Source organism: Melospiza melodia, chromosome 3 (assembly GCF_035770615.1).
Source record: "Melospiza melodia melodia isolate bMelMel2 chromosome 3, bMelMel2.pri, whole genome shotgun sequence".
In the NCBI taxonomy this organism is placed as follows: Eukaryota; Metazoa; Chordata; class Aves; order Passeriformes; family Passerellidae; genus Melospiza; species Melospiza melodia.
In genome coordinates this window covers 53,607,492-54,730,513 of record NC_086196.1, presented here as the reverse complement: position 1 = coordinate 54,730,513, position 1,123,022 = coordinate 53,607,492, and the positions used below count along the sequence as shown (strand labels likewise).

At 37.1% G+C, this 1,123,022-nt stretch overlaps 4 protein-coding genes across 15 annotated transcripts; 2 read left to right on the top strand and 2 right to left on the bottom strand.

The window, feature by feature from the left end:
- The first annotated feature begins 40,402 nt into the window (after positions 1–40,402).
- Positions 40,403–107,264, top strand: MAP3K4 (mitogen-activated protein kinase kinase kinase 4). 9 transcript variants are annotated; one of them, XM_063151786.1, is made up of 27 exons: positions 44,344–44,440; positions 57,269–57,459; positions 59,734–61,115; positions 64,810–65,052; positions 68,947–69,093; positions 70,347–70,504; positions 70,821–70,937; positions 71,366–71,465; positions 71,550–71,633; positions 73,674–73,940; positions 75,717–75,866; positions 76,840–77,001; positions 79,415–79,548; positions 81,128–81,206; positions 83,238–83,304; positions 85,501–85,597; positions 86,486–86,602; positions 90,222–90,322; positions 91,405–91,485; positions 92,987–93,178; positions 93,815–93,885; positions 96,380–96,496; positions 97,900–98,059; positions 104,618–104,740; positions 105,279–105,385; positions 105,592–105,771; positions 106,723–107,264. In XM_063151786.1, the coding sequence occupies exons 1-27, from the start codon at positions 44,364–44,366 to the stop codon at positions 106,741–106,743; spliced, it is 4,725 nt and encodes a 1,574-aa protein (XP_063007856.1). In that variant the 5' UTR covers positions 44,344–44,363; the 3' UTR covers positions 106,744–107,264. The 9 variants fall into 9 exon arrangements, 8 of the variants coding, with proteins under 8 accessions (XP_063007853.1, XP_063007856.1, XP_063007855.1 ...); XM_063151785.1 differs by having other exon boundaries at positions 83,238–83,316; XM_063151783.1 differs by lacking the exons at positions 44,344–44,440; positions 106,723–107,264 and adding an exon at positions 40,403–40,551 and having other exon boundaries at positions 83,238–83,316; positions 105,592–106,705.
- Positions 107,265–108,371: 1,107 nt separating this feature from the next.
- On the bottom strand, positions 108,372–177,149 carry AGPAT4 (1-acylglycerol-3-phosphate O-acyltransferase 4). The gene is made up of 10 exons (XM_063151780.1): positions 177,092–177,149; positions 167,320–167,438; positions 162,926–163,156; positions 139,503–139,672; positions 131,371–131,532; positions 129,020–129,173; positions 122,674–122,776; positions 121,287–121,362; positions 115,932–116,130; positions 108,372–111,014 (listed from the first exon to the last, which is right to left on the bottom strand). Exons 3-10 carry the CDS (start codon positions 163,101–163,103, stop codon positions 110,923–110,925), a joined length of 1,134 nt encoding a protein of 377 aa, XP_063007850.1. The 5' UTR covers positions 163,104–163,156; positions 167,320–167,438; positions 177,092–177,149; the 3' UTR covers positions 108,372–110,922.
- Positions 177,150–201,163: 24,014 nt separating this feature from the next.
- On the bottom strand, positions 201,164–880,013 carry PRKN (parkin RBR E3 ubiquitin protein ligase). Its single transcript, XM_063151779.1, is given in 13 exon segments — positions 201,164–202,437; positions 205,452–205,569; positions 217,332–217,418; positions 311,371–311,520; positions 322,938–322,999; positions 469,134–469,270; positions 547,821–547,936; positions 577,016–577,099; positions 645,695–645,813; positions 666,049–666,289; positions 754,879–755,042; positions 879,858–879,917; positions 879,920–880,013. Coding segments are annotated over 13 exon segments (1,542 nt in total). The 3' UTR covers positions 201,164–202,327.
- Positions 880,014–880,082: 69 nt separating this feature from the next.
- Positions 880,083–1,090,945, top strand: PACRG (parkin coregulated). Of its 4 annotated transcripts, none has more exons than XM_063151774.1 (6): positions 880,083–880,186; positions 880,664–880,849; positions 926,918–927,052; positions 986,529–986,700; positions 997,617–997,766; positions 1,090,746–1,090,945. In XM_063151774.1, exons 1-6 carry the CDS (start codon positions 880,136–880,138, stop codon positions 1,090,898–1,090,900), a joined length of 849 nt encoding a protein of 282 aa, XP_063007844.1. In that variant the 5' UTR covers positions 880,083–880,135; the 3' UTR covers positions 1,090,901–1,090,945. The 4 variants fall into 4 exon arrangements, with proteins under 4 accessions (XP_063007844.1, XP_063007847.1, XP_063007848.1 ...); XM_063151776.1 differs by lacking the exon at positions 880,083–880,186 and adding an exon at positions 880,407–880,429; XM_063151777.1 differs by lacking the exon at positions 926,918–927,052.
- The last annotated feature ends 32,077 nt before the right edge of the window (positions 1,090,946–1,123,022 follow it).

Here is a 1,123,022-nt window from a genome sequence, read left to right as displayed (position 1 = left end):
GCTCTGCTGGAATCTCTTCACTTGGAATAGCTGGATAGCAGCATTACCAGATCATACAATGCTTTAGGAAAACATCTTGACTCAAATGACCTTGCTAAATAAGAGACTGATACTCACTTTACTTTATATGGCCCTAACATATTGGTAAATGGATGAGACTCACCCAAAGGACTGAATATTCTCATGGAGTGTACTCAGGGGAATGATGCCCTTGTCTGTAGTCATAAGCAGCTCATTGTCCAGGCAAAACTCCTTCCAAAACTGAACATTGCTATGACTTTTTGCCTTTGAGGAAGGTTTGAGGTGCAGGCCTAGAGCTCATTTCCTCCTGCAATTGTTTGTTCCTGTATTTTCTTCCCTTGCATGTGAATACCAACAACTGAATCTTTAATTTGAAATGCAGTGCATACACCCAAGTTTGAGCCCTTTTCTATACCAATTGAAGAAGAAATGAGTCCCAGAAGCCACCTAATCAGTCTCCCTTCCTTCAAACAGAATCAACTCTATAATATCCTTCCTGACTGCTGCTATTAACCCTAGGTAAAAAACCTCCCAGGACACCCTTCTCAGGAAAGCAGCTAACAAGTACCTTACTGTTAAGGCTTTCCTATGTCTAACCTAAAGGATTTTGCCTTGGTATAGTTCTTCCTATCTTACAGGATGTGGGAAATTAGCAAGGAATCAAATAGCAGAATTGCAAAAAAATAATGGTACAATCCAGAATAGTACAAGCCTCATAGTTTCTACTAGCTCCTCTGCATGGATGTGTTAGGTTTACATAATATAGCAAATATAATGGCTAGTTCTTTTGAAATGCATTCAGATAACTGGATGCAATACTAGTCAAGTATTGAGTCAAGTTTTGTGCACACAAGTCCTTCCTTGGGCCTTAAAGCTCATTTGAAGTATATTCAGAATACCTCAGGTAAACCACACATAAATAATACACATATCTAATATTCATGTAAATTATTAATATTCATTCCCTATTAATGGTAAATATCAGCACTGCTAAACCAAGCAGGGATATGATGGTAGTGCCTCAAAAAGCTGTTTGATAGCAAGTATCTGAGCTGACATTATTGTGCTGCCTGCTCAGAGAGTCTCATAGCCCCCTACAGAGCCACAGTCTTACGGCCACTCCTGTGACATTTGGCCTGAGGCTCTTCACTTGTGCTGCAGTTGTACCAGCCATGCTGCTCCTTGTCCCAGCAAAGCTTTCACACAAGCAGTGCAAGAAGGGCTGCCAGGGCTGCATCCCTGATGTTTACTGTGCTTTTCTTGTCTATCCTTCTCCCACAAGTGGTCCTTAAACATCTTCATAGGAGCTGCAGACAAAGCCAGAGGCCTGCTGGTGCTCTGACATGTTAGATGATAAATCCCCTCCTGGCAGATGGTAAACCTCGGGCTAAGGGCTCACTTCCAGAAATTTAGTTCCTAAAAAAGCCTGTCCCAGGATGACTGTACAGAAGCAGGTCTCCTGGCCCTGCTGTGAACCATTCTCAGACAGGGAACGTGGCAGCTCCTGCAGAGCACGAAGGTCTCTGTGCAGAGGAGGCTGTGCCGGGAGCTGCCTGAGCCAGAGGCACTTCCCCTGCTTTGCCTCCTGCACCCTCCCTGCTGCAGGGACCACTGGCTGGAGTGGTATAGGTGGGAGCAGGGAATCAAACAGCAAGGCACAAACTCTTTCCTGCTGCAAGGACCATGGAGAAACAGTTTTGCTCCCTAAGGAACTCCCTATGGGCCTCTAGATAGGAGCAGCAGCTGGGGTACACCAGGGCAGCCCCAGCGTTGGGCAATTGGCACATCCCTAGGGATAGGGATGGGCTGAGGCCATGCAGGTGGGCCTGGCTTTGAGGGACCCAGGGCTGATCAGGACTGTGGGGACCTGGAGAGCAGCCCTGCTGCAGCACTCTGTGTCCTGGACCACGGGGGAGCCCTGTGTGCCTGGACAGGGACAGCCGGGGCTTATGGTACCTGACAGCTGCAGGACAAGGAACTGAGGAAACAGGAGCTCATTTCTCTCCTTCTTGCACCCATGCCATCCTCTGCACTTCTCCCTAGACTGATCTGCCATTCAGCTCTGCGGGAAAGAGTCCAAGGTCAGAGGCATTTCTGTAGAGAAAAATCTGCAAATGCAGTTTCATTCAGCAGAGAAACTGAAAGATCAGAACACCTGACTGCCTCTTATCTTTGCTTGCACAAATGCATCATGAACAAGGATCTTTTCCCTGATTTTTTCTGTGCTTATGTCTACTGTGATTTTTCCTGAATGGTGCTGGGCAGGGAGCTGGAGTGGCACAGGGAAAACTGGTGCAGTCGCCTCTTACAGCCCTCGGGAAGAACTTACTCATTTTGTGGAGATATTTCACTGAGCAAAGAGATAAAAATCTACTATGACATCTATTAGTACATGTTTTATTTGATTTCAAGTAAATGTCAAAACTGACCATAAGAACAAAACAAGCTACAAGGCTGGACAACATTTTACGTGCACATTGTATAGGCTACATAGCTCTACCTTCACCTTGTTTCTTTTGAATTTCTCAGATATTATGTTGCAGTTTATTTTTCTATCCTAAATTAACCTTCCCTGTGAGGGAAATCTTGTTCCTTCTCATCTGAGAAGAACATTTCCCACCCAAACCTCTCCTTTCTCCCTGACAGACATGGTAGTGATCAGCTGCACATGCAGTCATAGGTCACTTGTCAGTGACTGAGTCACCAGCACACAGTAAATACCAAACAAGTGCAGTTTGATATACAACATACATTGAATTAAAATGAACTGCCAGCAGCCAAATGAGTTCAGAGGTAGGAGCTAATGTTGTCTGGCAAAATGAAGACAAGATACTGTTTGTCCAATTGTAACTAAGAGTGAAGGGATGTCTGACGTCTTTGGCTTCTGCTCTCCAGCAAATCTGAAACTCAGCTTGTGTTGTTGGCAACTGGATTTTCTAGGAAAAAAATATTAGTGTCTTTCTTGTAAAGGATAAGTTTTTAGGAAATCACAAGAGCTGAAACTATTTCACCGTTAAAACCACTCTAGAATACATGCTTTTGGATATAGTTCCTTTCAACAGCAGTCTTATTTTCCTTGGAAACAACTTTATTTGACATTAAATTCCTACAGCAGAAGCAACTGCCCTTTATATATGCCATGCTGGCCAATCCATGCTGTAATGAACTATTTTTATGCTCTTCCCTCTTCTGACGTAAGGTCATGCCACGTTCTTCCCTGATGAGTTACCAAACAGCTTCTTAGCACCACGATCCTCTGTTCTCTGTGCAGCTCTTGCCCAGGTTCTTCTCTTTGCTTCTCCTCTGCTTCTGGAGTTTCAGACTGTCAGATGATGCAGATTTGTTCCTTGAGACACTGTGCTTTTTTTTTTTTAACAGCAGAGACTGAAACAATCCGGTCTTTAGCTCTGTTGATTCTTGGCTAGAGACACCAGAGGAGGTATTTGTGTAAAAAAGGATCTAAATTGGCTGCCTGTTGTGAGAGTGAGGAGATACCTACCTATGTAAAGGTAGGACAAGTCCAGAAAATGTCCCTTTGGAGAGTTACAGAAAATGTTTTCCTTTCCTCTTCCCTGGCAATCAAACCTCCATGTGTGAGAGCACATCCAGGGACAGAGTGCTCAGTAAATGATAAAGAAAGCAGTGCAACCTCTCAACCATCTGCAAAACTTGCAGATTTTGGGACTTGCAAATGCCTTTTTAAAATTAAGCCTCACATTTGCAAATTCAGGGCATACTTAGGTACCCTGGGAAGGAGGCCTTGATGTTCAGAGACATTGTGCAAATGTGATTTCTATTCTGCAGCCAGGCTTCACATTAACAATGCAAAACAAGCCCACTTGATCTGGAGAACCAGAAATTAATTTAGCTGTCCATCTTGGGAATCCTTCCAGGAAGTGTATTAGCTTTTATCACCCTTTTCACAGGGAGATAAACTGTTGCTTATGTTGGAAAAATACCTTTTCTTTCAGCAACCTTACCTACTGCTAGAAGAAAGGAGAAAAGAGGATTGCTACTAAAGCAGCATCTATACTTTTGTTCACAGTTAAGGGTGTTTGGTATTGCTGTGATAATATGTCTGGCAGATAGAGTATGCAGTTGGATCAGAGCACTATTTAAAATTCAACAGCTCAGCTGTGTGGCTTGTTCAACAAATTGTTCCTCACACAGAGCAAAAACCAGGCTTTTTCATCCACTTTTATGGTGCACACTTTTAGTGGTCAGATTAGCAATTTATATATGTACATCTTAAGCAAAAAGGCATAGGTAAGCTATGACCAGATCATCTTCAGAAAGCTTAGATACCCAGCATCTGTAAAAACGTCCTTAAAAACAGGGCTTGAGGAGTAAAGAACATATATAGAAGTGCAGCACCTGCATTGCTGTGAACTCTTCCATAACTAAATCTATTTTGGGGTATTTTTGTCACGTTAACTGCATGATAACAATGAAGGTGGAAAAAGTCTATCTGTTCAGTTACCTTCTGAAGATGTGGGAATCATTTTGAGAATGAGAATCCTTTGATTCTCAGGGTTCCACCCCTTGCAAATCAAGGTAGAAAAGACTTTATTTGCTTGTTCATGCTGTAATGGTGGTCTAAGAACATGGGCAAGACAAGATTTATGGGTGGACTTAGTATTTTGCTCTTAGATTCACTATTACAGTTGAAAAAATGATTCAAGTTTTGTGCACACAAAGTCCTTCCTTGGGCCTTAAAGCTCATCTAATTTTTACAGCCATGCCAGCTGTTAAAATAGGTTGGGCCAATAAAACAAGTAGCAGGAGAATCAAGAGATGCACAGGGGTGAGACAGAGCAGGTTGGTTCACACACACTGCAAGAGCTTATTATTTACTTTGAAGGAAATCTTTTTCTACAGGCTTAATCAGAATAGTAAAATATAACCTAGATAACCAATTCTATTTTATAATAAATATGCAGAGATCAATATGTTTTATATGATCCTGGAATTACAGATGATCTAGAAATATTGAAAGGTTGTTTAACTTTTTTTCATTATTCTTCTAAGAAGAGCAGGACTTGTAACAGATTCTTATTTTCTCCCTTATGCAAGGGTTCTCGCATGCAGGACACAAAACTGCTGACTGGATTTAATACAAAATTTTTTAAACAAGAACATCTGGTTGAAAGACATTTCTGTTTAAGAGCAAACCAGCATTTTGAACAATTTTTTGACTCTTGTACAATAGTTGGCTGAAACAAATCAGTTAATTTTTAAGAAAAATCTTGATTATGTTAAAAGCCACCACCAACTTCTGAAAATTATTATTAAAAATATTTGTATGTTTCAGATTTAAAACCACGATAAACAAGAAAACTTAGTTCACAGGCAAGGGTGAGATTGAGAATTTAGCAAATGAGTTTAATAATTAATAATAAACCAGTTACTGATGGTATAGTATCTATACCTCTACTATGGAGAAAGGTTTTATGAGGAAGGTATAAAATCCTTAATATCTTACCTGACATGCCAGATATTTCTGACTATAGATCAAAAACTATAAAGTTATGCAACCTATGCCTTCTAAACCAGTATATAACAGAGAAGTATGCAGGCTATCATAACAAAGTGCACCATCCCTGAAGGCAAAACAGAGTGAAAAAAAAATTACAGAAACCCAAATCAGATTAGTAGTCTTAAACTAATCTAATTGTGTACTGAATTGTAAATACTGATAATAGAAACTGCCTGGGTAAGTAAATCATCCTTTATCAAATTCTTCTGGTTTTCAAAGTAGTTTTTATTTATTTGAGTTGTTTGGATTTTTATCCCTCCCTCTCTCAAGCTCCCCATTTTATAGGATTTTCATATGAGAAGTAAAATGAGTATCTATACACTGTTAGTCTTTGTTATTTAGAATAAGTATTTTAGTAAAAATGGGAGGTAAAATCAACCTGAAAACAAAGCAAGTTTTTGAAAGACCTAGTGAAAAGTTTTACCATTTTCTGTTACGTACATATAAGGTTGTTAAGCACAGCATGAGTGAAACCATAGACATAAGTGCATAGTGATTAAGATGAAAGAACAGTGATATTTTTAGGGGAGTAATATAGATAATTAATTTTGTAATGCCTTAATGCTTTGAGTTTGAAAGCTTTGTAAGTCAAGTAATGAAAGAACTTTTTAGTCTTGCATCTTTCTGAGCTAATGAAGTCAAGACACTTGCCAAATTCATGTTGAACTACTGTTACTCTTCTAATAGTAGGAGTACTGAAAGTACAGTATTATCCAATCAAATAAGATAATGAAAGTCTTCTGAGTGTACCCTCTAATGCATATTACATGTGTAAAGTGGAATCTGTAATGATAAAAACTGCAAGTTTGTGTACAGCTATAAAGTGAACTGTTGCACTAGTGTTCTCTCTGATGCATAACATCTGCTTAGCTCTTGCCAAGATGTTAACACCTTTAGGGTTTTATTTGCTTTGAAAACTTACTAGGTAATAATACATGTCTTATGCCTTTTTAGTCTACAAATGTGTATTTATTATAGTAAATAACTCCTATACATATTTTTAGGGAATAGCTATTCAATTGCTCTTTTTCATCTGTACAAAATATGCAATGTGGGAAATAACAAAGGGGTTTGCTCAAAAGCTTTTTCAGCTCTACTGAACTGAAGCAGAAGTAGCAAATGAGGACATTGGATAAAAGGCAGCAACTTCTTAACTGATAATATTGTACAGCTAACCTGGCTTTAGAACTGCAATGAATTAGTGCACTTCTATCCATGCATGTCATTGCAAGCAATAAAATTTGGCCACTGCAATTTAAAAAGAAGATGCTGAAGAATTAAAAAAGGAGTCAGGCTGGCTTTTGATATCTTTGGTGACTCTACAGAGAAATTAACAAAAAATGCATTTTAAAAATTAATGTTACAAACAGCAAAATTCACCACTCAGTGAAAAGTTAAAAAAAATATTTCTAAGTATTGTGTGTTCTCCAAGAAGCTCAAGAGGATGAAAGTCTTGTGCATTGGATATTTGAATCTAGTCCAGAGTAGTAGTTACTTAAACACAGGGTGAAAATTACTCCTGGGGCTATGAGTGCAGACGTTTTTTTTGGGCATACTGACATTTCTAGACAGCTTGTCAGTCTTCTTCCTAAAGATGATGCTTCATTATGTTCTCAGAAAGAAAAGCAATGCTCCTTGTGGTGCATTCCAGGAGTGGTATTGTTTGTACACAAGGACAACTGTCATTGGAATGAGGCACTGAAGAATGAATGTGCCAGTGCAAAACAAAATATTAAAATAACTATACTAAGATTTGATTTGCATGGCAAAGAATTAAATGCATTATAGCTTCTTTGTTTTCTTTTCCTCTATTGCATGTCTTAAATGATGAAGAAGTAAAACCTATTTATGTATCCTAACAGATAACGGGACAACCTTTCACAGCCTCACTGTGATATAAATTATTTCCATAAGCTGGGATATGAATTTTTAAAGCAAAGTACCTATTACTATTTTAGACTCCCTAGGGAATTCTCATGAGGCTCCAGCTGTCACTTGAGAAAGAACTGGATCTCCTTCACATCCTGTAACTTTTCTGCTGGCAAGAACCTGAAGATTTCTAAATGACCCTAATATTTATTTTTGGGTAGTTAAATCCTACCTCTGATGTGTACAGACTGTGACAAGGTGGGTACTGAGGATCTGATACCATTTTTTCTTTGCACTGTAATTGGTTGTCAACAGCAATGCTGAAGATTTACCTCAACCTGCCCAATGGAGAAGTCTTTGACACCCCGTGTGTTACTGGTGTCCTTGACACCCCATATGGACACCCCATACGTTACTGGTGTCCTTGACACCCCATATGGACACCCCATATGTTACTGCTGTTTTTGACACCCCATTATGGACACCCCATGTGTTACTGGTGTCCTTGACACCCCATATGGACACCCCATATGTTACTGCTGTTTTTGACACCCCATATGGACACCCCATATGTCACTGCTGTTTTTGACACCCTATATGGACACCCCATCTATTACTGGAACGCGTGTCCTCCAGTGCTGAGACTCAGGAACAGTTCTGAATTTGCCATACACAAAACTGAAGAATGACTCCCTTCCATTTGCACCAAATCAGACCCTGAAAAAGTCACGCCTACTGCCAATTGCCAAGTATAAGACCCTTCTAAAACAGAAGGCTTCTCTGCTGCCTTCTCTGATTTTATTTTGCCTGCATAGCATCTGGAGGGGAAAATAATCCTCATGCTTGGCAGTTGCTGTGATGGCTGTTAGGTAAGTTCTAGATGATGGAGACTACCAAAGCCACATACTAAAAGTTCTAGAGGATGGAGGCTACCAAAGCCACGTACTGCTGTCCAATAGGCATTCACAGCCAAAGCCTGCCAAAGGAGAACATCTCCCATAATTTAGCTTGATATCTTCACAGCCTATGGGAGTCCCTGGGAAAAAAATGGAAGTTTGGCCATTAATAATACAGATTGTGAAAAGGTTGAGAGCACAAAGGACTCAGAACAAATACAGACTTTATGAGAGCTCGCAATAGGTGTCAGATTCAGCTGCACAGAGTAGAGGGTGTTTTAAGTGGATGCTTCATCTGTTTTTATTTTAGAATGCACTGAAATACAGAGCATACTGAAAGCAGGGAACAAACCATCTCCTTGGCTAATTATTAGAATGTTAGTTTATTTTAATTTATAATGGATTATTTTGTCCCTTAGATTTTTATGTAACTTTTTTGTAGCAGTGGAAATCTTATATTTCGAATATACACACTGCTTTCCAGGAGAGGGCAGTCCATTCCCAGGATCAGTTGGCTCCCACCACATTCTTAATCCAAGAAGTGTCCAAAGACAGAAAGTTTCTTTTTGGCAGGGCACAACCAAGATCTCAAGATGTAGCTGCATTTTATACAAAGCTATCTTGGATAAGAAAAACTAAAGGTTCTCTACTGTCTCCCTGAAGAAGAAAGAATGCAAATATGCTACTGGAAGTACATCAGTAACTAGTAATGTGCAGAAAGGAGGCACAGAAGTGGAATGAATATATAACCACAGCTGTACAAGGGCTAATGAATGCCACATCAGAACTTTGGCCAGGGAAGAGCTCTCTCTATCACAGAGTTATTGTGAGTTTAACAAGGGCAAGTGCCAGATTCTGCATGTGTGACGGGGCAACCCAGGTTGTGTGTATAGACTGGGGAATGAGATGCTGGAGAGCAGTGCCACAGAAAGGGACCTGTGGATCCTGGTCAATGGCAAGTTAAACCTGGGTCAGCAGTGCCCTGGCAGCCAGGAGGGCCAGCCCTGTCCTGGGGGCATCAGGCACAGCATCACCAGCCAGGCAAAAGAGGGGATTGTGCTGCTCTGCTCTGCACTGGGGCAGCCTCACCTTGAGTGCTGGGGGCAGTTCTGGGTGGCACAATGTAAAAATGACACTAAGCTCTAAGGGAGTGTGCAGAGAAGGACCATGAGGATGGTGAAGGGCTTTGAAAGGAAGACTTATGAGGAGCAGCTGAGGTCACTTGGTTCATTAAGTCTGGAAAAGAGGAGACTGAGGGGAGGCCTCACTGTGCTCTTTAACATCCTCACAAGGGGAAGAGGAGAGGTGGGTACTGATCTCTTTTCTATGGTGACCAGTGACTTGAGGGAATGGCTTGAAACTGGAGAGGTTTAGGTTGGATATTAGGAAAAGATTTTTCACCCAGAGGGTGGTTGGACACTGGAACAGGCTCTCCAGGGATATGATCACAGCACTAAGCTTTACAGAGTTCAAGAAACATTTGGACAACACTTTCAGGGCCCACGTGTGACTCTTGGGGTGTCTTGCATTGGTCCAGGAATTCAACTCAGCATATTCTATAATTCTAAGATTCTATAAGGGCATAAAAGCTCTGGACACAGACAGGAGCTAAGACTGGACTTTCATTTAACATAATTTCATTCTTCAATGAATTTCATTACTTTTCATATTTTTACAGAATAATGTCAGGGTTTTTTTCTGAAAACACAATGTATTGAGTCAGCCTGTGTTTCTTCCCTTACAATCATGCCTGTGCTCCTTCTATTTGTCTCTGCCAGGTATGTGATTCACCTAAGAGAGCTTTGAAGTCTGCTCTGGAGTAAAAAGCAGGGCAGCCACATCAACAAGATAGAGCAGCTAAAGTAATTAGCCTTACCAGCATCTGGAGAGACACTCCCCAGCTAGTCTGAGATAGTGTGCTCAGGTGTGGCATCTCATGGGCACTGACATCCACAGCAGATACTAACTCCTGAGCTGGGGTGGCAGCACCGCTGAGGTGCTCAGCAGCGGTTGGTGAGTGCTCTTGTGGCCCTGCACTGTAACCTGCACTGCAGGGTGTAATAAACGGCTTTTATAAATGCAATAAAAGGAAGGAGAAGCTGATTTCTTCCACAAAACGTCAAAGAAGCTGATTTATCCCTTCAAACTCATTCTCTCACAAACCTCATTTGTTCGTGCTCCTACACACAGGCATGTGAAGCACCTCTTGGTCTGGACCTCTGCATCCAAGTGGTCTGCCCAGGATCACTGGTGGGGCACGAGGGATTCTGGCTCCTGAGTCCTCATCATATCTCTATGATTATTTTTGATTTTCAATGGCTAAAAATTTTTGGACAGATCTTTTACATCATTTAGGAGTCAGGGATGTAATGGGGCAATCCTTTTCTGCAGCCTGTCATCCTGATCTGTTACAGAAAAAGGAATGGCACAATGGGGTGCACAGTCATGTAGTTGGAATGCTATAAAAGGAAGGTCAAGGCACAGTACATACCTTCCAGCTCTTACATTTTAGTTGAAGGCTGAAGCATTTATCACCTGAGTAATAATCTAAGAATTGAACTGTAAAGACTAACAAAATATTTTGATTTTCTTGGAGAATCAAACAGAAACTTGAAATACAGTCATAAACAATAGTACAGCAAATCAGTGAATATATTGACAGGATCAAATTATTAGAAAAATAAATGTCTAAGATCAATGTACTTTCTACAGGTTTGTAATAAGGATAGAAAAAGATAGTCACTCTCAGTGGGCTAGGGTAAAAAGCTTCATAGTACAGACATGAAGAACAGAGGAATTCATTGACAGGGAAGCATATATGTTTCTATTAGGAAGGCACTATGACGTTAGGAATATGTATGAAACTTTGAATTTAATCTCAGTTCACTATTTTATCTGGAAATTGGACCTAGATATTTTCTAAATTATTTTTAGTGCATTTTCTATCACATCATCTACCCACATTACAGTAAAATCCACTTTCTACATGTTCTTTCAGTGTCTGAGACAGGTGGTGAAGGTAAGAGTGTTTGGTAAGCAGGAGGATGTATCCTCCAAAGGGCAACAATGACTATACCACAGTCTCTGTTCCCTCCTACTCTTCAGTGGTACCTGTACTGTCTAGATGGGCACTTTTGCATATAAATAAGTGTGCATAAGACAGACTAAATTTGAGAACTTTTCTCTTTTGCAGTACTCAAAGGGAATTTTTTGTTAGCTGAATTTTCCTTTTCCAGAGGATTTTACCTCTCTCTTCCCCTTCATTGAGAGTTTTAATCCTGTGAACTAGAGGAAGCACTATGGTTTCTGTTTGTTTCTGAATTTGCTTTCATTAATCTGTGGTTGTGCCTTATGACATCTTCCTAGCCCTAACCCACTCCTCAGTCCTAAACCATCTGCCACTCTTGCCAGACCTCAGGTATAACCTGCCACAGTGCCAGGATCATGCTTTCTCTTGTTGATTCAGATAATTTCACAAATGACCATTTCTCCTCAGCGGCAACATCTACAGCCCATCTCAGAGGGTGATCTGTGTCCATGCCCAGAACTGGGTGTACCACTAATTCCCTAGATAAATATAAATATTCTTTTCCTTGTACTTCACTCATCCCAGTGCTGGGATGTTTGTGCAATGATCCTAGCCCTCCCAGCCCAGCTGGTGATGATTTCAGTATCAGGGTGTCCTTTGTTGGAGAGGGGACAAAGACTACGTCTGTCCAAGCAAACGAAACGTGCCCAGAGCCCGGGCCTGCGCGCTGTCCCGTGATGGTGCAAGCTGTTCAAATGTTAGCACATTCCCTGGCACAGCTCTGGCCCAGGCTGCCCAGCATGGTCTCACAGAATGACAAGACATGGTTTGGGAGCTGGCAGGGTCTGGGGGCCTTTTCAGTGAGCGGGGCAATTGTTCACTTCTCTCTTGATAAAACCCAGCAGTGTTGGTAGAGCCTTAACCACTGGCTGTGCAAATGTTCTGACTGGAGAAGTGATGCCCCACAACGTGGCATTCCTGCTTATTGACATTCATGAGAACATAGATGCAACTGTAGAAACCGATTCTCCTTTTTTTTTTCTTTTAAATTCCCATTTAAATGGAACCACTTCTTTCATAAGTAGGATTTTGCCATAAAAGTAAAAAGGTTCTCTTTTTCTTTATCAGAAACTGAGAAAACAAAAGGTAAGTCCTGTATAATTTTTAGATTGAAGAACGCATGAGCACATATGGATGTGAATTTGAGTGAGGACTCCCAATCAACAATAGTTATAATGAATTCAGTGAGCATTTCCCCACATGTGAGCTTGCACTGTGATGACTGGATAGGACAGCAATCACTGGGTGGGACAGTGAGGGGAATGGTCTTTTTCTCCCCAAGAATTAAAAGAGCTCAATTAATTTTTGCATCCTGAACAGGGACAGAACAGGGACAGAATCTCCAACAGTTTCACAAACAAAATAATTTCATACACACAAAAAACTGTTGATCAGAAAAGAGTGATTTAGGATAGAACATAAGACATGAGTTGTTGGCAGGTTTGAGCAGAGATTTATGTAGGAAGAAGTCAGAACACACTGGGAGGATTTGGGGAAAAAAAGACTGATGAGAAAGCTGAAAAAGAGTCATTTAAATTAACAGTATTTGTCTTATCATTGCCATTACAGTTTACAGCTAATGGTAGCCTTGCTACAAATTGTGATTACTTTGCCATATAAAACACAGTCCGGGCCACTGATGAATGACAAGCTGCTCAATTTTCCCATCTATTGCTCTCGAAAGCACTTTAAAGGCTATTGCAGTTCTCACAAATATTTATAAAGAGATGCTTTTGGAAAGCAGACAGCTATTTTGCCATATGTCTGAATTGCTGTTCTTCAATATGTTCCTGAAGAGTAATGACAACTCTTAAAATTTCAAGGGCAGTTTAAAGGGATCCTCTTCATTTACATTTAGTCCACAATTTGTGAAAAAAATTACTGAAGGGTCATATTTAATAATTGGAAACATGATTTTTTTTTTAAATCCAGCACATTCTCCTCTACTTTTAAGTATTGTAAAGCAATTGTGTGGAAAGTAAGAGCAGCTGGCTAACATAACACAAACAAGGCAAACCAAACACAGGCATTTGGGAAACCTCTTGCTGTTCTGTTGTGACAATGTGGCATCTACCAAGCTCCAGGCTTGCCATTTCTTTCCTGGGAAAGAAACTGACCCATGGTAATTCAAATTTCTGCATTGACACATGTGTAATGAACAGCAGAAATCAGTCCCTTAATTTCATTTATTATTTAAATTTTAAAAATCCTCCCTGCCCCCTCAGTATTTAGGAAATAGATAAAAGTGAGTTAGAAACAGCATACAGATTAGTAAGCAGCCACAGGAATGATTGAGAACAGAGACCAGAAGGCATTTTTAAGGGTGTCTGGAACAACTTCATGCAACAGATGGTACTTGGTAGGAGCACTTGCATTTCAATTTCACTTTGGCGTGCTGCATTTGTTTGTATGCAAAGCCTTCACATACAGCTCAAAAATTTCTTGAAAGATAATTTTTCATTAGTAAGATTTAGGACATCAATGTCCAGGATTTAAAAAAAAATCCTTTCATTTTTTCCTCTCCTCATTTTCACTTTCCCCCCACCCACATGAAATAAGAAATTTGGAGTCCAGCAGTTTAATTTTACCACCTATTTTTAGCTGTGTTCTTTCTGATAAATTCTTACATTTTATTACAGCTAAAAGGAAAAGTAGAAGTCCCTAATTTGTCAATCAGCAGACTTGAAATCTTCAGTCAGATCCCCCAGTGATCAAAAGTCTCTATTTTCTACCCCTGGCTGAGAAAGATTTGCAGCATGCACACAAGATCAATAAACAATCCGTGGTGCTGAGGAGATTTTTAGTAGAGACTTTTACATGATCCACTCCACCTGGCTGAGAACTGTAGCATTAGGGAGGTTGAATGAGAGGCTGAAAAGAAAAATGTGAAAAGTCAGCTGGAAAAACAAAACTGGAGAGAGCAGGAAAAAGTGAGAATAAGAGACAAGGAAAAGGTATGTCAAGAAGCACTGCAGGCCACAGAGGAGTAGAAGTACTCTACCCTTAGCAGAAGCCAAACCTAAGTCCTTTCTTCTATGCATTGTAACTACACTTTGTCAAACTATATTTTATGATTCATATGAATAAATCCAGTCTCAACAATAAAAATGCTCTAAATTTACATGTAAAACAAATGACTGATTCAAAATAAAACAAACACAGAAGGATCTGAATGTTTTTTCATACTTAAATCTATCTTGCTCTCATGTTTACACTCTGGGATACCACAGTAATTCAGTGTGGTGTCAGGACCACTTGTGAAACACCATGGTCTATTTTCATTCCCATCAGGTTTCCTGAAGCAGCTTTTTTCAAACCCCACATGAATGAAAATTTAATCTTCAAAGTTGTAATTGAAAGGAAAATATCATTACATACTAAGTGAAGTGTTTTTATTTTTATTTTTACCAAATGTTTGTGTCTCAGTTCATGCAACCTGAAAGCCAATAAAATGGATACTCCCTTGTGGATCTGCTGTGTTTACCTGAATATTTTTCCATAAAATAAGCTGGCATAAAAAGTTGCCTGCCCTGGAAGAACCACCAGAATATATCCACAGTTTACAGGGAATTCAACAGTCTTCTCTGTAGTTTTAAAATTAGAAATTTATTTATTTATTTATATTATTATTTAGTTTTATATTATTTGCATGCAACTGTACTCTTCTATATTTTCGTGCAGCATCAGCTATTTGACTTTTGTTGCCATACCTATTGTTCTAACCTAGGTTAAACAAGGTTTAAACCTAGGTTAGAACAAGGTTAACCTAGGTTCTAACAAGGTTTAAAAGAGGTTTACATAAAGAACTGTTGGCTTTTTTTTGGAAGATATAGAGAGGAAACCGATTAAACAACAGAATTTTCCAGTAACACAGATCATACCTGTTTGAGACCACCTGAAGAGCAAACAGGCCTTCTTGCATGCTTCTCATGTAGTAACCTCAACATATTGGCAGAAAAAGGTGCGCCAATATAATGATATTATTTCAGTTTCATTTCTCACATACTATCTGTTGCCTAACCAAAAAATCCTGTCTCCATTTAAGGCTGTGTAAGTGAGCGGTATTTTTTCCAAATGTGTGTTTTGCCTGAACAAGAACCACAAAACTGGAAGCATATGATACCATTTTAATCAAAATGGGGTGAATTGCACAGTGTCTTCAAAGCATATTTGTCTTTCTTATTTTTGTGGTAAGAGATAAAAGTCTGAGTGAGAGATATGTAGAGGAAGTTATTCACTATAAATTGACCTCAGCAAAAAGTAACTGTCTTTGATAATCCATGGTATAGTATTACTTAAAGTAAGCTATTAATGGATATTTCAGAAATTATCACTCATAATATTTAGACAAATATGACAAGATCAAACATTGATGTGTGGATTGTGCTACCCACCCAGTTCTGGCACAGCACTCTCCTCAGAGTTCTGTCTTTTATTCCTCTGTAATATCCTGCCCCCTCCTTTCCTTTTTTTTCTTTTTGCACTCTAGAAGATAAAGTGAAACAAAATCCACCACTGATGAATCAGTATCACTTTATATATGCCTCACCTATCTGACATTCTGCACTTGTTGTAACATATTTAGCAAATTTCAAACCCTGATCCTACAGAAACATGCATGTTATTCCATCACCAGCAATAAGGTAAAATTGGAGATATTAACAGAGTACTTATGAAAGGAAACTCATTGAAGTTGTATTGTTTTCAACAGGAAGACCCTGTTGAAACCAAGAGAGGAAAACACATGAAGGTCAATAGGCTGTTTTGTTCAAGCTGTTCTGCTGCTGCTTCTGACACATGTGGCTTTATCTCCAGCTTCCCATGTAGCATTTGCATTAAAATGTTATTTCTTTCATTTGCATTAGTGGTGACAAACATAATGAAGCTCATTCTCCTGGGAGTGGAACAGGGTAATGTTGCTGGAACAGGGAGTGAGGAGCACAGGAACAGGCAGGGCAAAGACAGAGCCTTTAGCAGAACAGAGTATTCCTTCTGAAGATGAATATTAGCTTAGTGCATAGCAGAGGGCTCTTCCCAATCAATGCCTTGACACTTTGCACTACACCATTTTAGATCTCACTTCCAGTTACCTGGCATGCCTTGCTCACAGCAGAGCCATGAGGATAAGTATATAAATTATAAATTAATCAGATCTGATATGAAGGAGGGCTTGGAAGGATGTAGACAGTGAGGCAGAACACTTCTCTGACAGCCCCTTACAGGATTATAAAGCAATGAATTTGTGAGCCATCTGTGACTCTTTGAATCTCTAATCTCAAATTCTGTGTGTGCTGCAAAACAGTTCCAGTTCAGCTACTCACTCATTTTTTCTCATAAAGGAATGTACATTCTAGCTAGTTCAAGCTGAGCAGAAGAGTATTCGGGTGGGATGCATACTCAAGGGGAAGAGAGAATTAAGTGAATCTCTAAGCAGCAGCAAGAAAAGGAAAATGTGGCTTAAACACCTGTCTGACAGGGACTTTAAAATAAAAGTGTAAAGAACTGGTTTCAAAACATCACCAATACTTATCATCATGGTTTGAAGCTCATTCCATTCTAAGCACAGGAAAATTGATTAGGAGAACAACAAAAATAAATGGATCTATTTTCTTTGCAGACACTTCTCTTAGAAATGAAACTGGGCAATCAAAGATATTTAAGCAGCACAATACTGCAATAACTGGAAGTAATAAGGATAATCAGATTTAACAACATTTTTTAATAACCCAAAGTACACAGAGCACATTCTTGCTATACTTTATAATTTTTTCAATGCTTTTGTCACATGGTATTTCTGAATTATTACAGAATTGTACAAAATGTATTTACCTTCTTGTTGCTATATCTTAAAAATTCAGTTACAACAGCAAAATACGCTTTTTAATGTTTGAATGAAAACATACATTTTGATACTACATGAAAACTAATTGTGTACTGTGTTTACTGAACTATTTACCCCAAATATCCAAAACTTTTACAGATAACCTAAAAAGCAATATAAATACTTTTAAAAGTTTATCAGATTACTTAGCATTTTGTAAAGGTAATTACATTTCCCTAAAAACCAAATCCTGCAAGATTTTGATAACTGAAAATTATTTTAAAATCTTCTAAAGTCTATTTTGGTCCTATTTTTATGTGCAATAAGAAATCTTCATCAACATGTAGCCATAGAAAAGAGGGAATGTTTTGTGCCTTTACTCATAGTGCTTTTTAAAAGTTTGAATTTCAGAAAAGGAGGATTAAAATTAGGATTGCTAAATTGTGAAACATTTCTTAGGAACAGATGAGCAGATAGAGGAGCAGTTCCAGATTTCAATGGTGTTCAATAAATGCCATTTTAACTGAGATCAAATAGAACTTTGTTTTAGACTTTTAAAAGTCTCATTCTAAGAATGTCAGGGACACATTGGCATCTAGAATATATCATTTCCCCAAATGCAACTATAAAGGGATAACCAGGGAGTGATCCTGGATAACGGGGTATCCAAATAGGACAGTTCTTCAGCCATTTTCATACCAGTGTGGTTACACCCTAATTTCTCAAGCCTGATAGTACTCTAGTGGTACTTGGGTTCTAAATCTTAATCCCCTCCTTAAATCATAGAGAATTTTGCAGCAGCTTGTTAGGAGCATGGCACTCATTTTTACACCTGTGCCAGCACCTCCAAAAGTTATTCCTCAAAGAAAAAGTTATATCAGCAGATTCTGTTGACAGGTCTTTAATGTGGAACACAAGTACTAATATTTGTGCATTAAATCTATATATGACTATTTGCAGAAAATAAATGAATAATTTAATAAAGACTCTTGATTTTTGTAATCCTCAGCTCCCATAGATCTGATGCTCTGGCCGTGACTGGAGTTGGTCAGGAAATCTGAAAATGGCAATGTGACTTCACAAACTTGACAGTGAAAATACCTGGGTTTGACTTCACTAAGTCAAATGTAAGGGCAAACAAATATTTCCTGAGCATAGAAATGAAAGAGAAAGACAGCTTTCCTAATCCCTATTCCAGCCCAGCTGGCTGAGCTTGAAGCTGTGTGTGTGAGTGCATAAACTTTTATTGATTCCCACCAGAGCTATGCATCAGCAAACAAGTGTGATAAATGAAGTTAATAATTTCCTCTGTTCCAATCTCCATTTTTTAATCTCCAAACATGACCTGGAATGTAAGATGTTACAAAATGACATTTAAATGTTTGCACTAGATGTTGGCAAAGGTAAAAGGTGCTTTTGTCTTGCTAAATATGTTTAGTTATCTTAACTAAAATATAGATAATATTGCTGAAAATCATGGACAATGCCTGTGAGTAGAATCCTGGTCTCTGCATGTTCAAGCACAACTGTCTGTGCTATAAAAGGTTTACCAACATGATAAAGAACACAGGACTGAAAAGGACCTTCAATCTATTTCCCTGCAATTGGAGAGCTGTATCATGCCATCATACATTAAAAAATTATCAAAGTTCATTGCAAAAGGGTGTATGTTGAAATCTTATCTCATAGGTACTACTTCAAGCAGGAAGGCTTGTTTTAACTCTTACAGACCTGGTGAAAACCATAAAAGCAAGAGCTGAGGTAAACTGGGAAGCAGTCTCAAACTTCTCTAGTAGGATCTCCTAACAGAAGTGTGTGTGCTGAAAACTGAAAGTGCTTGCAATGCCTAGTATTGCACTGTCTCCATAGAGGCAGGCTCTCCCTGGGCCCCAGTTATTTATTTAAAATGACTTCCACTTGTGGAAGTTCCTAGCTCCATGAACAGAGGAAAGATGCTTCAGTCTAGGGAGGTAGGTGCCACCTGGAAGCCAAACTCATGGCAGATGGTGAAAACCAGTTCACCAGAGTGAGAAAAAGCAGCATACAAGGTTTAATTCTCCTTTGGCTTGTCAATTGCTATGCAACTGCAGTTTTCTAGAAAGAAGGACAGAAAGCACTGCAAAATGCACAATAGCCCTGTCATTTTGACCTCAGTGGTCAAACTTACTAGCCAGGCTCTCAAGCCTTTAGGGTCTCCATGGACTGGAATAATTAACATTGATGGCAAGCTTGACCATGTTCAGGCACACTCAAGGACAGGAGTAGCATTCCACATTATCTTGACAAGCTGGAGATGCAGTCAGGGGAAAAAGGGCAGTATAAAGGCCTTCATTTTATCCAGATAAAATAATTATGGAAAATTTAGTGGAAAATAGGTAGATGTATAGGAAATGTGTGAAAAGGAGACTGATGACTCTGATTGTTCACAACTTGAAGAAGGTTTAGTACCAAGATCATCCAGTTTTGACATTACATTTCCAAAGGCAGTATGAGAGAGGATGCTAAGAATGGTCAATAATCTTGATATATTATTTGTGAAAAAAGCCTGCAACATGGGTTTCTTGACATTGAGACAAAACTAGCAGTTCTGTGGCAGTGGGTAGGTGGATATTCAGATGTTCAAGCAGCTCTGTTTTCATGATGGATAGGCTTAAATTTAAATTTGGAAGACTCAAGGCGGACACAAAGCATCACCAGCAGGTCAAGGGAGGTGATTGTCCCATTCTGCTCTGCACTGGTGTGACCTCACCTTGAACATTGTGTGCAGCTTTGGGTGCCACTATGTAAGAAGGATATAAAGCTATTAGAGTGTTCAAAAGAGGGCAACAAAGATGGTGAAGAGCCTTGAGGAGCAGCCATATGAGGAATAGCTGAGGTCACTGGGTCTGTTCAGCCTGAGGGAGACTGAGGGCAGAGCTCACTGCAGTTACAGCTTCCTTGTGAGGGGAACAGGAGGGGCAGGCACTGATCTCTGCTCCATGGTGCCCAGTGACAGGACCCGAGGGAATGGCCTGAAGCTGTGTCAGGGAAGGTTTAGGTTGGATATTAGGAAAAGGTTCTTCACCCAGAGGATGCCTGGGCACTGCAACAGCTCCCCAGGGAAGTGGTCACAGCACAGCCTGACAGAGCTCAAGAAGCTCTTGGGCAGCTGGTGTGGCTCTTTGAGGTGGTGCTGTGCAGGGCCAGGAGAGTGACTGGATGACCCTTGTGGGTGACTTCCAAGCCTGCATGTTCTGTGATTCTGTGGTCTGTCATGGCACAAAAAGAAAGCTCTCAATTAAAACCGCTGAAAAGATGTCTTAAGGACAGGTTGCAAACCTCTCATAGGACTGATGTAGAAAAAGTTGCACTATTGTAGGAGAGAAGGATAAAACAGGTGGACTTGAGTTTTGGAATGGACAACCAAAATAAGATTTTAAAAAAAATTCTACTTACCAAGTATAAATGGTGAAACCTTGGAATTCTAGAGGGGAAACATTAGCCAAAATGAAGAGGAGGATGAAGGGACGGTCCAAAAGATAGGTTAATAGAAGGACTTTCTGAAACTCAGGATCTCTCCTGAGCCCCAGCATTCAGTCAGGTGAAATGGCAGCACCTGGGAAATAGACTGTAAAATTTTTGGCATCTTACCTGTACTAAAAAAAAAAAAATAATTTAGAGTTCAACCCACTTTAGATAAAGTTAAGATATTAGGTAAATACTGATTTCTAATTAGTCTGTAACTAATTAGTCACCATTTAGATTCCCTTTCCAACCAGCTGAGGAATAAGTGTTTGGAAACAGTTTGTCTGACCAAACATATATGTCTACTTTGGGATGAGCCACATCCTGGGAATTCTCATTTCTCTCATTGTCTACAAAAGGAACTTAGTGTGATGAACTTGTCAGGAGACATCTACACTGCAGATCTCTGCATTTGATCAGATAAATCCACCTACAGTGTACATAATTACATTGCTTCATTTCCATTTGTTCCCAAGCATATGCTGAGCAAGTTCTCATCCTACTTCAACATGCTCACCATATTGCCAATAGCGGGGTGGGAAGAGCTGAGAACCTTTGGGAATTTTAATTTACTTTTTTTTTTTCCTGCTGAGATACTAGGTGAAAGAACTGATTTCTCATCAAATTGGTTTGGGCTGACCATACATGCTTTCTTTGAACCAGGCAGTCAAGAAGAATCTCTTCTACCATAATGCAAGCTTTTATATATGACTACAGACTCTTATGTGTGCTATATTTCTATTTTTATTGATATTTCTTCTTAATAACTAGGTGGCCTAATGTTTCAGCCATTTCATTAAGTTTGGGGGAAGAATACTGACAGTCATGTGGCAAAAGATAGCTGAAAAAACAAAAAGGAGAAATACTTTCCCTTGCTTGGAAAAGGGAAGAGATAATTACAGGAGTGAGAGATTTTTACGCTATAGGCAGGAATCACCTAGCTGGCTTTGAAGATCCTCAGAGGCTGCTTCAGAAGTTTCAGCATTTTGCATTTTCTTGAAACAGGAGAGTTCATGCCTGTGATGTTTTTTGTGATGACCTGTGAGGTACTGTGGTGCAGGCTATTACTTATGATGATTACAATATCTAAGCAGCTTTGCCACTCAAAGCCTTTAGTCAGGATGTAAAATTGATAGAGCATTCCTTTATGCAGTTTTCCTTAGTAGTAGCCCTCATACACACTTTGACAAAGTTTCCTTATTTTCCATATTACAGACATGTTCATACTATCAAAACAGGTTTTTGATCATTGCTTTATTCTTTTTATTATTTAGCTTTTATTGTCCCATCATTAACAGGTAAAATATCCTTTCCTCTTCACAAACCAAAACAAAAAAGCTAAACAGGCAAATGAACTGACTACTGCTGTGTTTCAATCAATATGTACGTGAAAATGAGACCATCCAAGTGCTGCTGCAATCAAAGGGAGTTGTCACAGACTTCAATGTAGTCAAAATATCATCACTGGCAATGTAAAGATAACTGACCACATTTTAAAATGTAAATGTGGAAAGAAGAGAAACTGAATAATAGCTGGTCTATTTGTAGTGCTTTATCAATATTTTCAGGTCAAAGTAACATAACTTCTTTTTGTGTGCTTCTTCTAAAGCATTTTTATGAGCTTAACAAAAAGATTTTCTCCAGAACATACTGTCTTAAGGTATGGCATCTAAGTCTAAACTCATGCACCCTTGTAAAACTCAGGTTAGTTCACTGAAATATCTTTGATGTTATCATCCATCATTTATTTCCTTAAAATAACAGTGTACACTGCTACTGTTGAGAATATATATGCTGACCCAGAATATTATTAATATTTCTGTTTGTGGATGAATTCAGTTCGTGTTTCAAGATACCTCGAGTCAAACTTCACAAAAAAAAATCTGTTTTACTCTACACTCAGGGTACTGTACTGAGAAATTACATACATCTTTCTGAAGTTCTCACAATTCCTCATCCAGTAATAATATCTGAGGACAAAGAATAACATAAGAAAGTAATTTTTTTGCCATTGGACAGGCATCATGTGAAACTATAAGGAACAAGAGCCTCTCCTTTCAAAGAATCAGGAGAGCTCTCCGTTTAAGGCTGCACAAATATTATAGTAACACTGACATGCTAACTTCCACTGATACTCTTTCATTTCAATAGTGCCCCTTTTTTAACTATATCAATTTGTCATGCTCACTATTCTTGTTTATTACTGAAGACAGTGAGGACTGAAAATCACCACTCAAGAATGTGTAACACCAATGAAAATATCTCTCTTCTCCACAAATTGTTTTCATTTCCTGAGGGAAAAAGCAAAAACAGGAGTAAAATGCATACCTTCCATATACCTTCTAATTGTTCTACCTCCAATTTACAAAATATTTTACTGTGGTTGCAATTAATGAGCATTCTATAAGAAAAGTGGGAGGCAGCATTTTGTCCTTAGGCAGCAAAAAGCCATACAGTGTAAGTACAGACATGTGGTCTGAAATCATTCTTCAGTTTGGGCAGAAGATAATACTGAAACATTTTTTGCTCCTGAATCTGCCTTGGTCTTTGGATCAACCAAAGGGAAGTTGAAGTAGGCTTTGCTTTTAAAAGCACTGAAACTGAACTTTTGCTGATCCAACCCATCCTTTGATCTTACTACACATCTGCATAAATTTTCCTTAAGAAAGGGCTCTTCTGTGGATGCATGGAATAGTGCTGCTTATGAATTTTTATTTGGAAAAAAAGCATTAACAGGACAAGTTCAAAAATTACAAAGGTCCTGGTAACCACAACATCGCATGTAGGCAGGAGGTATTTGGTTTCTAACTGAGTTAATTTCCAACTCCTTTGGTATTTCCTAGCCCATTCCACTGAGCTAAATTTATATGGAAACTTGACTCTAGTACCTTCTCTTTTCCCTTCGCTTCTTTCTCCCTCGTTGAAATGATTAAAAGGACCAGAAAGGAAAAAGAGGAGTGACTCAAGATTGAAATGTCAGTGCTGATGGAGAGGAGAGCTTTGCAATGGAGAATTTAAACATGATACCCAGAGGGAGATTTTCACCTGTTTTCATTTGCAAAGTCACAGAAACATTGCACAGCACTGTAGCTGTTATTTCCAGAGCTGGATGGCTCCCATGATACAAGTGGTGTCTTGCTAATTTGAACTGGCCTGCAATGCTAAACGGAGTAACAACAAGGAAGGTATGAGTAAAGGTAAGAAAATCCAAGGTCTTTTTCTTATCTTGCAGCTTGTGAGACAGATAACTAAATCATTGGCACTTTCCTTCTTTTCCCAGGAAAGAAACTGGTTACTGAAGTAAGAACAGCTCACAAAGCTTTGCCTTGAATAAATCCTGCTCTTGAGGGTGCAAAGGTTTGACCCTGGCAAGTGTATTGGAGGATTCCTGCGTCATTAAAACCAGGTGAAAAATTAGGTGTAGACACAAAATAAAAAGCAGAAGACTAAACACTTAAAAAGGCAGTGACAGAAATATTGGCAATAAAAGGACAATAAGAGACAAAGCTGTGAAAATGCTATGAAATGTATTAAATAGCAAGACAAAAATCAAAGTTTCACATCCACTTGATCTAGAAGACCTCCGTATCCAGTAATTATAAAAGCCTCAACATTTTATTTAATATGCAAACATATTTTACAGAAAGAACAACACATATACCATGCATACACACTGACATGCATACTCACACACCATGTACAATCACTGCTCTCTCTGCCAGTATGACCTGTGGTCTCACTCCAGTTGCTGCACTTAAACCTCCATACACAGAATAAAATATCACCATTTTCAAAAAGCAGAAATGGAGTTTTATAAGGTGGTGGATAGAGGCACAAGGGTAAAAGTGAGAACACTTGTGGACTGAGATGAAGACAGCTTGACAAGTAAAGTTACACATGCAAGCAAAGCAAAACAAGGAATTTATTCACCACTCCCCATGGGCAGGTGTGCAGCCATCCTAGGAAAGCAGAGCTCTGTCACATGTAACAGTCACTTGGGAAGGCAAACAGCATCACTCTGAGTGTTGCCTCTTGCTCCTTCTTCCCCCAGCTTTAGATGCTGAGCGTGACTCCACATGATATAGGATATCCCAGGATATCCCTGTGGTCACTTGGGGCCAGCTCTCCCGACAGCGTCCCTTCCCAGCTCCTTGTGCAGACCCAGCCCACTCACTGCTGGGGTGGTGGGAGAGCAGAAAAGGCCTCAGCTCTGTGTGAGCTGTGCTCAGCAATAACCAAAACAACTCTGTGTTATCAGCACAGTTTCCAGCACAAATCCAAACCACAGCCCCTTACCAGCTACTGAGAAGAAAATCAACTCTATCCCAGTCAAAACCAGCACTGGATGAAATCAAGCATAGGGAACACGAAAGGAAACAGTAGTTTTTATTAGGCAAGTAAATGGAAAATTAGACCAACAGCTTCCATTTAAAATGTATTTTATTGGGGTAGGAAAAATCATTTCAATACCCAGCTCTTCATACATTCTCAGGCTGACATTACACGGAGCCAGCAGCAAGTCATGGTCTCCATGGAGTGCAAGTACCTGCACATCTTCCTTCCACCATGCACTCGTAGGCAAAGCTATTTCCTTCCCCATTCTGCATTTTTTCCTTCTGATATCTGATGTATCTCAGCTCTCCACTGATAAATATATTGCAATGACAGTGAAAAAGGAGTAGGATAGCAGTCATGGGGAGTGGTGGAACAGGCAGTAGGCACAGTGTTGTTCACAGCATTGCAGTGTTCACTTGTTTTCCAAAGTGAATGAGCTTGGTGACCTTTAAATCTGTTTCTGCTGCTTCTGCAGTTTGTTTTTTACCCTCTGCCACTCCACCCAAGCCACTGGACCCTGTTATACGTTCGACACATCACAATTCTGGAACAGGCCATTATATATGCAGTAAGTAGAAAAGTTTTTTTTTAACTTTTGTGGTTTACTTTCTTTAGGTTCCAGTCTTGCCTGGGGTTTTTTATTTCTTTAGTAGCTCTTTTTTTTTTTTTTTTTTTTGTACAAGATCTGAAAGAACTGTTTATTATTAATTGTGACTATCATCCTGATCAGTATTGCCATGAGTTCTCCTGGCAGTGCTTGGGACCCAGGGCTTGCTGCCATCCAGCCCAGCATGGCAGGAGAAAGGGCCTTGGAGCTAAAATGGAGTAGAAAGGATGAAAAAATATTGATCAAGTTTAGGGAACAAGAGAGTGGCAAGGCTGAAAGCCTTGGTCACTTACACCTTTTGCAGAGCTCTGTGCATCTTCCTTACATTGCAGCTGTCACAATGCCCCACCACCCACCTTTCCATCTCTGCTGGGAGCCTGCAGAGGAGCAGGGGGGCTGCTGTATTCTGCTGGTGCCCCTGGTCCAGACACCCCTGTGGGAGGCACCCCTAGTCCTGCACGCTGAACCCCAGCTCCTGATAACCCACTTTGCACAAAGCAGAGTTCATTGCACTCCCTGAGAGTAAGGCAGGGGTGACAACACATGCTTATCTGCTTCCTTGATTAGTGATTAGTGAGGTTTTGCTTGTTCACAGCTTTAGAAATGAAAGTATTGTCTGTCTGCTGAGAGTTCTGGTTACGTGAGTTACTGGTGAGCCTCGAGGCATGCTCCCACTGAGTATGTGGAGCAGTTGGTATTTTAAGTATCTAGCCTCTATGATTGTGTCCAGATCACTGTAGAACTGAGTTCAACTTAAAAATAAAAGCACCTCTGTGTTTTCAGTAGAAAGCGAGTTCTCCTTTTCTGGTCATAAAACTTTATTTTGTACTTGTTCATGCTTACCTGATCTGTGAAGCACGAAGGTCTAGTATATCATCAGAGGTGTTTTAAGCTAGGTTGGGAGCTATATCTTAGGGGAACTAAAAAATAATTTTGTTTCTCTCTCTCTTTTTTTTCTTTCCCCGGTGTTTGGGATGTGTATTTGTTATCCTATGGATGAGAACAAGCAATTAGACTGGATTATTTGAAGATGTCAATATTCTCTGGATTTGAGAAAAATTGACTGAGGTGCCTACATATTATTACTGTACAATATTACAGCTACTTACATCAAGCTTATCTCAGTATAGTGAGAACTTAAATAATTTCTGTATTTAGAGAGAATTTTGCTGGCAAATAAAACGAAGATAATGGTCTGCTGCAGCTTTTCTTATATATCCAATGTATGCAAATTCATAATTTTCAGGGGCATATGGGGGCAAACATAAAAAATCCATTCTATATACCAAAAAATAATAAAAATATATTTTGAATTTTTAAATCAACTTTGATTAATTAGTAAAATATTCCTTTTCCAAGTACATGGAAAATTCAGATAATCTGGAATTTAAAGTGCCAAACAGGATGGCTTAACCTTCACAATACAAAAGCATTGGTGCTTTAAGATACTATTGCCAGCGTTGGACCATTTGCTTTCAGCTGTCTGCTCTGGGTGGTCACCCTCCTAGAAGAGCACATCATCTGAGCCCTGCCTGCCAGCCTCTGGGCAAAGCTGCTTGGCTGATTTGAGAAGCCCCCATGTGCTGGAGCTCAGTCCAAGCTGCCTGCCTTGCACTCAGGCAAGCAACCTGCCAGTGACACTTGGGTAGATTGGCAGCAGTCACCTGCAGCAACCCCTGCAGTGCAAGGGACAGCTTGGAAATGGACAATTTTCAAGCCATTACAGCTGTTTCCAAATAAAACCCGATTTAGACTGCAGCCAGATAAAATGTTTCAGCTGTCCCTGAGACCAGATCACACCTCAGATTATCCACACAATTGACCCATCCCTCCATTCTGCCATTAATGGGCTGGTTTGTTCTCTTGCTCGTGCAATGTAATGGAGCAGGGCAGCTGGGCAGGAAAAGCACTGGGTGGTGAGGCAGCAGCAAACAGCTGGGATGATAACCTTTTCATCCAGCTCATCATAAGAGTTCAGCTCATTCTCCTTTATGGAGCACATTGATGTGACTAAGGCAGCAGAGGAGAGTGGGAGGTGGGACCTGCAGTGGTACTGATGTGCCTGGGGTACATCCATACAGTCAGTCCCTGGCTGTATGACTGCCAGGCTGGCAGGGATGAGGCCATCTTCAGCTGGCCAGAGATGTGACTGCTTCCCACATGTCTGCTTGCCTTCTCACAGGCTGGTGTGAGCTCCCACACTTCTCTGTGCTTGTCAGCAGTGGATCACTGAGTGCTCTGCCCACACAGAACCTGCAGGCTCAGGACACAGGGACTGCTTCACCAGGCAGAGTCGGTGCCAGTGCTGCTCTGCAGCAGAAGCAGGGTGCTGTGAGCCAAGGGGGAAGGCAGGTGAAGTCTCCCTATCCCCAAAGACAGCCCCACAGCTCCCATCAGTACCAAGGAATTCCCCACAGCAGTTGTTCCTCTCAGCTGGTCATCCATAATAACTCTGGTCAGAAGGGCAGATACTGTCAGGGACAAGCTCTGTCACCTCTGAGTCACCTCAGTGAGTCACCTCTGTCTGGCCTTGCCACTGGCTACGGAGCCCCCAGCTGCAGCCCAGCGTGGGAAGGCACAGTCTCCTTTTGTGAATCGTCTTTTCTTCCAGCCTCCTACTGCTGCTGCTGCTGCTGCCTTGGCTCCTGCCCCAGCATGGCTCACCCAGGCTTGTCTCTCTCTCTGGGGTGCCCCAACTGGCTCCCTCTGCCCATAAAATTCAGGCAGCAAATAATTCCTTGGAGAGTGGTAAGCAAACACACAGCAAGCCTGGTGTTTACTTGTCTTGTGGTAGGGTTGGAGGAAAATGACTTGGGCTCAGCATGTGATGCATTTAGATGGACACAGAAAAAGGTGCAACTTCTCCTGGCTTGAGTGCAGAGCTGCAGCTCCTGGAGCCTGACGGGCTGCTCTGCCCAGGGAGTTTGGTGAATGAGCTGAAGCAAGGAGCCCATCCATCCGTTTCACTGAGGAGCAAGAAAGGGCTTTACACTCAGCCTGAGCTGCTGGAGCCAGCCCTGCCTCAGGCTGCTCCTCTGCCAGGGATAAGCAGGAAAGAAAAAAGGGACAGAGAACTGAGGGGGTCTAACACAGACAGTAAAGACAAAAAATTTACAAACAAGTTTGAAAACACTTCACAAATATCAAGAATGGCAGAGAAGGCTTCTAAACTTTCAGCCAGTTTCTCTGGGTCATATGTTAATGCAGATGAAAAAGAAAAAGATGAGTCATACAACTTTGATGAAAGCCTTCTCTGCCATTCTAATAGCTATTTAGTTTTACATGGAGAGGAGTTTTTGGGACACAAGAAAGGCATTACAAGCAAATGAAATTATTTAACAGGAATAAAATTATTTTCTGCACATGCTGAAATGGAGTAAGAAGTTATACCTCTATATATGATGCAAATACCCTTTTGTTCTAATTGCCTGTCTATCCAGAAGAAGTTCTTCTAGTTTTATGGCCTTTTAAATCCCCTCCTTTTCAAGGAACAAGCTGGCATTCAGGGTCATAGGAAAGAATCCAAGTTCAGAGGCGTCTTTGTAAAGAAAAACCCATGAACGCAGTTTCTCTCAAAGGCGAAATTGAGTGTTCAGGGCTCTTGGCTAACTGTCATGCTTGTCCCTACAGATGCACAAATGTAACACCAGCAAGGACCTTTTACATATTTTTTCCATTCTTCACTGTGTTCTTTTCACTGTGTTCACTGTGACTTTTTCTGCTGGATACAGGGTTGGAAGATGGACTAACAAACAGACTGTGTGTTAGAATAATCACATTTTTTAGATCCTCTGGATGAACATATGAGTTTTGCATTTCACTCTAAAGCATTTAATTAGGCAACTGAGTAGCATAATAACTGTTCTCATTAATAAAATGATTTTTGCCTTTATTTAACATGACAGAACTACTGAATATGCAGGTATCAAAACAAAGTACAACCAAGTATTTTGCAGTTCTTTATATCTAGTTTGCAGTTTCTACATAGTTAAAACATATATATATGTGTGTGCATGTAATTATATCTATATCTATCTATCTATCTATCTATCTATCTATCTATCTATCTATCTATCTATCTATCTATCTATCTATCTATCTATCTCAGCATCAGGTGGAAGGAACTCAACTGAAAAAAATCTTATTTATGGTTTTTAGATTGTCTTGAAAGTGTGGGACATCACATGTGGTTACCCAGGCAGCTGGTGTGAATGTTGACTGAAGGGCAGGATTTCAATTCTACAGAGACAAAACCCAGAGAAGGACAGAAATCCCCTTTTATTTCTTGCAGGGTTCAGGTTTGTTTGCTTTTCAGTGTCTTGTTGATGGCACAGCTTGCTGACTCTGAGAGAAGGGAGAAAGCGGGAAGGAAGTGCAGATTGTCAGGTTACAGAAGATCTTTGGAGGAACTGATGCAGGACTGCTCTGGCAGGTCACATTGCAATGTCATTGCATAGTTCAATCTGCATAATTTTTCATTTTACACATAATTGCAGTTTCTAACACTAACAGGATAAATCAGTGTGTCTGTGATACACTGATACACTAATGGTGTAATTTGAAGTAATTCTAAGATCATTTCTCCCTCAAAAACCAGAATAACAGTAGTTGATTCCTGGAGAACACTAGAGAGATAAAAATCAGGGATGCTTCCATGTTCTTCCTGTGTATACCTAATGAAAAGTTAAGTTAAGGACTATTGAATAATGTGCCAGAATCTGCCATGCAGGAGCTATTAAAACATCACAACACAGCCAGCTACTTTTGGCAAATACAGTAATCCAAACCACCTTGGGCACAGTTTTAAATCTGTTCATCTTCAGATTCATTACCAGAGTTGCACAAGCCACTGTATTTTACAAACACATCCTATTAAAGTATAAGTAACATATTCATAGGGGTATGTACAGATAAGAAATGTACAGATAGCAATAAATAGCAAATAACATGACATATGAGTTTTGCACCACAGAAACAGGATGATACAAGTTTTAGAAAGGAAGAGCACACAGGAATTCTAGGCAGAATAAGTTACTTAAAACGAAAATGGGACATGGAGAAATTTCCATCATAGTGTCTCTGAGGCAACAGCATGGGCACAGGCTTGTTTACAGGCCCGAGTATTGCAATATTGCTCAGTTTTATCTTGGAGAAAGAGAGTTTCCCACAAGGACTCCCTGTTATGATTAAAGCATTGTAAATCCTTTGTTTCTGGAATTTTTTGTTTGTGGTTTAGAGGGTTTTTTTTTGCACTAATCAATACAGTGAGGGACCTACCTGTGGTGTGTCCTGCTCTCCTGGGCTGGCACTCAGGGAAGAGCTGGTGCCCTGTGGGGTGCAGCTGGGAGTGGCTGGCACTTGCACAGGCCATCCTCAGGTGAGAGAGGCTGGCTGCTGCTCTGAGGAAGTGTTGGACAGATTCTGATTCTGGACATTAAAGAACACATATTTGGGATTTGTGCTGGAGGAGCTGTAAGGAGTTTCTGTAGTGTAGAGGCTGACAAAGCAGAAAAGGAGGGGCACATTTTAAACATAATAGTCTTAATTTACTTCTAAAGTACATAAATGTGTCAGGAGGCACATATGGACAGTAAGAAAACTTACCTGTATCACTCCAGATGTCAGCTTTAAAACCTGTATTCTGGAATGAAGATTTCTTTCAGAGAGAAGCCTGACCAAATTGCTTTATTTGCTTATTATAGCTTTGGGCTACAATAGCCCAAAAGGAGCTAGGTGAGACTAGGAATTGGCCAAAATTGTCATTCATTTAACACTTACAGTATAGCAAGTGAAAAACTTCAGAACTTCAGTCAGATTATCCAGCATTGTTATTTAAAAAAAAAATAAATGGTGGTTTCTGTCCCAAAGGATGAACTGTCTAAAAGATAAGACATGTGTGACTGGATAAAATCAACAAATAAATCAGACCTGGTCAGAAAAGAGCAGAAAAGGCAGGTAATAGGTTAAGGCTTGTCTGGTCTGTTCTCAATCAGGAACACCTCCTACAGTTTCCCAAATACGTGGCTTCTGAGATCACAGGTTTTTTCCACTTCAAAAAAAAAAGAGAAGTTTTTGCCTGGTGATCCTGCCCTTTTGGGAGTGCAATCACTTTGAATACTGTTGCTTTACGCATCACACTTAAAGGACAAGTGATAGAAGATGAGGAGGAGTCTCTCAGAGTAGCTCCTGTCAGTCTCTGCTGCTGCTGAGAGGCAACAGAAGAGAACTTCAGACCCAAGTGGCAATGTTGCATATTGGTTTTTGTGGACATGCCCTGCTAACTGGCAAGGTCTGTGTTTCTTTTTTTAGCTGCTTAGATGGTTTTTACCAAGCATAAATATAGACCACACAAATAGTGAGAAGCTATTTTTGAATATTTTGGTCACTGCTAAATACAGAATTGCTAATCCAGGCATTCAGAAGTCATGATTCAGGTCCCCAAAATGAAAAGACTGGCCTAAGTATATGTAAATCCTTTTTTATTTTCACTCTGGTTTGCTTACTGAAACTTCAGAATATTTCTGGATCATGTCTTCAAGAACAATTCTACAAAACTGAACACAATGATTTAGTCTGAATTTGTATTTGTCTCTAATTCACACACTTCCTGGAGCTGTGAATTAAAAAAAATTATTCCCAATGCTCTGAGGCAAGATAATTTCTTTGCTCATGTGCCTAAGTGTTTGTTATAGAAGTAGCTGAAATCTCTTGGATCAAAAAAGGAAACAGTGAGCAGAGAGAGCAGCAGAGGACCGAGGCACCATTCACCTCCCACCTTCCTTTGTCTTCACAGATTAGATGTGAGGGGGCTCAGTGCCTGCCCCGTGCAGAGCAGCAGAGCCCTCTGAGCCAGGCACTTGCTCATAGAGCAGAAACACATCACACTGTGGCACAAATGTCAAACACTCTGAGCAATTCTTACAACAGGCATTTGCATGAACTTGTTTGATGAATGTTTTGTACAAGTAATTCTAATTTGTGACGCATTTGGGAGGGTTTTTTTTTTTTTTTGTTTTGCAATTTTAAAAGCAGTTCATAAGCAGAACATGGGGCTTTGTCCAGTGAAAGGAAAATAATGTGTTGCTTGTTCAGTTGTAACCTTAAGCCCAATATGTTTTAGTACATCCTCAGCTTCTACTCGCAGCAAATTTTAAACTTGGCCAATGTTGCTACTGCCCGAGACTTCCTGCAAGAATGGTTTATTGTCTTGTCATTTCTCATCATTCCCTTGAAACAACCCACTTTTAAGCAATCAGTGTCACAAGAGCTGGTGACTCTCTCATGTCTAAGAGCCCTTGCAAATATATTTTTGTGGTCAAAGTACCCTTCATTCACTATTGTATTTTTCCTGGAAACACCTCGAAACCAAATTTATACATGGGGAATATACTGGCCTTTTCAACACTGCAGATTAGCAAATTTCTCTTTTATAAAATACTTCCAGCATCCCTTTCTACTGCAAACTGTTCTTTGCTGAAAATTAACAAATTTGTCCTAGCACCTAATATCTATTATTAGTTCAGTAGTCTTTCATCAAATGCCTGTTCTAATTTCTGCTTGCTCTCGTGAGCTACATGTTTTGCTTTACAGGGGCATCCTCTTGCCTTAATAAATTGGCTAAATGCATTTCTGTAAAAATAATGCCAGGCTATTTTTGCCTGCAGCTCTCAATGATGGTTGTGTGCCTCTTTAACCCTCCCTCCTGCTTAAAAGCTTTGGAGTTTGCTTGATACCTTTGAGGAAACAAATAGTCTGGCAGGGAAGGGCAAGGGCAGGGCTTGCATCACCCTGACCCGTTCCTGCTTGTTGAGCCAGCTCGACAGCCCAAGTCAGAGGTTACACCTTCCCGAAACAGGTGGAACTTGAATGCTCCTCCTAGTGTCCTAGACAGCCAGGATGTAAGAACCAGAGTCCTGAACATTTTCTTCTGGCCTTTCTTCTTGTGGCTGAGTGCTGATGTCCAACCAGGGGCAGAGCCCTTCCCTGTCACACTGTGTGTGCCCTACCCAGCAGATCCCAGCCAGCTTGTGGTGTGGCTGTGACTCAGCCCAGAGCACCCTGAAGGTCAGGTTGGGACAGGCCACGCTCTGCCCCGACCCACGGAGCAGGGGATGGAGCCCTTGTGCAAAGGAGGGACAGGCAGAAGCTCTGCAGCACAATTCCCCTCGGGCTCCGGGCAGGTCAGCACTCCGCAGCCCAGGAGCAAGGCAGCCTGCAGCAAACATGAGCTGGCCCAGAACAAGCCTGGCCTTCTCCTGCAACTTCACCCTCCTGCAAAACCACGGGCATTTCTTGCCCAGTCACGGCTGAATTCGTAGTTCTTTGATTTTGCCAATGTTCTGCTTGAGCTTCAGCCCTACCAAATGCAGATTGAATGCAAACCTACCTATCTACCTTTGCAAAGGTGTTCATGGATACCAAACATTGCATTTCCCTCTGTGCCTCTGTGCCTTTCCATTTTACATAGAAAATGAAAACCAGACCAGCTTGGTTTAAAGACCTTGAATTAGAATGAAATTGTTAGCATTAATTATCTTATATGGATGGAGGCTGGGGGGGCCTGGAAAAATTTGTAATCTAGCACTTTAAGGAAATGTGAACCTTGAACATCAAGGGTTGCTAGTGGCACAAAAAAGTACATGCATGCTTTTGTTTATAGGTAAGGAATCTGGGAACTGCTCTGATAATATATTTGGCTGATGGGAAGTGTGCAGCTGGAGAAGCATTCAACAGCTCAACCATGCAGCCTGTTCCTCAGAGTCCCTTGCCCTAGGCAAAGAAAAAAACAATGCATCTTTCTGGCTCTGAAGCTGGGACTTTGTTTATTGACCAGAATAAACTTTTTTCCTTCTTGTAAGCACAATAAATGACACTTTCACAGTAAGCTAATGATGGGTGTCTATAATGTATGGAAGTATTATTATTGGTGTAGTCATACTGGTAAAAAATGCACACATTATTATAGTTTTATGTTGCAATGGAAAGAGATTCAGTTATGCTCATAAGCAATGCTGGAGTGGCATTCATAGCTCTGCCAGTTTGCCTCACTATAAATACACCAAGAAAACCTTTTTTCAGCTTGTCAGATTGCACAGAAATAAAGATCACTCTCAAGGAGAATGCTTTGGAACAAAGTGCTATGTAATTCAAGCATGTGGAAGCTGAAAAAAAATCCAGCAATATGCAGAAGTGAGAAGCGTGGTTCATAAAGGCATTGTAATAAATTACATAATCTAAACATCAATCAGTTATTTTAAGGCAGACTTCTTAGTTTGAAAAAAAAAAATCAGTTAAATTCAGCTCAAGCCACCATTGTTAAATGAATACTTAACCCAGGTTAAGATTAGGCTCAAGTTACACCAGAATGGCAGTGCCTACAACATCCTCTTGTTTCTGCTGTTCCATCCTTTTTATATCTGCTGCTCGTAACTATGATTACTAATAGAACCTACCACTAAATACCCCACTTAGATGTGCCCCATCATGGCTGTAATTGTATTTATTACATATTTCTTAATCATGCCCCCATATTCTACAACAGAAATGTTACATTTCTAAATTGAAATGAAATTAAATAAAATAAAAAATAAAATAAAATTTAAAAAAGGATGAAAGATTTTCATATTACAAGGATGCTGTTAGAAAACCTAGCAGACTTGCTTTGTAAACATCTTGTAGGTAAGATGGCTGATTCTTTACAGCTCTGAGTACACAAACCGTACATTTAAATAGCAACTTTCAGATTATTTTTATATGCCCACAGCCCCATTTTCATAATCAGCTTCTAGGACTCTGATGGCCAATATGAGCACAACCCTTTTATACCTTTTATGTACAAATACAAGACTCCATGAATGTCAAGGCAATCAGATTCACTTCTGGTTTGTGCTAAAAATTGCAAATTGTATAAAGTGAAGAAAATTGTCAGTTCACTTTAAGTTACCAAAATGCTGATGATCAAGTAGGAAAGACATTCAATGGTATATTTAATAGGCTGCTTGTTACTGCTTTCTCAGGCAGAAATATTTGAAATTCAAATAAAGATCATTTGGCAGCTGACAGGAAACAAGACTCTGTGATGATGTGACACCTACAGCTTTCGACTTTCTAGGACACTCATACTCACTGCATTACATCAGAGTAATTCTGATAGCTCTGCCCTTATCCTTTTTAGACAAGTGATGAGGCAGGCAAAACATCACTGTCTGAAGTCTATCTGAGCTTGTACTTCAGGGAGAGAGATCCATTCACAGTTAAATCCTCTTACTCAACACCCTCAACACCGTGGTTGGCACGCTGTTGTAGATACAACCAGGAGATCTGGAATAGCTGCAATAAGCACAGCATGAAATGTAACTCTGAAAAGTAATGGTGATATCAATAGATATTTTGTACCTGCCACACTAAAAGTGCTTACAGGTTATTTTCAAATACAGGTAGTGTGATAATTAAAATACATCAGAAATCTCAGCAGAGGTACAGTGTCATGAATAGGGAATAGCACAGAGCCATTCATCTTTTGGTTGGGCAAACCTCACTGAGAAAAAACAACTGCTGAAATCAGAGGAGTCTAAGATTTTCAGAATCTGGCTTTGTACAAATGATTATGGGTGTCACGTTCACTCTGCAGAGCAGTAAAGCTGACCACAACCAAATCATGGCAGGCTTGGTTTATTTGACCTGTAAAATGCAATGGTATATGATTTATACAGTTTGAATATCAGGATTCTGTATAACAATCCATGTTGTTCAAGTATAAAATAAACATTTTTAAAAAAGCAGTATCATTGGTCTTGCTTTTGTAAAATCTCCTTAGTAGGAAATGGCACAACTTTGGAAAGGAAGGTGCTCACAAAGCTGTGATTTTACCCACGTATTTGGTATTGCACACCTTCTTCTGACAGAAAGTTACAATTTAGCTGGCAGAAATGGCTACTTAACAGCATTATGAATGATGTATTTTCTAATAACTTAACTCTTACCAGCAATAGTTCTTTATTAAAAATTCAGTAATTTAAAATCACCGCAATTCGTAACAAAATTATAAATAGTACCAAAAGTTTTTGGTGCTGTATGCTTTTAGATAGTTGTGTTTCCTAGGGAACTTTCTGTTTAAGAGATTGCTTGTAATTCAAAAGTATTTATGAGACCAGTCACAGAATGGCTGAGGTGGACAGGCTCCCCTGGAGATCACCTCATCCCAACACTCTGCTTAAAGCAGGGTGAGCAGGAGCAGGTACTTCAGGGATACAACTACTCAGGTTTTGAATATCTCTAAAGATGGTGATTCCACAACCTCTCTGAGCAACCTATGCCATTGTTTGACCACTCTCACAAAAAGGAAAGTTTTTCTCGAGTTTAAACAGAATTTTTCATGGTTTATCCACTGCTTCTAATCCTTTCAAAGGACACCACTGAAAACAGCCTCGCTCCTCATGTATTTATACACATTAATAAGATCCTTCCTGAGCTTTTTCTTCCCCAGGCTGAACATTTCCAGCTTCTCTCCTCAGGTCTCAGATGTTCCATACCTTTCACTACCTTTATGGTCTTATGTTGGACTCATTCCTGCATGTCTCTATCTCTTTTGTGATAGGGAGCCCAGAATTAAGCGGTCATTTGGGGAGTAGTTTAGAAAAGTACAACTACTTTCAGTTAAAAAGTTTGAACGAAATGTTATTTGACATTTGAAATCCAGGTAAGAATAGCAATGCAATTCTTCTATTAACTGTAACTATACATTTAGAAATATAGCATGTATTAGAGCCATCTTCCACAGCTTATAGAATACATAACTCCTAGTTCTGTGAGTAGCCATCTATGCCTAATGAAGACCATGACTGCCTCAGACAGATGGGCTATAGCCCCAATGTCCATCTAAAGAGTTAGTTGGAAGACTAATACTTCTATGATCTCATCTCTAGGCAGGTTACAGCTATCCAACATGTGATAAAGTTTTGCAGCTGATCCATCCTGAATGCTTCTGACAAGTGAACAAGCATGCTCTAGCCAGGAGTCCTTCTCCAACAGTACTGAATGAATAATGTGTGCTTGCCCTGTTGAAAACGGTGCTGCATCTCCAGATCTGCATTTTTCTCCTAGCGCTGTGTGCCACAACATCCATGCACTGTTGGAAAGCTGGAGCCTTTTAAGCAAGTTTAGTCTGTTTTATGTTAGTGCATCAATGCTTATGCCAGGTAGTAGGGCTAATTGACTGGTAGCTCTGCTGAGATTAGGGGTGGAAGAAATTTCCCTCCTGGGCTTCACACTATCCATAGATAAACAGCAGAGGCAGGGCTCAAACATGCCAGAGCATTGAGCCTGCAAGAGAGGAGAAACCAAGCAGTTACAGACCCTCAGCTTCAACAAGGTCATCTTGTTCTCGAACAAAACATTATCTCATTCTATTTTCTTTGAACAGGAAGAAAAACGAACAAAATTTTGACCCCTTTGTATTTCTGATTATCACCACGACTGAAAAGCAACCATAGTGGATTTGAGAGGCTTTGGACTGAAATAAAGAATTAAAATAGCTACTCCTAAAATTTATCAATGCCCATTGTATCCTGACAGTCACAGAGAAATCCACCCAAAGGTGTTGAGAGAAGCCATCTTTTAAACAAACAGCTCAGCAGAAAATATCACATGGGTCTCAGCTCCCTAACACAAAGGTCATAATCTGGATTCCTCAGCTGGCTGTAGCTGGAAAGACTGCTGTGCCAGGACAGTGTATTAATGACATCACATCATTCCACAGTTATTTCAAGTGCTGTGTGCAATGTCTCCTAGCACGGAAATGCCTTAAAATAGGCATCAATTCCTGTGAGGAGGAAGAAATGCAAATCAATTATAGAAATAATGATAGGGGCCAATAAGACTCAATGAGAATAAAAAGTTCTGAATGCATCGAAATAATGTCAATGGCAGGCAATTACCTCTTTGTAGTGTTTTGTACTGTAGGAGCTGTGTACATATTTAGAAGGATGAAAATAATTATGTTAACAATGAGAGAACAGCTTTTTTGAAGTAATGAAATGGACAGAAATGAAAAAATAAAACCTGAGGCACTGCAGAATAGGCCACGACAGGGAGTTGTAGATTAAGATACGATTTTACTATGTTCCAGTTAGGAGGGCTTTGCAGCAAATAATTCCTATTGATGTTCACCAGAACTGAGCCATCAACAGGATTATATCACAAAACTCACCTTGTGAAGTTGTGGGGAAGACATTATTCCAGATGATTCAGAGCAAAAGGAGGAAATGAAACCTATAAACATTTGAATGTATGAGTAACTGTTCTGCCAGGGTTGTCCCACTGATTTCAGTATGCCTATTATATAAGTGAACTGATGTGTATGTAAGTGTTTGCAGGGATTAACATTTAATGAAGATTAAAATTTTCTCATGGCTGTTTATAACTCTGTCCAGCTGATACAAATGCCAGGACCTGCTGGGGTAAAGGAAAATGCCAGGTACACTGCTTTTCTGTGATTACTCTCACAGAAAGAGTAATCAGAGAGAGCTGTGAGAAGGAGGAGACAGCTTCTGTCTTCCTAGAGAGGGAAGTTTGATACAAATCTCACAGCTGTTTTCTGCTGGGATAATGCAGCTGCTGTAAGGCAGACATAGAATCTCAGCTGCACAACCAGATATTTTAAAAAGATATAGTCTGGAACTATTTTTGGTGCTTTCTGGGCTGATGAAAATAAGAAGTGTCACTTTATAAAATTTGGTATAAGCAACTAGTCAAACTTGCAAGATGCTTGAAAAGTTGCAAGAGCTGCATGCAACAATGCATTGAATTGCACTGTCAGGCACACACAGAAGACAGATGGATATGCTCTGGGCCTACAAATAGGGTTTCAAAGAATTGGCCCCAGCTCTTCACTGGAGCTTCTTTGAACACAAAATTAATGCAGTGAACAAAAACGCAGACAAGCATTTGGTCTTGTTTATAAATGCTCCATGGCTTCTCACTGAGTGCGTCTATTATACAGCCAGGGAAAGAATTAAAATATGATTTAGCAGGAGCCAAGCTAGCTTCAAGCAAGCTTACTCTGTTGTTGACAGTCAAGTTCAAGTAGCACTGAATTCAGTGCAGCTGATTTTCACAGGTCCAAAATCAGTTATTGTGAAGATATAAACTGCTGTGGCCAGACTGCTATACACGTGTCAACATTTTCAGTTTCAGATAATTTCTAAGTCCAGTGCTTTTGAAGAGCAGCCAGTGGATTTAGCTATGCCCAGCTTTACAGACACTGAGCCCAGAGACCAGCTTTGTACAGCAAAAGCATACAGCTTTAAGCACAACTGGATTTTATACTTCTCCCATATGGGTCATGCCATTTTAATAAGGCAGAGGCAGTGCTATATAGAGTTGCTTTTTAGGACAGGAAGTACATAAAAATAATGCCCAGTTGAAGTGATAAAACAATAATCACAGGAATGTCTCTGACCTCATGGTACTCTTACTAACAAATTCTCCTTTAATAGTGGTGAATTAATGGTATTGAGCCCTGTGCAATCTGACATGCAGCCTGTGAGATGACAGAGCTCAGACAGAAATATTCCACCTCCGTCAAGTTAGCTGGCTCCTATTACAGCCCGGTGTTAAACCATGCTGCTGAACAAGCTTTGGCAGCTCCCATGCCAGCTTCCCAAGTGAATGAATCACAGCAGTAACGGGTGATTGAACAGGGCTATATACAGTGGGACTCCTTAATTTCTGTCAGCTTCACACTTCAAATCAATTGCAGCAAAGCTCTGGTTAGATAACACTGAAAAGTGAGTTCTGTTTCGTCCAATGCCAGCCCCAACCTGATCTTCTGTGAGAACAATGAGACTGTAGATGGAGGAGCCTGCATATGCCCAGGTAGAAACACATCTTGGTGTTTTATTTGGACTCTGGAAATGCAAGTTGCAATGTCTACATAAGGAATGGTGTCAGGTTGTGTTCTAGATATTAAATACAGGAATTGTTCATGTTTTACTCTTCATTGCACTGCAGAAGAGCATTTCTAATCTATGACCAAGAAAAAATGAATATTCTGTCTTCAGCACATTTTACTAAAACTAGATTAACTATACCTAGCAGGCTGTTTCTAATGTCTGATTAAATTAGCTTTTACTTTTAAATGGCTTTCAGTAGAATTAAAATAAATAACTTATTTGAAGGAAAAACAAATTGTACAAAGCTAGTTTTGTCAATAATTTTTTTTTTTTGCATGCAGTTCACACAGTGAAGAAAAATCTGATACTAGATTTCATTACTGACTTAAGAAAACCCAAAATCAAGTTGTGCCTTATTCTGTGCAACATTCATAATGTGAAAAAAAAAGTTTGGAAGTTTTGCCCTGTGACAGGTACCAGGAGAAAAAATTTCAAATATATTTTTAAAACATATTTATTTACCTACACGGAAAAAATATTTGTTTGTCTTCATTAGGACTTTTTGTATATAGAAAACACCTGGAGAAATGGCAGATGGCAAAAGCACAGCTGCATGTACAATTGTGCCTGATACCTGTGATGACTTGAGGAGGAGGGAACAACAGAATATATGCCCCAGGAATCGATAGAAATTTCGAGGGTAGCTGCAGTAGAAATTTGAAAATGCTATGTCAAAGACCTATTTTTGTTATTGGGATGCTATTGCCATGTCAAATTTCTATTGCAAGTTCTAATTCAAGTCAAATTTCTATAGCAAGTTACTGCTACTGTAATAAAAGGCATGCTGCTAGAATAAAAAGCAATTCCTAAGCAATTGTCACATCTGTTAAATTATAAAGCCAGATGTTTTATGAAAAAAAAAAAAAAAAAGAAAAAAAATTAATTCTAAAACCTCTGAAAACAGAATTTAAACCGAAATAAGTTTGTCTATTTTGACAGTAACTTGTTTCCTGGTTTGTTTTTTTAACCTGGAATTTTGGAGTCATGATTTTGCCACATCACACAATAAAATCCATTCCTAATATTTTAACTCTATTTTCTTAAAGATAGATGCTACTTATTGTGATGTATATTTTAATTTTGTGCCACCTTCTGTTCCAGTAGTAGAACCAGAGTGAAAGTGAAATTTATCAGTTTCCATGCACCTATGAAATATTGACATGTTTAGACTCAGAAAATGGCAGTCAGGAAGTCTCTGAAATATGATATTCCTTAAAAGAAGCAAAAATAATTAAATTTTTTTGCATATCATTTTTTTAAGACCTCTGTATTGCCTTGAAATTTTTTCTTTGCCAAATATTATCTGTATATAGGCTCTGAGATTCGTATGTCACCTGTTGTTTCCTGTACTATCACTTCCAAATATTCCTGCATCTCTTAATTCCTTCCCAATTTCTTGGTACGGCCATTCATAAACTTCTTCTCTTACAATCTTCTCCTTGATGCCAGGAGCTATGTTACTCACTATGGTCAACTGCAGATAAAGAAGCATCTCTGTATCAAATTTACAGCCTTGCTTTGCCTGGCCAGTATCTGTAGTTCTAGGATATTTTCTCGGATATACCACAAGAATGGGATGCAATGCAATATGCTGGGTTACCCTAAAGGGGAAGGGGAAAATGGGAACAGGGAAGAGTTTTCTGGACCATTTTGTTTGAGAGATTGCAGTGAACCCCCGTTTACTCCAGTAAACTATCTTAACATTTACAGAAAGTAGTGGCAGTGGTCAGTCCCCATTTCTCCCTTTGTCAAGGGCCCTTGGGATGTCTCCACTTCCACACCATCCCATCTATGGCAAAATCAGATTTAATGAAAACTCTGTGCTTCTAACAGACCACTGCATTGATGATTTTGATAGAAGAAGCAAAGAAGCTGAAACATTTTGCCAGGATTGCTAAATACATCTCTGCCCTGCAAACAGCTGCAGAGATGGTGTGAGACAATGATCCCTAACTGAAAAGAATGTTCAAATTTAATCTGTAACATTGACTCTTTGCTATTTGTGATTATACAATAAACACATGCATACTGTGGAGTAAGCAGCTTTACCTTGGATAATGCATGCTTTTTATGGAGATGACAACTAATTTATTATGTTAGCACCTCAGAATTTTTGACCTTCAGCTATGGTTTCTAAGTTTTGTTCACCATGACAGATTAGTGGGAATGTATTTTGTGTATCTGCCATTGGAACTGCTTTATGGTTTTGTACTCAGGTACTCCAGTAAAAGTCTTTAACATGCTAAATATTGCATTTTTCCATTACATGAGGTATCGTAACTAATAATTCTTGACCTAAATGCTGAATGTCTTGATGTTTCAACATCATGATCATCAGGGTCATGGTTATTTGGGTATCTTTCTTGACCTATGGAAAAGAGTCTAAGTGGCTTCCTGCATAATGATATTTATCTGGTCCTGCATTTATAGCATGCATTCATTAAGATAAATAGTAGATAGTATTAAGATGATATTAAGATGATACAGTAGAAGTATATCCTGCATTTCAGTTTTAAAAAAATTCTTTTGTTTTAAAGGGACTGTTGAATTTGCTTCCTAAACTTTGATAGACAGGTGGACAACTTTATTTCATAAATAATGACTTTACAACTGAATTATGGTACCAGACTAGAAAGGTGCAAATTTCTTGTACAGCTAATGAAGGCACTAGTGCAAAAAAGCAGAATCTAGAACTGATTCTAGTCCAAGCTCAAATTTCACCCATCAGAAATAATGCATGTGCTTTGTGTACACATTACTGATGCCAGGGCTTGTTGCTGTGCTTCCAGTCCCGTAACACAGAAGGTGAGGCTCCCTTGAGAGTCGATTACAGCAATTAAACGACCCGTGGCACTTTTCTGCCTTTCACGGGAGTTAATATCGATATTGGTATTCCAGCCAACCTACAGATTAGGAAATCACATTTTCCTCCCTGTATTTCCAGCTGGATAACGTGGCTCCAGTCCTCTGTCCGAGGCTGATAACCAGCGCTGCTGGAGGGTTTAAAAAGTTCAGGTTCATAAATTCAAACAAGTTACTCTGTCAGCAGCAGAGCATAAAAGACAGAAGGTTATTCTTCCACCCACGCCCCCGAAGGGGACCTCAGGGGTCTCTCAGCCCTCCACCTCCTTGGGTCCGGCCGCGGTCGCTCCAGCCCCCGCAGGCGCTGCACTCGGGGCGAGCACCTGCTGAGGGAAACCATCTTCCCCTCAGCGCTAATACTGTTCTTCTCTCTCTGTGTGCCGGCGGTGTGGGAGCGAGCAGCGGCAGGGACCGCGGCGCCCGCAGGCAGCGCCTGACGGCTCCGCCGCCGGGGCACGGAGGGGGCGGCAGCTCCCGCCGCGCCCCCGTCACCGCCCCGCCTCGGGATAACCGCGGCCCCTCGCGGGGAAGTGCGGGGATGTAATCTCCACGGTGCCGGAGGGAAGCGCCGCTGTCACACAGCCCGTCCCGACCCCGCGGCCGAGAGGAGGAAACCCGCACCGAGAGCCGCCCCCAGCCCGACCGCGGCGGAGCGGGCGCCTCTGGCGCGGCCGGTCCCTCCTGGCGCGCCGTAGCGATGCTGCCGGCGCCGCTGCCCTCGGAGGCTGTTCCCAAGATGGCGGCCGCGCGGGCGGCTCTGCGCTGCCGCGTTCCTGCAGCCGGGTAGGGACCCGCTCCCCTCCTCCCGCTGCTCCCGCTCCTCGCTGCGCCCCCGCGCCGCGCACCGGGGGCCGCCGCCATGCCGGTGCATGCATGAGAGACGCCGCCGCGCTGGTTTGTGCCGCCGCCGCTGCCGCCATGGAGGAGCCGCCGCCGTCGCCGCCGGGGAGGTCAGTGGGCAGCGCTGGCTCACGGGGCGAGCTCCGTGCAGGGAGCGGTGCCGGGCGGGGGTGCGAGCGCCGGGCCGGGGGTGCACGCTGTGCCTCCGGCCCCTCCGCGCTGCAGAACCTGCGGCTGCAGCTGCTGCTGCTTCAGCGCTTCTGCAGAGCGCCCACGGAGCGAGACGGTGCTCGATAAGAAATCTCTAGTGGCTGCGGTGGGTAAGGCAGTGTTTTGTGGGCGCTTTGCATTTAAAAGCAAATCGTTTCCTTCGCCCCCAGCCTCGCAGCAGTGCAGGCGGGTGTGCCGGGGCACTGCCGCCCGGTGCCGGGGTCGGGCCGGAGGCTGCGGAGCGGCGGGGGAGCGGCAGCTGGAGCCCGCGGGGCGCTGACCGAGCGTGACCCGCGCTCCTTGGCTTGTGAACTGCAGCCATAAAAGCGCTGCCCTCTTGCGAGGCTGTCTCGTGTTTATGGCAGCCGGGATGAAAATCGGGTTCTCGCTGGCGTGCCGGTAAAACAGCGGGGTCATGGAGTATCGCTGCTGGCAACGCTGCAGTCGATAGTTGTAAGACGAGAGAGTTAAAAAAAAAAAAAGAAAGAAAGAAAGAGAAAGCGCTCACAAAGAAGTGTTGTGATGCCTCAAAGCTTTCTGCAACTGCTGTCACCTCCTGAATGTGCTGACCTGCGGATTGGCTTTTTGCAAGTCTCCATCTGTGCCCTGCTGAGTGATGGGGGTGCAAATTACTTTATGGTTTAGTGTTTCCAGCTGTCTGCAGAAGTGTTGCATAAGTCCAAGTTATTAATGCCGTGGCAATTATTTCTCATTTTTAAGTAACATCCTGTTGATGCACTTCACTTCTCACTAGGAGGCATTCAGGAAACGTTTTTAAAACGCTTGTGTGATCAATTAGTACTGTAAGGTAGTAGTCAGGTGCATTGTGTTCCAGGTGTGCTGTGCAAAATATCTGCTGTCGTGTTGCTGAGAGAGTTCTTGAGTATTGTGAGCTGCTGTTTTGTACTGATGGAATAAAAGGGAAGTTGTGGTGTGGCTCAAGGTGTAACAATGCCTTTTTTAATGTGCATTAACGATTTGTTTTTGTCTCATGAAAATGCCAAAATCAGAGTATGTATAAAGTTTGTAAGATTTAACAGAAATATTTTAAAATACAGATGCTGCAGGGTGACTGAATTAGTAAGCTTCTAAGTTCCTTTTCAAAGGACTCTTCAATGACTAATTCTGCAGGTTAAGCAGAAAATGATTTAAAATAAAGTTTGTACAAGAGCATGACCCTAGACCTGGGCTGTCTTCATGTAGAAGAGTAATCTGCAGAGCCTGAATGGAAAACACCCAGGCATTTCCTGTGCAGGGCCATTTCTGACCTCTGCTGGATTCTGCTTATTACAGGACAGTTTATATGAGTCGGATGTGGGTGTGGACAATGTGGTGACAACTTTACCCAGCAAATGAAAATTGAATTAGCTATTTCAGAGTGAGCTGGTGGGTGGGAAGGGGATGTCTCAAAACAATTAGGCAGCCTTAATTTGTGTGGGGTAGTGCATGTACTGCATCCACTGTGATTCACTTCTGTGTGTACTTTGTGTCCCGAGTTCACACCTGCCTCTCTGGCTTTATGCAGCACTTGCTTTTGCTTTAATGTAGTACAAGTATAGTGTCTGAAGCTTTTTCAAACATGATTGCTTCTGATTTACATTTTGGAATCATTGTTAGGTGTTTATTCTTGGGGTTGTGAGGTCAGAATCTTGTTGAAATCAGTTTATTTTGCACAGGCTTGGGCGTTTGAAATCCATTTGATGGCAGATCACTTTTAATCCTTTTTGTAGAGTGTGAATGTGTTCTTATGATAAAGAGTTCTGGCTAGTATCAAAGTGCATTGCTATAATGCATTCTCTTTAAGTTAACTTCAGTTCTGGTGGAGAAGCGTTCAGTCATTCTGAATTAGCAATACACCTACATTTGTTTCATAAACAAAACTTATTGATTTGTTGTTTTGAGACTGCTTGATGTGAGAAATCTGCTTGTATTTGTGTGAGGATTCTGTCTCTTGTTAGAGTATAAATGCAATGGTAAGTTTTGTAAACTGAAGGCAAACACAAAATTTATTTATTTATTTATTTTTAATTACACAATCCTTAGTCAAAAGCTTTTGATTGTGAATCCCTCTCCAAAACCACACCATTTTTCCTAGCTCTTCCTTTCTTTCTTGAAACACACTTTGGGGGGGAGAGAGGGGAGACAGCTCTGAAGTGAAAAATGCTCAGGGAAGCTACGAGCAGATGTTGATTTTGAGATAGAATTGCACTTTGACCCTGGATAGCATGCAGAGGTTATGGATAAGTGAAAAGATACTACTGAAAGGTTTAGTGAGGAATTCACATTTAAGTATCAATCCTTAAAACAAATGGAGAGTTTTCAAGCTAAAATGTTTCCACTTGAATAATTTAGAATGCTAATAAAAACAGATGCCTTTGGTGCTTCTTGATTATTACCCATTGGCTTTAAATTTCCCAAGCCAAGTTTTAGGCTTTCCCAAGAATTTTCTGGCACAAAATCCACAGTAGAGAAAAATGAGGCCTTAAGCATGTCCCACGTTGGGACTTTGCCCTTTGTTTGGGGGCACTGCAAAGGCATGAAGAGCCATAGGGCTACCCTGACTTGTGCCCTGATTGCTTGTACCCTCTTTTCTCCTGGCATACATCCAGTGCAAGGGGTGAAGGAAGTGGGACAGAATTGTGAATTATGTGGAGGCTTCCTCCTTGCTGGGGAACTTGTCAGTAGTCTGTCTGTCAGATTTGTTGTCTCCAGGATGACAATGAATTGGGGCTGTCAGTCTGCAGCATCTGTGGTTTGGGAGAAGCATGAGGTTATGTCATGAATTGTGCTCAACATATTTTCCTGCTTGCCAGACTATCTGTATGGCTGATAGTGTATGAGCAGTGAAAGAGTTTATTTTATTAACTTAAGATCATAGCTTCAGTGGGAAAAATGATTTAAGTATATAGAGCTTTGCCATAGCTTTTATTCCCCCCGTGCATTTAAATGAGGTGAGATGTAATCTCTGTTCTATATGTATTGCATTTTCTTGTTTACATGTGCAGGACTGGAATGAATGACTGATTGCTCCACCTACGCACAAACACACATGAAGTGCTGGTTGAGATGTCTTTGGCATTTGTAGCAGTAAGGATTAGTCGGTGTTGTGTGGCTGCTTGGGTTGTTTTTATGTCTGTTAATTAGTGCTGTCTGTGTCAAGGTTGGTTTTACTATTATGTAAGCTAGTGATATTGACCTTTGTGGAATGCAAACTGCTGTGATGAAAACAAATCTACTGAATTTCAAGGAAAGCATAAGGAATATGCAGTAATTCTCACTTCAGGGAGTTAATTGGGATTTTTAGAGGTTTATAAAGATTTGACTTCCATGACAACCACATTTCTTAAATTATATCCAAACCATTCTTTTAAACTGCATCCAAAATACATTTAGCAGACAATTTTTCATAGTAGCAACTGCTAGTCAATAATGTGTTGACCTCTGTCAGCACAGGAGTCTCAGCTTGTTTTATCAGTTGCGTGGTTGGATTTGCTGTCATCTACAACATTTATGTTTGCAAAACTGTTACTTTCCTTCAGTTTTATTCTTCTCTGATATTGATTGCACTGATGCTATATTTAGTCTGTAATTTATTAAGTAAATCATTTTTGAATTTTAAAAAATAACTTAGAAGCTTATTTATTTGAAGAGTTGACAGGGGTCTCGTGCTCACTCTTGGCTTACTGCAAGCGTAAAGCCAAATGAGAATCTTTGTCTTTAACATCTGAATTTGAGTGTTACTAATGCTCACTTGCGTCCAGTCCAAGAACCCTGTGTGTAAAGTCACATTAATTTGTCATGAAACCCAATCAGGTTTATTCTGGAGTCAGACAAGATAGGATGTAACTATTGTGCTGATGAATGTCTCCTGCAGTCTTGGGGTAGAAGGAGGAAATTAGTTCTGTTCTGTCTGTGTTCTGCTGATATTTAGTGCTACTGAGTATCATGTGTTGCTTTCTAATGTGGTGTAAATGTATGGTTTATTGTGCCCTTGGCTTACTTGTGCTGCTGATTTACTTGCTGTTGCTTTTCCTGAGAGCAGTATTTGGAAGAGTTTTTACCATTTTGGCTGCAGAACATCCATTCAGTAAGTGATAACAAGGCCACAGTTACTCATGCCTCGATGACTTCTTGGCCTCGCTGTCGAGCTCTCCGTGGGTGTGACCACTGAGTTTTCGGGATGCTCCAAACAGTGCAGAGGACTGAAGTCCCATTGCATTGCATGGATTTTCCAAACCTCACAGACAAGAAGTCCAGCATGCCATGCTCAGAGAGCAGCTTCCATTGAAAACCTCTTTAACTTCCAATGCTTCACCTTCAGGGTTCTTGTAGACTTTGCCTTTGTCTAAATGATGAACTGAAACTTTGGGATCATAAGCAGTTATTAGCTTTTTCTTATCTGGGAATGGAACTTTCTGCCAGAAGAGTAGAGTGTGTGTGGGAGAGTGGGGGGAGAATGGCTGTTACAGTTCTTTTTATCTTTTATCACAGGTCTGTGCAATTCCCAGTTTATCACTTTTATATATTATATATTTATAGTTGAACCTAGCAACCTAACACTCTTTTCTCAGTAGTATGTAACTGTTCTTGGTGTAGCTTAAGTTTTCCAGAAAAGCCATGCAGGTGTGTTAGTACAGATTTTTCATAAATAGTTCTTAATTAAGTGTACTTTACTGCATTGGTGTGTGGCTTGAGACCTTGGGATCTGATCTGTGCAGGTGCCAAGAGCTTAATTGCAGCACTTACCCTTTGGATTGATACTGTACTATGTAGAGCTCAAACATCATTAGTGAGGAAAGAATATTTCAGATATTGTTACTTTAAAAAAATCAGTTCAAATTCCCAAATATGAGCTAGCATAGAGTTGAGGTTGAAAAAGTAGCACTAAAGGAGAAGCATGGGGTCTGGAATCAATGAATATTTTAACATCAGTAGTTAAATGAAGAGAGCTGGGTACTAACTGGGCTGGGTAAAGCTCTCTTAGCTCTTGTTTCTGCAGTTCTAACCTTTGATCCATTTGCAGCCCCACTTGGCAGGCTTAAACGTGGATGTGGAAACCTAACAAACCCATCAACACTTTCACACTTTATTGCACATTATAGAGCAAGGGTAGAATTAAATAGACATTTTTACTTTTGAAATAAAATATGGCATAGTTTTAATCAAATAATCTATTGGGGGCAAGCTCAGAAATGAATGTGCTGTAAATGCTGTTACATCATGGTTCAAATTTGTATGAAAACTTATAATAAAAATCCAAGATGGAAAAATTAGTTAAGCTTTCTGTGTTTTCAAATTTGCTGGTAAAAAAGAACTGAAAGTTCTGAGTAGTTTTTTCTGAGATGAGAACATGAAGAACTGCCAAAACTTTTATGAGAGCTTTATTTTATTAATTTTTTATCCTTATTTCTAGTTGGTATAACTTGCAGAAGAAAAATTACTTCCTTAAATCATTTAAATGTGTCTCAGTAGTGCTTATCACTACTTGCTATAAAAGATATGATGAATCCTACTTTGCATTGTGCTTAATTTATTCTTGAATCAATGTTTGACAATCTCTTCTTTTGAGGTTTACTATGTTGTTCTAATCAGCCAAAAGGTGCTTCAATACCTAACCACTCTTTCAATAACTTTGGTTAGATTTTTCTGTGACATCGTCATTCTGTTGTAAATATAGTAAGCACATATAGAAGCTTCTGCCCAGGAATATAGGAGAATTTTGGGAGAAGTGCCAAAGTAGTAGTAATTCGCAGAACTGACTCTGGTGGCTTCCAGATCTTGAGAAGGTGAACATTCTGTTAAAACTTTTGTCTTAAACTAAAATTTGCTAGTAAGTACATTAGTGCTCTTAAGGAAATTTGTGATGCCCAGTCAAATGTGTGCTTGAGGTCTACTGTAGAAATGAAGTGTGTTCACACTTGCTGGGTCCTTCCATTCTAATTAAACAGCTTAATTGAGAGTTACCAAGGAGCAAAAGTTGTTGCTGGGAATCAATTACAGTTTAACTGTTTAGCTCAAAGCTGTGCATTAGTCTTTTCCCAAGTAATGACTTTTATTTTGTCCTTGGTGGTTTCTGGAGACGCTGTGGTGGTTTTCTCACAGTGAAGTCTCACTCCAAGCCACTGTTTGTGTTGCAGCTGAAATACCTGGTGTATGTTGCTTCCTTAGTTGATGTGGAATTTGTTATACTTGGTTCTTAACTGTTGGCAGGGCTATTGTAGTGTAAACCTGTAGTTGGCAGTGGGTGGCACAGGTTTCATAGCCGCCTTGAGTGCCCTCATTTGTGCAGCCCTGCTACAGGTTCGTTTTCAAAGAGAAACAAGGTGTAAATCGTGAACAAAGCAGGGCTTTTCAAGGGTTTGTTACATCCTGACAATTCACTAATGAAGTTGTAGTGATTCTGTCGTTATTCCTATGCTCACACTCCCTTGTTCATAGGATAATTTATAAGAAAGCTACAGCCAGTTCTTGATGGTTACACCAGTATCACTTTAAGCATTTTCCTGCCCAAGTATTTTGCTTTTATTGTTGCTGCAAGTAAAAATCTGCATTGGTTTTGCAGCTAACTCAGCTAAAAATGACTGTTCTTATCTCCTAACATCCGTCTCTTGCCCTCCCTCAACTAGGAATGCCTGCCACATGGAACTTGCTAGTGTGACATTAAGTACATTTAGCTGCCTAATCAAAATTAAAGTGGCTGAAGTTGGAAAAATCCTGCTAACAAAGGTGTTCCAGCTAAGCTGGATTGTTTTGTCAGCACCAGTGAAGAGCCAGGGTTGGTACTTTAGGTTATACCAGTGCATCTGGAGTGCTGGTGACTTCTGGCAAAGTGTCTGGAAAGCAGAAAGGACAGACAGTCATGTAAAATTGCTTCATGTGCAGCCAGAAGAGAGTGACTGAGGGCACCATTTCACTTAACACTCAGCAGGTTGCCTTCTTCACCCTGGTGTCTCTACAAGGGAATGCCCGGGTGAATGCCTCAGGTATGATGTAGTGGAGGAGCTTGGCTGTCGCGTGGCTGTGGGTTTTTGCTTGTGGGAATTCATCTGACAGGTAAATGGTGCACCAAAAAACCAATGGGTTTGTTCACTGTCAGGTTGGCGATTGTCACATGATTGTTGGCTTCTGTGCAGAAGGGATGGCAAAAGGGGGCAGGGATATGCAACCTGGGAAGCAAAAGGTGCACTGGAGCAGGTTCCCCTTTTTATTGTGTCATCTTACCATGCCTATAGTGTTGGTAATTTCTGAGGGTCTTCACTGTAAAAAGTTGTGTGAATAGCTTTACATTTCATACTTGATAAAATTTTTTTGAATATTGCTTCCTTTTTTACAAGTGTCTCTGCTGTTTTAATGCAAACTTAGATTCTATAGGATTTGCATATGTAGACATGCTAGATGAAAGATGCAAGTGCTTTTTTGCATTTTGTGTCAGGAGTAAATGGTAAAATTACTATCTGTTATAAATAAATTTTTTGCTCTCCTTTACTCCTGTGCAGGTATCAGCTTTTTCCCCCCAGTATGCTGGTTGTTCATTCCTAGGCTGCAGAGATAAATGATCACATATCCTGCCTTCCCTTGATTCCTCTGGGAGAAAAAAAATGTAGCTATGTACAGCTGAATTTGAATTAAAATATTTATTAAAACTGAAATTTTTATGCTGGTACTGTATCTTCTTTAAAACATAATTTGAAATATCCTTCCTGTAAGCGCTGTGCCAGACTTAAACAGGGTGCGTATAGCACAAAAATACAGCTTCATTTGTACATATTGTGTGCAAATTCCTGCTGTGCTGTAATAAAAAAATGTAATTAAAAAAAACCCAACAAGATCTTTTCCTTGCCTTGTACTGAAGATTTCCATTTGCTGCACTTAGGGCAGTTTATAGTAAATACAGTAGCATCAAACACTTCATTTTTGTATTCACACGTGTAGCAGATCTTTGAAAATACCTTATCCAAAGCTGGATTTTTAGTTGCTTCTGCTTTCAGTTCGGCAACCTGTCAGAACCATGTCCATTTATTTGAGTTTACAGCTTCCTTCAGAACATAATTTTTAAAAAGTGGTTAAAATACAGTGGTGCATGATCTTTCCTAACGTTGGAATGTAACACTATGTGTTTACACCAGGTAGCTGTCCCGTACTGTAGCAGAACTTCAGGATTTTCCATCTTGTTTTCCTGATTAGGTTGTTTAATCCTCAGTCTTTGATACCCAAGGTGCTACTGATTGGTTAGTGAAGTTCCTTCCTTGAGCTGTAGGTCCAGGACTAACATTACATTCTCTTCTGCAACAAAATGAAACCTAGTACTGCCCCAAAGGAACTGGGGCTTCTGATTCCAGTTTTGTTGTGTGTGGTGTTTAGCAGCACTGACTGAATCCTTCAGAGTTTTTCTGTTTTAACAGGTGCAAAGGTGGGTACCTAAAAATTGTGTAGGCTTTTTGTATTACCAGCAGCTGTTGGGTGATGACAGTTCTTGTCAGAATACTGTTTGAAATAGATTGGTTGCAACTGCCTTCAGGGAGAGCTACCTTAACTTTAACAAGATGTGTTTGGCAGTGTGTAGTGCCTGTGTTTTCTGCTGCTTTTCTGACTGGGAACGTGCTTTACTAAGAACAGACTAATGTAGCTTTGTCTTCCTGCATTAATTATCCAGCTGAATATGAGTTAAGGAGTATATATTTGAAAAACAGATACTTTGCTTTTAAAACAAAGCCACTGAATGTCAGGAGCTGGTACTTGGTAATTTGGGGCTGGACCCTGTAAAGATATTGCAGTTTTCTGTATGAAAACTGAGTTCTGTAACTGCAGAACTCAAACTTATTGCCACGTGCTTGTAGTCCAGGCCATTGACCTCTGCTGCTCTGATCCCCAGCAGGCTTTGAACCTGCCTGTGGGATGATGAGCAGTGGCTGAACCTGAGTTCATTATGTAAGTGCCTGATGTATTTGAACTCCTGCTTATGATGAGAGTAGCTGATAGAAGGGAAGAGTAAAAAGATGTTTTTTCCCCCATATAGCTGCCACAGTTTTTAGGATGATCTCATGTTAATGGCTGTTACAAACTTTGCAAATTTGCATGATACTTCAGGAAACTGCAAAATTTTGCGCTGGTTAAAAATCTTATTCCTCCTACTTCAGCCTAATTATTGTAACGTTCCCCTGTGATCCTCAGTGGTTTTTTAATTTGCTGATTTTTTTTTTAGTGATAAATGAATGTATTTTTTCAAAGATTGTGGCCTTTATCAACAGTGGTGGTTACGAGACTTTATTTTCCTACCCTGCTGCTTCAAATTTCATGCCTTAATTTCTATCCCTCCTTTCCTATATTTGTTTGCAGGCCTTTGAAAATCTACAAGAATTATCTTGATTTTCATGACTGATCTGGATTTGTACGTACATTGCCATCACTTACTTAGCAAAAAAAAGAAAAAAAACCCAACAAATCCTGTTGTCATCCAGAAGTGCAAATTAAAGAAATTATGCATTCTGTCATTTCAGCTTCTGCTTGAAATGCACCCTATTATAACATACAATAGTTACTTTTGGAAACATTCTCAGTTTGTTGGGGTTTTTCAGTGCATTTCAGAGCTGTCAAGGTGTTTTGCTTTGTTTGTTGTTATTACCATACTGCTCTTAGAACTTTTACAATATTTGTGATTTATGCATCCTGGCTACAGTCTTTCTCATATTCCAAGGGTTAATTTCCAAGAAGCATTTTTCTCATGAAAATTGAGACTGGAAACCTGTGAATAGAATATGAAAATTACACACTTCTAGTTTTCCTAGTAGGGATTTGGTTTAGGCTGCTATTGGCAAATAGTAACTGCATTTGTCACATTTCTGGCTTTCACTTTGTGTGTAAGCCTGATTGAGATTTGGATGGTTCTCACTGGCTGTGGGGGAGAAAACCTGCATATCTTGATAGCTAAGAAGAAATTAGCCTTGATTAATGTTTCTCAACCCTGGTTGCAACAGTATTTAGGAACCAACAATTCTGTCTAATAACCAACCCAATAATCTGATTCAGGTTTGCCAGCACTGCGTTTTAGAGATTGGCAGGTTTAATTAGTCTATGCTTTGTTCATGATGGTAAATAACACACAAACATTGCAAATGCTGTGTCAGTAATCTGTAAAACCATAACTGATTTCAGTACTAATGTTGCTGATGAAGATCCTGTATGTCTGGTGTTGTCTGGATTAGGAAAATTGATCCTAGCATGTCAAAGCTGAGGTAGCTGCTTTAGCTCAGACCCTGTATATTTGGTGCATTTTTTACCATAAGGTTTGCACTGATGAAACTGGTTCATTGTGTTGACACTGATTTGAGGTCTGAGTTGAGGTGTAGGCTTTGCACTCTAAACTGAGTATGCTGGATTTTTAAAACTTGCTTTACAACCTGTGCCTTTCTCTCTCTAAGCAGAGCAGCCAGCTTTGGTTAGATCATCTCACCAGCTGCTAACAAGACTGCATCTGTTACGAACGAGAGCATGGTTGCTGGTTTTGTGATATGATTTCAAGTGCTGCATGTTTTGTGATGTCTGCTGTGCTTCTTATCAAAGAACATCTTACTAAATCACCCAGCAAAAATGGTTGAATGTTAAGTAAGTCATACTGGATGCTGCTGTATAGGTGTTTATGTAGTTCAGGTGTGAGGTTGGAGGGTAATTGGGATACTTCTGGCACTCATGCTCTCTCATCAGACATAGCAAGAAACAAACCAGGTAGAATTATAGAATCATTTAGGTTGATAAACACTCTGAGATTGAGTCTGACTGTAAAGTAACGTGTTGAAGTCCACCAATAAACCATGTCCTGTAAGGGCCCCATCTACAGATCTTTCAAGTGCCTCCAGAGATAGAGACCAAAATAACCTAAAGTTCTTTAAAGATCACTTAGTTTGGCTTGGTGGAGAGGTTTTGATCATTAAGTTTTTCAAAGAGGTTGCTTACTTATAAACAGAAGGAAAACAGTGTTTTCACTGGTCTCCTCTAATGAGGTAACTTGTCCTAGTTTAAAACTGCCTTGGACACCTAACGTGAGTGCTTGCAGGATCTGTTCTGCCAGACTCTGCAAGAGCATCAGCACTCCACCCTGTGCCTTGCCAGGCCAGTGAGATCACTGAAAAAATAAATGGCTCCATAAGTGCTGGAACTAATGACTTCTGTTTTATGTGGTTTAGTCTCTTGTGGTTGATTTGTCTTTGGCAAGATCAGAGGGGGGGTCTCTGCCTGTTTTGCAGTAGGAGTTTTTGCAAACATTCTCAGAAGTAAAGCTCTTCTGGTGTCCCAAAAGATGTAAACTTGAATTCTACTTTCCCAGCTCAAGATCCATTTCTCCTACTCATCCCCTTGTTTTCACAAGATCTGTAGGAACAATTGTAAGACTTATTTTTTATATTTGGACAGTGGGGGTTGATTGAATCACATTGCTGAGACAGAGCAGCAGCATGATGTCCCAAGGCAAGGAAACCAGACTAAAAGTATTGGTGATTTTGTGTGGTTGTCACCATGTCCACATTGTAGGGCACTCCTAAGACTGCAGGTGGTGCTGTGATACCACCTGGGTCAGTTTAATTGGGTAACCAGTAAAGTTTATCTGCAGAAATTGGTAAACTTGCCTGCTGCCTTCTCAAAGCTGAAGCAGTAGAGTGAGAACAGTTCATGCACTAAGTGTTTCTGTGGCTTTGTAGAGAACATAACTGTTCTGCATGCTAAGATATTTATTTCTGTTTATAGCTAAAGACCAAGAAAAAGAAGAGTATTTGTGTTTTGTTTTTGTTTTGTTAGCCTTACTGCTGTTCTACTAGCTGTCAATATTCTGACATACTTCTTACTGCAGTAACTCAGACTCATTTCACTGGAGTTATGAGTAACATTCCTTGTCTGTCCCTAAAATAGTAGCAAGTAAAAGATAATTTGTGATTTGAATGAAATTGAAGTTATCAGATACTGATGCTATCTTGCACTGATTTAGATTGACTATTTCTTTGCCTCAGTGTCTTTTACTAGAGTCAAGAGTTACTGAGAGTTCTGTTGAGTTGTTATTTGCACACCTGCTTCAGAAATAAGTGAGGGAATAGAGGCAAACCACTTCTTTTTTTTCCTTTGAAAATGGTGTGTGTTCTTCTCCCTGATATGTGTTTAAGCAAGAGAATTCCATGCATGGCACCACTGGGGAATGATAGTACTTATTTATGATCTTAAGGGTATTCTTGATGTTAAAATCTATGAAAAATACTTTCAGATCTCCTATGCTAGATAAAAGTTTTGTGAAGGGTAGGAGAGTGATTTTAGAAGTTGCCTTTTGGTATGAGGGGTTTAGAGGGTGGAGGATGGAAGAGAAGATCTCTGCTGTTGTCCCTGCTACTGATTAGATTGAATGTCCTGCATTATCTTTGTATGTTTGAACCGTTGTTTATTTACTGCATCTCTTAGTTTAGGCTTGCCACAAGTCTTTTCAGGAAGAGATACATATATGTGTATGTTTACATTGTGTTCTTCTAGTGACACTGCCTATACCATCCTCTTTGTATGTTGCCTATTTTTTATTTGACTGGAAACTTATCCTTAGGGATATGAAAAAAACTGGGGTAAGTATACATGGATGTGACCATAAAATAGAGAAGGTTGACTGTGTTTGTGATTTTTAGATGAATTAGCTTTTTAAGCAGATCTTGCAAGTAAAATGTCTTTATCTTGATTGTAATGGTTTATCTTGTTCTCTGCAGGAAAGAGTGTAAATCAGGAGATGCTACTTCCAAGATCTCTGAATCCGACCCTGAGGAGTTATCAGATGAAGCAAGTGCTGACACTTTCTATGGCGCTTCTCCCCCCAGTACACCCCGCCAGATGAAGCGTATGTCAACAAAGCATCAGAAAAATAATGTCAGCAGACCTGCTGGCCGCTCCACTTCGAAAGGTGGGTGTGGTGCCTTGGATCTTCCCTAAAATGCCTCTTGTTACCTGGTGGAGGTGCACTTATACAGAAGGTATACAGAAGGTACACGAGGCAGCTGTCGTGAATTGCAACAAGGGAAGGCTCTTAGGGATTAGAAGAAAAATTTTGTTATGAGAGTGCTTAAACAATGAAATTTACTAGAGGGATTGTTGGCTTGTGAGATCTGTATCTTTGGAGATTTCTAAAATGGAACTGGGTAAAATTATGAGCAGGCTAAACTAGTTTTGAAATAAACCCAATTTTGAGGAGAAAGTTGGAAAAAATTACTTTCAGAAGTATTTTTTAATCACTTTTTTCTGCGATTCTGTGATTGTAGTAATGGTGTAGTTGCTTTTCTGCTCACTTTTCCTGTTCTGAAGCACTTCACAGGCTGTTTATTGCAAAATACAATTTTTAGTGATTATTCTTTACTCTTTAATGTCAGTGAATCACTTAAAGTGCAGTTACTTCTGCTTGCTTCTGATGCTTTAGTATAAGGAGATACTGGGGGAAAACCCATACTTGATATGCGTTTTTCCCCTAATGTTGCTAGGTAATGGTACCACATAATAAAACCTTTTAGCTTAAAATGATTTTTTTTGTTGTTTCTGAAATTGCATAGGTGCAAAAAAGCCATTTGAGATTGTATGTTCAATGTTTTCATACAGAATACAACTAGATTTTTGTGGGTTTGTTTTGTTGTTTGTTCAATATATTTTTAAACAAATAACAAACTATGTCAAACAATTATTTGCCAGAGTTATGGCAGCTTGACTATTGCTAGTTAATGTTTTGGAAGCAATTTTTTAAATTGCTTCATATGAAACAAGGAAATATTAGAGTGTATAGCAAGGGTAACATTTTTGAGGTAAAATGTAGGGAAGAAAAAGGTGAATTGTTTGGGGTGAATAAGGGAATATAGTAAATTCTTTGGTTGCGTTGGGCTGTGGAATGCAAGTTCGTAATAAAAGAAGGGCCAACACAAACATTTTCCAAATTTTCTATTTCCCTTTCACTTCATGCAACCTCCAAATAACATCACTGAAGAGAGCATTCACCAAAATACCTCTTCCTTATATGAAAATACAAAAAAATCCTGTTACTATTGCCTATTAAAGAGGCATTAGAATTATTAAGCCTCTTTAACTTCACTAAAAGGCACATTTAAAAGCCAGTAAAATTCTTCTGTTGCAACCTTAACTCTATTTTAACCCTGTATGTAGTGGCTATGTAAACTTTTCTTGCTTTTGATGATTTTTTTGTTGTTGTTTTTTCATTATGTGCCTTAAAAAAGAGTTAGTTTCTAAACACAGACATTGTGATACTAAAGAAATATAATGTATTATATTTCATTGTTAGCCTTTGCTTTTGAGTACACATGGAAGTTTGATACCTTTATGAGAAACAAGGAGTCATTGTTTATCCCTGCTTATAGATTTAGAGTTTTTGGAGCAAGGTCTTTCTATTTGTGAGGGGAATGATTCTTACTTCTGGCATGATAATATCCTTTTCTTTGTTATCATGAGTATCTTAAAATATGTTTGAGGTTTTTTTTCCCTGATTAATTGGATAGTGTTGTGTAAAGTATCTTTTTCTGGAAAGTTCATGGTTGGTTTTATTTTTTTAACTTTGCCTGTGTGTACCATCTCAGAACAGTTAGTTTCTATTATGAAGAGGAAAAAAAAGCCACCCCAAAACCCCAAAAGCCACCCCAAAACTACAATTGTGGAGTAGTTGTTGACCTTGAATGTGTATGCATATGCTTTTATTGAGCTTGAATGGCTATACTTCAGTAAGAGAAGTATGTCAGAGGTTGGTTGGATGTAACTAATCATTATAAAAATAAATTTGAAATAACTTTTTTAGATGTTTACAAATAAGATTTAAGGTATCTTTATTTAGATAACTGAAAGAATTTTGGGAATTAGGAGCTTGGCTTTCTTGTGCTTTTGGTACTTAGTTGTTTAATTTCTGTCACACCATGTTTGTTGGGATGCTCAAGATGAGAATTCCCTGAGATCCTTTCTGCAAAAAAAGGTAAAGCAAGAGAAAAAGAAAAAAAGAAAAAATCCTTTGGTTTAGGGTATAGTAGTGGTAACTTCTAATAGTAAGATTACATTTTACTTCTATCCCTGCCTGTTTTGTTTTATTGATATTAAACATTTTTATGCTCAACCTAAGAAAAGTGATTGGGAACTGAACTGAAATATGCTTGTTTTTGTTGCTGCAGTCACATTGTTTTTTCTTTGCTTACAGAAAAGATGAGTGTGCCATCTCAGTCTTTGCATAAAGACAATGGGAAAACCATTGAGAATGTGGAAGAGCACAGCTATAAGCAAGGGAAAAAGATCAGAGATGCCCTAAGGACAACAGAACGAGATCACAAGAAAAATGTGCAGTGCTCATTTATGTTAGACTCAGTTGGTGGCTCTCTGCCAAAAAAAACAATTCCAGATGTTGATCTCAATAAGCCTTACCTCAGCCTTGGCTGTAGCCATGCTAAGCTTCCAGTCTCTGTGCCCATGCCAATACCCAGAACTACACGCCAGACTTCTAGGACTGACTGCCCGGCAGACCGGTTAAAATTCTTTGAAACCCTCCGTCTTTTGTTAAAACTTACCTCAGTCTCAAAGAAAAAGGACAGGGAGCAGAGGGGACAGGAAAACACCTCCTCTGTCTGGTTGAACCGATCCAATGAGCTGATCTGGCTGGAGCTGCAAGCTTGGCATGCTGGCCGGAGCATTAATGACCAAGACCTCTATCTCTATGCAGCCCGTCAAGCTATCCCCGATATCATCAATGAAATCCTCACCTTCAAAGTGGACTATGGAAACTTCTCCTCTGTAAAAAATGGAGCCAGTCTCAATGGTACTTCAGGAGAAGGAGTTTGCAAATCAACACATGGAACTAGTGCTTTGGGTTACTCGAGTTACCATGAACACCTCCATCGGCAGCGGGTCTCGTTTGAGCAGGTAAAGCGAATAATGGAGCTGCTGGAGTACATAGAAGCACTTTATCCATCTCTGCAGGCTCTTCAAAAGGACTACGAGAAGTATGCTGCAAAGGACTTCCAAGACAGGGTGCAGGCACTCTGTCTATGGTTAAACATTACAAAAGACTTAAACCAGAAACTAAGGATTATGGGGACTGTATTGGGCATCAAAAATCTGTCTGACATTGGCTGGCCAGTGTTTGAAATTCCTTCTCCTCGACTGTCTAAGGACAATGATCCAGATGACGAAGACATTGATAGGGAAGTAGAAGTAAAGGAGTCCTCAGGAACATGCACAGAAGAGAGTGATGGTGAAGAACAAATCTCTGAGGAGAATGTTGAGGAACTCAGACAAGCCATCAAGAACAATTTTACTAATAAACCAAATTTTGACTTTCAGGACCATTTTTCAAGGAGGCTTGATAGGCTTGAATCTGAGGATGACTCTACTTCCTGGGTTATTCCAGAATGCAGCACTGAGGGAAGCTGCAGCCAACACTGTTTGACCTCTATTTACAGGCCGTTTGTTGATAAAGCACTGAAGCAAATGGGGTTGAGGAAACTGATTTTAAGACTGCACAAGCTAATGCATGGTTCATTGCAAAGGGCCCGTATGGCGTTAGTAAGGAGTGATCACCAGCTGGAGGTAGGTTACTGGTGTAAATGGATTACGGGAGCACCTCCTTGCTGTGTTGTTCCTAACTGAAAATGTAGGAATTGGGATCTTACCAACATTTGGGTTGCTTAGTTGATTTTTGAAAAACAATATATATTATGATTATGAGCTCAGTTTTCATTCCATGGAAATGAATCTGTCGTTTGACTGAATTTGTGTTATTGTTCATAATTGAAATGACATTTTTGTGATAACATTTTTGTTTATTATATTTTCTAATGTCTAAATCAACAAGTCAGAAAAATCACTGTGGAAAATCAGGCACAACAGTTGAATTTGAGAAAAATCAGCTATGGAGGTGGTAATTTTTCTTGTCTTCAAGACTGGATGTTTTTCTGCAAGACATTCTTTATAAAAATGTCACTGTAGTTTTTTTTTTTTAATGGTTTTTCTTGTCTGCACAAATGAAGTACTGTGATGGCACATTAGCTTGAGGAGAGATGGGATAAATGAATGGACTCAACCTTGAAATCTGTGAAAACAAGTCATGTTAGTGTTGCATTCTTTAGCTGGCTTTCAACTAAATTTTTTTTTTGGGTAATTTTATATTGTTAATTAAGAATGACTGAGTTAATAAAACCAATGTAGGAATTAAGCAGTAAGTGAAGTACAGTAGTTTCATATTGTAAGATGTGGTCACTAATTCTGTCAATGCAGAGTATTGTTTTTTAATATAAGCTGTTATCTAACTTATAGGTATTTTTATGCTAGGAAAATTGGTAGTAAGGATTACTTGATCTCCTTGGTAAAGTGGCACTGAGAATTCTGGGCAAAATTCTGAGAATTCTGGACAAAGGCATGTCTTAGCCAAGATGCCCATTCTGAAATGGATATCATATGTGGTCTTCAAAATGTTGCAGATCTCTTAATGTTGACTGTCACATTTGCAAAAGGACTAAGAATTGCTGATCTCCCTTAGAAGTTATTTTTTTAGGATGAATACATTTATAAATATAAAGCTATTTAATTTTGAAATATTTTTATTTGTACTGTTACTAGTGTCGATATTACTGTAGAAATTAAGCTATTAGTTGAAATTTTATTTATTCTTTAATTGGTTTCAGCTTGTGTTTTAGAAAATTTGCATTAGAAATGCGTGAACATTTCCTTAGAGTCAAGTGCCTAAGCAAAACTTGCACGTATCTTGTTAGAGTAACCAAAAGCACCCCCAAACCACATACACTTACAAAGTTCAGCTTAATATATATATAGGTTGAAATAAATTAAAAAAAATCAAAGTAAACAAGACATAATATGGGGGTATTGAAAATGGACTTTGAATATATTTTTGGAACTGCTAAATACCTGAAAAGTTTTGACTGTATAAGGGTTTTTAAAACAAGTCAGTGAAAGATTAAGTAGCTAGAGTTTTTGCTGCAGCTTCAGAGAATTAGACTTTCTGGTAATGTAGTGTTGGATGACTTGTATAAGAGGTAAGGTTAATCTTTTCTCCCTTCTCTAGCCTTATAACTACTTTGAATGTTCATTTTCAGTAATTATTTAATCTCTTCTAAGTAATTATTTTTAGTAAAGGTGTATGTTAAATATAAATTGTCAACTTCTTTCCTGCACCAACATTTGAAGGACTTTACCAGAAAAAAGCCACAAACAAGTCTGTCAGAATTGAGGTACTTACTGCAGCAAATGATGACTTTATACTAAAATGGAAGAGATGGGTTTCAGTTGCTTGGTCTTTGCATCTGACAGAACTTTGAATGTAGTGTCTTTTTTTTAGTGCAGTTGAGTTTGGTATTTGTATGCAGACAGAGTTATTAGTATTCTGTTAATCTTTATAGTTTCTGTTACTTGACTCTGTGTTTATGTGTATACTTCTAAGTCTCTGGACATACTTTTGTTTCTATTGTTGCTTAAACAGTGTCTAAAACACATCTAAAATGTGCTTTCTGGATTCTTCCACCGTATACATTTTAATGCTCATTTCATCCTAAATATGTGTAAATCTTTATACATATTCCTGGTCTTAATGTTTTCTAAAACATGTTTGATTCCTCTGTGGGCTCTGATACTTTAACAGGGCTCTAGGCATTATAGAGTCCATTCTGTATAGAAGTTGTACAATTTCATTCTTGATGAAGATGGATACTATTTTGAACTTAGCATATGAGATCAGATATTATTTTAATAGAATGTATTTAAGCTTGTGTACTCTGTTGTTTATTCAACTGGCTGCAATTTGGAGTATGGTTTTTTGTACACTCTCAATAAATGACTTAGAGTTTTTCTTGAGGTTTTTATAAGAAGTATTTGAAATATTTCAGATTGAGCCTGCAGAAGATTAAGATCAGTTAGATTGAAAAATAAAAATTTAGGTGTCTAGTACTAAGCCCTAATGTCGTTTACTGTTATCCTTGATGCTAGAAGGGAATATTGCAAATTTATTCAATTTGGCTATGTAATTCTTGCTCATAGACTAGTTCTTTAATATTTTTATAGGAACTGAATTTCCCTAAACTATATTTGCATCACCATGAGGATTCTATTTCTTAAGGGGGTTTTTTGTACTGTGGAAGTGTAGTATTTTCATGATCTGTTTGTTAATGAAAACTTCTTGTATAAAAATCTTTAGCTCTGATGCTATTGTGGTGCCATATGTTCCTTTTAAAGAGAGTAAAAAGAAGACATTAACATTCCATTAAGAAGATATGTTTGTAAATACGTGTTTTAATTTTCTGCTAGATTATGAGCTTAAAAGATTTTTTAAACTTTCTAGGCAGTAGTTTTATCATTTATCATTGTCTTAATTTAATTACTGGTAATGTTTTTCTCCCTTATGTAGTGATGTTATTTAAATTTGGCTGAAGAAAAACCTAGAAAATGCTAATTATGTCTACTGTATGAATGAAGGATATTCAGATGTCATAGTTAGCAGCTGAGAAATGGGAATAAGAAGAAAACAAACCTAATCTGAAACAAAGTTTATCCTTAAATGATGACTAGTGTGTTGCTGTCTTTAGGAGCTACGCATTCTGCAGTCCAACTTTTCTTTCTAAATTAAACCCCAGAGTACCTCCATGTACAGCCTTGCTTAGAATGTTATCACAAGGTACACAGATTTCTAGGATGTTTATTTCAGAGTCTCAATTATTTTCTCTAATTAGAAAAGTAATTTTATTTAAATGGAATCTTAATTTAAATGAAAAATAAGTATAATATTAAAAAAATCAAACAAAAATCCCCAAAAGAGCAAACCAGCTTGATGTTTATATTTCATCTTCCTTTTTTAAACAGTTTAAGTTTAAAAGCTACCTAAATTCAAAAGTTACTTTTTCAGTATTTTTGCTTAGTTTAGCTAGTGACATTTTTTGAATATTGCATTCATTTACAATGTGGAGTTTTTTATGTTAATATATGCATTATGTATTTGAAAAGGAATGAGGTTATGTACCTGATGTAGCTTAGCATACATTTGTTTCTCTAGATAATGTCATAACAGAAACATAAAGTGGTTTTGTTCATTCCAAAGGGTCCATAGTTGTTTTTCCTGAGCCTGATGATCCTTAAAAAAAGTTAACATAAAAATCTCCCAGTGATGTAAACTTGAAACTTGTGTGGTTGACTTGCCAGCTAATAGACTTTTTAAAAACATACTTCTGTGCATGCTATTTTTCAGTTTCCTTTTCATGATACCTATTTTTTGTTACAGTTTTCAGAATTTCCAGATCCCATGTTGTGTTCAGATTATGTGCAGTTACTAAATTTCCCACCTTGTTGCGAGCAAAAATGCAGTGCTGTATCATGGGAGGAGTTGAAATCCATGGACTTGCCATCTTTTGAACCGGCATTCTTGGTTCTCTGCCGGGTCCTGCTCAATGTTATCCATGAATGTCTCAAGCTGAGGTTGGAACAAAGACCTGCTGGGGAACCATCTCTTTTGAGTATTAAACAGGTTTGCTTCAATTTCTTTTTTAATATGTATTTCCTGTTTGAAATATTTTGTCATTTCATTATGATATGGTATCAGTTTAAAGAGGATTATTGTAAGAAATTACAAGGTGTAATTATGTAATAATTTTGTAAATAGTCTTGTATTTCATACGGAGATCTGCTTTTTGCATAATAAATAGCTAGTCATGTACAGCTCTGTGATTTAGGCTTCCATATTGAAACCAGCGATTCAAAATATTATTAGCCAACAGAAATAGATGGTATCGATTCCATTTGCATTATAAGCTATATAAACTTCTCTAGCACATCTTCCTCTGTTTGGGTTTCTTAGGCAATATAAGTAGTTTTATGGGTCTGTATTTCTCTTTTTTCTTTGATTTTTTCTTTTGTGAATGTGAAGACATCTGCTAACATGCAGCAGTCACATAGTGTAAGTCAATTGAGAAGAAAAATGAAATAAAAAAAAATATTCCCCAGCCTAGTGTATTATTTTCTGTGGGTGGTGACCCAAGACTGTCAGTCTTGTCACTGGTTGAGAGTATTGTATAAGGATTTATTTTCTGGAGGTGGTCAGGTACAATGAAGGCTGTTTAGATCAATGCCAGTTTTCAAACTATAGTCTAGGACCTACTAAATTCATCTGATATCCCTACATCCTGGCAAGCATAACCAAATTGGGGTTTTATCAGATGATCTCCAGGAGTAAACATCTAAATACTGATTATGATCTCGCATCCCAGTTGCTTGCTGAGCTAAAATCCATTGCTGTGTTACTTTGTTGTCCCAAATAAATTTGTCCTCTCTTCCTTCCTGCCCTATGCTCTCCCCATTTGAAGCCTACAATTTCAGCCTTAACAGTCACAGAGTAATCTGCTGCATAGCATACTCTGTTATTATGCACAGTGTATCCTTCAGAAATGGAGGTGATTTTGTTTTTTCCCCCTTAACATTTTGTGTGCTTCTTCTGGACTCCAAGTTAAGTAAAAATTACATTTTCCTCCTGGAAAACAGTATGTTTGTACCAGACTGTTTTGGTAGTGGATACTGCCTTACTAATGACATTTAAAAAATGAATTCAACTCAGCAAATGCTTCCTGTCCCACACAATATTTCCGAATAGGCAAGGGAGCTGTGGAGGATGTTTTGCAAATAGATCTGTGTTTCCTGAAGAATTATAATTCCTAAAATGTTCATGAAGCTGAAGAGTCCAGGAGTCTGTGTTATTCTGCAAGCGCACAGATTATTACAGAATTACAGAGAAGACTGGATTAGAGATTCTCTTGTCCAACTTTCTGTAAGCTGGTTCCTACAATTAATTGATCCCCAAATTAGGTTGTTTTATTATCATGTGGGAGCATTGCTAGTGGGTCAAGGGAGGTGATTCTGCCCCTCTACTCAAGCCCTAGTGAGGTGCATCAGGACTGCTGTGTCCAGTTCTGAGCTCCTCAGTACAAGAGAGACATGGAGCTCCTGGACTGGCTCCAGTGGAGGACAAGGATGATTAGGGACTTGGAACATCTCTCCTGTGAGGAAAGGCTGAGGGAGTTGGGCCTGTTCAGCCTGGAGAAGCGACAGCTGAGAGGGGGCCTCATCAGTGTCCTGCATCACAACTCTCTAGCCCTCAGAAGCTGACCATCTGAAATATGATCAACTTGCTTGTCTTCAGTCAGGCTGCTCTCTTGGCCACTGGGCAGGGGTGCAAAACTTGTACACAACTCAAGACAGCTGGGCCATCTTAACTGGAGACATAAGATTTTTCAATTCTTTCAAAATATTATTCAGGAAGGAGGGCTGGTGCTACAGCACAGCATTCTGGAAGTGGCACTGTTCCATTTCCTTCTGTTAGATGGTCTTACCATCTTGATTGTTCTTTGTATGCAAGTAGCACAGCAGAGTCTGTTTTTTGTAGTGATTGACCTAGTGAATCTTATTTGAGGCACTGAGACCTTTAAATGTCTCTTGCTTTTTTGGCACCACTGGAAATATGTAGCAGTACTGTGTGAATGTATCAGGTATGGTAGCCTTGTTACTCAACGTTTTCAAGGTGATATTAAATTTTTGTACTACTAGCAAGTCAATTGTATTAAAAAATTAATATGATTTTCAATAAAAAGTATATACACAAAAAGAAAACTAAGACAGATTATATGCCTTTTACAATGTGCCTTTTTTCCTGTTCTTTCTTGCTGCCTTCCTCCTTTTTGTCCATGTTTTACTTTCAGTACTAGCTTTTGTAATCCTGATAATCGGGTGTTATTGGAGAGAGCTGCTATGTTTTAATGGCAGTTTAGTACCTGAACAGTTCAAGATATTTTTTAAATTCAGCATTTCTGTTGAGAGGTGGATGTGTGTATGTGCATGTGGGTTATTTCTGTTTGGTTGTTAAATGTGGTGGTGCTTGTTTTGCCCCACCTGCTTTGAGAAAATAATTTGTTGTATAAACTACCTAAACAAAAAGCAACCCATCAGTAATAGTGATAATATTTTCAGTTTAAGCTGTATATTCTTTCATGTGCTCATTGTACACCAAAATTTTGTTTGGCCACTGCCTTGTGAATTTCAATTTCAAAAGTTGGCACTAAGATTTACTCTGCTGTTTTTTTGTAAATCCTATATTCTGTTACTCAATAGCATACCCCTGTAGAAGAGTATTATTTAAATAAACTCAATTTTTAATGAAGTTTTTCAAGTTTATTTTGGAATGAGTATGCATTGAAGGGAAAAAATAACCCCATAGGTTAACAGAAAGTACACTGCATGTGATTGAGTGAAGAAGGACATTAATTTTAAAGTATATGACATGTTAGGGATATAAAAGTGTCCATTTGGATTTCCACCTTATAAAAATTACTTTTTTTTACCCTTTTTTGCCAAACTTGGTAAATTTTAAACTGCATAATTCAGACTATTGTCCTTTTTCCTCTGCACATCAAGGAGTGCAATACAATGTGTTCTGGCCTGTAAAGGATTCCACCAGAGACTCTTGTAATACTAATAACATTCTTGTATGTTTTCTGCTTTTGTGCATTATTATTTCTCATAGATTGAGTCCACTCTGTTAATATATTACTTTGCCAGGAGAGCCATTATAGAAGATTTAAAAAAGCATATTAATTCCAGCAATTCCATTCCCTCTGACCCTCAGAAAAAAAATCAGGGTTTGTCAAACTTGAAGACTGATGATGATCTCAGAAAGCACACTGAGCACTTGAAGAGCTTCTGAAAGAAAGGCATTAACTTGTTAGTGTAGGTTTGAAATGATCCTTGCTCTTATGTACTCCTGTACCTGTGGTTGTGCATGTATCTTGAAATAGATAAAGACTAAGCTTTCATGAAGAGGTGACAGCTCTTCCAAAGGCCACGCCTTCTGCAGTTAAAAAGTGAATTTTGATCATGTTAGCTTTGCCCAAGGAAGCAACAAAAACCCACTAATCATTTTCAGTCTTATATGGATTTTGGAATTGAGGGCACCTGCCCAGGAGATTGACAGTGAATTCACTGCAGTAAAACATTTCTCTCAGCATATGTTAAGCACATTGCTTATTTTTCCTGACTTGCTTCCATTGAAAGTGGTGATTTCGTGACTGTGAGCCCTTTTGCCCCTTTCTAAGCTAATTATCCAGTAAGCTGCTTGCTGTGGCATTGTGCAGGGAGTAAGTCTGAAACATCTGCCTCCATCTCCATTTACAGTGATGTGCCAAATAATGGGATTGCAATAATCCTGGAGAACTAGTGACATCTTTGCTGCAGATGTGTGGAGCAACTGCATTTGTTTCAAAAAGCTGTAGAAATTATTTAGTGGCAGACTAACATGTTTAGACAAACTGGGCTGACAAGGGGTGAATTTAAGAGTAATGTCTTGACTGATGGCAGTTTTGGGGTTTTTCTCTTGCAGCTAGTGAGAGAGTGTAAAGAAGTTCTGAAGGGTGGACTCTTAATGAAGCAATATTACCAGTTCATGTTACGGGAAGTGTTGGATGATTTACAAAAGATTGATTGCAACATTGATTCTTTTGAAGAGGATTTGCATAAAATGTTAATGGTAAGCTTCAAAAAAGAGCGCTCAACTAGGTGTGTTGATCTGAATACTGCTAATAGAAGTCTGTTGTCCCTTGTAGGGATGGTTGCCTTTTTCTTTTTTTCCTTTCCCTGCTTTGATACAATTTTATTGTTTTAATGGACTTGTGAAGGTAACATACAGGCCAATGCTGTTTTAGCAATACTGGGTTTTGCTCTGTGAGACAATATACTCGTAAATTGCCTGTATTTACCAAAAATTGTTCATATGTAGAACTATAAATTCCGTAAGTTTGAACTAATTTGTTTGAACAAATTTGAACAAATTCGTTTGAACTCAAGTTTGAACAAATTAAAGCTTGAACTTTTTAATATTGAATAAAATATTTTTTTTGCTAACATTGTATCATTATCTTTTGGCATTGCATTAATGCATAATTGATTCCTTTGTTTTAATGTGTATTCATTGATGCAATTGGTTAAAGCAGTCTTTTTAAGAAAAACACTTGGCCTCTGAAAGATAAGGGTTGGAACTAGATGATCCCTAAGGTCCCTTTCAACCTGAAATGTTCCATGATTCTATGATCTTGGCATTTTTACAGTGTAGTCTGAAAATACCTGAAACCAATAGAAAGTATCTTAACCATTTTTGAGGAGGGATGCTATGAATTATTGAACTGAAACAAAAGGTAATTTTTTGCGTTCAGTATAATCCTGAAGGGCAGATGGTTAAAGAAATATTGAATTTACCTGGATTTTTTTATATTGGTTTAAAACAATAGTAATTAAATAAAGGTGAGAGATAAGACTTGATATAAAGGAACAGCAAGTGTAATGTAGAATCTCAGAAACCTTTTCACAGCACTTATCCATATTCAGGAGGGTATGTTCAGATAAAACCTTTTGATATAATCCAGTTAATAAAAGGTTTAGAGACTGTTTTTCAGCAGTTCAGGCTTTAAAAACACTGACTACTGTGTGTCCTCTGGCTACTATAAGTATTCACTAATACAATGGTAAATAGCAGCACAGCAAGCAAGGTGGTCAATATTTTCAGGAAGGTATTGTGGAGACATAGAACTTAATACTTGCTGAGTCATAAATTGCACCTTCTGTGTGAAAACATGGAGCTCATTTTCAGTTGGAGTAAATGAAAATTATTGTAGAAATACCTTCTAAAAATTGTATAGTACTGCATTTATCTATTGATTTGAGAAGTTCTAGTCCTTAACACCTTGTGTAACAATATCTGTTTAAATGATCTGTGTCCTTGTTCAGGTTTACTTTGATTATATGCGAAGCTGGATCCAAATGCTGCAGCAGTTACCTCAAGCATCTCATAGTTTAAAAAATCTGTTGGAGGAGGAATGGAATTTCACCAAAGAAATAACTCCTTATATAAGAGGAGGTGAAGCTCAAGCTGGAAAGCTGTTTTGGTAGGCTTTATTTAATTCCTCTACTTAGGGTGTTGTTTTATATCAGAGGAGTATTCAAGTCAGCAGTTGTTTGGGGTTCCCAGATGGGACTTCGTGAGATGTCATTAAGCAGCTGTTAGTCTTTGTGAATGTATGGATTATTGCAGTGGCCATAGGTGTAGGATGCAGTAGGTGCAGGTGGCTTCTGTGGGCCCCAAGGTGCTGCTTGTTTCTGTACATGGACTTGGAAACAGCTCTCTTGCATTAAGAAGGAAGAAGTATAAGATGCCATGCTACCTCAATAAACTCTGAAGTTCCACCATTTCTGTTGCTACAGTGATATTGCAGGAATGCTGCTGAAGTCTACAGGAAAATTTTTAGATTCTGGACTACAAGACAGTTGTGATGAATTTTGGGCCAGTGCTGATGACAGTACTGCATCAGATGAAATCAGGTATTAAACCTCTTGGCTTAACAATAACAAAATACTTATATATTTTGACAGATGCATAATGTATTTTATTCCTTAGAATGCAAACTTCCATTCTGTATCACTGTAGTTCTGTCTGCAGTAGTAATGAATCATCATTTTGGTTTTTTTGAAGCCTAGTAACCTTCTCTGTGGTTCAGGCTACGAGAGGTTTTTATGCAATGATATTGGAATTAGATTTTTATATTCTTACCATAAATGTGCCTACACAAGTTCAATTTATTTGTCAGCTGCTTGTAAATATTTACATTCTTCTTACTTAAATTATTACTTACTTATTTGCTTACTTAAATATTTACATAACATATATGTAAATAATTATTTTCTAATGGCTGTGTAAGTGTAATATGATTTATTAAAACATTGTCATTTAATTTCTACCAATGTTTCAGGAGGTCTGTTATAGAGACCAGCAGAGCACTGAAAGAGCTGTTCCATGAAGCTAGAGAAAGGGCCTCCAAAGCTCTTGGTTTTGCTAAAATGCTGAGGAAGGTAAGTTAACAGTCTCCTCTTATTAATATGCTTTAAAGAAATTTAGTCTGAAAGCATATTCCTTTGTTTTGTCATTATTTGTAGGACCTTGAAATAGCAGCAGAATTTGCATTGTCAGCCCCTGTGCGAGATCTTCTGAATGCTCTGAAAACAAAAGAGTATGTGAAGGTAAATTCACATAGGTAATAAAGTTTAGAGGCATGAAAGTGAACTGAGTATGCTGAGCAAAATGTCAAATATTGGCATGCTCTAGTGTTTTAAGGGGACATCTATATTTCAACATTTAAAGTGTGGTGTATTTAATATTGACTTGTGGTAGTCAAATTCTGTACTTTTGCTTGTATGAGTGAGAATGTTAGTCTATGTTTTGGGAAATCAGTGCCTTAATTCCTTTTTTTGCAAAGATTCTCTTTGTGACTGAGGAAAAGCCTTTCTGTTTAATAACACTTAGTAGTGAGTGCTGTGAAACAAATGCTTGCAACTCTATAAGGTGAATGGATACATGTTTGAGTAGATAATCTCAGACTATAGATCTGTGTTTTGCTTTCATAAAGCAACAGTATTATAGTGGAGATCTGCTTTAGCAAGTTTCCTAGAGAGTACTAAGGACATGAGAAATGCAGGGACTGGGCTCTGTTCCAGAGTAACTGTTGCTAGAAAACTGTTATACAGCAAATGTAAGTTAAGCTCTTGCTGATCTATGTTTACTGCAGTGTAAAGTCCCCCATTTGTGGGTTTGCGAAATTCCTTAAAAATTCAGCCTCAACAGTTCAAATGTATTTGGATTTGCTGTTCTTTTTTGTCCTTCCATGCATTTAATATATATTTTGCAGTTGGGAAATAATGCACTAACTTTTTCATGGCATAATTCTTGTTCAATTTAAGTAAATATTTGCTAAATAGAGAAATTTGTTTAAGAGGACACAAATTTGTTTAAGAGGACTCCTCTTCTTCATAGGAGAGAAGTTCATGAAGCATTGTAAATACAGGGATAAAACAACTGGCTCAGCAGGGCCCTGGTCTGTGAATTGTTTGAGTTGGAAAACAGCCAGGGAAATCAGTATATGTTTATTTAAAAAAATATTATCCCCCAAGTATGTAGTCTTGGCTGCTTCAAGACACCATATTAACTCTAGTAGACCTTTTAAAGATTGTATCTTTTTCTGATGTTCATTTGTCGAAGAAAAAATTGTGTCTTGAGTTTGACACATCTGTTACACATGGTTTAAATGACACATTTTGATAATGAACACTTTCTATCTATATTGGCCCTCTAATGTAGAGACCTTAAATTTTTAACTGCCTTTTCAGGTGGATGCTCATTAGTTTTGGGAATCTAATTTAGCTTTAAGTAACAACCATCTAATATTTTGTGTTGGCCTACAGATTATAGTCCCTTTAGTTATAAAATATGCCTACCTAATGGTAGAAGTGCTAGTGAAGTGTTTTGTCTTAGCTTGATAACATGGCACTCTGAAAAGAGAGAATTTAACTCCACCATGAGTCAGTTACCTCATGTCAAGTCAAGATACTGGCTATTTTACAGTCTGCTTCTGATGCCTAACTTGGTTGAAGTATTGCTACCAGTGTGACAGATGTAATTGGAAGTAGTTTTTAAGCAGTAGCAGTAAAACACTATTTTATTAAAAGAGAATTCTCTAACTGGACTTATTCTGGCTTTTATGAAAGTAGAAGAATAATTGATACTTTTTTAGACAGATTTTTGTTTACTCATTGTCTTTTGTAGTCACTGAGATATGTATGAATTCTGAAGGAATTTTTCTTTTAATACTCCACTCTTTGTTGACTAATTTACCTTTAAAAATGTGTATATATATTATATACTCTACATATGTATTTTATACATACTATATATGTATGCATATGTGTATATACATACATATATAGGATATATGTGAAGCTGGACTTCTTTTGGAACAAAATTCATTTAGGAGAATATGTAGAGGGATTAACTTGAAATGCACAGCAGTAAATGGCTGAAAATGGTGATGCAGTGGATTTCTAAAGAGATAATTTATAATGCATTTTGACTTTCAATGCAAAAATAGCTGAAGGTATCGTTTTAGTCCATATATTGTACAGCCCTTTAGGGTGGAGATTCTTCCTGTTGCTTAAATAAGTACCTATTTTATCTTTTTATTTGCCATAAAGACAATGAGCTTCACTCAGTGTATTTCTTATCTGCAGGTACAAATTCCCGGACTGGAGAGTTTACAAGTGTTTGTACCAGGCAGTATTGCAGGGGAAAAGGCTGTGATTCTGCAGCTCCTCAATGCAGCTGCTGGCAAGGATTGCTCCAAGGATTCAGATGAGCTTACCTATGAGGCCTACTTGCTGATGACCAAACACAGTGACAAAGACCATGACTTAGATGACAGCTGGAGCGCGTGGGAGGGTCAGCCAGTCAAAGTAGTGCCACAGGTAGAAACGGTTGATACGCTGCGCACCATGCAGGTGGGTGTGGTCTTATTCCCCCACTCTTTGTTTCCTCTACGCCCCTGTGAATGCTTATTCTGTCAGATTAAATGGATTGATTCAAGTGAAGCATGTGTCCTTTTATAGGTAATACAAAGTTAAATTCAGGAATGAATTTGATTCTTTATTGTATTAACTGCAAATATTAAATGGATTGTAGCATTTCCTGGCGGGATCGATCTCTACCAATGTGCCTTTTTCAGAGTTGTACTTGTATAATAGTATAAAAAAAATAGAGATACTTTTAATGTCTAGTTGGGTGTTCAGGAGTGGATAAGATTTGAAAGCAGAACATTAAGAAATCATCAGTCTCCAAGAACATGTGATGGTTGTGTGCTTTCCACACACTGAGGCATGAAACCAATTGCTCTTGATCTTGGATGAATTGTGACATTTAATGTTAAATTTCTCTGGAAGTTACTGGATGTTCAACTGTTCTGCAGGAAGAAATGTTTCCAGTCATACTTTCCTTCTTCCCAAGCCAGCAGGGTTTCTCTGCCAGCAGTTCTTCTGCACTCTGACAGCTGAGCCAGCTCCCTTCCCCTTGTGTTCTCATATCCTTAATGTAAAGCTATATGAATTTTCCTTTTGGTATGTTATGCAGTTCCTTGGATCCCTACCATAAATGGGCTGTACTGTCCAAGAAGAGAGTGACTTTCCATGTCACTGTGCCTGACCTTTGGCAGTCAGGGGGTTCTGGCAGTTACAGACAGTTGAAAAAATTGCTCCTCTACATACTGCTGCTTTTAATGTGCAAACATGTTGTTTCTTGTTTGCCTGTTGTTCCAGTTGAACAACAAAAAAGTAAAAATAGCAATAGATGAAAATTGGTTTGCAAATGTTTTTTTTTCATATGTAAATAAACATAAAACACTATGTGTGTGTGTTTATATGTCTGTAACACTGGGTTTTTTTAAATGCAGGATTGAAAGATTAGGAAATAAAAAGTCCTTCAGAAAGATTTGTCTTAAAAAAATGCATTTTGATTTCAAACTAGAGAAAATGTAAGGTGTTAGTTAAATACTCATCAAATGAAAGAATCTCATCAACACTTAAAGAATTCTGAGCATGAAAATATTCTTTGGGGAGGAAAAGAATTGAAAATCAGGATGGAGTAGGTCTTGTTTTGTGAGTAACTTGTTGTAGGTGCATTATCTGTAGTTTGAAATCAGCAGAACTCTAGTATGGCAGCACCATTCTGTGACTGTATGCTGTTATAGGCTTGTGTGATATCAGAGCTCTGATTTCCAAAACATATCATATATTGATAATTTTAAAATTTTGAGCAAATACTTTTCTTTCCCTGTTCAATAGTGGACTTTTGTCCTAAGTATGCCGTGTTTCTTGGATAAAACCTCTGTTTATGTGATGGTTGTTATTTCCATCTGCTTTAAGAAAATATTATTATTTTTACTTAACTTTTTTTTTTTGTTTTGTTTTGTTTTTGTTTTTTGTGTATAGCTAATCTGAAGATAATTTAATGCAGTGTTTCCCATATTTTCCTGAAGTGAACAGAACCACATTCCCCATGAAAACTTGCTATGGCATTTACCCTAATGGAGCTCTGCCCACTAGATGAGAGTTTTAGTTGCCAGCATCAAGCTTTACTGTGTGAATTTAGATTTTAATGAATAGTGACTAGAGGTCTTTCATATATTAGAATTTTAAAAATAACTGACTGGAAACTGATGATATTTGATATAGTTTTACAGAGAGAATTTCCTTTACAAGAAGTAGTGGTGTCTTGTATTCTAGGTTGATAACCTCCTCCTTGTAGTCATTCAGTCTGCCCACCTTGTGAGTCAGAGAAAAGCTTTCCAGCACTCTATTGAAGGGCTCGTATCTCTGCACCAGGAACAGACATCCAGCCAACCAATCATTGCCAAAGCTCTACAGCAGCTAAAGGTAAGCAGGTTTGGAAATTATTTATCAAAACTGATGGTGCTTTACTCGGTATAAGTAAAAAAGTGGAAGAAGATTTGATTGCAAATCTCATGGCATATTCTGCAATTGTAAGTTATGTGGGAGTCCTCTATGGACTTTACTTTCAGTATGATTTCCCCTCTGTTTTTGCAAATGACTTGTGTGTTTTTGAGCTATATTGGTGTAATGATTTCTGCATTGGGTAATGGGGAAACAAGTCCATAATGCAGATGAAATACCATAGCAACAGAGTGGCAGCAATATTGAATTGAAAGAAAGTGTATGATTTTCTAAAACCAAGTTCTATCAAAATCAATTATTTGCAACAGACAGCTTTTCTTCCTATATTTGAATATGCAAAAGTGGGTAGTCTCTGTTTGTTTTATTTTGAATTTGGTGTGGGTTTTTAAATCTTTCTTTGCTTGTTTTGTGGGTGTGGTGTGGTTTTGTGTTTGTTTGTTTTGCTTTTGTTTGATGAGTGTTTTCTTGGATGGGTTTGGTTTGTTTATTTGTTTGTTTGTTGGGCTCTAAGTGGCAATATCAAGTCCCTGCATTCAGTAGAGGCTGTGTCCAGATACCAAGGTGAAAATAGAACCAAAGGCTTGATCACGCTATAGATAGTAGAACTCATTTTCTGCTTTCTTGTCTGTCTGGTTTTGGTTGGATGTTTTTGTTTGTTTTGTGGTTTTTTTGTTGGTTCCCTGCTCATTCTTTTGCTGTCTTTGTTTTTAATCACATGCAAGCGAACTTTATTATAATACTTGAGTTAATTACAGGACTTGCTTCATGCAACTACTGGAAAATGTTTGTTTTTTCAAGACTGAATTAATTTTTGTGGCATTATAGTACCTTTTCATTTAAAATAATGTAATTGTTAGATTCATGTTTTCCTTATATTCTACAGTTGACAAGACTAATATTTTGCTGCCCCCCATCCCTTTTTGTTGTTACTCAGAATGATGCATTACAGCTATGCAATAAGATAAGCAGTGCCATTGATAGAGTTGATCACATGTTCACATCTGAGTTTGATGCTGAAGTTGATGAATCTGAATCTGCCACTTTGCAGCAATACTACCGGGAAGCCATGATTCAGGGTTATAATTTTGGGTTTGAGGTAAGGAAACAAAAACCAATTGAAGTTTCTGGTTTTGCATTGGTGCAAATAAGGTAACTAATATTTGTGGAAATAAAAGAATTTATGGAACTATTGAATTATTTAGGTTGGAAAAGACCTTTATTGTAATCAATTCCAACTGTTAACTCACCCCCACCAGGTCTACTACTGAACCATGTCTGCATCTATGCATCTTTTAAATAACTCCAGGGATGGAGACTCAACCACTTCTGTGGCCTCTTCTAATGCCTGACCACTCTACCAGTGAAGAAATTGTTCCTAATATCCAGTTGAAACCTCCCCTCAATTTAAGGCTGTTTTCTCTTGTCCTACCACTTCTTACTTGAGAGAAGAGACTGACACCCACCTCACTATAACCTCCTTTCAGGTAGTTGTAGAAACAGTAAGGTTGCACCTGAACGTCATTTTCTCCAGGCCAGACAATCCCAGCTCCCTGAGCTGCTCCTCACAAGACTTGAGCTCCAGCTTTGCTGCACTTCCCTGGACTTGCTCCAACACCTCAACGTCTTTCTTGTAGTGAGGGGCCCAACTCAGTATTTGAGGTGCCACCTCAGCAGTGCCCAGTACCATCACTGCCCCAGTCTTGCTGGCCACGCTATTGCTGATGCAGGCCAGGATGCCATTGTCCTTCTTGGCCCCCTGGGCACACACTGGAACATGTCCAGCCAGTTGTGGGCCAGCACCCTCAAGTCTTTTTTCCCCAGGCAACTTTGCAGTCGCTCTTCTCCCAGCTTGTAGTGCTGCATGGGATTGTTGTTACCCAAGTGCAGGACCTGGCATTTGGCCATGTTGAACCTCACCCCACTGGCTTTGATCCAGCAATCCAGCCTGTCCAGATCCCTCTGCAGGGCCTTCTGCCCTCCAGCAGATCAACACTCCCACTCAACTTGGTGTTGCCTGTGAATTGACTGAGGGTGCCCTTGATCCCCTGGTCCAGATCATTGATAAGGACATAAAACAGGACTGTCCCCAAAACTGAGTTCTGGGGAGCCCCATTAGTGGCTGGCTGCCAGCAGGGTGTAGCACCTCTCCTTAGGCCTGGACATCTTGCCAGTTTTTTGCACAGCAAAAGGTGAACCTCTGTGAGCAGCCAGGTTCTGCAGAAGAATGCTGTGGAAAACAATGTCAAAAGCTTTACTAAAATATAAGTAGATGACATCCACAACCTTTCCGAGATCCACTAAATGGCTCACCTTCTGATAGAATGAGATCAGGTCAGTCAAGTAGGACCTGCTTTTCACAAACCTGTGCTGGCTGGCATCCTAATCTCCTGGATGTCCTGTACTAGATGATCCATAACTTTCAGACTGACAGGTCTGTTGTTTTCTGGATCCTCCTTGCAGTCCTTCATGTGGATTGGCCTCACATTTGATAATTTCTAGTGAACTGTGACTTACCAGTTTTAGCAGGACATAATAAAAAGTCACCTCAGAAATTTTGCTTGAGAATAATTGAAAAGTAACAGATGAATCTGATAAGTCTGTTAAATTAGCAATGTCTGGAAATCTTAAAAATCTTTTAAGAATTTAATGCTTTCAGGTATAGTCTTGTAAGCTCTGCTGCTTGGCAGCATTTTAGATGATATCAGAATCATTAAGGTTGGAAAAGACCTCCAAGAGCAGGTCCAACCTTCAAGTGAGTGCCACCGTGCTCACTAAACCATATCACAAAGAGCCATATTTACTCATTTTTATAGTACTTCCAAGGATGATCACCTCACCACCCTGTGGTGTAACTTAGCTTCTCACTGTTTTTCAGCCTACAATAGCATAATACTGTAACATGAGACATTTCTTCAGAGTTTGTGGTGGTTCTTTGATGCAGTACAAGCTTTTGAGTGCTTGCATTAAAGTGCAGGCATTCAAAATGTTGTGTTCAGATGTTTTACCTGTTTTATTAATTGATTCCTCTGAGCTTTGTAAAAATTTTTAAGGATTGTGTCATATCCTTATGTACTTCTAGGATAGTCTTGTAAGAAATAGCTGATTTGTTTGATTTTTAAATGCTTATAGATAACTTCTTAATCTTCTAATGTTACTGCAATATAACTAAAAATAAACACTATTTTGCAGTTCAATCTCTGGTTACAGAACCAAGTGTTTCTGTAGGATGTTTCTTCAATGATGTGTACACTGTTAAACATCAGCATGTGCCTGATGCACACAGAAGAAGGCAATGTGGCTCAGAACTGCCTCTCACTGTATCATATTTTGTATCATACTTTTCTTGATTATTTTTTGTCTATAAGTAGGCAACTGCTTGCATAAAATAATTTTGTCTAAGAATAGGATGTGACTGTTATCATACTGTAGAATTTTGTTAGCTTGCAAATACTCCAGTGGATATTGTTCTTCTTATTAATATGTGAAAAGTAATCTTTAGTTTCTTACAGTACCATAAAGAAGTTGTTCGTCTGATGTCTGGAGAATTCAGGCAGAAAATTGGAGACAAATACATCAACTTTGCCAGAAAATGGATGAATTATGTGCTAACAAAGTGTGAGAGTGGCCGGGGCACTCGACCCAGGTAACAGCCAACTTGTTACTGCCATGGTAGTTGTTGGTAGAGCTGAAGGGTTGGATTCAAAAAATTGGAGTAAATGAAGTGACATGTGGCTGGTGGCCAGTCACTAGAGTGTTCCTCAGGGCTCAGTTTTAGGGCCAGTTTTTTTCAATGTTTTTATCAGTGACCTGGAGACAGGAGTTGTGTACATACTAAATAAGTTTGCCATGCTAAATTAGGAGAAGACATTAATTCCCTCAAGGGCACAGAGATTGTACAGAGAAAACTTGATAGATTACGAGGGCTGGGCAATAACCAACCTTACAAAATTGACAAGGGCAAGTGCCAGATTTTGCACCTGTGGTGCTGTAACTCTGAGTATCCATATAGATAGAGGCCAAGAGATTGGAGAGCAGCCATTCAGAAAGGGACCTTGGGGTTCTTGTTGATTGTAAGCTTTGAGTCAGTGATGTGCCCAGGTGGTGAAAGGGGCCAACTGTGTCCTGGGATGCCTTAGGCACAACAGATCTAATCAGCTGGAGCTGGAGTGATTCCACCACTGTGTTTAGCATTGGTGCAGCCTCACCTCGAGTACTCTGTGCACTCTTGGGCTCCATAATCTAAGCAGGACGTAAAAATACTGCAGCAGGAAGGTCAGTGAAGATGGTGAAAGGACTAAAGGACAAGATGTAATGAGGAGTAATTAAGGATGCTAGGTTTGCTCAGCTAAAGGAAGAGGAAAATGAGTTGCTATCTGCAACTTCTTTATGTCTTCTCTCTGGTGACTGTACAAGAGAATATAGCTTAAAAATGGCTTAAAACCTGCATTTGAGGAGTTTTGGATTGGTATGAGGAAAAAGTTCTTCACTGAGAGGTGGTCAAGTGCTGGGAAAAGCTCCCCAGAGAAATGGTTGTGACCCCATGCCTTCTGGTGTTCAAGAACCATTTGGACTGTGCTCTTAACTTCTGTGTAGCCCTTTGTGGAGTCAGAAGGTCAATTCTGATGATCTGTGTGTGCCTCTTCCAACTCAGGATATCCTGATTCTATTTGTGTTTTGTAGGTGCAGCTGCTAGTTCAAGTAGGTCAAAGAGGGAGGCAATGGGGGACAGCAGGTGGCTGAGGACACAACTCATTCCAGCCAAATTACTTACTCTACTTTGCCACTCTAGGCCATGAAACCACTGATGCCCAGTCATTACTAATCAGATAGTCATAAAATCCTAAGTGTCCTTTCAGCCTTGTATCAGAAAGGAGACTTCAGGCAGGGATTGCAGTGGTTTGGCTTGTTGCTCTGAAACAAATGATGGTTGAGTTGGTGATACTGTTTGGAAGACAGGATGTTATGGGTGTAGATACATAGCATGGCCTGCTCACCTTATTTGGCAATATCCTTGCTAAAATCAGCCTTTGTCCAAATATAACTGGATAAAAGGTAACATTTTTGTGTTTTATATATTAGTCTGTTTTTTTAATGAGGATTCTATCATATTTTGCAGAGGAAAAATAATTAACTGTTATTTACTGTTCTTGGACGTAATTGAAACTTTTAATGATGACTTTGGCCAAACACCATTTCATTTTCTGTCTTTTTCTTTTACATAGATGGGCAACTCAAGGTTTTGATTTTCTTCAAGCCATTGAGCCAGCATTTATTTCAGCTCTCCCAGAAGATGACTTCTTGGTATGGATAAGTTTTTCTGCTGGTGTTTATTTATAAATGCTTGTGAAGCTATCAGTATATGTTTTGCACGGATACTTTTTATAAAACAACATCTGAACACACATGCAGTTCTGAAACAATTGCTGTTGTATATCACTGTTGATGCTGCTATCTCTCCTGTTTGTTAGATTCTGAAAAGAGTAGATTTGTGACCATTGCCAGTAATGGTTTCAGTTTGCTGGCAAGTTGCAAGTACTGCTAGTACGGTCTTGGGAGGCCACCTTATCTTGGATCTTGAATACTTGACAGCAGCTTTCTACAGAGATTTATAGTTGTGATAATCAATTTCTAAATTTAAGCTTCTGAGGCTGACTAACACTCAAAGTTCATCTATGGATATGAATACAAAATCCTTGTCATTTAAAGATTTGTTAATTTTCAAGTAGTTCCAACATGAAAAAGACTTTAGAACATCTTTCTTTTGTTTTTATTATGAAAAAACCCCAGTAGACTAGAGCTGGCTTTTTTGTCTACTCTGCTTTCCTCCTTTTCCTGTTCTGAGAATTTATTTTTCATCTTGGTACGATACTACATAGAAGTGAAAGCACAGTTGCCACAAAATAGCAGAATGTGAGTGTTAGCACCTCTTGATTTTTACTTATTTCAAGATGTGTTATGAAATGCCAACCACATTAATCTTGCATAATCCAGAAAATACATGTTTTAAACTTTTTTCACATGTATTTTTATCAGGAGCTCTCTAGTAAATTATGTGTTAGTCCTGTTAGTTTGCCTTGCTGGGAAGGGTTGCCTGCCTTGATGACAGAGTTAAGCTGGTATTTGGAATACACTGATACTTGGCTTTAGGAAGTAGCCCCTTAAATTCTTCTGCTTTGACAGAATTTCTGAAACAGACTTTGAGCAAATGAGGGGGGGGAAAAAAGGGGGAAGCCCAAAACCTTAACTGCATTTTTGAACTTTTTTTTCTTTCTTAAACTGGATTTCAGTTTTGGAGATCATCACTTGAAGCCGCTTTGATTAATCTGTATAGCACTGGTCACAGTATTTTACCTAGAAATGGCAATGTCAAGCCTGATCTCTCAGATTCTACATCATGTCATGGAAGAATGATGGTCTATATTTAGAGCTCTACATTTCAAAATGAAATTCTAGCTCAGTCTGTGTTGGTAAAATATGCCAGTCTCAAACTCAGTGCTTCCTTAGTTTTATAATTATGTTTTTTCTTAGTCCTTGAAGTTCCTGATCTTCACTAAGTTTTTGAATTTCTGGAAAAAATTTTGTTTACACTGAGTGAACTGGCAAATAGAAGTGACCTTCACAACAGCTTTACCAAAGAACGTAATTTTACTACTTTGTGAGGATGCATTATATTCCTGCTGTTCTGGCCAGTAAATTGAACCACAGGAAGATTTGACAACTTGTCCAGCATTACATACCCATTGAATAGTACACCTAATAATTTGTCTCAGATTGTCTGAGGCCCAGTTCAGTGATTTTAACTTTTAAAATCCCTTTCATGGAAGTTTTGATAGCTTCATGGGTAGATAAGGAAAGTGCATTTCTTTTAATATGCAGGGCTTAATATTTTTTGTTTTAACAGAACTTCATCTTGAGATTCAGGCCATCATATTCTCACTCAGTTTTTTTAGGTTTCTTCTTGGGATGTGGAGGGGGAGAGCAGAAAAGATTGTTTTTTTTCAGGAAATGTGATTTTAATTATATTAACAATGAACGTTAAGTTCCAATACCTTTATATTTTGAAATATTCTTTATGGTATGGTACTAGTTATGTAATTTTGACAAGGACAAAAGACAAGAGAAAGCCAAGACTTCTAGCTTTAAAAAAATCAGTTAAGTCAAAATACTAATGTGGATCCAGAAGTTTAATAGAATAGGTAGAATATAGGGGTGCTTATCTGACAGATTGCATACACACTTGAACAATGTAATTTTGTTACTGTGAGCTTTGTCATATGACCATCAACCTTCTTGTAACAAAACATCACAACTTTTTATGTTTGTCTTTCCTAGAGTTTACAAGCTCTGATGAATGAGTGCATTGGCCACGTTATTGGAAAACCTCACAGTCCTGTTACAGGTTTGTACCTTGGTAAGGCAGAAGTTACTGGCATTTGTTCTGGAGCTTTGCTGCTGCTGTTACAGAATTTTGATTGTAAAGTGCTTTTAAAATGCGAGAAATGCCAATAAAAGTATTTTCAATCTATTTGTGATTGTTGATGTGAAACCATTATTCCTTGATAAAGTGTAAATATGTGATAGTTTAACCCAAGAAATTTCAAAGCTTTACAGATTCTTTCCTCTCATTTTATCCTTCCTGTGAAGTCCTGCAGATCTTATAGGAAGGGGCTGTGTTGTTTAAAGCTTGGGTAAAGAAGTGATTTTAACTTTAAGAAGGCAGTTACAGCTCCCTCTCCCAAGCTTTCATTGTGATGCTGCAGTTATTTACACTTTGGCACTGCAGATGTTTTTGCTTCTAATGGATTTTATATTGTCAAGTACACATGATATACATTATACATGGGAGTTGTGCAAAACAGTTCTCTGCTATAAAATATGGCATAATGTAAAATACATTTTTATAGATATGTGTTGATATCATTAGAGTGAAATCAACATATTTGATGATGCATCTTGAGAAAATAATGTTTTGCCTGCTGTGTGTGCCTTTTACCCATCTCTTTCTCAGCACTATTTCTGTCTTTCTCTTCTCAACTCTGTTGACTCGTTTACTTTTCAAAACACTTTGTCATCTTTTATATCTTTCTTCTGGTGCCCACGTCTTGGGTGGGTTTGATGATAAAAGACATGAGGGGAGGGTAATCTGCCCCCAGCAGAGGAGGTTTTCTAGTTTTTCAGAAAAGCTTGTTTTGATATCATTTTGATGAGAAAATCTTATAGCTGACAAACCTTTTGCAGTGAAAGTCAGTCAAAGAAGCATAGTCTACAATCAAATTTAGCTAAATTCTGTACAGTGATTTAAAGCCTGTACATTCACATTCAGTAGTGCTGTTGAGAGGGAGGCCTGTTTTAGGTAGATCACCAGCATGATGATCCCAAATTATTGAAACTCTTATAAATGTTACTGCAGATCACACAAACTAAATTGCTTGACAGCTTTTGTCTCAGAGACATGGGGAGGAGGTGACACAGATAAATGGTGCAGACTTCAACACCAGTCTGAAACTTTAATACATGTGAAATTTAACATAGACTGTATCCTGGCTGCAGATACTGCAGATACCCACTCCTATCTCCTGATTAGAAGAAAAAGAAGACTTCCTAGTTGTATTTGCTTACCACTTTGAAGGACTTAAACTCTCTGTGGTCTTTACTCCTTTTCCCAAAGCTGAGAATCCAGTTGTGTTCATGCTGCTGCCTCTAGACACATAGCTGTGTATCTCCTGGTGTTTTATCCTGTCTTTTTGCTTTGTGAAACAGCTGATGTCTACCTGGGTGGGGCAGGAGCTGCCTTCTGGGTCTCCTGCTGGTATATTTGCCAGTTACAGCAGGACAACCAACATCCAGCTCTGCCATCTTTTGCTTGCCCTAGTAGTGCAAACAAGGCAGAAATGTAGCTCCCTGAGAGGAACCTGGCCTGGCACAAAGTACTGACTCGTGGTTTGGTAGGCAACCAGCTGTCTTGAGATGTGACTGCCACAGTATTTTTCTTATTATTTAAGGAGGAGTTGGGGCAGATGGTGAAGACTGCTCTTGGAGGCACTGAATTAGTTAGGCATAAAAATAGTGACTACCCATTTGGGTTTTGTACTGTCCATTCGTACCACTTCCTTGAGGCACGCTGTCAAAGGGGCATTATTTTGGATAAAACTATCATATGTGGGTTTTTTCCACAGCCTAATTTGCTTTCTATTATTGTCTGAGGAAGCTTAATTCTTATGGAAAGGAACATAATATTGCTCTTTGCTTATTATTATTTGGTTAATATTTATTTTGCAATAAGATTAATTTGTGAAGTAGAAGCAATGAAGTTTTTATGAAGTATGTACACATTTTCTAATTGCTAGTTTTTGGCTATCTGTAGAATTTTCATTATTTTATGGATGAGTTAAGTAATACAAAAATATGAAAAGTGTTAATACCTATGATTGATTTATTCAAAGTTGGAATAATATGTATTTTTATCAAAGGATAAGAAAATATGTTCACACTTAACTCTGTAAATAGGAATTTGTTTTAATTTTGTGTCTTGAAATGGCCCTTAAGAGAGTTTTTCTGACATCTGAGTAAATGTGATCTGTTTTTATGTTTGCAGCTGTTCATCGAAACAGTCCCCGTCCTGTAAAAGTGCCTCGGTGCCATAGTGATCCACCAAACCCTCATCTCATCATCCCCACGCCTGAAGGCTTCAGGTATTGAGCATTACTACAGCATTTTAAACTGTTTTATCCTCTCTTGGCTATGCTGAATGTCAGTAAGTGGAATACCTTTTGTTTCCGTTTGGGGGCAAAGCAGATAGAAAAAATCAGCATGTATGTGATCCAGAATTTATTGATGTGCTTTTCAGGACAATACAAGTTTCCCTTTCTTGCTGCTTGGCCACCCCCCTTTCTGTTGGTGCATGGGTTCTCACTTTGAAGTCATTCTTATCCCCTTTATCTTTCCTGAAACCAGTGTTTCAACGTAAAAAGCTTTAATTCAGTGAAAACTGCTCATCAACAATACTTTTATTTCCTTCCACACTTTGAATGCCTGCTCAAGTTCCTGTGGCAGTGCTTTCTGGAATTTGCATTCATGGAACATAAAAATGTAGCATTCTGAGATATGGCGGCATTTCTGCATCATTGCCAACCCACTGTGAATATGCTTAAAACAGTGGATCTTTTCTCCTGCCTTTGAAAGAGTTGACATGAGAATTATTGCAAAAACAGTTTTAAAAAATGTCGAAATAAACATCACCATGCCTTATTTTACACAGAGGGCCCTATTTTCCAAGAATATGATGACAGTGAGAAACTCTACAAATGACTTTTTTTTCAGAAGCCACTTAGCTTTGGCAGAAACTAGTAGTATTCTAAAGATTAGAAGATTTTTATTTTGAGGATTGTTATTATTGTATACATTGGCAGCCACAATCTTCCGAGACCCAGAGCTATTCCACATAAAAATCTTTATGCAATTGAAAAACTTCTGAAATCAGGCATCATTATACGCACTTCAATATTTTGTTTCTAAAACAAACTTTCAGCTCCATACATTCATTTTTTAACCATTTCCTGAAGTTTTTCTTCTTGCCACAGCACGCGGAGCGTCCCTTGCGATGCGCGGAGCCATGGCAGTGTTGCTGTGAGTCGCCCCGCCCCCGTGGGCAGCGACTCAGCCCAGCCCAAAGCTCTCAGCAGTGCCAATGAGACCAGGTAGCTGCACTCCATGCTGTAGCACACTCATCCTCCCTGCATCACCCACATAACTGCTCCCACATGCATCCTAATAGATCCTTTGCACCTTCCCTCCATCGTCTCTTCCACTGGCTCCTTCATTCATGTTCCACTTGGGCAAAGTCACGTGTCGGAAATCGATGATGAGACCACTTGCAGATTCAAAAAGCCTGAACATGTGGTAGTTAAAGCATGCAGTTCTGAGGTAGATTACAGATTTGCTCAGTAAAATGCCCATGCAATGAATATATGCCAGTCAGCTCATTGGTATAACTTTAGTAAATAGTACTGATAACTAACACTTAGAATCATAGAAGTATTTTGAAACATTGTGTAGTGCAAAATTAAACACCATGAGGATTTTTAAAAATAATTTCCTGCTACCCCTTTGGTTTCATAGGATGGTGCAGAATAAACTTAATATGAAAGAAACTATTCTTGTATCAGGATATGTAACAGAAATTACTTGTGTATCATCATATTTTTTTGATTCTGTTGCTACATTTTTTGACAGACCTATGTTAGTTTCTTTCTTGTTTTTTGATGTTTCATTTGGCTGCTATAATTTCAGACTGTTGGTATTTCTTCTCATATTACAAGTCAGACCACTGACATATCTCCCAACTTTATTTACCTTTGTTTTCCTGTGCACCCTTGACTGTGAAAAGCCTCCTCTTAACACAGTGATGTTATCTTGGGGTTTAAAAATAGGTTTTTAGATTCTTATTTCTACTGCAGATTACTGAAAGTGCTTTGGGATAGAAATTCATATGAATGGATACACACATCTAACTACATCACAAAGCTGGTAGAGAAAAAAAGAGGTGATGAAGGAACAATAGATTGATAGTGACCAAAGCAAACTTGGATATAACTTGATTATGAATTGTTTTGTAATAAATAATTTCTGGTTGTGAGCCAGCAGACCATCATAGTTTGATTTGTTATCAGATGCATCGCACAGGCATGCATTAAGCTGTTAAGAGGGAAGTAAATAAAACTTTTTATATACAATATTTTCAGCAAGATTTTTATTTTTATTGCAAGATGTGTCTTGCACCTTTTACAGTAGCCTCCAGATGTATAGCTTATGAATCTAGGCCTTTTTTTTTGGTTGAAAATCTTGAAATTTTTGCCATTCAGACATAGACATTATTTATCCTTTATGCTTCTGTTTTAAGCCCCCTCATGAGAAAGGCAGAGTAGGCAGTAGTCTGCAGCCCTTTCAAGTAAGTAACATGCTAGAAAATATTCACTAAGAGGTTCTGGCAGCTTTATAAGCCGACAGTGGGATGGATAATTAGTGTTTTTCCAAGACTTGTATTTTTCCTAGAGTTCTCAGCGTTTTTTCTGAAACCATTTTTCTGATGTTTTTTAATAAAATATCCCATAATCTTGTTTTTTTAATGCACTGTTCTAGATTTTTAAGTAGCGTTTAATACCCTGTATGAGCTAGGAATCATTTGAAGAAAAAATTTATGAAAGCAGAGACAGACTTCTGAAGGCTGCTGGGTTTTTTTTTTGGGGGTTCTGTTTATTGAGGAAAGCAAAATACTGCAATGTAATATATTTCTACAGTTTTTTTGTTTTGTTTTAGTATAGTTAAAAGAAAGTTGCAAACTTTGATGCATTGTGGTCTTAATTATGAATTTCGTTTATTTGTGCTCCAAAAGAGAAATGGAATCTTTTGGATCAACGAAATGTTTTGTGGTTTGGCAAAGTGTGGAGTCCAGTGCTGAAATAGCACAAAGACAGAAGCTTTGGACACTTTCCAGAAACTCTTTAGACAGTTAAGACATGATTATAAGCATTAAATATCTGTGAAAAGTTGAATGTAGGAACTTGGTAAATCAATTGTACTAGGCAGTGCATAGTGCACAAATGCCACCATAGTTCTAGTGAAGTTTTTTTTTAAACAAAAACCAATATAATAGTATAACTAGAAATTAAAATCCAAAGCACTAATACCTGGTTGTTAACATTGAATTTTCTGGTATTTATACATTTATGGTAGGTTTATGTTTATAATCTTTTTAGATGGTCAGTTTTTGAGCTAACTGTGGTTATTATTCATCATTTTGTTATTTATCCAGGGCTGGAGCCAAAAATTATCTAGCATTCTTCTCTTTTACTATAATTTTTGCCTAATAATATGCATACAGACTTTCTGGATCAATAAAAGGTGTGGGTGCCTAAGATGGACCTGAAATGGGGTTTAGGCACCTGCATTCGAAGCTGTGGTGCTTAGGCCTGTTCAGCTGCTGCTTCATTTTAGAACTAATGTAGCTTTGCTTGTTTTTAAGCATTTTATGCATCAGGAGTCAGTGCTGTGTATATGCTGAGAACCACCTTAGCCTTCTTTCTCATTAAAACCTCAACTTCCTGAAGAATAATGAGGATTTTCACTAGTTTAGTTTCAGTTTCTGCTCAAACTTATAATATCTGGTTGGGCAGAAGAAGGAAGTGCAAAGCAAACAAACATTGTATGGAGAACATTTGCATGGGAATAGTTTGTCTGTGGTTTTGACTTCTGTTCTCAAGGTTGAAGCAGTGTTTTTCTGTTATTTTTGGTTTTTTTAAAACTATTTTTAGGTAATACTCAGATACAATTTGGAAACAACTGTAGGACTGGTAGTCCTCTCATAGGTATGTGTGGACCTTGTCATGCAAAGTATCTTTCATCTTTTTGTAGCTGTTAGCTTTCAGTGAAAGATTTAACAATGTTGTCCACTTTTCAGTAACATTTAGCTCATACCTCTAACATAGTATGTTTAGGGAGACATCAGTCACAATTCTTCCCCATCAAACTTTAAAAATTGAAGGGGAACCTTTTCCAAAAGGGTAGAGAGACTTCTGCAAAGAAGTTACGGCTCTAAAATGAGTGAACTAATTTTTGTCTGGGGCTGGAGGAAGGTGGCTGAAGACCTAAGAATTAAAGTCTTGTTTCTCTTAATATTGTTCTCCTTTCTGTTCAGCCTTCTTGTTCATCTGACTTTTACTCTGAGGCATCTGATTCCTTTGTGTGCTGTGTGGAAGAACTGGGGCCTCTAAGTGATCAGGCTTCTGTCATTTAACAGTGTCCTTCCTGTCAGCCAGCTTATGTTTCTTTCCATTGGTTCTGACGTAATGACTGTGGACTATGACTGTACTTGCAGTGCACGAGGCACATTTGAATCAGTTACTACATTTCATCTGATGATGTGGCTCACATTATCACCCAGCTGAATCACTTCTGATTGTATATCCAGCCCTGGCACAAGCTGCATCCTGCAGCAGCTGTTCTTAGTTGTAGGTTACAAGTCATGAAAATGGATTCTGTTGCTACAGGCAAGAAACAGTTTGAAGTTTATGCTTTGGAAGCTTAGGGCTTTTTCATAGAGCAGCATAACTAAAATAATCTAAAAAGTCTTCATTTGAGGGAAAAACCATAGAGAGGGTTTTCTGTTTACCTTTCGGCATCAGTTTTTCTTTCATGTTGCTTTCATGGTTCATATCCTAGGCTTCAGAGGTTCCATCTCTTAAAAACTGCAGTTAAATTAGCATTGCATTAAATAAACACTAATGACATGTTAATTAGTATGATGACTCTTTTTAACAGGGGTTCCAGTGTCCCTGAAAATGATCGACTTGCTTCAATAGCAGCTGAGTTGCAGTTCAGATCCCTTAGTCGTCACTCCAGTCCCACTGAAGAGCGAGAAGGTGATTGTCACAGTAACAAATTGTGACCTACACGTGCAGATGCTTTATGTCATTAACATATTTCTCTCTGTTCCCAGCTCTTACCCTTTCTAAAAATTTTTTTCACCTCATCACATTCAGAAATCTTAGATTTTTAACTTGTGGGCTTATATGGTCAGAGGAAATCCTTTTGTTCTCGATATATCCGTTATTCTCTTGCCATTCATATTGTTTCTGAATTGTATCTAAAGGGATTTCCTGATGCTTTACAGAGTTCCGATGTTCAAAATTAAATTAGTAATATGATTTCTGAATTATATACCCCATTTGATAGTAAATTTCAAAACACTGTTAATGAGGTTTGAACTGGATCCATCAGGACAGTGAAGTGTTTTCTGTCCAGTTCTTTTCTGCAGTATTACAAATACTTGCTGTTGTTTGAATCCTGGAAGAAGGGTCAGGATGTGTGACTTGATGTCCTGATCAGGGCTTCTCTGTCAGGTTTTCCCAGCCCCTGAATATGTGGTATTTATTGCAACAAGTACATTGAAAGATTGATTGTGCAAATTGAAAGGAAGTACAAAATCTGAAGCAAAATAGAGTTGATATTGTGGTCATCCACGCTGGATTTCATACAGAGAAATGCCTTAACAAATTATATTAAAAGATGTGGGAGATTTTTTTCATCTTTGTTAGTTTTTAAGCAAATGTTGAAAATACTGTCTGCCTCATGCTTATTCCTTTTTTTTTGGTATATATATGAAAAGGAAGGTGGCTTAGGTTGGAATGAATACAAATCTTATTGTAAGGAACCTTAGAAAATTGTTTTCCTACAGATATGTTGCATGTTTGATTCTGAGTGCCCTGGCTTCAAGTGCTTTTCTAAGTTGTGGAAGGAGATCTCTGTTTCTATACAAATGAAATTCTGTTTGAAATTTGTTTTCTGAAGAGAAGTCAGTTTTGATTTCAAGAGCATACATTGCTATACATGAAGGGTTATTAGTCCCATATGTAGGATTACATTTCAGCTTCTGCTGAAAATAATGGCATTATCTTTAATATGAGGTAAAGCTACTTTTGTGCTCACACTGTTATTTCTCTAGAGCCATTGTATCCAAAAGGAGATTCCAGTGGTTCATCCCGGCGGAGTTGGGAGCTCAGAACGTTGATCAACCAGACCAAAGGTAGGTGTTTAGGAATCCCTGTAATGCAATGTCTGTTAGACCAGTGCTCTACTGAAAGGTTGGATTTTATTGTGGATTGTGAAGAGGCTTTCACAGCTTTATACATAGGAAGGAGGAAAAAAAAAAACCCCTGATTGCAGGTATGGGATATTGCTAACAGAGTCACAAGGTAGGAGTAATTAAACTTTATAAAAGTTAATTCTTTTCAGTTTCTGAAAGGTAGTACCAGTGTTCTACAAAACTGTGTTCATTTATTACTATATAGAAATTGCAGAAGTTTGCAGTCCCTATTCAGTGCCCAGTTATGACAGTAGGAAACACTTTCTCACTTCCCAATATCTCTTCCCAGTGTGGGATTTTCCTATTTTGGATGTCTAATAGTGTGTGATCCCACACTCTCCCCTAAATTTAAGGCTATTGTGGGGGTCTCCTTTTCTGTGTCTTATTACTGATTTTCATGAAACTGAAAGTAAGTTGATCACTTCAGACACTCCTGTACTGTATGGGTCGATACACGAAGCTTGTTTGCATATGTTGTGGCAAACATAAATGTGAGGGTAGAACCCCAGGAAACATGAGAAAAACGTTTCTGTCACGTTGGAAACTGGTCTCCTTATGTGTCTTACACAGAACACAGGAAGAATTACTAGTTCTTACTCTAAAATCTAGAAGTCAGAACATAAATACTGAATGAATTTCAGTTTGTTTAAACTGAAAAAGAAGAATGAAGGAAAACTTGAAATTTTCTAGAAGACTACTGTAATGGGAACTGGTTTTACTGTCCACTGTGAATAAGACAAATATTTTGATTGAAAACTACAGCAAGGCATATTTGGTATAGCAGAACTAGTATTAACTGTGGGTAGGGGAGTAGAATATATCGTTTGGGAGTATCATCTCCATCCTCTGGAGACTGCCAGGAACAGGTTAGACTAGTGGTGTCAACAGTGACAGATGTACCATTTTTGTGCTTTACTAGGAGGGTATGAACTTAACACTGCCCTGAGATCTCTTTGGTCTCACTCACTAGTATGCCGTTTCATAATAAGACTTGAGAGCTGGAGTTTCTAATACATCTAAATCTTTGAAATAACAGATGTCATGGCTCTTTCAAGAAACCTCTCTTATGTCTGAAGAACAAAACCTTACCTGTCCTTCTTTCCTTAGTGCTTTTATGACCCTAGCATATTTCCCCTATCAGAGGTTAGTTACAGGTCAAATGCAAACAAGTGTGTTGCGTTTCATAAATGTGATTTCTTTGAATCAAGTAAGAGATGATTAGGAAAGTACAGTTGTTCTCATTTTACCTTAGTTTCATATGTGATTCATAAGTGATAGTTTCATATGTGATTGTTAAAATGTCTTATTCTTTTCCTACATCTTAATTAGACTCACTAAATAGTGTTCTTTTAACTCTGGGTATTTCATGTGATATCAAAAGATAACAAAATATAACGGTGAATATTTCTTAATCAAGGAAATTGTTCATCACTCTTTTTAGACACTGCCTCCAAGCAAGCCCCGATGGAAGCCGTTCAAAAGTCTGTTCAGTTATTTGAAGAAAGGAGATACAGAGAGATGAGAAGGAAGAACATCATTGGCCAAGTTTGTGACACACCGAAATCTTATGATAATGTTATGCACGTGGGTTTGAGAAAAGTGACTTTCAAGTGGCAGAGAGGAAACAAAATTGGTATGTTCTTTATACTTCCATTTATCTAGCTAAAATACCAAACTTCATATTTTTGAGGGAAATCAAAGACTGTGTTTAAAAATCTTAGGTCTCTGCATAGGTATTGTCCGCTTTATTGAAATCAAAATGTTAAAGTACAAAATACTGTTGTGGGTAGGATTTTCTTAATGTAGAAGGTCACTGACGTTTTATTGGTCAAATAACAGGAAACAAGAAGGACTTGGTTAGGACTATTACTTAGGTATGATCTTGTGTTACCTGCATGTGTTTAAACCTATAAAATGTTCAAGTTCTACATTTGGAATCACCAGAAATATAAATGGAAATTAGTTGGAACTCTGAGATTTAATTCACCAATTTTATTGTTTCCCTTGTATGATCATATTTTACTCTCTGGTTTGGGATTTTTGGAGAAAATACTTGTTCTTGAGAAGTTTTCTTTCAGGTTAGCTGATTAATGTTTTTACTTTCATTCAGCTTGAATTCAGGGCTATGAGTGTATTGTTGCAGTTAAAATCTACTTGGAGTAGTAAATTAAAAGAAAGATGAAAAGCAGTGATGTTTCCTCATTGCAGTTGGTGTACCTGTTGCTTGTTGAAGGCAATGTACTGAATTTTCCTTACCCTGACTTTGCAGGTGAAGGCCAGTATGGGAAGGTCTATACTTGCATCAGTGTTGACACTGGAGAGCTGATGGCTATGAAGGAAGTGAGTGCTGTGAATACAAGAATCACTGCTGCCCTTGTTTTTTTCCTAAACCAAATGTGGGTGATGTAGGAGGCATCGAGGGTTTCTGCACACTGCTATTAGCTGACGGGGAAAGGATGGGAAGACAAATTGTTTCTTCATGTAGCCACAGCTGCTGTTAGCACCTTTTCCTCAAGTTGCTTTTCAGTTTATAACTTTTAATTTAAACATATGTAAAATGGATAATTTTTTTTTTTACTGATCTCATAGGATACTTTGTGAATTTAAACGAATCCTTAATATATGTGAACTTCCATTGAGAGATTTTAAATAATTTTGAAAGATTAGTGAAGACTGTACACAAATTTATATTTTACTTTGCACTGTTTCCTCTCATCTTTTATTACTTTTTTCTTCATTCCTTAGAGCAATAGATAGGAAGTGTGACATCAGATGTTTTTCAGCTTCTCCCATAGTGTGAGCTAGGTTGAGTCACAAAACTGCTGACTAACTTGTGGGTACAGAAAATCTAGTTTTCAGAATAGAAGTAAGTAAAGCTGTGTAGGCATAGAGATCTGTTTCCCCTACAACACCTTGTGGTTGTTTTTCTTTTAAATTATTGTTTCATTTTAGTGCATTTCTACATCTTAAGACAACTGCAAACATTAAGGGTTCACAGCAGTTACTGTGGCAACCACTGGATGTTGCAGCAGTTACATTTCATGAGCCACTGCTTACATACACACACACACACACAATATGTATGTCACCTCCAAGGTGTGGAAAAGCATGACTGGGCTTGTGGTTAACTTCTTGTACCATACTCTTGTCACTGACTAATACCAACACTTGAGATTTTGTTGCTGTTTTTTTTTCTCCTGATGAAATAACATTTTTCCTCCCCATCAGCTGCACTCTGTTTCTGTAATTCAAAGTTGCTTTCTAGGTGCAGGTGCTCTTTACAGATCAACATGTGTGTGCTCTTTAGCAGAAGCTGAAGTAAGCTCATAAATAGATCTTTGAGAAATGTTTGTTTCACTAGGTATTGAAGTGAAGGGAGACGACCCATCTTTGTTGATCAGCATTGAGCTCCATTTTATTGATCCAAAATGCAGGTTTTTATAACTGTGTTAATTAGGCTCATACATATTGCAAAACTCGAGCTCATGATAGGCTACAGAGCAAACACTAACCCCTCCTTTTGTTTTCAGTACCTGTGATTTGTTATTGAAACCAAGATTTATTTTCTCACCCTGTTATGAAAGTTCTCAAGGCCTCCATGTTATTGAAGACAGGCTTGAGAACTTAGCTGTTTACAGAAACAGGCTGTGAGAATTTGCTCCTCACAGCTGCCTTTAAGGCCATTTCTGAGCAGAATTCTCCAACAACTAGGCTTGAATGAAAACTGTTTGCAACTTCCAAATAAAAGGCTTTTCTGGATTTCTTTAAGAATAATTTGGGGAAAGTTAGATTTTTTTTTTTTTTTTTAAACTGGTTAAGGACACTGCATTCCCCTGCCCTTGCACCAATGACACTGTGGTTGTATTACCTCATCTACAGTGTCATTAAAATGACTTCAGATTATAGTGGACAAGCTTTACTACAAATACATAGTATTGCAACTATGCACTAGGGAATATGTAAAATACTTGAATATCATCTGACACCTTTTTGTAATCTTCATGTATTTAATTATACCACTGCTTGAGTACAAACTGTACCCTGGAATTGTTACACAGAATGTAGCAATCATAACATCCTAGCAGCTGAGGACAATATTTCCTTCAGTGCAATTATGTGCATTTATTTCTTTAGCAGTTGTCCTGAAGCTTCTGTTTTTAACAATGTGGTAAAAGTAGCATCTTCCATAACTTGCAATTCATCTTGCTTATCTTTGCACAGTTAGAAGCTTTAGATCAGTTTTTCAGAGCACCTGATAATGTTTTTCCTCACTGAATAGTCCATCACAGCATAGGAGAAGTAATGAAAACTTGTTTCTTTCTTCAAAATCTTTGATGGTATTTTTTTCATGTCACACCTTTTCCTTGCAGCTGCCCTGTTCTCAGTGGATAAACCCCTCAAAGAGATCACTTAGACTCTCTGGTGATGAAGTACCTGGCAAAAAACCTTTGTTGAATGATAGCTCTCTGTGACATTGTTTTCAGATTCTCTTGTATTGTGTCTGTCTACCACACTTAAGCTAGAAGGCAAGCACAGAAGAGATACATATGTGCACACGAGTGTATTGGCACATTTAAGTAACATAATTTTGCTCTTATAAAGTTTCTAAGTCATCATAGTTGTAGGTAATTTTCCAGAAATAGCTCAGTGTGCTTTATATTTGTTTCAATTTGGGGATGGAGAGGGGTAATTTGGGGCTTTTTGTGTGAAATGGTATTTAACAACAACAACAACAAAAGCTTTTTGTTGTGTTTGAGTTTAGGATAGGTTGTTTGCTTTTTTGTTCCTTATTAATTTGTAATAGCATCAAAACAATGACAAATCTTTCTTGCAGATAAGATTTCAACCTAATGATCACAAAACCATCAAAGAAACAGCTGATGAGCTGAAGATTTTTGAAGGCATCAAACACCCTAATCTGGTTCGTTATTTTGGTGTGGAGCTCCACAGGGTAAGAATACATAAATTATTGGGGCTTTTTTTACAAGGCAGAGAGAAAATTTTAAGAAGCTTTGTATTATTGGAGGTTTTTACATGAGAACATTCTAGTTAATCTTGTCTGGTTATCTCTGTGAATAGCAGTGTGTCTTTATTCCTCTGGATATTGAGGTCTCTGAAGCATAGTTAGGAGAGACTTTTTGGAACTGGTACATAAACAGAGGAGGCTTAAAATAAGTGAATAGAGTGAGTAATGCTGGAACTATTCTATGCTGCTCCTCTGTTGAACTGGTCTAAAAGCAAGTTGTATCATATATGGTATGGTAGCTCCTGTATGTAGATAAAGACTGGACAGGCTAAAACCCGTCCCTGTTAGCAGCAAAGGTTCTATTGTACTTGTATTGTATCATGTTGATTCCTGGAAAAATCTTCTGCTGGCATTTAAATCTTGATTCCAGACAAGTGTTGGAATTTGGTTAGCATCTCTTCAAAAGGAAAAAGCAAGTTTTCATGCTTGAGCAGCAGAACTAATGAAGTGTATTTTTCTATGGAGTTGGATTCCAGAGTTGTGTGCTGGGATACCCAACTTCTTACTACTATCTGCTTTCCACATGCTCTTCCCACTTGTGAGTTTCAAGTCCTCATGTCTTGCTGGAAAGTGCTGCTTGGATTTGACTGGTTTGCTCAATATGGAAAAAGTTGTTTTGGTGACCCATTGTTGCTTTAGAAGGGGACATAGGCTGCTTTCTGCAGTTCTCTATTTGAGACACAAATTTGGGTGTCTGTGCCACTGGGTCATTGGTTTCTTGGACTAGATTCTAAATGTCTTTGGTATCTTTGCCATCTTTTTATATTAATTCAGTCTGTTTGAAATCAGATGGGCTTGGAGACAGAGTGGGAGCAGAAACCTAATTTTTTCCTTAAAGTGAGTTAGAGTTGGCATGCTTGTTCAAGCCACAGCAAAGAACAAAAAACTTGCCCATTTCAAGCAGTCAACACATGATGATGCAGGAACTGAGACAGAGAGAAGGGATTAAAATCAAGCCCAAAACATAAATTTTGTGCCCTTTTCCACCCCCTTCTCTAAATAAGAAAGAATCTCTATAAATTCCTGTGAAATACACCTGCAAGGTTTCCAAAGTGTCTGTCATTTGCCTGATGCCAAAGCACTGTATTTTTATACCACCAGATAGTCTCAGTTATGTACAAATGATGCAGCTAGGCATGTAGCAGAGAGTTTCCATAGCTGTGCAATAGAATATTAGATATTTCATGGTAAGTGATACTTTCATGAAGACATTACATGATACTTTATTTCATGAACAGTGAAGGATGTAGGGAAAACTGTATCTTAATTCAGTGCTTAAAGTATAAAGGAGTTATACCAAATGAAATCTGGTTTGTTTCCCAAAACAGGAAGAAATGTACATCTTCATGGAGTACTGTGATGAGGGCACTCTGGAGGAGGTATCCAAACTGGGCCTTCAGGAGCATGTCATTAGGCTGTACACAAAGCAGATCACTGTTGCTATCAATGTGCTGCATGAACATGGTATTGTTCATCGAGACATTAAAGGTAATGTTGACCAAAAAGGTAATGTTGTTGTTTCAGTGTGGTAGATGAGAGCAGGGGGAAGGATTGGGGCATGTATTTGCATATTTAATGTGCAGTTTCTATGCAGCCATTATTTGTATAAAGCCTTCTATTAAGTTTTCAGTTTACAAGCCATTGGATAGTTTCATGCTTTTTCTTTTACATGTAGATTGTAAAAAACATTCACAATTGTCATTTCAAACTCATAAATTTTGCCCATGATTTATATAGTTTTTTAGAGGTTGTTAAGATTATTGGGGATTTATCTAAACTCAGTTATTAGTCCTTGCAGTTTTAGCACTAATGTACTGAGTTATGTAATGCTGTGTTCCTTCTTGTCTGTGCAAATAAGTGGTGTTTTCTGGAGCTGACAGGCAGTGTACAGTGCTAGAGTTGTGCATCAGAACTTTTCCTTGTGATTCCATTTTACCAAAGAGTTTTGGAATTTCAGATGAATGGCTGATTAAACTTCGTAACAAAACTGTTGTTAAAAGCACTTAAGTGATTTTAGGATATCCCTTTATCTAGTGTTTTTTCCATACATTTATCTTCTCGTGCCTGGCTGTCAGCATTTGCGTACGTAATTCGCAGACAGAAACTGCAGTAACCAAAGGGGGGTTGGGCTTGGCATTTAAGATACCCAGTGTCAGTCCTCATTTCAGGTTCATTTTTCTTTTTCTGCGCCTTCCAACAACATCCTCCATGTCTGGTTATCTTGGTTTTGTTAGTCTGGCATATTTGGCTCATCGGTGGCAGGAGACTTAGGCGAAGGTAGGGGAAGCAATGCACACGACATGTGTGCCCTGTGAATGCTCATTTTGTGCCAAGGCAGTGCAACCCAACGATGCTGGGTTTCTATGTCCCTCTTGCTCACAGGGTTTTGAATCACCGCAGCAGTGTAGGAGCTTCCCAGTTGCTCTTGGTCCTTTGGCCTCGTGCTTCTCATTTGGGAAAAGAACTATCTACGATCCAGAGGCCTTCCACCCAGGTAGGCCACTCTTGAGTCAGTTTTGGCTTTTTTTTTCTAGAAAACACTTTCCCTCACTCCCATTTCCCAGCAATCTTACCTTTTCTGGTTCTCCTTCCTCACCAAAGGTTTCTCTCCAGTTGTGGATTTCCCTTTGTGCTTTTCACAGTTCTCTCCTTGCCCTTTTCTTGGTCATTCCTTGTCCAGGTTCTCCTTAGCTGGATTATGCTCTCCTGGAAGCTCGTTGTGATCAAAATCCAAAGCTGGCTGAAGGGATTTCTTTTGTGCTGCTCAGTGTCATTGCTGATATCTGGATATATTTCCAAATAGGTCTTCTGCTCTTCAGGGAAACACATGGAGTGAGAAAAGCTGATTAACAGAGCTGTAATGTTGTGTTACCTGAGAGCATTTCTGTTGCAACAGGTTCCTTATGTCAAATGTTAGAGTGTTTCTTGAGAATAACAGAGGGTCACTGCAGGCACTTCTGTGTATAGACCTTCCTGAAGCTCCATGGCAGAATATAAAGACAGACCACAGAGGGTATTTTTATAAAGGTTACTTGATGCATTGGAAGTCTTTTGCTCATTGACTTCCTTTATGCTGACATTGCATCCCCAAGTTTTCAGGATAACAGCAGTAAAGAACACTCTAATTTTAATTTTATCTCTTGGGTAGACTGGTACTCTTATTTTTCTGGTAGGGAAGAGTGACATTTAGACTGTTAAAACTACTTTCCTATGAAAATCTTGCTGTCAGATCACACTAGATCTCTCATGGCCAGTTTGTTTAACATCACCGTCAATCTGTTTCTTTTAGCAGCAGATAAACAATTCTTACAACGATTGTTTATCTGTATCCTGCAAGACAGCTGTACTTGGTGTCTGCAAGTACCTTGTGCTCAAAAATAGACTTTTGGTTAGTAGTGTCCCGTTGAGCCACCTTTGTCTTTCAGATGCTGTCATGGCATCCAGCTCTGTATGGGTAAAACACAAAGCAAGATAGAGCTGCCAAAACCATTTTTCAGCCTGTGGTGGTGAGGGCAGACCGAGGGCTGTGTTGGCTGTTTATTGCATTTGGCTGCACTGCTTTTGCTTAGTCTGCATCATTGTGAAAAGCAGGTGGTGCTGGTCTGTAGCAGGAGACTTTTTAATCTCTATTCTGGGTATTGAATTTTAATTCCTGTGGCTAAGCTCAGTTTCCTTGGTTAGAACTGTTTCACTTTGTAAGGAAACTGTTCTGGTCAGTGATGCAGGATGATGAAATGTTTAATGCTGGAGGGAACATGTGGACATCTCTGAGCCCTCTGTCCTAAACAGGGCCAGCCTTAGTATCAGATCCAATGTCAGATCAGATTGCTCAGGACATCGTTGAGGTGAGATATATGTGTATCTCCAGGGATGGAGATGCCCTGTTCCAATGACTGACCTATCCCCACTGTGAAAAGCTTTTCCCTGATAGCTCCCTGGAATCTGCAGAGGTTGCTGTTGTATCCATTGCTGCATGACCATTTCACAGCGTGCCTTTGAGGGGAAAAATCTGTTTCTACAGTCTTGCTGTCCTCCTGTTAAACAGCAGTAAATGCCCTGCACACACACTCCCCTGAGCATCCCTTCTTCAAGCAGAGCAAGCCCATCTCACAGCCTTTCGTGGTCCATTGGGTGCACCAGCCCTCTGAACATCTTGACGCCACTGTCCTGGGTTTGCTCCAGTGTGTCCTTGTCCCTCTTGTGCTGGAGAGCCTAAAAAGAAGACACAGCACTCAAGGTGTGACCTCAGAAGGGCTGAATTGAGAGGAATTAATGAGGCCATGCCTGGTGGAGTCCCTTCAGGAGAGAAGGGCATGTTCTTGAAGACTCCTTGGATGAATACAGAAAATAAAAGGATTGTATCTGAAACTTTACCAAATCAGAAACCTCGAATGAGATGCTCTATACAAAAACGTCTTCATCTAACTGCTGCTGTAGTATTGTCTTCTTGTAACCTTGTTGTTTGCTCAAAACCTTGTGAAACTCAAAGCTTCTGCAATCCTGTCTTCCTTATGAGCACAAAGGAAGGAATGTCATTCACCAAGAGCTGGAAAACTGCAACAGGACACTGTGAGCATGTGTCATGCTCTCTAAGAGGCTGAGAAGGAGAGTATGCGGAAGCTGATTTTCTCATCCAAGGGTAGTATTTGGCCTGCTTGTTTCTTGAATGAAGTTGGCTGCTGCACTGCTTAAGCACTGGCTGTGGAATGTCTGAGCTGCCTCTTTTTCTGGAATTACAGCACAGCCTTTAGTGGGGCTTTTTGTGCTGCTCCATGGACTCACAGGATTTCCACCAAAACCTTTGGACTATCGGACTAGTGCAGTTTTTGCTGTTCTTACTATGGGGCTGATTTGGCAGAGGTACAGGGCATGAAACTTGAGTTTAAATGCTTTAGGTTTCGGCTGCTGTAGCAGGAGTGTGGCTTTTGACACCGTCTCTTCACAGCGTGCCCAGGAGCAGCTGTGGTGGTGTACCAGCCCAGGAGGGCTGTGCACAACTGGGCAACTTCCTGCCAAGTGCATCCCGTGGTGGTGCTTCAGGCAGTGCATGTGTAAGGGGAGGGAAGGAACAGATGGGAGTGGTCTCTTTCTGCCATTTCACTCATGGTCTTTGGTTTTATTTTGCCTGTTAACCATGTGGATGGGAGTTCCGTTCCATTCCCAGTAGCGTTAACTGCGAAGGGTAAAAAAGCATCGGGCGTCTCCGAAGTACTGACCTCTTGTCTGCTCTTCTTACATGGGTCCTGCTGCATCTGTGCAGGTTTCATTTACTGCTTTTAAAGACTCCTCCTACAGCCTGGCCTTGGTTTCTGAACAAGCAGTTTACAGGCTCCAGTTTACAGTTTACAGGCTCCAGTGATACAACAGCAGTGGAAGCTGACAGAAAGTGTCTGCAACATGAGTCTTCAAGTGCTGTCTCTGGCTTCTTGCTGAAACTTTGGTTCAGTGCTTTATTCCATGTGACTGTTCCAAGGGCTTTCAGGAAAAGGGCTCACAGGAGCTTTCACGTCAATACTTAGGCTAAATTGTCATTAGTTTTTATTAAAAGGTATAAACTCTAGTTTGCAAGACCTTGGAAGAAGGTTTTGAACTGCATTAAACTAAACTATTCCAGTAGCCTAAATTCAGCACTGCCAGGCTCCATCCACAGTAGTAGTTGGAAACTTCTGTGAAATTCTCATGTTGCTTTCTTGAGGAATGGAGACACAGGTTTCCAGCACATCCTTGGAAAAGTGTTTGCTAGTGAGGACTGTTTTTCCTAAGCTTTTTTCTTTAGGCTAAGTGTACCTGCTTTCTATCTGACAAGCAACTGCTTGGAAACATTGGAAGAGCAGTTGACAGTTCAAAGGAAGAAGCTGTTGCTCTCCTAATACATTGCCCATACTTGCCCATACAAGCAGCTTTCTTGCATTGCTTTGTGTCTTTCTGGATCTTTCATTCAAGGAGCTGAGGGATGGTCTACCCAACTCCATTACACACACTGTGATTGCAGGGTGACATAGATCCCACTGATGGCAAACTGCAGAATCTATTGAAAGAATTCTGGAGGATGTGCAAGCATCTGACTCCCAGAAGTGGAAAACCATTGCACAGAATGCGGAGATGAGTTGTATTCCCTGAACATTAATTCTTTCAGGACTTGTAACTAAAGGTTGGAATTTACTTCTGTTAGTGATTTTGCTCATCCATCAATTGCTGTTCTATGTAACACCTCTGGGACTAAATAGTTACCAACTATTGTCAGAGTAGTCAGAGGGAGTCCTTTGAGAAACAGGCAGGGTTTTGGCATCATTGACCTGCACTGCCTTTTTTTGACTTGAGCTTTCTGAGGATTCTTTGTATTCTTTATTAATATCTTGGGGATGCCCAACCAAGTGAATGGGAAAAGGCTATTAGCTAAGACTAACACAAAGGAGGAGCAGCCAAGAATTTCTATACTGCTCAAGGTGGAACAAAAGTGAGAAACTTTGGAAGGTTCTATTGAGATGAGCCACTTTTGAATGAAACTTTTGCATGACATGAGAAGAGGCTGTGTGTAGTGAAATCCCCACTGTCTGCCTACTCCTAGTGTAGGTGAGCAGTTTGTTTTGTGCATACTATCCATCTTTCCTCAAGAAAGGCCACAGCTGAAGCTCTGTTTCTGCCAGGTGATACTTGTGCTTTCATTGCGATACTTGCAGAGTCCAGAATGTGGCCTGATACAAGGGGCTCCTTCTGCTCTACCTATTTTCTGTTGCTGTCAAAACGAGTATTTTGGCAGGATGTTGAATGAAAGAAAAGCACAGGTTGTCAAAACCACTTGGTTTATTTTGTATTGTTCTGTTGAGTAACTGACTTGAAGCCACTTGCAGATTCCCCTTGGAGATTTTTAACTATGCTAGGGAAGTTTGTTCTAGTGTAAGCTGCCAGTATAGCAAGTCATTTTAATGGTATCCTCCTCCAAAAATTACCCTGAAAGTGCAACAGGAGTAGGCACTTGGTAGTATAAGTAATAAAATGCTCTAAACTCTGTTTTGCAAGTCAGCTGTGACCATAAGGCCATTAAGGTTGGAAACACCCCCAAAATTGAGTCCAACCATGGACAAACCACTACTATGTCAGACAACTAAACCGTGGCACCGAGTGTCATGCCCAGTTGTATCTTGAACACTCCCAGGGATGGTGACTCCACCACCTCCCTGGGCAGCCTATTTCAATGCCTGACCACTCTTTCAGTGAAGAAATTCCTCCTGATGTCCAACCTGAACCTCCCCTGGTGCAGCTTGAGGCCATTTGCTCTCATCCTGTCCCTGGTAGCCTGGTAGAAGAGGCTGCCCCACCTGGCTGCACCCTCCTTTCAGGAGCTGTAGGAGTGATAAGGTCACTCCTGAGCCTGCTCTAATCCAGGCTAAACACCCCCAGCTCCCTCAGCCTCTTCTCACAGGACTTGTGCTCCAAACCCTTCACCTGCTCTGTTGCCCTTCTGTGGACACGCTCCAGCACCTCAGTGTCCTTCTTGTAGTGAGGGACACAGAGCTGGACACAGCACTTGAGGTGTGCCCTCACCAGTGCCCAGTAGAGTGGAACAATCCCCACTCCTGCTGGCCACACTGTTTTTATTGACAAGTGTGATATCATCTGTCTTGACTCAGAAGAACTGAAGAGATACTGGTGGGAAGGACACAGCAATGGCCTCTGCCAGGAAGCAGCTTCTTCTGAATTAGTGCTCACAAGGAGAAGCACTGGAATTCCTGAAGAAGTAATTTCTTGTAACGAGCTTGTATGGAAAGCTGTTTAATTTGCCTGCCATACTGCTTTTTTTTTTTTTTTTTTTTTTTTTTTTTTTTTTTTTTTTTATTTGAACACTTGTCAACTTCCAGTACACTTCATGTTAGCACAAACCCACCAAAACATCTTTTATGCTGTCATATTCCACACTTAATTCACAGGTAAAGATCTAAATGTGAATTCAGCTATTATCCATTGCAACTTCCAAGGCTATATTGAGAAGCCCTCAATTCAGCTCTGGTTTAAACAAGTGTGTCCGTGTTTCCTTATGTTTCTTAGGAGCCAACATCTTTCTTACCTCATCTGGACTGATTAAACTAGGAGACTTTGGCTGCTCAGTGAAGCTGAAGAACAATACCCAGACAATGCCTGGAGAAGTGAACAGTACCTTGGGGACTGCAGGTGAGGAAGCTTGTGCTAGGCAGGTACTTGTTTAGTTTCCATAAAGGAAGATACCTCTGCCAGAAGTCTGGAGTAAAACCTTGTGTTTCAGGGAAACTTGATTTTACCTTAGCTAGTTTTGTGCTTTACATCCAGAAGCCAAAAAAATAAGTGAATGATATAATGTGAGAGTTAAAATCATGTTTGTCTGTAACTACAGAGATGCTGGAACATGTGTTTTCTGGGGTTGTATTTTTCTCTGCAGCCTTACTGAAACTGTACTTTTCACTGAACAGCTGCTTAATAGATTTTCAGAAAATGGCAGTCACTGAAAGCATGTACTGTAACAGCATTTTCAGTATCACTTTTCAAACTGAAAGACAGTTATGCTGAAAACACAACAAAGAACAAGAAACCAGCAAATGGCAAAACTTAGCAAGAAAACCTGAGTAGTAATTCATTGGGTATTTAAAAAGCATTTGGTTTACCCAGTCAGCCACTTGATGTATATGTTCACTCTGCTGTATGAACTGATGGCATCATATGTGTTGTTCCAAAGCATACATGGCTCCAGAAGTTATCACCAGAGCGAAAGGAGAAGGGCACGGACGTGCAGCAGACATCTGGAGCCTGGGCTGTGTCGTCATAGAGATGGTCACGGGCAAGGTAGGGATGGTTCATGTGCTGGTGAAAAGCAATCTGTTCTCAGCAGTTTTTCTGCAAATTCTGGTCCTATTCTCAGCAGTTTGTCACACTCATGTCTGCAAGGACTGGGATGGATTTTCATTTTCTGGAGCACAGAAATACATGCTCTAGTGGGTAACAAGTTACTCACTATAGCTTGCACTTAGCAATGCTGTCACCTGTTGCAGAGGCCTTGGCATGAATATGAGCACAACTTCCAGATCATGTATAAAGTGGGGATGGGTCATAAACCTCCTATTCCTGACAAAGTGAGCCCAGAAGGGAAAGACTTCCTTTGCCACTGCCTGGAGAGTGACCCAAAGATGAGGTGGACGGCCAGCCAGCTTCTCGATCATCCTTTTGTCAAGGTTTGTCTGATGACTTTGGCTGCAAAAACTGCAGATGGGAATGGGGATCAGCTTTTAGTCAGCTTCTTTGTTCTCAGTCATGCCACAGAGGTTGGGATCATGGTGAGGGGCTGCTAGCCAATTGATGCTGTCCAGGAAAATGGGTTGGCAACTTTCCAGAAGCACATGTGTTGTTTCCAGCAAGCATGTGACTATAGGACATGGTGTGCACCATGCAATAAACTTTCACTGCTGTTTTGAAATGCATTATCTTTATGTTAAAAAAGACAAGTCAGGCTCCAACTTGGTGGTAGCTTATTGGATCTGAAGGGCTTTGCAGCAAAAACTTTAGCAAGTACAAATGCATGGGTTGTCAGAGATAAGGGCCCCTCCATAAAAAGTGAAACCACACACAAGAAGTCTCCCAATCTTCTGTGCAAAGACCTGATTTTCTTTTAAGTTCATACTTAAAAGTTAAGATCATACTGAATGTTTTATCTGGCAGCTGCTGTAACAGTCAGCAGTTCTTGCATGAACTATGGCGTGATGCTTTCCCTAACAACAGGCAAATATTCACAGCTACAAATTGAGCTGTATTAGTAACATCTTTTTTGAAGGAGTAGGAGCGCTGTAGTTTATTGAACTCTGTCTCATTTCCCAGCATAAAGTTGATCACTTTGGTATTCTGATTCAGTAGCAGAGTGTTTGGCATCATCACCCATCCCTCATCAGTGCAGCTGTAGCAGATCCCATCCATCAGAGGTGGACACTGCTTTGGGCACCTAAAGGATGCATGGTAACACTGGGAGTGTCAGTACTCCCATACAAACACTTGTAATGCATTACTGTGGAACAAGGCAGAGAAAAAAAAGTTCAAGGTGAAGGTGCTAAAGAAATGGATCCATGATCATCTTGCTGCAGGAGGGAGATGGCTGAGATGGCTGAAGTAATTGCCTTTTGCTTCCTTCGCAGGTTTGCACAGACGAAGAATGAAGTTACTCAATCTCTGGCCTTTTCTATTCTGACAAGATTTGAATCACTACTGTATGTAATATTTACATAAAGACTGTGCTGAGAAACAGTCTGAAAGTTGACCTTAACGAAGACTGCACAAGTGACAGTGTCACTTCCTCTGCTGCTCCTGTACATTTTACCTGGCACATGTTGCTCACGTGACGTGTCCGCAAGTTGGAAGAAGCTGCATGTTCAGTGAAAGTGCCATTACTACTGTATATGGACCAGACCCTTTTGTTCCTTCTCCTGTTTCTCATTTGACTGAGAACTTGTATTGTTAATATGTAGTATTTTTGAACTCTCTAGGTTCAGAAAAATGCTGTAGTGTTATCAGGCGTTATGGACCTTGTTTTTTAATCTGTTTGAGTGCACTGACTGTGAACTTTTACTGGGGTTTTTGTTTATTTGTTTTTGGCAAGCTTCGGATTTGTTATGCACAAGGCTGATTAATGAAATTTTAAAAAAAAAAGGTTTTTCTCAATAAATGGTTTATTTTAGGAGATGCTGGTGAAGGGTTTTTCTTCCAAAAGTAAATGTGGGTCTGTGCCACCTTTTAAACTTTTTACAACATTGGGATAAGACTGCTAAGCTGAGCTAACTGGAATAAGCTGCTCTTGTATTGCAATAGTGAGTGTTTGTCAAGTTTCAAGATGAGTACTGTGAGATGTTTCTTACACAAGAGGTAAGAGAAGTAAGGTTCCCCCTTTCATCACCTTCTGAGAAAAGAGGGTGATGGGCAATTCCTGACACTGTCTTTTATCTAAGGGACATCTTCCTTCTTGGATGTCTGCACTGTGAACAGGGGCTGCCCTGCATGACATTTTTGTCTTCTAGAAGAGAACTGTACAAGCTGATTCTTGTGTTCTGTTTGGCAAAACCAAGAACCTACTGTTACCTTTTAAAAACTGACTTCTGATCCTGGGCTTTCATTTCCCCACCACATCTCAGTTGTCATCAGCCTCAGAAAAGGAAGAGAGACTAGAAGTGGTTAGCAGTTGGAAGAAATAGCCTGCAATGCATGATCTAGTTGATTTTTTTTGACTTGCTATTACAAATAGGTGACTTAAAACTGTTACTTGTAAACATTAGTGCAAGTTTACATATTTCTGTTACAGCTTCAGACTCAAAACAGGTAATTTAAAAATCTTTAATATTTAGTTTTATATTCTAGTGTCTTGTCTCATCTTAAGCCACAAATTCTTGATTAGTCACATGTATGGTGAGTTGTCAAGGAGATCCCACAAACTCTGACATTCCTACTTAGGAAAGTATGAACCTTGCTGTGTGTGTCACCTGTGCAGGTATTTATGCCCTCAAAAAATATAATACTAAATTTAAACAAAGACATCCCCTTCTTTTCAGTGCTCTATTTTCAGCTGTGTGATAGGAGGTATGTTGTCATCCTCAGTAAAGGACTATGTGTCCCCCCAGCTTGCTGTGTGCTTCATCTGCAGTGTAGCAGAGGTATCTGAGTGAGTTGTGTCCTCACTTGCCTTGTTTCAGGTGCCCTTGAACACCAACAGTGGACAGCTTTTAGTGTGACACAAAGGTGACAAACTCTTACCAGTTTGTTCTTGCCAACCAAAAGAAAACTCCTTCACTGCATATTAGCTTTTTATACTTTTATTTTTGTATAAACAAACATTAAGACTAATTTTGTTAAGGCAGTTGTAGAACATACAGTTGCTTGTGGGGATGAGGGGCAAACACTGCTTCCTAATACCCTATGTCATTCTTTTAATACAGTAAACTGGAGAAGTTTAACTTTGGCAAGGACCATTTCTCTGTCTGTCAGTGAGTGCTGGAAGGGCCTCAGTGGTGTGCCAGGACTTGCACAAGTGCTTGGGAGGATGGATCCAGGAGTGGCATGTTTCAAGGGTTGGGCCCAGGGAGAGGGGTATGAAATCATCTCATCACTCTTTCAGAAGGATTTACTTGTTTGGTACTTTCCTCTGGGAGAAGGGCACTTGGAGGGAAGGACTAAGATTGATAAGGAATGCCAAATGTCTTCCTTACTGCATGTTAAATGTGTGGCTCAGGAGGGCTGAACAGCCTCTGTCACTCCAGGAATATGTATTTGCTGCTCAGAACTGCTCACCTACCACCCTGAGACAAGGCCACTGGAGGTCACTGGGCCTGCCAGGTAATGTTCACAGTAAAATGCTACCCTGGAGAGGCCTTTCCTTTCTCCCCTCCCACCCATTTTCCAGCTCTTGTGTACAAGTGGCTTCAGGTCTGGCTTGTTAATGCTACTACAGGATGCAATACTCAGTTTTTCACTGTTAAGAATGTTACAGCAAATAGAGAGCAGGGCATGTGCTTTATTAAACAGCATTGTAAATATTTCAGTATTTTCTACTCTTGGGCTCTAAAAACATCTGAGCCCATGTTTCTGTTCATGACACTGAACAATCTGTTCCTGAAAGGTTCAGAACATAAGGAATGCATGCGTACACAAGATGTATGAGGCAAAAAGCCTCCCAAAGCAGTCTCTCACACTGCCTATGCCTTTCTTCATGGTGTAAATGTTACTGCCTCCACTATCCCTCAACTTCAGTTCTTGCTCCATGCTAAAAGCACTACTTGACCTGCTTTTTATGCTCTGCATATTAAAAAGGTGAGTTTCTAGATTATCTGATGTATTGAATAGCAAATACATATTTCATGGAATAATTAGTACTGTTGTATTAGCCTGTTTCTGGCCTCAGTTTTATTATATGGAAAGAGCCATGTTTTTATACCAGCTGCTACAGTAAGACTACTTACTTTCTTCACTAAAGACTGTCTGGTTTAGCTCCATGTCAAGTGAATAGGGACTGTCTTTGAAAGTGTCAATCACAACCTCCACTGCTCAGTGTCGGGATCTGTAGACTTCAAAAAACTGGGATTTTTTTCCAATCATATTTGCTGTTAGTTAATGTCCCCTGCTTTCCTTTTTTTTTTTTTCCTGCTTTAAACAAGTTATTTCTAGTAACTTGCAGACCCTTAACTCTAGAAGTTTAAAAACAGGAGGCAGTCCTGAGATCAGTACCAGGAATGTCAAAGCAACCCCCCCTCTTTCCTCAGAGCTTGGTTCTAGTTTTATTTAATTCAGAAGAGTGTCAGTCAAATCAAGACAGACATTAAAAAAAATCAGCCATACCCACTGTCCTAGGTCTCTCTCCTAGTTCCCCCTCCTCCCCAGAAGAAAATAATTTACTATTACTTCAGGCTGGCTGTTATGAGGCACCAAGTAAACTAATTTATCAGAAAAGACAGACAAGCAGGTTAATTAGGATCACAACAGTATGGGTATGGGGCATATTTTGTAATGCACACTTTGCATTATTTCACTACACCATGCCCAGTTATTTTGTTTCCAAAATTGTTAGGATGGCCTGGAATTTTAAGTAGCATTTAAAGCCAAAAGGAATTTTACTACTTCAAGTCTTCCAAACTAAAAATGACATTTACTCTGAAGAATTAGAGTTTTCAGCTATCCCTGGGATGTATGGCCTGGGGAAAGAGAGGGCAGTGGTAACTCAGCTCTGCTCAGGCCACAGAGCCAACTTGTGATCCAGGTTCTGCTGCTGCCAGGCTCCGGTGTGTGGCTGTCCAGGCAGGGTCTGGCTGAAGCTCTGAAGGGCCCATGTAGTGCACACTGTGGGAACAGGCTCTGCATGTACAAAACTCTGCAGTTCTGCCAGCTCAGCAGAGCTGCTTCAGTCCAACACTGCTATAACCAAGCACAGCATCCCGCTGTGCTGTGCTTAAACACTGACAGATTATGGTTGTTAAACTGTGTGAGCTACACAACTATCAAGTTTAATCATCTTGTAACAATCTTCTGACATTAAAGCTTGCACCTCTGGTTAATTTCCAGGTAGAGTCTCTTCATACAAGCACACTGGAATTTTTTTTCCTTCAAAACTTAAGACACTTCATAGGAAAACAAATCCAACCACACATGTGCAAACCTGTTGTTGAGAGTATACGAAGGAGTGCATCCTTCCACCGTGTCATCCAGCCCAAACCCCAGAGAAAAACAACAGGAGCACAAATTCAGATATGCACGGCAATTACTCATCCTCGGATCTCACTTGAAGGACCGTGATATGCACTTAAGAGTTTTCAGCAGTTGCATTTGTTCCCTTTGGATTGAAGCAGTCTCTGAAGGTGCTACTTTTGTTTCTGCTTGTTGTCATTGTTGCCATAGGTGGAGCCCTTGTTAATCTCCGTAACCCCGATCATCCATCTGACACCGACAGAAGCTGCAAAACAAACCCAGTTAACGCTGCTTGAGGCACGGCCTGCACATCTGTACTGGTGTAGCAGCATGAGAGAGACCTGGGATGAAAGAGGCATTTGATGCTCCCATACCTCCACATCAACTTATTTGCCTATGGCACCTCATGAAGGAAGAGCCTCAGGCTGGACACATCCCCTCCCATCAGCAGGGCAGAGGCTACAAGGAACAGGATGGGTGTCAGAGGAACAGGCATCGCAGCCCTGCGTGCCAGCGGAAGGGAATTCTGCTGGCTTTCAGCAGCCCCTTGTCTGAAAGAGCACAAACAAGTGCAAGGAACTTCCGATCTTGATAAACAAAAAAAAAAAAAAAAAAGTAAGCTGTGGTATTTGTTAATGGTAGCTCATGAAAAAGTCCATTACAAGAAAACAGGTTAATTTAAAAGACTTTTATAGATGATTCAGTGGTAATAATTTACCATGTGCAAGGATTATTTTATTTATTTATCTGTGGCACTTAAAGTGATTAAGTTGAATGCAGCTTAATCTAAACTCCTTCCCTCACACTTTTGGTTTCTTTGTAAAGGGGCTCTTTACCCAGAATCTGTTATTCCTCAAGGGCCTGCTCAACTACTGTACATGTTCAGAACTGCCATGCTTCTTTCAGGCCTAAAGCTATCAGGGAAGTCACAAACATCTTCCCTCTGCTCCAAATGCTTTCCAAACTAAAGGAACCCAAACCAAACAAACCTAGAAAGCCACAGGCCTCCTCTAAAGCCTCCAAATCCCACTGTCTTTCTGACTGATGGTGACAGTAAGGTGAGGTGCTCTGGATGTCTCATTCCCATCAGCATTTACTTCTCTGAGATGACTCTGGACAAACTCTCACCAGCCAAAGGACTCTTTATGGTTAAGACATGCCTGAGATCACCAAGAGGATCCAGAGGTTTCATCCCACTACCAGGCATCCCTTGTGAACCACAGGGCTGATCCAAGGCTGTGTCCTGGCATTTGCTGCTCTCCAGCCCTGGAAGGGGAGGGGTCTGGCAGCTGGCACACAGTGCTGCCCTGTGCTTCACCAGCTGCTGTTGGCACAGGGCCACAGAGAGCCCCCACTGCAGACTCCTGCTGTGCAGTCTGACAGCAAATTGGCAGCTCTTCCAGGGCAATGGTAACTGGATGCCAGGGATGAGTGACACGTGATGTGACAGCGTGGCTGGACACTGGGAAGCTGGTCTGCCCGTGGGGCTGCCCTCAGGTCCTGTGGATGCCAGGAAAGCAGGGCCTCTCACAGGGGGAGCAGAGCTGTGCAGGGAACAGTCCAGAAAGGGAGCTGGCTCTGAGGGCACTCACTGCCACTGACACTCCACTGTCACGCTGTGGATAAACACACACACCACTGAGACAAGCAAAGGGCTTCACTCTCACAGACAGACAAGAAAGAAAGAAAACCATCTCTGACATTTAACTGGCCATGAGCTGGGGAACATGAGAAAGATCCAACGTGTAGCCTGCAGTCTGGGATCATAACATAATAGTAAGCATGAAATCATTAAGATTTTTAACCACAAGGGATAGAAACAGCATCTGGAGATGGACACAGAGCGTAAATAAGAGCAGCTGTTACAGCAGGCACACACCATGCTGGGGACTTCATCCAGTTCCAAGAATGCCTGGACACAAAAAACAACTAGTTCAGCAGTTCAGATGTCGTTTTTTGTCCTTTGCTCCCTGGCAGAAGCTGCCACTGCCTTCTATGCCCATTTCACCTGTAGCCCTCAGCACCCTGGGGAAGGTGGGGTGCAAGGAGAAGAGGACTGCTCATGTTTGCCAAGCCTTGGAAGCAAAGAGGGGAAAGGCTGGGCTGGTCTGTCCCTGCAGTGTCACCACAGCTCTCCTGAGCCTCAGTGCAGACCTGAGAGATGCCTTCACATTTAAGGATTTATTCACTTCTTGTTTTACATACAACTGTAATAAGGCTTTTTACTTCAAGAAAGGGGAGAAAGAAAGGGAGATCAAGCAGTAACTAATCAGCAGTGCCTAACTTCATAGCTGTGAGGGTTTTAGACCACCCTGAGAAGTGCATGAGAGAAGCTATTGGCTGAAGCATCCTTGAACTACTCCACAGCAAACTGAGGTAACTGAGCTCCTGCATCTTTGTGCCCACCACTACTCAGCATCCAAAAGATGCAGGAGGTTGCTGAGGACCTGCTCTGCCTGCTGGAGTGCTGGGGATGAAGGAGGGCTGAGCTGACACTGTCAAGAGAGCCAGGAGTGTAATCTTTCTTGGAACACATTTTAGCTCCAAGAAAATCACCACCTCCACATGTAGTATCTCATCCTTCAGCAAAACCTTAGCTCAAAGGATTTCCACCTTTTCTCTTACTACTCAGGATTTTTTTCTCATCTGTTGCCCTGCCTTTATACTACACAGCAAGTGCTATAAGCAGCATAGCAGGCAGGGGCATAAAAATATCCCACATACAGTTTGCACTTGAGTTATATAGGTTATGCATTGAAATTGAGATTTGTACAACTAAAGACTGTATGAATTGTCGACATTTCCACTGAGGGCCTATCCTACATACTATGAAGGAGAAGAAACAAGCAACACACTGACATTAAAAAAAGTAAACAACCCACCCCAAATCCCCCAATTTCTAGGCACCAGGCTGAAAGGCCAGACTATCTGGCAGCTCCACCAAAAGGCAGAATGGACACAGGCATGATCCTGCACATGGTTTGTACCCTGCTGTAAATCTTACTACAGCCCTGCTGGCCTGTCCCCTCCTCACCTTCCATTCAGCTCAGCCTGCAGCAGTGCCAGCCTCGCTGCCCAGGCCACACCGTGCTCCAGCCCCATGCTCCACACTCTGCTCCAGGACACTGGGATGTCCCCAGGGCTGATCCCACCCACAGAGCACAGCACACACACAGCAGCTCCCAGGAATCCCAGCTGGCTCATCCCTACTGGCACTCAGTTCAGAGGGAACGCTTCTCTCGCCGAGAGCTGCTCTGGAGCTGCTGGCCCTGTGCCACCAGCCCAGATGCCACCGTGCTTTTAGCATGAAACATGGAATAGCTGCTGCTCCCTTAGAAACCTCTCACCTTCTGCATGCACTCCCCTTTTAACTGCTGCTGACAGCTTTGCAATAAATTACTTCTAGAGCATGAAGGGTGGGTGTCCTCCTCAACATAAGTTATCAAAACACGAAAGGCCACCCAGCATTTGGTTCTTTGAAGCCAAATGAGACTGGGGAAGCAGAAGGAGGAGAAAAAAGAAGCTGCTGTCATGTACAGATACTGACATTTGACAGACATGCCTATGCTTCAGCACCAAAATATCAGCACCAATTTTTAAACAGTTCTTGTGAGCTAAGTACCTAAATCTCTAGCCATGTGTCCTGCAAAACTAAAGCTGGTTTCCAAAACACTTTTGTTCCTCAAACTACTTGAGCATTTATCCTCTGGAGCAGCGACTGCCTTGTATTGATTCAAGCAGTTTCACAAAGGGCTCCCAGGCCCGGAGCAGCAGTAAGGTATGAACACAGTGTGATGACTTTTGGGAGTATAAACAGCCAAACTGCTGCACAGCAAAGCACAAGGGGACAACATTCACAGCATAAAGAAATGCCATTTATTTAGGGCTGAAAGAGTTTGAGCTGAACCAAGCAGAGCTGTACACACATGGGTTATTCATTCTTAGACCTCAGAGCTAGGTCTGAGGGATTACAGTCCTTCCACTCGAGCTCAAGTGGAGCATTTTTCTTAGAGCTCTTTCCACCTGAACAGCCAGTTACTTAAAAGCCAGTCAGTGTTTTACTGGAGAGCACAATAAGCAGAAATTATCCAAAGGACGAATGACAACCTAGAAACAGTGCAGAGGGTACCCAGTGAAAGGGCCTCCCAGTTACTCTGCTCTATCACAAAAGGTTCATTTTGTGCTTATCTGCACCTGTATCAGGTACTGAAACCCACCCTTAAAAACAGCAATCTATTACAATGGGCTATTGGGGACTGCAGTAAAGCTCCTGATTCTGGAGCATCAGGTGAGCTGTCAAAGCGCCAGAGCAAAAAACCAAACCACAACCTGTGTGCCTCAGTTATAAACAGTGAGAGAAGGTCGGCTAGGAGCAATGGGAAGAGCTGATTTTGTCATCTGATACATCCCTCCAGTCTGCAGAAAAACCTTCCTTTTACATTGTTAAGCCACCAGGTACCAATTACCAGTCCCACTGTAAGGACAGCAAACACAATCCTCCCTGCTTTGCTACACACTGGCTGTGCCTGCAGGCTGCTGGAGCCTTCTGGTAGATCCAGTATTACAGATAACCTGAGAATAAATCCTTTGGATTATCACTGCAGTCAAGAGATGACTCAGAGCAGCCTGCCTATTAACCTTTCCTTGTGGCTAGAAGCAGAAGAAAGGTAAGTGGGGAACAAGAAAAGGGGAAAGAAATGAAAAGAAGGTCATTTTTGCTGTCTGTTCTTGGTAGCATCACAGCTTTTTTCCTTTATAGGTTCTTTCTTTCGCTTCTTGATAAAGAAATGATGTGACCTAGGTCACTAATAGCAAGATTGTATTAGGTTTAGGGGGCAGGGTGAGGGGTGTGGTGTCACTCAGCTAAATTATAAAGGGCTAAATCCAAAACCATCACAAATGCTACAATGTCAAACAGTAAAGCAGTGGGCCCTGAGGTTAAACTCCAGAAACCCTGAATAATGGTGTGAGGGTACACAAGGCATGAAGCACTTTGAAATGGCACCCAGCCAACTGGTCTGCTGAGGGGAGAAACTGAATTAAGAGAAAAATGCTGAAGGAAAGGTGACAAATTCAAAACATTTTGCAGTAGCTACACTTCAGTGCACCATTAGGCCATTGTTCCAAAACCCAGCACCAAACAGACTCTGCCAGTTTTTTTTTTTTCTATCAGAAAACTCACCTATTATAATGACAAATGCAAAACTAGCCAGTGTCAGTGATGATCCACTGTTGATCATGTTGATGAGCAGCTGGAACAAAGGGTATAGCAGCAGTAAGGCCCAGAAAAGCCAGTTCAAAAGTGTCCATGGCCGACGAGGTGGCACTGTCGGGACTGCTGGGTACGTTCCTGTGCGGTAATATTCCTCCTGGAATGCATCCTGGCAGAACAAAGGAGGGCAACAATTACATCCCCATCTGCCAACAAAACCAGCCATCCCTGCCTTTGATGTTCCTCCTTCTGGAGGGCTGTAACTACTGGGGAAGATCAAAGACCAGCTGATGGCTGGAAAGCCTGTACTTTGAAGTCAATGAACACAGAGTCAAAAAAAAAAAAGAAAGGAAAAAAAAAAAAAGAAAGGGAGAGCATACACTGCTGTGTGAATACTTTCCTTCTCCTACACACAGCAGCCTGAAAAACGCCGTACCTGGAGAGCACAGCAGCCAAGGAAAACAGGAGGGATGATGGGACATACACTCCTGCAGCAGTGCAGACATCACTGCTGAACCTCCTGCAGGAGCCACAGTGCCCAGGCACTGCAGGTAAGCCAGGGAAGTGTCTGGGCTCCATCCTCAGCGGCATCTCCTGTTCCCTCTTGTTTCCTCCAACTGCTGTCCTCAAACAGCACCCACAAACCTGTCAGAAAGGGTGACCAGGCATCATTTGGTCCCACACTGCGAAGAACACCACCCCTTCCTGCCTTTGTCCCAGGGATGAAGTCTTGTTTACCTTGTCCCCATGATGCCTGTGGTAGGAAGTTTGGGTGCTGAACCTCCCTAGAGGCAGTGTAGTGTGTCAACAGCACAAAATCTCTCACTGGCTATGAGCATATGACTTGACCTTTAAGTATAACACAAGGAGGATAATGGGGTGGGGATTGTTTTTTCTGTTTTCCACATGGGTGAATAGCATTGCCTTTACTGATCTCACCAATCCAAGATATCAAAAGTGGGTGGGGGAAAAAAATCCTCCCTCTTTGTTAAAAGCAAAGATTATTAATCTGTGTTATCACAAAAAAAACCTGGCGGAATAATGAAGTCAGTATTAGATTGACATAAAAAAATTAATTTATTCAGAATGAAGTATGATATTTCTTTAAAGAAAGGATTTTTGGTTTCTAAAACTTTTAGGAAAGCCAAGATGAATCAACCAAAAGACTATTTTTTTTACTATGCTATGATTTTATACTTACACTCCAGTTGACACAAACAATTACTTACTCGATAGCAACTTGAGCAATTACAAGCTGTTACCACTTTGTCTATTTCAAAATGAACATTCAGCTTTTATGGGATTATGCAGTAACTGAAGCACTGCCCTCTCTTTATCGAGATTACAAAAATTGTGTTTTACTGATGTGAGCTGGACTGTAGTGGGATCACTGTGGCCAATACTGAGCCATCTTCAACACAGCTCACAGTGTATGTGGTTTTCTTCACAGTGCAGTGAAGACTGCTTTAGAACACAGAGCTACTCATCTGCAGAAAACTGAACTTACTATATACAGTCAGGTTTCCAAATGCTGGTATTACCCTGGAATGTGAAGAATTCCTGACTATTGCTGGCATTGCCATTAGAGGGCCTGCTACTACAGAGAGCAGGAGAGGCTCCCTTGAAACAAGCACAGCAGGGCTTTCTTTGTTGGCTCTGCATGGCATGAGGGGCAGCAAAACCACTGACCACACCTCACTGGGAGGCTTGAGACAGATGGAAAACAAATACAAAAGGCAAAACAATGGCAAGGCCAACAGCTCCACCACACTTCCCACTGTTGTGGGGAACAGCTCTTCAGTTACTATTCCTTACCTTTAAATACATTTATTCACTTGCAAAAGGCATCTATGGGTTCATCTGTCCTGAAAGCTTTTGTGAGGGTGCCTATGATACCCAGCAACAAGACAGACTTTAAACAGATGATACACCTCACCATTTCCCCAAATCACCGTACCCACATTAGCTTCCTTTCATTCCTCTGCATTCCTTCTTTTTGGTTTGTAATGAATTCCATCCATGCAGGTATTACATTCCAACATGGAAACATGCTCCCTCTACTGCCCCCAGCACATTTAAGCTACTTCAGACAGTGAGGTAATGCAGTGAGGGCAAGTCAGGGAACATCCATCTCCTTGTGAGAGGCTGACTGGATTCCTCCTGTCCGTTCCCACAGGAGGTCTGACAGCACAGGTACGCTGCTGCCCCTTCGTGAGGAAGCCCACAAACAATGAGGATCCAAAGGAAGCCAACAAAGAATGAGGATCCAAAAATATATTCTTTGTTCCCAAACACTGGAGTTCTGTACACTTCTCCTCTTCAGTCAGGATTTGCTGATTCCTTAGGACATTCCTGTATATATTTTCAGGCCCTGTTTTCCAAGCAAGAAGAATTAGAAGCTTGCTTTCTTTTTAATGAAAATTAGGATTTTCAAACAGAACTTCTATTTCAGGCGCTGAGGCTATAATGAGGTAAAAAAAGAACACAAACATGAAAGGACTAGCAGAGTTGTGATTACTACATGCTACCTCTTCAGACCTGGCAAAAAGATCCTCAACCCAGTCCTTGTTAAAGTCAAAGGGAGCCTTTCTAGCAATGGCAGTTAAAAAAAAGTAAAAGAGATAAAGAGAGAAGGCAATGTGCAACCCAAATTGAACTTCTGTCATAATTTGGAACTTACTGATACAGTGCTGGCCATATGTGGAAGGAGAACAGTGTTTGCTTTAGAGCAGCAGCACAATGCCACTGTTTATCTGGCAGGACTCTGTTCAACTGTGTCTGTAGCAGTGACTAAGCCAAAAAATGAAGTGACAAGTAGCAAGAACATAAACACAACAGGCTCCACAGAGAAGTATCTCAGATTGAGGTACACGTAGGTGAGAGCAGACAAGGAGGAATAAGCTTTTCTCAAAGACTCTCATTCCTTTACTAATGTCAGTACAGGGAAATAAATATATTTTAAAAAAATTTCATGTCCCTCCATGTCCAGTAACTGCTGGTTTCATTACTCATTCCAATAGCTCTGCAATCCTTATCACTTTGAGTGCATAGGCCTTGACCTCAGTACCTGTGGCACTCTCCAGCCACTGAATCATGCCACTACAGCATAATTCAGCACATTGTATGTGAGTCTTGAGAAACTTCTGCAAAATTATTAAAATTATTGAGAATCAGCAACAGCACAGGGAACCATGTGTGTTAAAATCTCTGCTTTCCAGTAGCATGCACAGCTTGTCTGACTTTGAAACAGCAAGTGAAATGCTGCAAGCAAAACAGACAAAGCAGGGGATGAGTGTGTGTCTTGCAATGAATTACTGCCCTTTGAATAACAAATTTTTACATTATATCACAAATATTTTCTGACTCTGAAGATGACCTGAAACAGAATTAATTTTTGGAAACAGCACCTGGGAGGCACTGCTGTTTGTTATCTGACCTAAGAGCCCATTATCTTTTTAAGATGCAGGGCAGAATGGTGAAAAAAAAAATGTATTTTTACCCTGCAGGTAGGCTTTCATCATCTCAGAACTCTGGAAGAAGTTGTCCCTGCTCTATATTCTGGCAGTGTGATTTTATAAAGACAAGGGCTTCAGTAAACCAGGAATGACTGCAGTGAAGTAAGTTTCACTAAAGTAAAAGAGCTGGAGAAAGAGAAACATGCTGCCCTCAGAGAAAAATGAAAATCATCACAAAAAATCCCAAACCAAAACACAAACAAACAGCTCCCCTCAGCCTGCATCAATCAAAAACATTCACATAACCAAAAAAGGTTTTAGTGGAATGGAAAACTGAACACAGCACAATTCACTCTTGGATGCAAAACTTCACTCCTGCACTTAAATAGGAAACCAGAGACTTAACCAACCAGCAAATGAAGTTGTCATGAAGAATACTATGATATATTGTACAATATAACATTATGAAGCACAGATGTACCCTCTGTTAGCACTAGAAGCAACTGAGTGTTTGCCAAAGAGGGAATAACAGAAAAATCCCGGAGTGAATTATTGCAACTATACAATAAAAGATTGAGGAAAACAATCACCACATTCACACTTATGCTCTTGTCTTGCAAACGTCTGAATAGTTCTCAGGGACATGAAACAGGGCTACAAAGGCATGGCAGCAGAAAGTGGACTTTGCAATGCTGAGCAGAAGGACCATTTACACACACATGTGGGTAACAGCCTGCTTTTCTGCAAAGGTGCTGGGGGCTGTGCCTCAATCAGGTGTTAGGGGCACAAACTTTGAGAAAGGGCATCAGAGGCAAGAGGAGCAGACCTACAAGTGAGGTCTCAAGACATATTTACTTTCCACATTCCTGTAAGCAAGCTGCTTAGAGGAGCTATAAAGTACAGCAGAAACAGGGATGGTTTGAAACAGAACTGCCAGGGCACTGTCAATGTGGTGTCTGGGAAAAGCACGACAAATGGCACAGCAGAATTTTGCTGTCCCAGTGAGAGGAAACCAGAGCATAGCTATATTCTATAATTTCTAAATCCAAAGCACTGCTGCACTCCAGTCTGAACACATAACTTTGATCAAGGTATTCAATAAAGTGAGCTGCCAGGCCCTCATGCCGTGCATACCTACGACTCCTGCTGACTGAAATGGCAGTGCTGTGTGCATCCAAAAAGCACATTCCCCAACAACTATCTCCAACATTCATAAAACCAGCCCAGAAGAAACAGATTCTGAAAGATGAAAGATTCATATGGAAGCATTTGCAAAGGAAAAAAAAGAATAAAAACCCCAAACCACTGGGCATCTACAAATACAATCATTATTATTCTCTCCCCATCCTATGAAATCAGGAATCTTAAATGCATGCCTTCTTAACCCACAATTTATCAGCCTGTTCTTTTAATGCTGGATGCCTGCATTGGTAAAAAAGGCAGGGTAAAACAAGGGACAAAAATTTTAATACACTAAAGAATAGATCTTATTTAGCCCACAATCTGCTTCTTGATATTTAGAAGGTGTCTTCTAGGGAAAGAAGGTCTTTCTACCAATCAGAAGGCAGTAAGACAATTTCGAGTTTTGTATCCTTATGCAATTTTCTAAAGAAGAGGCTTAAAACTGCTCTAGAAAGTCTTGTTTAAGCTTTCTTCCTGTTGCTCTATGTACAAAACAAAAGCAATCATGACTGGAAGCACAGGATCAAGTTTGTAGTGCAACAGAGCACTTAGCACTTACCCTGAAAGCCAAAAAAGCCAGCTCACTCCCAGCCTCCAAACTAGGACACTACACATGCACACTGGAAAGGTCTATTAGCACTAAAAGTAACTAGTGGCTTGTAAGTGCTGTCTTGATAAAAAATCCAACCTTTTCTTGATACAGTTTGTGGAGCCAGGTAGAACATTCCTGCTCATCTTCTGGGACATCCTCTAGTGGAATCCGCCTGCCAACGGTAAACAAGAGAAATTGAAGAATATTAAATACTTTGACTTTCATGGACAGCACTCACAGTATACAGACAGATTATCTGACAGTAGATACCACATTTTCCACCTTTTTTAACTTGTGCAGCACTTCAAGAAGCAAACATGGGGGAGATTTTGAAGGAATCTGTGATAGTCCCCAACTACTTGCCAAAACAAATTTAGCCATGAGGTTTACCCTGCCTGTAACAGCTTTTCAGGATGTGTGAGCAGCTATCCTGAGCTGAGAAAAGCAATTTCCATGCTATGCCAGACTGCCTTGCAGCAGGCTGGAATGGTACAAAGGGAGACACAGCAAGAGGAACCCCTCTGCTCTGCTGGAGCTGACACCCACAGGCAGGGTTCTGTGAACACCATCCAGCCAGGCCATGTACACCAAACACAAGGACACCAGGCTGAGCTACCACATGGGAAGAGGAATCAAGAGAAACTTTCTTTTTACCCTTGGACAAAAATAGTTCTGAGAAAAATACTTTTTCAAACAGGTAGAAAAGGAGAAGTAGAAAGAAAAGGTCACCCCTTTCCACTTCATAGTGCTATCCAGGATAATGGAACTGGACCAGCTTGTTGGTCCATGATAGCTCTTTAAGGGGTTATGATGAACTTCTGATCACTTGCAGCATCACTTTTAGGTTCATGCTCCAACCCTACATCATCCCATGCCCTGAGTGCCTGTAGCACAGGTGCTGCTGGTAGAACCTCACGTGGGAATTGGCTCTTTCCCATTAAGATCATGGGAAGCCATTAGGGTATTTTTAATTTATAGAAACCTTAATGAAAGGAATCTAGGTAATGCTTTTTCTACTAAACAATCCCCTTCTTGGTAGGGAGGGCACAGCTGTCAAATATATCAACAATGACACCACCAGACAGCAAAGTGTGAGCCTGACCTCCACCAGAGGAACTGGAACTGTCTCTGGAACTCCTGTGCCAGAGAGGTGTAAAGCAACTCCACCTGAACACTTAGGTTGTGTTTGGTATTCTGGCCAAGTGAGTGAAAAGAGACCCCAGTGCTGCTGCTGAGCCAACCCACAAATGAGTAAAAAATAATAAACAAAAAGTTCTCTAGACATTTATGGACTCCTCACATAATCACAGAACTTTACCAGAAACACTACCCAACCCATATGAATTTTTATCTGAAGTTCTGTGAAGCCAGGTTGGTAGAGATCTGCTTTCTGTTATCCACTTGAAAACATTCCCTTATTTGACCAAGTGTGATTTCAAGTACACACTCCTGCTTAAAAGGAATTAAAATATGGATTACTTGCCTTACATATAAATCTGCATGATATTTCTTTCCATTTAGAACTCCCAGCAATGTTGGATTTTCATTATTTCTAAAATTAAGGGTAGAATCATAGACTGCAGAAACTACAAGAAGAAAAACAGGTTATGTGTTTACTGTAGTAATACAATGGAAATAAATAATTCTCTCTCAGACAAGGAGAATATTTAAGGAAGTCATCAGCAATAGCACCACAGTTTGAGCTGTCACCAAGGTAAAAACGACAATAGAATATTCAACATGCAGGTTTTCTGAAGCCAAATAACAAGTGACTCTTTCAGGAACTGCACCTCCAGAATGGAAAGGTTTGCTCTTATCCACCCTTGCCTCCTTCCTCATCAGGTGCAGTATCAGACAGCTTCTGACAGAATACACCTGGGACTTCCTAGGAGTCAAACGGTTGCAGAACTGTTACCTTTTTCAGCTCACTGGGAATCAACAACTGCCCCCTAAATCTGAGGAAACAACCCAGGCAGATACACATTTTATAAACAATGAGCAATATATACCCTCTGACTGAGAACAGGTAAACTGTGTGTGAGAGACCTCCTGCAGCAGCAGGGCTGAATGCAGCCATGAATGGCCCCAGTTCGTGTCCATTGGTTGTAACTCAGGCACTTGCTCTAGGGCAGAGGCAGAGAGAGAATGACACACCACACCTTGTGTGAGCTGGATGCTGCCATGAGAACTTGCAGATGTGAGAAATAGAACATGGAAGTTCTGCTGAACAAAACTGCAGCCAAACTTCCAAACTTCCAAGAAAACTGCACAGCTCAGGACTGGGTAGGAACAGTAAAACCATTTGCAAAGGCTGATGGCAGATAAACTAAAAGAGCAGTCACAAGCAGCTGCTACAGAAAAAGCATTCACTGTTTAGAACCACATGAATAACTGCAAAAGAGTTTATTTGAACACATCCTTAGATACATTATTTTCCTGATGTCACAAAATTACCAGGTAATGATTCATTTTTCTGACACTGAAATCAGTTGTGCATCATGGTATGAACTCTGAGTGCAATGACAGCAAAACAACTTCCCTATTTTTTGTCACAAATGTGACTAAGAAGCATTTTCATGTGCAGCCTGATGTATTTTAGGCTTTCTGCTCTAAAGTTTTGCAATAATTAATAAAAATGCATGTGGTGAACCTTTATTGTGAAACCTCTTGACGCACCTAAGAAGGACTCATTACACAGGACAGATTTGCTCTTGGTTTTGAAACCTCTCTAGCTATGAGAGATAAATATGGTTTGTTCTCATTCAGCTCCCAGAAACTCACCACATCATTTGTTACTGCAAAACTGAATTCATAGTGAAGCCTGGCTTCAGTGCTGAAAGTAAATCCTGAAAACAAAGGCCAAACCCTTGTCAGTGCAAAATGACTCTGTCCCTCACTAACAACTCCATTCTTTTCCTACTACAGTTGGGTTCTTAGCTCAAACTCAAAACTAAAAAACAAGACAAAATCTACTTCAGGCACACTACTCTCAATGTAAAACACAAGTATGAAATTACTTTTTAAAAAATCAATTATCAGCCTTCATTTTTAAGCTTCTTAGTGTAGAAGGATTTTACTAATCTACTCTAATTTACTAATCCAATGTAATTGAAGGAAAACAAGAGCTCAGTTTGGTTTATACAGTGTAAGCTTCTTAGTTTATTCTTTAATAGCATGAGATTATTCTAACAACAATAGGGATGCAATAAAGCAAAGTATGATATACACAACACTTTTTCTTCCATCTCTTACAAGGCATCTACATTTGAGTTTTTGTATGAATTGGGTTTTTGTTGAGACACATTGGAAGATGGTTCTCCTGTTCTGAAAAAACCTTCTGTGGAGATGGACAGTAACATCTGTATGTGCTGACAGTCTTACACAGAGCTTTCCTTTTCTCCAGGGAAAAAAAAGCTATTCCAGTTTCCAACTGGTCTGTAGTTTAGCATTCAGTCTAATATCTTGTAGTAACACATTGAAATCTTTTGGGGCAAAGCAGTGCCAAGCCCAAGACAATGATACCAATGTGCAGGAGTAAACAGACTTCTGTTATCCAGATGTAACTGAAGATAACTAAAGATTTTAGCTTTCTCATTCTGAGAGTGCAGGAAAAGAATAACAATGGAAGTGTCCAAGAAAAAGGCTGCATGAAATTAAAATCTGCCAGAAAGCATCCACAGTCACAGAAGCACTAGCATGCTGTGTGACATGCTGAAACAGGTTATCATTAAACATGGATTATGTAATTGCATAATCAGAACTGGACATCTCATGACTTTCTAACCCAAAAGCTGAAGAGACCAGAAAATTCACATTGTAAAACAAGAGAAAAAACCCCTCCAAAGTATCCTGAAAACACTACAACTGTCTCACTCTCAGATTAATACAAGCAAAATTTAAGAAGTTTTGCTTCAATTGTGTAATATTTTTTCAAAGGAGTTATATCTCAGAATCTCTTTTTCATTAAAAACAAAACACAAATATTTTAAAGCTCTTTCTGTCAAAAAAACCGATTAGGTTTTTGTTTTTGATTTTGTTTTCTAATCTCTGCTCAGCTTTTTTGCCATCTCATTAACTCTGGGTTTCGTCTATAGCATTCTGACAGAGAGCTAAGTACTTAAGAATTTAAGATTTAATTTCTTAACTTCAAACTAAAAAATAAATCTTTGGATTACATATCTAGAGAGGATTTTTCTTACTTTGACTGTCCTCTTGAATTTCACACATTATTTTGTGGCCATGGTGGATTATGCCAGGATGATTCACTGACAAACAGGCAATGAGTGTGGCTACATGCATTTCATACTAGCACAGAATGATCTGAAGACTGGAAAAGGGAGGGAAAGGTACAGTGGCATTCACTGTACTGCTGCTGTGACACCACCTTGACACACTCCTTAGATTTAACATTTCATTAATTGGGCCAGCTTGAAAAAATCCCATTCATCTTCTCTCAAATTTTGTTACTTGCTCTGGATGATGAATAGAAACCCGCTTGAAAAAAAAACCCAGGACTAATATACAACTCACGGGGGAACAAAAAGTCATTGCAATACGCCCAACCACTGTCATACCCCAAAACTCCATGAGAATATCACCCGGAATTCTCATGGAGTCCCTCTGGGACAGCAGTTCCCAGCATGCACAACTGGAGGAAAAGGTACACAACAAAACTTGGGCTTATCTACAAACCATCATAAAGTACATTTTTAAGTACAAGTCTTTACTAAATAAAAGCAGCTGAAAGGAACTGCCTGATATACAGCCAGACAATAAAAGTAGTAATTAAATATATCTTTGGCAGTATTTGAGACATCTACTTTTACTGTAAGTAATAGATTCATGTCTTAGAAACAGATATGTATTTTCATTTGCTTCCATGAACAGTACAGGTAGCAAACAGCAATTTATTAGGAAAGTGAACAGCTTCTAGAAATTAAGTTCCTGGGGACCGCATCTGTAAAACCATACTGATAGGAATGGACACTGACAAAAGTATCAGAACAAGTTCAGAAAATATTAAAAGCATTTCTTTAAGAATAAAATTATGTACGGAGATCTGAACTTCTGAAAGCAAGTTCTGAAGGAAAAAAAATCCCATTATCACTTATGAAAGAAATTAGTTAGGAGGGAAGGCTCTTTACTTGTTATTTTGCATGAAAGGTATTTTTATCCAAATACATCTGTTTATGCTGACAGATAGCACATCACTGGCATGGAGGCAGATTCCAATAAATAAACTCCTTCTAAAACTAAGTTTTTCACAAGAGGTGGGCTTGCCAGACTGATGTCATTAATGTCTATTTCCAACTACTGCAGAATTACTTCTGCACTCTTTTGTTCCTGAGTGAGTGCAGCAGGCACCATCAAGGCTTGATACAAAGTTTTGAAGAGGACCAACCTGTGATTTCTACTGCCACGGGTGAATTACACCTACAGCCAGAGACACCAGCATCTACCCATCCCACAGCACTACAGCCTCTGACAAGCTGAATCACACCCTTGTCAGAAAGCATGAAAAAAATGGGACAGGAGCTCTGTCACACCACACCCAGCTGTGAACTGGTCCCAAACCTGTGACTTGGCTCCACTGCTGTGTCAGGCTGCAGCTACATCCCTTAGCAAGGCACTCCAGCCAGGCCCACCACCACTGTGGGAGAGCAGAAAGTGCATCAGCCTAAATGGCACAGCCCTAACTGCGCTCAGGCAGCTCAGCACCAGTCTCTCACTTTTAGAGATGCACTTTTAGGGATATGACCTAATTTCTAGACAGCATTACACTTCCAGATCATGGACTGTCTAAAGAGACTGCCACCACATTCTCTATTCAAAAAATCTGTATGGACTTATTATCTGTAAATAATAATGCTACATGGAGTTCTAAAAAATAAGACATTGTTTTCAGATGCTTTTTACATGATCCCCTTGTCTCTATAGGACAGAAACACATACCAACCCAAGCAGTAACTTTTCTATCTCACTCTCACTGCACAAAATAACAAGGCAAATAAAGCAACAAACCTAGAAGAACTTGCAGCACCAGTCTGGGGTCATCCAAATCTAAGAGGTTTACTGGCTGGATTTTCAAGCTCAAGGTTTTGCTGAAACTGTGTATGAGAAGTCATGGCTCTGCTTCTCCTAAAACCCTCACAGGGAAGTACTGCCTTTGTCCTACACTGCTCCTTCTAGCAAGTTACAGCTTCTGGATTGAGGCAGTGACATATGCTCTACTCCCCTAAATAAAACAAGTAATCTAGCAACCTCAGTCTCCTTTTTCTAAAGGAATTTCAAATATTTAGGGTACTGGTAAGTGTTATGGTACTGTGTGGCATGAATGTCCAAAACTTTTTATGTCACTTGGATTTCCTAAAGTTGTTTCCTTTTGGAATGTTTTCCCACAATCACACCATATTTTGCTTACATTACACACAGCAGTGATAAGAACAAAACCACCACCAAAATAACTTGCTCCTGATCCCCAGCTCAGGGCATTAGAGGCCACAGAGCTTTGACTCGACCCTTCTTCTGTGCTTTAAAGTCTACCAGCCCCGGCTGTGCCCTCAGCAGAACAGGCACCCTTATTCCAAAGGCAAGGCTAAGCCTTTGGGGGTTGCTGGATGCTTCACATAACTTACCTCTTCTTCATGGGCTAGAAAGGATCCAAGCTATGCTATCCATCCTGGGGGTGGGACCTTGAGTGTGCCTGGGGAGCTACAACAGTGGTATGATCTACCTGGCTTGCCAGAGGGTATTTGGAAGAAATACAAGAGATAGCAAGCCAGCTGACTGGGAAGCTTTTCTTACAGCAGCTATCCCAGATATGCCAAGTGAAAACACATCTTCAAGGACAAAAGAAGTTTTGATATTAACTTCAGTCAAGCTGAACATTTTCTTCTAAACCAGGAAACACTTTTTTCTTTCTTACATATCAGGCATCTATCACACAAATCTACCAGATCCCAAAGACCCTGTAACACTACAGCTACTTAGCACTGTCTTTCCTGTGCCCAAGAAGTACACAGAAGACGACTGACAGTAGTATTAGGCAAAGAATTTGATAGATAGTATTAGTCAAAGAATATCACTTCAAAGGCAACATGTGCAAAATGATGTCACTTTAAAGCTGGCAAATGCAAGTAACCAGAAATAAATGGGGAGCTCAAAACAGTATTAATAAAGAAAAACTTACTCATGTTCTATAATGTAGAAACTGTTTATGAATTTCACCTACATGTATCTTCAGTCAAGGCCCACTCCCCTTCCTCAGCTCCATTAAGAAACTCTAAAGAGCAAATCTATACAGAAATTTAAAGTAGAATATTTTTGCATTTTAAAATTGCATTATTTGACATAGCCTTTTACCACAAGAAATTATTTTAAGACACACTGCCTCAGACTCTCTACTGATGCATTTGCTTCACTTAGAACAGAATTGCTTAGCAAATAATAAGAAATACTACTCTTTGGCAATAGGTACAATATATGCAACAAAATAAGTACCAATTGGTACAAAATATGCAACTGAGATTCCTCAACACAGAGTCACAGTTAACAAAACATAACAATAATAGATTAAAACCCAAAAAACCAAACAAAAAACTCCCACCAAAAAATCAATCAAAAAACCCACAACCAAAACCAACCCCACAAACTGATTCAGGATTCTTTTATTAAAACAGAGGCTAGTGAAAAAACGAAATGCTTTTGAGAGCATCCCAGGATTTTTCTGCTAGGACACACACTACAGGGAAAAGAAAAGCATGGCAAACTGTCAGCTGTTAGAGGAAATAACCATTTAGCATTGTCCCCTGTGACGTGACTTTCCTTACCTACATTTCTCAAACACTGCACGGTGACAGCAAATCCCTTTGTTCGTGGCAGGAGGTGGTACTTGAGCTTGGGCAGACCTTTGGCTTCAGCCACCTTCATGCTGATCTGGTGCTTCTGCTCTGTGAACCTTGTGCCCTCACAATGAATCAGGAACTAAAACCAAAACAGAACTACAGTCAGACAGAAGCTCATGTTTTCTTCTGACTGAGCAGAGTTCTCTCAAATTCCCACCAGCACAACCCAAATTAACACTGCTAGCTGGGACACATGTAGCCACACACATTTATGTAATTTATCTGACTGAGGTAACAAATCCCAACCAACCAAAAAAAAACAAACCCAAAACCGCAAATCCAAACACTCATCCAACCTGCCATCCAGTTTGAACCTCAGCCTTTTGGCTTTAAGATCTGCTCTGCTATTTGCCATCAGAATGACTTGGTTTCTCTGAGTCACTCCATCTCTAATAAGCTGTTAGAAAACACTCAAAACATCCTCCTGTTGCAAATCTCTCTCTGATGGTAAAGCATTCAAATATCAGGGCATCTAAAACTTGCTAAGTGTCTAAACCAAACACATTTCTAGGAAATGCTTCAGTGCCCAGCTTGTTTGCCCCTCATTCTAAACTGCTTACTTTCCCTGCGGCACAGGATCCAAGGGAATGGCCTGAAGTTGTGTCAGGGAAGGTTTAGGTCGGATATTAAGATAGAAAACTTCAGGCAGCAACTCTGATGTCAATGAGACAGCTGCCTTAGATGTAAGGCAGCACATGCAGGACAACTGAAAGGCTCATGCTCTTATGAACTATAGAGAAGAAGTGCTCAGACATGAATAATTACAATCTTGCCACTGGCAGGCAGGGGAGAGCACACAGATCTTTGGAGATTTACCACTTGCTCATCTGCTTTCTGCCAAGCATGAATGCAAACTAACACATCAGAGAGCACTGCCAAATGACACAAAGTAAGTCCTCATAACCCACAGCAAAAATGTAGCCAAAAAAGACAGAAATATTGAAGAAACTAGCCAAGCAGCCAGATTCAGTTCTAGCTCATCCAAGAGAGCTTTTACCAGTGTGTTGCATGCATAATGTTATTCAGATTGATGAGACACAGAGGAACTGATGGGAAATTCTCTCTTGTTCACTTAGCATGCTTTGCCTTCTCTACTTTCTAAGGTGCTATTCTTGTGCCTTTTGACATTATGTCATATACAAAAGCAAATTAAAACTCCACACTGCAATAACCCCAGGTGTACATTAACAGTAATCTCCATTACATAGGTATAGCTCCTTTTTAGCAATCCCTCTACAAGAGAATCTACAGGATGGTGGTGGCTTGTGCTCACTGATTAGAGTGGAGCTGCCTACATGTACAGAAGTCACAGAGCACAGGCAAATGTCTGGAGAGAAACTGAAACTGAAGTCCCAGAATCACCCCTTTGCCAGACAGCCTCCTGCCTGGAAGTCACGTAAACACTGAAGCACAGAGATTAGTTTTGATTGCTTAGCACTCATTTAAACCAATGACAATTAACAAAAGGAATTTGTTTCAGAGTATGAGAAATACAGCATATACAACTTCATGAGGAAACAGCATAGCTTCTGTAGGCCCAAGGGATGCTGCTTAAGATTCCATTTCTTTAACTGAATTCACTCTTGCCATCACTAGCTCAGAAGAACTACAATTTTTATGATTTCTGAGAAGAGGGAAAAATTCCAAGCCTTTTCATTCTTAGATAAAGCAATGCCAGGCATGGTGAATACTAAAAAATTATGGTAATCCAAAAAGTAAGACTTTCTTGTTATTGAAAAGTTACACCAATTCTTTCCCTTGAGCAGAGACAATGGCTACATTAGACCACTTCTCTGACCAGGTGGCTTCTACTTCTACTGGGACATGTCTGGCCAAACACCTTCACAGAAATGGCAGAATCACTGGGAAGGAGAAAACTCTAGTATATTAACTCTGCAATGTAAGGTGAAAGGAGAGCTAAGGTAACAAATATAGCTGATGTGCTTCAATACCACATTGTCACATGCATCTGTTATACAGCTATGAGCCCCTGCATCTACCCCTATCCAGTGCCTGTAATGAGAGAACCACAAAATTTACTGAGTGCGTCACAGTGCAGGTATTTTTGCAGTAGTATCTGTAGGGCTCCATACTACAGAGAAGGAAACAGCACAGAACATGGGAAACTCCAGAGAGAACTCAGTTGAGAGTATTCTCCTGATACTCCCAAGGAGGCTAATGAATCCAAAGTCTCAGGAACAATCTGGTAAGCATCACATATTGCCTGTGCCTCTCACTCCTGCTACCTCACACTCCATTTGTTAAACACCACTCACCCAAAAGTTTTCAGGGTAGTCCCGGAGATTGAGCAACTTCTGCACCACAGTTTTCCGGTCTTCCTCCCACTTGCGCTTGCAGAAAACTATCTCTAGGAAATACCACATCCAGCCAATGATAGGCATGTAGGAGAGCTCCTTCTTTGCAAGCACTTTGGAACTCTGCAGGACAGAATCAAAGCAACACAAACAGGGTTAAACCACTTAAGAGTGCAGTGCGGGTATGGGACTTAGTTAGACGCAAAGATATCCATTTATATTGACCAGACCCAGTTTTAACACCAGTGTAAAAGGAAAACAAAGAAAAATAAGGTTCTCTCATAGGACAGAACAGTCAAATCTAATCTCAGGTATCTGCACGGAAGACCTCTAGAATTAAATATATATGAGCGTGTGCTGCTCTCTCCTACCCAAACACTGAAACCCAAAAGCGAAGCCAAATTCCTTCAAACATGGAGAAATCCATGTAAATAACCTGAGCTGTATGAATCAAAATTCTTAATTCAATCAGATCCTGGCACTGGCAGCTCAAGTTCCTTTAGGAGACCTTGAAACTATACATCTCTACATGGAGGGAAAAAAAAAAGAGGAAAATAAAAAGCAGAGTCACAGAGCCACTGCAGCACAACATACTGATGCTATGCACACATGATTTACCAATAGAAGAAACCATAAACACTAGAAACAACAGCAGCAATAAGAATACTTAATTTGTGCTCAGTTTTGTTTATGAAAGGGCATACTTAGAGTAGCGAATTTCTCATCAAAGCATGCTTCTGGAGTAGGAAAAAACAAAAAAGCACTCTTTCTGTCTCATAGGTGTGACAGACACTGAAGTGACCGGTCCAGACACTTGACAGGAAGTCTGTGATTTATCAAGCATTCAACATGTTCTGTAAGTTAATCCTACTCCAGAATTTAACTCTGTGATCATTTCAGACTAACATCCCCTAGGGCAGGAGAACTGATTCCATGTGCTCCTTTCCTGTCTTCCAAGCCAGCCCACCCTGGTGAGCTGTCTTACATTTCACTTGGTTATTTAATCAATAAAATGGCACATGCATGTATGTGTTGTGTTCATAAAGAAATTGTTGCTTCAGCCCTTCCTAAAAAACCAGTGACATTTCCTTAGAAGAAAGATGGGAGTAATTACAGTCCAGTTTCTGACCATGATATTATTATAAGATAACCCATCCAAAAGCTCTGCAGACAGATTCCAGGGCATGGAATTTGACTAGAAATTACTTATTGGTAAAAGTTACCATCAACAGAAACTATTTCCTTTTACTTTTTTAGTCACTCTAGTTCATTTGGCTGCTACAAGAAGAGACCTGACCTAATTCTTTATCTCAGCTCATTTTTTTCATCTGCTCTCCTTCCTTGAGAAGGAAAATTCCTTAAATAATTAAGCTATCTAAAAGCTTAAGACTGGAAGGCAAGTGCACATCACACAGCTTCACCAGCAACTGTTACACAGAAGCAGAACAGAGGATGACAGAGAGTTCCATTTCTAAGAATAGGGGAACCATCTCTATCAAATGATTTAATGCTTTGCAATAATAGTGCTCCCTCTTGAGAATTTGAGAATTTCATAATTTCAGTGATGGGCTCAGATCACTGCTCCCCTGAGAAGCAGCTGCAGCAATTTCAGTTTCAAGCCATGTTGTACATTAGTGCCCATTACACGAGAGCAGCAACACTGAACTCAGCCTCCTCTTCCAGCTCCACAAACTGGGCACAGAGAAACAGGCTCTCCTTTTACCACTTTCCTGCACAAGAAGGCCAACAGCAGCCCTGTCCCCACCACCTCCACCCCACAAAAGAGAAGAAATTTCAACATATTCTTAAAGTTTATTTACAGTAAGTGTTGAGTGTCATAAGAACTACCACAAACTAACCTAAGTTTACTCTGTGTAGAGGCACAAAGCCTCCAGAACACAGTGTCAGGAGAGACAATGTAATAGCTGTCCTGCAGACTTTAAAGTGCAGAAGTTATAGTCCAAAAAGCTAGCTAAAATGACTATTTCACCATATCTATTTTTTAATACTTTACATATTTTAAAAAGAACATGAGTTTCACAAGAGGCAGGAAAGAAGTTGCACCTAGCCCAGTGATACCAAGAAATGTTACTGTGAGATAAAGTGAGATACAGAACACAGCTAGTGTGTTCTCTAGCACAGGTATAACCACAAAAGCACAACAGATGTCTGAACTCTTCCCTGGGGCACGTTCTGATTCTTTTACTGTGCTGATGCATTTTTAAAATTTAAAAGCCCTCTTTTAGACACGTGTGAGTATGACTCCTTAGATGCACATAAAAATAAACTCAATCACCTCACACTATTTTATGCACCCATCTGTTCTAGCAGTAGAAGGAAGGCTAACAACAGAACTAATTAGACAAAGGAAACTCCTCAGAGCACTATGCTGGCAAGGCTGTTCCTGAGAGGGAGGAATACATCAGCCTCCCCTTGGAAGCTGCCCTGTATCCTGGGGAATGAGATGCTGGAGATCAGTGCCACAGAAAGGGACCTGGGGGTCCTGGTTGATGACAAGTTAAACCTGGGTCAGCAGTGCCCTGGCAGCCAGGAGGGCCAGCCCTGTCCTGGGGGCATCAGGCACAGCATCACCAGCCGGGCAAGGGAGGGGATTGTGCTGCTCTGCTCTGCACTGGGGCAGCCTCACCTCCAGTGCTGGGGGCAGTTTCGGGGGACACAACATAAAAAAAACATTGAACTGTTAGAGAGTGTCCAGAGGAGAACCATGAGGATGGTGAAGGGCCTTGAGGAGCAACTGAGGTCACTGGGTCTGTTCAGCCTGGGGGAGACTGAGGGCAGACCTCACTGCAGTTACAGCTTCCTTGCGAGGGGAACAGGAGGGGCAGGCACTGATCTCTGCTCTGGGATGACAGTGACAGGACCCAAGGGAATGGCCTGAAGCTGTGTCAGGGAAGGTTTAGGTTGGAAAAGGATATTAAGAAAGGGTTTAGCACTGGAACAGCTCCCCAGGGAAGTGGTCACAGCACCATCTGACAGAGTTTGAGAAGCATTTGGACAATGCTCTCAGGCACCTGGTGTGATTCCTGGGGATGGTGCTGTGCAGGGCCAGGAGCTGGACTTGATGATCCTTGTGGGTCCCTTCCAACTCTGTGTGTTCTGTGATTCTGTGATCCCTCTTACAATAACTAGAGCTGTTTTGTTTCAGTCATCTACCCATGCACAGTTCCTGTGAAAGTACCTGGGGGAAAAAGTGCAACTATAATTGACTTCAGCCACTTTTCCTTTACTAAAGTGCTTTGGTAAACATGTGACAGTTGCTTTTAATATTCAAATTCAGCTTGTTCAACAGAAAAATAATCATTAAAAAGTGCTGACTTATTCCATGTAATCTGCCTTCTTGAAGGAAGTCAAACATTTTCAGTGCTCAGAATGGTGTAATTTCAACAGATGTTTAATGAAATTACCACTGGACAGGAACAACTTATCTACAATACTAACATTTTAATCCAGGTTTATTTATTTTGGCCAAGTTTGTTCAAATGAAATGTCCATGAAGCTCTCCTTCATGAATGACTGCACCAACATCACCTTAAAAAAAGTATTTTTACAAACTTGTTTTAGTGCATTTGCTCAACTGTGCTGTCAAAGAAAGAAAATCATGATTCTACATGTCCAGCCTCAGTTATTCAACACCTCTGGTTTAAAGAGCACAACAAACAGCATGAAATCAATGTGAAAGCTGGAAGTGTCCAACAAAACTTGTTCCTGAGTTTTAAAATAAGTTCATTGTAGTGCAAACTATTAGCAACAGCAATCTGCCTTGTAAGTTACTTGCTCTGCAGGCTCCCTTCAGCACTGACATACTTTCAGTGATTCCAACTGCTCTACTTTTGAAATATATCACTCCTTCATATTATACTCTCTGTGACATCATGATGGCTAGGTATGTCTCTTTAGTCACTCAAAGCCATCATTCCAGAAATTTAGTTATGCTCCTAATTCCTCATGCTTCGTATTGAATAAAATTTCTCCATGTTGGAAAGGTAACACAGACTTACCAAGTAAGCCTGATTTTGTCCCTTTACACTTCAAATCTAGTTTAAAAATGTGTGAATATATTAAAATGCACAAACAATCTATTGTGCCCACACACCTATTAGTCTCATACAATAATAGAAAAAAGTATCTTCTCACACCTACATTTAAGGCCACACTCAGCTTTTTGAACAGCAAGCTTCAACATAAGCAACTCTCAAATAAAATTAAGTTGCCTGACATATGGAACTGGTAGTTAAGATTAAAACCAGCAGGTTTTGCTTTAAAGCACAGGCAATTTTTGCCAATATTAATGTCTTCATCTCAGACAAATGGCTGTTAAAATTACTAACAAAGCTATTTTATTGCTGCTTTGTCAGACCAAGCAACAAAGCAGTGAATCCAGGCAGGGAGCATAATAAAGTACTTTTGGTAAGAATCCTGAATAACAGCTCTCTCCTCAGAAATAGCCCAAGTCCTGATTTTGAGTTCTGGTGTCCAGTTGGGTCTTTTTTCAAGAGAATGGTTAGCAACACACCTTGAGGAAAGTAAAGGCTACTAATGCATTTGAATGGGGACACAGTGCTTAGGCTGTCCCAATAAGGTAAATCCTAAGACTGGAATGTCACAGACAGGAAAAGGGAAGGACACAGCAGAGAACCTCATTCATACACATGCCAAGATCTGAGTCCTTAGTAGAACACTCAGATTCACAAACCTAAAAACAGGCAAGAGACTATGCAACTCCATCTCCCAGAAACATCAAAAAAACCCCAACCCCTAAATCACACTGATAAACCAAAGCCACACTGATAGAGCTTTATAAACTTGCAGGGATTTTGGCAATTTGGGTATAAGGAGAAAGCCAGTTCAGGAGAAGAGAGACAAGAGAAGGAGCAGAGAAATGCACAATGTTTCAACTAAGATCAGGAAAGGCAGTTTTCAAAAGGGAATGACTTTTTTTTTGGGGAACCAAAGGGGCAAGACAAGTTTAAGGATGTTCAAATAAACAAAAACAATGTCTGGATTTCAGCTGCAACAGAGCTAATTTTCTTCCCAGTAGCTGTGCTTTGTGTTGAGGAGCAGAATAATGTTGATAACACAAGGATGTTTTAGTTGTTGCTAAGCAGTGTTTACACTACATCAAGGACTCTGGCTTCTCACCACCCTGCCAGCAAACAGGTTGGTGGACACAAAGAGCTGGGAGGAGACACAGCAGGACAGCTGACTCAAATAGCCAAAGGGATATTCCATACCATTTGATGTTATGCTCAGTATATAAACCAGGGGGAAAGATGGCTGGGGACCACTGCTAAGGAACTGGACTGTGGTGAACAACTCCATTGTGGATCATTTGTTTTATACACTCTGATTATTTTATCACCATCATTGATTATCATTGTTTCTGTCCCTTCCTTTTCTGTCCTATTAAACTCTACCTCAAGCCCAAATTCCTTCCCCTCCCTTCCCCAGTTCTCTCCCCCATCCCATGGGGGGCAGGGAGTAAGCAAGTGGCTATGTGGTGTTTAGCTGCCTGGATGGTTACACCACAACAACCAAGCAAAAAATTACTACATTTAAGGGCTTCATTAAAGAAATATTCTAGCTGTAAAATACTGAGAGTTTGAACATGCATGTGACACTCTTAAGAGTGTTACTGCTGTCTGCCAGAGCTGCAGGGCAGAGCTGGATGTCACAACAAAGCCATTCTGCCTGCTGAAGCCAAGCACTGTCATTTCCAACTCCTTTGGCTCAAATCTCTCTTCACCTTCTCCCTCTTCCTCCTCCCCAGTCATTTCTCCCCTCTTCACTGGATTAGTTAAGGCAGAAAAAAGACTGAAAGAGTTTTAAAACATGGCCAAACAGGGCAGACAAGCATCATAACAGACACAGGAGACTGCAGTGCAAGATTTCCTTTTCAGCAGCAGCGGACATGAGATAAGCTGAGCAAGGTGTTGGCTGGTACCCAAAGTTTGCATAGAAACCTCACAGAGCATACAATTAAACATCATTAAATATAAACACCCAATGGCTCACAAAGTCCCTGAGCTAAAAAACACCAGAGGCTATGACACCTCAGAAAGGCCCCTGTGTACCTGCCTCTTTCCTGGAACTCTTTTCCTAAATGCCAGCCATAAAGGTTTTTATGTTCCTAACTGTGGGCCACACCATGCCCTGAAACTCTGCACAGGGGAAGCTCATGTACGGCAACACAAGTCACCCACCTACACTCCTCATCACTGCACAATCACCTACCCTTGCACTGGCCCAAGACAAGTACCAGTACAGCAATATAGGCAATCCAATCAGGAAAATCACTGTTTGGTATTTTCCATTCTTTATGGTTTTTTTTTAACATGGCTTAAGAAGAACTTGGGCTGGTTGCCCCAAAAGGGAAATGCACTGCTTTGTTAAGTAAAGACATCTATGCAAATGAGAGCACATGGAAACTATTTCTTCTGGGAACAGTTTCTGGGAAGTAAAACCACAGTACATTTCTCAAGACTGAAATAGTTTTGTGTTGGTTGTTTGGGTCTTTTGTTTACTTGCTTTTGTTTTGCTGTTAAAGAAAAAAAAAGCAAAATCACAACCAGCATATATCAGTTTCTAAAATAATCCTAAGATTAGCATAAATGCAAACTGAATAATATATGCAAGCAGCCAAAAAAAAAGGAAAAATATCTTTTCAGTTAGTGCAGCACAGTAATTTCAACAGTTGTTTCTACTTTGTGGTTTCCTTATGTGTAGGTAACAACATAAAATACTAAAACAGAAACCTTATTAACTTGGAAAACTATTAAAAATTGCAGCTAGTAAGATTCCATCCAACTACACAGCAACAATGTAAAACAAGGTGTTTTTCACCTTGTAGGCCCCATTTACTTTGTGCAGAAACAATCCCTCAATTTTCTGCATTGGTGTTTTCTGACCCTCTAAAACACAGCTTTATTTAGAGAACTGAGGGCATTTGGCTTACCAAATTAGACAGACTGTACTTCAGCACCACTGTTTTTTTGCACATAGGAACAGGTTTCCCTACATTTCCTACTGTTCCATGCCGTCCTGCAGCTCTGTACTCAAGTCCTAGATAACATGGCAGAAGTTACTCAGAAGCCAACAGCCATTTTGGTTACACAAAGAGCCTGTAATGCTTAGGTTCACTTTCCTCCCCTTTTAAGACCCCGTTTTTGTTAAACAGACTGCCATTATTCTAATTTGAAAGTGACAGGAGTGGTGCCTAAATGTCCAGAAAATGCAAGAAGTCCAAAGGGAAGGCCACAAAAATCAGAGGTTCACACAATCCAAGGTCAGGACTTTTGCCAGAGGCCAGTATCAAAGCTACAAGGATGCTGAAGAACACTGCCAAAATGAGCCACTGGTTTTCTTCCTTAATGAGGGAGGAACTCTTATCTAAATCCTTTATAGACAGATAATATCATCACCATCACAGAATGAAGTCAGGCTGATTTAGATGGGGGCTTGAATTATCCCCATGATCTGACAGGGGAAACAAAAAAGCAACCCAGAAAACAAAGGCACATGAACCCCTAGCTTAACGCAGCAGTGTATTCAACCATGTATAACTCATGCCTCCCCCATCTCTTACTGCTTTTAATTACTGCTTTCACTTAAGATGTAGCCAGCCTCTCTCATCTTAAGTGATGGTTGCTCTTTCATTCTGAGAGAGACAGGCTACATCATTCAAACTCTAGCTGTGGATTTGTAAGGCTACACTGGAAAAAGCAAACAAATTCTGTAATTAAACCGGGAAAGAATCACGGGCTAGCTCATCTTTGTGCAGTACAAGGAACTGCAATAGTTACTTAGTAAACACACAGAGAGAAATAACTGTAACGATCTCCACAAGTTAAGAAAATATTTCCTTCATCAGCTTTAACTGCAATGCTTTTAAAATAGCTGTGCTTTCCTGAGCCATCCTGTCTCCACACACTTGCACTGCACTGCTTTAGGTTCACCTCTAATTTTGGACTGCAGCCTAGTGAAATTTGAGCACACATCTGTTAATTCAAAAACACAATTATTTTGCTGTTTTTTCCACATCCAAGGAGATTTATCTTATATACTAAGAAACTCACCCCCAAGACCCCAAATCTCTCACAAAAGTTCCAACCACAGAGAAAGTCAATTTCAAAGTTGTGATTAAGGATTACGATGGCATTCTCCTTCCCGTACTTGTGGTAACTCTCTGGGTCAGTGTAAAGGGTGCAATCGGTGCCTGACCACCATTCCAGCAACATCACCATCTCTGAAACAAAGAATGAGAAATATGTGAATGCACACAGTATCTGCAAAACCACAAGTCAGTAATGTGTTGAAAACATCAGTCACCTCAATGGCATGTGGCAAAGAAAGTGCTGCAATGAAGAACATGTAAGAGGGCTGTTTAAAACACAGCTATCTTTACAAGCTGGAAAGTGGTTTCTCAGCAGTATCCTAGTGATTATCATATGCCTTTCATTTCCTATTTGCTTGTTCCATTATCAAGCACAGGCTTGTACTGTACACTTTGTGTTTGTTTTGCTTGGAACTTTAAGTCTGACCACAAGACTTGTGAATCAAACCTTTATGTAGCGAAATCACTCTGGTCTGGGGCACAGGAAATTGAGGTGAGTCAGTAAAGCCAAGAAACTCGGAGAGCTCTATCTCCACAGAGATGGAAAATGAAAACCTGAAAAAAATGGCTGTCCTAAAGCAACCCATGTCTTGAGCTGGGAGTACTGTGGGGCTAAATGAAAGCTGTCTGTCTGAGACTGAAAAGGAGTTAAGGGCACGTCTGCCTCCTGACAAAGCTGTCAGGAAAGTTCTGAACCAAAGCAAAGGTCTAATGCAAGGGGCTATTCCTTGTTAAGCGAAACATATCTCTCTCTGGTGCCACATGAATGTCTCTGCTGGAAGGATGACATATCCATGATGCTCTCCCGGCTTAAGACAAGCCTGAAGGCACCAAAAACGCTCATTTACCTCATGAAAGATCAAAATCAGGCCAGTCTTTGAAACACATTTGAATTCCTTTTCCACTTTGGTACCCTGCTGGTCCCATCTACTGATAGGAAACATAAACCAGCTAGGAACAGGTCTACATTTCCAGCCATCATGAGTAAAATTATCTGCCTGAAGCTCTTGGATGATATTGTGCTGTACATTGGAGAACAGGCATTAATGATCTGAATGAGTTCTATCTAACAGTGCTACAGGCAGGCTAACAGACAATCTCTATTTAGGTAACATTACCTCAATATACCTTAATAAAAGCGTGATTCTGAAACAGATAAATGGTTGACTTATCAGTCCACTTGCTTACTTCTTGGAGTTTTACCGCCACAACTGGGCTGATGAATACATATTCAACCACATTGTGAGGGCTCCTACCTTTCAAGCAGTTCCCACCTTCAAAGCAATTCCTCCAGTGACACTGCCAAAGAATTAAGGCAAAGGAAGGAGAAAATCCATAGGAACTTGAAATCTCCACTCCCTGCTTTGAAGGCAGACTCCTTGCAGGGCACTACAACTAGCTTCAGAAGAAGCTATTGGCAGAGAGAAATCATAACTTCAAATGCTTAATATGGATACCCTGTGTGCCTAGGAATTTTGACCTTTTTTACCTCTCTGAAATAAAAAAAAGCACTCATCCTCCCTGCTTCAAAGAACACCCCTACCTCCTTCAAGAGTGGATAGTTTCCTTGCCCTTCACTGCACAAATCTGAGATGCTCCAATGCCAGCACTTCCAGAATAAGTAACTGGGAAAAAAATCTCCAAGGCAGAGCTGAACTGTAAGCCATTAAATGAAAAACAGCATTTAAGGCAAGAAGGGAAGCACACAGAGTTTACTGAGACTTACACCTCAAAGTTTTGCAAGAATGAGCCATTAAAACAGTTAACACTGTTATTCTGTAGAAGGTGTTAGAAATTCCTTTAGCTAACTATTCTTGATAAGGACCACATCACCTGCTGTGGCTCCTTCTAACCTTATCCATTCTGTAATTATGGGATAAACATGGAAACATTTGCTTACAAGATTAACTATAACTTACCTATTTTAAAGTTTCATTAAAAGCATAATTCTGCATTGACTCAATAGGAACAGTAATCTGTAAATTCTCAAGTAAGTGCACAACCTTATATAAAGAGCTACAGAACTGTTTCCCTCCATGACATTCTTCATTTCCTTTAATCTCTTCATTTTCTTTAATCTGTGTATCAGGGCAACATCAAGAAAAAGAACTCAGAAAATTCTTATGGGAATATATAGTAAAAGCATAGCAAACTCTCCCACACAAATAAAAGCATAACAAATGGGCAAGCTGTTGACCATTATTTCAAAGAGCAAACAGGGTGAATGGCTGCATGATGAATGACTGCACTGCATACAACACTGGGGAAAGCATTCTAAAAAATGCAAAAATAAGGTTAAAGACCGACAGGTAACACAGTCCAGAGTCTGTGCCTTACAATAACTTACTACCTTTCCAGATTTTCAGACTACACCTATTAGGGGCACTTCCTAAGAACTTTTCATAGAATGAAGTCTACAGGAAACTAAGAAAAGCAAATCTATATCTTCCCTAAACTACTTATAAGCCCTCTGTGCATCACAGGGAGGGTTAAACCTCTGAATTCACTGCAAAGCTGCCTGAGAGTTTTACTAAATACTTCCAAGTATTCCTTATAGAGGCTATTCTAGTGTTTCACTCTGCTGTCTAACCTGACCGGGCATTTATTTCTGGTCTCTACTTCCTTCTTCTCTGCAGAAGCTGCAAGTAATTTTGAGGAAAACTTGAAGGCAGGAATTCTGCTTGCATTGATTAGGTACATGAAACTAGAACTCAGAGCTGAATATTGCTACATGTCCACAGGAAAAATGTTTAAAATAAATTATTTTTTAAAAAAAACATATATCTTTCCTGTGAGGGGCAACAGAATCTAGTTCTTGGGGGAAAAAGCCCCTGCAGCTGGAAAGTCAAGCAATGCCTCTCTCCCCTCCCCCAGATAAGTGAGGTCATACAGGAAGCCCAGCCAGACCAAGCATCAGCTTTCCAGCTTCAGATTATCTTCTATGAACGTGTTGCACCAATGAGGTATAATGGAGTTTTCTGGTTCACTCCAACACAGAGGGCCTGGTCTTCCACCTGTGGGGAAATGCAGGATGCCTGGTGTTCTGTGATTTTGTGGGTTTAAACAGAAGACCAAAATCCAGTCCCCTCTTCCCTTAGCACCACCACACGTCCCACTCCCTACCCCCACCATCTGCTGCAGCTGGTTGTGAAACCATTGATATCTCTGGATTTGTTTCTCCCTCCCTTAAAGCTGTCCTGCAGCAAAAGTACTGGCTGATGGTAGGGAAGGGTTATGGGGAATCATGCACACAAATTTAAAAAGAAAAACAACCAAAACTCTTCTCTTGTGTCTTCAGGTCTGGTTTTACAGATTTTTGCCCCAGCGTCCTTGGAAGACCCTTTAAGCAACTTCCTTGAATAACATTTTAACTAATTGCATGTCGGTGCTTTTAAGAACAGAAATCACCAACAGAGAGGAAGGAAGAAATGTGACTTTTAATTCCCCACTCGTCACAATGAGTTACTGGATGTGCTTGCAAGGAGAAAGATAAGCACAGCACAGCCCTTTCACACATTCAGGTTCCCAGTCACATACATTAGCTTGCAGGAAATTATTTCAACGTACCTTTCTTTAACAATCATATATTCCAACACAAATAATGCGCTGCATTTGCCACAAATGACTGGGGACAGTATAGCACATGCTGACCAAAGGAATTAGTACAACAAACAGTGAAATAAAACACGTTGCTTGGCAAGTTCCTATGGCACTGATGTTTGCTCTGTATGGGCACAAAATCAGGCAGTTGCTCTCTTCCGCATGTGGTTTCTTGTGGTCCAAAACACCACTGGCTTTTTCTCCTGTGTGCAGAAGCAACACCACAGAGGAACTGCTCAGCAAAGAACAAATGCTTACAGCTCATTCACTGCAAGCTACTGTGCAAAAGGAACACCAGTCTCATTCCAATGCTTTCTTTTAAACAGTTTCCTATACATGTGTACACACACCCCCAAAAATATTTTTTGATTTTGGCATCCTTGGCCTACTTGTAGGCTTTATTATTTTAAGCCTGCATATCTTTAAGAAATAGTGTCCTTTCCAAGCTATTTGACTAAACCATTCACTGTTAGGAATGGCACATCATGACCAGTGGGTTTATTACAAAGATCTTAACATTCACTTCCTCATAGGAATTAGTTATCAGCAGAAGGGAGATGACAGCCTTAAAGGAAGTGCTCAAGCTACCAACTTCAGCTAGCAGGTGATCCCAATAAGCTTGTGGGAAGAAGTCACTGACCCTCTTACAGTGACAAGTTATTTGAGAAGAAGAAACAACATGTATCTGTCCTGAGAACACATGCATGTTTTTCATACTGGTGGATTCATACGAGCGACTTCTGCTTCCTCTTAAAGAAAGCCTAATCTATAATACTCTAAAACCAATCAGAAGATAGCTGGGAAATGATGATTATGAAGCTATTGTTAATGCCACCTCCACGATGCCTGTGTATCTCCAACACACTATTCCACAGACAGTTCTGTCACTGTCTGTTCTGTATCCCTACTCTACCTAAATACCTATGTACCAACTCTCCTTCCTCTGACAGGCTAAATGGGGAAACAGATAAATTAACCTTCAATCAACTGTTCTCAACATGAGTTTAATCTGAATATTGCAATTTCTCTTTTAAACTTGAAGAAGGCTTTCTGCGTGCAAATCCTTTCCAATTTTTCAAGTATGTCACAACTGGTCAAATAAAAACAATACTTTTGACGACAAATCACTTACATGATCCATTTTCCTTAACCCTCTCCCAACTGTGCTCAACCAGACAACATCACCCCAAATAGTAAAGACCAAATATGCCAGAGCCTCCTGTTAACCATGAGGATAGGCAGTGCCTGTTGCAGTACCTCATGATGTCTGTCCAACAGCACTGCTCACAGGTAATTCCCACCAAACCCACAGCCTGTGGAGGAGCCCCACACCAGAGCAGGGGGATGCCTGAGAGGAGGCTGAGACTCCATGGGAGACCCATGGAGAGAGGGGCCCTCCTCCCATGCTAGAGCAGCCTGTCCTTGAAGAACTGTACCCCATGGAAGAGTGACCCCGGCTGCAGCGGTTTGGGGAGGACTGTTGCCCGTGGGATGGACTCACGTCACACCAGTTTGCAGGGAGCTGCTATTCCTGAGATGGACTCAGGCTGGAGAAGTTCATGGAGAACTGTCTCCTGTGGGAGGGACCCCACAGTACAGCAGGGGAATGACCCCTCTCCCTGACCAGGGGGAGAAACCACAGGTGAGAAACTGACCATAATCCCCATTCCCTGTCTCCTTCTGCCACTGGGGTAGGAGGTAGGTCTGGGAAGGAGGGAAGGGTGGGAGAAAGTGTTTTTAAGGGCTTCTTTTACTTCTCATCATCCTGCTCTGGCTTTGTTAGTAATAAATTCACTTCACATCTCTAAGTTGAGCTGTTTTGCCTGTGATAGTATTTAATGAGTGATCTCTCTCTTGCTTCTTACCTTAACTCAGGACCACTTTGTTTAATTTTCTCTCCTCTGTCCAGCTGCAGAGGGGAATGAGTGAGAGGCTTTGGTAGGTGCCTGACACCTGGACAGACTCAACCCATGACACATGCACACCAAGAGTATGTTCTTCTGAGGTGGACTGTGAGGATGGAGAAGGAAATCTGAAGAATTATACTTTTGAGTGTTTATGTCACAACTGCTATGTGAGGCCTGCACTACAAAACACATTTTCTGGGTAAGAAATAGCATGAAAATTTCCGCTCTGTCCTTAGCAGAAGGAAGCATCTTATCTCAGTGAACAGCAGCTGGTGTCAGGTTCCATGAATATTAGATGATGTTTTTTAATAAATTATTCAGTATTTGATGTACATAAACCAGGAAGCCTAGGACATTCATCTGTACAAGCGCAGACAGGGAGAAGAGATGAGTGCTGAGAGAAGAAACTTGTAGGTGAAAAAACTTCAAATAAGGTGTTAATAAGTGTTCTGCAGTGATCAGTAATGCAGCATTTGACAGCCCTTATCTGATTAGTTGGGGCTTGCACAGCAAGCACTTTCTAAAGAGATTAACAATTTTCTTATTCTGGCACCTAGACTAACGTAGGACAAAGCAAAACATCACCTGATCCATCACACATCCCTCTCCTGTCAAGCCCTCATTAAATACGACCCCACATCATGCCTTACCCCAGGGGTAACTTCTGTGTCCCACTGATGGAAATGCTGAAGCAATGAAGCTTAAATGAACAGTACATACAATGTTACTCCACTTCTCATTTGTACCGTTAGGGTGGCATGTTGCTGTCTAAATCCCAAACCAGAAGCTTAAATGAAGGCAGGGTGACCTACATTAAGCTTAAGTAAGTACCATCTTTAAATGGTAGAATCAAAAAATCAAATCTAGTAAGTACAAAGTGGTTACAAATCTGGTCTCATAAAATACCAAATAAAAAAGTACTCACCATCAGGTATTCAAGTTTCTACCATTTCTTTTCAAGCATTTTGTTGATGCCAGAAAGGCCAGGAAAAAAAAAAGGACGTCAAATCTACCACTTCTAGGCAATGTTAAGCCATTCACAGAGTACAATAAAAGAAATTCCTATTAATAAACTTTGTGGATGATACAGAGTCAGAATAGAATTCAAGACTCAGATGACCTTGAGAGGTAAGGTAACATAAATGGAATTAGTTTTCATGGGATGCATCGCTGCTTCTTGCCGATGCAATAATCTTGCGGAACTAATAAAAATAGAGCCTCATAATTTGGAAATGACAGAATTATCTGGGAACATTATTTTGCCACTGAACATTTTTGCTCCATTCATATTATGCAGTCCTAAGACTGAAAACAATGGCAAAGGATGTTTGTTCCTGGAGAGAAGGGAATTGGGCATTGCACGACTGAGAGAATCTCTGGGCATGCACACCAGTACCAAACATCCATGCTCAGGAAGGAAACACTGAAACAAAGCAGATGCAGACCAGGTCTATCAGGATCACCCAAAAGCAGAAAAGTTTGGCTCCATGGAGCTTTAAAACAAATGCTAGAAGAGGACTGGGTGGGCTCCCCACAAATATGGTTTATGGATAAGTAAAGTTAACAGTACAGAACAGGAACAATTTAAGCTAAATGCCACTAGCTGAAGAACATCCATGTCTAAAGTGACTGAAATTACAGGCATCCAATATTCTGAAGATTGTTCTGATTACTTTGTCAGATAAAAATGCATAGCAGCTTTGTAAATTGAGTAAGAATCATCTTAAAAACACTACATTTTACCACTGCTAGAAATTCAATGGCTCACTAACTCCTTTCTAGTCCTATTCTCTGTAACTAGGAAAGAAAGTGAGATTTTTCCAAACAGACTGCCTTAGAGACCTCTCTCCTCTCTTCCATCAGTGCTTGAGAAACACTGCAGTCTCAGAAACACACTGCTACCCGAGGCTGAAAAGAGTATTCAGTGGACCAAGGGGAAGACAGTATCTTGCAGCAATCAGCACAATCAGCAAAGGCTTCTGTTTAAGCAGGGCAGCACCACACAGAAACCTTTCCCAAGGGAGTTCTCTGCTGAAAATCACCTGCCAGGAGGCCTCGACCTCAAAATTTGAGTATCCAAATAAACAAACATGAACCAAGCTAATAGATGTCAGTCTTAGCTTGTATTTATTCAATCATGATTGACTTCTTTGACATGAATCCTTAATTATAGAGTGATCAGCATTGTCCACACTCAGGTGTCATGCTTTCATTCAGAACAAAAGCACACACACTCATGTGACTGGGTTTATCTTGCCCTATGCATTAGGGGAGTTATTTGACTCAAGTGAATCATGTTTAACTCACGTATTTAGTTAAAAAGACTTATTCTCACACAATCTTTCTCCTTCTTGCACATATTCTTGCAACAGCCTTTATGTCTATATGTACAAATTTATCCTCCTTAGTTTGAAATGAAAAATGAAAAATTTGGGCTTTAGAAGGAAAGCATTTCAGAACAAGAGAAAAAATCCCATTATTTTGATGCTCTAAATCCCTGCCATCATCACATTTAACCTGCATTTTCAGCTACTGACAAGAACTGACATGAGTTTATCTCTGAGAAAAATGACTGATGATAGAAAAAAACTATAAGCTGCCAAAGCAAGCAATCTTTAGCACAAATAGGAAAAATGAATTAGGAAACTCAACAAAAGGTAAATTAAATCCTAAGAAAATCTGCAGTATTTTTAAATAAAGCCACTAGTTATCAAGAATTACATTTCATAGAGGTGAAAACACAAAAAGAAGGAACTATGGTGTCTGCAGAACGGCAGAACAGGAAAACCAGGGCTAATGGCTTCCAAGGTTTCTATACTTTTCCAGTAACGTTTAAATCTGGATTTTGATTTTAGACAACTGGTGCACTCAGGAGAAATATCAACATATTTCCAGATATAATATGCTATTAATGATATTAATAGCAAATTATAATTATATTTGTTATATTAATAGCATTAATATTAAACCAATTAGTTTTTAGACTCAAGTCAAGGCATATAACTTCTACTTAGCCTTCTTCTGCACAAGATATTCTACCTGAATTTCAATAATGGAAGAAAAAAATTGCCAAAGCTCCTGTATTATATAATCAGAATTAATGATGAATAACCACAGAACCCCTATCACTGAGAACACTGTTCAGAACAAAACCATTATTCATTTTTCACTTGCATTCTATGAATTCCCTCTCTCTGCCTGTAATCTTACAGCATCTCACCACGTGAGGTCTAGAGAGACAAGAACTATGTCCCAGTGCTTATTTTAGCTTCTTAATCCCTATCAGTGACTTTCACAAAATGTTCTTTAAAGGGACAATAAGGTCAGAAACTACAAATCAAACAAATGGCTTTCATGAATTAAAAATAAAGTACTACAGATCAAATATACCTATCAAGTTTCAAGTGGTGATTTTTGTCCTAGGTGCAGCCTGTAACACTTCAAGATGATTGAAAATATCTAAATATATAAATATATGAAAATCCCCATTTTTTCTCACTGAAGAATATAACACACGTGAGAAAGTGCAAATTCTGTTAAGACAAACATATATCCAAAGTAACAACAATATTACACCACACTTAAGGGCACTAGAGCCTCTCAATTCACATTTAGTTTGATTGTGCTTGCATTTCTCTTACCTCAAAGCTTTTACAAAACTAATCCACTGCTGGAACATCACAACCTGCTCAGAGAGCCTGCAGATCATGTGCTCCAGCAGATGAGGATGCAAATGAGCCATTTGCTTCTTTAACCTCTCACTGCTCGAACTGAAAGGGTATCCACAAAAAAAAAGCATTACCATCTTCCTGCTATGTAGTCCCAGTGGCTCAGTATCATTGCAAAAATTCTGCACAAAGAGGTAATAAGCTTTTTTTTTTCATATCTAATGCAAGCAATAGTGTTGTACTCTTAGAACTATTTGTGTTGAATAATCATCCCAGAAAACAGAGGTTTAGCTTACATGGTCCATTAAAATCTTGCATCATCAATGAGCTCTGAGTTTACCCTCGTCTATTCATTTTGCAGAAGGAGAACCTCTGGAATTTAGAAAAGTCAGGCTCTGCTTCTCTGGTAACCCAGGCCATTCTCCTATTCAGTGCTTTGCAAATTATGAGGAGTAGCAGCCAGACACACCATTTCAGGCTGGTACAGGAGAAACAGTTTAAAAGGCACAATGTGACTCGTAGCAGTAGTAAAATAAAGACCTGTCATACAAACTAGTCATGCACATGTCAGGAGTAGAGCAGTATCATAAAATCATATGCATATGCACTACTGATATTTCTGTCAACTTTATCATGAGTATTTCTGTCACCACAGGAAAAAAAAAAGAAGGAAACTTTTCAAGATTTAACAAGGGCATACAATATTACATAAAGTACACTAGGTAGCAAAATATTATCCCATTACAGACTGATCAAAACTGTAGTGGAATCTCAGGAAAAAAAAAGGCAGCCAATTGCAAGTCCATTATTTCCTTGAATTTAGCTTTATTCCTTTCTGAATTACCTCTACTACCTTCATTGCCTCAGCTTTCTCAAAATGAAAGATATGCAGGATCCATGTGACTCACCCACTTGGATGTAGCATTTACCAGCTTGCAAAACAACAGGGGCTTCCCACCTTTCAGGCCATACACACTACTGATTTACCATGGATCAGAACACTCAGCTTTAACTCATGCAGGCTCACACCTCCTCTTTACTAAGGAAGACCTACAGAGTTTTAGAAACAACTCTTCTTGAAGGCCATCCAGACTTCTCACAGGATTTCAGACATGCAAAATTAAGAGAAGCACAGTAACAGCATCAGCTCTATCAGACCTATCGAGTGCAGACAGCACCTTTTAGGCTGCCAGGTGGCACTGTGCCAGAGGTCTTTGTGGTTCTGTGCAGGCCATTTGGGATCTCCTCTAAAGTCCTGCCTAAAAAGCTGGAAAGAAGAAAGCCAAAGCAAATAAACACTATTTAGTATTTGAGTTTACTGAGCTGTATTTGAAGGCTTAGACAAGAACCTCCTCTGGTATCAATACTGCTGATTAATGTCTTTGCAACATCTTGCACCACAGTAGAACTAAGAAAAAGGAACAGGAAGAGCCTTGAGCTCCTGTCTAATTAGGGGCTTGAAAATGGTGTAATTTCTACCAGTTCAAATCTTTCTCCAAGTGGAATTGCCAAGTAATGCAATTGTAGTGAAAGAAACATCAGCTTGTTCAGCTGAAGGACAGAAATCACTCATGTCCTAGGCTGCTGTGAGCAACACTCCTTTCAGCTTTTTTCTGGCTGCCAAGGGTGTGACTGAGAAACTTGTGAGCCAAGCTTCTAGCTTCAGCTACATGTCATACACAGGTTTTTCCAACAGCTTGCCTCTGTGGGACAAAGCTTGCATGGAGGCTTCCACAAGGAAAAACTCAACCCAGTCTGCCAAATCTAGATGTTCCAGCATATCAGATCACTCCCTGACATAGTAAAGCAGTGGGCAAGTGAGCAGATTTCAAGGTTCAACATGGAAGACTTTGATTTATAAACTTTATGCAAGAGATACATACTCTTGAAGAGAAAGAGTAGAGCTTCTTCTACTGAGGATCCAGCATCAAATGTGAAGAGCAAGCCTCTCTCTACTCTTAGTGAAGAAAAAAACCAGATGAACAGCAAAGAAAAAATAAATCTAAAAGTGGATTCAAAATGCTGTTTTAAAATACGCTTCATTTTTGCAAATCAGAGTTGGCCACTTATCGAAAAGCTGACCCAACAAGGAATGTGGACAGGAAGGAGCATTTCACCTGCCATTACCACTCCTGGGAGGGGGGACAGAGGGAGCCCCAGGCTGGCCAGAGCCCACTGCTCACCCCTCAGATGCAGAGAGCTAAGGCAGGGTATGCAGTGCACAGAACCAGCCTTCAGGTAAGCACACAAGGCAGTGTTCTTTTACAGAGCACAGGGCACACACAGGTTGCTGAAAGAGGAGCTCACAGGTAATTGCTCAAGGAATGCACTACACAGAGGCAGCCTGTGACTAGAAGGGTATGCTAAAGGAACACTTCATAAAGCGTGTCATTTTGAATATTAAAGTACAAACAAAGCTTTCACTTCAAAGTGGTAACAAATCTCCTCTGCCCAACACTTACTAATTTGTCAACATAACTTCAAGATAAAAATCACAGATAAGGAGAGAGACCAAATATATTGCACTGTTAAAAACCAAACCAAATCAATCCAAACCAATGACTGATGGTGCACAGATTTTTTTTCCCCTCCACTTTTCTTTATTTCCCTCAAACACACACTGACATTTACTTAATATGGCCAGATTCTCAACTGGCATAAAAATCTTTGTCTCTGGTCTAGTTACTGTTAATACCATGCTGAGTTACACAAAATAAGGATTAGACTCATCACACCTACTAGAAAGCTGAAGTTTATCTGTGCTTTGATCTTCCTAGCAATTTCATCTCAGTGCTTGCTTAGTGGTAGAATTAAAACCTGCATATATATGTGCATAAAGTGGCTAATGTACTAAGTGAAAAATATGCTGCTTTATTAAAACATTATGACTGTATTACACAATGATAGTTCTGGTGCTTGCTGTGTCTCAGCTCCATGACCAAGATCCATTTGATTTTCTTATAAAATTAACACAACAGAACACTATTGATAAAAAGGGGATTCACCCTTTTTGATGGGCGGTCATCAGTGGCTTCTCAGATGAAATGCACAAAACAAAATAAACTACAAACAGTTTAATATGGCCAAGCCAGCATTCCTGTAATGCAGCCAAACTGAAATTGCTTTGGGAATCAAGATCAGAATCAGATTTAATGCAAGATGTTAAATGCACAAGTCCTCATGGTATACAGAAAGCCAGAGTGGGCTTTCCTCATAGGTGCCATGATAGGAACCAAAAACTTGTGGTTAAAACATGTAAATTGAAGCATGTCCCCAGTATCTGACCCAGCATTTGATCTGGGCACAAGCCTTCACAGGACCCTTCCAGTTACTGCGTGTGTTTGGCGCACCACCTCACTTCTGAACTTCAATCCAATTCCCATTCCCATACTGCCTTCCCTCTCAAAACACATAAACATCATCCAAGTTTAATCAAATAGATTCTCCTTCTAACCTAACATACATGAAATGTAAAATCCAGTATTTCTTCAGGTGAGCAAGAAATTTTAAGTCAGCATATGCATTCTTGAAAAAACTTCCAAGTGATCCTTCTTTCTCTACTGCAGTTCTGAGCTAGGAGTGGAGAAACAAGTTTTGTTCATTAGCCACTGTTCATTTTAGCTATCACCATGCTTCAAGTTATAAAGCAACCATCCCTTCAGAAGAAAACAAAAAATAGCTGCATACTTCAAACATTTAATTTCACAGCTTTTGTCTGTCTTTTATCCTGACACAATCTGCCTACAAAACAGCTTCTTCTCTCCAAGTTACACAGCGTGTGGAACAAAGCCAGCCTCACAAGCACAATGGGTTTAACACACATACAGATCTGCAATAGTCAGTGTTTTGAAATGCTCTTTTCAAACCCTTTGGGAAAATTAATTATTTAACAGCCACGTGTCAGAGATATTTGTCTCACATCTGAAGGCTCCTCTTATCCTTCTTCCCCAAGGAATTTAGCAGTACTCCCACTTTTCAACAAACCAGCAGCTCCTGGCTTGGTAACAGGCCCAGTCAGCACAGATAACAATCAGCCAGGCATTTCCTCCTGCTGCTCTATCCAACCTGGACAGCCCATAAAGGTCAGCACAAAGCTCCTTGTTGAAGGGCTAAGGAAGCAGTGAAGGGAGCAGTAGGAATGCCCCTCCAAACATAATACCAGTCATCAGCAATGGTGCCCTCCCAGACAAACAAGCTAGTCTCAGAGGTTACTGCTACTAGCATTTATTTTTCATCTCAAGGAAAGACATCCTACAGAAGTACCCACCTGCAACAGGCACTGCTCATATATGGAAGCAGACAACCTTCCTCCTCCTTTTTTAAGTCTTCCTTGCTTAAAAATGCAATCATGATTACAGGAGTTTTATCCAGCATGAAAATGACACAAGTTGGAAATAAAGGAGAGACTCCAGCATCCTAGCTCTATATGCAGGTCAAAGACTGCATTATCATTGCCACACTATTTAGGATAAAGTACTCAACATTATTTTCCATTTTCTAATACTGTTCACAGGAACCACCTTTGAAAAATAGCCCTGAAGATTCCTATGGCACTCCAATTTCCTATGCAACACAGGAAAAACTCAGCATACCACTGCTCTTAAAAGAGGTCCACTTCCCATCCCCACCTTTCCAATACAGAAAAAGAACTTTTCATGGACTTATTTACCTGGCACATACACTGAGAAACAGCATAGGACAGCTCTTTCCCAAAAATATTAAGTACCTAAATACAACAGTGTAACCCATGCAGCTTGGGCTGCTTCTGGGACATTGTTTGCTGTTCTGCTCACCTGCACTTGCAAAATTATCTGTTTCTCAACCATCATTTGATTTCCACATGAAGAAATCTATAGCATCTCAAAGATTCATGGATATGCCATTCAAGTTTTTTGAATTCTCACCTGACAACTGCATGTACCAAAAAGAAGCTACAAGCTATCACTGTGCAACCAGAGAAATTTAAATCACCTTTCAAGAAACCCTGAATTTTAAGCATAAATTAATGAAGAGCCTGTGAAGACATAGGAGAGACAAGCTTCATGGTAACTTTTAATCCAAGCAGAAATTTTCTAAACTCTTTGTATTCAAAAAAAAATTATGAAAATATACTGTACTACTAAAAGGAAAATGCACTATGGTCTCAATTTTAAACTAGATAATTTAAGTACATAAACATAAAGAGGTATGTCAGCTATTTTGCCTGTATCTCCCTCCTTTCATGAGCACTAAAGAAAATATATGCTCAAATAATAAAGTTATAATTGATATATTGTGGTGGGTAAAAATATAACCCAATCCATACAATGCAAGGATTTTTCTGAATACTGCAAGCTTAACATCTCTTTCTCTATTTTTTGTCTTTGTACAAAGAATAGCAAAAGTCTGTCATATAGGCCTTAGAAATAAATTATATGAGTTTGGAGGAAGTAACAGATTCCTTAGTTTTCTATAGTTAGATTTCCAGTTTAGAGTCCTCAGCAAATTGCAGAGGATTAGCACATTGCACATCTTTAGAAGAGATACTCTACTGGCAAAGGGAAATACCAGGAAAATGTCAGAGAATGGTATGAGACTCCTAGGAAAAAGGAGAAAATCCACAAGGACAGGAGTAGCTCCTTTACAGCAGCAAGGCTGAATTAATGAGATCTCCTGACCAAAGCCTCCCAGCTGCAGTTTTCAAAAAAACAAGGGTAAGCTTCTTTAGAAGTGCTATCAAGAAACTGAGTTGGTACAATAGCTATTTACATTTCCTTACCTAACACAGGCAAATGCATTCATTCATTCATCAAAATCTTTCATTAGCAGTACATATTGATCTGGGGGTCATTTAAATGGGGTCATGTAAGTACAGCATAAGAGCAGTACAAAATTTAAGTACAACGAAAAATTTATGGAAAGAAAACTTTACTCTCAAAGAAAGCCCACACCTGGACATGCAATATACAGGAGATTCAATTTAGAAACACAGCTAAGTGAACTTAGAATCATGAGAGAAAAGAAATGTTAGTTATTGACACTAGAGCAATTTGCTTGAGTAAAGAAAAAGCACACTGAAGTAATGTACTAATAAAAGTGTGGTAACTGAAGAGCAAAACAATCTGTACACAAACAACTGCATTGTAATCTCTTTCTGCTTCCACATTTTGTTTCAAATTATATTTTGGCAAGGAACAAAGTGGGTCTGGAAAACAGATAACTCTCTTTCTGAAATCAAGCAGATGAAAACAATTTTTTGCACACATTTTTATTTGGCTTCTTACTCACAGTTAAAGGATTCCTCCTTCTGAATATGGTGTTGGATGAAACATGTTTAAGCATATACTACTCCAAGATGGGTGTATAGGAAATTCAGCAACAGTCTCAGAAGTGAGAAAACAACACAATCCTTAAGTAAGAAGCCTTAATCTGAAGGTTGCAAGCAAGTTGCAGGAAACAAACACCTAGCCACAGAGAGTACCAAGCATGTGCACTCAGAAGCTCCTTCATCTCAAGTGTCACACTGAAACACGTCAAGTATCTGCTGAAAGGACATACTGGTTCCTACTGGCTTGGAAATCCTCCTGCAAAAAAGTAGTCAGATACCAGATACTTTCACTGGCCCAGTTGCAGCAATTCTTGTTACAGGACGAGCCTGAAAACCTCTGCCATGAAAACTTGCTGGTATGTGACTATGATTTGGATGAGGAAGAATCACTTGGACATACACTTCCAGGGGTGCACGTTGCCCAAAAGGGAGTGGGAGGGGGTAGAGGATGTAGCAAACCAACAGCAAATGAGACAAGACAATGCACCTCACGTGGACATTCCAGCAGCAGATCCCTTCCCTGACTGAACACATGAGAATTCAGAGTTCCCACAGCAGTCCTTCCTGTGGAGGTACTGTGCTTTCCTGGAGAGGGCTGGATTACTGCTAGTTTCTACTTGCTTGTAACTGCTGATGACTGAGCTACTCTCTGCTTCTTTGCATGTTTCTACATCATCAAGGGACTATCCTTCAGTTTCAGTATCATTTCAGCAATAAAATAAGGCCTATAGCTTAAATGGGGTTTCTACAAATATGATCTTTTGATTGTGATATTCATCCTTAATGAATAAAAAACTGTAGCACTAGAATGTCTTCAGATTCTGTGCTACCATAGATCATTAGATATCATGTTCCTGAGTTATGCTGTATCAGATAGAAATACTTTTGTGTAAGCACTTCAAAATTTACCCCAGTTCAGGAATCTATGAAGCTTGCTAGCCAGATCTAATGTTTAACAAAATGTGCTATAATTTTTGTTATTTGTGATGCTAGACACCAAACAGAATGCAGTTCACCTACTGCTTCCCTGCCACCTCTCTTTCCAGGCTGCAGACTATCAGCATCACACTTCTTCAGGAATCTGATGCAAAAAAACCAAAAGGAAAATGAAGACAAGTGACCTCTACAAAGGCTCCAGCAATAACAAAATAGTATCAGTGACAGCGAAGATGCCTTTTTCATTAAAGATCAGACTGAATGCCTCTCTAGCTTTTTACTAGTCTTGTGAAAAGCTAGAGAGGCATTTCACATTCATTTTCACAGAAAGCAGTCCCTTTCTCCTGAACTGAGAGCTGAGCAAAACAGATCACATCCCTTGTAGGCTGAACTAGGAACTCTGGTAAAGGCCATGCACAGATGTCATTCAAACACACCTTCACCATGCTCACACAGCATGCCTGCAATCAGCACACAGTCTTGTGTGATCTATTCAAGCTCACTGACAAAACTTGAACGCCTACAAAAACTGAGTAGCAACACCTGCAAGGGGCACAAAATGAGAAGGACTGAAATGTTATTAGTTCATACAGCAAGTTAATGACAGTAGGGAAAATATGGAGGCATATGCTAGGCACTGTAGAGGACTTACTCATAGGAATTTTCCTCATAGCAATTAATGCAATTCCGCAAACACAATCTGGAAAAAAAGTCCAAGCTGTGATGGATGTGGCAAACACATACACACACACACATTACACATTTCATCTTACTCTACCAGCAAAAGAATGGAGAATCTGGTGCAGTGATTGCTCCTTCTGTCTTTCCAAATTAAAGCAGAGAAAGTCAAGGTTTGGTCTCAATGGAGAATTGTTCAGAAAACTAGAAGCACTGTCGTAAGTACAAAACAGGTATAGAAGAGTATTAGAAAATAGGCTGAAGGAAGACATTAATGAATTAGAGTAGATGACACTTCAGGGTAGATGATTTCCACTAAAGTTTATTTTTTCTAGAATTTATCTACATTAAAATTAACATGGGCATTTTCTTAGTACACTCTATTTCCACAGTTATTGCCACAGCTTGGCTTGAGAGAAAAGAGAAGGGTAAGGAGATGGTCTACTTTTCTAACAGTTCAAATCAACATCTTCCCTTTGCAAGACTATAAAATCTGGCCTCCAATTTTCCCCCACTAGTTGTTGTAAACTTTCCATAACCTTCACCAGTGGCTTCGTATGGACGTGGAGTGTGGAACTAAGATAACAAAGGCTTGTGTAGACAAATAGCTCTTGAGAAAAATACATTTTGCACAGATTACTCAAAACATTTCAGAGAGGCTAAGAAAGCAGTCCTAAGTGTCCTATGAAAACTCTTCACTATATCAACATTGACAAGCATAACTCAGGTTGCTTTATAAATAAAATACTATAGGACTGTGTCAAGGGCACTGTGCCATACTTTGACAATAGCAGGCTGCTTCCTCTGCAGCATAAGATGGTTGTAAACAGAAGTGAAGGAAGAAGAAAGCCCTACTTCTCTGGGTACCTCTTGCTTCCCAGCCCTTCCCAACTACTTAACTGCACCAGAGGCAAGAATTCTCCCCCCCTGCCTCAGCACTATCTCCATACAAACAAGTAAAATAGCTGAGGGCTCCTCTAAACTCCAAGAAACAATTAGCATGGCCCTAATACTACCAGAAAGCCTTGTTCAGATATTCAGTCCTCACACTGCAAAACCTATAGTTGTACACAGAAGGAATTAGCTTTACTGTGTTGTAACAGTCAGACAAGATGATGAAACTTGAAGTAGTTCTCAATTTCCTCTGGTTCTGTTTCTAGGAAGCTCAGTTATAAGAAGAACCAGTTTCCATCTTGTTTTTGCTGCAGTCAATGAACAGGCTTCAGGGTGCCCCTTTCAGTGCAAACAAGGGCCTTCTGACCAGCAGGATCTACAAACTGCAGCCCACATGGTGTAACTTTACCCAGAGGTGTAATAGCACCCCTTTCATGGCATAACAATAGGTATTAGTACTACTATAATTTATTTATGAAGGCAGATTAGAAGCTAATCTGGTTGCTTTTAAGGCCCTTGTGCACATGTCCACATGACCATGTCATTACTGCCAGGTGTTCTGTTTATGCAACCTTCACCTGGTGCACAGTCAGCAGGAGGCCACTTTGCCACTCACTCTGGAGGCACAGAAGCTCATTTCCCCCCAGTACAGCGGCAGCAAGAGGACAAGATAACAACACTGCTCTACTCACAGGCAAATACCTCCACTCAGCACCTCTAAAGAAGCCATGTACCCTGTACGTGTATGTCCCACTCTCACGGTCTAAGCATGTGTCCTGAACAGTCCACAGGATTCCAGCACACTCTTGTGCTTGGCCTGGGGCTGCACTTCAACAGCCAAGCAAGCACAAACTGATTTGGGAAGTACAAACCACCTTCCCACTGCCCAGCATGGTGTGTAGCCATGTGCATATATGGCATGAATCCCAAGACTACCTGTTCCCTCGATGTGTTTGGCCTACTGTACAAGCTACTGCAGAGAAGCTGTGTGCACCCCTTGTGGTGGTTTGCTATGACATAGAGGGAGGAGTAAGGTGTACTCCCAGCACTTCCAATTCAGGCACAAACAGCATCTATGAGAACTGTGATGTATTCCCCACTAAGTGCTTCCTACCTTGGTTCCTGTCTTTTAGAAGAAGAAACTGAGAACATAATGTTCCTAAATTAAAAAATAAAACCCAAGATTGATTGCTTGCCCAACCTTTGCTCTTATGCCAACTTCCAAGCACACTTATGTTTGAAATTTTTATTGTTATCACCCTATTGAGGTTTGCAGTGCTCAATTTCCTTAATAGGGTGCACTCTGTTGGTTTCAGTATGAGGGAGTTTATCCAGGTTGTCATTTTACCAAAGGGGGAGTGGATTAACAGGCAGTTGAACCTATCCATGAATATATACTTGAAGCCAGAAAATATTTTCTGCAATTTAGAAGCCCTAAAATATTGGTGTCCTGTTTTTATTTTGGGAGGGTTATTAGGTTCTTGTGTGTGTGGTTTCTTTTGCTTTTTGTTTCGAGATTTTTTGGTTTGTTTATTTAAACATGAAAGAGGGTGCATAACCCTTACCAATCTTTTGGCACATTTCAAGACCAACACAGACAAAAGTTTGTTCTTTTGAAGCTGGATGTCCACTCTTTGCAACAACACTCTTCAGTAAAGATCAAGACATGCAGAGGACATAGCACTAGAACTAACCATTATTCTGTATGTATTTGTCAAATGGGATAACAGGACCAAACAGGACGAGTTTACTCATAGTAAAGTATGAGAAGTATCTTGGAGATCTAAAAGCAACCCAAACTGCAATATGGGGAATGGATAACACACCCTTTGGAGAGTATCCCAATGCTATTACATATTGGAGCAGGTCAGTAGAGAAGCTAAGCTCACCCTGTTGACTCACAACTGGTTACAAGAATGGCAATAACTTCTCATCACCAGTTGCTGAAGGCAACTTGGTATATGCCATTACACCTGCCCTGCTTCATTAAAAGTGAGTTGCTGCTCTAGCTAAACCTCCAGTCAATTCAAATTGGAAACAAGGTATTTAGCTCTTTAACTTGCATTGATGAGAAGTTTGATGTCTGTGGCTTTAGCCTTCTGGGCTGTCAGCAGTTATGGGGAGAAGCTGTAGGGCAGGTGCCAAACTCACGGCAGAGAAGCAGCAGCCTGCACAGCTATCTGTGCTCAACTACCACACCACAGCTACTCCATGCAGCCAGCTCACGGCATGAGCCTGCTGAAGGGCCTGAGGCACAAGGCTTATGAGGACCAACTGAGGGAGCAAAGGATAATCAGGGGAGACTTTATCATTCCCTACAGCTACCTGAAAGGAGGTTGTAGTAAAGTGGGGGTCGGCCTCTTTTTCCAAGTAAAAAGTGATAGGACAAGTGGAAATGGATTCAAACTGCACCCAGAAAGGTTTAGATTGTATATTTGGGAAACATTCTTCATGGAAAGGCTTGTCAAGCACTGAAACAGGCTGCCCAGGATTTGAATCATCATCTTTGGAGATATTTATAAGATGTGTAGATGTGGCTCTTAGGGACATGGTTTAGAGGTGGCTTTGGCAGTGCTGAGCTGACAGCTGGACTCAATAAGGGTCTTTTCCAATCTTGATGATTCCATGGATACTTTAACTCAAGCTAGTCTGGTTTGATCCACGTGAACAGAGAAGCACCCCAACTCAAGCTGTACTACTCAACTGAGGATAAGTCATTAATCACAAGAGAACTTTAGCTTCCCATATGCATCATGACAGCAGACAGTGCACGAGGGGAAGTGAGAATATTACATTCTTTTATTAGAAAGGAGGTAGGAAAAAAAAAGGTGTAAGAAAATACCACTACTTGAAATACAAAAACCTCCAACTTGCCCAAAGAGAACAGCATCAAAGACAAAATAACTCTCCAATTTCATGGAGCCATTTATCTCTACCTTCGACATCAAATGGAAAACAACTGAACTTTGCGGATCTAAGGACAACTGCTGCTTTCATTTCATTTTTCAATTAAACCATGCCTGCTCTATTTCATTCTTTGGTTGACTTGGTGACTCAGGCCAGGCTGCATCAGGCTCTCAAGGCAACATGATTCTTGCCACCACCACAAAAGCACACACCTTTATATTCTCCAATGCTGAACCTCATTGTCTCCAACTGTAGGCTGTTTCCATAACTTTCATCAGGCCCATACAGATCTCACTTATTAGTCACCACATCAGTGGCCCCCAAAAACACATCCATTTTGATTAATTGGTCTTTAGTTCTTTGAAATAGTTTTTCAAATTAACCATCATTTTCCCCTTTCCAAATATCACTCAGATAAGGATGAATCATCAAATGCTAGCTTGCTCTGTTGTAAAGCTAAAATAAATAGCTTCAACCTAGACATACTTTGTTCTCAGCATGACTGGGCAAAAACCTGACAACACAATCTATTCCAGTGGCATCAACACTGAAGATGAGATCAACAACCCTGAGTACAAAGCCATCTGCCCCACCAAGGACAAGCATTCAAGATTACACCCTCTTCCACACTGTCCATTCCCCAGATCAGACTAGATTGAGATAAACTGAAGGGTTCAGCCTGAAGACTATAGAATAGCTGCTCTCTCTACACTAAATAGCCAAAAGCAAGAATGGGCCAGAAGACAATGCATGAAAAATAATAATATATACTTATATACAGCTGTACAGTATCTTCTACATGCCATGGCTTCAAACATACACTGTGCTGCCAGGCAAAAGGTAAGAACCTGGCCAGATTCAATACCAGTCTCTGCACATGCAAATGAATAGCACTTGCAAACTCAATACTTCAGGGACATACACATAGCAACAAAGAAATTTTTCAGAAAGAACATCTCTCCATTACAGAAGTAATAAAACAGCATCCCAAATTTATTTGGGACTATACACTCTGACGCACTTGAAATTTCAGTCAGAAGCATGTTTCAAAAATATGCTTTGAATCGTTACTCATCAGAGTCACTGGTGAAAGATAAATAATGCCTAGTGGCCCCCAAACTGAGGCATGTGACAAATTTCTACCTCACAGTTGATTTTGAATACTAACAACATTTAGTAGCAGAAAAAATTACTTGAAAGAAACCATTTTGCTGCATTTCTACAGCACAATTGTTAAATGCTGTACCGGAGGGTTGTTTTCCCCAGCACAAAAACATCCATAAGTCACTTAGCATTGACAGTGACATCACACTTGGATAATCTTTAGGGAGCAACAAAGGCATGCATTTTTCAACAGTGTTCTTCTAAGAAAGTACTTTTGAGGTTCAGATAGGCCCAGGGAAATCTCTCTGGAAGCTGGACACATTCAACAGCACATTCCTAAATACTAAATGTGCGTACATTAGCATTTCTATAACAGTTTCTGTGAAGAATTCTCTCTGCTGTACATTAATGCAGTTATGTGGAAGTCAGAAGGAGCAATACAATAAAATTGCTGAAACTGCAGTTGCAGCTCTTTAAAAGCAAATATATAAGCAAACTGATTTTAACAAGAAAACTGCAAATGCTCTGGTAATTCACTGTTGTCAGGTAAGATTCCACTACACTCCCTCTAACAGAGAACAAACAAAAGGGTACAGCTGTCACTCATTGCACAGGAATTACCTGTTTCATCAAGTGCCAGTAAACAGTCACATCTCAGCAGTCAAAGGTCTGCTCCTCCTACAACACCCTGAGCTCATGCTCCCACCTCTCCCAGAAAAATCAATATCATTTCAATCCCTGCTTCTTTCAAATGATTACAGGCTACCTGCTGTACTCTGCATTATAACTACATGCACATACTAAATACTTACAGATGCAGCTGAATATCTGAAATCCTATTCAAAGAAAAAACAGTTTATAACTGGCCTAAGAAAAAAACACATGAAATCAAACATTTTTCTTTTTTTTTTTCCTGTTATTTCCCAGTCCTGAAGAGGATTTGCACAGGAAACATTTAAACCAAGATCATAAACAAAATTATGGGTGATAAAAAGATTGAAAACATTATTGGAAGTGACTGGTTCACACTGTAAGCCTGCAGATAATAGCTGAACTTGCTGAGATGCATTACTAGGTCAATATTTCTCATTTGGTTTAAGGAAACATGATGGATAGCCAAATGAGAGGCAATCTTACTTCAACATACTGAGTCAAGGAAGTATCCCACTATAAAAGAGCAAAACATTTCAGCACTAGAAGACATTTCAACAAGGCATACATCTCTTCATACAAGTGCAGGTGCTGTAGGAAGCAGACATGACCTTTATACAGGCTTTGAAATTCAGAAATTTTCTACCAATTCCCTCAAGGCAAAATATGAAAATACTTAAACAAAAAAAAAAAAAAAAGAAAGAAAAAAAAAAAAAAAAAGAAAAAATCTTACGGCTTGAAATGCAGTAAGCCAGCCTGCAGTTGATCTTCCTGAACAGTTGCTTGTTGATTGGCCAAAGTATAAGTGTAAAGAGTTGAATGAAGTTAATGATGAGTCCTGACACTATAAATATGTAGCAGATCAGAAGGTGGCAAATGAATTGCGACTTCAGAAAGCCAACGATGTCCATGATTTGCTGAGAAAGCAAGAGGATACCTTCAGACACAAAATTCAGAAGACAACCTGCAAAACCAAACAGTATCAGCAGTTAGAGTGCATTTATCTCTATAGACAGACTTAAAACAAACTTCATGCTTACACTTAAAGTTGAGTCTATTGTAGGAAAAGCCTGATGCCAGTATTTGCAAAAGTTACAACATAAAGAGAATACTGTATTTGTGAACCAATTTACATTTGGCTTTGGAAATAAATTCTTAAATTTCAATCTTAACTCTGCAAAACCTGTGAACATATGACTCCACTCCATGGACTACAATACTCTTCTATAAGGTTTTCATTGATAAAATATGAGCAAATATTTTGGTTTGAACTACATGACAGTTTTGATATGAACTTGTATTTTTATTTGAATTGTCTGTACTTCATGAGACATACACTGTCACCTCTGTAATCTTCAAGAACAGCTCCAAAGCAAATGCAAGCTTTAGAGCTTGGTTAGATGTGCTTTTCTCTACAGGCCATGGTCCCCAAACAAGAGGCAGCAGCCCCTTAATTCTAGCTTTATTGTCTTCTTCCCCTCTCATACTCAAATTACAGTTGATTTTGGCAAGAGAACAGAAGCTTGGCTGTGCATAATACATGCAATTTGTTCAATAATTCCTTGACACTGATTCTGTCAGTTATAATCCATAAACCCAGAAATGAAACCTCAATAACAGTACTAACCCGTGACCCAGAAGTGTTTCCAGAAAGGAATCCATTCTCATGTTACATATGATATGTTTGTATAATTTTGGAAAGGTCCAGTCCAAACTTAGCAATTGAGCATTCAGAGGAAATGTCCTCTGCAAAGTATTCTGACCTATCAAATATTGCACTGACCTCCCCCCACCATCACCAGAATGAACACACATCTCTCAGTAAACACAACCCCCAGTAGTCTGAATACAGTTAGACAGGAGGTGCTTCTGCCATCCCGTTCCACTCCTCCACTGCTTCCCCCTCTGAGGCATGGAAGAGTTTTCCCAGGGAGGAAGCCCTGAGACAGTATTTCTGAATGTGCCAGTCACATGCAATAACAAAACAGCAAATGTCAGCAGCCTAGGGAATTAACTGATGAAAAAAATCTTTATGCCTATCCTTTTAGTTTATATGAGACCCCATTATGTGAGGCACTGAGCCTAGATCAGTGACCTGAAACATTTCTGTTACTGCCCTTTGCTGACTCTGCTCGCCACATCAAAGAGCACACACAAGAATTGTTGCAGAGCCTTCGGAAGTTATTTAGCCAGACTTTCAACCACAAGGAAGATGAGGAAAAATTTAAGAAAGACAATCTGTATTGTTGCATAATTTATATACAGAGTTTATGGCAGTCCCAAGCCTATTATTAGCAGACAAAATGTGCCCTTCTGTTCCCTTTGTCTTGCTGTACTATTCAGTACCACAGCTGACACCAGCTGTAGCTCAGAATGGTAGAACAGGCCTCTATTCATTGTAGTAACCACTGTCATGATGCTCGCAAAAAGCTTCTCCAGCTTTAAAAAACCCTCCTATTAAAGCTATGATTCTTAGGGTGGCAGACAATTTACTAGCTTGGGCTTTGACCAAAGGCTTTGTTTTTGAAAGCTAAGCAGAATGAGAAATGTTGTCTAGTAGAAACCACTGCTGTGTTTCTTCTCCAATCCGTCCAATGAACACTCAGAAGACAAAGCCTAACAATTAAAAAGAAAAAGGCAGCAACTTTCTTTAAAACAGTCAGAACAGAAGCAACCAGCTACCTGCAAGTGGATGGTTTCAAAGACTCTACAGTGTCCAAAACCCTGATGACTGGGTTTATCCTACTGTCCTTGGCTAAAAATGATCAGAAAGTTTTTTTGTGCTAGTCTGGCTGTTTAATTCCATCCCACAGAATCATACTAAGGTAATTCCCACAGATCAGTAAGCCATGGGATAAAGCACAAAAACAGCAGCCACAAATAAAGACCAGAGCACTGCTTACTTAGTGAAGACCTGAAAACTCACTATTTGATATAATCAACATAAATCTACCTTAGAAAGCAGATGACAGATAGACTTAGTAACAAAAATAGTCTTTTTGTCCACCAATTAATCCAGTAATTTTTTTGTTACCTTTTTGTTATAACAGATGCCAACTTTATTAAAATGTTACATTTATGTGAATCATTTACTTCCTGCTGTGTCTTTAAAACTTCACAGAAATAAAATAAACAAATATGAGATAACCTTGATAAACATAATTATTGCCTTACAATTTTATTAAGCCACAATGGCATGTCTGAAAGTAATTAATTCCTCACTTTCCTACTTTAGCCATCAAACTTCAATTTGGTGAAGCTTCAGAGAGCTGTTTTAAGGCAAACTAAATCTACTTAAGCAGTACCATCCAAAGGCATCTAACCTAACTTGCTTGCAAAAGGAACAAGAAATGAGAGACAGTGATTATTTTTTTTCCAAAAAGTGGGAACTACACAGAGAAATTTTCTCTTTTGACTACCTATAAAATATGCAACCTAAACATTGTATATGGAATGGTAGCTAAGTTTCTGTTTCTCAGACATAAACTCATAAGATTTTTTTTTTCTGTTTTCATTACCCAAACTCCAAGAATGCAATTTATTCTTGGTACAAGTAACAAAAAAATCAGTTCTGATCTTATGAATGAAGTCTAGAAACATGCATTTAAGAGTCCACAGGAATACCTTACACTTTGTCTAATAGTCCTCCTGGGTAACATCAACATAACACCAGTTTTTAAGTGATAAAAGAGTCAGGTCTTTAATTCTTAATCCATGATGCTGGTTTAATAAATTAGTGATTTCCTTATAGACAATGACTGAAAATTACAGCAATCTTTTAAAAACAAAAGGGCCAATCAATGCATTTTCTCAGAAGCTATTAAGATCAGAATGCTGCCAAGAAGTTCTCTTCTATCAAACACCCCTTTAAGTTAATTAGGAGAAAATGGCTAGCTAGAGCATCTAACCCAGACAGAGACATTCTTTATAACACTTTTCCTTTGGACACAGAACAGAAGACTCAAACCTCAAATGTCTGTTTAGGGACCAAGTCAGCAAGCATCTATTCATGTGACTAAGAGGTCACATGTTCAGGTTTAAAAGCAAATTACATGACTATTCATTCTAACTCTTTTCCCTCCAATTCCCAATCTTCAGCAAGATCCACTGTGTTTTCTACTTCAACTACTCTCAGCATATCCTTCTGCTTAGACTAACTGACCAGGAGGTCATAGAAGTGATATGCCTAGTGAAGAATCTATGCCAGCAGAGGCTGCTGCCAATGAACAGCTCTATTTCATACTTCCAAGGCAGTGTTTTGAGACTACAATTAGAGATTTCACAAAAAACTCACAACTGTTTGCACTTTTAGAGAAAGCACACAAATGAAGCAAAGAAGTGCCACCCCCTGTGTCCAAAGTTCATGCAGTATATAGATTTAATGGAGTGTGGAAAGCAACACGGCATGTATCTGACAGCATCTAGATTGAGCTGGTATCACCCACTTAGAAAGAAAGGCAAGTCAGCATTATATCTCTTTCTTCAGTACATATTTCAAGCTTTCATGAAAGTTTTCACTTTTATCTAGTCTTTGATTCAGTGTTCAAATGCTTTGTTGCAAGTTAAAAACAACCAACCGGATGACGACACTTATTCTTGCATTTTGTCATCTAAACCAGATTCTTGGATGGAAGAGTTACAAAGACTATTATGAAAATATGCTCAGGTCAGATTAAGCAGTTTCAGTTTAGTGCCTTTTAAGTCAGTATCAGTTGCCACCAAAACCCCTGTATTTGGCACTGGCGAGGCCACAATTGAGTACTGCATCCACTTCTGAGCCCTCACTACAAGGACACTGAGGTGCTGGAGCATATCCAGAGAAGGGCAACAGAGCTGGTGAAGGGTCAGGAGCCCAAGTCCTGTGAGGAGCGGCTGAGGGAGCTGGAGGTTTTTAGCCTGGAGAAAAGGAGACTCAGGAGTGACCTCATTGCTCTCTACAATTCCCTAAAGGAGGGTGCAGCCAGGTGGGGCCAGCCTCTTCTCCCAGGCAACCAGAGCCAGGACAGGAGGACACAGTCTTCAGCTGTGCGAGGGGAGGTTCAGGCTGGACACCAAGAGGAATTTCTTCAAGGAAGGGGTGATTAGACATTAGAATGGGCTGCCCAGAGAGGTGGTGGAGTCACTCACCTTGGAGGTGTTTAAAGGAAAGACTGGATCTGTCTCTCAGTGCCACGGTCTGGTTGACATGGTGGTGCTCTGTCCCACACTGGACTCGATCTCTGAGGTCTTTTCCAACCTCACTGATTCTGTGAAAAGAGCACAGATTGCAGCACTGCATATACATCAGAGTATATTTTAACAGTGCTGCTGTACATGAAATACATAAGCAAAGCAAGTCACAGGAAACCCCTGTGCTCTTCTCTTTTGGTCAAGCTAGCAAAAGTGAGGTTGCATCCAGGTGTGTATTCATCTGCAAGGAGACTGTGTCTGTACATGCCACACCAAAAAATCCAAATCTGGAGGAAGAATTATCTATTTGCCTCATGCTTAATTAGGGTTTGAATCACTTTCCACCTCCCCCTAGAGCATTTTTTCCACTGCCCTTCTTTGTTATCAGCTGATAATAAATAATTTTAAATTTCCCCAAGTAAAGTCTGTTTTGACCATGATGGTAACTGGTGAATGACCCCTGTCCTTACCTCAACACACAAACTTTTTGGTCCTATTTTCTTCCCTTGTCCTGCTGAGGAAGGGGAGCAAGGGAACAGTTTGATGCAAACCAAGTCAGCCAAGGCCAACCCACCACAATTTCTCCAAAAATTCCCAAACTGGGGAATAATTTGAGCATGTCTTAAGATGCTTCCCTAAAGTTAAGAGAATTTAGGAATGTTTTTAGATTTTTAGAAGGAGTCCAGCATTACTGAGTTACACATTGTTACAATGGAGAGATCAGTCAGTCTGGCTGCTTCAAAAGCTGAAGAATGCATACCATCTACCAGCAAGATTTAGAATTTCAAATTTATATACCTGCTATAAAACTGACTTACTGTTTATCTTCTAGTGAGCAGAGAGATGATTTGCATAACAGAGTGTCAACTGAAGAAATAGAAGTATTAATCTGGGAGTTTTCAAATGGTTATTGCAGCATTGTAGTGCAATGGTTTCCCCTTTTCCTTTTTAAATTTTCTTCCTGCTGTGATCTAATGTTGGGAAAACAGCTACACAAACTCTGCATGCCTACCAGGACACAAGTCCTCTGTGTACACATACCTTACTTGCAAAAGGCATAGCAGAGCTCCTGTTGGACTCAATGTTTATACAGCAAGGTGAGGAGGATGACAGCAGCTCCAGAGAGGCATGCATAGTGTGGGAAGAAGCAGGAAAGGTGGGGAGCAACTGCCCAAGTTCTGGTGAGAAGCAGTTCAGTCTTGCTCTTTTGTCCAGAAGCATGAAATATTCAGGGAGAAGGGAGATGAACTTAAACACATATCAATACTAAACTCCTTGGAGATGCAACATTTGGAGACTGCAGCGCTTGATGCTGAGAGGAGGTATTTATTTGGAAAGAATAAATCCCTTGAAGTTAAGCACTTCTGTTCCAAGCTTCTAAAGAGATCCTCAAAAAATACGTGAGGGTGAAGTATATCAGTTATCTCGGGTGCAGAACATGAAATTCACAAAAATAGCACTGGAAGGCAAGTTGCTTCTTTCCAAAATGCCAAGTGCTGCTGTTCAACTGTTTCCCACACAGATTTCAGTACTTTAATACACTCATATATATATATATATACACATATAAATATATATGAAGCACAATTATCTGCAATTTGCTTGGAAAAAATAAAGAGTTACATTAAGATACTCAAGATGTAGATGAGTTTATCAGAGTTCAGTTCGAGAGTTCAGTCCTGGGGACCAGTGAGTCCAGTCCCTCTGTTTCCTTTCTTGCTTCATAACTTTAACTGGGTCCATTAATCTAACAAGTCACTTGCACAGATTACAAGGGCAGCACCACACAAAAGTAAAACTTAGGGACTAAGCAAGACAGCAGGACTAAATAGTAAAAAAATGAGAAGAAAGTGTACTAAGAATCTAAGCAGGATGTGGGCTATGCTGTCGCACTAACAAATCAACCTGGATATTTCCTCAAAAATGACTGAGGTGAATAACCACAAAGGGTGTATGACATGCAACTACATCACATGCTCACAGACAATTTAATATTTGTTTTCATGGACAACATTAAGTGGTTAATCAAAGGTAACCAGACCCACATGTTACTGTCATCTGGCACTCTATAAAAAACAACTCCACTACAAACATGCTTGCACAAAGTCGCTACAATGACTTATGGCATTCTGCAAAAGTGCAGGTGGTTTGTTAAATTACCGATTCTGAATGTTTGCAACAAACAAAGCCTTAGCAAATATAAACACACCTATGTATGTCTGTAAGCAGAGATGCTTTTGCATTTCTGATACATGAAATTTTGAAATTTTGTACAGAACAGTCACGGACAAATTGGGGCAACTGTTCATTTGAAGTACAGAGATCAGAGTCAGTCTAGTTAGGGCACTGATCCTCAATGCACAGCCTAAGAAAAATCTCTCAAGGGTGAGATCCACACCATCAGTCCTTACACAGGAAATGAACACATTAAAAATTACAGAGGCAGCAGGGCCAGTACAGCAGGATGCTGCCACCTGCATTGTAATACTTACCCAGTATCGAGGGCACACTGATCACCTCTACACTGGGCATTGCAGGAACAGATACAACACAAGAGTAGCTACTGAGTTCTTCAGTGGTTGTTATAAAAACATTTCTTTTTAAAGAGCCCAAATAAATGGGGGTATGGAATAAGGCCGACAAAGGATTATTCAAAAGCTGGTACAAAAACAGGGCTGCTTTTTAAAATTGTGCTGGGAGTCCAAACATTCCCTTGATAAGAGATAAGCTTTAGGAAGAAGGCCACTCCTATGAAGGCTCATAGCTTATGCCACTGATTGCCCTCACCTTGTTTAAAGAACTATAAATTATATTCATAGGAACACAAAGAGCCAGCACAAGGTACAGGAACTGCTTATACAGTCTCAACAGACAAAATACTTCCCCTGCATCCAAACCACGTTTACGTGTGAGGCAACACAGAAACATGGACCACATTTACTTCAAAGCTTCAAATATTTAATCCTCCTGTTCTTACCCACAATGAGTTGCAAAGTTAGATTATAAAAGTATCGCCTCCCAACTCCAGTCCTGCAACAGACAAACACACCTCTAACACATAAGTCACCTTCTAACTCTAGTTCTGCAACAAACACATCTCTAACACACAAGCAGTTGTATCCAGGCAGAAGAGTTTCCTATCTTCTCAGCAGACTCAGTAACACGAGCAAGTCCATTTCTCTATGCAAGATCAAATCCTTCATGTATGTAGGATTAGAAAGCAGTTATGGATTTTGTCCATTTTTTGCCTGTACTTATCCATCTCAGTTGACAGAAAAAGCTACAGCAATTGAGAAGACACTAGTGAAATAAACCTGGAAAGATCCCTGTTGCTGCTCCCCTCTTACGTCCCATGGTAGAGAGCTTGTGAAAGTTACACAGTAAATCCACAGAACAGCCAACAGCAGAACCACAACCTGCCACTTCCCCAGACTCCAGCTTTCAACACAAAATGGTACTTTTCATACTCCTTTGCCTTCTTGCCCACCCTCACATCTGCCTTGCAACACCTTTTTAAAGGTCACACACAGGGAGCAGAGATGGAATGGACACATCCCACAAGGACCTTCAGCAGAAGCAGATGCTGCCATAGGTATAACTGCTCCTGTACAACCCAGGATGTATGTGCTGATCTAATGCACTCTGCTTTCCCTTCCTTTCTCCATTCCTCAAGAAATCCAAGTCAAGTATTCAGCAGCTTGGATGGTTCTGTACCATAAACTACAAGTTTACAACTTTAGCACCAAGTGGGCACTATTACGTGTGTGTGCACACAAATACAAGTCTTCCCTATTATTCTGACCCTTAGAAGGAATTAAAGGCATTGATAGATGCTACAAAGACATCAACGGGAAGATAAAAATCATCAGCATTGGGAAAAGGGTAACTTTCTTTCCTCACTTCCATATAAAGATTTCTTTATATTTTCTGATATTGTGATTTACATTTTAGTAATTTTGGGTAATGTCTTTAAGCCTTTTTCTAGGAGTCTAATTCCTAACTTGTGTGGCTTTGTTGTTTTGTTTATTTAAAAAAAAAAAAACAGAAAGTGCAACTACAGTATAACATAGAATTTGTGGCAGCAAAAATCTTAAAAATTGTGGCAGAGATTGGGCATAAGTCCCTGAGCTGAGAAATATACCATGGTGACAGCACTGCTGGTTTCAAGTGCGACTTCCACCACTGAGCTGTGGGCCATAACAAATTTCCTACTGTCCCCAAAACCCCAGTGTGACAACTTCAAACGTGGTGCCTCTCTCTGAGCAGCTGTATGGCCCCTGCTGGAGACAGCCATGCTCTCCTGCCTGCCAGGCCTGAGCCCTGCTGCCACAGATGCAACAGGTAATGGCACAGACCCATTCTTTCTTTGCGCTTCCAAGTCACACAGTATGAGCCAACAGCACTGACCTTCTCCAGGAGGGAATCCAAAAGCTTCCAGTACAAATCACAGGACATTGTTAACTGTGCAGGAAACAAGAAGTGCCATTATCTGATTACAGCTCCAAGTGAGCTGTTAGGTTTTTGTACCTTCTGTGACAGGAGACAATCTCCTTCAGCTAAGCCATTTGCATATTTTTAATTAATATGAAACAATATTAGTATGCTCTTTGAATACTAAGGAAACATTACACAGAAAAAGAGTCACAAGGCCTTTTTTTAACCTTTAAGTATTGATTTAATTTGTCTGTCTTCTATCATATGATGCTGAAGAGTATAAAGTAGCTGAATCTCTCCTTTATGAAAATCACATCCCAAAACTGGAAATGACAGTGCAAACAAAAGATGTAGCCACACCAAGACAGAGATACACAGGATATTAAGGATAGTCCTTATTCATTAAATGCTGTTTAATGATTCTTTTTGTAAAAAATAGTTTAACTGAAGAATGAAGCTTCCAGATTTATTATTCAAATAAAACCAACTCCTGCCCCGAAGATCTAACATCCAATACTTAAAACATCTTATAGCTGAGATGTGGGTGGCATGGTTCCAAAAAATAAGGTGCCAGCTTCAGTGAAAGGCTCAGATGTACCTACACAGGAAACAACCAGACATCCAGATGCCTGTTAAAAACCCAAATAAACATGGTGACAGCTTTACCCAGATATCAGCAGCCACATTCTACATCAGTTTTCGCTCATCTCTGCCTCAGGAGTATTCAGAACTATTTTGCCACAGCATGAACTAGGAATACTTTCAACCTCCTCATTCTGCCTGACCATCAGTCCCCTAACAGCCTGATTTAATTTGAGAGCTTCAGAGAATAAAAGCCTTTATCACGGGCACCAGTAATAAAGGGAGGTTTCAGTTTGGATCCGATTCAAAATCTGTTGAAGCCAGAAGAAATCTCTCAACAAGCTTAAATTGCCTTTGTTGTTTAGCAAACATTATGACTCCAAAACAGCTAAATGTGATGTAACTAATTAATGATCCTGGATTCTCAGCACCTACAGCCAGGGCTAGTCAAAACCACCTTAAGCATCCAGCAAGATCATTCAGAGACAATGTTTGATCTGACTGCAATTACTTTACTGGATGGCAAGTGTGCAGATGTTAGCAGCTTCTAAACATGCAGCTAGAAATCCAGGAACATTTTTATAAATTTTGCACTCAACTAAGCATTATATACATCAACACCTACCTGGATTTTCTACAACATCACTGAATAACTGCATGTACCCAGGTCCTTTTAAAAGCCTGGCTTTGAGCATTTCTCCTGCTTACTTTAAGTATTTTGAGATACTTTTACAAGGCTTGAATATAAAATGAAGCTTTTTTCTGTCTTTTTGGGTGAAATGCAGTATTTATGCACACACCCAGAGGCACAAGCATGTAAAAAACATGCAGTGAGACAGAATCACAGAATTAACTCCTGACGAATCACCTGTGACTCGAAGGGGGGAACCTCATAAATTATTCAAGAGCAATTGTAGTCTGCTTGCAGGCAGAATGCTTCCAGACCTTCTGGAAGTGCAAAGCAGTATCTGCAGTAATACTATTTTCCAAAATGCTCAAAAACATGGTAAGAAGCAGCAAACTACAATGTGTGAAGACACAGATAACGTGGAGACAGTGAGAGAAGCAGGACACAGTTTAACTTTCACAAAGTAGCTGTCACTTGAAATCATGTGCCATTTCCACATATTGACTCCCCACAAATATATTTCTTTCCCCGTCTTTAACAGTAGATGTCGAGTCTTATCCTTTTTCCAACAGATGAAAAAACCTGCATTATCTGCCAACTGAACCAGCATGGACAAACCTTTACATCCACCTGGATCCTGCTGAGAAGCCATGACTGAAATTTAAGTTTGTTGGTACAATTAAAAGGAAACCTAGCGCACATCAGAGGTTTTTCAGATATTAACAGTCCTGCATGCAACTGAAATCAGCGTGCTTGTCTTTGCCTGCAACTCCTCACCTTCTGGGAAGTAAACCCTCTCTCAGTGACCTCTATCTCTGACTCCTTTCCAGCCTAGGACTGGTTAATTACCTTTCCCTGTTCCTGTTATTTATGCTACAGTAGAAACCTCAAGCTGGGTCAGCCCTTTTGCAAGAAGCAGAAAATTATTTCAGTGTAAAGCTCTTTGTGGCAGAACATAACACGACAGACAGAAGGTCAGAAAGTCAAAACAGAAGTAAAAAGGCTTTAAGTTCAAGGTCAAGAACAGACCATTAGCAGGACCATAACCCAGCATCTCCTGGTGGGCCCACTACAGTTGCTACACTGCTCTGCTCAGTTCCTAACACATAGCTAATGTGCCTTTTCAGCAAATCCACTCCAGCTATCATACTTTTCTCACGTTATCAAAGAGGGGTCTTTGCAGCATCTTCATCCTTGCCACAACACACAGTTACTCTCATTCATTTTAATTTCATCCTTCTCTGACCTTCCCTTGGACCCTATCTCCTTTCTAGTTCGAGGCACTGGAGGAAGACAGGGGAAAGCCTGAAAACGAAGTGAGTCAGCATTTCTGAGCAGCACACGAGCATTAGTCAGAGCTGATCAGGGCACTCACCACAGTCAGATGTTAATTAGCCCAAGACCACCAAACAACAGACGGGTGAGCTAACTTTCCCAAACAGCTCAAAATGAATCACAGGGCAAGGCCACTCCACAGATAAAGCACTTCAGGGAAAAAACACACTCTCAGCTGCCACAGCCAGTGCTGAAAGGCATCGAAGCACACAGGGTACTGTTCTGTCACATTTCTACTCCCCTTACTGAATGCCCACTGCATTCAGTACAGCTGAATCAAACACACCAGATGAGACAGTTGCCTTGACTGGTATAATGCTCTCCCTAGCAAGCAAGGCCCACAGCTGCAAAAGCTTTTCCTGAGTAAAGTACATTTACAGTGCCTCACTATGCACTGTTGCCCTCCTGCTCCCTTATCAGGACACACTGACAGCAGTACTAGTGATGATATTAGTTAGGGAAATGGTGTTCCATATCATTGCAGGGGCAATTCGAATTCTTAAAATTTAAGACTAAATTACTAATACAGAGTCTAAGGGCCACAAGTGCTCATTTGCAACACAAGAATAGTACCTTGCTACTCTCAGCACAGCTGTGACAGTGTCTTCCTGCAAAAAGAGATTTTAAGGGGTATTGTTCCCAGTCTTCACCTTCCAGCAGTAAAATCAAGGGTACACAACAGAAAAAACAATCCACCCCTTTCAGCAGGGCAGAGTACAGCTGTAGGATTCTCATCCATCATCTGCAAAAGACCCTTTCTCCTACAGAGCTCCTGTCTGTTATGGTACAGTAAGTCCATTAGACTGGGAGTGATGTACAACCACGACTCCAGGAGAGCACACCTCACTCGAGAAAGATGAACACCGCTTCAGCACCTCTGCATTTGTGCTGGACAGAGCAAGACTTACTGTAAAAACAACCTCCCACCAAAATGACACCTACTGAGCTTCAAGAAACACAGTTAATTACTGTACTCTGGGCACAGCATTCTCTGTTCTGTGACTCTGAGCAACTGCTAACCTCTCTGTACAATTTCTCCACTCCTAAAATACGTCACTTCCAGCTTGTTGTGTGGCACTTACTGAAATCTGTTACAGCGCTTGCCAGCAACACAGCTAAACTTTACTTAAGAGCAACTTTTATCCATAAGCAGCTTACAATATGTTCTTTCTTCTCTGCAGGCTTCCCAATATATTCTTCCACATGAAACCTGGCCCTGTCATCCATAAAACACAGTTAAAGTTTCATTTTTCAATACAGCTTATTCAGGCATTGTTAATGCAAAACATTAACAGGGAAGAGGAAAGCTACACGTAATATTTACACAAATTTCTAAAGTGAGTAAATATGTGTTTCAATCCATTGTGTTTGGAAAACCACAGTATTGTACCAGATACAAGCAGCTAGAGAAAGAAAATGACAGCAAACATTTAGAGCACATCCACTATTCTACTGATCCATGCAGTCTTTACACCGAAGTAGTCCTGGTGTATATAAACAGACTTCTGTACGTCTACACCAATCTTATCCTCACATGAGAAGTTAGAGAAAACAATAGGCTGCAAATTTCAGCTTAAGTTGTTTCACAACAGTTTCTCTATTCCAGCAGTTTTTCATTCTTTTGCTACTCACTCTAGTGTGAAGCCATTATCAGTACAAGCTGAGACCACAATCGCCTGGTACAACAACTTCCTGGGCCAGAGGCATCATTGTTTTCAAATACATGCTTAGGTTTTTTTGTTTGAGAGTTTCTGGCATCCTTCTAACCTCATTGTAAAGCATTTCCAGTTTTCATGTAGCAGCAAGGCTGCTCTCTCCCACACAAGCACCTGCATAAGGTACATCATTCTTAGATGTCTGCACAGGGACTTAAACCACTACTTTTAGAGACGCGTAACAAAGATAAGGACCAGAAGTCTTGGTGTGACATTGTTGAAACAGACTCTTTCGTGGGTTGTCTTTTCAGTCATTCGAGTGAGTGCTCACTTGTTGAAATAAATGCTAAAAAGCATTACTTGTTATTTAAATAACGTTCACCACACGGTATAAGCCGACACACCTTAACTCAGTTCGCGGCCATTATTTAATTCCGCTTAAACATCTTTAGGAACAGACGGCGATAGGTGAAAGGCAGAGCTCCTCCAACACGTGAGCACGCCACCGGGGAGGCACACTGCCCGTCTCCCCGCCTCAGCTCACGGGCTCCCGCCTCGACCGACCCGGGCCCGCCCGCTCGCTGTGGAGCGGCGCCTTCGGAGCGATGGCACCGGCCCGTTCCCGGGGCAACCGCACCGCCCGCCCCGTGCCCGGCCACCACCAGCCGCGCCGGGCGGCCAGCCCCGAAGGGAAAGTGGAAGGGGCGGCACGCCCGCCCGGCGCGGCACAGGGGGCTCGGCGGGGCTGGGCCGCCGTAGCTCCGCCGTTTCCACGGAAACCCGGGCGCGGGCAGAGCTCGCCACACAAAGGGGGCCCGCAGGCGGCAGGAAAATTCTCGGCGGCCGCGGGAGAAACGGCGCCGGTCCGGGCGGCGGGGAAGACCCAGCCCGGCGGCAACTAAATCAGGGAACTTGTACGCGCAGCCCACCGCCCGCCTCTCCCGCCCGCCCCACCGGCGGCTGCTGGGGGCCGGCAGCGCCAGGGAGGGGCTGGCTCGAGGCTGGTTTGTCCGCCCGGGGCAGCGAAGCCGGGCGGAGAAGAGAGGGTGGCCCCGCACCTGCGGGGCGCGGAGGGCGCCAGGGGGAGAGTACGTACCTGGCGCCGGCGGGCCTGGGCACGCGTGCCGCGCTGGGGCGCCGGGAGCGGGCGGCGGCCGAGCCGCACCGGCTGCCACTACTTTGCACGCGGCGGGAGCGGGCGGGCGGCTCGGGCGGGGCCGCCAGGCTCCACCCGCCGGGCGGCTCCACTCCGGGAACGGGGCCCCCCTCGCCTTCCCTTCCCGCCGTCATCATGTCACTTCCTCCGGGGGCGGTGGGAAGGGGCGACCCCTCCCCGCACCGGCCTCGCCCAACCTTCGGGGCGCTGCCGGAGCGGAGCAGGAGAGCTCCCGGTGCCGCGGCGCGGCTGAGGAAGGGCCGCGGACTCCGAGGAGGGAGGGGGAGCCGGGCAAGCGGCGGCCGGGGGAAGGGGCGCGGCGTAGCGCCGGTCCCCTCAGCGTCGCCGGCGCTGCTCGGAGCTGAGTGCTCGTCATCCCTTCCCGGAGTAAACGCGGGGTGATGCGCACCTGTGACTGTCTGACCCTTCAAGTAGAAACCCGGCAACAAAAAGGAGCTCCACGGCCTGGATGCTGTGGAAAAAGATAAATGCCGTGGCAGCCATCCAAGCACCGAGTACTCTGACACACAATATTCAGTCCAGCAAACATTTGCTGCCAGACTCTGATTGTGAGGTGAAAGGCAGCTTCTATGACTAGAGAACAGCAGGAACTGACTCTATTATAAACACCCAAAGCATTAGAAGGTGATGGTGACTGGGATGACACATCGCTGGGACAGCACTGTCAGCTGCTGAGTGTCTGGTTATAGCGGGGCTGGAGGGCTCCCGAGGCTGGGGGCTGGCAGGTGATGAGCTGGACAAAGCAAAGCCCTGTTACAGTCCCGGTTCATACCAACCACATCGAATTCCTGTTTATCTTCAATGTAAGATGAAGGCAAATGAAACACTTGTCGTGGTTTAACTCCAGTCAGCAACTACTGGCTAGGCATCAGTCAGTATCTGCTGAGCACTCTACTGTGCACCACTTGTTTTTCCAGGGCTTTATTCCTCTCTCTCCTTTTCATTACATTTATCGTTATTGTTGTAATTATCATTAGTACTATTGCTCTTAGGGAGCAGCAATAGCAAGGCTGCTGCTCAAGGGAGGAAAAGCCTGGAGCTGAGGGTGGCCATGCCACAGGCAGTGTACTCCCTGGCCAGAGCACTTTGCCACAGTACCTGAGCAGGGCAGTGGCAGCACTGACAGTCCTGGACAAGATGCAGCAACGAAACAGTTCTAAAGATTGTACAAAGAGCAGCAGACAATAAGGCCACAGCTAGAAAAAGAACTACAATGGGGTTGGGAAACAAGGCAGGAGACCAAGCCAAACACACAAGTATCTACTAGAAAGCTCTGACAGAGACTAAAGCCCCAGACCTGGGTTTAAATAGAGCTCTCGCCCATGGGCCATGTGTGTGTGGCTCCCAGGTGAGGCTGGTGAGGTCTATCAAGATGTAACTTGATGTTACACTGATGTGCCATCAGTGCCCTGACAGGTTCCTGCTGATGGGGTGTGTTGAGTTTACTCTTCAGGAGGTCAAGATGTAGTCACCTTATTCCAATTTGGTCATGGAGGAGTTGAGTCTAGCTCACTAGATGCTGGGCTGCTATGTGGTGAGAGATTGGTAAAGGGAGTTTCTCCAGCTGTATTTTAAAAGTCTGACCCTGTGGCTGCATTTTGAAAAAGGGCTAATTTCAGGCAGAGGGAAAAAAAATTAAAATCCATGAAAGAGGCACTTAATTATGGAGAATGGCTGGGTTTGTAGCACAGCCATGTCCAAAGCATCCCTGACCACCCACCTGAAGTAGCTTTGTGTACTACACACACAGATTCTTGGGATATTACTCCAAGGTATCTTAGTCAGCATCTAGGTAATATTCTGAGAGCCAAGAGTCCAAAAATCATCACTCTGATGCTGAGTGTGATAGTTTCTCAACATGTTTTACTTAGTTTCCCTTGAAACCAAACTCTCTGCAGCTGGTTATTTGTATGTTCTGATTTTCTGTGAAGCCATAATAAAAATCTGTCTTCTTGCTTTCATTATTGTTAAGCTGCAGCTGAATGTAATAGGCTTTATGGACATTTTACATGTGAAAAAACTTTCCACTGGAGGGGCAAATTCTAGTTTTGATACATCTGTTTTCCAAAAGACTAACGAGAAATATATGAATAATAAACCCCTCCTATTTAAGTTGGGGATTGAAAGGTAAGTCTTATGAAGCTATTAGATACCATGGTAATGACTGAGACTAAAAAGCCCATAGAAAAACTTCTGTGGTAAGAGCAGGCCTTGTGATATTCTCACTGAGTATTTTACAGGTGGTAGAACAAGGAATACCAAAAGGAATCAGATTCTCTTTCTGTAAGCTCTGCCCTCCAGAGCACTGAATGGAGTATCTCTCAATTTTGGCATTCTTTGTACTGAGTGCTTGGCTTGCACCCTCAGTGCAGTTTTTTCCTTGTTGCTGGTGGGTATGACAATACTTTATTTGCATTGGGCAAGATTCAAGAGTTGAACCAGGAACTTCCACCAGGCAATGATGCGTCACAGCTATCCATCACTGTGTGAAATGGGTGATTTTCAGTGAGTTTTCCTGCAAAAAAATAAACATAACAGAAACATGATAACAACAATAATAACAAACCAGAACCACAAAAACAAACCCCAAACCACCCTTGTCCTCCCCACTCCCCCTGGGCAAAGTGTGCACTCCAATCAGTGAGGAAGCCAGCTTTCTGTCATGGCTGAAGGAAAATTACCCTTGCTGGTTCTCACAACTGCACCCCAACCCTGCTCACCACATGCACTTTTAAATGACTTGTGAATTTGACTTCAGAAATTTTATTGCAGGCAAAAGCTCCTGGAAGGTTCTGCAGGGCCACTTATGCCAGCGTAGAGGAAAGAGGCAGCACCCCTGCTTTGGATGCTGCCAAACTGATAGGGTGGACACTAACATAGGATATACTGGGATACACTGCCATGAGCAACTGGACTCAAGAGGTCCAGTTTGCTCTTGCTGCATGTCTTATGGTTAGAATCTCCAATATCTAATAAGGTGTGGGTTATAAAAGGCTCGTCTCCTTCATTTAAAAGCATTCATAATGGTCTTCTTCTGAGTATAATAAAGGTTTAACTGCAGGCTGTCCCTCATGCCAGCAATAACAGGAAGTCTTTCCTGTACTTGGCTTATCCGTCTTTATGAAAACTGTGGGAAAGTAATTGTGTCTGAGATCTCTGCTGCTTTTTGGGGATTGATTAAAATCAGCTAACAAGGTCAGCCAGGAATTATAGTAAGGATTGATGTGTATAGTATGACTGCATAATCCTTTCCCATTAGGAAACCACATGAAAATATCTATACATAGGTTAATCTAAGCTGACAGTTTATTTAAGTATGGAAACCAAAACTGCTGCAATGCATTGTAGTAATGATAGAAGTCATAATGCAGCTGCAGGTGGACCAGTTTAAATAGGCCAGTGGCAGAGTGATATTGAAAATCACGCCCACTCCCTGGGTAATTAATTTTTCTGGGCAAGCTTTTCTTGTGTGGACTAACCCCAACTGTGACACCTGCTGTCTTCTTCTCTACCTCAGCTGTACAGTGGATCCACTGGTTTCATACAGGAACTCCCACTTCCCTTGAAAGAAGCCGCACAGTACTCACAAATGGAAACATCCTGTTAAAACTAGACCCTGTGGCCACAGTTAATTTTAGAATAGACTCATTCTTTAATTGAATAAGCATTAGCAAAAGAGCTGTGTGAGGCGAGTTACAGGAATTTAAGCTCCAGATTGTCCAATTTGACCCTTTGCAAAGTCTAGTCCTACAGAAAGAATACTGACTGAGATGCCAAAATCCGTTTCTTTGAACATATTTATTCTTTCAGCATGCTTTATTTTCTGCAACAAGCCTACGATTACTAATCAGTTATGTAAATTCTTTATAATTTTTAAAGAATACAATTCCTTTAGTAAATACCAAGGATCCTACCATACAAAATATTTTCCAAATTACTCTTTTCAAAATTAAGCAAATGTTTTCATATCTACTGACACCCACAAAATAAATACTCCTTACGCACGTGTAAATATTATTTCTGTAGCTGTTTTAAGTATTCAACTTGAGTCTACCTATGAGGAGGAGAGGATCCTTTGTTTCTCTTTACATATGAATCTACCACAAATGCCACAGGTTTGTTTTTCTTGTTTTCCTAAAACTTGATTAAAGTGAAGATTTCTGCATGGGCCACTTTGGGCTGAAACTTTGTGACTCTGGTGACTGGCTTTATACATACCTACATGTACAGGTGACAGAGCAGATGTTCTAGACACACACAGACATATGTGCACACACATTCACACACATACAAACACCCACCCCATGACAGGAGGAAACCTTGCAGCTCTGATTAAGCGTGGTTCAGAGTGTGACAAAACAGTGAGGGCTTCAATGGCACCTTGGAAATGCAGAGATGCAGCATCTGTTACGGGCATGGTCATGAGTGTGCGTGGGTGGAATTCCTCTCAGATCTTAGAGGGAAGATCTCTTTGCAGCTGCAAAGGTAAGGGTTGTTTAGAGGGTACTCAGGAAACTGCAGAAAAGCTCAGATAAGGAGCTGCAGAAGAAGAATCTTGGTCTGAACACTTGGAAGCTAGAGTAGTACAGACGCTGTAAAAAGAAATGCTGTTTATGCATAACTGTTTACATCAAGGAAGCACGGCACATTGGCTGCTCTCCAGGTCTTCAAGGGCAATACCTAGTTTGCATATGTAGTTACAGAGACATTTACAGTCAGAAACAAATCACACTATTATTCTTGTTGCTTGCATATGTACATTTCCTCACCTAGAAGAGGAAATAACTACTTCAGTATGATGAGAACAAGGCTGCTTTATGCCACAGTAGTGTGTAGAGATGAGCTATGTGAGCCTGCCATTTCGAGCTTTGTACAAATTTACATAAAATGGCAATCCCTGCAATAAGTGGGCTCTTCTTGATCTAGCTTGTATTTAATTCTGTAGCAGTGTCCTCACCCTGTGAAAGCCTGTATCCTCACCCCACCCATAAAAGACAGCAGCTGTAAGCCACACTTAGAGCATTCATCTTCATTCTGCCAGGTAACAACTCTAGGTCCATTGTCAAATTTACACTGAAGGTAGTGTTTGATTATCTGTTCAATCACACAGAATTGGGAAGGTCATTTTAAAAAACCTTGAAGAAGAGCCAGGAAAAAGACCCATCCTCATACATTGCTCACTGAATAACACATTACCTGGTGCGTATCCTCTCACCAACCCCACACCATGCTGTCCATACTGGAAATAAAGACAGGACTCAACTTTTGTCTCACCAGATGTAGCTGTCTCCGCCCCATGTTCTTCTACATGCTGCTTTTGTAAAGACAGCTTTATCTGAAGGGATAAAAAGAGCTATTTCCAAAGAAGGGTCTACTTCCCAAGAAAATTATGGGATAAACCATGGTTTGAGTGCTAGGAATAATCACTAAGCAACAGTCTTTATATAGGGTCTTCATATGGAGAGTAGATAAATTTTTTTCAATTTCTTTGTAGTCTTCTGTATTTGAAGAACAGATTTGGGTAATTTTTTAATCTTTATACTTTAGTAGGGCCCACTAATGATTCATAAAGCTCCTACACTTTAGAGACCTTGTGTGAAGTATGGTTATTGGTCACTCAAGGGTTAAATTTATAGTACACCTTATAGACTAATCCTCTGTGTCAGCAAATTTGGCTCCTCAAAAATTGAGCTAAGTGACATTCTGTACTGTTGCTTTCTTTCTCATAATGAGCAACTGATTGATGAAATAGATTTTTAAATAAAAAAGGCATTGGCTCAAAGCTAATTGGGTAAAAGCTGGATATTTACAGTTTTTGTAAATGTCTTGTTTAGGAAGGAAAAAACATTAAGGAATGAAAAAATTCAAAACATCATTTTTGGTAGTAAATTGCAGAAAGAGATTGCATGATATTTGATAATACAAAATACAAACAGCATTAGCAGCTCAGGACTTAGAGAAAATGAGTAAAAGAGCCAGGTAAGATCTTGTGTTGGTTTTGTCTTGGGCTGTCAAATATTTGTGATGTGAAAAATACAAGTGAAAAAATACAGCACACTACAGACTGCTTTATTCCACTAAATGGTGCAAATCTGTTCTGTGAAAAGAGTACAGGACACTGTATTTCCTCTAATTTCTTCCTGTTGACCTTTCTTCCCCACTGAAGTGATGGTTTAGGGAACCTGTGTATTTCCAGCGTCCCAAAAGGTCTTAGCTCTTCATTTTCTATAATTTGGCCTGATCTTGCTCCCAGTGGCATTTCCTTGATTTCAGATGCAAACACAGCTTCAGAACTGGCTATTGAATAAGGATACTGTAGTAAGAAAATTCCTAATTTCCAGAAAAAAGGAAAATAGTTCCTGAATCTAAAACTCTTAGGTGAGTATGGAAACCTTAGAATAGAAATGTTTTTACATAAAATAGTTGAAAATCTCTGGCTTCTACTAATAATTTACCTGTGAATACTGATCACAGTGTTTTATACATGCTTGGTTCCAATTCTGTATCATGTGGTGCTATCCTGCCCCCTTTTCATGGGGTGAAATTTAAATGGATTTGGCAGGGATCTAAGAAAGGCATGTAGTCCAGGGATACATTTTGATAGAAGAAAACTAGGTGATATTGCCACACCACCTCAGAGGTTCTCTATAACCATTACCAGACACACAAGATCAGGCCATTTCTATAAGAGCTCACTTTTGCCTCCAGCTGCTCCCATGTGATGTCTGTGTTCTTGACCGCCTCAGTCCTAAGCGTGGGTGGCTTCCAGCACACATCACAGCAGCCTCCAGGAGTGTTTCAGTGTAAGGGCCCTAGTTCTCTGTGTATGCTAGAAATCAGCCCTTCCATCGTTTTGGTTTGAGTTGGAAGGGACCTTAAAGATCATTTATTTCCAACCCCCCTGCCATGGGCAGGGACACCTTCCACTAGAAAGGGTTGCTCAAAGCCCTGTCCAGTCTGGCCTTGAACACCTCCAGGGATGAGGCATCCACAGATTCTCTGGGTATCCTCTGCCAGTGCCTCACCACCCTCTGAATAAAGAACTTCTTCCTGATATCTAATCTAAATCTACCCTCTTCCCGCTTAAGGCCATTCCCTTTTGCCTTATCACTGCATGCCTTGTAAAAAGTTCCTCCTCAGCTGTTTTGTATGCCCCTTTCAGATACTGAAATGTGACAGTGGTCACAAGGGTCTTCAGGGTGAGAGAGAGGTGAGAATGTTGACCTCATGTTCAGAAGGCTTGATTTATTATTTTATGATATATATTACATTATGACTATACTAAAAAGAAATAGAAGAGAAAATTCTCAGAATGCTAGCTAAGCTAAGAATAGAAAAGAATGAATAACAAAGGTCTGTGTCCCGGCAGAGAGCAAGAGCAGCTCTGCTGTGAGTGGTCAGTAAATCCAAACATCCACAGGAGACCAATCACGGATCCACCTGTTACATTCCACAGCAGCAGATAACCATTGTTTACATTTGTTGCTGAGGCCACAGCTTCTCAGAAGGGAGAAAAATCCCAAGAAAGGATTTTTCACAAAAGATGTCTGTGACACTGAAAGACCACCATGAGGTGCCCCTGGAGCCTTCTCTTTTCCAGGGTGAACAACCACAACTTTCTTGGCCTGACTCCATAGGAGAGGTGCTATAGACTCCTGATCATTTTTTAGCCCTCCTCTGGACTGGCTCCAGCAAGTTCACATCATTTCTATGCTGGGGGTTCCAGAGCTGGATGTTGCACTCCATGTGAGGTCTCATGATAGTGGAGTAGAGGAGGAGACTCACTTCCTTTGACCGGCTGGCCATGCTGCTTTGGATGCAGCCCAGGGTCCATCTTTGTTCATGGCCCAAGCTTCCCCATGGTATCTTTTTCTCTTCTGTTCTTTGATTCTGTGAAAAGCAAGCTGAAGCTAGGGGATAGCCAGGGGTATGAATGACAACAGGCCGTGGAGGTAGTCAGCAGTCTGAATCCAGCAAAAGGTGGTGGCAAATCAGAGTCTGTTTATTCAGGCAACTCCTTTGTAGTCAATGTGAAACTGCATTGTGAATTTGAAATTGCAATCCACTTTTTTTGGGAAAAAACCACTGCAATAGATAGTAGATAGCAAGCTCTTACAAACCATTGGCAGGCTGTTCTGAAACCAGTCCTCAGGTTCCTTGAGCATCACATTGCTTTAAACTGCTGGGTCCCTTGTCACCAATTTAATACATTCATCAAAACTGAGGCAAAGGCCTTGCTCCAAATACCTCTCCTACAGGAAGCTGTGCTGAGTGACCTTATGGCCAAATGCCCAAATAGCTCAGCCAGCAATTGGGCAGTACTCCCACTTGGCCCTGGAGGAGTGAACCTCCATGAGGTGGCCATCTAAACCTGGTAGTAAGATAATAAGGTGGTACCTTAGAACAGTTGCCAAGTGTGGCCTTATCAGAGGGTTGCCTGCTTCATAAATCCTTCATGGAAAATTGTTGGACACAGTACACGAATAGAATGGACTGTTTTCTGAGAAAGATTTACTTTACAGCTCAGCATCAGAATTGTTTAACTAGGCATGTGTTTGTATTAGATGGTACAATGAAGTTTTACAGAAAATGCAGTAGGAAGTGCAGAAGTACCAAAGCTGGGTGCAGTACAGGTCAGATCATTTATGTGTGATGTATTAAAAACATCAGGGACAAAGGACCTGAGTTGCTGTCAGGGGGCACTTCTTGCTCTATGGAGAGTCCTCAGTGTCATCTTACTGTCATTTGTCACAGGAATTCAGGTGCCCCAACCTCAAGCCATCAATGTTAATAAAAAACCAGCTTGTTGTGCTCATCCTGGTGAGCCTGTGTTCTCATCAGCTCCTGAGCTCAGCCCCAGCTGTTTGGTGCAGGTTTAGCACAACCATTCTCAGAGTGATTTGACACTAATTTGCATGCTCACTTCTGTGCTAGCAGTATGTTACTAATCCTACAAACCACACTGATTTATAGTTTTTTCCCAATATGAATAACATAGTCAATGTAATTTCCTACTCATCAACTGCCAGATGACTTAGAATCACTGGTCCAGGAAAATGAGCACTGGGATCTGTCAGTCAGTCAGTCACTTGGCAATTCAACCATAAATCAGTCTGCATAAGCACTCTGTATCTACTGCTTTTTGAAAATCTTTTGAATCACAGGTACCTCAACTATTAACAATAAAACCAACAAAGCCTGCTGACTCCTAGGCTTGGTATCCATAATGGTAGCATGAATCAGAATTGGCTACACTAACTGCAGTAAATCGACAGCACTGAACAATCCCATTTCATTAATAAGAGCATCTCATCACCAGCTGCTCCTTGGAGACAAATGGCTGCATCTGGCATCCTAAACATTGCTTTCTCTTGCCACCCCAGGGACTAGTAGCATTTGAGACATCAGTGACCTCATAGTCTGAGTTTTTTGTACACTGGAGATGTCTCTTCTATCCTGATGTCTGATTTTCCTGTTCTTTTTCTTCACAAGGAGAATCACAAATAATAAAATAAAATAAAATAAAACAAAACAAAATAAAATAAAATAAAATGTGAGTTTTCCCAACACAGAATTCCAAAACCCATGGCTGAAAAATCTCCACCTCATACTAGCACTTTTCCAAGACCTACATCAGGCAGTGTGATAGCATCCTGACAACTATTTTAAAAGTGTGGTGCCCGAGGGAGAACTTACTACTTGGCAGGTATGAAACACTTTTTCCTCTCTCATTTCAAATACCTTATTTAGGCAAAGAATTTAACCCTGAAACCAAATCCCATGCACTGGCACTTGTCAAATGATTTCAATCCTAAGTGGACCTTCCCTCCTGCATTGATTTGTGCCTCAGGGTTTTTCCCCAAATCCACTTGAAATTATTAAAGCTTCTACAAAGGCAAGGGGTTTTGTCAGTTCTCAATTTAGTGCAGTGTAAGGATCTTACAGTTGGTGTTACCTTCACTCACCAAGACAAGTGGACTTTCAAACAGCAATTCCCTGCATGTGCAGGAGTTTCCATCATGTGATAAAACAAGTGATGTCTGCACAACCTCATGGTGAGAACTTCTGCATGGAGTAGGCTTTATCCAGCTGCCAAAAGAGATTCCTGGGCTCCTGTCCTGAAGCCCTGCTATCACAGATGAAGGGGTCCAGCTGCTTTCATAACATTTTGTGGATTTTGTCACTGAGTTTCAGCTCTTCTGTGAATGGAACAGGACCTTGTGAGAATATGATATCTCTGAGAGTAACTTGCCCTCTGACTGTGTCTGTTACTACAACAGAGCTCACAGAAGTGAGGTGGGAGGGAGGAAATACCACCTACCTGGCACATGACACCTTAAGAGTATGAACAGTCTTCTCCTAAACACTGCACAATATGAAGTACAGTAAGGCTTTGTAAGAACTGCTAAAATATTGCTAATAAGACTTCACAGCGAAATGGGGGCAAGAAGTGACAGATTTCGGCAGCAGAAGTTGTTTCATTCTGTGAATGAACTATTTTATTCTGAATATCTTTGGGAACCTAAAAGCGATTTCTGAATCAGGAAATGGAGGCAAAAAAATAGACAAGATGCATCTTCCCACAAGAAAGTAGTTCTTGAAAGCCTTCGCCAAATTTTTTTACTTAAAAGCAATTTAAGTTTGTTTCATTTTAGTTTCCTGTACCCTAAAATTATGCCTAGAAGCTGGTTATTAAGAGTGCATTTTTGGAAGCAGAATCATCAGTACTTTAAAGTACTTTAAAGTAATTTAAAGAAAATTACCTTATATTGGATGCAAATGGAAGCCAGCACAGACATGGCAGAGGGAATGGGTTACCACAGAGCAAATTCTTAGGAGGGAAAACACAGTAAGGTAAAACTTTCCTGAATTCAGATATTAGCCCCGATGATTACCTTGCAGTACTGTGTGTGGCACTCAAGCTGATAAAAATAGAGTTATTTAGAAGATCCCTAAGTGTTTGTGGAACAGTTGATTGCATCATCCTAATTAGACAAGAGCAGAATTCCTTAATGTTGTGCTCTTCTCACTCCCAGGGTGACTGCAAATGACTTTGGGGAAGGTTGTGGCTGCTCTCTTTGGGGTGATTTGGGGCAGGTGGGAATGGGATGGACCTGCAGCTTTGGAGGGAAAAAGCTATGGACTGGCCTGATATGTATTTAGTCAATGTAGAATGTAGGACTTTTGCCCTCTGATGGCTAAATATTCATCAGTCTGTGAACTATAAATAGGTATAGCTGTTTAAATTATGTCAGCCTGGTGTAGCACCATGAATTTCTGTGACACTTGGTGCTGGCTTACACTAGAGGAGACTGTGACCCTTGATTTGTGCTTTGCCAACACAGCTGAGGGGCTTTTGAGCAGATTGACTCTGGGAAATTTCCCAGGGGCACTTTCAGATGTTATTGGTCTCCTGTCTGTCTTTCCTACCCTCTTGGGTTATTGATCCTGTGGAGGACAAAGGAGCAACACGTGACTGTGTCTTAACTGTCCCAAGGAATAGGCCAAATTTTCAAGAAAATCGCCCCCGAAGGTGAAGTGCTCACTGCTCACTGTTCATTGGAAAAAGACAAGTAACAGAAGAAGGGCAGGGCACTCAGACAGGCACAAGGAGCGTCTTCAGCCACTTCAGCAACATTCTTCAGAGGGCATTTGCCAAGGTCCTTGCTGACATTGGATCTATGCAGAGAGGTACAGAAGGTACAGCGACTGGCTTCCCACAGTTAGCTCTCCCAAGGAAAAAGGAGAAGGCACAGATGTGCAACAGATCTTGAAATGATTCTGAGAAGTAAAATATGGCTACAGCATGAGATTTCAAGCTCTGTAGAACTAATAAGTGTTTTAATGCAGTGTTTCAATTTTGATTTATATGTGTGCTACACACACACACATAAACAGTTAAATGGATGCTGCAAAGTCAGCCACTCAAAGATGGAAACGCCAGAATTCAAGTGACCTTTGCAAATTTACAGCCTTCTCTGTGGGTTTTCACATGTTACATAGGTTTCTGTTCACATGGCTGCCCAATCCTTTTTCCACAGTCTCTGTCACAAATTCAGAGCAAAGAGCAAACAAGCCTAATTTAATTAGGAGTTGTTTAAAACTGCTTTATCATCCCTGCTCAATGTTTGTGGCAGCAACACTAGCTAATATTTATGGTATGCTGTTTAAACCCTCATGGGCATTTTTAATAATACTTTTATAGTGTTCAAGTCTATTTTCACAAATTGTGAATTTAATCCAGGGGCATGAGTTTGAGCCTGCCATTGTTACACCAAGTGGTGAGTAACTTCCTTCATGATTACTGGTGCTGCTCTTCAGAAAAAGGAAATAGAATTCAGGTCTGATTTATAGCTGGTGTTTTGTGCTGCTTCTAAATGCCCCCTCCTTGCACCAAAAGGGTATGTGGGAACGTGACCGTCATCATCTGGGATGAGTTAGATTCTCACCAGAGAATGAACTTAAAATCAAGTGCAAAAACGAAGAATCAGGATTGTGAGTGACAGAGGAGCGTGTCACTAAGTCCAGATATTTTTCTGCAAGTGCAGTTTTTCCATTACCTTTTTTACAGTGTCCAGTCACATAAGTGCTCATGTGCAGTTCCTTTATGTCGAAATGCTTGGCCCTCCTGGCTGGCAGAGACTGGAGTATGCAGAGGCAGCCTGAACAGCAGCAGGGGAAAGAGATGACAAAATTGTTTTATCATTCTACTTAACAGCTTCCTCTGTACTATACAGGCAACTTGATAACCCAGCCATTTGTGTGTACAGGGTCAAAACATTGTCCCTTAGCTATAATAGCTACCAGCATAATTAATGAAAATTACAGAGTCGGGATCTAAGAGATTGTAATGGCAAAAGGAAAAAGCATGCCTAATACTTTCCTTTATAGCAAAGCTCTTCCAAATGTGTATAATCCTAGACAATTTTCAGCTTCCAAGCTGAAATTTCCTACCGCTGCTCACTCTTCAAGCAATTCTTGGTGAAATTTACTACAGCAGGAGCTATTTTGTCACAGAATAATTCTGCCAGAGGTTTCTGCAAGTACACATTCATGCATTTTGCTCAAGGCCAGGCAAGTCATCAGATGAGGGTAGAATGCAGATTCCAGTGTTCTTGATTTTCTGTGTTGGTTGATGTGTCTATAACAACATTCATTGCTGATGCAAAGACATCAACATTTTTGATTCAAAGAATGAAACCTGACTGAAATGTTGCTCTTGTATTTGTGGTAGTTCAGAGGGTTTTTGGTACTACTGCTTAGGAAGTTTGCAATTCAAGATTTGCCATGTCTTAATAAAGGGAAAAAGTTGTTAATAAAAAGTTTACTTTTTCCTTTCTCACTAAAGTAGGACATGATCAAACTGCACAGAATCTATAGCTACATAAGAAGATTTTAATATTATTATATTTGCTGTCAGAGTATGGAAGTCTTAGAGTCTCCATAAACAGTAAACCCTATTTTGGAGAAATGGTTTCTGACAAGCCATTGCTGTCTGCAGAGCAGTGACTTCAGGTGCACTGAACCCACTAACCTGGTGGTACTGCCATTTGTTAAAATGTTGTATGTGTTTTTGAATCATTTCCTGACCAGTGAAGTGGTTTTGTTTTTTTGTTTTTTTTTCTGGGAAAAAAAAAATCGGTAAAAGAGCTTTGGAGTTTTTTTAAAATTCCTTTCTACATAAAGAAATGAGAACGCTACCCATGCTATGGAGTAGTATATATTCCAAGAATCATATACCTCCTGCTATACCTCCTTAATATTCTCCTCAATGCCTATAGAATGCAAATTATTTTGGCCCTCTTCAGTGGTATAAGACAGAATTCTGGGGAAATGCTCAAAAGTGCATAAATGACAGGAAAGGCAAAATACTATTTTAATTTAAGGTTTCTTAGGTATTGCAATAAAGACTGGCAAAAGTTCCTTCAAAATGTTTCTCATTTAAATTTATAAAAAAAGTTATTATCTAGCAATATAGTTTATATTCTGCCAATCACCATACTGCAATGATTTCAATAGAAATGAAGCAAAACACACTTTTAAAATCCACTATGAGATGTAAAACTAAATAGGACAATACAAGGATGTGATTACGTGGCAGTATTTCAAACACTGGCACTTACTGATAAAAAGCCATTATAATCCTCTCTGGAAACTTGTCCTATTCCCTCCTTGCTGATAAATGGGCCCAGCCTGGAATCTGGCAGACTGAAGAACAAGATCACTGAAAGCCACCTTTATGTCTTTCCTGCTCTCATCTTTCCCCTGGGTGTTACATTCTTTGAAGCTGCACAAAGTGATGAAGTTGGTTCTATAATCCCAGTTTCACTGGGCCACTGGCACTACAGAAAACAGTTTGACTGTAGTCAGCTGTGACTCAGATGTCCTCCCTGGTGAGCTGGGAGGTGCACTGCCTTTGTCCTGATGATCTTTAAATAGTAGCTAAAAGCAGGCAGGCTGCTGCTGGTGTCATCCCCCCAGCTGGAGATATTTAATGGAGATGCCAAAGTTAAGGACTGTGGTTGCTCCAAACTTCATCTGTAGTCAAGAGAGAGGCAGGCAGACACTTGGTGAAAATGAATCAGATAAGTTATATAATTTTCATCACTGATCTTTTTAATTAATGCCAGCCTTACTCTCCCCATGAGTCAGTTGAAACATCACTCAATAATGCCACAGAAAAGGCCCAGCTTTTGGGTTGAATCCAACAAACTTCTTCATGCTTCCTGTACAGCCCCAGAAGAGGGGGTGGAGTGGGTGTGTCTTAATCCATTTACCAGAACCACCTATCCAAATTTTTGCAACAATTTTCCCCTTAAATTAATGGGGAAGTTCTGATCTCAATTTGAAGTAGAAATTAGGACTGGACTGGGAATGCTTAATGCTTTGTGATGCCATCATTTAATGATAAAATGAGATTGTTTAGCCTCCTCAGCTTCATCTCTCTGATTCTATGCCAGACGCCCCAGTAGATCAGTGAAAATTTCATGTAGCTATCTGGGGTTTGGCCTGCCTTCCTTGCTGTCTCCATCTGTCTGTCTGTGCAACTGTCTGTCAGTCCTCCCACAGAGGCTTTTCAAAGTTAGCCAATTTTTGCTAAGTAATTTATAAAAGTAGCCTGCCAGTCAAGTAGAGAAAACCTGTTAATGCTTGCACTGAGAAAAGCAGCCCTTAATCCTTAGTTCAAGCCATGTTTGGCTCAGGGCATTAGGGACCCAAGGCAGGAGGGATGCGTGGTGCCGTGAGCCCAGGGGTAGCAGCATCCTGCACTGGCTGGTACAGCAAGCTCCTTGCACTGGCTCTGGCTGCTACAGATCTGATTCTGCTCCTAGCAGTTGGTGTGGTGCAGGGTTTTGGATTTGTGGCTAAAACTGTTGCTAACATGCAAGTATTTTATCTGGTGCTGAGCAGTGCTCTCACAGCATCAAGGTTCTGTTTTTCCCATTTGGGTACCTCATTGACCAGGCTGGGGCTGAGCAAGAGCCTGGAGGAGACACAGCTGGGGCAGCTGAGCTGAATTGACCAAGGCAATATTCCAAAGCCATATGACACCATGCCCATCATTAAAACCCAGAATGCTGTCTTTCTAAAGCAGCCATTGCACAGAGACTGCCTGGGCATCCATCTGCTTGTGGGAGGTGGTGAGTGATTGCTTTTGTACCACTAATATTAATTTTTTCATACCTTTGTTATTAAACTGTCCTTATCTTGAGGATAAGGTAACCCATGAGGTTTTCTTGCTTTTGCTCTGCCTGCTTTCTCCTCCATCCTGCTGGATGTGGGAATGATGGAGCATTTGCGTGAGTACTTTGTTGCTGGACTGCATCAACCCACTACATTTATCTACCAATAGCAGCAGAGATGAGCCTTCAGGATAAAAAGCTGAAACACATTTGGCAAACAATTAAATAGCTTGCCACACTGGAGGTATTCAAGCCCAGACACATTGAACATAGCAGACTTACAGTACTTTAAAGTAGTAAAGCACATGAAAAAAACATTTAGAATACAAACACACATCGGGTGATTATCAAAGGATAGTTCTGTACTTGCTCACTTTGCAGTAACTTGCCCATATCCTGAGATGCACAGCAGCAGCCATCTAGAGCTGTATAAATGCAGAAACTAAGGAAAAGAAAGTCATAAAGAAAGTGTAGACACCTCATAAACAGGAAGCACATCACTTGGAAACAAGGTGAAGAAGGCTTTGGGTGAGGCAGACTATTGTAGGATGATTATGAACTGCCAGCACAATGTCTCAGTGAACAACTCAGTGTTATGATCTGGCACATGTCAGGAGTGATTCCGCTAGAGACACGGAGGTATGAATGCCACAGAAGGTGGTGGTGCAACCACACCTGCACCTTATGCCAAAGTCCATCACTCATACTTGATTCTGGGATGTTTACAAAAATATTTATTCAAGATTTTAGGCTTGGCCTATTAAGCCTAATAAAATGAGTGAGGTGGAAATATGATTGCTGTCTACTCCACCCAATCAGGGAACAAAGGGAATAGGAAACGTTAACAGGAAAATTAAAACATTAAACTAACCAATGATATTAATATACATAGTTATAAGGTGACTATTAATACCTTGGCATGAAAAGGTTGCTCAGTACTGGCAGCTGGGATCACATTGCAGACTTGGTTTGCCATGAAAGCAAATGGGACTTAAAAATGCTTGCCATGGCACTCTGAAATTCATGGAAAGACTTGCATAATAGTAGGTACTTGCCCATGATTATAGGTGGACACAACAAACCAATAAGATCTTTATACTCCTGAGATCATAATAGCTTGAAAGGGAAAGAAATTAGATGTTAAATATCAGGAAAAACTCCTGGTAAAATCTCTCTGGCAGTGACTAGCAAAGGAAGCTGCTGGACCTGAGACAACAACTGCATTAATTGGAAATGTTTCGGGATCTCTCTTTTTCTTGTAAGCAATTAAATAATTCATTGAATACTTCTCAAAGACGGACTTTTCATTTGGGAGTTGGTGAACACAATGCTGTAGGAACATATATGAAGGGACCTCATAGGATCATCTTACCTGTGAAGGCTTAACTGCTTGTAAAAAAATTTATCTCTTCCATAATGTAGTAACGGCAGTAAAACCCCTTATTTCTTTGAGCCAAGCAGTGCTACATAATAATAAGTATTCATCATTTATCTGAGACTTGCTAAAGTTCTGCTAAGGCCTTTTATAATCTAATACAAATGTCTAAATAAACACAACTAGTGAAATACTCTGACATTTATACTGTTTGCTAGAAACATAACAGGAAAGTGATGCTGGGTGCAGTCATTACAAAGGGCTCTGGATCATGGACTTCTTTGTTATTTGAAAAAGCAAATGTATTGATGTAAAGTTTCTCAGGGCCAGATTTTTCCATCCTGCACAGCATTCAGAATTAGAGAAAAAGTTTCAACTGTTCTCTTAGACACTTGAAGAAGGTATTTTTTAAAAGTACATGTGATTGTGACCTTTGACTACCTGGCCTTTTTTGGGGGCCCAAGTGGGAGCTGGGCCCTTACAAATATCAATCACGGCAGCAATCTGTGCCCCAGCTCACCTGGATGATGACACAGTTGATGTGTAAGCAGTTGGACTGCCCCAGCCATCACTCACTGCAGAGGTCTTTTGGAAGGAGTCCCCCATGAGTCCTTACGAGTGTTCTAGACTGGTAAAAGCCTTAAAAATACTCCAATATAATGGCATAACTAAATATGTACATTTGCTGATCTTCTATACTGCAGCTGATTTTCTATAATGCACTTGTCTACCTAGTGTCAGGTAGGCCTGTGGCACAGCTGCACTGGAACAGCTAAAAAATTAGGTTTTCTGTTGTGTAGACTTCACTTTATATTTTTATTTATTCAGTTCTGCCCCAGAGCTCACACAATAAAGAGGGCTAAAAATGAAATCCGCTGATGGTTTTTAATTTGTGCACAGTAAATGTCACTGAGAAGAGATCATTACTTCAGGAGAAGATATTCTACCATGCAGGAGCTTATTGCTCACACTGGTTTGAAGCCCGTGTTTGCTTTCTGTAAAATCCAACAGAATGAGGCAACAGAAATAGCCTTTATCATTGTACTTTTGAAATAAAGTAAGGACCTGAATGACTGCCACTCAGTTAATTAGCACCTTAGTATTTACTAAGCAAATACTGAATAATATTTTGGTAAAAATGTTAAATTCAGTTACATCACCACTTCAACTTAGAAGCTTGAATCAAAACTGATTTCAGCTTCATTAAGTGACTGAGTTTAGCACAAATATCACACTCATTCTGGCCTTTGAGAAACAGATTTTAAAAAAAAGCAAACCTGGCATTTGTTGTTTCACTGAGTACTTGAAAAATGTCAGTGTAGCTTAGTGTGGTAGTTTGTTTTTTCTGATTTTTAACTCCATCAGCTGTGGAACACATGGAGTTCAGCTTTTCATTAAAAAAAAATTCAAACCCTTTGATCATATTGTGATCTCTTTACTTTGGAAAAGCACAGTGCAGAGCTTTCCAGGTTTAGCTTCCAAGCATAAACAAACTCAGTTGGCTGAACCTATTCAGGAGCATTTAGCATCCATTCCAAGAAAAACATTATATTGGCCCCAACAGAAATGTCTGAATACTATTTCATTGTACTGACTGCTCCTTTCCATATTAGCATTATCTTTTGAGCATTACTTAAGGCCATCATTCAACCAGCTTTTGGCCTGCTAACCAGCAGCTGGAGTTGGCAGGCTGTCAGGATTACTGCTTATGAGGCAGACAATACAATCAGGTACCAAGTAAGAATGCATGTATAGCTTCAGATGTACTTAACTAAAAGTCTTTAAAAGCAGTGTGACATCACTGCTTGATGGATTTTAGTTTGGACCAGAATGAGATGGAGAGAATATGAGGTGGGCATGAGTATGTCTTTTAGATTAAATATTTAACTAACAAACAGACAAAATGAAACTGGGACATCAAGTTCTCCCAGAGATCTCCTATGCACTGCTAAAATGCCAAAGTAAATAGTGTTTTCAAAGTCTAAATTAGTCTTCCCCCAGTGAAGCCAGCAGTAAAATTCCCGGTGGTTGCAAAGGATGTCAGGTTAGATCATCGTTCTTTAGGCCACTGAAAATCCCATCTTTTAAAAAATTATTTCTTTGTCTCCCTAATATCACACTGGTGTTCTCTGGACCTTGAATTTCAAACTTGCTTCCTGCATCCCTAAGCCTGTGTCAGCCCCATCCCAGCACACAGGTGGCCTCTACTTTGGTGCAGCCAGATTTTCCCAGTTGTGAAGAAAGGGATGATGTGCATTTGAGCTGTTGTTTTGCCTCCATGTAGTCTGGCTGTCCTCTCTGGACTGAATTCTCCAACTGTAAAATACAGATAATGGCACTTCCCTGCCTACATAGATTATGTGAATTCCTCAAGCTTTCTAGGGATAAAAGCCAGAAAGTAAAGTAACAGGTGATGTCTTGCTGCATATTTTATCTACTGGCATAGAACCATTACTCCATTATTCAGAAAAATGGGGACAGAGACAAGAAAAACAAATTAAAAGCAAAGAAAAAAGCACTATTAATAATAATGAAGAAAAATGAAATAGCATATGGCCTGATTTCTAAAAAAAAGATATTCCTGCAGATACACAAAGCACTACATTAAATATGATTCTCCATATGATTAAATGAGCTTCTCTCAAATTGCCTACCTTTCTGCTACCTTAAAGCCACTGACATTTTTTCTGGCAGTACATACTTACCCAGAGTATGAGAAGACACTATTGACAGCACGCACTCCAGTAGTTCCAAGACAATCAAGCCAACTTCTAGAGCATTAAACAGCCTGAAGATGAGACACACACAGCTGGAAATCAGTAGGTGACACATAAGGGGGACCACATGGGCAAACACATAAAACACAGATACAAATCAACATAATAGCAATCAGTAGACAAACATGTTTGAAAAGAAGGGAGAGGTGCTTTTCTAAATTTGCTAATTAGAGATAAAAATACTTCTTTAAAATCTGTAAATAAATCAGATAAAATGCAAAGCAGTATATTTGTCTCTTCTTGTTGAATCATTGTTAATTCTGTGCTGTCAGATACGGCTTGGTGAAGCTATTGAAGGACCATAAGGAATCACTGGACATGGAGTTTCCTTCTGGAAACTTTTATCCAGTGTTGTCTTTTTCAGGCTTTTCAGTTGCTTTAGGAGGAACTGAAGGAAGAATGAGAATTTTGTAGCCTGGAAACAAAACCTACCTGTTTAGAGCTATTGGAGCTCTCTATCTCTGTGTAGGGTTTCTCTCCATCAGCCATCACCATATGTCCTGTTTTCAGCTGGTATAATGGGATAATTTTTTTCCTACCAGCTGGTACAGCACTTGTGTTTGGATTTAGTATAAGAATAATGTTGACAACACACTGATGTTTCAGTTGTTGCTAAATAATGCTTAAGTCAGGGACTTCTCAGTTTCCCATGCTCTGCTAGTGAGGAGGTGCACAAGAAGCTGGGAGGGAGCACGGCCAGGACAGCTGACCTGGCCTGGCCAAAGGGATATCCCAGAGCACAGAAGGACATGCTCAGTATATAACCTAGGGGAGTCAGCTGAGAGGGGCTGATCCCTGCTCAGGGCAGGGCTGGGCATCAGTCAGTGGGTAGTGACCAATTATACTGCACTCGTTCATCTTGGGTTTTATTCCTTTTTCTCTTTTAGTCATCTCCATTTTCCTTACTATGATTCCATGATGATGATGATGATGATGATAAAGATGATGATGATATTTTACTTTATTTCACTTATTAAACTGTTCTTATTTCAACCCCCAGGTTTTACCTTTATCAGGTTCTCCTCCCCATGCCAGAGTGGGACTGGGGAGGCACAGTGCACGAGTGGCTGCGTGGCTCTCAGTTTGCTGGCTGGTTAAAGCAGGACACCAGACTCATCCAAAACTGTATCAGACCAAGTAGGTCAGCATGGGGCTAACCAATCTGCGAAGACGATTTTATGCTTTATCCTTCCCGTCTTGCTGCAAGTGTTGCTCCCTGAGCTTCCCACAGATGATGATTTACTTGTGTAAGGGTTTGAGCAGCACGTGAGGAACAGGAGGAACACAACAGTGGTTGTTACTCAAAGTGTGAGAAAGCCCTTTGGCAGAAAGGGCTGAATTTTCCCAGTCTTCCAGGCCAGCAGAATCTCTTGGAATCTGGCCTCTCATCTCCAAGTGCCTCATGTTTCCCTCCAGAAATACAAATTTCACTCCAGCTTACATGATCAACAACATCTGCAGGCAAAAATACCACACTGGTTTGCCATAGAGGTGATAGCTTGCTATTCATATGCACACAGCATTTCGCACTGCTTGCTGTTCTTTCAGAGCTTGACTGTCACTTCCCATCAATGGCATAATGTTTCTTCTGGAGTGCCATTTACTGAGTTTTTTCTTTAGTGTGCCCTTTAAAATGAAATAATTTGGCTTGTGTTTTGTGACAAGATAAGACAGACATAGAAATGATATTTTAGTCAGAGTCACAGCTCTTGAAGTATTATTTACTTTAAACTTTGAGATATGCTTTTTCCTGAGGAACCCAAACTGTTATGTATTTTTTTCCTAATATACTTGGTATTTGTATTTCATTTCTAGCTGGAATTAAATATTAGAGATTTTCATTGTAGATATAGAGCTGAATTATTATAATGAAAATTATTATTGAATATTTAAGCATACATCCTGTTCTTAATCCATTTAACATCCACTAAAGGATCCCAGATTGCAGTACCAAGAACAAGTCTGTAATTGTTTTAATCTGAAAGATGAAGGTTCAAGGTAAAGAGAATTCAATTAACAAAGCCAAACCTTGATGTGAAAAGGTACACCCTTCTCTTTTTTGCTTTATAGCTCCACAATAAATCACCTTCTTAGAACATACAGTTAAATGTCACTGTTTCCAGAGTGTATTGCTCAGAGACAACATAAACCCACAAGCTCTTTAAAACTTTTCATCATTCATTAAGCCCTCAGGCTGGTTACCTTCTTTCATGCTTGAGTCCTGTTTGTCTTCATTAACCCTCCACGGCTGCCCAGCATCACTTCCAGAGATGTGCATGCCAGCCCTGAGGAAGTGTTTGCCAAGGCTGGCTTCATGAATGCCAGCAAATAATGCCAGTCCTCTGAGTTTTTAAAAAAGGAAGATTCCCCTCCTCATGCAGCAGCTGAGCCAAGAGTGTGCAGGAGCACAGAGAACACGTCCTGTGCATCCTGTCAGGAGCCCTGCCTTGTCTCTGGCAGGGATGTTGCCATCACACCTCTAGCCATGAGCAATTGTACTAAAAACTTGGCAGGCTCCACCATGCACATGCACAATGAGCTTCAGAAGACACTGAAACAACCAGAGAGCTAAAGTTGGAGTGAGGTGAATTTCACTCTGATATTTCAGGGCTGAAATAAGAGGAGCAGTGTGAATAGACACTGAAAACTTGTTCTGTTCTGTTTGTGTCAAATTGCAAAATAAATTGGATTTTTTCAAAACATTTAAATACATTTTTCTAACGGCACTTTCCATGCAAAAAAAAAGTTTACCAGTGTAGGACATTTTAGGTTCAATTCACACATCTTTATAGGAATTCCAGCATTCTTACAGTGTCAGCAGAGCATTAATCCTGAATTTTCATGCCCTTTAAATTGTGAAAACTATGAGAATCTTAAAGAGAAATTGGATTAACACCCTTTGCCATCTCAAAGTTTGTGCATGTATGCATGGAGACATATAATATTAACACAGAGAAGATCAAGACATGGTCTGTGAAATTCCTCAGAATAAACATTTGTTTTTGGCAGAGTGCAAAATCTGGACTGTGTGATACAACCTTGAGTCAATGCTGGAACTCCTTTCTTTATTCTCCTTTCCTGCCCTTGCTTACGTCTCAGATGAATGCTCATAACCCTGTTCTCTCACCAGTTCTTCCAAGAAGGAGGTGTTTCTATTCCGGCCTTATGACTCATGCCTGCCATGCCCTTCCCAGGCCAGAAGGAAATATAGGAGCTGCTCTGTAGTCCATTGACTTCAATGGGCCCTGATCCATGGGCATAAATCACATTTCTATGTAACAATTTAAACATTAATATGTTAAGTCAGGCTTTAACTCAGTGAAACTGCCTTTCAGTGAATAACTTCTTCTTCCTATATGAGAAAGTCACAAAAAAAAAAAGAGATTCAGACTTCGATTCTGAATGTTTTTGAATATGATGATAAATCAGCGATGAACTCCCATTAATACATGATAAAAGTAAAATTAGGCATTGTTATTTTTCCCCTAGCCTGTTGGAAACTAGCCATAAATTATAAAACAGGCCCAGATATAGGAAAAATCAAATAATGAGATAAACAGAACTCACAGTAAAATACTCCTGTTAAGACAAAATACTTAAATGAGCTACATTGCAGCATTCAAGTGCATTCTTACATTTCATTGTAGCTGCTCCTGAGTAAGTTTTAGTTCAGCAGAGCCAAACAGGAAAATTACCTTTAGGAAATGTCCATTGTTCTCTCATTGCCACTTCTGTTCTTTCTCATTTTCTTACTTCTACCAGTTCACACTCTCATTTTTGGTACTTCACACCTTCATTCTTCTGTTTCCTCACACTTTTAATGTCACTTCCAGTTTAGACAGATGAATATTCCATTGGCTTTAGCAATTGGACATTTTTTCTAGTGAGCCTGGGATTTTTTTCATGCCTCAAGCTTCATGCTCTGCACTGATATGAGACCCACCCATATTTTCAGGACTCTACAGTCATGCCATACAAAATATTAGTTCAAACTTGATAAAAGAAGACCATGGTTATGGAACTTATTTTGTGCTAACATTATGTCTTGATCAAAGGGCTTACTTCTCAGCTGGGAGTTTGAATCAGTCAAGGCAATGCATGACCCACCCAGTATTTTTGAACTCACTTACTTTGTATTAAAAAAAAAAAAAAGAAATAAAGTTTAAAATTTTGACCTTTTTATTTATTGTGCGTTTTTTCCCAGAACTAAACTGTGCAAATCTTTACATGGTGTGTTAGATGTGGACATTACCCATTTCATTTCAGAGTAAAACATCAATGTAAAGATCACAAACAGTAAAATTGTTCAGACTTGGAAATGCTATTAAACTTTACATACTGTGTTAACATTGAAAAATGAAGCTGTCTCTCTGCCCCACACCATTGGAACAATAAATGTATTTTCAGAATCATACCCATATTCTATTTCAATTTAGAAGAATCATGGTAGAGAAAAGCCCTGAGAACTCTCCTCCTGCTTCACTTTGCCACGTCCAAAGCATTCCATAAGTACAAGAAAAATGAAGCCCTGTGAGTGTAGCTTGCACAACACATAATTGGATCCAGTCACCACTGCACTAACAGCCATGGACAGGGCTGAAACTGCATCCTTAGCTAATCCTCCCATGGTAACAAAGTCTATAATGAGTAGGCAGGCTGGCTTTGTGTTGTATATCACAAATACACAAGCACAAGTGTGGCATAAAGCTGGGTGTTTCCATGAAAATTTCATTTGAAAGCAAAACCCCTGCAGAAAGCCTGCTAGGAAGAAGCCCTGAGAAAACACTTAGGAGCCACAGCGTTCCCTCTGCCAAAAATGCTGTTAAGAAATACTGCCTTGAAATCAAAAATTATGCTGAATGAGTGAAGAAGTGGTGAAAGAAAAAAAAGCAGATGATGCAGGAAACATCTTCCACCCCCCTTGATGCTCAGACACATACACATGCAGGCTGCTCCCTTTTGCAAGAATTATGGATTCTTGACTATAAATGCCAAGTAAGGTTCCTCATGTGCCAAGTGTCCATGTTGATAGACTGCACAAGTTCAAAAAGTTGTAATTTTCCCCTCTTTGTACCACGATGAGCAAGTCTGTCCTATAAAACAATTGTTCTTTTAACTTAGTGGATTTAAAAGCCTTGGCATAACTTCAATGTGATTTTGGTATGATTGCATATGCAATAAAGCAAAAAGCCAACAAACTAGGCCAGCTTCTGAACTCTGTGTCCCTAAAACCACTGGGATTTTTGTTTAAGCAAGTGGTTCAGAATTTGAGCCTGATAAAAACAAGCTTTAGCAGTAGCACAGACTGGCCTCAGCCCTGCTACTCAAACCAATGATCTCCCATGCAGGTTCTGTTCCACTCCAGGCCACAGTTCCAGCACCACTCAAACCTGCACTGAGGGCGAGGACATTTCATGTGCATGCAGCCACCTGCAAAATAGCAACAGAATGGCTTTGGTACTTGGAAAACACTTAGAGATGTTAATCAACAATTAAGAGCATTAAAATCAACTTTCTTAGACACTAATTTACCAACTAAGTAAATTATTTAATAAAAGAAAAGTACAAACCCAAAGAATATCTCTCTAGGCTATCTAAAACCTGCTCCTCCTCTTTACTGGGCTTTAATGTGCATTTCTCACTCGAGGGACTGCCGGGGTAGGAGGAAATTGAAAAAGACTATGCTAGGGATAGGGGAAAGAGATTATAGTCTGTGGCCTTTCAAAGCAGTCCTGGAGGTACCTCCTCAAGGTTACTCTACACTAGTCCAGCTGTGAGCCAGAAGATAAACAAAATTAAATCCTTTTTTGAATTTGGATTCAAAGATTTGCAAAGTTGGTAAATCAGGAGATAGACTTCGGTGGCTGACTACTGATCACACAAAAATGACATTAGTAATTTAAGTTGATTTGACCTTTTTAGTATCTGAAGGAGCCTTTTGATCATATAAATGTTTTTTCACATGTTGGATTTCTTACTTCTCCATACCACGAGAGCAGCTTTAATTTCTCTGCTCATAACCTTGATCAAAAGTTTATTTTGTAATATATAAACATTAACATTGTCAAAGGTCATTACAGAACTACACTTCAAACTGAAATTATGTTGCTCACCACACAAAGAGATCTTTTGTGTAATTCAAACTGAGAGAAAAGCATGAAGAAATGCTGAAATGTCATCTTGGTTTGACTCCAAACAGTCATGGGAGGTACAGGGAGTGTGTGTTCCCTACTGTATGAGCTGCTGCCCTTACACCATGTTTTTAAAAATACCACTCCAGTTTGTTTCTCAGAAGGCAAAAACAAACAAGAATTGGTTTGTTAAAATAGGCCTGTCTGCTTCACCTGACAAAGAGAGAAAACCACTTGTGATAGCAAGGTCTATTTGTCAGTTTATATCTTTGTGTAAGAAAGGCAATGTGCCAGAAAGATTTTTATCTTATTTAAATGTAAACATACAAATGGCTAGCCTCCATGTTCCAGTTTTATTTAAAGTTTAGATCCAGTCCTCTTTTGCAGTTTGTATTAAGCCATCACTGGATAAAACTCATCTCAGTCCTAGTGCAGGACCCAAACCCATTGGGTGCCTTCTGTAAAACGTGTGCCCTCCCTGCTGAGCTGCATAAATCTTGTTATTCTCTGCTGCACGGCAGATGAGATCAGCAGTCAAGAGTGGAGAGTGCCTCAAGCAATGGGACCTTCAGCTCTGTGAGTACAGCAGCTCTCTGAGAGACATGGGTGTGTATCTAAACTCACTCAGACTGGGGCCTTCGCTGTGGGAAAGTGTTTCTCTCTTTCACTTCAGCTGTTACAGGAAAGTTACTGGCATTCAGAAATATTCTACAATGCCTGAAGTTTATGTGGGCTATTACAAAAAAGTTATTGGCATTGTAAAAGACACTGTCCACAGAATACGGGGAAGGAAAGCAGAATTACTCTCCTGTGTGGAGTCAGTGTACTCCTCCCAAATGAGGACTGCTGGCAGACATCAGGATACAGTTGTCAGTCTCTTGACAGCAGCTGTACTTTGGCAGCTCTGAAGTGTTTCTTTAAGTTTACAAATGGCAGCCTAGAAGCTGGCATGTGCCGTACCCATGACCAAAGAAGACGGCAAACACTGCACTTTTTAGGCTTCGTGATTTTGTTTGCAAATGACAGAATCACTGAGGTGGGAAGGTCCTTTAAGGGAACATCCAATCCAAAACTCTGCTCAAAGCAGGGCAACTAAAGTAGGGTGCTCAGAGTCTAAGAGAAAGTAAAGGTCTTACCATTCCTTCAAGCCTAACCAGAAGGGGGTTTTGTTTGGCAATGCACAAACTCCTGAATATAAATAGTCACCATTATAATTTGTCTATTTCTAATCAGATTAAAACTTCTGGTTTTCAGTCTGTTCTACAAATCTGTAAATAATTTTTTGACCTAGGCCTCTGTTATTTCTCTTCTGCTGCCCACCTTGCTCTCCACACTATGCCAAATCTTGTCTCACATTCCCACTCTTCAATTCAAGCTTTCTTTCCTTCTGCTTCTTGTGCTTGAAGGTGTCTCCCACTTTCCATCTGCCAACTCCCTTTTCTTTCATCAAACCCCAGATTTCAGGATTTTGTCCTATTTCTTCCCCAGCAATATTTTTGTAGTGTCACTGCTCAAAATGTTCTCCCCTTGCAGTTCATAGTTCCTTATTTGGCGTTTTCAGTGTCCCATGTGAATGCCACAAGACTGGGAAGCACCCTCTAAGTATTTGTATAATATTTAGGCAATCATGTTAATATATTTTTATTAATTAACATAAATACAATTAAGTCTTGGAACAATATTAACCTATAAATTACAGCCTATTTACCATTCCTGTTCTTATTTAAACATCCCAATGCCAGCAGATTACTTTTCTTCCTACATGGTAAGCACTGATTAATGCAAACTGTTTGTCAGGACTCATGTTGCTTCCTCTAACTTGCTTTTCTACTGTGGGCATGTGGCTGGGTTGGGATTAATCTCACCCAAATTCAGCCTTATACTGTGTAGACATCCACAGCAGGACCAATTGTTCACACCCCACTTTTAGGTGTGATTTTCTGGCCTACATATGTTCTGCTTCATCAGGAGATGAGTTTTACCCTACAAATGTCTATTTTTCCCAGTGACAATGGAAAGTCTGGATAACGAGCTGGATATCCAGTCATATGAATGCTACATCCAATGCCCCATTTCCCGCACCTAAAAAATAGCTGGACATTTTGTGAGGCTTAATTAGTGGTTTTCAGAACTGAGTGATTTAGTTAGCATTTTCAAGATAATTTCGTTAAGGTGACATAAGGAATTATTCAAGCTTTTTGTGCTGTCCCCCATTTGGAATAATATTATGCATATGTACACCTGCACATTCATACGTTTATACTGTAAAATGAATTTTAAGAGAGGTAAGTAGAAGATATCTAATAAACTTACCATTTTTTTCTACTGGAATATTGCAGTTGGGGCATGGCTTGGTTGTCTTCTTGATTGTTTCTCTAGATGCTTCTTCCCATCGAGCTTGCATGGCTGCATGTTCATCAACTACAAACCCCTGCAAAGAGAGAGAGAGAGAGAGAGAGCACTCACTGGGGCATCGAGCCGTGCTGCAAATGCACCAAGACAGGTAAAGCAAAAGGGAAGGCAAAGGAGGAGTCAAAGGAGGAGTCAGGTGAAACTGGCTGACAACATCACATGTTAGACACCACAGGTGTGATTCTGCGTCAGGGGTTAAAGCCCTTCTTGAAAGAAAAACAAAAACACCAAGGAAGTGCAACACTTGGTAATGCAGGATGGTGGGGTGCCTGGAAGGAAATTATTTTTCATAATAAAGTGTACTCTGTTGTATTGGAGGTCTGAGTTTCATTCCAATGTAACCCTACACAAATATAGCATGCACAAAGAATAAACAAAAATTTTGTAAAAAAAGCGAAAAAACCCAACCTGAGTAATGAAATGCTCAGAATGACACAGAAGGAAAAAGCATCATGAGGACTATAAAAGGGACTCCTGTGTTTGTCCTATTTATGACTGTGACAAAATTACATAATCTACACAAGTGGCCTATTTGGCTGCTTCCTACCAAAAATGATAGTACAAGGACAAAAGAGATGGCAGTGCCTTGGGTCATTTCCATCACACAAGGTTGGCAACCATGTGAACAGTACCTATAAACAATGCATGTAGGTTCCAACCTTGAAGCTCTGCTCTCTCCATTCATAATATGGTTTTATTCAAGCATATGGGAAAATGATGAACTTAAACAAAATGATTTAATTTATAACAATTCCTGTAACTTAGTGTATACCTTCTAAATACTTATAGGCTTTTATGTGGATAGACTTTTATATTTATTTTTATGGATAATTTTTAATATATTTATTTCTAGTAAGACAGAAAAAGGCCCAACTTTAAGCAATGCACCAAAACCATAATGCCACTTGAATTCTGGTCATTTAGTATTGATAAAACAGAGTAGAGAGTGAGTAGTGCCTCGATTTCATGCCTGGCTGAAATGACCTCAGTTAAAATGGAATAACAAAGACCAACATCTGCAGAAATTTATTTCCAGCTCATCTAGTGGCCATTGCAATATGCATTTAATGAAAAGCAAACCAAAACACAAAACAACAAAAAAAACCCCCACTTTTAATCAGGAAACATCAATAACATGTTTGCCATTATTTATTTTACAATCTACATCAGTCTCCTCAGTCTGTGAATGTCTTTTGTTGCTCCTTAAGATTCTCCAATTTGCTTTTTGATGTAGAGGTGACAGAAGTGAATGAAGTCTTCTTATCTGTATCCTAGAAGTGACTTTTACTCTTGTCTCTCTGCTTGTAGAGAGGGAACTCGGCCCTGCACCCTGCTGGATTATTCAGCAATTCGGCAGAAAGATGACCTCTATACAACAGCACATTAGAAACTTCTGGGAAATAGAAAAAGCTGCTCAGGCTAATAGCAAAGAACATAATCTAGTATTGATTTTTCAACACCTACATCCTTAAGAAAGGATGACTTTTGCAAACAATCTGAGCCAGCTCAGAGAGGCAGAGTGGGAGAGGGGAGAACACTTGACCTGGAGCTCAGTTTCCCCCATGACAGAAATAAGATGATATCTCATTTTAATGGGAGCTCATTGCTTAACATGCATACAGTTGAAAATCACTACAGCAGTGACAAAACATTGCTATTCTTTTCAGAGGCATCAAATGAGAAGACCAGAAGTATTATAAATTTTTGTAATCAGTCCAGATGAGCTTCACACTGGCTGTTTTCTCAAATAGTCCAATTTGCAAGTGTTTTTTAGTACTTGCAAAACACCTTTTTCTCCATCTTCATGTCTTTGTTGTGATCTAATAGCAAAGGACACTGAGGTAAAATTTCACATACCAAATTGCTAACTTTATTTGTATAAACATTTTTGGTCTTAGTTCTGCAAACAAAATTGGGAAACCCTAGGAATAACTAAAAGAAGCAACTTCTAGCCACACACATGCAGCTCACCAAGAACAAATTGCTGAAAACAGCAGTGAATTATTATTTTTAGTATTTTCCATTGCAAAAATTCTAGCATGAACTAGATGCAGCAGCATGATATTTCAGCCCATTAGAGCTGAAACACCCCTCCTATGCCCAGTCTTGCTGAATGCTATGCTAAAAACTTCCTGCTGCATGAACCAAATGCAGAGAAATGGCACAGGGATGGAGTCCCTGATGCAGTGAAGAAATCATACCATCCAGATCCATAAGCCTTCAGTGCTCATGTGCTTTATTTGGTGCCCCACACCCAGTAGTGGCAAGCACACATATATTTATTGGCATTTTTTCTCCCAACAATAAAGAAAAGGTGTATGGCAATTCTTCATTACCTGTGTCTATTTAAATCATGTTCTTGCATCCTAAACTAACAAACCTAACCTCGCTGAAAATGGCCTAGGTCTGTCAAGCAGAGGAGTCTCTAACTCTGCTTGTTCTGCCTGGTCTTGGATAAGAAGCTCAGAGATGCTCCAGGTGTGCATCACATGTCAGTTTGCTGAGGACAGGGGACTTGGATCACTTCTGATGCTCACTCAACACAATACGCTCTAGTTCCCCGGTTAGTTTGGAACATTTGTCCCAGCACTATGGAAAAGCTACTAGATTTCATCCATGCCACTTTATGAATAATTTTTTTTTATTCTCAACTGTGCTGCATATTATGACCAGGAATGAATACCCATAAATAACAGCAAGCTACAGAAAGAGCTGTTGTAAGCACTATTCAATATCCCCTCCTTCAGTATTTCCTTTGGGTGACAGGAGCCAAAGGTTGTCTTATTATCTCTGGGTGACACTGAAGGACATAGATTTACTTCTGTTCCTATGCTGAATCTTTTGGAAAAACTAACAGGGATAAAGAGACCACAGAGACTGCCAAGGACCACACAACAATACAAAACCACGTACATGGAATGGTTTCTTTGTAGTTAATCAATATCATGCAGTACTGGAAAGAGATCTACAGGGACAGAAAGTATCTTGAAATAGAAATAAAGTGTCCTTCTTAGAACAGCATCTTGTTCAGGTGACAGAGTACACATCGACCTGTCAGTAGAACCACACTGAAGCAAATGAAGAAGGTGTTTGCAGACAGCAACTAAGCAGAACCATCTAGATTAAAAACATTCATGGCAAAGCTTCTTGTTCAAAATACTGGAAGTCTTAGATATATAATGTTAAATTTTGACATCCACCGAATTATATACTGCCTTATGTTAGCACAGTTTAATGATCATGCTTATTTTGCCTGGTATAGACAACATCTCAAAATTGAAGACCCTTAATACAGAATAGAATATGCAACTGTTAACCTTCTTTGTGCTTTGCTTTAAGTGGATGTAATTTCTGTATTCCTGTTTGTTTGCCCTTGATCATCTCTCCCTGATCAACAAAAAAGCTGGTCATGCATAACTTTAAAAAAAATGTATCCCAGTGAAGCTTTCTTTAAATCCAAAATACATTTGCTTTTGGTCAAAAATGCTTGGTTTTAAGAGAATTTTACTTGCAAAAATAAGCTTTTTATTTAGGGTAATAGAAATATGTAAAATTATCTCACTTCGTGTGAAATACAGAATTTTAAAAGGGTTTAGATGTCTCAAAACAGGAAGTATTACTCATTTTCTAACAAGAATGTGAGAAAAGCTATGCATACTTGAAAGCATTTGAAAGGAAGACAAAGATTAATTCGTTGTGCATGAGCAATGTTCATCCCACCATAATATTTAGGTTAACACAGCCCACTAGAGCTAGAGCTCTAAGCAAAAGCAGCCTCAGCTGTTGAAGACTGATCTACAATGGATGGTGACAGTCCAACTTGAATTTATTGTGTCTTCTTGGCTTTAACAATGCTGTTTTATGAACATGATCACATGAATTACCATACTGTTATGCTTATTGGTGCCTTTTACTGCAGGGGGTAAAAATAGCAGGTATCCAGGGCACTAGATAGGCTAGAGGGTTTTGGAAGAAAATGGATTATTTAGAGTAAAAATCTCACAAATCAAGGTGTGAATAGCTATGGGACTATTGTTCTATTTTAGAGACAGATTTAGGCTAATTCAAAACACTAAAATGTGGCTACAGATAAGGAATAGAAAAGATATTCATTCAATGAGATTATGTTTCATACACAGGAAAAATAGAGGTGCCAGTACTACAATGATCCCGTTAAATCCACATGAAGCAGCTTTGTGTGAGCCAATTTGTCTAGTGTGCCTAGGGAATTCTGTCATAAAATGAAAGAGCTGCTTTGTGATGACAGCAACTAGTTAAAATCAAATTGATATACACAGGGTATTATATTGGATACAAGAAGAAAGAGTGCTCTGGTTTGGTGACACTGCACACCAATATTCTCACTCTGTGTGTTGCAGCCATTCATATAAGGAATTAAATTCAGGTAGATGGTGAATATTGAATTTGCACTGATCTAAAGCAGAAAATCTAATCTAATACAGGTCATTCTTACATAACTGTTTTCCATGAGCAGAATAAAGAACGTGCCTTCTCTTGTAAGTGGCAACACTGCTGAAAATGACTGTCAGCTTAACCTCATAAACAAAAGCAGTCTGTCACATCTTTTTTACTTTATTGCTGCCCAAAATAGGAAAGCTAAAATTCTCTCTATATAGTTATCATCTATTTCTCATTAGACAGAAAGTTAAGACCTATTCTCAGATTTCCTCTGGTGCATCTTTATTTATAACACAGAGATTAATTTTACAGGACATTTCCCGGTTATAGTTATTTTTCTTGCTCCTTTAATTAGGCACCTATGGGTTGAAATGTCCTGAGCTTGACATTGTGAGTATACCAAATACTAAAACCCTCAGTTTGTTTTTCAGTTGTTTAAGATATTTTAGAGATCAAGCTAGGTGTGCCATTCCTTGTACAGTCATGTTTTATTTAACTTTTAAAATTTATTTGATGGAAAAAAAAACCCAAAACAACCAATGGCCTAATAATAGATGTTTTGCATTTCAAACTGTGACTCAGGACTCATTGAAAGATACTATGTACAATGAACCTTTTCAGTAGCTTTTCCTTTCACTAAAATGCAGGGAAATAATTAATGGTTTTTGTGGTTAGCATTTACTATTTATCATTATCATTAGCTGGTTGGAGACCAGGTTTCACAACCCTACATGCTTGCTGGAAATCTCCAGCATGGGAGGTTAGTATGTGTTCCACGATGGAGAAGGAAGCCCGGCAGGCAATACCTGAGCATTTCATACCCCCTGCTGTCAACTCAGAGACCTGCACACAGGAGGCAATGGGATGGGAGGAAAAGATGAGCTGGGAGCTTTTCCAGAGCTACATTCCAACAGCCTTCAGCAGCATGCCAGGTGCTGTGACAGGCTTTCCTGGATGTGTCTGCACGAGCACATGACTGTGCCTTTATGTTTGCACCTGTGCAGCAAAAAACATGTCTGGGAAGTGATGCTATGGGTCTGCTTGGAGCCAATTGTTCACCTGAGACATCATGCCTGAGTCAGGTTTGAGCCCAGAAACTCTGGTTAGAGGGCAGCCAGAGCCCTGGAAGTGTGCCAGGTCTGCCCTGACTCAGCTGACTGCTCTGCTTTTGGTTAGGTCTGATGGGCTCCTGGGCAGACAGAGGTGCTGGATAAATTTTGTACTGCCAGTTACAGAACAGCAAAGCTATTGCCTAGATCCTATGTTAGCTACCTGAGGACTGTGAGGGCTGATATCCAAACAAGGAGCAGCTGAGGTTTGATTTGAAGGTGGTGGGTCTGGGAAGGGCTTTGGGATTTGGTGACAAAGGCCTCCAGCTTAGGGCCACAGCCAGGACAGGCAGTGTCCCACAGGATAAGAATGGAGTTGAAGTCAAGTTTTACAGCACTAGCTATAAATATACACTGGAAAAGATAGTAGATGAAGGTTTAAAACATGTATCTTTATGCCTCAGTAAAAATGGTATTGCTGTTTGTTGTAAGAGAACATAGCCTTTGTGCCAGCACCATGAGCCTCAGGACTCATCAAGCTTTATCTGAACTTGTCTTGGCATGCCTAGAGATTTGGTTTAGCCTGTGACAGCAGTTATTGAATGAGCTGGTGACTATTCCTCTGTTCTGCTTTTGCTTTTATACTATTTTTGTATGATGGCATGGTTGAACAGTTAATGTATTTTTGTAACTAACAGGCAGTAATGACCATTATAGGTACTATCAGTCAGAAAAAACTGTCTGACTCTACAATAAAATGCTGTGCAGAGGAGTAACAGCATGGGATGATAGAAGAAGCCTTGAAAGCAGAGGCACAGGATGATATGGGAGGCCCCATCATTATAAACCACACTCAAGTGGTCATTTACCCAAATACAGCCTTGAAGAATGAGTAAAAACAGTCTTGAGGACAACAGAGAGATCAAAGGCATAACCAACTTGGATAAAACACACCAACATTGGCTTGTGTGTCAGAGAAGGAGTGAGCTAACAAACAAGTAAAACTGACTCCAAGCAGATTATAGAATAAGAAGGAAAAAAAATCCTTCAATATCAGCATCATGCTCCTTCTGGTAAAGGATTCACTATACCAGCCCATTTCAGACTGCAGCTATGGAGCCTAGAACCCAGGGAAGGAGTGGAAGTTTAAAAATAGCACTGGGGAAATGAGTGTTACTAGAAAGTCTGGATATCCTTTATTTTAACTATGATTGGAACTGTAAGTCCTCGTGTTATTGTAAATGGGCTAAAATTACTTCACTGGCAAGCTAAGACTTTGATAAAACCGGCAATACATTTTTTAGTTTGCATATACAATGAACATGGTCTGAAATGAACATCTTTAGCAGGTATTGAGATTTTCAATGTAACAAAATGACAGAAATTTACACCACTTAGTCTCTAACCTGTGTGAGAAAAATGGGTAAGAATTTTTAGCTGCATCAGCAGCTAAAGATGAATACTTACAGAAGGATTTTACTGGATCTCATGGATTGCAGGGCCAGACTTGCTAGAACAGACTCCTTCTCTGACTAGCTGGAATTAAGGCTTGGACTAGGACGAGGTATGTTCTGACAGGATTTTTAAGGAGTTTCTTAGGACAAGATAATCTGCAGCTTCTTGGAGAAAGTTTGGCACAGAACCAACTCAAAAACATACTTTTTAATAACACATTTCATCCAGGTTGTGTTACCTTTTCCCCCCCCAAACACTTATGACTCAGTGCCCCATATTCTACTCACCTATTTACATAGGCACCACTTTTACATCAGTGTCATTGCTATTACAGTTTATCTTGCCATAAACCAGCTTCCTCATCAACATGCCCAGCACTGAAACCATCCTGGGAGCTACTCTGAAAAAGTTCAAATCTAGTATGTGGCCACATTTTATTGTCCAGTTGCTAGTGAGCAAGAAGGTGCATTGCTTATCCTTGTAACTGGAAAACCATCTAGAAAGGTTTGTGCTAGGAAAGCTGGGCTATTTTTAAGGTGGGACTTACAGAGGAAGCTGGTTTATGGCTAGATTCCCCACCAGCACAGACTGTCTATGTGTGAGGTTAAAAGAGGCCAGGAAGCTTGGTTTTGTGGTGTACATTGCAGGGAGTATGTGGTTATTTCTAAACCTAAATCTGGCTGGAGTCACCTTTACCGTGTCATTGATTCCATCATGCACACTGTGCCTTTAATTAATCAAATATGATTTCTTCTGTCATCCCAAAGTTCAAACAGCTCCAGGAGGCAGCAATGGTTTTAAAACAAAGCTTCCCAACAGATATTGCCACAGATAAATTTTATTTTCCCTGAAATAATGTAATTTACACACTAAAATGGGAAATAATCAGTCCTGCACCAGTAGGTAAATGTTTAAGATAAGCGTCCAATGGCCTATCTGGGCTAAAAGTAGGCATTTCAGCAGAAATAGAACATTTTATCCTTCCCAATGGGCCATGCTATATCTGTGCACAGATCTGAAAGGTCAGGATATGCCAGTAGTTAAAGCTGGGCTGCTCTCTGCACGCTTGCTGCTGAGTTTGCCTTTTACCCCAAGCAGCAAGTAATGCCATTTAGCTTCCCTAAAGCTTCCAACTCCTTCATTTGGAATAGGCTTTCAGAGATGCACATGTGGCACCTGCTTTATCCCTCCTATGTCCTGCAATCATGGCTGCTCTCTTCCTTCCTCCTGCCAACTCACCCCATTGCTCCTTCCATCCTTCTCTGCCCTCCGTCACAGACCCACCAGCTACACTCCCCTCTCTGCACCTCAGGCTTCCTCCTCCCTCCTTTTGACATCTGCCCAAGCACAGGCCCATTTCACCACCACCATTTATGTTTCCTGGACTTTCATATCTGTGCCACATCATTTCACCTTGCTCTTTCTTTTCCTCTTTCTGGAGCTTCCACTCCATCTGACAGGTTACAATCTCTCCAGTCAGCTTTTGGCTTTCATGGACACTCAAATTCCTCTGTATCAGGCTCTATCTCTTCTTTTGGGGGCTCTCTTTCTCCAAGTCTTCCCAAACTGGTGTCAGGCTCTAAGGGCACCATCAGACCTTGCTGTCCCAATCCCCTGCTAATCCCTGCATCCTGTTCATGGCCCAGGAACCCATGTCACTGCCTGGTGACACTGCAGCATGGCCTGTCTCCAGCTCCCCACATCCCTGCCCAGCTCAGTCATAGGCCACCTGTGGACCCACCTTCCACCATTTTGGCTCATCCCTGTCCTCAGGCCCTGCCCTGACACATGGAAAGTCCCCAGGAAGCAGACAGCCCTTGCAGTGCCCTGACACACCTTAGGAGAGCTGCATGGAGTGCCACCACAGCTCTTCCTGCTGCCATCCACTACTGGTCACCCAATTCCTCTGCCAGAACTCTCCTTGGTTTTTCTTTCACCTCTGTCACACTCCTCGTGCTCCACCATGTTCACCTCTGTCACGCTGACTTAGGCCTGAACCTGTCCACAGTGTTTCATTTTGTTGAACGTCAGAGACCTGCAGGCATTTACAGAAATGTGAAGGCAAGAGAAGGCCATTCCACTACCACAGCTACTAGAGGCTAAAGCAAACCCTGCATTTTTCTTATTGGAAGTAATTCCCTGAAACCGATTGTGTATCCTGCATCTCTTGTGAAGAGGAACAGTTTAGTGGCCGTGTGTTTGTTTGATCCTTAAATGAGATTGGTAGAAGTTGTGGCAATAAGATGTCTTGATAAAATAAATGCTATGGAAAGGATCCAGACAGGAGTCAAATTGCATGAACTGGAGACAACCCTGGAAGTGTATTATTCCTACTTTGAAACAGACCATGGACAAAAAATAAAACAAACCTTCTCACTGCCTCAGCAAGCACTACAATCACAGCAAGTTAGGTCTGACACACAGACCTATGCACCCGGCAGGTGATGCGAAGTGAACAGACAGCCTGAAAGCACATGTGGATAAATGTTTACACTGATTTCAGGGAGAGAGATGGAAACTGTCCCACGGGTCCTGCTCTCCATACATGCCCCGGAATGGTCAGTGCGCCCGGCTCGGGAGCCTGTGTGCAGGGCGGCTCTGTAGGGATGCTGGGCAGTGAAAGCAGCATCTCAGCAGCCCTGCCCTCGCCCTGCTTCTGCTGCCGCTGGGTTTGCTCGCCTGGCTGAGGAAAATGAGGGAAAACATTCCTTCAGTGGCACAGCACCGCCTCGCGGAGATGTTTCATTAGTGCCGCTCTCGGCTGCCTAGGGGAAGAGGAGACGGACCCAAATCAATTAACTTCAGCTTAGAATGGAGTCTCAATGAATCCTGCTTAGTCTGTGGTCTTGTCTGTGCACGGGACCTGATTTGTATAGGTGCAAGAGTTATTCTGGTACCATCATTTAGCTGTTCTGGAAACAGTTCCTTGCGAGTGCAGGACATTTTTCAGGAACAGCAAGAACATTCGCGTGACACTAGAACTGCAACAGCAGTTAACATTGCTAAGCTAACAGGTCTGATTGGGTGAAATTCATGTGCTGGGAGATTGAATCAGACGGGTGAAGTGCTCCCATTGTTATAAGGAAAAGCAACGGCAATATTCAAATATTTAAAATAAATTACTTCTTCCTATGGTATTCTGATTCTTCCTGGTATACATTTATTTCTGCCTTAGAAGATGAAAATTACATGAACTCTAGCTTTCACGGAGCCAACATTGTTGAATTCACTTTTTACATGCCATGACACTTTCAGTACTCGAGGCAAAACTCCAAGCATAAGTAACTATATACTTATATAGAATATATAGAGCTCTCTGTTCCTGTTGAGATGTATTCAAGTTACAGTTCAGTTTAATTCAGGTAAGACATTGAGCCTTGGTCTCCTGCTTTACTAGGCTGTTGAATGCTTTAAGCATCTCTCAATGTCTTTGTTGAAGTTGCTTTGTTTTTTTATATAAATGTGAATGGGAACCAGAAGACTGCTCTAAGGCTATTGCAAATAAAACGACACTGTTCTTCGTGGAGGGCAGCTAAGCTGCAAATCTCCTTATTATATATACATATGGCTTCAAAAATGGGTTGCACAAACCCATGGAGAAAAAAAACAAACCTGCTGATAGCTACTAAACATAAAATACCACATGTACATCACAAATCACTAGAGGCTGGGAAAGTAGATGGATTTTGGGTCTGATACAATACACATGTTTTAGGTCAACAGAGGTAGATACCCTGACTGACTAGGAGGATACATGCTTTTTCATTCTGTCTCAACTAATGCTAATTCTTTTTATAAATTAGAAGAGCTTTACTAAGAAAGGTTAAAGAGAAGAATCTCTACACAGGTCATGACCTAGTGCAAGGTTTGCAAAGTATGACTTATGAACCATCTCCAGGTAGCACATGGCAAAGACTCAGAAGAGAATTTCAGCTCTCTGTCAGTCTGTGTTCGGGGAGTCCCCAGAAGCCAGCCTCAGACAGAGCCTGCCTGCAGGCAGTCACAGGAGCTTGGCACGCCTCCCTGAGAGCTGGCTGGATGCAAGCCCTCATCAGCACCTGCCCACAAACCTTTATCTGCCACGTTGGACTGTGTGGAGGCTCAGGGTTTGAGTTTCTTCTTAGCATCAAATCTGCCAGATATCTGAATACCAGTTTTCTGCTTCCTAGGAGTGCAGCTTGGGCATCAAGTTGTGAGATATTTAGGGGATATGTTTTCTGGTCTTTCACTCTCTCTCCCTCTTTTTTTTTTCTTGTAAAGACTGTGATTTACACGTTTTATTTATTTCAAGAAAAACTTGAATCTCAAACAAAGACAAATGCCAGGAGAGAGAAACTATTTCCTCTCCAGGTCTATAGGTACAATAGCTACAATATTGTAGAGCAATCTAGAATAATTATCATCTAACAACTTGCAGCCTAGACAATCTATTTTTTTTATTTCTGTAAGCTAAAACATAAATTACCAATAGGCTGCATAGGCTGTAAAAAAGCCCTGTTATTCAGCCCAAACTCACATGATTTCCCGACTGGTGCATTGAAAATAAACTGAAAGGCAGAAAGACTATACAAAGCCTTTCAAAAGTGTTCACATTGAATAGAGACAACCCTAGAAGCCCACTGGGAAGGCCTTTTCTTTATCAACTGATGGCAGAGCCCTGTGTTTTCCTGACAGAACTCGGCTGCTCTATCAATCAAAGAGACTGAAATCCACCGCAAAGCCAATTCGGCAACTCCGACGGCTGGAGTAATTCAGCATGAACATAATTGCTTTTGCTTAGGATTATAATTAGGATCTATTTGACAAATGTCACTCTGGCTGGGCCAGGGACAACGATCAGGAGTTGTGAGATCCGTACCTTCTGGGCCATGGCTCCTGGTGGGCTGAGGAGAGAGTTGCATTCCCCTTCATGGAATTCTTCTTTACATTCTCGGCAGAACACGGACTGGGAAACAAACCAAAGCATGCCAGTCATAAAAACACATTAGGGACATGGCAGGTTACAATCACGAAGAGTCATACAATAGATGATCCCTTGCCCTTCTCTTCCTATTAAATTCCCATAATCCTCCTAATTGTGCATCTTATTATACACTCTGATCATTAACACAACAATTTTGCTGTTATTATTATACATTTTATCAGTAGAGTAACGCAAATGCCATTATTAAAATATGAGATTTTGCAACATGGTCCATTTAGGGACATAAAGTCATACTAGATAGTTTATGGGTGTGCTTTTCCTCCTGTAAAATCTATTTATAGAAGAAGGGTGATAACTGAAAAAAGTTGTTCTGCTCTATAGTGTTTGCTAATGGAAATAGTCTATTCATAGTTCTGAATCAAATGCCTTCTCTATAGAAAACTATTGCTGACTTTCCTAGAGGATGACCACTTCATAAAAGGCCATATGAAATACCATTTTCTAGGAACTTATATCCTTGCCATAGACCTTTATAGGATGGTTTAAAAAATCATAGAAAGAACACAATGATAGGATATTTAATGCAGGGTTTAGGGATCTACCTCTAGACCTTTATGGCATTTTTAGCAGTTGTTCTGGTTTTATTCTCCTTAAATAACATTTTTCTTTACATAAGACTTCATTGAAAGGAATGTCTTTTGCAGATAAGAGAAACAATTCTCCCTAGCTGTCTGACTGCCTCTGCCACCTAAAGTGGTTCATATGTATCAGGTTTGATGGCTTTTCTAAACTCTAAAATGAAGATATCTGACTTGACATGTGTCAAATCTTTGACCCATCAATGCTGCATTAAATTCTGTGTCCTTGCAGGTAAAGGGAAAAGTCAATAATGTAGAATGGGTGTCTCTTATGCTGTTTTAAAGCTTTGCTGTCTTGATGCAACTCCAGGCTCTGAAAGATCTCTCAGTGGTAAGCCACTCTGACTGGCATTATAAGCAAGACTTACAAAACAGCCTTGACTTTTAGATATAGAGCTGCATTCACATATAATGAATAAAGGATATCAGGAGGACATGACACTACAACATTTGTCTGCCAGTAATTCCAGCTTTTGTATTTTCATTTTGAACTATTTCAAGCTGTATTTTCACTTTTCCAAGAAGCACTGACAATCATATTTTATTGTCATGCAAAAGTAACTGCTCTTTATGAAAAGAAGTGTAGTGCAAGTCCAAAAGGATTGATCCTGTTATTTAGAAAGGCAGGGAAATTTGGAGCTGTGGAGTGGAGTGAGTGTTCTAACTTCTAGAGATATCAAACCTAATCACTTGTTTGCATTTGTGTCACTTCTTCCTCTATTTTGTCAATGACCTAAAACGTTTTGTTTTACTTCAACCAACACTGATTTGTTAATTCACTCATGGTTATTAGCAAGGAGCTTTGCAATGGAGGCACTTTTTTGTGGGGTGTGTTGTATGGGAGGCTGCATTGTTGTAATAGAGCATCATTTAAATACAACAACGATTTGCAGGGCATTAGTGGTCAAAAGTTTCAGGTGTGTTAGCTCTGCTCAAACATGTAGACAGTTTCCATCTGGAAACCTAAGGTCCTAAAGAGTTGTTATTCCTTAACATTTAAGGTTATGCCTGGGTTTAATTGAATTTCCTACTGTGTATCCTAGTCTCTTTTTCCTTTGTGACTTTATTTCCTTATGAGCACATCTGACTGACAACATTTGTCTGACAGTGTTTTGTAAACACTTGCTTTATCACTGCCTTATCACACAATGCCTCAGCTTGCTTTCCTTACTCCAATCTCTCTTTTCCCATGCAAGCACAATTTTAAACCTTTCATAAACATTGTAAAGGGAGAAATAATGAAGAAAGAGAAGAAAAATAACCAGGGCATATATTTTGCAGAGACATTCTGGCTGGCTAGTTTATATGGCATTGGTGTTTATTACAATAATAAAATTCATAAGCTCCTGCAGTACTATTTAAGACGTGAAATGCATTTTCTCATTATAGAGGCCATATTTTATCCTTGCCTTTGAAATAAATGATCCTCAGTACCAATGTTACCAATGTTTTCCCCACAGGCCAATTGGAAACATTCATGAGTGTATAACTGGGCCTTTCGCTAACAATTGTATATCCTGCAAGTAAGTCTGTGAGTGGGCCTGCCACATCCTTGTAATGAAACAAAGCCTGATTTTTTTTGTGAGACAGGATACTCTTTTCACATCCTATTAGATAATGGATGAGATGTAGAATCAGTTCTGTGGCAAAGAAACACCCTGGAGGCTGATCAGTTTGTCAGAATAAATAGGCATCTCCCAACAGAAATGCATTAAGCACTCCCTTTTTATGGCAAAGCATGCATCATAAAGAAAAGGCATGTCACTTACAACAAAGAGCAGTTGGTGATAGTTTTTTTCATTTTTTACTTTCAGACATGAAAAATATGATAAATTTTCAGTAACAAAATACAGTTGCAGTAAGCAACTGCAAAAATCCTGTCAGTTAACTTGTATTTTATGGCTTCATTAATATTAATACAGTTACTTTGCCCTTGGAAAGGATTTGATGTTCAGTCAGTATTTAATACTTTTGCATAAATTTAATATTAGTAAGTGTTTAAAATTACTATAAATACTGTAATTACTAATAATAGTTACACTTTCTTTTCCTTATTGTGCCAAAAAAAGACTGGCAGATTGCTGTGTTAATATAAACAGCAGATAAACTTTCTACGTTTCTACACATTTAGCACTTGCCGTTGTTACCCTTGAAAGATTCTTTGGTTGGAAAACAACCAACACAAAGAATAAATCCCAAAGGTTCAAACCTACCTCTGCATTAAAAAGAGGATTAGCAGGGAAATCCCCAAAGCACTTAAGGGATTTAGGCACTGGAAATTAATATAACCTGTGTGTGGGCTATTACAGGCTTTTGAATATCTGTAAAAATGTATGAGATAGACCCAAGCAGAAATCCTAAATCCAGTGACCTCAGAATAGGGGGTATTAAAAACCTCAACAGGGATTCAGATCCTGTTTTTAAAACCCTCCTATCATTATGATTATCCAAACAAAAGGTAAAATCAGACCAAACTCCAGTCATTCTATAGAATTCAAATGCCACAGATGACGTCCGCAGTGATGCTGAATAAAAACTAGGATGAAAATGAAGCTTCAGTCTCAGTTACTCCTGACTGGGCCATTTATAGTGTTTTAAGTTTGGAATTGGGAGCAGAATGCAGCTCTTTTTTTTCTTTTTTTGAATGAAAGGAAAATGAGTTTGTCACTTCCATGCTATGCTGCTTGGTTTTTTAGAAGTAGAGATTTTACCATTTCCCTTTTCACAACATTTCAAAGATTTGCTTTGCCTTGGATTAAGCACCACAGCTCTCATTCTCTCCCTTGCCTACTGCAAATGCCTTTTCTTTGGTCTCTGATAATATCTCCCTATAGTGCTTATAAGTAATACCATTAAAATCATCTTGCTTCCAACTTCAATAAAATACTCCCATTCTCTGCACAAAGCGTCAAGTTTGAGCTCCCTTCTTTTATTTTAAAGTTACTCCTCAACTCAGATATTCCTTTTCTTTTTCACCCTTACCTCCTTCCATCTGTCTACACAGAAGAATGCAGGAAGTTTGCAGTGAGGCAGTCATAGATGAGGTTTAATCTGCAGCGCTGCAGGTGCACTGCTAGAGACTTCTTGCAAAACTCAAGCACATACCCAGATTTCTTACCAACCTTCTGCAATCCACGTTGAAATCTGAACTGTCTTTCTTCTCTCCTACAGTTATCACTCTTGGCTTTGTACTGAAGACAGACCATGTTTTGGCTGAGGTGTGCCTTCCAAAGCCAACATTCACATCCAGATTAAAGACATCAGGTGAGGAAAGAGGCACTCACAACTCTAGTTTCATTGGGTCTTCAAAATCACTTTTAAATTTTTTATCTAATGTCTGCTTTGACTCTTCCTAGTTTCAGCTTCCAGCCACTGCTTCCTGGTTTGCATTTCTCTGCTAAAATAAAGAGTCTTTCAGTATCCCATACTTTCTTCCTAAGCACTGAAGGTGCTTAGGTACTGTAATTAAGATACCTGACCTCTCACTGGGTAAACCATTCATCCTCCCTCTTTCCTCCAGCCCCAAATCATATTCATTGCACTTTTCTGAGGATTGTCTTGTTTTTGTTGCTAGTTGTATTTGACTAATCTGTATCATTGCTGTGCTGCATCAGCAAAGTTTTTTTTATATACTTCTGAATCACTGTTGAGTATTGAATCATGACAGGTTTGATGACAGTCTGTGTCAAATGCTGCTAGCAACACCCTGCTTTGCACAGATTCTTCACAGAAAACATTGCTTTCTGTGATCTGCCAATTCTTAAATCCTCATGACCAAAGCACGATGAGGCATCCATACTGCATCACCTGGCAGTGATGAGACAATGCTCCTGCTCAGATCCCAACCACATCAGTTGGAACCCAGCCCACTGAAAGATTTTATTGATATAATATGGTGAAGGATTCCTTATCAGAATATTCTCTAGTTTGAAGTCATACAAAAAGACTTGAAGAAATTGATTTTGTGCAATTACTGTAATTTCATCATAGAATGAATCAGTTTCTCCTGTTATGACCTGTTGTCAGTGAGAATATATTGAGTTGTAAAATCTTAAAAAGATCACTTCTTCAACCTTTTCTCTTTTCATCATCCCTCATTCAGTGGTGGCTGTCTGGACCCTCCACTACTGATAAGAATTGTTAAAATTAAAAGCTACTGAATGCAGGCAGGATCTACATCTTCATCAGTACTGGAGCAAAACTAGTATGCAAGCAATGCAAAGATTCTTAAAAACCATAACTATATGAACAAAGAAAAGCAACACAGATGTCCTTTCATTTTTTTCTCCTTTTCATTTAAAATACAACAAAAGTGCTTACAACTTTTACCTTCTTTCTCAGGAAAACAAGTACATCAAGAAATCAACCTTCAACACATCTACTTCACTCTTTCTTCTAAAATCAAGCTTGAAACCAAACCAAAAGAGTGATACATTATAAGTCATGCTAGGTCTGAAATAAACCACAGCTGACAAGTATTAATTCTATTATTTATTGAGCTGCCAGAAACTGCACTTTAAGTGCTCTTGTAATGTGAGAAGGCTAAGTATAGTCTAAAGAGAATCCCAGAGAAGTCATGCATAATCTAAGACACATATGGAACTAAACAGACATTTTTAAGTCTTCTAACCAGTTTGGTTATGTATTACACATCAAAGCAAAATAAGCATTCTAAAATACTTGCACAGCTTTGATCACTGCAGCATCAGAACATCTTGGAACTGTAAGAAAACCTCCTTCATTGCATGCCAGTGAAGCCACAGAGGACTGCTATTACTGTTTTAGTGACTGACGCCTGATTTGTAGAAAACCTGGGCCACAGATCCCTAAAATCAGAGGATATTAATTCAGTTGATATGTGTACCTAAATGCCACTGAGGATCCACACTAAATGTACTTGTCCGAGATCACATAGAAGCACATAAAGAAGAAGATTTCCAGTTTTTAGACATTGGACTTCCCCAATAGCCATCTCAGATCATTCCTCTAAAGAACCACATTCTGATTTCATAAGGTCAAAACTTGGCCTAACACAGGTAATCAGGGACGTATTTACATGCTTTCCCCACCCCCCTCTTTTATAAATTAAAATATAATGGAGGAGTGTAACTATGTAGTCACCAATCACACAGAATACCCTGAGCTCCAACCATCAAATAATTATATGGTATAGAAAAAATGTATAGCTGTTTGCTCTTTATCAGAATAACAGGATTTTCTTTGACTAGTCTTTTTAACCTGAAGAGTGTTTTATTAAATAGTAGTACAAACAAAACACTGGATCGGTAAAAATTAATTATCTTCACTGGACAACATCAACATCTGGTTAAAAAACTTCCTTAAAAATGTAAAATATTATAGGGCACCAAGTTACAGTCCTAAATGAGCTTTTGCAGTCAAACTATAGGCTGCTGACTGGAGCAAATATTTATATTGAAAATATGAGCATGCCTTATGGGAAATCAAAGCAATCAGGAAGTGCCAAACAGAATGACCCAAGTTGTCTCTCTGTAGGGTCTCAATTTGGAAAAATATGGTTTCCAAATGCACTTTCCAAAGTACAAATGATGTTACAGTGACTGAGAAGTACATACAGATTTTTTTTTCTTCTAGAAAAGCCCACAAACCCCAGATTCCACAGGATATGTTTTTACCATGCTGCATGACTTTCAAGTAAGACCAGACTTGGATCTTGGTGACAGTTCAGACCTCCATAAACACACACTGAGTATTTTTCACTCTGAAACTATGAACTTTGTTATTTATTTCCACCCAAAGCCAACTAAAACCACCCCCTGCCCTCTGTGAAGGTCACAGTCCTTGTCATGCTGCTGCTGTGAACCAGACATCTCAGGTATTGGACTGACTTTGCCTTTGGCACTTTGTTATATCCAGAACCAAGTGTGAGACCATCATCCACACACCCTGTCTTTTGATATTTCTTGTCCTTACAGCAGGAAACTTTAAAAGCAGAGTATTTACCATCTGGAGAAGCTATGTTTACTCAGAATTTGTGGCTTTGCCAATTGCCAGTTACAGAAAAACCTGCAACTACAATGAAGATAAATGCCACAGTACAAAAAGCATTCATTTCTAATGACACCAGTTTTATCAGATATGAGGCAATTGCAAAGCATAGTAGTACTTGCAGAGCAATTTTGGTCTTTTTCCTTATAATAAAGTACACACATTTACTATGCATATTTCAGCTAAAATCAAACTTTTGTGAGAAGCATGACAATCTGTCAAAACATGGTTTCAAAAATACAGCTGCATTCTCTGAGCAGCTTTTGCAATCTAAGGGCAATTTGCCATCAATACTAGAAGAGGCAATTTTCTATAAACATAAAAAGCTTTAAGCATAGGACTGCATCAAGATTTCAATGTTTTCCTTTTGAATCTGGAAGTAAAAGTCTCCTTTCTGACTCCTGCAAAACAACCCGTGGGCTCATTTCCTAAGATCTAGCCAATGGCATTTACATCTGAAGTCTCTTCAGTGAGCACTAGTGAGTTTGTGCCTACAGCCCAACATTCTGTCCTGGAGCTTGCCTTACATCAGGCACCATTAACCTAAAAGGAGGGCTGGTTAAACAGACAGCATAAGCTCAGAAAATCTGTCCCAGACCTCCTCAAGCCTGATTTTCTGATTTATGCAGATTGGCAATCTTATTTCTGCTTCCCAGCCCCCTTCCTTTGTTGCCTTGTAGTCTAAGCACTGCAAAGGATAGAAGAGAAGAAAAAACCAGGGTCAGATCCAGGTACTTCTCTCAGAAGTGATTTCAGGCCTCTGTGGGAGAAGAGAGAATGCTCTTTCCAGATTTCTCTACCCATATCTACACACAAGGGTATTACACAATCTTGTTCTTAGCATGTTGGCTAGGATGTGAGACTTATTAGCCCATCTCAGAAAATAAGAAGGCAAAGTCTATAAAGCAGAGTTAGTAGCAAGAATATGTGGTATACTGAAAGTGTGAAAACCTGTTAGTTGTGCTATTATGTGCACATAAGAGAGTCACATCTTGTTATCACTGAACAAACTACCTGACAGCTGACCACCCAAGGAGATGTGAGTTCAAACACTGCACAATTTTCAAAGCAGACCATGGCTTTGGTTGTTGGAACAGACATAGATGGCCCTGGCAGAGGTGCACAGCTTTAACAGAACAATATTGTGCCCTGAAGCACTAGGAAGGGATGCCCAGTTAGGTGCCAACCAAACTACTGCTGGAAGAGGAAGCCAAACAAGCTCAAACCAAGCAAGCAGCTGCCTAGAGCAGCAGGCTGCTAAACCCTGCAAGGCATTCGTGTCCCTGTTACTTACCTGTGCCAGAGCTGTGGACAGCAAGCAGAGAGAGCAAGGCTTCTAGCTTGGCAGGCTACAGGGACTCTGACAAGACCTTGGATGTTAAACATTACTACTTTGAGGAGCTCCTCCTAGCCCCAGAAACAGCTGCTGCCATGGAGCCTGACCCCTCCTTCAGGACCAGCTGTCACAGCTACTCATCCTCCTCTGCTCTTAATTCCTTTGTACCCGCTTCTCCTCTCTGCCTTCTCATTTCTGTGCAGCAGCAGCCTAGACTCTTTCTTTTTTCAGGTGGAAAAACTGAGTTTTCCTTGCAGGTTGCACTGCTGAGAAGCTTTGGGGTTGCCCTGCTGGAAGTCTCACAGCCATTCCAGTAATCTGTAGCTAATGCAGCTGTAGCATATTTGAGACCTTCTCTCTACATGGGGCTGTGTTATGCTGGGTGGAGGTTTCAGCACTGCTTGGGATGCAGAACTGCAGACATCCCTTATTTCCTTCTGCAGTACAGACATGACAAAGGAATTTAATTAGGTATTAGGTTCTTTCTGGCCCCACTGGAGAGAAAAAACAATTGTGTATTGACTTAAATCTGTTCCCATTTAAGTAACTTTAGTAAGTAGTAGAGACACCTAATCACATCTATCTAGTGTATAATGTTTAGCAATTTCATGCCTGGATGACTAATAAAATGCAAAGTGGATGCAGGTTAATGTAAGATTTCTACAAATGATTTCCATAATGAATTACAAAGTATTTATATGAGGAAACATTGAAAAAACCCAGTATCATTGCCACCTTATAATTTAATGGAATGTCTTAGAAAGTAGATGCAAGGGATAAGGAGATTAGTAATTTATGAGTAAGAGGAACACCTTTAAAGAAAAGTAGTTGGAGATGTAAAATGTAGAACAGGGATTTTTAAAAGACTTTTTGTAATCTAGTGCCTATAATTCCCTATTTTATGTCATAAAAGAATGCACCATTCCACTTAAAACTGATAAAAAGGAAAAATAAAAGTAAAATAGGAACAAAACCTTAGCTATGTAATATATATAGGCACATATCAAAACACAAACTCTGTGTCTCTCCCACTTATGGTGGTAGAAATCCTCTGTCACTTAGTGGAACAATACAGTATTTACCCCAGATCAGATAAAGTCAGAGCATGAGTCACATTGTAAAGAAAATAAAGCTAGAGTGTATGTTGTCATCACTCAAATGGATACAAAGCAGTAGAGAAATTTTACATGGAAGATAGCATTATTTTTAGGAACTGGGATGTAAAGAGGGAAAATGACAGTTTTCTTGAGATGCCTTCAGAGAGGGTGAGACAATGCATTTGATAACAAGTATAACAGAGTGACTATTTTTTCCTGCAGAACATGCAACACTACAACTGTGATGTAAAAACTCGATTTTTTTTTTCAACAAAGTGGTTGAATGCTAGATTAAAATATCACTTCTCCCAGGTTTGAAAAAGATGTTGTGTTGCTGAATGCATATATCAGTTCATAAGCAATGTCATGAGGAATGAATTTTACTGCCTGTGGCTTTAGCTTCTGCTTTAGCAGCTTTACAGCAGCTTCTATTAATATGCCCTTAAAAAGTACAACAAACCTGTTTCCATATGATAATACTGCTGCTCTGCATGCATGCCCTGGGCATTTGAGCATCTAGCTGCACATTTATATGTGCAAACAGACCTGGAAATCTGATGGGTTCATTAATGTGGTTCTTGGAATGAACTACTGAACATGCAGGCTGGGAAGCTGATGAGAGCTAGGCAATTACCCAGTGCTTAATTCACACCAAATTGCAACAGAAATCAGGACACACCTTTCCTTGAATGTTTTTTAAAATATCCCTAACAGAATGAAGGCATCCCACATACAACCTTTTGTTCTGTGCCATTCAGATTGTGTTCTTGTAACAATGTGCAAGATGTACATTTTCTTCATCTCCTGGTTGCCGGAATTCATCTTCATTAAGAAAAGCCCACCCAGCAATATTGAAAACTTCCCGAAGATGGCAGCAGTGACACAGGAATCGGCACAAGCTGGCTTGGCTAAGCTTTTGCAGTTGAAAAAGATTCTTAAAAAATCATAGTCAACAGCTATGATCCAGTCCAGGGTTACTAACAGCTGATACACACAAAACCAGTCCTGACAAGACAGTCTCATAAAGAAGAAATGGTATTCAGATGCACTGAAACACAGAAAAGGAGCAAGAGGTGCTCCTTGTTTCAAGGGCATTGCATCTTCTCTTGAATCTGGTAACAGCTGAAGCCGTGTAAAAAACCAACCTTCTGAATATGACCATTGAGCAAATAAAATAGCATAAATAATGTATCTGGGATAACTGTGGTGCTGTTTTAAGTGTTTTATTGGGTTCATGCTATCTCCTATTTGTAGCACTTGCTTTTTAGAACTGTAAACACACATCTAGTTTATGTACTAGGGTGAGCATAAAATAAGGAACAGATTTGTGTGTCTCTGTGTTCTCAGGAAATGCCTAGCTTCTGCACAAGGATCCAGTGAGCATGCCTTCCCTCTTAGTGACCACAGTAGGAGCATGAGGATTTCTCTGAGAGAAATTCTCTTTGTTTGTTTGTTTGGCTTTTTTTGAAGGGGGCAGGGAAAGAATGACCTCAAGTCCTTATTCTACTTCTAATTTATGTTTGTCTTATGAAGAAATGAATCTTTTAAAATTAGGGCGTAATCTGCAATCATCAGACCCAATCCATGTGCTCGCCAAAGACCAGTGCCACTCAGTTCAATAGCTGCTTCTTTCAAATTCTGAGTGTGAATAGTACTTTATTGGAAATACTAAAAAAACCCACAAAAGCAAACCAACCAACCAACAAAAAAAAACAAACCAAAAAACCCAAACCAAACCAAAACCAACAACAACAAAAACCAAACAAACAACCAAAAAACCCAAAACAAACAAAAAAACCCTCACATGAAAGGATTCTAACTGGAGGTGTCTCTAAGTCTGAATATTGACACTGAAAAACACTGGGAAACTTTGGATAAATTTCAAACACAGACGAAGACTTGGTGTTTAGCCTCAGCCTAAAATTAGATGTAGACAGACCTTGGAACTCCACCAACTCCAAGCTCTGAAGGATGGATTTAGACCAAGGATCTACAATTTCAATTACTCTGAAAGGGGAATAAACTAAAATAAATATTGTTTAGAAGTGAGAAAGAAATTGCATATATTTTTTAAAACTGTCATATTTGGTTCTTCTGAATGGAGGATCATCTTTGTGAAATGTTCTATAAGCACTGCTGGAGAAAGCATTGGAATAATGATGAAAATATCATGCTTCATCTTTCCTGGAACTAAAGCAGATGCTTCCTGAAAAAAAAGACTTAATCAAAAAACAATGATAGCTGGATTGGTTTATGACAGGAATTCCCTGTCACAATGCAGAGCTTCCATTAAGGATACCTCAATTTCTGTACCTTCTTTTTAATGCAAAGCTTAGCTGTGTGGTTTCAAGTTCTTTTCTTTTGAAACAAGAATGTTTTTTCAAACTTACCGAATCTGGGCTAATTGTATTCACAATGTATATAGCAAGTCAATAATGTGACTTCTTGTCTGACCTTTCAAACTAATTCTTTTCTGGTTTGTTGATCCTAGACATTACTGAAAAGTAATTACACAGACTGCGAAAAAATGATCCCTGAAACGTGAGCTCTGAACATTGTTTGGTTTACAGGAAATACAGTTTGGCATTTGTCTCAGCACCGTTTTGAAGAACCACACAATAAACACTTCATTGCAAAAGAAACTCCATTCAGATTCTGAATGCATATACATGCATATAAAACCCACAAATATTGTCCTGTATCAGCCTATAGTGACAGGTAGCAAGATCCCTGACTACAAAAAATATGCTCCAAAAATATTTCATGTTTATCAAGATAATTTTACCACTCAGCAATTTTCTTACTTTTCTTTAGATTTCTGACATCTACAAATCACCCAAAACCACCACATTTCTCTAGCTGTCTGGGAGGCAGCACAGCAAGGCACAAGCAGTCTAGAAGCTTTCCTGGAGTGCATTGAGGATAACTCCTTGACACAAAGGACGGAGGAGCCAACAAGGGGCCATGGTCTGCTGCACTTCCATCAAGGAAGAACAAGGAGCGTATGTGAAGACTGGAGGCAGCCTAGGCTGCAGCAACCCTGAACTGATGGAGTTTGGAATGTTGAGAGGAGGGAACAAGGCAAAAAGCAGGACCATAAATATGGACTCAGGAGAACCTACTTTGGCCTGTTTAGGGCCAAAGAGTGCCATGGTAGCCAGCCCTGGGGAAAACAAGGGTGTGGACAGTGGCTGATGTTCCAGGATCACCTCCTCCTGCTCAACAGTTGTCCATCCTGACCATCAGGAAGTCAACTAAAAATAGTAAGAGACCCACTTGATGAATAAGAAGCTCCTGACAAAATTCAGACATAAAAATGAAGCATGCAAGAGGTTGGATCAAGCATCCAGAAGAACTATAAAGACACTCTTCAAATGTGGGCTTTGAAAAGCCAAAACCCACCTGGACTCAAATAAGGAACACAAAAGGCATCAAGGATTTCTGCAAGTACATCAGCAACAAAAGGAAGACCAAGGAAAGTGTGGGCCTGCTGGTGAATTGGGCATGGAATTTGGTGAGAAAGTACGTGGAAAAAGCCAGTGCAGGCCTAGGACCCACAAGTAGCATATTTCACTGCTACTAAACATATGATATGCAATTACACCCTGGATGGCACAACAAATAACACTAAACCAAAGTGCAGCTCTTCACCCTTTCCTCAGCACAGTCAGAAAAGCAGATGCAATCCTTAAATCCCAAGGAAACGTGTGTCTGCACGTGCGTGAGTACAGAAGGATGACTCCAACCTGAAACTTCTCAATAACACGGGAGTACACCAGAGCTCTGTATAAAACCAGTTTGTGATTGACTAAAAAAATATGCATGAAACAGTCTCGCTTCAAAAGATCCACTGCAAGAAGACAAATCTAACATAATGCATTCGAATACCAGCTGGAATGGAACAAATTGCCTGAAACGTAGGAAGCATGAACCAGGCCCTCCAAGTACCTCTAGGACATCCCTGTGCCTACCAATAGGTCTTGTTCTCAGAACTCTGAACTGGTATTTTTTTCACTTTCTGGAATTAATGACTGCAATGCAAATTATCTAGGCCTTTAGGATAAGCATGCATGGCTGAAGAATTCCTCATTCATGTAGTGCTTCTAAGAAACCAATGTGACAGGGCTTATTGTTTGTTTTTAATAAGAAAGGGACTTCAAGAATTCATCTTATGTGATAATCAGATTGTGGTCTGATGATCTGAGAAATTTCTTGCTATCATGGCCAGTTCTTGGGCTTATGCAAATGGTCATGACTCCATTTTCTCCAGTGGAGCTACATTAATTTACAGCTGCCTGTTTCTGACACCTAGGATATGAATTCATATGGCTGTATGGCACCAAGATTCACTAGTCACAGCACATACCTAAATATTCCTCATTTGAGATATTCTGCTGCAGTAATGCACGTCCTCCTGGGCTCTCCCCCTCTCACTATTCTTCTTGCTCATTCCATCTAAAGTCACTTTTCCCTTCCATTTCTCTAGCTACATTTACATCTTGGCTGTCTTGATTTCATTCCTGAAACAAAATTCAAGCTATTAATTATATTTTTAATTTTTTTTCCCTCGAGCCTTTAAAAACCTTTTGTCTTAAAGCTATTGAAATTGCTCTCTCTTTTTTTTTTTTCCCATCCCTCTCTCCCAGTACATTCATTTTCCTTTTGTTAATACCTGGAAGCATTACTCATCTCACATTGCTTCTGAAGATAGAAAGAACCTCATAACTGCTGTTAGAACTCCATAAAAGCAATAATACAACTATAACAATGCTAACAATACCACTATACCAACAACAAAGAACAATACTACTGTCAAACACAAGGTGGATCATCCTTTCCTCTCATCTCCTTCCCTGCTCTCAAAAGACTTGGAAGTAGCCTCACCTGGAAGCCTTCCAGCCACGAAGGCACATGGCTCTGGTGGATTCATGTGATAGGAAGAAAAAGGAATGTATTTGGAGAAACTCACCCTTTCTACCTCCCCAGGTACATCCTTCAGGCATTCTATGCAAATGAGCCAATGGTAATTAGGGTAGCATGAGCCAAATTCTGTATTCAGGACCCGCATAGAAAGCAGATAATTAATCAATGGGGAAAAAAAGGAAGAATATTTTAAAAATATATTATTCAGATATAACTGATTCTGAGGAAATTATTAACGTGTGTCTAATCCCCACCACTTAAGTGTACATGTGGTTCTATTCTGTTGCTAATCATGGTATTTTGGGTCTTTTTGGGGGGGTTATTTTTGCACAAATCAAAGGAAAAAGTAACATGCCCCTGGGTCTCTCATAAACAGAAATGTATCATTATCCTTGAAATAATTATAATCTGGGGGGGAAATGTTGTAATATTTTTACCTTTTCCCTTCAAAATTCAAATTACGTTGCTATTGGGAGTTTAATGCAAAGACAGGAGAAAATAGCCACAATTAGTGTATGACTCCACTGTATTTTTGTTCTTTGGCTTCAAAGATAACCCACCAGCTCACACAGAAAACAAAAAAAACTGACTTTGGCAAACTGTCTTAAAAGCACTCAACAATAATGACCCCAAACCACCACAGCTCTCAGTCATCTCACTGCTGTATTTGGGGGCTATTACTGTAGCTTGCTGATAAATAAGGATCAATAAGAAAACTTTGCTTGGAGTCTTCTGATGTCTTACCTTTGTGTAATACATTTACTTCAAATGTGTGCCACAATCTCTTTCTGATTTCAATCTCATTTTTGGATACGTAGGAGGCTGGAATTTTTCTATAAGCAGCAAATCAAAAAGAGGCAAAGCATGCCTGCTTGTACTGAAGTGGCAAAATCACATTTGTCAAATAGAGATGGACTTTAATTTGCTCTTGTAAGTTGTGATATCTGTTATTTTCCCACTGGAGAATCAAGTGTGCATCATTTTTCTCAGTTGCTTTATAAGAAAATTGTAGTTCATGAAAACCTGGGAGGTATTAACAGAAAAAGGATGCAATTTGACTTACACTTCAAGTTATCTCTATTTTCCATTAACAGAGAGTGCTATGCTTTTAAATTAAAAATGGTCCAAAGCTACAAAATTCAGGGTTTGTGTCAACATTTTGTTCAGTCTCATGTTTGAGGAACAAGTTGGAAATTAACTCCCCACTTAGGTTCTGCTCATTTTATACAGCCTCTGCTTGTGAACTCTAGCTCTTGAGGAGCCAGTGTCCACTTTCAGGAGTATGCTAAATGCTCATCATCTTGTTAAGATAAGATTCAAAAGTCAGAATTAACAACTATTTGCTCTAGCCTGTCCATCCTGGATGCTTGAACCATCTACCTGTCTGCTCAGCACATACACACCCCAGCAGAATTACATGACAGCACCTGTTCTTGATGAGACACATACAAGCTTCCAAGGGCAAACAACTTTACAAGATGCAAATCCATGTTTTTCTATATTTATAGTATGCATATACCACCAAAACTATTAATATGAGTATAGATTAAAAAATAGGAATTTTAAGTCAAGGAGTAATGCATACATTTGCTATTTTTCTTAAAGCCTTCCTCTAAAGAAAATGAATTTTGCTGATTTTTGACAGATGCCACTGCTGCTGTGGGATCCAATAAGACGTTTTGTCTTGCATAATGAGTGCTAAAGATATATGCACATGGCATTACACAAGGAATTAAGATGTATAATTGCATAATGGCTGCTAGGGATGCATACACATGGCATTACACAAGGAATTAAGATGCATAATTTTTAATGAGAGCGATGTCTAATGCCTGAGAGTAGCAGGCTAGACATTAGGTTCCCATTAAGAATAGGCCTAATTTAAAGCATTTTGAACAGTCTCACTTAAATTGATCTCAAGTATAAGCGGATGTTTAAGCAAATTTTTTCATTAGGACTTTACTCCTAATGCACAGCACATTTATTTTATTCAGATTTTCTAAGAGCTTGTATTAGAAATATATAAAGCCAAGCAACTAAAACACATGATTACCTATATGAAGCCTTCCCAATACATCATTTTTTACACCTGAAAACTGATGAGCCAACCGACAGCAAGTCTTCGCAAACCTTGTTTTATTCATGCCTTCTCTACTGAATTTCTCTCTTAAACAAGAAAATACTTGGACACATTGGCAGTGCTCTTGGTGTTCCTGTTGGGCCATCTCAGCCCACTTGCACCTCTGCACTCAAAATGTGCCCACACTCGCAGGGGGTTTCAAGGGAACCTAGTGCTGTGCTTATCCCTTTCTTGCCTTCGGTGTGAGTGCCTCCTCACTGTGCAAGCCGAGGCAGGATGGTTGCACATCTCAGCACTGAACTGTACACAGTGGGAGAGCCACAAACACAGGCAGCAGGACTTCTGTGGAGACCCTGTGAGGACAGCATCCCTGTCCATCAGCCACACAAACTGTAAGGCTTAACAGGACGTGTGCTGCTCTGAGATAACACCTGCCTTGTGGGTGCTGAGCAGTGTGAGGCAGAGGCAAATGCTTTTAGTGACCTGCCAGTGTTATCTTGCAGCAGCATACATACCTTAGGATATCCTATGAAATTATAAAATAGCCCCAAACTCACAGAAATTTTTTTTTTTTAAATTTAACAACCAAACAAAAGAAATGCCGTGTGTAATAATTAAATGGCCAGTAAAGAGCAAATAGGTCATGAAATGTTTCATTTCTGGACTGCTGAGGAGAACAATAGACAGGGACACAGGTGAATGAAATAAAATGTCACGTACATTCTACATGCTATTCAAGCATAGCAATTTCCCTGAAAGGTCCTTCATTAAAACAAGAATGAAATAGTGCAAGAGATAGTTTGGAAAGATTTTTTTCTTTTTTTCATGCACCTTAATATTTCTCAAGACACACTTCTATTTATAATTCTGATTGGCATTTGAAATGCTGTAGTTACTCCACTGGATCATACCACAGCCCCATATAGACACAAATTTTGCAGCCTGCAATTTAATAAATATATTTATATCTATCTACATATATCTGCAACTGGAATAGTTCAGTGTTTCCAATTAAACAAAATTCAGGTTTTCTAGAAAATATGGAATCTTTTTCTAAAGGATTCTTACAAAGCAATAATTGTCAATATACATTTATCAAACAACCGAAAGTAAAGTATCAATTTGCTTGGAAATCTTGCAACTATACATGATGTTTTAGCAAGAATCAGGTTATGTTCTGAATTTACAGTGTTTTGTCTTTTGCACTTAAGGAAAGAAAAAAGCCGGTTCAGCTATATGGGATTAAATACTAAGAGATACTAAACCAGAAAATCCCAGTTCCCTCTTGCAGAAATCTTTCAATAATGACATTAGCAAATTTTCTGAATTTTACTCTTGGGAAACAGGAAAAGCTTTCTAATTTTGTTAGACATTCACTTACAGATAAGCTAGAAGAGAAACTTGTCCAGAGCATCACAAAGAACAACCACTACTTGTCCTCTCTGTCCTGTCAGTACATATTGGTCTTGTCTGTCCAAATATTGATTGCAAATCAACTTTTAAAAATATCTCAGCAGAAGACTTGTCTTAGTGTCCTCTTGAAGCAGTGGCTTCCACCCTTGTGAATTGCTTCACATTCAAGAATGAGTTTCTCTTGTGTCTTTTTGTTCCCTGTGAGTAATTGTCATATAAAACCTGTATGCAGGACTAAAATACAGCTTTGATACAAAAGTGGATGAATGAACAAATACCTCAAAATTCCAGCAGCATAACATCAAGACTGTACATTGTAAGAATTTCCTAAGATGTCATTTTAGCTGTAAAGATACAGTATAAATCCACATCTGATATTTTCTCCAGTAATTTCACATGCTATTACTTATCTCATAAATATGACATAAATAAATATGACATATGCTGAGATGTAGTATCCTGTTCAAGAGCAAGATTTTTGGAGAAAATTAATATCTTTTGCTGGACCAGTTGGTACAGGTAGAATATTGAGCAGGGCTCTTGGATATATACTGGCATATTCAGTTTGATCCAAACACAAAAACTTTCCCATTTTAAGAGTTCCCTGGAATAAAAGAAATTAGGGAAGCTTCTCTATGAGCATTAGTAATAAAGAAGAAAATTTTGCAGACATTTGTATAATGAGTTTGAGAGATGATATCGATTTTCTAATGTTTTCTCAGGCTTGAGGTTATAATGCATCTCAGGACACTTCAAAATTCTCTTTTCCTCTTCTATCCCACTACCTATTAATGAAATTTGTGGAAATATATCTGATAACATACAGTTAAAATTGGCCCCATAGTTTGCCAAGTTCCTGAGGAGGTGTGAAAGATCAGCTAAGACACAGAAACAGTGCTGTTCCATGAGCCTAATTTCCATACAAAAACAGGATAAAAAAAGTGAGCTCATCTCAGACTGACAGGCCAAGTCTGCCGATAAAAAGGGAATAGGAATCTGGAACAGATACACAGGGATGAAAACAGGGTAAGCCCTCACAGAGCAGAGAACAGAGTGACATGTCCCATTGTTAAATCTGCTCCTCTTTGTGCTCTACGTATCATTTTCCTTCGCGCTTCTGTAAGTCTCTATGCCTTTTTCTGCTGTGTATTCTGAAAGGAAGAGAGATACCTTTTAAAGGCCCTCAATAGGTTTTTGGTAACCTATTTTATGTGATCATTACCCTTCATTATGTTTCCATCATCTGATTTTCACATTACTGAGCTTCATTTTTGGCTCTCTCTGACTGTGAAAAAAGAAATGTACCTATTCCCAGGTTAGCTTTTTGTATGCTAAACCCAAACACTTTCAACAGATTACTCTAAAGGTGTTCTTTTCTTTTTTTTTCCCTGAAAGAAAACTTCATATTTTCCAACATTTCAGTGTTTAACTGTTTGAAACTTGTCATCATTTTGGTTGTTCTGCTTTGTTCCTTTGTTTGAAGAGCAATTACACCCGGAGGAGCAGGACACAATAGGAGTTACAGCATTTTTGATGCAATGTAAGTGGTGTCTTATGTAACAGGACCATCCCCTCCTAGGCTTTGCTTCACTTTGTTTACCCCAGTAATACAATCCAGCATCTGATTTGCTTTCAGCACTGCAGCTGTGTTTTAGTCCAAAGGCTTTAGGGACTTTTCTATAAACAACTCCCAAATCTCTCTCATATCAAATAATCCCCATTCTGTTCTGGGAAGGATTTTTTTTTCTGTAACTGCTGATTAACAAGGTAGCTGAGTAGAAGTTGTTTCCTTTCAACCTTCCTACCAATTCACTCATGATAAGACCCAAACACAGCTCTTGCAACACTACAGCTATTTTCAAGAGAGAAAATTTTGATGTCATAAACAAATGTGAGCTCATGGGCCTATCAAGAAAAAGCCAGAAGAAAGCTAAATATAGGCTCATTCTCATGCCATTATCAGCTAGTGGTAATTCATGAATCATCTATGTCTATTTAATACTATGAGAGCTCATAACTTATGTTGATCTTCCCCCAGAGATGACAAAACAATAACATTTTAAAGGTATTTGTTTTGTGGTTTCTTGATTAATGAGGCTTTGAGCTGATTTACTACTACACTCACTGCAGCAGAGGGCATTGGCAAGTATACATGATGCAATGGCAAACAGATTGACACATCAAACATAACCCATTTACCACACACATGAAGTGCACAGTAAACAAATATCTTAGGACACAACTATAGAATGATTTCCACATTACGTGCACAACAGAGGGTACAAACATCACGCTGTCTGTAGTTGGCTCTGCAGTCACAGCAGGGTCATGCTTTCCTTCAGAAAGCTCAGAATGGAGAAGAGGAAAGCTACATTTTCCCTTGTCATGGTTGCTGCCCTCTGGATCCTGTGCTGCACTCCCAGAGGAGCAGGAACTTGCTTGCTCCCCCAGTGCACAGGGATGCAGGGCAAACTCTGGGAGCAGGGAGTGGGACAGGGAGTGAGACCTGGCAGCTAGGACATGAATATAGGGTGGGAATCTCCCAGGAGGCACTGGGGACTTCTATGGAGAAGGGAGCAGACCCACAGCCAAGTCCTCACAGACAGCTGATGAGTTCCTAAAGATCTGGAGGGATCTCTGCAAGGTTGTTGCAGCCTAAAAGGCCACTGAACCCTGATGGGCTGAAAAGCAAAATGGAAGTAATGGCACACTTGTAAGGACATGCTGAAAGATTTATTTTATCCCAGATATATTTATTTAATGTCTTGGCTACTGACTTTTGTATGTTTAAAATTATTGCATCATTCTAGTTCAGTATATGAGACATAAATATGCATATATAGTTCTGAGTGTACGTGTGTGTATACATAAATATAAAAAGAGTATATTTAGTATTTGGTTTGGTATGTTTTAAATAAAATCTCTCCAAGAGTGGAAAATTCTTTCCTGATTTTTTTTTAAGCATGCTTTTCTTTTTAAGAAAAAGTGGGCCAGTTCAGCTTTATAGCTTCTGGATAGTTGGAGGTCCTGCTGTAATACACAATAAGGATTCATTACTGTCCAGTTAGGGTAAATACCTGTAGGGTTCAAAAGATAAGTCAATTAGGACTCTTTCCTGTAATTACTATTTTATAATGATTAATCTTCACTGTGTTTGTCTTTCAGTCTCTTTATGTGAATCATCTTTAAGTAAATAAATGAATTATATTGAAATGAAGTCTAATCATGGGGGAGAGGTTTTCATATCATCTGAACAACATGAAGCCATTTATTAAACTGACTTAACCTCTAGGATTATACAATGGCTTTTGTTTTATATTTGGAAAGGGGTTTGTGGAGGGAATCCTGTGGCTTAAAGTAAAACAGACACAGCTGAGATCCCCCTGCAAAAACCTGAGGGTGAGATGCCCTGCAGCAGGTCTCAGCCAGGATCCAAAGCCTGCCTAGTTCTGGCTCCCATGTAAACTTCCCCATTCAGTGATACATGTCTCCAGAGATCCAAAGAGTTACTGATGAGAGAGAAGAATGAGGGGAAGTCCAGGCAAAAGAAAGGCTTCAGCCTCCTGACTGTGCAGACATCCTCAGCCCAACATTTATCAGTCTTTCAGAAGTGTAGCTGGGTTCCCAGTAAAGGACTGTAAAAAGGTAATACCTTCAAATGCTTTTCTAGTCTGCTTTTTCTGTACAAAGGAACAGTGTTGGTGTGTACTTCAGGCTAGATCCAATAAAGGATGTGGGTGCACAGAAGTTAAATACTGCAGTATTTAATGTCCTAGAATGAAATACAGACCCTTGTGGAGCACAGGCACAGCAATCTGATATAGGTGTTTAAGAGCACCACAGAGAAGCCTACGCAGAAACAAATAGGTGTTGTTTTGCAGGCAGACACAACAGAGAGAAAAAACCCCCAGCAGACAGCCAGTGTTTGCAGTGCAAGTGTGGTGTGAGTGGAGCTCCCTGGCCATGCTTGCCGGGAGCTGCTGTTTGTCACACCCTGCCAGGAGCCTGCAGCAAGGTGAAAGTTTGCAAATGACAGTGCATTGTTTAGAGGCAGAGATGAAAGCTGATTGTAAAGACCAGCAGAAGAACCTTACAGGATTGGCTGATAAAGCAGTGAGTTAAATTCACTGTATGTTTTTGTGGCTGTGTACTCTGATTCAGTACCAGATTTAGGAGGTATCAAACAGAAATAGGAGGAGTGAAATGCAAAGCAGCTGCCTAGAAGGGAGCGGTTTCTCGCGCCATGCACAATATGTTCAAGGACCTTAGTGCCAAAGGATGCAACACAAGCTGAAAATCTGCACCTTTCCAAGAGAACCTGGTCAAATGCACAGCAGATAAATCCAAAGGAAATAATTACTGACATATCTGTAATTATTAACATCAACATGGGCTGGACTTGATGATCTTATAGGTCTCTTCCAGCCTTGAACTTCTGTGATTCTGTGATTCTGTGATCCCAGACACATCTGGGAAGTAGCCTTATTTCACTGGAGCCTGAGAAATGTGAAAGTATCGCACTTGCTTCTTCTTATCCCACTCTGTCCTAGGGAGGGACCTGTGTGCAGCACTCCTGGTGACACCAGGGCTGGCACAGCGTGGCCATTGTGCCTCAGCCCAGGTGCAGAGCCCAGGTGTGTGCCAGGGCTTGGCTGGGACAGGGGTGCTGCGGGGCCAGCTGGGACTCAGTGAGGATGAACTGCCCAGGGTGGCACAGGCACAGCAACACTGGCTGCCAGTCACTGCCACACAGATTTAGAGTTGGGAACTATTGTGGTACTGGTACCAGGGCAATGGGGCTGGCATTGGTGCCATCCTGCCAACAAGCCCTGGCAGCAGGAACTTGTTGGGCAGCAGAGCCAAAAAGGAGCTCCTGTGACAGCTATACCAGGTGACTGCAGGAGCTACAGTGAGCTGATCCACCCCAATGTGCTGAGGGTTGTGTCAATGCCAGAAGTAACTCAAAATCATAAAGCATGCCTCACTTCTCTACAGCTTCATTTGCACTAAACTGCATTTTCTGTATGCCCCTGCTGGAGGAGCAGCTCAGAAACTCATTCCTTATATGTGAGATGCTGACTCCATCAAAATAGATCTGGAACTACATTAAGCAATATATATGGAATGAGAATTTAAAATCAAATTTAAAATACAGGGCTTCAAAACCAATTCTTCTCCCCAGTCTGTTATAAATTATACAGCCTTCAGTGTAAGCTTAAAGAAACAGCAATTCTTGACAGCAGGTAACCTCTTTTTTTTCATTACTGGGGCCCTCCAGTTCCTTCAGATCAATAACATTCCTATGTATCTTTATAAATTGGAGTAGCAAAAGTTGAGCCCATCTTGCTTTTCTGCTGAAAAGTAGAAGCAAAAAACATTTTAATGGATATTTGAAAGAGGGAGATTAAATTCTCTCTTAGTTATACCATGAACAAAAGCCAAGAGAGAATGCTACATAACTTGTGACATTTTTTACCCTTGAACTTCTTCAGATCACAGTTATTTTTGTAATTTCTTTTTACATTGCTTTTTGCAATCCTGAGAGTTTTTTAATGTGAACTGACTAGGTTAAAAGGTCTACATTTCATAACCTATTAAAAAAAATACCCCTCTTTACTTTGTAAAACTGACATTGTTTTTACATTTTGCCATTTACTTTTAGAAACAGCTGGGGTAATTAGATGAGGCAATCTACATCTACTCTCCTATCCAGTAAGTTTCAAACCAAAATTTAATTCAAGATCTTTTATACCAACACTGAACTTTTCCTTTAGTTCTGTAAGGACTAATGTGGAAGTTAAAGCAAACAGATTGTTCACTGCTCAATGAGTATTTTAAAAGAACAAAAGCACAAGGGAAAATGTATATTGATTTTAAGATACTTCACAGATTGATTTTACATTTATGATCTGAGTAAATTTAATCTGATAATTTTATTTTAAAATTAAGTTATACTTTATATTAGTATTTTCTATGTAGCTACTTCTGAAATGGAGGAAACCAGGCTAGTTATGTATGTATGCCCTCATCTTTTTAAGGGTTTTGTAGAAGCACTGTCACAGTGGATAGAATTATAAAAAGCTTATTTCCCAAGCTAGCTAACACTTGTATACATTATTAACTATAAAAATAGGTAAATATACACCAGCTGAATTTTTTGACTACTAAGATAGCCGAGTAAAAATGCAAGTTGCTACTGAATAATTTACAACTTGATTACTTTTTAGATGATGACAAGAAAACAAATGCAATGCTTTGGTCTCCTTTTACTAGGAACATCAGAAAAAGCCAGCATATCTTTCCAAAGACAATAGAGGAGTTTTTTACAAGATGCTGAAACAGATAGCATACACAGATTTGCAACTAAATTTGGTTTACTAGCAGGGATTCTTTTATGTGTGGAATCCATTCTTACTTCTACATCCATTTTTGAAGCTCAGTGTTTCCTTCTGCAAGTAACATATCCATGGGATTATTGTTGTTAATGTTTATTATTATTACTATTATTAATTCTGTTGAAATGATAGTGCTCTGACATCAGCTGTTGAACCAGTACTTTCATCATAATCTCCAGGGTAGCTAAGAGTAGTCTGAAACGCTCATATCATTGCTGTCTGAGAAGTGGAAACTGAAGGAACATTGACTTCTGATTCTGGTTCTTGCTATCTCTGGCAAGTCACAACTCCTGAATCTTATCCCTTGCACTTTTGAACGACTCTAGGAAGTAATTCAGAAACTTCTGAAATGTGGAAACTGATATCCCTCATGTGGTGTGTTAGAGGATAGACCCCTTTAACTTCTACTTATGGCACTGGGTAGAAGTTCATTCTCCCTTTCCCAGGAATTCCTACCACTCTGCCTATAAGAATTCGTAAATTCCAGTGAAGGACCCATGCACTGAAGCACTCCCTAATGCCCGAGAGATGGAGTTGAGCACTGCAGATTTTGGGAAGCCCATGTGAGCATCTGCACCCTGCTGAGAGCAGAGAGCAGAACCTCCCTCTGCTTGGCACAGCTCGGTCATTCTGGGGCTGCCTGAGGTGGTGGTGACACCTGCTGGAGTTGACACGGACGGAGGGGGAGATCACTTGCCAGCTTTTATAAGGAACTTGTCACTAGTACCAAAATGGAGCCAACTGTAACCAAGGAAACTGCTGTGAAATAACCACAGAGCAACTGAACACAACTGCTGCACATCAGCACAGACATCAGCATCTGGAAATTGCCCTTAAGCTACCAAAAACCCAGGGTTTCTCATGAATGAGCTTCAAAAGGGGCCATCTAAGAGCTAGGAGCTTGGCCATGGCTGCTCACTGAGAGCAGGAGCTGCTCTCTGTGCAGCAGAAATCAGCAGCTTTGCTGTATTCCAAAAGTGGGGCTCCAATGCAAACATGACAGCAGCTCTAATTCAGGGCCTTGGACATATTTTCAACCTCACCTCTTATCTGTGAGGTATACAAGCAGTTTTTCAAAATTTGTATTACAAGGTATGCATTCCGTAAAACCTTAGAAAAAGTCCTTGACCAAGAAAGAACATGTTAAACAAAAGAGCTGTAAGAGAAAGAATGGGATATGCAAAGGCTGCATGCAAAGGAAATGTTGTACACCTTTAAGCAAATTTCCTCCTGTTAAGACAGCTGGGGGGTGGTTTGTTGTTTTGGTTGTTTTTTGTTTTGTTTTGTTTTTGGTTGTTTGTTTTGTTTTCCCAAATGCAGTTAGTTCTGAGTTTCAAAGCTCTACGACATTCCCTAGGAGCACACCATCCATGCCCCCTAATTTCAGACTCCCCCACCTGCTACTCATCTCAGTAGTCCTGTTAAATTTAACAGAATCTTAAAAAAATTCAGAAGTGATTTCTAGTACTAAGAAGGACTCAGTCCCTTTTGGGTAGAAATATCCCAATACTCAAGATCAGAAAACATGTAAATTCTTCAATGTCATCAAGCAATTCTGAACCCATGTACTTCTGCCACATGCAACCTCTATTCCACAGTTAATCTTAATTTGAATTCTGTATTTCCTAACCAGCAAAAGCCTTTTGTAAGCACACAAATTTCTGGCAACTTATGAATGTGATTATTTCTTCTATTCAATCATCAGGAGCATACCCTATGATTGCTATCACACAATGATGGAGTAGAAAACCAGAGTCCATATTTTCATTTGAAGGGCTGCTCCTTTTATATTTTCCACAGTCTATTTCCCTTTCTTCCCAAAGTGCAAAATACCAGTGTCCTGTGTACATATTTATTTGAAATATATAAAAACCAGAAATTTTGAGTTACAATGACTGTAACCAGAAAATCAGACATTGAAGATTTCTTTCCACCCAGTGAAGCACAGGCTTCTATAAGACTCTTAGTAACAGCAAGAGAAATTGAGCAAAGTTTGGATTTGGTTTTAAACTTCTGCCCACTGATTCTATTATACTTAGTAATACAATAAACTGTGGAATTTCACTTCAAAGACTCACCTTTATACTGAATATTGTTAGAAACACAAAGTACCTATGAACTTGGCACATTAACATTGTCAGGAATACAAGGCTCTGGGATATAGTGCATTATTTACTGTCCTTCCTGAACTTTTTGAACTGTGGTAGGAAAACAGATCAAAAAACAGGCAAAAGACATTGGGTTTTTAGGACTATTTTCTTAAACTACTTTTATACCGTAATACAAGAGAACAGGGACTTGTTTGAATAAGGATTTTATTTACATATATAGCATCCTCTTTTTTTTTTCAGATGAAGCTCAGGGCTCGTTATGTATGAAAGGCAAATTCTTGTCTCAATCAACAGAGGATGGTCTCTGTAGATCAGAATATCAACAGAGAACTGTGGTAAAATTCTTTACTTGTCAAAGGCTACATTATACATGTAAATGTATATGAATGGATTTCAGTTCTAAATTCAGACACTCTTTCCATTCACAGAAAATTAAACTTATTCTAAAAAGAAGAAATATTGAGTATTCACTTTCTTTCTAAAATTATCTGACAGCTTCACTGGTTAATGACACACAGCCTGTCATTCCTCCAAAAACCTGGGAAAACCACAGGTTCTGTGTCACTAATGCACCGTACTCATCGTTAATAAAACCATAGGGATGGACCAGGCTTTATCAGAAACAATATCAGCATACTGAAGGCTTTTATCCTGCTCGCTCATGATACACTGCCAGTGACCATGACTAAGAAGGTAAATGCATGTATTAATGATGCCTGTGCAGTTGAGTCAAGGCTGTATATGCTAATATGACATTTTCTTAACTTTTGACTTCCAAGCTCTTCATCCATAATATTTTTGTAACAGATTTTGAAAAGGAACGTATTTATCTTTGGAAAAGCTCATGTCCTTTCCAGGTCTTGGTTATGATTACTTATTCTTCTGAGGCTGTAGAGTGTCAAGAGAGCTTAGCTGCAAGTGTTGATAATCACAGATAAAATTATATGTAGAAATAATCTCTAAAATGAATTTTCTTCTGCGTACAAAAAAAAAAGGTTGTCTTGCTTAGTTTATCCAGTTTATTTGTGACTAGAAGCACCCCATGGATTCAACACTCTATTGCCTCTATTCAGTGCCAAGTACCAGCTACATTTGTCATGAGTGTTTTTCAACTATAGTTTGATCAAAGGCTTTTAAGAAGTTCAGTACAAATGTGGTTCCTCTCAAAATGCCCATGTCTTTCCACTGTTGTAGCCAGATACAAAACAAATGCTGCCCCTTGGTTCAAATGAAGCAAAGAAGAATGCACATAGAAACTTCCTGCTTTGCTTTGTAAAATTCATACATCTTTTACAATGGATACTTCAGACTGCTCACAATTTAGATGCAAAATGTGACATGCCAGCCACAAGCCATGCAACGAACATCCTCATCTTCCAATGCTCTAAATGTGGGTCAGCTTTCATAGGAAAATTCTATTCTATTGAATGTCAGATTATGCAAAATGCAGATTGAAGAATAAATAATAGCAGCTTATCTGAATGAAAAGGAAAAGATTCTCTTTCATGACACTCATTTCTATTTCTGCTTATCAGTTTATGTGTCTGTTCTGAGCAATGCATTTGTCCACATGCTGGACTGATTCTGAAGCCCTTCCTAAGCCTGGCAGGGATGTCCCAAGGTGACCCTGTCTAGACAGGGCTGTTGGGCAGCACAGAGCTGCTGTCTTCCCACAAGATTTGGTCAAACTGCCTCACAAGACATTTAATAAGGGTGAAAGCAGATGACAAGAGCTTTTCCTTTAGCCTCTGGCTTTTCTTGGCCTAGGGCAGCCCTTGAATTTACAAGGGCACCAGCTGCTAGAAAGGCTTAAAGAGAGGCAGAGCTGAATAAAGAATCTCCCCAGAAGGTGAATGCAGCCCTGGGCACGCTGGGGAACAGGCATGTTGCTGAGCATATGTCTAGGTCACAAATTTGAAATACCAGGATTTCAGTTTCCCTTGGGGAAGCTCTAGACCCAGAGGGAAAAATCTCCAGATGAACTACCAAGCCTTTCTCTCTCCCTTCCACCCCAACAAACAAACAAAACAATGTTTCCCCTGCCAAGGGCAAGAGGTAAAAAAAAGAAAAATGAAGCAGATGACGTTTGTCCCTAGCCACTTAACAGTACAGCCAGAAACAGTATAGTCCTGCCTCCACACTCAACTAAAGACAAAGTCCAGGTATCTTTGAATGGAAAAACTTAATTTAAGAATGGCCTAATTCAAAGTCCTTCACTTTTGTGGCACATTTGTACCTACACATACAGGAAAACCCAACTCCAAGTATGACAAAAATAAAGAATTTAGTTCTGAAAAGGTTGTGTTGGCTCACAGGATGTCTGCCGAGGGAGCGTGCAATCTGTGTGTCTCTTTTTATACTCTTGACACCAGAGGAGAATGGAATGAGGGAAATTACATCTGAAATAGCAAATGTAGGGGTTTTGAGTCACCACCCAGAAGCATCTTTTTATAGATGAAAACTGCAATCGTTTTGACAAGCAAAGTGTAGTTGGGTGTTCTTTGTATAATTTGACTTATCTGGGTTTTCTTTTTATAGATCCCTTTCCTGCCCACAATGGCAATTTCCTGTTTACTGCCTTTTCCAAGTACCACATTAATTTGTTTTCATTTGTAATTAAGACATTAAAAATTACAGCAGTGTTCAGTCATAAAAACTGAATACTGTTACATGCCTTACTAGTAGGATTGTTTTGTTCTTACAGACAATGGAGGAGAAGAGAGAGAGAAAGTCAAAATATGTCTTTGTTGCATCTCAGCAAGTATGTTCTCTAGAATGAAAATAACCATGAATTTCCCAATTCTGACTTTTCTATTAGAGGTCAATTCTATTTACAAGGGAATGGGAATTGTTATTTGTGACTCTTTATTGCTAACAAGTTTAATATGTTCTGCAAATATTACTGTGAGGTATGACATGCAATTTATTTTTGTGAACATTAACACAAATAAAACTTGATGGAATGATATGTTTGCAATGGGAAGTGAGCAAGCCCAACCATACTTAAGATTACACCATATTTATTTTTAAATTGAGTTACTACTCTAGAGAAAAAGCATTGTATACCATTACAGATCCAAAAAGAAACATCACCACTACCCAAAAAAAAAAAGTCTTCCAAATTCAACAATAATTAACTAATGCTAATGTGGAATATTTTCAATATTTAAATGCTCTTATATATCTCAGCATTCATTCAGAGAAGATGAGATAGAAGGGAGAGCAATGAGACTGTACCTGCACTGCTTTGCTAAGCTCAGTATATTGTGTTTAATACTACTGGTTATGTAAATGCAATATTTGTATCATTATTTGTAAAAACATTTGATTCACTAATTGTGAAAATTTAATAATAACTGGGTTTTTGAAAAGCTATAGTGTGCACAAGGTCTTCCAGTCTTAGTGCAATTCAGTTTTGTTTGGCTTCAGTTTTCATACACTGGTTCTTGTTAAACTCTTACATTATTAGTTTTAAAAACCTCTGATGGATTAGAAAATCCATTAGTATAGTCCCCAGGAAGAGGATCAGTCATCCCTCAGTATCTTCTGCTTACTTAAAATGAATTGAGCAGCCTCAATTTTTAAGGCATTTTTCCCCGTTCTAAAATAAATTCAATCTATCAGATCCTCCTCAAATTTTCAGCTGTTCCCTTAGATATTCCCACATCCAAGATTCACCTGTTTCTGCTGCATCATTCTGGGAGTGCATGGGTGGTTGAATGTCCCTTACAACCCAGAGATCCATGTCAAGGTCACCTCTTACTTAAATGTAATATATTTGGGAGGTAATTGTACAGCTGTGCCGGTGTATTAAAGTACATTTGGTTTGTGATCTCAGTGGCTGAGAGTGAGTGCATCTGTGTCTACAGTTCCTATCAGTCTTTGACATCCACCAGTTCCCTGATGGGTCATTTCCATTTATCTCCAGATCACTGATTAAAACGTGGCTTTGTACCAATGTCTATGAAAGTGCAATGAAATCACTCCCATCCAGGATAATTTCTCATTGGCAACAGATTTCTGACATCTGTTCAGTACATTAGAATGTCATAAGTCACAAAGTCAGACCCCTTGCAGTAAATCATAATGTAGCATTTCTATCCAATTACATTCATCAACCAAATCTGCCATGACGTCTGAGATTTAAATCAAGTTTGTTGACAAGAGTTTCTCTTTAGAAAGTCATGCTGTTTGAAATTGATTACTTTCTTGTCCTTTGAGTCTTTATTAATTTAATTTCATTGGCACTTTCTTATTTTTGTCAGGAATAGGTGTCAGCCTAACCAGCACTTGGGACATCCTTCTTGACATTTTTAATAGGGAAAAGACACTATATACTGCAACAACAGCTGGCCCTTCATCACTGCTGTTATTTCATTTTACCAGTCCAAGATTAACTAGAAAGAGCACCAACAGACTTTAGATCTCCTTATCTAGGACTTCTGAGCATCTGAGCATGTATTATAGGAACTATTTGTTTAGAAATATTAATGCCCAGCACAAATGTATGCAGTCCTTACAAGTTAGTAAAAGACTGCAAAGTATGTGTGCAATATAAAATGACATATGATACTTTTGTCCAAATACAGGGCTAAAATATTTATGGTGCACTACTGATAATTTTGCTGACTAGATCTAATGATGAGACTGTTAAGCTGAGCTGTCTCTAACATTGGCTGTACTCATCTCGGTTTTTCTTCTCTTTTAAATTTTTCATATCTCTAGAAACCATGCATATTTGTTTAGCTCAATCTCTAATTTCTTTTATTGATTTTCTATTCTTGAAAAATTCTAATTGATATTAACAATAACCTATTTTTTCTTCATCCTATTTGTCCCATACTGCTCTAGCTCTGTTTAATGTCTGCTTTAGATAAACTGTAAGCCAAAGCTGCCTTTACCCTACTATGGTCAATCAAGAATTATGTTTCTTGAATAATGGATCATTACTATCTATTAATCCATTTTTAATAGTTGATTCTACATTTCAGCAACAGTTTATGTAATATTTATATTTATATTTAAAAACATGTAACACCTGTATTCCAAATTTAGCAATCATATTTTGTGAAAATATTCCTTCTTTATTGTGCTCCAGTGAACACATGATACATTCTGTACCATTTAATATTTATGTAAGCAGCCATGCTTGCAAATCCTTCAGAATAAAGTGCTTTAGAAGGCAGGAACAAGCCTGATGGGTTTGGCCTATGCATTTCAATATTATAATCACTTTGTGACTGCCTGCTGACATTTTGAAAATATTCATAAACTAGTTTCCTTACTAAAATCTCTAACAATTCAATAAAATGTTTTTCTTCTGTATCTTCCTCATTCAGCCTTTTTGTTACTTCCACGAAGAATTTATGACCAACTATTGTCTGGACAACAGGCTGAGAAATTAAGTTAATACATTTTTCCCAGTTAAGGAAAATATGTGGAATTTATTAAGAATGCTGAGAAGTTAAAGTTGCTTATTATAGCTGGTGAGATACAGTTTAATCTATATCTATCTCTCTCTATATAATTTATAAAGGATTTATCTGTATCTTCACTGGACATTGTCAGGGTTTGAGACAGACCTGGATCTGGATTGTGAACTGAGACTACTGCAACATTGAGTTTGGGCTTCCTGAGATTAGACAGAGCACACACATAAGTTGGGACCTCCAGAAATGAATTTAAAGCTAATGCTTAGCATAGGGAAATATGGCTGCCATTACTCCTCTGTGCTAAACCCTATCCTCTAGGGAAGAGAAAAAGTGCAGCTGCATATTCCCTACTTGATACACTATTTCTTACATGGCAAGAAAATATGAATTCTGGTAAAAGGCTTCTATTAATTCCATGGTTGACAATAGGGCTGGATATTAAAGCATTTCCCTATTTCTGAAGATGGCTGATAGTCTTCAGTAGAATTTTTTCCTCATTGATCCTCTTTCCAGCTGTCTGTGACCACACAGAAATCAATGAGCCAGGACTGCAAATGCTCACCAAATCCTTGCAGGTCCTTGGTGACTAAGTGCCATTTTTCAAAACTCTTCTTGAACAGACTACAAAGAACTACACAATAATGTAATTGTAGCTTCTGAAGCTTTTTGAACTCAGTCTGGATGAAGGGATCAGAAAGGAGCAGTCAGCACTAGCAGAAGGGTGAAGTGGATGGCATTTCCCAACTCTCATTTCAGAGCCCCAGAAACTGTAAAAACAATCAGTGCTTAAAAAAAAAAAAAAAATCAGCCATTGAGAGTTAGATCTCACAAGTGCTTATGCATACCTAGCAGGACTCATCTACCAAGAAATGAGAGAAGTTTTCTTGATTTTATAAGGCATTTTGATGTGCAGGGTTTATAGCCATGCTCATCCATGACCAAAAGCCATCTACCTCAGAATCAATGCAGCTTCAGAACAATTTTGTTTACATTTTGCTGCTCGAGGTATCACGTACAGTGAGAGATACTTCATGACAGCATATTACAAACAACAAAGTGTCATAAATGTTGGTCTGCTATGGGACAGCACACTATGAAATTAACTGTTAAATATGAAAAGAAAACATGCTTGCCATGGTTCTACCTCAGTCCCATGCAGGAAGGAAGGTACTGAGAATGGCATTGTGTTGCTGAACTTCATTAACCTATCCCATTTCTTAATCCAGACTGAAGCAAGCAAGTGGCTGGTGCTTCCTACAATCCAAGTTAATTTGTACAGTGAGGAATTTGTGCAGCTCTCCAGCACTGCTGCTTCAGAGACAGAATGTGACCCAGCAACTCAGATTTCCTGCTCCCATTATTATGCAAGGCCCACTCACAAAGCACAGAGAATCGAGCAGGGCAGGTTATTTCTCTTTTAATCAATTAGAATGGCACCTAGGACAGACAATAATCTTCCTGCACACTGTGTTTAAAGGAAATGAAAGCTTTCTGAAGGATGAAAAACATATACACTTACCACCTGAATTTCAAGGATTATAATTATTCACAGTTACATGCAAGTGAGATAAAAAGGAATCTTCCTTTAGTTTTAACAAGATTTAAAGGTGAAAACAAACTGATCTGCTTGGAACTGTAAAACATGACTGAGATCAATGACAATTTGACTGACAGCAAACAGGTGAAAACAAAATAAGGAAGATCAAAAGAAGACTTTGTTTGTTGTTTCAGTTTTGAATCAATTCAAACTACATGAAAGGTCCCCAAAATAAGTTTCATAAGCTATCTACTTTCACACGTGGAATCTGAGTTTAAAAATTCTCAATTTTGAGCTCTGTTTGGATGAGATCTTATCTCAAATTACACCAAAACCACATGCTTTTGTCACTTTTTGAGAGAAAACAACAAAAGCCCTTAAAGGTTCTGATTGTGCACCCTGGGAAAAACAATCTTACACAGCTCCTGTCCCCACAGTAATGGAACTAGGCTTTTGTGAGCTATCTATTTGTTCTCTAGGAAGAAAACAAAATTTTAAAAGCATAGGATAGATTAATACTTGAACTTGCAGGTACTTGAACAATTGATTTTGCCTATGATGCTATTTAAATTTAGTATCTTATTAATTCTCTGAGAGATGATGTGACAGCTAGAAAGTCTGTGATGCATCAGAAGCAGTGGCACAGCATGAAGAGAGTCAACAGCACGATGTCCTTGGCAGTAGGAGAATCCTTAATCTACAGACAGCTTTCAAAGTTTGGTTCAGTTTGATGCCCTCAACCAAGAAAAGATGTCCCCAAAAATGCAATGTCATTTTGTTAAATTCACAGTTTTCAGATTTCACTGAAACTCTGCCATGCTAGAATTTTCTTACGACATTTAAAGACTCGTCAGATGTATTATCTTAGCCTTGTACTGTCCTATATATCAAGATGACAATCCTAAAGCTGATACTATAAGAAAGCTTCTGCTTACATATGTAAACACAAAGAATGTGCAAATTTTTACTTCAAAATGTCCCCGAAAGGTGATCAGTATTGCTGCAGAGATGTAGGGTGTTGGAAATAACTTTCGGAGGAGAGATAATACTACAAAATTGACATATATTTTTTAGATATTGCTGAAGTAATTGAAATGTCCTAAACATGAGATGAAGCCAAGGATGTATTTCAGTTATTCTCAAAACTGCTTTTTTCCCCAGTTTTCTCTTCAGTTTAGTTTTGTTTTCTTTCCTAATAAAAAGTACAGATATATTGGTTTTGCAGTTTTCTCAGTTTCCAGAGCCACTTCAAAATATTTCTTTTGCAAAATAACAGAGCACTAGTTTGATGCCCCTCTCTCTGTTTTGGCCTTCATTAGTTGTAAGGTAAAGTTATCCTTTTCCTCTTAGCCTAGTCCAGAATTGTGTGTGGGTAGGTAAGAATGAATTAAACACTGGCTTAATATTGTTTGTCCAAGCTGTAACAGGGTTTAATAAAGACCTCTTTAAAGTGATTTATTTGTATGCCTTACGGAGAGGACCTTTCTTTAGAGTTGCTCCTAATGACAACAAAGAGAAGGAGGAAAAGTTGAAATGGGCTCCATGAAGCTGCTTAACACACTAGAAATTAGAAGTCATCCAACATTTATAAGAACAATCTTATCCATTCAAATGTTTTCTTATTTTTGTGCTCTATTCTGTACATGCTCCCACATGGTCAAGCTATTTGATCGTTGTTTCTTAGCTGTAGTTAAAATGGGATGAGCAGTAAAGTATTCTAGCACAAACACTAACCTGAGCTATTTATTTACTTTTTCTTGCAAAATGAATCTACCTCTGCAAGCTGTTTGTTTATTTTTTTTCTAGCAAAATGGATCCACATCTGCCAATTCTTCCACAGAAATGTCAATTTGCAGGCTGACAGATTTGCTTATGACACCATTCTGCTATCCAGGAAAAGATAACAAAAGATGTCCTGCCCAAACATGTAAAAGTTTATCACCACTACGTGTCATTTTGCAGGTTTGTATACATTGGACTCCAGTGATTTCCATTTGGCAGACATACAGTAATCTTTGAATTTTATAAGGCTACAGAAATAGCTGCAATGTTTATATAAAATTTACCTACCTAAACTATTGATTAACTGAAGTCTCAAAAGTTCTTGAAGAATTGTTGAGATGTTTTCTCTGTACAGCACTTCTAAGTGAAGGTGACAAACAAACTAACTCTCAATTGAGTTTGGGATTTTTGATTTCCAGTTTCATAGAGGCTTGACAGGTCCCAACAAGTAGCAAAACTCATCCATCATTCTTAAGGGTTACTGCTGGAAGCTCCCAATTCCTCTGTTTCAAATTCAATGTCTTGACATGGGCTAAAACCATGAGTAATGCCTTGCAATCATTCCAGTCCTGCATGGTTGAATCAGGCAGCACTTCCTAAGTGTCCTGAACTTTGGTCCCAGCACGACAGAGAATGGACTTCTCCCTCTCTCTCCTTTTAAATCAAATATATTATAAGCAACTAAGACTTTCTCAAAGCAATCTATTGTTTTCTTCCCAAACAGTGCACTAAGTTCTCAGCATCTGACAAGTCAAGAATGCCAAAAACATAAAAGCCTGACACTTTCCCCAGCATATCTAAGAAAAGCAGACAGAAAATATAACTGGAGGGTTTGAGTGGAGTAGACATACCCTGTGTGACTCTGTCTGACTTTAATATTGAACAGATGGGGCTCTATATCACTCCTGTTTCTGTTGTTCAGCATTGATTCTGAAAGTATATGCTTCTTACTGTAGGCTTGAAGGTTTAATTTGCTGTAGTTTTTTGAGTGTGTTGAACTGTAACTCCATTAAATGGTTTACAGGTATTTTTCCATAGGTCTGAAGGGCTGTCTTCTAATTTCCAGTAGTTATTTTTCTAGCCACAAGCTCAACATGCACTATAATAATTAGTATTATTAGAAAAAAACAACAATAACAATAATAATAATAATTAAAAAAATCTCTGAAGATGCACTGGAACACTCACTTCTTTTTCTAAGATGAAAAAACACCATGAAATTACTGCTCATGCTATATTCAGTCATCAAAGCCTGCTACCACAAATAGAGTCCTTAAAAGGTAACAAACAGAAAAGGAGCCATGGGTCTGGCATTTCCACTACATAATTTAAAAGAGATCTCATATAAAATTTAAGGTTCTTGCTTCATCAAAACCTGGTTTAAGACAGCCAATCTTGCAGAGCTAAAGGAGGCATCAGGTTTTCCATACAAGTGTTTTCCATGTCCCCAAAGATTAGGGATGGAGTAGTGCTCTTCATGCCTGACACTGCATATTATGACATGCAAAAGGCTACTCCTGCTAATATTGACCTGCAATCTGATAACAAAAATGTAAAAAAGTGATCTATCTCTGATCCACATGGTCACATGTCTGTGGACATCTGGGGTCTCAGATTATTGCAACAGTTACATATTTTGCCTTGAAAAATGTCAGAATATTTACATTCAGAAATATTTGTTGTATCTGCATTGACATATATCTAATTATTGCATTGTGGAAATATGAAACCAATGTTTCACTCCAAACTGTGTGAAAGCAACAATAAAGTTGGACTATTACAAAAGGTTAAAAAAAAATTATCCAACGATTCTTCCAAGGCACAATGCTAAAAAAAAATATACTCCTTCATCGTTGTCACATTGCTCCAAACATTCTTTTAAACATGCAGATCACTTTTTAATGTTTGGTACCTTTTCCCAGAGATAATTATTTAGCTATTCATATTGGTTTTCTGATGGACTTAAAGCAACACCTTACTGTAAGAAAAATAAATACAAGAATGATTTTCTTTGGGTGTTTTATCAGGCCCTTTTTCATGCTAGTGAGACCCTTAAAAAAACCCAGACTAGTCCATTAGTGCTAAAATTATTTTCTTCCTTGATCTTCACCAATTGTATGCAGAAAAACTCAGAAGTCATTGTTAAGTCCCCAGCTGGGTAATGAACTGAGCTCCTCATTTCTTCCCACCAGAAGCAACCTTGCTGACTCTACTCTTTTTCTGAGGTACAGTGGGTAACAAAAGGATATTAGCATTTTTGTAGTCTTCTTTCTCAAAGGTATAATATGTGTTCTCATCCACCAAAGAACTTTTCTCCTAATAGGCTGATGGAAATGGCTCCAGTAGAACTCTTGTATGTTAAAAGACCAACTCATGAAGTCACTGTCTGTGTTTTCTTACTAAAAATTGAATGGGTATGTGAACATTGCAAGTGCTACTAGCAGGAGTTGCAGCTTGCCCTAAAGATACCACCTTGTTCTTTTAAAATCTGTGTGACTTATAGTCTCAAAACCAGATCTATAAATTCATAAATATGCTGAGCTGAGACCTGTAAAGAGGAGTAAGAATTTCCTAAGCTACAAAGCATCTTCTGCAGCTCCCTTTTTAGAGTTTCCTAAGTGGGAAAGTCTGCATTCCTATAGTCATGAGATGGGCTTGTGAGGTCAGTGACTGTCATCGTTGACAGATTAACTGAGAAATAATGAATTTCTACCACATCACAAGATGCTTCAAAAGGCCTTTCAAGCTTAAATTGACCCAATTAAATAGACTTACTTTATATATATACATATATATATATATATAAACATAACTTATTTAAAAGCATCATATTTTAGAAACATATCTATTTAATTTAGTTTATGTTCTTTATTGCAACCTCTTTGGGGCACTGCAATATCAACCTAAAACACCCTGAGTGTTTTCTGAGTTGTTTAAAGTACCTAAGTAGAAAACTGTTTTCTTTGTTTCTTTATCACAATAACATCTTAAAATAATTATGACATCTCTCTATATCTTAGCAAAAGAAGTACTTGGCAGGGGTAGCAGGGACTCATTTGTTATTTCCAGCTAATGCTTCCTCCTGATACAATTCTACCATTTTGATAGGAACAATAGTATTCTATCTGGAATAACTTATTTTCCCCACTGCATTATAGCTAAGAAATTAAACTTTCCCTCTGCTATATCTAAACAGATGGTATATAGCTTGTCTAGGTATTACACACAGAAATAAAACACTTAGTATTGTACAACAGCCTATTACAGAGATAAAATGGTGCAATCCTGATAAAGATATAGAAAAGGAAAAGAAACGTTACTTCATTGTGAGAGTTTTGTGGATAACAAGCAAAAAAGCAGCATTTATTTTATGTGCTATAATTACTGGACAGTGCAGACTGCAGTTTTACAGTTTTATATTTTTTAGGTCTGTGTCATTTCTAACATTTCTAACTGTCCTTTTTGCTCTTGTTTTTTTTTTTTTTTTTTTTTTTGTTTTTTTTTTGTTTTTTTTTTTTTTGTTTTGTTTTGTTTTGGTTTTGTTTTTTTTTTACTCTGCAAGCTCCTTTCTTGAGATTCTATTTTATAACCAAGTTTTCTTTGGAAACCTCTACTGTGCTCAGTGCAGGCAGCTTTTTTACAGAGAAAACTCTAAAATTGCTTACCCAGTGCAATCATACATCTAAGCCACACTTCAAACTATCCACACATATTTAAAAATACTATGACTTGGAAGGGCACCCCTTGAGAAAGTGTAAAAAAATGAGGAGCAGAGAGGGCTGGGTAGAGAATGAAGTTCTGGGAGATCAGTAAATGTGAAAACATGGAAAAAGACAGAGCTCAAGGTTAACTTTCCACTGTATGAATGGCATTGGTGGTGAATGACAGGGGTTTTTTATTCCTTGCTTTTAAAGGACAGTACAGTGGGAATGTCTAGGAAAATGTAATGTTTGATAAATTTTTCATACCTGTAATGCTTTAGACTCATTCAAAAATACAACTTAGAAATGCCTTTAAAAATTTGAATTCTGAAGTATTATTTCAAAGATTTAGTAAGCAGGCAGGAATATGTACACTTTCCTCTTTCGTTTCTCTTGACTAGCTTGTGAGACAGATTGAATGAGACAGATTTATATGTTCCAGTCTGAAAATAAATTTGCTACTACAGGAAAAAACCCAAATGTCTGGGATACCTTAGGAGTTTAGACTTCAGGTGAACACAAACTAGACAATCAGGTGAAAATAAATCACATACATAGAGCTATGAATATTTAACCTGGGGAGAATATGCCCCAGGATTGGAAGGAAAATATTTGAGAGTGTGGGGTTCAAATAGGAAATGTGCCCTATTTCACAGTGGCAACACTGGCCACTGCTGAGGATCTGCATAATCCTGAGCTCACAGCTGAAGGCTCCACAATCATGGGCAGTGATGACAACCTCTGGCATTCCTACCTGAATGAATAACAGCAACAACAGCTTTTTCTCCTAGATTGCTCATCTAACAGAAGAAAGTGGAGGTGACAGCTTAGGGACAAAACCTGTGAAATTCACTGTATTGGACACATAAGAAAAAACTGCTGATACATCAATATCTTCATCAGAATATCCTGCTAATATGGCAAAGCATGAAAACACATATATCTTTCCTAACATAAATCACTGGCTACTTCTTATTCCTTATTCTTATTCCTACTTGCTTCTCATTTCAAATGCGTGGTGCTAGTTGATTGTAATATATGTGTAGCTTTGCAATCTGAATCTCATCACACCACATTTCTTCACTTTTAGTCATCCAGCTTTCTCTACTCATACTGCAATTGAAATTTGAAACCCCGTTTTGTATCTATTAATACAATCAGGTGTGTTTTAAATAAACTTTTGTCATATATTTAGGCAATAAGAATACTGCTGATAGGAAGAATGACATTTTTTTCTTTCCAGGCCTGACTGTACCCTGGACTCATCTTGCTGATACTCGGGCAGCAAGGTTTATAATCAGACTGTACATTTTGCATTAATGACACCACAGCAATGAATGCTCTGTAAACATTCAGAAGTTATCTAAGACTTCTGGTATTAATTTCTTGATATCTCTTTTTTACAGATCCAGAACTGCTTTCCAGTGAGGTTTTAATATCAGGTAGTCCTTTCATAATTCATGGCATAAATAGATAGCATTTAAAATAGGTAAGATTAAGGCATTTGAAAACAATTTTGCTGATACCTCATACATGTATTTACAGAATGTAATGTGTAAAGGTAATAAGAAAATAACTCTCTTAACAAACTTCATGGCCCTTAAAAGCATTTTAAGCTCTGATTTGACACAGAAAATGAGGTATAGGTTACCCAAGGCTAAATATTTAAACGTGGGCTCCTGACAGTGAATACCTGTTTCCACATTTAAATTTCAGGGCTATGTGAATTCATATTTCCCAGAAGAAGATGTTTTTGAAATTAAATAACTCTTGGGGATACTAAATATCTTATTTTTGTTTCCATTTCTCTTAGAGAATTTTTTTTTTTTGCTATTCCACAGTTCCCAGTAGTACTGTTTTACCACACAGGTCGGGAAGAAGCCTTCCAATGGGAAAAATGCATCTGTAAGCCAAAGTGACAAACACCACCAAGAGGCTATTGAAAAATATCTACTTATTACAACAGTGAATAATACACTATCATTTTATTGTGCCACCATTTGTTTTTTGGTAACTATTTTAGACAGTCAAGTGAAAATATGTCCCTTAGATACTTGTCAGTTTTATTTGTTAACTGTAGTAGTAGCAGATGCCATAAACCTCAAATCGGTGCCTTTGTCTTGAAAACTAAACCCTATTTACTCTTAACAATTTTCCTCTTGTGGTGAAGAATTTCAAGATTTAAAAGTATTAAAGAAGCACAGAAGAAAAGAACTAATATGAACTCTTGATTCTTAACTAATTAATGATTCAGTTAACTACACTAATAATCTGAAACTATCAATGGCTTAGATAATGTAATTGTATCCATGCATTCTGATGGAATACAGAGGGTAGGCAGTTTTCTTATTTTTCTGGTGTCACTATCAAAATGGACAAAAAATGTATAGCTATATTCATTGTACCCCCAGGCAGCTCTAACTGTGGTATGAAAAAGAAATCACGTATGGTAATAAGTATCAAACAAATGGTACCATAAAAGCCTATCCATTTATTAAAATCCTTTCTGTGATCTGAAAGAAAGTAATGAAAACCCCAGCAAGTACTGTTTACAAGCCTACATGAGGCTTGAGACTATTTGTCTCATAAGCTCAGACTCATCTATCATTAGAGGTCAGCAGTGAAAGAGAAATCAGATTCCCAGAAGCCCCAGAGAAAAATGTTCTTGAAACAGCAAGGTCATGCAGCAGTGTGTACTTGAGAAACACAAAGGTCTACCACATCAAACAATGGCAATGTGTGTGCCATGAAACCTGAGAGATGGTGGTGGTTAGCCTCAGTGAGGAGTGCTGAACTTCCTCTGTCTAGATACACATTGACAGCTTTTCCTTTGGTCCCTCATGCTAAATCTAATTCCTTTCCTAGTTTGGCTGGTTCAGTTTTATCCTCACAGGAGGCAGCACAATTCCAGTGGCTAAACAATTTGCCCAGCAACACAAAAAAAAGCATGCATTATGAAACACACCCCCCCCCAAAAAAAAAAAAAAAGAAGTGACAACATCTGCTAATTATGAAGAGTCCAGCAAAAGGTCTTTGTACCTCTTAAAGACTCCCTAAATTTTCATGCTTGACCTCCTATTCAGAAGTGAGTTACATGAAACGTTTTAGTGTGAGAAAACAATGGTGTAATTCACAGAAATTCTGAACTATATTTCTTTATTATTAGTAATAGTTCAGCATGACTAAGGTTAATGGTGGGTTTATCTCTGTGTATTAATCAAAGGCCTGATTCAGGTTCCTTCACTGAGAACTGCTGAGCTGCTGTACAGGCAGGGCCATGGCCTTGGTTGCTGCTTTGGTTAGGGTTCTGTTCCTGAGGTGATTGCCTCTGCAATGTGAAATCACTTCACTCAGGGACTGAGGCTCCTGGTTTACTGTTCAGCTCTGTAAAAATGTGCAGAGAATTTGTGGAAGGTACTAACTCAGTTACTTTTTATTAAATATTTGACATGCAAAAAAAGCCTACAGATATTTGAGAAGAAGAAATTCTTTTAGCAGTGGTATTTGCTCTTGCATCCCCTTCCTTTAAAGCTGAATGATTCACTCGTGATGAAATTGCAAGGACTTCCTCTGCCTCAATGGGGTTCTAAAACACTTTCTCTCTATTTCCACTGAAGAAAATGATCAGAGGCATAGAACTGTCTGTGCTTTTATAGCCTTTCACTTTTCTGTGGCATAGACTCCTGATCCACTTTGACAGGTTAATACACATCACTTATAGGCAACGTCACCCCTGCTAAGCTAACTGTCTTGCACAGAAGCCAACCTATTGCCCTGAATCAATTCTTTTCAGGGACGGAAGAACTGAAATTGAAGACTCATTCTTGTCAATCCTGTGCCCATGCTTCCTGAGGCTCTTATCCCACACAATTAAAACAGAGGAAAAAAACTCCAAGAAAGTAAAAATGCTCTCAGGTTCACATGAAAGAAATAATTCTTAACATCAGTCAGAACTCAGAAACTGATTGTAAAGAGATTATAAAAGTCATCACCCTTGCTATGAGCCATGAATTTCTTTTGGGGTTTTCTCTTCTTGCTTTTTGAATATGTGAATTCCAAAATAATGGTCTCCTGAACATTTTTTTGGTGAGATTTCAGCCACGATCAGCCTCTTAATGATAATTTGCTATTTGCAAATATTTGCAAATACTCCTTTTCACTTTTCTTCTGTATTACTGTGTTACTGGTACTTGATTTACAGCTACTTATTACTATCACTTTTCTATGTCAAAATGCCTTATTTTGGTGATTCCTAACTAAGCGGGGTCAGGCAGTTGGAGTCTCTTAGATAACCATCAATAATGTAAAATAAAGTATGCGATAGACATAAGTGAAACTAGATCTAAATATATTGACGTATGCATTAAGTGCTTGGCATCAGCATTAGCATGGCAGTACACAAAGCATGACATAGTTATATTACCATAAGTAGCAAAGAAGATTAATGTGTTTTATCTCTTTATGCCATCATGCAGAAAATCACATCTTAATCCTGCTTTCTACATGGGGCAAGAATATACTGTCAATTACTAGTGCTTCTATTCTATTTCTTGCACATTTGCTGGATTGCTATCAGCAGTAATATTGCAATGCTTATTTAAGATTTTCTCCCATAGAAAAGCTGTTCTTTCAACCTTCTCTCATTACAATAAATGCACTGTGCTTTCTCCTCACTTTCATCACCATACAACTCCTTTCTCTTCCCTTGTTAATCCTAGGCATAATCACATGTTGTCCTCTTCTGAGCCTTCATTAAATCTTTACCCTAGTCTTCTTCCTGACTGCTGCCATACTCATTCACCTCCCTCTTTCCATTTTAATTCCCTTTGACGTGTTTGGGCTTTAGATTTTGCTCACCCTTCTCTAATCTGCTGTCATTTCTTAGTTTCCATAACTCTGTCCTCTCCATGCTCTCTAGAAAAGCAAAAGTTACTCCTTCAGCTTAAGTGACTTCTTGATCCCTTTTTACTGTTTTTGGTTGTAACAGTTCTAAGGATTCTGTTCCTTATTTCCTTCTCTTTGTATAATATATTTCGGGGTATTCAATCTGTAGATGCATATTTAACTTGACAATTAGCCTCCTTCTCCACTACACACTTCCCTTTTCCATCCACACTGAATTTTTTGTGTATCTTCAGTCTTCTCATAGATTTGTAGCCAGGTTTTAAAGATGAATATGTTTAAATTGGAACTCTTTGTTTTTCTCCCTACTGTATCTTTTGACTTTCATGGGAAAGAGAACTATATTTACATGTATGACTTGGTAGTCACTGTTTATTTTTACCTCTTTCATTTCTTCATGATGCTTTGAAGTGTTTTTCCTATTTATACAAGCATCTGGAAACATTTGATGAGAGCTGTGCTGGCTTGTGTTCTGGTTAATAAAATATCCCCTTTTCTTGCTTGCACTATGATTGCTATTGCAGAGATCATCTACCTAACCAGTAACTTCAGTTATGTCCCTCTCCCTCTTTTACCTTTTTATTTTCTTTACATATTTAAACAAAAGTTACCCAGCATATTTTCAAGACCTTTCACAGACTATTGTTTCTTTACATACCATCTGTCATTCACCAACAAAAAATATCATTCCCATCCTTATCAGCCCACTGTGATAATGTCAGCCTCAAAGATCTAACTTTATTGTTGCTTTCTACCTCAGTGCACTTCCAGCTCAGAAAAGCTCCCCATAAATAGCTGCAAAGAGTTTCTTCCTCCAGTTTCACATCCTCCACAGTGAAGCATCTGCTTGCTTTAATGTCTACCTACAAAAATACTTGAGAACAATTAGGACACTCATCTAATGAGATTCCTGTTAGCAGTCCTGTCATATAATTTCCCAAATACCTTCACTTCTCTTTCTCTATCTGTTGTCTTGTGTCTTGTTTTTTTATTGTTGCTACTTTTTTAAAAAAAAAATATGTTTCATAGTGAGATTTGTTCCTTGGCAATTCCAAATAAATTGCACAGCGAAAAAACTCCCCTGCATGCCTGAATAGGTATAAGATGGTAGCAACACCATATTTAAGGTCTAAGGGAGAACAGAATTAGATTAATGAAGTTAAGAGTTTCAAACTCAGTATTACACTTAGGTTTCCTTAATGATACTTAATGTTTAAAGCTCCTTTCAAAACAGTTTAAAACTGCAACCACTCCAAAAAAATGGATTTATTAAAAAATGCACAGAAATAAAATTTTATATTAAGATATAGACTACATTCAACAAATTCAGTTTTAAGAGAGACAGACAGGTTATGGGGTCAAAAAAACACCTAAAAGTTTTCTGTTCTTTTTCCCATCCATTCTTGCAAAATACTACAGAAGATACAAAGTAGTTATCAGCAACTTCCAAAAAAAGAATATTCCAATAGTAGCGTCATAGCAATTGCCTATCACTATCCTTAGTAACCCTATAGGAGACATTGTTTAAAATCTATTGCTGTATTCTTTGAAAAATCAAAAACTTTCAAAACCATCTTGACACACATTGGTTCTTTGCCCTGAATGACCAGGCTGAGATGCCCAAGATACTTTCAAGCAGACAACAGAACAAAAAGCACACAGATCTATAATTAGGTATAAATCCTTTGGCTGAATGAAAGGCTATTATTGAACCTGAAAATGGAGTTTGGAAATCCAGAGTGCTGTGTGTGCAATGCTACACATTATAACCAAGAACATTAGGGAGTCTATTATAGAGAGGCAGCCACACGCCCACACAATAAAAGCAGTGTGCTCGTGTTGTCTTCCCTTTGTAAAGCTTTTTGGAAAAAATGATAATAACAAAAACATATAGAGCAATTTTGAGTCAGGAATTCAAAGGCTGAAAAATCATTATCTGACACAGGGAGAACTATCATATGGAAAATTACTACCTTTAGTATTTCCTTGAATGCTTGAAATGCTTTATAGAAAAATGAGAAACATTTTTTTCTTATTACTAAGCTTTCAAAAAAAATTTTGTACGTGCAGTACCATCCTACTAGAAAGAGGTGCACTTAGCTCTACGGTGTGCCAAGCACTCAGATGCTCAGATACAAACCAGTATTAGCCTTTCACAAAAGTCCTGAGAGTCTGGCTTACTGTTGGCAACTTCTGATAAAGTCTTCAGAATTTAGAAATGGTCTTCCATTTTTATCATCTTTGTAAAAAAAGAAAGACTGAAATTTTAATTAGTAGAGTAAAAAGAAATGTAAAACAACCTTTCCACACTAACCTACCATTCAGCATGACATTATCTAGCTGTACTTCCTACAGTCTTTGTGATCCTGTCATGTTCCCAGGGTGATATAACTTAAGCACCACAAAACAGCAGCCTGCCTATTCACACCCACAGCATCTTCTTAAACATATGTCAGTTGCCCTAGCACTTCAGAAAGTCTATATCAGAAGAAATTATTCATTTTATTCTCCTCTATTTGACTTACATCACACTGACTAGACTTAGTGACAGGACACACATGGAACAGGTCTGTCACGGCCTCACAGTGTCACTGGGGACATTGCCCCTTTTAAATTTAAGTCACAGTTTTTCACTAGCAAAACAAAATTGCCTCTACAAAACATTGTGACAAGGCTGTGCTGTCATTTCAGTAGTGGGCCACATGATTTGAAGTTTTTTGAGGCATTCCCTACAAGTCACTTTTGAACCATGAAGATTGAACAAGCATTAGAAAAGGAACAGGGGAAAAAACAGACTTATTTCAATTCAAAAATTTGTTTTAGTGGCAGAGAAAGGTCTATGGGAGTTTTTACTTTCTTTGTTTCTGGCCCATAACCTTCAAAAAATTATTTCTAGTTCAGCTTTTCCCTTTAGATCTAAGGCAGCAATTACAGGACAGGTAGAATAAGAATCTCTCTCCACTAAGAGATCCAGATTACACTTTAACTAACAACTCATAGATTAAATTATAAAATTAAGATCTTAGACTACTTACTTAAGTATTCTCTTTCAGCTATAATAACAAGTTCACAAAAAAAAAAAAAAGGCATAAAAGAGTATGAGATCAACATCCATACTGGAGCTGGATGTTTAGATGCACAAACTATTACTGGCTTTAAGTTAATCAAATTCATGTATCATGTTTTCCTTGTAGTGGCAATGTGCCACTTCTGAGTGAGGGAAAGGAAGCTGATAGGAACAACAGATGTTTGGGACACTGCAGCAGGAGGTACCATCTTTACTACAACACACTCCCTCATCCCTTTACGACCCCTTGAGGGCTCAGAGGCACAAGGCTGCGAGATTTTACTGCAGAAACCAAGGCCCTTTCTGTGTTGTTTTTTTTTTTTTTTTTTTGTTTGCTTGTTTTGTTCAGGCTTTAATTTGTTTTTGCTTATTTGTTTGCTTGGTTTTTGCTTTAAATATTAAATACTTAGAGTGTTTTAATATGGGGAATGGCATGTTGCTCAGCAGGTCTGAAATCTCAGTGCTGTCCTGCATTTCTGGAGCCAGACCTTCAGCTGTTATAAACTGATATAGATGTTCTGTTTTCAATGAAGCAAAGCCAATTTACATCAACTGGGAATTGAAACTGCATCTGGTAAAGCATTCTTGGATCTTGGATACATAATAAAAATTAACATTAATTCAACAGATAGTTACTGTAGATAATTAATAACTGAAACACTTGCTAAATTTTCATCTGTCAAGTGGGGAAGAATCTATTTCAGTCCTATATCAAATAAGCAACCAGTTTCAAACAAAAAGTATTTATTCTTGAATAAATTCTTCATTCATTTTTGCTAAGACTTTTGAAAAATTGTTTGAGAATGCTCTACTAAACAAGATCTGGGAGGGTAAATTAAAGTACTAAGTGGTGGATAATTTTTAACATCCTTTTCCTTCTTTTTGCTCATGCATACCCCTCTGTGATTATACAGTTGACATTTTTCATGCAACATGCTGAGGCCAGAGTGAGTGAAGCTTTATGAAATTAAATAGAAAGACTGTGTGCTATCACTAGCTCATTCAGTGCACAGGAAACCCCAAGTTGCATAGCAAGCAATGGTAAAAGGCAGCACTAAATCTCACCAGGTTCACAGGCACCTTCAGAATGGAAAGACTGGTTTGAACTCATGAGCAAGATGCAAATATATACATTTTTTAATTCACAGAAAAGTAAAAGGAAGGACAGTATCTGTGACTTGGCAATGTGTAAGCTACTGTGAAGAGCGCATTCTTGCTGAATGGATCAAATCTTCAGCAAGACTGAACATCTCCCACAATGAATTCTATCTATCTATCTATCTATCTGAACCAAATGAAGCGAAACAGTTTTGCTTTATGGATGCTGCAGCTTCGCATTCACAGGATACAGTGTTCTTTTAGGACTAAGTGATTATTTATTAATTTTGCATTTCCAATGGTAGAGTAGAATTTCTTATCTGATTTTGCATGCACTGCATGGATAGTATGGCATAGGCTTTCCTATTAGGGAATGGTTAATGGCTTTCTGAATTAGTCTGAAAGCCTAAGGCAAGGAGTGGATGGGTAGCACATTTGACCAGTCATTAAATTGTCTTCTGCTGCAAAGAAAACCCTCTAAGCCAAAATGTTTCTTTGGTTTCACATTAGCAGACTTATGTGACCCCTATACCAGAGTTTTTATGCAATAGTAGATTTTGAATAGCTGTTAAAAATGGAGAAGGAGGTGGAAAATCCTCTTTTCATCTTGTTGCAAGCAGGTGACATGTCCTAAAATCTGGACTATATGCTAAGGACTGCTGTAAGGATGTTTCCAGTAAAAAAAAAAGGGTAGCCCTATTTTCTGTAGATAAAGGTAAACTTTATGTTTATAAAATAAATATTTAAAATGACCATTTAATTCAACAGGATAAGATCAAAATCTCAAGTCTTTTCTTATCACTTTTTACTTTTTTTCTGTTCATTCAGATCAGACTTCTTCAGTGGTGCAATCTAGCAGATTTGAAAAATTCAGCAGTTGGTATGGGAGACACAATGTCCACAATATTAATGTTTCAGGAGCTTTATTTCAGACCAACTTCAGTCTGTCTTGTGGACTGAGTGCTCATTAGCAGCAGGAATGCATGATATAAGCTCCTGGACCTCATCCTTCAGTTTAATTTCTTCAGGACAAAAGGCCAGTGGATGTACCCTGAGACCACACGATGACGTGAATCAAAGTGCAGTGAGTGGGAAAAGAGATTTACTTAAAATTGACTCTTCTGAGATGAGAATGCAAAGGCCAACACACATTATGATATTCTGAGATATTATTACTTTTAAACAATATTATTTCTACTCTGAAGTTTGTAACTCTTTAAAATAAGAACATTCCCCCTGCTGCTCCTTTCCACCATTATTCATCCTGAGTCTTTGTGCACAGTTTTAAATGACCAAATATTTACCTAAATGAAATAAATAAAGAAAACATATTTTGGTATTACCATGATGGTGTAAACAGTACCTTTTAAAATCTTTCTGATATGAAAAAATTAGATGAGGACACAGAAAATTATGAAAATTGTTTGTATGAAGCATCCCAAAATCTGAAAGGAAAACAGTCTAATTCTTATCTTTTGATTATGGATTAAATTTGTTTATTCAAATAGTTTGTCATCTACATGAGCCTGGGGACCTACATTATTATTACTAAGTGCTGCCCAGAACACTGGAGAGCAGGGAAGGATTAGCTGGCTCTACATAAAACACCTGCAAATACGAATTTGAACACTCGCATACATGATTTTCTTACTACACCATAACCAATGATAAAACAGGAAATTATGCATATATTCTAATGAGATCAAACTTCATTTAGTGTCATAACTCAGCAGCCTAAAGTGTACCTAACTTCAGTGTTTAGAGCTTCCAGTTAGTTCCAAGTCCATTGATTTAGGCTGGATTTAGATAGAGATCCCTGTAGATTTAATGATTAATCTTCACTTAATCCTTATCAGTTGTGTTCAAGTTATTGTCTACTTTGTTTCACAGTTATATGAGGCACGGGTATGTCCATTATTCTACCAGAATGAGAAAACTGCAAAGGAACCCATACTGCTGTGCAGATATTTTGTGAAATGGCTCGTCTGGGAACTGTGCAAGGAGGTGTCCAGTTATGGCCAATATCAGCCGCTTCATGAGAGAAAGAGACTTCCTATGACACATTTTTCTTTGGCTCTGACTTATCCTGGCAATTTCTCTTTTGGCTTTGGATCCCATCTTTTAATCTCAGATTTTTTTTCAAAGCAATCATAGATCAAACTTCCCTGATGCTAGCAGTCTTCTTCAAAGAAAAAGTGAAATCTTTCTGGCAGACACAGTTCTATCTTCTTGTATATCTGTGTATCTTCTCACCACTCCTATTTTTTACAGCTAGTTTAATTTATTTCCTCTCCCACTGCTTGTTAAAGCATCAGGGTGCTGCCTGGTCTATGCTGGAAGTTTCATCGAAGTCCATGCAGCTCTGCTAACTTTCACCTTCTCAGAATCTGGCACAAGTCCTTAAATTCAGGACAAAGAGCTGGAGCTCTGGGTTGCACAGCAAAGCCAACTCTCTTGTGTGTATTAAAAGCTTTTCTTTCTCAAGGATGTGTGAATGTCACGAACATAAATTTTACTACTGAAATGTTGATTTTGATTCTATACCAGAGATGTCTAAAATAGCTTTGGACTTTGCTTTGCTATTCAAACCCCTAAAACTACATCACATATTTCATATTCTCACTAATTGCTTTGACAGATAACAATGGGGATGTTTTCAGCAGAATTACTCATAATTTGTTCTAGAACAGAAACACAGGGATTATTTTGCTTTCTCAGCTATCTGAAAAAGGAAAAGTGTCAGAAACTGATTCTTTCTCTTGACTCGCCACAGCACCAGGTCTGCACTGCAGGGTCAAGGTGTCTACATCTACAGAAGGGCTATACTATGAAAAGAAATTTAAGCAAAAAATAGATTATCAATCACACAGCATTTCAGCTCTCAGTATATGATACAGGAACAGACAGCTGTTTGGAAACTCCTTTTTGGCTTGAAGATCTATTATCTACAGCACCACTTGATGCTCCTAGATGGATGATCTCTTGGCTGACTCTGACTCTGGGTGGAGCTGTGCCATCTGAACACATGTGCAATCTAAATTACTTGGACAGCATCACCAGAGGTTCAGTGCCAAGTGACTGTAGGTTTAGACAGGCAGCATACCTAATATTGGAAGTGCTGGCTCCTTCATAAAAAATCCTGTTCTCTCTGACAATGCTGAAAAATTGGCTTTACTTTCCATCCAATATGTGATTGCACCTGTTGGTGCTAACAGAGATCCTCCCCCTCCAGCCAAATCCTTGCAGCAATAAATGACCATTTAAATGGTTTTAAGCAAGGAGGTTCCTCCTCGACCTAGGAAATTAAAACCCCCTTTATTTAGATATTAGAAAACTAAGCAGTCGTGTTCAAAACTGAAAGGTCTCTAGGGACTCCCCAGTACAATCACAAATTCTCTTTTGGTATGCCTGACCTCATTGTGGCAAGTCCAATTAAATTAAACATCTTTTAAAAAACACTACAGAGTATGGTATCAGGATGCCATTTAAGTAGCCACACCTAACATGCTGCCTACCTGTGTTTATATCCATACTCACCCATAAAATCTGGACAGCTACTCAAATTATGTTTCATTAGATAAACTGCCCAGAAGAGATGAAAAATTGCCAACAATTCAGAAAATGTTTGACTGCACAGAGTGCTGATGGGAAGAAATACCGGCCAAATTGCTTATGAAGGCACAGTTCTGGGAATTTTCTGCTCTACAAAATAATTAGCTTATTAAATCTCTTACTGGAAGGCAATCAAATACCAAACCCTAGCTTCCAGTGAAGGCACAACAAAGCCAACTGCAGTGGTTACTATCACTTTGTAACCAAGGTTGTATGTGTTGTGGCTGTATTTAGGTGCAGATTTGCAGGAAGAAAATCTTACAATATACAAAAGAACTGCACTGCTAGGAAATCTTTACCTCTCCATCAAAGTTACAGATGTATCCAGCCTTGGATGATTTACAAACTCAGGCAACTAATGGAGTCTTTGAGTAGCTCTGCTTGGATGTGGAATAAAAGTCCCTAACTAATGATCAATCAGATGAATATCTGAGGGACTTATTCAAGAAGAGAGCAACCCTGTATTGATGAATACGGTACAAACCCAACCTCTCCAGACAACAGATTTTTTCTGTTTCCTAGGAAAGCCAATGAAGAATAAGAGAACAGAGAAGATCTATGATTTTAAACCCCTGTGACTATTAGTAAACGTGAAATTGCTGAAGACAAATCCCTTCTACTTTTCACTGGAGAGGGATGTGTTTAAAATCAGTGCAGAAAGAGACAAAACCATTCTTGCATATGAAAGCACTGTGGTCCCGTGAATGGTGCCACTGCCATGCCAGACAAACCGCAGCCACCGCGACCTCACCACGTGGGTGCTGGCTGCCGGCGGGATGCGCCATTCCATGGGAACGGCGCCATCCCATGAGAACAGTGCCATCCCAACAGAACGGTGCCATCCCACCAGAATAGCGCCATACCATGAGAACAGTGCCATCCCACCAGAATGGTGCCATTCCATGAGAACGGCGCCTTTCCACGAGAATTGCGCAATTCCATGAGAATGGTGCCATCTCAAGAGAACGGCGCCATCCCAAGCGAACGGTGCAATCCCACAAGAATAGTGCCATCCCACCAGAATGGTGCCATCCTACCAGAAGGGCGCCATCCCACCAGAATGGCGCCATTCCAAGAGAATGGAGCCATTCCATGAGAATGGAGCCATTCCGCGACAACAGCGCCATCCCATGAGAACAGCGGAATGAACTCCTGCCCCATGGTTGTGCATCACCACCTGGCACACGCAGGACAGACAAAAAGACAAAAACCAGATGTCAGCTGACATGTTATTAACTGAAAAACTGCTGGGTGAGCTGAGGTGAACTTCAATTCAATACAAACTGACATACATTACCCTAATTAAACAGTAGGACTCTCAAGGAAGCAAGGAGGTTCTTTAATTAACTTAGATGATGCTTTTCCTGAGGAAAAGCCAGAAGCACTCAATATTCCAATGTAGTTAATTTTCAGAAAGATGTATTCTTTCTATTTTCAAAACTATAAAGTATGACTTTTAACCAAGTACAGAAAAATAGCAATTCTGTTTTTTTTTGGGAGGATTTTAAGACACACTTGTTGAATTAAATGACATTGTTTACATTTAGCCACTCAAAGGCAGTTAAAGGACTGATTATCAGATGTCCCATTATCCACTAAAAATTCTTTAGAAGTTTATTTTCTGCCTATTGATGGAATTTAAATATTACTACAATTAAATATATTTTTTTTTCAGTGCATAATAATACAGTTTCAAGCAATTCTGTTCCACTTTGCTACGTTTTTATTCACTGTTCAACAACAGTGCCTTTTCATACCTTCCAGGAATTCCAGGCCCAATGTAGCTAATATTTTGTACCTATTTGTTTTCCTGGGGTATCTCCACAGGGAACTGGGTACATGGCATTGTTCCTGTAGGAATTTATATATACACCGGGAGAATTTACATATATATATATATATATATATATATATATATACACACACACACACCAGGAGAAACAAGGTCAGAAAACTGTCCCTCTGGAGGAATAGTAAGCAGGTAAATATGTAATGTAAGCAGCATGGTAGTTGCTCATTCCTTCTAAAATAAGCATCACAAAGGAGAATTTTTAGAAGTGATGAATAGAAAAACATTTTAATCTGTTTACACAAACAGACATCCGGACTCACATTTTATGTATGAAAAAACTGCCATCTTTGAAATAGCCACAGTAGAATTATTTCCCAAGATAAGGATACTTCAAACATCTTCAGCTTAACATCTAAATACCGTAAATTTCTATAATGTTCTACAGAAAGGAACCTTGATACACAATAAAGAATATGCTTTTCTTCTTCCTTAACTGTGTTTTGCCCATAACCAAACAATAATCATCAGAAAGACAAACCGACCACCTAGAAAGAGACAATGTGACATGGGATAGCAACTTCTGCAGCACCAAAGTAATTAAGGAACACAAGAATCATTTGGGTTCAGAAGGATACGTGCTTCTAAAACTCTTTGATGCTTTTAAAAATTCCCTGCTGTTTCGGTTTTATTGTCTCAGAGTTACCCAGGCAATTCCTCTCACTGTAATGGAATTGTTTGTGATTCACAGTGGAGTACATAAGAGGAATACGATACTCTTCATCTCTGCATGACAAAAGAACTTCATCTTTTTCCAAGGGAGAGTTTTTTAATTTAAATGCTTAGACTCGGAAATGGGAGTGTGGAACTCCTGAGGCTTTGAACAAGTTTCTTAATCTTGCAATTCCAGGCCTTCCATCTATATCAGCTGGAGTAATACTTTCCCTCACAGTAACAAATAGCCACTAATGAGAGTGCCTGCTGCTTCCTGCCATGGGACAGGTGTCCTATTGACAGGGCCAAGAAAAGAAAAGGGATTTCTTACCAAAGCATTTGCTCATAATGCCTACAACAAATGCTGTAATTCAAATATGTAATGTATTCAAAATGTGGGTTGAACAGAAATACTCTTTTGGGCTGTAAAACCACCACACTACCTGTCGTTCTATTTTAATACAATTTTCCAGTTCTTAATGTTTTTCGGGCACATGCATATTTTCATATTTTTCCATTAAGGATCATATTCTTACTAAAACATTCCTGGGCTTGCACCAGTGGGAAAGGTATTTAGTAGCTCCCAACCTAAAGCAGATTCTTGTGTTACTTCAAGTTTGAGATGCTGAAGTAAGGTGACGAGTCTCACAGATCATCTCCTACACCATGTTCAGCAAAAACTACCCTGGCACTATGCCCTGGTGGGCACATTGGGTTGGCTTTTGACCTGCTGGCACTGCAGCCTGTATCCCTCCCTAGCGTTGTCTCATTGACACATCCCTGAGAGGGATTTCTACTTAGACATTATGGCCATCATGTATAACCTGGGGATGCAAAGCATCAGCCATGTGAGAAGAGCCCCATTAGCTCAGTAGTTACTGTCAAGCAATGGGTATTTGGATCAGCTCTTTTCAGAGTCCTCTTCCAGAGTGGTGTGGTGAACACAACTCATTGCCTCTGACAAGGAAGATACTTTCCTGCATGTCTAGCAACCCCATGGGAGCAGAAGCTTTATGTACTCTCTGCTTTCTCTCCCTCCCAGAGCCAGAAGAAGCTGTAGGGTAAATACAGCAGCCTGCTAGCATAGAAGGAGTACAGCGTTGCACTACAATATTGAATTGAATTCTTTAGCAAAGCAAACTGATAACCATTGAAACTTTATATCTTGACTATTCAAAAACTTTATAACTTTACATTCAAAAACTTTTTCAGACCTTCCTATCGAGATTCAAGATGACAGAATGGAAGATATTTTGAAACACAGATGTTTAAAAAATCTTATACTCCTTAATTCAGACTTTTTAAACTGGGGAAAAAACGCTTCATGTTTGGATGCAAATGAAGCCATGAAGTAGGAGCAGAAATAACAGCAGGAAATCAGTCTACCCAGAGAAGCTGGATCCTTTCTTTGGGAACTCTTCTAGTTAATCTTATAATTCAATAACTTTCACCTACATCAGTGAACCATCATTCTGCTATTTATTAAATTCCTCTGTAGTCACAAAATCCTATCAAGGTTCTCCTTTCATTTTAAATCTGTCAGGCTTCATTCCTAGTCCCCACAGACCATTTTTATGATGATAATGCTGAGAAGTCTACATTAAGCGAGATAGAAAGAAAATGGAGAAATCCTTGAAATCAAGCAGAGTTCATATTTCCTAAACTACTGCAATAACCTACTGTACACTTCAGCTGAATATTGTTTGTAATATCTTCCCTTGAGTACTGCAGTAGTATTGGAAACTTGTACTTTAGCAAATTGAGCAGAAAATGTAGTATTTCTTTTGGCTCTACCTTCTGCTGATATAATGAAGTCTTGTTTGTCTTTTTAATTTAGCTTTTTAAAAAGAAGCACTACACAAGGAATATTTGCTGCATTGCCAGAACCAGTATATACCCACAGATTGTGGCACAGAAATTGCACTGAGCTGCTCCAGAACCATTTTAAAAAAGCAACTCCCCCTCTTCTAGAAAAAATGATGGTGGAGTAATGGTGGTCTCTCCCAGAGATCTAGGGCAAGGAACAAGAACGCTTACAAAAATTGTTTTGTTGGAGGGATGAAGACATGTCAAAACACACTTTATGCCCTGTTATAAAAAATATTTTCCAGTCTACTTAGATAATGGAGTGGAACAGATGCTAAAAAGTACCTTCCTACTGCCCAACCTAGGTCCTCCAAATTCCTAACCGTTGCATCTGACCAATCCTCTTGCTTGACTTTTGCCTTCCTTTCCAACAATCCAACCCCAGGACCAGGACTGTGCTCTGTTGTTCGTTCGGGAAAGGGAAGTTGGGCCATGGTCATACCTGTCACCATTTCTCCAGCTGATCATGATACCTCTAGCAGGACTTTAATGTCTAGCCTTGTGCATGTTCCTATAATTAACAATAACTTGAAAATAAAGGCAATATTGACAAAATAGATAAAATACAAATATGTGCAGAGACAGTTTTTTTTTTTGTTTCTTCAGTATTACAGCTTTCAATATTTTTTTGAAAGCAAAATTTTGAACTATACCTTGTTTAACAAAGAAACTGTAAAATTAAACCGAACTGATTCTTGACCAAACAAATTCTTCCAAGAAAATATGTAGAAATCCCTGAATGAACTCTTTCTGGTTCAACTAACAAAACTAGATTTTCCCAAGGGTTTGTGTGTACTTCAAAGACACTGTAGAAGAGACTAATGCCTGTTGTCATCCTTGCACCACAATGTGGTAAATAATGGTCAAAAACATTTTTTCTGTAGGCTGAGGTACAGGCAAGGGAGAAAATGTCATACTTCATTAATCCTCTGGGGAGCTGCAGTAGGTTCTTACGGCAATTTAGATACAAAAACAATGAGATGAACCTTGAAAAAATATGCATGACTGTTAAATAATGTAAACAAAATGGGATGTCTTGAATGCATAATGCTGAAAGAAGTTTGTTTACTTGATAGAGCCAAGAAATTTTTCAAGATAATTTCATCCTTGTGTAATTCTTCACTGTTTATGACTGCTAAAAATTACTGCTTTGACTAGAGCAGACAACTTTTCAGAGAAAAAAGCTAAATACTTTGCATTCATGGGTTGGAAGCTTTCAGTCTTTCAAGCTGTCCCATCATTGTAATAACCTGTTTTACAGTGTGCAAATTACCAGACTTGATGAATCCTTGTTGGATTCCCTTTGCATATGACAATTTGATGTAAATATTTCAAATAAGTTATATAAAAACCACTAAGTCATTCAAAGCCATTGCCCTATATGTTTGCAGTGTATTTATAGATCAATGACTCCACGAGCAAGAGTTCTTTGCACAGAAGAAAGCTCAGCTTTAGTATATGCCACAGTTTGACAATGAATAAACAGACATGCAAATGAATTCCTGACACTGAAATCTTGAAGCTTTTGTACCAATGAATCGACAGAAAAAGCTGAATCTACAAAAGAATATAAACACATCAAATGGAGGAAAAAAACCAAGGATGCATCAACATGAGCACTATAATTTGGAGCAAAAATGCACTTTCAAAGCAGAACTCCTAGCCACCTTCACCTACCACACATTGTTTCACATTTTGATTTTCTTGCTACACTGAACTGAATGATGTACTCCAAGAGGTCCTTGGAGCACCTAACTTAATGCCACAATATGCTGTTTGTGGACATTACATCTATAGGATGGATTAGACCTAACCTGAAGCAGAACTCCTATAATGTTAGTAGTATGGTATTTAATTTTGCAGATCCACTATTGCACCTCTGTTTGCTAACACAGACAGAATCTGTGCTGGCAGACTCTGAACTATTGAGTAGTCCAGTAGGAAATGATCCTCTGCAGGTTCTGAGGAGATTCAGAGCTCAAACTGGTATGTGTTGCAGTCTGCAGATTAAACTTCAGTTTTGTGTACCTACAGCTGCAAATAGAAACTACTTCAGGTTGAGAGTCATAATGCTGCCACCTGGAGAACTTTAAATGTGAGCTGGAAGTCTGGATTCACATTTTTGTCTTGGAGTCTCATCTGCTCTTTCACCTTCCAGTCCTGCATGAAATGAGAAAAAAAATCTCAACCCCACTCAACCTAATGAGAATTTTGCCATTGACATCAGTGGAGCAGGGATGTCATTATTAAAATGCATTTCAATGCAATCCCTATAGACCATTTTACAAACCCCCTACTAAACTGGAGTTGAACTAAGTGAAAACACAACACAGAGTCACCTAAGAACTCACCAAACCGCAATTTTAGGAAATTCCCCCTTAAGATTGTTAAGGTTCTGAGTGTCCTCTGCATCACGAACATTTGAACACCCAGTACACTGAAACACCTCCCCTTATAGACCTGAAATGAAGATATCACGTATATTAAAGTAGTAATATCAGGGGCAGTCATGTTACTTCTGCAAAGGAAAATTTGCAAACTTCTCATCAGCTACTGATGGCAAAATACATTCAAACTTCATGCTCTCTCCCACCAAAATACAACAAGGCTCTGCAAGAATTTCTTAGGCTGCAAACTCTCATTACTTGCATTTGTACACATTACTATTTTCCCAAGCAAGAAAGTTGAAATAATGTTTCAGAAGAACCTTCTCTTAAGCTAACAGATAACATGGTATAATATATAATGCCAGGCTGCTAAATTCAATATCATTGATGGATTAACCACCAAAAATTAATAACTATAAGTAAAAATGGAATAAGAAAACCACTTTCATTTAGAAGGGGCTATTAATAACCCAGCAAAAAAGCAAAGGCATTTTCTATATGCTGCATAAACATGGGAAAATGACACCTTACAGGCTACAAACAAATTTATAGGAAAAACAAACCTAAACCCACTTCTTTTGTCCTATATTTAGTCATAAAACATATTTTGAATTACAGAAATCTGTAATTCACAGAACTTCTAGTCACAGAATTCTATTCACAGAAACTGATGGCCTTGAGGTGTTGGATCTGGATGGTTCATGGTCCTATCATCATTAGATCATTAACACAGCCCTAGCCAAAACTCTAAAATCTGATTTTTGCTCAGTAGGTTCATGGAATTGACTGCTACCCTGAATTAGTTTCCAGAGGACAAGGGTTCATGTTACGAGTACCAAGCACACAGCAGGGAGACCAAGACAAAAGAAAAGAGATTTGTGACTCAGCTAATTTGCTCGTTCTAGAGACAGTCTTCAGGTGGAGGCACTAGCAGGCTGACATGGTACAGCCTACTATTTTGTGCATGACTCTTGCTTTCCAGAGCCCTCCACTGACACTGATTACAATGGCTGCAACTAGCTTATTAGGAAGAAACAAATTTAAAGAGACAATAATTCATTGCCTCTAAACCAGATTCATTTGTAATTTATATTGAAAAAGGAATACAAGTTCCAGGGATGTGACAGCATTTCTCTACTGCAAAACACAATTACAAAACCCACTACTACATAATTTTCATTTGATTGAAATTCTGCTTCTTACTGACCATTATTTATTACAGGATTGCTTCAAGAGAAGCAGAAAATTAACCAGCTGGCATCTGCTTCAAGAGAAGCAGAAAATTAACCAGATGCAAGTATCCACTTTTGTTTATCAACATCTAAACCATCATGAAAAGCAAAGCATACCCTTTACTAATTAAAACCTTGCCACTCTACAATGTATCCTGATGTGTTAGAAATCACCAATTCAGTTTACTTCATGACTTTTATTCTTCCCCTCTTTTTTTCCTTTCCCTGAAAGCAGAGAATCCATGAAAAGATCACTGTCAGCAGAACATTTCATAAGGAAGTCTGAGTTTTTCTTTACACTATGTAGAAGACTAATATAAATAGCATAAATATACAACAGTATATTTATATTAGGATCAAAGGACAGTTTCTTTAAAGGGTTTGTTTCAAATAGGTATGCCCTGAATTTGTCCCCATAACAACATTTAATTTTTAGTGACAGGGTCATGAAAAATACTAGGTACTCTTCTCAACTTCCACTATTTTTCCAAAGAGAAAACTGCCTTATAAAAAGAATGCTCATTTAACAACTTAACTAGTTTTTTCTTTTATGATAATTAGAATTAAGTCTTAGGTGTTTATTTTCTTTTTTCCATTTATAAATGGTTTATTATCTCTCAGTATATTGAGAAGCCACTTAAAAACCACTCTTATTGCTCTAACATGCTTTTCTTGTCTTTAAAGCATTATTATGCATAAGAATCATATATTTTTTTAACTTCAGTTTAACAGAAGAGCACTTTGATTTCTTATTCTTTAGCAACTAAAAGGAGCAGCCTTTTTTTAAGGGATCAAAGACCAAAGATCAGATTCTGCGTTTTTGTATAAAGAGATGCATTTGATGACATTCCATTTTCTACTGTTCACCTAACTTCCCATCCATATGCTCCCAGTGATAGCAGCATTAATCTTCACATTACACTGAAATTCAGCCTAAGCACATCTGAAGAATCTTTTTCTACAGCATTTCTGGGAAGCAAAGTTTTCAGCAAATTAATATATATGGATGCTTCTTTGTGTCTTTGTCCCTAGCTGGTTGGGGGTTGACAGAACTTATTTTTAGCCTGTACTTGTGCTTATCCCACATCTCTGTCCATTTTCTTGGAAAAAAGTATGGATAAGTACACCTTCACCCACAGACAGACACGAGGTGTAAGCAACTCACAGAATTACTGTAATTATGCTACCAAATAGAGATTCATTTTCTGAGCTACAAATACGTCAGAGAAACTTAGAGAGAAGAAAGTGGTTTGACAAAACCTTTTTTTTTTCAAGTGATAATGCCAGAAAATCAACATTCATTTAACACAGAGATACTTTAATGCAACTCTTTATACTAATAGAAGGAACATATAACTAATCTTTACTTTTTAAAAATGTGGGATGGAAAAGTCCATTAAAGCAAATTAAAATGTGAGGAGTAGCAAAAACATGTTCAGTTAAGGCTCCAAAATATAAGTCAAGTTTGGATGTTAATATATGTGGGAACAAGCTCCTTTTTATTATTCGTTAAGATTTAGGGTAACTGACTGAAAGTTTTAACGTTTTAATACATTCTAAAACATCCAAAATAATTTTTCTCCTGTCAGCTTATTGATGTATCTCCATGGCATTCCATGCTAGTTGTCAGCAGTGGTTTTTCATATAAACTTCCTTTTTTTTGGATGTTTTGTGTATTACTCTGTTTTCTGCTTGTATATTGGAGGAGTAAATCCTTTAATTCTCTGCCTGAGAACTGAACCACTCTCTGAGGATGCTCAGTCATACCAACAGCCTTCAGTGGAAAAAAGGAACAACTGTTGCTTCCTGCTGTCAGAGTTTTAGGGGGCATCATAGCTACTGGTAATAATACTTATATACTAGATAATAGTTGTGGTGGTCCTGGTTCTAAATCTCCTGGCGCATAAATGAAATTATTCAATTACTTCCTACTGATAAATGACATTTGAGGGAAAGGTTTGCATGATGGGGCTGCCTGGTCTTTCCAAGAGAAACTTCATCACAAGGCATGGCCTGTGGTAGGACATTCATGGTGGTATTTTGAGTCCAGGAGGAGTTAGCAACACACACAGACTCTTCAGTTCAGGGTGTTTGCTTCATGGATGAGTATCAGTGGTAGGGCAGTGGATGAGCAGTAACACGGCACCTTACAGGCAGGAAATACAAAAGCAGCTCCTTGCTTCAGTTAGCTTAATGCAGTACCAAGCATGGACTCCCACAGTGCCATTTTTGCAAACTGTTCAGTGTTTATCTGCAGTGTAAGGGGCTTTATTGTTAATTCACCTTTTAAAAGTGCTGGGCCTTAGGCATACTTTTTACACACGAGTCTGAAAATCGGTGCACACAAAAAAACAGGTCATTCAATTAATTAAATCTAAGTGCCTGTAGTGACAACAGGACAGGCCAACAGGCCTGAATAAAGCTGATTGCCAAAGAGTTTTGACTGCTTTGCAAATGCATTTCTTTAACAGATAGTAGAATGAATTGATGAGTAGAATTACTAGTGTTAGGGTAACCAGTGGAAAGTTTTCTACTTGGGTATTACTTTTGAATTTCCAAAGGGTTTGGAATAATTTCTGTGATTTTATTCAGGGCTGCTAAATGTGTTACTAACTAGGAATCTAATAATACTAAAGTTTACCTAGATGTTTTAGCACCAGGAGCCACCTGATTAGTTTTGAATTAAAACAAATATGTCTTTGAAAAGCTTGGGGACGTGATTTACCTGTAGTCTAACGATTCAAAACTCATCTTGTCAATAGCAGTACCTGATCACTCATTACCAAAATACCATGATCAAAGCAGAAAATATTCTTTAAGGTTTCCGGAAGTATAATAGTAGCTTCCTAATTAAAAGTAAATTAACTGCTGAAGACTGTAGTAAGTCACATCCAGAATAAAAAAACTTTTTTTCAACAGGAAAGATTTTTTTTCAATTATCTTCAGAAGCTCCTTAAAGAATTTATGCATGATGAGTAGACAATTATCACTAAATCTTGAGAAACATACTTGCATAATTTCCCCTGGACTCCTAACACTTCTTGTTGATTGAAGTTAATTGCTTGTATGACCCCCTGCAAGCCAGAAACCAATTTTACTTTTATAAAGGGCACTCTTTATAGACCTGTTCTTTTCCTGACCACATAAAATGGGAATCTGGTTAAGTTCATAAAACACAAAAAACAGAGCCCAGAAAGCTGTATGAAAGAGTTCCTCACATACAAATAATTAAAGTCCAAGTTCTCATCACTAAAATTTCTTTTCATTAAGTCTTTTAGAAGCAGAGAATATTTCCACTACAGAAAGTAGAACTGGGATATGATAACTTTCTGAAGGCACAGAATGTATGCCTGTTTATTCCCCTCTGCTCTATGGGAGCTGTACTACTGTGTGCTAGTGCTGACAACTGGAGTGCTTTCCCCCATCTCATAGAGGGTAAGAGCCAAATTGCAAGAACCAAATATTCAGAGAAATCCAAGCAAATTGACAGCGACTCAGTGATATAATTAACTTGATTTTGCAATTAGTGTGCCATGATGCAGTGTGTTCCAGCTGAAGTAGAAATGTAGTTCTAAAAGATGAAGTAAAAATCAGTTCAGTGTGTGTCTGACATGGAAATATGTGACTCTCCAAATTATAAGGGAGTAAGTTTTTCCATGACCTATAACACAGAATACCAGTGGCACTGCAGGTGGTGACTGTCTGTTTAACATGCCCCTGCTTCCTTGTTATGAGATTTACAAAGGGCTTCTTTAAAACAGCCTTACATTCTCTGTATACCTGTACCAGGCTGCCAACCTGAAAGAGGAATGCTTGATTAGTACACAGAGACAGGACATCTAACAATGGAAAAACAGCCTAAGGAAACTCTGCAAGACTCTGATTGACTCAGATTGCACTGAGGTTGAATACCTACTCCTAACCATTAGCAGCTGGAGTTTCATTATCTTCTTACCTTAGAAACCGCAGGGAACTCCCCTGGAATACAGTAGCATTAGCAATTTACTATTCTTTTATCATGGTTTAAAGTATTCTGACTTTGACAGCTATTCCTGTGGCTGATTTTTTTCCTGAATGATGTTACATTAAAGGCTAAAATTTATGACTCCTCATTTTTGCTTCTCCAGAGACATGAACCAGTATGGGGTATTTTTTTCCTGATCCTTGATTATTACATAATTTCGGAATATTCTTTTATCTTCAGAGACTCTTGTTATTCTGTAAGCTTTAATTTATTTATCTGATAAACTAATAGCTGTGCCTTTCCAACTTGCAAAGTTCTGTACATAGTGTTTCTGAAGCATGGATTATTAAGCAGCAGAAAATGCAGCAAAGTAGTTAAAATAGCAAACTCTCTAAAATTCCCAGTTAAGGATGCAATAGCATTGTTAGCTCAGCCAACTTGTCAAGTCTGTATATTTTACAATGTATACTGCAGATTCAATTATGATCTCTAAATTAGATGTTGAAAGAAAGACTGTTGTAGATAATACTTTCTATAGATAGCATCAGTTATTATCTTGGGAATGGATAGAATCTATCTTTATGGATAGATACATTCATCTACTTTCTTCCTCTTTTGAGTTCTTCCCTGCTACTGCCCTTCAACAATTCATTATGCAGCTTTTGTGAATCATTTATTGGTCTTTGAATCCAATTTCTTATGTTGGAATGAAGAAAACATTTGCAAACCACTCTCTAATTTTCTTAGTATCTTCAGGAGCTACAGGGTTGACCCAGCTCAAAATGAACCCTAATAATCTAGCAGGGACTATTACATAAGCAAGAATCAGCCAAAATGCAGAAGAACATCAAAGATCCTTCTCAGGGCATTTCCCAGTTGTTTTACACTGCCCAAATACTGCAAAGCAGCAAAAAGTTGAGGATCTGGTTCTTAGCTATTAGAAACCTGATCTCCTAAAATATTTCTGTATCTGGTATGACAGTTTAAACATTTATCCGAGTAAATTCCCTAGGAAACCTGTCCTGCACAGTGTAAGTCTTGAAAGAAAAGAAAAGGAAATAACTAAGCAGAAAGGCAAGTAACTTAGATAATTGGAATAACAGGTTGCTGTAATACTCTTACTACCTTCCTCTCTCTACCCCTCTTCTGGTCAACACTTCCTTTTTCATGCCACTTTCAAAGTTTTAGTTTTGAGGCAAGGATTCTAACTTTTCCATGGTATTAGTGATAGAGAGAGGCTGTAAAAAGGAGACAATTCCAATGCAAGAAGTATAGAATTTCACATTGGAACTATGATGATGTTTCTCCAATACCTGCACAGTGCCAGGGGCCCAGTGATGTTCAGTCATCCCCTAAACCACTCTGTCTAAACACAACTGAGATCCAATTGTGCAATGAAACTGAAACTCCAACAGTGAGACATGTATTTGTACCTATGTAAATGTTGGCCAGATTAGATCATGAACAATCTAACAAAAAATTATCACTCCATCCTTTGTGCTTTTTATCTGACTGGTTTAAGGGTTTTTTTGACTGATAAGTGCTTTATAACCTTTTTTAATGAAAGCAGCCAGTCTGATGCTACTTGTGATAGGAGATCTCTTGTTAGATTAAGTTGATTCATTGAACAACAAATTAGGCTCATAGTTTGCTTTATCATACTGTTTTATCTGAATTAGGAAGAGAATTATCACCATTCCATGTGAAAGAGCGTATGTTCAGCTCTTTCTGGTAAGTAAGGCTGGGTAGAAGTTGATGTGAACAAATGCAACAAAAACTGTAAATATGAGACCCTGCTGAAGGGTAACCTTGGGAAAAGTTGATGCAGGTACTATATAATTCAGGGACTGTATAATTCTGGTAGCTGTGCTCCCAGCTCATCCCTGTTTCTGGTTTTGATGTAGTTATTGTTTTAAAATGTGCCCAGGGTAGGCAGAAAATGGGAGGACCAAGAACACGAACAGTTAGCACTCTATGGCACAAACTGTGCCAACCAGACCACACTCTCCAAATAACAAGTAACAATTACCAGGTGCATTGTCCCGTTTCTCGGCTGTTCCAATGGCCTGGAAAGGCTCGGGATGGCCTTGGGGCAGCCCGCGCTCCAAAGGATGAAAGGAGTCTTCAGGTTTTTCGGTCTTCAGTGTTGTTTATTAATTCTTATCTACAATATTTTCCCCCAGCCCGACAGAGGTCCGCACAGCACGCCAGCCATGTGCACACTGCCTGCCCTCGGGGCGGTCACTTATCTTTATACCAAAAACTACGTATAAGATATTTACCTTTTCTCCCCAATACCTTTCACCCTTATTGACAAGTGCACATTCAGTAAGAACCAATCTCAAAGTGCCACCACCACCACAAAAGATGGATGACAAGAAGAAGAAGAAGAAGGACAGGACACGCCCTAATTCCTCCATCTTGTCCTCTCAGAACCCCCCTGTACCAAGATTCTAAAACTCGTGTTTCACACTATAATTAATCTATCTCTTCACCATTTATCCCCGTGTGATCCTCCCATCCTCATACAGCTGTTACGTCCTGTGCAGGATCAAAGTCTAACCACCAAACACTTCTGGCAACGTTCCAGGACCTCCGAGCCCTCCAAGGGTTGTCTCAGTGACTCTGCACATCAGGAATGTTGTGCTGAGTTCCCACAGTGCATTAGGCAGCAATTTGGAAGATTTAACAATTTTTAGCATTAGTTTAGTATAACTTTTCTCCTTGTGGTGTAAGACAGACTTCAGTAAAAAGCTCAAAACTATTTAGCTTTCCTGATAGGTTTTATTCCCTTGACTACTAGATTTAAAGATATTCTGATATATTAACTCACCAACTCAACAAATTGAGAGATCTTTATTTCAACACTATTAGCACCTCAGGATATTACTAAATGTATTCTCTAATAATAGTGATTCTTGTTCAAATGCACAGGGTTCAATTTGTTGCCCCGCATGAGATTTAGAAAAGAGCAACCTAATGACTTTGTTTTTGTTTCTGTCTCTAGATTGCTGAACAGTGATTATGCAGAGCAGTCACGTTAATTGTCTCTGCTCATGAAACGTAGAAATGGCAATATTCAATTATGTTCACCATTTGGAAGTACCAATGAAGAAAAATGTACCAAAACCTTCAAGTATGTATCGATTTTATAACAAAAGTAAATTCCTAATGAAATGAATAGGAATAACTACTGATTAAAAAATGAGCAGTGATTTTTTTTGTTTTATCTTTGAAGAGCTGACATTTTTCAGGTTAGGAAGGTTTCTAATCTTGGTCAGATATGTCAGTACAATAGCATCACAGATAATTTAAAATTAGAAAAATCTTAGCAATTTTAGTGAAGAGAGCGTTTTGACCACCTTCACATACTAAATCACATTCTGTAGCAGCTCTACTGGAGTCAATACAGTTCTTGGTATTGCATATTACTGAAAATATAAAAAAATTCACGGTAGTGAAGTCAAGGAACCCTATTCATGAGCAGGTTAATGATGTAGCAGCCACAGAACCAACACAAAACTTGCCACACATTTGACACTCCTAAGTAAAAGGATGACTCCAGATACCATCACTGTAAATAATGTCACCAAAGCTTAACTCTTGGGAATATGATTACACTCTTGAAAACAGTCTGCCCAACCTGTTTATATCACTTTATCCCCATATAAATTCTAAAATTATTAGATGTAAAAACATGGGGGTCTCAATCCCTTGAGGTCTGACCACCAGCAGCCCCCAAAGTATCCTATATGTCCTCAGTTTCCAGGAGCAAGCACTGGACTCTGTTCCAGCTGTTCAGGAACACCGATGGTCCACAAACAACTGTCCACAGCTTGAGCTAGGCTCCTCCTTATTAAATCACAGCAACTTCTAAAAATTCCTGCTTAGTAAATGAGTGACATGGAAGCCTGTTGCATGACTTTTTGGGATCCTGGAAACTAAATCATTGTGTACATAAGGCTTCCTCCACAGCCCTCAAGACACAATTGCTAGATTTCTTCATTCTTAATGTCTCAGTGACAATTTGTCTTTTCCAAGGGTGTGTGATTTTAAGTGTTTTTTTTACTCTATTATTATCCGCATAATATTCTTTGCTTAATTTTTGATAGCTTTTAGTGAATTCAGAAGGAAAAAAAGGCTGACGTTAATGTTTCTTTGACCCAATGAATTTAAAAATTGGTTAGATAAACGCATTATACCACACCATATGCTTCACAAAAGTGGGTGTTTTAACACTTGTGCCAAAGTTCTCAAAAAATATTTAGAATAATCCCGTCAGTTGACTAACATGAACACAACAGGTTTTATTTCCTGATAGATTTTATCCCATCCTGTGATGAATATCTTTTCCAAATAAAAGGCGGAGGCTGCAGCTCCCAGCATGTGGAGGGCCTTCAAATAATATCAGGATAATTCTTGTTTATAACTGTGCCAGACTGGCTTTGTTGATATGCTGCTAGTTATCTTAAGATCCTATTATCTCTTCTCATGCTTATCCTTTCAACAGAAGACCCTTGCTGAGAACATTACAGTTGATGGAGAGAATATGCTATCTTTTTGTTCAAGCCATCTGTCTGTTTCAACAAATTTAGCATGGCCTCTTTCAAGTTTTGTAGACACCTTTGGGATATTTACTGGATAGACAGAACTGCCTGAAAGACTTTTTATTTGTGTGTTTTTTGGTTTTTGTTTGGGTTTTTCTTTAGAGGGGTGGGGATGGAACCTTCTTGAACTATAGAATAAATAGTTTTGCCATTCAGTGTTACTTGATGACATCAGAGAAAGCAAAATCCTTTCCCACATGCCCAATAAGGAAAGTAAATTTAATAGGTGTGAGTTACATTCACTTACAGTTGATTCAACCCAGTCAACACTATTTGCTAATTTGGCATGGCTTAGGAAGATAGGTTGCGCAGATTCTCCTTTTCTGGCTACATTCACAAAAATCAAACAAGCATGGCAGCAGATGACAAGAAGACAGCAGTTTTCTCTTCTGTCCCAGGAGCCCTGAACCCTCATCTCTCAGAAGAAATTTCTGAACACCACTGTATGTTAGGATAACTTTCCTTGAAAGTACTTCAAAGATCATCAGATGAACAGCATTGGAAAAGTTTCCTATATAAAAGTTTCCTACCTTCTGGAGACAGGGGGAGCTCAAGTTCCTTTTCCTTCTTTGTTGATTTGACTTAGCAAAGTTAAGTAAAAAAATTTCTGTTGCTTTTTTTTATAACAGAAATACTCTTCAGAAGTGAAACAGAGTAGTTTGGGCCAAGAAAACCTTTTTACATGATATGATGTTGTTTTCCTTTGGTGAATTGAAGTCTTTCTCATTAGATGGCCAAACCAGAAGATCAGTCATTGATGTGTTTCCTTTACTGATCAAAGAATGAAAGTAAGAAATTCAGACTCAGAACACACTTTGGAAAGATGATCCATCCCTGTCCCCTGTGATTCTCTGAGCAAACTGAGCTTCTTGACTGAAAAGAGAAAGCAGGGAAGCAAAGGCCTACAAAGTTGGCCTTTGAGTTGACTCTATTGTTTTTCAAATTCAGTAGTATTTAAAGTAAAGCTGTCAATTTATAGTTTTGTTCTTTATGCAAATAGAACCAAATTTACCAGCCAGAACTGAGAGACTGAAAATTGTCCATTGCTTTTTAAGTCATGCTAAGAAATATTATCACAAAAAAGGAACATAATCTGCCTCAAATAGAAAATCTCAATAAAATCAAAAGCAATCTCAGTAACCTCAATCTTTTCAGTTTCAGTGCTCCAACTCTAATGACAAAATAATGAACATTTTGGATAACTATTCTTTTAAAACTGTCACAGAAGTGCTGTGAGAATTGCTGATAGAGAGAACAAAGAATAAGTTGTGTTAACAGGGAATGGTTTTGGGGGGAACACTAATTTCTAGGAGACCCTGAAACCTTTGATGTCTACAAGTATCATCAGTTGCCATATACCATGCTCTGAAAATAAATATATGCAATTATTTTCTGGATTGTGTTTCCTTAAAGTCCTCTGACTTTATTGCTTAGCTGCAATATCACTGAAGCGCAAATACCTTTGATCATAGGTCAAGATGAGAAACAACAGTACAAGCAGTGAGTTGCAAAGTTACTGTGTGGTTCAAGGAGCAGATGGCTTGCTTTCTGAAAAAAAAATTGCCAAAAAACCTCTGCCATTTCTGCAGGAGAAATGTTAGACTGAGAAAACAATATCTCAGTTTTGAGGAGACAGTTTCTATAGTGGCAGTAATTTTTATCATGAGATGGACTTTGTCTCACTGTGAGCTTTCAGCTGCAGTACAGGAGAGAATTTTTAAAATTCTCTCTCTTTTTCACACACACCACGAGTGCTACTATAAAAATTCTCTAATATTAAATCTTCTATTAATATGAGTTTGTTCACAGCCTCTACATTTAATAAATCTGTACCAAAGCTTTAAGTTACAGATTGTGAAGTAAATTTTAACAAAGAGGTACATTTTAGTGATTTGGACACATGCAGTGTCCAAAGTGTGGTCAGTGATGAGATTCACTGCTCAAAAGTCAACACTATTGGGAGGGCAGTCTGGTGTCATTTCAATAGGAATCTACAAGGAACAAGAATGAATGAAGAGAAAATGTCCATGCATTACTACATTTATTGTAGGAACTATTATTGTCTTTCCATGATAAAGACTTACATAAGGAAATGTCACATCTCAGACACTGAGATATCTTGCTCTGCACATCTGCTTATCTCTGGTCTACTGTTTAAACATAGCCCATACTCCTTGTTTCTATATAGGAGACTGGAAATAAAAGAACAATAAGAAAGATGTAAGAAAGCAAGAGGATTCATCTGAGAATACTGAGGATATTATTAATGCCATACAATATGTTCATAATGAGCCCATTTAAAAAGAGCAGCATTTCAACTCTGAAAAATCAAATGGCTAAATTTAAAAACCTTAACAAATTGGAAAAAAAAAAGTCACTTGCATAATATGTATGAATCAGCAGAATTATCACTGTCAGTAGGTCTATTGAAAATGAGATTTCCAGAAATATGGGAATTCTGTGAAAGGGTACCATTTGCATACAAGGTATGCAAGAGGATTTATCAAAAACCTGAAAAATTCCTAAATTTTCCACTTTTTTTTTTTTTTTTTTCTTTCAGACTCTAAACTTAGATTTGTTTAACAAATATCTCCATGCTACTTCTTCTCATGTACACTCTCACATCACTTTAGTTTGGAAATTCAGCTGTCCTCAGATTAAAAACTAAGAAACTAAACTAAGATTTCCTACTTTCATTATTCTCTATTTCATCGCTTCAAAAGCAAAACACCTTGAAGTTGACTTAAAGTTTTTTTCCGTGTATAATGAATAACAAGTCTATGCTCAGCTCTATACTGCCTTAAGCATTTCCAAAGACAAGAGCAAGAAGCTCCACTGGAGAAGCAAATTAGCAGAGAACTTTCTTATTCTTATCCAGCTTCTGAGCAGGGTTGATATAGCTGTGGACAAAGAGAAAAGGTGATTTTATGTTCTACCAAACCATGACCCAGTCACTTCTGGGCCAATCTCAGACATAGTAAACTTTCAGTGAGGCTATTTTATCTTAAATTGACTTTCCCTAGTGCTAATCTGATTAATCCAGTTTTACTGCTGTGAACGGATGGATTAGTATAAAGAGATCAGCAGGGGAGTTAAGAAGACAGCCTGGACCGTTTCAGCTTCTCTTCTATTCCATTAATTTGTAAAGGCAAACATTAAATCAAGTCAGGAGTGATTTCCATTAAAAGCTATGGAGTACTCAAAGTCAAAGTAATCATATGCATTTCTGAGTTCTTTGAATTGTGATGATTTTTATGTATATGTGGAATGTAAAGTTGATCTAAACACAATAGCAAGTAAATAAGAGCATGCATATTGGAAATATCTACAGACTTGCCCATCTGCATCCCACCCCCTCAAGTTGTTATCTCCAAGAACTTCTCTTTTAGGTTACTGTCACCTTGACACCTTTAAATCAATGTCATTCTGTTCCTTCTTAATAGAGTTTCAATGCCAATACATTAATGAAAAATGCATGAAACAATGTAATTAGCACAGGATAAAAGACACAGAAAGTGTATTTCAAATAATGGTATGCGTTTTTCAGGTTCATATGGATTCAGTGTATTTCCAATATGGAATAATTTGTCATACATTCCAATAAGATGTAAGATATAAATAATGGTCTGGATGGTATAAAGTCTATATCTAGAACTTGAATAATATTTATAATAAAATTCAAAAATGATGAAAAATATGCAACATGTTGTGGTGCAGGAACATCATTTAGGGAGTAAACGTAAGTCAGGGTGGAACTATAAACTGGGAACCCGCTGGACACATAGAGTTCTTGTTTTTTCTTCCTTGTGACTATAATATGCACATATATCCTTCACCTCAGTTCATGGAAAAAAACCTCCCTCATAATATTTACATTAAACTATTTCTGGTGTGTTTTCCTTTTCTTATTAGCTTATTAGTAAAATCATTTATGGCCTAGTAGGTGAAGGCCCAAAACTCCCTGATATTTTTGTCACATTTAAAAACATCAGTTATTATTTGTTTTCTTCTCTTTCTCTAAAGTTTGCTGTTTTATAAGTGCATCTACTGTAAAATCTTACATGTAAAAGGGAAATATAAACTTACATATATTCAGTTACGTATTCACATATGCCTATAATTCTTACTTCATTAGGCACAATTTTTAGGTTTAGGAGCCATAGTGTTCTGAGCATTATACAAATAATGACACAAAGAAGATGCCAAGCCAAGGAATACAGATGAAGATTGCAAATTGTAGGATGAATTATATACTCAACAGTATTACATCACAGCATCTATAGGCAGAGAGAAGAAAAAAAACATCTGTCAGTATTTGGAAAACAACTCCAAAAACAACCTGTAAAAAATAATTTTGAGATAGCTGTGAGTCAGCTAAACCTGAGATCAAGCCCTGTCAAAATATTAATCCTAGATCCAGACCATGGAGATGACAGGATTCCCTCAAGGGACAGCAGGTAAATGCTGGCAAAACCCCAGTCTTGTAATGTTCATATCAACATCCAAAATAAAGTGCTTAAAAATACAACAACCTATAGATTAAATGATATATTAGATAATTTTTGGCTTCTTCTATTTTTATAATAACCCTTACTATGGAAAATACATGGCAAATTAAGAAAAAAGACACTGCTGTAAAAAAATGTCTGTTAAAATGAACCAAAAATTCTCTAAATTATCTGAAAAAAAGTTAAAACAAAAAAAATCACATTTAAATCCATTTTTCTGTGCTTCAAAAATTAACTACCACAGCCTTTCACATACAAAAATTGTATTTTATGGATTAAATAATGATGAGTTAATGCTAGGGGACTTTAGGGAGATGATATGGTGCTTTTAAAAGAGTTTCTCAAACTGATTAAATTATAAAATTAACTTTTCATTCTTCCTTGCCAAAATAAAGGTCTTTCTTATTTTGCACAACATTATCCATTTTGCTGAGCTACAGGCTGAAGGTCTATGAGAGTTTCACATGATGATATCAGCTATAATCTTAGTAAAATCAAGCAAAACTTTCCCACTGATATCAGGAAAAAAGGTGTTCAGGTCAATATGAGCATTTACATTTTCAATGACCATGTCAACTCTGGTAGTTAAAACTTAATTATTTTTTGAGCTTCCAATTTCAAAACCTTCAGAAAGACACTGAGAATGAAAACAGGTAGTAGAGAAGTATTTAGAAGCCTCACTGGTGTATTTCATAATACATATTTTGTAAGTGGCCGTTTAAAGTAAAAAAAAATAGTTGTCATATCCTGGGCATATCCTAGTGGGTTATCCTGACAACCTGACAATCCATTTAATGTTTATAAACTATTTCTCAGCAGCTTCCTTCTGAAAAATGATCTAGCTTTTGCAGTCCTAAGAGACATCTGGAAGCACTGAGGCACAATTCAGTAAGTTAAGGTTAAGGCTGTTTTCTTTAGTGAATCTCATTACATTGAGAGTTCAAACTATTTTGTTGCATCTTAGAAAGAAAATGATTTTATCTCTCACTGACCATTTACATGCTCCTTATTCCAAAATTTGTTGACAGAACTTCTGATTTTTGTTATGACATAACAATAATGGCCTCTAAGGGAGGATATAGGCTGTCATACCCTATTGGTACTCTGCTTCTTTTAAGATCACCAGAAAATTATTTCTGCCATAACCATAGTCTAGCTTCATAAATGTAGTCAGCACCATAATAATTCTCTCAAACAAAAGCTAACATACATTAACATTAATAAGCCATTGAATGAGACTCCAGAAAAGTCACATTTCTCTTTCATTAGTTGACTTAAAATCTAATTTAAAATATAAATGAAAAAAAGGCAAACTGATAAAAGCTATTCAAGGGGTTAAATGCATTTTATGGTATGTGTGCAAAAAGCGAAGAGGGACAAAAATAAACCTCAGTTTGTGAGAGTCTCTCTCCCCAAGTGGAGGTTTAAAAACTGGTACTTAGCAAGAATTTTCTGAAATTGTGTCTCTGTAGGGCATTAAAAAAAATCCATTAATAACATGTCTTCTGTTGTCGAAGTGTCTATTATGAGGCTCAGGCTGTGTGAAAGCCTGTCTCTCCACAAGAGAGTTATGACAGGCTTGTAGGGAGGGAAAGGAGATGGCTGAAGACGGATATGTGCTGCCCTGTTGACAAGTTGTGGGGACAGGCAAGGAGATGGATCAGTAAAAATTTCCATTAAATCAAGAAAAACACATCTTGCCCCTAAGATCACCTCTGATAGTTTCTTAGACCAGCTGCTTTCCTGACACCCCGCTGAGGAACAAATTGCTTTCCTAGCAGGACATTTGGACACTCCTGCCTTAATAGATATGGATCCCAGCAAGCCAAGCCAAGCAAGAAGGCAATTTAATATGAGCAACACTGTCATCTCAATTTAGGACAACAGTTAGGATGCCCTACAGGGCATTGGAACAGCTTCTAGAAGTACACAGTGTAAGACATTCTTTCTGTCTTAAGGCTATAGAAAGCTGGTATTTCTAGTAAATAGCCAAGCCAAGGAGAATGGAAAATGTAAATGCATAGATGACAACAGCATTGCACTGTCTAGGAGCATCAGTTTCAATTCAAAGGCCTTTCATTTCTCTAGAGAACTGCAGCAAAATTTGCAGGGAAAGAAGAGAGAGAAAACCTTGAGGAGACAGGAATAACAATAGGCAGGCATTTCATTTTCAGGTGGAGGCAAATTTCAAAACAAAAATGTAGCCAGTTCAGACAGCTGTCTAGCATAACAGGATAACAGTGTTAATAAACAGGGAGAGCACAGAAACTTTTAGTATGTACTTTCTGATTGTGGATGCTTTTAAAATCTGTAAATCATGCTTTTATTTTGCAAAATCCAGTCTTCATTGCAATCTGCAGCAAATTTTTAGGAGAGAATAAAGCGGACTTGTCATACTTTGAAAACTGTGTGCTATAGTGGGGTAAGGTCTCTACAACTATATGGAAACAAGGATTGGGAATTCCCTGGGTTACCAGCACATGCTTTCCTGCAAGTCTTAATTAGTTTTGTGAAGCAATGATTGTTTCAATGTATTTGGGAAGAGAGGGATGAATAGTGGAATCATGTGAAGGGGAAAACAAGACTTTTTCTGAATCTGACTAGGATTCAGGAAGAATTTCTTTAGGAAGAAAACATCCTCAAAGTCTGAAGATGTTTCAGGATTAAGTGGCATTACAGTCAGACTGCCTTAAAAGGCAGTTTCAGAAGGAAGTAAAAAACTTAGGTGGTTGGAAGGGACTTAAGGGTGACTATAAGAGAAAGGGAGTGAACAAATGTGTGTCTTAAATGGAAAACCTAAGTGTTTCCTCTATGACAAAGGAAAGTTATGACCCCTTATCTAGATACCTTGATCAAGGATGCTTTAGAAAAAGTATTCCCTGATCAACTATCTCTCACAAGTACTCTGATATTCAAAACATTTCCATCAGCAGTGAGGTCCAATGTTCTGAAAGTGTTCCCCTGTGCACAGCACTGCATGCTCATTAGTGCAGGTGTGGAGTTACATCATGTGCCCAGACATCTAACCAGGATCAGGAGGACATGACAGGGAGATCTGCTCCCTGAGAGAGACTTGACCCACACTAGACAGACCACTTCAAATTTTCTCAGTGAGCATGGAGTTCAACAGCAGTGCTGAGGGTAAGTTTTGTCCTCTGCCTTCAGGGGACCTGCTCCAGGGTACCTCCTCTGACTGTTGCCTCTGTGCTCCCTATGCAGGTGGGACAAACAGAAACAGCATCATTATTTGGTTTGCAACTCGCCAGTTCCAGAAGCAACTCTAGGATGTCTTGATAACCTCTACTCTGACAAAACCAGCAGCTGCAGGGGAGGGTCAAACACTTTTGTCAGGAGTGGAATTGGACAGAGGACCCTTTTGACTACAATTCTCTATAGTTCTTACAATTTTCTTATTTAAAACAAGAAAATAGAAGGCTGCATGTTCTGGTGGCCTTGTACATTGCAAGTCCATTGCAGAGCCATGATATGATGCAAGAGACCTGTGCAGTCTCTTGAGAAGAAAGAGGATGTAGATAATTATTGACTGCAATGCTAAAAATGGGATTCCCTGGCTCTCCTGGTAGCTCAGCTGCAGGAAGCTGTTTCTGGTCTCTCATGTGTCACATGTGTTAGATGGTGTCATTCAGGGCTCTATAACTTTTAATTGATGTTGGGTAGAGTGAGAATAAAGGTTTGTGGAAGCAGTGACTGTCTGGAAGAAACCCCTCTCTCCCCAAGCCCCAAAGCATTATGAAGAATATGAGAGCAATAATAATTAAAAAAAACCTCCATCCAAATATTAGAAGCTACACAGTTAACCACCTGTGAAATTATGTCATAAAACCTAACAACTTCCTTCATGGTAGGGAAATGTCTAGACATTTGCTTTATATTCTCTGAGTTCTGCTCAGTTCTTCTTCAAATTGGCTTTTTGTATAACAAAACCAAGCAGTAGCTTGTTAAAACATTCTAGGATAAGCAGCAACAACCATTTTCCTGAATCTTGACTAATCTTCACATTTAAAATGACACTATATATGACAGACAACACCACACAGCTGATACTGCCAGGTTTTTTTCACCCTTGTTTCAAAGCACATGGAATGAAACAACTCTCTCAGTAAACAAATCAAAGTGGTACTCATTTACTCCAAATGTGTGATGGAGCAAGTCACGACATCAGTAAAAAATCTTGCACTTTCCTTTGCTGACAGGCCCACATTGAAAAATGAAATAATTCAGACAATTTTTAAGAAACACTTACAGAATTTTTCTAATAATGTCAATCAGGAATTTTAAATTTAATGAATAGTATTCCAGTGGAACGATCTTGTGCCATTATTATCTCTCTGTAGCTGTTTACAGAGCTTGCTGGTATGCATAAAACAAGAATGTTAACTTGTGAAGTTATTCCAGTCCTGCCCTTTAATCTCATTGACTGCACATTTAGCAGGTCACTGATTTCAATTTCTTGATCCACAATCAAATGCTAAGCAGTTCAGTACCAGTTCTAAAGACATGACAGCTGCAGCTAAACTGTGCTACATGCTGGTGAAATTGAACTGGATAACTTGCTTCATCTGACTCTGCCTGTCATGGTCAGAAAGGGTAGGCTTTGCTACTTTGAAAAACATATTAGCTAAAAATCAAAATGCAAGCTAGAAATTCGAATTGCTGGCTTTTTAATGTCCATTTTCACCTTTCTTCACCATATGATATTTTCAGGTTTAAAAGAGTACAAAGGGAGGAAGTTTTCCAAAACTTGTCCTGAGATATCCAATCTAAAGAAGGCCATATATGAACAATTAATCACTCTCTAGAAAAGATGCTGCTCAGCTGAGTGAAAAACTACCTGCCAGGAGGTGCTACCATTACGAAGAAATTGGAACTTCCATGAATATCAAACAAAGCAGACAGCCAGAAGAATGAAAGTAGCCAATGCTAAAAGTGATCTTAGGGGAAAAGATAACTCCCAGCAAAAGTTCCCATTAGCTTTTGCCATCTGCCTGATGATTCAGGTTTAAAATACCAATCACAACTACTACATAGAAATAATCATTATGTGACATAATGCCGCTAAATATTGATAATATTAGTTAATTAATAATATTTATTTTCAGAAGCTAAGTTTCTATTATAGGCATATTGCTTGCAAGCCACACAACCATCCTTTCAATACCAAATGAAAATATTTTCAGATTTTTGAGAAAAATACATGCTTTAATACGCTTTTCTAGGCACAGTCAAGTGTATGAGTCAATACAAAACCTAAGAATTTTGCTGAATTCCTAAATGCACTTCTAGCTCATAATGAGATTAATTGTTCTGGTATCAGTAATATAAAGGGGGTTTTATGCTCTTAATATTTCTGTGCAATTTCTATCATCTGTTTACAGGTATCATATACACATATGTTGAAAAACACATTCTTAAATTCTTGAAGAAACTTTGAAAAATTACATTTTCTATTCTGAATGCTGTCATTCAAATATTTCTTCAACTTCCATTTATGATAACTTCCCTTTGGCTATGGCATAAAATCCTATACTTTTAATATAAAAACAGGTTAAATAAATGGTGTGACTGAACTTGATTGTCAATTTTGTTTTACCTGGTTTAAGTGATTATTTTGAATAAGCTCCACATGAGAAGGAAACTCAGATATGAAAAGCCTAATATTTTTCCCTACTCATCTTTTCCACATATTCAAATAGAAAGGTTTAGCTACAGAAGTCTGAAAAGCAGCAATACATAAAAAAACCAAATAAAAAATGTCATTGCAACTGTTCATTGAATTCCAAAATAAAAGGAGAGTCTACGAAAAGGATTATGCTATTCATAAAATAAAAATATCACTGGTAAAATGCCATAGAGAACACAGTTATACTACAGGAGTTCCTTTAAATGGATAATACCTCTCAGGTGCTTGCAATTATTCCAATATGCAACTTCTGCTGAACTGTGTGTACGCAGGTATTGTTCTCCATATAAATTCACAGCTAAATCTTAACAAAGAGATAAAATGGGGAAACTGTGGAAAAAAAAGTCTTCTAGAAATGAATGCAGCAGGAACAGAGTTATTTAAAAACAGTAATAAGACTTGAGGCAAATGCTGCATTTCAGAGGATTGTACGAGGTGAGAAAATAAACCTTATACAAACAAAGATAAAAGAACACATACACACAAGAAATAGAAATGCTACATGAATAGCTAAATCCTGAAGACCCAATAAACTACAAATAAAATACAGAGGGATTTAAATGAATCTAACTATTCTCAAAAGATTTAAGATAAAGATGAAATTTTGCTAAAAAATTGACATTATTTTTTTGTTTTAAAACAGAATTAGCTGAAGATACCTGGAAAAGACAAACTGAAATACTTGCTTGATAACAGCTCTGGAGGCTTTACCTCAAATGCGTTTTTTATAGAATTTGGTAAGGAAGGAAGGAAGGGTGAAACCACAAGACAAATGATAGATTCAAGGCATGGAAAACCCACACGCACCTACACACAGACCAGAACACAGCTATGCGTCTTTAAATCTGAGAAAGACACCTACAAGTAACAAGTTGGTCCAAAGGACAGAGGAGAAAATAGCACTGAAGAACTATCATGCATAAAAAGGTTTCTGGAGTTCAGCGACGATGACTTGCCTCCATACTTTAATATGCAGTCAAGGGGAAATACAATAAAATAATTGCAAGATTTATGTGGCACAAAATGTGAATGACCTTTGTTATGAGAAAAAAAGACCAGGCAGATGGACAATTTCCTGCCATTTACACAATGCTATGTCTCAAATCCCACAATTTCCATGAATGTTTTCAACCCAATCAGTTCCTGAACGGGACCAGTTACAGTGCAGCCTTTCCTGTGTCATTTCCAGACTGTTCAAAGAAGTGGGATATGGATCAAACATTTCAGAGCTCTGAAACCGGACTGTATGAACTAGATAGATTTCTTTTTTAAAGGTTAAGTTCAATGTTTCTTTCCTCATAAAATGTCTACAGTGATTTTATACACGGCGGCTGGTTTATTCTGTGTTATCATAAAGCATCAGCAGTGCCATTTCATCAGCAGCTAGCTATTTGAAGGAAAAAGGATTATCTAATCAAATGCTGGCAGTGGGAACGCACAAGAGAGGTGAAAGAACTAATGTGACTCTGAGCTAGGACAGGCTTTCTGTAAAGCAGTATTTAGACAGACTCTGTGGGTATGAGCTCTCCTTAGGTTTATGTGTGTTAGTTGCTGACAGCATAGAGGCAATATTGGACTTATTAGATTTTATCTGTTTCAGCTGGCTTTTGTTTGGGACTCAGTACTTCTAGAGCAAAGAAGTCAAGCAGCCATGGAGAAATTGTTGATGGCACATCTCAGCAATTTAACTTCCAAACCAAGTGGAATGGGAAAACGCCAGAAAAAAAGGCCCTTTTTTGGATAAGAAGCATGTTAAAATGGACATCTTCCTTCCTCAACAGAACAATAACATCAGAAAAGAAATCAGGGCTGTTCTTGATCCCTTGCTGTGTTATTTTGGATTAGGAGAAACAATTACTGTGATTTATATATGTCAGTCCAGAATTTTTTCTTTCTATACTACCACACTGCTGATTTAAGATCAGCTTGTGCTCCCAGAACAACTTTTGCCCTGTTTCTGTCTCTCTATGCATTTTTTCCTCTTAACATACAGTTGTTTGTACTTGTCTACATAAGAAACTTTACATTTATTCTTACTGAACTGCTATTGAATTCCAAACTGTTTTCTGTCCCCCTGCTACATATACTATGCAAAATTAATAACCTTACTTTATAATCACTCTTCAAGGCATCTGAGAAAATATTAAAATCTATCAACCTCAGGACAGATTTGAAGCAATTCTCTGCTTTAATTGTGAAATGCTGATAAATCATCTATACACAGCTTTCCAAGTAATTATAAGCACACCTAATGAAATGATCATCTAGTCTTGTATTCCAAGTTCACCTTTCTGAATTTTAAATGAAAAAATGTGAGACGTTTCGATGAATTCAATACAGAAAACATCACCAACCTCTCTCCTACCCACAAGTCCCGTTACTCTGGCAAAGTAAATTAGATTGATATGACAAACTCTTGCTAGGTCCACGCTTCCTGAAACTTTATTCTCCTGTCCTCTTTCTTATTACTAATAGTTAAATTACTTGCTACATTTTATCCCCAGGAATTAAAGTTAAAGCCACTTGTCTGTAAATCTCAGATGATGGTGTTTTTTTCTCTTTTTAGACATAGATTTCATGCTTTTGCCTTCTGCAAAATCTTTCTTACCCTATTCTTACGGGTGATGATTAATATTCTGGATTTTCTTCAGCCATTCCTCCAAGAAAAAAATTCATCAAGTGAAGTGCATTCAAAAATGTGTCTATATGCTGTCCTTTTTCCACTATAGTTGGTATTTTAAATTCTGTTTTACTGGTTTTAGCTCATCTAAGAAGGCATGACCTTTTAAATTTAGATTTAAAGATAAACACTTTTGCCTTCTTGAAGCATTTTAATGATACAGATTCCTCTCAACGAGAAGCCAACCAAAACCTTCCTTATCTTTCATGTTACTGTTTCTCTTACTTCTTTATGGAAAACCTTCTGAACACTATTTGGTAGACTTTCTATTAAAAATATTTTATTTCATACTTGCACTTTCTGACTGTCCCTGTGTTTCTTCTGTTTTCTAGCTGTACAACATGATACAACCTGCTTACATTTTGCATTCATTTTTTCTTGCTTTTCAGGTCATAAAAACATTAATTGTTCAAGCAAGTTGGCCTCACCTTACCCTTCCTATTCTTCCTTTACATTAAGATAATTTACCATTGTGACTTTATGATTTCATTACTGACTTATCAGCTCCCTTTTCTGCTTAGAATTGATTTCTTATTAGTTAGACAAGAATGCTTATTCCTGCCTTTCAGGAGTCACTGTTTTCCTCTTGCCTAGCTTCCAGAAGTATGTTTTGTTTGACTGATTTTTTTGTTTGCTTTTGTCTGGGAGATAATTCTAGAAAAATCTATCTCTAAAAGATTCAACCTTTTTGTATTTCAGGAGTTGACCACTGGTCATTCATATGAAAGAATTTAAATACAGTTTTTTTCTGAAGCATAATGAAGGGGAGTATGTTTGAATTCCACTGATAACATTTTTGCAACCACAAAACTTTTGCAAATGTTATTAGAGCAATTTATTTCTGCCATGTGTCGCCTCTTCAGCAGGAATACTCTGCATGGGTTAAATGGTTTTTAATGCAGTTTTGAAAAGTTATATGTCACACTCTGAAAATAAAGACTGAACTGTTCATTCTGTGTGGACTGAAATCATGCAAGAGATCTTTTGCTAATAATTAATGTCACACCCCACTGGTACAAACACTATTTGCATGGCTTATAATAAAAACAATTCAAAAACACTAAACAGTGTTTCCCTGAACACTGAAAGCTTGTGATGCATTTTATGAAAACACCACTGGTGAGAACCACAGCAGCATATAAAAGCTATTATTGCATTGTACATTTATTGTACAGTTTATTTCCTCTTTGATTTATCTAACTCACCAATTACCAGTTGCTGTCACTCCTCTCATAGCAGGTGGGCTTCTAGCTCAGAGCAATGCTACTGTTTGGCAGCCACATTTTTTCCCATCTCCAAATCCAAAACATTTTCCCAAATAAATTTAGGTAAATACTGCAGGCTCAGAAAAAGCTTCCTGTGAGCATAAAAGGATTTTAAAATATGATACCTGTAGATACTGGCAAACACAAAATTTGGTATCCAATCAGTATACATTCACAAAAAAAAAAATCTGGAATGACCAGGAACTCATGTAAAATATCATGGTCATGTAGCTAGGCCACTCTTTATACAATTGACACTCAGACATCATCTTTGTGTAGTTTTCACCCACTAACAGCCCCCTCACTCTGTACACACCTGCAGTCACCCCCGCTCCTTTCACACCTGTGCACTGCAGCTTCCACACACACCTCATGATATCAGAGAATGCGGAGCCTTGGGGGAGACACTGAACATCACCTAGATGCAATCCCCCTGCCACTAGCTCAGGTTACTGTAACCATCCCAATTCCCTATTCATTCCTACAAAGGTGTGGCAGGTACTTTCCCATAATTCTGAATACACGCAGCCAAGGCACACATACTCTCATCTCAGCTTTTATTCCTTTATGCCAGAGCCATCCAGCCAAGGATGTAATAAATTCTGAGTTTTCCTTATAGAGTATGCATTTTCATACCCTGCTTGGGATCTCTGAAGAACCCATCCCTCTTACTATCTGGTGTTCTACATCTCAATCTGCTTCCTAGGGGTCAAACAACCAACTTAACGTGTGGTACCACCTCACATAAAGCCACAGCTCCCAGCAGAGAAGGCAAGTTAATGTTCCTGTTTCCTTCCAGGCTGTTCCCACAAAATGGAGGAGCAACTTCTCCCTCTTCAAGTCAAGTAAAAGGAGTGAATATATTGGTGCTACGTTGGTGAGAGTTTTGAGTAATCAGTGAGTTCCCACCTTGTCTTCTCACACCTCACCTAAAGGCTGCCCTCACTTTCCTATTTACTCCTCCTCCATCTCCAGAGGGAACTTGTACATTTCAGTTTTATTCTCCTGGTGGTTTTTAAGTTTTCAGCTTTCTGATTTAGGTCAAATCTCACTGAAAGTCTATGCCAACAACAGGTATATCCAACTATTCACCTATTTTGTTTTTTTTCAGAATTATGTTGCTCAATTAGATTTTAACAAAAGTATCTTTACATAAAAACTAAAGAATTTCAAAAAGCATGTTTAAGAGACCTACAAGAAGGTTCCTAAATAAAAAATTAATTAACTTTAATTTGAAGAGAAAAGTAAGTAGAAAACAAAGCTTTCTTTATATATGAGAATGTTGTAGAACCTGCCTCATAGCTGTTTTTTGTTTGCAGACTATATTGACTATATTAAATAGAAACACTGGCTTTAGACTAGTGGTCTGAAATTCAATATTTTTGAGTACAACAATTTCAGGTGTGCATAAGAGACTTATCAATGTCATTATTTGATTTCACATACGTGAGCATTTTCACTGGCATAAAAATGACAGACTTATATACAAAACTTATTACTGCTATTTGATATTTCTTAAGGGAAACAAGGCCCAGTTTTACCAGCTTATTTTACTGCTCATTTAATTTAGTCTCAATAAGTGAGCCACCAGTACCTTTAAGCCTTTCTCTTTATCCCTTCACTTATTCCTTATAAGTGTCAGTAGAATAGATTTGCTATCATGGTAGTGATTGTCAGCCAATATAATGCCAGAGCTTTTGGAAAAAAAAAAGTGGCATGAATTATTTTATTTTTGTGAAATATTAGGATAAAATGGAGTTAACTGAGTCTTGGTTATCCACCCATGATTTTCTGCCCTTAGTCAAGGCCTCCATTCAAAAACATATTTTATTATCCTTATTGGAATTTTTACTTCTCTCTCTCATGAGATTTTATGGGCACATACTGCATTCTGGTTTTCTATTATTTCTCACTGAATTACAGTTGGTCACTGTTCTTCAAATCTATGTCCTTGCTTTTCATTCCGAATGTTATTACTGTGTAAGGGATATCTTTTATTTAATTTGGTCATTATATTTTCATTTTATTTTATTTTCATACTTTGCCCTTGACTTTGCAACATTTTCTTTACTTCCTTTTTTATAGCTTAGTGACCTTAATACAATTGTTAAAGTTGAGAATCAACTTCTATTCTAAATTCACTTTCAGAAGCTTTTAACTTTTCCCAGATATTCTCTTTCAGGCTGAGTGTTTTTTTATGCTTTGTTAGAAGGGGATTTTTGTTTGAAACTTCACAAGCATTATCTATTTGTTTTGAGTTATCCAACTTAAAAAGACAGCAGTTTTGCAGCAATCAGGACAGTTTTCAGATGCTTTTTTTTTACTCTGATAATTGAAAATCAGCTTTGTTTCGGCACTTCAAAATCAGCTTTGATTGTGGAATAGTGGCTTTGCCATCTCTTTGAAATGGTTTTGAAATAATTAAGTTTTGCATGTGACATCATTATTAAATAGCTTAACTGAAATGCTAGTGGTGAGGGAATTGATCTCAGAATAACTCTGTTCTACTTAATTTTATTTAAAAAAGGTATTAATTTTTTGTATGAGAACTACATTTAGCTATACTTTAAATATTTTTAATACCAGTTTCATCCCACTCTTTATGGAGCGTAGCCCAGAGAGATGCATTATAGTATCCAGTCAATCTGGATCCTCTATAGTACATAGAAGTAATGCAACAATGTAACTGCAACAAAGTAATGCAATGAAAAATGAATATTTCTCTTGTACTGTTGAAATGACAAGGAGTAGCTTTGCTTCATTCCACCAACAAACTATTGTAACTGTAATGTGTTTGAAAAAGCTTTTCCTGAAAGATCCAGTGAGGAACCCTGTATAACTGTAAACCCAAGAGGAGCACTGGGAAGCTTTGCACAGTATCTTGTTTGTCATCGCAAAAGAAATATTCTTCAGGAAAATGTCAGTGCACAATACCATCCCTATGGTACGCTTGTACTCTTCATTTTCGGCTGTTCCTTTTTTTATCACAAAGACTTTCATAGTCCTGGTAAGCTGCCATTTTATGCCCTCCATATGAAAAATGGTGCTGTAGTCATACAAAAATGAAGCAACAGTGTGGCTGACCAACAGAGATTTTATACATTTGCAGAGTCAAAGAAAAGTTGAGAAAGACACTCTTTGGGCATTTCTTTGATCAGCTAACAAAAGAAATACAAAAACTTGCAAACATTTTTAATCGGGAGTAGTCCTTTTAGTAAAAATAAGTGTCATTATTTGTAAGGTCTAAACTGACACATTTTTCACATTTGTACTTACACCAAATAGACTTAACTCCCAAATCTCTATTACACTTTTTACTCTGACATCCAACAACATGAAGACTACAAGTGCCACAAAAGCAGTAGAAAGACATGGTTTTTCAGCATCTGCGTGAACTGCTTACGATATGAATTTTGTGATTTACTTCTGAGTTGGGCTACATGCTAGAATTATACCAGCCACATAATGAGGAAAATTCTTCTTTAGCATTCAGAACTCTGAATTTTTATCCTGGCTAAGCTAAAAATGCCAATCAATAGATTCATTTTAATCTAAGTCTTATTGTTCTGGTCCTAGCTTTTTACTCCATCATTTTGCATTGATTAAGCACCTCCTGCTTTTTTACAATAATGTAATAATACAATCCTAAGTGCCTCAGGAGGTCTTCATTGAAACTTCATATAAAAGGCAATAAATAGGCTTATTTGATTCATATTTATTTTCCTTTTCATTTATAAGTGATTTCCTGCATTCAGCCCATATTTCTCTTTCCTGTTCAAATACAGAAATCTTTTAGAAAATTGCTCAAATAAGCTTCTTGCACAATTAGAATCCTGCTCTTGGTGGCTGCCATTCTCAAGCAGCATATCCTGTCCTGATTGCATTATTGTTCCCTCTCCAGTGATTCAGTGATAGATCTGTTTATTCATACCAGATCTTCTATTAACACCTAGTTTTGATAATTTACAAATTCATTTGCACTTGTCTTGCTGATTATGAAACTGCAGTCAGGATATATAAGCAAGAAAGCTCAGGCATCTCTTGTGGTTTGGGACAGGCTACTATAACCAGAACTTTGTCATCTGCTAGCTGAAGAAAATACAGGTTGATTTAAAATGACTACAATTTTCTATCATGTGCAAAGTGTTTCTTTCCATCAAATGAGGGAGAATAATCTTATCCTGTATGTCAGTGAAGTATAAAGGCAGAATACAGAGCTCTGTTTTTTGTACATGCAGAATTAATCGGCAAATCCCATTAACAGTTTATTTTTCCTTCTTTCTGATTTTTGCACTCCACGTCTTTTCTGATGGGCCTCATGATAATACATTGTCCCCTGACTGTCACACGTAGTTCTAGGCACTTCACTGAAGAGGAGAGGAGTAGTAAGAAAAAAGTAGTTGCAAGTTCTCTCCAGTCATAAACTTCCATTATACTTAAGACTAGATAGAATTATGAGTTCATCTAATATAATCTCCTGAGCATCATAAGCCATTAAACATCACCCAGATCCTGCTACATGGAGCCCAATTACTTTAATTAGACAAGAGCACTTCAGTCGTCAAGAGACTAAACTGTGCTGTGCCACAGGCATAGTCCAAAATAGACAAAGATGTCATCAAAGCCTGTGGCTCTTCAAATAACAAAGAATTTCTAGGTGAGAAATGCCCCCGAAATTCTTGCAGCTGATATTTAGCTTGTCCACCAACTCTGGCACAGAATATCAAGTCTCTGACAATAAGCCCTGAGAGTAAATTTTGACTTTCCTTCAAATTCAGTGATCAATTTATCCTGACCTGAGCATGACAACATGATTCACTCAATGGGTTCCTAAAAGCAGGAATCTCTCCAGAGAAGGTACTTTTCTTTGGAGGTATTTTTTCACATCTATGAGCTAAAATCAGTTTAGAGCAAGCTATGGATATTAAATTACGCACATTTTTGAATTGGATCTACTGTAAAATGCTCTTCTCTTTCCACAGGTGAAGAAAATGGAAGCCCGGGCATCTTTGGCTCTGGAATCTAAGTACTGAACAAGTGACAAAGTTGAGTATCTCTAATTTGTATCCCAAATCCCACTTTGGTATCCCTAATATGAAAATCCCTAGCACCATTTCAGGGGATTGTTTGATCTAACAGTTTACAAGGACTAAGAGTTAGCTGATAAATCCTAAAATCAACTGCTGATGTGATTTTTAAACCCACCTGCTATTTTATCTCACCCCTCAATTTAAAATGGGTCTCAAATGATTGCAACTTTAGCTCATTCCTATTTCAGACAAATTGGTTGAATTGGGAGCATTTATCCTCTGCAAAACAATTGTTACAAATCCCAGTCTGAGCTGGTTTACATTCACAGACATCAGTTTTATCCTCTCTAGTCCCTGGGTCTGTGTGTCCAGTTTTGACTTATCTTTACAAGTAAGAATTTGATTTTATCCTAGTTTTCTCTAATACAATTTCCCTGACGCAAATACAGTGTTATTCTTTCTGTGATATTTCTATATTACAAAGAACATAATCTTCCAGCTTCTTTTGGGTAGCTACCTCTTTTCTCTGCTTCCTTGATCCTGTCATAGAACACATATGACAGATTGTAAATTATTTTAAATTTTACCAGGTAGGCCACAAAACAATAAGTCAAGCAAAAACAACTGAAGACACTGCACTTTCAATTTGCAATGTGCAAGTACAAAGCCATCTTCCAGATGTCTGCATGATGCAGAAGTCAGGTAAAAGCTATAACCTATATAAATCAAGGGATACAGAATTTTATCATATGATATGAGTCATCCCATAATATTCTGGACATCTAGCAGATGAAACTAATAAAATTTCAGTTTTAACTCACATAGAATGGAAGACACTCGCATATTTTCTAACTGTATTTTTCTAGCTAGTATTTCATGATTTGAGATGTAAAGGAAAAAGCAGTTATTCTTTTACTATTAAACCAAGTGCAAGCAACTGATTTGTTTTCTGTACAAAAAGCATTTATTTTCTTTTGCTAGTCCTGTGAATTAATGTGATCCATATTATTAAAAATGGAAACATTCTCTAGATTGCTTTATCCACTCAGTGCTAATAGCTGAGTTTCATATCAGATCAATGAATTGCCCTGTGCTGTAAGACATGGGCAATGGAAATAATGCACCTTGGCAGCAATACATAGCTGGTTAATTGCACAGTGCAATTCTGGGATAAACACTTCATTAAAACATTAACATTCTACATCTGAAAAAGTGCCATGCTTTTACAGTTATTTTTAACCAATGTAAAACAGTACCAAAAAAAAAAAAAAACAAACACAAATCCAAAAAGAATTCTGGTCAGCTTGTCATATTTTAGCAATTGAACAATGTGCTCAGCTACTGAAGCATAATGTGTCAACAAGATGGAATTCCACTTTCTAAAGGCTAGAGTGCCCACTCAATAGAAGAAAGCAATACATGATTACTGCTTAGAGCTTGTGGCACAGTGCTAGCAACTCAACATTTAGCAATAATGGAAAATGTCTGTCTCATTTTCATTCCCATTGAAAACACTCCCTATGCAATATTATGAAACACTCCTGCTGTGAGTTGGTTTCTTAATTGCAGCAATATCTTCAGCTATTGCCTTTTCCATGGTCAGACCTTTCTGGTGAATTCTCTTAAAAGCAAAAATTTAATGACATACGGAACAAGGACAGATACCTGAAATGTAATAACAAGGAGTAACCCTTCAGTTTTGTGACGGCTACTAGATAGCAGCAATCTCCTATTTCCATTTTACTGTTTTGCAAATGACATAGGGGTCTCAAGGTCTTTTGTTTTCTGCATTATTCCTCTGTTTTTTAAAACTGTGGAGCCTCTATTTTCTGCTTCAACTTCCATTTCCATCTTAAAACTAAGGGAAAAATCCAGATCATTGTACAAACAGCCCTTTTTCACCCATGACCTTTTATTCATCTGATTATAAAATTGAAAAGATTTTTTCAATGCAAGCACCTTCAAAGGTTGTCTTGAATTACCACTACTCATCTTGACTATCTTTATATCTCAAATTATTTTAAAAGTTGCCTATTTTCTCTTTATATACATTGAACATTCTCCTGGTCCTACCAACACAGAAACAAAGTACAAGTCCCGAACCACACATTTATACCTACATCTTTGTTTGAAAAGAAAGTCTTTGAGGTTAGTCAGACTTTTAAACATTTTGATCAGATATAAATGGAATAACATGATAAAACCAGACTCAAGAGGGAGAGGAATTTGAGAAAATCCATGTTGATCATGACAATGCATTGCATTAAAACTGAACTTTGCAATAAAAGATTTTTTAACTTCCAGATGTGGAAACTGTTTTTTACTTCAAAAACTCTTGTGCACTTTCACATATATGAAACAGTATTTGCAAGCTGGTTCAAATTCCAGAGGAAGTATAGGTGCATTCACATAGCACTTCAACTGGCATATAAAAGCCTAAATTAACTCTACTCCAGAAGTTTAGAAGGACATACACAACTAACAAAATCATTATTTGAATTATCAGAAGTGGATAAGAACTCACTCATTGCTTGGAATTTTTATAATTCAGATTTGTCTCCTCAAAACAAAAGACTTTCCCCAATTGTTTGGGCTTTGCCTACATGTGAATCACTGGGTTTTACAAAGACATTACTGAAGATGAAACGCGTCTGCTAGGACACGCATGAGTGCACGATGATGAATCACAAAAACCCCCCAACTTTGCAAACAACAGGAATATGTATTGCACTTCTCATGTAACTATTTTAGTGTCCTCTATTCTATTAAGCTTACTGAAAAGGCAGACAATTATTAATCCTACAAATATGGTGCAATTGCTTTTGACATGTGCTTCCTTAGCCACGGAAGAAGAATGCAAGAAGAAATCAATGAGAAAAAATTGCTGGGTAGAGTGAAATTGCCTTAGGGATTTTGTTTTATGTAATACAACAGCCTAGGAATTCTATTTATAAGGAAGACATGGTATTTATATTTATTGATTTTTTTCAGGGGCCTCTTATAGTCTGCAGCCTTAAAATTTCACCTGTCCTATATGGGAACACATCTCTTGATGTTCTTCAATGCACTATGTTTATGGAACAGTAAAAGAGATTAAATAACCCCAAATTTTGTGCTCCCTTTGCAAAACTATAAAATTTACTTTATCTTTGCACATTTAATACACTCCATTTGAGTACCCCCTTGCAGATTGGAGTTTCACATTAAGGGATCTCAAAGAAGAACAATAAAATATCAATTAACACAGTTTATTTCTAAGATCTTTAAAATTGTCACTCAGACCTTAGTATAGTTTAGAGTGGTGTCAGGACCTCAATGGACCTTCAAGAGTCCAGTCTCCCAGCCAGGGATTATCAAACAGCAGCCAATCTGTGGAAATACATTCTTCATGCTTATATATGCTATGCTAGGAATAAATAATCTCAAGGGAAAAAGACCAGCAGAGGCTCTGTCTCCACTATCCTGTATCTCCCTTCTCACTCCATTCCAAGGGATAGGTCAACTGATATTGCATGCTGCAAAACATTTACTATTGATGCTGCACAACAGCATTGTGGAGCAAAATCTGGGATCCAGTTACGCATCAGTCAGTTATCCCACTGAAAGATATTGACAAGGAATGCTTTACAAGGCAACTGAGCTGTATGTGTAGAAAGCAAGGCACACTTCTTAAGAAACAAGTCGTATTGTTCCTTCCAAAGATCCATTCTAACCTGTTTTTAACTCCAAGCTTCTTTAACTTGTAGTAAATAGTATGCCAGTATAATGTAAAACAAGACAAAAATGTTTTATTCATAAAGCTTTTGTATGTCTTGTTTACCACAGCTTTTCCTCTACCTAGGCCAGCTGGTACAATATCTACTATCCACTATGTTTTGTTGCTGTTTTCTAGTATTAAATACGTCAGGAATTTATAGCTGAGCAATAGAAGTTAGTAACATAAGTCTGATGCATAGTAATGGAGGTAGAATAGTGTATAATGTTAATATCTTAGTAAATCAATTAATAAGTTTATGGTGAATAATAAAAAATAGGAAAGATTAGACATCAGTAGAGTCAGTCAGTGGTACCACAATATGGCTTTAGGTGAGGACTATCCATAATCATTAAAAGGATATCTGCATGTTTCTATTCAGTCAAAAGAAACCTTTTGTCTTGTTTATTTTTTTTTCTCTGAAAGTCTGAATAGATAGCAGTGCCTGACTGCAGAGGGTACATATGGGGATGCTTATATTTAAACCTCTTTCCTCATCTTTTTGGTACAGTTCTGTGTAGGCATTTGCCAGACTGTTTCTAGGCCCTGCATGTTTCTGTTTCCAAATTTCCTGAGACAAAGCAAAATCCATCTTTTAACTTTACCAAAGGCCCTTTTGGCAAATTATATGCACTTTCCTGGAGATTCACATTTACCTTTGATATCTTTTTGCAGTTCCTCTGCAAAAGAGCTTCTAGTTTCTCATTCCATGTAATAAGTGAGAAACTGAGGAATCAAAAATGTCTGCATGCTAGCCTGGCTCAGTCACCTGCTTATATCTCATTATTCCTCCAGTTCTGGTCATAGTCCTTATATGTTTGGCACTGCCTCACATGGTTATTTCTCTGAATATTGGAATATTTATTTTGCTTCATTCCCTGGTGGCTAGCTTATTCTCTTTTTGGTTCCTTTACTTTTCTAAAATGGCTGCTGAAACCCCTTCTCACTCACTGTCTTGACTTTCTCTTGACCACCTGCCTTTCCTCTCTCCCCAGGGTAATTTCATCAGCAAATTAAAATCCTCAGCTACTTGACAGTTGTTAGCTACCCTAACATGCCAGTACAGATCTGAACTACCAATTTGTTCTGTTCAATAGGCAGCTATTTCTCTGCAAGGGCTTTTGTGTGAATAACAGACCAGTGATGCTGAATACAACTGCTGTTGTTATCAATATGAAATTTCACCAAAGACAGAGGTTCAAACACCCCAAAAGAGATTCTACATCACTGAAGTACAACCTAAAGACTGATGTCAATTCAAATTTTTGAATTGATGACAATTCAAAAAGAATCTCCAGATTCACACTGCTTTCTTTATTTCTTTGCTCACTATCTTCAGCAAGGAATGTATTTCTAATCTAAGCTGTATAGGTTAAATAGTGCAAGACATCTTTTGCAGTCCTTTTTTGGATGGGTAATAGGGACATTCTCGTCTTGGGGCCTTCTTTGAGCTTGTAAATCACATGCATACTCATGAGGCAATACTGAGCTCTAAAATGGATCTTCCTGGATTCCATAAAAAGTAATGGAAGACCTTCATACTGAAAAAGGTCAGGTTTTGACTGGGAGAAACCACATCACAGTTTAAGAATAGAAAACACTGAACATGACTGCACAAAATAGAGTAAAAATAAATAGTTCTTCTGTCTTGGTGTCCTTGCAGGTGGATCTTTACCTTCAGCCAACTTTATTACCAGCATTTGACTTCAGTGCTAGGACTCTTACCACAGGAAGTCTGTGACAGATGCTCCTTGAGGTTACCATTTTTTAGGGTGAAAAGAAAGATCCAAAGGCATATATTTTCATTCTGTTCCATTATGGATTCTGAAGAAGGACCTTAATGTTACCAAAATTTGGCTTCTAGACCAGCCTCCTGCTTCTCATTTCAGCCTAAGTGAATTGTACTCTGTAATGTTCAAGACATCACATAATTCAAAACAAAGTGTGAGCTTACACTCAAGGCTGCAGATCTGATCACTACCAAGCACAGCACAAAGTCCTTAGAAGGAAACAGAGCAGTTTGCTAAACCAGACAATATATCAATCCTTTACGCTACGTAAACTTTATTTACACAGCATTTGCAGATTCAGAATGATGATGAATGAAGCTGCAAAATACAGTGTGATTTTCACCACTTCCAGGCAGAGGCCTGAATAAAAATGATATGTGATTTTATCCTTTTTAATCAATCCCTAATAGTTAATCCAGAGGCATTCCTTTTTGTTTATGCAGTGATGTTTCTTATTACTTTCCCAGATTCTGCTTTATTTTATAGCCCCATGTCTGCTCAGGGAATTTGGGCAGCACTCTGTTTCACATGCAACACTGCATGGACAGATAGGAAGTCTTACCAAGGTCGACAGATGCTAACCTACTCAAAGAAGACAAGTTACTGCGACTTCCTAGTTCACCAAACTATTATTCTTCCACGGTATCAGTTTGGGCAGTATCAAAACTGCAATAAAAAGTGCATTTTCCACAAGAAAAACAGCAGAAAGAGTACCCTAGTATTTTACAAATATAGATATTTTATCTTCTCTCATAGTGTTTGTGGAATTCTGCTGTAATGCCAACCATGGAAAGACTCACATAGTGCAAACACCAGATAGTCACTTGGACTGAACATTTAATAGGTTCTTTTATATATAGATTTATCTCTATGTACATCTATTTCCCCCAAAGCTTGATTCTTGTCAAGTACTTGCTTTTTCTACTGCAAAAATGTCGATGGCCCATATGATGTGATTTCTTAGCAAAAGTATTTTCAAGTTTCATCTGATTTTGCTTTCCACAAATCCACCATTAATTGTTCATTCCCCTTGTTTAAAACAAACATAAGTAAACAAATATATTTCTATATTTCTTCTCATCCTGTATTTTAACGTGCACAAGAAATATTGTTACAATGTCACAAACAGGCTATTCTATCTCTCCTTTTTCTGTAAAAAAAATTAATATGATAATGAATGGTTTGCTTAAGATCCTGTTCATTTCTGCTGAGTTCTAGGAGAAGAAAGTCAGAGTGCATTTAGATTTTCATTTGCACAGTTCAATTTCTTACTGTAACTATTCAACAACTTCTTAAACCAAATAAAGCAAAGAATTATGGAATGGACACATTCTCCACGATGAAGTCATCATTCCTAAGCCATTGTGCTATATTTAAATTGTTTGGCGAGCTGCATTATCCCGCCCTGGTGGGAAGGGCAATTCAGAGCCAATGAAAGGTAAAAAAGCCAACCATATTTTCACGCTTTGTCTTAGCATTCGTTGTGCGGCATCAATTATTTCCCACACCACTAGGAGGAAAATACACGTTCTTACCCCACAGCCTATTCCATTGCCTGGCTCACACCGGATTCTCCTCAGGCCTGGCTCGGGAAGCAGCCCTGCCCCACAGCCGGGGGTGGGACACAGCACTCCCCCCATCTGCAGCACGCACTCCTCGGCCCCGTAGCGCTGGTACCGGTTGTACTGCAACACAACACAACACAACACACTGGTTGTAAATGCTGGCAGCACGCAAAGAAAACACCCACATCTTTGAGTTTGTCTCTATCCCACGTAATCCAGCCAATTGTCCTAATGTCTCACATGCTAAGTTCAGGTTATTTGTCAAAAGTCTAAAACTTTGCAGTGTTATTAAATGGGATGTCACTCCGCTCCAACTCGCATCATGTGCATCGTTTCCTGGCTCACAGCCATTTGCACCACCAGAAGACTGTGTGGGATATTCAAATCAAGAAAACAGGAGGCAGTTTCTGTAAGTAACATCAAATGCACTTACATTACTATAAAAAATTATTGTAAACATAATAAAAATAGTCCAATGGAGAAATTATAAATGCTGTATACAGATTGAAGAGAACACACACACAAAACAAAACCCTTTAGGGATCTATAGCTATGTTTTAGACCTTAGGGATCTATAGTGTAATGTTTTAGACCTTAAGGGTTGTAAAAATTTTCCTAGACAACTGCATTTTAAAAGCAAGCTGATCATTAAACTGATCAGGACAATAACTCTCTTATTTACATTCATTTCAATACTAGGTGTATTTTTTCCTGTGTCACCCATGAAATTTTCTTTAGTTTTTTCAATTTTCATTTAATTCCATCCTGATAGCCTAAAAGGCCATGGAAATGCCTTAATTTTAATGATGGGGGACACTGACACACAGCAATATTAAGTAACATGCTCAGTGTATACTCATTGACAAAAATGCCTGCTCTAAAATGACTGATGTCACTGCAATAACTTTCCCATGTCTAATTTAACCTGCTTTCACCCAGAGATAGCTGAGCTAGTACAAATCATGCTGTGCACATGTAAATCACATCCACTCTAGGGTTCTGTGTTGGTGCAGTTCCACACCGGTGGCTGTATAACCACTGTGAACGAGGCTTCAGATTCACCTATAAATCTGCTCTACTGTGGAGGGAAATAAATGAAAGCATTTGGTCCTAACAACCCCAAAGAAAACAGGCAAATCCAAAAGGCCAAAGAGGAAGGGAGTAGGTATGAATTTTCTCTGTGAGTAGACTTTATGGTGTGCTAAAAAAACAAAACAGAACTTTATGTTACAGCACTCACAACAATATTTAGTGCTTCATAAGATTTTATCCCATAATGGCTCATGAAAATCCTGTTCCCTTTTTTGGGAGGATAGCAAACAAAAAATTCTTTTTCCAAACCACACCCCTCTCCAAAGAAATCTTTTGAGGAAAATGGAAGCTTTAGGACCAACACCTCATACACACAGCATACAAAAAAGAATTTTAAATTACAAAGAAGGCTCTACATATTTTGGGTACATTTCAGAAGATTCCTCCGTGAATGCTGTCACAACATGTCTTGTTAAACTGCTTCTTAAAATAATACTAGAGTTCTTAAAAGACTACAACATGTAGACACAAATGTTTGCATCACAGAAAAAAATCAACCCAAACTTAAATTATCCAACTTTGTTAATTAATGAAAACTGCAAATAACCTCTGAAAAGAAAAGCAAAATCTAAAAGGACAATAAGACTTCAAAATATCTTTCAGTGTGTTGAACGACAGCCAGAAATTCTTAAGAAGACTTAAGAATCTTGTATTTGGAAAATAATAGTTTTTTGAGAAATATGCAAGACATGTCTGCAGTCTCCTTGAATGTGGGGGCTCAAGAAGTCAACGGATGTTTTCCTGTGTTATTATTACGCTTGAACCCAGACTAATGCCATAAATATTTAATGTTGGACGCTCTCAATTTTCAGAAAAGTTTGTGATCCTTCCACTATATATGTGTTGAGTGCTCCGAGTCATTTGGCCGGCCTTTATAGAAATAGCAGTAACCATAGCTCCAAAACTTTCTAGCAGCCTAATTTTCCTTCAGGGCACAGACTGGACCTGAAGGTGAGGATGGTGATTGTCTTACCCTATTAAGAGGGAACTTTGTGCTGCATGTGGGATTGTTAACAGCTTCTCATTAAGAAGGCAAACACCAGTGACTCTGTAGCTGAGGTTCTGTCAGCATTTACATTAAAAATTCTCAGATGGAAAAAAAAGAATATACTTTCCAGCCATTAACTTAGCCTAAAAGGGCATGAAGAAATTCCTCTCATTTCCCATTTTTTTTTTCTTTTAAAAAAGCTTTATCTTGTTAGGGAAAGATACAGAATGTAAATGTCCAGCTTACCTACTGGCAAGGTGGACAGCAACATTGTTTTCTGTCCAACAAATGAAACATTTTATACTGGTTCAGCACAGGACTCATTCCAAATCAGTATGGCACCCTCCCCAGTGATTTTCATTCCATAACAGCCAAAAAAATGATCCAGAAAAGATCCTGCGAAGTTCGTTTGCATATCTTGATATCTAGTTACCAGCCTGTTTTCTACCTTCAAAGTCCAGATACATTAATGTCATTTTCCAATTTCTTTTTCCTTGTGTCCTGCTCAATTAAAGCCCAGCAACCAACTGAAACACAAAGAAGCAAAACATATACATGTTTGTTGCCATAGCAAAATCTACACAACATACGTGCATTTATATTCTTTATTCAGTGATGTGAAACAAAATTATTCACTTTACATAAAGGGTGTGTTTATAAAAAACTTGTACAGGACCAGAACTATTATAATGAATTATTAATTAAATATTTGCATATAGTGACAGACCATACCTATTAAAGACATTTTTTCCTATACACCACATACCATACTAGACTCATGTAACCTACCAAAGCAATCCATTAATCAAGTCAGTTTTCAGGAGCCCTTAAATGTCTTTGGAGCCCATGATGTGTTTTGATTATATATCTGGACGAGATACTTAAGGATATTACAGCACACAACATCCACTGGTTTACTTCACCTCTTAACTGGAGACCTAATGCAGAATTTATTTAGTTTGAATTTCCACAGTCATGATGCCTATAGTTGCATGGGTTGTGAAGACTTCTTTTATAATTAACAGGAGAGATGGGATGAAATTCATCTTTACTCCTTAGATTTGTACATCTGCATAAGAAATGAGACCTCAAGTGCCCTGTTTTTTTAAAAATGAGAGATCAGACAACTTCCTAGATAATGGCACCTGAAATTAGGTGACTCTTACAATAGCTGATTTAGTTCCAATAATTCTGATCCTAACTCACCTGCCCAAAGCTATTTTTAAAACCAAGGATTAGGTATCTAAATAGCTTAGACTGTGAACCACCTTGCAGAAATTTAGCTCATCTAAAATTAAACATCTAGCCTAAACAAGGCTCCAAGTGAATGAGCATCTCATCTAAAATTAAACATCTAGCCTAAACAAGTGAATGAGCACCTCCTTGAGAAATAAGATCTCAAGGAGGGCATTTATCCTGACTTAGATATGATGTCTAAGATAGGTAAGATCAATCACCCTATGGAAGTGCTATGGTGGAAGCTGAGAAAACTAACTCAGGCTAGATATCTAACATGTAAAGAGCTGTCATTGAAAGATTAATCTAGCTTTCCTGTCCATTCAAAGTATTTCACAGAATCTATTACTCAATTTTTATCAGTGTACCTCCTATTTAGAGATGCACTCATCATGTGTAAAGTTGCTCTGCATGCTACAAGGAAGAAAGTATCTCCAATTATTTTTAGGAAAAACCTCTCACAAAGTATAATATATGGGAAATTTGATGGAACTGGGATTCGTGGCACCTGATTTCATTCCTGGCAGCAGCACAGCCATCCTGTGGCTTTCATGTAAGTCATTTAATCTAAGCTTCTCATCAGTTGCCCGTTTGTAAAGCGGAAGAATGATACTTGCTGATTTCAATGTACTGTTAAGAGGCAAAATCCATTAATAGTCATGAGGAAGTCAAATGCTATGGTAATGAGTGGCATAAAATTACACAGAAATCACCAGCCATCTACTGCTGCTAGAAAGCAGCTTCCAGACAAAGCATGTCAGGCATTTATGTGCTACTGCAATAAGGTCCTCAGAAATACAGGCTGGTAAATAGTTGCTGGATTCCTCCAGAACTGTATATTTCAATGCCTATTTGGAAAAACCCCCAAAGCTTCATAAATAGAATTTACTCTAGAAAATTGGTGCTAAGACAGCTAAAGGTATATGAATAATGTAGTTGGAAAGCATTCTGTTTGTCCTCTGAAGACGACATCCCTTTGTGAACCTTCCCCTCAAATCGTGAATTGTCCCAATCAGCTTTTCAAGGAATAAAATTTGGAGCGGAAAAAGCTCTACTTATAGCTCTACTTCTGGTATTCTGACCATAGAATGAAGTTCTTTTGTGTAACCTTTGTTAGTAAACACTTGTCAGGGCCCTTAGATTATAAATCACAGTATGACAGAGACATGGAGGCTGGATAACTGTAACCATTTATTCCTTGCTCTCTGCTTTCCAGGTTGGGATGGTTTCCCTTGAATCTTAGAATGATAATAGGTTTTCAAGCAGTGGAAATTCAATCATTTGATGTTGTAAATCAAGGGTAATATAAATGAAATCTTTGGGTTGACACAGGAATAACAGGTTAATTATAGATTGCAGTCTTTTCAGTTACATTGAGATTCAGATATCAAAACAAAACAGAAATGCACCTGAATGCACAAAACTCCTGCAAAATACACTTCATGAACACAGTGATTCCTGGCTGTGTCAATTAATTTACAAATTATGATTTAATATCATAGAATCATAGAATGGTTGGGTTAGAAGGAATCTTAAGGGTCATTTATTCCAATCCCCCTGCTACATCATGAATGCCCTGAGCTGTTTTAATTTTGCTTTTACACTTTGGATGTTGTTTTCTTTATTTTCCTTCTCCCCCCCTCATCTAAAAGCATCTCCTCAGTAGCAGCCTTGCAGACAACTTTGGACAAAAGTATAACAGTAGATGTAAAGCCCAAATCTCTGAAATGTAATTCAATTACTTGTTTCTTTAACTACATGTAAGAGTCTCAGAGGAAAGCAAATCTACTTTCTGGAGTCAGATTGTTTTTACTGCTCCTATAAATCAAATAACCATCTGTGTGTTTCAAAATTAGATTGTGGAGGCTATTAGTCCATAGTGTAGACTAAGCACTTTATTTATATATATTATGCATGTACAAAAACTCCAAGAATTAGTCCCATAATGTAATTAGGCAACTTACAGTATGAAACCAGTGGTACTCATTGGATTAGTAAAAATACTTACAAATGTGTCACCTAAAATACAGATTAAAAGTGATGGACTGACATGGCTCTCCATGGAGCACCCCTAATTTATTTTTCCTGAGTTTTTGGGCCTCTCTGCTGGCCCCTGATCGAATTGAAAGAGCAAGTTCAGAGGATCGGCTCCTTGTTACCACAGGAGCACCCAAGGAGACAAGAAATACAACCACCTCTAGAGTCGTGGAAAACTGGGTACAAACAGTTGTTTGAAGAAAATATTTAGGTAAGAAACCTCTAACTGGATCAGTGCACCACAATTTACATGCAAAATTAAACTGGAGTAGAGATGGGGGAAAAAAAGGAAGACTGCAGTTAGTGGAATGATATGAAAGCAAGCACAATATGATTCAATGAAGAAGGGGGAATGAGCACAGTGCAGGGGTTAGCACTGTATTTACAAACTGCTGGAAGTTTGTGATCTTCCAGCAGGTATTTGGGGGATCAGTGTGAATAGACTGGATGCCAGAGATAAACATTCAGTTTCTTCTGACCCTTGTGGAGCTCAAATGCAAACTCCTCTTCCTGCTAAAGGAACAGCCATCAAGGCTGTAACTGATGCAAGGAAATCTGTTCAGCTGCTGCTGTTGCAAACTGTGGAACTGCATTTCAGTAGAGCAATAGAGACTGGCTCCCAATTCTCAGGTCACAAGAGTGAGCACAGGCATATTCCCTGAAAGCAGATCAAAGCTATCCAAGGGATGGAAGAAGTCCTAACTTCCACATGTACCTGAGATCCTGAACACTGTGGTTCAAATCTTCTCTCTGAATTAAATAAAAGCTGTCTGGAAGAGAAATTTGAGTTCTGTATAAAATGACACCTTTTTTTTTTTTTTTTTGACAGAAAAAAATCCTTTAAATTTGTTTTGACTAAGTACCTTCTATTTTCCTCCTCTTCATTCTTTATGTCAGCTGTTGAACCAGAAATAAATGACTTTCACTTGCCTACTGTACAGTAAGTTCAAAAAGTGTAAGAATGTAGAGATACTCACCTTATGACAAGAACTTAAAGGCTTAAGTTATTATGATCCAGAAGAGACAAAACTGAGGAATTTTCATGAATCCTAATTACCTCTGAGTTAGGAAGAAGTTGCTTAGGAGACATTCCAGGCAGGTATAACATAGGAAGGAAAGAGAGGCATATCACTAGTCATATGAATTTGCAAGATTATAATGTTTGCTGTGAAGTTCCAGTTATTAAAAAAAAGGTGGTGTGAAGAGGATCAAGAGTTAAATGCAGTAGCTCAGTCTTAGAGAGCAAGTGATGAGACTGTGGTGGTGACAAATCCAAAAGGTGAGCCAAATGAGATGGAGAGAAAAGAGATATTAGATGGAAAAATGGCAGAAACTGAGAGATGTGTGTAGGTATCACTTACTTGGAATAGCAGCTGAAGCCATGGCACTGGGTGGGAAGCAGCAGAGGTGTAAGAACTACACTTGTAAAGATAAAGGTTTTGGAATGCTAACAAACCATCTTTGGCTTAGTAATTATGAATGGGAGAAATCATCCAGTAAAAATTTATTTTGTTCTTTAACTGATTAGAATTACTGAGATGTAGCTTATATTACTTGCAAGTGTAGTTATCAAAAAATCTTAACCCAGAAATACTTCAGAAGCACTTTGTTGATCATATTTGACACTTTCCTGTACTAAACTCAGCTGATTAATCAGAATTGTCATATGGCATTACTTTTGCCTGCATGGGTAAATATATATCAATTACTTTAAGACTGACTTTACTTTATTCAATGCATGAATATTCAGTATCATGCATTTGAAAAAAAAATTCCTCTGGCAAGTATTGCAATTAAAAAAAAAAATCAACCTTGTCACACCCACACATTGTACATAAAATCCTTCCAGACCTCAACTAATGTTAAAAGATCTCTAACCATGCTGTGTTCATTTCAAACTTGATTTCTGTATCTCCTAAAGTTACAGCTCACTGTGAAAACTAGCACAAGCCCACATCATCTTTGAGGAGCACGGGGACATGCATCTGCAGATTTTCAAAAGAGGGTATTCTAGGGTATTCCTTTGCATAAGTTTTCCCTAATTGACAAGGAAATGTGGGGAAAAAAACCCCAGCCCCCCAAAAACCAAACCAAAATCCTACAAAAAACCCCAACCAAACAAACAAACCCCTCCCCCCAAAATGATCCCCGTTCAGGCTTGCTCAGATTCCAGGGATATAAACACTCAAAACAGTTCTAAAAAAAATGTGAGCAGTGATATGAGTTTCAGTAGCAGCTGATAGGAGAGATCTGTTAAAATTGATCGTTCCCCTGTCAAAATATCAAGGAACTGGCCAATACATCCTGCAAAGTTGTCAGAGCAGATGATGTAACAGAGAAGCACAGCTATACATTACTGAGCAGCTTCCCTTCCTGCCCCTAGAAGTCATCTGCTTCGTCTGTGCTGTGACCTGTTGGGGGCACTCAGGTATAGCAGCAGAGTGCTTGCTTGCCTGTTATTTGTTTTCCCTTCCAGCCTTCAGATGTAGCTGCTATTTTATTCATGAATCACAATATTCCATTTAAACAATTAAACAAGGTTTTTTTTTCATCACTTTGGGGACAAGAGGGAAGTTTCTCATAGAGTCATTAGGGAGACTCCATAACAGTTCACTGCAAGTCATCTTGCTATGCTGGGATATTGTGGTGTTTATGCTTGGAGTGTTTTCTCTGCTGTTTCTGGCATTGGCTTGTGGAATTACCTGCCTTCCACTGTATTTGAAGAGAGCCCATATTTGGTGCATTTTTAGCATATATTTGTAAGCAGCTTGTATTATCACCACTTGTAGAAACATTTACTTGCAGAGACAGCCAGCCTGACAGGGCAAATGGCTACTGCAGGAGACTTTCTTACATAGCGCTCTTTTTCAACAGCTCCCCACTTACAAAATCTTTCAACCTGATCCTGGCTATATCTCAAATACTGAAGAAAGGGAGGAGTTAGTCAGGAGATTGGGCTGCATGCCTTAAGCTAGGGCAAATAGATGGATTATGAAAAGTGAGAGCAAATTGCAAGAGAAAGCTCAGCAGAGCTTTGGGCAATTAGAAGCTTCAGGCTTCACCTGGGACTCGTGTGCAGGAGACTTTTTTAGTCTTGTACAGACCTTAGTGGACCAGGAGAGTCTGTGACAAGGGGGTTCAAAAGAAACCAGACAAAGCTGATTCTGGAGACTCTTCCTGGATCAGACTCTCTGGCACCATCTCAAAGAGTCAAGTACCAAGTGGGACAACAATCTGTAGCTACATTTGTGTTGCATTTTCAGCCAATTACTCTGGAAGCTGGTTTTATGTGGTAGGTTAGGCATCCACAATGCATATCATGTACCAGGGAAGCTTGTACTCTTCTATTTCAGCATGCAGACTACGACTGCATCTTTCCATAAAGTCCAAAGCTGATTCCCTCTTTAAAAACTATCTTATTGCCAGTGGCTTAAAAGATAGACTTTCCACCTAGAATAGATTTCCCATAATGTATGTTCCTAATAGAAGACATGGAAATTTTACATGTCCAGCAGACTACCAAGAACAAGAGCCTTATTATTATACAATTCCTTTAAGAAAATATTAATCATCAACTCTTCACACTTCTATTTCTCAGCATTAGTTTTTCATTTATGCTTACATTTATATAAAGATATTTCAGATAGTCAGGCAGACACATGTTTTCAAGAGGTTTGATCCTGAAAGCCACTCAAAACCTTTCTTTCCTAATGACATCAACAAATGTTAAATTGGTATTTACATTTATAGGAGCATTTATATGGTCAGTTTATTTATATTTTTATTGATAGGAAGCAAATGCTCAGTGAAGAAAAGAGGGACACCAGGGTTTTTTCTGCTTGAACTCTGAGGAATTGGAGATATGCAACATAGGAAACATTGTGGTGTTGGTGGAGTGATGGAATGGAAAGAGGCTGGGAATATTTTGTCTTCCACTACTGAGAAGTACAATAGGATCTAAAGTCTGCAAGTGATTTGTAAACAAAGAATAGATGCTTTTCTAGGCAATATACTGCAGTTTAAACAAGAATTAATCCAAAAAAGTCATGTAATGTGTATTCTAAAGTAGATCAGAACAGATTATCACAATAGTCCATTCTGCTTTTATAATCTGGCCTTAAATACATAAGCACTTTAAAAATAAATCAAGACTGGATATGAAGCAGGAACATGTCCCTATTTTTCTTTGGCTATTGATTGGAATGGAAGAAAATATATAACTGTTTACAGTACTGAAATTGCAAAGAGTCTGAATAAAACAGTCTTACAACTTACTATTAATTTTTTCTATCTAGTAGGCATAACAGAAAAATAAACAGATAATTTTAAAAAGCAAATATCTAACTAAATAAATATAAGAAATAAATAGATAGTCACATGAATAAGAGCTTTGCCTGTAATTCCTTCCTGTCTTCACTTAGATATATTTAAATTTTTTTTCTCTTGGTTTTGCACCCATTTATTTCCTGACTATCGTGGTGTGTGCTAACTTCAAACAAAAGCTTCTGTGGTCTTCAGTAGACTCATGATAACAATGCTTTTGTATGACAGAATATATTTGCAACAATCCTTATAAATGTATTGTCATTGTCATCAAGCCTCATGACAATGATCACTATTTGCAAAGAAAGTCCATCAGTTAAATATTGCTCTGTCAGTGATCATTAGTCAGGCTAAGGTCCATAGCTCCGTTCTAGGGCTTTTCCTGTCCAGGGGAGCTGTCAGATCTGTCTGATTCAGTCCTCTCCCTCACACGTGCAGCCTTTTGGTTTAGCTGTTCCTTACTTTTCCTTCAAATTTCTCCTTTTGTCCAACTCTTCCTAGACTGCTTAGCTTCACCTCTTCACACAGCTTAAGTGCAGATCTTCCTTTATTTGCCAGTCTCTTCAGCAAGCTTCTGTATTTGGTCATTCCCTTCCAGCCCCTGGTCTTTGTCAGACCCTTATCATTCTGGAGCCTTTTCAGGCCCCTTGTCAGACCCTTATCATTCTGGTTTCTACTCCCAAACCCTTCAATGAAACAACCCCATCTCTTCATTCTACCCAAGCTTCATCTCACTCTGCCCTCCTTTTGTCAGGTAGCTCTAATCAGTCTCTTGAGCCCATCAATCTTGGTTGTAAATTCTTTTATTTCCTCTTCCTAAGTCCTCAATCTCACCAGATTCCTGCTTCCAGTATCTCTTGCTAAGGAAAAGCTGAGCTCCTGAGAAACATGACTTGTGACTCTCTATAACAGCTGAAGTGAGGGGCTGGTGGAGGAAAATTGGAAGTCCAGAAATTGTAACAGCAGCCACAATTGTAATAAGAAAAGGGAGAGTGACAGGGAAAGGAGAAGCAACAGTGTGTTCTTGTCAATACAATCTAATTTAAAAATGATGAAACAGGACTTTGAATTAACACCTCAGGAGTTGCTCCTACCTTTGTCACAGCGCTCATACATCCTGTGCAAGTCCCCTGGTGCCAGGTTCATTAAGAGATGTGGATAGTGTCATGTACAACACACTAATGCTGGGCTTTCAGCCCCTGGGTCCCTAGCACCGGCAGCTCTGTGTCATGCACTCAGGCTTTGTAACCACTACCTTAGAAGGGATTCTTCAGAGGAAGCCAACTTGAATTTCAGAAGAATTGAGTGTATGAAAATTCAACTTGTCTCTCAAAATTTAAGGCCATTTCTCAATACCTCTGTATGTTAATTTCATTGTTGACAAAATAATATCTGACCTTCTTGTGAGTGTTGCAAAGAATAGTTCATTTATGCTTTCCTAAGCTCCCTCTACAGAAATAGTTTTCTGAGCGCAAAGCACAGCTATAATTTTAGAAACACTCTTTCAAAAGAGAAAAAATGACACACAAAGGGATGGATAATATCACGAGTAGCTGTAAGCACCAGTCCTGTAGTCAGATTGTTTGTCTGTCTGCTGCTTTAGAGAGTCTGTTTACTGCTGTAGTCAAAAGCTGAAAAACTGTGGCAGGTAGCAGATGTACCAATTAATAACCTGTCAAGGCTGATGGATAGAATGAAAAAAATCCAACTCTCACATATAACTCCTGTGTGGTTTCCCCCCCACATTTCAGGTCTTTGGGGGTCATGAGATACACTCTGTCTCCCCAGAGAGAGATGAAACTGTCTCATTAGCGTCTATCTTTCATGACATTAAGATGCTGCCTTTGAGAAGCTAACTCACCTGTTCTTCTCCCAGAATCCTGAAGTGATGAAGTCCTTTAATCAAGGAATCTGGGCAGCCAGCTGTTGGAAAGAAACAAAAATAGGCATTTTAGAGCTTCCTGTCAGTGCAGTTTCAGCATAAGACACATAGAGGCAGAGATGATAGAATATACAGATTACCTTAGATAAAGAAGATTAGAAAGATTAGCCATGGCTCTGCAGGCACCAGAATACTGAAAACCATCTATCAAATAATCCCTCCACATTTCTGAGCATGCTACCAAGAACACTTAGAAAGGTTATATTCCAAATATTTTAGCCCTTTCCCCAAAGGACTACAAACAAAAGCAAGATGAAAAGGGCAGCACTGTCTGCCAGATACCATCAACCCTTTGTATAAGCCAAAAAGCCTGTTAAAAGAGGATCTCACATCAAAACATTGGAGCTGCCCAAAGCTGAATTCTGATTCACACAACAGGTTTGGACTTACCTCTAAGAATAATACATGCTTTCCCTGATTCCCTGAAGGATTTAATAGGCCTCACAGATCACTTAATTTTGGCTGTCACAATTATAACCCATTTCAAATAAATATTGCTGTTACCCCCTAGTGTTAACACACAAACCCAGAACACAGGCAGAGGAGTGATTACAAGAATTTTGCAATGAGGCTAATTTTCAATCACTACAAACTTTCACATCTGTACCAGCCAATAAGAAAGAATGTGTCTTGCTACCTGCCATGCACTTTAGTCACCTGCTCAGACTGTGTTTCCCCTCCTGGCAATAAAATCCAAGGCTTCTGTATACCACTTTTGTAAATGACTTTTGTACACTACCAGAATAATTCCTGACAAGGGATGAAAGAGCAGACTGTGAGAGCTATCTGAGCTTTACTCTTTTTACCATAAATTGGAGCATCTCTTTGTGAACAGAAAAAATTCCTTAAAAGGAATTAAGAACATAGCTCCTCTCAGAAAATGGGAGGAACCATGGTCTTTATCAACCTGCTTTTCTACTGATGCTACTACAAATAGTTACCTTTCACTCTTAATGACTGCCATTAAAAGAATACAAATGAATTTGGACATAACTGTCAGGAAGTCTCCACCAGCACCATGGTTTTACTCAAGGCAAATGAGACATGGCCTACACTCACACCTTCTGTTGGCATAGCTAAGGGATGAAGAAGGAAAAGACTACATTTGAAAGCAACATAACTAAAAAGACAAAAAATGAACAATAGACATGTTCTAACAATAACAAGAACAATAGACATTGTCATGTTAAAAAAATGAGCAATTACACTCATAAAAGTCTTGTATTCACATAATTTTTCCACTTAGGGAATTGATTTAAATGTTACTCAAGTCAACCTTTTACTGGTAAATATTTTATCTTCATACCAAGAAGGAGTAGGTGAAAAATGCACCATCTACACAACTTCATCAGCAAACTCTTACAAAAGTAAGACAAAGTTTGAAGTTGGCCCTGGTTTAAGCATATAGTAAGAATTGCCTATTAATGAATTGTCTCTTACTAAATATTAGCATTTATTCCCATTTAATGAAACCTATGATATTCTTACAAGCTTCTTTACACCCACCTCTTCCTCATGCACAAGGGTATTCACATTTCAACGTGTTTTAGCTCTAAGTGATTATTTCTTAATCAGATTTTATTCTCAACTTCTAGAACCACAACCTGTGTATCACTTTATACTTCTTTTCTCATTTTCTCCATGCTGTTTATTCTTTCCCTTTCTCAATGCACTTAATTGTTCTTGCTACTCCTACCACAGAATCACTGCTATGCAGCACTTTCTTGTATTCTCACTGGGATTTACATCTCCATCCAACTCTGTCTCAATAACTCTTGACCTGAGCCCTGAGTTGTAGTCCAGAACTGTTGTCTTCTCTGTGCTTCAAATCAAAACTTATTGTATATGGCTCCTCTCTCTTAGCCTCAAGTCCTTACATAATTAGCAATATATTTTCTTGCACATGATTTTCCCTGAAAATATCTGCATTGATTGCATATTGCCATAGGAATTTCTAAGTGTAGAGGATAATTATGACTTCATGTAATGCTGCCTGTTAATCTTTGACAGATGTTAGCTTTACAACACCGACTGAACTGCATTCTGCCTTTTGGAGTCCTTACAGCTTCTACTTCAATCAAGTATTTATCTTTCTTCCTTCCTATCCTTTTCAATTTATTATTCACTAAACTCCTTAAAATTGGAAGGTTTCCTTTTTCTTCCCTAGCAAGAACTTTTTCTCTCCATTCTCCTTGAAAGAAAGATGGGGACAAACTATTTAGCAGGGGGTCTAAGGTGAAAGGACAAGGGATAATGGTTTTAAACTGCAGTAGGATTGATTTAGATAAGATATAAGAAATAAGTGGTTTTGTGGTGAGTGTGGTGAAACTCTGGAATGGGTTGTCCCATTCAAGGTAAAGCTGGCCAGGGCTCTGAGAAACCTTAGTTGAAGGTGTTGCTGCTTATTGTAGGGGGCTGGACTAGATAACATTTAAATGTCCCTTCCATCTCAAATTATTCTATGATTCTATGAAAAACATGCATATTTAAATGTTATTAGCCATCCACTGCTGCATCCTCTTTCAAATGCAATATTTTGCATAGTCTGTTTTTCAGACTTGCCCAACCTAGTTTTAAATCTTTTCATAGTTCAGATTTTCACTGGATCTTGCTTAGCTGATTATACAACAGATCCTGACGTTACTAGCAAAGAGAGACAGCTTAAAACCTATGTCACTGTTGGCATGATTCTTTCCAGCAATGAGTTCAGAAATGTCAAATGCATACAATATTGAATTATACTGACACATCCTAACAGTCTGCTGTCTGTAAGAAGTCATCTCAGATTGTCACATTTCAGAAGCAATATTTCAGGGAAAAAAGAAGAAATCTTCCTTTTCTTTTTTTCTTTTTAAATATTTCTGGGCATATTTCTGATGTTTCTTATTTCTATTTTTAATTTCTTCTCTGTAAGTAGAACTTTGTAAAACATGTTCTAACACTGTAACCTATTTTTACCAAATATTGGTGAGTTTTGAAAAAGTCTTGGATTGTGTTAAATTCCTGCATTGTGGCCAAAGACAAAGTTCATGACAAATAGCCATCCCATAAATAAAACATAAAGAGACTTAAAAAACCCGTCCCTACTCAAAACAATTAAGAACTATTTTTTATCTCACCCACAAATTCCTCCATATATGCACAAACATATTAGTGTACATGAAAACACACATGGAACCTTGATTATTATTAGTAGTTAAGCACAGCACCTGATGGGTTCACTGGCAAACTGTACATACCAAACATTTACAGAAAAGTGCATTTTCTAAGTCTTTTATGTGAAACTAGCACATGTCAAATGGTGTAAATAAATTGTGCTTTACAGATTTCTGCTATTTTCTATAGAATGCGTTGAGGAACAGTTTTTATGCCCCCTGTCCTACAGAAGCCATCAATGGTCTCAACAATTACCAAAAATTTTCACTTCCCTCTTCCCAATTATTACTTGAAAAGTACAAGCCTTCATGAAATTTCCACAGACATAAAGAAACAACAGGAATATTAAAAAAAAAAAAAAATCAATAAAAATTACACCTAGGAGGTGAAAGGAAACAGTGCAAAAGCATGGACAACTGGCTTCAATCAGAAGCCAAAACTCAGGATTGAGGATTCCTGCAGACTGATAAAATGGCACCTAAATGGCTTATCCATTCCCTCTTTTAGCTCACATTCTAAGCTATGTGCTTCATATGTTCTCAGCTGCAGTGACTGTTACAGGGTTTTGCTATCTAGGAAGGTAGAGCAAGATATAAGAAATATAAAACTTATTTAATATTTAATACTTTTATACCACTTTTAACACTGTCATAGTTACATTGACCTTAGAGCAATCAGATACATAAAGCTAATTTGATGTTTTAGGAATGAGCCTACGTCCAAGCAAGAAAATAATGAAGGGTTGATGCCCAATTCAAAGGACCAGCAGCTTTATAAATTCACAAGTAATTTCTTTGTCGCTATTTAAAGTTTTATTACTTAAATTAAATTCAAGCATTTTATTTGCTTCAACACATTCCATCATACACCAGTTTACTTGTTTGAATAATATTGTTGTTACTTGATTCTCATATTGCTTTATAAATTAACTCCAAATGCTGTACTTGGGAATGAAAGGTGCATTTAAAGATACAGAAATGTGTAACTGTAAACTTGCAATTTACATTGTGGTATTCTTTTCATAAACATATTTTTAATCTGTTCATATAAGTACATGTATTTCCAGAAGAGGAATAAAAAAACAAGATTTAGGAAGGATGGATTGATGTCTCCTAACATCATAAATGACCTGATTTCAATTGGTCTGAACACACGCTTTCAACAACACTTGTAATTAAACTATGATTTTAACTACTACCAATTTAATTACCCAAGTCTTCACATATTTTTTCTCAGACAAAATTAGCTTCTGCTTTTTATTTTTTTTTTCTTTAAATTATCCCTCTGTATGACTTATGTTCTTCAGAGAGAAGGCAAAGAAAAAATTAAACCAAGCCTTTAACATTACATAAAATAGCAAAATGGAAGCAAAGTACGACAGCTGCTGCTACAAATAGAGCCACCTGAGAAGTAAAGTTGGTGTCGATGCCCTGCCTGTCCCAGCCCGGCCCCCATGTCAGCCCTGCCTCTCCCACCTGAGGCTGGGCTGCTGATGTCCCCGCAGCCCTGCCCTGCCCACCAGGGGCAATCCTGCAGCTCAGGGCTGCCCAGACCCTCCATCCCCGGGAGGTGCCCAGTGCCCACAGCAGGGCTGTCCCATCGCTCCTCTCTGCCAGCCCCTGGATGGAGGTGCCCTGGCTGAACCGCTCAGAGGGCCAAAGAAAATCACAAAATGTCCTCACTGACCACAGTTACAAGCAAATGTATCTCCACTGCAGGGTTGTGTGCTACATCTTCTGCCATAGGTTTGCAGCATTATTTCATGCTTTGCATTTTGAATTTCATCTTTCCCCAAATGGCATAGTTGTGTGAGATTCATTTCAATGCATTTAAGCACCAAAATGTTGGCTATATGAGTCTAGTATACTCCTTGCATGCTTCCTTTACAGTTGATAGAAGGAATACATGCTTCCACAGGGTAATTCCCACCACCCAAGACAGGCACAAAAAAAAAAAATCCCCTTATTTCCATTAAGTGAGGAGTTTAAGACAACTTGGCAGGACTTTACAAGTAACTTTTAGACTTTTTAAGTTACAATATTTGAATTTCACTCAACAGCTACAATTCCAATAATTTCTACACATGCTTAACACTGGAACATGTAAATTGTAAATTTCCCCCTCACATTTAGTTCCATGCAAGCTAAGCATTTACATAGTGAGCACAGTGCAACTTCCATTTCTCTCACTACATCAACACTTGTTAATTCTGAAAAGTACATCCCTTTGGTGGGCTCTGAACATAACCATGCACAAATATCTATCAGTGTCCTTCAAAGGATATCTTTTCACAGTGCTAATTGCTAAACCAAGTTTGCCTCTGGAAAACGTTTTAGATACTTGAGAATAACCATTTCATGCTTAGAAAATCAATGGATATGTTGGCTTCTTTTTTTTCCTGACTTTAATACAGGTATAAAAAATGTTCTGTATTCAAAAGCAATCATAAAAATCTGGCAGTGCAGCACTGTAATGGCAGGACTTGCAATACAGCAAGAGTTCTATAAATGCAGGGAAGTGGAAGCTGGCCTGGGGTGCATGCACAGGAAGGAAAGGTGTCTGGGCAATCCTGCAGCTCAGAGGTGCTCGCTACAGCAGTGTGCATCCAGAGCACAGCCAGCCCCAGCTACAGGGGGACAGTGACTGGGACTCCTGTGCGAGCACAAGTGACCCAGCCCTGCACAGGCATCACTGCTGGGTGAGCAGCAAGGGCAGGAGGAGCACAGCCCTGCACTGAGGATAACAGCAATGGGAGTGCAAACAGGGCAGTAGGAAAGCTGGGCTCAGACTAGACTTTCACACAGAACTCAACACGTTTGGAGTCCCATAAAGGGTGCCCATTAATTCATTATATCACTTTCCCAATCTCCCCCAAATTGCCCAACTAACCAGAATATTGCTGTGAACCCCACATCTTTCTGCTGCCTGCATCTCCTCCAGGGATAAGCAACCCAGTGCTGGTGACAGTGCAGCCTTCCTATGGGAACTGGCTGTGATTTCAAAGTATGGAGTGACCTCACTGTGCTTGTGTTAATTAAATGTTTGGATGTTACAGGTGACCTTTCCTTCCTTTTGATGTTATGTGAACGTGAACAAAAACAAAACAGAGTGTCTGGAATGCATAAATGTTTTACTGAAAAGAGAAAAAGATATGAAGAATATTAAGTAGGTAATTTATAGAATATAAGCATATAAGGCTATATTTGGAATACTGCTTTGTATTGTGAAAAGGTGTTGAACTTTTTCTTTTTCTTGATCTATTTTCTCACAGATTCTACAGAAGTGATATACTTACTATAGCCATTTTCACTATTTTTCTTAGAACACTCATGAGCAATACTTTGGTAAATAGTAAATTATCGAGATTTTTTCCTTGCTGCCCACACAATTTCCTAATGTAGACAAACTTAGAACTTCATTAATTTGTACATGTACACTTACATTTACATATCCCTTCCTTTGTATAAAAAAAAATAATTTTTAAAAAAAGAAAGGTCATAAAACAGTCCTGTGAATAACTTGTCATCTCAAGTCCCATGCCTTACATCTGCAAGTGTGAAAATGCAGAGGATTCACAGGGTCACATAGCTTCATCTGGAACACCAATTACTACTAACCACCATTAATCATAAAATCACATGTCAGACTCAAAACCTTCTCATGAAATCCGTCAGCCGTATGTCTGAAAATTGGGGGACAAACCTTTAGTACCCAAATTTCTTGTATTGGCCACCTTAAAGTTGGTGAAAAAAACTACCTATCCAGAAAAACCAAATAATGTAAGCTAAAAAATTACATGGGATTGTACTTATACTCATGCCATTTTAATAATCATCAGTGTGCAGATGTTATTTTGCTGCATAATAATCTAGAATGAGTAGATACACAAATACATGCCCAAAACAAGACACATTAGAGTGCCTCAACATTATAGATTGGTTTGGGGAAAAAAATTAAAAAGCTTATTTCAAAAGCAAGAAATATTGAATTCTGTCCTTTCCAAGTCGGCACAAAAGCTCAGCTCTGCACTTGGGCAATGCTGAACCAGAGAAGATGACAAGCAACGCTTGCATGTGGTTTCTGCACCCAGAGGTTTCTGACCCTAGTAAGTCATGGTGAAAATCTTCACATGGCGAAAATCTTTCCTCTAAGTCTTTAAAAATCTCTCTAAAACTACAAATGGTGGAGCAGCTCTTCAGCTCAAGCAAACTATCACAGCAGCAATTAAGTGAACGGTGCTTACAGGTATCTGTGCCAACGAACAAATTGACTGCATACAGAAAATGTAATATTTTGTTAAAAAGACTATGTGCCAGTAAAAGACATATTTAACTGCTACTTTTGCTAAGGTCAATATGCAAGAAGAAACCAATTCTCCTAGGAAAAATCAGAATTGAAATGTCATTTTCTCTTCATTAATAACGTCATCTAACAGCATCATGTTAATGTGCCTTTTTTTTTTTGATTGACTTCTCACAGCTGAAGCCAGTAAAAACACATATACATTATTCTGCTGTCATAAAAGCTGCTGAAGATATTCATCAAGAAAGTTTCATGAAAGCTGAACTGTCAGGACACAACACCTGTCCTGTTCTAACCAGTCACTAGAGATGTTAGATGCTAGTTACCCAGCTGAATAGGTTACATCTTTGTATGCTCTTAAATTCAAAACCCTCCAAAGACACAGAGCATATTTTTCACTCTCATGAAGTGCTTGTGAAAGAATTGTGCAAATGGACTGCATCAGAGTTGGGAAAGGATCACATGAAGGGATTGTAGCAAATTCTGCTGGTCTGGCTTTCTCCCATTGCACACAACTCTGGCTTTCACTGTGCTGTTACTCACTCTATTTTAATGATGCTTTAAAGCCAAATGACTAGAAGTAATGAACCATATTAGCCATTTTCTGCTAAGGTTTTTCTTTTAATCTTTGCTACAAAAAAATATCAGCAGGAATATTGACCTGCCATTTCAGTTTAGAACCTACTTCCTTGCTTCCTTCTTGCACATTTAAAACAACATTTAAACCACACTTGAACAAGTAATGTTTAGTTGCATCAGCATTCAAACTCTGAATTGCATTGAGTTCTGCAATGCCAGCAAGCCTCTGCTTGTTATTTTTGGGAGTTTTTTGGTATATTCTGCACTGCTATGTGACAAGCTGTGGAAAGAGTCTTTCAGAGGGGGGAAATTTTCTAAGAAATAACATTCAGTATTGCCCAAGAGACTGAGATTTCAGGGCAACCATGCAACAGAGCAAACATATTTGATGAATAGTCTGTACCATCTGCTTGCTCAATATTCCAGTTTAAATTATAGGTGTAAATTCACCCACACAATTCTCAGTAAAGTCAGTGAATACCAAACTCATGTAACACAACAAATTCCATGCTGTCCGTAATGAGAAATTTAGCTATGACCTTTACTGCTCACATACAGAAGATCCAGAAACAAAAAATAAAAAAGGAAACTCCCTTCTTCCCACTCAAGTGGGAAGATTTGATTATTGCCAAATTAAATTTTGCAGAAAACCCATTTTCCTAATGCTTCCTAATTAACAGAAGTAATTTCTACAGTTTCTTTACATCAAAGAGGACAAGTGTAGGGCTCCTACCATAACCAGGTGATTTTATTGTTTTTTAGTTGAGATACTATTTTAGCACTATTTTAAACTTTTTTTGGAAGACTCACACCTTCTACCATAAAAACCGTGGAAGTAAAAATCTCATTGCAGGGATCTGGCCTGAAAGGAGCTCTTCACTCTCAGTTTGCTATGTTTTTAGCTCTATCAGCTCAATTCATGAAAGGTTTTCTCATCTTTTATTCAAAAAGTAGTTGAAATCTCTAAAGAAAACTCTGTTCTCTCAAATTCCCACCTTCATGCTGGCACTGGCCTTTGATGATGATCAGTACCTTTGAGAAGGGAAGTGAGAGGTCAGGAGCTTTCAGCATGTGGTGGAGACTTTATGAGAGAGGAGATTGTCTTCTCAGGGAAAATCCAACTATCCCTGAATAAAAGTCAACACAAGGCAAAAACAACTGTAGAAGAATTTAATTTGCTAGTTACTGAAGGGCAAATCCTTAAAAGATTCCAATTTCTGATTAGAGAACTAAGCAAGTGTAATACAGAACTGCTAAAAGGTTTCTAAGCTGAAATTAAGCTTAAATTCACACAGATGTTTTCCAGCTGATGGCTCAATAACAGAAATATATTTGTCATGGTAAATAATATTGTAAAGAGCAAACCCTAAGAATCATATTTTGAAAGTAAATATTTATCCATTTTCCTTTAAAAAGTTGAATTCAGGAAAATGTTTTCCTATAATTTTGGGAGTATAGACAAAACCCCAGTTTCCTATTGCAATAAATTTCCATCTCATTTGTATTTACCACATGAGGTTATTACACTGACTATGTAATATAGAATAAGCCACTGCAACATCAAGAAATATGTCGCCAGGTGCCAGAGAACAAACACTGCTTTCCATCTTTTTAATTCCAAAACTACTGTTTAAGGCTATTAAAATACAATTCATAAAGGTTATTTTCTGTCCACAGTACAGGAAAATCAATATGCCAAGCTAAAAAAATCAGCAGAAAAACCAAGATGCACACATGCAGGTCTCACTCTCTTATCACACATGCATAAGCATGCACAAAATTACTGTTGGAGAAAGGAAAATGGCAAACAATATCCAGTGACCCAGAAGCAGCAATGCTTTTCTTTCAAATTTTGCATTTCTTTTTTTTTCCATGGGATATGACATCATTCTGTATAAACAGTACATAAAAAATGCTATTTCTTTAATCTATGAAGCATTTATAAATCTTCAACATGAGCCTTTCACTGAGAGCTTAGACAAATATTTAAATTGCTACATAAATGACTCAGACTACAAGGCAAGCCCAGGCTACTCTAAAAATAAATGTTCACGGACAATAAGCCCATCCAACCAAAAGAGAATTTTAAAAAGCCACAGAATAGATAATGTCTCTCAGAATAGTACAGACATATCTGGATGAATGGCTATCATTTTCTCTTTTTCATGGAGATTTTAAGACAGAAAATAATTTTCAGAACTCTGAAGAATGAAGCAATTGTTTAAAAGTGACCTGCACTCTGGTAAAGGAGTTCAAATCTTAATTGATACCTAATTGTAATATTTTTCTTTCTCCTTTGCAGCAGCGATACATGTGTGCATATCTTGCTGTTTTCTGTGAGGGAACATGGAAAAGTTCCACTTATGAAATGAGGACAGTTTTGCATTTCACCGTAATCAGATCAAATTAGGGCAGGTGGCAACTCTGCAGGCAACATAATTATGAAAAATGCCTGTGTTCAATACAAACTGTCCTTCCAGTCTTGAGGTCTAATAGGACATCAGAGTGCAATCTTTTTACATTTTACTGCCAGCTCAGAATACAGAAGGCCACTGAGGGGGGAACTACATACTGCTCTCATTTTTTGTCTGTGCAAATCCAGAGAAATAATACATATGTTCTTCAATATTTGCTCTAACATAAAAAGCAGAGTGTTCCTGGGAGTGCAAAAGCTGGTGTGGGGTCAAACCTAAAGTTAAATACAGAAGAAAAAGTAATTAAGTCACTAGGCAGGTCTAATTCTAATAACATTGTGTGAGACAGGCTAATCCCGCATTGCAAACAGTGATTCGTGTTTCTACTGTAAAAAACCTGACAGGCAAGCATAAATACAAGAGATCATCCTGTCTGTTCATCTAACAGAAAAGAGTTGAAACAACCTGAGAGATTCCCCAAAGAGAAAGCGTTTAAGATTTTTCTGATTTTATATTGATATACTGGCCCTTTACTTGAACGGATCACTCATGATGAATAGCTGGCAAAACACATTTGAAATAAGCTGAAAATGTAATGCAAAATTCTACTCTACATTAAAGGGATGATATAGCCAGGTTCATTTAGAATATTACTCCTCTGAAGAGACCCCAAGCACTGCAATAACAAATGTTATATCAAAGAGGCACTCGGCAACAAATGCAATATGAGTCTCTGTGAGGCAATTTTTCAGTATGTCAGAATTATAATATCACTCCAAGGAAACAAATTAAGTAGCAAAAACTTGGCTGTTGGGATCACTTTATTAGCAATACAGTGTTTTCTCCTAAAGAATGCTTTTCTTTGGATCTGTCACTGAAATGGTCTATCAGTTTTATTGGTGCACAACTTCATATTTGCCTATGAAATATAAGAATTACTCTTTCTGCCACATTAAAAAAAAAAAAGAGGAAACAAAAAAAAATTCCTGATAATTTTTACTTTACAACTGATGTCCAGCCCAGTGTGGGTTTTCTTAATCAGCAGGGATAAACACTTTAATCACAAGGGATCAAACTAGTACACTAGTACCAGTGAAGAAATACTGAATGATTTCTACCTGGTGGCAGAATATCTATTTTTAAAAGCCCATAGGTTTCTAAAAATATTGGCAAAATATTGAAAAAAAATTCTGCTCTGGTTAGTCATCATGTTGATGTAAGAATTGATTTATTTTTTTTCCCTTGTGCGTAAAGATCAGCCCTTGCCAGGTGGACAGGCCACAGGCCCTTTCAGTGAGTCAGAGGAGACTGTGCTTGTGCTGTAGTGATAAAATTCCAAGGCTGCCACAATTTACCTCAAGCTCAGTGGCTGCAGTGGACCAGGAGCACAGTGGGAGATGGATATGCTTTCCTCTGGGCAGGGCAGGAGAGAACCCCCACAGCTCAGCATTATGCCATCAGAGCCATCGCTGCGCTGAAGTGAATTAGTGCAAGCAATTTCATGAGATTACAGCAGCAATTTGGTACTGAACAGCTGCCACACCACACTACAGGATTCTCCCTCTGGTTTTTACTTACATGACCACGAATAACTTCTCAGTTAATCCAGACCAACAGAAACCATACTTGACCTGTACCACTTACACAGAGATATGCTATGCCTTATAATTAATTGGTCTTTACACTTTTTTTAAACTAAAAATAATTCCATTATCATAAGTCCAATATATCTTCATTAAACCAGCCACTCTATACAATGTTATTTCTTCTGTTACTTGAATTACTTCCCCTATGTAGACCATAAAACATGCCCATGATTTCCCTCATTTACACTTTATTTTCTGTATTCTTTTAACAGTGCAGTGTTTTGAAGCTGTGAGCCTGAAGACAGAACAGACATATAGGTGAAGGGCCAAATCTCCAACCTTACGTACTGCATATATGAAACCCCATAGGGTACACAGTCCAAGTGCAGAGGGCTGTGGGGGTGTGCATGTGTGTTTTTTTCCCCCCCTCCCTTTGGTAATAGGTATTGTTGCAGCAATCATTTCTAATCACCAAAAAAAAAAAAAAAAAAAGGAAAATTTATACTAGTGGGATTCTAAACTGACAGTGTTTGTCACCATGAATGCTGATGCAGACACTAGAAATCAAGACTGCAATGTCTCTGAACCTAATGCTAACATTTAATCAGGTTGATAAGCCAAGTAAGGACTGGTGTCCCCCAGGAACGCCCTCTGCCTCCCACATGTAGAACTCCTCTGTGCCCAGCAACAGAGAAACAGAGCTGAGACATGAGTGTCCTTTGTTTCTTCTTTTTTTTTTTTGCAAAATGGAAAGTCAAATTATTGAAACTAATGATAAGGTTAAGCTTATTTTTTCTTTTTCCTCATGCCATTGAAATGCTCCCTTGACTTTGTCTTGTTTCAGGAGATCACTGAGCTGCAGTTGTAAAAAATAACAACACTAGGTCTCATTGCTTGTACATTTACCTTTTGACACCACATTAACTATTTTTTTCTGTTAAGTACTTCTAAGCAGTCATTTATATGTTAAGTATTGAACTTTGTATCCCTTCTGCCTCTCAATATTACAGTGCTTGCTATGTATTTTCCACTTGTGCCTGTTATGTCATGGATCAGAAATTCATTCCTTGTACTTCTGTCTGGCTCCAGAATACCATCATGCATGACATTCCAGAGACACTTTCTTCCTGACTGAGAATTATTTGATATACAGCTATAAAAGCACACATAAAAGCTAAAAGCCCTTAGAAATACTTGGAGGGGAAACAAAACATCCCTTAAGCATCAAATCAGTTGGAAATTCTTCATACTGCTTTTCTACACCAATTCCTGCAGGATTTGCTTTCTATCATAGTTTAGGTCCGGTCTGCTTCAGGAAAAAGATTGACAATTATGATTTTTGATTGAAAATTATGATAAATGATTCTGTATGGCAGGATTTAGACTCACACTACAGAAAACTATATCTAATGAGATGATCTGATTCTTTCTTAAGGATCAATAATTTATTTATAGGCAGGGGCCTCAAAGGTTAATTTTTAGTGCTTTACTCACCAAGATATCCAGCACTCAAATGACTTGTAAGGGACATACAATCAGAACTGGCTAATCCACATCAGCTTGTTTAAAAAAATTGTCAGATTAACAAATCAATGATACTTACACACTACAAAATTGGTTTCCACTTAAAAGCTGACTGGATTTACACAGTTTACATGCAGCACAAATCCTGTTTTCATGTAATTTAGCAAGGATTCTGGGCAAAGTGATTCTCCCCTCTCTTGTCAATTTCCAAGACACAAACTGGCCAGCAGAAATCCTATTGCAGTTTGACGGATATGTATTCAGGGGAACGGGAGGAGGGGAAAAAAGAGAAATGTAGGATTTTTGGTGTTTGGCTATAGGTGGCTGTCACTGATCAATTTCCTATCTCTGCTTCCACAGATACCTGTGACTTTCCATTTTGAGTTTTGCCCTGTTTTACTGGTTTTACCAAGAAGTATGTCATGCCTAACTTGTGACACTTTGATGCTACATCCATTCAACAGCCCGTTGCAGGCATTGCATGAATGTAATAGCAATGAGTGCTACATTCATGGTTTTTTCACCCATTTCAGCATTTTAATTCTGCTCACACCTCTTGCACTCATTATAAGAGAGTCAAACACATGACTGCCATCAAACATTCTCTAGCCTTGAATGAGAAGTAAACTTTGCTGCCACAAATTCTTTGCCCATGATGTTTCTCTCTCTTTTTCCCTTTCTAGCTATGTATTTATAGTTCTCCTTTGAAGGTTGTGGAGCATTATCTAGTTTTATTTTAATTTTTTGTTACTTTTGTATTTTGATGGTAAGTGGGTTTTGGGATCACAACACACTTCAGATCATTAGTACTATATCCACCTTCACTGGGATGATAACAAATCAAGGTGGCAAATATCTGCAAGCTACAATGATATTTTTTGTGCAATGATCACTGAATGAGAGCAGTTGTGATATAAAACTGATTCAGATGACAGGTGCTTAATTAACTGAAACTCCAGAAACTCCAGTAATAGTTTCCTAACTTCTTTCTATACCTGGAAAATATCATGAGAAGACAAATGTAAATATTTGCAATAAAAAAATATACCACAGTGTCAGTTTGCATTTTTTTTCAGTCTTGTATCCACAGATCCTACTGAACTGAAGGTTAATGCTAACATTCAAAGACAGACTGTGCATAATCTAAGAGGACATGCGACATTTTTATGTTTCAGGCTAATGCTTTGTGTTTTTGTTCTTCAGGACAGTCTCATGTAGGAAAGTAAGCTAATGTCATTGACTATCTCAATACTAAAGAGATAAATAAATAAATAGAGACAAAGCAAAACACAACGGAAGTGGCTGAAATAAGTGGCATGTACACAGTACAGTAAACAATTTTGCTGTGCAGCCTACTAATTTGTCCCAATCTAGCACAACCAATTACTCCTGCCTCAGAGACTCCTTATCTCAGATTTTCCAAGCCAGCTACCCACTATTTCTTGATAAAAGACATAGCAGTATTTCAGAAAATTGCAGATTAGATAAAGAAGAAACCCAGTGTTAGAAGTAATTGCCTGCATTTTTCCCCTCAGCTATCCAATCCTCCATCCAAATAGTTGAAAAGCTACCTTCCAAGTTAGGTCTTGGTAATCCAACTGTATTGGCTACAAAATAATAGGCTTGACAATATTATAGAATTGTTGTGCTTAGCATTACTGTCTGCTAGCAGAAGATGGGAAAATAATCTTGGAAAGGTCAGCAAGAGCAAGAAAGGACTGTGTTGAATTGGACCCCCTCAATGCTGGCTGGACATAACACACACACTTATGACAGAGTTGCACTGCTAAGCTCCACAATGCACAAAAGATAGAAATCATTCAGCCCTGCTTCATCCTCCTTCCTCTTCCTTCTCATCCCCCTTCAGGGAAAGAAAAGGTATCTTTGGTTTGGGAGAAGCTGGAGCTGGCTGTAAGTACTACAGATAAACGAATGTACTGAACAACACAGAATCCATCTCTCAGTACCCTGTCTCTGGCACAGGTCAGTAAGAGATGCCATGAGAAATGCATGGCAAGAAAAAGGTTAAATATATCTGTATTTCATCCTTATCTGCACACTGCCATTTAGGGACATTCTGTGATAGAGGATGCAATCAGATTCCCTTCCTCCCTCTTGGGAATTCTCCATTAATCTATCTAGTCACTTTGAGAACCCTGGACACTTTTGGTCTCTATAATATCCTTAAGTGTTAAGCTCCATAATTTTAATTTGCAGCATGTGAGCTTCCTCCTTTTGCCTTATATGTGCTAACTTATAGTATGGCTATCTCCAGTTCTCACATAATAACGGGTAAATTCCTACTACTTTTTTCCGCTCCCCTTGTGATTTTAGAAAACTTCATCATGTCTTTATCCAGAAGACTTTTGTCAGAACAGAAAAAACAAGCATTTCATCACACACAAACTATTCCTTACCTCCAGCCATCCTTGCTGCTCTATGTTTAAATGATAGCTAGCACTCTTTTCAGGGACAATAACCAAAACTGCCCTTGGAATGTGCAGAGCAGGCTGCACTCTTGATTTTCCATGGAGAAATAACATTTTGTCATTCCTAAAGTTCTTAAGATCTGAATTGCCCTTTTGAAATCTGATCTGCCCTTTTGATTTTCACTTAGTGCTCAGATGATATTTTCAGTGAGCCACCCAAACAAGAGGCCAAAAAAATGAGGAAGGAGATGAGAGACCAGTGCCACTCTGTCTACTTTTGCCCCTGGACACTCCAAACGATGCCACCTCTGCTTCCTAAGATGGCTTACTGGAAAGCCTGTTGAAAACACCATTGCCAGCAGTGTTGTGCTGTAGGTCAGCTCTGCAAACTGAATTGCTTTGTTACTCCATCCTTGCACCGGGGCAGTGCAGCAGCATCCTTGCAGCCACCTCAGGATGTGGCCACATACTCCATCAGCCTAAATCACTTTCATGGCTTCACCTCAGCCTGCCCCAGCACTGGGACTTCCCTGGTGACCACAGGGCTGTGGCTACCCCTGCCTGGCACACCCCGTTGGCATGGCATGGCACAGCTGGCCTCCCCCGTGCCCCAGAATCACTGTGCTGCAACATGTGCTGCCAGCAAGCAGCCTCTAGTCAAGGCTGCAGAACGCCTTACCTGGTCTCTAAGGAGTAAAGAACTTGAGACTTAAGCTGTGGTGTGAGGTATAAGGGCAGGAAACAACATGAACATAAGTCTGATAATCCAAAACTCACATGTGAAAATGAACAACTAAATGCTTTTATCTGAAAGTTGAAACCGAGGGACAAAAGAGCAAACAAATAGAAAGAACAAAGAAAATTATCATCAGCCTCTTTCTTTTCATCATCTAAAGAACAAAGATTTCTCTAAGAGCACTATATTTACCCTGTATTAAGTAGCCTTATAATTTTCCTTATACAGATCAGGCAATAACAAGAAAATTGCAAGGATCATTTCATTTTCTGACAGATGAAATGGCACAGGATTGGAAATTCAACACTAGACAATAACTGCTCATTAGAATTTCTCCACTGTCCCTGAAACATGTTATTAAGCTATGTAAGAAAAGAGTTAGGGTAAGCAACCTTTAACCACACAACATTCACAAAGGAACTGTATTCTATATGCTGTATAGAATCTGTCAGCTTCTTATATTTCCATCAATGCAAAGAGAAATGGAGACAGAAAGCACTTTTGCATATGTGCCTTATAGATTTGAATTTCCAAACTATGAAGAATGATCTCTCTATACCCCAGCTGTAAAACCCTGGAGCTTCATAAAGAGACAAAGTTCCTTGCAAGCCAACCTGTGCCTGCACCATGCTGGAGCATTTGCTCTTTAGTAGAGCCTGTATTCAACTCATGCAGAAAATTCCTGAGGATGAGACAAAAAATTTATGTGGTGCCCTCAGTTTTCTTCTCTGTGCTAGGAGACACAAGGACTTCAAACCTAGGCAGCATTTGACCTATAATAATTGGAAAATGAAATCTCTATTTGTAGCTCAGTCTTTCATCTGCAGATCTCTCTGCCGGTTTGGTTTGTGGGTTTTTTCATCTGTTGTCTTCTGAGGACAAGCTCTTTTTCAATTACAAATCCTGGTTATGCTGCATCTAGGTGTGCAAAGGTGATACATTAATTTTTATTTATATTACAGCTGATCTGAAAGCCTCCCTTCTGTTTATGACCCCACTGTGCTAAACAGTGGGTGAACATGTTACATCAGACAGATGATACAATCATTTGTGCATCTACAAGAGGATGCCATGTGTGACAGAAAGTGATACAGAATGCACAGCAGATTCCCCAGGGGAGTGGCCCAAAGCAGAACAAGAAGGCTGCCCATTCTTTTGTGCTGTGGATCTAATGACCAATGCAAAACTGGGATTTTAACTTTGTCTCTCAGTATTCTTAGCTGTGAGTTTGGGCTCACTTGTTGATCTTACATAAAAAAATACTACACTGCCAAAGATAATTCTCCAACTACTCTTTAGAGAAAACCATAAAGCCCATGTCTTGAACTTATGGAATAGCTATACCAACAATCTTTAGCTGACTCAAAGCTGTGTCTGACAATGATAAGTCAGTGCTGCCACGTGATTACCTTGGGAACCTCAACTGAAGGCAATGACAATTGAAAGTTAAAACATCTGACTCTGAATCCTCACTTGTGACTTTGTGGAGAAAGAATAGTCACAGCTGCACAACAAAACATCAGTTCCGTATTTTCTGACTTTTCTCTTGAAGTCTTCTCAGTATTTAAATATGGCTCACTCAACATTAATGTATGGATTATATAAGATTAAAAAAAATACAAGATCTGCCTCCCAAAGTCTTTTATGGAATATATTAATGTACATGCTACTCAAGAGACTGAAGGGCTATCCTCAAGAACAGTTTTAATTAGCAATTTAAATAAACAGTTTAAAAGAGTTTAAATTACTAATTTCCATTTGCTAGGTACAGCCTGTTTCTTTTCCCTTTTCTTTAATTAAGCTGGCTTATTTTCCTGCTTGCTGGAAAAGGAGTTATTAGAGTCCACCCATTACTAGCCCTGAAGGTTGCACAAAAAACCAGAGGATGCCATTTAAGTACCAGCTCTCACATAATTATTCTGCTTTAGCAATACAACTAGTTTTAAAGCAAACTTTAGGACCTGGAGCTCTATTTTAGACATAATTTTGTTAATAAATTGCTTCATTGTTAGCATACAATCTGCCGTTTATTTGGTCTATAATATTCTCCAGTGATCATTAAGATAAATCTGAGTTCAGTGCTCAGAAATGAACTCTCTCAATTTTGAAGAAAATAGGGCTTTGCTGGACAGGAGGGCAGATCATAACCCCAGCAGCCAAAATAATAATTTGCAGCTAGTGAACAGAGAAGACCAAGTGGGGATAGTTTCAGCAGGAAATTTGATGGTAGCTGCACAGGATGAGGAGACAGGGATTGAAGCTTATAGAAAAACAGAGAACACTGAAGACACACACTTGCAGCATAGCTATTTTTCATGTCAGGTTTTCTTTAACCTGCAGACTCTCAGGCCAGACCTATTAGCGCACTGATCGTGACACCTTGAACCAGGTACTGGACTGCATTTGTGGGACTGTGGCCAATATTTTCCTGAGAAACAAGGCCAGAAAGCAGATGGGTTGCACTGAGGCAGCTGCAGCTACCAGCACCCCACTGACACAAGGAATGATGCAGAAAAAGGGGGCTGTGCTGAGACACAGCTGTAATCAGAGAGACCCCGTGTTCCTACGGTATGTGGGGAGGCATCCAAAGACAGGAGAGATAAGTGCACATCTCCCAGGTGTAAATGGCCCCTCTGCAGGGAATAAACATGGTCACTTTGCTGGTAGAGCGCTATACTCCTTAGTAGGAACAGATATGTGAAAAAAACTAGTAACAGATAAAAATTTAACCAAGAATTGGTGGCAAGCATGAAGGTGACAAAAGCAGCCCCTTGCCACATATGCTAGACACACAGCTCATGTGCTGCTTCTCAGAAGCATGAGACTACTGAAAAATTGCTAGAGCACATACAAATGGGCTCAGTCCTTGCCCATGTTTGCTTGCAAGGACAGGAGCTGTCCAATATGTGTAATCTTGGGAATATCAAAGGGGTTGGAGGGTCTGTAAGCACACATGAAGAGATGGCACTTCTGGGGCTATTCCCATCGATCCTTTTGGAGAAGTGTCAAAGATCAGATAAAGATTGATATGATCCAGAGGTAAGTACAGGTGTTTTTGACAGGAACATTAGTCCTCTCAACTATGGAGTGGTGTTCCATGAGCACAGCTTCCCCAACATTATCTCAGGATGGTTAAAGAAGTAGATGAAGCAAACTCACAACTTGCTGCAGTGTCCTTTGAGAACTCAGAGAGAACAGGTTTGCCTAAGTAAAACCAGTGAAAAACATCTTCAGGTCCTTGATTTTTGAGAAATAATAGCAAACTTAAATAGCTGGACTGACAGTATACTCGATGTTGTCAAGATCCTTGCCTCTAAGAAGAATTTTGGCTGACCTATCACTCAAGATCCTCTGTGGAATCCAACTGACAGTGATAGCTGCAGGGTCTGTGTTCACTGTTTTTCATTTTTCCATATTTCACATGCAATTTTTCTAACAGTGACATATATTAACATTTGTGCATCACACAATGTACAATTCCACTCAGGAGGACTGGGAATGAAGAGAGGTATTAAGAGGTACAGGCCTTGTCCCTTCCCCCCCTAACCTCTACAGCCAAACAGAAGCTGATTTATCTTATGGTGTGACTCACAGCAGCCTATGGAGTATTTTAATTTCTGCCAAGTGCAGTGTTTTAAATTCAGTTTGGCATAAAGAGACTGCTCAGCGTGCCTTTAACAGACACCCCTTTTCTGCTCGTCACTCCCTGGAGTCTCTGATGGCAGCTCCAGAGCTCTGTGCCATCAGCCAGCAAGGGAAATCTTGGCTGACTACATGATGTCACCTCAATTTCACACTCTGATGAGGGCCCTGGATGTGCTCCATGACAGCATGTCAACATTTAAAAAGATAAAGAGACTGCTGTGGTAGAAAAAGGTAAATGGAGATCACCAAATACAAATGTGAGCCGCATAGTATTTCTGAATCTCTTATCTATACAAAACATACAGGTTTACCTATCACTGAGGAAAGCGTTTCTCCAGTCTCTGCAGAAAAGGATGTGCAAATATTTCTTTGTATTTCTAAATTCCCTTTCATGTGTATCATATATGATTTTTTTAATGAAATCACATTTGTATCACCACAAGGTAATACACTAATAAATATTTAAAAGGAAATATTTTTGAAAGGGCATATCACTGACCTAAACTCAATCAGTAATGATAAACTCATAATGGATTTAAAATAAATGTGTGGAATGAAAACACAGCAAAAAGAAAATTGAATATTCATCCCCAAAAAAGAAATAAAAAAAACCCCTATCAATATACAGCAAAGTGAGTACCCCAAGACTTTAACTAAGTAAATCCTAGCCCTTACATTCAGAAGTATGATTCTAATCAATAATCCACAGCATTTATGTGTAAAGAAGTCCAGGGGGCTATGGCTGCCTCACAAGAGCTGTGGACAGAAATAAATCAGGACTTTGCCTTATGTGAACTGGGATTTGATGTGACCTTCATGCTGCAGACCTGTCAAGCTGCAGCAATGATGAATGCAATCAGACAGCTATTAGACACTGTTCTAATTTAGACATAGCAAAACCTATTGAGTAATGTCAAATGAAACAAAAAGCAAGACTGGAGTGTGAAAGGGCTTTAGCTCCCTTTAGGTAAAATTCAAAGGACTTTGTAACATCAAGGCCTTGCTGAGCTGGGCATGAAGGCCTTGGAAGTGATGAGGCAAACTATTGACTGAATATGGCATAATCCTGTCACAATCCTCAGAGAAAGCTTGAAATTTCTAGAGGGATGCTGTGTTTTTGCAAAGTTTTGAGCTAGGCAGTTAAAATAATTTTGAAAGGTTGCCTTTCTTTTGTTCCCTTGTCAATAACACCTAAAAGATTACTTCTTAAGTAATCTTCAGACTTAAGTAATTCGCACTTCTTAATGTGTGAAGCAAAGCAGAATTTATTTCGATAGTGTTTTATCATCTCAGTTAAGACCATTCCTATGAAGAATACTAGAATAATTTTATGTGCATCAATATCTAGATAAGCAAAAAAGAAAAGGGACTGAAACCTTCTCCCCAAATCTAAACTATTTTCAATATTTTAACACATGGCTGAATATGATCTCCAAGCCCCTTCAAACTCTTATGTGGAAAGTTCAGGATATAGACAAATGTGAAAGATCTGAAACATTTTAAGAGACAATGAAGCTGTTACTATAATTGTCTTTTCACCTACACACTGGCTCAGTGCAGTAGAAATTCAATTTCACTCCTTTAGAATTTTTAGGAAAATAGAGGATGTTTTAGGCTTGGAAACAAATTTCTGCTGATCAGATGTGATCAGTTTTTCAGCCTGTGCCAGATTGGAGAAAGTCTATAGGAGAGTTCAGGTCTAATAGAGGGATTAAATGGAAAAAAATTTAAGGACAAATTCTGGCTGGGACTTAGAAGTGACTTTATGGTTTTAAAAGCAAATGCGTGCTAGAATCACCATGAAACTTAAATTGTCCTTGTCCTAAGTCATAATGACATAGTTATTAGGATAGAATAAATAACATGATGCCAAATGCACAAAATAAGATCCAACAAACTATGAGATCTCAAGAGATCAGAAGTGGAGAAAACAGGAGTTGCAATCCTATGAGGATTACCTCCTGCTGTTTATGACAATTCTTTGGGGTGCAGAGCAGGTCTGCACACAGCTGATCCAGCTGCACACCTGAAAAGCAGTGGGACTCATTCAGCCCTTCAAAGACATCAGGTAACCTAAACCATTTCAGTTAGTCTCTGTAGAAAAGAGACAGCATTGTGAGCAATTTGGGATTAAAATTGCCAGAATGGTCTTTGCAATGTTTGCTAAACACTGTCAAACTAGTCAGAACCTCAGCTTAACTAAAGTAAAGTGCAAATCTGGACACAAACATTTCCTTGCTTTTGTCAGAAGTTATGCCTCAGCAAAGGGCTAATCTGCCTGAGGACAAACCTACCAAAGGGAGCTTCAGTGGGTCTAACAATCTGTTGGTGCTACATCAGTATTATCAGGACTACCAGTACAGACAGTTTTGCTAGGTCAATGAAAGTCAGACAAAACCCCTGGAAATTTAGGACAAATTCTAGGAGATCAAGAAACAGAAATTTGTTTCTGTGAAACAGGTTGAAGTCCTCCCATAGAAAGATAGGTGACACACTGGCTACTTTTCCACTCTTAAAAAAATACAATGGTAATTTCTATAAATTATCAGAAAGGGTCATAAATACACCAGGACCCAAACACTGTACTGAAATGGTATCTGAGAATAGTTTCAGAGAAATAACATATCAAGAACCATTTCCCAAAAGCTTTCTGCATGCAGATGCCTGGATTGGAGGTTTGAAACTCCCCAGCATAGCAATAGGCAGCCTTCATGTGCCTGGCTCCCTGCTTTTCACTTTTAATTCACTGCTCTAGATACCAAGGCCAAATCTGTAGAAAAAAGCTTCCTACTTCTGCTCAACACCACACGTGAAAAGTTCCTAGTTAGGAACCAAAAGTTCCTAAATATTATCTTTTGGATCTCTAGTTTTATAACCCAAGAACGGACCTCGACTCGAAACTGATCAATTACTCCCCTGGAGTTAGTACTAACTCACTATTTAAGTCAGTGAAAGCAAAGTTTAAGCTCTCATTGTCCTGAAACAGAAGCAGAATTAAGTATTTTTAAAAGACAATACAGATGTAGTGCTTATAGCAAAAGGTAAATTCTTTTCAAAGAAAATTTCAGTCCAAGCAAAGAATGGAAACATAATTTGCTATCTGCCAAGTCCTATTGGTGAAATTATGTACAACCTTACTTTCTGGGGTGAAAATTTCAGAAATCTAGGTTTTGATTTATGTTATGTCCTGAGGAATAAAACACTAAAGATTTACATTAATTGTGAGAGCTGGAGGAAAGAGAATCATTTGATATGCTAAATCTTGTGTATGAACTGCTCTATTAGCTTACCATTCAATTGTTTTAATGACTAAACTCAAAGGCTTCTATCAAAGAAATTACCAGTCTTAATAACAGTATGAATTACTAGTAGTTTGTTAATTATTCATTTCAGTAGCCATAAGTTCCCTTTCCTTTGAGACCTTATGAACTTCAACTACAGCAGATTTATGGCTCTACTTTGGAAATCATTACTTAAATTTAGTTGGGACTTATTATCTTCCCTTACAAATTGTTAACATTAAGTTGCCTATAGTGGAAGGTTTTAATAAAGAGAAAAAGTTTGTAAGTTTAGATTTAATAAGGGCTTCATTTCCCCTGGACAGCAGATATGTAGCAGTATCAACTCTTAGAGGCAGTTTAAATGACTGCTAATTTCCTAAAAGAGAAAAAAGTTAAACTTATACTTTTTATTTTTGAGCTTTCTATTCTGTTCCAGCATGTTTAAATGCATAAACCACACATAATTACCAGTGTAAAAGCAGGGTAAATTTGTATGCTTCACTGAATATTTCAGTACTTGTGGAGGACTGTGGCAGCTCCAACACACAGCTCCTTAACTCTGCCCTGGGGGCATGGAAGATTATCATTAGACACATTCAAGGGGCTCAGCTCTCATTCCCTTTCTAAAAAGAAGAAAATATTCAAAAAGGTAAAAGATAACACAAGGAGTTACAGTGAAGGGAATGCACACAGCACACATAGCTGGAAAGCAGTGATGTACTGCTAGCCAAGGGTACTGCAGAAATGTTTAATGCTCAGTAGTCACGTGAATGCTTGTGCTGATGTACTTGTAAGTAAAACAGCAGATCTGGCCACTTTCCAAACAGAATAAGCAACATCCTATTAGAAATACTCATTTTCCCAACCTTTTCCCAACAGGTGAACTCATATACCTTTTCTGAAAAGCAGGAAGTCAAGGGGAAGCATATGAACCTGTTTAAAATCGTATATTTAAAAATAATGCTAACTTCTGTTCTACATGTGTGCTTTCACAATGACACAACCTTTACATGACCTATACTGCCTATAAAAACATGCTCTCTTACTCAAGCCTGTTGCTTTGTTTTTTTTTTTTTTGTTTTTTTTTTTTTTTTTTTTTTTTGTTTTTTTTTTTGTTTGTTTTTTTTTGTTTGTTTGGTTTTTTTGGGTTTTTTTTTTTTCGTTTTTTTTTTTTTTTTTTTGTGGTGGGGAAGGGAATTGGGCAATAACATTATTTATGACACTGCCAAGCTTTAAATTTTCCAGGATTATTTGAAATTTTTAAATGAAATGGCCACTGCACTATGAAACTGAGTGGCTGCATAAAGGTTGCTTCTGGATGTCTTAGCTGTATTTCTCATGCTTTAGTTTAAACATAAATTTACTGCTGAATTTTTCCATTTGCAATGTTTGAGTTTGGAAGAAAAGAGATCATGTCCATAATTCAAGAGAGTGCACTTACTCTTGCAAAAACAGACCTTTTAAAATAAATATTTTAGATATAGAAGTTTAGATACACAATGAAAAAACAATTAAATTGTTAGTGTAAGCAATTTCATTCAAAGTTCCATTAAAAATTATTGTTATACAGTTGGATAAAAATATGTATCATGTAAACCATCAAAACTCTTCCAACTTGAAATAAAAAATACTTCTACAACACTGCTTATAAGGCCTACAAAGAATCAAGTTGGTAAAAGCAGTTTTCCAAAAATTCAAAAAACAAAGGCTTTTAATAGTTTTTAGACAATTCACAATCATGGAAAGGGGGAAATTTTAAAAAGAAGATAAAATTATATAGATCTCCAATGATTTACCTTAGCCTGCAGCAGAAAAGAAACAGATTTGACTCTGTCTGAGGAATAAGTTTCCTAAATTCATACTTTACCTGGTTCTATTATAACTATAGTGTTATGACAGCTTAGAAATGTCACTGGGTGCATAACTGTATAATTAGCATTGAATGTTAAATACATTGCCATTATTATAACACTAAAATTTTAAAACTAGAAATTTAGAAAACGGAGTATATTCAAAATAGAAATATTATCCTTAGAATCTCACAGAGTAAGCTATGCTTACCAATGAGCAAAAATCTGCATTACCTCACTTTTTTATTTCAATATTAATCACAATACCCACATGAGAAAAACCCCTTTACTTCAGTAAAACTATCCACATATTCAGCTGATGTTTCTATAGAACATTCATTTGTCATTCCAAAGCTCCCTAATCAAATGTTGGAATGCTACCAAAAAAGTTCCAAATGTCAGTGTATTTTCCAAATTCTGATGATTATTTCAAAATGGTACTTGACTGATCTTTAAACTATTTTTAGAGGGAAAGTTCTCATTACGTATCATGACCTTGAATTCTCTTTCAGCTACCCATAGAAAAACAATAATTCTCTGATTTAACCCCCACAGATCAGACCATGAAATAAATCTTTGCAGATGTTGCCTCTTTCTCCAGTAGTTCCTCTCCCTTTTCCCCTACTGTACCCTGTAGATGGGTTATGAAGTCATGATATTATATACATTAAATTTCCTTTTTGTACAATGCTAGATAATGCAGTAATCTAGCACAGAAACTTCACAAGAACATCAGATTAGCAGTTTAAAGCAGTTATGCTAATATTTCCCAAATATAATTACCTGTTCTGAAAGTGAATGCAGTGTACAGCTGCTTGCTTGCCATAGCACACTACACCTGCATTGTTTTCGTTCCCAACTATTCTATCAACCCAAAGTGGTGAGTATTCCAATGGCCATTTCAAATAATCCATGTTTTCTTTTATAATTTTAAACATTATTAGCACTTCAAAACCTGTATTCCTCAAATTGGCACTGGAAAATTTCAGTTTAATGGAGATAATAATTAATAATGACTTTATAATGCAATTAGGGTTTGAAGGACCTAATTAAAATTGGGTGCCATTAAGTTCATCATTATCTTGTCAAAATACACAATAAAATGAAATGAAATTCCTTTCCTTCTGGCCATTTTTCTAAAAGACAGGTTTTTAAAGAACATCCAAAATTTGAAGGACAATTGAGTTTCATCATATCCTTAATGGTCTAAAAAGATAAGAGAAAAATTTTCTCTCCCTTTGTCCCCTTAATGTTATCCTCACAACAAAGTTAATAGATTGTGAAAACATCCACTTTTTTAGAGGTGTGCAAGAAAAAATTTGTTCATTTCTGAAGGAGCTACTGACACAGTACTGGTTTCCCACCCAAACAAAGCAGAGAGGACTGTGCAAAGCAAAGGCAATTCCAGCAGCAGGTGTTAGTGGAGGAGCTTTCCTGTTTACTGTTCTCTGAAGGGTTGGGTGTGGAACAGACAACTGGGAAAAGTGAAAAACACCATCCCACACAACATCTTTTCCTTGCTGTGAGCAGACATCATGAATTACATAAGACAACTGTCCATATTAAAAAGAACATTGCAAATCTGTCATCACAACTCTGTTGGAGTCAACCCAGCTAATTCCTCTGATTTACATTTCCATGCAGCCCCAAAAATGCTGTGTTGCTCCACTTCTGGAGGTGGCTAGGAGCTGGGACCTGGGATCCAGAGGGAAATACTTCAGGCATACCTAAAACTGGCTCTGCTGTCAAAAAATGGTGCATGTAAGTGCAATGTGAGAGAGGGGCAGCAAGGTAAGTCTATGGAATACAGCTTTGGGAACAGGAAAATTCCTGGAATTACAGCCTTGAATAAAGGAATATTCTTAGAAAGGAATAATTTGTGATGAATGCTCCCCAAAAGACACTAGGCACCATGAAAACAAAATGTGTCAAAACACATCTGCTTCTTCTGTGTCTGAATAAACAGGGATTATTCCATAAATTGATGAACTCTCCCAAGACAGCACCTCAAGCTTTAAGCATTCCTCTATCCAGAAAATTCACAGAAGCAGGCAAGCCAAGTGCTCTCCAACTGACTTTTCAGTGAAGTGCTATCAAATATTTCCAATGATAATGCTGATTAAATCTCCTTGTACAAATGTCTCCCAGAGGAGAAATTCATTCAACAGTTGGTCCTGATGGGGACCAACACAACTGGTGTGTACAATGTAGTCTAGACTTCTCCAAGGACTGACTGCATGAAGCAATGGCAGTAGCCAGGCTAAAGGAATGGGTTTCTCCAGTCCATTATGCTCTCAGCCATGCCAATCCAACCACTTGTAAACCTGACCATGGAAACATTCATCACATATGCTTTCTTGCTTTGCTTAAGTAAAATAGTGATTTCTTTCATTCCTGAACTCAGAAAGAACTGTACCAATGCAACTAAGAGGTAGTAAAAAAGGTGCAGGGGTAAGAGGGGCTGATGTGAAGGGAGAGGGTGCATACGAATGACTTGGGATGTTTTTACTACTGAACACATCACTCCCATCTAAGCATTCCCTTAAACTTTGGTGTCACAGGAGAAGTAAAATAAAGCATTTAGGTGAAGAGCTGTTGTAAAAGTCACCATAGATAAAGGAAGCAGAGTAACAGAGGTCAGATTTAATTTAAGGAATGTGATAAACCACATCTAGAATGAAAATATGACTCTTCCCTGCTGGGAGATCAACTTCTTGTCCCAAACCCATTCTTTTCAATCATGCATTTCAAAAGGAACTTCCATGTGCATTTAAATTCTCATCTCAGAGTACTCTTCACTGCAGATTTAGTGTATTTGAAAATAAAAAAAAAAAAACAAAACACCAATGAAAGAATGTTTGAGGAAAGTGTGATCAGCAAGAAGCAGTGAAAAGACTTACTGTCTCAAGAAATAAGGGGAATCAGAAGCAGATGTGTGTAGCATGAAGACCATAAGACCAGAACAATAGCAACGCTAATTTAAATGGTAGTACTTAAAAACCATAAAAAGTGGAAGACTAGGAGTGTTCAGGCAACTTCTGTCTGCACATAATTTTTTGGCTCATCATTAGAAACCTCCAGTGATGTGGCAGGTCTCATATCAGGAGGGCACTTGGCAAAGAGAAGGTTCGTTGGAGTGATGAGGATAACTAAAAAATTGAATCATGAGACTTAAGAGATAAATTAGCATTCTGACTCTGCCCCACTCCTGCATAGGATGATAGATTTATTTGAGAGACTGAGTGTGTTATAAATTCTTTGGGGCTGCTGTAAGGATATCTATCTTCTTAGAAGGTATTTGTTTTACTTAAAACTCATTAGAATGAAGAAAGAAACTGACTATTTACCCCTAAATCTGACTACTGTGTAAAATATTGTGTCACACTTGATTGGGTCATTTTATTGCCATGTCAGCTTGTGAAGTAATATTTCAAAATATTCTGAGACATCACAGCAGCAAAGAGAGCCTTCCATTTTATACACTGCACTCATAAATACCTCAGCTTCACCTCCTTCCTCAAATATTGTAGTGTGTAAAGGCAAATGGTAGGGGAGAAACTCAAATTTAAGTGGTATCATTAAAGGAGTTAGATGATTTGTCAATACTCATGTTGAGCTTCTTGAGCATGAAATACTGTACTCGAGAGGCACTGCCCAGCACAAATTTCCCTCCCTCCACCAACTTGATTTTTTATTTATGCTTCCTTCCTTTCCACCAAAGGAAAAGCTGCATTAGAGGCTTACACTCAGTTTTATAACTTAACCCTACCTACAAACTATAGATCAATACAGAACTAATTGTGCATAAAATTTAAATTCCATTGCACTGCTACATAAAAATACAAAATGCTCAAGCAGTATAATGGCTGGTGCTGAGTTCAATCCAATAAGGGTTGCCCAAGGCAAGTCATACAATGCAATTACCTCTCACATACTCAAACTACTTTCTTTCACAACATTACTTTTATTATGCAAATGTATAAATCTAATTTTAATCCGCAAGACCATCTAGAATATTAAAACAGCACTCATGTCTCACCTTCACTAAGTGTAATTAAAGATATTTAAAAATTTAGTTTGGAGGAATGATTCTAGTGCAAGGAAGATCTAGATATTGCCCTCAACCTAGATTATAAAATAGATATCAGAGGAAAGGGTAAAAAAAGACTTTGATTCAATATGCTCACTTGTTCTCTCTTTTTTTTCTTCCCTTTTCCTCCTGGAGCAAGAGGTGGTTATTTTCCTGATGAAGGTAATGCAAAAATGGGACTGTGGACAAGGAGATGTCCCTGTTTCAATATGGGAGGCAGAAGCGCTGAATATTCATTGCTCTGCACCCTGTGCCTTCATTTGGATGTCTGTAGTGTTGCATTCTGCCTAGCAGCATGTACACTCACCCTGCACAGCTGTGACTGATGATGGAAAGTGCTGAAACAATGAGTGAGCCAGACTGGCTGTGTCAGCAAGAAGCCAGAGCTGAGTAAAAATCTCTGCAGGAAAGTGCTGGGATAAAAGACAAAAAGGAAAGTGCCACTCACAATCAAGTGGGATGTGGAACTGAAGAGACTTCTGCTTTGATCTGGCACCCCTCTGTATGATACCATGATTTTTTATGACCTGCCTGGGGAGAGGGTTTATTCCAGTGCCAAATGGATCTGCTCCTTCTGCAGTAACAAGGGATTTTAGAGCCTCCTCTATCAAGCATTGACTCTTGACAAGACATTGTGGATAAGAACTGCTATCTTAATAATCCCTACTGAATATTAACAGTTCTTAATGAACACATACAAAATGCACTCTGATCTTCTGGCTGTTCTTTTGGGTTCTCTGGTGCATAACTGTTATACATGTGCAAGGCAATAGCTGGTACAATTCAAGTTTCAGGAACACAGAAAAATGAAATAACAGAAATTTCATTCCTGCTGTTTGAGCTGCAATACTGAGGAATCAATTTTTCAATAATAATAGAAAAAAAATCTTCAGGAAAGGCTGCGATAATTCCAGGAAGAACCCCAAATACAAAGTGCTGTGGCCCTCTTCCAAGAAATCACCTTTTTTTTTTTTCCTGCAAAGAATTTTTTCTGAGTGTTTTCTGAATTTTAAAGAGGTGTCCAAATGCTTCTGAATTGACATAGCTAGCTTTTGTCTGGATTATGTTGGCAGATTTATAAAGTCTTCTCCCAATTTTTTTTATCCTCCAACCTTGTTTATTAAACTAATGCTAATACCTGAAATTAAAACTCTGTCAATCTACCAAGTGATAACTTGATACAAGTAAACAGGGCTCTCCTCTCAAATCTCACTACATGTAAAAGATAGTTTAAAGTTTAAAAACTTAACCATAAATAGTTACATGAAATATACCGTAATTTACTGGTTCAAATGTGGATATATTTCAGATTAAATGGGTCTTGAACAAAACAAGAACACGAAGACCAAATAAGAAGTTTTCCATTCCATATTTTCCCCATTGTTTTTACTGCAAATTAATAAAAATTTAATATATTTTCTGGTCTGTAATATTTTACTTCCATCAAATATACATATTTAGACTTCTATCTTTCTACACTACTTTACAGAAAATTTAATAAATTGTAATAAAATATCAGTCAAATTATATTGACAAGCAGAAAGGGACTAAATCATCTTGCAATATATTCTATTTAACACGTATCTCTTGATCCCTAAAACTAATGGAAGAACTAGCAAATGCAAGCTGGGACTCCATTCCATTAGTATGCTTTAGATAGTTAAGTTCCTTACTCCTTGTCCCAAACCTCACAACCTCATGCTGGAAAGAATCTTTCCCAAAATTCTCACAGAGCATGAAATTCATTAGAACTATGATTTTTATCCTTTCCTCTACTTCCCTGTAAACTTCTGTAGTCATCTCACTCCCTTCTTCTTCATATGGTTTGGAAAATCGTCTCCACAGCAAGCACTGCTGCGCTTTGCAACTCCCCAACATTTTTTGGCGTCACTTTATATCATATTTATTATTTTATAGGTTTTAGTTGTTAAGCTTCCTCACTCAAAGAGAGAGTAGAGTAACTGCAAAATACAGAAAACTCACAAAGTGCTGTATATCCTTGTAAACTGAGACAATGTAATTTACCTTGTGCTATGTTATGGCGTATCTGATCTCTGGCCTAATCCTATAAACATTTAATCGGGTTAGCTCTAGATACATCATCCCAGTGGCTTAACTATAAGATTTCTGGTAGAGAAATGACACTTCTAAGAAGCATTTTATGGAAATACATGTTAGATACAACTTTAGACACAAAAAGATACCATGAAGTGAAAAAAAGAGAGACTTGGGAATTTTAAGGTCACCTTGAAGCATTAGAGGCAGTATACTTAGTGAAATAACTTGAGTAAAAAAATGTGAAAATTTGTTTCTCTTGCCATCCAATAGAAAAAAATTACATTTTGAGAAGATGGTTTCAGTGGTTTCTAAATATTAATAGTGGCCTAATACTGGTGGGTTTACTGGTCAGTAGAACACAGAGCATGATGGCTGGCTTGGATCTAGAGCTATAAGCACCCCTTCTTCTCCAATACGAAATTATGCAGATCTACCCTGACATTCTCTTGGCACTATCATTAAATCTCTGAAGATCCTTTCCTTTCTAGGCAAGAGTTTATCATTCTGCTACACCTTTGGTCTGAAAATGGGTAGGAAAAAAACCAGGTAATAAAAACTACAGCTGTACGGGTCCTCTGTGAGGTTCCTGTTTCAGTGAGGGTCCTCAGCAAACCATAATAAACTCTGTGGGTCACCTAATGAAAAAGATCTCAGAAGGTTGGTTTTTTTCCAAGCAATGAAGAACATCTGGGTCCAAAGCCATCTGTTATAGAAAAGGTAAATAGTTTTTTTTAACTCTTAGCTGCAAAAAAAAAAAAAAAAAGCACTATTATGGGTATTTAAATTTGCAGAAATTAACTCAGTGATCCTGGAAAAAATGCAGCTTTGTATGTAACAGCTCCAAAACTGACACTGAAAATCCACATCTGTGTAGTGTCCCTAGTCTTAAATGCATGTTAAGAAACTGGATAGGGAGGAGAAAAGACCTACAAGAAAGATTGAGGCCTGAAGAAAATCTTACAGTGATGAATTGAAGAGCTTAATCTGTTACTCTTATTGAAAAAGAAGATTGAGAACTGACTTGATTTCAAAGGATAAGCATTGTCATCAGAAAAAATAAACCAAGACAAAAATCCTCTGGATAGTACATGATACAATAATCTAGTGCAGAAACACTTAATGAGAACTATTGCTGGAAGCTGAGGCCAGTCAAATCCAAATAAGGATGAAGAAACAAAGCACCATATCTTTTGTAAGAAGATGGCTAATAAACCTCCTAGAACTGACTAGAAAGAAAACTAGCAGCCCCTTTGGGACTTCCCAATACAAATCTAGTGTCTCTCTGAAAGTTTTAATTTTGCCAAATAGTTATAGTCATGCTTTGCCAGATTGTGGGATTTCAGGAGCGATACACATGCAAATGTGCAAAATACAATGGTCTATGACACTTAGAATGCCTCACTAAATTACTTAATTATGTGTCCTAAATTTAAAATCTTCAAAATCTAAAAATAAATAAAAAATATCTAAAAATATATATCTAAAAATAAAATCTATTAAATCAGAATACTGATTGTGACCAGCTATCTGGGCTAAAAGATGCCAGAAGTCCTTGAAAGATGCCTCTGAGGAGCATCATTCACCTGGCACTGACAAAAGTATTACATGACCTGTCATTACATGGGAGACATGGACTCAAAATTGCCAAGTTAACCAACAGTGAACACTTCCTTCCTTTGTCCATCTTCTATTCCTAAAATTTACTTGGATACTCATATTTTAAACAATTTGAACAGACATTGAACAGACCAGAGGAGCAGAAAGGGAGCCTAAATAAAAACCATGTTTATAATGATTAACCATAACATGGTTTTACCATGTTCTGATGGTTTCTGAAATCAAAACAAAGCAAATAAAATATAAAATAATTTGTTGAAATAGTTAACTAAAGAAATAAATGTATCAGGATAAACCTGACAGCCTGTCTTTATTCTTAGAGATGAAAACATACTTCACCACATGGAAGAACATAGTGCTATAAAATTAATATAAAATGTAACACAGATGTTCAATCTCCATCTTGTATGTTTTAATGATTTAAAAATCAGTCCTTTCCAAACTTCCTGGATCATAGATGAATCTATCTTCCAAATTAAAACTGTAGCATTAATGGGTTAATTGCAAGTAGGTAGTAAAGGCTCTGTGGACCACCTGAGGGCTGCTGTCCAGCTGGGTCACTCTTGCCTGTTCACAGAATAAGAAACACCATCCAAGAACAAAGTTACCTCAAGGCCTACAGCCTCTGAACGGCAGATACCACCTACACTAAAAATTGGAGTGTTTGAAACTATTGGTGCAATGAAATAATTTTAACTTTTCATGAGGAATAAAGTAGAACTGTCATCCTTCTCATTGTCAATATTTTAGCCTTCAGATTGGGTTTTACACACAGATTTTTCTCCTAACACTGATGAAATTATGCAGTTGATTATATAAAGAGGTTTTTGTTTACATTAGTATGAGACAGAGAAAAATAAGACTTGCCATACTCTCCTGATTGGAAATCTAGTTGGTTGGTATGACAGAAGTATGCATGGTTTGTAATTCAAACAAAGAAATTATTTTTTAATTGGCTAAAAGATGACAAAACACACTGCTATGTTATGTGCTAATCCTTTAGACTGAAAAGTCTTAGAACTGCTGTGGAATTGTGGTGATGATATTCTTACAAGGTATTTGTAGGGTAGGATGTTGCTATACCAAAGATTTTGATAAGATATAAGTAGAGTCAATGTATCCCCAGAGGATTTCGATAGAATATTGAATTAAATAGGTCACTGTGTAGTAAATGAAGCTAAACATGCAGAAAGAAAGAATATGTAAACATGCTCCTTTTAACTGATGAAATAAAGCAGACAATGAATTTTGAAACATCTCTACTGCATGTAACAGGACGTGATTAAAAATAACTTTAAAAAAAAAAGTAATTTTAATAGTTAAGAAATACTATCAGTAATAGTTAAAAATTACTATTTTTTAGCCCTTTCATACAGTTTTCTTGACCTGGCACCTTTTTGTGCCAGGTCAAGAAAACTGTATAAAAGGGGTAAAAAATTAGTAACAAGATCTGACTTTATAGAAATGCTTCTTTGGCTTTATAAATAGAGAACATTAATTCTTCATTTCCTGTTGAGTTTGTTAGTAGCTCTCTGCATTAATTTAGTGTGCCTAACACGAGTTGAGTCTCACAAAATTAGCAAGTTTGAACTACATTTTACCAATCTCAGGATAATCTGATGGTAAGCAGTCTATTCTACTAACATCCAAACTGGACAAAAATCATCTTTACACCAGTGATGGTCCTGACCCCTGACTCTGCCAGACAATCTAGATGAGATAATTTGGCATTACTGCTAATAGATCATCTGTAAAATATATCATACAAATAAAACACATGCACATACACAAGCATGTCTGAATATTTGCTTATAGAATGAATAATTGAAAAATAATGATATTTTGCATAAGTTCCAATTTAGAGTTTAAGTAACAAAATATGCTGCAAAACTATTTACACAAATTATTCTCATAGACACAGAGCAAAGGCACAACTTTAAACTATTGAGAAGTGATTTTTTTCCTTTAATGAATTCAATTCAAACTTAAAGTATACTTTTTTCCTCTTCCCCGTTTTCAGTTAAGTTTAGTATTTGCTCTCTTTAATGTGTTTCCATGAAGAAAGCAGGTCCAGTAAGGAGCCACTGCCTCCAAACATACTTGTCATGATTTGGAAGGCCTGAAAGTAGATGAAAGGTAAAGGAAGACAAAATGCAAGACATAAAATACCAAACAATTGTGTCTAATACATAAGTAGTTGGGTAAGTTTGCTCCAAGTATTCACAGTAGCCTTCATGCACAAGCAATATCATCCTTCACTATTCATGGACTGTGTTTACTTTTTACCCTCCTCAAATCTGCAGCAATTTCTGCCTTGTTTGCATGTCACAGACCTCTGGCTCTCTCCTGTTCCAGTCTGTACTGCAGTGACATGTAATAATGCATTTCTACAAGCATTTCTTCAAAATTTATGGGAAGCAATGTTATATACTGTAAACCTAAAACAATATAACCTCTTTCAGCGATTTAGATTATAAGCTCATTGTAGATGACTTTGAGATAATTCTTCTCAGTGCTATTGCCCAGCATAATCAGAGCTAGAGAAATAAACTCACTGGGAAAAAAAATTTGGCATGGAACATATTGATTTGGTTGATTTGGTTGGAGAAAATAGAATTTTAATCAAACATTTGCTGTGTTTACTCTAATTTCTGCAATACTCTTGTGTACAATCACATTTTTCACTGCTGCATGAGTTGGAAAGCCATTTTCTTTCTTCATCAATTACTGTAACACCTGCATATTCACTCAAAGCTGATGGAACAACCATTCATTATTTCCCTAATAGTTCAGTAAGTCTATTTATGTGGAAAGCCAAAGAGCTTCATGAATGAAAAATACATGAGACAGCTTGTTAAACATGAAGGAATTGCAAAATTTCCATAACCACATAGACAGCCCTAAAGTTTTCTGGGCACAGCCTAGACTATTTTAAAAACCTGCTACTAAACTTGACTTGCTGGAACAGTAACATATGCTCCAAATGGGGCTCATTCCTGTTTGGTTTATCCCAGTTCTGCTGCTTAGTATGGGTATTATGACAGGGAAGACAATTTCCACAGAGGGAAATTGTGTCAAATCTCAATCTGCTACAGTACATTAAATTTCATAGGTTTAATGCTGAGTCCTGTAGACACCAGCACAATTTTCTTTGGGTTGTTATTTAATAGGACATAAAAGTGTTACTATTTTGACTTGATGAACTTGCTTTTTCCTTTCAGGAACAGACAGTTATGAAAAGTTACAGTGGTACATTAGTTACAGTAATTTGGTTTTGGGACACAAGCAGAAACAAATAAAATTCATTAACAGAGCCAACAGCTATAGCCAAAGCTAATAAAAAGGGCTAAAGGCAATTTATGAAAAGGAGTCTTAAATGACTACAAAAGATAGAAGATTTAAAGTGATCTTAGGAGTAACTGAAACAATATTGTTTTGCCAATACATTGGCTAATGCTTTTAATTTGAAAACCCTTAGCAATATATATAAGTAGGGTAATGCAGAAATTCCATTTGCTTTCCTTGGTTCCCTACATTTATTTACTTAAAACATTTTAAGACATTTGTTAACAAGCATCAAACATGACAAATAAACCAGTCCAGAAAAATTGACATCCCTGCCATAATTGTGGGTCTGTATCCAGTTCTGAATTATCTTGTTAATAATAACCAGTGATGCATTATTTTAAAAAAGCATTTCTGTGTTGTTATGCATGATTTTCTGTACCATTTTTGTTTTTTTTAATAATCTTCCAGATACAGCTGAATCATGAATCTGGCCTCAATCATACATTTAAATTTTTCTGAAATGAGGTCCTTTGAGCGACACTGCTAGCTAACAGATCCCAAGGAACAATGCTGAGGACACTATGGTGAAAAAAGAAAAGGAGGGATTCTAGAAGAGGCAGAGAGGACTCATAATAGTAGCAGTAATCAGTATTACTTTAAAGCAGAATGAGATAACCTTATTGATAAATCAGTATGCTGCATGCCAGATTTTTTTCCTGAATCAGGAAAGCAAAATACTCTACTGTTTTCACTAGACCTCATGCGAATAAAGCATGACAGGTGACCTGGAAATGGACCCAGGGACATCTCTGGGTACCCATCATTAGTGATAAGACACACAGCTTTGTGTTCCTTGCATTATCTGGAAAAGATTCAAGACAGTGGGGTACAGAAAGCATTCTAATGACATGATGTGTGTAGCCAGTGGAACCAAGCCCATTAGGAAAACCAGGCACCACACAAATTTATGTGCCACTTACACAGCTTCTTGGCTGTGGGTGGGATACTTTACTTCCTAAGGGAAATAAAGAGTAACATTTTATTGCTCTAGGGACTGAAACCTGCAGCATAAAAATCAAAACCAGTTATAACTAGAAGCAGGCTCTAGCACAGGGACTCTTCTCCATTAAACAACAGATAAATTTAATTCTCTCCTCTTAATTGTCAGAATGTTAAAAATGCCTGTGCAGGCTTATCTAGACAAAGAGGATAAATCCCACTAAGCCACACCATGAAGGTGCAGCAAATCTATAAACACTCTTATTTCACTTTGGCCACTGAGCATGTACTCCTTTTGGAAATTGCAGTAATGTGCCTCATGCAGATGTAATTTTAGGGTATGGGACAAGTTTCCACAGGAAAAGCTGGCAAGGAACATACAGATTGGCAGCTGCAGGTAATTGCCTACTCCCTCTGCTCTTACATTAGGGTAAAGGTAGCTAAACTATACAACCATAGTCCATGAATATTCATGATATTTCATCATTACAAGCCCAGAATGTTTCCCATGCCATTCAGTAAAAGGAGCAGATTCATAATGTCCAACAGGGTTCAGGAAACTGGCAGCCTGTCATCCATCTACTGAGCAGATCACTGAAATCACACTTGAGGAGGACCCCAATAACAAGCTTTTCAACTTTTAATGACCCAAGAAAAAAACTGGAGAGAACCACAGAATGTCACAGTTCATACCAATTTTCACAGTACAAAACTGACTCCTTGAGTCAGTCCGTTGCTCTGAAAGGAGCAGAAATTTCTCCGAGAGCAGGAACTGAACATGACAGCAGCACTTAAGACAATAACAGTACTCCTTTACACATAATTACAATGAGTGAAGGCTGTCATCTTCAGACACTATCTTATCATTTACAACTCTGCTCTTTATCAAGAGATATTTGTCCTTTACCACAGCAAGACACAGGCAAAAAGCAAAGGGCAAAACACTGACTTTTAAAATAACATATTTAAATTTGACACTGCACTAAAAAAAGTCTTAGTTTGATGACCCAAGCAATTGCCTCACAAAAATCTGCCATGGGAAGTACCAAAATGTTAACAATTTTCATCTATTACTACATGATGATATTGTATTTTTGGTTCACAGATCCAACACTTAAAGAAGACCCCTATATCTATGCTCACACTCAGATTTTCAATAACTAGCTTCTAGACCAGCTAACACTTCTGGAGTACCTTTCTTCAGAAAAGGTCAGAAGGCCACAAAAAAACAACAACTAAAGCACAAAACCTCAGCTTCCAAATTCAGTGCCATTCTATTTTCATTTTCGTAACAATGGCAGATGCAAAGTGAAGTGAAAGCAGATTCCCTAGTCAGGGTGTCCTAAGATGCAGATGGCTGGAGAACCATCTTCCAGACACAGATGGGAAGCTGTAGAGGAGGCACTACTATAGGCTTGCTCTCACATCCTGATATGATTTTGTCATAGTCTTTCTCTTACTGTTCCTTGAGGGAAAAATGTGCCCAGTTGCATAGGAGAACATCATGAGAGACAAGAACTTTACTTTGACTCAGTATGTCAAAAAAAGAATAAAAGAGGAAAATAAAAAGAAAAGAGAGAGAGAGAGAAAGACCCCAGTAACTTGATAGTTCCCACTGTACAGTTTGAGAGAACACAGAACATTTCCCTCATGCCTTCTGTCACTAGAAAGAGAGTCAAATGAAGTGAACTAAGATATCATGCATAGTTTTGTAGAATTGAACCTGAAAGGTGCTGCAAAGAATTAGTAACTCTTCTCCAGTTAAGGGGATTTGCTAATTGTATAAAAGATGCTCTTCAATTTGGAATTACTCTGAAAATCCCTAACTCATACCATTATATTTTCTGTCTCTCAGGGTGTAAAGGGTCAAGTTAGCTTTAAGATTTGGCTTATCTGAGTCAGAGAGATCCTCAGCTCAAGGATAACACAGATTTTGCTTTGGTACTATTCAGGAGGCTAGCAATAAATAAATACAGGTAAGGTAAAAGATTTCACACTAAATAATAGGCACACGTGGCAGTACTGTAGGGTCAAAAGAGCTCAAAGAGAGGAGAACACTGAGATGAATTGAGCGATTCACAGCTGCTGGAGCTTTGTTTCAAACCATATTTATCTCCACTGGGTGTTTTGAGCTGGAAACATCAAGGTATGATTAAGAGACCGCTTCATGTCTTCTGGCACCTTCTATGCTGCGACACTGGGTGTCATTTTGAGTCAGAACAGTGGACATCTAATGTCCTAATCCTTGTCCACAGCTGATGTGTACACTTACCACCATTCTGCACGCTTTGTAAGTTTACAACAGGTGAGGGATAGCAACTGGCTGGCCATTTTCTGTCATAAAACAGCTTGAAAACCCAGAGAGAGAAGAGGTGAGAGTGGAGTCCTTCTCTGAGTTCCTGCCAGCATACAGCTGGTGCAACACTCCTTTCCTTTACTCCATTAAAGCCTTTTCCTCTTTATTCTGTTTGAAGATACTTGGCCAGAGGGGCTTTGAGTTACAATTACCCCTTTAGTGAGTAAACAAAAAGGTCTTGCAAGTAATAATGAATTAACCTAATTAGCTCCTCCATTGTTCAATTCAAGAGAGCTCTTGGAGGAAATGGGGAAAAACTGGGCTCTGGCAAAGGTGAAGGAGCCAGACAAAAATGAGAATGAGAATGTCAGAGGGAAGTGCACCTGGTAAAATCTGCAGCTTTTAAAAATAAAATTAGTGTGTCCATGAATTCAGATTAGTGTGTCTTCTGAATTCATATTCAGAAGACAAATAGACAAATATCTGCAATACATGCTTTCAGATCTGTTTGTTCAGAGCAATGACAAAGAAAAATATTCATTTAAAAGAAACCAAGTCCCAGCCTGTCAGCAGACTGTCAGAAAAAGAACAGAGAGAAAGGATCCCATCCCAACATTATTCTGCTGTTATTTAAAAAAAAGCTCTCACTCACTAGCCTTTCACAAGACCCAAATAGATCATAGATCATCAGGGAATCAGACAAATGGTTAACAAATCTGGAAGCAGACAGTATCATAAGGGCAGAAGTAAAAACAAGTAAAAGTAGCAGAGCTAAAAATCAAAAAAAAGACTAGAGAAGAGCTCAATAGATGTTTATGCTTGTCTGTCTCAATCTTTTCCCACTCCAGGGTTAAAAAAAACTCTTTTATTTTTTGTCTTCCCATGTATGTTGTACCTCTGTTACTGCAAAATTGCACCTCTTACTCATGTATTAATGAAACTGTTGTGCTGTTACACAAAAGGTGAAGTTAAATTCATTTGTTTATATATTGTTACAGAGAAGTAATTTACAAAATAGCAACAAGCCTAAGGAAAGGACATGATTTACACATAATATTTGATGCAGTTACCAATTTATAGACAATTTGGACTTCATATGCTTGACTTTTTTTTCTTAATCATATTAACACAACATTATTTAATATATTAGGTAGTTTTATATGTTTTTTGTAAAATTATGTACTGTATATGACATTATTTATCATTATGTCACTCTGCTGAACCTCTTATGAGAGCAAAAGCTCATTGTTGCTTAAATGGACTGAATTTCTTAAAAAGGAAGAGAATTGATGAGTAAACAGGCTGCAATACTCTAATACAAATAGGTGCTGAGGAGCACCAACAAGAAATCAAAGCAGTAAACAAGATATTAGTACTAGGAAAAAAGGAAGAGCCAAGGAACTTCTGGGATCTACAGTAGCATTTGGGTTATTGCAAATGGGAAAATTATCTATTTTTCTGCATTAGGAAGGGTTATCTTTATTTTCAATAAATAAGTGTTGCAATGTGTGGTGAATGTGACTGTTTCCTTTCTCTATGTGGTGGAAAAGAAAATGTGTCTCCTAACAAGGGGAAAGGAGAAAGTCATTTTAACAACTATCACTGGAGAAAGTAATTTTAACAACTATCACTTGACTTTGCCCTTAGAATTAATTTGGCCACATAACCTTCCCTCACCCCTCACAAGGGCCCACAAACGATAGCCATGTTGCCATCACACTGTTGATAAATCCCATCTGTGCACCAGCCCTGAAATACTACCTAGGATTCAGGACTGAAATTAGATACATTTTGTCCTTCAAGAGGTACACAGACTGTTTATTGTATCAGAACAAAAACTTTACACCAGTCTGCTCCAGCTAATCTCCTTCCATCATTGAGAAATCAGGAGATACAGAGTCAGAACTAGGATGACACAGAGAAGAAGGCACACACCATCTTTCCTGACTTTTCAGTTTAAGTTTGACTCATTTAACTCTAATTTATTTTCTTTCCTCTATTTGTTATAAGCTCTTCATTACTGTTCTACAGAGTTTTGAGTATATGTTAGACTTTTGGCAGAACTCAAGGTAGCAGTGGTGACTTCAACTTTGAGCAGTTTATCCCAGCCAAACCCAGACCTACTCTCAGGTGAGATTCTGGCAATTGTAAGCAACAGCCAATCTGGTAACCAACATATTTTCCTTCAGAAACAGAGAATGTTCTCATCAGACTGTTAGCACAAACCTTTGATTACTATTAAAAGAAAGCAGTCTGTGTGTACATAGAAGCATGGGAGCTGTATTAGCAATTCAGAGTAATAGATGCACCTTTACAATGCCATAACTTTCAAGCTGACAGTGAGAACACCATTGGAAAAAATACCCCACAAACACTACAGATTCAGTTTAACAATGTCTCTATCTTTACACAATCCTGTCATTAATATAGATGAGGCCTAAAGTCATGAAAGCAGAGGAAGAAGTAAAACTTGATTGTGCTGGGGAATATGAGTTGGAAAAGACAGTATAAAAGGAAATGCAATCAGCTCATTAACTTTCAGATGCACACTACGTGGCCAAACTCTGTAAGGTTTTGTCATGTAGAATATTTATGCTTCTAACTGTTGGATCAATTTGTTAGCTGGTTAGTCCAAAAGCTATTCTGGACTTCATTTTTTTTCTGGGGCCCACAGAAGTATATCCAACAAGGAAAGCCCTCTACAATTTTCTCCAAGGACATCCTGATTTTTTCCTCCTCTGTGGCCAAATGCTAGAATTTAAGCTGCCCAAACAGATTATTGTTTTAAAGGAGTAAGGCAATCCTCTTGCATGAGGCTAAAGCCAACAGTTTTAAAATTAGAGGCCTATAGACCAGCAACATTATCCATTAACAGGGCTGAGTTTCTAATCCTTTATGAAGGGGTCTAAGGGCTCAACAAAGCAGTAAAAATAAAATATTTTAAATGAAATTAATTTTAAAAACAAGTATTTTGATGCAAGATATATTGCATATTTTTTTCTCTTTTAGTAACTGTAATATCTTTGTGAACAGTCCCACAAAAACAGAATATGCTTTTAAAGGGCTCATGTGCTCCTGCCTATTATTAAATACTTGTATTTACAATAATGTGCTTATGGCATAATCTTGCCACAGCAGCCAACTATTTGTATCAATTGCATTTAGCAAAATAATAAGATGAACATTTAAAAGTCCAACTGATGTAAGCAACGTTATCATTTAAAACAGTAGGTACAAAACTACAGAAAGCATTTGTTTGTACTATCAGAAGAGTCACTAAATACACAGACTGTTTTCCTGTGTCTGCCATGAAATGCCAGTATGTTAAGAAGTGAACTGACTTTCTGTATTATAAATGACCACACAGACTAAGAGGAAAACTCCTTCCATCTCAACTCTTCACTATTCAATTGCTGCACTGTAACTTTTCAGCTTAACAGGAACAAAAACTTAAAACTGCATTATTTTAATGTTTCAAACAGAAAAATGAAGGAGGATTAAAAGAATAGAAAATAACTGGACAATATTCCTTTCACTCTTTTTTACTCCTTACATCATGAAAAGTAGCTTGTGCACATGCATTTTACCAAAATGTTCTTTCTAGCAGCTCTGTATTTGATCACCCTAAGCAGTGTGGTGTAAATTACTTTCCCTTTCATTACTTTTACCATCTTCCAACTCTTTCAAATCCTTATCTCTCTTGTATAGAACAATACTCTAATCCTGTATGGATACAAAATCTGAGTGGATTTAAACCCTACATCACAATCAGAAAGTATTGTGATGCTACTGCAGCTCAATTGATCTGCTCTTTTTGATACCATTCCCACATTTTGCATCCAGGATGTTTCAACAATTATCCACGTGGCAGCCCTTGAAATGTTTTCACTTAGAGCCTTTTAAAGAGAGGTCCTCAGCCATTATCAGAGTGACATTTGCAGCAAGTGATCTAGGTGCCTCAGACTTTCCTTTGAAAGTGCTGAGAGACTTGAATAGCTCACACAACAAATGAGACCCTCTAGATATTAGCTAAAAACAAACTATTATCATTTTAGCTAAATCCACAGTTCGTAGCCCTTTATTAGAGTACCTATAGAATGAAGCTTTAAAATTGTTTAGCCTATTATAACTAAAATTCAGCTTCTAAAAGACTATTGCAATTCTTGCACTATTCCCCTTAGTAGCATTTTCTATTTTAAACATCTGTTAAAAATCAGTAGCATTAACTTAATGGGATGATCTGGCTGGGCTCTTTCAAAATTAATCAAACAAATTAGCATTATGGACTTTTAACAGAGACTGAAAAGAGCTGATTAGAATGCCACACATTAAAGTAACAAGCACATCTGTACTGGGGCAAAGAATTCTCAGCAAGGAGGTTTCCATGGTGCAAAGCACATTTAGGATCTTATGGCTGATGTGTGTTCATGAAGTGATAAAGGAAGATCCTACGACGTCAACTGAAATATACTTCAAATAAATAATTGGCAAAATAAAAGCATTTCTGTCCTTCCTGCACCTTCCCCTGTCAATGAGGAAGTCAAATAATTGCATAATGATAAATGACTGAGATATTCTGTTCCCAGACATTCATAATGGCTCATATAACACTGAGATGTGCTGCTATAAGATTCACCCAGTGGAAAAAAACCAGCACAGCAATCTTAGTTCAATCCAACTGAAGATTATATCTACATTACACATATGTCCTCGATTGAAAATAAAAACCTATATATATATATATATCAGTTATACTCAAAGACTGCTTAGTTATGCAAATTCTCAAACCACAAAGCTTCAGATGTGGTGTGTAATATTGATTAGACAAACAGTGACAAGAAATTTTAAAATGTCATCAGATTCAATATGGATCAGCAATCAAAATTCCAGTCTGCCTGTAAATATCTCCCAAACGTGAAATGCAGAAACAAAATCTCTTCTGAAAGTTCCAGTTCTTCCAGGTTAGTAATATGTAGAAGTATCATGAGTGAAGGGCTCTCTCTACAGGGGCTAGGAGGGAGTAGAGTTAATGAATTTATTTTAAAATTGGTTTTGATGTAACTAAAATAAAAATTTAGAAATAAGAGCAGAAAAAAAGATGAATGAAAATTCAAAATTATGTATTCACTGCCCTCCTCTAGTTTTTGCTTCTATTTGCATTGCTATTTCTCTTTCTCTTCTGAGGATGGGATTATGGAAGAAAATTCAATATGGCTTGTGTTATGTTGGAGATAAGATATTTATGATCATATATTTCTGATCCTCAAGTTTATTCCCCTATCAGAATAGTAAGGTTTGAATTATTTCCTGTGTACTGGCAGGTATATGCTGTTTCTTCCCTCGTCCCCGCAAATGCTTTTGTAACTGTTGGTCTTACAGTGTTAGAGTCCTCTTTTGTCATCATCTAGTTTTCTTTCAGACTGCTCACTTAGCTGTGTCCTTTCCTTTTAATCCACCCAGATTCAAATCCAGCCTTCTGGATTTGACTGCACTGTTTGTGCTGCTTATGTGTCCTCTGACTTCCTTTTTTGCCCCAATTCGGATCTGCTCAGGTCAGAATGTGGAGGCCCTGTTTGCTGCTCTCCTCTGCAGGGGCCAGCATGGCAGGTCCCACTTTTCACTGGCTATTGCACAGGACAGAAATAAACATGACTAATGACAGTATTGGAATGAAGTGGAGTTTGTATTAAAAAATGTTAATGGCCACAATGCACCATACAACTGAATGCTAATGCCCTCACTGAGTGTGCTGGAAAGCCATGGCTAAGCACTGCATGAGCAGTGGAGCCCAGATAAAAAAGTTGAACGAGAGAAGAGGTTACTTTGCTGAAGGACTGTTGAAGGAATTTCATAAAAGTCAGAGCCATCACTGCTTTTGGCAGGTGCTTTATGAACAGGTTTTGCCCAAAGTGTCCCTAGTTACCTAGCAAGAAAGAATATAAAGCAGAAGAGCTGAACATAGCAGGTCAGAAGGACAAAGTTCAGAACAGAGCAGAACTGTGCAAGTATTTATGCATTTGAATGTCAGACACCAATCTTGATGCTGGCCTGTCAGGCTGTTAATAGAAATGCTACAACTCACAGTGGTACCTGAGAGCTGGAGCAAATTCTGAAAACCTAGGATGCACCTCAGTATTTTTGACTGTGCAGATTTTTATCAGAAAATTCCAGTAATGTTCAACATACACAAGTAATATTAAACAAACGAAGTTGCAAAGCATAGGGATATTAATCAGTTCACTGAACTCTTTAAACATTAGTGTTTATTTATGATCTTTCTCCATTATTTTAGATTAGATTTCACGCAGAATTAACAGCCTTTACTGAATATGCTGTGTCATCTCATACAAGCATCTTACCCAAAAGAAATAGTAACTGGTGGAGTATGAGACCTCTCATAAGAGTTAATAGAGCATAACCAAGAACAGGATTGGAAAAGGGATTCTAGAATAAATGAGACTTACTGAATTATAGTATGAAGGAGTTTTACAAACTTGCAACTTTGTGTCATGTTTTGCTGCTTGATCATTTCTATTTTGTAGTTATACTTCTGCAAGGTAAGTCCATGACATTCTTTCTGTCTTGCTAATATTACTTCCCCCAGTTGTCCACTTAAATTTACTACATATAAAAGCCGAAAGCACATTACCTCCAAGAGCTTTGGGAAGTTACATAATCTGAATCAATTTCATTACCATAAATAAATGTCAAATGGCTGAAATACATTTTCTCTGATTAAACTGTCAAGGGCAAGAACATGCAGGAAGACTGTGCCATTGTTTTATTCCTCTTACGGTAAAAAAGGGACAAAAGTGTGAAAAAAAAAAGAGTATCTTGTGAATGATCTTTGCATAACAAAAAAAGTGAAGAAATCCTTTCCAAAGACAAAGAAATGACCTAGTAATCCAGTTCATTAGTAATTAATGAATTCTGATAATGGAAAAAGAAATCTTAATGCTTGAATCATACTGCTCTACCTTCAAAAACCTTAAGTTTTTCTGCCCTCAGTTGATGAAGAAGACACACAGATGTTTACATTTTCTACTCATCTAAAATAAAACATAGAGAAGTCCAATTTGCTTGCTCAAATAATCCACCCTCTAAAAGTGGATAAATTATTTTTGAGAACTGTTTCCTAATGCTTTATACCTTGAAGACCTCTAAAACATCTAGTTTTCACCTTTGAGGGTAAGGAAATTTGAAATGACAGGTCCAGTTGTCAATGACTGCTGTTCTTGACTGAGGTCTCAAGTGAAAGACAATCCTTCCTCTGGCAGCAGATGTAGAGATTCAGAGGTATAGTAAAAACCAGCACCTTTTAAAAAAACTGCAGATTTCAAAACACTTTCAAGGTACTAACCGTTACATATAGTACAATAAATAAAGAATTGTAGAATAGTGTGATTAAGTTGTAATGTTGAATTTTAAATTTGTTATAGAATTTCCAAGACATGATTTCTAGTAGCAATAGAGCCCTTGTGACTCAGACATTTATATCCTGTACATGCACCTCTTCCCAAAACCATTATTCCTTCCTGTGGCTTTAGCTGCTACAAAATACATATACTATTGAGCACTGTTCATTAGTGTCAAAACACAAGCATACTTTAAATATGCTTCTCATGCATTATGTATAGGAAAGGGCAGGCTGAAAGAATGTCAAAAATAAATGGATTGAAAATAATAACTGTTAAGTGTTACCTAAAGAAGATGCAATTCCTCAAACTGGAAGTATCACTAATTTTTATGTTCTCTTAATCAAAATTGCCTAAGGAAAAGTACAGCTACATTAGCCAACAAATGCAGTTAATTTGGGTTATTTCCAATATACCACCTCTGAGCTAAAGCTTAATAAATTTGCTTTGAAAAAACCTTTTTGGAAAAAACTCAGCCTTGTTTGTTATGGAGTTAAAATCAGGAAAAGGTTGAAAATGTGCATTTTGGAAGACCAGTGATCAGGAATTGACTACTGCCCTTTTGTATTACATTTCATTAACAAGGTGAGAATCAGCAATCACCTCTCAGAAGAGGCAGCACAGGTTGATTTAATGCCCCACTAGGGGTGGATGTGGATTTTGAATAGCAGGGGTGGCAGCTCTCACTTGGGATCTTGATCCCAAGGCAGCCCTCTAAAGAGCCAGAAGAAATTATCAAGGAAGAGCGCTACAAAAAGCAGCATCCACAGTTGTGCTACCTGTGACCAGGCACCTTTCCTCTCCCAGCTACACAAATCCCTCTTTCAAGAGGTTAGAGCTAGCTGTGCACCATTCTCAAAGCATAAACTTTGCTTTGGGCTCAGTTAAAAGAATGTTCAATGTAAATAAATGTGGATTTTGTTTAGTTTGACTAATGTAGACACTGAACTACTTTGAGCTAGTGTCAATTGATATAGCTATATTGATTTTACAGATTTGTCTTCTAGGCAATTTCCTTTGAGTTTGCAATCTTTACTTTGCTTTCTGTTTTATTATTCATCTTGTGCTGGGTCCCTGCTGTTCACTTGTTTCTCTGTTAACAACTGTGTATAATATAAGGCACAATGAGTTTTTAACTGCAGCATGAAAAATTGGCCCCTTGGAAACTGAGGAATTGCCTCACCAATGCACTACCTGCCTCCAGCAGTGCTCCACATAAAACACAGCAAACAATACAGTAGTGCAAACTAAAATCCTCTCTATATTAGGCCTGTCCTGTAACACTGAATGGGAGAGGCAAGAGAAAGCTTCCCTTTGTACTTAAGATTGCTGCTATCTCTATCATCAATACAGCACAGTTGCCACACTTATAAAAATAAAGAAAAAGGAGTAGAAAAAATAGAAGAAGATTTCCTTGAACTGTTGAGGCATTTGAAAAGGAATATATGTGAATAAGAAAACTTAAAAAAAAAATAAAGAGGATAAAAGTGTCTCCTCTCATTCAGAGAGAACTTCAGCTTGTTCATTTGCTCAGCATCTCCTAGCTGACCTCACTGGGTGAGAATTTGGCTGTTAGTTAGAAAACTCACAGCCTGGTCAGGTGTGGCATCAAATCTGAACTTGTAAGTGCTACTGGATATTCAGTGAGTCAGGGGAGAGAAATGCAGATATCTCCACTGCAGTCCGCAGCTTATCCTGCCACACATCCACTATTTGAACACTGATTGTCCAGGGCCTCAGTCACCAGGAGGCCAACTCTGCAATGAAGGCAAAAAATCCCAGAAATCTACACGGAATCCCACAAGCACATTTTTTACTATCCCAGTAGTATATCCTGAAAAGAAAATAGTTTATGAATTTTTACGTATTTTGATTTATGTTTTCAAGATTACTACAGAACGAAGTATGGTACTAGAAAGATTGTTGTGCTCATTTTACAAATATGAAACAGTGTTGAATTTTCTACAGCTCTAAGGAATTTACTGAAGACATAACCAGAAACTAAGGTTTTTCCAAAATCCTAATCAGAGAAATAAAAAAATTAATCTATCCTTCACTTTAAGTAATCAACTAATATTGCAGGCACTATTGCCATTGGCCATTGTTAACACAATATTTTGCTAAAATACTTCCATCAAGGCAAAATTCAGCATAATCCTGCCATAAAAAAAAAGAATTGTATCAGTGTTTAAAACCTAAATCACATTAGAAAATTGAGTTGCAATTTTTAAGACAGAAAAAAATATAGCACAAATATGTGCTAACTCCAAGGGCTGAGATGAACTTTACATGCCATCAGTAAGTGCTGAGAACACATTTGTCTCATGAAGATTAGTTTAAATATCCTCAGGGCAAGTTATTACACATTCTGTATAGGTGGAATTTATGACAAGTAAAAAATAAGTGGCAGGAATAGATGCTGCATACATCAGACTGCACCAATTCTTTGTTATCGTGAAGAAATTATCATAGGAGTTTGCTAATACAAGTGAAAATGGTGCAACCTATTGAGTTTCTGAAAGCTAAGTTCATACTGCCATAGATATCTGAATAAGCCATACATCAGAGAATGGGGAAAGAAATAAAAGTAGGTTAAAAAACCACAATTGATTACAAAATGCAACAGATTCTGAAAATATTGATTAAAAAGTAAAAAAACAAACCCCTAGAAAATATGACTTAAGGATAGTTCTCTAGACAACGTTTCTGTTTATAAAATCAGTGCACTACTAATTCAGCTGTTTATGTTTTTGGCAACGGAAGGTTAACAAAGAAAGTAAGATAAGCCATTGTACTTTGAACAACTTGGATTCTATGAGCATTTTCTTTTCTGCTTCTCAAGAACATTCAACACAAAACAACCTAAAAAATTTGGTATAAAAATCTGAAAGTCTTTATGGGACATTCTAATTGCATATGATTATGAAGGAATATATTGGAATGGCCATAGAGACACATGCAGTTGATGCAGAAAGTCATTTTATACTCAGCAATGCTGAAAAAACCAGAAGTGATTATTAGTGCCAATTTGGCAATATCAGCTCCAAAGGAGACAGCAAGTGTTGGCCTGTCTAATGATATCACTTTTCAGTTGTTGAATAAAAAAATACAGATTCCAATATCTACATGGATTAATACTGAATGCGCACCACACTTCTAAGGATCTTAATTTCAAATATTTTAAAACCCCCTGAACTTTTAGCAATAGGCCAGCTTTCTTGTGATTAAACAACTATCACAATTATCCAGATTTTCTCATTCCTGAGTTCAAAAGGAGACGACAAATGTTCATTATAAGGTGACAATTGTACTTAATGATTAATAATTCATATTTTAGTAAAACCCTCCTATTGGAATATTATATTTGTGTATGTGGAAATTTAGGATTTCATAAGGCCTATTATCTGTGTCTAAGGCAATAATTTCTGGTGTAAGTACATAGCTGTATGTTTTTGTTTTAATGTATATTTTTATACAGAGAATAATATACCCTCTTATGCAAAATTATGATAGTCTGTTTAAATATCAAGAATACTTTAGTACCTCAAGGAAAATTTATTTTAGTAGAACACATCTATAAAAAAAATTTCATCTACTAAGAGAGGCATATAGTCATGAAGTTCTTATAAACTATACCAGGTTCTATTTTTGACAAAACCCTTCCAACCATGAAGAACTGACACTCAGTTCAGAGTGAAATTTAGGCTAAAACATCTGAATGCTGAGCAGCTTTCTATGTAGTTCAGGCACAGGGCATAGAGGTTGACTACCTGGTACCATTTCATGGAAGATCTTTCTATCTGGAGAACATTTTGCGTCATGCTGTTGCCCAGTGCGAAAATGCTATGCTGTCATGCAGAACCTGAGAATTAAGCCCAATTATGATGCAATGCCAGATGACAAAAATCATAATCCATGTTCAGTGTAATGTGGCACTTACATCATTGCTGCTGTAAGAGCTTTTTAATTGTGTGGCAAAACTCAGACTTAGCAGTGTTTTTCTACTAATTGAGATGGGAATGGCAAGGTTCAGTCCAGCAGCAAAGAGCAAGAACCTGTGGGCAGTCTGTGAATGTAAACACAATTATTGGACTAGAGGGAAAAGGCTGTATGCTGAATAGTGACTACAATTAGCCAAAGCATACGCCTGCAAGAGATCTCCCTGCTCACCCAACACTCCTAATGGGCTCCCCTGGCAATGCTCCTTGTTAGTACTCTCTAGGATACAGACAGACATGAGGAGAGGGGTCATGGAAGCATGTACTGTGTCACAGCAGAAGTGTAAGGGAAAGATATAACCTCAGAGGTTTCAAGAAAGTCTTCATGTCCAAGGATAAATGGAAGAAATAATAGCAATTTCTGTAGATAATTTTGTCAGAATTCAAGTTGCATTTTGTGTTACCTCTTTAGACAATAATTTATCTGCAAGTCTCTCTTAGAAAATCATTTATCTGCAAAATAGGTAAGTCAACTGACACAAGAAAATTGACAGCTCACAATCAATAATATTTGACCACAGATACCTTTGCCAAAGAAACTTACATGGAAGATGAGGAACCCTCTAGTAGATAGAAAAAGATAAGACATGTCTAACAAGCACATTAACAATACTGTCTCAGCAAACATATGGCAGCTATATGCCCATGCTTAGGGAGATTTTCTGACAATCAGTGTATTTGTGAAACAAGAGTCTTCCACCCTAAAAGGAACATGCCATTATTAGATTAACTGGATTTTGAATTATAGAAATCAGTACAAGATCAAGACCTCATTGAATAACACAACTGCCGACAGGTAAAATAAGTCTAATAAGAGACTTCAACAACTAACAGTAGAAAAATTAATAAAATGGGTAAAAGATTAATTTCAGGATGCAGAAGACAAACAACACCTCAATGAAACTTGAGGAAACCAACAAAAGATAAAAATTCTTTAGATCCAGTGAGCAATCAAGAATTTCTAGAAAATAATTTCTAGGGATTTTGTGAATGTAACAGAGGCCACAAATTGTCTTGAAAATGTTGCTTCATTTGCTTATAGTTGGGGTTATCTATAGTTTGGCTATATAGTATTACCATATGCACTAATTCAGGAAGGAAGGGAAGTGAAGGAAATGTGTACATCACCTCTTTGAACAACAAAATCAAGAATCCATCCTGGACACCCAAGAGTAAGTTGGATTTTGGAGCAGGATTTTGTTGTGTATTGATTCTTGAATCAAAGAGAGAGTAGTTTTATAGTAGATCCAGATTAAAAACCTTGTTAAAATGATTTAACCCATCTTTTAAACATTTTACTCATGATCTAGCATCAGCAAATAACTGAAATTCACTTTTGCAGTTTTCATCCTTGACTGGTGATGGACAAGGAGTTGAATCTGATGGTCTGTGCACCAAGTCCAGAGACAAAATGCGTAACAAAAGTATTGTTAAAGGAATCTAATAGTAGCATCATTTGAGGTAGGAAAATGATAGTAATATTCCCTTTTGCCTTACGGATTTTCTGTTCTGCAAAATGTAGTATAAAGTCTTGATTATAATATCCTCAGGCACATTGATCTTCCTCACAGCATAAAATCTTTGAGCTCTTGGTCCACTCAAATGGGTTCTTAGGTATCAAATAAAATTGTTATCAGCCTACATAAAGTAAGAAAACAAAATTTTATTTTTCTGCAGATGTGAGATACTAAAGTATCTTTAAGTAGCATGGGGAACAGTGAATACTAATTATAGTAATTACTGTGGTTTGTATCAAGCAAGTTATGGACTGATGGACCCAGCTTTTTTCATTAAGAGATGCCTGACAAAAAGATATGGCACTTACAAAACCATACTGAAAGTTTGGTATACATGAGCTTCACCAGTACAAAATATGCCCCATCCAAGTGAGGCAAGTCTTTAATGCTAGCAAGAGTTAAGAGATTCAACATGGAATGCAAACACAGGAAAAAAGCTCTTTCTACTGATGAGCTACTAAAGAGAGGCTACAATCAAGTCCAGCTTTGCCACTGTAAGTGTCAAGCAGTGACAATGAACCAACAGGTAGTTCACACTTCAGCTCGGCAAACTTGAGACATTTAGAATGAGCTTGGCAGATTTCATCATTTCATGAAAAAAAAAACTATTCTGCATCAGATAGGATGATGACAGCTTTCTTTGAACAGTCAGAGACAAAGTCTTTGTGAAGATACTATTTGCTAAGACCTAAAGGAAGACGAATTTATTAACAATCCAATTCTCCTTCCAATATTAAGACATAATCCAATGTAATAACTCAATAGCCTCTTGCTGGTCAAAAGGTGCAATCTCCGCCCCGCTTCTGGAGCAATAGAATAACTCATTGAGGTCATTGTCAGGATGTAAATTTTATAATAAAATGAGCTAAATTTTCAGTACTGGAGTATGCTCTCCAACCTCTGCTCTTTTCTGCAAATGGAAATATTTGCTGTGGCACCCTTTCCCCTGAAAAATGAACTCTCACGATTTTTTTTATTTTAAAGATGCAAGCAGGACTGACACTTCTCAGAGCATCCACTGGAGAAGGTAAGAAGGTTCAGACAGTGGCAACACCAGAAAAATCACTGAACTTTTCATCTGTTTCACATGACATATAACCTAATTTGGTTAAAAAAATGTCAGTCTGCTAACCAGAGGTTACTAGCTTGAGATACACAGGGATTTTATAAAAGAAGGGAACAATACTCTGTGCCACTCTGATATGACTTCAGGTGTGTCTCATTACTCCTGAATCCATCCCTAGTGAGCAGCAACAATTGAAACATTTAGTGAATTTTTACAGACTGTTGGTGCATTAATTGATACACCAGAATATTGTCATCTGACTCAAACGGAATATTGTTAGTTAAATTTCCTCTTTCTGTGTGATTTCAAGTAGTGGAAGTACTGAGAAAGTCTTTGGTCCCCTACTAAAAACTGGGATCAAACATCATACCTTCTGGAACCCCTTGCATTCATTACTAGGAATGCCTTCTAAGAACTACTGGTATTTATGGATTTTGGAAAACAGTTGTAATTACAGCTGTTAAAAAAAATAAAATCAGAGTACTTTTCTAAATTCCTGCAGTAGAAACCTCTCAAAAGACGTAAGGGCAAGGACTTTATGGAATAACAGTCAGCTCACTATATTGCAGCTTAAAATTGAAGCACAGCCACAGAAACCTGTCCATGCCTTATGTCCCCCCCAACCCCAAGGCACAAATATGTGAAGTCTGAGTTTCCTTGCTCTTCCCAGTGGATGCAGCTGCTGCCAGAGAAGAAGGGCTACAAGAAATTTAGCATCTTATCCTGGAATGCAGAACCCTTCTCATTCTCACCTAGACATTTTTCTCCTGCCCATCTTTTCCTGAGACTGTATTGTGTCAAATTATGCATGCTGGAACTCAAGCCCTCCAGTAACAGCTGAGAAAAAAAAAATAAACAGAATAATGGTGGAAGTTCAAGACCATGTGTTGTGCAGAAGCTTATTCAAGGGGAATAGTCAAAAGAGGAAGCTAATCTATTTAAAAGCTACAGGAATGACTAATAGTATCATATCCCACTACATGAAAAACTGCAGCTCCTACTGGTAATTAAAGTGGACTTTCCTGGAAAAAAAGAATCTGAGGGCTTTGAGGCTAGTGAGCAGATAGTCCAGAACTCCCTTTGTAGTGCTGCTACACTGAGAGGAGGTGCCATGGAGCACAGGAGCACAGTGTGACTTTTCATCCAGATAAAACTCAGAGGACAATCTGAATAAAATGGGGTCATGATACACGTTAAAAAGGCAGAATTAGAGCTTCACCTGTAGTACTACCAGACCATTTTAATGGTTGTACTGGTCTATGAGGAACAAAAATACATCCTCAAGGAAGAAAAAAGTGGATTTCAACAATTATGAAATTACTGAGGGCACTCTGCTTTAGGCAAGAACAGGATTATTTCCACTCAGCAGAACATTGGAGAAATAGAGAGGAAACAGTATTCCTCACTCTTTTAAAAACTACAGAGAGACACAGAAAGACAAGAGGCTTAGCACATGGCCCTAGTAACACTTACAGATGCAGTGTGGGTATGCACACAGATAAACACTCAGAGAAACTCTACTGTATTTTCTTTCTCTGCCTTAGAAAAACTTTTCTTGATGTGTTTCTAAAGCCAGAGAGTGAACTTAAATCTGTCTGAAGCAGTTTTAGATGCATCATCTGAAAAGCACAGCATTTGTTGATATTTTCCTCACAGTACACAAGTAACCTGCCCTTGCCACACACCCCCCAAAGTAAAAAGAGATGATGGGTTAAAAAAAAATAAATTATAAGAACTGTTAAATTTAACACCCAAGTCCCAGGATTGTACTGATTGGCAGACAGACCACAAAGCATAACATAAAATATCATGAGACACACAGAACAAAGGCTGAACATCATAGTATTCCTGGTGCAAAAAGAAAAATGCTTATTGAAAAAACCAAAAAGCAACAAAAGCAAACAAGCCTTCCTGTATATTCTGAATGAAGCATTCAAATGAAAAATATCTTAATCATAAGCTAACTAACCATGTAGTCCTTTCATATATGATGTAGAACATAAGGATTCATACAAAAGCTGCAACCTGATTCAAACTTTATCTTAACAAGTCAATAAATGAATAAGATCATGCCTTTGAAATTAAAAGCTATCCACACATTTCAAAGTGGCTTGGAGAGGTCATTAGTAATTATTTTGTTACGTTGTTGAAGTGTTTTTATAAAAAAAAGGAATTTACTTGTTAAAACTTGAAAATCCTTTATAACTGCTAAGGCCTATAAAATTAAGGTTTTTTAAAATTTATTTGGGTTTTTTTTTTTTAATATCCATGTCAATATTGCAGGGTACCTAAGGTGAGTTAACTAATAGCTGCTGCTGTTTTCTACGTGTTATTGCAAGCACTATTTTATCAATTAGTTTTGAACAGTTATATCTGTCATCTGTTAGCAGCGAACAAAAATCAATGAATACTTGGCAAAAAAAAAAAAAAGTGAATACAGATGACAATGAGAGCCAAAAAGACAATCCAGGAAATTAAATCTACCTCTTCCTTGAAAATTAATCACTTCATTTTATAATGGGTGTGGGAGTAGTATGAAAAAATAAGTGCCAGAAGTAAATAGATTTTTCCTTAAATCAGTATAAAAATTGAAGGTTTTAAAATGTTTGAAATGCTGATGCAGGCATCTCTTTTATAATTTCCAGGAATAGATATTAATCTACTAGATGAGTGACTTGCTTAATGCTTTTAATATCTCAACCACAGCAAAAAAACTGGTTTTGTTTACTTACTTGAGTGATAAGCATATTTTAAAGCAAAAACATATCTTGCAAATTTTATGTATTTTGAGTCCATTTTCAGTCTTGTGTTTTTAGCCTTTTGGTACTCTTTATTTTTAAAGCAGAGTTAGCATGAAAAAGCATAATTTAATTGAGCAATAAAGATTCTAATATTTTCATGCATCTAAGAAATTTAATATGCTCTATAGTTCACTGAAATAAAATAAATTCAATAAGGCTTTGCTATTCCCCAATCATTGTTTAGTTATGCTTTCATTAGCAGTGTGGTTCTCATGTTGGTTAAAGAAATGACAACACAGAAGCCTGAGTCCTCTACATATGCAGCAGCTAGGAATAGTTCAAGTGGAAGCAAGACAAAGTTATTTGACCAGAGCAGATCCACTTCACATCTCTCTTAGAGTGCCATCTCTTCTAAAGCAAAATGGCCAGTCAGATTTCATGTTCTCCCAATTCTTTCACCCTCGTGGACTTCCAAATGTGCCAAACTGTGTGTGATGGTTCTATAATGTTCTTACCAACAACCAACACCTCAGAAAGATTTAAATAAGAGCTTCCAAATCTGCACATCAGGTATTTTCTTCAGGGAAAACAGTAGAGATGAAGAGATAATAAAGGCCTACACAAATAAACACTAGTTTGATATTTAAATATCTATCTGGAAATGTGTAATTTAAATTTCAGACTTTGACTCAGATGTCTACATTAGTTTAGTTACAAGGCATAATCCTTTATATTTAATTTAAAATCCCTGCAATGGACTCTTTCAGCATAGTTTGTATTGCAACATTATGTCCTGAAGCAAAATTCAAAGCTACCATGCAATATATGGCTCTTGTGCAGATTGTCCATGACCACTGGATAACAATTATTTATGGTATCATTGCTATTGATATTATTACTACTAGCATCAGCATAACATCTAGATACAAATCAAGTGATTGATGCTAAACAAACACTGAATAAAAATATAGTCTATGTACTATGGGTCTTGCAATCTAATTCACAGAAGAAAATCCAACCAAACCCCAAAGCACAATGACAGAGCAACAACAAGGGAATAAACACTGCCAGAAAAACAAATTGACTAGCATGATAGCCAGTAATATTGAAGAGGAGTTGTATAAACTAGCTAAACAGTGCTACAAGCTGTATTGACTTCAAGGACCTGTGCCAATGCCATGTTCAATAACATTTCCTTTGGCATTGAAGCTACAGCTGCTTCCTCCTCCTTTCCATTTCTGACTGCTCAGAAAATTAAATTACCCACTTGCCATAACCTATTGCAACTTCTTAAGGATTCACCATGTCAAAAACCACTGAAATGAAAGCAAGAGAAAGCTAATCATATTGATTGTTTTTCTGCATGTAAAAAGGAATATAAATTAATGAGACATCTCTATCAGCCATATTGAGAAATCTGATACATTCATACGTTACAGATGAAAGTTGATAAAGGAAGTGCACTAAGACTAAATTAATACAAAGAACTGAGCTCTAAAATCTACTAAACCTAGCTCAGTGAAGAAATCTGACCAGAATGTTTGGCTCTTGCTAACAAGGAAATCAGCTCAGGGGCAAAAATTTGATGACTGCACAAAGAAAAAACTCATTAGCGCTATAAGGAAATGAACATCCACAAGAATAACCCACTCCCGCTTTCAAGTACCCCAAGTGAGCCCCCTGCTAGAGAGATTTTGTGGGTCTTGACTTTCCATGAAGTTTCTGACACATGACACTTTTGCTGGATGTAAGTCAAAAAACTATGAGAGTCTTATTCTGTCTGAAGTCCTCTGCAGGTATCCGTGACATAACTGAACTACGAAATGTAAAGGAAACCCCTCAACAAAAAACGTGATGTATGATGAGCTCCCCCATGCCAAAAACGGTGTTTTCATTTCACTCTGATTGTTGATTCCTCTTCAGAAAGCACATGCAACTTCTGCCTAGTCACTAATGCATAACATTGGAATTTTGACATCAAGGTGCACAGAAGATGACACTTTCCATGTAACAGTCATGTAACACAAATGAACCTATTATCCTACATAATCTCCTCCCATGTCATATTTTGATTCACCAAGTTACAAAAAAATCCAGAAGGCATTATTTAGATAAAATTTTAATTTTAAAAATCTTTTCAAGCTCTTTGTTTCTGTGCAATCAATTTACAAATACAGTGGGCAATATTTTGACTACCGAAATAAGAAAGTGACACTGAAGAAAAGACTGGGGAAAAAAAGGAGAAAGTATTACAAGGGAAAAAAACCATCATCCTGTTCTCCTAAAATATGCTTATGAAGAAAATGCTCACAACTCAAAACCAGAGAAATAACCAGTTAAAAATAGATTCTGTCTGCCAGCATCCATCATTCTTTCCCCTGTTTGTCAAGACTCTATGGCCTTGAGCAGCGCTTTAATTCATAATGGTAAATTAAGTTCATCCTTATTTAATCTCAGCTTAATAAATTACTGCTAAATGGTCCTTCTGGTAATTTATTAACATAAAATAATGGCTTTACAGGAGGTCACTCAAAGCCATTCTGAGCTGGAGAAGAACTAGTCCACACCATTATAAGGTTTTCAGTCTGTTAATATAGATCCACCTCTCTGTGAATTTTGGGGGTTTGGTTATCATTTCCATAAGATGATATTTTTCTAGGAATACAATTTTTGATGGTTTCATGAGAAAATGAAAATTCAGTGCTAGATATCTAGTTCTATTAACTTTCATGTTGATAATATTTTTCAACTGTTGTTCTCTAGAAATGTAGTATTAGATAAGAGTCCTAGAACTTCCCCTTTGGTCTCTTGGCATCCTTAAAATGGTGAAAACAAAAGCAGCATCCAAAAGGTCTGTTGAAGAGGTCTAGACCTTACTAAAATACCAACCTGCAGCTTAATATAAATCAGTCTTGAAAGTCTTGGAGAACTGTATTTTAATTCTCTGGAAAAAAGCTTTCTGCTAGTTCATTCAGCTGGTGTGAGATCAGAGCTATTCAGGTTAACCATGAGCAATACTATCTAAAAATTTTGTTGTTTTAGACTTTGATTTGGATGCAGTTGTGGAATATTTGGAGCAAGCAAGTGCAAAATTGTCTTGATGTGCCTGTTCCTTCTCAAAGTCATGGCAAATGAAAAATGAATAATGCTCATGAATTAAAGCCTCTATACAGACAGCAGAGATAGAATCAAAGTGCACATTTTTTCAAGAGCATTTGATTTTTTTTTTTTGAAAGAACCTTAATTCCCAATACCAGTACATTGGTTACAGTAATGTGTCTAACTATGGACAAGTAAGTCCCCTGTCTCTAGTGACATTAGTTAAGCTTACACTAAATTCACTTGCAAAAAGTTTAATAAGATGCAAACTAAGAGTTAAATGTAAAGACAGCTGTAATGTCCCAGATTTCAGCTAACCATATAAGATTATTTTTTGCTTCATCTTGAATATCTTGTTAAAGATGAAAAGTCTTAGCAGCTATTGGAACAAAAGAGTTTAAAGAGCTATATCCTCCAGCATCCCAAGATGAGATAAGAAGTTTAGACCATGAGAAATACCTTACGAGTAAAAGATGTCTCAGAACTCCTCCTGGCCAAACTTGAAGTTCTGTTTGGCCAGCTGTCTGATTTGAAATATTAGGATGCAGAAAAAGTATTTTCTCATCCCTTCACCTTGATTCAGTTTGTCCACCACAAAAACAATGGATGCAAGAGCTTAGACATATCAGATGGTAAAAATCACACCACTTAAAAATCTTCCTCCCTGCTTTGAAGGGAAATGAAATAAAAAAGACATCAGAATGAATGATAGGCATTAACTGGAAATTTGGCCAGTTACTGCCTATTACACCTTCATATCTCAATTGAAGGTACACGACATGTTTTCTGGTTTTGATTTTAAAATTTTTGCTTCAGCTAAAACTTGTATTAATCCAAACTATTTGGTTTATTGTGTTATAAAAAGGCATTCTTTTAAAACATTTGAAAAGGAAATTGGGAGACATTCTTGATAACAATTACAACTCAAAATTTGCTCTTTAGAGGAAATTGTAGGTGTGCAGGCAGAACGCTTTAGATAAAGGTCAGATTTTAAATTATAACAGTTATGCATTTTTAAAATCACAGATTCTCCTTGTCATTAGTATTAACATAGAGAATGAACTAAGGCAGGGGTTTTTGTGTTGTTCTGGACCTCTAACATTATTAAGTTTATAGAATTTATCAGTGGAGTAAATTTTGATTGACTAACCCTGTCAGTGTTAAATGCATAGCAATGATCACTTCCAAGGCTAGCAGTTCTGCCAGATAGGTCAAATCTGAGAATGAAACTCAAACTTCTTTAACATCTTCTGTCAAATGGTCAGAACTCAGAAAGAAGCAGCTTGTGGGCAGTCTGTGCCTTACAGCCCTCAATTACCTCTGACAGTCAATGTTAAAATATGCACCAGACAGACTGTACTGTGGTTATAATAAAAAGATTAAGTAGCTAAAAGGCAGACCGCAGAAAAAAAAAGAAAAAAAAGGAGAATGTTATGCTTTTTAAAGTGGTAAAGGAAACAAAATTCTGTGATAATGAACAGAGAGAAAAAAATCAGAGAGGTTTCTCCTAAGTTATATGAGATAGCATCCTAGCACCTATTAATCAGCTTTTCTAATAGAGAAAAAATATTTGACCTGGATATTCACAAAGTCAAATCTCTTTTTTGGGTGTCCTATATTTATGCACCTCCAACTACCTTAGTGTTTATAGGAGAGAATATTTTTCTCCTGTCAATTTAATATCTTCTCACCCCACCATCACCCCACCCTCCTCAATACAATAACAAAAAATTTGAAATGGAGTAGAATGAAGTAAATTGAAAATCAGTGGCATGTGGAACTTTCTTCTCAATACAAATGAAGTGTATCATGTCTGAACCATAACAAGCCAGGAACCAAAGCAGAGGGTAGAATCCAAGAGAGAACAATTTTCCATGGACCTCTCTTTGAATACATCACAGCAGGCCCTAAAGGAGACAACTTCTAACATTTAAAAATATGTCTGAAAACCATACCCAACAACTACAGCCTTATTTATTATTGCTTAAGTTCTGTGAGCTTTCTTCCTATTCCAGTCCACCCAGCTTCCTTTCAATGCCAGTTCATTCCAGGTCATTCACTCAGTGAATGTGCTTCCAAGAGCAATCCAGTACACAAATAAAAAACACTTCTACTTTACATCAAATATTATCAGATTCTTACTGATGTCCACACAAGGTTTTTCAGTTGCAGGTCTACACTAGATATAGGCAAATATTAAAATACTCTAAATATCTGTTATACTTTAACAAGGAACATTTTCTGGCAAGTCTTTCGGAGGACACATTAAGTTCAGCTCAATATCCTCGAATGACTTTTGTTAGCTGGGATAGTCCCTGTATCCACTTCACTCAATAAAATCTATTTACATTGAAAGGAAAGGAATAGCACAGGATTGAGCTTGTGCTTCTCTTTTGGTAGGAGTCATATCCTGGTGGAAGTTTTTTTCCTATTCTAGTGAAGCCTGCAGTCTAATGCTCATCCTTTGTGACTTAGATATGAAGACCAGCAACATCAGCTACTGCTGTGCACATCGCACAACCACTTTCTGAATGCAAAGAAGTGGTTACTATGGCTGATGGCAGCTGTGTTCTCGCAGTACTGAGCATTTGTAGATCACATAACCACAGAGTGAGTTAGTAGAACAACCTATTCTGTAGGGAACATTGACAGTCAGCGATCACACCCTTGCAAAACTGAAATTTGCATTTTCAGCCCAGCCACCTGCTGAAGGAAAAGAAAGAAAAATCATGTTATTGGATCGTAAATCATAAAATAGCTTAGTGTCATGGGTGTGGTGAGAAAATTCCCAGCCAAACCCTGTACACCTAGTAAGTATTGAATTAAAAAAATGAAAATGAAAGGAATTTTCTATATAGTTGAAGGAATTCCACTGAAATTGTTTTTGCTACAATAACAGCTTGAGAAAAGAACCTACTCAGAAACAGAGGAGATGTATTATGTTCCATGTGTTCAAATGAATGAGACCTTTACAAAAAAAAAAAAAAAAAAAAAAAAAAAAGCCAGGATATAACAAATATAGCAGCAGGATCAAATAGTGTATTTAGCAAAATGGGCAACAAAGCTCACAGAAAACTTCTGTGTTCTAGTTGCAGCCATAAGGAAACCTCAACAGCCCAAGGCCAGGCCAGCACTGCTCTTCACAAAAACAGGTAAGGACTAACAAACAAGCTCTCTTTTGGCATTATGGCTCTTATTGCTGCTGCTGACCCTGGTCATGAACAAATTTCTCGATTTCTCTACACATCAGTTTCCCTTACAGGTAAAATGTGAAGAAAAGCACTAGTTTTCTTTGCCATAAATTTTTGGATTTACAAAGCACTCTACAATAATGTGAAATACCATGCAGTTCACTTTCAAGGACTTCAAAGATTGAACTGATCTGAGTGAGAGAAAACAACATCCTTATCATGTCTTGTTCCAAAAGCTTATTTGTCATACAGTGAGATAACAAATTAGGTTTCAATTGCAAGCCTTCCAAAATGTATAATTTTGTCAAAAGCAATAATAATGAAATGATGAATGAAAGTATCAAATATTGCAACTCAGGATAATCAGGACACATCATGGACAAAACTGAAGCTGAGATTTTTGTAACTGTTGTCATTCTCAGGATGTCTTATATTAATATGGATCTATCTGGTAAGCAAACCAGTCAAATAAAATTTTTCAGTCATTGATTCTCTTCTAGTTTAGAAAATCAGGTCTATTGAATACAATCATCCATACAGAACAAGCAGAATGTCTTAGCATGAGAAAATCCATGCTATTAGCTATTGTAGTTGGCAGGCAGGCAGTTTTTGCAACTTAGCTTGCACATACATTGTAGCTGACATCAGCACAATATAGAAGGGATTTTCTACTACCACTCCCAATCATTTATATAGATCAAAACACTAGGATTAGTCCTTAGTTTGATTTTTCAGGTTCAAATCCTTTTCTAAATCTTGTTGTTTCTGTAAGATAATACTTGTCTCTCAACTGATCTGACTTATAGATCTCCATGTTCAATTGGCAGAATAAAATAATGAGAATATTTTCAAGAAATATTTTAAAAACTTGCTTCAACGCTCATAGTTACATGTCAATTACTGTTCATCTTCCTGAGAAAACAACATGTAATAAATATGCTAACATTTCTCTCAGGCAAAAAAATGATGGATATGGCTCTCCAGGATGAAATTTGCGGCGGGGCTAGAGCACATCCTTGGCCAGAGCAAGGAAAGGACACAAAACTGAGCTGCTTCAACTGTTGATACTGTGACATTGTCCAATTCATGGCCACAGAACCTAAATTTCTTTTTTACCTGAGTAGGTCTGGAATTCTTAAATGGGAATAATCAGGGTAGAGCCATTGATATATAAGCAGAGGTATCACGTAGATCAGTGCAGCTTAAGATGCTTGCCTCCTATTTAGGCTCCTAAATAACCACTGGATTCAACACACTGGTAGGATCCCCATTATTTCTCTGATTCATGCCTAAGAACTGCAAAATGCTGGCCAAAATTCCAGTCAATAACAACACTCTTCTCTCTTATTCTGAAATAGCAAACCAATTTGAGAAAGCTGTAATCACATCTGATTTTTAACTAAAAAAGAAATTTACTGCATCAAAATACAGTGAACTTTACTGTATTATGCACAGGCACATTAAAATAGCTCCTAAATCACTTCAATATCAAGGTTGTTAATGCTGTGACAATTGGTGCAATGAAGATTTTGAGATACAAAAATAAACTGTATATATGCACCAGTATTCCAGTATTAAAACTGCCAGACATTTTTGTTTTAGGAGTCTTAAATTATGCATGGAAAAATGAGATTTTTTGTGTAACATTTGACATCAGTTTGATTTGCTGTCATAGCTGTCAATTTATAAAATGTTGCTGTGTCTGTTGCTCAAATGATATGTGATCTGGTAAAATGGAACCTAGGCCATTTTGTGGAAGGCAGAGGAAGAGAAATGGAAGGGATAATTCCTAGGGACAGTGTCAAGCCTATACACTGACAATAAAACTACAGGAGTTTTCAAGGAAGGGTTAGGTTAGGGTTAGTTTAAAGCTATCATGTTCTCTCTGCTCTTCACCGTGTTCCTCCATGGTGTAACTTGTCCAGCTTTTAGTCACAAAAGAACTTGCTGTTTTTTACTCATTAGTTGTACAAAGTACAGCTCATAGTGCTTGTCTCTCCATTCATAGTTCTGACTGTCCTCATGGCAGGTGACACCGGCTGTTTATATGAAATTTTTCAAATTGAAACTCTCAAATATTAATTTTTGAGCCAGTCTCTTTCTGTCTCTGGATTGCAACTGAGAGTCTTGTCTCAATTGAAATATAAAAAAACCTCCAAATATATTTCTCTTGGACGGATATCTTTCTTCAGTGTTATTCTTTAAACTTAGGTCACTTTATGAAATACTTTTTACTGAAAAAATTTCTTTGACTTTTATTATATTTCTTCTCTTATTGGGGCCAAGTAAAATGTTGATGCTGACTGGTTGCAGTCACTGGTTTACCATTATGAGTATAGCAATAGTAAACAAATAAACAAAAAATTCAAACTTACCTCTCTCTCTCTCTATATATATATATTTTTTTTTTTTAAAAATCCTGATAAATCTGTAAAAATAAAATAGAATTACAGGACCTGCATGCTAATATGATATCTTTGACAATGGTTTGTTGGCTGAAGGGGTAAATAGTGAGACAGAGTCATCTTCACCTCCATGGAGACTCTCTAAATACACTCTGCTGGGAACAAACCAATCTCATTACAAGACATAAAACATAAGTCTCAGACCATGAAAAATGAGACCATGCCTAGTCAAACTGCTATCCTCAAAGTGCTCCATGCTTCTCTCTGGCAGTGTTGGGGAAAGCCATGGATTAAAAGACAGTGGGTGACAGTCAGATCCTTTTTTCAGATCTGAACAGAGGTGTCCATCCTGGTCAACATGAAAAATGTTACAATATGTAATACCCAATCAGTACACATAAAATTAGCAATAGAGAATTCCAGTTTACAGTATTTTCAATGTGTCATGCAGGACACAGTCCCTAACAGACAAAGCAACACCCTGGATTTTAATGCCAACATTACTTGGTTTCTGCTATTGGAAATTTTGATAGTCTGTGTTTTATCTGAGGTAATTTTACAGGAAAAAATACCTCATTACATTTACATAACAAACCAAGTGACACATGATGAGCGTAGCATAAATCTGCTATGAGTATATGCCCAACTTTGACAAAATCCACTGAACCCATCAGCCCAAAGCCAACACTACGGAGTTCCAATGACATTTTCTGCCACAAACATCAACAATGAGGCATGTTGGTAAACAGCACATTTCATTTTAGCATTAAAAACTTCTCTATGTCTGTTCAGAAATGTCTTGGAACAGAACCTTTATTGTGGGCTGATTAGAGGATATTATTGCCCCCCAGATAGAAATTGCCTCCCAGACAGATCTATCTTGTTAAGAATTATATTAGTTTTCTGTTTCAAATAATGACATAAATATAATTTGGTACATCATCTTAGTTTACCAGTTTGGAAATAACTTGTGTTTTCTGAATACCATGAATTCTCCCTCTCTTGGTTCGTTTATACACACATCCTACACTACTTTTTGCTGCCTTTTCCCCTCTGACACACACAGTACATTAAATCTGTGTATTTTTCCACTACCAAAAATCTGTTGCCTTCTGCTGTAAGAAGAATTACAGAGAATTAAAACAAGTGGAGGTCTTTTGCTGGTATTATGTATTTTTCTAGTTTCAGTGTAGCTAACTCATCCACCCAACATATTCAGTCATCCATCTACTGTAAAATTTGTTCTTTCGGTTGAGAATAGTACTTAAGTACAGCAAACTGGCATTTTTCATACCTCTATATTATTATGAAGGAAAGGTGTTAAATTATGTTCTTGTCTGTGATTTCTAAAAGACTGCTGAGAATATTTCTAAATTTAAAATTGGAGTTAAAAAACCCACACACAATTGATGATCTAAAAGAAACAAAGAGGAAGAAAATAATAAAGCTAGAAGAATGATCAAATAGCAAGCAAGTTTATCTACATTTTTCCCCCTAACACAGTTATATCTACATTTTTAAATGTCTGTATTTGTTGCCCATTAAAATTAAACAAACACACTGTTCAGAGCCCTGCTGCATGTCAAACTGCTACCCAAAAAGTACTCCATACTTCACCCCTCTCTGTCAGTGTTGGGGAAGGCCAAGGATTAGAAGACGGTGGGAGACAGCCAACCTCTTTTTTCAGATGAGAAGAGAGGTGTCCTGGCCAACATGGCAAGTGTTACAATCTTCAGCCTACTTCCAGTATGTGCAACCTCATATCTGGCATGTTGGATTTAATTTGCTTTCATGCTGCCTAATCCTCCATCTGCATTAGAAGTCAGCAGAGTTGCCTGAGTTTTTCTCTGGCCTGAATTTTTAAATTTCATTTGAAAATTTAAATAACCAATATTCAGAGTATTTGAATATCCACAGTGCCTCATAATTTTAGTCATGGAATAGATGTTCTGTATTTGTGAAGACCAATTCTACAATATCTAATATCACACTGTAGCCAAAAAGTATTATGGAATAAGTTAATGCAAAGAGAAATGTCATGCACAGAGAATGCAAAGGAATTCTTCCAGTCTACTTAGCCAGAATAAGATTGACTCAGATGGGTTATGTTAGGTTCTGCATAATTCAGTCCAGGACAGCAGACTGGGGAAGCAAAAAAATGTTTATTTGTTCATCAGTTTTTGGTTTTTTTGGTGTGGTTTTTGTTTTTTGGTTTTTTTCTTTTTTTTTTTTTAATTTTAGTTTAAAAACCAATATTGAAGAAAAGCAAGATAAGAGCTTACAAATATGGATAAAGGAACTTCTGGGAGGTGAAGAATACTGTTCTCCATGAGCATAGCCAGTAGAGGACAATGCAAATGAATCATAGCCAAAGAGATACAGTTCCTCTGTTCCAGGAATTCTGTAAAGGACAGGTGAACAGTGGAGAAAAGGTGAAGCTTGAATTTTCATTGGAATTTTTTTTGAGAACAAACCTTTGAGGCATGGCATGGCACAACTGACTTGACTTTGGGAAGGTAGGTGGACAGATACCTCTAGATGCTCTTCCAGACTATAGATTCCAACTCTGAATGTAGGGCTGTGAATTCTTTGGAGTTTTCATACTCATCATCCTTTTACAGTTTTACCCCTCGGAAGTCTGACAAAGCCTACCAGTCTGCTAGAGGTGCATCAACAATGCAGCTGCAACAATTGCCATGTGAATTCTCCAAGAGGGAAAGAAGGCAGCAAATGGAAAAGAATGAATTGCTCTTACTAAAATTCCTTTAGAAAGGCAATGCTAGAAGAGGATTACCAAACTGGAAACACACGAGGGCATGTTTGAGCAGTCACTAGGAGGCATTAGGCTTTCACAAACCCCCGTATGGGGAGAAAATTCTGCTGTTGTACCAAAGTTTTATTCTCACAGTATCAATATTTATTTTAAGAGGGAATGGGAAGTTATGTTCATTGCTAAAAACACTAATGTTCCTATTTATTTGTGTATTTAAGAGATATCAGTCATCAGTTTAGCTGGGCAGACACTTGGCACACATTCCTATATATTCCTAGTTCCTAGCTGAAGATAGTGCTACTATATATTTCCAACAAAAAATCAGGATATCACAAATACAGGGCCTCATAGATGTTCTTCTCCTGCCCATAGTCCTACTGGGTACATAAACTCTTAACAAACAGAAAATTTTGTTCCTAACATTTGCATAACTCACAGATTTCGCCACCCAACATAAACATTACCATTTGACACAAATAGTAGAGATGCAAATACTGTGGAAAATCTGTCTGTACCCTAATTAACAAGATGTGAACCAGGACATGGCAATTGCTTCTTTTCAATCATTAAATACTTCACCAAGAAATACTACAGCATAAAAATATATTCAGATATAGCATTACTCTTAGCCCAGAAGCATTTGCACTATAATAAAAGAAATCACTATAAATATTGTGAAACATCAACTTTGGCTATTTTGCAAACAGTAAATGTCATTAGAAGGGAGATGAACTAGTAGAAAAGGCTACCCGATATGGCTGGAAATCCCTTTAACTCTTCTATTTTTCCTCATCTCTTACACTTTCCATCCCTCCTTACTTTTCCCACAAAGCACTCCCCACTAATAAGTGGGAAGCCAATTAGTATCTTCGTTGCTGGGTACAATGACAATTGAATTTGCAAATTTCTAAAACTTTAAAAAGTAGTTTTAAATTACTAAAACATTCTTGGCAGAGTTTAACTATGTATCCTGATGTTTCCATTGCAGCTCAGGCCCACATAGAGACATTAGGGAGTCATACAATTCACACTTACAAAGGAACTAGAAGGAAAAAAGTAGTGTAGGTGGATTTTAAAAACTAGTTAGTTTTCAAATAAGAAAACATTTTCATTCTTTCTGCTAAGATGAGAACAATGGAATTAGAATTTAAAATTTAATATTTAAATAAAGACTTTCTATCCCTTATTATTTCCCCTGCCAATACTTTGGAAAATAATATCTGAATTGAAAAAGTTAATATGTGCGGGTTTTGGACAAATTTTATCTTCACCTGCAACATCACTTCTTCTTAAAGTTACTATACCAAGTTACCAGATCAGACATTTTGACTACTTTTCATTTCTATAATGATGATCACATCTCTGTATTCATTATGTTATGCAAAGCATTAAAAATGAGAGACAACAATTCTGCTTTTGTTCTGTACCTTTGTTTTTACAATCAGTCACTAATTATAAATGAAGTTACAGTTTGAACTTGTATGAGACCTCAGTTTGAATAAACTTACAAATAAATACATTTCTAGCTCTACATGCAAAACACTTTTCAAAAAGCTTTTATATTAAAATTCAAAAGGCTGTCAGAATGACAGTAGGCTGTGGTTGCACCATTTTCCATTTTTATTATAATTACCACCATAGGTACAGATTCAACCTACTGCATTATTCTCTCTTGTTGCAACCCATGGCACAAGCTATTAGATTTTTAATGCTTCATATATTCTATAAGTTAAGTGCAGTCCTGTATGGCTTTGACCTTTTCAATATTCTAGAATTTGACTGACTGGCTACTCTAATTTTTCCCCTGTTTACAGTCTCAGAAACCTGTGGGGAAGAAGCAAAATGTCCAGCCAATCAAAATACTGAACACTGAAAAGATCAAAGTAGTAAAACATACTACAGTCTCTCACAGAATATATTAGACATTAAAATTTTCATATCACACTATAAAAAGATAACATTTTCCCCTGAAACTCTAGATACTATTAAAGTGGATCACTAGTGCAGCAAAGGTGGTATCACTAAGCCAAATAACACAATTTATACTACTCATACATTCTTGGTTTAGGTTGCTACACATTTCCTTAAGTAATGAGCTCTTTCCTAGTATTGAATTTAAATCACATTTAACTGTAGTTTCATAACTTTGATACAAACTCATGACTTTCCAGAATGCCTTCTAGTTTTGGAAACTGCAGGGTTAGATTCTTCTAAACAACAATCAACATTTCTGACCTAGCACTGCATGGAAGTTTTTTATTTTCTTTGTGACACTGGCTAATTACAGTAAACATAAAGGTAATTTTATATTATTTTTGTTTACATGACTCATTTGCACTCTTCCAGTAGCAAGCAAATAGCAGTAAGAGCAAGTGACACAAAAAAAAAAAAAATCCATTGCTTTGCCAATACAACTAGAAACAAACAAAACCAAGGTATCTTAGCATGTCAAAGGTGTTAATAGTACACAATGAATGAAAGAGATTAAAAATCAAATGCAAACAACATTGAGATGATATAATCTGAATCCTTTATGGATTCATTTCCATGTAATCAGTGCAGCTTAATTGGGTTATGGAACTATAATGTATTACTCTGTTATCACAATGACTATTTCTTTATGCACTTGCTAATAAAACAGATGCAAACAAGATGAGCACTAATAAGATTTGATTTGTAATTCTTTCCTTGAAAACCAAGAACAGAAACTCTCATTATTGATATTCTTATCAAACAGGTTGTCCTATTTGATACCTTTTGAATGCAAATTGCTAACGCGTGTCCTTAACAAGTTTTGCACAGTTAATTAAAAAAGTTTAGCCCTATAATCGAGATTCATCAGAATATTGGCCTCCTCTTTAGCAGCAGGCCACTGCTGTTAACAAATATTACTTGTAAGTTGCTCATCCTGCTTGCAAGTCTGCATCTGGTGGTATGATCAGACAGCAGCGGCAGTCACCAAGGAAACAGAAAGAAGTTATTTCAATATCAACCTTCACACTGGAACAACAAATATGTCGTATAAGACACTAAGAAGTTATAATACTTGCAAGTAGGATAATATTTAGTGTTATAAAATTTATAACTGAATAATTCTAGTTGGCAAAAAAACCAGAAAAGGGTGTCATCTAATTTACTGCACTGTGCTAGTGAGCGACGTTTACAGGCAATGGTGCAGAGCAGCCAGCATGAATCTTCCTCACCTACTCGTCACTTGGTTATATCATCTCAAGCTGTGTGCTCTGCTGCTCTTTCTCCCTTCCTATTGCATCACAGTTGCCATGTATCCCATTCTGTTATTTTCTGTATCTCTCATGACTGCTTCTTTCATTGTTGCATTGAAATGGTTTAACAGAACTACAAGTGTTACATTCCTAAGAAAAACCCTGTCCTGAAAGTTGTCCTAATGTGAATTGGAACGAAATATCTATAACAAGATGTACACTAGGACTCCACTGAGTAAGAGTAGTAATTTGAGTGGGATCAAGGAGAAATGACCCAAGTGCTTCTATATCACTCTCTACAATGGCCTGAGAGCAGGTTGTAGTGAGGGAGGGGTTGGTCTCTTCTGCCAGGAAACAAGCAGTGACAAGAGGAAATGACCTCATGTTGTGCCAGTGGATGTCTAGATGGGATATTAGAAAAACCTCCTTCACCAAAAGGGTTGTCAGGCATCAGAACAGGCTGCCCAGGGAAGTGGTTCAGTCACCATGCCTGGAGGTGCTTAGAAGTACTGTAGATGTGGCATTTAGGGACATGGTTTAGTGGTGGCCTTGGAAATGTTGGTTTAAGAGTTGAACTCAATGATCTCAGAGGTCTTTTACAACCTAAAATACTCTACAATTCTATGATTATCAACACAGAGTCCAGGCAAGTAGATAGAAAATTTGGCAATTTGTGTAGGATGTGATAAGACATGATAGAGGTAAATGCCTGTCAGGAAAAGGAAAAAATTAAATAAACAAATATTTTATAAGCTGGCTGTGAATAAACTTAGATTGGGAGTTGAATAATAGTTTTTGACAATCAGAGGAATATGTTTCTGCTGAAAGATCCAAAAAGTAGCAAATGAAAAAAAAATCTCTACCTTGAAAAACAAAGGGAAATAGAATGTCAAGCCTTCTAATTGCAAATAATTTTTCTGCATCACTTTTTACAGATGTGGTGAATAGAAGAATTACTTACTTATGACATCACAAAAGGAGGATAATTACTCCTATTTTCCATGTATATTTGGAAAAATTTACAAAGGTATAGATATAGAGAGATTTGACATTGAGTTACACAATGCAAAATTAAGCTTGATATTGTGTGAGACAATCCCTTTCCAAAGCAATTGCAGTTGTTAAGAGAAATATGGACCGGAAAAGAGACTGTTTCCCATTTGAAAGCATTCATAATTGCTCAACAGACAATAAAGTATATATAATTTCTTCTGTCTCAGATGCTGATCAGAAGAAAGTCTACACCGACCACTGACAGTCCGCTTGGCAACATATGTCTAAAAACCCTGGGAACATCCTCCAAAATACCACCAGAACATTTATGCTACCATTTATAAAAATGCTAACAGGAAATTTAGAGTTACTAAATTATAAGCACGGTACTTTATGGAACAGCTGAAGAATGAAGATGCCAAATCTCAAGCATTACTCTCTGGCAGGTAGCCTAACAGAAATCAATCCAGTCGTAAAGGACAACCTCCTCTACACTAAGTGGAGATATAAAGAGAGATGGCAAGTAGAAATGGGGTTCAGTTCCAAGTCAAGTTGTTACTGCAATCAAAAAATATCTGTTTGTCACTATGCCATAAAATTCGTTGCTTGCTGACTTTTTGATAATGTACAAGACACTGGTAAGAGGGACCCTTTAATCACTCCTGTAACTGAAAGTATCCCTGGCAGCTGGGCAGATGGAAACGCAGTGAGTTCTCCAACTGAGTCTATCAACCACTACCCTGAGCTGTCCTCGCAACCACCAGCTTACAATTTGCTTGTCTCACTATTTAATTGAATGTGAAGGAGGCTGTCATCAAGCATGTTTTGATTTAATATGTTAATAACTTTACACATGGAAGATTAGTCTTTTGAGTTTTTCTCTGTGGCTGATGGTGAAAGATTGATTTCTCCAGAGTCCAGTTCAAAGCATAGGCCTAATTTTGGTGCTCAGGGGCATATGCTGGAGAGCTTGCAGTCCTTAGTTATACTGGAAAAAAAAGGCACCTGGCTTCACAAAGCCAGGACTTTCCTTCGCAGGTATCCACTATATTTTTGTGGAAGAATATTTTCACAATTGAAGAGTATGAAAAAAAAACCAACTAAAGACGGAGTAAGAAAGTTACTTCTAAAAATTATTATTACTCTACATATCTTATAAATAATAAAATCATTTAAATAATAAACACATTATATATTATTAAATTATTATTATACATTGAAACCCACAAATATTAATTTCTCAAAATGGTCTGATTTGTGGGACTACATGTAAAAAAGCTCCAAAAAACCCCCAAAATACACACCTTTTCTCTGAATTACTCCTATGTTTTAGAAATATTAGATCATTAAAAAAAAAATCTGGCTGCAGAAAAACTCTAACAGGAAGAGAGGTGGGGTGGGTGGAATTTATAAGTATCTTCTCTTGTATTGTCTGCTTTTAGAAAAGGTTTTTAATAAATTTTCTGATCCATATATTTTCCATTTTGGACCTGAAGCCTTGGTGAGATCTGAAAATATTCTGAAATATTTTTCCTGTAAGAAAGGCTATTTTCACGGTGCTTTGCTCCAACAAGATGGGGAATTAATGGCTTTCTCTCAAAAGCCTCTTGTAGAGAGATTTCCGATGCAATTTAGTAAACTCAAGAGCTCTGAATAAACACCTAGAGCTTTGTTTTCAAACTAGCTAAGCAGCTTTTAAAGTTTACTGAATGGATGCCACAGGGACCAGATAGCATTAAATAACCTTAGTGGATTAGCTGACCTGGGATTTACTGTGAAGTATGAGTAAGAAAAATGTTCACAAGGATAAGTTTAGGCAAAGGCAGTTTTCCAGTGCTCCTTGTCCAGTCAGTGAATGCAGACACAGGGTCCTTCCCACCTAAGTAGGAGCCTGGCTACACAATTCCACATCTTCCTGAATGCTCAAGATAACTGCTCTGCTGCTGGTCATCTGTTCTTGCTATCCCTTCAGCAATATGCGGGTGTAAGAAAAATCCAAGGCAAGAGTTAAGAAATAAAATAGCTTATTTCAGGGTATAATTATCCGAATGAATTACATGTGTATCACTAATAATAAATTCCAAACATTTATCTACAGTGTGCATTTTCCACATTATTCCAGTGAGGATTCAATGATATCTATGAGCTTTTTAGATGGTTCATAAAATGGCATATCAAAATGAAGCTGTATTTGAAAACAAGACCACAACTGAGCACAAACGAGCAAAGAATTTAAGGACACAATGAGTGGGTGGATGCACGCAAAGGAATAGCATATGTCAGCACTACCAATTAACAAGTATCAAGTGTGTAGCTGGCAGTTTAATTACTTGTTGAAATAACTCTAGTTTTGTTACTTTCTTTGCCTGATTTCCATGAATATTTCCTTTTCCGTGACACACCAATATTTTTCTCAAACCTTTTCCTCTTACCACCCATTCCCTGGGATGATGATTTCCCCCACTATGGGGAAGGGGAGGAAAGAAAAAAATGGAACTTCAAAAATCCTGGAAATATAGATTTTTAATATCATAATAGCATGAAAGGTATTAAAAATTCTGATATATTGAGACATTCACTGGTGTTCCTATACCGATTTGGCATAGATATTTTTGTATGATGGAAGCCTGTTACAGAGACACCTCAGAGCTAAATTGCTTCACTGGCTTCTACATTCTGCCTCTCCAGATTTTGTTTGCCATTTCTAGTGAGTTCCCATGTATTCCTGGTTATATTTGCTTCATAAAAGTCCTGTTTTAAACATGGTTCATTTGTCTCCTGATAATGAGCATACAGTCATATGATACCAAGCTGTTCAAAATCTCTCTGTAGGAAGTAAGCACACAGCGTGAATTTGATCTCAGACCTCCTCTGCTCTTTCCCTTTTGTCTCATGTAGCAGATGCAGAAAAAGAACACAGGTTCAAGAGAACAAATTAAATTTCAGCTGCTGGGCATTATCTCTGACAACATCACTAGTCAGAGCCCTGGAATATAAACCATGCTTTCTTGATAGTGATGATATTGCTAGTTGCTGAAAGAGACCAGAGAAGATATTGTCACACAAGAGGGAATGACTGTAGTGAAATCAGCCAAAATGGGGATAAGAAAAAGCATTATTCAACTGTTCCTGAAAAGCTATACAGACCAAATCTTCTCATTAATTAATTCATCCTTATTCATAAAATATTTGAGATTCTAGGAGTAAATCTGTGTATTATTATAGAGATTTACTTATATCTCAATATAACAATCAGCATTCATTATGTCCTCAAATTAAATCTGCATAAACACAGTTCCATTTTTAACTGTTACTCTCAAACAAACAAACAGAAAAGTCAAGCTGATTTTATAAATGATGAATGCGAATTGAAAGATTTATATAGTATCTTTGGTTTGGTTTTTATGCTGTTAAAGACAGACTTAAATTCAGACTGGATGAAGAACAAAATTCTGCGTAGGCGGGCCTATGCAAGAAAATGTCATAGTCATATTAACTGTATCGCCAAGGAAAAGTTATAGGTACAAGTAGGATGTCATTTCTGAATTTTATGGTAAAACATTTGGTAACTTCCAAGATGAAAAGAATTATTCATAGGATGAATTATTTTAACTGGTTTTACACTTTTCACCCAAGCTGTCTATGCTTGTAGGTATCACATTCCTTGCTAAATTTCCTCTCCCACATTTTGTCTCCTTTTCATTCTCTTCCCTTTTGTTTTATAGGGCACAGGCTATCTCTTTGAGGGATGAAGGAATGGGATCACAGGGACATACAAATACTCTAATGCTGATGTGCTGGGAAGATAACGCCAACCATTTCGCATGTGTTGACTCCACCTTCCAGGGAACCAACAGCACTGCTGTCCAAGGGAAGTGGAACACAGCCCTCTACTTTCTGTTTAATTCAAATTGCTAAAACTTGTGATATCTTAGAGAAGGCCAGGAAACAACAAATCTTTCCCTTTCCATTTTCAAGTAATAGAAAATGTCAATGTGTGTCACAACAGGGGTGGATCCCTACCAACTGACCATGAAACTGGAAGTGCTGGGTAAATTGCATGGCTGCAGCAGTCAGTCAGTAACTAGCTGTTCCAATACCTGCCAAAGAAAGAGATGCCCCTCTGATCAAAGGTAAGGTAATACTGTGACTAGTACTGTGAACATGCTTCAGAATGCACCCATGTTACAAAGGCAATCACAATTTCAAAATCTTGGATGTCATCAGACTCGAATGAAAAGCTGAGGTATTTTGTCCCTCTGAGTTAACTGCGTCTTGGAGAAACAAAAAGATGTCATAACCTAATATACATATTTAGGTTTACAACAAACTGGAATACTATGACTTGCAGAACTAGAAGGGACAAGTATTACAAGGCATATTTAAAAGACAATACTTCCTTTCCTGCTGGAAAAAAAACCCCAAAAAAACAACTACAAAACCTTTTTTTATCACCATATGTTACCTATAGATGGGAAATCTTAGCAGCTTTGGAAAACAAAGAAATATCAAAATAAGTAGTGGAAAAATCTTGATGCTCCTAGAAACTCAAAAATAAAACTGGAAGTAAATACAGAACATTAAATAGTAAAAATGTAGCATTCAACTTATTAAGTGCTTTTTTTCTCCACCCCCCCTCCCCATTTTTTTCCCTTATAAAGTGCAATGAATATTATGATTAATCTTCTATACTCCATGGAAATCAGTCCGTATATTTCTACTGATTTTAGTGGAGTTCAGAACAGTTCAATTCCTGTGCCATGCAGGTTTATGTGCAGTGAGTCAGGGTAAATGTACTGCAAAATCACTGCACAATTTACACAGCTAAAAAGGGGATGGAAAAAGTGATGACCTCACTGCTGAGACGACAGTAAAGAGCCATATCTGACTCGTTATCTGCTACAAAGACAAAAGGATTGGTACACATAGTGTGGTGCTGTGCTGTAAACAATGTATGTACAACACAGTAACTTTTCCATATGAAAAGCTGCGCACTAAACCTGCAGGAACAATTTCTCTTTCCTCTATTGATTAGGAAATGGTATAATTATCTATGTGTATCTACTGCTCTGTTTGAGGAAATGATCAAAGCCAAAATTAATTTGTGCTTGCTTATTTATCAAAGAATTCCATAAATAGTAATTAAATGTAGGACTACCACAAATAATGAAAAGCCATTAGAGAGAAGGAGCTGACTAGGAGCTGAAGGAGCTGAAATCTCAGTAAGAGATTTCTGATATTCAGTAAAAAACCCTAACTCATTCACTAGAAGGCCAGAGAAACATGTGCTACAACTATAATTCATGCTGAAATAAGATGCATGGGAGTAAAGTGGACTAAAAGCCAGGAACCCCTAAACAACTCACAGTAATCCTAGAGAATCAATGCACAATTCAGAAATTAGCATATGGAAATCAATTTAAAAATTAATATTCACTAATTCAAATATTGAAGCAGAGAAACATTTGAGTTCTTTGCCAGGATTTATTGGCTGTCTTTGGCTTCCTCAACTACAAATTAAATCAATGTATCATCTGAAAACATAAAGAGCTAAAACTAACCTAAATATCTGATTTCTAATACTTAGGCTTTGCAATTTTGTAGACAGACAGTAAATTTTCAGCTGGGTTAAAAGATAGGAATGTTAGGCTTCAAATACGAACAACACTCAGACTTTAGCAATTCACAATTAATGCTTTTCTTTGTAATTCAGATCACTAAACACTGGTGATTTATTTTTGAAATTTGTTGTATTTTCTTATTGAAAAATACCGCACTTACCTAATTATATAAATAGGCATACCACCATTTTTAACAACATCTCAACCTACTGTCACCACATGCTGATGCAGCCATTATGGCACATTCTGGCCATGTACATTACAACACTTATATTCCTACTCTGTCACATAGCACTTAATGAAAACATCATAACACTGTAATGATTTAACAAGTAAATTGACAAATAGAGATTCTGAATATGAACAGCTTGAGTCTGTCCCCACAGACATGGATTTATGTGTCACATATTTTTTTACTCACCTATGATTCCTATTTTTCATTCAAAGATTTGGAATATGTTTGGATTATTTTTCTTATTCCTTTGTGCGCTACCTAAAGAAATCTGTATACCTTGTTTCATTCCTTTTTATCAATTGTCTATCATGCATATATATTTGTGTGCTAGTTAGCAATGAAACAAAGAGTCAAGATAGTACCTATACACTCAGTGACACAACTTATAGGTGGAAAAAATAGGATGGAAATTTACATTGCAGTAGTGGATGACATCAACTATAGACATTCTTTCTAGTGGTTTTACCATTTGAAGCTTTTGACTGTTTAATTTAAGGTTCTGCAGGCTGCTTGGATGAACCTTAACATTCCAGAAATACCCTGCAAACAGGATCAAGCCTAAAGCTGAAATATCTGCAGCTCATTTTCAAGAATCAACTCAAGCAAAGACATCCTTAGGGTCAGTATTTGAAGTCAACCACAGGTCAAACAGGTATTAGAAATACACTTACAGGAAAATGGAAGACAAATCTCAGTTATTCAGCAAATTTCCTATGCTGAAAGCACAACAAAAAAGTTTCATGCTGCTTTACCCTGCATTGGGAAACAGCTCCTTCTCCTCGTAGAAAGTTTTTTGTAAACTAATTTTGCTCCAGTTTATGAACCAGTTTCATAGACATGCAAAACTTAATGCAATACACTCAAGCCAATGTGTGATTCTGCAGAGAAAGAAATAGCTGACCAAGCTGACTTCCAAGTTACAATGACCCAGGAATTATGTGACAGGGAAAAACAGCAACAAAAAAGCAGAGATCAATCAACTGCCTTTGGACATTCAATAGATTTGGAAGACTACTATAATATGAATCCAAAGCTACTACTTGTATGCAAATAATCTGATTTATTTTCTTTGCAATTTAAGGGATTCCCTTTAATATTTTGTAGTACAGCAATAATATTTCATCGTTTACAATAATTTACAGCCACAGTGTTCCAGAAACCACCATCATAGGAAACCTACAAGAAGATCAGACACTAAAATTTTCCTATGTTTTTCCCCCCTTGGCATTTAATTTCTCTAATCTACTGACTGAATTAAATGAAAATCTGGAAAAAATTATGTAAAGCTGTTTTTTTTGGCCACATAACCACTTTTCTTAGTGATCTAAACTGCAACTATATGGAATGAAACAGACTTCATAGCCCCTCAAAACACCAATCTTTTACACTAATAGCGAAAAACATATCCTAGTCCTGAGCAGAAGACCATACATGGCATACACAGAGTCTTCATGGTTCAGATGGTTCACAAGTGAGATAGAAGCAACCATACAACTTAAAGATCTTCACTAGACATCAAAGTGCTCTGGAAATTAGAATTGTGCACTGTTCCCTAAATTTACAGTAACACAGACTCTGAGAAAAGTGGATGGCTGGGTTGTTCTGTCCTCAAAATCATTCATCAAGGTAAACTTTTGTACAGAGGCAATTTTAAGCTTTTTATCTTGTATTTGTCACCATTCATTCAGAGGACAATTTTTCTTGGAATTGCTCCAGATGTAGTACCTAATGAATACTCTTATTTTCGTCGTAATGGGACTTGCAAAATCCAAAGAAAAATTGCCTTTATACTGGAGGAGAAGAAAAACCTACTACTTTCCAAGTGTAGGAAGAACAACTAGAATGAGTGGAAGAGACTCAAAGAAATAAGAATATTTCAGTGAGAATGCATTCAAGTACTGCCCCTTTAGATGTCTCAAAGGAGTCACAGGGCACGTGAGAGAAAAAAAGCAATGGAACAAAGGTGTTTCCACTGCCATTAGTAATGAGGAAACAAAAGCCTAGGCCTCACTGCCTGAAAGGTAGTCTTAAAGTCATACCAAGATGAACTCCTCTTTTCTCTACCAAGTATTTTTGGCTTGGAAACAGTAGCTTGCTCCGGTTCTAGTGCCTACTTTTCAAGAAAAGTGGCTTTCTTTGCTTGTGCCTGAACAGGGAAGGGGAGACAGCACATCTGGGGATGGGGTGGAAAGGGAGATGGTATTTTCACAAAAATTGTGATGGATACAGAAACAGCCTTTCATAAAGCAGGGCATTTTTGTTAGTTATACCATTTGCTGGAGCTGTAGAGTAATGTCAGGTTATTATCAGGACAGCATGCAGTGTAAAGAGTTCATAGGAGATAGCACAGCTTCAGTTCAGCCTGAGAGAAAAGCCAAAATAGTATAAATAGCCATGTATTTTCATATAGATCTGTGGACTCAGCTCCCTGCTTAGTTTTCACTGAATCACTGGCTGTAGAGTTATGACTAATGAACCCATAATACTGCAGAGGGGTGATTAAACTTCAGCATGACAAATGTTTATGTGTTTCTGTATGTTCTATAACATCTGCAAGTACTGGCTTCACTAATTAAAAGAAAACAGAACCTAATTTCTAGAAAATTAAAGTTGCAAAATCAAAATCATTACTCATAGCATGAATAAATTGAGAGAGGTATTTCAAAATAAAGGTAAGTTTTGCAGGGATTTCTGAGTCACCCTTTGATGGCATTCATGTACTTCAAAAGTAACATAATTGTGACACCAGCTACACAATTGCAAGACACAAGCTACTTTAAGAAGTGTCTATTCTGATTTAATATTGGTTGATGAATCCCAGTAAAATAAAATATTCTACTCTTTAAATATTTATCATATTGTTTAAATATTAAAGATTAAACTTTTAGTCTTGACTGCCAAATCAGTATTTTACAGGCTGGAAGTTTGTTTACCGTCTCTTCCAGCAGGAGCACTACCTGTCAGTGTCAGACGACAGCGTTTTCAGGCCTCTGGCTCAAAGTGACAGCTTTCTTCCTGTAACATGACAAGTGTAATTAAAACTGGTTTCACATACATTTGCATTTTGTTCCTGCTGAAAAGTGTTTTACAAATCTTCAGACTGACCAGCACAAATACTAACTTTTCCTATAACTTTGGCTCAGGATTTGCAGACTGGAGTGAACAATAAGGGTTGAAAGACCTTCAGAATAATAAAGTTACTATTTTGTCCAAGATCAAGGCAGAAAAAGCAATGAACTTATGCCAGAGTAAAATAAAGATGAGAAATTATTTTCCTATGACTGTGGTCAGTACTTTCCCCAAATATTGGGAAACTTTGAAGAAATACTTCAAAATAACATTTGTTAAACAATGGTAAGCATGAAGATGTGGGGGAAAAAAGGCAAAATAAGTAATTAAGCATGACTATTAGTCAAGGTAATGAACAAAGCAAACTCCATCTTACCCACAGACTGAAATAAATTGCATGCTTCTGAAGATACCAGAATTAATCTAAACTACACCTTTAGTGCTAAATAAGCAAATTATTATGAAATTCCATATCTGCATCAAAGCTCCACTGCCAAAAGCTGCAGATCCACACATTTGCAAAAGATGCAGATATTCTATCGTAAATCAGAGACACTAAGCTCAGTCTGTTGTAATGCATGATGTTTTAGGAGACTTGGCACTACAGAGTCACTTTTACCAGGCAGAAGTAGGCAGAAGTTATGTTGCTGAGGAATGATGATACCTTAGCTATCACTGAGAAAGGCACATTTGAAGCTGTCATGAGTGCAGGTAGAAAAAGGAAGGTATTTTCAGTTGATAGTTGAGTGGAATTAACATATGAAAGAGCTGAAGAAAAGTGGACCTCTATCTAAACTTCCCAAGTAATTCTAATCAAAATCTTTCACAAAGCTTTTCATTAGCAAATTACTTCAGCCAAACATCAACCCACAGATTATATTTCTAGAGAAAAATAGCAGATCCTCCACTCTTCTCTAAAACACAAATATGCAGGAGCTTATTTCCAGTATTTCTGCAAGAGAAACAGATACTATTCAATCAACAAAAATTATTAGTTATATTTTCATATTCAGTAATGCATTGCATTCTTGTGCTCAGGAGTTCTCAGTATTATAGGATTTTATGTGGTATTTTTAATTTAAACATTGACCAGTTTTGATTCTAAATATGCATATATACCATAAACATATAAATCATTATCTGAAATATTTTTTTTACATAAAATTGCTCATTTAATGATTCTAACCACAGATTTTATTATTATTATTTATTAATTTCTATTTTATTGAGTTATAAAAGTTATTTAGGCAGTTTTGATTTTAGGACATTGATACCTTGTTTTGCAAATCCCTAATGTACCTGTAATTAAGACAGCTCATGGCTGAAATTCTTTAACAGTATATGAATCTCTGAGAATCAGTACTTAGGACTACCACTACCCTTTTTTCTCACAGTACATGCAACTTGGGATTTATTAGAGGAAGATAGGGTGGACCATGCCAGGTGAGACAACTTGTCCAGAGGAGTTTGGAGTTAATGAAGGCTCCACACTTGATCTGTTAAGAAGTGCAAATAGTTATGTACTTCATGATTCTTTCCTGAACCACTGATGGTGGCTCTTGGAGAGCCTGGCATTCACTGCAGGTGGACTCTATGTCCACACCACTCTAATGGCCCTGCGTTCTATGACATAGTCATGGAGTTTTCAGGCTTTATAGATTATTTCTAAACCTAACAATTACTTCAGGGAAAAACAATAAATTTCACTGCAAGTGTGTCACATGATATGCTTCCAGACTGTTGCATTTTTAATCCAAGAGATAAAACAGGACATCTGCACATTCATTTCCCTTGCCTTCACAAATTTTATTAGTAAATCAAGAAGAAGCAACAGGTGAGAAGTCTCATATACTGAGCAAGATTATTTTATCCAAGCAGATGTAGCTTTTGTTACGTTCCTTGTTTTACAATAGGGAAATGAGAATGTGAGAGAAGACCTTCAAGAGAGAAGGTCAGACAAAACCAAAGGAAGGTTTTATAAAATCTTTGGTAAAAAATCTGGAAGGTACAGCTTAATTATTTTAGATAATAATTTGTAGCATTATTGAAAAACACTGAGGTTAATGTATCTAAGTAATCAATTTTGATTTACATTTTAAATTATGGTTACCTATAAATTACAGAACTTTCTAGACTTTACACAGCATTATCTTCCCTATGTTTCCTTCCCAGTTCCCTCACACCAGAGTTGCAGCGGACTACTTTCTATGAAACTTAGTTGGTCTTCAAGCCCATTGTCACCACAGAACCCCTTTTTTGCAGGAATGGGAGCCCTTTCCAACACTGCAGCCTGTCCAGCTGGGCTAAGGGGCCAGAGAAAGGTGAGACTGATCTCGGTCTCATGTGAGCTGTGCCAGCGACAGTAAATCACCCCTCACACTCAGGGCTTAGCAGCCCTGCCTCTAAGACAGTGATGGTGGCAAAAGACGGTGGCACGAGCATTATTAAGTTTAGGAGAGGCACAGGTGTAAGACAGCTGACAACAACTCATTTTTCAGCATAAAAGACTCTTTCAGTTAAATAAAAAAAGCTCTGATAATAATGAGACCCAAATTTTATATGCATACACTGTATTTTATAGTTAGGGCCACAAAATCATACTACAGCATTTTCAGAATTATTCTGGAAAGCAGACCTGCATTTTAAACAATAATATGAAGAGTGTCTAGACTCTGAAAAGTATTAAAATCAATTGTGGGACTATAAATCACTGTATCATACACTAACCAAAGATGGTAATTGCAAGTTAGCATTCCATCTACACCTAAGGCTAACAAGATAAAATTGCAAAAATTATTGTCTGACATCACTGTACATAATAAATAACATATGTCTTCCATTTCATAAGGGAATTCAAAGGGCATACATTTATTGTACATGTACCAACCTCTGAAGCAACTCTATGGAATTAGACAAAGAGTCACTTGGCCAAAGAGCACATGCAAAGAAAATAGGTCAGATTTTGAGGCTAGTGTGTAAGCAGATTCAAAAGTCAATGGCATCAGTCTATGCCTTTGTTTTCTGAATAGCGTTTATAGTCTTTTTAATGGTGCCAGTGAAATCACACTAACTTCATGCTACTGCAAAAACTTAATATTTCAGCAAAAAATACTGCATGGTTTTGTTATATTCTTTCAAAACAATGTCATGGCAGAAGCTAAAGCTAATTTGAAAATTAAAAAACCACTTTTTAATACCTGACACCAAACTTGAAGGCACTGCCTGTCATCCATGATTGAAGCAAACTCATAACATAAAACCCAAATTTCCATTCCATAGAGAACATCAGATTTTGACCCTCTGATCTTAAAAAAATAGAGACTGTGTCATAAATGCATGCCCATTTGAAAAAATGCTCATCTAAATAAATGCCCATCAGAAAAAAACCTATTCCCAAAGATCCCAGGGAAGTCCACATTTCTCCTTTCCATAGTGTTTTTGGTTGGTTTGTTTGTTGTTTTTTTTTTTTTTTTTTGTTGTTTTTTTTTTTTTAATTATTTTTGTTTGTGTTGGTTTTGGGGTTTTTTTGTGAGATGAAATTGGAATGGTACATCTCTCCAACTAATCCTGTACTAGGTCCTTGGCTTGAAGAGCAAGAGAAAACAATGTGCAGCAACACTGAAGACAAAAGGTAGTGGTAATTGTTTAGAAGGAAGAAAGTAAAGACCATTAAGAAGAGGTCTTTAGAACTCAGAGATCACACTGGCTGAGGAACCCCTTCAAGGACAAAGAAAAGGGATAAACATTATTGCTAAGAACTGACTCCATACTGATAGAGATTTGAAACAACTTGAACTTTGCACAGAGGGAAGCCTCTGGAACAAACAAATGCACCCTGCTGCAGCAAGAAACCTGAAGGCCACATTCCTGAGGCTCAAAAATGTCATTAAATCCATAAATGTTAGTGCTCCTATTTATTTGTAGTGCTCAGAGAGCCGTGCACCTTCTGAAATTAATAAGCAGTGTTTCAAACTACTCCAGCTTCCCTAGATTTAATCACCATTAAAATATCTATGATGGTTCCCCCACAAGGGACTTAATATTCCTTGATATTCTTATGTATAATTACTTCTTATAATCAGTGCATAGCTATTAAGTGATGTACTGCTAAACCTCCAGGTTTCAAATGGATAAATATTAGCCTAATGTGCTCAATCAATGCATAGAAATAACTTTAAGCACTTTTCCTGCAAGGGAAAATATTTACCATATATCATAGTTAGATTAGCTTGAGACACTAAGCAGCTGAGAGAGGAGGATTGAAAGGCTGGAAATCACTTTAAAAGTCCTTGCATTTCTGTGAAGGACATCCTCAACAGAGAGGGAGAAAAGAAGCAGCAAGACCTGTTACCTTGAGCTTCCTATAAAATAGAGTACTTAGGATCAGAACCATGTCAGAATATTTGCTTCATGAAACACAAAATTATCCTTTCTATAGGAAAAAAATCACTAGAGGATACAAAGGGCTTCTCATCTTATCACTTTACTGAATTTTTCTATCTAAATTACTACAGCAGCTCTCGATTAAAAGTGTACACTGTAGTTAAGGTCATGCCCAGCAAGATACACAATTAATATGTTAGAGTTAATTGTAAAATTCTTAAACAATATTATTATTATTATTACCTCTAATACTACTAATACTAATAATAATTGAAAGAGAACCTTCTGTACTTCTCAGTCAGAAGATGAGGGGCAGTTGGAATAATTTCTATATAACTTAGAGAAAGTGCAATACTGTATTCAAACTGAGCTGTGCGATTTTTTCTTTATCCCCATGTGAAAAAATGCAAATGTTTTTCAGGTTCTTGCCATCCTAAGAAAAATTCAAAGGTAGTGTTATAATCCAGATTGTTTTGAATGATAAGTTTTGATAAAGCTGCAGGTACATTTGGATACAAAGCTAGAAAATTACACACTTTCTTTTCTGTTGCATAAATTTAAAACTTTATCAAATATGTCACATGTAAATAATAGTCTTAACATTTTTGTTACTTTTCTGTTTAATTAGCAAATTAAGTCTTATTTCTACAAATGTAGCAAAAGCAAGATGATTGGCAATTGGGTATTTAAAGTACACTAAAGATATAATTTTCCAAATTACAGACTGTTCAACATCTCATTACTGTCCTTCCCTTTGTCATTTATTATTAAAATGGAATATTTTCTTATGTATGGGAACAAAAATAACAGAATTCACAAATCTTAGCTAAATACTCAGTAGCTGTGTTACAATTCTTTTGCCATTGCTGTTCTTACTCCAAACACTCAAAGCTACTTCTGCCACATATGATTTAGCTTTCTGAACCCTGCTCATTTTGTTCCTCTGGTTTTTAACTCATGATATAGCACATAAGTGACCATCTTCAGGTAAAACATTAAAATATGAACTAATTGAAAATAAAATACCCATTGTTTGCCCTCCTTTTGAATTCGTTCTTGGCTAAGTTGTGAGCAATTATACTTTACAAATTACCCATATTTCAGATTCTTGAAAAGAAATTATATTTTTGAAAGGAGTATATTGTCCTTTCATGAAAGGAGTATCCTTCATGAAAGAAAAGTATACTTTCTTGGGAGCTTGATTTAACTCAAATTCCACACTATTCTTCTAATAAAAATAGTTGGTACTGAATAACATCAATAAAACTGAGCAATTAATTTAAAGTAGAGTGCAAGAGGGTAAAACAAAAATTATCTCAATCATGGTTTTGAAAAAAGTTCTCAGCTTTTGAAAGGTAGCTACACAATGTGAAGACAGAATTATGCTTCATTTACCTCAGACTCTTGCTTTATACATTATTTCTTATTTCACATACAGTGGAATTGCTGTGACTTCTAGTAAATCAGGGTATTTACTCCTTTTCTTTAGCTCTTTTTCAGTGTTTTCTTAATGAATATGATGAGAAGCTAAAATCAGCATGTACAGAAACTGCATGTTCCTGTCATCTTAGCAAAGGTAAAGGACAAAAAAGCTGCAAGAAAAGCTCCTCACATTTCTATGGACCAGGCTCAGAAATCAATGGAAGGAGCAGGAGAAAATCAGAGTTTTGGTGCCTTAGTTGAAAGCAAGATCATCAAAGGCCAGTTTTCCAGGGCAGTTTTTGCCAAATTTGAATGTGACTAAGTACTCTTTTCATTTTTCAAAATAAAACAGAAGGGTCATTTTAAGCCAGAATTTCAAATACAGATAACAAAATTTCACATCACTGGATCATGAAAGCTGGAATCACTATTTCCTGAAGGCATTCTTCATCTTTCATTAGCCAAGAAAATTTCTCCAACCCTGATATCTGCCAGCTCACTGAAGAAACCAGCCAGTGACTGTAAATAGACTAATTTCTTTTATTGCAGCAGACAGTTCTTGTTCAGAGTTGGAACACATTGGCTCACTAATGTAGGAAATTACTGGGATTCACAGTCATTACTTTTCTTTTCTCTTAATGGATACAAATCTTTATCCTCCAGGTTTTCTGACTGTGTTTTCTAATGGAAGATTTACATGACAAATATCTAATTTTCCCAACCAGTGGAATTGTTTCAGGGTTTTGAAAAGTGTATGTACATGCACTGAGCTAAATTATGTACATGTGCCAAGAAAAAAAAAAGGCAATAAAAATTACTCTAGAACTTGCACAATTTCATCTAAAGAGCAGATCCAGCATACATATGCAAGAGCAGAACAGGACAGGAAAACAACTGATTATTTCACCAATCGCTTTCTTCCATTTTCTGCGCTAGGTATACGACAGTTATTTCGCCTCCTCCTGCCCCATCTGTTACACTTGTTAGTTACTTTTTCAAATAGAAAAGAATCAGGTTCACAGCTGTAACACTTGGAATAATGCATCTCTTGGAAGAAGTGGTTTTGCACAGAAGATGACATAGATTTTTTTTTGGAAAATATAGTTTAAATTCAATTGATATGAACAAGAGGCTAGAGTGTCAAAAATGCTTACTACTCATCAGCTCTCACTGTGCACAGTGGGAATTGCTGGGTGCCGAGTGCTTTTGAAAATAATTTTCTCTCTGCTAAATGCCTGACATGGAGCTGCAGCGCTATGAAGTCATTTTTAAAGCCTGACCCAATGTTATTTACTGTTTTATTATAAGGCACAATAGAAAGAATAAGATCCTTTGTTTAGTACTACCTACTCTACTGTTGTACAGTACTATCAAGAATTAGAGGAACAAGTAGCAAAGATAAAATGTGCATTCATGAATGTGGTTAACATAACCAATTAACATTATGCAAGTAAATGAGCTATTTGCTATTGAATTTCAAAAGAAATAATATTTGCATGCTCAATTTACCTCATACAAAAGGATCTAATCTGCTGATTCCAAAATATATTGTGAAAAGAAATATGCATGTGAAATCAGTGGCTAATTGTAATAGTTCCTTCTTCCCATAAAAGTGCAAAAATTCAGTTTATGCATTCAAATAATCTAATTTTGCCAGGTGTCTATTAAAGTGAATTTGCCATTGCAAGATGCAGTTAAGGACATTAAAAAAACTTGCAAACTGCAACTCCGTAATACAGAAGAGACTCCATATGAATTTTATAGTGTTCTACAACCAACTTATTCAGATTCTGCTACCTTGATTAGATTTTAGTTCCTAACTCATTATCGAAGCACAGTTCAAGGGTGAGTGAAATACCTTCCGTTCATTATTTGTAGTCAAAGGTTTTATTTGATAAAACCTTGCTACAGGTCTACAGCTGTGTTAGTCACTGATCAAACAAAGAGTTTTGCAGAGAATATCATCACTCAATAGTAAGATTATTTACTTATGTATCCTAGAAATAAAATCTTTGCAAGATCAGCCTAATGTTCTGGAGAATTGGTGGGTACTATTGAGTATAAACATCTCTTTCCCATCTCATTATTTCAGTAGTCTCACTGCAGATATTTTCGTGATTATTCTTCAACTAACACAGAATAAAAAAAGAATTCTGTAAGAGTATTAATCTAATTTTTCTTCCAATAATTTGTATAACTCTCATGACTGTGAATCTATAGGAAGAAACATGAGGATCAGAAATGTCTATTAAAAGACTCTCATGGAAGGGGTGAGAGGAAAATGGTTTGAGCAAGTTTATAACAGCAGCAATAATAACAAAAAAGGCATCCAACCAACATCCGTTTTTATAACGTGGGCTAACTATTGAATTTTCAGTGTTGCTAAAGAAAATGCTTGGTTTAGTTGCAGACACAGTATATTTAGTCATACTTAAAACCACAATAAAGACTACACAGCAGAGCCACTGTTTCATTCATTATTCAGAGTGCAAACATAACATATAGGGTGCCACACAAACTCCAAATTTGTGGTAGCTGTTTCAGGATCACAAACTCCTTAGTGGCTCTGTGAACCAATCATAGAACAGCCTTTGGGATGAGGCAACTGTATCACAAATTCTGCACCTGGCATGACACATGACCTGCGAGGGAACTGGCAGCTTTGTGATTTGCAAGCATGACCTCATTACGCAGTGATGAACTAATAATGATGTTAGCTGCCACCGCCAGCTCCTTGGACAGATAAAGAGCCAGAAGCATCATAAAATGCGCACATTAAAATCCTCGTTCCTGCTGAATGCAGAAGTGTAAACTGCGATTTGTTTTTCTGAGGCCTATGTCAAGGAAGGAGCACATGCAAAAGCCTTTGCAGTACCCTGTTGTTATCTTACTATAAAACCTCCATACCTCCTCTGTGAGTTCTCATGGACATTTCCTCGCAACGCTGACTCCTTCCTGTCCTTTGCCTAACCCTCACACTACCAGATGACCCTTCCTCCTCACAGCACACCCTCCCCTCAAGCAGCTAACCCACTCTTTTATAACACCCATCCTTTCTGGACACAGCTGTGGCCTATTAAGGGCAGGCCCGTTCCTAATCCTTGGTAATTAGTACAGCTGCAACTCCTCAGGGGTGAGATTGCCCTCAGCACTATCTCTATTCTCCTGCATTCCATCCTCCCACAGCAACCCATTACATCTCCATCTGCTAAGAACCCAAAAACTTAAGAAATTTTAGCCCTGTTTTAGAGCTTTCTGAAATCAATGTTCTTCTTCATCGCTTGACCAAAACAAAAATGATCCAAAGCCCACTGAGATCATCACTAGCCCTCTGGGCAATAGTGAACATCCAGGATTGAGCAATAATCTTCTTTCCAACCGGCCTAATTAGGACTAAGTTTCTACTCCTCTTCTAGTCCACTCAAGCAAATTCACTTCTGCAATGAAAACCAGAGATTCTAGAGGAAAACTCAGAAATCCTTATTTCCCTGTAAACATGGGAGAACTTAACCATGCTGAAGCACTGAGGAAATGTTTCCAAGGAAACCTCAATGGAAACAGAGCTTCATCTGATTTTCCTTCTAAAATCAGATATCAATTAAAATGAGGGGTGTCCTAAGGCTTACAAACTTCTTATACTGAACTTTGGTGAATTCATGACTTCAAAGAAACTGCAGCTACAACTGGAAACTGTCAGACTCTAGTTGGATTGAATGTGTGCACATGCTACAATTTTTAGAGCACAAGTAAACCTAACAACAGTACTTGGGAGTTAGGTAATTCTGAATGCATGTAAATTGATATTAAAGTTAAACCCAGATCTACCCTTTTGTGCGCATGCACTTGAACACATAGCTTAGTGATTCTGCTTTTAGTGGAGCTGAATTACTTTTGGAAGGTACCACATATGGATCCAACTTCAAATGAACTGCTAAGAAACAGTTCTGCAAAGCCTTATTACAGTTTTTTTAATACAGGGTTTTCTAATACATCATATATAACTTTATTAACCAAATTCTATAATGCTCCCTCTTCACTGGCCTGGAGTCTTGATGAGCAATAGCATCTGGGAAACCAGCCACTGAGTTTTCACTTGCTCTGATAATTTTAAGCAGCTAGCTGCAAGCTTCATTTTAATTTCTTTCCCATGTCTATCTTTCTTCATTACCAGCTAGATATTTCAGAATTAAATATGCATTGGAATAATAGAATTTCTAAGTCCGCCCTCCTGGTCAGACTTAAGCAGCTTTTTCTAGAGAAAGCACCTTTCATCTTCTCAGGAGAAATGTGAAATTCTCTTCTGAATAAGTTTATGAGGTGCCTTAATGTGCCAGACAACACAATTCCAACAGTAAGGTATGGTGCCCATACAAATTACACACACAGATAGCTTTGAAAATCCCATCATGACAAGGAAATAAGAAAACAAATTAGGATCTCCCAGAAACCAGAGAATACAGAATTAATAGACTACAGTATTTCATAATTAGTAGCAATTCCACTGATAATGTTTCACATGATATTTAGCCTATTCAAGCATGATCTGGATTTCCTGTGAGGAATGTAAAAGACTAAGAACTAATAAGAGTGGAGAGGGAGTGTTGTTCTACTCTGTACAAAACTCTCCCCATAGAGGCCAGGTCTGGTTTCTTTGATAAAGACTAACTCGAGTAGGGTTTGTGGTTTCAGTAAAAGAATTGCTTCTGTGAAAAGTAAGCCATAGAGATACTAAGGACCTTATAGGAGGCTATAAGTAACACTGGAAAGCAGAGATTTTATGCTGGACACCCTACAGACATTTAACTTGCTTTAACAGTTTCCTTGGAATTCACATAGAAGTTGTAGACAGGAAGCTGCCTATGTGCCAAGGACTTCTATTACAGAAAATTACCTTTTGTGATATGGGGCACTATTTGGGCTATATTTTTTGGTACACTTACACCCCTCCAAAACTCAGAAAGAGTCCAATCATATATGAATACACACACACACACATATATATAGGAATAAATGATTCAGTATGCATTGTTCTTTTCTTCCCTAATCATTCACACCAGTAAAAATCACTTTAAAACATATTTCACTTGTCCATTATCTACAGAAAACCTCAATTTGACATGACCTTCAAATTGCTTAGGCATTTAATTCAAATTGCTTATATGCTTTAATTAAATATCAGCTAGGGACAGCGATTAAGGGAATGTCTGTCATTTTAAAAGTGAAATATAGTTTTCCACTGTAGAGTCTACATGCTTGTAAACTTTGCCCTATCTCCCTTTTTTTTTTTACTGTTCAGACAATATTGTTATCAGCAATGATAACAATAATGACATAAACCGCAACAAAATCCTCTAAAACAGCTTGGTTACAAACATGGTTCCGTATTTAGCATCATGATTACAATTCCTTGCCTGAAATAGGAATCTAAGCAGCTAAATGTCCTAGAACCTGGCCAATAGGAATGCATAGGCGGTTTCTTTGAGACTCACAGAGATTAATAGAAGTAAATAAGAAGCATATTTAAAAATATATCATGAAATAATATTCTGTAAAGTGTAAGTGTATGCAGGCTGGAAAAAGCCTTGTCAACAATCTATTATATAAATGTTTTTGTCTTCTTTAGCAGCTAAGTGTCTTTCCTGGAACTCTTGGGAGCAAAGAAGAACAGTATGCCTTTTCCAATGTTCCTCACAAGAAAAAAAAAAAAGGAGAAATTAAGAATTTGGCTCAGAAGGAAAAAAAAAAAAAAAAAAAAAACCAAAAAAACCAAAACAAAACCACAGGCCTTATTTGAAATATATTAAGTTGAGAAAAAATACTGTTGTGTGCCAATAGTAATTGTGAAAAAGAGAAATGGTGAGGAAAAATACAAGCAAATAGGAAGTTCTGTGACAACACAAGCATGGCCCAAGTGTTGAGAAAATAGCAAAATTTACCATGGAAAATTTCTAAGCATCTTCTAAAACATTATTTAACATAATCAAAGTTGGGCACAACTAAAGCCCACTTTTAAATAAGTAATAACCAGAGAATTTAGAAATTAATCTCTGGATAGACTAAATTTCTATTTATTTGAAACCAGAGATGTTCAGAAAAAACCTGATCAACTTATGTCTGCCAGGTGAGAAATATAAAGTGCAAAATGATTAATAGGCAGTGGTTTTGCTTTTGTGCAAGGAGTACTTTGGGGGTATTAAAGACCAAGGAAGTGCTTTAGGAGTGCTGTTTTAGTGCATGATTATTACTAGTGCCAAAGGTAGCAATCACTGAGTGGGATCAATAAAGAGTCCTTGGCAGGTAAACATTGTTTCTGCAAATTGTGCAGTTTACTTTGTGAAAGGATAAAAGCACAGTTAAAGATTGCCAGTGTCTTCTAACACTATTCCGTGGAAAGCCAGTGGATTACATGAGCAGTACTACATAAAGCCAGCTTTTTGGCAATGACATGAAGAAATTAAAAAGGCCAGTAAAGGACAGGCACAGAACTCAACAAATGAGGAGTAAGTGTGACTATGTCTGACAGTGTTGCTAAAATAAGATAGAGTTATCATGCGATTTTCCTTTTACACAGATGATTTACTCCCATGAGCTAAATTACTACACCATTCAACAGTATGCAGGAATAAATGCTTGACCACTTTAGAAATACATCAATTACACTGAATTCTTGAAATGGTCCACGTGTTTTACCTCCTTATGTTTTTTTTTTTTTTTTTATTTATTTCAATAGTGAAGAAAAGGACAGGAGAACAAGATTTTCACTTGTTAATCTTGTCTGTGATTTTTCTGCCACTCAATGCATGAAATAGCATGTATTTCATCAACTTACATCTCAAATAAGTATACAATGTCCATTCAAATTATTCCTCTTCAATCAAAGGTGTTGGCCAAAAAAGCATAACTGCCTGATTTCTCTGAAGAATATGACTTCCTACAGAAATAATATGGCTCGTGATAATTTGGAAACAGAGTGCTGTAGGAAACTGTCCTGGGAATAAAGAGAGCTGTATTTTATCAGGCAAGTGATTTCACCTCTCCATGCCTAAATGGAAATTGAGACTAGAAAATACTATCTACTTCAAAAAGAGGAAAGACAGAAAAAAAAACATTTTAGAAAACTGTACACAAACTTTTAAAATGGGGCTATAAAAATGCTTTCTTTAGAAAGCCGATGAAGTAATCAGAAATGGTTATGTTTAACTGACTGACATATTGGAAAATAGAAAGAATGTCTGTGTACATGTGGCTTGCTATACCTTCCAAAAAAATAACTCTGCTCCAAGTCAAACACAATTTTGTCCCCTAAGAAAACATTCAGCTTTTTTGAAAAGATGCTTATGATGAAGCAAACCTTGATAAGGTGAAATAACATTTAACTTCCTGTACTCTTAAAAATGCTGTAATTTTTTGGTTTTTGTCTTCAGCACCACTGCCTATACAGCAAAATCCACTACTATCAAAATTCTGTCTCCCAAATATGTAGCTATACTCATTAAGTCATGTATTGAGACTTTCATAGTTATACTAAGAAGACTTGGTCACTTACTTCTTTGTACCCCATGAAACTATTTTCCTTTATATCTTGACATCCATTATCCCCTCTGGTGAAATTTATAAGACCCTTTACTGAACCCTCTACAGTGTTCAACTTCAAAGAACAACAGAAATTCTGCAGAGCTGCTGTAACTCTTAGCACATTGCCAAAAATGGGAGTAAAGGTCCTTTTTTTTCTTTATGTGATATCCACCTGACTATATAAGACCACTTTAGCTCTGTGTACCATAGAATTGCACCAAGATCAGTGTCAGACTGATTATTCAGTATGACCCATTGAATCTTTACCAGACTAAGCAGTTTTGAGGAATGGATTTCTTGTTTTGATAAATATAATGAATGTTTCTTTTCCAGATGTATATCCCTAATGCCTGCTTTTTTTTTTTTTTTTTCTTAATTTATCAACTTAGCAAGGTTGTTCTGCATCACTGGTATTTTCTCTCTTTATTTAATTACTCAACCTATAATTTTTCTTCAGTTGCTTGTTTCATAAAATTTAAATACAACAGAGAATATTTGCTCTTAAACACCACGTTTCTGTTATAACCAAGCAGTTTAATTCCTCATTTGACATTTGAGACTTTCACATAACCAAAAAATGATGCCATGTACTTTGTGTTCTTCTAGAACATTAAGATCTCTTGCCTTACTAAACTATGTTGCAAACTTGTTTTTTTCAAAATCATTAATTTTCTACCAAAATTGTTATTGCCGTGAAAATGATAAATACAACACTTAAAATAGATTTTCCACAAATAATTTTCAGTTGTTTTTAACAGTGAGCTAAAACATTGAGTTGTTTTCTCTAGATCTCCATTCCTTGAGTCTGAAAGCAAAATGACAGACCTTCTCAGTTACCTGAGTTTTCTGGTTTCTCCTTTCTGAAACATTAATTAGCTTCCTTCTCCCTTTAAAATTGTTACCCAAACATTCTTATGTGTGAACATTAAGAGTCTGCAAGGCTTCTCAGCTAGTTCCTTTTAAGTAAAGTTGTGACAATAGGGGCTCCACTTGTACCACCTGACACCATTCCAAAAGAAAAAGATCAAAATATAATAAAAATGTTTTTGTTGTTTTAATAAGTGGAAGGTGTTAGAAAACTTGAAGGCGAACTCTGCATTAGAAAATGAACCAGAACAAGAGCAGAAATGTATTTAAACACTTGTCTAGCAGAGTCTATTTCATCTTATTGGGAAACTCCAGAAAAACAGATTCAAAATGCTTGTCCAGGGAGTCTTGACAAAAGACCTGAATGTGCCATGAAGCCTGTTTATTTACAGCCTTGTCACTCCACTTCTGCCACGCGTGTCAGAAGATGGAGAAACACCACCCCCTCCCCCAGATGCTCCTTGGGTGTGGAAATTGTAATGGTTTAAGGAAGAAGGACAGCCTGTTTTTGAAGCCAGTATCCATCCCCTCAAAATGTGCTTCCAGCCCAAAATGGAGCTCTCCCCTGAGCGGGAGGCCCTCGGGAAGTGCTGCAGCAGCAGAAGCAGCAGGAGATTTTGGGGGCCATCCCAGCACAGGCTGGGGGTGGCTGCAGTTCCCAGGCTCTGCTCCCGTGGTGGCACCTGCCTGTCCCCAGCGCTCTGCGGGCTGGGCCAGCGGCAGCCCCCGATGCGCCTTTGAGAAACCACGGCTAATGCGTTTCATACTGCATGTTATGTGTGATCAGTCTTCATACAGTTTATAAAATTGCATATTGTACGGCTGAATCAGATTTAGCACTGATGGAGCACATTTGGGGTAAACCACAGCACTATATTCGCCCTGTCCAAACAAACCTTACAGTTCTGGCCCTCTTTTTAAGACCCCTCTATCTACATTTTCTAAGCTTCAATGCAATTACACTCCTCAGCCTAGGCCTCTCTTTTTCTTTTAATTATCATTACTTGAGGTTTCCTGTGTGGAAATTATATCTATGAACCAGTAGCATCTGCTTTTTTACTTTTTTCAGCAAATATATTATGACTGTGGTAGTTAACAGGTTTCCTTCCCTAAGCTTTGAGACCTGTTACTGGTACATATCTGTTTTGTTAACACATTCTGAAGTGTAAGTATTAATTATATCTTATCAAAGATTGCAAAAAGAGGATACATTTTGGCAGAGTGTCCATTTCTCAAAAGTATGTTTAACTAGAAAACAAAAAGGAAATACTTCTTAATAGATTAGCAATCAAGGATATATTATTAATATAGCTTAAGATGACTAAATAGCTCACAAACAATATTTTTGGTTCATTTTTTTCTACATATTCAAAAGTACTTAAGTAAAAAAAAGTTCTTAGATGAGAATGACAGACAAGTTAAATCAACAGAAAACATAAGCTTAGGCAGTAAAAAGCTAACAAACCCCTGATATAACAGAGAAGATTCCTAGATCAATGCAAGAGATATTGGCAACAATTATTTTCTAGAAGAAAAGCCTGAGACTAATTTCTTAAAGAATTAATATTTAATAACTTTGCATCTGCACTGGGTTAGACTGCTACTTCCAAATTAAATTGGCTTATAAGTTTTTATAAGAATCGCTGGTCTGACAGACACTTAAAGGTACATTTTCAGCACAGTGCCTAGGAATTAACATTAATGGGATTTATGCAGTGCAGTCCTTCAGCAACACTTTAAATATTAATCTGCTAAGTTACTAATTCAGTGTGGTTGCATAAGTGTAAATGGAAGGAGAATTTTGATCTATTAGTCTTATACTATGAGCTTAATATGTATAAGCTTGATTCTCCTCAATATAAAACAACATAGTTGCATTCAAGCAGTGATTTGAAAAAATTCAATTCCCATTTGAAGATTTATGTTGGAAAACAAATTTCTTTGTACAGCAAATTAAAATGGTCAAATTCACCAAAACAATATACATACCAGTCCAAAAAATTGGTCTTTTGGAGCATAGTAGTTCTTGAAGACTGTTGGGTAATTCAAGTAGTTCAAAAGGGCTCATTATCTGGACACACAGAGTTCAGGTCTTGGACTAAAATTTTTCCTATCTTTTGAACACTTTGAATATTTTTTATTTATCCCATCTCGCATTTTTAACAGAAAAAATAGCATTAACTTCATCAAATACAGGTTATAAAAATGAATGAATATTGTAATAATTTGGTACCGGCCTTTAATAATTGAATTACATAATATATTTTGTTTACTTTGATTTTGATATAGTATTGGTATCTTGATTTATTTAAAGTTTAACCCCATTTATCAACAAAGGAAAAAGTTTTAAAAAATAACCTCCAGTAAACCACAAGCATAGAGGAAAATCTAGTGCTGTGCCCCTTCTAAAACATAATTAATAAATCTCAGGATTGCTTTGCATGCATTTTTTTCTCTTCACTCTGTTTGCTTTGACTACTGGGAAGAAAACCCAGAAACTAGAAAAAAAATAATTAATTAAAATAAATAAATAAATAAAAAATAAATAACAACAAAAAAACCCAGACTAAAGTTAAACCACATCACATAAATGTACTTCCTAAGTCACCAAATACGGATATTTACATCTATAGGCAGCTACTTCTTAAAATCCTTATCTGAAATTTATAACGCTTTATCATAAAAGTGTTAAGGCTGTTTACATCCACAAAACTTGTTCTAGAAAAGCTACTTTCAAAAGTTTGAAGAGGCATATTTTGAATCCTAAACTGATCTTTGGACAGTTTATACCCACTTGGTTTTATGTCAACACAGTTCTTTAGATTTTCTCATGCTCTAAGATTTATCATGTCTGCAACATTTGTAGGCAGGAATTATATTCCCTCTTAGATCTTCATTTTTCTAGGTTAAAGGAAGAAAATTCTTTTGGCTTCACTCCCACTCTCCTTTCAACCTCACAATATGTTGGTTACATCAGATTTCCTGAGCCAGAAACCAGAACATGTGGTATGATGTGAGCACCTGCACAGACAATAATGAAATACAAGTTCACCCACAAATTTGCACAACTTCTTACATTTACTTTTAATTGCTTTAGCATTTGACACTCTAATTGTCTGTTACTGCTGTAGGATTCATACATATCACAAAGCTAGTACATGTAGGTGTGAAATTGTCAGCTGATACTCAGCTGATCAGTGAGAGCAGAGCTGTGATAACTGGTGGCCCATCCAGCCTTTGCAAAATGGTGCTGCACACTTCAAAAAGGTTAAACAAAGTGTCTTCACTGCTCTGGGCAAAGAGCACACACAGGGCACTGATCATAGCTCAGGTGATGCACTGCAATTCACAGAATGAAGTGTAAACCTGAAATTCTTCAAATTTTACCATGTTTTATCCCTTACTGTTAACTTCCACTGAATTATTAAGCCAGACAGTAAAAAAGTTTGATGGAATGGCAAGCCACCAGCAGCAGCTTTATTGCCAACTGCTGAGCCAAAGGCACTAAGAGTTCAGTAAGTCAGCTGAGTCATCAGGCACATAGTGGGGATTGGTTTTGAATAGTTTGCTGCTGTTACAATTTCTTGTAAATAATAGCACACTGCGACAAAGCCAGCACCTCTAGTCCTGTTCTAAAGTGGGACATGAGAGTAAGCATTCCCCTAGGAGTTAATGAAATTGTTCTTTCTGCAGTTTGAAACACAGGTATACACTTCCCTAAATTTGTAATTTCACTCAGGCATAGGAACACACAGGTAGCTAACCAGTGCTCTACAGAAGAATTGTGATTTTCAAATATTGTTTGTGACAGATACATCAAAATGATGTTTCTGAATGTCATGATTTGACCAATAATGATTTCACTGACATAAAAAATTCACTGCTCAAAATAATGTTCCTGTAACATTAGTTGCAAAGGCAAGAAAGACCTCTGACATGCCTTGGATATTCCTTTCTGAGGAGGGAAAGAAATCCTCTTGTTTTCAAAGTATCCTTTGAATTTCATATATGCAAACCCATGGCTTCTGTCTTGACCACTCTTAGCTATGGCATTAATTTCCAGTTCTGAAATCTTTATATTTGTACTGCAGAGTCATGAATTTGCTCTCTTTTCATTCTTTCCATGCTCTGTATTATGCTGATGTGCAAGACCTTGTTGTCTGGAACAAAGAGGTTCTTTACATCACACCACAGGCACATAAATAATTATCCATGTAGCAATTTCTCACTTGCACTTGCTTTAGGAGACTGACAAACAGAGAACAATGAATGTGGTGTTACACATATTAAATAATTTTGCTGTCCCTTAAACATTTCCTAAAATCGAATCTAATGAACTGTAAATTAGAAAATGAAGCATAATTAATTGTATAATTTAACTTGAACATTTACTTGTATAAGAAAAAAAAAATCAGCAGACAAAACCACTTGAACATGTATATTTTCACACTCTTGGTTACTTGACATATCAGAGAAATATTTACCAGTAACTTGTATAGTAGAATTGTTGTGTACTCAATACAAGAACATTTTATCTATTGCTACCAACAGAAAGCAAATATTTTCAACTTAACTGTCAGAGATAAAGTAATTTCCTTTGGAAAAGTGCTTGTTTGGGCTGCTACTGTTGAAATACTGTAATTTCCCAGCTGAGATACCTTTAATAAGTTTGGTTATGCTTTATCTCTCTTTGAGGCCATATATGTATTCATTATTCATTTTCTGTGTATGTAATTCATATGCAATACATGGAAACAACAAAGGGCAATCCATAATATATACATAAATGCAACACATGAAATAGGTTTTAAAGAAAGTCTTACACAGGCCTCACAGAATGCATACTATGACATGCTTGTGTTCTACCTGGTAGCAGCCTTGGAAACCCATAAGTTCTCTGTGGTAATTATTTCCAATGGGAAATGAATAATTCAGAGACCATAAAATGGTGATTCCAGACTTGGGAATTACAAAAATATTCTTCAGGGGATCTACTCAGCTGTTAGCTTCCTGTGTGTCTTTGGGCTAGATCAAGACTTGTTGCTTCAATCTCCCATCAGTAATGTATGAATTGCCCTTTTTTTATGAGTGCAATTTAAGAGCAGTAATGGAAGCTGTACAAGAACACAAAACAGTAAATACATCTGGAAAAAAATACTGTTCCTATTAACAATTAATGTGTAGAAGCAACCCTAAACCTGTGGCTTACTTATCTCTCTCTGTTAGGTCATGTTTATTAAGATTTTAGAGCTTCCTGGTACTTGCTATTCAAGTATTTGCCTAAGATAAAGGAATAGAGATCTCTTTTCCTGTGAAGTTCGAGGCAAAAAGGTAGGTATTCCTCCTACTACAACTTCAAATCTATGAAATATTGATAAAAGAAAGCAGGAATTTGTGATCAGCCACAAGGCAGGTATGAAATGCACCAAAACTGACATTTTTGGCAGAATTCTTTTTAATGGTTATGAGGAGAGACAGAATTAGGAAAAAAATACTTTAAAATTATGTCTTGTAAAATCATTACAGCAATGTAACTGGAGTCTGATTTTTTTACTTATCTGACCTGAACAACTGAGCTTATGTATAATATTAAAATAATAATTATACAATGTGCGAAGTCACCTAGATATTGACAGCCTCATGAGCATATAAATGAAGAAATTAAGAAGGACATTGTGCTTCCAACTGCTTTTCCAACATGCTCTTGTTTACTAACAAAGAGTGATACAAGGATCAAACAAATTAAAAAGATAGAAATGCTGTACTGATCTATATAACCCTTCCATTTTGAAATGACATATTTCTATCTTAAACTTATTCTTCTTAAGCAAACGTGATGGTGTCCACTGATTGATTTTAGAAAAAGCTATATCAACATGTAGTACATTTGTACTTATGTCATACCCTATAGATGGGACTGCTTTCATAAAAAGTAATGAATGCAGAACAAATCACTTGAATTTTTCTCCACATAAAAGAATCATTCTTCACAGGCAAACATTTTCATTTTATAAATTTTTTTCCTCTTTTTGCCCTTCTCCAACAAATGGAATTACAGGAAGCATGTTCAAAAATGCAATTCTGCATACATTATGGTAGAGAGATAACAGAATATGCTAAGAATCCCTGGAGGAAATTTACAAGGATCCAACCTTTATGGGACAAAAAAGAAACCAAATATCTTTACTGTATGCATGGATTTACCTCAGGTCTGAATGTCTACAGATGGCTGCGAAGTACATGGAAGTGCTCACACTTCTTGCAGTAAATCCCTGTCCTACTCGCCCTGTCCCAAACACAATGAACACAAGCCAACATGTGTAAGGACTGATAGCAGCATATTATATCACAGCGCAGTATAATCCATGGTGCTGCCAAGTCTCTCCTAATGAAATGAGGATTACAAATACAGAAGTACATAGAATATACTCACATAACATGTATACAAGCTGCACTAATACCTCATAAAGTGAAGCAGAACAACTATGAGCATGAAAGAATAGTGAAGAGAACCAAAAAAACCTCTTCTACATGGAATCAACAGCTGACACAAACAATGCCATAGCCAAGTGAGCAATAATGGAAAGCTACAGAGGATCACAATGTGTAATGTCTCCTCCTGTTCAAGAACAGGGCAGTTTTCACTTTTATCTAAAAAATAATAATTTTAATCATCCAAGCAATTTTACTGAAACTAAGTAGCATCAACTAGATGGCTCCATAGGACCCCCCTCAAAACACACGTTACAACAACACAAATTTGCCAATTCACATTTTAACTATTTATTCCAGAATACCTTGAAGAGAACAGTAATAGATACAAAACCAGAATGGCAGCTGCACAGTGCTAGCTGAGAATTTCAGCAGGAATGTAAGCATTGTTTCAATTGTGTGCTGGTTTTGGCTGGGGTAGAGCTAATGTTCCTCACAGTAGCTGGTAAGGGGCTGTGATTTGGATTTTGTTGGAATGAGTGCTGATAACACAGGGATGTTATTGTTGAGCTGTGCTTACACAACACCAAGGGCCTTTTCTGTTTGTCGCCCCACGAGTGAGGGGGCTGGGGGTGCACAAGTAGATGTGAGGGGACATGGCCAGGAGGGCTGGTCCCTACTGATCAAAGGGATATGCCAGACTGTGTGGGGTCATGCTCAGCATATGCAGCTGAGGGGAAGCTTGGTGGAGGGATCTACGTGTTAGAGACTGCCTGGGCATTTGGTCATTTTGTGGTGAACAATAATTTTCATTTGCATGACTCACTGCTCTTAGGTTTTATTTCTCTTTGTTATTTGCCTTTCATTAAAATCTATTATTATCATAACTATTTTTGTATTTTATTTAAATTATGAGACTGTTCTTATCTGAACCCATGAGTTTACTCCCTTTTATCCTGCTAATTCTCTCCCCAGCCCCACTGCTGGGAGACAGTGAATGAGCAGCTGTGTGGTACTTATTTGCCGTCTGGGGTTAAACACGACAAATAACTTTTAATTTCTGGATACAATACAATAGAACGTGTGCTCATATGATATCAATCTCACCCGAGGACTTCAGAGACATGCCAGCTGAATGCACCTGGCAACACTCCTTGAGCTTTTCTGTTATTCCAGATATTAAATTTACAGGATTTGGCTTCCCACAGAGCTGAGTCTCTGAATGCCAAGACTGAAGCATTTACTTCTTAAAAATAGCAACCTCTGTCTCCCAGAGCAATTTCTACTTTTTCACAAAGCCATCTAATAACTGAGTCTAGGCAGAAACTAGTATTGGTCCCATAAGCAGTTCTACATCTGCTCACTTTAATGTCAAAGTCCATCGATCACAAACACAAACAAAATTCAGACACTTTATGGGCTTTAATTTAAGCCTACATGATTTCTCATGAATGATGTCAGGCTTTGTGCTATACCTAGATTCTATACCTGATCTCAACAGCAGGAACCAGAACTGTTTTAACAATATATGTAATGAGATAATTTCATGAAATACTAGTCTTCCTTTTCTCAAAAGAACTGCCACAAAGCCTTACTTTGTTGTTTTGATACTACTGGTCCAGTTATTTGATGGATAGCAGAAGTACAGCCAAGGTATCAGTACTTAGCAGCACAGACATCAGGTGCCAGGACAACAGAGTGCCAAAGATACTGGCAAGCTCAGTTTTGAAATATTGGCCTGATTTGGGGAAAGTGATAGCAGCAAGCCAAAATGCATTGGTAATACATTCTTTCAAACAAATACTTCATCCAATACTGAAATTGCAAGCATTAAGCATCAGGAATTAGTCTGTTCTGCAAATGAGGGAATGCTGTTAATTTTGTGAACTTTCTGAAAAATAACTTAAAGGTCCTGGACACAGAAAGCAAACCACTGAGAAAGAAATTGCTCAACAGCAGGTTCAACTAAACTCAGAGTCACATATGAAGGCATCTTGATATGCTTGGCAATAAGTAGAACCTTTGTTCCATCAAACAAACAAATATAAAAATTACTGAAAAGCATTTGAAGATATGCTACAATGAAACTAAATTAAACCCCATACCAATGACTGAAATGACAGATACAGACAAAGGTAGAATTCTGTTCTTAAAAATGATGTCCTTAAGAATGATGTCCATAAAAAAAATTCAGAAGTGAATGGTGATTAAGTCTCAATGTAAGTTGGCTTCTTTTCTCCTGAATTTAAAGTTTTGAGATCCACTCTTGAAGGTGAATATATGGTTATGCTCTCTGAGCATTACCTTTCTTGGTGTCCCTGATGAAGGTGACAACATGCATGCCAAATAAGATGGTCAATTAACAATAAGCAGCATTTTTCAGAATATTTATATCAGAGAAGTACAGGAAAAAAATGAGTACCGAGTAAAAATTGCTGACATTCATGGTGGAATGCAATTTCATGCTTGTAACATGGTAATTATTAACTGTGGAGAACTTCTCCTCCAGAGCAAATCTGGAGTGTAAAACCCACCACAGCCCCACAGCCAAGAGGACAGTAAGTATTACTCTTACCTGACAGATTCTAGGGCACCAGACTACTAAAAACTGTTTCTGAAGTAGTATATTTTTCACACCATTTTCATGGCTTTTGAAGAGGCTTCTTTTCCTAAAGGACTTATATTCTTGTCCTGGTTTTGGAATGGTATTCCCCAAATTTAATACTCTCATGAGCAACAATATTAATAACAAAAGTATACAAGAGAGACAGTGATCCACATACAAAATATGGTCAACATGGACCTTGAGCCAATGAACAATGTCTGAAAATGCCCCACATTTTTAGGACCAGGAACCATGCCCTTCTTCTTAGAAGCCAGAGAGTCCCTTTCTCCTCACTCCTGGCAACATTGTGAGGTGGTACAGAGTAACCCCAGGGTCCTGGACAAATCTAGGAAACATTCCCATTGTAATATATTAACGTGGAAACAAAGAAAGGAAATGCAAAGGTAAAGCAAGGATCATGCTAAAATGAAGGAAAATAAACGGCTTATATCACAAGCAAATAGTAAAGATGTAAACAATATTAAGGCATCAGATTTAGTGTGGAAACATAAAAAGGCAGTGGATACACAGGGACAAGAGAGGAGGTAAGAATAAACAGGAAGATCTGTTTGGGATGATGCAGAAGTTCACATGAAGTAGAGTTCAACAGTGCAAATGTAGGAGGCTGGGACTCGAAGTCTGACAGTAAGATCTGATGTCTCAGAACAACAGTATGCTGACACCAGACTGATATTGTTTGACTGCACCTGCACACTTGCAGTAAAGTCTAAATGGCACTACCTTGTGCTACATGGCTTTAAAAAATACCTAGGACACTGTCTGGAAGCACATCACAGTTGCATTCTAATGTATTGGCTGGCTCAAATATCCTGCCCTGCGGCCTCAGAAGCATTCTATACTGTAAGAGCTGTCAAAAGGTAAGGTTTTACATAAGAAATATCTTGACTTTGCTTATGGAATGGCTTGCTTCCTCTAGTGCTGCATTCTTCATTATTACATGGCATCTAGGACAGGCATGCTCCTGAGGATGGATAAATCAGTGAGTAAATACACTGAGCCACAGCTGCAAGTTTTGTCACCAAAGCTCAGTCCAGTGAAATCACAGAACAGGGCCTGCTTGTGACAGTCAGTCCAGACCCCTTGGTTGCAAATGCAGGGCACTGTGGTCAGGATTCTTCCATGACCCAGTCTCTTTAAGAAAAACTGACAATTTGCACCTGGGTGCACAGAAGGTAGGATTCACAGAAATGCCAGGAGCCTTTCAGAAGAGAAGGCAGATGTTGTTCAGATTAAAAGGCCGATACAGAAAAGTCTGATGACATAAATATGGTTCTCATGAGGAGATAACTTTCAGAAATCTGAGCACAAGCTAAAAGATGAGAGGTGCTCTTTTACTCACTCTTTGAGAGGACTGGTTTTTATTACAGCTTCTCTGATAAGGTGAACTCTCAATCTTTAAGAAAATTGGGATCTGGAAAGACAGTATTCAGGTGCACCATGTTCACTTTGGTGTACTTTGCTCAGTACTTTTAAAATCATGACTTTTTTTTCAGGAGAACATAAATTTTTCCTAAATCAAATTAATTAGAAGTTTGTGCAATGGAGTCCTCCTTTCTGTAATTTTAGAAATAGTTATTCCCTCTCTTTCAAGAGTAAATAATACATATTTCTTTTCAGCCTTCTCATTCAAACTAGAAAATCCAAATTTTTGCAATAACTCCCACATAATGTTTATGGATCCCAAACACTTCCACAGGTGCTGAAAAGGCACAGGAAAAAGCTTGTGCTCCTTCCTTAGATAAGCATGTGCTATCTGGCAGTTGAGAAAAATTACCTAATCTTTTGTCATCAGAGAATCCTTCAGAAAAGATTAATGTTGCAATAGCAGGACATTTTCTTTTCTATTGTTTTGGCTGATACTAAATTTGCAGCACGAGGAAGGAGCTGTAGGCACATAAGGACATGTGGACAGGGAGAAATGTCCATCTGCTATTGACATAGCCAATTAACAAGCTGAACACACTTTGAGAACCTTTGTTTATTTATCCTTGATGTACTTGTGCTCCTACCATAAATTCATCAGAACATTCACAAAAGAATTTTAATGAAGAGAGAAACAATTTTATCCAAAATAAAAAATATCAAAAACTCAGAAAGCATTTCCCTTAAGGAAAGGAAAAAATTCTTAACATGGCTACAAGAAATGATCATATTCAGCTCTCTACAAAGTTCAAATGCTAATTTTGGAGCCATATGCCACCTGTGCAATTCCTCTCTGATATCTCAGAAGCAATCATACTACTAAAAATTGCTGTTGTGGCTACAGTCTAAATCCACTCCAAGCCCAAAGGGCTGGAATGGATATCAAGTTTAGTAGACCACATTTTAAGCACAGCAAACACAAAAATCTGTAGCTGCTGTTTGAGGGTCTCTGGAGCCTGTTCCTAGTGCCTTGTGTACCTGGGAGATTTCCTCCTTACACACGCCAGGGCTCGTGTTTATGATAGTGCTTCAAGTCAGTAGAGATTAATGGCATCAAAATTTTGGCAGAAAAAAGAAATGAAATTCTGTTCCAAATCAATTTACAGCAGCACTAAAAGTCATTTGAAACCTGATTCAAGAAGGGCTGGCAATGTCTATTCCAAAGAGGTTCATTCTGTTCTGCAGCAAGAATAAACAAAATGCTATAGGAGCTTGTGGAGGCTCTATCCAAACTGGCTGGCAACAACTATTTCTGGATCCAACAGAAATTTTCTCTATCTCAAGGTAAGATGCTCATAGAAATATTTGAATCACCTGCAAAACAAAGTCATGCCTTACTGTACAATGGAAAATTAGACTGGACAAGCAGCTAAAGCAGATTAATACTACACTGTTCAGAGAAGCCCACTTTAAGCTTTCGTTTCATTTTAAAGCTATATTCATTTGATTCCCAAAGGCACACACTGGAAGACAACTAAAATCTCTTGTGGTATTTTTCATTATTAGAGAAATTTAGGAACTACTTGAGAAAGCAGTGACCATGACAGTAACAATCACAGTCTGTGACACCTTTCCATAAGCTGGTTATCTCACATCTGGGAACATGGGTTAGGTATCCCCAGTGGAATCAATGTGCATCATCTATAAGGAAAAAAAAAAAAAAAAAAAGAGAGAAAAAAGAGAACAACACACACAACATAAAGCAAGAAAAGCAAGAAAACCTGGCATATTTATTTAAAAAAAATATTTTCAGTTCCGATTTGGGATTTATGCATGCAGAGCATTGGTTTGTACTCTGTTGTACTCTGAATTCAATCTATGCTGGACAGAACTTCGAGCTCCAAGTCAGCAAAGGATGCTCAGCATGAGAGGACTTCATAAAAGGACAGGTCCCTTTATATATATATTTCCAAATTTTGCTGTAAAACCAAGGGGGTTACCCCTTGCTCTCCAGGGAAAGGCCTACTGGACAAAGATGGAGTGGGAGATGAAATGTGCTGGCTTTCATCATAAATCTGTCAGAGTTTTAATAACTAAAGATCATATAGCATCATCGACCACAAAGCTAGGGAGAGGCCTGAATTTGATCTTTAGAATTTGCTCAAATCTCAGTTGAAGGGTATTGGCTTCATAATAAGACATCTGAAATTTCCAGGTTCCTCCTTTTTTTCCTCTTTAGCCTTGAACAGACACATAGATGCACATACACTTCCTGAACAGGAGCTTCCAAAAACTATTCATTATATAGAGGCACAGATATTGTGTAGCATATCTGAACAAAGATAAAAAACACTACAGACCAAGAAAAGCCCACAGTTTGATGCTCAGTTTACTGAGGTCTATATCAATGTGTTAGTAACACCATATTATAAAAATATAGAATGAGGGACCGCAAAAGCAGAATACTACAGTTGTGTGATTGTCTGTAACGTTTAATGCACAATTTTCAATATTATTTCACTTAATATGAACCCAGACTTAGTAGCAATAAAGAAAGAGAATAAAGGAGAGCACACTAGCACACGTACTTCTCACAGAGGGGCTGAAGCAAACAGTGAAGTGACCAAACCTAGAGAGAGATAATCCCATACATACCATACTATAATCTTACTAAATGGGACTTTCAAACACAGTCATAAATAAACCACATTTCTTTCCAGTTTGAAAAAATAGACTGGTATTCTTTCCTAAATGGAGCATTTCAATGCCTGTTCTTTGTTCAGCCCTTCATGGAACAGTGTGGTGTGTAAAATCTGTCTAAAAAAGCAGTCCCTCTCTCTCCTTTTGTCTTTCTGCTACCATGGATATGACATCATTTTTGCCAACCGTTGCTAAGTCATGAACAGAAGGAGCATTTCCTTTTCTCACATAGAGGGCAGGGTATGAGCCAGAGCTTCCAAGAGACACAATGTTCTCTTTATGCAGCCAGGGAAAACAGTGAGAGAGGGCTGCCGATGGTCTGGGAAATGGCGGGCAGCCATCGAGCACACAAAGCTCACAGCGCTGCCTGGCCAGACTCAGTTCCCACTAAATTGGTGGCCTATTTTCTCATTTCAAAGAAGGGAAAGGGAGGGAGAGAGGGGAGCAAAGAAAAAAGCCCTATATCTTTGCCACTCAAGCCTTGCTGAGGCAACCACTGGACCATTGCCCTTGCCAAAGAGAGCTGCATCCACTGCTGGAAAACAGGAGAGGGAGCGCTCATGGGGATCCAGGAGCTGCTTCTCCTAACCCCACTCCTAACCTGCTGCACCTGTGAAGTGTTTGTGTCATGGCTGGGGAAAATAGAAGATTCCAAAATGAAAATATAATTGATCCAAAAAGGATGCAGAACTCAATTATAGTCAAATAAGGAACCACTATAAGAAGTATATTTCCTGCAGACTTAAATGCCAGTCCTGAAGTCCTAAGTTTTCTCCTAGCAGGTAAAACTACTGTTACCATCCATGCAAATATCATGAAAGGACTTTCAGTATATGAGCTCTGGTTATTTCACACACTTGCATAGTTACAGTAATGTAAATTACAGTGCTACAGTTTACAAAGTTCAACACATTAGGCATTTTGGTAATTGAAAAAAGTTCTGCATATTTATTTTTCAGAAAATCAATCAATGAAGCCTGCTTTCTGCAACACTTAGGAAAATCTTACAACAGAAGGCGCAGCTAACTTTCTTCCAGGTCTGAAACTTTTCATAGGTCACATTGTGTGACTTAGAGTGAGGAAAGGCAAATCTTCACATTCTCTTTAACAGGAGAGATGATTTTTTTTCTTATTGAAGCTATTCATCACTTCCTAATTTAACTTACAAAAGACAGACTACAGTTACTTTTGCTTAGCTGTGTCCTAGACAAAAAACAGAATTTCCTGCATCTCAGATAATGGCACCAACCAGGGAAATCAATTGTCTTTTGCTTTTTGAAGAAGCTGAGTGCAAAGGAAAAGGGATGACATTTCTAAAAGAAAGTGGGAAGGATAGAGGAGAAGAAGAAAAAAGATGCTGCTTCCATAAGACAGAGGATGTATTTAGATTAAGTCTAAAGTAATACTTTTCCAGTCCACCCTAAGGTCTCCATAGGCTGCCATCTTCCCTTGGGATAAAAAGTTACTTGAGCTAAGTTACCTTAGGAATAGGTAAAGATATTAAATACATGCTCCCATTTCATCATAATTCCTAATTTGTACAAGAAAAGAAGAAAACATAAATACACAATGATTCAAACACTGCTTCCAACTGATTGCTCCTGTAAAAAAACACCAGAAGGGGACACTAAAGGAAAGATTTTATACTTACTTATGACATGTAAGGTTGTTCTTAACATGGTTAATGGTAGCAAGCTCATACATTAAGAAGCAAAGCCTCTCCAAATTGAAGCTCCCCTTCAATACTACCAATATCTTTGGCCTTCCTACCGAAACAATTTTAAATAAATGGATTTCATCAACACTGGCAGCTGTGACACAGGCATGTTTTGCTGACTCAGGAAAGAGTTGATATGTGGCGCCATACTGTGTAAGTTTGAATATACTCAGTGTGTTTGCATTTCTGAACAAAGATGCGTGTGCAAGTTCTGACAAGAAGTTTTACGTGTGAACTTTTCCAAACAACTGTCATCAATCCATTAAAAATTGAGTGAAGCAGTTTGACCGGATGAGATTAGCATGTAGGATTACCCTGTGGCATCAGAGACTAAACTTCTAGCTCCTGTTCACACTTAGATACAGCACCATGAATAAGCAGTGAGCTTCTGCCCTCAGTCATCAAGGCAGGGCTTGATCCTGCCCTCAGATATTACAGCAGGTGTCTTGTAAAATCAGCTACTCTACTACGACTGCATCTGATACTACAAGACACCGAGTGATGTGTGCTTGCTTTCTGAGTGCATAAAATAATCCTTCTCCAATAAGCCTTTCTGCAAAAACAACAAAAAAAGAGATGAGAGGTGAATATAGGCATACAGTGCCCCCCTCGGTGAAAGGAGGAAAAAAAATGGCAGGAGAATACACATATAAATTCCCAGAGTTCAAGTGAATCCCAGCATCAGAAGCAAGCAATATTAAGCCTTTTAGAACACTTTGGAATCAAGTGATGGCATTTGTTTTGTGTTCACTCGCGCCTGAATGCCCAGGAAGGAAATGAAGTGAATGTGCAATGTTGAGCTTGCAGGATATGTTGCTTGATAGGGTGCTGGCATCAGCAGGGTTCATTTTCTTCTCAGACCCCAGAGCTGTACAAGTGTATTATTGTGTGCCTTTGTGCAGCACCAGGGAAGCTGGAACAATTCCACAAACTATATGGATGAAAAGATGGAATGCATCATCCCACAAAAATGCACTCTTTTTTCCTCCTTCCCTCCCAAGAGATTGCTTAAAAAGGAGAAAACGTGATCTCCTTTGTAAATCTTTCTCAGTTCTCTATTTTGTGTTTGCACTGAGTTTCCTTTAAGCAAACAAAGTTGGAACTCAGATATTACAGTAATGTAAAGACACTGTTCTGGCTGTGAGAGTTCCCATCACTGTACATTCATTTTCTATTACACATGCAAACACAATGCCTTAGAGTTTTGCAGAAGAGTTTTAATTCACTCTAGCTTTCTGTTGTATTGGCATTCATTTGTTAAAAAACTTAAATTTTGTTTTGTTCCCCTCCACCTCAACAGACTAGGGCAAAATTTTCATGAATCAACACAAAAACCAGTGGATTAGCAGGGAAAATATCTAAACCAAATAATTAATCTTTGAGAGTAACTTCTCATCAAGATTCGCAACCCTGGAAGTCTATTTGCATTAATTATTTAGGACAGTTTACTAAGGAGAATATTAATAACATGTCTGCTTCTTTTTTAACAGATGAACAACTTTTTGTTAATTAGCTACAGAATAACTAGCATCATCAGGACAGAAACATACCACCAGGGGAAAGAATGCTACTACCGTAATGAAACATTAAAAGAGATAATGAACCTAGTCAATAAATAATCATGGGGGTTTTTGTCAACGAAAAATATGATTTTTCATATTTGATGAGGCTGAAGCTTATGGACTCTTTGAAAAATTGCCATAAAATATGAAAATATTTTCATAAAAAACATAGACCAAACTGGTTTATAAATGGATTTAAAAGAATGGAAACAGGATTTGGGCTGCTTCCTCTCTATTTCAACTGACATATATGGTGGCAGTGTAAAAAATGAGCAGAAAGGGTTTGATGTATTTGCAGCATGATTATATCGCATTCATGGAATAGAAAAAGTTAAAGCTAATGAATCTTTTCAAGTGAATTAAATGGGCTCTATTAAATACTCAATCATTTTCTAAAATGAGTACATTGCAATATCTGGAACAGCTCAAAAGTATTAGCGACTTTAAAAAGAAAAGGGAGAAAACTGACTAGCTCTGTGCAGAAGTCTATACTCACTGAGAGTACTAATAACTTCAATAGTTCTATCAACAAGCAAAAAATATTAATAATTTTACAATAAATGCAGAAAATTTATCTTTAGACTCTTCAGTGTGGCAAAAATGTATCCTTATATCCATGTTAGAAACTTCCAGTCTGTCATTTTAAAGAACCATTTACCCCTAGTGTTAGATGCTGGATAATTCAAAGAGGAAAAATCATAAAAAATAAATGAATTATGAAGGATTGTTTGAGGCCTTTAAATATAGCAGTAACTTTTTTAAATACGGCAGTAATTTCAAGAAGCTTTGTGTGTAGAAGTGTAGAAATGTCATCTAGACATTTAAAAAGTAATTTGAATATAAAAGCAGTGAATTGTATCTCCCTTACCAGACCTTTCTGGGACAGTGACCAATCTCCCGAAATTAAACAAGATGCAACAAGATTTGTTACATATATGGCCTAGGAGATATATTTTTTTTCCACACAGATTTACTTCTCTTTTATTAAGCCATGTTTAAGTGGCTCTGACTGGCTCCATTTCTTATGCCAAATAAACTAAGTTTCAGACATCCATTCATGTCCTTTCCAAACAGCAGGGGCTGCTGTGTAGTCAGCTACTTTGCCTAAAGGGTAAATAAAAGGAAATGGAAATCACCTAGACAATAAATAAATTAAATCTTGTAGTATGGCCCATGTATTAGAAAGGGCTGAGAGTAATGAGACATCTCATCAGTGTAAGAGTAAAAGGGAAAGTCATATTAATATCAAATCCTCTTGGAAATGATCCATTATAGATAGCCTGCTACAGAATTTTCAGAAGAAGATCCTCCACTATTACTTCTTGGACATTTTTCATTACTGCAAACTGCAAGGAATACCTGAATGACAGAATTTATGAGTTATGATGGCACAGATTTAGAACTGTGGATGATACCACATATGTCCATCTAATCCCCTAGTAAAGCCAGACTTATCACAAGATGACAAAACCCATGCTAGTCTGTATTTTCTGAACCTAAAACTGCATTTCCACTCAAAAAGCAAAGTTTTGCTTTCAAAGAAACCCTCAAAAATACATCAATCAGAGGAATTTACCCCATTAAAAAGTTAAAAAATTTTAGGTCTAGAGAATAAAGGGTGATTTCCAGGAAAAAGAATTGTGCAGCAAATAAAAAATTACTTGCTTTTCATACAGGTCAAACACAATGCGGACCCACAAATCTATATTACTTACTCATTTTTCCATTCAAACACCTTTCTATTTCCTAGCCTTAAACACAAGTGGAGAAGCAAGTGTTTGTTAAGTAAACATGACCATAACTCAACTAAGAGACAAAAGAGAGTTTTGAAATCCAATTTCCAAACCATTTCTGTTTAGTTATATATTTTTCCTGAACCCCTTTCCCAAGTGAGTGTTCAATTTCCCAATTATTGCCGCTTTTGTTTCCAAACATTTTTAATGATGAGGATCTTTTTCATTTTCTTTCCTCATAATTCACAGTTCTGGTGGACTGCTTATCCTTTCTTTAAACATTTACATCCATATAAAACCCTACACTCATTTTGTTTGATTATGAGTGCAAAAACAGTTATCCTAAACTCAGTTAAGTAAGGAGATACTTATACTTCAGATGTTGTATGGCTGCTGCTGGTGATGCTAAGAAGTCGTGTGGTACTTGGGCTATCTTGAATATATTTATAAGAATGATTGGATTCTAAAAAAGTAGACATTCACAGTACTTTTAAACCCTAACTTTAGATAGAACTATTTGGCATTAGTTTCCCTTTACAAAACCTCTGTTGACAAGTCTGTATAATGTGACATGTGGAAAACAAAATACAGCTCCAGGTTACAACTGGAGGAAAAAATTTAATCCAAGGAGAAATATTATTTCTGGTAGAAAATTATTATTTTTGGTTTAACTTAAAGATCAATTCAATAGACTTTCTCTCTACTGTTAAAGAACACGTCACAAAATAATGCAAACTGGAACATGTAAGCAAATCAGCCTTCTTTCTCTGGCTTATACTGGCATCATATACCATTGCAATTAGATTATTATTGCCTTTCTGAAATAGAAGAAGATACATTAGCCAAGTCATTGTTGATAAAAAAAGAAATATCACTGGAACTATCTGGTCTAACTAGAGGTAACTTGCACTTGTTTCCTTTAAGTTACAGTAGTAGTAACCTCATATAAACTTAATCACCATAAAACTAAATTAATTTCTTTCATCCCTGAACCACGAGTTACATTTCTGTAGAATTATTGATTGGATCACACTACTATTGTACAAACAGAACAAGTTGCTTTTTGAAATCCACAGAATGTGCAGTCTTGTTTTGCACAGAAATGAAAGGGAAGCTTTTCTGTAACTAATAGGCCCAAACACATAGGTGAGGGATGTAAGGCCAAAAGGGTGACCCCATAGACTGCAAAAGTATCAAGAGCTCATCTGGAGCACTCTACTTATCAGTGAACACATGACCCATGAAGTGGTGTCCAAAATAGTAGAAAGTAGCTATTTTTGGAATTTATTCAGATTAGCTACATACAAATTCATATAGACACAACATACATTGTTGGAAAAAAGTATGAAAATGTGTGTGTGTATAAATGAATACAGATGTGCAGTCCTAGAAAAAGAAAACAAACTTATTCTGGACTGCTGACACTGGCCACCTCCTGACGGCCTCTGGTTTATTTAGGGGTTATGTTTGTACAGAACTGGAAATTTCCATCCATGTTTCTCTAAGTTAAATATCCACCACTAACCTATAAGCTGACCCCTGGTCACAGCTGAGACCTCCAGGCTGTGAGGACATATTTTATCTTTAAGGAGTGACCTTAGTCCTCTGATTGCACTGAACCCAATGGGTGACCTAATAGCTGCAACAGATTCTAGTGCTCAGGTGGAAAATTCTGCAAATCAGTGAAAAAAAACCTCTGAACTAAAACAAAACCAGAAACAATGAAACCCCACAAGCCAACAAAATCCACTGAAATCCACCAGTAAAACACTATTTGTAACTACATCAAAAAACCAGTTTTATTCCATAGATCTCTTTTTCCCTTGGGATCTCACATGACTGTTTTATGCGCTAATTTTATTGAAAACATGGTCTGGCTTGTTTTCATAGATGAGGGTCTGGTTTTTAGCAAGTAAGTCGTGGTTTAAGCTTACTGCAGTGCACACTCTTCAATATCTAAACATGACTCAGAGTTTTAAATGAAATTCCATGCCTTGCTTCTCAAAGGTTGCGCTCACTCTTTACTGCAACCTGAATCCTCTTCTTGATTTAATATGTGATATAACATATGCATCCACAGGCACAATACTTCACCCTTGTGCTGAGATTCGTGAGTATCAGAAAGCAGAACTCTTATCAGAAATCTATTAAAGCCACCAAAATTCTAAACACTTCTAAAAATAGCATTCTATATAAGGTACATGAAATTTGCCTGAAGTTGTTATGGCAACTCTGTTTTTAACAAAAGGAAATAACAGAAGAATGCACCTAGGCAGAACTGATGAAACACCATACTGTTGAGGATCTTAGTAAAATATAGAACCATTTATGCAAAATTTTCTTGTAATAATTATACATTAGTGTTATCAGTATACTCTTTTGGGAAAAGATACAATGTCCCCAGAAAGTCCATCTTTATGATTACCTGTTAATGCGCTCTCTCTCCTTTTCCTAGTTTTTATGAGCTATAAATTGAACTTGCCAAAACTATTGCATGTGGTTGGTTGCCACATTTTAATTTCACAATATTAGGAGCAAAAATGAATCAACTCATCTCTAATGGTCAATGCTTTGCTTACATAAGGATTATGGGTGCAGATTATGATGCTGCCTTGGAAATATCTACTTAAGAGCATCAAATTGGTTTTAAAATGACATATTTCATTCCAGTATCAATGGTACAATACAAATGATAACATTATAAACTTGGTATTTCTATACAAAAAGGTTTCCATAACTTAATGAAGATCACAGTCACTGGATACCCATGTTCCTTATTCATTCAAGCAGAGAAAATGCATACGTTCATACTTCAGGCACTGGAGGGGAGGAATGGTTAATAGAAAGGGAAGGCTGTGTTGTATATTGCTGAAGATCTCCATTTTAGCACACATACAAAACCAGCAAAATCCTACCAACATTTTTCCCCTTTCCTTTGTTCTCTTACATCATCATCATGGTTTTCACAAAGTCCATTTAATCTTCAGGAGAACAAATGTCACCTGTGAGTCCCTTTGCGTCGCTTCATTAATTATGTTTTGTATAGCATTTTGCATAATACAGCCAAGAAGCAGGTTTTTTCTGGTAGCTACATACAATTGTGAGAGAAATGGTATGTTACAAGCAGCACTAATGTATAGCAATAACAGAATTAAAAAAAAAAAAAAAAAGAGCAAAGAAAATAAAAAAGAAGCCAAATGAGGCATTTTCCTCCTGAAATTTAAATGAATAAGCTCCAAAAGAAAGTAATGATGGAGCAAAGAAATACTGTGAGCCAACTCTGTTTTAATGTAGACCAAAAAAAAAAAAAAAAAGAGGAAGAATAAATCAGTCAGAACCTGCATTCCATTGATATTTCTAAGCTGTACTGAGGACTACTTTGCTCAAGATTGTGCCCAGCAGACAAAGACCCAAGTTAAGGGCAGAGCAAAGACAAACTGGTCAAAGGGAACTCCAGGAGGTACTGTGCCTCGCTGCTTCTGTTTTACAGACTCAGGGGCAGCCCTTTATTCAAGCTATTCAAAAAGCATTAACTCAGAGTCTCACCACTTCGTTTGAAAACTGTGACATCTTCTTAGAAGTGCAAATTCACAAAAAAAAATCTTCCTTTTGGTTTAAGCTGAACAGTGATTTCATTGAGTAACTGCCAATTTTTCTACTACACATTGTTAAAAGTAACAAAGAAGTATGAGGAGGAAAGGAGAAAAGAAAAGAGTTCATTGAGCTCAGCAAATTGTACAAAGCTGGGTCTAGAGAGTAGTTAATTTAGCCCTTGCAAAAACATTGGATTGCCTCCAAAGCGGAGACTCTACAGACTTTCTTCATAGCAGTGTCAATACATCCAGGGAGGTTTGCCTTCCCTGGGAAGAAATGGGCATTTGTCTCCCCATTTTGCAGCCTATGAAGAACTACTGTTCAGGCTTGTGACTGAGCTGGCATGGGTTATATGCATGGGCTGCCCAGGACCACCATAACTAGAACGGATCCATGAAAGGGATCAACAGTGTGTGCCTACTCACCAGCACCCTCCCACCCCACCCCCAGCTTCAAGAAATGACAGGTATGTAATCTCTGTTTGCTCTTAAACAGAACTATGAGAAAATTTCAAAGTTCGGTCCCAGAGAACTTAGAATTCACACGGAAGGCAAATCCCTTCTGTGGGCATAATGCATACTCTTACAATTGTTAGGCCAAGAAGCACTGCTTTATTATTAGTTGTGGAAATTTTAATTCTATGTCATAGGAGAACAAGCTGTACACATATAAAAAAAGCATGTATCTTCAGCTAAGAGTTTTGGAGGTTCAGAGAATATCTGTCTTACACACCTAGAATTGGATTTATCCTCCAGATTTGCTTGGAGAAAAACAAAGTAGTTAGCATTTAATGGGAATGGTTTATCTCCAAAGAATACAAATTAAAAAATTAAAAATTAACAAAGAAGCAAAGGGGAAAAAACCCATCTGATCCAGAACAACTTATTCAGCAATACAGCAACAATGACTGCGTCCTTGCTTTGGGCTGTACAAATACACAAAAGCTTGTCAAAATCCTATCCTGTGAAAGCATGTAAATTCTGCTTCCTCTGCTGCTGGCATCACTAAATCTGAGTTTTACCCACACTGTGTGGCAGACAGTAAATTTTCTTTTGTTCAGGAAGAAACAGAAGCCACAGCCCATTCACTAAGAACAGTGATTTGTATGGGCATTATTCAAGCATTCAGCACCATAGAGGGATTCTTTTGGTGATGTATTTTCTCTCTGACAGCATTTTGTACTACCTCTCTGAGAATGTAGAGAATTTTTACATGGTGATTGTGTATTTTCATGGCAAAACTGTGTGTGGTTCTCCATGTGCACACACCCACTCACTTATGTACCTGCTTTTCTCTGACATACCAATGTGAAAATACAGTACCTTCTCAAAGCTGTGCAAAAAATGAGAAATCACATAAATATAGATCTATTATTCTTACCATTTTATGCTTGTTATAATGCATTCTAGTTGGAAACTCTGCCATGTAAATGAAACTAAATTCTCAACTTGGTAATAGATGGAAGACAGTTAAGGAAAGACTGTATTTACTAGGGTTCATAGGTCACATTCAAAGAAACAGCTAGTTTTATTTTAATCAAATCTAATTTATAATCTTGGCTGCAAAACAACAGAATTAACTGGCAGAATAGGGGCAATTTATGATATTTTAGGAAAGCATCATGCTCTGATTTGAAAATGAACAGAGGTTCAGGGGACTCAATTTTACATTTAATTAAGGTGACTTCCAGATTGGACTTTTAAATTTAATAATCATCAAAACAAATGACTTTTTATTTTGTGCTAAAGTTCTTAATTTCAATAATCTACTCTGAAGCCTAAAGCGACTCACACTGATATAGCAAAAAATTGTTTAATCAAAGGTTACATATGATGATAAATTGGAATGGCATTTGTTCTTCTGCCCTTTTAATGCAAGAAAAATAAGCGACCTTCTAATCAACCTGTCCAATGACTTCTTCCAGACCTCTCCTTATTTCTCAGGATATTACAGTTAAACAAAAATTAAAATTACACAGAAAGCAGAAAACAGCCAATAACAAAACCCTTGGACTTTAAGACTAAAAGAGTATGGCAAACAGCCATAAAACGTAGTCATTATCTTACTGACAGTAAAGTAATAAATTGCAGTCATTACCCTACTGGGAGCTAAGTAATGAAACAGGTTGGTACCTATGATGAGACACACAGATTTGGAGAGCATTAGGTCTTTCTGTCCAACATAGAGATACACTTGACAATGTGGAAAGGGCAGCATGGAAAGGAAACCAATTTTGGGCACAATGGGAAGAAATGCCCCTCACATGCCCACTCTCTCTCATTGGTCTCTCTTGGGGGGGTGCTTCTGTGCTGGTGTCAGAATAACTGGGTGTGTCTGAGGCCACTCCAAAGGGGTGGAAGATCCCCTAGGAAGCATCAAAGTGAGGGTGCAGAAGGATTGCCCAAAGGCTGAGGGGGAAAGAAGCAGGGAGGTGTGACGTGTGCCTTTGGGATCAAAGCTGTTTTCTAAACCACAGGGTAGTTCATGAACGATGATGTAATTTTCTTGCACAGATGACACTGTCATAAATCTATAGAAATACCATTGGCCTGACACCAACTGAAAAGGGGTGAAGAATCAGAATAAATAGTAAGGACAGCAAATAGTATTTAGAGCCTACAATGCCAGTGTGAGCAGCATGTGCAGTGTACACACGGCCTCCATAGCTGCATAAGATCTGGTATCTTTAACTAACAGGAAAAACGAAGGGAAGGTGAGAGTGAAATGAAATAAAGACATCCAGAATCAAGGAAACATCCCAATAGCTCTCTCTACTATTCTCTGTCATCAAAGACGTGTCTGTAGAAGAGTATCAAAGTGTACTCACCACACTTTTTAGCTCACACAGTATTTTTCATCTACAACCAATTGGTAAAAATTCCAAGGAAAGAAAAGACAATTTACCCAAACAATGCAATCTTAAAGGAATGAGGCAAGTTAATGCATCTCTTTTAGTAGTAATATGAAAATCCGCTGTTGCAACACATTGACGTGCCAGGAATTTAATTTTTTCTAAAATGCCCTGCATCTTTAAGTGACCACAGCTACAACTCATTTGCCTTAAAAGTTTCCTGAGAATTGTCTGTTTATGAACCTCTATGAATTTCTTCATTGCTGCCAAATATTAATTGAAACAATTAACTGTGAAGAACGCGTGGGTGCAAAAATATTAGTACCACATAATTCTTTCTACTTAAGAGGTCCTTACTGGATTATTGCAGAAATGCTCTGGAGTTCTAATTACCTATGGAAGTCCCACAAGGTTACTGCAGAACATGGTAATTAGACAGTTGTAATATGAGGTGTTAGCAGGGGATTGAGGATTTGTGCTAAGAAGCACAGTGCTTTCATGGCTATTTACTTTGCAGAATACCAGAATTTAATGGAATTTGGTGGAAATCTCCAATGACAAATGTAGTTAAAAGATGGGAGAAATATCTTAACCGGGATTCAGCAGATGGTGAGGGTAGATTAGGTCTAGTACACCATGATCTTTATATGAATAAAATTCACTCAAGTGTTAAGATTTTTATGGAATTTTTAAAAACACAGATCAAATATTCAATGAAAAATACTTTCAGTTTTTACACAAAATGTTTCGTACAAACAAGAGGCCATTTGATCATTTCTCTGTCACTGGAAAAAAAAATAGGCCACTTTCTGTGGCTGATATCATACAATAAAAAGATGTGGTGGATGTGTGCAGAAGCCTTTGATTTCCTAGCTCAAAGGACATGGTCCCCAGTGACAGAGGGGTGTTAAAGCAAAAGCTCAGGACAAGGTTCAAGCTTGGCACTGCAGCAAGGCACTTGAACTATTCTGCTGTGACACCCCATTCAGTAGAAGCAATTCAGTATTACTAGTTTTTAACTACATCTGAATGTATGGATAAAACAAAGGTAGAAGGCTATTAAAAAAAATACAGAGGAGAATGTTATTAAATTATATTAAGATAAAGGGTAAATTTGGAATACATTAAATTTAATTAAGTAGCAGTATGGCAAATTAAGACTGATAAGCAGGAGAGAAAAATGTGTTCCCAAGTGTTTCTGTTCTATAGGGCTCAGGCACTGTAAACATGACTTTGTAGGTCTGCAGCCATTCACATACCCTGCTACTGAGGGAGAAGGGGAGTGAGAAAACTTGACACAAAACTTCAGCCTGTTTCCATTTTACAGCTCTGGGATGTGGATATACAACTGTACAGATGGAAATTACTGGAAAAAGTGGAAAGTAGTGAAGAATCCAACTCTAAATATCTTCTTAATATTTTACATGACAGTTATTTTAACTCATTTGCTCATGATAGCTTACATTCAATCAAAAAAACCAGTCTCCCACGATGCTATAGGAACAGTCTTCCACAAGACTGTCTGTATAAAGGTGAAATTCACCTTTCTTGGCTAAGCATACACCAAGGTTAGACCCCCTTCATTATAAGAATGACAATATTGCCATTTAATCTTCTTTATCCTCTCCTGTCAGTAAAATATGTATCTCAGCTTTGTAAGTCAGGCCGACTAATAGAAAGTTTATATAATTCTGAAGAACAGCTAATACTTAATTTTTTAATTTAAACCCTCCCACATTCCTATCTAGGTAGAAGTATTTAAAGACAATATATTCTATAGCTATTATTTCACTTAAACAAATAACCACAGAGATGCACAAACACCACAAGCTTCTTCTATCACACTCACAAATTCATACAAAAGCAAAAACATATAAGAACACTCTAGATAAAACTTTCCCTAGTATTTTTCAGCTACCTTTTTAAATCTCTGCAATATTTCTTGTTACTTGATTCTGAGTACATGGCCTCTTTCAATTTGTGACAACAAAATAACAATTGCTACTTGCATTTGTTCATGATGGTGACTCATATCTGTGGAAGTTAAACCCTGGCTCCTAAGACCCTGGCCCAATTAAAGCAAGTTTATTCTGCCATTTTTAACTCAATGTTAATCAAGAGCTTGCTACTGTCTGCAGGTTTTTCTAATGGGATTTCTAATGGGAGCTGCTGAGATCTGAAAATCCATGTGTGTTTATTTTTCCACGGACTGAGAAGACATTATTCTGCTCAACAGATTTTAACAAAAAAAAAAAACCAAAAAAAAAACCAAAAAAAAAACCAAACAAAAAACCAAACAAAAACAAACAAACAAAAAAAACAAACAACAAAAAGAGAAGAGGAGAGAGAGAAATTCACCCTCAACCCTCAATGATTGTTTCCATTCAAAAAAGCCAAGGTCTTTCCAAACATTAAGGAGTTAAAAGCAAATAGAGAATAAAAGGCTGGGTTGACATTTTTTACCAGAGGACTTTCCTGCAAAGCTGATCTTTTCATTTGATATAAAAGAATGGCCAAAGGACCAAAGAAATAAGCCAGAAGGAATGATGAAACTGCATGAAAGCAGGAACCAGGCTGAAAGCACATGTGTCCTCTAATACAACAGAAGGATGAGATGGGTAGAAGTTTAATGCTAACAATCAACCTTCCCTGGCCCAGTTAGCAATCTGGGTAGGGTTAAAGTACGGTTTTTCTCCTCTCCAGGGACTAAATATCTCACTTTATGAAGGTTAGAAAATACTAACATATTCACTGAAAGTCACTCCTTTCATCCACTCAATATATGCATGTAAAAGTTTCACAATCTTTTATAGTATCCACCTCTTAATGGGAGAGACAGCACAGTGTATCAGTGTATCTTTTTTTTTCAGAGCTTTCCAATGGATGCTGGGAAGTTTTGCTTAATGACTTATTGCAGTATGTGAAGTGTAAACTGATTTTCTCATTATTTAGATGCATCCAAAGCTATCACATTCTGGGCACTGACAAGATGTAACTGGCTAGCAGTCTTACTAAGTAACACATTTACACCTTGGGGAAATATCTTTTCATGGTATATACTGGAAGTGCTAATTGACTTTTATTTCCTAATAACCGTTGAAACTAATAAGTTTGGAAAAGCTGGTGATTTCAAAGAACTGTAAATTAGACATTAAGACATCTTTCAGAGTGTCAAGCCTATATGTGAAAATCTTAAAAAAGTAATTTTTAAGCTCTTGTCTGCTGAAATGAATTAATGAAGTCATCAATAAGTCAATCATAACTGTCCTAATGCAAGATGTGGAGAATCTAGTAACATCTTATGTGTAATTACTACTACTTTAAGTCATCAAGAAAGTAATGCAATTGCCTTTTCCTGCATCAGCAGAATGGCAGTATGGAAAAAATATCAGAGCTGCAGCTAAGACATTTCGGACATTTGACATTATGCCTCAGGAGATGGACCTTTTAAAAATGATCTGACAGTCTCTTCCTTCACCTTCCCATACCACACACTCACACACTTTTTTAACACATTGACTGATAATGCACTGAAGTACAAATTAAAATAATCACAAATCCTGAAAAAATAAGCAGATGGACAGAAGAAAGGTGCCTGGTAAGTATCAAAGATAAAGATGAATATAAGAATTCATGATGAATTAGACAGCAGAGAATCCACCAAGACAACTGACGGTAAAATTATTCTTTTTTTTTTGTGAGTGCTTGTGTGTTTGCCAGATACACAACCAATTGACCAGGTATCACACAAATCCCTGGGAAACCACTCTGTGATTTCCAGCAGTTGAGAGAAATCACTGCAATGCCAAGCCTGCCTAACGCAGTCAAAACAGATCCCTTCTCAAAAGTTCGCAGAAAAACAGACTATGCTGAGTTGGAAGGGACCCACAAGGATCAAGTCAAACTCCTCACCCTGCACAGAACCATCCCCAAGAGTCACACCATTTGTCCAAGAGTGTTGTAGTGTGTTGTTAAGTTTCTTGTATTGCTCCCCCATTTTATGTATTGTTCCCCCCTTTCCAATGTAAAATGGTTCTGCCCTCCCCAGTTTTCCCGCCATAGCCCTCCTGACAGTTATGTTGCTATGGTTACCCCTGCCCCTGGTTTTGTCAGTCAATTCAGTTATGTAATTTCTCCTCCCTCATTCCTCCCTATAAGTAAACTTTTTCTCCTCCCTGGGCCCAGTCAATCATCCCCCACTCCTTCTAGTTTTTGAGAACCTTCTTCTCTCTGGGGGTTGTGGTTGGCTGTGGTCCCGGGGCCCCTCCTTTACTTTGAATTTATTGGATACCTCTGTATGTCCATTATGTTAAGTTCCTCCCTGTACCCTTCCCTATTGGTTTGCTGTGGATCCCTCCCTTATCCACCCCCTCTCATCTTTAAAACCCTGCTTCTCCCGGCCCTCGGGGCCATTTGCTGGTTGGTGCTATCCCCTGGTTGGTGCTCCTGTGACATCAATAAACCGACCTTCACCCCCAGCAAGTGTGCGGCTCCTTCCTCTCGTCCTTTCAGCAGCGTGACCAGTCCGCAAGCCAGCCCAGCCCGAGGCCTACAGACGCCAAGGGGGGCTGGCAGTTTATGCAGCTGGGGTGTCAGCCACAGACCATCAGCTAGCCGGACTTCGCCCTAGTGGCCACATACGTACCGCTGCACAAGAGCATTGTGCAAACACTTGAACTATGTCAGGCTGGTGCTGGGACCACTTTCCTGGGGAGCTGCTCCAGGGCCCAACCACCCTCTGGGTGAAGAACCTTTTCCTAAACCTGCACCTCCCCTGACACAACTTCAGGCCGTTCCCTTGGGTGCTGTCACTGTCACCACAGAGCAGAGATCAGTGCCTGTCCCTCCCTGTCCTCTCATGAGGAAGTTGTAATTGCAGTGAGGTCTGCCCTCAGTCAAATGCTCAAATTGCCATCAACCAGGACCCCCAGGTCCCTTTCTGTGGCACTGCTCTCCAGCATCTCATTCCCCAGCCAGTCCATACATCCAGGGTTGTCCCATCCCAGGTACAGAATCCGACACTTTCCCTTGCTGAACTTCACACCGTTGGTGATTGCCCAGCTCTCTGGTTTGTTGAGGTTCTCTCTGCCCTCAAGGTACTCAACAGCTCCTCCCAGTTTTGCATCCTCCGTGAACTTGTTCTGTGTCCCTTCCAGTCCTGTGTCCAAGTCATTTATGAAGATGTTGAAGAGCACAGGGCCGAGAATGCAGCCCTGTGGAACCCCCCTAGTGACAGGTCCCCAGTCTGATGTCACCCCATTCACTGTAACCCTTTGTGCCTGGCCCGTGAGCCAGTTGCTCACCCATCCCATGATGTGTTTATCCAGGATAAACATATCATGGGATAGGTGAGCAACTGGCTGGACACAATGTGCTGGACATTTTGTCCAGGAAGATCCTGCGAGAGACAATATCAAAAGCTTTACTGAAATCCAAAAAGATTACATCAACTGGCTTCCCTTGATCAGCTAGGTGGGGTACCTTGTCAGAAAAGGAAATCAAGTTTGATAAGCAGGACTTCCCTGTTCTTGCCTCAGAGGTGATAATTATTTTTAAAGGCATTAGAAAGAGAATAAATAAATTTAGGAATGGGAATTAAAAGAATAGAGAAAAAACAAAGAGAAGGTGAGACTCCCTTATTGCACCCCATCCTACCAAAGAAAACCCAACCCAAATCCTGAAATGTAAAGATGACAGTATCTGTGCCAAGAAACAGTGTAGGGAACTTAAACGTCCCACAAGGCCACTGAAAATGGTGACATCAGGAAACATTATTGGGACCCATGCACTTACAGAAAGGACAGCTTGACCATATTAAATTGGGCTGCATTTCATTCACTCCATAGGTTCTGACTCATTCAAAGGACTTCAACACTGACAAAGCTGACTGCTGTTTCCTTATTCAGAGATTCTAATGAGAGTGAAGGTGGTAGACAATAAAAGCAGAGAAGAAGCATAACAAGACCAAAGAACAGAGTAAAATGTAAAGCTGGCCAAAGGAGTTAAAGAAAGTAGATGGAAAGCAAATTAGGCACTTCATACTGCCAAAGCAATAAAACAGTGAGAGTCTGGAAAAGAAGAGAGAAAAGAAAATTGGTGGAGTTCAATCAGGAATAGAAAGGAAATGACCCAGTAAGAATAAAATGAGGCACAGAGCACAGATAAAGAGTTACATGGGAGGGAATTAAAGAGTGGAAAGAGTGTCCCTGCACTGAGGACATCAGGAGGTCTCAGCTGACTTAAAGTTAACAGTAAAAACACAAAGGAGTGGGAGAGACAAAGTGAGGGGAACAATTAGATGTTAAAATGGAAGAATTGAAAGAACACCTGCCATTTAAATATTCCAGTAAACTTGAGAGGAAATACTGCAACAGAGCAAGCTGAATTGACAAGATCTGAATGTGCACAGGAAGGATGCCAAGCAGTGAGACCAAGGGACTCCAGGATGTGTGTAAATTGGCATGATGGCATGACTTGTATGATCTACTCAGTGCTGGGTATAGCAGCACACATGCCTTTGAGTTTTCCACTAAGTAACTCTGACTATAAAGTATATTAAAAAAGCCAAGTAAGGTAAAATTTGTCAAAGTGCACCAAAATCCTGTAGAGTGATCAGATGTGAGCAAGCAGTAAAGTAACAGAATTAAATAAGTTTTCAATTTATGCTCTTAAGTCTTTAGGTCTGATATTACATCTAATGTTTAAATGCAAGTTTGAAAGTATTTTCAGAAGAAAGCAGAAATACATTTAATTAATATTTCACTGATGGTCTATGCTGTTGATCTGAAACAAATGGGTATACATAACCAAAATATGCCAGAATCACTTTTGCCAGCATTTTTTGAAATCAGTATGTCTTTCCCAATGGACAACTCTTTCAGGACTTCATATCTCATCGATGCTTCTATCTATCACTAATGTTTTTTCTCCCAGCTAGACCCTTATTTAGAGGTGTCCTACTTCACAATTAAGTCAGACATCCAAATTTCTAACAGATTTTTTTGCCCCTGAACCTATGTTAAAGAGTCATAATACGTGTTGTAAGCCTTAGGTCCATTCTGGGCACTGTAGCACCATATACATCAGGATCTGTTACATATGTATGCTATTTTCCCCTAGAGCAGACATCCAAGGTAACGAAAGTCCTTTCCCAGCCACCAAGGATTTTATAAGCATTATCAGTAATGTAGTTGATTGCACTATTTGCAGAGAATATTCACCCATTTACAGAGAAGAAATAGACAGATGCCATGCTGACCGCTTCAGAGAGCAGGAAAGGACTATTAGACATGGGGGTTCTAATAGAGCTATCGTGTCCCATTTCACTCCTAATAACTGCGATGTCTTCGTGTCCTTCAGCAGGGTTTCCAAGATGCTAACCACTCAGAGCTTAATAGGCATATAGATTCTCACTAGCCAGCAAAATTAGATGACAGAATAATTTTCTACCAACTTTTTCTTGTGCGTATATTTATCTCAATGTAATTCCCACAATATCTAATGGCATTGCAGTTTTGCTTCTGTTTTTCACAGATGTTTAGTGACTCATCCAGTTATCTTAAAGTCTTGCAACCCTATGCATTGTTTGATTCATCTCCCTTTGCATATTTAATATTGTTCTCACCAAATCTCTGTATTTTAAAATGTTTTCTACAGTCTTATAAATTGCATCTCTTTTTCCTCCCCTTAGAATTTCCTTTTACTGCCTTTTTAATTTCTTGTGGAGATTCAAGCTTACATTAGTAAGAACCAATAAGCTTTCCTTTGAGCTAGAAAAAGAAATCCTTGCTTTATGTTAAATGCATAGCTTCTCAGTAAAGCAGGCACAATGTGAAGAAGCCATGAGCACTTCTGTCAAGTATAATTTATTCCCTAAATATAGTTTAAGGGCACGGAAGAAGTGTCATTAAGAAGAGACAAGATGAAAAGAAGAAAAGCGAATGGCCTAATAGTGCAGAAGAAAAGGTGAATTAATAGGGTGTGCAAAAATTGGCAGCTGTGGGGTAAAACTAAAGAGGTGGCTTGAGAAAACAGCCAAAGGCAAGAGGCAATCATAGCAAAACAACAGCTGTCTGAAAGCTCCTTTCATTTCTCCAGAGAGCATACATTGGCTTGAACATCTCTCCAGTCTTAACCATGAAGACCAAAAAGTGGAGAGAACGAAAGCATCAGCTACACAGAAACTTTTCCCAGACTGAATCACACTGAATCAAATGGTGGTGACCCTCTGAAGAGTATGGAAGAAGGTGACACTGCCAATTCCATGCCTTCTTCCTGCAGCCAACAGTCTCTTTTTGACTTCTGCAGCTGTTTCTACTGGTTGAAGTCCACTTCCATAATTTCTTTATATTTGCTTATTTATCTTAATATTTATTCTCACCTTCATTTCTCTTCCTATACCTACATGAGTTTTACATTACATTGTACCACAGTATGGTGAAACCCCAAGGTTTTGGGTTTGAGTATTTTTACATTTGTTTGTTAGTTGCTTTTTTGTTTTTTTTTTTTTTTTTTTTAAATAAAATGTGTAGTGAGTTAAAACAAAACAACAGGAAAAAAAAAGAACAGAATATTTCAGGAGGGGAAAGAATGTAAGAATAAGACATAAAAACCTTTTGAAAAATAGAGGCAGAAACTCTTACCACAACTGACCCCTTCAAAGTAGGCATGCTTAACATTATGATGTAAAATGTTTATAGTTTCTTAATAGACAGTGGTTCCGCTCTTCTAACATAACACAAAGAATCATATCCAAATTACTTCACTGGAAGTTGTGAAGAAACACTTTAAAGGAAAATATTACTTCATTAAATGAAATAGTAAAAACAATATGACAATTTCTGAGATTTTTGACTTCTAACCCAAAAGCTATACTTTTCTATCTATAATTATGTGCATGTGAATATGTACACATATGTATTCTGCTTGAATATACATGCATACTAGTCCCTCACATATACAAATATCTATGTTTATATAAAATGCCTAACATGAGTTTGTAATGGATAAAATAAACAGTGGCAAAACCATGAGGGAGATATGCAAGCCATCTTGAGTAATATAAAGTAATATAAAATGGCATCATTCATCCTGTACTCTATATATATTTTACAAATATATTCCTATAAAAATGTTAAAAAGAGTTTTACAAATTTTATTAGCATTATTTGTCATATCCATCTGCCTGCAGAAACAGGGTCCTTTAGTACTAAGATTCCAACTGTAGAGGGCCCTGAGGGAGAGGAGTAGTATAATATTTTTTTAAAACCTTTCAAATTATGCAAGGAAGATTTCCAACATATAAAAAGTGTCATATGCTTAAAGTCTGCTGTGAGCTAAAAGCGTGTGGCAATGGAAATCAAGAATTCTTCCCTTAGAGCATGGAGTTTCCATTTTCATTCCTTAGATTTGCAAGATATCTCTAATAGGCACCAGTGCTGAACTGTGCCCAGACCTGCCCTTCAACAAACCTAACTTTTAACAGTGCTTGTGCGCATTCTGAGAAGACAAAACGAGAAAAACTAAAAAAAAAAAAAAAATATTCTCTTTTAAATTGTACTAAAAAAATGGCACAACTTGATATTCTTTAGAGGTCTGGGGTGTAAATTCACTCCACTTCAGTCCCTCTGGGACAAGAGCAGGGGAGTTGATTAAAGTGGCTACAGATGAACACAACTTGTAAATGAGCACATGAATGCGCAATGTTTTACACAATGTGACACACAAATCCACTAAGTGACTTTTCCAGGAGCCAGGCTGGCAGAGCAGGCACATAAGGGAAACTGCATGCAGTGGTATTTGGGAGAAGCCCCACAGGAAGCATATAGCACAAGCTGAGTTTAATTTGCCCTCTCACATATAGGCCACCAATACCTCTTATACATAACACTAACAAAAGCCAGAGTTTTATTTTGTACACATGGAAACAGAAACAAGTGTTTTGGCAATACATTTTGCAACTCCGGCTCTGAAAAAATGAGTTAAGGCTGTTAGGGAAGGGCAGTTTCTGAGTGATGATTGTCTCAGCCTGGAAAATCTCATTCCTCCATGGGCAAGGAAAAAACCATTCTAAGCCTAAACTCAAAGTTACTTTTCTCTAGCTGCTTAGAAGAAATAGTGGACTTCTAAAATAAGGGGAAAGCCTCATGTGACAGAATTTAAGAATATACAACATGTGCTTAAGAGAATTGTCTTTCAATAATATGTGTTTAAACATGAATAACGATGGTAATAATTCACCCTTAAAAAGCAATCAGTTTGATTGTAATAATACTTTACTTTCAGCAGTGATAATTTTATTTCATATAGATATTCAATATCAGTAGGGTGGCTAGATTTGAACTACCATGTAAAGCCATTCACTAGCAGATTGAAAAATTCAGAAAAGTTCTCTGATTTATATTGAAAAAAAGGCCAGAAAAATATTTAGTCACGTTATGGTTTGGGCCTGGCAAAGCCAGAGCCCCCATGAGTACACCTTCTCCCCGGTGTCTGCTGTGAGATGTGACCAGGAATAAGCAAAGCAGGCTCCAAACTTAAACATAAAGAAAATTTTATTAACTAAGCTACACACAAACAATTACTAAACTACACACAAAAGAAGAAAGAAAGAAAAAAAAAACACGAGGAAAATGAAAACCTCACAAAAAACACTCTCCCCCTCCTCCCCCCTAAATTCCCAATACAATACATCCTCCAAAATCACCAATTCTGGGTCCAACACCACCCTTTAGATTGCTCAAACTTTCAGTTCCTCAAGAGGAGAGGGAGTCCTTCCATGTGTCGTGGTGGCCTTTTCCGTCCTTGTTCCGGTGCTCTCACCACCGAACAGGGATCAGGGCTGCTTCCAGGGTTGTCTTTTTTAAGGATGCTTTGTCCAGTTCCAGAAAAGCACAGTATCTCACCTTCACACCTTTGGGACATCTATCCCCCCCATATTTTATATACCCCCTGGGGCCGAGGGGTCCCCACACTGAATCTTCTTTGGCTCTGGGACATTTCTCCCCCTGGACTCAGTCTCTGTATCACACGGAAACATGGCTCTGTCCACGGCTACACAAAAGATTCCAGCATAAAATGCCACTCCATCTTCTCCATTCTTTCAACATCTCTCACTCTCTCTCTCTGGTCCAGACCTCCATCACTCGTTCATTTCCTTCGTCCTCCTCCACTCTTATCACTCGTCTAGGAAGGGTTAATGTTCTGTAAGGCTTTCATTGTCCAAAAAAGGGTTAAAAAACTCCTCCAGGCGGCTGGACTCCTGGCTGCACCCCCCCCATCTCCTCAGCTGGGCTGCCTGCTGCCCGCACATATTTACTGAATTTCAAGGTAATGACACAGGCTGCACTCTCTCTCTCTCTCTGTCTCCAAAGGAGGGGGAATGGCTGTCCGATGTCTCTTGTTGCTCTCCACCCTTTCATCCTCCACGGCCTCCTCACTCCCATCTCTGTCCAGCCCCAGGCCTACCACATGGCTGCCCCTCCCCCGCCCAGCAGCACCGGCTGGACGGGGGAAGGGAGATCCGACCTCAGTCCCTCGAAGTCCCAAGAGAGTCTCCCAGGGCCGAAGCTCTGCTTTTAACCCCTGGGTGTTCTCGGAGGTGTGTCCTAAAACCCACTGGCTGCACCAGGTGCCAATATCAAAATCCAAGCACCCATTGGTTTGACCACAACATCCCAGAATTCCCACTTCTTCCTGGTCAAACCACCACAAGTCAATATAGTCAAATTTACTGATAAAGCTAAATAATATATGTCCCTTAATGAAAAATATAAAAAAAGTTAATGCAAAGCTAAATAAAGATGTACTTGTGCATTTGAATGGCACTGTTCTCCCAATATAAAATTTTTATCCCAAGGAAGTTAAGATGGCATTAAGTGAAAGCAAAATACAGATATTTGCACATATATCAAACTTGATAAATAAGGATCAGAAATTATCGATGTATATCTAGAGTAATTTTAGTTACTTTCATAAGTACTTGAAGCAAGTTAAGTCAGGACTACTCTTTGCAGGTACAAATCCTTGCATTACATTTTGCTTAGATTTGCCAAATTTCTGGGTGTAAGTCTATGTCTACATGCTGCCAGTTCAGCAGTTTGTAAGTGGGAGGCTGAAGCAAGCCAAGATTTCAGTGTTATCTCTTCCAAATTTTTCTGGTGGATTAGCAACCATTTTCTGGCTGCAAACAATACCATACTGTATGTGTCATATTGTTAGTACTATGCCTTAATTTCAGATGGAAAAGTGCCTCTCAAAATAGAGCAGAGAGTGAATTAAAAACAACGTCATCATACCAGAACTGTGAGAAACTAGAAAAGACAGAGGACTATATTTTCAGGTTCCTTGGATATATCACAGCATATGGTCTAGAGAACATTTTATATTTAAAACCTCTCCAAAATACTGAATTGTCATTCATAAGAAGACTCTTCTGTACTTTTGAATTCTGAGAACTAGAATTTAATCTCATTTTGTCTTTATTGCTGGCATAAATCCACATTTTCCAGTCGTAGCTAAGGTAAGAAATTTATCTAAGAAGTATACTTTGTTTTCTGATCTCTATTGAAATTGCCAGGAAGCTTCCTACACACAACCCCCAACATTTTGAACTTGGGGGAATTGTGTTACTGGGAAGAATTGATTGTACAGAATTTCCATGTTTTAATTAAAACCAGTTTTCCCCATTCAGGATACTTTTTAATTTCAAGATTCAAATTACTACCGTTTTAACCCTGGGGAAGAAGGATTTTAAACCATGAGTATTTTAGTTTTTATTTTCAATCACCAAAATCTACCCCAAAGTCACATAAGTTTTACTGGAAGCCATTCATCATAACCCTGCCAGTTTAAAAATATGCAACTCAGGTAATTGTAGGATAATAAGTTATACTTTAGAACACTGTTCTAAAAGGACTATACAGATTTCTAGTACAAACAAGCTCTCTCAACTGCAACTTAATGTTACTTTAAAATATTTAACCTATGAGATAATATGAATTACACAGTACTTTTAATTACCATGCAAAGCAGTAATAATCTTTGAGAAAAATCTTGGTCACACACCAGTCCTGATTTCTGGAATACCAAAACTGAAATATAAACCTCTTTCTATTCCATGTAAATCACTCCAATTATCCTACTTTCTTCTCAGTCTGTGCAAACTGATTATCAACTGATTTGGCTGCTTTGTGAGAGCTACAGAAAGGGGTCCCAACACACCCATAGCAGCCACATGAGGATCATGCTAAAGTTAGGAAGCTCTCCCAGTGCAACAGGAGCAAAGGCTATCCTGAATTTCATTGCCATAGTCTGTCTGTTGAATGACATCACTTACACAACTCTTTTGGCACCTAGAGAACAAACCCAGCACAGAGGTATCCCATTCTAAAGGAATACTTTTCCCTCACCAACTTTTAGTTTATGTCCAGGCTCCAGTAAGTTTAAAACAAAAGCACAGGTTAAACCATCTTACATTTGCTCTAAGATTGGACCTTGCTATCTGCACTAAATCCCAATGTTGCACTGCTTCAGTCTGTAATCAAAGAGTGAAACATCAATCCACTGTGTTATACATTTTTTAGTTCTACAAATGCTGTAAATGCCTACTATTTTGTAAACAAAATTAGAATAATACATGAACTGGAGGTTGTTTTCTTGAAAGAGTTTTAAATGTCAAATCTTTTATAGAGTGCTGCTTAACTGAGACTTAGTATAAAAGCAGTGTAACGAAAGAGGGAAAACACTTTCATGAGCTCCATCCAGTACATAAAATTCACTATTATGCTTTCTGCACATTTGGATAGTCCTACAATGCATGAGGGGTTGAAATTACTTTTGAACACAATGTTTTGAAATAAAGTGTTTTTCAGGTGAGGATGTATTTCCATATATGCTATAAAAATACAAGGAAAATTGGTTGACTTAGAAATAATAAACCAGTTCACTGAATCAGTCCATCTTGATGACACAAATGCTATCCAGCAATGAGGTTGATATATGAAAATTTCTTTATCCAGAAAAGTATTCAGGTTCATGCATAAACATAAGCATTTCAATATGAACCAACCAGGTTAAGCATGGACTAATTATGCATGTTCCTGTGCAGCAGAGCAATATTCCTTTCATTGGTGATGGACCTAATATAATAAACAGAAACGACAGAATTTTATGAAAGGAGAGAAACAAAGGAGTGAGCTGCAGGTTACCTGCAATAAGAGAAATTAGTAAAAGATGTGTGAGTTGGAAGTTACCCTGGAATGAAATACAGTGGGTACAGAATGGGTTAAAAACTCTCTTTTAGAATTTCTTGCTCGTATTTATTGTGGAAGACATCAAACTAAGGAGAAGAGCTTTGGCCCTTTAGAGGAAGTGTTCAATTATAGGCAAAATGTGACTGTTCTGTCCTGGGATTTTGATGATTCTGTGATGGGAAAAGGATTTAATGTAACAACCCCATAAATCCTGATGAAGTCAGGAGCAGACACGGAGGCCATGAGCAAAGCAATACACTTTGTTTTTTAATTGAAAAATATTTGCCATTTTTCTTGATAAAGAAAATATTCTAAATGCTGACAGGATGTTGCATATTTAGCAGGACACAGTATTTCCTTTGTAAGAAAATGCAATGTCAAGAAATTGATTCTTCAAATAATTCCTCTTGGCTATATTTTTTACTATGAAAATTCTACTTATCAAGTAAAGTAAATATATGATTTGTAAATACTTCTGCCTTGATGTATTCTCTGCCAAAAATGACTTCTAAAATTTTAGAAAAATAAAAACTAATTTCTCAAGTGGACTTCCATAGCACCTAAAAATGCACAGTAAATGCAGAGTCACCCGATGTAAATTCAGGACATTGTTAATGATAGTCTATGGAAACTAGTCTATAAATTCTTGATTAAGGAAAAACCTAGAGTAAAAGACACAAATTGCATGTGGGAAGAATGTATTCTAGTAGAATAATAACTCCCTGTGGACTGGCATGCACACTGAACAAAATTACTTATTTTAATTCTGACATATATTAGACATTCAGTTCTCTTGCTAGTAACTAGTTATGGCCAAAGTATGCAATTCATTATTCATACCATCATAAGAGAAAACCATCACGTCCACTGCAAGGATGCTATGGAATTTCAGACTTGAAATGTGCCCTAGCTTTTAATAACTGCTGACTAGATTTAGCTTGATTCATTAGTGGCCTCAAAACTCCCTATATTCAGATAGTATGCCACATAGAAATATGGCTGCTTGCACTTTACTGATCATCTTTCTACTGAGAATACTAAGATGATGGCTGTTTTAAAGCATAAAAAAGTTTGAAGCCTTTGTAGAAATACCCGAACACTGCATATGAAATTTAAAATAACCCCACCCCACTGCATTAATAACATTTTTACATTGCCTTGGTTTGGTATTTTGAGATGGTGGGGTGTCGATTTTTTTAAAAATACATTTTCAAGCATATCAGACCTGCACAAAAAATCAAAAAATTCACACTCCATACCCCAGAGGCTAGAATTACTTCCTTCTCAAATAAATAATTAGGCAGATTTACAAAATGCACATTATTTTCCCAAGTGAATGGAAGGGCTCCAAGCGATTAAATACATAATTAGGTTGTTTTTCTAAAATGCTTATTATTTACCTGAGAGTCTCATTGCAGACTCCTGGTAAATACTGTCTCCCTGCTAGCAGTTATTACCCAAAACACCTCCTTAATTTCCAGCCTTCCTCCAGCAGTGATATCAACAGCGGATGTTACTCAAGGACATGGATCATGAAAAGCAAAATCTGGCTTTGCCAGGAAGCCCATTTAACTGACAAGCTGCGCTTCCTTCATACCTGGCATTGTACTCTTTCATTTTCCACACACAGTAGAAGACAAACAAAAGCACATTTTAGTAGTTTAGTTCATGTTTTAGCTGGCCAGAAATTCTGCTGAAGGCTGTGCCTATGTGTGCTTATGTGCTTCCAAGGCTACAGACAAAAAAAGAGGGAAAAAAAGCCCCAAGTTCTTACTAGCTGTTTTCTACCTGGTAAGGATAACGAAGGGAGCGTGGTTTTATTAACCAAGCCTTTGAGCGTCACCCTCCATTTGACACAAGGTCCTCTTTCCCAAGCAGCTGTCTTGGGCCAGGTTATCAGAGCCCACCAGCCTTCACATCCATCTACTCCCATTGCCTCTCTCCAGGGGACACATAAGCCACAGTGCCAGGCATTCAACACATGAATGTGAATATTCCTGCTAGCTAGGCGGGAAAAAAAAGGTCAGGGAATAAGACCTAGCTGGTTCTCCTATGCAGCTGAGGGACAATACCAAACTCTCTTTTTCTAGTGATCACAGACAAAAAACTGACCCTCAGAAGTGACCCCTTTTCATTACTCCACCTCCAGAGTCAGTTTTCCTTATGCTTTCATCTGCCCAGAGGCCTCACTGCTTTGTGGTCCTTACAGAAGAGATCAAGAGTGACTGGAATCTCAATCAGAACAAAAGAGGGCAGGAGATGGAAGGCATGACAAGGTGATGGAGAGAAAAGAAAGACAAAATGAGAATGAAGAGCAAGAGAAAAATGTGGAAAAGAATCCGAGGGCGTGCTAGCAATATTTAGGGATCAGCAAATAAGGCAACAGAGATGGCCAGACAACAATGGGAATGGCAGTGAAGGACAGAATAGTAAATATATTCTACTTCCCAGAAACCAAGAAATAAATAAATCATGAAAAGAAATAATGTAGAATCAAGAGAGGCATATTCTTAGGCAAAACTAAAGAAAGGGAACAAACAGAGGAAAAAATCAGAATAACTAAGCAGGAGAATTTTAATGGGCAGACCTTTGTAATTCCCAGTTGTGTCATTTGTCTGGTTTTAACACCTTCAGCTAAGCTATTTATGTTTTACACATAGCTATACACATATGTTTTATACAGATATATATGAATTCACAATCACAACCAAATATCTTAAATGGAGGTGAGGACTTCTTCAGATTTCCAGTTTGGTATTAATACAGTAAAACTCTGTCATGGATATTTTGGTTATTTCTATAAAAGCCTAACAGTAAAAGCATTCCCGAAGCGCTGGTATCTCCTGCAGAGTTAGCCACAAAGCTGAAGGTGGAGTAGCTGAGGTGTGCACCAAGTGGCAAGAGCTGCACACTTTGCCAGGCCATTGCTTTTATAACAGTACCTCATTTTTTATGAGGTTTAAAAAGAGACATCTAGGGCAAAGGGTAACAGAGAAGAGAAGAAAACAGGTACTGACTGACAGGCAGGTAGTGTGCTCGCAGTCACCCACCAGGACGCTGACAGATGGTCTCAGTTCCAAATATGACTGTCTCCTAACATTCTGATCTCTGTGATAAACAAGTAAATTATAGGATGCATCTTCAGTCTAGGCCTGCTCAACTCACTTAAGGCTTAGCATTCCACACATTATGTAATCTTATGAATGTGGTTGTATTACAGCTGATTATTTACTGTTGAAATTTATCCATGAGCATTTGCAGTGAACAAGGTACGCAAAGTTATTAACAGGAAAAGTGTGAATGTTCAAACTTAAATTGCTAGTGAAGGACATGACTAGCAAGGGTCCACCAAGTTCCACTTCCACAGGTGTTTCAGAAATGGGAAAGTCTTGTAAGAATTTCATTCACCCTTATTTAAACAATGTATAAGTATGTATTTCATTGTCATTCTCAAATGTTATCTCATGTCCTTTTATTCTTGCCTTGGCTATGAATCAGACTGAATGGTCTGTCCTTTCGTAGAACGTGTCCCTGATTCTGTCCAGCTGTGCTCAACTGAATCGCCATACTCTGCAAACTCCAGTGTTAGTTTTATTACAGATATGTATTTGTTTATGTTTTTAAAAATGCAGAAAATATAGGGATATTAAATTGTTCTGGCAAATCTTATTGTCCTATTAGTTTCACTGAAATAACGAGACTACATTAGTTTTAAAATGGGAAAATTAAACATAAAAATTTTTAACTAGCCCAAATTTATCAGGCATCAAAGCAAAAAAGCTAACTGCAAGCATGCTAATAATTCATTTGTAAGAGCATATTAAAACTTCCCATTGGATTAAGCAAAATACTTTCTATCCTAAAGAATCTAGAATTATTTCTAAATAAGACTACTCTGTTATCATATGGTGTCAAGTTTCTATAAGCAACGGATAACTATAGTTAATAATTTCCATGCTCATAAGAAGGGAAGGAAACAAGGTTACCAAATGACACTAGGTGACATGATGGCTTTTTTAATGTGAAAAAGGATTCCCCATGGGCCAGAATGAGAATATTGTTATTGCATGCAGACCTTTCATTCACCAACAATTCCATTCACGATTATATTGGACTGTATTTGACTCAGATATACAACCAAAACCTCTTTCCTCAATTACACACCTTTTTTCCTTTCCCCTATTTATTTGTTGTCTTGAAATATATTTCTGGGGAGATAGAATTTATTGAGAAGCAGTTTGAACAATGTTACTTTCTATAACCCTTACTTGAATCTACATTGTGCAATCATTTCACACATCTGCTATATGAAGAACAAATCTGATTTAAGAGTTTTAATAAGACCTTGCATCAATAAATTATATCAGATTGGTGATTAGTAGTATTATTTATATGCAATATTTTTGTATCTTATAATGCTGATGTCTGCTTCACAGGGATTAATTATTTTCATAATTTTGTCTAAGTAGTAATATAGAAAATGTCAAAAAGAAAATTAGATTTTCACTTCCCAGACACAGAAATTTAATTAAAGCCAACTCCTTGTTGAAGGGGAATGTCCTTAGCTGGTTCTGTGATATGGCAGCAGCTCTACATGCTGCCATGTGGGAGACCAAGGCTCAGAAAGTGACTCAGGGAATATTAATCACGAAGCTTTGGAGACTAAACACATGCTGCATGTGCCACAGTTGGTCCCAGCAGGTTATTTATGGAGTGTATAGGTTAGCAGACAGCAATGATTTCTTATAAAGGCTGCTGCTTGCACAGCCCACCTCAGGGATAGCATTATACTGAAAGAAACTCTCTGCTTGCATAAAAACTGATCCATTAGGAAATCTCTAATTATCCAAACATGAAAGGTCAGCTTCCCTCATGCTGCATGAGTGTAAGATAAAGACCTCAACAAATTCTGGCTGTAAAAACCAACATCTTCTTCAGTCTCTTGGACATTTTAGGACTACTGTCCCAAACTACTGTCATGGAAAGATAAATTCTCAGATTTATGAGAGAAACTGGAGGCATTATTTACACATTTTAACTACCCTCACCCTTTAGATCTTTCTTGTTTCATGCCTTGAATAGTCACCAACACTTCTCCTTTATTCCCAGCCTCTTTGGTCTCTCAGTTCCTTCCCTTCATGACTCTTCTTTCCACTGTTCCCTATATTATTATTCCTTCCTTCTATTCATCTCAATTGTTCCCATTTTTCACCCAGACTTCCTCATGAACATTAACTGCCTATGGACTAGAATGGGAGCACTGAGTAAGGCCATTCAGGACTTGGAACACCATCCATGGACAACTCAGTGTAGTCCTGCTTGAAAATGCATCTGCAGCCATGAATTAAAACAAAACTTCCTTTTCCAGAACCTTACCCTTCTTTCTTAAAAAATACATTTTCCTGGAGAAAATAGGCATTAAGGAGGTACAGTCAAAATCATTGTACTTGCCAGAACAGCACCTACGTCAGATGAATTAGAAAACATCCAAGAAGTTCAGTGTAAAGTTGATGACTAATAAAACTGTATGACTTGATTTTACTGTTCATGTATGTGATGATTTTTCTCAATCAGATGGCAACTTAAAAGTGACTTATCAACTAATCATTGTAAGGTAAACAAGTAGGGGCTGAAGTGCTTTCAGTCAGAACAAATATCTTTCATTTCCAAAGACAAAGTCACAGCTTTCACTGACTCCAGCTGAGACAAAAATTCACCTCTGTTTCAGCTGGACATAGAAATGGTGAAAGACAGATAGACCCCTCTGCACACACTCCTGCCGCTGCTCCAGTATGTTTCTTTTATGTTGACCCAGGCCAGCTCATTTCACAGGACAAGAAGTGTGCTTTGGAAGTTCATTTCTAGTTCCTTTTAAAGCCAATTAATTTCCATGCAAGATTTTTTCATTACCTCTTGTCCTTCATTATTGCTAACCAGATTAAGCCTATGTGCACTGTCATCTCTATGCAATTTACAAATGAAATGCATTGCAATAGAAGGACTAGTGAGAGATAAGGGAGAAAAACACCTATGGGTAAGAAATCTCATGCAGGATTTAATTATGGCCACTCGGATTTCTGTAAGTATCCCATTGTATGACTTCACTGTAGTTGTTCCAGAAAAGAATCCAATGCCTGCTTCAAATATACCATGGGATCAAGCTCTGCTTGTTTTGTAGATTTGAAGGCTGTTTAGATAAGAAGTTGGCAATCTGTAGCCACAGAAACAGCACAAAGACTTGAGGGAAAAAACCTCAGATGTCACTGCTTGAACTTCAGTCAACAGTGAAAATGGAAATGAAAGAGCTGCTGTGACTTCTAACTATGTCCTTTGGGCTAGTCTCGTGAGCTTGTGCTAGTAAAGGAACACAAAAAACCACTTGATACACTGTTAGTTCATATTTATTTTATGACCACAGTGAGAGGAGAATGCAGAAGACCATAAAAAACATTTTCAGGAAGCTACTTCAGGAAACTTCTGCAAATTCAATTAATCCTTGAGAATAAAAATTTGGTTTATCCATAGGTTTTTGGTTCCCTTCTCTGTCAAAGTCTGCTTCTGTATGCTCAGATATTTCATACCAACAAGAAATTACAAAAAGTGGACTGCTGCCAAGAATTTACCAGCTCCTAAATATTAAACTTGAAGAGTACTTTGCATTATTTCCTAAATCCGCAAATGTGTGTGTTTTAATCCCTTTTATTTTATTCCTCTAATAATCACTCCCATTTCCCAAATTTTGTGATTTCCTAAGGTATCTCAAATATGTTTAAACAGTGTTATTGGAGAACACAGACTTCAGAAACTGCTGACATACTGAGGCTTCACAACAGGAAACTCTTACTCCTTGTACCTGTTCTTGTAACTGGCTCCCTTTAGGCCCCACCAAACTCTGTATGCTTCTACATTACATTCCTGAGAAGGTTCTGTTCCAGAACACTGACCTTCATTTAAACCCCCTTGCATAGCTGCACTTTCTGAAATTGCTTGGAGCTTTTGTCCATAACAGAAATGACTCAAACGCACTATTTGGGGTGGTCAAATCACAGCTTTCCTCCTCCCTTCTACTTGCAAACTTTGCTTAAGCTGTTCATTCTCCCCTTTTCTACAAGGGTACTAGGATTTTGAAAGATGATTCAGAGATTCATGACTGCATTGACATAGTGTTATTATACAAATAGCATGTAATGTGGATAAAAAATTTAATCTAACCCTAGAAGCTTTCCTTCAGTGGAACATGGTTCTTGATGCACTTTATTATACTTTAAAGCTTTAGTCCTTTTTATTAGCAATTCCATACACAAATTGGGGTAATTCTCTGTATTTATTTATATATCTGTGGTAAAATCAGATTACTTCCAGATAAAATAGTGTTTTATAGTCATCAGGAGAACCGCATCTTTTATCTGGATTCTTCTAAAATACATCATGCATATGATTACTCATAAGAAATAAAGTGATGCAAAGATGCTTTTGCAAAGTGCCTACAGCAGCACAAAACCTTGCCTTTCCTAGGTATCACCAACTTTTCTACTACCAAAGAACTGTGGAAGTCTTATTTTACATTGGGGACCAAGATTCATAATGCTCTAATGCTATTTCAAAAGTGCAACTGTGTTCATAGGAAAAGAATGTGTTTAAAAGAGGTAATACATTGTATATTTGTATACAATTCCTTCTTTGAGGTAATGCTCGAAGATTCTTTGCCCTGCACAGTAACTAAATAACCATAAATGATCTTTCATGCATATGCAAATCAATCCCTCTAAGCACCTTATTAATTATTTCAAAGATACTTGGAGGTCACCACTCATGGAAATTTCTATGCATGAAGCCTCATTAATACAAGACGCCACACAGAGAGATGGGATAGATTTTTGTTGCTATTTAACAAGGGCAGAGAGTATAATCTGTAACATTTACTTTTTTTATTTTAATGACCAATGGAATTCAGCCAGCTCCTCTGCACTTCTGCAAGTGCTTGCTCTGAGCTGCTGCAGTGGGTTTGGGTGGCGGGGCTGCTGCCACACTCCTGTGAACAGCTAATCCTATCAGTGCACTGCTACTGTGCTCAGAGCTCTGCTCCTCCAGGCTGGCTCCTCTCAGCTGGAGCTCTGCTGCCTGGCACTCCATTAGCAGCTGAACACTAAGGGATTAATGTTCTTCTTCCAAAAATCACAGCAATGACACATTTTGTTTTGGAACAAAGTGAAGCTATGGCACTATTGAGGTGATATATCATAGCTCATCTGCTCAGATGATAGATTTCTTTTGAAACCTTCTTATCTCCTGCTTAATTAGGCCGCATAACAGAAATCAAAGCAAAGCAAGGATATAACAACACAAAATACCTGAATGCAATGAAAAAAATTGCATCCTCTGGCACATGTGTGCCAGGAAGCAAGAAATTAAACCTACTTGAGGAGCCCTGTTTATCTGAAATCCCTAGATCCTTTCCAGCTCAAGTTATCATACACTTGTGATGATAACACTGATCTCGTCTGTCACAGTGACCCTTTGCTGTAGCAGCTGCTGTTTATTTTTATTCTGTTGTATGTATGGTGCTTTCACCTCTAGGTTGATCCAATAAAAGATATAAAAAACTTGCTATGTTGGTACATTCCCTTGATAAAAATCGGGAACAGTGAGTCAAATGTTAATGGAAACTGCAGGCTATGTTCATTATGTTATCTCTATTTTTGAAAAACACTAGAATGAACAGAACTAATTGGAAGTGCCAACTATTTAACTATGCTTAATTACAAAATCAAACCCTCCTGTAGAATTTGAGGGCAGTGTGTGCACGTATGCCTTGAGGAAATGTGCCAGTTTTTAAGTAAATCTATTCTTACATGAAAATGATCAAATAACATTTAAAAATCCAAACCTCAAACATCAAGACATCACAAACACTATTTCAGCATTAGTCTGTGGTGTTTAAAATACATGTTTAAATGCAGACTTTTTTGAGCTGTCTGTGCAGCCTGGTCAGCTACCATAACATAAATCTCATCAGAGTGAATATGACTTTGTTTTGTATTCCTTTTAGAAGAGGGCTCAAACAAACCTCTATCTTTTCAATAAAGCTCAGACCTAATGTTTATTTTTTTACTTTGAGTCATTCTCTATTAGATATAACATGTATTAAACCCACACTGCCAGAATAAGAAAGGTCTTGGCATGTCCTATGGTGTTCATTTCTGTCAAGGAGAATTCATTTGAGGCTTGAGGTAATTACAAAAAGCTGTGTCAAATAGTGCCTTATCATACCCATCTGTAAACACAAACTGCAAATTGTAGTTGCAAAATGAAAATTGTGAACTGTAGACTGCAAAAATGACATCTTATGCTATTCAGTAGAAATACCATGATAAGTGGAAGAGAAAATCATGTGACACTGCTCTGAAAGTTTCTTAAGTGAATTCATTGATGAGAGCTGCTGCATCCATAGCTGTGAAGAAGGCTAAAACCCCTTGGGTCTGAACAGCAGGAAGAGGTTGGCAATGCAGGCATGCCTCCTTCTCACAGGTGCGATGAAACAGTCTCATGACTTTCTCAAAGAATAAAAAATAATCATTAGTTCCTAACTCAAGTATAACTTAATACTAGAGACAACCAAATGACCTATATATCAGAAAGTTAGGTTCAGATAGCTGCAGAAATGAACCGTGAAGTTACAAGAGCTCTGTTTAGATTCTTCATTCTGCAAAATACCCCAAAAGAGAATAGTTACAAGTGCATATTTTTAAATGCAAAACTGCTAACATAACAGAGACAACTGACAGAGGTAGCAATCAATGAGAGAGAAAAAGTATTGCAATTATATTACTATTGCTACTGCTGTTAGAACTGCTTTAAGGTTTAGTATTTTAAAAACAACTTTCCAGTTTGGGGAGTTCTGAAACTTTGAGATTAGCAATATTTTAGTCTTGCCATATATAACTATTATAACACTTAGAGTACAACACAGCTGAGGCTAGACTGGCAGCAATGGCTTCTTTCCCATTTCCTCAGCTGAACTCTATCTCACTTGAACAAGAGAAGTACACCATCCTTTGTGCATCCTCTACAGCATGCCTTTCTTAAGCCAAACCCATGCCTTCCTCTCCACTCCAAGGCTGAAATTGCAACCCTGAGCATCCCAGCATCACCTTTTTGTATTCTCCTCATCCCTACCCTGCTTCCACTGTTCAATTCCCATAATGTTCAACTTGAGCAAACAGAAAAGAGAAAAAGACTGCCTGGCAACTGCCAGTCGGGGGTAAAAACTTCTGAAAACATTTTAGTCTCCTCTCAGAGAAAAAGAACTTCTGAACTGAGCAACTGGAGTTGAAAATATATGGAAAAATCCTAATACAAGTTTAGTGCAGCATGACTAGCAATGGGTTTACAGAGAGAAGAGGCAGAAGGGTCATTAGTTTGACATATCAGCCTGAACTTTAGGAAGCTCTCTGGCACCAGCCACAGCAGCAAGGAGGCCCACAAGCAAGGAGAAAGATGAGCTGCCTGCTGCACCACTGGCATAACTGATTAACCTATGGAGCTAACAGAAGAAAATGGAAGAAATCAATAAAACAGGGGAAAAAAGGAAGGATTCTACTCAAGCAGCTTATTAATTTGTGTGGGAGTAGCAAATGGATTGACTTCTGGAGAAGCAAGGAAGGAGGCTAAGAGTACAGATTGACCACACAGCACTATGCTAATGTAAAGGTCAAGGAAAGAACACTAGGTATAAAGTTCCTGTTCAGTTTCTCATGACAAGTTTTCCTACAAAACATTAAAAATTATTTTGTGTAGGATGACATCAGTGTGGAAATGCAGTAGCTGTTTAGGGGGAAGTAAAATAAGACCTGGCAACACAGCACATAAATGGCAGTTCTAGTGAAATGTAAGGAACCATTGCTTGCTTGTTCTTGAAGCAATTAAAAATAAATAATTTATATATTTCTTATTAATGTACTTTCAATATTGTCAAGGCATGTGTCAGATTCAATAGATGCCACTCCACTAAGAACTTTTGTCAATTTTTCTCCCATCTAGTGCGGTTTTAAACTTATTTAACAGCCATTCAGGTAACCAGGCAAACCTATCTTCTATGCAGCTTCTAATATGGTGTAAAATTATTCTCATACCATGATACAGCACTTGAGACAAACATATATGCTCCCATTTTAATTTAACACCAAGAAAAAAGAATTCTCTGTATAGAATATACTTCTATACTTCTTCATAGCAAAATTTTTGACAATTTTGCAGTCCACATGCCAGTGTAATTGAATCAATTCTCAAAACAAATCTTCTATATTATATTTAACTCTTTGTTCAGTTAAGTCAAGCCTTGTTTCCTACTCAAGTAAAACACGTAACTACATTTCATTCAGAGGTGATAATTAGCAATAATAACTTCACCAAAAGGAAGAGTATTTAAAATTCCTGTTGCAGTCCATTTTCATTAGTGCTTGTAGACAGACCAAGAAAGTTAATAATTTACCTAATTTGAAATTGAAAATGTGGAGGTCAAGGTGTTTTGTTGTTTTTTTTTTTAAACTGAAGTGTAATGCTATCATCTGCTTGCACTTCATTATTATAAAACACTAATGTGAAGAAAGTAAACATTTGATTTTAAAAGAAATGCCCTTTAGAATCCAGTTAATTCTCCAGTTCACATGCTTAGCAAAATCCACTTCAATATTCAAATATTTTCTCCAACAAATTAAACAACTCCTATGAACACAGTATAATTCCACTGATTTACACAAAACTAATAGGTGTTAAAAAAAATATTATCCTGAAATCAAAATTACATTAAAAACAAATTATAAACACATCACCAGAAACATACCTACACAGGGGAGGGAATAGCCAATCTCTGGGTCATGGGTGAACTGGCGGTCATTCAGCATGGTCACACAGTACAGATGGAAGCAGTCCAGGCAAATGACATGGCGATGCACACATTGGAACACAAGCACAGGACTCCTGTCAAAGACAGAGCAGTGAGAGTGATGAACAAGGACTGGATTGAACTCCAAAGAAAGCTTCATTTCAAACTTCTAATTTAATATAGTAATTTTCAATTCACAGCAAACAGGATTATTACATGTGTAAAAACAGATTTTACCCTGGCATATTGCAGCACTTTTCAAAAGATGGTTTCTAAAAGGAATCAGATATAAGGAAATGGAAGTAAAGTTTTACTGAAAGCTGAAACTTTACTGAAAACTGAAACCTAAACCAAGAAAAGGCCTTTAGAACAGATATCCTTTGTATGAGGTGAAGAAAGATCATATATGGTAAAATATCAATGGTGAGAGGTAAGATAAAATAGGTATGTGACCATCTAGGAAAGCTAAAGATTTTGTGAAAACCACGGTGTGCCTTCAGCCTCTCAAGGCAGCCATTTGAACTCTGCAACCAATGCATTCTCTTAGTACTAATGAGTAAAGTAATTCAGCTTGTGGTGAGAGGTGTGTGATTCAATTTGGGAGTGAAACACCTAAACTTAAGTGCTGGGCATAAATATGGTAAGTGAGAAATTCCATGTGGTGAGAAATCCCTGCTACAGTCAATACACTAAGTGGAGGCTGGAGCTGATCAGCCTCAGGTACCTGCAGTAAGGTGAGCTGAGTCATCAGTTTGTCTCCATTGCCTGTATGGGCTCAGCCTCCATGGACCATTCCGGGAGTGCAGGCACCCATCACACATGCAGAGACTGAATAAAGCTACCCAAGCCTGACAGAATGCTGCTTGTGGAGGTGCAGAGAGGAAACGCTTGAAATAAGTGAGGACAAAGAGTTTTACTCCTGAGCTGGTCTGCACTCAGAGAATATCCAGGGACAGTCACAGCAAGGAAAGCCAGAGAGCCAGTGGTTTCCAAAAGCCCGTCCAGGACCAGCACACTGAAGGTGAATGAAAAATTGAGTAACACAGAAAATATTACACACACGTGAAATGTGCCTTCACTGCAGGAACATACTGATCAAACCTAATGGTGTTGCTCTAATATAGGGTAACTTCTGCTAACTCCTGATGGATATAACACACCTGTCTGTTCCAAAGTAAAGTGTGCTATACATTGTTTCTTATCTTTCAGAGCTATTACCAACCTCAAGTCTCAACATGGCAAATAATAAAGAGAGATGTGTTAAATTGAACACAACAGTGAGATTCCCATCCAAATCTTGAATTACTTTACTCCCTTAATTTGCTTGTGAGTGAACACAGGAAGAAGTTCACCCCAAATTTCAATGTTTTAGTTACTAGTAAGAAGTATAATTATTTTTAAAAATAAAAGTAGGAATTCTCACACATTTATGGTACTCCAGGAGACAGGTATTGAAATACAAAATGAAATACAGAAGGACTTGTGATAAAATCATGAGGGTTAGAAATACTGCTACATTTTCTCTAAAACCTGAGATGATGCTTTGAAAATCCCCTGAAACAGTAAAACACAAAGACTTCAGTGTAGGAATACAGCTTCAAAATGTAATCAGTAATTTCACATACTGTATACAAGCATTTAATCTTCCATGAAAATATGTTTAAGTATTGTACATACTATAGAATTCATGGCAATGTGTTAGTACCTCCAAAAATATAATCTCTGTGTTTTAAGGATTTTCTTGAATAAAGCAGCTTAAAACTGAATTAAATAAAACCTCCCCACATTACTAATCCTTATTAGTTGCCCACTTGCTGTTCTGAATGTACCAAATAATAATTTAAAAAAAACAGCTGTAAGGCAAAATGAGTTTAGCTCTGGACAGTCCCTAAGTCATTATGGAGAAGTAGAGAAGCAGTTGCCTTGTCCTACAGTGCAAAAGTCCCTGTGGTCACCAGTAACCTCCAGAAAAACTAGAAACACTTTAGAAAAAAACCTTACATTTCTTCATAAATTGCGTATTTAATAAAATTTGCCCATAGTTTTAATGGATATCTCACTTTAAGGGTTAATTGCTCTTTTTTATTACTTCAGTGTCTAAGTATCTTTTCTAGTTTCATGGGAAGCTCCCTGTTTCAAAATTCACACCTCTCTGACCTTCACTTCAAAGACAAAATACATGTGTGTGGTGAGATGCATAAGAGAAGGCTGTCAAAAGTGGAGTATCTTAAAGCCAGGCCAGAAATGAAAATAGTGATATTAATATAATATTTCTACCTAAACTTGTATGAAATCAATACTAACACTTCATTATGCAAATGAGCTATTATGCTCAGTTTCTGCCATAAATTATTTTGTGATAATTGATTTTGCTTCTTAATGTATCACAACTGTCTAAAATTAAAACTAAAGTCTCCAGAAGGGGCATAGCCACACATGTACATATTTAAACTTCATCTTTATTTATCTTAAATTTATCTTAAATAAATAAACCGCATCTTTATTTTATCTTAAAAATGCTATCTTTTAACACCATCAGATTCCAAGCAATGTGTATAAGAGAGATATAAATCTGGGTTCTGACTGTGTCAGAAAGAACAAGCTTAGCTCTCACACTGCCTGCTAATTTTTCAGCCCAGGCTATCTGTGTCATAAGGCTTTAAGAAATTCCATTTTTATGCAAGACAGATTGATCCAAATTCATTTGGCATTGGAGCAATTGCTGCAGTCCAACCTTTGCAGATTTTGTATCAAAAGAATGCTATTCTAGTTTAAAAGGGGCATAAAAGTCTTGTCCCTGAGATGAGTAAAGATGAAGATGTAGAGATTACAATCACAATGCCCAGGTGAAGTTAGTGAATACTCATTTAGGATACACCAAGAGTTATTGATAGAAGCCTTGCTTGTAGAAAATGCAATTTATTTTAGAAAGGAGTATTATGAAAATAAAAAAAAATTGCCACAGTGTAACAAGGTCCCTTCCTCAATCTAACACAACAGGCTAGTAATGTAAATCTGACATATATTTTAGAAAGTGTTTCATAGGTTCCATTTACATAATGTGTTTGGCTGAATTAGAGGCTTCATGAGAATAATATATAAGAAAAATGTTTCTCACAGCAAGGGATAAATTGGTCCTTTTTGTTCACCAATTAGGAATGTAACCACTTTTAAAAATTGAAAATCCAACATTACAATGCATCACTGGAAATTTCCGTAATAAGTAACTCACTCCTGTGCTTGGATTCCTTTTCATTAGAATTTTATCAGTGTGCATTGACTTAAATGAAAAAGAAAGGGGACCTTAAATCTTTCTGCTTCGTGTTAGTACTGTTGGATAACTGTGGCCCAACAACAGCAGGGGTGGAAGTGATTTCTGGTCCACAAACCCTTTCCTCCTTCCCTACAGAGCAGCAAGGTGCAGATAATTCTCAGACAGACTACCACAGGATACTGGCTAAAGAAAAATACAAATATTTGACCTTGTTTAGATAAGAAGCATCCTGAGAAATTGAATGTTCTAGTACATCCTAAAAATCTCATGATGGCTATTATTGTATAGAGATTGAGTCCAATGGCTGTGAGGGGCTGCTTAGCATAAGGAATTATTTGTAGAAATAACAGTGGATCAGTTGATATATCTTGCAATGCCTGCTGGAAAATATATAGGGCAATTTCTCTCTTGCTTGGTCATTACTCTTAATGTTTTGAAAAAAGCTGGACTGAATAAAGGTTAAACAGCACACCACATATATGAGACCATTATTTTTTAGAAAATGTCAGTAGCCACAGTCTGAAGCACTTTTGGGCAAGGAATACATCTAAGGCTGTAGAAATATGTGAAAATCATGTTGGACAAATCTGTGAAACTGCCTTGAGGTCATTTCTAGGTGACAGTTGAATTTCTCTCACCTCAATCTCAAAATCTTAACCAAATAACAACAAAAAACCTTAGCAAATATCTATAAGGCTGCCTTGATGGGATTACAGTCAGCAAAGCTAAAATAGCCATGTGGAGTTCCTTTCCCTGCAGTAAATATGAATGCACACAGCTATATCAGAGTCTTTAACCTCACCTATGAGTACTATATTTATCATTAAACACATTTTATGTATTTATAGCACATTTTTCCACTTTGTCAATCTTCCTGTACTTCAAAAAGCTTACTATATAAGTACTGTGAAATAATTTCATTTCTGAATGGATCTCCATGTCATTCCAAAGCAGATCTATTTTAGGTTTCAGCACCATTCAAGAAAAGGTGAATCGCTGAAAAAATGTGTAAGGGAAAAGAAAAATATAAACTTTGGTGACATGGACACTACAGGCACTCTCCTGCTTCATAAAAAAATCAAAAGAAAAACAGAAATAACATCGTTGAGCAGCAGTCAATCCATTTTGGCTCCATCCCTGTAGCAAAACAAAATTACAATGCCTAAATAAGCCAAATTATTCATCCATCATGTGGCTTCCTGATAGAACAGCATGTAGGAGAATATAGTCTTCTAATTCCTACAAAGCTGGTGACACTTCTGGCCTTCCTGTCTATCACACACACTCTTATGCAAAACTATTGAAAGACTTGCTGTTTATGACACTTTAAGTGCATGGTTTTCTTACCATGAAGATACTTCTGGGAACTTTCTGATTGAATATGTTATTAAAATATATTAGAATGATGCTAATATTTCTACAAAATATAAATGTAGAAAGTAAAGAAAAATTGCCACAGTCATTTAGAATATAGGTTTAGAATTTATATAGTTTGGAGGAAAGTAGAGCAGTAAATCCTGCTTTCTAATGAGAAATAGGCTATTATGGATTAGTAAAAACAGTGACCTATCAATTACAGGCAACTTGCGAGTAACAATCCAGGTCCCAAATATTTAGACAAGGGTAGGCATTTGAAATGAGTATAAAGAGCTTACCTGAGAAAAGAAAAATTACTAAGAAAAGTACTAAGAGAGTAATATCAGATATAACTTTGCAGTCAGGAATCCATCCTTCATGGACTTTTATGAACAAAAAAATTATACCCCTACATTTCCTTTCCTAAGGGATGAAAATATATCTTTACATAGGGTGTTCTAATTAAAAAACCCAGTACAGATAAATACAGTATTACCAGAAAACGAAAATATTAAATCCCTTAAAACAATAACAACAACACAACCCTGTTTTTTTGTCTTTGATCACTTGCCACACAATGCATCAAAGGTCATGAAATGAAGGTTATGAACACCATGAGACATCACTGTGCAAGCTTAAATTTTCTGGCTGTGCTTCTGTATAAAAATGTATTCTGACCCACAGCTGTTAAAGAAGCACTGGCAAGTGAAATCTGACCTATTTTCTCCTCTGTTACATGTTTTCCTGTAAAATGTGCTTTCATGTTTCTTATTTCTGCTGGAAAGCAGCGCCAAGAGGCTAGAACCCAGAAACAGCCTGACTGTGCTAAACCAGAATATAGGAGGAGAAAACAGGCATGCTTAAAATTAGTGCTCATGATGGCAAGTACTCCTTTCAGCACTGTTCCTGTTAACTGTGCTGTTAAGGGTTTTCTCAGGGTATGGAAATGACACACATTATTGCCTGTAAAATCTCTGCTCTCTCTGGCAGGCAGCAGCATCTGCTGCCTGAGGACATGGGCAAGGGGAGTCTTCGTTACATGCACTGGTACATTCAAATTAGTACCTGGTACTACATGTTTGCTCTGCCTGCTTGCTCAGACATGCCTTGTGTGAGCTCTGTGCTCAGGCACAATAACCACCCTTGCCACTAGTGGCTGAATCTTATGGTATCAAGGAGTAGAAGGTGATCAGGCTGGAGGAGAAACATCCTATAAGCTTTCAGATTCAGTTCACAGTGCTCCTCCATGCAGCAAATAACCAACAAATCAGATGTGCCTTGAAAGGAGACGGGCAGAACCTGCTCCTTTTCCTCCGCCTGAGCTTGTAAAACCTCACTAATGTTCCACTGGAGAGAAAAGGAAAATACCTTGGTAACAGAAGGAAAACACAACAAAAGTGAACAAAGACAGCAGCCCATAAACTACCCTAACCCAAACCCTGGTTTGCTTGCTGGTTACCCTTTGTGGCTTGCTGAGCTCCAGATTGCTGTGAACTGATTCCTCCATACTGACACTTTGTCAATGACTTCCCAAACCTGTGTCACTTTTACTCTCGGCTTTTGCCACCAAAGGGTGGCAAATGCTTCTTTCACCCCTCCCTAGATTTAAGCCAGGTCACAGCACACTTTCCTCTCCTGAGGCAGCACCCAGCCACTAGCAGCACAAGCAAAACTGCTCATCTCTGACAGTCCACAGCAGCCACACACTCCTGATAGCACAAGCAGCCTTCCTTTCACAGACTCATAACCTTCTGACTAGAGACACACAGTAAGAAATCAGTATCATTTGTTTTTCAGGGAAAAAAAACCCATCAAGGTAACAAATGAAGTTGGGAAAATGATGGGATAGCACAGCAAGAGGAAGAACCATTTTCACCTGCACCATTTTCAGCACCAAACAATCCTTCAGTAATTAAGGATGAACAAATGTAAATAGTCAAAATGCTTTCATACCCTAATGGAATTTTATGCTCCTGATTGGTCTCACTGGGCCTAATGAGGTCCTGTTGATTTCTTTCAAGAACTGAAACCTTATATAGTAATCTTATTTTAGTTTTACTCTTGACATTTATGCTAGTAAAATTAATATTGTCAGAAAATGTTCTTATGCCACTGGAATGCAACTGCCTATGCTGTTAAATTGTTAGAATGGGACCTGACATGGCTTTTAGGCTTGCCAAATAGCAAAATCCCTAACAGTTCTTGGGCAAAGTCCAGGGGTTACTGCGTGCTGTCTTCAACAGGCAACAGCAATGCGCATGTGGACACTCAGGTTTAAAAACTAAGAGTCCTGTAATACAGGATTTATGACAACAGAGCTTTAGTTTGGGACTCTTTTCTTATTACATCTTACCAAATATTTTTTTCCTTATTTTCTGTTCCCAGAACCAAGCCTTTTGAGATAGCCTGTAAAAATCAATGTTTCTGTAAACACATTATACACAAGAATGTTTCTAACACAAAAGAGAAGACACAATCGTGAGCTCTTTTTGCCTTCTTGGGGATGCTTAAATCCCTGGAAAAGGTACAGGAGGAAAAGAATATTGGATATTATCTTAAGGGATGCTATCATATTATACTTTTCATTCCCTGGGACTCCAGGAGGGAATAGAACTTTTGGATAAAGCACATCTCCACTGTGTAAATTTCAGTTATTCTCTTCCAGTTAGCTTTGAAAATACACCCTGGTGCATGAACTTTAGGACTGTATTTCTTAACATATGGAAGAAAAAAAAGACTGGAAAACAAAGGAAGGTAGAGAAGCACAGGGAAAGATGGAAGAAGGAACAGAAGGTAGAAGGGATACATTAAGTGCATTTGCTCTTAGAGAATTATCTTTCAGCACCTTAAAATGATGTTTCATGTTTTTTCTCATCTTTCTTTTCAAATTAGGATATTCAATTTATATGTTGATCCAAACAATAACTTGAGGGTGCTTGCCATTAAATGAGTCTTCAGTCTGAGCCAAAGACTTGATTATTATATTTCAAAAAAAATGGCCCTAAAGCTATTGTTATAACAAGACATTTCTTTATAGAAATCCCATCTTTTTAGCTCCTCACTGTCTATAAAATATACAGATAATATTTTATCCTTTCCTCCTCAAGGCAAATGTCTAGATGCATGTATCATAAATGCATAAATGTCTAGATGCAGTTATCTGAGAACACCTTCTACATCAGCACCTCCACTCAAAGGAAAGAACAAGCCTTGGGCTAGCAAGTCTCACAGAAGGCATTCTGACTTGGCAGATTTTAAGTGTTAAAAGCAGTCAATTATCTTTAGTACTAGTAGCGAAAGTGGCTTCATTATGTCATATTCATATTGTGAATTTCTGTTTCTGATTTTATTACTGCCCTGTGTCACAACTGTAGAATTTAAATGCCCAACATGCACTCAAATCTATGCCTAAATTTAATTTCCCTCCTCCTTTTTCTCTACATGCCAACTTCCAACACTTAAAAGAGTAAATGGAATCAACTTTCCAACTAGAAAAAAACTAACACACACCACCCCCATCACACCCTCCCCATCCAAACTAAGTTGTAAACTCAAATTATTATAAAGTTTGGGAAGTATAATGTCTGAATTTGTAACTGGGACAATAAAAATATGCAGAAAATTCTCAAGATGTATAGTTACTGAACTCAATTCAAAAGAAGATTCTGGAAGCTCAAATAATCTCAGGTGCCTGCTTTCTATTTAATCTCCACATCCATTTTCATTGGTTTATACTGCCTGATTGAAGGCTGCCTGGCTGGTCATCATTCAAGGAATGTATTAAGTATGAGGTCTCAGGTAATGTACTGCTCTTTGTACAGGAGTACAAATTCTGCACAAAGGATCTTTGCCTACCTGACCTAATAATCTGTGTAACTCTAAGGAAGACTGACATCAGTCTAAATAGAACTTGGCATTCCCATAGGAATACCAGATCTTGATACCCAAACAATAGTGAAAGTCAAAAACAAATAGACCCATTGGATTTATCCCTCTCCTACACTTACTGAATATTGCAGGAATGAAAGAAAGGGAATTCACAATACTGCTTTATAATATCATCTCTGAAAATCACGTTGAAGCTGTTTGTGATGCTAACACGAACTGACTTATGACAGAAGACACACTGTAGGAAAAAAAACTGTTGTGGCCATTCCCTCTGCTCTTAAGCAGAACAGGCTTTCAGGTAATGAAATTATATACTCTTCATATAAATGTCACAGAACTTATATGAAGACTCTTACTGGAAAAATGATAGTGCCTGAAGGGCACCTATCTCAGGGATCTCACTAAAACTTCACTGTTGTCCAGCTTTCCCTTGTTTTGCTAAAGCAGCTTACTTCCCACCTCACACATAGCTGGTTATGTGGGCTGACACAGAATGAGGGAAAAGGCATATGGATTTTTGATCTTACCCTCTCCTTGCCTTCCCTGACCATTTCCTTAAAGAAAAGGATGTAGCAAGCAAACTCTGCAACTTTCTCATAGGGGACATAATACCCACAACTATCAGCACTAATGAATAGTTTTGACTCCTCATGTCTGTCTACAGCTTTCCCAGAACATGTGGATCATTCCCACATTTCATACTGACTCTTCTGTTACACACCCTCTCTGCTGGAAGAAGCAACCTGGCCTTGGGAGACAATCTTGGGAGGTTATAGGAAGAAATTTTATATATATCCCAGTAATTTCTAAGGGGAAAAAAAAAAGAAAAAAAAAAAAAAAGAAGATAAATTAAAAAATAATAAAAGGCATTCACTAAGGTAAGTTATCTTCTGACCTCAACTTCCTTTTGACAACTCCCTGAACACACCATACTTAACTGCATAGGGGCCGGGGTCTGAATTATAGTCTAGCTATCAGGAAAATAAAGGAGGAATAGAAACAGAATGGAAAATGAGGAAACCCACAATTTGACATAATAATAAATAAACCTGATTTGACATGTGAAAAAATAACCTGGAGGTGCCCTGCAATCAATATGGATATCACTACTTAACTTCATAATCTACCTATATTTATTCATTGGATGATCAAACCATAAACAATATACAGAAATCTTTCAATACAAATTGTGGATTTCTTCCATTACCGTGGCAAAGACTGTGTATTTCCATATGGGTTCTCAGAGCTGGCTCAGCCCTAAGAATCTGTACACCACTAAAATGTGTCAAAGGAATACATTTGGACTCTCTGACAAAACACTTTCTGCTCCGTTTCTTGCTCAGTGAGCAGAGATACTTTATTATGCAAAACATACTGACAAAACAAACAAACAGAGCATTATTTAATACAAAATGCCGCCCAAAATAACAAATATTCCCCAAAACAAAAGTTTATGGAACTCTCGTATTTTCTCTGTTTCAAATTATAGGACAACACTTGAAAAAATGACAACCCTTCCTTGGTATTTACCAATGATCATTGGAAATTAGATCATTCAGCAATCCCTATCATCTACTTTTAACAGAAGCATTCAGACTATTGCAATTTCTCTAATCAGTTGAAACATTAGATATGAAAGCTGTACTACAAGGTATAGTTTTTGCCTTTAATATTTACTTGAAGTTTTTATATTCATAAGTCCCTAAATATATCAGTGCTGTTTAAAAGAGGACATTCACCTACTTTGTTTCAGAAAAAAACCTCAAACTGATCAGAATATAGACATGACTTGATTAGATTTTGGTTTTTACTTTAGATGCCATGCAAAAATAACCTCTGAGATTAAGACTGTATGTGGTAAAAAATGAGCAGAGTTTTTTTTATGTTAGCAATCAAGCAAAAGTACATTTGGTAAACTGTAGTCTGTAGATTGTGTCAGATAAAACAAGAAAAAACTGTACCACAAAAAATTGCAGACTTTCTGCATTGAAACCCTAAAAGATGCTTAGGAAAAAAGCTGTTCTTAAACTAGGGGAGACTTGCTTCTTTATTATGTTTCAAAATAATCAAAATGCCACATGGTATATGGGTCCATTCAGAGAATAAACTGCAATACTTGGGATATTAAATTCCATATCCAATAAATGGGATATTAAATTCCATATCCAAAGTTACAATTCATGTACATGACCCATTATTCAATTACACTATTATCAAGTTTACATGTAACAATACTGAGAAATGAAATGTCAAGAGATGCTCGATATTTAATTTAAAAATAACTTTAATTCATGTATTTTCTACCATATTTATCATACACTATCAAACTCTAGTCTCACAAAGACAGAACCTTTTCTGGTAATAATGAAGAGAACGTTGAAATTCACTGATGAGAATTGGAGGGCACATTGAAAATGCAGCTGTGCAAATTATGTTAACAAGTAAAGACAGGCAGAGAACAAACTTGTCCAAAATCATACATCCTCCTCTCAGCACCATTTCATGTCTTAGAAAGTAATTCATACACAGGATTCATGCTTTCTTCAAGAGAAAGGGGCCGAACCATCACATTAATTTCTAAACTGGTGTACACAACTTAGACTTTGATAGCACAAAAACAATGACTGAATCTGGTAGGAATTTGTTGCTGCTTCTCTGCAGTTAAAACAGAAATGCATTGCATTTCTGCAGAAGAACAATTACATCACTGCAATGAAAAACTACACAGAACACTGGCATTTAAGTTTCCAAAATGACTAACAGAAAAGTTCACTTGTCACTTCTTTCCTCTGATTCTGTTTGAATTATAACCAATTGCTAAATTGTTATTTACTTTATCTGACCACAATTTGGCCTTACACTTCTTTGAATAACTACAAGGATATAATTCAAAGTGAAAAATAACATCTTTTATTGACAAGGGCAGACCAGGTGTTTTAATCACATCTAAAAAATTTAATTGCACAGCAGCTGCATACAGAAAACAGGTTTGCACCTGTACATCTGCTTAATTTTAGCTGAAAACATTCTGCTTTAGCATTCATTGGACATCTTTGCATTTTTAAGTGGAGGGTGACAGAAAGTTCATTTCTGAAATAAAACTAACTGAGAAAAGTTTTACCGAAACTTCTTTGTCTGTCAAAACGGTATCTTTCTCCCTCCACCCCAAATACTATAATCAACCTGTTTTTCTTATCATTTATTCAGGAGTTTGGAGCACTGGTTAAGGCCACTGAATCTCACTGCTGTACTTTGCCTGACCCGATTTAGAGCTCGGAATGAGTTCAGAAAAAAAATGCATCAAGTTAAATCAGTAAGAGCAACAAGGCATCATTTTTTAGGATTTTCACAGTACTACTGTTTGCACCAGGCTTCCTAGCAGTTACATTTTGGCTACACAGTACTGCAGCAGACTCTGCCTCACTCCTCCTTTGTGGGAACTTCTCAAACTGGAAGTAATGTGCAGTCTGAGAAGGAAAAAGAAAAAAGAAGCGACCGAAACAAATATAACCCTTGAACTGACAACTACTAGAAACAGTCAGCAATCCAATTGTATGGATTCAAGAAGAAGTTCTTACAGAAACTGCCAAACCCTGTGAGCATGTTTGATCCCCCAAGAAGGTTCAGGCCAATTTTAATCAAAACTGACTCACATATTCCCCATTATATAAGGTACAAATTATGTTCTCCACTCTGTGGAACATTAGCTACCCTGACAGTGATCTGTTCAGCCATGTGTGATTCATTAGGTTTTCCTTCTGTTTCTGAACATGAGCTGTAGAAGAGAGCAGCCCTTGAACCCCAGCCTGCTTTGGCAAAGTGTGAGGACAATGACATTTCCTCGTCTCGTGGCACCAGGAACGCGCAGCCCCCAGCTCTGAATCACCAGCCCACACGTGCTCTGCTGCACACTGGAGTGGCACAGCCTTTATAAATAGTGCCTGCGCAGGGCTCCAGTGCACTTGGGCAAAGGACATTCTTATTTGAGGACTGGCCTTGCTACAGACAGCCTTGTTACAAGGGGTGAAGCTTATCGGATTAGAAGCGACACTGTTAGTATTCAGGACACATTTCCAAGTGCATATGACATGTCAGCTGCTTACATATCTTCCAATTCTCCTTCACATATTCCTTTTAAAGTTAAACATGAAGTGACAGAAGTGCAGAAATATCTGTGTCCTGCACTCTGTGAACATAACAGCTAAAAAAACCACCTTGACATGTCAGCTGACAATGGAAAAAAAATCCCTGATCTTTGTTGAGGCATTGTGATTCCTAACATCAACTACTTGTAAGAGAAGAGAATTGAAAATACAGAATCATGAACTTCACAATTAAATACATATAGTAAAAAGCACAAAGAAATTTATTTGCTTCCCTCCAGAGTTTCAACCTTTGCTTCTCTTTGTGTCTGTGCATCTACCTATTATACCATACAGAGACATTCCAGAGATCTAAACATATGACTAGCTACTTGTTTATTTCAGGTCTTTGTAGCTATTTTCTTTTTAAAGATATTTTCCTGCATTTCCCATTGACAGATACAACAGTTTCAGCAGCTAGTTCTTTAATCATTTGAATAAATGGAGCAGTCCCTACAGCAACTCACTTTCCTTCAACATTAATTCTCTAATACTTTGGATGTTTTCTCTCTTTTCTCCAGGTTCCTCCTTCAACATCTCTCTAATTCTATCTTCACCTACCATTTTCAAATCAAGGCCAGTTTATTGTACAAATTCCAACTTCTAGGAACACAGGGGCAACAGGTATAGCTTCATTTATGATAAAAACAGCACGTTGTACATTGCCAAAGGATTTCTTAGTGTTATTCATGTTAATTTTAACATTCAAGTAACTACTAAGAAAACTTTGACCTTTTAGTATTCATTTTAGAGTAGCCATATGATGAAATAAGACCTTTTCCTTTACCTAATAGTTGGATGGTAGGGTTGGTTATGTTGGCAGGGAGTAGGAATGGGGGTGGAATGGAACTGCATCTCTTTAAAAGCCACACATGCCCACATGACCTTCAACATCCTGCATATGCTGTAAATTCCATGGGAGACGTTTCTTATGTACCTTGAAAGGTGAAGAGCTTCAGCAACCTTGTCAAGATTCTTATCTTCACTCAGAGGATGGGCCTAAATTTAATCTTGCTTAGTTCTGCATTAATCAGAACTGACTACACACTGAGGACAGTGAAACTGTAGTCAGCTGTAAAACCAGTGGGAGATCAAAATTTTCTGGTAAACAAAGTACTCATAGCACTCTCTCATGGTGCTTCTCAGATAATGGGTCACAAATGGAACAATTGGCAAATTGCAGCAAAAATGTCACATGTTAATGGAATAATCTTAAAGACGTCAAAATCTTCAGTCAGGTCTTACAGGTAACAACAGCGCACATTTTAAAGATGAGATGAAAGGAAGCCTATTACAAAAATACTTGTCTTCAAAATGGGCAAAGAAGCCACTTGAAAAGTTTGAGGAACTCCTAGCCATTTTATCTGATTTATTTGGGTTTTTTTTTTATTATTCACTGAAGTTATTTGTATAAGCATCTTATATTCTAAAATGTCACTATTCTTATCTGCCATGGATATTGCAAAAAAGTCTAGCTGAGATAAAACTAATGCACATGTTTCTAGGAAGCAAGTACCTTCAAATGTTTTCTGCTGGTAACATTAATGCTCCCCAGTAGAGGTGATACTTAATCGCCCTAGAAACCGTGCTAGTGAAACATGTAGTTGCTAAGTGAAGTGTATAAATGTGTGACTTGCTGATCCAAGTGACAGAGGAGCCACAAGAAAAGGTGCTCTGTTAGTTTTCATGCTTTTAAAAATGAGGGGCTTGTTGGATATGTGAGGGCTGAAGGCAGCCTTGTCTGCAGGGCCTATGAGACAGTGGGATTCTGGATGCTGCAAGGAGGAGGCAGAACAAAATGCAACAACCCTGGGCTTTAGGAGAGCAGACTTTGGCTTCTTCAAGGACACCGAGTTGAATGTGAGTCAGCGACAAGCTCTTGCCCCAGAAACAGCTAATGGTACCATGGGCTGAGTTGGGAGGGGTGTTGATCCTACTGCTCTGCTCAGCACTGATAAAACACACCGGGTGTGCGGGGTCCCGTTCTGGGCTCCCCAGTACAAGAGGGACAGGGAGCCATAGGAGAGATTCCAGCACAGAGCCATTAAAAAGATTAATGGACAGGAGCACCTCCCACATAAGGAGAGGCTGAGAGAGCTGGGGCTGTTCAGCCTGGGGAAGAAAAGCCTCAGTGGGACCTCAACAAAATAAAGGCTTCTGAAGGGAAGGTGTAAAGAAGACAGTCTCTTTTCTGTGATGTTTGGTGACAGAACCAGAGACAAAAGGCATAAACTGAAATGCAGGATCTTCTACATAAGGAGAAACGTTTATACTGTGAATTTGACCAAAAGTTGACACAGATTTCCCACAGGTTGTGGGGTCTCCATCTTTGGAGGTATTCCAAAGCCATCTGGAAATGGTGTGAGCAATTTGCTCTGGGTGATCCTGCTTCAGCAGGGGCCTGGAACAGAGGACCTCCAAAAGTTCCATAACTGATTTTTGAGTCTGTCATTTTGTGAATGAAATATTACCATACAGTAGAAGAAACAAAGCTAAAAATTACTATGTTTCATAAAAGTAATGCAGAGTTGCACTGTTCATACATAAAAGGTGACTAACTTCAGTTGACTGTTGCTACCCCAAACTGAAGAGTGTACAACAAAAGGGGTTCTGGGCAATATAATTTTTAAACAGGAGAGAGTTATGAGAGCAGATGATTTTATTCTGGTCATTGTGGGATCACACACACTAACTTTAGCAAGCACAGTATCCTCTCACTCCCATAAGAAACAAAACTGCTTGCAGGGCTCCTCTGTACCCTTGTTTAATCGGTGACACTGCAATTGGAATTTGTCACTCTAGGAGCTGCATCTGATGTTACAGCCTGAAGCGGAGCTCAACCAAAATAAACAATCTGCTCTATTCTGCTTAGACTAATACGACAGTGATGTAAGCCCCAGCACAGTGGAAAATGCATAAATGGGCTGCCACACAGAACATGCCTGCATAAAAACAGCAACAGAGCTCACAAGTTTTATTACTAATGCACATCATGTGTAAGAAGCCTTGCTTGGACTTTGGCTTTGCTACCCACCACAGTATTTTTTGTGTGTTAATGTGGAAAATATGCTTATTATTTCAAAAGAAATGAGGAACTTTGTGCTGCACAGAGAAAACATCTTTTTCTTAAAAAAAAAAATAGTTGAGTCAAGAATTTGTTTCATCACAACTTGTGCACAATTATTAGGGTGGGAGAGCTGAATAGGATTATTTTATCATAAACATCCCACAGTAGCTGTGCAATATTTGTCCCAATATCTTGTGTTTGACTACAGTATTTTCCCTTCCCTCTCTGTATTTCTCTCTCTCTCTGGTATTTGATTTAGGGTCTCTGGAGCTTTGCCAGCGCTAGGCTGTTCGTTCCAGTTGCACATACTGGCTCATTTATGCAAATAGTCACGTCAAAACCCTAATCTGGTTATCCCTTCTACTCAGGATCACTCCATCAGAAGGAGGATAGGGAGGAAAATGCTGTACATAATTCTGTTAAATTCATCAGCCAGAATGGCTGACCTTAAATCTAGAGCCTTACATGCAGTCATTTTTCCTTTTCTCTGTCCCCAAGCTAAGAGAGCTCTGCAAGAGCAACTGACTGAGCAGGTCACATTTTTCAATAAAGTTACAAGAGGTTATCCTGTTCAAATAATTTTATTTCAGGAAAAAAAAGAGGATGCAGTGAAAAAGAAAGCAACAAGGTCACTTCAAGAACATCACAGAATATTTTGTAACTGCCTTGCTATTTATATATTTTTATCTTCAAAGATGAATTTTCACACAGAGCATTTTTACATGAAAAGGCAAGAAAAACCAGCAGCAACAACAAGGATAATTATGTAAATAAAGTAGATCACCAAAGTTAAGGGCTAAAGAGCAAAATCCTTCTCTCTCAATGTCAGGCACAATTGATATGGCCCCCGTGCACGCTTTCCCATGCTGTCCTGCCAGTGACCTCGGCCCTCATCTGTAATATCATTTTCTCAAAGGACACGAGGTTATCTGTTCTGGGAGAGACCTCAGCCCCTGTGCTCCATCTCACCACGGACCTCTACATGAGCCCAGCTGAAGCGCAGCCACTCCAATTTAAAATGAATGCTGTGCAGGACGCTTCAAAAGCAGCGGCACCCATTGACATCCTACAGAGACAGAGGCGCCCTTGTCCGAGCATCCTGCCCTGTTCCCCGTGTCCCTGCCCTGCTCCCCGTGTCCCTGCCCTGCTGCCTGCATGCCTGCCCTGCTCCCTGTGTCCCTGCCCTGCTCCCTGTGTCCCTGCCCGGGCGCTGCCCGTCCCCCCCGGTGCTGCCAGGCCGGGCCGAGCCGGGCCGGGCCCACCCACACGTCGGGCTGGGCCGTGGCACCGCAGCTCGGCAACATCAGCAACCTGCGAAACCCTCGTGGTTTTTCCGAGTCTTGCTCTAAGCAGCTCCTTCCACCACATCCCGCAGCTAAAGGCACCGTGCTGTGCGAGCACTGGTTTGTATTCCCGAGCAGCGTCCCGGCCGGGATGTGGGTATTTCCCAAAGCCTCCCTTCCCCCACCGGCAGGCTCTACAGCCGAGACAGATTCTCAGATCCGCCCCTAGATGGGGATACTGTCCGCAAATCGCCGCGCTGGGATCACAAATTCCATTCTCCCAGCACCAGAAAATAAAATTAAGTACTGACTATTTATTAATCTATGGCCTATGTATGAACCCCCTCATCCTTCTTACATACTCCTCTGGCCAGGGCGGGCACACGCCAGGGATCACATTGAAGACTTTAACTCTCTCTCGCCCCTTTTCTACACTGGAATAAGAGAATTTTTCCAATCACATAAGACTAGACAGAGAAAGGAAGAGCTAAGGGTTGCTCTGAGAAAACTCTGGATGCTTCCTGGATAAGCAACAGCCATCAAGTTATGTAGGGACAAATCTGTCATAAGAACTGACATATTTTAAGAAGATATAATACACCTTGGTGCTGAAAACACCAAGGGGATGCATGTGTTAATTTTTCGGTTTAACTCATATGGCACATAGTATCTATCACATTTATTGCCAAGCGAGTTAGCTTCTTCATATTAATTTTAATTTTCAGTTTGACACATTTCTCAGCTGCAACTAACTAGCACTGTATTGAAAAGTCAAAGCAATACGTTTGTTATCCAAATAAAATAATTCCATTTTTCCCCCCATGTTTTTTGCAAGATATCAAGAGTGATTTCACATAGCAGAATGAACAGCGAGGATATAAACAGATCAAATAATTTAGCTGGCATACTCACATGTCCCTTTCCACTTCATTGCTTCAGGAACCTGTTCTATGCTGGCCTGCCCCTCTTAAAGTCATTTCCACTTACACTTAGAGTGCAACTCACTGTCATATAAATTGGAGATATTTTATATGCACTGTGTGCTAGAATTAATGGACAAAGGCATAAAGCAAAGAATTTGTTCCTCTATGATTACTAGTCTCTGCCAAAGTGATTATTATGGTATTTTTTTCTACTCTTACTTGAGAGATTTTGCAGTTTGTTTCCTAGAATTTCTTCTAGAGAGTTCGTATGTTCAGCTTTATGTAAAATAAATTTATAGAAGAGATGAGAGTTTTTGGTACTTCTGTACAAAAAAATGAAGTGATTCCATGATAAAGAAAAAAAAAGGAAAGAAAAAAATGAAAAGAAATAAAGAGCATGCATAGTGAAACAAAGCAGACAATCAAATAGAAGTAGACAGAATAATTATAGATGTCTGAATAACACTCCAGATGGCATTTTGGGCATCACAGTTAATAAGCAGCCTGTTTCAGGGGACCAGCATGTTAGCACATTATTGCAACAACTGGAAACCAGCAGCTGAAGCATGTCTGCCTGATTATCCAGGGAGCAGGCTACGTGCAGAAGCTAAACCCAAAAAATACAGTGCCTGAATGCTTATTGGTATGACAGGTTCAGGAGCCCATTTTTCTTAACAGGAATGTGCTTAAAAGAAGTTACTAGAGACATAACTACCACTCACTTAACGAAGAAGAGGTCTCAGCCCAGTTAATCTGGTCTAAGTTTGAGCATTTAGAAAAGATATCTTTCTGGCATTAATTACCCAGCTCTATATATTTAAATTAAAATTTTTGTGCTTCTGCTCCGATGAAAATCAAGCTGGTCCCTACGCTCTTCTCTCTCTGTGCAAATTAACTTTAGTAAAAGCAACAATTACTGCTGAAAGGAAGTTTACAGTACAATTTCATTTTATTCCTTTTTCCACCATTGGAATCTGAAAACCACTTCTGCAGTTGCAACTGTTGGGGTTGAATGTTAAATTGCATGCCAAAATAAGCTTGATATCTTGTCAGTTATCTTCTCAAATGAAATACATCATCTTCAGTACAGCAAAGAGTCCCATTGCTGATATGCAACCCTCAGGAAATGTATTTCAGGGATGGAAAGTCTGATATTTCCATCAAGTAGAAAGACTCTTAGCAACACCCATACCACAGTAAGTACTGAATCTATTCTAAAATGGCAATTCTGTGAAAATATAATATATTATATTCTCCCAAATGTCAGAAATAATGTCCCTTTATATTTTCAATTTCAAATCAAGGTCACACCATAGAGCTCTTACTGATCCAAAATCAGAGAATGACTCCACGGTTTTAGCTCTGGAATCAGAAGCTTCAGCACTGAGTACCTTCATTCTTTTTCTTGGATTCCTGTGTTTAGGTTTCCCCACTGATGACTCCTCAGGTCTCTTGAACAGATCTACACATAAAAAACCTAACCAAAAAGGCCAAGGCAAACAAACTAACCAAACATTTAACATGAATCCTGGAGATATTTACAAAATAATAAAGGTATTTTTCGTTATTTCTCTAGTTCATGGTATGTTCTAAACTGTTTGCATTAAAAATACAGATCTTGACTACTACTGGGTTTGCAAAAAATTCCCCTTATAAGTACTGTAGAACACATTTGTCAATTAAAGCATTTGCAGAGCTCTCCTAACTCCCCAAGGACACTAGATACTTGTTCTGAAAACAGAAAATCATGTGTTATTTTATTTTTCTTTTTTTGGTGATTTTTTTAATTAATGGTGGTGGTGTTGCTGGTCTGGGGTTTTTTGCCTGGGATCATTATTACGTCACCATTTCAGAATGCACATACTTATGTACATCCTGGGTGCAAAATCTGGCATTGTCTTCGTTAAACTTTGTACAATTGGCAACTGACCAGCCCTGTCATTGTCCAGGTCTCTGTGCAGGGCCTCTCTCCTTCCAAGGGAGTCAACAACCCCTGCCAATTTAGTATCACTTGCAAGCTTAGTAAACTTTTGAGTAGCTTGTCTACATTTCTGCTAAAAGAAAGTAACTACGAAAAAAATGTAGAAAGACTGTCATGAAAAAAGCACAGATAGGGGCTTTCCTTGGTAATTTATACTGGATAAAATGTGCATCCTGTTTTGACAGGGTTCTGTTGATAGCAAGATCTTGTCATTTTTCTTCACACTCCATAATTTTTACTGGCAGAGAAAAACAAACAAAAAATTCAAATTAAGGAAAATGTAACCTGAAAAGCTAAGAAATTCAACAGCAAGTCAGAAAACAGAAAAAGGTATTTGTTCTCAAAATGTAAGTTTACATTACACACACTTTGAGCATAATTAATTAAGAAGTAAATTCAACAAGGAAAATGAGAGTACTGAGTATTATTTATGCCCAGCTTGATTAAGCAAACTTTGTGGTAGAGGTTTTAGCATTTCTTGGACTAACTCTGAAAAACTGTCTGCCAGATAAGCCACAAGGGAAAGAAAAGGCATAAAAAAAGCTTGAATATTCAAAGACTGCCAAGTTCTCTATTGTCAGTTCAAGAGTTCCCATCCACCCTGCACAGAGAAACTTCCTTGAGCAGCATCTAGACTACGGAAGTAAATTACAGAAATGTTAAAGAAACAGAAAAGAAGTGTAACAGAAGTTCAGTTTGTCAGCATCAGAGCAATGTCTCACACACTTGCTCTGGAGGAGAAGTGAATGAGAAATGGCCCACCTCTGCCAGACAGGATTTTAATGGAATTTGGATCCTAATATGTTTTGGCATTTCTCTGACCTTCTTTATATTATGAGCACCTTGTTCCTCTTCTCTCTTAATCTTGCGTATCTCCCTTTACATGCTGCTAAAACATTTGAAAAAACTTCTAGAGACTTCTGCCATTCCACTGTTAATCTCACTATCAGTAAATTAGTGAGTTAAATTAATATCCCTTAAAAAATGCAAGAGATACACAAAACTTTTCCCAAAGCTGAAGAACCAAAAAAAAATTATCTCAAAATTATGATTCAAATCTTGTCCCAATTATTCTTCCGCTTTTTCTATCTTTTGTTATTTGTCCTAAATGTCTTTTTTTGTCCCTCTCAAAGTCCACAACATAATTTCTTGAACAGTTAACAACAAGAGAAGAAAGCAGAGGAAAGGTTATCCTCATAAAGGGTATTTTCTATATCAGACTGTATCACCAAAATATCAGCACAATCCTAAAATGGTACATGAAGCCATATCACGGATTCTGCTTAGGCACAACAATATGCTGTCTGTAGGCCATCTTCAGTGGAAGTTTGAGATTTAATTCAGAAGAATTAATTAGAATGGATTCAGTAATCCTCAACATTAAGACCACTTAGGAATCACTAGCAAAGATGGCTTCTGAGTTCCAGAGTTTTTCAGGATTTTTTAGTGTGAATCCCTTGCAATAAAATAAAATGTTTACAACAGAAGAAAGAGACTCATGGAGCTTCTACGAATGATCAGCTCATGAAAATGCCACTGTTTTACTAGATGTTCTTAGATAAAGGTGACTATTATTCAATATTTGAATTATAGACGTACCCAAAGACTCAGGGAAGAATGATGCCTTATCATGCTAGGCACAGTATAAAATAAAGAATGAAAGACAATTCCTAACATAAGATAGATAATAATCTAAATATACAAAAGAGGTAAAAAGGCATTGGGAAATAAAAGTACTTCGCTGGAGTAATGGGCACCTTTTTTACTAGATGAACAACAGAGACAGCACATAGAGGGCCAGAATTAGGAGGAGTGTCTGATACCTGTGGTTCACAGCGTCACAGTGGGAGCAGGATGAGTGTCTTTCACAAACAATCTAAATCAAGACATTTATCTCAAACAGAGAAAAATAACCAGAGCCTACAATTACTATGATTGCCACAGTCACAGGCCCAGGGAATGGAATGTCCTTCTTACATTCTCAGGAAAATTCAAACTGTGAAAAACTGACTTATTTCTTGGAAAGACAGGCAAAAGAAAAATCAATTAGGCAGCCACCATTATCTTTGGAGAGATCTCTATCCTTACCCTACAGTGATGGTGGATCCTACAGAAAGATCCTACAGAAGCTTCCATTGAATGGTTGCTGGGACCAGCAATAGGAGAACAAAGTATCCACAAACTCGAGGGAAACTGAAACTTTGAATAAGAGTGTTTTGCTGAGGAAAGTAGCATTTACAAACAGACAAGAAGATTAATCATGTGTAAGAGTAAAAAACAAAAAGGAAATAAGATGGTAGCTTAGGTTACTAATGAAAACAGTTTATTAATGGTTAATCTTTCCCCTTGTGAGGCACAGTAAAACCTCACAATTTAGTATGATTAGAGGCCTTTTTTGTTTGTGTTCCACATTGAGAACCTTGATTTTGAATAGGGGAAGTTGCTCAGGATAAAAGAGCCTGTCAGAGCGCAGGTGAAAACCTTTCAAGTTCACAATTGCTCTACATGTCTCTTTGGGCTCCATGTCCCTCATTTTCAACATATTCAAATCATTGTGGCATCAGGATTTTTGTTAGCAGGATGCTGTAGAAAAGTGAGTCTGTAAAATGAAACTGCCAAATCCCAGCTTTATTCTCTAATGACTGCCCATCAAAAATGCTCAGATTACCTGTCAAAGAAAAGATGTTTTTAAATTTCTAGTTCTTCATGCCATGTGGGAACCCAAAGACCCCAGCACTGCTGCCTTTGATAATCACACCGCTAAGAAAAAATAAGCAATCAGAATGTAGCTGACAATCACAATAATTATGCATGCAAAGGCATAATAACTTGCACTTTTATAGCAATTTCCCTGATAGAAAAGAACCCCTACACTTCTCAATAAACTAAGTAAATTGAAATATGTTACATAGTTAATAGTTATATAAAATGGTCTTTTTGTCAAAGCATTACAAGAACTCAAAAATTTGTAACATATATTTTCATGAATGGTTTGATGTTCTTGCAAATTAGAGGCTTCAGATTTGGAAGAAGTATATTGAGGTTCTTCAGTCAGAGATATCCCGAACATACACACAAAGATCTTTTCTATAAGTCAACTAAGTAGAAGAGATATTGAGGAACAATTGCCTCACAATAAAAATCCTTATATAGTTACCAGGTTTGTAGTCACTGTATTATGTAGATATTCTGCTCCAGAATAATAAATTCTTGTTTAGAAATATAGCAAGACATACAGACTGCAACACTTATTATGAGAACAGTTTTTCCATTTAAATCCCTTCTTGCAAATAAGCCTGTAACATCATTTATCCATGTTTTACTGATAAAGAGCTGAATAAATATATTTTTCTGCCTCAAAAGGGGGGTAATTACAGCAAGAAAAATCCCATTTGTGAGTACTTTTTAAACTCCCTTAGTAATGAACCCAATATAAAGGATTTTGAGTAATAAAGTCAATAGTGAAGTAAAGGATATTAGATGCATAACTTATGCTGCTTACTTAGAACCAGTGGAAATATAAAGAATAAAACCCTCATCTTTTCACTCCCTAAAAATAAATTGCTGTGTTGAACTGCATAAGATAAATTATAGTTCATTATATCACTACACTATTTCAGAAACTAGAGACTGAAAACGTCTAGGAGGATAGAGAGTATAAAAATACTTGCCAATGGAATTTGCTGTAGTGCAGGGGTGATCCTTAAAACTTAAAATAACGTCATCATAACTTGTTTTGTGGAAACCATGGTTGTATCTACTCTTTATGACAAAAATTTCTTTTTATTTATATAAGCATCCTTTCTCAGAGGCCATTTTACTGAATATGACTTTCTGCTTGGAGATAGAATCTTTCAGGGCTGTGATATCCATAAAGGTAACAAACAGCCTGGTAGCACTGTCAGCTGCAGCAAAAATCTGACAGGAAGAGGGAAGGGAAAAGGAAGGATTGATTCTAACCAGTTCAGACTTTGAAATTTTCTAATGCAGATTATTTTTCAATATTATATTTCTACTAAAGCCATACAAAAAAATACACCAAATGCTTTCACCAACATTTGTCATCTTTCCTCTTTTATGCCTCAACTCTGCTTCACTGGTTCCTCTGAATTTGACTCTTTATACAAGGCATTAAATGACAGTATTACAGGTATTTCTGGCTGCAATTCAGGTAACCAAGAATACTCATTTTCAAAAGCAAATAAACCTGCATTTTAAAATTTTTCTGCTTCTTTTTAGAGGGGATAATTTTTGTTTGTTTTTGGAGTAAAAGCTTTCAAATTACTTCCTCTGGAATATTAATATTCTGGATGGTAATACAGATAATTTTCTAACACTTGTGCATTTCCAGATGAAATTATAGAAAATTCAAAGGAAAGATTAAAAGAAAAGGAATGATAACTAGATTACTGACATTCCTCAGGTAGTTACAAGATGCCTTTTTGTTTTTTTTTTTATTTCTCCAGATGAGAGAGAACAGAGCAAAGTTTAGTGCACTAAGGGGAATTTCTCTGACCTCCACTGCATATCTGCTATAGAACTAAAGCAGTCAGAATGCTTTGAGTCCTTAAGTGCATCTTAATTTAAAAAACACTGTAGGGTATTGATGCCTTAGAGGGGCTACCAAGAATAGAGGCTAGACAAAATTAAGAGAATAAAAGTGGGTATTTATTGAAGGACTTCAGTATGTGCACCTTGGGCAGCCAGAAACCTCTGAGGAGCTACACCAAAGAGGGACAATGGTCATGAGCTTTTTGCACAGTTTAAGTTTGGTCCATTTGTATATCAGGGGTTAATCCTCCATTCACATCTTCAGGTAATGAAATAATTTACTCCAAGTTTGCCCCCCCAGTTCACTGTTGTTTACATCTCTCAGGGCCTGAGACAATAAAGTGTCCTTGAGTTTCAGGCCGAGAGAGGAATTGTTTTGTCTGAATAAAATGGGAGAACAGGAGCTACCAGGCCATGGAGTTTCAGAGTTATTCACTAAAGTAGTACAGGATCTGAAAAATATATAAGCTAAATCCTAAGGCATCACAGTATAGAAAGTCCCTTAAGTACATGCAATAAACTGCCCTCCATCATGACAGACAGGCCTTAGACAAGTATCCTTCTATGCACACAATAAAAATTCAGAGAGCACTGTACTTGCATACATGATAAAGATATCCACTACAGTGCTAAAAGTACACTGGGGCCAAGCACTGCCCTAATGTTCAAGTTAAGTGCCTTATATGCTTTACTGGACAGAATTTGGAAGCAATACTGCATAAGCACTGAGGCTTTGTCTATGTAGAAGGCAATACAGAATTTACTCTCAGAATGACCTCAGCTAGCTTCAATCCTCCTAGATACATGCTGGAAAACGAATGACCTTAGATTAAGACCAGTTACCAAGCAAAAAATTAAATTGTACTTATTACTGTTGTTTTTTTTTCAATTTCTCAGCTTTCAAAAAGTAAAGGACTTTGAACACAGTTCAACAGTTCCACTGAAATTTTTAACCAAACAAGCCGGTACTTTTTTTTCCCCTTAATCAATATTTCCAATCCATAGGTGCAAAATATAATTAAATAAGAAATCAGTAATGCATACAGAATAGTACCTGTTGAGGAACAGTGCTATCCCTTAAGTACTCCTCTTCACTACATGTGTGTTCTGTATAATGATTTTGTCACAGTAGTTTACTAAAAAATGCTGTATATGTCATATCAAGAACATGGAGATAATACTTGAGTCTGTTTAAATGAAACAAGAACTGGCATAAGGTTAGCTTTACTGTTGTTACAGCATAAAGTTGTAAAGACAAGCCAGTGACTTTAAACTGTTCACAGTATTTATTATCTGAATGTTGCTGCAAAATACATTTTTATAGCCTCAGCACTTGGTAGGCATTAAATAGCTGTCAGAAGAGATTTCAAGAGTAACCTTGTTTAGTTTTAACACAGATTTTGCAGCACAGCCAGCCTCACCAAAACTGCCTAGCTCAGGTATAAGCAGCTACACACAGCCCTACATAAGTTTAGTGTGTCCTTCCCTGTCTTTACAGGGCTGCAGAGCTGTCTGCCCTCCATGTCTCCAGAGGCGACACATCACCCAGTCCTTTGTGCTTCAGCACTCTGAACTCCCCTCTCCATGCACCTGGAGAAGTGAAGGAGGTCACTGGGGAACTACCAGACCTTGAGTGGTTTAATTACCAACCTGGTTATAAATTGTCCAGGTCCTCACTCCAAGCGAATGAGAAATTATCCATCTGGCTGTTCAACACTCCAGGTCATGCCAGCTAAAAGCATTTGGAACATGGACACACTATACCTGGGAAAAAGCCAAGTCCAATTCTTCACTTAAGGAATAACCTGACACTTAAAAGAAAAAAAAAAAAAAAAGAAAAAAGAAAAGAACCCAGAGATATACTATATTTATACTTCAGTTCTTTCACAACATAAATACTAGATGTGCAAACCAGGGGAGGGAAAAAGGAATACAAAAGGGAGATAAATAGAGAGAGAGTGTGAACATGTGCACTTTCCCCCCCTCTATCAATACTGTTACATGTAACAGGCATGAAGGAAACTAAATGAGTCTGAATCATGAAAATTCCATGTCTAGAGTTAATTGGTTTGCAGTTCATGGGAACTCACTATGTCTGCTTTTCATTGGTTGTAAATCATCAGGCTGAAGAACTTGATCACAATGATCAATGACGCTTTAAGTGACAAAAGGAAAATCCAGAATAATAAATAGAATCAGAATTACAGGGAAAATAGGCAGACATTCTTACAATTTAGTCTCCATCAGGCTTTGAGTTTGTAAATGTATTGCTAAGGAATCCTGCAGCATCTGCAATCGATTCTCATAATTCCATTGATATATAGAGAACTTAAATGAAAACCATTTCCTCTAATACCAGTACAATATGTAAAATAGTTGATCAAGCTTCCTTGACAACTGTATATAGTTTAGGTTTAACTTTGGCACCCTAAATACACTGCCCAACAGAATGCTAGGAGAGGAGGACTACTTATGAGCAGTACTTTAGAAAGATTTGCTCTTAAGGAAAGAATAAGAAATTCGGAGAGAAGGAGATTGCAGCTACTAGTATGAGTGATTTAGACAATAAAATAGAAAGGTGCTGACAGATGTTTTCTCTAATGAGGAAGAATAAGAGAAAGGACTAGATCTTAATTACTGTGGAATAGTCCCTTAAATAGAGCAAAATATTCAGAATTTAGAAAACTATCAAATTTTCAATTTTTGTGTGTAACAGAATACAGGGAAAAAAAAAAAAAAAAAAGCAAAACTCAAGCTTTGTCTTGTGAGAAAAGCAGAGCTTGAGTTTTAGCCCTGAGTAGTAGAAATTTGGGGGAGGCAGCTTCAGCTCCCAAGACCTGGGACCCAAGCAGACAGTGCTCAATAGGACTGTTTATTTTTTAAAATTAATTGAAAAAAAAAAGCTAACTATGTGCAATGCTTCCTTTTTCAGAGTACTGAATTTCCCTACTACAGTTTCCTGAGTGAAATTTTTGAATATTTTTTTATTTTAACTCCAGTTTTGGGCAAGTCTCCTGATTGGGCAAGGCTTTGGGCAAGGCTGACTGATTCAGGCACAGCGTGCTGGAGTAGAAACTCAGTTGGTAAAATTAGCGAGGGGATACCAGGTGGACAATTTGGAAAGCAAAACTCTACATTACTTTCAATCCATGTTACATATGAGAAAAATAAAATTTCTAGGTGAGCTAGGGAGGACACCGTGGATTTCTGTCATGGGAGATAGAATGAAGAAGCAGGTATATAAATAATTATCAAAGAAATAATTAAAGATGTAAAAGTAGAAAACAAGGCAACAAAAGTGGTCAAGGGCAAAATCTTAAAGCATGCTAAAATAGAGGATTTACACAAGAGAATTTTCAAGAACAGCCACTAAAAAAAGAGGGGAGTGACAGCGGAGCTGAGTGAGGGCTCTCATGAGAGCTTAGAAGATAAAGGTGCTGAGGAAGAGAAAAAGGAAGTAGCCCAGAACAAGAAAGCCAGGCAAAAGTTTTTACTGAGTTAGGGTAGACTTAAAGCACTGACACTGAGCCAGAATAAAAGTAGTTATGGCTGGATTGCAGGCAGATTCTCTGGAGTGGAGAGTGGCATCTGTTGAAAACACACAGGGCAACATGGTCTAATCTGTTCTGTACAGGTATTTACACCATGCTCACCACCAAAATGCAAATGCCCTCCAGCAGTGCATTAAGCTACATGATTAACATCTGCTAGTAGTTGTGCTAATTTCCATCATTCTAAACCAGTGAGAGTTAAGCAAGCTCTTACAAACAGGCCTTTTCAAGGCAGGAAGGCACTTAATGGATAGTCAGGTTAATATATATCCCACTGAGATCTGTCAAGACTGTAAATCACCATCCTAGGACAGATTTCTATTTATCCAGAGACTGCAGTGTTCCTTGCAGGTAGCATCATGACGTAGTCCTTGAAAGGCTAAGAGTTACAGGAAATAATTTTCCAAGCAGGCTGCCTACAGTTTACAGAACTGTAGAATTTTACAGTGAACACATTTAAGGGAAGGATCCCAGTTAAATCCCTGAGGCCTGACCCTTTTTTCATTTACAACAAGTTGATCCCTATGTGACACGCAGTATTTTCAGTACTTTGCCTTTAACCATGCATAAGGAAGAAGAAAAACAGGTTTTCAAAATCATGGCTAATTTCTTCCAAATTGTTCAAATTCACAAACCAATGATAGTGATCCATGTATTTTGAGCTATATAAAAGAATATTTCCATGAGATCTAGGACCTGAATAATGCCAACTCAGATTTGTCTTATTAATGCCATGCAGATTGGACTATTCTAATGTGAAATAAGCCTACATTCTGGGCTGACACTAAAAGGAGTCAGTATATTTAGAATTGAGAATTCTAAACATGAAAACAGGAACAGTAATGTCATGAAGCCTATACTTGTTTTTCTCACTAAATTTCTCAAGGAAATATACCTAGATCACACTCTTATGATGTTTCTGTACAACTGCCACAGAAAGATTTATAAAGGTAGATGTGGAGATGGACTGTCTAACACCCACGATGCATATTCCAGTGTTGCAAAAACTGATTATATGCATTACATTGGGTTAGAGACTTATACTCCTCCTAAGCTGTCAAAATTGAAGATACATTCTGCTTTGAAAAGTTTTATTAATCAACGTCACAGTCTAAATAAAAATATTTTCAACAGGTAAGTACTTTGTAAGTCCTTCCACTGTATGGTTTTACAGATGGAAAGATGCCTAAGTTACAGCACTGACTTCTAAGCCTTCTGATATCTTCATTTTCTGATTCAATAACCATGACTGCATTTCTCCTTTTAAAGCACTGGATAACAAGGCCTCCCCCTAATATTTAGTTTCAACTTACTGAACACAAGTCAAACCCTGGATCACTGGATCCCAGACTGTGATAAATATGCCACTGCTAGTTTGTTTACCCACGACTTTGCAGTATCTTTTTGAATAGTACCTGAATCAACCAGAAATCCAGTGGTTACCAACTTAGAAATTTTTCTGCTACCATGTACTCCTAAAGTTATCTGAAATCCCTGTGTCATGTCCCAGGTAGCAATCCCTGTATCATCTCCAGCAAGTTAGCCTGGAAAAGGATTAAGAGAGGGACCATCCAGTCTAAAAGGCAGCTATATAATTTACTGAACAGTCACTTAATCACTGTGGCCATTCACTTTCTGTCTATTGAGTAACTGCTTCAAGTATTGCAAAGAATTGAAAGTAAGCCTGACAGTTTTCCTACAAGGTGCCTGCCTACTGCATAACAAATAATTGTTCCTGTCCATCACAATTCGGATGATGGTTTTATGATTCAAGGACCTTGACATAAAGGTTTTCTGAGCAGCATATTTTTCTGATGAGGTGGGTCCACAAAGCCATACTTCTAAAAGGCTTCTCTTTACTCCTTTCAAAAGAAGATAGAACAAGATCATTATTGTCCTCAAGATGAGTAGAATGTGTGGGTGGCTGCATGGAAACAGTATTATCCAGTGTGGGTAATTGCTTAGTCGTGCCTTTCAGTTAACTAAGCTTAGGCTTGTTTATTTGTCTTGATTAGCCACGCAAGTCAGCTTGAATGTTTCACTTCTGCAAGAAATTTCCCAAGCACCTCAGTCTTCATTTTGTTGTCTGAACAGAAAATTGATATTGATAGAGAACCCTTTTTGACAATACATAACTTCACTACAAAACCTTTTTCTGTGAGTTTAACATCTCAAAGAGAAGGAAAACCCCATAACATTACTGTACATAGTGCGTACACTGGTCTTTATAATAAATTTATTTTTGCAAACTAACCAGAGGCAAAACTCTTCCAGAAAGAAAAAAATATTGAATAAAGCTTATATACATAAAGAAAAATCAAGAGATTTAAGAGAATTCTCTTCCATGGAATGACTCTAAAATTTTTGGCACAGTATATCCTAATACACTAGGAAAAACCAAAAAGAAAATAAACAATTTGTTTTCCAAAATAAAAACTGTTTCCAGCATTTAAAACTAGCTCTATTTTCCCTCAGCTGTCACCTGTGTTAAGAAAAAAAAAGACTGAAGTTCTTTTTCTTTTCTCCTGACAGCTCCTATGCCACAACAGGCTTGCTCTCCTGCTGTGGGCTGACACCTCTTTGTCAAGCAGGTTGTTTCCTAATGCTGCAAAAACTGAAGGACTAGCTGAAATGGCAACACAGCCATGGTGATGACTGAGGATAAGATTTTCAAAATTTTCAAGTCATTTATGATCACCAACCCATTGATAGGTAATGAATTCTGGTATATGCTTTTAAGAAAAATCAAACAAATAAATGCTTTTAAGACAAACAAAAAAATCTACCTTCAAAAATTCACTATAACATTTTCCCTAGCGTATAGTGAATAGTGTTTAAAGGAGAACACAGGTAGAAGATGGGGTACTGTTTTGTGACTATGACATTAAACTCCTCTTTTCTATACCTTGCATCCTTTTGTCCTGTAAAGAAAAATGTTTTAGGTGACTCTTCTTGGAGTTAAAAATACATTGCAAATTTTTCTTAACTGTATTTGATATGATTTTTGTCACCCTTCCTCTGTAGTTCAATTTGAACATGTAAGCTTCTTGTCCAAATAGAGGACAGTATGGATAAAGGAGAACTGTCCCACTGAAACATCCATACGTCTCCTTATTAGTGTGGAATGCAACATGATGGGCTTGCCTCTAAAAACTCTTATAAAAGAAATTTCACTCTGTAGAGCGCATATGAAGATTTAGGAAGTATTTTAAAAATCCTGGAAGCCTGGATTATGGGTAATGATAGACATGTTTAGAACATCCTACATTTGATTTCCGAGCTCAAACCATACCAAATGCAAGAAGTAAAACTGTGGAGAGAGGACTTGCTTCCATGGCATGCAGAATGCTTCAGTCCTGCTCTTACAGCCATAGATTCAAGAAGCTGTAAAACTTTTCGTAAAAATGCCAAAAGACCGAGCACCACAGGCAGCTGGGAACTCTGCATCCTGCCCATATCTCCTCTGATGGTAGCTTGACAAGGTTAGGCTAAAAAGGACCATTAGCTATAGGTTGCCCTTACATGAAAGAAGAAAGTGAAAAGTCTAGTTAGGCTTGGACACACAGGTAATGCTACTGAGACAACAAATGCAAGTGGCAGAACATAATATCCACTGGGATTCAGGAAAACTTGTACAACTTCCCTTGCAGAAAACCTTGAAAGTGCTTGCTGCTTGTTTGTGCCTTCCTCTGGAATGTCAAATGCACTAGAGAGCACAGAAAAAGGTCAGAAAGAGTTTGGGGCAAAAGCACTGAAGATTTAATCCTGCTATGCTAAAAGATATGCCCTGTGCAGTTCAACATGGCAGTCTGTATTTCTTGCCCCTGGTTAGCAAACAGCACAACTTAGCCATATCTCAATTTATGACTGTGTGATAGCCAGCTTCAGTTGCTGTCAGTCATGCATCCCCTAAGGAAATTAATCATAATCACAATTTTGCACTGTGACTCTGCAAAGACTTTGTCATTAAAAAGCTTGATTATCCTTGTTAGTAAGGTTTTTAAACTTTTACATATAACAGCTTGTTCTCAAAGCCTGGTATTGGGAAACACTTGTTAAGGATAACTAAGCAACATTCTAACTCACACCCTTTTTCCTCTGCTAGAATAGCTTCTTTACTCTAATAAATGTGAGAAGCCATTGCAGCTGCCACAAAGATATTATATGTAATAAATTTTTATAAGAGGGGAAAACCCCGAGTCATCTTGCCATGAAAAAGGACCTTTTCTATTTAGATGTCAGTGCTATGCAACAAGTTTTGAGACCTCCTTCTCTACTGTTTGGCATTTTGGATGAAGTGATGTGGAAAGGGTAAACTGATTTATACCCTAAGGTGGCATTACTAGTATATAGCTCAGACCAAGCTACTGCCAGAAAACTAAGGTTAAAAGGGAAAAAGTCAGTGAGTTGATGCACTATCTCAAGTACAATGGAAGAGTCAGCTGGACATCCCAGCTCCTGACTCAGGCAGAGCATTGGGAAGATGCTGCAGACCCAGCGTGCAGACAAACCATAGCAAAGTGGCACAGGGAGAAGCAGCCTCCAAAATCAGAGCAGCACAAAAATATCCCTGGACCCTGCAGCCCACAAGTAAAGTACAAAAGCAATTGTTTTTTATTCCTTGTTTCTAACAAGTACAGCGGTTATTTTTTCAGACCTCAGAGTCAACAAAGAGTCACTAAAATCAGCCTCAGATTTTTCTGGCTGTATAATGCAAACTGGGCTGGAAGGGCTGGAACACAGGTACACTGGTCCAAACAAGAAAGATAGCAAGGCAGTCCAGTAAAGCCCCTTGCTGGAGAGAAATTAAATTTAAATATCCTTTCATTGACGGTGCATACGAGTTGCTATTCCTTAATCTATGGAGATAGACAGATGCAAAAATGCCAGAAGGATGAAACAGGGAGTTATTTACAAAATGTGAAAGAAGTATCTGTATGCCTGCTTTAAACCTGTGATCCAGTACAGAGCCTTTTTACACTTAAGTGAAATTGTCCCTGATCAGAATTTCTTGCAATTCCTTAGGGGGAAAAAAATACATGCAAAACCACTTCAACAAATGTTTCTGAATACAAAGGTCAGAGAAAAACCAAACTGCTTTCAAGATTACATTATCAGGAAAGATTCCCAGAGTGAGCGGAATATCAATAAAAATAAGAGTCCTGAGAACACCGGCTGAAAATTGTTTGCTTGCAATTATTCCATTTACTTTTGTGATGTGCCTTTCTCTTGACCCATTTATCCCAAAAGGATACTCAATTTTCATGGCAGAAATATCATACAAAGAATATGGAAGTCTCTTCTAATGAAAACTACAGAAGCACATGCTAAAAATACCAAAAATAATTTTTCAATGCTCAAACCACTGAATCTTTACTTCCCTGGTTATCTCTGCTATTCAGTGAACATCAGACAAAGATACACTATTTTGAACAAATAGTGCAATGAGTAACCTAACCAATGGAAGGGGGGAAATCTTCTAGGAATTCACTAATTTACTTATTCACTAATACATGGGTGTTTTATTTTGCAGCCTGTACAATTGTCTTTAGGAACAATTTCAAAATATTCAAATATATATTCATGCCTTTGTCTTGAAGACCTATTTGTACATATTTCATGTGAGCATGGGCAAGAATTTAGGTTACTATTCAAATAATCGTGTCCAAATGTGCACTCATTTAGAATGTCTATCTACATAAGCAGATTAGGTAACTCTGTGACTTTTTTCCATATTTTACTACCCAAATTTCTCAGCAAAATATGAAGTTTTAGATTTCTGGTAGAAACAGACCATAGACAATACTTCATAATTTAGGTATTTCAGCCTAAACCTAATAGAGCAAACCCCAGTATTCACAAATTATTTCATGCACAAGAGAAGAGCTTTTAACAAAAAAGTTACTGACACTGTGATGCTTTGCCAGGCAAGTTGTTATATCAGGAAAGTATAACCTAGAAAGTGTCTAATCCTAAAAGGTGCTGGTCTCAGCTTTTCTCTCACAGTCACATCCAGCATTTTAAGGAAATAAACTGCAAGCATTTTATTGATACTGCATATTAATATGAGTGTTTTATCACTTCTGCAGATTTTTAAACAAAAATAAGACATTACAGAGGAAGACAGATGCCTGGACTATTAAACAATACATTGACTATTTTTCACTGTTTTCAACTCTGAAAAGTAATCTTTATTTTTTTCAAAAATTAGTTGATGATATTAAATGTTCTGCTCTTGGTAATGCTCAAATAGTCCTTTTTCAAGGACTTTGAGGGCTGAATTCAAGGCTTTCCTTGCACAACACGAGTTTCTAATATTTTCTGAGCATGCTCATGTCAGTCCCTTTACCACCCCTACATTTTCAACCTTAAACTGTCTACAGGGAACAAACGGGGCTGGTTCTTCTGTACTTAGTACCACCAAAGAGAACTGTTATTGGTTTCTAATATTTTTACATGAAACACCAAAAGGTCTCTTCTTTTTCTCACTATTCACAAGTATCAATGAATAGCTGGGCACTGAAAAACAAAGTGAGGATGCAGAGCTATTTGTGACCTGCACACCACCGAAAAACAGCTACCTAGTCTCTTCTTCCATCTAACATGGAAAATGCTGCCAAATATTTACAGAGCATCTGGTCAAGACTGAAACATATTGCTGAAGACTAGCTGGTAAAACTAGATCTCAAGGAAATGGATGTGGTACCAGCAGAGTGACAGAAGCTGAAAGAGTTAATGTCAAGTTTACACATGGCCCTTTTTCTGAGACTTTGCCTACTTTTTACTCAAATTTGCAATTTGGGAGTACTCTGTCTAGACAACCCCACTGTTAGGGTCTTGTAGCAGAGCTTTTAGTGGCTGCATGACCAGAAGAATGAAATCACCCTATTGCTTCCATCTACTTGCATTGAATTCCCATTCCTTTCCAGTGAGGTATCCTAGCCACGGGTTTACATATTCCTTTGGTTATAACACCACACCTGCTTTAGGTGCCTTTAGGATGCAATGTCAGGTAAATCCTAAATGATAAATGACTTCCATTAATGAGCACTTTATGGAAAATATGACTTACTGTTTGCATTACAGTTGTGCGTAATAATTTTCACTAACACCAAAGTTCAGTTTTTCTAGGTAGCAAACAAAAACATTATTCCTCCAAAACCTATATAATGTTAAAGATGACTAAAAAAAAATAGATTAACTTAGGGACGTGACATTGTTTACATGATAACATGCAGACAGGCAATAGCAAGAAGCATTTTGCACCAGTCTTGTTCTCTTGTCTTGTAACCAATACTTCATCCAGTGGATTAAGCTGCATTGCTGAACAATTCTCCTGATGCAGTTTGCAAGGTATGATTAATTTTGCATAAGCCATTTACAAATACCACCCTAAATCTTATAAAGCAGGGACTGCAAGGTAATTAGTGCAATTTAGTTCTTCTTTGAAAGCATACAGAGTCTATATTTAAGAACAGATCCTGAATTTCATCAATGATTTGTGGAACATGATGATCATATCTAGAATTTGAAAACACTTAAAGACAGAAAATGAAAGTAGAATATAAATTATCTATCATCAGAGCTGCAATATAGGAGCAAAAAATATTTAGGAAGAAACTGATGATGCATGAGATTCACACTGATTTAGCCTTTAACAGGCTAGCAGGCTTTATTTTATGGTGTTATAGAATCACAGTGGCACTTTTTTATTGTTCAACTGTTTTGTATATTGTAAATGGCATTGGATAAGTCTATAAATAATAATGTGCTAGCTAATTGGGCAACAGACTGGGTTTTTTTTCTTCCTTAATGCATTCTATGCTTTAAAACCAGAGTGAGGCTGGTAACACCAGGAAAAATAAGCATGATTAGCCTTCCCTGTGTGTAATTGCACATTTGCATAGCTGGTTAAGTGGGTGTGTGTTATACTTTACTGCCACAAGTTCAGGAAATACAGATCAGTTGCATAAACCCAAAATGAACAGTAGAAAATTTTTCACATGATACCATAGCATTCTGCATTCCATACTAATAAAGAGACTTACAGATGTTTTAGTGGGACAGATTTCCTTTATCCTTACTGTCCTCTATTTGGACAAGCAGCTTACACACTCAAATTCATCTACAGAGGAATGATAAAAAATATCAAATACAGTTGAAAATACTGTATCAAATACAGTTAAGCAAAACTTGCATTATCTTTTAAAAGCATAATAGTATAAAAATACCTATGATAAATCTCTCAGAGTCTTCTAGGACAGAAGGTAAGTACTAATGACAGACTGTATTAGCTGGCATTCCTCTTTCCTATCCCCATGTCAAGAAGAAAGGCATTTTTGTAGAAGGCATAAGATTAGGTACAGCGGCAGTAAGACCAAGACCTACTTTTAAGAAAAATACTACCAGTTTGAACATATATGTACTGCTGCAGTGGTTGGAGACTAATTGCTCAGCATATTACTTAAACAAAATTTCCCTCATGCTCTAGCTCTGATTTTCTGAACGAGAAGACAGAAAACTCAGCTGATTCATATGTATAGCCCTATAGGTTTATATGGGCATAGATGCAGAAACTGTATGGTGACCATGACATTACTCTGGTGATCTTTACTCTTGCTTCAGGTGGTTTGGTTTTTCACAACATTTTATTCTAATTACCACTGATGGGTGAGTAATCTTTTGGTGAATGCCATTTACAGGCTGTCATTATAAAAACCTCATGTTTCCTTTATACATAAAAAGTTTTTCTTGCAGTCAGGCAAAGAAAGAAACTCACCATCCTCTACCAGCTTGTCAATAACGTGAATCTCCAAGGATACAACAGTAAACACAGAATACAGCCAGAACCAGAGGAAGCCAGCAAGCTATCTAAACAACTCAGAACAGTGTTTCCTTAGTCTCATTTAGGATGGACGCTCAACATTCATTCTTTCAACCATTACTCCTGTGGTTTATCTTCATTCCTTAAAAAAAAAATAATGGCCATTTTTTTTGTGTTTTGTATCTTATTTAGCCCTGAAGTCACATCCTGCTAGACCACGTTACCTGTCTAGTATGTCATGCACTTCAAAAATTGACTAAAGTACAAACTGACTACCAGATAATATTGCCCGTTCAATTAAAATTTAGGCTGGGTACCTTAGAAATTAGGTCTTTTCTTGACAGTGTCCTCAACAACAGTTGCACAAGTAACATGTTCACACAAAATTTCTATGATGATATGCACATATCATTTAATGCTTCTCAGAGTAATTATCACTATCAGGCCTTGAGTCTTCATCTATCCAAAGTTTAAAACATCCTGCAGGACTCACCAGAGAATACACCTTTCACCTCTAGCACTATTCTTGGACAGATAACAAAGGATCAGACTTGAAGGGATAGCCTCCAAATGAACCAGACAAAGGAAAAAGAGCAACTTGAAAGAAACAAATGAAAAAAAAGAGCAGAATAAGTTATTAGGCTGCACTAAGGCATAAATAAAAAATAAAAAAATAAAATTGAGCACCTCCTTAAATAAGTACCAATTATGTAGGACAAGAGAACAAGTTCAGACATATTTCAACATGACATGTATAGTGCATATGTAAGGGCAATTATTGTGCTCTATCCAATGCTGAAGAATACTCTGCCTAGTTTTGAGCACCCCAATTTAAGGAACATATGGCTAAATGAGCTTTTTCAAAAGAAAACAACAGAGCATTAAGTCTTTTGGTAAACATGAGTTATATAGAGAGACTGAAGGGATTAACTTTGTGCAAGTTAGCAAAGAGATAAAGGGGACAGAATGGAGGGTTTCCAATAGGCAAACAGGCAGAAGAACACAGTGACCATCTGCTCTTAATGTCCACAGACGGGAAAACTTAAAAACATCAGCTTGCCCACCAGAGCAGAAGACACTAGACATCCTTTCTTGTAGTAAAGAGCAGACATTCCACGGAACCGACTGCTTGGAAGAGACAGCACCTCCATCCTCAGAGGTTTTTAGGAACAAGCCAGACAAGTATCAGTCTGGATTAATTTCAGCATATTTGATCCTGCCATGGATGACAGGTTTGATTAAGTGGCCTCCTGAGGTCTATCTACTTCTACATTTCCATGACAGACTTCATTCTGACTTTTCTTAATCAAATGAAGTCTTAAGCTTTTGAGTTCTCATCTCCCTGCAGACTCACACAGGTTTTACTCTATTTTTCCCTTTCTAATGATAATATGCTAAAAGTCCCCTATGCTTGCCTCAAGTTAAACAACTTCTTTGGCATTCTCAAGTAATTTGAGCGTTGAACTAGTTCTCTCTATTCTGCTTCTCCCTGTAATAGTGGAAGTAAATGTACCAGTTGCTGGGAGATATGAAACGAACTAATCTATCTAGTATTTAGGACAAGCAGTTAATTCAGCAAAACTGAAATATTATAAACAAAAAAATAAATTCTACAGCAGCAGGGTGCAAAAATTTTTGTATATTACTTGACCTTGAAATTATGCTCCAGAAACCTGAAATTTTGACTCCCGAAAAGTCGCCTTTTAAAAAAAAGACACAAAATGATACAAAACTGCCTATGAAGAGATCCCCCTCATAGCTACTTAGTAATTTTTAATATTATTTCAATCACTTTATGAAATATGCCTCTTTTTCACATGAACTTGGAACATGTATAGTGATGCAATCTGGAGGCAAATAGTAGATAACTACTTATGTAGAAATTGAGCTAGAAGATGTTTTGATTGAGCTAGAAGATTCTGTCCTATCATCTATCTTTTGTTCTTTTGTCATCCAGAGGTCTTCATTATATGGACAGAATATTTTGTATACAATTAACTGTTTAGAACACTAACTGGAAGTGAAAACTAAAGAAGCACTGAAATTATTTTTTCACTAACAACTAAAGAAGCACTGAAATTATTTTTTCAAAAGTTATCTCAACAATTTTCTCCAATCTAAGAACATTAAATAAATTTTACTAACACATGGTACCTTGCAGCTGCATTTCAAAAAGGACTGAATATATGGTAGGAACCAGAGCTGGTCTGAAACAATAAACACACAAACCCTGTAACTCCTACTAAATTTGACCATGAAGCTTTTGCAAGGATAAACAGAACCAAACTAAATACATGAGGAATATTAATAGGAAGAAGTGACAATAACAGAAGTTTACCTAATTCTCTCAAATTTAAATTTTGTTTGGATTAAGTTTGAAATCAGCATATTTTGAGTCTGTGTTTGCTCAGGCTTTGGCAACTTTTGAAAAGTTTTTTTCCAACACAGAGAAATCTGTGTCTGTAACATTTGATACTAAAATATAAGTGGGGAAGAGAAAATATTTTTTAATGATATTAAACTATGATGTTTTGAGGGCATTATCAAAGAAGATGTGTATAAAATTAATTATGTAATCAAAAAATATTTAATTCTCTCTTTACTTGTAAAGTTTAATAAAAATATTGACATGATTAAATGACTGACTGAAAGCTCCACTTTCTAGCCATGCAAATACTTTCAACTTTGCTAAAAGGAGTTACTTATTTGAGCTAATAGAAAGATGCAATCTGTGTTATGAGTGAACAGAGAAGTGCATGACTGAAGTGCATCCTTGCATGCATGACTTCTCTATATGATTCCTTTAACAACTTTTTCTCCAGGGTAATTATAGTGGGCAGCAAAAATCAGGAGTCAGCACAATTCACATATTGCATATTTCAAGTGATCCTTGCTATAAAATTACTCTTTATTTCACTAACCTAAATACGATTTCTTTTCACTTTTTCTTCATATTAACTTGCAACCCAGGTGTATATTAGCACAAATGCAAAAAGAAATTGAAGGTATTCTTTGGGCTTTCTCAAAGAGTGGAAATGGACAAATTCTGTCTCAGCACAGAGACTGTTTATTAACACAGTCCAGCCCCAGCAGGGCACACCAGTTCTGTGTGACTGCTCCTGGAGCCATAAGTTAATGGATTTACCAATACTGTTGTGTTGCTAAGAAGACCACAAGGCAGACCATAAAAAGGATCTTTATCCACACAGAGTCAACAAATAAGTCTCACAATCTCTCTGTGTACAGCACCTAGTTGATTCATCTAGGCTTTCTAGACAGTGGACTTTAGAAGGCAATCAAAATCCATCTTTTATTGTATAAAACACATTATATTATCCACTAGTAATAAATCTGATATTTACAATTCGTTAAGGGTGGGTGGGGAGGTTCCTCAGCACCATTCTTACTTAGAAGCTCTCCTCTCATGACTGGAAGTGCCTCAGTTCTTCATTAGAACTTATTCATGGCCAGCCTACATGAATTTCCTTATTTCTGCCCATTAATAAGTGTTGATGGCATTTTTTGGGGATTTTTTGGTTTTGTTGTTGGTTTTTTTTTTTTTTTTTTTTTTTTTTTTTTGCATTGGTTTGGTTTATTTTTTTTTTTTTCTTTTTTTACCTCTGAGTTATCAAAGAAAATTTTTTCTCTTATTTCCTGGAATTAATTTCATTAAAATATACTATAAATATTATTCCAGTGAAATGCTGATCTTCTAGGAAATCTTGAAAATCAGTTCTAAATTAAATGAATTAGAAACAACTGATAGGGAATCAAGGAGAACGTCCACAGCAGACATGCAGTAGGTCTTTCATGAATGGTCCTAGACTAAGTGACAAAGTTCCTGCTGAACTTTGTATCTAACAGAGACTAAAGGAATTATTAGCAAATAAAATCTGCTGTTTTCGCTTGTATCAAGGGCTAAGGGAAACACTGAGGACATCTTTCCATACTCCTGAGGCTTCTTCAAGTGTTATTTTTTTGTTTTCCTTTCCCTAAGATGCAGAATCTGTCACAAGTGTAGCAAAAAAGGGTAGCACAAATGATACAGATATTCATGCATTAATATGACTGGTGGGAGGATTAATGTGGAGAACTAAGTTGGATATTAATAAGGCATTACTGCATACTATCAGGAAATGACACAAAATAGATGTGCATATCATATGTGAATGAGCAGGAAAAAATGGGGGAATTTTTTAAAATAGGACCCCTGCTCAAAGTTTGTTATGATGGTCATACCTCTGGCTTATACTACTGTAGAGGGAATTTCAATACTGTAGAAGTGGTGAAAAAGTAACAAAGGTAAACAATTCAAAGCTGGGGTTTGAAAGCAGTGCAAGTAATCGGGACTTCAGACCAGGTGTCCTGTTCCAGATTTACATCTGATTGAAAGATCACTGGGTGCATGGATATCACCAGGAAACATATAACCAGGTCCAAAGGAACAGAAAATGAGAATATTCAAAGTTCTTATCAAGTACTCTCAGCTGCTTGACTGAACATGGTTCAGTAGAAGTAATTTCTGAGTAATGCTGTGACGAATGGAAGGAGGAGTGCAGGAGTGATAGGACAGCTTCTTTGCTCTTATCAACACTTTCACTTATTTACTGACATGGTTACCTGAAAGTATTTGGCTAAAAAAAGAAAAAAAAACATGGAAAACTGGGAAAGGAAGACCAATCACTGGAATCAGGAAAGATGAAATAAAATTATTTAATTAAATGATTCCTCAAATTTTAATTATTTTGTTGACTCCTAAGAATTGATAGGGCACAAGAAAATGGGCAGCTATGGTAGTGAATGTGCTGCAGATATATCCACAGAGGTAGACACAGCTGTGCACAGCTGGCACAGATGTTTTAGTTTTATTTTTGTTAGCTCTCAGTCAGATTTTAGGAGGAGATTACTCACAGCTGTTGCACACAGAAAAATAAAGTACTGGCACTAATCCTCCTCTACAGTGGCACTCACAGCACCCATCCTAGAGGTAGGGTTACTTGCTGCTCTAGGCAAGGAGATAAATGCCCATTTCCCCTCCTCTTTCAGACAACAGTCATTAACTGTTGAAGCCCTAGGTGAATGTTTTCGCAGAGCTGTACTTGTCCCTAGGAGGTACTGCAATGACACTTTAGATGAGTAAGAGCAGTAACTGCAGTTGCATTCAGGAGGATGAAAATTATAGGTCAGAAAGAAATTTCTCCCTGTGGTCCAATATTACAGAATGTAGTGTTTCATGGGGTTTTGCAGCTTTCTTTCAAGCATCCTTCACTACTCATTTCTGGAAAACAACATTACATGAAATGCAGGTATTGGCATGTACAATGAAACTTACATTCTTATGATGCTTTTTTACCCCTATCATCTTGTAGCTTGAATTAATATCAGGTAATCAAACTTCTCAAAAACTTAACAAAAAGAAGGCGTACAGGATTCAGTTGAATTAGCATATATGATCTCAGACATGTTTTCCTCCCCTTGGAGTTCAGGACATGCCTGTCCATATTGTCTGCTGAATAAAAGATTATAATACATTATTACATTCCCACAGTTAAAACTACAATTTTATTTTTAAATCTAAAATGCAATCAAGCAAAAATGTTCTGCTCTAAAAATAACTTGGCATTACTTGCTAGCTAAGAAATTATCATAAAATATCTGCTATTTTACATGTTTGGACAGAGTTCTTCATAGGTACCATAACAGTCCTACTAGAATCAATGAATATGATTTAATTGTACAGGAACTGCTATGGTTTAACGTTAACTGATGTAGCACATCAGTACAGAACTCAAGTATATGATAACTGCTGAACAGGTGAATTCAGGTGTGTAAACCCATCCCAACTACTCATCTCCTTATGCCCCCTATACAGAACAAAAAAAAAAATCATACCTATGCTCCAACAGGTACCAATAGTCAAGAAATAGTCAAGCTGCAGTAGTCCAGATTCCATCTATTCCCAAGTTCTTCAAAAGTTTACAAATATGCATAGTAAGAAATCACTAATTTCTACATATGTGTACATATGTGCTCTGAAGTCAGCCATGCAATTCTCCACCTGCCTCTTCTACCATTCCACTACTTTTGCATTCTTTTCATTGATACCACTTTTGGGATGGAACCTCTCTCTTCCTAAAAGCCATTCCATAATCACAAACCAAAATCAAGAACTATCTTCTCCCAAATGAACTGCTTCAGTCATTAATAACTGTTATCAGTTCTTCCACTAACAGCACATAAGGGCCAATAATCTTTTGAGCATTTGCAGATCTGCCTTCTCTTTCCCTTGGTCTGGTTCTTAAGTACTTTATGACTGAATTTTTGGGTGAGCAATAAGAACAGCTGCATAACACTAATATCTGCTTCTGTGTTCTATAATGAATTTCAAAGTAGGAAAGTGCCCCAGTAGAACAGGTGCCACAGTGACACAACAAACAAATCCCCGTTCCTGATGTGTCTTTTCAGAGACTGTGAGTTGAATGCTCACTGCTGGCCACAAACCACCAGAACACATGGGCTCTGCTGTGTCCTTTATGCAGGATGGTGTTCATAAGAAAAAAGAGCTTCATAAAATCCAGTGTGAAACGTGAGAAAGTACCACCAGTACATATGATTCCTACAGAGATCATATAGGGAAAAACAAAAAAGCAACTCTAGAGGAAAAGCAAAGCAAAGCTGAAGGCTGACACAGGCACGTTTGGCCACATACCAGAACTACAGATTTTTCCTACAAACTTGTAAGAAAGTAAAGCTCAAAACTGTGTTATTAAAAAAAATGCCCAACCTGTTTCAAAGAAACTTGCTTTCCACAATGTCATTTCCAGAAGTTGCTAAGCTATGCTTGTGAGACTGCTGTGAAAAAGACTGAAAAGAAAAATGGGAACATTTATATGGATGTCATCTACCTTGACTTCAGAAAGGCTTTTGACACTTTCTCCTGTAGTAGCCTTGTAGGTAATCACAGGAAATGTGGGTTGGATGAATGGACAGTGAGGTGGATCAAGAACTGGCTGAATGGCAGAGCTCAGAGGGTTGTGATGAGTGGAGCAGAATTCATTTGGAGGCCTGCAGTCAGTGGGGTTCCCCAGGGACCCATACTAGGTCCAGTCTTATTGAACTTAAATTTGTCAGCAACCTGAAGGATGAAGGGATAGGAAGCACCCTAAGCAAGTTTGCTGTTGATACCAAACTGGAGGGAATGGCTGATCCACCTGAAGGCTGTGCTGCCATTCAGTGGGACCTTGGTAGGCTGGAGAGTTGGACAGAGAAAAACCTAATGGGGTTCAACAAGGACAAGTGCAGGGTCCTGCACCTGGGGAGGAACAACACCAAATGCCAGCACAGGCTGGGGACTGAGCTCCTAGGGAGCAGCTCTGCTGAGGAGGGCCTGGGGATATTGGTGGATGGCAAGCTGACCATGAGCCACCAGTGCTCTCATGGCCAGCTGGGTAAAGGGATCTTGGGGAGCATCAGGTATAGTGGGACCAGCAGGTTGAGGGAGCTGATAGTTGGAGAGAGCCCTTCTAGTTGGCCTTGGTGAGGCCACATCTGTAATATATTGTGTACAGTTCTGGGCTCCTCAGTACAAGCAAGAGAAGGAGCTACCAGAGAGGGTCCACTGGAAGTCCGCAAATATGATGGGGAGTCTGGAGCAGCTCTGTCCTTAGGAAAGACTGCAGGAGCTGAGCCTGTTAAGTTTAGAGAAGACAGAGATCCTAGACCTCATCAATACATACAAGGATCTCAAAGGTGGGTGCCGAGAGGATGGTGCCAGACTCTCCTGCATGGTGCCCCCTGCTCTAGGTGAGCCTGCCTTGGCAGTGGAGTTGGACTGGATGATCTCCAGAGGTCCCTTCCAACCCAGACTATCCTGTGACTCTGAAATGGACAAAACCTTACAGTTCTGTATTACCTGAATGCATTGTTTGTAAAGTAAGTTGCACAAAGCAACTACAGTGAAGGTTTATGCAAAGGACAGCACGAATCAAGAACTCTGTTCCTACAAGATAGTCATGATAGATTTTAAAAAATATATGTAGAAGTAATTAGTACGCTGAAAATGTTATTTTAGTCTTCCACGTAAATGTAGACCAACATCCAAAATTTTAAATAATATTAACTGCACTCATTTAAAGCCAAAGATCTTTCAATCAAAAATGTTAGAAGTAATAATTTGCTAAGTCATCAAAGCTTAGAGCCAACTCTTGCATAAATATATATTTAATTTCATTTGTTGCTTTTTTTTCCCAGTAGAATTCCAAAATACATTAGACTTCAGTATCATGGTTTGCTTCTTTCATTTGAGACATTACTGAAAGCCTTCCTAATGATGATCAGCTTTCTGTGGCAAGATAAATTTTATGGAGAACTGATGTGTCATTTTTCTTTTACAGAATAGCCTACAAAGCAGAAACTTTTAGGGAAAACTTAAATAATTGTATTTCCTTCAGCATGTTAGTAGAAAATAAATTCTACAGGAATTTATGTCTCTAAAGGAGACAAAGTGTGTAGCTACTGAACTCACAGATCCAAAGCAAAAGACAACCCACTAAGGTTCTGTCTTTATTTTATTATTTTCTCAATATTCCGACATTTCACTTGAAAGAAGTTGGACAACAGTTTCTTCTCACCCCAATGGCTAGACTTAATTACTTGATGGTCAGATGCTGTGTTCATCTACATAAGAAAGCATTTATGATGAAAATAAGGCCTTAAGATTGAATTCCTCAAATCTATCTCAAGGAAACTTTGCTTTTATATATTCTTTCCAGAAAGGAAATTGATCATTGTAAAATTCCCTTTCATTTGCCAAAACACGCTATCTCAGCACACAATTCAGTGTTACATTTTTATTCCCTATTATTTTTATTCTGTTATTTTACACCCTGCTTTATCATGAAGACTTGATCTTTTCCTTATTAAATCAGTGGAAGAATACCTATTGAACGGAATGGTAAACAGAGTGAGCAGCCCTACCACCAATATAAATATTAATTCTGATTCATCATTCACAGGGAAGCCCCTTACAACATGCTGTATGATCACAGAGAGAGAAATCATTGCCTTAGTGAAGGCAGCAAAGGCAAAAGTTTTCTGTAATGTGCCATTCAAAAAGCTGCATATTAAGGGAACACAGCAAATTCTAAGAACAGCATGCATATTCTCAGGTGATTCAACTCCATTTTGAACTTTCACCTAAGAGGAAATCCTGGTGGCACTATTTTACAAATTCTGAATGGACTATATCCTCTGTAATATAGAATCTTTAGAGAGTTCAGAAAGGAAAATGTTGCTGGATTTATTTTCCTGCATGCTCACACTGACCTACAGCCTCTATCTAGACTCATACATGAAAACCCACGGTATGATTATACACCACTCTACCACAGAGGGAACATTCCCATTGCATGTACGGAAGCTGTCCTGTAGACACCTATTGAGTCACACAGATTAGGATTCAAAAAGAAGTTACAAGGCAGTTGCAAGGTCTTTTACATTAAGAAGTACAGAGGCTTCTCCCAGAGAGCATGCTCACAATTTCAGTTTTAGATGTGGTAATATTTATTTCTATTCAATCCCAATCACATTTGCTGACTACGGAGACAAAAATCACTGTTGCTACAACAGAATCACCAGAAGTGCTATGAGTGCAACTATTTCTAGGTGTTAGTTATCCATCAACTGTTCTGGAGTACCTACCTCCCTAGAAAAATCACCTCATCCAATCAAGCAAGGGAAACAAAATGTAAGCAGGCCAAATAGAACAGAAAAATACCGTAGATCTGCAAGCATACTGAAGGGCTCAGGTCTGTTTGGGTTAGACAACTACATCAGTCCATATTCAAACTGAATATTTTTAATGGAATTTTAGAAACACATACACATTTCAGACACTGACAGGAGCCCTAAAGACACAATAGGAAATGCAACCCACCAGGTGTTTCACTTCCTGCACGGAGATAGTACTTCAGTGAAAAAGCTGGACTAAAAATACGTATTTGAAAGAATGCTTTTATTATATGTTTCATTTTTGTTGACATGTGAAATACACTTTAACATGTAACATGGTTGTTACTGTTACATGAGAATGAAATTAATTTCCATTTTTGAGAGAGTGTCACTCTAGAAATTTTAAAGGAAAATATTTTTCAGGTGAGAATTCACAATTCAAAATGTTTATTGGTCTAAAGATTTTGAATCAAATCTCTGACAGCACTGAAATGCTTTTCATTTTTGTGTTAAACAGTTTAGCACAAAGGGCATCAGGATTATAAGTCGTCCTTCCTTCATCTGTGCTGACATCTAGTTCATGTATTTTCTAACAATAAAATTGGTGCTGGTAGGTACTAAGACCAATTTATGAGATACAAGTCATTCAGGGATGACTAGGATTTTAAACACAGACCTTTTATGACAAGGCAGATTTTGGGTGAATGCAGTTAAAATAGTGAAATACGGCCTATTGTAGGCAGTAATCAAAATGGAAAAGCTTTATCTGAGATGTCTAATATTGAAGAAGTTGATCAGATGAAAGATTTAGTGATGTGAGACACTGAACAGGTAAAACCTGTATGGGGGTATGAAACCATTAAAAAGAATGAGTGATGCTCTTGGGTGAAGTATTTTGCAATCTTTGTTGAGAAAACTACTGACTTAATCTGTGCAGAATAATCACACTAAGAGGGTAGCTATGCATAGCTGCTCTAATTGAGGTGGAATAGCCTGCATACTTGTCCCAGATGACTTGCTACGAGTGAACTACATTTAGATTCAGAAAAATCTGAATATATTTTAAAGCATTTGAAAGTAAATACATACAAACTAGATAAAGCTCTCTAGAATTTCTTGCAATGCATTGTGATATTGTGTTCATATGCAAGTTTAAGGTGAAGTGTTATCTTAAAAATTGGGGTTTTTTTAGTTACAATTATTCTCAATTTCCATTTTTGGCAGTTTGAAATTCACTGTGAGTTCACTGAGGCAAGCATTAAGTGCCCAGTTTGCATTAGTAACTCCATGACTCTTAAAATGCATGTAAAAAAAGAAAGCATAAAGCACTATCATTATGTTGTGCAGCTAAACAGCTGTTCGGTTTTTTCTCCTACACTGACTTTTCTATTTCTAGATGAGCGCCAAATGCCATTGCAAGAGTTCATGCAATATCGAGGTTTATTTATTCTTTCCTGGAGACAGCATTTTTGCATTTCCTTTTTTTTCCCCCCAGTAATTTTCTGTATTTTTCTAAGATAAGAGCCACTAAAACTACTAACACACCTTTGCTTTTAGCTTTTTAAAAAACCAGGAGATTTCAATATTAAGGCTGGTACCAGGTCTTAACAAATTAACCCAACAGAACTTCACTAATGCCTTCTATTTAAGAAGTTAAATAACAAAAGTAGCCAAAAAAACCTACTTCAAATAGAACCCAAAGTCCAGATGTCAACTAGGCAAGAGTGAAGTCTAATACTTTCATCCAGATCAAACATGCCAAATATATTGGCATGATTTTCACTGTAAACACTGTTTTGCTACCACAACACACTCAATTGTTATCTTCCAGAAGAGCACTGACAATCACACTGATTCATCCATGATGGACCACAGCCCCTTTTCCTAGTGATATGAAATTGCATGAATGACAATGCTAAAACAATAGAGAACAGCAGGGATATTAGAAAAATAGACATCCTGCTGCCACAAGACTTTGCATCAGCATTCATTAATAAAATATTTTGGATCCTTCATTTTTAATGAAAAGAAAAATAGTCACTTAAAACTTTTTGAAAATCGAAATTATTTTTGAAAGGATTTTGAGGGAAAAAAACTGTGATCAACCTCCTTTAAGATTTCTTATTTTCCAGTTTTGGAGTGCTTGACTTTTCTACTCTCATAGTCTTTTGATGAAAACAAGAAGACAATCTATATAGTACCTCATAAATTATGAAGCATCTCAGGATATTTTTTTTTAAGATGGGGAACAATTACAATAATTTACATACTATCACAAATATTTGATCTATCTCCTTAATTTTTTGGCATGCTATACATATATACACATGTATTACATTATAATTGAGGTCTCAAATTCTAGAGGGCAATGACTTCATTGTAGAACAGCTGTAGTCCTGTGGCAGTTTTAGAACAGCTGTAGCCAAGCACTGAAAGACAGAGAAAGAGCCACCCAGTGAAGCTGCTGATCATTACTGAGCCATTCAGCAATCTGCAGCTGTTGAAGCAGTATTTGTGTTAAGTCTGCTTCCAACAGGGATGACAGGTGAGAAAGGTCTGGAAGATGACAATTATGGCCAAGGTCAGTCCTCATGTACCAACATGAAGGGATGCAACGCGTCTCAGAACTACCTCTGCTCGTGAAAGCAGTCACTGAGAATGGCCACCGTAGTTTTTACTTGGGAAATGAATGGAGCCAGAGTAGCCAGTGCTAATACTGGCATAATCCTGGGAATGCAACAGCCACCCAGAAGAAAAGGCAGACTTGGCAAGTGTTAAAATAATTTGCTTCTTAAATTGTCACCTGCCATACCAAAACACTTCTCCTCATTATTGTTTTAAATAGCTTCAACTCATTCATCCTGCCTTTTAAATACTATCTGCATTTGTTTTTAATCCTCCACATGAATCCAATCACTGTTTCTGAAAGTGTGCCCTTCTCTTTTCTGCCAGATCTCAGGAGTAAGATAACATGTGACAATGAGAAAAATGTTTGTCTGCAGCAACAGGTAAATACTCTTTATCTGAAGAGCAGCAAGCATTATGAAGAGGAATTGTGACAGATTCTTGCCTTTGTTAATTAAATATTAATTTTAATTGGCAACAAACTAGGTTAATCTTCTCCAAATTGAAGCCAATTTTTCCCATTACAGTAACTGGTAAAGGATGTTTCTGTCTTTATCTTGACCCATGAGCTTTGTTGCTCTGGTTCTTCCTTTTCAGCAGAGAGGGAGTAAGCAAGCAGCTGGGTGGGAGTGTGGCTTTTAGCCAAGTCTAACCCATCACAGAGAGATATCTACAGGGATGACTTTCCATTACTCTTAGTATGTCCTGGTTGTATGATAGGGGTCACAGCAAAACACCAAGTGATTTTCTCATGCCCAAGCAGAGTTGCAGTTGGAGTAATTACACAGGTATGTTTTACACTAGGCCACACAAAGGGAGTTATTCACTCTTTACAGACTCGGGAGAGCTAGCATCCCTAAGCTGATGATGTCTCATTATTTGTTCTCCCTCTTATTGTAACCATCTTAGTGTTTATCTGAAGCTCATACTATATAAAAGCTAAGTATTGGTATCTTTTTTGTTCCACAACTTAAACCTTTCTCCTCATTCTGGGCTGCCACAACTTTCTGCCTTAAGTCCACTCCTTAGCTCGTAAGTTTGGACAAGAAATCAAACAGCAGATCAGCTTGACCACATGTCAGGAAATCAAACAAAAAATATTTTTTGGAACAGAAATCTCATTATGCTCCCAGCCCAGACTCACTTGGACACTATGGTGCTTACAATTTAGTGTTAATAATTAATAAAGCTCCATATTTTTTTTAAACTTATGCTGGGTTTAAAAGGGATGATAAGGGATTGTCATGGCTACCCTACACTCAGACACAGAACTCATTGCTGAGAAAAGGCAGCAGCTGCCACTCCAATGCTGCATCAGTCCACACACAGATGAACAAGAGCAGTGCATCCACTTTGCTATGCTATCTTTCCTTTGTTGGCAACATCACAACTGTGTTTCTGAAAGCCCCAAAGGAATACTAAGAGCTGCTTCAGCTGCTGAAAAGAATAATATAAGTCACTTTCCCCCTTTTCTTTATTTATTGAAAGACAGTTCACTTGTGTTAAAAGAGCCAGGCGCAAAGGGACCAGGATGTATTGCCACTTGCTCTTTACTCCCACCTATCTCCCATCATTCAGTGTGAACAGACTGAGAAAACCAGCATAAAAACAATCTTAGAAGAGGCAAAGACGAGATCAGACATCATGATGCCAGGAAAGAGATCTTCCCACACAGACTGAAAGAAATGCTAAAGACCTCTGGTAAAGGAAAAGTCTGAGAAGTCTCAACTGGCTTTTCTTTTTTCTACCCTAACCTTATCTTACTCTAGCAGTGCATTGGTTCAGTGTGATTTCAGATCCAGGATATCACACTGCCAGTTCTGCCACACTGTCATGGTTGTGACACATATTTAGTCATAAGAACTACAATTACCAAAGGTATGTACACATTGCAACACAGACCAATATAAAACCAATTTTTTTGTAGTGCTTAAGTAATAATAATACACTAATATCCTTGAAGAGAAAAAAAAATCTATAATACACACCTTTATGTTTTCATTTAGCTTGCAATATCAGCCTTTCATATTAATGCCACTTTATTTACCCTAGTAAGTTGCTACTTCAGTAAATGGTTGAAATTTCATTGGTGACTGTTATAATTTCTCTGCATTTTTAAAGAGTTTACAGGGAGACACTAAGAATGTTATATGATAAGTCTGTAGGCTAAGTAGATAGTACCAGTAATCCATTTAGAGATCTGTTAAAGGATAGTTTAATATTTACTACTGTGATTTTATGTTTAATTTTAAAGTGTTTGCAAACTTTAACTTTCAAGATTTTTTTTAATCTCTGACAGATACGTTGGAAGTCAATGAATACATTAAAATTACATTAACATGCAATCTCATTTTTTCAAAGAGCAGAAGACAAACTATTCTTTTTTCTGCAGTATTAACTATTTTTTAAAGTATTTTCTAAAGTTTTATTTTTATAGATCTCCTGAGTCTTGCTTGATATGAGGAATAAATAATGAAACTTAATCTGCTCTTTGCATATTGCTGCTTGCACTAAAGATCCTTTTTGGGAAAATTACTTCAAAATTGTTGTGCCAGAAAGTAGATAAAGATGGCTGTTCCCAGCAAAGTTTGATCTAATTACATGAAGAGCTGAAAGCCAATTTACAACAAAACACAAAAATAAAAAGCAGAAAGAATTGTTTTAAAATACAGTTTTACAAACCACACTCACTGATATCTTGCACTGCTAGTACATTCCCCTGGAGAACAGAAGTGCTATGTGTCCACCTGGGAATACACAGCCTTTTTGCTGTGAAGAATTCACTTTGCTCATATAAATATCTGCTATTGTGGCATGGTGAAAAAATTAGCTAATTTGATTTCAAATTAACTTTTTTTAGTTCCATTCCATGAATATGGGAAAAAAAAAAGAAAGGAAAAATCCCATTTTGAGAATGATCTCTTGCTTCTCCTGGGTGTGTGGCTACATTGGCCAACATTTCAAAATTATTAAGACGACCTTTCCGTGCCATTTCAAATTGACAGTTGTTCTGGGGTTTTTTTAACTACTCTGTCTACTGATATGCTATTACAGAAATGTTACAGAACATATAACACACTTTTGTGTAGCCCTAACTTTAATCAGAAATGTCTTCTCACAGTCTGTAGGGCACCCACAACAGACTGTCATTGCTATTCTGGTGATGGGGACCTGCAGCTCAGATGAGACAGTGAAAGTTTTTGAAGGTCACAAAGGAAGTCTGTGTCAGAGAGAGAACATGAATGCAAGTGTACCCAGATCTAGACTGGATGCTTGGCATCATCTTTTCCTTAACTCTTGTTGACATTGTTTATAACCCTGTGGCAGTAGGCCACAGATGGGCTTTAGGTTACTCAGACATTTGTGATAAAGAGAGGGGTTAAAGTAACAGATCTGTACTTCCAAGCTAAGAGAACAACCCTTTCTCAGTAAATGTCAAAAAATCCTTGCTCCTGTTGTGTAGGTTTATTCTGATAGCATGCACATAAAAGAAATAATTTAGAAGAAAGAATAGGAGATAAATCTTTCCTACTTTGCAATTGATACAGGATTACAGTTCCTCCAAAATCTGTCTGGATTTATCCATCTCCTCTCTCTTGATTTTTGTGCTTTGTGTCTATCCTTAACCCATGCCCAAGAGAAAGAGCAAACAGCTGCTCACAGTGCCACTAACATTCAGCAGTTCATGTTCCCTTACTCTTTACCCAGGCTGAAGTAACCACATTTGGTATGCATTCCACTCTGCAGCATCCTGGAAAGCTGCAGCTTGAACCCGTTTTTCAATTTAGCAGTAATGCACTCTGAACAGCAATATGTTCCAGAGCCAGCTGGTCTTCCTTAGCCTTTTACCCTCCTTTAATCTTTTAGTGCTCCATGGACACCTCATCCACTCTGGGCCGCTGTTACCTTCGCTCACATATCATATTTGTTGCATTCTTTTACATAGCCTTAACCTTCCTGTTTTGAAAGGCAAAGTCACTGCTAATAGCATTAAAAACTAAAGCAATCTGTCAATTAGTTCAGATTTGAAATAAATATGCCAGTAAAAGAATGTGAATCATCCTTGGTATGTATTTAAAAAACAAAACAAAATCAAAGATAAACAAATCTAACCAGTTTACATTTTAGCTCCTTATTAAAGAATTTCATTCATAAGCACATGTATAAATATGCACGTGTAAATGCAAGTATTTATAACTCTACTTGCATATACTAGACATCTACACACCTGCACAAATGTGCAAATGCACATGCACTTGTTTGCAAAAACACACATACTCTGTTTGTATATGCAGTCACAGAAGAGAAAAACTAATTTTTTACAGAATAACTTGGCCATTAGCACAGCAAGAAATTAATAATAATAATATAGAGGAAAGCAAATACTATTTAGAAATTTAGACAAATTGGCCTCAAAGTATAGAAACAAAACCAACAAAGTTTGCAGTTAGTCAATATAACTCAGAAAAATGTTGTAAGTACATAAGTTGATATGCATTAAAAATCTCAAACTTCTCAGATCTTGGGGTTCAGGAAATATTCAGGCTTCATTCTTTAATGTGTCTTTGCTGTTCTTTTGGTCTGTCAAAGATGGAGAATTATACATATTTCTCTACACACATAAAAATTTTAGGAACAGTGGATATGATATTAGCACTGGTCATGTATCTGGTTTTACTTAGCAGCATACTTTCAATGCAGTTCTCCTAGCTCTTCAGCAATATATCTGAAGGAAAGGATTTACAAAGAAAGAAGAATTTGTACTGTTGTACTGAACTAACTATATTAATTCCACTGCAAGGGAGTATGGTTACACTGCAGCAAAGAAGGCACAAAATTTGATTTTGTGTAAGCATGTTTGTGATTTGCTGGAGAAAAACACAAGTTATAAATAAACACAAATGTTTTTACTTTTTTATAATTTCAATTTTTTAGCAATAAATATGAAAAAGGAATACTTAGCAAATATAATTTACATTTTTGAAATTCAGAGTATGGGTCTTTTTCTCATAAAAATTAAAATCATCAAACCTTATTTGCAGCTTTCTCATTCCTACTGTTTGAAGCAACTTATGAGGATCCAAGAGGCACAACGGGAACTGAAGGGATCTACTTAATCTACTTCAGTATTTACTTAATTGGCAAAAAGTGACCAGAACATCACTTGTTAATGAAGAATCAGGTGATGCTGTTTAAGTTCCAGCATTGTTAGTTTACACTCTAAGACAAAGTTCTCAATCCTTCAGATTTAGAGCACAAACATAATCATAAGTACATGTACAATAGAACAGTTTTAAGCCTGAAAATCTTACATATAAAACTGAATATTCTAATAAACAATCTGGAGTCTCAGAGACAAGATATATAGTACATTTTTGAATTAAATTCTAAGGGCAAAAACCATGCAATTTGTGTCCCAATAGCGTCTCTTTCTATTTCTTATTTTAGCCTAACATCTGGTATCACAGCAGCCTTCTGCCACCTGCAAGGTCAGGAAAATGCAGACATCTCAATGTTTACTGACTATACTATTATTGGAAAATTTCTATATGGGTAGGATGGCTTCTATTTCTTTACCAGTGTCTCCCATATACAAAATAATAACTGAGAAAAAGGCAATCCTAAAAAGGTACAAAACTGGAAGCACGCATTAAAATGATGCCCCTGGTTAATGAAAGAAACAATTAAGGCACACAAACCTCAACATGTAACTAATTCAGAAAGCCCTCATAAACCCAGCCATAAGGATTTCCTCGTTTGTCATTCTGCCATGGTATTCACTGGCCTATACCTGCAGAGGATGTTTTGTGCCAAGTGCAGCTGGGGCAGCTTGGCAGTATTTTGCACCCAACCTCTGCGTCAAGCAGAGATCCCATCAGCCTAAAGCCTCCCATGCAGCTTCCACTCCCCAGCTTGTGACAAAAAACAACATCACTCTGCTACCAGCTATCTCAAAAAAACCCCACAAACTCACACATTTCTGAGCAAAGAGGCTTCTGGGTTCATTAAGCTTAAAAAGCCAATTGTTTCCTTTGCCATCTGCTAACCTATCCTGAAAACTTGTCTCAGTCTCATCCACCATGGTTACTGGAATAGCATCTGTCCACCTGCAATCCTGACAGGTCGGAATATTTTTAGATACTAATTAGTAAAAAGTCATGTCCAAGAGAACTTCCCTGACCTTGTGCTGCCATTTAAAACTCTTCAGCTGTGGGCCACCAGAGAGGCCAACTCCACTGAAGCAGCAGACACAGGAACAAGCAGGATAATGGGGTAGGCAGCCGAGCCTAACGTGGCTCACTCACTGATGAGCATCCGATATGCTACGGCCACTTGAGACTTCTCAGAATGCTGTTTTCCTTCCTGGTAGGACAGCAAATTCCCTGACCTCCATTTCAACATGATACGTGGTTCTTTGAAAGAGTATAAACAACAGAAATAATTACTCTTCTCTTTTAAAAAGGTGTTTTTCTTCCCAATGCAATTCAATAACCATATATTTTTAAAGTATACTAAAATCCCCTTTCCAACACCGAAGTAATTTTTCAACTGGTATAGTCACATTTTTTGTTTTCTCATGCAAAACTGAATTTTAGTTCATATAGTCTCCACAGGCCAAAGCAATCCTTGCCTTATCACTGGAGCTTGGCAAAATTATAAGAATCTGGACCAAACATTACTGTCTAAGATACAGCAGCTGGAAGATATCCAAACACTGTAATTCATTCCACATATTTTTCTTGAATTGAAATCCTAAAAAGTTTGACTCTAAATATGTATTTATGCCTGTAACAATTATCAAAACCTTTTGAAAAGCAATTGTTGATAGAACTGAAATAAATGGCAGTGATGAATAAGTCTTGTGATCATCCTGACCAAAGCCTGACAAAGATAATTCAGCTACAGGTAATATATCTGAAGTAAACTTAGTTTCATTTAATGAGTTATTTTGGGTTACATTTTTTCTATTCTCTGTTCCTGCTGTTTGATATTTAGCTGTAGACAGAACTTCTATGCATCCAGATGGACTAAACACACTTAGATTTTTATTATTTTTTGTTTTTAAATTCATGTTAGTCCTTGCTTGGCCACAAGAGGCATATAAGAAAACAACAGCACAACTTCTATGTTAATAACACTTGTTATTTGTTGTTTTGAAATAACCAGATGCCTCAGTCAGGGAGTTACACTGCTGCTGTAGATAAAATCAAAGGCAGAGGCACAGATGATATTTCGCCTGAGGAGCTAAGTACTAAACTAAAGCAGGACGACAAAATTGAGCATTCTGAAGTTCGCCCAGAGCTTGGGTTGGATCTCTTTGCCATCTGCTGCGTGCAGGAGGTGCCCTGCAGCAGCCTGCCAGCACACCGCTGCGGGAGCCCCGCACTGCGCCGCGGCAGGAGGAGTTCCTGAGCCCAGCTGCCAGCAGAAGCAGCAGTGTGGAGAAGACTTTTGTCCCTACTCTGCAATTCCCTGTGTTAGCTGGAGAAATTCTCCAGACTAGTAGAAATGCCTGAAGATTGGCATTTTGTTAACTCAGCAAATAATCTCACTGATAAAGGCTGTGAAGACGTCTAAGTCCCTGGAGAGTAAACAAGATGCCCAAGGGCTCAGCAGTTATCAAACACAAGCTGCTTACTTCAGCAACCCCTTGCAAGCCCATAGCTTTGTATGTGTTGGTTCTGGCTCCTGTTACACAATTTTTTAGCCTATAAAATGGATGCACAGAATGCTCATCTGGCATGATAGTTTGGTTTGTGTCAGCTACCACAAAGTAGTTTTGAAAAAACCTAACACAGTGTTACACAACACAGGGTACTCCTACCTACTAACTCTTGCCATTGTTTACTTTGCAAAAGTAAAAGCAAGCACAAAAGCCTTCCACATCTACAATACAAACTTGGGACCTGTGACTTCAGGATGGTTGCCATTCATCTTTTAAATGACAACGAGGCAAACTGACTGGCCTCAGTTGTCCACGGAAAGCCCTGCCATGCAATGGTACGAATATTTTCATTGAAAAAAGCCAATAATTCAGTCAGAGACTGCATCTGGAAAAGTACCTACAGAGGGCATGACTGTGACTCTTCCTAAAGCAGAGATAAGCAGTTAGCCAGTTAAAGCCACTGGAGACTACTTGCAGTATTGTTGCTAACATATGCTTGTGGAATCAGGATCTAATTTCTCACAATTTCAATGTTCCAGTACCTCAGACTTCTGCTCTGTGGGAATGTGATTGTTTAGAGCAGGATTTCCCCTTGGAGTGTGTGTCCTTAATTTATTGCTGCAGGGTTGAGTAATGTACCGATCACAGAATCATTCATGTTTTATTAAAATTAATTTCAAGGGATTGTTGGTTTTTAGGAAGCATGTATAGGACTGTTCAGATGCTTTGGCAAAACAATACCAGCAACAAAGAGTAATGAAAATGTTTCCTTTTTTCATTCTTTCACTGTAAGATAAATTAATTCTAGCCTCAGAGTATACCAAGAAAAGGAAAAAAACAATAGAAAACTCCTGCTATTTTGTCCCAGTTCCTCTGATTTCTCATGTCTGTCTTGCATTGCTTCTTCTGGAAGGAGTCCCCCTCGGCTAACATGTATCTTTAAGCTCCATCTGCACATCTGGGTCAGCACAATAAAAAAAGTTGTTTGTGAGACCTGGCTCTCCCTAACAAATGTAGGTAGATTTTCTTTATTCTCATCTCTGATCTTCATAGGAATATTTCCTTTCAAGTGCCTGTTTACAGGTATTTTGTAGGCATGTGAAGACAGTAGAAAATAATTGCTTTGTCTGGTAGATAATTTATTGTCTGAGAGTATTTTACGGTGAAGAGACACCACCTTCTATAAAGAGGTCTCGTTTGCTCAGTGATAATTACAGGCTGAAACCAGAAATGGAAAGAAAGAAAAAAAGAAATTTTGATGGCTTCTTGGAATGTTTCAGCCAACTTTAAAGTGAGGCTGAACCAGAAATTTCCATTGTAAAAGGAAAAAGAGAGAAGAGGTGGGCAAGGAGAGCAGTCCTACTGCAAGAAGTAGAAGAGGGCAGAGGTTCTCTGTTGCACAGCCAGCACTGTGCAGATGTGCACAAGACAGAGCTCACACCTCACCATGGACAAGTGCACACCACCACTATGGTATGGGCACCACCATCTTTCTGGGCACTTCACACGCACCAGACGTGGCATCAAAATGGTCTGCGCAGAACAATCACTTGTCAATGCTGCATTTTCTGAAACCAACTTTTAGTGTGATCAACAGCTTTGCCTATAAGGAGAGCAAAACCATTAATTTTGTTACTGTGTCACAAATGAGAGAAAAAGGAATAAAATTAAAGTCCAAAATGACTAATCAAATTTGCTTGACAAGTACTAATTCACTTTGATCTATCCCTCACCATAATTTCATTGGCAGGTAAACCATACATATTTATAAAAGTGGCAGCAGGCTGCTGTTGTTCTGTTTGTAATTTACAGTAACAAAGAATTCATTTAGATTACCATACTTGGAGTCCCAAGGTGACTCTGCCGTGGTTACAGGCCCCCTGCTATGCAGGATACCTAAACACAATGAAGAACAAAGGAAAACAATGCTACACTGAGACCAGGGCTCCCGGGTAATCAATTCAGGTATTTACAGCTGAAACAATGGCCTGTGCAAATCAGCATCATTACTACAGTTTGCTGATAGAAACCCCAGGGAACTCAGGAAGTGTCTGCCTGCAAAGCAGCTGATTACTCTGAGCTACTTATGTTTTTTAAAGCATTATTGTTTCCCATCATAATAAACAGGAAATGATTGTTTAAGAAGAGGGCAGGAGAGGTGCAACCAAATGTACAAGGTACTCCCCTCTTCCAGAATTGTGTCTTGCCATATGGGTCAGCAAATGCACCTCACAAGAAAAGGACTCCAGCATCAACCTTGCCCTTGTGAAGCACCATTACCAGACTCACCTCTATGGGTTTTTTTGAAAATGCGTGTTTCTAATCTTACAGACTTAAGATAAAAAATGCAAGCATGGACTCAGGGAGAGCCAGTTTAATCAATCTACTGATGCTTATGGTTTTGGCACATTGATAGGGCTGCTTGTGTCCCCATTTTGCTCTTCCAATTGGAGGAGCAAAGCATAGAAAGAGCAACCTCATTGGCACTGTCTCCCTACCAGTGCTTTGCCTCCTGAATGCAAGGTGTCCCACCAAACCACATCTTTTACAGTGGAAGAGACCCTAATTTTGCATATCCATACCTTTCCTTAATATTTTACTAATATAAAGAAAATTACATTTAGGCACATTTTAGAATGTTTCTTCTCTGAACTAGCAATTCATCTTTTGGAAAGGATGAGGTAGGCTGACTTTCCTTGTCTGTCCATGAAAATCCCTGCCATAAAATGGAGAACTATTAATTTTCACATCAAGTATGAAATGGGCCTTGCACTGATTTGTGAGCTGTTCAGAAAAAAAAACTGAAGCAGAAATTAATTCTTCAGTGAGGGATGTTTTCAACACTTCCCAAAATAAAATGCTACACCAGTTGATTTAAAAAATGTTCCTACCTATAGAAAAGTTAGATGGTCTAGTTGATACATCATTGCCTGTGGCATCATCAAAGCAATGGTTGTTTAAATCTGCTTTTGTTCAGCGAATGAATACACACTATCCTTGTGCGGGCTGCTGCTGAAACATGCAACAGTGTCCAAAAATGTCTGAATTTAATCTCAGCTATGAGAACATTGTCTTTTACAGTGACACACATCCTATATCTCAGTCACCACCTCGTTTACATGAAAAATATCTGAGCTGCTTCTGGTGTATTTTTTCACAAACATATTTCTGCATTTATTGGCTGACTGATCAAAAGTATGAGACCAGAACAACAGGAAACACATGACTGTCACCATAAACTGAAATTTCTGTAATACAGTATTTGCAGTATGGATACATTCCAAGTAAAAGGACTCTAAGGAAGTCAAGGAGACAGTCTGGAAACATCATTGCAAATTGGGAATTCTTTTGTTTTCAAAAAAAGATGCCCAGGATCAGCTCATATGGACTTTGCATCTGAGGAACCTTCCTATATCTTGGATGGAACTGAAAAATAGTGCAAAGTGCCCGGGGAGTCACTTCACATCTGAGTAGTCAGAGTTCTTAGTGAGAAGCAGAAACATTTTTCCTTATGCTGAGACTCTTAGTGCTGCCTTTTTGAGATGCCCATATACACATGTCCAACAATCTGGACATTGCACAGAGTGATACAAAAATGATCTCACTTCAGATACTGCCAGGAGCTGCAAAGTTCTCTAGTCAGTGACATTCTCACCACACACAACACATCAGAGACTGATTATGGACTGATTATGAACTGAAGTGTGATTGCTAAGTTTGTGGAAGAACACATATCTGAAAAGTATTATGGAAAAGAACAATAATACATCTCTAACAATAATCTAAGATAAGAAAATGAGATTTTTTTTTTAAGCCTAACAATAGTTTAGCTAGAAATCAATTACTGGAGAAAGTAAGGCACTTAACTTCTAAAATACAGGGGGCAGTGGTAACATTTTGGAAGACTACTACTATTGTTTGAGCCCAAACTTAGAATGGAGTTCTGCTGTGGGATGTACAGTAAGAAAAAATGAAAATAGAAAAGAAGATATACATGGTAGTTTTGTCTCTATGTCCATTTCCTACTTCCTACCAAACTAAAAGAGCACATATTCCGCTCAATCACCCACAAAATTACAGTGGTTGTGAAGTCCCTTGTATTTTAATTTTGTAACACTAAGTTAAAAGCTGAAAAAGAACTACGCTATTTCATTTAGTCATACTTCAAATACAAAATTGTCATAGAACTGTGCATTTGGAATTCCTATCCAACACCTAAAAGTGCTAACTATTTAGAGAAACAGATTCTTGTAGAAATTTGGAAGCAGTGAAGAACAGAACTCAGTTCAGAGAGGACATATGGCAATTTTAAGTTAATTTTTCAAATGAACGGTCAGTCACTGCAATGAATTTGAAATGAAGACAGGGCAGAAGAAATCTGTCAAAGATGGAAAATAAAAAAAAAAAAAAAGACATAATGAAGTATCAGAAGTGAAAAGCCAAATCTGCACAATCTCCAAGAAGATATTTACTGGAGAAGAGTAAATTATTTTTGCAGCTCTAAAAAATGAAATATGAATAATTTTTTGTCAAAAGTTGTTACCTAGCAGTTGGTCAAGCTTAGCTCCAAATTCAAATTCTACATGAAGATTCACATGGAAATAATTTTCATGTGCTCAGGGTAAATAGACCTCCAGACAGTAAATAAATCTCAAATAGGATGAAATTCTCTGTTCAAAGCATTTTACTTTTAGTTTAAATCAGACAATGTAAGCTCACACAAAATGCAGAGAATCAAGAGAAGAAAATAAATAGAGAAAAAAAGTCTAATATGACAATAGATAAAAAGACATGAATCTAGCCTAGAGAAGCAGATTAAATGAGACATATAAAAAGAAAAAAAAAAAAAAAAACCCAAGCTGTAGTTTTAAAAGAAAGCATGCCTATTGTTTTGGGACCAAGAATCACTAACTGCAAAATATATCCTTCTACAGCCAACTGATAGCGAGAAACAACTAAATTACATATTGTTTACCAAGAAACAGTTACGTAAAATGGAGTATCAGAAACTTTAGGGTAAAAAAACAAAAAGAATTCTTCAAGGTAAAACTTAGAAAGATGTAGAATACCAGCTTCAGTAGGATATTCTACAGGTCCTGTTCTAACGGGTCTTTTAAACTAGACAAAACTTCAGGGGATTTCTTACAGAATAATCTTACACTGGAAAGGTAATCTTAATAAGCCTAACAGTTTTGTTGGTTGTTTGGGGTTTTTTTGTTTTTGTTTCTTTGGGTTTGTTTTTTCTTTCTCCTTTTTCTGAGCACATGTAGCTGAACCTGGTATACGTGACATTATGAAAAGCTGTTTTGGGATACAAAGAAGCACAAAGCAAGCAGAGCAATTCTGTAGTTAGCACCAAGCTGGATGTGATTCTGGTCACTAGAATGGTCTGTCCAGACAAAACGTAAAGAAGCACACAAATGAATGCAGGAGATCAATCTGCTTTCATGGGGTACCTTGCCAACCATTACCTTCACTGCTGCAGCATCCCACAGCCATGAGAATTGCAGCTTTATATTTGACTCAATTATTAGGCATTTAATTTAATAAGACTTTACATTCCAAGGTAAATGTATCTCTGTTTTGGTATTTGGTTGAAATCTGCTTTGTAAATTATTTATTTTACCCTCTTGAAGGGCAAAAGTATTTCAACAACCTTGATTGTCAAAATATACATGTAGGTCACAAAGCAAAGCTTCAGCCACAAAGCTCTGTTTTCAGAAGTTCCCATAAAATTATCTCTTTACCTAGAAGGCATCATTAAAAGAGATTTAGAAAAGCAGAATAAAATAAAATTAAAAAAAAAAAAGATCATTCTGAAGGCAGGAGTTCAGAAGTTGTTAATAACTCACCCAACAGAGAAAATTCATGTCATTGCCATTTAAGATTATGACAATAAAGCTATACTCATAAAATCAGCACATAAAATATTTCACTCCATAAAACTTTCTAATTGCCTAGGTTTTTTTTAAATCAAACAAACAAAACTGGAAGTTGCCAATCAAATACAATAGAACTCTAGGGTGGTTTGTGAAAAGGAAAACCTTACAAATGTAAGAAGAAATTAAGTCAGGACTTTCATGGTAGAATGAGTTGGAGAGGTAGGTACTTGGCAGAGACAGGGAGAACATACTCAAGCATAAGCACACATGAGCAACAAAGCATCAAGAATCTGATAGCAGAGGCTAAGGAAAAGAATGTCACTTGAATTAAAACTTATGGAAGTCCAAAATTTATTTTTCTTTAGATCACTCAGTGTTGAATCCATGATCTGTCAATTGTGTATAAAAACATAGTTGAATAGAACTTCCCACTATCTTTAAAATTCTTTGTCTTGGAATGAATAAGGATGATGGTGTTGACTGTTTTGTTTTTGGTTTTTTATCTCCTTTTCTGAAATTGTAAGCAATTTTGTCCAAGCAGCCAGTTTTTCAGACAAATATTTTCTGAGTCCTTCCTGGTAAAAACATAATACAGAAAAGATCCCTTTTTACAGAAAAAAACCAAAACAGATCAACCATTAAACCCTATAGAACTCTCCACACTGGGCCTCAAACCCAAAATCAAAATCCCACCCATGGCAGCAGTTAACATCCTCCCCAGAACGTGATACTTAATCCCTAGTCTCACATTGGTGAGAAATCCTTTAAATCTTTTGAAGCAAGGGATAAAAACTTACTTGCAATTTTCTCAATGCATACTTTGATTGGTTTAACAACTTTTGACCAGATATTAATTGTCAACATGAAAGAATTTGCCAAGAATGAGCAGTGATAAATCTTATTTTAAAACCTAAAATTTTTCTATACCATATTCTTGGCTGTGAAACAAGCCTTGCTGGCTGCTTGCCTCTTCCAACAATTTGCAAGCAGCAGCCACCTATGTTAGCTGACTCAGTGAAGTCATGCCAATTTTATACTAACCCCACTAGCTGAGCAAAACAGCAAAGTTGCATAAATGAAAAAAAAAGCACATAATGACTGAAACCATACAGACAAACTTCCCACATCTGCAAAATGTTGAAAAACAAGAGGCTGCGTGGGAAAAATCATAATTTATGAAGGTCCCACAGTTAGGAAAAAGTAGGTTTCCTCACTTTTCTGTGCTGTAAGTCAAAGCTTGAAGAAGGCAAGCAAACCTTCCAATATTTCTTTGAGCACATGAGGGAAGCAGCTGGCATAATCAGACCCAACCTGATAGCACATCTTTCTGCAATGAAAGGTTTGGAATGTTTAGAGCATCAGTCAAGCCACAGTATATGATAACCTTTAACATGCAAAAGATACTCATTCCACCTCACAGTATTCAACACATTATCACTTAATGACTGCTCAATTTTCACAAGCAATACCAAAGTATCTCAAGGAACCTCATACAGGTGTAGCGGTTTCACACATCTGTGCTCTGCAGCACTGGGCAAATTTTTTAAAAAATTTTTGTGGTCATGTCCCCAGTATTTTTTTCTCTGACAGGCAACTCAAAAAATGTTAGTACAGATCTGAGTTTGGAAAGTCTTCATTCATTTATTTTCCTTTCCTCTTGCAGCTACTGCAATGCCAGTTACACAAGCAGCCTTTCAGAAATCCAAGGCACAAAGTGGACTGTGTGTCAACACATACAGAATATTTCACCTACAGGCAACTGAGTGTAGATCAAGTTGCTACTTCTCTGGTTTCTGCTGTTAGTTAAATAATCATTTTTTTTTCCTACAAACCATTGACTTCATGCTTATTGTACTAACTGGCACTGTAACTCCATTCTAATTAAATTTAAGAAAAGTATAGTGTCATTAAAGTAGCAAAGAAAGTTTAAATATCAGACAAACATGATAGTGTATGGAGACTAAGAGTTATTTTTTAAAAAAGAAACAGCCACAAGAGAACTTCCAATAACCAAACAAGGAAAGAATGCTCCGATTTTTAGTTTCCAAATAAGTTTGGTATTTCCAAATCAGTTTTGTATAGGTCTTGAAACTCATCCACCTGAAGACAGTCAGTTACCCCTATTGAGATTTTGCAAATACCTCCTCTTATGGTATCTGTGCACCTTTGCTCTAAAAATTCAGATATTGTGATGTAAACTTGACAAGACAAGCTATTAGAGAAGAAAAACTTGTAAGGGATAACTGAAAAAAAAAAAAAAGCTAATGAAAATAAGCATTCTTCTGTTGGAATATTTAGCCACGACTCACATGTTCAAAAGTCAAGCATATGTTTAAATAACATCCTGTTCTAGAACTTGAGTACTCACATTGCAGAATCAATCTTTCATTGGCATATGATTATATGCACAGTAGGAAAAGCCATGCTAAAATAAATAAAACTGCAATGCAATGTTAAAAATGCTACTGAAGGTTAAAAAACAAAAACCAATTCAGAATATAAATGTTTTTACCTGTAGGATGTTTTTCACTCTGGCATATGGTAAACAATAAGACAGACATTAATAAATGCTAAGGGGAAATTTTTATTTAAAGATAACCATTTTAAAGGAATACTCTGCCCAAGTGTCAAAAACTATTACTTAACATTAGTACTTATAACCAAGGTCAGTGCAATGCTGCCCAATCTGCTTCATACTGCTTTAAAAAAAATTCTTCCAATAAAATTCAACTACATGACTGTGTACTACTTGCATAAAACAATTAGGAAACAATTTTATTTTAAAATAAAAATGTAAAGATGCTTGCTGGTATCATAAATGACCTCTTGAACATTCTTGGCAGATCTAATGTAAAGCCTTCATTCTCTTTTTCCTCCTTTCCTTTTTTTCCTTCAACTAAAAAAAAAAAATATTCTTTGCAGAATCTATTAAACACAGCAGGGAGAAGGAAAAAGAAAAGGGAAGAAAAGAATTCAAAGGATATTCTCCTGACATCCTTAGGAGCTTAATAGAATCTTATCAATCTTGTAGAAAAAGAAGAAATAACATATTCATACATTTGGAAAAGAACAAACAAATTCAAAGGAAAGGAACATGAACACAGAGTAATAGTATCCTATTTCCTGATCAGCAACTAAAATCCAAAGGAATGCTGAAGTCTGTAACATATTTTGAAAGGCCAAGAATATTGTTCAACATGTTAGAAAAATAATAATTTTCATCAGAAGCATTTCTAACATGCTTTAGTACTAGTGTTAATGATTTAACCCTTAGATAAACACCATCTGAACTGTAAATTTGGATAATGTATTTTTCTAGAAAACAGCAAACTCTGAGACAGTATGATCAAAACCATAAATACCTCTCTGAAAACAGGGGGTCATTACAAGGCACCAGGACACCCAGAAAAGTGGAAGATAAATCAAACAAAACACATTTTTCATATGCATGCAGATTAGCTCAGATAATCAGAAAAGACAGCAAAGGATTGAGACAGGAGCTCTTTCCAGTGAAATTCATTCTCATGACAGCAGATATTTCTAGAACTGTCTTATTCTCAAAAGAAGAAAAACAAACTCCCCTGAATATTCACTCTGCTTTCTGTGATGAAAAGCATTATAAATCCTACCTCATACTGAGAGACTCATTAAAGACATTCCATGACTACATCTTGGAGGATATCACTCAGAAAGTGCAGGATGATTACATTGGATGAGTCAGGGCTCTGACCAAGAAAAGCACACAGACCTGCATTTAGATCCTGTTGGTTTTGATGGGATTATTCAGATGCAGCAAGCACAGGTTTAACTACTTACTGATGTGAGGTAACAGTTTGGTTCTAAATGTTCTGCAGAACTGAAACCACCATAGAGACCCTAACAGCACAGTAGGACACCTCTCCAGAAATATTTTAATCCTTGCTATTATAAACAGCACATCATATTAAATGAAGAAATTAGAGAAAGAAAAACAAAGAAGAATACCAAAAATTCTCAGGAGATTCAATTTCTTTGTCCCAGATAGGGAAGGGCACTATAACCAGAGCAGAAGCTGCCAAGTGGCCAACAAATATCTGTATATTGTCCCGATTCTTTCTAGCTTCAGAAACTGGAATTCCTTAACTTTGAGAGATCAAAAACCCAACAAAACTGTCTCCACTTTTGCTACCAGATTTTTTAACAAGGAATGCAAAAAGCAGGAGTGCAGGAAATGCTATATTTTATACTTCTGTACCTTGGCACACTACAGATGTTTAAGATGAGCTACTATTCAGTCTTGCCTTCTGTTTTTTATTTTATCACTTGCAAAAATTCCTTTAATGACTTCTACTAGTTTAATGACTTAATAAACAATACCTTATATCCCCTGTTCATGTATTATAAATTTGATTTTAAAGACACAAACTTTGGCAGCAAGATTGAGAGGGATGTGTAGGATGCTTTAAATTGTATTTTATTTCTCAATTCTGACTTCCAGAAGGTCGTGTTTCATTAACCAAAACATAATTCAAATACAAACAGAGAATGAGAAAGTCAAAAGTACAATAATCTACAAGTCTCTAATTAATGAATAAATTATGTTTTGAAATCAGGTTTTCAAAGCTTGCCAATGTTACTAAATAACTACCAATGTACTACTTTTTGGAATGTAGAAAATGGCATATTTTCAAATAGTCCTTCTTACTGTTGAAGGAAATGAGGTCTTAAATGCAGGTCTTAAATGCTTTTAAAAGCATCACTCTGTTTTCAGGTTTAGACAATCATAACTCTACTTAACTTTTCATCCTCTTACTGTGCCAAAGTTTATGCCATGTAAAATCAACAAAGCAACCCAAAATGAGTGGCTGAGGAAGACACTTAGACATACAGACACCAGACATACATATAGATACCAGATAAATACATATAGATACCAGACATAAAGACAAAGACACACTTTGTCTTTAAAACATGAAAGAGTGGTTGTAATAAGATAATTCATAAAATCTGTAGCACAAAAATTAACTAAAGAGAAAATTACTATGGATTGCCTCAAGCCAGAATCACCTAATAGCTTTAAAAGAGAAAGGAATTACCATTAGAGTCTATGAGATACTCTAAGCACCCCTCAAGGGCCTGTACATGCTTCACTTGCTTTATGTGAAGCCTTGTGTCCCTTAGAGTACTATTTTGTTAATCAGTTTTCAAGGTCACAGCTGAATGCAAGAGGGACAGGCTGTGCATCTGTAGAAGACACTTATTTCTGGAAAAGTCACAGTTCCATTTATGTGAAAATGATCTGCAGTAATGCAGCACATAAGTCTTAACCTGCAAACACTTATATAACAAAAAAAATACTCAAACCCACAAAACTGTTTGCATAACCAAAGTCGAAAGGGTCAAGGTGAAAGAAATGTCTTTTTAATTAAAATGAATTTAGCAGAAACATGCATAATTATGTCCTCACAAAACAATAATGACTAGTTTGCCTAAAATTATGGATATATTTGAAGGACAAGAGAGAAAAAGAGCTGTTTCTCAAAATTTCAATGATGAGGGTCTTTAAAATGCTCTCTCTCTTTTGTTTTGGCATTTTACTTTAAAAACAAAATTAAATTACAAATGCATCGAACTGGATAAATGACTTTGTGAAACTGTTTTCTATTTTATATAACCAGACTGAACCATATTGCAGCATCACTCTCACCACCTGCTTTCTGATCAGGACATGCTCTGACACCTTTTGAGGCACATATAGCAAAAGTGAATAAATATAACTTCTTTTGTCAGGAAATCCAATAAACTCCAGCAAGGTTAGAGAATCCATAGGGAGCAAAGGCATAGTCTTGCTCACGAGTGCAGTTCAAGATTGACATCAGCATTGTCAGCCTGTTTCCAAAGAGGTTGGACAGATTTCACAGAGGTGACATCTGAGTGCAGTCATCTTTCCTGCGCTGTGCACATCAGTAGGCTGGCCCTGGTTTTCTTGGCAGCTGTTTGGCTGACACTGCCTTTAGTGGTTACACACAACATACCTTATGGGAAGTGGTATGAATGTGCTATTTGTTGCTTCAAACAAAAGAAAAAGAATGAGTAATTTGTAAAATGCAGATGGAATTTGCATGCCAAAGGAGCACTGTCTGGTTCCTACTTTCACCAGAAATATGGGCAGATTTGTCTCCTTTGTCAAGTGAAATAAGAATAGCGTAGGGGGAAAACATTCATCAATGTAATGCACTTCAAATAACTGAAGATTGCTTGTAGAGAAGAAGGACAAAGAAACAAGTACATATACATAAGAATGTATATATGTATACACGCACGTATGTATTATATATAAATATGTGTGAAATAATAATCAACATTCCATTTTACTTAGTAAACATGCAGGAGCACATACCCTTGAAGGAAAGCAAAACTGAAAATGAGTCAGAGGAGAGTTTTGTAAAAGCTTGCTGTGAAAGCTTGCTGAGAGGTAGAAAACCTCTGAAATCTCTGCACAGAACAGCCACACTTATGCTAGCTCCTTCAGGAGAGTAGTCTCCAGTGCAGTAGGTATCATTTTTCCCTTATCTTGCTATCCAGCAACACATTTTCTCTACTATTTCACTCACTTTTCGCTACCACTGAACTCCTTCAGGAGCAGGTCCAACCACAGCCACAGTTGATCTTTAGAGATCAGCTGTAAGACTTATTCCCTCAGCAAGAGAAAGTTATGTCAGTGTAATTGGCAAAATATAAAGAAATAATTCAAACAGTTTTGATAGATGAATGTACTTGTTTTCATCCTGCTTACTGCATTTCAATGTAAAATGATATGGAATTACTTTAACATAAACTAAAACAAACGTGTCAAGTGAAAGTACAAGTCTTAGCAAAGGAGATTGTAACAATATAAAAATGTGGTTTTCTTGGTGTCATTTTTCTAGTAGTAGTCCTACATTGACATGCCAGTGCAGCATCACTACCATTTACAAACTCGTACTGGGAAAATTATTAATAATTGCCCACGATTATTAATCATGTACATTTTCAACTATTTTCAAATGTCTGCACACAGCTCCCTTACTATGTCACAGATATTGACAGAACTTAACAGATTGTTATTGACTTTGATTATGATGTATTTCTTGTCATTTTCAAACCACACTGCAAATCAGCATCATTTTGCATCAAGTTCCTAACAGTTAGGTATTAACAATTTACTTGACTTTTGTCAATTTTCCACTAAGGGACTGAATTTACTTTCTATGCCCCTGCCTGAAACATGCTCTGGATTTTCTCTTTATAAGGAAACTTCAATTGTGCTGGTAACTTAGTTGATAAAGAAGTTAGTGCATCACAGCACAATTTACACTAAAATTTTTGCTATCATTTATCAGTATACAACAATTATTGCAATAATTTACTATTCCAAAAATTGCTATATTTTAAAGTAAACATATAATTAAAAATTTACTAAATTATGTTTTGTACAAAGACATTGATCAGGAAGAAGAAGGAATTTCCCTGAAGATCTAAAATATTTGGATCCTACCTGGTTTCTCTTACAGAACAAAATAAGGAACAGACTCTTTCTAAGACTACCTTCAGAAAGAGTTTTGTTTCCAGAAGCAAACTTCAACAACACTCAAAGAATTAACAAGAGGGAAGAGAGCTATCAATGATCATGAATTGATAAGTAAAAAGCAAAAACGTAATTCTAATTATTAAATTCCATTAGAGGTCCATCAAGACTGCAATGTACCAAGAGCTTTGTATGCTCAGTGCAGACTGTCAGTATAAAGTGTGTGAAATATTTTCCTTATACTGTTGTCAGTCAGTACACTGCTATGACAATTCATCCTACACCATGGTTTAGAGCGAAATATAGCAATAGGTGTCTGTATTTATTATATGTACACAAATGAACATATTTCTCCAACATATCCCTCAATTCCTCCCTTGTTTTCCCAAAATTTTGTACCCATAAGCCCTCAAATATGTTACACATTAAAAATACAGTTATAGAATTTGAGAGTAGTACCTTGCCCTAGACATCAATTGAAAACAGTGTATAAACACTTGCCATCAAATTCCATCAAAATATTTATATGAATGATGCATTTTTGAAATCTGATAACAACTCCTAGGGAGCTATTTGACTGAGGAACTGAATAGCTCTCCAAGACACTACCCAGGACAGCAGACAGTGTTCCATATAGGATCATTAAGTGACTCTATGAAGTATCAAGTAACATTTCATAAAGTTCTCTATATGTTATGACAGGCTCTTTGTCTTATGAATAGTCCTTCATGTATTTGATTTCAGAAATTATGTCCTGGCACATTTGCCCAATACTGCTATTTTCAATTTTTCCTAAGTTTCTGCAAATGAAATTATTCTGTTGGGTGCATATTTAGGTTTTTGCTGCTGGGCAGCTTCATTCTTTGCTGGATCTTTTCACTCTTGTTTCCTTATTTTGTTGTAAAAGCCAACCACATCCTTCACAAACCCATTCCATTGTTTCCCCTTACTGCAGTGGATGATGCCAAACCATCGGCCGCTCAGCAGAGAGCAACAGCTGAGTTCCTACCAAAACCACTCCCTCAATGCCTCAGTTGAGGCCTGAAAGGAACATCTCTGCAATCTGTTCACCTTGTTCCTTCAGACCTCAGGTCTCTGCTGAAAGGATGAGGCTTGCTAATTAGTATTACTTGTGATGATGCCTTTGCAAAACAGACATCTCTCCAAAGACGAGTGGATTGTGACCTCCAATAACAATTCTCCTAGGTCACTACACCACTATCAGATGGTGAAAATATTCAGCTATTACTAACCTTGCCTGAAGCAAAACTAACCAGAGATGAAAATGTTTTGTCTTTCATGTTAAGGAATTCATTTTAAAAAGAAGGAAAAGAAAGTCCCAGACATCTGAACCTGCAAACATCTATGGGAGAAAAGGCCCACTGTGGGCATGCAAAAGAATCTCTGAACAAGGTTTTAAAAACATTTGCTACTCGGCTTTTCTTGGACATTGCAAATAAATTCTAACTTTCACATTTAAATTTACAATACTTGAACAGAATAACATTCATTAGCTATCATTTTTCATTGATTATATGCAAGTATTCATGCTCAGGTTTCTTCAGAATATTTTGGAAGTGAAGCTCATGAAATCTTGGATGTGGTTACACTTGGATACCTGACACACTAAAGCCACTGACTCTTCCCAAATAATTTAAACTTTTAAGTCTTTCTGTCTCACAACACAAATGAAATACGTAAGTGAAGAAATCTACAAAAACACCTCGCTGTAGGAATCACCACAAATTAGAGAGAACATACAACATATAATATAGACCCTGCTGACAATATTCTGGAATCTGTAGGCTTCAGGTTAAATGTCAAACACAAAATGAAATTCATGACGTTTATTTTATCCCAGGTGTATCAGGAGATGCACATTATTGAAATATATTCAATTCAGAAATGAGCTTCATTTGTGACATAAATCACAGAATCACAGAAATTCTAGGCTGGAAGAGACCTTTAAGATCATCGAGCCCAACCCATGTTCTAACACCTCAACTAGATCATGGCACCAAGTGCCACATCCAGTCTCTTTTTAAACTCTTCAAGGGATGGTGACTCTACTACCTCCCTGGGTAGATGATTCCAGTATTTGACCACTCTTTCTGTAAAATACTTCCTCCTTAATTCTAGCCTGTATCTCCCTTGGCGCAGCTTGAGACTGTGTCCTCTTGCTCTGTCTGTTGTTGCCCGGAGAAAGAGACCGACCCCCAGCTCACCACAGCCACCCTTCAGGAAGCTGAAGAGAGTGACAAGGTCACCCCTGAGTCTCCTTTTCTCCAGGCTGAACAACCCCAGCTCCCTCAGTCGTTCCTCATATGGCTTGTGTTCCAAGCCCCTCACCAGCCTCGTTGCTCTCCTTTGGACACGCTCAAACATCTCAACGTCCCTCCTAAAGTGAGGGGCCCAGAACTGGACGCAATACTCCAGGTGAGGCCTCACCAGTGCTGAGTACAGGGGAAGAATGACCTCCCTGCTCCTGCTGGCCACACCATTCCTGATACTGGCCAGGATGCCATTGGCCTTCTTGGCCACCTGGGCACACTGCTGGCTCCTGTTCAGCCGACTGTCAAATATCCTCACTCATGGCTGTTTCAAGCACTAAGATAATACCACACACTATTATATTTATGTTCACAAACATGAGGGAAAACTAAAAAAAAATAAAAAAACAGCAAGCAGTCAAAATATTCCTTTCCATTTGTCCTTTCCGTCAACTGTACACTAAGATATGTGCCAAGCAAAGGAATGACATAGGAAAAAAACTCAGCCTCATAAAGAAGGAAAGGTAGGCAGGCTTTATTCTCCCAGATGAAGAGAAATTTGTGCTTTATGTCCAGCATAGGACAGGAGTGAGGTTGCATAAAATCCTCCTCACTTGTCCCCTGCTGGCAGAGTATATGTGCAATGTGAAAGTGCAAGAGTGCCAATGCACTCTTCTGTTCCCAGATGTGTTGAAGCTGAAGATGCAGCTGTAGTGCAGAACTTAACAGATTCAGAGGCAGAGCAGTAAGAACTGCACTGCTGTCCTGTCTTTGCCATAGGGGGCTGCTGTATTCTAGTGATTACATCTCAAGAGAAAGATTAAGGCAACTGAATTTCATGCACAAGGCATATCTTCCAATAGCTCATGGTACAAGTGCTTGAGTCTCAAATCCACACTGTGCATCTCAGAGGAAATGAAGGTCACTTACTGGCATAATCAGACTTGGTTCACATTTCAAAAAATCACCCAAATTCTCAACAAAAGGTTGTCTCTGCATGGTTTTGCTTGTATCAAAACTCAAATATTACAGCTGTAACAAGATTATTCTATAAGTTACCTCACTGGGGAAAAAGAAAAAAAAAAGCTCTAAATCAATTAGTAACAGTTCTTAGTTTTATATCTAATTTCCTGCTTTAAATAAGTGATTCTTAAGAAATCTCATTAATTTAAGGAACATTAGGGAATAAAGCAGTAGACACTGTCCCTGATGGTCATAGTGCTTAGACAAAGTAGATTTAATTCTTAGCACAATCTTTTTCCACTCCTCTTTGAACTACTCAAGGTATATAAAGACAATATAATTTAACAAAGATTTGGAGCAGAGACCACATTATCAAGAAGGGTTACAGGGAGGGAAAAAGTACTTCAAAAAAGAATAGCTAAATATAGATTTAATAACTTGCTTGGATTATAATGGCCTAAAAGGGTAAATTTAGAATCCTACGTCCCAGAAGCAAAGAGAAATAGTAGTTAGAAGTCTAGAATAAGGTACTATTTACTCTTCTGAAAACATCCTATGAGTAATGTCTTTTAATGGGCATAGCCTGCATTTTCATGTCAGAAAACAACAGAAGGTCCCTCATAAAAATCTCTCCAAATAACAGCAAAATTGACCTGAATCAAACTTGCACTACAGCTTCTTCACTAAGGAAATGTTAACAGTTCTCAAACAAATCTCAGAATATTCTTAGTTGAAAGAGACTTACAAGAATAATTAAGTCCAATTTTTATTTGAATGGCCTGTACAGGGATCAAACCCACAAACCTGGCATTAGCACCACACTCTAACCAATTGAGCTAATTAGTGGACCTCTGTCAAAAGCTGAATTTGGCAAATTGTCTCTTCAGCTGTAGCACTGGATTCAAATAATCAGATAAAGATTCTGGAATTATTTGTAATGTAAGGGTTTTGAATGCCATGGCTGACCTGATGCCTCATCCACTTCTTGTCATAGTCACTGCTATATTCCTCCTCTGACACTTTTTTTTCCCTGTAACCTGCATTAATACCATATATCTTTTACAAGAAGAAAAAGGCAAAATATTTCAGGTTTCTCTAAACAATATTTAAATAGCAATTCAACAAATATTTTACTTCAAAGCAGTGTATAACATTAATGCACAAAACAGTACAAAATATAGGTCAATAAGGAACATGGCACACCTTATCAACAATAACATCATAAAGATGAAAATCTAAAATAGGAAATTAGAAAAACCCTAATCCCCATAATAAACTTGGGTAGATGGTCTTTTTTTGACATACAAAACCCACAGGTAAAAGCCACAACAGTAAATCATTTACCTATGTATTTATTGATTTATTGAGAAGCAAACAATTTTATCCCTTTATCAATTTAGGAACACTATCACATTTAAAAAACAACAACAACAACAAAAACTCCAAAACAAAACAACCAACCAAACAAAAAACTCAAAAAAAAAAACCCCAAAAAAACTCCAAACTCCCCCCAAAACCAAAAAAAAAAAAAAAAAAAACAACACAAAAAAACCAAAAAAAATCCCCACCTAATCTGTCTCAATTCTGACTCTACAGTAGAGGAAATAAGTAAGCAGGAGTGATAGGAAAATGTCACTAATTGATGCTGAAAGGAAAACATTTCTAACTTGTCTTTTGAACATGCACTACTAACACCACCAGCAGAAGTTCTCACTCCCAATTCCAGTAATAGAAAGTCCAAAGAGCAGAAAAGCATATAAAAAGATTTCAATGTTTAAACAAAGCAAAACATTTCTTTGTTCAAGACGATGAAGCAAGGTTTTAATAGATGAGGAAAAAAAAAATCTGATAACACAACACCAAATATTGCTCCTTCTGGAGAATTCTTTCTACCTATTAAGTGACAGTGTGTCCTATATCTTTTACACTTATCTGTATCTGCTGAAAGCTAAAAATAATAGTGCCTTTAGGAATTGTACCCTACTGAGTTCGTGAAAGATGACGTGAGGCATTTCTGTTCTACACATTTTATTTTTACACTGCTTAAAACTGCTGTTATTCCTGAGCCTGATTTATGGGTACCCTGGGGTACTCCTAACCCCTTTTGATGTTATTTCTACTGGAAACAGTTGACAAAAGCAGATCTTCCCTTGAGGATTGCACAGTTTCAGTATTTGTTTCAACTTCCAGCCATTTGCTCAATCTATTAAAGCGTCTTCAAAGACATAGAATAGCAACCCATCACCTTGAATGCTATAGAAAAAAATGTACAAAGGCTACCAATGCACACTAACTCTGCTGCAGATAAGCAGAATACATGGGAAGGCATTACACTACATGGAATACTGCCTATGGATTTAGCATAGCCCTGCAAGGGCGTTTGGCTTCCAACTATTTCACTCCAGTGGTCAGACTTGCATGAAAATATTTATATAAAATATAAACCTAAGGCAAACTAAGTGCATCTAATGTAAACTTAAGGATAAAAACTGGCAATAGATTATCATTGCTTCCACTTTGTATTTTTTCTATATAGCAGAGTATACTACTGCTTTATATAAGATTTGTATAAGCTTTGCTAACCTTGCTAAAACCATACAAATGCCTCGCCAAAAATCTTGGAACTTAATTACTCTGCCTGTGGTAGACTAACTGTCAATGATAAATTGATAAAAAACACCTAGAGATAAGGTTTATGTTGAAAACAAAAATTCTTAAAAAAATTGCCAATAGTATCTCGTTGTCATCTTTTCCTGTTTGGGGTCTTGTTGCTGGTTTGGGGTTTTTTCCAGAAAAAAAGGAAGAAAAATCTACTTTGAAGAACAGACATAAATTTCATATTTTACTAAAGTGAAGCCAATACAGGGTACTAGCTAATGTACCAAATACAGTTAATCCTCTTTTTCACATGAATGCTACAGAAGGATGAAGGTAGGTTTCACAAAATACTCTAAACTGCAGAGTGCCCTAAATGCTACTTTTCAACTTCATAAGTATATTAGCAAGTAATTTCCTGTACAATCACGTAAATATTTAACTAAAGTAAAAAGATTATGACTATTTATGCAATTTCTTGGAATTACATACAAATATTACAAGAATGTTAGGTTGGAGAAACAAAAAAAAATTGTAAAGAAACCCAAAAAAAACACGAGTGCAGATTTTTTAAGTAGCCCAAGATTTTACAATGACCTTTTCATAACTGATAAATGCTTTCATTGTATGATCTTGCTCTTTCCAATGGTCAAAACTTACATTTGACCCTCCTTAAAACTGGTAAAAGACAAAATCAGAAACTAAAGCAATTTCTTGCACAGCTTTAATTGGAAAATTATGTCATCTACCCAAAGATACATGTGAAATTCTATTTTAGCAACTTGCAGGATTTTCCATACAAAAAATAAAATGGTAAAATAGTATCCTGGGTTTTGGTATCACCTACAAACATCTAGTATTACACAAAAGTGCATGGGTGGCTTTTACAGCTCTAAAAAAAAGAAATCAAAATTCTGAAAGATAATCAGAATTTCATTTATGGATACATTCTCAAAAATTTTGAGTTATCATAGAAATGTGTATCAATGTTTTGACATGATGAGAGAGAACAAATTTCTTACATTTTGCTTTTCTTAATGTTACCCAGAAAGGGGATTTTAGACAAGTTTTTTTCCTATATTTTCTTAGTTTCTTTTTTTTTTTTGTTTGTTTTAGTTTGGTTTTTTGTTTTTGGGTTGAAATTTTTTTTATGCTTGTTGTGGTTTTTTTTGTTTCAAGAGAACTTAAAAAAAAACACACTAAATTCTCAGAACAGAAAACTTTTCCTGAAGTCTAGAAATACTTAAGAGTTCTTGAGAGCCCTGTGGACCCAGGTCCCAGAGATAGGTACTGTTTATTCCAAAAAGCTCAGATATTGAGCAAGTTTTACCCCTTTGCTGCTCTTCAGTGAGCTCCTCTGTAACTTCCTGGGTCCCACACAGGAAATATGGTGACATGAATAACCTTTTTCCATTCCATCTTACTGCTAGGATAAAATGTGTACTTTCAACTGCAGATCTACAATGGTTGGGTTGCAGCTCCACAACCAGCCCAAGCTGGCTATGATGAAGCACCAGGTGACACAGCTCTGTGCAGGACATCTGTCAGGCCTTTCCATTTGGCTTGGGATTGGGCATCAGCCTTTGGCCCTCTTGTGTTTAGCAGTGCAGGCATGCTCTAGGGGCCTGCACTTCAGTAAGCCAAACCCTTCTCTTGCCCAGGCAATTTTTAGAAGGGACAGGAGAACCAGCCACTTTTGAGTACCTGAGTCAGCACCCTTGCTGCAAAATGCTGACGTACCAATTTCACAGAGACTGATATTTGGTCTTTGTGGTGTATTTACAGAACTGGTTAAACAAAGGATGCTTCCAAAACCAGCTCTTTCCAGAAGACACACACCATATGAATCAGTACAGAGTTCAAGTGTCCTTTCCCATTTCTCCCTTCTGACCAACAACTACCATTTCACAATTCTCTTTACACTTTCATATGAACTACCTCCTAATCAGTAGACAAATGTGTTTCAGGTAATTCTTCACTACAATGATAGCTGTCTTTTTCGGGCAATTGGTTTTTAATCCATGCATTCTCAAGTAATGGATATTCTTGAATGTATGTGCTCAAATACCACATGCAAAGATGGATTACAGTATTTCAAACCGCCATAAACACAAACATGAGAACAGATGCATTTCACTTTGATTTATAGAACAAACACCAAGAAGTTAATTTCTTCAGGAGCAGCCTGCCCCTCAAAAATCCAGCTCTTTCCCAGGTTCTTGAATACATATTAGCAGAAAATACCTACACTCAAAATTGTGTATCTTGAGCTCTCAAGGTTTTAGTTAGAACTAAAGCAGTCAGATTTCCATCTGCAACATGACGAAGGTGCAAAAATATGAACTGCAATTTTACCAGCTAAACAAATAACACACCTGAAAATATGACCCATTTTTCACCATGCTACCAGGGAAAAAAAATCCCAGCCTTTAAAAAGGAAAATGTGCAAAGAAAAAGAGGTTCTTTGGAAGTGATAAGTACTCTGAAGCACTGAGACTGTACATCTCTGACAATTTTTGTTGTACTTACCTAATATCTGTGCATGTTATACACGTGATACAGCGGCTGTTTGTTGTAACGAGGTTCAAAGCCACAGATGTTTCACTGTCAGCCGTTGGGTGTGCTCCACATTTAAAGTAAAACTCCTGAAATATTGAAGGAGAGATAAAGAGAAGATTACATACCTGCTGCTCAGGTCCTTCCTTTATCTTTGGCTTACTGACATTTGAGAGAACAGACAAATCACCACTGCCAACAGCAAAGGAGGACAGTCATTAGGAAAGGTTTACAAGGCATCCCTTGCAAAAATACCAGTCTAGGTGTGGTACCTGTTTAGCACCTTTCCTAGCAAAGAAGATATCAGTGTGACACATTCTGTGATCTTCTGGATTTATAAAAAAAAAAAAAATTGATCGAGACTTTCTCTAATCAAAGGCAAAACACCAACCAATTTCAATATGCATTAATATTGCCACTATCTTTTCTTACAGACATTACCATTTTCTGAACTCTACAACATATAGTTTTGGCTCTAAAATAGTGAAGTCTGGCCCTGCTGGGAAAGGATGAAGGAAAAAAAAAATATAACTACTTTCCACTTTTTTAGAGTGAAAAAAATCACATCCAGACCTCAGCATCAGGAGCAATCCAAAAGCCATGAAAAGGACATGGTAGGTGTTTGCTAGTGTCACTCCCAGCTCCCACCTAGACAATGGGGACACAAATTGCAGCACCCACTAATACATGAGTAAAAGAGAACATGTGGGCGAATGAGAATAAAAAAAAAAAATCAGTTTTTTAAAATACAAAATCCTCTTTGTGATGCTGGAAATCTTTAAGATACAATTTTGCCATCTTAATAAAGTTCTACCTCTCTTGTAGCCCGTATTACATTGCAACTGTACAGTGTTTGAATCAAGTTGCTTTAGCCTCTTAGACTGCCTTCATTAGCATAATATTTTTCACACAAATGTGTGTTTTGTTCTCTTTTCCACTGCACCCCAGGGAAGGCCATATGAAGCACACTATTCTTTGATAAGATTTTGCTACAAGAAATTCTTCTAAGCGTCCAAATCACTGTAAGCACCCGTAAAAAAAAAAAAAGCATTCTGAAGACACATGGTCTCTACAATAGGAGCTACAGATTAAAGTTTGTAATTTCTTTGTTGCTATGAGACCTTCTTTCCAGTAACAAATTGTGGAGGTTTGTAATGAAAACAAGGTATAAATAAATGTGAATTGGAACTTAAGGGTATAAAAATATTGGAAGAAAGGATAAGAAGGCATAAAAGAATGACAATTGTTGACAACATCAAGATACTAACATCACAGTTTATTCTCAAGAAACCTGGTCTTGGTGAAAAAATACTAAGAAAACAAGGAAAAACCCCCAAACAAACTGCAGCAAGGGAAGAAAAAAAAGTGGCAGAAAAAATCAGCAGCAATTGCTAATGACTTTTGAAGGTGGGACACGATGAAGAAACAAAAATTACAGCTACTGTCAACTTTTTTAGAGTGAAACAGTCACATCCAGGCCTCAGCATCAGGAACAATCCTAAAGCCATGAAAAATACATGCTAGGTGTTTGCTAGCGTCACTCCCAGCTCCTACCTAGACAATGGGGACAGAAATTGCAGCACCCACTAATACATGAGTAAAAGAGAACGTGGGGGTGAATGAGAATGAAAAAAAACCAGTTTTTAAAATACAAAATCTCCTTTCCCTCTCTACAACTTTTCACAATTTTCTGCAATACTGTACTAAAAGCAGTCCAGACAGACTCCTACTTTCTGAATGCCTACAGCCTTGCAGTATGGAGTTCTTTGTCTGCAAAATAGCTGTTATTTACTGATCTGTTTTTGGTTTGTTTTTTTTTTTTTTCTCAGTGGTGATGATAATTTAGCTATATTGTGTATTTCTACATAAGACAAATACAGTACTATGCATTACCATGCCACTCTAAGGTGGACTCTGGTAACTGGGATACGAGAAGTATTAATGTACCTTCCTCCCAGTTTAGTCTCTCCTGTTTGTCACAGAAGTGCTGACATATGCAACAGATTCACCAACATATTCATTCCCCACAGCAAGTGAAGGGCACAATGTCTGATGCATGTCTTAGCAGCAGTTTAAGAGAACCATGTGGCAAGAGCACAGTGTAAAGGCAAGCCTATTCTTTAAAGAAATTGCTCACAAGTCTTTTGAAATAAGTCACCAGTACACATTTCTACACAGCTAAACTATCTTTGCGTCCTGTTTCATAAGGAAGGAAGTAGTCCCAGGCAAGAAAATATGCTTAAAGTCATTCTTAGACAAGACTTCAGACTACCCAAGTTTTTGCTTTTGTTCAAGACATAGATATACACACAACTTTTAAAAATCAGCTTAACTTGAAGCATTTCAGCTTGAAATGAGTCAATGGAAGTACACATTCATCCCAAATAGATGATAACCTTAACCAATCTGTAACTTCAATTTATTTTCAACCTTTAAAAATGTATCCATTGATCTTTGCATTATTTGCTAATAGGTTTTGGAGCTTAAGTTTCTTTGCCCTTTAATTTGAATTTATTTTGTTTGAATTAAATGTTAAGAAGGATTTATTTCAGTGCAGAAGATATATATTTCTTTGCTTCAGTACATCTTCTGCATACAAGTATGAGAATATTGACAAACCACAATTCCAGAACAGGTAAACTATGGGCAAGGAAACATACAAAAAAAGTTTTTGATAAAACTTACCCAAGATAATCAAAACTTATTTAGATCACAAACAAAAAGAGCAATAAAGGTATTAAACTCTGAACCAATTGAAATAGATTTAGAGGTCTTTTTGTCCCTAATGAGGATCGGTTTGGAGATTCTAATTGCTTTTGATAATACCTCATGATGGTTCTTGTCATGAAAGTTACTTAATGAAGAAGATAACTAAAGTTATGCAGTTCTTATTCCAGGGAAAGACAAATGGAAAGGGAAAAATAGTCAAGAGTCTTGTGCTACAGTCCCAAAATACTTCTGCTATATCATTAGGAAAATTACTTCTCAATATTTCTATTTATCAGCCCAAACACTGCTTTAAGAAAACCCTTCTAATTAAATTTATGATGTGCTTCAGTGTTGCTGAATTGAGAACATTATGGAACGTGAAAACACTGTTTAATATAACAAAAGAAAATCTTGCCAGCTCCCAAAGCTATCCATTGAAAGACTCCCTGCTTGACTAAACTGCAATTAAAGAAACAGTAAATTTTAATGTTAAATACAAACAGAACAGAGGGCTCATTAAAAATATAGGGAAAAAATCCCACAAGATTATGTGTCAAGTATTTTTTCAGAAGTAGTCCTGAAGATTAAAGAATAAAAGAGTTATTCACAACATATGTTGAGACTAGCAGTATACCCTTAGAAAATCAAACACTATCAACCCACACAAAGCGCAGTTCTACACAACCAATGCAATAGTCTGTCTCTGGAGATCTGAGGCCTCAGTGCTGTGCTGGGAGTTCAAAAGTACAGGGAAAGTTTGGAACCAAATATGCAGTATGCCCTGAGTGCCTGACAGTTCTGCAGTAGTGTGGACTTAATTTCCAGATTTTTTTAATATTTCTTTCTCTCTGCAGTAATACACATTCCATCTGTTAAAAAGCTTTTAAAAGTCATGAAACCAATTAAGTTTCCAGCTGCATATGAAAGTTTATGTTTCCTGGTTTTGCACATTGCATGAATACACAATCACAAAAAAATCCACAAGTATTTATTTATTCAATCTACTAGATTTTCCAGAGACTTAACACACTTTTTTTTTATGCCAGGGCATATACCTATGAAGTTATCACTACAGATAAGCCATCAGCACAAGTTGCTTTTTAATTGCCTCCAGCAATGAAATTACCAAAAGCAAACTAGAAGACTGAGGAGTGTAGCCACTTTTCACTCTTCAGCTTTGCATTTCACCAGGCATGTAAATGTAGCTATTCTTTTATTTAGTCTTCCACCCAGTGTTTGGAAGCCTAAGGAGGGAAATTTGCCACATTTTATAATCCAAATCATTTCTGTTCCAATGTTAATCTCTGAACAGGCATAGAGACCTAGGAGCCAGCCAATTTAAGACTAACATTCTAAATTAGCCTCAAACTCTAAAATTCATACAAGCAGTAGTTATTTCTTAAGGTTGATATCAAAATGTCTCTAAACTTATGCTATATGAGACAGTATTTTTGTCATGTTGATTTTATAATAAAAAAATCCCCAAACCTTACAGAATAACACAGAAGGAATGAGCAAAAATTCATGCAGTCTACACCAGTATCTGACTACTTCTAATATTTTAATATTTTAAAATAGAAGAAATCACATTATTCCTCCTTTATGCACACGTGGTTTTAGGTACAAAAAAAAATTCTGACAATTGTAAGCATTGCTGTTCAGCAATGAGTAAGGATGTCAAGGAATTACTGCAAAAGCAGAGACAAAATTTAGTGCTTTTCTTAGTTCTAAAAGTGAGCAGTTTTATGGTCACCTTCTACTGCAGTGAATACCTTTAGATCATTTTCTTGCCTAAAGGCATAGGTCCCATGAAATTGTGAACATTCTATTTAACACTATAAATGTCTTCCTTTTGGCAGTGTTTCTGATAGATTGCTATTCAGAGAAGGGAGCAGGCATCACTCTTACATACTTTGTCATATTCTTCACTCCTGTTATCGCTTTTGTGTCACACAACATCATAAGAAGCGCATGAGGGAAGAAAAGGTTCAAAGATACATGGTCAATGTTAACTCCTTTTTATAAAACTCAAGAATAAAATGCTTACATTTTTCAAAACACCCCCAAATCTTCTTTGATATTCTGCTAAAAGTATTTCTCTGTAAACTCTGTCATATCAAACAAACCAGGGGTTTACATACCCCTAACTGCTGATGATAACTGAACTGTCTTCTCTATGGTCAAGTAACCAACATAAGTAAGATCAAAATCATACACAAACTATCAGGGGAAGGCAGTCTGAAAAAGGCCTAGAAGAGACTTTACCCTTTTGATATATATTCTCAAGTCCAGTTTACTCCACTGTCAGAAAAACCCACCAGTCTTGGCTAAGTACCACCGAGATAGGCTGCACCTTGGCTGGTGTACAACATACACACATAAAAACACACCTTCCTTCCCTTGCTTCTCATTCTGTGCTGGTTAAGTTGGATAAAATAAGGAAACTCAGGGAGGTTTCTTATTCCCAGTTCTTAACAAGCTACAAAAGAACATGAGAGCCTTATGGTACTGTTCCCCTCAATTGTCCACACAGGTTTATTTAGGATTGATAAGCAAAGCCATTTTTGGGTATGTTTTATTGAAGGCGTAGTTTTCATTTTTTTTAAATTATCAGTAAACTTTAATCTCATTTCAACTATATCATCATAATTATCCTGATGAAAGAGAAAAAATTTCAATGCTATTGTGGCATACCCCTATGATAAAGATTCATTTGTTTTTGAAACTGAAAAATTGAGTAGATATTCAGTAGATCTAGGGACAGATTGAAGGAGACTCACTTCAGAACAGCTGTGGAATCAAATATTTCTTCTGGGATGTTCTGGAAAAGACTGAGCTTAACTCTGCCCAGAGATATTTTCAGGTTCCCACATCTCAGAACAACTACAGGCAGTAGTTTTCCAAGCCATGGAAATACCTCTGTGACAATAAACAGATCTAAAACATCACTGTTCACATATGGAACAGGCACTGCTTTTAATGTTACATAAGTAAAAACCATCAGAACTACACTGGCTAACTACTATGAGGAAGGTTGTAGAGCCAAAGAGCAATTCTTCAAGACTTAGTCCTAAATGACTTTGTGATAGACTGGTGAATGCATTACATACACGAGCCTGCTCCACTTTCTCCTGTGAGCAAACGGTATTTTGACTGTCTCTGCTCACTGGAAGATATGTTGCACAAAATAATGGCAGTTCCCCCATGCACCTCACCAAATACTACCAAGAACCTCAAATCAGGTACTGAGCCTGGTAAGCATCACCTAGGACCATTTAATTGGTGACTGCTACTCAGCATGGCTTAGCTTTGCTAAGCAAACATTGAGACCTAAACAGCTGTTAAGATCAAAGGGAGAAAGTTATTACCCAAATATCAAATATTTGCAATAGAGTTTGGTTTATGGTAAAAAACTACATAAATAAAACCTTAAGTCTGTTTCAATGTTAAAAGAAATAAATGAATCACTACAAGCACCATAATAATGCAAGTGATTAGTTGCTAATGTTCTATTAAGATTTAGCAGAAAAGTATTCAAGGTTATTAAGTGACAGTGGATTTGAAGTTCCTTAGTATAGATTTTAGGAATAGTTCAATGCAATTATTAAAATAAGTTGATCCCTTTAATCATTTACATACAAAAATTAATACAAATCTCTAAAAAGCATAATCACTACACTCAGACAGCATTTCCTCACCACAAAAAAGTCCCCACAAACTTACTTTAAGTTTTCCTGTTAGAAAGAGAAGACCCTGTGAAAAACTCAGTAACTCATCTCAGACTTAAACATTCAAAATGGAATCAGAAAAATCAGCAAGAATGAAAAAAGAAGCATGCCACCAATAACAGCATACTTCAACTACATTTCTACAGAAATTTTCCCAACCCTTCCACTTTCAAATTTGCAGAATCCCTGTTGTTAAACATACCAGAGATGGCAATTCATAGACAAAAGTGTGGACTTCAAAAGAAATGCCTTTATGTGATGTAAGGAGAAAAACTGATATTCCAAGAGAGATCAAGTGGTATATAGTAAACCCCGCTAAAAAACTGCCAGTAACTAAATGACCTCAAAGATAAGTTGAAGGAACTTGTGATGCAAAGAAAAGCAGTAAAGTGATAATATATTAAATTTAAATGTCTGTAAGTACTATGTACTTAATTTGGCAAGAAACAAAAGCAGCATAAAAATATAGAAGAATTATGAGCATTTTTCCAATATCTGCTTTCTGACTGAATCCCTTTGTCCTTCTCAAAATGCCTCTGGCTAACAAGATCTGTTATTCATAATAAAAGCTCTTTAGGATGAGTATCTTTTGTCAACTCTTTGCTTGGGCTTGGTCTTGGTGAAAACATCAACTTTGACCTGTGTGAAGGATGGAGAATGGAAGGAGGGAACTTCTAAAATTATTATTATATCTTTGAGATGAGTAGCATTCAGGGACAGAAGTGCTACCCTCCCGCATTTTTAAAGACTTGCTTTTCTTTTCAATTATAACACTTGCAATCTAAATGTGTCCAAGTGACTAAAAGACACATATTTTAGAGAAGGAAGTGTCAGTATCTTTTACAATATCTCCTTTTAATTCTTGGATGACTTTAATTGAGCTCACATGAGAAAAAGATTAAAAATACACAGTTCCACTTCTTTGTTTCAGAACTTAACATTCACCATGCCTTTTATTCAGTTGAATATATCAAAACCAATATGTTGCATAATATTTTTTGAGCAGAAAGCCTTTGATATGGAAAGTATTTGAGTGTAGCAGGATTACGGAACAGGAGGTATGCATACTCCTCATGAATCTTTACAAGATCTATCATTTCAGTTTGGACCAAGCCACTTAAAACCAAGGTTTAGAAATATAAAAACGCATCTAAAACTCATCATAAATAATTTTCACGAGATGTTTTTAGGAATAGAAAATAGTAACAAACTACTGTCATCCTACCCAAATCCCATTTTTATCCGCATTCTTAAAAAAAATAAAAAAGAGCAAAAATCAAGCTGAAACCAAATCTGTTGATGTATTTATTACCCTTGCAAAGGAAAAATATTTCCATCTTTCATTTTCCACAATTCATTGGAACAGCAGGAGTATTGTTCAATTTTTTTTTCCATCGGACAGTTATAGAACCATTCAGTTTTATTCAGACATTTGATGTGATAGAACCAAGATTATTGATGATTGAAAAAAAGCTTGCCTTTCTATTTTCCATACTAAAACTCTGTCAAGTTATTGATTTGTTTTAAAATCTAAAGAGAGGAGAAAGATATATTTAAGATTAAAATAACTGGCATGATAGGTTATTAACTGTACAAGTTTTTAATGACATCTGGTCTCTCTGAATAGAACATGAAACTATAGTTTCTAGGTATTTTCTGTATAAGAAAAATAATAGGAAATGTAGCACCCATCATTTTATTTTCTTTTCTTGTCTACTAGAAACAACACAGTGGAAAAATAGAACACAAGTGCCTTGGGAATCCCTTAGCTGCTGCTGCCCACACAATACTACTTCAACCACGCAGGAAAATACTCTGTGGGAAAATGACTTTTCACGTTTTTATCAGCAACAATTTTTATTTGCTTTGCTCATCTAAAGGCAACCTCACAACAAACATGCTTTGTTTCTCTGCAAGTGGAGACTCGAGCTCAAACAATTCTGTCCCTAATTCTGCTGTCTTTCCTTCAAGTAGTAGTATTTCCATGATACAAATGCAGAACAACCCAGTTCTTCTATCACCCATTTTCTCAAGGTAGAGACAAAGAAGTGAAGGCTGTAGGGCATTGTGTGTCCTTATAGTTGATCTTTGTCTGGAATGTTACATTGTAGTCAAATCAAAGATCCTATAGACCGCCAATCCCCAAAAATACCTAACTAATAGGTCACAGGTACTGCAGCATCTGAGGCATGTAAAAATACAGTAAGATAGTTTAAATAAATAACTTTTCAATCAGAACAGCCATGCTTTCATATAAAATAATATGAAAGCTTTACACATTCCTTTCTCTGAAAGAATGCAAACTCTCCCCTTCTCCTCTCCTAACGTTTTTCATCCACACATTTATCCAATGCAATCTCTGATCAGCACTAACTTTTGGGATGAATCAAGGTGCAGGTGTCAGGATGATGAAATTACTTAGCCCAGACTCCAGAGCCCAATCCAAATAGGGTTGAATGCGTTCACCAGCATGTATGAAACAGATTCTTTTGGAAAAATTCCTCTGAATTACTTGAGCCACAGAAAAAGTCTCAGTTTCAGTATAGCTTCTTACAACATATGTTGTATATACAATTATATGTTATAACCATCATAGCCTGAACACTAGTGCTGATTCCTAGGACTTTCCCATCAGCCTCTTTTAAAGTAGAATCCAACTGTCTAAATTTGTTATCAAGTGTTTCCTGTAGAGAATAAACCCTTTACTTTGAGCTTAATTTCCTCTGGCAATCAGATTTGAATTTTTATGTGAACAAAACCCATGAAAAGGGCTCAAGGAGGAAGAAACTAAGAATACTACATGATAGCGAATCCTCAGGCTGTGCTTCTTATGGCACAAAAAGTTGCTTTCAATTACAGGTTTGAGTGATTTGTTTATCTTCCAACCATGTTAGCAAGCACTTAGGGTAAAGACAGTGATCAAAGCTTCAAAATAACTACAGAAAAAAAATCTAAAAAGTACAAGAAACAGGACTCCTATACTTGAGCTATACATATTGCACAGGTGACATTTGACTGTAAAGTCTCACAAAGAAGCTTCAGAAGCCCACAGAGTTAATAAATCATAATGCCTCAATAATCCACATAATTTCTTTAATTGACTATTACTTTTTCTTGGATATTCTATATGACAGGAGTAATTCCATAGTCTAGTCTGTTAATACTGATGGTTCTTCTGCAACATATACAGTAGATTCCCAAACAATTTGTTATATCACATCCATCTGATCATGTCACCATGGGAAAATTTAAATTTTATCCATGCCTTGATATCAAAGGAACTGGATAGGTTCAAAGCTTCAAAAAAAGGTATTTTGAACCCAATTGGCATTTAAAAAATGACTGTTATTTTTGGGTTTAGTTTCCAGCCTTTAACTAATATCACCTCTGTCCTAGAGCCTGACATCCATCCATTAAACATATAGATGATCTACAAGTCTCTAACACAGCTGAAAGACAGTGCCAAGACACCTTTCATTTAGCACTATGGCTGCCTCAGGGGGAGCATCAGTATTTAAGGGATGGCACTGGGCAGACAGAATTAGGCTGTAATGCTACAGGAGTGGCTCTTTACTTCATCTCTGCATCTTCAGCTTTGAAAGATTGGACAGTTTGTTCTGTCATCTTCCCAAAGCCTGCCATAGATCAGGACACGAATGAGAATGAACCAGCCCAGACTGCCCAGTTACAATGGAAACAGTAAGGGGAGGAGAGGGAGGAAATGGCAGAAATATTATTCTCTCCCTCTGTACATGGTATATTTGCCTTCTCAGAATATTAAAAAATGCTTGGCACCTCCTGCATATTCTTTGAACAGACACTGGGGAATTTTTAGTTCTATTTGCCACCCAGAATTTTGTGGCTTTTCTTCTGATGCATGTTTTTCATCATGACATTACATTATTAGCACAACTACAATTATGCTGTCCTTAAGTCTTAACTGAGTTCTACTGTATTTTTTGGGTTAATATTCTCCTAATAGTCTCCTTTCTACAGAAATGCTAAGGAGCAGGTCTTGTTTCCTACCAACAGAGGTAATGTCTAACCCACATAGAACAAGACACATTAAATAATATTTGAGAAAATTCTGCAAAGCTTTTCCAATAGTTATTTTTTCAGGTTTGTTCAATTGACAGAGTTGATGGGGTTACAATTAATTTCAGTAAATTTAGAATTTTTTCCTTTCCCCTGGTTTCCTAGTTTAAATATTCTCTTCTGTGTGGACTGAGAAGACAGATGGAATATTTGTGTGGTAGCACACAAACTGAGACTTAAAACAAAAAGTAACCAAAATACTCTGTACAATAGCCAAAATATATGATACACAGAAAAAGGAGCAATTATGCCAAATACAACCACATGAATACACTTATGCTAATAGTTGACTCATATTGCCATCTTCCAAAAGGGAAGAGGACTATGCATATGTTTAGCTAATTCTATTTATTTCAGCTGAGTAAAACCTGTATATAACCCTACACAAGGAACAACAATTTTTTCCACTTCTGTGGAAAGAGAAAAAGAGGTTTTATTGGCAAGTTAAGGATTTTAGTCAGTATTTAAAATAGCAAAATTTGAACTGTAATATCTAGCATAAACACCTCACAAACTTAAGAAATACAAATACATGTCCAGTGTTTAACATGACTCACACATTGCAAAATCCAAATGTACACACTGCTGCTCTGGAGATGAATAAATCCCTAACTAATAAAATGGCACTATAGTCTAAACTCTTGAAAAGCTTTCCCCAGAGGATCTTACAGGCTACTAGGACGTCTTGAAAGTTACAGAGAGCTGCTGGAAATGTAGTGGGTAGAAGGGACAAACAAACAAAAAGCTCACAAAAAGAATCCCACCAAAATTCACTCTTCTCTTTGGCTAACCTTATACTGCAAAATCTCAAGTGTCTCTGCAGCAAACTGACAGTTTTCTGGCATTTAGTTTTATGCTGTCATCACCCTTTTTTCAAATATATTTCCTATATGCAATATATACAGATAAGCTAGATGCAATATATATGCAAGATGAGCTAGAAAACATAAGTCACAGTGGGAAATTAATTAGCTCCTGTATAATCTTGTTGAAAAAAAAATAAATCTATATTTGCATACTGTTACCTATAATTTCTAGCATAAGAAATCTGAAAAAATGCAGTAAATAAAGTTAAACAATCATTTAACACAAAAGCCATATATCATGTACATACCCGTAGAGAGGAAGCCATTTCTCAGTAGATGACAGCATAGTGTCATATTTGAAAAGGTATTTTGCACTACTAAGGCCAGAAAATTGTGAACATTCTTCCTTTAAGATAATTTAATGCATAGATATATTATCTAGTGTCGATGGCTGTTTGCATAACTTTAGTATAATGCTGATGAAGTCCTGATAGACTGTTTTTACTAATGTGACTTAATTTGCTTTTTCTAACAAACCATTATCTATTTACATTGTCCTCACTGTATAAAACAAGCACAAAACCCCCCCTATTTTTTTTCCTAAATTAAAAAAATCCAGAAGATAATACAGCTATCTCTACCCTAGCAAACAGCTTGCTGTTAAAGACTATCCAAGAGCATTTTAGAGTGATTGAACAGAGTCATGCATACAGTCTCAGGGTTAGCAAGGTCCCTGACACGTTTTAGATGGTGCCAACCAGCACCTGGCCCAGGCAGAGCTAAGGAGCAGGCACACCCAGGCAGGTCTGGGGCCTCCATCCCTGTTTTAGGGACTGAGAAAACATACTGATTATAGATAAGCTATGGCCTTTAGGCTTGAGGAATTTTCCCAGCAATGTTTGACCTTGTAGACCTCCGAGGAGCACTAAATGGAGCATGGTTTTGCATATCTCTCTACTTCTGGAAACACATTATCTTCCTAACTGCTGCTAATTCCCAGTCCTATTTCCTCTAGTCTTCTGACCAGTCAGGCAACTGATGGCAGGAGCATTTTACCCTTCTCCATTGCAAAACAGTTTCTGCTCCACAATTCTTTTAAACAGATTTCTACCCACAGAAATAGCATGTAAATAAATACTTAGTCAAAAGAACTTAATAGAAATTCATGACCTCACTCCAAAAGAACAGCGATTTAGTTTGAAAATGTGACTAAAAACCAGTTTACACAATAGCAGAATCTTTAAAATAGAATAAACAGCTATTGAATTATTTCCCCAAATAATAAACATTAAGTTCTGCATTTGACATTTCAAAAACTATTTTTATTGTAAGCTCTGTCTTATAAACTACAATGGTCAAAGTTGAAAATTACCTCAAAAATCTATTTAAGAAAAACAAAATAAAAGAATTCCCACAACTTTTAAATGTGTTTATTACTAAACATTTTTACTTCAATTTTATGTAAGCAAAAGGGATAATTTGAGCTATACCAAAATCATTGTCTTATAATGGTATACTAGAAAAATAAAAAAGGACACCATTGTCTAGTAATGGTATACTAGAAAAATAAAAAAGGACACATTACCAGACATTAAACAAAAACAATTGTCTACATGCATTGTCTTAGTCACAGGATTTCAAACACACCATGTTGAGTCCCCAGGGCTGTGAATACATGGGTTTCAAGCTGACCTTGACTTACAGGTGTGTGGTGGCAGAGCCAGACACAGAAATACTGAACTGTTTCACTCTACTTCCAAGGTACAGCTTGAAGAGGTAGCTGAGCAACAGCACAAATTTGGTTTCACAATGTTGTGCTCATGCAAACATAACAAGTCTATTATAACATTTATGACACATCTTTTTTCAGACTCCAAAATTCTCCTTTAGATGGCATAAGCAATTAATCAGCCAGCACCCACCAAACACTGCCCTCTGCTTACCCCTGCCTTCACAGTTTCCTTACTGCTGTTCTTTCTGTACAGACATTATCTCATTTAATACCAGCAAGCTCACAACTTGGAAACAAACTTTCCATCATGCAGCCTACATATTCATGAATATGTAGTAGAGAGGTAGGAAGACCTTGGACAAGTACATCACATAAAATAATCCCTTTGGGGCAATTAGTAGTCAAAATGAGAATTACAATTGTCTGTAAAACACACACTTCATTCTAATGTTCAGGCCTGCAATTATAAAAAACTGTGTCCTTTAAATTTCAGAGGGAAGTTATATCTAGATATCAGGTGTGGTTTTGCCTTGTTTGCTTCACCTGTTTACAGTTTTAACTACTCATTTAAGCACTATCATGCTATGATCCAGTCTGAGGAAATAAACCTCACCACTTAAACAGGCTCTACCATAGAAAAGATGGTCCAGCCCATACAATGATTAGTAGTCTGCCAGTCACTTTTGTTCCAATCCATAATAGAATCTGCCTCAGCAACACCTTGGAAAACACACACATTTATACAGAAAGTAGAAAACCTGTATTTAGCTCTTTCCTGAGCACACAGAGCTCTTTACTCAGCTCCAAGCAGGGTGGGTGTGCACATGCATTCCTACAGCCAAAAATACCTAGCTCATGTGCTCAATATTTTATCCAGCCTGACACACCAAATGCTTAATTAGTGCAGAACTCAGAGACTGGAACACAGGACAGTGCAGCCCAGGCGCAATGCACTCAAGATTATCACCTGCAAAAGAAGCTAAGCCCTAAAGAAGATGCCCTGTGTGCTGCTCCCATTGGCGATTCTGTATTTCGGACAAAAAACTGCTCTCAGTCACAAGCCAGTAGTCATGGTGGTTAACAGTGATTTTGCAGTAACTTAACAGTTAAAGCACCTTTTTCTCCATGGACCATATGAAACAAACAGCAAACTTGTATCAAAAGACCACCCTCAGTAGAAATTAATTCCAAAGAAGCAGACACTCCCTCCAAACTAAATTTGTTCAGATATCTGCATGGACTGTTATCAAGAACAAGATGTGGGCCGTGGCTTAATCTTGTTGTGAGCTGGGAGACCAGCAACACTGAGTGCAATTTTCCCAATGGGTGTTTCCCTTGCTCTTGAACATAATTAGAGAGAAAAGAAATCCATGGACAATTGGATACCACAGATGTAACATACCAATGTTTTCATGAAACTGAAAGAGTTTAGCTGTGTAATTCTCATCCATCTATAAACCTGAACCAGGCTGTAACTGTGATTCCCCACAGGCACCCTAAAACATCATGGTCCAAAACTGGGCAGGCAGCAAGTCAATCCTAATGCTATGAAAAACAATCTAACCTTCTCTGGATGCATGAAAAATAAGCAAAAAACTAACACAGAACAATAAATGTTGTTGCTACACTATGCCATCTCCTAGGTAACCCACACTGTTCATTCTGATCTTTTCCCAGTCACAGGAGCTTTACCAAAACCAAGTTAAGAAACAGGCCTTCAAGGTAGCTCTGCTCATGGCAGGAAGTTGGAACCAGACCATCTTTAAGACCCCTTCCAACCCAAACCATTTTATAAGTCATTCAAAGTATATTCTAAGATACTAGCTAAAATATTCAAAATTAACTCAGTATCTGATGTATATTACATTTTTATAATCTCTAAATAAAAAAAAGAATAGAGGAAATAGTGTTACTTTAAATACAGCTGTAATATTATGTTAATGTATGTGGTTTATTTGATTTTAAGAGTTTTCAACCTTGCAAGTTTTATCACTTTAACTTGTGGATGATTTTCTGGGATGGTTGGTTAGGGTTTTATTTGTGGGGTGAGGGAAGAAGATAATATGGATGAAATGTTTTCCATCATAGCTCTTGTCTTGTTCACATACTTTGCAGTATATATATTACTATATGTTTTCCAGGAATACTTATAACTTTTACAGTTACTTAGAAAACAAAATACTTTAAATCGAAGTTTAAATAAACTGTACAAATTTATTAGGTCGGGTTTCTTTGAGCTAAAAAAAAAAAAGTTAAAAGATTCTCACAGAACACAAATGCTCCAGCAAAACCTGTAAATTACAAGAATTAAGTTATCACAACAAATCCTTATTGACAAGTAAGTGATCCTGCAAGCAATGCACTACTGCCTACCAGTATTTAAGAATAAGCTCCCAGAAATCAATTTGTTAGTGGGTGCCACCTCTAACACACATAAAAGTCATAGCGCCTTTAATAGCTATCTCCACAGCAAATTTCATTACTTTTCCCCATTTAAAAATTCAAATTAACGTGGGGCTAATATTTTTGTTTGTAAAGAATGAGATATACACAATTACAGCTCCTCCTAATAACATTGTAACAGTGATGTTTGGTGAAAAGTTACTTAGTAATTAGTCCGTTAGCCCTAGAAACATCCATTTCTTCTGAGCAGCAGATGACTATAGAAACCTCTGATGGAACTTGAAGAATTCTCTGCCATTTCTAATGTTGCAATGGTGGGATAGCAGGAGAATGAAGTAGGTTTATGCACCAAATGGAAGGGAAATACTTTTCACTAGAACATTCTTTCCTTCATTTCCTGGCAGCAGTTTAACCATCTGTAGCTTCTAAGAACAATTAATAAACACATTTAATCTGCCCACATACATTTAAGTGCCATAGTGGAAAAACTCATACATTTCATTTTGGAATGCCCCAAACATTTACCAAAGTCCCAAAGAGCTGCCACGATGTACAGTACAACCAAACAGGAGATGTAAGTACCATGAAATGCAGTATTTCACAACTATTTGAAAGCGAACTGTTATAATCCTTACTGTCAAAAATTGTGGATAACACGTTCTTAAAAAGTTTTTGGGTTTTTTTAACCACATGTTTCTAACCATTCATTGTAGTATAGCAAGGGAAATATGTTGTCATCATATTGCAAAAGTTCCATACCTTCTTGGTGATTTCTCATGGGCAGTTCCTCAGAGCACGCACTCCTTCTTCTTCAATGCACAACCAAAAAACTCCATCTCCTCCCTCAATCAGCTAACCCACTCTTTTGTAGTACTCTTATTCTTATTGGACAGAGCTGTGGCCTGTTAAGGGCAGGCCTGTTCCTAATCTTTGGTGATTGGTACAGCTGCAACTCCTCAGGTGTGAGACTACCTTCTGCACTATGTTTATTTTCTTATATTCTACCCCCCCCAGAAATATTTCACTTCTGAGCATCTTTCCAGAAAAGAGGCCAAAATACTGAGTATTTCTAATGATAATTTCAAGACCTTCATTGGAGGATTTTTATGTATTTATCCAGTCAATTATTTACACATTCAGATTGATGTCTCAAATGGGGCAGCTGCTTAAAACATAGAGTATTTTTAACCTCAGCAGAGTATTTGTATATTTAAAGCTGGGTATGTATTCTAAGTATCTTTCTGAGTTAGGCCATTAAGGCAGAAGATAGAATCCAGAAAACATTTGCTATTACAATGTAAGCCTTCTATACTCAAAATAACATAAATTTGCCTTATACTTGACTTCTCTGAGCTAGAAATACATATTGTAAACTGAATACAACCCCTTAGGCCTTGCCCCGGGTAGCTATACTATGAGAATTCAGGCATTTCTGACAGCAGCTATTTCATAATTACCCATCACATTAGCATGAACCATGAGAGACAGAGCCCATAATGTGTTGCAGCAGTTCCAATATGAATTACCTTGCAGCCCCTGGTGAGAGAAGCTCACAAGTAATGCCATTGACTGCATTATCTCACACCACCACATCCTATAAACAGTGCATGCCTATTCTAAACTCAGTTCTGATTTGTAAAAGATCAGCTAATTTCACAAGGTGCATGCACAGAAGCAGACAACACAAATTCAAATCTACAAACTGGTCCTAAATTAGTTACAGGCACAATTTCTTAGGAACAGCTAGACCAAAAATATAGTAGGCAATTGTTAATCAAAATCTAATGCCTTCACATTTTAGAATCCCAGACCAGAACATTAAGCATGAAAACTATGGGTGGGAAACAGATTTAATGCCAAGGTAAATTTTACGGCAGCTTTTAGATCTAACAGAATGTCTCGCATAGTGTGTCAGCCGGCAAATTGACACAGTTATTAAACAATCAGTAACAGTACCTGCCACCTGTGAATGAAGAAATTGTGTTCTTGCATTGTAAATGCTGCCTGACATTTGAGGAGATTCCTCTGTAACCATACTGTATCCTAACAAAATCACCCTCATCTGATTAGATTGCTGATATATGATTGCAGGAACATGTTGCATACTTGAATGGAAATCCAAGGCTTCAATCATCAGCAATGAATTTGCAAACAGCTGCAGACAGTAACATGCTGTTTAAATGTCATGTGCAGTGAGCAACAAAAGATTCAGTCAAAGTGTTACTGAAATCCACTGAATTACAAAAAAACTGTCCCTGAACACGTTAGACACATTGACAGAGTACATGCAAAAATATGTATCAAACAAGCTTCATTTGAAAGAAAATGGGGATCTGATTTGTGAAACAAGTGACAGAGCAAATATGATAGAGTTTGGATCTAACTCTACTGAGTCTTGTTGACTTCCTTTCTTTGGTTTTCATATAATTCTGTTTTGTCCATAGTTTTCAATTACTGCTTCCCAATTTGTTCAGGTCCCCAAATACCCCACATGTTTCCTAAAACGTGAATAGAAAAAATACATAAATGGTATAATGGCCTCCAAATAATACATGGAAACAACATGGTCAACATTTAACAAAAATAGAATAACTGTAACACTGCTCTCACCACTAGGCTCAAGACCATATAATGGCAACAAGACATGCCAGTGATAGTGTCTCACACCTCCTTCCCATGGCAGCAGAATACAACACACTGAATTGGGATTCCACTCGCCTATTGTGTTCATGCTAGGTATAGCTAAACTTGGGATGGATGGATGAATGTAAATTGAAAAGAAATCATATGGATTATAAGAAATATATTGGTCATATTTATCCTATCTCAATCTGATGATAACCATCTTCCATAAGAGAACTTCTGGTTACACAAATTTCGCCACATGAAATCATACAGCAGTACATTCAGCCTAAGATCTTGTCTTTAGTAGGAAGTTAACAGTAGATGTCTAGAATATGTGGTAAAAACGATAAAAAATTGAAAATAATACTTGCCAAAGTCCTGTTCCTAATCTCCACCAATTTGTTGTTCAGAGACTTCATAAACCAGAAGGAGTCTTTTCACATTTAATAGTTCTCAATGGATTTTTCTTCCATTAGTTTTTTTTTTTTTTGAACACATAGCAACTTCCACACTATATCATGCTAGTGTGAGCTGAAGTTTAATTATGTAATGGGCAAAGAGGAATCTCCCTGAGGTTGATTTGAACATTACAATAACAGGAAAAGAACACTGCATCAGGCTGAAATAGGATGCTACAATCATACCATATTAAGTTTTTACAACAGCTAACACAGCATCAGTACAGAATAGTAAGTTCCTTGCTGCAGTGCATCGTCATCATGTTTTTCAGGCATTTCTAGAAGTAAAATATCTTTAAAACATTAAAGGTGAATTTATGTTCCGTTTTGGTTTGCAAATACAAAATCTACCTTTCAGCACAGTCAAAGGGATTATTTCAAGAATGATCCAGGATTTGGTCAGATGAACACAAGCTGTGTTCTGCTCACTGTCTCACGGAGGATAAAGAAATGATAATTTATAAAAATTAACTTCTCTTTCAGTGAAACCAGGGGCATCAAACAAATTGAAGGAAAGCTGTTGGTTTGTTAGTACACAGTTATCAGTCTTTCCAATGGTTTCAGATTCCTACTACAGGACAAATTTTCCTACTACAGGACAAATTTTCACCTCACCTGGAACTGCCTCTCATCAAATGATGAAGCCTCTACACTATCTGAAGAATTTTTCAAGAGCTCTATCATTGATGAAAATGCCAAGTTCTGTTCAAAACAACTGCTTATTTTTAAAAGGCAGTTGTGAAGGGCAACGAGAACCTAACAGCTGAGCACAATCACATAAATTGCTCATATAAGACAGAATAAAACACTGAAAGCATGCTTAATGCTCATGTTTTCAAGCTAAGGTTTCCCGGAACGGAACTGCAGATACAAAAACAAAACAAGCAACAAGGATAGTGATGGTGGTGGTGTTTTTCTCTATTTGACAGTGTTAACAACCGAAGAATGACATCCAAAAGAGCAAAGGATTTGTTTGAAAAAAACCCATAATTTTCAACATTTTTTGTTCCATCTTTTACAAAATTATGGCATTTCCACACATGCAAATAAAAATGGTGGTATCAATACAGGAAAGATGAGCTAAATTTCCTGAGACCATTCAGCACAGAGCAAAAATAACTGAATTCCTTTGGGTTTGCCAGAATGTGTATGAAAATTTCAGCACAGAAAACATATTAGCAATTTTCAAGCCAATAATGGGTTTTAATACAGACACAAACTGTGGCACACAAAAAAACCAGTCAACATACTGTAGAAATATTGTGTTTACACTGATGAGGAGTGAATAAGTATTCATTTTTTTTTTTTAAAGAGGACAGATCTTAATTATAAAAGCTTTAACTTATATTTTAAGATAAATTATTTAGCTTTCTGTCCCTGTATAGAATTAATTCTATTTTTTAATTCAGTTTTTCACCTATCATTGATTTTTCTCAACTGAGAAGTAGAATAATAGAATTTCTTTATAAAGGAAAAATTGATCTACTCCAGAATGAGGTTACTGTGAGAACAACTGTAAAAAAAATCTAGTTATGTTTTCCTAAAGAAGAATCTGAGAAGAAATGTAGAGTTTACATAATTTGAAGCAAGAATGGAAAGAACCACAAAACATATAAAAAACAATGTTTTGTTTATAATGTTTAAGTACCTCAGTATTACCATGTTTAAATACCATGGTAAATCACCGGCTGTGTGTCTTTCTTCACAATCAAGCATTTGAAGTAAATATTTTTAATCTCTCTTTCCTATTAAGTATATCAATTTAAAGGCCTAACCAAAATCAGCAAAATACAAGCACAGCACTTTCACAGGTTATTCCAAACTCCCAAGGTATTGTTCTCAGCACTATTAATCTCTTTTTTACTCAGAAAATGCACTGATGGCTAAAAAACCCACCCACATTCAGACAGGGTTTAAACTACAGAGCTTTACAGGAACACAACCACATCATGTCACCATTTAGGGCAACTTTAGATGAGGTAATCTAGGCAATTATCAGCATGGAAACCTGACACCAGCCTTACATACAATACATAGCTAATACGCTGCTTGATTAATAAAAGATGAATCAGTAATTAATGCCAATAAATGTGGATTATGGTAACCTGACTCTGTCAAACTAACCTGACACTTATATGAGATTACAAACTTAGCAGAATGTCATAACAGTGATATGGGAATTTACCCAGATTTATATGTAGCATTTGATACAGCACTGACATTTTGATTAGAAACTAGAACACTATGGGACCAATGTTAGAGACATTTAACTGATATGTTTCAAAAATGTAATTTCCCACAGTGAAACATCCAATGTCTGGTTTTCAAGGTGACTTGCAGTGATTATCTCCTAGCCCTATGCTATTCAAAACATTTCTTAATGATCTGGATGAAGGCATAAAGTAATTATTCATAAATATTACATATGACCCAAAATCTGAGGGAATGGGAGCAATGAAACCTAAAAGTCACTGACAAAGCCACATAAACAGCTCATCTGAGATCAAAAACATGATTTGGCATTTTAGAACAGCCAGAAATCAAGTCACACCCTTAGAAATAAGGGACATTCTGTCCAGTGAGGCAGCAACTTGAAAAGACTGAGATTTTTGGTAGATGATCAGCCAAACTGGAAACCTCAGGATGACATAGTAGTTAAATTAGTCTCATTAAACAGATGAATATCAACACACGTAAGCAGAGCGTATCACTCTTGTGGTTTGCACCAGTGGCATCACTACTACTGTGCCATGGTTTTATTTCATTTGGTGAATGGATAGGTTTGTGAAGATAAACAGCTTTAAAGATGAATAAATAAAAAAAAATCTGAAATTATTTGCTTGCCCTCCTTGTATCACAAAATAGAAAAACTACAACAATGAGTCTGATCTGCTTGCTACTTGCATTTTTGCTTCAATCCTTTCACTTGCCATAGAACTGAGCATAAAATAATAAAACAGTTCTTAAATAGTAAAAGCAATGGGCAGAGAATCTGGTAAATATGAAAGTGTCTCAAATTTGTCTTGTATGGTATTTGAATAAATATCCTCTTAAGAGAGTATCTCTCATATATGGAAAACTATGAGGAGTCAAGGACTATTTTTGTCTTCACTGGTAATGCTCCAGTGAAGCACCCTACCCAAATCACAGTAGGCAAAGGTAAGGATTGGGAGAGTGTAGAACTACCCACTGAGGAATATCAGATTTGAGACCATCTAAGGAACCTGAAGTTGCACAAGTCCATGGGACCTGATGAGATGCATTCATGGTCCTCAGGTGAATGAAGATTCTAAGCCATTATTCATCTTATTTGAGAAGTCATGGGAGTCCGGTAAAGCTTTCACTGACTGGACAAGGGTAAATACAACCCCCATTTTAAAAAAGAAAAAAATGAACTGCAGGCTAGTCAGTCTCACCTCTGCCCCCAGCAGGGTTGGGGAGTGGATCTTCCTGGAAACTATACTAAGGCACATGGAAAATAAGGTGATGATGACAGTCAACACGCCTTCACCAAGGGAAAATTGTGCCTAACAAATTTGGTGGCCTTCTATGAAGAGACCACAGTGGTGGTGGGTGAGGGAGGAGTAACTGATGTCAGCTATGAGGACCTATACAGAACATTTGATGCTGTCACACACAACATCTGTGTCTCTTCACTAGAGGCATGGATTTGATGGATGGACCACGCAGTGGATAAGGAATTGGCTGAATGGTTGCACTCAAAGAATTGTGTTTGATGTCTCAATTCTAAAGTGGAGACCAGCGATGAGTGGCTTTCCTCACAGCTTGGCACTGGGACTGGCATTATTTAACATCTTTACTGGCAGCATGGACAATGGGATTGAGCACACCTTTAGCAAGCTTGCTGGTGACACCAAATTGTGTGACCCTGTTGACAGGCTGGAGGAAAGGGATGCCATCCAGAGGGGACACATGAGGCTTGAGAAAGGGGGCCCATGCACACCCCATTAAGTTCAACAAGGCCAGGTGCAAGATCCTACACTTTGAAATCCCAAATACAAGCACAGGCTGGGAGAAGAATGGATTGAGAACAGCCCTGGTAAGGACTTGGCAGATGAGAATATAACCTGGCAGTGTGTGCTCACAATCCAGAAAGCCACCTGTATCCTGGGCTGCATCCAAAGCAGCATGGCCAATAGGCCAAAAAAGAAGATTCTCCCCTGTGACAGTGGTCACAGGGGTCTTTGGATGAAGAAAGAGACAAGGATTTGACTCTATATTTCAGAAGGCTTGATTCATTATTTTATTATATATATATTACATTATAACTATAGTAAAAAGAATAGAAGGAAAGGTTTCATCTCAGAAGGCTAGCTAAGCTAAGAATAGAAAGGAATGAATAATAAAGGTTTGTGTCTCGGACAGAGAGTCCAAGCTAACTGGGCTGTGGTTGGCCATTAATTGTAAACATCCAAGATGGGCCAATCACAGATGCACTTGTTGCATTCCACAGCAGCAGATAACTATTGTTTACATTTTGTTGATGAAGCTTCTCAGCAGGAAAAATCCTAATGAAAGGATTTTCATGAAAAGATGTCTGCGACACTCCCCCTTTATTCTGCCTTCATGATACCCCAGTCGGAGCACTGCACAGGATCCCAGAACAGGAAGGTCATGGATTGTTGGAGCAGATCCAGTGCAATGATCAGTACCTGGAGCACCTCTCCCATGAAGACAAACTAAGAAACTGGGGGTTGTTCAACTTGGAGAAGACTCTGGGATGACATTAGAGCAGCCTTCAAGTTCCTGAAGGAGGCCTACAAGAAGGCTGAAAAGGGACTTTGCACAAGGGAATTTTGTGACAGAACATATAAACTGAGAGAGCATAGGTTTAGGTTAGAAATCAGGAACAAATTCTTCACTGTGAGGGTGGTGAGGAAATGGCACAGGTAGCCCCAAGAATCTGTGGACACTCCATCCCTGGAAGTGTTCAAGGCCAGCTTGGATGAGGCTTTGAGCAACCTGGTCCGGTGGAAGGTGTCCCTGCCCACAGTGAGGGGGTTGCAACCACATGAACAGTGCCTTCCAACCAATGCCATACTAGAATTCTATCAAGACTGGATAAAGAAGGTGTCCCAATGGCTGAGGGAACGGAGATTGTTCAGCCTGAAGAAAGGGCTCGGGGTAACTGCATTCTCTCTACAATTCCCTGTAAGGATGTTGAAGCCAGGTGGGGGTCAGCCTTTTCTCCCAGGCAGCTGGTGACAGGACAAGGGAACATGGCCTCAAGCTCTGCCAGAGGCAGCTCAAGTCGACATGGGGAAGAATTCCTTCACAGAAGGGGTTGTTAAGCATTGGAGCAGATTGTTGTGGCGCTTAGTGCTATGGCCTAGTTGACAAGGCAGTGATCGGTCAAAGGTTAGACTGAAGACTTCCAAATCTTTTTGAACTGAAATCATTCTGTGGTAAGAATCCTTGCATCAAGTTAATATTTCTGAAATAAGACTATCTGGTATTTTAATTAGCACTCCTACTCCATCACACTCATTGTGATTTTTTTTAATAGCATATATTATCTGGACCACTCTCTTCTGCATAAGGCAAACAAACATGGATGGCACTGAAATCAATCGAAAATGCAAAGTCAAGAGGCTTCTTGATATTAAGAAACATTACAGAATTTTAAAAATTATTCATAGTAATACTATGACATTGAAAATATTATAATGGCTCCGGGGATGGACAGACATAGTACCTTTAACAATAATCATTGTACACAAAGAAAATGAATAAATGTATCAGATCTTTCCTATAATATGAAAGTCCTTTACTGTATTCATATTTTGATAACATCATTAAATTTACTACTTTGCTTGTGATACTTTAACTGCTACAGGATTTATTTCTGTTCTCAACTAAAACAGAGGTCTGACCTAATCAAAGCAAAATGAGATGAAAAATGAAACATATTTTATCTGAACAGTGATGTTTGAAAAGAATAGCTTTAGACACTTGAAAGAAAAAAATCATTTGGTAAGCTGTGTATTTAAAGCATACAAGCTGAACACTATTCCCTTGATTTATTAGTCCAAACTATTTCAGATGAGCTCAGGTTCCCTGTGGAACAGACTATGAAAGGAACACATAATATTGCTGTTCTCAGTGCCAAACCTAATGACAATAAACAAGCAAGGAAGGAAAAATAGGAGAAATGTTTAAAATTTTAAATATAGTAAATATTAAATTGCAAGATTCAAAAATCAGAGAATAAGAATAAGAAACTCTTCATAATTATAATAATACAGTAAGAAAATATAATTATAATATATCATTATAATATATAATTCTAATAATATAATAAGAAAATCTGCATAATTAAACCAAACATGCTTCCTATGCAATCTTTTTGCTCTCAAACATACCCTACAACAGTGAGACTATTGTATAGTCGAATTGAACCATTTAAAATTACATATAATGGCCAATATTAAACATTAAAAAAAAAAAGCGACCAAACTTGCAATATAAATCTTTGCCTTGGGCTTACTATAGAGTTTGAGATGACTATAGAGTTTGATAAGAAGGGTGTGCTGATATTTAAGAAAATCCAGAAGTTCACAGAAATCCTGGTGCTTGTTTCAGAAATGGTTTGTTGAATCCTAGCATGTTTCAATAACTGGAGCAGAGATAAAAATGCTATTCAGTTATGATGACAGCTGATGCCGTCTTCAGAAACAAAGAATTCAAGGTAACAGTGGTGATATATATCAAATGGGAAGAGAAGTACATTTCTATTTGTATTACAGAGATTTTCATTTTTCTATTCCCAATAGCTTAACCCATATCTGACCTATAATCCTTTTTAACCCTTTCATTATTTCTGAGATTTTCAAGTCTACAGCAACTCTTTTTTGCACATCAAATGAGAATCCCAAGAACACATCAATACTTTTTCCACAGGTTTCTAAAGTTCAAAAAGGTTTGCCTTACATTGTGCCCTGGGGACATGGAAATGTCTTTCAGAAACTGATGCATATTCACTGGACTGAGGAACTAATGTGGAGCTGATTCCTATGAAACCACCACTTTAGTGGTTTATGGTGGCATTAATCTCTGTCTCACCATAAAAAGACACATTATTTCTGTGGTTCTTTATGACTTTTAAAAAGCACGAGCCTACATGAGGAAGCAAATATAATAGCATTTTTACATACAGGAGTAGAAAAAGTCCTTAATCGAATATTTACTTCAATGGATGATAAACAGAAAATATTCTGTCTGAGAGACAAAGAACTGTAAAAGTCTAACAAGAACACTCCTCCAGTAATATTTCATTTGAATAAGGAAAGGCTAAATAAATAGCTTAGTCTTACATGCATTCTGGTCACTTGTGAAGATGACAATGAATCCATAAAAATGATATCAAATACACTTGGGACCTGTTTTAGTGGTGGTCTTGGCAGTACTAGGTTAACAGTTGGACTTGATTATCTTAAAGGATTTTTCCAACCTAAATCATTCTGTTCTAGGCAGTAACAAAAACACTCATATAAGAAGAGCATTTCCAAGCACACCTGCACAGCTACATACCATGTTTCTGAATGAAAGTGTTTTGAGACAGACACCAAAAGTAAAAGGTTCTCTTTCATTTAATGAATGGTCCTAATTTGTGAAACTGAAAGAATGATTGCAATCCACATTTAAAACAGCTAAAGTTGACTCTTCCATTTTCGAATTACTATAGTTAAAGTTTGTTATAAAAGTGGCTTTTCTACAATTGCAGCAACATAAGTGTTCACAGGAACTCATCTTTTTGAAGCTGTAGAAGTTCAGACTGATTCTGATAGACTGTAATTAATGTGAAAAACCCCACAGTGACCTCTGCTTGAGAGCACATTGGAGCACATATTGAATCACAATGCACTTTACATTAAGATAATCATGATATCTTCTACAAATCATTAGAAATTTTATTTCACTGAAATGAAATTTGATTCTCATTATTTTCTCATATAGTCAATTACTTTATTTACATGTTTACATTACTTTATTTACATGCAACCAAAAGAATTAAAGTCTGTCATTCTGTCAAGAGACTAATTTCATACCAAAATACATTCAAACTAGTATTTTGGGGGAAAACGCACTACCTTGTGGTTTTTTATGTTGCAAATTGGTGCTTACAAAAATTGAAAATTGACAAAAAATCAATTTTTAACTGAAACATGTCTTGGGAGAGAAATAATGAAGTAAATTTTTTCCCCCTTAAACAGCAGTATTTGCAGTTTGTTGATAACTTACAACCAACAGCCTTAAAGCTTCTTCATTGCATATCATGGTAAAGAAGCACATACACTGTGGAGCTATTTAAGAGACATAACTCCACAAATGCAAAAATAAGTAGTTAATGATAAAACGTGACCCCATCTTCCAAAGATTGTAACAGGCAAGAAAAGCTTAGAGGTTTTAACTCATAATTTAGTTAAGGTTATTTTTATTCTGTTCCAAACAGTTAGTCTGTTTTATCAGAGCATAAAAGAACACCAAATCCTTGGAAACACTTTGAGATCTCTATTATTTCTCACTTGGAGCAAGACACAAACCAAAAATCTTAGTGATTTAAGCCTTTGAAATGGAAGATTTCCCAGAAAGTAAAGATGTGTTTTCACAGTGATTGAGGCCAAAGAAAAACAAACCATCCCAAAACACTAGAAAGATATCTTTCAGCAACCAGAGGATCTCAACAAGCCATCAATTCAAATATCTGATTCAGGGTTACCTACCTACTGGATAGTTAGGTAAAAGAAGAAGTTAAATTCATTCAAGTGCTTAGTTGTTCTTGACTAGATTGATATTGCTGGAAATTCTGGTCAAAAAATCCTAAAAATTAGGAGTGTTCTTGCACCTCGGTTTGCTTCAGTTCTAACACTGTTAGAGCGGTTTGTAGGTGATAAAGGGAAAATGTGTCAGTTTGGAAATAAAAGAACAGCACATTTCTCCAGTAACAGACTCATGCCTGTACTTCAGGTTGTCTCAAACTGCATTAGCAACATGTCTGTCTAATAAAGGGTGTCTTCTGAAATTTGTTCAGTGATGCCTTACTGAAAGATAACACTGATCCTTGGCTCTGCTAAGTATGCAACTTGCCAGAGGAATTGACAGCAACTGGAGTCATGGGGCTGAGTTGACTGGGTATTGGTTGTTTGCCACAGCATTTGATTTTAGCATTATGATCGGTGGGGTTTTTCTTCTCTCTCCACCAAGATGGCATTTTGTTTAATTTTCTGCTTTTACAAAATAAGAACTGATTCAATGAGGGAACGGGTTGTAGTTCAGGAGGGAGGGTTGCCAAAAGTGTCTTTATTTCACTACCTTTTTCACAAATACGCTGGATAACAAAAGCTCTAAGTTGGCAGCTGCAAGTCACTCAGGTATATTCTGCCAACAGGTGACAAAACTGGGAATTGTACTGCCAAGAGAAGAGCATTTGAATTTCTAACACCTGCCACTTTCAAGATCATGGTCTTTGTGCGTCCCTTCCAGCCCAGGACACTCTGTGATTCCTGGGTGGCTCAATCAAACACTGCTACAGCAAGGTGCACACCAAGAAGCAGAAGATCAAAGGCTGCCAGACCTCAGTTTCTCTGTTGGCTGCACATGGACTCAGCCATAAATCCCATGCTATTAAAACAACCATTTGGTATCTAAAGTTAGATAAAAATATTTTCTGGCACCATCTTTGGCCAAGCAGGAGACACCTATGGAACTGTATGGACACATCGCTTCACAACTGTCTTGTTAGGGAAGACAAAGAGAAGGTTACACCAGAGCAGGTGAGCACCTCTGGAAAAAGCTGTTTGTGTAGCTCCAATTTACAAATCATTGATGAATAGAATCTTTTCATATGTGGGAAGTTCAAGTTTACCTTTAAAACCTGTGTCCTGAAGGAACACTCAAACTAAGCTTTTTCCTGAGAAGGAATTACCTCTAAGACTTTAGTATTAGATGCTAGAAATATCTAATACATATGAAGGTACAAGTATACATACAAAATGTTTTGAAAAATCTCTATTAATAATTTGATAAACCTATGCTCCTTTTTACTTAGTCTTTTCACTGATGTCACTTTAAGAAACAAAGGAAGAAACAGCAACAAGGTATAAGAGAAAAACCGCAAAGTGGTCATCATGAAGAACCTACTCCTGCAGACAAAGCCCAATATGCAAGTTCTGATGTGCACTATGACATGGAAATTTGAAGCTTTCAAGGTAAAGACATACATAACAATTATAAAATAAGTGTTGACAGAAACATATAATTATTACATTCCACATTTAACCTTTGCATACTTGAAAATCTAAGAGTTATACTTCAGTGCAAAAGATGAAATTAAATTATTTCCTCCTTCATTCCAAATAGCACCCGAACAAAATTCCTCCCTTTTGCAAGACATCAGAAGTTTATTATCTAATGCTGAACATCTCACTTCAATAGAGATGTTCAGCATTAGATAATAAACTTATTATCTAATGCTGACAGACCATATCTGTCTCTTCACAGTCATTACTGAAATTCTAGCATGGTTTAAATTGTTACAAAGAATTATTCTTATGAGCACCACAGTACTTGGAGAAACATGACAAAATCTTACCGCTACATTTCCATTGCACCCTTGGAACTGGCAAACACCTCCTATTCTGTTGGGAATTAGCACATCATCCCAGCAAGATGGGCCCTACAACATAAAACCAAAGCATACAAAGATTATAATTTGCTTCATAAATAAACATATAAAAAACTTGGGTTTGTTGCTGCTTTTTCTACTCTTGTTTCTTTTATGTTTTAGCTGGACAGTTTTGTCATGATTATACTGAGAGATCATTCAGGTTACATAACAATATTCACCAGTAAAGCCCAGTGACAAACAGGACATGTGGTCCCTCCACCCTAAGGTCAGTGCTGTGGACAGGCATCATTAGTAGGTTACATTTTCTCAGCTAAAGACAGGAACTGAGTTAACCATAATTAAAAAGCTACAAAGACTCATTCTCTGGTTCAACACTGTTTACACATGGGCCTGCAGTTGACTAAGTGGAAAAGGAAAGAAAGATAACAGCTGGAAGCAGAATAGAGAATTAGAAAAACTGTAACTAGATTTCTTGTCTGTAGATAAAACCTTTACTTAACTGTAATACAACATAATGAAAATAGTAATAGAGAATTGTAATTAGATAAACATTAACTTCAATATTTATCAGTCGTTATTAAAGAAACTTAAAAATCCCCAACCCCTCACAACAAAACAATATAAAACCCAGAAAAAAACAGACAGAAAATCCTTATCAAACTTTACAGTGACTTTTTGAATATGTACAGTTCATTTATGATTATAGTACCAAGCAGAAAAAAAAAAAAGGATTGCAAATCATCAATATTTCACAACGGCAAAATAATGTCATTAACAGGATGATCTATCAAAGAAGAAAATTTATATATATATATAGATATACATACATACCATATATAGGAACATTTATAAAAACATTTTGCATCACAAAAGATTGACACTTGTACGCTTTCTCTTTTTATAATTATTTCACACCAATTAATATTTAATTTACAGACAGCAAAATTAATCTGAGCAATAGATTTGAAGTTTACAGGTATCCACATACATAGTAGAAACAAACAACTGAAGTATAAAAAATGAAAACACTTGATACTTGGATTACTCAGTGTTTGGGATAGAATCAGTGCCCAGAAAATAGCAGAAAATCTTCAATCAGAGGAGAAATTATGGCAGTCAAGACATTGGTCACATTAGTGAAATTAGTGCCTACTTCAAACACCATGAATTACAAAGTAATCCAGCATCACATCTACATCCAATTCCTTCTAGTTCTTTATCAGGCACTTCAGCATTGTGTGGGCACAGCTGAAATGATTTTAGAATTCTCTTAGTAGTGTGAACTTAATTATAAAATGTTGATCCAGCCTATCTAGAAAGTTGAGTAAAACAACTTGGCCTTCACTGAGCTCCACTCTCTACGTCATCTAGCTGAAGTGCTGGCACATGTAAATTGAATTGCAGGCATTCACAGGGGTGGCAAATCATAGTTTTGGGTCCTTGGGTGAACACAGGTGGAGTGGAGTTAGTATAAAGTAATAACACTTGATATTAGAGGTGGGGGGAGGGAAAGGAGAGAGGGGGCACGACATTGAATTAATGATTTAAAACATCTGAAAAATAAAGTTTGCCACCAATTAATTATTCCAGTGAATTTTCACCTCTCATGAAGTTTTAGCATTCCAGAAAATTTGCAGGAAGAACAGTAAGGCCACCTTGAGATGCTGCACAAAGAACTAACTTCTTTTAATTGCTTTCAACTCAGTAGTTAAAAATTTTATTTGATGCCCCCCATTTATTTATTTTTCCCCATGCCACAAAAGATTGAACAGATCTCTAGCATTCCTTCCACAGCAGTTTACTTTCCAGACAAGAAAGTAATCTACCTTCCCATCCCTCATATAGGTGCTGTTCCTTATCTTTTACTTTTTATCTTTTAGTAGCTCTTCCAACTCGATCATTTTGGAATATAAGGAACATCATACAATACAAATGACTTACATGACCAGTGAATAGGAAGATGATATTTACAAACTTGTTCAAGTCCTCCTAAATACTTATTAAAATGTAATTTACTTTGCTGATGGTTACTACCAAGGCAGTATTTTGGTGGAGCTATCTATCAGAGCTCCTGGACTATACTGCTACATATAATATATGTCAAAATCTGGGTTTTTTCCCCAGTGCACATCCCTTAATAATGACATATGTTAGATTTCAACTGCCATTTCAAAGCAGTTGTAATGTGCATCCCAAGGTCCACAGAGAGGCTTCCAGCAGGTCCTTTCTATGTTCTCCCATACTGAACCCATCTTCTTGCTTTCAAGGATGAACCAGCTATATGCCTCACTCTCCAAGTCTGGAGCAATCACCTAATGGACCTTCTGCTCCTGTTGCAGTTTAAATGGACTCAGCAACACTTTTTTCTGCTGTTTGCAGGTAAGATACTTCAGCAGTTTTGCCCACCAAATTGTATTTTTATATTTAAAGTGCTGGAATTAATTTAATTAATTTTTTTTTTTTTTGCTTTCTAGTAGTTTAGTTATCAAGTTTAGTTATCAGTGTTAAAGACCTGATCTTCATTAGTAGCATTATAAACCAGGTCTCCCTTCTCTTGGCAGTTCTTTGATCAACTTTTCTATAATAACCTGATAGCATCCAGAAGTTTATTCTTGGGATTGTGATTTGACATGATACATAATATACATTAAAGTAATATAAATACCCCCTTATGACAGTTTTTCCTACACTTTCAAAATTTTGCTTGCTATCATTATTTGGTCACACAGTTGTTATAGGGAGTCATATTTTTCCCTCCTTTTGAGGCTTGGAATTTTAATTCATGAGGATGACATCTAACTCACTGACTTGATAAAGACAACCAAGACTAACAAGTTAATGTTTAATTAACAGCTGTACTTCTTTCATAGTCATATTTACTAACATACTTTAATTAAAATACTTTTTTTTCCAAATTTGAGGAATTCAATAGTTGCCTTTTATTTTTTTTAGTTTTAGCTAATCCTTACATGATTTCCATTTGGGAAGAGGATACTAAAAAAAAAGAATGAGAAATAAGAAGCAAGTGTGCTGTATAAAACTTGGGATCTAAGACGGGATGGGGATAGGGGAGAACACTCATTTGAATTAAAAAAAGCCCAGAAACATACTTACTCAAACCCCAAGAAAAGTCTTTCTTACTTTTTTTTAAATTTGGTACTGGTAACACAGGAAAATGATTTTTTCCTGTTTCTTCATCCTTGTGTGATTAATAGAAGACTCTCAAAGTTAATGATGCTGCACCAGCATATACACAAAAAAGAGTCACACCAAGATACACACCAAGTTAATTTAAATGAGTGTGTAGAAGCAGTTCCACAGGTATGCTATCAGCTCTGGTACTAATAATTATCTTGATTTTACAAGAAGAAAATATTTCAAACTAAACTTCTTAGAGGAATTGATGCTTTACTTCACTGAAGTTATTTCAGGTGAAAACTTCCAAAATATTCATTAGTTTGCAGGTCTGGGTATATAGTCACAAAAAGGTAATAAGGTATATTCATTCTCAGGCTAGGAAAAAACTCCAAAACATCCACAGGAGCATTTATAAGGTTGAGGTTCTAGAAAAATGCATTTTTAAAAGAAACTAAAAAGGGATGAATTTATGCAATGTTGACTACCATTAGAATTAACCACTTCAAGTAGCACTATATCAAGTCCAAATATGCTTAGTATGAGAATATATTTTATTAATTAACAGTCACAATAATAATAGGAAGTTTGCAGTCACCTTTAAGTTCTTATTTCCAAGGGAAAGCCAATGTACTACATGGCTTGATATGAACTTGTAGTGCTCTCTCTCTCTGCAATCATTTCCCCATGACGTTTCTCAAGCACACAAGACTACTTTGCACGCAAAGCACTTTGACTATTTGAAATAAAAATGTCATCATTTACTAAAAACATGTTAGAGCATGTACACAGGGAACTAGGAGCACAATTCCATGTTATCAGCAACTATCAACTGTTCACTCACACTGTAGCTAAGAACTTCCTATTTTTCCCTTCATAAAAATCCCCACAATATTCATCACTTCTTTAACTCTTATGATGGACATAAAACCTGTAAAAAAGTCAGGTGCATTTAACTCTTTTGGTAACATTATCCAGACCCAGCTTTAAGTCAACAGTGGTTTCTTTTCTTTCTGTTTTAGCAAAACTTAGATCAAGTTCTTAAGGCACAAGACAGCATTGATTTAGCTGGAATTATAGACTGACAGAATATAATGGGTTTCAGCCAGTTTAGCATTGATGAGTGGAGAGAAAAAAAGTAATAAAACAATAAACCCCAATCAACCAGAGAGCCCCTATTCTACACCTCAATTTCCAAATTAGTAAGAAGAAAAAAATCTCCTTTTCCACATCTGTTCTTGGCATTCTTCATGGCCATATTTTATTATTAATGCTAACCTAACACAGTTTCAAAAGATTTAGTGTGCTTGAAAATTTTAGTTTTCCACCTTCAAAACAAAAATAGAATAAAAGACATTTGTCCTTGAAAAACACAGTGCATTCAAAATGTTAATGTTTCTGTAGCGACAGTACTACTAAATGTCATTGCTATAATTGCGTCAAAACACAATTAGGAATTCTGGCAAGATAAACACTTTGAAATGCAATTTTTGTACCCTTCTTTCTTGATTTTAAGAAAAGCTTGTCAACCTGCAGGCCAGCCAATCACTTGTGGTGTTATAACACTGCAGGCTCTAGTGTTTGTAATTATTAGTTTGCATTAATCAGGAACATACTGTGAGAGGAACAAAGCCGCCTGATTGCGAGATTAAAGCAACTGCCCCTCTTGTACCCAGCCAAATGGCTCCCAGAGAAAGCTCTGCATTAAAATAAACACATCAGAGAAGGCTTTTCCGGTCTATAAGTGGGAAAATGACAGAATAAAGAAAGAAATAGAAAGAACACCACTAAATAGAAAAAGTCATATCAAATGTACTTGAGTACTTCCCAAATAAGCAGGTATGGAAATTTCTCTGCCTTTAGCATATGGCAACTGTTCCTTTCCTTTTTGAGGGGGAAGACAGGAAAAAAAGTTGGTGAATGATATATTAAGCTTGAAGTGAAACTCCTTTGCAGCATATGAAGAACAGGGAGGACTGAGATGTTTTTTCAATGTATGAGGGAAATACTGGAAGTCTGTGTACATTCCAGTAGTATATTGCACTGATGCCCAGTACAGAGGGCAGTACAGTACACTCTACTCCTCTCTATCCTGTAGCCAAGATCCAGTTTTTTATTATAGAACCAAACCTAAATTTTCATCAGAAACATCTCAAAAAAATAAAAAAAAACTTAAAAAAAATCCCCCAAACCAGAAATACCATCTAGAGATCTCGGATGACAAATTATTCAAAACGTGGTTGCTGACGGAACTGTTGACTTGTGAAGTCAGGGAAAGGTCAGAAGCAGAGGTCAGCAATAGAAACCAGTGATTCATCAAACACTCTGAATCACTTAAAAGGCTGGAAACTATCCATGTATTCAGTACTTTGTATTTTCACCACTTTACATTCCCCTCTAGTGAACAATATGCAGCAGAATATCATTAAAACACATATTTGTACCTGCTACTATCTACATAAGAAACATAAATCATTAAAATGTTGAGCAAATGACTCAACCAAGAAAAAACTATTAATGCAGAAGCATTTCTAAAGCCATGTAAGAAATAATTTCAGGCCTTCAGAGACTTTAAAAAATCAGCATTCGAAACACAGGAGAAGTGTTAAATCTGATGCAAATCATGCAAATATTCAGGCTCCTCTGCGAAAATTATGGCTACTGACTTGTCTCTGTGAGAGTATCTGAAGAGCTAGACATTGTATAGGGAACCTCAGCATGATTTCAGGATCTTGAGGCAGTAAGACAGAAAAAACCTCCCAAAATACAGGGCTTACTAAATAAAATTTATTTCCTTTTTGCCCCTCTATCAGCAGTACACACACCAAGCTAACACAATTCACTGCTTCCAATGCCAGTACAGGTGGGCAACTCTGCCTTCCAGACACAGCAGGAACCAAGATATATCCTAATGGTAACCATGCATTTCTGCTATGAGAAAAGATTTAAAGAATTAGAGTTTTTTCCAGCCTGGAGAAGAGAAGACTTGTGGGTGATTTAAATACAGCCTTTCACCACCTTAAGGGAACTTACAGGAAAGAGGGATGGGGACTTTTTACAAGAGCATGTAGTGACAGGACAAGGGGGAGTGGCTTCAAGCTAAAAGACGGTAGGTTTAGATTCAGTATGAGAAAATAATTCCCTACTAGAAGGGTAGTGAGGCACTGGAACAGGTTGTCTATGGAGATTGTGGATGCCCCTTCTCTGGAAATGTTCAGGGCCAGGTTGGAAGGGGTACTGAGGGGCACTGGTTTAGTGCAAGGTGTCCTAGCCCATGGCAGAGGGTCAAGTGATCTTTAAGGTCCCTTCCAACCAAACTTACTCTATGATTTCTACTAAATGCTTAAATATTATACAGATATTATTTTTCCCTAAGTAAAACTATGAACCACAGCATCCAATCTAGCACAAAATGCATTTCTACAAATTCCCCAAGCCCAGCCTACCAGCATCCCTCGTGAGAAAGAGAAGATAAAAATAGTTTATAAATGAGGTTACTATTGAACTAGCCAGGAAACTCTTGATGGCCTTTTACAGATGTTCTGCTTAAAACACTTGAAAATTTGTCATGGTAGATAATCTATTGAATGGAAAAACTGTCAGATTGGCAACTTTGAGGACCAAAATCATCTGCTTAACACAAAGGCAGAGGTAATTAAAGTTTACCTACAATTTATGCAGATCTACAAAGACCATTACCAGCAGGGAGAGATAAATTTTTGCTCCAAAGTTATGTATTTTTTTAATATTTCTGACAAGACTGATACAAACTGACTAACACATGGGGACACGTTATTGCAGGTACAGCTAACCAATTTACTGTGGACTGACTTTGACAAGCAATCTCTCATACAGCAGGGAGCAAAGTATAGAAAAATACTATTAAATGAGTCTTGGGATTGGTTTTAAAGAGGTTTGTGATATAGGACTGGGAGGACTGGAGTTAACTGCTCAGCCTAAAAAGCATATTAAAGAATCCATCAGAAGGAATGTTATTATTATTATTGACTTTGGTTATTAGACCAAATCAATAAAGCACATGGATAGCTTTTTTTATATGAGAAACGCTACTGAAGAGAAGTCAATCACACGCTTTAAGTCATTGTGGGGACTGAACCTACTGGTTTGATTTATAGTAGGATCTTGGAGATGAAATTTTCCTTTAAGAGTGACCAGCTTAATTATTAAATTGACAGTTCAATGTCAATAGTTATAACTCTTCCAAAATTAAATAGCAGACAATTAGCTAAACTGCTCACAGGCATGTAATTATGAACATCTCCTTCATGGTAGTTATTTCAAATGAAACATGAGAGGATCACATCTGTAACTAAAAATGCAGGTAAGTATAGTAAAAATAATCATGTTGTTTTATTGATCATTGCTTTTTCTTTCTTAAAACAGGTTTCTTTCTTAACACAGGTTTCTTCTTTCTGTTAAAAATTAAAAAAAAAAAAAAAGAAGAAAAGAAAATACATGAATGAGGTGCTTTTAATAAGTTCTGGTCTTTTCTTTCATAGTATCTATAGTACAATGATTTACAAGAGTCATCCTGCTGGACCTCAAAGAAATAATGAAGGTTCATAAAATACACCCGAGATAAAGGGCTGCAGATTCATCTCTTCATTGACAATATTTTATAGCATGCATTGTGTTGCCAGCACAAACACTTTCTTATATAAGCAAAATAAAATTATTCAAAGTGTGCCTTTGATTAGTCCTTCCCAGCAAAAAGGGAAAAAAAAGAGAATAAAGATAGCACAAATACAACAGCAGCTGAAAAATTGAACAACACAGTCCTGCTGCTGCTCTAAACTTTAGTTGTGAATGAGAGAAATAGAGCCGTAAGAAAGAGTGGATGTAAAACCTCCTAAACCAAACAACCAAACTTCATTCAAATAATCTGTCAGACTAATGATTTATAATCTATAAACGCTTTCTATCTAGATGGCATTAAATACTTTTTCAAGGCTGAAAGAAGAAAAGAGAACCAGAGAAAACACCTGTATTCTCTAAACATGCCATGTACTTGCCGTGTCCATTGAAGTAACATTAAAAAAATAAACAAAATTCCACAATTACAATCCGAGTGTTAACACCAGCAGATCTCACTGAGGTCAGTGTAACCAGGAAGAGGCTAAAGCCCTCTGGCTTCAGTTGTTGTTTCTGCTGTGGTGACTTTTCTGGGATTCTTCCACAGGGGAGCAGGCAGAGCTAATGGACAGGGGAAATCAAAATTTCTAAGACTCATCCCTATTTTTTCTCCAGCTGGGATGTGCTTACAGTTATTTGAGACACAACTGTCAACACACAAAAAATTAGTACATTTTGAGGACTTTTGGCTGGAATCAGAAAGTGCAAAGGCTGGTTTGTTTGGCTACCTAAAACACTCCTGTTCTCATGCTTTCCCCTTCTAAGTCAGAGTTACAAGCTGTAAAAGCTGACAGAACTTGGATTAAATTTACTGTGTGCCTGAGCTTTTCCTGAAGTGGCAGCTTCCTGCAGTAGATGGATTTTGTCCTGCAGGACTCTGGGCAGAGAAGAGCAGCCCAGCACCAGTGGGTGCTCCATGCAGGGTGACAGGAGGATGCTGGGGCCTGATCAGAGCCCTTGGGGTGCTGACAGACTTGGCACAATTTTGAAAGAGAAGGGATTAGCATAAGGATAGATTATCAATTACCTACAAGTCAGAGAGCTGCAGAGGAGCTGCAGAGGAGTGTCAGCCTCTCAGAGGTGAAACACTTTCAGGATCAGGCAGGAAACCCTCATGTCTTGCAGCTCTCCAGAAATGGGTGGTAGCATTAACATTCAGTAAAAATATTTTAAATTCAGTATGAAACCATGCAGCTGATTCTGGACAACAACTATAATCACATGTCAAATAGGAAACCATTTAATCTAACAGCTTTGAGCTACTGAAACATTTAAGCAACTCCATACATTTTAGGCAGAAAAGATTATGCCAGTCCTGCAATTGGGATACTTCACAAGCTACATATGCATGGGAAACATATGGACTAAATGAAGTAGTACACAAAAGTAAAAAATCTAAGCTAAGCCAATATATAAGTCAAGATCTGCAGTTAACATATTGCTAATAATGCCAACTAGACACCGTGTAATTAAACTAACATGAGTTGAAGTTAAACAAAGGCAATAAACCAAAGACGTAAAATAAAAATCTAAGACTCATGAATATTCCACAGTAATAATTTAATGCAGATGTAATAATTGCATGTGGGATCATTACATTTTAAATATATTTTTTAACTAGGATGAAAAAGGTAAAATTCTTTTGGCAGAGAGACAAAGCTAGAGCATTTCCACTGTAGGCAATATTCAGAGAAGCCCTCAGCCCATCGATTCACATCTGCAAGGCACCATTAGACAACATGTCCAGAGACAACCATCCATTCAGCTACCTGGCCATGGCAAATCCACATGGAATGGATACTGCCTTTAGCTATATGTTCCTGCCATTCCCTTTCCTTGTCTGAGCTGTCATCTACTGCTTCCTTATTTCTGCTCTTTTTACTTTGTCCAAAGGATCTCTCTCCCATTCCTGTGGCAAGACACACATCCACTCCAAGGATACTACATATATCTTAAAAAAACCCAACTGATCAACCACAAAACCAAAAAAAGCCCAAAATGCCAAACAAACAAAACAGCTCCCCACCCTCACCCCAGAATCCATTCTACATTTTTACCAAGAATAAATTTCTAAAGTAATCACTAAAGCTAAAGGGCCTCTAGGAAGAAACTTGCTTCATAAGGTGTTCAAATATTTTTTTCACTTACTGCGGTTATATAAAACTGTAAAATCAAGATTACACACTACAGTATCTGAGGAAAATAGATTGCTATATCATCCATTTTTGATTTTACACATAATCAGAAACCCTGAAAGACAAAACCACATCCATTTCAGCTAGAATATTTCAATCTTCCAAAAGGAAAGGTTATAGGATATCAAATGCCCTTATTTTTCTAAAAAGGAGAACTAAACAAAAATATTGTCTTTGATTTTTTTTTCCAAATTCTACAATTACTGTAAACTTTACATACACATCAACGTATTCACAAACAAAAATATTTTTATTTTAGTTATTAAGAAATTGTCAATCCTGTATCAAGTGCATTGTTCAGATTCATTTGAGAAGCACTTAAGTTTATGTTGCATGCATGGTGGTTTTAGAGTTTGTTTTTTTTCCCCCTAAAACATGATCCTGCTACCACACATAAAAGAACAGATGATTCTTTAAGTATTTCACATGAGAACATAACTAGATGCAAAGAATTAAGATGGTACCAGGCAGTTCAAGATCCTGCCTTTGCCATCGAGGTACTGCACATAGTGGAAGGAGTTGATCCAAACCCCTCACTGAATCGTGGCATTGTTTAGGTTGCAAGGGCCCTTTTAAGCCCATCTACTCCAACCTCCCTGCAATAAACAGCGACAACATCAACTAGATCAGGTTGCTCAGAGCCCCATCCAATCTGAACTTGAATGTTTCCAGGGATGGGGCATCCACCACCTCTCTGGCAGCCTGTTCCAGTGTCTCACCCCCACATTGTGGGAAACATGTTTCTTATTTCCAATCTAAATGTGCCATCTCTTCCAGGTAACACCATTACCCTTTCCCAGTCACAACAGGTCCTACTAGAAAGTCTGTCCTCATCCTACTTCTGAGCCCTCTTTAGGACTGAAAGGCCACAACCCTGTCACCCTGGAGCTCTCTCATCTTCAGGCTGAAAAACCTCAACTCTCAGCCTGTCTTTCAAAGAGAGGTGCTCCAGCACTCACTTCATTTTTGTGGCATAACCTGTCTTATTAACACAGAGATACATTCCTATAATCCAGTATTAAATTTCCCAATTTTTTCTTCTCCTAAAGCAATGTTTTAAAAACACCTCAGTCATTTTTCCATTTTATCTCTCTCGCCGTGCATGAATCTTGAATTAGCTTGAATTATTCCTGACTTATTTTCTACATATTGGCACAACCAGAAAATAAATTAAGCCCATCTTTATGTTTTTCACAAAAATCAGTGAAAAGGTCAATGAACTCAGGCTAAAGGACATTTGAAATGAACTCTCCCATTTTCTAACAGAAGCTCTTGAGGGCTCTGCATAACAGTAAAGGGTGTCTCAACATCTGAATTTTGTAAGAACTTTGTCTAGTTTGTGCATACAAGGTGATCTCTGCAGATGCCTTGCCCAATAAGCCTTTGAAGGATATTAAGCTGGAGAAATGCCTCATTTCTTTATACCTGCTCTGAATAATTTATATAATTCTAGGAGCTGATTTTCTTAACTAAGAGGAATTTGAGGCATAAGCATTGACTTCTCCTGTGCTCCAGTGTTCTGAAGAGACACACACAAGGCTTAAAGGGCAACACAGTAGGACATCACTGGGATAACTCCACCCCACATCCACCCTGTTCTAGGCTCAGCTGGGCTTTTCTAGGTTTAGCTTTTGATTTCCTTCCACACAAAAGAGTCAGACACACTCTGCTACAAAATTATTACCTCTCTGGAACACAGAGAATATCAGAACAGATGCTACATCGGAATCCACTTCAGAAGCATTAGAAAGTATAGAAATAAGTTACTTTAAAAGGTGACTGCTATCAGGATATTTTGAAATGCATAATTCAGGACAGATCAGCTAGAATCTACATAAGACATCATTTAATTTCACAGTGAAGTTCAGATTTCCACTGAATTCTGAACAGCCTGAGTACAAGATTTTAGTTTTGTAGACAGGATATCTGTACTTAATTTACAAAGGTTATGACTTGCATTCAAATTACTGAATCCATTTCAGGCTAAGACCACCTGTTAAAACCAAGTATGCTAATCATTTCAGAAAAGAGTAGGCCCTCAGACATAAAATCAGGGTACTTCTACACTGGAATGACAGTCATTTCAGACTTATTTGCATTTCCACAGACTTTAATACATTTTATTCTGAAGACAGAGCTCCTTTCTATTGCAATCTCATTCAGTATCTCTTTTGTCACATGCAAAGAAAACAGATACATTATTTAAATGTTTGGCATTTTGTAATAACATTTTAACCATCACTGTGACTGCTTTCCTTGCTTATGGCTCAGTGTAAACCGTGACAACAGATAAAATTGATTAACTGGAATTAAAATTATGATTAATTCACAGTTCAGTGCCTATGGCAGTGGTCTAATCAGTACTTTTTATTTATTTGTCATCATCAGGCTTAGCTATAACAAATTCCGTTATGATAATGAAAAGGATCTAGAACTGGCACTTCAATCAGAACATAGATGTGGAGTACAATACATATTAGTAAACCAGGCAGAACTTCCTCAAATACACACACACTAGCACAACAGCTCTTTATAGCTCTGTTCCACTATTCCAGGTGTCACATGTTTCTCTGAGACTCAGTATCTATATGAGGCACAAGCTGTTCATCTTTATTTCAAGTTTTGGTCTGGTCTGAACAGATATTATATCTCCAGAGCTACTAATAGCCCAGAATAGCAACTCTGTAAACAAGAAAATTATAATCTAAGGCAGTGCCTTTTCTTCACAAAGATAAAGCATATGTAAACCCATCACCTTTGTAGAGTGCAGTCTGTACACAAGAACTCTTAGGGGATTATCTCCTTGTTGCAAAAATTGATACCAGATACTACAGAGTGAACAACTCTGATGAAAACCAAAAGGGTCAAATGCATCGAATCTGTTTTGGATAAGAGGGAAATAAAGCAATTCATCATCAACTTTTTTACCTTCATCACTTAAGTTAGGGGATTTTTTTACTTGTCTATACCTAGAATTTATAACAAAAGCTACCAAAAAGGATGCCACTCAAAGTTTGAGTCTTTTGGGAGGGAGGAATAAGGGGAGCAGCAAATTAAAAAAGGATCTAATGTCTCTTTTCATACCTTCCTGGATGAGGCATGCCAGTAAGAGTAATATAAAAAATCAGGAAAATAGTATATAATAAACATAAAAAATCTAATATACATTTATAAGAGTGATATTTTACATATCAGTGTTATGCTACCCTCCTTTTAATTCATACCAATATTCTTCCATCAATTCCATTTGAACAATTTCCAAATTATCAATGGAAGAGCACAAGTTTTCCCTCATAAAATTTCTACAATTTTCAGTGATAAAAATAAATAAAAATGTTTTGACATTAATTTGTATTTAGACAATACACTTAGATCTGAAAAAAACCTCAAAACAAACAAATCCAAAACAATTCACATCTTAAAATTTTAAGCAAAATAAAAACACACACTCATGCTCTCCAGTTTCTGAGCTATTTCCTGCTAAATTCTTCCAAGCTTCCTTAGGCAAAACCATTTTTTCTAAGTAAACTTTATTCTCTAGAGCATTGGTGCTCCCACCACATGGACTATAGCTGGACACATGCATGCTGTCTATTCACAGGCATTTAATTACACTGTGCAAATATCCATGCACTGCACTGAACAAATTCCCATCGGGTATAACTCCTTTGAGGTAAAGGGTTGCAAGAGCTGAGAAGAAAATTCTATTACAAACAGGAAAGAGAAGACTGCAAGTTTGTAGTAATCAAATAATTGTATTGGAGAAAGTGTTTGTAGTCCAATATCTAACAGGAATAGTTGGGATTTGAATAAAGAGGTTTCTATTCAGAGTTCTCACTTGCCTACTGGGTGCTGTAGGAACGAGACTTTCTCTCTTGGCCCACCATTTTCTAAATCCATAATATACAAATCTTCCTCATATTGCCTTGGAGTTATTGAGAAATCTTTACTTTTAAATTTAGCATAACTTATAATTTAGCATTAAACTAAAAAAGTTATTAATAAGAGCATTGATTTTAAAATGAAAGTTATTACAGCAATGCAACTTTGAAGTAGTCCTACTGGCTCTTGTTATAAAATTATATTTTCCAATGAAATTAGAAGAAGGATTTGTTCTCTAGTCAGATCTTAAAAAAAACAATTCCTCAATCAGTATTGTCTGGTACTTTAATTTTTAATTTTAGTTCTCTTCAGCAGACTTAGAGATTGTATTTCCTATTACACTAGGGGAAACTGCTTCCTTTTAAGCTCAGAAGAAACAACAATCTCCTCTTTTACAATCATGGTTTGCAATTAACTTCTCATCTTTAATGTAAGAACAGAATTTATCAACTCACGCATTGTCACTTTTGTCTAATTATGCTGCATGATCACAGAAAATACACTGCATTACAAAAAGTATGCACGTTGGTAAGAGTACATGCATCCACCATTTTAAAGCATATCCTTTGAACACCTTCTCAAGGTGGGAGGGGAAACAACAGCAGCAACAACAAAAAGAAAAAAATACAACAAAATCCCCTGGCCTTAATAACTCATTTATAGATGTTTTATGTTTTCCATTATAGCAATCTCTATTATCTCGTATTGATATGCATATGTCAGCTATATTCAGCCTTGTCTCATTTGTCATAAAAGCAATGACCTTTCCAACACTTTCCTAGCTTTCCTTTAAAAAAAATACCCACAAACATGCATGTGAGTGTCAATGAAGTGGAAAATTAGCCTTTTGAAACAGTAAACCATCCTCCCCACCATATTAAGGAAACTGTAGGCCTGAACAGCAACAACAACAAGGATGCTGAGCTACATCAGGCTGATTCCACTAAAAAAAAGTCCTTGACATTGCGAGCATTTGCCTTGCGTACAGGTCCCAGAGCCAAACCACCATCTGGAAGAGATTTGAACTACCATCCAGAGGCATTTCAGGATCTGAACCAAAAGGTTTACAGCACTACAATCCAGTTAATTCTATTGCTTCTAATTCCAGCTGGACTTAAAGTCTTATCTCTGCACTCCAGGCCTTCAGATACAGCCTATCACAGTAACACCAATTCCCAGAGAATTCAACTCCATGACCCAAGTGAGATTAAATCCCTGCAGATAGCCCAAGTAAATGGCTCATAACTCGCTTCTGTCGCTTTCACTAATGCCTTTGTACCGTGAAAGAAACCAGCAAAGGTGTAAATATCTACAAATTATTAACTGCACTTTTTCTCTTGACTCCTATCAGCGATTCCAGTCCTCTGGTTCCTGCTGAGAACATCACAGATATTTACTGGCTGAACTTTCTCTTTAAATCCTGCACTAATCAGCTACTGAATATTTGTACTCTATACCTGAGTGTTGCTATTTTTGTTTAAACACACACACAGACATGGAAATATAAATAAATAGAGAAACATCAAGAAGAAGAGATACATCTTTGATGTAAGTTGGATTTAAACTCCCTCAAGTCAGGTAATCCTGCAGCACATCTTGTGTTAAGTAGTTTTACCCAAAAAAAAGCAGATGTAAGCTGAAAGGGAGCATTTCAAGACGTGACATATTTAGTTTCTATTTATGAGGACACATTTATTTTAATGAACTGAAGACACAATTCCCAAATATTCCTTTAGGATAAATAAAATAAAAAGGTAATTATCTTCTTAAAATACTGTAGATTAATAAAGAGACATTCCTGTGCAAAGCAAAGGCTGAACAAAAAACTGCAGCACAAACCTGGGTGGTACTCCGAGATAGCTGCTGTTGAACAAAGGTACCAGTTTTGTTTATTTTTTATTTCATGTTGTCCTTTTATTTGTTTTTGCTTTTTTTACCAAGAGGATTTGGAGGTGCACAAGAAGAAGGAAATAAGGAAGGGATAATAAACAGAACTGCTTCCTGAAGCAACTTCCAGCATTAGAAAGAAATATGTTCTATTTGGACATTTCTAAAGACTGCAGTAGAAAAAAAAAAGTAAAAAAACAAACAGAAACATTCAAGTGACTGGATTTTACAATTCCAGACTTATGAAGTTCTATCTGTCCAGAACACTGCAGAAAAATTGGTAAGACAGAGGGAAAAAAAATCACCTACCAGAAGCATTGCTGTTTTCTTTCCAGGATAAGAATGGGACCCTAAAAGGCCTTTGGATGCAGTAAACGTCCACCACCAAACTTCATCATTGCACAAGACTAAGAAAGCTCTCTCTCAATTTTTCTTTCAGCAGTTTCCCTTCAAGACTGAGGCAGAACACAAGCCCAGGAGCACCCCAGAGCAGGTGAGCAGCATTATCACTAACAGGTGTATGGCAGATGCAGCTGAGTCCCAGATCAGAGGGTGGCAGCCAGTTGGGGGCACTGGGCAGGGCTCTTGGGGAAGGAACCCTTGCTGAGTGCTAAAGCTACAGGACAAAGGCTCGGCCCTGAGGGCTCAGACAGCACCTGGATCCACTTGCAGACCAGGCAGAAGAAGTCATCTTCAGGCTAATGCAGGGAACAAGAGGCAATCAAGAGCTGGGGTCAGAATCTCTGGACTCTGCAAATGCTCGTGGCTACACTTAGGTGACATCCTTGCTGGTGGAGAACAGGGAACAAGGGCAATAGACACATTGGTTACTCACATCTTTATTTTTAATCAGATACTGGGGATGCCAGCATTATTATGATGGGAAGATGCACACAAAAACTCTTTTCTGGTAGTAAGTCCAGACAACACTATATCCTCAGCCGTTCTCATGGTGCTCTCTCCCCTAAATTGGCAGAAGTAGTTACATGAAAGTTACTCAGAATTAAAAAAAAAAAAAATAACCACAAAGGAAGCACTTTCTGTTTAACAGTTAAAGCAGCCAAGGAAGACAAAACTGTTAATGGCTCATTTGAGTACCTTTAAGTAGGAAAGGACATTGTGCCTGTGCAAACCCAAGGGAGTTAGATCTGAAGGTTTACTCAGCAAAAGGGAAATTACTTGGTATCAGCAAGGCAGGTGATTTGGTTAAAACCAAATAAAACCAACTCATATTAGGTTTTAATGTGAAAATGAGGAGAAATCCTAGCCCGCACAGCTCAGTCAGTTTACCAATTGTAAGACTGTGACCATATGCTAAAAGACAGAAAGCCTTGATAATCTTCTTTGTGGCACATAATAAATTACCATAATAAAGGTACAAAACTAGCTCCCATTTTTAATAATCTCTATATTATAACTCACAGTACACAGATCCTAAGAAAACCCTGAACATCCATCAGCATTCTACATATTTTGTTTCACCTGAAGCAAGATTTGTAATTCTGAACAAGGTAAATGACATAAAGGATTCACCCAGCTGAGACTGTCTTTATTTGACTTCAATAATATTTATGCAAACTAGCATTTTTTATTGGTATTTATGCACAATATTGAAGCTACTAAGCATGTTAAGCATATTTCTACTTCCTGTTTATCCTTTTTAAGTGACACCAATGAATGAGGCAATATTTTTTCTACATTAACACTGATTGTCTATATTGAGACAAGAGGTTCAGGCTCAAAAATTTTAGACATTGCCCCACTTAGTTTTGGAGGGGTTATGCGACTATGATGGCAAAGACTCACTATGGAAATTGTGATGCACCAGTAAATCACAACTCCAGAGACATTCTGACTCCTATTCTATCTTTGAAAGCCTGGTCCATAGACACCTTCAGTGGCATTTATTTAACTAAATATAGACATTTATGTGTGAGCAAGATTGCCTATGTTCTCTTTATAATGGAGAAAAATACATAGTTTCAGAGTTGGATCACCTTATTCTCAAGTAAATGTCTAGCACAAGTCAGATGATTTGTGTCCTGAAATTGTCTATTCCTTTTAACCCAACATAGAGTGAACTCCAACATGAGTACCTGTGTGATAAATGTTTAAGTTTAGGTGAGGGAAATCTATTTCTTACTGATAGTCAGATGGAAGAGAACTAGTTTTGCTTTGCTGGTTTTGATATAATAATTATTGTAGAGTTCTTTTTTTCATTAAAACAACTGCTGATATTAATTATTTGCACCTCTTCAGGAGATACGAAGTCGGGAAAATCTGATTCATAATGAAAGGGGATTAAAGTAGTGATATGTCTTTAGCACATGTTCAAACAGCAAATAAAGAAATAATTGTTTGAATTGTAATAGAGGCTTATTAAATAAGGCATAATAATTGGAATGAAGAGTGACATTACCAACATAGAGGAAAATGTCTGATATGTCTGGACTTGCCCAAATCCCCTTGGCCACAATGCTAAGTACAGAGATTAGGTGAGCAATATGCATCTGAAGACAGAAGTAAGCAGAGGCAGGCAAGAAATCTCCAATCAGAATGTTTTCAAAAATAAAAAGTATGTTTGTGTGGGTCAGAATTAGATGCTTACATGTCAGCTAATGTTCAATTTGAAAAATAACCAGTAATTAGGATCTTTTTCTGCCTCAAGGATAAGTGAAATTGACAGCTAAAAGAGAAGTTTGCTTCCTAGTTTTTTGCTTCATGAAAATGCTGGAAATATTGATCTGAAATTAGACTGATCAAATCATTACAACTATATTATTGAGCATCTAGTTAAGGCTGAAAGAACATTTATTTTATAACATTTCAGTTAGATGTATTTTAAAGACAACCCTGAAATTTGGTTCCCTGTGGATAGTTTCCATTCTTACTTTGCTACCTGGCTAACATTTTCATATGATGATGCTTTTTTAAAAATTTAAGATGATAAAACTCTTGCCTTCTAATTAATGACAATAGCTTGAACAAAATTAAAAAGGGATATAATGTTAGGGCTTTCTTGCATGTGATTACATGCCAGAATACTATAAGTCAAATTGATGAATACATCAAGCACCAGGATAGCATGATCATCAATCAATCTCTAGATTACTAACACACTTAAATTCATTGATAATGTGCATTATAAATGCACATTAATGAGCACTGAAATAAGCAACGAACAGATCCTAGCACATCTTGGACAACAGTAATGGTCTTGAGCAAAGCTGAGTTTTCCTCTTTTACCTAGACTTACATGGCTCCTCACAGCTGAGGGTAGGGAGCCACGGAGAATGTTTGGTCTTAATAAGTATTATGTACAAAATGAGTATACATCCTGTTTTTCTTGATCCTTAATTACACCTCTGTAATGACATGAGGATCCCTCTTTATTGGAGCAGGTGTATGTATTTAATTCCTGGAAGAGGTCACACTGGCTCAGCCACCCGCTGTCACAGCAGCCCAGCTGCTCAGCCAAGTCAGAATGTATTGCTGTGGCAAGGCAGAGAAGGATTTAGGCTTTCAGAGGAGAAGAGGAAAGCTGAGTCCAGCCTCATTAGACTTTATCTCAAATAGGTAACAAAGAAATAAAGGGCCTTCATAAAAGGACACTTTAGGTATCCCAGGGAAAAACCTTCTCATGAGAAAAATTAAATTTGGAGATTTGTACTTTTTATCTTTTGCTTTTAGCAAAGCTGGCAGTGATTCTAACAATACCAAAGGCTTAAGATTATGCTCTACACAAAAGGAGGACACGAGTTTAATTTTACTCTTTTTTAGTCTGTAATAAAAAGTACCAGGATCTTTGACAACAAAGATAGGAGTGTCACTTTGCACTTTCAAAACAGCTTGCCATTTTTAACAGCAGAACATACCTTATCCTAAAGTACATTCTTCAAGAAATGAATCTGGACTATTGCTTAAGTATCATACTGAACAGCTCATCTACGATTGATATACTTTTTTATTATTTTTAATATTAAAATATTTTCTTTAGAGAAACATTCTGTGGTTTTTTTATCTCTGTAATTTTTGGCTCCAATCTTCAGTCCTTAATCACTAGTACAAGACATTATGATTTGACATGAACAAAATGAAAATCAGAGTTATGCACAAAGCTCAGAATAAATGTTAAAATGTACTGCCAGTCCACCAACTGGATATGAATTGTGTCTCTGCAGAGCTTTGTATTTCAAAGCCTTGTAAAAAAAGCAATTCTGAGACTTTGCTGAGAGCAGATCACATTTTTAGATACCTAACCTAAAAGAGGACTTAAAGGTCATCAAGCCTGATTACATTCTGTTCAATACAATAAAGTGCAGCCATGTGTAAATTCTTATTGAGCAAATTATGAGTGATTCATGACAGCCTTTTCATTAGAATGTAATGTCTCCTTTGCTGTAAAGTCAACATTATGATCTACAGTTACTTCTTAGAGATATTTCTATTAAAGTAAACAGGAGGAGAGATGTTTTTATTTGTACCATTTTTATCTGCATGCAGTAAATCTGATAGCAAAGTTACATTCAAAACAGCCTTTCCCTCTGCCATTTCAAAGCTCTCAATCACAAATTTTACAGGAAGGCTTGTTTTTTACAATACCTAAAAACTTTGCTATTATCCCTAGTATTTGTTTTGTCAAGGTAGGATTATCATAAACAAATAAAAATTCTTATAAGTTAAACACTACTTTCTGTCAATCTGCATCCATGTTTTTCCCTCTATGATCATCACAGCCCTCTATTTACTTCTTAAAGGTTACAGAAAAATATCCTCGCCTGCTCCTTAGAAGATAGCCACTTCAAAGGCTCTTTTGAAAATGAACAGCCTTTAACAATGTTTGATACTAAGCCAGAAAAGGGCATGGACTAAGTAACAGAGAGGGAATGCTTAAGTTAGCACTGTGGGAAATAAATGCCAAAAATTCAGTTTATCACACAAATGAAATTCTCTTTTCCCCAAATAACTCTCTGCTTCTCATATGCATATAGCCAAAAAACCCTTTAGAGATGATAGCCACAAAAATTCGTGTTTGAAACCCTGTTCTCAACATATCAACTACTTCTTGCTTCAGTACTCGGGCATTTTACTGTTCGGGGTCAGATGGGGACTGGAGCCTATGAAGAGCTGCTGGATCTGGGTTTTGGCATTGAAAGTGTCTGGGTGTTTGGTCTGCAGATCTGAATGAGCAAGCCATGCTTCTCTTCACAAAAGAGAGAGCAGATGCTGCACCCAGTCATCCTCTGTTGGTTGAGCAGCAGGCAAGAACACAGCACTATGTTTCTATATTTGAGTGTGACTTGGATTAGAAAATAGTGAAAGCTCAAAAAAATAAAAAGAAGAAAAATAAAAAGTTAATTATTTTTTTTTTCATTTTCAAATACTGCAATTAACAGAAGAGAGAAAATTATTCAAGATCACTACTGCCTAACTACCATGAAAACAAGCTTTTAAAGAAAATAAGGCAATATAAGGGAATGAAATGGGATATCTTTACGTTCCCATTGGGTTTTGGGATAGCTTTATTCTGTAACTTAAATAGTTATATTTACTTCAAGAGAAACATAAATTCAAATTATTTATTTTTTAAAAAAGCACAATTAAGTAATTTCCACAAAGAATCTCCTACAAGAGAGTTAACTAGAGGCTATAATTATAAATTTCACAATAAAGTATTTCAAGGGTTTCAAGAGATAATTTTGGCTTTGTTTGCATGCTGGAGGGAAGCATGACAGTAACAAACTGTGTCTGAAAACATTTATGTCACACATTACCATACTAGATGAGAATGTGAGATGACTAAAGTGAGAATCCCAAGTGGAATATTTCCAGATCTCTCCGGTTCTGCTATAGAGCAATGGACAGGATTGTAAGAACTGTGAAAACTTCCAATTTCTACCTCCAACTTTATAGCTAATGTCCTCTCTGATACTTGGGAAATTTTTAAATCTAAAACCAAATTTTATAAAGCTTATTTTCAGCTTTATACTACAAATCAACTAATTATAAGTAGTTATTCAATAACTGTGATCACCTGACTATAGAAAATATACTTTGGGTACTGAACACTAAGAGTTTACATAATAAGTAAGTATTTAAAAAAAGGATCTTATTTTGCAGATGGTAAATCAGTGGGTGAGTGGATAATCTGCAAAAGTCTATCCCATTTTGAATTTTTTGTTTACCTAACTAGAAACTTTGTTGTAATCTGCCCCCCTCTCTCATATTGAAATTCCTAAAGAGTCCAAGTAATATTACTTACCACCAAGAAATTGGAGGAACTTTATCAGCTCATGTTTCCTCTATCTTATAAGTTACTTGAGTGGAAGAAAAATAGTCCATCTGTGAAGAATTATTGCTATTAGAACTATCCTGTGAGTAATGTGAAATAAAGCCATTTCACAGTAATGTGTGCCCTGAAAATGGCCCTGATTCAGCAAGGTATTCAACTGAATGTTTGAAATTTACATATAGTGCCATTGGCCTGGGCAGCTGTATGGTGAAAATTGAATAATATTTAAAATGGGTATACATTAAGGAAAAGCCTGAAACTTCTGTATGGTTTTATTTCCCCAGTCTGATTCTAATCCAACTTCTGACTAACTCTAAGCTCAATAAAAAGTAATGCACAATCCAGAATCTTGGTTTCTGGAAATAAGCAAACAGTATTTTATAAACTTCTGCTTCATGAAATTGAAATGTCAATTATTAAATGAGCCTTTTTGTAATGTATTCCAAAATTAATCTTCTAAAAATCCACCTATCTAGTTTTCCTAATGAAAAACTAATCAGACAAATAAAAAAGCAAACAGATCTAAATTATGAAATTAATATAGCCTTGAGAATAAGGTTTGTGACCATAATACCATATCTCAGGTTTTTGCACTTCCAGCCTCCTTGTTACTTAATAAAAGTTTCTGTTTCAGTTTTCCAGGGGCATTTATAATATCTAAAATTGATCTCTAGCTCCATAGTTTTAAAAAAAATATACACAAAATCGTTGACAATAACTTGCTCTGTCAGCTACTAACATATTAATGTTAATGTATGTCATTCTTTATGTAACCAGCGTATCCTTAAAAGCCCTATCCCAGCAACTCAAGCCCGGGGTTAACTTTCAAACATGGAAACACTTCCCACTGAAATACTGAGCTTTGCTGCACCTGGGCTTGAGCCAATGATGCTTCATGAGTCTCATTCAGCTCCCTGAACTTACATACATACAGTGATACATTTCAAACTATCACTGAAGTAAGAAACAGGCACAGCAAACTTTGTTTTGGATCATAACACCCCCAGCATTGTGCTTTCAGGAATTTCTCTGAACCTAAGAGGTATGCTAGCTCCCTCAAGGTAATGAGAAGTCCACATAGGTTAAATATGAGATGAATTTCAGAGATATTTAACAAAGTTAAGAGAATTTGCAGAAAAACAATGGGTTATGATGCGTTACAAAGCAGTGACAACAGTGAACAGTATCTGATCTACAATGAGCTGGAGTATCTTGTCAGAAGATCAAACTCTGACCCAACAAATTTATTCAAATTTGCACAGTCTACTTTGTTGTTTATGGTTTTCTCCCTCATTAAACTCTTTTGCTATTGTTTATAACAATTTGTCTCAGAAAGCTTCCATTAATTTTTTAATATTTATGTTTTCTATGTATAACAACTGAGAGTCACAGTAGAGGATAGTAAAAAATGGATTCTATTTTTAGGTTTGTTTTATCTGTAATTGCTTCGCAATAACTTTCTGCTTGGCCATGAGAGTAATTAAAATAAAGTTGAAGTATTCTATAACATAGAAACTTCCACCTAAAAAGTATTTTAATGGAAAAATTTGTGTAGATTCTCAGATATTGTAGAAAGGAATGCCATCAATGAAACAAAGAGGTATTTAAATTCAGTAACTCTCTAAAACAAGCATCTTGACAATTAATATTGCTGATATCTTGGATAAGAAACATAATTTAATGGAGACAGCTTGAAATTCGTGGAAGAAATTTACCACCACAATCAGTGTTATTTGCTACCTACACAGATGAAACGTGTTTCCAAAAATGGTTCTATGTGCCCATACATTAGTATATTTCCCTTATAAATCACAAGGATTACTTCCTATTTACTTCCATCTTCCTGAAATCAAAGCATAGAGTGGCAGAGGGATCAAATGAATTACAATTTTATGCAACTGTGTGTCTCCATAAAAAGTTGTCAAGTTCAAAGCTGCCTATAAAATATCTACACACTATCACACCATGACCACAACATTTCTTTGGTGTGCTAAAAGCAAACTGAAGATGTGCAGTTAAAAAAAAATAAAAAAGAAAAAGCCACAACTGTATTGTTTCACAGGGGCTGGAAATTTGTTTAACTTCAAGCACATTTGTGGGTTTTATTGTAACAGAAAGCAACTGCATACATTTTTTATCTAGCTGTGGCTTTTCCCATTACTTCTGAATAGGAGGAAAACCTCAATCCCAACAATTCAAACCAAATTACATGTCTAGGTAGTAAAGTATCCTTCCAGGCCCTTACAAATTATTAGAAGAAAGTCTGAAATCATTGCAAAATAAAACCCAACACTTGGAAGGAAAAATATAATTCTATCCTCATAACCCCTTGAAAATGCCCACACAATTACAGACATGATGTTGTAGGAAGCAACCTTTAGAGATCATGTAAAACAACCCCCTGCTCCAAGTAGGATCAGCTGCAGCCTGTTGCCAGGCCTGTTTCCAGGTGGGTTTTGAATATCTCCAAGGGTGGAGACTCCACAACCTCTTTGGACAGCCTGTTTCAGAGTATGCCCATGCCTCTTCTGATATCACTGAACACCATTGGGAAGACAGTGTCTCAGCCTCCTTCATGTCCTCCCATGAGGTGTTTACACAATTACTTGTATGTTAAATACTAAAATTAAAGTCAGATTTATTATGGTGTTTTCAAATTCATCTCTGAGTTCTTAATGCTATTCATTTTTTACTATTATTTCACTCCCTCCTCATAGTAATTTTTACAGGGTTCTCCTTTTCCCACAGTTTGCTCTCTGCTTCTCTGCCTCACTGCCTACCCTTCTCCTCCACTTCCTTGCCCAACAGCCTTTGTTCAGTAGCCTGTTAGTTTCCCACACCAACCCTTATTTATTTTCATTACCTTCTGTCTTGGATGGCCCTGTACCAACTTCCCTTGCCTCTGTTTTCTTCTCAGTTTCCTACTCTCCCTTGCACTCCCAAATTTCATTTACTGCTTTCCTTTTTTCTCCCTAAAACAAGACCATTTACTTTTCACAGTTCCACTAGTTCCCATCAATCCCTTTTCAGGACAGAAGAGAGAAACTCCATGCCAGAAACCTTTCTGTGTAATGACCTCTGACATGATTAGGACTCACTTGCTGGATGAAGCAAAGTAAATCCATAAAATAACCACATGCTTGTCTCCTGCAGAAATACAAGGTTTCTCCTCCAAAGAGGATATGTGAGGGTTTACTGGCAGGCGAGCATGGGGTGCAGGGGCTGCTTGGTGGTGGTAGCAGAGAAGCATGAGTGTGGCAGCTGGCTCATTATGCTGCAAAGAACTTGGCTGGTTTTCAATTTCCTTTCTGCATTTTATCAGAAGATGTGTTGGAGTCTGTGGAATAGGGTGTAGATGATCCTTGGTGATATTTTTTTGCTGTTCCTTCAAGTGAAGAGAAGAAAGTGTTTGTTACAAGGGCTACCTCTTGCTGCTTGCCCTAGAACCTGCCTTCATCAATGAAGGTCTAGCCAAGGAATTCTGAAAGAAAAGGCTTAAGGACAGTCAGAAGACACAAATTAAATATCACATAACATTTTAGGAAGCTATTATAACAAATAGCTAAAGAATTATAGAGTAAATTACATACAGAGAGAATGACCCTATAAAAATTTCCTAACTTACATAATGATGTTCTATGACATCCAAAAAATTCCTTTGCACGTGGTACAACGAATATAATAAAACCATTTATTACATGGAAAAATTCTGGAAATGTATGTTACTTGGAAACATTTTACATCAACTTTTTCTCAACTCATATTCACTTTTAACATGTGAAATTTCATCAGGAATGTCTCAGCCCATTATACTTCTAAGGTAAATTGTGTTCCATGCAATTTGCTACAGGAAGCACCTTTCAGATAAAATATTAAAAGCCAGTAATGATCAGGAGCACTGAGGACCAGAAATTCTAATAGACCTAAAAAGAATTGTGCTTGCTCAGCACCTCTGAAATAGATGAGTTGATCCAGCTTTGCATTAGTGTGCATACCATGGCAACACTGCACAATTTACATGTACATAATTATTATCTAAAGCCTTTATAAAGTCACTCATGTGAGTGACTTTAGAAGTCAAAGTGATGTGGAGTCACAAGTGTTTGGAGCATCCTCCATGCCTAAATTTTATGATGAACACTTTAAAAAGCCCCCAAAAACAATGAGTGCAGTTGCACAAGTTTCTCTGTGCAACTGCTCCTCTGTCCCCAGTGTATCTGCAAAACATACAGGATAACAATTTCTGTTTCACAGCGTGACCACAATTCAAATAAAGTACTGAGCAATGATCAAGAAAACTTGAAACTATTTGAGTTATCTTGGAAACTATTTGAGATATCTGAAATTAAGATGCAAAGATCACTGCAACAAGTAAAAAAATACAAGAAAATAATGTGTATATCCAAAAATCATGTTTAATTTCTGCATTCCATTCTTGTCAAGAAAGAGAGAAAGATAAATTATGAACAGGAAAAGAAAGAAAATCCAGTATTTCATTTCAAATTTCAGTATATACATGCAAAAGATATTTGTGATGGTGTCTTTCGGTGGTAAAAATGGTTCTTTAACCTTGCAAATCTTAATGATTTTTCTAGGTGCTGGTAAGTTCATCTTAAAGAAATATTCTCTTTATGCTGGCATTTCCAAAATACAGTATTTTTAAATGTTTGTAAGAACAAATGAGTTCAGAGAGTGTGTTAGTTTAAAATCACAAAAGAGCTATAATAATTTAAATTTTTTTTAATTAAAAAAATTCAGTGTATAAGCACATATAGTTTTTTACTTATGAGCAAGATCTTACTCTGTAACTTTACATAACTTATTCCTGATACTGCTCTTCATCAGTGGGGAGTGGGGGAAATGTCTCAGTTTAGACATGATCCACAGAAATAAAACATGTTCTTAAACTGTGATATTTTTGAACAAATAGGAAATAGAAATGTCTCAATAAAAGATTCCTGTTCATTTAACAATGCAATTCATACTCTGTTTTTTACCAAAAAATGGTGTTTTAAATGAGACTTGTTCTTCAATTTTGTATCTACTTTTTGTGTTAAACTCTTTCAAGGGAGTCTGAAATGTATGAACTATATGCACCTTCCCATATTCATTAATAAATAATTTAGTAAAGTACAATGATGCATAATTCCAACACACTTTCTGTAAAAAGCTCCGTGGATGTGAGCATGATTAAAATCATGTTATCATATTACTGACAGGGGCACATAACCTGCAGTGCTCTGAATAGAAGTTTCTCCTCCCAGATAATCCCTGCACTGTTCCCCCAGAAGTGCAGCCTGCACACTGAATATCCAAACAGCACACAGCCTGTGCCTTAAGGTGTGTGACATCAGCTGTGGACCAAGCACCCTTCCCATGCTGCTCCCTAGTGATTGTCACAAACATTCCCACTGACTTGAACAGACTTTGGACCAGATCCTAAATATTTGCCCTTTTTTTTCCAAGCTGTTAGAGCAGTGAGGATATAGATGAAGCCTTTTTCTCCTTTCTCCTATGCTGAAGTGCCAGGACTGCAGGCACAGTTCTCAGATCTTTGGCAAGCACCTGGGGTGCACAAATCCTCCCTCACTGCTGGTGTGGGAGGGGGCAGAGGCTGGGGCAGGGAGAGAAGAGAATCTGCATTTGATCCTCAGCCTTTAAGGAGCACCTGTCAGGATTTTTTTCCCTGTAGAAATGCAGTACAAAGTCTTCTCAGGGCTGGAGCTGAAATTGAATAACTGTACAGTTTTGACTAGTTGCTCAAGGCATGTTTATGCAAGAATCACTTCTCCTAAAAGTGCCACATACCCATTGTTATGACAGAAATATCATAGAGAGTACTTAAGGATACTTAAGAGACATTTCATAGAGGATTCTTTTGTTACATAAAAAAAAAAAAATAGGGACAAAATCAACACAAGCGACAATACGAAAAATTATCTGCCTCTCTTGATGGAATTTTTGGTGTTGAAAAAAGGAGAGTGAATGAGATAAGTAGGAAATGACAGTGAGATGGAGTAAAACAGAGGTTTATTATTTCTCCCACTTATCTGTGGCACAGCTAAGTCAGCCCCTTGTTGACTCTGGCAGATTTATACAGATGCTGCTTTTTAAGCATACAAACTGTCCTTGAGTGGTGCCTCCAGTACATAAGACAGATATTTCACTATAACATCGAGCATCAGTTTCTTGTTTTCCCACCTTTCCCTCTCCCACACATCCTTGTGGAGCAAAGGGCATGTTTTACTGACCTTTTATATCAGTAGCTTTCTCTTTGGGGGATTGAAATTGATGTTTCAGAGGATTGTCCTTGCTTTGTTATTTAAGGTATGAAGTGCTGTGACTATACAAGATGCTGAGGTTACAATTTGCTACATATGGCAATATGTAGCAATGTCATGACAATGTGAACAAAGTCAATGTGAACAAAGCCCGGCAAGGTGGTTCTTCTGTCATTGATTTGCCATTTTATTTTTCAAAACTGTAACTTTATCAATCAGCCACTTGCTTCTGTACTATGTAGTTATTTTGCAGTGAGAGTTAACAGAAATGCAGGTAAATTTGTACATCTGAGATAAAGTATTTACTGGCAGTTAAGACTAAGAGGAAGTACCTAAGAATAAATATGCTAAAAGATGTTACAGTTATCCCAAATTATATCCTATGGACAGGTGATTTTTAGAATTACACAGTTGCACCTAAAATTTCACTTATGTTTTCCCAATATAAAATTACACATCCTATTATTGCAGTCTTATACTGTCAAAAAATCACACCAATAATGTTACAGCATGCTCATCTCTATGGACTCAGTTTTATGATACAAAGTTTAGATCTAAGAGTTATACTTGGGCGTATTACTTCAAAATACTGTGTCAAGAAGAAAAAGTCATTTGTAGTTTTCACCCAAATCCAAAAATCAAGGGATTGCTAGGATCACCCATTGCTGCTACCTTAACTGTCTGAAAAATATGGAAATAAATTACTTTATCTTCCTTAAATGCTGCTTCAGCTAATTAACTAAGAAGTTAGGATTTCTTTTTTTCTGTCCCAGTTGAAATTTAAGTTTTACCTGCAAACAATTTAATATTGCTGAGTGAGATATGAAGTATGGAGGTAGAGCAGATGAGATGTCTCACCACAGATCCCAGGCTTTCTTCAGAATTCTGCTGAAATTTGCTGTTTGTAATTATGATGCTGTTAATTTCGATTGAGAAGTCCTGTGTTTGTGGACACACCATTAAATGAATTCAATTTCTTTTATTAGTTACAGAAACTAGTTCACTCTAAGAACATCCTTCAGGATGATCAGGCCTTAGAGATCTTTGCCTTTCTTTTTGCCTTTTCATTTTCATTATCATCCCCCATTGCCATAAGTAATAACTATGCTTTCAATGGTTTAATGAAACTATGCCCCTTTGTTCTACCTTAAATATTCAGCAAGACAACTGTGAAATATCTGGAACTTGCCTATAATAGTTTAATAATGTTATAAGATACATTCATTTCTTTGATCATTATGATGATGTTTGCTATGCAACTGAAAGGTGATCATTCCAACAAGAGATAATTGCTGGTAGTCAGGAAAGCAGATTAATGCTTTCTAAAGCCCCATTCTCTCACCTTCAGTAAATTGTGCAGGTGCTATTTGCTCAGGCCATGTTGAGATCAATACTGCAATTGTGCAAGACAGAGAGAAGGCAGGTAGAAAATTATGGGGGGAAAAGCCATGAAGAAACCAGAGATCCTGAGAATGGCATGATAAAGGTCCCAAAAGGAGAGAAAGGGAGAAAATCAAAAGCTGTCTGGAAGCTGACTGAAGTGCATTTAACAGAAATGGAGTGTTTGAATTGAGACTGACAAGTATGGATACTTGTTTGCATTAAAATAACCTTGTCTGGATATACATTGTTCCTACTATTAAATTAAACCACAGCTTGTTTCAAATAAGCTGGTTTGGGTCACAAAATTAATCTCTTTCCTAAAGATACTGCAGGAATAACACAACCAGACATTTTGAACAATTACAACTGGCAGAAAGGCTGCAGTAAATTGGTGAGGGAATCATACAAGCTGGGGCAGGGTCTATTAGATTTAAGGCTGACATGAAATGTCTTAAAAAAGTACCTGCAATGACACAAACAAATACATAAAACTGCCTTTCTGCAGTGGAAACCTGAAGTTTCAGATTTGATCTGAAAAACATACCCATATTCTCTAAAACTCAAAATGAGCCAACATTACATTTCTACATTTTATGCTGAGAAGATAGCACAATTAAAGAGAAGGAAATCCAGTGTGGATCTGCTTGGCCAACCCTATCTTTTGAAAATGTTGTTTTTCACAAGAATATCAACTAAATAGCGAAAAAGCAAAAATAACTTCTTCCTAAAAGTCTTTCATCTTTCAGACTTTCAAAGTATAAAGAAGGACATTAAGAAAAGCCATTACCTGACCTGAGACATTTACCAGAAAATAAAAAAAAAGAAGAAAGGGGGGAAAAAAAGCCAAATATGAACAAAGCAAAGCACAACAAAAATACCAAACAAGATTCTGGACCTGGAAGTTCTGCTGGCAAATAATTATCTGCAGAGACCCAAACCATAGAAAAACCCAGATATCTAAGAGACAAAAGCTCTAGTTCCTGAAGCTAGCTACACTCACAGGAAGATTGAGAGCTCTTTGCAGGAGGCCTACTAAACATCCTGAGCTAAATGGAAACATTTAGGACAGCGAGTCCTAACCCATAAGTGCTGCCTGGCCTGTCCATCCATTCTTCCTCCCAGACTCACAACCAACTGGAGCTAAATGGGGGTCACTCACACACATGGACTTTGTCAGAAGCTCTAAGGACAGCAACTGAGCAACACAGGGTTTCAGCAGGCTTGGGATTGCCTTGTGATAGATATAAGGATCAAACCCAGGTTTAAAAAGGGCTTTTTATTTCCCCTAGTATCCAGTATTTCTTCTGGCAGCACTGAATCCTCGGGGCAGCACATCGTTCTCACAGCTCAAATGTTTGACTTTGCAAAGCTCCATTATGTGTCTCCTACCTCCCACTCCACATAGCACTCCATATAGGAGCACTTAATTTTATTATATAATTTTTAAAGCTGTTAAGTATAGCAAATACAAGAGGAGATTCTCAAAGTAATTAATAAACTATATGATACAGATCTATTTCTAAAATGTCTATTCTTTCACATTGATGGTGCTACAAAGTAGGAATTATGCAGATTATTTTAACTAATAAGCTTGGAATTAAAAGGAAATGGGGTGATAAAAACCCTGTGCAGTGAGCTTCACAGCCAGGCAAGGACATTTGGCTTTTCAAGCAGGTATTTTGGTCAAAAAGACCAGAAAGGTGTCAGTTCTGCAACAGCTATACTACTACTCTAACTTCTTCAAATCTATCTTTGTGCATCGTGCTCTAAGCACACAACAAAAATAATGCAACAAAAATAATGGGTTTTATCTGCAAGATGTAACACTGAAATTACTTATATATTCTTTTTTTGTGTGTGTGCATGTACACTCTCTTCCCTGGCTTGTTTTTTCTTAACCTCAGTTGCTCCTCTACCCATATCTATTCTTTGTTGTACAGATACAATTTATGGCACTGTTCTCTCTGCTGGAAAGTACTTTCTTTCAAGTCGGTTATACTTTGATTAACTTTGATATCTATGTTTTAAGAGACACTCTGTATTCACATCATTCATTGTTGAAAGCGAAGGGAGAACGACCCATCTTGTTGTTGATCAGCATTGACTCTGATTTATTGATTAAATCAGCCACTTTAAATAACAGTGTTAATTAACTTCATGCATATTGCAAAATCCGAGCTCATGATAGGTTACAGAGAAAACTCTAACCCCTCCTTTTGTTTACAATACCCGTGGTTGTTTATTGAAACCAAAATTAGTGTTCTCACTGTGAAATGAAAAGTTCTCAAAACCTTCATATCTGTTCCCAGAGCAGCCAAGGACTGTTATGAGAAGACTGTCTGAGAATCCTGCTGTTTATAGAAAAGGTGTCTGAGAACCTAGTTATTTACAAAATCAAGCCTGGAAACTGCTACTTTACAGCTGCCCTTTACTTTCCCATCAGCTGTATACCTTCATGGCCTCTTTCGTTAAGCCATGCTTGAACCAGGCTCTCCACAATTCATCTTCCCCTAAGAAGAGCCACAGTATATGTGAATGTAAGCAAGCTCTAGAAAGCAGCCAGCTTTGAACTGACACCAGTTTTGCATCCACGTGGCACAGACTACACCAGGCCAGCTGGACCTAGCACCATCTGGGATGACTGAGTGCATCACTCTCCCTGGAGATAAAATTTGTCACCCCACAGAATCCCACAAAATAAAATCTTTCCCAGAATTATTTTTTAACTTTTTTCCCTAGTTATTTAAAATACAGTTGCTTAATACGTTGCTTATAGTTAACTCCCTCCTGGGAAAACTACCAAAAGAGGGAAGACACACTATTGGTATTTTTGCATTTCTTCTTTTGCCATGTTAAATTGCTCATCAAATTTTTCATTGAAGCCATTTCATAGACAATAGAGCAATATTCCTAGTTGTACTTAATATGAGGCAGCTAACATTAATAAAATTGATTTTGCAGTTTCTCTCCCCCGTAACAGTTGGCAAAGTCAGATGCAAATTGCATCCACCTGTATCAAGGAGATATTGACTACCAGGAGAGCACAGAAAAAGTTACTGACAGGAGAAGTGCCTTACTGTCAAGGAGACTCTGGAGGCTGCATAGATTTTACAGAAAGCCAGCATCCTCAAGTCTTCTTATTCTCTTAGGAAAATCATCTGTTTCTGAGGATGATGCAAGTGAGGAGTTTTGGTTTTACTTCCCAGATTGTAACATTTCTCTGAACAGACTTTCCACCACCAAGAGAATATCAGACACTGTGAAGTACAGGTTCCTGAGTATTCATTGCTCATGGTATTTCAAAAGAAAACACCCAACTGAATTGCAAAACAGATCACTGAACAATTTAAATCAAATCCTTTTTCTGAAAAATATTTTCAATGAACCTTTAAATGTCTCAAACTAAAATAAAATTCAGACTAATGTCATCTCCCACTTGTTTAGACTTTGAAATGGAAAACAGTTGCCGTGACAAAAATTCTTCCATCTTTTTTTTTCTGTGAAACTTTCAGAAACAGGTTTCAGCAAAATTAACAAAAAAGGGCATTTTCTAATGAGTTACTGTTTCAGCTGATGCAACAGAAGGCTCTATAATAACAATTTCAGATTGCCATCTTGCTTTTGTCTATCCAAACCTTCAGAGTCACTTTCATTTACTCTAAGGAATCAAAGAAGATCTTTACTCAAAGTTTTGAAATATTTTTCATTGTGGTTGTTGTCAACATGTTACTTAGAATTAAGTTATGATGTCAGCTATTTCTTCTAGTCTAAGGGAGGGTAGCTAAACTCTTCCTCTTCCTTGGCATCAAATCAAGTTCTGAAAGACCAGGCCACCTTGTTTTCTTTTCTAGTCCAGAGTTTCAGAAAAAAAAAAATAAAGAATCAGAAAAACATATTATGACAGCTAATCATTTGCAAACATACAACTCTTTCAACATCTGCTATGTTCAGCTTCACTTTATAGGATATGTCTTGGCAATATAAATTGTGCTTGGCTTCAGAGGTGCTTTGTGCCACACAGTGAAGAAAAACAATCATGACAACTGAAAAATAAAGCACAGGATGGGGGCAGGGAGAGAGCTAAGAATGTAGAAGCTGTTCACTTTTTCTAGATTTATTTTTAAAGAGTTTTATGCTAGCTTCCCTAACTTAAAGTTAGTATTCTTTAAGCAGCACAGTTTTGCCAATGGAAGAAAAGTGACAACTATTGCATTCATGAAAGGTGCCAAACAACCTCAAGCACTTCCAAAAGAATCCCCTGAAACAGCTGCACAAAAATAAAGCAATTTATTCCAGCACACATAGATGAATTATTTCAGTAGAAATTTATTGCTACAAGAAGTTTTTGGGGTTTTTAGACACAGAGGCTATATTGTAAGCATTCCAAGAAATGCAGCAATTTTGAAATATGAATTTCACATGAACTATGAAGGAAAGAATTAATATATTAAAAATAACCTTGGCAATTTACCACATACCATACAATATACACACAAAAAAGTTGTAATCACTCTATTTCATTCAGCCATATTTTCCATAAATATATAGAAGAACCGAAGAGTGTTAACAATGTTAACACATACAGTTCACGTGTATGAGAGGCTAGGTGCTTTTCTGCTTTTGAAAATAGGTTAATCAAGGAATAAAATAATGTATTTAAAATAAATTATTATATAGTAAAACACTGTGCAATTCAAAATACTATAAAAATTTTCTATAAGCAGCAGTGGCACTTTTCTTGGTTGTAATGGTCTACAAATGTACAATATTCTATGGAGCAATTCCTCCATGAGTCACAACAAACTCTCAATGCAAAGCACAATTGAGTTTCCTCAGTGGTGAATTGGCAAATATTTAAATTACAATGTAAGAACAAACATTTCTTTGCAATTTGAAAAGACAAAAGACTTCACCTAAAGAAAAAAAAAAAAAAAGAATCCTTCATTTTAATGAAAATAAAGGGAAAAAAGAAAAAAAGACATGGTTTCAAAAGCCTACTACTAAAACAATGTTAAAGCACATAAAGTTTGGTTTGTGCTTGACCACAGTCTATTAAACAATATCTTTGAATCTGTGCTTATGTCACTGGTGATTTAATGAGACACCTATAATCAAAGACAATAATTTGCAAATCTTACAACCAAAAACCTTTAAGATATTTAAATACTGTCATACAATACTCTATTTAATCATGTTAAGCAAAACATTGGTTTCTATCTCTGTCATGATAAACAGTCTTATGAAAATTACTAAATAATTCCCTTTTTTTTCTCCACCTAATTTTCTTTCATTAAAGCACTTTAATATTTAATGTAATTCAAGAAGAATGGAAAAGAAGGTGTTCCAGAGGATAGGATGAAATCTTGGAACCACTAATCCTTGCACCTTTTCAGCTCTGTTATGATTTCCAGGCTGATAGGGTCTGCAGGCATCTGTAAGGATCCAGATACATTTTCAACAACAATGATATTAAAATGAAGCGGCTTCTTCCTTAATTCACTCAGCTGACTTCCTCTAATTTACTAAGGAGCCCCCAGACTTTACTCTGAAACATTTGCATGCCTCCTGAAGCTCCCTGGAATTGCTACTTAAACACAGTCTCAAAAAGTCTGTTTCTGATTTTGTGGCAGCTCGTGAGTGCTGGCTCTAACAGATGCAGAAAGCAGAGCCCTGTGCTTCTTTCCAACTGAGCTTCTGGAGCCACCACCGAGGTAAAGCCCCAAATACAGCCTTACACGCGCTTGGGATCTGGCCAAACGCTGCCTTGCAGGTGTTGGGGAAGGCACAGGCAGCCCAGAAAACAGTGCAAACAGCCTATTTTTGAGCCTGAGAGCTAAATCTCTGCTAGTAAATAAAGTATAAATTACTGAACACAGAAACAGATGGATATTAAGAAAATAACCAAAGCATGCTGGAAATTAAAATACCCATCCAAGTTAGAACTGAAGTGTGTAATCTTTAATATACACATTTATCTTAGAAGGATTCTGTCAAGCTGTTCCTCATAACTTTTTCAGCATTTGTTACCACGCTGTAAGATTGTGGAAACGTTTGCTTTGAGAGAGAACGGAGTTATTGATGAGCTAGAAGAAGTAATTCCAGCCTCTGGGGAAGCTTTCCCCACTGTCCTGGGTTCAGCTGGGATAGAGCTAATTTCTCCTCAGCAGCTGGTGCAGTGCAGTGTTTTGGATTCAATATAAGAATAATGTTGATAAGGTGCTGATGTGTCTTAGGAACAACTTAATTTGTCATGTTAGTCCTAAATCAAGAACTTTTCTGTCTCATGCTCTACCAGGGAGGAGATACACGAAAAAGCAGGGAGGTAGCATAGCCATGACAGGTGACCAAAACTGGCCAGAGGGATATCCCACACCACAGAAAATACTGCCCAGAATATGAACTAGGCAAGTTACTCAGGTGGGGTCTGGCATCAGTCAGCAGGTGGTGAGCAATAGTATTGTGCATTTCTTGTTTTTTTCTTTTTGTTATCATTATTTACTAAAATTTCCATATTTTACATTGTTTCAATTATTCAACTGTTCTTACCTTACCATAAAAGTTTTACTTTTGCTTCTCCTCCCCTTCCCACCAGGGTGGGGGGAGGTCAGTGAGCAGCTGTGAGGTTGCCAGCTGAGGTTACACCAGGACACTGACAGGGACAGTGCTGCACTCACACCTGTGACACAGGGACCCCTCTGAAACACAGGGTACATCTTTTTCACCTTGCTTTCCCTTTTTGTAGCTTCAAAGAGCTACAATCACAGAACAAAATTAATCAAAGTGATATAACTCTTCATCATTCTACTTGTGCTCTGCCAATCTTTGAAGTAAAAATCTGTTTCCCTAACAGGAAAAAGAAACCCTAAACAAGGTTTGGGTTTTTTTCTATTTGTCAGCATAAGACCATCAGGAAGATATTCAGAAATTTGGGGGGAAAAATATATAAAAAACACAGACTGTGTTAATTTGCTTCCAAGATGCAAGGCAAATAATTAAAAGCTTTTGAAAATGTAAAACCATTGACTGAAGTACATCTTACATCTTACTATGATGACATCTGGCCAAAGCAAGTCCTTGTTACTCTACTGATATAACCATGTTTTTGTAGTACACCTAACCTAGCTCTAATTAATGTGGTACAAGGGTGCTTATCAAACTGCTTTCTCCCAAGCAAATTAGGCCATTGCTGTACTTCCAAAATTTCTCATTAATTGTGTTTATGGGGGAATTTAGAATACCTTATGGCTCAACATGAGACAGTCCAGGGAAAATGCATGCAGAATGGCAGCAGATTAATAAAGAACCAACCTCTTCTGGTTGGCTTTTTAATTACTGAGTAAATAGGAAAGCAAATAACGTGCACAAGCAAGAAAAAATAAATGCATAAATTCAAGTGACAGATTATGTTTCTAATAACAACAAAACATGGTTGCTCGCCAAGGCTATTAATATAGTTTAATTATGTCACAGGTAAGATTTGTGTATAAATAATATTTAAAGGATCTCACATCAAAGAGTAAAATAATTTGCTAAAATGCATTTGGACAGACACTTTATCTTCTTTCATAGAGCAATTATTTTTGGAAATACAAAGAAATATGCCTATGCCTCCAAAGACACTTACCTTACAAATTTATACATAATTTTGAAATCTTTTATCCTCACACAAGTACAGAAATTACTTCCTTTCTAGGACCAGAAGAAGAGCTGAAGAAATAGTACTTGGATATTTTCTATAACTAAAAAGTATTCACATTTGCTATAAGCAAGATGGATGAGCCAGGAGGGGAGAAGGATGGGATGCATAAGCCAGAGCTGAAAAGTGGATTATTGATTTTAACCATCAGGCAGACATCAAACTGTAGCAGTCACACATAATAAGCAACATATGATTCAAATTTCCCTTTAATTTCATGGACACTCTGCCTAAGAGGGCTCATTGCTTTTGATTGTTTTTGTATTCAGGATGATTTGACAAAATTAGCTTTTGCTGTTCTTTCCTTTATTGTTGATGTTTTATTTTCCACAGCATTTAAAGAGAGAAAATGGACTAGTAAATGCCACTGATAAAAAAAAAATCAAATTGCTAAGAAAACAAAAATTGCATATTAAGCTAGGATTTCCACTGTTTGTCCAAGCAGTCTGAATCAAACTGATGAAACCAAACCAATGCTTTCTGTCAAATTCCACTTGTACTACATATACCCATGTGTTCATATGTTTACCTTGTTTTAAATAATAATTGTAATCTTTTCAATTGCCACATAACTGAAACAAATGCTGACTTTGTCTTTAATGGTGAATTTTATGTGAGGAACTAGAGAGTATTTATGTCAGGATTCCTTTTACATGCCATTAACACGTGATATAACTACATCATACAGGGGAAAAAAAGAGATTTTTGGGACTGCTGTGCTGCAGAAAGTACACTTCAAACATACAAGCTGATCTGCTTCCTTTGCACAATAATATTGCTGAGAATTTTGTCCTTTGATATATGTAATAATGCTGAACTGTAGCCCACGAATCTCTCCATATGACTTTAGCATGTTATCTAGAGAAGAACTTGCTTCAGTTTTAAAATAATAACATACATTTTTGAGCAGCTTTTTAATTCACATCTTATAATAATTTGCATTTTATGATCCCCTTAAAGTATCTCAGACTATTTGTCAGAAGGAATATTTGGTTAATGCCTAAAACCATCTAGAATCAAAATGGATACAATAGTATAGCCATAAACTCTAAGTCTCACCAAAGTTTGTACCAAAGTGCATACTGTTAAAAAATAGTAGTGGTAGCCATCTCAAAGGATTAAAAGAATTCCATATTCAGGGAAGCAGCTTTTATCTAACTCCTAAGGAGCAATTAAAACAACACAGCAAAAGGTACAAGCAGAGCACAAAACCAAGGCAGAAGAAGGACTTAACAAACATTTAACAAGAAAAAAAAAATAGAACAGAATATATTTGTGAATGCAAGAAAAACCAAACCCTAAAACCATAAACAAAATATCATCAAAACTGCTTAGGAAAAAGATCTGGAAACAAATCCACAAACAAGAAAAATGAGACAAAGCTACAAAATTATAGACAGTAATTTTGGTTAGGTCTGACATTACCAGGCAGTATTACAGGAACAAACATGCAACAAAAGAAACTTCCCTTTGTGAAGTATGATTCTTTTTTTCCTACACTAGTAGTACAGTTACTATTAAAAATACAGTACATGCATTTAACAACTAAAAAGCATTGAATTCTTTACTCTGAATACTACTAGGACAGAAGAATCAGAAGTAAAACAAATTTCTTAACCTTCGCACCTAAATTGATTTAGTTTTTAAATGGACCTACTTATAGACTTGCATGAAGTTCATTCTTTGCTCAAGAAAAGATGCAATTTTTTGAGGATAAAATATAGAACAGAATTATGAATGGAACAATGAATATGGCTTAACTTCAAAACAATCATGAAACCTTGATAACAATGAGAAAAAAAAAAAAGGAAAATATCGTAGTGGCCACCCCTGTGATGGACACAACTGAGGAACTGCTCCAAATCTCCAGCAGACCAGAGAGGATGATTCATTTTATGACAATTGTGACCCATTTTAAGACCTGCTCCAAACCAGATGACTCCATGGCAGTATCACTGTCTGCTTATAGATTGATAGGTTAAAACATGAAACCTAAACAATGACACTACCTTGAAGAATGTTGCCTCAGAATCATAAATAGGTCCAGAAACCATGTCTGGAGTCTAAGAAAGAAGGAATGTAATTGTTAAGTGAGTATAGCAAGGGAGGTGACTAAAATTTGTAGTTTATTCAGTGATTCAACATTGAAGTTTTAATGAAACAGCATCGACCTTCCCATATAATTTAGAAAAAGATTTGAAGGCAGATCCCACCATGAAAGGACTGTGATCTCTCAGAACTTGAGAAATAATAGGTGAAATTATTATAATTATTGCAATTATTAAATGAAGGGAAAAATATAAACATAACAATCAACAATTTCAGTCTCTGGCATTTGGTAAATGAATAAGATCTTGATTCCCACTAACTTACAAGTACAGTAGGACAATGCAGTCATACTGCAATATGTACCTACTGTGGTGTAGGTATAAAATAGCATAAATATTTAGTTAATTCCGGTAAACAAAATCAATGTTGTTTGATTGAGAAGGAGGCCCTGAGGAGGGCCTTTTTTTTTCAATTTTTATATAAAACACAACACATTTATCTTACCAGCTTTTATAAAGCACAAAGGATCATTTTTGGATGTCACAGTGGACACAGTTTCAGAAGCTGTTATATGTGACTCCGTGAAATTACCCTCAGCTGAAATTACACTCAGATGGCCTAATTTTAGCCCATGGCTTTTCTTTGCATTAGGCTTCTTTTTGTGTGTCTGGAATTTTCACTTGAAAGTTACAAACTATTATTTCAATGCTCCATCAGCCGCCTGCCTTGGAACTTGTTGTAATTGCTTGATTAGTTGTAATAAACTTACTTTCCTATCTGCAATACACTGCAACACAGAGAGGTGCAACTTAGATGACTAACACAATGCATTATTGAACAGCCCAAATTAAAAGGGAATACAATTAAGGCTGCTATCTGTCTGGATGATGGATGCTCTTTGTTTTCCTCTTTTTAAATCATGAATCTAGTTTTCTGTCTCACCGGTTGAGCTTGCAAATCTTCCACAGAAGATTTTTAACATACTGTGTTTCTAGGGAAGTGGCAACTCTATCCATCCCAATGACCTCTGATATTTGATATCCTCTCTCCCATTCCATTTTCCCATACCTGATTACATAGAGAGAAAGATCAGAATTTTTACTTCCGATACCAATGTGGTCACAGGACCTGACAATCAAAGAAAAAACTTAGTGGAGGAAAATAAACAAAAGCAATCCCTTATCCTCAGCCCCACAGCTCTTTGGGATGTCTAATTCCTTCTTGTACTAAAATCCCTCAAAATAAGGAATGTAAATTAATTCCATAAGCTACGAATAATTTGACTCTCCCAAAAGCCATAGCAGGAAAAACAAGAGGTAGCTCAAGAAGGAATAATTTGAAAACAGATAAAGCAGCAATGAAGTTTTCTAACATAATTTGAAAACCTGAAGATTTTCCTGAGAATTAGCTGCAGATTCTATGATCTATCTTGTCCTTGTGCCAAAAAAAACTAACCACAAAGAAATTCTAAATACTATAACTGTTCAAAATCAAGGGGTATCAAATACAGCAGTAGCTTTCAGTACTTTTAATGTTTTCCCTTATTGCATAAATAACATGCATTTGATATACCAGTTCTCAAGAAAAGATGGTAATGTTCAGAGGCTTGATAACTCCATACATCCTTTCTAAACCAACAGATCCCATCACATTAAACAATAAAGTTCTGACACAATGTCTCAGAAAATCTCCATGTAAATCCAGATATGCTTGGCCTTCTAACTGGCATGTTTGGAAACCAACTGTAAGACTGGTTACACAAGCACAAGTGACCTGGATACTGAAAGGTATGTAAAGAAGGTGCCAGTATGCACTGACTATTGCCATAGTCAGGTTGAGAATTTCTCTTTAAAGGTCTACATTAAATGTCCCAAAATTAGAATTCTTGTGCATACTAAACTGGATGGAATAGCTAATATATAAATCCAGTGGGAAATTCAGAAGGAAGTTTGGTCATAAAAAATTAAAATGTCATGGAACTTGAAACATATCTAAAGGTAAAACAATAATTCTAGGTAATATATTCTGAGACCCTCTTTTTCAGAGGCAAAGATAAATCTGAAAGACATTATGTGGTGTGATGTCACAGCAGTTGGTGATGTAGAGATGAGCACATAAAGGAAAGGAAAAGGGCCAATATACATTTCCTCTATGTGCATCAAAGATACTCCATCCCTGGAAAGAATGATCAAATGCATTTCCTATCTATATCTTGCATTGTGACACCTTTCTTTAATCCTCTTTCCAGAATATTCACATATACACACGACACAACCAGGGTAACAAATTCCTACACATTTTAAGGCTTTACCTTGCTAAAGAAAGAATAAATGATTAAGCAAATAAAAAAGGAGCAAATAAGAATAAACTGTCAGGCAAGAGAAATGCAAAATATGAAAAAAATCCCTGAAATGAAAAACTATTTAAAAGTTTTATTTTTGCTATTATAAAATATGTGCATTTAACAATTTTAGGATTAATGTATTAATCCTAAAATACCCTAGTGAAATAAAGATGCATTATTTATCTTTTTTTTTCTTTTAGACAATAGATATTGGTTTCCAGTTCACTGAAGTATTTACTGGAGTGTTACTTTGAAGCGCTTGACTAATTTCATCTTTCTAACTGAAATACGAGTATCTTACTTTTTCAGGACCTTATTTATAGAGTCCTTAAATATCCATAGTTATGAATAAAACACCAGAAAAGCCAAAATTTGAAGTTCTCTGAGGTTCTAACCCAACACCTTTGATGAGAGCTGATTTTTCTTTTTCTCTTATTCCTTAAGCTCACAAAAAGAGCATCAGGACCCAAAGGCACTCATAAACATAACCAGGAGATTAGCAACACTGGTAAACACTGAACATTGAGCTATATCAAGCATTATCAGAGAGATAAAGCAGCAAACTATTATGCTTTTTTCCCACATCTTGCCAATATTTCTTTTATGTAACAGTAAACACTCTTGTGTTGTTCAGTAAATTCACAATGGCATCTATAGTGTTAAACATAGATCAGAAAACATAAAGCTTAACCTGTGTGCATGGATCTGAATTTATAATGCATGCTGAACTGTCTTCCTTTCACTCTTGTCTATTATTTACTCAATAATTAAAAAAAAAATCTCCCAGTAAAGAACAGCACCAAATACAAAGTTTCCCATATTATTCCCACATTATAATTTGGTAAGAAAAATCTTATTTAGAAGAACTGAACAGTTGTATACTTAAACTACTGAAATTTAACCACCATCTGTTAGCCTCTAAGGCAGCTTTCATTAAGGCCATCACCTCTTCTTGAGTCACTACAGGGAGCTATCATTAACATTAGCCATGATTAATGAGGATGTTGCCAATTAAAATTATTCCACTCTAAAGCTTAGTAACATTCTGACAGTGTCACATAGCCTAACTACCACCTCCATCCTCTCAGTTGCCTCATTAAAAAATCCCTGTTGCAGTTTACTTTAGATTATAATGCAAATTCTGGGAGGTTCTCCTTGGTTACAGGGACAGGTTGGTCCTTTCAGGCTGCCTCTGGAAAGCACCAAGATGCAAGCACTGAAAGAAGAGTCTGCATCCTCTGTAATACGGGGTATTAAAAAATATCAGGTAAATGGTAAAAAACCCCTTAATCTTATCACTGTAAATCTACAGGAACTTAATTCTCAAAAGTACATTTCAATATGCTGCTGTTGATAATACCACCATTAAATGTCATTATAAAGAAAACAGTCTGTGAGAATCTATTTTCCTCTTTGCTTTGAACATACCTTTTATTTCTTTTTCATTTGTTTATTGAAAATAAGTAGCAGGGTGATTTATGTTTGGGTCTTGGAGTGGATTCAAATGAGAAAACCTGTCTTTTCTGTTTGATTCTTCCAAAATCTCTCTCTTCTGTCAAGTGGGAGCAGTTCAAGCAGAAATAAGTATGACAAACTACAAACCCATTTTTTTAGGAAGAAAAGCAGTTTCCTGCTTTGGTCTTACCATACTACACTGGCCATATTTCCACTTTTACAGCCTGTCCAACATTTGGGCTCCATCAGGTATGTGCAGCATGGAACTGCAGTAAAACAATGGACTATTTTAATCACACAAAATGCATGTTAGGTAAAGGAAATAAGTTTTAGTTTGATGCATGGCTAACATAAAACCAGAACACATTAAAATGATGTAGAAGTAGCCATGAAGGAACTGAAGGCCTCATGAGAAAATAGATGAGAATTAGGTGACTTGGTCCTAAAGCATTTCTGTTGTTAAAATTATATTTTAACCTTATTAAATAATGGTTCAGAATGTTGACATAAATAAGTAGTGCAGGAAAGCCAAATGACTAGGTGAAGGAGTCTTATTAAATACATTACAATAGGTTATTTTGTAGTAAACAAATATTGCTGCTGTAATAGCAAAAGAAATCCAAGATAATTTTTTAAAAATTCCTATTTGTTTAGGCAGTTCTGCTCTGAGGCTTTCCAAAAATAAAATTACAGCAGTTATGCTAAAAGAAATCTTTTACTTCCTGCTACTATAAATACAAAAGGAAGAAAAAAGTTAAACCATCATTAAAGCTTAGCATCACGAAGGAAACCCATATCATTAAATCCATGCTATCCCTCACTGAAGGATTTCCTAACAGCGCTGGTCTGTCCTTGTGCTTGTTCCTTTCTCTCACAGCTGCCCTTTCTGTGGTTGCTTGGAAAGCACAGTGCCACTAGAACATATTGCTTCTGCAGGGTTTGGTGCTTCTCCTGCACAGAGAGACAGTTCCTCACTGCTGAGGAGCGAGACACTGAAAATACAGCCAGCAGGCTGACCCGCACTCCAGATCCACAGGCTCCTGCTTACTTTGGGCTTTTGGTCAGCTCAAGCACTCCCAGGAAAAACATAATTTTGGTGAATTTATTCCATCATTTCAAAAGGAAACTGTGAAATCCTGGATATCTATCAAGATTGTATCCCAAATTTAATTTACCATTTTTGTTCCTTATTTATAATCTTTACCTAAAACAATTAGGCTTGGCTGGTTGGTTGCAAAAACTAATATTAACCAGAATTTCAATAAGTCCTTTTTATTAAAATAGGAAAAAAATAACATTCTTAATGCCAGTGATGTTACATAGATATCTTTTTTAAGAATTTTTTAGAAGGTAGGAAATATTACAAAGAAATTAATTCTTCACTTTATGAAGTTTCATTTAGAATGTTCTGTGTGAGTAAAAACCCCAAAGGAACAATCTCACCATTTTTATTTACCAAAAAACATCAATTTATTCTCTGGTACTGTTGAAAATATGTCAAGCAGGTGTCCTCCTCCTTATAGTCCACCCTCTGCTTCAGATTGAAATTCTAAAAAACTTTGTTTTGCTTTGCCAGTAGCTGAATGTGTTGTCAGAAATCAATCATAACATCTCTGCTGAAAGTTTGATTGGAAGACAAACTGACTCAGACCTATCTATTCATCTTTAACAGGGCCATTTCTGCGGTACTGAACACTGTAAACACTGAGAAATAGACATAGAAATGGCGACCACTCTTTTGCTTCCTTCTGTGCTCAGGAGAAAATGTTTCATTTTGTTTCTAGACTCATTTAAAATAGAATGAGAATAACAGATAGAAGGAAAATTGCTAGAAGGATTGCTTTAAGAAATTTGTATTGTATTTAATTCTGAATTGTTCCCATGTGATAGTTTCCTCTACAACTCTGTTTAATCAGCTATCTCCACTACGGCATCTGCCTACTCAGACAGCTTAAACCAGTTCCAGTTTTCCATAAAGGGTCCTTTGTATCCTTACAAAGGAATCCTTAGCTCACTTGAAACTTGGATTTCAGAGCCAATCTGAACCTTGGGGAGCATGGACCCTCATGAAACACATGGCATAGGCACACAAGGAACGGCCAAGCGGACAAAAGTTGTCAAGAGCAAAGTTGGAAGAATGTCTATCGTTTCATAAATCCTAAAATCTTCCATCAAAGCTACTGTGTTCAAACCAATATAAAGATTATCCCTTAATGAATTTTGATCTGCCTGTTACTAGTTTTATGCTTATCAGTACCTATTTAGCTGATCAAAGTGGAGCCCAAGAACATAAGTTTCATTTGCTTCCAGAATCTTGTTAAGTAGAAGCACACAGAATCACAGAATCCTTCAGAATAAACAACCAGAATTTTTTAACTCATAGGACATTGTTAAAATTGATGTGGGGTGACTAAGCAAAATAAGATTAACAAGAAACTTCTCAGCATCAACTGGAAGGACAGTGCAATATCTGCATGATGCTAATGTTCCCTTAAAATCCACTACAAAAATAATCTAATACAGCAAGAAAGGAATAGAAAGGATATCACTAAAAGTTAAAAAAGTCATAAAAATAGCTTGTTTTCAATGTCTAGGAAATGTAAGGGAATACAACAGACCACTTGCTTCTTGACAGAGAAAAAGGTGGTCAGTCAGCTAGGCTTTGTAGAGGACTATGTGTAGGTGCAGTAGATGCAGATCTGTTGCTAGCACTAGAAATATTCATCTGTATCCCAGCTGGCTTATGACAAGATAAACTATACCTTGAGTTTGCCTATTTCAAACATTCTTAATAAGTGAAGTGAAGGTCTGCAGGGTATGTTCACACACGAGACCTCAGTGTTGTTATGAAAGGTGGAATCACAACAGTTTGTTAGGTAAACACTAATTAGTGACTGTCTATTAGAGAATCCAAACATGGCTCTATGGTAGGAGAAAAGTCAATGAGAAAAAGCAGAGTACCAACTCTATGTTTTCAAAGGTACTTGCATTTTCAGAGCTGAGTGCTTTGCACCTGTCATTTCCCATCTCCAGGGTGCACAAATGTTAAACTGGGTTTTTTTCTGTGGGTGATGAAAGCACAAACAACCTGTACCTATTGCACGCTAGGAGCAGGGGAAGGAAAAGGCAAAGATCCAAACACAATCTAGGCGTCGCAGAATTGGCACAGGCAATGAGGAAATGCATGGACTGACATGAAAGCAAAGAAGCTCATGCTAAGGTATATTTACTGATGAAAGTTATTAGAGTGCTTTCCAGTTTTAAAAAGCCTCCTTTTATCTTTATGTGAAGCAAGAATTTGCCAAAACCTTTCTATGGTAAATGTTGCTTACTTGTTCTCATTAATCAAATTCAATATTTAAAACTGCCACAAGTCCCTACAACATTTTTCTAATAACTATCACTTTTTTACTGTACATTCCCCTGTTTTTCTGTAGCCTAAGTAACCGCCTTAAAATTCATCCCCTGTAGCAGATACAGAAACAACTTAAATGACAGAGCTCCAGGCTGAGGGAAGTGAGGTGGAAGGAAAACTGCAAAGTTAGTATCTTCTGCAGTTGAAGACTGATAAAATCCTGAAATCATGATTCAGTTGACTACACAAATAGGGTATGAAAAATTCTAGCGGTTTTAAGCCAGACAGCAACCCAGAAAATGAACACAGCACATTGTGAAATCTAAGCAGCTCAGTAAAACAGTGTGACACTTCCAAAAAACACATTTAGTCCAACAGGCTGTCACCACACAACCCTCTTTGAATGAGAGTACTACTAAACAACATCACTTCTACATATTGCTATCACCCACAATGAGCTGCAGATCTTACTAATCTTACTAACCAGAAAATGCATCTTTCTAACTATTAACACAGACACACACTTAAATATTTCCAAAGCAAATTGTGTAGAAAATGAGTAGACAACATGCACAAGTGAATGGGAATGTGCATACACAAAGGAAAACATCAGTCAAAGGATCTCTGTGAGCATGCAATCACATATTGCTCAAGAAGAGTCATGCTGACAGCAGGTCTAAATTCACATTTGTAAGACTTCCACAAATGTTTTTCTAAGCATATTTTTGAGGGTGTATGCATTCATATTCTGATTTTACTGACCAACCTCTGGGGAGAGTAAGGTTCATTTCACAGTCCTCTTTAGATCCCAAAGTGCATGTACCCAAAGTGCATGGGACAAATAGAAAAGACTTTTGTATCGCTCAGCCACACTTTCTTCAGTTGTTTACTTGTTTATGTTACTAGTGGCATTCAGCCCTCTGGTTATGAACTTGGTAGTGAAGATATGGTAGATGCTTGTGGGGAATTGGCGGAAAATGGGAGGTTTGCCATCAGAGGTGAGTTTATGCAACCTTTCCGAAGCTGCTAAGATGCCTCCAACCACATCTTCTAATGACAAGTTTTCCACAAGGAAGTTTAAACTAAGCTATATTCTGCCTAGAACAACCATAAGAAAAGCTCTCGTATACTGACAAGATGAAAAGATGGCAATAATTTACTTAATTCATGTGTACTTAATTCTAAATAATAAAATAAGAATCTGTTCAGCAGTGCTGGAATGGTGCTGTAGGAGTGGCTTCTCCACTTGGAAATGCCTCCACAATGAACCTTTTGACATAGAGCTTTTTGCTGCCTCTGTTTCTGAACTGGATGAATGTTCTAGGCAACTTAAGCTGAGAATGAATATATTTATTTGCCATGCTGCCTGCTGGAGCAGCTATGTATTAGACCTCAGAAAACTGTACATGTTCTTGAAAGTCGATGATTGCAGAGAGATATTTTTTTTCTCTCATATCTTTGAAAAGCAATGCCAGATATTAAGCAGTGAATTACCCCAGTATATGTGACACCTAGCAGGTGTCACAGGAAAAAGAATTCTAATGGCTGATTTAGGGTTTTATGGTGTACATTACCTGGGAGGAACTGGACAACCCCACTTGTTGCAGCACTGTATAGCAAATGATTCCGAGTATCAGTGGTATAAAAGAGAAATTATTCAGTTTAGCTTTAACAACTTTGCCCAGTCTCTCTGGTGACCCTTAATATCTATTTAAAAATAAAATGTTTTCAGCTAAAGTATTTTAAAAAAACATTAAAATGATAATAGGCATCTAGTCTAGATCAGGTGTATTTCTGCAGTTTTCAGGCAATATTAGCAATATTTTTTACTCATAGTACATACATTCTGCTATATCTGAGATACCTTGAAGACGCTGTATATATCTTTGTGACAATTCTTAGGTAAGTTCTACAGTTTCATGCATCTTCTACCAGGTATTAATGTTCAAAGTTCTCAACATCCTTCCACTGCACCCGGAGGGCTGACCAGCTAAAAAGCCCTTTGCAAAAAAGATAGTCCTGATGGACAATGAACAAGAAACGTGCCCTTGTGGTAATGAACAGATTGTGGGCAATCCTTGGAGATACAGCCCAACCAGACATGGCCCTAGGCAACTGCAATTTGTTTGGGGCTAAATTTGCTTTCCTCTGAGCTCCTGCAAAATATCTTTACAGAAGGATGAACCTGGATCCCTGAGAGAGACTGTTCCAACACCGCCATTTTCACTGGAGTTATTATTTGGAACAGGCTGCTTTGTTTATTTGAAAGACATCACTGGAAACAGGAACACTCAACAATTTGAATATGAGTCAGAGCGTGGTTTCAATATTACACGATGAATTTCATTTCACAACAAGAATGTCAGGATTGTAAATTTAGGGATGAGAGTCTCTGGTAGCTGTCCTGAGCTGGAAATCTGAACGTTTGATATCTATGGATTCGACAGCTCACCAGGACATTGCATAGGGAGGGATCCATCAGGATAATACCTCAGATACAGCAAAAGATGAAAGAACAAAATACATTCAAAGTGCAACAGTTAGAATTCAAACACCACAGTTTTACAGGAAGCTACATGTTGTCAGGCACTTTCCTAAGCGATCAGAAAGAAGCAAAAATATACTACTGGAAAATATAACATTCCCCTTCTATAATAGATGCTGTCTACTCCACAACATTGCCTACATTTTCTGAAGATCCTTCCCCCAAGTTAAGCAGATCTATATTAATAAACACAGTTATTAATAACAAAGTAAGCTTTGTGTGCTGTGTGACAAATTCTGTCATTGTTTAAAAACCTTTAGGACTTGATGACATTCATCAAAATATATTATTGAGAACTCATATATTTCTCTCAAGCAGTTTTCATAAAAGGTGAAAGCAGCATTTACAGAACTTACAGGGTTACACAAAAGCAGCGGAAGGATATAAGTAATTATTAGTTCTGGCAACACAGAACTAATATGAACATTATCACTTTACCTCTTTCAATACCAGGACCTAACTAATAATGATGCCATAGTTATTGATCCATGAGAGTTTCATTTACAAAATAGCATTTTCAGAGGTGGTATAAAAAACAAGCTCTTTTCCTGAGCCTTTGAATCTCAGCTCAAATGCTGAGATTTTATTAACCCTCTGCCTGCAGATGTAAAACCTAAATATTTCTCTGCAATTAAAGAAATCTTTTCAGTCATAAACACTTCTTTTTTTCTTTTCCACTTTTAACAAATATTTTATTCATAATCAAAAGAGAGGGGGATTAAAAATCATTGTTTTGAAATGTATGGCATAGTACTTCAAAATCTAAGACTATTTCCCTGAAGTACTTGATTAATGTACCTTACCCTTGATTTGGAGATTTAAAAACTTCCTTACATTCCTCTAGTTTCACTCTGTTATAATAATGCAGTGGCTAAAATGTGTGCCTTGGAAAATCCTTAAGAGTTGTCCATTTAAAAAAATGACAATCTTCATTTGAGGAGATTAAACTAACTCAAAAGGTTGAATACAGTGATGGTTGGTCAAAACCTATACTGTAGAGAAGACTTCCATTAGAAAGGACATATAAAAATATACCAGCTTCAGTCCAGATAGATTTTTAATATATGAACAGACCTCTCCTAGCATATATTTAGACAAATTATCAGACTATGGCTTTGTGGCTAAATAAAATTTAATTACAAACACTCTGAGAGGACCATGCCATTTTGTGCATTCTGCACTCTACACTGAAGACATGGAGCAAACATACTTGTCAGGAAAACCAGGAAAACCATGGTGGTGGTCAGCATTTTCTCCCCTGTGCTTTTGAGTCCATGGAGTGCCTTCACTTGCAAACCTTCATTAAAGAAATGAGATCAATGCTGTGTCATGACAATGACAAAGGAGCACAAGTTATTTTGGATTCCTCGTTTTCAAGAACTGAATTTAATTTCTGTGGTTAGGAATAAAAAGACATTGCTAGAATCTATCATATGTTACAATATAACAAGTTAGAAACAATAGCTTCAAAAAATGTGACTGCAGTTTAAACTAAAAGACATAAATCAAGCATACACACTTCACTTGACATGCTACAGCTACTTTACATGCCTAAGATACAAGGCAGGGTTTTTTCACACTTTGCAAGTTCTCTTATTTCAGCAACAAGAAACTGAAAAATACTTTTGTAAGCAATCAGCTGACTTATTTTGAAGTAAAATCTGTGTTATACTGATGACTTTTGTCCAAACTCACCAACATAAAAGACCAAACTCTTTTTTTACTAGTAACTTCATTCTCCATTAGGAAACCCTCAATGTTTAATTCTATACAAAACCTTAAAGCATTTATCAATTTATGTATCTATACTTTTATTTGTATAAGACAAATTCAGAGAGAATATCCTACTTTCTCAATTCTTTAATCTGTTTTTCATACAAGAGTTAAGATTATCTTTGGAAATTCAGTTGGGTGAACTGAATTAGCAGAAACTGAGTTAGCAGTAGCCATGCACAAACCTGTGAGACTTTCCAAAACAGCTCCTGAGCAAACAGCTGTCAACCTGCAACTGCTTCTGTTTTCTTGTACCAAGAAGTTTGAAGTGACTTCAACCAACTGTAACATATTGACTTCTTTATTTTAGGTCAATGTCTTTACCAGCAGCTGCTCCACTGTAAAACTTCTCATTTACTGGGGAGTACAAGGGGGAAAATTATAATAACAACAAAGGTGAGAATGACACTCTGGTACCTGAGAGCAGTTAAATGCAAAAGCAAAGAACCCAGCAGTGTCCCAGAGAAAGCAAATGATTTAACCGCATGGCTGCCTACCTCATTACTCAGAGAAATATAGTCTTGCAAGTTTTGCCTTCATCCTGTGCTGTGTGGAATAGCAAATCCCAGCATTTCATAGAACAGCTGTTACAGTGAATTTATGAAGTGCATACTCTTCATCTTCCTCTGTACCTTCCCTCCTTTTTTCCCCCTTGATCAGGCATCAGCAAAACAGGCATGACTGATTCCTACCTTTTCCATTACTTATTTATGTATGTCTGCTCTGGGGCTATACAAGATGGTGGGAGAAGTGGGAAACATTTTGCACATCACTGTGGCAAGATAGTACTAGTATAAATGGCACTGATACAGCAAAGTATCTTCCCATAGGCACTAATTAAAAAGCAGTAAGCTCACTCGAGAAGCATTTGCTTCTGTTTTTTCCTTCAGTACTCAATGCACTGAAGTTTTTCTCCTTTCTTTCCTGATTACAGCTACACATTAAAACCTGAGACAAATGAAAGTAGGAGATTGAATTTTAACAGAAAAAACATAACCCAAATCTCTCTTGCTACTCTCCTGTGCATGTTTTTGTATAATGCGTTACAGTTGAAATTTTCTGACTAGACTAGAGAGCCTTATTTTTAGAAATCTGGCTTTGAAAGAGCTGCTTATTAACAAAAGCCTGGGTTCTGAAAACAAGCTTCTGTCTTGACTACCAGTTTGTTATAAAATAACAATATTTGCATATTTTCTCCAAAACTTTAACTTCTTTAATAGTTACCACATATCTGTCACTGTTTAGGACGAGCATTGCAACATGTGCATAAATTATATATGCCTGTGTGAACATATAAGGTTAGCCAAGTTATACTCTGAGCAAAAGTAAAATCAGTGCAAATAAATGAAGATGGTTTACTTTGCCTGTAAATAAAATGTAGACAGCTGAGAGAGCAAAAATTGGTAACAAAGAAATGAGACCTCAGAAGTCATCAATGGGGAAAGAAGGGAATGGGAGGAGTAAAGGAGAAGTGAAGGCATTTCACTTTTCTTTAGGCCTATCAACAGCTATCCTTTGACTTCCTGCAATTTCATATTCTCTGTTGTCCCTTTGCTTTTACACCTGGTCACTATATAAAGACATCAAATAAACAAATGTCAGTAAAATTTTTTGGTGAGCAAAATAGGGAGCAAAACATGTTTTAATACTGAGGAAGCAAGGACTCAATTCATGCTTTTCTGCTGAAGAGGTAGGTGAAGAGTCTAAGATGAAGGACTGAGTCATAACCTGTAACTTCCTGTAAGTCTGTAAGTCTCCTTGGTCTCCATCTCTCTGAGATAATGTAACTCAGCTCAAATTCAATAAAGTGAGTTTAATTAATTGATCAACTTCTAATTGAGACTTTAAACAGGAAAGAACTGTCTGCTCATCCTGTGTAATGGGATGCTGAAATTCCTACTCTGCTTCTCATAAAAAATAGGCTTTATTTCTGCAATAGAACTGTAGCAGTAAGACCTAAAGGGCTATGTTAGGTACTGGTAGAAGTCCAGACAGGGCAAATTGGAGTTCATCAGGGCCTACAAACATACCAGAGAAGTGGTGTCAGCTGGCCAGTACTGAGTTCCTGATCTTCGGTCTGTGAGGTCCAACTTAGCAAGTTTAAAGCCCACTTCAATTTATTTGCAGGTCTACAGTCAATCTACTACAGTCTGCATTGAAGAAGTGTATGGAGTGTGGTTAACATTTCTCTCCCTCATCCCACAATGCATTTCAATATTTCAATTTATGTCTTTCCCTCCCTATGAGTACTTTTATATCCACACCCAGAGTGTAAAACATTTTACTATAGAAAGAAAAATAATGTGCAAATAAAAGACTATGTAAAATGCCTATAAAGAATTGCCCTCTTATCTCACCAAGAGAGAAGAAGAATCTTCTTGGATACATACATATTTTTTCCCCTTAAGTCTATAAATCATGAGCAGGAGAAACAAAAGTTCCTGGTGTGTTGAAGAATAGAAGTGATAATGCAGAAAGAACAGGAGAAACTTTGGCATTATGGTATTTTATCTGTTGAAGGAAAGCACATGTTCTGATAGTGACATGCTTAGGCCTGGGCCCAGGGGAGAAGAATGAAAACAACTACAATACCACTGACAGATGTACTTTACACTGGGATTTACAGCATCTTAAGGAAGTGTTGAACAGCCGACCCTTCAGCTCCAAGGCTGGTGTGTCACAGGGTTTAGCAAACTCCACTGGTAGCCACCAAAATGGGATGAAGTTCTGCTCTGTTCTAAAATTCATGACGCCCATTTCACTGACAAACAACAAGCTAGAAAATTGAAATGAATTCCCAAATTCAAGTGCAGACAGGTGGTGACAGGAATCTAAATCTGGGAACCTAAATTACCATCTTTGTAAATCTCTTAGCATAGTTAATGACAAGTTAATTACTTTTCTCACAAGAGGAATTTTCAATTCCATTCTTCCTACTGGCATCTGCACTGAAAACACTTGTGTATCAAACAGGTCAATTTAACAAATGGGATTTTTTCTTTAGCCAGTCCACATAAGATTTTATCTTACAGCAGTCCCAGAAGTAGTAGTCTGTAGCTTGTGTCTTTGATATGGTGCTGAGTAACTGCTGCAGCAAATACTATTATTTTCTAAACCCTATTACAAAGATAGGAAATCATGATGGAAAGTTTCTACCACAACACAAAGGCAGGAAAAGTTTACTTCAGCCATAAAATTTCCAAAGGTGATGAAAGGGAGCGTAAAACTTTTGAAGATTAATTTTTCACAGAGACTTAATTTTCCTTTCACTTTTATGGGTGAGGATTAAGCTTAACTTCACTCAAGTCACATATTGTAGGTGTAAAAGTTTCGCTTCAATGTAAAACAGCTGTAAGTGAGAGAATAAAGCACCTGCTTTTTATGAACTTTCAAAGTCCGTATATAACTGTGCTTGGTTACTAAACACTAAAACAAATGTATTACTCTAATATTTTTCAGGATAAATTAATTAATCATGAAGAAATACAGTATATTGATGAATACATAAAAAGACCCTCTCTACAATAGCACTGTGATTTTCAAACCATGAGTAGGCATAATATAATGTTAAAATAAAGATAGAACTGTATTCTTGTTTCTTATACAACACCCCTGTTAAAAGTTGTGAGTCTCTGCATATCAGGGTCATTCAAGCATCCACACACAGAGACTGGTGCCTGAGGAGAGTCTCAGCCAGCGACGCTTCCTGCAAATTTACAGTGCATGGATCTTGTTGTTTACTCAATTTTACACTATACTGAAACTAGACTAAAATTGTAAAATAACATATTTGAAGCCAAGAAAGTGCTGCTTAAAATTCAATTTACCTATCAGTTGCTATTTCTCCAAAAGAGACCAATGACTCTCTCCACTTATTCCCAAAATGAAATGATATTCTGATGTAGATGTGCTGCATCTGGTGGTGACAAACGGAGAAGTCTCTTCCCTCGTGTTTCCCATTTGAAAGGTATTTTACACACACACAAAACTATGCTCCCCTGTCCTTCCTCAAAAGTCCTCATCTGTGTCTGCCTTATCCCCCCTCTCTTGAGTCTTGTTTGCAAGTGAGAGCAGGAGGACAGCCAAGGAGTAGCTATAGACAGTCATGTCCTTCTTCATTTCAAATGGAGACCTCCTGCCAGTAAATTCATCAAAATTTTAGCTGTATAGGTGAGGTGATATAAGGTTGTGATGAATCACAAAATAACTTCTTATTTCACCTATTTTTTTATTAAAAAAAAATTGGTCTCCCAATTTTTTTATAAATATGAGATTCCTTGTTAATAGATTTGTTACATTCTGCTGAGTTTTAGCTCTGTATGAAGTAAGTAGAAAAAGCCTTTTCATTTCATCTTAAATATATAGACATACTTAGAGATTTCACCTCATATATTTCAAGAACAAAGATATTAACTGAGTCAAATACCAAGAAACAGATAAAGATTCCACAACATATCAGAGCTATTGCCAATAAATCATATTAAAAATTGCATAACAGCAAGAATTAATAAAATCAGTCCTTTCCTTTTCCCCCTTTATTCTACTATATTTTGTTTTCAGGAGGCTAACTAGGGTTTTCACATCATCCCACTAGATTTTGCAACCATATGGTCAAATGGAGAACACAGTGACTAAGTGGTAGACTTACAGCCTCAACAATCTGCATTTGAAAATGAGCAGATCCATATGTTTTTCTCCTTCTCTATCTCTCTCTTTTCTTTTATTTTTTTTTAATTTTTTTGGTGCATCCTGTACCAGTTGCTACAAAACTTGTCCAATTTTTGCCTAATTCACAGAATTTCTACACTGAGACAGTTTAAATTCCTAAATTCCTAACAATACAAGAAGCTTAGAGTTTGCTCATTAGAAAGAGCCTTTCCCAGAAGTTAATCTACTGCCTTGGGTTTTACCAGCAGCTTTTGGATTTATGTATAATTGGAGAACATTTATGTATAATTAAAGCACATACAGACAGGTATGTCTAATGCAAATTGTTTTCTAAGTGGGATGCATCTATTTACTGTAAACTAGTGCCAAGATTGTTGCAGCCTAACTCCTTACAGGTCTACTTTTTGAAACTACTAGCTAGACATTGTTGAGACTCATTAAAAGTCAGTACTAATGGCATGAAGGTTTTTGATCTTTTCTTTATCATTAACCTCAATGTCACTTAAAATATTGGCATAGATCAGATTCTGGACCAGCTGTTTTCAGGTGAAATCTTCTTTCTTCAGTTAAAAGAATAAAAAAAATACAGAATCCACCATTTTGTGCATTTAGTTATTTTATACATGCTCCATACACAGAAAATCCTCACTGCAAGACAAAAAATTCCTGATGAGAGGAGTGGCTGCTCACGGAATATGCTCTAATAAATAAAGTGCATCACTCCTAATATGCTTGATCATATTCAGTTTTAATCAGACTATTGAGAGAGGAATCTTTAAAGAGGAGGGAAAGTATTCAGCTACATTTATTCTCACTTGTGTATTGTTAATGGGCCTCACATAACCCTATTACTGAAAAGGGAGTAAAATCAGGCACTGATTTGGCTCACTAGTCACAGTAGCCCTTTTTTGAGAGAAGCCCCCGATTCAATTTCTCGCTGGAATGGATTTTTCACAAATAAGGATAATCCTTCATTTAGTGTTTACACACTTGGTTGCCTCTTAGCATTCCTGCCTGTCATATCAAGTTTTAAAATTTTATTGAAAGTTGCCAGAATTCATTTATGCATTAGTTGGTTTTATTATAGTTATGGACGAGCTGGCATTCAACAAATTTTGCATGAGGAAGTAATAATCATGATTTTATCAGAATATAACAGGAGCCATACCAAATTTTGCCTAATTTTCTTGTGACATGCTACTGTCCATGCATGCCCAACATATGCAGCCAGCACAAAATGAGTATCTGTACTGGCAAAAAGTAAACTGTTTTCAGTCTCCTACCTTCTTTCTCCCCTTGCCATCTAAGACAGACAAAAAACATCAGGCCTCCTAATTATTTTATCAGAGGATACAGGGCAAAATATATTGTATCTACCCATGTCACCTCCCTGAAATATACAGGAAGACTTTACTCACCACGCAAAGTTAAAGCTCAAATAAGAAAGCTACAAAGTACCAATTCTTTTTATATTCAACAGAATATATAAATTGAAATATGCTAGAAAGAAGTAAAAGCAGAAGAGAAACATAAGAGTCAAACTGAAGAAAACTTTTCCAGCAGAGTACTAACATTTTAAATAAAATGACAAAATTTGTAGAGTCACAAGAACCTTAATCTAGCAGCTTCATTTTAGTTGAAGTAGATAAAGCCTATGAATTCCATTTTCCTCTTTAAATTATTGTTTTGCCAAAATACTAAAGTCAGCAATCTTAGCCCTCATCACCGGGCCTGAATTTCAGGAAACAGCTTCTTAAACAAGCAAATAAAAAAAGCATCACTGACACAGAAGGGGACAGAGAACCAAAGAGGGAACCTGCTGGCTCTTGTTTCTGATCCCAGTTCAGCCTGGAATCTGAACTGCCCCATCCTGCATTCCCCTCAGTTGGGCTGGCCACACGGATAGGAGGAAATCAGGTCTAACACGTGATGACATCAACTGAATAATTATAAATATATATTAATCATAAATACAGAATATTGTCATGGCATCAAGACCTTTAGAGAAATTAAGAGGAAAAAAAAAAGTCTTGGACACTGTTCCAAGCCAAAGAGTGAGGCAACATTAGTTTATTTTTAAAGTCCATCCTCAGTAAATAAATCTGTACATCACTATCAAGAACTGATGGTCTATTATGACATGGTCTTATGCCAAAAAACCCCACAGTGAATAACACCACATAACAAACACACTACCTAAAATGCAAGCAAAAAAAAAAAGTGAAAAAAACCATAACGGTTGCATAGTGAAAGCATCCTTGGTTCCATAAATTGGTATTGTGGCTTTTGTTTTACCTTTTAAGAATATTTAAAGAATTTTTAGTACTGTACAAAAACCACAGTGTCCTTTTCTATTACTCCAGAATGAAAACAACCCTTAATTTATCATCTTACAAATGACTGAATTAATTTATATCCTATAAGACAGGAGATGCATATAGAAGCTGTTTATTTTGATGGCACCTGACTGCACTATTTTAAATCCATTTTTCTTTTCACCAAAAGTAGTCACACTTCCTTCAGGCAGAGACTCAAACTGGTGATTTGACCTCAACAGAAAGGTCCATGAGGCTCAAGACTCATGCAAATAATCAGAAAGCCTTTCATTTCAGTGATTTGTTCTTTGAAAAAATTGTATAAAATTATTTCTAACCACATATAAGAAGCTTGGAAGTTTTGGACCTGAACTAAAGCACATATAACTACAGATTCAGAAGAGATTGTATATTAAAAGAAAATTATTCTCCCACTCTTAAGCACCCCCTAAAACAGCAGGAAAACCTTGGGTTAAACACATTCCTGCCTATTTGCCCAAGTATGTCAGTTCAAAACACAAAAAGCAATTAGACCTGACTGGAATGGAAAATCTAACTTCAAGGTAATTCATTTTCTTCATCTGCAACTGAACTTTTCAAATCAAGCAAGTCAAAATATGCACACATAGTATGAACATCCAGTACATGTTGCTCAGATGAGGACAGTGCAGAATAGACAGTACATCCTCTTAGACACACAGGAAGGAGAGCAGGAGAAGAGAGGCAATCTGCAACGTGAGTGAGAACAAACACACTTTGGGGAAATATGTTTTTTATGTTTTGACAATAGAGCCTACCATCTATATGGTTAACAGACAAATAATACCATGTCTGGTCATTTTTTCAAAGTCACAGACATTCCTCTGCAACACTCCTAAGTCAGGAAGAGGCAGCAGTGTTTTCATCTGGCAAGATATTTGCAGAGCTAAGCAGAAGAATACCAGCAAAAACATCTCTTGGTGCTCTTAACAGGAACCTGAGACATCAGCTAAAATGCAGTGCCATACTCTGAAAAAGGTAACTTCTGCCAACTGAACTTTTTTGACTGTACCTATGGAAATAAGAACATGTAGAACATACTGATTTTAAATATTAAAACCTGAATTCTTTTTTTTTTTTTAAGCCAATAAAATCTAGAACTTGGGGATGTACATAAATATCTGAAACAAATGTGAAGTGCTTCCACCACCATCAGAACATAAAAAGCTGATGTGCACATGCAGGTCAAACCTACGTAAATGTGCTACTGATTCTCTCTTCACTCATCTTTTATGACAGTGTGCAAAGAAAGCCTAGAAAATGTTCAGGGTTCAATGTTATATGTATATTTGTATATTTATTTTTTTTAAAAAAGGAACTGGACTCTTAAGATAATCAAATTCTTAACACAGAGGCATTTATGATATTTGAAAACTACCCCAAAGCAAAAATAAGCCCTTCTACATTCAAGATATACCACTAAACTCTTTTTTCTGCATCATGTAGCAAGTTTTAAATATATGCAATTACTACAGGGGACCAATAATGTTTGTTCTATCCAGTTGCTTGTAGCAGAAAAACTTAAATAAATACTAAAAATTAATTTTTGGATTCCTAACTGGTCATCACACCCAAGAAGAAGGGGAAAACCCTCATTAGAACACCACATACCTCTGCTAAGAAAGTCTAATCAATATAACTACCCTGGTTGTGGCTCCATCCTGTTGATAGATGTTTTATAGTAATGAAGCTCTGAGGAAAGGTTTAATGAATTTGACCTTAACACCTTTAGATCACAAACCTATCTAAACAAGTCTAATCAATGTAACTTAAAATCAGCTGATTTTTTTAAAAATGTCTCAGTTTTACTTACATAATGTTTAACTATCCCAAACCCTTCTTGTTGAATAATTCAGTCCAAAACTAGGAAAAACAGCACAAGCTGTGACATTCCAAATGCAAAGATTTGGAATGATTTCTTCCACATTGACTTAGAAAAATACCTGTTTATAGTTCTTTTAGAGGTAAACAGTCCCTTTACTATGCTTTAAATTAACCACTAAAAATTATCAATAATTTAAATAATAATAATCATCATAATTGCTATTATTATAATTATCATTATTGTTATTATTATTGAGAAAATACACCAGCTTCTTAATGGAGATGAAGGTACACTTGCAAGAAAATAGTTTGACATTTGCTACTTCTGCTACTACAATACCTTAAGTAAATATACTTATTTTTTCCTCCTGAGCCAGCTGGTGCTTTAGATATTTCATCATCTTAAAAACTAGGATGAAAATTACCGACCCTTTAGATTTGTTTAATATTCATCATTATCAAAAATGTTGAAGTAATGTAGTGTGAGCATGATCTCTTTGTACCCACAGCCATCCGAGGAATAATGCTGGGGAGACAGAAGTCTGACTGTTCTTTAATAAAGAAAGCAAATTAGGAGAGTTATGCACAGGGACATCTGAATCTCAGTGGCAGCTGCCATATTAAAAAAAAAAAAAAGAAAAAGAAAAAAAAAAGGCCCATTATCACATCCCATGATTTGCTTGTATTGTAATACATTTCAGCAACACATTCACAGCACATGTTGGTCTTATTGAGTAGAAAAGGGGATCCAGGAGGGATCAAGAAGGATTTACGAACGTATGCAGCTATGGCTCTAATATCTAGAATGCTGATGAATATTCATTGTATCTCCTTTCAACGTAAAAGGCTAAGAAACTTTAGAAAGAGGGCCCTTCTTTGTGAGAAGAGGAGTTGCTGTATGGAGAGAAGGCCATCTTTGCACGTAGTTAAGACAATGACAGCAGTGCTGCCAAAAATTAATATGAAACTTTTCACTTCCCTGGAGAACAATACATGTTTGTGGGTGCAATATGCAAGCAGAGGGAAAGAGCATTGCCTCTCTCATTACATTTCTGCTCCCAAGGAGAGGAGGCCCCAAACCGCCCCCCAAACAAAAGCTGAATAAGGCTTACTTATCACATTTGTTGCTATTCTTTTTTTTTCTCCTCAAAAGGTTTACATGTAAACAGAAAGACATAACATTGATACAAATAGCACAAGACCTGTAAGAGTGAAAGAATTTAAAGTCCACATCTGATCTATATTTATACATTCGGAGAATGTGGTATATTGCATGAAAAAAAATTCAAAAGCAACTAATATTTTTGACGAAACAAGTGATACTCTGAGCATGGTATTTCTTACTAGTCCCAGGCCTCCCATGAAGTACTGAAACAGACATTAGTGATGATCTCCCTCCTTGTATAAATATCTGAAGGGAGAATACAAAGAAGGCAGAGCCAGTCTCTCTTCAGAGGTGTCCAGTGACAGGAGCAGAGGCAATGGGCACAAACTGAGACACAGGAGGTGCAGCCTGAGCATAAGGAGCAGCTGTGGGACTGTGAGGGTCACTGAGCGCTGGCACAGGTTGAACAGAGCGCCTGTGGAGTCTCTGTCTTTGGAGATATTCAGAAGGACATGGTCCTGGGCAAGTGGCTCCAAGTGGCCCTGCTCAAGCAGAGAGGGTTGGACCAGATGACTTTCAGAGCTCCCTTCCAACCTCAACCGTTCTGTGGCTCTGTGCTTCCTGATATCACAGCAACTGCAAGGACAACGTGCACTGAACGCCATCTGCATTACTAGGCATAAATCTATCCTCTCTGGCAAAAGGGTTTATTAGACATTTGATTCAGAAACTCATGTAAAATCTTATCTGAAAGTAAATTTGGTAACTGTTTTCCCTTTCATTTATGACTGTTGTCACCCAGGCTGGAGAAACTCTCTCTAGGCTTCACATTAAAAGGCAGTTTTATTTCACAGCATGACTTGAAGCAGTACATAATACTGAAGTCATTTTCCTTCTTTCTAATGGTATTTTTTTCTAGCTTTCAAGACACTTTATAATGTGTAACCTCACTGAAAACACATACTGCAATAAATATTGTAAATCATGCATAGATATCTCAGAGCTTCTAATGGAATTGAGTTAAAATATACTTTCTTATCCTATTAAAATAAAAGAACTTGCATCATTTTTTCAATATAGAGGCAAAAACTGTTTCCTCGGCCAACTTTATTTTGCATGAACGAATTGCCGTTCCTGTCTTTTGAAATGGATGAGGTTTTTTTCATAAATCAAGTATGTGTTTTCATTTACTGTATATTACAATTTATGCCCAATGTAATGAAATTTTTCTTTAAGGGATATTTAAAAATAAATAAAAGAGGTAGATAAAAGCCTGAATAAAACCATGTCAAGTCTTCTGAATCCTCCCAACTGTTCTCTTCAGATGGAGCTGAGCAATTTGGAAACCATCCCTAATGGCATTGCAACTGTGTGAGACAGGTGCAAGAGTGAGGCTGTCTTTTAAGAGATTCAGAATGAAAAGAGACTAAAAGCCAAAGAGAGAAGTGGAAAAGAAAGAATAAAAATTGTTGTAAAATAATAATTTTCAGCCACCCAGAGTTGAGCTTTCTTATTTCTGTAAGTGCCATGGTATCTTAAACAGGGCCCAAGAATATCTGTTGGAGCAGCCTCCCTAGGGTGTATCTGGATTTGGGAAAATTTAACATATCATCAAAGAAAAGAGACTTTTAAAATTTAGAATTATCCTGTTTGTAATTTTTTTTTGGTTTTTGTTTTTCTTTTTTCCTGATATCCATGTTATTAAAAGCAATGAAGACACTTGATGAGCAATGGCAGAATCAGACCTGCAGATGCCCTGTGACCATCCTTAGGGATGTTCCATCAGTAATTCCAAATTTTGAGTCAGGTCAGCAGTAAATTTATTTAATGCTGATGCTGTGCACCAAGTCCCTGCAAGCAGTGTGAGAATAAGGAGGAGTGGATGACACAAACTCCTTATGTGAATGGCAGCCCCAGCAGCTCACATTCAGCATCCCTGTTACCATCAGACCACTTCCATAGGAGAAATTATTGCCCAAGAGTACATTTCCCTGTGCATAAGATAGGGGGAAGATAAAAATATCCCTGATTTCTCTCTAGAATCCTGGCATGGCTAGGGTTGGCCTAAACAACAGAATAACTCATTGGTGTTTAAGATCTTCCCTCCCTCTCAAAAAACACTGGTTCATTAGGAAAAAACATTAGGCTTACAATTTGAGTGCTGACTTAATATAACTACTGAAGAAAGATTTCCTGATTCTGTGGAAACCCTGGGAAAAATTGTTCCAAGAGCTTATTTTCTCTGGCCTAGTCTTCTCAAGGCAGCATTAACATCAGTGCCCACTGGTGGCAATTTAGATGTCAGAATTGAGGCATTTTCCATTATTTATGCAGAAAGAAGCACATGTACTGAATACGTATAATTTCCTGTAAATGCTACTTCTGTCAGCCAAATGCAGGGAAATAAAGCTTTTTTTGTACTTACACATTCATTAGCAGGAACCCGACAATAAATGGTTGTTTCAGGTTTGTTAGTTTGACCAAGGAGTCACACATTACAGTGGTAACTTTTTTATGCACAGTATTCAATAGAAGTATTTTTAACACATAGTGTTTGTCATGTGTAAACTAGAATATATATCAAAAACATTTGTATCCTCCCAGAACACATGTAATTTTGGAGAGACAAATACCTAAGTTACCCAGTCTCAAGAATTCAATCACATTTTTAATATCTTCCCAGCCTGTAAATGAGATCACACTTTTTCACATACACTTCTGTGGCTGTTTATTTCGCAGTTTACCTTTAAAGAACAAATTGATTTTTGTAATCTCTTTGCCATATTACCCCAGTAGTGTAACCATCAGAGGGGAGAAGCTGACTCAGCAGCAGTAAGGACTACATAATTTCAGAGGTGCTACTTGTCCCTTTTTCTTTCAGTCAGCCTTGATCAGATGCAGTGAACAGTGCTCTTTCCTTTCTCTGTTACTGAGGGAGGATGCAAGTAATTAATTCCAGGAAAAAAATGTGACTTCAAATGAGCAGTGGTGAAAGGTTATGCACTGTGAAATGGAGCTTTACAATGATATATTAAAAAAAAAACAAAAAACCAAAAAAACAGAGATAAAAGGTAAACTGCTTTTTTATTCTATATTATTGTAAAATAAGTTTATATTAATAAAAAAGAAAATACCTTATTAAAATAGCTTAAATGGAGATAGGAACTAAGAACTCAAAGCAAATTACTGTGTTACAGATCTTTCTCTTCCTAGGAAATATGAAAGTATCAAATTCCAAACACTGTACTATCATCTGGTAGGAAGACCACTAACACCATGTATGACCTGGTATTTATCAGTCTTAATAAAGTCCCTGAAAGACTCTCAGAAGACTCTTGTGCCAAACTGTGATGTACCACATAGCCAATGCTGACAAACCACCCAAATCACGAGCCTTTCATGGTTCCAGAGAAAATTCAGTAAATGTCCATTTCTTTGTTAGGTTTAAGATGAAAAGAAATAGATGTAAGCAAGATCCTTAATTTGATAAATAACAGAAGAGCAGTTCTGTGGCAGACACACTTAACAAAACCTGTGACGTCAGAAGGCTCTTCTGGAGCACAGAGGGCAGGAACAGCAATGGGACAATACACACCAGCTGTGCCTTAAGTGATAGAAACTAAATCTCATCTCAGCTGTAAGACCTAGATCTGAATATAACTCCTCATGCCTGAAAAGATCTGACATAATGATGTGAATGCTTGCAAAGTATAGAGGGGCAATGATAAACTCCTTTGGTGCTTGTGTTGGATGATACACTGAAAACTCAGAATTAACTAGCAAGGACACAAGAAGAAGAATGATCAAGTAGTGATGAGTCCCCACACCAGAAATGGGCTCACCATAGCACCTGTGCCTGAATAGGGGAGCCCCAAAGTCTATTTGTCACACCTCAATCCAGACTCTTACTCTGGTTGAATTCTGAATTATGACAGATACCAAATCAAAGGTTCCTGTCTTTTTTTACCAGGAGTCACACAGAGTCAGACAGATTGGAAAAGTGTGGGTTTGTGTATAGCTTGGTGCATATCAGTTCTCAGAATCTAGCCTTCCATTCACAGATACACATTTTTCTTTCCACTATAGAACTAACACTGTCTATGTTAACATTGTTACAGCTCTGGAAGAAGGACTGCAAATGTGACTGCTCCAATCAGACCTTTTTGTGGGAGTTTTTGTTTGTTTGTTTATTTTGAGTTTTCTGTTCCTTTGTTGATTGGTTCGTTGTTGAGTTTTTTTGCTTTGTTATTGTGGGGTTGTTTTGGTTTTGTTGTTGTTGTTTTTGTTGTTATTTGCTTGTTTTTCTTTTCTGGAAAGAGGAATGCACTAATTTTCTGAAAGGCTACTAAAGTTTTCAAGCTATATGAAAAAGCTTCCTGGTAGGCCTGTAGGTGGCCTACACAAGACTCCCACACACCAATCTTTACAGATATCTTTTGTGCTTGATTAATTAGAAAAACTAGGGAGATGCGATATTTTTACAGTGACATTTTCTTATCATTAAATTAACTGGCATACATCTCCCATAAAGCATTAGGTCATGAAATTTTTGTAAAGTGCCAGGTAAGTACCAACAGGTAAAATGACAAATGTAATATTTAGATGGTGTCTGCAGTAAAAATAAAAAACCAGTAATCTGTTTAATTTCATAGAAATATTGCATCATAAATCTAATCTGAGCATCACATATTAAAATAATGCTATGCAAATAGCCATGACTGCTAAATATGGTTTTAGAATCAGACTACTTAATGGAAAAAGTAATATTTTAAATGTCAGTCCACACACCATGAAAAAAGAAAGCTCAATTTAATCAGGCTGGTCATTTGTATCTTAGGTAGTCAAAGGATTAGCATGTAGAGTAAGTGAAGGCTGCATGAGGCTTTGTGCAGGTTTTACACAGGTATTCACTTTCATCTCAATAAAAGATTTAGTGTAACAAATGTTGGCTTACAGAGTACTTTGGTGCTTATGGCACAAAGAGCTTCTGTGCTTCTGAGCACAAAAGAAACGTGCTGTGTTGCCTTGTAAAGGTCAGGCACAGTTTTCCAAGACTGGGGGGAAAAAGAGAACTAAAAAAAGAAGTGGCTTTGCTGACAGATCTGTAGTATAGTGGTACAGACAAGTGTTTTTAATAGTTTGTTTATGTCAACTTTATTTCTCTCAATTTATAGAGAAATTAGTCAACTCTTAACTATAGCACCAGTAGAGAGAATATCTATTGGTAATCACTGGTACAGCCCTGTGGGATTGGAGAGGAAAGACAGAGGGTTTGGGGTAATATTCTAACCTGAACTTTTTTTAACCTTTTCAGCAGACTTTGCCCATTGTAGACTGCAATGCATCGAAGAAAGCAGGGCTAATACAGCTCACTTACTCTGAGGGACACACTTTTGCCTGGCCTTAACACAGAGTGGTCTCTATACAGTAAGAAATAAGGCTTAGTACATATTTGAAGCCACTCCAACTGGAATTGTTTTCTGTCTCCTTGGAAAGTGGAGCAGAAAAGAAGGTGGGGCAGACACCACATGCAAAATCTGCACCTACTCTTTATAACCACAGGACTGAGATAGATGCTGTGTGTTTGTAAAACAAACTGACTTGCATAGCACATTCATGACATTAGGAGTGCCCATACTGCAAACACTGCACTTTGGAAGCCCACAGGACTGCCAGCCCAAACTGCAGGAACAGCATTCTCACTGTTCCTAACTACTGTACTGTTGCTGTGCTCTGCTTCAATTCAAGAGGAAAAGAATGATAACAGATTCTCTCTGCTTTGTGGAGAAAGTAACAAGAATCTCAAGTGCGAATTATTTTCACAGCCAAGCATTTTTTTAAAACTAAAACAGAATAAAATTATTTTAACTTTCCAGAGGATATCTGCCTTTCCTCTTTTATACTTTTACACTGAAGTATCTTATCAAATCCTCAAAAAGCTGGGATTTTTTGAATCAACCTTGAAAATTGAAACAGCTTCCACTACAAGTTTCCAGCCACTTTCTTTTCATATGTGCTGTAAAATATGCTAACAGAAAGAAGAAGCAGCTGTAATCTGCTCATTCAATTGAATTTATCAGCCTGCATATATTTATTGTGTCATTGAACCCATATTTGCCAAAAGAATGTAGACCCATGTACATTCCAGGCAATCAGAAGTTATCTATAGGTGTACACTACTGAAACTTCTTGTAATAGCATTTCCACCATGGAGTTATGAGGAATTCCTGGGAGACGATGCAGGGTTGATGTTTTTTGGTTTTTTTTTAAGTCCCCCAAACCAAGAACAGTGTAGATTCTGTAAAAGCTGAAAAGTTTGGAAATGTATTTAGGTTTATTTAATACAAGGAATGCAATGATCCCAAATCAAACAGCACAGATGTGAAAGTCATCATTTCCAAAAGTGGACATGCTGAAGGAAGCCTCTGAGTCTAGCAAAGGACTCATATTGTGTGATGTCAATGGAATCTGTAAGATTCAGACTCATCTAGTGACAAAAGCAATGCCTTTCAGCAGCACTGACTTCATGTATACCAGCCAAATACAATATTGTCTGTGTTTTCATCCATTGAAAATGTATATTAATAGTGTCTTCTCTTGTGTCTTGATTTATATATGATTCAAGCCTAGGCTAATCACCAATATCTGAATACAAATTTTGAGAGAAAAAGAATCTCCTTAGATGTGCTCATCTGGAACACCACAAAATGCAGCGCTTTGAAGCCTCTAAAATAAATCAGAGATAGTTGGTTAATTCAGGAATAGCATACAAAGCTTGAAGGGCATTGTAGTTGTGGCTTTTTGAATTAGATGTGTATAAGTATGGTATGGTTTATTCTTTTCAAGGAGAATATAAAACCTGGGGTTTTAATTGCTATTTTTTTACAGTGCTATTACATGTAAAGGCATTGAAGCATCGTGCTACATTGAGAACATAAAGCTGAAACTTTAAACCACAGCAAAAGACAAATTTAAACACTTGGACATGGACTGAATATGAAAGTTCCTTATAACCAAGCTACATGGTAAAGATCAGTCCTCTTCAAGACCTAAGCCTCTCCCACAACAAACCTGGTTGACTAATCTGATTTAGGAGAGAGGAAGAACTCTCATTCAACAGTAACACAACCAGTGAAATTTAGCAGCCCTCAGATAGAAGAAAAAAACCCTTCAAACCTTTACACAACTGCACATTCAACTCACTCCCCAACACTCTCTCATTTTAGGGTGCAAACCAAACTTGAGAGATCTCTTACTAGTTTTCTGTCCAAGAACAATAATTTTTCCTTGACTTTACATGCTGCAACAGGGCTGGAAGGATTAATATTCTCAACTACACATCTATTCAAAAACTTCTGGCTTCAGCCCATAACGATCACAACATAGATCTGAATTCAGGTGTTTCTGAGGCCTTAACAACAGCTCCAAGGTTTGAATAAACATCTGCCATCCCATCCTTTTAGCACATATGCAGTTGCATAGATTGTACATACAATCAGGTTAATCATTAGTCCTTTAAAGAAAGAGTTAAGTGTGTCTTTCAAGGACTGGAGCTCTAGTCTGCACCATGTCTTTGCATATGCACCAAATAATAGAAACAAGTGAGTGAAATTTTCAACATCCTTTGAACTACTCTTCTCAGCTATAAACAGCAAGAAAAAAAAATAAGACTACATATATACATAGCCATATGTATGCAAATAGAAAAGACTAAATATGTCATCTCCATATACCCCAAAACCTTGAAACAAATCCAAAAAATCTTACCCTTGCCAATGTCAGGGTTCCTTGTTTACATACACTGCAGCGGACCCTCAGTTTTCCAGGCTTCACAGCTTGGCAGAAATTTTTGCAAAAAACATAAAAACTGTTGTAACTTGCTGCACCTGTCAAGAGGAAAAACAAACAAACAGGAAAAAAACACTTTTGATGCAGACTGAAAATCAGCAGCAAACTGTCATGAAAGCTTTCTGTTTTACTCTATAAGTGATAAAATAAATTTCATTTCTGAAGAGAGCTTTGTGATCATCTTTTCTTGCCTGCTCTAGTTCCTAACACCTTCCAGTAACTCCTGCTTGTCAATCAATAACTACAGGTGAACTACACTATAATTCCTTGAAAATGCATCCAGAGCTTATCACTGATCAGCACCAAGTGAAATCTTTGGCAAGTGATGTATGAGATTAATTACCCCAACCCTCCATAATTTGCATCTCACTTCTACTCTAAAATTGTCTAGCTGCAGTTTTTATGAGGTCAAATTGCATGAAAATTTCTTTAGATGAAGTTTAAAAGATGAGTTTTACTGATATCACAACAAGAAAACAATTTAGCAAATTTACTTCTACTCATGGAAGACTGGAAGCTAGTTCTTTATTCTTTCTGGCAGCCTTATAACCTAGCAAAGTTTGCAAACTGCTGCCAAGATATTAGGCCAAGTAAATTTTCAAGGAAAATGAAATGAAATGCATTCTGTTCTGTGAAACTATGGAACAGAATGTGATATGCAGAGAATTGTCAAAGCCCAGGGCAATGCTAATGAATTTGATTTCACAGGCAATGCTGATCACTGTTTGAATGAAACACTTTTTAGAACAGTTATGGATATTCCTTACAAAATGTTGGAATATCTCTGGCATGGTTTTAATCTAGACTGGACATCTCCAAGGTCAGAGACTCAAGGTTATCATCAGAAATTGAAATGAGACCAGAATAAAGTTTCAAACAAAAATTTCTCAATTTTAAGAGGAGATTTCATCCATTAACAGTAGTGAACTTCAGAATCACTAGCAAACCATTAGAGATGAAAATTTTTTTACTGTCGTTCTCCCTATTCTCTTATTTCTCCCTGCATTCATCAGAAATATATGCTTTATGTACATGTGCACCTTAGCACATCACCACATTAAATATGACTTGGAATAATAATTTAAAACATGGCTGACTTCCTTTATTTTTACATGTCCTTTACACATTAAAGGGTCAGAACCTGCGTTCGGCCAATGCAAAATGTCAATCAATTACATTTTATACCTATTCATGGCTGTCATGATTTAAATGTGCTTGAATATGATATAAATGTAACTCAAATATGATTTCAGTATCTAAGACTCAACCTCAGAGAACTCTGTCATACAAAAAAATCCTTTTTTTCTAAGAAAAAGTATGCAGATGTCTACAAAGAAGATGTGCACTGATGAAAAAGATATTTTAACACTTCAATTTTTCAGAAACATTAGCTTCATAAGAGTATATCAGTGATGTATCCAAAACTAATTTTGGTCAACTGATCTATCAAGTGTTTTCACTATGCTTCCTTGGAAAGTATTAACCACCATGGCAGAACATAAAGTACTACAGAATTTAAATGGAATTCAGTTTTTGTGGAAAATGACACACACCCATATATTCACACACGTACACACTTTTCATATGAATAACTCAAAAGGCTGAGAACACACTTCTAAAATCAGTCTAAAACACAGTTCTGGAATGAAAATAGTTAAAGGAAAAAGGTTTATGCTGAGCTATTTAATATATGATTCAATGTTGTGAAACTTAATATGACAAAGTTTTGGACAACTGGACATCCATTCATTCGTACTTTGCTGGAGGCTCTCATTACTGGAACTGAGAATATGTCTGGATTAGACTTGATTTGAGCTAAAATCCACATAATTTTACATCAAAAATCTAAACTGTGGTATTGCATATGAGAAGGAGGACATTTACAAGTGACTTAATTTTACTTTTGGCAGTTCCTCTATGCAGGATCAGCAGATCAGACCAGTGCCTTTAGCACAATTCAAAGGGAATGCTCCATGACTAAAGAAAGCAGGAATGTTATTGCTAGTAGAGGTCCACAATAATCAAGATTATTTCAGCCACTTATTCCTGACTTGGTCTCAACAGCAGGAAGTGAGACCAGAGCCTGTTATCTATTCTGTTATCACCAGTCCTCTCCTGTTGTTCCAGTTTCCTATGTGAGCTGTCTAATGGGACTACTGAAACTGCTGCTTCTATTCACACTCATCTTGAGTAATTCTGTGATGCCAGTGCTCACTGTCCCCTTCATTCCTACACTCCAAACTGATTCCTGGTGTGACTCTAATGAAATCCTTCCAGTTAAACAGAACCATCTTATTGAGTACATGAGCCCTTACAGCATAAAATAATTTGTTAATTGGCTGATGCCTTTCCTGATCCAGTCCTCCATTCCCTGCTGTCTTGTGTCCCTGTCTCATTTTTGCCAAGGATTAAAATTTATTTCAAGGATTAAAACACTTGAGGCAGGAAGCATGCTCTCTGTCTGCTTTGTGTTCTAAGCTCATTCCATCTGGACCAAAAGATAAAATTATTTTATTGATAATAGTCTGCAAAATATTCATGGGATAGTATGGCATAAATCAGCATGACTGAATACTGCAGTAAAAAACAGTAGTCATAGGAGAGGCCTAAAATGAGACATATTGCTGATTTACTATAGAGGATAAATCTTATGCATTAGCTTGATATTTGCTGTGTGCAAAAATAGACCACATTAGCTCAATATTCATTTTTCTTAGCACTTTCAATTTTGTTTTCAGTTTTCATGAATATAAAAAGTCCCCCCAAACACATTCCCTGCGCACAAATTTGAAACACAAGAAACAAATTTATAATATAATGGGTTGGAGCAGTTAAGCAGCACAGATCTATTCAGAGACACAGAATAACTTTAGAAATATCTGCAATATCAAGGAAGCTGGAAAGGCACAATGTGATAAGAGGAATGCACTGATTTTAGAAAGAATGTGTTAAGTGGAGATTTTCAGCAACACATTGACCATTTTATGCAGATGTGCTGATCACATTCTCACAAAGTGCAGTTACATCATTAGGTGCAGGTCCTGAGCAGCATCAGCAGGCAAAACAAAGACTTAATTAAAAATGCAAATGCTGTAAGTCTGCTTACAGTACAACACTGATGGCCAGCATTAAGCTCTTTACTGACTAGATTCCCATGGCCCTTGCCTGAGACTGCATCTCCTTGGACCCCTTTTCAAAGAGAAACTGAAAGACATAGGAACAAGAAAAACTGTCTTATGCACCAGCTTTGACACATCAGTATTAATAAAGAATGTAATTATGGCACAGTGCCAATAATCACTAAAATTGCTGCAGAACCAACCACATAAGTAAATATCTCAGGCACACAATTTTTGGGTGTACCCCTTTAATGAGAATTGAGAAAACAAACTCTATTTTGCAGTTTTCACTTCCAAATATCATATAAAGCCACTTATTACATGCTAGTTTTAGGAAAATGCTTGATGTTTTTCTCTATAGAGTTAATTTAATTAAATTGCCTTTACAGGCAAAAAAAAAAAAAAAAGTTAGGATGATATGAATACAAGAGGCCTCTCAGTTATGATCTGTGTCAGGACCTGTCCTCTCACCCCAATGAGACACACTCTCTTTTCTACCTCTTCAAAGATAATTTCCTCACAAATGTCACATCACCAAAAAAAAAGGTCTTAAAACTGTTTTCCCCTTTAGTATGTTACATAAAAAGAAAAAGTAGCTTTCTCTGATGTGTATCCCAATGTTTTTATACTGCCTCCCCATTTAGTCTTTTAAGCTCCTTAGGACCTGAATTACCTCCTCATTTCTGTGTTGTTAATGATGACCATGCACTGGGAGCTTTGTACAGGTTAGTGATAGCACAGACCAATTATTTCGATATGCATGACTAGTTAATGAGAAAACATTAGTCATAATGACTATAGACTTGATCCTGAAATCTCTAATCAGTCAAAACAGCCATTATCATCTCTATGACTGTTTAAGTGAATAAAATCTAAATAGGGATATTAGCAGCTGAAAACCTGCTGTTCTCATTTGAACTGCATTTTCATATAGATTATACTGATTACTGAGTCTTTCCTATAATCACCCATTTAAAACAGGACACAGGTACAGGAAATCTTTCAACAGATTGAAAACTACATAAAGTTAGCATTGTTTCAGACTCCATTATATTTACATTTAGACTAGTTGCAATTTGTAAAATATAGACTGACTGTCAGAGACCTCAGACTATTTTAGCAATTTGCACCTACATAATGAAAAATACACAGTTAGAAAAGAAAGAAAATAAGTATTCCTCCGTGTTCACTTTAAGGACTTTGTTTGATTCAACACAGTAGGAAGAAAAATGTCTGAAATACAAACCCAGAAGGCTCAAACTAGTGAAAATTTCCACATAAAGCTAAGTTAAAAAAAATGTAGGTTTTGTTTCTGGACCCAAAGAAAGAGAAGTTACTTACAAGATCTCATTCATTTTGCAAAAATAAATGTTATGCTTTGTCTATAACTTTTGTCCTTTAACTACTTTTCGTGGTCTGCAAAGACATCACAGAACACGTAGCTTTCCTCTCCAGACCCGTGTATGTGGATGCACACATTTATAAACTTTTCTACCTGTTATAGATTATTAGGAAGATTAATAGGTAACTTTTCTACCTATTCTTTATGATGACTTTCTAATTTTTAACATGAAAATGGTATTTATTTAACAGCTGGATTCATCTAACCTGTTTATGATATATTATAATGAGAAAATTGACACTTTCATGGTTTGATTCAATTAATCCTAAAGTAGATATAAGAACATACAACCATGTCAGATAAATTGTGTCTAAAAGGGTCTGTTTCTCTCTTTTGTGGGGATTTAGAACAACAAGGTGTGGTAGAAGTATCTACCTTGCAAACCTCTAAAATTATGGAAGATGAACCCCACATGGTGATGCCATGCAAAACAACTCATGACTAAGAGCTGAAGAATGATAACAATATGAAATAGAATAAATCAGAAAAAAAAACCCCAATAAACCAACCACAACTCTTTCTTGATACTCAAATAGGACTTGCAGAGTGTCTATGCATCTCAGGTAATTAAAGTATATGGAATACACAGCTACTCAGAAAAAAATAAATGGACTTGTCACTGTTACAAGGACTAAAAATTTAAGAAGAGTTGAAATTTGGCTGAAGAGGGTATAATGTCTAAGAGGTGGAGTATCAGAAGTTACTTGACAAAGACAATAGGCACACTTATTTTTTAATGCCTTTTTGGTGAAAAATTTTGTGTGAGAAAACCAACCAGGAGACATTTATGAATTTAAAAAATGCAAAAAGCACAGCATTTGATCTATCTGGAATTACTGAAATTTAGGACATTAGTATATTAGGCTTTCTCTTCCAATCATTATCATGAAAGAATCATCTGCTTCACTTTTCTGAGCCCCAGTACCATTTACCTCCACTTTCTTTTATATTTCACCCAAATCCCTCATTATCTTTTTACCCATCTTACTTCTGTAATTACCTTTTCCCTGTCTCATTCCCTTTCTTGACCTCTATATAAGGTCACCTTTCTCTTACCTCTCACAATATATCTTCCTCTCCTTCAGCTTGCTCTCTGATTTTCAGACAAAGGAGCAAAATTCAACATTATTGCTCATATTAACAATAAAGAGTGAAGGATTCAAAAAGAGGAAAAAATAAAAACCACCAAAAAACAATCGTGATGATTCTACCAGACAGCAAAACTTGGAATTAAAAAAAACCAAAACAAAACAACACACCAGAAATTTCATGAAACTGCTGAAAGCTGGGCAAAAAATACATGGGAGAAAAACAGTGCTACAACAAAGTGTTCAAGACTTAAGAGTGTCAAAAGGTCTCCCATAAAATGTACTTCTTGTGCATGAGGAAAACGCTATGCACAAGCGTAGCAATCATAATATTCCCACAAATCTCCACTTGAGCTGCTTTTTACATCCTTGAGAGGACCGAGTGTGACCTGTGGTGATGAGAGCTGGCTAGGCCTGGTTTATTTGCAGCTGAAGGCAGCAACTTCTCAGTTCAAGCCTAAGCACATGAAGGGAAGTGAAGATGCTCCAGAAGTCTGCCTGGGTTGCACAGATCATGCAGTGCCGGCTTCAGTATGAGCAGCAGACCCAGTTGATCACAGACTCAGCAAATAAACTAAGAAATGTTTAAAAATCAAACCAGTGGTCACCAAGAAAGTCCATAAGAACAAGGCTGGTTCCACGTCAGGCCAGAAAAACAAGAATATACAAGATATACATCCAGACACAGCACACTTAGAAACACAGCCCAATGATGCAAAAAGGAAAGGACTTGAGCCTAAATGTAACTCCTGGGCCAGTGGGCTCACTGAGGATGAGTGAGGTGAAAACCTCTGACAAGCCTTCCAGCAGCTCTTTCTCACACAGCCCTTTTAATAAAAGTCTGACCCAATTTACACAACTGCACATTTCACAACTGGCCTTTGACACAACTAGCTAAGCACCCATGCAGGGAGGGAGGCTGAAGAAGTCAAAATAATGGCTATTCCTACTGACTTGCTTCTCTGTATTAGCTCCCTAATTTCTTCCTGTGTCCCAAAAACCCCAGCTCTACTCAACTACAATTACAACTCAATTATTTACAACTACGAAAGGCTGGAAACCAGCAGCAACATTCTTGCTGTTAGCTGTGTTACAGTCTGCCACCTCAATACATGACATTCAGGAAAAGTTTGTTTTTCAGAGCACCCAAGGATCACATAATGAGGTAGCAAGGCTTATATGGAAGGCAATTGATTTATTCAAGGTACTAAAACTTTATCCTTGGGAGTGGTCAAGGCCTTCTTGGATGGGGCTTTGACCAACTTTGGTGGAAGGTATCACTGCTCATGGAAGGGGATTGGAACTAGATGATTTCTACGGATCTTTCCAACCCACGTAATTCTATGATTCTAAAAACCCCTTTCTCAGCAATTTTAAAATAGAAATTATATTGTTACTGGATGAAATGCAAAATTCTCTTTTGTTCAAGTACATAGTCAAAATACCGGAAGTAAATTTCAGGAATGAATGATCAGTTTTCACAGTTCAGTCCCCCAAAAAATTGTTCCAGGACTTGAGTATTCACCATTAGAAAAACAGAAATGAACAGTGAAGTGACAAAGTTTGCTAGTGATACAATTTTTTTCAGGGTAGTAAAAATTAAGGTCAACCAGATAACCCACATTTTTTCTGGCCAACCAGAAAAAACACTCAGCAGGATGCTGAGTGACAGTAAAATGAAAAATTAAATTCCTTGTAGATAAATGTGAGGTGATATACATAGGAAAAATAATTTTAGCCAAAAAGCGATCGTTTTGTTGAGTTATTATCACACAAAAACCGGAACTTGGGGGTATAATAGCAAGTTGTATGAAAATGTCAGCTCAATGCTCAGTAGCAATCAAAAAATAAATTGAGTGCTAGGAATTATTGAGAGGAATTGAGAAGGAAACCCAACCAAAAAAAAAAAAACAACAAAAAACCACCATCCCAGAAAACAATGCTGTACAAAATCTCTAAAAATCCATTATGAGCTCCATTTTCAGTAGCGTGTGCAATTCTATCTTGCTTTGCATTCATAAATTCCACAGATACATCTCTCACAGGGCTGTCCATTAACATACTAAATAACTTGTTAGTGGTTTTATTCTTGACATTTCAGTGTGTCACAAAACATTGCACAATTAACAGTGTACCACAGAAACTGCCATTTCAAATGACCTGTGACACTTTTTTTCATCTTCAATGCCCTGCATATCAGGCTCCACACTCTGAAGGTTCCACAGAACTAAAATTTTAATGACAATTTATTTAGAAACAAAGGAGAGAAGGAAAATGGCTCAGGAAAGATGTATCTATAACTTAGTTGATACAATGTTTTTCAATGAAGACAGAAAATATTACCAGCACTTTTAAAACTGAACTATTTAATTTCTGAAATGTGCTATTTATTGATATAAGTAACTTATTTCAATAAAAATAATATTATGAGGAAGTTCCTTAGCTACTTTTACATTAGAAAAGATATATATTGGCAATCATTCTCTTAAAGGCTTGTCCAGAGAAATGGAAAAGATTGAGTGAAAATGGCACTTTACCATGCTCTCTCATCTCAACATAATTGCATGGTCTTTGCATCACTTTTATATAATGCAATTCCAGAACTATACTGTAAAGAATAGGAATGATTTTAAGAAAAACGTCAGCTTAGAATTTCACATACTCTGTTTGCACAGACTCTAAACTGTAATGTTGGATATGCAGCAACACTCTTTTGCATTTAGAAGACAGTTTTGAAAATACAAACCTAAGTCAAGAGGTTTCTTTATCTCTTTAAACCATTGACCAAAAGGGTTTGGGAAGAAGGGATACAGTTTCTCCAGGCTATTAAAATCAGCCTAGGTACTTAAGCAACGAGCAGTAAACACCAGATTTTTAAAGCAATTTGGACGTGACACATTCTATGAGCTAACTTCCTTCTGTAGAGGAAGAAAAACATGGAATGAAGTTTTTCAGGAAGAGAGAGAAAGACAGACAAAAGAAGGACAGAGTGCACTTTAAGCTCAGAGCTTAAACCTCAAAGCACCTCTAGCTCTGCATTAACTAACAGAATTCCCCCTCCACAGATTAGCTGAAAGGCAGCAAGATTCATCACATTAAAGTTAAATGTGCAGAAAATGGAATAATAGTAATCCTCACTGACATGTTTACACGTACAGTCTGCTGAGCATCTACCTCTGTTATTTGATAAGAAGCATTGAAATAATAGTCTCAGACTTTGAAACAGTGATACCAACTAATCTTCTCCTTGCAACTCTTACAGATGCCTCAACACATCTAAAAGTTTCTCACAGAAAGGTGGTGGTACCGATGGTCTAGTGATCCCCCCCGCTATGCCAAGATGCATAATTCTACAGAGGAAAGCTTTGAGCTTCAGCTCATGACCTTTTCCCACTTCACTTTGGAGAGACCTTTTGGGGCGGCTGCAGCCAGATAAACCTGTTGGCTTGATCATCTTCATAAACAACAGGAAAACTCACTTTATTATCCAGAAGGAATCAAAGAGCTTCCCTATCAGAATGAATTAAGCTAATATTGAAGTTTCTAAGTAGATATGTGCCACTTTAACTCTTAATTACCCCTTTTTCCTTTAATGCAAAGCTATGATGAAGTGAGAATGCAGTAATTTGTTGGCCCTGTGAGCCTTCTCAGTAAGAGATATTATCAATATACATAGGGTTCATTCATCAACATGCTGTTTCATCAGTTATTATACATGTGTTATCTATTATATGTTTATACATATTATTATATGTATATATAATATACATACATACATATATATATACATACATATATTATATATATACATATATATATATTATATGTTTTATACTGTATGTGCAGTGTCTTCAAATGTGACGTCAGTATGAAATGTTCATTGCACTTTAGAGACTAGATCGCATAGCAATTCTTTGCTGGATTAATTTTAACCAAGTCCTGCTATCATTCTTCAACCTGTCAGTTTAGGAAACCACCCTCTGCCCCACGTTAGCTTTCCTACCACATGACCTGTAGAGCCTCCACTCCTCACCACCCTATCTATGAACAGCACAGAGCTTTAGCAGCTGCTTGTTACCCTACTCCCAATTAGTGTGACTCCAAACCAGAGGCTGCCAGCTGAACTCTCAGTTATTCCCTGGGGTGCCACACCAATCAATTAAACAAATTGATTTTGTAGAATGGTTTTGTTGAAGTTAAACAGAAATGCTTAAAGACTGTTTTGTACATTCAACTTGAGATGTACTTCATACCTCTTAATCTCTATAAAAGCCTGTTCCCCTCCTGCCATCTCACATAAACCTAAGAAAGCTGGTTTGTTTTTCTTTCTATACAATGCTTTTCGCAGTTTGACAGTTATGTGTTGGAGGGGTTCTTCTTTCTAGCGTTGAATTCCCAACTCACACTATAAAGTAGAAAACATTCCTGCAGATTCTAAAGAGAAAAGATTTCATCCCAATGCTCCCTACCTCCTTCATCAGTAAGCATTTGATCTCTGGTTGATTCTCTTGAAGAATTATGATGATCTCGAAAACAATAAAGGTATTATATCTACATCTCCAGTACCTAATGCAGATTCCTGTTCTACTACATATCTGTGCCAGAGGTAATCAACCTTACAGTTCTGCCCTATTTATAGTATATTTATAAGCCATTTAGCCAGAGAAGGAGACTCCAGAGGGGGCTACACGAGAATAGGGATAGCAAAATGAAATATGAAACAGACTCTGCAGAAAAGAGAATGCGAGATGTTTTTAGATATGGCAATGTTTCATGAAGATGTTTTATTTATCTACATATTACTGGTCAAAAAAAGATCTTTGTGCCTGGATAGCAGACACAAAATGTGTTTGTTCACATTTACACTGCTAGATTTAGTATACCTGAAAAATTTCTATTACAGATTAGAAGGAAAATGTTGAGGACTGATAACATTTCTGTTTGAAACAGATTTTTTTACATTTCTATCCTAAATACTTCACAATGGTTAGAGTTATAAAGAAGACATGGCTCAAGATGAGTCAAATATTAACTCAGCCACAGCCCTTGTTACATTCCCACATTATGCTTTTAATAAGGGAAAAATTACTGTGAACAATGCTGTGGATTGTAGAAACCAGGACATATAGCTATTCATCACATTTTGGATATCAAGAGGGATTAAAATGCAATATCCATGATCACTAATCTGCACAAAACCAGAAATTATGATCTTTCACAGCTGAAGATAGTGAAGATTTTGCTATTTATTTAATTTTTATTAGAATAAACACAACATTCTTTTGAAGAGAACTAAAATTTGCTGGGGAAAAGTCCCTGATAATGTTAATCGTGATCTTTACCGGGTCATATCTCCAGCATAGACTTCATTTAAAACATTACTGATGTTCGATTCAGCTACCCCCAAAATAATTAGTGGAGGTTAATTATTAGGGAAGAGTTGCTGCAGAAAAAATTTCAGTTACCAAGTGATATACCTTTAAATGAGAAACCAACTGTTGCCAGTATTGAGTTTCTTTCCAGTAATATATGCTGAATATTTATTCTGTAACAAAACTAAAGAGCAAACTGTGGTGAACAAAAGGATGAGCTGTGTTTCCTGCTACTTTAGTTGCTCAAGTGAACTTCTGATCTTTTTCACAATTTTGGTTAAACCACCTTCATAGCAAAAAGGCCATAAGATAATGTCAGGCAGCACTGAAAGCCAGAAGCTTATAATAAAACCAGGGGCTTATAATAAAATCCCTGACAAGTTTTGCAGTGTAGCAGGAAGCTGAACATCAATGAAAACAGTGTATGATGAACAGGCTCAACTTGGTGCACAATGTCCTACTGTTCCCTCACCCTGCACCCAAGACCCCATCTCCATATTCATATGTTTCTTTTTCTCTATTCCTGTCTTTTGACAAGTAAATGTCAAGACCCACAGAACTGACTGTTGCACCAGCAGGGCATCATGGAACCTTGGAAAGCAGCTCATGGTGCTTAGCAAAAAAAAAAAAAAAACAAAAAAACAAAAAAAACCCACCAAACCAAAACCAGACAACGTGTCTTCCCCTGCCAAATACAATGATCTTTTTCTTTCATCAAAGTTCAAATTTAGTCCCACTGAAATAATTTGTATTTATAAGGAGAAAGCAGGGTGTGTTTTTGCAAAGCTATTTTTGCCTTCTACTATTAACAGAATTTCTTAATCTCTTCCATGTAATCACTTTCTGTAGATCAAGCCTTTTTAAGAGGTCATTTCTCCCAATGTCCTTGTTGTGTGCACAGAGCTCCAATGACATTAATGAATGCTGAGCACATGATTTGAGCACAGACTGATTCCTGTCATTTCGAGTGCTAAGACCTCATAACAGAAACCATGTGGTGCATGGTGAGGCACTGGAACAAGTTGCCCAGAAAAGTTGTGGATGCCTCAACCTTGGCAGGCTGGATGAGGCTTTGAGCAACCTGGTCTAGTGAAAGGTGCCAATGGCAGAGGGATTGGAACTAGATGACCTTTAAGATCCCTCCTAAATAAAACCATTCTATGATTTATGATTTTTACTTTGCCGTATAATTGGACTCTTCCTGTCAAAAAGAATCACCCTAAAACTCTATTATCAATGTTTTTATACATAAGGGATTATTCCTAAGTGTTACTTTCCTATTTTTCTTAGTATCATCAGTAATAAATTAATGTCAACAATTATTCTGGAAAACATACACAGTTTTTTTCTGGAAAATTGCAGTTTTGTTTAATCAGTACAGAACAATTTTCACCTTCAAATGTCACCTCCAGCTGAGGGTATAAAGATGCAAGTGATGCACTTGCAAAAGAAAGTCCATCCATGTTGTGTCTCATAACCAATCAAAATACATTCTATGAACAGAACTCTGTTCCACCTCCACAGGGGAGTCAGCAAATGCCACTGTTCAATTAACATGGAAGGGCCTTTAAAAACAATAAAGTAATTAGACACATTCATGAGAGACAATTATGTCATGTAAAGATAAGCATTCTCGGAAGAGCTTTAGCCTCTATTAGAAAAGAGCATTTTTTACAATTTTCCTCTCAAATTAATTTCACAGACATGCAAGGTGTGATGGGAAAATGGCACTATTCTCATCAGCCTTAAAAGCATATGATATGAATGAGGTCTCCAGCATGGCACTGGCTGCAATAAATTATCAAGTGTGCGTTCTGTTTTCTGAAATGGGCTCAATTTATCATTTTATTGAAAAGGTTCCATTATGCTAATGTCTTATAAAATCACTTTCTGCTGTTGCTAGAAGGTGAAGAGGGGATATCAATTTTTATATATAGAATTTGGAAGTATTGCTGCAGTGAATTGTCAAGGGTTAATAACCCTAAAAGAAGATAAAATATACATAAGAGCAAACTTCCAAGGACTTTGCAATGACAAATTTTCATAACCCTACTGGAAGTAGAATAGTTTTCTTAAGCTTAACTCTCTTAAAAGAAATGTTGAAATAATTAGAAATAGTTAATTTCTGGGTTGAAAACTCTCTTCTCCAATCAAGCCTTGAATTGACACTGGAGACTGTTTTTTTTCCAGTGAAGGTTAGAATAGAAAATACCATTACCAATCTTGTCAACTTGCCCAGATAACAAATATGAAGGATAATCAGACAGGGGTACATGGGTGATTATTTGAAAAGGGGAATACTCCTTCTCTAAATGAAACTTTCTGTAATAAGAACATATTTTCTTTTGAATTATTGTATTCAAAATATGAAAGTATTAAAAGAAGAGAACTAGATTTAGATAGGCAATATATTTGACCCCACATAATAGTAATTCTGTGGTTTTGTGGTTTGTATCCAAAAAACTTCTTTTTTGCTGTGCATCAAAGAGAGTACTGTTTCAGTAACATTATCCTACTTTTAACAGGAAGCATTTTCCTAGGGGAAAATGAGTACGTTCCTCAGCATAATCCAAGAAAGCACAGCATCAAGAGGGTTAGTTTAATATATACTGACACTAACAAGCTGGGGAAGGAATTGAGTCACCATTCCTGGAGGTATTTAAAGTTCAGATGTGGCACTTAGGAACATAGTTCAGTGGTGGACTTGGTAGTGATGTGTTAACCTTTGGACTCAATGACCTTAAGGTCTCTTCCAACCTAAACAATTCCATGACTCCACGACTGCAATATATTTTAGCAGTCAAAAACAAGTGGAGCTAGAGCACTCTAACCACCATCTCATTGGATCATCAATAAAAACCCTTCTGGATCTTGCAGATTCAAACATGGATCACAGGTCAACAACTTCTGTCATACATTTATCAAACAGCTTGGGAACTTAAAATTTTTGAAAAACTCTCATTCAATATGTAGGAAATATTTACTGCAATTGAGTTAAAATTAAATCCAATGTCTCTTTACACTATGAAAATGATATTGCCATACTCTTCTATTAATGCAAAAGGATTTTTAGACCTGAGATGCATGTACTTAAAAGATGCTACTTCTGAAAAACACGTTCTAACACTGTGACAATCTAGTCAGGCACAATGTGCAAACATTTTGCATCAAGTATGTGAGCAGTGAGACTACCTAATCAAAAAAGAGGTGTGTAGTTGCACACATCTTTGTCTTAGGAGGCATCCACATCACAAAATCTTGTAAAACAAAACAAAACAAACCAAAACATGCATGAGGGACTGCAAATGGGTAGAACATCTCCTAGGTATGTAACACACATGAAAGGTAGCTAGCGAAACAAAAACAATGGAAGCAGTGAGGAGAACAAAGGACATTCGGGACTAGGAAAAGAAGTATAAAACTTATCAAATAAGAAAGGAAAAATGGAGAGGAAAGAAGACAAGTGCTTTAGTTCCAGCTTCTCTTTTAAAAGAGCTCTCAGGCCCAATGAACTCAATACTTGTGACTACAACACATCACTGCAATGAACATGGCATCAGGTTATGGCACTGTACATTGACAGCAAATTTAAAATAAAAAGCCTAACAGTGAAAGTCTAACAGTTTAATGCATATAATGAAGGCACAGTGATAGCAATTAACAATGGGCCAGACCTAACCACTAGCACAGAGAGACCTGTGCAGGAATTCAATGCAGAAATTTTGTAAAAATTTGTTTTGAACTTTAAAACAGAACTGTGCATACAGTAAATTTACAGTATGCAATGAAGAGAAATGCAGCCTCGCTTCCCAGAAACTACTTGTTAAAATCAGGACTAGCGTATTATTTCTGAGCTGGTATCTGTTCTGCATTTCTTAAAAAGGTAAGTTAATACCTTCCCTTTTCTGAGATTGATCCTCAAATTAGTATTGCATTTAATATTTAAAAGTTTGTAAAATAATATATTATAAAAATCTGAATCAAATATAGGGTAAATCACAATGAGCTACCTGATGCATTTTCATTTAAATTGAAAGTAGCTTAATCCTAATACAAAAGTAAACTGTCAGAGCACCAAATCCCAAAATAAATAGTAACCTAACTAGTTACTTGAATATGTCTACTGAAAAAATACATTGGTTTCATATTAAGTAATTTACTACTTTTTCTTGTCCAACAATATGAATCTTATTCAAATGTATGTCTGTGGAAGAGGACTATTGTAAGAATCATGTAACCACCAAGAAATGCTGTATTAATATTTCAAGAAATTTAAGAAAGGTCAGTAAAAGCACTCTGGTAATTTGTTTTTCAAACAAAATGTTTATAACTCTAGGAAAAAAGGCTTAATTACTAAATGTAAATTGCATAGAATACTGATTTTCCTTGTTCAAGCTACTGATTCACAATACCATGGACCTAAGGTATATTTAATTAATTAATTAATGTTATAATTAAGCCACAAATTATTTGCACCTGTGCCAAAGGAAAAAATCTTTATGCTCATTAGTTTCCTTTGAAAAAAAATGAAGTTAAATGACACGGGAAATTTTAGGAATCCTTTTTTACCTCTTTTAAGGGAATAGTAAATTCTTAGATATTCGTATTTGTAACACAGAAAAGCAAATATTAGGTCAGAGCTTCATGTTTCTGAGTGACAATAAAAATGTTCTTTCCACACTGGAAGCCATTCTGAAAGGATGAGTGCTCACATTTTGCTGAAATTCTCAAAAAGGGATAAGAAATAGCTGCAGTTGTTCTCAGCTCGGTACTGGGCAGTGGTACTCAGCCTAGCATCCCATGCTGATGGGGAGGTAGATGTACACCATAACCCTGCCCAACCTGGATCTAATCTGACATTATAAGGTCTATAAAACTGTGAAGTAATTTTACAGTACTTCAGGAGTTTAGACTACTCATTTACTTCAAACAGATTTGACCCACAAATTCTTATCCTTTTAGGCTTTTTGAGTAAAAGAATTATAATAAAGTGTAATATCAATTACAGGGCACACGAATTTTTAACACATAGTCATCAGAATACTATTCAAAAACTATATTTAAATGTCAGCAATTGAAATGGCTAAATTGATATGGGTACCAGGTCTTGCCTCAGAAGTATGAACAGATGTGACTAGCTCTAAATTGTGGCCTTCCCTTCAAAGTATTTTTTACTGTCTCTTTCATGGAATCAGACACTTACATGGAATGGGCACCAGTTCATCCCTTCATGCATCAATAACAATACTGAGGTTTTGGTAATGACCATTTCATCTGCCTTAATTGATACTTGTATTATTGGGAAAAACAAGAAGTTTAAACATATATTAAGTTTTGGTAAAGCATGTCCTAACTAGATGGAAAATAATCAATCCGCCTTTTTTTGCTAGAATTTACAGCTTGGCACACCTAAGTCAGTATATACCAGTACTTTATTAACTCTTCTGTGAACAGAAGAAGATGCAAAGACAAGGAATCAGAGGTGCCTTACATGCAGGCATTTGTAAAAGTCTACCAAAAGAACACCAGGATTTTTATTTGGAACTGATGAGATGAACATTTATTTCAAATTTAAAAATAAAACACCCTAAGTAATTATGACCACATCTACTTGATTCAGACAAAATAATAAACCAGCTGAGTAACCTGGAAATTATGTAAGTAACAATGTCATCTTACAGAAAACATATTCTGTTGAATTAACTCTATTTTTTCATATTAAAAATTTACTTGACATCAGTCGTACATTTAAAAAGGGGACAGAATGGGATTCTGCAGTCTGACTTCCTGCCTAGTACCATCCATACTACTTCTAGGTTGAAGTCCTATCCTCATGCTTCAGAAAAAAATGTTCTACATTTTTTTAAATGGACAAATGTGGAGAATTCTTGTAAGCTAGGATAGCTTGCATTGGTGGTTGATTTCCTGGCAAGTTAAAATCCATGTGTGGTATTTGTATTTGGTGTCTTGCACTTTCTAGACAATGAGAGCTAAAATCCTAAAACAGCTGGTAAGATCTAATATTCCCAGATTACCAAACTTCCAATCCACAGATGCCAAAACAAATATAAACCAATCATGATGTGCACTTTTTTAGGATTCTCATGACTCTTTCCTGAACCTTCTCACAGTTTGGACATCACAACTGTGAGTTATATTGGTTTTAATTATGCAAGTGTCAAAAGCAGAGAAAAAAAATTTTCTCCACTCCACTCTGTTTTCTGTTTATACTTCCAAATAGTCTATTGGCTTTCTTGAATCTGAAATCATGATGCAGTCTCATATTCAGCAGATGAGTCATACAAACCCTTATGTTCTACAGATTCATTGTTTTTCAAGTAGAAATCAGAGAATCATAGAATTGTTAAATTAGAAAAGACCTCTAAAGTCATTGAGTCCAACCATTATCTCTTAATCTTATACATTGACTTATTGACATGCAACCATTATGGAACAATATTTACATTTATTTATATTGTGTTTATTAAATCTCTTTGTCCCAGATTTTGGACAGATGCAAATTAGAAGGGGGTGAAGTAGAATGAAAGTCCTGCACTGAAATTTTTTACATGTCCATTTTCTAGTTCTAGTCCACTAGAAATCATGCAATGGTTTCAGAACAAGGAAACAAGAACAAAACAACCAACCAAACAAAAAACTCCAAGAACTACGACAACAAAAACTGAGAAGAAAGGCATTTCTATTAGTTTTGTCTGCAAAGACAAGAAACCTGGAATTCTTTGATGAAGAGATTATTTGGATTCATTTTCATATTTTTTTCAACTTGTTAATGACTTTCAAACTTCTGAATTTCTCATAGAGAAACACACCGTAGTCCAAAAACACAGTGCAGTAAGATGCATCTCCAGACCAGTTAGGAGCTGGTTTCATTACTCACACAAGAGTGGGGGTGAGCTGGGAGGAGGATGTCCTGTTCCATGCTTCTGCAAGGAGCAAAGGATACCCTGGGTGGGGACACTCTGCCAGGCCATAAGGGTTTTTGTCTCATGAAGTGCAGCAGTTCATACTACCTAAGTAAATTACTTATATAATGGCAGTACAGCATAACATGAGTTGCCTCCCTTCTGGTTTGTCTGGTGAAATTTTGGTCTCTAAGCATTCATGTAAATACTTCAAAAATAATGTTTTAGCAGTCAAATGCTGCTAAAGCTTCTGGGAGAAGCTCTTGTGATGTGAAAATTACCACAAACTTTTTTTCCTCAGAATTCAAAGGAGGGCAAATAAAATCAGGGCAGGAACATGGCGTCAGCAGAACAAATAGAAATAACTTAGGCTTCAGAAAGACTTACAGTCTCAGTGTTTACTGTTGCAATTATGAAATGGTGGTGTAGCACGTCTGACTAAACAATATTAATTTAATCAATTAATTAAACATTAAACATTTGCCTCTAAATTTTATGTTTAAATTTGTCATGTATGCATGGAACAATAAAGATTATACTTCATTCACCTGTCGAGGTTGCTGCTGTAGACTGATGTCCATAACCATTCATCTCCTAGGACAACAACTTGGAAATTGTAATTTCAGCTATCAATGATGGTACCTACTTTCTTAAGCCACTCATTCCCACTACTATTAGTCATTTCATTTATGCCAAAGGAAATCCTTACTACACAGTAAAGTTTACTGCAAAACTGATCTTTGGAATAATATTTTTTTTTTTAAGTGACTACAAATTAACTCACCCTAAATCCGTAAGGAAAAATATAGTTCCCCATATTGAACAAAGGGATGGAGCTGAACAGACAAAAGGACAAATTTTAATAGTGAGGATCCAAACAAGGAAAGAAGTTAACAGGCCTTTAAAAAGAACTTATTATTGACATCCTTCCACAAAGAATTAACAGTCATTAGAGTGGGTCTTCTTTTTTTTTCTTTTATGATAAAAAGTCTTTTTAATTTAATCACAGATAAAACAATGCATTTTGTCCTCATGGATTCTGCCATGAAAATATTTGCTGCAATAGAAGACACCTATCAGTTAATGCTTAGCTTCACAGAGTTTGTAATCTGTGGATAAAAATGTCACATGACACATTTTAAGAGTCCTTGCACATATACAGACTAGTCTGTAAAGTCAAGCACAGCTATTAAATCCCTCTACATATGTACAGTAATGAAAAAGTAAATATGTGGTAATGTTTAAAAGCTCACACTTTTGCCTTTCATCTGAGAGTAAGCCCAGGCTGAAGACCTGTCCCTAGTTTACCACATTTAAATCAGCATGCACCCCTCTTATCTCATTACTCATTCAGATTGGGAGATGTGGATCATTAAGCTGGGTACTAATTTGCTCCTAAACCACACTCATTCATCATTAGTTGTCAGTGAGAGGTTGACCAAGTCAGTTGTGGAATACTTCAGTGACCCTGCCATGGATTGTATATTTTCTGCATGAGCTACTTTTATTTTAAGAGTTTTAGTAGCCATTTGGTTAAGCAAGATGATTTCTGTGTCCAGGTTAGTCACAGAGGTATCTCTGTCATAGTCACAATTTATCTTCTGTACTCTGGATATATATGTTTGCTATTACTTTTCTGTACTGTGCAGAAAGGCTATTTGTGTACTGTTCTTTATAAAAAGACATCTCTGATGGACTATTATGATAAATCACACCAGTATCTGGTATTGCACAGAATGATGTATCTCACTGGGGCAAGAGGGTCAGTAAGATCATTTTGCAGTAACCTGTACCTCAGATTATTTTTCACAATGAAGATATTCTCAGTAACCATTTGATGGATGAAGAACTACAAATGTCCATAGTATGAATCATCACCATCAAGTGTTGTGCCAGCAAAGCTTTAGTAAATCTTAAATAGATTTTAAATAATTTTTTATAAATGTATGGGTATGAAAGCATCCCAACAGATTGGGAATTAAGGCCATTTGTAAGGCATAAACTGCCCAACATTCTAGTTAAGGAAACTTCTATAATGGAAATTTTACAGAGACTATATTTTACCTCCTAATAGACCTCTGGGGGGTTTGCCATTTTAAAATAATTTACAAAAATATGAGCATAATACAAGTTAGACACAGGAGTAACACAAGAAATCACTAATTTTATCCATGAAGCAAAATTATTTTCCTAGAAGACACATCCGATGCTTATCATCTTAATATTGTTGCATTTTTTGTTTAATAAATAAAATAAACCATATATTTTAGGGGCTTTTACCCCATGGTATGGAACTAGAACTGTTCACCGTAAGGAAGAAAAAGACACATTAAAAATGTATATTGAAATGTACTAAGGCCCTGAATTACCTGATTTTTCAGCGGGAGGTGAAGCACTGCTTTTTCCGGGATCCAGAATAACTGCCAGCCCTGCAGAGACTGATGGGAGGATGCTGGTACTGAGATCTATGCGAGTTAAACTCTCGGGTTCACTTTTCAAGGCTTTTAGAACACCTCCAACACAGCTATCTTCTGTCTTCTCCTTGTTCTGACTGTTGTTCTGAGGACTCTGAACAATATGAACAATGCTCTGCTGGGCCAGGTCACAGTTCTGTAACACAAAACCAAAATTGTGATAAATAATTAATTGTGACATAATGGACAAAATCTCTCTATCTCCAATTTGTTATTTGCTAAATGGTCTCCAAACCATTTTGTGGGGAATTTCAGTGTGCAGTAATGGAGTTTAAAGCAAACTGACAAGTGTAAATTGCTGGAATTAGGATTACTTGCATTGCCAAAAGGGTCACAACACTTACAAGTGCTAAACATTTAACAAAGAAATAGTGGACCAGAGCCAACAGCTCTAAATAAGTCAGGTTTATTGGCACAAAGTAAAAAATCTCCAGAGAGAGCATTACTAAATCAAGCACTAAGAATATTCAACACTTAAGAGGCACTTGCGCAGATAATGCTGAAACACACTCTTCATGTAGCGATTTAGGGTCAAACTTGATGATCACAGAGAGCTCATGAACAAGCTACTCTAAAATATTTGGACAGTAAAGAGTGATACTATTTCATCTCTATAATGTAATTTTTAGTTTAAATCTGGTTTTAGATGTAGATTCAGTATGAGTTTTCCATTCTTTCCAAAAAAGACATTTAACTGTTGACTTTAGATAGACTTGAGAGAAAGCCTGTGGAAGACCTCACAACTGTTGTGGCCATTCATGACAAAACAGAAGAACTGCTAGCCATTTTAGCCCAAAATGAGATCATTTTATGGTCTCACATATTCAGAAGCTTCTCCTCCTATTCTGTCCTCACCAGAGGTGATTCTTAGACAGTCTTTCCAGAATGTGTGTCTCAGAAGATAGCAGGGTAAATAAGGATCTTGTGAAAGGTTTATACATGATAAATCAGGATGTCTTTCATCATTTTCACCTTGTTCAGCATTTTCACAATACAGAACAGAAAAGCAAAATATTATGCCAGAAATGGAATTTATAAAGATTTTGGAAGACCTATCATTAACAAAGGTCTTTCAAGAAAGACTTGTATTGATCTTTCCACAACACACCTTGCAAGAAAAATTGTTCTTTATTCAGTGATACCTTCTGGAGAACCAAACCTAATTCTTCAGTGTCATGAATGAACATAAGCAGCAGCCTACAAAGAAAGTGAGTAGTCTATCAAAAAATTAATTTTCTAATTCTCTGTAGCATCATTAGTTTGGCCATCTCTGCAGTGAAAGGTCAAGACAAATTGTTGAATCCATTTGGGAGAAACAGAAAGAGTTCTGATGCATTTGTATCTACATTTGTATCTTCTGATCTTTGTATCTACACAATATTTAAAAATTGTCATTTTTATATGCAAATACTATACCCATTTTAATTGCAAAAGACTCCTTTACAGATATTTTAGTGCTCTTTATACCCTCATTCTCCCATGCTTTCTTCTACCACTTCTTTTCTGATCTCCTTTATGTTGAGTAGTTTTCCTTCATTCTCTTACATTATTTCTCAGTACTTCTCCCTCCGCACTATCTTTTTATGCAATGTAATTTAAAGGACAAAAATCTGGATTTTGTTTTGTTTTAATTGAATTTTCCATAACACACTCTCTCCGTAGTGAAGCAGTAATCAGCCAACAGATATTTGTTAGAGCAAGGACACTGCATTCTTAATATTCAATCAAAGCAATTATTAGATTTCAACCTTAAAAGATCATGTTGACATTAAAAGTCTCTCCTATGCTTTTTACACCTTGTTGTCCATAGCATTTTAACAAGATCCATTTAAATAGCTCAATCATTTCATTCATTACCACAATATTCAAAACCTGTCTGTCACTCTAAAACTTCTCCCACTAAGAATACTGCGCAGCATTAAAGAATTTAATAATCTAAAAGAAATTAATAATGAAATTAATAACGAGGTAAATGAGGAGCTCAAAAGTGATTTGCTCAGTTACAGTGAGAGTTTAAAAAGAGAAATAGGTATTTATGTGAAAAGTCACAACCTTGGAAACCGCTAATGAACTGTCAATCAGTCATACTCTGTTTTAATGATCCCCTCTTCTGGCAGTTTTGCTTGCTTAAGCAGCCAATCTTCTGCCTTTCATTTTTTTTTCTCAGTATTTGCTGTCCTTTTCAGTAAGTTGTTTTTTATTTTTTAAATCTTGCATCAGTTCCTGGTTCAGCTCACTGCCTGATGCTGTGCTACAATCACACTGAGGGCATGGTGCATGTGAGAAAATAAAAGAGATGGAAAGAGCTACTTAAAGAAAACAAAATTCCCCAACAATTCTACCACAAATGTTTTCAACCATTCTTTGATCTTGGCTACTGTACATGTATATCTTGGCTACTGTACTGGGTATATCAATTGATCTTTTAAAAGTATAGGTCCTTTCCAGGTTCTTTTTGCAAGCTGAAGGCTTTGTGCTTAGCTCAGAAACAATGGAAAGGCTGAGAAAATAGAACTCCATCTATTCGCTCTTCAGCAATATCAAGAAACTACATATTCAGAAAAAGCTGCAAAATTTGCACTCTAGGCAGCTCTACAGATTGCCTCAGCTGGTTAGAGCACAGTGCTAATAACACCAAGGTTGTGGATTTGATCCCTGCACGGGCCATTCACTTCAGAGTTGGACTCAATGATCCTTATGGGCCTCCTCTAACTCAGAATATTCTGTGATTCTGTTTATGACCATAGCAATAGTGGTTTTTGGTATTTCCCTTAATAAAATTTTAAGAGGACAGATGAACATGTTGTATCTGAGCTTTCTTCCATCTCTTTATCTAAAACAAAACCAAGCTTTGACAGATTGAACATCACTACTGATGATGACAATGCAGATAATGGTCTCAGGAAAGCTTAATTAGTGGATATCAGGATAACTTTCAAAGACCAGATAGGAGAAAGACACAACATCCTTTGATATTTAGCCTGTGTAGATTTCACATGGAAGCCACTGAGCAATAGCAAACATAGAATCCTAAAGCATCAGTTTTGTAATGTTTTTCTGAGGACATTTGAACTGAATTTGGCTTATGTTTAAAGGAGGAAAGTAATCCTCAACCTTTTCAAGAAAAGAGATAAAACACTACAAGAAAACAATAAAAAGAGTTGTCATCATACATTAATTGTGGAGAGATCTGGATGGGAATATAACCAAGTATTTCCCAGAATATGGGTGATTAATGCTTTATAGCAGATTATCTTTCATGGACAATAGATGGGCTAAGTCTGCAGCTTCTTCTTGGAGAAAAGAGATAGAATTCTAGCTGTTTCTGTGAGAGTTTAGGTTGTGCCTTAGGTTACTATTGTAAGATACAATTATTTACGTCAATGTCACTTTTGTTTCCTTCATGTATTTGTTTTACGCCTCAGGAAACATGCTTTTAAGTATATCTATTATTAATGATTCTAGAGATATTGTCTTGTCTTATCTGCTGATTCAAATTAATGCCTGTGTGCCGTATTCCAATGGGAAAAACTGCAAGTGTATAAAAAGCAGATTGTGAAGTATCTTCTTTCACTAGAGCAAAGGGAAGTGAGATGATCAAAAAATTATGAAACTCAGCAATAAGGACTGGTTCTTTAGAGAAAATGGGTTTTGGCCAACTTGGGAAAATTAATTCATAGCAGAGAAAATTAAAACTTTTTTTCATTCAAGCCTTTTACCTTTATCTTTTTTCTGAATTCTCAAGTTGAATTTCACAAGGCTGAATCAGCAAATCCTAAATGAACAACACAATATCCTTTGTTGCTGAGACCAGTGGGCTAACTAGAAGGTCAGCTGGGAAGACTGAAATAAATTATAAAAAGGGAAAAGATGACTGTGTTTAAGTTACTCTGAAATCCTCTTGTTAGGCTCTGGGGAGACCTCACACTGCAGCCTTTCAGTACTTGAAATAGACTTAGGGGAAAAAAAAAAACCCTCACAAACAAAAACCACAGGGATATTTTACCTGGGCAGATAGTGACAGGCCAATGGGGAACATTTTTAAACAAAAATATTAGATGTCAGGAAGAAGTTCTTCACTGAAAGGGTGGTGGGGCATTGGTACAGGTTGCCCAGAGAAGCTGTGGATGTCCCATACCTGGAAGTGCCCAAGGCCAGGCTGGCTGGGCCCACCTGATCTAGTGGGTGGCATCCCTGTCCACAGTGAGGGAGCGGGAACCACATAATCTTTATTGTCCTTTCCAACCCAAACCATTCTGTGGTTCTGACAGATTTCTGTTTGATATCTTCTTTACAACATATTTGGGTAGTAATACCAATACTGAAAGGAATTTTCTCAGTCTAACAAGTATAAACCCAATAGAGAAGTCATATTTTCTGAAGTGCAATACGCTTCGTTTTGCAGCTTTTTATTTGAAGAAACATTAGAGCAGAAAGCAGTTTGATTCTGAAATTTTGAATGTGCATATAAAAACGCTTTGGTATTTTGCCTTGAAAATGAATTTGATAAATTTCCATTTCCTGCTAACCATCAGTTGGGAGTTTGAAGGTGTCAAGGAATTTTTTTATTGCATATCAATCACAAAGAAAAATCCTTCACACTCCACTACCTGTGATTCAGTTGGAAATTCCAACTTTTACGCTGTCTAGAGATTCACACCTTTACCCATGAATCCCTGGGGCCTATTGTGGACACAGTAACAGTGGAATTGTCTAATTGCTGCCTATTTAGATCAAGCAGATCTAAATAGACTGCCTGATGACATTCCCTAAGAGATTCACATAAAGCCAATGATCAAGAAAAGGTATTTTCTATGAATGATCAACAAAACCCAAAAAGTTGGCTTTCCAGTTTTGTTGGGTTTTTTCCTCCTCAAAAACAGCACAACACATCATTTCAAACCAATGGGATCCCATATAAAAGTGTAGATGACGCACTGATTTTATTGGGAAAATAGTTTTTTCAAGGATAATATACAGAGACATTAAAGATGACCTTCAAAACAGACAAATAAGCATATGAAGTTCCCAGAAGAGAGAGGAAAAAAAGCTCAGCAAGCCTTACTCAACTGTTGCTGTAACCCTTTCACAAGGACAGAGTTCAGGTCTCAAAGGCAGCAGAAACAAAAAGGAAATCAATTGGAAGAGGAACACTCTTTCATCCCCTGATGACAATGAATGCAAAAAAGCAAGAAGAAGAAAGCAACATCATGATAATACACTTTATTACACAGGAAGCTAAAGCTGGTATCTTAGTGAATGGTATATTAGGTATATAATGAATTTGAGAGTGGAGACTACCTAAAATAAAAACCACAGATATAGCAATAATATTCTGTTAAGCCATGTCAGTTTAAGAAATTGGAAGCAAGATTTGCAAGAAGACTTAACATCTTTTATTTGATCAGCTAATATAGAAAGAAAAATCAGCTTCTGGGCTCACAGAATCTTATGCAGGTCATAGCAAGGGGAAACCTGAAGGGAAAATTAAGCACTGTTAAAATAATGAAGCAAATCAGCACTCTGATCTGATATCACCATGCATTTGTGTGAATACTGACTGCTCAGTGGCAGTGAACTGAATATTGCTCCACATGGGGCAAGGGAAAAAAGCCAGTGCACCACCAGGCCTAAATTACATGGACCACTTAGCAGTTAAATTCCAGCAATCAGAAACTACTTGCTCTTTTATGATGCTTTGGAATACATCTATATTTGATTTCAGTTCACCTTTTCAACATTACCAGAGTTATACACTATTGTTCTAGTTCAGCATTCAGAATATTGCGGGTGCTAAGCAACACCTAGAAGTAGAAGGAAAAATAGATATATTACTGAAAGCACCACACATTCAAATAAATGTAATGAAAAGGCAGAAAACCCTTCACTTAGCAGAAGAGTTAACTCAGACACATTCAAATTTAGATTTTATTATTTTTTAGAAAAGAGAACAGTTGATGTTGAACAAGAGGAAATAAGTACATACTGTGGGATTTACTGCAGTTCCTTCAGCCGGTGGTCCCTCTGTGTAGCAAGAAGCCCTGACTAGCATTTACAAAAATAAAATCTCCTGATTTACAGTCAAAGACAATAGTTCATATATTGCAAAGGTTCTGCTCTGAATGATACTCTTTAAAGAGAAGTAAAAGACTTAGGATTTTATACTGTCTATTCCCTTAATGAGTTAATAATTTGCTGGAAATGGAAATGTATTCAACTAAGTCAGAATTCCCCCTCTTCCTTCACTTACAAATCACTTCATGCTTCATTTCCATCTTTTTCACATTATAACAGAAAAATTTAATGCTAATTTCTAGCTCAGTGGAGGGAATACAGAGTTAATGCTCAGCTAGGAACGTTGCAGGGTTATTACTTTTTGTACACAATCTAAGACCTTAGCAATGCTATATACATATTTCTAAAAGGCATTACTAATAAAATGACATCATTAATATGATAACTTTTCTTGAAAGTAGATCTTTTAGCATGAATTCCTAAAAGATATATGAACCCTTCTAACAAATAAAAATGTTTTATTGGCAGCACATGATATAGTTTGCAACATTAAAATACCTGCTTAGATTATTGTTATTCCCTTCAAAACTCTGCATAATGATCTACAAAAGACACATAAGGCAGCCAAACTTTTTGATATTATGTTTACAAAGCTATTAGTATCTCCACAGTGACATTAAGAACATATCAGGCAATATAAAATGGAAGAAAAATAGTCAAATGAACACTAAATTCACATAAAACTTTTCTCAGTAAATGAAAAACTTTTCCCTTCTTGTAATTTCATATATTGTGCACAAAGAAAAACCTATAAACCTGCCATTTATTATAATGCCTGTTTAGAAAGCAATAAGACAATGAGAAGTTTATAATGCTATATTAAAAATGAATACAATTAAGTTCTCATGACCATTTGCTTTCCTCCTAAACACAGTTGAGTGCACCTCATTATTATTCCATCTTCCACACTGAACTACCTGAAAGAATTTATACTCACTAAACATGTTATCTCCAGCTGTAAACATAAAGACAGAAAGCTTATTATTTATAAGGTACGGATTGCATTTTCCATTGCTCTAATTTCTTCTCAAGCCACACTGAAACAGAACAAGTAACAAATGTATTCTGTAAAATGCTTGAATGAATTTCATTTAGGCACATTTTGGCCTGGGTTAAACAGTAATAAAAGGTACTGTGCCCCAAAAAGGTCTCATAAGGAAGACCTTTACACAGTGTGCAGAGTGCAGCATGGCCTCAGGACTGAGGGCTTTGCGTTATTTGACTAACATAAGATCTAATTTGTATTTCCTTTTCCCCCTTAAATTTTTCTTTGAGAGGGTTTATCTCAGCAAGGCAGACCCTGCCAATCTGCTTACACTTCTGTGTCTTCACTGAAGGCATGCATTAAGTATAGGGGAGTATGTGAGGAACAGGCATAAAAGTGGCCTCACACTGACACCTAATAAGTGTCAAGATATTACTGAGACATCAATTCTATTTGAAAAACTGGAGAGTCACTTACTACCAGAACTCTGAAAATATTTTAAAGACTTCAGTAGCCTCTCATGCAGATTGGGCACTTCAGGGGCAGATAGAAAGCTGCAGAAATGAATTTGGAAAATTCCCTTCTCCAAAGATCTCTGAAAGAATTCCTATGTGTTCTAAATACTCCACTGTAGAAAGCAAATTTTCCCTGTGAATTTATTGTCTAGAGCATCAAAAGTTTAATAGCTATAAATATTTATTTCAATTACTTCAACTAGTCATTCACAGATGCCTTTTTCATGCTTTATGGCCAACACCTGGTATATATCCAAACCAAGGAACACTTTGGTCTTCTACTTGTCCCAGTTCATGCATCTATATATCAGTGTGAGCAGCTGCTATGAGAACAGCTGTAAATGAAACCTAGTGAGCACCCTATGTGACCCTACTTGGTAACTTCTTAACTTCCTAGTATACACACAGACAAGACATCAAATATTTTCCAGAGCTTTCCCTGATTTTACTTGAAGACTTGCTTTTAAATTAGCATTTTCTATGACAGGTGAAAATGGTCTTAGATTTGATTTTTGGGCTATGCCTTCCAAAATATCCCAGCAGGATAATGCTGGAAAATCTATGCAGTGCAATATTGTGCAGCACATCTACACATCCAACTGGACTTCAGGGCTAGCTTGCCAGACATATAGTCAGGTATGTTACAAAAGACACAGTACAGATTCTTCCCAATCCCTAATGGGGCATCCATGCAATTTCGGAAAACACTCTTACAACAAATTAATCCCTGTGCCCAGTACATATGGGCATAGTTTTCATCTCATTGATTCCCACCCTTGATGAAATCATGCCTAATTTTAAAAGGGGGAGTGCTCACGTTGTGGTTTGACCTGGCAGGCAGCTAAACATCCCACAGCCACTCCCTCAATTCCCTGCACACACCCTACTCCTCAACAGAATGGTGGGGTGGGATTGGGAAAAAAAGTCAAACTTGTGAGTTGAGATAAAAAAATGGACAGAAAAGAAAGGGGAAAACCCCAATAATAATAAATAAAGTGATACACAACACAATTGCTCACCACCCACCAATGGATGCAGCTCAGTTCCTGACAGCAGCCCTTGGCCAGCGTTCCCCCCTGTTTATACACTGGTGGGTACAAGAGTGGGTAGTGTGAAATATCCCTTTGGTCAGCCGGGATCAGCTTTGGTGGCTGTGTCTCCTCACAGCTACTTCTGCCCCACAGCCTGCTCACTGCTGGGGAGGAGTGAGGAGCTGAAAAGCCCTTTACACTGTGTAAACACTCATTAGCAAGAACTAAAATGTCGGCGTGTTAACAACATTATTCTCATCCTAAATCCAAAATACAGCACTGTAGCAGCCACTGGGAAGCAAATTAACACTATCCCAGCCAAAGACATAATTACACATTAATATAAACAAGGTCAATGCTATGAAGATATAATAGAAATAATTTTGATATTCAAATGAAAAGTAACCTGCGTGATTTTTTCCAGAAAACATGTGGCATAAATGGAAGACATGACAATAAATGAATTCGGACCGATTCTGCTAAATAACCAATATATATATTAAACATAGCATTATGAAAGGGAGGTGAGAACACCTTGTTGAGTCACAGAGGAAAGACATCTCTGAACACCACAACCAGAGAATTATGAGCCATTACAAAGATTAAAATTAAAAAAAAAACTCTTTAAGAGTGCATTTTTACCCATCCCTGGAAAAAAAATATTCAATTTTCCCCTGAGGCAATTCAATTCTAATACAGAAATCTTCAATGATATAGCATCAAGTCCTGATAGAGAGGTTCAGTATTCAGATTTAGTTAGAAAAACATAACTTATTAATACTAACAGGTTCCTGAAAATTATTTTGAAGATTTTTGTATCACAGCATTCTCCTGCATATGTTCAGTTTACAACATGTCATATGCTTTTCATAGTCATGCCACATGAAGAGTCCAAAATCTGGAATATTAAGACTTTTCCATTTGGATGAGAAATTGTGTCATTTCAATTCAGATCAAGATATGGATGCTGAAAACACATGCAGGAGGAATGTCTTTGAGCATGCATGGGGAAGGAAAAAATGCTGTAAAACTGAGAAGTGCCAGGGTTTCAAAAATTTCAAGTTTTACTGAGATGGAGATTTCTCCAAGCCTGTCAGGCTTGTCTGAGTAAACAAGCAAGCAACCTAATTTGCACTACCAACTACTGCAGACCAAAAGTAGCTCTCCACAGCAAAATGGTTTGTGTCAAGAACCTGACATACACATTATAAAATGTGGGGATGCTTGGGGATGCTTTGAGTTTAGTCTACCTTTAGTCTTGGCTCTCTTTTGCAACTTTAATAAGTAAAGTTCTGAAATTCATCTCCCTGTTTAGTTTCAATCAAAAGGCATCTACTTTATTTGCTCTGAGGATGCTCCACAATGCAATCAAAACGTGGTAAATGGGGATGATAAGGAGATCTATTCCAAAAGTTGACTCCTATTCCAAACTAAGACACTAGTCCAGACACACATTCATTTTCTGATTCTGAGCTCTCATCAAAGGCATCAGCAGACACATTTCAGATTATTTCACAGGGGGGATTACTGCTGGTTAAAGGTAATAGCTTTATTAAAACAGCCACAACTGCTGCCTAGTTGCATACTTTTGTGCAGTGATTTGCTGGAAGTTACACTTGCCTACATTTACAGAGAGTAAAGGAAATACATAAAGTACCATAAAATGACTAAATGAAGATCAGCAATTGTATGCTGTCCTCTCTTCAAAACTAAACCACTTCTGTTTAAAAGATCAGTTGACCATTTTTTTTTCCTACAGTGTACAGATTCAACAGTGTTGTATTCTTCTTGTATTCATATTTCTCAAGTCCCATAGTGTACCAAGCTGTTCTTCTCTGCCACACAGTCCTTTGTGTGTCTTCTCAGGGGCTCCTCCTGGACTCTCGACCCACCCCTATTTATTCCAGTTACCTTCACGAGCCACAGCTGCTGCCCAACTAAGGACTTGGCAGCTGTAGCTCGTTTGGAGTAACTAGGACCCACACAGATCTTACAGGGACTCTCTCCATAACAATACATATATTCAGGCCTCCACACAACAGGTTTACAATTGTTAATTTTCTGCTGGTGTATCAGGTAAAACCTGGTGGTGTATCAGAGGGCTTTCTCCAGAGAATCAGACCTGGTTTGTTTGGCTTGCTCCACTAAAAATCAATTTTAAAAATCTATCATTTAGAAAAACAAATGTCTTGTTAACAGCTGTGCCAAGAAAGGATATAAACTCCGGTGAACTTTTCTTAGCAATGGGAATTAAGCTTTGTAAGCCTGGACTTGTAAATCATCTCTGTCTGAAAGATGCACAAGCTGTACAGTACAAGCATATTTTAAAGCCAGAAAACAGGTTATTCAGCCTCACAATAAAGGGCAGGAAAACATCCAAGACAAAGCCAATGAATGTCACACTTCAATAAGTGAAAGCAGAGAGAGTACCAGCACAGCTTCTAGCTCTGTGTGACAGGGTTTGTCATGAGACACAGCAAGCACCATCCCTTGTAGCACACTTTTTATCAGACTGGATGCATGCTCCAATGGGTAAGATGCACCTCTTACCCTCAGAGCACTTCTTAGCATTAATTATGGTTTCATGGTCTGAGAACATTTTCTGAATTCATCCAGGGACCAACTTTAAGGGTCCTGGAATTTGCACTTTTTAACTTCTCACTGAGAAGTAAAAGGTGACACTCCTCTTATTCCTGCAAGGATCAACACTCAATTTGTAGTACGGATGCTACAAATTCATCTTCCTAAAACTCTTTGATCTTGTCCAGTCTCAACTTAGGTCCCTCTTAAAAAGGGACTAAAAACATTCATGCCAAATATAAAACACAGTCACATTTCTTTTTTTTCTTTTTTTAAAATTTTGTTTGTTTTCATCCTCATTGCCTTGAGTGAGAAAAGCTCTGAAACTCAATGACAGCATGTGTGTCTTTACAAGTACACAGTTAAGAGAGATCTGGAGCTTAATCTTTGCATGCTTTTATCAATGTCCACTTGAATGATGCTAAGCTTGGCTGGCTGCAATTAATAGGATAGAAAGCTGAAACCTCCTATAAGTATAGAATAAAATTATCCTTTCTTCAAATAAGCTGCCACTGGAATTGAAAGGACAAAAGGTGCAGGGGAAACAGTGACGAGCTGGTTTGAGTGGATATGGAGAGCCACAGAACCTCGAGCTTCCCTGTTTTTCCACCAAATGAAGGAATTTTCCTTATTCAAGGCTGGTATATTTCTGTAAGTTAAACACAAAGGAGAGAAGCTAAAATGTGCAAATTTAAATACATTATTTCCTTCTCTATCTCTAAAATGTTTAGAAATATTTTTTAATTTAAATAGGGGACCCAAATTGATTTTACTTGGGTTCTAGTCACAGTTCTTCAGAGCACCCAGGGCTTTCATGCCTTTAGGTAAATTTCAACCAGCAAGAATTCCTTTACTTTTACTTTTTCTTTTGCTTCTTTCACTTGTCCATTAACTGAGAAGGGGAGGGAGAAACAAACTGAGTGAAAGTTTGCAATGTTATCTGCAAATAATTAGGATCCATGTTCAGACTTTAGATGTTGGTTGTCACAAGGCACTACCAGCTCAATATTGTTTTCTAGGTATGGAGGGATGGGGCCTTCACACAAAACAAACAGGATGAGAGATTCCTCTGCCAGGTTAGAGCTTCATCGCTTCAGATTTAGCACTATTTCAGCTGCTTCTGGAGATGCAGCACCCAAGCTATGTATTCAAGTTCCAGCAAGCTGCACACCAACACCCAGAAAGCAAGCTGCCTCAGGGCACTTGTTGCTGCAATTTATTATCTTTTAAGATACAGCCACAAGGCACTCATGAAAATTGTGGAATTTTGCACCACAAAACTTCGTGTAAAAAGCCCAAAAGTCCTGAAAAATCATACAGGTTCCACTGTAGGAGTTTAGTGCTCTCAAAGATGTGAGTGCTACACTTGTAAGTTTGTGCTGTCATTTTCTGACAGCAATGACAAATGACAACTTCCCACTAAGGCAGGGCACAAAAAGAAACAAACTAAGAAGAAATTAACAAAAAGTATATTTTCCAAATCACATACTTAATCCTTAAACACCTGCCATTCAGTATTTGTATAAATCATAATTCATCAGTATTTCTGGAGCTGTGGTGCCACAGAGACCTTGTGGGATGGGCAATCTTCTGCCCACCTCTGGCACCCAGGACATGTGCAGAACAAAAAGGCACAGAGAGCAGACTCAGCTTGGCTTAGGACAAACACCAATGCACCACTTGTGCAGGCAGCACTGATACACCCACAAAGTGATGCAATTCACAACTAAAATCTGCCTTGTCATTATTAAAAGAAAAAGCTAATTTAATCTGTGCTCCGCAAGCTGCACAAATCAGTGAGTGATAAAGACGAAAACATAGTTATACATATTTAAGTTACACTTGAAGGTTTTTCTAAATGAACATATGCAAATGTTTGAAGCCCAGAGGCAGCCCTTTCTTTTACTCAGGACATTCACTTACTTTTCTGAGCTAATATTTAATCTAGTATTCAGTAAAACATCATTAATTACTTTCATAAATTCCTAACATCCTGTGAGATGTCTTTTCCCTCTGAGCTGCAATACAGAATTTTCAAATGCCTTCCTAAATGAAGTGCAACAATTTTCACTCTACAGTCCTTTTAATTGTAAGAAAAGAAATTTTTTAGTTTTCATCTTACTGCTTAATGGTGATCTTTGTAGTTTTAAAGATCACTAAAATATATTTTTGTAGGAAGAATTTTGAGGCAGCAAGGAACAGGAGGATTACAATACAAAGCTTAGTTAAAGAACTGGTGTGGTCTACAAGAGTAATTTGACAACAAGGAAGAGCAATAGGTACAGTGAATGACTCAAAAGGGTCTTCATCTCACCCACCATCAGTTACTTTAAGCGAATTTACAGCCAAATCTTTTACTTAAATTTAGTGTTAGCATCCATTCATTTCCTAGCCTTTCTAGATATTTTTATTATTTGTAAATAGATACATGATTTTAGAACACAAATGGGAAAAAATTGAGGAAATCCACTGCCTTAATCCCAATGGTGCTGCCACCACTGTAGCTGCATTGACATTTGTGCTGAAACTACAGCACTCCAGCACACGTAAAACAGATTAATGAAAATTTCTAATATCTAGTCTCTTTATAGCCATTATTTTAGATATGCTTATCATGTTATTCACTGATTTTCTCTCTCACATCAGCAGTTCAAGTATTTTCAAGTATTTCAAGTATCCTCTTCTAGAAAAGTTTTCTCTGCTACTAGCAATTGTATATGACTCACAACCCTTTCTACAGATGCTTTTCTGATCTGACCTCAAGCATTTGATTATTGTAGCAGCCCTGCAATGTTCCAGGAGAAATAAGAAAAAAAAACCCTGCTAAGAAGTGTGGCAGCATCTGCACAGCTAGTGTCTAGACTGAGCTGTAATACAGTGTGGTGCAGTTTTAATGGATGATGCTCCTCTGCTTCACGGAACCCTTTTCCTTCCCTGCTCTTGCATTTTATATTTATTTTCCTATTTTGTATTTAAATGAGAGATAAAATCAAGTCCCACAAGAAACAAGAACTCTACAAGAATATTGCAGAATATCTGCAAAAATAATTTCTTTTATTGATTTAAACTCTCAAGGTCTATTTAATGGATTTAGAAAACAAACAAACAAACAGCAACAACAAAAAAAAAAATCACCAAACAAAAAAACTAAATAGGGCAGACTGCCCTGGCAGCAGTCAATGTAATTTAACCCAAATCCATAGAAGAGGATTGATCTTACTGAGCTTATCTCTAATATGGTTTACAAATACTGACTCTTAGTGTGTTAACTTAGGCCCTCTTTGCTCAGAAAAACATCTTTATACCTACTTCCATACCAGATGGGCACCTAAGTATTCTATAGAAGATGACAGAAAAAATACATTATATAAAGCTGCAAAGAGGCAAACTAATATCAAAAACAGAAAAAGAAGTAATGAATTTGCCTGAACCAATCTCTTATTTCATGACCTCATCATGCTGAAGCTGCCTATCTATTTCAGAACAAGTGATAAATATTAAAATGAAATTTTTTTTTGCGTGTCTTATCAAAAGCCTCCAATATCAATTGTTTTCACAAATGTTTTCTCCTGCAAGCAGTGAATGCCTCTTCATCAATCTTTTATCAAAAGCAATCTTGTTCTGATTTCAGTCTTATCAGACAAAGTTTTCTCTCTCTCCTTTGCTGGTTTTTTTTTTTTTTTCCTTTCTTGGCAGAAGGTATATGAATATCATTTTACACATGACTGTGGCTGCATCTCCATCAATCAGGAAACAACAAGTAACTGTGAAGGATATAGCATGGCCCTGCAGAGCTCCAAATAGTAGAAATATTTGTGCCTGATAGCAACAAAGTAGGAAAGCAACCGTGCACATCTTTTTGCACATGCACAACATTTGCACATGAATGTGCAAATATTCCTTCTTACAGGGCATTCTTGAATTTCCAAATATTTCTAAACAGAGGAATGGTCTGCAGTGGGGAGCTGTGCAGGGAGAGGACACAACCTGCCACATGCCAGTCACAGCTGAGCCCAGACACCTTTGGTCTGGGTGACAAAACACACCGAGTGCCAGCGCTGCAGCCAGGCAGATGAACTGGCAGCACGCAGCTCCAGCCCACTCATGAAACACCTGCAGGCACCAGGGTGAGGAAGGTGCACACAGACACCATGGCTGGAGGCAGATGACTGAGGGGACAGATGGAGATGTGCTGCTGCTCCAAGTGCTGTGGAGGTGGCACAGCCAAAGGATTTCTTGTCCCCATGCCAAAAGGGGGTTTTGTAGCAAACTTCAGCTGATAGGGGCAAACTCTGCCAGGGTGAGGAGAGCCCTGAAGGACTGAAGCCCATGGGCACCCCTCACTGTGAAGGAACACCTCTGAGGGACTGAAACCCACAGGTGAACCTTGTCAGGCAGGGACATAAAGAGCAAAGGAAAACCAGAAAGGAGGGTCAATCAGAAACCATTATGTACCTGACTCCAATAATGTGCATCACCTGTGCTGCCCATTACATCACAAACGAGGGCCAGACCACAACCAGCAGTGAAAACAAGGGGACTTCAGATGAGGAAGGGGAAGACAAAGTTTTTATTTATGTTTTCTTTTTTTGACTCAATATCCAACTCAGTGTTCTGAAGTTTTTGTTAATTGACAATAAATTAAACCAAGTAACATTCCAAGCCCATATTTGCCCCACAACACTTGCTTGGTCTCCTTGAGCCCAAAATGCAATGAGAACTATTCAGTCTGAAGGCTCATTTTAAACACCACCTAGGACTGCGGGGGAAGAAAACATTCTGAGGAAATACAACATTTTCTGCTGCTAAAGCTGGACAGCAACCAAGGTTTCAATATATTTGAACAAGATCCTCATTTTGTACAAATAAATGTCATTCCAAAAGGCTCGCAGGACATTAGGGCCAACGCACAGTGACAGAGCTCCAGAACAGAGTGAGTTGCTGCAGCAACAAAAGGTTGAATATATAATGATTTCCTTAGGAGAGACAGAGGCTACAAAATTCCCATTTTTGACTCCTCAAGGGAAAAAAACACAATAAACATAAATAAAACCACCTTAAGAGAAAAGGGAAAAAAAGTTAAAAATTAAATTAAATTTATGTGCAAATAACTGGAGCCTTGTGCTCCCCACACAAAGTGCTGTGCCTGTGTTTGCTTCCTAAGTATGCATCAGGTTGCTCCTGCCACTCACAGGAAGAATCTTGTCTTGAATATCCCAGACAGAGGAGAACTAAAGAGACAAAGAGATTCATTTAGATAAATCCATAAATGGAATTTATAGCTCTTGGGGCAGACTACACCTAAGCTGCTCGACCAGGTGCTCAGCTCCTGGGCTGCTAGGTAGAGAAGTCTCATGGCAGGAAAGTTTTCAGGTGAATCCCAGGAGAATCAAGTGCCAGGGCCATCAGAGATCCCCACCTTGCCGTGATGCCTTCTCACATGGGCAATATATGTGAGCACAGATGAAGACAGGCAGGAGGACTCAACCATTAGGGACTCAAACTACTGGGTTTTAGGAACATATTTTGACTTGATCCTACTCAGTGCAAAAGTGGCAGAGTTGTAGTGTGTTGGGAGAATGCTGGAGATAAGCTGCTGATGTGTCAGCGCTGACTTGGGGGTTAAAAGATTCCAGGGTGGAGGGGAGCTATATAGTCATGAATGGCACACAGAAGATGATGAAAGAATGATTATTCACCTTTAATTACTAAGGAAGCATCTGATAAAAATGCCAGGTATAAGATAAGATAGAAGCCTTAATTTTTCATACAAAATTTTATATTTTATTTCTATGCAGCTGCCTTGTCTTAAGGTGCAGGTAGGTTGAGAGGGATGTATGTGAGGATTAGAAAATCACCATCAGACAGGGAAGCAGATAATTTATCTCTTAAAGCCAGCACTGTGTAAGGACTCCTTCTCATTCTGCTCTTTATATTTATCCTGAGTGTTTTGTTTGTTTTGTTTTTTTAACTATCATTATATCTGACATGATGCCTACAGAACAAATTGGCAGATTTGGTAAAGAACTTTCCTTCCTACATGAGGTGTTAGTAAACAAAGAACGAGAAAATCCTCTTTTTAGAGAACACTTAAGTATGACAAATGCAAACATTTAACATTTTCATCATGTTTCTGATGAAAAGAGGCAAAATTTTGCTAACTGGAGGCTGGAGAGAAAGTACATATGATGCTTCCTCATCTGGAAGTTAACAGCAGCTACCTGGTTAAGGCTCAAGCTAAAGTTTTCCACCATTTACTCCTAAGGCAAATCTCTCAAAATGTCTTTCTTTTTGATTTATCTCCTCTAACATGGCCTCAATAGCAGATTTTGCAATTAATGATAAAGGTCTTGAAGATGTGAGCCATGAAAGTAAATATGCTAATCTTTTAAGAAACCAGTAACTTTGTGTCATTATGGAGAGAAGATTAGTCACTAAACCACTATTCTATTTTTCTGCTGACAGTAAGTAAAACAAAACTAATTTCATATTATATTTCACTTCAAATCACATTAAGAATTTAGAAGCTGCATATTTATAATGATCCTTAAATTACTGCAAGATACAAAATTGCAAAGCCTTGTTCCTAAGAAGATTTCAGTGTTTTAAACTACTACTAGAAAGACAGTGCCTGATTTTATGCAAAACAGACAGAATGGTGGAGCCTACTGTTATTATCTTGAGGTTTGTATATGAGAATTGTCAAGGTAAATATGCTTTGCAATATTGAAAGGCATGATGACATCTTTTTCTAAGGAGGAAAATTTGCTAAATTCCTGTAATTTCGGAATGTTAATGTATGGATATGCAGAGGACAGTAATTGTACTGTGGTGAAGAACACTTCAGCAAATTTTTGTCATGCTTTGTTTCAGCTCAATTATTTCAAACAATCTTGAGATACCAGCTTACAAATACATATAAAGGCCTTAGAATATACACACAAATGTTCTTCATAAATATGTGGCATTAATATAATTTTCAATAGTAATTACTGAACCTGGGGAGAAACTATAAATGAAGATTCCTATTACCTGCTGTGAAAATAAAACAAATTCCTATCAGACATTAATTTACATTTGTTTTGAAGAGTTTTGTTTGTTTGGGTTTTTTTCACAGGGATGAGGTACAAAACATACAAAAGCATTTAATGAAAATATCCTCTAGGCTGAGGGTTTAATTGTGGCAGTTCGTCATTACTTTACTCTGGTTTACAGGTTTACATTTTTCATAATAGAACGGTACATTTTAAGTAGCTGCAATCCTTTTTTTCTTTTTTTTCAAGCAAAATTTTGCGTAAGGGTCAATGTTCAGGGAAAAATCTCAGCTTAAAGAACTCAGATCCTTGTAAGAATGAGACTAAAGCAAAATGCAATGTTTTTGCCTCATTAGAAATACTTTTGATGATAATGAACTTGGTGGTGGCGGTACAAAAGGTCAGTAACAGGAACAGGATATTGGACTATGAATGTGAGAAATGGGCTCAGAGCTTAATGATACATGAAGTTCAATAAACAAGTTGTCAGACAAGGACAATAGGACTTTAAGAAAAAGCCTGGGCAAATGGCCACAGGGAGAAATTTCACAAGTAGACAGGGACTAGACACCAAATGAGACAAAAAGGGAGAATGATGCCAAAGTCAGACGGAAAGAGAAATGTGAGAAATAGTCATGATGAAAGAAAATATAAAAGTCAAAGGCCACAAGAGCACTTTCCTTTCTCTGAACCACAACGGAACCTGGAAGCTACAATCTCTGTTAGAAAACATAAATGAAACTAGATGGCAAAGTGCTTCCCAAGTACTTCACTTCCTCCCTGAGTTTGACAAGGGATGATTGTAACACAGTGCAGCATTGGATACCCTGTTATTTGATGTGGCAAGGTCTGTGGGATATATTGGGATGTATAAGTGATTTCAAATCTGTTACTGATTTCCAATTTTTTTTTCAGTTCTAAGACCCAATAAGGGCTTTAATTATTGACTTAATAAATTACATAATTAATTTTTCCCCAATAGGATCACTTAATTCAATAACAAAACCACCTGCAAGACTGTGATGGAAGCTCTTTTTCAAAAAAATGAAAGAAATATCTTTTGTTTCCATAAATGCAAGGGGATTGAGCAAACAAGTGTACGTACTCCCAAACTGCCCTTTAAAAATATCAAAGAATGCATCTTTAAAAAGTTGTGTTTTGGTAAACAAGTTAACTTATGTTTCAGATGTGTTATTTACTTGGTTGTCTCAATTTTCTGTATATTTTCTTAAAACATAAACACTGTGCAATAATAATTCTTGGAAGTAAAATTTTTGTGAAACAGGTTGGAAAATTAAGAGCCTACCTTTATAAAATCCTGGCTATTCTGATAAAAACAGGAGTCTGGCTGTGTCATTAAAAGTTATAGCATAAACCATGTGGAACACCTGTAAGAAGATGTAAAAATATTTTTTTCCTCTAATCCATACCAGGTTATAGTATATTATTCTGTCCTTTTTCTTTATTCCAAGACAAATGTATCTTGGCAGAAATTATGTCTTCTTTACTTTTTGCGTTACTTTGCTGTCCTTATAGAGAACAGACAGGCTAGGGTGTTTTTAAAACTTTTATGAAGGACAGCAAAAGCCAGCTCATATAGGGGAATGTCTGTAAATAACACATTCCTATTTGTGTTTAAAAGTGATTCCTGCTTGTGTTTAGAAATAATTAAGACAGTAGCAATTTCAAGTTCACCTGTTTTACTCAGAGGTCTGAAAAAATTGAAAATTTGAAATATTTTACCTAAGAAAAAGTTGGAATTTGCTGTGTCATAATCATCTGAGATATATTATTCATGCTATTCTATTTGCTAGATGTTCATATTTAGAAGGATGTTCCTTTTACAGGGTCTCAGCTGTTACCACACTGGTATGGAATTGGACACAGATGAACGGACAAATTGTCATTTCCACAGACCTCATTAGCAGCTAAGATGGTCATATGTCCATATATCCAGAGTAAACAAAAGAGACAAGAAGCAGTTGGCTCAATCCATCATGGGAACATGCAGAATGTTACAAAATTAAAATCTGGTCCTGAACTATCTGAAGTCATCTCAGAACAAAGTCTAAATAGTCAAATGACAGCACTGTGTGTTATAACGGCTGGGTGTCTTAATATTTTACGTCAAGTGTCTGTTAGTTTTCTAATTGGAATACCATGCTCCACAATGTGAAACTCATACCTTTTTTATGACTTTCCCCAAACTTAGGACATCTTATAAGGTAATCTATAATCAGTTAATAAATAGTAAATAAACAAAACTAATTTTGAAGATTTAAGGGTGCGAGGCTTCCTGGTATGGGCTTTCTTTTTTTTAAATAACAATCTATCTCTTGTGCTGAAGCTCAATATATGATAATATAGTTCAGAAAATACAAAATCAAGTCTGGTAAGTCCCAGAGCTAGTGGACACCGCTTAGAAAGTTAATATGAGATCTTGGGGAATTGAGGCAAACACTCTCTGGGATGGAGAAGAAAATACAGGGGAGAACATGGCAGAATTCAGAATATTCTGTGAGAGAATTATGTCTGCCCTTGGGAGCCATAAGAGACATTGTGAATGTCATAGCTGGGCACAAGTCCTCCCTCTAGCCCAAATGCTACCATATCCAGAGAATGTGAATGCATCCTTGTGTTGAGGACACAGGAGCAGCCCAGGGATGAGCTGACGTGTTGGGGATCCTCTCTGCACACACATCGTGCAGCACTGCCCACGGGCAGCTGCGCCACCGCAGACATGCAGCACCAGGAATGACATTGGCTTTTAGGGTAGCATCAGATGGCCTGGCCATTGTTCCTTTCATGCACACCTCTGCAGAGTCTGCAGTCATCTCAGGACAAAGTCTAAGTACCTCGTGGAGCAGAACACTGTGTTCTGTAAGCAACAGACCAGATTTAGTCACCCTATGTCCGCCCCTCTACCAACACACATTGCTTAATACCTCCTGGTCATTTTCTAGGTGTTATAATTCAATCTAGGAACACAAAAATTTGGTCTGCTGCCAGATGTTTGCAGGCACTAATTCCTGCTCTTCCAGCCCTCCTCTACACAGGGTTTTTCCCTGTGACTCATCTAAGGCAAGTATTAGTTCAGATTGGAAACAAGACACTTGAACATAAGGGATCATATTTGGTTTTTTAATAACTTGGTTTATAAAGTTGCACTTAGTAACATTTGTTCTTTTTTGTTCTCCCTGAAACAAGTTATTGTTTCTCTATTTGAAGGGCATACTCAGCAAAACTATGCTACTTCTATATTTTAAAATGTAGTACTCTTTATATAGCAACCTAATGAAAAGAGAGTTCTTAGCTCAAGATGTGACTTCTTTCAACTAAAGTTAAAAAAAAAAGAAATTAATCCTAAAGTTGCAGTAGCAATTTTCAGCACTAACAAAGTAGTACATGGCTGACATGATATATAAAGAGAGTGAGAAGGACAGAACATGCCTGAAAAACACTTCAGAAAGGGCTTTTCATTTTAATCTAAGCTGGTAAAAAATGTGGGAAGGTTGCTACAGACATTTCCATGGGCCGACTTATTTTTTAGATATTATCATGAAGATCTGTTGACGTCTTTAGCTATTTGTGTGAGCATTTCTCTGAACTTTACACACAAGGACAATAGATTTTTGTCCCAGCAAAGAAAGGTGCAACTGGATAAACATATATTTCTGTATGCTTCAGATTTTTTTTTAAATAGCTTTTCTGTCTTCCTGTTCACACAATTATGTTTACTGACTTAAAAGTATTACACAGAGAATATAAAACCTAAGAAGCAAAAAGTAGTTCTGGATCACTTTTTTACTAGGAAGGAAAGTGATAGCATTGAAGAAATTATTCAGTTCAATAGTCAGTTTTGGTGCCCATTTTTGGCAGTACTTGAATCCAAAGAACAGATTTGTTGAGAAAACAATGCATTTTTTTCAAATGAGTAAGGTTTAAAGAGATATGAATGCTAGTGCATAAAGGAAAAGAAGATGGAATATTAAGAAATAGTAATGAATATTCAAGAAATCATAAACAGATGTTTCAAATAATTGATACAGATGTTAAAAACCAGGAAAACTCACAAAGATCAATGAGCAGTTTAATAAGAAGAATGAAGTAAGAGATAAGGAATAAAAGACTTATAAGCATGTAGTGTAAATAGGAAATGAGGGGGCGAAGTAGAAAGAAGTGCATCAATGTCATTTTCTGAAAAATCCCTTCACTAGGATTTCTTCTCCTGGGAATATGAGAAGCCTCAGCTTCTCCTGTGTTTGCTGCTCTGGAATGTGGTCTGGAGATTGTTTATCCAAACATGTGAATTGTTTTACTAAATGACCAATCACCATCAGCTGTGTCGGACTCTGAGGAGTCAGTCATGAGTTTCTGTTATTGATTCTTGTCAAGCCCTCTGTCTGTATCCTTCTCTTTCTTTAGTATAGTTTTAGTATAGCATTGATATATCATATTATATCATATCAGCCTTCTAAGAACATGGAGTCAGATTCTCATCTCTCACCTCATCCTTGGGACCCTCACAAACTCAACAGAATTGTGACTAAATGGAAATCCAGAAAGTCCACAGGTGCTGTGCTAAAAATCACTACTTTGTAAAGTCACGACATAGCCTTTTATTATTTGAGGGCCTCTGATGTAACAAGCTGCCAAAAGATTTAAATGATGCCACAGAGGCAGAGGGCAGAAGCCAAGTGCCAGCAGATGTCCAGGCTGAGCCGCGTGCAGGGTGGGTGCACCCAGGTCCCTGCCCTGGCACACTGGCACCAACTGACCCCGGGCCCAGCACCAACTCCTGTATAAAGGGCACAGATCTACCCAGCCCCACACTTATCTAAACATAAACATTCTTCTCCTCTTTGGAAATGGCATTCCCATTCTTCTTTAATTCATAGAAGAATGGCTCACCTGCTTCCCATATCTTCTTTTCACTGATGAAGATCTGATTTTTGCCTTCTTTCTTCATTCCCATAGTTATCATATATAACATCACATAAAATTTACACAGCTTCCTGACCTTTATAGAGTTTTTTCAGTGTGGATCTTTATTTTAGGCACCCTGAATTTTGCAGATATGCATACCTAAAATTTTGTGCAAGTGTAGCACAAGTCAAGTTCTCCTCTCCATCTGAATTTGTCTCTTTTTTTTCTTGAGGAAGCAAAACACTTCCTTCTTAGTTAGTGTTCTTTAGTTTTCCTTGTGTTTCAATCCTGTTTACCTTCTGTTCTACATGTTCCAGTACAGGATCCACAAAGATGAATGTAATTTAATTGGAATATTTGTTGATGAAGACAAACAGGATAATCATAACTCTATCTACCAAATGTCCCTGCAACACAATGTAAGTTAGTACTGGTACTAGTTGAAATAACTTCTTTGTGCATTTCTATGTAGAAATAGAGGCACTTAATCAACTGCTCAAGAAAAATCAAGTGAATTTGTAGCAGCAACAGAGGAATTTTCAATGCCTGGACCAATTAATAGGTTTTTCTCAGCTATATCCATGGCTGTTTAAGTGACATATACTCTTTTTTATTTTAATGAATTATTTCTTTCATTTATAATCAGACTAAATATAACTGAATACAATGTGATGACACTAGATCAAAATGTACTTCCCGTTCATAAATTCTGATTCCAAATTGTGCTGGCAAAAATATCAGGCAAGGAAATCCTGAAATAGAGTATTGAAAATGATTGGCCAAAGTATCCAGTTTCTCTGTCAAATCTGCTGTGAAAATAATATAATCATGAAGAGGATATAGGGAGATAATTTCTATTTCCACATCTGTGTTCTAGTCCAGAATCATTGGCTCAACACTTTCTTATCAATAGTATATGAATAAATACACAATTGCAGCTGATGTGTACAGCTTTAATCTTAATTATTCCTATGACCTTGAAATATAGGAAGGACGCAGGGAAGAGAGAAAAAAGCTTCAACTGGTGGGAAAAATTCCTAACTTAAGACAAGAAAATCAATGTGTTGAACATTTCAGAATAAAAACGATATCTGACTTGGTTGCATAAGGTAGAAATATCATATGCAGATTACATTGTGAATTCATTCAAGGCATAGAGCTTAACAACAGAAAGACAGAGAATGGTTCTTACAATAACTGGTTTCATGTCTTAAGAGACACTTTGTAAAGGAATTAACATCCAGTGTCAGAGTTTGATGTGTTTTCAGTTAGTGCTGCACAGCTCTGACTTCCTGATTTGCAGCAATTATCATTCTGTTGATCCCTCAATATGACGAAACTCTTGTAATTTGACAATCAAAATCTCATTAATCATAGCCATAATTTCCTAAATGATCAGACCAACATAATACTAGGGGGAATCCTCATCCATAGATGCCTGTTGGTTCCTCTGAGCCCACCCTCCCTGACACAGCAGTGGTCCTGTCTGGACTCCATGGTGAGGATATGCAAAGAAGAAACTAGCAGAAAAAGGAACCAGAGAATAAAAGCAGTAATTTTTGCTGGATTAGGGAGTTACACAACACCAGAAAAGAGTTCCACTTGCCTGAGAGGTGAGCAGTGGGAGCTAGTGGCTTTAAGCAGGCAAACCAGGGTGAAGGGAATTGGCTGGGTCCCAGGTAGTCACAACGAGCTAGACTGGCTCAGCCAAGCACTGAACTGTTTCCTACACAGTGTTATCCAGCTCTCTCTTTCTCACACTCATGCAACCTGCCAAGCTACCTCTCTTGGGTCTGTAAACAGGCAATTCCTTGATCTGTCTGGCTTGGCTTCTGCTCAGGTCAGCCATGGAGACGTGGCCACTGCACTGCAGAGGAATGTTTTACCAATTTGACCAAAGGAAACAGACTCTTGTAGCTTCTTCCATTAAACTACATGCAGGTGCTTAATACATACATATCCTTTAACTAAATTTGCAATTGTGTAAAGATCAGAGAACAATCTGATGAGAGCAACTAAATAATTGCTTGTCTGGGCTCTTTAAACCAGCAACCATTAATCACTGCTCTTTAAACCAGCATCTATTGACCACTACTGACAGAAGAAGCAGAATAGAAATAGAAAGTCTCTTATTTGAGATACATCTGAGACTTTTTACTTAGCTTTATTTCAGTCAGAAAATTAAAAAAGGCTAATACAGAAATCAAATCAGACAATTTTTCAGTATCAGATGATAGGCAATTATTTTTGATTGGGGGTATAAACTTAAGGGCTGGCTACAAATTGTAAGAGTAACTCACAGTATTAAAGTAACTTACAAATAACCTCAAAACAAATAAACAAGAGAATTTAATTTTCTTATAACTTAATACTCCTTCTGTATGAAAAAACACAATAATATTTTTGTCCCTATCGACAGTGGACTGATTAGACAGGACACATATCTTTATTTTCTACTTTCTAACTCATTCAGCATCACCTACCTCTCTACCCAAATACTTTTAACTCTTTTCTCTGTCTGTTTTGTGTTAGAGCAACATATAAATAGATCTCTGTACATTCAAAACACTTCCACACTTCTGCAATAATCCCCTGATATTTGCACTCAGCATGATTCAGCAACAGGAGACAACACCTACCCTCAATTTGCTCCCCATGTACATAATTATACTAACACATGGTGATTTAACACTGTGAGACAAAATTATCCCAAGAGTTTTCTCTAGCTGGAAGTCTCCAAGTCCCTGTAAAAGAGCAGAAGGCTCTCACTGTACAGCATGTGCTTCTATTTGCAGTGAATGCTCTTACTGATGGGCTTATAAGCAAGGCAGTCCCCATACTAAGCCCCATCCACGCAGTCAGAGTTGTACTAGTTGTCCCACACAAAAAAGTTAAAGCAGGTACCTTCCTGACTAAACTGCAATGGTTCCCTAATATCTGTGGACACAATTTGATTAGGATATCAAAGGTGTTCTACCTCTTTAACATGGTAGGATCCTCTTCTTTACCAGCACTATTAGTTTAAAGCAGAGACAACTCAATTACTCCAGAACAAAGCATGGAAAACAGATGAGAGGTAAAATGTCAAAGAAAAAAAAAAAAAAGGCAAAACAAGAAACCCAGACCAAAACAGTAGAAAGAAAGCTAGGGGGTTACCTCCTGATTTTTAATTTCTGTTTCACACTTCCTTCTTCCTTTCAACAATGCTATGGTAGGAAATATGTATATTTTTCTCTTAGGCTACAGTGCCCTTACCACAATGGGATCCTGAATAGTGCTTACTCAAAAACCACATATATTTACAGAGATCTATATACATAACTCTTCAGATACGGTAAACATAGAATTATCCTTTTGAATTCAGGAGACATCTGACAGAAAAGGCAAAGAGCAGTCTGAGAAGGGCTTAGAGTCTGTCCTGTTCCTTGGGTCTCAAAGGAAACAATTTTGAGTCATGCCATGATAAGAGACATCCAACTCTGTGTGGTCTCACTGGGACCCTTGCTGGGGTATCTAAATTCAGAATATACAAACACTATAGGTACAAATCACTTCTTTTCACTATCAAAACACTGTGAAACCTGAGCTGTGATCTGACAACTGCTGTGATAGACTCAGCATGTCAGGGGGGAAAAAAAGGTTAAAACTTAATTCAGCAAGAAATACAGAAAACTAAAATTGTGCTCAACAGAGCACAATTACTCTGTCTAGAACTCAGGCATGGTGTGGAAAGAGGTTCTCAAAGATGTAAAAAAAAACCCTTAATCATCATACCTTTCTGGTTGCTTCTTTTCTGTCTGCTTGAATTAGAAGTTAACAACATAAATAAGGATTATAGCATGCATTGCAAAAAAAGCAAAACTCTCCCTCCAATGTCAGAAGTTCAGTTCAACATTTCAACAAGACCTGCAAGAACAGTGAAGATGTTTTGGATTTCATTCTCAGGACATACTAAAGTGAACCTTGAATTATTTATTTTGGTGTCCATAATAGTGTGCTTCCTTAGCATCAGCATGAAACATGGTTTATGACTCTAAGGTACCAAATTTCATAGACTATTCAGTGTTAGCATATTTCACAGCACATCTATGGAAAGCAGAAATGCTTCAGAAATGGCAGTGTTTAATTCCACAGTGATCATCCATTATGATTTCAACCATGCTTCCAAGGAAAATTCCAGTCTATGCAAAAAATTGACTTGCATGACTTTCATTATATCAATTGATAGAGACAAAATGGTATTACACTCAACTCTCATCTCCTTTGTCGTCCTCCCACTTCACACTTAACCCCTACAGAATAAAAACCAAATTCCTTCACAGCCCCACGTGCCTGGGTAAATGAGTGGGCATATTTACAAGTTTTTTTAATGTTGTGGCCATGAACCCATTCATTTAAGAAAAGTACTCTGAAATTCCTTTATGTTCATTTATAAAACAAAAGTTTAATAAAAACTTGTGAATTTGGTCTGTGAGACAAACCACCGCCTGGAGCTCACTGAGATAAAAAGAGAGAAAGCTTCCTTTCATCAAAGGCCATTGAGGGTCACAGTGAAGTGCTAGCAATAATCTGCTGCTTCAGAGACTTCCTTAAAATCTTACAGCCTGTGCAAAAGAAAAATCAAGACATATATTATCTGCCTGGTGATACTGAAGATTAGAAGAAATACTTATGAGAAGTCTTTTTTGGAAGCATTAGCAGAATTTAGATAGTTTCTTAATTCCTTTGAGGAAACACCAGTAAACTGGGAAATAGAAATCAAATACAATTAAACAAATAATATTTTGATATGCTGTTATCTTAAGGGATACTACCCAAAGGCAAATCCTAAAGTTGTCCTTTTATTAAGTGCCTAAGGAATAAAAAATATTAATGATACTTACAATGACGTACACCTTTTACATTATGCAAATCTTATACCTCAGCTTTAATCTCCTACTTAACAGTAAGAATTGTTCTTGCCTGTGGTCCCTACTACTCAAATTTCAAGAGATTAAAAATAGCTCTCCAAAGCACATAACTTTTCTTTGATTTAGAACAACCTAAGCCTTTATGAAATGTAAAAAATGGCAGTAAGGAACTTAAAAAATAACCATGTTCCTCTGCTAAAAAAATGCCCTCATGTGAGATATCAGCCATTTTCTGTATGGCATTAGATTCAAAAACTGACTGCAGAGCTCTGCTGAAGCCCAGCAGTCTGACAGGTGAGCAGAGACTCCTGTGTACAAAAGCACATTTGTAAGGATAGACGAATAATACCCTAATTCACAGAAAATGGAGAGTTTTTGTTTAAACAATAGATGTGCCCACTTATTTCTACTTTGTCCAAGACCCTCATTAAACTAACAGAGATAACACAGGGTAGACCAGCACCTTCTTTGTACTTTGGCAGGCTACCCTAAAATTGGAAGATGCTACCTTCAGCCACTAAGTCTAAAAGTCTTGCTCAGAATTGAAGGTTGAACTAGGCTGTTTTCTAAGAAATACTATTTTATTTGAAGTTGAAGGAGGAAAACCAAAAGTTATTCCATAAATTAAGTCCAAAGAAAACAGTATGATTTTTTCAGTATCTTTGCCAAAAGTTTACTTTTATCCACAAATTCTATTTTACAATATATGTTGTGAATCAGCACAATGTACACTGAAAAATAAATGTTGGTCATAACTGGTTTGAAACTGGATCAAAAATGCTGAGGAACTGATTAAAGATAGACAGGAATAATTTATAGTTTATTTAATTTTGGAATGTGCCTGAATACTAATTTTTCTGCAAACTATGTGTGTTGTGGGCTCAGAAGATGTAAAGAGTCAAGATGTGATTGGAAAATGAGGTAATACAGGCACAGTAGTTCTGGAAATTATCATCGCTTGTGGGATTTCACACCACAGAAGTAACACCTCAAGAGATTAAAACACCCAACAAAGAAACAATTATGACCTTGTTGAGGGAGAGAAAAAGTTCAACAGACAGAGAATTTCACTTAATTAAGCACAGCATTGCAAAAAGAGTAGCTTGAATTTCCCTAGACATAAGGACTGTAGGCATTTATTATAAGGTGGTCGGTAGTCAAGGGCAAGCAGCTGCCCTCCATGGGTAGAACTGGTGCTTGACTGGTCTCAAAATCACAGCTATAGGTACCTCTCTGTTGGAGACTGAACTCTCAAAGGTCTGTAATCCCTTCTTTCATCAGACCAGTATCTTCCAGGTCCTGCCTCCAAACAGTCCAGTCACCTTGTATTTCAGTCATAAGACTGCAATGGTACAAACTAAATCACTCTTGTAGAGAAGTCTCCTCATCTTACCAATTCACTTTTCAGAATGGTTTCAGAAGCAATTGCACAGCTACAGCTGAGCAGGAGGTTAATGAGAGTAGGACTTCTTAGACAGCTCCTACAGACTGTGTTTGTGCCACAACCCAAGATGTCAGTCCCTAAACCACTCAGCTATCTGCTTTCCTTAGGCCACTTTGGGACAGATGAGCTCCATCAGATAGATGAGTAAGAAGAATGCTCCAGCTTGAAGGGAAACTTGATATGCTCCAGCAGAAAAAATCCAAGCAACTAGACTATAGAATGTGTCAGGGATAGGAAAGATTGAGAGAAAAGAAAAAAAACCACAGTAGTGGAAGAGACACTTAGGAGAAGGAAGCTGAAAAGGTAAGCTTTAGAGGTAAGGGAGAAAAGCCCAGTGTTTTATAACTCAGAGCTGGCTGACAATAATTGAACCCATTCAGAATGACACAGTGTAGAAAGAGCAAAGATACTAATAAATTGCTTTTATTTCTATTATTTTCTATGTAATCACTTTTGAGTTTTCCTAATTTAAAATGTTATAAGCTCAGGAAAACCTGTAGTGAGGAGAAGTTGTTGAGTAAGGGCTATTGAGTGAGTTCAAAAGGCGTCCCCCTTCAGATACTTCACTGCAGAAACAGATCTAGGAAAATCCTAGAACCACCTTTTCAACCCAGCTAGGTGCCAACACATATTTCAGGAATAAACACAGTAACATTTGTGTCGCAGACATTTTTTCATAGAAATCCTTTCTTTGGGATTTGTTCATCTTCTGGGAAGCTGAGGCCCCAGAAGAAGAATGTAAACAATTGTTAACGGCTGGTTTGGAATGCAACAGGTGCAGTGGTGATTGGGCTTCTGTGAGTGTTTGGATTTGCTGACCACTCACAGAAGAGTTTGTCCTTGCTTGCTGCTGGACACAGAACTTTGTTATTCATTCTTTTCTATGCTATTCTTAGCTTAGCAGCCTCTGCAACTTCTCTCCTTATTCTTTTTAGGATAGTTATAAGGTATTATATATCATATATCAATAAATCTAGCCTTCTGATCATGAAACAAGATTCTCGTCCTTCTCTCACCCATGAAGACCTCATCAGGTCGCTGTAATACATTTGCAAAGCAATACTTACGATTTCCTGGTGGACTCTGAGTATTAGGAGTAATTCCCATTTTTACAGATTCCAGCATGAGAGTAGACTTTAAACCTTCAGTGAAGTAGTGCCAGGATTCACTAGGGCATATTCACTGTGATTCTGTGCAGTAAATATAACTGCAATAAAACTGACTTGCCATAAGAAGAAAAAATATAAAAAAGGTCTTTGATTTTGTTAATATTTTGTTAATATTTAAAAACTGCATATTCCACGGTGAGTTTCCAATTCATAATTAACTAGTCCTTTTTATTGAGCTTACTTTTACAAATAGCTTGTTTAAAAAAAAAAAACCCAAGAGAGGGTAGGTTTCATTTGCATTTTGTTCCATTTTTTCCATTGCCATGAAAGACAACTCACTCCTTGGCTCTGATAACTATTCAAAGAATGTCGTCAAAGTTTTGAATTATATTTGGAGCCTATTTTTTATGATAATTGGGAAACCATTTAGCATTACATATTGGATCAATAAACATGGAAAAAGTGCTATGCAGGTAGGTTTCATTAAAGAATGAGTAAAAGACTTTTTGAAATGAAGTATTCTGCAAAATCTGACTATTCTGCAAAATCTTTTTTAAAAAATTATAGCCATGGCTGGCCTGCTTTTTCACATTTATTTCCTATGTGTTGTGAAGGTTATTATTTCATTTTGACATATTTATTTTTTCCTATAACAGATCTGTATTCAACAGACAGATTCAATGAGTAGGCACATGTTTGACTTTTAAATATTTTAAACATTTCTTCACTGAACATAGATAAATATATATATATATATATATATATATATATATACATATATATTTTTTTTTCTTCACAAAGAAGTAAAAGAATCAGTCAGGTCACAATAAAACCCCAATTGCTTGATCTTCAAATAACAAAGGAACAAAAAAGTTTGCACTGCCACTCTTTATGCTTTACAGTTTATGAGAAGAGACAAATATTTCACATCACCACGATACACTTGCATTCCATTTAGCTGAAAATATTTTTTAAAAAATGATAGATATAAAAACTAAAGATGACAAAAAGAATCACAAGAGTTTCCCTGATAGATTTAGACTTATGATTTTCATAATCCTAAGGGAATTTAAACTGCAGATTTGCTGCTAAGTTATCAGTAGACAGAAAAAGATGGTGAGAATATTTCCAGTGGAGAACCAACACATTTTATGAGAATCAAAGATGACAAGCTCACAAGTTGCAAGGAAGCCTAACTTGTACTGTGAATATTATTCATCAGGTTGAAGCCTTTTTCAAAATATGCCAGGGGAGAGTACAAGGTTGGCAGCTACTCTCTGGGAAGTTTTATTTTGTCAAGAATTTCACAGAAGTGATTATGCTGTGTAATTTTAATATATTTTACCAGAGTCCTTCAGGCGTGGTTAACACTCTTCTGAAAAATATATCAACAAAATTGGTGAAGTACTTCAACATACTCAGTGTCACTTACATTAGGCTGGCTGAATTAATTGCAGGAAAATTAAAACTTCCCACTGAGTTATTTGGCAATATTTGCTTATTTGGTATCTGGTGCTACCTGATTATTAAATGTAAGTCCTCACTATAGCAGATGACTATATAATATGTATTTATCCAGAAGGGTACACAAGAAAAAGCATTCTTTGCCCTTCACAGTTGACAAGTGAGAATTCTACTTCAATGTATTATTTCACAAACAAATTTAAAACATAAGTACCAAAGTTTATATATTAAAAAAAAATGGAGTGCCAGGAAAGAATGGAAAAAATATTTGCTCTATGTTTGCAGTGGAAGGGAATTGATCAGGCATTGCAAGTTTGGTAATTATAAAAAAGAACTAAACCATGCTACTAACAAACACCAGAAAATCTCTTCAGTTTATTCTAAGTTAACGTAGAGGAAAATCCATCTCAGTCACCTCTTTAAGGGCTGTACTGGGCTGGTGTGGCAAGGTTTAGTAGCAGGGGAGCTATAGATGTGGTTTCTGTGTGAAGCTGCCAGAAGCTTGTGACACCTTCCCCCATGTCTGACAGACCCAATGCCAGCTGGCTCCAGGACGGACCTGATGCCAGCCAAGGCCAAAACCATCAGTGACAGTATTTGAGATAATATTTAAGAAAGGGGAGACAATATGTGAGAGGAACATCCCTGCAGACACTCAGATCAGTAAAGAAGGAACAGGAGAAGGTGCTGTAGGTGCCAGAGCAGATTCCTCTGCAGCCCATGGTGCAGATCATGGTGAAGGAGCTGTGTCCTCCATGTCCAAGAAGGTCCATGGTGGTGCAGAGATTTACCTGCAGCCCATGGAGGAGCCCCATATCAGAGCAGGTGGATGCCCAAAGGAGGCTGTGACACTGTGAAAAACCTATGCTAGAACAGGCTCTTGGCAGGACTTACAGATTGGTGAAAACAAAAGCCCATGCAGAAGCAGGCTTGCTAGCAGGATTTGTGATTCCATAGGGGAGCCGAGCTGTTTCTAAAGCACTACACCCCATGGAAGAGACCTTCCCTGGAGCAGTCCTGAAGAACTGCAGCTCACGGAAGGATTCATGATGTGTGGAGGACTGCCTCCCATGGGATGGATCTCAGGCTGGAGATCCAGGTCCAGATGGAGCCTGGAAGGACTGTGAGGAATACAGTGACAGTGGTGAGACAAGTCAATACCTTGTCCAGAGAAGCTGTCACCAGTGGAAGTACACAAAGCCAGGTTGGATGGAGCTCTGAGAAACCCGATCTAATGAAAGATGTCCCTGCCCACGGCATTGGGCATAAATGATCTTTGAAGGTCCCTTCCAAACCAAACCATTCTGTGTTTCCATGGTTGTGAGCCCTTCTCCTGAGGAGAAAGCAGCGGCAGAGACAAGGTTGCAACTTCCCTGTCCCCTTACACTACTGCAGGAAGAAAGTAATAGGAATCAGGGGAAAAGTTAAATACAGGAAGAAGGGAGGGATAGAGGGAAGGTGGTTTCAGGATTTCTCATGATCCAACTCTACTTTAATTAATCATATTCTTTTTCCCCAAGTTGAGTCTGTTCTGCCTGTGATGGTTATTGGTGAGTGATGTTTCCCTGCCTTGATGACAGCACATGAGCCTTTTGTTCTGTTTTTTATTCCCTGCCCAGCTGAGGACGGAAGCGATAGAGCAGCTTTGGTGGGTCAGCTTATCACAAATACCTAACAAGACACACCAAACAAGCATTTTTCCTGAGACATTTTAGAGAGCAACTGAAGCTTTCTTGACCAGTATCCCATCTCTCTTTGTGGCCAAAAGAAAATGAAAAATGCTCAGAATCTGTAGCACATGTAAAAATAAAATGAATTTTTTCCTATTGTCTGCAGCAGACCAGCAAAAACATTGAACCATGAAATCATTTAAATGAATTACAAATATGTTACACAGGCACAATGATTGATGTTTTCTTTAGTTATGTCTAAGGAATATTTATAAATTCATCACTTGCAGCTGCACATCTAATGCTTATATGTCTAATTTCAGGACTGCACCTACCCTGTCATAAAGACATTTTCATTCATTCTTTTTGTTCCATCATGAGATAATTTTCCTTCTTTTCCTGCACAACTCTTCAAAAAACAATTTCCACAACCTCATTATGTTTTTAAAAATGCTTCTATAATTACACAATAAATAATATTGCATGTCTCTTTTCTTGATTTTCATTACTTGAGTGATCACAGAAAGAAAAAGAAATTGATCACAGACAAATTCTTGCAAGTGTGTGGAAGGAGGAATTTATAATTATAATTCTATTAGGTTTTACATTTGCAATAATTATACATTTCCAAAAGTGTGAAAACCAACTCAGAGCAACTTGAATTACAATAATACATAAAAACAAAGGAGCTCTACATAAATTTCTTCAAGACAAATTTCTGTGCTCTTGAATCAGGTTTTTTCAATATAATATCCTATGCTCTGTCTCATTGAGCAAAAGCTCAATGTAGGTGAAATCACTATCTCATCAAAGTCAAAAGATATTCTGACATTTGTTTCAATATGGCCTCAAGCCATCGTAAGATACAAATATTTGGGGGGGAAAAAGCAGACATATACATAAAGACAGTGTTCTTTCTGAATTTTCTTTAAAAAGCAATTTATCGTTTCTCCTTTTATAAACAGCTTTACAATTAGACCAATTTCTCATTGCAGTAGGGACAGTTGGCTGAAAGATCCCAAACACCAAATCCCAAACACTCAGTTGAGGTTTGAAGATTTGTGGGTGTGTTTCAATGCATTCTTTTTCTTGACCCATGTATGCATTTTAATTCTTGAACAGCTCAAGTCCTCTGATGTTTCAGTGGTGTGTTTACATAATGCAGGACAGTTTATCCAAATAGCCATTCCTGTTATAAAAGTTAAAACCACCCATCTGGCTCATAACTGGATGCCAACTGTTAAGCACTGAACTGACAGAGGATCATGAAAAAATGCTAATTCTCTTCATGTTTTGCATGAGAACAGTAGAATGAATATGGAGGCTATTATATGAAAATGATTGAGGCATGCCTCATTAACAGCATCTCCCACTCTTACCTCCAGTCAATGATTCAAATAATGTCAAGCCAACATTTTCAGTAAATGTGTAGAGAATTTGGCAGGTAGTTCAGCTTTCTGGCTCATTATATGAGTACTTCCACAAAATCCTAGTCAAATAATCATCTCCTTCAAAGACTGTTCTCTAAAATGATATTGGAATGGGGTTAAACAGGAGATACTGAAACTTGCTTCTGCTTTAGTAGTAGTAAACTAGACTAGTGCAAAGGGAGCAATAGGGATTTGAATCTCTAGGATTGCACCTTATGATATTAATAAAGAGACATTTCAGAGGCCTTCCCGATGTTTCATGGATTAAATCTATAAATATGTGTATGGGAGTCAGTGCCCTGGTAGCACCACCAGCCCTGACTGCCCTTTCCCCACCCCACTGTGCCCTCCCATGGCCCAGGACCCCACACCAGCTCCTGCTCCAGTGATTCTGCAGCAGGGCTGGTCTCCAGCTCCCCACAGAGCTGCCTGGGCTTCTCCCAGGGAGGGGCCCAATGCCTGGCACCATGCCTGGACAGGGTGGGGACAGGCCCTGGTCCCCCCCCCAGCTCCCAGGAAACACTGACACACTTGAGTAGCATATTCTTTAATCAGTTATTTATTCTACCTAATGGATTAAGATAATGAAGCATCACATTCAAACCATTAATTTGTTATTATAAACTGCCCTTATTAACCATACATTCAATGGAGTACTTTCTCTGGTCAACCCTGCAAAAGGATGGTTTAGTGGTGATAAAGTGCTTGAGATGGCCAGGTTAAAACAATCCTTCAAGAAGGTACAGTAAGACTAAATACTTAACAACCTTTAATAACACAGCAGATCCTCTAGGCACAGAGTCCCTGTTAGAAGAAAAACAACAGAAGTCTAAGACCAAAAGACATGAAGCATCCTGGTAGGCCCTGAGAAGGATGGCTACAGGTGCAGAATAGTCATTATTGCTCTTGCTCCCTCCTCTTGTCCACTAAAATCCACAAATATTCATTATTTCATGATAGTTATGAACCAATGTGTTTTTTCATTTCAGTCTTAATGCGAAAAAAAGCATTGGTAGATAATTTGCAAACCACAGTAATTCATATCAAAAGCAATGAGAATTTTTTCCAAATGCAAATCAGCAATTAGGCTGCCTGCTATGTTTCTATCTTACAAAAAAAAAAAAAAAAAAATAGAAACTGGGGTAGTCCTTAATGCAAACATTAAGACTCAGTTTCCAAATTTCATATTCTGGCACACATTGTCCTAGTACTTCTTAAAAAAAAATAAACTTAGCTGGCCAAAGAGGCATCTACCCTAGCAATGCTATTTTCAATAGTGACTCCAAACAGCAGATGGGAGAAACACAATAGGGCAAGCATACATGACACTTCCCTTTCACTCTTCAAATCTCCATTTATTTTCAGTTCAGGAATTTCCAAAGGTGGATAAGGATTGTGTGAATTATCTACTGGTAAGACAACAGTCTGTCTGGATCATGGCACTAATTTTCAGCTTTGGTGCTGCGAAAGACTGCCATTATAACTGATAAAAAAGACTGACATAAAACTGAAAATAAAGCTCAAAGAAAGGGGCTAGCTGTTTTTAAAAGATACTCCAGCTCATTAAAATTTTAAAATAATTTTTAAAAAACCTCTCAGGATAAAACCTAATAATTTCAAAGGGTACTGAGGAATTCCACTGCAGAGAATGAGAATAAAAAAGTCTACCTGATGTATCAAGAATTGGGCGAGATACAGCAGTCTTTGTATAGGAACCCAGGAAAAAATAAACTACTAAAAACCTCATTGCTCACGTCTTCCCAGTGCAGCCAAAGCTCAGCTCTATGGAGATGGATTCACAGGTACTTTTTTCAAAGGTTCACATCTCTTTCTAACACCCCAATTTCTGCTTCAGTTTCAATAACTAGTTTGTGCCTCTGCTATCATACAACTATGGGTGAGAAAACAGCATCATTTTCAAAAATAATAACTTTCTTCCAGATCAAAATCTATGTTTCTCTCTCTACTCAATTTTAGGCTGGCACAAGGTCAATACTCCAAAGCAAAAGATTCCATTAAGTTTCAATACTTTTTCTTTATGTAATTCAAGAGATGACATACTATTAAATATGTATTTTCAAAATTCCCAAGTGGAGACCAGAAATGTTACTGAAACTGTCTGGAGCAGGGTTCTGTGTCTCTGCCCATGTCAGTTGCTGAAAATCCCAATTTCTGCTCAGGGTTTATGAAAGCCATTGAAATTACCCAATGTCACTGGCTTCTGCCAGCACAAATTGAGTCTTAACATCGTTCCACAATTTATGTGACTAAATGAATAACTTTTATTTTCTTTATCAAATAGAGATGACAGCATAAAAACTAGAGTTTTTAGGTTTTCAAATATCTACTGAGAAAACTAAAGCTTTCAAAAAAATCACAAAACATTATACAAATTTTTCTAAGGGTTAGTTTTTGACGGTATACTATATGCAAACTTGGATATAGTTTTGCTATGGATTTTCTAGAGAAATAAATTATATAATGTATTTCAAGGCATGGAATTCTTTTATACATAAATTAAATATGGGTAAGATGATTTTGGTTTTTTTTCATAACCAAAGCTGGGAAAAGCTGCTATGATAATATTCATATTCCAATGCAGTCTTAAACAAATAAATTGCTACTCTGCCTCCATAATATCTCTCTCATTGTCAGTGGCAGCTGGAAGATCAGCAGGTTTTCATCTATTATCATTACTTACTGGGCTTGATGATGATTACTGTGCCAGTTGAGTCTGGGATCAAGTAATTAGTACTTGTAACTGAGAATGTGAGTCTTATCACAGCTTCTGCCACTCTCATGGTAAATGTAAGAATAAAAACATGTTCTGTATGACTATATTTAGTGTGAAGTTTATATTCTAACAGAGAACCATTACATGATCCCTGAAATATTAGTGAATTGTTCCTAAAAGTGACTAGTTTTTAAAATGAGCCTCCTGAGTAGAACTAATACTTTCATAACCTGTAAAAAACACCTCATGCTGAATGGTCCAAAACCTGCACAGAAGAAAGGTTCGTCTGGTATTGTGTCATTCCTATGGGATTTAAATCATTACTCCTATACAAGGACATAGCATACTATGATCTCCACAACATCAGCATCATCCTCACCTTACAGTCACCTCCAGAAGGACACGTGGAGCCTTTTTTTCATTTCAGTCTTACTGCCACAAAAAGCATTGGTAGATAATTTTCAAAACCACAGTAATTCACGTCAAAAGCAATGAGAATTTTTCCAAATGCAATTCAGCAAACAGGCTGTCTGCAGTGTTTCTATCTCACAAATATGCTGGGGCAGTCCTTAATGCAATCATCAAGACCCACCAGTGCTGCTTTGGCCCTGCTCCACTGCGTGGGTGCCCTCCATGGCCTGCTGAGGGTCTGCCCAGGAAATGCCCAGGGAGAGAAGACCCAGAGGGATAAAGAACTACACTACATGTACCACACAGAGCTTGCCAACTGTCCTAGCTCCTTGTGCTGCCTCTCATACTGTTTCTAGGAATGCTCATGAATGTCTATGAATGATGCCAGAAGGAACCCAAATTTCAACTGCTCCATGCTATTCTAATCAAGTTATGCTATTATTCACACAAGAAGACCACAGTGCTATAAAACATGAGAAAACTACTATGAACAACTATGAAATAAACTCAAGCTATAGATAAAAAATCCAAATACAAGAGATATATAAAATGGTGATACTTCCCTGAAAAACTGCAAATACTAAGGGACGAGAGAGGAAGTACATTTCTTCTGGGAAAATAACATAATATGTAATGAAGAAACACAGAAACAGATATTGTATATTGTGTAAATACCTTGAAAGAAAAGCTGTTAAAAAAATCTGCAATCATTCCTTAGAAGAAGAAAACACTGATTTAAAACTGAAGAAAAAAACCCCAAAGTTTCTATAAAATTGGCAATGAATAAACTTTTCTAGTATTGATAAAATGGGAGAATTTAATTCCATGTTATAAGATTAAAGCAAGTTTATATTATAATATGTTAATATTTCTGGAATACTTTCACCAAACTTCTAGCATGCTATCAGTAAGCAAAGATTTCTTTAAATTAAGTACGGTAAATTTCAGCTAACTTTAAAATATTAATAATTTCAACTTTGATTCTGGGCACAGGCTTAAGGAACATTTTAATAACTAGCATAAAACAATTATTGTTTGGTTTATACAGCATAATCCATTACTAAGCAATATTTATCACATCTACATTGAACAACTTTATTTCCTACATAGAAAAATTACTGAACTGTGGCCATTCCAATTTTATAAATTGGAACACAGCCAGTGTGCCACAGTTCTGAGAGCTGCATTGTGGAAAGTAATAATCAGTGAATAGGAAAGCTTCTGGTAAAAAAATTCTATTAAAAATACTTAATCCACTGGACTATGACATTTTGATATGGTTGTCATATTTATGGCTCCAAATTTTCAGGAAAGAGGAGGCAAGGAAGAAAAAGAAAAAAGATTCATATAAAAATTTAAAATATTTTTATTTTGAAATTACAACTTTTTCTTTGAGTCATATATGAGAAAACTCTTTCTTGTGACAGAACCATATTATTAAAATATCTATAAATAAAATAAGTAAAATTTTGACTTGGATTATAAAATGGCTAAAAGACAAAACTTTCCTTATTTTTTTCCAAATTATGAAAATGAGGATTTGTATAATGATGGGAAGCTGGAGCCTGAAGCTTAAGTGCACTCTTGCAGTTGATAAAGGACCAAAAAAAATTTCAGTCTTGGAGTGGACAATGGTTTATTCAAGAGGCAATGCATCAGGGAAAACATAATAATAATTTTTGTGATCCTCATAGCATGACTACTAATCTACTTTTTTTTTTTTAAGATGGTAGTCAAGTTTATACAGCATTAGAGAACTGTGTGCAAACAAAAGTTTGTTCCTCAAAAAAATTTAAAAGGAATGGAAGAGGACTGAGCCTGACTCTCTGAGTGAGCATTTAACTGCTATTAGGGCTCTCCTGAAAAATATGGAAGACTGATTCTGGCACCATATCAAATATTACAGAGATGTAATTCTGTCTCTCAAATACTGTGCTGTTTTTCTCATGAAGACACTTGAATGTCATCAGATCTGAAATCGATTTCCAAACGCCCAAATGTTTTGCAAAATGGCATTCCTCTTTTTTTGGCTATTACTACTGATTGCCTGACTTCCACTGATGTTTTTGACAGAACTGACAGTTTTGAGAAACATTTCTACTGCATAAAATGAGTGTTTCCAAGTGAAAATTACTTCACCAGATTTAATTATTTTGTTTTAACATATTCTCATACATTTTGCTTTTTACCAGAATGCACAAGATACTCAATTCTGTTGTTAGAACAAGCAGCAATTTCATTTAGAAACAAAGAATGTTTTATTTTAATTTCTGCACATTCCCTTCTAAACTAAGAATATTTGCCTTGACAAAGCTGCCTTATAAAGAAAGGCACATTGTAATTTAAGTGCCTTAGATGAAATGAAGCTATGACAGTGCCATCCTTATTATGGATCCCATTCTATCCTAATCTGATTCTAAATAGTGATGAATTTATTAATTGCATACAAATAGTTCCCATTTCCAAGATATGACCATGTCTTAGTGTCAAATACCAATAAACCAAATTTCCATACTTAAACCAAAGCTGTTATAGTATCACACAATAGCATATGTGCAGGTGGAGATTTGATTCAGAATCTCATTTGCCACAGTTTCCTCAGAAATAATCCTTAGTATTCAAGAGTTGCCAAAGTTGGATCATTCTCCAGTACATTTGTAAAAATTCCTTGGCACAGCAGTACTACCAAATATTTGGAATTGAAACACATTTGTATAGATACATTCAGGTCATGTCAGTTTTAATCACCACAGTTTCTAGTTACCATTAAAATCTCTACTATATCTGTGTTTTGCTATTATTAGTCTTTCAAGATAAAAGCAATTTACACTTCATTATTCTTAGACTCCTTAGGGCATACTTGGCAAATGTAGCATTCTGTATAAATATTTTATATGCATCATATAAAAATTAAAGGTAAATATCTGATTTCATAACATGTTGTTGAATACAGGATATAAGTGCTTGACAGCAGGATGTTTACTCCCAGTTTATGAGCTTAAATTCAACGTGAAGCTGAAAAGACAAAGGTATCACCAGGTCCTAAACCATCTATGACTTTTATTAAATGAAAGTCACAGATGTTAGAGTCAGTCATGACTATTATGATTTTCAGGTCTGGGTCCAGATTCAGTTTTTTTCACAAAGCTTTACAGAGTAATTTCTTTATAAAACCTATGAATTGTATGAGGTAAAACATTTCTTTTTGAAATGCATCCTTCTTGGTTTGCACTTCACCTGATGAACAATCTACTATACTGTAATAGCCACTTCACTATCAAGAATGTGTCAGTGCCCATTTAGGTAACAGAATGTTACAAAATGCATTAAAAAAAAGAAGGCCAAAGCCTTTCAGTATAGATGGCAATGTAAAGGAATGTCCTTTTCCAACACAGATGGAACAGTGCTCAAAGAAAACAAACAAACAAACAAAAAACCCTAAAAACCAAACCAGTACTATTTTTGAGTAAAACATAAAGTGAAAAATGCATAAGAATTTGGGTCTGCAACCAAGTAAATTGCACATAACCAGATTAATGGGTTTTATTCACTTTCCTTAGACCTACCTCTTCCCATCAGATCTTATTAAAAAGAATATATTTATTTTGATTTATTGTTCTTTGGTTTCGACTGTTTTTCTTTTTACAGAAACAGCATTGCATTTTTTATTAAAAAATACATTTCAAGTTGTATAGCTGAATCATATTAATCAAAAATGAGAATGCTTCCTTTTAACTGCAAAATAGAGCACAAACTGCTTGAAGTGTTTTACTTTAATGCTTTATAAATACTGGTTAATACTTCAGCTATATAAAATGAGTTATTGATATTTCAGTGCATTCCTATTTGGAGTGCAAAAAGCTTCAACTTTTTTCATTTCTATATAATTAGGCTCTAAATTTCAATTATTTTCTCTAAAAAGAAGGTAGAAATTAGAGATACAAACATAAACTTTCTTCTATACCCATGTCATTTAATCACAACCATTTCACAGTCTAAAGTACAAAGCCTTTCACAGTCACCTAATGAATGAGATTCTCATGTTATTGAATACAGGAACATGATTGAAGAGCACTAACTTTTGCATCATTTAAAAATATCAGTGGAAAACAAAATATGCAAGATTTAAAGACTAGGTAAGAATAATGAGTGGAATATTTAAAATGTCTTTCAGGATACAACAAACACAAATTTAAAAAAAAAAATGTTTTTACTCAGTAAATTTGATGTTTGCCTGCCCACAAGACTTTTTTGTATTCCTGTAAGAAAAGTTGTAAAAGTCCTTCCCTAAGTTTTCAAGTTTTCAAAGCTTTGGAAGTCCTTAAATACAGCGCAGACAGAAAAGAATAAAAAAAATTTCACAGTCCTTTGTACCTTGTGGTTTTGGTGAATCACTTGCTCGTAAATTAACACTATACAAACCAGTGGGTAGCAAAGGGGTTGCACATGTGACATTGAAGGTAGACTTTGAAAGTGGTGACTTTTGTACCCCCAGCATTCTGAACACTAATATATAGAAAACAAAATCTTGGTTTAAAGCTCCAGCCTTAGGCTGTGTCTTCAGAAACAGCAATTAGACTCTCCATATTAATTGAAAAATTTCAAATACAATTTAGAAGGAAAACAGAGAAAATGCAGAAGCACAGTTCAAAGCTTAAAAATATCTTGTCCAGATTATATACTTTAAACACATTTATTACTTTGTGGAGGAAGTAAATCTATTTGTTTTAAATTTTTCAAGCATGATGTCCTACTTTCCTACATGATTTCATTTTTATTTTCTGCCAGGGAACCAAAAGAAATCTATGTGGTTTTTACTTTTTCCAATGCATCTCAGACAAATTGCATTGCAAACAAATGTTTCCAGTTATCCTCTCTATCCAGATGGTCTGTTTTCCTGTTCCATATTCCTATTGTGGAGTCTTACAGACAATACACCAACATCCCTTCTCATTATGCCCTTACTCTTACTATACAGTGCTAGTGCATCTGAATGAAAATATTTCAAAAAACCATATTTATGACACATGCAAAGTAATTCTTAGAAAAAAAGAATTCTCAGAATAGCCATTTATCCCAAAATTTGTATTTTAAAAAAGTTAAAAAGGTCTCATCTGATAAGGTACTAGAACTCATATAACAAAATCAGTTCTCATGCATTTGGAAATATAAAAAAACACCTCTTTGCTAAAAATAGGCATGCTAATTTTTAGCTGAAAGAATTTTTCAGGAAGTCATGTGTGCCTGTAAAGTGGTGCTTATAATAAAAGTGCCTCTCAGCTACAGTGGTATTGTGTGCTTAAGCACATCTTCTACTTTGTTTGATTTGCAGCCAATACTCTGATATAAAACCAATGATCCTTCTATGTTTTTCTTCTACTGAACTGTTTGTTTGTTTTGCTGACTGCAGAGTAGTGCACATGACAGGGCTGATAAGGAATCCAAATTTATGCCAGCCTGTGCCTGTGCCTACATCCTGTTTAGTTCCATGGAAGCTGACACAGCTGTAAGAAAGATACTACATAGTTCATTATGTCTTAAAAGAGCTGGTCTGACTAGATCAGTTCATCCTGGCAGTGCTTCTGAAAAACACCTTTATGGATAAGGACTTCACAGTCAAGTCCTCGTGAACGTTCTCATTTCATGAACCCTAATGAAGCATGACAATTACAGCAGTTCGGGTGTTTCTCTTCTATCATTTCATTGTTCTGCACTTGACGACTGGCTACTTGAACAACCACGGTGCATTTAAAATCCATAAATGGATGTTAACATAATACTAGCAACGAAGGGGATTTTGCATGACATTGAGGACAGAAGACAGGAGATGAAAAAGGCTTTGCAGGTACAAGATGTGTTATTAAATCCTGAAGTACATTTTTGGTGAATTTTCTACGCCAGTTTTGCATTCCCATCTTGCTTTACTGTATCAGAAACTGAACAAGCTTGACACTTTAATGGAAGGAATTCATCATTGTATTCTGTAATTTGCTTCTGTTGAACTTCAGCAACATGTTGACTTGGCTTTGATATTTTTGTTTCTGTTTGTTTTCATTACCAATTCTTTTAATTTTGAATTCCCCCAAAGGCTTGATCAGCAACTTGCACTTTAATGGGAAAAATGACTACCTTTTTGCCTTGCAAGATTTAGAAATGGGAGTTATACGAAGTTCCTGTTACAGATTTTGCTCTGAAGCAAAGTCTTTGAAACAAAACTAATACTGCCTAACTTCAGTAATATTGTTTTGTGAGCTCTCCAGCAAGCCATTTTTTATAAAATTCACAGTAAGGCTGACATTTTTTGCTTTGTATCCATAGAGAGACACTAATTTCTTTTCAAAATCTCCACATCTTCAGAGACTTTAGACTAATTTCAGGTTGCCTGACTGCCACAGTGTGTGCTGCCTGATCCCTCTCACATCTGCTGCCAAATCCATTGTTCAACTACACTTACACTTCTCAGCAGTGTTCTTCATTAGGAAACATTGCAGAGGATGAGAAACCTTATTCTCAGCATTACCCCTATCAGGCATATCCATCCTTAGATTCTTTACAATCACACAGTACCTGCAGATATGCCCATAATCCACCAATGTTATATTTTTTTTTCTTTTTATAGCATCATTTTATCAGATGGAGAACATTTTCTTCCAATCATGACATTTTTAGCACTTCTTAATGTGTGTGTTGCTTTCTGCTCTCTTCTAAATATCTCCATGCTTTTTATTTGTATGTCCTGATATTTTACATTTTCTTGAGCTTGTTTTCAGTCATAGTTTGAAAGTAAGATTTTAAAAAACATCATATCTTGTAATATCTTTCTTGAATAGGAACTTGATCTCAGGGAGGAGAAATCGATGAACTCTAAGGAGATGCAGAAGGTGCATCTCCTGCAAGAGGTTAAGTCCAGTTGGATCCAAAGGGATTTTGTAAGGATAGGGATTCTAACAAGGTATGCTCACTCTTGAGACCTCCAAATGACCCAAATGGATCAAAATTTCAAATAAATTCCTATTGCATAGAAATGTTCATATGGGAATACTCTCAGTGAGGCATCTCTGGTCAGTGAACACAGTTAAGGTAAAGAACACTACTTGGCCTTAGGAACAACCTGTAAGGGATACCAAGCCACCAGAGACTGAGAGGCTCAAAAAACTAAATGGACAAAGGTAATGCCCTTCACATACCACACAGCTACCAGACTCAAAAAACCCTGCAGCCAGACTGCGTAGCTCCAAAAAAATCTCTGATACTTTTGAGTTTGACACTGCTCTAGAGAAGGAAAACAGTAAATAAAATGTGCTAAAGACTAATCTCTGCTTTTCCGGCTGGCAACACAGCAGTTTTTATTCACTTGCCAGAATGACTCAAAATGGAACAGCAGCATCTAAAGTGCCTGTTGGGAACAGATCCCAGCATATGCTGTTGACTCAAGCTACTCCTGAGAACTGTCTGGGAAATTACTGGGTTGGAGAGCATCAAAGCTACAACAGAGAGTATGCTGATAATAAAAATGCATGGATGGCTGCTTAGCAGTGCTGAGCCCTTGCCACTGCCCAGTTCCATTCTCTCATAATCACACAAGCCGGGTGACCAGTGCTGATGTCCTGAAGTTGTTACACTGCAAATAGGAGTACCAGAACTGACACTGCTTTTCTAACATACTGCATGGCCCTTGTACACCTGCTGTGATGAATGGGCTTACACAAGACTCTGAAGGACTCAGCTGCAGTAGCAAAGTCAGACTGAGGAGTCTTTAGTAAAGTATTTCTTGGCAGAAATTTCACCCTTTTTATAGAAGCAGTAGCTTGGGACCCAGTTTCCACATATCAAGACAAGTGTGACTTTTTATATGAGGATTTTAGTCACACAGATCTGGCATAGAAATTATAACTATAAAGACACGAGAACTGATGAAACTGAGGTTGCCATGGAACATTAGGTAGAGCATTATCCACAGGATGGCTGAAGTCAGATTTGAAGCTGATCCTAGTTGATAATTTAAAAAAAAGAACAACCCACCCAAGAGAGCAGACAGGGAACAAGCTTTTATAGAGCTATCATTTACCTTCAAGAGCTTACTATTAAAACATTAACCAAGGACAAGGAGTTTGCTTAGAAAAAAAGATTTGTAGTATATTATGTAAAGACATCAGCTAATTCTACCTTAAACATCTCCCTGAACTTCATTTAAGAGTAAAGTTGCAACAAGGTTTCTCCCACAGCAGAAGCTTCCATGAATCATGACATTTAATTTGGAAGTGCGAGCACAGGAGGAATCAAAGAGATATATAGCACAAATTGCAAATGGAAATCTTATGATTTAAAGCCAATGGAAAAGACCAAGAAATCCTATATCCAACACAGAAGAACTGTACAATACCCAATCTCAATAGAAAGGACCTAACAAGCAAAAATCATCAAGACAGCTTCCTAGGCTGGACAAGTCTTCTTTGGGAAGCATCTATCATTCCCTACTGAATAGAAAGAGAACTTAGGCAATTGTATCAGGCTAGACAACCAGTTTTTAGATGGCTGCAATGTGGAAAAATGTACCACGGTCTTTATACGGCCTTAATTTACAGACAGATCAGCTTTCCAAGCCAGAAATTATTCTATCCAAAAAGGACATACAAAGCTGCATCAAGGAGAGAAAATTTGATAAAGGAGTTCAAACTTAGAGAAAAATTCCCAAATAAATGCAGTAAAAACTACGCTGATAAACAAAATCTGACGATATTGAGGAGATACCTCCTATTTAACAAAAATACTATAAAAATATCAAGAACGTCTCCTGTGCCTTGAAAAGAATGTGACTGCTCTGATGTTTTTTAGTCTTTCATTCTTTCTGGGAAGGATAAAAGCATGGATGACTGTGACCTAATATTTCCTGAGAATTATTAGGTCACAGAAAGATTGTTTCAGATGTGAAACTGAGTGTCCCATGACTCCAGGAACTGGAAAAAAAAAACAAAAAAAAAACAAAAAAAACCAACCTATTCTCTACCCAGTTTCTTCTCCTTCTTTGAAAGCTAGTTTGGCCTGGATTTCACTTTTCCCAAAATTATGTCACTCATTTTCTTAGAACCTTACCTTACTATTTTAGGTCAGATCTAACATGGCAAGAGTAGTCAAGTAAGTAGTGGTTGTTTTGGACCCTAAAACAGAAGAAGAAGATATCTGTGGGAGCTGAGACTATCATTTGAGTGAATTCAGTGTTTTGCTACAGATGGGTGGAACTGCTGTTCTACATATTTTCCAGGCTTCCTAATTTATACTGTGTATATTATTACCAGTGGCAAAATTGTAGAAGCAGAGCTTTCCCCATACAAAACAGTGTCACTGTATCAAAACAGAGACACATATTTTCATTTTTAAAGGTACTTTGACTCTGCTCATCTCAGCTGCATCATTTATATAACAGATCTGTTAAAATTTATGACCCTTCTAGCAATAAATAATGGAAGTAGTATGAAATTATTTCAGTCAGAAACTGAAGGGAAATTCAATACTGTAAACTCAATCAACTGGAAACCTGAATTTCAAATCATATGTCAAAATTTATTACAATGAGATCTGCAGCAGTTCTCCTATTCATTTTTACCACTTCTATGCAAGTACCCTCTTCAATCAATGCAAGAATTTGACTGCGCCATTTTCAGAAATAAAACATATTTTGCTCTTAGGAAACTTCCTTGCCATACTCAGTACCTTTATTCTAACTTCTACCACACTTGCCCTTTGGAAATTTCTGGACTGTCTCTAATTTTATTGGCTTCCCTCTATATAAGGTATTGGTTGTATCTCTCCAGTTTTTATAACAAGATAGTGAGAATTGAGAACTGTTACTGGGAAAACTAACATGTGTTAGCTTTAACATGTGTTTGCCATGGAAAGAAAATATACATCTGGGAAAACTGGGAAAATTTTTAGACATACTGAGTGTAGAGTTTGCATTTAGGGACATGTTTCCCACAAATAGATCCTCATTTCTTGTCTGTTAACTTTCCTTACTCTTTCTCATATAGTCAGTCAGCTACAGTAATATTGAGTGTTTAATATAGTACTCAGTAACTGTTCAGAAGTTTTTGGAAACATTTTAGGTGAAAGCTCACAGCTGTTAACCTAAACAGAAGTCACTCTTATCTTGTTAAGACTCGTGAGTAACAAATTACTAAAATAAAACAATAATTAAATGATCTCTCTTGAGGGTTTGGGTCATGAATTTTGTGTGCAACTATAAGCTGGTGCAGACTCAACAGGAAACTCTTAAGGATCTTGTGACATTTCTTCTGCCCATACTTCACATCTGATCTATTTTTAAAGCACTGACTTTTGAGCTCATAGTTTTAGTAATGTCTTCAGGCTATTTGTTCCCACAGTGTTAGAAAATGCATTTAAGAAAACTGTTATCCAGCCACAGGTACTATTCTATGGTCTAGGCATGCCCACTGAAGGAAATCAGGGCTGAAAGTGTGCCAGGATATTTTTCCTGTGCTTGTAGACATTCCTTATGTTGCATAATTTTCTTTAATAACTTTTTTTTTTATCCCAGAGTGGTGTTATAATATTGCTAAATATGTTACCTGGGAAAGACAGAAATATGTTTTTCCAGGAACTATGTAATTTAGCAGCCTGACTTCTCATTGTAATATCAAAGTTAATTATTAGGTGCACTACTAATGCAGATTTTTCTTCATACAAAAGCTAGGAGATTTCTTCTCCAAGCATGCATGGGTTCAATAAGAAAGAGAAGCTATTTTCAATCTGCCTTTTATGAGGAGTTATGCTAATTTGGAAGAGGACACTTAACCAAAGGCTGGCCTTACGCAGTCCTGAGTTTATTCTTTCTTAATTAAATACAATAGCTAATAAAACTCTAAGTTGTTATGTACTTAAACTCTGCAATTTAGCATCTCCTTTTCCTCTTACTAAATAAATATATTTAGCTTACATTGCTGAATTCTTAGAAAGTCAGCATTTAGTTGAATATTATTCTCACCAATTTTTACTTTGAAAGTCAATGAAAACAACAGGAAGGGTTGAATACTTTTGAAAATTTTCCCTCCACTGCGTACATGAATCCTAGCATTTTGTGGTGGAGGAAAGAATAGAAATAAAAGCCTATTTTCATATTACTTGTTTTTTAAAACCCTTACTGTATTAGTTGGAGATAACTTAATCTTTCTGCATGTATGGAAAAATGCCAGGCTGGAAAAGCAGCAGGGGAAAAAAAGAACTATGCAACCAAAATGCTTGACCTGGTGCACCAGGTTCCACAGGTGTGTTAGCAAAATCATGCCCAATACACAACACGAGAGCTTTGGGAGCATAGAGGATGCTTTTGTGCACGAAAAGAGTGAGAAATAGGTCAGTGAAAGTTGGATGAGAACTCTGACTTCATTAGATTGGGAGCACTGTAAATATCACAGAATTAGCATGAAAAGGAGAAAAACAATTAAGTGCAAATGCTACCATAGAAAGGGTTTCTAAATCATGTGAAACTGTGTTTCTCCAACTGAGCCATTTAATAATCCCTACAATCTCAAAGCAAGACAGCTTCCTCTTACTTCTATGATTCCTACTGCAGAGCATAAAGTGGCTCAAAAACTGTTTTGGAACCAAAATGTAACTGCTTCACAAGTTACTGAATGCAGAACAAAACTAAGAAAACGGAAATAAATTATAAAATCTGGATGCTGTGGCATCAACCACGAGACACATATTTCAGCACTGAGAGGCCAACCACTATGTAAGCAAGGTAGATTGTTAAGAATACAGCGCAAAAAACAAAGATTTATTTGCACCAATTATATTGGTTTTATTTCTCAGGAAGTCTCTCCTTTCCTCCTATTTTTCAACACTATCTGAGAAAAAATGGAAAGCCGATTATTGTGATCAATATAACACCTTCTTCAGAATTCATGAAGTAAAAATGAAACCATATATTATAATTATCAGAGATGCTAGGAATAGCTGTGATAGTGAAAGCCATCAAGAATAATTTTATGTTTCACTCCTTTTCCTTTGTCTTAGAATAAATACTTTGGAATCCTACTACAGCAAATCAGATTTTTGTGTTGGACCTTCATCCTAGATTTCATGGAAGTAGGGTACCCTTGTCTTTGATATCATTACCCTAAAATACTGCTGCTTGTATTAGATTCTATTCCTTTTTTTTTCTTATTTAAAAAGTTACATTTTATCAAATGACAGTAAATCTAATTCAGAAGACACTGAGCTGACATCAAAATGCTCTGATTATAAACTACCTATTATAGAACTAAGAAAACATCAGGGATTAAGAGTTATTTGGTTACACACTCTGAAAGTAGTCTTAATCCTCTATTCAACACTGAATTTACTCTTTACAAATGAAGATGAGAAACTTCCTATTCAAGGAACTTTTAAAACTCAATAGGATTTTCATGCTTAATTATAGAAAGAGTCCTGTTTTTGTACTTTATGTGGCTACAGGATGGATCTTCAATGACTCTAGTATATTTGGGAGCTGTGTTCTCAAGGTTATCATCTATTCTAACAGTAAATACACAAGCACTATCAAATGAACAAAGGACAAAACTGGATTTACAGAGTTCCATAAGATGAAGGAAAGAGAAACACAAGCAACAAATCTCAGAAATACAGAAGAAATTGTAAGTTTAACTAGAACAAAAATAATTTTTTATTAGTATGAAAACACTTTTGGTTAGCTTTCTGGTTAGACTGTGCGTTTAGCATAAAGCCAAATACCAACATTCCTAGATTACATTTTCTATATGAAGACGAAAATACTATAAAACAACCTTTGCTACTATCATTATGAATAATTTTACAGTTTCTCTTCTATTTAATATTTAGTTTGTATTATAGTGCATATTTTCTACTACCCCAGATTTTCATTATTTAGATTTTCTACAAGGTGGTAAAACATTGAAATATTTTCTGTTCATATCATGCATGAGTGTTCACCTCACAGAGCTCAACTAATTTTTTCCAAAGTGATGAAAAATACAAGGGATTAGTAAGTAATAGGCTGAACAGAAAAGAATACAAATATAGAAAAAACCCAACAATCGTCTGCACATATGTGTTTTAAATGCTGAAGAAATCACCATCACAGTAGCTGTCAAAGATATTTATCAATTGGAACCTTAAACCAAGGTCTGAAGTATTATTTATAAACAACTGTATATCAGATTAGCCTCCATTCTCCCTTAATTCGATGACAAAACTAATAACTTTCCTTAGCTCTCTGTGTTTGCTGAAAACCTACAGGTATATTTAAAACTTTTTCTTACAGTTTATGCTTCATTTTCTTTTATGTTCCTTTAATTTTGTGCAGACTTACAGAAAATGCAGTTTGGCTATCAATTTAAAAATACCTATTGTATTGAAATTTTAAAAAAGAGGGGAAAAAGTGTTGCTTTCACAGTCTAGTCTTATATACAAATGGAAAAGAAGTGTCAAGTCAACGTTTTTATCACTGAGGTATTTTCTCAAGTTATGAAGAAGGAGCCCCTAAAATAAAACTACTAAAAGAACAGAATCATGCTGTGAGCATTAGCAAAGCTTTCCAGAAGGGCTCAGTCCCTAATTCTATCACCTGACCATCTGGTAATGCCACCTCATGCTCCACAAAATCCTTCAGTAGTGAAGTACCTGGACATTGTCTCATCTAATTTCCCAGAATGAGATGAATGACAACATTCTGGTTTTGCTTGATCCTGCAGTACAGCATATAAATCTAGCTGGTGGAAAGTCACCACATTGCTATGTCACCATATGCTACCCAGCAGGAGAGGCTGGAGAAATGAATCCATGTAAGAACAGATTCAAGCTTTCTCTTTAACTTAAGGGTTCATTCTCTGAAAAAAGGGTAGGGTTTCTTTGAAAATAATGCTCTGAAGGCAGCAAAAGAAAGATGTAATCAATAATGATTATATCTTTTCTGATGCACAGTTAATGAAATAGAAAACAAAATAAAACAAAACCAAGAAAAACCAAAACTTTTAACCTTTGAAAGTATCTTTAACTAACTTTGCTGTTTGCTGTCAGCATGTAACAGCTGACATTATGATATCTGCCACTCATCATCATCTCAGGATATGGGTGATATTCACTCCATTTGTGCGTGTAAAATGACAAAACACTAACACCGTTGCACAAAGAATGAAAGATTCTTCCAGCCACCCCATTTTCAAATATACTAGTACTAAGAAAAAAAGTATTAAGAAAAAAAGTCTTATGAAATTTATGTGAAATGAAAAATTCAAGCACTTAAGAATCCCTTCTGTTATTCATTTAGATAGGTAAGTAATTGAATTTCATGCTGCTACAAATTTTCAAAAGGTCACAGATTGAAAAAACCAAACCTATGAATAACTATAGAAGTTGTCAGGTTTGAAGCTGGAGATTTTGGCAGCCAGGATGGGTGCAGTTGTAGCTCTGGCTACCTAACAAGTTGTGAGAAATAGCTTAGACACTTGGGAGACTAAGGCTTTAAAGAGAAAATGTTTTTTTTTCTTTCCAATATGAAGCCTGGAAAGGGAGCTCTGAATGAGAGCCAGCTTTGCTACTGTACCCTTCTGAAAAGTCTAACCATAATTTTGCCTAACCTACTTAGTTTAATTTAAATTATTATTCTTCATAGCTGAGCATGATTGGAGCTCTCAGCTGAAATTTGGGCTACTTTTTACTAGGCCCCTCAAAGAAAAAAAAAAAGAGCAAAGAGCCTGGAATAGATAAGACTCTTGTGAGAACACAAGGCCCAGAGAAAAGTCCCCAAAAGGCAAATGGAAGCACAAGTTTCCAGGTTTCCTAGAGAACATATCTATTCTTATGCATGTGCTACTTCTCCCATTTCAATATGAATGATGTTGACATTTCAAAGCTAACAGTTTGGATTCAAACTTCCTATGACTACATGCAAATGAGGAATTTCCCATCCCACCATCTCAGAAATAATATTTCAAGCTGCCTGAATGATCAGAAGTTCAGCAATATTAAATCACAGCTCCTGCTTACATTCTTCCCCGCAGTTTGGAGAGTTATCTTTGGAACAGTAGGAAATTTTGAAATGAATCCTTAAAGCTGACTGCACCCTGCCATGATGGGTGATCAGTATGGCAGGTCTGCAGCTTTGCTGTCACAGACTGTGTGGACAGAGAGATGCATATATCTTTTTAAAATAAAGAATGAAATCAATGCTGTTAGGGAAGGAGGCTGAAAACAATCCTACAGAATGTCAAATACACAGAGTGGTCTGCCAAGAAAATCACAACGGAAAATAAAAGGAACAAGAATTATTGAATTAGCTATTGAATCCACAGACTCACATTTAGCAAAGGGCTCAAGTGGCCAGAACAAAATTATTAATATAAAAAGATTGGAAGGGAAGTCACTCATAGTAATAAAGTTTTCAGCATGTTGTGAACTAAAAGAGGAAGACAAAAGCATTCTTTGCTTTTGTATTTTGCATTAATTTCCCCCCATTTTTGACAGTTTCTCTTAGAATGACTACCATAGCCTTTTAAAAAATTCGACATTTTTCAGTGTTAAGAGAAAATTCCCCCCCCCCCCAAAAAAAATTATCAGCACCTGAACTTATTATCAAATGCAAAGGGAAAAGCATTATATAAAACTGTAGGTTCCTCTGTAAGACCACAGAAAGATGCATAAGATCATTATAAAATAGTGGTTTTTAACATGGCAATTATAACTATCTTTTTCATAATCCCAGGTCAGTACATGATACTAACTTTCATTTGGAGAAAGGAGGATATAATTCATTTTCTCTCTGTAATTATCTGACATTTTGTAAATCAACAAACTTCAAACGTCAACATCCATTTAGATCAGTGAGAAAGGAGCGATGCCATGAAAATTACAAGGAATCTCAGGAGGCACTACAGTAAAACACACTGCAGGAAAAAAATCAAACCATGAAAAATTCAATTTTTTTGGCTTTTCCAACTTTATTTTTTTCAACCTTTGCTTATGAGTATCATCAAAGCTAACTCTCAAAGCATAAAATAAGCCTGGTAGGACAGATATTCTGATTTTAATCATTAACAGCACTTTCATCCTTCAGCTTTCCACTCCTAAGCGATTCCACTGATATTTTAAAACACTTTTCGTCATGAATGGAAGTTGGTCTTCATGACAAAGTTGATAAATGCTGACTTATAGAGTGAAATACTGTGAAATCTTTAAGCTCGAGTGAAAATTAGAAGGGGAAAAAAACCCCAACATATGAAAAGAACCTTTCATCCCAACTGAAATATTTTCATAAGAAACTTTGGCATCCCACTCAGTACTTTTGAAGCTGGCTGCAAAGCAAGACCATCCATTGTATTAGCTGTGTGGAAATGCCTTTCAAAGAGTGGTGCAACCATGCCTTGCAAACATCAGTCAGCTTGGAAATGGCTGCATTTTCACTATGTGAAGTTTCACTAGCCAATTTTCACATCGGCTTTGTACTCACTATCTCTAAGGTTTTAGAAGCATACATAAGTTGTTTAAAGACATGAAAAAACATTCTTTCTTTAATTCCAACTTTTTAGTCAGCTGTGATGAATTGATGACATGCATTGAGTATTTGTAGATGAATCAGTCAAAAGAATTCTACCAAATTTGACCAAATATATACAGATTAAGACTACTATATGAAAAATTACTATTTTCTTCTGCAGTTCATGTCTATGTTAGCAATTATGGCTAAATATCAAAGTCACACTTTCAAGGCAAACAGAACATAAGCACATAAAAAGAAATTTAAACTAAAACTAATATAAAAATAGGGTTCAAGTATAATTTTTAGATAGAAAAGGTATTATTGAATCAATTTAAGAAATCACATCCAAAGCTTATATTACAGTATTCTATGAAAACACTAAAGACTTGGAAAAAGAATCAAAATACGCCAAGAAATTTTTCAAAGACTATTAAAAATTACATTTTGTCTTAAAATTTAGTTTTATACATCACTTATTATTTCTTAAAATACATTGCTGCCATTTTATGTCTTGAAAATGAATATGTAATCCTATGGGACTGTGTTCAATGATAATATTAGTACTAGCCAATGCCATTCAATTCTTACATGCAATCTCTTTTAAATATGTTCAAAAGTATTTTATAGTATCTGAATTATTTTACCTGCACTGTTAAAATAAATTAAAATTTTGTTCCCTTTTGCAGTATTTTTACAAGCAGATTGTGATGTCACCTCTGAATAAGTTTTAATTCAGTACCTATAAAAACTATTTATACAGTTTATTGATGAGAAACTCAAACACTATTGAAGATACCATGATTCAAGACAAATGGGGCCTTTCTGTAATTGGGATTCACTTGGAAAGACACTTAAACATTAATGGGAGCTCAATGCATTTCCATTTCTATTCTATTTTGCTTTTTTCTGGAGCACTGAGTAAGAAAGAAAAAAAAAAGAAGGAGGCAGAAAAAAAGGTTTGCTCAAATCAACTAAACATGCTGGATGGAAATTTTCATTTGCAACCAAATTAACTTCTTACAATATTGCAGCAGTCAGTAGTAGAGGCAATGAAGAGTCTTATCATGCACGTGAAGGTCCAATTAGCATGAATATTTACAGTGCCAGGCGCTTTGAAGAGAGGAAAGGATTTTTGCATACATCATCTGAAAACAATATTGATTTTAATGTGTATTTTGTGATTATAGGATGCAACAGAAGTTTGTAAACAAAGACCACCTTGTTCACCTTCAAAACTCATGCAGAATTGTGGAGTTGCCTACAGCAGTTTTTTCTGTTAATTTGGCAGGTGGTTTACTGTCCACAGCTCTTTCAAGAGATTCCAGACAGCTTCTTTGACCAGGGAATTGATGTCAAAATCAATTTGATAAGCAAAGTTTTTCTTTCTTCCACTGCTAAGTAATAGCTAATGAATAGATAGGTGGGGACCACATGCAGAACACTTGGCCAGGGTGCCAAAAAGTTAAGAGAAAAGAAGCCTCAAAGATCAATAGATACACTGTCAATTGCCTGTAAATTAAAATAGGAAGCGAGACACAGAGAAATACACTTAAATCAGAGAATCCTTTCCTTCTAAATCTCCAGGGTAGAGAAATTAAACACAAAGCAAGAAAAATGCCAGCTGTTCAAATAAATTACAGATCAACACAAAGGAATCAAGTAAGCCCTGCCAAGGGCACACTGAGGCTGTCTGCAGACACCAGGTAAGGAGAACAAACTGCTCTCCAGCAGCCAACAGCCTCTGGAGCAATTCCTGTAAAAGCTACCAACGGGAAACTGATGTATGAGCTTGCTTTTCACTTAAGAAATGAGAAACCAACATAATTCATGCTCTTTATCCCTATTCATTTCAGAAAATCGTGTAACAAAGCCAAATGCACACCTTTATTGGCTTACAATCTTAAGTGCTGTAGGAGAACGTAAATCCCAGCAAAGCCTGGTAACTCACTGGCTTCTTAGAACACATAAAGAGCAGCCATTCACTTGTCAGATAAACAGCCACATCTGAAATATTCAAAGCAATCAACTTTCCTCTCAGATTTTAGACTAATGTCTGACCAAGAGACAACTAGCTCAGGAAGCTCATCCCAGTACCTCTGTAATTAACACAAGTTCCAAGTTACCAGCTATGTGCTATTAGGTCAGCTCTGGCAAGCTGGGGACCAGCTGGCAAAGGAATTGCAAACTTCAAAGAAAGCTCTCAAATATCCAATCACAGAACAAAAAAATAGCCACTCTTAGTACCTTATCTTGGAAGCTCACACTGGTTAGACGGTGACCTTTACAGGATTACCCTAACATGGAAGGAAATCAGCCCCTCTCTGAAGTGTTCTCAAATCTGTAATAGAAGATGGCTGTGTGACTGATGTTTGTGGGGAAAAAAGAAAGTGAAGAAAAAGGCTTAAATGTCTCCCAACATAAGCTGAAGCTCTGATTTACTTTCAAAGGAATGATGATAGCTGACTGCCAATTTACAGTATGCAAAACAACACTCTCAGTCCACCAGCTAGGACAGGGCAGAATGCATCTTCCAGCTTCCTAATATTTTTTCCCCTCATGAATTTGCTCATTTTAACAATACAAACAGGCTGATTCTTTCAAATATTTCCTTTGTTCTCCCCCATCCTCCAAACATCCTGTTCAGTCTGGCAACAAAAAGAAGTTTAGAGAAAATGACAGGTTTTTGACAGAGATTCAAAAGACATGTTTAAAAGCAGTAACTGTTGTTTTCCTCTATTTATCGAGCACAGGTGGAGAGTGGAGAGTAGATCTGCCAGACAGTTTTTCTGTCTTTTCATAGAACTAAAACATTTTTACACGGAAAACATCTAGCTATCAACCATTTATGTATTATTATACTTCCTGAGTCCTCAACAGGTGTGGAAAATTCTGAGCTGTTCTACAGAATTAACGAAAAAAACCCCTTTCTATTTAAGGACATTAAATATATACTATCTGCTTCCTAATGTCAGCTTCTGTTTCTGTGATTCAAAAGCTCAATTTCTCCTCTTACTGCTGATATATTGCTTTTTTCTGTTTCATCACCACAGCCTGGAATATCAAATTCACTTTAGATAGCCACAGAGTCCATATACAGACTAGCTATCTATGATGCTCTAAAATGAAAATAACTTATGGGGGGGAATTGGGAGGAAGCATGAATAATGTGTCACCAGGTAATGATTTTTTTTTCTGAAGACTTTTAATTAAACCAAGTAGCCCAGCCAGTTGTTTTCAATTCCCCTGGGATGCTGACTATAGAACAACAACAACAAAGCCACAGCATTAAAATGTGAATCAGTTACAGCCTGAAAAATAAAATTACTCTTGGGTTTGGATAATATGTTATTTGAAAGCAGTCTCACAGTTTCTACCATTAATGCAGCACAACCATTAAACACAGGTCTTATTATGTAAAAGAAGATGATCCATTTTAGTTTTCAAGCATTTAGATATGCAGACTACATAAGCTGTATTTACATTAGCATTCTGGCTCAGGGTACTAAAGTTAGTTTTGAAAAGAATCCCTGAACTACACATACCAAAGATGTTGATGTTTCAATGCAAAATTCTTGATCTACTGATCCCTTCCTATCCCAGTCAATTATTTGTTAATGTAGACAACAGCATTGGAAGACTACAGAAAGCACACCAGCACCTTGCAGAACATGGACTGAAATCAAACCTCACACAAACAATTCTGAACTAAGAATGTTCTGAACGTCATTAGTCAAGCCATGATTGCACTCTTAACAACACTGTAACATTCCCATTTGCCTTCTAGGAATTGTTTCACTAACACATTTAGCATAAAAATCCCTATGTGATACTATGCATTTTCAGCAATCTTAAATTTAGGTAGCATTTTAGAATATACAGCAGATGCCTGTAAAATATTCTTGCATTACTCCTACTAGCATCAAGGGTGACATTTATTTACTGCATTTCATCACTGTTCAAAATAACTAGATGTATCAGGTCTATTTATTTTTGACCGATGAGATATAAACAAAGCTCCTGGGATGTTGTGGCACTTCAGGGCCAATTTGCAGCAAGGATCAGAGAATTTTGCAGCTCATCTATGACAGTGAGAGCCTGAAGATGTGGAGACAGCCCAGGTTGCACACATGGGGAAGCTGTGCAAAAACATCATGCCCTCTTCAATCATTATTGCCGGTACTGTGAAAATTTTATATCCCCTTCTGCTAAGAAAGCTTTTCCTTTGAGACTGCAGTCACAGCTCCTTGCAGATGAAAAATCACCAGACAGTAAGAAGGACTCTGGAAGGCCAGAATGAGCAGCTCTGTGCACAGGGCTGGCCCTGCTGCGGGGCAGCGTGGCAGGACCAGGCTGCTGGGATGGGGCTGTAAGTGGTGGGGCCAGCCCCCTTGGAAGGAGAGCTGCCTTGCACCCATGCCCAAGGGGCTGCAGCCATCAGGAGATGCCTGGCCATGCATCTCCTGACCCTGACTCAAAGTCCCAGGTGCGCTCCAACCTGCAGCACGCTGCGCCTTGCCCAGTGCGTCACACTCGGGCTCCCTGCACACGGAGCTTGGCACGGCACAGCACGGCATGGGACAGCTGCCTCACCACCCCCTGACATGGATCACTGACACAGCAGCTGTTACCTACCTGGGATAAACAACACCACACACAAAGACAATAATCACATGTTACCTACGTGGCATAAACAACAGGCCAAGAGGGATGGACCTACTTCTGGAGTGAATTAAACAAACCTCACGTAATAAAGGCCAAGCTGTTCCTATTGGAGGTATAAATCTCATCCTATGAAATCTCAGGCTAAAATCTCCTGAGATTAACAATCCTGAAATTTGTAAACTGATGAAGATTTATGGTGTTTTCAAATAACCAATAAGGTTGTTCAAGCAGAGTGTAGGGGTCAGATACAGCTGTGGGTGGCAGGCACAGAGTGACTGGGGCTAGGATCTGGATTCCCAGCACAGATGAAGCTCAGGAGGATTTGCTTCAGAGAGTACCAGGGACTCTGGCCTCCATCCCTCCAGACCTGTGGTCTCACAACTGGGTGCAAGTAGAGATGCACTGAGATGGAAAATAGCATGAATTGGTTTGACCTTTATCTTGTAGGCAGAGCAAGTTGAGGAGTACCATAATATTTTTGAATTATCTATAACAAGATAACTATACAGAAAGAAGAAATTATTCCCTTTGCTAAATTAAGGACACAGATGGAATAAAAACACAAAGAAGCTGTTTCAGGTGAAAAGGCAGCAAGACAGAATTGTTTGCCAAAGAAACATTCAAAACCATCTCTCTCCCCACTCCCTGGAAGATGTGGCTCTCAGGTAGAAACCAGAGAGTTCCCTTCCTAAACTTGTTTACTACTAGTCCTCTTGTATTATATTTTCTCTCTAAAAAAGTGTTTTCAATTCACCTGGAGCAATTGTCAGGAGAATTCTTTCATTCCTTATCTTTCTCTCTTCCTATCTTTATCCTGTAAACTGTTGATACTTGAATGTACTGTGATTTGTTCCTTGCTTCTCATTTTCATTACCATTTTCCTTCTAGCACTTAAAGTGTTTCAACTACCATTTCTTTGAGTAATACAAAGGGCAAAAGGCATCTTTTATTTTGCTTTGCTACTGTCACTACACAAACCAGCTTATTGCCTTCTTTTCAATTACAGACACTGTTTTAATGCCCACTAAGCTTTGTAGTGTATTCCTAGAACCTTGCTTTCCACACTTACACCCTTCTTAAAGACTCATTCAAAGAGACTGACTTTCTTTTGTTAAAAAGATTAGTTTTGGTTCTATTTCTCCAGATATTTTATAGTATTCAGCCCCTACCCATGTCAGTGCCTCTGAGAATTTCAAATTTGCATCAAGATATGGGTAAAAGATGTAGTCGTGCCTCAAACACAATTTAATTGCACCTACCTGAGGTAACAGTCACAACAGAAATGTAGGATGCATATGATTTTGTACAGCCTGTTTGCTCAGAGAAGCTCCTTCAGTCTGCCCATGCAGAGCTGACAATGCCATCATCACCTGGGCTAGCCAGACACATGGGCTGCTTGCCCCAGATGCTGCTTGCACAGTACCCCAAAGAACGTGCAAATATATGCCTATTTTCTTTACAGTGGGGCTTTAGAAAAACTACCAAAATAAAGCTGTTAGCTGATGACTGCATTTTCAAATAGCCTGCCAGGACAAGAATCTGACTTCTCTAATTTGAAATGCCAGGTCAATTAAACATTTCATAAAGGGATCAATAAATTCAGAAAGTTTGGAGATATTTTTTGGGTATATTTTCAGCTCAGTAGCTGTAGTCTAATTTTGACTGAATTACCAGCTAGGTGGTAAAAAAACTGGAGCTAAAAATGAAACGAATGAAAGATGAGCAAAGTAAATGCACAACACTAAAAGCCAACTATGCTAGTTGAAATTATTATTTCAGCCATTAAATCAACCAATACACAAAACACATTTGGTTATTATGACTTAATGCCTTATCAACTGAAATCCATCTCTGCAACTATATGTGATTGGCAAACATTACGCAGACAAAAAATTATACAAAAACAGGAAAAAAACCCCAGGATTCTAAAATATACTGAAAAGATAGTGCAAAGAAAGCCTGGTGCCAACAGTTATTCATCTACTAATCAATACAAACAGTGCTAGAAAACACTATGAAAAGTGAAAAACAAGATGTTAACACATCGAGTAAACATACAAAGACTAGCCAAAATCTATAAACCTAGCCCAATACACTGATTAAATTCTAATTTTGTTAACATTTGCTCCCTGTAAGGATCTAAAATAAAGAAGTAAATATCAGAACATGCACAGAATGACTTAATCACAAAATGAGTTTCAGACAAAAAGTATACTTTTACCTTTTCTCTTTACATTTTAAAGAGTTTAAGTTTATATACTTCATTGATCAGACGACCAACTCAAAAATCCATTACAATCTAATGTGAAATTTTATGAAAGCATCTCAGTTCAGTCTAACAACACTTCAAAGAGAGATTTAGTTTAATCCGATAAGCAGGATTACATGCAGATGTCAATCAATAGGTGCTCATATCTATCTGCATTTTTAAAAAAATTGAAATGTCATGCTAAATAATTACTTTCTAAATGTCCTTCTTATCTAACACAGCTTGGAAAAATTTGTTCAGGAACATGTTACAGTATGCCTGTGTTCTGCAGATCCACACTGACGTTAAGATATCACCTTCAGTTTCACAGTGCACTTGTGTTTGGTAATGAAACCCAATTTTTGTTTTGAAATTTTGGATATCTTGTATAAGAAAAAATGCAAAAAGATTTTAAAAAAATTTGCCCAGGCAGATCTAGGACTAAAAAAGGAAAGAAAGAAAAACTATAGAACTAATATAAATCTATCTTTAAAAATTTCCTTGAATTGGAAAATTAAAGAAATCCAGAAACACTTCCCTTTCAGAGATGTCTACGTGAATAGACTTTTCTTCAAGGTAAATAAGAAAAGATCCAAATGAAAGGCTAAAACACTTCAAAGTTTACAGTTAAAAGTACTTTTGGGAGTTGGTGTATGATATGGTTATTTGGTATTTAAAGTCAAGGCAGTATAATTGAGTTTTTTTCTTGTAAAAATATTGGCATACTCACAAAGAAAATAAATCCTATGCAATCCAACGAGCTTAGGTTTTTCAGGAGCCTACAGTGAATTACAGCAGTACAGTGGTAAATAAGCAAGCCAGCAAGAAAGAAACTGCTCACTCCTGCCTCCTCTGTGCAAACCAATTAAACTGATTGATCAGTAAATCCTTTCAATGCAAGTACCTCTCTTAACCAGTCAAAGGGTCACACTAGTAGGCTTCTGGCCAATGTTTCATGCTGCTGACACAGCCAAATTTCCATGGCAGTATGTTTGTCATTGACAAATGCCAGAGGCACCTTGCTCCTGTGATTTGACTGTAAAGGTACCATTGTGCATCAGAAACTCATCCTCAAGGGGTAAGGGGAAAGCCAGCAAAGTGGCTAATTTGCAGCTTTGCCCTTTTGTTTTTCTCCAGGATATAATTCAGTTAAATACATTCTCCAACAAAATTCAGCAAGGACTTGTTGTGGGCTGTGTATGCTCAATCAATGTGCCGCATGAATGGGAAGTAAAAAATAAAATCCTAAACCACAATATCAATGAAAAACTGGGCTCATATGTATTACTTATAAAACCAGGCTGCTATGGGATATTTTGCAGTCCCAATGAGAAGAAGGGACGTGAGTACAAAAAGCTTTTATTTTCCTTTGTAGTGGCCAGGTATAGTCATGTCTCAGGTATCTCCCTGCTCAGTATCTGAGGGAAACAGCACTAGAGAAACCAAATGGCAAAGGAGCTGACAGTGCCCAGACCCGTGGGTCCCTCAGAGATGATCACAATGCCCAGGCTCCCTTGAGTACCACAGCCACAGGCAGATTCCTTTGTGCCCATGGAATATCTCCCTCCAACAGACCAGCTGAACAAACAGATGCTTCTGTAACAGCACAAACAGCGAGGTAAAAAAAGTCTCTGGATTCAGCCAAACAAACAGCATTTCTTGGAGCCCCCTCATGCCTTACTTATCTGCCCTTCCCAGGAAGCACATTGCCTGATGAGCCCCTGCTCTACCAATCCCATATTGAGAGAAAGTGAAACAAGCATTCCTTTAAAATTTGTTCAAACTAAGTAAATTCAGAAAGCTAATTAAAGTCTATCAAACACTGATAGAAAGACTGTCCACTGCCCAGATAATAGCTGACAGCAAAACATCCCAGCCCTGCACCATCCATGCATGCACCTTTTAGGGAATAGGTCTATAACAGTGATTTACTCTAGGAGAATTATCAAAAGTTTCCCCCAATGCTAGTATAGCTTCAGCAGAGCTTCATAACCTACTCTGGAGCTCAAAGTGTCTTTTTATATGCCTTACTTTCAACTCAGGTTACTGAAGTGAGGCTCAGGAGCCTTTAGGATTCTGTTGCTTTGAAGAAGTATACTTCTTCAAAGTATACTTCTGTGTACTACTATGAGAATTTCAACTTGTTAGTCTTTGCCCGAGTTGTAATTGCTGTATTTTTAATAGAATTTTTTTTCTGTTTAAATTTTACATCTCTATGTCCCAAAATTCCAGGGGTATAAAATTTTGCAAGGCACATCTTTTCATTCCTTCATGTCACATTTTTTAACTTCCAGTGAATTCTGACTTCCTCTGCTAGCCAGGACCACTGGTAAATGACCAAAAGTGGCTCAAGAAACACTTCTGTCAGGTCTCCCAGACGCTTGGTTGGATCCCATCTGGCTCCATAAACTTGTGGGTGTTAAGGGTTACAGCCAGCCACTGACCATCGCCCCTCCTATCACAGGGGCTGCATTCTGTGGCACCTTTGCCCTCTCTCAGCTCGGGGGGCTTAGCACCCTGAGAACAGATGATCTTACTGTCCAAGACTGAGGCAAAGGCCTGAAGTACCTCAGCCTTTCCCTCATCCTTTGTCAGGGAGATTCTCCTTTAGCCTCCTTTTGTTGCTGACACAGAAACATTTTCATTTTCTTTCATGCAGAAGCCAGATTAACTACTACTTCGGTTTTGGCCCTTCTAATTTTCTTCCTGCATAACCTAAGACAGCACCAGAGGTACTTAATTAACATCTACTTTATTCTATTATATCTTACTTGAAGCTGAAAACCATGCATGAAGAATTTTTTTTGAATCCTCTTAGTTTTAAGCTAATCAAGTGTTTAATGCTTGATAGCTGAAAAAAATTAAATTGCAAATGTGTTCTGAAACAGAAAAAACTAATTAATTTATAATGAAAATCACTGGAAGAAAACAAAAACAGAAAACCACAGTTATAGTACATGTATTTTTAATCTCAGTTTTACATTTCAGGATCTAAATTCACAGTGGCTTCTGATGCTGCTGTAAACTAATTACTGTTTTTTGAAAGATGGAGTGAAAGGCAAGATCCATTGTCATATATATATATATATATATATATATATATATATATATATATATGCCTAAAGTAAATAATATCATCCAGATTCATTAAATGCTTAGGCTGGTTAAAGAATACATGTAGGACAATGTAAGTTGCAAAATGATAACATCATAAACAAGAAAACAGAGTCTATACAGGGCTGACCAGGCATTTTCCAGCTATGTATTTCATCAAAAGACGTTAATTTGTTACATTAACTGTAGAACCATACTAGTTTGGATGATTTGTTTGTAGGGAAAGGTTTCTTCAGCCATGAATGACATTTCAGGTGTGAGATCCATCCACAGTCCATCCTGGAAGCCCAGGTTCTCACACAACCCCTGAATCAGAGCCTGTGCTTGGGTGCAGGTCCCAGCCTGCTGCCTCTGAGCTGTGCTGGGAGAGTTCACAATCAATATCTGAAGTTCTAACATAGCAGTTCATGATCCTTTCCACAGCTCAGTCAAGTATAAAGGAAGATTCAGATTCAGGCTCTGCTTTTAATCCTCTTACACTTAATATTAGCAGCAAAATCCACCCCACTTTGAATTACCAAAAGAAAAAGGAAACATGAAAATATTGTAGCGCATTTCAAACAAAACTAACGTTTTAGTGGAGAAGCCCACATTGGAAGCAGTGAATCCCAGTTGGAGGAAAGAGTGTTTAATGACAGGTTTGCATGCATATGGAAACTGCTTTGTGGAATTTGTACTGTAAAAAGAGGGGAGTTTTCTCATATTTACTTCTGAATGTCTCGAATTTCTTTTAAAAGAGATCTGTTGTTCAGACCTCAAGTAAATGGAAGAGACAATTTTGTCTTTGTCAACATCGATAAATAATTCTTTACAGCATTATAGTAAATACCCAGGAGTGTATATGCTGGTGAAAGTACTCCTAATGATATAGCATTGAAACAATTCTCTGAATGAAATATCAATAAAAGAAAGATTTTCTCTTCTACCCCTAGACCCATGTATTCATCAAGATTTTATCACACTACTGGATCACTTGTGCTTTTATTCACTTCTTAAGCTACACAGCTGTCCATGCAACTTCCTAAAAGCAGAGCAAGCCTCAGTGCATGTCTATTAATCCATTATTTTATGGGTTAGTTATGGGCTAAAAAAACCTACAAAATGAGAAGAGAATTTAAAAAGACAATTCAAAAGAAAACTTGGGACCAAGTGAAGGCAGCATGAGGATCTGTAAGGGAAAATTACAACAGAGATGTTTATTCAATATTTTTACCTATTGCTAATCAGCCTCCTGAGATATCTGGATCATGCAACAACTCCAGTATGCTTCCCTGGTGTTTATGAAGCAAATAGCTCTCTGTTTTCCTCTAAGACAGAAATAAATGTCTCAATTTTTCATGTGAATGTAAATGTATGGACTGTTAATTCTGATACAGAACTCATACTTTTCCTCAGTGACACAATTCCTGGTGCCTCCAACTTAATGTATTATTTTTGACTTCAGAAAAAAGTAACTACAGTAATACCAAATGACCAAGAAACAGAAATGCTACTGAGTTGCTCATTATGCACAATGTTGTCCTTTGTTAGTTTCCTTAACTTCTAAACCAGCAAGTGACTATTCTTGGTATTATGAAGCTTATGAAGAAAAAATTATAGCACACAAGTAGGGAATGAGTTTTTCAGATTAGGTGCCAAATTTTAGAAGGAACATGAAACTCAAATGAATTTTGGCAAAAAACTGACCTACTCATCCAAATCCCAGTGTCACTATGCACTCTTTACATATTTCTTTTTTCCCCTCAGCTGAGTGCAATGTGTTTCTTCATTTTGTGCCTAAAACTGTATTTAAGCTCCTTTATACTAAAGAACAGAATTTGACTTCTCTGTGTTTTGCATTTATTGGATTCTGCATTAAAAATATTCCTGCCACGTATTATGTAAGTAGAGATACAACCTAATTAAGCCTGCCACTTAGATGATCCCATTTTCAGCTGGTGATAACTCAGCACTTACTCCAGCCCTCCAACACACAGAAATCCATACCTCTGGAAACTAGGCTAGAGTCTGATTAGTCAATAAGAAATCTGTATCAATAGACTCTCTCCCCCTTCGGCATTAGCAGCAAACTAATACATGGAGAGTCTGGTAGCTCAGGGGGGAGCAACTGTTTAGTTTAAGAACTCAAGTCTCCAAAATTGAGTTTGAGAACTCAAGTCTCCAAAATGTCTCTGAGTGACACTGTCAGGCAAGAGATTTTCAGTAGTCCAGTCTATCACAGCTTTCCTAAAGGAAATTAGGAATTTCCCACAATAGCAAACCTCACAAGCACACTGGGGTTCGGAAGTCAAGCTCTTGAAAGCTGAGAAATGCCAGACTTATCGAGTTGACAGTGTAAATTTAATTCTCTCTTTGCTACACATGTCTACACATTGTGGTATAATTTTAATTACTCCTTAGATACTGTTTTTTCCCCAGGACATCACTCAGTCCCCCAGCTTAATGCAGAAGGAGCTGAATCAATATTGCACCAACAGCCATAAAAATGGCATTTTGCACTTGCAGGTGCTTGACTTTGCAACAAAGTTACATTCTTTTGACACACATCTGAATAAAATTTGAATTATATAAAAACACAGATTTGAAGGAATAATACAGCAAGAAGGGGATGAATTATTTATGTACAACCAGCATCAATGTGATTAATAAAAATAGCAGGAGGTGTTAATATCTACATGGTTGAACATGCTTCACAAAGTCATCACTGTAATTTAGATATTTGAAAACATTCCACAAACCTACAACATTATTATTTGTGACCTTAACCCTTCCAAGATAATCTGCAGAAGCTGCTGTATACGATAATGAAGACCAAAACAGAAAGCTGGTACACAATAAAATGTGTTGATTATTCTTCAAGTTTAGAAAAATCTGAAAGGGGAAAATATCTATCCTTTTGTAAAAAGTGAGTGGATGTCTTTCTAAGATGCACTGGGGTTTTACTGTCATTAGTTTTACAAAAATATACGTACATAAAAGATGTAACTGAAAAAGAACCAGAAACTGACCCAAGAGACTCACTAATGTCACAAGCTCCAGCCCTATGGCATAGTCAGTCATCTGGAAAATTGAGGCTATATTTAGTTCATATTTTCATGCTTTTATTAGCAAAAATCAGCTATAGCTAAAACAATCCAGGCTAAATTTGTTATTTCAGAATAAATGAGTTTTTAACACAGTATTTGCTTGTTTATGCACAGAAGTGAGTCCAATGTTTTCCACAATTTACAAATCTCCACTGAATTGAAAGCCATATACCTGATGTCACATCAGAGGGGTAGTTCCTTTTGTCTCATTACTTTGCTATGATGCATCATGTTGTTATTAACTGCACTATCATATTATATAATCATGAAAATGTAAATAAAAAGGCTCTCACTTGGAAAACAAATCTTCACTGTTCTGTGGTAATACAGAGTGCTGAATCCAAACATTTCCGTTCAGATAGAGAACAGAACTCAGTAACCAAGATTTTTTTTTCTTTTTTCTCTTGCAGTGGATACTTTTGATCTCACAGGTTCTGCTACAAACAAAAAATCCTTAAGAATAAGTATGCATCAAGTAGCTAAAGATATAATTATGTGATTATATCAGTTCTGTTTCTCATATTACTAAACTGTTTCTTTTCTTTCTGGCTGGCTGCTCTGAAGGAAGTTTTCCAACGGTCTCTACAAAGACAGCAGGAATTTCTAAACAAATAGCTGGCTTTTTTACTAGAAATAGAACCAAATTATATGAAACATCCTATGTCACAGTCATTCTACTTATTTTTTTAAAATTAATTGTCCCATCTTCTAAGCCTCATTAAAAAAAAAAAAAATCAATCTGAAGCACTGGAGACTGGATTCAGTCTTCATTAATGGCTTCCACACACTGCTGCTCCCTGGATTCACACATTTATCCTGTCAGCACCAAATCTGGAATATTTCTGCTCAGCCTGCCCTGTTGCTTCCCCTTCCATTTCCCAGTGTCCAGCCCCAACACCATTTATCAGCCACACAGTTACAAGGCTGGTTCTTTCACTGTTTCTGAAAACACAAGTAGCAAATTCACACTCCTCTTTGAAAAAGGATAACTCTATGGGAAGCAAATTTAATGCAGGACATTAAGTAAACTGATGCTGTCATTAGTGCAAATGTCAAGTTCATTATAGCAGATGTTTCAGCTGAAGATTGCTACAAATTAAAAGCTCAAAACAAATGTGCAGAGCATTCACCATTTGATTTAGTGTGTTTGTTCCCAAGCCTACATGATGGAGCCAGAAGCATCATTGCCTTGTCTGCAGCAGGAGCAGGGCTCTGGCTGGACATTCCTGAAACATCCTGCATACAGCCTGACAAAGATCATGGTTATCAGCACTTGGACATGTAAGACCTAGGTGAAGTACTGAAGGCATAAGCAACAGCTAGTGCAGACAAAGGCTGAAAAGAGATCTAGTGAGGCAACAGCAAGGAACTTCTTGCAACTGCACCATACATGTTGTTACAGAAACATCTTTTGGAGGGATCAGGTGGTGTGATTCTTGTAAATTGTATTGCTTTCCACAGGCTTTACAGTTCTGGAATGGACCTGCCTTTCTTGTCTTCACACAGGGAACAGCAGGTGAAGCCAATTATCAGGAACAGTGATTTCTGAGGCTTTTCTATTTCTCTACCCCTAGATAGAGGACAAAATACTTTCCTGCCTTTCAGGCCCAAAGTAATTCAATGGAATAATAAATGCCAACAGTAAATAAAAAAATACAAAGGACAAAATGTGTTCTAAATAAATAAAGATTAAAAAAAACACGTGTTTTGAAAAACTTCTTCTAAACCTCTCTCCTAACACCAAGGTCCTATAAATCAGACAAAGACTGCTATTGAAAAATTTCAGTTTTTCAATAGCAGTCTTAGTCTGATTTATAGGACCTTACAAACTGCAGCTGACTCTTCCAAAAGCACCAACAGTCTGAAAGAGATGAATAATATTTAAAAAAAACAACCTCTAGATGAACGTAAGGAACCCACACTGCATGATCTTCCTCAATCTTGCAGAGGGCATGGTATAAGGGAGTCCAAAAAATACTGCTTCTGAGAGATAAAGATTTCATCATTGCTGTATTCCCATGATTTAGATGCAAGGTTCGTTTTTGTGCTTAAAAAGTCCTTCCTCTACCCTTCCCGGAATAGGCCAGTCTGAAACCACTTCAGACAGTGATCAAACAGAGAAAATGTTTTCTTTCAAAGTTCCACGTATGAACGAGGGCTTTAGGACAATGCAACAAGCATTTATACAGAAAAAGTAACGCAGCATCAAATATATGTTCACTGAAAAAGGCTGAAGTAAAAAGCATAACAGGTCCAAGGAAAGGTAAGGGAAAGAAGCTGTATCACATAAACTTGGAGACCAAAGTTACAACAACAGTTCAAAAGCAATCTGCACCTAAGAAATCCAAACCAAACCAAAAAATGCCTTAGCAATTTAATTTAACATATAATTTCCGCTGACTGAAAAGATCTGTAAAGTTTTGAAATTATTCTTGCAGAGGTCTGAACATGTACTTGGCTCTGGTGAGATCAGCCTCACATGGAACCTTAAAATACAGCTCCATGTTCTTGCAGACCCACTTGCAGCACCCAAGCAGTTAACAAGTGACAGGTGAATACATCTGCTACAGGAATTTCTTGCTACCTAAAGCTTCACTGTTGTCAGATCTATACTTAATTGTTTCTGTTCTGCTAACTCCATTACATTGTCCACAACATAGTATCACTAAAAATTTACTCCAATTGATTATTTTTTCATGCAACAATCTGATAAGAATAAGTATTTTACATTTATCAGTATAAGAATGTCTCAAAGTTAGTCTCTCCACAGTGGAGTCAAGAATTTGATGTGCAAAACTCAGTTTTGGGAGAGTAAAAAAGTTTTTACAAAATGTATGCATTTATAGCACTGTAAAATCAGAAACAATCTAATTTTATTTTCATAACTGAAAACAAGTTCTCAAGTAAGCAGCTTTCATCAAGCCAGCCCACATATCAAAATATCTTATTGATGAAAATGAGAATACCCCATAAGCAAACCTTTTCTTTTTCTCCTGAACTCTAAGATTTCATGTTTTGTAGCTGTATGAACAGACACTTATCATGGAAAAAAAAAATCCTACTTCCTTTGCTTCTGCTAAAGAGATGACCTGCAAAGAATAAACAGTTAGGTTTGTATTGAGATTTTTTTTGTTTCTGAAAGAGATGGGTTCCCTTGAAAGCTGCTCAAAATCCATTGATACCTTTTTTTTTCCAACAGTAGAGAGTCCTTTTGACCTGCTCATTCTTTCCCTGGAAATTACAATTTATTTACTTTGGATGCTGAAATTAATCAAATATTAATAGTAAAACATAATTTAGAATATGAAATACTTTGATGCTTCTCATTTGAGTGAAAAACCACTCCATGAGAATAATAGACTCCAGAATTTCAAGCTCTCCTCTCTTAAACAATCCACCATAGACAACAAAACCCTACTTTGTTAAATGTGAAATTCAAGCGTGAAAAGAATTGGGCTGCCTTTAAGGTGAAGTGGTTTAGGGTCACACTGTTTTCTGAACTGAGAAAAAGAATAAAGGAAGGTTGGTTTATCACTTATAATGTGTGTATGTATTTTTTTTTATTGCATTTTTATTTACTCTGTACATACTTTCCTTTAACCTTGCAGGTTAAAACTTTCTTTTAACCTTGCTGGGTCTGCCCTCTGTGCCCATTTTCATTGACATAAAAAGGGCAGGGTATGCTGCAACCTTTCTCTGCTTCAGACTCCCCTGAGTGTAAAGATCCCAGTACTAGCTCTGCAGCTCTAGGGAAAATGCTTCTCTGAATAAAATAATCCCCCTTCTGCTAGAAGGCCACACAAAGAGGTATGGTAGCCACAAACGGAACAATTTTTGTAGCTTTACATCTATTTTTTGAACGCTTAGACAGGAAACTATCACCCATGGGTAAAGTATTCTTGAATTAGAGATGAGAACAGAAGTCTTCCAGAAGGGATTCTTCTGTCAATGAATGAAAAGAGAGCTTTTCTTGTACCTTAAATAACATCTTAGGAAAACAAATAAACCAGCAGTTAATTTCCAAACTTAAATGAAATTTAAGTAACACTCTGAGGCTTTAAAGGAGACTGTTATAGAGACCCTGTGCTGAAAAACAAAAGAGGAAAGGCAGCAGGGCTGGAAGTATTTGAAATATCACCTAGGAGCAAAGGCTTTCTCCTCCTATCCTGCTAGAGACCATGACAATAGATTCAAACAGCAGGTACATTAAGGATGTAAGGACTAGAATAATGTACTACAGCAGAACTGTGTCCTTTACTACCAGGGGAGGGAAGAAATGCACAGAAGAGGAGCCTCCAACCAAATCCTTAATGGAGCTTAGTCTTAAAAAATAATAAATTCATCATGTATACATGGTATGTAGATACAGCTGGAAAGTTGCCAGCCTATTTTCCAGACTATTCCAATTTGAGTTGTTTTGGATTTGTGCAAAACACAGGGTTAATAATACAGAGATGTTTTTGTTATTGCTGAGCAGGGCTTACACAGAATCGATCAGCTATCCTGATCCCTGCATCTTTCCAAGAATTTTCTCATGAGAGCCTGCTTCACTGGAATGGCTGCTTGGAAATAGCAATCGCTCCAAATGTCCTTCACCCTCTCCTTCTTCTCCCCCCTTGTTTTGCTGAGCATGATGCCCTGTGGCGAGGAATATCCCTTTGGCGGGTTTGGGTCACCCATCCTGGCTGTGTCTTCTCCCAACCTCCCACGCACCCCCAACTTCATCACCAGTGTGGCAGAAAAGCAGAGGAGGCTTTGGCTCTGTGTAAGCCCTGCTCAGCAACAACAAAAACATCTCTATAACCCTGTGTTCAGCACACATCCAAAACATGGAATAATTCAAATAGGAATAGTCTGCAAAGCAGGCTGGCAATTTTCCAGAAGCTGTTTCTTCATCTGCTTTTTCTGAAGCTGAAGTCTATCTATTGGCAGCATTCCTGGACCTCCTAACTGTGGTACCTCAGGTACAGGATACAGTTGCCTTTACCCTCTCACCTAACATGGATACTCAGCTGGTAGCCGTAGACAGTCTGAAGCTGTTTGTTCATTGAGAGAGCCCTAACTGCTCTGGGAAAAGCAGGATGCTGCTTCTATGCTCTCACCATGTGAAGATGCCGAGTGACATCCACTGCAAATTGGAGTCACACTGTAAACAAGGAGTGCTAGTCCTTGGAATCAGCAAGACACCAAGTGTGCGCCAGCCCGAGTGATAATGCATGTCTTCCATGTGTAACACCAGAATCTTGCATGATATGGAAACCCATAATGAAAATAACCAGATATCAAAAGATATTTTGCTTAAAATATATTTGGAAATTGTAAATGCTTTGGATAATAGTGGTTTTGCATGCATTAGAATGTGTTTTATTTGGAAACACTAAGGAATGTTTCTATTTCCTGACATTTGCTAATAATGAAGAAATAATTGATACTAATCAGAGTTAAAGCCTGCTATTAGAAATCACAGACTAAATAACCACATAATGCCATACAAACAATAGCCAAGACTGATGCAGAAAGACATTTAGCACTTAAAAAAATATGTGTACTTTATAATGATTGCTTAATGAGGGATAGTTTACTCTGAATCAAAAAAAAGTAAGCAATTTCATAATTACAGAGTATAAACACATTCATTGTGACATGGTAAAACTGATAAAATATTTGTCAGACATCTACAAACTGCAGGGACCAGAACAGGAGAGGAGATAAACAGCAAGTGTTGATTGACCAGGTTGAGGTTGGAAAAGAGACAGCAGAGAATGAAACCATCTGCCAAAGCAAGCCTGGAGAATGAGGTCCACAGAAAAGAGGCAACATGAGCTCCAGAGACCAGAGCTCAGTGTGGGAAGGCTGAAGAGCAAACACACTAGAAGTGGGTCAAAGAGCTGCCAGTATTTTAAAATAAATCATTTTAATATATATTTAACTCTTTTACTTACTTAGCCTACTTAAAAGAACAAGAGGACATGTTAGTTTACTAAAATTTTAGCTCGTGTTTTATCTGTGGGGCCTGGGGATTGATGCCTGAGAAAGTTTTTTTGATTGCTGTCTTTCTTCCATTGATTGAAAAGAGAACAAGCTCTGAGGAGAAGTTACTTAGGAAATTAGACTTTAATATTGGACAAAGAAAATGCTTTCCATTAATGAATTTCAACATAAAATATTTCTTTATTTATTTTTAATTAGCAGAGGGCAAATTTTAAGAGTGATCACTATATGCCCCAGACATGGATGAAGCAAGCAGATAGCTACCATGACCCTCAAAAAATGGTGCAGCATTGGATTTTTTAATTTTTTTCCACCCTTTTCCCCCTGGATTTAACAAAGGGACTGAATAGGATCACAGAAAGGAGCATGGATTCCAATTTTCTTCCATCCTCCACATCACTTTAAATTCAAGTCTTAGTTTGGTCCTTCCCTCAGATCCTGAGCTTTGGTAGCTTGCTCTAAGATTCATATTTTGACAATACTGCCTGAGTCTCTCTACTCAGAAAAAAAAAATCTACCAAATATACTAATAGCAAGTCAAGTTCCCACATTATTATTTTAAATTAAGATGTTATAGTTATGCTTCAACCACCTCAAAAGTGAGACAAGCAAACAGAACAACACTTCTTTGTAATGGAAGAGGACGATCCATGTAGCATGTGGCAGCAGTAGGTGTGAAACCTATTAAATTCCATTGACTTTCATTCATATCCAAATATAAATTAATATCTAAGTACATGTTTCTTTTTCTGAAATGGTTAACAGCCCAAGTATAGTAGCAGAACTTAAAAAATATGACATTTTTTCTTTCTGCAGACAAATACCCAATGGAGAAAATGCCAGATGTGTTCAGTGACTGTGAGATATTTATAAAAAAAAACCCTGAATATTTTCATAAAGGATAAGCAGGACTTTTCAGCTGTTTTCAAAAAGACACTTCAATATTTTGACATGAAGGTCCCTGTTATCTAACCTGAAGAGAAATAGCAAAGTTTTCACAAGGAATGACACACCTTTATCTGAAAAGATAACATCCAGATAAAACCTCTTGTATGTATTTTGCAACAGAACACAATATTACTATAGCTCTTGCAGTTATCCTGATGATTTAATAGGCCCTTCAAAGGCTTCCTAAGGTCTGCGTGTTCTTTATATTTCCTCTTGTCTACAAATTGAGAAAAAAGTCACCCAACATTTCCAACGCAGGCAGAAGTAACAGAAATTGTGCAAATTATGTATCTGCCAAGATGGAGGTGAGACAATATTTGTTTGAAATCAATAAGTTCAATGAACTAGTAACTAAGTGAGCAGTAACACATCACGTGCTGAAAATGAAGACAAAGTAGCATGAGTACTGAAGAGTGTCTTTGCATGAAGGGTGGTTGGATTATGGAACAAGTTACTGAGGCCAGAAATTCAGCTGATGTTTATTAGTTTAGGAAAGAATTGGCAACAAACATGCAGCAACAAATTATATATTTGTTTATTACAGAGGCATACCAATCTCATTTATAGTTCATAAATTTCACTATTTTCTGAACTAGTCTTTTCTCAGCATTTACCAAATCTCAGTTCTTGTGCATTAGAAATTTGTAGCAAAATATGCTAAAATAGTATTAGCCTGTAATACCCTGAAATTGGCTAAAAAGACACTTTTTACATCCAGAAACTGTCAATTAATTGAGTCTTATTTGGGACAAAAAAAAAGGACGTTTCAAGCTAAATTAGCACACATTTTTGTCAGCTCAATTCTATTTAAAGTTATTTAAAATTCATTAAATTAAAATTTATTTTGAATTTTATGGTTGTAGTTAAGAGGGAAAATATACTACTGTCAGCTATTACCTCACATTGCAAGACAACCAGCCTATCGAAAAAAAAGAAGAGGTAAATTGGGGTATGCTTTGAGGTTTCTTCCTCCTGCACATCTAGCAAAAATTATCTCCAGAAGATGTATCTCTTAGAGGTTCCAAGGCTTTCCACTGCATGGAAAGGAAGTGCCACTGTGACATGATGACTTTCTGCTGCTGTTTTGGTACGACAGGAGCATGAACTGCCTCATGTCTCAGGTGTTAAGCACTTTGAATTCCAGATATTCCTAAATAATTCCCTGTCTGAATACACTTATTTTGAACAATTGCTCTTTTATGTTAAAATCATATTTTAAAGAAATAGTTGAGCAAATATAGCTGTTCCCAGATTAATTCCACATTACTTTTGCCTGGAAAACACAGAGATTGTGTTCATTTGGTGCTCAGTTATGTGGCAAACCCTAGAAAAAGCCAGGATATTATATTCTACAGCTTGATTCCATGTCTTGTCTTGAAAACTGTTAGCAATTGAAAACCAGCATAAAATGAAAGGATGGGGAAATGATTGCTTCCAATCTAAAGCAATGCAACTCCTTACCTAATGGCTTCAGGTTGTTTCTGTTCATCTGGAATTTGAACACCATTAGTTTCTGAAGCATGAAAAGAAATTGAAACAACTAGGCTTTCTATTATCAGAACCTGTAATATATAAAAAGTCTTTAGAACCAGAATATTTTAAACCAATATCAAGCAATCACAGAATTGTTAAGGTTGGAAAGAACCTTTGGGGACCTAGTCCAACTCCACTGGCAATGAAGAGTAACCTTATGGGCATCCTAATGTACGCGTTCATCATTAACATATGCCTTTGCTTTCCAGTTCTGTTGTTTCCAAACCAACAGCAACAGAAAACTAACTGTGAGCAAGCTTTATGCATTAACCAGCCACATATTGCATAACAAAATGCACATCTTCCCAGTGAACTGAAAGGAAGACTGCTCTAGGCAGGAGGGAAGAACATAGCAGCACAGCTCTTCTGCACTCTGTTCAAATGTGAACATTCCTTTACATGTAGCTTTTGACCTTTCTTACATAAAAGTGCACAAATTGAAGAAGATGTAAAGCACAGAAGTAACAAAAACATCAAAGCCCAGAAGTTTAAATGGAAGTTTGATGAAAAGGATTGCAAGTTTGACTCATACATTTTCAGCCCTGGGATAGGAAGTCTGCAGAAAGCTGGTCTGTGTGACATCAGATCATCAACGTGAACTCTGCATTGGAGAAAATCTTGACTAGAGCAAATACAAATGAAAACAACAACAACAAGAAAAAAACAAACAAGAAGTTAAAATAAGAAGTTAATAAAGCAGGGTGTGCAGAAAGAGTACTTCTTACAGAGTCAGTGTACCTTGACTACACAAGAAGAACTGAAAAGGACCTCTCACATTGTCTGCATAAGAGTAGAGTTAAATTTGAAAGCAGCAATATTGGCAGGTGGCACTGTAACACACTTGGACTCATAGCAGCAGGTTGTAGCACCTCTTTCAGCTCAAAATCAGCAGTCCACATTCCAGAAGGAGTGGCTGCAAATTAATTTATGATCAAATCACATGAATATAAATTACTAGTACAATGAAAAATGGTCAAAAAATAATTAGGATGAAAACATTTCTATTAGAAACGAGTGAATGTCACAAGTTTTTTCTGACTCTCGCAGAAAGCTTCCAGCTAACATATGCAAATAAATCATCTTGTCTGTAAAAAATTCTCCTCAATAAAATGGAAGCAAAATCAACAAAAAGTTACAGAACTATGAGGATTACTGAGTTCTAAGGGAATTGAAAAGCATATTTCAGCTCCTTCCTGTAATGTAATGAAGGCAAGAGATGACCTACAATTCTTCAGCAACAGGACCTCTCATGTCCCTAATATGTATCTTTTAAAAGGCATTGGCATCCTGACAATTTCAAAAGGGACCAAACAAACCTACCACAAAAAGATTTCAAAGTGGGCAATCACAAAACAAGCCTCCAAAGCAAACCTTGTCCTTCTTTCACTTTAGGATGGTGATTTCCTTCTCAAATACTCTTTTTTTTGGACTCTAATGCAACTTCTCTTATGTAAGCAGCACTAAAAACCCTGGTGTTGACTAATTGCCTCCAGTACAGCACAATTTTTAAACAGCAGGTTGTGGCCTAACTAGTGAGCTGGTGTAAATCCTCCAGGGCTGTTACAGTTCTTTGCTGCTAGAAAAATTCAATTTTTAGTTTAAAGTATAAATACACATCACACTAAATTACATTGCAATGGAAGTAGCACGTTTCTAATGCAGTGAAACAACAGAACATATGGAAGTTTCCATAAATGTGAACAAAACAAACTCTCTGGTTTAATATTTCATTTATTTATTGATAGAAATTTTTTCAATATTTACTATAGCCCACTGGGGCCTTGCAAAGCCAATCCTTCTTTTTAATAGGAAAATAACATTTTTGAGAGATTTGAATTATGTCAGGAGATAAGTAATTCAAAGATTGCTTTATGACTGACACATATACACCCAGAGATACAAGGAGATTAAAATCCTTTGGCTACTTGAGGCATGAACCCATTCTGTGTCAATCTTCCTCCATTTGTTTCTGGAGACTGACACTGAGCATTGCTCATGAGTCAGAAATGCATCAATCTTTCAGAGAAACAGGAGAGAGAGCTTTCATTTGCATTCACTTAAATAGATGAGATCAGCATTGAATTCCATCGGAAATGAGCACTTCTGGGGATGCTGTTTTTATTACCTCTGCAGTGATAAAGGATGGCATTTACAGAATGGACCTCTGAAAAGCAAGTGCACAAATCATTGCAAGCATACAGTGTAGGTACTAACACTGCTATGTGCTGCTGCAGCCAATTTCTCTGCTCTTCTGAAATCAGAATTCATAGCTCTAATTCATAATTAGGCTAAATGCTTACTTGGCTGAACAGTGCTTATATGGCCAACATTTGTGGTTGAAAATATTAAAAAAAAAAATCAATGGCTATTGGTTCATCCTCCCCAGAGCTTGTTTCCTATAACATGCTTAGAATTGCAGGCACTTCAGCCCTACGTAATTCCTCAGTTGCCTTGATGGATTATAGGATAAAAATTCCTAGTATCTGCCTTCAATAAAAATGGTAATAAATATTAAGTATGCTAAGCAAGTTAAATATTTTTTTTTCACCTTATTGTTGTAGGCAATGCATTCACTGCATAGCTCAAGTCAGATAAATGAGCTGGAGTATTTCCTAAATTGGTTTCCCAGACAATAGACCTGCATGGATTACTGCTCTTCAATGTGGATTTTTATTTTAATCTCTTTAAAAATGTACTGAATAAATTTCTAGTCTTTTTAATTTTTTAAAAAGTTATGATTTTGCAAAGCAAAAGTGTTTAATCTTATCTGATGATAGGCTTAAAGAATCACATGATTCTGATGACCCACTAAGTGGGTCTACCATGTAATGTAATCACACCTCTTTTAGAAGTGATAACATTTTCATCTCTACTATTTTACGTGTTATACCTTAAATGCACTTCTTTGTATCCTCCACAAATGGCCTTACACTGCAAATGATATTAACACATTGAAAATTTACTGTTTGGTTTTGTTTGCTTTGCTTTAGATAATGGGCTTGCCAGTGGTTGCTGTCAATTCATATATTTTTGCAATTCAATTACTTGAGTTTCCATGCTTTTGCAGTCATCTGTAGTATATCTCACCCTTAATCTTATCTCTTGCTTTCCTGCCTGGTAGAACAAAATACTCAGGTACTTCATGAGCCCTGCCAAATAATATTTTTTTCTTTGGCTGCTCATCTAATCACAACCACATTTAGTAAATACCATATAAACAAACATAACCTTCTTTGTCAAACTGTTTAGGTCTACCTGAAACATTTTTATCTGAAATTCCCACTATTCTTCTAGACTTCTGATACTCACCATGGTATATATTTTTTCATGTATCATTTCTTCCCTTTGTTACCACTACTGTGCTGTGTTGTTGCACCACTTGCTCACTTCCTTTATTTTTCATAGCACAAAAAATTGATAAAATTATTTTTAGAAAACTAACAGAAGTTTCCACTACTACTTAGTGAAACAGAGACAAAAATTAAACTACTATTATAAAGCTAAACATAGTACATTCAGAAGAAAGGCACTGCAGTTTTCACTATTTAGCAGGGGAAGAAGAGGAGACACTTTCATAAAGAATACTGTTTTGAATGATATATATTCAATTGGTCACTTTAACTTATTTATTGCCATTTATGGTCTCCGAGACATTTTTGCTATAAGATTCCGGTAGTAGAAACATTAAGATGCTTTAAAATTGGATTGTTTCTTCCTTTCCTAAAGCTCTGACACTTTAAATTAGATGTGCTTAAACTGTAGTACTAAACACACTGCTGCAAGATAAATAGTAAACAAAGACCCAAAATTACCACCTAGGGTAATGAAAATAAGGCAGGAATAAAGGTTATATGATATTGGTTAAAGAGGTGAGCAGCTACTAGTTTCTTTCTTTAAACATACTTGCATACATTTATTTGTTTTGTACACACATTTTGCTGCATATCGTCAAAGACACAAATGAATAGATTACTATGTTAAAGATGGCAAGGTAGCACAGTAAAAATACTTTATAGGATAATTTGGGATGAGCTGCATAAGAAACAAATCATGAAGTCAGAGCTCTGGTATATCACGCATACCAAATATATGACAATAAAACTTTTATTTGCTTCCATCCTACTGTTTTATGTCAAATAGTTAATAGGGAAAAACTGTATTAGAAATGTTTTTGCAGTTTAAAGATGTTTCATTATTGGTATCTTTTTTTTTTTGGTATTAATTCTATCATAAAACTAGAAGATTGGGCTTTTTTTTTTTTTTTTACATCTCTTCATGAGAAGTGCAACCTCATCACTCAAAATCTTCTAACATTTACACACTTTTTCAAAATTACCTAAAATAAGGTGATGACCTTTTATACATTAGCACACAGATATCTTGGCATCATACAAGGAGATCAGGAAGCAAGGAGATCACCAGATACAGAAGCATATCACCCAATAAAAGACAGAAACCACGGGTAAAAGGAAATTTCCACTCACTGGCAGACAGAGTAGATCCAGAAGGCAACTTTGGTTTGTCATTCCCTCCCCATTATTTCTTAGGCTGAGTAAGACAGGAAAAATTTCCCTAAGCTGGTATAATGGGCAACAAATGTTGGGTGGGAACAGGGTTTCAAAGTCCTGGAACTGATTGGGAAAAGCAGAAATGGAAGCAAGAAAAGTGGCTTGAATTGTGGGAAAATAATAATAAGAAAAGCAATACAAGTAAAGAAAACACTGATCAATTCTATCAGGAACAGCACTGAAAACTGGACTCCACAGGAATGAGAATCACACCCATAACCTCTGTGGATGGAAGGTATATCATTTACACTAGCTGAGAAGCTTCCCCAGGATAGTAAGGATTTTGTAAGAGAAAAGGGAGAGAGAGAAAGGGTGAGAGAATAAATGAGAGGGAGAGAAAATGAGAGGAAGAATACTGGCTCATGGAAGATCAGTGGTATAATTTTGACTAAAACAAAGGACCCAATGTTTTACTTGAAAAAAATGAAATAATAACCTGAGGTCTGTATATGAGGAAAATTATTCATTTGAGGAACAGGTACTTTTGCTTCTCCATTTAGTCTAAATGAGGAGGCAAAATTGCATTGCTCTACTGTATTCATTATTACAGATTTTTTTTTTAAACGCTTTACTTTCATTTCTTCAACAGGCTTTTAGAGTGCATAAGAAAGAAAGCTTCTAGGAATTGTAAATGCATTGAGTGTTGCTTCAAGGATACATAAGGAATTACATACGTACTTTTGCTTCAATAACTCCTAAAATTGTCTTCTTTCTCTTTGAGCCTGTACTGGTGTTATTTTCCTTTGGATGATCAATTTTATTTACTTTCATTGGGCCTTTGCTGTCATAATGCAACTCTGGTTTTTTTTATTTTTTATCCCATCACCCATAAAAGCCATGCCTCACAGGAATAATTCTGCATCCCCCAGAGTGCTGAGGTTCATCTGTGATAAAAACTATAACCACATATGAATCATTCAAGTTTCCCTCCAATATTTTCAACTACGATTAGTGAAAAAGCTTGAAAAATAACAGGAAAATAGGGAAACCCAGAATGGTTTATTAAATAGCTGAGTGACCTTGATAATTACAAATACAAATGTATTGCAGATGACATTTCAGAGAATTAAAGCTGTAAAGATTTAGATAAGTAAAATGAAAACAAAAGCAAAGAAATAATGCAAGGAACTACAACTCACCTTTCCATTGAGGAGGTATATTTGGCATGCTACCTGCTATTTAAACAAAATTTCCAGTACCTTCCATTCTTCCTTCACAATTTTATTTTCCTGAGACAACATTTTCAATGTTAAAAAAGAATTCACAGATACTCTGCCACAATTTCCCATTTGATTATCCAGTAATTTCACTATGTAAAGCGTTAATCAAATCCTAATTTTTGCTTCTTTTTTGAGACAACACAAATATTTGCAAATTATTGTTCTATTTCAGTTCTGAATTATAAAGTACATACTCTCTATCAATATCTCCTGATAAACGTAGTCTAGTAGAACAATTAATACCATGTCTTCCCTTTGAGAGAAAGGAAGGAAGAAGGCAGAAAATATCCCTACCATCCTTCACCTTCTGCTTATTGAACTACAGTTTTTGGTAATGATGCTCTGAATGCTAAACATTTTTTCACCAAAGCAATTTAGAAAGGTGATGAATGAAAGATGTGGGCTGACCTTTCTTTTACTGTCATGATTTAGAGACTCATAAAAGTTATTACTCACTGCCACCACTTTAACAACTATTGCTTTTTAAAGTTTTTGCTTACACATTTTCTCTCCTGCAACATAAATATGGATCCAAATGATAAAATGGACAGCATTGTAAACATATGAATTGAGTTATACTCATGACAAGGGGAAAGACTCAACAAATGTCTGCCTAATGCAAGTATGTAGGTAGAAAACAAAAGGTTGGGGCAATTTTCAAGATAATTTCATTCAGAAATGTTATATATGTCCTGAAAAGAACTAGAGTGTTTTGCCAGAGGAGTTCCTTATCAGCATAATGTATTTCTTGCAAGCAGTATTTCAGTTTCTCTATCAGACCCACACAAAGCAACTGCTCTTTCAAAATATATTTTACAAAATTCACTTAATACAGTGAATTTCAACAGCCTAAGAGAAATGAATTTTAAGTAAAATTAATCTGTTGTCTGAGCATGTTTGCACATAAAGTAATAAGAAACATCCATGGAATAAAAATTAGTTCAATAGAGTCACAACTTAAACTGTCAGCAAAGGAGAAAACAAAATAAACTCATACTTAGAAATTCAGAAATGATTCTAAAAGAGCAGCGTAGGTCATACAGAAATATTATGAGTCTGTAAGACTCCTATAAGAACACAGGCACCATCCCCTCTATTCCAGGCACCCTTGAACCAGACTCAGCAGACAACACTGAATTCATCTAGGTACCAAAACCTAGATACATTTAGAAATTAAGACCACATTTGTACTGAGTGCACACTGAAGAAAATTTGCAAAGAAAACACTGTCCCATTGATGAATCATCAGCAGGCCAACAAAAGCACATTAAGAAATTTCAGAAGAATCCAGAAGGACCCAGAAAACTTCAAGGCCATATTAGAATTTGTAGCCCCCAACACAAACGCCTCATTCACTTTTTGAAATTTTCAAACCACTTTAAGAGAATTTACCCCTCATTTAGATATAGTTAAATATTTTTCATAGTCTTCTAAATTCCGGAAAAACTTGGCATAAAAAGAATAGAAGTGCATTTAAAAGTAGAATGGAAATACATTTCTGGGATTGAAGGTCTCATCTATAAATGCAATTTGGTCTTGATCTGGCAGAACAATTAATGAGCAATATATCCTTTTTTTAATTTTACAGCAAGATCTTTCTACTATTCCATACCCACAACAACCTTCTGAAAGAAGTCCTATTTTTGGGTCTATATTACTGTTTCTCATTTAAAAGTGAACTGTAATCAGCAGGGAGCTCTTCAACATTCTTAGGAATGTTGAAATACAGAAAATACTTTGGAAAGTAACAATATGGAAAACCTGGAGACCTGAGCTAGCCGATTTAACATTACAGTTAATATGGCTCTGTGGTGCTCTCCACATGCATTGTGAGTGTGTAATACCATCAGGCCCAACACAAGTCTTGGAAACATTTATTCAACACATCTCTGCTGTCACAGAGATTCTGCAGCCATCAAAAGAACCTTGAATGAACAGTACTGCCACTCTCTCTTTTTGCCAAATCCACATTACCTTGCAACACAGACATAGCATCTCTAGATTTCCTTGTTACCATAATAAACCTTACTATAACTCAGTTTGCTTTTCCTGTTTTGAAGAATTACAACACACACTTCTTCCAACTTTACAAGAAAAAAGAAAACACACAGCTCAATCAAATATTGACCAAAATTACTGATTTAAACATGCACAAACAAAATGATTTTTCCTCTTTGAATTTCACATATGATGATTGATTTAGTCAGTCTATGGGCAATTCACTACAAACAGCATTTAGGTATGCAAATGTTGGCTCAACAGTATTCTGTAACCCACAAAACTGCTGAGTATCGCAGTTGTTTCTGTGAGGGATTTGGTATCCTATATATGAAACTGTAGCACAAGACAGTAACTATGTCAAAAGACACGACCTAATCTTAGCATTCAGTACTTTGTAATTACACTTGGGGTTTTTTTCCTGGTTAGAGACACATTTTGCACTGTGTCACATGGTTTCTTCTTTGAACCCTCATTAAAATGTAAGAAGGCAATATAAAAACTGCTGGAAGCTCTGTTGTACTGGGCTGTGCTTAGAGAGCAAGAAGGTTGCCATAGATTTTTGTACACAAGGTCCTCTTCAATGAAATGCAATATTCCATTGTTCGAGTACCTGTTCCTGCTAAAAGACAGCACCATTTTTCCCCATCACTTCTCTTTTCCCTCCTCTGCAAAGATGTTGTGCATTTATGTTGCTACTGCAGTTGTGCCATTCCTTTTTACTCATTTTCAGTTATGTTTATGAGCTCACAGAATTTAACAACAACTTCTAGTCGTGCTTTGTTGTTTTTTGAATTATTGTATAAATTATTTTAGGCAAGCACCTATATGGATGGATGCAGTCAAACCCAAATTATGCTCCAAGTCTCAAGCCTATGCTGCAGTCAAGCTAACACTGACTCAGAAGCTGTCTCAGGGGAGCACAGTTGTTAGCACAAAACTAACAAGTCCTGTACTTAACACAGGCTTAGTCTTTTTCTGTTCCAAAAAACAGTATTTTCTAGCTTTACTTTATAGAGGAAACACTGTCAAAAAAAAATGGGAATTTCCCAACAGAATTGGGAAACAAGACTTAATTCTATCCCTGTTTTCCTCCTGATTGAGGACAAGCTAAGCTACTGATTCCCATCACATCATTTGTCTGCTTTATTCATTTACACTATCAGGTCTGCAAGGAAGGGAATCTCTCCTGCAAGCTGTTAGCAAAGAACTCCATCACACAAGGGCACTCTGAGCTCTCTAAGAAAGGGGAAGTCTGTACTAGTACAATACTACTGCTATTATCAGTAGTAACTTTTAAATTGCTTATACTGAGCAGAATTGTTTATCAATACATACTACAGACTTTATTACCAGAAGCTTTGTTAACTAATTTTGCCATTCTCTGGGGCAATGACAACACTATAAGCAGTCACCTCCTGTTAGGACACTTCAAGGTCCCTGATATGCAGCTACCTCATGTTTATTCCATTGGTGACCCTGTCATGGTTCTGTTCTTCTTTCCATCCTAGGATTGCTACAGGAAGATCTTTCCACTATTCTCCCATACCCATGATAATCTTCTGAAAGAATATTTTTGGGTCTATATTAATTAATTACTTCTCATTCCAAAGTGAACTGTCATCAGCAGGGAGCTCTTCATCATTCTTTGGAATGTTTAGCACACTTAAGTGACACTGTTTGCTAGGCTTTTAGGAATCAGCTTACTGCTCTAATTCCTTCTTATGAGATTCAAATTTACAGATCTCATTCTTCATCCAGTCATTACCAATCTTTGCTTACCATGGCTCTAATTTCACTACTTGTCCCTTCGTCACTAGCTCAGGTACTGATCTCCCCTGTGTACAGTGGAATCAGAGTCTCATCTTCTTTTCTTTTTTCAAGGAAAAAACACATATCTGTGGTACCAAATTAAATGCCTCCACATATATTTCACTTTTATCCCTCCTACAATTTTTTACTGCTGTTGTTGATATTAAATTACTTATTTAAGATCTCGACTTGGCACCTTATTTCTAATAATAATTTCTCTTTAACATTTGTGTATTTCAGCTTCATTTATTTTTTACAAGTCTCAGCTACGAGGAATGATTTTTCTTCTCTCCAAACAGGAAAACAAACACAACTTTCACATTCTCGGTTATGTTTTGTATCAGCTGCCTGAGATTCTAAGGTAGCTGTCAAGCCAAATCTAGTTGTTCTGTGAGCTGTGAAACCAGTAAAGTTTGCTGTCCTGGAGTATTTCCTATATCCCTACCCCATACTCCTGCAATTACTGCAGCTTTTCGCATGTCCTCTATAATCTCATTTTCTGCAATACCACCAGTTCTTTTTCCTGACCTCTAGATTCTTCCACAATACCTTGGGCAAATAAGTTCAAAAGTAATTTACAAAAAACAGGACAAAATTATTTTACCAAAAATTCTAAGCTATTGTAAATGGAAATAATGTAAAGCATCAGCTGAGCAGAATTTTTCTTATTTTGCATCCAAATCCACAGATCTAGAAAACTAGAGTTAGTTATTTTGCTCATATTTTATGTTAATTCTGAAACTAGAGATGCAACATAAATGCCAGCAGTTAGTATTTCACTAGCATGCAAGTTTTTATTAGCTTCTGCAAAAAACCCACACAGCTTACCACAGAAACCCAAACACCTCAAATATTCAATTCTTCTTCTTGTGTTGACAAGTTTCCAAGATAAATAAATAAACACAATTAAAAGAAAAAAAAAAAAAAGAAACACATCAGCAAAGTAGAATGCATTCAAATATCTAGAATAAAAGTGAAGTTGATACATGCTGATGATATCATTCAGTGCAATATTTAAGACACCTAGACACAGAAGTATAAATTTTACCATCTGAAACAGCTTTTGAATTTCCTATCTGATTTAGAAACCAAGAGTCTAAGCAATGAATCTAAATCCAGTTTACTAAATAATAGGAAGTCTTGACTGGACATGATAATTATGACAAAGCAAAAAAATTACATGATGAGGAAGTCTATATATCCGGAACACCATTTTTAATTTACCCTGGCAACAGACTACATGCTGTAGCCAACAACAAACTTGGTTGCAAGTGTCAAACTGGGCTGAAAATCTGTGTTTCATGCTGTCACAAAATGGCAGTAATACCAACACCTGCAGCTTGCCAGGAAAAGCAAAGTGGTTCAGAAGATTCTCACAGAGCAACACAGACACTCCAATCTAGCAACTGACAGCTTCTACAATTCACATCACTTTTTTCATTCTTACACTTTTATATATATGTTTTCACATGTAGGTGGAGCACACTGCAGGTATGCATCAACACTCTTCACAGCTGATGCACTGGAGACTGGCAGCAATTCACATTTCTATATCTTCCTTTGTGTGCTGGAATTCCCTAAAGCCCTTTGCAAAGCAACAAATACCATACCCAAGGAGAAACAGTGATAGGTCATCAATACCATAGTGACTTTCTGTACTCAGACTTAGCAGCCATTCTAAATACAACAATATGTCTGAAACATGAATACAAATTAATCTGAATATTTCTGCATGTGAGGGATCTTTTATGCAATCATCTGCATTACTGCAGGTTGTATCTCCAGCTCTTTGATACCACTGTAGAAGGATGGAAATTTGATTAAATCAGTATTTGCACTATGCTGAAAGGGCAGTTATGTTTCCCCAAGTTTCCCAATTGTCTTAAATATGTGATCTTATGCTAAACCCTGGCTATTGTAGTATGAACTGCCAAATGCACACGCAGGGTAAACAAAATTATTTATAAAGCAACTGCAACTGCACTGGTAGCAGTAGCAAAGAGCAACTTGAACCTATCTTTCAGTGCTTCGTAGTGCTCACTATAGATGAACAGAAAGAAGCATTTTTGAAGAGAACGGGTCGCTAACCTTCAGGAGCTGAAATTCAGATACCTACTTATAGCTGCTCTTCTGTGCTCCCTGCTCCTCTTTTAGCTTCACACATTTATGAGTTCAGTGGTCTGGAGAACACTTTTGTGGGCTTCCTGATCTGGAACCACCCCTCCAGCATCACACACCTGTGCAGGCACAGCAGCACACGGTGCAGCAGCAGCCGTGTAGCTATCCTCCAGGGGTCACAATTGGGTTACAAATCCTATAAAATGTGATGACTGTGCAGCCCGATTTAGAGCAATTTATTCACATCCTTCTTCATTAAGATTCAAATGGAATAAGTAAGATAGAAATTGAACAGATACAGAAATTGCACATGGCTTGCTTCTGTAGTCAGTAAACATTTATTCACCAGGCACAGCTCTCTCTTGTGCTCTCTCTCTCATATTCTCTCTCTTTCCCTACCCTTCCTGCTTGCTGTTTTAATGCATAATTAAGAAGGTCAGAATTAATGAAGCAGTGTGGAGTAAAGTTCAAGGAATCCCCAGGCACTATTTATTTTATTAGATCTCAGGCATGAACATCAGATTGGCAGCATTAGAGGCAGAGGCAGTGTAGCTGGCAGCAGTCCAGGCGAGAAGCTACCGAGGGATTCTTACCTGCAGTGTCAAGTCATTGCTGAGCTCCCTCCCTGCAAAAATCACCCGCAGCTGGTCAGCTGGAACTCCCTGTCGCTGGGCAACTGCCTCCTTCAGCTGGAGGATGCTGGAATCTGAACCAACCTCCACGGGGAAGCCATGGCTGGAGTTGAACCTGACAAACACTGAACAAGAGCAAAAGATGTTTTTAAGAGAGGATTTCTCATGACATGTTTATACTAGAATGACAGCAAGAGGCTTACTCTACAATTACAGGAAGGATTTACTATTTTCAGAGAAAAACTATTAATACTCCAGTGTGGTATTTTTAACCCCCTCACAGAACAGTTAGTGACCAATACATAAAACACATGTGCTTCCCCTTGGCAGCATTAGAAATAACATAGAGCATTTAGAATCAAAAGAAACCCAGCTAGGCAGCTGTCCAAGTAGTTGCTGCCTGGCAAAACAGATTTTAAGTTCAGTCCTAACCTTCACAGGCACAGGGCACACGCATTTTCTGTGCCCCTCGTGCACTTCCCCGACACATAAATAAATGCAGGAAACTGAGGTATGCTCTGGAGCCAAAATATATTAAATTAAACAAGGAAAACCAATTCTTTGTTACAAGGTAAAGTGCAGTTATACAGACTGATTTCCCACAAATACAATTCTACAGAAGATTATGATGGAGAGGAAATCACACGCTAGAAGAAATCAGAACCACAGAATTCTCTATCTGGGAGTGTTGTATTACAGCACACAGTCTTTTCAGAGTTCACTAAAATATCTGCAGTACATAACTCCTGTCAGCATCCACCTTCAGTGCAGAAAATCACTACTGCACCAGTCATATCATTTTTAGAGCTGCAGCAACTGGTTTATACACCCAGAGAAGCCTGGGAAACAAGCTCATAAGCTTCCTGCCATTCAGCTGGCAGAGCTGTTTTTCATAAGAAGCCTGAATGTGCTTGTTGAGCCCTTGGTCAGGGGAGTGACTGCAAGATCTATGAAACAAGAAAAAAACCCCATTACATCCATATCAGTCACGGAGGTTGTATGTACAGTAGACACGCTCCCAGCGGACTGCTTCGACCAATACCTTCACAGGCAGGAAGCAAAGGAATTAACAAAACTCAATATAAAACAAAAAATCATTTATGTCAATTATACCTGCCACCTAAACTACCTGGGTATTGATTGCAACAACCAGTCTTTTTAAAGATTTATTTCCTATTCCCACGACCATGCTCTAGCTGAAGATGTTACTCCTTCGCATTTTTGTTGACTGACAGAAGCATAAGCTCAAAAGTACTTATAGAGTTTAAAGAAATAACTTTTTGTAAAACTAAAAATAGGAGTATTAATTTTTTATTTTATTTTTCCAATGTACAGTCTACCAGACAGCTCCAAAGGTGTCAGATCCTTTAAGAACATTTGAATATGGCTGAGATTGCTACCATTGTTTTTCTCAGCCACCAACATTGTAAGTATTTGCAATGCCACATCTTCAATTCAGATCTGGCTTTAAGGGATAAGGCCATATTCCAATAAAGCTATATGCAACATTTTAAGTTTTGCACTTGAAAGTACCCTCTTAATGTACTAAAATTCAGGGTAAGATTTCCAAAAACAGTGTTAGGCCAGTGCCCTTCAGTGTGTTATGCAGCTTCCTGCAGTACATCTCGTTATGGGGTTTGATTTCTATTAAAGAGTGTTCTGGAGATAACTGTGCATGTTGTATATTCAGACTTCAGAAGAATCAGTGGAATTTGAATTTTATTTTTATTAAGGCTTAGAGACCAAAGGAGGATGTGTATATGACAAAAAGGAGTTAAAACCAATGGCAATTGAACATTTCTCATCTTTCCAGGAACACACACTGCTCAACAGCAAATAAAATTATCCATGCCAATAGTGAAATATATAGTTAAATCAATGGGGATTACACTTTCTATGCAACACTGTGACTATATATATGTCTAAACATTTTAAGATCTTTATATAGATATGCTCACATACACACATAAAATGCATATGTATATGTCTAAAGAGCTCTTCCTAACAAATACATAAACCTCTTTCTCTTGAGTTTTCCAATAGCCAAAGCTATTGGTTTTGGAAATAAAAAAAAAGAGTCAGCAGATACAGTGACTACAATTCAAATGAATTCAAATGTGTTGGTAAAAGGAAAGTGCTTGATGAAAGAATTATAAAAATAGGTCCATTTAAAATAATTGCACAATGGTATTTATGTATTTAAAGGCAGTATAAACTAAATACACTTACTGGAAGTGTAAGTCAAGTTTGACATCATGAATTGCAAATCCTTCTCTCAAATAAACTTATTTTTATTTAGTTACAACAGGTAACTCCTCCTTCTGAGGAGGTATCGGAAATTTAGTCTCACAATTCCTACCACAAGCAAACATGGGAAATGAGTGTGAGTGCATCATTTTGCACTTCACAGCACAGAAATCTGAAGAGCTACCCTGGAAAGAAAGACTAAAATGCCAAATTTGCTTGTTGGAAAAATCTAACCCACAAATATTTTGCCCTTAAGCACTTCCATTCTATTATATAGTCTGCTATCCAACAACTCTTTTTAATGCAAAAGAACATGAGAGATCTTTGCTCACTTGCACAGAGCATAAAAAGAATGAATACAAACCTTCAGTCTGTGGAATAAATCCAGAATTTCATTAATATAATATTTCAAGCTGTCTTTTTAGGAAAAATTAACTTATTTTCTTTTTGACATTTTACCTCAATAAACAAATAACCAGTACCAAGTTGATATTCTCAACAGCACACATTATTCAAGAGATCACAGGTGAAGTTGTGCAGACACTACAGACCTCTTCTAAACAATACAGGTGTTGAAAAGACTTAGAATATAAAGTTTGTCCACTGGAATTTAAATAAATATTGACTTAACAGAACATAAGAGAATTTACCTGAGGCCTAAACTGCTGGCAGAAATCCAAAAGAAATAAACAGAGTTACTCAGACACAAGTACATGTGGTAGGTGTGTAGGGGAGTTGCAGAATTTCAGTGAAGGTTGGAAGAAACCTTGGGGGGAGGGAGCCCTGCTGCAATATCAACAGGGCACGTTCCAGAGTTCTGGGATTCAGCAGCCTGTCTTCCTTGGCAATTCATATCAATTATTCCAAAGCTGTAATCCCCATTGTTATTAATCCAACAGGTTTTCCAGTTGTTAACAGAGAAGACAAATGTAAAATATTGGAGGAGCTTAGGCCTTGCCTGTGAACAACCTGTGAAGGCACAGTCTTGATACAGAGAAGCAAAGCAACAGAAGGAACTGTGGCAAGAATGAAAGAAGTTGTAGACAGCTTTACATTGCTGCATCCACAACACAAATTTCCTTTTTAGTTTTGACAGAAAATAACCAAATCTTTTTCTTCCTTGAGCAGTGAATCACAAAACCCTGCTTTGCAGTACAAAATAAATGCTAAAATATAAATGCATCATTTGTGGCAAAAGAATGCACATATTTAAAATTTTAGATCTTAATAAGTTCTAATTCCCATTCTTCCCATGGACGAAAAAAAAAAAAGAATGTCACAAAAGTTTAACCTAAAGACAGTGTAAAGCATGGGAAACTTTTAAACTTTTTTTTTATTGTTAAAAGCCCTTTCTCTACTGAGGTCAGGTGAGAAGAACTTTGACATGTTATTTTCCTAAGACTAGAGGGGGAAAAAAAAAATCTTGTGACAATATCTGTTTGTGGTGATCAGATCCTCATTGCCTCAGCACATGACTTGAGAACACAACTCTTCTTGGTTCAAAAACCTACATCTAGACTACTTCACACTTGAAAGTATTATCCCTTCCTTTTCAGTATAAAATTTCTTATAAACTGTGATTAATAATTTATCCAGTATAGCTAACCAGCTTAGTACAGATTTCAACCAGAAAAATTCTCAGAAAGGATAAGCAAAACAAGAGAAGGTAGGAACTGAGACAAAATCCTTGCCTCCAGATAAAGTAGGGCAGGAATGTTCTGGAATTCCCTCTATTACCACACAACTGTGTATCACCTCTCGAGGCACGGGATGAAGACAGCTGTTCCAAGTAGCTATTTTATTTCAGTGAATAAAATAAAAACCTATATAACATAACATATTTTTCGCATCCCTGGGGCTTCTGCATCTTCAGTCATACAAGATATTGTTCTAGTCTTTTAATCTTTAGACTCAATTAGTATTAGATACATTCATGGACACTTTATAAACCCCAGTCAATATCAGCTGCTGCCTGGAATTTGTACAACCTAAATTGTAGAAATGAAACTGTAGGATTTATGCAGTCTCAGAAATTAGCAGCAGAGCATAAGATAATGGGATGGCACTAAATCTCATTCCACAACTTTTTATTGTTATTTCCTGGTGCTAGGGGAACTGCAAAAAGGGTAAGAAGTAAAGCAAAAGACTAAAGAGAAACAAAAAATAGAAAAATATGGGTTGAAGATACACTGAAGACTGAGGTCAGGACTGAAAAGGAATAAATCAGAGTTGTGTCAGGCTTGTATTACACAATCAGTTTGTACATGCTAATGAAGGTCCAATCAAATGGTTAAACAACTTTGTGCAAAACTCTTGGAACTTGGACTTTCCACAGCAGCTTAAGCAGCCTGGAAATGATGTGGTCCTTTTCTTCACGTATCTGTGCATTTAGGCTCTGCACTGGAAAGGGAGACCTTCCTAACACCTTTAGCTCCCAAGACCATTGGAGAGCAGGGTGGTTCAGTGTTGGAGAATTTTACTCAGAAATGGCCTTAAAGGCAGCTGTGAGGAGCAAATTCTCACAGCCTGTTTCTGTAAACAGCTAAGTTCTCAAGTCTGTCTTCAATAACATGGAGGCCTTGAGAACTTTCATAACAGGGTGAGAAAATAAATCTTGGATTCAATAACAAAACACAGGTATTGAAAACAAAAGGAGGGGTTAATGTGTAATCTGTGACCTATGGTGAGCTCGGGTTTGCAATATGCATGAGCCTAATTAACACGGTTATAAAAGACTGCATTTTGGATCAATAAAAGGGAGTTCGATGCTGATCAACAAGGATGGGTCGTCTCCCTTCGCTTTCAACAGTTCAGTCACCTCCACGTTAGTTTGTTCTTCCACTACATCAGGTCCCACTTTGGAGGCAGTCACTGACACAGAGCTCTGGCCAGCTGGCTTGCCCAGCTTTTTCCTTGACATAAGTATGTGATAAAATCTCATAGTCATTGGAATAACCAGTCCCATAGCACTTCATGTAGCCCTTTGATCAATTAGCAAAAATATCTTTAGCACTGTCCAAGAAAACTCTCAAAAATGTCTTTTCATCAAAAAGTCGCCAAATACCAACAATTGGGAGCCAAGTTGAGATAGCAGGAGCCCAATTCTTGATGTCCCTGCACTGAATATTCTGCCAAAAAGTCCCTCAGAAGGAAATTCCCCTAGAAGGAAATCCAACTACAGAACCTCTGCTGTCTACACAAGGAGAGAGATAGTGTCTCAGAAATAAAGGATTTCACACATTTCAGTCTGTATGGCTAAAAATCAACAACTTGAACACTACCTCAAGATGAGTGGGTTGCCATTGCAGCTATTGATGCACTGCTATGACATTTTCCTGGAAAAATGCCTTGCTGTGTGTTTTGCACCAGGTCCACAGTGACAAGCATATGCAATGAAATTAACCCTGACTTAATGTGTTCCCACTCACTGCTGAGCCATGATAACTGGAAGGATTAGGTCTCCTCCATCACTGCAGTTGTGAAATAAAATTAATGCACATTAATGTAAGCCAACTTCACAGCCGCAGCAGAAAAAGAGCCTACACAGGCAATAAGTGGCAACTCATTAAGCTGGAGTAATTTGGTAGCTTCTGATCATTTGTAAATTACCTTCACCTAACGAATGATTTTATGATGTAGTCACACAGAGCGATGTAGTAATGTAAAATAAACAACATCTATAAAACTTCACCCTTGGTGAAAGGAATAGACTCTCAGGAAAACATCTTTACTGCTGGCTAACAGCAAATGAATATCATAAAAAAATGTTCCTTGATCTTAAACTCATATGATAAGATTGATATTACTGATGGTTTTATTTACTTTTAAAATAAAAATAACAAGTGGGTTTTATTCAAACTACTGTTTTGGGAAAGCAAGACATTATTATTCATAAATTCTAAATATGTACCAGATGACAGTTTTCTACAAAGTCATAAGCAGCACAGAAAGGGTGAATAGGGACAGGAGATTCACCTCCATCACAAGATTTAGGGCACATCATAACCAATTTATATGAACTATGTTCAAAAGAGGCAAAAGCACTATGTTTGCCCACAGTAGTAGCAGCAGCCCTTCTGGAAAACTCTGCCAGAGAAGTGGTAGATGCACAAGGTATGAATTTGGCTCAAGGGGAGAAAAGAAATGGGCAGTTTCAGGCAGCTCAGGAATCTCTATACTAGATATAAAAGAATAATATCCACAAGTATGTAATAAATAGCTCATATGTACGTTTTGAGCTCAGAAAAGCAACACCTTTCAGTCATATGCTGAGGCAAAGAGGAACTTATAACTACAAGGAAAGTAAAATAACAGATGCCAGCACACAATTTCCCACCCTGCTTCCCCCCCATTTTTAGGAAAATACATTTTAAAGCTCCTGTCATTTGGAGTTAAAAATAGTTGGAAGGACATCAGGGAGAAATAGAGAAATATCATCTATGCCTGCCCTGTGGTCTTTCTTCAGAAGCATCTGCTTACAGTTGCTGCTGGAGACAATAACACATTTACAGCTAGATTTTTTCGGGTTTTTTACAGGGGTTTAACCAAACGTCTCCTCTGAAGAAGAGCAGTCTTCTGCAGATGTCCTGGGTTTGTATTTCCATACACATACTCCAATAAAATGTAATACTGAGTAACAAGCAGGCAGGTTAACAGTTTCCTCCTGACTCCTCATGCTAGCAAGTAACCCAAACCAAGAACAGAGCAAATAAAAAAGACAAGAGCTCAGCACGTCTCTTTTTTTCCTCCAGAGCTATGCGTGCACATGCAGTTGCTTTCTTCTATTGCAGTGAAGCAATGTTTAAACTCAGCAATTCTCACCGTAACCTAATTTTGTTCTAGAAAATATGCCTTTTAATCCAAGACGTGCTAAATTTGTCCAGTAAATTATTTCCTGTGATTAATTCACTCAGTTTTAGTATTCTCTTTAAACTGGAGGAATTCACAGCTAGCTAACTCAACTCTACAATTATGTTGGCATTTCCTTTATAAGTCTCTTTAAAAATGCTATTTTGCTAGCTATTTTCGCTCTGATTAACTGGCTGCTTATGTCAGCACCAAGCTGCCATGAACTTCCTTGATACAGAATCAACCTAAATTCATGTTTCATTTTAAATAGATGCATACAGTTCTTTAATGTGCTTGGATATGGATAAGAGTCTTTCAATTCCACATATTTCAAGCCATATGCTACAGCTTTCTGTATTAATAGGAAGTACTAAACCTAAAAATAAAATGTATACTCTTGCAGTTTTAAATTACTCCTGTCCTGTGAAAGAATGGGTCAGTATTTTTGCAAAGACAGCATGAGTTCAATGAAATTTGTAAGAGGGTCAGAAAATCTGAAGTAGGACATACTGCAACAGCTTTAAGCCGTAAAAGGAGCGATCAAGGTGAAGACTTCAATAGGGAGATTCCATCATTTTAACAGTTACACTTATTTGCAGTTCCACATGAAATTTAATATAATTTTCTTGAAGCACCTACATGCATCTAAATACCAGAAAATTTGTTGGACAGCTGAAGTTCCAGGCAAACAAATGTATGATAAATTTGGCAGCTGTCACACTCGACTAAGGACGGAGATTTCTCACCTCATGAAGTATGGTAGATGCTCAGTATAGAACAAAACAAGTATAAAAATTGATAAAATCCACATTATAACGTGGATTAAAATGGCATCTATGTCATCAGAGTAGCTATGTAGAAAAATACCTGCCCCACACATAACAAAAAACAAAATTCCCAGAGAAAACATATCTACATACCCACGTGTTAACATGGAAACTTTTTGCTTCACTTTAACTTTTGCAAGAACTAGGAAAGTGACACCAAGTCAAAGCTCCAGGGAATAACCATTGTTACAGCCCTGTTAAGTGCAGGACAGTGGGCTGTACAACCACTACATGGCTGGATGCTGTACAGCCAAATGCATTGCTTGAAGGGAGAGGAAGAGGCTGGCTGCTCTGGAGAACAGAAAACTAACAGGGCTTCTTGCCTTGGTGTTTGCAGATCCAATGTCAGCTTTTCAGTGTCCACATTTCTTTGCTTTTACTCATCCCATTGGAGGGGATCCCAGTATCACTACAATCACATCCTAATTTGTTTTAAAAAGCACAATAGGCAAATAAAATTGATCTTCTTTAATGAAAACTTAATTTTAAGGCTACATTCTGCCACCTCTTTTTTTCTAAAGTACCTCCATTTTACCAGTTTACTGATAAAAAGTTCTTGACTTGCAGGAAAATCAGCTTTTGTATTCTGGCACAGCCCAATCCCTGCCCTTCACCTTTAAATCACAGAATCACAGAAGTTCAAGACTGGAAGAGACCTATAAGATCATCAAGTCCAGCCGATGTCCTAACTGTTCAACTAGATCATGGCAGCAAGTGCCACATCCAGTCTTTTTTTTAATTCTTCAAGGGATGATGACTCTATCACCTCACTGGGTAAATGATTCCAGTATCTGACCACTCTTTCTGTGAAATATTTCCTTCTTAATTCTAACTTGCATCTCGCTTGACGCAGCTTGAGACTGTGTCCTCTTGTTCTATCCGTTGTTGCCCAGAGAAAGAGGCCGACCCCCAGCTCACCACAGCTACCCTTCAGGAAGTTGTTAAGTTAAATGCTAACTTCACCCTACTCCTTTCAAACCATGGCCACTGTTTTTCTCTCCCAAGACCTCTTTCTCACAAGTAAAGCCAGATCAGTGGCAGAGCAGCCTCAAGAGACACTACCAGGGAGGCCACTGGGGACACCACCAGCCCTGACTGTTCCTGCCTGGCTTCCCCAGAGGCTCCACACTCTGCCCAGGGCCCCTGGGGTTACAGTCTCTACCTCAGCCACACCATTTCTGCAGCAACTTGGAGTCTACCCCGATGGGTTCAAGTTAAATTCTTCAGGCAAAATTACATCTGTTAAGGATGTAATGTAAAGACGAGTTAAAGATCATAAGTAATTACACTAGCTTTTGTAAAACTATCTTAGCTGGCAGGTTAACCCCTTAAATCAAAAGAGAACTGCAAAATGATTGGTAGCCAAAGAAATTTACAATTGTGTCATAGGAATGCGTACCCAGCTTTTCTGCTGAACTTGTAAAAATAGAAGTTCTTGTGTCTAAGCTTGAAGATTTACCATATATAGAAAACAATTTTCTCTCTCTTGAGCTTTTCAAAGCTCTTCCCACCCTTGTTTGGTTTTGTTGTTTTGGGTTTTTCTTAACATCAATTTTTCCTATCTATCTCACAGCCAAATAATAAGCACCTCTAAGTCGTTGACACAACAAAATACCCAGCAGCCACTTTTGAGAGAAAAAAACATATGGCCCAAACTGACTGCCAAAAATAGTCTGACATTCCTACTATAAAACTGCTAGTTAGCAGGAAAAAAGAAAAACCATTTCAAACATCTCAGTGTCACACAAGAACCCTGAAAACTCACTATATTGTCTGAACACACACACAGAAATGCATTGGGTCTGCTTAAAATTTACACAACATAGTCATTTACACCCACCCCTTAAATATACTAAATGTATTATTAGATATATTTCTAATAATATTTATGTAATAATTTATAGATGTATTTATGTTTAAACCCCTAAATTCAAATGCTATTATTTCAGTACAGAGCCAAATCCCATTCACTGCGCAAAAGTAGACACGAGCTTGCTAAGTAAGAATATGGGCTCCAATTCGCAAAAATGCTTACTGGGCACATGACTCAAATGCTATTACAAAAATGAAAAGTTAAAACCCCCAAATAATGAAGGGTTAAAGTACAGTAGGAGGTCTCTCAAGAGACCAAAAAATTGTGATGCACACAGTATACCAATTGAATATGATGGGATGAAAACTATGAGACTTTTCACATAGAAGCAATTTTGCTTCTGTTTTGTTGTTTAGGTTTTATAAACAATCTCTAAGCCGACTGAAATCATGTATAAATTATAGAAAAGCACTGCAAATACTGAAGACATGCGGAGCTATGCTGTGCCATAAATGTACTGAATAAGTTTCTTGCCATTTTACCAATTCTCTGCTGATCTGTTTTTCTGGATTTACCTTTGCTGTCCAACACATCAGCAACTTTGAGGAAGATAACAATGATTTCTTTCTTGGTTACCTCTAGGTACATAGATGTGAACTTAGACATTTCAAGGCTTGCAAGTTTATAATTTTGAAGTATAACTCACAAAAAAGCTAAGAAATGATAAGGTTTTTTTAAATTAAAGACTAAGATACCTATTTAAAGTAATTCCATAAATTTTATAATGGAGGTTTCATAATCTCAAGTTTTAGCTTATTGTCATGTTAGCTCAAAAGGTCTTAAATATCAGAATATGAAAACTGTTTATCTAGTTAGGTCATAACTCCCCTGGAAGAACAGTTTCCCCTGTCACATGTACTGAAGCCAAAGATTTTCTGGGCATCTATAATTTTGAGAATGCCAAATAAAGAAAATTATTCAAAAGATTTGCTGTGTCAAAAGCAAGATACACAAAAATTAAAATGTGAAATAACAGCTGAATTGATGATGACAGGATCAATCTGTTCCTTCTTACTTGTTTTAAAACAGTTTTTAAGTTAAAATATTCATTTAAGTAAATCAAAATTAACACATTTCCCTCCCCCCCAAAAAAAATTTCCTAGGAGCTCAGAATGAAAATTCAAAGAATCCTAAGCAAAGCATGAAGTTAAAATTTTCTGAACAAAAAGAAAAAGAAATCTATGATTGTAATGTAGTTTAATTCCCTATATATAGGGTATGTTTCATTGGAAAAGCTGAAGTGTTGTGAGAGGCCACTAGTACAGACTGCACCTATCATCCAACCTCTGTGAATGGGTCACTGCTGTCAAAACAGATCTCCATTGCACAGTTCCACAAATTCTCTTGCAAAAATGCTGGTTGGCACACCTTATAACAGTGGGTGGAAACAGAAATGCACCATCATTTCTGTGAGGCATGTGAGTTCCAATACCTATTGAAAGAGAAGAGTTCTTCTTAGCTTTGGTTTTGAAGGCTGACCGTGCTGATCAGTTATTTCAGCTTGCTAAAGAAAACGTGGCAGATCAGTATTAGGTTATTATTTTGGGCTGTGTGCTGTGTTTCCATTGCCCCTTGGTGGAAGGAATGATGCTAGAAGAACAAGTTAGTTTTCAATGTGATTTTCTCTTTTTCAAAACATATTTTAAAGCCTGAAAGAATGGATAGCCTTTTTTGATGAAAAAAATAAAAGTTCTGCATTCTAACTATGAATATTCCCAGAAGAAGATGCATCTCAATGTCACAAACACCTCAGTACTTCTCAAGATTTCCTTTCCTTCTGTCTTTCTGACAAACCACAGGCAGCTGCAGCCCATCTCTCCCTGTGCCAGTGCATTTGTCAATTAGTTTGAAGGAAATCACCCAGCACAAAAAGCAGAGCTCATGATCAGACAGGAAATTATTGTCTATTATACCATTTTATTCTTGTCTGTGATTGACTGCACATCAAAGGGCCACTCAGTGGCAGCCACTGATACTTGTTAAGGTAAAAATAGTTCTGCAAAAGCAGATGGTGGAAGCAGACACCAGTAGATCAGAAATGCTGAGTCTGACTATAGTATACTTCAGATGAGCCTTTTAGAAATGAACCAAAAGGATTTAACACATAATGTTGCTTTACAGTATACTGGCATTACAAACTGTATGGTGTTTTCAGATACAGTGGAAGTCTGCCAAATTCTGATCACAGCTTTCCCTCACACCTTATTTAGAGTGGTATGGGCATCAGCACCTGTAAATAGGTAAATTTTTTAACAGCATATGCTCTATACAGAGACTTTATCAGTATATGAATTTAAGAGAAGTAATAATTCCATATGCAAATAACCCCACTGAGCTCAATATGACTTTTAAAAATTTTTACAATGATTAGGGATAAAATTACTGCGATTGTAATGTTGTATAATGCCAACACGTCCATTCAGTAAGACACTTTGAACACTTAATGAACCCAATTGTGTCAGTTTAGGCAAGTCAAAATCAGAACAAGTTTTATTTAAATAAAGCCACTAAATATTTTAAGCCAATCATCCAACTGAAACCACACCTTTTTAATGGCATGTGGGAGTTGCGAATAGTGACTGAAATTAAAATTAAATACCATGGAAAGCTGAAGGGTCAAAAAACTACAGAAATAGCTAATTTGGTCAGATATTTAGAAAAGTATTTGGAGGAACTTAGCAACAAAATTGAATTAGTATAGGAAGAATATGAATTATGAACACAAATTGCTGGTTTAAATTGTGTAGATCAGGTATTTGATATAAATGTGTGACAATGGTTTTATAATCCTCATTGTAGAAAAGAGGAGTAAAATTTGGACATATTCTTATAAATTTTTGACTGCTACAAAAAAAATTCCCAGTGCTTTTCTTTAGGTTCTCTTCCCTCCAATGAACTGAACATAAATTATACAGCTGGATCACAACTAAACAGCTAATAATTCTCAGATAAGAAAAAATTATGCTCATTATGGAAGAAGAAAGATATATTAGTAACAAAAATATATTCAAAAGACTTAGAACTATTATGTATTTATGATATCGTATGCTGGTAATTGCGAAATGGCAAATATTTATCATCACACAGATGAAATCCTTATTTTTTTTCTTGAAAACCCCAGAAGACCTAGTACACATCCAGAGAATTAACATAGGTCATTTTTATGGGGAGGTTTTGTTAAATTTACCAAAGACACTGTTACTACCAATGCATCCCAAGTAAGATTTTTTGGTGTGATTAATGTGGCTGAAACAGCAACAGCAATTAACTGTAACACTGTGTAAATGAAACTGTTTCCCTTCTATGATAAACAGCTTCTATAAGGATATTATTTACAATAAGCAGAGAAACCAAGAATTGTATTAAATCAGATTTAAAAGGGAGTGTTAACCTTCCCTAGCAGCCAGCTTTTCTGAAACCAACTTTTTAATGTGCTTTTCATTCCCTTACTGGCCCAATAAGAGGCAAGAAGAACTAGAAGAACTAGGCAAGAATCCTAGAAGTTTCTGCCTTTCCCAAGGAAAACAGAACAATGCAACAGAAACTGAATAATGAAGTTGAGAGAAAAAATTGGAAGCATAAAAGAAACAGATCAGATGGAGAAGAAAAGGCATTTTCCAAATTGGAGTCATAGAATCAAAAATTAATTATTCCTTTAGGAGTAATTTACCCATATGCAAACACTGCCTTTATATAGACATACACGTATAACATGCACATTGTGCATGCATACATATGCTCTTAAAAAATGGGAAAGTTTCAAGGGTGTGATTATTATGAGAAAGACTGAAAGCAAAAATAATCATTACAAAAAGAGCTGAAAAAACCTTGTTTTCTGGATTTAGAAAACTTCCCATCCATTATGCAGCTACAAAGCCTATCACACCATATATGTGGACTGGCTTCCTGGCTTCACTGATGGAAACTGCAGGAGACCTGGGCACTTATTTTTGGCAGCACTCAGTCTGACTGTATCAAATCTAGAGCTAACCTTTAGGGATTGAACCGCTCCTCGCTGTTGGGAGCAACACCAGCAGCTCTTAGGGCAAGATAGAACACTCAAAGCTAAAACCCAAAAGACAAATTTTCCCAACTTTTGGGTGATATGGAGAGGGACCAGATTAGTCTAGCCCCAAATGCTGTTCACTAAATCACCAGTACTAAATGTTCCTATGTCAATAAGTAACATAAAAGGAAAAATATTTGGATCATTTTGACATACCCAAATCTCTATTTTACCGCACAGTTTAAGAAGCAGTATATGATAGAAAAATTATGTGAGAAAACATTTTATTTTAAAACTGGAGCTAAAAGCAGTAGAGCTGAGGCAGTATCAACAATCCTGACCCCATGAACCATCCTCCAAGAATACCAGGGGATCAAGAGCCACAAGATTCATTCTACATGCTAGAGACAGACATGGAGGCTGCACTGGGTGTGTTGTAGTCCAACAGCAGGACATTAGAGTAGCTTTCCAGGAATTCAATTTTTATGACATTAATATTTTTATTTCCTTATATTTATCTCAAAAATCACCATCTCTTTTTTTTTTATCTGTTCTTAGACTTAGGTTGCTGTAATCCTAAGAATTCAGACCAGCTTGCCTGGAGAGGTTTTAATCTAGTGAAGTATCACTGTAGTTCACTATATGAGAGACCTGTGTTGTGTTTATGTGTGCCGAGAACTCTAGCTGCACTAAGGATATTGCTTGATTTACTTGTAGAAAGAAAAGATCCTAGTAAGACTTGCCTAAAGTTGTGGGCAGATATTAAATTATCACTGTGAAATGTTTTGTGGAACTGTGATCAACCACTGAAGCCCTACAATGGAGGAAGACAGAGGAGATGGCCAAGGGCAGTGTGCTCCCAAGGCTTGTGGCAGGATGTAGGGAGTCACTGGTGACAGCTGCTACAAAAACAGCTGAGCTTGGCTCCAGACAAACAGGCCCACAGGGGAACTTTGATCTAGATAAATATATCAGCTTAGTGGATCAGCAACTGGTCTTTATTATTAAATAAACCAACCAAAGTTCATACCCAAGTTAATCCAAAGAGACCAAATGTCTTCCTGCACGTGTCGGACTTCCACCAAACACAGAATGTTAAATAACACAAATGTGAACAAAAAGAGCTTTGGATACCAATGGGCTTGGGCTGACTTAACACTCCCTGTATTCCATTCTGGGCACACCCAGTACCACAATAATGAGAATATTACGCAGACTGGCAAAAGGAATCATATTCACATTGTATTCAACTATGTATAGAAATTGCAAAGTCTAATTTCTCCTGGCATTGCAAATTACACGTATTGTTGTACTGCTCTGCCATCTCAGAATCCTATGCAATATCATACAACTGGGCTCCAATGGGAATATTCTCCTACTCTTGACATGAAATAATTTCACTCATACATAAAATTAATTTACTCATACTGAACCAACTTTGAAGATCTAGAAGACTACGATCCAGCAGGGAGAAACAGACAATAACAAACTGTGTCTAAATGACAATTCTTAATACAGCAAATAAGACACAAAGGGTGCCTTACTGTGTTTTCCCAGCATTGTGAACTAACTGAACCTTTCCGAATCAATATACCAAACATACTAAATAACAAAGTCAGAAGTTCATGAGCTAGAGATAACACAAGCAAAAACAAGCTCAGTATTGAAATGTGACCCCATGACCTTCATTTGGTTCTGCAGCTGTGTTATGAGGGCAATTTACTCCCCCTACCCCCTCACTGAATAGGTGATACTTCAACAGGTCATTTTCAGTAAATTATTTTCAGTGTTAGAATTCATCAAGTTAACAGTGGTGATAACTGCAACAGGGCTTGTTCCCTAAATAGTGTTACTTTGTTCAACATGTCATATCAGAATAAGTTAAAGCCCTTTAAGCAGGCTTTTATGCTGAGGCAAAGCATACATTAAAGTGATGAATTGGTGGGAATCCTGATCAGAGAGAGGTAAATTTGTATTTCTTGCTTGAATAAATTTTACTGTCTTACATTTGGTTTGTAGATTACAGGAGCATACATTTAGTGACAACACAGGCCTACTCAAGGAAGTGGATGCCCAACCAGCTCTCAATCATATTGTCACAACTCAGGGAGTAACTGTGTTTTTTTCTATTGTTTGCAGAAATAAATCATAGCAATACAGAAATAACATAGGGGAAATGACATGCTATATTTCTGTTAATTTTATCTGCATATATAACGCATTTGACATCTTAAAAATTAATTTTTGTAATAGCCCCTTCTAGCTGAGGAATAAGTCATCTCATTATCTGCTGGCCTCTGGCACTAATATCCAGCTTCTTTTCCAAAACCCTAAAACCCGTACTGTGGGGAGGCTAAATACAATAAATAATAAGCACAGTTCTTCAATAATGGATTTGTTTTGTGCTAGGAATTTCTGAATATGATTACATTCAGAAATATTGAATTAACTTTAAAAATACTAAATAACTTATGTTGTCAAAAGAGATTAGAGATGTTTTCTTCAGCTGTCATACCAAATCCTTCCCAGCCTTCTGATTATTTTAGGACTAATGTATATCCTTGGGAAGGGGAATTGAAGCTTGATCACAAAAATATCCAATCACTACAAACTAAAAAATCCCATTCTACAGTTTTGCCTAATTAAAAACACATATTATATATATACAAATAACATATATTATATATGCATAATACATACTATATTTATATTATATATAGAAATAGATAATATATTCTGATAATACAGCGATGGCAACAACATTTCAACACCAGATACTTCTTGAAGGGGATCTTGAATATTTATAATATGTGGCCTTTCTCTGAAAATATATCCACACACTGGCCTCTGAGTAAGGTCGATCTGAATACAGTACCCAGCGACAACCTTTGTCTACAATTTTATTCTTGCATTTTGAAATATTTTTTCTTAATGCTGTGCCTCAAAGAAGAGAAGCAAGTGTGTACAAGAGAAGCAAAAAAGCTTCAGGAGCTCCACTGAGACCTCAAAATAATGCCTAAGGGTAGAATCAATCTTCATGTTAACAGAAATGTTGGGGCAGCAATTGTCTCTGTCAGAACGACCATTCTCTCAGATAACAACAGGGTGACAGCAATCACTGGGAGTTTTTCCTTAGGCAATCTGCATAAATATGAAGACAACTTGTTCAGGCCTCACTCCTCACTATCTACTGACTCCTCTTTGGGAGCACACACAGCTGCCTTGGGGAAAGCAAGGCCAAAGCAGAACCTTTGAAGCAAGTTACCCTTTCTCAAAGCAGATCCAAATACTGGGCACAAACTAATCACACCTGATTTTTTTTTTTTCTTTTTTAAGACACTAAAGCCTATCCAATCCTAAGCAAATAAATTGCATACTCACTACATTAAATAAATACAACAGCTGAATTTTCCAGTTTTCAGCAGCCACTTTCATCAATATGGTGTGAGGCAGAACAAGGACTGCATGACAAAGAAGAACACCCCCAAAAGCGTACATAAATACTGTTTCATCTAAATTATCATATCAAAGAATCTTGACTTTAGTCACAGATATCATGGCTTCATTAATCAGCAGCTGAAGTACATAAATCTGCATTTTGGGAGATATAACTCTTTTCCAGAAGCTTGAGATTTAATATTCACATTTTTACAGAAAAAATTGAAGAAAAAGAAGGAGAATGGGGAGCACTGCTTTCATTTTCACAACATATGTAAATCAAAATTTCTTTGATATTGAAGGTAATGTAATACAGATCTTTACAGTGTGGGAAACATGATTTATCATCCTAAGAAACAACAAGCAAGGACTGTAAGTACTCAAAATGCATGGACTTTAAGCACTACACCTAGAATGACAAAAGCTATACTCCCAAAGATCTCTTAAGCCCCAGTCTGTAAACAGAGAAAGTGCAACTGAGGCAACCATAATCACTTTTAGGGTCCATTAGAAGATAAATTGCCTTTCTAATTAACACTATTCACAAACAGATCTTGGAAATACTGTTCATACTTCTGTGAAAAGGATTATGTAAATAACATATATTTGCAAAATTGTTGACTTTGCCAAGATTTCTATTTATTCAGTGGAGCAGTCTAGCAGGTCTATGCAGCAAATAACACAGGTTTGAAAAATCATGATCCATGTGACAACATAAATTTACCCAAAAGCCAAGCTTTAAAGTTTTTTTGTATGAATAATGTATACAAGAAAAAAAGGAAAATGTATAATTAACATCTGACCAGAGATATAATATGCATTTTCAGGTGAGTAGTGTGTACATACAGGATGCAGCTGACGTAAATTTTTATATGCAGTTACTGTTGCAGGTAAACACTGCATATTTTATGAGTTTGAATTAGTGGAGTGACACCACAGTTAAACTGAGATGAGCCTCTAACTTAACATATTTTTTGAGTGCTCTAAAAATCAACACACATGCTCATATTGTCCGGAAAATTGCTGTCCTTAAATAGTGTAGAAACTAATTTAACTACTAAAACATACTGTATTTTGTAACTGGATTTTTATCACTTTACCTATTTAAAAGTGAAACATCTAATCAAAATTAGTTTTCTCAGGATTCTCTTTCAGATCAGCAAAGCATCCATCCCCCTAACTGCAGAAGGAACCCAGATGAACTGGCTGGCCCCATAACAGCAGTGATGCCGTACTTAGTCCAAATATGTCATTGTGACACAGTTTTAAGGAGAAGAGATGCCTAAAGGCTGTTATAAAGAGATAAAAAGGAGACAGGCTTGAAGGCTCTTCCTCAGATCTGCAATAAAAACTACAGACTTCAAAATGACATGGAAGTTGACAATGATGAATTTGTTTTGATGGCCTTGGACCACCTAAAAGGGATAGTACACATTTCAGTAAATTGTATTAGCACTAGAAAGGTTATTGGCAAAAGTGACAGCTGATGAGGTCCTGAGTAGTTGATTAGTTTTAGCCATGCAAAACCCTAATTGCTTCTCCAGGAGAATATTTGAGACTATATATAAACTATCACAGACACAGCAGTCACACAGGCTATAGTCAGTGGGGATAAACTGGTAGGATAAATGGCTCTGTCAAAAATGACTCATTTTTTCAATTTGAAAAACTGATCTTAGATCAATCCTACCCTTAGTAAGCATTTCCTGAAACACTCCATGCTATTCCCACACCTGATTCATGCCTATTTATCCATTAAATCTGGCCACAGGTATATGTTGTACATCCTCCATACTGGGAAACAATGCTTGAAGAAAACATTAGAGATTATTCATACAAAGCATCTCCACATTATACGACACTCTACAGCAATTACTTGTGAACTCTGCAAGAAGGTCTCACTCAGCTAATGCCCTAATGTATAAACCACAATGTTTGGGTTAATGGCACTTCCCAAAATGAATCCATTTACATATGATAACCCTTGTGGACATGAGTCTGCTGCATATGTTTGTTATCAGTCTCTATCCCCAGGCTACTTAGTGAGATATTGTCCACAGCCTAAAAAACAACTAAATGAATCCGATGCTACTTTCTTAACATTCAATAAAAGGTATAAGACATTTACAAAGCATGTAGTTCAGTAGAAAGATAATCCTCTAGTAAGCTTAAATAAAAAGTTGATGACACTTGCGGATCTTTCTACAGCCTTTCCCAGGAAAAGACCTCCAATGTTAATGTAAGCATTTTACTATTAGATGGATGTCCTAGTCAGTATTCCAACAACAAATTAAATGTGCAGAGTTATGCTTTTTATAGTAATATCCTTTCTTCTTTCATTCCAGCATAGTCTGCTATTTATGTATAGCCCTTAGCTATCAGCAGTCTTTACTCCTACAAAACGACAATGATTTCTTTACAGCATAAATGCCAACTTCATGTAGCAGAGAAAGAACAGAAACATTGAACAAATTATATGATTATAAATGATACTTTAGGAAGTCTACTTGAACTCAGTGTGAAAACAAAACTTCTGTGCCCCAGTTCACAGCTTCACTCAAGTGGAACATAACTTTTATTAAAAAAAAAAAAAAAAAAAGCTGTGACAACATTAAAAAATGAGCTAGCTTATCCAATTGAATTTTGTGACATGTTCACCTTATGGAAAACTAAAATTCAGTGATGGCTAATACTTTTTTTTTCTGAAACTAGCTACAATTAGTTCTATGTCTTGATAAATTTATTAAATCTTTTGGGAATCATTTAGCTGAAGTGTGTTAAATAAATATAAATCAATCATTACTAAACCAGTGGTGATGTTTACTGAAAACAAATTAGCAAGGTTTTAACTGGAAAGAAGTAATCTGCCTCTATCCATAATTAAAATAAATTCCTCCTCTGCATTCCTCTGCCCTTCCCTCCAAAATATTCCTTCTTCCTCTGAAGTTCCGTAACAAATGCTTATAAGAAGACCTTATTTCAGGTTTATAAAGGCCTGACTTTGACATAAAGGTTTCAAATTAATAGATAGATAAACACTAAGTTAAAGAGATGTTAAATGGTGAAATCTAAAGCAAGAGTCCAAATATTCTTTGTGCTTCTAGTGGTAATGAGCCTGCACTTTCTTATACGGGCAAGGTTATTTGAGTATTTCAGTACCTTTGTTGTTGCCCATCTTTTTTCTTTGCTCGAAATACTATGTTTCTGGTGAATGTAGTGTATTTTTTTTCCACATAATTTTCTTGCCAAAAAATATTATAATATGCCCTTGCAATCATATAGAAAGTTCTCTCATAAAATGAAAACTATTAGAGAAAGCAACTGTCTTGGAGAAAGAATGAGCTCTACTTCAGTCTGCCAAAAAGCTCCCAAAATCACACTGCAGCTCCCCCACAGACTCCCTCTTGATGACTCAAGAGAACACCTTAAAGGAGAAGTGCAATTAGCTGAAAAGGGGAGCAAACCAACCAGTGGGATCTTGCCCTTCAGTGATTGCTTCACATCATCCTGCAGCTCGTACCCCCCTGGGAAGCTGGAATCTCAAACAATAGAAAAAGGCTACTCAATGTATACGTGGGTATATAACACCTGTGAGTTGACTGCTAGAGATGAAAGCAACGAAAGAGCAGAAATAGGACAGAGGGAAAAGTTGTTCTCAAGGAGATGGTAGCATTTTCTGAGATGAACTGGAGAACTTCTGGAAGCTCATATGGAAAAGATGAACTTCAGGTGAACCAAACAGGAAGCTGAGTCGTTGGCAAGTGTATCACAAGAGAGGTAAGTAAAATAAACAAAGGGGAACAAAAAATGGTACTGAAGAGGCAAGTGTGGAATAGCAAATCTTCCAGGGCATAGAGCAATAAAGCATCTTCAAGAAAAGAGAAGGCAGAAAGGCTAATAATATTCAGGCCTGAAATACAATTGTTCCAGCTAAAGTTCAGTTGAAATACCAATCAAAACATCTGAGAAGACCAAGATAAAAAAATCAGTGTATTTCTACTTAGACACCCAATAGATATGTAAATAAAATTGAATGCTCTGCTCTAATTGACAATATTAACTGAACAGGCATGTCTGGCACAACTCAAAGGTGGTCAGAAGGAGATTTATGAACATGGGAATAACTTAGATTAAAATAGACTGCAAGAAGAGTCTGTGAACAATTGTTAATGAATGCTCAAGAAAATCTTGAGATGAATAAAATTAATTGAATGAACATGCACCACAGAATTTCTACAGGTTGAAAGTTACTGGCTAAAAAGGAGGAATATACATTGGCAATATAGATACAGATACTGTATCTGTCTTTTGAATTAACATAGCAACAGTGACTTAATTTATTTAAAAAGTCATTGAGATGTAAGAAGAATTATGAAATTCTTCTTATTGAAGTGAATTCTTAAGAATTCACTAAATTCTCAGATACCTTTAGTGACCTTCTCTATTCCTGAGTGTAAAGGATTCCTCCTCCTGGTTGAAAAACAAACTGTGATCTTAACACTCTAAAATTAAACAAAGAAACCTCTTTACTGTTAAATAATAAACATAATAAGTCCAAAGAAATACAGGAAGGGAAAATTAAAAGAAATTAAAAAATGGATCTAAAAGGGTGAAGCACTCACATCAGTGAGCTGAGTGTTCAAAGACTCAAGCTCAGAGTAAATGTAAGCCAACTCTCATGAAAACTTTAATCATACATTAGGGAGTCAAGAAAGTTACATGGCAAAATAAAAGACTATTTAAATTAAATAAAAGATGAAGGGTTGTTCATATGATGGAAACATTAAAGGATGTGCCCTCTTAAGTTATATGTATTTGGGCTACAAATGCAGCCTAACAGGATTTTGAGCAATAACTTGCCAAAGAGAAAAAAAAAATCTGTAAAATTTTTTTTTCAAACACATTTTAGGCAAGAAAACTGCTATAAAGTCCGTACAGTTATTGAATGATAAAAGCATAACAGGAATGACTCAGCTATTACAGAGAAATGCTCAGATTTTAGGGTAATTTGTAGCCTGTGTTCAGGAGCTTAAGCAGATCTATCTTGGCAAAAAAAGAAATACAGGAATCTTATTAAAGGGAAAATATAAGTGAGAAAATACTAAGACATAACCATAACCAGCAGCTCTTCTCCAAGACTTCTGAAAAAACTTATATATATAACTGTAAGCCTACCAACTATTAGATGCATGACACAATTTAAGTCATGCTCAAGCCAAATGTGTCCCCAAGTTTGTACCAGTGGCAGAATATGAGGGAAGGGAAGAACACAAGGAAATTAAAGGTTTCCTGGTACAATGAATAAGCATCTATAGAGCTTTGGTGGAAGGGAATTATTACAAAGATAATGATAATTCCTTCACTGATGGAAAGGAGGACCATGAGAAAAAAATGCAATCTAGACAAAAACATGCATCTGGATTAAAAAAACTTTGCACTATGTCCCTTAGAAGATACTTAAAAAAACTAAATCTATAATAAAGAGTAATGCTCCTGCATGGATTATTGATGGATTTAAAAACAAGAGGGAAAGGACACAAATGAGCAGTAGGTTTTTGTAAGACAGGAGATTACTTGTAGAATACAGCAGTAGTTCATGCTGGACCCTCTGTTGATCACAACAGTCATAAATGAGCAGGGAAACAATTGAAAGATAGAGAGACAATAATATATAACAAAATCTTTCTGACATAAAACTAAGCAATATACCAAAATGACAATATTGACAGATTTTTTTGATGCTATGACACCAAAGCTTGTAACAGACTGACAAACATAGGAACAAATGTGAACAGTGGGCTCTAAATGCCCTCTGTGCCTTAGGATAAAGATTATATGCAGTTCACTGGAATCATCAAATTAATTGCAGTTTAAAAGGCAAATTAATATCACTGCCAGGGCCACTAATTATCACTGACAGGGTATTAGGGACAGACTAAGGTGATAAAGAGACTCCATCATTAGAAGGCATGAAAAGGCACTTTATTATTAGAAATACATATTTCTTATAGAAACAATGGTGGACCTAAGACGTGACTGGCCTTTAGGAATATTCTCTCACCGATTGGTCAAGCAGAGACAACTCCTTCTTGTAAATATCTTTGACAAACAGAGATTGCCTACTAGGTGCAGAGATTGAGATAATAATTGCTTTAATTCTTTCTCTGAGCTTTCTCACAGCTTCCCAGGAAAATCCTGGGAGAGCTATGTCTATCTCTATTCAGAAGATAGGTGATTATCACAAATTAAAAATAACATTTTTTAAAAAAAGAAAGGTACAAAGACTAGAACAAAACCAAAAAAACTTCAATTTGCTACTGTATCATTACAGCATCCTTTCATAATTTGAGCAGCTGAACTTTTACCCCTCCATTTCATAATATAAAACAAGAAAAGACACTGAAAATTGTGATAAGAATAATCAGAGTTTTATTATCTACTGATAATAAAAGGGAGGGAGAAATTAAACTGACTCTAACTTTTCACACTGTAAGAGAAAAACTCAAAGATCCAGGGCTACCTTGTATCTTATGGAAGTAAATATGGGATTGCTGTATTTAGGGAGAGGAAATTGGAAAAATGATCATTTGGCTCTTTTCTTGCTATCATCTTTTCCTTATTATCCACTACAAGCTACCATTGGAGATAAAGTTCTGGTATAGATTGAGCTTGGTGTGATGCAGAATAACCAACTCTGATTTTCATAATACTGCCTTTGTAGCCTATGACTTGAAGTAGCTTAAATTTTAGTCACACTGAAAGTGGAAAAAAAAAAAGGAAAAGTTCAGAAGTTGCCTAAAACCAGAGCAATCTGAGAACATACAAAAGCAGAGCACAGAAAGATGGCAGACTTATTGACAAGTAGAAAGTGGGAATTTCAAATGAGCCATGCATATGATCATCAAAAACACAAATGGAAGAAAGAGGCCCTCAGGGACTCTTGTACGACCAAAAACAGAAATGGTGGGAGAAATAGAGGGATGTGAGTGTCTTAAAGCTAACTTGGGTAAATATGATCAACAAAAACCAAACCAAATGGAAGGCAAGGAAAATTACTTAGAGGTTCTGAGAAATTGTGAAGACCATTTTGAGATTCTAGCCTTGTATTTAGATCAGGAAGATGGAAAGAGTAAATGTTGGACTAAACCGTATGTAGCTGGAGTGGGAAAGCAGAAAATCAGACAGGTGCTCAAGGAGATAACTGACCAAATGGGAAAGAGATAGAGAACTAATTCACAGATACTGAAAAAAGGATGTATAGAGTAAATAGAAACAAGAAAGACAAGAACAATTTTGTGAAGGAGAAAAGAAGAAATATAAAGTGGACTGTAAAGAATGACCGATGAGTTATGGTTGGTCACACTGACAAATAGTCACTTAGCTAGAAAGAAACTGCCTTAGAATTGCTCAACAGTGCAATGTATCAAGCTGGGAAGTAATTTTATGATGAATCATCTACTGTATTAGGTAAATATGAAAAGAAAGTATTACGAATCAATAACATAGATAATCAGCAATGGAGAGAACCATTTAGTCAATAAGTACATATGCAATTAATCAATTATGGGATTAAATAATTATTTGGAAAATAAAAATATCAATAATTAATTATTATGTCTAATATGCAAATAATATAGCCACTAAGAAAAAAAGCATGCTGAAAATATTAGTCTGGTCTTCCCTTTCACACATTCCTTATCCAGACATAAGGAAGTACATTGTGAACTTCCCTTCACTGTGCTCTTCAGACAACTAATTATCTTGTGTCTATGGTAGAACTTGTTCAATCATCAACAATATCTAGGGCAGCTTAAGAAGAAACCTAACCATTGCTGTCAGAGCTCCCAGTTACCTTCAAGCACAGACGTTACATTTGAAGACTTTTAAAGAACAGAGATGCATAAGCCATACAGCCTGTGCACTGCAGACTAGAGGAAGACATCTCCTAATATGATGGCATATGGCCCAACCTACAGCAATGTGACTGAAATTTCCGTCCTTTTCTTCAGGCCATGTGTCCCGTGTCATCTGAGGTGCACCCATGGGGAGGCTTGGACATGGGGCTGGCAAATAGGGCACAGAACACAAGGGAGAGCATTCACTTCAGCAGGTGACGACATCTGGAGGCCAGGTAAGTAGGAAATAGTGCCCTTTACCCTAAAAATACACACCTGTGACCTAATCCTATCTCTTTGCTGCCCTCTTAACTCCCAACACTGCAGTGTCTGTAAAGATTGCATGTTTGGCGATCCAAATGGGAGTACAAACAGGCAAGTGCTCCAACACATGCCTAAATTAATCCAATTTATCTTATTCCTTAAGTGACCTTAAAACACTCATTCAGCACAATTTCAGTATTTCAATCTTCCCAAAGTTGCCAGACAGTTGAACTGGATCTACCTCAGTCCTACTTAGCAACCCAGAAACGTCCCAAAAGCTTTTCTTTCTTGTTTCATTTTCCATTGGTATTTCCTGAATGAGGATGATCAAAATGATTCCTATATGGTTGGTGAGTATTTGCCAACATTCTTTACAATGAATACGCTTACCTTGGTCTCTCAATTATATTATGTGATACGTTGATAAAAATAATAAGCAAAACCATACAAGGAAATACATAAGCCTAATGGGGATGGCAGTACAGAAAGCAACACGTCAACATGAAGCATCATCCAAAGAGTTTTATATCCCAGTATGACTGGATCACCTCCAGTCTCCAGAAAACAAGAATGTGACAGCATAATTCCAAGAACAAGCGTTGCTAACAAATCTAACAAACCCAGGAAAATAGTATGTAACAGGAGCATAGCAAGTGCCATGTGCATATTTAGGAAACTGATAGAAGTGATCTTGGCAATTACAGAGTCATTAATCTTACCTTAATAGCTGAAAGAATATAGAAGAAATTTTGAAGGAAAGTATAATTAAACTCATAAAGGTAAAGGAAAAATGAAATAAAAGGCAATTTAAGTTTACAAAGTTGTAAAGCTGTGTGCCAAGCTAAATAAGTTTTTTTTTCCTTTTATTTTAAGGCTAGAAAATGAAGATTTAATTGGTCTAGAGTTCAGTAGAGCTAACATATGGCAGTGAAAGTGTAATACCCTTTCACTATGGTAATATCTTAAAATTACAAAAGAAAAAAACCAATGTGTATTTCCAGAATAATTTTGTTATTACAGTTCCATAAGTATTGGCTTTGGGATTAGTAATTCTTTTTACTCTTTGACTTTATGGACACTTAATTAAGATGTACTTTGCAATGTTGGAAGGTATCATCAGTACAGCATATAATTAAAGAGATGGATGATACAGAATTTTGAAACAAGAGAAGGGAGAAATGTACAGTATTTAAGGGATAGTAGATCATTTTGCTATAAACTGGTGGCTTATTATATAGGCATAACCAGAATTCATGCAGCAATTAACCACAGAAAGGCAATGAGACTTTCCAAAGGACAGGTTTCCTGACTCTCTTATAGTTCTTTACTAATTATCAATATACATCTGAACACATGACCATCAGAAGAGGCCATCGTGTCCAGTGATACTTCTGTAAATGTCACATATAGGTGCAAATCCAACTGATAGCCCTATGCTTGTTTACAGGAATTACATTTATTCTATCAGCCACCACATCATGCTGAAACTCATCTTCAATTAAACAGCATCTTTGATGACCCTTAGATTATTTGACAGTCATTCCAAATGACCATCTTGTAAAGATAGCAGAAACTTTGCATTAATTTTTATTTAAACCAATGCTGGTCAGATTTACCAATGTAAATGTACCACCCAAATCACCTTGTAGAACTGATCTACTATAGCTGTGTTAGATGTATACATTCTCCCCCCACCAATGTCAATGTTTAAAGGTTTTACACACTGTGGTTTTATCTCTTATCATCACTAAACAATACTCTAGTGTATAGCTTTATGATGGAACGAAAGCACCTTTAACTCTTGCTGTTCAATGAAATGGGTATCAATAATTGACTCACTAACACGCGAGTCATTGGCCTACAAAGTCGCACAACTGAGGAACAATTCCCACCCCTGTAGCAGTACTCTAGCCCCAGGAGTAGCCAACACTACTAATGAGTGGATTGTGGTTTTGGCTGTGAGTTAACATGCTGCAGACCCCTAAAGACTATTTCTCCTGGAATTAGCTTTCCTTGAAATGAAGATTCTTAGCTTGAGGCTAAACTCCTTGCACATACGTGAGCATGCAGACTAGTCAGCTCAAGGCTATACACTGTCTTCAAAATCACATCCTTAGACCTTGCAAACTCTGTATGTCTGTACTATCTTTGGAACCACTAGCTCAGAATCCAGTCATTTCTTTTATCTGCAGTGTTTGCTGACATAACTTTTTAAAAAGCGCTATTTCTAGAAAATTACTTCCTTCTACCTTTTACCACTCAGATTTTTAAATAAAAAAACCCCTAATGCTCTTAAAGAGAGATTAAGGATGTCAAAATCACACTGATCCAATGGTTTGAAGCCAAGAAATCTTTTCATACTGCTAAAATACCAGAGGCATTGCACAAATGAGCATGAAAATGTTTAATCTAAGTTGCTCTTAAATTCTGACTACTTAGCAAACTATTTTCAGCTTATAATGTAAACATTTAGTGATACACCAGTGGAAAAATATAGGTCAGACTTTTCTTTTAACTGTTTCGGCAAAGTTTATTTCTATTAAAAAAAAAAGAAATAAATGATGCTGTAAAACTTGGAGAAACTTTGGTACTACCATCTTTCTGACCACCTGCCCAGTCAGATTTTTGTTTCTCTTCACTTTGGCTGTTTCTCTTTCATTAGACATATTTCTATTTTGAGAAAACAATTAACATTTATAATAGAAGCTTTCTTAAACAACAGTGTCTGCTTATAAGTGAGGATTTATTCTTGTCATCACTACTACCTGAAAGAAAATTACTATTGGCTTTAATAGATACAAGGTTTAAGAAGATTTTAGTTGAACTCCATTAATTTTGTTGCATGAATTAGGACTTGTATTTGACATTAAAAAAAACACAAATGTAAAGAACTGTTGTTATCCAGAAGAACATGCAGTCTAATTATTTATTCACAACCTATTACAAGTCTTTACCTGCAAGGTAACAGAATTCTTTCCTTCCTAGATTTAAATTGCTACTTGTACTGAATTGTTGGATGGGGAATTAAACTATTGATATCCTCACACTAAAGAATTCCATACATCTGAATCCCATGTATTGAGATGAGCCAAAAATCTGCAACATGGAACACACTGGAACATGATAGCCATAGCTACATGACTGCAAGTCAGAAAAGTCAGATTAAAAAGCAGAGTTAACTGCCTAAGTGCAACTTCACAAAAAGCTGATCAAATCACAGAATAAAAAATACCATGGATTAGAAGTGGAAGAAAATTTCCTACATTGCAGAGCTTTTGCTTTGATTTGAAATGGAATCATACAATGATTTTTTTAAGTGGCTTGCAGGATTTTCCCACAGTACCCTGTTTATTTGTTTACAGACAATGTCAGGTTAAACAAGCAAAAGGGGCAAAAAAGTCCTGATATTTGTTCTATGCCTAGTTTCATTGAAAATTTATTTATAGTTTTCTATTTTCACATATAAAATTTATACTGTTTTACACAAGAGGGAAATTCTTCTTACAGGAAGATACCTATTTTCTATGAGTTGCTTTACAATATAATTTCTGAAGCAAGGTTCAAGCATTATTTTTCAAATTAAATGTGCCATGTATTTAGAGTACAAAATTGGGAAAGTAATGTTTGGAAAACCAATACTACATATGTAGATTACTGTATCCACTGACCTACCAAAATATTTCCATATGACACTAAGAAAGAAATGACTATTTAGCTTTATTCAGTCCTGGTACTTGCAGTCAAATCCCTGTTAATGAAATCAGATCCTGCTATTTTTCACTTTTTATACATGCAAGACACACAAAATGATAGCCTTCTTCAAAATAAGCATTTATATGCTTACCTAAAGACCAACAAAAACATCTAGTGTTAGTGAAAATTTGGCATACAGAGAACCTAAAGAGTCTACTGGTTTGGAGCTGAGCTTCCTTGGACTGGAACATGGTTAATTTAGAACAGGGATTTGCTGGCATCTTATTGCAAAAGTTCCATACCTTCTTGGTGATGTCTCATGGCCATCTCCTCACAGCACTGACTCCTTCTTCTTCAAAGCACAGCCAACAAACTCCATCTCCTTTCTCATCCCCTCTTATAAATCCCATCCTTATTGGACAGAGCTGTGGCCTGTTAAGAGCAGGCCTGTTCCTAATCTTTGGTGATTAGTACAGCTGCAACTCTTCAGGGGTGAGATTACCTTCTGTACTATCTTTGTTTTCTTATATTCTATTCCCCCACAGGGATTAAGTGAATTTGAGAGACAGTATTTATGAATATTCTTTATTGCCCAAAATATTCAAAGACACAAAATATTAACCACACTGAAATAATTTTAGAAAATATGCTTTTAGCAAAAGAAAAGGACATGTACTTTTTTATATCTTACTGTCTACAGGTCAAAAGACAATGTAGAAATATCTTTCATCATGTTTAAATGATGAGGCCATATTTTTTTCTTATTAGCTTACATTAATGAGATATACATTTAGGCTAAAATATTTTCAACCAGCTAAACTCCACAAAAAAGATTAAATGTCAAAACATATTGTCTTTAACACAAACTAAATCTTTCCAATTAAAAGTGCTGCTATCCTTCTTTGATTTTAATTTCATTACATATTTTCTGAGTAATGACTTCCATTATACTAAGGGACACTTTCAATTCAAACTCAGCTATAAATTTAGGTACTTGAAGATTCAGATTTCTTGAAATCACAGATTAATTGAAATGTTTCAGTAATAATTTGGAAGTTGAAAATGTTCTTTTTATGATTTTACTCTGTAATTGGTAGAGCTTTTGCTATTTTGTGAAAAGCAATTTCTGTTTTCTCTTTCAGTGAGCAGGTAGTAAAAACATAATCACATTTATTGTAACAGAAAAATAGGGGCCAAAAAACAGAGGATCTCTACTCTTGGTATGTTATATAGTACTTGTTGGACTGACATTATGTAGGACTTGAAGCATCAGGAGAGAGAGAGAGAGAGACCACCTTTCTTCAACAAATAGACTCTTACTCTGCATATTATTCCCTTTATCTCTCTGTAATGCAGGATAGAAATAAAAGCACTGAACCGGCTCTGCTTTCATACAGAAAAATGAGAGGTGAATATATATGAAGAGGACACCAGATACTTACTTTTAAATGTGTGTGTGTGTTAGTGTCCTAATAGTAAATTGCAAGGCCTATTGCAGACACAGAAAAGACCATTGTATTTACAAATGGAGAATTTCAGATGTAAATCTGCTATGGGGCAGAGCCTTTTTCTTCTTTGGCTTCTTTTCAGCTTCACTTGGATGCATGAGTGCTATGTAAAAAACAAAACAAAAAAACCCCAAAAAAACCCAACAACAACAAAAAGAGCAAGAAAATCACAGGAGTCATTCCTGAGCTAAAACTGCATGATTAAAGTTTTGAGAAAGCAGAAATAAAGATATCAGTATTTTATATACATTTTATTCTGGCTTTTTCAAGCATTTTCTCAATCTAACAAAAATCTGAAGTAATTGATTCTTAAAGTATAAGTCAATAAGGGAAGACTTTTGTGAGATTACTTATAAAGATTTCTAGCCCACATTCTTGTAATTCAAGGTTATTGCTTGTATCATCATACTGACAGGTTTATCTTAATAAGAAATGTTTTGTGCTAGGAGAATTTATGTTTTTATGCTCAATTACAGTTTTATGTTGGAGGTATTAAGCAGGCAATAAAAACAGCGTACCTTACATCTATTATTCATTTTTCACATCCATGGTCATAAAGGTATGATACCCTTGGAAATGTATTTCTCTTGTCCTTATTAAGCAAACAATTTGTATTAATTTTGTTTATCTCAAACCTTACCATTTTCAGATGGGAAAATTGTAGGTCATAAATTACATAACCCTACAAGAATGGTACTTTCCCTTGATGCCTTCAGTTAGAACTGGATTCCCATGACATGACACACTGCATAAATTGAAAAGGAAATAGTCTCTGCCACAGAGTTCTAAAGTTAACAAAACATAAAAAAGGAAAACTGATAATCCAAGAATCTGCCTGTGAAAGGGTCTCATATGGAAAGAAACAACATTTCTTTCTAAGCAAAACAAAGAGTACAGCATCCAAGCATAATATCTTAACTGCAAATTTAAGAAATAATACAAAAACAATAATAAACATATGAAAGGTCCCAGGATATGAAATTTTCTTTGCTCACCCCAGCCAGTGTAGCACTTTACATGCTGCTAATGCAGAATAATAATCTGAAACAAAGCTCAATAGCCATAGTTTGCTGCAGGTTAAAAAAACAGCCTCAATAATTATGTTCATTACCATGACGGGTTAGTTAGAGACCAGTAAAAGCTCTAAATGTCCTTTGTGATCTCAATTAAGTTGTTACTAAGAAGAATGCCTAAGGAGAAATTTCAATGTTAACTTATACTTCCACACAACACACTGAAATGCTCTAATGCAAAAACTCCATAGGTTCCTATCCTTTATTTCAAGTGACAGACTGAATTACCTATGCCCTAACATTTTAAATTATTGGACTAACATACAGGAGTCACAGGAGAGAGCCTGATCATTAGGTAGGCCTGGCTTTTCCCATTTTTTAGGTTTTGTCCAAAGTGTTCATTAATAGGAAACATGGAATTTTTCAGCAGTGTGGTGATACATGTGGTCACTAAGCCCTGACAAGACAGCACAGTGAGACCTGAAGCCTGAAATAGGAACATTTAGAGAAATAGAGTACTTCATCCATTCATTACTCATCAGCAAATTATACTGCTTGGATTCCTGAAAGATGTAGCCAGTAACTAGGCTGGATTAAGGTAAGAGCAAAGAAAAATATACTTAGAAAAATCTGTTTCTTTGAATGCTCACAATGCTGCAGCCTCATGATTTTTCTAGGTACTCTTTAATCACAGGACATTCTCTCACAATGAACTAACTATTGAGTATATTCTCATGGCTACAATGACATCCTGGGAGGGAGAAACTTCACCTTCAGCATTCAAAAAGATCAAAATCTAAAAGCTCATTACACAAAGCATCTACCAGACCAAAAAAGTATTTAGTTATAAATGTACTTAAAAGCCACAAGTGGGTATTAATTAACAAACCTATTGTAGGAAGTGTTATATTCTGTAGCCAGGAGGCCCATCTTAAAATCTGGGAATCGTATTATATGTCTTTAAATCCATATTTTCCAGTCCTATATTTATATAGTCATTATTTGGCCACTGTATCATTTTTTTCCCCCCAGATTTATTTACGTAAAATAACAGGCAATTTTGCACCAATATTTTTTGGAAAAGGCATGGGGGAATCTGAGCAGTCTGCTCATGTTAACATGACCTGATAACAGCAAAGGATGTGAGAAGAATTTGTGTGCACATGGAGTGTGTGAACAGATTTTCCAAAACTGCCTCTGCTGATAGGATGTTTGCCCCAAACGTGATAATGAAGAAATTAAGAATCATGGTCTGCTTAATGTGACCACCAGCTGGATTAAATAGTGGCAAGGCTTACAAGAGAATAAAAGGGAGTTTGAAAGGAAGTATTTTTAAAAGGGCAAAAATCTCTGCCCAGGTGGAGCCCAGCAGCTGCCACAGAGGGTTTGATATTGCCAGAAGCTGCCCCACTGGCACTGCAATCCCATCTGCCCTACAGCGAGGGAGGGGACAGCACAGGTCCAACAGGCTGGTCCCCCAGCAGCATGCTGGTCAGTGGATGGTGTGCAGCAGTGCAGGCAGGGGGGGAGGCTTTTGGGGAAGGTGTAAATATGGGAATTGCTCACACAGGAAAGGGGTGCTTGTAACCCACCCGGCATGTGCCCATGGGCAGGATGCATTCAGCTGTGTGAGACAAGAACCTCCTGGGAAAGAGTAAAAAATGGTGTTCAGCAAATTCTAAGAATGTGTTTACAGTCTCTAGGTGTCTCATGTTGTCGTTTATCTGTTGTGTTGCTGACTTTGATTCTGTAAGTGTAGTTCACTGATTGCCAGTTAATTACATCTTGTTAATAAATCAATAAATCTCTTCGATCCCTATCCATTTTGGAAAAAATACATACAGCTGTTCCTTGCCATGAGGCTGTTCCATTTTGCTCTAAATTCCTATGAAAGCAAACATAATCTGTTCTAAGAAAGCTGAGTGCCTGCCTTTCTTACTAAATCATAACTCACTTCTGAAATGGACGTGAGCATCAGGGCCAGACGGTGTAATGCATCACTATCTACACGGTGGTAGATCACAGAGAAATGGGGAGAGGTATTGTGGGAAGTTTTCTGAAGGTGAAAAAACAATCCTCTCTAGCCTGTATGCCTGAAGTTAGAAATAAATCATTTTCTGTGCCCAGCAACAGTGCTTTCTGCAGAAAATACTGCCTAGGGAACAGCCAGGGTCACTGCTAGCTTTGCTTAGCTACACAGGTGGTGTTCAGGAAAATTTCATCTGGGCCATGCTGATCACTTTACTTAAATCAGCCTTCAAAGTTGCTACTCATAGAGAAAACATTGCAAAGAATTTTATCTAAGTTTGAATACACCTTCCTGATCTCAAGAACTATTTTTCCTTATATTATTGTTCTTCTGAATATATGTTTTTTAGGACAGGTATTGATTACAGGCAGTTTGTGTCAAGTGTGAATTAATTGTGTGTGAACTATATAGAATTGAAAATAAATAACCAGAATATTCAATCTATAATTATCTATGGTTTTTATCATATCTGTGTGCCACTAATATAATTAGAATTCCTACAAACTGTATTGAGAATAATGTACCTAATGGGACAAATTCTATGCCTGGGATTTGATCTCTTAAATTTGGAAAGGGGAAGAAAAAAAATGCAATTTTAAATACTTCTTATAATAATTTGGGTTTAAAAAATAAAGGAAAAAATAGCACGTATGATAGCCACAATGCCTCACTCCACCCCCTGCACAAAGCTAAAAGGGCTATAAAAAACTCTTTGTCCTCCCCCCAAAAAATTATAAGGGCTATAAAGTGTTTCCTGTGCAGTTTCTTTTCTTTTCTTTAATCTTTCAACATTTTCTAAGAAGTTGGGGGAAAAGTACTTAAATCAAAATTCCAACCCATTTCAAGAGGCTAAAAATGAGTAAATGTCTGTAATGCACTACCATATTGCTAAGTGCTCCCTCATGAGGCTCACATAACCATCCTCAGGACAGATTCATTTCCTAAAGTACTGCTTTGAGAGTTCACACATCAACCCATAAAACCCCCCATGTTTCAGGCTTTGAGAAACACATTAATATTAGCAGCATTAAACTGTTTTGCATCATGCAGGACCACTACCAAAGCTCATAGTCTCTCTTGTAGCTGCACGAATATTTATGCTCTAAGACACAACAGCTGCCAGAGCTCAGTAAGGTGTGGATAGTCAAAGAACGGAGTTCCCTTCAATCTTTTCTGACCCCATCCTACACTTTCTATAAAAGCAGTTTCTACAGACACAAATATGGCAAAATTTTGGTCTCAGATTTGTACAGATGTACAAAATTTTCCAGCAGTCTTAGGTGTTAAGTTGTTCCATTTTGGAAGTAGGAAGAAATTAGGATTCTAAAACCCTATTTCCATCCTTGCTAATATTATTCTTAAAGACTCAGAGAGGGAAATGCCACTCTGTGAATGACAATCCTTGAAGTTTCATGATGCAAGTTAGACATGATGACTTCCATTACATACTAGGCATAGAAACTAGGTGTTCATACAGTATCCATGACTGCAAGATCTTATCCCTCCTTCCTCCCTTAGAGAGTCTTGGCAGAAATTAGTAGATTTTAAAACTGCAGAAACTAGTAGATTTTAAAACTTCATCCATTTAGAGATGGAAGAAATTCTAGATATGTCATTCAGTCTGGAAGTCAATTCTCTCTGAAAACAGACACAAACTATAAAATCAAATACTATAAACCATAGCCATTATGACCTCTTTAGGCTTCCCCACCTATTTGAATGCAAAGTGCTGCATTCTGTGCTGAACACCAAACTGTGAGAGTATGACAGATGTGTCAGGGGCCAGGTTGTCCTCACACATCCTGCAGCGGGGCTCTCCATTCTCATGGCCAGACAATCTGGTAAGAGAGCAGGGTTTCAGAAGGCTCTGCCTTGGAGAACCTCACAAAAATTCCAGAAATTGCTTCAGGAGCAGAGACTCCTCTGAACAGCTAGGCTAAGGAGCCTCAGTAGAGGCTCCACACTTGTGAAGGTGCTTTTAAGCTGAGCCTCAGAGCCCCAGTCCCTGCCTAAGCTGTGCTGCGCTCCACCTCTGATCCAGTGATGGATATTCCTGGCTTGACCCTGAACTCTCCTGATCGCTGTGGATTTCTCTGGTGATGTGCTCTGCTGGTTCAGCCCTGGTTGCTGTCACCCTTCCCTTGCCAGTGAGGCCACAGCTCCTGCTGCTCCCTGACAAGATGTACACAGAGAATATTAATTAGATTGGGATTTTCATGGGACACAGGCAGGGAACATATACCAGTTCATGAGATCCAAAAATGTTTGGGAAGAAAAACAGTTACAAAAAGCACTTTCTAGAGCTCCCAAGAAGCAGACCTGTGGAGAAATAGCTACGTGACAAAAACCCAGCTAATCTAAGTCCTGCACCTGCAAAGACACTGTCGATGAGCATAGCTGTGTTATCATAACAAAGTGCTGTAGTTAAGAAACTAGTGACATGAGAAAAAGCAAATGTAACTTCTTTGGAATGAAGAAGCTGATATCTAGATATACCAATAGACTGCAGGCTTACAGAATATGCATGAGCTTATTACTTGTGCATAAAAGTTTGATGCTCTGATCAATAAACGAAGCTTGCTGAACACTCCTATTGAAGGTCCCAAGCCTTCCCTGCACCGAGACAAATGGCCCTCAGCGACACAGACCATCTCAAAGATGAGAAGAAAAAAACAGAACTGAATCTGGACAACCCAGCAACTCAGTCCACATCTTAATTTTTCAACCAACAATCTTAGCTATAATTTTGTGGGGAGTGACAGCAACTGTAGGTAAACTAACTGAGGCAGCGAGCTCTTGACCAGGAAAACTGGAAAAGTTAAATGCTAGCAGATTGGTCCTTTTTTTCAGCAGGAAAAGGATTAGGTGTCTGTACCAGCAAACAAGACTGTGAAACCCTGTCTCTGAGAAATCCTTTTCCTTGCCTCTCAGAGAAGACACGCTTCACAGCTGAAAAGTGCAGAGAGAGCACAGCCCTTGAGCCTCACTCCTGGAAAGCCCAGCAGAGTTTGGCAGTTTGTGAAAGGCTGTTGCAAAGAGATAGGACTAATGAGTTGTCCATATCCATGGGGTATAAAACAAGGTGTAAAGGAGCTTAATTGCAACAAGACTCAGGTTAGACATTAGGGAAAAGAAATGGAAATGGCAAGGGCAGAGGAGCTCTGCTGGAACAGATAATCTTAGGTGATTGTAAAATCTCAATTGAGAGATCAAAGAAACATCAGTGAAGAAACACATTTGTAGAGTTAACTGAAGAGAGACAGAGCAGGGGAAAGGAAATTAGATGACATGTTGAAGTCTCTTTCAGCCTGTTTTTTATGATTCATGATCTCTTGCTTCTTACTTTGGAGCTGATAATACTTATGTGATGAGCAATCATCCTTTCTGAATTTCCTTTGGGGAAAAAAAGAGTCCTGGTAATCGAAACCTGCTGATAGTGCATCCAGCTGATGAGTTTTTTATCCGAATATTCATAAAAAGATTCATATTCATGTGCAATAGAGATACATATAGTGCTCTCTGCACATAAATACATTCAAATGAGAACCAAAGGGGAAAATAACATACTCCCCTTCCTAGAACTCAGAGAAACTGGTCAGTAATTAAAACAAAAGAGGTGACAGAAGGGGAGAAAACTCCCCCTAGAGATACACCTACAGAAAATCATGATGCAGCAATTAAGAGAATATTACATCATCCATTACTGATAAACTAAAATATCTGGTCCAGCCTTCCAAGCACAATGAAGGTGTGGCTGTTGGCTACAAAGAAGTGTGATATAGTGAAATGAAAGCACTTATCATTTGTTTTGAAAGACTTGAGTTTTACAATTATTTGTAACACCAGAATTACTAAAAACAATTTTAACTCTCCGAAGTACATTAATAATACATTATTTTCCTCATTCACCTGCTAAAACGAAGGGTATACATGAGATACATAAAACAAATGCAGATGTTACAAATGGAAGAACTGAGTTCTACATCAAGATTATTTACATCAGGGTGAGAAATGCTATCATAAGATGAAAGAAAAGGGACAAGATCAAAGAAAACACATCTGAAGTTTTCATTCATCCTATATCTAGCCTACTATCAAAACTGCCAGCCGTGGCACTCTATCAGAACTGAGCATTGTCACAAGGCATGAGCTGCACCCTCAGCCACACCACTGTTTCCTTGGCTTAGATGAAGACCTAGTGAATGATTGTATACACTTATCTATATTTATCTGCTATTTTAAATATTGCAGGAGAACTGAATGGAGTTCATCTGTTCTTTGAGACACAAAGAAATGAGCCTTACAGTCAAAAAAAGGTGTCAGGATTATTGATACTGTACACTGCTGAAGCTGGCAAATATTCTCCTGGTTTAAATATATCTGCCAATAGTGAGCTACTGGGAATGCAAGGATACATAAAACTAGGTCCTAGCTGGCACTTTTTGCCTTTCACAGCCAGTTACAACCTGGCTCTCTAATATTTGCTATTGTCAGCCCTCTGGTTTTGGCAGTTCTGGCTTTAAATGATGAATTCCACAACCAGCTCCATAGGCTGCAGTAGCTTGTGTAAAACTTGCTCACTTGACACATCCTGCTGAATTTGGGACATGTAGTTCTTTTATTTGATAATTGTGATAAGTTACCAAAATGTTATGTCCTCTAATAGAGTAAAACACACAGTCAATTAATTAAATACAAAAATATTTTTTTAAAAATCAAATCTAAACATAAATTTGCAAAAGTTGATCTATCTAAAAATAAAGGAAGGCATATTCTACTCAGAATTTTGAAGGTGCAATTGCTCTGTCTTTGGAATTTTATTTTGCCTCAAACCAACCATAAATTCTTGACTTTCAGACATATTCTGAATTTTTCCATACAAAGTTATGGAATTCTTAACATCTCAAACAGGTGCAATATTCCAAGAGATATCTGTTTAGTGAAATAGCTGATGGATCAAATCAGTATTTCACAATAAACAGATCCAGAAACATTCTTGATATTTTGTAAAGTGATATATTGGCCATGTTCTAAATCCTGGAGATACATTCCCTGTATGTAATGTAATGTAATATCAGTATTACAGTGGATTAACACTACAGCACTGCAGTAGCACAGTGAAGATGTACTATTCTAAAATAAATACAGGTAGCTCCAAATCTGTCAGAAAAGAAGGAAATATGCATCCTAGGAATATCATATATCTTTCTGTCTTAAAAATTCTTCGCTCCAATTGCAGTGCCCTTGGCCATGTAAGAGTGTTTCTAGCAGCAGGTAACAACACATAAGGACCATGCTGAGCCCTGTGTGAGAGCTGCAGGAGCTCCACCACTGTTCACATGCCCTCAGAGGTGTGCTGGCCTTGCCTGAGCTCTGCTGTAGCTGTGGCTCCATGGGGCACCTCACCTACTCCCTCCTCACTTGCCCTTTCAACTCCACCTCAACCCTTTTATCCCTCTATTTTTATTTCAGTAGCAGTACTGGGGCGGGGAGAGAGGGGGGCATGTGTGTGATAAGCTCTCCAGCCCCTTGAAAATGGAAAGCTTTAGTTAATGGCACAGGGTGCACATCAGCACAACTGGTCACTCCCACCTCCCCTCACTCTGCCCAGATGGCACAAAGCACCAGGATTATGGACCCAGCTTTCATGACAGAAGTCTCCCCATCTGCTTCTCTGGTCGTTTAAAAAGGCTTCACAGACAAGCTATATTAAACTAAGAAACTACCAGCTCAGCTGCTTGAATGTAGAGGCAAGCTTGAGTGAAAACAGGGAAAATGCCTAAAATCTTTACTGTAGATCACATATCGCACCCTCTTCTTAGAAGTGGTTTTTGTCATGTGAGAAGTCATGCATTTCAGGCACTCGTAGACACCCATTAAATTTTTTTTCCCCCATATATTTAATCCATCTGTGGAGCTGTTCAGACAATCAGGACAAGGGATATAGCCACTTGTTTACATAGAATTCTGACAGCTACAACTTCAAAACCTACTGGATCATAGGAAAAATCAAGGGGGAGGTTATTTAAAATAAAAAGTTGCTGAATGCATATTTCTGTATATTTTCAGAACTGTACAGTTTCTATAAAAGCACAAATTTTGCTTTCTTAGTTAGGGCTTAGTAAGAAGAATCGTGATTTCTTTTTTTAACATACCTAACAGATTTTAGGAAAAAAAATTAAAGTAAAATTAAATACATTTTCTTTTTATATGAAAAGAATATGTATTTAATTTTACTTTAAGTTTTATAGCATATTAGCTGTTTTAAGAATTAGAATGTAAATAATACACTTGTTTTGCAGTATTACATTAGCTTCCTGATAAAGGACATTTTCTTTTGGTTTGAGGGAGATGGAAATGTACTCTAGAGAGATTCTTCTTAGCCTCACTTCAAACAAGAAAGAAGACTGTATGATCAACAGTAATTCCCAAACTTCCAAGCTATGTAACATTTTCCTGCCAAAAGAATGCATCAAATATTTTGATATGTTTCTACCCAACATTACGAGGGATATTTTGGAAGATCCTCTGGTATTGAGAATATGCTGCTCATTCAGTGATGCTGCATATAAAACCAGCATTTTAATACAGTTAAGTCAATGTGCTTTAGGTTTCATATCCTAAATAATACTGTGATTAATATCAAAGGACATTTTTGTGTCCACTGTCAATTACTTTTAACTGTAATTTTCAATTACATTGTCAATTTTTCCTCAGTATAAGAAACTAAACCACTTGATTTAACCTGCTAAACAAAGTATATTTCCTTTATTCAGGTTTTATATTGAAAGCTGATTTTGATTAAAGGATTTTGATTTTTTGTGCAAAGAACCTTAAATAGGTACATTTCTTTCCTATATTTCTAGGTTTTGGTTAATTTCTATCTATCTTTCTTTTTTGTTTGTTTTTGGGTTTTTTTTTTTTCTTTTTTTGTGGTATTTTCTTGGTGGGGCGTTCTTTGTTTGCTGGTTTTGTTGCTTGTTGTTTTGGGGTTTTTTTATAGATGCATAGATGCTTTTTGACGCTTGTTCTCCTTTACAGGTTATGACATCAGACACAAATTCTAAGAAAATATTACCTGCTATAATAATTCACAATGGGAAACATATTTGATGTGGTAAAAGAGGAATAGGTCTTGCTAAAAAGCTTCTGAGATATTTTTTTAATTTTTACTACAAATTATGTGCTTCTTCCAGGCAAAGAAGGACATACAATAGTCTGCAACATAATTTTTTCCCCGTAGTAGAGTAAATACAATCATTTACACAGAAGGCATGTCGCAGACATTTTTTCACAGAAATCCTTTCTTTGGGGTTGTTTATCTTCTGGGAAGCAAAGGACCCCAGAAGAAGAATGTAAACAATTATTATCAGCTGCTGTGAAATGCAATAGGATGCACCTGTGATTGCTTCATGTTCCCATGTTTATAATTAAGAGTCAATCACAGGAGCAAGCTGGGGACAGAGACCCTGGACACAGAATTTTGTTATAGATTCTATTCTTATTCTTAGCTTAGCAAGCCTCTGCAACTTCTCTCTTTATTCTATTTAGTATAGTGATAATGTATTCTATATCATATATCAATAAATCCAGCCTTCTGATCAAGAAACAAGATTCTCGTCTTTCTCTCACCCCAGCGACCACCTCAGGACGCTGTAATAAAGGCACTCAAGAAAAACCTCACATCCGGATGCTCTCAGCTCTCATCTGAAATGCTATTTTCTTCAAGTAATACAGTTTTTCAGACTACATATTAAGGATTTGATAAATGATGGCAAACCTTGAACTGATTAACAAATCCATTTCTCTTACTCACCGTTTTTCCTTAAAAGAAAAAAAAAAAAAACAAACGTGAGAACTAGACACTAATACTTTCATTCAAAACTCTACAGAAATTTCTGAGTAAATCTGAAAATATCAGCTTTATGATTGCAGATTGAGAGAGTAATGAGTGAATAGCTTACATTTTGGGAAACATCAAGTTTTTATCTGTGGCTGCCAATTACAGACAATACTACAAAAAACCTGTGGAGATGCTTAGCACCAATACTCTAAGTAGAGCACCTTGTCACCTTTACATAAGATATAAACACATTAAGAGTAATTTTTTATTGCTAGTTCTTTAATTTTATTTCTTTTTTATGATATAAAACAACCATACAAACTAATTGCAGAAGAGTTGGAAGCAAAGGTTTCACAGAGGACATATGAACTTCCAGCTGCACTCACTGCTGCTATGGAAGCAATGCCTGCCTTTATGATATGGCTGTCCAGCTCTGACATCTGCATGACCAAACATATCATTGTATCTATCCTGTGTAATGACACAAAACTCAAAAAAGGTAGCATTTTTCAAAATCAGTACTAAGTAATATTTTCAAGTTCATTCAGTTTCAGTATAAAAGAAGAAAAATCCAATGCACCATCCCAATTTCTTGGCAATACTGACACTGTGAATGTGGCTCACTTCAATCCATCTACTCTTTCACATAGTCCAGCTTTTTATAGCAATTCTTTCTTCCATGAAGGAACATCTGCTCAGGTATTAAAAATTCCCATGGCAATCTGCCATGGATGCCTCTGAGATGGGTCATGCCCCACAGTGGATGCATCCAACAGAACCCCTGTACCAGCAGGCCAGTGAGTACTGAAGGGACAACTGTTAGAGAGTGATCAGTCTCCAACATAAACAAACTTCTCTTAAAAAATTGTTGGGCTCAGTCTTCTTTGATAAATATGATGTAAATTTAAAGCTAAATTTAAATGTGGTTTTTAAGTCAAAAACTATAGCTCTGATGGAAAACTAGCTTTAAAGCACTATGATGAAAATCCAGCAAAGTCAGTAGCTCTGACTCCTATAAGTTCAGAAGGCTTCTTAAAAAATTCCTTGAATGATAGGATTTATTTCCTATCTTACTCTGAGCAAACCCAAGTCTTTCATAACCAGTAAAGAAAAAATGAATGCATTTTAGTGATGCACTGTTTTCTGGAACGTAATTTCTGCTACTGAAATTACTTATTTATGTTTGTTTTAAACAAAATGAATACTGATAAGATGATTTCAGATGCAATCCTGTAACAACTGTTTTGTCTTTGTTTGATTTTTTGCAGTACTAATTCCCAAACTATGCTGACAAGGTCCACTGTGAACTTCTAGAAGATCTTTGTGCATTAAGTGACTCCACTTAGCATAATGCTTTTGTCAGTGGAAGCTTTGTTGTTTATTGACAGCATATTATTCATTACCAAAATAATTATTTCTTTGAACAAAATTGAAAACAGTACATGAGCCATCCAAATATTTTGTCCTTGCCCAGGCAAATTACAAATGGGTGGGTGCAACTTGAACAGAGCACAAGGTTTACTTTACTACTACTACTAATACATGGGCTGTAAAGCCCATTTCCCTCAGTTTGTTAGATAGTATGTCACACATACACAGAGCTTCCTCTAAATGCAAACTTAACAGATGCTTTCCAGCTTTAGGGTTTTTTCCCTAAGAATCACTTTCAAGGTTTGCACTCTTTTCAGCAGAACTGATGAAAATATGATTGCTTTTCATGGCTCCTCCTCTGCTGCTGGGTAGGCACATAAAAAAGACGTAGCTGTCTATCTCAATGTACCCATGCCATAGTAAAATGTGTGTTATTTACTGATAAAAACCACATGACAGCAGTTTAAAAACAGGATTTATTCTGTCAGTCAAATTAGGGAGGCAGAATATCCTCTATGCCAAGTGATTACTGTCTGGGTCTAAATGTGGCAAACTGCCAGATCAATTATAATGGTAGAGAAGAGGAAATATGAAGACAGATTGGCTCAATTCTAAGCAGAAGCATCACTAAAAAAGAAACCCAGGGACACTTTAATGCAACATCCAATTACTTAAAAGTGCATCTTTGGTCTACAGTGCAGTTTTTGTTTATATGGTTTCTTTCTACATAAAGTATAAAAAGGAATATCAGCATAGAGCTGGCCAAATCAGGTGTAAATAAAAACCACACTGATATAACCTGCACCTTGATGCTTCTGAGATGTAAATTTCCAAATGTTTTTTTACAAAAAAACCCTAGAAATACCATTGGAAAACAGAAGAAGATATCCAATAACATTTCAGATGTAATCCTGTTAAAATAGTGTCACTTATCCCTTCGATCTGTAATTGATTTCAAAGGGAAAGAAAATGGCTAGATTACTTTTCATACCCAACTTTCTCCTCTACTATTCATTATTTTATGGATAATTTACCTTTACAAGTACTGCAGGAAAAAGGATGGTAGTAGAGCTGTTCAGATTAAAGCCACCTAAAACTGATCTATGATGGTAGCACCCTTATCATAAGAGGAAATTAGAAAAAGGCAGATAAACGAGTTTTGTCTTTTCTTACTATTATTATTATTAATAGTGGAATTCATTTTCTCAGTTGCACATCTTTATTTCAGATTCTTACAGCTGATATGGGGAACCTGCATGAAAATGTGAGTTTCCAAGAAAAGACCAAGAATTTAGTATTCTAGAGGACAAATTCACCAGCTTTGTATGGTATGATCTGATCAGTCTTCAGATGAAGCCTGAAAGAAATTGATTCTTATAAAAGTTGCTAAGGTTAATGCTCCACAAGTGGTGCAAATTAGTGTCTGATCATTATTTCACAGCAAAATGACATTGTTTTGAATGACACACATCTAAAAACCTGCAGCCCTCAGCATCATAAATATTATGGGGCAAAATTTCAAATGAGTGTCTAGAAATAGATAAAATACAGTAATATGAAATAATGAAGAAACTTTCAGGATTTCATCAAGGGACAATTACATGATGTTGTTTATACATAAAAATACTAGATCTCTATATTACAAAACTTTGGAATGCATTAAAATTTAGAGATGTGCAGAAATGTGAAATGGTGAAGTTCAAGATATTTGCACCAAAGCAAGAGGAAAACCAGACCTATTATTTGAAGCCTGCTGCATGAGGACTATTAAAAAAAGGCACAATATATTAGGGCTTCAAGCTATTTTTGCTAGACTTTGAAGAAGGTTTATGAAAAATCAAGGAATGAAACAAGTGAGACTCAGAAACCATAAAAAGGCAAAAAAAAATAATAGTATGAGAGCCTAATGCTTTTTGAATCGTTAGGAAGAATTCTTCATCTTTAACAGGAGAGATTTAAAATGAGAATTATTGCTAGAAGAATTTGAAAATAAGCATAGGAGAATCTAATGCTAAGCACTGTCAGTTTGTGCTCCATTTGCCATTTTTTAACATACTAATATGAAAATGTATTTATAGTCCATAATTCTATCTTATGAATACAAAGTACACAAGAGAAAACTACAATTTTATGCAATCTATAAAACTGTTTAACTGATGGCTTTAACTCAGGAATCATCATACCCCAAAGTACTCATTGTCTGGGGTCCATTTAGTATAACATAAGAAACTGGAGGCAAAATACCATTCAGTTAACTGCAGCTCTGAGTAACTGTTCAGTTTCAATCCAGCCTGTCAATGTGCAGAAATTGCATTTCCATGTTCAACATGTAAGCAGGTGAATACAACACCCTCTATTTCCACTTTATAAATGTAGTACATGAAACAAGAGAGGTCGGTGCTGGAATGATTATTTTTTCGGGTGTCATTCCTTTCAAAAGCATACTGAAAAAAGATGAGGAGAATGAGCTGTGTGAATGACTAAAAATTAGAAGTAAAATCCATTATAATTAGACAACAAAATTATGGTTTAAAAAACCAGAACACCACAGATTACAAAGAGGCTAAAATTGATGCAACTGCCAATAAATTGAGGCTAGCATATAATTATATATATATAATTATATATATATATATATATATATATAAGTATTTTTCTACAGAGGACAATTAACTACAGAAATAATTTACTCCAGTACAGAAGGGATACTTCATGATTTGAAGCTCTTTAAGGGTAACCAGACATCTTTGTTGAAGAGATTCTACAGTTCTACAGCCCAGACAAAAGTTTTGGTCATAAACCAGAAACTAGTAAGCAACATTCTTTGACCTCTGCTCAGCAGATCAAACCTGATGAATGCTAATGGCTAATTGCTGGTATAACACTGTGTGCATTTTAAATGCTTCTCCACATTACTATTTACTCTTTCTAATGTATCTCAGGACCCAGAGTGATGACTCTTCCTTCCTGACTGCCTTACCATTATCACTTATCACCAAGTCATTCCATTTCATTTCCCTTTGTGAAGAAAATTCAAGATACATTTCTCACAGAATGCAACTTAGGCTAATCCAGTAATTAAGTTGAGTCAGGCAGAGCAACTTCTGAAGCTCTAATGCTTAAGAAAGATGTCTCACACTTTAGGGTAATAGCAGAATACACATGTGCAGAAGCTGAGGGTGGCCATCTGCTTTCTAAGGCAAGTGGGAATAGACAACAGTCTGAAGCACTGGACAAAGCCCACAGCTCCTGTTCCTGTGAGCAAGGAGTACTCTCCCATTGATGTTTTTTGTCACAGGGAAAAACCTAACTGGCTCTAAACCCAACCATGGAATCTGCCTGCACTTTGCTCACAGACTGAAAAAAATCTGTATTTTCTATGTTACTTGTCTGACTCGCTTGGTTCTGCCTCTACCAAAGCCACTTGGAAAGTACAGTCAGGCATTCTGCTGGCATGTACATCCCAGTGGATAAGTAGGCCAGCAGAGCCCTTCCTGAACCTACAAATGAGGCATGCCTGAAACATTAAGGATACATAGTTAAGCATTCACACAGGAAATTCTGTAATTAAGGTCGCATGCATTTTTTGCTGGATCTACTTATGTGTCAAATTTATAGGCTAGATAAGCTATTTAATTATAAGGTCACATTATATTTCAAATATCAGTCAAATAACTCATTGCTAATGTTGCATCCATACTTCCCTGAAATTTACTTTATGTGGCACTACAATTTATATGACAGTTTTATGAAGTCTTGTACATTATGGTGAACAGTTCAGTCTTCCATGTTAACAAACACAAAAAGAAATTATTTGAGGAACAGCATTGGCTTTTAATGTAAGAACTCAAACTGTACTTAATACAGTAATTCAAATACCTAGACATCTGTATAATACTATTTTGGATTCTTTTACAGCACTAAGTTGCTCACTAACTCACTACAGTCAGTTGGTTGTCCTTCAAGTGCTGCAATGCAAACCATATCAATAGCTGAAATTAAATGTATTGCTATGGACAGTGGGCATATTTCTGTCTAATTGAAACAATTAATGTCATTGTCAAGTAGTAATAACTAAAATACTGAGGAGGGGATGTTTGGAGTGATGATGTTTCTCTTCCCAAGTCACTGTTATGTGAGATAGATGGGGCCCTTCCATCCAGGAGGTGGCTAAACACCTGCCTGCCCATGGGAAGCAGGGAATTAATTCCTTGTTTTGCTTTGCTTGCGTACAGAGTCTTTGTTTTGTCTATTATCTATTACATTTTTTAGCTCAACACACAACTTCTCTCACTTATACTCTTCTGATTCTTTCCCCCATCCCACCATGGAAGGGGAGTGAATGAGCAACTGTGAGGGGATAGGTGCCAGCTGGGATTAAAACCACAACAGTAATATAAAGTTTTACCAGTGGATGTTTAAGTATGTCACCTGGAAGATGTACAGAAACATGTCACCAGGCTAATTCCTTAGCAGATGAACAAATAAATCAACATTGTTTATAATTATATCCCTTCACTCTGAGCTATGATTTATTCCAGCTCCAGGAACAGCTGCTCTTCCTTGTGTACTACCTTGTAATTTGGACGTTTACATTCTAGTGACCCTTCTTGAGGCAAAATGTACCTTCTATTTTACCAGCTGTTTACCAAAAGGATGGTCTACTTTTCAAGCTGTGCAGTGATCCAAAAAGGATTTCACTAAAGGTCCAGTTGTTATAAGGGAAACATGAACTTACTAGTACTGAAAAATGAATACTTGCATGACTGCCAGCATTTGAATGAAGTGACATCTGGTCAAGCTGTCCTCAATATGCATAGATTCATAGACCTGTCAGTCATGGTGCTAAGCAAGTTATTTGGAAGACTTCCAGAAAATCTTAAGTACACAACCTACATTACAGAAAGTACGTCATTCCAAAGATTACCTACTACTACACAAAATAACTTACTTTTTAAAAGAAGTGAGCAATTGCCAGGTAAAACACGATGAATGGATTCAAGTTATTCTCAAGTAATATTTCTACAAAGCCAAATCTCCGGGGATTCATTTATAAAAACTTATCAAAAGTATAATGAGTGCATGCTATGTGCATTATTCTAGCTAATATATCCAACTCTCTTCCTTTAGTGCCAAAATTAGTCTTCTTGCTATAATTATGAAAAAAATATGATACTTCTTTTGAATACAAAATATTTCTAAGAAACAAAAACAGCTTCTTGAATGGACAAAAGTAAACTGTTAATGGTATCAGCTCCTCTTGTCTTCATAAAGGTGTGTTTGGGTACTATCATAAAAAGAACCATTGAGAGCAGTTCAAATTTAGCAGATAAGGAAGAGAACTACTAAAATTAATTTATTTGTGTGAATTCATATCAACTAAGATCATGTTTCAGCAGCATGGAATCCTTGGGTACTAGGAAAGCAGAACTTGATTTTCTGCATTCTTTGAAAGTCTGAAGTGAGAAGTATGAAAGACTGTATGAGACCTCAATACCTTACTTGGTGCCTTTTTCAAATGACTTTTCAGTATTTAAAACGAATCTTGGTTCAATTACTTCACTCTCCCATTTACCAACCTAGATGCAGTAAAAGGGCATCCTTTTTTTAAATTCCATCTGCAGTAATTGAACTAATTCATCAGTCTTAACAAAGCAATAGCTTTGTCCTCCAATCTCTTTCCACTCAAACCCATCAACCATGCCATAAAGTAACATAGCTCAGTGATCACGGAACTCTGAACATATTTATTTTTCTTAGTGTATAATAGAAGTTTAGCATGTTTTGTTTTCTACTGCTTTTTGTGTGTGTGTTTTGTTTTACTTTATACCCTCTATATAATTTGCAGTTATAAACAACTAAGAGGGGAATCTGGACTTCACAAAGGACAAACTTCCTTGCCCGCTTCAACAATTATTTCAAAGACTGATATGAAGGTTCAGTAATGCCTTGTCATTCAAAATAACTCTATTTATTGCCTCACTCTCTACAGGGAAGCCATTCTTCAGCATTATCCCTCACTGCACGTGTCAAGGTCTATGAACATTGTGAAAACAATTTCATTTTTTAACCCAAAACACATATTCATTATGTAAACAATCTTCTTAAAATAGGAAAGGAAACCAAAAGAACCCCAAAACATTACAGTTTGCTACTTCACTGCCTGACTGAGTAGGGAGTAGCTCTGTTCATAGAACTCAAGGAGAACGACTTTCACCTTCCTCCATTTTTCACACTGATCATCTCTACATTCTGGAGCTTTCTGTGACCAGATTGTTCCCCTTTGTGTGAATTGGGTAATGCTCGTCTAGATTTGCCTTTTCCCTTAACTTGCTAAAAGAGTTTCTTTCCTGCACACAGAGTTCTGTTTTCCAGTTGCATCCACGAGTGGTTGAAAAGCAACAATGAATAAAAGAAGCCTACGTCAGTTGTATGAAAGAAGCCTCCAAAAGTCCAGCAGAACAGAGCTGCTAATTATTGTATACAGACAAATCTATTTAACAACTTCTGAACTTCAGCAGTTCACACAAAGTTTTTACATAGTAAATGTAGAATTTTATCTGAGGAGATGACCACAAAGATCTTCTACTACAGCTCTATGATTTGCTGATTTAGGTATTTTGTGCAATGTTCAAGAACAGAGCTGGTCTGGAGCTACAGATTTAATATATTCACTTATAATAAAAAAATAACTTTTTTTTTTTTTTTTTGCAGACTGGATACATGTTAAAAAATTACAAAACCAGTATTTGCCAATATTACCATGAGTACCTTTCCTTTGGTGATATTAACTAGAAAACCCAAATTGTGAAGACAAATAAGGCACTGAGAATATCAATGAATTGAAGTATATGTAAAAATGTGGGATTAGTTTGGTTTCTGAGCTAAACTGACTAAAACAATTTCAGCCCTTTCTTCCCTCTTGCAACTTTTGAGTTCATTAATTTTCAAACTAATGCCAAAAGAGGAGTAGAAATATCAAAACGTAGAATTCATAAAGTTTAGGGAAACCTTGGAGGTGTATAGATCAGAAGATATTAAATCATTACTTTCTGAGGACAAAAATCAAACAGAAGGTGGATATAGGCATTCCCCTGAGTAGAAGCCTACTTGTGCAAGCAATCTGTGGAAACTACCAGGGCAAAATATGACAAGAGATACCATACACATGGTAGAATGAAGCAATATCTTTCTTCTGAATCTCAAGACAGTTGCCATAGATTTGTTATATCACAGAAAAAACCTACACCCAACAAACTCCCCAAAATCCAAACTACATAAAAGAACTAGGAAAGAGAAGATCTCAACTAAGCAATCTGAGAGCAAGTTCCATGGTGTGAGCTGTGGTTGCATCTGAACTTCAGCTATCAATTAAGATTGCCACAACTCCTTTCCCTGTGCTCATTCCATCCATTCCTAGAAGAACTCTTCCAGAAGGCATACACAACTATCAAACACATAAGACTAGATTAAAAGCTGCTTAAATTATCACATAGTTATGACAGAGAATGCATATGTATTTCAGTGTAAGTTGGGCAGGTTAACTGCAGTGTCTTCCAAAGTGGGTTAAGGTCTATGTTGCACCATCAGTTGACATATGGTAACTAACATCCCTTGGCTCAGGCCCCAGACAATTTTTATGTAGCTCCACTCATCAAAGCACTGCCTACTCTGTCACATTTCGCAGGGGAGGGGGAATGTATTAGTCTAGCAGCTTTTCCATTGGCAATTCTGATCCAAAAACGTTTTACATGAATGGCACATTTGAGTGCCATTCTTTACAATATGAATTAATTTGACCCAAGTCATTCCTTGCATGGTGTGTAAAGGAAACAGCCACAGCAGACGAGCAACTTGCAGAACTGAAGTCTTAATAGAAACATGAGGGTGTTAGTGGATGATGCTGAGCACATGACCCTCATATCATTTCTATGCTGGCTTTTCTTTTTATATATCCATCTACAAATGTCTTGTCATGCAAGTTATAGTTTCTGACTATCATTAAAAGGAACACGTTTTAAAATTAGAAAAAGGAATCCCTGATAAATACAAATACCTAAAGATGTGTTGAATGCCAAATGTTTCTAAACATCTAACATGTAACAGAATGAGCTGATAACAGATAGAGAGATGAAATTTTCAAGTGCACAAAATTAAGATCCAATTTAGGTAAGCATTTATGCTAGTATTTAATTGGGATGCATTTGACTTGCATGAGGCTCAGGCCTATGTTGACCTGTTTAGCCATATTTGCCTGCAGTTATATTTTATATCTGAATTACAGAAGATTAAATAAACAAAATCTTAATGATCCCATATCTGCCTTATTTAATCATAGTGAAAAGAAGTACTTTAAGTTCTCTGATGCTCTGCACACTTAATCCAGCTTCTGAGAAGATGATGACTGCAATAAGCACTGGATCAGGTCATGGATCAGCAATACATGTCAAATACTATCTCCTCCTAACTTGTTCTTAAGTGCCTACAGTTATGGAGTAGAACCATAGTAGAACCATAGCTTTTCAGTAACCTATTCTACTCCTCAGCTATTAAGAATCTACTCTTAATAACTCACCTAAACTTTCATTTCTTAGCTTCAGGCTACTGCTTGACTCCAGAAAAAGCATAATTAACTTTTGAGATTTTTATGTGCTCAACTTTCTCCTAGACTATTTTAGCTTAGCTCCTTTGGTCCCACATGCATCTTTTTTGAAAGAGCTTGGATAAATTTTGTATGCTTTCTTTGGTGTTTTCTTCAGTTTTACTCAATTTTCTCAAAGCTGTGGATACTATAATCAATATAATGCAATTAATATGCAGTACGTTTTCTGTTTTATATCTTCATCTGACTCCTTGTGCTCTTTATTATCTTTTACCCCTAGTTTTGTAATTATGGAATTCTTTCTGAGGTGTAAGAATTGCACTCTTTTAATCAGAATGGAAATCCCATGATAATTCGTTCTGAAATGTAACATCTTTCTCTTTAAAGAATAAAGACAGCTTTTAAATAGCATAAAAGAACAGTACTACATAGCATATCATATCAAGTAGACATTATCCTATCCAACTTCAAGAAAGTCTGTTCAAATTACTGAGCACTGAGGAAGTCCATATGGCAAAAACCAGTATATTCTTATTAAAATGTCTGTCACGATACAAAGTATTTCTTATAAGGGAGTTCACTGCTACTCAAACTGCTAAAAATATTAAAAGGACATATTTTAAATACTGGCAACAACAAATGGTACTTCACTTAAGAAGGTGCTACAAGATTTCTGAGTATCAAAAATTCCAAGAAATGTGGCTTATTATATCACATATAAGTTTTCTTCAATCCAGTTATTTTAAACCCTCTGTGAGACAATCAATACAAGAAAGAAAGTTATTCTATTCAATTTTTCCGAGGTTAGGGACATCTCATGCAAAATATTCTCCTCTTATGAGGAGAGACTGCAGGAGCTGGGCCTGCTTGGTCTACAGAATAGAAGACTGAGAATCTCATCAATACAAATATCTCAAAGGTGGATACCCAGAGAATTGCTAGTGCCAGGCCATTTTTAGTGGTGCCCAGTGAAAGGATGAAGAGCAATGTCCATTCTGTTTACTGGGAAAATGCTGTATGGAAAAGTTAAAAACCATACTTACAAAATCAATTTTCAAAGCATTTGCTGGTCTTGCTAACTGTCTTTCCACTCTTAATTTCTACCTACACTTATTTTTTCCAAATCAAGATAAAAATAAACTAATTTTATTTTTGCTTTAGGTGTTTTAAATAGAAAATATCTATTATATTAAAAGATATAATACCTATTGTATTAAAAAGAAAATATTTACCTTTTCCAAAAAAAGCTCTCAGTTTTGATCCTGAAAATCTTCTACTTAAAAAACAAATACGGACTGTGAGAAAAATTGCAGGTTTACTCTGAAAGCATAAACTGAAATGGAAACATAGGCCACTGGAAGTGCTCTATGACACCTCAAAACTAAAATAAACAGTTGTTAAGTTGAAAAGGTACAATTTTTTAATGTGAAAGCAAATCAGGTTAATGCCAATCAATCAAAATCCCTCAGGTTCAAGAATTCTAAAAGGAAATACTAAAACAATTCCCCAGATAAACACATTATCAACCAACCAGGATCAGGGAAATCAAATAGAATAAAATAAAACAAATCACCAAAGGTGTTGTGAAGTGGGTGTAATAGTGTAGAAATTACAATTTCAATGCAACAGGATACCTAATTCCTTATGTTCCCATTATCATCTACTGCTATGGGAAGTCTATTTTTTTTTACCAGTTTTTCATTCCATGTGCACTGAGGATTTTAAAAGAAGGAATAGCAGTCTGGTACTTACATATATTTGGCCTTAAAACATAACTTTCCAGTGCTGTGAGAAGTCTTATTCACAAAAAAACTTGACGTATTTTCTAGTGCTTGTAAGGAAGAGGTTTTATATGAAAATTTTCTACAGTGGGATGAAAGAGATTAACATGTATTCATTAAGATGCAGTTACATGCTTCAAATGCTGTTCCTCAAAACGTGCAGTTTTTCCTGCCCAGACTTATTTATATATTTAGCATCTCATATTACTTCTGTGTATGAAGCACAAATTAAATAGAAATTTAAGTAGAGTTTTTAAAAGCTTTTTGAATTCAAAAGTCAAGTTTGATGTTCAAAAGCATACATCACCTAGGTATATAATTGAAAGGGTCAGACTTCCAAAAATACTGAATATATCTTCAGGAGACTTTCCAACACAGTTCTCTGCTGAGAACAAAAATTATGCCAAAGCATTTTGCACTAATTAAATGTAGGTTTGTCTGTTTTACTGATGCAGAAGCACAGAGGAATTAGATAAACTACAAAACAGAAGTCAGTATCCCAGCCAAGAAAAGGTCCCAAAACACCTGACTTCTCAATCATTAAGAAATGCTTTTCTCCACACCATGCTCAAACACAAAGGAGAACAGTCTGTTTTTCAATACTTCTGCAAATGTAAGCATCTAAAAATTACTTTGTCTACTTCATTTTTGAATTTCCTAAATTATATAAAAACATTTTTGGGTTCCATATAATGTAATCTCGGTTTCTTTCAAGTAATAAAATGAAACATTTTTAAATATTTTAAATGTCAACTGTGCTTTTAGCTTTCAGGCACTAGAACCTGTTAGAAGCACAAATTAAACTTTAATTAAATTACTTTAACAGGAATTTTGAGTGTTCTGCATGCATAGTTTAGGATTTTATAACAAGGCTGACGTGATCAGATGGCTTGGCTTTAATAGTTACCCTCATATTAAGTAGATTTCTAATTACAATATGAGTTCCAGAGAGAAAACCACAATTAATGAACATATGACCCAAAGTCTTTCAAATTTAGTGAACTGTGCAAAGTCTGACACATAACATGCCAAATGCAAGTGGGACAGAGAATGAGGAGGGTGAAGTGGAGCGTGTTGTGAATTCATGTAAAATTTTATTTAAGTTGTTAATTCAGCTCCAGTACGGGTCAATCATGAGGAAAACAGCTGCAATTGCAGTGGAGAGAAGCTGCTCCTTGAATACCTGTGGCATGATACATGATGCTAGACTACTCCAGTGCCTCAGCTCATTATCTAGGATGGCAAAGTACATGTAAAAACCAGGAAACTGCTGACAAAATTGAATGCCCACAGGGCAGAAGAACACAATATAATAAATATAATAGAACAATTATACCGTTTCCTCAAATTCACTAACATAAGCTCAGATATTGCAAAAGCAGATGGGTTTCCAACATTCCCCAACTAATGAGAAATTTCATAGTGGCTGACACTTTTCCTTCCTGAAAAAATTCTAATCAGCTTTCTAATTTTTTTTTTATGCTTGGATCTTAATCTTACAATTACACAAGTGCTTGTCTTATATGAATACTTTCAGCCAAGAGTGTGTCAGAAGAAAAAGTTCTTAATGTTTTACAAAAACCAATATTCTCCTTTCTACTTGCTTTAATGGCTTCTTTTCATCTAGGTAATTTCAGTTTTCAAATGTTCCCTTTCCCAAGTAACCATTACAAGGACCTTTCAGCTATGTGTGCAGAACAGTAGAACACACTAGAAAAAAAAAATTGATGAGTTGGTTTTGGCATGGGTTTTTTTGTTGTTGTTGTTGCTGCTTGGTTGGTTGGTTTTTCTGTTTTGGCTTTTTTGTTGTTTTTGGTTGTGTTTTGCTTGTGCTTTGTTTGTTTGGTGGGTTTTTTTTTCCCAAAGAACCAGGTATTGTACTACAAATAAAATGAGGAAAGTGGATATAAAATAAGTTAATTATACGGCTTTCACTATAAAAATTAAGAAATAATAAAACAAAACAAAAGGTTACTTAGATGTACATTACTAGACCCAACCCTAAAGTTGGGGGTGAAAAGCGAAACTGATGCAATATTTCCTTTACTAACCTGTAGCTACATTTCCTTAAGTTTATATTTTCCACTTGACAAGATCCAGGGGAATGATTTCTTTCCTCTTGGGGAGATCAGAACATTTTATCTTCAGTGTCATGAAATTACAAAACACATGCAATATCAAAAGTAAAACTTTACGTCTTTGATCTCAGAATCAGACCAGACATACTGACTGTAATACTAATACACACTGCCTTTTCACTTTCTTTTATGCTCAGAATAGACTTGCATGGCCAGAGAAAGGCATTTATGGTTTTGTGAGCTTCTGATTTTAATGGAGAGATCCAATGGATATGTACAGTTTTAAAGGGACCCTGCAGTGTATAACAAACTGGAATGCTACAGAGTTCTCTGTTGCTGTGTCGTTTGTTCAGAAGAAGGTAAGAAGAGACAAGTATTGGGTGAAAGGAAGAAGCTCACAAAATTCTGCAACATGATAGCTTATAAGATCTTCTAGGGAAAAAAATGGACTTCTCTCACTGCAAATAGCTATGCAGTGGTACTTATATAGATCAATTATATAATTTTTTTTCTGGAACAGTAATGGTAGTACTGTTAAGGATTTATTAAACTTCATTTTAAAATGGCATATATGTTAGAGGAAAATTATTCTTTTCACCTACTGTGTCCTACTTAGAATAAACTGCTCTTCTAAAAATTATTTTCAGTTAATATAAAGTATAATATATAACAGAAAGAACCAGAGCAGCATCAGGTGCACTCCTTTGCACTAGATTTGGTACTATGGAACAAGAGTCAAACAATATTTTATTAGGTCATTTTAAGTTTATTAGTCTAAATGATGCAGTCCTAAGATCTGAATAGTTTTATACGTTACATGGATTTTTTTTTTTTACAAAAATATCCAATATTGCTGGCTCTCTTGTAATAAAATAGTAAGCTATATGAACTGCAAAATCAATTGTGGTATATTCATGAGCTGTGAATCCTTTTCAGGAGGCCAGCTGCCAATATAGGAAAAATCAATGATATTTCCAAGTAGCATCAAGTGCGTGTTGTTAGTTAATAAACCTGTGAAGACTGAATTTTCACTAAACATATGTAAATCCAAAACAGTCTACAAGCTTATAAATATCTACTCAATACAGTGAACACACATTAAAAGTATTTTGTGCTTATCACATTAATTTCTTTTAATGTAGCCAAATGTTAAGCTGCTGTCCTGGTAACCTGTAAATTGGTTTAATTTCACAGTCAGGTGGGCTGAATCCTGGTGTTGCTATTCCTCAACAGGTCCCTGTAGTGGCAGCAGCAGGACTTGCTTTTTCCAATACAGCAGCAGCTGCAAACTCTCATCTATAAATATGCAAAAGGAACTGGACAGCTATTCCTGAACTTGTCCAACAAGTTTGTTCTATCTCCTCCCGACCACAGGTGTCAGACTATAAGAGCTTATTCAACAAGCCATCAGCTAGCTGGTGACTCTGCTGACTTAAGAAAAGTATTAAAAATAGCAAAGAAAATAGTTTTTTAAGACTTTGTTCTAGGCTATATTTCCCTTTCTTCTCCGTCTCAACATTTTATCATTTGCAATCACCTTTTGTATCCAGGTGAGTCATAAGTTACAGAAGACTGTAATAGCCACCCTACTGCCATAAAGGATCACAGAATACTGATCTGAGTTGGAAAGGACCCACAAGGATTGTCAAGTCCAACTCTGAAGTGAATGGCCCCCATGGGGATCAAATGCACAACCTTGGCATCGTGAGTGCCATGCGCTGACCAACGGAGGTGATAGTTTGGGCTGTGGAAAGAACCCAAGTCAACTGTCACAAAAGCTCAATTCATTTAACCATATAATAAATGAGACTGCAAGACACCCCTGGCAGTCATCCAGTCTGACCTCATGCCCATCTATATGGTTTTTTCAGGAGATATCTCTGCCACTTGGGTGGCTCGTTAGACATGGAGGGAATACAAATCTTCCTCCCAGAAGAGCTGAAAGACCCACTGGGCTGGTATGAGATATTCAGAAAACAGCTGATGACACAAGTGTTACATGGAAGGGGAGAGGTCACAAAGACACTGTTGTCTTAAACAGCCAGTTTATTTAACTTTAACTCCCCTTAAAATCTTCCAGAGGTACTGTGAATCAGGCACAAAGGTGTCCAGTAATTTCCAATTAGGCGAGAAACTTCTCACCACTCATACATTGCTCTGCTTTAAATCACTACTCAGCCCTATGTAATTTTGTCTTCATTAAATATTTATGTCTAAATTTGACTTTAATTTCATCTCCATTGCTCACTGTCACTCAATAGATTTTGATCAAGCAACTGGCAAAGATTCAAAAGGATCAACAATGCAACATTAATGTCCATGAAAATACACTAGTATTTTTCATTGTACTTCCAAGCTAATGACCTTGCAAGGCACTTTTGAATCTTATTTTCAATATTTCAATAGTTTTTATTCTTATTTCCTTAGTTATGTATTCATTCCACCGTACCACCTCTCTTTTAACCTCTCTTCTAAACATGATTTAAATGGAGACAAACTTCATTAGATGACACCCCCAAAAAAAAAAAAAAATTTTTTTTTTTTTCAAAAATAGCAGGGTGAGGCTATTACACTCAGAAACAGTTCCCTTTGTAGAAAGAACTTATGGAATAATAAAATTTCCTTCACAGAAGGAAATAGAAGTTTCTAAAAATCTGAAAAAGTACAAGCATTTCCTACATACAAGTCCTAAAGTTCAAGGGTTAGCAAAGGCCTGCAAGAGCTGATATTCATTTGAAGCACTATTGTAATTTGTATTGATTCAGTCAATAAAATCTATTAATGAAATGGAAGGTTCACATGACTAATTAAATCAAGAGAAGCAGTAGTATTAATTCAGGCTTGCATCAGTATGTTGAAAGCAGTATCATCATCCAAACCCAGACAGAAGTAGCCAATAAAATGGGTTTTTTGCCAGCACTACATCTTGATGATTTAAACTACAATTATCTTTGCTTCCCCTTCGTGTGCCTTTTCACTATTAGAGTTAAGTGAACTGAAAATCAAAAGCACAATAGCTGCCCATCAATTAATATTTGTAACAATAAACTTGTTTTCAGTATACCTCACCTTGAGACTAACTACTGAGGTGAGATAATTTTATTTGTGGCAATGTGCATTTTGTTTTTGTGATGTTTGCACAGAGGCTGCTGTGGGACTAGTAAAAACTGGCACTTATGTAGTACTTCAATCACGAACAAAACTCAGGACTTTCCAACAGGAATCAAAAGTATGAATTAATAAAGAGTAAATGTACTCACATATGCTCACAGAAAACAACAACCTGCTACTTCAGAGACCACTGTCAAACAGCAACTTATTATCAAATTTCACATGTATGTAAATGAAAAACAGCTCCTGTTTATAAAAAAATGTAATGACCCTACATTTGCAGATGTACATTCTATATCAAATAAACCTCCTTTAGGTTTTAAGATTAAGTAGGAGAAAATTATTTTCATATTTAAAAAATATAATATTCCCAAAGTGGAAAGAGAAAACACTGCCATTGGAGGTTATGAAACTTAGGTCCTAGCAGCTATGAAAAAATGCATAGCAACCTGTGAGAATAAAATTTCCAGGATTAGTGTTCTGGCAAAATTGCAAGTATGTAATTGTTTCCTTGCTGCTTGAAAATCCTTCAGTGTTTATCTTGGATTATTTATTCTCCAAGTTCTGCACAATTCAAATGTTTAATATATTCCAGTATCACTTCCAAAAAACCAGAGTTCACTCTCAGGAGTGTTCTTACGAACTTTACTTTCTGTTCTAATTTTGCAAAGTGTCCTGCAATTAATGAAAATATTGAGTAGAAATACCTTTTATGCTACAAACAATGCATGCAATTACCTAGTTTGTATCCACCATACTTAGCTTTATTGAAACATATCTCAGGAACTACATCAGTTTCCAGCTTCTTCAACTACTACAAGCTTTGTGGTTTCTCTGAAATTGAAATAAATCACTGAAACCTACATCAGAAAAACTCACCTACTTCTGTCCTGTCTCTCTGCCTTGGTGAATCCTCATTAAAGGTAGGAAAGATAGTGAAATCAGAGCCATTACTCCATCTGTGGCAAAATTTCCACTCATTTCATGGAGACGGGGTTTTTGCTTACAGGTGAGATGTTTTCCAGGACTAAAAAAAGCTGAATCACATGGAAAAAATTATCTTAGAAAGTGGAATACCTGAAAAGCTCCTGAAAACCTGATATAATAAAATATCATAGCAACAACCTCAAGCCAGTCTGGAAGCTATTTGCAGGAAAGAAGGAGAGCCTGAAGTGTGAAGGTCAGTACAACCAGTACAATAATGGCTACTCATGCTGGCAGAACGCTGATGTAGGACCAGATACACGATCCAATGAATTTTGGGTGATGGACAAACTCAGGTGTCTGCATGGCATTTTAAACATCACCACTTTCCATTTTTAAGATGCTTTAAATGATGCTAGCAAGAAGATGTCATAATATATAGCAAAGATGTACAGATTGTAAAGAACTTTCCTGATCAGATATATTTCTGTTGTATTTGCTGAGTCTGAAAGAAATTAATTTGTTTGTATGCAGAGACATTGTATTTCAAAAACTTGGGAAACATTGGATAAGGAAGTGAAATTAGAACTAAGAGTCCCTGAATTCTCATGTCAGCTAACTTATTCATGATGTGAGATGAAGTTCAGGCAGCATCTGAAGGCTGCAGTACGGACACACTCTGTACCACTGGGAAACAGTTGCTCAAGCTTGTTCGAAGTGTAATTCACTTGCGTCTCGCTCAAAAATGCCCTTGTGCTTCAACCAAGTATGAAGATGTGACAAAGCAATGAAGATAGTGATGGCTTAGGTAGAATGGAGTGCTTTCAGTCCATTTAGCTGGAGCCTATGGGATAGGATGAGCTTTTATGTTTTGACAGGAAAGAAAAATATTTTTTTTCTTCCTTCTAGCATATTTTAACTAGAAAGCTAAAACTCTTCAATTCTGATCCACAGAAATTCTTAGACACTGTGTTAAACACATTCCAACTCAAAACACTAACATGTATTCTCTCAGGTACCCCTTGTAATCCATATTTGTTGAATAAAAGCCTTCCAAGTTGAACAGCTGAGTCTACATTCACAGCTTTTTCTTCCCCTCCTGGTGCCCTACATGACCAAGCTAGCATGAAGTACAGAATATCGATTAGAAGTGTACTATGGATTCCTTGCACTGCAAGTTAAATTACCGTATACTGTATATTTTTAATTTCCCACATATAACAATAAACATGATTGATTCTTCAATTTCAGAGCATCGTTTCGGCAATTAAGAAAATAAATACTCTTTCCATGTACAGATCGCTTTTTTTTCCTAAATAAATGTCTGCAGTGTATTAGCTCATGTGTGACAGAAAAATAACTACCTACCCCTCTCCCTGTAGGCCTCATTCCATTTTCTATTTCTTTTTTTTTAAATTTATTTAGGAGCTGCCATTCATTTTCACACCTCACAGTAAAAACCTCTGGACGTGGTTGCTGTGAAGAGGATTATCTTTCAGATCAATGCTGAAATTGATTCCAAACCATGCTATTTATCAGCCTGAAGCTAAAGCACGAGGAGTCAGGAAATATTTCCTCTCTTTCAAATCCGTTCTTATTCTGCTGCTGGAAAATCACAATACTATAGTCTTCATTAATACACACTACTTCTATTCCTTGTGCATGTGGAATATTAATGTCAAATAGACTTTGAGGTTAGTAGCATTATCAAGTCTGGTTCAGAAAGAAACAGATAAAGGAAACAACAGCAGGATTAAGTTTTGCACCGCTACTGAACAGTTGCTGATGCTAACTAGGAATATAGCCTTACTATGACATCTGAAATTAATGACTGTGCTCTCTATTTCACATAAAATACACTGTAGACTTTTATTAGCATCATATAATGATACAAGAAATAGACATTAAATGTCTTTTTACAAAGCCACACTTACATACTTGTTTATTGCCTCTGAAAAAGAAACAAGAAAAATGCTACATTTCATGCTACACAAACAACAGAAAATTAAAACTAAGAGATTCACCAAACTATTTAGGCATAATACAGCAGCCATGCAGATATGAAAGGTCAAAACTGTTAAATCTTATCCTGCTTCTCTGATTAACAATCTTTGTGATGAACAATTAGGGACAATCTGATGAATGGCGAAAGTTAATGAGAGTATTTCCATTTATTTCAGGAACTATATTAGGCCTTTATTTGTTTGAGATTGTGGTGACACTGTTAATTCATTATGACATTACTTATTTTGTCATATAATACTCTGAAAGGATGGGACAAAGCCTGTGGTGAAGCTTAAACTAATGTAGTACATAAGCTTCAAATAAATAAAAATCATAGTGCGATTTACAATATGCAAAGACACACAAAGACTACAGGAATTAAAGTCATGCCAAATAACATTAATATATGGTGAATATAAGGACGATAATAAGTATTTAGATCAAGAAACACTTGTTTCTTCTCACTTGGTTCCTTTTGTAAAAGAAAACCTGCAGTTTGTGACTAAGAATTTAGAGTTTCAATGGCCCTGCCAAGTGCCTCAATGACAGAATGAGGGTGTTTCGGATTTCACTAGATATGCAAACTGAAAACATTTAATTAATGAAAGTTTAATATTTTTAAAAAATTGGGTAAGTTTAAAATGGGTAATAAATTAATATTTTTCAAATTCAGACAGTAAATTTAATATCCATTGCCAACAACCCCAGGCATATATATAGGAGACCTTCTGAGAGCAAAGACCTTACTCGAAGTTTGTTGAAATAATGAAAGCAAACAATAGCTAATTTTGATCATTCAGGATATAATATTGAACATTTCTGTGGTAGATTTAAACATTGAGTTTATCTCCTAATTAGTCTTTAGGATTTTCACCAATTGCAGGGTGATTACAGATGTGGTTTGATAACAAAAGATATCCATGCACCATTCTTGGAAAGGGAAACTGGTAGAATGACTCCCCTACCTTCTTGCTTGAACTTCAACACTAATGAGAAGATGTAATTTTAAAGATGTGCCCCTAATGAAGCAAGATGACAACTGCTGCTCTCCTCTGATGCATGGGGATGAACCTTGTGGCTTCTATCACTGCTGTGCTCTCTTCCTAATTTTATAGAAACCAATGCACCTCTTTTACATAAAAACCCAAATTTACCCAAATCAATTACTGACATGTCTAGAAAAAAAATAATGATCCGTAAGGATGCAAATATAGCAAGTGCACGTACTTTTTACAATCTATTATCAAGATTCATATTGACCTTATAAAGGCAGCAAACACTACATAATAAAGAAATTTGAACTATTTAGTAATTAAATCACTTCATAGGTACACCAAGGGAATATGAAACCTCTTACTATTAGCCAACCCAGTAAATTTTTCGGAATGATCACTTTTATTTATAATATAATTATTTTTCTTCATATTTTTCATTTAAATCACTCTAAGATTCTAAACAAAATGTGCAGAAAAGTAAATCTATAAAAAAAAGCCCTTCAGCTTTGGCCTTTCCACCTTCATATCAGCTTTTTGTGTGTACCATTGATCCCAAAAAAGAAAGAAAAAGGAAGGCATACTTTTCAAAAGTTTTATTCTTCCCGAACTCTATGCAGCAAATGCAGCCTGGTGCATTTACTCATATTTAGAACAGCAAAGCACTCAGAATGATGGAATTTTGTAATTTTTTATGATCAGTGTTGAATGCACAAGGTACTTATTTTAAGTATGATCAGTGCAACCCATAATTCCTAACAACGCCTTCTGTTATTCATGAATTATTTTGACTTTGTTATAGAGAAATGAAAAAAAGAAATGTTTTCAGAGTTCACAGAAATTCATTTATATCAATGAAAAGAAAATCATATTTAAAGGGCTTTTGTTTCTAGTAGAAGTGAAAAATTATACACCATGTCTCCTAATAGGAAGTAAACCCAACTAAAATAAGTCTTATCACACATATACAGAAAATGATTGGAAATTCATATTGAGAATTGTAGCATTTCATTTCTAAGACAATACTCTCAAAAGCAGCTCAACATTTCACCAAACCCCTAAAAATACGCTTATTTATGTTAAAAATACAAAATGAGTGCTTTGTACAAGTAAGTTTGCTTCGGAAACTGCATTTTAAGTATCTTGACTATGTCTTGAGCATATTTGTACAGAGCTATCACTAAACCATGCTTGCTAATGGAAATATGTTGGACAAAATGGCATTATTATTACTATTATTGTACAGTAGATTCTTAGCAACAAAATCTCAGAAAATTATTCTACTGACTTACACACCTGTGACTGGAGTGTGAGACTTTTTCTTTTGGAATAAAATGCTACTATTGGTTACTTTTTATCCCATTAAGCAATTACTTCCCACTGTAATTCTTGACTCATTGGTCTGTCTACTTATTTCTAATGCAGATATAAAGAAAAATTACCCAGATAAATGTGATCTTACAGCTACATATCACATTTAATAAAATTCCATTAGCAAGGAAAATGCATCAGTTAAGAAATTATCAGAGACCCACAATATCTCAGTAACTTTACAGCTTAATTTGACTTAGGGTTGAATCCTTCACTTCAGCTTTCAGGGAACAGCTCAAGGCTGAAACTGACTCCTCTAATTAAATGTTAAGCAAAAAATGGTCCTTGGTATTCTCAGGCATTTGCTATATCTCTGTCTACAGGCAGACATATTTCCAAGTTATGATGCAACATGCCGCTCAACACCCTGGACTTAACTTGCGGTATTTGGGTTTTACACTTGACCACCGTCCTGCTTTGTGATCTCTGAGCAATGTTTCACCATTTATACTGAAAGCCCTGATCCCACTAGATGTGGTAACAGAGCATCACCATAACAAACTTTAAGGCACTTGATCATAACATGGAATTTATAACCTAGGTGAACATGCAAATGACCTCTATGAGGAAAGCTTATAGGGTCTGAAAACAGGATTCACAACCAGGCTGCAAAGCAGAAATAATATTGCCTAGACACTGCAAGATACAGTCGTTGTGTAATCCCATGCAGATGCAAGAGCTACCAGTGAATAAAAGGTTTCCAGCCTAGAAACCAAACAAAACTGTGTCAGCATAGCAACCCACCAGAACTGAGTAGTTCTGCAAAGTGCATGGTTAATTGGCCTAAGCACTGAGATGAGCTACTGAAGACATGCAATTTTCAGAATATGAGCTAGAATTCCTGTGCTCAGTGCTGCACTGGAGCAAGTGGAATAGCTTTACACAGTGCTGCACTGCATTACAAAGGCAGGTTTAGCAGAAGGAGAAGAGGGTATACTTCAGTGTTTAGGTTTCTACAACAGACCTGCAGATAACTGATTGAAAGATGTTTGGCTTGTTGCCTTCTTTTTATTTAAACAACTGAAAAAATATCCTTCTAGGTATAGACAACCAGCTTAGTCGGCTTTGTGGATGAATATGAAAAACTTACACAATTAATACTTTGGAATACTGATGAAAGTTCTAGGATACTGTGATTAAATATCCATTCACCTGAATAAATTTTCATTTATGTTTCCCATATCCCACAGTTCCTTAATCACTTTATGCTTGGTTCCTTAACCACCAAGTAAAAAACTCTCACCATTCTTAGTCTGTTTACCTCAGGTGTACACTTGTGAGTGAAGAAATAAAAGTCAACAGAGATAGTGAAAAAGGCATTGTCATTAGGTATCACAGTGAATGAGGTCATGCACCTGAGAACGCAGGCAAATGGAGGCCAGCATTATTGTACAGCTTTGGTTTTAACATTTATCAAATGTTAAAATACACTTAGAACAGGAAACAGAAGTCAGGGTTATCACTTTAAGAAGAATACTAAAGCTGGGTGTCTCACAAAGGCAAAGCTGATCACATTGCATCCAGCCCCAGAAATCTGCTCTTTCTGGTTGTGCTGTGTCCTTTCTTCTTCAAGAGAAGGGAGGCAAGATGAGTCTCTGCCGTGAAAACCTCATCTCTACTTCAGTGGCCAAGATGTGGCCAATCTGCTAAAAGGTTCGAGTTTCTAATACCACAGGCTGAAGCATGTTTTCAACCATGGTTATTGATTAAATGCTGTAACATCCATGTTACAATATCAATGGTGGACAGAACAATTACTGAGAAAGACACAGTGGAATCTGATATGTTATTACATGCATTAGGCATGGTCTAAGGATTTCTGCTGCTCTAGAATGGAATATCTTGTTTATGAGCTACAAAACAGGTTTAGGTATGACATAGAGGTATATAGAAAATGACCCTACAGCATCCCTGGACAGAAAGCATTTGAGTAGGCTCAATTGCAGATGTGTATGCATGTAAACAATTCAACTGTCAGAATACAAGATACTAGTCCACATTTGATGGATCACATACTTAGATTTGACATATGAGTTTGTCCTTTGTCCCAGAGCAGTATCTAATACCATGGCTGCTCATGGGTGGTATTGCTTGAAATTTTTATGACAGTGATTAGATAGGTACACAGAGAGCTAGAGATGTTGACAACAGAGTGCTATTAAGAGCGGGTGATGCTCACCCTGCTTCTCTCACTTTCCTGTGGCAAACTCTTCACTGCAAAAACTCCACTTCTGCCTGTGCTTAAGGATGCTGATTCTGTTCCAGTTCTTTGGAAACACAACCCCAGCATTAAATGCTGTCCTCCCTCTTAACCTGCTGCACTCCTAAAATGTTGTACATCTTTTTAAGAACACATATAGACAGTGTCCTTTATAAATCAGAAAAAGAAGTAACCTGTAAATATGTCCTTGTTTAACCAATGAAAGTACAAATCTATCTTCACCATGATGAAAAAAGGCTTGCCTTTTGACAGTGAACATTTTGCACTGTTTTAAAATGGTTATCCACAAATACATCTAGGAAGACTAAGCCTTCATTCAGCCTATGATAGGCAACCCAATGGTAAAAGTCAAACTTACAACTAATGCTGGAAGAAGTTATATTAAACTTGTTCCTTTCTCAAATCAACTCTCTCAGCATAGTTCTGATCACACCAAAAATTATCCAAGTATAATTCACTGCACTAAACCACTTTCCTTAGTGCACATGCTGCTTGTCTTCTCAATGACCAAAACAAAGTAAAAATATTAATTTCCCCAGTGCATTACTATATCTATTTAGTTGTATCTTTCAGTTGTTTTCAGTGGGGTTACACTAGAGTAAAACTGAAGCAATGCAGTGCTTAATCAACCCTAATATATGGCCCTGAAAGGTTTATGTTTTATTCCAGCCCATTAACAGGCTATCTGCTATGACAGTGCAAGATGATCATTATGCCTTAATGAGGTGATTAAAACAAAAAAATATTCAGTTGTTGCAAAATATTAGAATGGGCTCCAAGAAACCCCACCAATATCTAATGTACTAATTTAATACTTTATCTGTTGCTACCTATAAACTCTTCAAACTTCAATTATGTAGTTGTAAATAATCTATGATATAAATATTCTTCATGTAAAAGCACTCAGCGATACTTCCTAAAATAGGAACTAATTTTAGACTTAATTACAGATGTTGTTCTGATAGTATTTCTGTGGTGCAATGCTACATATTTATGTTATTAATCTGTGTTTCCCAATGTACAGCATTACAGGAAGCACTATAAATAAGGTTATGCTCAAATTTAACCTCAGTACAATTTTACACTGGGTAACAGATATACTAGAGGTCTCAAAAACATTTCAAAACCTAGGCTTACAATGACACAGATTTTGAAAGTATTAACCTGAAAGACCACATATCCAAAATCACTCAGGTACCTACCTGAGTTGAGCAGATGACTAATGATACTTCCACAACAACCTGTCTCCCTGCCTCCTAAAATTTGATAGAATTGCATTTATTAATTAATTAATTATTCTGTAAGCGTATGAAAAGCTTGAAACTAAAATGCAGCTCTTTTTAAATTTAGACACAACACTCAGCAATATATAATAAAGAAAGGATAAAAATAAGTTTGTGGCAGAAGGAAACCAATTGAAAGTACTCTCTGACTCTTTGCAAAGTAACTAACATAATTCTGTATATTGAAAACTGTGTGTACATATAGGTGTATATATGTAACTCTATAGGCACATATGCCTCATCAATCATTCTGCTTGCTTTCAGATGTAGACTGACCTTAAATAATACTCCAAAGAGATACTGTATGACCTATTTTCTCAATATCTTTGGATAGAGCTCTCTGCAGAGAAAGGAGGGACCACTTTTTTGCCTGAAGAATGATGTCCTTACACTGACAGGACACTTCGCTTACTTCATTTACCCTTCAGAGCTGCTTCCCTTGGGACCCAAACTACAGTTTCCTGAATAAAGATCTTCACTCTACTGTTCTCTTTTCTCACTCCTCCCAGGACTTTGAACTCCATTTCATGGTCACAGCATCCAAGGGTGTTACCCATTACCAAATTTTTCCATAGCTGTTTTTTTACTGTTTAGTAAAGACTGGGTGGATCCAGCCGTGCATCACTCCTGCTGGACCCATCCACTACCATGCCAAGTTATGCCCAAAACTTACCAGAAGCCTTCATGGCCACAATGTTTTAAATCTATAAGGAGAGGTGAGGAGGATGAGGAGGTTCATCATTCACAAATGAACTGAAAGGGATTTGGAACAAGCCCCACTTCCCCAGAAAATGGGTTTACTTATCCATACAGAGAAATTTTACCTATTGCTACCAATGGAAGAGTAAAGCATAGGGACCTTGAGGTCTACCAAGTACCCTTAGATTCAAATGCTAAGTAGACAATATATTGTATGTTTTACACAATTGCAGCATTAAATGGAAACTTAGAAGCACTAAACCACAAATGAAAGGGACATAAATATAAAGTCAGTATTTCAAAATGAAGTTCAACAGGCAAGCTATTAAGCTGTCACTTTAGTTTATAGCCATATACAGAACATAACCCAATGTTTTAGTGTACAAGTGCACAATTCATGACACGCCTTCAGGAATGACCTCAGAAACTATTCTGCAGATATTCTGGGTATCCATATGACCCAAAATAAAAGGGAAGGAAAAAGAGTGACTAAGTAACCAGGATCTAGTGGCCCAGACAAAACTTTCCAATCCTGCCCCTAGTATTACATATGAAGAAGTCACTGCTCTCTCTTGTTTACCCCTGTAGCCTTTGTATTTGAAAAATCATGTGCTCACAAACTGTCTATATGATAATTAAAAGATGGTATGCAAACATGAAATATGTTTTAAATAATACAGAAGAAATTAAATTTTCTCTTTTTTTTAGGTTAAATAAATGTTCCCCTAGAGTTGGGAATCTAAACAAAAACAAGTCATTCTGGAGGGAAATTTCACTGCAGATGTATATCCCCAGTTTAATTACAAAAGTGCTGACAAATCTTTGGCATCATGAATTCAAGGCTGTATTGCCTATAAATTTCAAAAAACCTTGACGGATATTTTTATTTCTCTTTACCATCCTCTCCCCTCAAAGAAAAACTAATAACTTGTCTAGCACTAAGATACATATCTTCTTTTTTGTTTTGTGACTACTATATTCTAATACATTAAGTACTACAGAATGTTGAACAGCCAATGTTTACCTGAATAAACAGCATAATAATTTTTTCAACAACTCTTCAAATTTATACGAATCAACATGGTAGAACTTTCCCAACTTTATCCCAACAGTGGGATAATGCAGACTGACATTAGGAAATGGCGAAGATTTTTTTTTGGTCTAGAATGTAATATACCCCAATAGGGGAGGACCTAGAAAATGTATGTATTTATTTTTTGTCAGCTAAGCTTAACAGTATACATACCAACACAGCTGATGTTAGCAATTTTTTTGATGTGAATAGAAATACAAAAAGAAGTAGTTCTTCAGGAAAACTGCTTGCAGTTGGACTGTATACACCCTGAGACTATCAGTGGGGAGGATCCCCACTGATCTCAGCTAGAAAATTCTGGCAGATAATGAAATATCAGTCTGAAAAGTCCCAGAGCACTCCATGTTATAACAAAACCATGAACTCTAGTCAGAAAGCTCAATCACCAAGTACTAAGAACATAGGTTAGCTATAGTGACTTTGTCAAATTGTTATATTCAGTACTGAGTATAGCTCAGGGCAAGCACTCAGTACAATTTCAAAGAAATGTGCAGTCTGTATTAAAATGCAATGACTGCACTATCCTGATCTAATATCTCTTCCTCACTGCTACTACCTGGCTACTGTTTGAGCCAGCTATTAAACCAGTTGTGTGACAATTCAAGTCAGGAAGAAAAAGAGCAATTGAAAGTTAGCAGGTGCAAGATAGTATTTATGCCTTTGAAAAGTTCCCTCAATGTTAGAGACATGTCCTTATAGACAGAATCAATTTGCACACTGCTGGTTTGCCTAATTGAAATTTGAGGAGTCACCTGAAGTGATGTTTTCATCTGTGCCTCAGTGATGCCCTGACACTGAAAAAGGTATTTATCTGAATTTCAACCAACGAAACAGAAAAAAAACCTATAATTTCTTTTTTATTTTTCCCATGACTTAAGAAAATACACATAGATTTGGGAACTAGTTAAAATCTCTAAGACCTACTTGCTGTTGCCAGATGGCACAGTTCTAAAGCAAACAAACTGCCTGATTTACAGAAGCTGAGAGCAATCTGTTTCTGGTAAAAGGTATTGCTTTCATTGATAAAAGGTTATCAATTTTCTCAGCTCTCTATACCCAATATAATCATAACCAAGCATACTTTAAAACTAATGCTTAAGTAAAAAAAAAAAAAAAAAACAAAAAAAACAAAAAAAACCAAAAAACCCCCAACAAAACAAAGAACTCCAATCTCTTCCCTTCCTTGTTTATGTAGAAAGTTGTTTATTTTTTTCCAGAAAACACTGCTGATATCTGAATGGCTCTAATGACGTTTGCTGGCATTAAAATGCTCTTGCTAGGAACACAACCATCACAGCAATAGACCTTGGAAAACAAACTCTACAACTTTTTGACCACAAACAAGATTCCAGTGCAAGCTTGTACACTTAATGAATGTTAAGGCACGTTTAACAGAAATATAATGAATGAAAATGAAATAAAGGCTGGTTTTTTTTTTCTTTTAGAAGGCTAGTTTTCTTTAGAAGGCTAGTAATTTATTAACTGGAGTGCATTCATCAGAACAAGAATTTGACATATCTATAGACATTTTCACCCCTAATAGTTCAAATTGATCATAAAACACATTCTATTGTCTGTCCAGCTCACTTCTGTTAATCTACTTGACAGTCAAATCCTAAACACCACTGCTAATTCAAAGCATGCAGGAGCCATAAAAATTATTCACATGATCTGGCATCTTTGCTTATTTACTTTTTCTATTTAACTATATACAAAGATTATATTTATGAAAAAAAGTTCCAGGGCAGTGAAAATTTTAGATAAATTGCTGAAAACTGAGTGATTTAATATTTAACTACATTATAAATGTAATAAGTCTCAAGAGCAAACAGGAGTTGCTGAATTTCTTTTAACTGATTCAGGACACAAATACTGTTAAACTAGGCAGTCTGACTGCAGTACTTTTACATAAAAGAACATATTTGTAGTGCAAGGGTGGATGAAAAGAAATAATGCAATGTGGTAGCATTGATAAACTCACATTTCAGAGCACTTATTTTAAAGGAAAAGTGACTTCACCAAAAGTGAAGTCTAGGATCCAATTTCCTACAGGTTTTGTGGGCAACATTTTTTCATATTTTTCCCAGACAAGATTTTAGTGGCATCTATTGTCATAACTGATTCATATTAAAGTAACATGGATACTATCAGAGACAGATGACAAGGAAAGGAAACATAGGTGTTACAAAGCACCAGGTCATCATTTTCACTGGCATCATGATCTTAAATCAAGTTAGATCAACTATGGCTTTTTGCATGAGAACTTTGGCTCCAAAGAAAGGAGGAAAGCTGAAGAGATCCAAGATGTGCCTGCATTTGGACTGTATTAGCATATGTAGTTCATTTGAATCAATTTATTTCATTTTCTGTCTGTTTACTGTTCCTGTTCATTTGTTAGCACTCAGTATGTTTAGTTAAGTCATCATTGCACTGCACGAAAAAATCTGTATGTGTGATCATTTACCAGTCTCTATTCTCAGAGACAACACAAGCAAGAGGAGCCCACTGAAGTTCGCTTTCATTAAAGCACAGCTCTTGACATTTTTACTTGATTTATAGCAAAATCACAGCTTGGTCTTACTCATAGAATGAAACCATTTGATTCAAAGTAACAATTAGGCACACTAGTCTATACACAAATTAAATAGGTAGGTACTCTGTTGTCTCACCTATGGAAAAAAAATCTTTTGGAAATATGAGCAGAAGTACTTTTACAAACAGAAATACAGGATGCTATCTCTAGGAAAAGGGATGTCAGTCTTCTATAGAATTTAAAGCAGCAATAATAGTAGCAAACCTTTCTTTTTTTAAGAAAATGGTAAGCAGCACAGAGTTGAGATTCAGGCCGTTTTGTACATCAAACCTGCTAGCATCCTCATAAATTTAAGAATTCTTAGATTTCATCTTGGGTGGGACAAAAATTCACATTTTTATTTTTAAAGAAAAAAACCACCACCAAAGTACCTTTCCTTAAACTCCCTTTGAAGGCATAATGTTGTACTTACTCACAAACTTTTTCACTGAAGAATTCCTGTTCCCATAAACTCACAGAAACACTGACATGAGCTAAGTACTCAGAATGTAAAAGAATATAACTTCAAATAACTAGTAAAAAAAATTAATGCTAACATTCATCATGAAAGAGAGCAGTTTTTCCTTTACTGGAAGTAGCCTTCTGTCAAAAGGAGAAGATTTGGAATTTTCATAATGAAATGATTGATCTGAAAAATCAAGTGACCACAATGATTTATGATGAGCATTACTTAACCTTTAAACATCTATAATTTACATAACAATCTGTTTTCAACACAGTCACTAAGAATATTAAAAAGCATACTTCCAAAAGAACAGACTGTCTGATTGAAATATTTCATGTTTGCTTTTATGATTCTTTAATATCAAGCAACCTTTGAAACTGCAAACAGCATTTTACTGGTAATTATATCTGCCTAGCATTAAGCCTTTGAGAAAAACATGTTAGGAAAAACTGGTAAATTTTGAATTCCAAATAGCAACCTGAAAAAATAATCTATGAAAATAAGCACTGTATGCTAGCATATTTATAAACTGAGCAAATTTATGCTGTGCTTTTCTTGCTGTCTTTGTGCTTCAAGCCATTCAGACATATTTCACCTTGTTATGGGGCAGAACACAGTGCCCAGTAGTAATATACTGCTCCCTGAACTGCATGCTATTCAAAATATCTTTTTGGCTGTGGTCTACTAAATGAAAAGTAAATATTATCAACAGGCAAAATAAGTTTGTATTAGGTTTTTTTATTATTTGTATTGTTGGCTATAAAAGATATGTATTTCTTTAAATCTGGAGACTTGCCTATAGGATGACAGCTAGGTTTTTTCACCTTTATTTTGTTTTAATAATGGAAGCTATTTATTAAATATCTGCATCTGTTAAACTATGGATGCCTTGCTTTTAGTGTCACTGAACAGAATGAAAACTTTACATCAGAGATTAACTAGTGGATTGCAACTCTGGCTTCTCCTAATCCAAGCCAAACTAGAAGTAATGGATTGAAAGCAAAAACTTCAGTAAACTATAGTCTGTCTATACTACATCAAGTTTTAGTATTAAGAAGAATATTGTTATAAAGTAGGAACACCAATGGAGCAACAGCGTTTCCACTGTAACACTTATTTCAATTACCTGCTCCTCTGATTAGAAGATATGTCTCTGGCCACAATTCAATAAATAATTTAATTTCAGAACCTCTACATGCCTTTTTTGCTTAAGAGTGATACAAGTTTTCAAAAGCAGCTTTTCAAAACCCAGACAAAGGCAAGCCAGAATGCATTTTTCCATTTTCAGTGTTTTTTGTATTCTGAGAATACTCCTCTACCTTTACTGTTTTCAAAGCAATTCAAACAATTGATTAGATTTGAAGGAGAAATGGGTATTACAAAAACCATGCTTTCAAAATAATGAAGTACATCACTTCAGAGATATTTCAATACTTAGAAAACATAAAGAGCATCGATGCACTGTTTTGGCAGCTCCAATACATTGGCTGTCATATTCAGATCAATGCTCTTTGTATTTGACAATGCTATATAGAAGATTTGTTTTAGCCTTTCTTACTAAGAATTGCAAACATCAAAACCAGGAAGAGACTGGGAAGAAAAGAAAAAGCATTATTTACATGTAACTTAGGGAACTTTTATTTTACAGATTTTTTTTTTTCAATAAGCTATTAAATTACTAGGCTACTTGTATCCAGCGTTCCACAAATCTTATGATGAAGACTGTAAGTAAGAAGTTAAGAATTTCAGACATGGCATACTGATCAACATCGTGCTGTGATGCTGTTATGTTTGACTGATTCCTATATGATACCTATTTGTGGAAAATATTTCTGCTGTAGCATCATCCATAATAACTACTGTCCAAAAGATATTCAATAAAATTTGTAATCAGATCTATATGACCTGGATTGTTAAACTGTTATGGTGGCCTTCTGTACTCAAAATTTTTAAGAAGTAAGCCTCATCTACCCTAAAGAGTGAAATGAAATCCTAATCATTAATTTTAGGCAAGGACCCCATGCTGTTTCCAATATAAAGGATTCCACAATATATTTTAGAAGAAAGATATCCAATTAGAAATAATATATTTTCATAAGATAAAATACTATGCAAACTCAATTGTCATATTGAAGTAACATCACAGTCAGATAATTGTATTATCTTAAATACATTAGTCATAGACACAACAATAAAACTATATTTTAATTTATGTACTTTTGAGAAACTGAAGACCTGCACTTTATAGAAAAGCATGCCTCAATTTCAACATCATTTGCCATATTCATCTGTTATTTCTTTCCTGATCAGTGCAGCATTGCAAACACATCTGCTGTGTGTACTGTAACTATTCATGTTCTCTTATTTGTAGGTGTAAACACCTCAAAGACATTGTTAATAGTTTTCTCATATGTATATATTGCACTGTGATATCAAAGTATTTGAAATATAGAAGAAAGAAAAGCAAACACTATAATTAAGTATTACCCTTTCTAGTGATCTCTGATTAATGAGTGGGAACAGATATTGCCTCCAGAGATCCAGAAGTAGCTTCTGCAATTGTGTCATAACTTGCTCTAGATAAAGTTTAGTTACAGTTTTTCTACAACTGTCTTCTCCTATATCCTTATGGATTTTCTTTTTATGAGGAATCTGCAGTATTTCCTTAAAATCAATTTGTCACTTCTAATAAAAGTATGAGGTTTATCTCCTGTCCTGGTTTCAGCAAGGACAGCATTAATTTTTCCACAGTAGCCATGAGGGGGCCGAGCCTGGAGCCATGTGTGCATGTGGCTAGCTTGTTATTCTATACCACCCACCTCACATCATTGTGGGGGCTGCAAGGAAGGGACTCTTGCTTCCAGGATGAAGGGTATGGCTTGGGTGGAAAAAATGTGTGACTGGGTGGAGAAATCACTGGCTGCTGTTCATTCTCTTGGGGTTCCACTGCATTGGTCAGTGAATACTTTTGCACTCAAGTCAACCTCTCTTTGCACACTTTTGTTATTAATATTGTCGCTGTTACTGTTTGTTTTCTTATCTCATTGCTATTTCCAGTAAATTGTTCTTATCTCAACCCTGGATCTCTGCTTTTTGTCTCCCACTGGAGGCAGGGAGGGGAGCGGTTTTCTTTATAGTGGTAGTACTAATCTGGGGACAGCACTGCGTAAGGCATGACTCCTCCTTTGATTATGTCTAGTATATAGTATACAACTCTTAAATATTGTAGAGTTTTCACCTTTTTCTTTAAGTCTTTGAGGATTTTTTTCTCTGAGGTTAGAACACTGTTCACAAATGTGTCCAAAACCTGTAAAGCACTTGCTACTATGCTTTCTGGTTCTGAACTAAATCTAACTAACAATTTTGGGGGAAAAGGTAAATAGAATAAAATAGGTGGCAGCATCATGTTACATTATTCAAGTATTTAGACTGCTTTATGACTACTATTTCCAGTCAGAATTACCCCTGATCTTCATACGCATTATGTAAAGCTAATCACAGACCTCATAGGCAAAACAATAACATGATAAGAAGTGCTATAAACATACAGAGATATTTGTATGTAAATACCTAAATATACCTAGGATATCTGCAGGTAGATACTGCCTCTGCCTACTAGCTAGACCACCAGGCCCAGGGAGAGGTGGTGAATGGGGCTGCATCTACTTGATGGCCAGACACCAGTGGTGGCCCCCAGAGATCTGTGTTGGGCGCAGCCATGTTTAATGTCTTTGCTGATGATTTGGCTGAGGGGGTCAAACCTACCTTTAGAAAATTTGCAGATGGGACCAAGCTGGGAGGGAGTGTGCATCTGCTGGAGGGTAGGAGGACTCTACAGAGGAACCGGGACAGACTGGATTGATGGGCCAAATCCAACTAGATGAGGTTTAACAGTACCAGGTGCTGGGACCTGCACTTCTGTCACAGTACCAGGTGCTGGGACCTGCACTTTTGTCACCACAAGCCTGGCAGTGCTACAAGGTGGGGAGAGACTGGCTGGGCAGAGGCCAGGCAGAAGGGGATGTGGCTGTACTGATAGGCCCGAGCCTGAACGTGAGATGAGTGTAGCCACATGGCCAAGAAGGAAAATGGTATCCTGGCCTGGATCAGCAATAGTGTGGCCAGCAGGACCCAGGCATGGATTGTCCCCCTCAGCACCGGTGAGGCTGCACTTCAAATCCTGCGTCCAGTTCTGAGCCCCTCACAAGAAAGACACCGAGGCGCTGGAGCATGTCCAGACGAGAGCAACAGAGCAGGTGAAGGGTCTGGAGCACAAGTCTGGTGAGGGGTGGCTGAGGGAGCTGGGGGTGTTTAGCCCAGAGAAAAGGAGGCTCAGGGGAGATCTTACCACTCTCCAAACTACCTGACAGGAGGTTGTAGCCAGGTGGGTGTTGGCCTTTTCTTCAAAGTAATAAGGCACAGAAAGAGAAGAAATTACCTCAAGTCACATCAAGGGAGGTTTAGAATAGATATTAGGAAAACCTTCTCCAGCAAAAGGGCAGTCAAGAATTGGAACTGGTGACCCAGGCAAATGATAGAATCACCATACCTGTACATGTTCAAAAAATGTGTAGCTATGACATTTGGGACATGGTGGATGGTAGTGTAGGTAGTGTAAGACTCTGCAGTGCAAAATTAACACCTGGACTCAATAATCTTAGAGGGTCTTTTCCAACCGAAACAATTCTATTATTCTATGTAACAGCAGAAGTTTGCAGCTGATAGTGAAGGAAGTAAATATTTTAAATCAAAATTCTCCCTATCAGTATGGCTGCTATTCTACTAACAGTACAAAAGTCATAGAAGTTGAATAATTACACACACAAAATACAATTCTTGTTTTTCTTTCAAGAGGCTTAACTGAAAATGTTCAATGAAACATAGGATTCAAGACTGTATCAAGTGTCCCTATATTATTTTGTTAGAAATTTTATTGAATTGTAGGTAGTATTATGACAGCGCAATTTAAGTTCAGTGTGCCACTCCACATGTTTTGGGGACATTTTCTTGCACAGAAAACAGAGGGCTCATTGTACTTGTTTGTAACTAAACAGTAATTCCCATCAAAGAAGTTCAAACTTGCTCTGATGTCTAAGGAATGCTACTTTATGAAAGTTTGGGCTTTTTCCCATGCAATAACCTTATTGTCCATAAAAAAAATTAAATCATTGTTTCAAAGATTTTATTTCCTCAGACCTGATAAATTAGTTATCTCCTCTCCAGAAATATGGAAAAAGATCTATTTTGATACAATTGCAGTGTTCAGAGATGCCATAAAAAGAAAACATTTCTTAAAATAAATGACCATGTGGTCTCTAAATTAGAGCATGCTGCTTTTAAACAGAACTGTTTTAAACAGAGCTGTTTAGAAAATTAAATTTAAAACATGAAACACTTCATTTTACATCTAAAGGTTTCTATTTTATTAGATTTTTCATTCACAGCAAGTTGCAAATCCTTCAGACTTCCACCAGAATCTAATGACCATCTGGAAATGCTGCGTAACTGAAACTTCAAAAACAACAACAAAAAAAAATCACTTAGAGCCTGTCCTTCCTTGGCCAAGTACAAAAGCTTTTTTCAACAAGTATTTCCATCATGAAAAATGTTTTAAGTTCCTTCTCAGTCAGTTACATCAGGGTTTCTCCAGGTATAAGATTAACAAAACAAAAGGGTAGCTGCCATCAAGCACTAAAGTAGCTTTTTAAAGACACTGGTAGGTGAACTCTATCAGCACAAAATGGTCTCATATGCTTGAAATACTTATATTTACACAAGGAAAATGTAGCTCTTGGAAGTTTAATAAGATGGAGATCCCAACTGGGCAGCTGCTGATGGTGAAGATCTAGAGGCCAAGCAGTTTGGGCCTAGCTAAATCAAAGAGGAAACAGGGTGGAAGCTCATGTGTTGAAAATAAATTGGAGCTGATCCCTTAAAATAAGGACTAAGAAACAGAATTACATTCCAAAAAGTATATTCTGAAAACTGGTAATGCAAAAATTCTCTATTACATGACTAGTATAAAATAAGGAAGTTGTTTTATCAGAAAAATTCTTTATTTTCTGTGAAGGTTGAATTTCAATTCCTATTTTCTCTTTGATTTCTTCTGTTTGTTATTTAGCTGTTCCTTATCCTCCAATCCATACTTCATATTTTATTACATCTTTTGCTGACAGTCTCACTTTTTAACCTCTCTTTCATTAGCGTCCATGCTTTTTGTTCCCCATGCTATTCATTACATTAATTCATCTTTCCTCTTATCTCTGCAAAGAGCTTCAGGACAATGCTCGCACAGCATTTGAATCCAGCTAAATCTAATAATAGATAATAAATGTTATTGCAACAGTACCTAGACCTAGTGATGCCCACCTCAACAAAGATGTGCACCATCTCACATCTTCAACTCCTCTATGAATTATCCTTCCGTGCGATTACCATAAATCCTGCCCAACAAGCGCTGCTGCCCTAGGAGAGCAAGGTAAGCAAAAGCTGTGCTACACATCTACTTGCTGCCACAGAGAATGTTACCAGCTCACAGGTCAAGTGTTCCTGGACTCTGTAAGGTCTCTGCTACACCATGCAACACAAGACATGGGAAGAGAAAACTAGCTCCAAGACATGAAAGAGTACAGTCCTGTTAACATGATGTTAGCACCCAACGTGTTCACTCCTAGTGAGAACACTGTGCAACGCAGCTCAGCAGCCCACTGTGGCTCTTTGGGCCTCACAACCACTCCGTGACGGAGATTGGCCTGGAAGTGTTTCCAGAACTGGCTGTGTCATGTCTTGACATCTCATGTAAAGCAGGGAGGTGGGGCTTTTTACATGTGTCAACAGCTGATGATGTGAGAGAGACCTGTTCCTGCAGTTATACGTGCATAGTTCGTCTACAGCTCCCATTCCGCCTCAGCTAAGCTACAGTTTCTCATATAACAAGCCTCAGATTTTGCAACAGCAGAGCTGAGAAACACTCAAATGCCCCCAGAGACCACATAAATAGAAAGCTGTATGAAATGTACGTAAGAAGTGAATGTTTGAGAAACACTTCTTTCTTACTGCCATTATGGCAACACATTATCTGGCAGGGATCTATTCCTGTACTTTCATTATCTCAATTCAAAGCATATATATTTTTTGAAATTACACTTCTGCATTCCTCTTGAGCCACAAATTGTAATATTGCAATTGCCTAAAACTCTAAAATACAATTGTAAAACTGTGAATAATTTTATAATTAACGTCTTGAAATTATCATTGAATATGCAGATCTATGTCTCTGGTCAGTGCCAATATACAAGAAACAAATGTAAAATTATACTTCTACAGGTTTCCTACCTCAGGAGCAATCAGAAACAACAATTAAATAACACCAGCTTTTCCCCCTTCAGATTAATACAACAGAAATAAAAAAAAAGCATATTTATGTACTTATATTGATTTAAAAATTATGTGCTATTTTAGAATCAAATATCCTGCATAAAAAATTAGTACTAGGAATAATAATAATAAGTGATAAGTAAAAGGCCTTTTCTGTAATAATTTTTTGCAGAAAAGTAAGTAATGCAAAATACCTGGCCATATGTCTTTTCTGTCCTGTTGGCTAATTACCTACAAATTGCTGTACCAATTTTACTGCTGCAAGTTATTATTAACTGAAGTATGTTTTCTCCTGAGTATTGTTACTCTTTTTCACATCTTTTCAACCTTACCAGAGAAAATGCATTTAAGATTCATGACACTGAGATGGATTGAATTGTAAAGGACACCTTCTACAACTGAATTCTGTAGAGAAGACACTTCCCAAACAAAAAGCTGACTGAACAAAAGCTGCAGCCATTCACATTGTGCTGCTTTAAAACTGGAAGCTGAAAGGACTGAAAACAGTTATATTTGCATCAGAATCTTCTTTGGCTATGTAACAACAGCATAGCCCTGGGCATTTACTCTGACATGCATTAAAATGATGCAATAATGATTTTTTTTATACAGAAAGTAAATTAGTATTTTTTTAATGATTAATTCTGTTGAAGCCATGTCTAATTTGGGGCATCTGCTTCCAAGAATAACTCCCCACCCATGTACTAGAGTTTAAATCTTAATTATTGTTTTTGCAATATAAGAACTTTAACATAACTATAGATTATGGAAACTATGATCATTTGTAGGACATGATTAAAGCAATTCTTGCCAACTAGATAAAACTAAAAGAAAATGTAGAATTCTTTTTTAAGCATCTTGCAGCCCAGAAAAGCCTTGAAGTTCCACCCTTTAATTAACAGCCAATTAGACAAATTCACATCTAAAATTTCAACAGCTAAGAATAAATAAGTTTGCCTGGCTTATTTATAGTCCACATACAATTTATCTTTCTCCTTGACATATTTATACTATTTAAGAAAAAAAATCAAATTTCCAAGATCAAGAGTTAGTATATTCTTCCAGTAGCAGTCTTGCAAAACTCAACATAGTTTAGGAACAAAAAACTCAAATAAGCCATCTTTAATGCACTGTTCAACAAATGCTCATCAGTTGAGCTTCAAGACTTTGCTTGCCAAACCTGCTAACCAGAAAATAACGACCGAAAATTTGCTTTAAATGATTCCCAAAAATGAGCATCTCCATACTCTGTAACAAACTTTGCATTCATATGGACATAAATGCATTAGTGTTTTCCTGCAGATTTGTGAATGTATCATAATGATTCTCTACTGTTACACACTTCACACTTAACAGTATAACTAAAGAATATTTATTACACAACTTCTTGGTGTACAGAAAAACACAAGTAGCAATTTAAACTAACTTTTCCTCATTTCCATAAATTGTACTAATTGAAAAGTTTCAAATAAGTTTAAAAGCCAGCAAGATCTTTTTACACCATTTCTTTTGTTTAGTTGTTTCAAGCTACTGGTTGTCTGATATGAAATCCTATATCTGAAAATATTTGTTCATTTTTATTTGTAGTAAGGAACTTATAAATACCAGGGTTAAATAAGGAATTCAAACTGCCATAAGTAAACTACTAATTATAATTCTACCTACTCATCACAGTGAGTTATGGACTTCATGGATTCTTCTCTGTCATATCTTTAGAGTGAAGATAATTCAGTCAAGTAAAACTTTAAGAATTTCTACACTACCTCCAAGTTCCTCATAGAGAAGGTAATGAGGTATGGGTTAGATGAGCAGACAGAAGATGTGGACTGAAAACCAGCTGAGGGGCCATACCCAGAGGGTGGCAATGGTAACCAAGCACTGGCACAGGTTGCCCAGAGAGGTTGTGCCATCTCTGTCCTTGGAGGTATTCAAAAGTTGTCTGAACATGGTCCGAGGAAGGCCATTCTAGGTGGCCCTGCTTGAGCCAGGACAACATGACCTCCCAGAGGTACTTTCCAACCTCAGTCCTCCTGTGATTCTAATTCACTTTAATTAAAATCTTATCGGTCATAAATTCTCAAAATATCATCTTCACAAACCTTGATATTTACTCTGGCATCACTTCATCTTTCACATCAAATTCTTATACTTTACAACTATCAAGGTAGAAGTCTTCCCTCATCTTTACTATTCTTATTTATTTCCTATATGTCCACAATATCTGGAACATGACATAGACCACCAGAAGACAGATTTTGCATCTCTCAGATTTCACAAATACTCTGCTTGAAATTTTCAGACAATACAAATAGGGAAGGGAGAAAGAAAGACAAATACTAATGTGACAGTTAACACATGCATTTCATATGGGAAATTCTAACAGTAAGTTTGCGAGTCTGCAAGAGGTAACAAAGGGAACATTGTTCTCATGTTTTTTTCTGGGACAGGGCTATGTTTTACCTTTATATTTTGACAACAAATTCCAACAAAGTTAAGGAAAAGTCTATGACAAAATTGCTATTCATATTCAACTAGCAAATTATTTTGGATAAAAAGGCATCTGCTCAGAAGATTCCCAACCAGCTGTTCTCTCATCTTTTATTCTCCAGTATTACATCCTTTAAGTCAGTGTTCTGTTTCCTGTTTCTAAATAGATTTCTTTTTCCTTAGCAATCGTTAATGTTGGTGATAGGGAGATTTTGTTCCTATTGTTTTTTCACAGCAATTGATAAAATGTGTTTATAAATTTGGAACGCCTTCTGATGCCTATCTCATTTCTTATTTACATGTCTCCCACCACCAAAATATGGAGCACCAAAGTATCAGGTAGCTTTTCCCCATCACTTTTGGCATCAGTTGTTAAGGTGTCAGCAAACTTCTTTGAAATAAGAACCTATTTCTGGTGAGAGAAAAAAATTCGAAGAAATCCAAAAACCTCAAATCTGTGGTTGAGCAGTACAAAAAACCCAAATGAGACATTTCTATTGGCAGCATCCTAGCCCGAGGGTGGTTACTGCCTTCTTTCTTTGACTCACTTTTTTGCCTGTTCCTTCAGTGTCTTTGAGGGGTCAGCAGTGCCAGTCTCAAACAGTCAAATCCACTGCAACAAGCCCTTCTGTGGCACGAGCCAATTAATGAGAAAGCACTATCTTTTTCCTATCTGCTTTACTTCTTTCCCGCAACTTGACCAAAATTAGGTTAATTAGCAATGTGCTGGGGGAAAATAAAATCACTTTATTTAGATTAAGAGTTTTGACCTGGCCTCATTATGAAGTATGGGACAATTAATGAAAAGTAAAAATGGAACCACAATTCTGACTTAGGTTTTCAAATAAATTTCCTCTCAAAGAGTTAGCAAACAGCTTAGAAAGATTTTTTTTCCTATTAAAAATAGAAATTAAAGGATGACAATAAAGAAAAAATACTTTTTTTTGTTCAGAGACATGTTCATACAGAATATAGCTATATTTTATTAAGATTAACATGCACAATACAAGATGCTTGAAAAGTGGAAGAAAATGAATACCTACAAACCACCTTGAAGCTAAAAAAACCACTGTATGAGCAGAATAAAAAGACTATATATGTAGTTTCACTACAACTACCTGCAATAATTTCCATGAGAGTTACCCCTTCTTGAGTTAACCTAGCTGAGAAGAGAGCAGGCACAGTGAAAACACACGGCAGATTGATTGTATTAGCAGCACTAAGTAGCTATTGTATTCCTAATTCAATCCACACTACCCAAACTCAAATTTAAAGCATCACTAATCCCAAGCTTTTGGAATAAAACCAGATTAATATAATTGGTAAATTACACCTTAAATTAACAGTGTGCTGATTACCAGCCATAGAAATTAAACCATAATTTTATTAAGTGCTTTAAAACAGCAGAAGTCCCTTCCTACCAGTACTGCTATGTCATTTTACAGTATTTGAAGACTTGCCTTAAGGTATAAAGAGAACAAACACACTTATTGACCTTACGAGAAGAGATTTAAACTAGGTAAACTGGAGAAAGTTTATTATCACCTAAAACAATAATGCAAGGGCTGTGAGAAATAAACCAGGGTGTAATAGAATAGGATGAGAGAGACTCCCACACTTTCTCTTTTGAAAGCCAGGTGACGGTGGGTTCATCTCAAACACCTCTACAATGGATACACATAGCATGGGATAAAACCAGGAAGAATGAGAAATCTGTGCACAGTTGTAGAGCAAGGATCTCATTGAAATAGAGGGATATGGAGGCACAGCTTGTTTGCCTGGAGTACTGAAGCAGACAGAATCAAGCTCTCCAGGAAAGAGAAGCCAGAAAGCTGAGGATGGGGCACTGTAATCTGTGTAAGGGAGTTGCTCACAAGCACAGAGCTTTGTCTTTGGAAAAGCTCCGATCCTGCTGCAGAGGGCAGCCAATGTGCTGCAGAGTCAGCCTGCAGAAGCAGATGGAGAACTGGTCTGACAAGAACCTCACAAAATCCAAAAAAGGAAAATTAGCCCTGTATCTGGGATGGAATAAAAACCCAATTACAGCACAGTCTGTGAGCAAGCTGGCCAGGAAGGACCTGTGGTTCCTGATGCTCAGTAAATTGAATATGAGTCAGCAGCGTGCTCTCACAGCCGATAAACCCAGTGACCTACTGGACTGCATTTGCAACACTCAAACCAGAACGTGGAAAAGAGATTATTCCCCTCTCTTAAGCAAGTGTGAGAGTGTATCTGAAGTCCTGAGACCAGTTTTAGGGTTTTCAGCCTTGGAAAAGGCTTTATGTACAGGACTAAGCCCAGTAGAAGTCACTTTTTAAAGATGAAGTTGAGACCACTAACTCTCTTGAGCTTTAGAGGCTCAGGAGAGATCTTCCTGCTGTTTTCAGCTTCTTGATGGGAGACCACAGACAACGCAGCCAGACTCTTCACATTGGCACCCAGAGATGGAACAAAAGGCAACAAATTGAAAGACAGAAGGTTCTAATTAGAAAAAGAGAGGAGAAAACTACACCACAAGGGTGCTGAAACACCAGAAAAAGATTGGCAAGAGGGGTTGTGTAGTTTCGATCCTCTGATCATTTCAAAACTCTGAGCAACCTGACTGCAGGTGTTGGACTCAATTATCTCCAAATGCCTTAACCTAAAACATGAGCTAATATTTGTTTCACTGAGTAACCTACAAATTTACAATGTGATCAAGCTTTTGTTAACTAGCTGTTTTGTTGTTTTTTCCCTTCCTCCTGTCCTTTCTTCTCATTTTCTTATTCCATGAGGAGGAAAATTAAATTTTATAGGACTGAAATCGAGTGTAGCTACACTGACCCTCTAGGGATAAACCCATCAATGCAATTACCAATTACCAATGCATTTATTGAAAGCATACATATGGCTACCAAAGTAAAATTGTGAGTTTACAGACACTGTTGTCCAGCAGCAATATCATTTTCATGCTATATCTCAAATGCATTCTGACACTACCACTTTCTATCATTTTTATTATTATTGTTATTTTATTTAAAACACTCTTCATTACTTTACAGCAGAGATGTTTAGATCCTATTTGGTTGGCATTCAGTGCATTCTGCTGTCTTTGTGATTTATGAGTTCCTGATTTTCACTTGCACAAAAAAAAAAAAAATCTTCCACAAGAAGAAATAATTTGGAATTGCTTAATATGCCCTGACAAATGTGCTAATTATTTCGGAGAAGCAGATTTGCTGTCACCTTTCATTGCTGAAAGCAACACACGCATGGCAGGCTCTAGTGCTAGAGAAATAAATACTGCAACTGCTTAATGTATGAAAATGTTATTGGCCATACACAATGAGTGATTTAATTTGTTCACCATCCAATGAATTTGAACAAGACTTTTCCATGATTTATAGCACAGACTGTTATGGCTTGCAATGTGTCACACTCTAAAGAGTCTTCGGACACAATTTTATGCAAAGTAATACATTAGTCTTTATTGTAAAACGCTAGAAAACACATCCTCATTGTGTCATACCATGACCCTGGAGCCTTATAATCAGATTTCATGGGAGGAAATGAAAAATAGAAACCATTAAAAAAATAGGGAAACTCAAAGTCTAAGAAAAAGAAATAGTAAAAACTGATTTTATTTTCATATACTGCACAAACTAGCTTGAGAACTGGCATAAAAAAATGCCATTTGTATTTATTCAAATCTTGAGACACATTACCTTTGCATTATGTTTCTAAATAGGTTATTTCAGAGGCCTGGGGATGGAGCACGGTATTTTAGCTGTTGATAACACTTGAGTCCATATCTTAGAAAGCATGATATATTCCAGACAGAAGCTCTGTCAGCTAGACTTCTGATGACAGTAAGTCTAGTTTCTGAATATTTTCAAAGTAAAGCTTAATTAACCACTAATCAGACAGTATCGAAAGGTAAATACCTGAAATATGATTTCCATCACTTGTTTCCTTAATTTTTTTTAGACAATGAAAAAAACCCACTCTTTTAATTGCTAAAATACAATCACTTGTTGGAAGTGGCATCTCAGCTTTCTTAATTTATACCTGAGGACTGACACATAATGTTTGCAGCTGTAACACCGCTTAACACATCCCCATTTAAAGGAAAAGTGTTTCTAGTGAAAAACAGAGATAGATATTCTACTACACTAGGTGACTGATACAAAATCTGTTAAGTACGTCATTATGGGGACGCTAGTTTTTAAGTTTTAGACTGTACATGCTTTCTGTATTAATTTGCTGAATTTTTAACAGAATTAATATTATTTTTCATGTTTAGATAGAAGTTAAAAATGCAGTGTACCTCTGTACTGAAAACCAAATCAATTACTAATTAATTCAGAACCTCTGGTTACCTAACTGCTAGATATTAATTTCGGCTCGATTTTTAATATACTGGATACTAAATATACTCTGAAATACAGCACTTCGAGCCCTGGTCAAGTTCTTCAAAACATCTAGTCTGGATGGCATTATTTGTACATATTGTTTAGTAAGACGTGTCTACTTAGGACATGCTCTACACATACACGTAAAAATTCTCCTGTTATTATGTAGTTTTTGTGAATTAAGAAGCTATACCAGTAACTCAGAGAAAAAGAAGAAAGGCACAGAGGTCTGAAACATTTACCCACATAAAAACATTCATGATTTGCAATAAAAGTGTCCTGCAGAAACATTGGACAAAATTTTAGGGTGCTGCATTATTTGTCTGAAGTTTCAAAACAACTTTTCAAGAGTTCCTTGCAGCTGTACTGCCAAGGAACTGAAACTCATATTCACTGTGAATGTTTTAAGGCTTCTGGTACTTGAGGGCACTTCAATACAGCTCCTGTCCACCTCACTAGGAAGGCACAAGTTTGGTCAGTGTTCCAAATTTCCTAATCTACTGAAGTGTCTCTGAGAATAAGCTCTGACCCCTACCCCCTTTCCTGTTTTTTCTTTGTAATACAATAATTTGTTGCTCTGTATTGAGCAGTAACTGAGGAATGTGGGGAGGAAATATGCAACAAATGAAATAATTATGGGATGTTCTTACTGTCCTTAGTCTTTATTGCCTCAAACGCAGACAATCATTAGAAACAAACAAACATGCAAAAATTTAAAAAATTGAGAACTGCAAGTGTGGGGGGGAAAAAAAATATCAAAATCTGTGCCAAAGTAGTAAATGTGATAATTTAGCAACAATCTGCAAACCAGTTTACCGTACTGGAAAATAACACTGTGACAATAGATTTCAATGCCTGCTCCTAGCTCTTGCTAACTGTAACATCAAGTACTTCATATTTCAGTGTGGCCATAAGCAAAGGGCTTCCTAACATTAAGATTCTGCCTCTGTAAATGTTAAGTACAGCTTTTTACTCACAATTTCACAATTTTATGTTTTACATGTGGCACAAGAATAATTTAAGAAATTTTCACTAATTTCCATTCCAAATATTTCCATTTCCCTTAGTACTAGTAATACAGAAGGATTTCCTTCATCCTTCTTAAACAGTTTCCAGGCCAGAATGACAACAGGGATACTGCAACACTGAAAACTGGTATTCAAATGCATTACCTGCAGCCTACTTTTGAATTACAAGTTATAGTTTAATCACTTTTCTTATTCTCTAGTTTAAAGAAAACAAACACAAACAGTGAATATTATATGGGAAAAACCTTGACAAAGCATTTTTAGAAAACAAAGAAGTCAGAAATGAAATCATGTTCTTCACTACATCTTCAGATGCCAAATTTGGGTACAAAGTGAAAACACGGCCATATGAAAGACTTGTACAAATACTTAAATATATTAGCTCTAGAAAACAAAGAAGAAAGAAGCTAGATTGGGAAAAGAAATGTGTTTCTTCAGAATAATTTCATTGTTTTAAAGTGTGTAACTGTAGGCTACTATTCATAAAATACTTTCTGACAGAGATCCAGTAGACTTCTGAATTATTTTCCAAGTAAGCAGCTGAAAACCCTTAGCAGTAGACAAAAAAAACTAGAAATATTTTCTTAGACTGTAGTATGGAAGCAACATAAATATAGAATCCTTTTCGCAGCATTGTTTTCTAATCATCTTAATAGCAATAGCCATGTAACAACGTAATGTCAAGAGGCATTTCCCCCCTGTATACACTTCTTCATTTCTTAATTCTTTAATTGTTTAATTATCTGTCACCAGATTATTTTCTAGCCATTGCTTCCAGAAAAGATAAAACATTGATGTTTGCCCTCATTTCATGCCATAAATGTTTCACAGTTTCATGAATATTCATTTTGTTTGTTTCAAGAGTTATTTAAAGACAAGGGTGTTTTCAGGGTGGTCTTTCTGAACCTTGTTACTCTGTAGTTTGCTTTGTTTTGCTTGAATGATTTTGCATTATTGTAGTTGATTGGTTCTCATGTACACATCTCTCACATCTACACTGAAATGGCAGACTATTTTTTTTGTTCAAGGCAACATTTCACGAAGTATGTGCAAAGTATCTCACAGAACAGTAACTGACTCTGTAGCCTCTAAGCCAACTTCGTTAGTAAGATTTGCAGTAGAAAACATTGCTAACATGCCAGTCTCAATAACACAGAAGTTATTTCATTTTGTAAAGGAACAATGGAAAATTTGGATGGAGTACCCAAACAAGAAAACATTTGTTTGCCAATTGCCTCCCTGAAAAGATTAGAGTCATCAGTTAGAAAAAGAAATGACAAATCTTTTTATTACTTACCGGCAGTCATTATTTTTAGCACATAAGATGATCTACCGATTTAACTGTTTATATTTGTGAGACACATTCTCTGCAGAGATGGAAGCAGAGAAACAATATTTGAACAGCTGCTGCCAGGAGGTTATAATCAGATTGTGTTCTGACTTTGTTCCTCACACTGCACAAACACTCCATGGCTACTGTTCAAAGTCATCACCCTTCTGGGACAATACTTTCATACTTCAATTAGGAAACCTGCATTTATGAAGACTGTTTATAAACCCCCAATCTTGCAAATATTTTCTAAAGAGTATGGTGCTCAAGAGCATCAGTAGCCTTCTGACTTCAAAGAAACTCATGTGGCAAAGCACTCACAGCCAAATGTTCACTGTTATAGATAAGTGTTTGAAAACTAAATTTATAAGCACTAAGTCCCAATGGCTTTTGAGAATGTGAATGATTCTGTAGTGCAAGACTTTTTTTTTGTCTTATACTCCCTTATTCCTGCCTTTCCATTCACAAAGGACATACTTTCCCAGGTTAATCAATTTAGAAACCAGCAGCAGGTAGTTTCTCTGAATGAAAGAATTTCTAAAAATATTTACTTATACTGATGCCACTTTCACCTGTAGACATTGCCATAAGTCTGGTTACCAACAGCATTTGTCAGATTATCAGGTGATTTTTAGTTTTCACAAAGGCAAACATTAAAACAGAAGGGTCCCAGAGCGTGTTATGTTTGCCTTCAGAATGTATTGGCTTTGACACAGGCTCCACTCTCCCAGCTCAGCTCGTGCAGCCTCTTACGGAGCCTACACGTGCTGTACACGCAGGCCAGCCACGTGCCTGGCTCAGCCCCTGGGCCCAGCACTTGGGTGGGCATGGATGCACACTGGCAGATCCAGCACCCACACCCCATTCAGCTTCTTCAGCTGAGCCTGAGGAACCAGGGAATTGCATCCATGTTGCCAACTAGCTTCCATCCTAAAGAATGCTGCCTGAGTGGACACCTTGACAAAGACAGCTGTCCTTTGAATATACAAGGTGGGGCCACATATAAGGCCTTCATTTTGCTTTTTTCTATAGCAGCCTCACTGCACCTGCTTCTTCAGAAAACAGTTATTGCAGCCAGGCATCTGGCTGACAAAGCCATGGCCCAGAATAAATTATTCTTTCCAAGATATGGACACAGGTGTTATCAACAGCTAAAATAGCGCACTGGATCCCCAGTCCTCTAAAACAGATTTGTCCATCAATAAGATTGAACTACCACACAGTCTTGCTTCCATTAAATTCCCACTTCCTTTCCATTTGAATGTTTGGTATGAACTAATTGATCAGTCCTGCCACTTCCTGCACTATTCTCTAAGCTGTCTTTCTGAAATGCAGGGGAGGCTGATACCAGAGACAGATGAGGAGAAAAAGGAGTCTGACAGCGTGACAGACACTTAGTACCAGCATGACTGATGGGAAGATTGGGCTGAACCACAGAGCTATTAAGGCTGGAAGAGGCCTTCCTATGTAGGTCATCTAGTCCACACAGCTGCCTTAAGCAGACACAATTATATCAGGGTGCTGAGGGCTGTGTCCAGTCAAGATACGAGTACCAAGGAAGGAGATGCCACAGCCTCCCCACACAGCCCACTCCAATGTTTTAGTACTCTCATGATTATTTTTTCCCTAATATATTACTTTCTTTTTTAGAAGTTGTGCCTGTTACCTCCTGTCCTATCACAGTGCACCTGTGAAAAGAGCATCTTTTCACTGTGCATCATCCAATTAGACAGTGCTAGACAGCAACAACACCTCTTGTCAGCGCTTTCTTCCTAAGACCAAATACAGCCTGTTCTGTCCTCTTCGTAGACTGTGGGCTCTACAGAACCATGCCTCACACTGACTCCTGACTGGATTCACCCACATATCTAGAAGGTGGCTGTGGTACCTCTCTTGCACATTATAATATCTTGTCCCAGATTGAAGACACCTGCGCATGGTACAATTATGAAGCACATCCATGGACCATCAGCCAGCTGTGTCCTTCCTATGCATTGGCTCCTACAGAAGGATGGCAGTGGTGACAATCAGTCAATGCCAAAGCCATCAGGAAGATGACAGAAGAATAAGGGGTGAAAAAGCACAAAGTTGGTTTCTACAGTATTAAAGTTTACAAAAACCCTTAATCTTGTCCTTTCTAGGGAGGATATCCCAAAGAAACTCAAATGGCAGCTTTGCAACTTTCAGGCTCCTAGTCTTCATGGGACAATCTGGAAGAAATCTGAATCATCAGACTCCAACTTTGAAAATGCTCCTATAAACTGAACATGACTATGAAAGATGCTCAATAACCATTATTCTTTCTGATTACTCCCCCCAGATGTATACACATAATTTGTCTGTGCATACTCTTGCACCTGCCACATTTCATTACAAAACTGAATTTTAAAAGAATCAATTAACTTGAAGTGTTGAGTATCCTGTTGTCAAGTAAGTTAATGCCCAATTCAATACCTGGCATGGCTTGCTTTGTCCAAAGGATTATTAAAATCTCACCCTTGAACTGAAAGGTCAGAAGGGCAGCATAGATACATACATACATATATATAAACAGGATGTGACAATTACACAGTAGTCAATAGTCTGAATCAACCCTAGCATCCCAGTTACCATATCCTGAACTGACATTCAATGTCTGTTTTTAATGTAAAAATCATTATGTGAAACAAGAAGTTAGTGTGTCTTCTACGTTAACTTGGGGAGAGTCAGGAGTTCATCATATATTTGAGGCATAATGTTGATGTATTATGTTTTTGAAATACAATTTCAGAAGCCCAAGAAAAAAATAATCTAAAATTAAAAATGTATGAAGGAAAATTTGTGAAGTTGAACAGAAAGTGCATTAATTAGTATACCTCAGCTGTTCAAAGTATAACCTTATTATCATAGTTGTTCTAAAATGGAAAATGTACTACAAAAATGAATGAACTCATCTATAATCTCATCATTGAGACTTTTTTTCAGGATTATTTATATAATTTAGCTGAAGAAAGCTCTTACTGGTTTTGTGTCATTTGTTCTGTCACAATTCTGTCAGTAAACTGATTTCTATCAAATAAGGGCTTCTTTGTATAAATTAGCTATCAAGGTTTTAGTAGCCTGTTCAATTCTGTCTTATGCCCACTAAGAACACATTTTAGTTTAAGACGCAAAGCTGTTTCTCCTCTCGTGCAAATACTCCTTCCTCGTTTTCTAACACTAATAGACAAGATTTACAGTGAAGAACTCTTATCTCCACCTTGTTTCTGTCCAATGAACCCATAGCATGACTTGTGGTGAGCAGGTATTATTGCAGTGCTGCAGCTGCACAAGGTATTTGAGCTGGGAGAACTCACCAAGAAAGTCATGCAATGTTGTCTCCTTTCCCACTTCCGACAGAGAGAATTAGACACTGGTTTTAAAATTTGAAGAATACGATTCAGAAAACGCATTTCAGTTCAGAACTGAGCTGCCTTTGAGGTTAAAAAAATACTAAAAATCCTACTAGCCTTGAAGAGCAGATAAATTGGACAGCTCTATAAAACTTACAGGATATCTAAAGGAGATGTCACTTTAAGAAATGCAAGTACACAGAGTACTCTTGATGATTCTCCCAGTAGTTTGAACTGTAATGCTTTTATCTTGTTGTGGATTTGTTTGTTTTTTTAATGGCAAACCCACAAATATATTTCCTTGCCTATAATTTTATAAAAGCTGGTTTTTATCAGAATAGATTAGTAAAGAGAATTTAAATCTCCTTTCTTCCCAGTTAGAAGACTTTCATATTTAATTTTTCTCTACAGAATTTTTACTAACACAGAAGCCCTGGGATAAAAAATTTAATTTTATGGTTATAAAAGACAACAGGGGAATTGAAAAACCCCTTTGGAGTTCAGTCACTAAAAGGAAAGATTCAATTACTTGGAAAATCTTTAGAACAAGACAGAAATATTACAAATGATGAGCCAGACTGGGGGTCATCACCAACTGTAATCCCAAATGGCATTTATTCCACAGCTTGTGTTATTCTTCATTTAGAAACAATGAATGGCAAGCCACTAAAAACATAAGAAGATAACTGCACTTAAGGAAAATAAGCTCTCTCATAATTATTCATTAGTTGAATAAAAGTAAATGTTAACCACAGTAATATTTCCATTGTCTGTCTAGTGCTTAGTGCCAAAACTGAAATTACTGGAAAATTACAGTTTCTGAATAAGTCTATTTATGTAAGATTCCTAATGACAATATATTATTATAGGGCAAATATGTAAATAAGATAAGTATGTGCTTAAAATACATTTTAATTCCATAAATAATTCCATTAATTCTTTTAATTCCTAAGAAATATATAGCAAAATAGTCTGATGATATTTGAAGTTAACTACACTTTGACAGAGAGAATCTAACTCATACTGTTTTACTCACTATTGTTCTATTAGTTTTAGTCACATATTCCTAAGATACACTATACAAATATGAGCCACCTTAAGTTGTTGATGTGCACACTCCTTCAAAATGCCTATCTGGTATCAGCATTAAAAGAAAACTGAATTATTAACAGGCAGCCACTTCTTTCAAATATTTATCTGAATTATTTCTATCACATACACTAATGAAAGTGTGACAAAATTAATTAAAAACATTTTAAATCAATCTTGTACAATCGACTAATTCCTTTGAAGTGATATGTAGTTGGACACACAACCTACATTGAAGTCTAAATCAATTTATCTTTTGGGTAGATTTCATCTCCCCAAAAGATGAAGATGATCATCAACATTGCCTTGAATAAAACTCCTCTAGAAATTATTAATAGCAAAGTACTGATCATTCCTTGTTAAAACACTACCTTCTGTAACTGAATTCTCTGTTTATCGATGAAATATATTCAGCTTATATAAAATCTCTTTCTTAATGTTTTAGGTTGGATTGCTTTTTTCATTTGAAGTCTTCGCTATCTTAAATGACTTATTATTTCTTTTCATGATCCCACTTGTTATATCCAAACTTACAGTAATTCTTTGTTACTTTTCCAGATTCTTATGTATGCCTGTGTGTGCAAACTGTGAAACTTAGCCCCAGACATCTGAGGCTGTAATTAAGTCTGACTGCCATAATACTGCAAAAAGGCCACAGATTTAGTAGTGAATATGCAATATCTATTAATACTCTAAGAGAAAAGGCTTTTAACTATGTGTGCAATGATGACTGATTCAATGTGATATCATGACTCAAAATTGAAAACCTACCAAATAAGAACTATGTTGGTATTTCATTTCTGTATCTATTGTTCAATGCTTGTAATCACTATATCTTGTACTTCACTGACCAATAAACCATCAATAAAATTGAACTCTCCTTATGTATGGAACAATATTCTATTCCAAATATGTGGAGAAAAAGTAAAAATAACTAAGAACATCATAGTGCTGTCAATTAATACACTGTATTCTAGGAATCATTCAAAGGATTACCCTAGGCTATTTAATTAGTCCATTAATAAGTAGTGATTTATCTGTTATAAATTGATTTCTCCCCTCCACACTTAACTGATCTTGCCATTGATCTGTCATTCTGCCCTCAAACGATTTCAAATTAAGTTTTCACTGCTTAGGAGTCCTAGTACAGAATTTCAAGACCCTTAACCGAACAAAAGTGTCCTAGGATTCACTAGACCAAAGTCTCTGAATGAAAGCATACTAGTAACTAGGAAAATACTATACAAAGCAAATATGAGATCTGTATCATAGCACATGAGCTCTCTTCCTTTGGTGCCTATTTTGAATTGTCTAATAAAACAGCAGGCTTTGTTAACAAAGGATAGTCTTTAGATTCTCTGTGCTGCTTTACCTGAGTTGCTGTAATTGCTCTACTTACAAGAACTTGGTAGTAAGAACATTTTGGGTGGTAAACACTGACTTATGCTCTACAATAGTCAGTGAGCAGACAAAACTATCCACCTCCACTGAATGCCATGAATTTTTTTCTTTTTCTTTTTTTTTTTTTTTTTTTAAAGTCTAATATGACTTAAGCATCAGGAAAATTGACCAGGATTTCAGTTCTGTAATGTGCTGGACTATGCCCTGAGCTGCTGGGCACTCTCCAAAGCCATGCATTCAAAGGGACTCAAAGGGAACTGATGACATTGCTCATTTTATATGGCTTACTCTGACTGGGGTTTAAGAACAGATTAATTTTCATATTAAATATATCTTTCCGAAATAGCTAAAGGTGTAAGAAGATTTCTTAAGTTTTGCGAGTTGAGTTTACTTTAAACTGGAAAAACAACCGAAAACAATTGAAGTGACACACTGTTGTTTTCACAAACTGATCAAATAAATGGTCCCAATGATAATTGCTATCAGACATTCATAAGACATTACTTAACTTCTACCTTTATTCAATAAGCTAAGGAGGATTATTTTAACAGATTTTAATATTTTACTAAGTTTCATCTGCCTCCATTATTTCCCCTATTTAATTCACAAAATAGCTGTTACTTTTCTCTTCCCAATTGCATAGGTACTCTAAAACTACCTATATTACCTTCATTGTTAGGTAGTAAACCAGTCATTCACTCCCTTTCAATATTGCACTCTCCTGCTTTGCAGAAAAATAGTTAAGGACATCCATGCCCAAACGCCAGAAAAGGGATTTTAAATTGCTGAAATTGCTGCTGATCACAAATCAAGCTAATGAAAACCTGAACATTTTAACAATTATACACTAACCTTGATTGATACATATAATGTTGCTTAATTTCCCAAGGTTTCATTATGGAGTTCAGAAGCACGAACTGTGGGATGCTACATGCCTCTTCTTAACTGTTTATACCCAACATTCATTTTCATGGGAGTAAGCTGTTACATTGGTAAACACTTTGTGACATTTGAAGCCTCCGTGCTTCTACAAATTTCTCCTGAATTTCATTGCCTGCCTTTTTTTTCTCTTTGACATCATTCTTTCCTTAACTGCCCTGCTGCCACTTCTTAAACAGAACAGGTTCCCCCAGTCAAAGATTTCTTTATCTATAGATGGGTTCAAAAGATAATAGATAAGTTCAAGTAAAAATTGCAACCAATGCCTAGTAAATAAGTGCAACTTCACACTTTGGCTCAGAAAAACCCTAAACCACAGAGAATGACTGAGGAATAATTTAACCCTGAATATCTGTCTTGTTCATAAGTCTGTCCAAAATGATGTGCAGCTGCAGTCTGTCCTGAAATAAGAAAACTTTATTTGAAAGGGGCAAGGGAGTGGACAAATAACATAACTGTAGTGGATTAAGAGCTGAAAATGGGGACTAGAATGGGACATCAGGAAAAATGCCCTCAAAGTGTTCACTGACTTCTGAAAACTCTATCAAACTTAACATTTTGGGAGTATAACAGCAGCCACATTTTCCAGTGTCCTGTATCTAATTTTCTCCTCTCATACCAAACCTCCAGACTATGGATACAAAACCCTTTCTCAAATTCTGCAAATCAGAGGACATGTCTCTAAATCACTCTTAAAGGATTTAAAGTAGTTGTCATTAATTTAGTAAGTAAGCATGATTAATTTATCAAAGAAAATGACTAGTGTAATATAGATATTATAGATTATACTGTAATAATTCTATATAGAAGCATAGCATGGCTTTCCATCAGTGCCATCATTTTCTACATTTTTATAATGAGTTATTTCCATTTGTAAATATAAAGGCAAAATGAGCAACAGACAGTATGCTTGCAGTATATAGCGACATGCTGGAATCATTAAAAAAGAAAAAAAAACACAGATGGAAGTGGCTTTAAAAGTATTAATATCACATTTAAAAGGACAACTACAACAATGTTCAAATATCAGTTTGCCAAAAACTGTGGTGGCATAATGAAACTTAGTAAGCTCTATCTTCTTAGCACACATTTCAGCCACATTTAACAATCTGCCTTGAACTGCAGGGAATTAAACAATCTACAAAGATCAGCAGCAGAATGTTCTGTCTCCTAAGTCACTGCATCAAGAAAAAATGCTTCAGTGGAAAGATTTCCCAAAGCTCTTTCAAAAGCTTTATCAACTTCCGCAAGTAGCCCATAAAGTTATCTTCTACTGCACATACTGAAACTCATGACCTGAATTTCCAGGTCAATCTTTGTCAGAGAGCAACAGTGAAACCAATTTTGCTGACAGTGTTGTCCGAGATCTATAGACCAAGACAATTACCCAGAATAAAACTTCTATTGAAAGTCCTCATTTAAAAACATTTAAAACATTTTCTTTCAGTTTTAACAAGTTAGGATTAATTTTCAGTTACTTTTTTTCCATATGCAATTAAACTACTTGCAAGAGAATAATATCATCGTGGAGGAATTTATATTAAAATTGGGAGTTAAAATAATCCATCAGTGCACAGTGAATACACTTCAAAAAAGACACATTGGTATTTACAATAACCTAATAAATTAGGTTGTTTACAATAAACCAATAAATTGCAAATATAATTCTAGCTGTTCAGGATAGTTCAGAGCTCCTAAAATCTCTTTTTTTCCTCCACTTTATTTATACTCTTAAATCTATGCAACATTACTTTCTGTACATTATACTGAGACTGTCAGAAATCATATCCCAGCATTAAAGTACGTGGTATACATTCTTGTCCTTAATAACTTAGAAAAAATTGGCAACTGTGCTACAAATTGAAGGACTTGATATCTGAAACAATCTGCATGTCACAATTCAGTGCCTGTTACATGAAGCATCCACACCTTATAAGCAACCACACATGGGTTAAATTAGACACTAACATACACTTAGTGCTGTAGCTTTCTGAAGAAAGCTCTACAGGTGCAATTCATGTTTACAGAGAAGGTGAAATGAGCACTGGCTGAGACAACAAGTACTGCTTGCTGGAGCAAACAATTAAATCCCCACACAAGTAGCAAGAGAACCTGAGAACTACAAGACAAAAGATTAGAGAAAGGAGATCCTTTCTCCTGGTTCCAGAGAACAGCATTACAGGGTTATCAAACATGGCAGAAACTAGTAAGGAAAGAAAACATATGTAAGAGGAAGACTTGGCAATGGAAAATATTGCAAGGAGGAAGGGAGAAAGAGATACTAGAAAATATTCAAGAATTAGAGGGCTTGGGGAGAAAGTAAGCAAGCAAGCATCCATGCAAACCACAAGAAAGCAAAATAAAGGACACAAAAAGTTCAAAGAATTTAAGATAGATCAGAGGGCATGCACTGGCACAAAAGGCAAAGGAAGAAACATTCTATCTGCTGTCATCTAAGGTCATTAACAGCTTTGGTTACATAGCTTTAAATCTATCTCTGCTTACTGTGAATACGGGTGCATGGCAATCCCAAAAGTTCTTGTCTGCTGCAACAGAATGTTTCTGTCCTACAGCACAATCAATAAAAATCAATTGCCTGATAATTGCTTTGCATCAAATTAAATTATGGAGGGCTACATAGCTGAGAGGTTTGGAAATGAGATGTGGAGCCTTTCACCTCTGGGTCACTGCTACAAACACAATGCAAGTCAATAATGACTAAGAGTTGTTACTTTTGTGTTAGTGAAACACCTGATTTTAAACTCTACTAAACCCCACCTTTGCTACTTTATAACCTCAGAACTTTGTTTTGCCAATCCCTGAACAAAGCTGGATGAAGCTCCCATGTCACCTTTGTGCTGCCTGTGATTATAATCGACATAATTCTTTATCCTTTCAATAGATTACAACCCAAATCCAAAGAGTCTGGTTACTTTCAAAACAAGTTTGAAAAAATTAAAGAAGATTACAACATAGATTTAAAATATTTATCAAGACCTCAAAATCACGTATAATATTTCTTCTTTTACCCAGGATCATAAATACTTAAAAGTACTTTTTGAGCATTTTGATTCTCCCAAAAAACATCCCAAACCCAAGGAAGAAACCAAACCAAACCCTCCCCCCATCCCAAAAAAAAAAAAAAAAAAAAACAAACAAGAAGACAATCCAAAACATTACTAAGTTTTGCATCCCTCTTGAGGCATTAAGGCAAGAGGAAGATGTAAATACAAGTTTCTGAAAACACTAGCTGGTGTTAAATAAAAGATAGCTTGTTTTATTGGGAAAGTGAAGCCTGGAGTACCTGTGATACTGCTGACAGCTAAACCTGCAAACACAGGCATCTTTGAAGCTGCTTATCTGGTAGTGGCATCCTACTTTCCATAATCTATGGGGTTTTTTTCAATTTTATACAGGAAATTATTATTATTACTATTAGTTACTTCTGCATTTTAGACTCCAGATTCAACTGCAGTTCTAATTAAGGCTCCAGCAGTCAAATACCTTAAGTCTGTTCTTATCAGCTCTGCGATATTCGTGACTATCTCTAGCACAATTAGCAGATTGACACGGACAGCCACATGCAGATGAAATTGCTGCAGGAATTAGAAGACTGTGACTGAATCTGCATGTTCAGGAGTTCCACAAAGAACATGAATTCTCTTTTTCCTGCAATCTTATTTTTATAATTTATTGTTCTAAGAATTGGACTGTAATTAAATACCTTTACAAGGGCCATGGTAATTAGTGTGGGGAGGGGCGGGGGGGGGGGAGGAGGTTTCATTTGCCAAAAAAAAAAATAGGAAACAAAATTATTTGTTTCTATTTCCCTTTTTCTTCCTATATCCTGGCCCTGAAGAATGCACACCAAATCCTCTGGACAGTCAAGCACTTTGTTAAACAATAAACCAAAGATATATACCAGTATTTATAATATCCTTCAGCTAGTATTTACTCAAGTATACCAAATAGCTGTTTTCTAGAAAGCAAAACAGCATGCTTAGTATTTTCAGGGAGGCAGACAAGGACCTCATTATAAAAAACTGTATGTAGCTTCATGCTACAAACATTCTGGTTTATATACCATATATATTTATGGACTTGCTGCTTTCCCCACACTGCAGCAGAAGATTGTCCTTTGGGTAGGACACGAGGAACTGAACTAATTAAAAAAAAAAAAAAATTGTCAACTTTTTCTCAAAACCACCATCAGAGTCTCAGTACAGTTTATGTAGCACACTTGTAAACCCTTCAAAACAGAGTGCAGACCACCACAGGGGTAAGAAGCAGCAATATCACAAGCAAGTACCCTCCACCACAAACCATGCCATAAAGGGCATCACCCTGTTTTCAAGAAGGTACAGCCTTCACAGCTCAGCTTAAAAAGGACTGTGCAAAACTGTGCTAGCAGCACACTGATACCTATTTTACTTCAGTTAGAGTAAACATAAGAGCATTCCTTTTATACAATGGTGTAATCATCAGACCACTCACCTGACTGCTGATTCCCAGGCCATGGTCACCCTGAAGCCACAATTTCTTTCCAGGAAAAACTCTAAGCTGTAAAGAGGACCAGGAAGAGGGTTCCCCCACTCTCACCACAGTGATTGAGTTTCTGTGTGCACAGAGGGATCAGAGCCTCAATTTACACCAGCCTTGGTATTTAAAAGAAGCCATATCTAGCATCTCATTAATCCATTACAACTATAAAACATCCCAGCTTCAGCTGTAGGATGGCCAGCTTCCCTGCCCTAGCTTGGGATACATTTATGCAAGCAGAGAACTGTAGCTGCAAATGGTATCTGTGGCTCTCAGTTTGTGCTCTCTCATCACCCACACAGCCTGTGTGAAAGGTTCCTGTCACACATGTATTTTGAATTGACACTGATGCTAACTAAGTGAATCAGCTGTGTTCAGGCCCTGACCAAGCAGGTCTGATTAATTATTGCAGGAACTTAAGAAGAGGTAACATACCTTCAAAAATTTAGCTAATTTATTATCTACCTACTCCATGTAGAATTTCCTATGCATAGTAAGGGGCTATACATCTTGGAAATACAGTTACTGCTGAGTATTTACCATTCCTAAGAGTTTATCATTGCCACAAAAACCAATGCTATTAGTCTATAATGCAGATTCATCATAGATATTCTTCAAATTAATGCAGGTAATAAATAGTGCTTTATGAATCTTGATCTGAAAACTTGAACGAAAGATGTTGCAGCTTATTCTACTATAAAGATTATTGGTCTAATTTCTCACTATACTTGAAAACTTAATTGCTTACACTTGTTTACTGCACAGTTTTTCCTCTAGCAGAGTAACTATTAAATAATTTTTCAGCAATCTTTGAAACTATTTGTCATGATTTTTAAAAATACTTTTTATTGGCATAAACCAGTTTGATTTCAGCTTGATTTATAATAATCATTTAATTGTGTACTATTTTCCTAGTGCAGCTCTTAAAAAGCTGTTTCCATTCACAAGTACACTGAAAAGAACAAAAAACTTATACATAACAAGTAATGTGCTACTATAATTTGAAAATATTCACCTCATTCACATTCACCTGCCTCCACTAAAAGATTTATAACAAGTCTAAACCAGAAACTGATGAATTCATCAGCGTCTGTGACATTTTGATCATAATCAATAATATAATTTTACTCCTTAAATGGGTTTTCAATTAAAGTACATTTTTTTCAAAGCAATTTTATTTTTGTCATAAAAATAGTTTCTCTGCAGACTAACAGCATTAACTAACTTCATACCAGGTGCTGTGTTGTAAGGGACAATAACCTGCACAGCCAAACAAAGATAATACTGTACTTAATGAAAGACAAATAAAATTCATTGTGGTGTTTCAAAGGTTAAATATTACAAAGTAAAATATTTCTAAGATAAATAAGTACAAATGTAAAGGTCAAGGACCATTACACAAGTTGAGAAGTTCATTATCCAAGAATGAAGAATCTAAGGACAGCCAGAGAACATCAGTGTTAGGAATTCAGGCTGGCCTGGCTCCCACTAATTCACTTTTGAACTTTCTCTCAGCTCTCAAGAAAACTCAGGACAAGACAGCCCAAAAGCTTCCACAGAAAGTTAGCTGTAAAAGATTTCTTGGATGGAAGACTATGCCAGGAGCAGCAGAAATGGAGCAGACCATCACCAGTCTCTCATCAGATGATATTAAATGACACTATCAGTTTAAGTTTATATAACTTTAAGTTCTATTTCTCTAGAAGCTGGTGCATACTAGACTAGGACTTGCTGTAGGGAGCTAAAGTAGAGAATGCTTTAAAGGAAAACTTATTTGTACAGCTATACAGCAAGACCTTTTGGATATAAGAAATAGAAACAAAATTTAATAGTGTGGAGTAAGACGAATGAGCAAATATATATGAAATCATGCTAAACCAGAGGGGTTTGTGGCCCATTGAACAAATACTCCTGCTGTAGAAAGTGAATTAAATCAAGTGGTGTGATCTGATTATCTTCAAGGATTATTTGTCATGGGCAAACTACTGGTTCAGGTAGGAACAGACTGTTATCCTTCAACTAAGGGGCAGTTATTGATCTTTGCTGGCACAGCCTCATTGTTACATGGCTTCACTGTTATGGAGAGGCTGCTGGCTTAATGTCTGTCAGTCTGGGAAATACAAGCAGCCCTTCCTTAGGAAAGATAAAGGGAGGTAATTTCAGGGTCTTTCATCTTTTACAGAGCTCTACTGCTCAGAAGCCAGAAAGTGTATTTTCTTTGTCTGTGACAATTAACTAGATCTTGAACTTCACACAATTTTTATGGATGGATAATATGTATACCTAGAAATAGGAGAAAATTTTGAGCACTGCTGTTAGCAACAGAAATACAACTTCACCCAGACCCATCATCCTGTACCAGGACAGAGCCCTCAGAGTAAGGAAAGGAGAGAGTCCCTAGGGGAGATAATAGGGAACTCTTTCAAACTCTTTGAGTTTTGGTCTCACTTCTGAGAACTTTCCTAATTAAACAGAGAAACAATTGCATAGAATTTGAAAAGAAACAAAAGAGGGTTCTGTAGCTTTAAGAACAGACAAAAGCCTTGCACTTTTGTTCAGGGGACCGCTTTACATAAATCTTCAGGAAGTCTCTGACAGGCAGTATCCTGGACAGAAATCAGATAGCTATTTCTCAGGCTCAAGTATCCAGCTTGTTTTGAGGCAAATCTCAAGACAAATACACCAAGAGCTATAAATCAGAGAACTATACCAGATGCAAGCAAAAATGAGGCTACAGAAGCTGAGAAACAAGTACACGATCCCACCGCTCTTTCCACTGCTTTTGTCAAAAAATGTTTGCCAGTTTCACAGTTCTACACATGATTTGAAAACTGAAAGTTACAATTGGTAGATGTCTTAGAAATTTCACTCCATTTGGCTTTTGTGTGAGAGGGAGCTGTGGCTTAGAATCAATAAGCTTCTCTTTATTTATACTTGGAAGCTGGTCCTGAAAAGCTTCTTCACACAAGAAATTCCTCTTCCCACGGTAAACAGCCAAATAGGTATGAATGCAGCCATAAATCATCACTGCAGAACAGCAAAAACACACATGTTGATCAATTAATGTAGAGTGAAATCTTGTTTTATGTCCCCTTTAGTGGAGCAGGTTAATTCCTGGGATTCGCCATTCTGAATACCCTCCATCAATACTTTATACAACCACCTGGGCTCTTTGGTGCTGGGCATTGCAGAACAGCAAACACACAAAGGTTGATCAATTAACGTAGAGTGAAATCTTGTTTTACATCCCCCTTAGTGGAGCAGGTTAATTCCTGGGATTCGCCATTCTGAATACTCTCCATCACTACTTTACATATGCACCTGGGCTCTTTGGTGCTGTGCATTTAAGGCCCAGCTGGGAGATCCAAATGTCCAAGGACATGCGAGTGGGTTTGTGAGGCTCAGTGGATGTGGCAGGGGAGTCGGGCTCCTCGGAGAGGAGTGACGGCAGATGCCCTCCAGGGGAGCTACAAACCGCGCGTCATCCCGGACTGCCTCGCCGGGAACAGCTCCGGACTCAAGGAAAAGAGCTGACAGGCAGCAGCCATGGTTTCAGCTGTTTCCTTCGGATCTCTCCCAGCAGGTGTCACTACGATGTAGCATTGCTATAAAATCTTCAAGCAACAAACTTTAAAGTAGCGGGTTCCTTTTTCCCCCACCTGGCAAAGTACCTCTGTAGACCAATTCTGTAAAACGTGAATAGTCGGCAACAACGAGCTTTGTGATGAGAGGGTGGGGAAAAGTGCTAGCTGTGTATGATTTCCACTTCCATACAGCTGATTTTCTTCTTATAAATTGTTATACCTCCGAAAGAGATATCTTTAATGAAGTGGTTAATTTAATGCAACGCTCAGCATTCTCTTCTTTACAGTAATGTACACAGATGGCCGTATTCCAAACTCCATTCATCTATTTCAAATTGTTATAAAATGGCTGTTGAATTCTATTCTTTGGAGAGATAAAATATATTTGTAATAAACAACAAAATTTTCTAGCAGCTGGTTCTGAAAATTAAGAAAAAAACAAACCAACACAATGGGGGGAAAAGATTTCCAAAGCTGTCTCCATGCAGACTCTGACTGTCCTACCACCCAGCGATTCTGCAGGCATTCAGACACCTCACTGTAATGTCTCAAAAATCAATAGCAATTTATTCTCTCTTTGGACCCCAAGCAACAAAAGTAAATAATACTGTCACCTGCGGTCTCCCTTCAGAACATGGTCACAAAACAGTCTTGCTACTATACCCCAACCCTCCAGGGCTCTTTATCTATGCTGGCTTTGCAGATTGTATTGGCTTTCACAAGGGAGAAACACACAAGACAGCAACAAAAAGGGGTCAAGTTCCTGTACTCTGACCACCCAGGCTGCTGAACTGGAATTAAGAAAAAGGTTTGGCACCTGTCTTACTTCGGTTTCAACTACATTAATTTTATAAAAAGGGAAAAAGAAAAGAAAAAATAAAAGAAACTGCAAACTGAAAAAGAAATATTAGAATGACATTTTCTCATGCAATAAAAGGGAAAGCCTAGAGGAAAAAGTTGAAACATTTGCATCATTCCTAAATTAATTTCTTAATAATTGGAGGTTTTGAAATTCACATTCCTTACAATGCTACTGAACATATGTCAGAATATTCAATGTGATCCAGAATATTGACAGAGTTTTCAAAATCATCATAATTTGAAACCAATAATAAGGAATCAATTCCCATCTCATTATAAGACAAACAGTTTCTTTTAACTTCTCACAGCATGAGGTATATCATCATCACAGGGACTTACAAAATTTCAAACACATGATATGAAGATGTGCTCACTTAACTTCTAGTGACCCTGTGTATGTATGTACAATGGACTCGTGTCTTTCCAATGAACATTATTTAAATATGCATTTTTTGCATATTAAATTGTCTTTGTTGCTGCATTTGTGTAAAGCCTATAGGACACAGAAATTCTCTCCATCACTACCTATTCTGTTGCTTCTTAGACATACTGATTGTTGTGGGTTTGTATATAATAAGTTCAGGATGCATCACTAGCCCATACAGGCATCACATCCTGATTTAAAGCAGTCCACCTTTTCTTTTGTGGCTGTCTATATCAATGAGCACAAAGACAGAGCATGGGCTGAATGCAAAGAAAGAAGTGGAGCTTAAGAGAAAAATATTGACCTTCTATTCCAGTTTTCAACATGGACAGTAACTCCATGAAGTAATTTCCCACTATAAAATGATAAAATGCCAAAATTTAAAAGTGCAATGCAAATAGGTGTATTTAGTGGGTCTCTTAACAACTCTCATTACAAAGCCAGGGCAGAATTATAATTTCTTTCTATAGGGGAAAATTAGTAAAGGAAGTGGAAAATTCCAAAATATTTTAGGTTAATATCTTAGGAGAAGAAAAAATCTGTGTGGATTTTACATGACCACGTGAGAAGAAATGAGAAGATACTAAGACTGTTTATTTATACAAGATATAAACACTTGTCTAATCAAAGGCATTCTGAACAATGTTACAAAAAACTCTGGTAAAACATTAGAAGATTAATGTCTTAATTATTTTAGAAATCAGATGCAAAATGAAGAAAACCTACTAGCCACTAATGTCAAAGAAAAGCAACCAAATAAACTGAATTTTATATTGAGTTATAAACAGAATAAAAAGGGAAAAAGGCTACAAAGATTTAATTAATTCCTTCTACTATAAGCCACAGCCACAATGAATGGAAAGTCTACTACTGTATGAACCAAATTTAGGGTAGAGCAAAGACTGCCTCAACAGCTGATTAATATTCAATCATTTAATTAAAAACTGTAGAACTTTTAAATTAATATTTAATAACCACATCAGTATCTGAAGTCAGACTGCTGCATGGCTGGATACTCATTCAATCCTATGCAGACTCTTACTAGCCCCTTAAAAGAAAAACCTTACAGGTTAAAAAGATATTTTTATCTTTAATTTTACAAGAGCTAAACAGCATATGAGTCAATTAAGCAACAGCAAAAATCAGGAGTGCTTCTCCACTGTTCCATTTGTATCTCCCAAGAAGAACATTTAATTTAATTTACTATTTACTCATTTTTCATTTGCAATTCTCTTCAGGCATCTGTAAATCCAGTGTTAACTACACCTAGTACTGGGAACACAAAATAGAAATTTCTGAAACAGGCTTAAATGATTTCAGAAATTCTGTGGCTTTGAAGGATCTCCCAGAAAAACTCTGACAAGTGATACAGGATTCTATTGTGTTTAAAAGAACAACTCCTAGCTTGCCTCAGAGGTGATTCTCCCCATCTACTCCACTCTGACAAGATCCCTCCTGGAGTACTGCATCTAGTTTCTGGATTTTCCAACATTGGAAGAATGTGACCTGCCAGAGCAAGTCCAAAAGAGAGCCATGAAGATGATTAAGAGGCTGGGAAGCACCTCTCCCAGGAGGACAGGCTGAGAGAGTTGGGAATGCTCAGACTGGAAAACAGAAGGCTCCAGGGAGACTTTACAGCACCTTCCATTACCTAAGGGGGGCCTACAAGGGAGATGGAGGGTCACTTTTACAAGGGAGTGTAGTGACAGGACAAGGGGGGACAGCTTTAACCTGAAAAAGGGAAGAGTTAGATCAGGTCTTAGGGAGAAATCCTTCACTATGTGAGAAGTGAGGCACTGGCCCAGTTCAAGGAGCTAAAACTCAGCACAACTAGAACAAAAAGGAAAATATGAACACTTGAATCAGCTTAGCACTGCATGATACAATGAGAGTACTGGCATGAGAAAGGTGCTGGAAGAGATGATTTAGCTGTTTTTTTGTTTTGCCTACCCATTTGAAGAAGTTGCCTATATTGTGAAACTGCAAATTGACTTGCAGACCAAATCAACTAACATGAATGCTCAGTCACCCTAATACACCAACTACTGATACTGCTAAATGAAATTAGATATTCTGTTGATTTTATGAAAAAAAGTTTAAGTTAACATGTACAAACCAATGTTGAGTTAAAAACTAGAGAGATGTTTAAAAATTTTGCTAATTTCATGGTGAAAGCAATACACTATCCATCATGTGTTATAAACTGTTAACTACAGGTCTGTCAGTCTCACTTCAGTGCCTGGTGAAGTTATAGAAACTGAAAGGTATTGAAAAACATCCGGAGGACAATGCAGTCATTGGTCACAGCCAGCACAGCTTCATGAGAGGAAGGTCCTGCTTATCAAACCTGATTTCCTTTTATCATCACACTCAGCTGATCAAGGGAACCCAGTCAATGTAGTCTTTCTTATCTCAGTAAAGTGTTTGATATTGTCTCTCACAGGATCTTTCTGGACAAAATGTCCAGCACACAGCTGGATAAACACATCATGGGATGGGTGAGCAGCTGGCTCACGGGCCAGGCACAAAGGGTTACAGTGAATGGGGTGACATCAGACTGGGGACCTGTCACTAGGGGGGTTCCACAGGGCTCCATTCTCGGCCCTGTGCTCTTCAACATCTTCATAAATGACTTGGACACAGGACTGGAAGGGATACAGAACAAGTTCACAGAGGATACAAAAGTGAGAGAAACTGTTAAGTCCCTTGAAGACAGGCATGCCAAGAGACCTCAATAAATCAGGGGTCTGGGCAATCACCTACAATTCCCTCGTATGAACAAGGGAAAGTGTTGGATTCTGCACCTGGAATGGGACAACCCTGGATGTACAGACAGGCTGGGAAATGAGATGCTGGAGAGCAGTGCCACAGAAAGGGACCTGGGGGTCCTGGTTGATGGCAAGTCGAACCTGAGCCAGCAGTGCCCTGGCAGCCAGGAGGGCCAGCCCTGTCCTGGGGGCATCAGGCACAGCATCACCAGCAGGGCAAGGGAGGGGATTGTGCTGCTCTGCTCTGAGCTGGGGCAGCCTCACCTTGAGTGCTGGGGGCAGTTTTGGGTGCCACAATGTAAAAACGACAGCACAAGGGCAAACAAGAGCACAGCAACAAGGATGATGAAGAGCCTTGAGGAGCAGCCAAGGTCACTTGGTCTGTTCAGACTGGAGAAGAGAAGACTGAAGGGAGACCTCATTGCAGCTACAGCTTCCTCATGAGTGGAAGAGAAGGGGCAGGCACTGATCTCTGCTCTGTGGTGACCAGTGACAGGACCTGGGGGAATGGCCTGAAGTTGGGTCAGGGGAGGTTTACATTGGATATTAGGAAAAGGTTCTTCATCCAGAGGGTGGTTGGGCACTGGATCAGGCTCCCCTGGGAAGTGGTCACAGCACCAGCCTAACAGTTCAAGAAGTGTTTGGATAATGCTCTTGGGCAAATGGTGTGACTCCTTAGGGATGGTGCTGTGGAGGGCTGGGAGTTGGACTTGATCATCTCATCCAACTCTGCATGTTTTGTGATATATAGATAGATACACTCACACACGTGTGTGAATGTGTGTGTATTTCTAATAATTAACTATCATTCTCTCTCTGAAATGCTTGGGAAAAAGGTTAACTCAGGATCCTTGCTGACATAAAGTGTTCTCGTTTCACTTGTATTCAGGCAGGAATTTCTGTCATCACAATGCAGGTGAGCCCTGGCCTAACATTTACATCCTTCTGTTCATAAGGAACTAGAGTTAACAAGAATATTTACTAAGTTTGCAATCAGTTAAGATCTCCCCTTCTAAAGAAATCTCTACAATTTGCTTCAGCTACTAAGAGCTACCCAAACAAAGAATTAAGAAAGTGAATCATTTTAATCACTACTTTGCCAATACTACCCATAAGGTTACTGCTAATGTGGCCATTTTTCTTTAGGATATAAATAGAAATTGTTAAGTAGATCACATCTCTTAGATAACTAGTTTTGACTGCTTATCAGTTTACACCAAATAAATATTTGCAATCTAAACACAAAAATTTTTAGAAGACATTACTTGGCACTTCCATTAAAAAGTGAAATTGACTGGTTAGGACAGCATGCTTACTTCCAGGCTTTCCCATCCCTTTTCTTAAAATCCTGGTATATGAATTTGCTTCTAAATGAGAGCAAATCACATAATTGGGAAGCCTGAAAATAAATAAAATTTAAAAATAAATAAATTAAATTATCGAGAAAAAGCAGCATTTTATAACAAATTTGAGCACTCAATGAGATTTTTAAAAATGCAACACATTCTAAAAGCCCTAGCTTTTTATAATCCTGGAGTATGTTAACCGGCATAACTTCTAAGTTTGGGGCAACATTAGTTTGAAGGTTAATACTCCAAACTCAAGACTCTCCAACTGAGGTCCCCTCAGCAAGGTGCAATGCATACAGATAAACCAAAATTTTCTGCTTGTAGTTTTGACACTGTTGGTGTATATTCTTCTGACCACCACTTCAGACTTCATTATACACTTCTGATAGTTTAAAACTACTTTTCTCATGAAGTTTGACACACAGCTCCATAACCATTCCAGTAACAAAACAAGAGTTCACAGCCAGCATTCTCAGAGTAGGCGTAATTTTTTTTTATTTTTCAAGTTGAAAAAAAAAAATGTATTAAATCCAGCTACTTATGCCTTTCTTTGCATGACACTAAAATGATGCTTACAGGACAGATGTGGTTTTGTGGCTTATGGCTGAGTATAAGCAGACTGCGTATTGTAATCAAGCTGTGTAGGACAGTTCATTATTTAGATTGCCTGCTGTTTCCTATTGAATGACCTTGATTCAATTCCTTTTCTCTTTACTGGGCTTTAAGTATACAGAAAGAAATATTCCAATAACAAAATATTAAAAGCAAATAAAGCCAGTTTCAAGGAGGGATGGAATGATTAGGAGACCTTCCAGTACCATGGTGTTTATCATCAAAGACAAGATCATATACACCAATTTCAAATCAGATTTCAACAGGATGCAACAAGGTAGGCACAGTCTGAGAAAACAAGGAGAAATTACAGTGCCACATTGAATGGAAACTGAATGAGACAGAAGCTCTGCAGAAACAAACTAAAATTTATACTAAGTCTATCCTGGAATTGTAGTAGAATAAACAAAAAATCAATATGTCCATGTTTCTAAAAATAGCTTTTTCTTCCCTTATTTGCCATCATACATACTTACCCATTCTAAAGCAGGTAACTGTTTAAGTGGTCCAGACTTCATCAAAGAGGTTAGTAATGAACTCATTTACACTTACACTCTTACTATTCCTACAACTTAAATACGGAAATTTAACTAAAGATGTTTACCTACATGCACCATGCTTAAGAAAAAGCATCTTTGGTTGTAATGTGTTCTGCAGCTTATATTCACTTACATATTTTGCACTGCACATTCAATTTAGTTTTCCAGATTTACCCTCATCAGTATGTGAAGATGCTCCAATCAATTCCAAATTAATAGATTATGTTTTAAATAAGCAGGGTACATTTAACCAATATATTATGAGGGGTAACCAGACTGATTTTATTTGTTGAAGTACACGAATTTCTTTGACCTCACTGTCTTGATTTCTCTCAGACATTACTCTGAAACTATAGCAGATTTGTTTCAGCAACAAGACAAAGGTACAATCTAATTCATTTTCCAGATTGTGAACATGACTGTCCAAAGCACACGTAATTATATTCTTACCTTGCAACAACATATGTTTTAGAAACACTTTTTTTAGCAGAAACCTATGATTTGATATGAACAATGCCTTTTTCTTAAAAAGAAAGTGAAATTAATATTTGCCTGTAAATACTATCTTACAAATTTATTCAATTAAAACAACATTAACCTATAAAAACAATGCCCAATTTTAATGTGCTCTTTGCTTTAATACACTCTTACACCAAATGTTACAGCAACTAAGATGTTTCAGCATTTTTCACATATTTGAAAATCTAAAAGCTGTTTATATTTGTATAATTGCAGCATTTCCCCTCACTGAAATCAATACAACTACTCAAGAAAAGCATGCAGGTACATCATGTTAGCTGGATTTGAAAGAATACAATTTTATAGTCATAAGTTATTCTTCAGTGTTTTGGCATAAAGAAACAAACATACCTAATTTTGCAGTGCTTCTCAAATTTATTGACTATGAAACACATGACACAAAAGAAATCTGCCATCCTGAAGCCAAAGGAAATCATATAATGTAAAGAGCCATGACAAAATAAACACCTAGTCTTAAAATAAAAAGGAAACAAAATTCACAATCCAAAGGATTCTCCAGCTGGACAATTCCATCTCTCCTGCCATCACTGCAGACAAACACTTGTAGGATTAGTCCCTTAACAGAGGTGGGGGTCTTGAGCTATTCCAGCCCATCTCTGAGCTTGTCTTTGGCCAGAAGCTCCCTGCCTACTCAGAATCTGGGCAACAGAGATGAATATGTGCCAGCTTTACAACTACTGCATTTCAGTGTAACATGTTACCTACAAACCAATTTTTGATGTTCTAACTGAAATATTAGACTCTGAACTTCAAAAGAATCTAAACAGTTGAAGCTTAAGTAACACAGTTTTCTGCTGTAGCTGGGAAATATACACAACCTCAGAAAAAACTCAGACTAAACCAAACAGCAATTTGTGAAAAAAGCAAATGTACATGTTAAGAATACAAAAGTGGAGTTGTATAGAACTAGTTCACATACCTGAAAGTTCATGTATCTTTATTGAAAGAAAATTTTAGTACAATGAAAAGAAAGTCCTAAAAAGTGCCCAAAAGGGAAACACTAAGGTTTCCCTTAACACTAACACAGGGCAACATTTTTCTTAAATGAGAGTTTTTTCTGTTTGAAGTATTGTTGATTTATGTGTTAGAAGTTTCAGCACATTTGTAAATGTAGGAGTAATGTAAAAAAATTGAATGTAGCTTTTGAAACCTAGAAGCTGTAATATACTGTAAAAACAGACAGAACAGAAATCCCAGCAAAGCTAAATATATTATAAAATGACTGCTCACTCTGTAAGAAATATACCTGTTTCAAATATATGTATAAACTACACATTATCAAAATTTAAGTAGCTTAAGAAGAAGTGTTTTTTCTGCAGTAAAATCCAAATTTGATTCACAACATTGTTCTTACATACTTACATAAAGAATTTACATACTTACATAAAGAACTTACATTGTTCTTTATGTAAGAACAATGGCTTACAGTCAAGAGCCATTATAAATGACATTAACTAATGCACACAACGTGAAACATTCAGCATCTTATGAGAAAACAAAACAGATTTTGTACAAACTTGCACTGCTAAGATGGTTACTGCCCAGTACCAACTCTACTGCAGGTGAGGCAGCAGGCACTAAGAGGGAGATAGTGCTGAACACACAAACTCTTGAATTATACTTTTTAGTGACCAGTCAAATTAAAGTTGGATATTAAAGATCATTATGCTTTTAAGTTAAACAGCTCAGTGACAAATCATTAAAAAGAAATTGAAAAATATGGAATTATTGCCAAATAATAATAAAGGCATGAAAAAGCTCATTTTATCAAACAGTCATTTCAAAAGTAATATTCTAGAGATAAAAATTCATTATAAGGTCTTTAAAATGGCAATAAATTTTGTGCATTTCACCAATTCTGCAATTCTTCATGCGCTTACTGTTTTCAGTTGGAGTTAAGACATTAGTAGTTTTTAAAAATTATTGAGGGCTAAACAGTGATGCATAAAACAATATATTCCCAAGTCACCTTTTCCCCCCTTTAGTGTGAACAGGTAGGAATATGTTTTTGATGCTTTGGTGTCAAGACCAGGTGAACTGAATGGTTTTACAGAGTACATTACTCTAGCTCCTTAAGGGGCTATAAAATCACATTCAACTCAGCTTTTTATTAATAATTCATGGCAAATTCCTTAGTTCACTGCAGGGGCATCACTCCTAGGGCATCATTCCTATTGAAATAACATAACAGGGAAAGTCAGATAAACAGTTCTACCATCAAAATGAGAAGCCACCTACCAGGAACCCAGAGACTCTAAAAGCCCTAAAGAATTTAAACCCTTACAATTTTCAGGCTAAATCTGGAATTCGACATTACTTCCTAAAAGTCAATGCTCATTTAATAGATAAGTAAAACCAAGAAAATTTTGTCTATCTAATTAAATTTGGTTTATCTGCAGATTTGAAGTGTCACATTTCCATTCATTTAACTGTATGGCATAAGAGCTATTTATGCTTTCATTACTCTGAAATAGACCATTTTAACAAGAATATTTTACTTCAATTAAGGATTAAACTAAGTATATCCCATTAAACATATCTATGATGCAAAAATATTAAGATTTGGAATTGGAAGCCTTTTCACTATAGTAAAAAATACCTACTAATAAAGCAGTTACTTACACCAATTATGATACATAAAGACCACAAGACTTCATTCTTCATGGTCACATAATAGATGGTTCTTACAGAATTATGTCATGTATTAGTAACATCTGGATTTCAATGCACATGGCTAACTAGATAGACAGATTCAGGAAAAAGTGGCTGTCAATATAAACACATTAGGATAGGGACTACACACTTGTTTTGTAATTTACTCAGTGGAACAAAATTAGCTTTGATGCATCAGTAAAGCACCATGGAAAAACAGCTTTATCCTTACAAACTTAATTAATTCTGGTGTAGAAAGAAAGGAAGTCCACTTCAAAAGCTTAGCCTGCTCTCTGAGTAAAATAATGCCCTATGCACAAAAATGCTAGTTGTATGAAAATTCAAAATCCATCTTTAAGTTTTTAAAGCAACAAAAGAATATAGTGTTTTAACTGCCTTGTCCCTGCTCCCTCACCCACATTTTGGTATTGAGACTAAGGTATTAATGAGTGGCTTGTTGTAATTTGCAGTCAGTTTCCAACACAGATAAAAAGCCTGAAAAGGCAAAGCCTCAGAGGTGCATTGGCCTAAGTGGTTCACTGCTGTACTTTCAAAATAGAAGGAAAGAGGCTGTCTTTGTGGCTGTATCATCATTCCATAGATACATTATCTCCATAACTGTTAAAGACAAACTTTAGATGAATTAGTCGTGATAATGTTGGGGAAACTAAAAGAAGGTCAGGCTTTTGGGCACTGATTCTGTATCAACTACACAGTAACTATTTCCTGGTGTCCCTCTCTATCTCTGTCTCTCCCTCCCTACTCAGTAATGTAGTAGCCCAGGAAGGTTGTGTTTTCTGACATAAACACCAAGGATAAACAGAATTTTGTTACTGTCTTATGGAGGAAACAGTTGAGAAGCTTTGTCAAAAAGTCACATGTTTCTCCTAAGACAGTTGTTTTTTAAATCCAGCTGGAAACCAATAGAAGTGATCCAAACTTTCCTTCTAAGAAATCAGTATTTTATTACTTGACTACAACATCACTGTTAACAGTCTGATTCTTTAGCAAGTAGATATGCACAACAGTCTCATGTAGATTAAATGAACAAGAAACCACACATTTTGACTTTTTTATCCTAATGCCCCCTTTGCACAACTGGCAAAGTAAATTAAAAGTCTCCCTGTGCACAGTCCCTTATCCTCAAAGGGCTGCCTCTTTTAATTCATGTATAGAACTGAACTAAATTTCAAAAGCTTTATTCACATGAAATCAACTATCGCATTTTTTTATGTGTTGCAATTTTATCCTAAATTGGTTTATAACTCACTCTCTGCTTATCAGGAAACTGATTATATGAACAGTTCTAAAATAACACATGTGAAATGAATCAGGAATTGACACTAAATACTCATTGCACACAGTGTTACACAAGGACAGCTTAGGTTCTTACCAGAATTACAGCAATAGTTCTACTATTACCCATTGAGAATGCATAATTTTTTCTATTTTATTTACATTAAAAAGAACTACTGAGTTCTTATTATTGAAAAATCAGGAATGGACAGCATATGTTGCAACTGTTGTCACTGACAGAAGAAAGTAGGGAAATGCCAGGCTTTCAGAAATGAAGTACAACATGAGAAACATTTTAAGTCTGTCACCAAATACAATTTATACAACAAACAAGAATTATTTGTAGTATTTGAGTGTTACTTGGCATTTTTAATGTAAAATTCTACACAACTGAGAATAAAAAAAAAAACATCGCAGATGTATTCATGACACAATTTTAAGAAGCCAGTATCCCAAAACAGCATGCTCACTTTCATGCAAGTTACATGACTTTCCATCAGGATATTACCCAAGAATTCAAAATCTCTGCAAAAGAGACAGCATGTTAATACAGCAAATGTTAACTTATTTGATGCAATATTACAATAACTGTATAGTTTTAAGTACAATTTTAAAGTATCTGAAGCTTATTTTTAAATGTGGAATTATTTTTGTTGCCATATCTATAACAAAAACCAGCAAATTTAATCCTGAGCCGAATTCAGAGGTGCAACTTCATAATTCCTAAGCAGAGTTGCACACACCTATAGTAAAATCAGCTGCTGTTTAGTATATGTGACTCAATAATTCTCAGGTACAAATGGGCACATAAAGTTATGGGCTGAGGAAGCTGAATTTGGACAGCACAGGAAAACTTTAGGAGCAGTGCTGGGATCAACTGTGTGACTGATTGATTTTAGTATATGTTATTTAAGTCTTGTATTTATTTGAGGAACAAGACAACGGAAAAAGCTCCAGAAGCACTTCTCCTGAGCTTCAGGTGTTTTATGAGATGGATGTGGCCAAAGCACCATGCCATACTTGAAACTTTTGAGTTTTAATGTTATTTCAGAGCAGCACTCCACTTTTATAAGGCTGTAATGTGTTTTCATTTTACCTGTACTGAGGAAAAAAAAAAAGGGATAACAGCAGGAAAGCAGCTATTCTAAGAAAGGGAGGCATAAAATGTAAACATAATGCAACAAAGAAGCAAATGAAAAAACTCTCCTTTTCCTTTATTAGAAATAAGGGAAACAGATTGTGCTCATCTTGCTTTAGGGCCAAGAGTCTCAGAGTATGGAATTCAGCCAGGCTCCAGCACACAGCTCACTATGGAGTTTTGCTGTGTTAAAAACTAAACCAGATGGGATATTTGCTTCCAACAAGATAATTTTAATGGAAATTGTTAGAAGTACTGTAAAAGAAAGCTGTACTTTTCAGCTTCATCTGCTATTTTATTGTGTATAATAAGGGCAGGTAGAATGAAAAGTAGACTATGAAAACAAACCACAAAAATTTGAAAATTCAAAACATTAATCATTAACCAAGTTTTGAATTTATGTGCCTCAGAACACCAACTGCTTTCATAAAGCACACACCAGGCTTAAGCCAAACCTCAAACAGTAGCAAAGGTAGTGTGAATAAAATGTTCTAAAATTAAGTAAAAAAGAATCAACTTAAAGGTTAGCCTATAGCTTCATACAGCTTGAAGAAAAAATATGAAGCAAGTCAATAGACCAACACAGCAGGGCCTTGTGAGACCTAACAGACTCAGTGTTTTTGTTCAGGATCATTAAGATAACATCTCCTGTTCTTAAAAGACATCATATTTTCCAGATGAGCTACAAAAAAAACGGTAGATGAGGTATAGTTCTACAGTTACAGACTTCTTGTACATCTAACTAATTATTTTTAAAGTACTGTACCCAATCTGTGCTAGAGCAAAATGAAAGAACTAGGTTTTTTGTTGTTGGGTTGTGGTTTTTTTTGTGGTTTGTGTTGTTGTTGCATCAATATCTTAGACTGTAGCCCTGAACTTTTTGTGGCAGTAAACAGCTTTTTTCAATACAAGCTACACCCATTTCATCACAGCAACAAATTCACTCTTAAAGAAAGATAGCAGGCAATTAGGGCAATATTTTTTAAACAAAGTAGCTTAGACACAAATGGGACCCATTATTGCTGAGAAATAGGGTCAGTCATGTAGAGAGAGAAGCTCATGGTTGAATTATCCCAATCCAGTTTGCCAAGTAATGGTACCTACCACTAAAATGGTAGTATATGTTTTATTTTTTTTTTTTTAATCTTCCTCTCAGACTAAGCAGTGCTCTAAGCTCCCTTTTCTTCTTCAGGAACTGGTCTATGCCAGACTCAAGAAATTCTACTCAGGCTTTGACTTTGTCCTACCATGTTGCTTCAATCAGCCAGAAAGCAGATTGGAATGAAATTGATATGACTGGATAAAAGAAAATCAAATTTTTTCAACATTTAGTTTCAGTAATCTAATTATGAAGCTTTTAGTAATAGTGTAATTACTTGGAAGTTCTGAACATATGTTTCCACTGAGAGTATTCCACAGAGGACACTGTATCAGAAAAGGGAAAGAATGTAAACATAAATGCACCAAAAATATTTCAGCTCATCAAAAAAAATTAAAATTGAAAGGAGAACCATATGCCAGAGATGCAATATGATGTCCAATATGAACCACTTTTACTTCCATCATGAACGGTCCTTTAGTTTAATACCAATGAAGAAAATGGAAAATAATTTTTCCATGACATCAAAGCACACTACCAAAACACTACTGGATTGGCACATAGAAAAAAAATGAAAATACACATGTAAAATTATTACGACAAAAAGCAGCTGAACACTATTCCTGGAACTTTGAGGGCCTAAATGTCTCTTCAGATGGAAAGGATGTCTTAGAGAAATAGCTTACACAATGGGCCTAAAAAAGCCCATTCATCTCAGTTTTTTGTGATTCTTATTCTTGTGAATTTAGCTAAATATCCTTAGCTCTATACACTGAAAGTTATTAAATCTCAAGGATTAGATCTGACACAAGACAGTTTTATTGGTTAAATTTAATTTTTTTAAAAAAGGAATCAGTGAACTAAGAGTAGAAATTCACCACTGAGCAAGACATTTAGAAATACTAAACAAAAGATATAGAAAACAGCAGCACAGACAAGACAACACTGAAAAAAACCAAAACAAACAACAAAAACAACAACAAAAAACCCACCAAACAAATAAAAGGAAGCATGGAAACTACATCACAATATAGAAAAGTTATACTTTTAACAAAACATTACTCACACTGATCATCACAACAATGGTGAACAAAGCAGGAACATTTTTGTTACTGGAAAGACAACTTTGCTTTTTGTTTGCTTGGTTTTTACATATCACAAACAATTTACAATTGCAAATGAATTTGCTTCAGTGCCCTTCTATGTCATCAACAGCAAGCTTAGTGCACATGCCTACTTTTACACAATACACAAAACCCCACTCTCAGCAGATAAACTAAAGCAAAGGAGGATGTCCAACTCTTGTGGCAACAAATACATTGTTCACACCACTTTCACAAAAAACAGCACAACCAACAGCTTTTGATAGCAACTGCTCTCTAAAAAGTTCTACTTTTATTTTCTACACATTAATACACTTTAACCTTGCTGTCCTTTAAACTGCCATGTAATGACAAGCTCTTTTCTCAATGAGGATCTTCATTCATCTTTATCAGCTTCAAAAATTCTTAAACAATAAATCAACTTCTTAATGCCTTTCTTTTTTCTTTTCTTGGCCAAAAGGTCTAGGCTTAGAGCTTTGAGGTAAAAACAAACTGTGTCTCCAAATCATAAGGGAATGTTAAAAGAAGAATAAAATCCATGGAATAAAACAAAGCACACACAATATTTTTCTTTTTTTTTCTCACCAGCAGATCTATACTATAGGGACAAATAATGTATAAAGAAAGAACTTTTGACATATTCCTAAAATAAACACACAATCCCATAGGTCAGATTTCCAAAATCAGGGTTAAAAAGGGAAGACATTAATAGCAAGGCACTTGTTGAAAATGTTCATTTGGTAACCACCTTCCTTTCCATAATTTCAACTTAGCTCAAACCAGCCAAGGATAGAAAATCAAGTCTTCCTCAACAATCAGAACAGGAATACAGTCAAGAGGTGCGGTAAAAACTGCAGGATCCAGACAATTTATTTTGGACGTGTTTAATGGGCAATGACCCATCATACTTTTTAGATCTGTGTATATCATTGTCCTTGTTTTCCCTCTTTCAAAGGTAAATGGAAAAGAAAATACTGATATATAATATTATAAATTCAGAGATCATCAGAGGTCATGAAAGCTTTTGAATAGTTTTAGAATCAGAGTTTTAAAATTTCCATCATTGAAATTGCTAGCATGAATAGAGGTGTTATATTCTGCAAACAGCCTCAAACAGTTTTGAAGTACAAGAGCAAGCTTCTGACATTAAAAAACCCCAAACTACTTAGAAATAAAAAAACAGGAACATAATTTATGGTGCCACTGTTTTGGAAGACATTGTGATATATGGAGAAGAAATTGCTGATGATTTTATGGCTTATCCATTATAGGCATGTAGCCACTGTAAAAAAGACACCACATAAAGCTACTATGTGTATTTAATGCATCATAATTGTGACAAGTTATTTATGCAATCTTTTGTCTGAATTAATGAGAAATCATTAATAAAACTGCCTTGTTCAAGAAAATACGCATATTTACCAGCACAAATACCAGCTACCACTGTACATTATTGCTCAAGGGCATGAAATAAAAGGCAGTTTCATGATTAATTCTTCATTTATTTCTACCCTTAAGATCGCTATCATCAAATTTAATATTTGAATGATAGCTGGAGAACTTAAATGATTCTTTGTCTCTTGTCATCTTAAGAGAATTTGCAATATCATGGCAAATATTTCAGTTATTTTCATATGCCTTAAAAAACAACTTCGATGCTACAATTTCTCCTGGGTCAAGCTTTAACAATACTAATGTAGACATGAACACGATGATTAAGAAAAGAGATGCAACAAAAGAGCTACTGCTTAAAAGCCAGTTTAGTACAATCAGGCAGGTTTCAGTCTGCTTCAAAAAGTGCACAATAATTCTTTCTCTACCTTGTCCAACCTCAAGAATAAAACAGACAAAAGAAAACTGATGCATTTTTCTACATCAGATAAACCTAATGGATTTTTTTCCTTATTTTGTAAGGTCACCCATTGTTCCACTCCTTTAGCACTGATCAAAATACAGAAGAACTGGGAGGGGCCTGAACTACATTTGGAAACTGAAAACTTGTAGGAATATTATAGATTTTAAAGAACATATTAAAAATTAGTTACTTAATGATTAGAAGTCCTTATAAAGCACAAACATTTGCAAGATGACCCACCCACAGTGTAGTTCAGAAAGAAGAAATTGGGTTGTGAAACAACTGACAATTATATAAGTAAAGCTTGCCAACAAACTATCTCCAAAGTGGAGACAGATTGTAGTGGCTTTCTGTGAATTCTGGCCATATTGCTGCCCCTTTCTTACTTATTTTTTTTCTTCCTTTAATGGTAAACTTCATATATCACTGGTTGCATTTTGTGTTAGAAGTTGATTTTCAGTCCAACAATACTTATATACAGTACATAGCAAAAATTGATGGAAAATACTTAATTTATTTATTTTACATAAACCTGTCTGGCAAAGTAACAAACTTCCCAGTAATGATTTTATTCTCCCTTGGGCTTCTCCTACATAAAGCAACTTGGAAAACCTGCACCATTCTGGGTATTGTTTGCTCCTGTGGCCTGACCATTTATATATCTGAGAGTTTCATGATACAGGGTGTGGTAGCACAAATAACTTACTTCAGTAAATGGGGATACATGTGTTTCCAAATAAGAAAATTACCTCTTGAGGCAGTGTTACAGCAACAGAATAAAATAATGTCCTTAGCTTTAAACACATTTACAAAAGACATTCTTTACATTGGCAACGACTCTTAATCAGAAGCATTTGCTGTTACACTTTCCAAATTTTTTTTCTCAATTTCCATATTTTGTTAGCAAGGCAAAGGCCTTTTCCTAGTTGTTTCTCAAAATGAGTGTAATTTGAAACTTTATTCTAATCGCACAAATAGGCTGGACAAAAGCATTGTGCATTGGATACTTCATTTACACATTACATGCAAGTAAGCATGGGCAATAATTTAAAGAAACTGCCAGATCAATTTTCTGTAGAGCCCTATCTGAAAAATTCAAAACATTGCATCAGAATATCCTTAGCCCCTGCTTAGTTAGTCTCCAGTGTCTTGATATTATAATACTGTTATTTTGCCATCATTAAAAAAAAAAAAATTTACCAAAAATACCAAACAAGCAAGAAGACACACCCCACTTTTCCTCACCCTTATTAATTGTCTTCCAAAAAGAAACCCAAGCAAAAATTCTTCTCATCTCCCTTCACGGAAACAACAAAATCCAGAATACTTATGTATATCTAGCAAAATTCAGCTGTCTTTTGAAGATTTCCTACTTCAAATTATACTAACTTTATAACTATGTTATATATATATATATATAACTATGTTATTACTATGTCAGCAAGTTGTTTACTAACTTACTAACAATAACAAAGCATTTTGTAGGAAAATAATCATTAAAATATAATCCGGTAAAACACAAACTGTGTCATGATGCAATTCTGTTCATGCAGTCCAATACAGCGACCCTAGGAGAAGGGAAAAAGGCTCGAAACAAACTGAGCAAAAGAGGTCATGTATTTGAAATGCAAGTAGCCTTTGATCTTCCAAGGTTTAGGTTTTGTTTAATCAAACTATCAGCCAGATTGTTCCACATGCTCATGAACTACAACTTGAGCTATAACTCCAGTTATATATATATATATACTATAGTTATTATAGTCCAACTATCCATAGCATTAGAACACCAAAATGCCAACAGAAGAAAAAATACCCAAAATTGCAGCATGGGATCAAAATATCTAAGTAGAAAACTTCTAAACTATTTTTCCTTTGGTTGCTACATTAGTACCTTTATTATAATAGTGCCATGTATATAAATATATTCAGGGAAATTCTGAAAGGGTTTATTCCTATTTTGCTTCCTCAAGGTTATTTTCATACCAATGAGAAATATTTATGTAGAAAGCAGATTACCAACATGCTGAAAAAGGGTACAACACAGAGGAGTGATCGGTCATCCAGATAGCTCAAACTTTCACCCAGGCTCCCATTCTCCCTTAACTTGATTACTGCTGGTTGAATCATATTTCACTGTCAAAGCCCTTTGCAACCTGTCGCTAGCACCACCTTCATCTCTCATTCACCACAGAAATGCTGAACTGCCACTGTTAACTATATAGTGCCTATCTTTTACATTTTTAAAACAGCTTAGGGCCTTCTCCTGGGATTTTTGCTTTTTGAGAGATATTTTCTGAAAAATTCCACAAAGCTGTCCCAGGATCTTCCTTCAAAATCACTTTTGCTTTTTATTTTTTCCCCTCAGAACAGATGTTAAAGAATGTGACATTATTGCCAGGGCTGCTGATTAAGAAATAGATCAGCCAATCCAACTGCAGGTTGTCACTTCCATTCCACCAACACCAATTTTCAGCTGATCCAATAATAAGCAAATAAATAAAATAAAGAATAAACTCTAAAAACCCACCTCAAACAAGTTCTCAAATCTATGATGGCCCTTGGTAAGTAGAGCTATGACAAGCTATGTCACTTAACTAGCTCAGTCCAGATTCAAATTACTATTTAAGGAACCTGAATGTGCACAAGTCTATATGACCTGGTCTGTGAGAAACGAAAAGAAAGAAAGATAGAAAATAAAAAATCAATTAAAAGAATTATCATGCGTACAAGTATATTATGGCATTAACCTATGAGGACATAAGACACTTCTAGAGATATAAAAATGTGAAACATTTTGGAAAATATACTGTGTGTTTCATAGAAAAATTCTTTTGAATACTCAGGTTAAAAAAATGGGCAGATGATTATCTCATCCTTGCCCTACTGCCCCCAATTTTTTGTTAGGGCATTCCCAGCTTGCAAATGTTTAGAGGAGAGTTTTCAGAAAGTCTCAAAGCAGGCTATTGGATTAGGTCTCCACGTCACATACTTTGAAGATAATTCTTTTGTTTTTGGGGGTGGGGGAGGGTGTCATGATTTTGGCTGGGATAGAGTTAATTTGACTTAGAAGTGAGTACAATACTGCATTTCGAATTTAGTATTAGAGTAATGTTGGTAACACACTGATGTCTCAGTTGTTGCTAAATAGCGCTGAGCCCAAATCAAGGACTTTTCGGTTTTCCACACTCTGTCAGTGAGGACATGCATAGGAAGCTGGGAGAGTGTGGCCAGGAGACAGTGACTCAAACTGGCCACAGGGACATTCCACACCACAGATCATGCCCAGTAAATAAACTGGTGAGAGCTGGTCTGGAGGATGGGCTGGGCATTGGCCAGTGAGCAATTTTATTCTGCATCCCTTGTTTCTCTTGGGTTTTATTCCTCTCTCTCCTCTTCATTACTATTATCATCAGCATTAGCATTATCAGTATTTTTATTACTTTGTTTCAATTATTAAACTGTTCTTATTTTGCCCGTAATTCTCCTCCCCACCTGCTGCTAGGCAGAGGAGCCAGCGGCTGTGTGCTACTCAGTTGCCAGCTGGGGTTAAACCAGGGCAGGTTCCAACTCATGTAAAGCTGTGTTTTTAAATTTGCAACTAATTGGTCTGTACATTTCATAATCAATATTCACAAACGTTTCCGTCTGCCACAGTGAAAATAAAATTATCATTCCTCACTCATATAACATTTATATTCATGAGCAGTAAGTAAATATTTAGATTTCAGTGTGAAGCTAGAGACATCAGCTCTGTAACCACATGGGCAGTCCCTTAGGTACACTCGAATTACTTTTCTGAAGCATTCAAAAACAAACACACGCTGCAGTTCTGCAAACACATGTATTTTATATAGTACAGTAGTGCCTCAGATCAGCAAATGACATTGCAAAATAAAAACACTGGAATACTGACCCTCTGTGCTTTCCTTAAGCCAAGCCTTCAATTTAAAATGTTCTCTACTACATAAGAAAAGAGTAGCTCAAACGACAAAGTCCTCTAAGAAAAATCCCACAACTAGGAAGAGATCATTTGAATTAATATGCATACAGAGTGAAAATACTGGACAACTGTTTATAATCTTCTTTTTAGCTTTAGCAAAGGTGAAAGAACATTAGCTATACACATGCAATCATATACTGCTAGGAAAAAAATGAATGCCTGAAAGACCCACAGCATTCCTGGAAACTTTTGAGATGTTCAACTTAAAACCAATAAATATTTTCACAACCAAAAGCAGTTTTCAACTTGAGTAGGCAGCAACTATGACACCAATACTTATGATGAAACAGGAGGCCTGAGGACAGCAAAGAATTGCTAAAATGCTCGTGCATCCACTACATTTTATAGGTTTTACTTAAAATAATTCTCAAAACTGAGAAAGACAAAGCAAGATTAAATGTGTAACAGGAAGGTTACAGAACAGATCCCGTAGTTTTGAACTCTCCGGGTATGGATTAATCATTTAAGGAAGAGAAGAAAACCCAGTGCTGAAACAACCGAGTCACGCTTCGCACCAGCACTGGATGGGCACCGAAAGCAGCTCAAGGACCAAAGGGGCACACACCCAACACCATGACGTGTCAAAAGTTTCTTCTTTTCCAGGTCGCCAGCAGTACCACGCCTGACTAATAACACGTATATACGCCGGCAAGGCCAAAAAAAGTTCGCATATCACACAAACCTTGCCGAGAAGCATTTACAACCGATATGCTGATTAAGAAACAAAAGCGACTTAAACATAACCTCAGTCACAAGGCCTGGCCAGACTTTTTACCCCTCTCCTGCGGGGGTAAAACAGGAGGGCAATGACCCCTCTGAACACTTTGGCACCCGCGGGTCCTGCCCGGCCCCGCCGCGGCTTAACCAGCGGGCACAGACCGAGGGCAGCCCCAGCTCGCCCCGCTCTGCCGAGGCACCGGGAGCGACGTGCAGGGACTGAGGGGACGCGAAGGGAGCCGAGCCAGCCCCGTCGCCCCCAGAGCCCCAGACAAGGCAGTAGAAGCGACAACAGCGGCAGCCACAAGAGCAGCAGAGCGGAGGCCGGAAGGAAAGGGGCGGGGAGGAAAGGGCGGATCCTTATCCGGGCTCTCCCCGCTCCCTGCCGCGCTCACTCACCGATCATGGCGGCGGCCGCGGCCAAGCGGGAGGAGAGCGGCGACGCGTGCACGCGCGCGCACGTGCCGGCCGCGCCCGCCGCTCCAGCACTTCCCCTGCAGCCGGCCGGGGGGGTCGCGCGAATGTGGGCAGGGTGGGCCCGCCCTGAACGCGCATGCGCCTCAGCGAGGGAGGTGGAGGCGCACGCTGGGCTCTCTGGGTAGCGTAGTCCCTTGACAGCTCACACCCGCACCGGCTCTTCGCTCGTCATCGCCTCACATTTCCCCCACGCACCGCTAATGACTTTCTCGTTAATTGCTGTCCGCCGCCCGGTGTACGGTGCACCGGGGGTAGGTACAGCTGTGCGGGACCGGGCGGTGCCGACGGGGTTATCTGTGATTCCCGTCCCGCTTCCCCGGCGGGTTGTTGACGCGTTGCCTGGCGACGGCGGCGTGGCCGGGGGACCGCGCGTGGCGGCAGGTGCCCAACGGAGCCCGAGAGGGACCCGCAGGGCCGGAGCCGCAGGGGAGGCAACGGCGGGCGGGCGAGCGGGCGGGCAGGGGCGAGGACTCCCCGGGGGACAAGGCCATCAGGTGGTGATGAGGGGCTGGACACGGCGGAGGCGGGGGATGAGCTGGGGTGGTGATGCAGAACGGGACTTGGTGCAGGGGCGAGGGGCAGGCAGAGGGGGCCTGTGAGGGGCAGGGAAGGCGGAGGACGGCAGTGTGAGGGGGTCGCTGGATGTGGAATGGAGGGAGCGAGGCTGCACCTGCTGCCTGCCCTAACTCGCCGGGCACGGGGCGCTGATGTTCGCTTGTTTTTTCCAGTCCGTTATTTTCATCTGGTCCGTCGTGGGCGCCGGTGGGGAAATGGTAATGGAGGAGGGACGTCCGGGCCCCTCAAAACCCGCCGGTGACAGGCGGCCCCAGAAGCGGGAGAAGAAGGACAAGCAGCACGACAAGCAACAGCCCTGCGAGGGTTTCAGTATTAAAGCCATGATGAAAAACAGCGTGGTATGTTTGCTGCTAGCATAGAGGTGATAGTAATTAACTCAACTTGTCCAAGAGGCGTAGCAAGTTAGAGCTGTGGATAAAACATGTCAGGAAAGTGTGCAAGTTGCTAATACCTTATCTGGAGTTTGCTGGTTGCTGAAATTACCCTCAGGCTTTGCAGAAGTATTACTGCAAGGTAACTCTCTGTGCCTGTGAGAGTTGTGATGCTTTTGCTAAGCACTTTAATTTGGTGCCTCAAGTTTTTTTGGTTTTTTGGGGTTTTTTTTGGTATGGTTTTGTATTGGCAGCGCACAGCCTGTTAAACTGACAGCCTGTGGAATGGTGTGTGAGGCTTACTGCGTCACACTTAACAAAATGCTGTCAAGTGGTAGAGCAGTATTTCTCAAAAGTTTTAGTACACTGGCATAGTGTATGAAATTGATGTGAATGTCACATAGGATGGTCACATAGGAGATCTGGAAAATAGATTAATAGATTTTTTTAAGCAAGCTTGGAAAATAACGAAAAGCTTCCACACTATCTAGGAGAATACTAAACAAACAAACATTAGTTCTCCAACTTGCAGTTCAAAGACAGAGAAATTGATCCAACAGGTAACCGTTACAATTTCTAATGAACTTGGAGGCTTGGGAGTTAAAATAGTAGTATAAAGGCCCTTCAAATCTCTTTATACTGTTTTATTTCTGTACCTTTATCAGAATTGAGGAGTTAAAAAGCTTCAACTAGTACAGAGTACAGATGAGGTAATATTACCATAGGTCTCTGCCTAAACTCCTGGATTGTGTTGTTCATTTGGACATAGTTCAAGGTGTTAGCAAAGGCTTGAGTCCTCAAGGGTTTTTTTAAATCTATAGAGTATTCTGACAGCTGTTATGAAATACATTATTTCCCTCTAATTTGCTGAAGTGGTCTTTCTGGTGCAGTCTCTCTTATCTGCAGGATCATCCTCTTAAAAACCTAAACAAGCATGTCTTTAAAGAAATTTTAAATAGAGTGAAAGTTACATACTTGAAAAACTTTCTCCTAATTAGTAAAACTACAAGATATTTCACCTTACTTGGAAAACAACAAGGTGAACACAACCAAATAATTCCTTTGTTTTAAAGAAGATTGTTTGATTTGTTTGTTTTTATTCTAGCAATGCATGGAATGAACTGTAATACTTCAGCAACCTTTAGGATTAATTTTTAAAATATGTTTCCTGTTCTCTGAAAAAAATTCAAGTAATGGATATTTGGTTGTTTACACCTAGATATGTAAAAGACAATTTTGTCTAGAAGAATCAGCCATTTCAGTAGAGTTTGAGAAATACATATTTAATTTTAAAAAAGGAGCTGTGACTTGTGAAAATAACTAACTATGAGTTTAATCAGAATTCAGGTTTGCTTTTAAATGTTTATAGAATATTAACTTTTATGGCTGCATTTCTAACTTCCTGAACATGAACAGACCATTAAATCATGTGATACTCCCATTAAGCAACTGCATACAGGTAAATCTGCTGCCTTTGCAGCTACTCACAGAATAACAGAATTTTTTTTTTTTGGCATGAGCATCTGGAAATCATCTAACCCAACTTCCCACTTGAAGTGGCCCTGTCACCAGCACCCAAATCAGGTCAATGATGGTTTTTTCCTAGCTAAACTGTGAAACCTCCCAACATCAGGGATTGCCTGACCTCTCTGAGCTACCTGTTTCATTTCTGCCCTGCCTGTCTGCCCCCTTGCTTGCCCTCTCAGCCTTTCAGAGCTCAGGTTTACAGTGTTCTGACCTGCTGCACACGTTCTACTCATAACTGGGTTGGAAGCTCTGAAACTCTTAGTGGTCTTGGGAGATTCATAGTGCCAGGGCTATGTTTTGAAAAAGCTCCATCTGCAGTCAGGCAGCCACCAGAATATTTTTCAGTTGGTGTGCAAAAAAAGGAATATCTCACTGCCTCGCTGTCTGTGCAGAAGTGGGACTTCCTTTTTACTTTTCCAACTACTTTTTAATTGGAGCTTTAGATTTATTAAGTACTCACTTGTCAGAGGTTGACATCTTTGATGAAGTTCTCATGGAAGGCTTGGGAGCTGACTGGAGGGTTGAAAGCACAGCAGGAATATCTGGTTACAACATGGTAATTCTTTTTGTTAACAGCGTGATAAGGCACAGGGTTAAACGTGTTTGGCATCTCCAGGTCAAACAATGAGGTATTGATTAATAGCCTTTGGTGCAAGCATGTAGTTAGTCTTAAACTCTTAGTGTAGAGTCTTAACAGATTACCATTATGCATATATGACTGTAAATATTGTAGTAAGTGTTCCAGAATTCTTTATGTTGCTTGGGCAAAGAGTGTTTTACTAAGCTGTTTTTCATGAATGTTTCTGAATAAAGTCAACTTTCATAGTCAGTAGTAAGTGCAGAAATTAAGCAGATACAGTATTTAAAACTTTTCTCAGCTCTCACTAAATCCAAAACTCACTTAGTGAAATGCAATGCTTAAATATTCACCTGAATAAAAATGTTCCTGAACGGAATAAAGGGTTTAAGTTATTCCAAAACTGTAAATTTATATAGCCATTTACTTTAAAAGCAAGGTTCAATAAAGGTCTTCTATAATAACAAGCTACATTTACATTTTAATTGTTTTGTCCTCCAGTGGAATCAAGCATGTTGTGTGCTCTTACTTCAGAGCTACTGCATGTAGAATTAGGAACACAATTAAAAATTAATGTATAGACTAGCCAGTAGAGAAGTGTCTGAATGTGAATGTGGACAGCAGGAAGATATCTCAGTTCACTTCTGATCCTCGCTAGATGATATTTTCCTATTTTCTGCAATGAAAGAGAACAGAATAAAGTGTCCCACTTTTCTGTAATGCGCCAGTGGTAAAAGCACTTTTTCAAGGACAGAATTCATTTTAGTACTTAAAGGAAACAGTAGAAAGATAATTCCTATCTATCTCCCAATTTTACAAGATTACTATTACATTCATGTGTTCCATGACATCAGTCAGAATTTGCCTTCAGGAACAGGCCACAGGGATAGAATGACAGCGTTTACTACATGGCCTTAGAAAGGAAGGGATGCTAAAAATTGTTGCTGGATTTCTAAAACCAAAGCAGATATTCAGCCTTAGAGAGTCTTAGCTATGTATAGGGCACAGCTTTCATCTCCTAAAAAAAGCATAATTGCTCTTAAGCAGAAAAATCATTATTTGTGTTGCAGCTCTGGATTTTCACTCTTCTGTTCTGCATTTAGGAGTCGGCAGTCTGTATGTATGGGGACGAGTTCTCAATCTTTGTACTTTAAACACTTCTCTCAAGCCATTTTCAATAATGTGTGTTGTGAAGGGCTTTCTTACCCTTTACCATTTGATAATAACTCATAGCAAAAGTTTCATTTTAGCCATGATGTGATTTGTTTATGTTCTGAGGTTTGTGATTTGTCATTATATTTATATTCATCCACACTGCATAACCAAGACTACTTTTGTTATTTACCTTGTAGCAGTCGAAGTTTCTGATTTGATTTTGAGGCTATAGGAAAGAATAGGAGAAAGAAGTTGTATCTTTTGATTGTAACAGCTAATTTGGAAAAAACAGTGTGTTTTGGGGCATATAGATGTCAAGTTAAAGGAGTGTTTTGATAAATATATATTGAGAAGTAGTACATCTGTCTTGGAGGAACTTCTCCAGTTTAACAATAGCAATTGTGTACGATCTACAAATAGACTTCAGTGAACACTGTGAGACAATTTAAACTGTCAGTACTCTGGAAGGCAATCCTATCTTCTTCCTCTCTCAGGCTGTTTAGTGCTGCTGCCTGTTGTTGTGTCCTCATTTGTACAATGTTGAATGCTCAGAGAACTGATCCTGCTGAAAAAGCTCACAGTGTTGAACTGCTGTCTGTGGGATTGAGGCAAGCAAGGCTTCTGCTTTAGCAAGGCTCATCTGTTTTGCCCTTCTCCCTGTCCTGACTGCATGCTTCTATCTCTCCTTTTGCACAGATATTGTTTTTTCTATATTTATAGAGTAAATTGGATCAGCTGTAACAGCCCTTAAAGAGTTAATATATGCAATGAGAAGGGAAGCAGGAGAGTGTCAGCACAAGCTGTGTGTTGGGGAATGTACCCTCTTGGCAACACTGCAGTTTTAATTCATTTAAAACCAGAATGACACCAAGTTCTTGCAGGGTAATTCCACAAGCATTTACAGCAGCATAAATTTGCAGCACAATTAAAAGGTGCTGTTCTCATCCCTGAACATTTATTCTTTGTGTAATATGAACTTTTGTATGGCTTTGCAGTGAACTGGACAGGGGCCCTGGTTAAACCTAGATTAAAAGCAACAATTTTTTTTTATCTTTAATAGCATTTTAATAGACTTGACATACACTTATGTGTGAGCTTATAACAGTATAAGCTCACAAAAGTTGTCACTGCTACAGCCCTGCCTGTGTCTGCTGCCTGTTTGTACCTTCTCGTTTGTGCCAGTACACAGTCATCCCTCTGGATTGATGAGGCACTTCAGTTTCATTAGGTTCAAACATGAAAAGCTCCAACACAAGGAGGTTTTTATTTCCCCTCATAAGGTTAGATTCCTTTACAATTCCATGCTCATATTTACTGTAATGACCTCTTTGATAGTATAATGTAAAAGCAGAATATACAGAAAAAATACGCATGCTTAAGACCATAATTTCCTCAGAAGGCTTCTATTTCATATTATGTTTTCGACTATAACCTAGATGACTTAATCATACTGCTCTTATTTTAAAGTACCTTAAAGTCAGCACTTTATTTTTGTGAATGTGGTCAAAGGTTGGTATTGTTCATAGTTGCAGTTAGGATGAAAAGATCAGTTTCTTACCGAAATCATGCTGCTTCGTGTATGAAAATTTGTTACACATTTGAATCTCTAGTAAATCTTCTCTTCTAATTCAGTCATATGACTTAAAATAGTTAATAAGTAAGTTATCAGTTAGACTCTGTTTTGTGGTTTGATCGACAATTCTTGTCTTAAATCACTTCATGTGATTCATGATATTTTACGTGGAAAACGACCTTGGGAGGTTTTAAGTTTCACATTTAGAGAAGGTAAAAGTAAATTGGTTTTAAAACATTTTGGCAGTGCTTTTTCAAAACTCCTCTACTAAGTACTTTTAAATGAATTAATGAATAAAATATTCTAACTGGAAATTATTATGGAGATGTCAAATTCTGACAATTCTTGCATAGGAATTAAACTATTTTAAAGTTTGCAAACTCTTTACAGATTTCATACAAGTTAAAATCCTCCAGTGCTCTGAGTGTATGGCTATCTTCATCTGTTGTTTCTCTGAATGAAGACAGCATTTTTCAGTTCCAAAATTTTTTTACTGCAAATGTAGCAATTTTGAACAAATTATGAAACTACAGTTAATAAAAATAGTCTCCAAACATGATTTTAAGCTGTCAACTTGCTGTGTAGGAAATTATCTAAAGTCAGCATTGCCTGCGTGCAGCTGAGTATGCCTCTGGAGCCAGCCAATTGAAAATGTGAAAGAGATGAGTTAGACTGCATCTACCATATACCCTTCTCAGCACTGTGTCTCCAGAAGAGTTTCCAAAGAAATGGACATGCATGTGCATATTCTTTCTTTTAACTTGTTGTCTTCAATTTCATTCAAGAAAAATCCCGTATTCTGTGTAGGCTTCAGCCTTTGTCTTAGTCTTCTCCCTGTTAGCTGACTGGGAATGCTCTAGAATGCTACTTGAAGTGATTTGAGTGAAGAACCATCAAGGCAGGGTTCTGGAGTTCATGTTGCAGGAGGAGAGGCTGAGGGGAAAAGTATTTCAGCCTGGAAAAGAGAATGCTACCAGGATATCTCATGGTATTGGGTCTTAACACACCTAGTGACCCAATAGCTGTAAGAAAGCTGTCAGGAAGAAAATGCCAGTCAGTTCTCTCCAGTGATGGGAGGACAAGACATGTGTTGAAGTTAGGTGTTCCTGATGGTGAAAAGGTTTTTCACAATGAGGATTGTCAAGAAGTGCGTCAGATTTTCCAGAGCTGTGCAGTCTTCTTGGAGATTTTCAAGACTCAAATGGAAAAAAGCCCTAAGCAACCTATTCTGAGATAACCATGCTTGGAGAAAGAGATGGAATTGGAGACTTCTTGAGGTAATTTTCCACCTGATTTTTCCCGCGATTCTACATCTTACATATTATGGTTGCTTGTGGTCACTCCATGGCTTTGTTGCTGCTAAGGTCAGACAAATCAGTGATGACTAATTTACCTTCTATTTGGACAAGAAGAAAGGCATTTGAAGGTTTTTGTTTTAATAAATCTGCTGCTTTTCTCACTATGTGGAAGAGGTAATAAACACATCTCCCTTCTGTCCCTCAGAAAAACCTTTAACACTAAATTGTTCCAGTTATAACAGTGAACTACATCATAAACTTCAGGCTGGCTTCCCAGATACACTATTAGATTATTAGATTATTTCAGCTACAGCTAATCCTTTTTATGGAGTCTGCTGCAAGTGTGCAGGGAAGGCTGCTGCCGAGCATGCAATGAATGCTTCAAGGAATTGGAGCAGCTGGCCATGTATGTAGCTGTCAGCTGCTGGATGCTGTCCCCTGTCTCACATTCTCCTCTTGTCACTGCTAAAACTTAAATAACACTAGAAGCTTTAAGTGGGTGAAGGAGACAGGAGATGTAACTCAGTGGCATGTGCATTAGGAAAAGGAGTGGGGAAACAGAAAACCATCTGAATGTGACTCCCTAAAGCAGGGACCTAGGTGATCACTAACAGAGTATGACTTTTCCTGTGGCTGTGTTCCCAAACTTTACAGGCAGAGTGTGCTGGAGTCTGTACCATGGAAATGAAATTTTTCCTTCTTTTTGTAACTGATACTTCAGGTAATATATATGCTTAGTACATGTTTAACTAAAATTACCTGATAAGACTTTTAGTGGTCAGAAAGGTTTTACTTTTTCCACAAAGTTTTCCTAACTATTTTGAAATTAAAATTATTATGAAGGGTAACAAAATTGTAGCTAGCTATACTACTGGTACATTGATAAAATTTCTAGATAATGTCATAGACAAACTTCTGTGAAAGACTGACTGGTTCCTCCTAGCAGATTCTTCTATATGCTTGACATCCATATAAGCAGTTTGGCATAGATTTTCATTTTGTACCATAGTTAAATAATTTTTGCTGGAAAATTTACTGACCTCTGATGACTTCTTTTCTTAGATAAAATACATGTCAGATAAGATAAAATTATAAATTTCTTCATGGGGTCACAATGTGCTGAAGGCTAAATTATGGAATCTTGTGTTTAATAGTTGCACTCTGGTTCTGTAGATACATTACAAATATAATGTTTCTTATAGTTGAAATTTTTGGACTTTTATGAGTGTGAGTTGAGGGGATGCCTGCAAATAAGAGAATTGCTCCTGAGAGCAATTTAATTCGAGTCAGACTTTCTGTGAAATTTCTGTTGGGCCTCTTGCCTGAAAAAACCAAGATTCTGATGTGATAATAAAACCTGCCTTAATTATAATAGGATGATAAATATATAATTTAGCTTTTCATACGTTTCTGATGGTCTCTTTTAATGTAAGATTTTTCTTTTTAGAAAATTACTGTTCACCCATCTTTCTGTAAGGGATGATGCCAAGGCCTTGATAGCAAGAGTAAATATTGATTTATTTTCAGTTTCATAATATAACTTTGTCACTAACTTGACTAGGATCCAGACTAGCTTTGTTTGGTAGGGTTTGGTTGTTGGTTGTTGTGATTCTTTGTGTAATGAAAGACTTTTTAAGCAGATGTACACTACAGTAAGTACAAAAATTTTGCATAACATGACAAAGTTAAAACATAAAATACCTCATAGAAATATCTGAGCAATGAAAACTCTTGGAGCAAGCATGGCATACTACTAACTTTTTTTGTAACCACCACCTGAAGGCAGAACACATCTTGAAAGTTGTTTGAGGCCTACTGTGTAGGGAGATTGAATATAAGAAAATAACGATAGTGTAGAACTTAATCTTATCCCTAAGGAGTTGCAGCTGGGCCAATTGTCAAAGACTGGGAGCAGGCCTGACTTTATCAGGCCACAGCTGTAACCAATGGGAAGAGGAGTGCTATAAAAGAGTGGGTTGGCTGGTTGAGAAGGGAAATGGAGTTAGTTGGCTGTTTTGTAAAGCAGAAAGAGTCAGTGCTCTGAGGAGCCGCCCACAAGAAACACCAAGAAGGTATGGAACCTTTGCAATAAAAAAATAGTATGGAACCTCTGTGATAAGATGGCAACACTACTGTATTGGTCAGGAGCATATTAATGAGAATGCTTTGTGTGGTTAGTAGGCTATACACAGTATTCTACACAAAAACTGACCGAAATCCAGAGGGTGCAGTGTTTTCTTGCCCATCTTACGTATGTAGGATATCCATTGGTTTGCTATCATCACATGAGCATTTTTTAATAATTTTTGTCTTGTTTTGCATCCCATTTACTCTCATCAACTCATCTCATCAAACAATTACTGCATAAGTTGTTTGGACTTATTAGTCCAAACTAGTATTCTTGAAAATATCTGTAGGTATTGGGTCTTCTAAGTTTAGCAGAGTTTTCATTCTTTCAGTAATTGTTAGATAGGAATTCTCTTCTGTTATTTCTATGTAAAATTTGTCTTAATGACAAATCTTACACTGCTGTATTATTAAGCCCATGATTTATGGAATGAAATGTTAGCTCCTGAATTTTTACTTTGCTTTTTTCACTTAAGGAAGAAAGTAAAGCCCCCTGGAAGGAGAATTGCAAGGGCTTGTGGGCAGGGAATGTCGTAGCTAAAGAGTTAGGGTGCAAGGATCTGTGCAAGACTGTGGTTGTGCAAAATCATGCATTTGAGGCTGGTGTGTGCCCCTGTGCATTCTCCTATTCCTGGATGCTCCACTGAATATGGCCATCACAGACCCCTTTTTAAGTATTTAAGAGGTCTTCTAAAAAATTGGAAAGCTTTGGATTTAGTTTTCTTTCCTCATAAGTCTTGGTGCATAGAATTAGGGGACATACCTAATGATTGAAGTTTTCTGTTTCAAGGCCAATAATTATATAATTATTCTCTGGCTTATTTTACTGTCCTATAGATGATGTTTTAATGTCACATTATTGTTTTGTATTGGCTATCTTCTCAGGAAAAGGTGCATGCATACTTTTACTGACATTGTAGCCAGAATCTGATAAACTTTTTTTTTCACCACAGAAGTTGAAAGCTTATGTTCTTACTTCTCAAAGTAGTTCTATTGATCTCACTCTTCCTGCACTCATCTGCTATTTGTGCTCACCTTTTCTCTGGCTTTATTTACTTCTCCTCCAGATGGTGTCTTTTTTATATCACAGGATTTCTCTTGCAGTAATGTTCAGCTGGGTGTTTGGGAGGAGGGCAGTTCCACATAGAAAGAAAACTTCTGGAGAACATAAAGCTTATACCAAGACCTTATTAGAATGCCTCATATGATAATTTCTACTGGACAAAAAAAAAAAAATCTCATAGGAATGAGCTTATTTTAAATTGTAATGCATGACTGTGAAATATTTTTCATGGGAAGTAAATGTGTATTACCTGATTTTTTTATATTTTCATACAGTGTTTTACGAACTATCTCATGCCCCTCTAATTTGTGTGTCCTTCATTTAATTCATAAGGTTTTATATTAAAGATCAGAGGAACAATTACTAGAACTTGATTTCATCTCCTGTGTAATGCAATCTATCAAACTCAGAAAGTGATCTCTGTGTATAATGTGTAACCTCTGGTTGAGCTAGGAGATATGTTGAGTTTTTTTAGAAAGTAAAGCAACCTAAAGGTAATAGTGGTGTCAGAGTCTGCTTTAGCTCTAAATTATGCCAATGCTTAACTTATCCAATGCAAGGCTATTAGAAATTTGCAGTTCGTACCTATATGAATTTATCACACTTCAGTCAAATTTCACTGTGTGAATATTGTAGAGTGAAAAAAAAATACTTAGAGAAACATACTATCCCTAAAATTCCACAAAAGTAACATTTTAGCATGTTTCTGCCTTCTACTTAAAATCTGTTTAAGTCGTGATTATTTTATGAGCCTCTAGTATGCCTTTGGACATATTCAAGATGTATTACAATATTATGATTCAGGACAACAGTCAAGTTTTAAGATTGTATTTGATAGCTTCTGAAGGCTTTTAGTCATCCAGTTGTTCATCTAGTATGAAGAATTCATAGACAGTGCACTAAAATTGTGTAGCATCTGTCACTTTAATAAGTAAAGTAAGTTCCAGTGTATCAATAAGAAATCAATGAGTTGTGCATTTAAGATTGCAGGTAATTTCACAAGCTCTTCTGTCTGATGCTGACAAAAGAACCTTTATAATAGAAATGTTAACTGAGTGCCAACCATTGACAATGCTGTGCCTGTCAATAGTATAAAGTGTTTAGACTTTTGGGTGTAAATTTTATTGAAGAAATTACTGGGTTTTACCATATTTGGTTTTGCTTGGATTGTCGTTTTTCCTTTTCCCTGACACCAGATAAAATTGAAATATTTATCAGCTTAAGTGAGAAAACAAATGACCCTTTACTAATAATAGAACAATTCTGCCTCTATTGTACAATATTACATTAGACAGTGATAACAAAGTGTATATTGGGTGGAAATGTTAAAATATATTTGTAGAGCTAATTACAAAATTGCCATTAACAAATCAGTTAACTCTAAATTTCTTCCCTCCATTTGTTATTTGTTTAATTGTTCTTTATCAGGTCACTGTTTGGTAGTATCTAGGTGATTATTCTCATTTTGTCATATTTGTTCTTTTGCTTCTGGCAAGTGGAACACTTTGAGTTCTTGTTCCTTTATAGAATTAAATATTCTTCAGTTTTTAGTTAATCTCTTCAAAGATCGATTAAAAAAGTCTTGCCTAAGGGTGTTTGGCACAAATGTTTAGTCAATGACAAGGCTAAGCATTTCTGAGCAAAATGTTTGTTCTGATTGCCGAAATAGTTCCTCTGAGAGCTCCTTTAGCTGAGATACTCATATGACCTTTTTTCTGCTTGAAGTCACAGTTTAGAGTTCATACTTAGACTGAATGCAGATCAGCTGACTCCTAACTAACACTCTTCCCATTGGGCTGGAGGTAGACTCTCTTGTGTCAGTAGTTCTTTTGAAGCCTTCACTGTGCTCTTAACAGAGAAATTAACAAAATCATCACCTCTTTGTAACTCCTAGATAAATGTGCACAAGAATACATTATCATTTAAGGGGTCCTTGCTGAAAGCAGGTGTCAGTCTTCAGAAAATAATTTCACAGTCTGCGTTTTCAGTAGTCTGATGCATCACTTTTATAGTCTTGATTCAAGTGTCTGACCTCCAAAGAGGAATGGAAATTCACATACATCCCTATATTCAGGGTTGTGTAGGTATTCAGCATGTCTGTCTGCACCTAAACGTGTTGAAGTGTCTCATTCTCTCCACCAACAATGGAGGAACCTGACCTTAAAGCCTAATTTAGGCTCTTTGAATTTACCCTGACATTGGGGGCTGGTGTTCAAACCAATCGTGGGTTTGTGCTGTGGGTAACTCAATGGGCTGAAAGCTTTCCATTAAGCATCTAGAAAATGCTATAATGTAAATATTGGTTATTACCAGGTGGGCATTCCACTTAATGTAATATGCTCATTATATGAAGGGATTCTGTAATCCTCTGTGGTATACTGTTTCCTTTAGCCTATATTTATAGGTTTCTTTATGCTTAGATTTCTTTATACTCTAGGTTTCTTGATACTTTGTTTTTCCAGTCAATTTCCCTGTTTTCTTGATCCCTGCCTAACTGACTGCTTTATATGTATATTAACTTTACTTCAGGGTCCCATAGACACACTGGAAGACAGAGTAGTTCACAAGGTATCCATTAAGGAGCTGTAATTGTGTCTTGTTTTCTTGCAAGTTGTAAACTGTCTGATCAAAATCATCATTTTGGATCCTGTTTTTCCAAAGAAAGTAAATAAGGTGTGTTTTTAAGGGAGATCTTCATAAATATTGACATGGTTCTTGTGTTTTCAGAAGGATTCTCTAGAGCCACTTAAAATTTGTAGCCTAATCACAAAAGATTATGCTACTATATGAAAAACACAAAGTGAAAATAAGCTACAGCACTAGGTACCAATTATTCAAACTAGCAAAGTCTGTTATCTGCAGGGTTGTGTTTTGGGGTTTTTTTTCCTGGTTAATTAGCATAAAAATTAAACTTCTTTTGCTTTTTAATACAGTATTTGGTGTCTAGTAACATGACAAGCAAGCCTCTTGTTTGGATCACCCTTGTCTGTTCTCCATTATTTCCAAAAACATGAGGTCAGCTGTTCATGGGTGAAACTGCCATTTCCTCAAATGCAGTTTAAAATGACCAACAGATGCATATCTTTAGGAGTGAAGGCAGGCAAATGCACAGACAACATGGATATGTAAGCCTTGTTTCCTCATGAAGGTGTTTGAGATATGGTGTGCATACTCATTCGCCATGAAAAAGGATGGAATTACAAAGAAAATAAATAAAATGGCAATATCACAAATGACTCAGGCAATCAAGTAAAGGTTGAGTTGCTTTCAGTCAGAAGCTATTTCTTCAAGATGAAAACTTAATAACTGAGTTATGCAATTTCATTGTGAAAATGAACAGTCTCTCTCAGAGCCTAGACTTCAGTGTTGGAACTACAAGAACGTTGGTGACTTTGATGCTTTTCCAGTGAATGACTGGTACCAGCAAAGCTGATGGCAGGGGGCTCAGCAGCACGTGACAGAACTTCTTGTAGAATCAGAATATGTGAAGCAGATCCTTTTTGAACTTCACTAGTAAGCAGAAGATCTTTTCAAATAATGGCAGAGGAAAAACCTCTCACTTCCTCATTGATTCCCATGTTTTATTGGAGTAATTACATATGACTAAGGGTTCAGGAATCTGTCACTTAAGTTTTGCAATTAACCAGGAAGTATATTGTTATTTATTGGGTCCCATTGTTGAACCTCCTGATTTTAATGTTATAGAAACATGAATTTAGTGAAAAGGTATAGCACTTAAGAAACAATTCTCAAATTTTACTAAATGTTTTCTGATCGTTAAAACACAGGAAGGGTAATCATAGTAAATCTTCTAGTTTGCAAAGACTCCAGCTGCCAAGTTACCATTAAGTCTAAGCATGGTAATGTACATAAAAGATTTGGTTATATAAAAAATTTGTGTAGTATGAATGAAAAATGGCCTTGAGGCAATAAGTTCTTAAAATTGAATTAAGTGCTGGATAAAAGGCAGATAGAGGGAACAATTGCTTTGTATAAGGCAAATATCTGTGTTCCCATGTGAGAAAAAGACCAAAATAATATTAGCAATGCTCAGTAATATGAATTAGGTTTTGTAATTTATGGTTTTTATGAGTAAACATATGAGATTCATGTGGGTTTGCTCCTTATGTAAGTGAAGGATAATTAATAGCATGAAAATAATACTTCATTTCTCTTATTCACCATCTGTAGTTTGGGAAGGGTAATAAAATGAATTTTTCAAGGATAGGCATTTTATGGAAAGTTATTATTTGTTAATTTTTATTTAGAAATAAAATGGCATGAATTACAGAGGTAAGATGCTATCATGGGATAATAAATTCTTAAGATATTGATAAAGATCAATTTTGCATTTTTGTAAAAAAAATCTATTTAGTGATTGTGTGTTCAGTTAATAGACTGGGACTTAAGTATTGGAAACTTAATTTATCTGCTCAGAATATATATTTTTTTTTTACTGTTCTAAGTAGATTTGCAGCCTACATTAAAATGTTGATCTTTAATGACTAGTTATGCCTTCTGTAACTACCAAAAATTGAAAAGAAACTGATATCTGGGAATGTTCTCTGTTAAGAGTATAGAAGGTGGAATAAGTATCAGTAGTTTGTTGGGGTTTTTTTGCTATAAGCCCTCTAGGTATACTGGGTTTTTTTCTCAAAAGAGTATGATTTACTGTATACATGGTGCAACCAGAATTCAGCTATCAAAATTTAACTTTCTAACCTGAAAAAAATCATGCTTTTGCTTAAGACTTGCGAAAGAAGTTTTGAGTTTTTCAGAATTGGTATGCTTAAATCTTAATGGAATTTAAAGACGAAAAATTTCCATTTTCACTTCACAAGTGAGGTTTTGGGGGTTTTTTGCGTTATTTAAATACTCCTGCTAAGAAGAACTTCTGTTTAGTTGTCCTATAATAGATATGCTTCTCCTTTAAACTCGAAATTTCTGAAGTGTAATATAAAAGTCTTGAGAAGGAATTTCTGTCAATGTTAGCTGCAGTTGTTTGCATAAGACTGAAGATGAACATGTAGATAATAACATCAATGTACAACTGGAAAACAGGAAGACAAAGATGGTGGCTGTACAGGTGTGTGGGTGGCTGATGGCAATGCTTGTGCAGTGATGCTGCCTGAAGAAGCAGGAGGGCCTGAGTGACTCAGTTTTGGCATTGAGACTGTACCTGTCTTCCTGATAAAGTGTTCCTTTGTAGCACTGCCTCAACTAAGACATACAAGTACCTCATCAAACCTCACAGCAGTTTTTGGTCCTCAGCATCTTTTGTCTTTTCCACACCATACCTCACCTTTCTTTCATTCATTCCAGGCTGTGGTTTGTTTTATTTTTTATTTTTAAATGCATCCTTTTTTTTTTTTTTCTCAAGTCCCTCTGTGTTTGCAGGAATGAAATAAAATAAGGAATCTGATAGCTTCTGTTCCCACTGAAGAAATCTGCTGTCTCAAGACTTCTCATAAAGTTTTATGTTAAATGAAACAAGAGGTAGAACAATCCTTGTAGCATCACACAAATAAAAGTTTTCAAGGCTGGAAAGAAACCACCCACCAGAATTGTCTTGAAATCTGACTGATAGGAGTTGACCTATGCAGTTCAGGGTGACTGACTCATTTCTGCCAGTCTGCCAGGCAAGTCAGCAGCACATGGTGATCTTCAGTGTCAAACACTGCTGATAGGTTTAATGAAGTAAGCATGGATATCTTCCTCTGAGCTGTGCCAGAGAGGAAATTGTTCGCAAGCAAGACTAATGCACTCTGAAAGCTGTTACCAAGTTTGAAAGCCTGACTGCCCTGATTTAGGTTCTTGGCATAGAAGTCAAGTTCTGTAGGAGAGTATGTTGTGTAGTTGTGCCTTTTTAATTATTTATTTGATCATCTTTCCCAAAAATAAAAAGCTGGGCAGAACATTAAGACTGAGAGGATTTTTGAAGCCTGGGCACTTAGACTTTGTTTGTCATTTATGGTGGTTTTTGTTCCGATTACTTTGAGATTATATTGGGATGCTCAGGACTTTATCCAGCTGGGTTTTGGTTGTCTTTAAGGATGGAGATTCTACATCATCTTTGTGTAACCTTCCAATGACCTTTCATTCTGAAAAAAAGTTTTTCTACTATCAATTCAGAATTTCCTTTATTGCAATTTGTCCCCATTGCCTCTTTTTGTTTTGTTATGCAACAGTGCAAAGAGTTTGGCTCATATCTGCTGTGCTCTCATGCTTGTAGCTGAAGGCAGCAATGAGATTGCTGTTCAGATTCCTCTTCTTAAGGCTGAAAAGTTTCTCTCACTCACCTCATGTGTCATGCACTCCAGTCCTCTCTTCATACTGGTGGCCTTCACCAGCCTTGTTTCAATGTATCAATGTCTTTCTTGTACTGGGTAGTCTGAATTGTGACCTTATTCTTGAATACAATCTCACATACACCAAATAAAGGAGAATGTTGAATTCCCTCAGCACCCTAATGTACCCCAGGACATATTACCTCGTCTTTGCCACAAGGGTACACAAATGTTCCACTTGCTTTTCACAGAGATCCCCCAAGATCTTTCCCACAAAGCTGCGTTCTAGCTGGTCAGTGTCTGGTCCGAACTGTTCAAGTACAGAACTTTGCTTTCACTACTGCTGAACTTTGTGAAATTTCTGTCAACTCATTTTGCCAGCCTGTCAAGATGTTTCTGAATAACTTCCTCAAAATTTGATGTAGCCTGCTGAGTGACATTAGATGCTGCATATCACATTTGTGAATATCTCCACCTCATCCAGATCATGGGTCAAAGGGTGAACTCATTTCTGCCTCAATTCACTGCTCCTTGAGAGTGACAAACAAGTGACATAATTCTTTTACACTCCATAATTTTAAAATTTAATTTGCCACTGTTTCTTGAAGGGATTAATTGCTTAACTTATCCCTTATGTGATGAATATAGACTACAAATCTGATTTTTTTTTTTAATCACTATTGTAGCTCTGTGAACAGTGGATCTTATATCTATCATTCTCTCTGATAGCCTGCAGACCTTTCTATATTTAATATATAAAATTTGAGTTGAAGACATATATAATTACATTTTCATGATGCAAGAAGGAGCAGCAATGTAGTTCATCTTGACAGGGCCACATGATTTTACTATTAATTTCCAGATTATGTAGATTTCTGGTTATGTAATGCAAGTAAAATTTTAGCATCTTCATGGCACTACTAAATATTGCAATGCAGTACTTTAAGTGCTTTCTGAATTTTGTACCATTTGAATACTTATTTTTCACTTACAATTCTAGGACTAAGTTGGCAGAAGTTTGTTAGTGACTAGGTTTTCTATGTGGAGAAGTACATATGGCTGGCTTCTACATAGCTATAGTGTTATAATTATATTTGGTGGCAATTAGAATAAATGTGGGCTGAATATACACTTGTATTGGTAGGTCAGAGCAAAGCTAGATGTATAAATTAACCAACATAATTGGGAAATGCAGTTTTTAAATACTAAAATTAACCAGACCTACTTTATTAAACTCTATGGAAGGAAAATAGCACTAGAAATTTAAATTTTCTTAACGAAAGCAAGCTTATAGTTTTTTATGTAACCTTTGAAGCTTCATGTAGTATTGTGTGTCTTGGTTTTTGTTTACTTTCCTTTGGAAGTCTGTCTTTTGTGTTTTTTGTCTTCTTTTTAAGAATGATTTCCTTAGTATTTTATGAAATTTGGCAGGAACATAAGTAGAGAAAACATGCTGAAAAGATTGGCAACCTGTATTTATTTTGTAACTAGCCTTAGTGGAGATTTATTTACTCTTTCTTTACTTTCTTCTCTCGTAACAGTCTGACTTTTTGTTATAGTCTCATTCTAATCATCTATTATGATGGGGTCTAAAGGGTAATCTAAAGTATCCAGTCTTCTGCATGGCACTTAGACACAGTGTAATCATATTAGCACTCTTTGATTGCTCTTTCAGTGGTTATGGTGGGGTGGTGATGGTGTACAGCTGTAAAAATGAATCTCTCTGTATTCCATAGTGCAGTCAGCAGACAGTCTGCAGTGCGAGTAGAAATTTTGCTTGTTTTTGACCAAAAGGACTGCAGTCACAAGTGATCAGAGGTATAATTGAGCAACAAATTACAGTGAATGTGAATTAAACAAAGCATGCTTGGGGCTACATAGCAGAAGGTGTGTTACTAATTCTTAGAGTTATTAGCTTGTAATGACTGGCATCGTGAAGATAGTTTGTTCTGTTACTAAATTCTTGGAGAGTAAATTAGTTCTATGAAACACATTTTTCACAATGTGTGATTCATACTGAGACCTTTATCTCTGGTGATCAGATCACATTGCACGACATAGATGTGTATGTTGTTGAATTAGTCAGAATTTAGAGGAAAATGTTTAATTTTTAAATTTAATTTGAACTAATATTTAGAAAAAAAAGAACTCATCAAGTAACTTCACTGCATGTGTTTAGTGTATCACATCTTACAGACTTTTTGGATTTGTGTGATTGTCATGAATTATTCAGTAAAGGGAAAGGCCAATGGTGGATCATTTTCAGTTTTATTGTTTCTCCAAAACACTAGTTTTTATTAAAAAATGTTATGTTCACATTTCTAATGGAATTTGAAACTTATCTCACAGGCAGTAAAACGTTAACGATTAAAAACTATAGTTTGCATTTTCTATGATAAAATACCATTGCATTTGACCAGATATATAGCTAGGGATCCATGGCACTGTTCTATAGGTGAATTTATCAGGCTTATCTTTAAAAACCTGATAAAACATGTAAGAAAAATAAAAGGTTTCCAAGCATTGTAGTTTGACTGAAGTTAAATCTTTTACTTGTTCTTGAAATTCATTATATTTTACTAACGTATTTATCTAGGCATCTGGAAAGAGTCTGACTTGACATAACAAAGAAAATTAGTTTTGCTGGCTTGCTCAGTTCTTAGCTTGTCTGCTAATAGTAATTCCATACTGTCAGTTGTGATGATGGCTTGTGTGGTAGCTCAAAACTAAATAGAGCCACCAGCCTAACTCAGCAAACAGTAAATATATATAAACAACTTTCTCTCGCTGTTGTGGTTAAGGTAAAATGTAAATAAGGGTGAAAAAGCTTAGTATTCTATGACAAAATGTTAGGATGTCAGCTTCTCTCTGTTTTCTCCAAACGTTGTGAAGGAATGAGTTATTTTCTGCAAATCATAAAAATTATTATTTTTTTTAAATCAGCATGTCAACTAAAAATGTCTCCTTTTCATCAGAACATGTAATTTAATTATACTCAGTGCAGCCTATGAATAAGTAATATATTTACTATAATGCTCTTACAGTTACATTTGCTTGATTATTGACTGTGCTTTTCCAGAATTAAAGTGATGGGTGTTGACTACTGAAGTTTACTTCTGTTAGGCTTTCCCTAACAAGTATTTTATGAAAAAAGAAAGTAAGAAAGTACATAGAACCCGATATTTTCTTGTACTTTGTTAATTCATTAATGAAATAATTAATGAAACTAAAGTCTTTAATTTAGTTATTATTTTATGCAAAGCTGTTTATATTTCTCAGAATGCTTTTATTTTTAATTTCTAAGTGCCAGAAACTGCAGAATTACTGACAGCTCCATCTCAGTGTCATCTCAAGGAAAGCTGGTAGAGAGTGTGTGAATAGGTGCAGTGATAATCCTTCTGCTCACAGTGGAGGGCGTTCATAGCATAAGTCTATCAGTTTTTTAACATGTCTAGTTATGTTTAATAATATCTATGTATACATATTACTGAATTGTATAGTAGTTACACAGTTACTTGATACAGACATTTATACAGCCATAAATGTGTTGTGTTTTCACAAAGAGATAGGTGATTCACAGCTAAGTTACTGTAATACATTTCTCAAATTCTGTTTTTGTACCATTTGGGTATGTCATAATTTAAAAAAACAAATTTCATAAACATAAGAGAATGTATATGCAATATTAAAGCAAATTTATCATTATTTTTTACCATGCAGACATAACTCATTATTTTATATGGATCTGCAGAGATCACTTGTAAGTATTTTTAAAGAGCTTAACCTTTTAGCACAGAATTAGTATAAAAAATGTTATTCCAAATATTGCTTTTCCCAGCTAGCAATATTTGAAAGTTCATAATGACAGTATTTCTTGCATTCCCTTTCCTTACAGCCTTCATAGCATAGCTTGGTAGCTGGTAGGGGTGTTGCTAGCAGCCCTAGTACTTAGAAGGCATAGCTGTTACCATTTTAATAGGTTTTTACCTTCTTTTTTTTTTTGATAAGTTGTCACATTTACAGTGTTTGCAGCAGTTCTTTAATTTGGTGTAAACCCCATAGGCTATAGTGTGTGTTTTGTAACATGAAATGCTCTTCAGCTTTGGCTGATGCATAAACTTCAATTTTGGAATTTCCTTTCTTATTTCCAGAATAACTGTGGCCAACTACCAGAATAATACTGTTTCAAAATTTGGAGTCAGACAGACCCTTCAGCCAAAGTGAATGCATGAGAGCTCTTTCATCTCCCTAAATTGGGAAGGGTAGGGCAGGATCCAAAAAAAACCCAAGCTGTCCTGTTTTCAGCACTTGCCTTTATCCTACCCCTGACAAAACAGCAGAATGTCTGCAGAAGATATAAAGCTTGGTTCTTACTCCTGATAAATGCTGCCCAATGTCCAAACATTTATTTCTGGCATGCAGTTTCCCTTCTTTTCTTCTTCATTCTCTGCCTCTGATACAAGCACCACATAGACACAAAGTTATCTTAATATTCCAACGTAGATAATGAGAGGTAGAGGGAAAAAAGAGACTGGAGGAAGTTGTTCTGTTTGCCAAAGGTGGAGCTATTTGTTTGCTTCTTCCTTTAAAAGAACACATAGGAACAAATGCTATGTTAGTTGTAAAGCATACCAAAATTAGGAAATTTCAGTTTCTACATTGCCTATGGTATCTTAATTACTACTTCTTTGTGTGTTCATAGGGTGCTATAATTTTTAATAATGTTAGAGTAACTTTTATTATTTAGTCTAAAGGATAAACTTGGAAGAGATGGAAATGAGATTGCATGCACACCTATTAAATCTGCTGGGTTTAGGTTACTGCTTCATTTTGCAACATTAAAATCTTTTGCTCTATCATTATGTAAACAAATGTGATGAAATCTAAACAGAAAATATCTGGGAAAATAATATTTTAGAAATATATATTATGTTAGGTGCATTTTATTTCAGTTATTTGGGGAAAATGCTGTTCAGGATTGCTAAAATGTATTTGATCAGAAAATACTGTTCAGAACCAATAATGTTTAATATAATGTATATCCATCTTTACTATTGTTATGTTCATGCATGTGATGAAGACAAGAATATCTAGTTGTAAAATTCTAAGTGCTATGAACAAAAGAAAATTTAGATAATATAGTAGAATTCCTTTTATGTAAAGCCAATGTAACTCAAACTCATTATGGTGATGACTACCCTTATATTTACATCCCTTTCTGTGCGCAAATTAGACTTAAAATTATCGCATGATAATAGATGCCAAATTTGCATGTTCATTGCATCAAAGATTGCAGACTTCTTCACAGTGTAAATAATTTTTTCAGCTTTTCTAATTCTCTTTGAGATCCTTATATTTTTGCTATAAATTCTTCTGGGTAATCCTGGTCACAGATCATGTTCTGTTTCTGTTTAGTAGGTCTAAAGATGCAAATGGAGAAGAGAAAAGCTTCTGTGAGTTACTTGTCCTTTCTTATGACTCAAGCCCTTCTGACTGTTTTTAATATTCCTTCTGCTTCTTCAATTTGCTGTATGTTTGACTTCCATCTTGCTCTGTCTTCAAAAGGGACTCCTTTAGCACATATTTAAAGAATATGACATACTTCCTTGCTTATGCTCTCTTAAATGCTTCCAAATTACTACTACATCCTTCTTTCTGCAAAAATATTTTGAGTTTTTAAACCTAGTTTCTAAAGGGAGAGAGAGAAAGCCAAAGAAACTGAGAAAGGCCAAGGTCATAAGAAATGTTAAAGGAGCTGTGATTATTGTGGTGTTGGGTGCTATGGAGGAGAATACAAAACAGTATGAAACTCCAGCTGGGAATTCTCCATGTTATTAGAACAATTTGTTTTGCTATATTGCCACTGTAGAAGTGTTTAAACTTGCCCTTAAAGGACTCTGTAGCATGCCAAAGGGCTAACTAATCAGGAAAACTAGGGTGCTGAAGCTCTATCTGTGGTTAAAATACAGAGTTGTAAGATTTCTGACTAATTTGTTAAGGCTGAAGTATATTTAATTGTCTTAAATGCATTTGTTTTTTGAAGCTGTACCAATAAGTAATGCACATAGGATGCATTTATACTTTGCTCTTTACTGTACTCTTTTTATCACTATCAGGAAGCAATAAGTAATAACTGTTACAATCAACAGGTTCTTTCTTTTGTTGCTTCTCTGTAAACTGAAAATTATTTGAAGTATATTTATATTACAACTTGAGTGAGGAAAAACATTTGTTGAAATCCTGACTTACAAAATTAAATTATGTAGGGTTTAAAAATGTTGATTTTTGTAAATCTCATATGCAGTCTATATGCTGAGAATTCATAGGGTCGTAAATGTGGTTATGATGAATTCTTATGAAAACTTTTGACTGAATTGCTCACTAAATGATAAAATACATTTTCTCTAAAAATACTACTTCGAAAAAGAGGCTACTGCAATGAAACCTAAGCAATGATGTTTCATGTTAGAAAAGCTATGCTACATTTTGAAAAAACTGAGCCTTGACTAAACTTTCATTAGTTATATCTTTATCCTCCAAATGTATATAATTACAATCTTCAATCAACTTATTTTGAGAATTCTAACTTCAACTTCTATTTTTCACCTCATCAGACACATTGGAATGTTTTAATGATATAAATTGTTGATGTCTTGAGCTGTTAAGATTACTTAGTTGCCCTGCCTAGCTTTTAAAATATATCTGTGGGTGTGAATTTAGGGTGGATTCCCCCCAGGGTCTCTGCATATCCTCACAAGAATACCAACATTGGATTGCTTTTTGCTGTTCAGAGCTGAAGAGAATTAGGAGGTTTCAGAACCAGCTATCATGTGAAAAAGCAATAAACTTGTTCATATGTATCTGTATCTGATTTTTTTTTTGAGCAATATCCTTTCAATTTTCATCCTAATTTCTTTAAATTAAGATGTTAACCACATAAATTACTGCCAAAAAGGAATATAATTCAGTTGAATATGTACTTATATTTGTCGTTCTTAATTTTATGTGATATTTTTATTGTAAGACTACAAGTATATATGTATATATCTGATTTTCCAAGAAGGCAAACATGCACATCTGTGTTTGAGTACATGGTAGTGCCTTAATTTATAAACGTTACAAAAGTTAACAACACGCACAATAACAACTACACAACTTGAGGCTTGAGACATGTGATCATCTCTGGTTTTGAATCAATGGTTTGGTTATATTATTGCTTTATTAAGAACGATTATTGTTTTAAAAAATGAAATGTTCTTCTCATAGTTCACTGTCTCTAAAAGATTTAAAATAAATTTTGCAAGCATCGTTAAATTAATATTTTTCACTTTTATGGATACTCAGTATCTTGAGGGTGATAAACAATTGACTGTTGAATGGCTTTTCTTTTGATGTAACATTCTTAGGTGTTGAGTCAGAAAAAATAAGGATTATTTCATTGATTCTGAATTTTGCTACTTCTGATATCTTAGTAGCTATTCACTTTGCTCTCCATGAGAAAGAATAAACTTCAGTTACTCTGTAGATGCAATTTCAACTTGCTGTTTTATGGCAATTCTTCAGATAGTCATCCAGACAAATCTGTTCTTGAAAGCTTCTTGAAGGCTAATTATATACCCTATATTGAGATGCATGTGGTGTCGATGAAAAAATTGTAAATCAGGACATAATTATGAAGTTTAGTAGATCTTGAAAAGAACAAAGAAGAAAATGGAGCATTTTTTCCCTAATGCAGTTGCTGTTCTTCTTAAAGTTCTGAGATTAGTTTAATTGGGGTAACCCTGGTAGAGACTCATGCAAACCTATGAAACATTAATGCTGATTTCTATAGATTATTGTATTTGGTAAGTTGCCATAAAATATACAATTCACTAAAACATTTCCTGTTAATTTGGTGTTGCATGACATGACTTACTCTCACATGTAAAATGTCAATTGTAATCATATATTACTGGGATTTATTCTTCCCAATCCAGTCACAAGAGAAATGTAACTGATTGGCACTTTTCCAACAATGAATCCCTGGCATTGAGTCAGGTTTACCCAGTGATGATGATTGTGTAGCATTTCTCTTTCAAACCCCTGAGGTTTTGCATTGCCTCTTGAGCCTGGTACCAGCTGTTTGATTAGGCATTTAATCATCAAGAGGCTTTGCAAATCCCAATTATGGGTGTGGAATGCAGCCCTGAATTTTAGGCTCTTGTTCCCCAAGGAGGAATATGGAGTCCACAGCTTAGTCACTATGCTCCCTGTATAGCATCTTGAGGACAGCTGCCATAAAAGGATGAAACTTCTGTTCTGACTAGGTGCCTCCTGCAATAGGAAATGGGAAACATGTGATGTCATACAGTAACACATCAACTTACATTTGTCATCTTTGGCTTACAAGTGCATGAAGGTTGAAGTTGAAAGATTGAAGGGTCTTCTTCAGAAAATAATCAGTTAATAGCATTCTTTGACCAAATGAAAAGAATGTCATTGTAATCATATGTTACTAGGATTTATTCTTCCCAATCCAGTCACAAGAGGAGGGTCTTCAATCACTGGGACTTGGTCCTGTGCCAGTGCTAAGCTGACATCCTCTGTTCAGTAAGCTAGTGTTTAGAGGCTTTTGGCTTAGAAGTGTAAATTCTAGGTTGGATTCTCCAGAAGAGATTCAGGTTTACTTCTCACAAGAACCTCCATATGTGCATATATATCCTTAACCTTTTATATTGCGTTCATGTCAAATGGGAAAGTGACAAAGTGAAAAGATTTCATCTTTTACACATGTGAGGAGCTGTTTTAGCATGATAAATTTCCAGAAATATAATACCTCTTTTGAGGGAATGAATATGATTTTTTGATTACATAGTGCATGAAAACAGTTTAGCAAATCTAGATGGAAGGCAAGGGAGGAAAAGGAAATTGCAGCAAGAATAAGGCTGTTGTGGCCATGCAGCTTTGAACATGCTAAAATGCATTTTTGTTAGAAGAGTGGTGACATCCTGAAATGGGTACAAACAAATTTACTTACTTTGAAATACACTCTAGTAATAAAGTAAGGTTTTTTTATCTCATCTCAAAGCCATGTTAACATTGATTTGCCCCTCAGTAAAATTCAAACTTATAGCTGCTAGTTGAAAAAACAGGCCAAATTTTTACAGCAGGTTTACTATGGTATTTTCAGCCTCAAAATGTATTCTATCATTCTCACTTTGTTAGATACTTAATACTGCAAGACAAAATGTCAAAATCTAATTTAAGTACAGTGTATGTTTTTGTTTTTTAATTTGAAAATATACTAATAAATAATTCTCACAGCACAATTAGTTGTGAACACTTACATTATCAGTTATTAAAATAAATTATGGTAGTGTTTTCTGTTGATTGCAAACAAATGTCATTGAGAATATATACCATTTTAGAGCTTGGTTGAATGAGTCATGTCAGGAGAGTTAGCAGTGACTACTGCATTTCCCATGTCGTTTATTTTTATGAATTTCAAGTACATATTTGAAGGTAGTTTAATAAACTTTTGGCAGTAGAAAGATGCAATGTGATGCTAAAAGAATTGTAATTTTTTTTTAAAAAACAAAACAAACAGCATGCTTTGTATAAGGTAGATTTTAAATATTATTGCAGCTATGCAAGTCAAGCAAGAAAGTCTGCAAAACAGTAGAAAGCAGATTCTGTAATAATGAGCTCTTTGTTTGCTGAGCACTTTTTTGCCTTTCATCCACATTGTATTGTATAGCAGCAGCATCAACAAACTGATACCAGTATCCTTCAAGAGATTATGATCAATCCAGTTTAATAATACCTACAAAACAGTCTTTATCCAGCATGAGTAGATTTATGAAACATTATCATTTTATTTAAAAAAACATTATTAAGCTTGGAGTAATCAGCATAGCCAAGAAATTAATGAGGAATTTGTTCTTGTTTTGCAGTTATCAGTAACACTAAGAAATCAACCATTTGTCCTGAATTTTGCTGTGTGCCCTAGAGGCTTTAGAAAAATGAATTGTATTTTAATTTATATTATTTTCCCAAAACTTAAATGCCCTTGATTAATAACAATATATGCAACAGCAGAGGTTACCTCTGCTTTCAATCTGTTTCAAAGATCATAGAAATAGTACTTTCTAGGACTCCAGGATGTTTCCTGAGAGATCAAGAAATGTGTACATTTCAAAGACTGACCTATCACCTTGAAAAGCAGGCACGAAGGAGAGCTGCAAATGCAAGACCACTGTCAGGTCAACCTGTCGTGGTGCTGACAGGTCTCTGATATAAAACCCAATTTACAGCTTAAGAAGCACATCCATTATCCTTCTGATTTTAAAATATAACATACATCAGCAAAATGATAAAAGACAGTGCTTAAGAATTATGAAAGTCAAGGGCTATTTCATATCAGAAAGTCACAAGGTTTTTTGAATATTACTGATTAAAATTACAGTGAATTTTAATATTCATTTGTGTCTTTATTTCTTCCAGAAAGTTGAGTTAGCATCAGTTGAACTTTAATCATTGTAATTCGACTTATATTGTGTTGTTTGGATTAGTCAGATGTTTTATTACGTTACTCTATATGGGATTGAAGAGGTTTTTGGAATGTGGACAATTTTACACAAAGTGATGTGTCCGTTTTTGGGAAAAAGTACTGTCTTTTTGATCCTAATTAAAAAAAAAACCAAACAAAAAAAAACGCACAACAAAAACCCCAACAAGACATATTTTCCCTGGCATTAGGTTTAAACTTCATCTCCATTTGTAATTTGGAATAAAAATGCTAAGTTTTCTGTGTAAAGAGGATCTACTGTAGTGTCTTCTACTTGAGAAAGTTGTTGTTCTTGAAAAATGAAAGTTTAAGGCATTATTGAATCGTCAAAATAAAGGAAAAAATAATAATGTTTTTACTTGATTACCGTAATGGACTTCAATGTTATGTTAGATAACCTAAACAAAATACTGATTATTTTACTGTCATAGCCACCAAGGCTAATGGAGAAGTAATATTATGGATTTGTAGTATGAAAGCAGCTTTTGCTCTTTAGGACAGTTTCTATGTTGTCTTACTTATGAAATTTTAAAATAGCTGTTTTAACTTTGCCTTTATTTGATCATACCTTTTTCTTTTATTGCTAGGTAGAGTTGCTTACAGTATAACTCTTAATTCTGCAGAAATACTGGGCATAAGCTTGCCTGAATACCTTTTTACAACTTAGAAGTTCCTTAGGAATAAATATACTGTTAGTTTCGTATTTTTCATGTGCTTTTGCTATTTCAGGCTTTTGTCCAGTCTGTTTGTAATGTGTTTGCATTTCTTTAAATCATTAGGCTTGTAAATTCCAGAAGGGCTCTAAAATCTTGTCTGCAGTTTGGTTTAGTTTGCCTTCTACTGGTAAGCATTTTAAAAATCATTAATCTGTGCTCTGATCAGTGAACTTACATTGTTTCTGTTTTGAGACTCCATAGAAGATAAGAGACAGCGATCCAATTTTTAAAGTTGAAATACATTTCATTGGTATTTCATTGATAAGTCTCAGAAGGTCTTCATATGAAATAGTTTATGAAGACACAAAATAATTGTGATTTCAGCCTATTGGCTCAACATCAGTATGTTCATGTAATATGTGTTTTCTGTTATGGTTTGTGTTTTCACTTAGTATTTTCTTGTTCCTTGAAGACAGCGAGATGTTATCTGGTCTAGTTGATGTATAAACAAAATTAAGTATGTTTAAAAGAACTGAGAAAAACACTTCTTAGCTATGTAATCCAAATCACATTTTAGGCATGTAGTCTCTGGTAAGATTCTTCTTAAACTCATGATACATATAACTGCATCTTTAAACAGCAGTTTTAATAGGGCCACTATAAAATTTGTTATATAGGCTTATGTACAATGTACATATCTTCAGGTTAATTGCTGTCTAAGAAGAGCTGCTCTAAGAAAGTAAAAGGAGCCTTGTTCCTGCACCTGAATTTAGTTAATAGGAGGCAGCCCCGTGTAGTTAGTAATTTTTGAGAGTAATTATTGTGATGATGAAAGAAGGTTATCAGCCACAGATAGCCTTTAATTTGAATTTTACTGAGAATTCCAAGAAAACAGACATTTTTTGAGGTAGGTTTTTTTGTTGGTTGTTTTTTGCTTGTTTAGTGTGTTTTTTGTAATGTAATTTCTGTGAAAGTTAAATATAGTAGAGAAATTTCAGAAATAATGTAAAAGATTTCTATTCAGAAAAGTTTAATTTGGAACATTTTTAATTTCATGGAAATTTTGAAAAATCTGGGCTTTTTCTAATTTTTTTTTTTTTTGAGAGGAAAAACACTTCGAGTGAGTAAAAAATTCTTAAAGATTTTAGATTCAAAGAATTTAAATACCAAAAAATAATACTTTGAAATTTCCTAAACAAAATCTTCCTATAAAGCAAATTTTGTAATTTTCAGTAAGTAAGGCTGTTTCCTGGTGATCAAGTTACTTAGTTTTGTGATTTACCAAGGCTTCTTTACTTGGCTTGTTTGAACTATTGCAAATGTTCCAGAAAATGTATTTTCTTACAGCTCAATGTAAGGTTATGCAGTCTGCAAGCAGGAAATGCAGGCCAAATATGCCGAGTAGGGTCTATGTGTTGTAAAGCAGGGATGGAAAAAAATTATCTATCATGAAAGTGGTAACAGCAAGGAGCAGCAATGAGCTCTGGTCTTGTATATAATGGACTAAACAAGGCCTGTAGAGACTGCATGTCAAGTATTTTGTTTATATGTGATATCAGCAGTTGGGAAAAGGTGATGAAGATAACTTCTTGCATTACATGTAAATCCATTATACTGCAAAACATATTTAAAGGGCATATTTACCTGGTTTTGTTTGCATTTGGACTTTTTGAAAGTATAAGTATTCAAGAATAATTATCTTTGTGAATGCCCCCCTCCTAGGTGTTTTTCCATATGGACTTAAGGTGAAAGAACTTAAAAGAAAAAATTGTTCTAGACTAATTAGTGCATAATTAAATATTTTGGAAAATTTCCAACTCTAGATGGGTGTTAATGATGTACCCTGCAGACTTGGTCCAGAGCCCATTGGATTTAAGTCCCCTTGCTTCAATGAAATTTCTTTCAAAACTACTGAGCCAGCTTTTAATATTTACTGGAGTAGATAGAGTTCAGGCAATTAGCAGTTTTGAATAGGATTTAATGGGGCATTCAGATGATTTATCGAGCTCTCCAAAGTGTTACATAGATTGAGTTCCTTTGTAGTTGTCTTGTTCCAGAGTGGAGGGAGACATCCCTGTCATTCATGTGTGTGTGCCCTGCAGGAAACATTTCCACCACCTTCCAAAAGCAGCAGTGAATCCTCCTTTCTGCAGGTATGGTTCCATGAGCAGATGAACTTTGCTGCTGCCTAGAAGTCTTTACTGTTTATAATTTTTTTTTTTTCTCCACTGGTGTTCATTTTGCAGCCTCCCTACTTGTGCCATTTCTCCTGTTCATCTGACACTGGAGTAAGGTGATTTGGCTTTCTAAGCCTGCAAAAAAACTATTAACGTTTTTCCCCTAGGTTAGTTTTCTATGAAATTATTCAGATGTATCAGTTCAGGGAATACTCACAGGCACATCATCCAGTAAAAGTCAGATGTTGGGAATGTATGTCAGGCACTGGGGAGTGGAGGAGAAGGAAACTTTAAGCAGTGGTGAGATGTTAGGTCAACTTGTTGCTCAGGAATGTTGTAATAGCAAAGCCACTATTGAAGTTTGCACTTGATAGTAACCCCTTAAAAATACACTGGGACTCATGATTTCCTACTTCAGGCAATGGAGCTAAGGCTCCAAAGTGTAGGCTTTTCTATAATCACATCTAAGAATTAAAAAAAAAAAAAAAATTAGTTCTTTATTAAACCCATTATCTTTAGAATGAATTCTTTATCCTCTAGAGGATTCTTGATTATTTTTTCCTTCTTTGTGATACATTCAGTTTTTACTTGGTGTCCTACCTGGATGTATGGGGCAAAAATATTCGGGCTGTGTGGACATGCATTTTCTTTCTCACGAAGTTCTACATTCATCATAGTTCTACATTCATCACAGCTCCTTTGTGATATAGTTTACAATATAATTTATACTGCACAGAATATCTCTGCACTGTTTATTCTCTGTCGTTTTCATTATGCAGTTAAATACTTTTTTATTTTTCCATTCTTAATGCGCTACGGTATGTAGACCAGTGTGTTGGACGTCATGTAGTATTTTCAATGTCATTAACTAAAAGCAGGAAAACTATTACACTGCTAAGCATTTAATTTATTTTGTATCTCTTCCCCATATTTACTGTTTTGTGGATAATCAAATTTTGTTTTCACTTTTTTCTGTTAGGAAATAATCTATTTCTCAGAAGGTTAACATTCTCAATATTTTCTCTTATTGCTATCAGATTATTTAAGGCTCTTATATTTTCTTTAGAAATAGCTTTTTCAGAAGAATGTTAATCTAGTTATTGTGTTAGTTTTTACTGTTATCTCCCATTGTGTTAGTTTTTACTGTTATCTCCCATTCAGGAGGATTTTTGGGAATAAACCCCAGGTTAGATATTCTTCCTTTCTAGCATAATAGTACCATTCTTTTTCTGAGCTGTTTTCAAAAAATCACTGTCAACATTTCCAATTCTTGTATTTTTCCTGTGAAAATGTAATTTATTCTTCATTAATTAAAATGGCTTTAAGCTGTTTTACTAAACAGGTTTATTTCGCAATACTGTTTCATTATTCCATGTTTCCTTCCTGCTTTGGCTACAGCAAGCCCCATGGAACTAATGAATCAATGAAGATGTAGGTGGAGAAGACAAGGCATGGATCAATCATACCACAATTCTTCAGTCTTGAGTGTTTATCAGAACACCACATTTCAGGCAGTTTCAGTCATATGGCATCAATAATAATTACTGCAACATTTCTGATTTTAAAACAATCATTGCTTTTGCAATGTTAGGGGAAGATTTTCTTCAAATTTGAGCACTGGAATTTTCTTCAAGGAAGTGGTCACAGCACCAAGCCTGACAGAGTTCAAGAAGTATTTGGACAATGCTCTCAGACACATGGTGTGATTCTTGGGAATTGTTCTGGCTGAGAGTTGGACTTGATACTTATGGGTCCCTTCCAACTCAGCATAATCTGTCATTCTGTAAAATTAGTCACTTTATACTTCATTTGCATTGGAGCAAATATTTGTGATAATGTATTTGATTTTCACAATAATTTGTTTCTTAGCATCAAAATTATGTACAGTCATGTTCTTGAGTTTATTCCTTAGCATGCAGAAATGCTAAGGTATTAAACACCATAAAATTTTACTAATACTTGCCTTCTGGATCAATTTCTTCCTCTAAGTGAAAAGAAAGCAAGCCAGGGAAAGGCTAACTTCCTTGTTTTCTGATATTGCCTTATCTCTATGGCTTTAGAATCTTTGAAAAATGTGCATTACTGTACTAATCTTAATGGTGTAGTTGTAAATTCGTAGCACATTATCACTAGAAGCCATAGTACAAGTATAGGATCAGCTGATGGCATTGTACAAGACCCTTTCAAAATAAGAAGCTCAAGGTTTTTGTATCTGTACCTTTAAAATCTTAACTGCATCTTATGCACATGATATAAATATTTGAAGATAATTATTTCACTGAAACAGAAGACTACAGAGCTTGGTGGAATATCTGGGCAGAATATTCTGAGAAAGCTACAGAAATGGTATGGAAATATCCATCCATAGTGACAATTGCTAATATTTTATTTTTGTTTAGTCTTTGTCCCTATGTGAGAATATTTTACTCTTGATTCAGTTTTTCTGCAGTTTCATTATGTTCAATCCAGTTCATAGGCTGACATGATAGATGATGACCCTTCTGAAGTTGAAAAAGAAAATACATGAGAAAAAAGAATGCAAAAGTATCATTAGTGTTATTGAGGGGTAATTTCTCTTTGCATAACTTTTAAGCAAACTGAAATAACTTTTGGTCTTTATTTGACCAAAAGTTATGTCACCGGGCTGTAGTTACTGTTAAGATTTTAGATGTCAATATTTTCAGTAGTTTGGAAAATAAGTTTTACCTGTCATCTACATGTGTCATTGCTCTAATTTTGCTTTCCTGAATTTGCTGTGCAGTTACTCAACATGGTTTTTATCTTCACAGAACCCATAGTTTTATGAGTGTATTCTCTCTTTTTCTTCTTATCTGTTGAAACTGGCAAATTCACTAAAAAGCTGTCCACAGAACCATATTTTTTGGCATTGGCTTTTTACAATTTGTTAGGCTAATTGAACCTTTTTTGCCTATTTCATTTATTTAATTGTTTTAAAATACATGTAAACTTCTTTGAAATTTCTTCCATATTCTTTCAGTAGTAGATCATGTTCATCAAGTGTCTAAAGAAAAGTGACAACTGAATGTTTGCCGTTTTTTATGTAGGTGCTCTTGATTTTGATAACTGGTTGCCTGCTAATGATCTGTGGGATAACACTTGTTCTGCAACCCATCTGGGGGATGCAGGAAGAGGGTTTATGGGTTTTTTTCTGCATCTCAGTAAGAAAGGCCTGACAAAGAACATGCTAAACTAGCTATTTTAATAGGAGAGAATAAAATTATGAATACAGATAGAAAATAAACTTTGTCATTTTAGATGCTTGGAACCCTCCATTTATTCAGCCTTGAACTGTCCTCGAAGTGGATTTTCTAATGGCACCTCACTAGGTTTTCAAAATGCTGGTTTTTATTAGGTACATGCATTTCTCTGGGTTTTTTGATTTTTGTTGGTTTTTTTTTTTTTTTTTTTTTGGTTTTGAGCTGTTAGGGCTTCATGTTTCTAAAGAAGACATATCTAAAGATTTTAATATATGGTATCTGATATCTGATTTGTGCCAATATCAGCTGTGATTAGTTTGCTAATCTGTTATAGCCTCTTTAATCCTTTCAAAGACCCTTTATTGCAAACTCCAGCATCTGATATCAATGTTTTTACTAAGCCGGTTACAATCTGGCTTAATTTTGCAAATTAGGTTTTTTCTGATTGCATGCTCTGCCTGTGCATCTTTGCAGCTTCTTTTTATGGCAACACTGTATAATCCTAAGCATCTTCTGTTTAGATTTTTTGAAGCTGTGATTTTACCAATAACCCTATAGTTAATTTATTCCTTCTTTTATTACTAGCTGAAAGTATTTTGATTGATAAAGTAAAAGGTGACTGATTACATATACCTGAAATTTTAGAGCCTTGTTTTTTTCAGGAATAAAGGAAATAATTCATAGCAGGAAATTTGCTCAATGAGTTTAAATCTGTTTACCTTCTGTTGTTTCAAAACTTTTTATGAGACTATCTGAATTCCCTCACTTTTTGTTATTGTACTGATTTGTTGTGTAAATATTTGCAGCAGTTTGGTAGTGTATTTTTAAAGTGGGCATTTGGTTTATAATAAAGCACAGGTTCAATTAGGTAAACCTTCTAAGTAGTCTCTTCAATCCATCTTAGTTAACCATCTATTGGGAGACCATTTTTTCTTTCGGAAAAGAAAGTATAATTGAGAGCAGAATCACTACATTCAAGACTTTGAAGAGTAAGTTACAATTATGGTTATTTTGAAAAAATAAAATGTGAGTTTGCAAGTACTGGGGCACATAATATGCAAAATGGTAATATATGACCAGCTAGAGATTTTCATTGTTTCCAGTAATTCATAAATTCACCAGGAGAGTTCTTGTTAGATGGATGGGTACCTTACAGCTCTTTTTCACAGAAAGAAATTGTCCCAGAAATGTAAATGTCAGTACTCCTTCTTATTAGAAACAATTTCCATATAAATTTGTAGAGAATTCAATATGAAAAAAAGGATAGAAAAACTGAGCTAAATATTTGTAGCCAGTAAAATTAAAAACTATCAGCTGGTTAAATGAGAAAAGGAGGCTTAGCAGAGACCCTATCACTCTCTACCTGAAAGGAGGGTGTAGTCAGGTCAGTCTCTTCTCCCAAGTTAAAAGGTATAGAACAAGGGGAAACAAATTGCACTAGGGGAGGTTTGTATTGGATATGAGGAAACCTTTCTTCACCAAAAAGGTTGTCAAGTCCTGCAACAGGCTGCCCAGGGAAGTGGTTGAATCAGCATACGTGGAATGTAATAGTGAAAAGACAGGAAGATGTGGGCAGTTAGGGACATGGTTTAGTGGTGGTGTTGGAAGTGCAGCATTAAGGATAGGACTCAATGATCTTTGGGATCTTCTCCTACCTCAATGATTTTGTGATTGTATTCTAGGATTAGCTGCAGTACTTTATTCTGACTTCCACCAGTGTTATTATTAGTTGGTCTCAGTTGACAGCTGAACTGTCAAATACTGTATTGCTCAAAATTAATTTCCTCTTAAAAGGTTAATAAATCTTGTAAGTAAATAATGGTTATTGCTCACCTTTCACATTTTTACTTCACAATTCCCCAGCCATCTTTTCTTTCTGAGATGGTGTAATTGATATGTATCAAATAAAATTGTCAAGTTTTTTCCTCAATTTCTGTTTAACTTTGAAGTTGCAGTTTCTGTTACAGAACTGAAGGAGAGCTTCTGGTTTGATTTTGTTGGTTGTATAAATTAGACTAATAAAATGCTATTCACCGTATCTTGCTGCTGGATTCTATATATGTTGATTGCATTTGTCAAGAAAAATAGAGCTAATAAAAAATGTAATGTTAGGAACAAATTTTTTTACTACAAATCCTAAGTGGCTTTACAATGATTATTAATGCATAATGTTCAATTACAACAGTCCTGGTCCTCAGTTCTGCAAAGAACTCACTCCTGTGCTCATCTTGTAAGCTGAGTGAGTTCAGAAGAGGAGAAGATGGATGAAGTGTAATGTCTTACTACTAGTTTACAGTTGTCACTCTGCTGGTGTTTCAGCTGTGCTTTTAACTCTTTAATGTTAAAAGATGTGTCCATGTTTATATCTAGCAGCAAGATGGACATTAAAAGATGATTTGTTCAACTGATCACCAGGAAAATTGCTGATTGTGTTGAAAAAGTCATAAATACTCTAAACTGAAGGGGAACGTCACATCTATTGGAACACTGTTTTCAATGCTTCTTCAAACAGTCCTTCATTTCTCTATATTGGAAAAGCCTTTTTCATAATCATGATGACTTTCTCTTTTTTTTTGTTTTTTTTTTCCTTTATTTTTCAGTTGTATATGGAAAAATGGTATGGTGAGATTGAAGGAAAATAATTTTAAAAGCTTATATGTCTCAGAGCCATAATTCTTGTTTGTCTATATTCATGGGAAGAGCTGCTTTCTGAGAAGCTCTTATGATTTTTTTGATTGATTGTCTTGCAACTTATGTGGAGCAAAATTATTCATATTTCTGTTCTGGCACTTAAAAAGCTACTTCCTTTTCCCTTAACTCCATCTTACAACTAGGTTATGTTAACTGTGTTTCTTCTGTCTTTTCTATCTTACCTCAAGAGTCTGCTACGTTCCAATGGAATTACATTTTGTGATACTGAAAATTGAAACTTCTTCTGGAATTTTGTTTTTCCTAATTACTGGTTGATTTCTTTAAAAATATTTTCCTTTATGATTCGAACAACAGAAATGGTTTTACTTTACTTGGCATGGTCTTTAAAGAATGATTTCTGTCTTGAATTTCAAACTGAGAGTTTAAAATTAATTATCTAAGAGATGCTGTTCTGAGAGGCTACAAGGATATACAGAATTAGAGTAGACATAAGTACCTGTGTTAGGAAATGAAGCCCCAAACAAATAATTGAAGCAATTGATAGTCCAAATATGTCTCAGGAAAGGAGAGTCTGAACTTTGTGGCAAAATGTAAATTTGAATAATAAAGTACTTAAAAATCTTTAATGAAAAAAAGCTTTATAAACAAGGATTGCATCTAATAGCACAATAAATAAATGCTGTTTAATCTGAATTACAACCTAGGTCACCTGCATTCTCCATCACTTGCTGCACTGAGATGTTATAGCAAAGCCTCCAGGGCAAAGCTGCATATGCACCAGCACATGCAATTTCTTTGAGCTATAGAAAGATACTGTGTGTGAAACCAGGAATTTGTGATTCATTTAATTAAAGTCATAGCAGTCTGATAAAAAAAACCGGTCTAGATAAGAAGATATTTATACATTACAGTCAAATTATGGAATTATTGTTGCTTATGCCCAATGGTGAAACTATTGAAATTTATACACACAAGCTTTGTAGTATCCATGCCTTAAGCTGATGTTGTGCTCACCCTTCTAAGGCATGTCTGGGTTCTGAAATCAGTGGTGCTATTGCTCCTTGGAAGAAACAGATCATCATCCCAGCTTTTTTGATAGGAGGAATGTGACATTTTGTTGATGACCTTTTCCCCATAACCAGAGGGTTCCTCTTGGGTGTGTTTGGCATCACATTTATATGTTAGCTAACACAGCTGACTGTTTCTTATTGCCAAATTATGTCCAAATCTACTATAAATTATATGGTTTGCATATTTTGTATACTTGTTTTTGTCTGGTTGGGGGTGTTTAAATCTATCAATATATAGTCTTTTTTATATTGTCCTTACAAAGTGGTGATAATGATTCTGTAATTATAGTGTAATTATAATGGAAATTATATTAAGCATACAAAGAATATGATTCCTTGAGACTCTGCCTATTTTCCAAGAAGTTCAGTGAAAATCAAAAAAGATTTTTTTTCTGAGTTGCATTGTTCTGTGTATTTGTAGCAGTTGTTGCTCACAGAACTAGATTTTCTGATGCACTCTAGTCCTCCTTAAGGAGCTAGTAGTCAATAAATAAAAAATGTCCAGTGAAAGTTTCCTATTGCTAATTATCAACATTAGTAAGTAACCAATATATCACTCTAAGCTATAATGTGTACTTTTCAACTCTTAATGGGCATAGTTGTGAGTTGTGGGGTTTTTAGAACAATTACTTTTGGTTAATGTATGAAGACAGTAATGTTTCACTTCGATGTACCTGTACAATATTGATACAAATTTTCATTTGGGAGTTTTATTAATAGTTTTATTATTAATGCCCTTTCCTAGATGCTATGTAGCGCAGTTTCATCATAGTTCCACCTTAATTTATTTTGGCTTTTAAATTTTTTTTTATTTCTTTGATAAATTTCAGAAATACATTTCTCAATAACTGGTGTCCTATTTCATACTGTGGAGGTCAAGACACTCATCTTTACTATGAAAATCTTAGATTTTTTCAGTTATAGCACTGAAATATGTGCATTTGGGATATGGTTTCAACTAAAACAATGTTTTCAAGGGTTCTAGAACCACATATGAGAAATAAGATTTAAATAAATTGATTAGTGCAGTCCCATTGAAACTAGATAGCTTCATTCCAATCCCTGCTCAGAATACCATATATACTGAGTAAAACTGCATCAGAATGTGCTAGGAAATAGCATCCCAATATATTTAAGTCTCATGGATAAGGCATTCTCTTTTTTTCTACCACACCACTTCTGTAAGGAGTCTTTACACTGTAAATTAGTGGTGTCAGTTTAAATTGAATTGAGTATAAATGTGTAGGTTACAACACAAGAAAATTGGATTAATTAGACATAATTTGACTGAGAAATGGCATAACATCCAAAAGAATGATTTTTATTCTGCACATTATGGATACTTTTCAGTTTCTTCTAAGTAAAAATGATCCCTGTTAATTTTTTAGAATCTTCAAATCACCAAGAAATTGAAATTTTCATTAAGTTTTATATGATCACTGTCTAGGTAGTTAAGGTGAAGTCTACTTTGCTAATAATATATGCTGATGGTGCCCTGTTTCTGAACTTTGAGTTTCACCCAAGAAAATTGTCATGCTTCCTGCTAAGCTCAAAACTGGGCAAGGATGGGATTCTGCTCCTGCTAGCACCCTAGCAGTCAGCTTTGGAGATTATGAGGAGTATAAGCAGAGGAAAGGAAATAATCATGATGAGGAAAAGAAAATAGGTAGATGGTCATATTTTCTGGCAGAGGAAGAAAAAAGCTTTGAGTGTAAAGAATGGAATGAGCTCTCAAATGTTTAAAAACCATATTTTGAGTAGCTATATAAAATATGCCTTCCTGTGCAAAAATATTCCTGAGACTATTCCTGTGAACCATAGAAAAACTTAGGTCTATCTTCTGTATTATTTCAAGTCTAATTGGAGTAAAAGATGTATGCAATAATGAAAGAAAATGATGCCTAGCTGAATCTCTAATCACATAAATATATAGGACAAGAAGGCTAGCAGGAAAGCTGCTGAAGTGACATTTTAAGATCTAATTATCTTATGTGGAAAGAAACTGAGAAAATTATGACTGAAGCAGTTGGACAGCCCATGGCTCTGAATGATCACAATGCTAAAAAGAATCTGTGTCTCAGAATCCTGTGCAAAATGGAAAAAAAAGAAAAAAGCCCCAAAACCCCTGTCAGTACTCTCCAGTCTAATCAGCTTACTGAAAAGAGTGAGATTTGTAATATTTTAAGGCATTTTTGGAAGCATGACAGAAAAAATGGAGCACAAAAAACAATAGCAAGATTTTTAAAAATGGGGCAGGCTTTGACATTTAACAAGAGTTAATCTAGCTGTACTTCACTATACACCCGAGACATTATGATTTCCAAAGAGTTATTATCAACTTCTTCCCAAACAGTCTATTAAAGAATCGTGGTAAAATTCACAGTACATTACTTTGTGATACTTCTGAAGCAGTTTCAGGAAAGAAAAAGAGGGGGCAGGGCTTCAGAAAAGGTCTTAAGGAAAAAAGCAATTAAATTGAGTTTAAGCCATTTCTGAAATCATAGCATACATAAATTGAACAATTCTGAAATAAAAGCTTAGGACATGACACTGGACAGTTTATTTAAAACTTGTCACTGATGATTAACAAATGTCAGCATATGACTGCCAAGCTAAAAAGTATGAAGATGATAACTTTATGTAAGGGGTTTTTTAACTTAAAATGGTCCCCTGTATCTTCCAGACCTCAAAGAGACCACAGAATCCTCACTGCCCTGGATATGCAGCAGATTGATTTAGCCTACAATAACAATGCTGTATGGATTAAAGATGCTGCATAAGAGCTTCAGTATGAGGAACAGCTATAGTAAATAAATAGAAATGGTAATAGGATCCTACAGAGTAAAATGTTTGGGTTTTTTTAATGTTGCATATATTCTGGTCCAGATTAATATATTTCCATGCAGATTTAGTATACTTCAATAACAGTATAACTTCCAGCTCTTCTGGAATTATTAACATCAATAGAATAAAACTTTATCATTACTTTTAGGCATGAATAATTATATATCAGGTAAAGGGGTTGCAAACAGTCTAGGTAGTTAGGGAGATTGACACAAAATATTTGGGGAATATCAGTTACTATAAAAAGTGATTAATCCTGCTTTTGCCAATATGAAAAGCATTTAAAAAAACAAAATTATGAAAGTAAGAGCATTGTGACTTTTGAAAGATACAATTTTCCCTTCAAAGTCACAACCCAGCTACTATCAGTATCTGTGAAGAAATACTCTGTGAGAGCTCCTTTTCACTTGCATCCTACAAATTTGACTTATGAGACAAAATTGACTCTTTCACCAAGGAAAATTTAACTCTTCTTGGGAGATTTTTTTTTTACCTATATGCCAAGCAGATGAGCGGAGATTGTTAAAATGTTTTCAACTGCATACGATATGAATTAAAAACTATTTGTTTCCTACTAGCATTCTTCCTGTGAGGGAATGATTTGAACTTAACATCAAAGAAATCAATTGCTCAGTTGTCCCTGCAAAAAGGATAGATATCTTTGCAGGTTAATAAATACCTTATGAGCAACAGTAGCACTGAAAGTAAAAGAACCTGCCCTACATTAAAATTGCTATCAGGAAAAATTTAGAAGGCTGCCAGATTTAGTGCAATTGATGCACTGGAAAACTTTGTGAAACTAACAGAGCAGAATTATATTCATCTGGACTGGAAGGAAAGAAATATATTAGGAGAGAAATATATTAGCAGTTGTCACTCTTCTCCCTTTGCATCAAAGGAAATTGCTTGGCAAACATCAGGAGAGAAATTTAAATTATATTAAATAATTACATTATATTCCAGTAGAGAATAAGAGATGAAGGAACTTCCAAGTACAAAGTGCTGTAGAGCAGTTTATAACATAAGCACATCTGTCTTATTGAAACAGCTTATCTCTTCCCCAATCAAAAATAACATTTCTTGAGGTGGTAAAATAGAGTAATTCTGCATGCAGCTTATGTCTTAGTCTGTAGTGTCTCAAGGCAATAACAAGATATAGTATCTTTGTACAAAATCATGTGCCTAATTTTTCTTTCAAGTGGTAGTGCTTTGGAAGCTTTTGTAATGTTTGCTGACCTATCAGTACTTTCATTTGGGGGTCGTAGAATTGATTTTTTTCAATTTGACTTTTGAAGTTATGAGATGGGCTTTGATCTGTTGTCCAGATTTGTGGAATAGCCCCAGAAGCAGCTTCTAAGCATTAGATGTGGCACCATTTAAAGCATATCAAGAGTGGCACATTTGAAGAACTATCTCACTGTTTCTTTTTGGATAGAAAAAGCTTTTATCTGATACATGTTGAATGATCGTGTTCTTTTGATATTGAATGCTTGTGATATTGATATTAAATAAAAAGAATTAATGTGGAACTCAGCAGTACCTACTGGGACATCTTACTGCGCCTCTCCTGTCATTTGAAGTTTCTCATTCAATTTTTGGTATGACTGCATAACAAAATCAAAACATGATTGCAGAATGTATTAACCACCTAAGTCAGTTTAATCAAATTAGGATCAGTAAATTAAGAAGAGCAGGACAGGCTTTGCTGCTTATTACCAGTCAGAGCAGACACTCTTGGGGTTGCCTAGATGAGGTTCTGATTGTTAACACTTGCTAAGATTAGTGTTTCCAAATCTTTAGTACTGCTATTCTGTTTATTCAAAACTCTTTGGATGTCACCAAAAACTATTATCATCCTATTGTTCTGTTGTGTTGCTAGGTAACTGCCAAAATCTTGATGGGTTATTGATGAGATTGCTTTGATGATGGGATCTTCTGCGTTACAAATGTAGAAACATGTACGGTGCTTTTGTGTGGGCTGACACCAAAAGCACAAACTGTGGTTCATAGCTTTTGCACCTCAGCCTGTTCATTGGGCATGAGTTGTACGTAGGCAGTGTTGTGTCAGCGCCTGTCCAGCCAAGATAAGCGCTTTATCACACTACGACAATGAAGACCCTGCGGTTGACAGTTCTAGTAAAGTTTTGGGTCTCAACATGGCCCTGAATAGTGCTAGGTATGTTATTTGATCTTTATTTTTGAATACTCCTGATAGCTTGAGTATTCTTCATTGCATAGTTGGACTTATTTCATAGATATTGCATTTTGCTTGACATTGATGTTAGGATTTGGCCACAGCTTCTGGCACCACTACACAAGGAAATGAATGCTGATCTTTCCCATGGCGAAGTAAGTGGATTGCCAGTTGCTATGCTGCATTAGCAAAGTTTAACACCAGTGCAAGGGGAGGATGAGACAAAGAGTTTGTCAGTGGTTACACAAACATTTCCTTAATGCCGTCACCTTTACATCTTCCTGAGACAGAAGACATTAGCAAATTCTACTCTGTGATTACAGTGCAATTTTGTACATATAATTTTTTTTCATTTGAATACAAAGAATGGGAATTTATGGTTTTATTCTGAAAATTTCATTCTTCAAGGTGATAAAATGGCATATATTTTCAAGGAAATCTTTTTAGGTAAGACAGTTGAGTGGTCATATAATTTTTGATTCCTGTATCTTCAAAAAGAAATTTAATGAAATATTTTTGTGAGGAGAAAATAAAAAAGGCTAGGGTTAAATTCCAATTTTCCTGTAAGAATCTTGGCAGACAAGAAGTGGTAATCATTTCTTTCTTCTAAATGCATTAGTCTGGGTTAATAAGAAAAATCATACTAAACTTGATTGCATCACTTGTCCTTTTTTTTATATACAAGACATGAATTGTTATGTAAGAACACTAGAATCTCAGTCTAGTTTTTGTTTTGCTTAAACTGCTCGTGAAACTAGTCTTAGTTTTCACAAAAATGGCCAGTTGTCCTAAACAGACGTGTTTAGGTCCTTGAGTGTGCATGCGGTTTGACACTCACAAAATGAACAAAATTCAATCTTCAAATATTAATCACTATTTAAACCTGGTTTAAAATAATTTTTCTTAGTCATTGTACTACTGTGCCATAGCTGAAAAATTTAAGACTGCAACCTGGTAGAATGGCTTTCAATGTCCATGAATCAATGAAGGAAATATAGTCTTTCTCTCTTTTTTGCTTAATGACTTGCATCTTTTATCTTGTCACATAGTTCAATGGCATAGAATTACAATAAATTAGTTTTGCAATTATCAAACCCTTCAACTTCTCTTTGGCATTTAACGAACCTCAGAATCTGTTTATTGCTTCATATACTTTGCCATCATGAATATTAGCCTTTAATTAACTGGAACTCTAATCTTAATCTTTCTCACTATATTGCAATGAAACATTTTTATTAACTTGAAGAAGATAGTATTTGTTACTATTTTTCTAATAAATGGAATACTTTCAGAATGACCTTTTTATCAGTAATTATGACAATATAAAATGTAAGAAGGCAGAACTCATTATACCAAAGAAAAGCATTGTCTGATTAGTTTTTGTGTATTTCATTTAGCTACCTAAAATCATTGAGAAGCCTCAGCTGAGAGAGGCCAATAGGGATCATGTGATCCAGGCTTAGATCAGGAATTGCAAAAAAGTGGAAGAGGAAATCATGTATATAAACTTTTCCTCAGGCATATTGTGCACAGCTAGAATGACCCAAAGCAGTGTTTGCATTAGAGAATAGTGCTCCATGGTGGTCTCCCTAGTAATGAAGGCTGGAAGGAAAAGAAACTGTTTGCAAAAGGTGAGCAGTAGTGGCTCAGTGCAGCCACTCTAGCAAAGGTCTCATAAGCTAGGTTTTGTCAGATACAAATGAAACAAGCTGTCTTCATTAAATAAAGGAGAGCACAATAGTACTCTTCAGTCATGCAACATGACTGTATATTCAATGCAGGGAGAGTTCCACTGTCTTCCTGATTGCTAATAGTTCTTTGTTCTAGATAGATGTTAGGCTCATTCTGTCTTGATCATTTCATTGCTTTGAAGTCAGTTGCTCTTCCAGGTATTTAGAGGTTTCTGTATCTATTGCAGACCAATCTGACAAGAAAAGCATCTTTAAGACAAAGGGGAAAAACAACAGCTCTCTCTGTTGACACTATTTTCAAGTATTTGGTACACTGCTACATCTCCAGCTGTACTTTGGTAGTTATACAGTGCAAGAGGAGTTTGGAGGGTAAAAAAGTCCATATTCAAGTGCAGACAATAAGGGCATGTAATATTGAAATGAGAGATATGATAATAGATGAAATTTATTAATGGAACTTCTTAATGTTTGGTTTTAGGAATGATTAATCATTTAATTTTTTTCATTGAAAAAATCAGGATTGCATAATGAAATTTACAGTTGACATAATGTTTGGAGTTGTTATTAAAAGAGATGAAAATCATGATGTGACAGATACAAGTGGAAGCCTTTGAGAACTGATGTAATAGAAATGTAATTAAATATTATAGTAAAAAGTACAGCATAATGTTCTTAAAACTAATGGCAAGAGACTATATTAATAACATTGAGCTCATCTGAAAAAAAGACTTGCTGTGGCAGTTAATCAATGGATAACTATAAGATGCCAATGTGATGTCACCATGAGACTAAATGTAAGGCTGAGAGATCTACCAAACAGACACTATCACATGAAAAATAATACTCACTGTATTTATGATTCCTGATAATAAGGATTTAGTTAACTTGAAAGGATTCCTTTTTCATCAACTTTTCCAATCACAGCTTGAATGTACAGAAACTTTTAGTATTTTCCACACTGACTTTTGGCCAGGAGTTCCATAAATCCACTATTTTCTGCATGAATACATAAATACTTCTGTTTGTTCCAAACTTCTTACTGACTAGATATTATTTTTATGTCCCATCCCTGGAGGAGATAGTGGAAAATCTGCCCTTATCACCTTCTCCATAATGTCATGATTTTACAATTCTTTATTTTATTCTTCCATAGTAATAATTTTCTCACTTTATTCTGTTACTTACCTTCAGTCATCATCCTCTTCTGGACCTTTCCTAATTCTACCACTGCCTTTTTTTGAGATGGCAGATCAGAGCAGGTTAAGAGGGAGCTTCTAAACCTTCATGTAAGGACAATGCACAACAAAGGGGTTTGATACCAACATACCTTTAGTCCTAGTATCTTTGTTCCTGGATAAAGAATAGGTAGAAGTTTAATAAACGTAAACATATTTTCTAGAAAATTTGTAAAGTGCAGTAGGAAAAGGCTCATATCAAATTTACTGACATGAGTTGGGAAGAAGAGAATGTCTGGTATCAGAAAAGATGTAATTTAAGATTGCATTAGGTACCTCTAATTATGGTAGTCTGCTAGAAAGAATTCAGATTGTATCTCATGCAATCAAGACAACATATTCTTTATCAATAATTTAAGATAAAATCTAACAGTGACCTCTGTACTGTACAGAAAATAATGTTTTAAAGGATGTATCAAAGACCTGTTTGTGAATAATATACAAAAAACCAGAAGTGCTTTTCCAGTGGCCTGAAAGACTTTGAGACTTGCCTCAAATGAGAAAAGGGAAAAAAATCCAAACAACGACAACAAAAACAACAACAACAAAAAAAATACAAAACAAAAAAACAAACAAACAAAAAAAAAAAAAACAAACCAAAAAACCCAAAACACACAAGCAAAAAAAAACCGACAAAAAACCAAGCGAAAGTACTTAGATTGGTGGCATAGAACAAGCTGTTCCTCTGCAGAACAGCAAGTGGAGGTTTCTTTACATTGGTTAGAAATGTTTTTCTTTGAGTATTACTCTCAACTGCAGCAGATGTGGTTATTAAACAACGTTACAGCTGTGCATATCAAATTTGTTTTCACTGGTCATGGTCTATTGGGGCAGCAATATGCAACAATAGGTCACAGTTTAGTAGCCCTAGTTGAAGCAATTTTTAGAAAAGTACAGTGCAGGCATATCAATAGTGGACTCCTCTACATAGGCCAGTGGAAAATTATGTGAAAACACTTTGGGGAAAAGAAGTGCCAAGTCAAATTTAGATCTGTAGTTAGCAGAGTTAAATTACAGAATAGCCCAAATGAAAAAGAGGATGTTACAAATTTACATTCTGTTCGCTGGAAAGCTGGATGTCTGCTAGAAACGAATGTAAGGGTCACTGAAGAAAAATAGAATACCAAATACTGGGTATGGTTTATGATCATTGAAGCTCTTCCCTTTTTTTTTTTTTTTTTTTTGAAAATGACACATTCTAGCATTTTTAACAAAAGAAACATGCAGAGAATTGTAGGAAGTTCTTATCCCAGATGTAGAGGAATGGAGTTTCACAGTGAAGAATCAGTTGTCAAGGGCATTTGAGATTAGTTTAGCTCTCTTAGACTCTCTTAGCATTTAAGATTAGCTTTGTTAATTAGCTTAAACAATAGATTTCTTTTAAGTACTTGAAATTCTATTATCACAGTGCCAATTGTTAGTTGCTGTTACTACTATGTTTGAGAAAAAGGTTCCAGCATGAGCATTTTGGAATTGGACTGTCGTTCTGACTATGCCATATGCTAAACCCGCAATAGCTCAGATAGGGAACTAAGTGGAGCTAAAACAAATTTCCTCACAGGCAGACAAGAGAGGTCTGAGCAAAAGACCTTCATTCTTTCCAGTGCTTCAGCCATCAATACTGAAGGACTGGAAGTCATCTGAAAACCAAATCCATCGCATTTAGGGAAGGGATATGCTAAAAGAGATTTCCTAATCTTGTTACCTAATGACTAGCGAAAGACAGTGGAAGGTGTAAACAGTAATATTAGTTGGAAATCAAGTCAAATTACTTCTAGAAAGAAACAGAAAAAGGAGAAATACTTAATTTCCCTACAACTTCTACTATTAATGTCACTACCTTCTTGATGTTTTGGTTTGGCTGAAAAATATGATAAGAGAAAGATCTACTTTAAAATATAGCCAGGTTTTATGGGATAATCTGAAAGTGGCAAAAAAAAAAAAAAGCAGTTAACAAAACCTGTCGATCATTACCAAAGTGTATTTCAAAGAAGTGAAGTTTAGCATGTAAAGAAGAAAGCAAACTATAATTTGGGAGATCACTATTATTCTTCTTTTATATATTTTAAGCTTTTATATATTTTAAGCTAGAAATATGTTACCACTAAACTGTGGAGGGTTTTTTTGTTTTTTTTTCTTTTTAAGGTAAGAGGGCCCCCACCTGCAGGATCAGTAAAAGAAAGACCAGCAAAACACACAGCTTTTCGCAAGTTTTATGAGAGAGGAGACTTTCCAATTGCTGTTCAGCATGAGTGTGGAGGAAACAAAATCGCCTGGAAGGTAAGTCCTGGCACAGCTATGACAACCAGCTGAGCTTATTGAAGTGACATCTCTCATTGTCCAACAAAGTTAGCTTGCAAGTAAATACACTGAAATAATTTCTTAGCGAGTGGAAGATGGTGGGAAAGTCATTAGAGAAAGGCCCCTGAGTCAGCTGTCTGCCTTGGCTAACAATTAAATTATATGCTGCAAAAAGGAAGATGACAGAGTTGCTTTGCCTTAGAGAATTGTCTCCTGCCCAATTCATCTCTATTTTTATGAGGACTTGGCAATGCAGCCTGTTTCGGGCAGTCCATCAAATGATGGAAGTGGCTGGATACAGTGAGCAGCAGCCATTTATCTCCCCAGATTTCACCTTCCTGCAGGACACTTCCAAATAGAAGCTTTAATTACCTAAATGGATAGGTCAAGATTGTCTGCTCCCTGAAAATGCAGAGCAGAATACAAACGAAGGCAGATTCTCATTCCACGGCCGTACTCTGAGTCTCCAGCATATGTCAGACAGCGAAATCGCTGTCATACGTGCCTCTGTTACAGGCTGACCTCCACTGCTGAAACCATTACAGCTCCGACATTTCTCTGACAAAAGGTTAATTGGCTTCAAAATAAATGTATTGCCTAATGACTCTATTCTAATGCGGCTGTGTTTCTCTCTAAAATACTTGGTGACGTTATTTGTAAAACTTGCCAATCTTCTAAGTAACTACTGCAGACTTTTAAATTTAATTTAAAAATGAATGCTGATCTTTAACCTCTTTCTACTATTTAATTATTTTGGTTATCGTGAATTACTTTATTTTTTTTAGTCTCATTTATTGGACTAGAAAAAGATTTTGCTGGAAGCCATGTTAGTTACAGAAAATGAACATGCTATGCATGAACAAAATGTCAGATTTGTAAAATGTTTATAATTTTTCATGTCAAAAACATGATACCTAATTAAATGTAAAGCTATGTTAAGTCATCGCTAAAAGGAAGAATTTTGCAATCTTATAATTGATTCTGCTTGTAATGAAGCAAACAGGATTGGCTCTGTAGTGTGGTAAGCAGTACGGTATTTGATAGTAACTAAATTTTTAAGGTAGCTCTTTTGCTTATTGAAATACAGAAGAAAGATTTGTGCTACTTTTTTGTTGCCTACAGAGGTTTTGAATCAGCACAAAGAATAATTAATAGTTCTTGCAGCAAAGGGAATCTCAGTCCCAAAATACTTTACCCACAATTGAGGTGAGATTCCAGTGCAATTGGGCTTCAGGCAACACTAGAAATTCCCTTGTTGGACTGGAACTCACAGGCTTACAACTTAAGCCTGCACTCTGATTTTTGATCACCAGGTAAGACCCAGAGGTGATTTTCAAATAACTGCAAAAATTCTGCAGAATTTAATTTTTATCTTGAGGCTTTTTAATTTCTAATTTCTCAAAATCAAACTGAGAGGTACAGAAATACTGCTGGACTGGCATTCCACTAGATGATGCTAGTGACTGCTTAGTTGACTTAGGACGTCGGGAAATCAAATGGAGCTGCATAAGAAGTTCAGATGGGACATTAGGAAAAGGTTTTTCATTGAGAGGGTGGTTGATCACTGGAACAGATTCCCCAGGGAAGTGCTTGTTAGTTTCTGGACAAAGTTCTTAGTCATATGATTTAGATTTATGTAGTCCTGTGAGGAGAAAGGAGTTGTATTTGATGATCCTTATGGGTCACTTCAGCTTGCTAACTTACCTGCAAGCCTTCCAACCACAGATGCATGCTAAAGTGTTTGATTTCTATATCTGGCAGTTTAAATTGTTTGATATCATACTGCCTTGAACAGTCACAACAGCAGAGTCTCTGGTCAAAGATTCAGCATGTATTTTTTATTAACACAATTTGCAGTCTTCTAGACCTAATGCCCACCTACTTCAGTGAAACACTGGCTTTTAGCTTGTGCAATGTAGGACTGAAATGTCACGCAAGACTTATTTTTGCTATTCTGCTAATCCTTTCTTTTGAGAAAAAATATTAGAACTTCAGCATGAATGCAAGTAAGGAGCATAGTACTGGACTATTCCATTCCTGTATTAGTGCAGGTTCAGATTCAACCTTATTTCCCTTATTCCGTGCCCCTCAATTTAGTCACAAATCAATCCTGAGTGAGTTCTGTGGCAGGCAGGCTCTCAACAACACCGAGGTATAGAGTTATCTGAGACTATTGTTTAGTTTGACATGCAACTGTCAGTGATTACGGTGCAGTTTAGGTACATGAAACAGGCAAACTGGCATTTTCCAGTTGAAACTTTGTATTAGATACCTTCTGAAGTCTTAGAAGCTGCCCAGAGCTGCAAAAGGATGAGAATGTTGTTCATCATTAGCTGATACTTAAAGGTACAGATAAAGTAAGGTCTATATTTTTCACTTTTATAATAAGGACAGAGTTGCACTACTCAAAAGACATCTAATGGCTAATTTTCATCAGTTCATTAGTTGTATATCTAATTAAAGAAGTTAACTTTTAGTGATATATCTTACTCAATACTGCTAAATTCATAACAATTGAAAAGATATTTTACTTACAAAATGTGTTAAGGCAAATGTTCTATAAAAGCTTGGCTGAAGTATACTTATTGCACGAATCATGATCAAGTGGAAGGATAAAAAGAAAAAATGAATGGTAACAATGATATTTTAATCCTGCTCTAATTGTCCAATATCAATGTTTTATGTTGAGAGGGGTTTTTTGCTCTGTTTAGTTATAATGTATATCGTAGTTGGTTTCACTCTTGTTAGTTTGTCTATCAAATGGTGCATGAGAGAAAATGCCGGAGGGTCTCAACCTGATTTTTTTACTAGGAAAGGAAAATACTACAGGATTTTTTTCTTTCCTGCAAAATACACGGCTGTATTTCATGTGCTTCTTTGCATGTTTTTATAATTACTGAATCAAAACTGTAATTGTCAGACATTTATTTTTTTAGCACTTCAAACACTTGTTCATTATGCTGTAATTCTTTGGACAGAATACAGTAATTTTTAGACAGAACAGGAGAATCTGAAATGCTTTAATATACATTTGGTTAATATGTACCAAAAAATTTACACAAATGACTGTTGATATTGTGACAGTTGTGCATATCTATCATTTTAAGCCCATGATTAATTACCTGTAAGGGCTGGCTATGTGTAACTGTGGTTGTAGACCTAGATGAAATATAAATTTAACTTCAGGAAATGTATAGAACTGTTTCTGAGTAACTGTATGTGTTGAATATTTAATTCTGAAATAATAGTGCTTCTCTGTTGTTATATAGCTTAATCGTTTCCAAAATGTGCTAAATTTAGAAAGAGGCATTCTTGCACCAAATTAATCCTAAGCATAAACAAAATTAAACTGTGCAGATAAATCATGGTGTTTACCTTGGTGTCTTTTCTTAAAGAAAGGGAACAAAGCAAATCAGACCTCACTAGATAATTTTAGAAATATGTGTGCTCTTGGTGAATTTTGAGACTAAGTCTCTACTTGTAGACAGGCATCTCTTTGAATATTTCTGTAATGCTGTCATTCTGGCTGGTAAGTTTTACTATTGTTGTAAGTTTAAATAAAACCTGTTTCAACCTAATGGAAGAAAAATGTAAAAAGATAATATACACTTACAAGAACAGGACATTGAAGCTGGTTTTATTATAGACAAGAACAGGAAATTGAAGCTGGTTTTAAAGAATGCCAATTTTTTTTCCAGAGGGCAAAAAAAAAAAAAAACAAAAAAAAAACTCTGATAATGCCAAAGCAAGATTGTGGTTCTACAGGATATAATCACATTTATTTCTGAAAGAATGACATTGATTGTTTTGGGGTTCCTAATGTTTGTTTTCAAATCTGGAGAGAAGTTGTCAGTTTGTCATTGTGATAAAGTGATTATAGATAATGATTATAATTTGTTAGTTATGTCTGTGCAAACAAGACATAACTCGCTACACAAATTTCTGGCTTTGATTGCAATTAAATTAATAAAATAATTTCAAAATAATTCCAGATTTTGCATCCCCTTTCAGGGGATGTACTAGCAGTCAGTAAATTCGTTGGTAAGTAGTGTATGCTCAATGTAACGTTTTAATATCTATTTTGAAGCATTTGTTTTTATCCTTCCTTGGTAATAAAAAAGAGAACTGTATATATACCAAGGCCTTAAAATTTCAGCAAATATTTAATGTTTATATTTCTTTTGCAAAGTAGTTTTTAAGATCTGGAAATAAACAACTCCTTTGAGTTATTGAACAAATGTTCAAGGATCTTTCCAAATAGGAAGCATTTGATTTTTTCCACTAAGAGAGTATGAATAATAATGGCATTGTTTGAAAAAGTATTTCTAATGTGTATTAAATATAAAACTTGAGAATGTAAATTGTTGTTAATTTACAATTAGATAATATTAGAAAGTGATCTTTATATCGAAAGAATATACTAAAATATTTATAAGTCTTTTGACTACTTTTGTGGGATCCCATAGTTCTTTTCTGGCTTATGTATATTGCAATTTTATTTCAAAATGTATTAATACATTCTTTTGCACAATCTCATACCAAGCTATGAATAATAAAAGCTCATAGTTCAGGTCTGAAAAGGACGTCCATTTTTAAATATACGATACTAAATTAAAAAAGGTCAGAATGCAATTAAACCTTTGACTAAGAAAGTTGATAAAACCAAGGAACTATTTCTGAATTATAAAGTATGTGTTTGAAATGCAGTCTCTCTGTATTAAATGGAAAGTCATCAGAATGTTTGAAAAATTATTTTTTAGGGAGTGGAGTTAATTATGCAAGTTATTATGCAGGAGTAAAAAAAGCTTCTGTTCTTCAAAAGTATTGTAGCAATTTCAGAGAAATGAAGGCCAAATTCAAAAACTCAAACTTTTTAAGCAAAATGTCAACATGAATATAATTTCTATTTTTGGGGTTTTTTTCCCAGAGTCTCTGTATTCACTAAGGATATTACTTCTGCCATTTTAGTTTCTCTTCATCTGCTCTTTCCTACACAGTTAACTTTTTTTTTCAGCATCTAGTATAAGCTATGGTAGCAAATTTATTTCTTTGTGATGTAAACTAAATGCAGGGCTGAAAGAAAGTGATCTGCCTTCAACATCATGAATTACGAATGCACGTACACTTTCTCCTTTCACCTACTACTGAAAGTTGTTTTTAGTAGTAGGGAGTACAAATGCTTTGAACTTCCCATAGTACAGTTTTTATTAGTATGTTGTATACTAGTTTACATAGAATTCTGAACTTCTATGATTGAGCTGCTACCTATATCCAGCACTAAGATAAAAAGTTTTTGTTTGTGAGTTGTGGTGGTGGTTTTGGTTTTGTTTTGCTTAGTTGGTTTGGACGTTGGACTTGGTTTTGGGGTTTTCTCTGTAAAATGACTTGATTTTAAATTTTATTTCTTGGAAGTGTAGTCTTTTATGCTTGCTTGAGGAATAAGTTTTGCAAGAGAGAAAATACTTTCTTTATATCAACCAATATAGTCCAAGAGTAGACGTTTTCATTTGCAGAGCTTTCAATTAATGTCTTTGCATTTTTCATTTTGTAGCATTGTTTTGTCATTAAACTAGATGAATACACACTGTATGTTATTTACTAGCTAGTATCAAGTAAAATTAGGTAACATTTTCCAAAGTTCAAATCTCCAAATAAATTAAAAGTAATTGGATGGAGCTCATTTACCCTAAAGAATGACCCCATTATTATACTGTCATCTTGCAATTTGTGTAATTCAAGATGTAATTCAAGAAGTTGAGGGGTTTTAAGCTTGTTCCTATCTAAGGGGGAGGTTCAACTTTGCTGCACCTCTTCTACTTTCTATTTCTGAAGCATGCTTGACACTGGCACTGACATTTATCAGAGCCCTCTTTGGGTAATTTTATCTCACTAACTCAGGAAAAGAAGGTGGGTGTGTTTTTTCTTGATAAGCTACACGTTCGTAGTCCTGGGAACTTTGATTATATGACAATCCATGAGTGCTAATGCTGAGTGTTGGTGAAGAAGAGAGAAACAGTAGCAAAGTACAGTGAAAAATATGAGAGAGTTGAGGGATTTCAAAACTGTTGTTTTCAGCAGTCATGAGCTGCTAGATTACTTTAGCTGTTTGTGGAATTGCAGCCTCAGACACCTGAAAGCAAAGAGAACAAAGTGCTGTGAAAGTTAATACTTCTTTAAAATTTATTTTCAGATAGAGACAGATTTTTTCTGCATCCACTTTTTGTTAAACTGTATTTAATATCTTAGTAAAGGATGTTGAGAGGACACTGTAAAAAAAATTGGTAAATGCTCCACAAGTGTTGTCCTGCAGAATGACAGCTTTTTGCAAGGTTATGTAGAAAGGAAAGGTCATGTATCATTCACAGACACGGTTGGTACAGCACAGAATGGTGTTAGATTATATTTTATTTAATCTCTTCATGTTTTAAGCAATAGTTCAGTTTTCTGCTGCAATTGACCTCTGTTTATCTTTCCCAGAGGGCTCCTTTTTTAGCATCATTCCAGTGATCATTAATAAGCCTGTCTCCAATACAAGTGTGTTGGTATAAATTGCAGTGTGGATTCAAGAAAAGGCAACTGAAAGCAAGAATTTATTAAGCTAAAAATAATACATAATAATTTAGAGAAGCTAGAAGTATGAATTGAGGTAAAGAAGTAAACTCTTGAAGAAGCAAATTTTAAATGCTGCCTGTGAGGAAATAAACCCACTATAACTGATATAGTGCAAAATAATAGTTTGGATACTGGTATTTTTTTTTTAAAGAAAGTAAAAGCCTCAGTTTTCTGTGAAGACAGTAATACAGCAAACTGTGTGGCATGGTAGCAAGAAAGAATTATTCAGCTTTAAACTAAAAATGCTCAGTTGCATCATCTTAATTTGGTAGTTACTAATAGCCTGTATACTATGGCTTACTAAAGCAAGCACAAGCCAATACTTTGCATAAACATTCATGTTTAGATAAATGTCATTCATCATTCTTTATGGTATTAGTGTGGTTTTAGTACCCAACTAATCACTACCAAAAGTGTTGTCTCGGCTGATGTGCATGCAACTTTTTCTTAGAGAGTGCTAAAAATTTCCATCACAAGAGAGTGCTAAAAATTTCCATCACAAGACTATTCTTGTTTTGTTTTTTAAGTGCAGAATACTAAGAAATAGGCACATCTTAATGACTATGATCTGGTTTTCATTTAATGAAAACTCCTTTAAATTTCTTGAGAAATGTTATATAGTGCTATGCATACACCCACTCTATGACCCTGGGTCATAAAAAGAGAAAATGCAAAATATTTTCTAGCAAATAAAACAAAATTTCCATTGACTGCAATAGAATGGGATCATTATTGTCAGATGTAAATATTATTCATCATCGTCTCCCTTTTTCTCCCTATGATATTACAAATTTTCCTGTGATCTATTAAGTTTTTAGTTTATAATGCTCACAGGAATCTATTTTTGATCAACTGTCTTAATCTCTGTCTTAAATCTAAGGCAGCATTAGTTTTGATCTAATAACATTTATATTTAACAATGTGTTAATTTTATATTTATATGTAATACGTTTGTGATTGGATTTTTTCAAAAGTCACTATTTATATTGACTCTAGCATTTTATGTGACATGGCTAAGTTTAATCATCTTCAGTTTAATAATTTACAGACTAAAATACGGTACCAAGCTGATGTCTTTCAATTAAGGCAACATTTTTTAGGATGTTGAGTAATTCTGGGTCCTTCCAGTTTCCATTCAATGGTACATATAGTCACAGAAAAATTGCAACAGTAGATTTCTCAAGTTTGAAATGTCTGTGTTGATTTGATCCCATCACTAAAAATGCTAATTCCAAATAAATGTATCATATTCACACCTTACTTTTGAAAAGCACTATGCTAGATTTAATTTTCTGTTGAAAAAATATTGTAATAGTAGTGCAGGTCTTAGAAGAAATGTGAGATGTTAGAGGTTAAAAAGAATCTTATCAAAATGTTACCGCAAAACTCTGTTGCAAAATGCTATGTTTTTATGAAATCCCATAAAAATCATTGTGACTATTCCAGTACTTACCACCATTCTCATTGGTTGATTTTTTTTTGTACATTTAAACTAGTATTTTTAGTGAAACACCAAGTTAATATCACATATGTATTAGAGGTTACTCAATGCAATCCCTCCTTTTTACCACTTGTGGCTCACAAGTAATGTGATTGTAAAATGTAATTCTTTCTGGAGTTAGATTTTTACAGTCCTCTAGTCCTTTCCATTTCTTTCATATTTATAATTTATTAATTTAATGTCTCTTTTCTCTGTGCTCAGAAAATGTACCATATATTTTAAAAATATGGCATGCCCATTTACTTACTGGCTGAATAATGTTTTCTTAAGAAGTAAAGGTTTTCCTATGAATGTGTGAGATCTCCTTTCTCTTAACAACATCAATGCTGAATCTGGGGACTACTGTTGTGATGGAGTCTAAAAAAGCCTTGCAAAGAATAGTGACAGTTTACCTGATTCCTATAGTACACAGCAGACATACTTCATTCAGTGACTCCTCTGTAGCTAATTAATAGTTGCAACTCATCCCAGGATTCTAGAAAACAGTAATGTTGTGCCAGTTAATTTACTATTCCTTTCCTCCTGAATATATAATTTAAGCCATTCCTTTATTTGCCATCTCTTGAAAGCGTATGGAATGAAAACTCAGCCATGTATCAGAAATAACTTTAATTTAAATTTGCTAAATGACCTCTGAAAGCTAGATGAAAGATTTTCTGCTGAATGGGCTGGTGCTCCCTGCCTGTATAATGTATGTGAGAAATTAGTGTGAATGGTTCACTTTTATGGAGTAGTGCTGCTTGTAGTAAGCCTGCAGAAACAATTTTCCCCCAAGCCTCCATCTGTTCTTCAAACCAGGGCATATGCCATCTCATCGAGCTTGAAAGTCAACTGATTTATAACTCCTGAAAAGTGCATAGATTGAAAAGAAAGGTCGACTGCTGCTATGTGACAATGATTTGCTAGGTACTTGGATAAAGACAATTCACGTTACTATGGACTCCAAAGGATACAAGTGGTGGTGGAAGCTTTGGAAATTGGTACATTGACATTTAGGACAAAAACAAATTGCTCCTCCTCCTTCAGGTAAGCAGATGCCTTTCTTCTTAAAGATGGAAGCATTTAGAAAGTAAGTAGTAATACAACGAAGACTTCTTGTTATACTCGTTATATTCAGACAGAGTAAGCTTTTCCTAGGCACAAAGGTTGCCATCTCGAAGCGCCATGACTTGTTCCACTTTAATCTTTAAGGTACAAGCAGAAACATCTGTCTTTAAAAGTGCATCTTGTTGTTTTGTCAGAAAGTTTTGTTCAGTGCCACAAACATAGCACTGATGAATTTTCTCTATCTACCCTGAAGGTGATTTCTGAGCCATATCCAATTAATGGATGACTTGTTCTCTGGCCATTAGTTATCAGCCTTTCTACTTTTACCTAAATATTGCAGAGTTCTCTGGCAAGTGACAAAACAAATGGAATTGACAACATAAAAATCAATGTGTGTTTGATGTTTTCATTTCTAGTAGTCATTTACTGTGACCATTCTGCTCTGAGTCTCATATTGAATAATTTCTTCAACTACTGTTTCTTACCAATTCTGATTTTTTAAATAACATTTCAGGTAAAACATGGCATGGAGTTAAATGATTTAGGAAAGAAATCTAGAAATTATACAGTCTTTCAATATGAAAATATGGAGCAGAATTTGCCTTGAAAAACACAATGGTGACGTATAAAAAGTTCATGTGAACAGCAGGAAGAGTCATCCTCTACAATTATTAAGTTTTTGCTTCTTAAGGTGTCTGTAGTATGTGTTAGGAAAAAAATGCCTCTGTAGCTTTCTACAAGCATCTGATTTTGTGTAGCCATGGATATCCTGATCTAGCTCACGCAGACAAGCATACTTTCTGAACATAAAATTCAGTAAAGAAAAGCAGAGCTGTGGAGATTAACTAGATCATCGTTATCAATTATTTCTTTTGTATGAGTCACTACCCAACATAGGTACTGGTTATTCATATATTGTGTATGCTATTGACTGATTAAAGATGATGAAAATGTTGAGCTAAGAAACCATGACAATTACATACAAATTGTAAGTACCTTATTTTGGTATAAGACTGAAGAGATTTGTTATACTTATAATGCAGTTTATAACATCATAAGATTTTATAAGGAGAATGTGAGGTGTTAAGGAAAACTTCATGCTGTATGTCTATACATTTACAGAGAAAAGTTCACTATCACTGGAAGCATCTTTTCTAAAACCATATTCAGTGGATGTGTCTGCTTTGGAAATGTATTTTTTGTGGATGTCTCTTCTCACTTTTGTGACAAACACTATATATTTTGTTAATTTTTCATTGTTTCATTTTTGTTGTCCACTATATGTTAGGCATGTGTGTGAGGCAAATTTATCTCCCTCAGTTCCATTTAATTTCCTATACTACTTTTAGAGCATGAATTAATTCATCATCATTTCAGTGTCATTTTCTCATCACTAGCCTTGATCAATGTTTCACATCAAATTCATGTTCACATCTACTATGCTACTATCAGAACTATGAGTTCTGATCTTTCCTAAGCATTGCTCTCATTTCTCACATTGTTATTCTGCAAAATAATAGCATCTCTTTGCTAATAATACCTTTTTTATTGCCTTTTTTCTTTCTTTCATCTGGTTTTTTCCATCCGTATTTCCTCTTGCTTAACTATGAAGTGTTTGTTATCATGGGAAGTTATTCACCAGGACAACTCAGCAGGATCTGGTTTAAGTAAAGAATGCCTTTTACATATTTTTTTATGAAGTAAGTGTGTCCTTGGTCAGAAATCATTTAGATTAAGATTGATGCAAACTTCCTAAAACAGCAAGACCTAAATCTTAGACCTCTTTTTTTGTTTCCCTAAATTCCCTCATCCTTTAAAAGTTGTTGACAACTTGTTTTGATGAAATATAAATTTGGCATGAAGGAGATCGGTTCCTGCAAATATTTAAGCATGCACTTAATGTCTTGTGATTAAACCCACAGAAGGCAAATTTTTGCTTGCTCTATGTAGAATTGGTGTGAGGTGTACCTACCTCTACAATGAGAAAAAGATGTTTCCATTTGTTTTCAATCATAAAGATGTAACTTCCTTAAGAAGTGCTAGTTTCAAATTAATATTACTACATCTTTAAGACATTAAAGATCTTAAAACTTCAGCTCATTTGTGTCTGATAAAATCTCTATAAAGGTGATTGAATTATGTGTTTTATGAAAAACAAAGAAGACTGAGTCCATATTTGCATTTCAAATAGCACTGTGAATTTCTGACAGTAGTACTAGCATGTGGTAGTTTATCAGAGCAAAAATAAGATATCATAAATATTTAAATGAGATAGTTCCTCTTGGCTTTTGGCTTTGCACATTAACACTCAGGAAACAGACAATTGTGTGGAATTGTAAGAACTGCACTTTTACTAAGTGACAGAATCTGTGAGTTGTTAGTATGCTGTACTGTGGCTTCCTTCAATACCATGAAAAAAAATGTGTCTTAATTAGGTTTTAAAGTTACATAGTTTCCCTATACTGTAGGGAAATAACCGTAGGGCCTGGTAGAATTCTATATTTAGAAAATCAGCATTAAAACCCTCAATAACCTAACTGGCACATTAGACTTAAAAATAATTAATTTAAATCTCATTGCATCTCATTTTCAAATTAATATTACATTCATAAATGCAGGTAAATCTGTGCCTTATTTAAAGAACTATTACCAAAAGATAGACAAATGAAAATTACAAATGACAGTCTTTAAAGAGATTCAGATATTCAGATTAATATCTTCTCAGGCTGTAGTGTGACTAAAAAAGGGTGTTGCTTCCAGTGTAATTGAAACTACAGTCTGAATGCAGATCTCCTTAGAAATATTAGTCCTCTTGTAATGTAGTGGATCTTGTCTCATAATTAAGACCATGTGCACTGGAGTACAGTTCTGCTTTCAAAAAGCAACACGGTCAATATTGGTCTGTTCTCTTCATATCCAAACAAATTTTTGCTAGGATCAGAAGTCCATGGTGGTACACTTCAGAATCATAACTACCTCTATAAGCCTGTACCATAAGTGATGATCCCATTCTGTGCTTCTTATCTTGTCCTTTCAGGCTCTTAAAAAGGCCAGTTCAGATGGGAAACCCCTACTTTGCTTTGCCATTTAATAACAGCATTGGAACATTCCTGCTCTTATTATTCCTAGAGAGGTAGACAGGGGCCCTGGATAAAGCCCATATCTGAGGCAGAAACATTCCTTTTAACAAAGCTTGGGCCAGAATGTCAATTTTGCACTTGAACTCAGGTGAAGTTTCCTTTGAGTCATTGCTTACCTTGTGCTTCTACAGAGTGAAAGACAAAATGCATTAACTTACCTTAATATGATTTTTTTGCTTAATATGTTCACAAATCAGTTCAAATGCTTGCTAAAAAAATCCCCCCAAACCAGCAAAAGCCAAACTATATATTAATCAGATGAAAATTGCAGTCCTTTTTATATGTGTTCGAAAATCTAACCTGTTCCTGTGCAGCACTTTGGGTGAAACCACAAAAAACCATAAATTGATACAAAAGGGCATAGTATTTATTTTTTTGGAATTTGTATTCCATCATTATTAAGACTACTTTACTCCTTTCAGAGTAAAAACAAACTTTCCTGTTTAAAACTATTGCTGTCGTACAGCTCCCAGGGGCTGTTTCATTTTAAGCTCAAGAAATATTTGCCAATTTTCTAATTTAGTTGGAAATTTCTAGCTTAAGCTGGAGATGAGGAAAGCTGCTTTTTTGTTTTCTAGGATTAGATCTGTATTTTATGTCTGCTTTCTGCTTTACTGTTTTTCATCCCTTATATGATTTGATGCTTTTCTGAAGAGGTTGGGAAAATAAGCCATCTAAAACTCTTCAGTAACATCACTCAATTTGCCCTATTCTTTTTTGATGAACTTTAAGAAGCATATAGCCAGAGTCATGATACTACAAATCTTTCCCAGAATGGAAAAAAAAATACATGTAGTTTATCTGATAAGGAAAAACCTTGATCTTTTTAAAATTTCTACTTGGGTTTTTATAAATCTTTTAACTTGAACTTATTTAAAAAATTCCTTCACAAATTAGATTGGGAATGCATAGCATATTATTTGCAATGTATTTATCAACTGTGATTAATTTGATATATTATTTCTGTGAGATAATAAAAGAAGGTGATAAAATTCAGTTCATCTTCAATAGAAGTCCCTAAGCTATGTGTAACAAGTATGGAAAGACAAATTTAATACAACTTCCTGTTCACATGGCTCCTGACTCAGTCCATCAGTGATTTCTTGTCTCCAGACATTCATGACAGCAGAAAACAAGGTTATCTTAAGTGCATTCTTGTGTACAGAGTTGCAGCTAATTAGAACAATAGTTTGTTTTCAAGGGTATGGGAAGTCAAACGTATATGGATTGACCACCTCAGAGTTGATTTAAGCCACATGACTGGCATTGCATCTAGTTGATTTCAAATGCTCACTAGAATAGAATAGGATATTTCAGTTGAAAATTGGCATGCCATGGTAATCTAGTCCACTGCCTGGTCACTTTCCGATGCACTGGTTAGATAAAACTAGTAATAATAATCATAAGGATCAGAACCTTCAGCCCCATGCCTTTTCCTCAAGTATATTATGCACCAAGAATCCTAGATTATTTATGCACCAAGTTTATTTATGCACCAAGAATCCTAGATTATTAATCTAGGTTTTTTAAACATAACCTAATGTGGTGATATCATCTAATATGTTGACTATCAGGTTAGAATAATCTTTCAAAAATCTCTTTCAAGAAGTGACTTAATTTTTAGGTTTGCACTAGCTGTAATTCAAAATTCTAGTTAGTGGTTAGCATTGGGTTATTTGATGAAAATTTCACGGTAGCAAATATACATTGGAACTGGTAGATTTGTGCTGTTTCTCTTAATCTTTTGTTTTATCAAAGAAGTTTGCTGATAAGCCTTAGAATGTGAAAGTGAGTTCTCTCTAAGAGTGAGGCATGTTTTCTCTCTTTTAATAATTAATTCTGTACCCATGTATATTTCATTATAGAGTGGCAGCCTTTTATACTGCTGTTATTTCTGTAAGGAAGTCAAAACTAGTCCATGCTTGCACAGAGTAACAGATAATGTGCACAAACACAGTAGAATGTTTCTTCTAAGTTTTTATGTTTAAAACAATATTTTCACATCAGCTAAGAAATGTCTTTGCTTCTACCTACATTCTCACCTGCAGGTTATCAAACTGGTGGTATAACAGGATAAGTCTCTAAGATATAATCTAGATAAAAATTACTGTCTTTTATTTTCAAATGGGGTTTTTTAAGTAGTTGCATCTGATCTGATGTTATATGAAAATCATTTGATTCAGGTCTTTCTTATCATAGCATACATATGATATTTCACTAAACCAGTAGAAACTTCCATGGCCTCCCTAGGACCTACCAAGAAATACTGTGCACCTGTGTGGAATTATTTACAGTTACTCAGCAATAAATAGTACCTGAGTCACATTTAGGGAGTATTTGTTTCAGAATATTTTAAAATACTTGAAGTTGTTAAATAGTTAAGTTCTTTGTTTGCAAATTCCCATTTAAGTTAATCTAAGTCACAGATTTATTGGCCCAAATATTTTGTTCTAACTGTACTTGCATTTACTCCTGTTTAATTCTAACTTTAAATGTGTGTGAGGGGTTTTTTTAATAGAAATTTTTAACCTATTTTTCAATAAATGCTATGGTTATTTTTTTGAAGAACCATGAAAAAGTCATTTTCCAGACCTCCTAAAGAAACACCTTCCAGTTAAGGTGCAGCTTCTAATATCACATATTTCCCCAGCTGCCACACCTTTATTGACATATCAAAAATTTAAAAAATTTCAAACTATTCATTCCCCCAAAGCAAAAAGTATTATATCTATATCCTGTCCAATGCTAATCTTAGCTTTTTGGTTTGGCATGAGTTTTTTTTTCAGCGTTGTTACCAACTAGGGATGTAATAGGTATTGTTCTATAATTTCTGGAAGGTTCTTCCTTTTCCTGGTCATGACGTCTTTGGGCCAGTTGTTCATATTAATCACGGCATGAATGGTTTCTGTACCATTGACCACTCTGCAGTCCTTTTAAACTCCCACCTCATTTAGTTTGTGAGTTTATTCCAGAACCTCCTGTTTATTTTATTAGTTGGGTTAGTCTAGGAAGGAGAAAGCTCATTGAGATCTAACTGCAGTCTTCCAGTGCCTAAAAGGGTGTTGTGGAGGAGACAGAGCCAGACACTTTTCAGTGGTGTACAACAGAAAGCAAAAATGCAGCAGTCACAATTTGCAATAAAGAAAATTTCAGCTGGATAGTAGAAAAATAGTCGTCCATGTTTGGGGCAGGGAATTGAATGAGATGATCTCCAGAGGTCTCTTCCAAAATAAATTATTCTGTGATACTATGAAATTAGATAGATGGGCCTATTATTTTGTATTTCTGCATTACCTTTCTTTTTAAAATGTCATAACAAACTGCTGCTTAATGAATAAGACTTCTGAAACATAGGTGTTCTACTGGTAAAGAAAGTGAGACACAAATATAATGGTACAACTTCTAATGTGTTAACAGACTTCATTCATTCTATTATAGTTTTAACATTCCTTTAACTTCAAACCACATCTTTACCAGGTAAAGTATTTATATATACATGTATATTTTTAAGTATGTACTTGTTATTGCTCTCTGGCCATAGCGGGTAAATTTACAGCTATATTCATAAGATGTCTGAGATTTATGTTTGTGTTTGCTTTACAATAACTAAATGATAAATGTAAAAGCAGCTCCAGCTTTAGATCCTAAAGTCAACACACTAAAACCTCTCTAAACTTGGGTTAGTTTAATTCTTCTTGAAGGCTTTGATATTGATTTAGCTTACTGAGGAATATCCCTTTTTCATGCAGGAAAGCCAGAAATGTTTAAAATTAGTATGATTCGTCTATTGACAATGTACAAAGTGCTTTGGGCCTCTAGATTTCATGTGATTCAAATGACTAGAAGACTTTTAACAGTACTTGTCATGTAGAATCAGGTTCTAAAAGTGACTGAAGAGGACAGGCTTACCTGTTTATTCTTTAACTTAAAAAACTAATGAGGAAAAAGGTATCTAATACCTTGTGCCAAGCTATTGAATGCCAAAACCTAGGGGCAATATATGGAATATTAATTAATCAATCTGACAACTATTTTGGTAACCATCAACTGGAACATCTTTCCAGCTTCTCAACGTATTTCTTAAGATGTGATGAGTAATCAGGACATGGTATTCTACATATAGCCTCACCATTTCTTACTAAAAGACAGTATTTTTCCTTTACTTGCTGGCCACAATCTTTTTAACACAGCCCAGGATGCAATTTTGCTTTCCTTGTGACAGGAGTGCTATTGGCTGTACTACAACGTGGCAATCACCATAACCCTCAGGGGAGCAGAGCTGTTACTCAGCCAGTCACTTCCCAACTTCTATTGGTACAGGGGGGTGTTCTGTCCCAGCTGCAGGGCTTTGCACTTGTTGAATGCCACCGTGTTTCTTCACATTTCTAAAGGTTCCTTGAAATTTAAGCTCTAGATTTACTCATAATCTAGATTTACTCATCAATTTAAGCTCTAGATTTACTCATCTTTCTTAATGTTGTGCTTTGCCTTTCATATTTTGGGGGGGATGTAAAATTGAAATAAAAAATCCACAAGCTCTAGGAAAGTCAATAGTGACTTAAGTCTTGAAACAAAAAAATCTTTTCCAAGGTCTGGTATGGGAGTGCATACATGTTCATGCACCACTAATATCAGAAAGGTAATATGTAATTTTGTAGTTAAAGAAAATATTGATTCTTTGAAGCCCCAATTTCTTCATTTGTTTGTGTTTGCTGTTTTACTCTCTCTGAGTGAGTATCTGTGTTCTTTTGTCCTATTAACATTTGGTTTACTTTGGTAATTTAAAATGGTCAATGTGAAGAGGAGTTTCAAGCATTGTAGAAATTACCCAACTATAGAAATGTCAAGAAAGCCATAAAGATGTAACAAACTGATAACATCCAACATTAGGGATTCAGAAACTCTTCCAGGCCCTTGGATCTGCCTGCACTCCTTTTACTGCAGTTTCTTTCTCTTCTAAGGAAAGACCAGGGTAAGGAATAGAAATCCAAGTGCCCTTTAAGAAGGATACCTGAACACAATTATTAAAGCTGGTGACATTTTGGCTCTTTTTACTTTTTTTAGTGTTATTTGCAAGAATAACTAGTGTTTTTAAAAATAGACTGCTCAAATGGAGTTACTGGGCTAGAAAAACTAGATAAAGTAATGGAGGTACTCAGGATTTTTGAGTCTCTATGTTCTGATGATACCACTGGATTTGTGGGAAAATTTCAGTGTTTGGATACTGTTCTGTTCTTCCATTCCCAAGAATGGTGACCAACAGCACATCCTTATTAATGTTGAAATTTTAATAGTTTTGGATTATCTGTTCTGTCTCTGCCAATCAATGTTCTTCATGCTAGTATGATGACACATAAATCTTAAATTTTCATTTGCTTTTTTAAAAGAATAGGAAATGGCATACATCCCAATCAACAAAAACTACACTTTGATTCATTACTACAGAATTATATCGTTTTCCTTAGGATCTGATTTGATCTAATATGCAGGATGGACATATTGAAATAGAACTACATGAACACTTGCTGTTACATCAGGACCAGATTAAAGAAGTTCCATCTGTTTGTTCATGTCCTGTGCCACAGTTCAATGTTCCCTCAGTTGCACTTTGGTTTCATTTTATTAATCAGATCACTATAATGGTAGATATTAAAACCAATAAAAATGCATTTGTGGTGGGTTTGGTTTGGTGGGCTTTTTCCTCTAAGTTTTATTTGTATTTAGGTCATCACAATAACCTGACAGCAGCCACAGAGACATTTGTACCGGAACAACTGAAAGGAGTGGGAGCCCTGGCAGTAGATGAGGAAGCAGAGGGAAAGATATCTTAAATCCATTTTATACATGTGTACAATTTTAAAAGATAAAATATCTAATCAGTGTTCTCTAGGGTCATTTAATGAAGAGTATTTTGGTTTATATCTTTATAATCTGTGCTTTTTTATAGTGGCCTCATGTTATATCAGATCACCTCATAAATGTCCATCAGTTTATTTTACACAGTTTATGCTCTTAAACCTGTCTTGCAGATAAAGAGAAAGGTCACAGAGGGAGAATTTGTATTAGATGTCTAACTGTAACCTAATCCTGATAATTATTTTAATAATTTAGTGATTAATTAGAAGCTGGAAATTTTATTCTAAGGCCTGACTGTTCAGATTACTTAATTTTTTTATTTTTTCTGTTCAGTTCCTGCTGACTCAGAAAATTTTTATGAGGGGTCTAATTGAAAGACTTTAGAAACTGTTCTTCCAATGTTTAAATTAAATGCTTTAAAATTGCCTAGAATCAAAGAACACTTTTTCAGTAAAATAAAACAAATATTTCAGTTAAAAATAGAGAAAATGTTGTTTCCAGACAGAAATCAAACCAAACCAAACCCTCTTTATTCTTCTCCTTGTCGATTCTACAAATCAAATCCAGTTCTCTGAAGTATGGTTCCTGGAAAGCAAAGAGTAGACATACAAAAATATTAAAGTAAAATCCTCTATGGCTGTAAATTTGTAAAGAGGCAGAAAGAGGGCATCCAGATCCCTCCAAAGCATCTTTCAATTATTCTTTATTTTCCCGAAGTTCTTTTTCTTAGCAAGAACATGTCTTTCAGCCTCTTTAATTAAAGAATCAAAGCTTTTGTAGACACCAAACTGCTAATAAATTTGCACTATATATCTTGTCTGATAGGACCTTTCTACAGAATGTGTAAATGATCCCTGTTGAGAGGAGGAAGGTTGATTCTACAGCTAAAACTTTATAACATCCTTGCAGAAAACAAAAAGATCACATTTTAGATTGTGTAGTAAATGTAACAAGTACTCAGTGATGCAACTTCAGAACTGTCCTGCAGTTTTTGATTACAGTATTTATCTCCCTGCCTGTATTTTTGCAATCCTAAAGATAAATACATATTTTCCATCCCATTCTGTGCAGTGCAGAAACAAATTAAAAGTTCTCTAGAATGAAAGTGAAACAAGTTTCTCTTGTAATGCCATATTTAACTATCTGTAACTTCATTCTACCATCCTGAAGTTTATGGATAAGTTTTGAAGGAAAAATAATATTTCTGCAGAGATTAATAGAGTTATCTTATTTAAGGAAAAGAAATAAAACCTCCTACCTCTTAATATTAAAAAAAATCAAACCCCAAAATTGAATATTTCCATCTCTATTAAAAGACTATTTGTTATATCTTTAACTTTCCATAGAGCTATGAAACCTTATGCATCAACATGTATTGAATAAAATACCTTTCAGTATGCAGCTATTATTCATGCCTTTTACTATTTTGAAGTCTAATCTTACTCTGATAACAGTAGGAATGTTTAGCTTTTTTATTTCAATAGAACCAGTATATATGTTTATGACTAGTTATTTGCATAGCTAAGTGCAAGTGCTTGCATTTTACTAGGAAATGGAAATATGTTATGTACATTATTTCTGTTTTGAATCATGCTGGAGGTGGCCAACTTAAAATCAAGTATTCTGCTCTAACTAGAACTCTGTGTGACACCAGTCTAAGATTAATCACTATTCCTTGTATAAACAGGTCAGTAGAGTGCATTGTTGTGTGGAGACCCTAAGGAAAATGAGCTAGTAAAAGTCTGATATTAGTATATGACAAAAATAATATTGGTACAAATCCTATTTTTATGGAACACGGAGTACAAATTATACAGTTCAGTATTGTGCTTATGAAACCAGAGGGCTACTCAAAAGTATGGGTCATAAATATAATCCCATGAAATCCATGGTTTGAGGGAACAGTTTGTCTGGAATACTTGCAGCTGAGAAGAGACAAATAATTAAGCATGCATATAAATAATTATGTAAATATATATATTTATATAAAAATGCATTTATATATATTAATGTATTAAAATACAAAGAATTATCTAAAAATACATGTTTTATAGCTAGCTCAGAATATCATCTCTATTCTGTTTTTCAGACAGGGCTGCATGCTTTCAGTTGGCTGGACTTATAAAAGAAATATTATGGAATAATGAAGTGAACTTACCTAAATTTCATTTTACTTCAGTCTTTGTTAATAAACTTTATAGAAAAGCTTTTAATAGCAACTGAAACATTAAATTGCACAAATGTTCAGTTGACACACATTGGTGGGAAAAAAAGCAGTAAAGTAAAAGTGAATCTAAAGACACATAAAGAAAAAATATATTGAGCCAGTAGAAACTTCCTTAACAAGCTGACATCCATTGCAGCAGAATTTCAGAACTTGGTAAGAAGAGTCATACAATCTCTAACAAGTATCTCATCTTTTTGAGCAAAGTGAAGCATAGGACATATGCAGGAATAATCATTTCACTTTATAGAAAGAGGCAAAAGTTTAAGATGCTCTTTTCCAAAGTGTTCACAAACAGTGCCAAGATTTTTTACTGGTCTGTGTTTGAATGGAATATGCAAATCCCACCCTATACACTTTTTACGTAATTACACGAGAGAGGTGCAATTATTCACTCTTCATATTTTGATGGCTTTTGATGCAGAAAATGGTTGAAATATTTTGGTGGAATATTATTTGGTGGAAAAATCTATATGGAACAGATTATAATAAAATTATCATTCATCAGTACTTTATATCATGCCATATTGCTATAATTTAACAATTTATGTATTATGCAATGAGCTAAAAGATTTTCTTCCACTTAACACATTTTTAGTGGAATATGTTCTTACATGCACTGATATAAAGAATTTAAAGAGTTTTTTCTGTAGTGATTTGACAAAGCATCAGTCAAATATGGAGGATAAAGTCCTAAAATCTAAATTAAATAATAATGAGTGACATAAGTCTCATTGAACTGAGAAGGATCTCTTTCCTCTATTTCCTTTACAAAAAAGCTACTGAAGAGCCATGCTGTAGAAGTATCAGAAACTTGTTTCGTTCCACTGATCATCAAAAGAGAACCCAAAGAAAGTAGCAGCACTTCTCTGAACTGTCTGTCTCAATTGTTAAATGTTTTGCATATTAACATAAGGGGTTTATTCAGCATGGTTCTTTGCTGAAGGCAAAAGATAATCCTGCAATGTCCTTAGGTTTCCAGTGATGATGTCAGAATACAAATACCCATACAGAGTGTTTGTGGCATCACACTAAAACATACCCAAGGATGAAAAAAGGATGAAACAGGAATCCTCCAGCTACCATTACAAAACTTTACATTTGTCCTGTTTGTTTCCCTGATTGCCATTTGTTCTAAAGTAATGGGGCAGCCTGAAAGGACAAAAACTTCCATGTTACTAGATGCATTTAAGTTGCAGCCTGCTGAATATTGTTATTTTAAAAGTATTTGCTATTCTGATTGCAACAATACTGTTTTTTCAGCATCTGGGAAAGCTTCTTAAGCAAGGACTGTAAGGGTTGACAGGAAAATGGTTGCTATGGAACTATTTTCTGAGCTGGCATGGCAGAGCAACATTTGGCAGGATTTAATTTGCATCTCTTCCATGCTGCAATTTCTTCAGTAGGATCTGAAGTAGACTTTACCAGCCACCCAGAAAGCAGAGCTCCACACTGTTGGAGCTCTGTTGTTTTTTCCCCAGAAATATTAGAAGTGTCAACCCTCCCACCCCCACATTTAGCAAGGTTTCTAAATCAGTGAAGATCAAGCTACAAAATTATTTGTGATCTAGTAATTATCCCATTTATTAGTTACAGTAAATCCTGAGCTATTTTTTTCATGAAAGTGTTAGAATGATTGAGGAGAAAAGCTGTTAATTGCTAGCATTAACGATTGCTGACTCAAAACTGTAAGTGTGAAACACTTGGACTTGCCACTTCTCCTACATCTGTAGAGACCTGTATATAATAAATATTTTGTCTTTATCTTCCATTTAAATTAAGTTTAATATTGTGAAATTAGTTCTATGATCATTTGAAGGGACTTTCCTCTTAATTTTTTAATCTATAGTTTATTATTATGATTTATATTTTTTACTAATAGTGCTAGTTGAATAAAATATTTGCATTAATAAAACACATTGCATCATAGCTTCCATATTAAATTGAAGGCTTTGGAAACAATAAATTGCAGCAAGAAAAACTATTGTAGCATATTGCATAAAAGGATTATAATTTCAAAATTAAATATTAACAAAACTGCAGTCTTGTATGCTATCCCATGTTCTATTTGCATGTTATTTTTTTAATTTCCTCAATAAGCAAAACAAACAAGAACAAAAAAAACCAAACAAAAATAAAAACCAAAAACAAAACAAAAAAAACTCAAAAAACCAATTCATAATCATTTTACAAGAAGGGCTGCTTTAGGGATCGTACAAGTCAGAATTTCATTCCTGGCCAGAGGTATGTGGCAACTTAAGTAATGTCTTGTTATTCGACACTTAGTGTGCCTCTGAGACTTCTTACCGAAATATTGCTAAATATGTTAAAAAGTTAACTAGATCATCGTGCCAGAGCTGCGGTCGTCAAAATCGCTGTTTTCCCACCGAAGTGCGTGTGTGCCTTGGCAGCCCCGGCTGCCGCCGCGGGCTCGGGCCGGGCCGGGCCGAGGAGCCCCGGTGCCACCGTCAGGGGGCTCACTGGGAATGCGGCTGCGAACGGGCCGCCCCCGCCCCGGGGCTGGGCCAGCCATTGACGGGAACGCCGGGAAAAAGAGCCCGTCTTTTAGCTCCAGAATAGGCGATGCCTGGGTCCTGCTCTGGGGAAAAGTGCTCCCGAAGTGCAGCGTGAGGAGAGGTCTATTTGCCTGGCGTTACTGCCTGCCCCTTTGTTCCCTGTGTCCTTGGCAAGGGCTGAAAGAGCTGGGCCTGTAATACTTGGGCCCTGCTGTGCCACTTAAAGAAATAATAAGCCATTGTCTTCATTAAGCAAGCCTTGTTTTAGCAAACAGAATTCAAATACTAAAAAGGGAACATTTTTAAGGGGGGAGAATCAGAGACAGGGATGCTTTACAAAATTCCCTAGAGAAGCTGCTTTGTTTCCACTATTTTATTGCTGCTCACTGAGAAGATTCATATTCAAATAGGTTGGGGTTGTGAATCGGTCGTTTGCACATTCTCATGCACCCAGGAAGGCTATGATTATGGCTAATTACAATGAGGAATGGAATCCTAACAGGAGTGCTCAATCAGATTGCTGTTCATGCATGAAGCAGAGCAGACCAGCCAATGGAGGTGTTATTTTGGTAATTACAAACAATGGGGGCTAAGTTGAAAAAACCTCCGTAAATCTGCTCGCGACAAAATAAGGTCTAATTAATCACTTTGAGTTTTGAATTTTCCAGATGATCTGCATGCTCAGTTCTCTGTAGCAGTCTTTTAATAGACTTAGTCTAAAGAGTAAGAATGCATCCCCATTCGCTCATATTTTCACTGGATAAAATGCAACTGTTTCAAAATATTCTGACTTTCCTTTTGTGATGATCGTGTTGCACCCTGTTTTTCAGGCAAGTAGATGGAATGTTAGAAAAATAAACATACTGTTGTTTGCCTTGCTAGCAATGCCATTATGTATGTTGAGAAAAGCAATGAAGTTTCTTTAAGCTATTTTATTATCATTGACCTCGTTCCCAAACTTAATTTTATGGAAGTAAGTGAGAATTTTCACATTGCCTCCAAAGACTGCAGATTTTACATCTGCCTTTATAAAGTTGTACTTGGGCTAATGTAAATAAGTAACTAAAAATTCATACATTTTTATTACCTTATTTTTTTAATAAATAAATATTAGCAGCATATACATAAAGTCAAATGCAAGCTAATCTTTTGACAATGAAACTTTGAGGACAAGTCAGGTTTTTTTTGTGTATAAGCATTCATTCCAGTTTTTATTTGGGACATTTTATTACGTGAGCCAATATTTTCATAGTATAAAATCCTTAGAATAAATTACCCATAAATAAGTGCTATACTGAATATAATAGCCTGGCTTCAGTATTCTAGGGAACATTTGAGGAACTGTTTTTTTCTTGTGGATTCAGTTGGTGTGAAGGGATCACTTGGCCATGTAACTCAGTGAAACCTTGCGTTGACATAGACACGTTTTATGTATAAAGGTATTACAGATTCAGAAAACCTATGGAATAAATCCCTTTTATTGAGCTGCCATGTGTGAAAACACAAACCATGAAGTAAACAGCAATTGTTTTGGACCACTGATGTTTGTATGCATGTCTTCTCTAGTTTTATTGGGTCTTCTTCTGTTCATTTAAACAAGTCAGCACTTTGTCCGAAGGCCCTTTTCTTATTAGAAGGATATTTCAGTATACAAAATATGTCAGTGTTGCCAAAAATTTTGTTGAACTTGACGCAGAAGATCATTTATTTAGTGGACATATCAGGTTTTGGCTGGACAGTTTTAAGGCCTGTATTTTGTGAGGTCTCAGGGTTAGACTAAGGGTTGTATTGGCGTTTATTTGACATGATCTTATAGTTTGTCACTAATAGTAAAACTTTGATTCTTCAGTCACCTTTATGCCATGAAATGATGTATTGCCCCAGTTGCTATACATCTTCCATTATCAGTTGGCTTAAAACACATGATTATATTTGTGTGATTTGGCTGTTTGGAGGCCTTTGTGGCAATTGATAGGAACTTTTTGGTGTGCTCTTTAACTAGTCTGGTAGGGATTCTGTCATGTTAAGGATTATGTAGGATCCAGCTGTGCACAAGCCTCTCATTAAGGTTCATGGAACAACTACTTTGAACCATGCCCAGATTTGTGGACTTGTCTGGAGAAAGCATGATGCATAGTACTTCATTAAATGATTGAGCCAAGAAAATAGCTTGCTGCTGCCAGAATGATAATTTGTCCCTGCTGGCTGCTGCAGTTTCCCTTGGGTAATCCAGCTAGACCTGAGGTGTGTGTTGCCCCCCTCACTGTACTGGTGGATGATGTTTTGTTGTTTTGGTGAGCTGAATTGCTCAGCAAGGGATGAGAGAAGTCCAGAGCAAGCAGGACAGAAAGATCATGCAAATTCAAACATGGAGATGGAGAGAGAGAGAGGAAGTGAGACCTCATTGAATGTGTCACACAGCCAGATTGTTTTAGTCATCTTTTGAAATTATGTTCTTGCAGGCCTTGATTGTATTCAGTCCTTTTGCTTCAGTTCCCTCTATTAACAGAATTGTTCAGGGAGTGTCTCAAAAGCATTTCACCTCCTTTGATTGCATCTAATGTGTCTTAAATACTTGTGCTTTTGTGTGGAAAGCCTTTGTTTAATCTTTTCCTTTGATTTTCCAGTAGTCCATCAAAGCCATCTAGGTCATATGCAAAACACCTGGATATTTTAAACTTAATTAGATAACCCAATTGATAGCTCAGTCTCATGCACTGTCTTTATCTAACAAAAAGTGAAAGTAATCACTTTGTCTAGCTGCAGTTTCTCATTTGATATTAAGTGAGGAACTTGCTTAAATATGGCCGTGATTTTAACTTGAAAATCTTGTGAAAAGCTCTGCATGTGATGCTTATACAGTAACCTCATCTGTGAATTTACCCACTGGTGAGACCAGTTACTTTTGTCCCTGCTTCTGTGCATCTTCAAATCATTACTTCTTATTTTGAGGAAAATACAGGAGTAGGAGTAAAAGGAGTGTTTAAAACTTTTCTCTCTGAAAGAAATCTCTGTCCTTCGCTGACAGGATATCTTCACCAAGATAGGAAGAATTTGTACATCCAATAATTAAGGCAGGTAGGAATAAGGGTTTTTCTGCTGTTAGATAGACGTAGCTTTATTCCAATGGATTAAAATATTTTATAGCCTTACTGGATTGTGAAATTTATAATAAAAACATATATGAAAAATATTTTAAATGCATGTGACTTAGTTTATAGAAGATCATTACTTTTTTTGGAGATATCAGTAGTCATAAAGGGTATTACAATTGGAGAGATGATAATAAAATTAAGACTAGTGTATTTGCATTACTAGTCTATTAAAGCTCTATATTCCACCATACCACTATGTACTTTATAAATGTTTCTTACATTAAATAATTAAAAAATATTTAATGTAAGAAACATTTATAAAGTACATAGTGGTTCTAATTATTTAATGTAAGAAACATTTATAAAGTACATAGTGGTATGGTGGTATATAGAGCTTTAATTGCCATTAATTTCTGGTGACATATATCACCTATAAGACCTTTATTTTCTTAGTGTAATGTTTTTCAACTGAGCTGTAGTAGAGCAAACTCAATAGTTCTTTATCTTATCAATAAATTAATTTAGCAAAAAAGCTTGCATAAGATATTACTTGAAGTAAGCATAAAGAAAATTGATTTTATTTGTTTTAACAGTCTATTACTACAACACAAAAGAGAGACATATTCTGCTATATAAATTTACTTCAGATATGACCTAGACTCCAGGAAAGAAAAAATCTACAGATTGCTTTAGCCAGGCACTCTTAGTTAGTTTATTCTGTGTGTTGAAACTTTTGAGATAAATGAAACTCAGCTGGTTTTATGGCATCTCTGACAATTTATTCCCACAAGAATCAGCTGGCATATTTCCTTTTGGAATAGGAGGCACTTAATTGTCAGGGTATCATGAAAAACATACTGAGATTAGAACAGTATCCTGTGGTGTTCAATGGCAGAATTACTTATGCATCAGGGAGCAGTATCAGTTTGCAATCTGCCTGTCTCTCTGACCTGTAGGGTAAGAGGAATAAGGACCCTGATATCTCTGTAGGTTAGTGAGTATTGTTCATGTATTATGTAAAGCAGCATGTGAAAGATGTTCTACAGGTAATGAATGAGTCATTACATGTTTGATGTTGCCAACCATTTACTTAAAAATTTTCTCACTGTTACAGTAACATTTTTTTACTCTTCATTTCAGTCTAATGCGGATGCCACCTTTTTTGGTTTTGCTGAGATCTATTGTGCTTTTGTTTCCTTTTTTTTGGGGGATATTTGCAAGTCTTAGTGAGAGTAAAAGTATTATAAAGTTGGAAGGTATTGCTAATGCAAAAGAATCTTAGATAAGAAAAGTTAGAGAAGTTTCTCAGCTGGAATGTAAGAAATTGATTAAATCAAATTTAACACCAAAAAGTTATAGAGAGTAATAGTAAAAGTTACTCATGGTGATATTAACTTGATTCTTGAGGATTTCTTTTTCTGTGATGTTGGAGGGAGTTTGAACTTATCTTACATAATTTTTTTTAAATGTCTGACAATGTCAGTTGAGTGGAAGATGGTTATGGGATACTGGTATGATGGAAATATAATGCAATTTTGCTATGCATTAGTGAATTTAATGGAGACAGTAAGTGTAGCTTTGTGCAAGGCGTTGAAAAGATGTAATTTTATTATTCTGTAGTTCTAGTCACCTGTGTTCAACAAAGATTAATTTAAACAAGCATAGAGAACCCCAAGGATGACTAGAAGGATGAAGTATCAGTTATAGAGAGAGAGACTTGAGGAGAGTGGTGTATTTAGCTGAGACAAAACTTGAGAAGGAAATATAGCTACTCTGACTAAATGCATGGTTATAAATTGTGACTAGAAACTGTGCCAGTGGTGAAAGTCTGGAATAATTTTCAAAACTGCGTGGCAGCAGTCACTTGAAATGCTTGTGGAACAATTATATGTCAAAATTGTAATTCCTGGAGATAACAAATTTTGGTAGATAACCAATTATTTTGTATATGTTTCCATAAGTATGACTTTCTCAAAGGGGTACAAAAATTTAAAAAAAAGTAAAAACCTTTACTTCTTACTTGCACTGTACTTATTCAGTTCTTCAGAGTTTCTTTTTTTTGACAGTAGGAGTGCAAAACAAAAAGCTTTTGGACTAGAAATATATGTTCTCATTTTCTTGCTTTATTTTTTTCGTTTATTCATTTCGTTTATTTCACTTTTAAAATAGGAATTTTCCAGAAGTAGCTACAAAACACTTTGCATACAGCTTGGAAAAAGTTTGTAGTAAAAGTCTGATAGTGTATTCAGGCATTAAACCAATAGATTAGGATAATTGGCATTATAATAATGATCATAGCATCGAGAATGATACTATTCTGAAAGAAGGCTTAAATAGACACACTTTGAAATCACGTGTGCACAATTCATTTTATAATGTCTATATAATTCTTTATAAAATGTGTGTTCTTTAGTGGAAACTGAGGAGGCCAGAATGCTTTGAATCAGACATAAAATAGTGAAAGAGTTAATATCTGACAGGAGAACAGATTTTGAAAAGTACTGGCGTACAGAAACAGAGGAACCCTTCACTGCCTACTCTTCATGATACTGCCTTTAGAAAGTTAGCAATACAAAAAAATTCCCTCTTGAAATGAGACTGAGCATTGTAGGGATGCTTCTAATGCCTTTCTCTGATAAATATAGCTGTGTAGAACAAGACTTGCTTCATATTGCAGTACATGAACAAGCAATAGTTCAATATCAAGCCTGAGATTTTTTGTTGCATACCTAAATATTTCTCTTAAGCAATATTGCATTGTTTTTTGAAGAGTCTTACTGTTCTTACAAAATAAGTTTTATTTATCTCAAACTAGGGTTATTCTTAATGGCTAGAACAGTTTCCAGTTATACTTGTACCTTCAAGATAATGTTATTTATAATAAAAAAGTTTTCTTCTGAAAATTAAAACCCCCATCTATTAAGTATTACTGTTAATAAATTTTGCAGTAAATTCAGTGCTCCAACATAATTAATTTCTCCACTATTTTTTCCATAATTTCTTCACTAGTATTTTTCTTTCATTTTATGATTAGTTTCAGAGTGTGTGGTAATGAAGAGATGCTTGTGTTTTCTATTAGGGAGAGAGGTAAGTAAGTTTCCTTAGAAGTCTGATTCTGCAATCACTATTTGGTATATTGTATCTTAAAGTTACTTTGACATGTAAATAGATGTAATTTGCCTAGTTGCAGGAGTAATACCTGATTTATTTCTACTACTAAATTATATGGAGAAAGAATTGACCTTCTCTTTTTAATTTTTGACATTCAGTTCTTATATTTGACTGACCGTTATACATGTCACTTCAAACTGAATTTTAGACCTTTTACTGAAGTTGATAAAAAGCTGTCTATTCGTTTTTAATAAGCACAGTCCCAGTCTCGAATGAGAACAAAAAAGATTACACTTGAATTCAGTTAATCTTAAAAATATAGATTCAGGGTTACAACCCAAATTAGTTTTTAAATTTGTCAAGGTTTGACACTGGCACAATGCCAGTGCCCCCATGAAAATTCCCTCTCCCTGGCATCTGCTGTGAGGTGGTACCCGGAAATAAGCAAAGCAGGCTCCTGCTTAAGGAAAAAGGAAAAAAAAACTTTATTAACTAAACTACAAAACACTAAACTACATACAAAAGAAAAAAAAAGAAAAAGACAAGGAAAATGAAAACCTCACAAAAACACTCTCCTCCTCCTCCCCCCTAAATTCCCAATACAATATGTCTTCCAAAATCACTAATTCTGGGTCCAGCACCACCCTTTAGAATGCTCAACTTTCAGTTCCTCAAGAGGAGAGGGAGTCCTTCCATGTGTCGTGGTGGCCTTTTCCGTCCTTGTTCCGGTGCTCTCACCACCGAACAGGGATCAGGGCTGCTTCCAGGGTTGTCTTTTTTAAGGATGCTTTGTCCAGTTCCAGAAAAGCACAGTATCTCACCTTCCCACCTTTGGGACATCTGTCCCCCCCATATTTTATATACCCTCTGGGGCCGAGGGGTACCCACACTGAATCTTCTTTGGCACTGGGACATTTCTCCCCCTGGACTCAGTCTCTGTATCACACGGAAACATGGCTCTGTCCACGGCTACACAAAAGAGTCCAGCATAACATGCCACTCCATCTTCTCCATTCTTTCAACATCTCTCACTCTCTCTCTCTCTCTGATCCAGACCTTCATCACTCGTCTAGGAAGGCTTAATGTTCTGTGAAGTTTTCAGTGTCCAAGAAGGGTTAAAACTCCTCCAGGCGGCTGGACTCCTGGCTGCACACCCCCCCCCATCTCCTCAGCCGGGCTGCCTGCTGCCAGCACATGTTTACTAAATTTCCAGGTAATGGCCACAAACGCAGGCTGCGCTCTCTCTCTCTGTCTGTCTCCAAGGGGGGGGAACAGGCTGCCCATTGCTTCCCGGCATTTCTTTACTTCTTCCTTCCACCTTTGGCGGGGCCAGGCCGACCTCTCCCGGGCCGGGCCGCATGGCTTCCCCCCCCCCCCCCCCCCAGCCAGCAACTGGGCCGGGGGAGAGACCCAACTCCTTCCTGCTGGAAATCCAAAGAGGGACTGCCAGGGGGAGAGCCCTGCTTTTAACTCCTTGAGTTTGTGGTCTCAAGAGGCGGATCCAATGCCCCACTGGTCAAACCAGGTGCTCATCTTAAAATCCGAACACCCATTGGTGACCACAGCGAAAACAACATATCCCAGATGTCTCATTTCCGGTCAAACCACGACAAAATTCCAGTGATAATATTCTCCTTTCAAATCAGAGCCCAAGAAAACTTTAAATACCTTATTATTCATAAGAACAAGACCCTATTATGCTCAAAGGTCTGCTTGTCTCATTTCTAAAGGGGATTGGCATGCAACAGTTGGAGAAATTATAATCAACAAGGTCAATATTTCATCTGTATCCTCCAGTGTACCCTCCCAGTTTTCAACTCTCAGTAGCTTAACAGCTTCCCAATTGGGACGTTGAATAAAAATTTTTGCATTTAGGTAGACTGGATGGACCTTTCCTCATCTTCTTAAATGTATTTATTAATTGATCTCCACAATACAATTTGTCAATTAACTCTGTTGTTTCCTTATGCATTTTTTGGAAAAAAAAATCTTATTTTGATCTTAAATTTATTACTGCTTGTTTATTTTTTGCTTGTGTTATGAAAAAGAAAGCTAAACAATTGTTATCAATTCACACCTCTACTGTTCATGGTTCTGATGTCTGCTGTTCAGTCATCGCTTTATCTGAGCAGAGTAGTTTTTGTTTCTGTGTTTTTTTCACTATGGAAAAAAATGTTCTGTACATTGGGTGATCCATGCTACCCTTTTTTTTATTGTCTCAACTTCTTTTACACCCTCTCTAGAGTCACATGAGTACAAAATCTTGCAGCAGCCAAGCATGGTGAATTTGTCGTCTGACATAATGGAGCTTTATGACCATTACTTAATGTTTACTAATAATTGCAACCATTTTACTTGCCTTTATTTCTGTTGCCAAATTCTGTTCCTGCATTTTCAGGTAGCTATCTGCAGGGGCTTTGACATCTCTTTCCTGAGTAGTACTCCCAGGATTGTATAATTAGGATTTTTTATTGTTTTCTCTCATGTGTATTACTCTGCCTTTACCAATAATTAACTTAATCTATCGTGCCCTTTTCTTGTTATTTTTTAAATATAGTTAACAATACAGGCTAGCACATAAGCCTTTGGAGTCATGCTAGTAACTTCTCCATATTGCAGGAACTGAATATTCAGTTTCATCCCTCATTACTGTACTTCAGCAAGTTACTACTGTATTAAAGGACTTTCCTTTTTATCCTGTTGCTCTTTAGTCTCCATAAGAATCTTCTGATGGATTTGGTGCTCTATGTCTGCAACTTCTGACACCTAACTCTATTAAATATCCTTTGGAAGCATCTTCTGTAGACAATGGAGTAAGAGGAACCTTTCCCTGGGACAAAATCAAGCTGTCATCATCTTAGCAAGCAGTAAGGTGCAATAGAAGCAGGTCTGTACAACAGTCAGTCATGATAACTTTGCATCCATACCGTATGGGTTATGGGAGATTTATGTCTGGGTATCTCTGCTTTGATTTTGTGCATTGAATACCCACTGGCACTTGGAATAGGCTAAGTTAGCTCTTGGAGCACATTTTTTGATTGAGCTTTATCCAAATGGAATCCAATTCAAGCTCTCCAAAATCACTAGTGAGGATGGTAGGGAGATTTGTTTCAAAAGAAGCATACTTCCCCCAAGTAATGCACTAACACAGACCTTTCTCACATGGAATGAGTTCGACTCCCATTCAGAATCACCCTCAGAATCACACCCCTGTCTCTTTTGTAACTCTTCTCTCCAGAGGTATTTAAGTAGGGTTTCATAGGTAGGAATGCAGAATCACACCCCTGTCTCTTTTGTAACTCTTCTCTCCAGAGGTATTTAAGTAGGGTTTCATAGGTAGGAATGCACCATTTTATCAAAGATTTCTAAAAGTGCCAATACCAACACAGAGCCATCCTTGTCCATGCAGTAACTGCCTGCTATATGACTTTTAAGGTGTTTTGAATCCTTCCAAGTAAATAATATTTGTGTATGTATCCATTAATTTTGTGATCCATTTTACCCATTTGAGTATTATTGTATCTGCTGTGGTCTGTTCTGTCGTTCTCAGTATTTGCTTACAGGATAGGATGCGCCCTACAGGAGCAGATGCAGAAATTTCATAGCTATATTTACTTTACATTAAATTGTTGTCCATAGCTTTGATGCTACCTTTAATAATAAATTATTTGTATTTAAATTTAGAGCTTCTGGTGTATTTTCATACAGTTACCATCTACTTCAAGCATTTTTTCCTTTAATATTTAACAGAAACCTTCAAACTGCCGGGCTCAGCTATAGTGTGTACTTTGATAATACCTCTGACTGATTTTCTTCTTTACACCACGTTTCCACAAGATCTATTTTTCAATCTCCCACTCATCCCAATAGTTTGGAAGGATGTAAGTTACAAGCAGAGACAAACATTTTCAAGTACAGTACTTATAATCTCTAGGGCTTCTGAAGAGCTTCCCCTGGCAAAATCAACAAATAAGCCAAAGAAAACACTGGTTTTTGTTTCTATGCTGCTTTATTTCTTTGAATAAGCATGGTTACCTAACGTACAGGAGCTTCATGAGCCTGTGAAATACTTTCATCCCTCCTACTGCATCCTCTACATTGTCCACAGTTCAGCGGTAATTTTATCTCTCTCTATTTGTATTATATTAAACATGACTTTTACCTAAGAGGAATATATGATCTTCAGCTTAACTATTAAAACTTGTATCATAATGATGAAACACATATTGTATTTAAATAGCATGTCTTCAATGCTTATGAAAATATTTAAGTAAATAGAATATCTTTGTCTGGCATTTTAATGCAGAACATAATGTTCCAAAATACCCATACAGTAGGTGACTGCTAGTCAGTACTACAAGGAGATTTAGCAATTAGAAACTACTGAAACAAGATGTTTTCTTAAACATGCAGGATGTTTTCTTAAACTTCTTTAAGTCTAGAAAAAAAATCTTAAATGTCCTAAATTCTTTATAATCTTCTGGAAGAAATGGCTGAAAGTTTGAGTTAGAATTTGCTATATTACCCATAATGATATGACTAAGGAAAAAGTGATATTGAGTATACTGGCAGATTGGCAGCAGATTAGGAGGCAACTCTGTGCTCTATGGCAAGATAAGCACTAAAGAGGGTTCCTCTACTCTGAGAGTGCAGAAGTAGAAGCTGAGATAAGATACTCATACTGGGCTGTTACAAATGTAAATTATACTTTATGGTTGGAAGTGACCTCTAAAGTTTATTTGGTCCAAACCCCCATGCAGGAACAACTTGGATCAGGTAGCTCAGAGGTATGCCCAAGTGAGTTCTTTTAAAATTTCCCTGTATCAAGATTCTGTAACCTCCATGGAAAACATGCATTTAGCTGTCCTTGTGCCATGCTTACTTGACTTTGAAGAACTTGACATGCTTTGAAGGGCCCACCTAGCTCTTTTTGCCCCCTTTGTCCTGCATGGGAATTTTTTCATTCTGCTGTATTCTTATTAAAACTTTGGCAGACAGTTCTAATGACAACAACCTGAAACTGGTATGATTCTTGAGAGGGTTTAAGTTTATTCATGAAAAGCAAAGCCTTGGTATTAGTTTCCCTGAAGCATTTTTTCTTTGTCCAGTTCCTCATCTGTACGGTAGCGCCGCTTCTGCGCCACAACTACTAAATGCTGAAACTGTTATACTAGAAAAAAGGAGAACCAGCCTGGACCAGTTTTATTGAGTTCTGGTTCAGCCAGAACCAGTGGGAAGAAGAGGGAAACTCCTCCGCAGAAATACAGAATTACCTGAAAATTTTTTCTTGTAGCTGTAAATGGACCAAAACAGTGAAGCACAAGGTATCTCACATTCCTAACTCTCCAACATGCTTTGTAAAGGACTGACTTTTGTCTTTTGCTGTATTATTAAATTAATGACTGAATAAGTTTTCAATAAGAGATGAAAGAATGATTATTCAGTTATCTGAATCTCTTTACTTTTTTTGGAACATTATTTGGTGAGTTCCATGCATTGATTATTCATTTATGACTAAATATTTGTTATTTTAATTTTTTTCCCTAATTTCACTGCCTGCCTTGCTGTTTTTTTTGCAACAGGAAGAATAGAAGCTCCCAGTCAATTTTCTCCTATACCATTCATTATTTCATATAATTCCAATATTATAATCTTGATTCATCTTTTTTTTTAAATGATCAGTCACAATTTTTTAGTTCCTCAGCCTGTTTTTCTAAGTCCTTAACCTATCTTGCTGCTTCACTATTTGAACTTTTTAACCCTGAGGTTTTGTTTGAAGGGAAGTAATCATTACTTCCTACAATATTCTGGATGATTTGCACTATATTTTTTCTCTGCTTTTCATTCTATTCCATGTTGTTCAAATTCTAACGTTTTGTTTACTGCTTAAATACAGCTCCCTAGTGAGCATAGTCTTTTTGATTTATTTGTGAATGATTGATGAGTTGGCCTTTTTCTTGAGGTCATCTTCCCAATTTGCTGGAGGGGTTTTTTCACCTGTATGGCTTGTTTTGCATTTAGTAACACTCATTGCATTTCAGGTCATGTTTTCATTCAGTTACTTTGGTAATGAGCAGGACACATATTACTGTGAAAATTATTGCTATTTTGTCCTGTCTGTTTTTTAGAATTTTTGGGGAATTCAGTGTGATGTCCCTTATTCTGAAAATTATGTGAAAGTCCACTGTGAGTTGAGCAGATTAGACTGCTGGAGCTCCAGCATCTAAAAGTGTGTTTATATGCAAATTGAGGTAGTGCTTTGCCACACAGGTGAATCCAGTTTGTGTTGGAAACTGTGTCATTACACAATTCATACCATAATTTTCAGTTTTATATAACTTTCTGAAGTATTTCTAACGTAGTGGTTTTCTTCAGCACCTGGTATTGTTATGTCTTTGTTATTATCCATAGAATCATGAATCAAAACATGCTTCTTTTAGCATGATTTGAACAATCAAATCTTTGTTCTTTTAGGAAAAAAATTGCATATGTGTTAGGATATTTTGAGTTTGTATTTCTGAGAAAGGCCCGAAACATCAAAATAGTAAAACTGCAGGTCTGTAACCTCATAGTACTCTCAGCTGCTGCATTAGGCAATAAAAAAGTGATTTATTGGATTTTTAAGTTAGATCCCATTGATGTCCTTGCTGCAATAATGAATGCAGACCATTGTTTACTATCTAAGTCAACCTTGTCAGTGAAAAACTCTCCAATAATATATTTAGTCAAAATAAACAGATGAATTCTTTTGTGCTCTGCAATGAAACAATCATGGATGGCTGTTTTCTTTCTTATATTTGCATGTTGAATTTGAATAAGACACAAAGAGATCTAGATTGAAGTACGTTTTTTATTAAAAAAGTATATTTGACTTGCAGTCACTGTTTTAATCAGTAGTTACTTAATAAACTGATAGGACTCTTATATTCTGATTACTTTTTATTTGAAAGTTTCTTTTAAGATGTTTGGAGTTCGTGTTTGTGTTTATTATTAAACTGTACCTTATCTGTTAAGTAGTGGGAAGCACCAGCAATGTCAATATATTTTTATATACTTTATTTGTGAGATCAAACTACAGCAATAAACAACAGTGACATGGAACTTTTTGCCCCCCCCTAAAAATGAAACAAATCAAATTTGTTTTCAGGTGACCTGAATATTGGTAGACATTTAGAAAGAAATTAATAGGCACTATTGCTCAGATATCCAACTAAATTAGAAGACTTAATTGTATTTTACTATGGAAGAAAAAATGTGATAAACTCTCAATATGAGAATTCAGTAGAAAACAGCTGATTTTCATTTCTTAAACCTTGTTGCCTAGTCTTTCTTAATTATATATCCAAATCTTATAGACTGAATTTAACAGTTGTGTTTCTCTTTAGTAACACATGTACTCTTTGATTTTTAAACTTTAAAGTCAGGAATTACCACATTTACAGCTGCCTGAATAACTCTAATTCCAATAATTTGCACTTTCTTTCTTTGCATAGAATGTAAGACTTAAAGTTTGAAGGGTGTTGATTCCAGTGGTGCAGATATATAAAGAGGGAGTTTAACATTGTGCAGACAATCAATCCACTGGTTTTTTAGATGTTGACTTTTCGTTCTGATAATTTTCTGAAATAATGTTAGTATTTTTATAACTAAATTTGTAGAGAAATGGGTTTATCTTCTTTCTTTAAGAAAACAGGTAAAACTTCTTTTCTAAAAATATATAACTTTCTATGACCTACCTAAGCATTTATTGCACCTGTAAGTCTTCAGCAACATGTTACAAAGAGTGGCAGGAGGAGAGTCTAGTACAGATTTGCTTTGTCTGTTCCACAACCTTCTTTGATATCTCTTAAGTCTGTCTTTTGTGACAGCTTTCTCCCAGACTTAGAAAGTACATATTCAGCTGGATTGGCAATCCACTAAAATTTGCTTGTACATTGCAAATAAGAAAAGAGTTTATCATATTTTGTGATTTTTGTACCTTGGCTAAAGCTTGGTTCTTCATCACAAAGGAAAAGCACTTTTCCTACCTGAGTAAATTCTCTTGCTAAATAATACAATCATAGAATAGTTTGGATGGGAAGGGACCTTTAAAGTCACATAGTCCAATCCAGGGACAACTTCAACTAGATCAGGTTGCTGAGAGCCCTGCCAAACCTCACCTTAAATTTTTCCAGGTGCTGAGCATCGCCATCTCTCTGGGCAACCTGTTCCACTGTCTCACCACCCTCATCAAAAAACTTCTTCTTTACATCTAATCTGATTCTACTTTAGTTTAAAACCAATTATCTTTCTCCTATGTCTGCAAGCCCTTCAAAAAAATTTCATCCCATCTTTCTTCTAAGTCCCTCTTAAGTACTGAAAGGCCACAATGAGGTCTCCCCAGTGCCTTCTCGTAAGGCAATGGGAAATTAAGGTAAATTTGATTTTTAGTTTTTATAGGGAGAACCCCAGAGCCAGGATGAACAACTCCAACTCTCTCAGTCTGTTGTCATGGGAGAGGTCTACCATCCCTCTGATAATTTTTGTGGCCTTCCTCAGAATCTGCTCCAACAGGCCCATGTCCTTCCTATGCTGGGGACTCCAGAACTGGAAGCAGCACTCCACATAGGGTCTCACCAGTGCAGAGTAGAGGAGCAGAATCCCCTCCCTCATTCTGCTGGCCATAAAAATTCATATTTGACACAGTCAATGTTCCTGCCTGTATTGTCTTTCATGCAACAATCTGTGTCAAGTGTTATAAAGCAGGAAAAAGTTAGTTAATTGTTATTCATCAGTGATTATGTTCATTAGAGGTCAAAGAATATTTCCTGAACAAATTAAGCCTTGAAAAATTATATTTATGGAAAACTTCCTTAGATCTTCCAGAGTTATACTTGCAGAAGTGTGCAAACAAGCCAGTTGATATCCTCTTCATATGTCAGCTTCAACAAGGCCACTGTTTATGTAGAGTGATTTAAGAACCTGTTATCACTCAAGATAGATAAATACAGATTATTGCCTCTCACTATATAGTTATATGTATATATATAAAATTGCCATTAATGTTTGTTTACTGATTAAATAATTATAAGCTATCTATTAAATAATTATATCTACTGATTAAATAATTATAGGTCTAGTTGTAGGAACAATTTTGAAGTGTTAAAGCTGTGTACATTTTTAGACACCCATATCCATTTTATTCATCTTATAAACAGGAGATTTGCAATTTAGTCTATGGAAAATAAAAGGATGTCTGGAGTGGCAGAGGCCGAGGGAAGTCTTCTATAGGGGTGAAAACTACAATGGACTCCCTATTTTCTAATATTAGTGAATATGCAGTTCTATTCTGTTACTCATATTTCTTCTTTGATCTATCCCATTCAGAGTTGTTGCAGGCCTAAACACAATGAGTAGCTACATTATAAGGTTAAAATCACACTAGGAAGCCCAAATAACATCTTTAAAAGTGACATATTCAGTTCAGTGGGGGATTTTTATAGAACATAGACAGTCATGCTAAAGTAAATCAATTTGACAATATCATGGAAGAAAACAGTGAAGGAAGAAAAGCATGAGTTTCTATAAAATAGATCATATTAGACTGCATGTTTTTCTGATTGAAAAACATCTGGTTTAAGTGTAATGCAATGAAAGTAATCCAGATTTACTTAAGTAAAGTTTTTTATATAGTCTCGTATAAAAAAGTCTAAAACAAAAACATTTTTCCATTTAGTTATTTTGTATATATCTGTTTAATTTAACAATAACAATTAGTATATTAGTCTCAACTTTTTAAACAAGGTAAATAGAGTGAGGGAGAGCTCTTACTATTTCTTATTCTGTCTCTTCTGTTGTCCCACCAATTAATGCCAATTATTAAGTTCAATCAGGAAGAGATGACACCTTCTGTAATAAGAGGTCATTGCATAGGCAGCTTTGATTCTGTAATGAATAATTTGTACTTTCAGAAGCAACCCAAACTCCATTAAAAAATTCTATTTCTTTAGGAAAATGTAGACACTGTTTCATAAGGCAATGGGAAATTAAAGTAAATTTGATTTTTAGTTTTTATAGGGAAAGCTTGAAGAAATCCAAGTAGTATTAAAGCAAAATTCAAAGACATTTTTTTCTCAAATGCCAAATATATTTGTTTTTTAAACACACTATTTCATTAAATACTGGTCTATTTTTGGCCCAAAGTGTTAGTAAAGGACCAAAAATAAATCTGGATTTAATGCTTTGTTTTCTGAGGGAGTCAAATAAGGTAGTGATGAAATAAGTTTATCTGTACTTCTGTGGTAGACATTTCTCCATATGAGAAAAGTTTGGAAATTATGTTTCAATGTGTCTGGTGGGGAAGAAATATCATATTTCTAGTGGTGTCTTTTCTTGTCTATGTAATAAATCATAGTATATATTCAGTAGTTAGATTTCCACAGTAAATTTATTTTGTTTAAAAAAAATATATTACTTTTCTAAATGTTCAGATAAACCATAATGGTGTTTCATTTTCCATCAAACTTCTTAGAGAGTACTTTATATAAAGAGTAATAAACGTTTTTGTCTTCTTTTAGTAGTTGCTCTTTTTTTCACAAGGAATTGTTTCCCTTCTATACCAGGCTCTACAGCCCTCGTGACCTGCATGCTCAAGTTAGTTCTCTGTCAGTGACCCAGTTCAGTGCCTGTGTACGCTGACAATTTTTGATGATACCTGGTTACATCCAGGGGTCAGACTTCCATTGGTCTTGTTCTAGTCAAGATCTTTTCTTTCTTTGCCTTTCTAGATTTCAAGTGTATCCTGGCTCACTTCAATTACAATCTGCATTTCTGTAGAATGACTGAAGCTGACCTCTCAAACTGGCTGGATAAAACTTCCTATTTCTGTCCATCTTTTCCAATAATTTATTTTGTGATATCACAGTGTTCCAAGTCAACATGTGTTGTTGTTTTCAGGGTTAGTAAGGAGGGTTTTGCGGTCTTTTACAAGTCTGGGAAATGTGAATTTAAAACAAATAAAAGTGGAAGGCTTCACTGCTGCGCTGGGTCAATTAGACAGGAAAAACATTTTCTCTATAGAGAAAAGCTGACTTTAAATGGAGATGGTGTGTAATATAAAGGAACATTCGTATCCTCTTACTTCAAGATTTATTTTATGTATTCAGCTTGAATTTATATGAATTCTTTGATAAGTACACTGCATGACAGTACAGTGTTACATGACTGTGAAAATAACCTTGGGCTATTTGATTTGAGTGTCCTTACTGTGTTCCTTTGTGAGTATATTTACATGCCATGAAGAAATAATTCTCTTCCAGTTAGATACATTACTTGTTTTTTATGAGTTTGACCAAAGCAATTAACTGGACTTAAAGGTTTTACACGTGTTTCTAGCTTGGAGGAGAAAGTGTTAATGAAGTTCATGTTTTAATGCAAATTTGTTTATTTGCAAGAGAGTGTGAAGTCCTACTTTCCTAAATACTAGGGGAATTTAAGGATGGGAAAGAGTTTCAACTTGACACCTGCTTTTTTAGTCTTCACTCTGACTAAAAGCCTAATTTGAAGCTTTCTCTATAGAAGAAGCTTGCTGCATAGTACATATACCCCAGAGCTTTTATCCCTTTTCTCGAAGTTGATTAGCTCCTTCAAAAACTGGCCTCCCACATTCACACACAAACATAAAGCATACTCTGCCTAACATGATGCTCACAAAAACTGTCAGTTCCACAGAGATCATACGGTTTGTCAGTAAGAAATACCGTACAAATAAGAGTTTCTCTAGAGTTTGATGCAACCTATTGCCTCATCTTTAATTTCACTCTAGTTAGAAACTACTGAACATAATAGCGAGTGATGAAAACAGCATCTGGATATGTGTATATATATATATATATATATATATGCAGATTTTTTTCTTGATTTTTAAAAGCCGTTTAGGATTTGTCATTGTAACTGTGGGTATAGAATATTTTGACTGCAAAGAGTTGTTTATTTGGTATGGGAATCACACTGTGCAATAAAGCTGTTCAGATTTTCAGAATAATTTCAGACATTCAAGTTTCAGATGTTTGAATGTCTTAATGTCATAATCTGGTTTTTGGCTTGTCACATTCACTGTTTGCATGATAATATTTTCAGAAGAATTTTATTGAGGCATTAAACCCACAATTTTCAGGAGGTTGTAGGGCTAGGATATGAAACTTTTTTCTACAACAAATTAGGGTTTTTTCCACTTTTCTCATGTCAGTGGTTTTCTATTCAGCCATCTGGAGAGTGTTTTATACTATGGTAGGAAATCTTGGTGAAACTCTTTTCCTTGCCTTCTGCTTTTGTTCACACTTGAAAAAAAAAAGGAAGATATAAACATACTCACACACATGAGCTTTTAGAGGCTGTGCAATGTCAGAGCCTTCTTTTGTATAATCTGCAAAGTACCATAATTCCTACTCAAATGTTACATTATTCTTACACTTACAGAGGGATTTTTCCAACATCCTATGACTTTTTCTCCAGATAAGCAAAGAGAAAAAAAATCTGAAACAACAGAAAAAAACCCTATTTTCTATGTTCAGGTAAATTTAAAATCTACAAAAAGACATAAAATTAAACTTTCGTATACTACCTTTTCTAAAAATCAAATATTTGAAAACCTGTGTATAATTTTTATATTGAATTCTGAAGTGTTCTGAAACATTCACAGCCAGAGCATTTATTGAGTGTGTTCCTGAACAGTGTGTTCAGGAAGCTGTCAATATAAATATGTTTACAAAGCAGACATGAATGCAGATAATAGATTACTATATATCACATGAAAAAAAAATGAAAAATGAAAGTTTAGTAGAAGATAGTGTCTCAATTCTGCTTCCAAAACATAATGTTTAAATGTGGAAACACAAAAATCACAATTCAGTTAGAAGTGTTTGAATTTTGAATTGTATATTTAAATCCTCATTAATATATTTCCATGGTATTATAATAAAGAACCCCAACCAACCAAAACAAACTAGAGAAACCCCACAGGTGCAGGTGACAGAAGTAGATTTCTGTCTATTTTTCATTATAGAAACTTAACCTTCCTTGATGATCTGAAAAGGAGTTGTTAACAGATGAGATGCATGTGATTCCTTTGGTGCACACTGTTAGAAAGAAGTTTTCCTGACATACTGGTTTGATTCAGCTCTCACAACAGCTTGTAAGAGATAAGGAGGTTGTCAGAAAGCTATTACTGGATGCTCAGGGACTGCTTTTGAAGTTACTCTTAGCTGACAACTAATGAGAAGCTTTTTTTGATATCTTACCCTCCAGTGTAGTTAGATGATATAGTTATTTTTAGTTTTGTTTGAAAATTTAAGGATGAAGTATGGCTTTGTTTGCTGTCTTTAATATAAAGTCTACCCTACCACTAAAGACAGTTTGCTAATTTCCCCTTTCTGTTTTGTGGGCTTCTTTTGTTTTGGTGTTTTATTGGTGCATATCTTCCTTACTTTGTCCTGTGGCTGCACAGCGATTTTTTTGCATATTGAAGATGGCAGGAAGTTTGAATTCAAAACTGAGGTGTTAGTGTGCTTACAGGGAATATTCTTGGCATGATGACAAGAAATACTTTTTTTTTTCCCAAAAATGGTAAATACATTTTGTAAGATAAGCATGTGCTTTTGTCTGAGGAACTCACAAGGTTATGAAGAGGTCAGTTATAAGCGTTTTTCTTTATAGAAGTTATTTATGATCTATTTGGCTGAAGTTACGTGAAGAAGTGGCAACTGGTTTTGCCTCCAGATGTACTTTTTAATAATCCTTGACCTTTTTCTTTTTAACCTGAACGTGGCAGCTAATAATGATGTTGGGAGCTGAAGGCACTGTGATGTGGAAAGAGCTATTTTTAAAGACTTAGAATTGTCGTTCTAAGAATCTATAGGAGATAAGGTATTTAAAGAAAATATAAGCAATGAAAACACAGAACAATGCAATAATAATAATAATAATAATAATAATAATAATAATAATAATAATAATAATAATAATAATAATAATAATAATAATATCTTCAGTTTCAATGTTCTTACCTGTTACCTTCTGAAGGATAAGTTGTTCAAAATTTTCTCATACAAATGAGGAAGTGTGTTTATTAATGTGGTATCAACCATTAGGAGTTTAATAATAGGCCTTAAATTTTGTATGTGGAATCATAAACCTGGGTAAATAACTCCAAAATACTAGTTCTGACATAGCCAGGTATATTTGGGCAGGTTTTCCACAGAGGAAGATGGAATGTGAATTCTTAATTGTTCTGGTCTCAGAAAGGAGTATGAGAGCTCTCAAAATGAAAGTTATTACATACCTATTCTGTTTTCAGTAAAATATCCTGTATTGAACCAAGATGGAGGTAGTGCTCATATAAAATTGTTTCCTTTGTATCATGAAATTGGTACTCCAGGATATTTTATCAGTTTGGTAATAGATGAAAATAACCCATTACTTAAAAATTAGTGTAACTAACAAGCTTTTGGAATAAACTGAGCATTTGGCTTCTGACTAATCAAATGGGATTTCCACAGACTTCACTGGTCACTGAGCCAAACTGTCATGAGTATGATGATACAATCTTACTTTATTTCTGAACTGGGAAATAGATGCTCAGTACAATAAATCCCAGGACGCTGCGGGGCCTGGTTTTACAGGGAATGCTTTCCAGCCTCCCTGTTTAGGTGCCTTTTCCTCAGAAAGAGGACAGAGGTTGAGAGAGGAAATGGTTACATGCTCTCATGCTTTCTCCCTTGATGGAATCTGGACGTAGCTAGGAATTCTCCTAGTGCTGAGGAGCTGGGAGCTATTCCTGTTCAGATGCAGTTTAAACCACATCTTGGTCACTGGATGGGGCCTTAGAACTTACATTTGGCTGGTGATAAGAAATTGAAGGATTGGGTATTACTGCAACAGGCCTGAAGTTTCCTTCTTGGAGTTTTATTTGAGAACACATCCCGCTGGCAGACAAAATACAAACTATAGTGATGAGGAAAACTACAATGCTTGCAAGTATGAAATTAAGAAAAGATCAAATGGTAATAATACAATGCATAAGAAATCCTCATGCAGTGAAAAGTATCCTTACAGGAAACCACTGAGGCTAAGAAATGATTCTTCTCAAGAATCAGAACTTTAGCTGTTGGTTAATAAAATTTTCACTATTTGAATAATACACTCATCCTTATAAGCTTATAAGCTTCATTTATCTGTGTGAGAGAGAAACAGGTTTTTTATAGGAATTTTTTGGCCTTCTACTGAAGTATCAGTATCAGCCATTAAGAGATTTGAGATAGTTTGGTGCTCTGACTTACAATGGCAGATTTATATTTATTTATTTTTTTAACCTGCTAGCCATTATCACTTTATCTTTTTCCATTTTTTCAACTGTCTTCTTCCTCCCTGCAGAACCTGTGCGCAAAGACCAGTCTTTGGGGGTTATAGTGTGTGCCAAAGTCCATCCATAACCATTCTACAGCAATCTGAAACACAGACATGGCTTTGGGTTTTATAATGTAAATCCATTCTCTGAAATCAGATATTAATACTTACTTTGACTGCAAAGACAAGCTCACTCTACTTGAGATGATGAACTAGGACCATCAACTGAATTTTCAAATGACATGGGGTCTTAAACTAGTTATATAAAAACAACACAAATCACAACTTTGCTCTCTGGTTCCTGTACAGAATTGGCCCAACATCATATCCTTAATTGTCCATTGAAATTCCAGACTTTATATGTGAGGTAATTTTAGTTAATAAAATGGAATAGAATGTTTTTACACTGGAAACAGTTGGTATCTAAATATTAAAGATCTTATTTTGGTCTCTTTGGGTATTGTCAAGAAGATATCTTTTGTTGTAATGATAATACTAGAGCAGATAAAAACAAACCCATCAATCTTAACAGAGTGTTTTCTGAAAGTTGATTATGATCACTTAAATCTCAATATGCTAAATTATTTTTAGTGTTCTTTATTCTATGAGAATATTCATCTTGAATGCTTGTCTGGTGTGATTAGAGGAAGTTGTTATAAAGTTTAATTGATCTTACTGAATTTTGTAGTGTAGGAACAAAGCTGTAAGTACAGTAGCAGCCATTGAATGGTCTATCAAATATAATTTGGATTATTCAAATAAGAAAAATGTTTGTTGCTCTTTTTAAAAATTGATTAAGCCCACTTAAAACCTTGTTGGATTCCTGCAGATGTTTGTCTCCTTAAGGTATTGTTAGGCATAACTAATACTTAATGATGGTATGGGAAATAATAAAAAAGAATATTGTAATAGATTTTCCATAGTGTTCCAGCAATGTGTGTGCACCCAGTTTTCAAATTTACATTCCACAGCCCATTTGATAGCTATTAATGTGAATCTTTATTAGATTCCAATTTACCTTCTTTTTTTTTTTACTTCACTTTTTGAGTTTATCTTACATTTCATAAAAGTATATATTTATATTAGTCTTTATAGTACCTCTCAATCCTAACTGACCCAAAAGCTGCCTGGAAGCTTATTGAAGTAGGGTGACAAGTAAGCCTTCACTGACAAATAAAACATACTTTGAAAAAAGAAAATTTGTGGAAAAACCATAGTGACAAGCGTTTGGTTTTATCTCATTACACAGCAAGGTTAATTTCCTGCCCCAATGCTGAAACAATATGAACAGTGCTAATACACTGATTTGGGAAAATGCCTTAGCTTAATCCAGAGAGAGTTTCATGTAGAAAAGTCACTGACCCACCCATTTATTTCACAGCATCTTCCAGACAGCAAATGAAATTACTGAAGTATCACGACAACAATGTAAGAATTGGACAGCTACACAAAAATTTAATTACTTTTTAATAAAATACATATTGCAAATATTTGCATAATGAGTGAAAAAGTAGATCAAAATTTGTATCTTCATTTTTTTTTTTTTTTTTTTTTTTTGCTTTACATAGCAATGTTTTGGTAGCTAAGAAGACAGTGAAATAACCTGAGTGATTAAAGCCCAAATGCTACTGATTTGGAACTTGGTCCATGGTAGCCTCTCTATTTTCTTTTTTTTTTTTTTTCTGAAGTGCAGAATTCCTAGTAAGGTTGCTAAGATTACACCATAGTGCATAGCAAACACATTGTGTTAGAGTGATTGCTAAAGAAATAGGTCTATGGAAGAAAATGCACAAGGAATTTCTTAATTGCATGACGGTTGAATACTGAGGTTTCTAAAGACTGAGATCCCTATTGCATTAGTTAAGTCTTTTTGTAGTTGTAATATGTTTATACTATGTAATGCCTTTGAATTATTTCTCTAGGTAAGATTTTTAGCACATTTCTTCCCAGTCTGACTATACTGGGAAGTATATTTCATTCAGAATGTAGTTTGAGATTCATAAAACTAGTAGGTTAAGCTCCTACATTTGATGATCTAGCATTTAGAACAAGTCTCTATCAACAAGTTATCTTGCATTCTGATCTATTTTTCAGAAGTTCAACTTCTAAGAAGTTCAAATTTCACATTCAATTCCTGTATCTTATCTAGGATATCCCAGTATTCAAAAAAATTTTAAATTTCTTCCCTAACTTTGGCTGTTTTCTTCTTAGACCTTATCTGTTCATTAGAATCTGTAATGTAGCACTGAGATTTTCTGCTAGTTTCAGTGATCCTGCCTTGGTAGTCAGAGGCTTTTACCTTAATCACTAATGTTATTTTGAGGATTACTTAAATAAAAAGGGCTCGATCCATTTCCTTTGCCTGGATATGTAGAATTTATGTTGTTAGGATTTAGTGCCTTCTGGATATTTGTATTTGAGAAAAATGAATTAGGTTTCCAGTAATGGGTAGTGAACAGATCTTCCTTGTTGGTCTCTTTTTTCAAAATTACCTTTAGAGAATGTGCAGGAATGGTTGCAGTAATAGGGTCACCCCAAACTCTGCAGCCATATTAACCAACAAAAATTCCAACAGGAATTTAGACCTGAGAACCTGACTATTAATTAGGCTTAAAACCATATCAACCATAAATCAACTATGAGTACTGACATGGCGAAGCAGTCTAATATAGGACTTAGACACAAACCAATGCAAAGCAAACCAAATACAGTGGCTTATTTTACCTGCATTAACTTCCCTTCTGCCCCTATTGTGCAGTTACTTTTCATATGACCTGGAAACCAATTATTTTAATTAAATTTTTAATCTTTCCTTTATATTTGACAATGGTTTTAGTCCATTTAACTTTTATGTTCAACTTACTGACATTACTTATTTATATATGCTATTTAACTGTGAATGAATATAGGTATGGCCAACAGAGCATTGGGAAAAAGCCCCACATATATAGGCATAATTTCTCAAGTTTTTTATCCATAATTTGTTGCCATTTATTCTTTTGCCCAATGTCAAAACAAAACAGTATTCCTTCTGAATTTAGAAACTCTCTTAAACATAAAACTTATAGATGTGTCAATCAAAAATCATCTTATGAAGTAAACTTACAAAGATACTTACCTAGGACACATATCAATATTGTAACTGCGAGACACATACAGCATGATGTGTTGACCACATCAGTGTGGTTTTTTAAAGGACAGTTTGTAAATCCAATGGCCTAATCTTGTTTCATATAATGAAAAAATATTATAAAAATCTGTTCATTTAAAATGCAGGCTGCAACATACAGAAAGGCAAAGTTCATCTTTCACTGATAAATTGTATGAAAAAGACAAAAAGCTGGGCAATGGTCCTGTGAAATGTGCTCTGACTTACTGTGCTGTGTGATACTGTATTTTGTATAATGTAATTCATGAGCCTTGCAGAGATGTTAAAGCAACCATTTTTCCATTATTTATTTTACTTTATTTAACTGATAGTTATTTTATAAAAGTTCAGTTTACTTTGCACAAATTTGTCTTCTTTTTATTACCTTCAAAGAAAATAAAAAATCAGCCAGAACTATCATTGCCATATTCTACAGTTGTTATTTATCTGAGCTTCTGTGGTAGTTTGTCCTTGCCCATAATTTTCAGAAGAGTTTCATCTAGCCTGAATAAAAGTTCTTTAGTCAGTATTCTGGATGGTTAAAATTTATAGCGTTGCTGTGGCAAGTGAGTACCATACTAAATAATCTTGGTAAACGTGATACTCTTTTTTTTAATGGCAAGAAGTCTAATTTTGAGCTAAAACCACAGAATTTAGCTGATTTCTTAATGGTTCTGTTTTTGAAAGCAGTTGATTGGAACATTTTTTAAGTTTGTTATGCAAATTCCAAATATTTTTATTATTTATATATATTCAGAATATTATTGTCTTCAATTCATGTGTATTAGTGGTAGGATTTTATATTGGCAAACGCTGCCACAATATGTGTAATATGTTCACATATTAAATACTTGTATTTTAAAAGAAGTATTTTGCATGTTTCTGTGAAGACTGTAGATATACTTGCAAAGAAGATCCACAAAATGTAGGAAGTATTCTGGGATCTTAGGAAAATAATTTGAAATTGTTTCTTTGTTGTTTCCAGAATTAAAGACTAGTTTTAAAATACAAAAATGCATTAATACAGTACTTTAATTTTTCCTTCTTAAATTTATCTAGACTCTCAGTAATATGCACTCTGTAAACAAATTAAAACCTCTAAGAGTACACATTTTCAGCATTAAAGGACACATGAATTTTCAAGATAAATGTAGCATTGAAACAAAAGAAATATATAAAATATGCCAAAGAGAAAAAGACCCGTGCTCTGATATTTAAAGCAGGGTTTCTAGTCATGGTTCTAATTAGAAAATAATCCTTTACCAACTTTTTCTGTTGTTAAGTTAGAAAATATATTTTACTCGGAGAAATTCCACTTGAACTTAGGCAAATGATCATTGGGTTTACCCACACTAGAGAAGCTTTTTAATTTTTAAACTTAAAGAACATTTTTATCTGGTACTTTTCTAACCCAACAAAATAAAGCCTTTGAGTATTGTAATTTGATTTTAATGTTTTTCATTTTATCAATACTACTCCATTCTTCCAGGGACTTACTCTGTCTTGATTAAATGAAAAGTTTGGAAAAAAGTTTCATTGAGAGAGCAGATAAATGCTTAATAAGGAAATCAGAACTACATCTGGAAGGAGTTTTAAATTCAATGTCTAAAGTAATTTGGCCCACTTGAAGTGCTGTGTTTGTATACCTACATAGATTTTTTTATGAATATTGAGAATTTGAGAAAGATCTTTTGAATTACTTGATCACTATGAGTGTACTCAGTTATCATAATGCTAACATTGTACCCAATGTATCAAGAAAACTTCTCTGTGGGCTGGCATGGCAGTGTGCCCAGAAATCCAAATTTCTATAGCTTGATACATTATCACAGGTAAATGAATATGCCATGAAGAAGCAAATGAGTAATTACAATATTTAAGTTTCTGTTGAATTTGTTCACAGCATATTACTTTTGAAAATTAGCAAAGATCATATGGATGTATTGACTGAAAGTCATCTGAAGACTTCTTTGCAACTGTTAAATGCCATGTTCAATTACACTGTCAATGTAACAGCTATGTTCAGGTGTCTCATTCCATAGACACCCATGTCAGATGCCATAAGCCACTCTAATCTCCTCCCAAACTGTTTTTTTTTTTTAGCTTCCTGAAAGTAACACTGTCTAATCAACTCAACTTGCTTAACAGTCTTGATTGGTGCCTCCACACCTAAAATTTTCCTCATATACACTTGGATATATTTAATACAATATTAAAAAGTTATGCTGTAGACACGCAGTTTGTGGTAATTGGGAATGGGGTTGCGATGGAGCCTCATCCCCAATGGGCTACAGCTGTGAGCAGCAGGTGAGCAGCATTGAAGGTAACGAGACACAGAGTGCCCAGGGGCTCTAACCAATCACCAAAGGGAACAGAGGGCACACAGGTGCAATAAATGAACATGTGGGGTAGAAAAGGTTGGGCTAAAGAGCAGGAAGGACAGTTGCTTGCTGCCTTCTGAAGTGGAGTGATGTTTTTGTGTATGGGCAGACACCTGAAGCCTTCTGAATTGGTATGGTGTTACTGTGTATAGGCTAAAGCTTTCGGAAATCGTATGATGTGGCTGTGCATGTGCTGTGGCGTATGTTGTGACATTATGCAAGGCAACTTCCATTGAATTATTTTTTCAAATGTGTGTCTATGCTTCATTCCATCTCAGTTTGTGTAGGCCATGCCAGCATCCACATGTGTCCTAGAAAACAAATAAGGCCATTCATATCACAGTGTGGCCTTGAGCATTGACACAGCACTGTTTAAGTATGCAGATAGCACAGCCCCTGCTATGATTCTGTCTAGTGCTTATTTGCCTAGATAATGCTCATCTGTGATTCAGGATAAGCGACTACCAAGACTATTTACAGTATATAATTTAAAGTCAACTACCCTGTTTTGTACAAAGAATCAAAGAATTTAGCTGTACAGAAATTATCTTCCATACTACTGAGCATCAGGCTCAGAGAATGACTCACACCCTGTTTTGGTTTTAAGCATAGATACAGTTCATGCAAACATCTGTTAGTCGTGCTGTTGCTTGTGAGCTCTGAAAATTATGTGCTTCTCTTGAATTTTTACTTCCTTGAAATAACATGGAATTTCATAGGGGGAGGATTTCAACTTTTCTATGGTAACACAGATCGTTAGTTCCAAAATCTGACCTTGACATTTTCATTAATATCCTACCTATTTTGTTTTGTTGTTTATTCTTGAAATAAAATACCTTCACAGTGTTTGGTGTCAGCCAGCAGATGGTGCAGTATTCCCTTCTGTTTCTGGGTTCTGTCAATATTTGGAATTCATTCACTTAGGATTTGATTCACCTGTCGGCAGTTTACCTTTGGGGACCTTTTTGTGTTGCTAGTACATTGTCTTGGGTATTTCATTCCAGTAGGTTATAACTGAAAAATATGAAGTAATTTCAGAGCTGTCTCCCAGGTCTCTTGAAAGCCATGGGACAAAGGATTTCTGGTGGTTGGCTTCATCTCAAGACAGTCATCTGCTCCAAAACTACGCTTGGTCCATGCTCTTTCTCAAGCACACTTGGAGGCAGTGAGAATGTTTTGGTTTTCCTCTGTACTCGTCCTGAAGTTAATGAAGAAGGACATATTGTGGTCCTGCTTTCTCTACCTTGTTTCAGGAAGATTTGACTGCATAACTTCTTTGTTAATAAGATGCAAGAGTTCCTGGCTTAGACATACAGCTTTCATGGCATTTCTCCCATTATGTTATAGCATCTTTCTGGATTTTGGATGGTTATGTGGAAATGTTCAGACCCTGCTCTTTCTTGGGGAGAAGTGTCATTTTCATACATGAGGTAAATGTTGTGTCAGAAGCTAATAGGAACTGTATCATAAAATGCTCCTAGTATAGAAAATTCACTATTCTAATTTGGTTTTGTCATTTCTGTTATTTTTTAATTGTGTGTGAAAATACAAATGGTAATGTTTAGTGATATGTTTTATAAGTTTCCACAATTTCCAACACCATAAAACTGCCAGGTTTTCCTTACATTTTTATGTCAAACATGACAAAAACTGGATAGATGGGTAAGTTTAGTTGCACATTACATTGTAGGTGGTTTTGTGTTATTTTATACTATAGTTTAATTATACAACGCTCTGAAGATTTATTTTGTTTTAATTTAACTTTTCCAACACACACTTTATGTATGTCTTTGTCAGAGTGCTCTTCTTTATCTCTAACTTTTGTGCTTTGTGTTATTTTTATTAAAACCAAATAATTTCAAGTTAATTTGACAAACAGCTATGCATGAAAAAATTGGCAAATAGAAAGGAAAAGAACAACAAAAAATAAACCAAATTTGTTTGGCCACTAGTTTCGCTAATGGGATACAATCAGTTGACACTCTCCTGATTTACTTTCACAATTCTTTAAAAATAACATGAGGTGTTAGGTTTTGTCCTATTAAACTGGTACAAACCTTCTTTGAGCAAAAAAGAACAATTTAAAATTAGGTCTTTACTAGCATATTGCATTGTATGTGTTTTCTGGGAATGAAGAAACTGGTTCATTCTTCTGATGAAGATGTTTAAAATGAACTTCATACTGCATGAATTAAATAAAAAGATCAAAATATCTTCCTCAGAAAGTAGTGGGAGAGTCTTGCAGCCAGCTCCATGAGGTCCTTCTGCCCTCAAACTCAGCCTTGGAGAGTGGGCTGTACCTAGCCTCCTCCCCTTGCCTGGGACAGTCTTTAAGTGTCTTTGCTTTCCCTATCAGACAGGAGTTGTCCACTGGTGTCTGATAAAGTGTCTGCAAAATTGAACATTTCTGCTTTGCAGTGATAGTCCTCTGTGTGTTCTGCAGTAAAGGACAAGAGCTTGTCCTCTGCTTCTTGCTGGTACTTAAGTGAATCTGGAGGAGGTTCTAGGTGTTGCAGCTGAGGGTAGAACTTAATCTACCACCAGGCCACAGACCCCAATATAGTCACTGATTCCATTTCAACTCTCAGTGCAGGTGTATATAATACATGTAATGCCATGTGGCTTTAAAATATGCAATTGAGAATATATGTCAATACAAACAATCTTTGTATATCATGTAGTGCTCGTATTAGGCAATTGCAAACATGAGAGATGAACAAAATGCAGAGAAACTATTATTCTTTTTCTTAATCTAAAATTTTACATTACTGTCCTTGTGGAACTCTGAAAACATAAAGATAAATCACATAAAGAAAAAGGAGAACAATTCAGTTTGTCAAAATACGTCAGAGAGCCTTTGAACAGCAAGAAGGATGTAAGTAGATAAGCATACATTCTGAAGTACTTTTGTCTGCTACTGAGGTTATCTTTTTGCTTCGTGCGAACAATTCTCAGGTACGTTCCACATTTGTCAGAGTCATGTTTACAGAGCCCTTTTCTCACAGTGCTTAATCTTCTATTTATAATGCTTCCCATCAATTAAAAGAAAGGAGTCCTTGAAGTGTAGTCTACAGCTATTTGCTGTATGGAAGGAATAGTATATTTTATATGCATTTTTAGAAATCAGTTGACTTAGAAAATCTAATGTGATCAGAATCCAAATAAATAAGAACCAATCAGCACTTAATTTCCTTTTCAGTTTGGTGTGTTCCTATATATCAGTTTTCCCTTGTAATTTCCAGTGATGAATCAATGAGAATAAATTCTATATATTTTATATTAGGGCAAATTGATGATAAGTGAGGTCTCATGGCTACCTTGTGCAGTAGCCTTATGCTTTCCTCTCTGTACTAGAAATAGCTAATACATTTTAAATAATATTTAGCCTTTTCATAGCTGGAACATATTGGTAGCTCATAATGATTAATTAGTTGGCTCAACTCTATTTCCTGTCACACTGAAGAACTCCTATACTGTAGCAGAAGTCCTTGCTGTTAATCTGTCCCTTCAATATTGCCTGTCATTAAGGCCTATATCCCGTAATCCAAGGGTTTATTGTTGTCCTGTTATTTCTTGCTGATACACTGATCCTCCTCTATATTTCACAAGACTTTCCTGCTCTGTATTATGAGTGAGGTGTTTTAAAAATTTAAATCTCAGCAGTACAATTAAAAAGATTTATGAAAATGCAGGATTAAAATCCCCTCCTCACAGAAATGTGCTAGATTATCTTCTGGATGGCATGGCTCACAGACTTAGAGATTCACATTCCTTTAATAAAAATAATTTCTGAAGTTACTTTTATAGGAAGAGATTTCAGACTGCTTTTTTTTTTACTCTCTCTAGCTGGAGAAGATTTTATACAAATTCATATCCTTCTACTTGCCTCCATTTCTGAGCCAGCCATTGATCCTCCAGTTATTAGGGAATCATATGACCTTCATGTTGACTATTAATTTTCCTCACCTCAATAACCTCAGTAAGATTAGATTGTCACCTTCAGCTATGGCAACTGAAAAGAAAATATTTTGGTTATCATATCATGCTGGTTTCAGCTGGAGTAGAGTTAATTAACTTCACAGTGGCTGCTATGGAGCTGTACTTTGGATGTGTGCTGAATGGAGGGTTGATAACATCAAGATGTTTTTGTTATTGCTGGGCAGGGCTTACACAGAGCCAAAGCCTTTTCTGCCACACTGGTGAGGAAGCTGGGGGTGCGTGGGAGGTTGGGTGGGGGCACAGACAAGACAGGTGAGCCCAGCTGACTAAAGGGATATTCCAGGCCATATGGCACCATGCTTGGTGTATAAAGTATATAACTGTTCTTTTTGTAACTAACATGAACGTAGTAAAAAACACAGCAAGTTCAAGATTATGTATTAGCATTTCTGTATTTTTAGGGGTTTAGATTTGGTGTTTTACTTTTACATGAGGAGTTATTCCAAATCTAAATTCAAATATCTGGTGTAGTAACACTTCAATGACATTTCTTATTGCTTCACTCAATTTATCCATAGGAGGCAAATATTTTCTTTTGTTATTTAACTTCTTGTGGGAAGTTAAATATCTACAGAATATGTTAAAGAGGCTCTAAATGCAGCTTGACTGAGTTAAATGGTTTCTATTAGATCCCTTGCCATTATCTGTATCTCTTTGTCACTGATAATCTTCCACTTGTTTTAAGAGAAGTATTTTAGCATTTCATTGCAGAATGAAAAGTACAGGCACAACTGTATTTTTCCATTGTATTTATTTTTTTATATTTTATTTTGATAAGACACAGGTAATTACTTAGACTAAGCCTCTTTCCATAGAAAGTCACTGTAGTATGACCCTATTAGAAGATGAAATAGAGCGGACTAAAAAGAAAATTTTTTCTTGCTAGAAAATTTTTAGGGACTAGGTTGAACAGTGGAATTGTGTTTTGAACCATAAGCAAAATTAGCATATTGAAAAATCTATCTAGCCAAGTCTGGGAAATACTAGCAAGCATTGCTTGCTCCATAGCAAGTGAAAATTTAGCATAGTGAAAATTTAAAACTAATATGCCATTATGCATCAAATATGTTAAAAGAAAGAAACCAAAAACTGTGAAATGCACAGGCTTCACCTTGACTACTTGTACAGGATATTGGAAGAAAAAAAAAAAGAAAGGTTGAAAGAAATCTTGGATGAAAAAGTGGAAAGGAAGTTAAAAACTGAGACTGCTGAAAAATGTTGCTGTTTTCCTTTTTTAATTAACCTAAAGAACAGACATTAAAGTAAAACTTAAGAGGAACTATTATTTTACCAAAGAATCCTTACAAAATCTCTACAAGCTTTATAAAAACTGCTGTTTGTCCTTATCAACCCACCAATTCTAGAGTTTCTTTACTTAATTTTAATACCTTAGACCAAGACATTAAATGAGTACATACATAGTTAGATATGTTTCTGGGAGATCAAATCCAGTGTTTGGATAATCAGATCAAAGACATGGTACAATATAATCAGTTGTGTGAAAAGAGATGGAAAATTAAATTGTGGCTTAAACACTACTTTCCAAAACTTGGGTTTCTCTTATATTTTACTAGATCATTTTATATAAAATTCTTTAAGGAAGACCAATGATACAGTTGTTGTCAAAGTTCTTCTATACCTTAAATTATCTCAAACAGTTTGTTTTCTTGATCTATCAGACAGATTATCCACAAATCTTATTTTTCTTTTGTCAGTCTATAATCTTTATCTGATTTTTCTTTGCCTCAGCAGACTTGCCACTTACTATGGGCTGCTTCATAGGAACAAATTCTCTCCTGGACAAACTGACTGTGATTCTGCAATTGGTTTCCTCCCATCTTGTACATTAGTTTTATGTAACAATAAAGCAGCACTTATTATCTGTGTATTGTTTTTCACCTAGAGAGCTTTTAGAACATATAAGGATCCTGAAAGTTTCATGAAGCGTAAGATTTTACTCATTCTATGGTTAATTTTGTTATTTAATCATATATTATGCATTAATTTTTATTAGTGCATCTTTACTGAAATTCAGAGGCTGTGTCTGCAAAATTTACAAACCACTAGTATAGAAGTTCATAAGAGTTATTGTGAGATTTCTTCTTAAAATCCATAGCTGCAGCATCATTGTCAGATGTAGACAAGTTTGCCAAGAATTTGAGCATTAATCAGCATTTTTTGTGGGTGGATGTAAAACACAAAAGGATGTTGTAGGCAAAACCAGAAAAATCACATTTTTCTCTGAACAGCTGTATAATAGCCACTTTCAAAAGCTAAATAGTAAACACAGAAGGAAAGAGTTTCACACCATAGAATGTAAGACAAAATATTTCTGGCTTCCATATTGTGGGAGTTATTATAGAGCAAAGAAAGCTAAGTAAAAATTGCCTGTGTGCTTGGACAGCTGACTCTTCAAGAAATAAGTTAGAAATCAAAATCATTTTCGGAGCCATGCTAGTTGCCAACCATTTAGGCATTTGGAACTAATTAAGGAGTATGCACAAATACTTTATAATCACTAGCTTGTCATATGTCTATTTTGTAACAGATTTCTTGTAATAAATGTTTTGTTCTGTGTGTAAAAATTTGAGTTGTTTTTAAATCCTGAAGACATATTTACCTTAACGTTGATATATCATTCCTATGTATATGTAATGTGCGACCATAATTCAGAGTTGATAGGTAAGGATATCTTTTATTAACCAGTTATTACTGAAAAACACTGACAAGCTTCTGAGTAGAGAAGTTTTCTTAATAGCTGAAAGAGAAAAAGCATATTTGAAGGACAAAAAAAAAAAGAAAGGAAAAAAATTGCATAGAGTATCAGAAGCGCCAAATCTTTGAGAAGATAACTGGCACTTACAGTTGGGGGAGGTATTAATGAAGACTGGGAGAGAAGAAATGAGGCATATGTGTCTTTGGAGCAAAACAGATGCAAATTCTGATTCAGTAACTGAACATGGATGGGTATCAAGGACATTTTTCTCTGTGGAAATACTTTTAAGTTTTAAAAGAGTTGTTGAATACCCATGTAAGGAATACATTCTAAACCCCATCTCAGTAAGACAGTGTGGTAAGGTGTTTTGCCTTGTGAAACACCTCCCATCCTCAAAAAAAAACCAACCTAGCATTACTTATTGTATCTCTCTCTTTAACATCTGAAGCTTTTGCCAGATGCAAGTTGCTGTTACAGGTTTTGGTTTTGATTTTCTGAAACTAAAACATTCAATACCAAAAAATTGTGGGTTACGAATTGAACATTAAAAAGCCATATTAAATAAAGTTTTATTGTCCTATTGAAAAGAACATGAAAAAATTGCTTCTTCTTTCTCCTGCTTTTTTGTCAATGATTTTTTGACCTCCTGGTCCATTATTACCTGATACAACTTTCTTGTGACTTTTGGAGATGACTTCTTTTATCATCTACTGAGTATTGCTAGTAGCATGCTGAATGTCCTCAAGAAATACAAACCCCATCAATAAGGAATTTCAATGTCTTTTAATTCTTGTTATTTATTAATAATCACAATATTTAATTTCTTTTTGTTACTTAATTATTTTGTTATTTTTGAAATGTCTCAAAAATTGACCATGGTATATCCATGGAATTATATAATAATAGAATCATTAAGATTGGAAAATACTGTGATGTCCAACTGTTAACCCGGTACCATCACCATGTTCACCATTAAACCATGTCCTCAAGTGCCATAGCCACAGGTTTTGAACACTTCCATGGTTGGCAACTCCACCACTTCCTTGGGAAGTCTGTTCCAGTGCTTTACAACACTTTCTGTGAAGAGATTTTTCCTAATATCTAATCCAAACCTTCTCTGGAGCAACTTGAGGCCGGTTCCCTGGGTTCATATTGACTATAAAGGCATCTGATTTTTTTCTTGTAAAGCAAAAAGCCAATGAGAAAAAAAATTGTAGTGAAGCAAACAATATATGATGTTGATGAAACAGGAAATGTGAGTTTCCTTTGTCCTTGTCCTGCAAGCTCCACTACTGGAACTTGATTTCTTTCACATCAGTGAATTGGTATTATGCCATTGCCCTGTTAATCTCCTGTAAGAGATTAACAATCAGTGCATGTGAGGCTATGTTAGTATGTCATTGCGCTATGTCTGCCAGTAGTGAGACACTCACAGCAAATGCATAATACTTACTTTCAAGTATCAGTTCCAGTTAATTTTGATTTACATGGATTGATCTCCTTCAACATGAAAGATTGAAGTCAGTAGCTAAGGTGTGCCAGACCAGGAATCAGATCTACTCAGTCAAGCAAGGATAAAAATGAACCATGGTGTCAAACAGAGAATATCTGTGTGCTACTTCCTGACTGTGTGATTTACCCAAGAATTGTAAAGTTTAGTTCTTGGCTACTTTAGTTCAGATTTCCACAGTTCAAGTGAGACTGCAATTTCTGTTCTGAAATAAATGGGTGGGATTTTGGTTTTGCTTAACCTGACAAATTTTGTCAAGGATATTTGGAGCTTTAGTTTGACCTATGTGACAAAGCTTGTTGGATGTGAAGAATCTTACCTGCATACTACCAAATCTCACTGGAGAAATTGGGGAGCAGCTTAGCAGTGTTTTAGATGGAAGTGCATTCTTTAAGAGATGGATTGGTCTCCAAGGGATTTGGAGGATCATATTCTTTTCAGAGAAAATTCATTGTTGTTGAGTTACTTCTCAGCTGTATTCAGAGTTTGACAGGCCATAAACAAACTTCTGTTTCTCCCTGGCTAGCCTGAGTGTCTGCGGTAGAGTCCTAAACGGGTAAAAGAACGAAAAGAGAAGGAAACTAGAGTGCAAAATCCCTCCATAGCTTGTTAAGATTAGCATACTTTGTAATTTAGGTTTGGAAGGAAATTCCTATTAAAAATAGGTACAGAATTTCTATACCTTTACTTTACAGTAGAGAACCATGGAATTTCTTTATAATTCTGCTCTTGAAATTCATAGGAAATAAACTAGGTCAGTATTCAGCAAATTAGGGAATTGTTGTACAAATATTGATTTATGTGCTGTGCTCACAGGATTGTTTCTCTTATTGGTTGTTTTGAGTGTCCAAGTGAAGATATAACATCAAATTTTTTTGAAAGGAGCAGCGTATTGTTCTTAAAAGGACTGGTTTGATTCCTGTGGGTAACTTGCAAAGTGTGTTAGCAAGAATATAAGAATCTGGTTCTGACTTTTCAAAAATTGAAAATATGTAGAAGTATACTAATTTTTATTTTCTTCTTTAGTTCTAATATTTCTGTATTTTAATATCTTTTCATAAACCATGCCTGTCATTCAATATATACTGCAGTGATAAAAAATGAATTATTATTTACTAAACATGCCTGTGTAAGTGGCATGAATTATCTGTTGGCCTGATCACATTGTATTAGTAGTGAAAAATTGAATTTATCAGTTTATTTATTTTGTATTTTCAGGTACAGATTGAAGAACTGGACTATCATTACTTTCTGCCTTTGTTCTTTGATGGGCTTTGTGAAACGGAATTTCCATATGAGTTTTTTGCTCGTCAAGGAGTCCATGACCTGCTGGAGCATGGTGGAAGCAGGATTCTTCCTGTTGTTCCTCAGCTCATTATCCCAATAAAAAGTAAGTGAACATGTAGGAGAAAAGTCCATAAATTGTATTTATCTTATGTAAATTTTTGAAAAGTTGTTAATTAAGCTGTAAAACATGACAGCCTGAACATCACATGAGAAATTATTGCAAATGTCAGTAAATTTTAAGGTATAAGGCCAGAAAGCTTATGCCTTCAATCACCTGATATGTGCAGTATTTCAGAATAGACTCTCTTGTTAATGTTTCTCTTATTACAGGGTTGCTCTTGGTCTTTGGAAATGTGAAGTGACATTTCCTTAGCTGATTTTCTATATTTACAATGTAAATCTGCTACTGTACAGACCAGTTCATCTGAAATGGCAGGAGAAATCATCAGGTGGCATTTTAAAAATATTACTTTTGAAGGTTTTATATAGTCAAACATAGTTTTTTTGCAGAAAGAAAAATTGTAAAAACCAATAAATTATTTTAACACAAATTTAATACCACTAAACTTCAAGTGTATTATCACTAAAATTTATTTTCTTGAACTGCCTAGTCTTTTAGATATATTGTTTTGTCCTTTAATTTCTTTAGGTCAGTACCTTGAAGAGATATTATTCTGAACCATCATCATTGTCTAGTTAGTTATGGTGATTCTTAAATCTGCATGCTACACTTGTATGAATATATGCTCATTTTTGTTAAACTTGGCTTCTTTTTTGTGATTAATCATTGATGGTATCATTTCTGCTCTTTTTCCTGTCCATGAGACAGTTCAGCATTAAATACAGTTTTGTAAAACAGAAGGTGAATATAGTTTGGAGCCTGATAATAGAGAAATAATAGTGTGGGAAGGGTCAGAATTGTGTTTTTTTCATTCAATTTTTTCTCAATTTAAAAAGATTGATTATAGATGTCACTATCTCTATATTACCGTAGTTTTGAAAATGTCAAAAGGATTATATAATATTCAGAATGTTTACTCTGTGACACTTGAGAAAGGTTATGAAAGCAATGTTACCATTTTTTCACTCTGAAGGGGAAACACGTAAGGAGAGGAATGATATCATTTCTTCAGAACTGTATTGCCAACATCACCCAAATATATTTGCAGTAGTATCATGTTTTTTGAAAGGTGAAATTTCTTTGGAAAAGACTGCAGGTTTGTGACAGCATTTCCTCAGTTGGGATTTAAAAATCTTTCTGAAAACAGAGTCTAGCTTAGATTTAATTACCTGGAAGCTTTAGCTGTTACATAGCATTTAGAATTAGAGTTTTCTAGTTAAGGATATTTTTATGGGTTTGATATGTAGTGTTAAGTCATAATTTATGGTGCTGGAACACATTCAAGAATCTGCTAGCTAAATTTAATTGTTGTTTCTGCTTTATTTTATTCTAAAGTGCTTATTTTTATTTTAAAAATGCTTCTCTATCAGTTTTAATATGTGAAGAGTCTAAGTGTTATCAGTGATAAAGGCTTCTTCCTAATTAAAGCCATACTAATAGTAAAAGAAGACATCTTGACGCCCACCATCTCCAGGAGTCTGAAAATGTGTACTTTTAAGAGTTTTTTAATTTGCTATGACTGTGTAATACAGCAGTGTAGTCGTAGCTATACATTTCTGTGACTCAGCATCCACAATAAACTCAGCTATGTTTTACACAGATTACTGTCTCTAAAGTGTCCCACTGGGTGAGTTATTTCTGATTAACCAGTCTTCGTCTAGACCACCATATTTTTACTGTGAAGAGTGAATCAGTTGATTGTTAGGAAAGTTAATATATATGATCTAGGGGAAAAGGCTAAAAGAAGGTCAGAAAAACAACTCTACAGATAGAATGCTTTTAAAAGCAGTTTTCTCTCCTGCATAGTCATCAAAGGAATATGTTAGTAAAGACCTGAATGTTCTCAAAAGCATTTAAATTAAATATTAGTATTCTGTATTATATTTTAATGATTTAAGGAGGAATTTGTCTTCCAGCCATCCTAGCTTAAAGATCACACATTTGAACACTATATCATTAAAAATGAAAATAATATTATTTAATCCATCTGTGGGTTATTCTAAGCCCAAATCCTTTCAATCTTTTTCTTGTTAAACAAGCAGTGACTTAAAAAACGACAGGCAATTGAATTGAACAGGCATGGATTCTCTTCTAAAATACCTGAAACATGATTAAAATAATGAAGAAGAATACATTCAGTTAAAAAAGAATTCCTTTTTTTTTTTGTTTGTCACACTGGAAGGACCTTTTTTACTAGAAGGAATATTTTTTACTGGAAATTCAGAGGAAGAAAAAATCCCTCAGGTTGGAGGCATTAATTTCTCAGAGAGAAAAATGTTCAAAATATATTTTGATTTCTCAAAATATAAATTCAGAATATATTGTATCATGCACTGGAAAAACATTATAAAATAGTTTATAAATGCAGTCATTGCATGACATAAAACGCAGAAGAAACAAATTACCTGTTTATGTCAAACTTGTAAGGAATCCAACTAAAAATAAATATAGCACAAACACAGAAAATGGGATTACTTAAGATATAGGACTTTTTGCTCCCTTTCACAGAAGATATAGGCAAACCCATTGGCTGAGTTATTTCGACTTCAGCAAAGATATATAAATTGAGATATATGGCAAATAGCAAAGTACTTTGCAGCAGTATCATGAAAGTTCTGATGCACAATAAACAGCCAGATATCTTCTTCGCCAGGAAGATTCCATATTGCTATTTTCATATTACACACAGGTAAAAAAAGCAGAAGAAGGAGGCTAATTTTGCCCCACATTGCAGATTGGATTGGTGGCAGAGAGCTGAACAGAACCCAGGCACAGCCTGGGTTAGCAAACAGATGTCTGTAGGTTACATGAGGGTTCCTTTATTTTTAGGAAACAGAGGAGTCTGTCTAGCCTTTCTATGTTCTTCTCTGTGGTTGTTATGGGAGTGTAAAATTCCTTCTGATGTTCATTTTTGGGAAAAATTAGTACTTTTAATATTACATTTCCCATAACAAATGGATCGGAAAAGCCTTAAGTCCTTTTTCTGGCTTTTGTTAGGTTCCTGCAACTCTCAGATTCCCGACTTCAGGGTTCCCCGATGTTCTCTGCATGAGACACACGTGCAGACATAAACACTGAGGGAGCCAGAAGTTTCTGCACCTTTGTCTATCGTTTCTATGAGTAACAGCAGGGACATGCAACTCAGTGCATGGAAGCACCTCCTCTGCTTTCAGAGGCAGCAAGCATGCTGCCATTCACATTTGCTTTGCTTGCAATGTAGTTGTAGGAGTCTTCAACCCCTGCATGCATAAAATCACCAATTGTTCCAGCTCCCACACTCTGACTTTTGCTAATGCAATTGTTTATGGAGCAACCTGGTGATATTTTCATCTAGATGTGTAAAAACAACAATAAAAAAAAAATAGCTAAAGAACCCAACTGTAAAATAAACCAAAATTATTTTTAAAGTAGCATTACTTTTAAAATCAAATCATTTCAATAGTCTTAATTTATAAATGCACTCCCATATATGAAGGAACAGTACATCATAGCGCAGACATTGGAGTGAATGGCTAGAAATGATCAACAGGAAGATCATCATATAGTTTTGCTAATGAAGATAATAATGTGAAATTAAACACCTAAGTATCTTGGGTCACCCACTTGCCAGAATCTTCTCTGTTCTGTGCTGTGAATCCTAAAACAGATATGTAGACAATCTGAACTTAGGCCTAAAGCTAGAAAAGCTCTCATCTTTGCACTTATAACTTAGAAGGAAGTATTGTTTCTACACAGTTCCAGTCAGCAGGCCAGTTCTTTTGATTGAGTTCAGAAAGAATAATCTCCATCCTAAGGAACACTGAAGTTTTCCTTCTTGAGACTTTTACCATGTTGTTAAACATAACTTCTGTGATACAGTAAATCAAGGATACCTTAAACTTTGTTAAAAATATTTAATTAAGGTAATAGATATTTTTGTGAGTCAGATTTAGAGAATTGAATAGAGCACTCCTCTCTCAATGTCACCTACAGAGTCCTTTTTAATGTTTAATAAAATTCCAAATAAAACTTATTTCTCTTTTCTTATTGTTCACATTCTGTTTGCACTTGATTTCCATTTTCTTATTGTTCATTCTATTTGCATGAGAAATGTTGTCTTGGATTACAGTGTAGTTAATTCTTATTTAATGTCAAACCAGTGTCAGTTTTACATTTAGATATGTAAAGTTGAATGTGTTGCTAGCAGTTGTTCTAAGCATATTCGTAGTTCTCATGTATTCACAGTATTTAGGAGTACTTAATAACTGTTAAATGCTTCCTTTCACAAAGTTCTGCAATGTTTTTATGGAATAAATATGGTTTTCTGGTCTGTTGTCATTTTCTTTCTGCAAATCATATAAGTTGATTTCTCTCACCTACAGAAAGCAAGTTAAAACACTAATCTATTGTCATTTTCCTCCTGGCTGACTGTTCTTGAGAACCAGTACTGGTTATTAAGGTCACAAACTGAAAGATAAAAGCAAACAAGCAGGCTTTTATAGACTTAAAATGCTTTTAAAGAAATCAAAGATCTCTGATTTTTTTTTAAATTGTTCTGATATTCAAATACTAAAGCATTTCCCCTGCAGGTTTCATCAGCCAGTACAAGTAGTTGCAATTAGGTTTATGTTTGATTGTTCTGCCCAAAATTTGTCATTTCAGGTATTTTCAACTGCTTTAGGAAGTAGCTCCTTTATTATCCTCTTTGCTCTTTTCTTTGAGGAGAAACTGTGTTCCTTATTCAATAAAGATAAATCTCATCCATGTTTGGTAAGTGAAATCTGTAATTAACATCTCTGACTTTTAAAGTTGGAGTTAGAGGTATTTATTCCTGAATTCATAAATGTATTATAGTTAGCATTTATTAGTAATGAATTTCATCTGCAATTTTATCACCCAGTTTTTCTCTACAGTTCTTCAGAGTCAGTCCTTGTCTTTGGTATCTGGAATAACTTGATATCATCAGAAATCTTTGTTATCATCAGTGAAGACTCTTCCAAATCACATTTGGATCTAGTGAAAAGGATGAAATTCAGCACAGATTCCTGCAAGGCCTTACTAGTGATATTCTTCCTCTGCCCACAGTTTCTATCTCTAAGTCAGTATTTATTTCTATGGATGCCATGGAGGTTCAGTGAGGGACCCTATTAAATTCCTTTTGAAAGTCTAAGAAAACTGTTTTAGCACATTCTTCTTCTTCCATGAGCTAGAGAACATTTAGAATGCTAGATTAGAATTTGCAGTACAGATGCCTGTACTTTGATTCTGCAGACCTTTTTTCTAAATGGAACATTTAGAAAATGTCACATTTCAGTGATAGCAGACCTGTTTTCATCAGGACAGTGGATACTCAATGCAGTTTTAGTATCTTAGCACAGAAAAGGGAATGTACACCTAGGAATGGATAGAAACTCTAGACTGGCATAGTCAATAAGCAGGTTTTTGGGACTCTCTTCTAAGTCCCAATGCTATATAATTAAACTGGGTCCACAAATATTAATAGAATTCAAGCTTTATAGGAGCTGATGTAGTAAAATGCTACAATTAGAAGCACAGCTAAAGCTGAAAGAAGCCACTGACTGAATTTTCCTTCCATATTTTGCTATATCATGTTTTTTGAAAGCATCAGTGTTTTGCTATGTATCTTAGCATTTTCTGTGCCTTAGATTGGCTTTACATAAAGAGATCTTTGATGACAAAATTGGCATAAAGTTTTCATGTCTTACCCTCTATTTATCCTTCCCATTGCTTCACTGTAACACATCATTCAGTTGTACAGAAAGAAATTTTTGTACATCTGCATTATTTGGATCAGTCTCTTTCTGGACTTCTAAAAGGTACAGAGCACAAGGTTCTTATTCTGGTTTTTATTCACTCTTGATTGAAATGCTGTGTTTTGTAACAGTCTTCATTACTGTTCTCTAAGTTTAGCATAATACTATTCTATAAGTACAGGTAGTTAAGTATTATGCCCTTTGAAGATTTTGAACAAAATTTTCTAAAAGTATGTATCACTTTATTCAATTGCGATTTGAGAACATTTCATGTTAGGACTTCTTTAAACCTAACTCTGTGAATTTAAAATAGGACCTTAGTTAACAGGATTAAGTAGATCACAACAGTCAAGCATTTTCATCCTGAGTGCTCTTTACCTCACAGGATGGTATCTTGTTCTGCTTCAGGCAAAGAGTTGTCTTAAACTGTTGCCTCATTTACCAATTGAGTGAGAGATATGAATGCAAAATAAATTAGTTTTAATGTTTGGTTGCAAGATCTAAATGGAAAATGTTGGTGCTCTTCTAAGCATAGATTCACATGGTGTTTGAAAAAGAAGTTGAAGAGAAGAATTACATTATCAACATAACTTTTAATATAACGACCAAAATCTAGAGTCAGTAGTTGAGAAGAGACAGAAGTTTAGGCAAACTGATTTGATTCTGTAAAGCTCAGGATATCAATGTGCTATCTGGGAGAAAATGTTCTGATTTGCTCTCTTTTCTTCAGTGGAACTACATTGTGTCATGATAAAGATCCATTGTGCATTGGGAGAAATGCTGTCATGTTTCCTGACTTATAGAATCTATCAATTTTATCTGTCAGATGAGAACTGTGGCTTCTATTATAGACAATGTCTGGGACTGAGATAGGATTTTCCAAACTGCCACATAAAAATAAAAGATATCAACTTATATAATTTCTAGGTCTTTGACAGGTAAGGAGTTACTCAAGAAAAAGATTTGAATGTTTTAAAATAATTATTTCTATTGCTTTGTATGTAAACATCTAGTAAATGGATAAGCAAACAAGTGGCATATGTCGTAAGGAAAGTTTTTGCTCTTAATGGAAATTAACAAAAGAAACACTAAATTTACATCAGTTTACATGAATTACCAATAAAATTTGTCTGAAATTAAAAATACAGTGAATTAACATTGATGCCTTGTGAAGGCTGACCTAGAACAGAGGCTAGACAGCATTAAAGTCTTCGCTGAAGTCAATGAATTGGTATCTTATATTGTCTCATTGGGAATAAGCTTTAATAAACAGCACTATGGTGTTTTAAATATGCTTTCAAATTTCATAACTATCTCTTACTTTGGCTTTGAATGGTAGAAATAGAACAAACTCAGATACTGAGCTTTTAAAGCAGATATTAAGCTGATATCATTGTAAAATTTTCTTTAATTAAGGAAGTTATTATGAACTTCAGAAAATATTTGTCTGGAAAAGCTATATCAGTACAAAATAATGTACGTTTGAATGAAAAATACTTCATTATATACTTCAATTGAGCTATTATTTAAGCTGGAGGATTTCTTGGAAAAGTATATCCTAAATCAGAAGCAAAATCTTTAGTTCATACCATTAAAGTAGAAGATCGATGTCTTCACAATAACAGATTCAGCAGACTTCTAGGCCAAGAGGCAACAGCCTAGAATGTTTTCTAAAATGGAATACTTTGAATATTATGCATTTTTCCTTCATTTGGGCTATGTAGCTGTAGTGTACCAAGATTTCTAAATGGTCTGCTTTATTCCCGTGTAAGGATATTAGTACTTTCTTCAATTCATGTGCCAATTCTATTTTCTTCAATTCTAGATGCCACTGATATTTTCCAATGTATTGGAATATACTTTTTTCATATACTGCATTAATATTTCCTTCCTTTTATTCTTGTGGGAGAATGGATTGTAGTGATGGTAGTACACATAAAATAATTACCAGATTTTAAAAATATAAACAGGTGTTTGAAAGTTGTGTACCTTTGGGGCAGGGACTGCCTCTAATTGAATGTTTATAAAGTGCCTAATATAATCAAGCCAGGACTGGTTGGCTGCCATGTGGGTGATGTGTTGGCTGAAGACCTTTTGGGCACAGTGTTCATGTAATGATAGACTTTTCAATTATCAGAGAAGTAAGGAGATAGGTCAGCAGAACTGCAGCCTTAGACTTACTGAGGGCAGACTTTGGCCTGTTCAGGAGTACATTTGACAGAGACCCTTGAGAGGCAGTCCTGAAGGGCAGTGGGGTCCAGGAAGGCTGGATGTTCTTCAAGGACAAAATCTTAAACATTCAGGAGCAAATTGCCTCCATGTGCTGAAAGATGAGCCTGACTGAAATGGGCTTGACTGAACAGATACACTAGTCTGGAATTCAGGGGATAAAAGAGAGTTTATGACCATTGGAAGAAAGGGCCGGCAATATCAGGAAGACTAGAAGGTTGTCATAATGTTATGCAGGGAGAAAATTAGAAGTTCCAAAACCCAAGTAAAATTTATTCTGACTACTGCCATAAAATATAATAAAAAATATTTCTATAACTGTATCAGAAGCAAAAGGAGGGCTAGGGAGAATCTATCTTTTACTGTTTGTAGGGGGAAGTATAAGACAAAGGATGAAGAAAAGGCTGAGGTACTTAAGGCATCCTTTGCTCCCATCTTTAGTTATTTAGTAAAATCTGTTATTCTCAGAATACCCTGTGTACCCCTGAGCTGTTGATAGGGATGGGGAGTAGGATGACGCCACCATAATCCAAGGAGAAATGGTCAGGTACCTCTGTCCTGCTGCTCCGCTTGGACAGAGCTAAGTCTGTAGCATCAGATGGGATCCATCCAAAAGTTCTTCCTAGGAGTATTTGGACAGCCATTTCCACTTACACGACACACTCTGCATGCCTAGAAATAGGGTTTCTTATAGTCTGGGACAGCTTCTACAGTCTAGAAGTACTGTTCCTGGGAGTGGGTACAATTTGTTTAAAATTAAGAAGCGGTGATTTCTGTCAATGATTAATTTTTATATCCCTTAATTAGTTTTGCATGTATTAATAATTAATTTTACTAATTTGTAATAATTCATTAAATTGTATATAAATATTTATTCATGCTTGTATATATGACATAACTGTTGCACTGAAATTTGCCAGTGTTAGTGGTGATTTCCCTATTAGTTCAGTTAGCTATTACTTACGTGTATGACAAGTTAGTAGTGAATAAATCTATATGATAGAACCCCAAAACTTTCTCTTCCAACCACTCTTCCATGAAACTGAATAATGCCTGTTACTCTCTAACAGAGTATTTTCCTACCTGAGACTTGCCCCAGTCTTTAAAATTGTATCTGGGTGATTCTCTTTGCTAAAGAAGCCTTAGAACATCCATCCACAAAAGCATAATTTGGAATAGCCAGTCTCTTTGCTGGAACTTAACATGAGCATGCTGCATTGTTGGGCTTCCTGTTCACACATTATTATGTTCAGAGACAGTGTGACATTAAGAGCAGCCTGATGCCTACAGCAGGGACTGTTGTAGAAAATAAGGAATATGGAATTCAGTCTGTATATTCATTTAGCAGTACTCCTTTAACTTGGATGAGGTCGATGAATAGTACCTTTATACCTTGGACTTTCTCTTGTCTAGCAGTAGGTTCAGTATGTGGTTCACAAGAATGCCAAGAGGCATGAAAGGAGATTATTTACTAGTTGATTTTTAGAATTGTCTCTGTCCATTCACACGACCAATCTGCCCTGCCCTTGGTTTGGAGATCTAGCTCTGATTTTTAACACTCAGCAGGCATGTGATAAGCAGCAGAAGCAGGTTGGGGTACAATGCATTTGCTTAAAGTGATGGAAAATTGGCATTGCTCTTTTGTGAAAATACTACTTCATTCTCTATGAAATGGCATTCCTGTGCTCTGATAAAACTCAGCACGGGAAATACTGAATCATAGAATTGTAGAATCACGGAATCGTGGTTTGGGTTGCAAGGGGGCTTTAAAGATCATCTAACTCCAACACTTCTGCAATAAGTAGAGACATCTTTGATCCTAATACTTCCACTTGAAGAGGCAGTTCTTGAAGAAGTTACTAATAACTCCTCTTCAAATTTTGTTGTTCTTTGCTACAATTTTTTCCTAAATGCTTACACTTTGTTATGGTGTCTCAAATCACATATTTAAATATGTCTCTGTTTGTAAAACATAGTAATGAATATGAGCTTATCTTTTTCAGTTCTGTCCCAATGCAATGATGTACAAGTCTATGTAACTGGGCTGAATACTGGAGTATTAGACTGATATATAAGACCATACCAAATCTGACAACTGCTGACAAATTAATCCAGCTTCATAATTTCAGAAACACCTTTATAAATACATGAATTTTGCAAGGAAAAAAAAACGTATTTCAAGTGTCTCATTTTTAAATACAAGAAAGAATGCAAAGCACTTGCTTTTAGTAAAATTAAAGGAGAAGAAACAAGAGGTTTTTATGAAATGTCTTCGTGTCATAAGATTAGAAGCATGACATTGAAAGCTAAGAGAAACATCTAAGTAGGCTAGACAAAACCTTTTTTTTCCCCCTAGAATGTTTTTCTTTTGAAAAAGCCTACAAGGTTTGTTTGTTGGGGTTTTTTTTCTATAAACATTTGCTTCATTGTACTGATTCTCAGAATAGTAGGAATTGTCAGTTGAATGAATAAAATTATCATTAAATAAATGAGTACAAACATACAAACACCAATTGTTGCACTAGAATGCATCTGTTGTCAACCTTTGCAGGTTGTCTTGCAGTTGTATAGTTCCATTGGCCCCAAGTGGTACTTACTGAACATTTATTTTTCATTTGTTTGGACCACGCCAGTATTATACAGGCAGCATGAGGGAATAATGAGCTGCATTCTTTGGGTTACTGAAGAGTCAGCACAAATTGTGGGAACAAATAACAATCAGACAAGGCAGTGTTTTATAACATCAGGACTGCAATCCATCTTTGGGATCTTTCTAAGCTGGGCTAATAAAGGCCCACTTACAATTCCCAACAGAGTATAGTTTAATTAAATTTGTCCATTAGAGGACTCCTTCCCCTCCCTTTACATTTTAGAAATTAATTCTGCTTTCTGCCTGTTGTTCTTTTTGCATCACAGATGCACTGAACCTTCGTAACCGGCAGGTCCTCTGCACCACACTGAAAGTCATCCAGCACCTGGTGGTGTCAGCTGAAATGGTGGGGGAGGCCTTGGTGCCCTATTATCGGCAAATTCTCCCAGTCCTAAACATCTTTAAGCACATGAATGGTGAGTTATGCTAACAGACACTGTGTCTTTCAACTCCTAAGGCAAAAAGGGGCTTGAGGCAGGGTTAATTAACAATGTAGTTAAGATTTATTACTGTATATAAACTCAAATCCATTTGGAGCTCTAAATAATGTAAACTCCCCCTCTTACTATTCCCTAAGGATGCACTGAAATTAACAATTTCATTTATTACTCCTTGCACGTACAGTTTATTTAACACAGTACAGAAGCAGTGAAGCAGTTCTATAATCTTCCAATAATTAAATTGTAAACTTTGTAACAGTCTTTTGAATACATTAATAAATTGCAAAGCTTTTTTCCTCCCTCCAACACGTTAGTTTAGTCCAGCTGTTTTATTCAATTCTGTGCTCTCCACAAACAATTTGCTGCTACCAGAAGGTTTAGGGAAGATTAAAAACAAAATAGAGATCAAACTAATTAATTTGAGGGTCGAGAAAACTCCATGTCATAGAAGAATTTCAAGTTAGATGATATCGAGCAAAACAGTGAAGTTTGAAGATATTGCTGCACGCTTAGTAGGTTTCATTATAAAGATATTTAGAACTAATTTATGTCTACAGTTAAGTATGTGTTTTCTTTGTAGTGCAGATCCCATCAGTTTCAGTCTTTAATGACTGGTACTGTGAGTTCTATATACTGTGAGTACATTTATACCACAGTCATCAGCTGAAATCAACATGATGTATGTTGCTTTTGCCAAATTAATTTTTAAAATATTTTTTGCTAGTAAATCTAGCTTTACTTATTTTCAATTATCTACAAAGTTACTGACTTAAAAATTCCTATTATTGACTTGTGGCCACATAGATGAAAAGAAACTAATTCCTCGCAAGCTTTCAAAGGAGGGTTTTCATTAAATTCGTGGCATTTTAATAGTTCTCTGCAGGACTCCTTCCTATTATAGTTTCTGTTTGCATTACTACAGAATATAATACCTTATACTCACTCTTTAGCAAGTATAAGATTCAAATCAGGTTGAAAAATGCCTGTTCAGAGACTGACTTGAAGACACAAATTAAATTTACATTTTAGATCTCTTTAAATACATATACGTCTCTGACTTTACTTAGTGAGAAACATTCAGTAACATGGAATTTCACAAATTCAAGTTATTTCTGATGACAGTTGTGGCTTTCCAGAAGTCATGGGATGAAGGGTTATGAGTGAAATCTGTTGGCTGAACTTAAGCAGTTTCAGTAGGTCTCCTTTTGAATTGGAAGATTTCCCCTAAACAGATCTAATTTCAGTATCTGGCACAAAACAAGACTGTAAAAATGACTTTTATTGATTAATGAATATACCACACATGCTTTTTTCCAAATTTCTGCCTGAAGTAGCCCATAAATTCTCTTGACTGGGCTTTTCTACAGTGATTTCAGATGAATAATAGGGAAAGCTCATGTGTAGCCAGGTACATACCTTGGCAAGGCATTAAACACAATCTAAATATATCTTCAGTTCTGATTGTATTGTGAGCAAAATAAAACTTATTTTCAACATATTTGTGTGAGATCTGTGCTCTGTGAATTTGTGCCTATATAAAACTACACTAAATCATGATATTTGATATTAAAGAACTAATGCCCCAAAAATAAGTAAAAAGCAATAGTTGAAAATCAGCTGATTTTATTAAGTCATTACTTTTTTAGAAATAAAAATTCTGAAACTTTAGTATTTCCAGGAATGAAATAGATGCAAGGCCAATCATGTGAAACTGTTCAACTTCTTCAGTACTCATTTGAAGATGATAGGGAATACCTCTGTCTCCTCCTTCCACAAAAAGATTATGTTTCATTCCTGCTTCCCTGGTGGTTGGCAGAAAATACAGGGTTCTTTCCTCCTCTGTCTATCTCACATAAGCTAATAGGCAGCTGAGGTTCAGGTGTTTGCTCCCAGTTATAAGGAAATTGCAGAGACTTATCTGGACTATTTTCTTCACTGTTTATTTTTACAGGTGAAAGATGCGGTAAGTGAAGCAGTCTTCTTTCTGCTTTTCTGTATAGCTTGTGAAAGTAAGAACTGTGCTGCATCTTCCTGCATTTGTTTGATTTGCAGTCTATTAAGACAGACATCGTGGAAGTTTGTCCAGAATTAAGTTAACTGGAGGAAGCCATGTTTTAGTCATTGCCACCTCACTAGATCAGTATCTAGCTGATGAAAGGAACTCTTTCCCAAATTCAGCATCTGTGAATACCACTCTGAGTGTGTGTGATGTGAAGCTCTGAAACTCCCAAGCCAAAATTCTTTAGATACAAAAAGTTTCCATAGGTTAGGTAGAGGCTCAGAAATGTCATAAAAAGAGTATGTTGCTTGCTTATTAAAACACGTGTGTTATTTCTATTGGTAATTTTTGTAAATTATAAAAAAATGAGAGCATTGATGAAAAACAAATTAGGATTTTTAATCATTGAAAGCATATAAAATGTGTTCACCCATCTGAGTCACAAGATACAGGTTTAAAATAAACCAATGCAATCTAAGTTATAAATGCCAGGGGGAAGATCCAAGCCTCCTGAGACAGTCTGTGTGAAAGCCAGAGAAGAGGGTTCCTTTAACTTCTGAAGAGTCTTGTTAGTGAGCAAGGGACTTTTTGGTGCACAAAGCATATTTGGTGTGTCTGAATTCGTGCCCTCTCTGGAACTTAGGCCCTGACTTTGAATAGATGTTTCTTTTCCCTCGAGTTCCTGAGTGCACAGTTGCAGAGCATTAACACACGAAAGAGCAGAGTTCTGCTGGTGATGTCACTCATGTCTTTATTGGTGGAGACAGGGAGAGCACCCTCACCATCTGGCCAGAGTGCACTCTGAAAGAGGGTTGAAGCTTTCTGCTGAAACTCTTAGCCAGAGCCATAAGGCTGGCAGGAGAGCAAGAGAACGGAACAGGAGTATATTCCAGTGATTGAGGAATAGTGCTGTGACACAGGAGCTGTTTGTCTATTTTCTTGAGACCAGGAGGAGAATAACAGTCTACAAGCAAGCTTCCCAACATAGGGATTATTATATAAATTTGCTGCTATATAAGATAAGAAACTAAAACTGTCATAATAGTGCTTATTAAGTGTTATTATATACTCTGCAATGCCACTGTAGTGAAATGTGTAAGGTAAATGTATTCTTATAAAACTCATTTAAATCATGTGAAGAGGGAAAGAAAATTCTGTATAGACTCAAATGGAAGTATTCTTTCGCATCACAAAACCCTATCTTTTGTGTATCTTACTTTTTAAGCTGTCTTTCATAAATCTGTGAATTATCTGGAGTAAATACAATTTAAAAACAAATACAAATAATGTAATCTTGTTATTTTATGAAAGTAGACAGAAGAGAAAAATAAAAGAAAAAAGGAGAGAAAGGAGCCTTCAGAGCCTGGAATATGCTATTAGGGTGCATTTATGTCAGAATGATGTCTGAAACAGAAGCCAATTCATTAAAAGGATTAGACTTTTAGGAACAGCAAAATTCTCCTGTTTGATTTACCTGACTGGTAAATGAAAATTTCATATATTTAGTTTAACAGCTATTTTCATGTTATCAATTTATATTATATGGAGCAAAAACAGTTCTGCATATAAAATAAAGTTAGATGAAACAAAATATTATTAGGGTTTACAGGCCTCAAAGAGAGAAGGATAGGTTGCCACTGCATTGTGGAAGGTACCTCTCCAGCATGGTAATTTCATCTGTGACTTGTTACAGTCACTGTGAGGTAAACAGTGGAAGTAGGGCAGCCTGAAGTTTCTCTTGGCTGCAATAAAATTGCCTTGACACTATCAATAACTTAAAGCTCATGTGAACTTTGGACAGTCTCTGCCTATGTAGCCAGTCCTTGAAAATAAAATTTTAGAGGTATGACTGAGAATACCTGATGCAGCTGTATTGCGGCATTCAACCAAGTGTGAAGCCACAAAGCAGAATTATACTGCATGCTTTGCAGCACCTGAACTTCACTTGGGAAAAAACATTCTCTTGTCTGAAAGGTACTTCACATACTTTGGAGAACTCTATTTTACAAAATGCAGTAATATTGCACAGACTCTAAAGGAAGAAGCAGGACCTAAATGTTAAATGGCAAAAGCAAAAGACTATGCCTAGAGGTACAAGTCCTCCCTGTGTTGGAGTTCAAGTGTTTTCAGAACTGCCTGTGTATTCCAGAGGCAGTGATGCTCCTCCAAGTGGTTTATAGTTATTAGTGAGAAGCAGCAATTATCCTTTAATGTGATTGAATATGCTCTAAAGAAAAATCTCTTGCCCAGAAGATTTCAACTGTTTGCTTCTTCCTCTGGAAAATACGAAAGTCCTTTCAAAAGTCAGTCTTCTTCTAAAATACTTTGCATCTTGCCAACTCTGTGTTCAGAAATCTTAATCTTTCAGCATAAGAAAAATCCACAAACAAAAAAACCTAGATGTCTTGAACATCAGTATTTGCAAAGTAATGTATTTGAGGCTCTCTTAATTTCTCCTACAAACTCTGATATTTCAGACTATTCTCAGACAACTTTTCTCAGAGTTCCAGTGCTACTAGCTTTAGCTTTTCTTTTTTTTTTTTTTTCCCTTAAACTAAAAATGGAGATTCCCAGAGAAGTAGTTGATTCATGGCTGAAATTTGCATAAAAAACATTCAATGCTGTAAGATTATTGATAAAATAAACCATGCTTATATACTAGTAACATAAACTGTATTCTACAGCTTTCGTATTGTTCTTATGCTTCATTTTGACACTTATTCTTCCTATTACTTTGCATATTTTGCAAGATTTTCATTATTTCTAAGCTTTCTTTGAAATCCATCAGTTATATTTCTGTAATTTGAGAACAAAAGTTCTGATGTGGCTTTAAGGATACACGCTTCAAAGGAATAAGACCACCATGACAACATGGATCTAAGTGAAGAAACTAGTTTTAATATATTTTCTGGGTTTTTTTTAATATATACCTTCAGTACAAGAGGATGCAGGATGTTCTGATTCATCAACATTTAATGAAAAATATTGTGATTTTCCCAAAATGGCATCTGCCAGTAAATCACCTTTTTGAGCAGATGAAGACAGATTGATTGCACTCCAAAAATGTTATTACCATACTGCTGAGAAGCAAAATATATTTTTGTCATTCCCAACTGTGATTCATGATATTATTTCAAAAGGCTTTCTGTGAATTACAGTTCTGAGGATATTTATTTAACAAATATTTTTCAATATTTTTAAGAACATCAAAACATTTCTCATTGATGACATCCACTGATGGTCTTTTAATGGTATTTTTCAAAAATGTCTGAAGTTTTTTTGTCAAGACTCTCATCTTGAAAGTATAAGTCTCACAAAATAGTGTTTTGTGTTGTAATTCATGAAGCAGGAAAGTGATCCTCAACCATTATCATCTATTGTCTCACCTTTTTTTGCATTGATCAATCTTATTATTTATCAATGACCACTATTGCATATAAAGCTACAAAAAAATCACTGGAACTCTGAAGCACAGAAATTGGGAGTTACCAAGATACACCTGTATTAGGGCATTTGTTGCTTTAGTATCTTCATTACAAACCATGTGACTTTAAGCTGATTATATAGTAAACTACTAATGTGTAATCAATACTCTGTAAGGCATTTTCTAACACATTGAGGGAATCATTGCACTTAGATCATAATTGCTGGGTAATTTCTAATTACTGTCTCATTTCTTAGCTGAAAATACAGCACAAGTCTGCAAAATAGAACTGATTCAGCTTTGATTAAATTGAAGCTATTCACACTTAGCACTTTTAATGTGTTAATTGTCTAATTAATTCAACATCTTGAATTTTTGATAAAAGAAAAATGAAAATCTTCACATGTCAGAGGGCAATACATGACATCCAATATTTTCTTTTTCCCTTTTCAGTTTTTTAAAGTTTTTGGGTATTATGACTTGAAAAAATGAGTTTTCTATTGAATGAAAAATAGGGTATGTATGACTTAGGACTTCTGAATTCACAGAAAATTCATGGACAAGTAAAATATGGAAACATTAAATTCTTCCTGTGCTTCAGTAGAAACATCTGTAAAATGGATACAACCTGAAAGGGCTTGTAGGCCTCAATCAGCATTTCATTTGGTAATTAGAGCTTTCACAAAGTACCAGAAGTATGGTATGTCAGTGAAACATAATTTTCATAGAGTTAAGGATTTGTATCATGCTTTGCTCCAATACATTTGTAAGATTTGCGTTCCTTTGGGAAATAATTACCATGGAAATACCATGTTTGAGGAATATTTGGACATTCAGGGCTAGACTTGTGCAGAATTACAGTAGCATCTGTATGTCTGTTTATACTGGATGCTTATACCTGTCTTAATATCAGAAAGTGTGTATCTGGCGTCCAAATGGGACAAGGAAGTGTTTGAGTTCCCTGAGAAGTCCATAGAGGAAGGATGCTTTGAGCAACTCTAATGCATAGCTGTATAACTAACATCAAAACGCAATATGCATAGTTATTTTATTTATTTTGCTTGCAGCTTTATTTGTGGCTTGTTTGGCAGTGGGTTGGCTAAGAAGGCCAATGGCATCCTGGCCTGTATCAGCAATAGTATGGCCAGCAGGATGAGGGAAGTGATTGTCCCGCTGTGCTCAGCACTGGTGAGGACACACTTCCAATCCTGTGGTCCTGTTTTGGGCTTCCCCCCTCCTTGTAAGAGGGACCTTGAGGTGCTGGAGTGTGTTCAGAGAAGGGCAATGAAACTGGGGAAGGTCTGGAGCAAAAGTCATTTTGCAGCTGAGGGAGATGGGGGTGTTTAGCCTGGAGAAAAAAAGACTCAAAGGGGATTTCATTTGCTCTCTAGAACTGCCTGAACGGAGGCTGTAGCAGGGTGGGGGCTGATCACTTCTCCCAAGTAACAAGAAATAAAACAAGAGGAAATGTCCTCAGGTTGTGTCGGTTAAGGTTTAGATTGTGCATTGGGAAGAGTTTCTTCATGGACAGGGTCGTCAAACATTGAAATAGACTGGAAGTGGTGGGGTCACCTACCCTGAAGCTGTTTAAAAGACTTGTAGATGTGGCACTTTGGGATATAATTTAGTGGTGAACTTGTCGGGGTTAAGTTCATGGTTTGACTTCATGATCTTAGAGGTCTTTTCCAACCTAAAGAGTTCTATAGTTCCATGCTATTTTTAAAAAAATAAAATGCATGTACAGTTTTGCAAGCTGGAGCTAGAACCCACAGTTCTCAACTGCTGTTTGACTTGTGTAACTGCTTCATCTGTAAATTTCTTCTTTGGGTAGGAGTTGTGAACTCTGCTGAACCTAAGTGAACCACACCATAAGGGATGGTGCAGGCTGGCACAGATTCATCTAGAAAACACTACCCACAGAGTCAGCTAGTTTAGCACGCCTCCCAGTTTGGTGGAATTGCATATCCATAGGTTCACAGTTCCCTAGGTGTCCTGGGTGGATCAGAACTTCACCTGCCATTCTGTAGCTCTGGATAAAGGCCTTTAGGTTTTGTAAGAGTAGAGTTCATACATGTGCCTGAACTTCTCATTTTCAATTGAGTTGCTATAAGCAGCTCCCTATGGACTTCTTTGTCACTCTTTTCAGGCTTGATTCAGTTTGCAAAGAGTTGAGACCTACATTTGTTCTCTAGATATTAAGACTTTCTTTGGATCTGCCACTTACAATGTAAATTGTTTTTGCAATTGTATCCCTTACAATTGTAAAATTTGACTACTGCCCCTCCAGCTAGGAGTTAGTCCTTTCTGCGGGGTAATTAATTTCTATATTTTCACACAATTGGTTTGCAGTTGGTTGTTGGGATTGAGAAGTGATTTCTTTAGTTGGACTTTTGCTGTCAACTTCACGCAGTACTTTCAGAGTACACACTATTCTGAGAAAATAATTGTTTTCTGCATAATTCTTTTTTTATATATGTTTGCAAACAAATTTGTCTTAAGCTTGAGGAGACATACGATTTCAGCTTGTCACGTTTATTAAGGTGGCATTTTTAAATTTTAAATATACATCTGAAATCTGCGTTCACATAATAATTTTAAGTTGATTATGTTTGTTTATTGCAGATGTTTTTATTTATGTGTTCAATTAGTTCTGAGAACTAATTATAACTGATGGAATTCAATTTTCTGTTCTGAGAAAAATATTTCTGTGAAAGTCAGTGTGAGGATGCCAAAATTGAAGAAATGTGTTCTGCACCTGGCTTTCTGTTCTTATATTAATAAAATAAACCCTAAAACCAACAGGTAGTGGGGAGAGAGGCTTGGGAGAGAGGGAAGTCCTTGTATGGGTAACAATTTTCTTGTGGCATTTCTCTCTCTCCCTCAAGGAAAACAGATTAAAGCCCCATATAATGGAATGATACCGGTGGGAACATAAATATTGCAGTGTGATTAAACCACCAAAATACTCAGGTGATTAAAGTGCTTCGGGTCTTTCAGTTATTATTCTGTTATATCATTTCATCTCATTTCAAAATGTTGCTTTTTTCATAGTTTTTGAAGAACACTCTAGGCAACAAAATTGATTTTGTGAGGCCCATAGCGTTGGACTATTGATTTATTTTTTTATATTGCACATCCATCATCTTTGTTTTCAGACACTACAGCAAAAATATGTATTCTTGTTATAACATCATCTGGCTGTCCCAATACTTATGCAATTAGTGCATGGAAATCTTTGTGTCTTTGACAGGACTATACTAGCTGAGAGGTACCCTTTTGACTTTTCTTATTTGAGAATTAGGTGAAGTAGATCAGACATTTATGATCAGAGAATTTGCCCACTAATGTAATTCAAAACTTAGAAGTTTCAGCTAGGAGTTTTATTTTTTGGGGGGGAAAAAAAGTCAAACCTATCAACCAACCAAACCAATCCAAACAAAATCCAAAAGCAAATAAACAATCCCCAGAACACCTGATTTTATCTTGACTTTCCACCATGTTAGATTCCCTGTTATTTTTGCTTTGAAAAGGTAATCCAAAATTCAGCAAATGTAAGAAATCCCAAAGCTATTGTTCAACTCTCTCTCTTCTCACTCTGTTCTGGGTATTATGATACAGTTTCTAAGAAAAAGAATAATGTGTCACAGTACATAAGAAGAAATCAAATCAGTATATAATTAGGGATGTTAATAATTTTTCAGATTTAGCAGTTGTTGAGCTACCCTCGAGCTCAGTTGACAAGTGACATGACAGTGATGGGGTTACTTGTGCCTACTTTCTGCCTTTGATTCTCCAGGCCAGTGACCAGAAACCCATTTAGGGATGAATGAAACGGGAAAGGATTTTGGCCAATATACAAAGCAGAGGTTGTCAAATGGTACTGTAGTTCTTGTCTCAGTGCAAAATGCCTTTTCTACTTCCATAATGCTGGGTGTTGGTTAAGACATTGATAGTCTGAAGTGATTTTCTGTAGTCAACAGTAGTTGTGTACATTCTTTTTCACTCCCGACAATCCCTGTGTATTGATACGTTGTTTCTTGTTTTTTACTTAATGCTCAATTCTTACAGACAGAAGCAGATGCATTTCTGATGTATTTGTATGGGGCTTTTTATTATGAATTAATAATCAAGGTCCCTGACTAGGATTCTGAAGCTTAACAATAGTTTAACTACATAACAATGATGTGCTATTGAACTGAGCTAGGAATTGTGATTTGAAGCTAAATTTAGGTATAGTTCCTTATATTCAGTATATTCCTAAAAATTATTCCTTAAATTCCTTCTGTTTCTCTTAGGAGTATGTTAAAGTATAAGGTAGTAAAAACAATGTTGATCAATTTATTCTTTTATGTACTTTAAGAAAGCAGAAATTCTAATTAGAATTAAAAATTCTGGATATTGCTGTAGCTAGCAGAGTGTAAGGAAAAGCCTAAAAATTTTAGCAAATAATTAAGGAATGAAACTGAATGCATGAAATGGAATTTTTTGTTCAAAGAATGTTCTCCTGCAAACCTCACCTTTGTGTCTGTCAGCCCTCCTTTCTCCTCCTAGCTTTTCCCCACATTTTTATTCCTTTCCTGATCTCATTGTATTTTATGTTAGCCCTACTTTTGAAGACTTTACTTTTAATTTTTTAATCTAATTTTGAGAATAGAAAATTTTTTGCATTTTGCTGGTTTACTAGTATTGTCAGTGTCTTTGTGTAAGAAGGAAGAGTCCTTAAGCAAATGCCACCAAAAGAAGTGAGATAAATTTTAAGAATTAACTTAAGAATTATCTTTAAGCATTAACTACTGCTCAGCCAAAGCAAATAGGAGGGAGCATTAGAGAGAAAAGTAAGTTGTTTTATTGCATCTATCCAGTAAATTACATGTTTAATAAATCTAGCCTCACTGAGGAAAATATAATGCAAGAAAATGATATAGATCTCTTTGGAACTGAGAAAGAGAATTACCTAACCTTTCCATTGTAGAGGAAGTTCCTGAAATTACTGTAGCTAAAGGATATTTCTGTGATGTACATTAAGGTACTTCTGAGGATATTTTTTTCCTTGAGATGATTTTCCTTCTTGTTATCAGTTTAATACTTAGAAATTTCCATCTGTTCCTTGCCATTGTCTGAGAAGTTGTCCATTTGTGTGTTGTGATTTGATAAGCAAAGTGAATATACTTTTCAGCCATGGTGGCTGGACTGAGTGTACAGGATAGAAATGAAAGGAACGAAGACATATGCCAAGGTACCTGATCTCTTTAGGTGGCTGTGTTTTGGTTTGAGGAGAACCGAACACCAAGAAAAAAGCTTTACTGAAAATATGAGAGTGTGATGTTAAATGCTGACCTATACTTTAAACTATGCATTATATACTGTATTCCTGACTAGCAATGGAAAGAGACAAAATGCGTTCAGAAAGTTGGATATGTGAAACTTTCATCTTTGGAGCAACCTGTCTCCACTGATTGCAGGGAGAGCCTGGAGAGGTTAGCCTTTTTAGGGGCAAAATTAGCTTTGGCGAGTACACTGTCTGGCCATGGATTAGATTTCAGAGAGAAGCAGACTGTCCCAGTAGATTAATCTATCACAAAAATGACAATTGCAAATCAAAACTAAACAGTGGAGTGGTCATAACAGGAAAATCCTCAGAGATGCTCATGATTACTACTTAGAAAAATAAATGTAAAGCATATGGATAATCTGAGTTGCAATTGCAGTCTCTGTAATAAAAACATTATGTGGTATGCTATTTGAGCAGCACCACAAATAGTTTTCACAGGAATTATGAAAAGGCAGTTTTCCTGTGGCACCAGAGACATGGTTGTTAGGCCCCAGAATCTCTTCTTGAAAGATTGTTTGTATTTTCTTTCCATTAAATGAACTCACACATATCTTGTTTAACTACCTGCTAGTAACGCAAACAGTTTGATGAAATCAGACATGAATGATTTTGTTGCCTTGGAATATTTTTTCTTTGATGTAAACAAACACTGTCATAGGGAAACTACTGTGTCATAAGCCCCTACCAGGAAGAGATCCAGCAAACTTAAAAGATCAGCAGCGGTTGGCATACACATATTTCTGTGGGAAAGGGAAAATCATGAACCTTCCATCTAAAATAATGCATATGTAAGGATGGAACCAGAAAACATAAGAAGTGCATGTGTGTGTGTGTGTGTGTATGCAAATTTTATTTTTTCTAATGAAGGCAGATCCATAGTGAAGATTCTGTTAAATTGTTCCTGCAAGTTTAGTAATTCAAGGTTTTATTGAGGAGATGCAAAGATTATTTCCTGTATTCTTGAAAACTAAAGAGACAATCTCCTCTACATATTTATATTGAACTTACAGAAAGTATTCTTGCTTCTGTGGCTGAAACTGGTAGGTAGTGAAGTGTCATTATTTCTTGTATGTTATCCTAGAAAAATCCCATGTAACTTAAAGAAGGACCAGAGACTTTGTTTGTGGAGGCCAACTGCAAAACAAGAATTGTGTGTGTGGCCTTGAAAAAAAAAAACAACTACTTTTTAATTAGGTTTCAAAATTACATAACTTGAATGGGATATATAGTATAGGTGTATTGTACATTTAAGTATAAATAGTAGTAGAATATATGATCATGCAAGAAGAGTATTCCAAGCCTTTTGCTTTTTTTTTTCTCCCAAAGGCTTTTCTTTTTGTAAAATAACAAAATGAAAAAGTCTTTATATTTACATTATAATATTCTTAATCTAAAACATACAAAATACAGGTTGCTATTTTTTTGTATTCTGTCCTGATTTGATAAATAAAGGTGAACCTAAATAATAATTCAGAGAGTCTGGAATAATAATTATAATTAATATAAGTCAAGAATAATAATTCAGAGAGTCTGGAACTGTATTTTGTGAGAATCTGATTTTCACATTTGAAATGCTGGTAATTGAGAGAAACTTGCTATAGACCCCCTTTTCCTTACTCTGGTTAGACACAAATGTTTTCTGCATTGCCTTCATGAAGCCATGTTCTTCAGTCTCTTCTTCACAGAAAAGGAAATTTAATTTTTGATCCTCAGAAGTGTGAAGTACATCTTCTTTCTATATAATACAAAAATTAGCATCTATTATTCTTACACTGTGAGATTTTACGCAGTACTCCCAGCTTGGTTGTTTTGTGCTTAGTTTCTGTACTGAAAACAAGTTGTGACCATTTGATTTTTTCTCTGCAGTGTCTGGATTTTGGCGGCAGCAGAGACAATGGGGCTATATTCTTACTGCTAATTTGAAAAAAATAAGAAATAGTCAGTTCAAGCACTGGTTCCCTGATCATCTGTGTTACTTAACTGTTAGCACTGTGCCTGGCGTGGATTTGGCCTGTGCTAAGTGACACAATGGAGACACAATTTTTTATCCATGAAGCATACACAGGGTGATTCCTCCAGCAGATAGTGTGGACAAAACTTTTGTGGCCTGAGTACTTTCTTCCCCTGGTAAAAGACATCTAGACACCTGGGCAAGCTGAGTAGTTAAACAAACAATGGTCCTCAAATATCAACCTATCTTTAAATTGTCTGTATACTCTTTGGCAATTAGAAAATATTTGTTAAATGGCTGGAATATATGCAGATTCTTTATTGATTTTTTCTGTTTATGGGTTGCATTAATTAGATACAGAAATTCAGACAGCAAATACATAAAAGGTGCATGTTAAAACACTTGATGGGGTATTTTGAAGAGTAAAGACAACTGTATTTCAGTTGAGAATCTGGATAATGCAATAAAAGTACATCAAGCCTTTTTTTGTAATATTTAATCTTTAAAAAATATTAACATTGCTTTCCCTTTTTTATATTTGTGAACTTTTTACTTTTGATCTAACAGAAGTACTTCTCATAACTGCAGAAGAGATATATTTGTTCTGCTTTGATGAATGCCATTTGATATACCAAGTATGTTATTCCGGGGCAGGATTCTGCACACATTTACTCTTCTATAGTTAATATTTACCATGTTTTGTCCAGTGCAATTGTATGTCAACATTGGAAGAGAAAGGATCCCCCTTGTTACATTTTTTAGAATGACAAACAATATGCTGTTTATGTAGAGGAGCCATATAGAGGCAATGGCTCCACTTCCCATATCCTCGTTCACATTAAGGCAACTTTTATAGTTATTGATCCCAGTGAAAAAATTGCCAGGTGGAAACAGAGGATTTCATAAAGTCAAGGCCTGTTCAAAATCTTAATGAGAACAGAATCTGATGCTAACCAAAATCAGAAATGTTTAAGTGCAGAAACCCACATTATCAGATGCAGTGACAATCACCATGCCACAAGTCATTTATCTGAACACTAATTATGTTAGATATGCATATATTAGTTATATATTATGCTTCCTTTTACATAAAATTTTCTTCACATTGGAAGTAATTGTAAGCATACATGTTTTAATTCCTGTTTCTTTGATTTTTGTGTAACGCCTGTCTCTGGCCGCGACAGGAACAAGCTGTACCTTTTCTACTGTATGTTTCTAGATAGAAATCCCATTTAGCTGCTGCTATATCATCACTATAGCATTAAACTATAATTGCTTATCTTCCACAGTAGGTCTGCATGTGTTTTCAATATGAAGAAAAGTGAAATTTTATGAATTCATGAAAAATTATACGCAAGCTCTTTAGCGATTTCAGCTCTGTACCTGGGTAACTTTCTGGTCTCAGAAATTTTTGTGGAATTTACCACTGGGTAACTTTACTGCTTTTCTTTCAAGAAGAGGCTTCTTTTGAAATTTAGCTCAACCACAAATTTGTGATTTCCCACTGTGGTTTGGGGTAGACTGAAATACAAAAAGGAAGTGGGAATGCTCTTAAAAATCCATCAAAACTGGGGACTGAGATGCAAAGCTTAGCATCTGGGTGAGAACATATGTGATGAAATGACATTGTGAAAATCAAGAGTCTTTCACAGAACTTATATGAAGTGTACAAATTCCAAATATTTAAGCTTATAAATTATGAGAAGATCTATAGTGATACATCTAGTTATTGTCAAATATCTTTAGAGAGGTGTTAATTTTATTTGAAGACCTTACTCAGTATGGAATTTATTTTAGTTCAAAAAATTACATAAATGGTAGCATTATTGTGGGGAAAATACTTTTAAGGAACTGCTCAGGTAGACAGGGAATGACCTTTGTGTTTCAGTGCAGGAAATAAAAAAATAATTTCAATAATAGAGTCTCCTATTCCAAAAGTAAAAGCATGATTTATGTCCACATCTTTTCATATTTTTTAAAATTTCTTTTCTAATAAATTGCTCTGCTCTGAAGGAAAAAAATTGAGATTAATTGCAATTAATAATAAAATTTCATTTTTTCTGTTATAGATCTAATATAGATCTAACCTATGTCTAGAAGTGCAACTAGAAGTGTATTGATCTGGAAGGGTAAAACTTTAACTTGGACATTTTCTATACTTCCACTTTGTTCTCATCTGTATTTATGTTCTTTCACTCTTGAGGACTTGAAGGGATATGTCAAATTTTTTCTCCTTTCTTCATAGAGGAAAACATTGTAAACTCCAGATTTCCTGCTTTAGATATGAGAATATATTAAAGCCAGGAACATTTTATAATAATTATTATAAATCAAAGAATTTTTACTTATTATGCTGTTTCTATAAACACTGCTATTTTGTAAGCTTTATGGAATTTTACTTATTGAAAAAAACTATTTGTAGGGCTTCTTTGGTTCAGTTTAAATAGCAGCTTTGTTACAGAGTAGAATAATATGTTAGATCTACGGTATTTTTTTTCTTTTTAATTCATGACTGTTTGAGTCATTGTTTAAAATCTAGTACTGCTTGCAATGTCATCCAGGAAAGAATGTGACAAACAATTCCCTACTGTTGTGCAATAAACTTATTTTTTTATTTATATATCCTTAGTACTTGTTGATTTTGCTTTATATATTTTCCATTTTATTTGCAAATGCTTTTGTAGAAAATCAAAATAAATAAATAGTTATTGATGTTGAGCAAAAATGTATGTTTAATAATCTTTATAATTTACGTGCTGGTATGTATGTATTTATTTATTTATTTACAGAAAATTCTAAATACATGTAAGCAAACCCTAAAGAGATTATTCTATTTTTTTTATTCTTATGTTACTGTTAATTTTCCTTTTTTCAACACTTTTAATTGTGGTGTGAAATCTCCTCATCTGCTGCAGCAACACTGGAAGATGAATTACAATGGTACTTTAGCCTTCCATAAAGAATTTTCATTTGTGCACAGATTTTTTTAGCTTTTATTTTAGATTTTAGGTTTTTACTGGAGTGGAAAACAGTTTCCACCACAATACATATCTGTACTTTATTCTTTAGAGATGAACAGCAGGGATTAAAATTAAACTGGTGATAAGATTTTGCATGATTAATTGCAGAAGAAGATTAGAGCCCCGATAAACTAATTAGCAGAGAAGCTCCTGAGTGTGCTATTTTACTATGCAGGTTCTGATAAATAAGAAGTGATTGGGGAGGAATGGCAATGTCAGATTTCACAGTAACTGAGTTTACATTTTTGCCTTAATTTTCAATGCATTCTTTATTAGCTTTTCTTGCTCCTTGCCTTACATTCCTGTTAGTTACTCCTGCCCCCAGTGATTAAGCACTGTCTAATAATTGGGATTGGTTGACACTAGGAAAATATCCAAGACTGATTCTGTGGACGTTAATTGCATGTATGCATATACCTGTGTATGTTTACTTACACATATACAGATAGATGCACATACACGCTTATATTAATGGGTATGCGCAGATGCTGCCCTACTCTTCTGGAAGAAATTTCTTACTTTTAGCTTGTAAAAGTACTGAAGAACTTGCTTATCCAGAGTCTATGCCATATGTCCTTTGAAGAGGGCTTGTTGATGCCAGTTGTGAAGTAGAAAAGATAGTACTGCAGTGTTGTTTCTGAGCTACCGACAGTTTTCCACATATTTTGGGGGCTGGTGGTGTCAAAAACAGAGTGACAAAAACATTGTGACAAGACCAAGTATCTTGGCAATTCCTTGTGTTGATATAGCCATCTCCTCCAGGATACAGTTCATAAAAATTAGAATGAATTTCTATATGATAACATAGATATTAGATGAGAATCTCTTTATCATATGGATCTTTGACAATTGTGTAGCAGATACTGTAAATATAAGCCACCAGATTCTTTAGTCTTCCAGGTGCCCATTTTTCAAAGTGCTGGTTTGTTATGATATGCTGTATATTGGAAGGAAGAATGATACCTCTCAAGTACTGAGTCCTCCAAAGCTACCTAGACTGAAATCCACCTGACTGTTGCACCCTATTTATATCTATGTTTCAGCCCTTCTTAAGTGTCTGCAATGTTTTCTTATTTTTGTAAGTTGTATCTTTGTAAAGTATCTACTTCTAGGTTCAGATTTTAGCAGAGAATTCCAGGATTACCTACTGCAGAGAATATTAAAACCTTTATACACAAAGAGAAATTGCTCTAGAATCCGGTTGCTCAGTCATACATGTCTTTCAGGCATCTGAAGCCATTATTAATTGACCTCAGTAGCTTCATTAAAAAGAGATAGAACAACTTTCATTTGTGTATCAGTACAGATGGTGATAGCCCCAGAACTGTTGCTTGGAGCCAGAGATCACAAGCTGTTTAAACCAGAGCATATCCCTCCATATACTTCCCACTGATCATGGGCCATTAACAGTACTAAGTTCCAGTGGGAAAGTGGGCTAGTCAAGAACTCTGCTTGGCTGCTTTAGGGCAGAGCCTGTGTTATGCAGTTTACTGCACTAATTATATACTCTTGATGAGCTCATTAGAGGACAATAAAGGAAAATGAAAACAGTTTGCAATATGTGTGGTCAAATTAGCCACACAGAGAAATTACAGTCGGTGCTTAAATGCTGTATAGCAAGTGTCCATTAAAAAAAATGTAGACACTCGTGTATGTACACTGTAATGATGCCTAAACTAATTTTCTTTAATGTGTTTATTTTTCAAATTGGGAATTGGATCCTGTTTCTATCTGATTAGAATGCAAAGGAAAGATTTAAATGAGGCAGACAACAGGATATTTATAGCCATGTTTTCATGGAAGTTTTTAATCATGCAGATCTGAGGTGATGGTCAACTTGCAATGTTTTAGGGTTCAAATCTTATCTCCAGTTAAGAAAGAGACTATTTTTAAATTGATAGACCGCTTAAGACTCTCAATTTAGGACTATCCATTTGAGACTATCTGTTTAAGTCTCCATTTAGGACTGTTCTATATGCAGTTGGGTGAAAATAAATTGCTTTTAAGTGCAGTTCATGGTAATTTGAAGAAAAAACATTTTAAAGACTTATTTCATAAACACTTTCTGTGTACACATATGTACACTAATTTATATACAAAGGATCAGAATGGATAGAAGCTGATGGTGGTACTTAATTGCAAAGGATCTTTCTTCTCTGTGGGTGTAAAAAGGTTTATATGTGCAAGTTATAAACAGGAAAAGTACAGTAGAGGTGGACTTGTTTTATAGCTGCAGCCAAATCTGATCAAGATGGTTCTACAGAAGACAAATGAGGGACCTTCCCCCAAACTGCTCAAAAGTTGATCTACTTGAATGTGTTCCTTGCCCCAAGCCTGTGAAATACCTCAGAATTTTAATCTTTCTATTTAACGTGTCTCATTCTAACAGAAGTTAGTTAAGTAAGGATTGCAGGTCCTTTGGGGGACTTGATGGGGGAACTACTTTCAGTGAGGATTAGTTACTTAATGGATATAATGGACATCTGTGAGCGTGCAGTTTATCTGTCAGGCTCAGCTTACCCAAAATGGGGCGTGCCATTAGTGCATAAATTGCTCGGAATTGCGTTGTCGGGGACAAACCAGATTCCTGGTGCTTTGACAAACTGAAATTATTTTGTAGAAAGTTTTCAGCAAAACTTGTATGAAATTTCAGCTCCTTTGCAAGTCTAAATTTGTAAAAGAGCCTTCATGTGCTTAGACCAGAGATTTTATAAATCCTTGCTATCCTGAAATTTCTTTTCTATTTGGTTTATTGTAGCTTTTCCACTACAGTTGTTTTCTCTGTTTTTGATTGATCTCCTATAATGAAATTCTCTCAGCATAAGCTGGAAATATCACATACCTATGGAGCCCAAATGAAGCTGCAAATTTGGTGTCTTTATTGATATAGGCCTGTTTCATTAAGGAAATAGCATGATAGGCCCCCAAAATGCTTTTTGTCATGCTATTCTTTCTGAACTAATCCAGTGATGTGAAAATCTGGTGTGAATCTGTATCAAGAATTCTCATATATTTGTAAATTTTTTCCTTGTCTGACCATTCACTCTGTAGCTGTAATATTGGCACTAAAGTAATGCTTAAACAATTTGTGTTTTTCAAATAAGATCTCTCTCTTCATTTCTTCTTAGAAATTTGACTGAATTTCATGTTAGAAGAGCTAATTCTTGCAAATAAATGTAAAGAATATATAAAGAATATATCATTTTTATGATGCCTAACTGTAAAATAAAAATCTCAGTAGATGCTTTAAGGAGAATTTATTTTCTGAACTTAAATATATCTTGAGATATAACTGTTGAACAAAGTAAGCAGTTATATTTTTTTATTGCCATGAACACAAAATTATGTCAGTGAGAGAACACCGAAGTGCATGCTGGGTGGAAACTGACTGGATGCTTTAATCCTTGTTATAACCAGAGGCTCTATCTGGTTTTGGAGGGCTGTTGTTGTTGGGGCTTTTTTGTCACGTAAATTAAGATTGATTCAAAATAATTTTCTTTGTTTAATATTACTTCTAATACTGAAAATTTCTCCAAAGCAAAATAATCTGATAGAAAAGCATAGGAAAATAGTCAGAAGTAAAACTATTGGGGATGTAGTCACTGCTGGATGAGTGGAATGGGAACTAAAACTCTCATTTGCACAAACAGGTGCAGAAGTCCATTAGTCTTAAGGTTCAGAAAAGTACATAAATTAACTTTTTCCATCGTATAGTGTACAAAGCATGTCTCTGTGATCAAAGCTATGTAACAGTAACTCTGTTTATGCAAACAAAAATAACAGAGATCAACCTAAGCAGATTGTGTGTTGCCAGAACAATCACTATTCTTTAACTAATATATAAATTTTATATGCAATATATAGATCTAAATAACAATGTCTCTGTTTTCCTTGGTTTTTTATATTACCAACCTAAGAATTTCTAAAGCAATAATAGTATAAAATCTTTTTTAAAATGCCTTGTGGACAAAAACGATATAGTAAATTTTTGTTAAAATGCACATTTTTAAGGTAATGTATGTGTAGTTTCTTATTTGCTCTTCAATATAATATATTTTATTATCTTATTATATTAGTATATAATATTATTTATTGTGTTATTATCATAATGTGATCAACTATTAATTTTAAAACTTTAGGTTTTCCAGTGTATGCAGTATTGTAATATTTCAGGATGCATTGTAACTTGTGGAATAGGTTCTCAGAAAGTACATACTAAAAAAAAAAGTAAGTCAAATTATTTTGTATTGCTCATATCCAACTAACTGAATTCCATTCTAAGCTGGAAGGAATAACTAGGCAAAGCTTCAAATTGTGAAATCACCACTATTTTTTACCAAAACGATATTTTTCTAAATCATTTGCAGTTATGGATTATGAAAGAAAATTGGCTCAGTTTTTCTTTGGGATAACTGGACCATTTCTTATTTTTCACTAATTAACCAAAGTTCTTTTAATGTAAAATGAGCTCTACTGGTTTCCAGAAACCAGAAAATTAACTGCACAAAGAACTTGAGAGCCTACATCTGTGTGAAGAATGCAATGTATTTTTTAAAACACCCCATTGTTACCAGTAGACTAATTTATTGCCCCTTTTCTTTCCCCTGCACTTGGTGCCTGCTCTGGGTGGCACTGCAGTCCAGAGAATTCTTTTCCGTGGTAGCTGGCTGTAACTGCAAAGTTTGTGGGTTTCGTGGGCTTCCTTCCGAAGGGCAAGTAGAGGGATCACCAGAGCGAGAAGGAATAGGGCTACTTCAGACAGGACCTACCAGGGAAAATGGCTAATTTAGACTGCATAACTCTTTAGCACTCAATGTTACTAAATTTCTTCTGTCGTTGTTCTCATAGCTTTGTTGCCCATCTCTTGCAGTGTTAATCTTTTTTGAAACTTAGGTCATAGTATCCTTCCAAACATAGTAACTGGAGAACAGTTAGACCCAGGAAGGATTCCCATTGATTTTAGCTTTAATGAGAATTGGATCAGCCCATAAATGAACAATTTGTATAGCCTTTTAATTAACTGAAGTGGCCAAGTTAGTCATCACAACAGAATCACAGGACTATGCGTACAATTGGTGATTCAGTTCGCCTAACTGAAGATCTACATGTGCTATTAGAGGATATAATTCATGTTATCAAAGTGTAATCTGGACTATTATCTGAATCAATAATCATTTGAAAAGAAAGAAGACCCTTTTTGCCAGAGTGCAGAGAACCACAGGTTCAATAATGAAATGATTGACTATGCACTTCCAAGAAAAGGCAATTAAACTGCGCAGTGTGCTCTGTACTTGGACAAAACATTAGAGACTGGAGTTACATTTACTCAAATCGAAAACTGAAAATAAACTTGAATAAGGAATGAATCTTGATTCAGTACTGTACCAAAGCCTTTCCCCATGTGCTGGAAAATAGGTGCATGAAGCCATTGTCTGTCTGGCTGCTGCCTTTTACTGCCATGTTTTACAGTCCAGCTTTTGTATTTTAAGGACAACACTGTATATCCAAGACTTAGAAATTCTTTGGCACTTCAAGACTGAGTCCACCTGTTCAAAGTGCACTAGTGTTATAAATGGCATTTGTTAGAAAAAGATAGTCGTTGTCAGTCATAGCTATTGAAGTCAAGTGCTTTATAATGATTTTTGTAACTAGAACAGCATTAGTAATAATCATTCAATGATTATTAAAGTATTTAAATTATAAAATATAAATAGTCATTATTTTTTAGTTCCCGCTTCCATGAAGAAACTACAAATTAGAACAGTGAGACTATAACAACTCTGAGAGACTGCCTTTTGAGCTGCAGAATTTTAAATTCCAACAAATCTCAGCAAATACCTGAAGTAAAATCAGCAGCTTTTCCTCATCAGGAGTTAAAGACACTACAAAAATCTTTTGAGTTTTGTATAGGTTTCATGCTGATTGACCAAACACCTGAGGTGCTTAGCTATGAACAAGAAGTAAGGTGTATAAATAACACTAACCAGCCCGTGAGTTTGATTCAGATGCTAAATTCTGCCTGAAGTGCTATTATGTAATCAGATGATTATGTACTTATTGCTGTAATTTTTAATACATGCAGAAATCAATATTTTAGATCTACTGATATCAGTGACTTTTATTGACTCCAGGGCAAATGGAATTAAGCCTAGAGCATAGAAGATGGTATGAACAAATATTTATATGATATTAGATATTGTGATTCTTGTGGAACAAAGTAGTTCAAGTACTGAGAACTTTATGAAAGTCAGTGCTTTTTTTACATGTAAACTATTTGCAAACTTTAGTTTGCTAGCTAGTTTTTGGAGAAATAAAGAAAATGATTCATAAATAAGGGAATAAATTATAACATTAGCAGGGAACCGATTCCCCATAACTATTTGTTAAAGTACCTACCAAAACCTAGCAAGTATGAATTTGAATTTCTCCTTGAAAACAGAAAGCAGATCTGAAGTGCAATATCTTTTGACAATGTTTTTTAGGGGTTTTTTTCAGGTCTTATTCCACTAAGTACAACAATATTATTATATTATACAACATAAAAATATTTCTTAGTGCAAGAACTTGAATTTCAATGTTTTATGTTTTTTGTTTAGAGTTGGAAATTCTGCATCTTATCTGTGTCAGCAAGCATTTAAATAACTGATGCAAACCAGAGCAGAGTGGGACAATACTAACTAATGCGTAAAACCCAGGCTAATGCAGAATATAATGATCAGAGCAGTTTCAGTGTGAAGTAGAAAATGCAGATATAAATCCTGTCAATCTGAGAAGAAAGCCTGAGTGTTTCAGTGTGCTGGGTGGTTCTCTGCCCTTTTATAGGTACAGGAGAAGCTGCCACCATCTCTTTCTAATTTCTGAAGTTGAATGTCTAGTCCTTAGTTTAATTTGCTTCATATAGTTTAAAATGTATAAGATGGAGATAATAATCTTCCCAATTTTTATTGCAATGACATCTTTTTAAGAAGATCCAGATCTGGTTTATAAGAAATAAAAAGTGAAAGTGATCTTTAATTTTTTTATCCTGAAGGAGAATGCAGCTTTAAGATGATTTCAAGACCTAACATCATATAATTTTTTTTAATTGCAACATCATCTTACGTGACTATGAACATTAAAAAAAGCTTTCTTTTTTGATGTTAAATTTAAAAATGATAGGCTCAAAGCTATGTTGCTCATACTAGTCATCCCTGGTTGAGGTTCAGAACTGTGTATCACTAGGCTTGAAGCCAAATTTACATTCAGCCTGCTTGAGGAGGCACATAAACATCCTTGCGCATGGTCACAGTAGCTTCTCTGAGATACTGTACGAAATTCATTATTATATACTAAAATGCTCTTTCTCCCATATATAGCTGGTCTGCCTCCCATCCCTGTGTTGCCTGAAGAGGACCTCAGAAAATAAACCATGGGCCTCATTTCTTGAGGAGTTGCTTCCATTCTTTGACAATCAATTTCCATTTTCTGTTAGTGAAACTTAGGATTAGACACCTGATTTAACATCCCCAAAATCTACAACCTTTGGCCAGAAAATATAAGTACTTTTTTGAAATTCTGTATACCAAATTTAACTTCATGACATCTACAAGTTCTCTTTTGCTCCAGAACCAGAAAGGGAATAAATATTTTAAGTGCAAATTTTTTCTTTTCTTTTTGCATGTTCTAAGGATATCTGTCACTTAAATCAGCTGAACTAGGCATTAATGGATTCAAAAATACATTGTCATTCTAGACGAGTCAGATTTGTCAGGAAGCTCTCTCAAAGGTATTTCTCCATTACAATTTTATAATATATGGTAAAGGATATACAGTAACAGGAAATAAAAATCCATTCAAGGCTGACTTGTGTTCCAGAAAGACTCCATCCTATGCCCTTTTGGTATCAGCCATTTTGTCAGGTGTATTCTAAAATAAAGATAATAATGTTGAAGAACATAAGCTAGTACCTATAGTGTGGTTGGATGCTTTCTCATGAAGAAGTACATATGCTGTAGGTAACCAAAATAGTTTAAATCTTTGCCTGTATATGAATCTTTATTTTATTTTGTCATATGTGGTATAGATTTTAAAAGCATACTATTGTTTTCATTTGCTTGTTCAATGAAATGGTCATTCTTCTTACCCACAAAGTCCAAATAATGAACTAATTTATTTCACATCAAACTGACCATGGTGTTTAATTGCAATTAGTTTTTTATTAGTCATCTAATATTAAGTAGTGTTAGTCATCATACTGATACAAGTTGTTGTTATGATAGCATGCATTCCAAACAAAATGACCTAAAGGGAATCATAAAATTCAGGTGAAGTATACTAGATCTCCTAACTCATCCCCATCTAGTGAAGTACCTTGTACAGTATGTTAGAGGAATAATTGAGAGTAGTAATAAAATATTAATAGATTTGTTTTTCACTTCTGAAGTGTAGCATCCATTTATAAATAGGCTATGCATTGATATTACGTATTAAATTTCCCCATGGGTTTTGTCTCTTTAAGTAAATAATGAATTTAAAGGTAGGTAGGGCTTGTAAGGAAGAAACATAACTGGAGAGGGCTAGCTTAAAATGCAAATACTTCCATGACTATAAAGTAATTATAATTTTAGGAATAGAAATGCTACCGCTATTTCTTTATTGGACCAAAATAAAATTGAGAAATTCTGTAGCTATTACATGAGGTCAGGCAAGAAGATTTTTTTTACTGCTTCCCCAGCATATTAGCTAATATAAAGTTAGAAAGCTTTGAAAAGGAAGTTAAAAGTATGACCATTTTTCAAAGCAGTCATACTTGATATCATTTAACTGAAAATATTTAAGCAAAAAAGACATTACAGAATCTAAGTCCTGTAGTATGCAGAAAATGCATGCTTGAGCAATCCAAGAGGCTGAAAGTGCTTAAAGAATTTCTACATTAATTAGAAATCCTAAATTACATTGGCATATATATTATTTATAACAAGGCTGCTACTGTATCATCTTTAGTTACTAAAACGCAGCTGAGCATTTTGTTATTTGTGTAAACATGAACAATGAAAAGATTGTTTATTCCCAGAATGGGAGAGAAAAGTATTCTAATTACAGTTTGCATTGTTTTGCCTGTGGGTTCCCCAAGAGCCAGTCCCTGATGGGAAGCTGCTGTCTCACATTCAGTGATGCATGAACTCAGGCTCTTTGTTCTGCAATAGGAAAAAAAAGTATCTGTGCAGTGCTATTTCTTGACTACTGCATGTAAAAGGTTATTGTACTTGATTCCTCTGCATCTGCACAGAGCTGACAGAATCTGTCCTTTTTTATTTCCACTTCTGCATGTAACTATTGTTAGTTTCTTTCTTTTCTTGTCAAAAGACAGTGAAAATAGGGTAGAATCAGTCTTTACTTTCTCTGGCAATGAAAGAAAAAGTTTTTGAATTTATACATTGATATCGGAATAATTGCTTATTATGTAGACTGTTCAGAATATTTAGATGAAGGAGAAAGTAAGCTCATAATTACCTGTTCCTTTGGGAAAAATACAAAAGCTAAACCAAGTGCCACCTAATGTTATCTTATATATAGGTCATACAAATATATTTTCATTTTTGACAAAGTATTGAAGTCACTTGTGAGCATACAGTAAACCTTCCTCATACTGAAGTTGTCTTGTAAACCATTCTCCAAATAATTAAATAATATGGAAAAAATGTCAGGAGACAAAATAAAATGTATTTATTCCAGCCATATCTTCCCACAGCGTGACATGTCGTGTGAAAACAACATTAAGCATTTTATGCCATCTGTGCTGGTTGGGGATACATTTACAAGCATGTCAACGTGGAATATTGCTTTTCAAGTTAGACACAGTTATCTTATAGCAATAAGCACCTAAATAGACTGATCTACAAAAGCAGACATCCATTGATATTTGGTTCGCTTACATTCACTCCTTGAGCTTTGTTCCATCTAGGAGAGATGGGGCTTGTTCATCATGCTGTCATTCACAGCTTTATACAAATACAATGATACTAAAAACTGTTGTTTCTGTAGTGAATAGATTTTAATGAGATAAATTCTGAATACTAAATATTAACAACCTTTAAGTAAAATATTAGTGTATCTTAAAAGAGATGCTTAATAATTCTTATATTTTCAATATTATGCTATAATATATGCCGTAATTTATTTTATGCATTATTATAGATATTATATAGCATATATACTATTTATTTTTGTAATATTTTTAAATGCTAATAAAATGTAGGAAAACATTCAGAAAAATGCCATAATTTCCCAAGGAATGTACATAAACCATTTAGTATATATAAGAAGTCTTAGCTTCTAGTTGAACATTACTGACTGCCATTGTGTACCCAATCTCCGTAAGTGTTCTGTAGAATCAAAGACTATATTGTTTCAATGCACATGTTGTGTAAATTGCATCTTTCAAGTCATTTCTCAAACAAGCCAGTGTGTATTTGAGACTTGTTACGTGCAATTATTACCAATGAAATCGCAATAATTTGATGTCTGCATTTTCTCCTGAATTTGTTACCACTTAAGAAATAGTTTAAAAGAAAAAAATTGCAGATCAAAATGTCTTGATTCTCTACTTTGTCCAAGCAGATCTTTCATGCCTCTGGCAAAAGACCTGCTAAGACGTGATTTGAAGCTCCCTCACTCAGGAGGTCCAGATTCAGCATAAGGTCTATCCTCAGAGAACAGAGGATGAGTCTGCTTGAGAGAATTTATTTTTGTAATCCTACCCACTGAGTCCCAGCATGAGCTGGTAGGACTATCCCCTTTCATGGTAGAGATTCTTTTCTCACCTATCCTGTTTATTGTGCAATAAATTTCCTTTATTAATTAGTTAGCTGTAATAAGTTAAATATTATTTTTCACTTAATCTTCATTAAGCATTTGGCTTTTAATCTCAACACTTTGCTGAATAATTTCACAGTAAAGATGCAATTTTCCATAGAAAAATAAAAAAACAGCTGCTGTGTATCACAGGAAGAATGCATGCATGTTGATTGTAAAGAAATACTCTTTGCTTTACATGGCATTAATCAATTGTTTCCTGTTCCGAAATTCCTATTACCAGTGCCTATTTTTCATGCAATACCTTCTTAATGTACATTCAACTTTGAAACATTTAGGAAGCAAAAATCTTGGACACTAAGGAATAGTCAGTCTTCTGAGGAGAAAAAAAAAAAAGTTCACCAAACAGGCCACATTGATTATTCTACTCTAAATGAATTTATCACTAAAATTTTGTCTTCCCTCTTAAGTTAGAAAAAGTTTAGTGTGGTTAGTAGCTCTGTTATTTTTATCTTGGTGTGGACTCTCAGCATATATATACTGTGCATGCTGTCTATAATATATGTGCTAATGTCTGAATAAGAACATTTACAAATGAATTATGAACAGTTCCATCTGGTGGAATGAGCTGTCAAAGTGACTTTTTTTTAATTAGACTTGAGAGAAATTGCAAGAAATTATGATAGGCACTGTTTGCAGAGACAGACCTCTTTTATTGAAGTGCCTGATAAAATTGAAGGAAATTATATTTTCAGATATTTAAACTCCAGATTCACTTCAGAAATTTATGAAAACGTATTTGTTGTTCTACATGATTGAAGGTTCAGATATTTCTCATTCACTGTATTTCAAAAAGATTGTTAATTAGTATGACCATGAAATATTTGTTCTTCTCAAGAAACACTCTAGTATATGCAGTTTTGCACACAGTTTGTATAAACAGTCCTTGCATGTGGTCAATCTGCCCTTCAGCAATAACCTTAAAATCTACCTTTAAGATCTTTATACTGGCTTATTTCAAGAAAATGTCATGTTTCTTCTGCATCCCTTTGAGCCTTCTATGAGGAAAATTATCAGCCTACTACATTCCAAGTGGTGACAGTACCATGCTGCTGTTCACTATTGTTTGCAGATTGTTCAATAGAATAAAGCATATTCCAGACAGATTTAATCTCAAAATATGCAGTACTAATTGTGAAAAAGGCAGGAGGAAGATAAAATCAGTGGCAACAAGATAAACTCCTGGTAGATCTCAGTCAGCAGTTTTCTTTGAACACAGACACAAATAGACACTAAGCTTTGTAAACGTGGTAAAAATTGGAAATGTGCATCATATATCAAAGGAAGAGACATATTGGTCAAAGTGTATTTTGATCTGAAATAGCATTATGCAATTACCTTGTGCTCCTTTATTTACAAGTTGTAATAATGGCCCCTGGAGATCAAACATGCTTTGTTCATTTTGGAGAAAATAAATCTAAGTGATGAAAAACTGAATATAAATATCAGATTGGACAATTTAAAGCAATGTAGCCAAGGTACAAAAAAATGCATGTTTAGGTAAACTACCTTCTAGTTGTAAAAGAGCTTCATTGCTTCAGTCTCTAGGTAAATACTGTCCATATCCAAACAGCTAATTGAAAATGGGTTGGTTCAGCTTCTAGCACTATAAAAGCATGGAGAGGATGGTTTACAGTAATACAAATCGTATACAGTAGGAGAAGTAACAAACACAGAAATTTACTTAATCAGAAGCAATTTTGCCTTTTCTTTTTTTTTTTTTTTCCTTTACTGCTGATTACATGCAGGAACAGAAAATAATTTTCATCCTCATAGACTAAGTCCTGTATTCCTTAGTAACATCTGTCTTTCTCCCACATTAATGTTTTTTAGATTGAAGGAAGCATTTGCACTTCTGAGTCACCAGTCAGTGGTGACAGTATGCTCATGCCTCAGGATATTGAGTCCGATGGTTTCATGTATATTAGTCATCTCATTTGCAATATTCTGAACATGTCCTCTTCAGGCTTACCTTAACACACAGAGTTTTTTCAGATACCGATTTCACAGGCTTTCAAAAACCATATAGCGAAAGAATAAATGCAGTGCTGTGAGAACCTGTACTTGACAGTATATGAAAAGTAATTAAAGAAACTTGTTTTCTTTTTCAGTTTTGGAGAGCAGTTCCTTTCATTTCCTTGAAATATCAACTTGTCTAGTTTCAGCTTTAATTATGCATACCTATTTACTTTTAAACTCTCAATTCGTACTCTTGAGTATTGAAATCAACAGAGGTTTTGCTATTGACTTCAGTGACACTCAGTTTTGTCTTCACACTTCTCTGTGCCAAGTCTTGTTCATGATGCAATCAGATGACATTTGCTATTGTTAGGAACTGGCCTTCTGCAATTATTTTATTTATTTTTTTATTTTCTTTGTTATTGAAAATAACAAAGAAAATAAATAGGAAAATAGAAAATAACAGGAATGTCTGGATGTTGTATGGATTTTTTCGTGTGATTTCCTTCATGTGAAGGAAATGTGAGTAGATAATGTATTTAAGATCTTCTGCTATAAGGCATTTCCTAACACATGTTGACATGACATGCAATTGAAGGAAGAGTACATATATGTGAAAATGATGGTGTATTATAGAGGCTGGAAAATATATTTTGACGCTTCTTTAAGTAGCTTGCTTTCTGCAGAGTTTTTTCAATGGCAAAAGTTACAAACACAAGAACTAGGCCAAAAAATATTATTACTAAGAAAAAAACATAGTAGAGAAACTGTGTTGTTTTGATTCAGTTCTGAGAGCTGATAAATTCCAGTTCTACGTGTGGAATTACAGGTTTAGAAACTTAGTTTTAGCTGATATACTTTCAGGGCTTTCTGACCACTCAAGAAATTTCACCAAAACCTTGCACTGAAAAGAATGCTGTAATATAAAATAAAAACTTCATTCCATTCAAAGAACATCGTATGTGACAGCACATTCACTTAATTTTCTTTCTACATGGTTTACAAATGAATCACTAAAAATAGAAGTGCAGAGAATCACATGTTCTTCATTATTGATTTAGGTATCAAATGTTTTGAGTGTGTATTCTTAAATCAGCATCAAATAGATGATATTATCTTGATTGAAATTAAAATATACCTAATCCAATGCATTTTGATAATTCTTCAATATTATGGGAGCTTAGCTCTCTGACATTGCTGTGCTATGTTAGAACATTAATTAAAGAAGTGAGATTTTACTAGAAATTTCATCGTGAAAATTTTTCTTGGGCAGAGTTTTATTATATTCTAATTGAACTTTGGCCTCTGTAAAATAAAGCCTTCTCTCCATCCTTTGAATTTAACCACAAATATTAAGCAAAAGACAGAACCAACGACCAAATTTGCATTCTAGTTTTCCTGTGATTGCTACAACTACATAAGACGTGCTAATATGTGTTAAGGTTGCTGATACCAAGTTCTAAATACAAACATTAAAAACCCAGAGCATCATGACTATGATTCATTCACCGGTTTAGAAATCATTAACCTGTAACAAATTTGCACGCATAAGTTCAAGTAAACAATCCAAATTTATAGAAAAGTCTTTCTTGTGATGGCAAGTATATAGGTGCATGGGTGTGTTTTAGGATGCCTGTGTGTGTATATGTCTGTCTGTATGTACACATCTACTATCATACAGCACTTTAGAGCATCAGGGACCAGACTGAGGGCAAGTGATGCATCTGACAAGTAGCAAAGGGGGCTGTAATATGTGACACTGGTGGGAGTAAGGGAAGAGTGTGTACTTGGCCATAAATGTAACATAATTCTGTGCATTTTTTGTTTTCTCACAAGTTTTAAGGTAAGTAGGGAGAAATATGGATAAAGTGTATAGAAAAACTTCATGTTGCTGATTAGTCACAGTTTTTCTGGAATATTTAATCAATATTCACATATATTGTAAATAACATATTTATGAAGTTAACATATTTATGAAGTTTGAAGTACTTGAAGCTGAAGAAACCCAAGGTAGCATATTATGCCACAGTTTTGTTCTGTGGTATTTTAATCAGTCCTATAAAAATCCTTCTAACTTTGAATATTTTCATTGAATACAGAAAACATTCACAAATATTCAATAATTAGTTTGAGTTAGGGAAGAATATGTATATATAATTTTTTTAACCTATTAAAAATCAACAGAAATAATCTTAACCACATTTTTAATGCACCTGTTACTACAGATTTACAACTAGCATATCCAAAATAATACAAATTATTTTATTCTATTATTCCATGGAAAGATGGTTTGACAAATGAAAACTAGAATAAACAGAACAGGTGAACTCTACCAATTAATATAAGACTGTTATAACAGGCCATTTAATGATGTGTGTTGACATGGTTTACATGGATCTTTCAATTGATTTGTTTTGACAATGTATGGCACTGAAATGTAATACCTGGAATTAATCAGTATACTGGTTGTGTTAGGGAGAGCCTCAGAAGCAGATATCAAAATGCACTCATTTCTGGGAAGATACCAATGGCCCCAAGAGAAGGGATCTCTCAGAGGGAAATATATTCTGGCTTTCTATTCATGTATGGTGTGGTTGATCACACAAATAATGTTACAAAACCTTTGCAGGTAAAGTTGGGTATGAAAAAATTAAAACAAATTGAAAGTTCCCTTAGTCCCCATATAGCAGAGAAATTGATTTGTTTTGGTATAGGTAGGTACAGTGTAGTAAACTTTGAAACACAGGTCATTGAAGATCGCTGCCTCAACAGGAATTCTCAGTGCTGTGTACAGTCAAAGGGGATAATACAATGTTTATACAATGTTTATAAGAGAAGGACTATCAAGTAGAAATAGAACATGTCTGTGCACATCTCATTAAAATTATTGTGATAGTGCTGTGTTTAAAGCTGATATTCACACTTCAAGGAGAACATGAAATATTGGAAAGATTTCAAAGAATTAGAAAAAAGATGTCCTGGAACATGAAATTTACAGTTTTCAGTTTTGTCCTTTATACACTACAGAAGCAATTGAGGAAAAACTTATTAATTTGACACAGACAGCTAGTCATGATAAAAAAATTATATAAGCTCTTGGTAGCTCTTAATTTTGCCAACAGAGGGTTAATACAGTTGCCAAAGACTAAAAGTTGCTAGCTTCCAACTCAAAGTTTCAATTGCTAGTGTAGTTATTATGCCCTGGAACAATTTATGTATGGTATTCAGGATTCTACAATGGCCTTTAAGATAGAACTGGATAGATTTATTAAAGAGATATTTTAACCCAGTTCTTAGGGGAGGAAATTGTCATGTATTTATAGCTTTAGATTCTATGGCTATGTCTCTATTAGCAAATAAAATGTCCTGAGCCTGTTCTCTAGTGGCTCAGCATTTGTGCTTGGAAGCCTGCTAATGATTAAACACTATGGGAAGTACTGGAGCAGTGCTTGCCCATGCTCTAGCTCTGTTTGTTTCATTAATGCAATCACAATCTGCATTTTTTTTCCTGTGGGAGTGATGCACCAAATGTCCTGAAATAACCTAGACTTGTATTTCAAAGTTCTCTTGAATTTCATCACAAAATTTGTAGTTATTATATTCATTGTGATGAAAAGAGCCTATTTTTGCTAGTGATCCAGTCCCCAAAACCTTAGCAAGCAACAAAGTTCCTAAAGTATCAATGCTTAGTACGTTCTATAGAAACTAAGCAATAAGATGTAAGTAATCTTTCTGCTTTGCCACAGAATTGAACGGAGGTATTGAGGCTTCAGAAGAGTTAATTATATTTTTACTCAGTACTACAAAAGAATCTGTAATAAACAGCCAACCATTGCACAATAACTTTGAAATTAAGAGAACACACAGGCAAGATTGGTAGAACTGAGGCCATGGAGTGGCTGAACATCAGGAGATACATAGATTTCAAAGCCAAAGAGATAAGCAGACCATCAATGCTGATGTTGATGGCTGATAATGTGTGTTTGAATAAAACGTGCCTCTTATTGAAAAAAAGGGGAGCTCAAAGGTTGACTGAATTTTGACTTCCACAAAAGCAACCACATCTTGTTTGAAACCCTGTTTGGTTTGCATTTCTTCCAGCAGCCAGATGTTCTTGTTGTTGAAATTGCATGTCTAATCTCAATTGAGCTTTCAATTTGCATTTGAATTTGACTTTGGTGCTCAGCATTTTGTTTTAGTGATATCCCTCTTCATAAAATCAAAGAAAATTTTAGTAGATAGTATTTTATTCCCATGAAGATATTTTTGTACTGTTACTTTTGCACAAGTTACTTTTTTCTTTCTAAATAGCTGAAACAATTTGGAAGTGTTGCACTTAGGAACACTCACAACTCTGTGGTGTTTTCTCCGACCTTGTGATTCTTTGCTATACCTTTTTCAGTTTTTCACCCTTCTTTTAGCAAGACATAGGATCAATACATATATTCAAGAGCTAGCCTCACCAAGACTGTAAAATTCCTTCTGCTTCTGTCACTGCGCTTTTTTAGCGCCCCGTAAATAAGTATTTGCTTCTTTGCAGTGGAGATCTACATTGCCCATAAAGCCAAAGGCTTTACAAAGAACTTAAATATTTTTAGGGAATATTTCATTAAAAAATGAAAAATCCATATAGGAGAATGAGTGGAAGAAGAAGACAGAGCAGGAAATAGGAAAAAGCTATGTCTGTAACTGAGATATAGTATGAGATAAAACAGAAAAAAAGCTGGAATGAACACAATCAGAACAAAGATGGGTTGATTAATAGTCACAAATAATCTGATGTCATCAGTGGCTAGAGATCCTTCTTCATGCTGATTGACCCCTTCCTGCAGAATGTTTCAAGCATAGATAAAGAAAAAAGTGCCATATTCAGGCCTTAGGTCCCATGAAATCAAGTGGTCTCCTCTGTAGAGTTTTGTAGATCCTTGGACTCCTTGATCCCCGCAGTACAATCATGCTACAGAGGGACAGTCCTTACTCCAAACACCTCACAATCTAGAGGGCAACTCTGCCTTTAACAGGGCAAGAAAACACCTGGACAGGGGAAGCAGAAGAGATCATCAAACCAGTTTGAAACTAATATGTTTTCATTGGGATGAAAACAGCAGTCAGGAAAAAAGCCCCCTAGCAGTTGTGTATATGAGGTTTTCATGCGTTTTTATCATAATGGAAAAGGATTTTAATTAGTTATTTGAAGGTGAGCAGTGAATGTGGTTCTGTGGGTATTTAGAGTGCTCCTAGTTTGGGTAAAGGTAAAGTGCAGCACATATTTGTACATGTTCTGACAATTTATTTTTGGAGACAAAAATTATTACTTTAAGTCTGTACCTATGTAATCTTTCTTAAGTTCACTGGCATCATTAAAACAGGACATGAATTTTGGTTTTGCATTTGAATATTTGTATAAAAATCTACCGTTTATTAGGGAATTAGTTTTAAATACTGTATGGTTCTTGGAAATACTTTCAATTTTATATTCAGCAGAATATATGAAATCTTAGAAGATCAGCATTGGAAGGATTAGCTTTTTTGTATGTGGTTGGTGTTCCACAGTAGCCCAAGCTAATCTATGTCCTGTTTCCTCTTTCTCTCCCACCAGCAGTTGTATGTTCCTTTCCATTCTCTTGGGCCAGGTCCAATACTTGCTTCATCCTGCTGTTTTCCTACTAATGAATATGATCTGACTGGTGAATATGAATTTGAATATGATTTGCTATGAAGCCAGTGTGGTGAAATGGCCTGATACAGTATGAGATGATCCAGTCAGAGTAGATAGAATGAAGATGGTGGGAATAAAGAGTGAGTTGGGAAGAACAGATAAAGCCAGAGATAACAAGATGTCAAGAGACATTATTAAAATGGCAAAGTCTCTGTCATGAGCTACAAACCACAGTCTGAATGACCAACAAGAAGGCAATGAAACTGGAGAATTTCATTGGCTAAGGGATAAAATTCCTTCGCTGAATCAGAAGCAAACAATATCCCCTATGGTATTGAGGGCAGCCTGTGCTTTCAACTATGTTTATTTTCCTATGAACCTGAAGAGCAGCTGTGCTCACCTCTAGGAGTTCATAGCAGAAATTTTCCAGCTTAAAAGCTTAGCCAAATTTTCATTCTGGAGATGCTAATGATAATAATTTCTATTCACAGCCTTTATTGTATTTTTCAGTAATAGATATCAGAGCTGTTTTACCACACTTTACTGTGATGTTGTGGTGATTGTAGTATAATCCTCTGACAATATTGTGGTATTTCACTGTGTAATCTGTAACTGTTTTGAAAAAGATAATATTGACCTACTTAAATATGAGAAATTGAGTCTCTGATATAAATATACCTGCCTATTGACTGTGTCAAAAATCCATCTCTTGTTGTGTACTCCAACCACTAAAGTAGTTTGTTGTTATTATACCTGCCTCCCTTAATTTTTCTAAAGTACAACAGGTACAATATAGAGTCATTTTGTTTCATAACACTCTAAAATAGTACATCCTTTGCTTGTGGGTGGTTTCTACAGTTTACTGCAGAAATATCTATTCTATGATGCCAAGAGTCTGAAAATCCTTTAATTATTTAGAATGACATTGTTTAGTAAATTAAATAGTATGATTATATTTATGATAGATCAGCAACTTTTCTCTTTTCATTCATCATTTAAAACTGAGTTTAGCTAAAAATTTTTATGTAAAAGCTGAATTACACTTGATTTTGGTTTTCCTTGTTCCCAGGATCTATATTTCAGTATCTCATAAATGGAAGCCACATAGTTTATAATGGTGGAATTTTTTTTGGTTTTTAAAAATGAAAAGCTATAGTTTTAATTACATGTTTACTTCAGTTTAGTCAAAATGCATATTAGCAATTCTATCGATTTCCTATTTTTCTGCTATGATGTATATCTAGACCAAACCAAATGTACTGTCAGACTAATTTTGATGGGCATGTACCACAGTAGATAATTACTTCACTTTGTTTAATGTATTAGAAATCCATAAGTAGACATTTGTTTTATGTGAAAAGCAGGCAGCCTATTAGAGGTCAGGAATAAAAAAAAAAAAAAGTGGAATACTCAGTGACAAATACAGACTAAAGAACAAAAGCTAATTAATTCAGACATTTTATGAGCTGATTATTCATTACACTGTAGTTACATGTATTGTACCAGAATTTCTTTTCAGCTCTTTTTGATTGTAAATCAGAGTTTCCTAATATTGCTTTCTTCTACTTTGATTTTTCACATACTTTGTATGTTAATATTTTTTTACAAGAAAATGTTATTTGTCCTGCATATTATTTCTGTAGCATAAAACCACCAACAAAACTGAGTTTGAGTCTAATTCACATTTTAGTGTGTATGTCATCAGCATCTGGCACTATAGAAAAGATTTTTCTGGGCTAAACTGTAGAAACCACCCAAAATACGCATTCCTTCCAGTGCTACATGCAAGTAGTAAATTTACAAAAAGTAGCACACGTTGTCATTCTAACATGTTAAGCACAGCTAGGTTGGCAAGTCAGTGATTGTATCTTGCAATGTCAAGTACTTATTTCTAGAACCAAAATTTGCCAGCAGTAGAACAGTAGAACATCTGAAAATCTGAAGCAATACTATTTTTGTGCTGTTAAGTTGTTACCTGCACATCAGGAAATTCCATTAATCTCCTGAAGACAGATAGCATGAAATCTGGTTTTCTAGGGCTGTCCAACTCCCAGAGAGCCCAGTGACACCAGTGTGTAGCTGACTTCTTAAAATTGCTGGGGTAAGGCTAAAGAAAGAAGAAGCATAGCAGAGCCAGTGGTTCAACACACTAAATATCTGAAAAAATGACCACTGTATTTTTTTCTGAGAAATCAATATCCCAGGTGGCTTGGGGACAGAAGAATATAGTAGTTAACCTTGCAAAAAATGCTCCTCTCTGCAGAATTATCAGGTAGATGTGCAGTGTTAATATAAGTTAGAGAGCCACCTAAAAATCTTGATCAAGATACTTGGCAATGCCACTCTGAAGACTTCCAGTGCTATCAGACTGAGGGAACCACCTAGAAGAGTGCTTCCTCTGTTCTTTCCAATTTTTGTGTATTAAATCAACATACTTTAAGTGCTACATGATGCTTCAGTAATAGAAGGGCATTCATAGGCCTTTACCAACCAAGCCCATTTGCCATCAAACATTCTTCCCAACTTCTATCTCTCCATTACTTTCCCTCAGTGCATCAGTCCACTTTTACAGCTGGAAAGCATATGATATAGAAACCATAACTTGATACGTTGCTTAAACTATATATTTCATAATTAATAAATAGCTTAATTAAATATAAAAACAGTCTATTCTGGCAGAGAAGGGACAAATGTAGGCTATAAGGACTTGATCCTATCAGAATGCCAGTGTGTTCTCAAGACCTGAATTCCTGAAGCTTTGCTTTTGAAACAGGGGCTCTAATCCTCCCATATTTCTTTAAAGGATTATTTGATTCAGAATTTGAACTTCTCTCAGAAAAAAAAAAAAAAAAAAAAAGGTAATTTGTAAGATTATCTAAATCACAGCTAAAATCTTAGGCACCATGAGCTGTTTTCGTTAATTATTAGAATCATCCTTTTGTGCAGAAGTGTATTTGACTAATGGATCAAGCACAATATTTAGTTCCAGAAAGCAGCAGCAACTTTTAACTTTTTATTTTTTTTGCCTTATAATTTCTGAAATTCAAGCCTTGAAAAAAATTACTCCAAAATTTAAAACCCTACATCACTCTTCTCAGATTAAAGATTTCCTCTCTTTACTTAATCAATCAGATGTGGGTTAACCTGGATGTTTGATGAAGCTCCTCTCCTTCTCCATTCGTTGATTGCTACTTCCAGTAAGTTACCTTATCTGTGGAATATTCCCTTTATGCTGATCCAAAGTAGCTTTATTCTCAACATGTTAAAAAATACTACAAAGATACCTTTTGGGATAGATCTGGGATTAATTTATAGTGCAAATATGAGGTGACAGTAAAGTCTTAAAAACATTTTACTTTCAAAAGTAACTGGAGTAATTTTGGGAGTTTGAGGTCCAAAAATCCTTCTGGTTTCCTTATATAGTTTAATTTCCAAAGGATACTAAGGAACGGACAATTTAAAAATATATCAGATTGAACTTGGTATTTTGAGTAAATGTGCCCTTTGTTTAGAAGTTTTATCATCTGCAACAAATATACTTTAAAAAATAAAAGAACACTAATAAAAGTATATTCTTTTTAAAAATGCATCCAAGAAAACCCATAAATCATTTGCAACCTTCTTAAGATCTTTAGCATTTAAGGGCTGTAATTCCTATCTGAAAATGCAAGAAATGTTGCTCTCACTTTCTGTCAGCAGATGATCACCTTTCCTGTATTAACTGAAAAGAAGGAAATAGTGTAATGTATGTTTTGTGACTTACTGCTCTTCAGATTCTATTCATTTCCTATGAAAATACATTTCAAAATAATTTACATTTAATTTATTTACAAGGTTTTGTTTCCCTCACACTGGATTTAAATTGTCTTAAACTTGAATTTACATCATAGCAATTGAAGTGTAAAACACACTATCAAAGAAACATTTCTTTACCTTGTGATATGTTCACTTTCAACAAAACCTCCTATATTTTCATATGAGTTTCTGAAGTTTCATAGTTCCATTGCAGATTGCTTATTAAAAGTTTACATTGCCTTTCAATACTTTGTAAATCTGAATCATCAAAACTAACAGAGTAGCTGTGAAAAAACAGCTTTGAAAAGAATTCCACAAAGAATCACTAAAATGAGAATTTTTGTGTGGTAGGAAATGTTAAATGCAAAAAACAGGTATATTCAGTTAAAATCAGTCTTTGGTCAATATGCACTTTGGATCATGCATTAATTTGGAAATTTTACTTTTTTCTACCTTTTCTATTCTGAGCAATTGTTTTCCTCTCTGAACCTGTCTGTAAGATGAATAGAAATTGTCACAGTACACAGAGACATTCAGGCCCAAAATGCAAAAATGTTTATCCCATGTTTTTCTTCTTTGACAGTGTACATTCTCTGTAGAACATGAAAAGTATTTGTTACAATGAAACTTATTCTAAGGATATCTTCCTAGTTGCCAAACTAACATTTGTTCATCTTTAGAAGCCATCTAGCATTTAACACACTTTGGCTGAACTTCATTTATTTCTTCCACTAACAGTTTCAGGTTTTCTGAAAGAAAGAAAGGAAACATAATACATTTTGGCAAATTAATTCAGTAGCTACCTCATACTTATTAAGAAGTCATAAGTTGATAGGGGAATTTCAGGACTAGATTGCTGGACTAGGATTGCTGTACAGTTTTTCATCATGGACATTAGAAGAAATTGTTACTTGGATTGTCATGTGCTGTGTGATTGCCTATGTTCATTAGTGGGAGGTCAGAGACTTGCCTTCTTGGTCAGAGAGCACAGCACTTGCAGCTGTCTGAAGAAAAGTGCTGTGCATTAGAACATGTTCAAATAGTGGAGGTACTGTTTGTCAGACCAGGTGCAAGAACAGAAAAAAAAATCCATGCTATGCCAGAAAGAAGAGGAGGATAAGCAGAAGAGAAAAAGCACAAGGAAAGAACAAAAACATTCCTTCTGCTCAATACTAAACTATAGTCATTGAAAAGAATACAAGAGGTTATTCCAGCTCGCTTGTTGACTAAATTGTATGTTCTTTCTACAGATAGTTCCTAAAAAAGAACCATTCTTTGTTTTCCTATGTACAGACACAGTATCTGTTGTTTATTACTATAATCATAGCATGCATAGTTTAAAATGTGGGACTATCAGGACAGGCTGTGTTTCTCCTTCTGGTTTACCAGACACTAAAAACCATACTTTTATTTATTACAGCTTGTTTGTGATTTATTAACAAAATTTAAACTAATTTCTTATACATTGCTTCTACTAGCCTGATCTGTTTCATAAACATTGGACTATATCCTTTTATGCCTTGTATTTAGGCTGTATGTGTTTTGTCCACCATTTTTTTACAGATGAAAATGTTCTCCCAAAATTCATGGAAGCAGAATTTTTCTCTAAGTTCTCGATGTCTGCTGTTTTGAAACACTTTGTCAAGCTTTGGACAGGTGCAAACATCTGTGGCTTTATAAAGCTCATGGTTTTCAGGATTAGCTGTTGTAGAGAGCATCTCAAACTCTCTTAGCTCCTGGAGTCTCAATTTACTGATTCTGCCAGACTACCCACTACTCTCTAGGTCAAGCCTGTATACAGAAATCCAAGACACGAATGCATCATAAGGAATTGAAGGCAGTTGAAGGCTTATCTAAGAAGGAATCATTCTGACTCCTTTGGCAAAGATCAGATAGGTGACACATAGTGCAGTGTTCAGGTCTTCCTTTTTTGGTATTTTGCTTAACAGCCAGTATACATCTGTGGCTCTGTGCATCAATGTGTATCAGTGTTTTAATGCAGAAGCACATTGAAATAATACACACAGTGATTATCAGTGAAAACTCTGCTTAGGTTTAAGAATACACATGATCCTGAAAGCATTTTATTGTAGGGTTGAAGACTACATTCTGACTTTATTAATGCCTTGGAAAAAAAATTCTTTCTATTGTTCTCTGTCAGCAATCCTCCTGTTCGCTGACTCCATTAGTAGGATTATGGTCAGGTTACTATTCAGTACAGCACTGGAATGTGTTGCTTTCTTTTGTACTGAAGTACAAAAGCTCTTGTCAATTTTTTTTTAAATTGTGGGCTAAGCAATTTTGCTTTGCAGTTGTCAGAAAAGTGAATGTGTGGCAGAGCTCTTCTTGACAACTGATTATCCAGATATTTGCCAGTAGCCACCACAGTTGGTCTTTATGGTTTTGTGTTCATTTGAATGAAGGAGGAAAGAACCATAGATGTGGTTATTTTTAGTTTATTTTGGGGCGTTTTGTTTTTTTTTAAATTCACCTATCTTTCAACATTGCCCTTTAGAAGATCAGATGACTTTTGCAATTTAAGAATTTTGACAAAATTACATCAAATAGCAAGTAACTAATGCTGTGCCACTGCAGCTAGGAATAAAGTGATATACTTGCTTTATATAAACCAAGAGAGATATTTCAGTCAAAATAGTTCAAAACAGGTGAGAGTTCAGTTCATCCTTTCAAGTAGCTCCTTTTAGATACACTGGAGAAGGAAATCTTTAAAGAGTATGTCTGATCTCTCAGCTTCAATCAATTGGCCCAGCCCACAGACAGAGTTTTGTAGCCTACTCTCTATTAAGTAAGGGTATTGTGTGGTTAAAATGGTCTCTTTTCAGGAATTTCTCATATTTAGGAACGATAGGTTTTCAGCTCACTAAAACTTGTTTTGTTATTTTAATAGACCTGTTAACTCTTTTATAACTAGAAAGGCCAAAAACATTGTCACCCAGAAAATGTCCTGAGCTTCAAGTGCAGTGTTAATATTCATTTACAAGGGAGCAAAAGCAAGGTCAAATCAGCTGTGTAGCAGACAAAGATGCATGGATACAGGAGAATACCATGGATGAAGGGGAGGAAAAAAGAGCAGAACTCAAAAGGAGACAGGAAGAGAATGCGAGAGGGCTTGTTATAACTTTCTGTGAGGTCTGGTTTCTGAGCTTCAGACTGGAGAGATTTGAAGACAGTCTGTACCTGAGGAAAGCAGCACAGCTTTCAATCCTTTCTAGTATGAAGCTCATACATGTTATATCACAGAGAGGAAAAAATGATGCTCCATTCCATCATACATTATGAGCTTCAAAATAAAAAGGTATTAACTTTGAACTACAGATGGCAGGAGCACAATCTAAGCTGTGTTCATATGTCAAACACTTGTGTGCTTGTGCAGCAGCAGGACTCCATGACTGGTACCAAGAAATGCAATCCATGTATGCAGTTCAAGATCCCCTGATAAGAGCAGGGCTCAGCAGAAAGTTCCAATCACCAGGGTAGAGTTCCCAAAGAAAATAAAGGAATCAAGATCTAATTTTGGTATGAATTTTTAAGCACAACAGACTATGTCTTTCCAATATGAATGAATTAAATATGAACTTATGCCCATATTTTTCTTTAAAACTCATCCTTTAATTTTTTTCCCTTTTCTTTGGTTTTTTTTTTTTTTTGTAATTTGTCTTGGCCTTGCGGTTTTTTGTGCCCTCAGTAATTATCTCCACATCTTAAATAATAACTTACTGGAACTCCATAGCTCATACTGAACAGGAAGTCTTCACTGTAAGCCAAATCATTTTACAATACACAGAATAAACAGATGAAAAAAAGTCTTGAAAAATTAAGTAGTGTTAAGCATGCAGGCATGGGCAGAGCTTTTAAAGACGTAGGTACCTTATTACACTAAAGCAGGCTTTGACCACATGAAACTAACTGGTTTGCAAAACATACACATCCAAATACAGAAATGGCCAAGAGGGTTTAGAGAAAAGAAATAGACCACGGCTAGCTCAAAACTTTGGGGTTTCTCTGAGTAAGACATCTTTGAATTTCCAGCCATCTAGTTTGGGACAATTATTACACATTCTTTAGGCTTACATTTGAGAAATATACTCTCAGCTTTATTTCAGCCTGAGTGAAGCATTATTTTCAGCTGTTATGAGAGAATATTTATTTACTGTAATATTGCCATAGAGCTCTCCTTAGGCTAGTTCCTGTTATCCAACCAGAGCAACAGTCTTTTCCAAACTTTTTGTGATTGCTGAGTGATTTTCCAACATTGAACCTGGGACTTCATTGAGCAAGTGAAGATGCAAATGTGTATAGTTAAAGAACTACAGCTGTAGCCAGACACCTATCTCAGTCTGATTCTCAGAAGTGATGCATTCAGGGAAATAAATCAGGATTTAAGTGCCATTTAAAAAACTCCGCAGTCAGTTTTATAGGTGCTTTTATATCATGATTTAACACTCAATGTGTATTGTTTTCTTTACTGTATGAAACACGGTTGAATGGCTTCTAAAATGCAGTCATCTGGGAACCCATTCAGTGCCCTGAATTTAATCTATTCAGTGGTATAATTCACACCACACTGAAAAGGAGGAAATAAACTGGTATAAAATTAAAAACCTCAAGTTGTCTTTATCATGTGTAAAAATAAATTAATAATAAATTATATTTTTATTTAGAAAGAATTTGATTTTTAAGTGTTCATTAAAACACTTGGCAAGCACCTTGCTTTCCTGCAGCTGACAGACAGTTAGGAATATTTGCTACACAAAGCAGCTGAGAGCTCTCTCTGATCAACCTGGTTCAGGTACTGGGACCACTAAAGCCAAGTAAACTGGCTCCAGGAAGCTAACCCTGCAGGAAAGGGAGACAAAGCCTTAGGCAAAATGCCATGAGAGCTTGCAGAGTTCAGATGCCTTCATGGCATTTGTGTGCCATGTAGTTACTGACAGATATGCTAAAGACTAAAAAGAGGCAGGTGTTACCGACAAAGCAGAGAGATGGAGCATCAAAGCAGAAAATTTCTGTTTACGTGCCTATGCTTTAACAATAACAGTTTGGCCATTTTATCAGTAGATACTCTGAAATTAAAGACAAAATTAATTTTATCTGCTATTCCTTGAATCTCCAATTAAAAAGCAACTTTTGCTTTAATTTGCAAGCCTTTTCAGTAACATTTAAATGATCATCTGTATCCTGAAGCAGCCTCAAAAGCCTGCCTACTGTCTGAATTCTTGCCATTTTTATAGTCCTTTAAGCATTCTCTGATCTCACAGGGTGCTGCTCCAGCAATGCCAGCGATGAAGGGAATGTTGCATAGGCTGGCTCTCCACGGCGTCTCCCCAAAGCCAGCCGGGATGTGTGACAAAACATCTTGTGACCTCTCTGCACTGAACTTCCCACTGCTGTGTGACACTGAAAGAGCAACAGTGGCAGATCTTATGAAAGAGCTATGTAGTCAAGGTTTGACTATTCTGTTATCAGGGAATTCAAACCTTGTAGGTGTTTAAGTCAAGCTGGGTGGAGCTGAGGAATGACAAACATCCAGGTGTTTTTTAATGGATATCTTCTAGCTTTTTGCAGTGGGCTCTTTTAGGTTTTGGTACCACTAAATACTGCTTTTACTGACCAAAAGCTTCAGCATTACAAGTTCCATTTAACAAAAACATGAGTTCTTAGAAGATACTCAGAAGAAGAACCTTTTATTTGAGCAGCCTGTGAAATCAAATTATTTGTTTTTGATAATCATATTATTAGAGTTGCTTAGGATGGGAGGTAAAAACCTCACTCTGGGTATCAGGGGGTCTTCTCCACCCTGCCCTCCTGTGATCTGGAAGGACACCAGTCCCCCCGTAGTATGTGCTCATTTTGGACCTGCACTTTTGGCAGGGAGAAGTGAGAGCAGCACAAATCCATGGACTGGGACAAGACAGGAGCCAAAGGTGCCCCCAGCACAGGCTGGTGATCCTTCCCAGTTGTCACAGTCCCATATAGTATAGCTGGTAGCAGGGACTTCCAGCAGGCACAGCCAGCAGTGTCCTGAGGTCTGTGCAGTCCCTGCCAGCACTGAGACTCCTCAGAGGTAACCTTGCCTATAGGTGCATCTGGACCTTGACAAGCTCTGTGGTTAAGGTGAATTATGTGTATCATAAAATAGAAAGTGTGAAATATGATCTACATTTTAAACCCCCGTTTCCACAACTGTTTGTACATTCATGTCACAGAATCACAGAATAACCTAAGTTGGAAAAGACCTTTGAGATTATGGAGTCCAACCTATGAATGTCACCTTGTCAATTAGCCCATGGCACTGAGTGTCACATCCAGTCTTCTTTTAAACACCTCCAGGGCTGGTGGCTCCTCCAGCCTGCCCAGTCAGCCCATTCCAATGCCTAATCAATCTGTCTGTTAGGAGTTTTTTCCTAATGTCCAGACTATTATCATGTGGGACTGCTGGCACACTCTTGCAGTTACCTTCATTAGCTTAATTTAATTTAAAGTGGAGATTCTAGTAGTCTTGGGTGGAAGAGGTAAGGAAATATGATAGACCACATAATAGGTACAGCCTGTTGCAGTCCATTTGCTATGTTTATTACCTATTTGTTCCCCATTCTATTTCATTATATCAAATAAGCTCTTCACCTTAAATTTAAAGGGTGTTTATTCACCTTGTTTTCATAAAATGTCAGCAAGAAGTAGCTAATAAAGATAGGCACACATAAGACATTTTCAGTGAAATATTGTGTGCACAATTACTTGTTCTCTATTTGATTCTGTTTTGATACATTTTATTTATATATCCCATATTTAAACCCTGTATTAAACTAATCTGTAGCTTTTCCTTAGTCTTTTCTGACTTTCTCAGTTCTTTGTTTTTTTCTCTTGAATTTCCTTAGTATTTCAACATTTAATATGCACTCAGAGGGAAGAAGCAACATCTCAGGCTTTTCAACTTATTGTTTGTACTGCATATATCATATAATGATCTACAGCTTAATTAAGTCAGAAACAATTACTGTGCCTGTCTAGTAAGACTTGCATATAATTTTATTTATGCAACTTGATTATAAGAATTGACTATATCATAATGTCTGTGTTATCTTCATGGCCAGCCAGCATGGGCATTTCCTCACTCACATTGTGGGAAAAGGATATGCTGTTCCTGTCTGCCAGTGACAATGTCTGGGCTACTGAGTTCTGAAAACTTGTGTGATTTGGATTCAGGGAAATTCCCTGTGTAGTGGGTACCTTCATAATTTAAAATTTCTTATCTTGTGATGCAAAAGAGACATTTCCAGACTTAGAGAATCACTAAGTGGAGTTCTTTAATGGATTAAGAAATCATGAGATCTAGAAGTATCAAGGATGCAGAGCTCTTTTCTCAATGTACACTAAAGCTGTTGTGACTTTGCACTCAAAAAACAAAGCCCCAAGTAGAGTACAACAGCAGTAAAAGAACATTCCTTATAGTTAATTAGTAGAAAATTCAAGTGAGTTTGTGAAAACATGGGAAAGTTAATTTCTGATGTAAACTTCTGTAGGAAGCCATCCTTGGGGCAGGCAAGCACGGGAGCAGATTGTCTACAGGTGCTCTAGAGTCTCCATTCTAGGAGGTTTTTAAGATCTAACAGAACAAATATCTGAGCAGCCTGATCTGATCTCATAGCTGATCCTGCTTTGAGCAGGAGGGAGGATGAGAAACCTGCTCTTGTCCTTTCCAACTTGAATGTCTTGTGATTTTCGTGACTCAGACAACTTTCTTTACATCAGGAACAAGCCCACCACAACATATTTCACACCAAATGTAACTCTGAATTTCTTGTGGATGTATGCTCCACAGCATTTTTGTTTTGGAATAAAATATCAAATAGAATTGACAACTGCCTAATGCAAAAAAATCAGACCACAGCTTTTACTGAAGGGTAATGTCAAAGCTCTGCATTCCATATGGATGTCACCAAAAGGAATTGTGATTTCATCAGCACAGCTGCTAGCTTTATAATGGCATATGGGAGTAAAATTTTTTTGATGACTGTTCTTACAGCAATGTTTCCTCTACCTTCTGCATTTTTCCTGACATCATGACTTTAAATAAGAGCCCAATTTAAAAGGCAATAGTAATTTCTTACAAATCTTTTGTATTTGTGTTAGCAATCTAATCTATCTCAAGAATTAACATTGTGTCAAATCTATTATTTCCTGAAGACCCAGGTGTAACTTTAATTTATTCTGTAGCTGTGAGACAGATATTTTATTTTAGGATCCATTTTGTCTTGTACAGTTCAATGTGAACTTAGACTTCTATACACACCCAGATGAGTGAAAGTCTTTGTGGAATTTACTTCAACTGGATGATTTAGGGAAGAAAAATAATTACAAAACAATAATATCAAGGACCTAGCAAGGGTAATAAGGATCTTTTGTATTGATCCTATTTCAAATATAATATTATATCAAATCAATAAATATGATGACAGATGCATAATAACAGCATAATACCTTTCCATATGCTATGCTATATTTAATGTCATCTTGGGCTATGTAGGAGTTTCTGAACTAAGAAAAATCTGTACAGAGGCAATTTGTTACAAACAGAAAAGGCCTCTTACAGAAGTGGATCTGTGGGTCTTTGTTTTATGAAGAACAATTCAAGTATTCCAAATTTGGGGGGTTTTTAAATTAGAAAATTTAGTTTGATGTTTTGTTTTGTTGACCAACTTAATGTCAAAACACTTGAATTATCATCTTTCAATATGTATTTTTTACTGCAAGAAGATGAAAAGGAGAGGTGTTACCTTTCCCATTTAATACACTATATTTATTTCATTAGGGGGTTTTTGGTGTGTATTAAGAACCCTTATATGTGGACATAAGACTTTTTTTTTATTAAGAAGAAGCAGGCTTGGTTTACAGGTAATAAGAGCAAGAGTCTGTCTTAATTCACACATAATGACTTTGCAAGTTCAGTCACTAGGTAAGGCTCAAATATTGCAGACTTCTGATATCCTTCCCTTATGACAATAGTTTAGTAGGATTTAATGGAAGTAGTAAATAATGAAATGTGAAGTATTTGATGGAGTAATTGATAAATACCTAATTATTAACATTGATTTAGGTACGAGTTTCCTATTCTAGTAAGTAAAGTTCAGTGACTGTAAATAGTAACATTACATTTAAATTAGTAGCAGAAAAACAGCTTTCAATGGAAAAGATAATTTATGTAAGACTGATACCCACCTTTTAGAATACAAAAATTTTGTTTAACAATTGCACTTACAGTTTTATGGTATGCATTTTATTTGTATGAATTTTTTGCTTTGATGAAAACATGATGTGCATGGACATATTTGTATTATGCTGAGATCTACTGTAAATCTTGATAAGTTATGAAAGCTGCATGCATTAAGTTATCTTCCATAACTGAAGGTGAACAAGGAAATATCTAACCACTGCCCTAATAGGACATCATATACCTAGCATTTTAATTTTTTTTTCTGTATTCTTTATAGTAGTCATTAAATAAACCCATCTCCAATGCCTTCTTGGCTATTTCATGGTCACAGGGCAAAAGCACCGAATGTTATCAGTCAGAGGGAAAATAGTGAGGGGATGCTTTTCAAAAGTCACAGATGAGAAGGCCTTGTGAACATAGGAATACTAAAACATGCAGTCACCAGCACAGATATGAAAATGTGAACAGACATAATAAATTAATAAAATACATGCTGTATTAATGAACATTAAGTTTAAACATTTCAAATTTAGCTATGAAAGTTCTAACTTTTGAGAGGGTATAGGGATAGGGGAAAGTAGTGCTGTACTAAATATAAACCTTTTTCTTGAAAAATAGCTCTATATGTTGTAAACTCATGCAAAGTAATGACTTTAGGTCGTTATGCAGTATCACTGCAATGGATGTCAAACAAGTTTCAATTCAACCAAAATACATATTAAAGAGTGGAAATCTTTCTCCAGAAAAGAAATCAAATGTCAATACAAATTTAGCCTCTATCAGGGAAGAGGTTAATTTCATTCCTTCCCTGGGACATTCCTTCTTAAATCCTGGCAACCCTAACACTTGCAGCTCTTGCATCAGTCACTAAGACAATAAAAAGTCTGATTTTTTTTCCTTGTTCCCCAGACTCCTTTATGATACAGAGAGGAAGAGCAGTTTATCCATGTCAAGTGGCTCTTTTCTAATATTTTTTTTCGAGGTGGGTCATGAGGAGTCTTCAGAAGGGTCCAGTAACACTAACAAATGCGTTTCAAACAGTCCAGCAAATGTTGCATAACAGGCAAAATTAATTCATTTTTAGCACTATTGTAGCCGAGCAGCAGCCTTCACTGACTGGTTTAACAGCTACGTAGCTTGCCCTTGCTATCTGTAGTCACTGTTAAACCTCCTACAGCACATTTATTTAAATTGCCTGTTCTAAATGACACTGCCCCAAGTTCCCTTCACCAATGTCAAGAGAGACTTGTAAGCTCACCTTTCTCTGCAGTAGTTTCTTTGTCAGTTTCTTTGTGGAAGAATCTTTATCCCCAGTTGACACCTGTGAGAGCGTGATTTGATAAGGAGTCAAAGACAGCCTCTGGGGAGCTGGAATTGAGGTTGAAGGTCTCACATTAAAAAAGTCATTTACTTCTGGTTTCGTTTTGCTCTTAGGCATTATTCACAGCTTTGCTCTGTCTTCAAACAACAGGAGCCTTGGCCCCACTAAAAGAAAAGAAATCTGAAGCTATTGAATGTGCTTGGAGTTAGTAAATATTAACTTGGGCTTTCAGGAGTCAATCCACAGCATGTCTTTAAAGCAAGAGTCCCCCCTTTTCATTGCCATCACCTTATTGTTGCTTTACTTATTTTTTTTCCTACCAGACAAGGTATTTCTAATAATACTTTTGCACAGCATATGTTTTTGTATGCTGCTGAAGTAAAATTCTTCTTCCTTAGTTGATTATTGTTGTGCTAAGTTGTGTTATTGGAACTAACTAAAATGCAATTAATATTTACAAGAAAATACAGAAGAATATTTATTTGAACTTATTTGTCGTTCTGGGACAGACAAGCAAAGCTTTAGTATGTATTTTAACATATCTGGTGCTGAGTGGAAAAAGTTCCAGAATAGGTTTGCAAAAATCACATACTCAAGCTTTTATTAAACTCACAGAAAAGTCTTACCGTGTGCTTTTGATTATAGAAATATCAGTGTATTGGCTTTATCATCTTCACATTAGAATATTTTTTCACCATATATTTCCTTGTATTATTTTCAGATTTTTTACTTCTCAAGTAATATAAAACTGAATTTATGTAAATAGAGTTTATGTGGCAAATAAGTAGGACAGATTATAGTCACCTCCGACAAAAGTGTTTAGATAAGGGTAAATGCATGTCTAAAGAAGAAGCTCAAAATAGCTACTGATTTCAAAGGGATTTTTTTGTCTCATTGTAAATTAAATTTAACCCAAGTAATTTAAGCTGTCAAGACAGGGCAGAGTTAAAGTCAACATAACTTATACACTGTGACATTTTTGTTATTGTTTTTAATTTTCAATTAAACAAAGGGCTGTTAAAGAATTTTAAAGGGCAAATTTAGCACTTCAGTAACACTGACTCAGAATTAAAATGTTCTCAAATTAACTCCAGTAGGAATTTCTATTCTATCCTGTTCTATTCTATTCTATTCTATTCTATTCTATTCTATTCTATTCTATTCTATTCTATTCTCAAGATGTTGTTATCAGTTTCTTTCTTTATAAGCTGTGCATAAATGTGTGTAGGTATGAATAACGGAATAGCCCAGCCACCTATAGATTATTGTGTGTTAGTCATGGTCTCTGCAGTCGTTACCAGTAATACAGGTACTGGCCTGAAAGCTCCCATTTCCTGCTGGCTAATATTTGAGAAATGTCTGCACTGTAGCAGCACTCTGAGTTGTCCTCATGAAGGTCACTCTAGGGACAAGCAGATGAGTATAGCTGAATGATTGGGTGCTGACGTGGGGGGTCTCTGCCCTGTGTTCCTGTAGGGTTCCACTTCCCTCTGTGTATATAACCAAGTGATCTTATTTGCCACTGTAGATATTGCTAATGAATTCCCCTAAAATGCCTCCCTTACATGGTTGCATATGTAACTAACTTTAAAGGAAACCATATTTCACTAAGGACACTCACAGAACTTGCTATGCAAACTTAAGTGTTTGTGTGCTTCCAGAGTCAGTGTTTAAATGTCTGTGAAATTTAGGAAAAAAGAAAAGATCTCTTAGTTCTGCCATATTGAAAGCATCATCTTTACAATATCTTTGTGCCTCTGCATTTGAGTTTGTCAGGTGAAATCTTGCTGTAAAAAAGAGTAGCTTGTTTCTGGGGTAGGAGAAGGGCAAAAGGAGGAGAGGAGAGGAGAGGAGAGGAGAGGAGAGGAGAGGAGAGGAGAGGAGAGGAGAGGAGAGGAGAGGAGAGGAGAGGAGAGGAGAGGAGAGGAGAGGAGAGGAGAGGAGAGGAGAGGAGAGGAGAGGAGAGGAGAGGAGAGGAGAGGAGAGGAGAGGAGAGGAGAGGAGAGGAGAGGAGAGGAGAGGAGAGGAGAGGAGAGGAGAGGAGAGGAGAGGAGAGGAGAGGAGAGGAGAGGAGAGGAGAGGAGAGAGAAGGGAGAAGAGAAGGGTCATATTCTTTTTCATATTTTCTTAAGGATTCTTTTTTTTTCATATTTCACAAAGGGGTCAGCCTAGACCTTGTTTATTCCGAGGGTTGCCCAAAGCAATGCAGGCATCCTTCTGTTGTGTTTGTCAGGAAAGGATATTTTAAAGAAAGAAATGAAAAATCGAGATATCGTCACAAATATTTTCCCTTTTATTCCTTTAGTAAAGCAAAGAACTCTCCAATTACACTTTCTACTATTATTTTCAGAAGTTTAAATATTAGGTGATAACCTGGTATTACAGTGTCTTTTGTCAGAGCACCAGAAAAAGCATTAGCCACAGTTAGAATTCCTTGTCATTGTCACTTGCAGATTTAGTGTCACTATAAAGTACTACAACTTTTTTTCCTGTAAATGGCTCATAGCATCAAACTTTTATTCTGCTTCTTCCTCCAGTTATCCTGTAGGGGCACATGTTTTAAGTGAACACTGGCAAAGAATCTGTGCTGTACACCGGAGTGATCAGGTCATCTCCAAAAGGATTTTATGGGCTAGCTGTGTCCGTTCTATAAATAGCTTGTTGTTACCCAGTAGTTAATGTCTAGCATAAATATGGGCTGCTTCCAAGAAGAGAAGTCCTTTCCTACCACCTGCCCTCTGTCCCAGACACCAGCGATTGATTCCAGCCACATTCTCAGCGCTGGCTCATGGGGTCCTGCAGGGAGTCAGATCAAACCAGTGGAGGGGACTAACTAACTAACTAACTAACAGTTCTCTTGGATTAGGTTTCATGTACTGGTGGGAATATGAGGATTTGTTCCTCATTTGGATGCTCTTTTCCTCCTGTTATGTTTCTATACAGATCCTTCAACATAAAGTCTCTGAGCTCCTTAGCTCAATACAAGAGGAGATTGGTATCAGTGAACACAGACAAAGAATCTCTGCTGTACACAGGACCGAAGCTGTTCCACTTAGCTGTGCTCACAAGAGGTACATTTGCAGGCACTTTCTGTGCTAGATTAGGGACTTCCTGTGAAGAGGGAAGTAGCCCTCTGCTTCCATAGGGAAAAAAAGTCAAATTCTATTATTTAGAATGAAGTTGTTTAAAGAGACAAGCAGTTCTAGGAAGATTTTACTATATGTCATAAATACAATGGCTAATGAAAATGACATCTTAAAGAGTATTTTCCAAACATTTGTGTACGAGCTTAAATTGAAGACTTAAGGTCAATTCAATTGAATAAAACCTGGGCTCTCTAGATTGGGATTCTTTTCTCTTTTCTTTTCTTTTCTTTTCTTTTCTTTTCTTTTCTTTTCTTTTCTTTTCTTTTCTTTTCTTTTCTTTTCTTTTCTTTTCTTTTCTTTTCTTTTCTTTTCTTTTCTTATTGCTTAACTAGGATCCCTGGTTTCTGACTTTTAAAAAGGAAATGTTATTGTTTTGGAGAACAATTCAGTACATTTAAAGTGCTGCTTTCAAAAATGTGTTAAAATCTTGATGAGATCAGTTACTTTTATTACAATTTTTTTGTACTAATTGCCAAATAAATGATGTTAGGCTGGATCTGACTCAGCTGCAGTAGTCATCACTAAAGAAGAAGAAGAAAAAAATTTGTTTCAATGGAGAAATGGCAAAAATTGAAGAAATTGTATTTGAGAATGAATTAGATACTGGTTTAATCAGATCAACATGTTTAATTTCAATGTACAATAGTATGAAAAAATCTGAAGTAATGGAAGGTATAGACTTTTCCTCTGCATACTTGCCAAACAGGAGGCACAAGGAACAGATATTATTACCTATTTTCTAACCGTTCCTCTTCATTATAGCACAGAAACTTGGGCTCAGTTCTCTCCATTATTCTGAGCCAGCACATTTTAAAAGGAAAAGTGAGATTATCTGAGCTTAAATGTTACTCTGAAGAGTGCATTTCTCTCATACTATTCTGTGATCTCTTCATTGATGTGTTACTATCAAAGCCAGACAAATTAAATACTAGATTCAGAACTACTCCTTCTCAAAAGTAACTCCCACAAACAGGTGATCAGAATTCACAAACAATTCAGTGACGGTTCAAGATCTGAAAGTGGTGTTCAGTGTCCCAGGGAAGGGTACCATCTCTACTGAGCATGTTTGAAGAAAGGAGATGTCCCTTTCACTGTCCAGTTATGCTGTACCAAAATATTTCACCAGAATCTGTTCAGCAAACTCATTATAGATCCATAACTTGAGGACCAAAATGAGGTTTTAAGTCCAGTATATTGTCAAAACCAATCTGCCTTTGTCACTGCTCCATTAATGAAGTTGTTACAATGTTGGTAAATGAAAGTTGTGGTTAACCAACTCTAATTGCTGGGTTTAAAATGGGTTTGTTCTATTATTCACTAACTGCAGTTTTCCTAAGTTCAGTATCTATGAGCTATTTTGAAAATATTTTTATCATTTCCTTTATCTGCTATAATTTCCCTTCCTGTGTTTGATTTGTGCTTCTCATAGTTTCTTGGCATTGTCTTGTGTTGATGAAGCTACACCCTTTCACTGTGTACCACTAATTATTTTATGTTGCTTCTTTTAAAAACGCCTCAACCTAAAATTAACACTTTTTTTACTGGAAGCAAGGCTATGCCTCAGTGTTTATCTTGTGAGCAAGAAACACAAGTAGAGTATCCAATTTGATTTCTGTTTGTAGTTAAATACCATATTCTGTGTTGCCTTGTCAAACACATAGATACTCAAATACAGAGCAGTTCTCTGGCTACATGATTCTGTATCTCCATTTCTGCCTGCATGTTTTTTGATGACTAATTCTGACACAAGTACAATAGATCCAAGCCAATAATGTTGGTTTGGTTTTTTTTTTACATTGGTGATCCTTAGTCATAAATATAGTCTCTTGCAGGCAGACATATAAGATTGAAAAGAAACATTACTTATTCAATGCTGGGTGGCAGATAAAGTGAAATTCAGGGTGAGAGATACTTATTTTCAATTACAGTTTGTTTTGCATATCACGCCGAGTCACCCCAACCAGCGCAGAGGGCAAATTTTGTTTTTCTGTGCTGCCAGTGATCACTGCACCATGGCAGTAGTAGAAAGGTGACATTTTAGAGGAAGAGCAGTTGGCATTTCTGCTGTTATGTGCCTGCACACATCTTGGGAGAGGCAGCAATAATTTTTTAGAGCTTATTCAGACACTGGCCAATGGAAACAGCTCTGGAAATGCACTCAAGTAATGCATCTCCTGGTACTCCACTCACACACAGTCCCAGAGTGGTATTATTAATTTTTCAGCTCTGGTAGCACACTCCAGGCTCGATAACAGAAGGAAAGTTGTAGCTGTTTTACATGTTCTCATTTCTATCCAGCTGCCTTTCTGCAGTTAGTGACTGTGGGGGATACTCTGAAACCCGGCAATGGCAAAGCAGGCAGGGGTGATAGTGGACAATAAATTTTCAATGCACTGTAGAGGACAAAAATAGCTGATCCAAGTTGTGTAGACAAAGTCTTTAAAGAGCTAAGAAAGACATATTCATGCATGCATCTGGTGTCACTATTTTTTGAATATTTCTTGACTTCAGATTACCACAATAAAACACAAAATTTTTTGAATGCAATCTACATAAAGCAAGCAAAAAAAAATCTTGGAAGTTGTAGGAACTGATACATGAAGGATTATGTGAATACTTTTGAAAAGGCAGGACTTCAGCTTGCAAATATTTGAATTTCATTCGCATCAAGGAGAGATGGATACCATGGGGCTATAACAATGAGTGAAAGAAGGAAATTTGAAAAAATATACATGAAACTGAAATTAAGGAAATACTGCCTGCTGTTCTGATATTTCAATTTTCAGAAAATTCTCTTGAAGGAACAATCACCTAGAGCTTCCAAAACTAGAGGAGATAAATTTTGGAAAACTTAGTAGAGAACAAGTTACTGAGATCTGAACAAGTGAATCGCCGCTTCTTTATTTTTACTTCTATTAAAATTTTTATATATAAAGTTTTTTTATTTAAATGCTAAAAGGGGAAGTTTTCACCTTTAACAAGCCAATGTCTTTTCTATAAAACCTATTATTATGAACTAAACTGTTCAACAGGGGATATAGCACTGAGTATACTTTGAAGAAAAGTTCAAATGCTTGTCTGAGGACTGTTTATGTTACCAGAAAACCATCAAGAATGGAGCATATTGGAAGCCTATGCCTGTAAAAGAAGCAGAACATATTTTTAGGAGGGCTTACAATATGATGTCTAGTCAAAACTCAAGAACCTTAAGCCTTATTATGCAGCATCCCTGAACATGATACCATGTTCCAAATATTTGGTCACAGCCATCCCCATCAAAAATTGGCTCCAGAGAGTAATACCTTCAATGTCAGCTTTGAGGTGGTGGTTTTATTATTCATTATAACTTTTTTTTTTTTTTTCACCAAGAACAAGAAAAGAAAACATATAATAAATGATAAAATTAGAACATTGTGCAAGAGCAAAATCAAGACATTTCAGTTTCATACCAAACAAGAGAGAATACTTTATGTTATTATCAGTTACTGCATTTATTCTTCAAAATGACACCATAATTTTTAATTAATAAATGAAACACAAGATTATGTTTGTCTTTTGTGTTTAATTAAATTTCATTTTGGCTCCAAGAGACCTGCAAGATGAAAAAAATATCTGAGGTCTTTTAGAGAACCACTGTAGAAAGTAATATTTACACATATTTTATGTTAGATTTGGAGAAAAATTCTCTAAAGATTGATGATTGATGATATGAAGATAATTTCTGTTAACATTTTGGGCTGGTAGCAGCTTGTTTTCATACTACCAAGCAATTGATTTGAGCTCCATACAGTTTATAATAAAAGCGTAATTTAAATTTTGATCTTCAGAGAAGTGAGCTCTGTTAGGTACTAAAGGCTGTCACTGCTGTAATATTTGAGACTGCAGAGATTTGCAAACGTTTCCTCCTTCCACAGTCTTTGGCTATATTTGACAACCCAATGAAGACTGTAGGAGTGCTGATCCCATGTATCTCCTGCTGGCATCAGTAGGAGCTCAGCACCTATCAGCATTGAAGGGGTCTGCTACTGCAGCTGACTCCCAATAATGCAAAACAATTTAAAACAATAGCAAATGGAACAAAACCTAAATGATGCAGTAGATACCGGTGAAGTTTAAGGATACCCTAAAAATTCAGAATCATCTTAGTTTTACAATTTAGCATCTCAGTTGTGACCAGATTGTATCAGCAAAACGTGATACAGAATTAAATTCAGAATCAAAGCCCAAGTTTATTGTAGACAGTGAGAGTTTGAAAAGACTGGCTGTGATCTACATAAATACTAACACAAAGTCAATCTAAAGTAACACTGGTAGAAATCAGCAGTGTCTCTTGGGTCTCTGCTTTTACATTTAAATGACACATGCATCTATTATGAACATTTTGGCTTTTGCTTTCTGTCCACCGCTCAATCTATTTGGTCTTTGACACAGGAATGATTTTTTTACCTGTGTCTCTAGGGCTTTACACAATAAAGATTCTGAACCGTAAGGGAAGCTCCAATAATAAAGAAGAATAAATAACATATTTAACATTAAATTTAAATTGCATTATTAACATTATTGAGATCATAGTCCTCGCATATACTTTTCTAAGGATGATAAGCTTATGTGTCTATGTGTCAAATCTTGGTTCTTTCTGCCATACTGCTTCTCAGCGTTGGCAAGATGTTTGTTGCTGTGGTCCAGTGTGTTTATTAGCTTAGACTGAGTGGTCTGGATTTACTTTGGGGGAAGCTGATTGAATGGCACTCACCTATTTAAAGCTGGCAGCAAAGCTTGGCATATTTACACTTGCTGGTGCCTGGAGTCAGTGTATTAGGACTTTGTTTTACTGCTATACCATGTTTTGGTATCTTCCCATATGGACCTATGCAGAAATACTAAATTTATTTGTCCCCAGGAAAGTCATGAGTCCAGAAGCCCTGAAGATAAGAAATCACAACAGAGACATTTTCTAGTCATAATAAAGACATAGCTGAGGCTGATTGTAGCTGGAATCATAATTGCAATACCACATTAAAACTAAAGTAAGAAAATTAATCACAGGAAGTCCAAGAACAAAGATCAGACCCCTAAATTATGATGGAATAAGTCAGATTTTGCCACAGGGCATAAGCATCAACCTGCAGCTTCCTTTGAAAGCTACTGCAGATGCCAGGGGCTAACAATAACTCAGTAGCAGAAACAGCTTTTCAACTGTACAGTGCAGTATCCAATGTATAAAATCAGCCAAGATCTCTCTGAAGTGGACTGTGTCTCATCCTTAGTGCCAGCTAGCCTTTCAGCCTTTCAAATGTTCAGAATGCATCACTATGGAGAAAATCACTGAAGCATGAGCTGCCATGTGAGCTTTTAAAGTTCTGTTCATTACTTCCCAGTTCTGGCTGCTGTTTTTCCTTTTCAGAAAGGCAACCTATCTTCTCTATCATTGTCTTGTAATAGTCACCCTTCTATGTCCTCTTCTTCCTTATTTCCCTTTTTCCTCCCACTTTGTTTTCTGTGAGACATCTTCAAACACAGGACTGTGTTCATGTAACAGCTCTGCCAGAAGTGATGGAGAACTCCGCTGGCTTACAGATGTGCAGCTCCACAGTGAAATATCAAGTGTTGCTGCAATGTCCACCTAACTGGACAGCCACGATTGCCAGCTTAATAGGATAGACAAGTGTATTGTTTATGTACCTTACAAACAGAAAAAGTTGATTTGGGATATAATTAATCAAGCAGTTTGGGTTTTGGTGTTTTGTTTGTTTGTTTGTTTGCTCTTTTATCTAATCATACTGTGGAATTGCAATGACACTCAGATTTTCATAACACTTCCATCTTACACTGCAAATTCCCTCTCAGAAGGACCAGTGATACAATAGGACTTGAGCTATAGCCCAGCTTACAGTAAACATACAGTCTTGAGAAAGTTTTTCTATGCCTGCAAGAAATTACTCATCATGAAATAAAATGAGCTATTCATTTGCAAGCAGCTACTCTGTACCATCAGCTGTCTAGCACTGCATGGCTGAGTAAAGCCTGCCCATGAAGATAAGTCATTGATACCATTACTTTTCTGGGAAGAGTCAGGCTTGTTCATGTAGGTATCTGTGGTATTATTAGCCTGGGTGAAAATTATTCCTTTAACCCATTAGGTGATGGCAAGAATTTAGGTAATTTTAATTACTTTTTTTCAGTCTTCATGTTAATTTTTAGTGTATAAGTACTTTCTTCGTAGTTTCAGCGTAGTGGTGTAACACCCTGAAATTCTTTTTGTGCCACTTGTATCTGTTTACATGTTTGTAGCCAAGAGATATAACAAAGATGAATGGCTTCTAACTGGATATATTACTGCAAGCATCGATTCAGCTCTGCTTAATTAGTAAGAATGACTAATCATTCATTTTCTGGTCCATTAATCAAATATATTTCCTTGATGAAAGCCTCTTCTTACAATCACTACCTGTTTTAAGAGGATCTATAGTGACAATCCTGAAATTTCCCCAATCTAAGAGAATTTGCACATTTTAGGAAAAAATTTCAGGTCAGAGGGATTCCAACAAGGGTCAGAGGGTAGGTAGAACTCATCCCAAAGTAATATTGGCATAAATACTGAATTGTCTATGAGACTTTCATTTTCAAGATGGACAGTGAGATTATTTGCCAAAGGACTTATCAAATCTTCAGGGTGAAGAGGCGATTTGAAATTAATATATGCAATATATGGTGTAATTTGTTGCCCTGTTTGTTGCACAGCTTGTGAAATAACATTTTTCATCATGCCTTTATATTTTGTCTAAATTTTGTTACCTCTGAGATGGATACAAAAGAAAGGATAATGCTGAACCAGAAGAAGTAGATCATTTAAATCCATGACTTATAGTTATCAGTGAAAAATAAGGACAACAATCATCTGGATTGTGTAAATTTGTAGTTCTACTAACAATTTTTATCAGCTCTGAGCTGGACCAAAAGTGGAAGGCAGCTTGGAGGAATTGCAGGAATGCAGTTCAGTTAGTCAGATCAGAAAGACCCTAAGCACATCGTGAATTGGCTCAAATGGTATTTACCATCGTTTCACAGCAGTTGCACAGATTAGATCTGGATAATTTTTGAATGTTTCATTCACACAAAAGAACAATTTCAAAGTCCTTAACCAAAATTTGTGAGATCATTTTTCATATAAAGTAGCTGGGCATACACAAGAGAATTTAATATTCCAGACTGTTCTGTTCCACAGATGACATGAGCCAAGGTCTCCTTTGCCTGATCTTGATGGGCTGCTCAGGTAAATGATAAAGATCTAATGAATTAGAGTAAAGACTAATAGCTAACAGATGTACAGACACCATCCACTCTATTAATTAATGCTGCTGTACATTATGTGGAACTAATGCAAATTACTGTGTGCAGAATGTTTACAGATTGGAATTGTGCTTAGCAACTTGGTGAGAACCTCAGTGGAAGTTTTCCCAATATATTCAAAAAATTCTGTGAAGGAACTAGAAAGGTACAGTCACTGTGAAATTTGTTAATGACCTTTAGGTTTTTGTTAATGACCTTTAGGTTGTAATTAGTTCTCCTTGTTTAAGAATTTTTTTTTCAATTTGAGTCAGTTAAGGCTGCATTTTATCGTTACTTTTAAACAGGTAAGACAATACTGATTTTTCTGCAGTTCAATATTATAACCCCAGGAAATTAGTATTGCTGATGAAATGGTCTTCAGTCTCAAAAGACTTATTAAATTAAGTATTTCTAAAATTAGAGATCTAAACTGTGACACTTTAAAAAGTCTTACTATGGTGCCAATATGCCCTTCAGAGTATGTGAAGTTTTTCAGACAGCTACAATTTCTTTTTCCATTCACTTCTTGAAAAAAAGAGGATTTGTCCAAATATTACAGTCACTTGTTTATTTTGATATTCTAATGGCTTAGACTCAAAGTATCATTTAAAGGAAACTCAGTGATGAGTTGCAAATTGCAACTGAAATACGTTTTTGTATAGCTGATGGTTTAGTAATCAGCCAGTTGTCTCTCTCACATAATTACTGTGCATGCTGGAATAGAGAAACCTTCTCTTTTTTTTTTTTTTTTTTTCATCTTACAAAAATGCATTAAAACAAATCAATTGTTGAGTTTGGCCAGCATTTAACAATCTACTGTATTCAGCTCCAGCTCTTGAGCTGATTCTTAAGACAAAGAAAAGAAAAATATTAGTAGTTAAAAGAGAAACAGTGAGGAAGGAAGTGTACTTCACCTGAAGCTCAGAAGTTAGGTGTGGTATGTACAAGACAGTGAGTTAAGTATAGAATCACTTACAAATTTGGTGTAAACTTGTGTTTGTTCCACACACATGGTATCATATGTGATACCATCGAATTTAGATGCTGTGTTTAAGCAGTGCCATTTTTAATGCCTTTGCTAAAAAATATTTTCACATCCAATAACCAAAGCCAAGCTTACTTGCTGTTTAAGGGAGTCAAAATCTTCTTTAACATGCTCTCAAGTGTGAAAATAATTTTTTTCATTCTCAGCATAAAAATAGATACATCTGCTCAGTAGTATTCATGAGCAAGTTGTAAGCAGAAAAAAAATAAAAAGAAGCATTTTTATTTTGCAATAAGGTCTTCACTCCACATTGTGTATCAGTTACAGAATTAAGTTTGATCATTAAAACTACCTCCCAGACATTTGATTAAATACAGTACTTTAATATTTATTATTTTGGTTCTTGAAACAGCTAGTTTATTGGAGACTTCCATCTGAATTCAGGGTTTCACAGTGTTATTGGGCTACTGTGAACTGAAATAAAAGCAAACAAAATCTGTGGTAATAATCTGCTACATTGTCAAACCTGCTGCAGTGTTTATAATGCCACTTGATCTCTGGTAAGCAGTATGTTAAATTTTTATTCAATGTAGCCAGGAACTCCCGAAGCCTTTGCCAGGATTGTAGAAGGGAACGACCACTTGAGGTTTGGGCTGCCTACAATCATGTAATTAGCTTAACTGAATACCAGAAGTTCTGAGATGAGGTTATTTATGAACTAATTGACAGCCTGCACTGGGTACCCATAGGAAAGAGAAAAAGATAACCTAACAGGAGAAAAAGCAACCCCTAAAATGGAATGATTAGAGCAATGAAATTATTTGGTTTACATATTTCCAGTATTCTTGAATTTATGTTTCCCTTGCTGGGAGAAATTTAACCACTGTCTGCAGAGGAAATGGTTTGGGGTTTTTTTTTTAGTTCTTTTGTGTCAGCATCCAAGCTTCCTTCATAGTACACTGCTTAACATCTCTATATTCTGGTTTTAAATATGATAAACAGCTTTTAACGCCTGATTGAACAATTGTCCTGATCAAACACTTTTTCCTCAAATGTCTGTCAGCATGTTTAATATAAGAGATTTCAAAGTGTTTGTAATTGGGGTCAGTTCAGGATCATAAACAGATTTTAACTTTGCTCTTCTAAAGCTTCTTGTATTCTGATTTGTTGTCCATATAAGGGTAGTGACACATTATTTCCTGTCAGGGCATTTCTGAAAATAAGAAAAGGAAGATCTATGAGCATTCAAAAGAAAAGGATCTTTGTATTAAGTGGGTAAACCTATGGTATTTATTAGCATTTATAATAATTTGTAACAATAATTCTTTAAATGCTTTTAGAGTCTTGGGTGAAAACATTATTATTAATAGGTCTCATTTGCAGTTTTCAAACAAAGAAACAACAAAGCTCTTGTTTTCATATAGATATTTTCACTAACTTGGATATGGTATACATCCTTGCATACCCAACACCTGTTGTCTTCCAGTTTCTTTGATTGTAGAGGTCATCAGCATAAACTGAACCATAAGTAATAAGATTTAAAGCTGAGTAAGTAGAAACAGTTGACAGTTAAAGAGCTTAAAATAGCCTACCATAGCTTCTAGTCGCTGTGTTATAAGCGATACGCAGGATTTCCTCTGTGCTGCTCCTCAGCTGAACCCAACCTGAACCCCTTTTTGATGCAATCACTTGGACAAAAATGAACAGCTAAAATGAAAGTAATTTTTCAAAAGAAGACATGATTGCTGTGTGAGAAGCTTTGGTTAACTAATCTGAAATATTTCAGTCAGACGCATTCTCAACACTCCTGGACTTATCAAATGATAAAAATAACTTTTCTGGATATTTCTCTTTGTGTCCATTTTCTAAGGAGATTAATGTTTACCTGTGTTAGGAAAGAAATTGCTTTCCTGTCAGTTCCACTTTCCCCTTAATACTCTTTCCTGCTGTCCCAAGGAAAGTAGAGTGGAAGAGCTGTTTGGTTTTGTTTTCTTGACTTTCACATATTAAAACAATTGTTTGTGCATTGTAGGACTCTCCCAGGACCTGCATGTAGTTATGCACCCATTCACACAACTTTTTGAGTAGTGACTACACATAGGGAGAGTAAGAGCATCCCTCTTTTATTGAGAAGACTTGTGTTTGATTCTCTGAGGGTTTGAGGTCTTCTGTGCTGCTCCCTACTCATTTTCTCCAGCATTTCTCCAGTCTGTTCATTAATGGTGGTGAGATAGATATATCTGTAGAAGGATATAGATGTTGGCAGGACAGAAGGGAATTATATAAATTAGAGCTATTTAATTTTCAGTGAACAGAGAGCCTTCTGAAGAAACCAGTGATCTCCTCTGTGACTGCAGCTGTAGGTTCTCATAAGCTCTACCCTAGCTTTAATGGAAGCGAGGGAATTCCCTTTCCTGTCTCTCAAATAGATATAATGGCAACATCTCTTAGGAGCCTTCTGACTCATATGAACAAAACTAGGAGGGATGAAGATGAATTTATATGCATTGTCTCTTTAATTTTGAAAAATTTTAGCTGCTGCTCTTTGCTGAAACACCTTACTGCACTGAAATTGAATTATCTATTTAGTCAAAAATATTTGGCCAAGATATTGACAGATTTCTGAGGAGAGCTGACACACATCAGTGCTCGCTACAGTTAGTAAGTTTAGCAGCTGCTCTAGGGAAACTGAACAGCTAGAATTGGCACTGGGGATGGGATAGAATTTTTTCACCTCATACTGCAGAGGATTTTGAGCACTTCTTCTCTGTCGCCTCTCAGTTTGCTCTTCCTAATAAAAAAGCTTTGGTAAGTTTCCTTTGATACAAAGCTGTTTGTAAGGAGCAATCAATAAAGCATGTCCAAAGCTGGTCGATAGGGTGAGTAGCATGGAAATTAGAGTAGGTTGATACACTGTGAAGGCAGTGGGTAGAAGAAGGAATGATAGTTTTGGAACCAGAACTCTGGTACAGCAGAAAATGTCAAGGCAGAAAGGTGTGCAAAAATGGTGTGACTATTTACTTCAGAGCTCCAGGCTAGGAAGATGACAGCAGCTGTGTTTTGAGTTGACTTGAAAATGGAACCATTTCTGTTGAGGAGACCAGAACTGAAAGGATTGGTGTCAAGAGGGAAGATTATAATGGGGTTTATATGTTGCAACTGTGTTAGTCAGCAAGAGGAAAACAACACCATGCTAAGAAGCTTGGGGACAATTAGATTGATTTTGTTTTCTCCCTTTTAAAATTTTATTTTCTACAATGTACCTGCCCTTTTCTTTACTGACTGTGTGACCTTTAGAGGTTTTTACTCTTAATTATTTCCTTTCCTGTGGTTGCTTTTAATATGTAGTAGAATATTCAGTCGATGTAGTAAATCTATTTCCTTATGTGTTTGGAAAAAATGCACATTATTTATTTTTGCAACTATATAATAGTTTATGAGAATGAGGACCTACTGCTGTGATTGCTGCTTTTCCTGCTCCATTAACCCACAAAAAGCTCAATTTCTAATGAAATCTAAATCCATTCCAAAGCCAATGAATATCTAATATTAATTCATTTTGTAACATTCTTAAATAAGATATGATATATAATCTTTGGCTCAGTATATGCATGATTTCTACAGAAGAAGACTGCAAAATCTTTCTGGGAAATTATTGGGAAGGATTGTTTGTGGAATTTTTTAATTAACTAGCTCTAGCCAGTTCCATTAATTATTATCTGTAGATGGACACTTTCATAAAATGACTGGCTTATTTTTCACTATTCAAATAATTTATGTTTTATTTTACTCTAGCCTTCTGTCAAATACTGCTTGGGTTTTTAAAATTTATTTTGGCTCAAAATTCAGACATTTAACTCATTAATTAATATTTTTGAAGAAGATGCATTCTCCTCTTGACAGTACTGCAGATAAATAGGAACTCCTAGACTAATGCTAACATGTGTCCTGAAATTGTTATTTGTTTAGTGAGTATAGAGACTCACTAAACAAACTTATTCTTTTGCCTGTTTTGAGTAAATCCTGGCTCAACCAATTTTCTGTTCTTCCATGTGTAGCATTCCAATGTCAAGTTCATGAGACATTGTAGATATTGTGTGTAGAAATTGCAAATAAGAACTTCTACACTAATATTTTTATTATCATTATTGTCTGTGGGCAATCCAACATACACATATTATTAATAGCTATCTTTTGCTCTCTTGGAAATATGATAAAAGTTTGAGTGGCATCAGCTTCAAAGTATGCATGTTAAGTGGCATACATAACAAAGTCCAATCACAGTTTTGTGGTTTTTTTTCAAATGCAAATTAAAATGGAAAGGGAAGTTGTCTTAGAAGAACTTCTTTCTGATCTTATATCCACCCTCTTTTCAGGTAAATTCAGGAGTGAGTTTACCTTAAAGGATACAAAATCCAGGCTGCTTCCTTCTTAAAATTAATAAGATGCACTTTGGCCGAGTCAATACTGGTTTTTTTTTTCTCTCTCAAAAGAGAAGCAATGCCAGTTGGTTAATATAACACAAGTTAGGCTTACAAATGCCAGTCATATGATGCTTTTTTTGCTTCTCCATATGAAATTTCTACCACAGGGAATAAATGACTGACACATCACCCCCTGCCATCATAACAACTGTCATGCAACACCATTATTTTTCAAACATTAGTGGCATCCCTCCAACTGGCCATAAGGTTGCAGACACATATTTTAATCATTACTTTGCCCATTACAGGAAGCTAACATCACACCATATAATGTGTTCTCATGATAAATTTCACTTTCTTTTATAATAGAATGGAAGTTAATGAAACATAGCACAGTTGCGGTGAATTAGACAGCAGTAGAACAAGGCAGGAGATACCCACTTATTGACATTATCAAAGCCATCTTAAATGCATCGACTTTTAAACCAACTCATATTCAATTATTAAAAAGGGACCATGGGAGTATACTGTTGGCTTAGTAAGAAAGGAGATTATAACAGTTCATTAGTTATTAATTAATTGGCAATCTTACTGCTTAATGTCTTTACACTTAACAAATACTTCTGTGCTGTGTCTTACTTCTATCCATTCCAGTTTTCATCAACATGTAAAATGTGACATTTTATTTCTTCTGTCCACACATAAAAGGGAGGGTCAGCTGGTCATGTTTTATCAATTTTTATTGAGATATTTTAAAATATACATTATTTATGTAATTAGTAAATAATTTTTTTTATATGAAGTTAGCCAAAAGAGTAACATACATCTCTGGGGTTTTTTTATTATAGATTAAATTTAGGTGTTAATCCTGTCTTAAGCAAACTACAGGCTTCCTGAATAGCAATTTGTGGGGAAGGTCTGGGGGAAATGGATCCCACAAGAAAAACAAGTGGCTGTGATGAAAGTGCCCGTAATAGAATTTGTTTGACAAGAATGATTCAGAGGCAAACCTGCTTATTCTTCCATAAATCATTGCTTTACTGTAATTTTTATTCACTGCAATTAGAAGTACATATTTTTGCTGCTATTCCTATTCACAAGCAACATATTATTGCTCATATATTATCTTTAAAAAAGGAAGTGTGACTAGCATGCATATTCAGGAATGTAGTGTCTTGCTTTCACGCATCCATTTCATTACCAGAGCACCTACTGGTTCTTTTTAAGGCAGATTTTTTGTGGGGTAGGGAGGATGCAAGACTACAGTCACTCCTACATGTGTGACTGTATAAACATCCTCAGGACAATGTGATACTGCAGCAACTAGGACTGTAGAGAGACTTTTTCTTTTTACTAGTAGATTTTTTTTAAGATTTGCTAATACTATGGACAGCTGTGAGCAGATGTAGAATTGTGCTGCACCAGGGTCTATATTTGTTAGTTTTCATAGGTGGAGATCCATCTAGATGCCAGTATCTAGATGATTGAGAAGGGGGGAGAGAAGGAGCAGTTGGAATCCAGGGCTCCAGTGATTCAATACATCCTGTAAAATGGTACTTTGCTTTTAAAAACCAAACAGAAAACTCATTATGTTGATGACTGTAAGTGCCTCTCACAAAACTATTGCAATGTGCTATCTAAATACTACCTTTCAGTACATAACTATAATTTGCTCTATGTATAAAAAACCAAGCATGTTTCATATCAAAAGTTTCTCTGAAAAAAGGTTTTCCTCATTACATTTTACTCCTGCTTATCCTACTAAAGTTATATAAGGGGGGGTTTAAAGAAAATATGGAGTACCTGAGAGGGTAGGTGAACCAATGATGAGTCTCCAGGGTTGGCAACTTTACGTGGTAATTTCTTAAACAAAGTTACAGGGTCTGTTCCAGCAGCTGGAATAGATTGTCTGACCATAGTCACCGAGTGAATATTGTATTTCCCACTGCTGAAAAAGGCAGTCACTTTCTCACCTTCCGTCCCAGCCAAAGGGCCCTCTTGCTTCCTTTAGCTCACCCCTAAGAGACATGATTCAATTAAGTATTTTGTCTGAAAATTAATCTAGCAACAAAAAAGCATGGTTGGGATTTCTGCTGGGTTTGTGAGCTGAATTCACCTCCAAACATGTGAGATGCATAGAGAAAATGACAGGAAGAAATGTTTCCAGGACAGAGAGTAAAAAAAACCCCACATGTTCCTTCAACTCTAGAGTCCCAAAATATAAAATTCAAAAGTACTAAAAATATTGGATTTTTAACATTGTGCACACGCACACATGCACACACACAAAATCCTGCCTAACATGAAATTAAAATGCATCCAGAATAAGAGATAATTTAACAGGGAAAGGAGGAGAAAGAAGAATCAGAGTGTCAAAAGGTTAGCAATTATGCTAAAGAGGGTTATTTCTATAGAGTTTCTCTGTACTCATTTGTGAGTATAAAGTTTCTCTAGAAGTCAGTTCCAGACAAGAATCTAATCTTAGGCCTTTTGATTCACCTCAAGAGGAATCCGACCTCTTCCTGTACTATAAACATTGAAGAAACTGAGAGACTAACCTTAGGCTAATGTTTGCCTTTGTGTTTGCCTTCCAGTGGCTTCAACAAAGTACAAATCAAATTCTAATGAAAAATGCTAAGAATTAAACTAATTTGGTTCAAATTTCAGCTTTGGTAATTTTAAGTGGATTCTAGATTTCAGAAAATTATTTAGAAAAATAATAATGTTGAAAATACTTGTACATTTTAGAAGAAACTTATATCCATTGGCATTGATTTGCTTTCCTCCCAGTATACACACTTTTCCCTGGAGGACAATTCAGGAGTGTTTATAAGGAGGCAAAAAGTTATTAGCAACTAGAAAACAGAAAGAGCAATTTCAGCCACTAAACACAAAAATGTCTGAAGTTACCCATGTTCTAGGGCTGTATTTGACCTGAAACATCCTAAATTCAAGGAGGATTTTTTTTCCATTTTATATTCCAATTTCCTGAAATTTTACTGTTATTCTCACATGAGATTACATGAATCATTAATATAACCCCTGTACATTGATATAACTCCTGTGTCTCTTTTTCCTTTACTGCCATTTTCCCTACATTTTGATACCTCAGGCCTTTGTGCTGTGATTCCTCTCCTGATAATCCATTGAATATGTTTGTATAACAATACAGCATGATACAGTTTTATCAAAAATGAAGCAGCTTGTGTACAAAAATAAATTCTGAATTGACATATCAGCTCTCCCCGCACATTTTGTAAACCTGAAAGATTTCATTATAGAATTCATATGAGTTTTCAACCTTGTTCCTCAAAAACTGAGGACGCAGCACTTCCTAGCTCAAAAAATAAATATCATTGTTTGTGATTTGTAACCTGTACACATCTCAGAGTTCCTAGCATCAGTATTGGTTAGATTACTAAATCTGATTTTAGAGTTTTTTTTATTTAGGAATTTCTACTGTACAATTGTATTCGGTAACTATGATGAAACAAGAAACTTCAACACATGCTTAAAATAAGTAAATTAATATGTATTTCTAAAGCTAGAACTCCAGAATGAAGCATTCAAAAATACATTTTCCAATCAAGTTTCAGGATTAGTTTACATGCTGGTATACTACAGATGTTTTCTAGGGGAATTTGGCAGACAGAAGAAAGAAATTCATTACTATATCTGACAATGCAGTAATGAGAATAAGACAAAACAGAAAACAAAATGTTAAATTTATATTTGAAGACAAGGCTAAAGTTTTTTTTTTCCTCTTCCATTATTATGCTTTCTACAGAAATAAAAATGACAATAATGTATTTTTTCATGGTTGAGACACCTTTAGCTTATACTATGTGAACTCAGATTCAGTTTTCCCTATTTTTTTTTGTAATGGTCTGCTCATGAGGGAGAGATAATACAGTTTTTGCATTCTCAAAAGCAGGAAAACATTTGGTTAACTGGGATTTGTCACTTTTACGTGCTTTATAACACATTCTCTACATTAAAATTTTAATTATGATTTTTTTAATATCTGCTTTGCTTTATCGCTGCATGACCAAGTTCTAAAGTAACTCCTTGCTTGTGTAAACACATAAACATATAAACATAAGTTTGCACTTGTGAGTAGTTCCCTGCCTCTTGACTGCACTCAACTGTGTGAGTAGTTTTGTGTATATACACAGATTTTTGCAAATCAGAGCTGTAGAAATGTACCTAGAGTTATATTTAAACAGAAGAAATTAACTTTTTTACCTAAATAGTATTTTCCTTGCACATAGGACAGGAGGGAACGGCTGTAAACTGCAAGAGAGTGGGTTTAGATTGGATATTAGAAAGAAATTCTTTACTGTGAGGGTGGTGAGGCACTGGAACAGGTTGCCCAGAAAAGCTGGAAGTGTTTAAGGCCAGGCTGGATGGGGTTTTGAGCAGCTTGGCCCAGTGGAAGGTGTTCCTGCCTATGGCAGGGAGGTTGGAACCCAAAAGTCTTTATGGACCCTTCCAGCCCACATAATTCTGTGATTCTGACAAAAGCTATTTTGTAGTGATTGAAAATTTTTAAACTTTTTCTAGTTTGACATTTTTTGGTTGGAAAAAAGTAGTCAAGGTTTGATTCTCTAACAGAAAACTCCTATATTTATGTTTACATGTAAAATTATGTCTTGAACAATCAATATTTTTGAACTTATGATTCCATTTTAATTTAAAACATCAAAATATATAACTTTTTCTAAAAAAATCTTCTACTTCTTTTTTAAATGGGAACTTTTTAAGACATAAGTAACTTTTCAGCCAAAATATTTTTCATTGTGTCTGAATATATGATTCTTTCTTATTGACAGCCAAAGTTTCTAATGGAAGCTGGCATTGTTCTTAATTGGTATTATTCCACTGTATCAGGTAAAGATCAAAAAATCTTATATGGTTCTGGCAAAAATGTCAATCCTCCCACAGGATGATTAAAAAAAAAAAAAAGTGAAGGAAAAAAAATATTTTGGTAGCCTTTTAATTTTTTAGAAATCTTAAGATTTTTTAAGAAATCATAAAGTAGGAGAATAGGATAGTAGAGATTTTTTTTCTGGACTCTTACAGAATGAGCTTCTCCTTGCAATAATTCTTATGGAGAACTTCATAGTATAATGTGTAGACCACAATTTTAAGTGCTGTTTATTTAGTATCTTTAGTTTTCCTTGCATTTCCTTTCTTTACAAAGAGTCGTCTATAAATAGAAACCAACCTGTTTCCTTGGCTCAGTATCAGGAAAGTGATGAATCATTTCATATAGTGATGTGCTGAAGATGGTATGAATATTTAAAATGTAGATGTACAGTCTAACTCTAAATAGAATATCTGTGCCTGGAATTCCAAAAGTGGCTAGAGATTTTGAGCTTTTACAAAACTTTAAGTGAAAATACATAAGTTGTGAAAGAACAGAACTAAATTCTTCCTACCTCTTCCTGAACCTTCTTGTTTTAACAGAATCTTTTGTCAAAACTTTGTTGTAAATTTTGAATCATAATTTATTTTTACTTCTCAGAAAGATATTAAAATATAATGGTCTATAAAAATGTACTCACACATCACTGTCTGATTAAACTTCATTATCAAAAATGTACCACTTTCACAATTTATATTCACTTCTGTTTAAATTAATTTCTGTGATTTTATTTTGGTTGCCTTAGGTTAGAGCATTGTCTTGTACAAAACTAACATAACATATCTAATTGCCTAAATATTTATTCCTGGATGACGTTCCATCTAACGCAATAGAATGGAATCACTTATTTTGTAAAGTGTTGTGGAGTCAGTCTTGAGTCTCTTCATAATAGAAAAAACTATAAATCTGATTAAAATAATATCTTACAAGAAGCAAAATACTTTCTAGCCAGACAGAGGCACTAAAGTGTCTGTTTTCTTATTTTGTTTTATATCTTTATTGTTGTGTCTCAGTTCAAGAAACCATTTTGAGTGAAACTGCCAATGCAGAAATGCCTTTCTAATTTCCCTGTGTACCTCTGAGCATGAGCAGTAGATGGAATCTGATTTAATCCCATTTCTGTTTGCAGCCAGGAATTGTAGAGGCTGTTCAGATTTTAATTTTTTTGTTTAAATCAGGGATTAATCCAGAATTTGGAGTTACAGTATATTCCAAGGTTTTGATCAAGTTAACATGGATCTTCTAGGTCATACAAAAAGGTTTGTATTACCATGAAAAAGAGAAGAACATGGGCTGTGTAGCATTTAGCACTTCCTTTTATATTTAGCAGGGTCATAGTTCATCCCGAAAATTCTTGACTAATGAATTAGCCTTAGCAGTATCTCCCAGAAGATGCTTTAATAGGAAGGATCTTGTAACTTAGCTGTGGCACTCTCTGTCAAGGCTGTGAGCCTGTGAGATTCCGCCCAGCGCAGCGAGGAATGCGACAGTGTGGCACGAGAAGAATGTGGCACATTACCCACATGTGATAACCCAGCCCAGCGTAGCCCTGTCCTGATGAACACAGGGCTGGCCTGTTTGCAAGGTGAACCTAAACAAGCTGCAGCATCTTTGTTTACTTGGCTATTATTCACACCATTTCACTGCATTTCATACCATTCACCATTTCAGACCACTGAGGATGAACATATTTATTTGTATATAACATAGAAGAAGTGTGCAAAAGTTAACAAATGCTCCTGAATGCAAAGGAATATTTAAATCCTGTACACCTAGTTTTTGCTCTGGTAATGTAGTTCTGAGGTTTGGATAGAGAATTTTCCAGCAGTGACTCGAGGAACTGTTTCTTGTGGTAATGAATTTAGACAAACATCATGTAAAGAACATAAGCATTGGGCTATAGTTAAGAACACAATCAACTATAGGTCTTAAGCTAGGATGGATTTAAGTACATTAACTGCTTTCCAGAAGTTGGAGACTAAGGTCTAAAATTTAGGTTTGCTTTCTGTTTTGACTCCTGGCCCTTAATTTGAATACAAATACTAAAGTGAGAATGATAATGTTATCTCTTATTTAGCACAAAATCACTCTCTTATAATTCCAATTGACTTAGCACTGGAAAACTACAATGATGCATCTTAGTGACACATTGTTTCAGATTTACTTGATTTAACTGTTGTTTGATGAAAAGTTTGTTATCAAACTTAGTGCTTAGCTGCATTTTGTAGACTGTGAAATTTTGTAAACAGGAATGACCAGCACTTGCCCGGGAGGTCTGTGAACATTCAGAAGTTCAAAGTTTTGTGTGACTGGATATTTACCCAGTACTGAGACTTAGTGAGTCATTTTAGAATGAGAAATGGAACTGTAATTTTGCAAAGTATAAAAATGCTCCAATTAACCTTCAGATAGATTAGCAGCTTGGGAATGGATGGGAGAGTCCAGAGAGGAACCTTCCTGATGCCTGGCTGATTGTTCTGCAATGATTTAAGCCTGTCAATTCCTATCTTTTCTTCTGAATGAAGTGGCAGAGATGAAGACATGAAAAATGGAAAGACAAACTACTTTCAAGCCTATTCTAGCAAGAAGATCTACATTTTTGTTTTCCCTGGTAATTATTGGCTTACCTTACTTACCTGCTTCTACATTTCTTCAGCCTTTATGTGGGAAGGTTCAGACAGTATTTTTTTATAACTGTATATGTACCTTGTACAATTCTTCCAGTGAACAGGATTCGTTCTGGAAACTGAGTCAGTGTTGTCAGAAGCTAATGCATTAGAAATCTGCAACATCAGCCATCAGAAAGGTTGTTCGTATCTGCCCATATCAAGTTTATTTGCATAAATGAGCCCCTTTGTTTCCTGAAAGAAATAAACTGAGAGTGAAGTTAGTAGTGGCAGAAGGCTACTGCAAGAAACAAAAGAGATTTATCTACTGACATCATAATAATCAATATTAATTACTGAAATGTGTATCAGTTGTGTTTAAATGAAATCTGATTTTTTTATCCTCTTAAATGTACATGATCATCATGCTTCCTGAAAACTTCCAGAAGACTGGTCACACAGCATTTCCTTCCAATACTCTTTCCACTCTTTCATTTTGCTGTTATTTGCAGGGAATGAAAGACTATTTGTCCTTGTTGCTTGCATTTCTTGTTTCATGTGTGATTTCAGTTCTTGGAAAGGTTAAATGCTGTTTACCATGGAAAGGAGATAAATGTAGAAGTATCGTGCACCTTTACCTTTCTACAAGGCAGTTGGATCTTTCTCATTTTACAGCTTTCAGTACAGTTCCAGACATTTGAGTAAATCACAACTAATTGGAGAAAATTCCATGGTGTTGTTGTATTGTGGACAAATGGACGAGACACCAGAAAACAATTATACACTTAGACTTCCAACTCTCATGTGTTGTGGTGAATATCCAGTTAATGTGTGTCAAAGTCAGCATGCTATCTACATTTCTCCTATCTTTATCTTCATACCAATTTAAGTTTAAAAGTTACCTGGTAATATTGTTGAAATATACTCTTTCTTCATCCAGAGCTGATTTAGCTTTTAGTACAGGCCAATGATTTCATCATGTTGGTGACTGTAGTTTTGAAATAAGCTTAGATCTTTGTCTTATATCTTTTGGAAAACTTCAGGGTTAGTTGACCAGTCATACTACTGACTCTATTTTATGTGTTTTATTAACCTCCAGAGCTTATGTGGAAAGAGAAAAATACTTAAAGATTATCTTTTCTCTGACTGAGTTTAGAGAAGATTCTGTGTTTATTAGGCTTCTTGTTTGAAAGGTTTTTTCTACATCTTATTTATTATTTATGCTATTGCCAATAATCCTAGAGGCTTTATATATATGTAAAATCTTGGTATTCATATCACCAAGAACTGCAAAAGTCAATATGTGCATCAAGATCTATAGCTCAACACATCAGTTTCTAAATAGCAAAGTCAAAAAATTTTTTAAATGACTGACAGCATGTACTGTAGCCATGCCCATTTACCTTACATGTTAATTAGTAGTTTGTTGTTTGAAAGCATATTTCAAATTATATTTCTGTATTAGTGTGACTCATTGAAAAACTAATGTAGATGCTGGTTAAGACATAAATAGGAACTTACTACTAGAGCTAGCAAGCCATAAAATAAATGCCCACTGACATAAATATCCAAGTACACCAGCTACACACCTGAAAGGCAGGAGAAAAGAGAGGCCATTGTGGGCTCTTATTTATAAATTAAGCCTGCCAGTGATAGTCAGGATATTCATCAGGAAAAGGCCCTGGTGGATTCAGGGTTCTACTGAAGCCCATGAGAGCCCATGTTAGAAATCAGGTAAGCAGCCGAGGTTCACTGATGCCCAAGGCCTTTCATACCTGGGTTTATGGTTTGATTTTCATCTCTTTCTATTTGATCAGTTGTTTTCAGCCAACAAAATATGTTTATTTTATTTGTTCAAATCCCTATTCTAATCAATCATGGGATTCAGAAATATGGAAATTAGGAAATAATATGTTAAAAATAAAATATTCATCAGAAAAAAAAGCAAAACATTTTCCAAATCTTAGAGGATATGCTATAATGATGAAATTAGAAGTTACTGAAATGTAATGGTACAAAATCTAAACATTGTGTATGAGTTACTCTCCACTTAATGCAACCTGTGATCTAAAAATTTAGAAGAAGAAATGAGATTTCATTCTTAGCATACATGCCAAATTCAATGACACTTAACAAAGATGCTGAAAAGTATGTTTTTCATTCATCATTCCCAGAGAAACATGTATTTGACCAGTTTAATTGTTCAAAGTGAAGCAATGGTGGCTACCAAACTAACAAAAACCCCAAATATCCAATTCTTCTGGAGCATTTAAAATACACTCTGAAGCTTATAACATTTTGTATGTAGTAGAATAATTTTAAAAGCTTTTTTCTTGTTTGTTATTTTTAAGAAAATATTTCTCTGAAAAATAAAACATAGACTATTTGTTTCTTTTAATAAATAAAGTGTAACAAACAAATGGTGCTAAAATTATGCAAAAAGATGGTCATTATGTATAGCTGGAGTATAAATGGTGATTCAAATACCTGCATTTTATATTTAGATCCAAGTTTGTAAACTCCACTAAGGTCAATTTGTTAAGTATTTAATATTATGTACGGATACTACTGTTATTTCTGCTTAAAATGGTAGATGCCTTATCTTAGATTCTGCTTGCAGATCTTCTAGTACCTCAGTTAAAATAGCATCTATATTCATGAAGTGAGTTTTTCCTTACATAGTAGCAGTAGGAAATACCTCTTCCTTATTCATTTACTTCACCTCCGTGGACAAAAGTGCATTAATTTTTTTGTTATTTATAGACATCCCTAAAGACCGTGGTCTTGCCATTTCCTTGTTTACATGGGCTGTGATGAAGTAGGTCTAATGGCAATATTGTAAATAAAACAGCTCCAAGGAATAACCTCCATCACTGAAAGCTCATAATATCAAATAGTGGGCTCTGTCACGTGCTACTCATTGACATCATGACTTAGAGGTCCAAAAAACTCATCTTTCCCTCACATCTTTCTCCTTCCCGAAACCAAACTCAATTGTGTGCACTATCAATTTTAAGATTTAAATAACACTTATTTCCTGCTGGGTCAATAAACCTGGAGTAAATATTGGACTTTAATGCCAATTAAAAATTATTCTTTAGGGTCTATGTTATATTTCCAAACATTCCAAGTATGTTTTGCTAGGTGCTTTTAAGATGATAAGATGATTTTTTTGTGGTTGTTTCAGAAACTTGTGGACTCACTTGTCTTTGGGGAAATACTTTGTCTTTTGTAAGTAAATGGAACTTGCCAGATCTTCAGCTCATATAAGTGTTTGTCACTCCAAAATAATTATCTAAATGTAGTTGTATTTAAATTTTATGGAAAAGTAATCTAACATTTTGTCCTAATGTTTTCTGTTTGGTTCAGAAGATGGAAACAGCATGTGCATGTCTTGAGATAACACCTGGTAGGGACAGATTACAGACTGTTGATTACAGACACTGCCCTTCAACACACAGCCCCACTCCCTCGGTGATACTGTTCACCAGAAGTGCACTAAAATGCAACAGTTCAATACACACCCATCTTTACTCAATTTAAAGCTTTTTAATGGAATGTCAGTCAAGTACACAGTTATAATCCATACCTTATTACAGAGTACCATACGCATGCATTTTAAATAGCACATTTTCTTAACTTAAACCATTTTCTTTTCTAGATAGCATTACAACTAAGGCAAAAGCCACAAATTATTTATTACTTAATGTGATTATTTCATTGCTAATTAAAAAAAATCACCCTCCTATCTGATTTTCTATTTAACCAACATTTTCTATTTTCCCAACATTAAATACTTTTCCATGATAATTTCTCCCCTATCTTAATGTTACCTGTCATAGGATTTGAGTATTTTCCAAAAATTAATTAGACTCACAACAGCTCAGCAATCTCATTTACTTTTAGCCTCACCCCTTCCGCCATGATCCGTGTCCTATTTTCTTCTTTGTCGCTGTTTTTTATAGTGACTATGAGGATACTAATTTGAAGTGAGTTTTCAGCTTTGTTCTGAAAGCTGAGAAAATTGTGGTCAATCTAATGTCCTCTGACAGGGAATCTGAAATCTTTTGTTCTGTTTATTGAATTAGCCTATCTTCTGCTCCCATGAGTTCGTTTTTCAGATTGATAGATCCATGATTAATACAAAAGAGAACAACTGAGGATGAGTCTTCTCATGTATAAATATATTCTGCAGCACATGGGGAAAAACATTTCTTACAGGACTTTCACGGATAGAGACCACATCTTTGGCCTGACCATTTTAAAGGATAACAACACTCAGTGTTTGTGGTACTTCTGTTGAAGTAATATAAATGTCAGTAATTCATTCAGGCAGTTTTCAATGAAAAAAACAGGACCTAATCATAAGACAGCAGGCTCAGGTACAGCTTTGGAGTCAACCTTAGGTGGGAAAGGCATTTTTCAAAAATTTTAACTGTTCAGTCATTCTATGATTGAATGCCAAGCTATCCAAGTGAACTGCTTTGGTGCTCTAGCTAACAGGAGAATCCATCAGTATAAGGGGATAGGTTGGAAGATGATAGCTTTAGCAAAATTTAACTCAATAGTCTCTTCTTGACATTTTGTATCTTGATAGAATGTGAATTTGTACAACTTCTGTATTTTAAGAGCTGATTCATGTGAGACACTGGGACAAGTGAAAGCTAAGAACATTTTTGAGATAAATAAACAATATGGTGGAACTATTGGCACATCGAAGATTTTGGACTATCAAAGTTATTCCCCAAAGAAAATAACCCTGCCAATAGAAGTATTTTTGTTAAAGATGTTTCTCAAAATAATTTTTTAGAAAATCCTCAGAACAAAACATTCAAAAAGAAAGAAAAAAATTTAAATATAATGCATTCCTTAGATTTTCTTTGTATTTGTGTAAGAAGTGGGGTGTTGTGGTTCTCTTGGAAAATCAAATACAAAATTCTATTGATTTCTTTTACTATTGAATAGACATTATGAAGTATTAGGGAATTGATGTTCATTTCACATTTTTAATCTGCTGTATAGAATACTTGAAATGTGTGCACAACATCCCAGTATTTGTTTGTAGTAGCAAATTTAAACTAATTCAGGAACATATGCATTATATATGAAATACTTAAAGTTCCAGCTGAATAAACACTTACATTTGCCATCAATTTCAAAGGTCTACAAGTAGACTTTGTGCACAATTTAAAATGAAAAATGTTTAGTACATGCATCTGACCTTTTTCATTTAAAATGCTATTCTGCCTTATCTAAATTACATATGGCTTGGATCTTTCTGTATTAAATAATTGTAGGTGGAAGGATGAAGCTTCATGTATAATATTTCTCCACAATATATATTTATTGGCATTCAAGCAGGTTTTATTATCAATACTTATTGTACCAAGTGTGACATCATGTGTCAGGAACCCTGAAGTATTTCAGTATATATGGCTAGTAATAGATGTGGTTAATGCCCATTAACACTTTTAAAGGAAAAGTGAAATAATATAATACATCCATGTTCTAGGGAAGAAATACAGATTTCAGTATCAGGGTATTGGTTGGGGGCGAGGGTTTGGCTTGTATTTTTCTGGGATTTGGGGGGTATTTTGCAGAGGTATTACTCTTTTGAGATAAAATCCAATTATATTAATTTTTAAAGAATTTTATTAGCATGCTTTTATCAGTTATGACTCAAATGCAATCTTTAGTTGTTTAAATGGAAAACTTGAGTTGCTAAATGAAAGCACATTCACTTGCTGCAAGTACTCATTTAGAAACAAAGCAGCATGAGTTAAAACCATATAAGTGAGAATGGTTGTCTGACATAGGAAGTTCTTAAAATGTATTTCTGGAAGACATTGCTGATGATGCTGAAGTCAATAGAATGATTTTTTTTCTTCCTCTGTTAAAGCAATTTGACTTCCTTCAAAATAAGCTGCATGGCACCTTCTGAAAGTAAAGTGGCAGATTTTAGAACTATACTGGCAAAGGGAAGAATGATTGCATTCTGATTTGCATTAATGTAAAAAAAAATCACTACAGGAGGAAGAAGTTAATCCCACTCCTATTAACACATCACCCATGAAAATGAAATCATGGCATTTGATCTTCCTCTCAGTGAATTGAGCGTATTGAGTTTAATAGAAAGTCAACCTCATCACAGCTAAGTCCAGCACTGGCCCTGCTACTCTAATTAGACTTCCAAAATATTAGTTTCTTTTTTCCCTCATCTTTTTACTTCATTTCCCTTGACTGGAGTGCAATTTCACCAAAATGTAGTAGACTAATCATTAACTGGCAGCAGCACAGAGACTGAAACTTTAAATTGACAATCACAGCAGTAGAATACCAGAAATTTACAGAAGCATAACCATTTCTTCTGCTGGGTGTGTGATAATTGTTTTTCTGCTCATTTACATCCAAAAGTAATTAAACACTACAACAAAACTGTGTACTGTAGTATTGGTGCAAAGTCTGCTGTTTGGAGGTTATGCAGAAATTCCATGAAAACATCACAGTGGGAACTGTTGTTCATTTGCATTGTCACTTCCTAAAAATTTGCAGAAACATACCCTTGAAAGAATTAGGTCACACAAAATGTGGCCTAAGGGCTTCTCCTTTCTGTTTTCCCCAGTGGAGTCCTGCAGCTGATGTGATAAAAACTGTTCTACATCAATAATTTTTTGAGTTTATGTTTCCTGAAAAATTTATTTGGCTTATGGAAATAAACCAACTTTATCATTCAGTGGGAAAATTTCTTGTCTTTCCTTTCCGACCAGATTTCTTGATACAAATGCAGAGGTGTTACAGTGCATGTAAAGTTGTATAATAAAAGTTGGCAACTCCTAATATCTTCTGAACCTTCTTTAGACAATTGTAGTTAAAACCATGCATTTGAAATGCATGTCATAGTGATGTAAGAAAATTATTACAGGAAGCTTTGCTTTCCCTGGATATTAAAACTTACATATAAACAAATACAACTTCAAAGTGGAGGAATTTTCTTTCTCATGACATTTTTTACTGAAGTCTCAGAGTGTTTCATGGTCACATGTGCCTTTTGCTTTTAGAGGTGTAAGGGATAGCTAGCTGGTGTTTTCTGGTGCTGTTGATAATGTGAAAAAAGCTACGAGATAACAACATAGCTAGTACTTTTCTTATTGGAAATAAGCTAATTAATCACTGTAGTGGGCAGAGAAAATCTAACTCTCTCATTTACTTTTCTGAAACTCAGTGATTTACATGGCGAGACATGACTATCGCTGGCAGCAGTTTTATACCCTTCATTTCTTAATACTTTGTATATGCTTATTTCTTTAGTTAGGAAATGTTTTGAAATAAATAAACACTCTTTAGTCCTGATTTTGCAATCACTTACACATTTTCAGGACAGTTTCCTGAGTCAAGCCTATATCTGCTTATGATACCAAACCCAGCATTTTATGTACCATGAGCTTTATCTTATTGGGAAAATTTTTATGAATATTGTTGAATTCCACTTTCCAAAGCTTCTCATATACATATTTAAATATTTTATCTATTTTCCTGTATTTTCTACTCTTTTTTTGATTTCATGTATTTTGAGGATGTTTATGGCAACATCTCACTTATAATTACAATAATATAGATGATTCTTACATCTCATTTATGCTTGCTCACTTTGTCTTATGGTCATAGAAGTTTTTCCTTGAACATTCAGAGGGATCTCATGTAAGTACAACACAAAAAGACCATCTTTATATAATTTCTATAAATTGTGCAGTACAACAATATCTTTAACTGTTATTAAAATATAAATAAATAGACAAGGAATAAGCTTTAGATCATTTATTATATCCGTAAAAACATAAACAGCCATAAATAAATGAAGATAGATTCAGAATAACCATCTGTTAGGAAGTTAGTTCAAGTCAAAACACTTAAAAATTGGCACTGTAGACTGTATTCATGTAAATATGTATTTAGACATTTAAATATCTAGCCTCATGTACAGATGTTCTGATTCACTGCAGCCTTCATTTGGGAACTGCTAAAGGCTCAGGATCGACCCACTCAGGTAGCTGCTGAAAATTGGATTCAGGTGCTAAACTTTGTGTTTTTCTGAAATATTGGCACAAGTTCATAGTCTAACAATAGGTCTGTCTCCACAGCTGCTTCCTTGCCAAATCATAAGGTAGAGGTCACAAGAGCCTTTCTCCATGATTAAGTAATTTGATAATTAGGTGAAATCTCCCTGATCATGAAAGATGCAGATTTGAAACCACATAGGCTGGGCTTGTTACTGCTTCCTGGGAGGGTGCTTCATCGCTAAGTTTTCAAACTATAAAAACTAAGGCAGCCATTTCTGCCCTTGCTCTTTTTTTTTTTTTTTTTTCTTTTTTTTTTTTCTTTTTTTGCCTGCCTTAAAAACACCAGGCTTAATGGGCCATAAGGTTATTCTTTTCTGTAAATCTTCCCAGCCGCCCCCTCAACTCACATAGCTTTTAAACTCATTGTCCAAATTCAGTCAAACTGAAAAAGGGGCAAAGCTTCTGGAAAAATAAGCGTCTGGGTAGGAGGGAGGGATCCAAATTCACGTCCTGGTGAGAGAGCTGTGGGTAGGGTATGCAAGAGATACAAGGTGTCAAAACATGCCTTGGCTCATACCCTCTATTAGCTGGTAGAACTCGTGGGAAACAAGTTGTCATTGTAAAGAGGTGTAGTGCAAAATCAGCACGCACACATGGGAAACAGGCATGTCTAGAGTTTCGTGACACAACTTGCTTTTGAAGAAATCTTTCAGTCTCACCCAGAAGGAATGGCAATAGCTGTCTACCATCAGGAAAACTCCTGGGCTGTAGCTCCAGGCCGAATGCAAATATTTAAGTCTCAGAGAAAAGGTCTTCTGCTCCCTGATCCCCACTGGCTGCCTCTGTGAGACTCACTGATCAGCCCTTCATTCAGGTGAACACTGCTCTTGGGAATCCAACTCCTACTACATGCTGAGAGGTAAATTTAATGCAACCCTACTGAGTCCCCTGCAGAGCCCACAGGTATTAGGTGCTACATTTCTGTTCCTACATTAGGTCTACATTTCTGTTCTGGCTGTTAAAGATTTATACCACAGTGTTGTCTCCTGCCCGGTGTCTCTAATTCTGCCTGTTTTCACAGTTGTCTTCTGTGGATGTGTGAAGTTAAGTCAGTCTGTTAGCTGAAAGTTGTGAGTGCTATTATTGTTCCTCTCCTATAAAATCAAGTTCTTATCTTCTCGTGCCATTTCCCCTACAGAACTAGAACCTTAACCCCAGTTTAAGCCATTCTGACTGCTAGATAGAGATAGATTACAAGGGCAAAGATATGTAAATAAATTAATATTAGCTTGACTTCTTCAATGTCTTCTCAGGACTCAGTGACAGTGGTTATAATCTCTGCCAGACAACTATCAGCAGTTTCAGGAACTGTTGAGGCAGATGGCTGAGGCACTAGATCTGATAACAAGCATGCCTGAACTTACTGACTTCTCTGCATTTTTTGATATTAGGTAGAGAGGAAAGCTTATGCCTCTGTAAAATGAGGATATTAAAAAAACAGCAAAAGATTTATGGGATACACTTTTGGGGTGGGTTTTTTTTTTGTTTGTTTTTTGGTGGGGTTTTTTTGGGTTTTATTTGTTTGTTCGTTTAATCTATACAATTAAAGGAAAAGAATACAGTAGCAAAGAAGAGGTCCCAAGCACTTGGGAGGCTGTTGGTACCTCTCTTCTCACAGACTGGTAGCAGGTTCAGTTCACCTCCTCTATGTTATGAAGTCAATTCTTTAGCTGATACCCACCTGTAAGAGCCCTGTGCTTGCACTAATGCAGTTGACATTCCATTCTAATCATTTCCAAAGCAGACTTGGGAGTTAGTAAGTAGGTAAGATTCTTACTCATAACTGTAAAGCAAAGATATTGGGTTCTAGCATCACATGTGCAGATAAGCCTATCTACCCTTTAACCATGTTTTGCTACAGAATTACAGCAGAGAGTCAACAGGCTCAGATATAACATGTCAATTGGCATCCAATGGGATATTTTTAGTTACATTGTGGAATTATTATGTTAAACTATAATGCATATATTCTTATATTTAGAACATGTATGAAGCATATTTCAGAAAATTAACTAGCCAAAGGAATGTCCTTGGCTTCCCTTCCTCCACTTTCAGCCTTTGTTTGTCTTATACTTCTCCCATGCCCACATTCTTCTCCCTGGGACAAGAAATGTCAATTTTACTTATCAGTCAAGCACCCAATAAACGTTGGCTGTGTTAGGACAAGTAATTCAGGAGGACCTTTCCAGATACCACCATCCAGTGATGATATTTCTTGGTGACTCATGAATTTTCCTCACATTATTTTATTGAGACTAATGTATGTTATTCTTTTCCCTTAAAATAACATTGTTATTTCCTTCAAAAATCACCATTCTGCTCTAGCTACTGTTGTCCAAAAATGCTCAGTGATATTTTTCTCATGCAGAATTTTGTCTTAATCTTAAGGTACTGCTTTCATGGGTACCAATTCAGCAGCAGTGCAGCTGCAGAGTTGGGTCAGAGACCTGTAAACTCACTGCAGCCATTAGCATTAAATAACATAGAAGATGAAACAGCCATCTGTGGTCTGCTGGAGAAAAGTGATAAAAGAATTTTTTCAGATGTTACTTCTTCCTTTCTTCTGGATGCTGACCCTATCCACTAAGCAATAAGCATTTCAGGGAAACTTCAAGAGAATATTACTCTTGAAATATATTTCCCACTTAGATATTAGTCATGCTGACTTCCAGGTTATCTTTGCAAGGTGTCCCAAATTTATCTAAAATCCCCTTCATGACTTTCCTTCATAGGAATGGACATTTTATTGTTATTAATGTAAAGCTGATTACAATGTGCGCATGTACTCTCAGATCACCCAAGTGTGAGAAAGCATATTTAAGTTGCCATGGAAGAATTTTCTTGACAGCTTTTTACTTTTGCACTTCATTATAATACATGAAAATGCAAACTTCAAATATTCAAGCACATTGTGCTTTGCTGTGCTGTAAAACTGTTTTCTTGGCTGTTTGAAAGCTCTAGGCCAGCCTGAGCTGACCAAGAGCATTCAGCCATATCAGTTGCCTCTTCTCTTGTCTCTTTCTCACTGACCTGACGTGCCATGTATGTGTGTGTGTGTGTGGGAGCCGTTTTCCTTCGCAGGCCAAGCAGCTGGAAGCTTGTCAGGCACCGGGGCTGGAAGGACTGCAAGATGAAGGAGTGATGAATAGGGAATTAAGATTGTGGTTACAAGATGTAGCATGCATTAGCCATGTTAGAGGACAAAAATGGTCATATTTTCCAGGATTGGCTGGAGAATGATAAATGACAAAAATCTCTCATGCTTTAAAGTGCTGGCATGGAAGCAAATCAGAATAGCAAATGCTCAAATGACCGGTTCAGAGGACATGAGATTTCTGTAACTACTTCACTGCCTATAGATACACGATATGTGCAGCAGTTTTGGACAAGCAACTACAAATTCACCTGAAAAGCAAAGGTATTTTCTTTTTTTAAGCATGACTGTTGAGGTTCACTGCTTTTGTAATGAAGTGGAAGGATATTAAGAGAAGCATTACAAAGTGAACCCGAGGTGCTGCATTGTTAGCAGTTGGAGGCTGTCTCTGCTATGACACCTGTATGATCAGTGTTAACCAGGTTCCAATTCACAGTGCTCAGCATGTCATGTATCCTCTTGGCACACAGAAAAGCCACTTTTACTCCCATGTGTAGTTCCAGAACAGATGTTTAAAGGTCTTTTTTTCAACAACCTTAAGGCATTATATGCTTCTGGATGATTGCAATTCTTCAAGTGTAAGCAAGAAGGAGCAGCGTTTTTTTCCCTATATATATTTATTATATATTAAAATATACAAATATATATATATGAATAAATATAAATATAATTTATATAATCTAAATATGTATTTACATGTATAAATACATGTTTTTATATATTCATACATGCCAATAATAGAATTGTGTCATGAACACATGAAATCAGAAAAATATATTCTTCATTCTTACTCCTATTTCTAGGACCTTTGTTTAATTTTTATTTTTATCAGAAAAAATGCTGTCTGGAATGGAAAAAATAGCCTTTAATTAATAATTTTTACTGGAATATCTCTATTTTCTTAAAACAATGAAGAAAAGTAGTTAGCTGTAATAAAATAAACATATGGGATATATTAAAAATAGTTTTCTTTTAAACTATTTTAATATATGTCAATACTAATTTTACCTCAAAAAACTGCTCATCGTTTCCCATCCTGTTGGTTTTATATGCACTAATTGTATGCAATTACTTCATTGTTACAAATAGATGTATTTATGCCTTATTAAAATGCTTGTATTAAAACACCGTGATCCCTTTGTGAAAACATTAGGAGTACATTTTAATAAACACAGCCTAGAGTCTGTGATATCTTTAGTGGCACAATAAATAATGATTTTATATGAGATAGTAAAGAAAGTAATCTTATAAACATTATTTAAGTGGCAAAACAATAGGTTTTGCTGTGTATTGCAAGAGTGTCAGTCTACAAAATCTGAATAAGTGGTCTAAGTCAGGTTACTGACATGTAAATATCCACTATCACCTGGTACTGGTGTGATTTAGACAAGAAGGAGATTGAGTGTTTTCCAGTTAAAAGTCACTGATGAAATAGTTCTTATTCACTTTTCTTTTTTCACACTTAATTCAGGTCCCTAAAGCTCAAAAAAAACCCCAAAAAATTCAGTCTGAATGTGGTCTATGTACAGTTTCTACATTTTTTTTCAAAAAGCTTCAACTTACCCAATTCAAAAGCCATGAATCTGCAGAAATACCACACCTATGGGACACAATTTCTTTTCTCTTTTTATCTGTTTTGCATTTCTGTAAGACTACACATTATAATACATTTTAGTTATATAAAAATTGGCTTTTTTCTCTTTACTTGAAAAGCTGTTATGAATTCAAATTTATGCTTTTCTTAATGTAAAATGTATAGCTGTTAACTAGCTTTTGATAAGTATTTATTTTTATGTCCTTCATAAAAAGAAAGCAAATTCACAACATGGAAGGCTATTTTTTATCTATATATGAATTAATTCAACTAGAAAAACAAAGGAAGAGTAATCAGAGAGTACCCAATTCATTTACGTATATATATATATATATATATGTATAAAGACACACCAGAAGGAGATATCCTGATCCTTATAGTACTGATACCTGTGGAGCAGGATGTTCCTTTATGTCTGGCTTGAGGATAAAATAGCACATTCCAGTTTCAGTGCCAGCTGTTCTTTAAACTGCTTAAATTCTGTCCTTGTCCTACAGCAATGAAAGAAGTCTTGGCAAATCCACACAGTCATTCATAGCTTTCATCTCCTTGTCCTTTCTCAAATCACTGCTAAAACACCCTCTGTTGACTTCAGGATCTTGCTTATTTAGCTTATTTAGGGAAGAGTGAAACTAGAAAACTGGCAGCTTTAGGCGTGTTCAGCAACCTATAGGCATATCCAACTGCTTGCTCCCATTATTTTGATGAGAAATTTTTAATGCATTGACCTATTTTTATATGGTCATGTTCACAGAATCGCAGAATAGTTAAGGTAGGAAAGGAGATGACGTGGTGCAACCCCTCCTGCCAAGGCAGGGTCACCCAGAGCAGGTGACCCAGGAACGTGTCCAGGTGGGTTTGGAATGTCTCCAGACAGGGAGACTCCAGGGCCTCCTTTGGCAGCTTGTTCCAGCACTCTCCTCAACATAAAGAAGTTCTTCCTCATGTTGAGGTGAAACTTCCTCTGACAAAAAAGGGCTCACCCTTCTGTCACAAAGTTAGGAAAGCAGTTGTTAAAGTTGTTTTAGTTCTCTGTGCAATTTTTGATGGGCAAATAGGCTGAATAGACTTCTTAAATGGTAATGATTTTGAATGGCAAAATTAGACACAACCAGTTCCATTAGCTCATGGCAGATGTACAAACATAGCAGCAGTTATTAACACAAAGTAATGGATTATTGAGCTTTTTGCTTGTGAAGGAAAACATAGGGTTTCCCCTTAAAAGCATTTTGGTTGCATTAATAAAAAACTTCCAATTGGTGGAAAGAGGATGGATTGCTAAGCATCTTGGGTTTAAGTATGTGTGTAACTCAATGTCACAAATTAGCTGGTTTAGGATTGTGTTTCATATTGAACTCAGTGATCTTTTAAACACTTGAGAACTTTCAGGTTTGTCACTTTGAATTACATTAAAAAATAAATTCTGTTTATTCCACACACATGCAAAGATTTGTTTTTTCATGGTTTTAATTCCTTTTGCATTAATGATGCTATATTGGATGAGAAATTAATGGGATGAACAAACATATTTCACATCAGTCCAGCAAAGCTATGCAAATTTTGCACACACAAATATGACTTCCAACCAAAAAAATATTATTTCGTTTTTACTAGCTTATATACCTCTAAAACAACTGGCAGAACATCAGATTCACATAACTGGTGCAACTCTCGTTGCATGTTAAGCATGATTTGTGACTAGAATATTGTTTTGCAATAGTAAACGTTGTCCCAAGGCCAATGAGATGTCAGCCTCCAAATTCCATTCCCCTATTGAGCATACTATTTGTCTAAGATTATTTAACTCTGCTTTGTTTGATATTGATCTGTAGCACTAACATAGGCAAACTTCAAAGTCTAAATTAATAGGAGAAGTTTAAGTACTTACAAAGGAAAAAAATATTCACTTGTTTTTTACTGCATTGCTATGTTTGCTAATAAATTTTGTTACAAAACCTGTGACTTCTTTTTCATTCTTTTACTTCTAGTAAAAAAAAAAAACAAAGAGCAAAAAAAAAATCCCAAAACCTGGGCTTAGAAAGGATTACATGTGATATTGATAACATTTCCTGGAAATGGAAAAACTGCCTTAACAGCTGCTGTGTTGGCTCATTTTCAGCTGGGTTTTTTGGTTTGTTTGGTTTAGGTTTTTGTTGGGTTGTTGGTTCTTTTTTTTTTTTTTTATTCCAGCAATTTACAAGTAGTTGCAGCTATCTCTAGTAAGCTTACATCATTAGTAAAACATCATTTCCATGTTTCCTGTCCAATCAGAACACTTCCTCTGCTTGCTGACTTGTTGACTTTCTGAATAGCATTTATAGTAACAGCTCTTTCATTTCACTGTAAATGCTTATTTGTAAAATAACTAAAAGCTGGCTGCATATGGAAGATAACTATAGGAAGAATCTGTATTTTATGCTAAAGCAAATTGCCTTCAATGAAAATTAGGAAAATCTTTCTAGGACATGATGAGCTGAAATGTCTCTATATTAGTATTCTTTTTAAATTCCAAGCATACATGCCTTGTTGGATTGAAATATTCTTCTGCAATCTCGGCAGTACTGTAGCATTGGAAAGTGATAAACACTCAGCCCTAGTGATGAAAAATAGAAGGAAGAGCCAAGTAAAGCAAGAGACAAGGAACTCAAGTGTTGATAGTGTCAAAAAATATGTCTAGGCTTATTCAAAGATTTGGCCTTCTCAGGTTATATTAATACATTCAGCCTTAATGTTTTAAAGTGCTTTGAAATATATGTGTTCATTTCAGTTTATAAAATTATGTTTTGTGGTTTCAAATCAGAGTGTTAATGAAATTTTAATTTCTCAGCAAAATTTGTGCCTCTTTCCCTGGAATAAGATTAAGCTTCCAAAGGCAGTGTTATATGTGTGGTAATCTGTTACTACACCAAAAGTTTAGATTTTTTTTTGTATCAAAACAGATAATAATTCTCCCTATGACATTTGTTATTCCAGCAAGTACTCCTTCATGAAACACATGTTCATGTTTAAGGAGTAGCACTCTCCTCCATCACATTTGAAATGGCTTGTGAAAATCTCTACCAGCCCAGGGGGATTTCTGCACCCTTTCCCATTCTGGGGTCACTCTGTGCTGAGCAACTGGAGGTGTTTCACCCTGAGCAACATGATCTAACTTTGGAAATGAGGCTGATTTAGAGCAGAGCATTTGGACCAGATGACTCCAGAGGTTCCTTCCAACACAAAGTACTCTATGAGCTCTTCTTTCCAACTGCTCTAGCTTTGGGACCAGTCTACCTGAGGCCTGTTTGCACTTTGTGTGTACATAATCTAGCCTTATCCTAAAGAACATTTAAAACTGATGTTCACATTGCTCTGAGCCTTCACAAAGGGAACATGGGGTTCTCTGTCTGGCTTAGTAGCAACCACAAGTCATAACCTCCTGGTGTCTCTTCCTTGCCCTGAGTGAAATGAACTGGAAATGCCCCACTGTTTCTTAGCAGACAAGAGGGGTTTAGACTCTTACCCTGTGACTTTTCACAGACTTTCAATTAAATGAACAGGGAGACTGAACTACCTCATCCTTCCTGGAGCTGACAATTTCAAAGCAGAGTTCTGAGTCACGGTGATAGGAGTGGTGCAAAGGAGCCTTCCTCTCTCCCCACACTGACTCATCAGGGCTTTCATTTCCCACTCCAGTCAGGAAGCCAACACATGCTATGACAATTAAATTTATCCTAACAAGAAGACTTTGGAAGCTTAATTAAGCTCTGAACTGTGCCTGAGTAGTGAACTTACATGATGTGAACCCTGACATGGGTGCATGTCAGTCTATAGCTGAAATCAGCTTCCATTTATTTCTTGGTATTGGTGATGACTCCTAGAAGGAAAGAAAGCCCTGAAATTTTCCTCAAAAATTTTTAATGCTATTTTGTACTGCTTAATTGCATTTTGTTATGTGACAGGCTCAATCACATTGCAGCTGGGACTTTTTGTTTTGAAGTAACATTCAGGTCAGCATGTTGCATTCCTGTAGTCATTCTAATTGCTGAAAATATGTGCTGGTTTGATTAGGGTGAACTGAGCCACTTAAAATGGATTTTTACCCTAGTTATATTTTACCATAAATAGTACTTTCATTGTCAACAATAAAAGTTGAGAATCATGGTTTGTGACTCATACCTTCCTTGGAAGTCACTTTACTTACCTTTCAGTATCTTTGTTTTTCAAGACTCAAAAGGAAGGAATGATGCCTATCTTTCCAAGGAGTTTTATTGTTTTGTGTACCAAAAAAAAAAAAAAAAAAAAAAAAAACAAAAAAAAACCAACAAAAAACTGTTGTACCAGAGCTCTTTGTTAACTAGTAGCACTTCAAAAACTTCTGCTAAGAATCATTTGTTCCAAGACAAGCTGAAATACATAAGTGTGACTATATACACTTAGAATCAGTAAAGAAACACTTTCTTCAGTAAAGCACAAAGGAATTACATTTGACTTACAATTTGATTAAAAATGTCCTCTAAACAGGGAACATGGGGCTGTCTACACAGTCACTTCAGAAATTTCTTTTAAATGTTGTTCCAATACTAAGCATTCCTCAGATATTTAACATTTGTGGAAAATCTAATATCCCAAGATCTATGACATCCATGCAATAACAGGTGTATGAAAACCCTGCCCTTAATTTGTGTAAAGCAGAACCTTTGGAACAATCATCACCAGGACCAAGCTCTTGTAACTGTGAAATACTTACAAGCAACATATTTAGGAGATTAAAAACTCATCTTTTTTGAGATTTGGCTTGCCTTGAAGTGAAATCTAATAAACTAAAGGAATTTCTTGGGCACTTTCAGGTGCTAGCAAATGTCTAGAGTTAAGAATAGATCTAAATGAGCTCTAAGGGTTGGTTTACCTTTCTTGTCCACTCCAGGATGTCAAAACTGCCATATCAGGCTTATGGTGCATAGAGAGAAACTTGCTCACCCTTCTTTAAAGCAGTAATATTTTATGTTTGTAGCATTACCCTAGTGAAATTTTAAAATGAAATTACACGAAATACAAATAACACCAGAATTATCCCAAATCATGAATAGAAGCAGGTCTAGACTCAAATACAAACCACCTTTTATAGCAAAAATCAAATCCTCCTCTGTTCCCTGCCAAAGGCTGAGTTGAGTCCCTGAGGGCCTGAGCAGGGTTTCCCTGGCTACAGCAGCTGGCATTGGCAGGGCAGGGAGTGCCGCTCCTGGCCTTGGTGTGCCGCTGATTGCATCAGCTAACACAGGTCTCGACAGGTGCAGGGACTTTCACTTCACTTTAAGCACCATTAAACCTTTGGTGCATGATTTGGGAGATTGGGAACTAACTTTTTGATCCAGGAAGGGCTGGGATCAGGGATCCTGATTGAAATCCTCTAGATCTGTCAGTAATCCTTCAATGCATTTCTTCTAAACATAGAAATAACATTTGTTCTGAAATGAGTTCTTGGTGCATACGGAATTTGCCAGACGTTTCACTTTGAGTCAAAGATATGACAAATGTGCTTCCTAGCATTTTCATGTTGATTTATTCTTCCTCACAAAGGACAACTTCATGAAGAGTTTGAACCAGATCCATGTTCACACTTTACATATGCAACATTTTTGTGGCTGACAAAGCTGGCTTCTCAGGCAAACTAACTTGGAAATAAAGTCAAACCAGAGAAGGGCTTGCTGAGACCCTTATACTTCAATGGCTATTTTTTTCCAACTAATCATTATTATTACAAGTAGATATTTACCCTTAGGTTCATTGGGCAGATCATTCTGACTCATGCATTTAATGGATGTTGTCCCCTCGGGCTAATGCATTTAATATTTGCATGAAAGCTTTGCTAATTCCTATAACTACATAGGATAGCCATTTTAGTACTTAGCAGGTGACATCAATGCTGACATAACCTTTCCAGTATTGTTGTTTGTAGCTTGTGTCATGACACTGGTGTGAATCATGACAGTCTTGAGGATACAAACCTTCATAAAACACGGATGGTCTGCAGGAAAAAAAATTGTAATGGTGGTCTGCACATCACGCATTCATTCTTCCCTTGCAGACTATTTCCTTTATCATTGCCTCACACTCTTAGGTACCTTTTAATCAAGCATCTAAGACATAATTTTTTGTACAGACTATGTTCTATAATAAAGATTATAACATGCAATTCTGGAAAATACCTCTGCTCCCAGCATTATCACAGCTTCTCATTGGCCTCCCCCAGACTTCCTTAGAAATGTATCACCATTACTTCCAGACAGCTGATTTTTTTTACTACTTCTTTGAAAGAACGATGAAAGCTGTGTAAGCTCATTAGCAGAGCATGTGTGTAGGCTTAAAATTACAGATAATAGACATATGGTTGGAAAGTCAGTAATTCCTTTACGTATTTGCCAAGACTTAGGTCAAGGTTCAGGGTTTCCTTTGCTCAAACTGGTGAAATCAGAAATACCTCCAGGTGTTCTGGGGAGGGCTTGCACTGCACATGCAAGACAGGTGATGAGGCACAGTTATCTCAGTTGCCTTCTGCAAGAGCATGTTTATTCTAAATTGCACCCATTTGTGATGTGCTTTTCTTTTCTTTTTGTATAAGTCAATCCTTTTTCTAATAGTTCTTGGTGTTCTCTAGGCACTCTCATTTTCTGTTATTTGTAACATAACAGTAAATTCATTGTAATAAATTTTGATGTCACAACCCTGGCTTTTCATGTCAGTGAGATTAACAGTTAATGTATTGGAAAATATTTGTGTGCTTTAAAGTAATTATCATAAAAAATAAATTACCTCCTTCCCACTCAAGAATCACAGTCCTCATATGCCACATCAGTATTTGTAAAACCATTTCATAAAGAGTAAAGTGACATAAATATGTGTAAAAAGTCAGATATTTTACAGAAAAATTCATCAAAAGGATGATTTTTGCCCAGGTTCACCAGCTGTTTCTTCATGATCATGGTTCCTCAGTTTTTGCTGGTAACAAAGCCACAAGTTTTAAATCCAGATCTTTGGGCTTAGATTTAGGAGAGGATGTGAGGATTGGTGCAGTTGTACATCTACACAGCATCGGCCTGGAGATCTAGAAGCAACAGTGAGGGCAAAATCTACCCTTGCCTTTGTGTTTGCCCTGTTTCAAATGTGAAAGGCCAGCTCTGCCGGAGGAGCTGCATTGTCCTGACAAATGGATCTTTCTCTGGCTGAGTGAGAGTGCTACTGATTGTTTGAGATGTTGGCATGGGCACATTGTCACCACTGCCCAGAGTGAGGCCACTGGCTGCTGCATGTGGATGATCCTAGAGCAGTATGACAGCTCCCCACTACTCCAAACCTGGTCTGAGTACATTTTGCTCCTTCCAAATTATTTTCATACATATATTGGAATATATATTCAGATGCTTTTTCAGATACTTTTCAGAATATTATTTTAAAACCAAATGAAAAATATTTTCCTTCTTGAAATCTCTCAGCAACTTTGTGGGTGAAGTTATTTCTTATTGCTCTTGTTTTGTTATCACAGATGCTCATACTGATTTTTAAAGAATTATGATCTGCGTGCATAAGTGTGTATCACCCTTACTAGTCCATGTTAGACAAGCAGCAGTAAATGTTCCTGTGTCTGGGGACTGCAATAATTTGTCCTTTTGCATTGACTTAATTTTACACATTTTTCAGGAAGCTGAAATTGAATGATGTTATACTCCATGTTATACTCCAAAAAAATCTCTTTTAGCCAGGTTGCCTCTATCAGGAACAACATAAGTGTGTGAATATGATGACTAATGTGGAGCAATCCCAAACTAATATCTATTTAAGATTTCAAACCATAACAAGTCTAGATTAATTTTTAGAAAAGTGCTTATGCATCTGGCAGTAGGATTTTGTCTTAAATAAGCAGTGCTAAAGATAAAGAAGTAATGGTTTTAGAGGTGGACTGTGAAAGAGAGAATCTATATTCATCTTATATAAGAATGTGTTTAATTATTTTCATTTTCATTTAGTTTCATTGCAATTGACCAGCAATTGCAATTTTCTATGTCGTTATTTTGAAGTGTAAGACAAAATTCAATTTAACTCTTCCCTTTTTATTTTTCTTTTTTTCTTTTTTCTTTTATTAACCAGTTAATTTAGGCGATGGGATAGAATACGGCCAGCAGAAACGTGAAAATATTGGAGTTCTCATCCAAGAGACACTGGAACTCTTTGAACGCTACGGTGGAGAAAATGCTTATATAAACATTAAATACATGATTCCTACTTATTGGTCGTGCATGTAAACTGAATTATATTAAATGGGATGATTCCATCTGTGCTCTGAAAAACTATCTGACTCTGTATGGCATCTTGTTAGTCATGCTTTATCTTCTCTACAGCTGCTAAAATAGTGGCTTCTGGGGCATTGGAGTGTTAGCACTATTGTGAACAAGGCTTTCCAATACATAAATAGTGTCTGTTCCTTTGATTACAATGGTGTACTGTGCTTGTTTGTTCCCTGAAAGAATCACTCCTTTATAACAGAGCTGACTCGAACAGGAATCTGAGTTAAACCTTCACTTGTGTAGACAATAAAACTATAATTTTCATACGCGATTCAGCAATCGCTGTTCTGTGTCCGCTTGCCCTGAGGGTGATGTCAGAGGCTGTAACAAGAAGAGTTTATGCTGACTGCTTAATAGGTGTTTGTCATGGAAGAGAAACACCAGTTCAGCAATGCCTCTCTGGCAGCTGTGCCGAGTAATGTGCACTGACATACAATAAAACTGTTGAATGTATATACCAATTGCAGCAGGAGAATTTATATTTTCCATTATAAGGCACTGTCGTTAAATTATTCCAGGTTTCTTACACACTCCTGTTCTCAGCTTCCAGTTGTTTACTCATGGAACTTAGGTTCCTCTTGGTGAACATAAGGCACAAGCAAGCACAGTTTTGAAGAAAAGAAGCCCAGAAAAAAAAAAAACAAACTTGAATAAATCAGACAGAAGATACAGCATACAGAAAGTATCAGCCCCTAGCGACACTGTTAATCTGGGTAAACACAGAATATACACATACATTTTTAAAGGGCACTTGGTATTTTTGTAATTGCAAGGTTGCTATTGCTTTTCTCTTGTTATTATTATGGTGTGTATGTGTGCAAACAATGTAACTATTGTTATAGGGATGCCTTACAAATTCCTACTCAGTTAGTTTCTCCCTGTGTACCCATAACACAGAACTGATATAGTCATGGATTTAAGCAAAGCTATTGAGATTGGCTTTATTGCTTTTTAAGCATTTCTATGGAGTAAACCTACAAAAAAATTAAACTGGTCTTACAATTCTCAAAGACAACCATTTAAAATTATTGAGTCAGCTCAAAACAAATCAGAGATATTAGCTTTGCCTAAAAACATGAGATTTTTTTAAAGTACTTTGAAAGACTTTGGGCTCATCTGGCTTTTATTATGTTTTCTGGAGTTCTTCAAATGTATGCAAGTTGCACTTTCAAGTGTTTCAGTGTAACTGTTAAGAGCCTGAAATGCACTCTTTGGTGTTAAACACATGAGACTTTTTTCAAGTGCTTATCCATATCCATATCCATATCCATATTCACACCTTACAAGGCTTGCCCAAGTGAGAGACACAGCCCCTACGCTGCCCTGCTCTCTTGGATGCTTGCTGGAAGTGTGGGGAGCACCTTCCCACCTGCTGGAACTTTGAGCCATATCTGTCATTAGATTGACATTAGAACGTGCCTTTTTCTGTTCTGTGGCATCTTCAGCAGGAAGATTTTCTTTTACTTTCTTCTCTTTCCTGTGAATAAAAAAAAAAAAAAAAAAAAAAAGATTTTTACTCTTCCCACCTCTTTGAGGAGCTGCACCTTCAAGTGAGGCCACCAGCCACAAGCACAAGCACTCACCAGCCCCTGATTTGGGCATGGCTGCTGGAGGTGTGCCTTTCTCCCAGGCCCCAGAGGGGGCATTTCTTTTCTGTTTGTTTTTGTTGTTGTTGTTGTTCCTGAGTTTTGTGTGACACGATTTTTCCAAGGCTACCCTCAAGTCCCTAGAGTTGTCCAACATACACCTGTGATGGGTAAGTACATCCAAAACTCTGCCTCATGTCTAGGGTATCGACAAATCTTTCACCTTCTGGGAGAAAGGAAGGTGAAGCCTGGCTGTAGGCCCATGCCTCTGGAAACTCCAGAGCTTTGTCTTCAAACCTTGCAGCACAGAGGCTAGCTGGATAATGCAGGGGGGCACAGGCCATGTCTCCTCTTCCAAAAGTGCCTTTCTATACAGCCACCCTGGCAGTATCCATTCAGCCTTTGCTTAGAGCTTCTCCCCATTTGCCTTGCATTTTCTCTGGCACCACTGAGCCATACTTTTTCATTGACTGACATCTATGGAGTTGGTAACTGTGGCATTGCAGGTTTCCCATGAGTACAGACTGTGCTGGAAAACTGCAGCTCAGAGGGAGCTGAGTTATTCAGCTCGGAAATAAACCAAGCCCTTCATAAGAGGAGAATTCCCAGGCCACCTTTCACTCCTCAGTTATTTGTATTCTTTCCTTAAGAGAAAGTCCAGTTCTGCTCTTTGCCTGAGATCAAAAAGCTCCTCAATAGCTGGCTTCAGTTCCCCTGACGCTGGGCTCCAGCCACAGAGCCCCTCGCAGGAGGGACTGTGAGGGAAAGGGCTCTCAGCTCTGGGTTTTCCCCATCCCATCGCTCCTCTGCATTCCCAACAGCTCTGCTGGGGATGAGAAGTTTCAGGCTCTTCACCAGCCTTTGTAATTCTTTCCCCAGCCCCCTCATTTTGCATGCCCTCCCCTTCAGCTCAGCTAGGACAGCACTGCTGGCTGACAAAGAGACACCATGGAAAATGGCCACTTTGTGAGGCTGCAGACTTGCCCGGGCCTGATGCCCTCAGCCTTGCGCTCTTTCTTGAAGATTTCTTTCACAGGACATAGGTTCAACAAGGGGTGACCTTATGGCAAACCATAAGGGCAATAGAGGTCATGCATATTCACATCAGGAAGAATAAGTTTTGCAGAAAAGTGCTTTTATTTGCATGTTCAGGATGAGAACATTAGCCTCCATCAATACAATTCCTATGTCTGGTCCATTGATTTAAAAGTGAACATTCTCCCATAACCTTATTATTTCTAGGAGCTGGACTGATAAAAAGAAGCATGATAAGCCCCACAAGTTGGTAATTTAGAAACACTAAGAATAAAACTATTTTAAGATGTAATTTTACTAAGTCAAACTGTAGGCCTTCCAACCTTGACAGTGTCCCTTTAAGCATGATCAGCAGCATATTTATAGGCAATTACTGCACAGCTCAGAGCACTTTATAAAGCACAAGATCAAGGACTCAAGTGCTTAAGCATACAAGTAACAGTATGTCATTCAATACACTGCTTAGCTATCTTACTATGCTAAAAAAAATGGTTAAGAAATAGTAACTGCCTCTTGTTTCACCAGATCATGTAATTGTGGTCACTGATGTGGTCACTCGGAGCAAGCCAATCAACAATTTTTAATTGTAATCAATTAGAAGGTACTCTGGGCCAGGTGTTTCAAGGGGTATAAATTAAGTGTCAAAGCATTGAGCCTAATTTGGCTCAACAGAGGAGGGGTGTTTTGTGCTTTCCTCTGGGGTCTTCAGCTGCTTTCTAGCTCTCCAGTCCTGGTAAGGTAAGGAGCACCAGTGAATGAATGTGTGGGAAGTTAAGTTGTAAGTGTTGGTTTTCTGAAACTACCTGTTTGAAATCTCTCCAGTTTATCTTAATAATTGTGTTAGGTTGGCTGGCAGCTCTTTAACTTGAAGAAGAAAAAAGCATGTGGTAACATTAGGGGAAAAAATGTACCTTGGGCTACATTTGTCATGCATGATCATGAAAACAAGCATTAAATAAAATATTTTTTGATGATTCCTCCCCAAAGCTGTGTAAGGGAGCTCTGTGACAGGTGTCAGTGTTTGGGGATCTCTGGCACTTTGTGAATGCTGGCAGGGGCTGCAGAGCCACTGATGCCCTGAGCACTCTGAGGTGCCCCTGTGAAGGTGAGCAGGGACAGGGTGGCTGGGGCTGCCCCTGGGCTCCTGCAGAGGGGCAGACCTGGCAGAGGATGGAGCAAGCTGCTGCCAGCACTGGTGGCAGGCAGCCGGAGCCAGGCTTCTCACTGGTAGCTTTCCAGTGTTTCAAAGAGACGGAGCTGCCAAAAAAGTTTGAAAAGAGCCTCCCAGGAGTCAGATACAAAAGGGCTGTGGGAAGTTGTAAGTGGGAGGGGAGGTATGGGACCCTAGCTGACAGGGTGTTTGCGCGTGGGGTGCAGGGAGGTGTAGCTGCAGCCAAGCAGGGCAAAAATAAAATGTCAGAGCAGACACTATGTGCTTTCCTAATCCTGTCTGGAGACCCTCTGACTTCCAGAAGAGCTTTCTCCAGTCTGAGGGGCTCTGCAGGCAGTGGGGCACATCACATTTTTCCACTCATCTGTAACATCCTGTGTTTTCTGCCTTAAATAAAAGCGGTGATGTTTGTGGGAACTCCATATAAAGCCTGTCTACTTGCAACCTCTCAGAGCTGCTTTGTGCCTCCTGGAGACCGGGAGAGGAAGGTTTATGCCCTGGCAGGACAAGAAGTTCCCTGCACTGGCCCCATAATCCTTCCGGCATGTGAGGGGAGGGAAGGGGAGTGTGTGTGGTGGGGCATATCTTAGCTGCTCTTGTTCTTGCCTAGCAAATCCAGCCTGGCTATGGCTGTGGGGCTCCTTGCTGAGAGCTCTCCCCTCCTTGGACAGCCTGTGGTGGCTTCTGGTGAGGTGGGTGGAAGCCAGTTTGAGCAGAGACAACAAACTGCAGCCTCAGAGAGGAAAAAGTATGTTTCTTGCAGAGCAGGGAGTCAGCTTTGTGCTTCATGCCCCATTTGTGATGCCACAAGTCCACAAATACTTTATTTTTTACTGATGCCATTTAGGAGTGAGTTGAGCAGCTCTCGCAAACCCCAGCTCACAACCCCCTGTGCTCTGGGTGTGTGTGCAGCAGGACAGAGTCACTGTGCCCAGGAGTGGGTGACACTGCTCCCCTCTCTGGGCTTCCCCATCAGCAGCAGAAGCACCTAATCTTGGCCACCCTGCTGTGGCACTTTCCAAACAGAAAAGTGCCCCAAGTCCCCTTCCTCAAGGGGGAAAGGAGAGGCTGCTCAGATTTATTTTTTTTTTCTTGGCCATCAGAGCCCCTCACATAGAGCAAAAGCTTTAAGCTACAGAAGAATGGGTGATAGGGAAAGCTGAGGGCACAGCCATGTTGTTAAGGCTGTCAGAAGTGGCATTTTTGGGACCATGCCTTCTCTGCTGCTGTGGGTACCGATGCACAGGGGCCTTCTGCATTTTCTGTGGTCTGGTGACCCTGGCTGCTGGGGGCGTGGGGTGTGAGGGGATGAAATGGGAACTAATCCTAGTGCTTTCCAAATACTAAAAGAAATTAAATCCTTGCCTCCTTACTCTGCCCTGGTCAAGGTGGATTAATGCATAGAGGTAGTAGAAGGAAAGGGAGGACCTAAGGAGAGCACCATAGTGTTGTGTCGTGTATGACACACCCTTAGTTTATTAAATGGTCTCAGCAATCCAAACTTCCTCTGTTCATCTGCATCAGCACAATGCCTTTAGAAAAAAATAAAATCAGAGGTTAAGGTTGTTGGAGGGCAGAATGGGATCAGCTATATACCAGCTTGCTCTGCAGCAGTGGGAACATGTTGCTTGTGTTATGCGCCGCTTCTGTAGCCATGTGATGCACAAATTAATTTAGCCTGCCATACTTCATGTGACTGCAGTTAATTGGATAGATGATTTTGGTAGTATACCCCTCTGCAATAAATGTTGCAGCTACTGCAGCTCTGTGCCTGCCACAGGGTTGTTCTGATCTTGCATGAAATCACATTGCTCTCTGATATGGGTTTAGTGATCAAAGAAACACAGTGCACAAGCTCCTCAAAACACAAAAGATTAAAAGAAATCTCAAGGAAGTCTCCACATCACAAACACAGCCTGTCAACAACATGTATAGCGGTGTTGGATGATGAAGCCTGCTGGGTATAGGCAGGAAAAATTAATGTCTGACATAAACCATCTACCTCGTGTTGCACATTATTGCATTAACCGGGGGCCTGGCTTTGAATGTGTGGTCCATCCAGTTTTGTATCAAATTTCAGTTTCTGCTTTCTGGGTGTAATTCCTAAGCCCTTCCCTAAGGAGCAATTACAGAAAAGCAGCTTGGCTTACCTAATTCTCACCCTAGAAGCAGGGAATGATATCCCAGCATCTGGCCATCTCCATCTTGTGCATTAGCCTCATTACTTCATTTTCATGTGTTTTTGCTTCCCGCTTCTCCTGGGTCCCTGTGGTGCTGTGCTAAGCTGGAAGAGTTGCTGAGGGATGTGTGTGAGTAGGGGGGAAGCTGATGAGAAGAGACCAGGAGTGAGCAGCTATTCCGGCAAAGGCTTTTCCTTAACAGTTTATGATTTGGAAAATGTGAGTTTTGGGGAACTTGCATCTCTTTCTCCCAATACATTGCAGCATTATGGAGGAAGGGAGTGGAGGAGGTCTTAATGCAGAGATGTTTTGCCTCAGCTACTGCCCAGGGAGCAGCTCTGTGGTGGGAAGCATTAATGCTGCTGCAGGTGGGTGACAGGAATGGGAGCAAATGGTGGGAAGCTCTTGGCTTCTCACCATTTGCTCTCATTGTGGGCACTTAAGGGCTGCATTTGTTGAACTTTTGGGGCCTCTGCAGCTGCACATCACCACCCCCTGCTTCTCTGGGCCACCATTTGCTCCCCAGTGACAACCTGTATTCTTTTTGTGACTGAGTGTTTTCTGGGTTTTCTTTGGCAGAGCCTTCCTAGGCTCTGCTCCCGGGGAGGGGCACACAGGTGCCACACGGCTGTGATATGAGCCAGCCTGAGACTTCTCCTTTCATTTCTATGTGACTTCCAAGGCCTGCTTGGACCTGCTGATGCTGCTGCAAGGGCAGCACACGTTCAACAGCCATCTTCTCCTGCAGGCACTGCCATCTCAGCCCCAGTGTACTTGTGACAACTTCCTGCCTTGCTGGATTGGATGTTGTCACCATCAAAGCTAGGGTATCACCCTAAAGCTAGGCGACATGGAGCTGAGCCTTGCTCCTCCTAGCCAGTGGCCCAACCTGCTGAGCCTCTTTTCCCTTTTCCTGCATGGGCTGTTGTTGGTGTTTTCCCAGGCTGGAGCAAGCCTCTTCCCCAGCACATGGTGAGCAAGAGACTCTGAGGTGGGTGGTCTTCAATTCCCCACCTCTTTGGAAAGCAACTAAATTCTAACAGAGGTAAGGGGTGGGGAAAGAGTAGATTCTAGAAGAAATAGTACTTTAAACTATACCCTAAGCCCAAAGATAAACCCCAAGCCTCCTTCAAAATGCTCTTGGTACAGGGAGGGGAAATACCTGGAAGCTCTTGTTCAGCCCCACGTTTCACAGCGTGAATTATTCCTCAGCTATTAAGTGGAAGAACTTCATGCCTAACACTTTTTTTACTAGCACTGAATCATCTATGTCTCTTAGAAAGGAAGAAATTGCTACTGCACTGCCTCAAGAATCAAAGTAAAGGGAACATCTGCTCTAAACTCCTTGCATCTGATTATTGCTTGCTATGCGTTATTACTTACAGTAGTAATGTGACTAAATTAAAGCTTTCTTCTCTTTTGTGTGCTTTTATGCAATGCTTTGGTATAAAATGTGTGGCTTGCTTCAAATCAACCTACAGCTAAAACTATGTCCGCATAGAGCTGAGCCCACATGTACTTAGATGCAATTAAGGGCACAATTGGAGTATTCTGAAAGATTGCCTTTAAAAGGCCTTTTGTTCACTCCCCCATAGGGGCTGGGTGTTATAAGCACGTTAAAATGCAACAGTAAGGGGAAAAAAAAGCCCTCTGTGAAGAATTCTGCAGAGGCACAGCTATGTTTTCTGTAGCTTGGCAGCTGCCTGTACCCAAAGGCTGGGGAATGACTCTTGTTGTGAGGGTGATGATAGTTTTGATAGGAATCCCCCGCATCACAAGAATGTTCCTAATGAAGGAGGAAAAGCCCACCAGAAACATTCCAGGGCTGTGAACCTGCAGGCAGCCAAAGCCAGCATCCAAGCTGCTCTGCACAGACAGCAGCAGCAAATCCAGCTGCTGCTGCAGAACAAAGAGTTAGTGGTTATTTTTTTTTCCTGCCTTTCTGAAGTGCATGCAGTCTTACCAGTGAGCTTAATTGATTGAAAAAAAAAATCTGGAAAATAAAGCTCTTGAACTTGCATGCCCAGAAACCTACCAGCGTCACGTGCATAGCAAAGGCCACGTAGCTGACAAAATACCACAACATTTCACAAAGGAGGTTTAAGAGCTCCAGTTGAATAAAGCTTTCTCTGTGAAATATTGTTATGGATCTACAAAGCAGTTAAACCCTCCTTGGGAAAAAAATGTGTACATCTCTCACAGTGTAGTGGCAGCAGTGTAACTACCACTGAGGCCTCATTAATAAGGTTTCTCTTTATCAGTAGTAGGAAAAAAATTCTTTTCTGTGATGAGGATTTATTTAAGTTAGTAAATTCTGACCATTTGCTTTTAAATTCTACATACATGTGTGTGTGGATATATATACACATACATACATGCATATAAAAATCTGTGTAACAGTGTTCTGGGCTTCTTTAAGGGATGGATCCTCTTACTTAAATCCAGTAATGAAAATAACAGAGCCTAAATTAACTTGGTAAGACTGTTTTCTATCAATAATTTTACTACTGCCATAGTGCAGGATTGATTTTTGTGGTCTGTGTTATTGCAGCTTTTAATTATGAGAAAGCCTTGGTACCACATGAAGGAGGAAAAATAGACAGTTTCAAACTCTACAGCGTTTTTTCATACATATTATAATGGCCTGCATTTTTTTTCTTTTCAAAGAAAGAAAAATTATATTTCTTTGTTTTCAGTGGGGTTTTTTAAAATCTTTTACTCATTGTGCATATTTTAGCTCCTCGAGAAGATGGTTGCATTGGCTTTGCTCAACAGCTTTGCTTCAAATCCACGAATATTTTCAGCTCTTTATTACTATTGTGTAGGATTGCACTGTATTTTCATGTCTCCCATATTGCTATAATTATGTTTGGGGAATGGAGATGGATGGTCTGCTGAGTGTGTGATTGGTTTCTCCACAGCCCCCACTCAGGGCTGTTTTCTATAATTTAATCAATAGAAGGCAGTTGTACAAACAGTAGTTTTTAATTTCCAATTTCAGTTTCAAGTTTCTCATGAAAATTTAAATGTTTGGGTTTTTGTTTTTTTTTTAATATACAAAGCAATTTCATTTGCTTTGCCTGAGACATTTTGTGGCAATTGTTTTCCATTCCCTGCTGTGAAACCATGACATTGACTTCATGGTCCATGCAAACACATGCACCTGCCATCTTGAAGGCTTGGGGAAGCTACTCTTCCCTCATAATCATTCCAAAATAAACCTTGAAGGGCAGATGCTGCCCCTGAGATGCAGAAATGCCTGCAGACTTTGCTGAGAGTAGGGTGAAATGAGCTGTGTGCTGGTTCCAGCTTGGAGCTGGGCTTGTGAACGAAGGATGGGAGATGCCCTCAGAGCTGTGGCCTCCAGGGAGGTCAGTGAAAGGCCCTTTCCCAGTGCCATAGGGTGAGTTCAGTGGCCACCTTGGCCAGCTGTGTATGGCCCTGGTGGTGTTGGGCACCTGCAGAGCCCAGCCCAGCAGCACCCAGCAGCCTGGCCCTGGCAAAAGCAGATGCTTGCTGTGCCCAGTGTGCCCTGAGCTGCCAAAGTCTCTGCACATCTGCTTCCCTCCTGCCACAGCAGATGCTTGCTGCAGCCGGGAAAAGCAGCTGGTAATTGGCACCAGCCAGGCTTGGTGGCTGGGAGGAGGAGGATGAAGCAGCAGCAGCAGCAGGGCAAGGGGTTGAACAGAGTGATATTTTTTACAAGGGAGATGCCTGGGCTGCTTCCTTGCATTAGCTTTGCTCCAGGCAAGAACAGAAATAATGTGTGTGCTGCAAATACAGGGAGACCAGGAAAGAGCTGTGACTGCTCTCTTCTGATGCTCAGCAAAGGGCCAATGTCTCTTATTCCTCAGTGGATGTGGTGGAGCATTATGGTGGGCAGGGCAGGCCACCACAAGGCCTCTTCCTGGGGGGGGTGGGGGTCCCCAGGGTCAGCCAGCTGAAACCCAAAGTGCTGCCGTGCACTCCAAAGTGCTGCTATTTCTGCTTTTAGCTGAGCAAACTGCAGTCACACAGAAAATGTGTGCTGGAGCAGAGGGTGAAACCCAGTCACTTGCTCTAACAAGAGCTGGTGCCATTCTGGTGCCAGCCCTCGCCTGGCCCCGGTGTCAGGGAGAGGGAAATGCGGAAGCAGGGCCCTGTGACTGCTCTGCTTTCAGTTCAGCACGGACAGAACTGGCTGGAGCTGCACAGAGCCACAGCTGCTGCTAAATATTGCCCGTTTGAGCCTTCAGGTTGGCCTTAATGCAGTCAAAGAGACTATTCAGAGGAAAAAGAAGAGCAAGGAGCTGACTCTTGTGCTTACCTTAGACTTAATGTTGTTGCTGTACAGTGGGTTACAGAGGGGTTTTCTCCAGTACATTTTTTCTTGTCCCCAAGCAGTGCTTTAGAAGGACCATATTTGCATGTAACCATATTTCTGTGTTATAGCTCCGGGGTCTTTTCAATTGTATTCTCTGTGTCGCTTTGGTTCATGCAATTTTAATCTGTTTTACTCATTAGCTCTTAACCTGCAATTTTCTATTTAAATTACTTTCTACAGAAAATGTCAGGAAGCTGGGGAGCTCTGTCTCTTACATGATGTTGTGATTTGATAAAAAAAAGTAGTGTGCACCTTTCTTTAAACACTGGCTAAGGTTAAAATCTGTGATTCTTATCTATTTGTTTAAGAACTTACACAAAACTGCTGCTATCAGACAATAATAAGAATCATGAAAACTCTATGAAAGGAATTTCTTTTTATTGTGAACTTTACACCTCTTCACTTATTTCAGTAAATGCCCAATAAAAGTGCAATAAATCCAGTACTGTAAATGCACAAGGAGAGGGTTTGTACTTTAGGCTTTGCAGCTGCCTGGCTTTCCTGCTGCATGCAGTGCCCAGACTCCTGTGGTGCCTTCTGGGATCTTCCCAACACAGGTTTGGAATAACCCAGCTTGCCTGCAGGATGTGCTGCCCACTTGATGCCATGCTTGGGAGAGGGAGGAAAATACCATAATGACAAAATCCAGCAGTGGCTGATGCCCAAGGCATGTGGGAAGGGAGTGGGGCAGGGACTGCACCCTGGGAGGGAGAGGGGAGGAAGGGAGTGGGGGCTGTGCTGCCTTGCCCACAGGAAGTGGCTGAGAGCTTTGGTGTGTGGTGCTCGGGTAAGCACCACAGGTAAACCCACAGATAAGTGTAGAATTTGTGAAAGAAATTAAGTTGGAGGGGAAACGGGACCTAACTTTGTGTCAACAGCTGCTTGTACTGAAATAGGTAATAGCCTTTAAACTTGAATTTAACAGGGAGAGATGAAATTGTATTTTTATACCTTGCTCATTTTCCCCTATAAAACCCAATACAAATAGTAAAAATGGGAAGGGAAAAACTCCAAACAAGCCAAGAGGTAAATTAAGGTTGAACCAAGCTGAAAATAGCTCTCCTGTAAGACTGACCGTAACCTTGCATCTGTGATATCCCCTTTGGTGAGGGGAAAGATGTGCTTGCACAGGCAGGGAGATGGTTGGAGCCACCTCAGCAACCCTTATGTCTGCAAGAGCAAAGCTGTGCCAGTGCCTTCCCAGCTGGCCCAAATGCTTCTGCCAAAATTTCCTGGGTACAGAGACAGTTTTCCCTCCAGTCCCAGCTGGAAGAGTAGACTCTCCTGAACAAGATTAATAGGTCAACCCCCAAATTTAAAATCTCATACAGGCACCCAAATGTGACTGCTTGCAGGCTTTGCTAGCTGAGCTGGCAGTGAGTGTGAGGCAGGGTGGATATACTGGAGAGATATCCCATTTGGATGTGGAAATCCTCTGGCAAGCTAATGAGAGCTCAGCCCACAGTGCCATAAGATTTGCCCTCGTAGCCAGAGACTGAGTCCAAGGCTGTTTTCTGAGATTTTTGTCTCTGACTTCTCTTCTGGAAAAATGAAACTTACCCCTTAAGGTCAAAAGGCAGAGTCCTCTTCCTTTTCCCATCCTCTCTCGTGTTCTCCACTGCCTCACTCACCCTGATTTCTAGCTGTGTACTGGAGAGCAAAATCAGCCTTCCTAGCTGGTAACATTATTTCTAATTTATTCTTATTTTAACTCACTCCTGTGTTTGTTTGAATTTTGATCATATTCTCCTGATCCCAATGATGACCTACTGCTGCTGGCTGAGTCAATACCTGCAGCAGCATTTTTGACACCAGAGAGGCAGCAGTATGTGCTGCTGAAAAGGCATCTGGTACATAGACCCTGTATGTTGGGCTTTGTCTCCCCATCTAATGGCCCACCTGGGCGCCAGGTGGAAATTTCTCCTGTGGGCAACTTCATGGTGCCAAAAGAGAAATATACAGCTGTTGTTTCAAGGGATGGATCTGAGCTGACCTGCAGCTGGGGAAAAATGTCCCAACAAATTATGCCTCAATGAATGGTGTCCCTGCCAGGCCACCGAGAGGCAGCAGAAATAAACTGTTCTCCCAGCAAGTGCTTCCTTAGATCCAGCACCTGGGCCCAGCCTGTCTCCTACTCTTCTCTGTGTGATTTTTAGCTCAGCACAGCAAGGCATGCTCAGAAATCCCTCTGGGCAGGGACAGAGCCCTCTACAAGCAGGAGAAATGGAGCTGAGATCCTCAGAAATTAAGGTTTGCTGGCAAACCTTAGGAAGAAGTGCTCAGCATCAAAGGGCTGATGGAGTGTGAGGAGGAAGGTGAAAAAAACCAATGAGAAAAGGAGCAAATGTTCTAGAAGACCTGTAGTGTATGGGAGGCAAAAGGCAGCAGAGGAAGAAGGTCAAGGCGGGGAAGCAGGAGTAAAAGAAGGAGTAAGATGCAAATTAACTAAAGAGCAAAGAAAAATACATATCCCTGTAGTAGGTGGGCATGGGTGACTGAGGAGGAGAGAAAACTCCTGTGCTTTCATTGCTGTAGCAGGAGGATGTGGCTGCTAGATGTGCTCAAACAGTACTTGGGAGCTGCCCACAAGCTTCTCCAGGAGACTCTGATCCTGAATATGTACTGTGGGACACCACAGTGCTGAAAAGACACTAAGTGCTTGCAGTTGTGATACAAGACAAATAGATAACTTATTCCTGTGTAGTGAAGAGAATACTGCTTAAATATTTAATTGTGTTTCGGTTTACAGTAGTTTACCGGTGTTGAAGCATCCAAAATATGCTCACAAAGTATCAACATTTTAAAGCTATAAATTATTCTGGTTGATTTTCTTTTTTCCCCCTCTAGACAAAAGTGATCCTTTGACAACAGGCTCCCTCAAACAATGCAGCCTGTGATAGTCTCATTACAAACTAACATCTTCTCTCACAAGATACTCTCTCACATGTTCAACCAAACTACTGAGAATGTAGTAATTGATCATTCATAGATGCAGACTGGTAGCTAACAGCATCCTCACTTACCTTCTCAGCATTGAGCACATTTAAAATAAATTCAGGATGTATGCATGCAGAAAACTCAATTGCAGCCGCATGGGAGATGAACCAAAAATGGAAGCATTCAGAAGTGCTAGTGAAAAATCCAAATAATGACCCATAGTAGATGTCAGCCTGAGAGGATAACACACACCCTGCAATTACCTTAAAGGAACTCTGTCTGTGTGGTCCATAAGTACATGTAGTTCTGAACAAGTAGGTGTACCATATGACTGGGTGCTGAAGCCAGGCAAGAAAGTTTCTCCCAGTGGGGCCTCATGATCTGTGTGATGCTTTCTTTCCTAGACACATCTGGACTTCAGTCTCCATTGTATTACTGGCAGAGTAAGCCAATGCAGCTACTGGATAGGATGAGTATGGTGGAAAGAAAGATGAGGGTGGATGTGCCACTGTTTATCTGCTGAGGCTGTCAAAGCTTCCAGGGTCCACTTCAACAGGGAAATATTTCAGAAGGCTGTATTTTAAAAATATTTTTAAAAAATCAAACAGGTAAAAAAAGTCTGTTTACGCCTTGTGGATACATCCAATGTGTGCTGGATGCTTCAAGTCACTGACATTTTGGAAACTAGCCCTTTGAATTTGTCGTGCAGGAGCTGTGATTGCTGTTTTGTGTGGGACAGCAGCATGTACACGGTGCTGGTGTGTTACATGTGCACAACCCCAGGTGGCCAGGCAAAACAGGAGAGCTATTGCAAGCACTGCAGTGCATGGAAATGGCAATTTTATGGATAATACTATGTGGTGATTTATTCAAAGCTGTGATTCTCCTGGAGCTTTTATTGTGTCATCATAAACCAACACTCCTGTACAGTGCATTAAGCTGGGTAATTCTGCTGATTCTTCAGCAGGGCTGACAAAACTATATGTAAGATTGCATAGGGTGGGCTGGTGAGCTCGAAGTGCCATCACTCTAAATGGATCAAGGGAGGAGAAAACGCCATGTGGTCAGCACAGTGTGGGTGATCTCCAGGCAAGGGAACCCACTAAGGAAGGGTAAATCCCAGTGTGTGCTACTTTAGTCAGTGCCAGTGCCTTGCAGGCCTGGAGTGACTCTACTTGGACACCAGTGACAATAATGGCAGAACTTGTCACTTGGCGTTTGACCATTAGGGCAGGTAATTGGCCTCATTGGTCCCTGCCCATGCTCCCCTGATAATTTGCTGCAGGGCATTTGGGTTGTAGCTTGACCTCTTTATGCTCTAATTTTCCCTTCAATAGCATGTGAATATTAGATGTTTTGCTGAGGTACTGTGATGCTCTGTTAAATGAGTGAACATGCATTAGACCCAGTGGGAATGGGGTGTGCAGCATTATTAGGATGTATACAGCTCTGTGTTTTCAGAAATGTTTAAATTCCACCTCTTAAATATCTTTTGCAAATGGAACTTGCAAAAAAGCAGGGCAAGCACTGCTAACACAGCTTTGCCACACACTGTCAAATGCTTATAAACTCTATTTATAGCTACAGTTAAAGATTCAGACATGCGAGCGCTCCATTAAAAGACCACATTAATGAGCCCTCAGAGAAAATATCTCACAAAGCCTTTTGAGCTTGTAACTGCTCAGTTGTTCAGGGCTCCTTGCTTGTTAACATTCATAAAATATAAATACTGTATACTAAACAGCAGCACTTGGTGGATCACAATGGCTTATCTCCCCAGCAGCGCTGCAAGGTGTGAGGGGAGCGGCGGCGGTGGCAGCGCTGGGTGGCCGGGCTCGGCTGCAGGCTGCCAGGGTCACTCACCCACCGCCTTATCTGGGGGCTGCCTCTGCTCTGCAGAGCTGCCTGGCACATTGACTCCCAGGTCAGTGTCTGGGAGTATCATTTCAGAGGGAACAATCAAACCTATTAGCTGAGAGTGGCAGGGCTGGGCCTCCTCGCAGCCACAGCTCCAGAGCGTAGCGAGTATTTGGAGCAAAATCTAATAGGTAAAAATCACTGGAGAGTTTTTCCTTTTTCCTTCGACATAAGCTAGCTGATGAGAAGTGTCGTTTGAAAGAGAAAAAAGTTGCTATATTTGATTTGTCATTATTTCCCCATCGTCCCTTCCTGCCCATGATTATACAGTTCCCATTTTCTCTCCTTCGCCTCTCACAGAATTCCATATTTTAGGTTGTGACAGATGCTCTTGCTTAAATGTTTTTGATATATGTTTTATCTGAAACTGTTTTATCAAGTCTGCATTGTGTAAACAAAAATCCCTGGAGCCCATTTGAGAATAATTGTCTGTAACCTTTAATATTGCATTTCCATCCATCCACAAGTCACAAAGCACTTGAGCAGCAGAGAAGGCCATTTCTGTGTTTATAGCTGGCTCTCAGCAAGCTGCAGAGGCTGAGGTAGGGCAAGATCAAGTAACTTCTTGGATGCTATTTTCTGGCACATGTTAGCAACCAGTCCATGTCCTTGTCTTTGTGTTTTTGGTCCCGTAGCCTTTCAAACAGAAGGTGCTCTCCTGGAAGGAATAATTCTGCTCACAAAATGAAAAATAAGGACAGCAGGCTTTAAAAAGCTTCAGGGCAGTTCTTACTGTTCAAATGTGTCATTGATTTCAATAGTACATTAGCAGACTTGTTAAGCAGGATCTTAAGTGCTCAGCTTTATTTTATGGTGGCGAGTACCTGATTGTTCAAAATATTAGCATCCTATTGTAACAGCACACTGGCTCGTGCCATAAACTGCCCAGAGCTGAGACTGCTGTGCCATTACTGAGTGCCTGATAAAACAGGGTCATTTGTAATCAATTGGTGATGCAGGAGGGCAGGGCTGTGACACTTTGTGCTGCTCTCCTCATTAATTTCCCTTTATCTGCCTCGGTCTGTCTGTTGACAGAGCATTGCTGTCTGTCCCATGTCCTGTGCACAGGCTCCTGCTGAGTTCCTCCCCCTGAGCCCCACTGCATTTCTGTCCATCTGTGGGTGAGATTCACATTGACAGTGCCAGTAACCTGGGAGACAGCAAAAGAAATCCTGTGGCCCAAGGAGTGAATTGCTACACTGGGAGATCCGGGTGGGCCAACAGAGTCAGTGCATCAGCCACTCAGATGGACATCTCCGTGTCAGGCAAATCTTTTCTTGACTCCTCTGACCGTGCTGACTGACCTCCACTATCTAAAAGGAGAGCATGACCAGATCCCCAGTTCTCATGGTCCTGTTCAAACATGCAAACAAATCCTTGTGGTGTGGAACAACTTTAACAGCAAACTTCGAAATTCAGTCCAGGGCACCTGTCCCATGTGTGGTTAGATAATTCCTTTGTGGAGCTGTGGGTGAGAAAGCCACCAGGAACAGGCTGTGCCTGACTTCAGGGTTTTGGTCAGTGAGCAGAGCCTGCAGCCCTGACCCTTTTCACCTGCAGGCATGGCCAGGGTTGGCTTCTCCTTTGGGCCATTTTGGCAGAGCTAACATGCGTCTTCAGGGAGCAAGCAGGAGAGCAAAGGCTGGGAAAGGGTGCAGGGTTGTGGGGGACATTGGTTTTATAACTCACCCTCATTTTGCATCTGGCTCAGCAGATGTGACCCTGTGGGGTTTCAGCAGGGGAAGTATGAGGGTCTGCAGTTCTTTCAGACTTCCAGGAACAGCTGGCAATGGAGCAGGGGACTTGGGGCTTACAACAGTGACTGCCTCTCGCATCCTCTGGAGATTGAACTTTCAAGAGGTTCATCTCTTCACTTTTTGCATCTGTGTAGGAGGCAAATTCCCACCACTGAGGAATTAATACTTTAAACCACTGCAAAGCAGATGGGTCATGCCCATGTTCTCTGTGCTCTCGGTGGGAAAACACAGCAAGCTGAATAACCCTGACCAGAGGCTGCCTTGCTGGCAGTGATGCTGGCTGCAGGCTGGCCTGGGCTTCAGCTGTGTTAAGTACATACATGTTAAGCCTCTGTGTGAAAGCAAAAGGGAGAATGAGAGGGAATTATGTGGGCAAGTGGAATGAACAAATTGGTGTTGGTGGAGGCAGGACTTGTGTGTGGGACAAAGGGGCTGGAAAGTGTTAAAAAATGGAAAGCTTCTCAGAGAAAAGCAGCTTCTGAGAACAGAAAAAGGTATTAATTTACAGAATTAAGAAAATGGTTTTTATTTTCAACTAGAATTTAAAGTATTAGAGTAAAGCACTTAGGTTCATTCACAAATGCAAATCTTAACTTCTGTATCCTGGTTTTGGTCTCCATAAAATATAAATAATAGCATTTTGGTTACTCACAGAGTGGTGTGAAAGCAAGTTCATTCACTTCTGGGAAGCATTTGTGCTATATGGGAAGTATAGCAAGGACTGTGAATATACAGCTAAAGCTGTGGGCTGGCATTGAGGCACTTGGCATCTCCCCAGATATGCCATGTATCATGCAAAAGAGCCAAGAGAGGAGGGTACAAAAACACAGGCCAGACTTAATGAGTTCTGAAATCAGGAACATGTGACTCCCCAAAATTAGATGTGCAAAAGCTTTGAACTCTCGGAAAACACTGAGAGTTCTCCACACTTCTCAGAACACTGAGAGGGGCATATGTTTTCTAAAAAAAAAACAGCAAAAGGCAATGAAGAGGTAGGATGCAGTGGGGAAATACTCAAAGATATAGTCCATGGAAATCAAGAAATCTGTATGCCATTGAGAAATAGTTCTACTTGAGGCAGGGATGGCCACTGTGATTGACTAGGGGAAACAAAATGTGCAATAAAGAGAGAAGAATATGAGACTTATAAATCAGCAGGGTCAGGGCTGCAGGAACAGGTAGAAGAGCTGATTGTGAAAGAAAGCAAGAAAATGATCCAAAAAGCTGAGACAGAAAAATAAGAAGGGAAAAGATGTGAACGTGATAAAAGTTTTTATAAATTTGGTGTGTAAGAAACTGCAGGTAAGCTGAGGATCCAGCCATCATCTTCCTGAGCAACAGGATGGCTATCTTGACTGAAAAGGTGATATTGCCTGGAAAGTGAATTACTACTTGTACCTCAGTCTTCAGTAGGGAGAGATGTGAAGTCTGTCACAGTTACTGGACATTTTCCAAGGACAGGAAAAAATATTTTAAAAATCCATTAACTCTAAAGGCTAGCAGGGAATCAAGCAATTGACTAAACCCACCTAGATAAAGAGCTATTTTAAAAAGTGGATTGTTTACACCCCAGGTTTATCCTAAAAAATAAATGTTAAAGGAATGAAATCATTCCAGATACCTAAGCTGGCTATGGCAGAGGTACCAGAGGAGTTAGGAGGAGACATTGCTGCATCCCAGACTTTGAAAGGGAAATATTAGAGGAGGAAGGGTCTATCAGCTCCAGGGAGCACTTAAGACAGCTGATTGTCATTACTAGACAGATAAAAGTGGACACCAATTCTTTACTACTATTAAATAAAATAAGAAAAATGGGGTTAAGAGGAATAAAACATTTATTTTATCATCCTTAGATTTTAAGAGTACAAGGTTTCAGTGCTCTATAGACCACCACTGAGTAAGATGGGAGATATAGGACAGAGTTTCTTGATGCTGGGCTTGGTTACCCAATCCAGGTGATAAATATGTAGCAATTATTTAGGGTAGGGGTGGATAATTGAATGACATGCTTATATATTGAACTGTGTTAGCATCTGTGACTTGGAAGAAAGAGCACAAGGAAGCAAAGACATCAAAGAAAGAGGCATAAGGGAGAGCAAAGAGGAAGAAGGCTTTTGGAAGCAGAGAATGTTTGCACTGGTAGATGGAATTTAACCTGAAAAAATGTCAGACTGGGAAAAAGAAAGTCAAGGTAAAGGTGCCTTAAGGAGAGAGCTGGGGCAAGTCAGCATAGCTAAAATATCTGAGGACAGCAGCCAAGTTTCTGTTTATGTTCCTTTTTAAGGTTCAGAGAATGAAAGAACTAGGCATGAATGTTGCAACATCTAATTTTTATGTACTTTGATGGAGTTCATAACCTTAATGCTTGCATTTGCAGTGCTTGAGGAGACAGAGCTACCCAGCAATGGGACCCAGAGCTCATTTCATACTAAGCTGGTGACTGCCCTCCAAGAAGTGCTGCGGGTCCCCAGTGACACGAGGCGGTTCAGCAGCTCTTTCCGTGCAGTGTTTGCTGTGGAACGGGAGCACAGCTGGAGCTGGGCTGCAGGCACACCTTCCAGCTGGCTTGCTGCAGCTCCTGTCATGGAGGTGATCAGAGCATGCAGCTGGGACATGGGGACATTGAGCTCAAAGCTTGCCCTCCCTCCCTGGAGGTGCCTCAGCCCACAGATCTCCTCTGTGACACCTTCTTCAATTAGGTCTTTTGGATTCGTCCTAAGGAAAGCTTTTCTAACTTTTTTGTTGAAATTGGTCCACAGAGAGAACAAGAGCTGGTCCCAGCAAGACTGTCCTGCATGGCCCAGGTGCCCTCCTGCTGGTGTTCATATTTCAGTGTGACATGGAAAGTGGGTAAGTTTGAACGTGTTCATATTGAAGTTTTGGGTTCCAGCATTCATCTGCAGAAGAGGAGTAAGTAAGGGAAAATGGGCAGCCTTAAGGGCATGTAGGCCTCTGGAAGAATTTTTGAAGGAAAGAATATTCAGATACAGGGAGGTAGGAGAAATTGAAAGAAAATACTAGATCTCAGATTGACTGATCTCTTTCTTTGATTAAATTGAATTTTATGTCCTAGGTAAAGGAAATGCTTAGTTCTCCTGCTTAGGAAATGTAGATGTCTGGTGAAACTGGATGGCCTGAGAATTAAAAAAGGAACTTTGAGACAGATTTGGCTGGTGAGGAAATGACAGTGGGTAAGTTTCAGAGGGGAGGTAGTGGAGTGCAGTTAACAGTGGAGTTTCTGAAGAATCATCCTCAGCACCTTGGTACTAAAAAGGAGGTAATGACATTCTCTGCACCCCCTGTATGAGAGAGAGGAAAGGCTGACACCCCCGAGCAGCTGATCACAGAATGCTTCTGTGTCCATGGAGGCAGTCAGGCAATCCCAGTTGGACACTGCAGGTGGATGCTTACAGTGAGCTGCTGTGAGTAGCTTGTTACTGTAAACGATATGGAGACCAAGGTACAAGGGAGATCATGAGATGTCAGCTGCATTCTCATGCCTGTTTTCATAAATCTAGTCCCCCAAAAAATTGGCAAAATCCTTAATAACTCCCAACTGTGCCAAAGCAAATAAGAGATCGTAACCTCTCACCTAACTGCTGTTGGCTTTCACCTGTCTTCAAAGCAAACTTTTTTATATTTCTGTGTGTAGCTAGCAAGAGATGAAGGAATGCAAGAGCTGCTTTTCTGTGGCTGCAAAGCCTCCTTGAGCATTAAACTCTTCCAGACTGCCTAGACCTCTGCAGTAACAGCCTTATGCTTTCATCAAACCTGGAGTGGTCTTGTAGATCTTTACCCCAAGTGAACCCAGGCAATAACATGTCATGTAAACATGAGACCAGTCCTACACTTAAGTATTACACCAACTTTATTTTGAAATATGGTTTAGTCCTGGTGGACTTACATGGCCAAAACTAGCCCGAATTTCTTAGTACTGAGGCAATTTTTGTCTCGAGGGGCTGGGCTTTGTTAAGACAGTCATGCATCCTCAACTTATAGATCTAAATGCATTATAAAACACTGCTCCATACCATCTTCCTTTTTTCCCCTTCCTTTTTTTCCTCTTTTCTCATTAATTTCAATCATGTAATAAGAAAAGCCCAGTTATGCTAATTGGTATGACTCCTCCTCAAGGGCATTTTGAAGCATGAAATAATTCCACTCATTACTGACAATGCAGGGACATGAGTTTTCCCTGGAGGATCTGTTTCATCTTGTGATTTGGTGACCATACAGAACGGTGATCGGATTAGGAACATATTGTTTTAAAATTAATTGTTTGTCAGGGAGAAGCTGGAAGATGGTGAGGAAAGAGGAAGCTTAAAATGCCAGAGATTGTTTGACTTCGAGGTTCTTGGAGGCTGGTGCATCTAATGGGTATTTATCAGGCAAACCCAGCTGCTGAGCCATCATTTGTCCCAGCTCTAATTTTCTTTTTAAAAGGCAGCTGAGCTGGTGTTTGAAACATGCCACAGACCGACAGAGAGCTAAGTTGATGTAAAGCTGGTCAGATTCATTTCTCCTTTTTTATTTTTGGGAGTCAGAATTTCATTTCCCTAAAATGCAGTAAGTGCTTGGGCATGAGCTCCTAAGCTGTCCAAAGACCATTTTGGAAACAGAGACACCTTGCTGAGGTTTGTCCTCCCCTATAGCAGGTAGCCCATAGCCTGCCAAGCAAACACTGCAGTCCTGGAACACAAACATTGGTGATTCAGCTGAGAGGAAAAAACAATCTTTTTTTTCTTCTTTTCTTCTTTTTTTTTCTTTTTGCTGAGCTAGCAAAAAAAGCATCTATTTGTTCTTTTGCTGCATTTGCAACATTTTCATTAGCAAAGGGCTGGGGTTTTTTTGGAAATCAGGCTGCCTTTGTGTGAGGAAGTGAACCTCCTGACACCATGTCATTTCCCTTGTTTCCAAACAGCTTCTTGTCTGAGCACACAGCCTCCACTTAACATCTGGCTGTAAAAGAGCAGGGAACTTTCTGCCAGCTGTTCCTCTGCTCTTTCCCTTGCTGTTCTCAAATGATGTTATCAAATCTTTAGTACAGCTTTAATTTTGTTGGATTAATGTGCATGCTTTTGGTTATTGTTCCTTCCATGCCTTGGATAGATTTACTGGTTTGGTGACAGCCTTCCTTAGCCCTGAGGAGTGGGTCCAAGCCAGCAGTGCTGCAGTTGTATGGGTGTGTTCATTAGCTAAGTGCAAAATACCAACGAGTCAGACACATACATTGTTCCATCTCTTAGGCAGCCTCTGCTGAGGATTACTCATGCAAAATAATCAGTAAAATACGTTGCAGATGAAGGCTGTGACAGGAGAGATAACCCTGCCATTAAAGGTCCCACTATGCAAGCTCATCTCCCTCCCTCACAGAAATGGAAACGTGGATAAGGTCTTTCAACTGGGTCAATAGAGATCAATGCAAAAGCAATAACTCAAGAAATGGATGCATTAACCAGAGAGCAAGAACCAATATACTCCAAAGTTGAACCATGGCTCTGGAATTAGATGTACTGAGGGGATATGCACCAGGTTACTAAAAGCAATTGAAATCATAAACAAAAGGCTGAAACAAAAATAATTACAGGTTTTTATTTTGATCATGTCATATGGTAGAAACTGAGATTTATGAGAGGAATGGGAGTAAATTAGGTTCATGATCAGGAGTGAACAACATATTTGCTCTTTAGGTTATCTACAAGCCAGCCATCTGTAACTGAGGATGTGACTGACTTGATGGAAAAGGAGCAACAACACCAGGGATCATGAAGTCCCCTTCTCCAGGCTCCCCTGTGCTAAGAAGGGCACAGGCCTTCCTATTGCACATGAGTAAAGGCTGGGAATACATGTTTTGTGCTTCCACCCACATGTTTTCAGAAAGAGCACCCCCAAACCAAAAAATGACAAAACACTGAAACACTTGCAGGTTTGACAAGCATTTTGGAAAGGTTTGTGCAGTTGGAAGAATGACATAATACCAACCTAATATGCATGTGAGAGAGCCAAAATCCCCACTGGAAGAACTGTGGAAAAAAGCACAAAGGGAGGGGGAAATACCCAGTAAATGTGGCACCTGACAAATGCAGCTGCTGCCACTGTAGGTATCCTACGCCTACAACAGAACTGCTAAAAATAGTGTTTGATAGGAGTCTGGCCCAGGATTTGGAGTCAGATGTTGGCTTTATGCAGCTCCCACAGTAATTGCTGGGAATGTCAGTGTTTAGCAATGCTGGAAAAAAACCCCAGCAGGCCATAATCATGTCTAAATACATTCAGTGCATGGTCTTTTCTGGATTTTACCTTGTCAAAGAACAGACTGAAATCCAAAGTTCCCTGGAGTGTGTGCTTGCATTCCTCAGCCCTGTTATCACTCCCAGGACTGCTCTCTGCACGCCTTGCCCATTGCACTCTCCCATTGTTTGGGAAGGTGGTGGTGGGCAGGGCAGTGGTGCCAGGGGGACACTCCAGGCACTGTGGGGTGCTGCAGGAAGGAGGGGGATCCAAGACATTTCCTTAACTCTGGAGCTGCCTTCTGCTGTGACTGAAAGCAAAGGCTGTGGAGTGCATTTGATCCCCCTGTCTGCTGGCAGGGATTGCTGTTCCCAGGGACTGAGAGTGTTCCCAGCTAGGCCCCTGGTGCAGGTAAACCCTAGGATGTGCTTCCATCCCTGTAATTTTCCAGCCCACTGTTGGGTACATCTGGGAGTGTATGATTTATCACTGGGATACCCCTCAAGAAAACAGAAGAGGTAGAAGCCAAAACACTGAAATCAGATTCTAGAGATGCAGCTACACCTTTGAATACTCACTTCACTGCCACAGAGCAAGGAGGAAAATCTTAGTAAGAGACACTTGAACTTCTTAAGAATCATCTCTTGGCAATAATGACCTCTCATGCATATTTATGTGCAGCACTTAGCTTTATAATGGACACTTGAAAGACATTTAATGCATTTTTTTGCCTAGGAATGAAGCTATGTGGAGTATGGCAAAGGTGTTCTTCCAAAGTCTAAATATTAAAATACAGAAATGGTCCTGGTATTTCCTGCATGCCAGCCCAAAACTGTGTCCTGGGAGTATGCTGCTTAAGAATTCATGTACTGGCTGAAATGAGCATGTGTTTGCAAGTATATATTCATGCTCCTAAGAGTCAGTAAAAGCAAGTAGTTGCTACAGGACTTCAATCAGGCTTTCCTGGAAGAATTTCAGACAGGTCCTAGGGCTTGGTTAGGTCTGTAAAACCTTTTTGTTGCACAGAACTTAATGTTATTCATTATGCACTGAAAGCAAAATCATATGACTACCATTTCCTAAGTAACATAATTATCTTATTGATTCTTATGGGGCAAAACACTACTTTTATTGTTAATTAATACTGCCAAATCTGGTTATGCAATTCTGAATATAGGAAGTTCAGTTTAATGTGTGTTTATGGGGAAAAGTCTAAAAATAAATGCTTTAACCTTTTTTCCCTTTCAGAATGTGAGTATAGATATTCCTTTGTGTGATCCTCGTTCTTAGCACTACAGGAAATACAATCCATTATCACTTTTCATCAGGGAAAAAGAAGCATAGATAATGAAACAGAAAAATGCCCTATGAAAAACATATTTAATAAGTTTTAAGTAGCTGAACCAAAATGCACAGGGCAAAGAAACGTGATGCTGCTGTTACGGAACCAAAGCTATTTTATGGGAAATGAAAATAATATCTGCATTATTTCAAGGGCTTATACTTTGATTCTTCTTTTATGTGAAAATGTATCAGGAAATTCTTATGCAGGGGACACAAAAATAGTATCTTTTCTGTCCCATGGAAAAGATGGTAAGAAAGATTCATTACACTCCAGGACATACGACTTCGTGATTCTTTCAGTTCTCAGCCAGTGCTCTAATGAAATTCTAGCCTGCTACATCTGCCATACTACACTGTTAATTAGTTTTCTATTTATTTAGCAGATCTAGAAGTGGAAAGCAATCTATTGCCAGTGAATTGTTTGACTTCTATGCTAAGTAGGCTGCATTCCAATCCTCTGATGTTGAAACTAGCATGAATCCAACTTTCATCTCATTGCCATGTCAAATTAGCACCCAGCAGATTCTACATACAAAGACTTTTTTTTTTTTTCTCATTCATTTGTAAAGGACCTTGGAAGATCTTGGAAGTCAAGAAACAGAAGCTGAGCAAATTTTCTCCAATCTCTCTCCATCCCCCTTACATGTTATAATGGATTAAACATAGAAGGTAGAGAGGCTGTACCTTGTTTATATTGAATTGGGAATGAGATTTTAAGCAGACCAGGTTCACTATTTGAAACAAAAGAAACTGATGCATGTTCTGCAACTGTTTGAGTAAAATACTATCCAGCCTAGGAGAAACCCAGAGTGCCTTGGCAAAGTTCTGAGCTGACTTTTGCACATGCTTTGCCATTTTCTATTTCTGTCTGAATTCTGTAATATATTGCAGCATCCAAACACAACACTGTGTATGTGATTTACTCCTGTCTTGCAGTGTCAATAAAGTCACTGGATTGTGAAAGTATAAAATGAAGCCAGATGGAATTAGAAAATAATTTGGCCAGAAATGAAGCCATTAATCCTGTAGTACTGCATTGTAGGAGCTACAGTGTGTTAGGGGGAGTGTGAAAATACAAATGTACGCCCTGGCTTCAGAGTTTGCCTTGAAATTTAGGGTTTTCTAAAATCTAGATACAAATTCTGAATGTGCTTTTTTGGGTCAGGCTTGTTCTAAAGAAACCAAGCAAAATGCTGTGCCGAATTTTAGCATAGTATTGACAAACCTGATCTCCTGCAGTACTGTTATTTGTGGAGCATTATTGATAAAGTTCTTGTAATAGTCAAGGTGTTGGTTTTGAATAATATACAATGTAAATTATAGAAATACAATATATTGCGCAGGACAGCAACACAGAAAATCTGAGTCCAAGAGCACACTGGTGGTAGTGTTCACAAAAGAATAGCTCCTTTCAAGAGAGAGGAAATAAATCTCTTTTACTAGACCAAGTGATATTTTTGAAAAAAAATGTTTTTGAATTTCAGGTCTGAAACAGAAATAGTAAACTTTAAGTGCTAGTTCAAAACCAATCTATGTGAGCTGAACTTCATTGCGTTAATTGATTAAATGGCTTGAAATTCATACAAGAAAAGCTTTCTAAAAATTAAAATGGGATATTTAAAAAGTTTGAAGGCAGGACTAGGCTCAGACAAGAGTAGAAATTAGAAGATATCTGAAGGAGGCAGCATAGATGAGAGGGAAAAATGTTCCAAGTTTTGAACTGTAGGAATGTGCTCTCAACTCAGGACAGAAAACCAGAAAGGGTGAAGACAAGTGAACCCAGCTCTTTTACTGATTTAAATTAATGGCTGTCTTTCTTTCTGCTCGTTGGAGTTGTGGGATTTATTTATTTTTTTTTTCAGTGATAGGTACTTTCTTGACTTTGTTATTATTTCTTGAGCATGTTCCTCCCTTCCACCTTTAGGGAGAGCAACTTAAAAAGACTGGTAATTCCAACCCTGGAGGGGGGAAATAGCCCAACACAGTGATATATTTAATGGTGACAAGAATTCCCTAGTGCCTCCTGGAGGCATCCATTCCTACAGCTCAGTGTTTCATCATGGTACAAAAAAAGGAAACAAACTGAATGAGTCAGAGTAATTTTCCTAAAATTTTTTATGTTGTTTTCCTATGTTTTTGGCATATTCAAAAGGGCTGAACAGTACTCCTTAACAAAGCATGCCATTAAGTAAATGTTGCATGTTTAATGGTTGGGTTTGAACTTTTGATAGTCAGGAAAAGGAAAGAATATAAGCCAGGATTTATTCATCTTTTCCAGTGTTCACAGAGCTGAATGGACTGAAACAAGCAGCTGAAGCTGGAGGCAGAAATCTGAAAGCTAAACTTCTGCTAATGAAGATCTGTGGTGTATAAGCATGTCTTCCAATGATTAGGAGTAAATCCATGAGTTTCAGGAGCCTTGAACATACCTGGTCTGCAGTTTTTCCAAATGGATAGATTATCTGCATAAGTATACTAAAGAGAGAAAAACTCGTGCTTATTATGAACTGCTCATAATCTTCCTGTAAGTTGCTAGAGCTGAATCTCAGCCAAAACTCCCCTTGTTTCTACCCAGATGGGAAAATTTGGTTTTATCATATCTGTCCCTGAGTTCTTGGTGTGTGTGATATGGTACATCCTCTCTTACTGGTTTCTCCTGCCCCAGTTCAGAGAGGGGCAGAGAGCTCATCCTGCAAACAGCTGCTGCAGCACTTCTCTTTTGATCAAGTTGTGTCTTATTTTCCACAGCAGTGTAAGAAAAGGAGTTTGTCTAAACTCCCATATGCAACCAGCAGATGCTTGTGAGCATGGATGTTGTATAATCAACGAATAACTTACAAAATCTTTAAACTTGCAGAAAGAATTCAGAATTTCAGCAAATTTCTGTCTTGTCTGGCTGCTCGTTTCGATTCGTTATATGGGAAAAAAAGCCAGTTGTGCATAAACTCCATCTGTTCTTGTGGAGTAATGTTTGTGATTGGGAGAGATACTGGAGCAATGCTGTTGGAAAACCAGAGAAACTGAATATGAGATTGGGATTCCATTTGATGCACGTTTGATACTGCAATAATAAGCAATTCAACTTTTTTGCAAAAATATTGGCAGAAAAAATTAAGTGTAATGTATGCCTTGAAAGAAATGTTCTAAGTTATTTAAATTATGCCTTCATTTTGCAATGCTGCATAATATATTTATACAAACTACAGCTCTAATCCTTGCTTTTGTAGATGCTGCACTGAATTCCTTCTCTCAGTATTCAGTAGAGCAAGATACAGACTTTACTGAATAGTGGAATGAAAGACTGAGAGTGAAGGTGCATTTCATAATATGACTGACAACTCAGTTTAATTTTTCTTCTGGTCTGTGATACACAGAGAATTTTGCAACATTTTGTAAGGTTTAGTTGAGAAACACCCAACATATAAGTCAAGACAATAAAATGTAATTTTAATTGTAGGAAAGATAAAAAAGCATTTGTGGAAGGATAACATATATTTCTCCTAATTTGTACTCCTTACTTTTCCACTAACTATACTTTGTAGTAGAGGTAGCTGGGGTAAGATATGGATTTGAATTATTGGTGTGCTACAACACAGCAGCCAGCAGTTGTATTAGTGTAACAGGCAGAAAGAGCCACCCCAGAAACCTCTACATTTCTTTGGGTCTGATGCAATTTTACAGAGCTGCAAAACAACTCTGGTGAAATCTTGTTTATGCCTGGAGACTCAAATGGATCGGAGGGACAGCAGAGAGAATATGGGGGAGGAGAGGAAGCACTGAGCTCTAGTTTCCACAAAATAAGGCCTCTGGAAATAAGATGGTGCCAAAATCTCTGCATTTGTGCTTAAAAGGTCCTTTCTAGTTTAGGCAAGAAAGATCTTTGCCCCAACAAGCTTACAGGCTAATTGAAACCTTTGTGTGTCTGCACAACACAACAAAATAGAAAGTGGAAATACTATAACATTGTTTATGTCAAAATATGCACTTTAGTTGTACCAGCCACGAGAAAAGGGTGGATATTAATGCAGGATAAGGCACCATGTGGCACATGGAAGCCAAGCAAATGGCTCAGGGAGAGCAGCTCTGCAGGACAAGCCTGGGTAATTAGGCAGGAAAGAAGTGATGCAGAAAGCTTAGAAAGTCAGGACTTGTGAGACATATGGAAAGAACAGCAAACTGAGTAGATTTAATTGTCTGCATTATGTGTTTGAAGTTGGAATAGCAGGTGAAAGGAATAAAGAAGATGTAGCCACCTGAGAGGCTTTGAAGATATCATCTGGAACTTAGAGGTAGAAGGAAGGTGAACTGTGAAGAAGTACTAAATTCAATTTAAGAAAAGCTAAGGATATCTATTTTGGAGGTAAGCATGGCAGTGGAAAATTAAGGAAAGGGGGAAAAAGGAACTTGAGGATGAGAAGTGTTTTACAGGGACAGAAGAAGGAACAGAGGAGTTGGGAAAAGGAGGAAATATGCCCTTTGAAGGTGGGAGAACACTAGGTCTAGTAAACTATGCAATATAATAAGCAAAGCAGTAGCAGAGGATAGAAGGCTACCATTTCTCTTAGTGACCTATATGAATCTATTTGCAGTATCCAGTCTCAAGAACATTATTTACATATTTGCTAGTAATGGAAGTACAGGTAAAAAAATAATTTGGAAAGTTAGAGAATTTTACTAGTCAGCCCAACAGAAGCAAAACGGTGAAAGTTTCAGTGATGTGTATCTGAGTGTGGTCCCACACAAAAAAATAAAGTAACTTTTAAAGACTTTTGAGGGAGGAACAGTTCTCTGGCGCTCAAGACATTGTGTGCTTGTGTGTTTTGCACTGTATTCAGTGAATGAATGCATTCTTAAAATGTCTGCAGTTACAAACTTTATTTTCCACAGCACATGCCGTCATGCCTCTGGCACTCTGTTTATCACCTCCTCACTGTGGCTGCTCTGTCCCATCCACCACAAGTGCCCTTCACCACCACCCTCTGAATTCCTCTCGGGTTCATTTTGTTCTTTGCTTCAGTTCTTTGCATTTTTCTACTTTCATGTTACATTTTTGGTGCTGATGATGTTGAGAGGCACCAAAGCTATCTGCTAAGTCACTTGCTTCTCTCCATAGCTCCTGATTCCCACAGGCACTGCTGAATGTTTCCCTCCTTGCTTTGGGAAGGGCTTTCTTCTGCAGGTGATCTGGCACCCACAGCATTAGTTTGCTCTTTTCTTTCTGTTGCAGTTCACTCTCTATTTCCTTAAGTGAATCACAGATACCTATGAGTACTTAGGTTTTTCTGGCAGCAAATAAAAAATAGATATAGCTCCTACCTGCTGAGACTGAGATTTTCTCTGAGAAGTGGTAAAGTCATCTCAGTGGTTTTTAAATTTTGGAAGACTTGACACCTGTTTGGGGTGGTGGCAAGGGAAGATGGAGAAGAAAGATTTGTACATTCTGATCCTGGAGAATGTCTTCTCTGCAGGTTCCTTTTTTTCCCATTTACCTTTGAGAAAACAAGCTTTCCATCAATAGAGCCTTTTCCCTCCAATTTTTATGAGGGACAGAGATCAGGAGTGAGAAGTACCTTGGGTTAGAGCATCTTTCTTCCACTAGCTTCATCATCATCATCATCAAAGGCCCTATTATGCATTGGCTACTTCAGCATTCTAGTGGATTGGAGGGAATAATGCACCATTACAGTCCAGCACCAATACAAATTATTTAAAAGAGGCTGCCCTGCTAGGACATCATGTAGTATGCAGCCTCTTTCATTGAGCACACTGTGACAGCCTGGTGGGCACTTCCACTGAGTTAAGGCTGCAAAACCATTGCTAAAATGCAGAGGGGTTTTGATGTGGTATAATCAGTAATATACCATTATATATAAAAAAATCAGTTCTCTGATAATATATTTGAATGTCCCAGTTCATAGCTGCATGTTTGTTAACTTTTTAAAAAGTGTTTTATGTTTTTATGTAGTTTTAAAAAAGATAGACATGTCATGAAAAAATACAAAATACTGACTTTGAGACTCAGTTTATTTGCAGTTAATGATATTGTGAAGTTTTCTGGTGTTGTAAGATCTATTATTTCTGCTGCTGCTTATTCTGGGGTCTTTTATTTCAGCATGCTTAAATATCTGATGTAACAGAAACAGTAATACAGATGAAATCTTTTCTTTTGATGGTACATATCAGGCACTGTTTATGAAACACAATTTTTAATTCCAATCTTCGGAATTAAAAATATCTCTTACTTTTTTTACTCTTTCTTTTCTTTTTTTCTTTTTTTAAAGAAAGCCTCTTTCAAGGGAATATTGTAATTTCAATCATTGTTCTGGAAAATTAGGGATGATGAATTCCTGGCATCACTGAATCAATTATTCATTCATTCAGGTGGGCTGGAATATTCTCTCTAGTTTAAAAACTAATGTTACCTGGTTTCATGAACTCACTGCATTAAAAATCCACTACTGCATTTATGCTCAAATATTCTTCTGAATTACAAGAACCTGAACAAAGGTAATTATTTGCTTCACATCCCATGGCAGCAGAATAACTGAGGTCATTTATTTTCACACAGGAAAGCTGAGCCCAGTGATACTCAGGAAACCATTCTGAGAAAATCAATATCAGTGCAGATGCAGGTGAGTGTTCTCACAGGTTTCACTCATGTAGGAATGCTCATTCCCCTCTTCCTTGCTGGCAAGAAAGTAATTTTAGAGTAAAGAGATCTCCTCATTCTGCAGCCCTGGGCTTCTTCACAGAGCAGTCATGGTAGACGTGAGATTTAAGGTCACTACTTTATTTCACACCTATTTCTGGCTGCAGACACAAACCTTCCCCCCCAGTCCTGTCCTCTGCTTAGAGACACAGTGGGTCCTCATTTCTTCCTGCAGGTCTGTCTTTGTGACAGCTTTTCTTTCTGTCATCACCTCTGAAATACAACCAGCAAGCACCATTCAACACAAATCAAACACTCTGTGTCTGAATTGGAGCAGAAACCTTTATGAGAAGGGATATTGGAGTATTGTTCTTAGAGCTTTAAGCAATCTGCACCCCTTTTCTGTGGTGTAGATGGCCAAAAGGGCGTGCAAGTGCTTCTGTGAATTTGCTTTGTTTGAAAATGCTAAATGTATGTGCTCTGCATTTCTTGCTTCAAGGTTCCCTAAGGTGCCAAACCCAGGTGGGAGCTCACACGGTCAAGCTGAACATGGTGCAGTCACCAGGCAGCTGCACGAGGCAAGATCCCATTTCTGACCCCTCAGTTCCTGTTTCTTGCCAAAGGTAAGAACAGACACAAAACCTCTTAAGATGGGGAGATCTGTCTTTAAATTTATTTTCTAATTCACTGCTAAAACTTACAGCATCTAGTACATTTTGCTGCTAATGCAGCCTTCTGTGAATGAAGATACCAACACCCAGAAGCTGTTTCTCAAGTCTCAAAACCAATTATTCTAAAACCAAAGCCTTTAGTGTGTTTGTTTGACTAAAGCTAAATGAAATTCAGATTTCTTTTGAAAAGAATGATCTGCTAATTGGTGTTGACTTTTAAATGTTTGAGCTTGTTTATT

What these genes read in the sequence shown, in the direction of transcription:
- MAP3K4 (XM_063151781.1), top strand. Translation starts at nt 44,364, where the DNA reads ATGAGAGACGCCGCCGCGCTGGTTTGTGCCGCCGCCGCTGCCGCCATG. An exon ending in GGAGTGATCACCAGCTGGAG is followed by an intron (nt 61,116 to 64,809) that starts GTAGGTTACTGG and finishes TTTTTGTTACAG; the next exon opens with TTTTCAGAATTTCCAGATCC. An exon ending in GTTGATCAACCAGACCAAAG is followed by an intron (nt 91,486 to 92,986) that starts GTAGGTGTTTAG and finishes CACTCTTTTTAG; the next exon opens with ACACTGCCTCCAAGCAAGCC.
- AGPAT4 (XM_063151780.1), bottom strand. Translation starts at nt 163,103, where the DNA reads ATGGACATCGTTGGCTTTCTGAAGTCGCAATTCATTTGCCACCTTCTG. An exon ending in GGCTTACTGCATTTCAAGCC is followed by an intron (nt 139,673 to 162,925) that starts GTAAGATTTTTT and finishes TCTTTGTTTCAG; the next exon opens with AGATGGTGATGTTGCTGGAA. An exon ending in CATGCAGATTTATATGTAAG is followed by an intron (nt 121,363 to 122,673) that starts GCAAGTAATCCA and finishes TACCGTTGGCAG; the next exon opens with GCGGATTCCACTAGAGGATG.
- PACRG (XM_063151774.1), top strand. Translation starts at nt 880,136, where the DNA reads ATGACTTTCTCGTTAATTGCTGTCCGCCGCCCGGTGTACGGTGCACCG. An exon ending in CGGTGTACGGTGCACCGGGG is followed by an intron (nt 880,187 to 880,663) that starts GTAGGTACAGCT and finishes TGTTTTTTCCAG; the next exon opens with TCCGTTATTTTCATCTGGTC. An exon ending in GCTCATTATCCCAATAAAAA is followed by an intron (nt 986,701 to 997,616) that starts GTAAGTGAACAT and finishes TTTGCATCACAG; the next exon opens with ATGCACTGAACCTTCGTAAC.